A 1,153,433-nucleotide genomic window follows, 5' to 3' on the forward strand; every position below is an offset into this window, starting at 1 on the left:
TGCCACCCTCTGAGTTATGTCTTGGCTAAGCATGTATTTATGAAACAAAACATTTTGCTTTAAAATTACCATTGTCCAGATTCTGATGGATTGTATTTTTTTCTAATCCTGTTTTTGACCACAGACTATTTATTTCAGTCAATCATGGTGTTAAACAAAAAGTTTATAAGGGACTTAACATACAGAGATGTGGCATCTAACTCTGTCATTTTACCTTATCATGAGATAAGGATGATAAACTATATTGGGAGAAAATGTATGTGTTTCACTTTCAAAATTATAGCATCCTAATCCTTTTCTCGATGTGAAAAGTTTAATGAAAAAGTAGATTGATCTAATTAGGGATGCTTAAGTCACTGGCAAATTTAAATTGTTAAAAAAAATAATAAGCCAAGCTCTTGAGTCATACTGAATGATTCACCCATGAATTCTTGAGGGGATTAATTTAAAACAGTTCTAAAGAAACAGTATCTTCACGTACCTGCTCTAAAAAACAGAAGAGAACAACAGAAAAGGGAAGTTATTCTAGAGGAGAAAAAGTGAAGAATCAGGACAGAGCAGAACCTTGTTAGTCTGGTTGGCCAATCAGAGCAGATGGATTCAAGAGCCACATGATAAGGCAAGGGAGCGCCCCCTGAGGAAGGGCAGAGCGTTGGCTTCTATGGAAATAGTCTTACTTGTCTGTTTCACACTCCTACTCACCTCCTCCCTCCCTTTTACTTTTTACTGGATCCCCAAGTGAGAGGAATAGTGACTTGCATTGTTCAGATTCCAGGGAATCAAGAGGCTCACGTGCTTTAGGGATCCTGCTTTTAAAGGCACAGGCTTACGGTCATGGCCCTGTCTTCTACCTCTTTTCATAGCCAAGTGTGGGAAGGGCAGGACCTGATTCCTCATGGAAAAGAATCAGCCACCTTTCTCCACAGACTCTCCACCTTTTTCTCACTTAGCAGTCACCCCTGAGATTATAACCTGGAACTTGTCAGAGGGACCACGAAGGCTGGGCTAATATGAGATACTGGAGATGGAGGTCCCCTGCTCTGGATTCAATTTGCCAGGCATTGCACAGCCTTTCAGTGGTATCACAGTGTTAGGATCCAGGATTCTCATTTATCACAACCCCTCTTTCTTCATTCTTAGGCTGTTTAATTGTTTATAAAAGTTTAGAAAAGGGGAGTATATTAGAGTTCTGCCATGCAAATTGGGGCCAAAGTACCAGGTAACAAGAAAAAGTTACTTTGCCTTATTTTGCTTCCCTTTTCTAGAATATCCCCCCTTATATAGTCTATATAGTCTATATCCCTCTTAGACTGGAAGTGAGGCACAGCCAAGCCAAGACAGTATTTAGGTACTCCTAAGTCTGTCCCTTAGCAAAAGTGGCATTTCTATATCACTTATGAACATATGTCAATATTATCCCAATTTCTTAAACAATGTAAGGATAAACCTTGAGATTTTCACTATCGGCTGTGAAAAATTTAAAACATAGAAGGCCAAAGCAATTGAAAATCCAGAAGAAGCCTCACAGATATAAATAAGGAATGATACACAATACACTCTTTGTGCTTAGAATGTTTCTTTTTTTTTCTGTTTAGTTCTGTTTTCAATTTACATTTGAAAATAAACTCTCGTTTTGTTATTTATTGAAATAAACTCTTTATATACACGGGAACATATCTGTTTGAGTCTTTTAATGATCTATGCCTACCGTTGTTCATTTCTAGGACGCTTCCCCCTATACATCTCAAAATGAAGCCAATGCTAATCATCTGGTCCCAGGTCAAGACTTAGCTAGAGCAGGCACTAAACAGGCTCTGGCTGATATTTATGTATCCCTGCCCTTCTCTCAAAGGACTTGCCATCACTCTCTTAGGAACCTCAAACTGTGTCAGATTATCAGGTCCTGTGGGGCTCACGGCCTCCCTAACCCTGACTCTATCCATTCTCCTCTTCTCTTAACCTTTTCTTATTTACAATAAGAGAAGCAAGTACTCCAAGAAAAATACAACAAACTGGATTTCGACTATTGCTTGGAAGCATTTCTCCTAAAAGAGAAACATATGAACATTTATTCAAAAGGAACATACTCTAAAAATGCATTTGAACATAACATTCACATTCAAAAGACAGTTAATTTGGGCAAAACCAACTGCTATCACATAACAATCATTTGCAGGGAGTCTATAGAGTTATTCTTATCTTTTTCACACCTCTTTTCACGGAAGACACTCATGTGTCTTTCCTAAGATCAGGAAAGGCAAGGTATCGCTCCTTGTTACTCAGAAGCAGTGGAGACATCCAATGCAAAGAGCTGGGAGTGACCCATTCAGAGATGCTGTGGGGACCGTAGCAGAGCTAGAACAAAAGTTTTAAGAGATGAAGCCTAGAAAATAGGTCTGTACTTCTCTCTCTAATGCAATAGCCGGGAATACATGTATCAACAGTTCATCTCATCACAATATTTCTTTAAGGTTGGGTTGCCAGATAGAAGTACCGAATGCCTAGTTAAATGAGAATTAAACAGCAATTAATTTTTAACATATGTATGTCCCAAGTCATATTGTAACATATTTAGACTCAAAAATTTGTTGTTTATCTGAAATTCATTTTAACTGGGTGTTTCTGTGATTTGCCAAATCTGTGACACTATTTAATATGTCTTTTAAAATTATCTGTAAATACTCTTGGCTCTAGATTTTATATCTTCAGGTCAGTCTTACCCCCTGAACTCCAGACCATAAGACCAAGTGCCCACTTGACATCTCCATTTCAGTGTCTAATGGGCATTTTAAACTCAACATATCCAAAACTGAGCTCCGGCTACCTGCCACCATCCCCTCCTCTCCCAGACCTGCTCCTCCTCCAGTCTGCCTCACCCCACTTAAGGGTATATTCTTCCACTGGTTGGGTCAAAAATTTAGTGTCATCCTTTGCTCCTCCCTTTCTCTCACACCTCAAATCCTTTATTTTTGTATGATGGTAGCAACTCAGAGGAACTCTCTGTTCTATACTTCTGTAAATTTGAGGCTAGAAAATGGGTAGAGGCAGAAGTCAATGCAGAAATACGCCCCTGAGGACTTCTGCACAGAGTTTCTCCTGGCCCAGAGAAGTCTCTTCCTTGGAACCAGGGAGCCTCTTGCCACATTTGCGTCAATCAACTAATAAATGGCCGTACTTAAAAAAGGGCAAAGGTGGCTACATCTTCTGCATTTATAAACTCAGTCAGCCCAAGGCTTTCACTTTCACTTCCAACACAGCTTAATATTTATAGTGGGAAGTGCCAACTATGGTTAGGGGGAAAAACTCTCACTACCTGAAACCCCCACCTCCACCCTGGTTAGTAAATGAAACAGTTATCTTTTCACTTTTAGAGTGACAGCACTTAACTTTCCAGCCTCTTAATAATCTTTTCCCAACCAGAAGACCAAGGAGTTCCATGAAATTAGTAGAGAATGCACAATGTGTAAATCTATACAATATCCAAATCACAGCTTCAAATTTGAGAACTCCAAGACATTTCGGTCAATTCTTTGTTTGGTACACATGATAAATGTTGTGAGGTCATGTCAGGTCTTTCTTATCAAACATCAAGGAACCCAGTAACTAGATTATTACAGCAACTCAGAGCAGCCTAATTTTTAAGCCAGTCCAGACCAACAAATATTTTCTCTAAGTTTCCACCAGAGGTTACCCTCTGAGATTCTCATCAAAGAGCAATGGTTTCTACTCTGCTGTTAATGCATGACACGCCTAAGGTGATGGAGATGCTAGGAAGAACAGCTAAAGCAAAATGGGTTCATTGGTTTATCAATGCCTTCACATATTTAAGGTCCTAGGCTTGGTGCTCAGCAGAGGCAAACTGGAAGATGATGGTTTTTGTTTTGTTTTTTTTGTTTTTTGTTTTTTTTTTTGTGTGTGAGGAGATCAGCCCTGAGCTAACATCCGCCAATCCTCCTCTTTTTTTGCTGAGGAAGACGGCCCTGGGCTAACATCTGTGCCTATCTTCCTCCACTTTATATGGGACGCCGCCACAGCATGGCTTACCAAGCAGTGCGTCGGTGCGCGCCCGGGATCCGAACCAGCGAACCCCGGGCCGCCGCAGCGGAGCGCGCGCACTTAACCGCTTGCGCCACCGGGCTGGCCCCTTTGTTTTGTTTTTTGCGGAGGAAGATTAGCCCTGAGCTAGTATCTGTTGCCAATCTTCCTGGTTTTATTTTTTCTTGAGGAAGATTAGCCCTGAGCTAACATCTGTGCTAATCTTCTTCTACTTTATATGTAGAGGTCGCCTCCTCAGCATGGCTGACAAGTGGTATAGGTCTGCCCCCGGGATCCGGAACCTGAGACTCGGGACCGCCAAAGCGGAAAGCACTGAACTTAACCACTACACCACAGGGCCAGCCCCTGGAAGGTGATGTTTTCTGTCATGAGCTTTTGCTATATCATTGTGTCAATAGCAACTTCTCATATAACATGTCAACAATGGCAGGTACATTTTCAAAAATGGTCAATATGATTTACAATGTAATTTGTAAAAGTAATCAGGTCAAAAATAATGTAGGTAACCACACGAGAAAAACAATTTAAAAGATGAAATAAACTACTTTAAATCCCTCTACAAATAATAAAAGATATAAAAATTAAGAATCAAAAATGTAGATAACAACAGACATTTTTTCTGTGGGATACAAAAAGAGGTAAAGTTTCTTAAAGAGATTTGAAACTGATTGCATTTGACATAGAAAAGTTCATTATAAAAGTTCAATTTTAATAAGTACTTCAATACTATATTGACACATTATCTCCATATCAGGCATTTTTCTTAGCCTTCAAATTTTGAGGAAACAATCCAATTCGAATGGATGATCTATTTTTTTCTTTTTTGCACATTTCAATGTCCAAAGTTTCCCTGCCTTTTTAAGAACATAATGGGGCATGTTTTCCTATGTTGTTGTGCCCAGGGTCTCTTAAATTTTTTAAAGATTGTCATATAACAAAATACACCTTTCAAGCTAGATAAAAATTAATTGAGTCTATTTTTTTAAAACGTCTGCAGCAAAGTTATTAGCTCCCTAGAATAAAAAGGTTGTACAGATAGCCTGTAGAGGTAATTTCACAGGTGCCCAGTTAAAACCATGGTATCAGACTGTGTGTATGTGTGTGTGTGTGTGTGTGTAAATTCTATTAAATCATCAAGAGCACTTTGAGTATCCCAAGTTAGTAGAATTTCCACTCATTTTTTATAAAGATTTTCTCATAATTTTCTTCCCATTGATGGATTTACTAACTCTGAACGCAAATATATCACTTTATCCCACCATCTTCCTGACAGTCTCTGGGTAACTGCTTTCCTAAAAGGCTGTGCTTTTCAAAGATAACTGAAATGCTTTAATCCTCATATTGCACCAATGAATCGCTTCAAATAATCAAATTTTCACTAGAATACTGTATTTATCGATTCTCTCAGGCCATCTGAAACACTGAAATATGTACATGACAGCAATCATACTATTCAAAACATTCTCCTGCACATGTCACTAAGAGGAAAACTACCCACCCTGGAGTATAGCTATTAATGTCAAACAGATTGTCATCTGAGAAAACAAAAATGCATCAAAATCAGCTTCGGACAAATTACAGCTCTACGGAAAAACACCAGGTTTTTATGTGCAAATGTCTTAAATGTCTGATTGAAATGTTTAAAGAATGATTTAGCAAGGAAATCTGCTCCTGGTCTCCACAACCCAGGATAATGTTATCATGAAAACAGTTCTCGAGTTAAAGGGTTTTTCATCATAGCACGCTACGATTTTACCAAACATGCATTTGCCCCACTTTCTAGTAAACATTATAAAGAAATGTTGGGTTTCCATCTTGGGCCGAGGGCTCTATTTAGCTTCTCGAGACACAGGCCTGTTAGAAACGCTGGGATGCTTGCCAGAATTTTTTTTTCCTGAAACTCAGTAAAGATCCTACCTCGAAAGCAAAGTGCGTTGCAAACCACATAGATTTAAGCTCCCACTCCCGCCTAAATAGCTTGGCACCAGCGGCTCTTAAGGTATCCCTCACCTCCTAAAATTCAGACTGAATCTCCACCACGACTTCCCACCTCCCACCACCACCATGCCAGCATCCCTGCTCAGCTCTCCGGAGCTCGGCACAGAGCGTACCCGAAGCCCCTGCAGAGTAAACTCATGGTGCCACCCAACGCCCAGCCCTGAGCACACCCACAAACACACTCTCCTACTCCCGCCGCTGCAAACTGCCCCCAAATGTCACCCACCTCACTCATACCCCTTCATCTCTGCCGCTTTTCCCCTCCTCCTGGTGGCTTCGTCCGCAACACACCTGTCTACCCCTACGGCTGCCAGACTTCAGGGGCCCACGCTGCGCCCTATCCCGCGCCCCCTCAATCCAACAGGCGCTTCCCACTCCGCGCCGTGGCGGAGCTCCTTCTGCCCCACCCCAGTGCCCACCCGCAGACCGCCCCCGACTCCCACCCTCGCGGGCGCGGGGGAAGGAGCGCCCATCCTACCTGCCGAGAGCGCGGCGGCGGCGGCGAGCAGCAGGAGAGCCTGGCGGAGCGCGGCGCGGAGCGCTCGGGTCATGGCCACCGGGCGGCCGCGCCGGGGCTCAAGGCCCCAGAGCGGAGCGAGGCGGCCGGGACAGCGCGGGCCGCTTTGAAGTTCCCGGGGCGCGGGAGGGAAGCACAGCCCCGACACCCTTTGGAAGTGTGCGGTTGGTTCTAATCCGTGCGGGTGCTCCCCTCCTCTGCCTCCCCCATCGCACGCCCCCCGCGGCTGGCAGTGCTTGGAGCTCCTGCCACCGGCCCCAGCAGCCCGGCTGGGAGGGGGCGGGGGTGGGGGCGACAGAGCCCGCCCCTGCCGCGCCTCCGCCCCCTGCGCCCTCTCGCAGCCGCCCGGGGCCTGGCGCTGCCCGGCAGGCGGGCAAAGGCGGCCCGATGGCGAGGCAGTGAGATCGCCCAGAGCTGGGGGGAAGAAAGGAGGCGGGGTGGCGCGGAACCCCAAGACTGGATACACCGCGCCGGGGGCGGGGTGGCCGGGACGGGAGGGAAAGCCCTACCGAGACTTTAGGAAAACTTAAACCCTGCAGGAATTGCTTCCTGGCGGTCCGCTCTATAGTCTCCTACAGAATATCCACCCGTCCAGATCTCCCGACATTCGTTGTCGTCCAGTGCCCTAAAGGCTTTCTAGCTAGGCTGAGCCACGAGACACCCCCAGGTATTCCTGCCCCGCTCGTCCCACCACCCTGTGCTGGCTGTGCGCGTGTCTGTGGAAGGGCGCCCTCTCTGTCCAGCCCTGGAAATAACCAGCTGTCCGACTGCGCGGGCTACCTAAAGCTTTGGTTTAACAAACTTCATCTCTGGTCCCTTCTGGCGCCCCTCCCCTCTGTGAATGACTACCAAAGCTGGACCACCAGCGCCAGGTGATGTGATCATCTGAAATATGTAATCCAGGTTTGGAGGTGGAGGCCCCGCCCTATGGAAGATATCTCGGCAGCTACAATTTCAGCAATTGAAAAACTTGGTGGTGGGGGGGCGGGTATAATACACGGATTAAGGGGAGGTGAAGAATGATTTAAAGTAATATATTAGAAACTTGTTTGAGTATTGTTTAAGTCCCTGGAGGCTTATTATCAAATGGGTGTGCTTCCCATGTGGATTATGATTGAAAATACAAGGGCAACCTTACCAATTAATAGAAATTAGCCTAAATTCAATCCATGTATATGGCCTATACATTAAAGTGAACGGGATTATTTTAACCTGAACAACACAAAAAACCAAGAATCCAATACTGGTATTATTGCTACTGTTATGAGGCTCTTTGAAAAGTGATTGTCATATAAATTAATTGCTTTAGAGTAAGAGGTATTATTTGCTTCACCCAGCTCAGCTCTAAATAAGGTGAAGGTTCTTTCTGAGGTCTAGGAAAGACCTGTGGAGGAGTGATGTATACAATTGCCTTTACCATCAAAGGACCACAGTATTGGGGGTGGGATGTTTCTTGGACTTTGGTCCATGACTGTGACAGTCCTGAGGATCTCACCCCACCACCACTGCCTTGGATAAATCAAAACATTTCTAAGCATAAAAAGACTTTGTTCTCATTTTATTCTGGATCCAAGCAAACAACAAAAAAAAATGGAGATGTGGGACAAGCCTGAGTCCTTCCAGACACCCACAAAACAGATGCTTTTTTTAAAAAAAGGCAAGAAATTGCTAGGACACATTATATTTTGGCTGCCTTGGCTTGCTCATTATTTGGTAACTGTACCTAAACTGTGATCTACCATTGGATCATGAGATCTGGAGCTGAAAGAGCAGAAGTTATTGTCCTCTATGGGCCTTCTTCTTCAAGAGTAAATGGAACTTCAGCGCTCCCTGTTTCTTAGAAGCATGATCGGGGTTAAAAAGGTAGTGAATGTGAACACACTGTCAAATCATAAGGCATTACACTAATGTCAGGTATGTACTCCCCACTATTTAGTCTCTTGAGTGGGCAATGTCCCTGCAAGTTGGAAAGCTCTCATCTTCTAAAGAAAGCAAGGTTATTATCCCGAGAAGTCTGATATTGAATAACTTCAATATTCTAAACAAACTCAACGCTTTCCTCTTAATCAAATGGTGCATTGTCCGCTTTGGTATCTGCTGGCCACATGTTAACGGTCTTCGCTAGCCACGTGTGGATAGTGAGAGCTTAAAATGTGTCTCATCCAAATTGACATGTGCTCTAACTATAAAATATATGCTGGATCTCAAAAACTTAACACAAAATAAGATTCTAAAATATATTAATAATTTTTATATCGCTTACATGTTGAAATAATAGTTTGGACATATTGGGCTAAATAAATTACTAAAATTAATTTCACCTATTTCTTTTTGCTTTTTAATAAGGCTACTAGAAAATTTCAAGTTACATATGTAGCTCGCATTATATCTCTATTGGACAGTGCTGGTCTAATAAATCCTCATCAGATGGCAAGGATCCTTATCTTTGTCTTAAGCACAGTATAAAAAACCAAAAGAGTTGCTAGGTGCCTTGCCAGTCAACATATGGCCAGCCAACAAATGAAGCAGGATTTTTTAAATTCTTGGTGCAAAGTTCTGTGACACAACAAAAAAAGGTTAATATGTAAAAAATGTAAGTACTTAACTTATAGGATTATTTTAAACTACATCTTCAAATACCATTTCCCTCTGTCGCCTTATTCATGTTCTTCTTCCAACATCCATACCACGGAAGCTTTGAAGTAAGGAGTTAACCACTCTCGATGTACTGAATTCCCAATAGCTGGCAAAGTAGATTCTTAGGCAAGTGTAAGTATTTCTGATATGCTTGAATCCTTAATGCCATCTTCATGGCAACCAAGAAAAGACCTTCATCCTTATAATGTGTCTCAATTTTTACTTAAGAGTATACTTTATTTACACACACACACACAAACATTATGGAAGTTAATCCAGTCTCAATACAATATCTTTTTAAATGAACTATTATTAAGAAAATACTCTTTGGAGCCTACTGAGTGACTCCTGTTATTTAATATAAGCAATACAAATTGCATTGTTCAAGATGTGATATAAGACATCTTTCATATTTTTTGTACATAGAAAAAAATTTACATGTGAGATTTTTTTTATTTCACTGGAAAGAAATTTACATGCAAATGTGTTTCTCAAGATTTAACCTTCTCTCTACCCTTAATCATCTATTTGTACATATTCATTACCATAGCAACATTACATCATGACTCCTGGATTCGCATAATCCAAAGAAAACAAAAACAACAAATAACTGAGGAGTTCATCAGCAAAACAGATTTTGGGCAAGTAAATCTTGTATAACTAAGGGAAGCAGATATTGGGACTTTAAATTGTAAAAATTTGATACATTTGCAGAATAACATTCCAAATTAATAAGGCAAATAAATGTGTGTAATAACCGAAGTTTGAAAATGACTATTTGTTGGGTGTGATTGTTTGGGATTTTTTTATCATACAGGTTTCTTTTATTATTATCCTTTCCAGAATCTCCAGTGCCATGCATCTTTCTTGTTTCATCTTGGAACATGAACTTATCATGGAATGAGCATATGGTGAGGAGGCATACTATGATAATTTGCTATATACTATCGAGGTCTAATCTTTTCTCGTTTTACTGCATTTTTCCCTCCCTAAACTCACATTCTCCCTAAGGAAGTGCATAACACACTCATCTCCACTCATCTCATCCCTTAATCTCAGAAATCTTTGCATTGGGGAATCTCAATTTCACTTGTTGACTATCATGTTGAAATGATAATACTTTTGATATATTAGGTTAAATGAAATACACTGTTAAAACTAATTTCACCTTTTCGCTTTTTTAATGTACCTATTAGAAAATTTAGAATTATTATGTGGCTCTCATTATATTTCTACTGGACAGTGCTCGTCATGTGAATCCCCCTCAAATATCAAAGATCATTTTTCCTGTGCTTGAAGTGGTAGGAGAAGCAAGACCTTTCTTCCAATCACATAGATCCAACTCCAGTTATCTTTTACTCCTTTTATCTCTTCAGTAGCAACCCATATTCAGTCAATAATAAAATCACATTTATTTTTCTTTTGTATTGTCCATTGTTGTTCACACTGTTATTTCCATAGTACAAGCCCCTAGTAACAACATACATTGGTTATAATTACCAACTAACATCTCCACAAATTCATGTTAGCCCCATCATAATGTATCCTCAAGGCTGCCATCAGAACAACTTTCTAGTAACGTGACTCTGATTATGTTGTCCCCTGCCCTCAAATCTTTAATGATCACCCCTGCCTGTAGAATCAAGGCTCAATTCTGTAGCACACTGGTTCTCAAACTTTTTGATATCATGATCTCTTTATCTTCAGAAATTCCAAGGACCCCAGAGAGCTTATGTCTAAGTGGGTTATATCTATCAACATTTACCATATTAGAATTTTACATTGATAAATTCTTAAAACACAAGAATACACAAGCACACATTCCATGTAGCCTCTGAAAACCTCCATTGTACATTTGTGCCGAGATGAGAGTGGAAAAGACAAATTACATCTTAGTATTACTTATAGATATAGTTTTCACCTTGTGGACACCCAAAAAGTTCTTGACAACCCCCAGGGGGCCCTGAAGCACACCTCGAGAACTGCTGCACTAGTTCATTTCTCTACACTCTGCCTAGGTGATCTCATCCATTCCCGTTACTTAAGTGTTTATTTCTGTGTTATGTACTCAAGACTCCAAAATCTCTACTTCTAGCCTTGATCTTGCTCCTGAACTCCAAATTTGTATGTCCTACTGTCACTTCTACATATATCACCCCAAAGTGGTCAAAAGCAATGCATAAATCAGAACCTGCCCCCAAACCTGCTCTTCCTCCCATCTTACTTATCTCAGTAATTGTCACCACCCAAGCCAGATACTTCGGTTTTTTTTCTTTATCTCTTCCCTCTGTCTCATCTTCTCCCTGCAATAAATCAGCAGTTTCTATGGATTTTAACTTTTATAAAAGTCTCTCAAATTTTTTCACTTCTTTCCACCTCACTGCCACCTTCCTACTTCAGATCATCATCTTCTTTTACTTGAAATGTCAAAAAAGCCTCCTAGCTGGTCTCCCTTCCTTAAGGTTCACTCCTTTCCAATCTATTCTCCCCTACCCTTCAGCCAGAGGGATCTTTTTATAGCACTAATGTGAGCATATCACTGAAAGCTATCTAAGACGTATTGCCAGTTCTAACACTCGCAGGTCTAACATTGGCATCTGAATTCAGCTTGGCACATAAGAAGCACTCAATAAATACTTGTTGAATGAGTGAGTAAATGACATTTAAGATCCTCAACCATATTGCCCCAAACCTGATTTTCCAAGTGTACATCCATCTTTCCCTCTGCTCCCCACACATTAACACTATGTTTGAGAATAAATGAGTTAGGTCAACAGCAGCAGCATTTTTCTAAGCAAAAATTTGCACCCTTTGTATTCACATTGCCAAACCAGAGATAGCAGTTTGGGAAAGGTACAGCTAATGAGAGTGAATGCTAAAACTGAGAATGAGTAAACCTTAAAAGTGACCAAAGAATGTTCATTAAGGAATTCTCCAGCTTGGGAGCTAAGTCATTCCAGTAAAAGAAACTTGAGTTCTATATCAGTCAAAGTTTTTAATTGCAAAGAAAAACAACTTACCTTAATAAGTTTAAGTCAGAATTAAATTCATTAAAGAATATTAAGTAGCATAACTTCTCCAGAAAAGCCCATGAACCAAGCTTGAAAGTTATACAGCCAGGAACAACATACCACATGCTCCCACAGGCTTTGGAGATGCTCTGCCCCTGTCCTCCCGCTGGGCACAGACAGTGCATTTTCCACCATCAATACCCTAAGACTGGACAGTGGATGATTATGCTAGAACTTCCCCAACTGCTGCATCTGGACACTAGCTGTGGCTGTCTGCACCCTAACTGTAGCTTCAAGGGAGGTTTGGGGACTGAGCATCAGGCTTTTATAGAGACAGGTAAGGATTCACAAGGTAGGGAATTCCCTTCAAATAGGGTGAATGTTCAAAAGTGCTGCTGGTCCAAAAGGAATGACAAACTGGGATCCAGAAGCCCAGGATTCTAATCTCACTTTTCCAGAATTTGGGCAAGTTACCTAATCTTTCCAAAGTTACAGTGAGAAATTGAGGCTTCACACCTCCTGTAAGTCTTATTTAGCCACAACTTTACCACATTTTCTATTCTTCCTCTATAACATGGAGATTTGTACCTCCAAGGCTTATTTTGTGAATGGAATGTTTTTAGATTATTATGAAAACATGTATTAACACTGTTATTATCACAAAATAGGGATAATAATATTTTCCCATGCACAAAACCTTTGATAATGAGATAAATATTACACGGAAGTCTTTTTGAATTTTAAAAAAAGTTGGACAAATACAAAGAATAGGTTTTTTAATCACTTGTGTGGAAAAGAAAAGAATAGAATACTTAAACAGAATTAAAATTTGCAAAGATTTAGTATTGTTGTTGGTGAAATTCTTTGGAAAGTGCTTGGTCTTTGTTTTCCTTTTCTGCTATGGTGATAGACAAAGTTTATGTGCAAATATTGGTGGCCATGAATGACCTGTTCCCAAATGAAAGAGCCACATGATTGTGCTTGTTCCTTTCTATTTGCCTGTTTATTTGTCTGGCAGGGCCTTTGTTCTCCATGTTTTTCAAAACAAAATGTAAAACATAAATGTACAAAATAAAAAAGATTGCAAATGACAAAAGCCCTCAAAAATGTTTAGCAAAAATAATCCCTTTCTATCCCCTCAGAGTAAGTCACTTGTCCTTAAAATCAAAAGTCAGAGGTTCTTCTAGAACGTAACAGGACAAGAAGGTGAAGAGAATAATGATGGAAAGCGCTACTGCCCAAAGCTCCAGAGGTGTGAATTTGAGAGTGGTGAGAAGAATGCTGGGAGATCTCCATAAAATCCAAACTCAATTACTTCCTCTTGGATTGTCTATGTGACTCTATAGCTTACTATCCTGCTGCCAGGTGGGGTACTTGTCTTGTGATAAGGGCCCCTAAACGTGTCTCTGTTCTTAGAAATTCACAACAAATCATTATCAACCCACCCATTTCCTTTGAGATGATGCCTACATTAGAATTATTAACTATACAGCAAACCATGACATTTTGGAAGAGAGGGTGCATTATTTTCTTGGTACTTCCTTACTTCTTGTCTATTGTGTAGGGATGTAAAATACACTGATATCTCTATTTACAAATTCTCTGGGAATCAGATTCTTCATAAGAAACTCTGCTATGATTGGGAGGGGAAGTCATCCAAAACTTGGTCCTTCACTGAAAACCAAGTTGTCTCATAGCTTGTCATTCCCCACACAGGGCAGAAGGACTCGGAGCAGAACCTGTTGGCCCACATCCAGTTGAAAGTAAATATGCCTCACCCAAGAAAAAAGGCAAAGTAACCCCAGATGGTCTTTGATATTTCTAGCCTCTCTTATTTCTCACTCTTTTGCTCCCTCTCTCCTACACAAAGGGCTCCTAGTCTCCCATCCATTCTTCCCCTTCAAACAAGAAATGTTATGAAATCATATGCTTATTGGTTGAAAAATTATATTTCAGAATAAACAAAATTCTATCAGGCTGCTACCACAGCCAGGTATTTGTATATTTTGCCTTTAAGCTTTTTTGAAGAAAAAAAAATTTTTTAATGACTTTCAGATAACAGCAACATGATTAGGGAGAAATCTAAGGGCTATGGAGAAACTTGAAATCTTACTGTAAAGAAGACTCTAAAGATATTCCTCTAGGGATACCAGAGTCTGGCTTAATAAATCGTCTAATATCTTCTGAGGTTTCAATGGAGAAATATTGTCAGGTGGGGAAGAGGTGGATGGACAGACTTTTCAATAATCAATTCTGCTCATAACACATGGGCCCAGAGAGCGAGGACATGAGGGACACAAGTAGAAAATGTTCACCCTCTAATACTCCAACTCAAATGTAGAACACAAAATTTCTCTAAATTCCTGGTACTAGAGTTGACACAGGAGTGAAGCATTTAAACAAACTCCACTTAAAGCTCAGAAAAAATAAAAAAGGAAACAAACCTAGATAGGAACATACAACCAGGCAACGCAGTTCATAAAATATCAATTGTTCATGTTTTATCTTGTGGTCTCCTAGAAAGGCATTTCCCCCCAGCTCCAGGCTCGTTTCCCTGTGGCCCATTCAGCAGAGGCCATCTTTAACAAGGGGGAGGCTGACCCCACAGAGCAGCAAACATTCCCTCTTGCCTTTTTAAAGCCTAACTTCTAAATGTCCGTTTTTTTCCAAGAATCCTTCTCTTCATCACATCGTGGACTCCAGGAATATCCAACTCTGGCAAGTGAGACCCCTCACTCTCCTCCCACCCACATGGGTATAGCTTTGCCCTTCACAGGAGAACCATATCAGAATCCAAAGTAAAAAAACACCAAAGGAGACACACACATGTGCACACACCCACTGTAGCAAGGGACCCAATTCACTGCAATGCCAGATTTATCTCTTTATGGATGATTGACAGTCAAGTCTGCAATCAAAAGCACAAAAGATGAGTTTCCCTGAGGAGACTGGCCTGCTGCATTACCCTGCTGCAGCTATCTCCTAAAAGACCAAGCCCAGAAAATCAGATAGAGGCAGAGAAGTGAACAACCTGTTGTCATCTGCTTCTTCAAGGTCCTAGAACATGTCATGCTATAGTGCAGATACATCTAACAAGCTCTTCTGTCCTTTGGATAAATGAAATGGAGAACAAGGATTTTTTAATACTCTTTCATAAACTTCAAAGAGTCAAAGTACCTGATAGTACATGGTATAGAAGCAGATACAAAACTTGCTATTTTCTATCTTGATTTGATTAAGACTACTTCCACAAAGCCCCAAAATTTCACTTAAGTTTTAAGTTTTAAGTTTTCTGGCTATTAATACATCTTTAGTGTGTATATCAAAGCAGTACCACTAATAGCTGTCTTTTCTTCATTCATTCCACAAGTGGAGTGACCATTATGTGATGGAAATGGTTTCTTGACACTTGAGTCAAACAGACCTAGACTCCAATATCTCCTTTTGTTAACAAAAATAAATCAACATAACTATTCAGAAATATTTATTGAATGCCTATGACATGGAAGGTATTATTCCATAGTCTTATAATACACAAGAAGATAAATTTGGTCCTGTTATTTCCAAAAAAATGGACTTATTTTGTTGAGACCTTTGAATTATTGCCATCTCTGCTGTTTGATAACTATGTAACTATGGTCTAGTTAGTCTTTGAGTCTCCATTTCTTTTCTCATGAATTCTCATTGGGCAGTTGTGAGAATTACACTAGAATTAGTAACACGATGATTTAAAGCCCTTGTACATTGTAAGCATTCAATAAATGTGAATGCCCATCCTCTTCTTTCCTAGTTTTTACTAAAAATTATGTTTAGAACTGATTTCTCCCAAATAAAAGAGAAATAGTTAGTAACATTAATTTTTAATAATTTCTACAAGGCAAAATCATGTAACTATTTAGAGCGACATCTTACACCTAACTCATGCAGCTGGCGCATCAATTGTTACTTCATTCATTCAATACCTACTTTGTGCAATGCACTGTGCCAGACGCTAAGAATATAGTGTGAAAAAGAGAAATGTCATCCACTTTTCATGAAATTTATGTCAAACAAAAAAAAGATGTTAAACAGCTAATTATGTAATTAATTAAATTTGATAAGTATTAGAAAGTGTGCATATAGGGTACTATGAATATTATAATGGGTTAAATCTGTCAGAGGTAGCAAGGGAAGTTTCTGTTAGGAAGTGTGTGGAGCAGAGCTTGAAAGTAGAACAGAAAGTAGTTAGGTGTTGGGTGTGTGTGTGTGTGTGTGTGCGTGCGCGCGCGCCTTGACTCAAGGCAAGAAGGCACTTGGTTTTAGAGGAATCTGAATAAGGCCAATGTGGAAAGTGCTAGAGATGAATCTGAAGAAGTATTCAGATCAAGTGGGTACATTTTAGGCCACATTAAGGATTTGGGTCCTGATTTTTAAAGTAATGGGAAGTCACTGAAAAATTTCAATAAAATCATATTGAAATGTTAAAATATCATTCTAGCTTCTAATGTGAAGAATGGGCTGTGCCTAGGCAAGAGTGGAATCTAGATCACTAGTTGGGAGGATTTTTCGGTCATCTGGGTGAAAAAAGATTTTTGGCGGGAACCAGTTTTGGCAGGGCAGATGGAAAGAAGAGAATTGTATTGAGGGAGGAGGAAACAGGGAAGGAATCACGAACGATTCAAGGTATCCCCCAGGGTTCTGATGTCTGCTCTGGTTGGGCAGAGATGCCGTTCCCTCAAAGAGGGAACAGTGAAAAGAGTCAGGTTGGGTGTGTATGAATGCCACTTCAGATATTGAGTTCGAAATGACTGTGAGACACCCAAGCGGAGCTGAAGAGCCAGTAGTTAGATATATAGGTCTATGGTTTATAAGATTGGTCTTGGCTAAAAGCAAAAATTGGAGAGTTCTCTTGGTATGCAGGAGGTAATTAAAACCAAGCCTGTGGGTAAGATTTTCTGGATACATGTTTTCAGACCAGACATCCACTGAAGCTACCCTAAGGTTTTTCTTGATTTTTTATAGTGTCCCAGCAAAGCTCACAATTGGTTCAATTTAACTTAAAATGTTTTCAAGACTCGTATTCTATAGCACCAAGGTTTAGACTCTTAATAATTACTTATTGTAACTGCTTAAGAAAATTCAAAGTTCTTTCCTGAGAAAAATGTTGACTCTATGCATAAATACCACTCTATTGGCCAACTCCTGTGCTGGTCTGTTGATCTTTTGATCATATACTCAAGAGTACACAACTGAAAGAGAACTTTGCCCCGTCAAATCCGGGATTTAAACCATATGGCTTTCATTCGACTCACAACACAAAATAGCTACAATACAGCTACATTTCAGAACATCCAATCACGAATGAAAGAAATCCATTTTTGCCTGAGATAAGTATTTGCAGGGGAAGGGTGGAAGCGGGGTGCAGTCCTCTACTAAGTTAATAGTAAGAAAAGTTTTGTCGTTGGAGGTGTTTGTATTATTTTAATCTGCTATATTGCCCTAACTGGAGATCGTTTCCTTGTATCTTTGAAAGTTAAGGTATTAAAGAACAAATTTCTGCAAGATTTTAAAGTTCTGCCTCTTTTTAGGCATGGAATGGCAGAAAAAGAAGAAGGAAAAGAAGTTAAAATTTTAATTTATATTCTTCTGTGCTCCATGAAGAATTTGAGATGCCTTAAAAGGATACACAGAATTTTATATACATATATATATATATATATATATATATATATATATATATATATATATATACTCAAAACAAGGGAAAACACAAACTGGAGTAGATGGCTATGACTGAGGGAAAGGTAAAATGCAAATATGTAGGCCAAAGACCCCTACACAAGTACTAAAGGTGGATTGCAATTTTGAGTCTGAAATTTTGGCTTTTAAGTAAAAGAGATACACCATTACATTCTTTATTGTACATAAGGAAGATATTTTCTTTCCTCTAAAGGTAACTTATAGCTTGGGTTTGTTTAGAAGATGCTGAAAGATATATTTAAAAAATACTCAAAAATATCCCTAATGAAATGTGGTAGTAGATATTATATAGCTATTTCTGGTAGTATTCTTCATTCAAGACATAATTCCAAAACAACTCAATAAGAGCAATTTTGTGAGGTGAGAGAAGTGGAGGGGAGATGATCAGTGTGGCCCAAACATGTGGCTCTGTGATGACCTAACTTAATCCATAGCTAAAATCTGGCACAGCTAGATGACTGACTCTTCACTATTTAGATGAGATTTCCTAAGGGAATCTGATTAAAGCTATGGATCTCCAAAAAAACAAACGCTGCATACACACACACACACACACACACACACACGCACACACACAGACTATAACATATAAATTCAGAAGGTTCACTAATCCTTTAAAGCCCAGGTTGGAGTATGGGATTTTAAATGCCTATAAAGGATCAAGGTGATGATTAAATGAGATAATGCATATAAAGGGCTTAGCACAATGTCTTTAACATAGTAAAATTTTAGTAGCAATGTATTAGTTATTAGCTTAATTAATAACTAATTGAAGCTATTATTAGTAGTTACGTTGTTTCCATTTCCCAGATGACCAAGAACATTAGAGAAGTGGTGATCAATCCACAAAACACTATGCTTATATGTAAATTTCTCTAGGAAGGGTATATATAAACTTTTCTCGGGTTTTCAATGAGGTCCATGAATGAAAAACGTAAAGACCACTGCAAAGAAAGCAAACATAAGTTGGCTCTGTTCTTGATGAAGGTACTGACTCACAGCCACTATTCTGCACTCTCCATTTTGAGAGAACACTCAGGAGTTCAGGGCATGTATTTATCTTATGTGTTGTTTCTCGAAGAAACAGTAGCGGCCTCATGGGTCTCTAAATGTCTCTAAGCTCTTGTATTGATCTGACTCTATTTTTGGACGCTCCATTGTTGATCTTAATGTGCCTCACCCACCCTGTAGATCCTTGGATGGGTCAAAGAAGCATTAACATAAGAAATGATAGAAAACCTCCCAGGTATATTACTGAGCTATGTAAAATTACTTTAAAATCCCTCCATGGCCGGCCCTGTGGCTTAGCGGTTAAGTGCGTGCGCTCTGCTGCTGGCGGCCCGGGTTCGGATTCCGGGCGCGCACGGAAGCACCGCTTCTCCAGCCATGCTGAGACCGCGTCCCACATACAGCAGCTAGAAGGATGTGTAACTATGACATACAACTATCTCCTGGGGCTTTGGAGGGAAAAAAATAAATAAATAAAAATTATAAAATACCTCCAAAAATGCTGGCAGTTATCACTGCTTCCCTGTTTTGGGCTACTTTCTCTTTTTCCATTCCCTGAGTTATTTCACCCCAGGCCTTCACTGTCCTTTCTTTGCCTAACCCAGACTCCCCATTTTTGTCCTTTTTAAAATTAACATTTGCAATAGGAATATTCTTTTTTTGTTGACCAAACGATCAATCAGGGTAAATCCTCAAATCTTAACTCTTCCCCATGGTATTTACTGCATCATACTCAAAGATTCCGTTTGTTTGTTGCTAGACATAAAACATGGCTTGTTTTATTCTTTTCCCAATTCAGAACCATTCTGGACACTTGAAAGAGTCTCCTTCCAAACAACCAAGAATTTACTGTTTTGGCATGAAAATTTAAAAGGTTTAGGAATTGGAAACTTTCCAAAAGCCTTGCAAAATTAGGGTTAAAGATGAGACTGTGGATCTAGGGGTCAGTGAGCTTTGCTTTCCGAAGCTTTGCCTTGCTAATGTGTTTATCGTTTACATGGCTCTAATAAAACCATCTTCAGCTCATGCCATCGCTATTTTATCTTTGTTTTAGTATCATGATTTTTGTTTTTAACATTTAATGTAAGTATCACAGCCATAAATTTCTTGGCTCAAATAATTATTTAATATTTGGACAATATCTTCACTGTAAACAAATCAGGCCCCTTATGAGTGCCTACGATAAAGAATAGACTGACTAATCAAGCAGGATCCAATTAATTTCATTGGAAACAATCAAGGAATTTTATAAAATTGTGTATTTTTGAGCCCCTGAAGCTTTTAATTCAACAGATCTAGGTGGAACTTGGAAAACTGGTAACGACAATTAATGGTATCTATTGTTACTTTTTAGCTATGCTGCTTCAGTTTTTCTAATAGGACCAAGAACATTAGAGAAGAGGTTATTAATATTCAAAACATTGTGTGAATATGCAAATGTGCATCTCTCTGGGAAGCATTCCATAACCTTGTTCAAATTCTCAATGAAGCCCTTGAACTAAGAAAGTTAAAAACCACTGGATAGAGACAAACACAAGTTGGTTTATTCCATTTTTTTATTGAAGATTTCTACTCACACCTGACTACACTTTATTCATCCTTTAAAAATACCAATGTACTCAAGGCAGGCGTGTTTATTTTATGCATTGTTACTCTAAACTCTATAGATCACAAAATGTCTCTAAGCTTTTTTATTATTCAAATTACAAATACCTTGGACGATTCCGTTTTTCACACTAATGCACTTCATCTACCCCATAGCCCCTTGAAATTTCTAAAGCCCATGTGATTCAGATTCACAGCCAGATTTGGGAACAACTAGTATTTACTGAACCTCTTGGTATAATGCTAATCCCATTTATTAACTAAAACCTCTTTATTAACTAGCTTGGTCTGAAATGATAAATGTTTTCCTAAATTTATCTTATATATGCACAATTACGAGAGCAGTTGTTAAATAGAACACATCTTACTACCACAACTAAATTCATAGTTGTTCCTTTTATTGTCCAAGCTGTTGATGAACATGAATGCCTGATCATCAAGAATGCCATCCTTGGCATGAGATAACCCTGATCATCCTAGCACTAGGATCTGTTCTTTGAGTTGATTTCTAGATGTGCTGTAACACATACTACACACTGTTGGTTACTTTCTCATCACTCATTCTTCACTTCTTTCTGATTTGTTGGTTGCAATGTGTCCAGCCCCATAGGATGAATTGTAATTGGTCCCAGTCACCCTCCTTTATTGGTCTAGTGGTGGGCATATGATACAGTTCTTATTCATTAACAAGGAAACTGGAGGTGGGCAGTCTCAGTGCTGATTTGGTTGATCACATTGTCATAAAGAAGCAAGGTTCCATGCCAATGTCAACTCTGTACTGATAACATACACCGTTTTTTTAAAAAGGATTTAGGTTCCTACCATATATTGATCTAGATCTGTAATTAAGCATTACCGTTTTCAGTAAAAACGGAATGATTTCTGTCAGCTTCAAAGCTAGAATTATCCAAAGACATTTGATGATATCTATTAAAACTGATTAATTGAAAAAATAATACCTATTAAAAACTGATTAGTTTGATTATATATATGATAAAATTAATCAATTTCCAGTGAGTATGGCTAATATGAAATGATATCTAGAAGCCTTGAGAGAGGATATTGTAGGCAAGGTAAGGAAATGGATGCCAGACTTTACATCAAACAGAACATTCTATGTACAGTCATGTGCCACATAACAATGTTTCAGTCAACATATACAATGTTTCGGACTGTATATACGACCGTGGTCCCATAAGATTAGTACCATATAGCCTAGGTGTGTAGTAGGCTATACCGTCTAGATTTGTGTAAGTACACTCCTTGATGTTCGCACAACGAAATAGCCTAAGGGTGCATTTCTCACAATGTAGCCCCCTTGACGCATCACAGAGCTGAAGAGATGCACAACTGGTTGCCCCATTATAATAGTAAAATGTTCCTTGGTTTCTTCAGATTAATGAGAATCCTAAACAATTGATTTAAAAACAGGAACTTCAACAATATGAAATGCTACAACGTTTAGAGGAATAATTTACTCACACTATTCGCAATGATTATGGCTCAAATAAATGTCATGATTTTAGTACGGACTCGCAAACGCTCACCGTTTTATAAGCACAATGTCATTGAGAGGACACAGCCAGACATATTTCCCATCAATTCACCTTGGATGATTTTTTTAGATGACTGTAAGCAAACTTGACTCAAAATGTATTCAGTGGCTTATATAAATGCTTTACATAATATATTACATGTGAGAAAAAGAATTTTTTCTATTCACTTAGTTCAAATTTTTTGTTGTTGTTCTTGTTTTGTTTTGTTTTTGCTAGAGAACACTTTATCTTCACCTAGCACGTACTTTTAAAGGCTTTAGCAAAAAGCCCTCAGCTGAGAAAACATGGAAGTATTAGGCATTTGGGGGCTAGGCCAATGTGAGAACTAGGAAACATCTAGTCTGCCATAGAAGAGGACTGATTCAACTGTTGAAGTAACTGGAATGGAAGTGAGAAAACTTGGACTCTCCTTCTGGCTCTTCCACTAACTACTATGTATTTCAGGAGCAAGCTACTCAACCTATTACAATAACTAACATTTATTTAGTCCTTGCAACATGATACAAATTTTACCAAGCATTAAAAAGGGGTTTTATCTTTGAACCAACATATTATCCCTATTAGGGACCTATTGTTATTGGCCTCATTCTCACATCAGAAAACTGAAGCTCAGAATTTACATCTAGTTCACACAGCTAGGAAGAGGTGGAGCCGGGATTTGAACCCAGGCAGTCGGATTCCAGAAACCAATCTTAACCAAGTAGTCTTCCCTTCTCTCTTAACCTCATTTTTCTCTTGTATATAATTACAAGGGAAATATATTAATAAGATAATTTCTAAAGCACTTTTATGCTTTAACATCTTTTTAACATCTATGTTTCCAGGTACCTTGCCCTCCAGCAAGATGTAATTCAGCAAGAAAGATAAGTCTTCAGTACAAATATATAAAGTACAAGTCTATAAATAATAAAAATGGCAAAGTTCAATTTAATAAATATTAATTCAGCATTGTGGATGTCCCAGATGTAGTTTAGTTATATAATTGATAATACATTGTGCATTTATAAATAAATATATGAATAAAATATTCAAGATGGGAAAGTTTCCAGTTTAGGGAGGAAATGGCAAGTATAATCTGATCATTTTAATAAAATAAAACAAATGCTATGATGGAGATATTCTTAGGACACTTTTACGAGGAAGCACAAGACACTTAATCCACCCTGAAATAAAAGAGGGAGGGAGAAGAGATCAGAAAAATCCTCCTCTGGAAGAAGATGTCCAAACGAGCCCTAAACAGGAAGTAGAAGTCAGCCAGGAAGGGGGTTTGGAGGATGGAAACTGCACGAATAAAGCACCGGAGCAGTGGAACACAATGATACGTTGGGAAGCAACGAATACTTTGATGTTGCTGGAACCTCACATATGAGGCAGAATAAAGTGGATGATGAGACCAGAGAAGACTGTGGGATCACATCATAGAGGGATTTAAATATTATTTTAAAAGTCATAGATCCTACCAAATGCGTCATGGTCAGCAAAGAAACTGCACATGTACCATCTTTCCCCTCACCTATGCCCAAGGTAGACATCACTAAAAGATCAGCAATCGTTCCCCACTGAACCTGATCACAATCTGGCAGTCCTCCTCCAACCAGTGCTCTAGGCCATCACCATTAATGGATAGGAATTTGCATCCAAGATGAATTCCATCTGCCATTCCAATTATAGCTGATGGGCAGCTAGGCAAAAGCTCTTGTTGGGCTAGCTGTATACAGTCAATAGGGGAGCTTGCTGAAAATGTTGTTTCAGATTTAGTACACTGAGTGGGGCCTGAAAATCTGTATTTTTAATAACTTCCACAGGTAGTCCTTTTGCACCGCCACGTTGGGGAACCCGTGATGCAGAGCATCCAGGACAGAAGGAATAATGTGAATCCAAGGTTGTAAAGTGGTGGCCCATAAGCTAAATTTGGCTTTCATATGTTTTATAGGGTTGGCTAAGTAATTTTCACATATTATATTTGTATTTATATTTTATATTTATACTTCCCCATATATAAAAATTGGGGGGAAAATCACATAAAATCAGGATTTTTTACTTCTTTTTAAAAATTAGAAAATTTGCATGTAGTGTAAGCTCTGACGGTTGGGTTTACTCTTTTTTGTAATGCAAGTGCCAGACTTAAGTTTTGATTGCCGAGGCATCCATTTCAAAAAGGCATCAACTTCGAAGATGACTATCACGAATAAACACATTGCCAGCCACAATGCTAGGCCACCTCCCCTCACTTTAAATTTCTGCTCTTCTGTTTTAAATTCACCAGTAAACAGTGAGCCCATGAAAGCCCAGGCCTGCATCCTCTACCCCAATAAAAGCAGAACGCCAGGCCTGTGCACCCTCTGTCTCTACCGGAGACCTCGCTGTGTGGCCCCAGGTGTGCTGTGTAATTTCCAGGTCTTGTGAGTAATAAACCTTTATTTTCTCAAAGTTTCCTTATGGTTATTGCTGAAGGGCATCTTGCAATCATAATAAGAACCACAAGGGCCAGTCCGACTACAACATTGGTTATTGATAGGCTGGCACACAACGCTGCAACAGGAGACTTCCATTCCAACACGGTAACAACCAGCTGGAACTGAACGGAGCTGCCTCCTTTGGATGGGGCACGCACTTATTATTTTGTCACAGTCCCCTTCATTCCCCAATGTCTCCCTTCTTCTGCAGATGAATATCACTGCTGTTTACCATTGTGTTTTCACTCTTGTTTTGTTTATACAGATAATGTGTACAGAGAAGAGGAAAGTGAAATATTTTTTATACCCTCATCTTTGTCAAAAGCAGGAAAACAAATAACAGACCAAAAAGACCAGTCTCAGAGGCAGAAAATTCAGGGATATTAAGGCATCAATCTCTTTCTCATGAAATTTCAAGAAAGATTAACAATGTCCTTGTGTAACAGCTTTGCCAAACAACTGTAAGTCAGTTTCACAATCTTAATGATACCATGGAAGTTTCACTTTGCCAATGTTTTTCTTATATGCTAAAGAGCAAAAGTTCAGTAGGATTGCAGCAGAGAAAGAAAGTCAACCCCAGAATGTGACACTGCTTTCTGCAGTGCAGAATTTAGTATGATGGGGTTGGGTGCAGTTTGTCAGCAAAATCACCTCATTATAACCTGGCTCCAGCTCTAATGAGGACTTTGGCATTATCTTAAAACATATGCTGTGGCAGGCCAGTCCTAAATTTAGTGGTTTGTGAGCAACCCTGTTATACGCCCTGATTATTTGTGATCTCATAATTGGTTTTCCGATTGTATTCTGAAAATATAAATTATAGTAGGCAAGGTTTTACAAGTAATCATCCCGTTAAACTTCATGGCAAGCAGTACTGTGTAGGGGTAACCATGATGTCATTTTTTAAAAATTTTAGTTACACAAGTAAACGTGAATACACTGTAGTCATAAACCTTTTAAACAACAAAGAGGTATAATGAAAAGGGAAAATCTCCCATACTCTCTCTCCTACTTCCCCACTGCCCCCCACCATGGATTCCACTCTTCTTATCAGAAGCATTCTAACATTTAGGTGTGTGTTTTTCCAGACATTTTTCTACATAGTTATATATACAATATATACTTTGGTCTGGAGGATTTCTTATCACTAGGAAACCACACTATACATTTTGTTCTGCAACTTGCTTTTCATATAATAATATGTTTGGAAAATCTTTCTTTGTCAGAATTTACACATGACCTCTAACCATTATATAGCATTCCATATCACATTCCTCTATTGTTGGATATTTACATTGTTTCAACTTTTTCTTTATGATGTGGCAATTAATTCCCTTAATCATATATCTTAGTGCACACCTGTATGTAGAAGAGACATCTAGAAGCGGCATTTGCCAGTTCAAAGTGTATGTATAGTATAATTTTTTAGGTACTCCCAAGTTGCATTCTAGCTGCAATGTACCCATGCTCTTGGCTGTTATAAATATTTTAATGTTTGTCTATCTGAAGGGCAAAAATATATCTCCATTTTCATTTGCATGTGAATGTTTTTTCACATGTTTAACCATTTGTAATTTTTTGAATTTCTATTAGGTTGGTTTTTTCCTCCTTAATTTGCATAGAATGTTTAGATATTAAGGCTGATACATATATATTGCAAAATTTTTTTGTCAGGTTCACATTGTCTTTTAACTTGGCCTTTGACATCTATTGCACAGAAATTCTTAACTTTCAATTATTAAAATCAGTTGATGCTTTCCTTTATGACTTCTGAATTTTATGAATGCCCAGGAAGGTTTTATCTACCTCAGGGTTATAAATATATTCTCCTTTATTTTATATACTTGTTACTTACCAGACCTATCAGCCTGGGTTTGAATCTCATAATTAGATAGTTGTGAGGGACTACAGCCTTCTTCAAAACTTGGTGGACACTGGGCCTAAGCAAGGCTCTTTAGGGCCCAGGTGGCAATGTTCAGTGCACAATTAGGAAACAGGCCCTTTCCCTATCCTTTAACATAGTCCAGCTCTAACATCTTGTGGCTTTGGGAGTGTGGCATGTCCAGATACAGCACCTCAGACAATGACGTTCTCACTATACGTACCTGTGGCCTCACTCAGCCTCCTCTCCCATCAGCAGTGGAAGCTATCTCAATGGGACTCTACTCGACAAATTGACTTTACTGATAATAACAATAATAACAACATTATTATTAATCATTAATAACTATATTAATAATGATGATTATGATAATCATGCCTAACATTGCCAAGTATTTACTGTGTACCAGGATCTCATTGAATACTCTCAGCAACCTTATGATGTAGGCATTATTACTACTATGACCATCAGCACCTACTCACATTTTCTGAAGGTGCCACAGCTAGTAAATAGCAGAGCCAGAATTTAAATCAAAGTCTGTCTGACTCCAGAAGCTATGATTCTAGCCAAGGAATTATCCTGCCTCATCCTCAGCAGGTTCATGAAACAACCATTTGAGAATATCCAAAAAAACAACTGAGGAGGCTAGTGAAGTGGCTAAGGTCCTCGAATCTAGTAAGTAAGGGTTTGTGTCATGTAAGTTGAGCATACATACAAATCCATACAAGTAGATTCAAAACTTGATATGGAAAAGGATACAGAATAATTTCCAGGTGGATATAATATCTAAACGTGAAAAAAAATTAATCCATAGAAGTGTTAAAAATATCAAGTGATTTTTTTTTAACAACTTGGAAGAGGAAATGAGTTTTCTACGTATCAAACAAAACTCAGAAACCACTAAAAATAGATGATAAACTCTACTACATAAAAATAAAAACTTTCTGCATTGTGAAAATGGCCCAAAGTCAAATGACAGATGACAACTTTGGGAAGAAGCTGGGGTGGGAATTTGCAACCAAAATCACTAATAAAAAACCAATAGCCTTAAATGTAAAGTGTTTACATAATGCAGTAAGAAAAGTCCAAGAAGCAAATTGCGAAAAATGGAAGATAAATATTAATAGAAAAGCTAATATAAATGGTTCTTAAACACATGAATTATTGTTCAGCCTCACTTATAGTTTCTAAAAATAGTAAATAGAATCATAATGAGGTTACATTTTCATTTACCAATTTGGCCATGATAAAAGAGAGAGAGAGAAACTATGATGGACAGAGTTGAAGGGAAAATGCATTATGTAAAATGAATTATGAAAATGTATATTTCCTATACATTGTTGGTTGAAAGTATATTGGTACAACCTCTCCCCACAGGAGGCTTGAAATGTAAAATTTTTCAAAATAAAATTGCACATGCTCTTTGATGCAACAGTTCCACACTTAAGTGTGATGCTACAGATGTATGATCACCTGTGAAAATGGTATGTGCATAAAGATATTCAATTTACTGTATTAGCAAAGATGGGAAACAACTTAATAAGGGACTATTTAATATTTAATAGGGTGAATAAATTACACTATATCCATACAAGGGATTACTTCAGAGTCAATAAAAAGAAATAAGCAGCTTAAACAGACTGATCTATTAGCAAGTTAAAAAGCAAGGTACAGAGGAATGTATAGATTATGGCATCATATGTGGGGAAAATTTTGTATACACACACAGACACACAGACACACACACACACAGACACACACACACATACACATGCAGAGAGAGAAAAATCTCTGGAAGGATTCACAAGAAAAGGAAGGAAACTGAGTGATTGGAAAATAGGAGTGGGAGATTTATTTTTCAGCATGTACTCATGTGTAACTTTTGAATTTTGAATCAACTATAAACATTGCCTATTAAAATTGTAATGATTAATATCATGGAGAAATTTACAAAGATATCTTCAACAGGAAGCATTCTTTATAGAAAAAAATGTTGAAGATGACTTCAATATCTATTAGGAAGAAAAAGATTTTTTAAAAGATAATACGTAGAATAATGTGCAGCTGTGAAAAATTAATTTAATCTTTATAACGGTTGTTCACTTTTAAGATAAAATCCCAAGTTACCATACAATAAGTATAATCTGGTCCCAATGTTTATAAAACAAACACATATGTGTATGTATATGCACACATCTAGGTATGTTTGTGAAAGGGGGCCTGGAATTTTACACTCCATATGATACCTGAAAAATAGGAGGTGGTGGGCAATCATTCTCATTTTTTATTCACTTCTATGTTGTTTGAATTGTGTAAAGTCATGTGTTATATTTATCATTATATGTATGTGTGTGTGTGTGTGTGTATATATATATATATATATATATATATATATATATATATATACACACACACTCTTTGTAATTAAAGTCATTGAGACCTTATTTGTATCTGGAGAATGGAGAAGTCAAGGACCTGGTGGTTATACAATATAGTTACTTTATTATTTTTCTCTGACTTTCTCAGACATGCATTTTTGTGTGTGTGTGTGAGGAAGATCAGCCCTGAGCTAACATCCATGCCAATCCTCCTCTTTTTGCTGAGGAAGACAGGCCCTGAGCTAACATCTATTGCCAATCCTCCTCCTTTTTTTTTTTTTTTTTTCCTTTTTCTCCCCAAAGCCCCAGTAGATAGTTGTATGTCATAGCTGCACATCCTTCTAGTTGCTGTATGTGGGACGCGGCCTCAGCATGGCTGGACAAGCGGTGCAATGGTGCGCGCCTGGGATCCGAACCCAGACCGCCAGTAGCGGAGCGCGCGCACTTAACTGCTAAGCCACGGGGCCGGCCCCGCATATTTTCTACTTAATATACTCAATATACTCAAACATTAGGAAATGCATATAAAATAAATGAGAGATATTTACTTGTTCACTATATGTTAAAGTTTATATGCAGAAAATCTACAGTGGACATTTAGACCTCATTGGAAAAAAAGTGTTTGATGAAGAGCTTAAAATAAAAGGTACTTGATTGGGTTAAAAAACAACAACAACTGGGATTTCAAATTAAGTTAAGAAAACAGCCTCAATTCTGACTCAGAATTTTTTACTATGTATTTATTCTTTTGAAGCCCTGTGTCAGGCCAATTTACAGATGGTCTGATGAGCCACAGGAAAATAACCTCGCTTAGCTCATGAATCATAAACAGTTACTCTAAACAGTTATTAATGCAACTTCTCAAAGCATCTGCCTTACCCAAGGGAATATTTTACCCATAAGTTTGAATCTGCTCAGAAGCAAAATAGGTAGATTGATGCTCTGCTTATAAGTGAAGCTGCCTCATAATGAAGTCCACTGGGTACTTCACAATCTAAATTCCTCACTACAAAGAAGGATTAAAATTAATTTAATTTCATACTCAGAAATTCAGTTCTGTAATTAATAGAGTTTATGAGAAAGACTATCTTCTATAGTTTTCACAATTAAACACCATTGAGCACCCTAAAATACTAGCAGACCTTCACTTTCAGATTTTTTAGAATGCCAGCTATTAATGGGCAGGAGGCATGTTTTCCACATGTTCTTTAGTGTACTTGACTCTTTAGTTGTATTTAATAGATGTTAACAAACGAGATTTCCATTTTCAAAAGAAGACGCTTCTCCAGATAAAAACTAGACTATTGGTGGTGAGCACAATGCAATGTATACAGAAACTGAAATATAATAATGTACACCTAAAATTACACGATGTTCTAAGCCAATATGACCTCAATAAAATAAATAAAAAACAAACCAACAGCAGCATTCCCTGGTCTCTGTATAAACGAGACCCTGGAATCTACATGTTGTGCTACGAAGAGCAAAGGCTCTGTGAGTCGTCAGCTTCTGCAACCTTTCTGAACCCCAGTTTCTTCTTCTAGAGCAGAGGTCCCCAAAAGTAGTCCACGGGGTTGCAGACAGAAAATGTTAAAATTTCTGTTTATTTTTCATCTCAGCCTATAAAAGTCTAGTTTCTGTATTTTTGTTATAGTGTATATAGTGTGTATAACAGATTAATGTAATGGTGTGTATGTGTGCACCTATGTAAAATTTTAAATTTAGAAAATATTTATGGAAATTGTATCCTGTAATTTTTTTAACAACTTTAATTCACATACATACAATTCATTCATTAAAAAAGAGAAAAAGAAGTTGCTTATCTTGTATATGCCTAAGAAACTAGTCCTGGATAGGAATGAAATCCTCCAATGACTGAAGAAGGCAAATCAAGTCCTGTTCACGGTTACTCAAGTACTGTTCAACTTTGTGCCAGGGATGCGGATATTTAACCTTATTGTTTTAGATATGAGGAATGTATAATATGTGTTTTTGCAATATAACTCAGCATGACTCATTCATGAATGATATTAAAGAGAGTGAGTGTGAGAATACTAGACTACAACCCTTAATAATTAAGGATGTTGGTGATAAAATGGCTCCCCTAAAAGGTTAAAGATGGCTGGTATTCTATGTCATCCATGAACTATCCAGGTTAACAGGACCTCTCAGGTAGCAATGTATATAAAAATATTCCAAGAATCCTATTTTAATCAATAGACTAAGTCTCCATACCTACCAAACATTTTATTAATGGAAGAGTGAAGAGCTTCGATTTCTATGTATTTTTCCCCTATAAAGTGGACATTCTGGCGAAGATTATATTACCTAGAAAATAAGAGCACAGTATAATATTAGAAAGATCACTGCACAGGAAATGTGAGTTCTAATCAAAACTCTGTCAAGAATTGGTTGAGTGTCAAAGGAAAGTCAGTTTTTTTTTTTTTTTATTTTTTGGTTTATTGTGGTAACATTGGTTTATAACATTGTATAAATTTCAGGTGTACATCATTATACTTCTATTTCTGCATGGATTACATCATGTTCTCATGTTCGTCACCCAAATGCTAATTACAATCCATCACCACACACATGTGCCTAATTATTCCCTTCGCCTTCCTCCCTCCCCCCTTCCCCTCTGGTAACCACCAATCCAATCTCTGTCTCTATGTGTTTGTTTGTTGTTGTTATTATCTACTACTTAATGAGTGAGATCATACGGTATTTGACCTTCTCCTTCAGACTTATTTCACTTTGCATAATACCCTCAATGTCCATCCATATTGTCACAAATGGATGGATTTCATCATTTCTCATGGCTGAGTAGTATTCCATTGTGAATGTATACCACATCTTCTTTATCCACATTCGTCCCTTGATGGGCACTTAGGTTGTTTCCAAGTCTTGGCTATTGTGAATAACGCTGCAGTGGACACAGGGGTGCATGTAGCTTTACACATTGGTGTTTTCACATTCTTTGGATAGATACCCAGCAGTGGAATAGCTGGATTGTATGGTAGTTCTATCCTTAATGTTTTGAGGACTCTCCATACTGTTTTCCAGAGTGGCTGCACCAGTTTGCACTCCCACCAGCAGTGTATGAGAGTTCCCTTCTCTCCACATCCTCTCCAACACTTGTTGTTTCCTGTTTTGTTAATTATAGCCATTCTGATGGGCGTGAGGTGATATCTCACCTCAGTTTTGATTTACATTTCCCTGATAGTTAATGATATTGAACATCTTTTCATGTATCTGTTGGCCATCTGTATATCTTCTTTGGAGAAATGTCTGTTCAGGTCTTTAGCCCATTTTTTAATTGGGTTGTTAGTTTTTTTGTTGTTGACATGCATGAGTTCTTTATATATTTTGGAGATTAACCTCTTATCAGATGTATGGTTTGCAAATATCTTCTCCCGTTATGTTGTCTTTTTGTTTTGTTGATGGTTTCTTTTGCTGTGCAGAATATTTTTAGCTTGACATAGTCCCATTTGTTTATTTTTTCTATTGTTTCTCTTGCTCGGTCAGACACGGTGCTTGAAAACATGTTGCTGAGACCAATGTCAAAGAGCGTACTGCCTATGTTTACTTCTAAAAGTTTCATAGTTTCATACATTCAAGTCTTTAATCCATTTTGAGTTAATTTTTGTGTATGGTGTAAGGTAATGGTCTACTTTCATTTTTTTGGATGTGGCTGTCCAGTTTTCCCAGCACCATTTGTTGAAGAGACTTTCCTTTCTCCATTGCATGCTCCTGGCTCCTTTGTCGAAGATTAGCTGTCCATAGATGTGTGGGTTTATTTTTGGGCTTTCGACTCTGTTCCATTGATCTGTGTGTCTGTTTTTGTGCCAGTACCATGCTGTTTTGGTTACTATAGCTTTGTAGTATATTTTGAAATCAGGGAGTTTGATGCCTCCAGCTTTGTTCTTTTTTCTCAGGATTTGTTCAGCTATTCGGGGTCTTTTGTTGTTCCATATAAATTTCAGGATTCTTTGTTCTATTTCTATGAAAAATGTTGTTGGAACTTTGATAGAGGTCAGTTCTTCTCTGTAGTCCTTAGCTCCCTCATTTTGCAAAGTAAAGGGCTAAATAAAATTAAAATTTCCCTGAGATCTCACCAGGTCCAAGGCAATATAGAATAATGTTTAAGAGACTCTCTTCAGTGATATATACTAGCTGCAGAAATTTGGGCAAATTATTCACTTTTTATGCCTCAGATTCTTCATCAGGAAAACGAGGACAATAATAATATCTACCTCATTGGATTATTGGGAGTTATCAATGAGTTAATATGTGTCAAGAGCTTAATACATTCTCAATAATAATGATGGCAATGCTGAAGAAGATGATGGTGGTAGTGGTGGTGATGATGATGATTTTATGAAATGACCCTTATGAGAGAAGAAGATAAGGTAAAAATATGTGGACCATCTACAAACTGTATAAAATCCTAGAGAATACAAAATATGATTATATATAGTGGTCAAAGGAGAAATTCAGTTGAGAAACTTTGTAATATGTCTTATCTATGTTTGTCATTTTTAAGGTAACTTTTGCCTTAAACACTTAATCATTGGGTAAATCAATCCCCAATTCTATCAATTGCTTTAAATACAAAATTACATCAAATTACATATTTGATTTCAAGTATAGGCACTGAAAACCAGTGAAATGTAAGGGTTTTTTTTGTTAGACATAGAGACTCATTGAGAATGATACCAAGTCTATCATTCCTTGTCTTGTTCTTATCCAGCAGTATCCCTCATATCACGCTTCTCTCACTATCCTGACCTAGAGGCCGATGTTTCTCAGTCATTTCATCATAAAATGTTAATCTTTGAAGAGAGGGCAACTTATCCAAATGAGTTATAAAAACATGAGACCCGCATGTAGAACATGTAAATGCAGGTCAAGAGATCTGCATTGTATTTCTAGCTTTCCCCAGTTTGTCTTACTCTGCTACCCTTGATCAAGATTCTGAACTGCTCTGTGTTCACATATGTGATTCTTAAAAGTGACAAGAATATTATACATCCTTTTCCTACTCATTCAAAGAAAAACAAGAATTTTTACTTGGTAGCTCATCTTCAGATTCAAAGATCCACTTTTCCTTAGGCAACTAATATATTACTATTCTTCAAAATGTCAAAATGAAGTCTTCCTGGTACCCTTTTTTACTTCCTCTTTTTTTGCCCTCAAGAGCAGAGCCACTACTGCATATTATTTTATAAATCCACTCTCAGAAATCTTCAGTCACATGCTCCTACAAAAAAAAAAAACACTCTTCACAAGTCAACAAAGTAACCTGTGTACCATCTGGAAATGGAAGTTCTTAAGCCAAGATCCATAATCCCTCTGCTCAGATGGCTAGCAATTCCACCCTTGAATTTAGTGTGCCCATTGGTTCCCCTTCTGATTCATGGGGCCTCCTGTCTCATTAGTTTAGCTGTTCCCTGGAGAAGCCTAGTCTAGTGACTGACAACGTGAAGCAACTTAGGCAGGCCTCCAGGAAATACTGTTTTGCCAAAAGATGGTGAAATTCTAGCTTGATGTTTTCCACCTCAAGTCCATGTCCCTGTGAAACTGTGGGAGTGTAAGATCAAAAGCCACTCTCCTTTGGTTTGCAGAAACTCTGTAGTTAATAATTGACTGCAGCTATTATCAACACACAGAGCCATGCACTCAAATCAATGAGAGATGAGAGAGGATGGAGCAAAAGAGTAAAAGATGCACTTATTTTCAACAAAACTCAAACTCAACCACACTCTTCCTGGGAAAGTCACATCAAATGTATTTGTTTTAAATTTTTTTGTGTTGTCAAACACATTTTCTGCACTATCTCCCAGTTCAGGTGACAAAATCAGCCCTCAGCAAAATTATTAATAAGATTTTTTGGGTAATCAAATCTCTTCTTTTGTCCAGCCAATGCCCAAGGATAAAAACTTTCCTTTTTTAATTCATTGTAAGCTGCAAGCAGATACCCAATCATGTTAAAATTCTGTGTGAGATAACAGTAAATTAGCTCAAAGGGAAGACCTGAATTGTTTTCCTGCAACTAAAGTAAATGAGCTTTAGTAAATAGACTCAGTGACTTCAATTTTGGGTACTCAGAGGTTCATTTTTACTTATTGGATGGCTATGATTTTTCAAAATTTGAGATTCTTGAATTAGTGAGCTATTGTAGCTAATGAGCGTGTTTGTCATTGCCTTACAGCTGTTCAGTTATCTCCACGTCTGTTATGTCTGTCATGAAGTATGAATGGTCAGAGCAAAGGTTCTGCCTAAGCCAATTCGCACAGGTCCTGCTCGACATGGGTTATTTAGCAAGTATGCTCTTAAAACCAAGTAAAAGCAATAAAACAGATTTAAAACAACAAAAACAACAACGCAAGTTTGTAATGAAAATTAAGACCTATATCTTCCCATCTGGCATCAATCCCCATGAGGGCAAAAACAGTGACTCATTTACCTTTGTATCCCCAACACTGAATACAGTGCCCAGCATATTAGATATTAGTTGCCTTAACCATTACTTGTTGACAATGAATAAATAAATGAGGTCTCTTTAACCCACTCCTAACACCATGTAGCATAGTGTAATGGCTAGAATACTTTCTCTCTGTGAGTCTGTCTCCTCATCTGTAAGTTGAGTAATAATATCTATCCCATAGAGTAATTACGAGGAGTAACTGAAAGAACATGTGCTGACACAGCACCTGGCCCAGAGCAGATACTATTTGCTGAACTAGCATCTTAGATACTTTTAAATGAGTTACTAGGCAAGGATAGAGCATGACTTCCACCCATTCACAGAGTTTATTTGGATCAGAACAGCCTGCTGCAGGAAGAGGAGGTGGACTCGCCCTCAATATGGGGAACAGTTATGAGTAGTCTCCACTCCCTAGCTATGGAGACTACATTTATAACAGCAAACAATTTGATGGGAATGACTTGCAACAGTCCAGAATCTTAAATCTGTATATATGCTCCCTGAGCTACAGGGCACCAAGTCATTCAGGGGTACTAGGGAGCACAACTGAAATTTAGGTCTGTAAACCCTGCTGGGCCAGCAGCCCCAGCCCTGCCTAGCTAGAGACTACTTCCGTGAATCTATACAACTAGCTTCACATTTCAAGGGCCTGAGTATCCATTTTGGAGTATCCAAGTCTCCTTTGTTTCTCTTTTTTGCTTTTAAACATAATTTTTATTTTAACTGACTCATTTGAATCTGCATCAGAGAAATGGTAAAATGAGTTAAAGAAAATTATATCAAAATCATTCAAATGTATTATTTACAAGCTATAGAAATGGGTTTCATAAGGGCAGAAAAAGGTGACGTCAAAACCATTGTTTCTAAACCGACCCTGTCCCCTGTTACAGTGGTGAATTGAGAGTGACTAGGACTACTCATCTCAGGTGCCAGAACATACAAAGTGTACTTTTCCCCAAATTAACAAGCTAACAAATTTAAAATGCTCTTTCCTCTTTGATAAAGGAATCTGAGCTCGAGGTTAGTGAAATAAAATCTTGAGCAAAGCAACAGCAGCAAAAACAAGCAAACAAAACCAACTTCTTATGTGTTCCTGACTGTGACAAACGTGACAAATGTACAGAGCTGATGATGAGATTTATTAAATTTCCCAGGTTGACACACTGGAACTGCTCATTTACCACAACAAGAGAGCACTCTGCGCCCATGGCTTTTGGATTTTCCTTTTGGATTGTTTGGGGAGGATAAACACATCTCCTGCTCTAAAGAAGAACACCATGTGCTATTGGAGACATTCACTGCCTTACCACCCAAGTAACTTACAGAATATTCTACAGCTCTTACTGGTATTCACGTGGAAGCATTGTTTGATGGCAATCAACTTATTTCTTGTGTTGGAACAGGCATTAACACACTGTCCCGCTGCTCAATATGATTCTTGCAGGGTTCCAGGAATTGTCCCCAGTGTGACGTCTCAAGAGCAAGAGAAAAATAGCCTTGTTTTGCATGACTTTTTTTTTTCCATTTTAGAGCCACCAAAACAAATTATGGATAGCGAATAACTTTTTTGTTTAATTCACCAAATCTCTCTCCCTCAAAACTGTTAGTATTAGCTGCAGCCATAGGGGAAAAGAAATCAGAAATAGTGAGATGGACAAAGAGAGAGTGAGTATGTTTGCCATTACAGTAAAATGGAGGAATGAGGCTTGTAATAAAACAGCAACCGCTTTTGACTAGCACCACTAATCCCCCATAGCCACTGGGCTCAAAAAATGCTCAGGGTTGACTTCCTTCATAGTCAAAGTATATGGCTGCCTGATAGTGCGATTTGAGGAGTACTTGGAGTGTCTCTGGCCCTAAAATATTCACCTTGTCAGTTTCCATGGTCCTAAGATTCCATTGTTAAGGTTTTATTGTTGGGGTTAAGAAGTACGGCTTGTTAACATAGTGATACTCTTGAAACCCGTAAACTTAGGCCATCATCTAGACTTCCTGTACATGTTAGAGGCAACACCTTCTCAAAAATGTGTTCTTTTGGGGGTTCTCCTCAGTCTCCAGAGGTACCTAGGTCAGTGCTCTCCAACTTTGATGTACAAGTGAGTCACCTGGAGATCTTTTAAAATAAGATTTCTGATTCAGTAGGTCTGGGGGTGGGCCCAAGATTTCTATACTTATAATAAATTTTTTGCTGCTGGTCCACAGACCACACTTGGAGTAGCAAACTCGTAGGATCTTCCCAAGGTCTCCTCGATTGGGATACAAGACCAGAGGTCAGCAAGCTTTTACTGTAAAGGGCCAGATAGTAAACATTTTAGGTTTTGCGGGCTGCAGGGTCTTCACTGCAACCACTCAATTCTGCCATCATAGCAAAAAAGTATTTGTAGATAGTATGTAAGTGAATAGGCATGGCTGTGTTCCAATAAAACTTTATTTACAAAAGCAGACAGCAGGCCAGAGTTGGCCCACAGGCTTTGGTTTGTGGGCTCTTGCTCTACCTATACCTAATCGAGGCAAAGAAAAATACATTCAGAATGCAACCAAGAGAGCAACCAGGAAGTGAAACTGTGGGTTTGAATATCCTCATGGAAAATTTGGAATCCCCTTCAGAAGCCTGGCCTGGTGCCTGAGAGAGAGGACATGAGAAGTGGAGGTGCGAGAGTACCAAACGACTTACCCCTTCACACTGTACATGTAATTTGCTTTGTGCTCATGTTGGGTTTTCTCTAGCAGAATAAGGGACGTAAGAGTGGGAAAGGAACAAGGCAAGTTTATATCCTGTGAGCTCACGCCCCAACCATGAGCTCTATGTTGATACAGGTGAAATCACGCTTAAAACATTTTTTTTTGGCAGCCAGAGAAGAAAAGATATTCCTGAGGGGCACTGTGAGGTCCACTGTACAAGTAACACAGATGGCCCTCCCCTTTGTCTTGCTGACTGTTAAATCCTTTGTAACTATCCACTCCACATTTGAGAGCCTAGCTATTGCTGATACTCTACTAGGCATTCTCATATCCCCAGATTCATTCATTTACTTATCAAATATTTACTGAGCATCTGTTTTGTAACTGGGATAGCAATAACTCCTGGGGAAAACTTGGACAAGACAGCCCTGATCCCTGCCATAGAGTCTGTGGCATGGTGGTGACTTGAGACAAATATTTACACCATTAAGCTTCAATGCGGTAAGAATCATAAGGGCAGAAATATTGGTGCTCTGAGTGATGACAGGACAGACATACAACTGAACTAAGCTGTGACCTGAAGAACGAACAGCCATTTGCCAGGGTTGAAAGAAGATCAGAAGTGGCCCAAGAGGACAGAAGAATATGGGCAATAGTCTGGAGGCAAAAGAAAGAGTGCATGTCAGAAGAACTGAAAGGTTTTTAGCGAGACTGGAACAGAATTTAAGTGGGGAATGGTAGGAGACAGGACAAGAGAAGTATGCAAAACCCCAAAACTGAGAAGTCTTATAAATAGGATGACCTTATAATTTATCAACCAAACCAGAACACGTTTGTGAGTGAGAGGAGGGACTGTTAATAATTATGCTGAAATAATAAGCATAAATTGAAACTATTCCAAGAAAGAGGGACATATGGTCAGCTACTTATAAACCATATAATAGAGATAGATAGGTATTCAAAGGGCAAGGGGAAGCTGTTAAATATTTAGGGCAAGCAGTGACATGACCAGATTTGTGTCTTAAAACAATTATTCTGGCTGCATTATAGCAAAATTAGAGGCAGGACAATCATTAGGCAACTCCTGCAATATCCGAGCATGGGATGATGGTAGCTTCAAGTAGAGCAGCGACAATAGGCATGAAAGAAGTGGATGGAGGCAAGAGCTACTTGGGACTTAGAATCTGCAGGACTTAGACTTGGTTAGGTTGGCTATTGAGGGGAGGTGGCAAGGAGAAAGAGGAAAGAGGGAGTCAAGGATGAATTCTAGGTCGCCACCCTGAGTGAATAGATTCATAGTGGTGCCATTCAATAAGATTAGGAAGCACATGAGTCATTATAGATTTTGTGGAATAATTATGAATAAAGTTTTGTACATATTGAGTTTGAGAGGTTGTGGAATATCTGAATGGAAATGTCCAGTAGTAATTAGCCACATACATGGATCCAAAACACATGAGAAAAGATCAGGCTGGAGATATGATTGGATAGTCATTGTCTTGTAGGTGGTAATTGAAATCCTAAATTGCCCATGTAGAATGTGCAACATGAGAAAAGAGAGTGGCCTAAGACTGAGCATATATGAATTTCACAGGCCCCAGACTAAGGCATGCAAAAATGTTAATTTCTTTTATTTTGGGAAACGTTGCATTACATTTTACTGCCTGTTAGGTAAGCATCCTTGCTTGAGTGAATTCTCTTATCAACAGCTACCATTTGTTAATTGTATATTCTACAAAAGAGATTTACACAGGCTGGCACCTGGTAGGCCCTTTATTGTACCTCTAATGCTAACAGACACCCAGACCATGTATGATTCCCAGCAATGGACCCAGCCATGCTCAAATTAGACCTTCGACTATAAGTTACCATAGATCTTACAGCCTCAGCATATGATTTTTTTCTTTCCTTATTAAGCCAAAGACTTTCACCTTTTCACTTAAAGGAAGCACTTTATGGCTTCTCTTTGGCACATCCCAATTGCCAGCATCACTACTTTTGAGCTTCGGGGCCATTTTTAAGTCAAATAAGAGTTACTTGAATACAAGCACTGTCATACCTTGACAGTCAATCTAATAACCAAGATGGCTACTAAGTGACTAACAGGCAGGTAGCCTATACAGTGTGGATCTGCTGGACAAAGGGATGATTCACCTCCTGAGTGGGATGGAACAGGACAGCCTGAGATTTCATCACGCTACTCAGAAGAGCATGCAATTTAAAACTTATGAATTGTTTATTTCTGGAATTTTCCATTTAGTACTATTTTCAGACTGTGGTTGACCGTGGATAACTAAAACCCTGGGAAGTCAAACTGCGGATAATGGGGGGACTGCGGCATATTTCCCAGTCTTCTTAGTCACACCTAGATGTGAACATGTGACCAAGTTAGGGCCAACTTCTGTGATATGTGCCACTTCCAGATCATCTTTAACTTAAAGATTAACTGTTTTCTTGGTTTTTGGCTTTTCCTATTCCCATTGGCTGGAACTTTGACATGACAGTGACTCAGCTTCAACCAGGCAGAAGAGGACCGTGCCTAGGGGCTGGTGGAGCTGTAATTAGAAGAAAGATGGATCTCTAAATGTCCTCACAGAGCAGAGCTGCCTAGCCAACCTACACTGACCGGACTATCTATGAGAGTAGAATAAACTAATGTCTTGTGTAATCCACTATGTTCTGGGGGTCTCTTTGTTATACTAGCTAAGCCTTTGCCATAATTAATATAACAAGCAGCAGTACCAATGAACATATGGAAAGAGCTGAGGAGCATTGATAACAACCTTGACCTTCTTGACAAGTAAACATCTTTCTAAGGTTCAAGGGAGATTCAAAAATAATTAATTGCAGTACTTCAAGTACTTTAAAGCTTTAATGGGAAATAGGGAGAATGGGTGAGGACATAAAACATTTTGAAGAATTTTGAAGAATCAGTAGCATTTTTGTGAGAGACTTTCTATAGGGAATGAAATAGAGGTTCAAGATTTTGAACCTAGGGAACTGTGAAACTAAATTTATCAAATTGGGAAAGTTAGGAAAGGAAGACAGCCAGTTTGTGGACCAAAATAATGAGTTCAATTTTCCAAATGTTAAGTTGGAGATGAAAGTTTAAAAAAACGAGGAAAGCTTTCTGTGGTTGAGTTCCTTTGGGTAACATTTGGTTAATAGGTTTCTTTCCCACAGGACTTCTCAATATGTTTAATACACTAATGTGCAAGGGGAATCCCAAGAGGGAAGACGGCATGTTACCCAAACTTAGTTGATCACAGACCATGTCCTCAGAGACCCTGAGCTTGATATTCTTTTATTCTATGTTATAATCTCTACCGAGGTTCAAATTTCAGATGCTGTGGCCGTGCCATTCACGGTGAGTGGGGCCTGGCTTTAAAGTCGTTGGAATGATGTAATGCAGTCATATATCAGGAGAATATTCTAAGAGTCCAGAATCTGAGTCCCGGCTGAGAGAGAACTACCACTTTGTAAAGATCAGTCCTGACACGCAGATGCAGATGTGGGAGTCCTGAGATGAAAACCAAGAGAAAGCAAGCTCCTTGGTGGCCCAGCAATCAGTATTATAAAACACCAGTTAAGGATGGCCTTGGAACTTTTTATGGTTATAGAAATGTTCTATATCTTGATCTGGGTGATGGTTACATTGGTATAGACGTATGTAAAAAAAATCAAACATCACACAGCACACTTAAGAGCTGTTCATTTTGCTACGCGTTAATTAGACCTCAAGTGTTTTTAAAAAGGAAGAAATATAGGAGGAGATTGCCCTTGGTGGTCAAAGAAAGCATTTGGTCGGTAAATAAAGCATTTAAATTAGATTTTCTTTATTGACAAAATAAGCAAACCTCATCCTCTGTGATACCCCATATGCCCTCAGTCAGGTTTCACACTTGATTAACCAGGATGCCTAAAGTTACAAGGGTCTGGAAATTTATCACACCTGATAAAATAGAGCCTGAATAAGGATAGGAATATAGTTTAGTTCCGGGTATTCAAAAAAGAATAATAATATTAGCTAACATTTGTTGAGTGCTTGGTATGTGCCAAGGAATATGGAATTTAACACACATTAATTCATTTTATCCTCACAATAACCCTGGGATATAGGTACTATTATTATCCCATATTACAGATGAAAAAATTGAGACAGTAAATTTTCTAACTTATATTAAATCTAGGTAGATTTGCTCCAGAATTGTACTTTTTACCACTTTGCTATACAGCTTCTCAACAAATATGGCCATTTCCTTTGGAATCCAAATTTACATTAGGATTATAATATTATCTTTTTATTGAGAAACAATGGGTTTGCTTCTTCCACCTTCACGTCCTCATTTTGTCTCTGGATTTTACTTCATAAACATGCAATAAATATTTGGCAATTAAATTAAAGTGCATATAGGACGTGACACCAAAAGCATAAGCAACAAAAGCAAGAATAGACAAGTGGACTACATCAAACTAAAAAGCTTCTGCACAGCAAAGAAAATAATCAACAGAGTGAAAAGGCAACCTACAAAATGGGAGAAAATATTTGCATACCATACATTTGATAAGGAGTTAATATGCAAAATATATAAAGAACCACAACCTAATAGCAAAACAAAAAAAAAAAAGCAAAATAATCCAATCAAAAAATGGGCAACGGACTTGAAAAGACGTTTCTCCAAAGAAGACATACAAATGGCCAACAGGGATATGAAAAGATGCTCAGTGTCACCAATCAACAGGGAAACACAAATCAAAATCACAATGAGATATCACCTCACACCTATTAGGATGGCTGTTACCAAAAAAACAAAAGATAACAAATGTTGGTGATGATGCGAAGAAATTGAAACCCTTATACACTGTTGCTGGGAATGCAAAATGGTGCAGCCACTATGGAAAACAGTATGGAGCTTTCTCAAGAAATTAAAAATAGAACTATCATGTGATCCAGGAATCCCGTTTCTGGATATATATCCAAAAGAATTGAAATTAGGATCTTGAAGAGATATCTGCACTCCCATGTTCATTACACCATTATTCACAATAGCCAAGCTATGGAAACAACTTAAATGTTCATTGATGGATGAATGGATAAAGAAAATGTGGTACATATATACAATAGAATATAATTCAGCCTTAAAAAAGAAAGTAGTCCTGCCATATGCAACAACACAGATGAACCTGGAGGACATCATGCTAAGTGAAACAAGGCAGTCACAGAAGGACAGTTATTGCATGATTCCGTTTATACTAGGTTATCTAAAATAGTTAAACTCACAGAAATAGAGAGTAGAATGTTGGTTGCCAGAGTCTGGGGGGAGGGGAAAGTGGGGAGTTGCTATATAATGGATACAAAATTTTAGTTATGCAAAATGAATAAGTTCTAGATATCTGCTATACAACATTGTGCCTATGTTAACAGTTAACAATACTGTTATTGTACATTTAAAATGTGTGAAGAGGGTAGATCTTATGTTAAGTGTTCTTACTACAATAATAAAAAAAAAAAGAAAGAGAAGTTGTCACCATATAATATATAATTAGACCATTCTATTTACTCAAAGCTTTATACCTCTTCCTTTGATGTCCAGCACTCCGCTACACTACAATAGGCAAATTCTTTTTTATCTTATTCTTTCTTTGTTTAGCTTTTTGTTATACCTTATCTACAAAAAAAGCTAAAATAAAAGATTTTAAATAAAGTTAAAGCCCAGAAGTGACTCAGAGGAAATTATGGAGCCAACAGCATTTAGTCAACCCTTAAAACCCTGTCTCAAATGTCACCTCCTCTATGAAGTATTTCCCAAATCCCAGGCAGGATGAATCTCTCTTTCCTCTCTATTCTCATAACTCTGTTTCTGTAGGTTATGTTAGCAATTATTACACTGAATTATTATGTTTCTAACTCCACATAGGGAGGAAATGTGTCATAACCAGCCTTGTATCCCAGAGCCTAGCACACCTTGCATATAGTAGTTGCTCAATAAATATTTGATTGTTGAATGAAGGAAAACATTTTTGGAGGTGCTTGGAAACTTTGTATTATTTCATATACAAAGTAGCATCCTTAAGTTGATTGAGTGGCAACTGAAACTGACAAGTATATTAAGATTAGGCAACGGCTGTTTGCTAATCAGCAGTCTGATCCTATAGTTCTTACATTTACTTGATTACTAAGCACAATTTCTTCCAAAAAGCTCACAAGTGATTTTGGAAGTTGTTTACATAATCCTTTCAATATATCTCTCCATGGATTCCCCCAAACTCCACTCTCAAACCAACCATCTTGAGGAATCTATCAATGTGTTTCTCACCTTAGTTCCTACAATACTTGATAGATGAGAGCATTTATAATTCTTATCTCGTGTTCCATGCAGCAATCTAAACATTTGTGTTTAGCTTTGAGTTCTGGATATTTCCTTACACCATTCTACCAAATACCCAAGAGAATTACTGGGGCCGTACATCTGCTACCATGCTTAAGCCCCTGGTTGATCTTTTGAACTAATTACAGCTCTCTTCCCTGCAGCTTCTGAAACCTTCTTAACATGTTGCTCAAGCAGTCACTACTAAATAACCAGATGAGGCCTAAACAGTATTTCTGATGCCCAAGATTTATCTGTCCACACCATTGGTCTACCTTCCAAGCCATGTTTTCCCAGTCATTGCCTCTCTCTCTCTCTTTCTCTCATTTATACCTGAACCTAAAAGCCCTAAATCTGAAAAGTTACAACAGTTATCAAGGTTCTTCCTTGACCCAAGGCCTTAAAGTTTTCCCTGCTCTTTCAGCTCTTGCAGGTTTCAAGGTCTTGGTGTTTTACCTGGACTTTGAACTACTTGCATTCTTCTCTCCACAAGTATATTTTTCCTTCTGACATGGGGTTCAGAAGATTTGGTTCTGTTACCAAAGTCTTGCAGATTGAACTTCAGTAAGTGCAATTCCCTATGGTTCTGAATCTCCAGAAAAAATAAATAAATAAAGAGTGTGAATACTTAGAAGACTCCCAGGAAATATAAACAACAGAACCCAGAAAGAATCATGAGGTCCTATTGAGCATATATAGACTTCACCCTCTTCATTAGGGCATTATCACTGTGAGTGCCAGATTTGTTAATGGTCATTAATAGAAGATGGGTCCCCAAGGCGTAACACATTCTTAAGAGTGGAGTCTTTAAGGATAGGAAATACATAAAACATAGGATAATTCACATCTCAGATGTGTAATATCCCCAACTCCAACTCTCCATCCTTTCACTCCTTTTCACTCAGTGACTCTTACTACATACAACCTGAAACTCAAGGAACAGCCACATCTAATTGTTTGTTGGCATAAATTAAGCTAAAATGAGTAATTTCAGGTCTGTAACAAAACGTCTTATCTCTCCCTTCCCAGTGTACCTTTTTGCTGAGAAACTGCTCTTCCCCTATGTCACGTGATTAAAACTCGATCACTCATCCTCTGACCGTCATGATGGCCCACAAAGCAGGCAATCAGAGTCCCTCCCAGACACTTCCTATATATGGGTGCTAAGAATGAAGGTTCTCTAATCTTCTGAGATGGAAAGCTGTATAGGCCAGATAAGACCCAAGTTGATGACCATAATTCCCACCACGTGGAGAAAGCCTGCCTAATAATTAAGCCAACGTAGAGGAAAGCAGGGACAAGAGATAGAGCAAAAGAAATTTCTGATAACATTATCCTAACATCTAGATCCATTCATACCTGATTCTGCCATTGACTTTGTCAATCAGATTGGTCAATAGAATTTTTTCTGGCTTAGTGTAGTTTAAAATGAGTTTCTGTAACCAGAAGAAATTTAACATTTACAAATATATGAAAAATATATTATTATATATGAAATATGATTTTCTTGAAATTTGGTAAATCCAAACAGTACATTATAATATGCTCATTGAAGCTACCTCTGTATTCCAACTTGCTGCATCTAAACTACTGCCCTGAGTTCCTTCCTAGGTCTTCCATGAGGAGACCTAAGGATGAGCTAAGAAGGAAAAGCAAGAACCACCTAATTAATTCCTCTTCTTGTTTGGTGGATCCACCTACCTCGTGAATGAAGTCTTCATATTACCTTTATATTACTCCTGAATCCATTAACATCCCTACCACTAACATGGCATGTACCCTCCTACTTTATACTTATATTAATATATAATGTCTTTCTCCTTGATTAAATTGTATGACCCTCAAAACAAGGACTCTGTTTCACACTAGTTTAGGTCCCTCAGAGCTCAGAGAAAAAGGTCTGTCTCAAAAACACTTTCTTGGGATTTTTTGAATTGTCACGTGAAGTATTGATTTTCCATAGCAGATTGCTTTGGTGATTCATTGTGATTCTGGAAGTTTCATTAAAGGAAGCAACCGCAAAGCAGTTACTAAAACAGATTCTGGATAAAAAACAGTTTGCTGCTGTTGAATGTGGCCTCAAGCCTACAATTCTGTAGACTCAGCTTCTTCCCACTAAGCACATTCCGTAGTTTAACTATCCTGGAAATTGCTTATTTATTTACTTCTATTCCATAAAGCTAGAATAACTTTGGGAAATGGAGTGTTCTGGTGAATGGTTACAGTTAAACTAAAATCCTTTCATGTTCTACTCTGATTGTTAAAAACTTCTCTGAAATGTCTAAAATATCTTATAAAATAAAGATAAAACATAATTTAATTATTTGATAGAAGATATTATAGTGTCTTAAGGTTATTATTTGGAACATCAATTCTCTTTGTCACTTAGATATGGAAAGTGTAGAACGTGGCCTCACATCTCTTCAGCCCCAGAACACATATCAGAATCTTTATTTTTATTTTAACTAAATACCTGATGGTGGTGTTATATTTGAACTTGTTTCTCTCACTTACAAGCTGAGTGCAGAAAAAAACAATCAAATCAGTTGAAGGATTTGCAGTTCTACTATACTGTATTTGGATTGAGTAAAAATTCATGAATGAGGTCTTGCTATATATATATTGTACTAAGTACACAATCTTTTGTAATTCCTCAGTAAGCCAGAGTTGACACGTTAGGAGATACAAATTCTGTTATGCTCCAAACACATTGAGGAGACCTAAATTCTCCCCAAGACACAAGGATCGGTGGAATTGCCCCAGACTTAAATTTGGTCATCTATATTTGTTAGAGTGGGAGGAAGAATAGCCTTCAAGTGTATATTTACCCTCCCTAAGGAGAGATTTGGAAAAGAATACCACAAAGAGAACAGGAGAAGAGATTTCAGCCACAAATTTTTGGAAGCTTAAAAACATATAGATAACTTAGCAGACCCAAGAAGCTAAATCCTAAACTGGCGGTGAGGACAGCTGAGAAGCAATTCATTTCACACTGCAGACCCCTCAAAGACTCAGGAATTTCTGGCACTAGGTACCTCTAGGGATGGTGTGAAGGTGGGGTTAAAATCAAGATGTTTGGTTCCAACCCTGTTTAAGAAATAGTTAGCCTCCAAGATGCCCTCTCCCTCAAGGGAGAAGACCAGAGCTTATTCTCTGGAGAAAGTAAAATAGAGGGTCTCTGGCTGGAGGACCTCAGACATAGTTGACAGTGGGTATCTTAACCTGAAAAAAAAAGAGGATGTGTGAAAGTTTGCATATGAAATGTTATGGCTCTCAGCCTTTTGCCCCATTTGGATTCCTGAGCATTGGCAGCCTGGCATATACCCTCCAGGTCAAAGATTATAAGAGTTTTCTCTAAGGAATCTGACCAGCCAAAAAGAAAGATAATGATGTTGGAAGCTCTTTAATTAAATGGCTCACCCGTGCACAGAGAGCTTTCAATCAGCTTTTCAGGGCCCCATTCTTACATATACTAATCGGCAAACACCTGGAGAACAACTCTAATACGAATACAGAGGTCAAAACTACAAGAAAAAGATAAAACATAGAGGAAACAAAGAATTTCTTTTCATTAAGAATAAAACAACACATGAACTGTAATTAATATCCATAGAATTCAAAGACAAATGCACAACCACTGAATAAGAACAGAGATGTGTGTGTACACATACACACATACGTATATTCGGAAACAACAACAATAAAAATCCTTTGGGAATTTAAATGGTAATAGAAATGAAAATATCCAAAAAATCAGAAGGTAGAGTTGAGAAAATCTCTCCAAAAAGTAGAGCAATATGACACAGTATGGAAATAGAGAGAAAACATAAGATTTCAGGAAGAATCCAGATGGTCCAAAATCTGATTAACAGGTGTTTCAGAAAGGGAAAACAGAGAAAATGAGGAAAGGGAATCATCCAAAAAATTTTTGAGAATTTTTTCCAAAACTGAACAACATAATTTTCATGAAAAGTTCAGCATGATGAAAGCAAAAAGAACCACACTGTATCAGACACCTCTAATGTAATACATCAGATCCTCCTAGTATCCCTTGTCTCTTGTTTCAGTCACTTCTATGAGATCTGCCAGGTTCCAACAAGCTTCACATATGTCTCTCCTCAAGCCAGCACTGCCTGCCTCTTAACTCCTGCCCTGAGGCTTTTCTGTTGGCACTAAAGAGTGGGATGCTGCAGAACTCACACATGTACTGAAGTTCAGGGTAAACCTTTGACCAGTGGGAAATGGGAGCTGATGGATAAACTTTTTTCCTCTTTCTTACTTCAGATGAATGCTCCTGAGATGCATTTCACATTGGAGGACAGTTCCATGATATGGGACCAGTAACTCATCTTCATATTGGCTCTACTTCTTTTCTCCTTCACTCTCCTTGTCCCTTACCCCTAATTTCTGGATTTGCACTACCAATTGCTAAAATAATAACAAATAAGCCTTTCCCTCAAGTTCACTTTCTGGGAAACCAATGTCAACACATACCAAGATACATCATCATGAAATTTTAGACCACTATGTATAAAGGATAAGAATAAAGAAAAATCCTAAAATCTTTTGGAGAGAAAAAAAATAGATCACATACAGAGGATCAAATATCACAACAACAACACTGGAAATCTAGAAGAAAATGAAGCAAAGCTTTCCACGTTCTGAGAAAAAAAAAAAATCCAACATTTATATCTATAACCAGAGACAGAAAAGGCATTTGATAAAATTCAACACCCAGTTATGAAAAAATTCTTAGCAAACAAGGAAAAGGGGAAATATCCTTAGTTAAATAAAATGTATTTATAAAAATGTAACCTGCAAAACTATCAATCAAATATGCAGGTAAAATAAAAGTATACAACTTCACAAAAAGCAAACAAATAACAAAACAAAACGAAAACACTTCTCATGTATCCTTTCTCAGGTAGTTACCAGAGGATTTGCTCAATCAAAAATGAGGTCATAAAACAAGAACAAAGAAAATATGGGCTACAGGAAACAGAGAATCTAACCCAAGAAACAGGCAAAGGTAATCCCTAGGATGACGGTAACGGGAGATGTCAGGAAGAATGTTGTTCACAGGACTCAAATGACAAGACCACATTGGAGCGGGTCAAAAGGCTCTAGGCTGCAGAAACTTCTTCAATAAGATACTAAAGATAGAATATCTGAAGTGTTCAAACATAATAAGAGGAGAAATAAACAACTAAAGGAGGTCTGGAGAGGAAAAAAACGAGGTGGTTATCAACTCCAGGGAAACTAAAAAATGTGCACAATAAATAAAAATAATCATAGTATATTATATTATCCAGCTATTTAAAATATTCACATACTATTATAATGTAAACATTGACTATTTATCCAACCAAAATTAAGGTATAATGATACTGAGAAGACGTAGTGATGGGAAATTTTTATGTATGGAGTAAGAGTAGAAAACACGAGAAAGAACCAAATCTCTGTCCTCTCTGGTGGAAAGCCAATGCTTCAAAAATAAAGACTCAAGAAATAGCAACATTAGCAAAATGGAAGTAAATATGAAAACAATCAACACAAAGATTTGAAAGTGATTGTCTTTGAGAATGAGCAATGGACGTCAAGGACAGGGAACTGCTGTTGTTTTGTTTTGGTTTGGTTTGGTTTGGTTTTTTTTGTGAGGAAGATCAGCCCTGAGCTAACATCCATCCATGCCAATCTTCCTCTTTTTGCTGAGGAAGACTGGCCCTGGGCTAACATCCGTGCCCATCTTCCTCCACTTTATATGGGACACTGCCACAGCATGGCCTGACAAGCGGTGTGTCAGTGTGTGACCGGGATCCGAACCAGGGCCGGCCAGCAGTGGAGTGCGTGTGCTTAACCGCTATGCCTCAGGGCCAGCCCCTGTTTTGTTTTGTTTTATTAAAACATTGGAAAATTATTTTACTCTTTAAACTTTGTGCATGTATAACCTTGGATAAAAATTAAAATTAGGACGTCAGCTTCCAGTCATTAGGAAGAAACAAAGTTTGGATTTACTGTCAGGCCATAATCAACTAGAAAATTGGGCAAAATATATGAAACAACAATTCTCAGACATTGAACAACAGGTAGCACAGGACTATGATGGCTGAGAGATGGGAAACTAATAAAGTAAACCCTATGAGTGTCCAGGAGTTCTGCCTAGATGAAATTTCCAAAACTCAGTGCAGAAAGAAGGAACCCAAAGAGACTCCAGCAGTTTCACTGGGTAGAGGAGACAGAATTCAGAGTTCAAGGAGGCTGAGGAAGCTAGAGTGTACAGGGAAGAGTAATGGAAAATAGTAAGACAAGAGCTTCAGAAATATTTATAGGGGCCCCTTTAGTGTTTGGCTAAATGTCAATCTGCCCACGCATAGGGTGAAATTCTACAAGTCTGTGCAAAGAACAACTTCTAAGAGGAGAAAAATTGCCAGAGAGCTACAGGAAGAACAACCCCAGAGTTCACACATGACTGGGAATATTTTGAGTTCACAACAGGCAGAGTAAAAAGTCCCTGTTAAATAGAAAGGGCATTCAGTAGAGATCACAGAAGAATCAACCTTCAATAGTGGTGCTTAACTAGCCATAAAGTCAAGTCTAGTCTAGATAAGCCCTGATAAAGTCTTTTTAAAATAATCTTTGAAAGAATCAAATTGATCTGCCAGCAACCTAAATGACTACCAGAACAAAGCCCAACAAACACTTTTTAAAGGAATACAATAAAATCCACCACCCGAATAACATAAAATTTACAAATTAAGAAACTAATTAAAAATCATGGGGCTGACCTGGTGGCGTAGTGGTTAAGGTCACGTGCTCCACTTCAGTGGCCCAGGGTTTGCAGGTTCAGATCCCAGGCACGGACATATGCACCACTTATCAAGCCATGCTGTGGTGGCATCCCATATAAAGTAGAGGAAGATGTGCACAGATGTTAGCCCAAGGCCAATCTTCCTCAGCAAAAAAGAGGAGGATTGGCAACAGATGCTAGCTAAGGGCTAATCTTCCTCACACACACAAAAAAATCACTACACATGTATAAAAAAGAGGAAATATAACAACCAGGAGGAAAGTCAGTCTATAGTAACAAATATAAAAATTACAGAGATGTGGAATTAATAGACAGGAACTTTAAGACAGCTATGATCATTACGCTTCAGAATTCAGGGGAAAGTGAATACAAAAAGGAGGGAGATGGGAGATATAGAAAAGAACCAAAAAAGAACTTCTACAGATGAAAACTATAACATCTGAAATAAAAATTTCACTGGATAGGGTTAACAGCAGATTAGCAACTGAAAAAAAAAAAAAAGATAGTGGACTTAAAGACAATGCAATATGAATTCTCCAAAATGAAGCATAGAGAGGAAGAAAACTAAAGAAGAAGAAGAAAAATCCTCTGTGATATGTGGAACAACATCAAGGGGTTTAATAAGACAAATGTGACTGAAATCCCAAGACGAGAAAAGAGACAGGGGGACAGGTGGGGGGAAATGTGAAAATATAATAGCCAAAAATTTTTCCAAATTTGAAGACTATAAACCAAGACTCAAGAAGCTTGATGATCCCCAAGCAGGACAAGTATAAGGAAAACCATAGTACATCAGAATAAAATTGCTAATAAAAAACAGTGACAGAGGGGAATATACTACAGGCAGCCAGGAAAGGAAGGCCATTATATAAAGTGAAACAAAGAGAATTACAGCAAGTTTCTCATCAAAAACTATGAAAGCCAGAAGACAGTATAACAATATATTTCAGTTCTAGGGGAAAATGTCAATCTAAACTTCTATACCTGGAGAAAATATCTTTCAAAAATGAAAGCATTTTCATATAAGTAAAAGCTATGTGAAAACATTTGCAACAGAACAAGGAAAAAAAGTATATTGGATGCCTATTTAAATAAGGAGGACCAGAAATGGTAAATGAGTAGATAAATGGAAAAGACATTCTTTTCTCATTTTTAAATTTCTTTAAAGATAGCTAATATTTAAAGAAATAATGAAAACAATATATTTGGAGGCTTATAAAATATGTAGAATAAAATGTATAACAATGATAACACAAAAGAGAGAAGAAAGAAACTTTACACCATTGTAAAGTTCTTGGATTATATATGAAGTTTTGTGAGGCAATTTGAAGATAGACTGCGTTAATCTGCATTAAACTTAAATCTGTTAATTTTAAAATGCATACTGTAAAGTTTAGAGAAAACACTTTAAAAGATAAAAAACAAAGGTATAGCTAATAAGCCACTAGTGGAAATAAAATAGAAGAGCAAAATAATGAATTAATCTAAAAGAAGGCAGAAAAAGAAGAAATAAATAAGGAACAGATAGGACAGATAAAAAACAAATTGCAAATTGCTAGATTTAATCTCAAACATATCAATAAACACACTATATGTAAATAGTCTAAACTCTACAATTAAAAGTCAGAGATTGTCAGATTGGATAAAGAAGCAAGATCCAATTCTAGGCTGTCTTCAACAAACTCACCTTAAATACAAAGACATCAATAGGTTAAAAGAAAAAGCATGGAAAAGACATATGTTGTAAATAATAATCAAAATAAAGCTAGAGTGGCTAAATTAAAATCCGACAATGTAGACTTCAAGACAAGGATTGTTACAACGAGTAAAGAGGTTTATTTCGTAATGATAAGGGGGTCAATTCTTCAAGAATGTGTAATAATCCTAAATGTGTACACACAGAGCTTCAAAATACATGAATCAAAAACTGAAAGAACTGAAAGGAGAAATAGAAAACCCATGATTACAATTAGAGATTAAAAATTCCTCTTTCAGTAATTGATAGACTATGTAGGCTGAAAATCAATAGAAATATAAAATAATTCAACAACACCATCAAGCAAATTGACCAATTGACATGAATAGAACATTTTACCAAAAACTGCAGAATACACACTCTTCTTAAGTGCACATGGTTGATTCACCAAAGTAGACTATACTCTGGGCAATAAAATAAATCTCAACACATTTAAAAGGATTGAAATCATATAGAATATGTTCTCTGAATAAAATAGTATTAAATTAGAAATCAATAACAACAATTCCCAAATATTTGGAAATTACACAATGCATTTATAAGTAACCCATGAGTTTGAGAAGAAATCACAGGAGAAATTAAAATATATTTTGAATCTAATGAAAATGAAAACACACATATCAAAATTTGTGGGATGCAGTGGTATTTAGGATGTGTTGCCCAATACGGAAGCCACAAGCCCCATGTAACTGTTTACATTTCCATTTTAATTATTTAAAATTAATAAAATAAAAATTCATTTCCTTAGTTAAACCAGCCATATTTCAAGCACTGAATAGCCATATGAGGCTAGTGACCACCTTATTGAACAGTACAGAGAACGTTTCCACCATCACAGAAACGTCTATTGGTCAGCACTGTCTTAGAGGAAATGATCAATCATTAAGTGGTTATTTTGGAGGAAAAAATGTCTAATTATCTAAACTTACCCTTTAAGAAATTAAACCAAAAGTAAGTAGAAGGAAGGAAATCATAAAGATAAGAGTGGAAATCAATGAAATAGGAAACAATAAAGAAAACTTGATGAAATCAACAGCTGATACTTTGAAATGATCAATAAAATTGATAAACCCCTAGGTAAGCTGAACAAGGAAAATGAGAGCAGATACAACTTACTAATATCAGAAATGAGAGGGAATTTTACTACAGACACTGCAGACATTAAAAAAATAATAAGGGAATATTATGAACAGATTTATGCCAATAGATTTTACAAACTAGAAGAAATGAAAAAATTTCTCAAAAGACACAAATTACAAAACCAACTCAAGAAGAGGTAAAAAACTTTAAATAGCCTTATATCAGTTTAAAAGACTGAATTCCAATTTTAAACTTTTTCTAATAGAAAATATTATCAAATTGAACTTAGCAATGTATAAATGGGATAATGAACCATGACCAAGTGGTTTTATTGCACAGATTTCTTTCATAAATGCATAACATTTTAAGTATCAATTGATATAAATCACCACATTAACAGAGTAAAAAAAATATGACCACATAAGTAGATGTAAAAACAAACATTTGACAAATCTTAATACCCATTCACAATAAAAATTCAGCAATCTGGGAATAGAAGAGAACTTTTTCAGCCAAATAAAAGATGTTTACAAACCATCTACAGCTAACTTAATGGTAAGAGACTGAATGCTTTCCCTCTAAGATTGAGAATAAGACAGGATATCACACTGACCAGTTCTCTTCAATCACTATACTAGAGGCCCTAGCAAATGCAATAAGGCAAGAAAAATAAATAAAAGCATATATATTAGAAAAGAAAAAGTAAAACTGTCTTTATTTGCAGATGATATCATTGTCTATGTATACATACTAAGAAATTCACATAAAAAATCTCCTCGGGCCGGCCCGGTGGAGCAAGTGGTTGGGTGCGCGCACTCTGCTGCGGCGGCCTGGGGTTCGCCAGTTCGGATCCCGGGCATGCACTGACGAACTGCTTGGCAAGCCATGCTGTGGCGGCATCCCATATAAAGTGTAGGAAGATGGGCACAGATGTTAGCCCAAGACACCAAAAAAAAAAAAAAAAAAAAGAGGAGGATTGGCAGATGCTAGCACAGGGCTGATCTCCTCATACACACTCACAAAAAAAAACTCTTGCAAGTGACAAGTGAATATAGCAAGGTCTCAGGAAACAATACTAATACACAAAAATCAATTGTATTTCTATATTCTAGCAATAAACAATTAGGATGTGAAATTCTAAAAAAAAACAAACCAACCATTTAAAATAACATCTAAAACATTTAGGAGTAAATTTTTCAAGCGATATGCAAGATATCAACACTAAAAACTAAATTATATCACTAAGAAAAATTAATAAGATCGAATAAATGAGTACATATATCATGCTCAGATAGGAAGACTCAATAATTTTAAGAAGTCAATTTTCCTCAAATAGATTCAGCGCAATCCCAATGAAAATCACAGCAGGCATTTTTGTATAAATTGGCAAGCAGATCCTAAAATTGATGCAGAAATCCAATGGATCTAAAGTAGCCAAAGACTATATTGGACAAAGAAAAGCAAAGTTTGAAGGCTTACGCACACGTGATTTTAAGACTTATTATACAGCCACAATAATCAAGCAAGTTTGTTAGTGGCATAAGGATAGACATATAGACAATGGAACAGAAATAAACTACTATATATGGTCATGTGATTTTTGACAAAGGTGCCAAAGTAATTCAATGGGTGGAAAAAAGACTTTTCATCAGATGGTGCTAGAATTGGGTATCTATATGGAAAAAAAATGAGACTTGTACTTCACATCATGTGAAAAAATTGACTTGACGTGGACTACAGGCCTAAATGTGAAATCTAAAAATATACCACTTCTAGAGAAAAATATATGAGAAAGTCTTTGCAACCTTGGAGTAGACAAAGATTTCTTAGATAAGACATTTGTGGCCTGTGCATGATAAAAGAAAAAATAACAAATTGGCTTTCATCAAAATTTGAAACTTCTTTTTGAAAACTGACATTAAAAAAACCCCACAAATTGGGAGAAAATGTTCACAATACCTATATCCAAAATACATGCCAAACTTATACAACGCAGTAATAAGAAAACAAACAACCCAATTAAAAATGGGCAAAATATTTTAACAAAACTCTCAGAAAAAATATACAAAAGGCCATTAAAGCATAAAACAAGGCTTAACATCATTAGTCATTAGGGAAGTGTAAACTAAATTACAGTGAGATACTTTCACTTCACACCTACTAGGATAGCTAAAATAAAAAACACAGACAATGCTAAGTGTTGGAGAGAATGTGGGACAACTGAAACACTGAAACTTGCATATTTTTTAGGTGGAAAGCAACATGATATTGGCATTTTTTTATAAAGTTAAACATACACTTAACATATGACTAAGCAATTCTACTGTAGAAGAAATGAAGACATATATCCACGCAAAGACTTGTACATAAATTTTCATAGCAGATTTATTCATAATAGCCAAAATTTGGAAACAACCAAATGCCCAGCATCTGGTAATTGGAGAAACAAATTGTAATACATTCATACAACAGCATATTGCACAGCAATAAAAAGGAACAAACCACTGATGCACACAACACAGATAATCTCAGAAATATTATATTGAGAGTAAAAAAACCAGACAGAAAAGTGTACATACTGCAGGATTACATTCATATGAAACTCTAGAAAAGATAAATTCTAGAAAAGACAAAATGCAGATCAATGGTTACCCGTGCTGCGATTGCTGGGCGAAGATTGACTGGGAAGAGGTACCAGGCTACCTTTTGTGGTGATGGAAATGTTCTATATCTTGATTGTGGGGGTGGATCCACATGTGTATACATTTTTCAGAACTCATCGCCTGCACAGTTAAAATGCATGCATTTTATTTTATGTAAATTATACCTCAACAACATTGATTAAAAGACTAACAAAATTAAAAGACGATGACCAACAGAGAGACAGAAAAGGAAGAGGAAAAGACACATGTGAAATAAGAGAAAAGAAAATCATGACCAAGTTAGGAAAAGGAAGAAGAAAAAGAAAATTGAAGATAACAAGAGGGTAAAATGGAGAGAGTCTCAAATTATCTGTAAAAGGGCTCATTGCTATGGGTTTGGCACTTGCCTATTGCCCTTAATACTCACAACACCCTGCGAGTTCAAGATAATCACCCTCATTTTATTGGTATGGAACCTGAATCAAACCAATTTGAGAAATCAAATGTTTTTCCAAATTTTCATATTTTGTCAATGTCCCCCAAACTCTTTCTACTGCATGTTATTAACATCCTTTGGAAGTCAATTTTCAAGGAGTCAGTTCTCCAGATGCTAAGATGGAGTTTGCACACAGTGTTTAGTGGGGATCGACCTCTGTGGGAGGTAAGAGGAAGAAGCAGGATTGGGCAGAGGGAGAAGCCAAACTACGATACAAGCCCAACAAAGCTTCTGCCAATGCCAGGGGGTCACTGAAGATTATATGGACCCTCAGAGTGTGTTATGTGGCATTTGCTGTCATGGAATGACATGACATGACATGACTCCCGCTGTGGGGGGAGTCCTCTCCTAGAAAGCATCACATTTTACTGAAGTGATTTCAAGACAGGAAAGGAAGGGAGAAGGAATCATATCAATAACTATAATAACAAAAACAGCTGCTGATATGTTTTATGTGCCAGGCATGGTTCAAAACACCATACATGTTTTAACTCATTTAAAACTCACAACAACCCTCTGAGGTAGACATGATTTTTAATCTTTACTTGACATCACAGAAACTGAGGCAGAGAGAGATTTAGCTTCTAGTCTAAGGCCATGTAGACTAAGGCTAAGTAACTGGAGATGCTAGGACAGGATCCCACAGTCTGGCTCTAGCCTATGCTCTCCCAGCATCAAAAAGACACCTAGCCCTTATTAATGACATACTCTAGATATACTTGATCAAGTGCCACCTGGAGTCCCATAGCTTCTTCTCAAAGAAAACCCACTCACTGAAGTCATCAGGTTGCTCTCCCATTTAAAACAAGAACCTTCTGATTGAACACGTTTTTCTCCTCAGGTAATTGCTTCTGACCCATTTGGCTTTGAAGCCAACAGCTTTGCACAGAGGAGCCTCCTACAGTAGCTTTAAGCTGTGAGGGAAAAGTTCTAGCTAAAGCAAAGAGCCACCTTGAGGGAAACTAGAGGGAATTTACTTTGAATTTAAAATGAAGGGTTTCTGGGTGCTGATACCCTGCCTCCACCAAGCCCAGATTGGTCTGTAACACAACCTGACTCTTGAATACTTAAAAATAGAGATAATTGAACACCCCACGCTGTGATGTGGGGCCTTGAAATTCAGTGCTGAATTCCGTGGTGGGAGTGCTCATTTGCATAAACTTAGTCATGCCCACCTCATCAACTTAGGTAACTGATGTTAGGTCCCTAGAGTTTCCTAGGAAGCTAAGTGTTCCTGGGAACACACTAGACTAGGAATCAGACCAGGATTTTATTCCTAGTTCTGCCTTTAACTAGTTCTATAACCTTAGACAATTCACCCAGTTTCTCTGGGCTTCAGTTCCTTCATCCATAGACTTTGGGGCTTGAATTGGATAAGGTCCGTTTCAGCTAATTCTGCAGTTCTCGGAAATCAATCAGGAAACTTAAAGACTTGAATATAGGAGCTAAAAAGTTTTAATTGGAAAACTGTCCTTCCCTAAACTGTTTTTCTGGGGCTTGCTTCATAACTACAGGAGTACAGTTCCTTCTCTTTACCCCATAATAAGACTTTTACAGCAAACAGTGTCCTCAACATTCCTATGCTGAAACAAATGAGGTAACAGACAAGCCCCAAGGGATCAACACGTTGTCAGGAGGCAGCATGATTTGTGGGAAGAGTCGGGACTGGGAGAAACTCCAGCATAGCTCTGCCATTACTCAACTTACCTTCCTCATTGTTAAATAGGCTTCAATTTAACTGTGTCCTCTCAGTAGAAAGGATCAGAGAACAAAAAGGAAAATGACATAAAGAATTCTTAGAAAATAAATTTTGCCTATAAAATGATTCAAGAACAAAGAAAACAGAGTTTACTTCACTGAGTGAGGAGGATGTATTTTGAGTTCACTAGATTTCATTCACCTAAACAGAAGGCAGGTATTGAGTATGGTTACCTTCAACTCAAAAGACAATTGAAGGGACAAAAGGGAAAGCTGAATTGGGCCTTGTATAGACCAGCTTTCCCATTTTACTGTTAGGGAAATTGACAACCAGAGAGCAAAACTGACTTGTCCACAGTTACACAGAAAATTAGCTGTAGATCTATTACTTGGACCTGGATCTGTATGCATTTATTCATTCAACAAATATTTATTGGCACCTAGATGGAACAGACCCCATCCTACTCTTGTGGGTAGGCAATCAAATAATCCATAGATAAATGTAGAATTAGAGCTGTGACAAGTGACCCAAAGCAAGGTACACAATGCTATGAGAACATATAAAAGAATCTAGCCTGCCCTTAGACCTGAGGAATTCTTCTCTGAGGTTTAAGCAGGCAAATAGGGAGGAAGAGAAAGTGTGTTCCTTGTAGACACAATAACATACACAAAAGGCTCTGGAACAGGAGGGACCATGGCATGTTTTAGGAGTTTAAAAAAAAAAGAAGAAACAGTTCAGGCGAAGGTCCTGAGATGAGAACATGCTTAGAATATTTAAGGAACAGCAGAGAAGTCAGTGTGCCTAGAGCCCAGCCAGCAAGGAGAAGACTAAGAATCTAGGAAGAGATATCAGAGGGAGCAGGTTACAGGGTCTTGGAGCTAAAGTAAAGGTTTTGACTTGGACTTTGAATGGGATGGGAATTCCTTGGAGCATTTTGAGCTTAAGAATAAGATGATCTGACCTATGGTTTAGAAGGATCACCCTGGCTGCTCTGTAGACATAGACTGTAAGAGGGTAAGCGTGGAAAGAGAGAAAACAATTGGGAATCTATCGTTATAATCCAGGTAAAAAATGATGGTGGCTTGGATGAGGGTGGTAGTGAAAGTGGTGAAAAGTGGTCGGATTCTGGATACATTTCAAAGAAAGACTGCATGATATACAGATGGACTGGATGAAAGTTGTTAGAGAAAGAGAAAGAGTCAAGGATGACTCCAAGGCCTTGACCTGAAACACTGGTTGAATGGAGTTGCCATTCACTGAACCATGGGAGGCCACTAAGGCATTTTAAGTTGTGGAGTGGGGGGGGTGGCATGATCACATTCATGTGTCCAAAATATCACTCTGGCTGCAATATGAAGAGTGGATTGGAGATGGACAAGGGTGGATACGATGTGCCTAGTTAAGAGGCTAAATGGAAAGTCCAGACAAAAGAGCTATTAGTGGACCATCCATGAACTTTACACTGTGCTGCTTCAGGTAACATCTACTGTCCCACCAAAACTTTCCATCTCATGGCCCATTCACTTAGGACATACCTGCCTTTTGGTTAATAAATCAATGAATTAGGTTTATTTGGTAGAATGTTACAAACTGATGCTTAAGTTATTATTTTTCCCTAGATAATATTTTAAATAAGATTTTCCATGCCTTAGTTCCCAGAAGTGATTAACGATAGGAATTTTAGCCATTACTGTGGCATTGTTTTAGTGTTATTTTTGTACCAGAGGCCAGTAACACTCCTAGATTCAAGCCAAGTTTGTGGTCATATACATCACTGGCATCAGACTGACTCAGCTGGCACAGTGGGATCTGGAATCTAAAGGGGGCGTCAGCAGACTTTTTTCTGTGAGGGGCCAGATTGCAGAGCTCTTTTTGGCTTTGTGGGCCATACAGTTCCTGTCAAGACTTCTCTGTCATAACTAATCAACTGCTGTTGTTAGGCAAATGCAACCACAGGCAAGAGTATACAGTTGGGAGTAGCTGTGTTCCAACAAAACTTTATTTATAAAAACAGACAGTAGACCATATTCACCCTGAAGACCGTAGTTTGCCTATCCCTTGTCTAAGCTTGGCCTCAAAACAGCTTTGTAACCCTGGAGGAAGTCATTTAAACTTTATGAATCCCATTTTCTTCATCAGTAAATATGAGGATACTGCTACCATCTTAATTCGTAAATATAAGGAAAGATCAAACGAGATAATTTACATAAAATCACTTTGTAAACTGCCTAGTGCTGGAGTATGTAAATATTTAATAATTAGTACACAAACACTGAAGCTTATCCAACTAATACTGGGCCTCCTGGCAAACTATCGTCTTTGTTTTCTTTTCATCTATCTCTCCACCCAATTCCCTACCTATTATTCTGTGTTCAAAATCCCTCCTAAACACACACACATACACGCACACACAAATACCACGTGCCTAGAACTAAATTCTTAACTGCCCCAGCTGCACCCTAGGGCCCTCTTTTCCCACCCATACCCACCAGGCTTGATTTTTGTGCGCTGTCTCTCAGTTGTCGCTCTTCAGATTGGACCACTAATGGCGGAATAAATATCTTGACTGGCCCAACTTTCTTTCTAAAAGGAGTGATTTGTAGATAAATGTCTTGTTCCAAGATGGCTTTGGAACATCTCACAAGAAAACTCTAAAAATTCAAGTGGAGCATGTGATTCTTTATAAAGTATATTAAATTACTTCCGAGAAACTCACTTAAAGCCCAAAACAGCAACTCTAGGAAAACAGCTCTAGGAAACTAGGAGAAGTTCAGGCCTAGAGGATGCTGTGTAAAGCTACTTGCGCACATAGAGTTGCATTTACAGAGGGAGCCATTGGCAGCATGCCCAGGCGGGTGGGCTAGAGAGAAAGGCTGAGTCCAGACCCAGCATACCACCTGCCAGTCGCTAAAATGTACAAATGAAAAGAAATAGTGGGTTCATAGCAGTGGTATGCTAGTAAACCGGCTCCCTGGCGGAAAGCAAGACAGCAAGCCAGACTTGTTTGTAGCACTTATCAATTTCCATGGTGTAAATACTCCCACCAGTGATGATATCAAGCTACCAATGGTTTAACAACCAGCTCACAGAATTGCTGAATATTTCACAGTCACTTGTTCTTGCCAGCTCTGGCACACCACTAGCTCCATGGCTTCAACTATTGGGCAGTTTAGACAAGATAAAACAGTTTACCTCCAATAGCCCCCCAATTTTCTAACCGTGACAAGACAAGTTCACAGGCAGAGACTTTTCTCCATTTCTTAATCCTTGGTCCCAAGTGTTGATGCAAATAATCCATAATCCATCTAGAAATCAAAATTGGGGTGGGGTCTGCCCAGTGGCATAGTGGTTGAGTTCATGTGCTCCGCTTAGGCAGCCCGGGCTTCCCAGGTTCAGATTCTGGGCGTGGACCCACGCACCACTTATCAAGCCATGCTGTGGCGGCGTCCTACATGTAAAGTAGAGGAAGATGGGCATGGATGTTAGCCCAGGGCCAATCTTCCTCAGCAAAAAAGAGGAGGATTGGCAACAGATGTAAGCTCAGGGCTAATCTTCTTCACAAAAAAAAAATGGGGTCAGTTTATTATGAGCCAGATCTGAGGACAAACCCAGGACGTTCCTTCACCAAGGAAGGAGGGGTACCAAAGAAGTGGGATGTACACAGTAGTTATACACTGTAAAAGAGCATGTATCACATGATTGGAATGTCCCTTTTACAACAGTCATGAGATTGCCTAGCCAGCACAGCAATTCACACAGCAATTGATGAAGATGGCAGGTAGCAAGTTTGTGGTCTCAAGCTGGGTGGTCACAGCAGATCAGCAATCAATCCCTAGTCTAGGGAAAGATGCTTATCCTTAAGGAAATGCCGATGTGGGGGATGTTACATCTTTCTTTATCTTAAAGGGCATTGTTCTTGTCTTTGGGACATAGTAAATACTTAAAGCAGATATACAATGCATGCTCAATGGCCACATCAAGCCCTTTTGGAAAAACAAGGTCAAGCCAAATTAGTCTTACTCCGAATGTCTTCCTCATATACTCCAATATATCCTATTGCTTGTCATTTATTTATCACAAGAAAATGCATAAATATTAAGCTCTTCCTCTGAATGAAATAGTGTAACTAGTTAACAAGCTATTTCATAGACACACACACACACCCCTAACTATATTCTTCATGAGCTAATGACTGTTTTCTCCCCCAAGTTGTGCACTCCATATGTTCTTTTGTACATGTTAGGAGGATTTTTGACAGTTAGAAATCTTGGTCCTTGATATTTAAAGTCTAGTCCTCAGATAAGCAGCATCACATCACCTGAGAGCACATTAGAAAGCAGAATTTTAGATTGTACTCAATCTGATGAATCAGAATCTGCATTTTAACCAGCTTTGTATGTGCATTAACGTTTGGCAAGTGCTGCTCTATGCTCCATTCAATTTACACTTAGGAGCTAGACAAAAACCCTGATGAAATTTGCCATTTACTGTATGCAAAAACAAATAATCAGTCTTAGCCCTTTGTAGTGATGATCTGAAAAATTCTATATAGATTTTTTTCACTTAAGACATCAAAATATTTCAGAATTATTCTGATTTAAAACACAAGAGCAAATTGTCCTTTGCAGAATCATGACAGTGTATTCTTAGGTAACTATCAAAAAAAAGGCAAATTAGAGAGATGTTCTTGTCTTGGTTCCAACCTTCCTCTTCAGCCTTATGTCAGTCATTTAATTACATGCTCTGATAGAAAGAACAGTGCCCCTCCCCCAAGATGGCCATATCCTAATCCCCAAAACCTGTGAATATGAAACGTTACATGGAAAAAGGGACTTTACAGATGAAATTAATTAGGGATTTTGAGATGAAGAGAGTATCCAGGTGTGTCAATGGAATCACAAGGCTCTTAAAAGGGAAAGAGGAAGGCAGGAGAGTCAGAGGAGATGTGATCATGGAAGCAAAGATTAGAGGATTACAAGACCATAAACCAAGGCATGTGGTCTCTGGAAGCTGAAAAATGGAAAAACAACAACAGTTCTCCCCTAGAACCTCCAGAAGGAACCTGATCCTGCAACACTTTGATTTCAGCCCAGTGAAACCTGTTTCAGACTTCCAACCTTCGGAACTGTAAGATAAAAAAAAATTTTGTTGTTCAAAGCCCTAAATTTGTGGTAATTTGTTACAGCAGCAATAGGAAACTAACACACATGCCTTTCTCCCCAGCTAGACTGTGAGCATTTCAAGGGCATGACTGTATTCTCTATATTTTAGTTGACTGCAATGCCTAGTCAGCAGGTTCTTCATAAAGCTTTAGAGAAGAAATAAGTGAGTGAGGGGGTAATCTATTCTTATACAGTGCAGCTAAACCTGATCTCATTCTTTCACCACTTAAAACTTTTCAGTTAAGTAGTAGTTTTCCATTAATTTTAGAATGAACAAAACCCTTAACATGGCTACAAGGCTTGCATGGCATACCCATGCCCACTGGTCTCGCCTGGCTTCCAGCACTCGCTCCCAGCTACGTTGGCCATTTTTCCTGTTTGAATCCCTTCCCTCCCCTTCCAGCTCCCCTGTGTTTGGTTAACCCCTATTTCTTCCTTCAGATCTCCCTCAAACAACACTTTCTCTGGGGAGTTCATCCTTCTTTGCGTTATAGATTGCATTCATTTCTTTTATAGCACTTGCTTCCATTTGTAAATATAAAAAGGTCTCTCTCCAACTCTAGATTCTAAGCTCTATGAGAGCAGAGACCATGTCTATTGCATATTTCAGTGCCTGGCACAGAGCTGGGATCCAGTAGTTATTTGTTGAATGAAAAATATTTGTTTAATCAAAAGTAGTCATTGCATAGATAAAAGAAAAGAGAAAATGCTTTAGTAATTTATAAGTCTCTAATTCATAAAGAATTATATGTTCAAAAAAACAATTCTAAGAAACACAACTTTGGAAGTCCCTATAGTACACAGTACTGTCTTTAGATTTCAGTCGCTGACCCCAGTTTAGAATCTTCTATGTTGAACTACTGCCTACGTTTAACAATAGTTCTTATCTATCTGTTAGGGAGCTGCTAAATGACTGCTTCCTGCTCGCCCTTCCTCCCTCCTGCTGCCTCCTGCCCTGCTCCCCTCTCCACCTTCTTGCTCCCCCTTCCTCCTTCCTGCTCTCCCCTCCTCCGTCCTGCTCTTCACACACACACACCCAGCCCTGGGCCAGTTGTTAAACTTATACCTACACACCACTACCTGGAGTCTTTCCTTTCAGAGGTTCATCAAGTGGTGCAGAGCCTTGAGACACTACCAGGCAATTCTACTATGGGATCACCAACTCTAAGTTAACTATATCAGGTCAGACACTGGGAAAGTCATCTTCCCTCGAACCTCATTCTATCAAGGAGCTCCAATTTCTCCCCGGTCAAAATCAGCTAACTTTGAGTGGCCTTCAGTTCCCCTTAAAATTAAGCGTTCTTCAAATTCAAATATAGCACTTTTCCTTGATGAAGCCAGGTATCAGGTCCTCCTGGGCTCTGAGGTTGTTGGGAGGAAGAAAGTGTATGACAAATCCCAGGGACTTATTACTTTACATTCACAACTTGTGTATTTCCATCATTTAATATTATAATATAATGGATGCATGACTCAAAGGGTTTAGACCATATAATAACAACCATGCATAAGTATCCCAGCCTACATTTCAAGGGGCCTTCTGATTTTGGTCAAAAGGCAAATATTCATTTACCTACCCCATAAAAGTCTTATATAGTCGTAGGAAGATAGACAGGACCCCTGCAGTGACCACCAGCTGAGCCATAGCTTTAAATAGTTATCTTCTCTCAAGGTGAAAACCTCATGTAAGTGATTTTTAGGGCTTCAGTTTACTAAAGATTCTGATCTTAACTAGTAAATTCTTAATGGAGTGATAAGTACACAGTCTCTTTAAAGCCTATCAGTGTTCTACACACAGTAGGATTTTACTAAATGATGGAGAATGATTTTAACCAATTTCTTATCATTGTAGGTGCCCATTAGCATCCATTAATATAAAAGTTACTTACAGTTTGTTTTCTACAATTCCCACATGGTTGAAAATCTTACACTTTCACTCAGGATATTTTGAATGCTGCTTTAGCTCTTAGCATTGGTTAGATATAGAAAAGAGAATTACATTCTTAATGAATTAAGTGCATGAAGGAAAAATTGCACTAGTATAAAGTTAATTGGTAGGTAAAAGAGAATATCTTGAAAGAAACACTAAGAATAAAATTAGAATCAAGAAAATGAATTCTACTAGTAGTCTCACTTATACTTGTGTTGATTTCACCATTATAAAAAATGGACCCCCAGATGTTTCTAAGTATTTGGAGCAAGAAATGTTCAATAAATAACACCTACAAGTGATATTTAGTGTTCCAAGACTGGGATCTTAAACTTAAAGCTACAAAGAAGCTGATAATGTGGCCCCTTAGCTTTCCCTAACTAACCCAGCTATAAGCAAAAGCCAGAAGCTATTAGAATTTAAAATTTTATTTCTAAGAACTAATTCTAAAGAATGATTTGCACAAATATATAAAAATATACAAGCATGTTCTGAAACTATGTAATTACAAAATACTAATAGCCTAACTGTCTATTAATAGGAAATCTATTAACTAAATTATAGTACTATCATCATCTGTTTGAAAAGAAAAGATATTGACACGGATAACTTCCGTGCTACTTTGTGCTGTGCTAAAGGAGGTTACATTACAGTTTTGTATATGTGCTTATTTATACATTAAAAAGTCCAGAATGGTATATGACAAACTGTTAACAGTGGATATGTCTGGAGAATGGGATTGGGGAGAGGGACAATATTTTCACTTTCTATTTGATATACTTCTTACCCTTTAGATTGTATTTTTAATTTTCTGCTACAAACATTAGTGTAAAAGTCTTTTACACTATTTACATGTGGACATATGTTTTCATTTCTTTTGGACAAATACCTAAGAGTGGAATTGGTGGGTTGTTACATCCTCATCAGCAATATTCAAATTTGATGCTATTGTTAGTGGCGTTGTTTTTTCATTTCTATTTCCAACTCTTTGCTGCCAGTATATAGAAGTAAAATTGATTATTGTAAATTAATCTTGCTAAACTCATTATTCTAGTGGCTATTTGTACATTTCTTGGAATTTTCTATCTACCTGATCATGTTGTCTAGGAATAGATATATAATCTCTCTGCTTTTTATTTCTATTTCCATATGGCCTGGCTAGGACCTTTTATACAATGTTAAATACAAGGGATGAAAGAGTATGTTCCAGTCTTAGGGGGAAAGCAATTTAGTATTTCACCATTCAGTATGATGCTAGCTGTAGGTTCTTTATAGATATCATTTATTAGGTTGAGGAAATTCCCTTCTATTCCTAGTTTACTGAGAGTTTTTATCACACACGGGTATTAAGTTTTGTCAAACACATTTTTGGTATCTACTAAAATTATCATAGCATTTTTCTTTTATACTTTTAATATGATGAAATACATTGATTTTTAAATGATAAACCAAACTTACACTCCAGGAATGCACCCTACGTTTTATAAATGCCTGGATTCAAAATCTATATTGCTGGATTCAATTTCTATTATCTTCCCCACATCCCAGTTTTACTGAGATGTAATTGACAAATAACATTGTATTAGTTTAAGGTATACAAGATAATGATTTGATATTTGTATATATCATGAAATGATTGCCACAATAAATTTAATTATATTCATACCTCACATTGTTACAAACTTTTTTCTTGTGATAAGAACTTTTAAGATCTAGCTGTCAGCAATTTTCAAATATACAATACAGTATTGTTAACTATAGTCACCCTGCTATACATTACATCCTCAGAATTTATTAATCTCCTAACTGGAAGTTTGTACCTTTTGACAGGCTTCATTCACTTAACCCACATCCCCCACACCTGCCTCTGGCAATCACAAATCTGATCTATTTCTATGAGTTTGGTTTTTTTAGATTCCACATATAAGTGAGATCATACAGTATTTGTCTGTCTGTCTTTGAGTTATTTCACTTAGCACAGTGCCCTCAAGGTTCATCCATGTTGTCACAAGTGGCAGGATTTCCTTTTTTCGGCTGAACAGCAATCCATTGTGTATATATATATACACACCACATTTTCTTTAGCCATTCATCCATCGATGAACACTTAGATTGTTTCCGTGTCTGGGCTATGGTAAATAATGCTGCAAAGAACCCGGGGATGCATATATTTTTTTGAGTTAGTGTTTTTATTTTCTTTGGATAACTACCCAGAAGTGGAATTGCTCAATCACATAGTAGTTCTATTTTTAATTTTTTGAGGACCCTCCATACTGTTTGCCATAGTGGCTGCACCAATTTACATTCCTACCAATAGTGCACAAGGGTTCCCTTTTCTCCACATCCTTGCCAACACTTATCTCTTGTCTTTTTGATGACAACCATTCTAACAGATGTGAGGCGATATCTCATTGTGGTTTTGATGTGCATTTCTCTGATGATTACTGATGTTGAGCACCTTTTGATGTACCAGTTAGCCATTTGTATAAAAAATGTTTATTCAGTTCCTCTGCCCATTTTTGAATTGGATTTTTGGTTTTGCTATTGAGTGGTGTGAATTCTTAATAATTTTTTTGGATGTTAACCCCTTATCAGACATGATTTGCAAGTATTTTTCTCCCATTCAGTAGGTTGCCTTTTCATTTTGTTGATGGTTTGCTTTGCTGGGCAGAAGCTTTTTAGTTTGAAGGAGTCCCACTCATTTATTTTTGCTTTTGTTGCCTTTGTTTTGGATGTCAAATCCAAAAACTCATTGTTGAATCCAATATCAAGGAGCTTACTGCTTGTTTTCTTTTAGGGGTTTTATGGCTTCAGGTCTCCTGTCCAATTCTTTAATCCATTTTGAGTTGATTTTTGTGTATGGTACAAGATAGTGGTCCAGTTTCGTTCTTTTGCACATGGCTGTCCAGTTTTCCCAGCACCATTTATTGAGACTATCTTTTCCTCATCGTATATTCTTGGCCATTGTGTATTCTTGGCTCCTTTGTCGTAAGTTAATTGACCGGATATGTATAGGTTTATTTCTGGGCTTTCTATTCTGTTCCATTGCTCTATGTGTCAGTTTTTATGCCAATAAGATACTGTTTTGATTATTATAGTTTTGTAAAATAGTTTGAAATCAGGAAACATAATGCCTCCAGCTTTGTTTTTCTTTCTCAAGATTGCTTCGGCTATTTGGTTTCTTGTGTGGTTCCATACATATCATAGGATTGTTCTGTTTCTGTAGGAAATGCCATTGGGATTTTGGTAGGGATTACATTGAATCTATAGATTGCTTTGGGTTGTATGGACATTTTAACAATATTCTTCCAATCCATGAGCACAGAATATTTTTCCACATCTATCTTCAATTTCTTCCATCAATGTTTTGTAGTTTTCAGTGTAGAGATCTTTCACTTCCTTGGTTAAATTTATTCCTAGGGATTTTAGTCTTTTTGATGCAACTGTAAATGAGATTATTAATTTCTTTCTGGTAGTTTGTTGTTAATGTATAGAAACACAGCTGATTTTTGTATATTGATTTTGTATCTTGCAACTTTACTGAATTTGATTAGTTCTTAACAGTTTTTAGTTGTCCTTAGGGTTTTCTATATATAATGTCATATTATCTGCAAACTGAGATAGTTTTACTTTTCCACTTCCAATTTGGATGCCAATGATAAACCAAACCTGCATTCCTAGATGCACCTCACTTTTTATAAACAGCTGGATTCAAAATATGTATTGCTGAATTCAATTTCTACCATGCTTTTAAGATTTTTTGCATCTCTGTCCATGAGAAATTTTGGTCTATAGTTTATTTGTAGTGTCTTTGGTATCACGATAATGTTGGCTTCATAAAATAGATGAATAGTCTTTCTTTCTATTTTTGAGTTTGCATAGGATTGGTATTATTTCTTCTTTAAATATTTGATAAAATTTACCAGAGATATCTGGGCTTGAATTTTCCTCACAGCGAGGTTTTTAAATGTACGTTCAATTATTTAATGGCTATAAAATTGTTTAAGTTTCATATTTCTTCTTGAATCAGTTTTCATAATTTATGTGTTTCAAGGAATGTGTTCATTTCAACTTGGTCATCAAATTTATTGGCATAAATTTGTTCATGATATTTCCTTATCCTTTGAATGTCTGTAGTATTTCTAGTGATATTTCCTTTTGCATTCCTGATATTGATAATTTGTGTCTTTTCATTTTTTTGACAAGTTTTTATACAGTTTACTGAGCTTTTCAAAGAAGCTGATATTTTCATTTTATATTCATTTTTTGTTTTGATTTCTGCATATATTACTTTTTTAATTTTATATTTAATTACTTTTTCTTTCTTAACTTCTTGAGAAAGCTTAGATTATTTAAGCTATTGTTTCTTTTCTGATATAAGCTTCTAACGCTATAAATTTCTCTCTAAGTACTTCTTTAGCTGCATCCCACAAATTTTGATACTTTGTGTTTTCATTTTCATTCTTTTCAAACTATTTTCTAAATTCTTTTGGTTTCTAAATGGTTCTTCTTTGAACCATTGGTTACTTGTTTAATTGCAAATTTTGGAAATATTCTTTTTCTTTTTGATTCCTAGTTTAATTCTGTGGATGGTCAAAGAACATAATCTATATAATTTCAATTATTTTTAGTCTAGTGAGACTTCTTTTATGGCCCAGCATATAGTCTCTTTTGGTAAATGTTCCATATGTACTTCGAAAGAATGTATATTCTACTATTGATGATTGGAGAGTTCTATACATGTAAGTTAGGTCAAATTTGTTGATAAAATTATTTGTCACATAAATCTCTACTCATTCCTGCAATGAATAAATAAAGAATATTGAAGTCTTCAACTATAATTATAGCTTTGTTATTTTTCCTTTAAATTTTTTCAACATCTCTTATTAGGGCCATACACATTTATGATCTTTTGTGTCTTCTTGATGAATTGATCCCCTATGAAAAGTTCCTTTTTAACTCTGGATATATTCCTTGTCCTGAAATCCACTTTATTTGATATTAATAAACCAATACCAGGTTTCTTCTAATTGGGATTTGGATGATTTATCTTTTTCCATGCTTTTACTTTTACCCAATCTGTATCTTTATATTTAAAGTGAGTTTCTTGTGGGCAGCATAGAGTTGGGTCTTGCTTTTTAAGTGGGATCTTTAGACCATTTACATTTAATATAATTATTGATATGATTTGATTTAAATCTACCATTTTTTCCCTAAGTATTCCTGCCTTCTTTTGGACTGATATTTTTCATAGGGAATATTTTTTTGTTTTCAATTTTATGTTAGCTCTATCATTGGCTTATAAGCTATACGTGTGTGTGTGTGTATGTTTAGTGGTTGCTCTAGAGTTTACAGTATGCATGCCTTCAAATAATATTAATCCCTTCATGTATAATATACACTTATAAAAGTTTACTTCTACTTCTCCTCTCCTGTTGTTTGTGTTATACATTTGATCTCTCTACATGTTATAAATTCAACTATACATTGCGATTTTATCTGATTTAACTAGTGAATTATCTTTAAAGAAAGTTTAAAATGAAAAAATGTCTTCTGTGTTTATCAACATATTTACCTTTCTGTTTGGTGAGGAAGATTGGCCCTGAGCTAACGTCTGTGCCAATCTTCCTTTACTTGTTGTATGTGGGACTCCACCACAGCATGGCTCGATGAGCAGTATGTAGGTCCGCACCTGGGAACTGAACATGCAAACCCTGGGCCACAGAAGTGGAGCATGCAAACTTAACCACTATGTCACCTGGCCGGCCCCATATATTTACCTTTTTCACTGCTCTTCATTCCTTTGTATAAATCCAAGTTTCCATCAAGTATCATTTCCTTTAACCAGAAGGACTTCCTTTAATATTTTTTTTAGTGGGAGCTGCTGATGACAACTTTTAGCCTTCGTTTGTCTTAAAAGTCTTATTTCAACTTCATTTGTGTGTGTGTGTGTGTGAGGAAGATCAGCCCTGAGCTAACATCCATGCCAATCTTCCTCTGCTTTGTGTGGGATGCCGCCACAGCATGGCCTGACAAGTGGTGCATCAGTGCACACCCAGGATCTGAACCCGGGCTGCCAGCAGCAGAGTGCGTGCGCTTAACCACCACGCCATGGGGCTGTCCCCTCAACTTCATTTTTGATGGACATTTTCACTGGGTATATAATTCTTTGTTAATGTAGTTTTTCTTTCAGCACTTTAAAAATGTCATTTCAATGACTTCTGACTTGGGTAGTTTCTAATGAAAAGTTTGCATTATTCTTATCTTTCTTCCTCTGTACATAATGTGTTTTTTTTCTCTAGCCACTTTTACTGTGTTCTCTTTATCATTAATTTTCAGCAATTTGCTAATGGTACATCTTGGTGTGCTTTTTGTGGTATTTATTGGGTTTTATTTGTGTTTATTTGTTTCTTATGTTTTCTGGGTTTCCATTCAGTTTCTTGGATCTGTATGTATATAGCATTTATCATATTTGTAAAATTTTTAGACATTATTCCTTCAAACATTTTTTCCTTCCTCCCCCTCACTTTCTGGGGCTTCAATTACACGTTTGTTAGACCACTTGATATTGCCCCGAAATCACTGAAGCACTCTTCACTGTGTTTTAGCTTTTTTCCTTTCTGCGCTTCATTTTGGGTAACCTTTATTTTTATGTCTTCAAGTTTACTGAACTTTTGGTCTTCTGTGTGTAATCTGCTGCTATCCTAGCCAGTGAAATTTCCATTTCATATATTGTTATTTTCTCTCTAGCAGTTCCATTTGGTACTTTTTATATCTTTCATTTCTTTTCTCATTATCCACATATTTTCTTTTAAGTCTATGAACATATTAAGGATATTTAGAATAGCTGTTTTAGCATCCTTGACTCATAATTCCATCTCTGCCATTTATGGGTCTATGTATATTGTCTTTTTTTCTCTTGGTTATGGATTACATTTTTCTGCTTCTTTATATATGAAGTTTTTTATTGTATGCCAGACATTATGAATTTTACATTGTTGAGTGTGGAATTTTTTTATATTCCTTTAAGGAGTTTTGGACTTTGATCTGGAAAGTATTTAAGTTATTTGTGAACCAGTTTGAAAATGAGGATAATTGTCTACTCTTTAGAGACCTTTAGAGACTCTTAGGAGACCTAGAATAGAGACCTTTTTTCACAGGTCTACTATTCTAAGGTTAATTTAGCCCTGCTACTAAGGCCTAGCCTTTCTAAAGTCTTTATGGAATGTTTCATGTAATCAATGAGGATTCTTCACTATGGCTATTGTGAACAATTTCTATCACTGTGTGAGTACGGGAAATTATTTAGCTTATAGCTCCCCTATGATTACTTATTAGAAGTTTTTATTGTCTAGCCTCATGAGGTTTTACCCAAACGTGTGTGAATTATTATTCAACCCGAAATTCAGGCACACCCCTATAAACATTTTTTATGTTCTTTCTCTGTGTAATTCCCTCTTCTCCACTACTATTTTAAATTCAGCTGATTAGTAACTTTAATTCCATCTGCACCCTTAATTCACCTATGCCATATAGCCTAACATGTTCACAGTTCTGGGGATTAGGGCAAGGACATATTTAGGGAGATATTAGTCTGTCTACCACAAAGGGCAAATAAACAATACACCATAACATCTGCCAATTTTGATACTGGATTTGGCTTAAGACCTAAACATAAAAAAGTAAATTCTTACATAATTTTAAAGCCTTACTGTTTACAGTCTTAAGAATATCATTGGCAGGGCCAGGCCCATGGCCTGGTGGTTAAGTTTGGCATGCTCCGCTTCAGTGGCCCAGGTTCAGTTCCTCAGTGTGGACCTACACTACTCATCAGTGGCCATGCTGTGGTGGCAACCCACATACAAAATAGAGGAAGATTGACACAGATGTGAGCTCAGGGTGAATCTTCCTCAGGGGGAAAAAAACCTTCCATTGGCAATAGGCTTTCAAAAGCATGAAATTAACTTCTATTTATATTTTTGTGAACTAGAATATAGATGTGAAAACAAATTAAAAATTCTTATTTATAGATTTCCATAATGGTCACTTTATTTTTCTTATATATTCACAAGTTATATTAAATATATAAATAGATAGATGTAAATATAGAGTCACTATAGTATATCTCAATGTATAGTAGTTGCAAGCTTTACTATAAACCCAGGTGCTTATATGAATGCACAGTTCCTTTTCCTAGGTGTGATATTGTTTTGGATTTTTCCCGTTTTATTCAGACATAATTTGACATACAGCACTGTATAAGTTTAAGATGTACAGCATAATTATTTGACTTATATTGTGAAATGATTACCACAATAAGTTCAGTTAACATCCATCATCTCATACAGATACAAAAAAAAGAGATTTTTTTTCCTTGTGATGAGAACTCTTGGGATCTACTCTATTAACAACTGTCAAATAGACCATACAATAGTGTTAACTATACTTATCATGTTGTACATTATATCCCTAGTGCTTACCTTATACTGGAAGTTGTACCTTTTGATCACCTCCATCCAACTTTCCCCTCCCCCTCCACCCCTGGTAATGACTAATTTGATCTCTTTTTCTATGAATTTGGCTGTTGTTGTTGTTTTAGATTCCACATATAAGTGAGATCATGCTGCATTTGTCTTTCTCTGACATTTCACTTAGCATAATGCCTTCAAGGTCATCCATGTTGTTGCAAATGGCAGGATTTCCTTCTTGTTTATGGCTAAATAATATTCCTGTGTGTGTGTGAGCATGTATCACAATTTCATTATCCATTTATCCATTTGTGGACACTTAGGTTGTTTCCATGTCTTGGCTATCGTAAATATTGCTACCATGAACATGGTGATGTAGATATCTCTTCAACATAGTCTTATTTCCTTCGGATATAGTCCCAAAAGTGGAACTGCTGGATCATATGGTAGTTCTGTTCTTATATTTTTTAGGGAGCTCCATACTGTTTTCCACAGTGTACATAACACTTTACAATCCCAACAACAGTGACAAGAATTCCCTTTTCTCTACATCCTTGTCAGAATTTTTTATCTCTTGTTTTTTTGATGACAGTGAATCTAACACGCATAAGGTGATATCTTATTGTGGTTTTGATTTGCATTTCCCTGACGTGATTAGTGATGTTGAGCATCTTTTCATGTAGCCATTCATATATCTTCTTTGAAAAAATATCTGTTCAGGTCCTCTGCCCATTTTTTTAGTTGCATTATTTTTTTGCTGTTAAGTTGTATGAGGGTTTCATATATTGTGGATATTAACCTCTTATCAGATATAACATTTGCAAATTTTTTTTCCGTACCATGGATCATCTTTCCATTTTGTTGATAATTATTTTTGCTGTATGAAAGCTTTTAAGTTTGATGCAGTCCCACTTGTTTATTTTTTATTTTGTTGCCTTTGCTTTAGATGTCATATTCAAAAAGTTGTTGCCAAGACCCATGTCAAGGAAATTTTTTCTGTTTTTCTCTTAGGAGTTTCATGGTTTCCAGTCTTACGTTTAAGTCTTTAATCCATATCAAGTTAAATTTTGTGAGTGGTGTAAGATAGAGGTCTAGTTTGATTCTTTTACTTGTGATTATCTAATTTTACCAGCACCCTTTATTGAAGAGATTGTCTTTTCTCCATTGAGTATTCTTGGCACTCTTGCCAAATATTAGTTGACCATACAAGCATGGGTTTATTTCTGGGCTCTCGATTCTGTTCCATGGGTTTATGTGCCCGTTTTTAATACCAGTACGATACTCTTTTCATTACTGTAGCTTGAAATCAGGCAGGGTGATGCCTACCACTTTGTGCTTCTTTCTCAGACTTGCTTTGGCTATTCAGGGTCTTTTGTGGTTCCATATAAATTTCAGAACTGTTTTTTCTACTTCTGTAAAAAAAAAAAAAAGCCACTGGAATCTTGATAGAGATTGCATTGAATCTATAGATGGCTTTGAGTAGTATGGACATTTTGGCAATATTAATTCCTCCAATTCATGAACATGGATACCTTTCCATTTATTTGTATCTTCTTCAATTTTTTTTCATCAATGTATTGTAGTTTTCAGTGTAGAAATCTTTCACCTCCTTGGTTAAATTTATTCCTAAGTATTTTGTTTTTGATGCTATTGTAAATGGGATTGTTTTCTTTATTTCTTTTCCAGATAATATGTTGTTAGTGTATAGAAATGCTACTGATTTTTGTATTTTGATTTGGGTCCTTTCTTTTTTCCGTGGTTAGTTTAGCTGAAGTGTTGTCGATTTTGTTTGTGTTTTCAAAGAACCAACTCTTAGTTTTGTTAATACTTTCTATTTTTTTTTGTTTGCTTATTTCAATTTCATTTATTTCTGCTCTAATCTTTATTATTTCCTTACCTCTGCCTAATTTGGGCTTAGTTTTTTCTTTTTTTTCTAGATCCTTAAGGTGTAGAGTTAGGTTGTTTATTTGAGATCTTTCTTATTTCTTAATGGAGGCACTTCTTGCTGGGAACTGCCGTCTTAGACTGATTTTGCTGCATCTCATAAATAGTGGTATGTTGTGTTTTCATTTTCTTTTATCTCAAGATACTTTATTTCTCCTTTAATTGCTTCCTTGATTCATTAATTGTCCGGAGAGTGTTGTTTAATTTTCACGTGTTCATGAATTTTCCTTCTATTACTGGTTTTTAGTTTCATACCATTGTGGTCAGAGAAGATACTTGGTATGATTTCAGTCATTCTGAATTTGCTAAGACTTGTTTTGTGGCCTAATATATGATCTATCCTAGAAAATGTTCCATGTGCTTGAAGAATGCGTGTTTTGCTGTTGTCAGACTGTTCTGTATGTCTATTAGATTCATTTGGTCTATAGTGTATTCAAATTTGCTGTTTTCTTGTTCATTTTCTGTCTAGATGGTATATCCATTGTTGAGAGTGTGATATTAAAGTTCCCAAGTATTATCATACCATTGATTATTTCTCTGTTTAGTTCTGTTAGTTTTTGCTTTATATATTTGGGTGCTCCAATGTTGGGTGCATAAATGTTTACAATTGTTATATCTTCTGGATGGATTGACCCTTTTATCATTATATAGTGACCTTCTTTGTCTCTTTGTTACCATTTTTAGCCTAAAGTCTGTTTTGTCTGGTATAAGTATAACTACTCCTGCTTTTTTTGCTGTTACTATTTACTTGAAATATCTTATTCCATCTCCTCTCTCAGTCTATGTGTGTCTTTAAAGCCAAAGTGAGTCTCTTGTAGACAGCATATTGTTGGCTCTTACTTTTTATCCATTTAGCCATTCCATGTCTTTTGAATGGAGAATTTAATCTATTTACATTTAAAGTAATTATTGCTAGGTAAGAACTTATTACCATTTGTTAATTGTTTTCTGGCTGTTTTGTAGACCCATCATTCCTTATTTCTTTTCCTGCTGTCTCTTGTGTTTTGACATCTTTTGCCATCAATATGCTTTGACTTCTTTATCATGTTCTTTTGTGTAATTACTATAGGTTTTTCTCTTGAGGTTACCATGAGACTTACATAAAATATCTTAAAATTATAACACTCTATTTTAAACTTACAACAACTTCATAAAATTCCTAAAGTTTACACTTTTACTTCTCCTCCCCCTCACATTTTAAGTTCTTGATGATACAGTTCACATAATTTTTATATTGTATAAACAATAACAGATTACTGTAGTTATGATTATTTTTAGAATGATTGTTGTTAACTTTTAAACTAGAATTGTATGTGAATTATGCACCAGCATTACCATATTACAGAATCTAACTTTGACTATATATTTCCCATTACCAGTGAGTTGTATGATACCCTTTTATGTTTTTATAATGTTAATTTTTACTTTTAAGTAAAAGTCCTTTATGTTAATTTTTAATTTTAAGTAACAGTCCATTTAATTCCACTCAGAGAACCCCCTTGAGCATTTCTTATAAGGCAGATCTAGTGGTGAACTCCCTCAGCTTTTGTTTGTTTAGGAAAGTATTTCTCTCTTCTCATTCCTGAAGGATAGCTTTGCCAGGTATAAAATTCTTCATTGATAGCTTTTCTTTCAATATTTTTAATATGCCATTCCATTCTCTCCTAACCTGAATAGTTTATGTTGAGAAATCTGCTGATAGTCTTTGTGAGGTTCCCCTGTTTGTAATTCTCTTTTTTCTTGCTGTCTTCAAAATTCTTTGTCTTTGACTTTTGACAATTTAATTATAATGTGTCTTGGTATGGCCCTATTTGGATTTAAACTGTTTGGGGTCTTTTGGGCCTCAGGGATCTGAATGTCCATTTCTCTCTCTAGATTTGGGAAGTTTTCTGCCACTATTGCTTTAAATATACTTTCTGTCCCTTTCTCTTTCTCTTCTCATTCTGGAATTCCCATAATGCAGTTGTTGTTTATTTTCATTGTGTCCCATAAGTCCTGTAGGTTTTTTCACTCCTTTTCATTCTTTTCTCTTTTTGCTCCTCTGACTGCATAACTTCAAATGTCTTGTCTCCTAGAATATTGAATTTTTTTCTTCTGCGTGGCCAAGTCTGCTTTGAAGCTCTCTACTGAGTTCTTCAGTTCAGTCATTGTATTTTTCAGCTCTAGGATTTTTTTTTCAGTTTTTTATGGCTTCCATTTGTACTCATTTTGTTTATACATTTTTCTACTAATTTCATTTAGTTGTCTCTGTTTTTATTTTTCACTAAAATTCTTTAAGAGCGTTATTCTGAATTCTTTGGCAGTCATAGATCTCCATTTCTTTAGGATCAGTTATAGCTTTATTAGTTTCCTTTGGTGGTGTCATGTTTACCTGATTTTTTTTTTTTAATGATCCTTGATTCCTTACATTGGTACATGCACATTTGATGAAGTGGTCTCCTCTTGCAGACTTTACGGGTTTTCTTCAACCGAGAAAGTTCTTCACCAGTCAGCTCACTCTGGGTTCTAGATTTGTCCCCTAATAATATCCTTGGGCAGATGGGGCTTGCTATTAGGATCTATTATTGGTCATGTACAGTGTCCAAGCTCTGAGTTCAGGGGAGGTGCTGCTGGCTGAGAAGAATTGGATAGGATTGCTGGCTTGGTTCCCTGCCCAAGTGAGGCTGTAGGACAGGCTCTACAGTTGCTTTGGTTCTCTGGTCAGGCTTACTAGATGGTCAGGACTGGGTACTATACTCAGTAGTAGGTGGGGCTATGAATTAGCCTCCCTGCCCTGGCAGGGCAGCAGAAAGGTCCCCAGGGCCCACATGGCTCATTGTTTGGGTACTCAAATCAAGCAAGACCATGCACTGAATTTTCTGGGCAGATGGGGCCACCACTTTTGCTCTGCTGATGAAGAAAGGCATGTTCTGTGCTCTCTGTTCAAGTGCCACTATAAGCAGGGCTGTGGATGGGCTACACAACTTCCTGTGTGCTCTGGTTAGGTTTCCTTATCAGGTGGGCTGAACGCTATATTTAGCAATGTGTGGGGCTATGAATTAATCTCCTTGCCTGGGTGGAGAAGAAGAACTGGCTCCAAGGGCAACCAGACTCTTTGCTTGTGGTCTTGACTCAAGCTGACCCATGCCCCAAGTTCCCTGACCAAACAGGGCCACTGGCTTTGTTCTTTGGACAATAAGCTCTGCCTGCCAAACTCTGCTCATGTGTTGCTGGGCTGTATACCTTCCAGGTGCTCTTGTCAGCCTTTCTGGTCAGGTGGGCCAGGAGCTATACTCAGCAGTGAACCAGACTATACCTTGGCTCCTCTGCCTGCATGGGGGCAGGCAAACCTCTCCATTTGAGGACCCAAATCAGGCAGACCTGCACCCCACCGTGTTCCCTGCTCAGACTACACCACCGTCTTGGATCTGCAGGTGAGCAATGCTGCTGGTTGTGACCTCTATTTGGATACTGCAGATAGGAACTCTGTCTGCCAAGATCCAAATGCTGGTTGTTGCAAGCCCCTTCCCCTTTTTCCACCATAATCAGATTTCCACTAGTCAAGCCCCACAAATTCCCCTGTAATCCCTGTGGGGCAAGACTGGAGTGAGGGCTCCCAAGAAGAGACTCACAATGCTGGAGGGACTCTGGATGTCCACCCTGGTCTCTCTTTTCCCCCTAGAGGAACTGTAGGCTCAGTGGAGACCTCTCGGTGTGGTGCTGCCCCGGCATTAGGGAGGGGCAATGTGGTCAGCATGTACCCACTCCTCTTAACCTTCTACTGTGGCTGGTCTTGGTCTCTGTTGTGCAGGGATGTGCTTCAGCCTCACCTCCATGTTCTAGGATTTTCTCAGTGGTGTCTTGTCCACGAATAGTTGTTAGTTGTTCTTGAGGGGGAGCAAAGTCAGGAATGACCCATGTTGCCATCTTGGTGATGTCACCCTGGTTTTTATTTGATTATAAATCTCATTTTTCATGTATGTCAATGTCTAATCTCCTGATCTTAGGTACAATATTCAAAGTTAGGAACATGCTCTGAGAATGATGCTATTTAGAGACCATGTTAAGTTTTGCAGTAATTGTCAAAAGCTAATAAGGCCTAGACCTTGTTGAGTGTTAAAATAAGGGGAAAAAAATCTGACTTTGTTTTGCAATATTACAGATTGCAAGAGTATGCAAAGTACATAAGCCTTCTTGTGTGAGGAGAAATTGGCAGAGAGACTCTCAGTCAAAAGTCAGAACACTTGTTCCCTTCTCTGGTTTCTCTCTTTCCTCCTTCTCATTTTGCAACTTCCTTGAAAATTCTCCCCTGTGGCTGGCTCCATTGTACATTTTCTTCCAGGCCAATTGTATGTTTCTGAAATATAGACATCACAGCTTTTATTTCTTGTTACCCATAACTCCTTAGTGAAAGTCACTTACAACCACAACTGCTGCATAATAGGTGTTGAAAGAACAATCATAAAAATCAGCAAGTGCTTATCACTCTCCTGGAGACGGTGCCATCTTCCAGGAAATTCTTAACACATTCCATATGAATCTATATTCTCTTCAAAATCATGTTTTTGGTGAAAAAATTATCTTTTCAGACTTTGTATGTGCTATGGGCCTTGCTCATAGCAAACATTAATAATGATTTTGGGCATGATTGCAGGCAAAGGGAGTTTAAGAAAAACACTTCCAGAAAGAAGCAGGTTCCCAAACAAGCAAGCTAGCAAAGACGTTCCCCTGAAATCCAAAACAGGCGAAGTTGCCACCCTATCACATTGACACCACAACGACAAAGCATCACAACCCCTTAGCTATATGCCATGATCTGCCACTTTAGTGAGAGAATAGATTTAGTGAAATCCCTATTTGGGACAATGATTAGATTTTCCACACTTTCCCCTTTATCCCAGAGCTGTTCACATTGGTCTCCATCTTTCCTCACCTTTGTTCTCTCCTTTTGAAATCTTTGCCTCTATCTATTAGCTTCATGATTGCTTCATTTGCTCTGGTTCTGTTACAGGATATCATCATAAACTACCATTTTTTGAGTGCTCATATATGTGTCTGTCTCTGTGTGCTAAACAAATGATCTAAAAAAAAAAAGGTATTATTTAGCTCCTTTACAAAAGTAAAACATGTAGAATTCATGTAGAGAATTTGGACTTCAGAGATTTCCTTGGTTTGGCACGGTGTTCTTAAAAATTGTCAAATTTTATATAACAATCCATATTCCTGACTTATCTTGAAAAATTGGAAAATTTGGCAACATGAAGTTATCATTTTTGTATGGTAGCAATCAGCTGGAAGTGAATAACAGTTGCCTCCATTGATTGGCTACATACTTTCCAGTATGTCTCAATCCCCACCATTCTCTCTTATATCACCCTCAGCCTATCTGATTTATTTAAATGTAAGAGCCTTGGACTAGACAAAGCTGCCAAGTAAGGCAGGCACCACAGGAAGGTCCAGCAGCATTTATGACACATCCATTCAAGCTTCTACTATGAAGGGAGGGAAAAAAAGAACATTTATTAGGTATCAAGTATATGCCAAGTGATTCCTGCTATCAGATAGCCCACAGCCTAGAAGGAGAGACAGGCAAGGAAACAAAAGAGCCCAACTACAATAACATACACACTAAGACCCAGGTAAGGAACAGCTTCTTGTTTGCAACCAGCATTCCTCTAGGCAGGCACTGACAGAGTGCTTCCAGCAGCAAGTATAGACTCACCCACGTGAATCTGCATTCAGGACAGAGCTCCAAAAACTAGAGAAGATTGTCACCACAAGGCAGAAATGAGAATTATCTAAATTCTCCATACCTCAATTTTCTCATCTGTAAATGGGAATAACAATAGCCTCTCACTAGGTTTCTGTGAGAATTAAATGAGTTGATGTATTAGATGAGTTAATGTCAAGCCCTTAGTGTTTGCACATATTATATGGCTTATAAGTGCTAGTTATTATGATTATAATAACTTTTAAGACAAAGTTCTAAGGTAGCAACTTGATTATGGTAGTGATGAGGTGAGGGAGTTGGGGGCTAGGAGACCAACACTTGGTTACAGGGAACATGTGCAGGGCTCAGTGACTGCACCCAGGCAAAAGAGACTATACAGACCTTGCAGCAATAAAGAGCTCCTGGCCCAGGACTCCTAATACCCTTAGAGTATCCTTTGCATTTTTGCATGGCTGTCTTCTTTGAAAGCAGGATGGCACATCTTGTTTGATGCTTCGTAGCACCTGCTACAAGTTTGGCTCTTAATAGATATCAAATTATTATTGAAAAAAAAAGTATATGAACAATTGAAGAAACTTGTAACTAGATAGATACCAGAGGCTTGGGAATGGCAGGGGTGAGCCTACAGGTGAGGGTAAAGGGGGCCCAGCTGGCAGACTGAACAGCTCTATGGGCAAAGAATATATGGCACCAATTTAAACAATTCCTGAGTACTCACAACTTTTGGGCAATTGTATGAACTGTGTATATTGTTCAGCCATTGGTAAAATCAACTATATATATAGTTTTTTCTTTTTCACACTACCCAAGGTGTTCCTCAGGCTCCCAATCTTTCCTTCCCAAATTAGAGTCTGTTCAGGAAGAGGCTGATTATTTAAATATGAATAAATTTACCATCTGGCAAGGAGGAAACAAACCACTTACAGAAACAAATAGAACAGCAACTTTTGTCTCTTTCTCTTCTCTGTCCTTCTTGTCCCCTTCTTGACTGGCAGAGAGGAGAGGCAGGGCCATCATGTGGCCAAGAGAGACAGAGTGAGGCCTTTTGGACAAACAAATCTGCCTGTCTGGGAACCTGGCCCACTGCTGCTGAAAGGCCAGTTTTCTCAAGATAAATGCTTTTGCCCAACATTGTTGCAACTCTTGTCCAATGCACACTGCCCTATGGCATAAACTCCTCTCCCCTTCTTTGATGCTGCCAACTTCCCCTCAGGAGTCAATAGCCTGTTTACCAGACATGGCATCAGAGACCAAGAAATCCCAAAAGCTGGGGACATGGTCTCTTAGCACAGTCCCTTAGCTCGTTTGCCTTGAAAACCTTTTGTGAGTAATAGGATTAGTTAGTGCCAGTGCCCAACTCTCTACAATCCTCTCATCTTCCAAACTCCCTCCACTATGAGGGAAGAGGGAATTTGGAAGAATTTCCCTAACCAAAAAATTCCCCGAGAAGACTGTTTTCTCCTTCCTATATTCTCTTCAGCTTGAGTAACCCCTGTCATCTTCAATTCTCTGCCTATTTAGGACCAACTTGTGTGCAAGTGAGATTGGCAGCTGCCCAATTATGAGGATTCAAAGGCCCTTGAAATGTTACCTAAGACTCCTTTGCTCCTTACTCAAACTGTGGGTTCTAAGGCATTGGTTCTCCAACTTTAGCACCTATCAGAATTATCTGGAGGGCTTGTTAAAACAGATTACTGGCTGTGCACAATACCTTCCCATCAAGAGTTTCTAATTCTGTAGGTCTGAGGTGCAACCTAATTTGCATTTCTAATAAGTTGTCAAGTGATACTGATGCCATTGATCTAAGGACCACACTTTGAGAACCACTGCCCTAAGGTATCAACTCAAAATCTAAAAACTTAATCAGTTAGCACTAGAGAAAATACATGCTGTGTAAAACAGTATAAAGATTTCAAATGAGATCTTCTGGAGGCAAAGATCTATAACTGTATTCAATTATGGAAGAGTATTCAGCTGGGTACTGACTGAGCATGTGTGTAAGGAAACTACCCAAATCTGGAGAAAGAACAACCTGAAAGGATTAGAGGTAATTGCCTTTGGTTTTCACACAGGGCCAGGAATAATGTCTATTTCTACAAACTAAGGTTGAAAAAGTCATGATTCATAGGGCATTGGGGAAAGTGCATAGAAGAGTCTTGCCCAGTTGTGGGGAATAACTATCCCTAGGCTAAGCACGGCTCCAGGCCCACCTAACAAATATTAAAAGCGAGAACCAGAAGGACTAAGCTGTTTCCAAGTAACTTAACTGCATCCTAGAACAAAATTAGGAATATTTCAAAGATTACAAAAATATCCAGCACCCAGTAAGGTAAAATTTACAATGTCTGGCATCCAGTAAAAAATTACCAGAATTGTAAAGAAGCAAGAAAATATGACATATAAAGAGAAGAAAATTCAATGAATTAAAACTGTCCCAGGATTGACACAGATGTTAAAATTAGCAGACAGGGACATTAAAGCAGTAATTATAACCGTATTCCATATGGGCAAAACTTTAATTAAAGTCATAGAAGATTTTTTTAAACACTCATTGAACTAGAATTCTAAAGGTAAACTACAATATGTGAGATGAAAAATACATTAGATGGGATTAATGGCAGATTGGACATTGCAAAAGAAAAGATTAGTAAACTTAGAGCAATAGAAACCCTCCAAAATAAAACATAGAAAGGAGAATTATAGAAAAAAATGGACAGAACATCAGAAATTGCGGGACAATTTCAGGTGGCCTAATATATAATTGAGCTCCCCAAAAGACAGGAGAAGAACGCAGGGAACTGAAAAAATACTTGAAGAAATAATGAAAAAGTCCCGAATTTGATAAACAATATATTCACAGATTCAAGAAGCTCAAAAAACCCCAAACACTAGAAAAATTAAACAAAAGAAAACCTATATCAAGGCACATTATAAACAAATGCTCAAAAACTGATAAAAACACAATCTTAAAAGCAACCAGAAGGGTAAAAAAGACATGTTATTCCAGAAAGAACAAAGTAAGGATGGCAACAGATTTCTCACACAAAACAAGGCAAACGAGAAGACAGTGGAACAAGAAAAACTGTCAACTGAGAATTCTACACAGTCACGCACCACGTAACAGTGTTTCAGTCAACAATGAACTGCATATATGATGGTAGACCCATAAGATTAGTACTAGATAGCCTAGTTGTGTAGTAGGCTATACTATCTAGGTTTGCATAAGTACACTTGATGAGGTTTACACAACAACAAAATCACCTAACAACACATTTCTTAGAATGTATTCCTGTTGTTAAGCAATGTATGACTGTGCAGGCCTACCTCGTTTATTGCACTTCGCTTTACTGTGCTTCACAAATATTGTGTCTTTCACAAGACCTTCCACCAGCAAAAAGGTTCTGACTCGCTGAAGGCTCAGATGATGATCAGTATTTTTAAGCCATAAAGTATTTTTTAATTAAGGTATGTACATTGTTTTTTTAAACATAATGCTCTTGTGTCTTAATAGACAGCATAGCATAAACATAACTTTTATATGCACTGGGAAACAAAAATTTGTGTGACTTACCGTATTGCAATATTTGCTGTATTGTGGTGGTCTGGAATTGAACCTGCAATATCTCTGAGGTATGGCTGTCCTCAAAAACATCTTTCAAAACTGAAGGTAAAATAAAGACTTTTTCAGACACGGAACAGCTGAGAGAATTCATCACTAGATCCACACTACAAGAAATGTTAAAGGCAGAAGGAAAATGATACCAGACGAAAGCATGGCTCCACGCAATGGAAAGGAGAGCACTGGAAACAGTAACTACGTGGGTAAGTATATAAAAATTTGCAATTGTTATTTAAATTTCTTGAACTTACCAGTCAGCTTTATCTGAGTAACTAGGAATTATCTAGATGAGTTCTTCTTCCTCAATTTCTCACACCAATCCAGAACAAAATAAAGGAGAGAAACAAGAGGCAGAGGAAGACTCATGGGGAGCATAAAACCAGCATGCCTTAGACTTCAAATGAAATAGGACAAATTTCAGAATAGAGTTTCCATTAACTTAATAAACAAGGGCCATGTTTAATGATGATATAATGTTATAGCAGTCATTATGCAGTCAGCTTTTACACTTAAGTTGACTTTTAAGGAGCTGACCACTTTCTGGAGGGTTTCAGGTATGCCTTGTTACTCTTCTGGGGAAAATATTTTTTTCTCCTGCTCAGCTTCTTATCTTAGGGTTGTTAACAAATCATCCTTGGGCATGCATATTCTAAAAATCTGATCTCTTCATCATCTACAACCAAATCTACTCTTATAAACAAAAAAATTATTTGGCTTCTTGTCAAACAACAAACTACAGAAAATCTGGACTTCTTAAATGCAAGATTTTTCATGGAGAAACAAAAGACAAACTCATTCATGAGGATTTTTAAGGGTTTCTTTGGGATCTCCCCCCTCCCCAGAAATAGCCAGAATTGCGTTAACCATTCATTATAATTAGAAACAATCCTAGTCTTCTGGATGCAGGAAATTTCCTCTTTTGGTCTAATTCCTGATTCTTCATAGTTCCTTTCAGACTTGCCCAACCTATCCTGAGTTCTACACATTACAAAATGACAAATCTAAAGGAACTATCCTTTGATAGGCAGTGAAGTGCATTTTTTAAGAACACAGGCTTTGCAGTCAAACAGACCCAAGTAGTCACTATAACCATTTTCTTGCCCAAACAATAACCAACCTCTCAACTTGAGCATATATGTCTTTCCTTTGAGCCTAAACAAGGCCATACTTGATCATATATCTGGCCAGTCAGAATTTAAATCTTTCTATATCATGCCATAAACGACATTGATAGTATGTTCTATTGAGAAGGCAACTTCAGAAACAAAATATTAAAAGTGGATTGAGCCAAATAGTACAGATGTGTATTATACTCTAAAAGTACAGGGTCAGCATTATTCATAATAGCCAAAAGGTGGAAACAACCCAAGTGTACATCAACAGATGTATTGATAAACGTGGTATATACATATAATGGAATATCATTCAATCTTAGGAAGGAAATTCTGACATATGCTACACCATGGATGAACCTTGGGGACATTATGATAAGTGAAATAAGCCAGTCAAAAAAAGACAAATACTGGATGATTCCACCTATGAGGTACTCAGAGTAGTCAAATTCATGAAACAGAAAGTAGAATGGTGGTTGCCAGGGACTGGGGATGGGGAGGAGAATGGGAATTTGTTGTTTAATGGATGTAGTTTCAGTTTTGCAAGATAAAGAGTTCTGGAGACTGGTTGTACAACAATGTGGTTGTACTTAACACTACTGAACTGTATGCTTAAATATGGCTAAGATGGTAAGTTTTATGTTATGTATATTTTACCACAATTTTTAAAAAAGGAATGAAATTCTGATACATGCTACAATATGGACGAAACTTGAAACATAATGCTAAATGAAATAAGCTAGACAAAAGGACAAATATTGTATTATTCCACTCCTATGAGGAACGTATAATAGTCAGATTCATAGAGAAAGAAAGAATACTAATGGATAGCAGTCACCAGGGGCTAGAGGGAGTGTGGAATGAGGAGTTATTATTTAATAGGTACAGAGTTTCTGTTGGATGAGGAATTCCAGAAATAGATAGTGGTGGTTGCACAGCATTGTGAATGTACTTAATGCCACTGAATTGTACACTTGAAAAGAGTGAAAGTGGTTTTATGTTGTGTATATTTTACCACAATAAAATGGGAAACAAGTATACGATCTGAAATTTTTCCGTTTTCTAACAAGGATGCTTATAATAGAGAACATTTAGATGTTATATGTTTTATATCTACTGATTCTTCTTTTCCTTTTAATTTTACATGTTGGTTTGTACCCAGGGTTCACATTTAAAAGTTTTATTTATTAAATTCTCAGCCCCGATGTCAATTTTTGCCCTTCCTCAGGAAGTCAATAATAAATTACACCTAACAGCATTTCCCCATTTTCTAATAGCAGCCTAAAAATATATTTGGGACTCTTTCCTAAGATGTGCTTACCTCTGTATATTATTAGCCTGTGCCTATAGAACTTTTTGCTAGAGTGTTTATAGAGGTAGATCCAATGGCAGGAGAAGAACAACCTTCATAAGAAAGATACTTTAGGATATAAGAAGATTCTCGTAAGACGACAGTTTGCTAATGAAGTCTTTAGGGTACAAGCACTTTCCATTGAAGTTGAGCAAGAATGTGAGAACAAAGTTAACTCCTTTCCTCTTGGTGAAACAGATATTTGTCCTCTGTGGCTGCAACAGATGGAAGTTGAAGCCTGAGAAAAACTAAAGATGATCAAAACAATCTGCAAACCCTGAGAAGGCAGCTGCTTTCCTGAAGGCAGTTGCCTGCAGAGAGAGACTCTGAGTATCTCATGACCCTCACCACCCAACCAAGTACCACTGAATCCTTCATAGTTCTAACTGCAATTATAGGTCTTCTAAGCATCAAACTAAAAGTTCATAAAACTGCTATACTATAAGAAAAATACAAGGTATGAAGGAGAAGGAGAACAGAATTTCATGAGTCTTGATGGTCCTCAAAGAGTACAATTCTTTTCTTTACTGGATCATCTAATCAGACCAAATGGATTGGTTACAAGGATGTGTTAAACCTGGCTTCATGACTGTTTGACTTAAAAATCTACCATTGGGAAGCATGGCAGCAGTTAAAGTTTCCTTAGACTCAAAGATTATCTGTATGTCAGGGTTCTGTAATTTATGAGCCCCTTCCTCTATATGAACCCTCAGTATAGTTTCTGTGGAGTCTAGCTGCCAGTTCTGCAGTATCAGGCCCAGAACTGAACTTCAAAGGTACTATATCAATACCCAGTTGGGTATACAATTTCTCCCTGTAGTTTCTAGCTTATTTCCAGTCATTAAGCATAAACTCCCTGCCATTGCTGACTGGGCTCTTCCTAACTTCACCTCATCTGCATTTCAAACTCACTGTAGCCACCTTCACATTTCTGTTCCTCTAATAAGTCTCCAAGTCTCTATACTTGTTTGTTCTTCCCCCTTTCTTCTCTAGGTTCTCCTATGTAGGTGGTTCAGTCAGCACCCTGCTCAAAAGGCATTGCCTTGACCAATCACTGTCAATTTACGCTGTCGTATTGGTGTAAATAAAATACCTGTTGATTGAAATTTTTAAAAATCTACCATTGGGTTATGAAAGGTTGATGTCACTAAATTCAATTTAGGTTCAATTCCTGACTATGGATTGACACACTGGTTAACTCTTAAGGATTATTTTCTCTGGACCTCAATTTTTAAGTTTCTGTAAGGATAGAGATCACTCACTGCTACCAACATCTCATGAGACGGAAAATTTAATGTTAATTTCAATAAAGAATTTTCAACCCATTGAGGGGGAAAACAAAAGACACCTGCTGCGATGCGGGTGATTAATGGAATGTTAGCACTGAGGAAGAGCTTAAACTAGGTCATCTCTCATCCAGCCTTCTGGATTTCACTGAATAGAGATACGAGGCAAAGTCAAGTGCCTTGCCCGGATAAGCAGCCTGGCAGGAAGGTACCTGAACTCAGATCTCCTGATTCCCTGTCTAGCGTTCTTTCCCTACCAGTGGTTCCAAAATGAGTGTGTATGGCAACAAATGTCTATAAATCACTAAAGTGATGTCAAAAATTACAGACTCCTGGGCTCTAGCCAGAATGACATATCTAGTGTTATAATCAGAGAATCCATAATCTTTAGCTCCTCAACACCAAAGAACTCGGATAAAAAGCTAGGTTTCTAACTACTGCCTCCCAACTGCCTGGAATCTGAGTTAGTTGGCCTCATGATGATGATGAGAAAGGAGTCTTCAAAAGAGGAGACTCTGGGGTCCACACATCACAGAGGTGCATAAGATGATCCATTGAGGGGTAGGAAGAAATTTCTATGTGTCTATGTACTTATTTTACGTCTAAAAAAAGAAAGATTTTAAGCATTACTAATACTAACCCAGGGGTGGGCACTGGCAGCACATTAAACAGAGAAAAGTGGAAGATCCCCAATGTAGAAGAGCTGACAGAGCACCCCTCCCCCAAGCATTTGTTTGCTTTCAGTGTACTGAAACAAATTTCTCTTAAGGTTTATCCAGTTAAGTAGACTTGTAAATTATGTATCTACTTCTGTCCAAATTAATATGGCACAAAATTACAGTTGACTTAAAAGGATTCATACAAGGAAAGTTCAGGTTAAATGTAATACTAAGAAGGCAAGTAAAAGTAAACAAAAACATGGCACAGATAACACTTTTCCTATTCTTAGTATGTTATGCATCAGCTATATTATCAGGTAAAAGCATGATTACCAAATAAGATTAAGCAAGTTAGCCAAAAGAAGAAAAATTATCGAGAATATCTTTAAATATGAATTGACACACGCTATTATTAATAATAAACAATAACTGCCTAATAAAACATAATTATAAAAATTAATATAATTAAAATAATAAACATAACTCTTTCAATCAGCTTTCCAAATAGGAATGGGCAGCCAAGGATTTTCAGACAATTAAGGAATTGCTCTAAAGGGAAACACAGAAACTTAAACGAGGAAAAGAAGAACCTTGAAGAAACAGAAACAAAGAAGGAATTAAAACCTTAAAATCTATAACATTCTCAGGGGGATATGAGAAAATTTTACATCCTGAAATAAGAGTCTTTAAAAAGGCCCTTTCACACTTTTGGAAATTAAAATATTGTGAAGAAATGAGGTAATATGAAACAACGTATTTTATGAAATATATAATAAAAATATTGTTGAGAAATGAAAACTGCAATATAAATGTTGAAAAGTAAAACTTAAGAAATATTAATAGCTAATATTTATTGAGAATTTACCATGTGCCATGCACTGTTCTAAGTACTTTATAGATATTAACTCATTTAATCCTCACAACAAACCTATGAGATATATACTAATATTATCCCCGTTTTACAGAGAAAGAAACTAAATCTCCAAGAAGGAAAGTGACTTGCCCAAAGTTAGACAGCTACTAACTAGCAGGACTGGGATTAACATTGAGGCAGCTCTTTGTAGAGTCAATGTTCCTAATCTTCATGCTAAGACAAAGACAAAGATCTGGAAAATGGGAGAGGAAAGATTTTTTTTTTTTTTAATTAAAAGATCAGCCCAGGGGCGGCCCCGTGGCTTAGCGGTTAAGTGCGCGCGCTCTGCTGCTGGCGGCCCGGGTTCGGATCCTGGGCGCGCACCAACGCACCGCTCCTCTGGCCATGCTGAGGCCGCGTCCCACATACAGCAAGTAGAAGGATGTGCAGCTATGACATGTAACTATCTACTGGGGCTTTGAGGGGAAAAATAAATAAAAATAAATAAAATCTTTAAAAAAAAAAAAAATCAGCCCAGAAGGTCCAGCATCCAAATAATAGGAGCTCCAGATAGAGAGAACTGTGGGGACAAAGATAAAATCCTAAAAATTCTGAGAAAAAAATATGTCAATTACAAAGACTGATAATCAGAATACATGACTTTCAACATCAACACAAAAGCTAGATGATGTCATAATACCTTCAAAATTCCAAGAGGAAAGTCTAACTTAGAATTCTGTACTCAGCCAAACTCTTAATTAGATGATACAGTAGAATAAAGATATTTTCAGACCTGAAAGGTCTCAAAAAACTTACTACACACACTCTTTCTCAGAAACTTACTGGAAGATGCACTTCAATAGAACAAGGGAGTAAATGATAAGGAAGATACTAGGAACCAGGATTCCTATACAGGAACAAACCAGGAGAAATTCATACAGTAATTGTAAAGCGAGATCCCAGGAGGACAGCAGTTAACAGGTTTAAATAGCAACCAGTTCAGATTGGAGCAGGACAGAGGGCTCTAGGAGGAATATCTTCATTTGAAAATGTTACTAGATTATCTTGTGCGAATGGATTGAGAGGAGATTAACAGACTGGAAGTACGTTTGGTCAGGAATTAATGATAGTACATTGAAAACTAAGCAAATGCAAAAAAGAAGAAAATCATTGACTTCAGGGAAAACAAAAGCTTAAAGGAAAGGAAATGTAATCATTTGTGAATAATATTTACTTGATGATAATAAACAGGGGACATTGACTTAACCTCAAATTGTACTCTGAAAAGCTCTATGAGGGAAGAGATTGTTCACTATTTTGTCTGTCATTGCTTCTTTTCTTGGCAATCACAGGTCAAATGAGGGTGAGGAGAAGCTGGTAAGAGAGCTAAATTCTCACCTTCCGTAGAAGTAGGTATATAACATCTACAACATAAAAAACAGGAAATAGAAGGGAAATTATGCTATTTATAAAAACAAAGGCAAAGATCAGAAGAGACAGTTTAAAAAGTAGAAAGTGGTTGCCGTTGTGGAATGGGAAAATGGAAGGGGAAATAGCAGAGGCTTGCTACTTTTTCCCATTTTATTGAGATATAGTTGGCATAAACACTACAAGTTTAAGATTTACAGCATAATGATTTGACTTACATGTATCGTGAAATGATTACCACAATTAGTTTAGTTAACATCCATAGTCTCATACAGATACAAAAAACAAAAAGATGGTTTTTTTCCTTGTAATGAGAACTGTTAGGATTCACTCTCTTAACAACTTGCATATATACCATAAAGCAGTGTTAACTATAGTCATCATGTTATACATTACATCCCTGGTACTTATTTGTCTTATAACTGGAAGTTTGCACCTCTTGACCACTTTCACTCAATTCCCTTCCCCACACCCCCCACCCATGGTAACCACAAATCTGATCTCTTTTTCTATGAGTTTTTTTTTTTAATTCCACATATAAGTGAGATCACACTGTGTTTGTCTTTCACGGTCTGACTTATTTCACTTAGGATAATGCCCTCAAGGTCCATCCATGTTGTCGCAAATGGCAGGATTTCCTCCTTTTTTATGGTTGAATAATGTTCCATTGTGTATATATACCACAACTTTTTCCATTCATCTGTTGATGGACATTTTAGTTGTTGCCATGTCTTGACTATTATAAATAATGCTGCTATGAACACGGTGGTGCAGATATCTCTTTGACATAGTGTTTTTGTTTCCTTCAGATATATTCCTAGAAGCGGAATTGCAGATCATATGGTAGTTCTATTTTTAATTTTTGAGGAACCTCCATACTGTTTTCCAAAGTGGCTGTACCAATTTACAATCCAACCAAGAGTGCTGCACAATGGTTTTCTTTGTTCTGCATCCTTGTGAGCATTTGTTATTTCTTGTCTTTTTGACACTACCCACTCTAACAGGCGTGAGGTGATATCTCATTGTGGTTTTGATTTGCATTTCCCTTATGATTAGTGATATTGAGCTTCTTTTCATGTAACCATTCACCATTCATATATCTTCTTTGAAAAAGTGTCTATTGTCCATTTTTAAATTAAATTATTTGTTTTTTTGCTATTGAGCTGTATGAGTTCCTTATATATTTTGGATATTAACTCCTTATCAGATATATGGTTTGCAGATATTTTTTCCCATTCCATAGGCTGTCTTCATTTTGTTGATGATTCCCCTTACTGTGCAGAAGCTTTTTAGTTTAATGTAGTCCTGCTTTTTTATTTTTTATTTTGTTGCTTATGCTTTGGGTGTCACATCAAAAAAAAAAAAAAATCATTCCCAAGACTCATGACAAAGAGCTTTTTCTGTATGTTTTCTTCTAGGAGTTTTATGGTTTCCAGTCTTACATTTAAGTCTTTAATCCATTTCAGTTAATTTTTGTGAGTAGCGTGAAATAAGAGTCTAATTTCATTCTTTTACATGTGAATATACAATTTTCCCAGCACAATTTATTGAAGAGACTGTCTTTTCTCTATTGAGTATTTTTGGCTCCCTTGTCAAATATGAATTGACCATATAGGCATGGGTTTATTTCTAGGCTCTCGATTCTGTTCCATTGGTCTATGTGTCTGTTTTTTGGCCAGAACCATAATGTTTCGATTACTGTAGCTTTATCATGTAGCTTGAAATCAGGAAGTGTGATACCTTCCACTTTGTTCTTCTTTCTCAGGGTTGCTCTGGCTATTCAGGGTCTTTTGTGGCTCCATATAAATTTTAGGATTGTTTTTTCTACTTCCGTAAAAAAAATGCTATTGGAATCTTGATAGGTATTGCAATGAATCTATAGATAGTATGGACATAATAATGTTAATTCTTTCAGTTCATGAACATGGGATACCTTTCCATTTATTTGTCTTCTTTGATTTCTTTTATCAATGTCTTATAGTTTTCATTGTAGAGATTTTTTACTTCCTTCATTAAACTTATTTCTAAGTATTTTGATGCTATTGTAAATGAGATAGTTTTCTTTTTCAGATAACTTATTGTTAGTGTATAAAAACACTACTGATTTTTATATGTCCTTTTGTATCCTGCAACTTTACTGACTTAGAGGAAAAGCTTTCAACCTTTCACCATTGAGTATGATGTTAGCTGTGGGCTTCTCTTAAATGGCCTTTATCACATTGAGGTATGTTCCTTCTATACCTAATTTGTTAAAAGTATTTATCATGAACAAATGTTGAATTTTGTCAAATGCTTTTTCTGCATCTACTGAGATGATCATATGATTTTTTTTCTTTCATTCTATTAATGTGATGTCTCTCATTGATTGATTTATATGTTGAGCCATCCTTGCACCCCAGGGATAAATCTCAACTGATCATGGTGAATATGAATAATCATTTTAATGTGCTACAGAATTTGGCTTGCTAACATTTTATTGAGAATTTTTGTATCTATATTCATCAGGGATATTGGCCGGTAGTTCTCTTTTCTTGTGGTGTCCTTTTCTGGCTTTGGTCTCAGGATGATGCTGGCATTGTAAAATAGTTTGGGGAGTGTGCCCTCCTCTTCAATTTTTTGGAAGAGTTTGAGAAGGATTGGCATTAATTATTCTTTAATAGTTGGTAAAATTCACCAGTGAAGCCATCTGGTTCTGGGCTTTTCTTCATTGGGAGACTTTTCATTACTGATTCAATCTCCTTACTAGTAATTGGCTTGTTCAGATTTTCTAATTCTTCCAGATTCAGTCTTGGTAGGTTGTATGTTTCTAAGAACTTTTTCATTTCTTCTAGGTTGTTGAGTTTGTTCGTGTACAGTTATTCAGAGTAGCCTCTTATGATCCTTTGTATTTCTGTGGTGTCAGTTGTAATGTCTCCTTTTTGATCTATAATTTTGTTGGTTTGAGTCTTCTCTCCTTTTTCCTTGGTTAGTCTAGCTAAAGGTTTGGCAACTTTGTTTGTTTTCAAAGAACAAAATCTTAGTTTTGTTAATCTTTTCTATTCTTTTCCTGTTCCCTATTTCATTTATTTCTGTGCTAATCTTCAGTATTTCCTTACTTCTGCTAACTTTGGGCTCAGTTTGTTCTTCTTTTTCTAGATCCTTAAGACACAGAGTTAGGTTGTTATATTCAAGATCTTTCTTGTTTCTTAATGTAGGCATTTATTGCCATTAACTTCTCTCTTAAATTGCTTTTGCTGCATCCCATAAGTTCTGGTATCTTGTGTTTCCATTTTGTTTTTCTCAAGACATTTTTTTATTTCCACTTTAATTTCTTCTTTGATCCATTGATTGTTTAGGACAGTCTTGTTTAATTTCCATGTGTTTGTGTGTGTTCCAGTTTTCTTCCTGTTATTGATTTCTAGTTTCATACCATTGTGGTCAGAGAAGATACCTGGTGTGATTTCAATCTTCGTGAGTTTGCTAAGAGTTATTTTGTGGCCTAACATATGAACTATGCTAGAAAATGTTTCATGTACACTTGAGAATGTGTATTCTGCTGTTGTTGGATAGAATGTTCTACATATGTCTGTTAGATCCATTTGTTCTATAGTGTAGTTCAAATCTGCTGTTTCCTTATTTATTCTCTGTCTGGATGATTTTTTCATTGTTGAGAGTGTGGTATTAAAGTCCCCAACTATTATTGCTGTTTATTTCTCCTTTAGCTCTGTTAGCTTTTGCTTTATATATTTGGGTGCTCCAATGTTGGATGCATAAGTGTTTACAATTATTTTATCTTCTGGGTGGATTGACCCCTTTATCATTATATAATGACCTTCCTTTGTCTCTTTTTGCCATTTTGGTTTATAAAATAAGCCTATTTTTTCTTATAGCTACCTCCGATTTTTTCCTTTTTTTTGATTGCCATTTGCTTCAAATATCTTTCTCCATCCCTTTACTCTCAGTCTATATGTTTCTTTAAGGCTGAGTGTCTTGTAGGCAGCATATCTTCAGCTCTTGTTATTTCATCCATTCAGCATTCCATGTTTTTTGACTGGAGAATTTAATTCCTTTACTTTGAAAGTAATTGTTGATAGGTAAGGACTTACTATTGCCTTTTTGTTATTGTTTTCTGGCTGTTTTGTAGATCCATCATTCTTTGTTTCTCATCCTGCTGTCTTTTGTTGTATTTTTATGTCTTTTGCTATCAATATGCTTTGACATCTTTATCATGTTCTTCTGTGTAATTACTACAGATTTTTCCCTTGTGGTTACCATTAGGCTTACATAAAATATCTAAATTATAACACCCTATAACTTATAACAACTTAATTTCAATAGAATTCCTAAACTTACACTTTTACTCCTCCTCCTCCTCACATTTTAGGTTATTGGTATTACAGTTTAGATATTTTTTAATATTGTGTAACTAATAGCAGTTTATTGTTATGGGTATTTTTATCACATTTGTTTTTTATCTTTTAAACTAAAGTTGTAAGTGAATTATGCATCACACTTACCATATTACAAAACCAAACTTTGACTATATATTTACCATTACCAGTGAGTTTTATGCTACCTACTTATATTTTTATGATGATAATTAACATCCTTTCACTTGCACTCAAAGAACTCCCCCTAGCATGTCTTGTAAGGCAGATGTAGCAATGATGAACTCTCAGAGCTTTTGTTTGTTTGGGAACATCTTTATTTCTCCTTTATTTCTGAAGGATAGCTTTGCTGTGTATAGAATTCTTGGTTAAGTTTTATTCTTTCAATATTTTGAACATATCATGACTTGAAAAGTTTCTGTTGAGAAAATCACTGATCATCTTATGGAGGTTCCTTTGTATGTAACTTCTCTCTTTGCTCTTGCTGCTTTCAAAATTCTTTCTTTGTCTTTGACTTTTGATAATTTAATTATTATGTGTCTTGGTGTAACCCTATTCAGGTTCAACCTATTCGAGATCCTCTGGGCCTCATGGATCTGTATGTCCATTTTTTCCCTCAGGTTTGAGAAAACATCATTGCTTTAAATACATATTCTGTCTCTTTCTATTTTCTTCTTCTGGAATTCCCATAATGTGGATATTATCTATTTTGATTATGTCCCATAAACTCTATAAGCTTCCTTCACTCTTTTTCTTTCTTTTTCTGTTCGTTTGTTTGTTTGTTTCACTAACTGGATAATTTCAAATGTCCTGTCTTCTAGCTCACTAATTCTTTCTTCTGCATAGTTGAGTCTACATTTGAAACTCTCTATTAAGTCCTTCAGTTCAGCCATTGTATTTTTCAGTTCTAGGATTTCTGTTTGGTTCTTTCTTTCTTTACTTTTTTTCTTTGAACTTCTCATTTTGTTTATGCATTGTTTTCCAAATTTCATTTAGTTGTCTGTCTACATGTTCTTGTAGTTCACTGAACTTTATAAGGATTATTCTGAATTCTTTGTGTGATAGTTCACAGATCTCCATTTCTTTAGGGTCAGTTATTCTGCACATTAGAGTAAGTGGTTTTCTCTTCCAGACTTTGCAGGTTCACTTTAGCAAGGACAGTTCTTCAGAGGTCAGCTTAGCTTGGGTTTCTGACTGTGTCCATTGGTAAAGTCCTAGAGCAGGCGAGGTTTGCTATCAAAGTTTATTTTGGGGTGAGGTCACTGCCCAAGCTCTGAGGTCAGGGAAGCAGGTTTCCACTGGCTGAGAACAGTTGGATAGGACTTCTGACTTGATTCTCTGCCCAAGCAAGGCTATAGGATGGGCTCCATGGTCACCTAGGTTCTCTAGTCAGACTTCCTAGTACTGGGTACTATACTCAGCAGTAGATGGGCTAAGAATATGCTTTCTTGCCCTGAGGGGGCAGCAGGACATGCCTCAGGACCTACATAGCTTGCTTTGGGGGACCTAAGTCAGGCAAGACTGTGCACTGTGCCCCAAACTCCCTGGCTTTGCTCTGCAGACTATCAGCTCAGCAAGTGTTGCTGAGCTATGTGGTTTCCCGGTGTTCTTGCCAGCCTTTCTGGTCAGATGGGGCTGGGAGCTACACTTAGCAGTGGGCCAGCCTATGACTCAGGTCCCTTGCCTGCGCAGGAGCAAACCAGGCTCCAGGGCTGGCAAACCTCTCTTTTAGGATCCAAATTAGGCAGACCTGCACCCCGCTGAGTTCCCTGGTCAGACTGCACCATTGACTTATTTCTGCAGATGAGCAAAGCTGCTGGTTGAGACTACTACTAGGGAGCTGCAGGTAGCAACTCTGTCCGCAAGATCTAAGTGCTGATTGTTGCAAGCCCCTCCCCCCTTCTCCATCACAATCAGATTCCCAGTGGATAGGCCCCACAGATTCTCCTGCAATCCCTGTGGGGTGAGACCAGAGCGAGGGTTCCCAAGAAGTGATCCACAACACTGGGGGAGCTGGATGTCCATTCTGGGCTCTCTTTTCCTCTTGGAGGAACTTTAGGCTCAGGGGAGACCTCTCGGTGTGGTGCTGTGCAGCCTGGGGGATGGGAAATGCAGTCAGCATGTGGCCACTCCTCTTACCCTTCTAATGCAGCCTGTCTTGGTCTCTGTGGTACCTGGGGCTGCTTCAGCCTACCCTTGTGTTCTAGGAGTCTTTCAGTGGTGTCTTGTTCATGAATAGTTGTTAATTGTTGTTCTTGTGAGGGGGAGGAAAGTCAGGAATGTCCTGTGTCACCATAGGTAACGTCACTCTGAATTGCCACTTTTTATTATAAACCTTGTAGAATTATTAATCTTTTTAAACAAAGATATGTATAACTTAGAAAAAATTAAAATTACAAATTCCCCAAAATAATTATTAGTCACCCACTAAGTCTCTTGGTAATTAGCAGACTGACCTGAACCTCCCAATCCAGCACAAAGTTGTCATTCCTTCAACATTCCATAATACATTCTCATTATAGAAAGATGGAAAATACAGCAAATATGAATAAATAAGCTAGTGTGGCACCACTCAAAGATAATTATTATAAACATTTTTGTATAATCTTAAAGAGTTTTTTCTAGGCTTTTTTCAACAACTGAGTTCATACTTGGCATGTAAATGTGTGTCTTATACTCATTTCCAAAAACGTTGAAACTAAACAAGAGGAAAAAGTCATTTGTTGGGAGGAAATAAAGCAACCTCTCACTACTCGTAGTACAGAATTTTAATATGCATATTCTACTGGGAAGAAAGTCAATGACACCATTTTCATGGAAAAAAGAAAGCAGAAAAAATGAGTAATTTCTTTTAACAAGCAGCAGTATATAGTATATTAATTAAGAGCACGGATGCTGGGGTTAGCCTGCCTGGGGTCAAATTTTAGTTCTACTGCTTTCTGGTTGTGGGATGGACACCCGTCACAAATGCCTTGCACCTCAGTTTCTCTTACTGTTAAACAAAAGTAATACTATTGCCTGCCTGCTACTATTATATGAGGAGAACCTGTGAAACAGTGAGCACAGCTGCCGGCAGGTGGGGAACGCTGAGGATACATTGACTGTTATTATTAAAATTACTATGATTAATAACCACCTAGTGGGTAAAATTTACACCACAAAAATATATACCAGGCAGGATGAGAAAAGAGCTGTAACAAAAGCCAACACAAAGGGTCATCAGTATGAGAGGAAGGACGGGAGGGAAGCCTCTGCTCTCTGGAGAGGCTGGTAGACACTCCATGTCTACTTGTTAAATAAGTGAATCATGGACACAGTTTCATGACAGGCCTGAGGAGTTCTGAAGGGATTTTGATGATATTATCAGACTTCGTGATTAAGAAAGGATTGTATGGGAAGGGAACAGCTATTTAGGGTGATTCAGCTGGTGGAAACTCTAAAAATCAGAGTGCAGCTGTGAACTCAGAGCATAGGTCGTGCGTGGCAGGACACCTCCTGAAATCTGTGAATTAATTAGGTTTTGAAAAACTGTCTTGGGTCCCTGTCAGAAGAATATGAGGCAGGAAGCTTTGGAAAGAAAACTTGGGGGCTAAAGAGATGCTCAGGGATAATACAGACCTCTAGTAATTTAAAAAAATCCTTCAGGATGTTCCAATTTAAGGGGAGAAATTGTCATTTATTTAGGGATGGGGTGAGGGGGAGACAGGAAGAACAGCTCCTCTGTGGATAAGCTAATATTCTAGAAAAATAGAGATTAGTCTAGTACATGTGTCACTTGATCTTCCTGTGGAATACAAACAGTAAGAAATAAAACAACAAATGCCAGGCCAAATGACCTTCCCTTTCTTAGTCCTCCTCCTAGGGAGATATACAAACCGGGGGGTGAGGGTGGGAATAGGTATGAAGGAGTCACAGCTCTGGCCTAAAAGCTTAATCCTTTTTTAGTTCTGCTACTAATTAGCTGAGCAATCACACTTCACTGCCTCAGTTTCCTCATCTGTCAATGGGGGATGTAACAGCTGCTCTACCTCAAGAAGTATCAGGAAAGAGGTAATGGGATAACACTTCTATCAGTCAGAACACAGAGGCCACACCAAATTTTTGTTATTTTTTAGTAGAGAGAATAGTTAACCAGGTAAAACAAATTATTACTAGGGTAACTGAAAAGGCCAAATGCACATTCAAGTATGGCAGAGGAAGCAACTACAGGAAGCAGCTACACCCCTATGGGTAGAGCAACAAAGGGAAGAGGGTGGAATTATTAGAACTTAGAGGTTTAAAGGGGAGGACCCCAGAGCTGACATTCAGATCTTAGAAGAGGGGTTGCTGCTGAGCTGGTGCTGGTGGCTCTGAGTTTAGACGTGCAGCCCTGTGCAGGTGGGACTCCACCCTCTCAAGAGTGAACGCTTGTCAGTTGGTGCTGGTATCTTGACGTGGGGGCACAATAAAGCTACTTCTGCAAATATTAGAACAGCTGCAAAGTGGATTCACCTATCGCTACTAGATGACACTCCCACTGGTGGAGTTAGGAAGGAAGGCTGGAGTGATGGAGCAATGCTGACAGAACAGGCAGCATGGCGGAAGGAGCAAGTCTCCTCTCTCGTCTTGCCTTCCAGTCTCCCTCTGATGCCCCCTATGGCAGAGCCAAGCTGGTGAGCACATAGCCCGAGCATCACAAAGTAGTGTATACACGGATGGGTTTTTTTGTGTGTGTGTGAGAAGATCAGCCCTATGATAACATCTGCCAATCCTCCTCTTTTTTTGCTGAGGAAGACTGGCCCTGGGCTAACATCCATGACCATCTTCCTCCACTTTATATGGGACACCGCCACAGCATGGTTGCCAAGCAGTGCGTCAGTGTGCGCCCGGGATCCGAACCTGTGAACCCCAGGCCGCCACAGCAGAGCGTGAGCACTTAACTGCTTGCGCCACCGGGCTGGCCCCCACGGGTGGGTTTTAAGCTAGGAGACAATGGCTTCATATCTGGACAGTGCCCATGAGAGAGACGAAAACAGCCTGCCTGTTTTTTCTTACAGGTCCTTTGAAATAGGACATCTCCATATATTAGAAAACAACTAGGGGGCCTGCTTAAGGAACTGACAAACCAAATGTGTCCTCACCCCAGAGCTTTCAATAGTGGCTGTACAGCTCAGAGAATGTGACCCAGTGCAAATGAGGGTAGAAGAGATTACCTTTGAGTATGGATGTGCAGCCTAGGAAAGTATACGCTGGTCTTGGAGTCAAAACGTCTAGTCCTGACACATCAGCAAACCTCTCTGGGCCTCAATTTCCATATTGGACACCAAGACAGTATGATTCCACATAAACTTTCTAGAGGGGCTAGTGCGTTTTGTTGTCTTCTCACCTCACCCATTCATTCCCTGGCCCCTTCAAATGCATAAATCTGAAGTGAAGTTAGGTTTGAACATTAGCAAATAAGGAGGAGGTCAGATGTGGTCAAAATTGCATAGAAATATGCCATCTTGAGACCTAGTAGAGAGAATAGTTAACTAGGTCTAACAAATTATAACCTATCAGTCTACACAGCCAGATTATCCTCTAGAGTTGAAATGACTCTTTCAATGGGTGAGTACCAGATGAAGTCATGATTGTTAAAGGTTCGTGTTGCATAAAAAACAACATCTATCACTAAATGCTAGACTCACACTCAGCCAGCACATGGTAAATGAGATTTTGTATATACTTACATCTTAGAATTTGCTCTCATATGGGTTCTATAGTCACTGAGAATGGCAAGAGCCATTTAAACGGTATCATTTACTCAGTCCATCCCTTTTGTTTCTTCACTTTGTTGAAATACCCACCAGAATGACTAAAATGATAAAAATATATATTAAGTATTGTTGAAGAGACAGAAGAACCAGAGGTCTCATGCACAGCTGGCAGGAATATAAACTGAACAACCCATTTTGGAAAATGTTGTGGTACTGTTTACTAAAGCTAAACACACACCAAATCCTACAACCCAATGCTACTGCTGCATACATACCCACCAACATATATACTGTATTTTATAAAATATTCAATAATAAGTGAATATAATCTATGCTGTTAGGAGTCAGGATAGTAATCACTCTTAGGGTCAGGGATGAGACAGGAGCAAAAGGGAGATTTATAGGGTGCTGGTAATGTTCTGCTTTTTTTTTTTTTACTGAAATGTACTTGACATATAACATTTTGTAAATTTAAGGTGTATAACATGTTAATTGGTTACATTTATATATTGTAATATGACTTCCATTGTTGCAATAATTAGCACCTCTATCACATTACATAATTATCCTTTTTTTAGTGGTTGGAATAATTAAGTTCTAGGCTCTTAGCAAGTTTGTTGTCTATATTAAATGTACTGTGCCTTAGATCTCTAGGGCTTATTTACTACTCTTGTAAGTTTGTATGCTTAAATAACATCTGTCCCATCTCCTAGTCACCATCATTTTACTCTTCATTTTTACGAGTTTTGCTTTTTTAGAGTCTACATGTAAGTGATATCATATAGCATTTGTCTTTCTCTGTCTGACTTATCTGACTTAGCATAATGTGCTCAAGGTCCATCCATGTTGTTGCAAATGGCAGAATGTCCTCCTATCTCACAGCTGAATAATATTCCATTGTATATATATACCACATCTTCTTTATCCATTCATCCATTGATGAGCACTTAGGTTGTTTCTATGTCTTGGCTATTGTGAATAATGCTGTGATAAATATCTCTTGGAAATCGTGTTTTCATTTCCTTTGGGTATATACCCAGAAGAAGAATTGCTGGATCATATGGTAAATCAACTTTTAATTTTGTGGGAAACCTCCATATTGTTTTCCATAGTGGTTGAACCAATTGGCATTTCCACCAACAGTGTACAAGGTTTCTCTTTTCTCCATATCCTTGCCAGCACTTGTTCTCTCTTGTCTTCTTGCTAATAGCCACTCTTACAGGTATAAGGTTATACTCATTGTGGTTTTGATTTGCATTTCCCTGATGGTTAGTGATGTTGAGCATCTTTTCATGTACCTATTGGCCATTTAGGTGTCTTCTTTGGAAAAACGTCTATTTAGTTCTTCTGCACATTTTTTAAATGGATTGTTTATTTGGTTTTTTGGGTTATTGAGTTCTTTATATATTTTGGATATTAACCCCTTGTGTGATATATATATGGTTTGCGAAATTTTTCTCCCACTCTGCAGGTTGCCTTTTATTTCACTAATTGCTTCTTTTGCTGTGCAGAAGATTTTATGTTTGATGTAGTCCCAATTTGTTGATTTTTGCTTTCATTGTTTCTGCTTTTGGTGTCATATCCAAAAAAATCATTGCCAAGATCAATGTAAAGGAGGTTCTTCCCGATTTTATGTTTGATGTAGTCCCAATTTGTTGATTTTTGCTTTCGTTGTTTCTGCTTTTGGTGTCATATCCAAAAAATCATTGCCAAGATCAATGTAAAGGAGCTTCTTCCCTATGTTTTCTTCTAGGAGTTTTATAGTGTCAGGTCTTATGTTTAAGTCTTTGATCCATTTCAAGTTAATTTTTGTGACTGGTGTAAGACAGGAGTCTAATTTCATTGTTCTGCATGTGTTTCTCCAGTTTTCCCCACATCGTTTGTTGAAGAGACTGTTCTTTCCCCATAGGATGTTCTTGGCTCCCTTGTCAAATATTAGTCAACCATATATGCACAGGTTTAATTCTGGGCTCTCTATTCTGTTCCATTGTTCTATGTGTCTATTCTTGTGCCAGTACCATACTGTTGTTATTACTATAGCTTCATAGTATCATTTGAAATCAGGAAGTGTGACACTTCTGGCTTTGTTCTTTTTCCTCAGGATTGCTTTGGTGATTCAGGGTCTTTTGTGGTTCCATACAAATTTTAGGATTGTTTTTTCTATTTCTATGAAGAATGCCATTGGTATTTTGATGGGGATTGCACTGAATCTATAGATGGGTTTGGATAATATGGACATTGTAACAATATTAATTCTTCCAATCTTTGAACATGAGTTGTCTTTCCATTCATTTATATTTTCTTTCATTTCTTTCAGCAAAGTCTTGTAGTTTTCATTGTACACATCTTTCACTTCCTTGATTATATTTATGCCTAACTACTTTATTATTTTTGATGCTATTGTGAATGGGATAGTCTTCTTTCTTTTTCACGTTTCATCATTAGTGTATAGAATTGCAACTGATTTCTCTAAGTCGATTTTGTCAACATACTTTACTGAAATTATTGATTAGTTCCAACAGTTTTTTGGTTGAGTCTTTGCAATTTTCTATATACAAAATCATACCACCTGCAAATAACAATTTTACTTCTTCCTTTATGATTGGATGCCTTTTATTTCTTTGTCTTGCCTAATACACTTGCTAGGAATTCCAGTACTATATTGAATAAGAGTGGCAAAAGTGGGCATTTTTGTCTTCTTCCTGATCTTAGAGGAAAAGCTTTCAATTTTTCTCCATTGAGTATGTCAGCTGTGGGTTTGTCTTACATGGTCTTTATTATGTTGAGGTATGTTTCTTATATGTCCATTTGGTTGAGGGTTTTTTTAATCATAAAAGGATGTTGTATTTTGTCAAATTCTTTTTCTACATCTATTGAGATGATCATGCAATTTTTTCTTTCATTTTATTAGTGAGATGTATTACATTTATTGATTTGCATATGTTGAACCATCCTTGCATTCATCCAGGGATAAATCCTACTTGGTTATGGTGTATAATACTTTTAATGTAGTCTTAAATTTGGTTTGCCAATATTTTGTTGAGAATTTTCCATCTATATTCATCAGGGATATAGATCTATAGTTTTCTTGTAGCGTCCTTATCTGGCTTTGGTATCAGGGTATTGCTGGCCTCATAGAATGAGTTTGGAAGTGTTCCCTCCTCCTTAAATTTTTGGAAGATTTTGAGGAGGACTGGTGTTAATTCTTTAAATATTTGGTAGAATTCACCAGTGAAGCCATCTGGTCCTGGAGTTTTTCCATGTTGGGAGGTTTTGATTACCAATTCAATCTCTTTACTTGTTATTGGTTTGTCCAGATTTTCTACTTCTTCCTGATTCAATCTTGGTAGATTGTGTTTCTAGAAATTAATCCATTTCTTTTAGGTTATTTAATTTGTTGGCAGATAATTGTTCATAGTAGTCTCTTATGATTCTATGTATTTCTGTAGTATGAGTTGTGATGTCTCCTCTTTCATTTCTAATTTTGAGTCTTCTCTTTTTCTTAGTCTAGCCAAAGGTTTGCCAATTTTGCTTATCTATTTTGAAGAAGCAGCTCTTAGTTCCTTGATCTTTTCTATTGTTTTTGTTGTCTCTATTTCATTTATTTCTTCTTTGATGCTTGTTATTTCCTTCCTTCTGCTAATTTTGGGTTTAATTTGTTCTTCTTTTTCTAGTTCCTTGAGGTATAAAGTTAGATTGTTTACTTGAGATCTTTCTAATATGCACTTATCATTATAAACTTTCTTCTCAGAACTGCTTTTGTTGCATCCCATAAGTTTTGATATGTTGTGTTTCCATTTTCATTTGTTTTTCTTTCTCTTTTGATTTCTTCCTCAATGCTTTGGTTGCTCAGCAATGTGTCATTTAGTTTCCACATATTTGTAGATTTTCCAGCTATCTTTTTGTTGATTTCTAATTTTATACCATTGTGGTCAAAGAAGAGAGTTGATATGATTTCAGTCTTCTTAAATTTGCTAAGATTTGTTTTGTGTTCTATCATATGATTCATCCTGGAGAACATTTCATATGCATTTGAGAAGAACGTGTGTTCTGCTGCTGTTGGATGGAATGTTCTATAAACATCTGTTAACTCCATTTGTTCTAAAGTATGGTTCATTTCCAATATTTCCTTGTTGATTTTCTGTCTGGATGACCCATCCATTGCTGAGACTAGAGTATTGAATCCCCTACTATTATTATATTGTCTATTTCATCCTCAGATCTGTTAGTATTTGCTTCATATATTTTGGTGCTCCAATGTTGGGTGTGTACATATTTATGATTGTTATATCTTCTTGATGTGTTGACTCTTTTATCATAACCCTTTTATAATGATCTTCTTTGTCTCTTGTTACCATTTTGGCTTGAAGTCTACTTCCTCTGATATAAGTATGACACCCCCACATTCTTCTGCTTTCCACTTGCATGGAATATCCTCTTCCATCCCTTCACTTTGAGCCTATGTGTATCTTTAGATCTGAAACGAGTCTCTTATAAGCAGCATATAGTTGGGTCTTGTTTTTTTTTTTTCATCCATCCAGCCTCTCCGTACCTTTTAATGGGTGAATTCAATCCATTTACATTTAGAGTGATTATTGATATATAAGGACTTACTATCGCCATCTTATCATTTGCCTTCTGGTTGTTTTGTATCTTTATTGTTTCTTTTTCCCTCTGTTTCTGCCTACCTTGGTAAATTGGTGATTTTGCCTGTTGGTTTGTTCAGCTCCTTTTTTTGTGTTTCATGACTCTATTCTACATTTTTGCTTTGTGGTTATCATGAGGCTTACATAAAACATCTTATAGACAAATTAGTCCTTTTTATGCTGGAACTTATCTTCATTCACCTAAAAAGATTCCACTCTTTTCCCCTCCCCTTTTGTATTTCTGATATCACAATTTACCTCTTTTTACATTGTGAACTTGTTAACAAATTATAGTGGACAAAGTTATTTTTAATACTCTTTTCCTTTAACCTTTATACTATAAATGGTTAACATACTATTCTAATACAGAGTTACAGTTTTCTAATTCTAATTTTCACATTTACCAGAGTATTACGTACTTTTATATGTTTTTATGTCACTAATTAGCATCTTTCCATTTCAACTTGAAGAAATCCTTTCAGCATTTCTTGCAAGGCAAGTCTAGTGGTGGTGAACTTCCTCAGCTTTTGTTTGTCTGGGAAAGCCTTTATTTGTCCTTCATATCGGAAGGATAATTTTGCTGGATAAAGCATTCTTGGCTGGCAATTTTTACCTTTCAACACTTTGAATATGTCATTCCACTCTCTCCTGGCCTGTAGTTTCTGCTGAGAAATCTGCTGATAGCCTAATGGGGGTTCCTTTGTAGGTTACTCTTTTTCTCTGGCTTCCTTTAAGATTCTTCCTCTATCACTGATTTTTATTTTTTTTTGACAGTCTTGGAGAAGGTCTTTTTGCATTGAGATAATAGGGTGTTCCATTAGCTTTGGACTTCTATGCCCAATTCCTTCCCCAGGTTTAGGAAGTTCTTAGATATTTCTTTCAATAAACTCTCTGCCCCCTTCTCCCTCTCTTGTCCTTCTGGTACACCAATTGTTTTTATATTTGTTTCTCTGATTGCATCTGACAGCTTTCGTAGGGTTTCTTCACTTTTTTAAAATTTAGATCTCTCTCCTCTTCTAACTGAATCATTTCTAAATTTCTATCCTCCAAGTCACTTATTCTTTCTTCTATCTGGTCTGCCCTGTTACGTTGCTCTCTAATGCATTCTTCATCTCATTCATTGAATTCTTCAGCTCCAGAATTTGGTTCTTTTTTAAAATTTTGATCTCTTTTGTAAAGAACTCCTTGTGTTCATTAAATTTATTCCTGAGTTCACTGAAATGCAGTTCTGAGTCTTCTTGCAGTTCACTGAATTTCTTCATAACAGTTATTTTGAATTCTTTATCAGGTGACAATATTCTGTGTCTCTGAGTTCAGTTGCTAGAGAATTATCATTTTATTCTTGTGATACCATATTTCCTTGTTTTTTTTCAGTGTTTGAAGATATTTCATATTTGACATAGCAAACACTTTCCTTAGTGAAAGGTTTGTTTACTTTGGCTGTTACTGTTGAACAGGCTGGCAATTAGAAACCTTTCTTTTGTGTTCCAGAAGGTGGTGCTAGATCTCAAGTTTTTGGTTTCTCCTACTGGAGCTGGCTCTCACAGCTGCTCTTGAGAGCTCACAAAAAGCTGGCAGCAGCCTGTGGGGAGGTGTGGGCTTAGCACTTGGGGCTTTGGGGATACCTGCAGTCCAATAGGAGAATCCTCGAGTGGGGTACTCCCAGAGGCCCGTGGGCAGACCTCCTGCTGAAATCCCAAAGCAGGCAGCAGGAAACTTGTTCCTTCAATGCCCTTTCATATTCTTGTCTGCCTCCTTCCCTTTCCTCTCCCTCCCTCAGTAATCCAGGTGCTGCTGGAGAGAAATGGGTCCCTTCAGCTGCAACCCACATAGCTGGGCAGTCTAGTCTGTCACTCACCACTTTTGCTTCCACCTCCTCTAGCAGAAAGGTAGCCACTGCCAACAAAAGCCCAGTGCTTTGCACTGTCACCTGGGGTTGGGGGGCCACCTTGGCCAGTTCCCCTTTCCTCTGCCTCCAAACTCATCTCTATCCTGCTCCAATAGCGTGCTGAGATCTTCCATCAGGTTGGCTGGACCTAATCTCTATCTCCCTGAGCGTCCACCCAGTTTTGCACTCTCCAGGTTCCCCTTTTCCTGATCATGGCAAGTGGGGGTGGGGCAGACTCACTGACTCCCTTGGATCTGTAGCCCCGTCTGAGGCCCTATCCTCCTACTTTCAGAGGCACAGGTGGGTAGAAATCACCCAGGTGTCCTGTAACATGCATAGACACTTTTGTTCAGTTATAGATGTCCAATTAGTTGTAAATTAAAGGGGAGAGAAAAAAGGAATGACTCACATCACCACGATGCTGACGTCACTCTAGAGAAGTCAAGGTTCTGCTTCTTGATCTGGGTGCTATTTCCATGGGTGCAACCAATTTATAAATAGTTATAAAAGTGCATCAAGCTGCACACTTCTATATATGTATGTAATACTTCAATAAAAGTTAAATGTGACTTCATTTCACTTTTGGGTATATAGCCAAAAAATTGAAAGCAAGGACCCTAGGAGATATTTATACACCATATTCATGGCAGCATTATTCACAATAGCCAAAAAGTTGGAAGCAACCAAGGATCCCTCAACAGATGAATGGATAAACAAAATGTTGTGTATATATATACAAAGGAATATTATCAGCCATAAAAAGGAAGGAAATTCTGATATATGCTATAACAAAGATGAACATTATGCTAAGTGAAATAAGCCAGTCTCACAAAAGGACAAATACTATATGAATCCACTCACATGAGGTACTTAGAGTAGTCAAACTCATAAAGACAGAAAGTAGATTGACAGTTGCCAAGTAGAATGATGGTTGCCAGGGACTGGGGCAGTAAGGAATGGGAGCTATTGTTTAATAGGTACAGCGTTTCAATTCTGCAAGATGAAAAGAGTTCTGTGGTTGGATGGTAGAGGTGGCAGCACACCAATGTGAATATACTTAATATCATTAAACTCTACATTTAAATGGTTAAGATGGTAGATTTTATGTTATATGTATTTTACCACAATTTTTTTAAAAAGTTAAATGTGACTTTAACATACAACCTCCAAGTAAATGTATTACTAACTTACCTCTGGTGAACATTCCAGAATTTTCACACCTCTTTTCTTATTCGGCTACTCTAAAGCCTACCTTTTCAATTCTGTTGAACACAAGAAGTGAAAAAAGCTAACAAGGACTCTTCCCCAAGCAGCAAGGTGAGATGCAGAAGACCACTTTCCACTCACACAGGACCTTATGTTAAACAAAATGCTTTGACATCCTTCTTCCCATTTATACTCCCAACACCCTTGTGAGGAAGGCAGGTCAGATAGGTCAGTTACCCTCACTTCAAAGTTCGGGAAACCAACCAAGAAAAAACAAAATCACAGCCAAAGAAAAAGAAACAAAATTTTCTGATACCAAATTCAAGCTGGAAGACATCCTCATAGAACTCTCAAGTTTGTTACTAAGACTGAAAAGCAAATTCAACTTAAGATTACTTTTGTGCTTCTATTGTTCCCATAAGAAAATGCTTTACATTATGTACATCTTTTTTATACGTTGAAAAAAATTCACTTTTGACTTGAAAACATTTTATTTAATTTATACAAATAACTACTAAATACAAAAAGTAGATTAAAACAAAATAGTTATTTTTTTCTGGCAGAGTTTAAATGCACATAATGGATAATTCCGAAGAAAATGCATTTTCCCCACAGCGTTCAGGACTAAAATTCTACTGAAATCTTTGCTTCTAAATCAGTAATATATTCAGTGGTGTCACATGGGTAATGGCTAAATACGTTTTGCATATGAACTGAAAAAAAGTTACAGTCTACACACATACAAATGTGAAGCACTTAAAATGTGAATTTAACTGATAATAAAAGAAAATGTCCATTTCAGAGTATAGTGTTAAAAACATTTCGGTAATAAAATCATAAGACCACATAAAAATAAGCTTTAACATATGCACAAAGCAGTTTTGTAAAAACTACTAAGTGCACAAGTAATAAATAATTTGCAAAGTTGTGTATAAACAATTCCTAATGTTCAGCATCATTGTAAACATCAGCACGTGTAAAATGCAGCAAAGTCTGACATTACATTTTGTTTTGCCAAATTGAATTCCTATTATCCAACAACAGATCAGTGGAGTACGCAGCCAACGTTTTGGCAAGTTGGGTCTTTAAAATTAAGAGTAACAGTGCAAGTAAGGAATGCAAAGAATTCCTAGTGCAATAAAGAAGAGAAGCACAGGCAATATTGCTGATTAAAAATTCACCACCTCCTTGAGTTTCCCGTGGGGAGTGTCTAGGAGACCTGTGAAAGATATGCAAAGCCACTGTCTTAATGCCCAGATCTCTTTTAGGATTTCTCTGTGTTCCTCCGGTTCCCTACCTTTGCAACAGTGTCTGTCCAACGTTAGTCTCTGCAGTGAACAGTTTGTGAAATGCCCAGTTCACAGTCATTGAGCGAGGTTAGGGTGGTTTCAGTGTCTCCCCAACACACGGCTGGGTAAGATGTCTGCCTTGTCAAAGCAGCCATTTGGGGAGGGAGACAGATGGATGCTGTTCCAACAACCAGTCAGGCCAGCATTAGGTCCCAGCTGGACAACAACAACAACGTCAAATCTTCCTTCTTGACACCATGACAATGTCAACAGTCAGTTTTCAACTTGTCTAGGGAATTATCAATTTTGGTCAAAGTCTTTTTGATACGCAGAGCCGTGAGCCTCGCGGACGGATTTTGATACCAGCATTCTTTCATCAGCTTGGCCAGAGAGGTTAACGTCTGAGGAGAGAAAGAAGAAACACTACAGCGAAAGAGTGGCTTTTTCGTGGCCCCAGAAGTTGGGCCGATATTGTGTCAACCGCTCTGCAGAACTCTGCAGGTCTTGTGAAGTTAAAGTGGTGGAACTGCCGTCTTCTTTAAACAAATAATCAAGGCCTTGACCACTGAGAAAGAAGCCACTCCTGTATTTCACGAACTCTATCCTCTGGGCTCCTAATGCTTCCAACTGACTTACCTGGTAAATTACATAGTCTAGGATGGACCCCTTGCCGGTTTTATGGGTGCTAAAAGCGATAATATTAACCCAGAATTAATACTGAAATTTGCAGAAAGGGTCATTTCTCAATGTCTTAGATTAGCTACTACTTAAGAGCAGCAATAGAGATCTTCATTGAACTGCTTATGTTTGGAATTTCAGGTACGCAGAGATGGAAAAGAGGTTAAAAGCATCACTCACAGCCTCTTGTTCTACATATGAAGCTGCAGTTCTAGTGCTACCAGCAGAGTAATGAGTATCCCAATCTCTGGAGTTAGTCAATAAAAAAATTCTTGTGACTACTGTCATTCATTGGCAGGATCTATCTGATACGGCTCTTTCAAGAAAGAGACCATTTTCTGAACCTACCCAACCAGGTCTAAGCCCCTTCTACATAAAATGGAGAGGGAAAGCAATAGGGCAGATTACTCAAGAACTATAACAGTTGAAATTCAAGAGCAAGTAAATAAACAAGTGAGGAAAGCTCTAAAACTAGGAAAGTGGCACTCTTACCGGGTCTGAGAACCATCTGTTGGGTATGTTTGGCCTCTGTTGATCCACACAGACCACCTTCCTCATATCTTCAAAACTTGGGTCATTGGGAACCACATCATAGAATGGTGGCTTGTAATCTTCCACAATACCTGCACACAAGGACAAGAAATGTGGTGAGTTAGCAAGAGAGTAGAGGTTCCCCCAGGGTTTTATTGATGGGTGTCACATGTTATAAGGTGACAGGAAAAAGTACTGACCACCTTGCTCACACCACAAGGTGATTCTGAAAGCTACAAGTAGGTCTTAAGAAAACAGAGCAAGGCGATAAATAGAAGTCCTGCAGAGAATTGGAGGAAGAATAATTGTTAGGAGAAAATGTGACTACTTCTCACAATTACCATTATTAACAAAACACTCTAACAGTGTGTATATAAACAACTCTATAATGCCCAACAGGGCATAGGAGACCCAGGACAAAAATTTCTTTGGGGATCAAAAAGGGACAAGAAAGAAGGTACATGAATCTAGTGGTTTCAGACCATTAGTAGAAATAAAAAGTTGTCCGCAAACTAGAGCTAGAGGCAAACAATCCAAGACCATCATCAAAATATCCCTTTTTATAATAAAATGACTAGGGGAAACAATTATTGCTATAAAATAATCCCTCCCACTGGCAGGATGCAAATAATGTACTATGAAATATTCATTTCCTCATTCATTCATTCTACACGTACTGAGGACACTCTGCTAGACACAGCTGTCTGTTTGATGGCTCTATTATTTACTCTCATATTGAAGGCACAAAATAAAATGTAGGAAGGCAGAAGATGGTAAAAAACAATGAACTCTTCTCTTACTCCCAAGCAAATACAAAAGTGGCTAATTTCAGCTTCTGCGCCTTTTCCCCCAGCAAAATTACATCAGTTCCTTACTTTTCACAAAGAAAAGTAATTCCACAAATAGAGAAATTTAAAACTTCATCATGTGGAATTAGAAAATTGATTCTTCCACTTATAGAGATGAAACCAAGAAAATCCATTATTTTCCTTCCATCATCAAAGGCTTCAACAACGAGGACAGTGGATTACTTGGTTTAATGTTCTCCTTCCTTTCTCCATGTAGCTTTCTTCTATTCCTAAATACCTAACAGGTTGTTGGGGGAGACAGGAGGAGGCTGTGAGGAAAGTTGTAATTAAGTTTTTCTTGTTCCTACTAACACGTGAAAAGCTTCAATCTTCTTTTCATTTATCAAAGAAATTAAATTACTTAAGAGTGAGAATCCATTCTTACAAATCCCATATAAATACAAACCTATGCAAACCATGATAAGGAGCAAATGTTAAAGAAATACTACAGATTTTTTTAAACTTCACAGATTCAACTAAGTTTATTTTAAAAATAGAACATAGTAGAAATTACACTAAAAAAAAATTCTAGTTGATATTCTTTCTTGAGTCTAAATAACTTATCCACACTGCATAACTGCATTTGTAATGCATTAGTCAATGGATTAAAATCTTTCTAGGCAAATCATGAACAGCTCATATTGGGCATAAACCACTGCTTTCAGAAGATGACTCGAGACACCTCATCTCAGAGGCCCTCCCCACTTCTCTTATAAGGATCCCGGGAAGCATTCAACCAAAATATTTTAATTCTTTTCAGCACTAAGAGATACCACATAAAATACAACTGGACACGGATCTGTAAGATAACTTATATCTTTTTAAGCGTCATGTGAATTTATACGAAACAGTAAGAGATGTGCCCTTTGCCGCCTCTCAATTTTTCTGAAAGAGAATACTTTTAATAGCCTGGCTTAACTCTTTAAAAATCTAGCATAATAGCCTGCTTTTTGGGGTAATTTACCTGGCTAGCTTGGGAAGGGTTATGTGATTGTGAACAGTAATACTATGTTTGATATTTGGATTTTTCTATAAATGCAAAAGAACACATGGCTGATTTTTAAAACATGGGATCTGGGGATACTCAACAACACATTTCACTATACAAAGATGAAGTCTTCCCTTGTGTTTATATTTCCCATATTTTAATCTTAGTAAATGTCCCCATGCTTTGACAAAAGGAATCAAGTTTAAAAAGAAAAACCATTTAATTGATTATGCCTGGGAGTTAGTCATGCCTCTCTTTCTTCAACCATCCATCAATTGTTGATTGTTTCCATCTGACACCAGTCATGCTTCTCCAGAATAAAATAAACCTGGGATTAAACTCTAGCAGTCACATGAACTCCCTCTGGTCAAGAAAAGCAATTATTTCAATCAATATAAAGTACATTACATACCCACTATGTGTGGAACACCATATTACATATTGAGGATGATAAAAGTATAAGACATGCTCTTGGTTTTCAAGGAATTCAAAATCTAGTGGAAGATAAGCACAAGCCCCTCTCTTTTTTTCTTAGATAATGGAAATCTTGTTAAAAAGAACCTCACGTTTTTTCACTTCACTTCTTACTTTATATCTTGAAAGGCAAAGATAGATTAGAAATTCTCACTGTATTTTTACTTGTTGGTTCCTAAATTTACTCTCAACCATTTTGATCCCTTAAAATGTGTGTGCCAGAGGTTGTGCTTGGCACTAGGGATATAAAAATGAAAAAGATGCAATGTTGGTGATGAGCAGCAGCATAATGGGAAAGGGAGATAAGAAAAAAATCAATGACAAACTAGCATTAGAGGTAGGGGCAGGGAGAAGGGGTGTGGGATGTAGTACTCAGCAGATCTCAGAGAAGAAAACACCTGTGTGGTTGGATAAGTACCAGATATGAACTGGGTGCCATGGAGGCCTAAGTAAGCTTTCCAGGAGCTAGGGCTTGAGCAGACATAGAAAAAGAAGGAGTTTGCAAGGCAGAGAAGAGGATGCCCAAGAGCAAACACCAAGGAGAAGGGGCATCCCAGACAGAGTGGGGGGATATGGGGCAAAGACAAGGAGTTACAAAAATCCTCACATGCTGGAGAGATGGAGGAAGTTTCCTGTGGCTGGAAGCGGGGGCACATGGTGGTGGAGAAAGCGGGCGGTCAAGGCCAGACTGTGAAATGACTTGTGTTGTCAAGGTAGGAAGTTACTTACTTAACAACTGGTTCTGGTTTCTGCCAGAGAGTGACAAGCAATCTGGGTGGCCAGGCAAAAAAGTGAACTCTAAGTTCTTTAAAGACAGCACCCAACGAGCAACTGCCAAATCGTGAGCCAGCATGGACGACAGCATGAATTCAGGAAAAGTGACTAAAAATACAAAGTACTTCAAGTGCCAAATGAGTGGTACAGAAAACAAAGGATACAGGAATGCAGCGGAAGAGGAGCTCTTAAACAGTGGTCAAAGACAGACTGAGCCAGGCCTTGCTTTCTGTGTAAGGAGGCTGGCGTGACTCAAAGGGCCATGAGAAAGAAATCAGACAAATTATTCATAACTTACTCCCCCACAACTTTTGGCATGTGTATCTGATTTATACAATCATTCTTTCCTGGGCATATGTGTAATTGAAAGTTTTCTCTGGGGCAAGTGTATCTTTACCAATCAATATCCCTACCATTAATTTGCTACACGGCTGTGAGTAAACCCTTTAGCTGCCATGCCTTAGTTCCAACACCTTTAAAGTACACATCACAGAGCTGACGTGTGGATCAACAAGAATGCCTTAGTACTTCAAAAAGCATGACACGCCAGAGTGGTCTTTCTAACATGCAAGTCTCCAGAAACAAGGCCTTCCTCGTGGTCCTCCCCACCAATGCCTTAACTAGGGCCCCCATCTTCTCCCCCCTTGACAGTTGCAGCTGGGACTTACAGGTCTCTCTGTTTCAAGTCCTCCCCTGTAGCCCTCCGCCATATCATACTGCCTCCAGCAAGATCTTTAGGAGAAAACGGAGGAAAAGCTCATTACGTCCCTCCTCTTCGTGTATTCCATCCATCCGTGGTGCCCATGGACCACGCGCATTCCCCAGCAACCCCATTCCCCATCACTGTCCTCCTCCACATACCTGGGCAACAGCCACACTGGAATTACTTGCAGTTCCATCAATAGGGCATCTTGACCACTTCTCATAGCTCTTTCTTTTGCCTGGGATACCAATCATCATCGTTGTCTGATTTTAGTTCTCATTCCCACTTGCATCTCCTCCCAAGCTTGTCCAACTGAGAGCTCCTATTCATCTCATAATGACTCAATTCATGCCTTCTCTCTTCTGGGAAGACCCTCCTACCTTGCTTCTACAACTCCAGGCCCCTAGACAAAGTTCAGTGTCCACTCTGTACTTGTCACCTCCCTGTACACCTCAACCATAATGGCTTAATCTATTAATTTATAATAAATTGTCTGTTCAACTAAAATGTGAACACCTTTAAATTGGATATTTCTTTTTCTTTGCTCAACTTTTCCCCAGAGCCTAACAGAATACCTCACATGTTACAGACGCTAAATACACATTAGTTGAGTGAATGTTGATTATATGTACACAATCCTTTATCCAAACCCCTTGAGGTTAGATGTGTTTGCAGAATTCGGAACTTTTTTTACATTTTACAAAGGTAATAAGAGGCACACACTATGTTTTATGTGACATCCTAGCAGAGTCCGAGGAATATCCCACAGCCAAACAATTTCTGCAGCAAAATATATGAAGAGTCATACTAAATGGGATAAATAAAGGCTATAAATAGACTCCTGTCAATTCAGGTCAGGTGTTCTGCCAAATAAGTTATATACAAGTTTTTTGGGTTTCCAAGCTCAATTGCAGATAAGGGATTGTGGACCTGACTATACTTTGAATAATCCAAAGGTGAGGCAAAGAGACATTAATGGGATGTTAGAATCATGTAGATCACAGCCTTCCTTTCCTTTGGAAGAAGAAATTGAGGACCACACAGGAAAACTTATTTGTCCAAGTTCACAGCTAATTAATGGCCAAGCTGAACTAGAATCCAATTCCCTGTTTATATTCTAGAATTCTTCCCAACAAGCCAACAATGACATTATATGCCTCTCTCTGCATTAACCTCATGTCACAGCACATTCACTTCCCATTACACTGTCTCTTGTCACTGTCCTCCAACTTGGGTAGACACATTTGATATCCAGGTAACAGGTGAGGAGAACAGAGTCCCTGGCATCTACATCCAGACAGAGAGCTACTGTTGACAGTTAACTCCTACGGAAATTCTGAAATTCCTCAGAGATTAGAACATTACAACTAAAGCCCTGTTAGAGAGGATTAGAGAGAATGGTTCATGTTTGGCTTCTGAAAGGACTATAAGTTAACACGGTGTTTCGTTCAGAGGTGGCACGTGAGGAAATGTGATGTGGTTCATGGACAAAACTTTTTCATCTTATAAGTGCATATTTATTTTTACAGTTACCTTCCACTTTATGCCATGTGATACTGGTTTTCCCATTTCAGTAGTGATATTAACCTCCTTTTAAAACAAAACTAAGTTTAAAAAAGATTAGCCAACTTAAAGGAAAATAATGCTACAAGCAGCATTTGGATATGGAAAAAATCAAGAAAGTAGTATGTATATGAATAAATCTCAGGAAACACGGAGTTTACAGAAAGGCATTCTTCCTGGGGAGATAGCATTCAAAAAGGCATATCCCATTTTGTGTTATTTCACTTAACATTCCTCATAGGAGGACTTCAAAACAGTTTTTCATGCCATGGTCTACATCAAAAATGACTAATGGATAAATGGATGACGCTGCTCATGGCAGAGGTAACCCCAGGGAGTTCTTGTCCTCCTCGGCCCTGCCTTACCACTGGAGGTTTAAGAGAATCAGTATCTCAGGCATTCCTGTAACCCAGCAGAGCACATATTGGGAAGCCCTGCCTTACCCCATGGCAGGTACTCCTTTCTGAAACAGGAACAGAGTTGGAAGGACAGCTCTGTTCTCTGCTAAGTAAAGTACATATGCGGCAGCTACGACCTCATCCCTCCATCCCCACTGCAATTCGTGGGCATATGGAACCATGGACATCATTCAAAGACAAGACTAACTGCATTCTCAGAAATCTCTTAAAATTATAAAAGTAATTTCTATTATTGGGCTTCTCACCGATGTAACATAGCCAAAGTAAATGGTTTATAGATTGCTGTGTAGTCAGACCCTACTATTTTTATTAACATTACAGTTGTTAGAGGAGAGGGCAAAAGGCCTAGGAGAGATGCGTAGCCATGCTCTGAGTTAAGCTATGAACAAGGCGCCTTAGATCTTGCACACCCCCAAAACCTAGAGAGAGAAGCTCCACAAGGGTTCCAAACATTTGGCAGCTGTGGAGGTCTCATGAGAAGAAGAATGTATCATTCACTGAATGTTGGACTGTTATAAGGTTTAAGACACTGATACTTGTTTTGATGGAGGGCTGCTCTTAAAGGCATGTCAAAGAAAAGAGACTATAAGCAGTGAACAGCACCCAATAATGTTCTGCTGGCTTCAGGTGATGCTGGCTTCAGGTGATTTTGTCATGAGGTCAGTTGACTGCCTTTCTGTGGTCTGGATCTCTAAATCAGGGACATGAAATTCCAGAAATCAGTGGGACAAAAATCTTCCCCTCCTACCCCACACCTCCATATTCTTGCCCCCAGCCACATACCTAAAGCCTTTAAAAAAAATGGAAAGAAATTACTTTGGGAAAATTTTTTCAGATTCATTAAATATGATGATTTTTCCCTTTGTTCAAACCTTAATATACAGTAGAGTAGTGAACCAAAATCGTGAAACATCGTGGCTATTAAGTTAAAGAAAATAAGAGTTGTCATGGTTTCCCTACACAAGCCCATGGCGCTTAGGAACGGAAGCACAGACAGTTCCCTGGCAAGCCCAAGGATTAATTAGATGAGGTTTTCCAAAGTACATGTGCCAAACATAAGCTTATTCTAACAAGTATTTCCTAGTCCCCACCCCATAAGAGATGTGGTTTGGCCAGCAAGGATTTCTCTATGAGATACAACTACTTCTTGACACATTTTAACACTGGATTGCATCACAAATTAAAACATTTTTTCATGTCATGGCCCACATCAAAAATGATTAATGGGGGCCAGCCCCGTGGCTTACTGATTAAGTGCCCGCGCTCCACTACTGGCAGCCCGGGTTCGGATCTCGGGTGCGCACAGACACATCGCTTGTCCAGCCATACTGAGGCGGCGTCCCTCAGACAGCAACTAGAAGGATGTGCAACTATGACCCACAACTATCTACTGGGGCTTAGGGGGAAAAAAAAAGGAAGAGGATTGACAATAGATGTTAGCTCAGGGCCGGTCTTCCTCAGTAAAGAGAGGAAGATTGGCATGGATGTTAGCTCAGGGCTGATCTTCCTCACAAAAAAAAAAGAAAAAAAAAAAAAAGAAAAATGATTAACGGATAAAAGGATGAGGCTCCTGCCGGTAGAGGTAATGAGAGTGTCCACACAGTGCTCTTGTGGGCAGTGACAAGGGAAATAAAAGTAGTGTCAGGGTGAAGGATCAGCATAACAAGAGAAGGGCAACTGAAGGGCAAGTGCAAGCACGCAGGTGGCCTCCATCACTCACTTCAAACGGAATGGTAACCACACCCATGGCTGTGTTATGGAGCACTCACTAGAGCCAGATGCGCACTAGCTGCTTTACATACATTATCTCATTTAATCATCAGACCCCTTTAAAGTAAATACTATTATTATCAATATTTTTTGGATGATGAAATTGATGTAAATGATCAAGTCAGAGAGTATGATTACCAAGCCTGGAATATTAATGATTACATTTCACTGCCTCCGGCGGGCGCAGGAGAAGCACTGCCCAGCTGCAGAGAGGGCGCTACCAGTCGCTTAGGCTTCTACGTGCAGCGCGATGGCCCCGAGGAGAGCCACAGCAAGCAAGGAAACACCTCACAACAAGCTGTGCAGCAACCAAACATGATAAAGGAACATATCTGTCCTGTCTTCTAAACGTGTTTGCCTATACCATCTGGGTACACTGCCTTTTCAAAAATTTTGGTGTAGGGGCTGGCCCCATGGCCTAGTGGTTACGTTTGGTGTGCTCTGCTTCAGTGGCCCAGGTTTGATTCCCAGGAGCAGACTTACGCCACTCATCAGCAGCCATGCTGTGGCAGCGACCCACATACAAAATAGAGGAAGATTGGCACAGATGTTATTTCAGGGCAAATCTTCCTCAAGCAAAAAGAGGAAGATTGGCAACAGATGTTAGCTCAGGGTGAACCTTCCTCAGCAAAAAAAAAAAAAAAAAAATTCTGGTGTATATTCTGATGGGAACCTTGGCACTCCATTTTCTAAGCTCTGGGTACCTTTAAGAATAACTGGGTTATTGATGGGTTATTGATGATAGTGAAGTTTGCCTCCCACATAAATAACAAATTTATATGACATTTAAATCACAATGAAAACTTTGTGTTAAAATATACAGTAGACTGTGAGCCTCATGAAGGTGACAGAGGCTCATGCTGCTCGGATGATGCTATAGTCAAAGACATGCTGGAGGATGGACAGTGAAGATTATTTTATTTAGTTTCCAAATCTATAAGCAGATGACCACAGTATTAGAGCAAAGCAACTATAGAGTTTCTGCATTCAGGGATCCAGACAAGGTACAACACTAAGGCTAAGGCTCCAGAGTAAGGACGTCTGAACTCAAGAGGGAACATGCTGCAGGATGCTTGGAAAGGGCTAGGAAATGTTTTTGATCAGACCACAGGGAAACAGCACAAGTCCATGGTTATGATGTACCCACTTCTCTACAAATCCCCATGTAAAGTTCTTTCCTCATTGAACTTAGGTAACCAGAAACAAACGTGTCTGCAGAGCTAAAAAAGGAAGAGAAGAAGAAAGAAAATTGCCACAAAAGTAAAAAAATCTAGGAAGAAAGGCCAAGGCCTAGACACAAGACTCTCAAAGGAGAAATGGACCCTTCTTAAGCTTGGAAGAGAGAGCAAGTTTCACCGAAACACCAGGGACACAAGTCACGGACATTCTGGTTGGACAGGCTCTGTCCCGTCCTGGGGGAGACTGGCCTGGCCTGGGGGAGACTGCTTGAACACATTCCATTTTAATGCAGGATCTCAAGAGTATGGCCCCTGACCCAGCAGCATCAGCACCACCCAGGACTCTATTAGTAAGGGAGAGTCTCGGTCCAACCCTAGACCGACTAAATCCGAAACTTGGGGGGTGGGCCCAGCACTCTGTGTATCTAGGTGATTCTGACACACACTCCAGTTTCAGAACTACTGATCCAAGCAAACCTCTGGTCTTAAGTTCATACAGAAAATTCCCACAGGAAAGGTGAGAAAACTGTGTTCTTTCCTACCAATTCCAAATTCAGTGTCAAATCAAACATGAAAAGTAAGTTCTAAAAGACACTATTGAGAAATTTTCAGCTGTGAAAATGGACTTAACTCTCATTTCCTATACAGCAACAGCATGAAGTTTATTAGGAGTAGCAAATAAATGTAAAATTCCAATGAAAATACAAAATGCAACATATTTTTATACTCATGGTTCACTTGAGGCTCACACTGCTCCAGGAGAACTATCTGGTCATTAATTTTTATAACGGACTCAGAAACTCAAAGGATGCATAACTGGAATGACCTTCCTAAGATAAGATATTCATATATTTAAATGAGCTACATTTTATACGCAATAATTTCAAAAACCTATATTCTTTTAATGACAGTTCTGAAAGCTGGTAAGACAGTGAAATAGGTACATCACACCCTGGGGCGAGGGGAATATTGTAAATTAGTACAACTCTTATGGAAAGCAATTTGGCAATACACGTCAAGCCGTAAAAACATTCATACTCTCTGACCTATTAAGTCTACTCCTTTTCAGATTAAGAATTAATTCCCCAAAAGAAAAAGCTGTACGCACAAAGATGTCTAATAAGCCCCAAATGGAGAAGACAAGATGTCCAATAATATGGAAATGCTTAATAAAATATCATGTGACCATTTAAAATAAAAACAGACCATTTAACAACATTAAAAACACACACAAATGAAAAAGATGACACAGAATTGTATTTATACTATGATTACAACTAAGTCAAAAAATATATACATGGGCGCATAAAGAAGCTGAAAGAAACATTCGAATGCTGGAATGTAAGGTCACAATTTTTCTTATTTTTCTTTCTACTCATTTTTTTCTGTTTTGGGGTATTAATGACTAAAATGTTAATATTAATAAAATAGGTTTGCAAGCAGCACCGAACACTTCAAGTTTAAGTTTAGATAAACATTTCTGTGTGTGTGTGTGTGTGTGTGTGTGTGTGTGCAGGTGAGCACATGAATATTACGGGAGAAGATGGAGTAGAGAAAGACAAGGGGAAAAGATCACATTAGTCATTGCCAAGGACAGTAGATGATTTAAAATGAGACATGACGTACCTCCCTCTAAAAATCAAACCACACCCCAGAACAGAAGCTCAACCCATTAAGTTTTAGGAACTAGAAAACAATCTAAATGATGATGTAAGGGGGAGATCAATCAATCAGAAAACAACCAAAATATTCTCTCTTCCTCTGCCCTTCATGACTTAATCAAAAATAATGTTAAACACACAACAGATCAACTGAACTACCATTTGTGGAGCTAAATTTTAAACTGATGACTCTAATTTCACACTGACTGCTATTAATCATGATCTTTAACAGCCACTTGGGTTTATGCCTGTAACACAGGGAACTAGTTTGCAACACAAGTTCTTACAAAGCCCCAAATCCCAAGTTTCTGCCAAGTTGGGCTTTCATCACGCAGGCTCGCATGGCACAGCTCCAGCACACCCACAGCTGGATTGCTACCATCCTGGCCTTGGAATATGAGCTTCCTCTTAGTTTGGGGCAAGTTCTCCATCAAATGGTATATTATGACACCAATCCTTCTCTAAATTTTCTGTGAAGATAAACAAATTAGAATTAGATTTTTCAGTTTCAAGGTGATTGGGGAGGGGGACAGGGAAATGAAGTTGATGTGTAATTTCAGGCAAAGTTCACAACTTTATAAATCAGCAAAACAATCTATTGCTGTTGCAATCTGTTGCAAACAATTCTCAAGGCGCCTGAATGGCACAAATGCAAGTCAGTAGTTCCCAATGATTGGGAAACGATTACCAAGAAAATGTTCATAACTCCATCACGGAAAAAAAAAAGAACGTTACTTTAAAAGAACTATCAGGTTACAATGCATGTATGTTTACGTTTAACCTGAAACATTGGCTTTAATACCCTTAGACAGTTTGTTAAAAGCAGACACGTTCTGGTGTCAGGAAAAGAAAAAAAGCTACCATGAAAGCCTACCAGTTTTCATTATTACGCACTAAAACTATGTTAAATTACCCTGACTCCATTTCCCTAACAGAACCTCCTATTCTCTGGCTGTGTTATTCATGAAAATTATGACTGTCCCAAGAACCTCAATCCCTACAAGAGAATATCAGTGGAAGGTAGGATAGTGCATAGATGTTAGAGGCCTCATGCATTATTTCTTTAATACTTCAAATCCAGGATTTCCAATGGGTCCTAGGAGGGTATCTTTTGAAAATGAATATTAATCTCTCTCTATATATGGCATTTTCTTCTGTTACCTGGAACAATTTCAGACACATCCTCTGTGAAGTTAAGATTTCCAGTTGTGAAGATATGAAAAGGTTGATTTCATCAATTCAAGAGATTCTGTTATAATAACCACTTTGTGGGTAGAGGGGGCATGTGCAATTTGAAAGAGTACACTTAGTGCTTTCAGAATACAATGTACTTACAGTAAAGTTCAACAATGTATTTGTGGCTGATTTGGATACATGAAAGACAAGAGTGAGAGTTTATTGCAGGAGACAGGAGTTAAAAATGATTGACATATGCTTCCCTAACTGCTAAGGCTACACCATTTCATAAAACTTACTGATAAGGGGATCAGCATGAGCCACCTATTCAAGGCTTCCTGAATTTAAATTTCTCTTATTCAGAAGGTACAGGCTGCTTCTTACAAAGGACTGAATTCTGAGTGTACAACTTGAGCTTTTTCTCAATGATGCAAACTTAAGAAGTAAAAATATCTAAAATAGCAGAATTCACCCTTAGATTTATTTGAGCATTCTCCTCATATTAAACCTCACTTGCAAGAGCAAAGAAGGAGGGAGGGAGAAAGACAGAACAGGAAGACTGAGGAAGGAAGGAAGGAAATATGAACCAATCAAAAAGAAAAACAAGGAACAACTAGTCTTTTCTGGAAATATTCTAAATATTCTTTTTCAACCATCACTTCCTCCTATGTAGTTAAAAAATAATTCCATTACATTCCATCTACCAGCCATAAATCAAATATAAATGTCAACAGCTTGACAAGGATGATTCCTGGAACAATGTGGACTTAAATATTCCCTTTGCTCTTTTAAAGGTAGCAGAATCAAGAGGCCGTGGATAAGGACAATATTATATTAGATCAGATACCTACCATTGCTCACCATCCGCCTGGCCACTTCCCACAAGACAAGTCCAAAGGCCCAAATATCCACTCTCTTGTAAGAATCGAAACAATCCACCTGGATGGTTTCATCTAGAACTTCGGGGGCCATGTAGCGTTTGGTGCCCACACGGGGGTTGTTTCCCACGTCCAGCTGATTGGTGCTCTGGGAATGCATGACTGCCAGGCCTAAAAGGAAGAGGACAACAGTGTCAATCAGCTCACTTCCTTACTCATAGAGGGTTGCTGCAGCATTTTAAACCAATCCCAATCAAAAGCGCCCTCTTGTGGTATCCATGGTCACTGTTGCATTATACCCAAAGTGATCTCTGGAATGCTCAAGTTTTGATGACTTCTGTGAGAGCAGGAAAAAGGACTAATGCCACAAACATTCTGAGGCTATTAGGTTAATATATGAACTTCTGAGACATAAAGTTTTGGGTAAATGATAAACTAATGCACCAAACCAATAGGAGGCCGGTGTTTGAAGTCCACAGGAAAACAGACTCACATATTAAATGGGCCTCAAAGTGCCTTAACAAGAAGCAATTAAGCTCTCAAGCAACACCACAGCTCCCACTAGTCTGCAAACACAAATTTCAAACAGTGTGAGACGGAGAATTCGAGGTAATTTACCACGACATAAAGCGCCTACTGCTACAGGCACTGCTCCATCCCTAAAGGAGGAGCTGCTCATCTGAGCAATAATGCTGACCAAACCACAGGCCCTTCTCCACAGTCACGTGTACAGAGAACATAACACTGGACCTCAATTCAAAGCACAACTCGCATATTAAACAGTTTTGAAGCACTTTCTTAAACTATGACTCATTTCAGAATTCCTCAGTCAATTAGAGAGAGCTGGCATTCCTACAGACCAGGGGGGATAGACAGATACAGGCAAGGTTTATTTGAGAATGGAATTACTCTTTGATGCATATGCAGACCAACTGAATATGATTCTTTTTTTTTTTTTTTTGTGAAGAAGATCAGCCCTGAGCTAACATTCATGCCAATCCTCCTCTTTTTGCTGAGGAAGACTGGCCCTGGGCTAACATCCGTGCCCATCTTCCTCCACTTTATATGGGACGCCGCCACAGCATGGCCTGACAAGCGGTGCGTTGGTGCGCGCCCGGCTTGACGATGCACACCCAGGATCCGAACCCGGGCCACCAGCAGCGCAGTGCACGTACTTAACCACTACACCATGCGGTCAGCCCCCTGAAAATGATTCTTGTCACACTTAAAATAATGAAAAATGCCAAAGTGGAGCAAGCAGCCCCTGTAAACCTTTGCAACCCAACGACACTTTGGGGATCCCTCAAGCCATCTATGGAGAATGCTTCTCCTCCCACTCCATGGCTTTGAATGTGTGGGATAATGACTCCACATAACGCCAGGGAGACGGCACATATGTCATCTCAGCATTAATAATTAGCAAAGATATCAGCAACTGCATTCAACTAAATCAGACTGGTTCCTCTTTCCCTTATTTTTATACTCAACCCCAAGATTCTGTGGCCACTGTGTACATTTCCCAAATCATATATGCCCCTCTACCATTTCCAGAACCAAAAGGTCAAAATAACAGAATATTAAAAAGGTGCAGTTTAAACAGAGCATTGAGATACCAGCTGTGGTGGTTTAAAAATATGTGCTCGAGTTTTTTGAAACTTTTCCCTTCAAGAGGTAAGGCTCAATTCCCTATGCCTTGAGTGTGGGCTGGACTATTGAACAGAATATGGTAGAAATAAGTGAGTATCTCAAAATTAGGACACAAAAGGCATTATGGCTTCCTGTTTGCTCTCTCTCAGCTCACTCTTCACGTAATGAGGACACTCGAGCAGCCCTGTGGAGAGGTCCATATGACAGGGAACTGAGGCCTCCTGTCAGTAGCCATGTGAGTGAGCCATCTTGGAAGTTCCTCCAGCCCTGATTCAAGCCTTCAGATGACCACAGCCCTAATCAACAGCTTGGTCATGAGACCTGTGCCAGAACCACAGAGCTAAGTCATTCCAAGACTGCTGACCTTCCAAGGAATGTGTGCAATAATAAATTTGTGCTATTTTAAGCTAAGTTTTAGAGGTAATTTGTTACCCAGTAATAGATAATTATTTCACTAACTAAAGAGACAAAATAACCAAATGTGATGTGTAAACCTTGGCTGAATTCTTGTTTGAAAAAACTGGAAAAATTTGAAAATGGATATTAAATGATACTAAAGAATTATCAATAACTTTTACATGTGATAAACTGTGATTATGCAGGAGATATACTTTGAAGTATTTTTAGGGGATGCATTTTGAAGCATTTAGGAGTAAAGTGTGATGTCTCCAACTTATTTTTAAATGAATTAGCAAATATGTACACATAGCCACATACAGATACAGCAAATATGGCAAAATTTTAACAACTGTTAAATCTAGGTATTAATGATCATTATACTATTCTTTTAAACATTCTGTATGTTCGAATTTTTTTAATAAAAAGTTAGAAAAATAAACAGAATACTGGTGTTTCTGCTAGAATACTGGTATTTTTGCAGTATGAATAATATAACCTGATTTCCAACAAGTGATTCTTCATTTCTTGGTATAAAGTGAAAAATTACATACAAACTGTGGTCTCACAGGTGTTGTCTCCTTTTCTATCAATCAATCTACTCTGCTGAATAATGACCCCTTAACACAGATTTCTGCATGAATCCATGTATCCAATTAGAAGGCTGCATGCCAAAAGAAATGCAGTTGAAGAATTAATTAGTTGGACTTACTGCAAAACCCCCCAAGTCCCATAAACCAAAGCCAACAGCTGCCTCAATTTGTCCATCTTCCCTAGACCACTGGACTCTAATAGCTGCTACCATTTGAACGATGATTCGCCAAGCACTTATAATAATTTCTGGATCTTATAAGAATCCTGTAAGGTGGGCATAATTGATTTTTAGTAATATGACTAATACATAAACACGTTATTATGAAAGTTTCAAACAATACAGAAGTATAATGCACAGTGTCAAATACTGAAGTCCCCTTTGCTAAGCCCCCCACCCTTGACTGATGTAAGCAGGTCAGCACGTAGGGCAGGTAAATGGATAGATGAAAAGACCTGCACAGAAACACTGCATGAATAACTGGGAAACTCAAATCACCCAGGCTCTGAAAGCACAGCTGTAAGGCTACACTGCAACTCAAACTGCCTGCAAAAAGATTTAGGGCCATGACTCTGATACTTGGAAAACAGTGTAAAATAATATCTTAATGTCAATGCAAAGACTTTAAAGGGATTCAAAAGAAATAAATTTTCCTGACATGTCAAATTCCCTTGTGTCTATAAACAAACAAAAATAAATTTTATCATTTATATAATTAAAGCTAATATTGCCTAAACTTTTATGAGTCAAACAATAAATACAATGATATGAAAATAAGATAAACCACTTTTTAATCAAGTAGAGTGAAGACTCTCAATAGTCCACTGAAATGAATTATTCAATTCAGTTCTCATTAGCATAATTATTCAGCCAATATTCTAGTGGTCTAGGATAAATGTGGTTTTATATAGAATGCCACTATAAATGAAAATAATCTTATTTATAATGCAATTAAAGCTACACTAAGCATTACCCTAACACCATAAGAATGAGATATCCCAGCAGGACAAATGGTAAATTAGTTTGCAGATTTTTTCCTCTTTCTTGATTGATAATTTTGCCTTGGTTACAGAAGAACAACTTTAGAAACTATTTTTAAGACAAACTCATTCCATTGTTTGTTTAATTGTGTACCTGCTTTGTGTGAAGGTTTATGAAATCAGAATGCAACAATACTCGTTGCCTCTGCCAGTGGGCTGAGGCAGGGACTGGCTGAATAAGCATGAGGTGACTCTCTAGAGTAATGGGAAGGTCTGTATTTCAATTGGGATTTTAATTTTTGTGTGTGTGTGCGTGAGGAAGACCAGCCCTGAGCTAACATCCAATGCCAATCCTCCTCTTTTTTGCTGAGGAAGACTGGCTCGGAGCTAACATCCGTGCCCATCTTCCCCTACTTTACATGGGACACTGCCACAGCATGGCTTGATAAGCGGTGCGTCAGTGCGCACCCGGGATCTGAAGTGGCGAACCCCGGGCCACCACAGTGGAGCAGGCGCACTTAACCATTTGCGCCACCGGGCCGGCTCCTGGGATTTGAATTTTACAGCATCTGTCAATACTTAAGATTTGTGCATTTCACATGAAATGTAAATTTTACCTGAAAAGAAAAAAGTAAACAAATAACGAACTCTAGTGAGTGATACAGCGGTGTGCATGCTGAAGTCTTTGGAGGGAAGAGCTCTTTTGCCTGTAATTTACTTCGAACTGTATCAAAGATTAAGATGGACTGAGGAATGGAGGATGGATATATAGGCGATAAAGCTAAGAACAGTAGGATGTTAACAGGAGAATCTAGGTGATGGATATACAGTTGTTCACTGTGAAGTTATTTCAATTTGTCTATATGCTAGAAATTTTTCATAACAAAATGTTAGGGGAGAAAAAGAATGCAACCTGGCTAAACATTGGAATACAACAAAAGTAAAAAAGGTAATTAAAAACTATTTTTAAAAATTTACCCAAATCTGCTATGCAACATTGTCCATTCTTCTTAACCAGGATGTTTTTGCTCTTTAAATCTCGATGAGCAATGGCTGGTTTCCCTTGGGTCCCAAATATCTCTATGTGCAAATGTGCGAGACCACTAGCTATGGACAGCACTATTCGCAGGCAGCTAACTGTATCCAGAGTAGTAAGCTGAAGATAGTCGTACAAAGATCCCATTTCATGATAATGTGTGATTAACCACAATTGGGTACTGGAGTGTCTTGACGTCATGTCTGAAGCAATGAAACCTGGAGAGAGCAAGAAAAAAATTAACAGACGTGTGAGAATTCCACATCATAACTTTTAGGATAGAAATAGTGACCCATACAGTTGATATCACTGATGACAAAAAGTAATTAAACTAACTAACTACTATAAAAGGTGGTTTACAGAGGCATCAACGGAGAAAAATAACAGTATTTATTCCTTAAAAGGGTCCTGCTAATGAATAGGAAAATTTCATATTCATTTCCACTGTAAATAATCCTTTCAAAAAATATTTTACTTTGCACTAAGATTCAGATAGGAGTAATATCTTTGTGCTTACTCATAATGATAGTGCCAAACTCTTCATTATGCTGACATTCCAAGCACAGTTCATTCATCAACCACCCAAAAAGAACACAAAACCTAGAACCTGGACACCTGTGTGCTAGTCCTGACTCTGCCTGTGATTTGCTGTGTCATGTTGGCCGACTCATTTAGGCTCTTCAGAATATCTCTGCTCAGATGTAAAATAAAGGGGTGAGTTTATATTAAGTGATTAACTGATTCATCAAATAAAAAAAAGGAACCAATCAAATATAACAAGCACCTATGATGCTCTCTATCAGTCACACAGGAAAACCAAGATGATAGTGTTTGTTGTCTAGAAAAGAAGACAGATATAAAAAGGAAAAATTACAATATTATATGAAAAGTACTGTAACATATATCTGCAAAGGGCAACATGAGCCCAGAGATTTTTCTAGACATTCTGAGGGGACTTTTGAGCAGACTGAAGGAACTCTGGAAGTCAGAGGCACTTCCAAACCCATGAAATAAATTCTGATATGTATGCTTGCCTTTTCTGCTACAGAGGAGATTTTCTAGCATTATTCATATATGTGGATGTATGTTCATATATATACATATATATATGAACCTTATGGACAGTGAAATTTGGGACATATAAATAGAAGAGAAAAATTAAAAAAAAAAGACAGATACGGCTTGAGGAAGAATTAAATAACTTGTGGAAGTGTAAAGTAAAATACATTAAAATGCCTTACACTTGCTCAGTACTTTATATAAATTTTATGTCACTGTCACATATATTTTCCCATGGGATTTTTCTCAACAGACCAGTAAGATACATATCATTATACTCATTTTACAAATAATGAAGTTGCTGCTGGAACATGCCAAGGATCACACAGCTTTTAAGTTGCTACCAACTCCAAGTTTGGTGCTAGTTGTTATGGCAGACTATACCTTAGGAAGGCTCTGGGAATAAAGAAAGGTCCCCTATTGGATGATCATCCTCAGCAACAATAGAAGTGGCTAATAATCATTGAGTATTACCAATGTGCCAAGCGCTCCACATGCAATCCTCCAACAGCCACAGGATGTAGGTAGATTACATCATTGACTTTCAGGTCAGTAACGGTCCCCGGTACACACACTCTTACCCACTATAGCATACTGCCCTCAAACAAGCTGACTTCTCCTCAGAGAAAGACAATTTGATATCTGACCCATGGGACATCTGCAAGGTGAACTGAATAACATTTCTGCACCTTGATCCCCTACCTCTTTCTCCCTCTTTTTCTGAGCTGGTTCCCACAGCCAGCCTTCATCTCTTGCTCCTTCCCTACTCTCCAGTCTGTCTTTGTCTCCCCGCAGCTGTCTCTCCTGGAGCCCTCAGCTGGCCAGAATACGAATCAAAATGTGTACTCAGACATTAGTTATTCTTACTCAAGAAAATGTTTCTGCTTTATCATTTTAAATCAAATGATATTAATCTTTAATGACTTTCTCAAAAATAAATATCTCAAACTACAAAAGCACCACTCAAAAGAAATTAAATTACTGTTCTATATTTCTGTAGGCTATACTGATTTCTCTGCCCAAGGGAGAGTACTCTCTGCTTAAATAAATAAATAACAAATTTTTATTCTCTCACTTTCCCTAAGCCCCCTAGAGGTCTTAGAGAAGGATTTTGTCTGTCCCGTTAATTATATGCTCTAGACCTTCAGGAAAAATGACTTTTAAATAGCAGAATTTTTTTGGTAACTGTTTATCTCTCAAGTGTGTATTATGTAACTACATTTGCTTCAAAATGCTAGAGCATTTTTACGAGATTTTTGCATTTTGAGTCAAAGCACTCTACTGTTAAAGAACAGGTGCCCCCAAGTTGGAACGCTGGCACAGCCACTGAATGTGCTCATAACATGGAAAGAAAGCGACTAGGTCAGAAGTCTCTTACTTAACAGCCAAAGTCATCCTCCCAGGCTCCTCAAGAGCTAAAATACAGTCATGCATCGCTTAACAACAAGGATACGTTCTGAGAAATGTGTCATTAGGTGAGTTCATCATTGTATGAACATCATAAAATGTACTTACACAAACCTAGATGGTATAGCCTACTACACACCTAGGCTAGATGATGCAGCCTAGTTCTCCGAGGCTACAAGCCTGTATAGCATGTTACTGTACTGAATACTGTAGGCAATTGTAAAACAATGGTAAATATTTGCGTATCTAAACATAGAAAAGGTACAGTAAAAGTATGGCATAAAAGATAAAAAAAATGGTACACCTGTATAGGGCACTCACCATGAATGGAGCTTGCAGGACTAGAGGTTGCTCTGGGTGAGTCAGTGAGTGAGTGGTGAGTGAATGTGAGGGCCTAGGACATCAGTGTACACCACTGCAGACTTTATAAACACTGTACACTTAGGCTACACTATATTTATAAAAAAATATTTTTCTTTAATAATAAATTAACCTTAACCTACCATAGCTTTTTTACTTTATAAACTTTTTAATTTTTTAAAACTTTTTGTCTCTTTTATAATAACACAACTTAAAACACAAACACACTGTACAGCTGTACAAATATATTTTCTTTCTTTATATCCTTATTCTATAAGCTTTTTACTATTTTTAAAATTTTCACTTTTTATACTTTTTTGTTAAAAACTGAGAAACACACACATTAGCCCAGGTTCACACAAGGTCAGGATCATCAATACCACTATCTTCCACGTCCATATCCTTTCCCAGTGGAAGGTCTTCAGGGGCGATAACATGCATGGAACTGTCATCTCCTATGATAACAATGATTTTTCTGGAATAGCCCCTGACGGACTTGCCTGAGGCTCTTCTTCAGGAGGTGGGTGATTTCACACAAGCCAAGTAAAATCTCCACTTTGGTTTCCTCATTTGTAAGATAAGGATAATATCATCATCTATCTCAAAGGATTATTGTGAGAATAAAAGAGTTATTACAAGTAAAATGCTTCATATGATGCCTAACAGTAAGTGTTCAAGAACAGTTGGTTATTATTATACAGTCATGAGCTGCATAATGACATTTCGGTCAACAATGGACTGCCTATATGAGGAGTCTTATAAGATCAGTACCTTACGGCGTAGGTGTGTAGTAAGCTATACCATCTAGGTTTGTGTAAATACACCATGATGTTCACACAACAAAATCACCTAATGACGCATTTCTCAACATATCCCTGTCGTTAAGTGATGCATGACTGTATTTTAAAATAGTTCAGGGTTCAATTAAAAACACAACAATTTTGTAATTTAATATCTTTTGCAAGTAGTTGCCTTTACTTCCAATTGGTCTCAAGAAACTCTGACTGATTAAATGGTTAGGCAGTACCTTTTAAGAGTATGAGACGGTTCTGGAGATAAAGGGTGGGAATGGTTGCACCATGTGAATGTACTTAACGTCACTGAGCTGTACACTTATATGATACAAACGGTAAACTTTATGTATATTTTACCATAATTTTTTTAAAAAGAATGTAAGACGAGACTCTGAACTGAAATTCTCACATTAACTCAAATTCCTTGGCTTTAGTGATGAGGAAAAGAATGCTTAGAAACATACAACTTTGGCCCAAAGTCACACAGCGGGCCTCTAATGGTTCTGAGAGTAGAAACGAGGTTCCCAGACTCCCAAATCACTGTTCCTGCTGTGATACAACAGAGCTTCCCATTATCACTTATCTGTTGACTTCTACACCACATATAGCAGAAGAGCTGAAATCCAAACTAGTTGTTTGAAAGATATTGTTTTAGGGGGCTAAAAAATAAGGGCCTGGAGTTTTACATGTATGCATATAGGTATATATGTACGTATGTATGTGTGTATACATACACGTGTGTGTGCGCGTGTGCACATATGTGTAATTTAATTATGTATTTGGGGAGTTAGCAATACTCAAGGGTGGGAGGAAATCATAATCTGATATTCAAAACAATATGCTCTTCTGATAGAAAAGAAAATGACCACAGACAACCTTAAAGTTTCTAGCTCCAGAAAACTGGTAAAGCAGGGAAAGAAATTTAACAAAAAAGGTGGTTCATTTCTGATATTCAAAACAATATGCTCTTCTGATAGAAAAGAAAATGACCACAGAAAACCTTAAAGTTTCTACCTCCAGAAAACTGGTAAAGCAGGGAAAGAAATTTAACAAAAAAGGTGGTTCATTTCTACGAGCTTTCTCAACTAAAAGGACTACACAGTGAGATCAATCCATACGGTTGTAATCAGGAGGAGGGTAGAAAGATCTCATGAATTCAGAACTTCCATGGATCATTAGGTACTAAGAAGTGGACAATGTTTCACCCTTTGTGATCACACTGAGGGAACCTAACTTCTCTCACATGAATCATACTGTAAAGGTCACTTTCAAATTTCCCTCGTGATTACATCTATTTTAATAAATATTTACTGAGCACCCTGCATGTGCAGGGTAGTACTGAATATGAAAGCAAAAACAACAGAAGTAATTCTTGTCCTCAGTGTACAATGGAGCAGTATCATTCCAGGTCATTTAACTCAAGAGCATGGATAAAGTGATTACTTGCATAGCAAAGCAAATTCTAGAGCATTTTCCTCAATGAACCTGTGGGCCCCATGAGTATGAGAAGGTTTGCCTGAACACGCCCCTCCATCAATGCGTCTCAGATCCCACATGCTTCTTAGAGTGTGCGCACCTGCCCATTAAGAGTAATTCTAGTGTTTAAAGATAAGTACTTCTCGTACACTATGGCTTCTAACACAACCAACGCTTTATTTGTTGCTCAACCTCAGTCTGTTCCAGTGTCAGAGGAAAACTCAGGACATTTAAGGGTAATTTTGACGGCAGATGAATTTTCACCTCATATTCTGACTCTAGAATCTTCCTAAGCAATTCCACTACCTAACGCCTGTGTCGAGTACAGAACTGTGGTTAGGAGTTAGACTGCCCGGTGTGATTTCCAGCTCCACTACTTAACCTGCTGGGTAATGTTAACCTCTCTGTACCACGGTTACCTCATCAGTTAAAAGTGGGAAAACAAGAGTATCTACCCTCTTATGGTCGTGGTGAAGATTAACTGAGAAAATGCACTTAAAGCAGTGCTTGCTGCACAGTATCTGGTCATTATTGTTGTTAAACATATGCATCTAACTGCAACAAAAGGCAGGGTGTGAAAAGAGTCAGGGCAGAGGGGCACAAGTGAGGCATGCAGAAAAGCACGGTTAAATCCACTGGGAGAAACTGGAAGGGAACTGAGAAGTTCTGATGGCGGAAGGAGTGGTTGGAGGGAGGGATGCGGATAGTGGGTGATCAACAACAATATGAACAAAGGCACAGACGCCTGAATGTTCACAGCAACCCCAAGGAATGGCGAACATCAGAAGTGGCTGCATGTGGGCATATTTGTAAAGGAAGCTTCAGAGACTCTTGAGACCCCAAAATAGGGAGTCTGGATTGCCAGGCCCAGAAGTTACAAATGTTGCAGGCAACGTGGGAGTCATCCAAGACACACTGAGCAGAAGTGTCTCGGCTCCCCAGGGGAAGATAACTCAGTGTGGTGAGATGGATTGGAAAGGGGAAGCCAACAGCAACGATACAAGTAAGCAGGATTAGGCGATGGCTGGGCCCAAGGAGTAAGAGGAGAAAACAACAGCAGAAATCAGGACAATTGTAAGCTGGAACATACCACCATACTGTTGAAGCAAAGCTCTGGATGACTGTCAAACCACTATTTGCAGACAACTTGACTCAGATTTAATACTAAAGCGGCAGTAGCGGAATAGAAATAAATTCTGGCAACGGCCTTCCTATAAGCCAAATCTAATCCAATAGCCATGAAGTGGCCAACACTATCCTGTACAGAATCAAATTCTATACAAACTTTATATCCACTATTAAAGCAGCACTGCTGGCAGCATGCATCATACGTGCATTAGTACAAACACATTTAGAGAAACTTTTCAAAAATACAGAAGTCACTGGGGACAAGGAATGCTCTCACCTTTTACATTCATATATATATAGCAGTATTTCAATGGGCTCTTCACATATTTCACAAATGTTTCTAAGCTTTAGTTTCCAAATTAAAATGTATGCTAAATCCCTCTGTAAATCTGGGCTTTAAAAACGCTGCCTAGTTTGAGGGAATGTGCATTTAATTACGATGTCCCTGGGAGCTGCGAATCTCTAGGAAATCGTCCAAAGATCTTTCTTAGTTTGATTCAAGTAATAAATATTCAGAAAGGGTGGAGTAAGTAGCACAACCGAGGAAAGCTTGAAGTGAACAATATGGGGCAAATTTTTGTTGTTTAAATAACGACCTGCAGAATAAGAATTAGCAGTAACGATTTCCTTTTCATTCTCCACAGAATCTTCAAACTTAGCTTCTTTGCAGATTTAAACCAGAAATTGGTGTTGAAAGGAAATTAAATAGTATATAAATGCTGACGATCCTTACATTGTTTTTCAGGAGAGACTCGCAAATTCATATACACCAAATCAGAGAGGGCAAAGGCAGACAATTATTTCTTTCTAGATACAATTAGTGAGGGGATTATCTTTGTACTTACCTAAAATATTTTCATGTCTCAGCATTACAGTGTTGTATAATTCTGTTTCTCTGAACCATGACTTCTCATCCCGGGAGGAGAAGATCTTCACAGCGACATTCTCCCCTTGCCAACTGCCCCTCCACACCTCACCATACCTGCCTTTCCCTGTTGGAAAGCAACACAGAGGTGACATTGGACAGCAGGATAGAAGTAGCCAATAAATTTTGTGCCTGCAACTCTTAATCCCTCCCATGTTTGCTCTGAAAAACTCAGTTTGGGGATATAAACACCACAACCTTTCGCCAGTCAAGACACACAAAAATAAAGTGGAACCTGTCCCTCCCATCCACCACATTGTGATAAAACATGAAATGCCCTCAGTGTCTACATTGTACAATTAGCTGTTAATTACAAAGTTTACATTTAAATTCCTCTATTAAGAGATATGAAATGCATATGGTTTTTAAAAGCACATGAAAGTTAGTAAAACTTAGATAATGATACAGATTTTTAGATTTCAATGTTGTGTTGAAAGCCAAAAAAAGCGTATGTGGTTAAATTCAATGGCTTACTTGATTCCTTCCCTTCAGACAGCATCAACATAGGCATTTTCTAAGAGTCCGAATTTGTGAATTTACATATGCATTTATATTTTTCACAAAGGAGACTATTAAGTTTGAGATGTGGGTTCTGGAGGACTTTAAAAAACACACACACCAACAAGAACAAAAAAACAATGCTCTGTAGGAGATCGACAAGCAGCCACTGCCATTCCTAAAGGATTTCTTGGCGGAGGATATATTTCAAAACAGGATTTGCAAAGTCTTAAACACGTAATCCCAGAACAGTTCTGATTTCTGACACTGGTCATGGGTATTTGCTTGTCAGACAGCCCCCGTGATGCCCCAAGTAGGCTACACCGAAAAGGCCACTTGGAGAAGACATTTCCATAAACACGGTGAGTAGTTTTGATCTGATCTGCTTGGGGGCATGCCCCCTGCTGCAGCAGCAACACAACTGTCAGCATGTCAACTGCATCTCCCTCTCCCATTCTTCTCCTTAATTATAGGTAGGGGTGATCGGGGAGGTTGGGGGGAGGAGGTAATTACCACAAGACTATGGGGATCGACACGGGGTATAATCAAGGGTAAAGACATATGCGGCACCTAGATAACGATGCAGCAGCGGGGCTTTCTACCAAGGCCAGTGGCTGCTGGGAATCTCGGCTTGTAATCAGCAGCTGCAGCACCACCTGCATAGCAGGAAGGCAGCTCTTTGCTGAAAAACTAAGCCACTGAAGACCCAAACAGGGAGAGAGAAAGCATGTTTGTCCAGGTGATTATGTCTTGAAAGATATCAAAAACCACTCAAACTAGATTTCCTTATGATAAACAATGTCCCCATTAAATACCAATGAGTAATCCAAAAAGATGTTAAATATGGCCGGGAAGTGGTCATTGTGGGCCACTGTCAGGTCACAAAAATAGCATTTGGTACAGGATTAATTTTAATAAAGTCTTAGCAATTGCCCACCATCTGTAGTTCAAGATGAAGGCTGGTGCTAAGATATTACAAAATCAGTGGCTAGAAAATGGTATGCTAATCTTTTCCTGCCTTTGGTTCCATTCTGTGTCTTTACTTGCCCTTTGTCCTCATATTCTCATTAGGAAGGAGAGAAATATATCCCAGAGAATTGTGGACATTACTATAAAGTTACCTTAAATCCCTTTTTTTTTAAAGAAAGCAGAGATGGGTGTCAGGGTAAGTAGACAGAATTAAAATAGAAACCTACTTCAATGGTTTTCAAATGCTTTTAAGTTGTCAAATGCTTTTTGCAAATGCAACCTTATACAGAAGTCCCTAAACACAGAAGCTGAACTACCCACAAGTCCTGGCTATGGAGCCCCAGAAGGGGATCCCTGAGGCACATGAATTTTGGGGGTTCACTGATTACTATCTACTAAAGACTGATCTAGTCCAACTTTCCATGTTTCTGAACCAAAAATGATAACATCTCTAAGCAGTCCATCACATACATGTTTATTCAAGGCTGTACCACATGATGACGAACTACAAGCTACCGAAAAGGCATTGCTTTTATTAAAGTCTTTAGCACTAAACCAACAAAATGCTAAAATTGAATTTACACTATTTCAAAAAATGCTGAAGAATACATATACAACCAGAAACAGTATGTATTTTTAAAGGTGCAATATTATTTTGCCCTTTGGACTCTGGGGTCAGTCTCTGAGGACTGCTCTTGAGATCTGCTGCTCTGTGAATGGAGAGTGACCATGGGACAGGAGGGTGGGGGAAAGCCAGAAAGGTAAATGTCCCCTCTTCACTGCCTTCTCCCCAATTCCCAGATATCCTTGTTCATAATCAAACAGGATGTTAGCTGGTACAAGAGGACAACCCTGGTTGTATGCAATAAGCACACTTGGGGCTTTGCCATTTTCATTTTCTCCGCTCACAGTGCACTGGGGAGGAGAGGCATGAAGTGGCCTTCAGAAACAGTCGCAGTAGCTGCAGACCTAGAGAAAAGGCCACAGGCTCCTGCTGGCCGTCTGTGCGCCTGAAGGTGGCAGTCGCTGCTCTCACTACCTCTGCCCATCCCCCTTTCCACTACTGGGCTCAGCGGTGTCCTGGTTTCCATGAAAACAAGAAGAAAAGCCAGAAGATAGCAGCTAAGTGGTGGAGGCAGCTTATGACAGCCAGCCACCTCCTAAAAGTTTCAAAGTCCAGCCCAAAGAAACCAGGAAAATTAGGAAAGCGTGGGGACGTTGCCAACTCATTATGGCTACTGTGGCCATCCCTGCATGCCATCTAAAGGAAAAATTACTGAAAACTATCACGTGGCTAGCAAATACTTGCCACATAAAAGTAAAACTAATCAAAATCAGGACTTGACTTGAAAACAAAGCATTTTATACCATCTTCCTAGAGGACAATCTGGCAATATATAAAATAAGCCATTAAAAAAGTCACAATTTTGACCCAGGAACCTCAATTCCTGGGAATTTATTCTGAGCCCTCAAAAGAAAGAAGCAATGTGTGCAAAAACTTTTTCAAGTAGTATTGTTAAGGTTAAACTATCATGCAATAGACTATTATTACATAATCTTTTAAAATATGTCTGACGTGTGCAAATACATGGAAATGTGTGTAGGCTTAAAAGTGAAAAAAGGCACACAAATTACATACATACTATGATTACATTTACTTATAAATGTGTTCATATATGGGAAAAATGTGAGAGGCCATAGAGAAGCGTATAAAGCTCTTGCTTAAATAAAGCAGTAATAAAGGTAGCTTTGGTAAATTTATTTCATTTTTTTTAAAAGCAGAGGAAGAGTGAGAGGGATCAGAGAATTGCAACACGCAACTTTATCATCCAAATGCCTACTTACTTCAGACCACTCAATGCCTGTAGTCAGAAGCAGCCATAGCAATTCATTTTTTAAGCACTCCCATCATCCCAAAGGGTCTATCTGCAGCTGAAAGTTTTTGACTAGGCATTCTCTATACTAACTAGTGGCAGATTCCTTTGACAGGAACTTCAACAAGTTCAAGTGCTCTAACACAAGTCACAGAGAACAGAGACATAGCTACACTCCATGGCTACCCCGCATCTCCTGACATTTAACAAGCAACAGACAACAAGAAGCAGATTTTCCAAGTTCCATCCTACTTCTAGAACCACATCCAACATTGTATGTAACCCGCAAAAGAAGGGGAAAAAGAATTACCGACACACTCCAACAGTGTGATCTGACGAGCCACTGTTCTTTGTACCAGAAAAGGAAGACCAGAGCCGCTTCCTGACGTACATGAATGATCCAATAAATCCTGTGGTTCAAGACAAGGAGAAAAAGAAACTATTAAGAAACATCTTCTGGTTTAGAGTATGAGCAGGCATGTCACTGACATGGAGGCAGCAATCCTAGACACATGGCATGGAAAGCCCCACTGAAGGAAGGACTGGTTATATATTTCTTAAGAAAACCAGAAGCTAGCCCTTTCTCTAATATGTGTAACAGGTTTTCCTGAGGGATAAGTAGTCCTTTCTTGTATCTAGAGTTTTAGAATAAAATATATAAAGAAAGAAGCTAGGTGGACAAAGTCAAAGATGCAAATTAGAAAGTCCAAGAACTGGGGCTGAGCACAGGGGAAGCAGTAGAAAGAAGGGCAAGCGAAGCAAAAAGAGGAGAAAGGGCCTTCAAGTCCAAGGGCTGGGCATCACTGACCATATTCTGCTCTATTCATAAATATCTGTCAAGGGATCCACTTTAGTAGACATGCCAACTAAGGAACTCTAATTAGGAACAAACAAAGTAGGAATAAAGAACAAACAACTCTAATGTTGTTTGTATGGAAAGATTCCAGTGGCTATGTGGGTCATCAAACTGGTACACTCAAGCAGAGAGGAACTACCTGGATGGAGGGTACCTTTCAGGTGGGTGAGGAACAAAAGGGTCACAAAAATTAACACCTACATCTCATTTCTTTTTTTTCCCCTGAGCAAAATTAGCCCTGAGCTAACATCTGTTGCCAATCTTCCTCCACTTTATATGTGGGTTGCCACCACAGCATGGCTGACGAGTGGTGTAGGTCTGCACCCGGGATCCGAACGAGAACCCAGGCCACCAAAGTGGAGTACGCCAAACCTTTAACCACTACGCCACAGGGCCAGCCCCTACATGTCATTTCTTGATGTGAAATTACCCATAAATCAGAGAGAGAAAAAATGAAACTTTCATTAGAAACATAAAACCATGCCCCAAATCTACTTCTAAAAATGAATATATTGTGAAAAAGATTCCCAGTTAGTTCATTCATAAATTTTTCCTTCTTACTTTCAGTGCAAGCCAAGAAGCAAAAGTCTTTTGGTATCAGGAATGGAATATCTGTAATAAACAATATGGTGCCCACGGTGATGGCAGTAAGGTGGCAGTAACGTTGAGCTAACATTCCCCAAAGCTCATCCTTTCCCAAACATTTTAGCTGGCCTGTTAAAGCAATACATTGATTTGTTCGAATTTCATCTTCTTTTACTTACTCTGAGCACCACTGTGAAGTGATGTTGATCAGCAAAATTACCAAAATCTGAACATCCAAAGGAAGAAATTTAGAATCTTTAAAAATCACAAAATGGATAATCAACAAAAATTGAATGTAGATGATGTGGAGTTTCATATCTCCCTAACCATTCTCTTTTGCTGTTATTTTTACTCTTTATTCATTCAACTTTTTTTGAGAGAATAATTCTGAAAATTAAACCAATGTGTTGTTTTTTCAAATTGTATAACCCTGGTTCTAAACCTAGTTCATAGACCTACGGAGCGGAGGGAGGAATCAACCAAAGACTAACAAACATCTACTTCAACTCCTGGATCCTCAGGCGTTTTTTTCAATGTAGGGGAGCCGTTTAGTAAGGTATGCTTTGTTGAGTCATATAAATGAGGATATTGATTAAATAAGCAAGTATGTAGACCAACAATGACAACAGGTTTTATTGTTGTTTTTTTTTTTGTGAGGAAAATCAGCCCTGAGCTAACATCCATGCCAATTCTCCTCTTTTTGCCGAGGAAGACTGGCCCTGGGCTAACATCTGTGCCCATCTTCCTCCAACTTTATATGGGATGCTGCCACAGTGTGGCCTGACAAGCAATGCATCAGTGCGGGCCCGGGATCCGAAGCTGGGCCGCCACCAGCAGAGCACACACACTTAACCGCTGCACCACGGGGCCAGCCCTGACAACATGTTTTAAACAGTGTTCTTTACTGCATTATTATATCGTGATATACTGTCATCTAACATGGTTGAGTTGAGAAGACTCTTTTAGCATACACTCTCATTCCTCTTTCAAAATTACAAAAGCTATTTAAACAGTAATTTACACTAGATATTCCTATTATTGCCCATGATAATTAGTTATATTAGCAGTTCTGAGGAACAAAGTTCTGCCTAATCTATTTTCGAATCTTGCTTTGCTAAAGCTTCATCAGGATTCAGACTTGTATCTTCTTGCTACTAACTCAATAAATTCATTTAATTTGCCTTAAAACTTCAAATAAGCTTCTAAGTACATTTCTAACAAAAAACTCTTTCTCTACTTTTTGAAACAGAAATGTCCTTATTTCCATCTTTTCCCAGTTTTGCTGTACCACAATTTAAATAGGTAGATAAAAGGAAGGTAAACAAGATTCCCTCCCCCTTTTTCATACCAAAAAGCACACTTGACACGTGGCCCAGTGATGAGGAAGGCAGTAGAATGGGGTATTTCCCAACTTGCATGAGCCACCACCAAATGTTTTAACAATGCACCAAGGTGGGGTCTAGGTGTAGCACCTGAGCTACAAACATTGGTGAGGACAAGGCTTCCCCAGCAAAAAGGAAGTTGCTGAGCAGGCTTAACTGCAGAACTACCAGACACTTTTAAGTTTGTTGTCCAGCAGAACAAGACTTAATAAAGATGATCTTATGTGATACACAGTCATGGCATTAAATAACTGAATCACATTACCAAGTTATTACCTCAATCATCTTTCAATTCATCACATTATGACAAGGAGAGAGTCTTGATTTGGTATGGGTATGTCTTTAACATCTCTCTAACACTCACTAATCTTTGCATTTTTCAGAGTAGGTATCAGCCTCAGCATAGTATCCCTTTCGAATGTCATTACTTTTCTCTTCTGCACTTTATGGTAACCTATTTATAGCAAGCGATTCCCATTTCTCACTTAACGTTTAAAGTTTCTTTAAAATTAGCACTTGACAATTTTAACAAGTAAAAAAAGGAAGACAGCCACTTTTTAATGTGATTTCATCATTTGAAAATATGCAAAAGAGTAACGTTAAAACATCTAAGTACAACGGTTTCTAACCCTGTGCTATCCATTAGGGTGTCTACTAGCCACACGTTGATACTGAGCAAGTGAAATGTGGCTAGTCTGCACTGACACATGCTGTAAGCGTACATACACACCAAATTTTGAAAACTTAGTTCAAAAAAAATGTAAAATATCTCAATAATTTTTTATAATATGTTGAAATGATAATAATTATATATATTAGGTTAAATAACTGTTAAAAGTAATATCACCTATGGTTTTTTTTTTTAACTTTTTTTAAGGTGGCTACTAGGAAATGTAAAATTACAGATGTGGAGCACATATTTCTGTTGGACAGCACTAGTTTAACCAAATGACTAAACTCCACAAGGGGGCAGCACAGGAGCAGGAAAAATTGAATAGCTGCTTTTTTTGGATGTCAAGTTTTAAAGTCTTAAATTACAGGGTGCTGAATTCATCTAGAAGGGAAAGTGATTTTTAATATTAAGCAAAAAGTGCTTTTTTGAAAGCACTTTTATTGCTAAAAATAGAGCAACTGAGTACCATAAATTCCAACACCCACCCCAGCCCCCAAATTATAGGCAACCAACCCTTCTCTGTCCCTTTTCCCTTACTCCCAAAAGAAAAATAACTACAAAGAATCTACTAAAATCAATCCCCTCCCTCATTTAATGTAAATGTCTAAAATAAATGTTCTCACGTAGGGGAGACTAAGCATATGCTTGCTTAGGATGTAAGGGACCAGTGGTATGCATGCAATGCACACTGTCCAGTCACCAGTGACCGGGCAGTGTTTCATGCCGGAAATAAGAAGGCGTCTTCAGCAGCCTTCATTACGCTTGGGATTGCCTGGGTCACAAACTCACTGCTAACGTGCTGTCTCCAACATTGGTGGTGATGAGCCCTTCGATGGTGCCGTACTCCACATCTCTGGGATTGAGACGTTCTTGGTTGCGCCTTTTAAATTTTCGGAGAGCAACTCCCAGCAAGCAAGCCAGAAGGCATACTGCGAACACCACGGACAGAATAATGAGGCCAACCTCCAAGTGGAAATTCTGTGTTCCAGGGAAGGATTTCCCTGGAGATGGGGGAGAAAGGGTAACTGGCTGTAAGAAACACTATTTACTTATTATTTAGCATAACCAATACCCTAACAAGTAGCTCCTGATCCTGACCACAAGGTCTCACAAGTCACCAAGCGTTAAAATTGAAATAATTCCTAACACTCGAATGGCCCAGTCATTTTAACCATTATTCATTTAGACACACCTGGAGTTTGAAAACATTCCACTGCGAACCAACTGTGTTAATGTATGTGCGTGCAAGTGCTTTTAAAATATAAAACATTATACAAATCTCTAGCACTACTCTTATTAACCTGGATTTGATCTGTAAGGATGTTTTATCATCAAGCCCCTACAGATAGACATTGTGTTATAATATCCCTATGGAAAAGTGCTGAGTTAAAAGCAAATTACCCAATCTGTGGTCTCTCTCTTCAATGTATCTTGGATGTCTATTGCTGAATTCTCATTGATCTTTTTACATCACGATTTCTGCCTGGGAACCTATTCATTCATCTGTTTTTTGACTCACGTATTCAACATTCATTCACTCACTCACTTGCCTAATCACTCATTCACCCCCTTGTTCAGACATTATTACATTACCCATTCAAACATTCATGCATTCAGTAAAACACTCACATATCACTCAAGCAAATATTCACAAAGATTTTTGCCTAGTGAGTTAAATCAAAATTTCATAGTTGGATAGTGAAGGTCCGTAATTAAAAGGTCTCAAAACAATAATCATCTCTGAATTTCAGACCCCTTCATGACATTATGTCACCAAGCCCCATTCCTCCTCACATATGCCTTACTCTTTTCCACGTGCCTGGCCCCTTCAGCCATCCAATCTCAAGCCTAACTTCCTGTATACATTTCTTTTAACTTTCTAAATCCACGTTAATCAATGACTTGGCACATAATACTCCATGGTACGTGTCACTTGTATGATAAAGTGTAAAACTAATTACATAAAACAGTAAATTATAAATATTGTGCCTCCCTAATTAAATGAGAAATTCTTTAAGAAAGTAAATTTTCTATTACAACTTACAGTCTAGTAGAGTGTTCTGCAGATTAGAAACTTTTCATACTGTAGATATAATTTTTTGTGCAAATACAGACATTTCTTCATGTCTATTCACTCTATACTCAAAAAGCTTAAGAAGAGTAAAGTTGATTCCATCAAGTATCCTTTTAGTTTAAACCATTTAAATACTTGATCTCTCTTTTAAAAAAATCTTCTTTTATTATTCAACTCTATTTGCTTATCAGAATTTAATCTTTTATATATGCCTTAAGGTCATCACCATAACTTCCAGAAATTGCTGTTAACACAACCTTTATCTGTTTTTTTCATTTTTCTGTTTCCTCCCTTGCTGACTAACATTTCTGGCAGTGGATGCTCCTAGTAGGCTCTCCTACTCTACTTTTTGGTTTGTTTCTTCTTTTGTGGGTATAAAATTAAATAATTACGTCTATTAAAAATGTACTATGTATTAAGAGAGTAAACTTGGCTTGGAGTGAATCTACAAAGACATTAATATTTGTAGGGACTTTGAGAAAGCAATTTAGCGCTCATTTTATGAGCAAAGAGTTTCAGAGGAAGACTGATTTCCACTGGATATGGAATCCATGTTGAATATAACACTGAGAAGATTATATATAAACTACAAGGTTCATGTGAAATTTTCAAGTTTCAGTGACAGATCACTGGGAGTCAGATATGGGAGAAAAGGTTAGTGAGCCTTTCTTTGTCCCTTTCCTCATAAAGAAAGAAAGGGACTCTACCTAGACACTGAAGTTTTATGTTCCATTTTCCTCCCTATACACTCAACATAGAGATGAGTATTTACTAAGCAGAATTGTTTCAGAAATTATGACATCATGGCTCCTTAAAAGAAAAGAGTATCAGGAGCTGTTCACCTGCTGATGATTACCGCTAGAGATCTGGTCAGCCAAGCCATCCTCAAGGTGAACATCACCTTGCTCACTTTCCCAAAAATGTCCATCCTCCTTTTAGATTCCAAAAGGCCATGCCTTTCTCTTCCTCACCTACAGCTACCTTCCCTGTCACCCATTGCCTCTGGCTCAGAGTAGGAGGAAAACCTTGTGGCTACTTACATCTTTAACCCACACAGAATCAGGACAATACTAACAAAAATCCTTGATCTAGAAATAGAAAAGTCCATGGGAACCTTTAGTGGGCAGCTGGGCCGTGATGTTCCTGTTACACCAGTCCCCTTGGCAGCACTCCACAGCTTGGCCAGGTGATGGCGGGGTCTTACAGGTCATCTTCCCCTGCTCGTACACCTGGAAGCAGCCCTTCTGGTAGACATGGAAGCCATCGTTTATGCTCAGTGAGGAAAAGCACTGCTGGCCTTCACAGTGGTCCTCATTCCCACAGGAGAGGCCTTCACACACACACATGTAAAGTTTGGTGTTTACCTTAGCCTTCTCATCTGCAAAGGAGAGAGGAAGAGAAAAAAGAAAATTACTGCATGGGTTTTACCCCCATTAGGGGAAAAAAATAGTTTCTCCAAGACTATTACAAACACATTAACCAAACGGAAGGTCAAGCTAAACATTGCCATTGGCCATGATGTCCACATTGTGTTATCTTGTCTCTCTCACTTGAGCAACCACCAAATAATAATCCTCTCTCGATATATGAATGCATTTATATAAGCTGTGTATTCTTTTAGATCATACTAGGCCAAAGAATGGTTATCATTTGTCCACAGGCTTACGAAAATGAACTTTTCCCACTGTGGTTTTTATGGTATCTTCAGCCTGATGGGCTCTCATATCCCAATTCTTGCATCAAAATAAAACGATTTACCGGAGCATAATGCTCATCACCTTTACGTAATGTTAAAAAAAAATGGCTCCTAAATATATGGCAGCTTTTAATACCAGTTCCTGCTAGCTCCATACACATCCCCATCAACTAGTAATATAAGGAATACTGACGTACCTGCTGTTACCTGTCTGCTTCAGAAATATACCAGTCTAATAAGAGTTTACAGGGATGCACAGTCTATAATTACAAATCCATATTATCAATATTTTCAGCTGGATGTCTAGACTAATTTTTCAATAGTAGTAACACTGAAGTTTTTACATTGATTACAATGAGAATTCATAGCTGCTTACACATTTTCAATTGGCAGAAAAAAATTTGGCACCAATTATTGAGGATGAGGGCCCAAGGAGACAAAGGGAATAGAAAAATGTTTGAAAAATAAGGTAACAGGTAGGACCAAAGGAGTAGCCCACACCTGGTAGGTCCAAGGTACAAGGGAAAGAGGCAGAAATGCATCATCAGTGAAGCACACCTAACAGACCTCCTAATTGTCTCTTCCTGAAAACACTCTTTGCAGTTTCATTTTTTCAAATCACTCTTTCTTTTCCCCTCCCTTGTTAGAATTATTACAGTTCAGACTTGCTGGGCTCAAGGGTTTCCACTAGCAGGGAAGAAAAGGGAAGACAGAAGGTAAACACCCAAGTCCTAGAGGCCACTGATTAGTTAGCTGAGGTCACTTTCAACTGAAGCACTGTTCATATAAGGAAATTCAGCTTTCAGAGCTCCCTCCGAAGGTCTATGGCACAGACAAGCTGCCTTCTAATCCTTGAACCCTCTGTAGCAGGTCTGTGAGATAACTGCTTCTTTCTTAAAATAACAGGTCGGGTGGCTGTGCTTTCAAGAGGCGACCTTAAGGTAAGGTCTTTGAAAATGTCAAGTTCATTTACACAGATTTGTGTGGGAGTGTGTAGAGATGTGAGTTATCTCAAAAAGAGAAAATCAGTCTTAATCTTCCTTCTTCCCTCTTCAAAGAAGTGAAAAATAGTTCACTGCCCACTGTAATGTGGGTGCCTCATCCCACGGAGTAAGTGCACGCAGACACACAGACACAAGCCTTCTATTTATAATTGACTTGCTAGTTCTTTTGAAAACCACAAGGGGCTCATCTAAGAGCAAAGACATGCCTGAAAGCAGAAAATCCAAAATAGCCACTGACAGTATGTGTATGTCACCAGTCTCACCCCCAAGAATCAAGAGCCCTCGGACATTTTTAAGGAGCAAAAATTTTAATGAGCCAAGAAATAGTCTTTATTTTCCCTGCCTAGAGAAATCTAAGAGAAATTCCAACACCAATCTATTTCTATGAGGATGCGAAACATACATATCTGTTGACATAATCCAGCAAAAAGTTTACACTTGCCAAAAGCGAGTTGAAAGATAATATTTCTGGGGAGTCTAGACATGCTCGCCACTCTTGAATAGCACAAAGTTGGGCTCAGGGTTGCCAACTATGCTGCCCAACAGGTGATGATTCTTTGGAAGGAAATGGACAGGCGGAGTGGGGAGGGGAGCTAATGGTGTCATATTGATTTGTTTGTGATCTACAGCAGGAAATTCAAAAGATGACATTCAAAAACTGTGCAATAACACCATTTGTGGAAATTTGAACATAAACATATATTTTAAAACCCTAAAGATTTTTTAAAGGTCATAGATATCCAAGGATATATACTTAACACATTAAAGAGGATATTCCTGTTGACGCTGGGTTGGGGATGAAGGGTTAGTGTTAGGATAAAGGGATAAAATGAAAATAAAATAGGAGATTAGCTGTTTGTGGACTGATAATGGAGTACGAATCACTCAACTCGCTGTACTTGAGGTCCACTAGGAACAGCTACAAAGAAGTTACCCCAGACCATAAAGGGCTCAGTCATAATGGATCCTATGGAAATGGATGGTCCAGGGTACCAAAGAATTAATGACACTCTGTGGTTCTAATAAAAAATGTCAAATTTTAAAAAATAAAATAACAACAATAATAATAATTTCTCTAATGTGCTCTGACTGAAGTTTGCTTTTAAAATTCCAGCCCAAACTGAACTCTGCGTCCACAGATGGCAAGAAGGGACACTGCCCTTCCAAAGTCTCTAGTTTTTGACAGGACGGGGGGGTGGTCTGACAGATGTTTGAACTGTAAGCTAAAGAACTGTGCCAAAATTGAGCAGCCTCAAATAAGTACCTTGTTTAGTAAAATTCAGCTAACTATACCCAACCATGCAGTGCACACAGGCAGAATGGGGTATAGATCTTAATCAGATCTTATCCCGTGAGGCCATAAACCAAGTCAAAGAGATTCATTCATTTATTAAACACTCTCCTTGAATGTTTATATCCCCCTTATAGTTGAGTATAGACGTCCAGGGTTGACTACCTTTAAACTGGTGATTCTTTTCAGTAAGATGTCAAAAACCAGGGTTTTCATATCCTCCCCTTCACAATCACGAAAAAGAAAAAAGGGGAAGAAAAACGGCTGTTAATGATATGTAATAATTAACTCAATCTCTGATATGGTGGAACCATGAGCTCAGTCCAGCAGTTAGCTAATCGGAAAGAACAAAACCTTTGCCAACTTCTTCCTATTCTGATTCTTACCAACATTTAATCTTTTAATTTGTATATTCCCATATAACTAATTAGCAGATCCCTTTATGTATCTATTTTTTCTATACAGCCAAATATAAATGAAGACCCTAAATACATAAGAATATAAGAATGACCACACGCACCCACACACATGCCTGCACACACGCGCACACGTTAGTTAAATGCCACTTTGGCAATTTCATCTGACGGAGTGGATTAGTCGAAAAGATGCCAAAAGGATTTTCTGAGCTAGGACTACTAATTCAACAAAGAAAGCTAAAAGCAAAGTAGTAGCATTTTCAGAGCTTAATATCCACAAGTCTAAGGAACACAGCAGGCCCCAAAATGCCCATGACTCACTGTTTTAGTCTTGTCAAAATTTAGGAATAACCATAGCATGTGTGGGCCTGTGATATTTTATTTGGAGTGGAATTTTCGGGGAGGAGGGGTGAGAGAATTATCACAAAACCCCTTTTAGGGCCACAGGTAAGGTTCTATGGACCTTGAATCTCTCAGACCGTGATACAAATACAGTACACATCAAGGAACACCAAGAAATGGATAATCACCTTCTGTGACTGATTTTCAACAGTACAGACAGGAAGCACCGTATCTGATATGAAGTATTTTACTACTTTACACTTGCCTGTGCAAATAACTAGGAAGTGCCCTGGTAGAAGGCAGCAAGTCTATTCTACCTAATTGACATTCATTTAAATAATTCAGTAATTTAAATGTCAAGCCAGAGGTATTCCCTCTCTGAGAAGCTCACCCACATTGTTTGTTCTAAAAGGCACCTCCCAGCATTACTCAGTGTTATGGCTGGCGCTGTTTGCCATTTGTATCACTAGAACCAGGCCCGTGAGAACACACTCGGAGCAGCAGCGAGTTCTGGACGCCTCCTGGGAGGATCCGGGGCTGGCTCTACAACCAGGGGCGCAGGCCCGAAATCCCAGGGGCTCCCCACGGCCAAATCTTTTAAAAGACTTTTCTTGTTCTGGGCAATACTGAGTGCATCATCTAGACACATCTACTCTCATAGCCTAATCCTAGACTGGCAGAGGAAGAGGCAGAGCAAAGAGCATCGCAGACTTTTTAAGATTGTCCATGGCTTGGGATAATCCTGTACCTCACAGTAAAAGTATTCACATTTATGTTTTAAGTGGGACTTGAGCCATCTAGGCACAACAGGATGGACTTATCCCCAACCTTCTCCCACCCACCTGCCCAGTCATGCACTCCATAATGCTTTAAGGCACTTCAACTGATTATCATTCTAAATGGTGCACAAAACCCCACATTTCCCACTAAAGTCTTTGACACAAAAGACAAATGAGAAAATGCTACAAGGAAACCAGCCTGTAGCTATGATCCCAGGGGTCAGAGAAAGGAAGAGGCTGAATTTCTTATCAACTCACCTCAACGTAGCACAAATAACAATGTCGTTATTAGACTTTTGTTATAAAAGTCCAATAGCTCAGAACTTTGTAGGCTAAAAAAGGAACCCCAAACATCCCTGGACTCCTTCCAACAGTATAAACGATTCATTCATTTGAAATGACAGCTTATATTAGGCTTATAAATATGGGAGTCCTTCCATCGTCTCCTAATCCAAGAGTGCAGTTTGGCACCTCTCCAGAATCTGAAAGCATTTGAGATCTTTGGCATTAAACAAAGGCTTAAGGAAGGATTTTGCAATGCCAGGTATCACTGCCAGCAAGCCTGCTCCTAAGACAGAAACACAAAGGTCCGTCCGGAATGCTTCGTGAAGGGCATTTGATGGTCTGGCAAGAAGGCAGGCTACATGCTCAGGGATAAAATACAACAAGTGCCTAAATGCTCTCATTAGAAAACACTCATTTAGGAAACCCAAATCACATTTTTTTTTTTGCTGGTCAGAGAAACTGATACTTGGTAAAGTTGCAAAGCCAAGAAGAAAATTCTAGGAGTTAAGAGAGAGAATGAATGCATTTGAATGAGATCACATTGTAAACTAGAATAAAAACAAAAAAATGGTTTTACAATTTCCAAGATTTTGAACTCATGATGCCTCCAACTCTAAATGTGTCCTTCCTCCAATGTTCCCTAACTCAGCAAATGGCATCCCTATTCAGATGTACAAGACTGATTTTGTCTAGCTTCCATTATGCTCGAAATAGAGACAGTGGTTAACAACACGGCCTACCCAAGTCCTGGCTGATCTGATCTCTGCCTGCCTCTTCAGCCTCCCCTCAGATCTTGGAAGGCCTCTTTCTGCTTCAGGATCTTAGGCCCTTCAGGCGTTGCATTCCCTCCACATCACATGCTTATCTCCCTCCCTGCCAACACCCCCATTGACCTAGCTAGTGCCGACCTTCCCTCCAGATCCCACCTTACATGTCACGTCCTCAGAGAAGCCTTTGTTCACACACACAAATTTAAAGTTGGAACTACCTGCATACACTCACATACATGTGTCTGAATGGCTATTGAATGTCCAAGTCTTTCCTCTAGACTGTGAGCATCGTGAGGGTAGGAATTGAGCCTACTTTGCTCACCATACCTCACAACAGCCTTCGTACTTGGCTAGAGTACAACTTGGATGAGTATTTGTTTCAGAATGAATTTTCTCTTCACAGAAAGGATTTAGAGGTGGGAAGAGACATGATGCTGGTTTTCAGAGCAGACTGAGTCTATAAAGTCTTTAAATGTCAGCAGAGATCTTAAGGCAAGGCTTAGTCACCAAGCCAGCATGTCTGTGCAAACCACTTCTTCCTAGAGCTCGCCATAGCGTCACATCTGTTCACCTACTCAGGCTCATGAATGTGGAAAATTAGTGCTTGTGGTGGTGTGGTAGGTTTTTTATTTGCTTGCTTCTTTGTTAAAATAGAGAGGTAAAATACATGAGTTCCTAAAACAAGGAATTATTTCATACATTAATGGAACAGCAGGGCTTTTATGGGTGGTCCTTCCTTGGATGGCTGATTTGAGGACTTCTGGCTACTAGGATGCTACAGTGATCAGGATGATCAAAACACAGTAAGTGCCTGACTCCAGTCAGTTTAGAGGAGTCATGAAGGACTTGCCCACTCAGCAGTGAAAAAGATGCCTCTGGTCTTTGCTGCCATTTTTCTCCTATCAGTGAAAATAATGGTGTTTCCAGCAGGGAGTGGGGAAGAGTGAATTACATCATTTTCCCCTTCTTGCTTTGCTGAAGGTGATAAGGATTCCTAAGTCATCCTGCATTTGAACTGCTGAAGCTGAGAGAGAAAAAAAAAGTGCCATCTGTTTATTTTGTGTCTGGGCTGACTCCTTGTCTCTGAAATAATCCCTGTAAATTAAACCTATTGCAGCAGCCACACCTTCTATTTCAAAGCCAAAAACTCGGTCTGCGTTTAAGTGACTAACAAGTTAAAGAACATTGTGGGGTACCGACTCAAGACGATATCAGTCTGACTTTTCCTTGCTTTTTATGATTCCCTGAATGTAGCAAACTTGGCTTTAACATATGCATGATGTCTGGGAAGCAGCTCCTTAATATGGGGAAAAATAATGACCCCTTTCTTCATTTTTTCTTCAAACTTCTTGAATTTCTGCTTCAGAGAAACAAATGATTTACAAGGCCTAATGGAAATTATCTACTAGGAATTCTTTTAGAGACCAGAAAATACTCCCACCCCACCCCCATATATTGACAATGCCCATGTCTGAGGGAAGCTGCACTTATAGGGAAAGTACCACAGCCTGAAGGAAGAGGAACCAAGAGGCAGTGAATTATACACATTTCAGAGAAGTCATTCCCTGTTCAGTTTCAGAAGAGAGCCAGTGATACGGTACCATCTATCAAACGTCTCAGGCTAGAAGCTCTGTTCGCAGTGTGGAAAGAGATGTTCCTGACTCTTTTTGGTTGTTCCCACCCCCACCCCTGGGGCTAACTAGGGAGTGCACGGCTGCTCCAGTGAGGGTTTCCTACCTGGGCTCTATATGGAAAATTTTGTTTTCACAGGAATCCTTAAACAAGGGCTCCACATGGGAAGGACAGTGGCAAAGGAACTGTAGGGCAGCTTCGGCACCCAGCTCCCACCTCTATTTCCCCTCCTGTGCCCTACCTGATCTTTTTCTCTGGGATTCTGGGACCGGGCCTCCAAGGTTGCCAGTCTTTCCTCTGATTACCATCTGTAAGCCCTCACTACATCCCCACACCCTTTCCGGAAGCTTTCAAACCACAGAGATAAACCCTTCAAAAGATGGGCAAGGGTCCAATTTGTTGAACAACAGTCTTAGACTGTCAGCCCCTAGGCATTGTGGCACCCAAAGCAAAAGGTAACAATGTCTAGAATTACTTAAGTTCCTCCTCTCTAGCTCCCTACTCTACCCCACCCCAGAGAAAAGCATAGAGAGAAAAGGTAATTTCTAGACTATTTTCTTTCCAGGCCAGATGAAGTCAAGGCGATTAAGATATCCAGTGGCAAAAAACTGGGCAGAGCCCAGCTTCTGATATTGCTACTTCCCTACAGCCAATTTCCCAGCTCATGTCCCAAAGCCCTACCAGGCCCAGAACTCAATGAAAGGTTAATGAAGAAAGGAATCCCACGTCTTCAATCCCATGAATACATGCCTTGTGCATCTGTATTCCAGTCTTTATAACTTGATCTTTGCTTTGCATATCTTCTTTCCCCTATCAGTCTAATTAATATGGTCCACAAGAATTCATTAACTCCCAAATTCAACACACTTAAGAAGACTGGCTTATTAGTCATAGACTAAAGATCCCACAGTCACCAAGAGATGGTTAAGTTTGGATCATTTTGGGCTTCTTTTTTTACCCGAGCCCAAAGAAAGGCTCCAGGTATCTACAGTCAAGGTAGACACTGAAAGCATTTCTTCAGAGTGCTGTGAACCAGAACTGGCTTTTCCAACACACACTCCCTCCCTCCAATCTCTGTGGCACAGCACACCATTCCGAGCTTCCACAATAATCTTGGGCCTTGGCAGAAGAAACGCAGCTAAATCTGAGATGTGTCACGAGGCCACTGGCTGGGAAACAAGAATATCTAAACACAAACCAAGGCGAGAGCAACAGGCCAGAGTTTCCACAGATTCCCTTTGGCTCCTGTAGCTGCAGAGCCCTGACGGCCTAAAGATAACCCAAGTATCTACGAAGGGTCACTTTTAAATAGTAGCTTTAATACCACCAGTCATTTCAGAAGTATTTCCTTCCAGAGTCTGCTTCCATCCACATTGGCGTGCCAAGCATGCCCAACAATGGCAAGCCCGCTGAAGAGATGAAAGCCCAGAAGGAAATGGAAGGAGTCCCAAAGGGGAACAGACAGCTCCTAACATGCTGTGATTCTATTCTGTGCCCACATTTGGACTGCTGAGAAAGGACAATCTAGCAAAGAGACACCTTGTAGAAGCGACCTACTAACAAACATTGGGGATTAAAGAGCAGGCAGAAAATTAAATAAAATAGTTTAACTCAATGCCTCCCCTTTCTAAAACTAAGGCAGCATAAACCACGGATGGCTACCATCCAGGAGTTTTTTAGGAAAGCCTTTCCCTCCAAGAGAAAACTTATACGTCTCAGTCTACTGGACCGCAGTTTGGCTGAGCAAGAACTATATGGAGTCTTCAGCACATACTGTACATACACAGCCACTGTGGCTACCCACTAACCACAGAAGTGCCAAATGGACTGCTCAGAGAAGCTGTTGCTTTCTTTCTTCCTTTTAAGCTAAGGCCAAAGTTCCCAAGATCTTCCTAAGAACCATGAAAATCCGCTCAGCCCCTCACCTATCCACCAAGTGAGTCCACACTGTCCTAAATGGCAGTCGGCCAAGGGCTGGTGTACAAGGGACAGGTGCTCAGTGGGCTATTTTCAGTTGCTATCAGCTCAATCGGGAGCTGCATATGCTCAGTAGGCAGGCAAGTTTTGGTTGCATTTCAGACTCTGGTCAGCCAAGAGACATACACCTTTCACAGCTGCCAGGGCAACCAGCTGCCCGGTGCTCCTCCCAAGACGGGAGCAATGAAAACAGTGTAACCTGGCCAGCCAACATGCCAGTGAGCAAGCTGTACCTCTCATTTCACTGCCTGGGTTATTCTGAGCTGGGCTTATTGACACTCCATGGCAACACAGGAACAAAGGGCCAGCTAGAGGGATTTAAATGTCTCACAAAAGTTGCTAGAAAAGTCAGCAGCTCAGGCTTCTGTTTTCATAATAAAAGTAGGAGTGGAATTATTATTAGATTAGTGTTGCTTGCGCTGCTGTTATTGTTCGTGAACCACCTGTAACAAAGGTCTACTCTTTGAACGAAGGTTTTCAGTTGTTGTTTTGTTTGCTACCATTAAGTTGCTATAGTTGGGATGCCTCTGACAATGCAGCGTGCCTGCCAAGACACTGCAGGAGGATTCATTTTTCTCATCCCCTCACCTCTAATCTTGCCATCCCTTATGATGCACCTCCACCACACAACTCTTTGAAAAAACACAAATTGCCTCTACTTAATCTTCCGATAGCTCACACTGCCCTCATGATACAAGTGAAACATGTTAGGCATGAGGCCCAGCCAGGCTAGTAGGACCTAACTCTCAACCTGAGTCCCTTCTCGAGACTGCTCTCCGGCCATGCTGGACTGCCCAGGCGGTGTCCTCCATTCCCCCACTTCTCTGGGCTCGGCGCTTCCCCTGCCTAAAAAGTCCTTCTCAGTCCTTCCTTTGGCGGTCTATTGCCTGTTTATCCTTCCACACTCCAGCTCCCGGGACTGCTGTCCCCAATCGCAGCCCAGTGTGCTATGAGGCCCTTCCTGTCATACTCCCAGTGCTGTGCGTCTCCAACTAGACGGTGACCCCTTGACAGCAGGAACCACTTCTAGTTACACTGACATGACTAGTGCCTACTTCAGTGGATGCAACTGGAAGAATGTAAGACTGTCGTATAACCGGTTCTCTTTTCCCAAACTCAGAATAAATTCTTTGAAAATATGTGCTCTCTTATCATCTCCTCAACCCAGATCAGTCCCTCTGTCTCTTATATTATCTTTTTTATATGACAATAATTATCATGATTGCAGCCAACATTATTTATTCATTCGTTTGTCAAATATTCATTAGGCACCAGCTACATGCCAGGCACCATCTTAGGCACTGGGGATAAAACAATGATCACCACCAGGTCCCGGCTTCTCACACTCCAGGGTCACTGTGGATGTATTCCCCATGACTCCTCACGGCCGCCCTGCTACCGTCTCCATCGTGCCGCTGCAGTAACAGGCCCAGAGAGGGGAAGTCACACACACAGAGACACAGGAAAAAGGAAGACGCGGCTCATGACAGTGTTCGACTTTGTCTCTCTCCTGAGAAAGGCCTGCCTCCTACGCATGGCCCAGAGCCTTCCCTTCAGAAGACACTCTTTGACTTTGACTAGCAACACCATTTAACTATCAAAAATTACGCTAACCCTTCGCAAAATTGACATTGTGAAGCATATGAGCCAGGACATGACACTAAAGACAAAGAGAAGCCGTGACCCTGTAACTCCATGTGGCATTCTACAGTATTATATACATCATAGGAGTCAAATTCTAAACTGAACTGTGGGTACTTTTTTTTTCCTATCTATTCTTACTTTACAACTTTCCTGAATGAATCTTATTGTTTTTTTTTTCATTCAAACTGGCTTCGTGCAGGTACCAGAATTCAGAATGTAAAACCAATGCAGCAAAAAATAAATGAAAGGTAAGTCGCCCTCCCAATCACCATCTGAATAAAAAATACAGGCAGAGTTGTGTTTTGCTTCTTTAAGGTGAATTTCACCACCTTCTCAAGAGGAATTTCTCCTTCTTCCTTCTATTCCTTCTCTCCTTCCCACATCCCCCAAATACACGTATCCTCGGAAAGTCCGTGCTCCACTCTAACCCATAACAAAGAATTAGATGTAGCATTACAGTGGATCTAGGAAACACCCTGCTCGGCGGAGCTCGGATTCAGCTGATTAGAATCAGGCAGCAGCTGTTCCAGTGTTATGACCGAGGCTGAGAAGGCGCAAATGTAAACTTCCCTCTTCCTGTCAAATCACTGGCTTGGAGAGAGAGGATGGTCAGGCTACATGAACCTGTGAAAAAATAAAAGGTTCTAGGCCAGCTCTGGCAGAGAATATACCAGACGACCTAAGGTTAGTTGTCAGAGCTTTCACCTGAGGGCGTCAGGGACTTCTGGGCAGTGAGCTCTTGGGAGCAGATTGGAGGGTCTTTTTTAAACTATGAGTTATGACCCACTGGTGGGCAGCGAAATAGATTTAGTGGTTCAGGACAAGGTTTCTTTCCTTCTTTCTTTCTTTTTAAGTGACATTAAACTGAAGAGAATAAAAAAGAGAAGAAATAGGAGTACATTACACACAGTAAGAATAATCACCGTTTCATGAAATTTTCATTTCAGCTGTGTGTGGGTCCTACTGTAAAATGTTTCCAAGTGGAGATGCACTAGGTCCAACTTTAAAATGTTTCCTACTGTGAGTCACGGTGAAAAGTTTGAAAGCCACCCTGCCCCGTGTCTTACACTAACTTGGAGTAGACGTGAGTTCTGAGTAATGATGACTATTTCATATAATCATTTTCTATGGAAGCTTGCCTGAGGTCAGGCTGGGCTGCAGAGGGAAACTCCAGAAGACAGTCAGCAGTGTTTCGGGAGTTGCAAGTTAATTTGTACAGGTGTTTTGTTTTCCTTGGTGTTTTTTTCCCCAAGAGAAAAAGTTGCATACATGGTATTCCTACAAATCTCCTGTTTCCTAGTTTTTCCATAAAGAGAAGATGGCATCCACCCTCTTGCTCTTGAGACCTCTCTTTATGAAAGAGAAGCTTAGAAGCTATTGCATTGCCCACTCACTGTTGACCACAAAGGAATTATTAAATGAGCTTGGGTCTTGGATTTGTTTTCACATTTGTTCAATACTTGACTTTGATTGAAATTTTTAGAGTTCCCTCTACACCCTATTGCTACCCCCTCCTCATATAAATGAAGGTGGCTTTAGTTGAACGATCCACAGCTGAAACAAACATTCCCCATGAAAGAAAGGCTAAAAGAAAGCTTTATCACAGCTCACTTTGCATTAACCAATACGCCACTATCCTGTTCGATAAGAAAATTTGGCAAAAAAGAAGCAATATCTTAAAAGTGTGCAGCTTCATCAGATATTTTAGGTCCTAGTAGTGGCACATAACTCAGTGCATCTCATCTCTCTCCCTCCAAAGTCTCTCATTTGATGATGTGTCAATGAAAAAGATTTTATTCCAAACAAAAGGGATAAATTATAGTAATGGGAAATGAGAGCAACAAATTTAATACTGAGACATTTCTCTTACATTCATTCACCCCTTCAAGAACTTGCTGAATCTTCAATAATGAGAAATTCAAAGAAAGGCTTATTCTATTCTTCCCCTCAGTGGCAAAGAGGGGCACCTTTGTGGACCCTAACAAACAGTCTATTGAAGTTATCCCCTTCCTTCCCTCATTGGGTAATTGGACTGGAAAGTCTGAGTGGTGATAGCTTTGGAAATACTAAAATCAAGTCAACCCAGAAAATAATTGAAGACTTAGCAATCTTCTCTAGGACAGGCCAAAATCTCTTGCAACAAAATTCTACAAAAGTCCAGCCTTCCTTGCTATAATAAAATCTAACTACGGCTTGCAAATTGAACAAAATGTGGGTCATCTTAGCTTTGAAATGTTTCTGAAGAAGCAATATTCCATTTTAAGTATTTGTGTCACGGTCTTCACCTGCAAATCCTGAAAGGGACAAAGGAAAAGCCAAACATGGAGGTTCTGGAATAAAAACAGACTTCTCCCTCGAGGCGTAATAGCAGTATTAGAGCATGATTAGTCTTATTAATGGAAAGGAAAAGGAAGGATATACGGGTAATTAGGACTCAAGTGCTCTTCTCTGTGAGAGCAAATAAAACTCTTCCTGCAGCTAGAGTTGTATATATAATGAACATGAAAAATGAATACTGGTATGAGAGACAAGAGAAATAAAAAACACAAACCCAGGTGAAGGGGCCTCATCATGTTCTATTACAAGCTCTCATCTCCACCTCTCAGACAGACTGGATTGAGCTGGTTTCTAGCATGCACCAGATATAATGTAATGTGGAGGTGGCTAACTTAGGGCACCAAAAAAATGCAAAATTCTAAGAGGACTGATAATGATTGAAACTCTTGAACACCATTCCACAAAGTATATCACACCTCTTATTGGCTGTGTAACCTTAAGCAGGAGTTTTAACCAATTCAAAAGCACATCGCCCAAAATTTATCTCATTAGGTTAATCATGAGGATTACGGGAAATAACAGATATAAAGCAGTTAGCCCAACACTTGGCACATATTAACCACTCAAGAAATATTACCTATAATCATCAAAGAGATAGTTACAGTAGGCAGTATTTTCCAAACTTTTTTGACCCCAAGCATTTAGGGTTCCACAGAATTTGAGAAATGTTCTCGAGTACACTCATACTTGCCAATTCTACCAAAACCACTGCTTGGGACTCTATTATTTGAAGTGTTATCACTATTTCTAATCAATACTTAAGAGATGTGGGAATAATTTGGGAGACAAAGGGGAAGAAGTTATTTCTTTTAATAGACTAAGAAGAGTACATTACCAAACAAAATACATTAGAACAAAATCTCTATGACTTTCTTATTTATGCCCAAGAATGCCATCTAGCTTCATTGAATAAGGTGCTGTTGCTGCTCTCCAAAGATCAAATATGTGTGTAGTTCCTTTTAAGCTTGGTCATCTAAAGCTCTGCATTAGACAATCTGTGGGGTTAGTATAAAGATTTTAGTTATCTGCCCTATTATTTACCTCTTTTGGTCAAGTATTTTTTACTTAACATTTGCTTTATGACTAATGTTGAGTATATTAGAGTGTATTACAATTAGGGGTTCTCAGTGGTTCAGTGTTTTTTTTTTTTTAATTCCTAGTAAATATACAAAAACAAAGAGTCTTTTCATAGAATATGCAGTTAACAAGGAGTTGAGTCATGCAAGGAAGACAGGACTAAAGCAACTGCTATTATGTTTAGAGCACTCTAGGCTGTAGCACTATCTGGATATTCTGTTTAAAAAATATAAAAGCCATTGCAACTAAAGGATGATGTGTTCTTTTCCCTACTTGTAAACATCCTAGTGATGGTGGTACACTACATAGCAAAACCTTAGTGGCAATCCGTTTCCATTTCAGCCAGACTAACTCGTCTCATTATACAACTTCACTGTGGCATTAAGAAGTCATTTGCTGGATTCTCTGGGCAGCTTAAGACTAAAAGCAGGAAAAAACAACCAATGGCATGGTTGTTAATATTGTTCCATAAATGCCCTTTTCCCCTTCTTTTTTCCCCATTCTTTCTCCTCCTTCTCTATTCATTCTACATTTCCACCTCAAATTTCTCTTCCACTCTTTTTTTTTTTTCTATTGTGCCTACACCACAGGTCCACCCATGATATCAAATGAAACTCAAAGGAACTGCTTAATACCACACAGAATTGATACTGTACCTGGAAAGGCATGGAATTTGGAAGGACTTTATTCTACAACATTCCTCAGTTTTTGTATAGTGATCATAGTGTTTAGCAATTAAAAAGAGGAGGAAAAATCCTAGAAACTTGACTGTTACTTGTCTTGTCTCCAGACATTGTCAAATGTCCCCTGGGGGGTAAAAATACTCCCCAGCTGAGAACTACTATTCACCCATCAAATCTTTTCAGCCTATTTCTTCTTAGTAATTCCTTCAACCTAGGACCCCACCCCTCTTCTGGTTTAAAAGCCTCCAATTCCTTTAAACTCGCCACACAGGATTCTTATTTCATATCTTCTTGACACTAAGTAAATTGATTGCAATATTATTGGAATGCTTCAAACAACATTGCTAAGAGCAGAACGTAGACTATAGATACTCAAATTGGTTTACAACAGCACTATCCAACAGAAACTTAATGTAAGCCACATTATGTAATATTACATAATGTAATATTATTAGATAACAGGAGAAAATTTAGATGACCTTGGGTATGGCAATAACTTTTTAGAGGCACAATCCATGAAAGAAATAATTAATAAGCTGGATTTCATTAAAATTAAAAACTCCTGCTCTGTGAAAGATAATGTCAAAAGAATGAGAAGACAAGTCACAGACTGGGAGAAAATATATGTGAAAGAAACGCATGATGAAAGACTGTTATCCAAATGTAGAAAGAACTCTTAAAAATCAACAATAAGAAAAAAATACCCAATTGAAAAATGGGCCAAAGATCTTAACAGACACCACACCAAAAAAGAAGTATAAATAGCAATTAAGCACGTGAAATGACGTTCCACATCATATGTCATCAGGGAAATGCAAATTAAACCAACAATGAGACACCACTACACATCTATTAAAATGGCCAAAATCCAGAACACTGACACCACCACATGTTGGCAAGGATGGGGAGCAACAGGAACTCTCTAATTCATCGCTGGTGGGAATGCAAAATGGTACAGCCAATACAGAGGATAGATTTGTGGTTTCTTACAAAACTAAATATACTCTTACCATACGATCCAGCAATCACAATCTTTGCTATTTACCCAAAGGAGCTGAAAACAAACGTCCTCACAAAAACCTGCACGTGGATGTTTATAGCAATTTTATCCGTAACTGCCAAAACCTGGAAGCAACCCCAAGATGTCCCTTCAGTAGATCAACAGATAAATAAACTGTGGTATATCCAGGCAATGGAATATTATTCAGTGCTAAAAAGAAATGAGCTATCATGCCACGAAAAGACATGGAGGAACTTTAAATGCATATTAATAAGTGAAAAAAGCCAATTTAAAAAGATTAAATATTGTACGAGTCCAACTATATGACATTTTGGAAAAGGCAAAACTATGGAGGCAGTAAAAAGATCAGTGGTTGCTAAGGATTAAAGGGGACGGGGGAAGGGAGGAATAGGCAGAACACAGAGGATTTGTAGGGCAGTGAAACTACTCTGTATGATACCGTAATGGTGGATACATGTCATTACACATTTGTCCAAACCCATAGAACGTACAACACCAAGAGTAGAACCTAATGTAAACGAAGGACTTTGGGTGATTACGCTGCATCGATGTAGATTCATCAGTTGTAACAAATGTACCACTCTGATGGAGGGATGTTGACAATGGGGGAAGCTATGCATGTGTCGGGGCAAGGGGTATACGAGGAATCTCTGTACCTTCCTCTCAATTTTACAGCGAACCTAAAAAATGGCTTTAAAAAAATAAAGTCTTAAAAAAGGGGGGGAGGAGAGGAGTGTTAAGTCTGATAGGATTAAGAACAAACTAGTTTACAGTAAGCTAAATAATACACAGTATACTTGTCCTATCTCAAATAGCTGTGAGCCACTTACCTTCCATGCTAGGGGAAGGGAAAGCAATCACCATTAGCACAGGAAGAATCATCACTCCATCTACCATTGCACAACTGTGGAGGGAAAAAAATACATAAGTAAGACAAAAAATTTAACTGCAGGATGACAAATTAAATTAAGCATACCATCTTCAAACTGCCATTCAAGGTCTTTCTTACAAATCCCCCTCACATATGTTCCCTTATTTCTTAGTACATTTAAACACATACCCTTTACGTGGATCTAAACAAATCATCTTAAGGAATTAATCAGATTTACCTCCTACTGCTAGCCTCTCTAAGGCAACCTTCTCTGATCTACCCTCTTATGAAGAACTCAATAGGGACATGAAAAATTCTCAGCTATAAGGCTAGGCATTCCCAAAGGATTTTAGGTTTGAATTTTATCTTATCCTATTGAATGCAAATTGGCACTAAATTAAAAACTGAGAAGCATGAATAGACTGTTCTAACATGATGTTAAAGATTAAGTGACTGAATAATTCAAGCCAAATGGCTATGTTTGAGCCTTACTTCTCCTTTAAAAGGACTAGAGGTGGGGCAGCCTATATCATAATACAGCCCAAAAGGAAAAAAACAAAAAACTACAACTTATCCCTCATCTGTGGCAAAGCAATGCATTCATACATGAACCTCAAATTTAACAAAGGATAGATTCAACCAAGACAGGGAGAAATCATGTAAATTTGTAATATATGAAACTATAACTGAGAGAAAGTCAGATACCTGATATAAATTTTAGGTTGATATTGCCCTAAAACTACATTGGTAGCAGCTCAATTTTCTGAGTCAAAGGACTACAATAAAGAAACTTCCATTTGAATAATTCCTGCAAAATTTTGGGAATATAATGAGAGTTTGGTTATACTAATTCTTTATTATAAGAAATAATTTTTAAAAATTAAACCTTTAACTAGTTGTGATTTTCTAGATGGAAAATAAAGAAGAAAACTGGTAAAGTTTTTTAATGAATAGGTCTGTGTGCTAGCTTACTCTTACAGCTTCAAAGCAAGAGCAAAAGCTTGTTGCTAACTAAGCTGTTTGACCTGGACACCGTCTGACTCATCTTCTTAAGACTGAATTTTTTGGTTGGTGGTCTGATTGTTCATTCCCCACACCCCCATCCTATCTGACCACTCCTCATTTCATAATTATATTTCAGTCTATCCCTTCTCTAATAGCAAGGTGAGGGAGAGGGGTAAAGCAGAGTTTTATCTACCTTCCTTTTATACTTTTAAAAGCACATGAAACTTGAGTGAGCCCCTTTTACTGTTGTTGCTGTTTTTATTATTATTATTTTCATGTTCACATAGATCTTTTCTATAGCAAGCCCTTATTTCTCCATACAAACTGCTTCATCTTGGCCTCCAGGGCCCTCACAACCAGATGCTGACTCCTCCAACACCACCCCATCTCTGCGCTCCGCACATGAACGCACATGAACACACTGTTGCTTCCCTCTGCCTCAAATGCTCTGAGGCGCCTCCTCCACCCCCCCACCCCCTCAATTCTCTCCTCCTCTCCTTCAGGATCTAGCTCAAAAGGCAAACGCTTGGTGAAACATCTCTCCATCAGCAATGATTTCAACCCCCCAGCTTGGGTCTAACACCACTCGGAATCAATTATTTGTCTATGTCAGTCTCCAGCACTAGCCCACTTGTCTCCAAAAGGGGTACGTGCGTCCAAGGATCATGCAAGACAATTCATTGACTTACGGGATGAAAATACTAAAATTTTTATCTTATAAAAAATGTTTTAATCTAACAGAGCAACAAATAACCTGAAACTTTATTTGGTCTCTGTCTCTGTTCTTTATGACAGTCTAGTACAAGAGGTATGGTTCAGAAAGAGTGGGAGTTACATAATGTGAAACGGTGGACATGGTTTGCTTATAGAGTACAGCCATGTACTTTACATTTGAAGGTCCATTTAAGTAGAATTACAGGTTGTGTTGGCTACTTATAATGAAATGAGCCCTCCCCAAATTGCAAGTGTTCTAAAACCATCAAAGAAACTACAGATTGAATATGTTATTAACGAAAACACCAGAGAAGAGTAAGAAAATGGTGGAGCTGATATTTCTATTCCTAGTGATTCTTACTTAATCACTTTACTAGAGAAAAGCAATTAACATTCTGTTCAATCTGACATGAAGCCAGCTCCCCAAACTCAAAATTAAAAAAATACTTGAAAAATAGATTTGCATCTAGTATCATAAATAACAAACATTATCCTGAGTGACTTGAGATTTTCGTTAATAATACGATGTCATCACCATTAGCAATACCTTAAATATTTCATCTTTAATCGTTTTAAAATTTCTATTTTATGTATGATTTATAATAGATAGTTTTTATTTTATATAAAACTTATAACCAATATACATATTGAGGGTACATAAAACTTTTTTAAAGTTATATAAAGCTCAAAAAACTTTTTAACTGACAGGATACGTCATCAAAAGCCTTTGAAAATTACTGGACTATCTCAGTCTTATCTTTGAATTTCCATTCCGTCTGTCTCTCCCTTCTTCTCTCCCTCCCACAACTATTCAGAGCCTACTATGCACTAGACATTAGAAACTTAAAATGAGGGGCCCGCCTGGTGGTGTAGTAGTTAAGTTCGCGCGCTCCGCTTCGGCGGTCCAGGGTTCGCGGGTTTGGATCCTGGGCACAGACCTATGCACCACTTACCAAGCCATGCTGTGGCGGCATCTCATATAACGTAGAAGAAGATGGGCACGGATGTTAGCCCAGGGCCCATCTTCCTCGGCAAAAAGAGGAAGATTGGCAAATGATGTTAGCTCAGGGATAATCTCAACCCCCCCCCCCTAAAAACAGAAAAGAAACTTAAAATGATAAAGATATACAAACATGATCCTTACTATCATGGAGCTTACAAGATCTTTCTATGGTGGTAATCAAATCATCCAAACGACTGCATAATTAAAACCTGAATTAAGTGTTAGAAAGAAACATGGTTAAATAAGACTGCTAACAAAACAACTTGAGATTTTCTGGAGCGTGGAGGAGCTTCCCTGGGAAGGTTATATCTAAATAGGCACCATAAAGATGAGTAGGAGGTAGTAGAAAAAGGATAAGAGTGTGTAAGCATGCATGCATGCGTGTGTGTGTTCCCGCGTGTTAAGGTGGGTAGTACCCTGCGGTGGAAACAGGGCAACATTTAAGAAAAAACGCAGCTTTTGTCTCAGCCTCCACAGAGGCCTTGTGGCCTGGGCAAGCATGGTGAGTCCTGAGGACTTAAGACATATTTCAGAAGTGAAAACAACGCCAGGCTAGGACACAGGGAGCCTAGAGAGGAGTTATAAGAAGGAGGAGAAAATCCAAGGTTGGAGAGGTAGGCCTAGGTCAGAACCTTGGTAAGGCATGGCAAGCCCTCGTAAGCCCTCTACTCACCTCTCTATATTCACCACCCTCAAGGACCCTTTCCCTTAGTCCTCACAGTTGGCACCTCGCCATCCCATTCTCCCAGGCACTCCAACCAGCCAGCTTCCTGCCCATCTCAAGACCTGCATATACACAACGCTCCCATGATTGGGACCTTCTTACAGGACTCAACCTGGCAAATTCCTACTCATCCTTCAAGTCGTAACTTCAATGTCACTTCCTTCTAGAAGCTTGCCTAAACTCTCATATGCCCTCATCACACTCTCATATATACTACTTTGTTAAATTTCATTCACAGCACTTATCATAATTAATAATTATATATTCATACCTGTGTATGCTTTTGAACATCTGTCTCCCTCACTAGACTGTAAACCTCATGGTAGCAAAATTTTTAGTCTATTTTGTTCATCGCTGTCAGAGCCAAGTAGGTGCACATTTAATTAATATTTGTTGAATTCAAATTTTCCCTGAATTAATCAGCTCAATTTAAGCTTAAATTCTAAAGAATCTGCAATCCCCCCACCCCCCAACACAAGCACATACACTTGCAAATGGCAGGATTAAGACATTTATCATCTCTGTCACCTCAATCTGTAGAATTTCATTCATGTAATAGTGAAAGTCAGCAGTTCACCAGCTTTAAGCTTTACAACCAAGAATCCTTTCACTATGAAAAAAAAAAAATCTCAATGACAATCACCATTGACTTTTTTTCCTATGACAGAGCCAACAAAAGCCCATGCCTCAAAATACCTTTTAATAGATTATAATTGTGGAAGCAAAATTAAAACATTAATTTAGGCTTATAAGTAGAAAACAGAAAAAAAGAGTTATAAATTCAGTCCTCCAAGCTAATCCACTGTTTACAGATTGATAGCTCAAAATCTGCCAAAAATCTTTGGAAAAAAGCGTCAGCATCACTTATTGGTTGCTATTTTGTTCAGTGTCTGGAGTGTCGCTGCTGACCAGTTAATTCAGCTATTAAAAATGTTACCTCCCAAAGGAAAGGGGAAAAAGATCACAGAAAGGAGAATGTTCTGGAATAAACTTCCTAATCATATTTTAATTATAAAAAAATATTAATATGCTCAAGTCCCAACTTGAAGCCCCAACGATCTATTTCCAATTTTAAAGTATACTAAAAAGAAAATATTGTTTTTAAGAGCAAAATTGAAACTCCCCTACTCTCAAGTATTTTTGGCTAAGGAGTTTCAGGTGTGGGTTGGCAAAAAAGGGGGACTGGTGGAAAAAGAGTGGCAATAATTCAATAGTTCAGAGATGCCTTACTCCAGTGTGGTTTTCAAACTTTTGGTCTCAGAATCTTTTTATACTCTTGAAAATTATTGAGAACCCTTAGAAGCGTGTTTATATGGGCTATATCTATCAATACTTACTCTATTAGAAATTAAAATGGACACTTTTTAAAAATACTGTATTTGTTTTAAAATAACAATAAACGTAGTACCCCATTTTTTATAAATTAAAAAAAGAATTGTATTTTCCCAAAAAAAATATATTGAGGAGAGTGGCATTGTTCTGCACTTCTGCAAATCTCTATGCTTGGCTTAGTAGAAAGCAAATGGATTCTCATATGATTCTGCATTCAATCTGTTATGATATGTTATATCGGTAGAAGTATATATAGAAAATCCAGCCTTGCATATGTATGTCATGGGAAGAAGGAGGACCTCATGGAATCCCTGAGCAAGTCTGGGAAACTCCAGCAGTTTTTGGACCACACTCTAAGAACCACTACCTTACTCCTTAAATGACCAGCCCTTCTACCATACCAAATAATCAGATGGTAGCAGATATTTTAGGCTGAGCATTTACTTGATACCTGACAAAAATGTTACTGTTCCACAGGTTTAGAAATCTCATTAGCCTCTCTACCATCAAGGAAATCAACAAATCTACAGTCAAGGAAGAACGTATTAGATATTTTTTCAATGTAGGAATAATATTTTATGTACACAACTAAATATTTTTTAAATGACACATAACCTGTGATAGGAAGGTACTCAATTGCTCATCTCCTTTAGGTTCAACCAAATCCTTATGCAATATTCTACGGCCAAAATCCCTAATTGAAAAATCATTGGCTACTGGGGATTACAGAAGATTATCTGAAGGGTTCAGAATATGAATTTTTGCCTCCAGTATACACCACCTCCTTTCTGTTCTTGGATAAGGCCCTCTATCCCTGGTAACTGATCTAAATACTTCAGACACAAGGAAAATAGCTGTTCAGAAAAAGGTGAGGGACCTCTCCCCTTAACTAAGGTACCCTCTTTAAATCAGTACCATCTCTTACAATGTCTCAGGACTACCTTCTTGAGAGATAGAACATGCCCATGATATTCTACTAAAAACAGGCATATCACCAGGGCAATGAGAGCTGCTTTCCAAATCCCATGGTACTTTTCAAACTCCATTTATAGATCAGACTGATATCCAGTTAAGGAGCTAGCGTTCAGCTCAATTTCTAACATGTGTGGGCTTGAGACCAAGCCTGGCACCACTTCTGCTCATCACAATTTTACAGCTGGATAAAGCCACAGATACACTGCAGTACAGTACCAAAAAAAATCACAAAGCATTTTGATATTGGTCACAGAGTAATCCAGAGTATAATACACTTCCATATTCAACTTTTAGAACTCATATTAAGCAAACTGGTTGATAATCTGCTATAGGAATAAAGGATGTTTCTAAAACCTAGACTTATGGACAGCACACAATTTGTTATTCATAATATTGAGGATGAAGGGAAAGTTATAAGATGAACCCTAAGATTCTTTCCCATCAGAAAATTCTGCAAAATATTCGTCTGGCCTGGTGACGTAAACTCATTTGGTTTGTCCATTTGTTCAACACATAATTCATGGAGTACCTACTCATTCAATAGGGACCTTCTTGATACTCTTCTCAATTCAACTTCTAACAATCTCCAAGTTAGAAAGAATCTTGAGGGGGCCAGCCCCATGGCGTAGCGGGTAAGTGCGTGCACTCCGCTGCTGGCAGCCCAGGTTCGGATCCTGGGCGCACACCGAGCACGGCTTGTCACGCCATGCTGTGGCGGCATCCCACATAAAGTGGAGGAAGATCGGCACAGATGTTAGCTCAGGGCCAGTCTTCTCCAGCAAAAAGAGGAGGATTGGCAGATGTTAGCTCAGGGCTGATCTCCCTCAAAAAAAAAGAAAGAATCTTGAAAGACAGGTTGTACATTCACCCATCCCTATTTTGAATGACACTATCCACATTGAAGTCACTCGCTCACCATTGGTGAGGGTTGTCACTACTATTCCATGACAGTTTTTTTCCTTATATCTCTTTATACAGTCTATGCCACACTTTCAATAAAGAAAAGAAAAATCATTCTCTTTAATATAAAAGGTAGAGGCAAAGCAGAAAAAGAACTAGAGTAATTCTGCTTTCTCTTAATTATCTGTCAACACTACATCATTATCACTCTAACAGTAGAAGCACCTACTAACCAGCCACGCACTGTGCTTAGGGATCATATGTAGTATCTCATTCAATCTCTCCCCAAAACACTCTAAAATAAATACTCATATTAATACCATTTTACAGATAAGAAAATGGGTGGGTAGAAGTAACTTGCTCAAGGATGGAAGATCAAATCCAAGACCATCTGACCAGAGTTTAGGTCTTAATCAACTACCACTCTCACAACCTTCACTAATTAGTCGGCCAGAGTTTAGCTGCTTTTGTCCCCTCTTGTCATCCTTAACATTTCATCCATGCCTCAACACATACTGCACTTTAACCATCTTGATTTTCCTCTTAGAAAACAATCTTTACTCTTCGTTATTTGGGCCACCTTTCAATCATGCCCTTGTTTCCATTTCTTTAACCTCAAAATTAATTTCATAGACTCTGTAACCTCAGATTTTCTCCCCCTGCCCCTAAAAAAAGATCTTGATGTGAAAGGAAAAAACAAGCCACCTTGATAGCACAGCAAGTGGTTTCAATCTCCCATCACCCATCCTCAGTCTTCAGTCCTCTTGTAACTTGTATCTCAAAATAAAAACTGAAATCAGTGTAAGTCAGGCACATTTTGGGGCAAAGTTAGACCCAATAAGACAACTTCTAGACATAAAACTTTGAGGGAAGGTATACTTACAACAACCACCTCCAAGTGGGACAAAAATCAGCCATTATGTGAGAACAATTATGTCTCTTCTATGCTCAACAGGCAGAGAGATAACCCAAGGGCAGCTTGCTCCAAACTACCTGGGCCTTTAGGAGGGGTGAAAAGAGACATGGGCTGTCAGTTACAGCTGCAAAGAAAGGATCAACTGAAGCCACCATACCATATAAGTTAAGTCAGGGTCTTTTCTCCAGTTCACAAATGACCTGTGAAATATTTTTAACACCACACTCTGTCCAAACTGGCAATGTGCAAGTTGCCAGGGCTTGGTTTTATATAGACTTCACTGCTGCTGGAGGGTTTCTGGTGGGATGTTACTTTCACAATATTAGCATGTAATTTGATCTTTCGAGATAGACAAATACAAATAGCTTCTTGGACAAGTCCTATAGGACTGAAACCCAGCCCCTGGATCAGTTCTTCCTGTAGTTAGAGGAAATAATTACAGATTATTTCAGAAAAGAAAGGGTTTTGACTGAAAGAGTTACACTACAAACATTCCAGCTGTGACAGATAGACCCAAGATATAGCTTGAAAAGGAAGGGGAAGAACAATATAATCTGGAAAAAGGGGGGGGGAAGATACAAATTGAATGAAAATAAGGAAAAAGTTTAAGTTAGGCTACCATGTAAGAACCAAAGAATCCCCAATAAATTTACTTTAATTGTATACAGAATGAAATTGACTTTGCTACACCCCTACCAGACATACAGATAATAACTACGCTAAGCTTCTGAGATGCCAATGTTTTGATCGCCCACTGCATGCCTTACTGGTATCTCAAGACTAGGTTTTTTTCGACACGCTTGAATACATGAAAACTGTCCCTCATTTTCCACTTCATTCTCTCTGTATCAAATAGCCACGGCTCTCCTGCTTTGTTTCAACTGATAGGACCCCCTCATCTCCCAGCTGTTTTGTTATATTTTCCTAGGCGGCTCAGGGCTCTCTCCTCTCCCTCCAGTTTACAAACTGTGACTGGAACAGTTTTTTTTACCTACTGGTAGGAAGGACCCTGTTATACCCCCAACAAAACTCTTAGATGCGGAATTGTCGAGTCCATTTAAAATCCCACTTCCTCCCAAAGGATAAGATAAATGCTGTCTCAGCCCTCTGTCTCATTTCTATGCCTGAAGTGTCCCCTTTAACCTAACGGTATAGACCTTTCTATCCCTCCCATTACCAGACAAATGGTGTTTCAGGCACCTGCCATCTGACACAACTGTCCCAATTCTAAGGCTAATATGTTTAACCTATAATAATTTCAAAGGAGCAGTGAATAAAATGAAAGGGATATCAGCACCAGAAAGGTATATTTCTCTCTCTCTCTATTTTTTTTTTAAATGGGAGACACTAGACCATATTTCTGTTGAGGTGGGAAAAACCACTCTTTATATATCAGCCTGACAAGAGCCTTCCCTCTCATTCACCCCCACACTCAAGCCCATTCCTGCCTCAGACCTTCCCACCCTGTCTTCTTCACAGCACTTAACACTATGAAATTTGTCGTTTATTTATTAGTTTGTTGATTTTTATTATGTTTTCTTCTCTCCCATCCCTCCTTCTTCCACACACCAAAATATAAGCAGCATGAGAGGAAGAACTCTGCCTGGCTCGTGGCTACATCCTTGTGCCTGGCACATACGAGGCACTCAATATAAATTAAAACACATTAATTTTAACTTCTCCGTCTATGCTCCACTTTGGTTTGCACGGAAGGGGAGGTGAGGTTTAAGGAATTTCATATAGCCTGACAAGGAAATGACTGGGGGATGGGGACGGGGGAGGAGGGTGCCCCAAGTCCTCAATTTAATATAGTAGCAACCAGGTATTTGAGATAAATTAAAAGATATCATTTGGAACTTGGATTTCAGTTTTCCAGGGTGTCATCCAAGAGAAGCAGCCAAACAAAAAGACGGCTGGCAGACTCTGGGTATACGAGACAACTCCCTGGTGGACAATATCCCATTTGGAAAAGACTGCTTGGATCTCTAGTTGCAGACACCAGCTGATCCGCCCAGAGCCATCCCCAGTGACCTCTGAGACAGCTTCTGTAGCTTGAAAACACATCGCCTATGAGTCAGAAATTGACATATTATCTCCCCCCACCCTCAGTCTTCTAACAGTTATTGACGCTATTTGGAAAGCCATGCTTCCATGCCTATTAATAACCTTCAGAAAGAACCCCCAGGAAGTGTCAAGAGAAAAATAGATCTGGCTGATGGAAGCCAAAGACTCAATCAGAGGTTGCAATTAGCAGTTAATACATTTGAAGAAAAAGAAAGTTGTAACATCTTCTGTATCATCTGTTGTCTGTTCAGGAGGCTTAAAACCAAATACTTAGCCAACGAATTCAAGGAATACGAGTCAAGAACACTGGTCTTTACAGAAAGGAACTCTTTTTTTAAAGACCCCTTATCTATTTAAATAGACCAGCACCAGCTACTAACTTTATCTGCACATCAACGAGTCTCTGGGATTTTGCCTACAAGGCTATATCATTAAACTCCTACAGTTATTTACACCTTTATAAAGTTTCTTCAATTGACACCTTAAATAGCAACCAAATCAATCTACTCTAAAATAATGGAATAACTAATTAACATTAATCTTTAAAAAGACTTTTCTTGGTGGTCTTTCTCCTCTACCCTCCCCCAACTAGAATGTGATTAATGGAATTCTCTCACAACTTAGCTTGAAATACGATTTTGCCAGTCAGGCAGCTAAAGCAGAATCAGATAATTGTGGTATGACTCAACAAATGCACAGCTGTTCATTTAAATATATCCATCAAAAGTATAAATATGATCATGAGAAAGAAAATGAGCTGTGTACACAAGGTCAGTGCACAAGTTGAATGGGTTAGCATGGAAGTAACCACAACAGAAAACAAGGAGGAGAGGGGAGATGAGGCAAGGAGAGGTTCTGCATACCAGGTAGAAGGAGACCAGAAAATTGATGTCACCAAGCACCAGCCACTCGACCCAAAACACTCACTGACCTAAGAAATTAATGGCAAGTTAAAAGTAAAAATAAATGTGCTCTACTAAGTGGGAAGAACAAAATAATTTAGGAAATAGATGATGCTCTCAAATACAGAGAGGTAGAAAGCCTACAGGATAAAAACAATGAATCCAATCTGTTATTAAAAACAAAACAAAACAAAGACCTTGAAGGAGAGGAAAACAGGAGGAACAGGATTCTCAGCTCAGTCTTCTCTCCACAGCCTTCGAAGACTGTGGTTATGAAATCATGAAAATGTGGGAATCCCTCCAATCGTCAGTCCCAAAGCAAATAACTGAAAACACCACCCCGTACCAGACAACCCCTTGTGGAGGTTCTACACATATGACAGTGCCACTTTAACATGAGAGACGGAAACGGAGAAACAGAGAAAGAGAATGTGACGAGGGGCAGGGGGAGCACTGCATAAGATACAAGTGCCTGTGTCAGCCCTGCAGACCCCATTCCTTCCCTCTTCTTGAGGTATGGCCCATAAAGCCCAGTCAGAACTGGGGCTGAGAAGCAGAGGCACAGAAAAGACTCTGGTGCCTCTCCTCTTTTAATATGTAAAACAAAACAACAACAAATAAAAAGAACATCTAATCCATGATGACTGTTTCCATGCTTTCCCTGAACCATCAAAAATCAAGTTCTTCCCCAAAAATAACCTCTCCAGTGGTGGGGAGCCTAAGTTCATGCTTAGTTTGACGCCTCAGTCATCCTGCACTGGGAACCATTCACGTTCTCCCCATTTCCAGGCAAACCTCTCTTACATTATTGTAAGCAACAACTGCTTCAACCATCACCACCTCCCTCAGCCCCAAGTCCTCCCATATCTACCCTCTTCATCCTTTCACAGAAACCTTTCTAGAAAAAGTTTTCTTTTCCACACAGCTCCCTCTCCTCCATCCAGTGCCTCACTGAAACGCTGAGATTCTAACTCTTTGTAGACCTTCCCTTATCCTTCAGATTCGCAGAGGAGTGTTCTCAAAACTCAGATTCCCAAGCCTCGCCTCCAGAGATTTTGATTTGATTGACCTGAGATGAGGCCTAGGAATCCTCCAGCCCCCAAGCAATTCCAGTGATGCTGAGAGTGGACTCAATCATCCATTCTGCAGCGTGGCGAGGCTGATGACCCCCTTCTTCCCCTGGGTTCTTCCCTGGCTGGGATTCAGAAGCTCTACTCTCTCTAGTGTCTTTACTTTTATGGTTTGGTCCTTCTCGGTTTCCTTGGATAGGGATTTCCTCTTCTGCCACTCATCCCTTAAATCTTGGTTTTCCTCAGGGTCCCATATCTCAGCCTTCTCTTATTCTCACTCAAGATGTTACCCAGTTTCTCAGCTTCAGGGCCACTGAGCCGACACCAAACCCCCAGGGTAAGAATGGAATCGCCAGTTCTTTACTCATTTTCCCCCTCCCTCTCTTTTCCTTCCTTAATACCTTCCTCCCCTATACTATGTCCTTGTCTTTTCACTGTTTATAAAGTTAATTTAAAAATTTATTTATTACAGATATTTCAAGTTACATAGAAACAGAGAGAAAAGTATAATAAACTCTACTTTTGAACTCAGTTTCAAAAATAAGCAACATCTTACCACCCAGTTTCAAAAATAAGCAATCTTATTTCCTCTATTTTGCCGATTTTCTTCCTGAGGTATTTTAACAAGATTCCCAGATGTCACATCATTTCACCCACAAATTCTCTCTGATAAGGACTTTTTATAAACATAAAACCAACATCTCACCTAACAAAATTAAAAGTATTCCTCCTCTAAATATCATCTAAAAGCTAATCAGTGTTTAAATTTGCCCAATTTTCAACAACTATAAACATCCCCCCACAGCCCCCCCCCCCAAAAAAAACTGTGGGGAGAGGAATAGCGTACCAAAAAGAAACTGTTTTTATCGCTTTTCAGTTATCATAACTAGTGGTGCAGTGTTAGGACTGTGGCACTACTGAGAATACTGTGTGTATAATGTGGAAGACAGCAAGTGAGTAACTACGGCAAATTCAAATTCTATCATCCCCTCTGAGTCCAGAGAACCAGAATTCTCTGTATGTAATAAAGAAGATATAGATGTAGTACAGAAGAAGTTAAGTAAGAACTTCATCAACTGAATTTGAATTCGAAGTATCACTATGAACTCATAATGTATTTCACATATATTCATCCTCTGTCCACTAAAAAGTCCTAGAAACAATGACCTACCCAGTAGCCGTGAGCATTCCTTGTGCCCAGACTGTGGTGTTAAAATACCATTTCCCACTAAAAGAAAAAAAATAAGTTGAAATGAACCAAGCAGTTGCAATCACCAAATCCAGCCAGAGGGAAAGTAGAGGTCAAATGGCCAAGTTCTTCAACAGATAAACTGTAGGGAAAAGAAAGGGTTGGTGGAGGAACCTAAGGTTTCAGAGACTTAAAAGACACAAAAAGATGTTCAAGACTAAACTACAGTGGCTAGATACGCACACGCAGGTAATAAAACCATAAAAAAGACAACAAAGCAATTACTATAGAAGTCAGGAAAGTGGTTACTTCTGGAGGAAGAGGGGACTATGACTGACATGGGACACACTGAGGGGGAGTTTTAAGGAGGTTGCTAATATTCTGTCTCTAGACCTGTGTGGGAGTCACAAAAAATATTCACCTTATAATAATTAACTAAGCTATGTATGCTTTGTGTGGTTATCTGTATCTGTGTTTTATTTTACAATAAAAAGGTAAAAAGGAGAAAACAAAAGCTGAATGTGTATTGTTAAAAAAAGGGGCAGACTAATATACATGCACGCATACACTAAGGAAGTAGCAGCATTGTGTGTCATGTATATACGCAAAAACTTGCCCAAGTTTATGGTATGAATAAGTTTATGTAATAAACTTCTGAAATATCAACGATTTTTTACCTTCAAACGGGAGCATTATTTTTTCAAGTTCCAAGTTTATTAATTTTTAATAGAGAAATAGGCATCAGTTACCTAGTCATAATCAGAAATCAAGTATTAAAATAAAATTAACACAACATCTTATGATAAGTTGGTCCTTCCTCTCTCCTACTTCAATTATATAAGTTTCATGGGTCAAGGATATAGAAAGATTGTAGAGTTCAGATCAACGTTTCCCAAACACTGTGCAACATTATCACCAAATAAGAAAAATTAACATCATAAAGATGTGAACCCTCCCTCACAAAGTATAACAATATCGACAGGTTTTCTTCTTAGGGGAGAGGGAGTAGTGACTAGATATGATTATTTTAAATTTCACATATTTTTAAAAAACCATATGCATAAAAATAAATATGAAAATTCTATAAAATGGGACTTCAAAATTCTGTAAAACGGAACTTAAAATAAATATAAAAATTCCATAAAATGAAACTACCACTACCAAAAAGAAAAATACGTGTTATGCCCCAGGAGTTAAAAAACAGTGTGATCCTGGTACATGTGTAGCCAGAGAGATCAATGCAACTAAATGGATAGCCAAGAAATAAACCAAAATGTATATGGGAATTAATAATACAAAAGAAATTAAAGGAGAAAAGTCGGGGCTATTCAGTAAAATTAGAATGACTAGCCAATGTGACAGAGCCTGCTAATTTTCCACTAAAATTTCTCCTTGGCTTCTTCTTTGGCCATGCTGACTAGCAGAGACTGCATTCCCCACCCTCCCTTGCAGCTAGAGGAGCCCACACGACTATGTTCTCACCAACGGAAGTAGAAGTGATGTGTGCAACTTCTGCTCACTTGCCCTGGACTTTCTCCTTTGTCCTTCACACCGAGGGAACCCAGATGTGGTAGCAGCCCAGCTATGACCATCTAGATAACTGCAGTGACAATTCTTGGAGCAAAAGGACAGAAAGAACCTGAGTCTCAGTGACCAGTGGATAAGGGATGCTCTGCTCACCCTGGGACTATTGAGGGAAAAATCAACTTCTGTATTCTTTGAACCACAGCCTATTTCAGTCACTTGGTTACAGCAACTTAGCCCTACCCTAAATAATAGAGCACCTGGAGAAAAATTAAGTTGGATTCATACCTAACATTCCAGATGGATCAGAGTTAAATCTAAAAAGAGAACCACATGACACTACAAGGAACCAGGAGATAGGTTTTCAACTCCAGGAATGGAAAAGATCTTTTAACTGCGATACAAAATCCTGAAGCAACAAAAAGTTTGATTATATATTTATCTCTATAAATCTTTCTGAACATCTTTTATTGACTGTCTGTTCTATTAGAATGTAAGCTCCATGGAGCAAGAATTGGGATGTTTTCTATACTACTGTATAACCTGCTGCCTAGAACAAGTGCCTAAGACATAGAAGCATTCAACACATATTTGTTGAACGAAGAAATTGGTAACTTTGAGAATACAAAACTTAAAATAATCTGCACAGAAAAACAATTATTTTTATACAAATGACCAAATATAAATATCACATATCACAAAGAGAAAGAGGGTGGGGGGCTGATTTTGTTAATGCATAAAAGCTCCTATGAACTGAGAATAAAAACATCAGTAACCCGATAAGAAATTAGACGAAGGACACACACATAGAAAGAACAGAACAGGAAATACAAATGGCCTTTAAACTTATGAAAAGATGCTCAATGTCAATCAAAATAAGAAAAATGCAAATTAAAGCTCCATTAAACTGTCATTTTTCACCTATCAATTTGGCAAAGGAAAAAATCTATCAGTTTGACAATCATACTGTGATTGGCAAGGGTATGAGGAAGCAGTGTTCTCATCCATTGCTGGTGAAATCTAAAACTTCATAAGCTCTATAAACAGAGCAACTTGGCAATAAATTTCCACCAAAATTAAAATGTGCGTACCCTTTGACCCGTCAATTCCACTACTAGAAATGGATCCTACAGATATGCTCAAGAATGTGTTAGAAATTATATACGTACAAGGTTATTCCCTATAGCCTTGTTCATAATAATAAAACTGGAAATGACCTATGTGGCCATCAATATAGTACCGGTTAAATAAATTACAGCACATCTCTACAGTGGAATGCTAGGCATCCATTAAAAAAGAATACAGTATTAAATGGAAGAACTTTCACAAAATATTATTTCAATGAAAACAGATACAAAACAGTGTATATTGTTACCATTTGGGTCAAAAAAAGGAACTGTAATAATCTACAGGTTACATACTGGTATATTATATATGCCCTGAAATCTCTGCAAGAATGCATAAGAAATTGGTAACAATGGTTGCCTCTGGAAGGGTAACTGGGCACTAAGGAGACGGGGAGGAGGGAGACTTATTTTTCACTCTTTTGTACCTTTTTAATTTTACAAACATCGATTATATTACCTTCCTAAAAATAAATATTTTATAAAATAACAACAGTACAAATATTCATTCCCAACCCTGGATATCTGAAAACTTCTCTGGTGATTCTCACTGTAAACCACACTAGGAAACTACTAAGCTTAATAATTTTAACTCTATTTCATAATTAGGAATCCCAGGGTTAACAGTTAACTAATACCATAATCTCCCCCTCCTCCCTCAAATAAACATATATGCAAAATAAAGTTAGTCTCTTAATTCCGTCCCTGTTATTCATTACTTCCTCTTAAAACTAATTCAACCTCCTGCCACCTTAAATGGGCATGAAAATATCTCAAAATGCTCCAAGGATGGTAGCCAGAACTAACAACTCTGCTAATATATTAACATAGCCTAGTGCCAAAGAAGTTCCTTCCAGGCATCCAAAAGATGAAAATTTGACATAACTGACACCTCGGCAACAGCCCAAAGCTGTGCATCATCTGCCTTGGAAAATAAAAACTCACATCCTTAATGACTAAAAGTCCAATGTCAACAGTCATGGCTTTTGTTTTTTCCCTAATGGGAAAGGTCTCCCCCCATATCCCCCTCTAAATTATAGGCTAACCCCTCACTTGAGGACTGGTTATTATTATGTTACAGCCATATAAGGAACACCAAGCAGTCATTACTTAGGCTAAGATTCTGCTGAAAAGGAAAAATTCTGCTTAAAAGGAAAAATGCCCACAACATATCAAGTGGAAGGAAAAAGCAAGCTGTAAAACAAAATGTGGAGTCCTGTTCCATCGATTTTTAAACATAACTAATATGCATATTTTGTTTGCACACGAAAATTTGTACACGAAAAAATGTGTGTTCCAAATTACGAGCTACAGGTGAGAGAAGGAAGGGAGGAAATTTTACCTTTATATACGTCTGTACTTTATACTGTTTTGTACGATCAATAATCAAAAATAAACTTCTATATAAAGAATAAAGGTTTTTAATTATTAGGCTTTCCTTAAAAAAGAAAGCACCTGACAGCTACTAGAGACCTTCCCCAAAAGTGTTGACCCTAAGGAGGCTGCAGAGACCAACCATGGCAAGCCTTAATCCTGAGTCACTTGCCTCTGTCTCTACATACAAGTTCAAACCATATCCAAGCAATTCCAACATTTAACTCAGAGAGACACACCTACCAACATTGAGCACTTCAGGTCTCCCCTCATGAAAGCATCTTACAGACTGTGTTCTAAAGTAGTTATCTGTATTGCTCCCATTGCTTAATACAACCTTAATAACATTTCATCCTGACAGCAAGACTTTTTTACATAGATTTCAAAGTACTCTATACGAAGCATATTATGCAAATATAGTTCTGGAAAAGGTAAAAGTATGGAGATAATAAAAAGATCAGTGGTTGCCAGGGGGTAATAGGGGGAGGGATGAATAGGCAGAGCACACAGGATTTTTAGGGCAGTGAAACTACTACACATATAATGGTGGATACAATGTCATTAGACATTTGTCCCAACCCATAGAATGTACAATACCAACAGCAAACCCTATGTAAACTATGGGCTTTGGGAGACAATGATGTGTCAGTGTAGGTTTATCTACTGTAATAAACGTACCACTGTGGTGGGGGATATTGATAGTGGGAGAGGTCGTCCGTGTGTAGGGACAGGGGGTACGTGAGAACTCTCTGTACTCTCGGCTCAATTTTCCTATGAACTTACACTGCTCTAAAACATAGTTTATTTAAAAGGGGAAAAAAAAAAAGTAGTGGCCTGTAAGGTGAAAAGAATGGCAGAAGCATTTTATATGTAGGGAAATGTTGGTAGTATTTGAACAACTTGGCCAAAGTTAAAGAATAACCAAGCAGCTCCACCAAAAGAAGTCTACCTTCAAGGCCATGCAAGAACTAAGAACTATTAGGCTGGGTCCTAACTTTCTTATATTGGATTCATATAAACCAATAAAATGGTCATTGTGGCTAAGAATTTACCGTGTAGATTTGATCTCTGCCAAAGAACATTAAAAGGGGTGATTTGTCGCAATGGCTGTACTGCCGTCTCTGGCAACGCTGCTCTGAGAGCTCCTGGGGAAAAGCTGACTCAGCTACCTTAGAGCTGGCTCCCGGTCATATCTTCCCGAAGTCCTTCAGCACTGTGCCCTTGTCCAGAGCTCCGCTCGCTCCTTCACCCGGAGACTTGGGGAGTGGGAGAGACGCTCCTGGAGTCTCCTGGAATAATGAGAAGTTCTCCAGTAGCTCTGGATCTGGCAATGACGCTCACAAGCGGATCAGGGCTGCAGAGGAGGAGAAGAAAGAAAACCAGCTAAGCAGAAGAAAATTCTAGAGTTGTGAATGTGCTGGCTAAAGGAAGTGCACACTTAACAAACCTTTCAACTGGGACCACAAAACTAAGGCCGATTTACAATTGAAACGAGTATGGGAAGGGTTGAAAAACACTGACAGGCAGTATGTTGAGGTCATAGATCCATACTGGTCTTTCAATATTTTTTTAAATGACCAAAACCCAGTAAGATCTGCAGTTGGTAAATTTGAAAATCAAGTGCCTTGAAAGCCCATATACCATGTACTCTAGCCCCTACAAAAATAAACAAACAAAAACAATGGCTTTGCATAATTACATGTACTTGGTTAAAAAAAAAAGTTCAAGCAGTGCGTAAGTATAGAATGAAAGTCTCTCTCCAGACTCCTGCTGCTTCTAGAGACACCCGGTGTACCAGAGTAACTAGTTTCTTATGTATCCACCCAGATATAATCTGGTTTTGGTCCATTTTCAACCACCATTCTCAGCTGTAGACAGATCTAGTTCAAAGGCTCATGAAACAATGGTGGGGACAGAGCACGCAGCGGAAGGGAAGGGGGCTCTGGATAACTAACAAAAAACAAAAAGCCATCCAAGCTCCCTTTTCCTTTAGGAAGACTTTAAAAACATCAACATTTGCCAAAGGAAGAGGAAATTTTTATTAAAACCGAACTTTCCCATTCAAATAGTTAAGTAACACAAAACATTGAAGCACTTACTCCTTTTGGAAAACAGCACCTTTTTTTTTTAACCTCAAGGAACATTTTGCCAAGAAAACATTCATGTAAATAAATTCAAGCAGAAAACAAACCCAAAATACAGCATTCCTAAATAATTATTTGGAAGGAAAATCACATCAACCTTGAAATTCAAGGGAAATGCTTTACAAATAATAGCAAACCTTTCTTCACTTGGTTTAAATTGAGGCTCACAATCAATTTGAAAAGAAAATCTAGACATGTAAAAGGCACACAAAAAATAAGACACAAAAATATCCCCACAGAAAGGTCAACCAGAAATTTGACATTTTCAGCAATCATTTAGCTACGTTAGAGAGTAAAACTCCATTTCTAGAGTGAATATCCTTAAAACAAACTCATCAGCTAAGTAGCATCCACAAACCTTGAGTTTCAGGACAAACTGTTGAAATCCTGGTATTTTCCGAGATGCTGGGGCCAGAGAAACTTGGCGGATTCACACTGAAGTGGCTTTCCCGTCTGCCAAAAACTAACTGCATTTCAGGAGGGGGCTAGTGCTAAACTGCCCTGCCTAAGGCCAACCATGTCTTTAAGTTATAGGTACGCTTTAGGGGGACGCTTTAGACAAGCAAGAAATTAAGGAAATATCGGTGTATCTTTTTCTGACTCTTTTTAAAAATCAGAGATTGACTTTTTTTTTTTTTTTTAAATTACAAAGGTGTTTCTATTTCCCTTCCAACTTCCCAGCCCTGTCACCATCATGGCATGGAATTCCTTCAAGACCATGCTCAGGTTCTCCTGCCTCTGTTCAGCCTTCTCTAATGATACTTATATTTTCCAGATCTTTGCATTCTAATTCCTCTGGTATTTATTTTCTATATGACTCAACCTGGCACTTAATCCTCTGCTTTGAACTGGGTTTGGCTCAAAAACAATTTAAAATTAGGCGAGGATCACATATTATTCTTCTGCTATATCCTTTCTTCAGGGTACCTAGCGTATAGTTGGTGCTCAAGAGTAATTGGATGACAATTTCCAATATTTATATTATAATTATTATATGTTACATTATATATCATATATTTAATATATAATATTTCTATTGGATCAAGACTTCAAATTAACCATAATTTAACATTTGTTTTAAAATTCATCAGGCTCAAGTAAGCCATGGATTGAAGTCAAAACTGGTGTACTACAGGGAAGAACAGGTTGGTAAAATGGGAGCTAGAGTGGAGAGCAAATTCCGGATACTTAATTCTTCAAATGTTCTACTCAGGACTCTTTTCCCCACAAATACTCTTCATGCCAATAAGCAAGCTTGGTACATCCTGAAAGGTAGTGGACAGTAGTTGTGTTCAAAACCTCAAGAGTGATTAAAAAAATAAAAACAAAACAAAAAAAGAGATATATGCACCAATTAAAATCAGTGCTATAAAATAAATATCTATACAGCAAATTCCAGCAATTTGTCACAAAACTTTCACTGAGCTGAGTTTTTTCCAAAACCTCAGCCAACTCATTTGTTTGGCTATGGAGGTTTAATTATTGGCAGCTAATCGTGCCATGTGAAAATCTGACCCATAAAGGTTAGAGGCACATTCCTGTGAAGTGGTGGGGGGTGAGTGTGAGAAAGGGAAAAAAGAGAAATCCAAAAAAATGTTCTAACTCCAATTGCAGGCTTAACATAGTAGCACATTTTTCTTTAATCCAATTGAAAAGAACATGCATAAGTTCTTCAAAGTCATTGTAATATGATGGGACCTGAGTAACAAGTAAGCGTAAAAGATACTTAAAAATCAAACAAGTGCTTGGCAATCTACAAAGCAGCTAAGCAACAACAACAACAAAAAAATCAGGGCAACTTTTCTCAACTTTTTCATTATAACTGTATCCTTGGCTTCTAGAAATTGTGGCTTCCAAATACTGCAATTCCTTGCCCTTTCAAGACATCATCCTTTGTATGGTGACGAATGTTAATTAGACTTATTGTGGTGAACATTTTGCAATATATACAGAAATATCGAATCATTATGTTGTGTACCTGAAGCTAATATAATGTTTTATGTCAATTATACTTCAATTAAAAGAGAAGACATCATCCCATACTTTTCCTGTCCATCCACCCAGCCCCATAACCCAAATAAACCATGGTGTATCTTGCTGTAGAATTAGTGTTAACTGAAATTACTTTAAGAAGCAGCACATGGTACCAAGAACATGGACTCAGAAAAGAGACAAACCCAGTTTTCCAATCTACTAAATGTGATCTTACACAAATCATTTAACCTCTGTGAGTTTCAGTTACCTTTTCCATGAAACAGGGTAAATATCTCTCACCTTTGAGAGTTACTAATAAATGCCAGCTATCATTTAGTGAGCGCTTTGTTCTAGTACTGTGCTAACCATATACTTGCATTATCTGATTTAATCCTAACAACACAAAAATTGAGAGGAAGATATTATTATTCCCATTTGAAAGATAAGAAAACAATATTAGAGAGGTTAACTAAAACTGTCCAAAATCACACTTTTTTAATAAGTGGCAAAACCAAGAATCAATTCAAATTTTGCTTACTCCAAAATCTATGTTCTTAATTGTCAATAAGTTAAACTGCACCTTGACTTTTTATAAGAACTGAACTGGATGCTCATAGTAAATATTCTTACTTCCCTTTCCTGCTTTCTATCCCTTAAGAGTAATACAAGTGCTAAAGCAGCATGGTAGCAAAGCATAAAGCACACCAGTCCCAAACCAAAGCACAAATCATCTGCATGATACTCCAAACATCTTGTTCTGGCTCTAAAATCGTATTGCTACAACCAAGCATATAAATGTCAAGTGTCCTTGAAGAATAATCTACTCCAGATGCTTCAATACATGGGAAAGACAAGTATGATCTAGTAGCAATTCTGGAGAAAGGGGATATCAACCAGTTTCCAAGATTCCCAATCTCCCAGTGGAACTAAAATAGGTCACGTGTTCTAGACAACTGATAAACTCAGGGGACAGCATGAAGCAGAAAGAACAGGGAGACCCACACAAAGTTGAGAAAAGATCAATGCTGGCTGAGTGAGGAAGTATAGAGGAGCACGGAGATACAGCAAATCCTCTTCTCCAGGTGTTTCCACATTCTCAATAGATACTAATCTCTAGGGTCTGGGAACCAGAAATCAAAAGTTCCAGGAATTTCTCCAGAATTCTCCAAATTATAGTTACTCTTAAAGTACTTCCAAACATTCTTTGCTCATCATTATGGATATACTTTTAAAAACTTTTAAATAAATAAGAAGTAAACTTCACAGTATTTACAAATAATTATAGCCTATAAGAAATATTCAACTGCTGGAAAATGCCAGTGAACATTATTGGGTAGTATTCCAATCGAGGGCTAAATCCAGTGCACAGTCTGTTTTGGTAAATACAAGTTTTACTGGAACGCAGCCCCACTTGTTCATTTTACGTATAGTCTATGGCTGCTTTCACACTAAAACAGAAGAGCTGATAGTTGTGACAGAGTCCATATGGCTTGCAAAGCCTAAAATATTTACTATCTGGCCCTTTAGAGAAAAAGTTTGTTGACCTCTGCAATAACCTGTATTTGGAATTAAGAGGAAGGTTAACAGCACTACACAGAATCACATGTTGAAATTGTCATTTTAAAGATTTATTTTGCTTCAGAAACTATTTCTTGGAATACCACTCACAGGATTTGTATACAATATGCTATGCATATAAACTTATATTTATATTATTTGCAAGGATGACTCACCAGTAGCTGCAGACAGAGCTACAAACACACATTTATAATATAGCAACAGCTACAAGCAATCATGACCCATTCTCTCTCCGTGCTCCTAGCCTGTCCTGGCTCTGGGAAATGTCAATTTTATCCTTCAACTCTGCAAGTTAGCTTCCAACTTGACATCAGTGGATTGGATTCCTTCAGTCTACTAATGTCTCTATGTCAACTGTTTCATTCTCACAGGAGAATTCCAACACCTTTTCTCATTTACCTGATTTCTTAACTGATTTTTTGGGGGATTTCGAAGAACACAAATTTCCCAAGAAATCCTGGGAAGAAATATGCCATGGAAACACTATTCTCTCCAGGTGTATATTTAGACCCTTAATAGTGATCAAACTCACTAGACTTTTAAAGCATGGAAGAAAAGAGTTGGGGAGAGGAGGCAGGCATAAGGAAGAACTAAGTCTCCAGAATGTTTTAAGGAAAAGATTAAGGTCTGTCTCAAAGCCTAGAGAGAAGACCAGCCCAAGCAGAGACAGGATGAAGATGAGATTTCCTAATGCTTTGGCCCCAGGGTGGATTTAAGGCCCAAATATCAGAGCACCTTTCTCCTCTAGAATTTAAAGTATAATTTGGCTGAGATGAGAGGCATCCGCTGTGCAATGGACAGAAGTGAATGTAATTAAGTACCAAAATATATTTCTGAAGATAACCTGCTTATAATTTATAACCTCAACACCCTCATCTGAAGTGGTTTGGTGGCCCACCAAAATCCCATTTATCTGTCCAGCCAAAGACTCATTTATCTGTGCTAAAAATATAACATACAAGGATCAAAGATAAAACTCAAGGGAACAGAGGCAGTGGGATATAGTAGCATCAAGAGGGCTAGGCTTGAACCAAAGAGTCCTCAGTTGAATCCCAGCCCTGCCAATCACTAGACAAGTAATCTTGGGCCAACTGTCCGATCTGCATTCTCCCACTGGCAAAATGGGCATCAGGACTTCGTTGCAGAGTTGCCACATGGAAAGTACCCAGCATACAGGAGGTGCTAATAAATGGCAGCTATTATCATAAATTCAATTTTTAAGAAGCAGGTGTAAGAAGAGGAAATAGTAAGAAAGACCAAGAATCACAAGGGTTGAATTATTAGGTTGCATCATAAGAAACTGCCAAAAATTGACCATTCTGACTCATAAAAATAGCAATTTTTAAATAAATATTATAAAGGGCTCTGCAGGGAAGCCTGAAAGGAGAGAACGTGAAAGACTAATACCCCATACTCATTCCGCAACTGGTGGCAGCTTAGAAGAAATGCAGACACCAGATGGGAAGGCTACAGACTAAAATAGAATACACCTTAGTCAATTCCTCACCAGATAGAAGGTATGACTTCAGGGAGAAGATTCCACAAAAGAGAGGCAGACAGAAAGACAAAGAAATACAAATACCTCACTCCTAGGTAGCCCACATAATTCACTCATTCTCTCTCTTCCTTCTTCATTCCTGTCCTCTCCTTTTCTTTCTTTATTTCCTTCCCTACACAAGGCCCAATGGTATCTTTTGTTAACCAGTTTGGGAAGGAAATAGCATTTCTGGTCAGCTAGTGTTACCAGTTACACAACAGGCTTTTCGGTAGGCCTTGTAGAACAGTTGGTAGCTCGATAAAGAAATCCAACGGATCCGTCACATTTTTTCCCCCTATTTTTCTATCTTCCCTTCATACTCTAGGCGTTAATTTTTTTCAAATCATGTTAGTCTTCACCTAGTTAAGGGGTCTGTAGTTGATCCACGGAGTCATGTCAATTTCTGGATGAGATCTGAGTTTCAAGGAACCCCACTAGCCCAAACCTAAGTAGCTCTATTCGAGCAGCGTATCTAAATCTCAAAGAGGTTCTGAGGGAGGAATTAAAGTATGTGGAGTAGAAAGGCACAAAGAACAGGCAGAGGTATGAAAGGAGGAACTTGTCATTTCTTCCATCCTTCCAACCCACTACTCCGAAACAGAATCAGACTTCACTGGTAATTAGATCGCTATTCTCAGTCTGTTGGGTCCAGCTTTCACGTATGTAAATCCCATTCCTGCAGCACTTGAGCACTCTACATTACCATGAGGCATCGGGGTTTTATCTGCTCTCTCTCAGTAATGTGGTAATCCTGGATAATTACCCTCGCACATAATACTATGGAGGCTTTCATCAGCTGATGATCTCAAAGGGCTTTTACAAGAGTTCACAGGGATGCCGCCCACCTGGGCCAGAACCAGATGTTCTGGTTTTCTAATGGGGTGTCTGGCATTTTGTTTCTCCTAAGCTTTACTCCGGGGTTCTTGTGTCTATAATACCCTCATTAGACAGATACTAGCAAAGCTTCAATGGGGAGCTTCTTGAAAGTAGGGACTCGGTGTATCCAACCGCTGTATCTTCCAATAACTGGTCTAGCATCATGCCAGACTTATTTAAATATTTGTGAAATGAATGAAGCTTAAAATTACAGAAACACCAAACACATTAACAGTTTCAAGCTCGTAAACTTGGTAAAGAAAATTTCTCTATTACTAGATGGCTAAATTTCTAACCTAGACTTAAATTCAAAGCAGTGCAAAAAGTACCCACTACTCGTAGGTTAACACAAAAAACATAAAGAAACATACAAAGAATTATAGAAAAAGTACCATTTCATAAAAGCAGTCTTCACTTTAGAATGGCAATAAGTTTTCTTAGTACATTTATTAACTAAACAACTACACCAAATTAAGGTTAAGTTCTTCAAACTGTATGTACAGAAATTTCCAGAAACACTGAAGAGGCTACTACAAAAGAGAGGTACCAAAGTAAATAAACAGAGAATGAAAGCTTTTACAAACCATTCTTCTAATGCCCTCCTGCAAATATTTATGTCAGTTACCAACCTAAATAAAATTTTCACCAGATCACTCTCCCTAATTAAGGTTCAACGAGAATAAACTGAAAAAAGGCAATCAACATTCTTTTTGTAATTGTTTGGTTTAAGGTATTATTTGCCCACAGGCATATTTCCAAGGCCAGGTGGGAAACTGATTGCCCCCTGTGCAGAGACAACAAGGTAACCAACAAAGAAGACCCAGTACAGCCAAAAAAAAAAAAAAATTAGAAGTGGATAATATTTTGTATGGCTGTGTTTTCTTGCTGTTATTATGCGTGTGTGTGTGTGTACTACATATCCATAATTATGTCAGACAAGCTATACATTTTATAAGAAGTAGTTGCCAGTCCTGTAATGAGTTATCTGAAAAACTAACCTGCAAGTTTCTTGAAGAGAAAAATAGCCTCTTATTTACCTTTTGGTTTTATAATAATTGGGGTAGCATCCTTTCCATACTAAATAGTCAACAAATATTTGCTGACTGATGAAGAGCGAGATTAATTTAAATTAAGATTAAAGTCAAGAATCCAGGTGACTCTGGGTCTACCGGTGACTGAGCAGCCTTGAGCATTTGAGCTCTTCACACTCTACCATCTCAACAGGATTATTGCAGCGAGTCATCAAGGTGCGGTGCAGAAAACACTGAACTAGCTAGACACACCCCTGGAACGTAGCTGTGTGACACTGGAAAGTCACTCACCCTCTCTAGCGCCCATTTTTCCTAACTATAAATTGAGAGTGGTGGCCCAAGTTGCTAAGCTTCCCTCCAGCTCCAAGATTCTCTGTTCAGATATTTCTTTCAACAATTGCTAGCAGGATTCCTCAAGAATTATGCTAACAAGAAAGGCTACCGCTTTAATTAAAGGTGGTTTTCCAAACTACTCCTGTGCTGAGATGGCACCCAACCCACTCATTAAAAAAAAATAAAAATAACATTTTTCATTTGATTTAGCAATTTAATTCTGAACTCACAGAGGTTTGCTTTTAATTTAATTTGCTTACCAATAATTTGTTTGCCAACTGAAGGATAATTGAGTAAGAAAATGCACAAAAAGCAGCAGAACAACAGTGGGGGTCTATCAAGAACAGTCTACGAGAATACGCCCAGTTCCCAAAACAAGGAATCTAGATCAACAAAACTAAAGTCAGCATGGTCACCTCACCCATCACCTCAAACCTGCTTATCTTCATTTATGTTCTATCTCATGCAATGGAACCACCAATGAACCTTGATGACCAAGTTGGAAACTGAGGAGTTCAGCTTATAAATCCCACCACTGCCTTCAGCGCAGGCCTTACTCTCTCCCATCAGCAGCACTCCGGCTGCCTCCTCCACGATCTCCAGTAAGCACCTGCCAACACTGCAGTCAATCTCCATTGAGCTGCCTCTTCTCTGCTTAGCCAGCAGTGGCTCTCCTTAGCATGTGCCGATTCCTGACTTCCATAACCTGGCCTGAGGCCTCTCCAACCCCATCCAGTCATCACCCCAAAGGTACTCTGATGTTAATTGCACCTTACAGCTCCCTGAGGATGCCACAATCTTGTTTACCTCCTGCCTTGTCCGCCTGAAATGTCTTTTTCCATCTGGCAAATTCCTATGCTTCAGGATCAGCTCAAGAATCACCTCCTGATGGAAGCCTCCCCTGAAGCCCCCGTGCCCACACCATGTCTGAAATACATGCACCCTCATCTGTTCTTCTCAAACTTAATTATCACAGCACCTAGAAAGTGCATTTCAATTTTTTTACTTCACTGCCTAGTGAGTCGGTGGATTCCTCAAAGATAAGCAGCATTTTTTCATCTCTGAAACATCAGAGATAGTCTTATAAACAACTGGTCCTTAATAAATATTGATGGATGAATGGGTGAACACTGATAATGGATTCAAAGCATAAGAGGAACTGTTCAAGGGAAATATGAACAATAAATTTGAAAAATAATTATGCTAATGGAAAAAAGAAGGGAGGCCTACCAGAATTCACTTTTAGTGTTGTCATGGCTTTTAATTCAAAGCAAAAAAACTCTCCCAAATCCTAAATTATAGAGACTGAGACCTAAAGTGTTTATTTCATACAAAAAGACGTGTAAACTAAACGTATACACTAAACCATAGCTTCCAACTGACTTACGTATGGAAAACAAGGAAGTATTCCCTACTGCAACACTTTAGAACATAATCTTTTTCTAAGTTATATATACACAGAAAAGTAACTTGAGAACAACACTCAAATACCATGCTAACACTGTAATATTACTGGAAACTAAGATGTTGTCAGTAAAATATAAGAAGGGAGATGCTTCATCTCATAAGAACAATGTTAATTTTTTTCCCAGAAAATTATTCCCGAGATGGTCACTTGGAGCCAGGCCCCCATACAATTCCTTTGGCGAGGCTCTCACTCCCTGGCCTCCTTCCAGATATCTTCAGTCAATGTGCTGGGGGCCAGAGTGGGAAAAAGATGAGTTCTTCTTACCATAACAATGCTGTCTTCTTAATGGTTCTTCCCCCCCAACCCCCACTCATTTTCCCAACCCCAACATTTTCACACCACATAGTGGGAAGAAAAGAGCAAATACATAAATTGCTATATAATGTATTCAACTTAATTTAATGAACATAAAGAAGGTAACAGAAGAGGCAATGGCCAAAGTTGAATGATAAGAAGAAAGAAGATCCAAGGAATAAACTTGCCTGTTGTTAGCACTCACTGGCTGGGATCACTTTAAGCTTACACATGAAATTGCTTAATGCATGAGTCATTTCAAATCATAACTGTATTGATTCATTTAATGTGTTCAAGCAAACCTGCAATACAGATGACCTAGAATTCTTGTGATGCAGATGATTATCCAATCAAAATAATGGGGGTGACAAACATATTTTAGAAAAATCAAACACATAAATATGAAAAATTTTTTAAATTTTTAAATCCTGTTGTTTTCTTCTTATAAAGGGGCAGAAGAATGTGAGATTTTTTAGTTTACCAAATTTGAACAAGGGTTAAAAAAAAAAATGTGGAGAATGACTGTTCTGGAGGATTCTGTGACAGTTAACGAACACTGGTGCCCACTGCGGGGTTGGCCCAGGAACTCAGCTTCTATCCTCACTGAGATCACAGAATGATTGGAAGCCTGACCTTTGACTTCTACTTCAATGATCTTACCTTTAAAATCAGTCTTACATGCTGATAGTTTCTTTTTGGGATGATGAAAATGTTCTAACAGATAGTGGTGACAGTTGTACAACTGTGTGAATTTATTAAAAGCCACGGAATTGTACGCCATAAAAGCTTGAATGTTTTGGTACATGAACTAACTTAATACAACTATTATTTTAAAAATCAGTCTGAAAACTCTTACATCTTTTTCTGTATGACTTAGACCTTGAATGTATGCCGTACCTGTTAACTACATGGACATACTCTGTCTCGGAAGTCATTTTTGTGGAAAAGAGCTGAAGCCTTGGAATCACACAGTTTGGGAACTGAACCTAGGTCTTCCCAGGCTCTGGGATCTTGAGCATGTTACTCTCTGAGCCCCAGTCCCCAGCAATAAAACAGGAGACACCACACACCCATCAGATGAGGAGACTGAGAATCTGCAAATCTCCACAACGTTCAGACCAAGGGTAAATGGCAGAAAATTAAAATGGAACAGGCTCTACGAAAGGACGTCAGGTGTCGGGAGAAAATAAAAGGGAAGATGCAAAAGAAGGAAGGATGTGCCAAGTGAAAAGTCAGGAGCAAAGCCAGCCTACCTAGAATCAGGGTACACTACACTCCTCTGGAATCCCCTTTTTGGTTCCAATGATGTTTTGGGGTGGAGACGATGTGCAGTGGGAGGGTAGGAATGGGCCTGCTCCCAGAAGCATGTGCTATTATCAAGACTACATCATCTATGATACTTAAATCCTGCATTCCTTACTTAAGTAATTTTATATGAGTAACCACAAAGGAAAGACATTTTCTATACTTTTAATCTCCTCAAGTGTCATTAAACATTCAGTCCACTAATGGAATTATAACCTCTTGATTTGGGTTGCTATTAATTAGAACACATAGTTTTGCACTAGGGTTCATTTTTTTATACATTAATTCTATATAATAAAACATGCCTGAAGTTGACTGTGTTAACAGGCTTTTCATCTCAAGCCTCAAGATTCCACACCTGTGATTAATTTACATCAGCACAAGTTGAAACATCAGCTTTTAGATCATTTGTGATATTGCAACTCTTAAGATGCAACTTATCTGACAATTAAGACAAAAAATCTATATTTATCATCAATAACCCAAATTCCCAACTGGGCCAGAATTTCCAATGTGAAATTCACTCTTCATAGTGTTTTAATAACATCATTCTCATTCAAAACAGGCTGTTTGTCCAAGCAACAATGAAAAGGGAAAAAAAAACCTTTAAAAAATATATATAATGTGTGTATATATGTACATGTGTATGTACATCTATATATACACACACACAAACATATATATATATAAACATATAAACTTTATGTCACACATTTCTACCCTTGAAAAGCAATTCAAGAAGAGCGAAAAAGACTAGCAAGTTGCCAGCCCTGTCCTCCCCAAGGTAGAGGCTGCACTACAACCAGCTAAACTCCCTCACTCAAAGCTCCTCAAGAGATCAATGGGTTAACAAACTAGTCTTCCTGGGCTGCATATTAAAGCACCTGAAGATTGCTCTCTTGGAGCTGGAGAGTGAGCTGAATATCACTCAGACGGGGTTCTTTCAACAAGAAGACAGAACCATGAATGTCCAACACGAGTATAAAAAGTAAACAGAAACATTGGCAGTTCCCTATGTTTACCATTCACACTGTCAACAATTCTGAGAAAAAGTCCACTGAGTTTCAGGTCACCAAACCCTCGTCCATTTCATAAACATTTGTCACCCTGATTTTGCTTTTTTAGTTTTTAAATCCCAAGGGGAAATGATAGCGTTCTATAAGTTTTAGAATGGTTTATTTTCTAAAATTGGCAGGAACGCAAAGGCTAGCTTCTGTTACTTCTAATTTTGAATGCATTAAGTACTGGAGGAGGGGACTCTCAGATAATAACTTTTTTTTAAAACATTTTAGTTGTTTCATGAGTAGCATTTTTGTTGGTTCTACCAGCATTGCTGTGCAGTCAGGTTTATTTTAAGACAACACACTCTAGCATAAATTCAACTGGGTCTCCTAGAACTTATATCCAAATTTAGACTGGTTTTAACACAGTCTAAATTTGAGGTGAGGTGTCCTTCCATCCTCTTTCACTTTGGACATATGAAGAATGGGTCAGATACATGTCTAGAAGCTTTAAACATAATTTTGTATGAACTTTCCTAGTGCACGCGCGCGCACACACACACACACACACACAAATATGCTTAACTTCTACTTCAGAGTCATACTCAACTCCTAATGCCTTTGGCAAAGACAAGATCCAATATATAAGGTTATTTAGGAAAAAAAGGCAAATAAATATGCATATTCCACGACAGTAGGGGCATGCCAGGGTTGAGAAAAGCTTCCATAACTTCCATACGTGAATACGTTCTCTCTCTACAGGGAGATGAGTGATTCCCAACTATGGGGTTTATTGTACATCAAACAGCAAGAATGGTAAGTAAACTAAGTATTTCACACACACATTTACTGCCATTTCTCAAATACAGTATGAATTCATGGAGATATATACATATACACATATGTAACACATATTATATGAATATATATATATTCAATCCATATATACTAAAAATGCAACTACAACCCTTTAGTGAAGGCCCTGTTTTTTTTAGGAAATTACCAGCACTCTAGGTGCCACCTCACCCCAGGTGTCCTCAGTCACTATCCTCTTCCTCCCCTTTCACCCCTCACTGTGGTGAAAACCCAGAACTGAGGCCAGACCGCCTGAGTTAGAATTCAGGCTCTGCCATTTGCTATCTTGAGGGCCTCAGGAGGGTAACAATGTACCTCATGTCTTTCATTTCCAAAATTAAGATAAAAAAGTTGTACCTGCCTCACGGAGCACTTAAAAGGATTAAATGAGTGGATATATGTAAAGCACTCAGAACAGAACCTGATATATATGTACCATCAAAGGGCCAGCCTTTATTATTATTGATGTTCTTGTTATGATTAGAATCTTAATCTTGACTTTTGTGAAACTCATTTCCTTCCTTTTCTTAATAGTTTTTACCTTTTAATAACTAAAAATTACAGTTACTTTGACTTGTCTTTGAATTCCCTTCTTTTCTCACTCTGGAAGACATAACAGAATGCATAGGAGAGGGTGGTGCTGAATTGGCTCTAAAGTATGTCAAAACATCTTTACCTCAGTAAGGATGAATAAAGTACTTGCAATTCTCACAATGAACTGCATGCAATCTAGTTCTGCCCTGTGGCAGGACTGAAAACCAACAGTAAAACCAAGGATCCCTCAACCAGTAGAGTTACTGATAGACTAAAGGGAAACCCTCACATTGATCACAAGTCTGCAGATTCCATCCCCCAAGGGTTATCTAGTGAGAAGAAAACTGAAAGCAAGTCACCACCAGCCAAAGAGCCAACGCTACCTTTAATTTAATATATGGCACTATTCTTTATCAATATGGATGCATATACAGACACCTGTCAAGAACACTATGGAGGGGCCGGCCCGGTGGCGCAAGCGGTTAAGTGCGCGCGCTCCGCTGCGGCGGCCCGGGGTTCGCTGGTTCGGATCCCGGGCGCGCACCGACGCACTGCTTGGTAAGCCATGCTGTGGCGGCGTCCCATATAAAGTGGAGGAAGATAGGCACCGATGTTAGCCCAGGGCCATCTTCCTCAGCAAAAAAGGAGGAGGATTGGCGGATGTTAGCTCAGGGCTGATCTCCTCACAAAAAAAAAAAAAAAAAAAAAAAAAGAACACTATGGAGCCATTTATTGTATAATATCTACATGAAAACTAAAGTGTCACATCTGAAACTCACTCAAGTCCTTCCAATGTATGAAATTAACACAGTGATGCCCTGACATTTAGAAAAAGACAAGCTGCACAATAGTGTAAGCATGACATGTTAAAGGTCACTCAATACCTAATATTAATCACTGAGGAATCGTATTTCCTCAGAACAGTCTCTCCAGTTTGCCATCTATATAAAAACTATACCAGGAAAGGCCACATACTTTTTAAAAAATGCCTCACATACAGGCTTTATCTAAAAGAACATGGACCTGACTTTGCCACCTTCAGTCACAGGAGAAGAAACCAGGCCTGACATACTCTGACCACTGGCCACTGGGTACGGCCTCAGAGGGAGAGGTCTGCAGCCAAGAATCATAAAACCATTCACAACCCACATGTAATTTCCAAACGGGAAACACAGAGTGCACCTAAAATCATGGAGGGCAGTCAAAGCCCTCCATTTCAGGAGGGCAACATGGACAAGCCTCACTCCCAGCCAAGCCATCACCAGATATTTTTCTCAAGATTCACTTCCCCCAAGGTGCCAGGACACGCATCCTTGCTCTCCCTTGCCCTGGCTTTGCCCACCAGGAAGTGAAGGTCACCCTCTGACAGCAGGACTTTGTCCTCTTCAGCTCTGATTCCCAGGCCCTGGCATGGTGCCTGACCCAGGGCATGCATTCAGGGAGTGTGTGAAAAATAAATGACTGTCTCTTTCTCCACGGAGCCTTCCAGGATTTAAAAGCAGTGTGTGCCTCTACCCCCCACCGCCAGCATCCTGACGGATCTAGATAAAGAATACCTCACCTCCTTTTCTGGATGTCCACTGCAATTATGTGCAATAAATACCACACAGTGGTTCATATAATTTGTTTCATTCCAGCTGCACCAAGAATAAGAGAAACAGACTCTGCAGCCTTGAGGAAGTTAATTCCTCAAGTCTTATATTTCTTTAACCTGTAAAACGAGGCTACCGATACCAACGTCCTAATATATGTAAAGTCTATGGCACAGGACTTGGCACAAAAGTAAACACTCAAATATCTGTTCCCACCCCCTCATATACCATAAATTAAAAAGTCAAAGTTACTTGGATTTCAAACTCACAGGAAACAGAGACAGAACTTGGTCACTGGATCACCTCTCTTTTGAATTTTCAGAGCTGCTTTTCTCTGCCACTCAAATAGCACTTCTTTCTTTCCCTTCTCTGGAGACCTCAGGGCTTCCCTGGGCTTGAGACAGCAGTTCCCAAAGTCAGCTCTCCTGCACGCCGCCTTGCCTGGCCCAGGGTCCGAGCAGAGGGCTTTCTGAGAATGGGCTTAGAAAGTAGACATAGGGCCGGTTCCGTGGCTTGGCGGTTAAGTGCGCGCGCTCCGCTACTGGCGGCCCAGGTTCGGATCCCGGGGGCACACCAAAGCACCACTTCTCCGGCCATGCTGAGGCCACATCCCACATACAGCAACTAGAAGGATATGCAACTATGACATACAACTATCTACTGGGGCTTTGGGGGAAAAAAGGAGGAAGATTGGCAATAAATGTTAGCTCAGAGCCGGTCTTCCTCAGCAAAAAGAGGAGGATTAGCATGGATGTTAGCTCAGGGCTGATCCTCCTCACAAAAAAAAAAGAAAGACATAGAATGAATGTGACTAAACCAAGCCTTTGCCACTCTCCAAAATGAGACACACTGAAAAAAAAAAACACTTTTTTTTTTTGCTACTAATGTTGAACATGGAACTTCAAAGACATTTAGGGGGAAACTACAGCGTGACATCTGTGACAAGTGACTATTCTTCTGGTTCTTAAGTAAAACTATCAAACTTTAAGAATTGTAACCCTTGAATATATTTTATATAAACTGACAATTTCTGTTGTCACAAACTCAAACTAACCCAGACAAACAGGCTTGAAAACTACCAGCCAACTTCATTCTGTGAGTAACCACTAAGTTTTAATCAGATGTGGTTCAATTTCTGGAACAGCGAGCATTAAGAAGGGCTCATCAAGGAAAATGGGCAAAAGTAGGAGGAGAAGGAGGAGGAGGAGGAGGAAGGGAACAAAAGAACCGCCCTCCAAGCCAGTCATTTAAGGCAGACTCTTGCCTGAATACTTCTGCCCCTCTTTGCAGCTGTTGTCTCCTGCAGTTGGCACGAAGCGCTGCCAGTCTAGGACCGGCTTCCAGTGAGGACAGCATTGTTTTATTGGCTACTTAGGCAGTGCACACACCATTAATGGAGTTTTTATCTCTCCATTTTCCTGTCAGTACAGAACCAGCCAGTCTGACTCTGTTATTATCATTAAGAAAGCTTTTTTTTTCCCTCCCCACACACACTCTTTAATCCAAACAACATCTGGGAACTTCAGCCTCTATCATATAAAAAGGAAACAGATTTAGAGGGAAGGGGGTGGGTGGGATACAGTTCCAGCCACACTTAACAACAACCAGATTCCAACAGCCAAACTTATCTTGAGCCACCCAATATCTCTGAAATGCTGTTCTCTTCAAAAAGGCAAGGTACTTCCCACCGCATTGCTTTAAATCTCCTCTAGGCCCTTGCTACATGAAAAAAATCCCATTCCAATACGTAGCCTTAAAAAAAAGTGTTATTACTGCTTTCCTAGCGGGAAGTTCAGTTGTGAAAGAAAAGTCAAGAATTATATTTAGAGGATGATTTTTTAAAAGAATGCATTTTTTTCAAAAACGAAAAAAAAAAAGACCCCTTATGAGACTCAGTACATCTCTAATGTACAAAATAATAGGGAAAAATTGGCGCCAGTGAACCCAGAAAATACATCCTCCCGTTAACAGACAGCTGTCTCCTCTGTAGTTTAAGAGTAGTTTTGCTTAGATCATGCTCCGTGAGTCATGGAATCAATACAGGAAAATGCACAGAGCCAGCCACACCGCAGATTCACACAGCAGAGCAGGTTCAAGCCACAACACACCTCCGTCCCTTTCCCGTCCAACACATACATCAGGGGAAAATGCACAGCCTCTTTCTACTTCGTGCTTGAACATGCCTCAGGGGGTCCTCAATGTTGGTCCTTTCAGCATTGCTTCTGTATAAATAGAAACTAAAAGTTACAGACCTCAAGTATGCAGATGTCAAGCAATCTCTCATGTGCCTCATCCCTACTCCTGAGTTCTCTAAAATGCACCAATAACAACTATACTTAGATTAGAAGGGATTTACTTCCTCAGAAATGCTCAACACCAAGCAGAAGACATAGTCAGAACTGAACATTTAGGGAAAGCCAAAATTTGAGTGTCAGCAAAGGTTAATAGGTTATTTTTAATTTATCTTTTTGTCCCATTCAGCAAAAAAGGGGAAAAATCACTGTCTAAGCCGCAGGCTCCTGCTCACTGGAAGCTTTGCCTTAGAGCCCCTTGCAGTCTGTTGTTAATGACAGTCTCAGTAACCTGATCCTCTCACAGTGGGAGACTTGAGTAAGCACTGGCCTCTCTCTAGTCTCGCCTTTCCATTGTCCCACCCTGCAGGGCCAGCTGTTTCTGACAGCCAAATTGCTGCGTGCTAAGCAATGAATGCTGTCAGGGAAGGAATTTTCATTTCTATAATGCATAGGCCTCCGTGGACAAATTACACAGCTTATGGTGCTGGCTGCAGGATGCTGCTCCAGGCTTGAAGCGCTGCCAAAATGCAGCCTTTCCTTCCCTCCAACCCTCAGCTGAGGAGACAGTCACCCAAAATGAATCTGAATGGTCAGAGAGAAACAGAACACGTGTTTTCTGGGACAAACAAAACATATGTCAAGAATAGCTGTCCAGCTACAATCTTTGATGTAATGGCATACAGTTAAAGCTAATTGAGCTAATGTCACACCATAGAGCCACCGAGATGGCATCCATTAAGATCCATCGTAATTTGATACCCTGCAGTGAGCATCCCGGAGCATCAGCAAAATCACTGGCCCTCTGCTTCTAGGGGAGGACAGACTTGCCTAGAAAACACACCAAGAACTTACTGTTTCCTGAAAACCAAGGTGGTGACCATCAAGCAACAATCCAGGAGGTCCAAGAACAATACTCTTGCATGGTAACCAAGGCCCCCAGTATGTGCTTTATAGAATCATTTTGTAGGAAGTTTGCCTTGCTAGCTTCTTTTCACACCACCCCCACTTCCAGCACCAACCCCTGATTCCGGGCTGGGGATACACGCCCTCCTATTCTGAGTGAATGCTGGAGTAGAGGGGCTAGACCAATCAGCACACTGCATTTGACCTCGGGGTGGGATGTGGCCTAGGCTGGTCCAATCAGAATGACTCTTGGGATTTTACAGGAACGGCTAGAAAAAAAAAGTTGGATTTTCTCATTATACTTAAACCTGGGAGAATATGCCACAGTCATTTTGCTACCACAAAGGGAGAGCCTGCTTGAGAATGGAGCCAACAAAGGAAGAAGAATTAGGGGAAAAATAACAGGGTTCCAGGAACACTGCTTGAGTCCTGGGTCAACCCAGATCTAAAACCTGTCCTACTCTGGACTCCCCAGTATGGCAGCCACTGGATTCTCATTTTACGAAGGCTAGTTTGGGTTTACTGTCACTTGCAAATGCAAACTACCAGATGAGCCATTGTTCCATCCTAAAAACACCCGCGGGTTAACATCAACACATGTTACACCTTACCATGTAAACAAGAAAAATGTTTTGCAATTTTGGTTGTTTCCTGTGAGAACTTACTCTTTCACTTTCCCCTTCTAGTCCTTATACCCTAATGTGAGCTAAAATATACAAAGCATCACTTGGTTTTGGTCCCTTCTTCAAGGCAAGTCTAAATACCTGACCTGATTTCAAGGAGAGATGAGGAAGCTAAATTCATGATCTGCATTTTCTTTTAGTGTTTTAAATCTTAACACGACCTGGCCCATGTGGTAAAGAGAAAGTGGACTCTGGTTGGCAAGTGGTCCATCAGCACCATATCAATGAAGCCAGCTCAGAGAAAGGCCAGGAAACTACTGCAGCCCTGACCAGAGGGGGGAGGGGGACACCTGGTCTTCCACTGGCGGGTCAGGTCAGCCAGAGCCCAAGCACCTGCAGGCCGTGAGGCGCCAAGGCCATCACGCGCCACATCCTGCAGCCGTCCGCTTTATCATTAACTACTGTCTGGCCAACAAGGGCAGGGTTCTGTTCAAGAACACCGGGAACTTGAAGGCAGGAGGCATATCCAGAACCAGGGTGGGCTCACAGCCACTCACTACGACTATAAATATCCTCCTGCCTGCCGGCCTGACAGCAACCACAATTCCTGCTCCCTTGTTGGTAACAGAACTGCAAGCCTTTTCCCCCAAGAAATTCAGCACAACCAACCAGGTATGGCAAAAATTAGGAAATATGCATACAAGCTTACTCAATGCCCTGGGCAAGCCTTGCTTCTCACTCTCCTCTTGTCCATACTTGGCTTCTGAGCCCCAGAGATCAAAAAGAAGAGACTTGAAAGAGGGAAACTCTGAGGAGTAAGATCTCAGTTTGGTGCTTAGAAAACACTGTAGAACATACAGACTCAAAACTGTGATACAGGGAAGAGAGGGGGAAGGGAATAAGATTAGGTTACTCTCAACCCCTCTGCATCATGACAATCATTAGGAATTCCAAACCCTTATATTCATTCTTCTATCAGAGGATGGAAGGAAGTGGGATGGGTGTGGGGGAGAACCTGCCCTGCCTCTTCACTTGTGGAGAGCAGAAAGAAGCACACGAAGGCCACTAAAATTGCTTAGTAGGAAAATCATGTAAATAAATAAATGACCACATTTACCTGGCTGCCTCTCAGGGACAATCAAATGGACCAAAATTCTCAGGACTGACTTAGGCTCAATGGTTGAAGATCCACGCAATCCCCTGAAGCCAGAGATCACCCCAGTACTTAGGAGTCATTCTAGGGAAACAGCCCTGGTTACAGTCACTGTTGAAAAACAGAAACTACAACTATCCAAATACTGAAAAAGACCCTGGATAAGGTCTTTTATACCATTTCATCTCCAGTACCTGGCACAGCACTGGCAAAGAGCTGGTATCCCAACATGTAACTGTCCCCAGCATGGATGGATCTCTCTTCCACCAACTTCTTGACCCTTAGGAAAGGCTAAGCCAGAAATAAACCACACAGAGTACAGAGGGTATTCTGCACCCTACCCAGTTCACTGCCTTTCCTCTTTGTAGTCATTCATGCGCTTAACCAGTATGTCCTGGGCATGGACAATGAGTCAGGCACTGTTTTAGGCTCTGGAGGTATAATAGCAAAGGTGACCAGGTTCCTACCATCATGCAGTTTACACTCAGGCAGAAAACACCACATGCAAGTTCCTTCATGCATCTAACCATAAGTCTCCTGCTATAAGACCCCAAATCTCAGAAGATTCCCTCCACTGTAAGAACAATGTACATCAGGAATTCTTCAACTCCTGAACCAATTAACTCTCGCAAAAGTCTTCAACATCCAGTCACAACACTGATATTCAATGTCAGATGATGACCCAGTTTACTCAGTTTCTAGCAATTTGTGCCCTTTTTCTTTCCCCTGAAATGATCTGATACACAGAGGGGCTTAGGGAAAGTAATTTTAGCCCAAAATATTGGTTCTGCAAGGGGACTGTTCTAAGGCTCATCTACTATGATTTTTTCCTTCATTTGAAAACCAGTAACGCAGTGTATAAATTCAGGGTTTCCTAGTACAAAGAACAACGTAGTTAATCACATTTCTATTATAAAAGCCAAGTGATACAGAATAAACCTCTCAGACTTTAACAGTCACAAAATTATTCCTAAAAATATGACTTTAACACTAATTAAACCATATTCTAAATTTGATCCTCCCACTGAGTTTGGAGGTAGAGGCCTTGAACCAATGAGAAGTATAGCTTTATAGAGCTAGCATGATAAATGCTTCATCTCAGTAATATAGTCAATAAGTGTGTTTTTATTCATGTCATTTTTCTATCTTTCTACAGACTAACCAAATAAATACCATAAAGCCGCACTGTAATGACTGACGTATTCAACACTGCATTACACAACACACTAATGGTCTGTTCACTAAATCCTGCAAGTTAGCATCTTAATATGGTTGACTTGGAAACATTTCTTAATATTGCTAGTGCCCCAGTTTTCCCTGCAAAATAAATAATAATAGCAGCTACAACTTTTTGAACACTTCGCAGGTACCAGATACTGCTAGAGATTTGCAGGCATATTACCACACTTAATCCTCCCAACATGAATAACAATACAATGGAATTATTATCTTCATTTTGGAGATGATAAAATGGAAGCTCAGCGAGGTTAAGTAACTTCCCTAATGTCACAAAGCTAGAACGGCAGAATGAAATTCACACTTGCCAGGCACCATTATCTATTCTTTCCCATTACGATATAGTCTCTGCATTCCTTTCCAGCCATGATATCATGGGAGAGGATTAACATGTACCTTATGGAACAACTTCGCTATAGAATGCTGTCACTATAAGCAATGGTTACATTTCACAGATTCGAGCAGTTGTACTAGGATAAATAGGTATAATAAAACTCCGAATGAAGGTATCACCAGCCTGAAAATACCAAAAAGGCTGAAAATCAGTCACCCTCAAATGCTTAGTACAAAAAAATCAGAGCACCACTTAAACTTTAACACGGTTAGACTGCCAGTATCCATTCAAAGGAAGACTGAGACTAAAGGAAAAGAAAAAAGAAGATATTATCGGATAACCTTGAAATTAAGCCAAATGAAGAAAAGAAAATTGTTGGGAAAACAGCCTAAGACCTGCGCTCACTGCTAAGCTTTAAAGACCAGCCATGCTTACAGGGCAGGCCAAGGAGGGTGAGCCTGTAGGGCAAATGACACTGTGAAGCCATCTCCCCAGAGAAAGCAAGGCTGGGGGCTGCCCTTGGCATGCCCCTCCACTGTGCTAAAGATCAAGTACAGCTGCCTACAAGAACTGTCTTCTAGGTTTGTAACATCCACTGGAAAGGATTCCAGTGAAGATCAAGACTTCCAGGAGACCAGGTAAGACAAATTCCCAACACGACTGGATCTGCCATGGGCCTCGAAGCTTTACCAGGCAGATCTCAAAACTCATTGTCTCCGCTAGGTTTGCCCTTCCCTGCAGAGGCTCTTCTCTGCTCTATTTCAGCTCTGCAATTCCACTGTCAGCTCTGATCCCCCCCAACTACTCACTTAAGGTTCCTGAGAAATAAAAAGCAGTTAGTCACTCCTCCCAAAAAGACGACTATCAGAAATTACTAAACAAAATACTTGCCGAGAGAAAGATTACTTGCTATATTTCAAAATAGTACTCTGATGATCACCATGCCAGGATTTTTCCATGCCCTCTTTTCTTTTATTTATCAGTTTCTTAAGCACCCCATGGCTAAGGTGAGCTAAGAGCAGCACAGCAAAAGAAGCTCTCTTGCCCTCAAGGGCTTATGGTCTGGTCAAAGACGCAGGAATTATCCATTCCAGGGCAAGACAGATAATAGGACAGAGATGAAGGGTTCCAAATCGTGTAGTTATGCCAGTAAAGTAAAACCATGACTGCTGACTAAGGTGGTGTAGTGGGTTGAATGGTGGCCCCCCAAAACATATATCCACATTCTAACTCCTAAAACCTGTGAATGTGGCTTTATTTGAAAAAGGGATCTTTGCCGATCTAATTAAATTAAGAATCTCAAAATGAGACTGTCCTGGATTATCCAGGTGGGCCCTAAATCCAATGACAATGTACTTATAAGAGACACACACAAGACTCACAGAAGAGGAGAAGGCCACGTGAAGACGAAGGCAGAGACTGGAGTTATGCAGCCACAAACCAAGAAATGCCTAGAGCCACCAGAAGCTGGAAACAGGCAAGGAAGGATCTTACCCTAGAGCCATCAGAGAAGCATGGCCAGGCCTGACATCTTGATTTCACACTTCTGGTCTCCACAACTGTAAAAGAATAAATTTCTGTTGTTTTAAGCCACCAAGTTTGTGGTAATTTGTTATGGATGCCCTAGGAAACTCATATAGATGGCGAGGAAAATGCTGCTCAGGGGGAGGCCTTGAAGGGAGGGTGCAGGGCACCATAGGCAGGAGGAAGAAACCACACAAGGAAAAGGAGACAAGCTGGTGGTGGAAGAACAATGAGGAAATGCACACCACTGCATTAGAGACGAGAGAGAGAGAGAAAAGCTTGAAATGTAACTTAGGGTGAAATAGCAACTTGAATGTCTATCTAGGTCATATTAATTTTATTAGCTAATAGAGGAGCCACCAAAGACATCTGAGCAAGGGAATACAATGTACAATATGGTGTTTTAGGAAAATTAATCTAATATTAAAAAGGAGAATGAACTGGAAGCAAATATCTAGCAAATGTTCCTTTTGTGAAGAAAACTCTTGAAGAACAGAAACCAAGTATCCACGTCCTAATCCCTAGAATCTGTCAACGTTAACTTAGATGACAAAGGAATTTTGCAGATGTGATTAAGCTAAGGATCTTGAGATGGAGAGATTATCCTGGATTATCCGAGTGGGCCCTAAATGTAATCACAAGTGTCCTCTTTTGTTTTTTTTTGTGAGGAAGCTCAGCCCTGAGCTAACATCCATGCCAATCCTCCTCTTTTTGCTGAGGAAGACTGGCCCTGGGCTAACATCCGTGCCCATCTTCCTCCACTTTATATGGGACGCCGCCACAGCATGGCCTGACAAGCGGTGCCTCGGTGAGCACCCGGGATCCGAACCCGGGCCACCAGCAGCAGAGCGTGCGCACTTAACCGCTACGCCACGGGGCCGGCCCACAAGTGTCCTTTTAAGAGGAAAGCCCGGGGAGGTTTAACTACAGAGAGGAGGCAATGTGACAATGGAACAGATTGAAGGGATGTGCTTTGAAGATGGAGGAAGGAGCCACAAGCCAAAGGAAATAAACTCTCCCCTCAGGGCCTTCAGAACTGTAAGAGAATAAATTTGTGTTGTTTCAAGATACTAAATTCGTCATGATTTGTTACAGTGGCAATAGGAAACTAAGTGTTATGCTTTCTCCTCTGAAATTCAGATACACCCTTCTTCCCCTGAATTCTTCCCAAGATGATTCTTTCTTGCTTATCCCCTTGGCTCACCCAAGCTGGTCCTGTTTTATTCCAAAGTTCACATTTGACACCCTCTGTTTTAACATTTCCTAACTCGGTTGGTTGCTTTAGACCTTGGTGCCTTTCAAAACTCATCATTATTACCTACATATGCCATACAAGGGAGTTGGAGAGAATCCACTAATTTACTCACCCACCCACCTTGTTCCAGAAAGGATTTAAGAATAAACTGTTTCCTTCTGGGGTGCTGAAAATGTTTTATATCTTCATCTGCATGATGCCTACATAGATGAATACGATGTAAAAATTCATTGAGCTGCATGCTTAGGATTTGTGCACTTTACTCTATGTGTGCTATACCTCAATAAAAACATAAACAAAAAAACCAAAAGAGGGCAGGAGGGTGGGTTTAAAGTCTCCAAAGGAGAAGTGGGAAGTAACATATGTCACACTGGGACACTGAGGCTTATTATAAGAAAAGGCTAGGTAGCTGAAGAAAAGGTTCAGCATAAAGGAACATGTATACATGGTCCCCAGAAGGGATCTGCAGATAAGCCCTTAGAAACGACATCACGAGGAATAAATTTAAAAAACAGAAACAAAAGAAATGAATTTGAATACGAAGAGTTTAGAAAGGGTTTGCATAGGAGAGTTCCTTTCAAAACTTTCTGACCCCCAACTGTTATAAAAAATATCTTACATTTCAACTCATTACACACATACATATATAAAACTGAAACAAAAATTTCATGAAGCAATTCTAACCCTTGAAACACATGAGTTTTTATTCAAAACTTTTATTTCTAACGCTGAGTGTGACTCACTAAATTGATCCAGTAATAGATCACAACCCACAGTTTGCAAAAACAATAAGGCATGGGTAGCAGAGATTGAACTGGACAGGAAGAAGATGCTGATAATATCAAAAGGCTACTCTCCTTAAATTTTATGGCTACAGGGGTGAAAAGTTTAGAAGTTTTACTTTACAACAGAAAGCCAATAAAAAAAAAAAGCTTTGAAACAATTTGTATTAAAGGGAAACAATCTGTATTAAAAGGAAACTCTTTAATTTTCTCATTAAAATTTTTTACTTAACCGCTGCCAAGTCACAACCCACCTGGGTCCCAAATTTGAGACTCAGTTTGATACTGAATGTTCAATTCAAAGAACCTATCTGCTAAGAAACATGCAAAGGTAAATAAGATATGGTCCTTACCTTCAAAGAGTTTATAATCTATCAATAAAGGGAAAAAAATGAAAAATACAGAAGAATTATAAACAGTAATGCTGTGGGAACACTGAGGAAGGAGAGAAAGATTTGAGCCAGAGGATGAGATATGACAAAAGCTACATGGAGAAAGAAATGGCATTTGAACTGGAGAAGGAGTATACAGTGGAGGGGGAGAGCAGCTGACAGATAGAGGGACTTGGAAATGTGGCCTTAAAATTCTTTGGCTCTCTTCCCATCAAGAGGTGGGATCTATATCCCCTCCCCTTGAATCTGGACTGTGTGACTGCTTAACCAATAGAATACAGTTGAAGTGACACAGTAACAGTTTCCAGAACCAAGCCTTAAGAAACTAGCAGCTTCCACTTCCTATCTCCTGCAGCATTTGCTCTTGGAACTCAGCCGCCATGCTCTGAGGAAGCTCAAAATAGCCCATACAGAGAGATCACATGTAGGTGTTTCAGCTGACAGCCAGCATCACCCACCAGACATGTGAATGAAGGAGCCTTCAGAGGATTCCAGCCCCCAACCTTCAAGTATTCCCAGCTGAGGCCCCAGACATTGTGGAACAGAGACAAGCTGTCCCTGCTGTGCACTTTTCAAATCTCTGACTCACTAAACTGTAAGCATGATAAAATGGTTGTCCTTTTATGCCACGACATTTAGGGTGGTTTATTGTACAGCAGTGGCTTGACTGGAACAATACAGTCAGGAGTATGAGAGGACATGGTAGAAGATAACCATGGAGAAGAGCTTGAAGGAAGATGCCACATATCTTAAAGTCAACCTAAGCAATTTAAAATTTCTTCTCTGTGCAATGGTAAGCCATTGATGGGTTGAAGGTCAAGGGAATTATATGACTAAATTAGGAAGGTTATATTAGCAGCATACAGGGGGGATTTCCAGCAAGCTCAGAGAAACACTTGATGTAGATACAACAATCTTGAGTGTAGATCTCCTAACTGTTCCCATTTTACAAATGCAGTACTTGAGAGGGAAAGATAATCTAGGATAATCTGACATCTAATCCAGTAGCAAATCCCATTGGCTCTATCTTCAAAGTATATCCTGATTCCAACCAACCTCTTCTCATACCTCCAAGCCTGGTCCAAGCCATGACTATCTCTAACCTGGACCGGTGCTTATCCAACTAAATTTACCATCCGTAATGGACCAATACTTTCGTGAAACACCCTGTCCGGTGAGTTGGGTCCACTGGTCACATGTTTAGTCATGGTAATCTCAAATTGCCATAATAGTCTAAATACTTAATCTCAATTTCTGTACCTATCACATTATAGATCAGGAACAAATAGTTCTTGGCACAAGCACTATGGATTATTATTTCCAAATTCCCTCCAGATATCAATCTTTGGGATTTAGGAATGAGAAATTGGAATACCAGAGAATTCTTGAAGTCACAAATTATTTTTAAAATACTTCCAACATTCTTCACTCTTTACTGTTATGAATATCTTTTAAAATTTGTTTTAATAAATAAAAAATGTTAACTTTAGTAGTATTTACAAAAACTGAAGCGTATAGAAAACATTCAAACACTGGGAAATGACAGCAAATGTTACTGTATAGTATTTGAACGACCTAGCAAGGTTAGCAGCACCACACAATATCACATATCAAAATAGCCAACTTAAGGACTTATTTTGCTTCCAAACTTATTATCTCTTGGCACATTACACATAGAATTTTATTTAAAAAATACTTTACACATTACCTTATTAATATTTATTTGCAAAATGACTCCTTGTTTGCAGCAGACAGGGCCACAAATATACTACTTATGTAGTTCATATAACCTGGCAATAGCAACAAGCAAGTCTGACTGGTTAAATCGTGACTACTTCTCTCCTTCACATGCTTCTCTTGATTCCCAGAATAGTCAACCTTAACCTTCTACTCCATGTGTCAGCATTTCCTACTCTGACTTTCAACTTGAAGTCAGTAGATTCCTCAGAGCCAATAACATCTCTATGTAGATTGTGGCTAGTGGCTACCTTAATAGACAATGCAAGTATCAAGAACCTTAGAGGATAGAGACTGGAAAAGACAGGAAGAAGCTATCTCAGAAAATTCCAAAATCTGAGGGAAAAGGAACAAGGAAGTCAGCAAAGAACCAAGTCAGAAAGGATTAAGTGATCAATAAAAATGAGGGGAAAATGTCAATAGTCTATAGACACAGACTAAAGTTTCACTTAAGACTTGAGAATGGATTTTAAACACTTAGGAAGTGTTAATCCCTGGGGACCCCAATACTAAGAGTAGGTCATACAAGATTAACCTAATTTCCTTTTTCAATAAGATTCTGCAACTTGAAGTTCAAGGAAACATGCACTTCTAGATTTTAGCAAGGCATCTGACAAAGTCTCTTATGAAATATCTGTGGTCAAGATAGACAAAAAGATAAGCAGATATATCTGTAAGTTACTGCATTCAAAGGGTGCATTAGGCAGAACTCATGTCACCCTATGGAAATGGAAGACACTTCCATCTGGAAATGGAAACAGAATCCAACATATTCAACAGGCTATCGCTATGGGTGAGAACTGGCAAACTGAAAATTAAGGCCCTATATGTAGTAAAGGGAATAAAAGACAAGGGCACGAGTAGTCAAGAGGAACGTGAGGGAAACAGGACCTAGCAGCAGCATCTCTGATAGGAGATAGATATGATACGATACAAGAAATTCTGAGATATCTGTTGGTAGTCAACTCAGTGAGTGGGACAATGTGGCTATCTGAACTACAGCAATTTTGGTTGCAATTTAGTAAAAGCATAAAAGTCAAAAAATTAGAGGAGAGAATATCCAGTCTGCTCTAAATAGCAATTTTAAAGACTTTCAATCAAAGAGAAGCATGAGCAACAAAGTGGGCAGGAAGCTCTGCAGAGATTCTGCTCAGATAAAAGAATATCAGGAGTGAATATGACAGCTCTAATCACGTAAATATAGTATTATACACTATTCCTTATAGCTGAAAAAATAGTAACTATGACCAAAGGATAAACAGAAGCTGCACTTATTACAGACAAAAAAAAAACAAACAAACAACCTTCTGACAGTCAGCGTTGTCCCAAGGCAGAGTGGACTCATAGTAGATACCACATCCCCTAATTTCAGCAAAGCCTGGGGGTTCACTCAGAGGGTACAATGCAGAGCAACTGCAGGCCCTGGATGGTTGAACTAAGTAACTCCTCCCAACCCTGTGACTCTACTACTAAGAAGAGGTCACTGAGGAAGGCATGAACACCCCTCAGACACTCACATATGGTTCCAACCTGGCACTTCAGAAACATTTAATGAACGGGAGCAACTTCAGAAGAATGAGGAGAGAAAGACAGAACGTTGTTTTGAAGATGGGTAGGGGCTGAAGAGGCAGCAGCAGCAATGAATGCGGACTTGTTTATGAAATGCTTCCTCAAGAAGTGGCTTATGGAAGTTATAGGGCTCAAAACGTTTTGTTTAATGATAGGGAACACGTAAGCCTATTTCTAAGCTCAAGGGAAAAAACCAACAAAGGATAAACTGGAGAAGGTTGGGGGGAAAAGGCAGAGAGAAAAATAAAGAGCAAGACCTTGGGGGGGCCGGCCTCGTGGCTTAGCGGTTAAGTGCGCGCGCTCCACTACTGGCGACCCGGGTTCGAATCCCGGGCACACACTGATGCACTGCTTCTCCGGCCATGCTGAGGCGGCGTCCCACATACAGCAACTAGAAGGATGTGCAACTATGACATACAATTATCTACTGGGGCTCTGGGGAGAAAAAAGAGGAGGATTGGCAATAGATGTTAGCTCAGAGCCGGTCTTACTCAGCAAAAAGAGGAGGATTAGCATGGATGTTAACTCAGGGCTGATCTTCCTCACAAAAACAAACAAACAAAAAAAAAACAAGACCGTGGGAAAGGAGACAACTCAACCTGAAAATATCTGGCACAGAATAAGTGCTAGATAACATGTTTAAGACACATCCTCAGGTCAGCCCCATGGCCTAGTGGTTAAGTTCAGCACGCTCTGCTTCAGTGGCCCAGGTTCGGTTCCCAGTCATGGACCCACACCACTCCTCGGTAGCCATGCTGTGGTGGCGACCCATACACAAAATAGAGGAAGACTGGCACAGATGTTAGCTCAGGGTGAATCTTCCTCACCAAAAAACAAAAAAAAGACATCTCTTCACATGTACGAATAAAAGTACTTAAAATTAGTCTCTTTTAAATAGTTGCGCAAACACACACAAGATAGGTACCAATTTTACAACAAATATCACGGTCAGCCATAGTTCCATGATTCTTGAAATGGTATTAATACCCAGGAAATACAGCTTGCATGGAATTCCTAAAACCATCCAAATGTCGAGATTCCTTTAAAATAGTCTAAATGTCACAGTATCAAAATTAGATGAATCAAGGGAGGACTATCTAACAGATTTAACCCTCAGGCATTAGGTACTGATAATTGGGCTGTACCATGGCCTGTACCAATATGCAGAATAAAAGACAGTAAAAAGACTCAAGGCATTAGTGGATTACTTTAATAAAAGATAATACGTTGAGATGTTTGACAAAGTTCTCCCATTAGACTTAGCATAGCAGTAGTGTCTTAACAATAATATCTCAAAATTGGATTTTTTTAAGTTAAAATGAATAGTTCCATGCTCAAATATTTTTCAAAACAGACTAGAGTAGCCAAATGATTGCTACTTACTTGAACTACTGTAATATCCTTCCTGTTCCTAGTATCACAATTACCCAAATAATAAATAAAACAGATTGTATTAGTCTGCTCAGAATGCCATAACAAAACACCATAGGCTGGGTGACTCAAACAACAGAAATTTATTTTCTTACAGTTCTGGAGACCGGGAAGTCCAACATCAAGGTGCTGGCCAGTTCAGTTCCTGAGAAGGATTCTCTTCCTGACTTGTGGATGGCCACCATCTCACTGTGTTCACACATGGTGGAGAGAGAGACAGCAAGCTCTCTGGCGTCTCTTCTTATAAGGGCACTAATCCCATCATGAGGGCCCCTCCCTCATGACCTCATCTAAACCCAATGATCTCCCAAAGACCCCACCTCCAAATAAAATCACACTGGGGGTTCAAGTTTCAATATACGAATTTGCAGGGGACACATACAATTCAGTCCATAGCACAGATGGCTAGATAAAATTTCTTTCTTTCTTTTGGTGAGGAAGATTAGCCCTGAGCTAACATCTGTTGCCAATCCTCCCATTTTTGCTGAGGAAGGTTGGCCCTGGGCTAACATCCATGCCCATCTTCCTCTACTTTATATGGGATGCCGCCACAGCATGGCTTGACAAGTGGTGCGTAGGTCCGCACCCAGGATCCAAACCTGCGAACCCTGGGCCACTGAAGCAGAGCCCACAAACTTAACTGCTACACCACCGGGCCGGCCCCATAGATAAAATTTTTAAAGATCATCCTCAAAACTGCTGCCAGTGATTGTTCCAAAATCTAAATCTAATCAGATCTCTTTCCTACCTAAAATTCTCTAATAACTAGCATAGTCTGGGAGTAAGATCTGAACTGCCCAGCACAGAATAAGGAGTCTTCATCATGTAGACTTCACCCACCTCTCTAGCCTTATGTCACATCAATTCCCACAGGTACCCTAAGCTATAGTTAAACTAAACTACCTGAGGTTCCCAGCATGTACCATGCTCTTCTTATGCCTTCTACCTTTATGGTGAATGTTCCCTATGCTAGAATACCCTGCCCCTACATTGCCAGGCTAATTTCCACTTATTCTTAAAGTGTGCACCTAATACCTCCTTGGGTCAGAACCTTCCCTACATCCTTGCCCCCAAAGCAGGTTAGGTGTTCCTCCTCTGGACTTGCTCCTGCGCCTTCCACACACCTCTGTGACAGGCAGCACTTGCTGAGCTGTACTATAATCGCTGATTCACGTGTCTCCCTTACTAAGCTGTGAATTCTCCTGAGGCCAGGAATAGCACCTTTGGTTCCCGTGTCACCAACACATATCAGCACAGGGCCTAACACATTGTTGGTATTTTAAAAAAAAATTGAACAGATACAAGCATGAGTCAGACCACAAAAGAGTTTGAGAAAATTAAAAATAAAATGGAAAATTTTTTATTACTAACATTTCACATCCATCTCCCATAGACATATTTCTAGTTAATTAGAAATTTGCACAAAGTTTTGGTGATTATCTCAATCACCAGCAAAATGCAACACAACACAGAAATGGCAAACACAAAATTCATAGCAGAATGTTTATGCATAAAACAAACTTTACACTCTCCCAAAGTTACAGATTAGTTTTCTGCTTTTTAACATTTTTCATAAATGCAATGAACAACTGATGGGCCCCTCACAAAAGAAGTCTTCCCATTCAGACTCGCAGATGGCACTTTTAGGTTGAACTGATTAAAGCACCTTCCCTAGAAAAACAACTTACCTGTGCCCCACTCCTCAGAAGTGCCAACTTTACAAATAAGAGTCAGGGCAAAACTGGGGGTGGTCTTGGGGAAAAGGTTTTATAAACTGTAAAGTCCACTACAAACGCCAGCGGTCATTACTGTTTGAATTATTCTTGCGGGTCGATGGGCCTTCAGCAGGAGGGTGGCTGAATTAAGAGGAGGGAAATGACTTTATGCTCTGTCTGACTCATATTTTGCCTTTTCTCCTCTTAGAGAAACAAGCTCTAATGGCACATTTTCTGATGACCAAACATTAACTCATCCGCCTAAATCTGCTCAATGACTAAAAAGTTCCTTGCTTCCTAATGAACCAGTAGCTTGAAATTTCAATGTAAATACAAGAAAGGTAGTCCAATTTTTATTCCTCTTCCTCAACCCATGGCACCCTAAAAAATAATAATTTTTTTTTTTTGTGAGGAAGATCAGCTCTGAGATAACATCCATGCCAATCCTCCTCTTTTTTTTGCTGAGGAAGACTGGCCCTGGGCTAACATCCGTGCCAATCTTCCTCTACTTTATATGGGACGCCACCTCAGCATGACCTGACAAGCGGTGCGTTGGTGCGCGCCCGGGATCCGAACCCCGGGCCGCCAGCAGCGGAGCGCACGCACTTAACCGCTACGCCACGGGGCCAGCCCCCAAAAATAATAAATTTTAATGGAGTCTAAAGTACAGATTCTTAGACGTGACTCTACAAAAGAGATTATACACTACCAGCCCTTAGTAGAGGTAGACAAAAAGTACTACAGTGTGCTTTGTCCCGTGGCTATAATTAAGGTTGAAAAAGGCCTTCAGTTTTCCCCTCCGAGACATCATCAGATTTGAATTGCTCCTCTCTCATCCTCATCCCTTCCGTGTGCTCTTTTAAAAGTGCCTCCACATCCCTGCAGCTTCCCGAGCAACTCCTTACTGCTTTCAACTTTGCACCACTCACTCAAAACCTCTCATCTCGTGTCCTAAAACTCGCTGATTCCATTTCTTTATTCTCTTTCCTCATTCCCCCTCCCCAAATCCTAACACCGTATCTTTAATGATTCATGGGAAAGATCATTTAAAAAAAAAAACAAAATGACAGTGGTCCATTGTGATAAAATGGAGAGTGTGTAACAGAAAATCACATCTCCCTTGATTCAAAATAACAAGTATTTATTGAGTGGCCATTGTGTAGGGGTTACAAAACAAGATCAGCTTCACTGGACTGTGAACTTTATGAGAGGGCTGAGGCATCTTCATGTCCCTCCACACCGCTCATCAGAGTATCTCACACACAGAGGAGGGCTCCTCTGAAGCTCAGAGGGGTTTGAGCTTCTTCCACTGTGGATTACTTCCGGTATTAAAATATGAAGAAATGCCAAAACAGAGCGACAAAACTGCATATGTTTTAAATATTTACAAAACATGCCAGGCAATATTATGGGGCTGGTCTCAAGAAAATTACATGGTCTAGTAATGAGACACAGGTTCAAAGCTGTATGATCCATGCTGCCTTCTTTCAATCCTGTTGGTATATTTCTGGAGCCCTATCATTCAAAAGCAATGTCAAGACCAACGTGAAGCCCCTTATAAGTAGGAAGCTGGGGGAAAGGGCCTTCCTGCCCACCACCACCTCCCAAGGTCTCAATATAGCAGTGGGTAAAGGAATCAATAAACAACTCACCAGTAAACATATGGTCTCTGCCCTCAAGGAATTTACAAACTAATTGGAAAAAAAATGGGCACACTCTCCAGCCCCACCCGTTCCTGTATATAATGGAAGAAATATTGAGCCAGGAGACCAGGATTCCATCCTGGGTCCATCACTAAGTCATTAATCACAGACAAGTCCTCCTCAATCTATTTAAACTTCAGAGTTGTTTTTTTTTCCTGTAAAATGGAATAATACTATTTTCGGCCCTACCTCCTGTACAAAGGTTATGAAGAGGCACACATAAGATGCGGTGCTGCTTTGATAAACTGCAGAGCCCTCCACAAATGTGAGCTACATAGGAACAAAGGTTGAATATTTAATCACATGCTGCCTTATCATCACCATAAAAAAATTTTTAATGACATTTATAAATATACATATAAATTCAGAACTTGACATTGCTGTGTCCAGGGAATAATTAGAGAAGAAGGGTAGGAAAGGTGAGTGGCTAGGATTTGAAAGTAGAGCAATTTTATGGAGCCCCAGAGGGCTCTGGCAGTTTTTCTGAGAATATTTGAATATTCCTTGTAATCTTTATTCTGTGTTGAAATAACTTCCATGAGTAACCAAAAGATGACTACTCCTCAAACAAACCCGGATTTATTCCCTAAGGTGCCATGCTATCCCAGGCTTTTTCTTCAGTTAAAACTTCTAGAAAGAGTCACTTGCTCCAGCAAGTCTTCTCCCTCTCAACCCACTATAATCTCGTTTCCTCCCTCATGCTAAATTTACACAAACATGACTAATGACGTCCTAAATTGCCAAAACAAACTGCCCTCTAGAACTCGTATCTCTTTGGTTCACAGGACTACCACTGGCTCCTCCGGGTAAGTGAAGATACACTCTCCTTAGCGTCCCTCCTACTCCTCGTGCTATTCCCAGACTCTTCTCTCAGGGTCCTTCTTCCCCACTCACCCCATGGACCCTCTCAACCCTTCTCCCCAGGCAATCTGATTCCCACCTTGAACTTCATTGCCACCTGGTCCTGGAGAGGCTCTCATCTGTCTCCAGCCCAGCCCTTTCTTCTGAGCTATTAACTCTTTTCTTCTGATTACCCATCGGACAGCTCCATCTGGTTGTTCCAAGGCCTCCCAAACAGGACTTGTCAAATTGAACCTGTCACCTTCCTGCATTCCCCACTCCTCCTTATTCTCTTATGTGATCACCATCTACCTCCACAAGCTCCCTGAGATGCTCCTCCTTCTACCCAACCCCACCTATCAGATTAGTTACCACATCTCATCAGCTCAACCTCCTCAACAGCTCTGAAATCTCCACCATCCTCTCCAGCCACATGTCACTATTTCTTGGCCACATGGCCTGCTCCCCCGCCTCCACACAAGTGGATTCCAAAGTGTGGACCATGTACTACTGGTGGTCCCCCAACATGATGCTAGGTGGTTCTTAACCTTTTTTGTTTAATGGTTACCGTCTTTTCTATTACGTATTAAAATAAATTCTTAAGATGCAAATCAAGACCGCACTTCTACAGGTATAACTGCTTTGAACAAACTTCCATGCATGTTAGAATAACCTGGGGACCTTTAAAAATTCCATCGCCTAGGGTACATCCCAGACCAATTAACTCACAACCTGGTGGGGTGGGAACGGGCATCAGGCTTGGAAGCGCCCCAGGTGCTTTCAATGTGTAGACAAATTTGGGAATGACTCCATTAGAACGAGCCAGAAACAGGCATTTAAGGCTGAGCTCATCTAAAGAAAATGAAGTAATTAGTCAAAGGTATGGTAAACAGATAGGAAGGCTGCCCAACTCATCCTGGTTTGCCCAGGACTTGAGCACTGAAAGTCAGCATCCCGGGAAAGCCCTCCATCCCAGGCAAACTGGGACAGTTGGTCACCCACTCAGATAAGGCAGTGCCTGAAGTTGGGAATAAGCGCTAGCACTTACCAAAATGTGTTCAGCGAAACGCTAGCCACTCTCCCTGAGGTGTTAACAGCTGTGCAGCTACAAAGGGTTCCACTGTGGAATACACATGAAAGACCCCAGGGATATCCCAGAATAAATGATTAAGTTAATGGTTTTCCTCAATGGCAGCTTCTCAGAACTTTTAATGTACTATGATAATTTACATCGTCTGAGAGAAGGATATGATATCCTGCATTTCTCAAACTTATTTGAGGACCTTTTTGTGTGGAGCAGTTTCTCACTGAGGGTTCAAGAAACTTCTTGTTAAATGTTGCCTCACTTGTACTTACAATTTTGGGAAAATATAAATCTGATAATGTTACTTCTTCATTATCAATCCCATGCTTTAAAAAAAAAAGTCCAAACTCCTTAGAAGGTGGTCTGTTTCCTTTCCCAGCTCTCCCATCTTTTACCCCTGTGTTCTAGTGCAATCTTTCTCAAACTTTTAAAAGCATTTAAAAACAGTATCACTTGGAGATACTGTTGCAATGATGATTCTGATCCAGTAGGATTGGGGTGGGCCTGAGACTCTGCATTTCTAGTGGTGCTCACTCCCATATGATGCCATTACTGCTGATCCAAGGACCATGGGGTTTTGAGCAGCAGGGCTCTGGCCATATTCAGTTCTAAAGGATGCTGTCTTTCCTGTAAGCCTCTGTGCTTCAAAGGCCCTTTTCCCAACTGGTAACTTCCTACCCAATCTTCAAGATGCCCGAGAGCATCAATCCCCTGAGAAGATGATCTCCGATGCCCTCTCAAACAGAACTGCACATCCCAACTTTATCTTATGTTTAGAGCTCCATTCTGATGCTTCGCTCTGCTGTAGCTCGGCTATTTATTTTGCTGCCTCTCCCAAGCTAAGCTCTCTGACAGCCTCTTTGTCTCCATGTGCCCAGTGCCTGACACATAGTAGCTACTCAACAAATCTTTAAAGAAAGGAAGGAGTGGCCACTCAAAGGAGATAATATATGAACTTGGTCCAGACAGACTTTCAGAAAATTAGGTTATTATGCAGGATCAAGTTTGGAGTTTTGTGGCTGGGACCTTCAGCAAGAGAAACAAGCAGAATCTAGGTTATCATTGCAGATAGTCAAACCACAAAGAAATATCATCATCTATTTCCTTATACTATACAAAACATAAAATTCCAAGTTTTCTTGAAATGAAAACTAAATCCAGATAATCTTCTGATTAACATTTAACAGACTAAAATCACCAGGCACAGTGGAAAATGAAACACCATTTGACCTCTAAATCTGTGTTCATCTACTTTACAGAGAATCCTTCTGACAATTCTAAGTTTAAACAAACCTTTGTGAAAAGAGTACTCCAGTAGGTTTAATGTAGTCACGGCTGTCAAAATCACGGGCAATGTATCACACTTAAGAGAGCATTTGAAGATGTGTCAATAATTATAATTAGACACTTGTACCAGATCTAATATACTTTCACTACCCTTTAACTTCAACTGATGTGAAATTAAAACCAGTTTCTTAAAAGTGCAATTCTCAGATCATAATTTAATTCTAAAGTAGATATAAAACCTGTCACACTACAGAGATATAATACATTTCACTCAAGAAGAGAAAAGGCCACAGTATTGTAATATATCATTTTAGGTGAGGTGACCACCTTTAATGCTGAAAGGGTAAAATATATTATCAAGGTAACATAATCTTCCAATATTTACTTCACTCGTTTGTATTTAAAGAATTTCTCTTCAAAATTATGTACAACCCACAGCCCAGAGACAGTAACTATTCATATTTCAGTTTATTTCCTCCCAGTCTTTTTTTCTCCACATCCACATGTACATAACTACAAATCTGGAATTGTACTATGTTTTATGTTTGTTTATATTTATGGAATTGTACACAATTTATGTGTATGGAATTGTACTGTTGTACAGTACTGTTTTTTCTACTTAATGTTGTTTTGTATACTCTCCATGGTCATTCTATTCATTCCAAAAATTTCTGCCTGCCTACTATGGATAAAGCAGTACATTGGGCACAGGATACACACACACACACAGAGTACAGACAGACATAGTCCCTGTTCTTGGTATTCACCCCACAGATATACTGGTAGTATATATATATGTTACTAAATGCAAGATACAGAAAAGAAGGATCTAATTAGATGTAATAGCTAACAAAAGCCTCTTTGAGAAGATAACTGTTAAGGTGAGATCTGTCCCTGAAAATTCATCTAAAATAATATTTTTAGTGATTACATAATATTCCATTTTATGAATATCTGTGTGTTTATATATAGGTTATTGTAGAACATCTGTTTCCATTTTTTCTTTTCTTTTTTTTTTTTTGCTGCTCTACAACTAGATGAATAAATGTGTGTTCTTAAAGAGCTTTAGTGAGTGATTTTTTTGAGAAAGCAAGGGCTCAAAGTCTTTTCCAGGAAAATTACATTTATATTAGCAGCCCAAAATTTCCAAGTCTTTCAAATGAAAAATTCAAGCACGTTGCTTAATTTAGGGGGCGCCAATTTTAAGGGAAAAAAATGCAGCACAGGGAATCAACATGAATTTTATACTAAATTTTATTTACTGGGGTTTGAATTTTTAAATACATCTAATTTGGTAACCACCAGGAAATCCAACCATCTTATTAAACTACACCCAGCTAAATACCTCAAAATTTCCAATAACCTCTATCTTACCTTCTTCATATTACAAAATACTTTGAAAGATCAAAAGATGAATGTTCTGGTCTGCTCCAAAGTCATAAATAAAAATTGGCTGTTTCTTAAAGACTATCATATGCCTATTGCTTTTCTTAAAGCTATTATAAAAATAAAACTTTTTCCCTAAATCCAAAAATCCATTGCCTCTATTCTTGATCAATAATAAAAAGCTGACTATATGAGTTTCTTGGTCACTAAATGCCTATTTACCACTCACCATATTCAAAAGAAAAAAAAAGGTAATCAGCCATATAAGCTTTGCTTTTAACATAAAGCGCAAACCAGACACAGAGCTTTAAAACAATCAGAGTAAAGCTGTGGTTAGCAAGGCTTCCAAAGCCCAGGGTTCCTCACAGACTCAACCTTACACAGGGGGAAAAAAAATCATCAAGCTCCATTTACTGGAAGGACCAAAAAAGGAGGGAGACCAAATCAACAAATTACCAAACTTTAGAAACAGCTGAGTCTATGCCCTTCTCGACAGATGAGGAAAGAAAACCACCACGAAGAAAAAGGTTAAGAAAGTGATTTTCTTGGGCCACAAAACTGATTGACACGAGAGAACAGACTAGTGCTTGGGTCTTCTGGGTTGCCTTCTCATTTCCATCATGACACACTGCTTCACTAGTACAACTCAAAAACCCAATTCATGGTACAACCTATGCTATCATTTAAAATGTAAAAAACCCTTTGATTCAGTAACTCCAACTCTTGATATTCACCCCCAGATATAGAGAAGATAGATAGATCTACTTATATATCTATATATAAATCAATAAGTTGATACGGTAGTATATATGTAAAGATGCCACTGCAACACTGTAACACATAATGTTACCTAAAATAAAAAGTAAAAGACTGGTTAAATAAATTATGATACAGCCACACAATGGAATATCTTTCCAAAGAATGAGGAAACTGTTTATGCTGATAGGAAAAAATTTCCAAGATAAAATTGTTAAGTGAACAAAGCCAGGTACAGAACTGAAATGTGCACAATATGATACAATATATATAGGAAAAACACATTAGTATATGTTTATAAATGAAAAGACTACCTCTGGAAGGATATACAATTAGTTTTCATGATGGTTTTTCTCCACGAAGGGAAAGTAGAAGGCTGGAGGACGAAAGTTACCTTTATCTACATACACTTCCTATACTTCAAATCTTGTATTGAGCGCACATAACATAAATATTGTTTCTAAACATAAAATATCGTAACGAATAAAAATATATGATTTTTAAGAAAAAATTTACAAGAACCCATATTAACATGCACATGTAATGAAATAAAGCTATCTATGAATTAGAAATAAAAACACCAATTTGAATTTTTTTTTTTTTTAAAGAGTCATATGGTCCAAAAAAGATATGGAAATATCCAAGACAAATGTCTCTATGAGAACAAAAGAAATGCCCTCCTGGAAGATTTCCATGCTCAATACCCACATCTAAGAAAGATGCACTCCACCTATGCTTAGAATGTTCTAAAACAATAAGACCTTTAGGGATCAAAAGGGAACCAACTGGGAGAAATAGAGCAGCTGAGATGGACCTACCTGATTAAGTAAGAAGGAGTTGGAGGGAATCCTAAACAAACAAGCCAAGATAAGAAAAAAAAAAATTCATCTGAATTTGAAAAAGACATTCCATTCTAAACTGGCTAAAGACAAGAATAAATCCCAAGCACATTCTCTTCTGGCATTTTTTTCCCCATCTCAGGGCTACAGCAACTACTTTTTCTATCACCTGTGATATAAAAAATGTCATCATTGGACTCCCTTTCACCTAAATAAGGCTCAGCAAAATAGGCATAAACATAAGCTACAGGTGTCACCCATCAAACAGTATATCTGCCTTTGATTCTATGAGCAGATGTTTATTGGTTCCCATATTCAAAAGCTGACGACTGTTATTGTACTCCTTTATGAGGATAAACGTTTGATTTATTTGCAAGATAGCACACTTGACCCAAAAAGGTCAATAAGAGACTTTGATTGTTTGTAGCTGGTTTATTTTATCATTCAGACTCTAGCCCACTTCTTCCCATTTCCAAGAGACTTCTCCCCCAGATCCAAATGCCCCAGGATGGCACTTCCATCCTCTCGCAATCGCCAACACAAAGCCACAGATCCAAGCCCTTATCTCCAGGGTTCCAGGCCATATTTGCAGCTCCTCATTAGACTCAGGTAAGCCCTCTTCTACGTCCTCTTCCACCAGAACCTCAACCTCAATACCATGCCCCATGCCAAACCAGCTCCTCCTAACAACCCTCCGTTTTCTTTTAAGATCAACAACATTCTCCCAGTCATCCAAGTTCCAAAAGTCAGATATGTTTGCACACCACCTATCCCTCCCTCTCTTCACAAAAATGATTTATTCACCCTATGGCTTCTCCAGCCCACAGCCAAAACCCTAACCCCACCTACTCTCACTCCCCCTTAGCTGCTGGACATCTACCCTCACCACTAGACTCATCTGTGGCCAACAGAAGGCTATATAACAGGGGTCTCAAACTCATATGCCTATAGGGACAATGTAGTTAGCACAGAGGAGTAAGGCAGGCTGTAAGTATAAAGAAATAAGCAAAGAATAAATAGCAACTGATGCTGGGCCTCAGTGTCTGGGAGGAAACAGGATGAGCTGGGTCTGTGTCAAACACAGCACCCATGGCCCCTCAGACACAATCACCAGGAGCTCTGGCACATTCCTGCAGGAATATGGGCCTTCTGCTGCCAGAGCTTTCAATTTTGCAGGAGCAGGTGGAAATTTGGACTTTTTATGGGAAACTTCTCCATATTTAAATGATGGCAACAATTTAAAAACAAAAAGTTTTAAATATGATGTCAAACAGGACACAACTCTGAGGTATATTCAGTCCAGGGACTACCAGTTTTCAACCTCTGCCATAGACCATGGTGACTTGGGAACGTACAACCTGGGTTAAAGTTCAGAAGTGAGACCTTGGACATTTTCCATCAGCCCTCTGGGTCTCAGTTTCTCCTTCTGTAAAATTGGGATAATAAGAGTAGGTACCTCACAGAGTGGATGTGAGCATTACACGAAAGAATGCAGGTAAGGGACCTCACCAGGGCCTCCTTTATATGTATTATTATCTAAATCTCCCTTTTTAAGCTTTCTTCTACAGTGCTCACCTTAATGTACTCTGTATAGTCAAGTCACATCACAAAGAGCTTTTAACTTCCAGGAGTTACCATATATGCTTAGTAAAAAAAATAAACAAGGTGACAGAGGGTGTGCAATATAACCATTTACATAGTACTGGCCATTCTACTCACTACACTTTGGCCTTGGAATTAGTGCAAAACCAGAGACATGAATCTGTTGTTCCTTTCAGTTGTCTCAGGTCTTGGTGTCTCTCCGAGAAGCTACACTTCAAGGATTGAGTCTGATTCTAGTGATTAAAAATAAGTGTAACTATGTTTTGTACAACTTGGCTCTTACACAAAAGCCAACTACCTCATATTTACTTGCCTCATTCCCTGGTTTTGAAATGCTGCCTATTCTACAACCTACACACATATAGATACCTCTCAAAATGATAACATCAAAATGGTACCTCTTTCCAAGGCCAGCCAAACAGCCACTTCCTCAAAGGTGTTGGTTGATCCCTATCCCTCTGTATCTTGTGACCAAGTTCCTGGCTGTTCTGCCATTTATAGTTAGATATGTAAATCTTCAATCCCTTACTGAAGTGCACCTTAAGATCAACTTGGTTTTACCGAACTTTCCATGCCCAGCCCCAAGTACAGGAAGACTTGACAAATGCTTAATAAACAAAGGATGAAGAAGAGGGGAAAAGATGAAGCGGCAGCAGCAAGGCAGGGAAATTTCAACAATAAGGACAATGACAATGATGACTGCTGCCACCAATTAAGCTCTTAATTTATGTCCCCTACTAACCTTGTTTTGTGTTTCTGAACAATAAACGTATGGGGTCATCTTCCTCACTTCTCTCCCATCCTTTTGGTGCACGTGACCTGCACAGGGACTCCTGCTGTCCCCTTTTTACTAAAAGTCACCATCCCATTCAAATATAATCTAAATAAACAGGAAGCTAAGTGGCTCCTGTCACCATTTAAATTAATTAGCCCCACCTTTGATGCTGATTAGGATCAAGATGATGATGCACTCTTGGAGTTGGTCCAAAGCACATATTAGTCACTTTAATCTGATTTGGAGAAACAGCAAAGACCCCCTACACAGAGAAAAGAACAATGGAGTAGGGGGATGGTGGGGAAGCAGAGGGCTGTGGACCATCTGTAGAATGACTGAGACTCATACAAAAAGAAAAACAAAATTCTCATCCAGATTAGCAACTGTTCAATAAACAAATTAAGGCTGATTTCCAGAATACCTAGAATAGTTTTTTTCAAACTGCTGGTTAGAACCCATTAGCAAGTTGTGAAATCAATCTAGTAGATAGAGACCAGAATTTGTTTTTAGTAAAAATTGAATAGACATTAGGAAGCACTGCAATATTGTTTTGTAAAATTTTTATTTGTTTTACTTTTAATATGCATGTATGTATGTGTGTTTATTCAGTCATGCTGTAAAATGAATTGCCGAGAATCAAAAATGTTTTTAAAACACTGAAATGGAAGATTTATGTTTATATCATCTCTGGGGACCGAGATTTTCCATTTTTCACTAGGCCATACTCATAAAGTAAGAGAATATTTGTTCTTGCCACCTGTTGTGCACAACAGTTCTGTTCTTCAAGTTCAAAAAATCATAAAAAATATCATTTGGCACACTAGTCCCTTACCATTTTCCTTATTCCCAAAAAGGAAGGGAAGGGTCACTCTAGATAACCACCTACACTTTTTCTTCCTACTGGTTGTTCCTACGTATATTTCTATCTTGCCTAAGTCCCTGACATCAAGTTACAAGGCCATAAGCTCCAGCTCTCTTGGTGGTATTTGCTTATAAGCGTTAACCTACCACTTAAGAGGGACCAAAGCACACTATATTTTCACCCGGAGTGAAACACCACTCATCAATAGTTACAATGGTGCAAGAATCAGAATTTGGTTTAAAATATCTCCTCAATCCATTCCCTCTACATTAGAAATGCTTTTTCTCAAGTTCTTTTTATCACACCTTTTTCTCAGTATCCCCTCTCCACCCTCCAAGTATCACCCACATCTAATAGCCAGCTTTGTCCAAGACCACCCCTACCTTCCTTTACCTCCTCTGTACATTTCCTTTACCTCCTCCGTACCAAACTCAAGGTTATTTTTTATTAGTTCAATTAACAATTCTTCCATAATTGGCTAAAAAAGAAAAAGACACAAAAACTAGAGCAATCTTTACTTTCAATGGCATCCGTGCTGCATGGTGGCTAGCAAAGGCCCTTCCTGGCTCTCATAGATGAGGAAGGCACCCTGCCATCAAGTATTCAAGCGGAAAAGGGCTACGTGGTGTGCCCACTCAAATCAGCCCTTAAAAGCTATCAAAAGAGGAGTTTACTTTGGATTCCATCCATTTTCCAAAGAGGTCATCCACATTCCACCTCTCACATGAGCGCTGCCTACCACACTGTTTTCACTGTCAACTGTCTGAAAATATACGCAACAAGAGAAAGTCAGGATAAAGGAGTCAATTCACCAAGTGTTTGAGTCCCAGCCATCCACGCACTACCGCAGGACTCTTTGCTCTGCGGGATACAAAACATTAGTTGAGATATTCTTCCCCCAAAAGGAGGTGTCACCCTTAAATCCAAAAACAAACAAAAAAGGAAACATACCAGAAAGAATACAATAGATGCTTGTTGAATTCACTAAGTTACAAATCAAGCATACAAAAAGGGGTATCAAAAATAGTTCCTTCTACCTTGAGTGTCTTTCATTCCCGCTTCCCAAACTCATACTTAAGGACGGACCACTGTGCCTGGTGTCGTCATCTCTGACTCTGCCTCCCTGTTTGCCTGGAATACTGGGTTCGTTTGCTCCCCTAATGTGCAATCATCCATTCATTCTCTCAGCAATTAAAAAACGATTTATTGACTGTGTGGTCTGGGCCAAGCATTGTGTTAGGTGGGAAAGATACACAAAAGATGAATAAGACACAGTCCTTGCCCTCAATAAGCCCAGTGAGAGAATTTGAAAGGTTTTAAATGGGTGAAGGAGAATGAATTGTGTCAAACAAATAAATGGAGGAATGAATAACTTGAAGTCCTTGCTCTCAGAGAGATCAATCAAGTCCCAGAATGAGTAGTGAAGATGATAAAACACTAGGAGAATGTCAAAAGGCAAAATCTGGGAAGCATTCTTGCTTGCAATGAGGTTACTCTGAGCTCTGAAAGATTTGGCTTTCCCCAAAAGTAGGGGAAGGGCAACACAAAGGGACAGAACCACTAAGTATTGGCCTTATGGTGAGAGACAGCCAAACTCTTGGAGACCATCAGCACACCTATGCTAAACTAGACCCCTGACCTGGCCCCAATCCTCCAAAAAGCAACCTTCACCTACTGCATGAACCTCCACGAAATGTGGCAAGACTAAAATTGAAAGCCACTTTCCCAGTCACAGAAATAAAGGCCAAATACCCAGAGCAAACAATGAAGCAACCCTAATGGGCAAAGTGGAATGCTGGTCAAAGACTGAAACCCAAAAATCAAACAACTGAGTGGTGGTGGCTCTGGAAAACAAAGCTCTCATGGATCATAGAAGAGTCTTTAGACATATAAGCAAGCTCAGATTTCTAGAAATGCATATAAGAGCACAGGAGTATTATTCGACTTGTGCAGTCGGTTTGAATATTGGGGGCAAAGGGGAATATTTGTTTTAACTTCGAACAGGAAGCTGCTGGGTCTCTGAGTTAATTCTGAGAGCATAAGTTCAAGCAAAACTACCTCCCGTCTGAACCAAAGGCCATGATGTGCCAACCACACCAACTTGAAGCTCTTTCAAAAGGAGTCTTTACTTTAAATGCCCTTTCCAACAGACAAATCCTGGTTTGGAATTTCTGATTTTTAAACTAGCATGGCAAGCAAGAGCAGTCTACAGCCAACTGCTAAAAAAGAAGAGGTAAACCTTCCACTTGGTTCTTCTGAGAGCTGGAATTGGCCACAGAAAGAAACACAAAGTTTTCACTCCAAGAGATCAAAGAAGGCATTTTGTACCAGGAAATCCAATTCAAATCCTCATTTCTAAGAATAAAGACACAGTGCCCAATACTTCCTTGGGAAAATAAAACAAGAAACTATGTGGACTCCAATTAAAATCTCTGATGGCTTTATTTGCCAGCCTTGCCAGTTTAATGCTGTTAACATTTTACCCAGGCATTGCTTTTACTTAAATACTGACTTCCCGGTCTGAACAGTCACACTTACCACTGGGTAAAAATGAAAGCTTTTTAACACTTCGTGACAGCACTCTCTGCCCTATCCTGAGCACTAGATGTACAAGGCAAGGTGATGCTGAAAAGTGCCAGCTTCAGCCCAGCCTGTGTCTCCCACAACCAGTCAGGAGAAACCACGCTGCAGCCCATGCTATTATTTTAGTTGCAATATTGGAAATGAGAGTGGAAGCAGGAGAAAGTAGAGGAGGGGACATACCTCAATCTATTCAGGTATGACAACAATCAGCTTGCTTTAAAATTATCACCTGGGGTCTTGCCAATCAGCCAATAGTTCTTGTGTGCCTACTTCACACAGGCACCAAGCGAAGTCTATCGTTAGAATAGTGCAATGAAATATTCCCCAAGTAACCATTATGTGAATGGTTATGTGTTTAATTTTCTTTATCTTTTTACAAAAAATATGTATCGTGAATGTAGGTTATCAAGTATAAAAATAAAATCAGCACCCATGAACCCATCACTCAATCCAAAAACCAGAATATCACCAATACTGTATCATCTACCTACCTCCTCCACCCTTATCCCCAGGTCCCTGCAATACACACATACCTCCACCCCAGGCAGTCATTATCCTGAATTTGGGGGTTCAATGTAAGTATGAATGCATCTTAATGATTGCCTCCTATTCCTAACAACTGAGTTGGCTTTCCAAATGACAATGATATATTGTTTCCTCTTTAGAGATGATGTCTTTAAGTTTTCATTTTTTAAAGGTGAATTGTTGCTTTAAAGAAAAATACTTAATAATTAATAGACTAAGTGAGACTCAGCTACGGTAAACTTATGAGGACAGCATATGAATGAAGGAAACTTGGCAAACACTGGTGAAAGTGGCCGAGAACAAAGGTCCTGGAGTCCCACAAACTCCTGGTTCAAATCCCCACACCACCACCGACTAGCAAATCACTTAATGTTGCCAAGCCTCAATTTCTTATTGGAAAAGAGTGAAATAAGAAAACATACAGTTGTTATGAAAATGCAATGACAAAGTGTGTATAAAGAGCTGAGCACAGTGCCTGGCACATACCCAGTGGCCCCCTCCCCAAATCGTGTCTGCCATTAAATCCACTCAAAACATATCAAAGGCTTTTGCACCATCAATAGTTTACTTCTCCCTAATTTCTAACAAGTTGTGAGTTAGATCTCTTCACGTAAAAATAAATCAAGATGCAGAGATCCAACAGCAGAAAAAGCACAGAGGACAGTTTCCAGTCCCAGCTCTTGTTCGCCTAAAGTACCGTCCATACTACGCATGGATTCCACCTACACCTCATGACCTTGAACAGCAGGATCATTTTTCAAATCCGTTTCTGTCCTGTCCCTCCCTCCCTCAGAAGGCTGGACTATTCAATCCAGCCTTTCCTAGAAGCCTATCATGATCATCACAGGACTATTTCAGTGCAATCTAGGGTAAGACAGAGGCATAGTCTCTATTTACTGATTTAATCACAGTTATCTGTTCCGCGAATAGTGGCAGAAAATTTGGTAAATCACTACACTGAAAAAAAATCATTACAATGCTATTAACGGAATTAGGTTCCTCACTGCTGAAATTAATTAATTACATTCCTGAATATGGCACACTACCCCATCTTTACTCTGCATCCCTAATATTCTATTAAATTACTCAGACATAACAAGAAACTCATTCGGACTCAAACGATCCCTCTCTTCCAAGGTACAAAAGTTGTAAAGCTACTACCTAAATCAAGTTTTATTTAAAACCACTCTCTCCATTTCAAGTAAAACTCACCCATACTGCTGGAAAAGGAGAGCATGAACCCAGTCTATACCCAGCTCAGCCGTTGATTTTTGTCATCTATCCAGAATTTATTGCAACATCATTCACCACCTTTGAGTATTTCTACGAGGAGTGACAGTAGACAGTAGAAATGCTATTCCAACACACAATCCCATCAATTTAAGGCCTACACATTTCAGCTTCAAAACACTTCCGCTTTTTAATTCCAGGACAGAAAACAAAAACAACTGAATCACAAAAAAAGTGATTTGGTCTTAGAAGCCGGATGATCTAAGTCCCGTCCAGGCATAAGATAACCTCCTGACCCCTGCGTCCCTATCAGTGAAATGAGTATTTCATACTCAAGCATATTGTAAAGCTGGATGGCAAAGCCAGTGTCTGAGGTCAGCAGAAGTCTAGTGTCTGCTGGCTGCCCAAGTCCGGGCCCCTGGCCAGCCACCCACCTCCAGAGACAAGTGCCAGGACATACTATAGTGTTTCCATTTAAGGCCTGCCACTTGGACCAGCCCATCTCTGAAATTTCTTAACATCACCTTTCCAGGAAGACTCTTTTTGGGGGAAAAGGGAGGTGGTGTCTATTTTTTGCCACCGCCTTCCCTTGGGCTGTCAGAGCAGTCTGCATCTCTGGGACAGCCGTCTTTAAAACCACTGGGTTATGTCTATGTCTCAATTCGAGGGCCTCTTTTCAAAAATATACAAAATATGTATGAGATGAGTCCTTTTTCTCATAATCTAACTGCCACCACACACACCTCAAAAAAGAAAGAAAAGAAAGCCCAATAAAATTAACAAATCCATTGTATTATTTTGCTACATCTCTCCAAAAGACAAATTAAGCACAACTTTTTATCCAAGACTTTTCTTCTAGTACTAAGTGGAATGTTTTCTTCCCTAAGTAGCTTCCTCTGTGGCTTCTCTCCCATGCAAGGAGTATTCAAAACTCCAGGGAAAAGGGTGGGTGGGGGGAGTGGGAGACATATCTGGCACAAACTGGACAGAGCTGAGCCAGTCTAGAACCCGACGGAAGTTAGTGAATCCAGCGGCCCCAGAGGCCCACATCTCTCCCCAGCGCGCCCAAGGTTCTAGCCTCAATGTTTTGGTTACAGTGTTGAAGGAAGGGTTTTAAACTTGGCAAAGTACCGTGCAACATCTGTAACCACATTTGCCTTCTGGGGATCGGAAGATGAATCCCACATTCCTGGCTTTGAAGCTTTTTAAAACTGCAGCTAGGAAGAACGGAGGGAGGGAGGGAGTTGAGCAGAGTTTATTGGCTGTCTCTCCAGCAGAAAATTCCTCTTGGAAGAGACGGCTATTTTGAGGGTGGGGGTGATTCGCCCATCCCTTTACTCTCTACCAAGCTCAGCTAGGAAGGTGAGCCCCGTGGCCGAGCGGCTAGATCGATTTACAAGTCAGAGGCGCACACCCTGAAGGAGTTCACTACATACAACATATACATAGACACACACAGACAGACAGACACACACACACACACACACTGCAAACCAAAGACACCGCCACACACACACTCCATGCTTCTGCCCTCTCCCATATCCCACCAGCAGGTCAGGCCCAAAGCAAGACAGTTTTGTTCCGCGGCTGCTTCCCCCACCGAGAGTGGATCAAGCTTTGGGGGAGAAAGGAATGAAAGCGAGGGGGAGGCACCGCAGACGCCCACCCTCCCACCCCCAATCCCTGCCTCTTCTCCCGCTAGGCTCCCTCCTCCCTCGGTCCTCCCGGCTCCGGCGGGCGCAGCCGGCGACCTGCCCTCACCTCTGGTCCCGCCGCGGCCGGGGGCTGAGCCGGGGGAGGCGGAGTGCGAGGCAGCCGGGCGCTGCAGGTCGGCACGGCGCGGGGCGGGCGACCCCGGCGGGCGCGGGGCGGGGCGGGGCGGTGCAGCCGGCGAGGGAGCCCGGAACTCTGCGGGGCCAAGGGCCGGCGGCCGACCCCGGGCGGCGGCGGCGGCGGCGGCGGGTGCAGCGGAGCGGTGCGTGGGGCCAGGGGCTTTCCAGCCCTCGGGCCGGCGCGGCTGGCCGGGGAGCAGCCTGGCAGCGGCGGCAGCGGCAGCCACCCCGGGGAAAGAGCCGGGGGAGGGAGGGGAGGCGGGGTGAAGAGGAGGAGGAGGAGGAGGAGGAGGAAGGGGAGGAGGGCGGGCGGAATAAACTTCCCGAGGCGCAACGGCACGGGCTGAGAGGACCGCCGCGGGCGGGGCGGGCGAGCCGGGTGGGGGTTTGCCCGGGGGGCGGCGGGGGAGACGGTCACAGAGAGTAGAAAAGTTCCCCCAGCGCCGAGGGGGAGGCTGCGGCGGCGGCGGCTGCAAAGAGCAGGAGCCGGAGCGGGAGGAGCGGGAGGAGGAGGAGAAGAAGGAAGTGGCTGCGGAACGCTCGGCCAATGAGTGTCTGGAGCTGTGATTAACCAGGCAGCAACACATCATTTCCTCCCGGCGCGGATCCAGGGAGCCGGGAGGGAGAGGGAAGGCGGCGGGGCGGGGCCGTCCCCGCGCCCCCTGCAGGCGCCCGGCCGGGGGCGAGCCCGCCGAGCCCCGCCGAGCCTGACCGGCCGCCCCCGGCGCGCCCCGCGCTGTCTGGCCGGCCCGGAGGAGGCTGCGAGCGCGCCGCCCGCGGGGCTCCTCGGAGGCGGGGAGGCGGCGGGGCAGGCCCAGCCGGGCTCCCGCGGCCGGGGTGGGAGGAGGAGAGGCCGCGCTGCGCGGGTGAGTGCCCAGGTAGGCGCGGGCGGGGCCGTCTGGACAGCTCCCGGGGGCACGCGGGGCGGGCGGGCGGCCGGGCTGCCTCCCGGGCCGCGGGACTGCGGGCGGCGCGCGGCTGCAGTCCTGCTTGTCAGACTTGGGCTGGATTCTCAGAGAGAAGCCTCAGCATTCTCATCCAGGCCATTTCTCTCCTGACTTCAAATCTCCTTCCACTTTGCTCATTTCCTCGTGAGGTCTGGGGTTATGCGAGCTTGCCATTTTCGCAGTCGGCATCCTTAGTAATAAAGAGATGCGTGGGGGGGCTTCTACAGTAATCTAGCCCTGTCCTAGGCGCCATGGGAGCTCACAGTGGAAAGGAAGGAACATTCCCCGCCGCCGAGAGGCTAACAACCTCGGTCCTCACACACACAAAAACACTCCGGTCTACTAATATTATCCAGAACATCAAAAAAGGCAGGCGAGGATCAAATTGTGCATGGTGCCTGCTGAGTGTAAGGAAAGCACCAAGCCATTTTCTCTACCCTCTAGAAGCTTATAATGTAGAGTCCTATCACAAAGCAAAATAAAAGCATGAAACCAATAAATGGAAATACTGTATTTTTATCTCTAGAGGTTCATTCATGCAGCAGGCCTTTATTGGGTGACTGGCTGCAGTACTGCAAAAGGTTGCAAAGGAAATGGAAGGTCTGGTCCCTGCAGGTCAAGAGGTTACAATCTAATTAGGAACACAAGGCATATATATATTTGAAACAGCTAGAAAATAATCCCCAGGTATCATATAAGGAAGAAGATGGAGAAGGCTGGGGGCATTTTTTCATAAAGAGAAGGGCTTTGGACCCATATGATTGGTGGGAATCAAGAGAGGAAATTCAAGGTCAGTCAAGCAAGAGTGCCTAGATGTATCCTTGCTCTGTCGAACAATGTCACAGGGACCTCAGTGTCACTTGGCTGAAGTGTCAGCCCTGCCACTTACAAACTGTGTGACCTTGGGCATGTTTTTAACCTCCCTAAGAAGGTAATACAGCCTGTCTCATGAGGTTTGTTGTGCGGTTCAAATAGATTACACACATGGAAACTTCTCGAGCTGCTGTGTAAGAGTTCCTCAATCAGGTACATTTACCAAGTCACCATTTTACTGTCCTCTTGGTAATCTTCTTTATAGTCTCCTCTAGGCTGTAAGCTCCATGAGGACAGGGACCAGGTTTGGTTTCATTCACAATCATCATGCCTAGCAGAGTGGCACATGTGGGTGCTCAATAAAGGTTTGCTAAGTGAATAAAGGAGCTGATGATCCTGCTATGCTTTTAACTGTTCCTTTTATCTGTTCTTTCAGTAGTGGTCTTATTGTGTGGCTGGCTCAATGCAAAACCCTCTAACCCAACCCTCCTGTGATGACTAACATTTATTCCAGGAGACTATCTGGGAAGATGCTGGGTAGTTCTTGTGGCCTTGTAACATAGATAAATTGGAGATTGATTGTGGCCTAATAACATAGATAAATTGATTAATTGATTGATTGTGTGTGTGTGTGTGTGTGTGTGTGTGTGTGTGTGGAGCAGGAGGATATGCAAGGATACAGCCCTCCATGCAAGCCCTATGCACACAAGGATACAGCCCAGATACAGTGCTTTGGCATGGACATTTTAATCCATGGTTTCTCAACCTTGGTACTATTGACATCTTCAGCTGGATAATTGTTGTGAGGTGCTGTCCTGTGCATTGTAAGATGTTTTGCAGCATCCTTGACCTCTGTCCATTAGATGCAAGTAGGATGGTTTCCCTCCACAGTCGTGACAAAATGTCTCCAGACTTTGCCAAATGTCTCCTGGTGGGCAAAATCACCCCCTATTGAGAACCACTGCCTTACCCCAACAGCTAATCTATTGCTTTAAGTCTGGTGGAAAATCACACCAGTAAAGTAACTTGGAGGAAATAACGTGGTCTGTTATTCTAAGATTCTCAGATCTCCTCCATCGTATGTTTCAAGGAGCACGACTCTTGTTAATTAATTGCCTGCTGCATTGTGAATTGGCATCTCCTCTGTTTTCTGCATATCCTCCTCCTTTACGCCCAGATCAACATGTTCATTTCTAAAAGTCAACAGCTTTCCAAAACTACTAGGAAACAAGGTCTTGAGCAACCTAAGACTCCTGTACAATATTTTGCTATAAAATCGGGGGAAGTTATCCCATAAAATTTTTAGAAAGCTTCCCTTTTATAGTTAAGCTCTTAGACTTACAAACAATAACCACAACCTCTCTGCACTTAGATTGTAAGTGATAAAGAATATAAATTGTAGTTTTTAGAAATTATTTCATTTAAAATATTTAAGTAACTACATGGAGTGACTTCCTTTCATCTTGAAGCCATTTCTTTTTGGTTCCAGAGAGAGTTTTCCTTTCATAATGATATAAGAGAACATGGTTTATTAAAACCTATAAAGCAAAAATCAGCTTAGTTATACATATGAACCTCCAAAACAAATTCTTTAGAAGAATATTGGTGGGATGTTTGAGAGCTGGTGTTGTTGATGAAAATCCTGATGGATTGATGGGCTGCAGTTCAATTTCTAAATGTTTCTTGAAGAAAAATAAAGATTAATGGTTGAAGAAATGAACAAACAAATTCTGATGTCTCTTCACTCAGTATGGGCACGTAGAACCAAAAAACCCTGCATCCAGGAGGAAATAGCACCATGTTGATGAAATGAGCAGACATTTTTGTTCAGCAAGACATTATCATCTGTCTTATTAAATAAAGTTATTTGAAGCATTGGTTTTATAGTTTTATTCATATTTAGTTTTGGTTTTATAGTTGTGTAATGGTTACAGGCATATGGAGATTAGTTTACATTACACTAGTTACATTAGTTTACCTCTAGATTAATTAAATGTGATTGTTCACATTTAAGTTGAGCATTGAAGACTGGGTAGACAGCCAAACTGCTTAGAAAAAGGACAAAGTTTGAAGGTTGGATGTGGTTTATGGTAAAGCATTTCTCCCATTTCTGTTTTGTTAGGGTGGAACTAGGACACATATTCTTAGGGGACCTCCAAGTTCTCTATGAAATCCATGAAATTTGTGCTTTTGCCTCAGTTACAATATTTTTTAAAGAAATTAGTATGCTTATTCTGGATCATATGAATGTCTACCATGCAACCATGACCCCACTACACTTTTTTGTTATGCACCTGTAAGAACATGCAGTTTATTTAAATGATATTTTAATAAAAATAATTTAAGGCATCACTGAAGGTCCTTGGGAATTTTTTTCCTTTTAAAGATATCTATACATTACTCAGGTGTGAGAAATACTGACCCAGTGGCATCATAACTATTCTTGGAGAATGATGAATTAAAAGGCCTTGAGATCTGGAATTTAGTCCTAATCCTGAGGCCCATAGGAAACCAATATTATGTTCCAAAGATCGAAGTGACTGGATCAGAATAGGAGGGGGTAGAAAAGAAAATCATAACCTGAAGGGGTCACTAAAAATCCTATCAGGCCTGGCACCTTCTTTCCCAAAAGGTAAACATTTAACCAGTCAGGACAGACACTTGTTTATCTTCCAGTTAAACTTTCCCAGGTGTATGAATGACTCATTAATTGTTCATTTCAGACAAGACTAAATTAAATATTATTAAATATCTACCATATTTTAGGAACTGCAGGAGCTGCACGGTGAGTCCTCAAACTGCCTACAGTTACTTCCCACTTGGGAAAGTTAATCCAATCACTCCTCACACAGCAGGTTACATGCAAACCAACATGCAGCTATGGGCCAACCATGTGATAAAGAGGCATTACAAAACCCTGCAGAAAGGAAAGATTATTCATTAAACAATGTTGAGGCACTTGGAAAAAATCCTATTCCTGCTTCTCCTGAAAATATTTCCAGAAGAAATAAAGAGTTAAATATTTTTTAAAATTGTAAATTAACTCAAAGCAAATATAGGTAGATACTTATCTTTGGATGGGAAAAGGACTTTCTAAATAAAAGCTGTGGGGTAAATAAAAATGATGGGTTGGCTCGACTATGTAAAAATTTTTTAGGGAACAGTCAACCAAATAAAGGAAAAAGTGACATAATGAAGCTACTTACGACATATACTCAAAGGGTTAAAATCTTTACTGTATAAAAAACTTACAAAGTAACAAATGCACCTTTTATCAGAAAGTTGGGCAGATGTCGTGTATAGATAAAGAAAAATTATTACATATGAACTTTAGGAAAAATGTTTACTCTAAAAATTGAAGAAAAGGTAAGACAAACAAAACAAAATGTTTCACACAATTTGTCAACAATTGAACATATTCTCTATTGGTAAGATTGAGTTTATAAAGGACGCTCAGTGCTGCAGAGAGTGTAAACTGGAAAACAATTTCTTAAAGATAATTAGGTGATATGTATCAAATGCCTTAAGAATATTTATACCCTTTGACACTTGAATCCCATTTCAGGAATTTATGCTATGAAAGTAATCAACAATCGCACAAAGATTTGTATAAAAGGATAAACATCATCTAATAATTTTGGAAATGCCAACAATAAAGCATAAGTTGAAAAAAATGAATACAAAGGTAATATTCCAATTCCATAACCCTTACAAACAGATGAATCCCTCGCACTCACATATACACAAAGATGAAAGACTAAAAGAAAGTATTCCAGGATATGCAGTAATTATCTTTGGATCATGGATATGATTGTTATTTTCTTCATTACACATGTCTGTCTGTTGTAGCTTTTCTATAACATTACTTTTATAAGTAGAAATAATAAACATTATAAAAATAAAAATGCACATATTTTAGAAGAGTCTGACAATCTTGGAACAAAACCTAACTGGTGAGGAATGTATATGGATTTATACTTGTGAAGTGGGAGGTAGGGTGTAGAGAATGGAATTCCAATTTAGTATTTTTGTGCTCTGCTGGTAGGTCCATTTCTTTCAGAAGAAAATTTCCCAGAGGACTCACAGCCTTATCTCATCCTTTGCCTGCATCTCAGTCTCTTTGTGACCCATTTCCTTGAAACCTTGAGGGCTAGATGCCCATCAGGCCTATCCACGGTCTTGCTCACATTCTAAAGCTGCTTGAGTTTCTAATTTACTTAACTACGGTTAATTTAGCCACATTGTGGAGATGTGGATTTTTAAAAGCTAGTTCCGGTGGATGCATGCCCTCTGGACGATCAAATTAATTTCTTCCTCAAGTTAAACAAATATGTTTCAAATATAATTGTGTGGTTCTTGGTGGAATCCAGCATCACAGTGGCTTTTCATTTTTGGGGAACATTCTTTTGCCTGATTGGTCCCGCTGAGCATTGGCATCATGAAGACATTTCCATGGATAAGAAATCAAATTAACTTTCCAAGTCCTAGCGTAGCCTTACTCTACCGATATCTAAAATCCAAAGGCTTCCTTTTTATTAACCTACTTTTGTTTAATGAAACTCCAGAGATCAGCTGCTAAGGTTAATTACATATAGTGGAGAACTAGCTGAGTGACCTCAGGCAGGTAACCAGATTATAGAGCCTAGCTTCTCCTCAGGTGTAAAGTGAGGGTGAGTTGCATTTCAGAGGTCTCCCAGTTTTGAAGTTCCACAACTTGAGTTGGAATTCCTAAGAAGCATTTTGTGTGTGTGTGTGTGTGTGTGTGTGTGAGAGAGAGAGAGAGAGGAAGACTAGCCTGAGCTAACAAACATCCGTTGCCAATCCTCCTCTTTTTGCTGAGGAAGACTGGCCCTGGGCTGACATCCGTGCCCATCTTCTTCTACATGCTGCCACAGCATGGCTTGAGAAGCGGTGCGTCTGTCCACGCCCAGGATCTGGGCCTGCGAACCCAGGGCCACCAAAGCAGAACGCGCGCACTTAACCGCTGTGCCACCCAGCCGGCATCCTAAGAAGCATATTATCTGAGGTTGCTGATGCTACATGTGACATTTCTGGGAAGGAAGAGCTTAAGAATTTTAGGAACTGATAAAAGGCCAGTGTGACTGGAGTGAAAGGGGCATGTGACGAAATGGCCATAGAGGAGGACTGAGGTGGCCTGGCCCAATCATGCAGGTCTCACAAGAACCGGGCAAAGGAAATGATTCAAAGAGTTTAAGCAAGAGAGTGAGTGACAAGTTTGCTTAACATCATTTATCATTACACCCAAGACTTCTATATTCCTTTGTTAAAAGATTATTTTCCTAATAATTAATTTATTGTTTAAAAAAAGATACAAAATATGCAAGTGCAAAAGGATATATTGTATAATGAAAAGTAAATTCCACAACCACCAGTTTCCCAGCCACCCACTCCCCTCACCTTGATGCCTGCCTCTATGTATCCTTACGGAAATGTTGTAGTCCTAAGAAACTATACATGTATCCTCTTTTGCTTTAACACAGATAATAGCGTGCCATACACACTCTTCTATCCATTGCTTTCTTCATTTATCAACATAATAGTATATCTTGACGATTACCAGTCCGTATTGATACGTAGTCTTTGCTATCACAACAATGTTTTTACACCAAGTTGTTACTGCTATTATGGTACCCTCACTCAAGACAGCGTAGACTCACAGAAGTCTAACATTGGAAGGGACCAAAATCTCATTTAGTCCTAGCCCTGTCTTTTACATGCCAAAGTTTTTGTCTGAAAAGTCATGTGATTCCTCAAGGTCTCACAGCTCCTTGAGACGAGGCTGGAACTGGAACTCCGTTGTCCTAATCACCCTTCCGTCTGATTATACTTTCTGATTATAAAGTTATATATGTTGTAATTAAAAATACTTTTTAAATGATATGCATAGTGCAATCTCATTTTTATTCTTTAAGCAAGCATGTATGATGCACAGAAAGGAGTTTGGAAGGCTATGGACCAAGATACACCAGTGGTAATTTGGGAATGGTGGCAATGCAGGTGATCTTTATACTTTTTTGTTTTTTATAGCAACTTGATTGAGATATATCTCACATACCATACAATCCACCCAGGTAAAGTGTACAATTCAATGGTTTTATTATATTCACAGAGTTGTGCAACCATTACTACAATCAATTTTAAAACATTTTCATCACCCCCAAGAGAAACCCTGTACACATTAGCTCACCATGTTTATACTTTTTATTCTTATGTTATATTTCCTAAGAATTTTGCAGTAATTGTTACTTTTATAATAAAAAATAGAAAGAAAATTAAAATAATGCAATATTTACTGTAAAAATAAATATACAGAGGAAATAGAGAAAAGTATTTCAAAGAAGGTAAAATCACTTATTTTTACTATTTCTGATATAAATAGATATAATATTTTGGATAATTTTCTTTTGTTCTTCTCTGTGCATATCATATATTATGTGTAAACACACATAGTTTTCTCTTACTCTACTTAGTTATGTTAAGAGCATTTTCCCAAGTCATTAGATATTCTCCGAGAGTATGATTTTTTTAGTGATTTAAACCTATGAATGTACCACAACTTTTGATAGCATCTCATTATTTCATTCATTGGTTTTCGCTTATTACTTCCCACATCTCTGCTGTGGCACTGGCTGCCCTTCTTTTGGGGGACTCTTCATTTCTATTATACTGAAGAAATGGCTAGGGATGAGGGAGGGGGCGGTCTGTGAAGTTCCTTGCACGTATTTTGATAAACCACTTGTTCGCCAATTTCATTCTAAAGCTCCCAAAATAATATTGTATTTACCACAGTAAATGAAAACTGCCTTAATAAACTGATTTTCCCAAGTTCGAATTGTGTCGAACCCAATTCGTTCCTTCCTATAAAGGGTAAGATGAACACTGGGCCAAATCGTACTAGGGTGTATACAATGCACCCAGCTCTCACTTCGCTTCTCTCTTTGACAAACATGAGTTTCTAAGCCAATAAACAGCCTGAAGTTTAGCTATGACTCAGTTCCTCCTAGTGCTCCACCACAGAGTACGAAAGTTCACCAAATCCTCCAGTTTCCAACACAGAGGTGCTATTGGGAATGAAGGCAGTAAATGGCTCACTCTAACAGCTAAAGGTGTTATACTAATCGCATCTAAGAAACTGGAGTTTCAAAATGTGAAATGTGAAAACATTTGAATCTCTTCGTAATGGAAAGGACTTTGGAAGGGAAAAGAAATACACAAACAGCAAAGAAAGAGTGATAATGACAGTGATGATTCCTGGATAGAAAATGGCCACATAACTTATTTGGTGAAAAGAGAGAGGAAAAAGGCAATTTATTGATCTGGGTGAACACACAGCAAAGGCCGTTCCACGCAACCTCTCATAGAGCTGAGATGAGCTTTCGATTTGGAAAAGCTCTCGCTCTATTGTTGCTAAAGGTTGGGGTTCCCTGTTGACAAATGAAGGGTAGATTTGTTGACAAATCAAGTGTTCATCAGAAGTGCTTCCACCTCGAATTTTCTGTTTCTCCTTGATTTTCAGTTAGTTATGCAATAGGCACCAGTAAAATTTAATAATCAGAACTTAGCCTTAATTAGATACTATTTGATTTTGAAAATCAAAACAAAAACTGCTTTATATTTTTGCAGTCATCACTATTCAGGCTTTGAAATAGAATGTTGGATTTTTCTATTTTGAAGAGAAATTAGAAATAATTTAATACAGCCTCCACTTTACTTTTCTTTTTTTTTTTTTTTTGAAGATTTCATGATGTTAGGGTTTCTTGTTAACAAAAATTTTCAAACATAAACAAAAAGAGAAAAAATAGAATAATGAACCCATATACCTATCACCAGGTTAAACAATGATCAAGATTAGCCAGGATTTGATTCATCTATTCCCCATCCCCCCTTTCACATCTCCCTTTTTCTTGGAAATTATTTAAAAGTAAACTTCAGCCATCATGTCATTCCATTCCTACATATTTCAGCAAGCATCTCTAAAACATATGGAGATTTTCTTACCCAACCATAATGCCATTATCACACTTCACAAAATTAATGATTCCTAATAAAATTAATGATTACTTGGTACATGTAATCCCCCGTTCAGATTCTAATTGCCTAGATTTTCTCAGAAAAGCCTTATCAAATCAGGACCTAGACAATGACTGCTTACATCATTTGGTTGTTTCGCCTTTTATTAAGTTTCCTTTAATTTTCCTTTAATTAGTCCTCCACCCCTCCCCCAATCCCACCCATTTTGTTATGGTAGTTGTTGGTGGTGATGAAATAACATCCATGCTAATCCTCCTCTTTTTGCTGAGGAAGACCGGCTCTGAGCTAACATCTATTGCCAATCCTCCTCCTTTTTTTTTTTTTTTCCCCAAAGCCCCAGTAGATAGTTGTATGTCATAGTTGCACATCCTTCTAGTTACTGTATCTGGGACGCGGCCTCAGAGTGGCCGGAGAAGCAGTGGGTCGGTGGGCGCCCGGATCGGAACCTGGGCCGCCAGTAGTGGAGCGGGCACACTTAACCGCTAAGCCACGGGGCCAGCCCCCCATTTTACTTTTTAACTGTTGAAGAAATAGAGGCTTAAAGAACTTGAGTGAATTACCCCAAAAGAGGTAGTTAATGAATACAGTGTAGAATTCAGGTCTCCTAATCCCATTCTATCACAGCCTTTCTCATATATCATATTACCAGGCCATAGTTTTACAGTATCTATGATTTTAGCATTCTGGTGGTGCAGAAAATATTGAATTCATTTTAAACTCTACTTGTTCCATGTTTGTTTACATTTAAAATTCCTAGTATTTTTCAAAAGTTAATCTGGATTTAAAATTTGCAGCTTGCTTTTCCCCAGTGCCTGGCCCATTAAAGTTACTCTCTGTATGTTACTTTCTGAAACTATACCAAAATTAAATGAAAAACTCGTTTCCCCAAAACAAAGCAAAACAAAAAAAATCCCATAGCAGATCAATAAAAAGTACTAGTTTTTTCGCTCAGAATTTGAAGCAAAGCTAATCAAACAAAAACACACATACACATATACCAAAAATTAGGGTCAAGCATTAAAAACTTGGAAAAACTCAAAAACAAAGTGATTTACCCTAACCTATTTTAGTTAAGCAAGGCTTGTATTTTTCTATTGGTGTTACAATTAGTACTTGAAATAAAGTGTGGTCATTGGTACTTTGTATGTTCCCAGGAAGCACGAAGGTGAAGACACAGGGGAAATGAGGGCAGAAAACACAGCCTTCCTCATCCATTTCTTACAGTCTCCAGAGAAGATGGAGAGAAGAAACAATAACTTAATCCACTTCAATGGTTCCAGCTTTGTTCTTTTGAATAAATCAACCAAAAAATCATTTTTTTAAAACCAGTTTTAACTCACGGAGACTTTTCTTTGCATGTGGTGTATGCAATCTTCCTGTGTTCTAGAATTCTGATTGGGAATTGTTGCTTTCAAACACCATAACTTCCTCACATAAAAATGAAAAATTCTTGGCCACATTTTCTCCTCAGTCCTTACGAGGCTGTTAAACCAGGGGTCACCTACCACTACTCTCTGGGGTTTGTTTATGTCAGTCCTTAAATATATCTGAAGAGATTTAAAATATTATCTGTTACAGTAGAATAGATTCTGCATGGTTGCTGCTGAATCTTTTTTTTTTTCCCGAGACAGAAGGAGAAAAAAACCACATTGTTTTGAAAAACATGTTTTTAAAATAATTTTATAGATTGCAGATTTTGTAAATGATCATGTTAATTGTTGGGAGGGGGTTCCCAACCTTGTTAATGTCCCCTTAGCATTAGGCTTTTGTTCCCCAGCATTGAATATGTCATTTTCTCCCACAGACTGCATTTCTAGGGGTATAATTGCTGTCTCCATGTAAAAGACAACTCATGTGCATAAATTTCCACTCACTGAAACAAGACTCTGCCTCCCCTAATTTTAATGCAGATGTGATCCAAGGGGGTAGAGTTACACTTACTTCCCCAAGCAAAATGAAACATATTACGCATTAAATATTGTCTTTGGAACCAGGTGCACAGAAACAACCAATTACCTAGACAGCTCATCAAGTCCTGATATGTTTACCACATTGTTTTTTGTTTTCTCTTTAAACATTTGGTGAATTATTCTGAGGCTTTCATTTCTCTATAATGAACAGAATATGCTTATTAATACAGGCCCCTTTTGTGTGATTCACTAACAGTTGACTCACAAAAGCCTTTAAAACCATGTTTCAAAGTTTCTGAACTGAACTTGAGTTCCTGTGAAGACAAAGCATTATTACTACAAAGAGGAGACTGCTTCTGGTTCTTCTCTGCTAAATAATTGCTACATAAAAATGACTTAAAGGAGGAGAAAGGATGTGGATTTGTGAAGAAGAGAGATGGAATGGGTGCTCCTGTTCCTCCTTGAGATATTCTTTGATTGTTCATACTTAACGGACAGTATCCATATTGATTTACCAGGTTTTGGTCACAGCTCATTATATCATCTTGAATTTTTATGCATCTCCTTGCTTTTGGGGGTTTTTGATTAATTGAAAATGTTGATGAATTCAAGAGCTCTTTCAAGACTTGTTTCTGTTATTCTAAGAGACTTTACCACTTCCTGAGGAGGGGTTGTTTTAGATTTCCACAGAGTCATTAACCTCCCAAAGAATGTGAAGAATAAATAGAGTGGTGTGGCAGCAAAGATGTAATTGGTACAAACTATTAGGAAGGTTGGAGACAGGGACTTTGTGGTGGGCAAGCCTGACAGTGGACTGGGGACAGGGAGGAGGAAGATGTTATTGGAAACTCCATGGAAAGGCTTAGTGGTAAATGGCCTGGAAATCTGCTAGGTGAGTGGTTATGCAGGACTGACTTGCCGCTTATCCTCTGAGCTTCCTTTGGAAGTTAGGGGGAGCTCTAAGCAAAGTAGGAGAAAATGCACAACAGATGAAATTCTACATGCCATGTGTATGTGACCAGGGGGCAGAAACTGAGTGGAAGCCTTTATGATTTTCTTTTTAATAAAGCAATTTGAGACATTTTAGAGAAGATGAAACTTTCAGATGAGGGAGTAGAAAAAGAACTTGAAATCATCAATAATACTGGAAGTTACTCTCATACATTGCGGTCAAAGTGGAAGTTGGTACAAGGTCTAGGGAAGGCAATTTGACATTATCTTGCAAAATTACAAATGCATATGTCCTTTGACCTTGCAATTCCATTCTAGGAATATTTCCTGCACATACCCTCACCATCATTGTGAAATGATGTATGTACAAGGTTTCCATTGCAGCACTATATGTAAAAGGTTGAAAACAATCTAAATGTCTATCAATAGGATACTGAGTCCCTGAATTATGATACATGCTTACAATGGAACACTATGAGGAAAAATAATAAGGAAGTTCTTAATGTATTGATATGGATGCCTCAACATAATGATAAGAAAAAAAAGCAAAGTTTAGGAAATTGGATCATATGCTGTCATTTGAGTTAAAAAAGAAAGAGATATATACATCTATATTGGTTGGTATAATTGGACAAAAATTCTTGGAGAAGGCAGGGTGGGGGTATGGAAACACAGACAGGCAGGGACAATGGGAGGATGTTTCACTACTTTGAATAGGAAAACGTTCAAAGTTCAGAAGAAAAAAGTGCTAAGCCTGGAGTGAGGCCGTCCTGGTTCTGTATACTGGTTCTAGCACTTTCTGACTCTATAACCTTGGTTTCCTTATCTGTAAAGTGGAAAAGATAATACTACCTGCCTCATGAGGGAGCTGAGGATACTGAATGAGGGCAGACATATAGCATGGAGGGGAGGGGGTACAGTAACTGGGATATGTTCAGCAAGTGCTAGCAGTTATCATTACTCTTCATATTAATATTACCACCAGCTTTCTCACAAATAACTGGGTATTTGGGGAAGAGGGTAGAAAATGACAGTGGGAGTTGTGGGAGTTATAGAAGTGATTACTAAAACAGAGCATTTTCAGCTCCCAAGGGATCTGCTGAAGGAATCAATATCATCAAAAGCATTGATAGATCATTTCTCTGCACCTGGCACTCTTCTCTGCAGAATTAACAAATAAGACCCTCTCCTGAGTTTCATAACATGCACCTCTCTTTCCAAGTTCTAATGGATAATGGAAAGACACTGATTGGTTTAGCTTGGGGCAGAAGCCTCTCTCTGGGCCAGTCAACAAGTGTCAGCTCTCACAAGGGACCACATTAGCAGAGTGGGGAGGAGCAGATCCCAAGGGAAGAGGAAGTGAGCTGGGCAAACAGCTGCAGGTCCCAACTGCAGACTTTTTTGTAGTATTTCTGATTTAAAAAAAAGGAGAGGAAGAGATTGCAGGCAGCAGGGGTGGTTTCACCCTGGCCAGGAAGTAGAAGATGGTGTTCCTTGCAGAAATAGGGAAGGTGTGACTTAAAGGCTTAGCTGTTGACCTAGGAACTTAAGGAAGCAGAGAATGAAGTTGCGAAGCAAGTGGACACAACCTGGAACTGATGTGCCAGAAATCTCCAGGAGTCCACAGATGGACTCCCAGTGGTCCTGAAAACCCAGAAATTATGTGCAGAAGTTTGTTTGTATGTGAGAATATACCTTTTTCTTGGGAAATCTATAACTTTCATCAGATTCTTAAAGAAGGCTGTGATCTGGAAAGGATTATAAGCCCCTGCTAGACTGATGATGATAGTGTTCTGTGACCCAAGGACTATGAGTCATTCAACATTGAAAAGCTGAGGTCCATAATAAGCTTTAAAAAAAAATCCGTAAAGAATAAAAGAACCACTGCTTTGCTGTAGTTGCATTCTAGGCTGCCATTCTTGTACTTCTGTTTTTGTTTTGCCATTTTCACTTTTATTATTATTTACCCAATATTCTTTAAATTTGTTCACTTTTTAAACTTAAATGCCTAGTTTAGCCTCATCCTATGCAAAAATACCTCTGAAATCATGGGTATATTGTGCCACTTGCAGTCTTTTTCCCAATATATATGAGAAGAAATTCGTTACTTTTAAAATTTAAAGATGTTTGTGTCATTTCCAAAATCATTCATTGCACGCACAGAGGTGGGCTTATGGCACTTTGGAAAATCCTCCCTCTAAGTATTCTGAAATTCACATCACGCATTCCATTTTGTAGAGAAGGCAGCTGAGGCAGGAGGCAATTAATGGATCTTATTAGAGATTCTAAGCAAATGTGGAAAAACTTTAAGTCAGGTACTGGGCAACTCTGTACCTGCTAATGACTCAGCCAATGCTGTCTATCTTATTGCTATGCAGACAGTTTAAGGAGATTTTTAAATGCTCTCCCATCTCCCCACTACCACATAAAGAGAATCAACTAGACTAGAGTAAAAACGTGATCGATTTAATACTCTGGTAATGATCCCAGTAACTGAGGGGTGGGGGAAGCCAGTGAGTTTCTTTCTACTCAAATTCCATCTCATTTTTATTTTCTCTTAATGTTTTTTTTGAATCCCAAGTTCCAAAACCTGTCCCCTATTATGCAGTGCAAACGAGAACAGATGGGGAAAAGTTATGTTGGAAAGGGCTTTGGAGGGCCACAGAGAAGAGAAATATGACTACTCAATGTGTCACACACCAACTTGCAGCTGCCACCAGTCCTTCCACACGACGCACTGCGTATGGAACCAGCCCGTGGTACTCAGAAGAAGCAGGCAGACTGCAAGGGAGCGCAATTAGAGAACAGTCGCTTTACTTGTGTTTCCTAGAAAATATGACTAAAGAGCGTGGCAGTGCACAGCCAACAAAGGAGAAATAAATCCAAAGGCCAGCCTGGAAAATGGTTAGCTGTACCCCCAAGTTTCCCAAATGTTAACCGATAATCAGCTTTATCTTGCCTTTTTATACCAAAGAAATGCCTCAGTGTTTCTCCAAGTCACCATTCAGGTCTCCACTCTGTCTAGGAATTATTCTTTTAGAAAGGTCATACTAGGTTACCTGCATGATGTGGCCTTCCAACAAGTATTTTTCAGTACTCATGGGGTGCTTGTGAGTTCACTAAATATTTCACGGGCGAAGCAGCTGACCTGTTTTCAAATGACAAGTCTGCCAGTTCCTGGCTGTGAGACCTTGGGCAAGTCCTCTAACTTCTCTGAGCCTGGGGCCCATCATCTATAAAACAGAGCTAACGCGACTTACTTTTGAGGGTTTTTGTGTTCGAAGTAATACATATATAAATGCCTGGCACAAGAGGATTGCTCAATATATGTCAACTATTATTACTGTCATTATCAGAAAGCATAGAAAATGTTCTCTCTTTTCTTTGAATTCAATGTAAAGATACTGAGAATCTATGTTGAAAGTAATTATAAGGTTAACATGGTTTAAATTATTTGATTCGCATGGTGATTCAGGTCGTACAGACGGTATCTGTGAACAAATCTTCATGTTGTCAACGGTTGTATTATTAAGTCCTGCAGGAACTTCCTCTGAAATTGCACCTGGCTTTGTAGAGTAAGCACATACTTTATATCACAGAACATCGTTTTCCTTCCCAGGGTAGTTCATAAATTACCTAGATCAAAATCCCTATGGGAGGGTGTTAAAATGCAGTTTCCTGGGCCCACCTCACACTATATTTTCAACATCTCTAAGGTATAGAGTTCAGGGATCCTCATGTTAAATAAAAATGATGGTGATTCTTAAGCACAATGAAGTTTGAGAACCACTCCCTTAAGAAACAGGGATAACGATAATTCTAATTTTGAGTCATTTCCATCCACCTTCCATCTCCCACCACACACTGCCAGGCCCAGAAATGCAGCAGTTGTTTGTGAGACAGAGGTTTGGGGCTGGTAGCTCTAGCCTCTCTTCCCCACAACCTCTATTCTCTTGTTTTGCATAGTGTTTAGTTAAGGCTGGACTATCCATACTCTCTTTTCTCCTAGGAGACGTTAACTTGGTTATAGTTTATCTTAAGAGGGTGGCCATACATCCCAGTTTGCCTGGGGCAGCCTGGGTTGCCCAGAATAGATATTAATAGCACTTCTTTTCCTTATCAAAAGTATCGCAGTTTGGATGATTGATTATATCATTACCTTAGGTCTAGAGGAACTTTGATTAGCACTTGTAGGACAGGATGAGGGCTGGCAAAATGTCTAAGATACATTATTCACCAGTGTAGGAAAGATATGCCTAAATACCATCAGCAACAATGAGGAGGTGCTTTGGGCTGAAATGACACAGGAATGATCAAAGAAAATTGTACTCTTTCAAGTTATTCCACAAACGGGCATCAATAAAGGAAGGGCATGGAAAAACTAGGAATTCTAGACTGGTTAATATCTCCCCTCTCACACAAACAGCTGAGCCAAAAAGCATGCATCTTGGCACCATATAGAGTTAGATATTTTCCACCTTTCTGTTTCCTTGCTGTGACCTTAGGCAAGTTATTCAATATCTCTGAACCTCACTTTACTCATGTGTAAAAAAGATAACAAAGCTTATGTTAGTTGTGAGGATTTAATGAAATATGTGTATAAAGCACCTGGAACCATGGTTAGGTGATCAATAAAGATAGTTCTGCCGTTATTCTTTCCATTATGGCCACTCTGCACTGTAGTTCCACCGAAGACACATGACTTTTAAAAGAGAGTCCTTGCAAGAGGAGTCATGCGGGTGCTGTGGAAATAGGAATAGATTCTAGGGTATAAAGACTTTCTTCCTTCCTTCCTTCCTTTTTTTCCTTTCTTTTTCTTTCTCTTTATGACAAACTCAAAGTCACAAACTCTTTTTAGGATGGAAAAGAAAATAAAGGGCTAAAAGGACAGGAAGTGACTAAAGATTGATCAAGAAAGGATAATCCTAGGTGAGGCGAAAAGAAAGAAAGAAAAAAGGAAAGAAAGAGAGAAGAAATGAAACGAAGGAAGGAAGGAGGGAGGGAGGAAGGAAGGAAGGAAGGAAGGAAGGAAAGAAGGAAGGAAGGAAGGAAGGAAGGAAGGAAAAGAAAGAAAAGAAGTGGGGCCGGCCCAGTGGCACAAGCAGTTAAGTGCGCGAGGTCCACTGCGGGGGCCTGGGGTTCACCGGTTCGGATCCCCGGGAGCGGACCGACGCACCGCTTGGCAAGCCATGCTGTGGCGGCGTCCCATATAAAGTGGAGGAAGATGGGCATGGATGTTAGCCCAGGGCCAGTCTTCCTCAGCGAAAAAAATAGGAGGATTGGCAGATGTTAGCTCAGAGCGGATCTTCCTCACAAAAAAAAAAAAAAGAAAGAAAGAAAAGAAGAGAAAAAGAGGTGATGAGATGTGATCTCTAGTCAGCAAAACCTGACTAGAATTTGGCCTGAGAAGTTCCATAAGGGATGCTGCTAGTTTTTTTTATGGGGAGGTGGGGGGAACAGGTGGGGTAGGGCATAGTCTATCCTATAGAAATGATGCTACTGTTCATCTAACTGTTGCCTTTCAGCAATCCAGACTGCTGTTGGGGTGGGCGGGATGGAGAAATACTATTCTGTTAGAACTAAGAGCTTTGAAGTGGAGACAAACACAATCTGGTAGTATTACAGAGGCATTATTCACCCTGATGACTCACTCTCTTTGGCTCCCACACAGCAGAGACAAGTAACATCAGCGACCTTGAAGATGTCGGCCGAGTATAGATCCAGCCTTAAGGACTGATTTTTTTCAAATGAACACCTGTGTGTGTGTGTGTGTGTGTGTGTGTGTGTGTGTGTGTGTGTGTGTGGAAAGAGAGAGAGAGAGAGAAAAAGAGAGAGGATAGGGGAATACATGTTAAAGAATGTGTGGTGATCAATTCTAAAAAGCCACTATAAAAACTCTTAATATTTAAGAGCTAAGTCAACTAAATAACAAGTACTTACAAGGAAATAACCATCGTGTGAACAGGTCTCAGCTCAAAGCATTGATGAGGGAAGTTAGTGTGGGAACAACATTTAAAACAACCATTCTTAGCTAGGAGGTGAATATGGAATCCAGGTCCTATTCCTGGGCACAAGTATCTCTCATCATTTCCATTCATCATGACTCCATGAATCCAGTTTGCTGAGAGTAATGTTTTCCGTGTTCCAAGCCACACACTCCTCTATGTTCAGAGCCCTACAAGCAAGATTCAAACAGATGCAGTCTCCAAGCATTTGACAACATGCAGTTTCCACTGCAGACCATAGTAAAAGGGTGCATCAGAACATACAGATGTGCAGACAGCTGCACAAATGGCAAACAGAGTCGTGGTCTTAGACCAGATGGTCCCTGTGGTCTAGTAAAAAATTATTGACATGGAATCCAGCAAAGTTTCAGGGTGATAGAGATAGTTCTAGGAATTGTACGTTGAAACTGCAAAGGAAAATAAAAGCAAAACCATGAAGTTATTTGAAGCTAATTCAAAAAAGAGAGCTGCAGGAGTTAAGTACTAGACAGCTAGAATAGAACAGTTTCCAGTTATGGAGTATGCCACATGGAAAAACCAGGGGACGATAGTGGAGCACAGCACTGTAAACTTGAAGAATCTCAGATCGGTCACCATGTTTATATTGACAAAGAAAGAGGGTTGGATTACAAGGGTTGCAAACGATGGATTAAAGGTAGACTTGAGACAACTGGCCTCATCTGGTTTGTTCTTGGTGTAAGTTTCTAAAGGTTTATGGTTGTGTTTTGGATTATATCTGTCCTTCAGTGTTTCTACTTTATATAAAGTTTTTACTTTTCATGGGTACGTATAAGTCATAGGAAGTAAGGTGCAGTTTGCTCAGAATTCATAGCTATAATTAAACAAAAACTCTTAGGATCTTTTCTCTGCAATTAGCAGGAGCCCAACTCAAAATAGCCTAAGGAAAAAGGAGACTTTATTATAAGAAAACTCATGTGTTTCCCAGATTCCAAGAACTGGAATTAGGTGGGTCTCAAAAACAACTGGAACCATACCTAAATACCATGAGCATTCTCTGTCTATCTTTTGTCTTTGTTTGTCCAGCAATCTGTTTCACTCTATCTTCTTGCTGACTGCTAACCTGTTTGTGGGGCTCATGAGTACACACAGGAAATACAATTGCCAACAGGCTACAAGTTCGCATTTCTTCCACTTCAAAAAGCATCAAGACTGAGCTTGAATCTCTTAGTTGAATTCCAAATTTCTGGGGAAGGACTATGCTTGACCCAGAATGAGTCAGTAACCTACCTCCAAATGAATTAACTGTGGCCATAGAGTCACACTCTATTTAAACTTAGCTCCCATCATAACCATGTTTGTACTGATGTGAGGGGACAGTTCCTAGAAAGGGATGGTGCTTTCTAGACAAATGATATCTGTGTATCAAGATGCTTTTGGCAACAAGTAAGAAGATATTAATTATCTCTTATGATAAAAAGTCTTGTCTGAAATTTGGTGAGTCTGAGATCCAAGTCAATTCAGCCAATATTTACTGAGCACCTACTATGTACCAGGCACTGCTGTAGGCGCTGGAGATGTTTGAGTGAATAAAGCAGACAAAAATCTCTGCCTTTAGGGGTCTTATAGTCTATGGTTGGTTAATTCAGTGACTCAACATTAGCAAGTTCCCAGGTTTTTTTAAACTCCGCTAAACTCAGCGTGTCATCTATAACCATCTCTGACAAGAGGAATCAAACTGAGCCACACAGAGTTTTAGTAATTTACCTAAACTAACACAACTACTAAATGAAGGAATCATGAGCCCAGATTCTTACCTGGTGTGCAGTGCTGCTTCTTGCCCTGGGGCTGCGAGAGGTCCAGCCTCCCTGACGCTCGTGGTTACCTGACACCTGAACAGAAATCAGGGGTCTATGAGCCAGGAATAGGTGGACCATGGCTTCCAGAGGGGCAACTACTATGACTTCTATAGCCTGCTGCATTGGGACTTCTTGGGTCAAGTGTATCTCCAATCTTAGAACTGACCACTTTATTTAGGGTCTGGTTAGAAGCTCCAAGGTCATGGTTAGGATGTCAGGAGAGAACCTGAGGTAGCTCACACAGAATCAAGGTGCCTGTAAGTCAAGTTTTCTATTTGCAAAGGTGTTGATCAGCACAGAAGGGGTGGGGCCGATGGCCATGTCAATAGGCAGTTTTCCTAAACTGCAGAAGAGGCAGTTTGATATGGCAGAAAGCACACGAAGGTTGGAATCTAGATGCTCTAAGCATCAGTCACTACAATGGAACAACCAGAATGTTCTTAGGGTATATTGGGTCATCATTTTGGCAGAGGTTGAGCAAAATTGTCCTATTTACTTTAACCAAGAAAGGTGCTTTTAAATCTCAAGTTCCCAACCTTGGGGTATAGGTGACTATTGTTCAGTGGTGGAACCTAGGGACTTCTGGGGGAAAAAGCATAAATTTAGACAGAATTTAGATAAATTTCAATAATGTAGAAGGAAGAGGAGGAGGAATCGTAGATAATTACTTCTACAAAATACAAACTGGAGACATAACATCCTATATAAAGAAAACAATAATAAACCTTCACACTAAGAGACAAGGAAATCATCAAAAAAGCTGATACATACACAAAGGAGACATCAATTGTATTCGCAATGTTTTATTTCATATCACCGAGTGGTGGGTACATGGGTACGTGTTACTTTATACTCTATGCCTTCCTTTATTTTTTCTAAAATATTTCATTAAAAAAGTAAGTTTGGTATATTTCACTTTTTTGGAATGTGTCATTTGTAATTTGATGAGTTGTTATTAGCAAGCAAGGAGGTGGAGAAGAGGATCTGAGTTCTGATGTCTTCTTCCTTCCAGAAGGAAGGACCAGATCTTGAGTCTCTGATCTTAGATCATCAGCAATATTCCTCCTCTCTTTGCAGTCATGGTGCTGCCTTCCTCTCCCTGTCCCCTGCCCCCTTTGCAATTTTTTCCCTTTACATTTGGGAACTCAGTTGCATCCTACAATTTGCTACTGCCCCAATTGTACCAAGGAGTGGGTGTAGTAGAAATTCAATATCCACTGGTATGTGTCATTGTTCCTGAGTCAACTTTGCTTTTCAAAAACACAATATGTTATTAAACAAAATCTTTCCTCTGTTCTGAACAACAGACTAGCAGTTGGGTTTTTTAATATAGATTTAAGAAAATAGTATACATGCTTAGTCCACTCAAAGGCTAATCACCTGCCAGGGTTTATTGTGAGTTGCTGGGGTTGGTACCCCCCCACCCGTACCCCCAACACCAGTTTTTGAGTCACATAATGGCAACATTTTGCTATAAAAATGCTAACTTCTCTTCTGTTGTGCTTCTGCTGTTATTCAAAAACAGCCAAATGGATGTTATTGAAATCCGGTCCCAAAAAAGGTTGAAATTGCTCCCCAGCTGGGCCTGAGACCCTGTGTGCCAAATTTCAGCCTAAAGAGAATTCTTATATTTGAGTCACTGTGAGCAGCTGAAAATATGAGGTTTGGGGTGGAAATGCTAACAGACTCTTAACTATCATTTTGCAAACCATGTGATTATAACACAATGCAAACCTCCTCTGGAGCAACTCTTTGGCAAAAGCAACAGAAACAAGACGTCTGGGCCCTGAAGTTCCGCCTTTACAAGCTTCTGCAGGGCTAGCAACAGACAGAGGGGCCTGGCGATGACACTGCCGACATTTCTGTTCTTGCTCTGAGGTTGAAAGATGGGCCCCAGTGGTGAATTTCTGTTAAATAACAGAAGTGTGTGCAGCTCATTCCTTTACAGGGCTCCTTGGAACACGGGTTTCTGGTCACCCTTGCTTGTTCTGGAAGTGTTATCGCCGACACAGCGCTTGGTTCCAACCAGACACGAATTGTTTGCCACCTCTAGTCCCATTGGCTTAGTCACACTTGCTCCCATTCCAACTTGGCAAAAAAGCCTGCACTGCTTGGCCACTTGCTTCTATCATCTGGCATTTAAATGTGGGCTGAATCTCTCCTCAGTAACGTCCGGGGCCACAAAGATGCTTTGGTTCCAGGCTTCAAACACATGTTCCAGGTGGCGAGTGCCCAAATATAGGTAGAGCTTCCATAGGCTGATCCATTCATGGAACTTTCACGTGATAGAGAAGTGATCAGAGCTCTTGAGGGCAGCCCCCCAGAGTGCTGCTTCCAAAAGAGTCTCTCATCACACCTCCCACAACACTCAGCCCTCTCTGGGGGCTGTGATAGAAAGCTTTGCTCCCAAAGCCCAGTCAGAAGGTGGCTAATCTGTTTCTGCCACTTAACAGCCAGTCTATTTTGGGCAAGACAATCACTCTGAGCCTCAGTTTCTTCGTCTATAAAACAGGGATAACACCTTCTACCCAGTTGTAAGGATCATAGAATGTGAGAGTGTTTCCTAAATTGCAACGCACCATACATATTTTTGGCAGTGTTATTGTCTCCCGAATCTCATTATAACTTCAAAATTCTAATCTGAGTTAAAACTACAGTTGAAGTCAGTAAGAATGGATTTAAAAGATCTGCTCCCATTAGAAATAGCAGGTCACAGGTTCTAAGAATAAATAAGTATTTATCAGATGCCACACATATGCTCAGTTCTCTTTTAGGGGCTACAAAGGATACACAGAAAGTGAAGACATGATCTCTAACTTTAAGAAGAATATAGTTTAGCATGAAACACAAGATATTGATAAGTAAGTGATAGATACTCTAGAAACAGTATTAGTTCAGAAGTGGAGAGGAGGGATGAGGGCTAGAGAAATAGAGTGGCTTCATGGGGCAGGCACGCGCTAGATTCCTTTGTTTGTGTTTATCAAGGTCCCTTCTTTGGGGATTTGATCTTCCACCTTCCATATGGTTTTAGCGGGTTTGCTAAAGCCAGTCACAATACCACGTGATTATAACACAATGCAACTTGCTGGCTCCAGATGTGGGCATATGCCCCAGGCTTGGTGATCACAGTATCCCATCCTGCCAGCCAGAATGATTGAACAAGGGAATGGCACTTGATCCAAATCAGGCCAATGAAAAATCCTCCCAAGATATTATAAATGGAGGAGGGGAGGGAAAAGCCCTTTCTCGTGGGTTATGCATAAGAGGGGACAATGTAAGTTTGGAGCTTTCTGTGGCATGTGTCAGTCCCTTCAGTCTAGTAAAAGGATGTCTGCAGAAGGAAAGAATAAGTTCAAGGCAGGGTGACGTAGAGATTGGACATGAGAAGAGGGGCCTAATAGCACTGTTTGCGTCCCCGTACCCCTGAGATAAGCTATTCTGTTCTTCCTGAAACCAGATTTCCGTTTTGTGCCTACAGAAGTTTGGTTTGGATTTTCTTCCTTTTGAACCAGGAGTCCTAACTCTTAGAATGTGGGATTTGAATTGTGTAATAAAAAATGGGTAGAATTTGGATGTGCTCAGGGAAGAAGGCAGGGTATTCTGGGCAAGGTCCAGAGATGAGAATGAGTATGGTATGTTTGGGGAATCTGAGAAAATCAGGCTGAGTAGAGCAGAGGGGTAAGTTGGGAATAAGTAAATAGGTGGATTATTAAGGGAAAGGCCAGTCTGGGAGTTTCTTCAAACTAGATAAGAGTTGATTAGGAGGAAACAAAGAGTTTCTAAAAATAAAATAAAGGAAAACTGCATCTGTTCAAAGGCAACAATTAAAGTCTGTTGTATTAGTCTGCTTGGGCTGCCATAACAAAATACCACAGACTGGGTGATTTAAACTACAGACATTTATTTTTTCACAGTTGTGGCAACTAGAAGTCCATGGTCGAGGTGCCAGCAAATTTGGTTTCTGCTGAGAACTCTCTGGCTTGTAGATGGCCACCTTCTCACTGTGTCCTCACAGGCCTGCCCTCTGTGCATGGGTAGAGAGAGAGAGCTCTGGTGTCTCTTCCCCTTCTTATAAAAACACCAGGTCTATCAGATGAAGGCCTCACCTTTATGACCTCATCTAACCTTAATTTCCTTCTGAAAGGCTCTGTCTCCAAATACAGTCACATTGAGGGTTGGGGCTTCCCATATGAATTTTAGGGGTACACAATTCAGTCCATAATATCTATCAAAAGTAAGAGCAGCAGAAAATGAGGTAATGAGACTCTCATACCCCGCTAGTGGGAGGATAAATCATTACAGCTACTTAGGAGAACAAGTCCGGCAAAATCTAGTCAGGTTGAAACATGCATATCGAAGACCCAGCAATTCCACCCTGAGATTTGGAGCCTTTTGCACCAGTGCACCAGGAATTACTTTCAAAAATGATTTCTACAGCGTTATTTTTAAGAGTTGAAAAATTGAGAGCAACTTAAATGTTCATCAAAAGGAAAAATAAATTTCAGCACATTCATACAATTAATCCTATATAGCAGTAGAAGTGAAAAATGCTAGAAATACATGCATCGACATGAATAAATCTCAAATATAATAATGTTGAGAAAAAAAAATCAAGTAAGCAGAGGACATGTAGAACAGTATAACAAATCAGCGTGGTGCTGGAGCAGGCTCCCACCTGTTGAGTTCATCTCTTCCCAATTCCTGCTCACTGGCATCATGTGGTAGCTTGAAATCAGCCATGATGGGAATATTTATACCATGGAAACTGGCAGATGCCAGTAAATCAAGTCTTTTTTTTTTCCCTCATTGGAGAGCCAAGTGTTAAACATTTACCAGGATGCTATTGGATAACATTTTTATAAATCTTAAAATATCTAAAACAACACAATATACCAAAGTAACCATCTAGAGACAAGTATTTCGTATGATAAACACTACATTCAGGATAGTGATTACTTCTTGAGAGAAAGGAAAGGAGTGTGATTAGAGAAAGATACACAAAGACTTCAATTGATCTTGGAATGTTTTATTTCTTAAACCAAGGAGTATGTACATGAGGGTTAGTTGTTTTATACTTTATATTTTGTGTTTTTCTGAAATATTTAGTAAATCAATGAGATATGAAAGCCAGTCCTCTCATACAGTAGAGTTACATGGGCAAGGCAAGGGGAGGCACTAGACTTAGTCTCTATCCTTGTTCCATCCTGCTAGCTGGGTACCATGGGGAAATCTGTGGTTCTCAGATTTGGCCACGGTGGGGACTAGATGAATCTGCAGTATCTCTGGGGCTGCACGCAGGTGCATCATTTGATTCTGAGGTTCCAAATGAGAGAGGGAGTAAATACCAACACAATGAAGAGGTGGGATAAACTGAGGGGAATCTTTCAGGTGCTTAGCATGATCATTTCCGGATGACCCTTCAGCTCTATCTAATTGACTCTACAGGCCGCCCAGCAGACAGGGGGTATATTTGGTTACCGACAGCAAATAGAGCTCATATTGTGTAGATGCTTGTTTCTAGTCAACTTGGGTCATAAAAGAATTCAGGTTCTCCCAGAAAGGGGCATGTGAAGGAAATGTTAAGAGCTGGTTTACAGCAAACGTAGGTCAAGAGACGCTAGGAGGGGATGACTGTTCCCAGGGGAAAGACCTTTTAGCCTCTCTGTTTGGACTTCCAGTATGTTTTCATTCCTAGGTACGGTGGACTAAAGTGCCCTATTTAAGTGACATTCCCCTTGCTCTTGAAAGCAAGTTAATAAAGCATTTATAAGCTGGTCTGGATTTTGTACCTCTCCCTGACCTCCCTCCTCCCCTTCACATTTAGTGATACTTACAGTTTGTGAAACACACCATGTCGTTTCTGCACAGGCTGTTCTCTGCCTAGAATCCACTACCCCACACACAGTCCTTCTCTTTCTTTAAGCTCCTCCTGTGTGAAAACTTTCCTCCCACTCCTCCACACAAGCAGAGTGTTTCTCTCTCTTCCCTGGGCCCTCCTCTTCCTAGGACACGCCTTCATCATTTCTCTTTACACACAGTATGGTAGTTACTGCTCAGATGCCCATCTCCCCTGCTGTAGTGTTGAGCCCCTTCATGACAAGGATCCTGTGTTATTTAACTTTCTATCCCCGAAGCCTAGCATCCTCTCTTTTGTTCTATCTTTTCTCTTTAAAACTATCTTCCAACACCCATGGGGTATGTCAAAGACAAGGAAACAGACACTTGCTGGCGCAAAAGGCCTAATTCCATTCATTTGTGGAACTTCATTGACCTGGTACAGTTTGTGGAAAATAAACAGCCAACTACACAAAGACTTGAGGTGCATAGAGGCAGGGGTCAGGGATGAGAACAAACTCCTGGTATCTCTCCTTTCCCTTAGCTGTGAACCTCTTCTGCTCCTTGTTTGGTGTCTCCTGACCTGGTCTGGAATCTCCCGAATTGTTGTCAACTGCTAGCTATTTCATGTGTGTTATGCCCTGAATTCTGTTCTGAATACAACGCTAGTAGGTTCCACTAATTAATTAAATTGTACTTCATAGACTTGGAGTCAGGTCTCTTGAATACAAGATGCAAATTTATGCAACATATGCAAATCACTCATGTTCTCAAATTCCATGAACAAAATCTGGTAGCCTTGAGATAAAAAAGCCCCTGCCAAGCATCATCTCTTCTAATTATTGCTTAATTTCCGCCCCCCTTTAACATTGAACTAACGCTTTCAGGCTTGGCAGAAACCGGTAGAAATACAATGAGAGTCGGTTCTAAATAGGAAGTTCCTTAAGGGCAAAGGCACTGTAATCTTTATTTTATGTTCTCCAGTGGCTCCTAATATACTATTGAGCGCACGTAGGCTTGCATAGGGCACACCACCACCAGTCCTGGCTACTAAATTACGGATAATTCAGAAGAACAAAAGTTGAGAGCCCTGCAAGCTTTGTAAAACACGGCATTTAAGTCTTGGAACGAGGAGATGATAACCTGCACTGTCTAATACATGTTGCTATATAAATTCAAGTTAATTAAAATTAAATAAAATTTTTAAAAATTCAGTTCTCAGGATAGCCACATTTCAAATGTTTAATAGGTACATATGGCTAGTGACTTTCTTATTGGGCAGCACAGATATACAGCATTTCCGTCATCATAGAAGGTTCTGTTGGATAGTACTGATCTAGATCCTTGCTACTCGAAGTCTGGTCCTTGGACCAGCAGTATGGCATCACACGGGAGCTTATTGGAAATCTCAGGCTTTACCCCAGATCTACTGCATCAGAATCTGTATTTTAACAAAATCTCCAGTTGATTCACATGCATATCAGAGTGAGAGACATTGGTCTAGATCTAGACTAGAAATCAGTTGTTCTCAAATTTTTGCATACATCAGAATCTTCAGGAGGGCTTATAAAACACAGATTGCTGGGCAGCAATATGAGAGTTTTGGATTCAGTAGGTGTATTAGTTTCCTAGGGCTGCTATAACAAATTACCACAAACTGGGTGGTTTAAAATAAGAGAAATTTATTCTCTCTCTCACGTCTGTAGGCTAGAAGTCTGAAATCAATGTGTTGGCAGGGCCATGCTCTCTCTGAAATCTTCCTGAGGTAGGGAAGAGTCCTTCCTTGCTTCTTCCTAGCTTCTGATGGTTTGCAGCAATCTTTGGTGATTCTTGACTTGAAGCTGCACAACTCCAGTTTCTGCCTCCATCATCATATGGTCTTCTCCTCTCATATCTGTGTCTCTGTGTCTGTCTCTTCTTCTTTGAAGGACACTAGTCGTAGAGCATTAAGGGCCTACCCTACTTCAGGATGACCTCATCTTAACTTAGCTAATTACATCTGCAATGACCCTATTTCACATTCTGATGTACTAGGAGTTAAGATTTCAACATATCTTTTTGGGGGGACACAATTCAATCCATAACAGGAGGTCTAGGGTGGGACCTGAGAATCTGCATTTCTAACAACTTCCCAGGTGATGCTGGTGCTGCTCCAGGCATCACACTTTGAAAACCACGGGTCTAAAATATCTACAACACGGGACTACACAGAACTAAACGTTGGATTATACTATAGAAATAACTGTGCTTAACTTCCCAAATGTGCAGAATTCCATTTTAAAACGTATTTGAAAGATTGCCATCCAGTCTGTGTGTGGATACTTCCAATGACAAAGTTCTCATCACTAGCAGAGCAGCCTTCTCCACAGCTATGCCTATGAAAATTCTCACCCTTTGAACTTTCTGAATATCTGATATATCTAGATATATTTAGACAGCTGAGGGCAGCTGAATGTCTCAATATTGAGCTCTACATTTCCTCTATGTGAGAGAGTTCTCAGAATCCTCTAGATTCTTGCTTGCTCCTGAGGGCACATTTGTTGAGGCTTTTAGGGGTGATAATCATGCCTCCCTTTGGTTATGAATTAATTAGAAATAGACACAGGAATCCAAGAGATGAAGATCAAAAGGTCAGCCTTATTTCCAGTAAACATAGATTGTAGAGTAGAACATGGACCTTGATCACAATCAGCCTTTTTACTAACCCCTACCTAATTGAATTTATGTGACATAATAAGATACAGAGAAGCAGGACAATTGAATCTACACCACTAAGCAAGGTTTTGAGGGTAAGAGTTACGGTTATTACCACATAAAGAAAGGCACCACCACTAGAAGATGACAGGTTTTCTGAAAAAAGAGAATGGAAAGCTGCCTAGCTTCTTTTCCCCTAACCCCACCCATCCAATAAGACTTTCCTTCTCCTCTGGTCACCTATTTAGCATCCATTCCCACTATTTTCCTCCTTTCAAACAGAACCCTGAGGTTGTTTACAAAAACCCCTTCTTCCGTTGCCCAAATATCTCAGGAAGCTCACTCTATCCTCAAGTCAAGCCAATCATAGTAACTCTAATCCCCTTGCAAGTGATTGGTTCCAGAATTTAGGCTTAAGCCAATCTGTGCATGGCATTTTTCCAGAGCCTGCTGTTGGACCAGGGATGGGCATGTGATACAAACTAACCTAATTAGACTGAAGGTGAAAACCTTTGTTCAATGGTTGGAGAAGAGATTTTCTAATGAGGAAGCATTTTGTCCCAGGAATGATGGTAGCCAACTTCTAACCACAAGAGGAGCCAATCTGAAGAAAGTCTTCACTTAGAGACTGTAAGGGTTCAAAGAAGAGCAGAGAAATAGATCCCTGGCGCCAATTATAACATGTTGGCTCTACCTTTGGACTTTTTAAATTATAAAAGATACTAAATTTCCTTACTGTTTAAGCTAGTTATGTCAGTGTTTTTGTCATTTCCAGGTAAAATAATTCCTACCAATAAAATACTCAAATATTGTTCTCATGGGTTAGTAGAAGTTGCCTCATGGAAACCTAAAGAAATAGGACTAAGTCTGCACCCACTAATCCTCCATTTTAACTCATGAATGCTGCTCTTTAAGTATGTGCCCTTCACCAGACAGATTACTTCAGACACTGTGCTACCATCAACTCCCAGGACTCAGCACAATACCTGCCGTGGAATACACTCTAAGCAATCATTTCTTGAACAAATGCAGCTGGAGACTGCATTAACATTTTTAGCAGACACATAATAGTTGTTATATTAAGTTCAGATAAACTAAAACCCTAGAACATTTTTATATAAATTGATGTCAAAGCTGTCTGTCTCCACCCAGTATCTGAACAGTTGCATTGTGTATGTAGTTTTCTTTTAAAATTTTTTAACCTACATAAAGGCCTTGATATTTATTGCTATTCAGTTGTAGCTAGGAGATTGCAGCCTAGGTTGCACTGAGTTGAGATAATTTTTAATTGTGGTCCTTTCATTTGTCATGTCAGCTATTCTTCCTATTCAAAAAAGATATACATTCCTTCTATGACTTCATGTGAATCAAATAGCACAATGTTGACTGAAACAGCAGCAAGAAGAAAGGACTGACTCTAGGTTCCCTCATTGTTTGCCAGAAGTAACGACTCTCTATCACTCTCCACGCATTCCTAACTTGGCTGGTAAAATAAGAACTTCGGCTCTTCCAGAAATGTCAGGATCCTAACTTCTACCACTTCTAGTCCACTCCGTCTCTCTCCAGCCATGCTTGGTGATTAGTGAATTTTGGAGAAGCCACTGAAAATGCCTGACTGAGTCTTCTCTGAGTTCTTTGAAGTTGCCTCTGCTCAGAACACACAAACTCTCCTCCGCCATCAAGCACTGAGCTGCCCCCTAGGGGGAGGCCTGCAGTGGTCCAGCTATGCCCGAGACTGGATAGGGAAGTTTAACTGTGTGAGAGTTGGAATATTAGGAACTATTAGAGGACAGATTGTGGCACATAACTAGCCATGTTCTCTCATCAGTTTTACTGAAAACAAAGCTGAGGGTTTTTTGTCTATGGGGTGACACATGCATTTATTTATCCATTGCTTCAGACTTGAGACAGGTAAGAGCAATTTGTTATTAATTAACTGTTCTCAAAGCGCAATCTTGAACAACACTCTACATTTGATTGTTCAACGACTTCAAATCCATCAAAATATATTACTATTGAGGGCTTCAACATAATCGAGATTGAAGTAGGTCTATGATATTCCCCTAATCTGACAATTTAATAGTCCAACTAAAAAGGAGAAAAGGTATGACTTATTTTGAGCAAACTCATCCTGATTTGAAATGCTTATTGTCTTAGTTCAGGCTGCTATAACAAATTACCATAGACTGGGTGCCTTAAACAAAAGAAATTTATTTCTCACTGTTCTGGAGGCTGGGAAGTCTGAAATCACAGTGCCAGCATGAGAAAGAGAGCGAGGGAGGCAGGGAGGGAGGAAGCAAGAGCACTGGTGTCTCTTCTTATAAGGGCACTAATCTCATCATGATGGCTGCACTCTCATGACCTGATTACCACTGAAAGGACCCATCTCCAAATACTATCACATGTGGGTTAGGGTTTCAGCATACATTCAGCTCATAGCAATTATTATGTTCTTTTAAAAAGTAATAAATTATCTGTTGATTAGCAAAATCTAGATGAGCATTAAAATGAATCAGCCTCCAAGTTACACACTTAAAGTTTCCATGATTCCCCTTTCTGAAAATCAGACTACTTCTCCATATCTTGTCTTTGAAGCCACTTCCATGAGCCACAATTCCTCTGAGATTTCTGTGGCTGTCAAATGGCACTTGAATTTCGTTCAGTCCAATGGAATGTAAGTCCCAAGGTCCAGAGACTTGAACTCATAAAATCCACCAGGTGAACTCTTGCCAAATTTTGTCTCTTGGGAAAATTAAAACAAACTATGGTAATTGTCATTCCAAGTTTTCAACTCTCCATGAGAGATTCAGAGATCCATGGTTAGCAACAATTTGTTATTTTGTTGAGGCATTTGGCTCTGGCCCACTCTCTTAATGGTAGGTGGCATCAGCTTGCCTAGGTAGTGACAGCCTAGTAAACTGCCCAACATCCCCATCTCAAGTATGTGTTCTGACTCTGTCCCATCGCAGTGATTATAACTTCTCCATCTTAATGAAAATGATGCTGAAAAAAAACTATCTCCTATTGTGATGGAAGTAAAAAAGGTCTAAAAAAAGGATGATATTCTTGAGTTTGAAAGTTTGTGAAAGTCTTGAGTCAAATGTCTCATGAATGCCAGGGGGCTCAGGCATTTTGGTGGCATGATGATTTATTGAAATAATTGATTTGTATTGCGCTCTCTGTATTTTTCTCCTCCTTTCATTCCAAGAAGATGGTTGGACCACTGGTTGTCTGAAGCTGTTTCAGGATAACTTTGCTTCTTATCTTCTGTGAAAGGCTGAGTATGTTGAAAAGGCTATGTTAGGAGTTCTAGAGGAAGATCAGAGAGAAGGAAAGAGAAAGAGATTTTTCTCCAGACACAGAAGGGTTAGAATTTGTTGGGTCCATGATGCCCCTTACCAGGAGAAGTGGCAAGACCACAGGGTGTGGCTTCCAGCCCCACTGAATCCCACTGCAACAGAGAGCACCAGGCTTCTACGGACCATGTGGGGTGAACAGAGAGAATAACAGAAAAGACCACGTAGCCTGAAGATGAGGTACTTTGGTAGAGATGGCTAAGTTTCATCAATATCTATTTCACTCTCCTTCCTGGGGCACACAGTTCAACTCTATTTCTCTGCCAGCCCCCTTGCATGTAAGTGGAGCCAAGTGACTGAGTCTAGCCGATGGAACGTAGGCTAAAGTAGTGTACACCATTGGCCTGGCCCTTAAAGACGTCCTCATGATCTCTCCATTGCCACCTCTAATCCCTTTCTGCTCTGAGTGGCAGGAAGCAAAGGATTGCAAAGCTCAGAGAATGACTAGAAGAGCCCATGATGGAAGGACAGTGGATCCCTGAGTTACCACTTGACGAAAGCTGCCCAGGATGACCTCCTGACCCTGCAACACCCACGCTGGACTTTGTGTGAGTACGAAATAAACCTCTTATCTTAAGACACTGCAATTTGGAGGTTTTTTGCCTAATAACTAGCTTTAATTACCCTGCCTAATTCAGATGTCTTCCTCCTCTTTCCCATGCAACACCTACGCCCCCCAAATGCTAAAATCTTTAGTAGAGGAGGAGACCCCAACAACAGCTGAGACTGAATTTCTCACCGGCTCAATGGGATCCTGAGAGTTGCATTTCATTTGATTTAAAGAAAATGCATTACTTTGAAACAAGACTTGACATTGTAGAGTAAGAGTTTTACCTCATTTCTCCATCTGAACTCCTCTTCCTTTCTGGAAAAGACATAAATTGAGGAATCTGGCCTCTCTGACAGACAAGACTCCCCAGCACACACCTCACAATGATTCTTCCTGCCAAAGTAGGCATCAGCTTCATGACCTCCCAACTCCCATCCTTTTATTTTCAGCCCTTCACAGTCCCTCCAGGGTATGGGCACAAGCCGTAAAGGTTTGGATAGCAAAGAGTTAAGGCTTTCTTTCAGGTCTTTTCCTTCTTCAGTCAATTAATTAGACTGAAATTTCAACTTCAGTCTGCTCTGCTGGTTTCTAGCTAGTGCTGTCACCTGAAATACTGCTCGCCACACATGCGCTTTTGACAGCAAGAGCCGCTCAAAAGCCTCTCCACACCTCTATTCCTGGAATAATCCAAGGAAAGGGTTGATACCTGTGAAAGCTGAGTGCTGAAGCCCTCTCTGTCCACCGCTTCAAAAGAATAACTACCCTCAGTCTGCCTTTATTTTGTGTTATAGCTCTTCTTTTTCAATGAAAAGTCCCTGCTCTCTATTCATTATAAAGAATAAAGAGCTTTTCAAGTGTGAGTTGCTAAACCCAGAAGGGAACAGAGCTATTTTTAAGAGGGTTTCAACTCTGAGCTGTTACACCAGGCCAGCCTGCCAGCAGCGGAGGTCTTCCAGGGAGGCCGAAGGCAATCGCAGCCTCTCTTCAGGAGGGGATATTCAGGAAGGAAACTCCTGGGGCAGAAACATTCTAGCTCTCTGGCCCACAGACAGCCCTGGTGCCTTCATACCTGGCTCCTCTAGGCAGAGCCTAGCAAGGGGGTCGGGGGAGTATTTTTTATTCTCACCCATTTGAGCTTTGCCTGCTGCCTTAGGTTTCTCACATCTACTTCCTCCAAATAGGAAACAATCTGCTTGATTCTCATCCGGGAGCACAGGGAGGAGGGGGGCCGCCTTTATGTCCTCTCCTATCTTCGTCAAGCCATATGCAACTGGCAGCCACCACGCTTCTCTCTGTGGGAAGAGGATAATCAGAGCTGGATTCCCGAATGAAAGGAGGAACATGCAGAGTCGCCTGCCTCTCGTCCAACGGTAGTGGAATCCTTGTGGCCTGGGTCAGTCCAGAGCTCTTCTGAAGTCAGTGCATATTAGGGGCAGGGATGGGCTCTCAGGTTCAGAGTGAGAGGACCTGGGTTCGAGTCTCACCTCTCGGCGTCTCTGTTCCCTTATGGTAAAATGAGGATAACACTACCGTCCTCTCAGAGTGCTGTGGGGCGGATTACCCATCCTCATGTGGGTGTAGAAAGGATTGTCAACCCTGCAGTGTCACACTCATGTTAATCATTGATCTGAGGGTGGGGAGATACGCACTCTAACTTCTTTTGAGACCAGAAAATGGTACTGCTGGATGACAGAGGAGAGATTGACAATTTGATAGAAACTATTCATGATGCAGGAGGATTGAGATTATGTTTTCTATCCTCCCAATCCATTAAGCTTCTCCATCAGAGAAAAGGGGCAGGGAATTAAAACTAGTCAACTGTTTGGTAGGTTTTGGGAGTAAAAGACATGCATGTATACTAAAATGGTGAGAGGAAACAAAAATGATCAACTAATTTCATACAAAGAATGGTTAAAGGAAATAGAGAAACTTATTTGATTATAATACACTTTGTACCATAAACGTACAGAGTTTACAGAGATAGACTTTAATAAAAAAAATTTTTTAAGAAAAAATAATAGCCAGAAAAAATATAGGCAAAATAGGATGATTAGACCTAGGGGAAAAGGTAGTACACATGTATGTAGGTGATAAGGTTATACTGTTACAAAGATCGGGCAACCAATTAGGCTCAGAGCTTCCAGGAGGCCAAAGCAAAAAGGGAAATATGATGTTACCAAATTTATATCTTTCATGAGGAACCCCCTACTGCTACCAATTCCTCATCCTTTTTTTTATCATAAGACTCATAAGCATGGATATTTAGCTTCAGGAAGAGAACATTTAGGGAGTTTCATTATGGCCTTCTTCAAGTATTTGATGGGCTGCCAAGTACAAAAAGGAAAGATTGCTTTGGGTAATTCCAGACTGCAAAACTAGAATCAATGAGTGTAAGTTAAGGGGAACAGATTTGGGTTAAAAATAAAGAACTTTCTAACAATTAGAGTTATCCATAAATGGAATGAGCTGTCTGGCAAAGAAGTGAGCTCCCTGTTACTGGAAGTGATCAAACAGAGGCTGGCTAACCATCTGTTAAGGATAAAAAGGATTTGTGCATAATGAGAGAATTATGCAACAACATAATACAAGGCTCTTCATGACAGTCTTATTTATAATAGTAGGAAAGAAAAATAGAGTCAACCTAAATGTCCAACAATAGGGGATTAGTTAGATTATTTATGGTACTCTCATATGATTTATTTTTTACAGATTTTACAGATTTTAAAAATCAATAAAATAATGACATGGGAAATGCTTATAATCTACTACTAAGTGAAAAGAAGCAGGCTACTAAAATAGCATATATGTTGATACATTTGTAAAGAAAACTTGTGTATGAAAAAATAATACTGAAGAGTATGTACATGAAATCATTAATAGTGATTATCATTAGTGTTTGAATTACGGGTGATTTTCCTCTTCTGGACTTCTCAGAGTTTTCCAAGTTTTCTACTTTGAGCATTTACAATTTATGTAATTAGAAAAAATAAACAGGTAACAAGAAAAAAAATTCCAAGCGTCTCTTATTAATTAGTAGTTTAAACTAGATGATCCCTATAGTTTTTCAAACTTAAGATTCTATGATTTTTATTTTAAATTTAGGTTGATTTTTTCTCTTATAAAATAACATTTTTAAAAAAAATATTTTAATCAAATATGAACACCTCCCTATCAAAAAAAATTTTGGCTTAAATTATGAGGTTTCAGTATAATCTAATGCATTTCTGATTGCTATGGCCATTTTCATCTGAAGTCTCTTTTGGAAATATGTGGGATATGAATTTTAAAGTCTGCATAGTAGAATAGAAAAAGCTTAAGAAATGGAATAAGACACCCCTGGGTCTCAAATTTTGGCTCCACTACATACCAGCCTTAGTTTCCTCAACTTTAATATGGGATTATAATAATAGCCAAGATTTGTAGAAGACTCATTTTGTGCCTGGCACTGTTTAAGTGTTTTACATGCAATGAAATCCTTAAAACAATCCTCTGAGATGAATTCTATTTCCTTATTTTTCAGATGATAAAACTAAAGCACAGAGAATTTCAATCTCTTGCCAAGATCAGACAGCTAGAAAGTGATGGAGTAAAAATTCAACCTCAGGCAGTCCATCCTTAGCATCTATGGTGTTAACCACTATGCTATAGAACCTCAGAGAATTGTGGGAGGATCAATTAGATTAACATAAGTAAAGTGCCTAGCAGAAGAGTGGGCAGTCAGTTTGTTAAATTTCTCTCTAAATTTTTTCATAGCTGTTTGGCCCCAGAAAGACTTTTGATTATCTTCCCCAAGACCGCATTCAATCAAAACACTGGGGAAATGTGGCTCTGGGGTAGGGAGTCTTACAACCAGTTCGTTATTGATGGCACTTATGTCAAACTCAGGGATATTAGAGATCATATCCCGCGGGACTCCATTCTGGGGCTGATTCTTTAATATTTCATCAATGATTTACATGGATAAAACAGAAAATAAGCTCCTAAAGCTGACAGATGATACATGCTGTTAGCAGATGACACCCATCGTCAGTTAGGAAGGCTAGCATCCAGGACAGGATTAGAATTCCAAATGGTCTGGCAAGATGGAGAAGAGGTGGAGGCAAAAAGAATGAACTTCATTAGCAACTAGCAGAGAGTAATCTGTTTATTAAGAGGAAAAACATAGCAAGGGCAGTGACTAACAATGAATGATAGTTGCTGGAAAGAGTTAATGGTTAAAGTTGCTCATAAGCTGGAAATGAGACAGAAACTCAAATATGACTCTGGAAACGGGCTGAAAAAATAAGACTGTGTTGGGGTAAATAAATTTCCCATTATATACCATATTTTAAAGACTCTTCTCTGAATGCTGTGTTTTTTTCCTCAATATTGTTCTAGGCATCTTGGAAAAGGCACACAGAAAGCAAAGGAAATCTTGATGACTGTGAAACACAAACTGAAGAGATAGCGAAGGAACCGAGATCTTTTAATTGAAGAAGACGAGTTAATTGCCGACAATTCATTTAAGAATTGTTTAGTGAGCAGCATCCATGTGCCAGCCTTTGTGCTGGGTGCTGGGAGACAAAGGCAATCAAGACCTGGTTTCTGCCTTGAGAAGCTCAGAGACAAGAGGATAATCACTTTTAAGTTTGTAAAGACTGTTATTTAGAGCTCTGATGTTTGTGTCACTCCTGTCTAACTCCTTTGCATCTCTTTCTTTTATCTCCTCTTCCTTCCCTCTCCTCATTTCCTCTTCTTTTCCGGTTTCCTTCCCTTCCATAGACTTTAGGTCTGTGATGGGAGCCCGCTGGCACAGCAGGTTAGCCAGGTGTATTCAATGGAGTCCCATCTGAGACTTTGCAAGGATACCAAGCCCCTCTCTTTTTCCATTTCAAGGTATTTCTATAAACTTATCTTTCATCCTCCATATACTCCAATAAAATTGCAGGCAATGGAGCAAGGCTGAGAGTGAGAAAAGTAAGTTCCCAGACTACTAAATAGATCAGTTTGACTGGAGAGAATGCTAGAGTAGATATATTATGAATTTTATAATATTAAAGAATTTGAACTTCCCCTTGTTGATGACAGAATGTCAATGGAAGTTTGTGAGAAGGGGAGTGACAGGATCAATTTAGGGTTTTAGGAAGAGTAAGTTTATTGTGGTAGATGGAATGGGTTATTTGGAGAAAGACCGGAGGCAAGGATTCCATTAGAAGGTGGTTATTAAGCCATAAAAAATAAGGACCAGAATCAGGCAGTGGAGTTAGAAGAGGCAGAAGATATGTGGAGTGAGAAACACTGTAAAGGAAAAATCAATAAGTTTGATGCCTAAATAAATATAAGCATCAAAGGAGAGCGAGGAATTGAGAACAACCCATAGGTAGTAGACAAGGAGTTTGGGAAATGAAAATGTCATTAACCAAAATAGGGCAGTGGGTATGTGAAGGTGGTTTGTAGTGAGGGAATCATGATGGGTTCAGGGCTAGACAGGTTGTCTTTGTGTTGAAGGAATATATAAATAAAAGCCATATATCCAACAGGGAGCTAGAAATAGGTTTCCCAGGAGATCATTCTCACAGAGGTAATAGTGTGCTTTGGACACCTCCACCTGTATATCCCACTGACACATCACACTCTACATGCCTAAGACTAAACTCGACTGTCATTCACAAACACAAAGCTTAATTTGTGTTTCTCCTCAAGGTTAATCATGCTTTTAAACATCCAGGCTACCAAACTCAGTGTCATCTCTGGTACTTTCATCTCCCACCTTTCCTCCTCCCACAAACAACTAATCACTAAGACAATTGATTCCAAGAGCCAAATATGTTGTGTATCAATTCCTATCACCATAGTTAGTATTTGCATGACTTGTTCCCTCAACTATCACAGTTTCATAACAGGTTTTCTCGACACGTAAGTCTGTATTTTTCCATTGTGTGCAGAATGAAATTCAAAGGCTTCCAGGAATGAACATACCTGTCCAGCCTAATCACTGAGAATATCTATACATCCCCAACCTGAAAAGCCCCACTGCCTTCCTTGTCTTTCTTTAATGATGCCAGGCATTTCAATGCCTGGGGTTCCTCTACTGATGCTGTTCCACTATTTTGAAATAACTTTTTCCACGTAAGGAGAATATCTTTCAAGTTCTGAGTCTCATACTAGTCCCATTGTGAGGGCCTCTCTGACCTCCCATTGCTTGTCTCTCTTCACTCATGTTGCTTTTTTTGAAAGCAAGAGCCTGAACCAGGGACGTGGGGGTGGACATGGGAAGAAGCAAAGGATGTAATAAAAATCTAAGCAAAGGATTATGGGGAAGAGGGACACAGAGAAGGGAGAAATTAAAGATAAAATGACAGTCTTGGCCAGCCCTGGGCGACTGGGGAGAATTATGGTGGACAGGAAAAAAGAGTAATTTGGCTTTGAGCTTGTTTGGGTTGAGATACCAGCAACGAACCCAAATTGAGCTGATAATTGAAAAGTCTTATAGAAATGAAAAGGGTGGTTGGGGCTAGAGAAAAATATTTGGAGATTATATGCAAAGAGATGATACTAGAGGCGGGAGAATAGAGATCTCCAGAGAAGAGTCTGTCAGAGAGAAGGTTGGTCTGAGGACAGAGCTATAAACATGTGACTAATTTCTAAGATGAGAGGAGGAAATCCATCTAGCAAACGATCCAGACAAAGACTGGCCACAGAGATGAAATTACATATGTTAGTTTTCCTAAAAGTAATTTTTTTGTCTTTAAATTTTTATGGGAAACTCTTAATTTCTGAGATGTTGTGCTTCTGACTTGAGGAAACCGCTGATTCTCTACTCAAATTGGGTCTCTTTTGATTATAAATCTTGATAATTAGTGGTGTGAAAATTAGTCATTTTTCTTTCAAAAGAGATATTCCATTCTTATATGAAGGTATCTAACCAAAACCAACAAGAACCAAATAAATATTAGGCTGAAGAATTTAAAGAGATGAGGGTTAGTAGAGGCTGGTTTTCACATGGTCTGATAACATATTGGGGATGGGGTTGGGGGCTAGAATAAGATGTGTTAAAATGGATTCAATTTGATGAAGTCACAGCTTTTGAAAGAACTTCTCTTTCGCACAGGGGTTCTTTGTTGTTTTTAGAGGAATTTATTGAAATAAAGATATTATAAAAATACATGCTTGTAAAAGTAATCCATACAATCCACAAATATAGAAGTAAATATGAAAGCTCCACCACAATAAACAATTTGGCATCTACCCTTCTAGGCTTTTCAGAATATATACACAATCATATATGCATGTGTCTTTTCTATATGTGACTTGCTCAACTTGCACCATCTCATTTCCCCTAAAAATCACAAGCTATAGCAATTAACAATTACATTAATAAAGGTTACATTTGTATAGCACCTTCACACACATTACATTTCACATGTATTATATCCTGGATCCTCACTCTCATCTTCAGAAGTAGGCAGGATGAGATTATTGGTGTCATTTTATAGACAATGTCATTTTCCTAAAGTCTCAAACTACTTGTGCTGAAGAAGTTGCAACTGGACTTGGGTCCTCCAACTTTATTTCCTACGTCGCACTGTTTCCCACCAGGCGAGTTCCATATCCAGGTCTCCCCAGCCTCAGCTGATGTGTCCTAAAGAGTAGGTCAGCTCAAAGCTCGGATTAGAATACAATTTTGAACATCACCATGCTGTTGCCTAGTAGTTTTCTTTAGACAGAAAAAAGGGTGGCCTCCCTAGCTTGATCTGCCAAATATCTGGATCACGTCTTGAAATGACGACAATGGAGGGTAAAATGAAAACTCTACAAGACCCCACACTGTGTCTCTGTATGTAATCCAGCTAATAAGTAATGCTGGCAATAGAGAACATGCAGTTACAAAAAACAAGACAGCAGGCTCAAATGGAGTCACATATGCTAAGCCCCACATCATCAAACTGAGTCTTCATTATAGTTTCGGTTTTCCCAGAAATGGAATCCTAAACCAGTCAATCAGGAATCGCCTCATCAACACTGGTTAGGTTATCTGCCTGATAGACCCCTGCCATTCCCTAAAGGAAAGTACCCTTGCAATAACCAACCCACTTTTTTGCCTGGTAAAAAAAGGCCCACTCCCTTCTGCCTATAAAAGTCTTTCATTTTGTACAACTCCTTGGAGCTCCTTTCTGTCTACTAAAATGGATGCTGCTCGATTCTAACTGATTTTTGCTCAAATAATCTCTTAAAGTTTTTAATATGCCTCAGTTTATCTTTTAACAATTCTAATGAAGGGAAATTTGGGGAGAGATGCAAGATGTAGTCTGGTAGAAAAAGCACTACTATATTTCATTTCTGAGAAACATCTTTTTTTCCCACATTTTAATACTTGGAAACAGGCATTCATCTTACAAATCCATGGGTCTTTGATTTGGTAAATACCAGTACATGGAGACTTGTTAAAACTAGATTATTGTCTAGACTCTTACATTCCCCATCTTGGGCGGGTCATTTAGCCTCCCAGTGTTGTGAACACGAGGTGACATATATAAAGCTCACTACAGGCTACACAGGAGGTGCTCTTAATAATAACTAACATTTATTGAGGGTTTACCCTGTTCCAGTTACTGTTCTTAGTGCATTGAGAGGATTTTCTCATTTAATCCTCACAGTGAACCTCTTAGGAAAGTCCTATAAATATCCCAGTTGTATAGATAAGCAAAGTGAGATTTACAAAGTTCAAATGAATAAGGCTATAGGTCAAAAACTGGTAAGTGGCAAAGCTGGGAGTTGAGCAAGATAGTACAAGGCCAGAAGCTCCCCAACTAACCTTGATACCCTTGACCTACTTGCTACCTATGATTTCACATCACTGTTGTTTTAGGTTCCTTCTTCCTTTTCCATTCCTCTACAGCTTTACTAGCTGATTTTGATTTATTATAAACTCAGATGCCTTCAGGATTATAAACGTGGAACTGGTGAGGGATGGCAAACATTAGGGATGGTAAACAATATGACTCTTAGGCTGTACACACACACACACCACCACACTGACCTTTGGAGTACCTTGTCACAGTGGCAAAAAAATTAAATAACACATCAAATTAAACAAAACAAAAAAGAAAAAAAAAAAACCTTGGACTGGCTCATTAAAAAGTAAAGCAAATTAAATTTATTAGAAATCCTTGCAATGTTCAAAAAAAATGGATTGACTTCAGCTATCAGTTTGGGAACTTCTGTTAAGTCTCCAAAGTAATCATGTACATTCCAGATGTGTTACAGCAGTACCTGCAAAAACTTCAATAAAGCTAAAGGAGACGCTGAAGAGGAGGAGAAGGCAGCCAAAATGGAGCTATAGCTTCTCAGAGAGGACGTCTCCAAAATGACGTTTTTATTGAGCACTGCCTATCAAATACTAGGTACTTTCTCTTGTCTCATTCATCTTTATCTATCTTCCATTATTTCTATGGAGGAGGGATAGAAGGTCCCATTTTACAGATTACTCCATTAAGGCTCTAAGGAGTGAGTAGCTTTTCCAGTACACGCCACTGAGGGCAGAGGTGGATGTATCATGAAGCCAATGAAGACCCTCAGTTGTCCTTTCCGAAGTCCTGAATCTGACTTTATTCATAGTTTTGTGTTCTCTTTCTTAAAGAGCATCCTCCAAATTGTGTAAAAGTCATGCTCTCCCAAACCCAGATCCACACCTGTATAGGAGTCAAAAGGCTGTGATAAGAGCCACCTGGAGCACGTCAACCTCTGACTTCAGCTCTCTCCTGGAGAAAGAATGCCACGAACGCCAGGATCTCTGGCCAGCTCCAGGACTGTGGGACTTGACACATCCTGATTTCTTCTGGCGCCCTCCCCGTAAATTTAACATTTAACTCGCCACCATGCAAAGATGCCTGGAGGGCAATGTTGACTATATTTTTGCAGCTTTGGTTTTTCTATTAATTGTGAAGTTGCCACTAGCCTAAGGGAAATGAGATGCCAAAAGGAAGGGGAGTGGATCCCTTCCAGACCTCTACAACTCTCAGATTACACTAAACCAGGAGCAAAAACCCTCTTTAGCATTTGAAAGGGAAGGCAATTGTATTACTAAGCCTCACTCAACCGCCTCCAGACTTTACTCAGCCAGAGAACAAAGGGAAAAAAGCAAACATCACTTCACACCCTTTTTCACTGACGTTAAAAGAGACCTCCCACTATACAAAAGTCCTTCTACAGGTCAGCTTGGGAGTGTATTGAGGAGGAGGGCACTGGCCAGGGAACAAAATGTTTACCATCACTCTCCAGCAGGCTGCTTCTGTTTTTCTTTCAGCACGTGCACTGGGTACATCTGTCAGAATTGGACATTTTCATCCCCAATTAGCTTGCTGGTGGTCAAATTATACTTCCTTGGCCCTCCTCAGTCTTTTTCAGAGTCTTGATTCCAGTTGAACTAAGAAAGCAGGGCCACCCTGAGCCGGGACAACTCCCTGGGGATGATTATTCATTTATATTCATCAAGTCAACAGCTACTCATTGAACTGGTAACAAGCACTGTGCTAGGCGCTGGAAGGATGGAACAATGCAAGAGCTGATGCTGTTGTCTTAGAGCTTCAATTCAGTGGGGGAAGACTGACCTTAAACAATGAAAGACACACTTCATTATATAATTACAACTGTGATAAACAGTGTGCAAAGAGAGCTAAACATGAAAGTGGCTGACTTCACGTGGGCTGTAAGAGAGGGGGCTTCTTTGAGGAAAGGAAGGAGTAGTAGTTAGCTATGTGCCAGGGCAGTTGAGATCCTGCTGGGTGGAGGTTAGAGGGGGCAACAGGCAAAAAGGCCCTGACTTGGGAAAATATGGCCTGGCACAGGAATTGGAAGAAGGCTAATGTGGCTGGAGCCCAGAATGCAGAATAGAGCTGGAGACTAGGCAGGAGGGGAACTTCCACAGGGCTTTGTATTCTGCAGGCTTTTCCTTTCTATCATCTCCAAAGCAATGGGGAGCTAGTTACGGGATTTAATGAGGGAAGTGACTTACGAGGTTTGCAGTGTAGAGAGAGAGTTTTAGGGGGCAAGAGACTAATGCAGGGAGGCCAGTTGATAAGCCATGTCAAAAGTTAAGGTGAGAAGTTCTCAAATTTTAGTGAATTGCCTGGGGATCTTGTTAGAAATGCAGATTCTGATTCAGGAGGTCTGGGGTGGGGCGAGAGGTTCTGCATTTATTACCCAAGTGCTGTGTACTGACTTGTTATGATTTCAAATCCATGTTTTGAAAGCTTGTTTTGGACAAAGTTGTTTGTGGTTTGAACTTTTGAATAACTTGTTTTGATGAAACTGTTTTGAAATTGGATGTTAGTACTCTCTTATGAAGCTCTTGCACCTGGAGGGGAGAGGACCCATTATGTCACTGACACTATAGTAACAGCAGTGGTGTCCATCACATGATGCACTTTTAAGCTTTAAAAACAAAGAGGTTTGACCAGCAACTCAAGAGCATTCAGTCTGGGTAAGGCTACTCTTTGCTGATCTAAGGAGCTCTCCAAAGATCTTGAGACACTTCTTGGTGTGACCAGGCTACTCTTGGTGGGCAGTGGTGTTAAACCATGCAGCAGTCTCAGGAAGAGAAGGGACATCTGTTCCTGCCCTGGTAGGCTACTCCTCATAGGCAGTGGCGCAAGCTGTGTAACCATCCCTAGAGTAATAACCGTTGGAGAAGCCCACCTTGCCTGCCAACACTGGTGCCATTGCCTGCTAGCTGTGTGCCCCAGCAGCAAAGGACCTATGCTGGCAGCTGATAAGCCCATCTTTTAGTTGGAAAGATTGACTCTACTGAGAACCAACTTGTAGAAAGGTACACCTCAACTAAATTTTGACTTAATTTTTTTCATCTCCCCTTTGCCTGGAACAATAGTGTAATTAACCTATCATTGGTTTGGAGTATGTTATTTCTTTATTGACTTATTAAAAGACATTATCCTGTATGCCATTGGCTTGTGAAAATATTATTACTATAAATTATAATTCCTGCAGTGAACTTGTGTTAAATAAATTACTGGCAAAGACAATCTCAGTTTCTGAGTATAATTTGCCCTGAACAAAACACCACATAGCCATGCTGCTGGTCCATACCACTTTAGTCACTTTAGTCACAGAGTTTTAGATCAAAGTGTTTGCAATGGAGATAAAGAAAAGCAGACAAATTTGAGAACTACTGTGTGGGAAGTCTCATAGGTCTCTGACCTTGGCAACTTGATGGAAGGGGGTGGTATTCACTGCAACAAGATGCACCAGAAAAGAAAGAGTCAGTTTGGGTGGGAGGTGAAAAGCTCAGTTTAGACGTGTTGAGTTTGATGTGTCTTATGACTATCTAAGAAGGCAATGATATATATGGATCTGAAACTTAAGAAAGAGGAGGAAGCTGGAGATACAAATTTAGGAGTTATCAATATGTATATGGTAATTGAAGCAATGAAAATGGATGCTATCAGCCTAGGGAGAGTACAAAGCAGGAGTCATAAACTCAAATTTGGTCTGTTGGCCATCTGTTGGTCTTCTCTTAAGAATCTTGGGAAGAGATGAGGCCTAAGAAAAAACAAGTATGTAACATCTGAGTGGGGAGAAGAAGCCAGCAAAAAATATCTGGGAGGAAAAGGTCAGAGAGATGGAAGAAAAACCAAGTTGCTATCCAACAGTCATTGCCTTTCTTTCTTGCTGACAGAACAGGGTTTAGACATGGAGATGGCTTGAGATCCAGGAAGAGAAACCCTCCCTGTTTCCCCAGAGGCTGAGTTGTGGTTGAACTAAACCAGACATAATAATCTCATTCCACTCTGCCTGTAGATTGATCTAATAGTGGGCTCCAACTAATGAGACAAAAAAAAAAGAAAGTAGGTTGGCATGAGTGGGGATTCATCGAAGGCATTTTTCTTTCCTGTAAAAAGAACAAGAACAAGAAAGGAGCTTCATGGTGCCACTGTTCCCCCCTTTATCCTGCTCTGAACTCAGACATGGTGTTAGAGCAATGTCAGCCATCCTAGGGCTGAGAGGAGATGAAATAAGGCTGAAAACTCAAAAGCTAAGGGTGGTGAAATTAAAAACTAAAAAGTGCCCATGTTGTTGATGACACAGCTGAGCTGCTGAACTGCTCTGGAACCATCACCCTCTTGCCTTTTTGTTAAGTGAAATGATAAATACCCATACCGCTTACGCCACTGCCGGGGGGGTTCTGTCATTTGCAGCTGAATGTATTTCCAACTGTTAATTAGTGTATATTGTACAGTGACACTGTATAGTCACGTGTTGCTTAACGATGAGGATGTTCTGAGAAATGCATTGTTAGGTGATTTCATTGTTGTGTGAACAGCATAGAGTGTACTTACACAAACCTGGATGGTGTAGCCTACTACACAGCTAGGCTATGTGGTACTAATCTTATGGGACCATAGTGGTACATGTGGTCCGTTGTTGACTGAGACATTTTGTGGTGCATGACTGTATAGTGTAGTTCCAGAGCTAGAAAGACAGGGTTCAGATACAGTGTTTAACTTGGGACATTTTGTGTGTTTCCTCATCTGCAAAATGGAGATAATAATAGTATCTATCTCAAGAACTCTCATACACTGTTGGTGGGAGTGTAAATCAGTAAAGCTACTTCGTAACTTGGCAGGATTTACTAAAACTGAAAATGTACGAAGCCTAAGGCCCAGCAATTCCACTTCCAGGTAAATCTTAGACTCCTGCTCAATGCATAGAAAGACATGTACAAGATTTATTGAAGCACTTTTTGTAATAGGAATTAGCAACAGTCTAGATATCCATCAGGGGAAAACACATAGGTAAGCTATAGTATATCGATATGATAGTATACAATGGAGCAGTTTAAACAGATGAACTAGCTCTCTCTATATATATCGACATGGATGGATCTCTGAAACATAATGCTGAATAAAAAAAGCAAATTGCCGAGTGAAACATGCAGTATGATCCATTTTTATATACATTTTAAAAGCAGACACTACACTACATATTTTTGTAAATCTGTAAGTCTATGGAAAATAGATTGAAGGGACACACATTAGATACACTCAGGGATGAGGGATAAAGAAGATAAGAAAAAATAGGGGTCATGTCTAGACAGATGATTACATCATGCCAGTAACGGAAAAGAATGACTGATTGAATCAATTCAATTCTGTGCATCTGCAGCTCAACCTTAGAAACAAAATAAAACAAAACAAAACATAATAGTATTGTTCTTCTGGGATTAAATGACATAATAGTCCAGTGTCTGGCACAAAGTAAGGGCTTAACAAATGGTGGTCATTGTGATTATCATGATGCTTGCTTGCTGTGCTCTGCCTTTTTGTTTTCCACTGGCTCTTTCTAGTACAACCATCTTAGAAAGATGGGGAGTTTGGTTAGGTACTTCTCTGCACCTAAATTTCCAGTTCTCATTTATTGGTTTGAGGGTGTCACAGCAAAAGGCTTGGTTTGGGCCTGGTCTTAATGTGCACTGAGGCTACTCTAATGGGTTAAAAAAAAATGCTACAAGGCACACCCAATGGCAGCCCCAGCCCTCCAATCACCCAAATAAGCACAAAGAGAGGAACACCTTACTAGTCTAAGTCTTTGCATTTTGCATAACTAGTGTATATTAATCAGGACTAGAGTGAGCAAAAAGGGAAATGTATTTGCGCATGTGAAAATTGGGAATTTCAAGAAAAAAACACAGGCTTCAACTTGCTCAACTGAATTGGAGACTTTTCACTGCCTTGCACCTACTCTGTTAGTTCCACAGCTGAGAGTCTATTGCTTGAAGTGTCCACTTCCAGGTACCAATTTTTGAACCATTTCTGCAAGCAACTGAAAAATGCTCTGACTCACCAAGGTGGAAAAAGGAATTTATTGGAAGCATACTCTGTAGCTCATGGAATTAAAGGAAATGCTGAGAGCCAGGTCTTGGGAAGAAAGGGAAGCAGGAAGCTACAGGATCTTAGTAAGGAATACATCCTCTTTCTTTAGGTTGTGTCATGGGAATAATCCAGCTCCACCCACCTGGAGTCCTTCTGTCACTCTCCCTGAAGAAAGAGTCTAATTGGCTTAGTTTGGGTCATATGGGGGGCCCTGTGATGACAGTCCTATTAAGACTACATAGAATTGGGACAGAGTTGTCCCCCAAAAGACAAGTTGCTTCCAAAACAAGGGAAAGGATGTGGCATAGCAAAAACAACAGACGTCTACTACACAGCTAAAGGTACTTAACATCTTATTAGAGAGTTCCAAAGGTCACGGACTGAACGGTGTGACATTATAGCTTCACTATCAGCTTGCTCAGTGACTTGGGGAGCTTCACTTCACAATTCTATCTCCTCCCCCTTTCGTAATCGCAAAACAGGGTTCATGACACATACTCCTTTCACTAGTCACCAGATCTAAGTCTCGATAAATTAATAATAACTCCACACTGAAAAGGGTCTCAGATCTCTTAAGGGAGTGATTCTCAACCTTGCCTTGGTTGCACATTAAAATCACCTGGGATGCTATTTAAAATGCATACACCCACAGATCCTGATTTAATTGGTCTGGGAGGGAAAGCTTGGGTATCAGTAAAAAGTTCCCCAAGTGAATCTAATGTGCAGCCAAGGTTGAGAAGCCCTGGGACAAGCTTATAGGCATAGTTTGCTCTCACTTCACTGTCCTGCAGAAAGTCCTCCTGTATCCTCGAGAGGTGACTGTCAGCTCATTTTAATGATTCCAGTGAGGAGATTATTTTAGTGCGCTCAGGCTGTGATAACAAAATACATAGGCTGGCTGGCTTAAATGAAAGAAATTTATTTTCCCACTGTTCTGGAAGCTGGGAAGTCCAAGATCAAGGTTCCAATAGGGATCAGTTCCTGGTGAGAGCCCTCTTTGCTGTGTCCTCAGGTGGTGGAGAGGGAACAAGCTCTCTGGTATCTATTCTTATAAGGACACTAATCCTTATAATATAAGGCTCCACTCTTATAACCTCGTTTAACCTTAATTACCTCCATAAAGGCCATAGCTGCAAAAACAGTCACATTGGGGTTTCAACATATGAATTTTGGGGGGAATTATTCAGTCCATAACCAGGAGGTCACAGATCATTGGGCTGTAGGGTGACTTAAATTGTTAGAAAGCTCTTTTTCATCTGAAGCCCAAATCCGTCTCTTCCTAAATTCTTTCTATCTCTTAGTCTTAATTCTGCAGAAAGGGTTAAGAGAAATAAGAGGCAACTAACACAGTGAACAACTATTTTGCTAGGTATTTTGCTTACGTTATCTCTCTCCAGTCTCAGGAGAATCCTGTGAGGAAGATATCACAATCCCTGATTTACAGATCAGAAGACTGATCTCAGAGAGGATGATCAGGGAGAATGAGTAATCTGTCTAAACTCATAAAGCCGAATATGCCTCATTACTTTATATATCTTTCCACCATCATGCTGCAGAAGTCATCTCGTCTACACAAAAACCTCTCAGATGTAGGAGGGAAAGTTGCCTGTAGGCTTGAGAGCTGTGTCTGACTCCTCCGAACGCGCCTGGTCCATCCAAATGCTGCCTCTGCTACTGTGTATATTTTTGCTTTTCTTTTTCTCGTTTTCTCCTCTTTATTTCATTCTTTCATTATTTAGTCTTCATCCTGGCTTTGATTCGCTTCTGACACCACATAATCTTATTTTTCCTCTGTGTCTTTCCTGGAATTCCTTTCATTTTACAGACTCTAGTATAGACCAAACTTAGCATGTGTAAGAATCATGTGAAAATGTTCTGATTCACTAGGTGAAGTGGGGCCCATGAATTTGCATTTCAAACAGGCTCCCAGGTGACGATGTTGCCACCAGTTGTACATTCGCCTTTGAATGTGCTGATATAGATGAGCTCTTCAGCCTTTCTAACTAGCTGATCTGTAGAAAGGGTTTCATTTGCCTTTTGACTTTCTCCTCTAGACGGAAGATCAGCTTGCACTTCCAGTACTTATGATTATGACTGGTGAAGACAGAAAAAGCTTTGAGAAGAAAGAATCTCTAGGTCATGGGAGCATAAAACCATGGTTTGTCTATAATGTGATTTTTTTTTTCCACCTGCTATCTTTTTCTCCTTTTTCTGGAACAACACTTTTCTTTTATTTTTGGAAAGCGCTTTTAGCCCACTCTGCGTGATCCTGGTGGGTCTATCAATCATGTGGTCTCATGTACCCCACCATAGGAATGGACACAAGAGTCAGAAGAGCAGGTCAGAATGTGTACACCATTTCCCTGGACACCGTGATTGGTCTAGCTTGTCATTTAGCACATGACCCATGAAGAGCCAGTCAGAATCTTTTTTCAGAATTGCCACGAATGCTGAGAGAAGAGAGGGGTTCTTTTCCTTGCTGTTGCTGGCTGTTGGTGATGCTGGTGGCCATCTCTGCCCTCACATGGAAGGAACCTTCCTGGGAGTGAAGCTGTCACAGAGGAAAATAGAACCTGAAGATGCAGAGAGAGGGACAAGTGGCATTGGCATTGCAATGCAATGGCATTGCATCTAGCTTTGCTGAATCCTGTTTCTCCCTTAGATTGTCCATTCTCTTGAGTCAATAAATACTGTTTGGTTTAAGCTTGTTTGAGTTGAATTTTTGCTTCTTGCAACCAGACTTAAGCTATAAAATATGTTCATCTTGTTCAATACTGCAGCCCCAATGCTTAGCAATCAATACCTGCTCACAAAATACATACCAAATGAGTGAACAGAGAGAATTCTCACTGTTCAATTACTTTTCTGGGTCTCAAAATTGGCTAAAATAATACAACTCTTCCTGGTAACTTCATGAGGAAGCTGTTTTAGAATCCGTCTTTTTTGATTCCTAGGCTGTAGCACATACTGGGATGAAAGTAGTGGTTAAGAATCCAGGCTCTGAGTTGAGCAGAATTGGGTTCAAATTACGGCTTCACAACTTGCAGTGAAGTTGTAAACTCTCTGAGGCTCCATTTTTTTCCATGTGTAAAATGAGGGTAACAATATTTATGAAGCAATTATCACTCCACTCTGCTCCATTCGTCTTCCTCACTCTTTTTTTCATAACTGAACCTGCTCTTTTGGCCCAAAGTGGGCATTTGTTCCAGGCAGGGCCAATGATATGGCTCTTGTCCCAGCAGAGTTAGATTACCTCTGCTTGGAATTCAGATTGTGAGTGAAAACCCACAGAGATAGAAGACAGTTTAGATAGAGTCATCCAATGATAGTGCCATAGACTGAGAAAAGAACCAAGATCTGTGACTAAGTGCCTCAGAGCTATTGTCCTTTCTGTCTTTTCTAATCCTGTTTGTGCAGCTCTTCTGATTCATGGGCCAGTCCAGAGGTCTTCCGGTAAATCTTTTGTGTTTATAAAGGATACAACCAAAGAGCCTTCTGAATCAATCCACCTCAAAAGTCAGCTTTGAGAAGTAAATAAGACCATACATGTGAAGTAATTTGCTAAGCGCTGGGAAAATAACAAATGCTTAATAAACGTTAGCTAGTATTAATACTCCAATTTGATTTCCTACTTGGTAGATCCTGCATGGTTAAACAAATAAATCCGTGTTTATTACCCAGCTATATGGAGTTGCCCATGTGAGAAGCATCTTGATTGTAAACTGGAGCCTATACACCAGTGTCTACTCTGATGCATTTAGTGAGGGTAAAAATCAGACGAACCAATTCTGATTCAGTAGGCCGGGGGTGGGGAGGGGGTGTCTGGAGATCAAACTTAAAACCACCAATTATTTTCTCCATCCATGATGTCTTAATCCAAATGGTGGCTCTCTTCTGATTTGCAGATACATGAAACTCCCATTGTTTCTCAATTTGGGGTTCTAGAAGCAGATTACTCTTTGAAAAGCCAGAGCCCCCCAAATTTATTTCATATGTATTACATGTTTAAAATCAGTCCATCTGTAGTAGGCTGAATAATGGACCCCAAAGATGTCAGGTCCTCAACCCCAGAACCTGTGAATGTTAATTTGTAAGGAAAAAGCGTCTTTGCAGATATGATCTAGTTAAGGATCTTGAGATAGAGATTGTCCTGGATTATCTGGGTGGTCCCTAAATGCTACCACAAGTGTGCTTATGAGAGAGAGGCAGAAGGAAATTACACTCACACACAGAGGAGAAGACAATGTGAAGGCAGAGGCAGAATTGGAGTGATGAGTCCACAGCCAAGGAAATACTGGTTGCCACCAGAAATTGGAAGAGTCAAGGAGAGAATTCTCCCCTAGAGCCGCCAGAGGGAGTGTGGACCTGCCGATGCCTTGATATCTGCCTAGTGAAACTCATTTTAGATTTCTGGCCAGCAGAACTGTGAGAGGATAAATTTCTGTTGTTAGAAGCCAGCAAGTTTGTGATAATTTGTTACAGCAGCTGCGGGAAACTAATACACCATCCTAAATACATTTGTCAAATGTATTGAAAAATCTGTCTAACCAAAAGCTGTAAGAGACAGAAACTTTATTTGATTTATATAGATTATTGGCCCTTTTCTATCCTGCTAACTTGCCAAAAAGCTGAGAAGAGTTGTTAATACACAGATTCAACTCCTCCTGTGGTATCACTCGCAGACCGCCCCCTATTGAATCACCCTTCTGTAACAGGCACACAGGTTGATCAGTTTCTGATGCAGTTTTCCTTGCCCCTGGATCTGAATTGCAATCTCAAAGCCCTTAGGTCCCTTCTGAAGGATGAATGAAAGAGTACAGCTGACTGCAGATAATAAGCCCTCTCCCCTTCATTTCTACCTTCTTCAGGAACAGGAGACTGGTTCATTGCACAATGGCCTTCACCCATCCCTTCCTTCACCTTGGGATGGGGACAAGTGAGGTCAAACCTCTTGGGGAGAAATCAAGAACATTGCTAAAGTCTTCTTCCTTCTTTCAGTTCTCTCCCTCTAAGGCAATGATCATTTTAATTTTTCCAATACTTTAAAATATTGTACAAATGTTTGAAAAAAAATTCAGACAACATGGAAGAATAAATAACAAATAGTTCAAATTCCTCTCTCCACATCTTCCCATTTCACTCACTTCCATATATTTAACCACTATTAAAAGTTTGATTTTCCTTCCAGAAATTTCTTTAAATGTTTGTGCACTCCTTTGACATGTACATGCCTGTGTGTATTTGTACACAAACAGACACAGAGGCCTTTTGTAGGTTTTTTTTGGGGGGGTTTTATTTTTTGGTGAGGAAGATTGGCCCTGAGCTAACATCTGTTGCCAATCTTCTGCTTTTTCCTTGAGGAAGATTGTCCCTGAGCTAACATCTGTGCCCATCTTCCTTTATTTTGTATGTGGGATGCTGCCACAGGATGGCTTGATGAGTGGTGTGTAGGTCTGTGCCTGGGATCTGAACCCGCAAACCCCAGGCTGCCGAAGTGGAGTGTGCGAACTTAACCACTATGCCACCAGGCTGGCCCCAGAGGCCTTTTGTTTTTTGTTTTAAATTGATAACAATAATGTTAAATGTCAAATCAAAGCAACTCTGTTATGCCAAGATCAGGGCCATGATTAGGAAGAATGGAACACTGACACTCAAGCTGAGGACATTTGGGTAGATACTATTTAAGATTTTGAACTCCAGACTTCTCTGAATCCTCCTGGCCTTCAGACGTGATCATCCCTCTCCATTAAAAGCTTACACTCTTTCCTTGCTAGAAGACAAAGCAGCAGCCTTTCTCTATAGGGCAGCATGTACCTTCCTCATGAGCAGCCCCCATTTCCCTTCCTAGTCATTAGGCCTATAATGGGTTAAGTCCCAATATAACACAGCGGGGGACAAGCTGAGCCTGGTAAGGAAGGAAAGAGATTCTACCCAAAGGAGTTGCAAGATCTAACTAGAATGCACTGGTAGGGGCTGTGGGAACATTGTAGGGATTGGATTCTGAGGCTGCTCCATCAAGTAGGCTGGAACAATATATTAGATAGGGGAGAGTTTATTGATTTGTGGACACTCTCTAAAAATATAAGATTTAACATCTTGTCAAGGATCTGAGGAGATAGCATGAACTCACCACTAGTATGGATCCTAGAAGTGTGGAAAAAATGATGGCTCGTGCTAAATGAAGTTGAAATGCCAGAACTGCTATGGTAGACAGTGGAGAAAGAGATTAAAAGGTTCAGGGAAATGGGCATGCTGAAATGGATTTACATGGAAGAGACATCGGATGACTACGTACCATGGGAAGGACTATTAGATACATCATTGCCAAGGCCATAAGTAATGCATTGGTGAGACGGGTGCCAGCTTCACTAAAAAGTTTAATGAGGGAGCTTCTTTATAAGACCAGATTAATAGTAGGAGAGGCCATTACAGAATTTGGCTCAATGATTGCAATGGGGATGTTAGAACTCCAAAACAATAGAGAGTAGGGAGTGGCACGTAACTGCCAGAAGCAGGGTGGATGTAATTTTCTTAATGAGTGGCAGAGTTGTAGGATAGCTAAGGGGGCCTGATCTGCAGAGAGTAATGGAGATGGTTAATGGAATACAGTATCTCTAGGGGCAAAAATAGATGGGCACCCAGCAAGGGTACAACTCAGCTTGTACTGTCAGAAGAAATCAAAGATAGATGACCTCTAGATTGAGGGTAATGAAATGTTATGATCCCTTGTCAGCTCCTGGACCTGAACTTGTTTTCAGGTACAGAATCCATTGACTGAATAGTCACTTATATTTAAGTATCTTAAACATTTTGGAGATTGTGAGAAACAAAATTCTGAGTTGATATTGATATTCAGAGACCTAAAGTATCATCATGGTGTCCCTTTAAGAACGAAAGCTTCTGGAATCTTGACCAAGATCCTATTTTCAGTGAACCTACTGAATCTGTTGATCTACCCAGCAGTTATTTGCATGATTCCCAAATGTATAATTGGGGTTTACCTGTGTAGTAGTTGACACAACTACAACTTTGGGTTCTTGGCCTTTGGAGTGAGAGCTCTCATAGTGGAGAAGTCCAAGTAAAAGCCTCTGAAAACACTCCATCATCCCCCTAATCCCATCCAAGGACCAAACCAATATCACAGCCCCAGGATAGGAAGATGGCAAAAATTAGTGACACCTTTAAGGATACAAAGGATGCAGGGATGGTGGACCCTATCATATCTCCACTTAATTTGCCAATCTGACCCCTAGAAGAAACCAAATGGATCTTAGAAGATGATGGTTTACTGGAAACAAACAAATTGTCGCCCTAATTGCAGCCATAGTACTAGATATGATTAATATCTTTGCTAGAACAGATTAACATGATTTCAGATACACGATACATGGCCATTGACTTGGCAAATGCATTCTTTTATATTCTGATCAAAAAATAGCATCAGGAACAGTTTGCATTTACATAGAGTGGGTAATAATACATATTTACAGTTTTGTCCGAAGGCTATGTTAATTCTTTGCTTTCTATAAGAATATAGTCCAAAGTGATTTGGACTGTTTAGACATCCCATAGAACTTCACATTGATCTGTTATATCAATGATATTATGCTAATTTGAGCTAAAGAATAAGAAGTGGCTAGCACACTAGAGGACTTGGTAAGACACATGCTCCATGCTAGATAAACCCTGTAAAGAATCACAGTCCTGACACATAAGTAAAATTTGTAGTCTTGTAATCAGGGATGTGCCAGGGCATACCTTCCAAAGTAAAAGACAAATCATTATATATTGCACCTCCCATTACAAAGAAGGAACTCCTATTCCTGATAGGTTGTCTCAGTTCTAAAGAGAGTGTATTCCACATCAGAGAATATGTCTCCAGCCCATAGACCAGGCAATAAGAAATGCTGCCAGCTTTAAGTTGGTCCCAGTGCAAAAAAAGAGTTCTGCAGCAAATCCAAGCAGCCCTGTGGCTTGGCCACAAGAGCCTGCAAGTCCTATGGTATTAGAGATATCAGTGGCAGGAGAAGTTGCAATGTGGTGGCAGGGCTTACAGCAAGCTCCAGGTGGCAGAATAATAATGCAGAGTCCTGAGATTTTGGTGCAAGGAGAATTATATACTTAAAATAACCCAATTTCTGGCATGCGATTGGGGGCATTGGTAGAGGTGGAATGCCTGACCATAAGACACCAAATGACCACGCCTCCAGGACTACCCATCAGGAGCTGGGTTCTCATAGATCCCTCAAGTCATAAGGTTGCTCAAACCCTGTAGCAGTTTATTGTAAGAGGAACGTGAGCTCCAAGCATGAGAAGGACTAGAGAGAAAAACAAGGCACATAAGCATGTAGCCCAGACTCCCATGACCTTCCCCACTGTGCACCAGTGCCTCTCCCTCACCTCACTGTGATCACATCGGGAATCTCTTATTACCAGCTGACGGAAGAGCAAAAACTCCAAGCTTGGTTACAAATAGAACAGCTTAGTATGTGGGTGCTTAAAAATGGAAGCAGCTGCAGTGCAGCCTCATTCTGAAGGCTTTGAAAGAGAGGAGTGAGGGAAAACCCTCCTCATGGGCAGAGTTTTGGGTGATGCACCTATTTATCCTCTTGTGTAAAAGAAGTGGCTTGAGGTTACACTATATCCAGACTCATGGGCAGGTGCCCAGGTAAGAGTAAGAAAGGGTGGAACAAGGAGGTGGGAGAACATGAGGGAGTGGGAACAAAGTGTGAAAATCTTTGTATCATATGTTATGCCCACCAGAAAGCATCAACCATGGAGGAAGATCTAAACAGCCAAGTGAACAAGATTATTCCACCAGTCCCTGTCATCAGCTACTCCAGTACTGGCTCAATGGGCATATAAATGTAGTGGCCATGGTGGGAAAGATGGGTGTTCCATATGGGTCCGACAACATGCGTTTCCACTTACCAAGTCTGATTTAACTGTTGCTGCCATCAAGTGCCAAATGTGCCAGCAGCAGACCCCAGTGCTGAGCCCTAATAGAGTGCTATTCCTCAAGGAGACCACTGGTGGCAAGTTAATTACATTGAGACCCTTCTATCCTAGAAAGGCCAGAGGCTTGTTCTAATAAGAATAAACACATATTCTGGGAGTGGGTTTGCTTTTCCTGCCTGCAAGGCCTCAGCCACCATAACTATCCAAGAACTGATAGAATATCTTATTCCTTGGAACGGATCCTATGTAACATTCTGTCAGAGCAGGGAGCCCACTTTACTGCAAAGGAGGTGTGGGAGTGGGTTATGGCCATTGGATCTACTGGTTATATCACATACTGTTTCACTCAGAAGATACCTGCCTGATAAAGCATTGAAATCACGTACTGAGGACACAGTTGACATGCCAGCTTAGAGGCAACATTTTGCAAGAAAAAGGCATCCATCCTCCAGAAGATTGAATCAAAAAATTTTATATGACACTGGATCCCCAAGGAAGACTAGTACATAGGTCCAGGAACCAAGGGATGGAAGCAGGAGTGATCCCAATTACCATCTCTCTCAATGACCCACTGGGGACTTTGTCCTTTCTGTCCCCACAATTCTAGACTCTACAGGGTTAGAGTTCCTGGTTTCCAAAGGCAGTATATTTTTGCTGGGGGACCAGCAAAACTTCCATTGAAATATAGACTACAACTGCCATCTAGGCACTTCAGGCTCCTTGTGTTCAGGGACTGGCAGACAAGGAGAGGAGTTACCATCTTGGCAGGGATAACGGACCCTGATCATCAGGAGGCAGTAGAGCTGCTCTTACACAATGGGGGCGGGGATAAATATGTGTGGCATCTAGCTAATACACTTGAGTGATTTTTTATACTCCTTTGCTCAACTGTGATGGTAAATGAACATGTCAGCAACCTTGGCCTCAAGAAGGCATGGTGTCCAGGGGCTCATACCCCTCAGATATGAGGGTTTGGGCAACACCATCAGATAAGTCACCATAACCAGAAGAAGTAGTGCTGAGGTAAGAGGAATCTAGAATGAACATTGGAGGAGAAAGATGATAAGTATCAGTTATGGTCCTAAGACCAGCTCTGGTGGTAAGGACTGTAATTTGCCCCACTAACCTTTCTCTTCTAAGTTTCTTTTGGGAAGAAAGGTACATTAGCATCCTGGAAGAATAGCTCTCCAAATATATATGTGTGTACCTAAAGAAATGTATCTGAGTGACACATAGGGTGGACCGTAATGGATACGGACATAAGCTACAACGATCTTCCTTCAAGGAAAGACTTGCTGCCCTGTCAGCTCCTTCACAGTTTATCTCAGCGGCTCCAATGGGGTTAGTTAAGACTTTGCCAGAACTTCATTGTAGTTCGACATCTCCCTCTGCCCGATCATACTTCCTTCCCCTTCTTTCCATGAGTGTTGATTTCTAACAGCTATCCTTCACATTAAACTCTATCTCAGAGTGTGCTTCTGGAGAATTCAACTTATAATACCACCCTTAATCCCCCACTCTGAAGATGTGAGGAGGGTAGCACCAGTGTGGAATGGGGAATAAAAGCTGATCAGAGTGATGAAAGCATACATATGGAAGTGAGAATGACAGCAGAGTTGGGAAAGTCATCATACAGGAGAATTAATTAAACAAGTAAATATTTAAAGATAGTGGGAGCCAGTTTTCTCAATGTTGAAGAAGGTAAGTATAAATACAGAAAATGAGAAAATTAGAATAAAAATCTTGGATCTTGATCTTAGATTATTGGAGGCGTTGGTGTGAACTCTTAGTTTTAAATATATATAGATAGATAGAGAAATAAAAAATAGATGCAACTGTGTGTATGTGTGTGTGCGTGTGCGTGTAGCTAGCTGTGTCCACTGATAGGGACTGGGAGCAGTGACGTGCTAATACTAAGGAGCACATTTAGCACTCAAATGTGACTTTTAAATACTGTTTTCCATTCAAGAGGACTAACGCTTATTGAAGAAGTGGCTGATTCCAGACTGGGGCAGGAAAAGTACAAGATGATCATAAAACATGTTGTTATAGAAAGCATGTGTTTGTTAAGAATTGTGAAGGGTCAGAGAGTTTACCCTGCTTGCGAACCAACAAGTTAGCTTGCCATGATTTCATCAATGCTCACAGAAGACACGAAACTCCTTTACTAGTCATGGCACAGCAAGCAGCAGGAGCTTCACGTTTGTGTCTCACTTCCCAATCCTTATGGGGCGTGACACAGAGGTAGACACTGCACATACAGTGAGTCTGTGTCACAGCTGAGGAACCCTGACCTTAGGGAACCTGAATTTTTATAACAGGCAGCAAGCAATCTGCCTGACCTTGCCCTGCATGAAGAAGTCATATTTATGACACTAGATGATAAGGAAACTGACCTCTGCTCTGGACGATGTTACTCTCTCTATCTTCTAAGCTCTTTGCTATACAAATATCCTTGAAAAGATGACCCAGAAAAAAACACAGTGTTTCTGCTCACAAGATGTGCAGAAATATGAGACCCATGGAAGATTATCTTCCAACTGTGCTCAAAGAATGATAAAGACATATCAAAATGACAAAGAAGCCAGCTTGAAGGGGTGCTCACTGGCCAAATTAGGAAAAATTTGAGCATGAGAATAATTAATGAGTGTAAAGGATTATAACCCATTGAATAAAATAGGAAACTATGACTCTATATGTGTATGAATAAATACTCTCTCTCTCTCCCTTTCTTTTTTCTTTATTCACATTTCCCTTATTCCTGTTTTGTGGGATTGAACTCCTTAATAGTATTGTAGCACATAAATCTTGGTCTCAGGCTCTGCTTTTGGGGAAACTCATGCTATGATGATTCTCATTGTCCTATTTTCCACCAGGCTTGCTATCTTTCCATTTTGATTTGTAGTTGATCTTTATCAATACCGTCATGCGTTGTGTAACAACGGGGATAATTTCTGAGAAATGTGTTGGTAGTTGATTCTATCATTGTGCGAACATCATAGAGTATACTTACACAAACCTAGATGATATAGCCTACTACACACGTAGGCTTTTTAGTACTAATATTACAGGACCACCATCATACATGAGGTCCATCATTGACGGAAACATTGTTATGCAATACATGACTGTATTAAATATACTAGTATTCCTTATGATTTTTAGATTTACTACTTGGTCATCTATCTACTAACTTACCCAGGGTATTCTTTGTTCAACAGAAAGCCTCAATTTAGATATAATAAAATTCATTTCCTTTTTTTCTTTTTGCCTTATGATTTGTGCTTCTGAAGTTTTGTACAGGCAATCTTTCACCACACCTAGGCCACAAAGATGTTCTCTTATATTTTATTCTATTAATTTAGAGTTGTACCTTTCATGTTTATTCTTAAATCTACCTGGACTCCATCTTTTTGGTTGTGTTATGTAAAGATCCAGTTTTACTTGTGTACATATAGCCAGTTGTCCTTTAGTGTCTACTAAGGTCCCCCATAAATATGTCCCTGGCACTGACTTCTGTTCCTTTTCCTCTTCGTTTGTTCTTGAACCAAACAACCATTACTGCGTGGCTTTGTACTGCATCAAATTAGCTATGCTGGAAGTACATTTACTATAATTCTCTTTTATGTATGGTTCTGACTTAGTGTTGGCCCCAAGAAACAACTCGTGTGATATTTGAAAGGTGGTAAGTGAAAGGGCAGCTTTCTTTTTTTTTTTTTGACGCTCTGAAGGTCAATGGTACAGTGACATCTTGTACGTGTTGTCACTGATCAGCTAGCTCACCTTGTTAGGTCAACCCAGACATTCAGCTCCTCCAGCTCCCGTCAAATCTCCTACAGCTTCCCCAAGTTTTGCCTTAAGTATGTGGGCAGCTCCATGGTGGAAACTGACACTTTCCCTTGCTGATCACTCATAGAATTGAGATTGCAGATGGTGAGAGACAGATGTTTGTTCTACTTTGTCCTGTGGGTCTCGGTTTGTCTCACGGGTCCCAATTTGTCTGTGATCTCATCCACGTCTAGCTTTCCTTTCCAACTGCTGGTCTCACTGACCTATAGAGACTTCAGGCTCAACACTAAATGCAAATGCAACCGCTGTATAGACTCTTCCACCAGCTCCCGTAATGGCATTGGGTCTAACACAATAAATCTATTGATCTGTACTACTAATAGAGGCTCTGCGTCTCTTTCCAATTCCTCATTCATAAATATATCCTGTTCTTTATTAACGTTGTTTTCAATGTCTTTATATTACAAAGTTTTATTCTATTTTTAAAAGGCAATATAGGTATCTGAGGATATTATCTTTCCATGTAAACTTTAGAGTATAAATTTTGTCACAAAATCCAACTGGAATTTTTATGAGCTGTGTTAAATCCATTGATTAATTTGGGGAGAAATTATATCTTTAAAATATGAAGTTTGACAGCATGAAGTCTTTTCATGTATTAAAATCATATCTATGAACTTTATTAAGATTTTAAAATACCCTCCATAGATGTCTTGTGTATTCTTGGTCAATTGGTTAATTTTAACAAAATATCTTGGTTGTTTTTAAGATACTCTCTTTTTGCTGCAAAAAAAGAATGGCATCATTTAAAATATATTTTTTTACTTGTGTATTGAGAGTAAAAGCAATCATTTTTTTTAGTACAGTCATGTATCTGTCAACCTTGCCCAAAATTCCTTATTAGTTCTGATAGTTTGTTGATTCTGTGTTGTGTGTATGTGTGTTTTATTTATTTATTTTTTTTGTGTGAGGAAGATCAGCCCTGAGCTAACATCCATGCTAATCCTCCTCTTCTTGCTGAGGAAGACTGGCTCTGAGCTAACATCTATTGCCAATCCTCCTCCTTTTTTTTTTTCCCCAAAGCCCCACTAAATAATTGTATGTCATAGTTGCACATCCTTTTGTCGCTGTATGTGGGACACGGCCTCAGCATGGCCAGAGAAGTGGTGTGTCGGTGTGCGCCCGGGGTTCCGAACCCGGCCCCCAGGAGCGGAGCGCACGCCCTTAACCGCTAAGCCACGGGGCCGGCCGTGTGTGTTTTGAGTAGATAATCATATCATCTACAAAAATGACAGATTCTTTTTCTTCTTTTGAAATCCTACATCTCTTATTTTTTTTTTTTTTGTTATTGTTCTTTATAGACCTAGCTAGTACTTCCAGTACAATATTAAAGAGTAATGGTGATAGCCTGCCTTATATTATGTACAGCTGGGCACTATTTTGTACAGAGGTATTACTAGAGTTCAGTGAAGTTGATATGAGCAGAGTACAACACACGAGACAGGCTATCACCATAACTGTTTAACAGAACCATACACTATATTCTTTCAAGTCTTGCATCTTTGAACACACTCTGTTTTCTGTCTAGAATTCCCTTTCATTTTTCTTGATTTAACTAACATGGACTCATCTTCAAGAGTCAACTCAGACGACATTTCTTTCAGGAAGTCTACTCTAAATCCCCAGTTTGGACTAAATTCCCTTCTGAATGCCCATAACACCAGGTACACACCACTATTTTAGTTCTTAGTTATTTAGGGATCTGTCTTCCCTGTTAGACTGTAAATTATTTAATGGCAGGGATTGTGTATTGCTAATCTTTGTATTCCTCACGTTAAGTCCAGTACCTAAAACATAGTGGTTACTCATTTAATGTTTTTTGAATACATTCGAATTGAAATGAACCAAATAAAGGAATCACAGTTGGTATGAAGCATGCTTAAATTACCCAGCTTACCTAGTAATCATGGCCAAGGGCAGGCAATGTCCACTTTGGGGAGGTTTTAAAAGGGAGTGGTGACACAATGCTCACCAGTTAGAGAATGACTACATAAACAATGGCACATTCATACTATGCAATACTCTGCAGTAGTTAAAAAAAGAGATGGCTCTATATGTACTGAAACAGAAACGAAAATCTACACAGTATATTAAGATTTTTTTAAAAGAACATTGGGAGTGATGTATAATCGTACATAAAAATAGTAATAACTATTACTATACTTGTATTTGCAAGTCTGTGCATGTGTATATTTGTGTGTGCATATGTATGCACGTGTGTGTGTGTGTGTGTGTGTTTATTTATGTGACAGACTCTGAAGTTTGCCTACCCATTGGCTCTTCTACTTTCTCTTGAGGTAATATGTCTGATCTCAGAACATGGATTATGTTTGGTTTAAATCATCATGGCAATCTCATTTCTCTTTGACTGTTATTGGTCTAGGGGCATGTCACCAAGTTATGCTCTGTTGAGAACTTTAGGAAAAGACTATCCTCTCAGATAAGAGAAAGACATAAAAAGAAAAAGTCTCCTTTTGTCCACTGTCACTTCCTTCCTGCTTAGGTAATAATCGAAGCTGATGTGTGAGATTTATGCTTGGAGTTCCAGCAGCTGTTATATGACCACGATGAGAGACTTGGTCAACATGCTGAAGATGGCCAAGAAGAAAGATGGGAATAGGCTAGAGCCTTGACTACACCATGAGCTTCCAAACCAACTGTGGATCACCTGCCTTTAGATAACTGTCAATTGAGGAAGAATTGTCCTAACGTTTAAGTCACTCTTGGTTGAGTTTTCTGTCATTTACAGCCAAAATTATCTCATTTGCTAAAGTGGCAGTGTAGTTTCACAGCAATACTATTTGAGCACTCCCCTTTACATTCTTAATTTCAAAATGTATGATACAAATATTCTTGTTCTTTTCCATTTTCTACCTTTTTGCCTTGTATTTCACCCTGATACCCTCCACAAGTTTTCTTACTTTAGCTTTGGACCACTTCCACTCTTAAACAGGAAAGAGTCCACGTTGCCAAAGCCCTGTTGGATTCCCAGTAGAACCAGACCCATCTCTGTTTCCTTTTACACTCCATCTAAAATTACAGGTAGCTTTATGGGCTCAATTAATACCAGGGATATTACAATCCTCTTGTGGGTATTTATAAAGCGCAATCACAGATATGAAGCCGTGATGAACTGGAGTATGATGAGTTTGACATTTGCCCAAGATTTAGACTAGTCCAAGTGTCACATTGTGTTTGAAATCTCTCATCTGATTCTGATAATTCACTTAAATGAAATTTCTCTGGTAGAGCCAAATGGCAAGATTGATTATAAAAGGTAAGAAACCTTCATATAGCCAGTACGAGAGGTAAGGGTGAAGTGGGGAGTGATAACAAAGGCATAGGGGACTGAGTATAATTCGCTAATGAAGACATTTTAAAGTGATAATAAGAGGTGAACATTGACTTCCTTTCTAGGTACGTTTCTATATTAAAGAAGGTTGGCTAGGACTTCAGGGAGCTGAGTCTCTACCTTATCAATTAATATTTCTGTAACCTTTGAAATTTTCCTGCGTTTACTCTCCTCACTTACAAAATGGGACAATGGGATGGTTGTGAGGCTCAGAGGAACTTATCACGTGAAATTACTTAGAAAAAGGGAAGATTCAATGGGAGAGGTTCAATGGAATTATAAGCCACCTTCTTCAAATTATTAAGCTCAAAGAGGTAAGAGATCTTCCTGACCATACACAGATAGTCTCATCCCCCTCTTTTTTCCCCCTCAACATACAAAACACACACTAGTGGATTAAAACTTAGCTGCAGGAGTCAGAAAATTTGGATTTGCACACTAGCTCTGAACACTCCCTACCTTTTGCATGATCTTAGACAAGTCACACTTCTCCCGCCATTCTGTCTCTATCTTTAAGTCAGTAGGTCCTCCTTACTTGTGTTCTCTCCTTCAAAGGAAAGATGTCACACTTCAAGAGAAATAAATCCAAATTGTTGGAAAGATGATTTCACAACCCTTCCCAGCAGGAACCAGGAAGGGGGCAGTTGGTAGAGGGGCAGGAACTTCTGTGATCTGCGTCAAACAGCCATAGGGTATAAACTCAGATCCTTAAAATCTACAAGCAGGGAGTCCTTGCTGAGGGTCTAGTCTTCCAAACAACCAAGGGTTTTCTTTGTCTTTAGACATTTTCTTGTCATCTTAGTAAAAAATATTAAATGCTATTTGACAACTTCTTAAAGATATGGGATTACTATTAAAGCCAGTAATTCTTAACTCTATCAAGCCCAACTCCCTTTTTATGATAAGTATTTTATAAGATCTGCTTACAATTCTGTCATTAGATTAAATTAATATTTAAATCAACATAACTTACATATGAACATAATTTCAAAAAGCATAATGCCTATTGTAAGAAGGAGTAATAAAAGCAAAGTTGTTTATAATAAAGTAGTATGTATTTCAACATGTAAATGTCTAAGTGTGACTAGTAGACATAATAACATAGTCAGATGCTTGCACCTATATGTAGAATCAGTGTAAATGAGACCGCTATAAACATAGACAGATACAGGTGTGTTATATTGGAGACTCAAAAACCATATGCAGCATTGATACTTGTGATGTGATTTTCCTAAATGTTAATAACTTATGGTAAATTTCTAACAAAATATTCCTAGAAAATTTGGATCTATTAAACATGTGCATAAAATATTTGATATTTATTTGTAAATTGGAATTAGGTTCTAAGTTCAGATAATTAAAAACACCAGCTTCACCTAAATATGTCATGGTGGATGTCAAAAAGTATGCAAAATGTGGGACAATTCTTACTGCATGGGACTGTTCCATGCGTTTTAAGAAATATTATACTCCCAGTACCAACTCACTAAATGCCGGTAGCCCCCAGTTATTCTGACACTATAAAAATCTTCCCGCAAATATTCAAAATTCTCTCAAATAACAATATCATCCCTATTGAGAAGTTCTGCTATAAGCAGTGCCTGGCACTCTGCATGTGTTTAATATATGCTTATTGATTAGACAGATGAATGAATGTATAAATAATATATCTCTAAAAATAACTTTAACTTTTGATGGCAAGTAATAGAAAACCTAACTAACTGTAGTTTAGACAAATCAGGGTTTATAACATTTTTTTAGTTAAGAAGTAGAGTTAGGCCACCCAGGGGTGGTGCTACAGCTCATGGTGTCATTATCTATTGCTCCTATTTTCCTTCCATTTTGCCAAGGATCCTTGGCAAATCTGTTATTTTACCACTTTATGAAATAAAGATCACTGCAGCATCTCTGGGTTTTACATCTGTATTCAAAGCAGAAAAGTGGAAGGAAGGGGAAAGGATCATCGCTAGTAGCCTTCTTCATCTGTCTTATTGGCCGGAACTAGCTAGTGCTGTCACATGGCTAGTGCTGGTTGCAGTGGGATCCTACCACTGAAAGCAATCACATTGCCGTATAAAATGTGAAAAACAAGAAAGAAACAAACAACAACTTTCAAACACATTATTGAGCTGCCAAGAAAGTAAAGATTCTAAGAAGCCAAAAGTGAATTCCTAGAAGGTAAGGAAATGCTAGAGATGGCTTTTGCCTGAGGCATATGTGTCAAACTCTGGTGTTCTTGATATTTCAGTTTTGATGGTTTAATAGGAAGTGGGGATGGGGAACAGATAAAGCTTAAGGGTTGCCCAGTGTATGGAGTGTAATGGTAGAGCCTGACTCAGTGTTGGAAAATGAAAAGGCAAGCCACAGACTGGTAGAAAATATTCACAAGGACTTGTATTCAGAATATATAAAAACTACAAATCAGTATCAAAAAGAAAAATAACCCAGTTTTAAAAATGGACAACAGTCTTGAAAAGACACTTTAAATAAGAAGATATACCAATAAGAACATGAAAAGGCACTCAACATCATCATTAGTCATCAGGGAAATGCAAATTAACACCACAAGGAGATACTATTATGCATTCATTAGAAGAGTTAAAATGAAAAAGACTAACCAAAGCAAATGCTGGTGAGGATATAGAGCAATTAGAATTTTCATACGTTACTGACGGGAATGTAAAATGTACAAACACTTTGGCAACTGTTTGCCAGTTTCTTACAATGTTAAACACATACTTACTGTATATCCAAGAGAAATGAAAACATCTGTCTACCCCAAAACTTGTACACAAATGTTCATAGCAACATTATCAATAATAGCCAAGGTGTAGAAACAACTCAAATGTCCATCAAATGATGAATGGATATCCAAATGTCGTATGTTCAAACAGTGGAAAAATTATTTAGCCATAAAAAGGAATGTACTGATACATACTGCAACATGGATAGAACTTGAAAACAGTATGCTACATGTAAGAAGCCAGACACAAAAGTCACATATTATATGACATCTTTATACGATATATGTCCAGAATAGGCAAATGTTGGGGGAGGAGGAGGTGGGGAGTGACTTCCAATGGGTATATATGAGGTTTTTTTGGAGTGATGAAAATGTTCTGTAATTGGATAGTGCTGATGCTTGCATAAGTATACTAAAAACCATTGAATTGTACCATTTAGATAGGTGGAGTATATGGAATATGAGTTACATCTCAATAATATTGTTATAGAAAACAAAAACAAACAAACAAACAAAATATATGTAAAGATCACCAGCATGGCCACCATCCCAAGCTTACCACTGCCAGCATCTTGGTGCATAGACTTCCAAACTCATTTCTGTGCATCGTATGTACTTATTTAAAGAATAAAAATTGGATCAACCATTCAAAAAGTATTTTTAACCACAACATATAACTTTAAAATTATAAAGTAATATCAGCCTGGAGGGTGATTGTCTTGTTCCTGCTCTTAGGGGGTAAACTTCCAGTCTTTCATCATTAAGTATGATGTTAGCTGTGGGGTTTTTGTAGATGCTCTTTATCAGATGGAGGAAGTTTGTTCTATTCCTAATTTGTGGAGTGTTTTTTATCATGAAAGGATGTTGGATTTTGTCAAATGCTTTTTCTGCATCTATTGAGATGATCATGTGGGTTTTTTGTCCTTTATTCTATTAATGTGGTATGTTATACTGATTGATTTTCATATGTCGAACCAAACTTGCAATCCTGCACTAAATCCCACTTGGTAATTGTATAAAATCCTTTTATATATTTTGCCAGATTCAGTTGGCTAGTATTTGGTTGAGGAGTTTTGCTTCTATGTTTATAAGCATACTGATCTGTAGTTTTCTTTCTTGCGATGTCTTTGTCTTGCTTTGATATCAGGGAAATACTGGCCTCAAATAATTAATTAGCAAGCGTTTCCTCCTCTTTTGTTATTCACACAAGTTTATGCAGAATTGGTATTAATTCTTCTTTAAATGTTTGGTAGAATTCACCAGTGAGGCTATACAGTCCTGGGCTTTTCTTTGCTGGAAGATTTTTTGATTACAAACTTAAGCTGTTTACTTGTTATGTATCTTTTCAGATTTTCTATTTTTCCATCGATCAGCTTTTGTAGTTTCTATGTTTCTAGGAATTTGTCCATTTCATCTAGGTTATCAACTTTGTTGGCCTACAATTGTCCACTGTATGCCTTATGTCTTAGTCATCTTGGCTGCCACAACAAAATACCATAGACTGGGTGGTTTAAACAGCAGAAATTTATTCCACAGTTCTGGAGGCTGGAAACTCCAAGATCAAGGTGCTGCTTGATTTGGTTCCTGGTGAGAGATCTCTTCCTGGCTGCAGAGAGCTGCCTTCTCCTTATGTCCTCACATGGCATTTCCTCAGTGCATGCATGTGGAGAGAGAAAGAGATCTTTCTTGCTCTCTTTTTCTTCTTCCAAAGCCATTAATCCTATCACGAGAGTTTCATTCTCATGACCTAATCTAATCCTAATTACCTCACGAAGGCCCCATCTCCAAATACTATCACACTGGAGGATAGGGCTTTAACATGTAAATTTGGGGGGGACATAAACATTCAGCCCATAATATTCCATCTTAGGATCCCTCAAATTCATGTCCTTCTCATATGCAAAATATATTCTTTTCACCCCAAGAACCCGAAAAGTCTTAATTCATCCTAGCATCAACTCTAAAGTCTAAAGTTCAAAGTCTCATTTAAATACCTAAATCACATATAGGTGAGACTTGAGTTATGATTCATCTTAAGAAAAATTCCTCTCCAGCTGTAAATCTGTGAAATCAAATTATGTGTTTCCAAAATACAATGATAGGACAGGCAGAGGATAGACAGACGTCCCCATTCCAAAAGGGAAAAATAGGAAATAAGAAAAGGATGACAGGTCCCAAGCAAGTCCAAAACCTAGAAAGGTGATTTCCATCAGATCTTAAGGCTTGAGAATAATCATCTTTGGTTTGATGCTCTGCCTTTTGAACCACTGGGGTGCAGATTCTGCTCTGTGGCTCTGTTGGGCAGGGGTTGTGCCCCTAAAACTCTACCAGGTAGGGGTCCTGCCCCCAAGGTTCTTCAGAGTGGCCCTGGCCCCACAGCTCTGCTTGGTGGTCCCAGTCCCAAAGCCTCCATCAGAGGCCATCTGGTCTGTTGAAACCAAGGCGGTGGCCGTGATGATCTCTGAATCACCTTATGGACATTTTATCTTCCTCTTGAAGAATAGCACTTGTTCTAGCCAAATGGCACTATCATTCAGTCTTGTTGAATCCATGAAGTCACACAGCCTTTCTTCATTTTGTCTCATCTCCATTCTCTTCAGTTCAAACTGTCAGTGTTTCTTCTCATATAATCCCACAAACTCTTTATCAAGTGATAGTCCAGCCACACCCTTGGTGTTCTCTTCAATGGATGCTTTCTAATTTCTTGAAATATGATGGGCTGAAAGTTTTCCAAATTTTCAAGTTCTGATTCCTTTTTGCTTAACAATTCCTTCTTCAATTCATTTCTCTCTTCTTGCATTTTACTATAAGCAGTCAGGAGGAACCAAGATACTCCTTCATCACTTTGCTTAGAAATCTCCTCAGCTAAATATCCAGTTCATCACTTGTAGGTTCTATCTTCTACAAAATGCTAGAACACGAACACAGTTCAGCCAAGTTCTTTGCCATTTTATAACAAGGATCACTTTTCCTCCAGTTTCCAATAATATGTTTCTCATTTCCATCTGAGACCTCACCAATGGCCTTTAATGCCCATATGTCTACCAACATTCTATTCATGATTATTTATGTATTCTCTGAGAAGATGGAAGCTTTCTCTCCAGTTCTCCTCTTTTCTTTCTGAGCCCTCACCAGAATTTCCCTTAATGTCCATATTTCTAGTATGCACCTCAAAACTCTTTCAGCCTCTACCCATTACCCAGTTCCAAAACCACTTCCACATGTTTAGGTATTTGTTGCGGCAGTACTCCATTTCTCAGTACCAAAATCTGTCTTAGCTCAGGCTGCCATAACAAAATACTGCAGACTGGGTAGCTTAAATGATAGAAATTTATTTTTCACAGTTCTGGAGATTGGGAAGTCCAAGATCAAGGTGCCAGCCAATTTGGCTCCTGGTGAGAGCTCTCTTCCTGCCTTACACACAGCCGCCTTCTCACTATGTCCTTCCCTTGGTGCGTGCACCTGGAGTGGAGAGGGTAGGTGGGTAAGAAGTGAGAGAGGGAGAGAGAGAGAGAGACCTCTTTATTCTCTTCTAAGGTCACTAATCTCATCATGAGATCCCCACCTTCATGACTTAATCTAGCCCTAGGTATCTCCCAAAGGCCACATCTCCAAACACCATCACATTGAGCAATAGGACTTCAGTGTACGAATTTTGGGGGCACAAACTTTCTGCCCGTAACACCTTATAACCATTTTTTTTCTTTTTAATTTCTGTAAGGTTGGTAGTAATGTCCCCTCTCTTATTGCTGATTTTAGTAATTTTAGTCTTCTCACTTTTTTTTTGCTTGTTTAGTCACCTAAAGATTTGTCAATTTTGTTGATCTTTTCACTGAACCAACTTTTGGTTCTGTTGATTTTCTCTATGGTTTTTCTATTCTCTATTTCACTTATTTCCACTTCAACCTATGTTATTTCCTTCCTTCTGCTTGCTTTGGATTTAGTTTGCTCTTATTTTTCTAGGTTCCGTAAGGTGTAATGTTAGGTTATTGATTCGAGATCTTTCTTCTTTTTTAATATAGGCAATTACAGCTCTAAATTCCCCTCTAGGCACTATTTTCATTGCATATCATAAGGTTTGGTATGTTGTGTTTTCATTTTCATTCATCTCAAAGTATTTTCTAATTTCCTTTCTGACCCTTTGATTATTTATGATTGTATTTAATTTCCATGTATTTGTGAATTTGCCAAATTTCTGTTATTAATTCCTAAATTCATTCCACCATGGTTGGACAGCATACTTCATATGACTTCAGTCTTTTAAAGTTTAGTGACACTTGTTTTATGGCCTAACACACGTTCTATCCTGGCAAATGTTCTACATGTACTTGAGAAGAATATGTGTTCTGTAGTTGTTGAATGGAGTGTTCCATAGGTCTCTGTTAATTGGATTATAGTATTGTTCAAGTCTTCTACTTGCTTGATAATTTTCTGTCCGGCTGTTCTAGCCATTACTGAAAGTGAGATATTGAAATCTCCAACTATTATTGTTGATTTGTCTATTTTCACCTTCAATTTTGTTAGTTTTTGCTTCACGAATTTGAGGTAGTTAGCTGTATATATGTTTATAATTGTTATATCTTCTTGATGGATTAACTCTACTATTATCAAATGTCCTTCTTAGCCTCTAGCAACAATTTTTATCTTAAAGTCTACTTTGTCTGATATTAGTATAGCCATTCCAGGTCTCTTTTTGTTATTGTTTATCTAGTATATCTTTTCCCATACTTTTACTTTCGACTTCTTTGTGTCTTTGAATCTAAAGTGTGTCTCATATAGACAGTATATAGTTGGATTTTATTTTTTAATCCATTCTGCTAATCTCTGTCTTTCAAGTCAATGCTTTTTCATTTAATGAAATTACTGATTAGGTCATGTTTACATCTGTCATTTTTCTATTTGTTTCCTATATATCTTATCATTATTTTTGATCCTTCCTCCATTGTGACTTCTTTTGTGTTGAAAGGATATTTTCTATTGTACTATTTTAATTCCCTTATTGTTTTTCTTACTATATTTTTTGATTTATTTTCTTAGTGGTTGCTATGAGGATTACAATTAACATCTTAATTTATAACCATCTAGTTTAGATTAATACCAATTTAATTACAATAGTATACAAAAATTTTGCTCTTATACGGCTCTATCCTTTCTCCCCTAATTTGTGCTGTTATTATCATGCAAATTACATCTTTATAGATTGTATGCCCATCTATGCAGAAAAAATAAGAAATTCTTTACAAATTTGTGTCATCCTTGCACAGGGGCCATGCTATTCTTCTCTGTATTGTTCCAATTTTAGTATACATGCTGCCAAATTGAGCATGACACAATCTATTCTTGCCATTGAAAACTACTCTGGCTTCAGTGTGGAAAATGAATTAAAGAGGAGGCCAATCTAGAGGTGAGAAGACTAGATCGAAGATGCTAAAATATATCAGGTAAAAGATGATAGTGATCTGAATTAATTCAGTACCAGAGTACTGGATAAGAGATGTAGATGACAACAAATTTGAAAGATATTAAGGAGATAGTATTAACTGGCTTTGGTGACTGGATGTAGAGTTGAGAAAAAGAAAGAGTGAAAATGATTAATTCTCTGTCTCATGTAACTGAGGGAATTAGGGTGCTATTCACAGAGAGATAACACTGAAATAGGAGCTTTGGGAGAAAATATGATGAGCTCAATTTTAGACATTTTGAATTTGTGATGCTTGTAGGATAATTAAAAGGAAATAGGAGATGTTCGGTAAAGATTAGATATCTAGGTTTGGAACTTAAGTGAGCAATACAAGTTGTGAGTAAGGATTTGAGAGTGATTAATATGTAGATAGTAATGGAAGTCTTGAGACTTCCATTAGAAGTCATTAGAATGTCCAATAAGTGTTTATAAAGTGATAATAGGAGAGGACCAAGGATGGAATCCTAAGGAATAGTAATATTTTGAGTTTGAGGAAAAGAAGATTCTTCACAAGAAAGTGAGAGCGACTCTAGAAGTACCAAGAAAACCAGAAGAGTGTGTTGTCAGGGAAGCTGAAAGAAGAAAGTATTTCAAGAACTGAGTTCCCACGTAAAATAAGGACTGTATCATTTTCAATGGATTTAGCAATAAGGAAGACCATTAATAACAGTGGTATATTAAAGATAGCTGCAAATTCTTTGCTATGCCTCCCATGAAGAGATGAAATCTATTTCTCTCCCCTTGAATCTGGAATGGGTTGGGCTTATACTGACCAATAAAATGTGGCAGAAGTGAGATTGTTGAACGTCTGAAACTGGGCAGCTTCTACTTTCACAAGCTTGAAACTCTCCCTCTTAAAACCTAGCTTTCATGCTGTGGGAATCTCACATATGGAGGACCCATGAGGAGAAGGACTGACTTCTAGCTAAGCTCCCAACCAAGAGCCAACACCACCTGCCAGCCATGTGAATGAGCCATAGTGGATGTTCTAGTCCAGTTATGCCTCCAAATGACCACAGCTCCAGCCAATGCCATGCAGAACAGAATTATCCACTCAAGCCTGGTCAATCCACAGACTCATGAGAGATAATAGTGGTTGCTGTTTTAAATGACTAAGTTTTGAAGCAGTTTGTTACTCAGCAATAGATAACCTATTTTATTCCTTTTTTGTAACATCTATAAGGGACGACGTCCTGTTGAGGTACTGCAGATGTAAATTGCCATGGGTTGAAGAGTGACTTGAAGGATAGGAACTGGGGACAACGATTTTAATAAGTGGATTGTGAAAGAGAGAAGCTGTTTAGAGTGGTGTATATAAGAAGGTCTGTATTTGACAAAGGTGTTATGTTAGTTTTTAATATGAAAAATTTAAATGATGTTTAAGAAGATGCTAGTATAAGCAGAAAACATTGAAGATACAGAAGAGAGATGGGTTAATTGATGAGGGTTCCTGAGGACACGGGAGAAAATGTTATCTTATTCAGACTCCACCGGAAAGGAGCTGATTGGTCTCATTAGGCATGATCCAATATAGAGGCCCTGATGAGTGAACTCCCGTATCCTGACTCTCTTGGCAGTCACCATATGGGTAGCTGCTTTCCGTTCAGGCACTAATTCTTTTTCTAATCATCTATGTCTAGGGTTTTAGGTTGTATTAGTTAGGATATTTTGGGCTACAAGTAACAGAAGATCTATTTCAAAGTGGCTGAAACATAAATCTGAAGTTTGAAGGTTGGTTAATTGAGCTGCTCAACAGCATCATCAAGGTCCCAGATCCTTTCCATCGTTCTGCTCTGTCATCCTCAGACTTTTGTCTTATTCTCTTAGGTTGGCTCTTACAATTGTCTCAAGATGACTGCTGCAGTCTCAGGGGTCATATTCAGAAGGTAATGTCAAAGGACAGAAATGGGAGGTTTCTCCTTGCATGTCCCTTTCCAAGAAGTCCCATAACAGATTTCTCTTCTAATGGTGAGAATCTCATCATATGTTCTGTCAATAGAAAGGGTGATTTTAGGTAGGTTATTTAAACTTTCTGAGCTTCAATTTTCTCCTCTGTAAAATGGGTAGCATAGTACCTATCTCAAGATTATTGTAAGGAATAAAAGAGAGTATTCTATTAAGTGCGTAGCACAGTGCTTGGCTTGCAGAGCTGCCTTTCATCTACCCCATCCTCCATACCATGCTTAGAGTTCATTTTCTAAGAAGCAAACTTGAGGTTCTGCTCTCATTTAAAAGACCACAATCAACTTAAAATAAACTTGGTTAGTTTTCTGGTGCTGGGGTCTACTTTCCTGAAAGCAAAATTGGATGTCCATTAGAAAGGCAAAAGGGTGGATGAGCAAGTAACAGTATCCACCACACAGGATCACCAATGTGCAAGAACTGTTCTGGTTGCCTTGACTCTGAGGGTGTGAGGATTCTTGTTTGCTGGGCAGGAACCAAGATGTCAGAGTTCCCTGTCTGGTAAAGGGGGATCCGGTGCACAGGGTGGAAATCCAGGGCACAGATGGAGTACAGGTGCTGAAGCATGTGTGTGGGTGATAAAGTGGGTGAAGATTCAGGGTGATTTATTCTTATCCCAACCATATCCCTCATAGAATGGCCTTGGGCTCCACCATAGCACTGCATCTGAGCCAGAATAATAAATCATAAAGTTCCTTGAGCTCAAAAGAGGGTGCTAACGTGAATACTGAATAGTATTTCTGTTATCACGTTACTAAGTCAAAAAAATACCATGCATTCTCACAGGCAGTGTGCTTTCTCTAGAAACAATTAGATTTCCCACCTAGACTCTCCTTTTGCTTATCTCAATAGACACAGTGCCATCTACTGAAAATAAAGCACTGATAGCCATGATACTTTGAGGGATTCCCAGGAGAGCCTCCCTCTCTGTGGGCTCCCTGTCTCACCCACCTCCCAGATGGACTGGAGGGAGTAGGCGGAATCCACAGGCTGTTCTCTTGTCACAAACTGTAATGCATCTGTTCCTTGGTGCTTTCCATGAGCAGCAAGAGTAAGACGTTCCTGTAGGGACGTAAGGAGCCCCGCCAGAAACTTCAAGTGTCCGTGAAAGCTCCTTTAGGCTATCCTCTTGCCTTCAACCAGGTATAAACTTAAGCCCTCCTATATAGACCAGGCATGCTTTTATATTAAAACATAACAAGGATGATTGACATGTCTTCCTTTGGGTAATTGTGATATGTTTCTTTCCATGTAATAGCATAGCAATGTATTAAAGTTCTTTTATCTTTCTGCGAAATTTTTAGTGGTTAGAATAGATAGATTAATGACAGAATCCTGCAGCATTATCAAGACTGCTATGTCTTTGGGATTTGTGGATAACCTAGATTGCTATGAAATTCACTTCTGCCAAATTTCACATTTTAGTTAATTGTGTCCTCTCCAGGTCATAGTGTCTTTTGGTTTCAGAAATGGAGAAATGGAGAAACAAAAGGAAGATTGTTGCCGACATTTAACCACCACAGTCAGCAATAAAATAGAAAACGGAAGCTCTTTAAAATACACAGCCTTCTGTAGGACATACTCAAGTCCTGCCCTCTCCACCTTTCCTCCTGAGGAATCTTGGCTCAGTCTGGCGGGTAGCCCTTCAGGGACCATTTATAATTTAAAGCTCTGGTTTGAATTGATTCTGATTTGGCTTTTGATAGTCAGACCTGGCATCCCTTCCATTCGCCCCTCCAAATCTGCTCCCATTTTCTCTATTGCATCCACTGTTCATTCTTTCTGCTTTCTTTTGATTAGATTTTCCGAAGCAAAACTTCCCACAGTTAAGTCTACGGTCTGGTAACTTATCACAAATATTCCTAAAATTACCTCATTAAAAGGGGCATTTGAAGCTGAAACATAAGCGTCTGTTAACCACAGTAACCACCAACAACTATTTAGAACTGCCTGCTTAAACTCGAGAGGTAAGAGTTGCTGTTGGCAGGAAAAGATTGAAGGTAGGCAACTAAAGCCTGCCGGGCAGGAGAAAAGGCCTGTGGACTCTGATGTGGACTTCTCAACCTCAGGTTGGATATCCTTCTACACGGCAAGACAAAGCAAGTCAATGTCATGCTCCTGAATTCTCTACATCATGCAGTGTAGCAAATTTAGGAATTTGAAGTCCTTTACACCATCAGGTTACTGAGGGGAGTTTGGATTCAAAGTCAACTTGAAACTGACTTGATCACCCCTTACGTGCTCTTGGGTCAGTCATTTACCTCTCAAGGTATCAATTTAAAAAAATAGGCAAAATCCTCCCTACATCACCAGGTTATATGAATATCAGTGAGGGCTTTTTGTAAACCAGGCAAACTATACCCATGCAAACTAAAACTCACGTTTTCAGGCTACATCTCTTCTCTAGAGCCTCCTCTGGGTTGCCATCAGTCAACATTCTCTTTCAAAGAAAAGACAATTCCTCCAATAGAGAGTAGTGTCAAACTAACCTTATTGATTGCCTTTTCCAAGCCAGGATTCTCCAGGCTTTCCATTATTCACCGGGCCTGTAAAAGAGTGAACACTGGCTGTTAGGCATGTGTTGAAGGGCTACAAAGGTGGTTATAAAAAAAAGTATGTTTGATAAATAATGAAGTTTATAAGGAGTACAAATTACATTCCTTCACCTTCTATTTTCTTTGCCTTTCCAGTTGCAATTTTGGATAGAATGTTAAAGAGACAATGAGAAGTGGCAAGCATTGTATTAAAAAAAGGGGAGGGGCTGGCCCGGTGGCGCAAGCAGTTAAGTGCGCGCGCTCCGCTGCGGCGGCCCGGGGTTCGCTGGTTCGGATCCCGGGCGCGCACTGACGCACTGCTTGGTAAGCCATGCTGTGGCGGCGTCCCATATAAAGTGGAGGAAGATGGGCACCGATGTTAGCCCAGGGCCGTCTTCCTCAGCAAAAAAAAAAGAGGAGGATTGGCGGATGTTAGCTCAGGGCTGATCTCCTCACAAAAAAAAAAAAAAAAAAAAAAAAAAGGGGAAAATGTCAGTTCAGGCAATATATGTGGGAGATGTAGGAAGATCTATGTAAAAAAAAAAAGTAATTATATGCTTGGGAGTATTTTGTATATATTGTTTTCTTGGTAGAGTCTTGGTAGGGATTCTTATGGAATACAGTAGCTAGGATCATATGGAGAAGGGGTTGAGTTACAGACATAAGTGGATGCATTAAATCTCCCCAATCTAGAACTTCTTGGCCACTGCACCCTTTTGTTGTTCCTCTTATTAGGACAACTGCCATTAGCATAAAAAATTGAAGTACTAGTGAATTTTTTATAACTCATTCATGTACTTGCATAAAGGAACTGGGGTAGGCAGAACTCACTCTTCAAGTGTCATAAGTTGGCAGTCTGCCACCTCAAATGTTCTCAATTCCCTTCTTTTCACCAAGGTGGTAGGGAGTCTAACCTTCCCAGAGATAGGTGGGGTGTGGAGGAGTTCCCAGAATGTTGAAAATAGTCAGATGTTCAAATCAGAATGGGTTCACCATCAAAGAGATGTCTTGCACATGTTTTGAGAAAGGACAGACAAAACAATTCCACACAAAATTGCTAGCTTTGCGGTTGCTAATGAGAAATCTCCAAAAACATTCCTTTTACTGTTTACATCTCAGACCTTGTAAATCATGAAATGTAGTTTCAGATTGTAGTGTAAGACCTTAGAGTAACATGGGTGTTGCTGTTAGCTGTAAATACAGTTCTTTATTATGATTGCAGCTTGCTCTTCCTAAAATAAAATTCAGCATTTGCTGAATTTAAGTTTAGCTTGGCTTACTTTTCTGCCAAATAGAATATAAGTATACTAGATATAATACTGTGTTAGCTTTCTTTTCAACATCAACCCAAAATTTGAATGTTCTTATCATTTAATATTAAACTTTTATGCAAAAACAAAATGGGAAAATTTAAGGACATGGTCTTTGGCATCAGACAGACCTAGTTCAGACCTTGACTGCCACTTACTGGATTGCTAGTCCTCATTTATCTGTGAAAATTGGATGACAAAAAATGCTTATCTCATATGATAGTTACGAGGTTTGACAGAACTAATCGGTGTAGATTGTATTGGAGTAGTTGCATAGCTTCAGTAAATAATACCTATTCTCCCCACCCAAGTTCCCAACCAATTAGGAAATAGCCAAGAGTAAGGCAGAGAAGAGAATGTCAGAGAATGTTTAATTATCATTAAACACCTGACATTGGAGAGCATGGGCTTCCTGACAGCGAATACCAGAAATAGACAGACTTACCACCTAGTCACAAGCGGTTCTAGACAATAGGTCTCTCATTGGGCAAAGGTCTTTGCTACTAAGCTTATAGCATGCCTGAGATCAATTGAGAACATATGCTCCCTATGAGGAGATTTGCTACAGAGAGAGGAAGAGGCTGGATTATAAATACCCAGTTTCTTCCAAGCTCACCAATGAGATAAATCACTCCTCCTCTGGGGGATGGTGGGAGGTATCTAGGAGTGTTACAGCTCATGGAGCCCCTGCTCATGGGAGGAAACATCAGGAGTGAAGAATAAGTGTTCCCTCCAACAGACTGTATAGCACAGTGTCTGACACAAAGAAATATTTATTATATGTGTTAAAAGATAAACTGAGGCATATTAAAAATTTTCAGAGTTTGAGCAAAAATCAATTCCAGTTGGGCAGCATCCAATCTAGCAGATAGAAAGGAGCTCGAAGATCTGTATAGAATCAAAGACTTTTATAGGCAGAAGTGAGCAGGCAGAAGGAAGTTACACTAGGCAAAAAAGTAGGTTGGTTATTGCAAGGTCACTTTCCTTTAGGGGATAGCAGGGGTCTGTCAGGCAGATGACCTAACTAGTGCTGATCAGGCGAGTCCTGATTGACTGGTTTAAGATTCCATTGCTGGGAGAGCTAGAACTGTAATTAAATCTTAGTTTGGTGACATGGGACTTAGCATAAATGATTCTATTTGGGGCCTGTTGTCTTGTTTTTAACATAAGACACCTAAGTCTGTTATAATTATTGGCCCTTAAGGAAAAGTGAAAATACCAGAAATTATATTTTAGACCTTGATACATGTGGGAAAGTGGTAGATGGTAAGTCTAGAGAAGTGGATAAAACCTGAATAGCAAAGGTTTTCATATGCCATAATATGCATTTTCATTTTGTTGTATAGACAATGGGTAACCAGAAATAATTTTAAGTTGGGGAGAGATCCTCAAGCTTATATTTTAAAACAGGAACTCTAACTGCAGTATACAGGATAGAGAAGACAGAGTCTCCACAAGCCAGGCACGAGGCTATGCATTTAGTGTAATGCTCTCTCTTAATCACCACAACAATCTTGAGAATGATATCACACAATCATTATTCCAACTTTACAAATGAGAAAACTGAAGCTTTAAAAGTTTAAATAACTTAAATGCGCAGCTTGTATATGAAAAACCTAGAATTTGATCTCATATCTACCTGACTCCAAGACTCAGGCCTAGCTTCACGTGCATGTGACCAGTGCGTTCACACCAGCCTTCGTGCTTAGAAGGGTCCTGCTCTTGGTCCAGTGCTCTGCTGTTGCCATCTTGAAATTCTTAACCATTTTAGAACAAGGGGCCCCACATTTTTATTTTGCAGAGGCCCTTAAATTATGTAGCTGGTCCTGCCAAGACGTCTTTTCTTTCAATTACCCCAGTTACCACTCACTAAATCTGGAGGATTCTACACAAATCAAATTCCTCTTTTAATCAAAAAACTATGGAAAATTAACTACTGTAAGTGGAATATACACCTGTGGACGATTATATACGGGTGTTTTTGCATTTATACATATAAATATCCACAATTCAGAGCCAAATCTCTGTCACCAAACAATCTTTTCTCAGATTTTTTTTGATTCCTAGAGACCTCCCCAGTGCTGCAAGTAGGAATCAGGCCAAGAAGTGATGAGGACAAGGTCTGAGGTTTAGTGGGGGGTAAATACATTCATGCCTAAGCACATGTGTCTGGTCATATTCCAAGTCCAAGTACAAATTAATTTAGCATTATCTTTTTGATGTTTTCCATATTTCAGCTCCTATCAGTTGGCACAAATAATTAAGGGATGGTGGAACACATATTGGCACAATTTCATGACTTTTTTGAGGCTATAGGCCCACTGAAAGGCAGGCAGCTATTACAGAAGATGGAGGAGGGTATTTTATTTATTTATATTTTTAAATTTTATTTATTTATTTATTTTCCCCCCAAAGCCCCAGTAGATAGTTGTATGTCATAGTTGCACACCCTTCTAGTTGCTGTATGTAGGACACAGCCTCAGCATGGCTGGAGAAGCAGTGCGTTGGTATGCTCCCGGGATCTGAACCCGGGCCGCCAGTAGCGGAGCGTGCACACTTAACTGCTAAGCCATGGGGCCGGCCCGAGGAGGGTATTTTAGAAGAGTATGCTCTGTGAACAGCACTGCACTGGTGCCTTATTTTCAAACACCTTATTTAATCATAACTTCATAATACTCTTTGATGTAGTGGGCTACTTTTAAAGTCTTTTAATTTTAAGAAAGAACTTTTTTTTTAAATTAGAGAAAAATTTGAAAATACAAAAAGAAAGACTCTAGAGAAATTATTCTTAGTCCTTTCATATTTTTTTCATATGCACATGCAAACACACACGCAGAGTTACAAAATAGAAAATAATGGGCACATGGTTTGTGATCTGGGTTTTTTTTTTCTAGTTAATGTATTAAGCATTAATAATTTTGAAAAAAAACCCACTTTAATAGTTTTCTTGGGCATTTGAATTATTTCATTTTTTTTTTTTTTTTGCTATGAAGATCATTGTTGTAAAAAAATTTGATTATTTTCTTAGGCTAAAGTGAAATATCCTATTCAAAGAACACGTACATTTTTAGGGTCCTTGATGTATATGCTAAATTGTCCTACAGATTGGTTTTACTCATATATAGTCCCAGCTCAGCGCAAGAATGCCTGTTTGCATAAACCTCTTTTTAAAGTTTAGATCTAAATCTATTTGGTTTTCTCCTTTTAACTGCTTGTCAAACTTAGGTACATACTGTGAACCTCAGGAGAGCAGAAGATTTCCTGCCAACACACCACGCACACTATGCTCATATGATTGGAGAGAGAATAAATTCTCTCTCCTTTGGAGAAAAGCTTTTCTTCATAGTTGACCATAGTTTTGGCTATATCTTTATTTACTGTAGTTCTGGTTAGGAGACATGACTATTCCCTAAACATACCTTTTTTTTAAAGCGTGGTTCTAATTTTCTCTGAGCTCTTCTTTTCTTGCTAAGTGATTTATGATTAATTTATTCTGTCACATATTGCCCTAGAACTTGTTTACCCCCTATCAAATAAATGGATGGTTTCCCATCTGAAGTCAGAGTTAGTCATGTTGTTGCATATTGTTGCCTAATTTTGAGTTCCTAAAAGTGACTTGTAAATAAGAATTAGATCCTAAAGAAAATATTCTTCCAATTAATTCTAAACATATGATAGCCATTTTTACGCTTGAGTGGTATTCTTTGAAGATTTGCATGGTCATCAAACCCTTCTAGAGCTTTCTAGAATTCAGCAGAGAAGAAGCAAGCTGAAAATCAACCTTTTGGGTAAGCTCAGATACTACTCACAGGGACTCAGATACTTTTCCAAATCCTAGGTTTGCTTTTCTGGAGGCCATACTGATCAGGGCCCACATTAATGAGAAGTTTAACAGAGAATTTTTATAAAGAAACCCTCTCTGGCCAGAAATTGAGTAAGTAATTTTAGGGCAATATGACATACTTTGAGTGTGTCATTCTGAAAAAACATTTATTCAGTCATACTAATAAAGTAACCATAATTCTTTTCATTAACTGCATCCATCTCAACTAATACTTTTAAGTCAATTAAAGGACTAAGAGAGTAATAACATCAACTTGACCTTCAACTTTTAACCTCAACAGTGTGTCCTCATACCACTTAGTAGCAGAGTGCTGCAGGCTGAAGGAATGGCTGCATGCAGGAATACTTTCCTATTGTTTTCTCACAACGTTTCTTTGGAATAGTGCCCTAAACTCTAAGGGTAATTTGTCTGCCTGTAACATTAGGGGATTGCTTCTCTGTTTGATTATTAGATCAAATAGGAGGGTGAACTAGAGAGCTTATCATGGAATCAGGAAAACATATTGGGGACACCATATAATATTTTGTTTCTGGCTCTCCTATTTTTTGTTTTGCTGCCAGACACTCTACTGGGAATCTTTGCTCATTTCTTTTATTGTAAGGTTATCATTTTATAATATACTATTGAACATGTATAAAGATCCCCACATTTTTAGGCAGCTAAAATTGGATTTCAATATTCTTCTGGAGCCCTGTTGCTTAGTAGTAATGGGGAGAAAGCAGGACTAGGGACTGGAAATAGCTATTTTAAAATTGTTGGCAAATTTCTGTTTCTCCAGAGATACAATTTTGAATTCCCTTTTCAGGACAGATTGCTCCTTTACTTCTGTTCCTTAATTTCTAGATCTATGCATATTGGCTGTGGAGGAGATGTAGTGTTCTCTGATTCAAAGCATATACTGCACCTGGTAAGACGGAACTCCATCTTTTTAGGCTATTGTCTCTCAATTGCCATGGTAGCTGAGTCTTCAGTAAGCCACTCCAGCTTTCAAACAGTCCAGCCATATTTAAAAAATGAGTCTGTCGTAAGACCACGTAATTCCATGAGCGTTTAGTCCATTGTCACACATCCTTTGCTGGGAAAACTGTGTGATAACCTCACCTGGGGCAGATGCCTTGAAAGGGGATGTCCATTCTCCATAGGACTTACCAAAATCTCTCCTACTTACCACTGGACCCATGGATTGGGTCAAATCTCAGCATGTTCTGGGAGGAGGGGTACACACTATGATCTAGAAGGAAATAACTTACACTCCCAAACAATTTCAAGACCTTGCTAATAACATATATCAGTAGAAACCTGGGGAACATCTGTAGGGGTGCATTCTAAGGGCTTCTGTACAAAGAAGATGTAACAGTAGATTGGGTTGAACTCATTGACACGGGTGTACTGCCTAGAGATTCTGGATTTAATGTATCAACTCGTGCAGCTGGAGGTGGCTCTAACATCTTTCTTGGTTGATTGACTAAAACTTGGACTCAGTGGTGGCCTACATTTAATGAGATGACATGCCAGAGCTTCCCTGGCATGATATGGAGAGGGAATCCATAGGCTTAGGGAGATAATAATGTTGGACTGGATTTATTACGTGCAATTTACATACCCATCCCCATACTTGTGTTCCACTAGAAGACCCAGAATGCATTCCCTTCATTAAGCCATTGAGAAATACATTAGTGAAGGAAATATCTGCATTCTTGAGACACTCTGTGGTTTGAAGCACAGAGTGCTTTAAACACTCTCATTTGAAGGCCACGTATTACTGTTGGGGATGCTGCCATTGAGATGGGCTCCCTGATTTGATTATGATATGCTTTGGTATGGTTTCTTTATGTTCCTTTTTATTAGGACTTAGTGAGTTTCTTCGATGTGTATGTTCACGTTTTGCAACAAATTTGGAAAAATTTCAGCCATTATTTCTTCAAATATTTGTTCTGTTCCCTATTCTCTCTCCTTTTCTCTGGGGACTACAGTTACATGTATAGTAGGCTGCCTGAGATTGTCCCACAGCTCACTGATGTGCTGTTAATTTTCTTTCAGTAATTTTTCTCTCTGTGTTTCATTTTGAAAAGTTTTTATTGACATGTCTTCAAATTCACTAATTCTTTATTCTGCATTGTCTAATCTGCTCTTAATCCCATCCAGTATATTTTTCACCTCAGACGTATTTTTCAACTCGAGATGTTTAATTTGGGTCTCTTTCATACCATTATCTAGCTCTTTCCCTAACATGCTTATAGTTTCCTCTACTTTCTTGAACATGTGGATTATCTTTATAATGCCCTTGACTGCTTAGTTCTATTATCTGTGTCATTCTGGGTCAGTTTTAATTGATTTTTCTTCATCATTATGAGTCATATTTTCCTACTTCTTTGCATGCCTGGTCATTTTTGATTGGATGCCAACAATTGTGAACTTTACATTTTTAGATGCTGCATATTCTTATATTTCTTTACATATTCTTGAGCTTTGCTCTAGGATATAGTTAATTTACTTGGAAATAGTTTGATCCTTTTGAGGCTTGCTTTTAAGGTTTGTTATGCAGGACTAACAAAGTCTAGGACTGATGTTTCTTCTCCAGTACTCATGTAATATATTTCTGAGTACTCTACCTGGTGTCCTGTGTATTACAAGGTCTTTCATTCTGGCTTGTGGGATCTACTCTTTCTGGATCTACATGAGTCTGAGGATTGTTCCCCTGCTCCATTTGAGTGTCTTTCCCCAACGTTGGGTGGTTTCCTCACACACGTGTGTTGATCACTACTCAGCTGAAGAATCTCTAAGTAAGCTTCAAGATATTTACAGAATATTTTTGATGATAAATAACAGAAATCCAACTTAGATTAAGTAAAACCTAGAAAGAGTATTTGTTGGCTCACAAGAAAAATCCAGGGATAGAACCTACGTGAAGACAGTGGATGCAGAAGGAAATGAGATCATCTCTCTTGTGCTTGCTCTTGCTGTTGGTCCATCTGTCTCTTGTCTCTGGTTCTCTTTGCATGATATTGTATGATTTCTTACTGGAGATGGCTTCCTCCAAGCAGAGGGACAGGTGGCCCCAAACAGTGGCAGCTTACATCATCATTCTTCTAGTTGTTTCCCTAAGTCTACATATAAAATCTTAAGGAAGAACTTATTGGCCCATTTGGGTTTCATATCCATCACTGAACCAAATATTGTCTATGCAAGGTAGATCATTCCAACTGGCAAGGCCAGAGTTAACCCTACTTAACACATGTAAAATGAGTTCCTTGCAGGAAAGAACAGTTTTGATACTGGAAGATGTTGAGGGAGGGATTTTGGGTAGACAAACAGCAGTGATCAATGTACCCAGTTTCCTCATCTGTAAAATAATCTAAAATGTGATAATTTAGCAGAGTGCCTGGCCTATAATAAAGGCAGAGTAAATCTTATGCTATTATCAATAGTTCGAGCTTGGTAACTCCAGGTGTCAGTAAATTTATTCACTTCTCTGTATCACTAATCCTCAGTAAAGAAGTTTTTCCTTTGTCTCTCTGTGTCGAGTGGCTTAAATTCCTACCTATGGGCCTCAGTTTCCAAGTAACTGGGTTCCTGATCATTTCCCACTACAATTTCTCAAATATACCTGTTTCTGCCTTGCTTAAGCAGAGATCTTGTGTAAGCATCAAATTAGCAGCAGGAAACAGATGGTCTGTTCAAATTGAGTAATTTGAAGAGAGTTTAATAAAGGGATTGTCAGCAAAGATGTTGGCAGGTTAGAGGGAAATCATGAGGGGTAGTGCAGGACCCTGGGCTAGTAGAAAGCTACTGCTCTTCTCCAAGGCCTGAAGGGACAAAGGACAGAAGAGTGACTAATATCAGAGAGAGAGGGCATCTGACAGGGCTGGGATATTCAGCCAGCCTGTAGTGACCCCATGGAGAAGGAGCCAGTGAATAAATATCCTGACCTTTACCTCTTCCTGATCTCCAGCACTCCCCACTAGCTGAATCCAACAGAAAGCCACAGGACAAAGGAACCTGATGTTACAGTCCAATAGGCCAGCCTCCTGCCTGGGGCACAGGGAAAGGTGGCAAAAGGAAAAGAGTAGACTAGAGGAACAAAGGGGAAACATCCAGCATCTCCTAGATCATGGACTTAGTTTGGATGCTTTTCCCTGGGTGTGTGTATTACAACTACCTTGATCCTATTGGTTGGTCTCCCGGTCCCTTTGGATTCATGGTTTCATCCCTATTCTCAGAACAACCTATTCCTGGTCATGTTCACAAGGCCTTTGTATGCTCAGGATTTCCGTGGTCCAGAGGTAGGGAACTCTGAACTTCTACAACCAGGAATGGGGACACAGATTGCTAGCCACAGTCTGGTATTTAAGAAAGCAAAATGCAGGGGGTCGGCCTGGTGGCGCAAGTGGTTAAGTGCGTGCGCTCCACTTTGGCGGCCCGGGGTTCATAGGTTTGGATCCTGGGCGTGCACGGATGCACCGCTTGTCAGGCCATGCTGTGGTAGCGTATCATTTAAAGTAGAGGAAGATGGGCCCGGATGTTAGCTCAGGGGCAATCTTCCTCAGCAAAAAAAAAAAAAAAAAAAAGAAAGCAAAATGCCAGTTGCAAATGCCTGGAAATATGCAGCCTTATAACAGGAAGTTTTGTTCTTCTTTTTTGTGAACTAAATCAAGCCATATCTTGAAAGGAGTAGCTTTACTGGTTGACTAGAGAGAATTTGCATCAAGAAAGGAGAGCTGTTACCTCATGTGGACTCACGTGGGAGGAGAAGACTGGGGATGGCTTTAAAGATCCGCCTCTCAGCATCTTCCACAGACATAAAGTTCACCTCATTTTTCAAAGTCTTTAGAGAGGAAGCCACAGGTATAGGGCAAGGGGAATAAAAATTAATAATAGTAACAGTAAAAGAAGGAGATGAGGTAGAACCAAGTTGCTGGAAAATATACAGATAACAGTGAAGTCAAGGAAATGGGTGAAGTGGTAGCAAAATGGAAAGTAAGAAGTACTAAAGATATACTTTCAACCACAGGCAATCCTGCAATTAGAGGGAAAGAGCAGGCCTCAGTCCAGCTTTGGCTGTGGCAGATGAACCAGAGGCCAAGCAGCTGAGGATTAACGCAGTTAGAGGAAAATGCAGGCCTGGCCCAGAAGTCTGCTCTTTATTTTGAATCCGGCATTTTGCTTTCTGAAACACCTCAGAAGCAACTCAGCCAAGGCAAGTGAGGAAAAGAGAAAGCCCGGCTGTCTGGCAAGCCTGCACCGAGCAAGAGCTTTGCTGAGCCATTTGAGATTGGTGGGTGATTTCCAGACTGGTATCTCAAGAGATGGTCCCAGTGGTGGTTTGAGTATTTTGGATATATTACCTAATATCTCAAAAGAAAACTCACAACTCAAATGCCCCCTGGTTTAAGTGCATGTTTATTTTCACAGCCTTTGTCTTTCAGAGACCAGCACTCTGTTGCTGTGTTGCTATTGTAAGGATGGAAAAAATAGAACCATTTTAATGTGCTGTTTGCATTTCCCGACAGTTAAGAAGCAGCCCATTATTAGCTGGCAACACTGTTGTGACATCAGTGGTGACTTTGCTGCTTGGGATTCAGCTCATGAAATATTTTCCTCACTGGTGCAATTATTTTTTCTTTTTCCTTTCCTTTTTTTTTTTCCTTCTTTCACCTTTCATGTTTCATTCTCACGCAAATGAGTGGCTAAATGACCATTTCTGCTTCTGGTCTTTTCAAGAATTAGTGACTGAAGATGCTAACATATTAGGTTTGACCCGGTTTCAAAACTTTGGACCCCCAGAGATGTTTTTTTATGGCTATCCCTGAATGGGCAAGGGAGCTGTCCCTGCCATGTTAGGGCGAAATGGGGGGCGGAGTGTCACATCTCAAGTGGAGTAGGGAGAGCCTGGCACAGAGGAAGGAGGGTCTTTGTGCTCTGTGCTGGCATGGGGTGTTGGAGCCTGAGTGGGGGGAGGAAATTGTTCTATGATGGGGGATGGTGGAGAGTGGGCGCAGGAGGGGCTAATGTGGAGCATTGGAGACTGGTAGAATGAGAAAGACACCCCTGCCAAGGATGGGGACAGTGGAGGCAACAGGAGATTGGTTATATGCAGGGGGACTGATGCAATAGGAAATATATCGAGGACAATTGGAGTCAGGCTTCTCATTATTGGAGAAGAGAAATATACACATAAAAAGAGAGAAGGCTAAAACTCTGTGATATAAGAATTGAATGATAGATACTAGTATGATCTCATGATTTGCAGTATACAGAGAAATAGAAATAGAGATGTAAAACGTACCTATATGTGTTTGTGTGTACTTTGTATGTTGCAACCTTTCTCTAACTTTGCAATTGTTTCAAAATAAAGACCAAAATAACTGTTAACATGGGGTAATAGTACTATTTAAAATGGAAGTACAGTACTAACAACATGAGGTCAGGAAAAGAATTAAATGAGATAATTCACGTAGCAGGTATAATACAGTGTCCGGCACCTGGTGAGCTCTCAATAACGATTGTTATTATTATCCCCTGGGATACAAGCATATCATGAACATTATTCTGCATCTTGTTTTTTTTCCCACTAAAAATATATTTTAAAAATCTTTTCATAATAGTACATACTTTGTTTTTTTAAATTAATAAATCCTGCTTGTGTTCTTTACTATATTACTTTTATAATTAGAAAAACAGAAAAACAATAATCGTGGGGAGATAATCTGCCTCAGTATGTCATCTGCTGATGACTCATAATTTAATTAATTCTTGTTGCTAATGGAAACCTCTGGTGGAACAAGGCATAGCTGTATTTTAATAGCAGTTCTTTAGTGGAGAGAATAAGAAAAACATACCTAACGCAAAATCTATGGACACATGGATATTCACACTAATTTTTCCTATTTTGTAAAGCTCTGAATCAAAAGCATGGGGTAATTAAAGCAGCTGTCAAAATTCACTTCTTCATTCATTTCTTCAGTCTATGGATCAATCCTTGTTTAAGCAGGGCTCTGAGCAGACACTGTCTATATCAGATGTCTTATATATGACACATCAGTTGGTGTTTTTAGATCAGTCCCTGTCCTTCATGAAGAAAGGTGATTTAGTAATTTTTAAAACTTTGTGCCTTATTAATCATTTGACTTTTAGTAACCTTTTGAGCCTCAGTTTTCATATATCAAAAGTGGAGATAATAATTACCTTATAAGGTTGTAATCAAATATGTTAAATGCTTGGCATAAAGCCAGCCCCTTAGCAGGTACTTGATAAACAGAAGCCTTTATTATATGTAAGTTGTACAATTTTTGGTTCTTGTTTTTGCAACTAAGATAAGGAGGGTTGTTTGATTTACAGTGAAGTTGTTTCCTTCCCCAGGTTGGGTGTGTCACCCATATATCCCCAGACTTAACTAACCTGTCCTACTTAATTAATCACATTCCTTTACTGTCCTATCACATCTCCCACTTACAGGACTAAGAATTCCATTCTTCTATTGAGTTGCCTTCCAGAAAGAATCTCAAGAAATCTGTCATGGTCGCTTGTCACTTACCCAGAAGTCCACACTTTGAATGGTCACTTTGCACTGACCTATAATTGGGTTTTCCAGGCAGCTCTTCCCAGGGGCCAGGGCTTGCATTAAACTCTCCAAAGCATGCCAAGTCCAGACCTGGCCTTGCAGAATATGCTGAATATTTGGGTCTTTATCCTGAGAACACTGAAAACCTAAAAGGTTTTAAGAACGGAATGACTTGACTTCGTTTGTATTTTAAAAAGAATCCTCAGGTTGCTCTGTAAAGAATGAGGTGGACCAGTCAAGAGAAGAAGCGGGGTGAGTGGGGCTCTGTTATAACCCAGGTGGAAAACCGTGGAGGCTGGATTGGAGCGGTACAGACAAAAGGGAAACAGCATGGGCTTGAAATTTAGCCTATTTGGAGGCAGAAGCCATAGTACTTGCAGATGGATTCAGGGTAGGAGTGGGAAAGAATAGGGAAGTTTTCAGTTTGAATGTTTGGGTAAATTTGTATGGCTGTGCCATTTATTAAAAATGGGAAAAACCTATTGCATTTAATAAAAACTCTCAGTGCTAAAGGAATCTCAAGCTGAGTGCTTGACACTACAGAGACCAGTGGGCACTCTTGGGCTTACAGCTGGCCCCAAACAAACCTCGGGGTCTCAGCCTAGCTCCTGGAGGCCTCTGCATGGCCAGAACCAGCTCAAATCCCACCTGCAAAATGTCCAGGCCTCTGCAAGCCTCAGTCCCATGCCTAACCCAATAGTCCCCTTAGAGCAAATCGTTTTCTCTCCTCTTCTATTCTGAGACATGTTCATCTTCCACCTTAGGATGATTAAGGATGGAAAAAATCATCCCCCACATGGGGGATGACCTCAGCTACACTCCCCAGCCAAGGCAATCAGCAAAATGCCCCAAAATATATTCCCCAAATTCTGGGCTCTTCAGTCTTCAGGTACAGTGAGTGCGGGGATAGTCCAGTTTACAAACACTTTATAGCCAGAAAAAGATCTCTTGAATTCTTCAAGAGCACAGTCCAGTTAAAAAAGTCTATAATTTCCACTACGAAGCAGAACACTGCACATCTCGCAGACAGCAGCGTCTGTACTCAGATGTATAGAAACCTTGCCATCTTCTCCAAGAAAAAGAGAGAGGTTATTGCTTCACATTTTTGCAAATAAAGGGTCCATTCACATACATAAAAAAGAAAAGCAACTTCCAAGAATCAGTTGTTTTTGTAAACAAGCTAAAAAACGATCTCCAGTGGATACCCTACCAGTATACCTCTGGGAGGCGTTCTATGCAATGAGCCTCTCATTCCTGTTCTTATTTAATAAACGCATTTGTAAGATAACTGGGTTTTGATCAGAAGTGACACCAGATTTCCTTTCCAGAGCAGCTACTACAAATGACTGGATTCAAAAGGTATCTTGAAGATAGGGTGGGGATAGGTGGATGTCCCTACAGGGATGATTTAAGTGTACAAGATTTTAGTGTCCAAAAAACCATCAGCTCAGCTCAGTTAGGATACCATCCTGGCTCCCTTCGCCTTGCTTCCTTCACCCCCTGACTTGGACTTCTGTCAGGTACTCATTCATTTCCTTCTCTGAGGCTGGCACTCAGCTCCACTTTGCCAGCCTCTCTGGCAGCAGCAGCAGTAAGTGATAATAATAGCCCACAACATTTGTTAAGCCCTTTCTGTATATTGGTAGGCAATGTGCCAAGTATTTTCCATCATCATCTTACAACCTTGTAATAATTCTGTGAGGTGGTGATATAATATCATTATACTCATTTTACAGACGAAAAGCACCAAGCCCGGGACATTAAGTCCTTTGCCTGAGGTGACCAGTTGGTAAGTGTCAGAAGTCAGGTTTTTGCAACTTCAAAGCCCCAGCTCGTTCCTCTTTGCATTCAGCCCTTTCTTGTTCCCTTTCCTTGTTTCTCCTGGCTCATGCTTCCTGTGACCAGCCTCTCTATTCAGCTAACTTCCCCACAACAGATTGATCTTGCCCAGTTTCCTGGCGCCCTGAGGGTTCCCTGGCAACCACCGGGTCTTGAGGTCCTCAGCTAACCAGTCTTTGCAGAGTGCTCTCTGCTGCCCCCACCTGGCAGGCCTTAACACTCACTAGTTTCTTGGTCAACACACATTTGCTAACAGGAGCGTGACTTTTTCCTACACTTCTATTTTCATTAATCAGATGCTTATGTGTTACCATTTAAATTAAAATAAGAGTGATCAATTGTCAAGATCAGGATCTAAGAATACATTTAAGGTCTCAAAAATGAATTAAAATAACAGTAAATTTAACTTGTAATTGGATCCATGGGTCCTCAAGAAAAGTTAAGAGGAAGTAAGGATATTTCAAATTCTAGATCCTTTGAGGCTTTTCCTAGAGATGAGAAATCATGATTTTTAAAAAGACTTTGTGTCTTTTTAATATGATTTCTTGCTTACAAATATGTTTGTTCATGAAACTTTTCTAGAGTGTTTCAGGAATGCTGGTCTAAAGGGTAAATTTAGTGGTTTGAGAAGGTCATTACTTCTTCAGCTTTTAGAAATAAGCCAACGTGAGATTAGTAATTATCTCTTGGAATGCTAGATAACTTGTTTGATCCTGTTGTGTGCGAGGCATACAGTAGCTGTTCAGTAAATGTTTGATGAGTTATAAAGAATACCTAAATAGCTTTTACAAGTTACACAGGAGTGGAGAGGAATGTTATTTGATTTGGGTTAACAGTAGAATTTTTCCTGTAACTGCACAATTGTTTGTAAGGCTTTACTCAATAAAATACTGTGCTAGTACAATGAAATGGGTATCCTGTTCCCCCCAAGTTAATGACTTTCTCAAGCATTTGGCTTTCCTACCATAAGATTAGCACCATTATTCCTTGGCCAATCAATAGGCACAATTCCAAGATTAAGAGCAATTTGGAGCATTATTCTCCTTTCATCACGTATTCATTATTTTCTGTTTGAATAAGACCTGTAATCAGTGTTATTTACCAATCTTTACAGTGAAACTTTAAACCACTGATTATTCCTGTCTTAGCAGGTATTAAACACCATTTCAAATATCCTTTCAATGATTTTGTAGTAGCTAATGAAGTCCATTTTTCCAGATTTTTCAGTCCACTGAAGGAACATTGAAGCCCCAAGAGTCTTTAAAAGGTATGTGGTGTTTAATTGGTGGCAGCTGTTCCTTAGAAAGTTCCCTAAGTATATAAAAGTGAGTTTTCTTCCCTGTTTAATAGCTTTTTTTAAATCACGGTTTAAGAGTTATCCTTGAAATATATATGGAATACGTATGACGGTCCCCTGAAGTTCTTTGATATTGAAATTTTTGAATATTATAACTCTAACATACACAAGAAATTATAGGACAGTACCCTCTAGTTTTGGATTTAATTACTAAAACTTAAAAAATACATTCTCTTGGTACTCTGGATAGATTTCTTCAGAAGTTATTAGTTTATTGGAGTTAACTCTGAAGCGTGCATATTCTGTACTACTTGAAGGCAACATTTTTTCCTGCCTTGTCTTTGAATTCTTTCCAAAAATCATTAAGTATTGGATACATACAGTAATAGCAGATTTGCTTAAATGTCACTATTAATCCAGTTTATAACCTCTAACATTTTGTGCGAGGAATTTTGGAAAGAAACCCTTCCAAGGACATGTAATGTCCAGTATAGCCAGAGCCAAACATAATGATTTTACCGTTGAAAGAAAGCCAAGATGCACATTTTCTGTGTGGTTTTACTGAGAGTCTGCAATGCAGATGAAACATGGCTTTTAAGAATATAATCTTCATGGAAAATGTCTTTCTTGTCGTAGCGCTGGGCTGCCTTTCAAGCCAAGGTCAAAGTACTTTCTGCAGGCCTATTTTTAGGTTTTCCATTTCTCAACAGGACGCTCCAAGTTTTGAGTCACTGCAGCACAGACTCATCGCACTGTAGAAGGAGGAGGGATCCTCCAGTCTGCGGCTGCCCTTGCTTCCATCCGGGGACTCCCTACTTCGTGCATCTCATGGGTGGATTGGGACTCTCCAGCTGGCTGCCCCCTGTGGTTACCTTGCCCCATTAAGCAGGGTGGTCTCTGAGAAGGCAAAGGCGTCCTTGGGGCTCTCCCTCCTTGTATCTCTTTTGGATTTTCTGAAAGAGTGGCGACCTTATGTTACTGTTATTAATCAAGAGTGGTCTATATCTTCAAACTGTAAACCTGAAGGGACAAGGAGTGAGGTCAAAGTGATTTAATTTAGATTGAGGTGGAAGAGACCAGGAAACAAGAGCACGTTGATAGAAAATGTCAAATGCCATTCATTTGTTTTTGAAATTGAATGCGGAGGACATAGGAGTCTGTAACAGAAAAAATAAATCAATGCATTTCTGTATTATATTATGGTCTTTCACTGAAAGGGACAGAGGAATGAAGACAAAAGGACCAGGGAGAAAGACAAGCAACCTCGATGTGGGCAGAATCTCCGATGGGAAAATATCTAATGTAATAATCATATTTTTTTTTCCAAAAAGGAATCACTAGGTTTTTAAAAGGAATATTCTCTAAATTTGTTATAAGCAGTGCTTTGATTTTATAAAAAGTTTAGAAGCATATCCACTCATAAAATGTTTTTTTCTAATTTTTTAGCGAGGAAAAATTTAAATATCCTGTTCTGGATGTTGGAGAATATTGCATCCTCCCCTTGTGCCCCATAAAATTTTACTTTCATTGCATGACAGCCCCATCTTGTGGTTATTTGTAGACTTTCCACTAAAGACATGTTGCATTTTCACAGTTATGGGCATAAGTGGGATCCTCTCTTTTAATTTTCCCTGTAGGCTGGATGAAATAAATCAGCAAAGAAGAATGAGAATGCATCAGTTCTACTGACAAGGCCACGAACTGGAGAGGAGACTGGTAGGTATTCAGTAAATACTGGTTGAATTAATGTTGAATAAAGGGAGAGTTGTGTTATAAGCTTAGAGGGAGTGCAATAAAGTCCCTCCAGTGGGGGCACCATCAGCTCCCTCATTATCCTGCTAAAGCATTTGACCTTGCACCTGTCTTCTTCACTAGACCTGGGAGGCTTTCTTATCAGTCTCTGTGTCCTTACCACTTAACACAGAGCCTTGCAATGCCAGCCGCCTGTATTGGGGAGGACTCTGGTTTCACATGGCAGAAACACAACTGGATCTAGCTTCAGAAGAACAGGAAGATAATGGCCCATGTAACCAAACACCCAGAGGGACACAGGAAATGGTCAATCAGGGAGGTCTGAAAGAGAGATTTGAATGCCAGTAGGACTCTTCATCCTGTGTCTCTGAGTATGTTTGCTTGTTGCCTCATTTTCGCCTCCCGCTTCTTAACTGGCTCTTTGCAGCCTCCAGGCTCTCATCTTCACAGCTCTTTAACTGGAGGGAAGAAGCTCTCTTTTCCCAGCCAAGTTTTGAAAAAAGCCAGAGAAGAAGTCTGATTGACCTATTTTGGGCCATATGACCACCCTTTGACCAATTGCAATGCCCCAGGGAATGAGATACATTGATTGGCTAAGCTTGGGTAAGTTGGCCACTATTCAGCCAATCACTGTGGACATGGATGTAGGGTCGTGTGAAAAGACAGAACGTCTGAAGAGAGAGAAAGAGGAGTAGTTTCTCTAAAGAAGGAGGAGATGAATAGCTTGACACACCTACCTAAAACAGATTCCCTCCCTCTCCTGTCTGTCTATCACATCACCCAATAACTATTTGCTTGATAAGTGAAAGACTTTCTAGATGAGTGGAAGATCCCAGGGTAAGTGTAAGTGGATGGGGTGCATTTGCTATTTCCTGGAGCTGGAGAAACCACAAGTTTCCTTCCCTTATTAAACCTTGGGGCCTTTCCCCCTCCCTTGCTATGGCCATGTGTGTTCTTCTTTCTTTGTTCGAGTGTAAACCAAGAATCCTATTTTTTTTCTCTCCTTGACTCAGTAAATACCCTCTTTAACCTTTGGGTATTTTCTCCTCCTCAGTTCTGGCTTTGGTGTTGCACCTACTTTCCCAAGCACCCCTGTATTCCCTGACACATAGAGAGAATAATAAAAAAATAACAAACATGAGGAAGTTGCAAAGGTTCAATAATATTATTGAGTTTTTTCTCCTTTTAAGATATTTGAAAGATGCACACAATCAAAAGGAAATTTTTTCCCCATTGCATTGTTTGGATTTTATTTAAATACTAAAGCAACTTAGGTTGCTAAAATAATTTAACTTCACTTTTGTTTTTCTCTATAACATTTTGTTTTGAGCATTTTGTTTTCTTAGATTTTGAAAATATGATTTTGAGTCTTTATAATATTTCTTTGTATTTTTTCCCTAACTATGTAACTATTGCCCTGTTCTTGGAATTTTAGTTATTTATAATTTTTATTATTATAAATAACATTGTGATGAATTCCCTTGTGATCTCTAACCACATCTTTGATTTTCCTTAAAAGAGATTCTTGAAAAAAGGATTATTAGATTAAAGCATATGAATGTTTTTATTATAAATTTATTCCATTTTTCCCTCATTATAACATTTTTAAGAAATCCTAAAAATACATAGGAGAAAATAAATCTAATTCCTAATAAGCTAACTACACAGAGATAGTAACTATTACAATTTTGATGGCTATTTTTCTTTTTATGTATACATATACTTTAAACAAAAGAGTAACTACAAAGACACTTTAATAATCTGTATTCACTCAACAGTACTTCACATTTTTCTATATTATTAACAATTTTTTTTTGAGGAAGATTGGCCCTGTGCTAACATCTGTTGCCAATCTTCCTCTTTTTCTTTTTTCTTTTCCCCAAAGCCCCAGTACATAGTTGTGTATCATAGTCGTAGAGTTGTAGCTCTTTTATGTGGGATGCCACCTCAGCAAGGCTTGATGAGTGGTGAGTAGGTCCACGCCCAGGATCCAAACTAGTGAACCCCGGGCCGCCAAAGCAGAACGTGAGAACTTAACTGCTATGCCACTGGGCCAGCCCCTATTATTAACAATTTTTAATGGCCCATAGTTATTCTATTATATGGCTGGATACTATAACTAATCAAAATGCCCCATTGTTGAATATTTAAATTGTTTCTAATTTATGCCATTTTAACTAATTCTTATACATAAATCTTGGTGCACATATCTGATGCAGGCATGAGGTGCCCGTGTTTAGACGCACATTATAACTTTTAAATATTTAGGCATATGGTACATGGGCCTCTGGTTGCCCTCTTGCCTAGGCCCCACAGATGTTAGGGGTGGGTCCGGCTGACAAGGATCAGACATTTAGTCCCAGATGCGGAAAGGCCTGGGGCAGAGGTGGTTAGTAAGGTGAGAAGACAGCACACCATTTGTGACTCTCTCTCTCCCATTCTGGTAGAATGAAAACAGAAACATAACCTCAGGTTGGGTGCCAGCAGTGGATTTTGGGCAACTCACTTGGAATAGATGTATTTGGTGAGGAAGAGAAGAGATAATGGGTGCAGAGTCCCTGGATGGCAACAGGCACTCAGTAGTGTCAGCACTTTTTTTTCCTGAGAAGGAGAAGTGTGCTTACCTATCAGTCTTCCAGGCATCTTTACATATCTGGACAAAAAGCACCTTTGCAGAGCAGTAAAACCTACAGGGAGAACAGCAAACTAGCACATGCATATGAAGAAAGTTTTGTACTGCTTGTTTGTAAGAGAGATAAGCCCAGGGGTTTAGTTTCATGTTGTTTACGTAGGAAAATCACAGACAGGGGCTTCCCAAGAGACTGTCTTCCGTAGCCACTGTCTGCTCCTAACAGTTCCAAGAGCTGCCTCTTACTCCCACAGCTGGCAGAAGCGTGTTTTTGCTAGGTCCCTGATGGGGAAGAACTGAGCTGTTTAGGAATGAACTGCCCACCTACTGTTAAGTAATGTTCTGTCTCTAACACAGTTTTTCCGCATAGGAAAATGTGCTGTGCACTTGGCTGCAGCCTTTACCACGCATCTGCTTGACAAGCCTGAACTGCAGCTCTGAGGCCCAGCTTCGAACTGGCAAGTGGTCTCTGAAGACTTTGCCATCATTAGGAGCAGGCTACAGTTGGGCTGGGGTGGGGGTGCGACTAGTCTACTAGGAGGGTCTGGTGGAATCAATTAGGAAAGTTAAGCAGGGGAGCCCATCAGTGGATGATTGCTTCTTGTAGAACAATCCCATCTAGCAATACTCCCCTGAGTCAATCAAGCAGTGGCGGGCTCTGCAGAACGGGCCTTGCTGCAGTACTGAGCTGGAAGGTAGTAAAATTTTGTTATAAGCTTCCCAGAATCCAAGCTAAAGCCACAGTTTTCTTAACAGTTTTCCAACGGCACTCCATCTCTTATTAAAAGTACGTTAATTTGGACTTTTTTCCCCTTAAGTCAGAAAAGAAATGTGTTTCTGATAATATATGCTCCCTTTGCTGCACAGCTTTATTTCATGAGGACTGTGGTTAGCAAATTGCTGCTGCACAGCATAAAACTAAGCAATGAAACATACGGCATGTGCCTTGTATAATTTGCTACTGATGGATACAGTTGTTCACTATTATCAAAAACACAAAAGCAGCCCCCTAGAAAGAGTCACACCAAATTCCTCCACATCTCCCAGTCCAACACAGCAAAACAGCCAAACCTTTGAGGTTCCTAGGGAAATTTGGTTTCCAAGTAACTGTTGGGTCCCAAATTCTTTTGAAAATAATGCTTATGTTCCAAAAGAATCCTTAGGTTCTATGGTGATAGAGTTTTTCAGAATGCTAGCCACGTTGACTTGTAGAAGGCAGAAAACTTGGTCTAGCAACAGTATAGATAACAGAATTACCTGCATTTCTATCCCATAAGAAATCTTCTGAGCATCATTTAACTCATCTTGATTATGGTCACTAAAAAAAAAACTAACAAAGTTTTTTTTAAAGATTCCTTTTTTTAAAATGTCTGTTAAAAGAAGATTTTTATCAGTCCTTTCCATTAAGACCCTTTTTTAGTGTCCTTGGTATTTATTGAGTATCTTGAGGGGATCAAGTTGTCTCTTAAAGGCTTTACCTTGTACAGAAGTTGATGGGCGATTTATGTTAGAAAAAAAATTTTTGTGAACTAGATAATGCTGTGGTGTTCTACACTGTTGGTGTGCTTCTGCCATTTTTTTTTAAACTGAGTTGGATAAACAAATGCCATGGGTCTAGGTGTTGATTCCCCAAGCCCGTCTCCTCTTCCTGTGGAATTTGAATTTGAGATTAGCTCAGGCAACCTTGATGATTGCTAGCCTTTGTCTCTAACCCTGGAGGAAGACCAAGAATTTCTCAATAATGAAGTGTTGAGATGGTCCCCTTCTCTCCTCACCTTACAAGCTGAATCAGATGGTTCATGTTTCAGGCATAAGTCCAATCCTCTTCAATTTTTCCCTCTGCACAAAAGAGAGAGCCAAGGAAGAATGAGTGACTAGACTCTGTAACAGCTCATTATGGGGCCATTCATTACACTTTTTAGTATGCAGTATGTTAATAAGCCAAGATATTATGGCAGAGGGTCCATAAGTAATCTACGGTAATAAATAAGAGTAATGCAACGGTAACAGTATATTCTATGGATATAATGTGCTGCTGGCAAAGTGTGACATTTTAAATAAACTTTATTCTTGAGGTATTTAAAAAAGCATAAAGGCAGTAATGAAATATAGAACACAACATTAGTTGACACAGCAATTCCTGCCTCCCAAGACCCTGCTAAATAACCAGAGTTTAAAACTTCATCATGAAATATACAGCTCTTCTATGGTTTTAAGTGAGTTGTAAAACTTTTATGGATCGTGCCCTAACTTTGTTTAAAAAATATTCTCCAGGTTTATAGTAAAGGTGACCCAGAAGTGCCTTGTGAATAATAGGGCAACATATTTAAGCTATTAAATTCACTTCTCTAGACAATGTATGAGCCTTCCTGGCACTTACAACTCTCCTGGATGGAAGTGGGAACAGAGAAGAATCTTGAATTGACCGTTTACTCAAAACATACTGATTTTAACTCCAGAAGTGACTGAGTTGTACTTCAAATAGGCAAAATTAAAATTTATGCCACCAAGTTGAAACAAAGATTCAAAAGCTAAAGTCACTTATTATAGAAACTTAGAGGAAGTCAAATATTTGTACATCTGAGTATTGACATTGTGAAAAGTTCATACCCCCAACACCTGGTTTAGAGTTGTTGTTTTTGGACATACAAAAGCTGATTAGTTCCCCATATACGGGGAACTAAATTTAAGTCCAAAAACTAATTGGAATACTCAAATGCTTTTTGTTTATTGACAGTTTCATCACTGAGTTGCAATTCTCTGATCACATTGAGCTCCTGTACATTTCTCAGAGAAGCACAAACAATTCATTTTCTACCTTTGTTTCTTCTTTTTAAGCTTACATTCTTTGAAAATAGTTGTAGTCTATTAAATACATATGTTAAATATATATATTTACACACATACATGTACGTATACACATACACACACAGTATAGCCTACAGCTTAACACAGTATGTGCAGCCCCATTTAGATATAATGAAAATGGTGTCTAAAAAATGAGAAAATGATTCATCTATTTGTTTCTTCTCTTTCCCACTGAAGTCACATACAATAACTAGACTGTATCATAACCAATGAAAAGCATTTAGTAAATAGTTTCTTTTATGTGGTGCCATATTAAGCATTATCCAAAGTACACTAGTTTTAGTCATTGACTAAAAGTTCTATTTTCTGTGAACTCCCATGAAATATCTGCTTCCAAAAATATTTAGTAAGACTGCAATTGTTCACAGAATTGAGGGGTCTTGTTAAGACCATTTGGATGACACTAACATTCTCTGTTTCAGTATTTATAGAGGGCAGGGAATGTGGCATGGTGTCTTTTTTTCCCTGTAGCAATCCACTGTGTGAGCATTAGCTTCCTTTTTATCTGTACTCAATTGCTCCTCCCTTCTCTCCCAACTCTCAGCCGCGGTTTATTTCTAATGGAGGAAGCCTAGGGGAGATTCAGCCAACCAAGTTGAGAAGCGCAGGCTGGAAGGCTGGGTATGGTTGTTTCCCACCTGTCTGGGGAAAGTGTGCTGCTTAGTTCTCTGGCTGGAAAGCAGTTGGGCAATGTGGACAGATGCCCTTTATTTCAGGGAATGTTGTAATGTTAGGTGCACAGTAAATCTATACAGAGTAGAGTTTTAGTGGGAAGAAAAAAGGAAATTCTTTCCCTTTTGTCAATAGACTCTTCCATTCCTAACATACTCATCAGAGCAGTAGGTGATAGAAAGATGAGAGAACAGCAAAAAGAAGGTAAGGAAGGGGCAAGGAGGTGGGATATACAGGTGGGAGGCATGAAAGGAAGAGAGGAAGAAGCTGGAGAGACACCAGGATCCAATGCTTGGGAGGGAGTCTGGGAGTGGGGCAGGCTCAGGAGGTGGGGAGGGCGGGACCCCACTGGGTGGTGGTGGGGAGAATGCACAGGGGCCTCCTTCCTGGGCCATTTTCATTATGCATCACCCATCGTTTACAGTACGTCAGTAATGTCTTCTGTAACAGTCTGAAAATAGTCAAACTATCATTTTGCCTTAAAAAATTATTGAAAAGGCCCTTTAACAAGGGCCTGTGTGGGTTATTTCTCAACAATTTTTATATCCTCCAAAGCGGAAGGAAATCAAATTCTCCAACACAGACACATACACACACACACAGAAATTCTGTCTTGCAAACAAAATGCATACTTTATTTTACAAATATCCCTGTAGCTTTCAATTTATGTCTACACCAGTGTAATTATTTTAAAAACTATTTCAAAGGGCTAGCATTAAGGAGCTTTTTGGAGTGATGGATCTATATCCTGAAGGTGGTTTCATAAATCTATACATATGTTAAAATTCATAAAACTATATACCAAAAGAAAAAAGTCACTTTCATTGTATTATAATTTTAAAAAGTAAATAAAAGGCAACATTTTACTGCCATAAGAAAAAAAAAGCCCAGCTCCCTTGTAAGATCCAAGGTCTCTCTCTCTCTCTCTCTCTGTAATTAGCATAAAGGCTCAGGTGGCTGTTGAAAAGAGACGAGATTTACTTGAGAGGTCCAGACTTGCACTCTTAAAACATTAGTGCATCCAATTAAACAACACTTGTTAAACACTTGCTGTGGAATTCCCAAAAAGTCACCTTTTTTGAAAAGCGGGTGTTTTGCTTTCCCCCTCAGGGTGTTCGAATAGTCTAAAATTCAGGAGGTCTGTGCTCTCTTTCTGACTGTGCTTCTCACTTTCCTTGAACTTCAGTGGTTCTCATTTACAAAGCAGGTTAATTCCTTTCCTTTCCTCGGAAGGGTTGGTATGAGGATCCTCTCAGGTGAGGTCCAAGGAGAGAGCAGTGTAAACTGCAATGCAAGCATGGGTATTATTAGGACCAGCTATGTGGACCCTCCAGTCCAAAGACTGGACAGCAGGGTCGAGGTGGCATCTCTGCTCCTTTGCTGAGAAGGCAAAATAGAAGAGAAGCTGATCTTCTTTTAGCTTCCCAGGATACTGTAAGTGTTGACACTTCCAAACACGCTCTAAACAGCCCTCTACACACAGACTCTGATATCCCGGGAAGAAGGGAGGATGTTGCAGGGACTAATGTCTGCAGCGCTAGAGAAGCCCATTGGAGCAGGGATGAAAAAGACTCCAGGCGCAGGGCTGAAGTTCAGATGGCATGCGTGGAATTGTCTGTTTACGGCTGGCAACCATTCTGACTGGCTGTGGCCATGCTCCACCAATGTTCAAGGATGTTGAACAGAACCCCTGTGGACAGAGACCCTTGAAGAAGCATAAATAAGTGAGACAGCTTAGGTAAGAATTCCAAGGTCCTCTTGATTCATTTCTCTTTTTCCAACTTTTAAAAGTGACATGATTACAGGGAAGTATTTCACAACTCTAGGAAAAGCGTCAGTACACCGGAAAATGGAAATAGATGCACGGCCTCAGAGCAAGCAAAGAATGATGAGAATTGTGGCCAACTCTGGGTAAAGGGGACAGCTGCTACTTGACTATAGGCTAGGAGTCCTTAACCTCTATTGGGCCATGGGCTCCTTTGGAAGCCTCTGGATCTCTTCTCAGGATGACGTTTTAAATGAAATAAAATACATGGGATTGCAAAAGACACTAATTATGTTAAAATACAAGGATCCCAAAGACCCGGGTTAAGAGCAGTCATCCCTGTGCAGCAATATGGGCCTTGTCGTGCCAAACATTTTGATTTTCCAAGAGAAGCCAACTTCCAAACTTTTAAATGAAGTTTTCTGATTTTTAAGTGTCAGCGTAATGTTTTTATAAACACTGAGCCGGTCTACCTAAGCACATGTCTGGGTTGGGTTTGGCTGCTGGTCACCCCTTTGAAATCTCCATATTAGGGATTAAAGGAGACACTTTGTAAACAAGAAACAGTGATGGTCCCATATAATGTCAACAGACAAGATTGGGGACAGTGTCATGGCCAAACCAGGGGAATCCTAACACATGGCCATTTGTCCAATGGAAGAGGACAAAACATGGCAGAGAGAATGTGTATGTCCTATGTGCTTGGATTCAAGTTCATAGCAAGGTCAGTCGTTATTTTCCTTCCTTTGTGATTTTAATTTTAGAATCTCACTTTCCACTGTGATTCCCCACTGAGACATTCAGATAGATTTTTTTTAAAGTTTGGCTTTGGAATTGAAGGCTTTTAATTTGCCTTCATCACTTCTTTCCACTAATTCTTAGATAGTGGATTTTTCACCCTGATGGGAAAGCGGGGAGGGCTGGTGTCATGCTATCAGCATAGAAAGGTAATACCTGGGTAGACACCAAAAGAAAAACAGAGGGGAAGGTCCCTATTTCTTACTATAAAAATCTCTAGAAAGGATTTTCCCTGTTCTGAACATAAATGAAATTAGGTAAGATCAGATAATTATCATTTCATATAATTAGAAAATATATTGATATCTCAAAAGAATCATGGAATCCATATTCATTTACTTATAAATGGGTCCCCATAAGGTAAGTTATTTTTTTCAAATGGCGTCAATGAAGTGCATAGGGATGACCTTTCCTAGATCAGTGGCTTCTAAATTTTTTGACCACCATGTGTAGAAGAGAAGTATATTTTTGCATCATGATATACATATATATGACATTATATACATACATATAGTTATAAAAACAAAAGTTCCATGAAACAGTACCTGCTCTTACTAAGAGACATGTTTTCTAATTTATTCTATTCTATTCTATTTCATTTTAAAATGTTGGTCTGAACCCACTAAATTGATTTACAACCCTCTAAAGGGCTGTGACTTGCACTTTGACAAGTGACGTAATGATAAGTTGCCATGTTTCTTCAACCCTAGGCACAGTGCCCCATTCCCAGGTTCTCCCCAGAATACTCCAGGGCCCATCGAGTCTAGACCAGGTCCTTCTTTCTTCATCCAGGCTTGTGCAAAAAATGGATGTGGAGGTTCTGTATAATAATCAGCCTCCATTCTCTTAATTCTTTAATTTATTCATTCATTCATTTTTTTCATTCCTAGTTTCATTCATTCAATGAAATATTTATTGAATATTCACTATGTGGTTGACACAGGTCTTACATCTAGCACTACGGCATGTAAATAGATGATACATGATGTCACATGTATGCCCAGGTAGTGATGGAGTCACAGAGGAGTGGCAGCTGGTGGCAGTGAGCTTGAATGGAGAAAAAGGATGGGCCGAGTGGTCTCTGACTAGACAATCTCTTGCAGGCATCTCAGTGCCCTCCAAAATAAGCTCTCGGGTAAGAAGTAGGTCCATAGGCCAGAGGCCTGGGGGTGGTAGGCACGAAAGGGAGTCTGATGAGAGGGTGACCCGAAGTCTTGGATAATAATGGGGGGAGGGGAAAGGCAGTGATGAAGTCATGGGATTGTGGGGACATTTGGAGGGCTTTCAGCCCAGTGCTCTGTTTTTCTCCCACAGAGAGTTGACATGCAAAAGTGTGATATTTTCGTGTTGACAGAGGATCTTGTCATTCGTTGTGACACTCTCTAAGAATTAATTCCTGCAAGCAGCAAAGACTTAGTCCTCAGCTTGGAATGAAGACTCCCAGGATCACTCTTGGGAGCCTCTTCTCCCTCTGAAAGCTCAAAATTATGAGATCACAGAATGTGAGAGCTGGGAAGAAATTCAGTAATGGTCATCCAATGGCTTCCATTTTACAGATAAGGACAACTGAAGTGATCTGCCCAAGTCCACATGGCTGGTCAGTGGGAGAGCCAGGCCTGGAAGCTGGTCTCCTGCCTCGTGCATCGGCCTGGGTGATGCCCCTTGACTACATGACGAGGAGCTTCTGGAGGTGGTGGACACAGTGAGCGTGGGTAGCCTGTCCTTTGTCTCATTGCCTTTCACTGCTTCCTACGTAGGCCAGAGGGAGGTAACCGATACAAGTGGGTTACCCTATTGGTAGATGATGGCTTCTTGTTTAGAGGGTTCAACTGAAGTCAACAGGCCACTGCAGTCTTTAATGGAGTCTCCTTTGCTCAAGCAGCAAACATTAGAGTTGGCAGGAGCTTCTGAAACTTGCCACGTTGGTCTCTTGAGCTCTCTTCAGTCCCGATCCCCTCCCTCCCAGTGCCTGGGGGAGACTCCTTAGGGTCAAACCCATTTAATTTGTTAGGCCTCTGTCTAATTTCTTCCTTTAGTAGACTAAAATGTGGCATTGTTAGAAATTCAATGTGCATAAAAATCACCCAAAGAACTTGTTAAAAATGCAAATCCCAGGAGCTGACCCCCATGGCATAGTGATTGAGTTCTGCGCATTCTGCTTTGGTGGCCTGGGTTCACAAGTTCAGATCCTGGGTGCCAACCTACACCACTCGTCAGCCACGTTGTGGTGGTGACCCACATATAAAGTGGAGGAAGATTGGCACAGATGTTAGCTCAGGGTTAATCTTCCTCAATAAAAAAAAAAGTGGGGGGGGGGAAGATTGGCAATAGATGTTAGCTCAGGGCTACTCTTCCTCAGGAAAAAAAAAAGGCAAATCCTAGAACCCATACCTAGACATTCCAATTCTGAGTTTTGCCGGTAGGGGAGCCCAGAAACCTACCTTGTTAATATCTTCCTCAAGGATGCTCATACATGTATCATCTTGGAGCACTTTTTCAAAATATAGGAATAAGAACATATAGAGTTTGAGTAAAATAAAGACCTGGGCTCCACAGAGGTAGTTTCCTCTCCTGAAGAAAACTAAGCTTAATAAGGACCAAAAAGGCTTCCTTCAATTAAACCACTGAGACTACTCAGAATAGCCTCTGTTCCCCAAACTGCCAGGAAATCTCTGTAAGTTGACTTACAAAGCAGCAGAATTGGGATGTGAACTGCATGGGAAAAGATCACATTAGAAGTCCTTTAATTTAATTAGCAGTAGGGCCCCGAACCCTGGGAAAAACCAGCAAAAGTCTAAGTGGCAGATTCCACAGTGGCCACAAGGTGGTGATATTCTGCATCTATTTGAAATGCTCTGCGAGTCATCATGAGGTTTAACTTATTTTCAATATTAAATACATCATTAGTTTTAAAACTGTGCATTAATTTTAAAAGGATACGAAGAGAAGTGGTTTAACAGGCGAGACTTCAAACTCGCATTTCACTCAAATACTGACATGCTCTAGATGGAGGAATTTAGTGAGATTTCCACATCAGACACCAGAAAAAAGATAAAAATCTGTTTAAGAAAAGGCTGTAGTCTTTGCAAAATGAAAAATGTCACTCAAAGAAAGTGTTTTAAAAGCTTTCCGAGAAGTTGTTTTTTTGGAGCAGGTGCAATTTGGTCATTAAAAAATAAAAAGCATCATCTGGTAAAATTTCCTTTTTATTGGTCTATAGTCAGGATCAGAAAAATCAAAGAGAGAGAGAAAAAAAAGCTCTGGATAAGCATAATAACACCAGGGCAGTTCTGAACTAAAAATGACAGCGGAGCTGTGACTTTGCTGGTGTGGACCTGAGCCGTTCTCTACTAGGAGGGGGAGCAGCAGGTGAGGATGCCAGTGGGCTGAGGCCAGAGAACAGAGGCTTTGAGGGTTCACCACAGGACAATTTCAAGCCTCGGACCACTGGAAGGCCAAGTCATTTGCAAGGTCACTGCAAACCTGGGACCTGAGGGATGAAGAGGCCACTGGTTGGGGTTTACAGTGAGGCCAAGGCACCATTCCACAGGGATAGGCTGCAAAAGACAGGAAAGGCCTCAGCCCAGTGGAGAGTGTAGGGGACAGGGTTGCCAGTCAGTTAGTGGGCTTTGGGTCATATGTGTGCACATCTGTGCACACTTAGTGCAGGTTGAGGCCCCTCAACCTCCCAGTGAGGACGTCCCTGACACATTTGAATGTAGGACCAATGTGTCTAGGGGGGTTAGTAGCAGAGGGATGTGGAGGGATAAAAATCACATCCTCAGTTTCCATGGACACATGGGAAAGTTGGCCTCATATTGAAGAAGAAACCCTAGAAGGCAAGAGGACATCATTGAAGGTGGGACAAAGGGCAGCCAGGACATAAAAGGTGGTGAAGAAGTAGAACAGGCCTCCACAGCACTCTTACTGTTCCTTATTTCTCCCATCATGCTCTTGGTCAGGATAGGAAATGGTGGGAGGGAGAAAACTCTTGTCAAGAAGAAAGAGCTGAGGGGGCCATTTTCTTAGGAATTTGGAGAGGGCAGGAGAGACGCCCAAGATACTTCTCTTCCTTTCTCTTTTCTCTTATCCTCACAGTGTGGGGCCAGGGCAAAGGCCTGGAGGTCCTGGTTGTTTTGAGGGACTGCCGTCCTTTGGTTAGTCTCTGCTCAGGCCCACTCACTGCAAGGAAAATCAGAGGAGAGCTTTAGCAGAGAGGATAGAATTTCTCTACATAGACTAAGTATGTCTCCAGCACTGTATCCCATGAGAACCTTCCCTACGCTGCTGGGCAGCTGGAGGAGATGCTTATATGGCTGAGGAGAGGGAATACCTAAGAGACATTCCCTTTGGCAAGGCCCTTTTTCCACTGCCTTATCCATGGATCCAGGGAGATAGGCTGCTCAAAGCTGAACACATAGAAAGAGCTCGAATCTCACCAACTGTCATGAGCTTTCTGAGCTGTGTTTAACATAAAATACAGCAGGTGATATGAAGGCAAGCAGTTTATTTAATGACCCTCTAAATAAAACCCATATCCTAAACCCAGTGTGACAAATGCCTTATCTCTGGGATATATATCTCACTGACCTGGGCTGATTTACTTACATGCAGGCAGTCAACTCTTAGAGGCAGGAGCAGAGAAACGTACAGGAGCTTAAATTTTTTTTTTTATTGTGAAATTTTTGTTGTACATTATTGTTTATCAGTCACCATATAAGTGCATCCCTCCACCCCTTGTGCCCACCCCCACCCCCCTAGCCCCTGGTAACCACCAAACAGTTCTACCTGTGTGTGTGTTGGTTTACCTTCCACATATGAGTAAAATCATGCCCTGTTTGTCTTTCTCTGTCTGGCTTATTTCACTTAACATAATACCCTCCAGGTCCATCCATGTTGTTGCAAATGGGACAATTTTATCTTTCTTTATGGCTGAGTAGTATTCCATGGTATATATACCACATCTTCTTTATCCATTCATCAGTCGAGGGACACTTGTGTTGCTTCCATGTCTTGGCTATAGTGAATAATGCTGCGATGAACATAGGGGTGCATAAGCCTCTTTGGATTGTTGATTTCAAGTTCGTTGGGTAGATACCCAGTAGTGGGATAGCTGGATCATAAGGTATTTCTATTTTTAAATTTTTGAGGAATCTCCATACAGTTTTCCATAGAGGCTGCACAGTTTGCATTCCCACCAGCAGTGGATTAGGGTTCCTATTTCTCCACAGCCTCTCCAGCATTTGTTGATTTTTGTCTTGGTGATTATAGCCATTCTAACCAGGAGGTTAATTTTTGTTTGTTTGTTTGTTTTGAGGAAGATTGGCCCTGCACTAACATCTGTTGCCAATCTTCCTCTTTTTCTTTTTTCTCCTCAAAGCCCCAGTACATAGTTGTGTATCATAGTTGTAGAGTTGTTGCTCTTCTATACGGGATACTGCCTCAGCATGGCTTGATGAGCGGTGAGTAGGTCCATACCCAGGATCCGAACCAGCACACCCCAGGCTGCCAAAGTGGAATGCATGAACTCAACTGCTATGCCACCAGGCTGGCCCTGAGGAGATTAGTTTTAAGAAACAACTTCTTGAGTTTTTGTTTGCTGGTTTTTACCTTGCATGGCAGACTTCATGTGTGAAGATGGAGTTTCTGATGAGGGGAGTTGGTGTTCAGAGTGATTTTCTGATGGGTGGGAGTGGATTTGCATGGATTTTCCCACATTCACCTCTTCGGTCTCTTCATAACCATCAGTATTGTGCAGGCAGTCAGCCCAACTCAAAGAAAGCAAGGAAAGCTCACAGGCTTGCACAAGGGTTGGAATTCTGAAGTGAGCCTCATGGGCCCAGAGCCCTCAGCAGCTGGTCTACCTGCTCCCACACCCTTCACACAACACACTCACTTGCAAGATAGTCAGTTGGAAATGAATTTTGCCTTAAACGAAACATCTTTGCAAGTATGAATGGTTAAACCATAAAATAAGAAATAAAGACAATTTCCCACCAAATATTTAGAAAAATTAAACTAAGTATTTAGTTTAAACTAATAATAAACTAAATGGACTGTTCTCAGATCAAAGCTGCCCTTCTTAACTAAAAGAGCTTTTTGTAATTAGATTTTTTTTAAAGAATTATTTAAAAAAAATAATGTTTCCTTTGGAAGCAGATGTTGTGTTGACTATTAGTCAAATTACCAGAATCTTAGACATTTTAATACCACTTTAGATAATTAGCTGCATTACTTTCATTTCCAACTACTGTGCCTCTGAGTTCCGTCTGGCAGCCTTGTAGATATTAGTCTCACAGGAAACTTGCTGAAAGGCCAATATGTTGAATGCCTTGGCAAGGCCACAGAATTACAATATATAGTATACTCCTTGCTACAAGTAGAGTAACTATATAATTTATTGTCCAAACTGGGACATTTTTGAGAATAAAAAGAGGCACTATGAATAATTATAGGAAAATAGATATAAACTTGGACCTTCTTACCTATAGGGCAAAGTTTTTTCTTCAAAGCTTTTTCACAGAAAGGAGGGAGATACGGATATAAATATAGATATTATTCAAGTTCTCATGAAGTTTCTCATATTCTAGGTCACTTCAAATTCCTCTTTTTTTTTTAACTACAAAATGCTATTTGGTAAGACATCCTGAAATGATTCAATCACTGCTAGTTTTGCATTTTTACAGGGGTCAACCATGGAAATGAGTTCTAACAAGGAGGTACCAAAATTTGACACAGATTTAGTCATTATTCCTGGGGGTAATCCCTCAAAATTTCAGTTGTTGGATTTTGCAAACACTTAAAAAAGGGAAAAGGTAAATGATTATGCTGTCAACCTACAGGATGAATGGAAACTCTTATTGTTATGAAAGCTTACGGTTTGGAAGAGATTTTTCAGCGACATCATCATACACAACTTTTAAAAGTCCTATATATGTCAAACAGCTGAATCATGAAGACATGTGCTCTGGACAACTCAGGAAAGGATTTAAAAATATTGCCCATTGTGATGAAGGAGACAATGAAGATGGAAAATTTATGTGAAGACTGAATATGAGAGTGGAAAAAATTCTAAATTAAGCATTATTTTATGTAATACATAATTTTTAATATCAATATATAATTAACAAATTAAATATTATGAGCAGACACTTGAACATTTCATCTATATCCCTAAAAGTTTATATATTCAAATTGGCCAAAAACTTTCCTTTGGATCTTCTTATGGGCAATCACCTCGTGTTTAGAGTCAGCTTATATCTAGGCATATGTTGTAATTACCATATGGGTTTCTGTTTTGTGTAGGTTTGTAGTGACAGGCTCCTGGGATTAAGCCTGGGAGAATAACACATCCCCTCGACTTCCTATCTGGGCAGAAAATTCATCAGGACTCCAGGTGATAGAGCAAAAGAGTGAGCCTGTGAGCTACATCTTCTTTATCCTAAGCCCAGCTGCTGCCTTTTTTTTTTTTTTTTTTGTGAGGAAGATCAACCCTGAGCTAACATCCATGCCAATCCTCCTCTTTTTGCTGAGGAAGACCAGCCCCGAGCTAACATCTATTGCCAATCCTCTTCCTTTTTTTTTTTTCCCCTTTTTCTCCCCAAAGCCCCAGTAGGTAGTGGTATGTCATAGTTGCACATCCTTCTTAGTTGCTGTAGGTGGGACGCTGCCTCAGCATGGCCGGGCAAGCGGTGTGTCAGTGCATGCCTGGAATCTGAACCCGGGCTGCCAGCGAGTGCACGCACTTAACCGCTAAGCCACGGGGCCAGCCCCCCCCCACCCCAGCTGCTGTCTTTCAAAATACCACCGTGCATGGGATAAGAGATCATGAATATGAGCAGATCCTAAAGGTGAGTAAATGACTACCAGGGTCTCTGCAACCAGAAGTCTCTCAGGGCTACACTGAATGGCAGGGGCAGTTCTTTTCCATCACATGTCTCTAAGAAGCCTCTGTCATAGACCCAAGCTCTAACCTAGTTTGGTGCTAAGGTGGCCTGGGGTATATTTATCAAAAGCCAGCCACTGGGTGGATCTGGAAAGAAGGATGTGTCAGCCTGGTCTCTTCTGGCCTCTTGGGAGCTTAGCATCTAGTTCAGGTGGATAAATCTGCTGTTGTACTAACCGGCTCTGCAACTTTAGGCGAGCTCCTTAAACTTTCTGAGGGAGTTAGATGAATTTCCTTCCAGGGCTGACTATTCCTTTTATCTATGAAAATAATAGTAAAAGGACAGTGAAAGATTAACATGAATGGTATGGAAAATGAACACCTCAGAAGTAAAACGAAACAAAAGATCAGCATGGGCTGGAGCGATTAGGAAAATCTTCTGCTTTCTTAGACTTTCAGGACAAAAGGAAACCAGGCTTCTCTCCTCCGTTACCTGTCGACTTTTAGTTTCATAGATTTTGGAGTAGGAAGTAAACTGAGGGTCAGGAAGGAGAATTCATGTACTTAAGGCCACACAGATACACAAAAGGCCCTCAAGAACCAAAGAAAATCATCTGGCCTCCCAAACCCTAAAGTCAGGCATTACTTGGTATGTTGAGTGGCTTGGGAAAAAATAAATTGTGTATTCCTGGGGCCTTCCTCTCACATTTGTTGACTCCATTCTCTTGATTTGGTCATTTAAAGGAACTTCAGAGATTTTGAGGTGCTAGGAGCAGGCTTAGGGATGGGCAAGGATTGCAGAGATGGAGACCCGGGGGTGTAGGAGCACCTCCAGGAGGCTGAGGGTACTTGGTTGACCAGCTGCCTTCTAACAAGAATCCATAGAGTGAGCCAGTGTCAGCTTGGGAGGCTCACAGCCTTGACACCCTTCACGCTCCAACTTGCTCTGGTGACCTTTCTGGTTGGTAGCACTTACAGCTGGACAACCATTTACATGAACTTCTTTGTAGAAGTCACACGAGCCACAACTGTGCCATCAGAAGGCTATGAGATAAAATGGAGCAAATAGATTCCATGGCTGCCATAAGCCAGGTGATTCCAATTGCTACGCTTTTGGTTTCCTTTAAAACTGGAAACCCTTGGTTGGGTAAAATACTTGCTTTCTTTCTTCAAAAAGCATTTCCTCTTGTTTTAAGCAAAAGATCATTGGAATCTAGTCGTGATCACGGTCATCACAATTATCATCAAAAAATCCCTCTCGAGTGCCCCCGTCCTGTGCTTTGTACTCATCACTCAGAGTGCACACCTCCAACAGCTGAAAACTGTGTTCAGTTTTGGTCAGCACATTTCATGAGGGCTATTGGAAACCAGAAGTTTCCCAGGAGAGAATTGCCAGGATGATACACGATCTGGAAACTATGATAAGTGAAGAACTGGGCTAAAAAACTGAGGATCTCTAGTCTGGAGAAGAGAACCCTAACTTAAAAACTGAGAAATAGCAGCTGCCCATCATGCAGAATCCAGAGAGTGCTCATTTTGGCTTTGTAGAAAGAAGAACTTAATAAAACTTAGAGCTATTCTAAGGAATGGGCTGGGATGAAGTCATGAGAATTCTGTCACCAGAAATGTTCATGGAGAGATGGGATGAGCGTCTTCAGCCGTATTGGGGCTCCTCCCAAGGTGACTTGCAGTGATAAGGCTCTGAGTTGGAACTAGGGTACAAATAGATGTAGGACAAAGCACCTACCTTCATGGGGCCTACTTTCTTCCAGAAGAAAGGAAGCCTAAGTAAAAATATAAGCAACAATGTAGGAAGTACATGACACAGACTAGAGGAGATATTGAGAGCTGTGGGTGGGGAGGGAAGCGGTGGGCGGGGAAGGCTTCATTAGGAGGTGGGACATGGGGTGGATGCTGAAACATGACTGGGACTCAGATAAGTGGTGAGAAAGATTCCAGGGGTGCAGCTGGAGCTACAGGGAGCACTATGAACAAAGGATTGTGCTGGAACAATGAGTATGCCCAGGGGAGGGGGGGGGTTTGTGAGGAGAGGGCTCATAGGAAAAATTAGAGATCTCTATAAAGGCTAGATTCTGAAAATCATTGAATTCTAGGTTGTTGGAGTAAATCTTCTACTTGTCCTTGAATTGATAAGTAGCAATGTCTTTCATATTTGACAAGGCAGTGCGGGCTTCTTTGTGTAATGTCTCAGTGAGGCTAAACGTTAGGGTAGAAGGCAAATAATATCATGGCATTTTCCTGACCTCTTTCATCACTGCAGGCTCTAGCCCTAACAGGCTTTTAAGGGAAATAGTACATTCTTTTGGCATTTGCCAGTATCCGCCTACCTGCCCCAAACCCTCAAAGCCCACTGTATAATTACCCCCAGGAGGCCAGAGGTCATTTACAGCAAGTGTAGGCAACACCCAGCTATTAGAACTCAAATTTCAGAGCTCTCCCTAAATTCTGGCCTGAAGCATTTTGGAGATGGGAGGGGGCCCAGAGGTGGGGGCCCTTTGAGGTTGGCATTTCCTGCCTGAAATGAAGGCGTGTGGTTTCTGAGGTTGGCCTGGGCAGGCTGTGTTCCTGTAGGGAGGGGTGTAGCTCCACTCCCAGGGAGGCCCTCTCCCCTCAACACTGGCTGCAGGCCTGCTTCTGGCCTCTCTGCCTCCGCGGAGGCACACACTGGCCTGTTCTCCCTCTTTCTGCCTTTAGCTGGGCCGAAGCTGAAAGGAAGCTGGTCTGATGCCAGCTCGGACAAGAGAGAAGCTGGGAGGAGACTCAGGGCTGCTCCAGTGACCCACTGCCCCAGATGGGAGGGGCGGTTCAGACAGGGCTGCTGAAGGGCAGCTTTTTTAGAAGAGATCTCCCAGTGAGCCTGTGAGCAGCCAGCCAGCATGTGCTCCTGTTTCCTGAGAGAGGGAGAGGAAGCTGGAAGTGGGATGTCCAGCAGGCAGTCTCCATGCAGGGTGATTCCTTGGCCAAGATGGCGGCAATAACCACCTTGCTGTGTACAAGAGCCGCCTGCAGATAGCTGCCCCGCATGTTCTAATTGGAGGGACCCTGGAAGCCCCTCAATAGCTTCCACATTAGCCTACTTTGAGGTTAAAAATGCTACCATCAGGATGGATTCACTGCATTTTAACATAAAGCTCACCCCAAGGTTCTCTTTAAAAATGCAGTTTCACCAGGATGCAATAAATTATTCTATTGGCTCATTCCTCCCTGATAAGAGAAGTGCACTGTCTTGAAAGCATTAGGAATTGCAGAAGGCAGCCAAAGATAACTAAATGTTTTGAATTGAGAGAGCAGAGAGTACCGAGGGCCACATTTACTTCCTTTAGCATTTGCCACGGGCCAACACAGACTCAGTCGAGCAGCATCTCCTGGCTCTAGGAACCCAGAGCCCAGGATAAGGCCTACACTCTGAAATAGATGCCTTTGAAGCCTGGCTTTATGTTCAGTCTCTCCAGGAGGAAAAAACGTAGGAATCCAGAATTTGACTATGATCATCAATTCTACCCTTCCAACTTTGACCTGTTCTGCCTGATGTTCCTGCATTCATTTTTACCATCAGGGTTTTTGTCTTTGAAGTTGGCTGGAGATTCTCAAGTCTGTTCTCTGTAGGGAGGAGGCACATTTTCACCGAGCAGACACAGCACTAGGCAAGGCATGGAAATTTCTCCATTCCTATCCCAGTCCAGAAGCCAATGTCCTGGGACCATCACACACAGCAAAGGCTTCTGCTCAGATGCTTTCCAGAGAGAGGGAGACTGTCCAGCAGGTGTCAGTAAGTTCTAAGATGTGAGGGATGTGTGGCTTGACAATCAAGTGTGCTCTTTTCCAAACCAGTTTAGCATTCCCTCAGAGGGGAAGGGACTGACTGGAGGGCCTTGAGTAGTGGAGCTCCCGAAGAGGAGAGCAAGGAGTGGAAACAGAAGTCCATTTTCTTGCAGAGAAGAGCGGAGATTTGTTTTGTATCTGAGGATTCTGGGAAATCTGTGCTGTAGAGCCCAGACTGAGAAATGCATGGTGATTGACAAGGCAAAGATTGCGAGGCACCAGACAGCAGTTCATTCTGTCTATTTCACTGCCACAGGGCACAATTCAGTTCTGGCCTTACCTAGAGGCAGCCTGTTAAACCAGCCTTAGGTTTCTCATCCAACTCGAATGAGGCCTTCACTGAGGTAACTGTGATGAGCCCAGGCACTGTCAGTCCAGCCTAGTGGACTCCATTCTACACTAAGGTGACCCTCCACCACATAAAATTGTGCAAATTGGAAGCCCCAGAGCCACTGTAGCTTGGATTGGGGCCCTGTTTCTGCCTTGGCATCAGACCAGGTTCTAGAAGAGGTGAGGCAGAGGTGTGGAGAAGAGCTCTTTGCCTCACTACATCCTCTGTGTTTGATCAGCATTTATCGACAGACTGTTATTTCCAAGTGCAGTGCTGGAAACCATGGAGGATGCATAGAGATGTAATATGGGGTGCCTGAATTTAAGGGGATCAGGATCTTGAAGTGGACTCTGGTATTCACAGTCACTGTTGATCAGCATGCTGTCCCATCCCTATTGTGCTGGTTCCAATCAGAGGAACTCCTCCCCCATTTTTTAGGATCTTGATAGGGTTATCAATGGAGCACCACACCCTACTACCACAGGGATAGGATTGCGACCTAAACTGGCTAGTCAGCGTCTACACTGGCATCACTATATGGGTGCTATCTGTTTCTTACAGCCAAAGGAGTGGAACTAATCCATAGATTGATGATATTTGATCTGCCAACCTGTTTAACATGATATAAAAACCAGCATGAAATTCCCCAGGGAAGAGATTGACTGATCCAGAGACGTTCTTATATTACACGGGATGCAGTTGTTCAAACACACACGTGTTGAAACTAGTTTTCCTCAATAAGTAGCTATTATCGTCACAAGCTACTTGGAGAGGGGATGTCTAGAAAGTTGATATTCACATTAAACCTAGATTAATGAGTTCTGAAGGACAAGGGTTGTGTGAAATAGTTGGCTAATAGTTTCCAAGCTCTTGGAGATGCTGTAGCTGCTCTGACATGTGAGTCACTAAGGCAATAGGAGAAGGATTTTGAACATGGACCCTGAAAGAAACCAGGCACACAAGCTTGGAAAGCAGAAGTGATCATCCAAAAAGCAAAATACCAACTTTACTTCTTCAGTTTGAGCTATTAGATACGTTATCATTAGAGAAGGGCTAGGAAAAGTGCTTGCTGTGTTTCTTAAGCTGTTCTCCAAGATTCACAGTGTCACACATTCTATTATTAAAGTTATATTTTGTGCTTTGTGGTTTTCTTTTCAGAGTCTAACCTAAGTCTTTCTATTTGAGCCTGAAGATCGCTCAGCGCATTCACCACTGCTGTATCTCTATATACTAAGCATAGACATCACATGTTCCTGCTGAGTCCAGGGGTGGTCTCATAATTGACCTCAATACAAAGCTCTCGGCCTTGGCGTTCATTACCAGTCCATTAGCGTTGGCCTACTGTGTGCTATACAAGATGAAAGTTATTTTCCGGCATAAACTATAGCCAGTGGTCCAAGTTTATGTAAAGACTCTGAGCAGAAATTTTGCTAGGTCTTATCTGTTCATAAGCTGGTGTAAGGCTCAGAGAAACACACAACTTCCAAACCAATCAACTATAGATTGTGACACTGATGCTGTGAATATAAATGTTTATGGAAAGGCAAATGAAGATAAGACCAGTTTCTTCTAATTTCTCAACACATCAGTTTCCTGTCCCTGTGGACAGAGGATAAATATTCATTGAATGAATCAAAGGATGGTGATCAGTTGAAAGGGGTGCAGCCAAAATTTCACATTTCCAAATGTGTTTTGCTTCACACTGACAAGTCAAGAAGACTCAAGGTTGTCGGTATGTTTTTTTTAAAAAAGTGACACAAATCTAACAAAACACTGGTTCAGTCCAAAGCCAGCATTGGGCTGGGAAAGTTTCCTATCTTCAAGCTCATTTATTTCCTGGAATTTAAGATTCATTCTTATCTCAGAGGGCCAACCAGCATCTAACTTGACATAGAGGATGAAAATGTAACAATCCTTAGAAGGGGGCTGTATTAGTATCCTTGAGCTATTATAATAAAGTACCACAAATTGGGTGGTAGAAATTTATTCTCTTACAGTTCTGAAGGCTAGAAGTCCAAAATCAAGGTATCAGCAGGGTTGGTTCCTTCTGAGGGCTCTGAGAGAATCCTTCTCCCCTAGCTTCTAGTGATGTTCAGGAATTGATGGCTGGCAATCCCTGGCATTCCTTAACTTGTAGATACATCTCTCCAATCTCTGCCTCCATCTTCACATGGTGTTCTTTCTGTGTTTGTCTTCACATGGCGGTCTTTTTATAAGGACACCAGTGATATTGGATTAGGGGCCCACCCTACTCTGGTATAACCTCTTCTTATCTTAATTAATTACATTTGAAATGACCCTATTTCCAAATAAGGTCACATTCTGAGGTACTGTGGGTTAGGACTCTGACATTTTTGTGTGTGTGTGAGAGGACGCAATCCAACCCATAATAGGGAATGAGAAATTATCTGACCCCATCAAATAGTGAATGTTACCAAAGCATGTAAGGTAACATCTTAGATAGGTTTTATTTGTGGTGGCAGGTTCATGCAGACTTTGAAAGAAACTAAGACATCCAACAATGTATCCACAATGGATAGAAGTATTTCTGTTGCGTTATTTTTCCATCTCACCTTGATTAGAATGTCAACAGTCACCTAAAATATAAAGGCTTAATATCCCATCACCAATTTCCAGAACCATCTTATTTTTAGTGTCTCAAATTTGAAGATATCAGGAACACATCTTTCAGTATTTGTATCAATAACACCAGCTTCCTGTACCTTGCTCAGGTAGCTTATTTCCCCCGGGGCTTTCTACCTACTAGATTTTCAACATGGCTTCAATACATGTAGAAACAGAAAAAATATTCCACAGAGGTTAAAGTGATGTGAGGCTGATTTGTTAAAAGGGTTGTGTCTTTAGGATAAGTGGATACGAAAATAGTCGATTTCAAACAGCTAGATTGATAACCCTATTTTGAATTCACCAATAATGAGGACAACAAAAGTGATGATACTTTGTAGCATGCATTTGCTAGTGTGTTTGCAATTTTTCACCGGGTTAGATGCTGGAATGATATATTTTGTATTACGCAGCAACACTAGACAGACAGCTAATATTTTTTCCCTGTTCAGTTATTCATATCTCAGCACTGCTGTAGAAAGAAATCATTTCTTTCCTCTTACTGCAGAAAAATGAAAGAGTTTGTGCTACTCTTCACCATTGAGCTGGAACAGCCTATGGCTAATGTCCATTTGCAAAACCACATTGGGAGAGAATTTCTTACTGTCTCTGCTTTCTGACCTTCCCAAAGACATCACTGTCAAGTGTGGGCGTTAAAAACTCTATTGAGGGTTTATAAAGATGGCAGGGAAGAAGAGAGGACTGTGTGTGCCCAACATTTGGACTAGATTTAACTTTATCCCTGGGGACCATGTCACCAAGACTCGTGTTTTGCATAGTCTATACCTTAGGTTCCATTGGGGCATCCATAATTTTCCCCAGAGGGGAAATGCCTTCTCCCTTGAGAGCTGCAGGGTTCTGCATACTGCAATAATGGGATCTAATCCATTTTGGCGGGTTGCACTGAGATACTCTCTGTTCCCAATTAAATCAATTATCTGGATAATCTTCATAATTAACAGCAAAAGACTGGAGCTGTCAGGATTGGCTGTAGCAAAAATATTTTGGCGTGTGGGTTAAGCCACAGTCGCTCTGTGGGTGTCTGAGGCTGGGCAGGGAAGGGGGCTGGGCACACGTCCGGGCCAGCTTTCTCAGTTAGCAATGGGCTCTAACTAAATGGCAGAGAGGGCTTTCGCCTAGAAATCAGGAGATAGTATTCCCGCTCAACCTCTGGCACTAACAAGCTATGTCATGCTGAGCAAGATTTTTCATCCTAGAATGACTTATCTTTATATCTGCAAATGAAGGCAGGAAGCCAGATGGTTTTAGTTAGATTTACAAAGCAAATGCTGAATATCAGGCACTGTAGTAAGCTTTATTTCATTTAATCCTCATGACCAAACTTTTATGAAAAACAAGGCATAGAGAGGGTAAATACCTTGCCCAAGGTCATACAGCTGGTAATTTTCAAAGGTCAGAGGATCTCTAAGCTCTCTCCTGACTGTAGTTTTAACAGCCATTGCTGAGAGTCAAGTGGAAGACTCTGTGTCCCAACTAAGTTTAGGATAATTTTGAGTCTTACTACTCAAAGTCCATGGACCAACAGTACGGGCATCACCTGCGATCTTTTTGGAAATTCAGAATCTCAGATCTCACTCCAAATTTTTTCATCAGAACCTTCATTTTTAACCAGATACCAAGGTGATTGATGTGCCTATTAAAGTGTGAGAGGCACTAATTCAAGGCTGACCCAAGGCCAGTCAATTAGGAACCACTGTTAAGGCATTTCTGTTTTCTGTCACTTCTGGTAAGCTCTGAAGGCCCTAGACTGAGGTCCCAGGAGAGGGGTGCTCTGCCTTCCAAGCCATTTGCCCAGTGCAGGGATCTACATTTCATCTTTTAATTTCTTACCCAAGTCATATGCTCCTGACTCTCTGCTCCACTTCCAAAAGGAATCTTCCACTGAAATATAATAGTGTAAAGTGAAATTTACAGAATGTTATAAGCCAATATGACCTCAATAAAATAAAAATAAAAAACTATCAAATTAACATGCTGTACACCTTAAATTTACACAATGTTATATGTCAAATACATTCAATTAAAAAAAAAGATCCAACCCTAAAAAAAAAAAATGAAGCTTCCAGCAGCTGAAAGGGATCTTTGTGGGCTGACTGCAGTGGGGTGGCCATTATGAACGGATTAATGTATGTGCAGGATGAAATTCTGCAATGTCCTTTTGCAGGCAGGAGAAATTGCCGTTCTAACTCTCCCACTGGCTTCCCTCCTTTATTTAACAATGATTCTACACAAAAGCTTTCTATAGAAAGATAATTGAATTTCTAACTCTTTTTGTTCAAAACTCGCTTAACATTATAATGGCCCCAGTTATATTGTTTGTATCAACTCATCAGTGGTAAAGTACCAATTTCTGAATAAATATCCAGATTTTTGTACATACATCTAGTGTTACCAACGCAGGAAGGGAAAAAGAAGCCAGAAATAGAAATCCATTAATAAAAACAGATACCACATATGTCTTGCTGCTCTAGGCTTAATGTGCTGGATAAGTTTAGGTTTTCAACATCTGAGTGCTATTTTTATCTTACCTATGTATTTGCTTAGTGTTTAATCACTGTGGTACTTTTGGCAAATGGGTCACTGAAGGAGGAGAATATAGCCTCCTGTATTCACGACTGAAGTGCCAATTTAACTCAATCTAAAATGAATTAAACATGTACTTTAATCTAACAGCGATTATCCCTCCCTCGCAATGGAGGTTGCACGGAGCCCTGCTCCCTGAATATGCTGGAGGTTCCCTTTCGACATTGTTAGTACAAAAGTTGAATGTGTGTGTGTGTGTGTGTGTGCGTGTGTTTATTTCTAGGGATTTTTGTGTTTCCATTATGTGCGTTGGATAGAGATTTCTTTTTCACCTTTTCAGATATATAATAAAAATGTCTTTTTTCGTATTTTTCGTTTTCTGCCCTTTCCCTTGGACAACGAGGGGACCACCACTCGATACCTGAAACAAAGAACGGAATGCATTATTTGCTAAGCAAGGGACACGTTTGTAAGACAATCTCTCCGGAGAAGGCAGATGGCTGCTCTCAGGTGGGGCTGGGGAAGCGTGGGGCTGGGAGATTGGCGGCCTCTCAGAAGCGGGAGAGCTCGGGGATTGGCTGACCTGCTGCCGCCGAAGGCCGGTACTCAGGTGTGGCTGTTGCTGATTGGCTGGCTTTTGGAAGCATGGTTACTAATTCAGAGTCGTCATTAACTGATTGGGAAGGGTTTAAAACTGAATCTGGCGGTTACTTGTTCCTGTGATCAAAGGGCAGTGGTTCTTGAATTTGGAGTGTTGACGCTTTTTATGTTCACCTCCCTCCCCCACCTGCGATCTCAGGCAGCCTGTGCACTCACTGTGGTGTGAAATAAGAGGGAATATAATCTTTATGAGTCCATTGAATCTTCAAGTGCCCATACGTTGGCCCTCTACCCTAGGGTAAGATAGGACATGGCCCCAGTGTGGGCCAATCCTCCCTCCAGAGGCAGCTTTGTTTAAAGCCTATGGAGCCCAGATTAGACCTTAGGCTGCATTCTAGCAGCCTCTACCATCAAGCCGGTTTGCCATCTGACATGGTAGAAGCCTATTTGCCATCCCTGCGCGCAAACAACTCCGTACAACTTAACTATCCTGTGCCTGGTTCTTTCAGCCTTCTCCTTTCCAGTAGACCAGCCGAGGAAGGAGAGTTCTAGGGCAATATGCCTCAGAAAACATAAAGCATTATACATTAAGGGCAGGACTGTAATTGTTAAGGGCAAAGATCCTAAGCCTCACTCTGTGGAATAGATCTACTCCTCAGAAGGGACACAGTAGTGTGTCAATTAAGAGCACAAAGACAGATAAACATGGATTCTAATTCTAGCTGGTGTCATTTACCAGCTGTGTGACATTAGGCAATTCACTTAACCTCTCTGAGTCTCACTTCTCATTTGTACAGTGGGGATAAAGCACAGTACTTGTCTCAGAATTATTGTAAAGATTAGATGAGATGAACACGTAAGACGCTTAGGATGGTACCTGGTAGATAGTAAGTGCTCAAAACATTAGTTATATGATGATTTGCTATTTTTATCTGTAAAGAAATCTGGTGGTACAGTAGGATAAGGCCTGATCTGGGAGTCAGAATGCCTGGGTTCGAATATGACTAATATTACTAGCCGTGTGGCCACGGGTTAGTCATTAAATCTCGTAGACACATAATTTTCTTATTTACAAAATAAGAATACTTGCACTGCCTACATAATTGAAGCTAATATTTACTAACTTTATGGGGCTATTCAAATCATCCTCTCAGGGCCTCAATTTTCTTACCTGTAAAATGGTGCTAATACCTGTTCAGTCTAACAGATAGGATGGCTGCGAGTATTAAATGAAATATATGAAATATACATGAAATGCTAAAGAACCACAGGTGGTCCTCATTACTTAATGATAATTGATGTTTAAAAAATTAAAGGAGAAATCACTTAAAACAACTACCAAAATTTCACCATAAATGGTATTTTTTAAAGTACTGATTGAATTTTATCATTAAAAATGAAACATAAAAATAAGTTAGTATTTGGGGCTGGCTCCATGAGTTCAGCGTGCTCCACTTCAGCAGCTTGGGTTTCCGTGTTTGGATTCCGGGTGTGGACCTACACCACTTGTCAGCAGCCATGCTATTGTGGCAACCCACATGCAAAACAGGGGAACTTTGGCACAGATATTAGCTCAAGATCCACCCTTGAATGAAAAATGAATCAAGTGTTGGTTTTTCAGCTTAACTTCACTGACAAAATTTTATGACCTTCATATTTGACTTTTGCCACACAATTATTGAATGGGTCATTTTTTGCAAAAGTATTAAAGGACTTCACTCATTCTCCCAAGGGTCTCTTTTAATTCTCTGATATTTAAATCACTCTTTTTTGAAGCTCAAATTGTGTCCTCATCCATGTTGGATGAAAGCCTGCATCTTTTGCAGGATATGCAATTTCACTTTGTTGCAATCAATTTGCATTTGATTTGCATTGTATTATTGACCACATGGAGTGTCCAACAAAGATCTCGATGTGATGTGTGAGGATAGACACCCAGCAAAATGGTAAGTTATGATTAAATGGGAACCAAGTATAAAAGTGGTCAATTAATTAGTGAATCTTTTTCTGTCCTGAGAATTTTCGCTTCCCCACCCAACCTTGTAACTGCATAGATGTAGTTAATGAGTCTCTCTACTCCCATTAAAACTATACATGATCCAATTCCCCAAAATTTGATTTGAGATCAAATTCTTAAGAATCATATCATATTTCAAATGCTCTTCGATGGGAGATACTATTTTAAGGTATTCTTCAATGTTTCTCAAGTTAAATGAGAAACCTACCTGATCTCTGACAATTTCAATTTCATAAATCTGGATTTCCAGGAATTGAATTTTCTTAGAGCAGGGTGCATCCACATTTCTTGGATGAGTTGAGGGTCAAGTGATGTTGCCTCACTTTTCCCTCTGCGGGCAAGGAGCCAGGTCCAAGACCATTTTGAAGTAGGCACAGGTGGGGCAGACACAGAAATAAGTTCCCCACGAAGGGAAAGCATGAGTTCTTTCGAGGAGCACCTCTCCCTCTCTCTGCTGCTCTGATATAGGCCTGTGGAGTTCTTCCCTCTCAGGCCTCTGCAGGCAAGAAGAGTTGATGATTAAAGATATAAGCAGGCCAGGAAAGAACAACCCCTTCTCTTCCTGAGCACCTCCCAAAACCCATAACACCCCTGACATGTCTGGAAAGGGAAGTGTCTGATGTTTATCGTGATCACAAAAGCCACCCTTCCCCCATCTTGAAACAAACTCCACTTTTCTAGCCTGTGGGATTAGCAGTGAATATGGCTGAGATCAAAGAGGATTTTATGGTGCTTTCGTTACATTTCCTAAACAGGCAGCTGTGGGCAGAGATTTAAACAAACAACAGGCCTTTTAAGGGGATCCTTGAATGATCTCGTCGTGTTGTCGTTGACTGTGTTGCTCCCAGTTTCTACAGTCAGACCTTAGTATGACAGGAGCCTTGTGCTCTGAGGAACTGGGAAGTCCTTTTGGAATGTGCTTTGTTCTCTTCTTCCTCCCAAGAGGACCGTGGATGCCAAGGGATAGCAGAGAGAGAGAGAGAGGGAGAGAGGCTCTGGAGAGATTGCTATGCTGGCCTAAGAGGAAGGGAGGTGCCATACTGTTTTTTTGGGAGGACACCTTTTGAGAAAATGAGTGATTTCTACCCTGAGGTCCTCTCACAACAAAGTGGCCCCTACTGAACCTTCCCCTGTCGGGCCTAGGCCTGCGAAGCTCCTACATACCGTCCACAAAGACCCAAGCCAAATGTTGACAGTCTTAAAGCCTCATTTAACCACATCTTAAGGCAGTCCTAAATGTTTGTGGCTTCTCATTTAGGAGAGGGAAGAGAAATCCCCTTGGGAAAATCCCCTTTGAAGGCCTAAGCTCTAATGTTTAAAATCTGTTAGCTAACCACATATTTCGCCGGTCTCACTGGGGCAGCTGGTTTCTCTCCAAATAAATCACAGAGCTGCTGAGTGTTTCAAGGAGAGATCTTTTGGGTCTCCTTTAAACACAGTTCAAAAAGCCCAGCCTCTGGGGAACTGGTCTGAGAGGGCCTCCTGCAGGCTACAGTCCTGTTTATAGAATCCTTTGGGGCTGGTGTGTCTGGAAGGTAGATTTGGGAACATTATGCAACTCTGGCATTGCAAAGGGCATCAGATGGTGGCCAGGGTTCTGTGACACTAGAAGTCAAGCCTGGCAGATGGACAGAGAAAGAAAAGTGGAGCCTCCAAGGGGGCATTAGATGCCTCCTACCTTTGGTGGTTGGCACCTTAGCCATCCAGCAGCTCACAGAACATCCATGGGAAGAAATGGGAGAAATGCAGCACAGAACCTCAGCAGTCTGAGTAAACCTCGAATATAGAGGCCATGTTGCTCTATATCTGAAAAATGATAATTCAGTGGGAAAGGCCAGTCCAAGGGAGATAAGAAGTATCATTCAGGGGTCTATTATGTGCTTGCTTAGGAGAACCCAGAGAGCACAAATGTCATGATCCTGCCCATATAGGGGCTTATAGTCCAGTTGGGGAGAGAAGATGAAGACACTTGAAGTTAGAAGGAGCCATTCTCTGGGGGCAGTATGCCATGATAACTGAAAGCTTAGCCTCTGGAATCTGATTTCTTGGCACAAATCTTGCCTCCATCAATTTACCAGCTGTATAACCTTAGGAAAGCTTCTGAACTGCCAGGAGGCTGTTTCCTCATCTTCAAATGTGCATATTATAGTGTCTACCTCACTGGGATGGAGTGAACATCAAATGAGCTATCCCTGCAAAGCACTTAGCCCCTAAAAGGTGCTCAATAGATATTAGCTGTTGATGTCATCCATTATTCAAAGATGGAATAAAATTAAGCTCTAAAGTGCTGTGGTATAGCCTAGAGTAACTAATAGTTTGGAGAAACAGAAAATAAATTGGATTTGAGGTGGGTTTGGAAAAATGGGTTGGATTTAAATTAATAGTGGAGAGGGGCAAAAATCATTTCAGGTCGTGCAAAAAACGTGAGAGCAGCCACAGGCAGTAGTGTTCCTATTCACCAGCCAGTTTGGACATCAGCCTGCTGAGAGTAGAGGAATAGTGAGCAGAGAGAGAATTTGGATTAATTTACAAGGGCAGAGCCTACAAACTGGACTGAGGCAAACACAACTCAATCTGATAGGGAGGAGGAAGAAGTTCAACATGTCAATTGCTGAGCAGGAGAGGATGTGGTAAAGGTGGCGTTTCAGGAAGACTAACAGGGTGAGAATTGCAAAATAACAGGGAGTAGAGAGCCTGGGGACAGGCCGGCAAGCTAGTGCGATGGCGGTGATCTGGGGGTGCAGCAACTGTGATCTGGAGTTGGGTGAGGGGGATGGATTAGAAAAACTTTTACAGGAAGCATGAAATAAGACTTGATGAGACTCATGCACGCAATGTATACGTTGTGGAATATCAAAGCCTTAACTGAAAGCTTTTGTTCTTTCAGATATTTTGACTTTAATAAACAGAAAAGCACTCAAGATAAATCAAGTAATTAAAGATTTATACACAAGCATGGGAACTCAAGAAAAGCTAAAGAAACAAACTAACAAAAGGAGGCCTCAGAGAGGTGGTAATTGGAGTGTCTTCCTTAACCGAAATGGCTCTAGTAAGATGTTTGTGTGTTTCATGTTAGTGTTCCATCAATAACAGACTTCATTTTGTTCCACCTGTCTGCATCTCAGTTCTCTCACTTCTGACCACCTCGCTCACCCTTTATAAATATATTTTCTATTCTCTGTAGTGTATCAGGGATAATGTTACTGAACACAAACACAGGTTCATTTGCCCGCCCCACACAAGGGCCAACAACTGGAACACCAGGCTTGTGGCAAGGAAAGAAGTTTATTACCAAAAGGCAGCCAGATGAGGAGATGGGAGTTAAAACTCAGATCCACCTCCTCAAAGTGAGAAAGGTAGGGGTTTTTATCTGGGGTTTTAGGTAGGGGAGGGGGGACATGTGGCCTTGCTGGTTGGTGCCTTCCCACCAGCCTGTGTTTGGCCTTGAAGACAGAATTACTTTTCCCTTGACTGTCTGGACTTTTCTGGTTAGTTTTCATCTTCAGCCTATGTTTGGCCTTGTGAGGCTGAATCTTGACGTCTGGACCTTGACTTCCTGGGAAAGACAGCTCACTCATGTACTAAGGAGGAACAGAAAGACCTGGTTAGTTTTGAACAATGGTTGATTATGCTGAGTAAGCACAGCTGCTGTAAGCAAGGTTTATCTCAAAGTTTTTTTGTTTTTTTTCCCCTCTTCTTCTAGCCCAGGGAAGATTTTTTAACTTCTTTGTTCCCAGTTTCAATAATATTTGCAAAATATTAAACTAATATGTTTTATTTTCCCTCTTAACTAATATTCTTTGTAGTTTTCCACTTCTGAAGCTCAGCCATGAAATCCCTGTCCTATGAGAAAATAACAAGTTTAGAAGCCAGGCTTGAATGAGAGAGAGGATTTTCCTAGCCTTCAGAATTTCAGGAACTAACCTGGATGGGTCAGATCATAGAATTACCTCCCAGGGTAATGAGATGATACCTTTTCCATCTAATATGGCCAAGTCCCAAGGCTTGACCAGTAATGGTAGAAGGATGATATGACACAGGGGAAGTGATGGAAAACCCCACCCTTTCTAGCCTGAAGAACTCTGGGAGAAAGGAGAGGGGTGGAAATGGAATTTCCACCACTTCTCTTCCTCGTATCTCTTACTACCATCTCAAAGCCAAACTTCAAGGGCAGAGGGTAGCTTTAGGAATATCCAGGTAATTTGGGGTACTTGAATAGCATGAGGATTCTGCTTCACTCTACACCTGGGATTCTGCAAGGCAATCACTTCCCATGTTGCCCTCTGCAGCTCTCTGGGACAGCTTCATCAAAGTAAACCTGATGGGGCCGGCCCCGTGGCTTAGCGGTTAAGTGCGTGCGCTCCGCTACTGGCGGTCCGGGTTGGGATCCCAGGCGTGCACCGACGCACCGCTTCTCCAGCCATGCTGAGGCCGCGTCCCACGTACAGCAACTAGAAGGATGTGCAGCTATGACATACAACTATCTACTGGGGCTTTGGGGGAAAAAATAAATAAATAAAAATTATAAAAAAAAAAAAGTAAACCTGGTGATGCCGTGTGGCAGTAGAGATGAACTTCCTGTTGTTTTGGTGCTTTTGGTCTGCCTTTGGTGCTCCAGTGATGTGCATTCAACACAGAGGAAACTGAGAGCTTGGGGAGCTCTATTTCTTAGCAAGAGTGTTGTGATGCTGCAGCAGATAAATGGGAGTCGCAGTCTTTAGGAGGGGTCGTTAGCATCAGTGAGAGTGGAGTGAGGCCATGTGAGCTGAGGAGGGCCACCAGCCACTGTCCAATCTGCAAGAGACCCATGGCAGCTGTAAGTGCCAGCAGGGCCAGCCATGACCAGGTGTTGGCTGAATCAAGGGTCATGGCTGTGGAGACTAGAGGAGACAAAGGATATCAAATGGCTTTTAGGCCTCTTTCCCTTCAAAGTAGCAAGGTCACTTAAGCCCCACTTACCCCATAGACCCAGATGCCATAATGAAATAGAGAAGGGAAAAAAATAAAATTCTAAAAAGCTGAGTAATACCTAAAGGGATGTCAAAATTATTACTCCAAGCTAAGAACTGGACTAAAGTGTTTTGTTTTATTTTGCTTTGTCGTTTTGTTACCCAGTGGATGGGGGCTCATGAAGAAGATTAAAGGAGTTAGAAATCAAATGAAGAAGCTGTATTTTCTCTGCACAGTGGAATTGTAGTTTAAATAAATTTATATCCCTACCATGAGAGTGTTTGCTTGCTCATAATTTCCACTCCCTCAAAACCTCACTTGAAAATGGTCCATCATGACTTCCGAGCCAACTTCCCAATTTCTCTCTAAATCATTACCTACAATTTCATTTCTCCCTAAGTGTCTTATTTGAACAAAATATGTTGGTTCAAGAACTCCCCAGTCAGAGAGTCTGCTTGGCCTAGATCATCTTTTTGAGCCAAGTTGTATGGATTGAGATCTGACCTTTGGGTTAGGAAATAGGAGACAGGGTCGTACTCGGGAGAAGTTCCAGGAAAGCATCTGAGGTTGATAAATTAATAGAATAGTCAATTCTTTACTTTTTCACCTATGCTTAAAGTCATGACCAAAGGAACTGGGAAAAGTGCCCTGTAATAGTATAAAAATGTTCTATCTTGAGAACACGTTCATTCCTCTGAGTCTCTCCAATAGAGTTACGTAATTGTGATTGAATTTCTCCACTACCAGAAATAAGCTTAGGGAGTTCTGCAGCTTTCACCTCCTTTTTCCATATGGGGAATCAGGGAGCAGTCAATTCTTTCTTATGCAGAATTTTATTTATATACTCAGATATAAGTAAAGTTATAATAAAATGTTGGCATTGTATATTATAAGTGGAATATGATTTTTCAAAGAATTCAAATATATTGAAATGGATAAACTAAAATCACACTACACACTGTTCTTGTTTGAAGATTCAGAAAACAGTTCAATATTTTGCAGTCTCTCTGGGTTGTAATTATGAAAATCAGTTATCATTGTTCTTTGTATGTGCATCTGAGAGAGTTTTGGTTAACAGTCTGTCAGTTTATAATTCTATCTCATGTTGCATTTATTCCAAGTTTCATTCCATCCAAAAGCAAATTTGAGGTGTCCTGCGGTCTATTTCCTACCTCATAAGCATATTGGTCAGGAACTCCACACGTTCACACAGCGGGGATGCTGAGGGTTATTGAAGGGGAGCCAACTGTAAAGTCCATTCCAGCTGATCCACACTTTAGCATGAGAGTGGGACGGGTGAGCGAATGGCAAAGCCACATGATGACCTGAGGGTGTTTGGAAGTACAAGTGGTTGCTGGTTTACTCATTCATCTAACGTCAACATACGTTTAAACCTGCCCTTTTCCCAAGTTTGTATGTCAGTGGCAAGAGGAACATGCTGATGGAGGATTTGGTAGCTGACATCAATTTTAAACCTGGGTATTATTGTCTACTCAGAGGCATCACACGAGTTTGCCCAAGGTCAAACCAAGAGACCAACGGAAATGGGAAAACACAGAAAGTCTCCTATTTTCTAATTCAGTGCCTCTCCTTAGTGTCACATGTGAAAATAACATTCACTTCAATATCAGCTGTAATTTTTGAAAACTAGATTAAGATAGAGCCAAATTATAAACGAATGTACCTTCAATTACACTTGCAGGTAGGGGACAGCGTATCATCCTTGTCCCATGCCCCTGTGGCTCATCCAGTAAATTATTTTTATTTTTATTTATTTTATTTTATTTATTTATTTATTTTTTCCCCAAAAGCCCCAGTAGATAGTTGTATGTCATAGTTGCACATCCTTCTAGTTGTTGTATGTGGGACGCGGCCTCAGCATGGCAGGAGAAGAAGCGCATTGGTGTGCGCCCAGGATCCGAACCTGGGCCGCCAGCAGCAGAGCGTGTGCACTTAACCACTAAGCCATGGGGCCGGCCCCAGTAAATTATTTTTAATCAACAAGTATTTAATCAACGTTTACTATGTGCCAGGCTCTTTGTAAATGGCTGGGGCACAAATCTTCTCAGCTAGCTTTTCTCCCACCTCAGCCCTGATGTATTACGGGGAGTTTTACTCTCAGGACTGCTCAAAATCTGAAGAGAGAAGAGGTACGTAGGGTGAACAGTCTTGAGCAGTGTTCAGTCAAGGGGAGATGAAAGGGTGGGAGCCTCTGAGAATCCATAGTCAGCTGTTCTACCAGGGATAGATTAAGGGGTAAGGTTTCTGGATCTCTCCCCACAAGCACCTAGTCGAGAAGGAGCACTAAGCATTACTGGACATGGAATAAGAAAAAGCACAGGTTTTGCAAGAACTCTTCTCATAGATTGCACTCTCTGTGGTTGAAGGAGTACTTGGACAAGACGGGTGGACTGGGGCAGGGGCACTGTGAGACCACCCGTTGGGCAGGCTTTGGTAACAGAGAAGGTTAAAGTGTATTTTTGTCTGGCTTCTCCTCCACGTGGTGGAAGCCAGAGCTGAGCGGCTCAGGAAAGTAAAAGAAACTGAGGGGTCCCCACATATCTTTCCTCCCAGCTTCCCCTGATGTGGCACATAGTCTCTCCTCTAAGTCAAACAAGTATTTAAAAAATATTGGCTTAACAATTTACAAGTTATTAGTTATCCAAGATTCCTGGTTCCATGTTTAACCATATTCTTTTTGTTTCTCTAGGACCTACTATTGAGTCGCTTGAAAAGGAGGAAATCAGAAAGCCACATGAGGACCTGAGGGGTGTTTGGAAATAGACATGAACCCCCATCTGATGCCTACCCCTGCCCCTCTCCCAGCTAGGCAGAGCAGGCTCGTTAAAGATGCGATGTGAGTGGATGTGTCCTTGGCCATCTCTCATTTTTCTGCTGCAACGCCTCCCTTCCTCCAGGCACCAGTGCTGTTGGGGTGAGCCTGACAGTTTAGGTCTCCCCGGTGTGGCTCCAGACATTCTGCTTGCCCACCCTCATCACAATTTAATTGTTACGTGTTTGATCCCCTCAGGGCTTCATTAGGTGACTTTTATTAAAGTGCCATATTCAGACATAGTGGTTGACTATGGCTCCATGGCTAACTTCTTCCCCACAGAAAGAAATAGAGATTACAAGCAAACATGAGAGTTTATTTCAAAGGTATGCATCTGTCACAGTAGGCTCTGGGGCAGATGGAGAGTGGTTTGGGGACTTGTGCGTCCGACAGTGGCACCCCCAAAACTGCAGCTCCTGGGGGATAAAAACTTACCCATGCATACTACAACCCTTGTCTCTTTTTTAGCCTCATCAGTTAAGTTCCAAATCGGTTCCAGGTGCAATGCAAACCAGACATTGAGTCTTGTTATGTGCTGTTTCCCTCATTTTCCTTTTAAAATTTCCTCATCTCTTTGTGGCCCAGCATTTCTTAGCAGCAGAGAATGACTTTTCAGCCTCTTTTCATTTCAGGAGTGATACATTAGTGAGTCTTTTCCTACCTCGAACAACAGGTGCCGGAAATCACAGTCGGGAGAACAGGCTGTGGCGATTAGACTTGCATCTACTCTGCGGGAAGTAGTAGCGCCAGGCACTTGACGGACTCGTGATTTTGGGATCTAAGACCATTTCAAAGATCTTAGTCTGTAGTAGCATTGTCAGCAGCTTTCATTTCATCAGATTCTAAAGTGAACTGGGGAATATTAACCGGGGAGAAGAAGTTTGTAAATGTTTTCCGTTAGTTTCTTATGATCGTACATTAGGATTCAAACATATTGTTTTAAGGCCTAAATCCTGTGGACAGTTTTCACTTGGAAGAAACTTGAGCAAAATTACTCTTATGTGATATTATTCATTTGGACCAACAAGCCCCGTTGCAATGTGAAATAAAAATCTGCTTGGCTCTAGGGTTCTTCGTTCACGTGATTCATGTTTTACCTCTAATAGTCAATGTCCTTGATTTCCTCAACTTTGTTTTCCTTTTGTTTTTTTCCGAGTGGAGAAGTGGAAATGTTAAGAATAATAGGCAGCAACAGAGAGTGGAGGTTTTTATGCTTTGTTCCTGACATGGGAATTTAGCAGACAGTGTTTGGCTAAAGAGATTCATGAGAAATAAATTAACACCTTTATGGACTGAGGTTTTCCATGAGTGTGTTCTTACATAGACCGTCTCCTGGAGACAGGTAACAAATTATTTTGTTTATTCTGCATTTTTGAGAAACCGTGAGAGCCGTTGGCAGCTATTTGCTGAAAAGCACAGAGGCAAAGACTCTAAGTGAAGACTGAGAAGTAAACAATTTGGCTCCAGTTTGTTTATGTGGGTTACTTGGCTTTGTTTCTTTGTTTTTTTTTTTAATGTACTACTTTATCCTGTCTTTGTTCCCTGATAAGGTAAGTGATGAAAAATTGCATTAACTCCAACTTTAAAATTCCAGTCTCTAAAAGAGACCTTAGAATAAGAAGGATCTAGCATTTACTGAGTGAACAAAGAGAATAAAAATTCTATTATTTGAGAAATTTTTTTAAAATGAGTTTTCATCTGCTGCTATCAAATATGAATATGGAATTTGAAACAGGGTGGCACTCAGAAGCAGATAATATAACTGATTGTGAGCTATTAAAATTCATCAAGGGACACTCTAAGGAATATACGTATGGAATATCCTTCATTTTCTAGCTACATAATTTGTTTAATTAAAATTTCTTTCCTATGGAATTTGTAAACCAGGGGAGGATATTGTAGACTTCACAATTAAATCAACTTTAATGGTCACTGAAATTCCTCAATCAGATGCAGAGAATGGAAGGGGCTCAGGGGACAGAATCCAACAGTGCTGTGCTGAGGGCATATCGAGGAATATCTGTTTTTCAGAATCTGAAGTATCAGAGGGAATGACCAAAATGAATTAGCAAATTTTACTTGGAGAGAAGACAACAATTACTGCCCTCTACCAAGCACAGTGCTATTCACATACAACATTTCCTTGAGTCCTCACAAAACCCAGAGAGTAGGGTACCATCATTCCCATTTCGTGGGGGTGAAGTATAGCTACAGGGAAATGTAAGTATGTTGCCCAGCTGGCATATACATCTCTTAACAGCAAATCGTGTCCTCTTTTTCCTAACCCACAAGGCCTTCCAGGTAAATGCCCTGCCATTCCTGAGAGGATAATTCATCTTCTAGCTACAAAAATATTGGGATGGGATTAAGGTTTCCAGATTTAGCGAATAAAAATACCAGGACACCCTGTACAGGTCCCAAATACTCTATGGGACACACTTATAATAAAAAATTATTCATTGTTTATCTGAAATTCAAATTTAACTAGTGTCCTGTATTATATCTGGCAACCCTGAGGGGGGTGGTATGGGCAGTTGCTGAAAGGGAGGAACCTAAAGGAAAAAGCAGGTAAGAAATTGGTACCCAACAATGAGTCTAGAGTCCAATGAACAGTGAGGAATCTTCCTAAGGTAAAAAGGATGTACCTTACTTACCCTACTTTCACATGAAACTGTAGGAGAAAGTGTGGTAGAAATAGTAGAGACACCAGGATGTGGGTAAACTGGGAAGAAGTATATTTGTGGTAAACGTTCAATAAACAGTGACAGCATTACGAGTTCCTGTTATCTAGGATGGATTCAGTTAATATTACCTAGAGTAAGGTGTACCGTGATATCTCTAACGGTTAATGCCCTGGACACCAATAGTAGCCACTCATTGGTGTACAGGTATTGGGTGACTGAATTAAGAGCACAAACTTTGGAGTGATATTAGCTGCCATGTATTAGCTCTGCCACTTCGATTGGGTTACATAATGTCTTTAGGCTTTGATGCCTTTATTTGTATAATAGAGTTGATATTACTCTCTCTAAGAGTTATTTTACTCAATAAATGGCAGAAGTAGCTTATTTTCTTCCTCCATGTCCTCCTCATCATAATCTAGAATAGGAATTGGTAAGCATCTTCTGTAAAGCCCCAGATAGTAAATATTTTAGGTTTAATGGGCCATAATGTCTCTATGGCAACTACTCAACTCTGCCATTGTAGTGAGAAAGCGGCCGCAAACAACATACAGGAATGGCTGTGGCTGTGTTCCAATAAAACTTTATTTATAAAAACAGGTGTTGGGGGGCTGGCCCGGTGGCGTAGCAGTTAAGTTCCCGCATTCCGCATTGGCGGCCCTGGGGTTCCCGGTTCGGATCCTGGGCGCAGATCTGCTTACCGCTCATCAGGCCATGCTGAGGCAGTGTCCCACATAGAAGAACTAGAAGGACCTACAACTAGAATATACAGCTATGTACTGGGGCTTTGGGGAGAAAAAATAAAAAGAGGAAGATTGGCAACTGATGTTAGCTCAGGGCCAATCTTCCTCAAAAAAAAAAAAAGCATAACCCTGGTCTTCGTAAAAACAAAACAAAAAACCAGGTGTTGGGTCAGATTTGGACTGAGGGCTGTAATATGCCAATCCCTGATTTAAAGCAGGGCTTCTTAATCTCTTCCCAAATCTCATCATCATGGGGAAAGGATGAGAAAAGAAGGAAGGAGATACTGGTGGAGCTGGTGGATAAGCAGGAATTTCTCTCTGACAGGGTGTCAACTGTATGTGTTGAATGGCAACTGCTTTTTTTTTTTTAAACACTATTTTTTGGGGGCAGTTTAAGGTTAACAGCAAAATTGAGAGGAAGATGCAGAGATTTCCCATATACCCCTGCCTCCACACATGCATAGCCTCCTCCCTTATCAACATCTCTCACCAAAATGATACATTTGCTACAGTTGATGAAACTACATTGACACATCATAATATCATAATCACTCAAAATCTATAGTTTACATTACAGTTCACTCTTAGTGTTATACATTCTGTGGGTTTGGATTGGACAAATGTATAATGACATATATCCATCATTATGGTGTCATAAAGAGTATTTTCACTGCCCTAAAAAATCCTCTGTGCTCCACCTATTCATCCCTCTCTCCCCTGCAAACACTGGTAACCACTGATCTTTTTACTGTCTCCGTAGTTTTGCCTTTTCCAGAATGTCATATAGTTGGAGTCATACAGTATGTTGCTTTTTAAGATTGGCTTCTTTAGATTAGCAATATGCATTTAAGGTTCCTCCATATTTTTTCCTGACTTAATAGCGCCTTTCTTTTTAGGATTGAATAATATTCCGTTGTCCAGATGTACTACAGTTTATTTATCCTTTCACCAACTGAAGAACATTTTGTTTGTTTCCAAGTTTTGGCAATTATGAATAAAGCTTCTATAAGCATTGTGTGCCAGTTTTTGTGTGGACATAAGTTTTCAACTCCCTTGAGTAAATACCAAGGAGAACGATTGCCAGACTGTATGGTAGGAGTATGCTTAGTTTTGTAAGAAACCACCAAACTGTCTACCAAAGTTGCTGGACCATTTTGCATTCCCACCAGCAATGAATGAGGGTTCCTGCTGCTCCACTTCCTCGCCAGCACTGGTGTTGTCAGTGTTCTGGATCTTGGCCATTCTAAGAGTTATGTACCGGTATCTCATTGTTGTTTTAATTTGCATTTCCCTGATGACATATGATGTGGAGCATCTTTTCATGTGTGTATTTGCCATCTGTACATCTTCTTTGGTGAGGTGTCTGTTAAGGTCTTTGGTCCATTTCTTAATTGGGTTGTTTGTTTTCTTGTTGAGTTTTAAGAGTTCTTTGTATATTTTGGATAACAGTCCTTTATCACTTGTGCCTTTTGCAAACATTTTCTCCCAGTACACCTGCCTTTTGAGAAGCCCTGACCTAGGGGAATAAGTAAGAAAGATGTAGACTCTCTATCAAAACCTTGAGGGCAAGAGTTGGAATTTATGTACTTTTATAATAATGTCTAATATATACTGGGTGCTTATTGTGTGCTGGCCACTGCGATAAACATTTTATATACATTATCTCATTTAGTACAGCTCAAACTCTCAAAGAACAGGTACTACACTACGTCCACTTTGCAGATGAGGAAACTGAGATTTGAACAACTCATGTGATCACACAGTTATCCAGAGTTCAAATTCAAGCAGTCTGACTGCAGCGTCTTGATGCTTGCTCCTATACCGTATTGCCAGTGCCTCGTACAGGCCCAGTTTCAGTACCACTCTCTAACCATTTGTATAATGAACAAATGAAGGAATGAATAAGTATATTTATTAGATAAATCATTTTCCATACAGTAGATATTTAACCTTCAAGAGAATTGTTTGCATGTTAACAGGCAATCCTAAGAAGCTACAGATCACAGTTTTTCCAGGGAATTTGAAGCCCTTTACCCACAGTTCTTGAACTCATTACCATTACTTAGTTGAAGGCTGAGGGATTTATCTTCTGTAATTTAAAACGGAGAGTTGGGCATAGACGGATTACAGGTCTTCTTAACTGGAGGTGGAAATAGATATTGAAGAAAAACAGAGCGTTATTGCAAAGAAGGTGTTTTGTTTATTAGGTTTGATGAGACAGTGTATCTGTCATAGGCATTTGCACACCTTCACTGTGCCTTACAGCAAAATATTAGTAGCTGTGTTGAGTAAAGATCTGTATATTTGGGAAAGTAACAAAAGGGGAAAATACAGATTTGCAAATGACTGATAAAGTCCTGGTATACTTTTTTATGGTTTTGTTTGTTTGCTTTGTTTTCTTGAGGAAGGAAATCTTTACACTGTGTGGGGGAAGAATAGTGTGAAGGAAACTCAATATTGTATTTCTCTGTGTGCTTTGGAGAATCACAGGCTTTGCATATTGAAGGTCATTTCCTTCTGATAATGTGAGACTGTGCTGAAATTGCTCTAGTGGGACATGCAGAAGAATGAGGCAGATCAAAAGTATGAAAACCATCCCAAGCCTGGTGACTTGTAAGAGTCTAATGTATGCTAGGGGCTCTTTGGGGGATGGGCTTTACAGCTTTATTATTGCCTTCTCCAGAAACATCTGCCACTAGTATTTCAATTGACTCCTTTCACCCCCATAAGCAGTCAATGAATTTTACATTACTTTGGGCTAGTATTTTTTTCATTAAAATTATTTTAACTGTGGCAAAATATGTGTAACATAAAACTTACCATCTTAATAATTTTTAAGTGTACAGTTCAGTGGCTATTAAGTACATTCACATTGTTGTGCAACCGTCACCACCATCCATCTCCAGAACTTTTCTCATCTTGCAAAATTGAAACTCTGTACCCATTAAACAATAACTCCCAATTCCCACCCCACTTCAACCTCTGGCAACCACCATTCTATTTTCTGTCTCTATGAGTCTGACTACTCCAGGTATCTCATATAAGTGGAATCATACAGTATTTGTCCTTTTGTGTCTGGCTTATTTCTAGCCTAATGTCCTCAATCTTCATCCATGTTGTAGCATGTGTCAGAATTTCATTCCTTTTTAAGGCTGAATAATATTCCATTGTATGTATTACCACATTTTGTTTACCCATTCATCCATCAAAGTATATTTGGGTGGCTTCTATTTTTTGGCTATTGTGAATAATGCTGCTATGAACATGGGTTGGGCTAATGAATTTTACATGACACTCTGCTAAGCTGTGTACAGAGGAAGCACAGAGGCAGCTCTCTAGGAGTTTCTATTTTAAAGTAACATCACATCTAGCCAGCAAATATGGCATAACAGCCAACACCTAATTCCTTCATTTGTTTGACATTTGTTAGGAGCCTACTATGCCCTTCACATTGTATAGCAAAGAATTTGGCCTTGTCCAAAGAGAAGGTCTGGCCTTTGCTTTTGACTTCTGGGAGGTAATCTCTGGGACTTTGTTAGGTTACGCCTGATAGGAGTGACTTTGTTTGCTTTTGGTCATACGGGATAGTCTAACAATGTGATTTACAGTGGGGGGTGCCCATATTCATATAGTCCTAGGGTGGGGGATTGCCACACATATATAAGTCTTAGGATAGGGCTGGCCAGTCCAGAAAGATCAACAATGTGGCTTAGGGTCAGGAGATATCAGTTGACCTAGTGACTGAGATTAACCATGTGGGCAATCAATCAATCAAGTCTTTTTTTTGTGTGTGTGAGGAAGATCGGCCCTGAGCTAACATCTGCCAATCCTCCTCTTTTTTTGCTGAGGAAGACTGGCCCTGGGCTAACATCCATGCCCATCTTCCTCTACTTTATATGGGACGCTGCCACAGCATGGCTTGACAAGCAGTGCGTCAGTGCGCGCCTGGGATGCGAACCGGCGAACTCCAGGCCGCCACAGCAGAGCGTGGGCACTTAACTGCTTGTACCACCCGGCCTGCCCCTCAATCAAGTCTTTTTGATGGATCCCCAATAAAAACTCTGAACATCGAGGCTTGGGCAGGCTTCCCTGGTTGGCAATACTCAATATATATTGTCACACATTGGTGCTGAGAGAGTAATGTGTCCTGACTCCACTGGCAGAGAACAGAAGCTCTGCATATGGACCTTTCCTGGAATATGCCATATGTGCTTCTTCCCTTGGATGATTTTAATCTGTATCATTTCCTTATAATAAACTACAAGTATAATAGCTTTCAGTGAGTTCTGTGTTTTCTTCTAGCGAATTATCAAACCTGAGGGTGATTTTTGGGAACCCCCTGAACTTTCAGTTGGTGTCAGAAGTGAGGCAGTGTTGGGGACTGTATCCTCTAAATTTTTAGTTGTCATAACTCCTCATACCTAGGTATTACGTTAGGCACTGAATGTATGCCGTTAAATACAACACAGCTCCCTCAAAGCAAGGGAAGGGAGAAGTCAGATTCCAAGTGCTGAAGACAGAATGTTGGAAGGCACTGAGGTATGAAATAGCACAGTGCATTTCAGAAATGGCAAGGAATTGGGCATAGCTGGTTTTATTCTAGGCTTCTCATGTTTCTCTATCTCAGAGAATGACATCTCCATCCACCCAGTTGGTCAAGCTGACAGTCTAGAAGTCATTCTTGACTTTTTTTTCCCCTTAGCTTCATTACCTAGCCATCATCGAATCCCATTAATCTTACCTTCTGTATCTTTCAAGTCTATATACACCTCCCCATCTCCTCCACCACCAACACCACCCTGGTCCATGCTACCATCGGCCTCCACCTGCATCACAGCAATAGCTGTGTAACTAGTACGCTAGATGCACCCCATCCCCGTCAATCCGTTCTCCACACTGCAGCCAGAGTGATCTTTCAAAAATACAAATCTGATGGTGATGTCACTTCTTCCTCCCTACAAACTCTTCCTATTGCCATCAGGGAAAATCAAAATCCTTGATCTGGCTCCAAGGTCCTATGGGGTCTGGTCCCCCCGTTTCCCTCTCCCCACATCATACTCACCCTCCTTCACTCAGCTCCAGTCACACTAACGGTTCAGTCCCTTGTACTCCACGTGTCCCCTCCCACCATGAGGGCTTGGCACCTACTGTTGCCTCTACCCAGGATCTCGTCTCCCTCATTCTTTGCCTAGTTAACACACATTCTTCATATCTCAGCTCAGGTTTTAGGGCCTCAGAGCTGTCTTTCTTGACTTCCATGACTAAGTGATATCCCTCTAAAAGTGCTCTCATAGCATGATGAACTTCTCTTTTAGGAACTAGTAAGTGAAGGAGAGCAGCGAGTTCAGGCATAGCCTACTCCAGAGGCTCTAACAATGTCCCAGGACCTCTCTCTCTGCTGTCCCTTAAGTTGGCTTCTTTCTCAGCTAAGCTCTCTGCTGATGGCAAAGATTACATTGTCCTCACATGATCCCGTTTAAAAGCTCACAGGGTTATTTGACATTTATTTGTGTGAATATGTTTCTAATGTCTCTCTCTTTCCCTGGATGGCAGGGGCACTTTGTAACCTACATACCTGGCACATGTCCTGGCACAGAATGAATGAATGGATGGATGACTAGACCTAAAAGATGTGTGGGGGTGGGGGGTGGTTGCAGGAGAAAGGAGAAGAAGGAGACAAGATGAAATTGGGAGCAATGATGCCTTTGGGATGGCTTTCTGTGGAGCAATCTCTGATTCTTTGAAATTAGGATGCAGTTAATGTAAACAACATAGACACAGATGGTTTCAAAATCAAAGCTTGGAGGAATTAAGAGGCCTTATTTCAACAATTACTGTAATATGAACAGGTTTTTTAAAAATATAGTTTATTTTTTAGAACAATTGTTTTACATTGTTACAAAAAATTTTTTAAAAATTGACATGATAGTATAGAGTGACCATATATCCACACCCAGTTTTTCCCATAAGTAACATTGTACACTGGTATGGTACATTTGTTACAATTAATGAACCAATACTGATACATTATTATTAACTATAATTCATAGTTTATTCAGATTTCCTTAGTTTTTACCTATTATCTTTTTTTCTGTTACAGGATCTTATATTAACTTCCTAAGCTTCCAGAAAAAAATTTTCACAAACTGCGTGGCTTAAAATAACAGAAATTTAATGTCCCACAGTTCTGGAGGCTAGAAGCCTGAAATCAAGGTTTTGATAGGGCTATGCTTCCTCTAAAACCTATAGGGGCGTCCTTCCTCGCCTCTTCCTAGCTTCTGGTGCTTTGCTGGCCATCTTCAGTGTTCCTTGGCTTGCAGCTGCACGACTCTAATCCTTGCCTTTGTCATCAAATGGCATTCTCTGTGTATCTCTGTCTTCACATGGCCCATCTTCTTATAAGGACACCAGTAGTATTGGATTAGGACCTATCCTACTCCAGTATGGTCTCATTTTAACTAATTGCATTGCAATTACCCTATTTCCAAATATAGTCACGTTCTGAGGTACTGGGGATTAAGACTTCAACATATCTTTTTTGGGGGCACACAATTCAATCCATAACAGATCTCATCCAAGATCCCACATTACATTTAGTTGTTACGTCTCCTTATGCTCCCCTTGGCTGTGACAATTTCTCAGAATTTCCTTATTTTTGATAACCTTGAAAGTTTTGAGCAATACTTGTCAGATACACTGTTGAAATTTGTCTGAGGTTTTTCTCATGATCAGACCAGGGTTATGTGTTACTGGGAGAAGACCACAGAGGTAAAGGGATATTGTCATCACATCATATCAAGAGTACATACTATCAACATGATTTGTCACTGTGATGTTGGCCTTCATCACCTGGCTGAGGTAGTATTTGTCAGGTTTCTCTGCTGTAAAGTTGCTCTTTTCCTCTTTTTCCACAATGTCCATTTTGGAAGGAAGTCACTATGTACAGCCCACACCTAAGGTGTAGGGAGTTATGCTCCTATGCCTTTAGTGTGGAGTATCTACATATATTATTTGTGAAATTAATATGCATGGGAAATTTGTCTCTTCTCTTTCACTTATTAATTTATTCAATCATTTATTTATATCAGTATGGACTCATGGATATTTATTTTATACTCTGGGTCATAATCCAATACTACTTTATTTATGTTGTTGCTCAAATTTTTCTAGCTTGGCCATTGGGAGCTCTTTCACTTGGCTCCTGTGTCCCTTTGATGTAATCATAATCAAATTTTTTTTGAGTACTTCCTTATTTTCTGGCACTACAATATGCTCCAGGTTCATCTTGTAGATTTCCTGCTCCAGTATCAGCCGTTTCTCCAAGGAGCCCTAGTTCCTTTTATTGGAAAATGATATTAGAAACCAAGATCTGGGCAATGCAAAGTGTTTTGGATAAGGAAAGTGAATGCCTCAGGAAGTTGAGACGAAGAAGACAGTTATAGGCACAGTACTCACGAAAAAGGGAGGAAGGGAATTGTCCAGGCCAAGCAAAGATTTCCTGGTGAGAGGTCAGAGAGGTTAAGTAGGAGAAAGATGAGTAGAGGGATGTAAATGAAGAGGACAGGTACAGAGGGTCCCAAAGTCAGCCAAGAAGTATCAAAGCAAGTTACTCTGTTATTAGCTGAGCTGCTGATTATCAGTCATTGAGGAGGTCTCAATAATTGATTAAAGATATCAATGCTCCATAACCTGCCCTACCCTCCAAAAACAAATATCTAGTTGGTTGTAACTTTAGGGTCTTATGAGATCATAGACCCTTTCAAAAATCCAAGCAAGATGGGAAAAAACACATGGTAGGGAATCTCTGCTCTTATAGACTTTGTTGCCTAGTTCTAGCCATATAGTGAACTTGACCATCAGGTGACCAAGCCAGTGCTCTCAGCCAGCTTCATAATGGACACGAATGTCTATCAGCATTTCAATTATGAGGCTATTTGAATTGATGGTAAGGATGACTGGCTGTTCATCCATTCTGTTTTGAACTGAATGGTTGAACTCTTTGAGCTTCTCCTGAGCGTTGTCCCATGCAAAGCTACATTTTAACATAAGCCACATTCATATCTTGATGGCAAGGTATGATGAACCTTGAGCACCTGGCTGGCACAAAGATAGCTTTTAGTGACTGTCTTTGGCTATTTTGGGCAAAAAGTCAAAAGCAAATAAACCTGTCCTTGGGAGGCTGTATACAGAGTACAGATTTATTTTTTAGTTCAGATGTTGGCTATTTACTGGGTATGTAACTTTAGGTATGTTTTTAATATCTCTAGGATTCCATAGCTGCAAAATGGGAGTAATAAAATCTACTTTGAAAGATTATTGTGGGGAGAATGAGGTAATACATTTGTAATGTCCTCAGTGCAGTGTCCGACACACAGAGCTCTGGAGAGGCACACCCCGCTTTCTGGACTCCTCTCCCCGACATGGCTTCCTCTTTCTTCCCCATAGAAAAATCACTTAAGCCTTTGCCTCACACCCTAGTTTTTCATGGCTCCTAAATTCAGCCTTCTATTCAGGCCTCTCATCCCTCAAATGCCCCAATCCAAAATAGCTTCTAGCTCTTCACCACTCATCAAAATTCCCATTTCCTGAAATTCTGATCTCAGCCAGATGTTAAGAAAAAGCATTTTGCTTAGTTGGTTAAAGAAGTCCATCATAAAGTATAAATAGCATATAGGAGTTAATACATTAATTAATACATGTTATTAATACATATTATTTTGCTCAAGCACATCTTTGCATGTGTGTGTGTGCACCTGTGTTCACGCACAGGGACTCTCCCCATGACTTGTGTCCCACCTGAGAGGCTGTAGAGCATGGTGATCAGGAGTGCAGGCTCTGGAATTAGTGTGTTGGTATTCATATCCAGACTTAGTCCCATATTAGCTATGTGACCTTATACAAGTTACTTAGGCTTTCCCGGTATGAGTGTGTTCTCTACAATAAGTCTAATAAGGTTGTTGTAGGGTGAAATGAGATGATTCAGGTAATGCATTTCAAAGAGTGCCTGGCACACTGTAAGTTGCCCAGTAAATGTTAGCTATCATCATAGTTGATAATCAAGGCAGCCATCCCCCCCCCCAAACACACACACCTCTGCTTTGAAGCTCAGAAAGGGTGGGACACAATTTGATGCTTCTTCCTCAAAAGTTTCCTACTGATGAGAAAAGCATCTCCTTTTGTTTTGTACATGACCAGAGAGCAAAAGTCTAAGAACTCAGCATCTAAGCATAAAGTAATTTAAAGGTTTGTGCTATGGACTGAATTGTGTCCCTCACCAAATTCATATCTTGAAGCCCTAACCTCCAAGGTATTTGGACTTGGGGCCTTTGGGAGGTAAGTAGGTTTAGATGAAGTCATGAGAGTGGGGCCTAATGATATCAGTGCCCTTATAAGAAGAGATACTAGAGAGCTTGCCCTGTCTCTCTGCCAAGCAGGGGCACAGCAAGAAAGCAGCCATCTGCAGCTAGGAAGAGGGTACTCATCAGAAACCGACCATGCTGCCACCCTGATCTCGGACTTCTAGCCTTCAGAACTGTGAGAAAACAAACGTCTTTTGTTTAAGTCATTCAATCTATGGTAATTTGTTATGGCAGCCCAAGCAGACTAATACAGTTTTAGTGATAAGATGATGTTACAGCCATCCAAGTATCAAATGTCTTTTCAGTGAACCAGTGAATAAAGCTAAGACTTTATTCATTGACATGTGATCTGGTTCACTATGTTAATTACAGTCACAGGCTACAACCCCAGTCAGATATCTTTTAGATGAGTCATAAAATTGTTCTCTGAGCTGGGTAAGAACTTAGGAGTCATTTAATTCACCTTCCCTAGGCCAAGAGTGGCTAAGAAGTTTAGCAGAAGCCACACAGCTGGGGCCCAGGTTCTTTCCCTCTGAGGACAGTGTTCTCTCTTCACTCAATGTCTCAGTGCATATCATCAATCCCAGGGAGGTCCTGGTGGGGCTGTGGGGATGAATTAACTCAAACCAGAGCTTCTAGGATGAGTGCAAAGATTTCCTTTCCTAAGCTATCTTCATGTGCATGTGAGAAAACATTGTGTAGCAGCATTGACTTTTTATTTGCACTCTAACTCAGAGATGCAAAGAAATTTTGGCATATTTATTTCCTAAAATGGGTCTAAACTTCCTCCTGAGTTCCACCCCACCCCCACTATGGGGGGTAGGGGTACAGCAAGTGGTAGGGTTGGGGCAATGGATGGTGACATCTACATTTGCCAACAAACAGCATCGCTGTCTCTTCCCTGTAAACAGTGTCTTTTAGGTCATTTGGCTTATTTGGGGTTGGTCTTTCAGGTTTCTTCCCTCTCGCCCTGCTCCTTCTCAAGATGGCCTTGAGTCTGTGTGCACAAGTCTACGTGTTATCCTGTGGTGTTAAGTCTGGTCCTTGGCTGATGTCTGCTGGGTTACACTGGGACCTGTACTGCCTTTGGGTGCACAGACAGGTAATTTGGTCCTATCCTGGGGCTCCACTAGTCCACCAATTCTTTCAGTTGCTCCTGTCCCTTCACTGAGGCATGTGGGAATTTTTTGGATTTTCTAGAGTAGGGATGGTCACACTGCAGCCCTCATGCCAACACCTGTTTTTGTAAATAAAGCTTTATTGGAACATGGCCATGCCCATTCATTTACACATGGACTATGGCTCCTCTCATACTACGACTACAGTACTGAGTAGTTGTGATGGAGACTGTCTGGTCTGCAATGCCAAAATATTTATTATCTGCATCTTGAGAGAAGAAGTTTGCTGACCACTGCTCTAGATCAGTGCTGTCCAATAGACCTTTCTGTGATGAGAAAAATATTTCATGTCTGCATTTTTCAATATAGTAGCCACCAGCCACATTTAGTTATCAAGCACTTGAAATGTGGCTCGTGTGACTAAGGAACTAAATCTTAAATTTTATTTAATTTTGATAACTTTAAATTTTAATTTAAATAGCCTTATGTATCTAGTGCTACCATATTGGACAGTGCAGCTGTAGACACCCTGAACAGACCTTGGGGAACCAGGAGTTCTGCCTCAGGATCTTCCTGGCCACTTCCCTTGGCTTCTGCATTATCGCTCCTGGGACATGTGTTCACCAAGGTTTTTAACCAAAGGTGTGGTTTTTTGTTTTTTTTTTAATAATTTTTTTTTCCCCCAAAGACCCAGTAGACAGTTGCATGTCATAGCTGCACATCCTTCCAGCTGCTGCATGTGGGACGCGGCCTCAGCATGGCCGGAGAAGCGGCGTGTTGGTGCGCGCCCGGGATCCGCACTTGGGCCGCCAGCAGCGGAGCGCGCGCACCCAACCGCCAAGCCACGGGGCCGGCCCCAGGGGTATGGTTTTTAACCAAGGGTTTGCAGCTTTCCTTGGGCAGTGAAGAGGAACATGCTATTAGTCTCTGTTGTTCCACATTGTTCTACAGCTATCAGATTTTACTATCCAGCATCAGTCCCCCATGCCCCAGGTTTTGACTCAGGGATAGGCTGCAAAGACAAAACGCTGTAACATTCTTTCTCTTCCACAGTCAACTGGGTCTGGGAGGGCAGGTGTTCCCCGCTTTCTCACGCGGCTGGGACCTCCCTTGCTACATCCTTCTTCGCCCTGAGATCACATTCATTCTTTTCCCTTCCCAGGACCACCAGATGGATGAGCTGCAGAGACAGAAACCGGCTTAACTATAAGGGAGATTCATCACACCGACATTCCAAAATACTGTTCTTGATAGGACTGCTATCTTAGCTTGATTTATATGAGGTTAGAAGCTTGACTATGCTCAGATTCAACACACATTTGTTGAGTACTGAATGTTTCAAGCCCTCAATCCATTGCTAGAAAGTTCCCAATCTGCTTTGCTCTCTTTTTCCTCTCTCCCACCCCCAAGTTGACAGTTTCACAATCATCCCTTTGAATCTGCTTTAGCAGTTTTAGAGAGAATGCTTGCAATATAAGAATAGCCTTTCCTTGAATAATTTACATTTTGCTGGGCTATTACCTTTTCTGGAAGGCCTTTCCTAATCCGCTCACTTAGAAACTCATCACTCGCCTGCCTATGGCAGCACCTCCATCCTCTTTCCCTGCTTCCTTGTTGTCTATAGCACTTATCACCTATCAAACTCTGATTACCTGATTAACAAATTTCTTGTCTTCTCCTTTAGAATATAGGCTACGTGAGAGCAGAATTCTCTGGTTGACTACTGTATTCTCAGTAGACAATTTGTGCCTGACAGAAAGTAGGTACTCAAATTTTTGTTTGTTTGTTTTGCTGAGGAAGATTTGCCCTGAGCTAACATTTGTCACCAATCCTCCTGTTTTTGCTTGACGAAGATTCACCCTGAGCTAACATCTGTTGCAAATCTTCTTCTATTTTTTATGTAGGTTGCTACCACAGCATGGCCACTGACTAGTGGTGTATGTCTGTGCCCGGTAACCGAACCTGGGCCGCCTAAGTGGAGTGCGCCAAACTCAACCACTAGGCCATCGGGGCTGGCCCTCAAATATTTTTGAATGAATAAAAACCTCAAGGTTATACCTCACAATATAACTTTGGTATTTAAAAACAAACAAAACTCCTTCCCTACTAGGAGTGTCAATAGTGAAGCCAAAGGAGATAAAGGCTAGAGAGAATCCCTCTTTACTGCCTTCGTGGGGATAGTGGGGGCAAAAGCTTTAAGGGAACTTCCATGGAATTCCACCTGCATCATCAGTTAAGAAACTAAGACTTTGAGACGTGAAATGATGACATATTACTGGCAAGAAGATATATAAACCCACATACCCTGTTTCCCAAATTCTAAGTATTCACCATACCCATTCTTTACTCGATTATAAATACTGCAACCCAGAATAATTTCTGAAACTCATTTATTTACCTAAAATTTCAATAGTTATCAACTTCTGGAGGTGTTTTTTATTTTTTAATAAAATAATTAGGTTGGGAGATTATTTAAGTTTTTGTTTGGAATTAACTGGAATGTTTTCTTAATTATGTTTTACCTTAGCATCTTTAAGCTGCAATGTATCTTTAAATTAGGCTTCTTTCTTAGAAAATAAAAGGGTACTGGCAAATAAAGTTTCAGAAGATTTATTTCAAATGAAGTAATGTATATAAAAGCATATCATAAACCATGAAGTATTCTGCATTAGGAAGGCATTGCTACCATCATCATTATCAGCAATTTTAAGAAAACTTTGAAATAAAGTGTTTTTTTCCTCACCTTGCAAAGAGTGTGAAATTATTTAAGATTTGGAAATCACCTAATGTTTAGTTACTTAACAAAAATAGCATAGATTTCCCGTTCTGGTCAAGTGATAGGAATCTCTACTACTTCATCAGGGGGAAAGTAATGGCTTTGAAAATACAGGAGAAGGGATAAAATGGGAATCAATGGAATTATTTTCATAGGAGTAATTACAGATTGTGAAGTGCTGATTTGGTTTTAAGAGACTTTGAATGTGGTTTTACATGACGGCATACTTAATATCAGGGTAGTTGACCAAAGGAGGGATAAGTCTGGATGACCTCCTTGCTATTTTCTTGCCACAGAAAATTACCTGAACACATTTCTTCCAACAATCTCCTCATTTTATGTAAATGAGCAAAGTCTATGCAATACAAACAGCCCAATTTCAGTGCAAATATTCAGGACAAATCAGCATTAAAGACAGGTTTATTTATTACCTCCAATCTGTATTTTGTTTGAATATGACAGAGATGGGAGTAGGGACAGAAGTAGCTAGTTTAAGCATGTCCTTTCATTTCTCTGAGCCTTGGTTCCTCATCTGTAAAATGAGCAGATAGATGGTCAAGGATCACAAACTCAAACAGACTTAAAATCACTCATCAAGTACTCCTCTGCCAGGTCCCTGTGATCATTTGACGAATACAAATGGAGCTGGTTATAATTACTGGCGTGTATTTGTGTGAGGCCTGCTGCTGGGGTTAAGATTATATTATTATTATGATGGAGTTACTGAGGACTGTGGTAAACCAGAACATGCACTGCCTTTCCTAAAGCATTCACATACAAAATTTTAAAACTCTTTGCTGTCCATAGGGCCTCGGTTTGGTCAGCAGGCCTCTGGCTGGCTGCCTCTGCAATGAGTGATTGCCAAGGTACAAGAAGTCATAGTCTATGAAGCCATGTTTTTTATTTTAGGAAACTGCTTTTGATGTCCGTCTGTGCAAGTTACTATTGCCTCTCAGCTCGAAATTTTCCCTTTTTGCTTGTTCTGTGAAAACTGAGCTGGGCCCTTTAAATGGTTTTCCTATACCAGCTGGCACAAGGTTGAGCGATGGCAGTAGGTGGTGCTGGAGAGACATTGCTGGAGAAAGAGGTTTGCTTCGTGATACGGATGCTCTCTCTTGGTGGGCTGCTGCAGCGTGGGCATCTTCCCCAGTGTGCAGCTCCTGCAGGTGCACAGCTTCTCCAGCACCCGTCTCCCGTAGTGCCGGTGACTCCTCAAGCATTTGGCTCTTGCACTGCATCCAGCTTCTCTAGGACCAGCGACTGCAGGGCAGTGACTCCTTCAGTGCCCTTCTCTGCATTGTGGGCGATTTCCCAAGCATCTGGCTCCTGCAGCATGGCAGCTTCTCCAGTGTCCAGTTCCTGCAGAGTGCGAAGCTTCTCTAGTACCCGGCTCCTACAGAGCGAGTGACTTCTTAAGCATCTCTCTGCTGCAGTGCACACAGCTTCTCTAGTGCCTGGCTCCTGCAGTGCTCTGTGGCCTGCAGCTTCCCCTGGAAGCCTTTGGGCACTTTTGTAGCAGAATACCTCTGGCAAGATACCTCCTGTGGACAGCTTTCTCTGACACCCTAGAGGGAGGGTTTCCATCAAGTTCCACTGGCATGGCACCACAGTGACTTCTTTGGCATTCTGTAAACCACAGCCATGCTCTCCAGGATCCATGGATCACAGTCTTTGGTGGAAGGGCTCTTTCCTGGGTGTTCTATCTTAGCCCTAAGGGTAGTGGCTGATTTTAATATCTGCTATTTCTATATTCTTTAGAGTTCATTTCTTACTAGCTAATCCTTTGGTACTCTAATCTCTTTTTATAGTGAATAGTTCTTTATATTAAACTGTCTCTTGTTCAAATTACTGTGTGGTTTCTGTCTCATGGATGGGCCCAAACTGCACTATCCTGGAGCTCTCAGCTGCTCTCCCATTTGCGTTGGCGTCCTTCAGAGAGGACATCCCTACCCATTCCAGATAAGATGTCTCTACCTATCCCTTCCTAGAAATCAGACGTGCCTTTTAATTATAGTATATGCCCAAGTCTCTTGACTTGAGTGAAGAATCCAACCCCATTTAATAGATGAGATACCTGAGCACAAGAAAAGTTATATGATTTTCTTACGATCACACAGACAGTTAATTATGAAACTGGGACTAGAACCCTAGTATCCTGACTTCCAATCTGGTGCTCCTTCCTCTCTGCCATACTGACATTATTCATCAAAAATATTAATTAAGCAACTATTTGCATATGGCCCTTTAACATATTCAAATTATAAAAATTTGATCCTAGATATTCTTCTCAGGTACAATGAGTAGGGGTTGGGGAACGAGAGTGGAATTTATGATGAGAGAGGCATGGGCTATTTACCACCTGAGGGTCCTGTGGCAAAAGGACTAACATTGTTGTGAAATAGAAATATCTACATTATGAAGCTGTTGTGAAGAGGAGACTAGATCACATACATGGAGCACCTATCATTAGACACATTTAGGGCAACCAGACAAATAAAAAAGCAATTAAATCATGCTGAATTCATTCCATTTCACTCAATTATTTTCCTCACTTGCATATTTCTTCCACATATATTTTATTTTATTTTTTTTAATATTATGAAAGGACATGATTTTATTTACACTGACACAGTTATATGATTTTATGTTAATAAAAATTAGAGATACTACAAGTGTCTTCAAGAAAGAGGGCATTTTTTGGTACAGGAACATGTTTATAAGGCTACATTCTTTTTTTCCCCCTAGCTTTATTGAGGTATAATTGACAAAGAAAAATTGTATATATTTAAGGCATACAACTTGATGTTTTGATATACATACACATTGTGAAATAATCACCATAATCAAGCTAATTAACATATCCATCACCTAACATAATTACTGTTTTATTTCTTTCTTTTTGTGGTGAGAACATAAGATTTACTCTGTTAGCAAATTTCAAATATTCAATGCAGTATTATTAACTATAGTCACATTGCTGCACACTTGATCTCCAGAACTTATACATCTTGTACAACTGAAACTCCCTACCCCTTGACCAACGCGTCCCCATTTCTACCCTCCCTGAACCCTACCCCCAGCAACCACCATTCAACTCTCCGCTTCTATGAGTTTGACTATTTTCGATTCCACATATAAGTGAGGTCCTGTAGCATTTGTCTTTATGTACCTGGCTTATTTCACTTAGCATAATGTCCTTCAGTTTCATCCATGTTGATGCAAATGGCAGGATTTTCTTCTTTTTTAAAGTTGAATAATATTCCATTGTATGTATATACCACATTTTCTTTGTCTAGTCATCTGTCACCAGACCTTTAGGTTGTTTCCATATCCTGGCCATTGTGAATATGGCTGCAATGAACATGGGAGTACAGATACCTCTTCCAGATCCTGATTTTACTCCCTTTCGATATATATCCAGAATCTCATGTATATTTTAAGAAAAAGAGTTGAAAAAAGGCTTTTCTAATATTGTCTCTCCTACCTGCCACTGTTTCTGCTCTCCAATAGTGAGTGGACACATAGTAGAGAAAGGCCAAATGAGTCAGAGTCATTGAGAGAGGGGTAAGCCACATGCTGCCTGATTCATTGTTCCTTCACATATCAGTGTGGATAAATGGAAAGCTACCTGCGTTCAGTGAAATGTATCATGGGAGTCACTTCCCTGTATGTCAGGCTTTATTTGCACAGAGCCTTCCAGGTCGTTCAGTGTAATCACCTTCTGTGTTGAAGTCTGACTCTCTGAGGCAGTACAGCCACGTAAACACGTCTGGCCTTAGCTCTGCAGCTCTCCTGGACTCTCCCTTTCAAAGCCTTCTTATTTGACTAAGATTCAGATTCCATTTCACATTTCTTTATTTGCAAGTTCCATAATTTTTTAAAAAAAGAGTATGTTAAGATAATAAGGTAATAAATGGTATTAAGATAACAATTGCCATCCTTTATTATGTGCTTGTAAACCAAGTGTTTAATATTTATTTTCTCATTTTTATTTTCCCAACACTCCTGCATGGTAATTACTATCATTTCCACTTTACAAGGAAAAAACCAAAAAACTAAAGTTTGGAAAGATTATGAGCTTGCCCAATGATAAATGGATCCATTTGGCTTAAAAAGAATTATCTTTTCAGTACACCATATTGCCTCTGTAGGTGCAATTTGTTAGTCTACCATTTTGAAATAAAACAACATCCATATTCTGTGATAGAATTGTGTTTACAGTTTCCTTCTGCTTCCAGAGCCAAGAGTATGGCTTTTTTCTGAATACAATGACTCACCACTTATCCACACACTGATTATATTCAATCACAATGCATCATTTGGTATATTGTTGGTCTATTTTTATGTCTTGATGCTCTACTCTCTTCAAGCTTCTCTTTCCTATCTAGGTCAACTCAAATCAAAACTTGCCAAACTTTGCAAATGTTTTTTTTTTTTCCTACTTTGAAACAGAGTTGGGACACTTTTCCCAAAATCCCAGCCTCTACATTTTGTTCACCAGACTACGCTTTCACTGGTGTGGGAATGAAGAAGAGATTAAGGCAAAGAAGCAGAGAATTAGAATTAAGAAGGAACATCTCTGCTCCTTGTTTTCCTGACCCTTCCCTCACTCCCACAAAGGAGAAAGAGCCAGGCTCTGACAAGAAGAGAGAGATGTCCAGTAACCGGGTTATTTGTTAGGAAACCACATGTGATAGCATTTTAAAAGTACTCATTTAAAAGCATTTATTTAAAAATATTTTCAAATAAAATTTAGTGTTAAAAAATGTAGTGTGCCATGCCTGTATCCTATTCTAAATTTTGATTTGCAGTGTTGTTATACCTCAAATGAGTTAGAGACGTAAAAATCAAGCATTACTGGGAAAATAAAAGAATAGATACATTCTGATAAAGTAAACCACAGAAAATACTAGAATTGTGTAAAATGCTGATATTGGAAAAACATGATCATAAGTCCCAAAACTGTTTATGCCAATTCTTTAGTGCTTACCAGAGACAGAGGCTATTTTTAGTGCTTACCAAAAATCAAGGCAATTTTAAAGAAAAATTTGTGCCCTAAACCATATTCGTTGTATTGAACCATATTTTTCTTTTGCCTGAGGACCAAGTCAGTTAAAAAAAATCCTTCTCTAATTTTTATAGTATTGTCTTTGCTTATTAAACAAAGCATGTGCAAGCAACAGGAAATACTGAGTCACGTGGACGTCGCTTCTAAAGTAAACAAGAGAAGTATTGTGTACCAGTTAACATGGGTGAGCTTTAAGGAATGAAAGAGCCAACTCAAAGTTTCAGAAATGAAGAATGTCAGTTCACGAGCTGATGCCATCGTGGCCTAGCGAGGATCACCCTTGGAACAGACCCTCATGTCAAGGCCCTGGAGTTTTGCAGGACGCACACTCATGGTCCTGGCCGTTAGGAGGCGGAGTTGGACCTGAAACCCTGCTGGGAGCTTGGAAATTCTGTACCTTCAGCAAAAGAGGATTAAACATTGCGATGACCAGTCTTGAAATGCAAAGGAAGTTTGTCTCTGTCAGCAAACATGGATAGAAAAACAGTTTCTAGTGAGAAACAGAAGCAAAGTATGACGTGTGGCTGCAGAACGACAATTTTTGCTGGCCGCGTGGTGCTGAAATCCTCAGGATAAGAAGCTAATGTAAATCTGGTCCTAGACTGGGGATACCCTTGGGAGCTCCTGGCAGAGGCAAATACAAAACCACTCCCTAGGGACACTTTCATAAACGAATGCATACTGGACTCACATAGAAAAAAACAAATATGGGCTCAAAAATAAAAATTATAGATAAAATGAGGAAACAATCCCTTATGAGAGAAATCAGCAGACACAAAAAACAGGAAGATTAGCACCCCAAGAACTTGAGATAATTAAACAATATGAAAGAAATTATAAAATAGCTATGTTTAAATGATTAAGTAGACAAAGGATGGAATAGAAATAATAGGTCACAATTTAAAAAGAATAGGCAAATTTGAAAAATTAACAGACTACCTACAAATGAAAAAACATTCATTGAGAAGAAAAATCTCAATGGATGGTGTATCAGTTATCTATTGTCACAATACTGTTATTGCCTAGGACCTGAGAACATACAAGTATTTGTTGCTCATGTGCCTGGGGTCAGCTGGGGCTGGCTAGGTGGCTCTGCTGCCCTTGGCTGGGCTTGCTCACTTATGGGGTCTGTTGGCTGTTGGCTGATCTAGGCTGGCCTCAGCTGGGGTGACTGGGCTCTGTTCTACATGTTTCTTACCCTCCAGCAACTAGCTTGCACATGTTCTCACGACAAGAGAGGTGCAAGGGCATGAACAAAGGGCACACTGTCACTTCTGCCCCATTTTCATGATCAAAATAGTGACATGGCCAAGTCCAAAGTCAAAGGGTAGGGTAGGTCACCTCATTTATGGTGAGAGGGCATTGCATTGCACAGTCATATGGAAGAGGGTGTGGATATAGGGAGAAATGAGGAATTGAGGATGTTACTGCCATGGATTGCTGACAGGTGAAACAGCTGGTTAAACACACCTACATAGAGAATGAATGAAGAAGAAAGACCTGAGAAAGTCTCTCAGTTGGTAGCAGAGAAGCAGAGAGAGAGAACATATGAGAAAGTTAAGACATTAGGAGGACAGACTGAGATGGCCTAACATACGTCTAACAGGAGTACCAGAGGAGACATATATTCAAGGAAGAAATAGTGAGAATTTTCCAGAATTTATAACAGACATGATTTCTTGTAACTTGGAAGCACAATGAGCCCTGAGAAGAACTTATTTTTAAAAAGTCACACCTGATCACACTTGACTAAAACTTCAGAATATAAAGAGAAAATCTAAAAGCCACCAGGAAGAACAGATTACTCATGAAGAGACAACAAGTAGATGAACGCAAACTTTTTATCGGCAACAAGAGGTACCAGAAGACAATGAACTAATATCCTATGAGTGCTGAGGGAAAATAACTGCCTATCCAGAATTCTATAACCTACTAAACAATTACCCCAAAATGAGGGCAAAATAAAGATGTTTTTCGGACAAAAGCCCATGCCAAAGAACTGTTATATAATGTGATTTAGAAAGAAAGATCTGAGAAGCAATGGTAATCAAAGACATTGGCAGATGTGGATAATTTAAATTATTATCAACTGTAAATCAAACAGTAACTATAATAATGACTAATGGGGAGGGAGGCATGAAAACAGAGTAGATTAAGTTACTTCACATGGAAACTGTGAAGTAGTAACAAGAGTTACTGTTCCAAGTTCTTGGTGTTATTCAGGAGAAGAATAGAGATACTAATTAACTATAAACTTTGTTAAGTCAAGTAAGCTTGTTAAGATATAAGAGTAACTATTAAACTAGTAACTATATATTCTATATATTTGTATATTACATATGAATATATATTTAATATATATATTTATATATAATTAGAAACACAAAACAAGATAGAAGAAATGAATAAAAATATATCAGTAATCACAATATTTGTAAATGTATAAAACTCAGATGCAAAATGCTTAACCTCACTAATAACCAGGGAAATGTAAAATGAAGCAAAGAGATACCATTTTATAACCACCACATGGGCAAAAGAACTATATGGCTAATAACACCAGATTTATTGCCAAGGATAGTGGAAAATGGGGCACATTATATGTTGTTGGCACAAGTTTAACTTGGTAAAACTACTTTGTAGGGCAGTGTAATAATATGTAGTAAAACTGAATACATGCAAACATACGACCAGAAGTTAGAGAAACTCTCAGATGCATACTCAAGGTGATATACATGAGGATGTTCTCAGAGAAAAATTGGAAGCAACCTAAAAAAAAACTAAGTTATAAAGCAACCTAAAAACAGCAAGTTGTAAAGAATATATATTGTATACTCTCTCTATTTACACACACATGCACACACAAGCAGGTTTAAGGTATAGATATACAATATAGTATATTGCTCATGTAGTTATAAGTACATACTTACAATTAAAAGTTTTAAAATGTGCCCCAGAAGGATCCACCAACTTCAGGGCAGTGGTTTCCTCTGGGAAGAAAGCAAAAGAAATCTAAAGGTAAGGAAGGTGAAGAGAGCTTCAATGGATTCTTTTTTTAAAAAAATCTATATTAAATATGGCAAGATGTTAGCAATTGTTAAATTTGTGTGGCAACTACACAGGCATCTGTTCCAGCTGCACATTTCTATACATTTGAAATATTTCATAATTAAAAATTTGAAGAACACTGACTAACATAAAATACTGAGAGAAACACCAACAGTCATCACAACAGAACATGAAATGCAAAGCCACGGTGAAATGTTCAAAGGACTCACACTTTCGAAAAGTCATGACATTCCTGAGGTGAGGCATTAACAGGAATGTGAATGGGACCCTGATTATGTACTCAAGATTTTCTACTTCTTTAAAAAAAAATTAATGTTTAACTCAATGTATTGCACTTAATAGCATTAGGAGAGCACCGTAAAACACGCTGTTCTCTGTCACTCAGCAAAACCCAAATTAGAATCAGTCAGCTTTGAAATTTCATGACTTTCTGGGCCTGCAATTCACCACCTCCATGATGTATTAGTGTTATTTTCCCATCTGAGTCCTCTTGGGCAGCAGCAGTAATAACCTCAGATTTTTGTTAGAGGTTAGGACTGAACATTCCTTGAGCTGAAAGGAAGACAACCCCCACTCTCATTCAGTGCGAGGTTTGTCAGACTCACAGAGCTTCTTTCCCACTGCGAGTCTGATTTCCCAGTGCGGTTCGCTTTCCAGTTGGGGCACTTTCATCGGGGGCTGAAACACAAACACGGGCTTTAATCTTCCAGTCACCGGGATGGGCGAGCCACAGGCAATTAGGAAACTCTCAGCCTGGTGCCTTTTAATTCCCTTTTCAGGGACTGCTCAGGAGCAGACAGCACTTGCTTCAGGCAGTGTTGAATCGGATCCAGCTTTTGGGGTAAAATCATAGAGAAGTGGTAAGCCAGAGATATTTGAACTGTAAATGTGTGTTTGAGGCACATTTTAAAGGTCAATTTCAATTTTGGCAGTGAGATGATTTTAAAATCAGCATCAGGACTGGACTATCATTTTAATGGGGCTGTTTCTTCAGTGGTATCCACAAAGCACACCCCTCCCATAGCTTAGCTATGAACTACTTTCTCATAAGTGAATGAAATCAACAACCCTTACGACCGGCAGGGTAGGATCTTGCAGAGAGACGCTCCTCACATCCCAATCCTATTTCACCTTTAAGACCCACATCAAACCCCCTTCTCTTGTTGATGCCACTCTCCTTGGACTCCTGTCTTCCTTAAAGCACTCCAACATTTAGAAGCAGCGGTGAAATAGAAAGGGCTCCCCTGACTTTGTAGCTGCGTGGACCTGGGTCTGAATTCCAGTCTCAGTTTACTCATTGTAGGGTCTCAGGCACCTCATTTAACCACTCTGGGCTCCAATGTCCTCATCTGAAAATTAGGGAAATAATAATACTCATCTCAAGGTATTGTTGTGAGAGTTAAATGAGATAGTTCAGAGCCTGGCCTGACATAATGCTGAATTAATCACTGTTGTTATGAACAATCTTCATCTTACTGTTCTCTCAATTATTTTTCCTTATCCTGCAGACTTCCACTCTGAGTTCCATTCTGAAATTAGAGAAAGGCTTTTTAGTTTTATTCCGGACTGCTGTTGATTCAAAATATCATGCTTCATTTCCAATAAAATAGCTTTTCTTGAACTTTTGTTTAATATCCTGCACCTCATATTTCGTTTTCTCAAACATCATTAAGAGCAGAAACTGTAAAAATTGAAGTGAAGCATATTCCCTTTTTTTTTGTGTGTGAGGAAGATCAGCCCTGAGCTAACATCCATGCTAATCCTCCTCTTTTTGCTGAGGAAGACTGGCTCTGAGCTCACATTTATTGCCAATCCTCCTCCTTTTTATCCCCCAAAGCCCCAGTAGATAGTTGTATGTCATAGTTGCACATCCTTCTAGTTGCTGTATGTGGGACGCTGCCTCAGCATGGCAGGAGAAGCGGTGCATGGGTGCACACCCGGGATCCGAACCAGGGCCACCAGCGCACTTAACCGCTAAGCCATGGCACCAGCCCGAAGTCAAGCATATTGAGAAGTCAAGTGTTTTCAATCTTAAGTGCCTCTGTCGACCAAGCCACTTGAGGCACTGCTGACCTTCACTGGCTTCTCAGAGTGGTCTGTTGACTCGTTGAGGCACTGGTGTTGGGTAAGGTCAGCCATTGGGGAACAGGAAGTCTAAGCTTTGGTCACATTGTGGGAGTCATATTCCCGGTAAGAAAGGCCACCAAAGCAGCCAGGGCAGTTGTAAGTTAAATCATTTTCATTTGGAGGTTGCCAGAAGAATGAGCCTGAGAACAAGGACCGTTCTTTTACATCATCACGCAACTTCAAGCATGACCAAACTTAGCGCATAGCACATGCTTAGTAATCACTTACTTTGTGATAAGTATGACACCTCCCATGTGGAGTCTTCATTTACCCCATAACAGATTATTATGGACTAAATGTGTCCCCTCAAAATTCATGTGTTGAGCCAAACCCAAGGTGATGGTATAAGAGGGGGGGCCTCTGGGAGGGGATTAGGTCATGAGGGTGGAGTCCACATGAATGGGCTTAGTGCCCTTATAAAAGGGACCCGAGAGAACTCTCTTGTCCGTGTTCCACCATGTGAGGACACAGGGGGAAGACAGCAGTTTGTGAACCAGGAAGCGGTCTCTCACCAGACACTGAATCTGCCAGCGCCTTGACCTTAGACTTCCCAGCCTCCAGAACTGTGAGAAATATGTGTTATTTAAGCCACTCAGTCTGTGGTATTTTGTATAGCAGCCCGAACAGACTAAGAAATAGAATCTATCTAGAATGGTTGACAATAGTCTCGTCCTCCCTGCCACCCAGCCACCAAAAGCCCTATGAATAAATGTCCATACAACTTGAAATTTGTTCTTTTATCCATTACGTTTAATCATTATCCAAAGAGATATTCCTGGTTATATATACTTTAAATATTAGGAAATATAATTCTGGAAGGAAAAACAGATCAATGAAATTTTGTATATCAAGATGAGTTATTTTCCTAAAGCAAATTTCAACTTTATAAAGATCCCAGATGTTAGTGCTCTGTGGGTTCTGGAAAATGTGTCATTGTTTTGTATTTTTAATCTTGTACACAGTTACTGAACTTTTAAAACATAACCACAGTGACTCTAGCATCCCCTGGGACTGAAAACAGAAGGCTGCAGTGCTCTGCAAGGATTGGGGGATGCTGCATCCTCCCCAGGGTCTCAGCATGGGTCACCCTCCACTAGAGGACACTTCAAGGGACCCTGCTCATGGCAAAGGCTTCATCTGCCGCCTTTCTACATGGCCTGCCTAGAAGAGTCTCATATAGACTGAGTACTGCATTTTAACAGAATCGTGGTGGAACAAGCGCTCCAAAGAAGAACAACACAAATACTGCAGTGTTTCTGGCATTTGTATTAGGGATTCAATTCTTATTGCTTATAATTGTAATGGAGATAGCACTTTTGAAACATATTACTAAGCTCTTTTTTCCTTTCTGTGTACATGACCATTTTCATATTCCATTTCCCACTTATCTGCTGGAAGATGGTAGTTGGAATAGGGAATTGGGATTCTTTGAATAGGAATTTTGAGTCCCTCCCTAGTGAGGCAATGTGAGGAAAAATAGGGATTTTAAAAATGTTTATGTTTCTATTAACATATCAAAAGCTAGGTCCAGTGGACTTGAACATGGCGATTGCTAAAAGCCAAAGAGAATTCAGGATTTGACATAAGGGTATTTCATATTAGACAGGGAGAAAACATACAAAGAGGTCCTCACCTTCTAGTTATGAGAGTAAGAAGGCAGGAGAAGTAGAGCAAGAAGGTCAGACAAGGGTCCTTGGTCACCATCCACCCCTGCAGATGAAATTCAAAGGAGAGAGTGCTATATAAATATCCAACTAGGAAAAGGTCAGCCTGCGAACACTGGAGCCAGAGGAAGCTCCATATTTGACTCAGGCCCATAGCCAACATGGTGTGAGGGAATTAGTGCAGCAACGGTGGAGAGAGAGGAATGGGGAGAGACAGCCAGAGACAACACCAGTGGCTTCCCAAAGCCTAAGTCTAGCCTGTGGTGGCCTGAAAGTCCCTAAGTGCTCTCATGAGAGAAGCAAAGTTTCTTGGATGCCAGTGGGCTGTCAGAGGCCTGGGGACTAAACAAAGAGGCCACATGGGTGGGGGCTTTGAGGCTGGAGACAAATAGTAGAGGCCACAGATTTCTGAGGCGGGTGCCAGCATGATGTTCTGTTAGTGCTAGATGGGATTAGCCACATAGACCACAGATTCCTCACAAAGGCACAGTGGACATCACCTGACCTGCCACCTCACAGTGGAGCCAAAGGACAGTCGAGGAACCAAGGACATGGATCTGGGAGCCCCCTCTTCCTCACTGCCAAGAAATCAAGTAAGCCCCTCCTCACCCTGCCAACTGAGTAGGTGTCATCTCAAAGAGGAGCAGTGGGCAGAGGCAGGAAATCGAAGAGACTTAGTGCGTATCTGAAAGAGAACAAGTCATCTAAGTGAGACTCTTTAAACCAAAGACAGGAAGATGCTGTTGACTGGCAAGTTTCAAATCACCACCCTCTGCCCCAAATTCAAGACAGTGGGCAGAGTGAGAAAGACTGGATGGCTAGCAGAAAATAAGATACATTTTCTTTGCATGTATGTGTAAAAATGGTAAGCTGCAATACGTCTACACCAAAAAGAAAATAATTGTGTAATTTTTAATACCTCTCTTCTTCAAAAAAGGATTTGAGGCAGCTACAATCTATGTACTATTGGAAAATAAACACTTAAGGAAAGATTCAAAGATTCAGTAAGTTTTAGTCATTAGGCATGAAGAATAGAATGAGGAAGATACACTTAATATATGTGTTTCAACGTATAGAAGGTTAGCATGAGAAATGCGGTAATTTGTGTCTTCTCTATTCACACATGTCAATATTTTGGTGGAAGAAATCAGAGAAGCAAGAGCTGTCTTAGCATACCTATGTCTTCAACACTTCCTAGACTTCCTGGAGCATAGTGTATGCTCAGGAAATATTTGTTCATGAATAAATGAAAAAATAAACTGCTTAGCATCAGAATGGATAACTTTAGATATTTTTGAGCTCTTCCAAGCCATTGATGGTGCTATGGGCCAAATAGTGGAGCGAGGGGATCTGGTGTGGCAAGAGATAGGGGCTCTTTGTTACCCCATCCCCACTCTGAGAGACCTGCCACAGAAAGAGGATAAAGGAAGGAGTGGATGTGAGGACTCTGCTGTGCATCCCACCCCTCTCTCCCAGAAGCTGTGAGGTTGGTTCTGGGGAGGTGTGTGTGTGTTTGTGTGTGTGTGTGATTGTTTCCTGGGCAGGGGTGATTGCTGCAGCTTTAGGTGAATTGATATGACCTTCGGTGGGTACCTCACAGAGAGGCACCCTAAGAGCAGAGACTCTGGGTCCGGGGCAGAAGGGCTCAGTCTGGAAGGAAGACAGCACCCAGGCATGGCCTCAGAGAGGCAGGCCTAGCCTGGTGGACCCAGGGGGCTGTTTGGTCAAAAATTGGACTTTATATACATATCTACATAAAGTCATTGAAAGCACTGCAAGAAGGGGAAGAACATAAGATGCCTTTAAACTTGGGTTCCGTTAAACTAACAACGTGTGATGAATTAAGAAATATTTTTTATAAGCCCTTCAATGTCTTTGTGAACAGCACAATTTGACTATATTGTTTATTAAAAATGTGAAGATGCAAATTCATTATAAATGTAAACATTTAAAGTAAATTACAACTAGTATAACTCTGTTTTGGCCTTTCTTTATCTTTTAAAATACCAGAAATCTCAAAAACTAAAAGCCACTAAGGCCCCATCTGAGACATCCTGGTGCAAATATGTGGAAGTAAAACCACATAGTGCTACTGATAGTTCTCTAAATGTGATGCTTTTTCTGTCACTTCTGTGCATTTTACACACTGTTCCCTGGACCAGGAGCACAGACTTCTCATATTCACCACACCTCTACCCTCAGCAATATTTTGGGGGGCTACATCTTTCTTCAAGACTCAACCCAGGCATCACGTCCTCCCAGAAGCCCCCTGCAGCCGCCATTCTGGGTTTGAGGCCTCTCCTCTGAGTTTTCACAGCACCTGTCATATTCTTCACTACTCATCTCTCTCCCCACTAGAGTGTAAATCCCTTTAGGGCAGACACCATCCATCTCATCCTCTGTGTTCTCAGAATTGGGCACAGTGTGTGGCATGTGGTAGATGCCCAGCCCTTACAGAAAGGCTCTGGGAGCCCCACATTCCTAGCTATGCCTCTCCCCAGAGTGATAGTAGCACTGTTTTAGCACTCGTGTAAGTCTACACGAGTGAATCTCAGTGATTCAGCAGAAAGCATACCAACTGGGGAGAGACCCAAATGCCATCCAATTGCACTCCAGGACTCTGATTTCTTTTTTCCACCATTAGAGTTTCAGGGGCAAAATTATCCAGATAGAAAATTGTCATGGGTGCAAGAATATGAAAATGCTGGTACTGTGGAGGAAGACAGTGGGAAATGAAATGTTTTGTCTGAGGAGACACTGTGGAGCGTGGATTTGGCAGAACTGAAGCAGCCCCCACTGATGTCAAGGCTGTGCTGAGCCATGGGGCTCTGCCTGTCACACGGCCTTCTTTCCCCAAATGCCCAGTGACAGACTGAGTTTGCTTTGTGTAGTCCCGCATGCATGCTTTCTGAATACGAAAACTTTTTTCATTCCCATTCAGATAACTGGCCTCTTGCAATATAGTCAACAATGACAAAAAAATCATTAAGGAACAACCTGCCATAAGAGTAGGATAAAGTCTCTAAAAGATTGAAAACAAGGGAAAATAATTTAGGACTACCCCGAAGATATTAATTAGTACTCTACTTTCATAGATTCTACAAGGCTATTCTGCACTTCACCCAAGTGATGCCCACTCGCCTTAACGTCCTGGGGAGTTCTTATACGGAGGCCATAAATCTTTGCTGGCATTACCTGGCACTGTTCGTGATCAAGATCTTTGGCTGACAGAATTTGCACTGGAAACAGGCATGTTAATTCATCTAATTAATTCACTGGAGCAATTAATTAACACTTATCTAATTAGCTAACACTTTCATCTGTCGGAGCCAGAGGTAAATGCCAGACTGGAATTTGGTGGTCCTCCTCATTATACCCTAAAAATAAACCGAGAGATACAGCATGAAATGCCAAATAAAAGTGTGACGCCTCCAGTGGTGGTAAGTGGGCATACTGAGTCTCAAAATAGCCAGTGGTTGCTGGGGAAGAGCAGGAGGTAGATCAATTTGAGGTGAGTCATGAGGTAAGAGACATATGGACTATTATAAACTACGAACGCAAACAACTGTCCCCAGGTACAAAAGCAACACACATGTGCAGGCCTAGTTTGCCTCAGAGTTGTCCTTACCTTTACCAAGATCATTTTTTTGGGGGATTTTTGGATACCCTGGGCAAAGTTACAAATGTCTATTTGGTGGCGGGAGTGGCAAGATTGAGGCTGCTACATTGGTTCCCTATCTCCTTTCCTTCTCGTTCTGTAAACTTTGCTAGCTGGCCAAGATGGACTGAAGGAGGCCAGCATGGAATTTGAGGAGTTTGTCCAGGGTGACTATCACCGGGAAAAGGAGTATCTTCCAACAAGGAGATCTCAGTTGAGATATGGGCATTTGATTCTTCACTGTTATGCACCTTCTTACAGAGAAATTCATGCACACTATGAAATGCCTTGTGTCTGATGCTGTTTGGGCATTTATAAGCATTTTAGGCTCTGATTTGCTTGAAAGCCATGAGACTATTGTTCTTTTTTTTTTTTTTTTTGGTGAGGAAGATCAGCCCTGAGCTAACACCCACACCAATCCTCCTCTTTTTGCTGAGGAAGACTGGCCCTGAGCTAACATCCAGCTGATCTTCCTCCACTTTTATGTGGGACACCGCCACACCATGGCCTGACAAGCAGTGCCTCGGTGCACGCCCGGGATCCGAACCCAGGCCGCCAGCAGTGGAGCGTACGCACATAACGGCTAAGCTGTAGGGCTGGCCTGAGGCTATTGTTCTTGAAGCTCTCACCAGCATAGAACTTCAGCTGACTGCCATGGGACCTTACGTAAAAAAGGAACAGGATGAAGTTCCCCTCAAGTCTTAGATTTTCCATCCCATAAGTGTAAAGGGAGAAGCAACAGCAAAAGTAGTGAATTCATGGATTTCTTAACAGAGACACTCTGTTTTCTGAAAATATTAGGTTGTACTTTGTTATTCTACTTGGATTGGCCTCCCACACCCAGTTCATTGGATTTTTATAGGCAGCCTAGTGTTTAGCTAAATGAAGCCCTGGGAAATAGGTCTTGTTTAATTATCTGACCCTCTGTGTAAATTTGAATGGGCAAAGTTCAGATGACGGGCATTCTGAGGTTCTGACTTTGATGTTTTTCTCACTTGTGATCATAAAGAATGAAAACAAGTTGGTGAGGGGTAGGAAGGGGTGGAAAATTGAAATGTTTGATAACTGAAAGTTCTCATGTGTACTGGACTCATTTTTGAGACAACCGAGTGAAGTTGTTACGGCAACCAGTGGAGGACTTGCATCTATATACAGCTGTCCCAAAGTAAATCAGTCTGTGTGCTACTCCAGACGCATGCTGGGACCAAGGCCAGATGCAGGGGAAAGGCTCACTGGTCAAGTTAACAAACTAACTAACCTAGTCAAAGAGATAGGATGCTGTACCTTCAAAGGGAGCCTGTCTTCTTGGAGAACTGTTGCTCTAAGAACTTGGCTGTAATATAAAAGGTCATGTCAAGGAGGATATTTTTGAATTGATAAAGAAGTTTAGAACACTAAGAGAAAAGTTCCATTAGCAATTTCAGAAGACAAGCTTTAAGGGAGGATGTCATTCTAACTGGGAGCTGAACTATTATGATTCGTTCTATAATTTAACAGCAAATAACAATTTTTTTCTTTCCTAACATTGACTTAAGAGTGGCTATCCACATAGTACAAAGGATGGCTTTGATTTTACCTGCTTCCAATAAAGCCATGAGATCTGACAGGAATACATACATTGAGTGAGTAACTTTGAATTTTTATTTGTTTCGATCAGATGGATGTTTCTTGGATTTTATATTAAATGCTCAGAAGATGGACCTCTACAGTTATGTAAGTTTCTTAAGTTTAGGGATGTTGTAGTTGGAACACAGCTCATAATACAAAACAAAATAAAAACAATGCAAATTTTCTTCCCAATGGCATTTTCATTCCTTGGTTCTTGGAGGGGGGTTGGCTCATCTAAGAAAGTGAGGCAATATGTCAATTATATCCCACAAAAAAAAAAAAAAAAAGAAAATGGGGCAAAAGAAGTCACCAAAAACATGCAAAAGTTTAACCAATCTGCTTGAGTGAATAAATTCAAAATTCAGCCTGGAATTCAGCCTGGAGTTCAGCCTTTAATTCCAAGACCATGGGCTGTGTCTGAGAAATAATTAAAGGGGCCTCCCAGTGCCTAAGGGAGATTTAACTGTGTTGCAGCATATTATGAAGTGAGCTCATATGCTTTGTGATGGACTTTACGTAGAATTCACTTCTAAAATCCCGTGTATGTTATTCATCTCAGGGGTAGACATAAATCTGCCAAAGCTGTCTGCAAATTTAGCTCCAATTCTTGCCCCAGGTTCACAGAACATAATAGAACATTAATCTTCATGAGGCTTAAGGAATTTTTGTGAATTCCTTCTGATTTGCTGAGAGTTGTATGAAAGTTCTGGCTTAGAGCCTCCATTATGTCAGCATTTCAAAAAATGTTCCACTTAACTTCCCAGACAGAGGTAGCCCCCTACCACCTTCATTTCTTCAGGGAAGCTGAGGAGACAGAAGAGGGAAAATTATGAAAATGAAGGTAATGGTAAAATGGAAAGACTTCTTCTCAGCCAGCACTTTTCTTTGGTTACCAATGTTTAATACTGACCATGCTGTGTAACTTGTCATGGTTTGCTAAAAGACTTTATACCCAGCCCCACTTTTCACCCACGTTTTAGGAAAACAAAAGAAAATGCAAAACAAGGCTGAGGAGGAAACAGTACACCCAAGTCTATTTAGTAAAAATTATATATTTTGGAAAGATTGAAGTATTGCAATTGCCAGATTGATGTTGGGTTGAAGTTACCCCAAATTAGTCTTTCCCTTGGTCACTGATACAGTGATCATGTTAGAAGTGCTTCTTGATGAGCCTAATGGGATAAAAATCTTCTACAGACATGCCCTCCAATTTTTTGAAGAAGGGTTCATCAGACGTTGGGATAGACATCACAAAAAACTAAAGAATATCCCCTAATGAATTAATATAATGAGTATTATAATTAGCACAAGAGAATATAATTAATGGTTATGCTGGTTTGAAAATTTCTTCTTGAAGGTAGGAAAAGTGGAGTAGATCAGTGACTTTAAAAATATCAAGGTCCAGATCTCCTTGACCAACTGAATCAGAATTTCCAGGGCTGGGGCCCAGGTATCACTACTTTTTAAAGTGCTGCAGGTGATTCTGATATGTAGTTAGAGTTTAGGATCACTGAAGTAGATGAATGACACTCTTTTATAGAGTAATGATTCATGGATTCAGTTGAAAATCCCAAGGAAAATCTCTAGGTAGTGACAGACAGTTTGGGCAGAGTAAAACAAAAAGTGTAATAGAAGTTGGAAGAGAAAGTGGATGGCAGTGTTTCTCAAACTTTCATGTGCACAGGAATCACATGAGAGTTAGTTAAAATGCAAATTTTGATTCAATAGGTCTAGAGTGGGGCCTGAGATTTTCCATTTCTAACAGGCTTCCCCGACAACGCTGCTGATGCTGCTGGTTCATTGACCACACTTTGTCTAACAAGGGACTATGGGTAAATGTCCTCTTGCCCCTTCCAAGAGAAGAAAGGAGATGTCCTTTTGCTTTGAGGTTTTGAGGCTTATTCTGAAGTAGTAAAGTGTACTAATATCATGAAATATTTTATTTTTGAAACCAGCTATGATCCGCTAATTAAAAATCTGTTACTCTAAATGGTTTTGAGAAGAAAATTAATAGTATTTCTGTTCCACTTCCTGAACAGTTAAATTTAATTCAACAAATAGAATTTGTTAAGACTTAGGGATTAAAAAAAGATATATGAGACAGCTTGCATGAGGGAATTCACGATCTTTCTGGAGAGACAGAAAATTAACATGCAAAATGCTATCTATCAGCTTAACATGAAAAAAATGCTTTAGGAGCACAGTGGGAAAGGGGGGCAGGAATTTATACTGACTGAGGGGGAACGATGCTTGGAAAAACCTTCATGGAGGAGGTGATATTTGAATTTGACCTTGAAGAATGAGTAGGATTCCAATACATGAAAAACAGAGGGGAAGGGGAAGGATGTTTCAGGAACAAAGGCCTAAAGAGGGGTTCTCAACTTTGCCTGCATATCAGATCATCTGAGAAGATTTAAAAAATACTTTCAGAGTCTACATTCATTGGGGGCTGTGCACCAGTGTTTTTTTTTTTTTTTTTTTTGTGAGGAGATCAGCCCTGTGCTAACATCCGCCAATCCGCCTCTTTTTTTGCTGAGGAAGACGGCCCTGGGCTAACATCTGTGCCCATCTTCCTCCACTTTATATGGGACGCCGCCACAGCATGGCTTGCCAAGCAGTGCGTCGGTGCGCGCCCGGGATCCGAACCAGCGAACCCCGGGCCGCCGCAGCGGAGCGCCCGCACTTAACCGCTTGCGCCACCGGGCCGGCCCCGCACCAGTGTTTTTTAAAAAGCTTCCTGGTGCTTTTAACAGTCAAGGATCACTAGAGATATATAAAGACACAAGGTTTTTGTTAAGATGTTTAGAGGTATTTCGTAGGAAATGGGAAGAATGTTGTGCAAAGAAGTCTCAGATGTTTCTTGGCAAAGAAGGCTTGACCCACTGTGGTGTGGGGTAGATAATTTGTTATCACTAATCATAGAGCAGTAGATAATTATTACTGAAATAAGCGAAGGCTGTGGATGATGTGCTTCCTAAATATGAATTAGATTGAATTAATGTCATTTCTGTAGCAGCAGTCAGCTCACTGTCTCATGTTCCATGACTTATACTACTTTACTGAGAGAGAGGGAGGAATAGTGGCCCAGCTAACACTGCTGTGATGGAGGCCTGGGTTGGGGTACTGGCCACTGGGATGGAAAGAAGGTGGTGTATTCAGCATGGTTGGTGGAGTCCTCAATGGCAGTGCTACTCAAAGTGTGGTCCTCGGATCAGCAACATCAGCACCAAGAAGGAGCTTGTTAGAAATGCAAATTCTGACACACACATCTCCAACCTGCTGAATCAGAATTTCTGGAAGAGGAGCCCATGAAGTCTCCAGTGATTCTTATGCATGCTAAACTTTGAGAAGCACTGGTCCAGGGAGCTGAAAGAGACTATGGAACCTAAAGATTATATACACACATACACTCAGACACAGACATACACAAAACCTCCTGGAAAGCCGAAAAGGAGGCAAAGATGTGCAGAGATGTAGAGACAGCGGTGAAAATGGGAGGAAGAGCACGTGGAAGGATTGCCACTGGAGCATAAGGCTGTCTGTGCAGGATGCAATGTTCATGCAGTAGGGAGGGGAAGGGGCAGGAGGGCCGGCAGCCGCAGTACGGCTGGAATGGATGGTGTGGGCAGTACTGGGATGTCACCAGGATGAGTGAGAGTGAATAGGTAGTCACTGGACTGCACGGGGTAAGGAGTCACGAGGTGACACCAAGAATGGCTTCAAGGTCTTCTAGCTATAGCCCTTGCTTTTTGGCAAGCTTATCTTTCCATTGGCTCCTTAGTAATCTCTCCCACATTCTCTTCTAGGCATCTGGTGGAAGGATGGTGCTGGACAGAGGTTCTACATTGAAGTGTCCTGCTTTTTATCTTACCTTTTGTTTTGAAGTTTCTCTACCTTACTACAACAATTTTGTACTCTTATGGTTTCATGTCTTTACTAAAATCAGGTCTTTCACTTTATCCCTCCCGCCTTCTCCAAGCTCTTTAGTCTCACTTCTCCTCCTTCATGCTTTTTCTTGAGCATTCCTTCTTTTGATAAGCTCTAATTCCTGTTTCTCCAGAACTATGTGTCCATTCATTCATTCTTTGCCCCTATTATACCCGAATTCAGACTCTCCAGGTTCCTACTCAGCTGTCTGCTTCCACCCCATCATCTTGCTTCATTTATTTCTCACTTAAATCTTCTAATGGGACAAAGATCCTTTCCAAGTATGTTGACCAAACTGAGAACCTCTCATTGGTTGGGTAGGCTAATGCTGTTTAAAATATCAGTGCCTTCTTGCTCAATCCAAAACAGGTTGTTAGGGTAAAGAGGGGTGTCTATTCCACGCAGCCATTCAGAGATCCAGAGATTTCCACCTAGTGGCTCCACCATCTTCTGCATTTGGCCAAAAGACAAGGAGAGAGAGAGAAAGAGAGGGAGAGAGGGAGAAAGAATCAGATTTGAATGAGATACTATTTTTCAGGAGCCAGGCCTAAAAGTAGATGTGTCATTCTCATCCACATTTCATTGTCCAGAATTCAGTCATATGTCCTCTCCTTACTGCAAAGGAAGCTGAGAATATAGTTCAGCATTGTGCCCAGGAGGAAAAAGAATTGGAGTTTGATGAACACATCGCATTCTTTGCCACATCCTACTTTTTCTTGTCAGTCTCGCTAAAGCTAGTACCTTTCAGGTTTTCGATGTTGGGAGGTGAAATAGTGAGAGCTGGTTATTCTGTGTTCACTGTATATCAGGTGTGTTACAGAAATTATCTCATTCAGGCCTCAGGGCAATCGTACAAGCAGTTACAATTTTTACTATTCCCATTTTATAGATGGAGAAACTAAAGAACAAAGATAAAATGACTTACCCAAGGTTGCACAATTAGTATATATATGGTTGAACTGGTAGTGGAACCCAGGCAATCTGACTGTAGTAGTCCAGTAGTTTATGTTATACAGCCTCCCATGCAAAGAAAGAAGATGACCATTACAGCCAGACAGAACTGGATAGAAATGACTATCCGGTAATCTACTGGTGGTGTAATCTTGCACAAGTTTCTCAACTTCTGTACGTCTCAGCTTCTTCACTTGTAACTTGGATTGTTAATTTTACTTACCTAATAGAATGGTGATGGGATTAAATGAGGTAATATATTTATTACATGCAGTTTTCATGCCGTTGTGCAATTTTCATGCTTAGTGCTCTGCCTGGCCCATGGTAAGTGCACAGCAAATATTAGCCATTATTGTTATCATTATTATAGCACAATGCTTCTTGACAAATCAATTTATCTTTACTGCAGGTTTGTATCCAATATTTGGGCTAGCAGCGATCATAGGTGTAGACTGATATCCTTTCTCTTTTGTGTGCTTTCTCTCCAAATTTCTTTTTCTTATTTGTTTTTCCGGAGTAAGAATTGTTCATGTTAAAAATCCTTACCTCATGTGCAACTATGACATACAACTATCTACTGGGGCTTTGGGGGTAAAAAAAAAAAAAAGGAGGAGGATTGGCAATAGATGTTAGCTCAGAGCCGGTCTTCCTCAGCAAAAAAAGAGGAGGATTAGCATGGATGTTAGCTCAGGGCTGATCTTCCTCACACACACACAAAAAAATCCTTACCTGGATTCTATGGATAAAGACATTCTCTATCATTTGGATTTAGGAACAAAAACACACATCTACCACCAATGCATAGAGACAGAGATTGGATTGGTGGTTACCAGAGGGGAAGCGGGGAGGGAGGAGGGTGAAAGGGATAATTTGGCACATGTGTGTGGCGATGGGTTGTAATTAGTATATGGGTGGTGAACATGATGTAATCTATGCAGAAATAGAAGTATAATGATGTACACCTGAAATTTATACAGTTATAAACCAATGTTACTGCAATAAACAAAAAATTTAAAAAATAAATAAAGAAAGAAAGAATACCACCAATGTCTGGGGATGTAATGGTAAAAGTATTTCTAACTTTAGGAAAAATGATTGAGTTTCCTTTGTTAATATTTTTTCTTATTTTCCCAACACAAACTTATACCTTTGGCTAGAAAAATGTCAGAGGTCCCAATAGGAACCGAAACCACACTCATTCTCTGAAACAATTTAGAATGTGTACATCATGAACAATTATTTCCACCCCAACAAGACATAAATGTTCCCAACCTAAGTCTAATACAAACATGATTATTTGGCTGCTCTGGGCCCTAGAGATAAATACAATTTTATTGACAATATTGCTGGGTGTTCAGAATTCATTATGATTCAGTTCACTGTTTAACATCTGCATTTACAGCTGAATCTCACTAATTCTCATTTTATTAAATCATAAAGTAACTCAACAAAACTAACAACAGTATATTATTCCACTTCTTGAAAATAACCACCATCCAATATTTCGTATTATTAAGATTTTTGTTATTTCATGAGAAATATTTAATGAGAAAATTGTTTATAAAATACTGCTAGGAGCATTGTACTTCTGTATTATTTGTTTTATCTTAAATATATTTTAATTATAAAAGTGGTCCATACTCGTTATTTAAAATTGAGAAAATGTAAGAAAGAACAATGATTTTTAAAAACACACCTAAAAAAAAATCTACCACCTAAACATCAACTTGTTTTCTTTTCTTCCAATTCTTTTTAATGAGTAGATTTAAAAATAGTTGGTATTATATAACTTTGCATCCTGCATTTTTCACTTAATTGTATGTCATTAACATTTTTCCATATTATGACATTTTCTTTGAAATACATTGTTTATGAATGTCAAGTGGCTGTGCCATGTATTATATAGTCTATTACTGACTTTTATATTGAAGTATTTTCCATTAATAAATAGAACTCAAATGGATATTCTCCTCCCTAAAGATGTCTCACATTTAAGTCTATTTGCTTAGGATGATTCACAGAAATGATCAAAGGGAATAAACTTTTAAAAGAATTTTTTTTCCAAAAGACCTACACCTATTCAAAGTCCCACCAGTAGAGAATTGTGTGGTTTTCATCTGACTTTTATTTACTTCTTTGCAATTACAAAAACAAAAATAAAAGCTCTCACCTCCACTATCTTGATAAATCTTTCACCTTAGCTCTTTTAGGTGGGTTTAACAAATATTCATTTCCTCCATAAAACAAGGAAATTGAGTTCAGAGGGGTTAAAGTAGGTTAAATTATATCATACACTGGCAGAGCTAAGACTTGGACCAAGGACTTGCTTCTTCTAAGTCCTATTTCCAGGGTTCTTGCCCGCTGCACTAGGTGGACTCTTTGAGTCATAGTAACTGAGAATAGTTCATCAATTGGGAAGGGGGGTTGAAGAGAGGGGAGGAGGAAGAAGAGGAGGTTAGCAAGAAGAAGAAGAAGAAAGGGAAGGAGGAGGGAGGGAGAGATAGGAGAGAGGGAAGGAGGAAGGGAGAAAGAGAAGAAATAAATCTAGGGTGTTCATTAACAGTAGGTGCTACAGTGTTTCTTCCTCCTCCCATCTCTCCTGGGTTATGATGTGTGAGGGTATAGGCTGATTTCCTGGCAGCAACATGACTCGCTCCTTTCTCCACTCCCTTCCAGACTGCTGCTCCTTGCCTTTCAGTGGCCTCCTTCTATCCTTTGCTCCATCTTCTCAATGTAACGTCTCCTCCTACTTCTGTTTCTGTTGTTTATGCTCCAAGATTCATTGAACGAGGCTGTCTTTGATACTCATTAACCAGACTTTACCTGAATTCAGATGCTAGGTTTGAGTTTCATGCTTCACAATGATTTTCCACAGACCCTTGTCGGCAGATAACTCTGATTAATTAAAAGACTTGCGATAATTAATAAACATCTAATTAATACACTAAAAAGACTTAGAATATGTTTTTGACACAGAAAGTGATCTATTATCTACATATCTAGGTATCTATCTCTCCTCTACCATTGGTGGAGCGCTTTCCATGTATCAGACTCAGTATTAGGCATATGCGTATGGTATATCATCCAATCCCCATAGCAACTAAAGTAGTTAGTTATTATCCCCATTTTACAGATGAGGAAACTGCAGCTCAAACACATATGTAGTGTTATAACTTATAGTGTTATAACATATGTCTGTACATATGTATGTACACATGTATATATACGTTACAATATATATCTGTACATATGTCTATAACACTATATACGTGTATCTCCACAGATATATATCTATAACAGGTATAACACAGCTTGTAAGTGAAAGAGCTGCGATTAAACCTTAGGTTTCTCTGATCAAAAAAGTAATGGCTTTTTCTCTATTTGAAAGAAAAAGCATTACATTTTGGTACTTCAAGGATTAGTTTCTAGGAAATCATTGGGAGGGGCAACTTTGTTTTGGACATGAAAATAAGGCGACTTGCACACACACACACACACACACACACACACACACAGAGTTGTTTCATGTCTGTTACAATCCCAGAAATCAGGCCTTCACCTCTCTACCCGACTAGATTTCATCAGCACTTATGCTCACACTCAGTCTATCGTAACCACTGTCCAACTTTATAAGCTCACCATCCACCTGTTTGTGGACCCCTTCAGTAGATTCTCTTTTGGATAGAAAAACATGCTCTGGTTTAGAACCTGTTTTGTCCCACTAGAGAGCAACTCTATTGATTGGGCCATTTTGATGGATAGGAGGGGGTGTGTGTGTGTGTGTGTGTGTTTACTGGGGAGCAGTTAACGTCATTCCAAATGATCAGACCTGGCTGCTTAACCTATACGAGGGTTATTCAGAAGCAGCAAGTAAAGTAGGACTGATATTTACAGATGCTTTTCTCAGAAACTTGCCTTCTTCTAGCCATGTTTCTATCTTTGAATGGGAACATGCTAGGCTCAATTTCTTGACTCCCTTAAATCCCAGGGCAGCAATCCCAGCTAAGAAGAGAGAATATAATTCACCAGCACCTGAAAATTCAGCCTTGTCTTCACAGAGGTGATAATAATTATTAAAAGCATTATCTTCAGAGGAAAGGAGGACTCTGGGTGTGTAAAATTTAAACGCTAGAGATTCTGACAATCAATCCTATTTCCCCGATTTCCTTACTTACTATATTTTAAAAGGTATTGCTAGCTGCTGTTGCAAAACATCAGTGACTTAACACAAGGTAAGTTTATTTCTCACTCACATTGAGTACAAAGTGGGTGTTCCTGGTTGAAGAGTGGCTTTTCTCCAACTGATGATTCAGGGACCCAGGCTCCTTCCATCTTGTTGCTCTGTCACCTTCAAGGAGTGTCTTGCAAAGTTTCTCTGGGTGTCAACACCCATCCAGCAGATGGAAGAAGACAATCTGGAGGATCACCAGTGGGAGATTCCTATGGGCTAGGACTGGAAGTGGCACCCATCACTTCCGTTCACATTCTAGTGACTGGAACTCAGGCATATGGCCTCATCTAACTGGAAGAGAGGCCGGGAAGTTGAGTTTAGTTGTGTGCCTGGAAAGAAGGGGAGATAGCTTTGGTGAACAACTAATTAGTCTCTGCCATGCTAACTGGAATTGGTCAAACAATTGAAAAATATAGTGGAGGATCTTTAGAAGTTATCTATTCAAACTCAACATCCAGATATGTCTTTTATAACGTCTTTTATAAAATTATTAGCTGGTACCCTCCAATCTTTCCCTGGAAATTTCAAGTAACATGGAAAAGCATTACCTTGTAACACTCTATAATATGCATTTTAAAAGTATTTGTATTCTCTTGTTAACATATAAAATACGTAAACTGTAATAAGACCAGATTAATACAACATGGCAAAGTTAAGTCTTTTAAGACACTAGGCATATTTGAAAGTGAGTTCATTCTGGCAGTCATTAGGCAAAGTCCTTATAATATTTTTGTAATACTTCAGACTCTTTCCCAGTACATTTCTATCTTCTTTGATAAAACCAGGACAAATGATAATTTTGTTTGTGATGTAAATCACAGAAAGTGTCACTTAAGGTCAATGTTCGTTGGTGGTCTTCAGTCATATTTTACTTCTCATTAAAGCAGCAGACTAAAAATTGTGTCTAGAGGTGATATTTAGTAAGTCTGATTTAGGAGGAAGGATTCAAGAATGAAAATGCTTCTGTCTATACATATCATCTTTATGTGTACAGAAACATTCAGAAATTCCTGTTGATTATAGCAATATCTACAGTTCAAAGAAGAATTCAAACCGCAAGCTATTCTAACATCTGTTTTGGTTTTATGGTCAATCTGAAGAGTTGTAATTTACATTCACTGGTACCACACAATGAGGTTATTTTCAAACTACTGTTTTTTGTAAAAAGAAAACCAAAAGAAAAAAAATATGACCTCATTGTACTTAGATCTTGAGCCAAGTCTTAACTATCCATACGAACAGAGGGAAAAATTTTATGAATAATCAATAATAATTTAAAAACTCATCTTAGACCATGGTCTTATCCTCTTTGCTACCCAGCTGCATGGCTAATGTTCATTGCGGTTCACTACCAACTTTAGGCCCATTAGAGAAAATCATAAGAAGGCACAGAAAAGACAATAATGAGGGTAGAAGAGAAGCAGAGGGCATGGATAAAAAGATAATTACATCCCATAATTGAGAATGAGTGTGGCAAAGGAATTATTGCTAAATGGAAACAGAATGCATCATGTAATCAGACCACCCAATAGTCATAGTAAATCGTTTGTGAATGGAGGAGCCTACTCTACAAACTCAGTTAGGTATTTCCTTAGACAGATCTTCTTTATCCCTGTGAGGGACCTCACCAGTAATCCTCTGATCCTCTGCCTAATGCTGCCCACATCAGTCGGGCACCACCAACTGCCTTTTCCTTACTGGATTTGAACAGCTTCATTTATACTAGGTTCTGCAAATACAGAAACAATAAGAAAGGTCAAAAGCAGGGCCAGGAAATTGCTATATGATATTAAAAAGAGTAGTTGATCACTCAGAAGGTGCCTGGCTTTGTGCAATGTCCTCTGCCATATTCAGTCCCATTTTATCCTTACAAAACCCTCCAAAGGGTATTGTGTTTCTCTATTTAGGAGATGATGATCTGAGGCACATAGAGATTACATGCATAACAGTGAACAAGTTACTTATCAGTGATGGGTTTGGGGTGCAAAGCCAGATTTATTGAACCTCAAAGGGCAGGTCCTTAACCACTGTCAACTTATCTTTCTGACTCAGAGCTTCTTCAGACTCTGTGCACCTCACTGCTTAGCTGAGATTCCCAAATGGCTTTGAGCCTGGCGCCCTTCTGTGGGCTGTGCTTCCTCGGGTCTCTAACATCTGCTGCTGCTCGTCCTCCACTGCTGACCCCTGGTACTCGCCCGGCTGGCTGCTTATCCACCTGCTATCAAGCCACTCCAGTCCTCTCTCTGGCATCCTCCTCTCCCATCCCTGGGGTTGAGTACCCCTGACAGGCTATTACACAAGCAACCAGCAGACAATTTTATTACCATATTTTATTAGACTTGACACCCTTGATTTGCAACACTTATTGTCATTTCAGAGATGCTAAATATGAATAAAACAAAACTAAAGTCAAATCGTTGGAATTGATGAAATACTGTAGTGAGATTTGCAGTCTACAATGATAAGACTAATTCCATGAGAATTTCCTCTAAATGAGAAGTTGAAAAGTCTCAACGTGATTTCTTTAAAGCATTAAGTTAACATAATACATTTCATAACAAAAACTTATGATTGGGGATGTGGAATCAGAAAACATACCTAAAACTCATAGCCGTCCTTTTGTTCTCATGTTACTTACACCCCACGTCTTCGGTACTTACACGCCTCGCATATAGCCTGCTAATGCCCCACAATAGGATGTCTCTATTAACTTAAGATGCTGGTTGATGTTCGCTGTAAACAAGAACACCAGGAAACACCTACTGGAACAAAATGAACTCTTACTTTGATTTTGCGATTATCTTTTTCTTTACTAATTATGTACATCAAACTTTGTGTCTGGTTGCCCTATTTACAAGTTAATGATGCAAATTAGTTAACTCACAAACATTACCTAACATCTACACATACTCTTAAGTAAATTACTGAAAAATAAAATAAAAACATTAGCGTTGAAAGCTGACCCTTTGTTCTTATCCTGGTTACTAAGGCAGGTATTGTTTATTTTTATTAACAGTTTGTCTGCATTTTTGGGAGCCCCAAGAGAATGAAAGCGTTTGCACTGTTTACGCACAAGGAGCTTGGGTTGGAGGAAAGTGTAGAGGACATAAGGGACATCTGTGCTCTGTATCTACACCCTGGTCCCACGCTCTCCATCAGAGTAAGTACTCAATGGTTGCACTTCAGGTAGTCATCTCAAGCTGGAGAAAAAAAGTGGGGACTTCTGAATATAGGAGTTCTTTCCCCCCTGTTTTGCATTCTTACACAATCATATTAAGTGTCCAGGTGTGACATTCATTACTGGAAAAAGTCCTAGGGGCAGAACATAGCATTCAGTGTCACTTTAGTTTAGCTGATTAGTTACCACTTAGCTATTCGAGTTAGGAAAAAACCCTCAAAGCACACCTCCTCTCTCTTTCATTTATAACTGATTAAGCCACCAGCAATTTTCTTCCTTCTATTCCTTATCCAGCTTTGGGAATGTTGAGCTTTTAGCACACAGGGGCCAATTTTCAGAATTGCCAAAGTGGTGCCGTTTAACACCATAATAAGCCTGCTGAAAAGCTGCTAATGCATGTCCACGGAGCTCTTGTGAATTGCTCCCCTATATTTAGAATATGTTAACAGCTCTGGACACACGCAGTGTCCTAACACAAAGTGAAATGATTTGCAATTTGGGGGAACACGTAGACCATTTGCCCCTTGGACTCAGGGTTGCATGCAGTTAAGTTATGAGAGTGTGTATGCATGGGCACCTAGTTCGCCTAAGTTTGCCTTTCTGCACAGGGCTGTATTCTGAAACAATAGCTCTGAATTTGTCACATATCTGGACACTGCAGCCCTCTTAAGGGGCACAGCCAGGCATGCCAGGGGACAGGGGAAGAGTCGATTGCAGAGATGCGACAATTCCAAAGAGCTGAGTTATAAGTGGCTCCTGCACTGGGGAATAGCCACCCTCCATCGATAGCTCTGTAGCTGGTGAAGGAAGAATGGATGATCATCACTGGAAGCCGGGAGTAAAGAAGGGAAAATTATGCAACGCTGATGGGGAAGCTAAGTTGATCTCCTCACTGGGCCAAGCATGCCTGAAATCTGCTTTGGGCTCAAATGAGAGAATCCATTCATTTATTCATTTGTTCATTCAACAAACAATTATAGAATATCTACATTAGACAGAAACTGAATATCCTCTGATCTTGGCAAATTTTGTCTTACTAAATTTTGCTTGACTTTTAGACTAGAACTGTTTGTCTTTTTTTTTGCACAGTAAATGGGTAAGGACAAAAAAGCAAGGTTTACAAAAGTATGAAACTATCATAAATAAGCAGTAAAACTTCAGAGTAAGATCCAAAAACAGCAGTAGACTGATCCTGCTGTCCTGTCAGGGAAAAAGAGCTGAAATATGTATCAGGCCCAGAGGTCAGCCAATTAGGAATGGGCCTCACTAGGCAGAGGATTTCCAACTGGGACCCTTTCTTTGAAAATTCTTTCTCTCCAACAGCTGTTGAGAGGCGTGTGAGGGGGCGGGGGGAAGAGAGAGAGATTAGCAGAAACACACAAGCACATTTGGCATTTTATCACTGTGTGGCATAATAAATGATAATCTTAAACCTATCAAATATCTGATTTAGAAGGAACCTAATAGATCAAACAATGGTTCATTCTCTTAATTTACAGTTGAGGAAAATGAGATTTAGAGAGTTTCCTCATTAGTGGCAGAGCCAATGCCAAAGCCCAGACTTGTTAATCTTGGACATACAAATTAACACGGGTTTGATTCATGTCTCCAGAAGACTTACAATGCATTTGGACATCAGGACATGTTCAATGGAAACCAAAAATGGGGAACCCAGAGGTGCAAAGTTTCCATAGTTCAATATTCTTGGTGCGAGAGGGAGGGAACTGAGGAGAAAACATCATGATCATGGCTGCAATGGTTTTCCAGATTTGTTAATGAGAGAACTAGTGACAGGCATCACCTAACTGCCAAGATGCCCCTGGTGTTTTCCCGCACACAGAGTCTTTGTGCCCAAGAGTAGAATGCATTGAAGAACACATTTGAGTCTCTGATGTTATGTTAGGAATGAAATCACCACTGATTCTAAACTTAGCTCCAGCTACTACAAATTCCAGCATAGAGGATCTTTCTGGAAAGTTATTAGAATGTACTGTAACCACCAGGAGTCACTAAGTCCTCTAACCTGTGTTGACCCCTATTCTGGTGACATTGATTCTACCATTCCAAATGCTGAACCAAACTGGAGTTATGGTCACGATCTATAGCAACTTAACCTCCCCTACACATTTAGCATACACTCCCAATTGTTAGGTGTGGATGTAACCCACATTTCTACCCTTGTACCTCTCAGAGCTCACACAGAATTAGCACCAAATGAACGAGGCCATATGAAAGCAATGAAATAGATTTACTATTTCATTTAGTATGGTGGAAAAGGACTAATTACATGGTAGCCAAATTTATATTTCCTCAAAATCAAGTTAATCTTGCAAAAACCTCTTCTTCAAAGGCTCACTGTAAAGACCCCAGTGGGAAGATGAGAAATGGCACTGCCCTGACACACCAGTACACCACACCATCCCCACCTTCTGCTCTTAATGATGAGGGCTGAACTCAGTTTAACTGGCAGGGAGATACCTCTCTCTGATCCTCACAGATGGACACATCCATCAGCATGTCATGTAGGCGTCAGTTAGAGCTGAGTTACATTTTCCTTAGCTTTGGCACAGTCATAATGATTATGTAAATTTATCTGAGGGCTGTTAACTTGTAATGAAGGAAGAAAATATGTCCTGTGCGTATATCAGTTTGCGAGATATATAATGACTTTCTCTTTTCTCTCAACAGCATGGCATGAGCATCCCCTCCATTTCTATTATGCTTCATGCACTCATCAAATTACTGTACCATGCCAGTGCTGTGATGTTACCATGGTCAGAATTGGTACATCAGGGGGTCAGATGGATTGATTTCCACTATTAAATCCAAATGATTGTTCCTTACAGGGTAGCTGCCAAAATACACCAACATACTCAGAGCCCAGCAGAAACACAGATGGGCTAACAAGTGTCAGGAGGCTGGACTTGAGGAAATTTAAAGAAATTTAAATTTACAGAAAATTAAAGATATATTTCCTTTTTTTCTTTCTTTTTTTCTCCATGGAAACCTGGCGTGAGAGATCCCACTGCCTGTGGCCCAGATGGACTGAGGTGTTCTTAAGGGGAAGAGTGGAAGAATTGCTAGGAAATATATTTTGAGGATAAGAGTAAGTTTTGAGCATTAGAATAAATATTGAGGCTTAAGAATTTTATAAGAGACAGAAATAAGCACTTTCAAGTAAAAAAATAATCACTAGGATTTGCCTTGTTTGTCAGCTAAATAAGCAGACTTCATAGCTCTTAGGAAAACATTGCTTTCAGCTCCTGTCAGTGACTGTGTCTCTTTTCTTGGCAGGGTCTTTTCCTCATCAACACACCAGAAGAGGTCAGGCTGGGCTTTTAGGGAAGGGCCCAGTGATGCTTCCTAAGGTTTTCCCAGAGCCTCTCCTTCTACTGTCTTCCCTGGCTGGTGAGGCAGCTGGTCAGGGGCCTTGTATATGCTTCCACACGGGGCTGAGGTCAAGTTCTGAGGAAACTTCTTTCTTTTTCAACCTTTTCTTCAGGAGCAGATCTTATGACGGGGATGCTCTTACTATGTCACCAAATGCAAAAACAGACAGGGCATTGTAACTAGAAAGGTTTGGTTGACAGTGTGACAGAACTGAATGGGAATTATAAAAAAAAAAAAAGCTGAGATTTGGGAGAGAAAGGGTATTAGAATTACACATTTTTGGACCAAGACTGGATCTCAGAAATCCTCAAAGAACTAGAGAGATGACTTGTCCAATATCACAGAGCCACAGGTGGTTGAGCCATGCTTCTCTAGAAACAGACAGGTTCAAAAAGACAGTGCCATTTCCACATCACAGGTACAGGAATAAAGTCCAGCCAAGGCCTCAGGATGAGCTAGAGAACGACAACTGTGGATGTCCATCTAGAAAGAGGAGAATGTTAGCAATCACTGTTGGATCAGGCATCCTTCTGGACTGTAGTTTATCCAGTGTTACCCCAAATAATCAATAGTAGGGAACAACGCATTTGGGGATAAAATGGATAACATGTTGTTAAGTTTGCTTATAATTCTTGGGTTGTGGAATACAAGGATCTGTCTCTATAGCCCACGCCCATGTAGTGTACCATCCTGTGTGGTGGTTGCCACTTGATATTAACAAGTATCTAGCATGGGCAAGGCACTCTGCTGACCATCCAGCTCACGGCCTTGGAACTCTAGGTTTTTTTTTTTGTTTCATGGCAACATGATACATATAGGCAGTACCAGCATCACAATGAAGGCCTAGGTACGGTGGCAAATTAAAGCCCTGTGCTATTGTGGATACCTTCATTTTGAAGTTTTGTCCTCTTTAAGAATTCTTAGTTTATCAATAAGATGAATCAGATGTGTTTGTTCTGTTTTAAGCAGCATTGCACTTGGAGATGAAGGAGGCACAGCTTATTCCTTTGCTGATATTACCACTCCTTAGATGAGTCAACAAAACTTGGTGAGGATAAAGTATTCAATTAAATAGTATTTCAGCCTTTGAGAGATTTTAACCACGATATAAATGTTCTAATGCGTCTAAAAATTAGGATGGCCTGTGAATAACATCATTTTTTTTTTACTGCGGTAACATTGGTTTATAACATTATACAAAATTTCAGGTATACATAATTATATTTTGATTTCTGTGTAGATTACATCATGTTCACCACCCAAACACTAATTACAATCCATCACCACACACATGCTCCTAATCACCCCTTTCACCCTCCCACCTCCCGCCTTCCCCTCTGGTAACCACCAATCCAGTCCCTGTCTCTACGTCATTGTTTGTTGTTGTTTTTATCTTCTACTTATGAGTGAGATCATACAGTATTTGACCTTCTCCCTCTGACTTATTTTGCTTAGGATAGATAACATCCTGAAGGTCCATCCGTGTTGTCACAAATGGCTGGATTTCATCATTTCTTATGGCTGAGTAGTATTCCGCTGTGTATATATATTCATCCCTTGATGGGCACTTAGGTTGCTTCCAAGTCTTGGCTATTGTGAATAATGCTGCAATGAACAGAGGGGGGCATGTATCTTTACGCATTTGTGTTTTCATGTTCTTTGGATAAATACCCAGCAGTGGAATAGCTGGATCATATGGTAGTCTATTCTTAACTTTTTGAGGACTCTCCATACTGTTTTCCATAGTGGCTGCACCAGTTTGCACTCCCACCAGCAGTGTATGAGAGTTCCCTTCTCTCCACATCCTCTCCAACACTTACTATTTCCTGTCTTGTTAATTATAGCCATTCTGACGGGCGTGAGGTGATATCTCATTGTAGTTTTGGTTTGCATTTCCCTGATAGTTAATGATGTTGAACATCTTTTCATGTGCCTGTTGGTCATCTGTATATCTTCTTTGGAGAAACGTCTGTTGAGATCTTTTGCCCATTTTTTAATTGGGTTGTTAGTTTGTTTTTGTGTGTGTGTATGAGGAAGATTAGCCCTGCGCTAACATCTGATGCCAATGCTCCTCTTTTTGTCAAGGAAGAGTGGCCCTGGGCTAACATCCATGCCCATCTTCCTCTACTTTGTATGGGACTCCATCACAGCATAGCTTGACAAGCAGTGAGTTGGTCCACGCCCTGCATCTGAAACTGCGAACCCCGGGCCGCCCAAGCGGAGCACGCGAACTTAACCGCTACACCACAGGGCTGGCCCCTAGTTGTTAGATTTTTTGCTGTTGAGATGTATGAGTTCTTTATATATTTTGGATATTAACCCCTTATCTGATATATGGTTTGCAAATATCTTTTCCCAATTGTTAGGTTGTCTTTTCGTTTTGTCGATGGTTTCCTCTGCCATGCAGAAGATTTTAGTTTGATGCAGTCCCATTTGTTTTTTATTTCTATTGTTTCCTCTGCTTGGTCAGACATAGTACTTGAAAATATGCTGCTAAGACCAATGTTGAAGAGTGTACTGCTATGTTTTCTTCTAGAAGTTTCATGGTTTCAGGTCTTACATTCAAGTCTTCCATTTTGAGTTAATTTTTGTGTATAGCATAAAATAATGATCTACTTTCATTCTTTTGCATGTGGCTGTCCAGTTTTCCCAACACCATTTATTGAAGAGACTTTCCTTTCTCCACTGTATGTTCTTGGCTCCCTTGTTGAAAATTAGCTATCCGTACATGTGTGGGTTTATTTCTGGGCTCTCGATTCTGTTCCATTGATCTGTGTGTCTGTTTTTGTGCCAGTACCATGCTGTTTTGATTACTATAGCTTTGTAGTATATTTTGAAATCAGGGAGTGTGATACCTCCAGCTTTCTTCTTATTCCTCAGGATTCCCTCGGGTATTCAGGGTCTTTTTTGTTCCATATAAATTTTAGGATTCTTTGTTCTATTTCTGTGAAAAATGTTGCTGGAAATTTGATAGGGATTGCATTGAATTGGTAGATTGCTTTAGGAAGTATGGACATTTTAACTGTGTTAATTCTTCCAATCCAAGAGCATGGAATCTCTTTCCATTTCTTTGTGTCTTCTTCAATTTCTTTTGGCATTGTTTTATGGTTTTCAGTGTACAGATCTTTCACTTCTTTGGTTAAGTTTATTCCTAGGTATTTTATTCTTTTTGTTGCAATTGTAAATGGGATTCTATTCTTAATTTCTCTTTCTGCTACTTCGTTGTTAGCTTATAGAAATGCAACTGATTTTTGTATGTTGATTTTGTATCCTGAAACTTTACCATATTCGTTTATTATTTCTAAAAGTTTTTTGGTGGATTCTTTAGGGTTTTCTATATATAAAATCATATCATCTGCAAATAGTGACAGTTTCACTTCTTCCTTTCCAATTTGGATCCCTTTTATTTCTTTTTCTTGCTTGATTGCTCTGGCTAGGACTTCCCACACTATATTAAATAAGAGTGGTGAAAGTGGGCATCCTTATCTGGTTCCTGTTCTTAGAGGGATAGTTTTCAGTTTTTCTCCATTGAGAATGATATTAGCTGTGGATTTGTCATATATGGCCTTTATTATGTTAAGGTACTTTTCTTCTATATCCATTTTATTCAGAGTTTTTATCATAAACGGATGCTGTATCTTGTCAAATGCTTTCTCTGCATTGATTGAGATGATCATGTGATTTTTATTCTTCATTTTGTTAATGTAGTATATCACGTTGATTGATATGCAGATGTTGAACCATCCCTGCATCCCTGGAATAAATCCCACCTGATCATGGTGTATGATCATTTTATTGTATTGTTGTATTCAATTAACTAGTATTTTGTTGAGGATATTTGCATCGATGTTCATCAGTGATATTGGCCTGTAATATTCTTTTTTTGTGTTGGCCTTGTCTGGTTTTGGCCTCAGGGTAATGTTGGCTTCGTAGAATGAGTTAGGAAGCTTCCCCTCCTCTTCAGTTTTTTGGAAGAGTTTGAGAAAGATAGGTATTAAGTCTTCTTTGAATGTTTCTTAGAATTCACCAGGGAAACTGTCTGGTCCTGGACTTTTATTTTTTGGGAGGTTTTTGATTACTGTTTCGATCTCCTCGCTGGTGATTGGTCTATTCAAATTCTCTATTTCTTCTTGATTCAGTTTTGGAAGGTTGTATGATTCTAAGAATTTATCCATTTCTTCTAGATTATCCAATTTGTTGGTGTATAGCTTTTTGTAGTACTCTTTTATAATCTTTTGTATTTCTAAGTTGTCTGTTGTAATTTCTCCTCTTTCATTCCTGATTTTACTTGAGCCTTCTCTCTTTTTTTCTTGGTGAGTCTAGCTAAAGGTTTGTCAATTTTGTTTATCTTTTCAAAGAACCAGCTCCTTGTTTCACTGATTTTTTCTATTGTTTTTTTAGTCTCTATTTCATCTATTTCTGCTCCGATTTTTATTATTTCCTTCCTTCTATTGATTTGGGGCTTTGTTTGTTCTTCCTTTTCCAGTTCCTTTAGGTGTACTGTTAGATTGTTTATTTGAGATTTTTCTTGTTTGTTGAGGTAGGCCTGTATTGCTATAAACTTCCCTCTTTGAATGGCTTTTGCTGTATCCCATGAATTTTAGTATGTTGTATTTTCATTTTCATTTGTCTCCAGGTATTTTTTGATTTCTCTTTTGATTTGTTCATTGACCCAATTGTTGTTCAGCAGCATTCTGTTTAATCTCCACATATTTCTGGCTTTTCTGATTTTCTTCCTATAGTTGATTTCTAGTTTGATACCATTGTGGTCAGAAAAGATACTTGGTATCATATCAGTTTTCTTAATTTATTGAGACTTGTTTTGTGTCCTAATATGTGATCAATCCTGGAGAATGTTCCATGTGCATTTGAAAAGAATGTGTATTCTGAAGTTTTTGGATGCAATGTTCCGTATATATATCTACTAAGTCCATCTGCTGTAATGTGTTGTTTAAGGCCAATGTTTCCTTATTGATCTTCCGTTTGGATGATCTATCCTTTGGTGTAAGTGGAGTGTTAAAGTCCCCTACTATTATTGTGTTACTGTCTATTTCTCCTTTTATGTCTGTTAATAATTGCTTTATATATTTAGGTGCTTACATTGGGTGCGTAGATATTTACAAGTGTTATATCCTCTTGTTGGATTGTTCCCTTGATCATTATGTAGTGCCCTTCTTTGCCTCCTGTTACAGTTTTTGTTTTAAAGTCTATTTTGTCTGATATGAGTATTGCTACCCCAGCTCTTTTCATTGCCATTTGCATGGAGTATATTTTTCCATCCTTTCACTTTCAGTTTGTGAGTGTCTTTAGGTTTGAAGTATGTCTCTTGTATGCAGCATATACGGGTCTTGTTTTTTTATCCAATCAGCCACCCTAAGCCTTTTGATTGGAGCATTCAATCCATTGACATTTAAAGTAGCTATTGATAAGTATGTACTTATTGCCATTTTGTTACTTTTTTTCTGGGTGTTTTAATAGTTCTTCTCTGTTCCTTTCTTCTTCTCTAGCTCTCTTCCCTTGTGGTTTGATGGCTTTCTTTAGTAATATATTTGGGTTCCTTTCTCTTAATTTTTTGTGTATTTATTATAAGTTTCTGGTTTGTGATTACCATGAGGTTCATATATAATAACCTATGTATATAGCAATCTATATTAAGTCGATGCTCTCTTTAGTTTGACCTCTTTATGAAAGCTCTACTCTTTTATTCTCTTCCTCCCACATTTTATGTTTTTAATATCATATCTAACCGTTTTTTTGTATGTGTGTGTATCTGTTACCCTTTTATCATGGAAATAGCTAATTTTAGTACTGTTCTCTTTTGACCTTCATATTATCTTCATAGGTGGTTGATCTGCTACCTTTTTTTTTTTTTTTTTTTTTTTTTTTTGTGAGGAGATCAGCCCTGAGCTAACATCCGCCAATCCTCCTCTTTTTTTGCTGAGGAAGACGGCCCTGGGCTAACATCTGTGCCTATCTTCCTCCACTTTATATGGGACGCCGCCACAGCATGGCTTACCAAGCAGTGTGTCGGTGCGCGCCCGGGATCCGAACCAGCGAACCCCGGGCCGCCGCAGCGGAGCGCGTGCACTCAACCGCTTGCGCCACCGGGCCGGCCCTGATCTGCTACCTTTTACTAGTGATTTTATTGACTTTTTTTTTTGATAATTTTCTTATTCCTATTTGTGGTCTTCTTTTTACCACTTAAATAAGTCTCTTTAACATTTCTTGTAAGACTGGTTTCTTGGTGATAAACTCCTTTAATTTTTGCTTGTCTGGGGAACTCTTTATCTCTCCTTCCATTCTGAATGATAACCTTGCTGGGTAGAGTATTCTTGGCTGTAGGTTTTTTCCTTTCAGCACTTTAAATATATTGTGTCACTCCCTTCTAGCCTGTAAGGTTTCTGCTGAGGAGTCAGCTGGTTGCCTTATGGAGTTTCCTTTGTATGTAACTTATTGCCTTTCTCGTGAGGCTTTTAGAATTCTCTCTTTATCTTTAATTCTTGACATTTTACTTACAGTGTGTCTTGGTGTGGGCCTCTTTTGGTTCATCTTGTTTGGTGCTCTCTGTGCTTCCTGTACCTGGATGTCTGTTTCCTTCCTTAGGTTAGGGAAGTTTTCAGCTATTATTTCTTCAAATAGATTCTCTGCCCCTTTGTCTCTCTCTTCTCCTTCTTGGACATCTATAATACGAATGTTAGTGTGCTTGATGTTGTCCCAGAGATCCCTTAGGCAGTTCTTGTTCTTTTTAATTTCTTTTTCCTTTATCTGTTCAGCTTGGGTGACTTCCTCTAGTCTTTTGTCCAGCTCGCTGATCCATTCTTCTATCTCATTTACTCTGCTGTTGAGTCCCTCTAGTGAATTTTTCATTTCCAGTATTGTATTCTTCATTTCTAATTGGTTTTTTTTTATATTTTCTAGTTCTTTGTTGATGTTCTCACTGAGTTCATCCATTCTTCTCCCAAGACCAGTAAGCATCCTTATGACTCTTTTTTTTTTGGTGAAGGAGATTGTCCATGAGCTAACATCTGTGCCCATCTTCCTCTATTTTATATATGGGACACCACCACAGCATGGCTTGATGAGTGGTGCATAGGTCTGTGCCTAGGATCCGAACCTGCAAACCCTGGGCCGCTGAAGCGGAGCGTGTGAACTTAATCATGATGCCACCAGGCCTGCCCCCCTTATGACTTTTTGTTTGAACTCTTTGTCAGGTAGATTATTTCTGTTTCATTTAGTTCGTTTTCTGGGGTTTTGTCCTGTTCCCTTACTTGGAACATATTCCTTTGCCTTCTCATTATGCCTCTTTCTCTGTGCTTATATCTATGTATTAGGTGGGTCAGCTACATCTCCTGATCTTGGAGAGGTGGCCTTATGTAGGAGATACCTTATAAGGCCCAGCTGTGTGCTTCCATTTTGTCACCAGTTCCAAATGTTCCAGGAGTGGCCCCTGTGTGGGCTATGCGTGCCCTTCTGTTGCGGCAGGGTTGCTCTTGTTGCAGGCGCCCAGGGAGGCTGGACTGTCCCCCTGGCCAGCTAGTCATAATGCTCAGCTGCGTGTGGCTGCTATGGACCCTTCAGTCACTTTATTGGGTATGGGGAGCCCCAGCACATTTGGCTGCAAGGTCTAATAGCACATTTCTGTTGCAGTTTTTCTGTTAAGTGAATAGGACCCTAGCATGAGTTGTTGCTAAGCTCAGGGTCTTACAATTGCTGTAGGCCTCCAGCCTGCAAGACTCTACAGTCAGCTGTCTCAGGACTGCAGCTGAGTGGGGCTGGCCCCAGGCACCGGAGCATCCCATTATTTCAGGCTTTGGGAAGTGGGGCCGATCCCCTATGTGGCTGTTTGATAAGCACAAGTCTTCTGCAGCTGACAAGCACCCCCATCCACAGGGCCACACACACCGTTTAACATAGTCCTACCCCATGCGCATGTCCCGGCCCCTTGAAGTGGACCCAGTCTCCCCACAGCAGAGGCCCCACCTACTCTACCCGCTTCTCACACATGCCCTGTCCCACAGAGGCAGACCCAGTTACCCGACTACAGAGGATCCAGGCACCCAGCCTAGGCAGGCCCACGAGTTGCCCAAGGGCTTGCTGTTGGGTGGGGCCAGTCCCTAGGGTGGGCTGCCTGCCCTGGCTGAGTTTGATTAAATTGGTGCTCTAGTGGGTGGGGCAGACCCTGGGCTAATAGGCTAGGGGAAGAACTCCAATGGTGTTTGCCAGCGTCTGTGTCAGCATGCCTGTGCTAGGTCACAATAATGGCTGCCACCAATGTCTCAGTCCCTGGAGAGGTCTCACCTCTCACTGAGATGCACCTAGAGCCTATCACGTCAGTCTCTTTTCACCAAAGGACTGCATCTTTCTTTCTGGTGATTTTAGGTTGCTTTCCAAAGTGGGTGAATTTGTGCATGGGCACTTTAAAAGCTGGCTTTTTTTGCCTTATTGCCTTATGTCTGACAGCTTTTCTGGGGGTATTCTCTGTTGTAGTTAATAGCCAGCAAAGCCAGATATTATGACACTTGTATTGATTGTGCTGAGTCCAAAAGATGCTTATAGCAGTAATGCACCCTCCCTCAGGTCTCCCACCCTTCCAGGGAAGGCTGCTTACCTTAGGATTGCTCCTGGCCAGCCATGAAGTGCTGCGGCTTGCAAAGGTGGCTTTTTTTCTCTCCAGAAAGGAATTTCTGCCTCTTCCACCTCAGTCAGGACTGTCCCTTGTTATGGAGATTCTTTTTATCCAGTTTTCTGTTCTCTCTTGGGGGTAATTGTTCCAAGAGTACTTGTAAATTTGGTATGTCCATGGGAGGAGGTGAGTTCAGAGTCCACCTATGCTGCCGTCTTGACACCTCTCAAATAACATCATTTTTGATGCACACATTTTCAACTTCCTTCCCAACCACATTCTTATTCTTAAGACATTGTGAATAATTCAAGGAGTCACTTGTTTGACTTACTTAAAAAGTATCTGACCCACCAAGGCTCTATCATCAGAGCCCACCTTGGGTCTCTAGCTGGATCTTCTAAAGTTTTCTGTAATTACTCTGTGTTGATTAATATTGGAATTTATAAAAACCCAGAACAATATGGCTATTTCTATGGCAGGTGTTGGTAAACTTTTTCTGTAAAGGGCTAGATAGTAAATAGTTTAGGCTTTACAGACCATATGGTTTCTGTCACAACTGCTCGACTCTGCCACTGTAGTGTGGAAGAAATCATTGACAATATATAAATGAATGAATGTGGCTGTGTTTCAATACAGCTTTATTTACAAAGTTAGGCTAGATTTGGCCCATGGATTGTAGTTTGCAGATCTCTGCTCTATGGCATCTCTATGGATGCATTCGCTTACTCAACAAATTTTTATTGAATACCTATACTGTAATAGGCATAATGCTAGACCTGGGGAGATAACAGTGAACAGATATTGCACTTGCCTTTATAGAGCCTATGTTTTATCAGGCAAATAGACAAAAGAATGAGTAATTATAAAAAGTGTGATGAATCTTAGGACAGAGGGAGTCTAGGGCACTCTTAACATATATCCAGGCTCTAAATAGAAATCAGAATGGGTCATAAACTAGGTCAAAGCTGGATCTGGGGAAACTGAATATATCCTATCTGTGTTGCTTTTAAATTTTTATTCCCCTTCCATGGATTCAGGCCTTTTGAAGGAAGTGGCTTAAGCTGACACCTAAAGAATGAGTTGGTGTTAGTCTGATGAAAGGATGTGGAGGGAGGACGAGAGAGCATTCCAGGCAGAGAAAATGATAGTTGGCAGAAAATGGTTTATCAAGTAAGCCTGTGTCCTATAACCAAGCCAGATTTTGTAGCAATGGAAGGTCAGCCAAGAGACCTAATTTACATGGGGTCTGAGAGGGAAGGAGGGAATGGACGTGACAAGAATCGGAAGAAAGAAGGTATAGAGATGCAAAGAAATTACAGTAATCAAGGAGTTGCAGAGAAGATGAAATATCAAGTAGCCACATCACTTTATGAAAGCTACTTGCTGGCAGGCTCATTTAGTTTATTCCTGACCCAATTTATTCAAATTTGAGCCTGAAGGCCGGTACTAATTTGCATGTCTAAGAGTCATGTTTGTCTTGAAATCTAAACCCCATCACATTGTAAATGTGAATCTGGAAAGACAGCAAACGTAAATGCCTGTTCTGAATGTTATTATTTAATTACATTTGGAAAAGAAAATAATTTAAAAGATGAAAGTAGGGAGAATCATTAGCAACTAGCATTAATTAATGTTGGCAGAATAGATTACAGATTATGTGTCAGAATTAACTCTAAATGACCTTCTTCTGTAATCACCTATTTATTCCCACGTTTCAGGGATTGCACGGGGGTCTGCTGTAATAATGGATACAGTCATAGACCTTCTTTCAGCCGCATTTGAACAGGTAACTTGGTAACATCGTCATTTGAAGTACTGAACTTGACAAGGAACTGGCTGAGGAACTATTCAACTGAAACAAAGAAATTCCCAACGTCCCAACCCTCGTTGGACATACAAGTATACTTATGATTTTTATAAAGGTGAGAATAATTTATAAACTGTGAAAGCAACAGAAAATTGCCAGCAACTCTTTGTTATTCGAACCCATGATTTATATTAAAAACTCCACTTTAGAAAATTAATAGTTGGGGATTAAAAAAGGAACTGAAACAGCCTTTTTAACTTACTAAAGCACAGGAATGTAAGGACATAATAAGCAGCAGAGAAACACCCATAATGAATTTATATTGAGAGTGAGTTTAATCCTCCAAGAACAAATTGAATACTAAAATGCAATTAGTGATGTTAGCAAAATCTTATCTCTGTTTACGCCTTTAATTTAAATTGCTGACTCTGGGAGAAGGGGAATATTTTGGTTCTATGTTTCTGCTATTTTGAGGTACATTCAACTGTACCTGAAAAGGGATCTGATACCCAGGAAAGAGGGAGGACCAGGAAACAGGGAGAAATGTTTGGGGGAGGAAATCCCAAAGCGATGGGGTGGTGTGAGAGCGGTTCTTTTATCTCTTGGCCATGAGCAAAGAGTTCTCATATCAAGTTAGGGACAAATTGAAGGTGACTGCCAAGTAGCAGCTCTTTCTACAAGGGGAGAGGGGCCAGGAGAACACACCCTCACGGACAGACCCTGCTCGTTCCAGAAGAAAGAATCTAACGAGGGTTGGTACCATTCCTTGCAGGACATTCTAGAAATCTTGTAGTGTAGTTGTGTTTGAGTATGTTCATCAAACTATGTATTATTTCATTTTAAGTTATTTTTCTTTTCCCTTTGGATCAAACTTAGGGTATCATATCAAATTTTTAAAAATTGTTTATGGAGATAGGCTATACTATCTATAAATTTTACTTCAAGTTAGTAAAGGTGGTGTCACTACATATGTGTTATAAAATAGGAGCAATGTTGGCTCTTATAGGGTTGAGATCCTCTCTCGTTGGCCACTGGCCCCTTCATTGGGAGAGCCCCCAGTGAGTTTAAGCCAGAGCTTGCAAATGACAGCCTGTTAGAGTTGATGTTTTCTTTGGCCTGCACAGTATTATTTTAAAATGTGAATTATTTTGCTAACATTTATAATTTCGGGAGATTTCATATGAAAATCTAGATTTGGGGGCTTCTTGAAATAAAAAATATAAAATAATATATTCGTGGCAGCCCTGGCAAGCTCTGGCCCACATCCAGGGCTACGTTCCCTGAAGCTGAGGTGAGGCTGCTCCCCCCAGAGCAGGCAGACCTTGTTCACATTACCTGCTTGTTCTAGGACATCTGAGTTTGAATCAGCTTGAATAACACTGCATTAGGGGTGTTGGCATTAGAGGAGGGAACAAGGAGAAGCAGACAGCCAGTGTGGAAGTGGCATGAAAGAGATGCAGGAAAGGGAGGAAAAGAGAGGAAAGGGAGCCAAAAGAGGATTGTGGAAATAATGGATGGGGACAGAGCTTTGGCCCACCTACTTCAATCGGGCCATCCTTGGGAGTGGGGAGTGCAGAGATCTGTTCCCAGTACATGCAGGGTGGAGAAAGAATAATAGCATCAAGATTTCCTCCACCTCCTTCTGTCCCCAATAGTCAATATGGGTGAAATTAAGTGAACACTAAGAACAGCCTAGAAGGGAAACAGTGATCACAAAAGGGTGGCATGCAGCCAGAGAGGCGGGTGGCGGGGAAGAAGGTGGACAAATCAATTGTCTGTAATGACTACCACCATCATGATGGCATATGGAGAGCTGCAATGCCCACACCACTGTCCTGATCCTCAAGTAGCTTATGAGCATCACTGAGGCTTGAAGCCTCTTCTTCTCCCCCAGCACTCATCCCTGGGCCATCCTCCAGTCACAGAAGCAACCTGAGAGGTTCCTCAATGGCAGATCTCTCAGCAACCCTCCAGTTCATGCTGGCCCTGACAGTGCTGGCTGCTGCAACCACTCAATGGTTACTTGCCCAGGAGCTGGGGTGCTCAGCACCATGGAGACTCCTCTCTACATATGAGACTCTTGAGCTGAGCACAGCCTTGTTCCAGGTCCTCTGATGGGAAGATTCAGATGGCTGGGTTTATCCTACCTTAGGAGCAGGCCCAAGAGTTAGAGACAGCTACAGAGCACTTGGGCTGACAGCGAGCCTCCTAGAGGTGCCACTACCACCATGGTAGGACATCAAGTCACTGAATGTTTTCCATTCTCTTTCAGGCCTTGGTCAACTAGATGGAGTGCTGTGCTCCTTTTACAGAGAAAAAAGTTAGATTATTTGAAGGGAGCGTAGAAAGCCAGTGTCAGGCATATTGAAACAGAATCTACAGTGCTTGTGGCCATGTGTAGACTTTGTGGTCTAAAGGGTAAGCTGTTCATGAATACCTAGGGTCAAACTCTCCTCTTTCATGAAGACATTTTCACTCTGCAGGAGAAGAAAAAGGAATCCAGCCATATATTACTTTGGGCTGAATGCATGCCTTATAATTGTTTATAGTATGCATTATCTTCTAATGTCATGAGTGGGCAAGACATTATTCCCATTATGCAAATGAGGAAACCAAGCGTCAAGGGTCAAAAATGAGTTGCCTTCCATTACCAGCTAGTGGGTTATGTACCGAGGACTTGAAAGCAAGTTCTGCTTTCTTCATCCTGGCAGTGGCTATTTTCTATCACAGTTGAATTTATTGAGACATGATGCAAATAAAATATTTGTAAAATAATCCATCAAGGGGCAAAACATCAGTGGAGTAGTGTGTTTTTAAAGTTAATTTACATGTATTTTTGCTTTTTCCAACTTTTTATTCTGAAAAATTTCAATAATACCAAAAAACTGAAAGAATAGTATAATAAACTCCTAGATACCCTTTACCAAGATTCGACAATTTTTAATATTTTTCCACATTTGTGCATGCTCTCTCTCTATATATATACACACACATGTATGCATACACATACATATGTGTGTATATATATACACACACATCTATTTGCCTTTTTCCTGAATCATTTGTAAATGAATTGCAAATATCATGCCACTTAACTCTTGTACCTCAGCATTTCCTAAGAATGATATTCTCCTAATGACCACAATACCAATATAAAACTGAAAAAAAGCTAAGTAAAAATAGTTTCATAACATCACTTAACATCCATTCCACATTTAAATATCCCTAAAAATATTTTTTATAGATATTTTTCTTATCCTATATCAACTTAACTTCATACACTGTATTACTCGGTTGTTATAGCTCTGTACCTTTTACATCTAGAATAGTCCCCTTATTTTTCTTTTATCCCACGACAATGGATTTTTTGAAAAGTCAAGGCTGTTATGTTGTAGACTATCCCAGGTTCTAGATTTGTTTGTGTTTCATCACGGGTTTCACTTGTTCACATATGCATCTTTCCTGTAACGTGGAAGTGAAGTCTAGTGGCTTGATTAGATTCAGCCATGTGGCAAGAACACTTCATAGTAATGTAAACTTTCCACTGTATCACATCAGGGAGATGTCATGTGAAGATTATCCCCTAGGAGTCATTTCGAGTGGGATCACTTGGTTCAAGCGGTAACTGCCACCTCTCTCCACTGAAAAGTTAAAGTGTTCTCTTTGTAGACAGCAAGTAATCTCTGGGTGATAATTTGGCACTGTGTGAATATCCTGTAAAGCGACAGTCTTTCACCCGACAATTTTAGCATGGGTTGCAAAATAATGATTTTCTAATTCCACCATTCCTCCTACATTTGTCAGCTGACATTCTTCATTAAGAAGAGCTTTTCTTCTTCACACTCTTTTCTCCCTCTCTCTCAATCTCTTTTTGGTGGGGGAAGTCATTACTGTTTTGTGAATTTTGTTCAAATCAATGTTATAAATGGTTTCTGTCATTATTCTTTTTTTTTTTTTTTTGGTGAGGAAGATTGGCCCTAAGCTAACATCTGTTGCCAATCTTCCTCTTTTTGCTTGAGGAAGATTGGCCCTGAGCTAACATCTGTGTCCATCTTCCTCTTTTGTATGTGGGATGCTGTCACAGCATGGCTTGATGAGTGGTATAGGTCCATGTCCGGGATCTGAGCCCGGGATTCCAGGCCACCGAAGTGGAGCATGCCGAACTTAACCACTATGCCACCTGGTGGCCCCTGTCATTATTCTTTTTGATACTCAAATTATCCCAAATTTGGCCAGGAAGAACCCGTTCTAGTGCACTCTTTTGTCCTCTTGACATAATCCTATTAGCTCTTGAGACTTTTCTTGCTTTTAGGCACAACAGGATTCTCAGGCACAACTTGCACTTTCCTTGCCTCAGGTATGGAATCAGCCATTTCTCCAAGAAGCTCTGGTTCCTTTTGGTGGAGAATGGTATTTAGAAACCAAATATGGGTGTGGCATGCATTTTTTTTTTTTGGTGGAATTATTCCAATAGAATCACTAACCTTTGACCAGCACTAAGGAAACCTATTGAAGAAAATATAATTTTCGTGAGCACCAATCAGTATAACTATTCTTTGTGATTTTGAATTATTTTCGTAGTCATCATCTAGATAAAAAATTGTAAACGTTATTGATGGAAGAGAGAAAAGCTGTAAAGTGAATAAAATATTCTTTATTAAATTGACTATGAAAAATTCCCATCTAAAGCAGAATAGCATCATCTAAAATAATGTTTTTGAGTGGGAAGCAGTACTCAGGTATTAACAATGAGGTCCAAGATAACGTTGGAGCAATTTTTTTCAGACTGCAGTGTTTTGCATTTCACACAGCAATTATCTTTTTTTCAGGAAAAAAGTCCATAAGACATGTGATCGATTCGAATGTGTTTTATAGCATGCCTACTGAGTGCATGACACAATACTAAGAAGCCTTTTTTTTTAAATTAGATCTTTGGTTGATAAGATTTATCTTAATCTTTTTCTTCCTAAAGAAAGAAGGAATTTCTCCTGTGCATCAACTAGCGGCTGAGTGCCCAGGCACTGGGGATACAGCAGCGGACAACACAGACAAAATCTCTGCCTTTATGGAGTCTAGTGAGGGAGACAAACAACAACAATAAAGAGTAAGGTATAACAACCTAGTAATATGTTAGATGCTGAAGAGTGCTATGGCGAAAAATAAGGCAGGGAAAGGAAACAGGGATGATGAGTTATTAGACCATAATTTGAAATAGCATGGTTGAGAAGGGTGCACAGAGAGGGTGCCATTTAGGAAAATGCCACATGGATATCTGGGGGAAGAGCAGTCTGGGAAATGCAAATCTATGGACAGCAGGCAGAAGCATATAGGATGTGTTGGAGGAACAAGGAGACCAGTGTGGCTGGAGGAGAGTGATGGAGATGTGCAGCAATGGAGAGTGGTAGGAGATGGCGGGGGTGCAGATTTTGTGGTCACTGTGACCTTCACTCTGAGCGAAGTGGGAAGCCATTAGAGGGCTTTGAATAGGGAGGTGACTAGATGTGACGTGCTTTTAACAAGATCACACTGGCTGCTGAGTTGGGACAAGCCTACTGGGGCTAAGGGCAGAAGCACGGAGAGGAGTAAGAGGGCTAATGCAGTAGAGATGATGGACCAGGGTGATAGCAGTGGAGGTAGTGAGAAGTAGTTAGACTCTAGATACATTTTTAAGGCAAATCCAACAAAATTTGTTGACAATTTGATGTGAATTTTGAGAGAAAGACAAGAGTTAAGAATGACTCCCAGGTTTTTGCCCTGAACAACCACAAGGATGGAGTTATCATAATTGGGATAGAAAATACTAGGTGAAAATTTGGGGGTAGTAGACATCAAATGGAGGCCAAGTAAACAGGTGGATTTATGAATCTGAAGTTTACATGAGAAATTTGGACTGGAGAAGTAAAATTATAAGTTGACAGCATATAGATGGCATTTAAAGCCATGCAATGGGTGAGATGGCAAAGAGAATAAACGTAGAAACAGATGAGAAGACATCCTTGGTTAGATGTTAACAGTTAGGGGAGATGAGGGAGATCCAGCAAGGGAGACTAAGGAGGAGTGGCCAGTGAAATTGGCAGTACACCTGGAGAGTGTAGCATCCTGGCACCCAGAGAAGAAACTGTCAAAGAAGTAAAGAATTATAGCATGACAATGTTTCATTTTATCACAAGTGGAATTTTAATTCCAATATTTGTCCTTATAGTCAATCAATTTTAATGTACAAAACTACAAACAAAATGTATGTGGTGACATTTCTAAAAATACATTTTAGAGGAAAGTTATATTTCATAAGAAGAGATTAATTGTAGAACCACTATCCTTAACTACTCCCATCTTTCAGAATATATGTACATGCAAATCCCTGTAATATATGGGTGAAGAATATATGTACATGCAAATCTTCACAAGATATGGGTGAAGAACAGCAAATGTATCCTTTTCCTCTTTCAGAGGTCATCGTTAATACTTTCTTTCAGAGAAACAATACATCTGCTTTTCTCCCCATAAGTTAGTGAGAGTGGGAGCTCCAGCTGGAGGCAGCTTGACTTTGCCCGAGCAGCAGTTCAATCAGCAGCCAGTCTGCAAGAACACCTGAATTCAGATACTTCTGCTCCAGGAAATGCCTCCTCACATTTCTTTATTATAGAAACAACAATTCGTCACTGGAGTCATGTCTCCACATAATTTATAAATGGACCAGAATTTGTTAACCAGTTTAGTTAAACATAAAATGCCTACTTACAAGCGTGCTGCCCTCGTGTAAGTTTGATGATGACCATCAGTTCTTTCTTAAGAGGTTTTGATTGGCAGCCAGGGAGAGTTCTAGGCTTGTGAACCCTGGAACCGAGTCCTTCTCTCTTTAAGGATGTTGCCAAAACCTCAGAGAAGTCATTCTGTTATGAGGGATTTTCTGTCCTTGCTGCAAATCCTTGTGACCTTGCTCTCTCTGCCACCTGCAGGCGCCCTCCTAGACTCTTTCCTCTCTAGCTTTCTGTAGTTCCTGCTCCCTGCTGCGTTTTCCTTTTTCTGTGGCTGCCAGTAGCTGATTTCAGCCTGCCAATAGTTGTCTTCCAGGCCACTGCTGCAGGCTTTTTGTTCAGCCGACCCCTTCTGGGCTGCCAACATTCACGCGAAAGGTTGCATCTGTAACTCTGTAATTCTGTAGTTCTTCGGCATATTTCTGTCCAAATTTCTTCATGGTGGCAGGGACTCTTTATCTCCCTCAGACACCACTGTTTTAAAAGATGAATTCCTGGTACAGCACCCCTGGAGGATCAACCACCAAGGACACAGACAAAACCCCCATGCATGTGATTCTATCATGTCCCCATCTTCCATCACCACTTCATAACATCCTTCCCCCATAGCAGTGAAGCTTGGAAGCTGGCACCTTTTGATTGTAACCCACTTACAACCCACTCTGTGTGGGCTAGAAAAGCTAGCTTTGGGGAAGGGCTGCGAGAACCTTCGCAAGCAGCTTTTGAAACATAGAGGAAGTTAGGGAGGATATACCAAAGGTAAGTAACACAGAAAAATAGGTTTCACCTGGCACCAAGAACGCAGGGCTCACAGGCTGCGGTTTGCCCCCCAGGCCTGTACTCCCTCCCTACTCCATCCTACTCCCACTGTTAGTAACAGCCCACCACACCCTGTCTTTCCAGGCACACTTCTTTAATGGCCATATCTGTCTCTTTAATACTACCAGATGACTGGATAACCAATCTGACTTCTTACTAAGGTGATGATGGCTAATGTTCTCAGCTTATAAATAACAACATTTTATTTAAACAAGAGTCTTCTAGAAACCCATTGTCCTAACTCAGAGGAGTCACTCACTGAGTTTGCACTGGTGCAGAAGCAAAGCTTTCTGCATCTACCTGGTACAAGGAGGTCTTGGGTCCATGTGGATTACTGCTTCTTATATTTATAATTGATATTAGATCTCACTTCCCCAGAGGGGCCTTGCATGACTACCTAAACTAAACTCACTTGCATTCATTCTACTCACTAACTCACTCACTCATTCTGCTTCATTTCTCTGTATCACATTTACTGCTATAGACTATAGTTCTGGTTTCTTTATATATAAACTTACATATTATTTTACATATATTAATGCACGAAGGTATGCATATAGTATCTCTCTCCATTAGAATGTAAGCAACATGAGAACAGGGACCTCGTTTGTCATTTTCTTGCTATGTCTCCAGCGCTTAGAATAATGTCTGCCATAGGGGCATTCAATATATATTTGCTAAATTAATGAACAAAAGAATTAGTGAACAAATGAATAAATGAATGAAAAGAATGGCTACCAGACTCTTATAAATCATGGAAAATGACTGTAGCAAACTAAGTTTGGTTTGAAGAATGGTTCCTTCATTTTCCAGCCACGTTAGTGGCTTGAAATTTTCTGAAGGGGGCTTTGGAATTCCTCCTAATTGTCCAAATAGGAAGAGGCAAAGCCTTAAAGTTAAGCCTCTGTTTGCTGTAAGGTTCATGCAAATAGTTCTGCTATATCTGTATCCCCTGGATCTCTTGATATTGGATAGGTGGACAAACTGCTTAAAACGAGGCCACAGACACCCATAAATCACTGTTGCTGTCCTGATTTCGTCATCCTGGAAAAGAGTTGTGGGGATCCATTCTTGCTTTAACAAAGATTCGGGTGAAAGGAAATAGTGGCATTCACAAAATTATTCTACGTTGAAAGGCTGAACCTTCAGAATAATGTAAAACCACTGTACAATGCTGCATAAATGCATTCATCTATGATTTTATAATATGCATACATCTGTTCCTCTCTTAAAGCAAAATCTACTTTAATTAAACCCTTAAAAGCCTGATTAAAGATGATAATCCCTGTGAACTTGTGATAAGTATGTTCAATTTGTATCCATTTCTAAAAGACAGTGCTGCCTTTTGACACTCAATTGCTTGCATGGCCATATATGAAACCTAATATTTATCTAAGATTAGGTTCTGCTTAAATCCTCTTCTGTGTCTCTAGTTGTTTGCAGCACTCACAGTGGTTTTTCTTTAGGGTAAAGGAATAATTCAGTGTTATCTCTTTTGACAGATACTGGTAACTCTGGGGATATATTCAGTCTTCATGATATTACTTTATTACAGTTCAATGAAAGGGAGCAGAATCTTGACTTTAACTCCACTTCTATGTTCTTATGCTGGTCCCAGCAATAAAAGATACTGGGCTCTGGGAACTACATAGTGATACAGATAAAGTAAAAAAGATGTTACAACAGGATTAAAGATCATACTCAGTCTGGAGCTGGAGCATTTCCTAACACTAAAATGGAGAAAAATCAAGGTTTTGAAAAATTATTACATAAGGGAATGAGGCAACCAAATGCAGCTCTCTTCACCCTCTCAAGAGAACAAGAAACTGTGGCTGAGAGGCTAACTTTCCCAAGTTCTCATAGTTAATAAGTAAGTCGCTGAGCTGGAATTTGAACCTGGATCTGCCTGACTCGAGGCCCCTTTGTACCACGCTCTGCTGCTACTCCCAGCAGCCTCCATGGATACACAAGGTCCCTAGTCTCTGTTCAGGAGAACCAAAAAAAAACAATGTCTATTTTTCTATTTTAAAAGTTATGAGCAGATAGTTGTGCTACTTCAGCAAGCAAACCCTAAGGGCTAAGCATATATCAAGATGGTTAGAGTTGGAATCACATAAAGCATTAAGTTGACTTACTCAGTAGCATGCAAGCCATTATTTTGCAACAAAATCAGTCAGTGTATCTGGGGAATCAGGCATAAATGGTGAGTAGCTCATTTATTACTTTTACAAAGACAAGATTTAAAAAAATATTGTTTCCTCTTGCTTCATTATTTTTCACATATTTTTAATCAAGGTCAGTGTCTACAGTTTTTTTTGATTTGTTTTAATTCTACTCTCCTACCCTCTATCCCACTCCTTCCTCCCCAACTACCAACACACTCACACATTAGAGGACCCTTTAGGCCCACGGATTTGACCCATTGTGTGACGGGCATTACCTGTGACCTCCCTCTCTGACCCCAGTGAGGCTGCCTGGGTTCCCCCTGCTGGAGCCCCCACCCCCCCCCATATCAGGCCCCATCCTCTGCCCACCCTGACTCACCTCTGGTTGGGAGTCCAGCATCCGGCAGCAACTCAAGTCACCAAGGTTGAAGCTGGACCTCCTGGAGATGACAGCATGGTCCTCACACCAACAAGATGATGTGAGGCCCACAAGCTGAGGGTGTGGACATGGGAGAGACATCCGAGATCCAACCACTCCTTTCTCAGAGAACGAAATGAGGTCTAGAGAGTGTAAGAGACCTGCTTGAGGAAACGCTGCTAGACCAAAAGAGAGATGGACTAGAACTGAGGTTTCCTGTCTCCTGACCCCACTCCCTCACCTATTCCATAAGGTGTAGGAAAGTGACGTATTTATTTATTGACAGATTATTTGCACAGTCCCCTCTTTTGAAAATGCATTAGCAGAAGCTTTCAATAAAAGATGAATGTATTATATCATTTAAGCAAAGGTAAAGAGAATAAGAGGCATATATTTAAGGGGGTGGTTGGGGAGTTCTCAATATCAAAGAGGATACCTGGGAATGCAATATTAAATCTAAATACTTAGATTTAGTTCTGAGTTTCCTGGAAGTCAAGCTGAAAAAAGAAATATTTTGAGTTACACAGCTCGCATTATCTAATAAAAGAAAGCATTTGAGGTTTGTCATAAAAAGCTTATCCAAATGTTAAACTTAAGTGAAATTATTAGCTATATTATAATGGACATTGTCTTCAATAACACTTTTACAAAAGATATGGGACAATTCTTGATAGAGTGTAATGCTAAATCTTGATTCTGTCCAATTCAGCATTTCTTTGAGAAACTAAAATACTAGGGTCTTGGTATGTACATTTGTTGTAATTTGATTAGATCCAGGGACAGAGTAAAAATCTTTAAAGCAGTAGTTCTCAAATATTAATGTGCAAATAATTTAACTGGGAAGGGGTTTATTTTTTAAAATGCAGATTCCCTGCCCTGTCTTACCTCCACCCCTCATTCTCTATGTCCGGGATAGAGCCTAAGAATCTGCAGTATTAACAAGCTCTGGCTCTCAGGAAGGTGGCCACTGGAGCCTGTTTTCAGAACCACCAATCTAGAAGAACAAATTGTTCCTATGCCTCTTAGCTTTGATCAGCCCCTTGGAATATAAATGTTCTCTGCTTGGTTTTTGGTCAGCAGCCAACAGCCTGAGATTGATGTCTCAGAGGAGATGAGGAAGTCCAAGGCTCTGGATTGCTAAGATTCCTATGCTTTATATACCAGGCATACAGGGAGTAAAGATGGAGTCTGCTTAATAAACTCAAAGCTTGAGGAGTGAAGGGGGCCAGGAAAAGGGTCAGGGAGAGGTGGAAAAGCAGCAGTCATGAGGGACAGGCTGGGAACTCCAAATCTAGCCTTTGCTGCCCTGCCTTTTCCAAGGCCCAGCCCTGTTCCAGCTCTGCTGTGCACAGGGGAATGCGTGCCCAGCCCTGCTATCTTTGCCTCCAGTTCACGGGAAAACCTTCCCGGAAGTCTATTCTGAATCAGAGAGCTGGGCTAAAGCAGGGGGCCATGGGGTCCATGGATTCCTAAGGATTCATGAGTGAGCTTCAGGGACCCCTGAACCCCCTAAAATTATACATGACTATGTTGTGTGTATATGCATATGTGTATTTTTATGAAAAGAGGTTCCAGTTACAACTTTCATCAGTTTCTCAAAGGGGCCATAAATGACCCCAAAGAGTGGAGAGTCACCAGGAGTTCCTGGTACAGCTGAGCTTCATGTTCATACCGGTGTGTTCCCCTCACATTGCAGCCTGAGGTCAGTTAGCCGACAACCGCCTTGGTGACAGCTAGCTCACTGAGTGTCCCTCCACAGGAGCCACCCTCTCTGCCCAATCTGAAGATTATGGCAGCAAAGCCGTCAGGCTTAATTTTGACAAATTGTTTTGGGTAATTAGTCCCCTTTAGTTACTCCTAGAAATAGTAATTTTTGGTGACAAGATTATCATATGCTGCTTGTTAATGGAGCCTCCGGGGTCAAGAAAACACCACTGAGATTGCTATGACCTGTTCTTTTCCATCTTTGGCATTACCCTTGAAATCGCCAGAAAAGACGTTTAGTAAAGTCAGCTCCCACTCTGTGAAAAGTACAGAGCACGGGTTTCCTTTTATCCTTCTGCCAAGTGAAGGATTCGAAAAGGACTTTCAACTTTTCCCTGCTACCACCAGCCCATGTCAGGCTTCACAGACTTGCTGATCATTAACTTGAAAAGCTGGGAAAGTTTCTAGCCCTTCCATTTGCTTGTTTACCTGCTCAGCCAAGTTGCTTTACAACCGAGTGAGTTTTGAATAAATAGGGTCTTGGGTGATGAAATATTTGACTCAGCTCAAGTTGAATATTTTCATTGCTTTTCACTTCACTGACTAGAAGGGTCAGTTTGACCGATAGGTCAGGGCAGGTCTGCCTAATGGTTCACCATATGCCAGCTCAGGGGAGGAGTGGATGGAAGGTGGAAAGCTCTTCTCAGAACTTTAGAAAGCTGGGAATTGATTGGCTGTTTACTAGCTGTGTCATATGGGGCCATCTGTTTGACCTCCCTAAGCCCTTGTTTCATCATCTGTCTTAAGGAGATAAAAATAATACCCAACTCATGGTACAGCTGTAAGGATTAAATGATATCATAAATGCCCAGCATACAGCAAGAACTAAACTAAACAAAAAAAATAGCACCCATCATAATTACAGTACAATTCTCCTTCCCAAGCCCAGATCTTATAAAGAAGTCTGAAACAGTGGGGAGGTCAAAGAAATAAATATTACCTGCATGCCCAATTTTATCTCCGTGCCCTCAAAGCTTGTTAATGTGGCCACATCTAATCCCATATACACTGAAATCCTTTGAAAAACGATACAGATGGAGGTTATTACACTGCTATCGATTCAAAGTCGTTGACACTGATTTCAATGTGTGTAACCACCTTCCTTGAAATCAGAGATTCCACGTGAAACTGAAAATAAAGAATTTGTAGGGGATCCAATTTTTCCCTCTCGTTCTTCTTGATGGACCAAACCAAAGATGCTGCATGCATGGTGACTTTTCAAAAATGACGGTTTCTTTATTTTTTTAGAAAAAGGTGTTTGTTCTTTTCCCCTAGTACCATACCTATCATAAGATTTTATTCCCGTTCTTTAGAAACTAAATGTGAATAAAATTGCTCCTTCATGGAGCTGATTCTTGTGTATAAGCATTTCATTTCCTATTTTTCTTCTCAAATTTCATAAGAGTCAGTACTCACCTTTATTGGTATTTCCTGAGGTCAGCATTCTCTATCTCCTCCCTATTTACTTTACTCTTCAGCAAGGGTTGCAGCAGGCAACTCAAATATTGCACCAAGGAGTCAAATGTCATCTCAGAAATAATGGCTAGCTCTCCAGTTATATCCTTAAGTAAGAAATGCCTTCTCGAAGAACTGGAAATAGGATGGAAAGCTGAAGGCTTGTATGTCTTAGATGGCAAAGATCTGTCCTTGTTCTTATCTTGAACACAAAGCTTTTGCAAGCTTTAATCTAGCCAACTGTAGGGGAAAGGAGAAGGGAGAGTGCTTAAAATTATTTCAATTAACTTATTTAGATAGAGTGTTTGGTGGTAGTCCACAGAAATATGAATTATATAGGAGGCTAGAGGGTTCAGCAGGTTGCATCTACGTGACAGGGAAAATAACACAAAGTACAGGTGCAAGGGAGACTGCGATGTTTCGCTAATGTTTCTACACAAAGGATAAACCCATTTGTTCAGTAATGGTGTTACTTGCTCTTCTAGCCACCATAGTCTGTGTGACACTTCTCGACAGACTTGAATGTGACAAGATCAATGTGCCCCATGATGTTCTGGTAAAGTACTAGCAACAGCTTCAGTTCCTATCTCCAACTTCATCAAACAGTGGCTTGGACTTCATGACCAGACATCAGAACTGGGCAGCCCCATCTTTTCCTGCAAGTTTGTAGTTCAAGTTGGAATGTTGAAGTCATGTATTTTTTGTGGCACGTTCATGTACAGTCCTGTGCCACATAATGATGTTTCAGTCAACAGCAGACCACATGTAGAATGATGAGCCCATAAAATTAGTACCATACAGCCTAGGTGTGTAGTAGGCTATACCATCTAGGTGTGTGTAAGTACACTCTACGATGTTTGCACAATCACGAAATTACCTAATGACGCATTTCTCAGAACATATCCCCGTCATTAAGTGACGCATGACTGTAGTTCTCATCCACAAGCTAAAATCATAATAGAGTGATTTTATAAAACCCCTGTCTCTTAAAAAATGAACTTATTGTAAAATAATTTAATACTTCCATTAAATTAAATTAAATTCAAATTTCATTTTAGAATCAGCTAACTAAGTCAGTCCAATAATTAAAATTTTAAAACTCCTGGATTGTGACATTTGGAGCTTCATAGGCAGCATTAATTAAGCCTACATCAAAACAGATCAGCCACTTGTAGATACCCAGTTACCCGTCACTCTGTTTCTGAAACCAATCCAGAAATTCATGTTAGAACGTTGTCAGGCACTTCCAGGTATTGGACAAGTGACAGAACTTGATCACGCACATTCAAAATATTTACAGAAAAAAGTGTCAGTGTAATGTAGGTCTGTATGAAAAAGCTACCCTTCGGGAAATATGACCAGACTTCTCTTTGTCCCCTGCAGGATGTCAGCGCACCACGGAGTAGGATCAGAGGATTACGTTTGCCTATGTTTGTGATTTTATCACGGAATACGACAACTCTAGATCACACATTTATTTTCAAATGAAAACTCTTGGTAATGCAAAGAAAGAGTCTCATTTTTCTTTAGAAATCACACATGATTACATTGCCTTCTAGCAACTTTTTTTTTTCTTTTAAGGAAATGCATTTTAAGAAGGCTGTATTTTTTATTTCATTTCAATATTAACCCAGTAGGCTGAGGAATTGGTAACTGAATTGGGACTTGAGTTCAAGATGTTAAAGTCGTCCTTTTTTTGTGTGTGTGAGGAGATCAGCTCTGTGTCAACATCTGCCAATCCTCCTCTTTTTGCTGAGGAAGACTGGCCCTGGGCTAAGATCCGTGCCCATCCTCCTCCACTTTATATAGGACGCCCTACAGCATGGCTTGCCAAGCAATGCGGCGATGCGCGTCTGGATCCGCACCAGCCAACCCCGGGCCGCCGCAGCGGAGCCCGCACACTTAACCGCTCGCACCACCAGGCCGGCCCCTAAAGTCGTCCTTTTGTGTGACTTTGAAGCAGGTCTTGCACACACCCTGTCCATGCCCGTATTTAGGTTGACCCTCTGGGAGGCACGGTGTCATTTAGAGGTCATGCCATGATCTCTCTGAGTTGATAACGCCTGGGGTTCTTCAAAAGCTGCTGAGGAGTCCGGAAGCGTGGATGGGGGATGGGTGGAGGAGGATGGCTTACAATCTTGTACGTATGTATGTAATGTTGTGTACATATATTTATAGGGTTGTGGTTCAAATAAAGTTTAATTCCAACCATGATAGAGATTATTTGCACCTTTTAATCAATGACAATAAACAATCTCCTGAGAGTTTGGGAACTTCTTTTGGCACTAGATATGCTCAGAGTGCAATTTTTTTTTTTTTTTTAGATAATTTTGTGTGTGTGTGTGTGTGAGGAAGATCAGCCCTGAGCTAACATCCATGACAATCCTCCTCGTTTTTTTTTTTTTTTTGCTGAGGAAGACCAGCCCTGAACTAACATTTATTGCCAATCCTCCTCCTTTTTTTTCCCTTTTTCTCCCCAAAGCCCCAGTAGATACTTATATGTCATAGTTGCACATCCTTCTAGTTGCTGTATGTGGGACGCCGCCTCAGCATGGCCTGACAAGCAGTGCCCGGGATCTGAACCTGGGCCGCCAGTAGCAGAGCGCATGCACTTAACCGTTAAGCCACGGGGTCAGCCCCTCAGAGTGCAATTTTTAAGGTACCCCAATAAGTGACCATCAAATACAAAGAGCAGAGCTAAAAGTGAAGTAGAATAACATTGTGGTCATTAGTGGGGTTTTCACTTTGTTGCATGCTTTTTTTAAACCAAGTAGAAAGTGCTCCTGAGTGCTCACCATAAGCCTTCAGTCTGAACTTTTATCTGTCTGCTGCTGGAAAATCTTCTTCATTTTCCTTTTTATTGAGAGAAGAGGAGGCTATGAGAGAGAGATAAGAATGAACTAATTACAGTTGATTGTCTTCTCAACTCCTGACTAGGGGCTTGTGTGTGTGTGCCTGCAAATGTTTATGTCTGTGTGTTTTCTCTGCTAGTATTTCCTATCTCATTGAATGCGATCAGCTGCACAAGTCAGAAACCTGGGAAACCTTTCTGATGTTTTTATCTCCATCATTTCCACATCCAATCAATTGCCAAGTCTTATTAATTGATTCCTCTAAATATTTCTCCAATTTGTCCACTGATGGAAAGCTTTCTTGGTCCTCAAACCAGATTCCTCCCAGCATCGCCCATGGCCTCCTACAGCGCCCCCTACTGCCTCTTTAAAGTACTCATCACAGCTTGTAATTATGTCATGATTTGGGTCACTAATTAATGTCTAGTACCTAGACTATAAAGTTCATGAGGGCAAAGACTGTACCTATTTTATTTACTGCTGTACCCCAAGCACCCAAAACAGTGCCTGTCACATACAAGATGCTCAATAAATATTTTTTAAATGAAGGATGAATCCTCTTCATAGCATTTCCCTTATAAAACTCTCACTAAAATGCCCCTAGTTTTTGCAAGACTCATCCTTTCCTCATTCAATTCCTCATCAGCACAGCTCTCCCTGGCTGTCCCTGCCACTCCATCTCACTTTGTGGGGAGGAAAGCCCTCTGTACCATCAATGTAGAGTTGCAGCGATGTCTAGAACCTCTTGTTTTCTCATACAGCATGTGGCTTTCCCCTCTGTCAAAACCAAGACCCAAATTCACCTCTTTCAGGAAGGCATCCAAGTTTAGTTCTCCCTCAGCGCATCAGACTTTCCCCTCTTGTTTCTTTAGAACTAGGGTGTTGCTAGGAAGATATCAATTTGTTCTCATTCGTATATTATGTTGAGAACATTCGTCCTTTTTCATGAACTTGGGTTACGACTGCCCAGCTTGTCTTCATTTGGGAGCCCGTGTCTCCTCTCTACCCTTAGACTAACTGCCATGCAGTTTGTCCTCTGTAGGCATTCATCGACTATCCTTCTATGCCCGCCCTGAGCCTTTCCATTTCACCTCTATCCCCACCTTCTCCACCCATTCAGTTCTGCCCTCCCTGAACGCCCGTCAGGAAACAGATAGGCTTGCAAAAACTCTCTTCTGGTTATTTCTATGTATGAGTGTTTGTGTGCATTTTTGCATGTTTTTTCCTTTGTTCATTCATTCATTATAAATACATATCCCTCCTTCTTCCCCAAAAGAATCAGAGACAGTTTACAACAATAAGTTAAAGCACATCAAGATAGCATAAATTAGAATAAGTGGAAAAGAAAAAGGAAAAGCAAAGGGAAGGGGTGTCACTGACCAAAGCCTGAAGCTAATATCAAGATGCATCGCATATAGTGTACGCATTGGCAGACGGCAGGTCCTGAATTGGATCTGGGCTAGCTAGTGGTTGTTTCATAAAGACAAAAAATTTACAGTGTCTCTAAGATAAAGTGTGAACTAATGATCAGAAGAAGAACAACTAGGCCTGATTCTAAAAGGTCACAGTGTAGTGTGGTGATGAGCATGGGCCCTGGGGCAGACTGCCTGGGTGTGGCAAGGGCTGGGAGAGGGCTGTGTGTGTGTCAGTGCGTTCCTCCAGGACACCGCCCTGTGGCTCTCCACACTGGTGCACAGTAAGATCTCCAGGGACGTCTTTAAGAAAACACCATTTGGGGCCCCACCTCAGACCAACTAAGTAAGAATCCCTGCAGGTGGGACTGAGAAGTCCTATTTTAAAAATTTCCTTTGGTGATATACAGCCTGCCTTGAGAGCTACTGATTTAGAAGAATGGATAGTCCATGAATCTGGCAGGCACTCTACCTGCTGAACTTCTAAAAGTCCTTAGATGGTGTCTCCATTGAAATAGTTATAGAAAGATCAAGCTCTTTTACTTGACACTTACTCCCTGACATCAGACACAGTATATATATTTTTTAAACTGAGGTATAATTGACAAATAAAATTGTATATATTTAAAGTGTACAAAGTGATAATTTGATATGTGTATACATTGTGAAATGATTACCACAATCAAGTTAATTAACACATTCATCACCTCAAATAGTTACCTTTTTTTGCAATAGTCAAGATATGGAAACAACCTAAGTGTCCATTAACAGATGAAGGGATAAAGAGAACATGGTGTGTATGTATGTGTATATATACTTATAATGAAATATTATTTAGTCATAAAAAAGAAGGAAATTCTGCCATTTGTGACAATATGGATGAAACTGGAAGGCATTATGCTAAGTGAAATAAGCTACGCAGAGGACAAATACTCTATGGTATTACTTATATGTGGAATCAAAGAAAAAAGGTCAAACTTGTAGAAACAGAAAGTAGAATGGTGGTTGTCAGGGGCTGGGGAGTAGGAGAAATGGGGAGATATTGGTAAAATTGGTCAAAGGGTACAAACTTTTAGTTATAAGATGAATAAGTTCTTAGGATCTAATATACAGTATGGGGGTTTGTAGTTAATAATGCTGCATCATATGCTTGAAATTTGCTAAAAGAGTAAACCTTAAGTGTTCTGACCAAAAATAAATAAATAAAAGGAACAGCATCCTAATCATTTTATATCTCAAACAACTTGCACAGTACTTGGCACACAGTAAAAGTGAACGAATTATACATATTATATATATATATTTAATATAATGCATTTATATATATTGTTATGCACTGAATTTTTGTGTCCCTCAGTGTGGCTATATTTGGAGATGGGACCTAAAGGAAGTAATTAAGGTTAAGTGAGGTCATAGAGTGGGGCTCAGATCCAACAGGATTAGTGTCCTTATAAGAAGGGACACCAGAGAGCTCACTTTCTTTGTGTCTCTGCACACACGCGTCTAGGGCAGGCCACGTGAGGACACGGTGAGAAGGTGGCCATCTGCAAGCCAGGAAGTGGGCTCTCATCAGATACCAAATCCACTGGAAACTTGATCTGGGACTTTTAGTCTCCAGAAGAGAAAGAAAATAAATTTCTGTTGTAAAAGCCACCCAGTCTATGGTATTTTGTTATGGTAACATAAGCTGACTAAGACATATATCATTTGTGACGGATAAACACACACACATATATATATATAAATAAGGTATTATATAATTCATTATAGTTCATATAATTCATTGTACTTACTCTGTGCTAGGCACTGTGCAAGTATATATGTATTGTGTATAAAATGATACATATACAAAAATGAACAAAAAACAAACAAAACTACAAAAAATAGACAAATAAAAACCAAATACGCAGCTGCCTGCCTGCCAGGTTAATTTTTTCCGTGTTACCACTTGACCAAGCTTTCAGAGTAATACATGTGTATTAGTCAGCGTAATTCGCTATGTGAGCCCATTAAGAGCCATGACCAGCTCTTCTGTTCCACATTTCACTCCTAAACACCAACACACTAAACAATTGACACACTTAACAACCGCTTAGTAAAACTCAATATTTGGCCTAAAATATACTAAATAACTTTTCTTGGCTTATTTTTGTCCAATTGTAGAATGTTATTTAGTGCTTTGTATACCCTGTAGGTGCTTAACCAGGGCTATAAACTATCAACTTCAAGAATATAACAAAGTGAATTTGAATTTTATTTCCTTCTTCCAAAAATGTAGATCTTAGCATTTGGGGCTATTTCGGAGATCGTTGATAAAAATCTATGCACCTGTTCTGCAGGAAAAGGCACATTCACATGTATACCCTTGAATTTGCATATAATTTCATGGGTTTGCACACCTTCTTCAGGCTGGGTCATGGCAGGATACCTGTGTCCCCTACCACAGGCCACAGCTCCTATGGGTGGCCCTTGCTGTACTGCTGTCTTCTCTAGGTTCTGGTCATTGCTCCCCTCCCACTCCCTCAAATCAGAGCTGGGAACAGCTGTTCCCAGCTGCACCATCCTTTGTTGTTCCTTAAATCCTGCCCACCCCTTTGTAAATAGTCCCTGCAGTGCGTTCTCTCAGTTCCCCAGTTTAATTGTGCCATCTTGTTCCCGCTGGGACCCAGTTATGCAGCCTCCAAAATACATCTGGGGACCCAAAACCATTTTGAAAAATACTGACTTAAGAAACTGCAGTCATTCTATATGAAGAGCTTTCAATTACAATCTTTTACTGCCAACCAAAAGTTAGTTTTTTTCTTTTTAACTGATAGAATACTTTAAAAAAGATAATCCTCTATATGACAAAGTATTCCTGTGTTTGAACGTTCTCATGGAACTCTCCGGGGCTTGCAGCTTGAGAAACACAGTGTTCGACTTATTTTCCTGCCTGGCTGCCGGGCATCACATGGATGAGAGAATTGAAAGCTTGAGTAAAAGACAGATAAATGGCCTCTATTGCTTGCCTGCAAGCTACATGTCCTGTCATTCTGTTATGGAAGGAAGTTAAAATTGTCTGACACATACTGAGTTGCATAAAGCCACACTGTTCCTCTAAGGATCCTGTGTGCCTCTAGATGTTTATACCACTTGTCCATTTTTTGAGGATTTGATCTACAATCTTATTCTCAGGATTAGAGCTAAGTAAATTAATCTTTAGTTATTAGGGTCTCTCTTTGTCCCTTTTAAAAAATAAATGACTTATATAAATATTTCTTTCCTTAGTCTTCCAGGACTTGCTCTATCTTCTAAGAATCCTAAAATAATAGCCAGTGGCTCTGTAATCCAATGTCTAAGATAAATAACTAAAAATATTTATAATTTGCAACCTGCCTCATTAATCACTCCTCAATGGTTTTTCCTATACTGTTTTGCTTTTTTTACTCCTCCCAGATAGGTGTCACTCAATCTAGATTCAATTTGACATTTATTTTTCTAAACACTGAGCATAGCAATTTTTGCCTGAGAACAAAAGCCCACCTTTAAACCACTTTTGGGCCGGCCCAGTGGCGTAAGCGGTTAGGTGTGCGCGCCCCGTTGCGGCGGCCCGGGTTTCGCCGGTTCGGATCCCAGGCGCGCACCGAGGCACCACTTGGCAAGCCATGCTGTGGCGGTGTCCCATGTAGAGTGGAGGAAGATGGGCACGGATGTTAGCCCAGGACCAGTCTTTCTCAGAAAAAAAAAAAAAGGAGGAGGATTGGCAGATGTTAGCACAGGGCTTCCTCACAAAAATAAATAAATAAATAAGTAAAAAATAAAATATAAACCACTTTTTCCCCCTGAAATCTTAAACAGGATTTAAATATTTTTTATAAGTTAACATAGTTTAAAAAATCATCAGGTAAACAGCCTAGAAACCAGTATCCTACACTTTGTAGAGGATTAGTCAAAAATTATCCTACCCAAAGGTAGTAATTTAGGATTGTGTCTATTTTTTCTAAATTTCCAAAATTTCTTGGAAAATCTGTTATTCTCTACACTAGCTTAGTTGTTAACCTCACGAGGCACTGTGGACATTCCAGAGTGATAGAAATCATCTGAGTAATCTGATTTTGCCCCATCCTCTGTGACAACAGGAAGAACAAAGGTTTAAAATCTGGATTCTTCTTTTCATTTCCATATCACTTTATTTCTTTCATCTGAGTTTAAGGTCTTTTGCATTTACATTTCCTCGCAACATTGCAACCAACAAAAACTAATGATGAGGCAAGCAAGTGTCACCCACGTCCCACTTACTCTGGATAAATAATCAGCAGTGGACTCCAGTTCACCCTGAGATCTGTTTCCTACACTTCGTGGTCCTACTTTCTCCTTCCTTCCACTGGGACTCCAGAGGTCTCACCTGTTATACAGCTGGTTCCATGATTGATTTAAGGTTGCAATGCCATGGACCAGCTCTAAGTAAACAGGCAAATGATAGAACAAATATATTTATAAAGGACCTACTTTGTGCAAGTCACAATGCTAGGTGTTATGGGAGAGCAAGACACAGTCACTTCCTTCAAACAATTTACAGCCGGAGTTTGAGGCACTAAGAGAAATGTGTGGATAACTATAATTCAAAGGATAATCTGATAGACTCCAAAAGAGAGGTAGAAATAGAAGTGTTTTGAGGAGTCAACAGAGGGAATGATCCTATGGAGATGGAAGGATTTGAAAAGGTTCCTTGGACAAGGTGGATATTTGAGATGAGCTTCTTTTAAGGGCCATAATTTTGAAAGAGCCTCTGGGGAGGGTGTTACCATCAAAGGGAAAAACGTGAAATAAGACAAAGGAGGAAAATATAGAACATACGACTAGAATAGTGAGGAATCCTATTTGGCTGGATCTGAAAAGGTAATTTGGGGTTCTATTATGTGGAGCCCTAAAAGTCAGGTTAAGGAGATTGAACCTTATTCCTATGCAAAGGGAAGTGGCTAAAAGGCATACAGCAAGACTAATCAGAAGTCTGTCAGGGGTAATTATGTTGGGAGGATGGGGAGTAAGGTTAAGTGCCAATAAAAAGAAACTGCGCCTGGATGTGGATGACCAAGACTTGACTGGCCACCTTTCACAATATCCCAAGGTTAGGAGGAGGGCAGAGATGGATTAAAGATAAGCTGAGGCCCCAAAGACATCATTTTCTTGTTAGACTAGTCAGCTCCCCTACTTGTGAAGGTCAGTGCCTTCAAATTTTCACCTAATAAGTTAAGCAGCTTACATATTTCAGAATAAAAATATCTTTTCATGTGCAGATGATGTGTTTCCAAAGTCTTACTTTTGTTAAAAGGCTAAGGAAAGTTCAAATATGATAGATCCAGAGCAGTAGCTGTGGGAGAGAATGGCATTTAAAGGGCTGATGAGTGAGAGATATCAGCAACGAGCTCAGCATCTATGCAGATAAAATGCTTTATGGTTTTATGCCTAACAAAAAATTATCTGTCCCAAAAAGGGTACATGTATAAAATTCAATACATTAAAAAGTAAAGGCTCAATGAAATTCTGACACATGCTACAACATGGATAAAACCTGAGGACATTATGCTGAGTGAAATAAGCCAGACACCAAAGGACAAATACTGCATGATTCCACTTATGTCAGGTACCTAGAAGAGTCAAATTCCTAGAGAAAAGAAAGTAGGATAGTGGTTTCCAGGGGCTGAGGGAAAGAAGGGGGAGTTACAGTTTAATGAGTACAGAGTTTCAGTTGAGATGATGAAAAAGTTCTGGAGATGGGTTGTGGTGATGCACAATAACGCACAATAATGTGGATATACCTAACGCCACTGAACTGTACACTCAAAAAATGTTAAAAAGATAAGTGTTATAGTGTGTATATTTTACTACAATAAAAAAGAATAAAGTCTGAATGAGGTCTGTGTTGTGTTTTTATAACATCAAATTCTAATTTACTAATTTTTAGAGAGAAAGTTCACACTATGTGGCCTGATAAAATTATGCCTGCTAGTTGGCATTCTACATGGGCTTCTTGTTCTACAGGAGGAGTCAAATGGCTCTAAGAAGGTTGGCTGGTGAGTGAGAAGCAGAGCAAAGGAGTTGGGTATGGTAATGGCTACCAGTAGAGAGACTGGCCTAATGTTCTCATCTTTAATATAGGAAAATATCTGCCAAGGAGGCCTGAATCTGTTCTCATCTTTAATATAGGAAAATATCTGCCAAGGAGGCCTGAATCTTTGCATCAGCCAATCTGGGCCCTCTTCCTCAAGATAGTGGAGCTGACCAAGGTTATTTTTCAAAGCACAGTTCAGCAGAGTCAGGAATGCAGTGAGAAAATATGACTAACACATCAATAGCTATCAGAAAGAATGATTAAATCTAAAATACTGACTAGAGAAAAGAGAAGAAGAGTGACATCAGGGAATATTTCTACAGGATCAAAGTCTGTGATTTTAAAATGAAATTTTCCTGCATTAGCTCAATATGCATTGCCCTTGCTACAAATGCTTTGGTGCTTCAGTGACAGTAGAAGACCAATTAATAAGGCTATTTGTCTTTTCAGGTTGACATAGCACATATGGGACTCTGCAGGGTCGAAATAAGCTACCAGAAAGAGAAAGTAACTGGTACGAAGTGGAGTCAGATAATAAGAAAAAAAATGAAAAGAAATATTGAGAGGGAAGGGAGACTAGTAAGGAAAGGAAGATAGTTGTGAAATAACGTTGATGAGAAGGAAGAAGTCTACTGGGGGTTCTGCAAGATGAAGAGCTAACAAACCCTAAAGCACTAGAAACATCTACAAAAGCTGCATGAAATATTTTTGAGAGAGAATCAAAACATGCTAATAAAAAAGAGGAAACTTAGGGGCCGGCCCGGTGGCGCAAGCTGTTAAGTGTGCGCGCTCCACTGCAGCAGTCCAGGGTCTGCCAGTTCAGATCCCAGGCGCGCACCGATGCACCGCGTGGCAAGCCATACTGTTGCGGCGTCCCATATAAAGTGGAGGAAAGATGGGCACGGATGTTAGCCCAGGGCCAGTCTTCCTCAGCAAAAAAAGAGGAGGATTGGCAGATGTTAGCACAGGGCCGATCTTCCTCACAAAAAAAAAAAAAAGAGGAAACTTAAAGCCAGAGTAATGACCTGAGTGGATACCTGATAACCTGGAGCTTTGGGTTTAAACCTCATGTAGACATGAGGCCTCATTTTGGGTGAGGCGAGGTGTTGGGACTAAGACTCAAGAGGAAAAAAAAATCTTCCCACCTGCACAGGAGACCCTAGTCAATCTCGTCTGTCTCTGTCTAGGCAACCAGTGGGAAAAAACAAGGAATTTCCTGAGAAATCCAAACTCCTGGCTTGGAGTTTAAATTTTTATCACATTCCAGGAAACCTCATTTCAAAATACAAACAGAAATTTGGTTATGGAATAGAGATGTCCCCAGCACTCCTGGCATAAGTAAACGCAAAACAATGTAGGGGAACACAGACACTCCTGGGTGGCAGGGGATTCTCACAAAATAACCAGCCTCACTGAAGATTAGCTAATGATAAAAAGTCACAGAATAATCAAGTAAGAATTTTCGTGTGTATGTGAAGCACAGTCAGTGGACACAAGATACAGGAGGATAAGACTCAAGAATTTGAATTACTAGAATGTGACAAAGAAAGTGACTACCAAAGAAAATATCTCTAAAATGATTAAAGCTACTACGGAAGTAATTACAAACAGGAATGAGAAATGCAAAAAAATGCAACATCATACCTTGTATGATGTTGATGATAATAATAACAGTACAGCATAGACCACTTGCTAGGTACTTTTCTAAATGTTTTGCAAATATTAACTCATTTAATCCTCACAACACTATTATTATTGTATTATATTACTATTATATATTACATATATACTATTATATTACTATAATACTAGAGGTATTACTATTTTTTCATTTTATAGATGAGAAAACTGTGGCACAGAGAAGTTAAGTAACTTGCTCTGGGTCACAGATCTGATTAGTGGCAGAGCTGAAATTTGCACAAGGACATTCTTTATCCAAATGTCTTAGTCCATTTGGGCTGCTATTACAAAAATACTATAGACCGAGTGGCGTATAAAAAACAGAAATTTATTTCTTACAGTTCTGGAGGCTGGAAGACCAAGGTCAGTGTTGGCAGATCTGGTGTCTGGTGAGAATCCATTTCCTGATTCATAGATGGTCATCTTCTCACTGTATCCTCACATGGCAAGAAGGGGCAAGAAAGTTCTCTGGGGTCTCTTTTACAAGGGCACTAATCCCATTTATTTAGGCTCTATCTTCATGACCCAATCACCTCCCAGAAACCCCATCTCCTAATACCATCACATTAGGGATTAGGACTTCAACATATGAATTTGGGCGGGGGGGGGGGCGGGACACACACAAACTTTCAATCTATAGCACCAGAGTACATGGTCCTAATCACTCACCACACTGAATTGAGAGCCAAATCTCATTTCTAAATGAAATTTCAAATTTCAAAAAATTTGGAAATTATAAAAATGAAAATATTTGTAATTGTAAAGAAAACTTGGTGAATGAGTTAAATAGCAGATTAGGCACAACTGAAGAAAGAATTAGTGAACTGTAAAACAGATCTGAAAAAAAAATACAAAACATGAGAATACAGCACAGAAAGAAAAAGAGATGAAAAACATAAAAGCAAGAGTAAGAAACATAGAGAATAAAATGAGAAGATCCAACATATTTCTAAAAGAAGTTCCAGAAGGAAAGAATAAAGGGAACAATAAAGAGGCAATATTCAAAAATGTAATGACTCAGAAATTTCCAGAATTGGTAAAAGACATACATTTTCAAGAAGTACAGAATAAATAAATAAAAGTAAATCACACATGAGAATATTGTAATGGAACCCATCTAAGAAAACTAAGAGAAAATGTTAAAAGTAAGCCAAAAAGGAAAGAGGGATCCCTACAAATGAACAATGAGATTGATAGCACATATCTCAATAGTAGCCATAGAATCTAGAAGATTCTAGATTATCTAGAAGATAGTATCTTTAGAGTCCTCAGGAAAAATATCATCAACCTAGAATTTTATACCCAGGTAGAACATCATTCAGGCATGAGGATGAAACAAAAAAATTTTTTAAACAAAGGTGGAGAGTTTCCTACACCTAGATTCATGTTGAAAGAACAACTAGTTGAAGGATGTACTTCAGGGGAATAAAAGTTGAACTCAGAAGGATGAGTAGGATGCAAGAAGCAACAGTGTGCAAAGAAATGGTAAACACTGACTAAAAAATCAATTTGAGGGATTACAAATCAGTACTAGATAAGGTTAAAATAAAAAACTAAAGTGTGATCAGTTGAAGGGTCTTGTGGGTCCATCATCACTGGCAAGGAGAGTAGAGGTTTGGAATGACCATAGACTTTAAGTTACTTGTGTGTATTTAAATACTAAGGGCTACCATCCAAAGAATTGAAATTGAATGTTGAATTTCCAGATAGTTAGAGGTGGAAGAATAAAATACAGGAAAACTTGATTAATGTAGTAGAAGGAAGAAAGGGGAAGAATGAGAAAGAACAGAAATAGCATGGTAAACAGGGAATAAACATAAGGGGATAGAAATAATTCCAAAGGTACCAGTAATCACAGTAAATGTAAATTGACAACACATCAGTTAAAAGGCAGAGACTATCTGGTTAAAAAGTAAAACAAAACCCAGCTATATTTTGTCTACGGGACAACTTCTAAAACATAATGACACAGAAGTGTCATTCCATCCCATTAAAGAGATAGAAAAAGATATACCAGAATTTTATCACCAATAGGATGGAGAACTAGGTATTATAAAAATTCCTCTGGAGCCAGCCCTGATGGACTAGTGGTTAAAGTTCAGTGCGCTCCACTTTGGTGGCCTGGGTTTGGTTCCTGGGCGTGGAACCACACCACCTGTCTGTCAGTAGCCATGCTGTGATGGCAGCTCACAAGGAAGAACTGGAAGGACTTACAACTAGAATATACAACTAGATACTGGGGCTTTGGGGAGAAAAAGAAAAAAGAGGAAAATTGGCTCAGGGCAAATCTTTCCCAGCCAAAAATTATCCCTCTGCCACCCCAAAACACCCAGATCTGGATAAATCACACAAAGATACTTTAAAATGTCTTATTAAGCTCACAAGAAATTAGGGAAATCCTTAAGGGACAGAAAAAGCAAAGAGGAAGCCCAAACCCCAGAAGTAGATGAACACAAACACAGAAACCGATGCTGTTCTAGATCGGGGTCAGCAAACTACAGCCTGGGAGCCAAATCCAGCCTGCCTCCTGTTTTCATCAAGTTTTATTGGAACCCAGCCAGGCCTAGTGCTTACATATTGTCTCTGGCTCCTTTTGCACTACAACAGCAGCATGGAGTACAATGGTTATGATAGAGATCATATGACCCGCAAAGGTGAAAATACTTACTATCTAGCTCATAGAAAAAGTTTGCTGACCCCTACTCCAGGGGCCCAGAGATACGGGAGTTAATGGCTGCTGGAGTGGCATGTGGTGAGGCATAGAAACAGAAGCCCAGGCCTTCAGTTCTGTGCACAGTGAGGGAGATGAAATGGTGACTTCTCCAAAATAGTTAGGACACCTGAAACTACTCTACTCTGTAAAATAATCGGTTGCGGGAATATCTGACTCCGCAAAGGGCTCAGATAAGAAAACCTGTTGGCCTGTGACCCAGCTGTAGATGGAGGTTTCTCTGAATTTGGCTGAAATGGCTTGGATTCGCCTACATAAAAACAGCCCCGCCAGCTCAGAGGTCCAGTTCACGGGCATGTTCTCAGCACCCTCCAGGCGTGCTCTAAATGAGGTGTTATGTGCATTTTCTCTCTATTGTTTCTGTGCAGTTTTCCATTCACTGTGGTAGACTCCTGTGTGATCCAGGTTAACTCCCCAGGTAACAATTGTTCACATTAGTGTTCTGGTTACAAAGTCACATATGTTTGGAATGATCTGTCCCTCACCTCAGCTTACTTGCTTGTTTCTTTCTGTTAATTTTAATGCACGATATTATAGTATGCAGGGTTTACACACACACACACACACACACACACACACACCCCACTGTTCTTTTTGCAAGACCTGAATGCAGTGGAAACACCCAAATTGAGATGCTTTGGATTGAAATATTGTTTCATTTAGTAATGTGTTTGGGTTTATTTTTTAGCAGAAAGATAACACTAAGAACTAATTTTTTTTCCTAAATCTACTCGCAAGCTCACAAGAAATTAGGGAAATCCTTAAGGGACAGAAAAAGCTACTATGGAGTAGGCTGCCCTATGCCTGAAAATTGTCCCTGTTCCCGATAGCTCCATGTGTTCTTGCCTAGGCATTTGCTTACAGGAGATTTGGGGCAGGGACTGAACCACACTTCATGCTGGCGAAGACACTGAAAAATAACAGATTGGATTTACTGCAGGGAATTCTTGGTGTACCCAACATGGTGTTGCTCAATAATGAATAGTTCTTTGAAGAAGGTACTAATTTCCGGCTTCTGATGGGTAACTTGGTGGGTACTCATTCAAATCAATCCCATCGGAAGGTGAGGGATTTTTCATTTTTCCCTGGACCTCCCCCCCAATAGTCCTGGGAAGACTCTGAAGGAGAACAGTTTCATTCCTTGGGGGTCTGAGACAGTTGGAGCCTGGCCTGCATGCAGTCCTCTCCTGCATGCCGACTGGCTGGCCACTACCACTTCATGGCAGGCGAGGCTAAGGAGAATGGTGGCTGGTGGGAGACCTCCTGTAGAAGAGTTGGCCTGCAATCACATCTAGTATATTTGTTCTTTATTTCTCTGACCCTAATCCCCTTTTAGTCTCTGAGCCTTCAATAAATCTTGTGAATTGCTACAGGCTGATCATAGCAATCAGTGTGTGTAATTAAGGAATTCCCTGTTTTCATGCTTGGAGCAAAGTTTGGAGGGAGAACAGCATCTGCCTAAACAAGGCCAAATGTGAGATGGAGAAAGATGATTTTCAGAGCAGTGGGGCTGTGATTGGAGCCACCAGGCTGTCTAAGATGACAAGCTTCAACCAGGCCACATTTGTGTAGCACGTAGGCATTTCCAGAAGTATATGTAGAGAAAAAACAGGTTAAAATACAGGATGGTGGTTATGGCAAAGCCATTTATATATAAAAAGGAGACTTTATTTTATAGTTACTAGCTGGGAAGGTATTAGGTCCTTGTGTAGATCTTGGGAAAGAAGGTTCTATAGAATAGAGCTTGGAAACAACGGTTCAAGGTAATAGCCCTCCTGGAGGACACATTTTCATAAGTGCTTCACTATTGAAAGGAATTTAGCATCTATCCAGATAATGGCAGATGGTTGAGGTGTAGGGAGATTGCTAGGAGACTTTCTCAACACTTCTTAAATCATATCATGATACCTTTGACTCCATATCCAGGTAAAAACCCAAAGAAGAGTCACCGTATCTGACTTGTGGCTATGTCCCATTATTTTCTATAGATGCCCAACATAGTTGTAGACATTCATGACAATGGAAGGATGGAAAGACTGACAAATCCTGAGACTAGGAGGCAGTAGAGTTTAAGGCTCAGAAGCCAGGTTACATGGCTTTAAATCTAGGTTCTTGTGAGCTATGTAATTTTGGGCAAGGTAAGCCACCTTCCCGTGCCTTCATTTCCCTGGTTTTACAACACAGCTAACCACAGCTCATTGGGTTGTTGCACAGATCAAATTCCTTCATATATACCTTCATATATACACCTAGAACAGTGCCTAGTATGTATTTAGTGCTCAATAAATGTTGCCTGTTCCTGTTAGGAGTTCAGGCACAGGATTGGACATAGTCAAGGGTCTGTTGTTCGAGAGTTTTGATTCAAATATTTGCTTCTTCACAACAAACCACCTTAAAACAATAATTTATTACTATTTCTTATAATTCCATGAGTTGACTGGGCTCAGGTGGGGGTTTTCTGCTGCTCTCAGTGGGGGTCTCTCACACAGTTACAGTCATACGGAGCTGGAGCTGGTGTCATTTGGAGGCCTGACTGTTCTGGAATGTCCCAGATGACTTCTTCCCTCCTGTGTCTGGTGCTTTAATGTTCCACCACATGGCCTTTTTCTCCACAGTTTCTCATCCTCCAGGGCTCTCCATGTGGCCTTTCTTCTAGAAAGGTAGTTGGACTTCTTGCATGGCAACTGGCTTCTGAGAACACAAAAGCAGAAGCTACCAGGTCTTTTCTTAGGCTCCATTCTGTTGGTTAAAGAAGTCACAAGTCCATCCAGATTCAATGTGGAGATAGGGGACTACAGAAGGGCATGCTTACTGGGAGGCATGGTTCACTGGGGATGGTCTTTGGTGACAACTATCACAGCTGGCATGTGGAGATAAGTATGGAGAGTATGTTACACTCAAAATGAAGGACAGGTAAGGTGTGAGTACCAATAATTGAAGTGAACAGAGACCAAGACCTGTGGTGTAGCGAGATCCAAGCTGGGGTGGGACTGAGACATGACAGATGATTGGCAGAATTCCACACAGGTGGTTGGTAACAGCAGATAAGTGAAGATAGGTATCACAGGAGCTGGAGGTTTTGGTCACAGAATGTAACCTCTGGGTCCTAGAGTACCCCACGCACAAAAATCATCTCCGAGGAACTACAAAGAAGCAACCACAGACAGGATATGGTGCAACAGACCAGGCCCTGGGCACTGGGGTGACATGCTGGCAACAGCAGCAGCCTCAGGGCTTGAGGCAGAATGAGAGGGGCTTCCTTATCACCCCATGCTTGGGATCAGGATTGGTCGGAGATTCTGGAAGAGTACTAAGTGTCCTGTTTGGGATTCAGAAATACTCCATTTGGACAAGAGGAAAGGAAAAGCTAGAGCTAGGCCAGTCACACTTTGAGGCTCAGGAGAGTTATACATATTTTCACTTGCATATTCACTTGCCCAAGGCTTCCTTTGTAGACAGACCTGCTCTCTCATCCCTCTAAAGGAACTTTGCAAGAGGAGAAGGAATGAACGAGCTCAGAGTTCAGTTTTCCACCCTAAGTGATAAGGATCAGAGACTCCAGTAATCCCCACTTTCACATCACCTCACATCTGATTTTAACTAATCATAAATGGTTCCTCCAATCCCATCTTCTCCCCACTTCCATCCAACTTGCACCCTCCCCTCATATTAACCTTCCAGAAGCACTGTTTTTGTTTTTTTGCCCAACAAGGCTTTAACTATTTTGTACTGTCTACATTATAAATTTCAAACATCTTAGGCTGTTATTCAAGGGTCCATAGGCCTGTGTCTGAGAAGAATGGGGTTAGGTTGGAGGATGACAGAAGTGAAACTCACAGATACCAATAAGTATGGCTTTCTAGCTTGTGTACTCAAAGGGTACACAAACTGCACAAGGAAACATCTGTGAGTGGTGTACCATTTTTTTCATCATGGGGACAGACCAAGGAAGCGACAATGGTCAGCAGCCTGCAGGGATGCAAAATCTCCCAGGTCTGAACAAAACGGCTCCCAGAAATTTATTATCTTTCCTAGTGCTAGGGTCCCATTATCACCCAGAAAAACACTGGTACCCTGTAAAGCCAACTCAACAAGCCACATCACTTAGAACTGTCATCCATGCCTAATATCTGACTTCTGGGTCCTAATATTCTTGCTATATAATATTCTACAAACTTCTTTTCTGTGCCTGCACCACAGGTTATGTAATTTCCTTTATCTACACCTGTGTAGAAGAGTAAGAGATTTTCCATTTCTTCATGTGGAGGTTTTCTGAGGACAGTATTGGTCATGGTCAACTATAGCAGTGCTCGGCAATGGGGTCTCAATTTCACGTTTTAACTTCAGACGTATTTTTATGCTACACAATAAGTCTACTATAAAACTCCCTGTACCCTTTGACACAAACCTTTGTACCCATCCAAACTGGTCTGCCCTTCCTGTTCCCTTCACTTCCTAGTTCCTGCTTAAGACGGAAAGAGATGGCAGGGAAGGAATGGAGGAGACGTAGGCTGTTTCAGTGTCCCAAGAGGCTGAGGAGTTGGGTCACAAGCTGTCAGGGAAGCAAGTAGGACAAGAGAAGTCTTGCTCTGTAGTCCTCTCATATCTACTGCCTTCTACTTGTATTTTTTCTTAAATATGTGAGATGTTTTATCTCCTCAGCCAAATTCTGAGCATGCTTCAGGAAGAGAAGGGATTTATATTAAACTGTGTCTTTCTACATTGTATATTTATCCTTATTCAGAGTAGCTACAGATGAATATTTGTTGGTTGAGTATTCCATATAAAGGCAAAATTCATACAGCTCATCCATCCATCCATCCATCCATCCATCCATCCATCCATCCATTCATCCATCCACGGAGTCAAAAAACATTAATTGATTAACGCCTATCCACCTCAAACTCCTGCTGGGTCTTGTCCATCACAGGGGATGGTTTATGCAGATCCTGGAACTCTTAGATTCCCCACCACCTGATACATAGCACCCTATAAAATATTTATCTTTAAAAGTCATTATTATAAAAGTAATACAGGCACATAGTACACATTAAAACAGTAAAGAAGACTATAAAGGGAGAAGTAAAACTTCTCTGGTCGCCACGCCACCAAAACTTCCCATTCCAATTACCCAAAAGTAACAGTTGCTGACAGTTTCTTATATATCCTTCCAGAAATTTACATTCTTTTTTTACATAAATAGGATTATTATATATGTATTTTTCTGTTGTTGCTCCCTCCCCCTCACCTATATAATGTATCTTGGTTTTCTTTTCATATTAGCCCATGTAACCCTCCTTGTTTTCTTTTTCATAACAGCGTTATTGAGGTATAATTCACACACCATACAATTCACCCATTTAAGGTGTATAATTCAATGGTTTTTAGACTATTCACAGAGTTGTGCAACCATCACCACAATCCTCATTCTTTTTAATGGTTGCAGAGACTTTTTTTTATCTTATGCCACAATTTCAGTAAATATTTGTTGAATTGAATTAAACCATAGATTTGGACTGAAAAAGTGAGGAAAAAAAGCAAATTGTTTATAAACATAAAAACAAAGAAGCTCTGAGGCTTCCATTTTTAAGCCAGTTTTAAGCAACTATGTTATATTGACATGACAACATGGATGAGAAAATATTGTTTTCACATTATCTGGATCTTTTCTTTCCAGACAGCAGGGTCTTAATCTATGTGGACATAAATTCATATTGCATTCTGCTGGATTTCCTTTACCAAGCCAATTATTTTCACTTCCAAGTAAAGTTTTATTTCATTGTAGTAAGTTTAAAAATAAATATTACTTTTAATAATTATCCCAAACTAAGTTAGCTTATAATTTTTCAATAGTAATAAGACATTTTTTTGCAGCATTTGTTTTAAATATAATGTGAAGGTAAGCATTTCAGATTAATACATATTTATAAAATGTCTAAACAAATGTAAGCAAATTGTTTTTGAAATTGTTTATAAATATTAGGAGTTTTAAGCATATGTGGTGCTAAGTAATATTGACATGTCTGGGAAAATGTGCAAAATAGAAGGAAAATAATGCAACTACTCTTTCCCCACACTTACATTCCTACATATAAAATAATAAAATTCTCTGAGGAAAAAAACAAAGGTAAAATTAGTAAGGCCTATAATGCCATTAGAAACGTGTATTTAAATCCAAACCTCAATCAGTTTAAGCAGTGAAAAAAAGTTAGACACAAATATTATTGAAAGTAGGAAAGAAAAAGAATATAGGCACTTGCTAGCATAAAAAGAGGTATTACTGTAGAGACTGGAAAACATCTTTCCAGAGATTTTTAAAATAGGATAAGAACAGGACATATTTGATGCCACATTCCTCTCTAAGGATTGAGACTTGATTTCATAAGAGGTCATGCAGCTTGCGAATTCTATTATTATAATCCAGTTCCGCCTTGAGTCTCAAAGTGAAATATTCACCATTCCTAAATGCTCAGTGCCTAAATTCCTGAACACTTTCCCCCTCAAGACCTCTCTAGTACTTGGCAGTAATCTGTCAAGTGTTCATCCTCAAATGCATCAGTAAGCATACCACCATTTTTCCAAAACACATTGATCAGGTGTCAGAAACAGTAGAATACTCAGATCTATTTTTCTTCTTAGTTCAAACTTCATCAGGGTCTAGGATTTGATTGAGATCTTAAAAAGTCTGTATCTTAGATTCTCCTCATAACTTCTCCAGGCAAAGTTTTCATTTTAAAAAGTCTCCAGTTTTCCCAAGTTTCCTTAAAAATGTCTTTTACCTTCAAAATGATCTCATATTTTACCTCTATGTCTTGGACTTAAAAATCTAGCACAACTAAAGAGATGAGGGAGCTGTTTTAATGATGGTAACATAAAACCCCCCAAAATTGGGACCCCATAAAAAATAACCAAATATATGCCAGAAGTAGGCTTCATGATTTTTTAAAATATTACATAGGACTTTGGATACGGAAAATGAGCTGACTATTTGAGAAGAGAGAAAGTAAATTTTAATTGACTCTTCCATAGAGTGAAAATAATTGTTATGAAAAACAGTATTCATCAATTAAGGTGACATTAAAAAACTGAAATGTTCTCTTCTTCCTACTTTCTGAAGAGAGGGGAAGTGATAATCGAGAGGACAGATTACAGAAATGGGGGAATTATCCACAGGGGGCATGAGACCATGGTTGGTACATTAGAGGAACTGAAAAAGACCAGTATATCACTCTATCCATAGTAACAAACAACAAAACCCACTTAGTTTAAAAAGGAAAGCAATTTATTAAAGGGTGTTAGGTAGTTCCTAGAATTTCTGGGAGGGCCACAAAGTCAGTGTTTGAGGCTATCCAACTAGAGAAGATAGTCAACTCTCACCAGGAGACTGCTTCACAGAAGACCCACTACTGTTCTGCTAGTCACGTGTACCTTTGCCTGCATCACCCCTTGAGTGCTAGATACTAAAAGCTATGCAACTATTATTCCCCAAAGCTGAAAGCCTCCACTTCCACCCTTTGCAGAAAATAGATTCTAGCCTTCTCACATAGCTCTCTTGAACGAAATTTCAAATGGGTGCATCTGATAGGCAGAAAATATATCATGAGAGACTGGGGAAACTGACTATCTAGCTTTACTCTGGGAGATGGGTGCATAATGTGGGATAGTCTCCAAATATGAGAATGGTGTAGCTGGGAAGCCAGGAAGAACAGCAAATATTCTCCATCAGCAGTATGGTTCCAGTGCAGAAGCTGGAAAGTCAATACGTCTTGATAGATTAGGTGTTAGAAGTGAGAGAGAGGTGGAAGCGTTATGAGTGACTCCCAGATGTCAGGTTTGCATAATATGATGGATGGTGGTGCCATTACTGAGATCAGGTGGGCTTGAGGGAAGAGCATGTTTAGTGCAAGAAAAGCAGTTAGGATCAAGAGTTAAGTATGGAGGGATTCTGGGAAGATGAGAGCAGTAGTGGCATAGCTTTTTTTTTTTTTTTTTTTTTTTGTGAGGAGATCAGCCCTGAGCTAACATCCGCCAATCCTCCTCTTTTTTTGCTGAGGAAGACGGCCCTGGGCTAACATCTGTGCCTATCTTCCTCCACTTTATATGGGACGCCGCCACAGCATGGCTCACCAAGCAGTGCGTCGGTGCGCGCCCGGGATCCGAACCAGCGAACCCCGGGCCGCCGCAGCGGAGCGCGCGCACTTAACCGCTTGCGCCACCGGGCCGGCCCCGGCATAGCTTTTTAATCTCCTCATATCACCCTATAAAAAGAAACAGAAGAAAGTGGAACAACAATGCCAAAAACCCATGAGGATAATCTTCAACAGTAAATGACAAGGTATTCCCATTCACTAACAAATATGAATGGGTAAAGAGTAACTACTGACGGGTATAAGACCTGATTGAACCGACATCTTTGCAGGACAGAGGAAAGCAAGGGGCGTCAGATGAACCAGAGAACCCTAAAAGAGACAAGAAGTACTTACTGGAAACTTCAGCTGAAACTGAGAGTTTTACACTGTCTAATAATGAATGAGTACAAAGAGTTTGCAGTAAAGTCTGAAAGGGCCAGAGAAGTCTGGGCCTCATAAATTGCCAGACTAACTAGCCAAAATTTACTTCTAGGAAAAGCCCCACAATGATGATAAACTGCTGCAAGGAGAATCCAAATGAGCAGCACAGAAACAATAGAGTCAAAGGAAATAGTAAGTCCAGATAAAAGCAGGAGAGGACACATATCCAGAAAATAAGCTGTCAAAATTTTTGAACACAGCAAAAATACAACAAAAGAGAGAATTCCAGAGCTATGAAGTTAGAAGAACTGTCTTGAGCCACAAATACTTCTAAAAGTTAAGGAAAACTAATTTCAAGTATAAATGAGCAAAGAAAAGGTTCAGCTCTTAATGTTAACATGAAAAAACAGATTAAGAAGCAGAATAAAATCTCTACAGATAAGGAATGAACACCAGAGAGACATTACCACAAAATCGATTAAAATTACAATCTAAAAGTTAAAAAATATGAAAATGATAAAAGATATGAAAGAACATTAATCATAATTAGGAAAACTCAGAAATTAGGTGATATATTCCCAGGAAAAACTATAAATAAAAGAAAAATATTTCAGAAATAAGACTAAACGAGAAAGAACCAATGAATGAAAAATATAACAGATAAGGCCTTAAGGAAAATAGAAGCTAAGAAATAGAAAAAAGTTTAAAATAAAAAACAAAGACCCAAAATGAAGAACTTTGTATTTTTTAAAAAGTGAGACTATATTCTTCAAACTGTTGATGTTATCCTTAACAAAACACCAGCAAACTGAATTCAGCAGCATATTAAAAGGATTATACACCATGAACAAATGGGATTTATTCCTGGAATGCAAGGATGGTTCAACATATGAAAATCAACCTATGTGATACACTACATTAACAGAATGAAGAAAAACCACATGATCATCTCAATTGATGCAGAAAAGGTATGTGACAAAATTTAACACTCTTTCATGATAAAAACACTCAAAAAACTAAGAGTAGAAGAAACTCCTCCAACATAATAAAGACCATATATAAAACCCACAGCTAATATCATATTCAATGGTGAAAGACTGAAAGCTTTTCCCCCAAGATCAGGGGTGAGACAAGGATGCTCATTTTCTCCACTTCTATAACACATAGTATTGGAAGATCCAGCCAGAGTAATTAGGCAAGAAAAATAAATAAAGGCATCCAAATTGAAAAGAAAGAAGTAAAATAATCTCTGTTTGTAGATGACATGATCTTATATGTAGAAAACCCTAAAGATTCCACAAAAGCCTGTTAGAATTAATAAATTAATTTAGCAAAGTTGCAAGATACAAAATCAACACATAAAAATCAGTTGTATTTCTTTACACAAACAATGAAAAATCCAAAAAGGAAATTAAAAAAAATTCCATTTACAATAGCACTAAAAGAATAAAATACTTAAGAATTAATTTAACTAAGAAAGTGAAAGACTCAGACAATGAAAACCACAACATATTGCTGAAAGAAATAAAGAAAACATAAATAAATGGAAATACGCCCTGTGTTCATGGATCAGAGGACTTAATATCGTTAAGATATCAATACTACTCAAAGTTATCTACAGATTTAATTCAATCCCTATAAAATTCCCAATGGCATTTTTTGCAGAAACAGAAAAATCCATCCTAAAAGTTATATGGAATCTCAAAAGAACTCAAATAGCCATAACAATCCCAAAAAAGAAAAACAGTTGGAGGACTCACACTTCCTGGTTTCAAAATATATTACAAAGCTACATTAATCAAAACAGTGTGGTACTGGCATAAAGACAGACATATAGACCAATGAAATAGAAGAGAATGCCCAGAAATAAACCTTCGCATATATGGTTAAATGATTTTCAACAAGTGTGACAAGACCATACAATGGGGAAAGAACCGTCGTTTCAACAAATGGTGCTGGGTAAACTAATACTCTCAAAAAGAGTAAAGTTGGACACTTACCTTACACCATATACAGAAATTAACTCAAACTGGATCAAAGACATAAATGTAGGTGCTAACACTATAAAACTCTCAGAAGCAAACATAGGTGAAAAGCTCATGATGTTAGATTTAACAATGACTTCTTGGATAGGACATCAAAAGCACAGGCAACAAAAGAAAAAAATATATAAATTGGACTTCACCAAAATTAAAAACTTTTGTGCATCCAAAGACACTATTAAAAGAATGAAATGCCAACCCACAGAATGGGAAAAAATATTTGCAAATCATATATCTGATAAGGGATGAATATCTAGAAGATATAAAGGTCTTCTACAACAGAACAACGACAAACAAATTACCCAATTCAAAAATGGGTGACAGAATTGAATAGACATTTCTCCAAAGAAGATATACAAATGGCCAATAAGCACATAAAAGGATGCTCAACGTCACTAATCGTTAGGGAAATGCAAGTCAAAACCACAATGAAATACCAATTCACAATCCATTAGCATGGCTATTAAAGAAAAAAAAAACAGAAAATACGAAGTGCTGGAGAGGATGTAAAGAAATTGGAACCCTTGTGCATTGCTGTTGGAACATAAAATGGTGCAGCTGCTGTGGAAAACAGTGTGGCAGTTCCTCAAAAAATTAAACAGAGAATTACCATATTATCCAGCAATTCCACTTCTGGGCATATGTTCAAAAGAATTGAAATCATGGATGCAAATAGATATTTGTAAACCAATATTCATAGCAGCATTATCCACAATAGCCAAAAAGGTGGAAATAACCCAAATGTCCAACGACAGATGAACAAAATGTGGTTAAAAAAAGTAGTATATACATACAATGGAATACTATGCAGCCTTAAGAACAAATGAAATTCTGATACATGCTACAACATGGGTAAACCTTGAAAATATTATGGTAAATGAAATGAGCCATTCACAAAAAGACATATGCTATATAATTCAACTTACATGAAGAACCTAAAATAGGCAAATTCATAGAGACAAAAAGCAGAATAGTGGTTACCAGAGCCTGGGGGAGGTAAGTGGGAAGTTTTGTTTAATGGGTAAAGAATTTCAGTTTGGGATGACGAAAGAGTTCTGGAGATGGATAATGATGATGGTTGTACAATAACGTGAATGTCCAAAATTATTTCCAAGCAATAAGTTTTTTAAAATCTGCAAAAAATAAACTAAGAGATCAAAAGTATTCAAGAGAAAGTGAATATAGACAATAAGAAAAGAAGATCCAACAAAACTTAATAACATAATAGGGTAAAAAATTAAAAGAGAGCATAACAAATACTAAAAATTATAATTTAAAAAATTTTCCTGAAATAAAATTGAATTTATACTGACCCAGAATGGCCAACATCAAGATAACATCCAGTAAAACTACTGTATTATAAATAAAATTTTTTAAAAAAATCCTTAATGCAATCAGGCAAAAGATCAAGTAATCATCAGGGAAATAAAATGAGATTATAACCAGCCTTTTGAGATTTTATGCTAAGGACAGAAAATTTAAATAAGGTATTTTATACCCAGGCAAAACCAACTTTCAGCTATAAAGACTACTGATAAATTGTTGTCAACATTCAAGAATTCAGAAAATACTGTTTCCATGAGTAATTCCTGAAGAGTCTTCTATGAAACGGGCTTCAGACAACCAAAATGACAAGGGAGACATTGACACAAAGATTGATGGCTATCAGTAAATATATATTCACTTATAGAACTTAGATTAAATTAGGGCTAAAGGGAGATAGTATAATATTTACATAATCCTTGACAATATAGATGTAGTACAACTATTATAAAAGAAGAAAGAATAAGAAATGCATAACCAAAAAAAATTTTTTATTGTTGTTTTTATCATATTGGTATTTTATTCTAAGACTGTTGTGCGTAAAATGTGAGATAATGTAAGTGAGTAATATCATATTCTAATTCTAACATGCTTGTGTCATTGAACATCAGGATTCTCAGTAAGGAAAAAAGAAAATACAAATGTAAAATAGAAGATGTGAAGCAGAACCCAATATAATTTGAACTGAAGTAACAATGAATTACAGTCATATGTCACTTAACAAAAGGGACATGTTCTGAGAAATGTGTCGCTAGGTGATTTTGTCATTGTGCGAACATCATAGAGTGTACTTACACAAACCTAGATGGTATAACCAACTACACACCTAGGCTATATGGTACTAATCTTATGGGATCACCATTGTATATGCAGTCCATTGTGGGACAAACCATCATTATGCAGCACATGACTGCAATAATATATTTTATTTATGTATATGTATACATATGTATATGTGTGTGTTCTTATGTATGTGTGTGTGGATATATATGTGGATATGTATACATGTGTGTGTAGATATATATAGATATAAATATATAGACATAATGTGTATGTGTTTTCTAGCCATACTCATTGAAAAGGCTTAGAAATGAAGACCAATCCGTAGCAGTGAGAATCATTAGCATCCAAATTTTGGTCTTAAAATATAATTTTCCACTAACAAGAACTAGGGCCTCTTAGAGAAAAGGCTGATTCCAGATCAGGGAAGCAAATGTTCAAAATGAGCCTGGACCATCTTGTCATGCCAGATAACATATGTGACAGATTTCCAAAGATGGCTGCAAAAATATCTCCCATTTCACATACTCTTCTGCAATGTGACCTTGCCATTGCCATACCCAATCAAGAAGTGGAGCTTATTTCTCAACCCTCTTGATGGATTTGATGAATAGAATATAGAGGAAGAGACACCATTCTAGCTCCAGCAGATCTTAACTGATTTGGCAGCTTGCAATTTCTGCCTCTTAGAATGTTTGCTCTTGAAAAGTTTCATCTTGAAACCCAGCCACCCTTCTATGAAAAGCCAAGCTCTACGGAGAAGTCACATATAGGTGATCCAGTTGGCAACCTCGGATGAGCTCCCAGCCAACAAACAGCATCAACTGCCAGCCATGGAAGTGAGTCCTCTCAGTCATCCAGCCAAGTTGAGCCTACAGATGAATACAGCTCCAATTGGCATTTGACTGTAAGCATATAAAAGACCACGTGGTAGACCAAAAAAGTGGCCTCCAAAAATGTTCATTTCCCTAATACCCAGAACCTGTGAATATGTTATGTGACATGGCAAAGGGGAATTAAGGTTTTATATGGAATTAAAGTTGCTAATTAGCTGACCTTAAAATAGGAAGATTATCTTGGATTATTAGTGTGGGCCCAATGTCATCACAAGAATACTTACCAGTGGAAGAGGGAGGCAGAAGAAGAGTATGGAGTGATGCAATGTGAGAACTAGACTTGCCATTGTTGGTTTTGAAGACAAAAAAGGGGAGCCATAAGCCAAGGAATGTGGGCAGCCTCTAGAAGCTGGAAGAGGCAAGGAAACACATTCTCCACTCGAGTTTCCAGACAGGATTGCAGCTTTGTCAACATCTTGATTTTAGCCCAGTGAGACCTAATTCAGACTTCTGACCTTCAGAACAATAAAATAATAAATTTGTATTTTTTAAGCCACTAAGTTTGTGTTAATTTGTTACAGGAATGATATAAAATTAATATAAATTCCAAGCAAGAACCATACAGTGGAGCCCAGTCAACACACAGAACCATGAGAGGTATTTAAAAATTGTAGTTTCAAACTACCAGGTTTTGTTAAAAAGCAAAGATAACTGGAATAGCAAGGAAGTTATCAAGTCTATTAGATTGTCTTAAACGAACACATGAGCCAAACTTAAAAAGCTTCCGTTGGTCAAGAAGAGGATGATTTGAGCATCAATAAAGATAATACTTCAATAAATTGTAAAGTCAAATACACTTAAATTCATGACTTCATAAAGATACAACAAAACTAATTATCTTTGAGGGATGTTAGAAAACTAACTCATTATTTTGAAAACTGATTTAAGTTAAGAAAAGAAAAAGACTCAAATATTTAGCTTATCTTTCCTATACTACCAAATACCAGAAGAAAAATTTTTATTTCTATAAGGTTTCCAGCTAAGAAAGGAAGAAGGAGGGCCTGGCACCATGGCGAAGTGGTTAAAGTTCTGCACACTCTGCTTTGGTGGCCCGGGTTCATGGGTTTGGATCCTGAGCACGGACCTACTCCACTCACCAGCCATGCTGTGGCAGTGTCCCACATACAAAAAAATAGAGCAAGACTGGCACAGATGTTAGCTCAGGGCTAATCTTCCTCAAGTAAATAAACGAGGAGGATTGGCAACAGATGTTAGCTCACAGTGACTCTTCCTCAACAACAACAACAAAAGATTAAAGGAAGAAGGAGTGATTGAATTATAGTATTTCTACCACGCAATCCATAATTAATTAATGGATCTAGGCCGTGTGAATTAGTGGCAGCTAAAATTTCAGAAAAAAAGCTCAAAGAGGTAATGTATGTATCGTGATGAGAGAACACGACACCACAATGAAATATCTGATAAAGCCTCTAAATTCAACTATCAAGTTACACCAAACACAAAGACCAGAGGACAGAAGAACATATTAAACTACGCTAAGAGGATACAGTCAGCAAAATCCAACATAGGAAATTCCACACGTAAATTTGTTTATTCAACAAATAAATTTCAAGGGGAAAAAAAGGATGGGGGGGCATGTAGATTGAAAGACACTCAAAAGACATAATTTAAAAGTTAAAACTAAAGTATAGTGTTTAAGGATCTTCCCTTGGGTGATTTAACAATAAAGAAAGATAGAGCTGAAAGGTCTAATCCTGGTACCCTCCAACACTCAGAGATTAATAGAAACGAAGGAGTCAGCCAAGGAGATCAAGGAGTGACTAGAGAAGCAGGAGGTAAAGCAGGTTGGTGTCATAGAAGTCAAGAGAAGAGCATGTTCTAAATGGGGTAGTTGTAAACTGCGTTACATACTGCCATGAAGTCAGTATGGTGAAGACTGTCAAGTTTGTCAATATGGAGTTCATTGGTGACCTTGCTAAGAGCAGCCTCATTGAAGGTGAGGGCAAGGCTAAATCAGAACAAATGACAATGATTGGAAAGTGAGAAGAGGAGACATCAAACATCTACAGGCAACTTTCAAGAAGTTTACTTGAGAAGAGGAGCAGAGAAATAGACTGGTAGCTAGAGAAGAATGTGGGGTTAAGGGAGATTGATTGTTAAAGTGGGATTTATTTGAGCATTTGTGTATGCTGAGATCTTGAAGATATAGGCGAGAAAGAGCATATCCAAAAGTAAGAAATTCCTCTGGAGTTGAGATGGCATGAAACCCAAAACACACATGGAAGGATGGATTAGCGTTTGAGAGAGAGAGTTGCTCCCTCTGTTAGAGGAAACAAAAGGTAAATGCAGACTTGGGTGTATTTGCAGATTTGATAGTGGTGACATATGGGATTTTCTGCCTTACATGAATTACATTCTTTCCATTCAGTTTGAGATATGCCCATCATCCTCAAATACCATTTATTAACCATGGGATTGAGGGTAGTGGTTTCCAATTTTTTTGGATCGTTACCCATTAAGAAATACATTTTTGTTGTGATCCACCATATACATATATATGGATAAGTAAAATCAAATTTCACAGCACAGTGCTTATTCTTATTAGGTACATGCTCTTTTCTTTCTTTTTTAAGCCTGCCTGACAAACTAGCCAGGCAAGAGCCTAAGTGCAGCAGATCACAAGGGTTGTGGGGAGGAAAATAAAGGGAATCCTATCCTATGCAGGGCAAATATGACTCACAGGCAGGGACTGTCTTTGCTAACTCAGAAATTCCTATAAATTACAGATATTAAATCAGAAACTGGCGATAACGTTTATTTCTGATGTACTCATATACTAAAAAATTATACTTTTAATAATTTGCTTTCTTAATTTTTTTTCAGTTCGTTGAGAATTTATGGCATTGACATATAATAGTATATAAAACACTTATATACTCTTTAAAGAATAATTAGAAACATCATATAATCACTACCCTATTAAAGCAATAAAACATTTCCACTAAGTTGGAAGCCCCTGCCCCCATCTGCCTCCCTATCCCTGAGAGGTAATAATTACCTTTATTTTAGCATGAATCATTTTCTTGTTTTCTTCTATTATTTCACCATCTATGTATGTATCCCTAAACAATATAGGTTAGTTTGGCCTATTTTTGTACTTTAGATAAATGAAATACAACACAGTATGTATACTTTTGCTTCTGGCTCCTTTCACTAAATATTATGTCTATGTTGATTTTTTTTTTCATTTTCATTGCTATATGCAATTCCGTATATGAATATACCACAATTTTTATATCCATTCTACTGTTGATCATCATTTGGCTTGTTTTCATTCGGGAATCTCAATTTATGTCTCCTCATATACATGTGCAGGGGCTTCTCAAGGGCACATATCTAAGAGTATGATTGCTGGATCAAAGTGCATGAACACTTTCAACCTTACCAGATAAGTCCAAACTTTTCCAATTAACACCCCTACCACTCATTGTTGTGTATCATCATTACTTGATATTGTTAGACTTCTTGGTATTGTTGCCAATCTGGTGGGTGTGTATTGATATTTCATTGGGGAGTCTTAACTGGTATTTCCATCTTTTCATGTTTATTTGCCATTTGGATTTCAGATTTATTTTGCTTCATTTAAAAAACTCTGGTCAGGACTCACCAAATTCAATGACTTACACTAAATTTAATGATTTAATGACTTAGTTTTGAAAAACAACTGATCTAGGGCATATTATTTTAACCTTTCTGAACCTATTTCCTTATCTATAAAATGGGGATGACAATCTCATAAGGTTGTTATGGTAGTTAAGTAAGACATTATATGTTAAGTACATACGTGGTGCTGAGCACACAGTTTGTGCTCAATGAACAGTTAACTATTATTAATACTACATTTAGAAAGAAAGAAAATTAATAAGGTTTGAGTCTGGGCATAGCCAAGAGCTAGGCTGCTGCCCAAATCTCAACTAATGTTTTCTTCATAACCACAACTCTCCATGGTTCTCAAAATGGTGGCACTACCTCCTGCTGTGCATCACCAACTACTTGTCTTGACTGTTGGGAAAGTGTAAAAGGGATGATATTGAGTTGGAATTTGAGTGAGATCTCCTGGACATCAGTATGGATGCTGATGTTGGGAAAGACCAGTGGACTCGGAGCAGCATCAGTGTCTTGCCACTTAGAAAGGATGTGCTCTGACAAAGCAGGGCTTTCATGGCTTATGGTCTGAGGCTTCATATCAAGTAAATTGAGAGCACATAAAGAAACCTGTGACCCTGGGAGACACCCTTGAGATAGATGCTAATGCTCACTACTCCTTGAGTCTTGTTAAAGACTCCTTCCTCCTCTTCTAATTATGAGATGTTGTGATGATGCAAAAGACTGAACTGGGAGGGTATTATAATGAATTTTGGAATATAGATAAGAGGTTTTTCCCATATAATCTTTTGTAAAAGTTTATTCTGATGAGCTGGGCTTCCTGCATTATTTATTCCCATCACATTGGGGACAATTATAAAGCCAAAGATTCCACCAGTTAGACTGGTCTTTGTCATTTTTTACATTATTTCAGTAACTGCATGGAGACTGCAACCCCTGAGATGGACGTGGGTGGGAAATGGCAGGGAGCTGCAATGGAGAGAAAAAGGAGGTTAATCTTCTTAACAGTAACAATGGCAACTTTCAACAACACTGATTTGTTATTCTGATTAAATAACCACTTCTTAGAAATAGCAAAAAATTTATGCTTGAGTTTTATTTGAAACACTTTCTTTCTACAAAATTATGTAGACATTTAATAGATAATGTGGAACTTTTGATAGCATTCTGAATACTATAAATTTTAACATAGTCCTTCTAAACAACCACACAAATACATTTTTTTCTAAGCCAAAACAGAAATTCCCATGCTTGAAATGCTATTTCTAATTTCTAATTTATTCTTATGGGCTAATTTGCAAAATGAAATTGTTTGGATGATTGGTTTGCAGTAAACATGGTGTACAAAATTGGTTTCTAAATTCAGAGAAAGGTTGAGTCTCCTCTTATAATAATCAAGAAATAACAGAAGTATTAATGATAATGAAGCTTCCATAATTAAAAAGTCAAATTCTGAAATAACAAGCAGAAACGAATGTTAGCAGGTAGCAGCAACATAAATTATAATTCTCCCAAATGGTTATTTTGAGCTCTTTTCATGGGATAACGCAACCTCCAAAATGCAATTTACTAAATGATAATATATGTACTATATGTGTCATAATTAAGTTCTATAGTCTTGGAGAATTTAGTAGTATTAAACATAACAAAGATATTGAAAATAGTACATAAAATTCTAAGAATCAAAAGAAAAGCAAAGTTGTTTTAAAAGATGCTATGATTTCTGCATCTGATATTGTAAAAAATTTTAGAAAGTAGTAATTATTGTTATCCATATAAATGTAGTAAAAGAAAAATCTTGTTTACATATAATAGGATTTGAGGATGAGCTCTAGATTTTAAATACAGTCGACTCCGTGTCCTTTCTTGGATGTTTTTTAGGATTGATTTTTGGTAATATCTCTTTGGCATACAATGTTTTATGAAGTCCAGCTTCTCGAAGTGCTAACTCAAAACGAAGCCTAGGGTCAGAAATTATCTGTAGAAAAAAAAACAATTTAAATAAATGGCAATTCATTGAACTAAAGTAAATTTTATCATTTAGTTCCATATTTCCCCAAGCTGCCTAATTTGTTTTTTCTGGATAGATGACTAGATGACAATAAACTTTGTGTATATGGTGCTATATTCCAGTTATTTTTACTGAAAATGCCTAAATCTTTTTGACATTATCACTTTCCAGTGTAGCAGTGGTTTCCAAATAAGATCTATAGAATATTGCATACTAGATTAGTCAAAATATAACACAATAAAATTAGTAAAAGATGGAGTGAAAGAAGTTTACTTTCAGTCCTATTGCTGATATATTATTTAATGATAGCTGGAATTACAAAATACAGACAATCATTGGTTAAAATAAAATAAATCTAAACCACAACCTTGTGCATCTGTCTTTAAACAGACATTTTAATTTCTCCATCATTTAGCAATATGTAAATTAAGTTTAAATACATGGTCACTACTTGAAAAACAAAATCAATAGAACTTTTCTTCCAAGGCCAGCTTTCTATTTCAAGCAGAACTAGAAAATGCTTCCATCAATTTGATTCTAAGTGGGAACAGACATATGGGTAATTCAATTTCTGTTTTCATTTATAGCTGATTGGACCTTATTCCTCCTTCTATGAATATTAAATATCAACAGACACTGTTTGCAATGATAAGAAGATGGCCACATATGTATTTCTGCTAATGAAGCATTTTACATGGACTTGAAGTCCCTCTAGAGGATGGGATAATAAGCTGTTGAAAGCAGCCCCTCCTTCAAGGAGCTCTTAAACTAATAGAGGTTATAAGAATGCACACAGATAACTACAGGTTGTGGCAACGTGTGACAGATGCTCCAAGAGTAGTAGAACATGGAGGAACAGCTCCTGGTGCCAGTGAGACTAGTATAGTCTCAGGTAAGAAGGAGCACTTGAGCTAACTGTAAAGTCCAGCTTACTCTTCCATAAAGCAGAGAGGGGAGGAAGAGAGATCAAGCAAGGAAGGAAGGCACATGCAAACTCAGAGGTGAAATAGGTCAATCTGGGATCAGGGTAGTCTTGGTAGAGTACCGGGGAACACTGGAAAAGGACACTTCCAAGCCTGGGACTTGAACTCTAAAGGCTTGAAGGCTATGCCAAGGAGTCTGGGTAGCTACTGATGTTTGCTTCTGTTTTTAGCATGGAAGTAATATAATCATTGTTTCATAAGAAGATAGATCTGATTGTAAATTCAGGATAAATTAAGGTGGCAGGGAAAGAGGAGACGGAGGCAGGGAGAGTGGTTAGGAGTCTACTACAATTGTCTAGACATGAAGTAATAAATGCCTAAACTTGGCTGGCAGCAAGGAAGAGATAACTGTCAGAAACACTATCAAGCAGAGAATCTATAGAACTTGGCAACTGATCAGATACAGGGACTAGGGGCAATGATATATACAAGTCAAGAATAATAGAGATTTGTGTCTGAGAAGCAACTTATCTGAGCCTTAGACCTAGGTTTCTCCTCTTCAGCTCCAATATAGTCCCCTTGGTCACTCTCACCCACTTCCAAGGATTCAGGCTCCACCTGCGTGCTGTTGACTCCCTAATTATCTCCAGGATTCACATCTCTTAGCTCCAGGGTTCTGAAGTTTAAAATGTTTCCATTATTCTATTTTCTGAATTGATATCAAGTGAAATGGAGATCTCCCTGGCATGCTGACCTCCATCTCCCCATTTCCCCTCCCCAGAGGCAATCAGTTTCTTGTAAATGTGTACTCGACATCTTCACCCTAAACATGAAGTGAACAAAACAATTTCTCTCCCTGTTTTTCCTTCTGTATTCCTATATGGTTAATGGCAGCACCACCTAATGATTAGAACTTACTGAATTACTACCAGGTGCCAGGCAATATTCTGGGCAATTGACATTTATTAACCTAATCCTCAGAAGAACCTTGCAAATTATTATTTTACAGATGAAGAAAACAAGACGTAAAGATAATAGCTTACACAAGTTCATACGGCCAGTCAAAGTGGAGGTGGATTTGAATTCAAAATGCAGGCTCTTCTCAAGATCACTTGCTGCCTAGTTTAGAGTCATCCTCACTTTCATTACCCGTCCTCCTCTCAGCCAGAGCCATTCATGCCCCTCCCTCCACTTCTATGAGAGCTCCGCCGTCTTAAAAAGATCTGACCGCACTTCACGCCCCTCCCAGTTTTCCATTTAGGACATTTGGCTAAAACATAAATCTGATTATATAATTCACCAGCTTCAAAGTCTCCCCTCTGCTCACGGGATAAAGGTCAAATGTCTCAGCAAGCAAGACCTACTATATTTTTCACAGCCTGACCCTAAACCCATGTTTTCAATCTCATCTCCCAGCACCCACCCTTGTCATGTACCTTCCACTGAAGACAGCAGTGTAAGGGGTTTTCACTAGTAAGGGCCTCTTTCCACGCTCTTCCACTTGATGAAACCCGTATTTCCTCAGCCCTGGTATCTGAGAGCTTTCCAGGTTGCAGGTCCCAGCTGCCCTCCCCGCATTGGCTTCTGGAGATACACTTGCAACCTTGTAATTAATCCCTCTCCCTATGCCCACCCTTCCCCTCGCCACCCAACCTATTTTTTTTTGTTTTTAGCTTAAATTATCTGGGATGAATTTTGTTACTGCTGACAAAAGTCCTCAACGAAGAGGCAGCTTCGTTTCCTCTTGGACACGCTCTCACGGGGAAACGTTCATTCCCTTCCCCTTACTTCTGCAGCCCTCAGACCTCCACTATGGAGGTGATCCCACACTAGGGGCATTATTCTCATACCCACTACTTTCCCTCCCAACCCAGCTCTCTGCTCACTTCCTCCTCCATACAGGACAAGTCTGTCTTGTTCTTGTTTACAGGACAAGTCTATCTTGTCCTCCATGCAGGACAAGTACTATATCTGCACAGTGCCAGACATAGTAAATATTCCATAAACATTTGTCCAATTAATAAATGAATTGTTCATCTTTTTATTCCCTAGCAAAGTATGCAGCTCATAGTGGCGGCACACTTGATTTGTGGCGGCACACTTGATTTATTTGTCAGTGGGTCAATGGATGAAGTTTCCTGCTTTTTAAATAATGAAATAAGCATTTAGCTTTTCTCCTTAGATTTGTAAAATTAACTACTTTCTCCCTTAATTTCAGTGATATCCATTCATTCATCTGTCCTCCCTCCCCACTTCCATCCATCCATCTAAAAAATATTTTTAAATTCCCTTCTCGCTTATAGGAACAGACTAAAATGAATCAGAAATTCTCAGAAATGGTTAAATAACCCCTTAATACTTTTTCCACAGAAAATGTTTCATTAGCTCTGATATATTATCGTCTGTTCATTTTAATTTCTGAAAGCTTCCCTCTGCTTTGTCTTATCAGAATCATGAATTGTTTCTTTAATAGGATTTATGTTATGAATTTAAACAACTTCGGAATTTAAACAATTTCTGATACAGAAATATTTAAACAACAAAATACAATAAAGTAAAATTTTGTAAAATTATTTTTAAAATTTAAAAAGTAATTCTCAATGACAGATTTATAACATTTCAGATAAACTGTTCTATGGTCACCTATCAATGATTTTGTAATATTAAGAATTATGCAGTAGTTATGTGCTATCATTTAGAACTAAAAATTATGCTAATATGCATGGTATTCAAATGTAAATATTGAAAATATTTATGTGACCCAAAACACTTCTGCAATTCTTATCATCATCATCCTGGCATTTGCATCAATCATGCTAATTCTGATAATTACCTGCTGTTCATTGTATGTATTCAATGTGAAAAGTGGCTTCTGAAGAATAAATTCTTCTTCAATTCCAATACCCATCTTTGCTTTTGACGCCATTGTATCTGACATCATTCTAACAGGATCAAACTGAGCAACAATAGCAACCTAAAAGCAGAAAAAGCAAGGCTACTTGGAACAAGATACAAGCTAAATATTCCTGGGTAACATTAATAATGTTTAATGGCCATTAAAATTAAGAAATTTTAATAAAGATAAAACCTAAGGGAAGGGCAGAAACAATATTAAACCAGGCCAGTCCTAGAGATCCACAGATCCATGTTTAAAAAGAAAACATAATATTAAAAAGCCATGACATGTAATTGTTTGCTAATGATTGAATAATTACAGTTATGATTAAATTTAGCCAAAAATTTATCTTTCTGATACGAAGTCGTAGGAAATCTTATATAGAAAACCTACATATTCAACCACCTTGAAAGTAACCAAAAATAAAAAACATTAATTTTTAACCACTAGCAATCTGTGGCCATGATAACAACCCCATGAAGCTTTCTAGAAAGCTTAATCTGATTAACCTGAATCTAGAGCATATTATTCGTGGCTAAAATCAAGCGTGTTGGCATTATTGTGCAAGACGGGTGAATTTGCATTGTACCAGGCAACAGTCCAGGGACAGTTGTAGACCATTGTTCCCCCTTCTACTGAAAAACTGCAGAGTCATTTTAACCCAGATGCCCTTGTCTTTTATGATAATTGAAACCATTCAAACCTGAATCCTAATGAAAAGAAGCCACTAATTTTGTAAATTATATGCACCATTAGTAACACCTGCCTGTTAATTCCTAAAGTCAAGAATTAGCAATAAGAAAATGGCATTTTTTTTTTTTTTTTTTTTTTTTTTTTTTTTTTGTGAGGAGATCAGCCCTGAGCTAACATCCGCCAATCCTCCTCCTTTTTTTTTGCTGAGGAAGACGGCCCTGGGCTAACATCGGTGCCTATCTTCCTCCACTTTATATGGGACGCCGCCACAGCATGGCTTACCAAGCAGTGCGTCGGTGCGCGCCCGGGATCCGAACCAGCGAACCCCGGGCCGCCGCAGCGGAGCGCGCGCACTTAACCGCTTGCGCCACCGGGCCGGCCCCAGAAAATGGCATTTTTAATGCTATTTAGAAACTGTAATGACATAGCTGGGGGTTGAACATGCTTTAATTATTATAGGTTTCCTAGCCAAAATGTCTTATACCATAGTTTCAAACACTGATTACAGATAACAGGCACAGATACTTCCTCTTTCAAAGAGTTCACAGATGGAAAGAATTCTAATCATATGGAATTCTATGGATAACTAACTCTGTAGTTATCAGAGTTATATTTTGAACAAGAATGTGTTTAGTAATAGTTACATTAAGTTTTTCCCCAGAAAACTATGGTATATAACTATTTGCTAATGATTGAATAATTAAAATTTTGTTAATCTAGAATGACCAGGACTTATATTCCTATGCTTTGAATTTATTTCTATAATCTATTTTATCAAAGATGATAATATAATAGTTGTATGCATTTACACTTCCTCTATACTATCTCATTTAACTAGACATCCTTGGTTTGAATCCAATCTGACATTTACCAGCTGTGTGACTTTGGGGAACCTCTGTGCCTCCTCAGTTTCCTCTTCTGTAAAATAGGAATATTAATAAAACCCACATCATAGCATTGTTGTAAAGATTACATGAGGTAAAACCTAAGAGGATTTAGAAGATGGCTTTATACTTAGTAAATATTCAAAAAATGTAAACACACATTACTACAAATCTATGAGGCAGGTACTATTATTATTATCCCTATTTTTCAGAGGAGGAAATGAAGCTTGGGGAGGTTAAGTAAAAGATCCAAGTTTCCTCTGCCAGTAAGTAGCGAACCAGGTTGTACCAGATTTGAAGGACACCAGAGGCCAAGTTCCCATCCAAGATTCTCTGTTGCCTTCACTGACATAGAAGAGAAACCAGACAGTCATTTCCTCTCAGCTGGGAAATGGTGTCAATGATGACTTCAGAGCTTACGAGTTAAGCTAATCACTTACAGGTTAAAAACTCTGAAAAATTACCAAGTAAAACTATTGTATCACATCTCCCAAGTTCTTAAATTCCTACTCTTGCCATCTACTGTCAACTTTCCAAACTTTTCCCTACTTTTACTAGGCAAAGCAATGGAAGGCTTTTATTTCTCCACAAAAATAATATTTCTAAAAAGGGGTTTTTAACATGTTTGTTGACTGTGGAATATTTCCAAATAGAGGTTCCTACCCTAAAGAGGATTATCTTGGTCTAGCTCCACCAGGTTTTTTGAGGAGAGTAAAATTCTCCTAGATGCAGTCTCACCTCTGCAAATGGATACTATTCAGCTAATAAACTATAAGTAATATAGATGCATTTAAATCTTGGGAGAGCTTTTCAAAAGGTGCTGATAAAGTCTTTTAATATACTAAGAAATTGGAAATGGTTCACTGTAAATCTAATTGCCCCCAGGAATGAAGATCAGTCTCCCAGTTTGGAAAATTTATACTTTATAAAGCAGATGTCATGAACGAAGCCCTAGTAATAACATTATTAAGAGCACTTAGAAACATTTTTTTAAACCACTCGTGAAAATTTCCAAATTAAAAACACCTGTTTCCTTAGGGCTTCTAGCCGCCTTTCTCTCTCTCCTTCTTCATGTGCTTCTTGAAGGGCCACTTCTTTTTTCTCCATCAAACGCTTTTCCAATAATTCTTGTCTATATTTAACCCTTTAAAAATAACGCACAGGGAAGTTGGGAAAGCATCATAATCTTGGAGATTATATGGATAGCAGCATAGGAGCAGAAGGCATCTCAGAGGTGACATCACTGTCATATTTTGTTTTTACATACTTTTGGTTGACTTCTCATATCCAAACAATAAAAGACACTTGTATAAAATGCAATTTACAATAATTCTAATAACAACCAGAGAACCGCAGTCATGGGGCAGGAAAACATAGGGTAAAATCCAATCCATCTCTTTCTTCATTGAAATCATTGTATTAACTCTCAAACTGTCTGTTGGCTGCCACACCTGCAGCTAATCCACCCCGACAGATGACAGTCTCACTATTGAGTGAGCTTTTATAGCAGACTTCTTATAAGTTTTCACAATTTGAGATGTTAAAAAGGCTATATTACTGATTAAACATATATACTTTTAGAAAGAATAGTAAATAAAATACTATAATAATATGCCCAAATTATCTCAATTACTAGAACTTAAACCAAACTTTATCTAAAGTGTCACTCATTTTGTCAAGAATGCCCTTTCTAGGTGTGTGTGTGTGTGTGTGTGTGTGTGTGTGAAGAAACTTTAAAAATTGCGCTTTGACTGTAGATGGCAGCAAAAACATGACTTTCCCTTAGCATTATGTTTCCATTCCCCTTAAAATCAGCAGATGTTAAAACAGGGCACATTTTAATACCTGTTTTAATACCCCAAGCTCATTTGGCCCTCCTCTACTGCCTTCTTTGGGCAGCCTCCCTTACCATCTTCTTACCCAAGCTATTCCTCTATTGAATTATAGAGATGAGATTTATGTTTTCAAAAAAAAGTAGGCACCAGGGTTCTCAAGGGAGTATGAGACCATTGCCTCTGTCTTCCACCAGTGATGGTTTAGATTGAACTTTCTTTATGACATTGGTCACAAATGTGCTTTGCCTTTAGCGTGCACACCTGCATTTTTTGTGGCTGTACCTTCACTAGACCATTTTATTCTGAATTCTGACATTTACTGAGGTGTTCACTTTGCATCAGGTCTGTGTCAAGCGCCTTACATGTTTTAGCTCATTTAGACTTGACAACACCAACAATGGTGTTGGGGTACCATTACTGATCCCATTTTAAAGATAAAGAAATGGAGGCATAGACAGGTGATGTAACTTGTCTAAGTTCTCATGCCCAGTAGGAGACAGAGCCAGAGAGCAAACCCAGGCAGACTGGCCCCAGAGCCCATGACCATCCCTCTGCCTCCCAACCCCATGCAATTAACCACTAGGCCCTTCTCTCTTGTCCCCTTGATCGCTCCACTCACCTCACAGACTTATGAATACCTACTGTGTGCCAAACTCTGTGCTAGATATTGTGAACACACTGAAAAAAAGACTGCCTTTAGGAAGTTTATAGTTTAACATAGAGACAAAAAGACAAGCCTAAGAAGTAAATAAGGTTTACAGTGCCTTCAGAGAGGTATAAATAAGGTCCACTGAGAATGTGCAGAAAAGTGAGAGAACTACTTGCTGGGTTGTGGGAGAGACTGGTAGGACTGAGTGAGAGCTTAAGGAGGAGGCAGCATCTCAGTTGGGACTCCAGGATTAGGTTTGGAGAGGGAAGGAGGCATGGCGGCCGAGGGGAAGCAGGCCTTCCTGGCAGAGAGAGCCAGGATGGGGTGATTCAAGGGAGGCATTCACACTTAGGCTCATGCAAGCGCATGGGTGCCATCTGAGAGTGGGTGACTTCTTAAATTTTACCCCATGGGCACGTCGCTTGCCTCACCCAGTCACAGCCCTGAGAAGGAAACAGTTTGGAGTGGCTAGAACAGAGTGAGTGAATTACCAATGATAGAGAAAGAGAAGCCTAGGAAAGTAGCAGCAGGCTGAGTCTGGCAGTCACATGGTTCTCTCAGGAAGATTTGCTTCTGGGGAGGAAAACTCTTTAAAACCAGGTTCTCCTGAGGCTAGTATTGAAGAAGAAGCACAAGGAGAGGAAAGGAGGGAAGGATGCAGCAGATCCTTGTGGAATACAAAACCCCAAATGGGATTTAGAAGGAAAATCCTAAGCTCCTCTGATGGTCATGGCTGTCCCCCCGACTATCTCCCATATCAGGAGTCAGTAGAGTCAGACACACAAAGATCCCACAGACCAGATTGCTCCCTTTCTCCCATGGCTCCATATCATGGAAAGCTGTACTTCTCATTCTCTCCACCTTCACTAAGGCATGACACAACCTCCCTAAGGAGGTTCTACTCAATTTAAGCACTGAATACAAGCTAAGTGAACTACTGTGAAGGTTGAATTAAAAGATACCCCGGGATTTGACAATTACCATATGCTAATTCTCAGATCCTTTGGAAAGTTTCTCTTCCTTTGGGATATATAGGTTGCTTTGTCTGCAACAAAGTTTTGTCTTCTTTGTGGGAAAGTAATAGTTGTTCCAGTTAGGAGAGCTTGACTAGTGAGGAAGAAATTGCAAATAAGAGCAAGGCATTTGCACCTGTGTGATAAAGAAGGCTGGCTTGTGGTTTACTTTGAGGCTCATTCATTCATCTAACAAATATTAAGCACCTGCTATGCATCAGTCACTGTGTTGGAGATAAAATGTCAACACAGGAGATATGCCCCTGTCCTCACAGAACTGCCGATCTAATTGGAATACAAAGATCCAGGCAATTATGATATAGGGTGGCTCTTGCCCTGATGGGATAATGGAGCAGAGGCCATGGGAGAGGCACCTTTGTCAGACTTGGGGCATTCAGGGGAGCACCAAAGAGAAGTGGTCTGAATTTCAGACCTGAAAAAGAAGCAGGAATTCACCAGATGGAGAGAGAATAGAAAGAATGTCCCAGGCAGAAAAAAATAGCATATAAAGGCCCAGAAGCGAGAGATACGGTATGTTTGAAGAAATGAAATAAATTCAGTGTGAACAAAAATGAAGAATGCAAGGTGGGGATGCCAAGAACTGAGGATGGAGAGGCAACGGGGGCCAGATTGTAGGGGCTTTGCAAGCATGAAGGCCTTTGATCAGGGAAATGTCGTGATCTGAAAAATCCTGTAATATGGAGGATGGATTTTAAGGAGGCAAGACCAGAGAAAGGTATCCAGCTGCAAGTTGATGGTTTCCTGAACTAGGGCAGGGGGAGGGGGATCGGAAGGAGGTAGGGAGAAGACACCAATTCAAAATTTATGTAGAAAATAGAATAAATCATAATTGTTAGTTTATTTTATGGGAGAGGGGAAGAGATAGAGAGAGGAAGAAGTTAAGATTTCTGTCTTGCACTGTGAACAATACTATCTTTCACTGAAACTGGGATCTTAGAAAGATAAACAGGGAAGAGAAGGAATTAGGCTCAGTTTGAACACAGACCTGCCTTCACAATATCTGGGCTGGAGAAACAGATGGGGAATCTTTATCAATGGCCTGGAATTGAGGCCATAGGGCAGATGGTATCAATCAGGATGAGAGTACAGAGTAAGAAGAGGGGTAGGCCTAGGATTGATTCCCAAGGAAATAACATTTAAGAAAGGGACAGAAGAAGAGGAAACTATCTAGGGGAAGGAGGAGAAATGGTGCCAAAGAAGCTAAGGGAAATGGCATCAGCAATATCAAATGCTACAGAAAGATCAATTATAATCCAAAATAATCATTGGATTAAATAACAGGGAGTCATGGGTGATCTTGACAAGGGCAGTCAGTAGAGAGGTAGCTGAAGAATTAGTGGGAGGCAAGGAAGTAAGAAGGGGAGAGGAGACAACACTTTCAGGAAGACTGACACAAGTGGGGAGGGGAGAAATGGGGTGGTGCTGGAGGAAGCCCAGAGCTGATCACAGTTGCACTGGCTCCCAAGTGATGATCAAGATTACTCTGACTACCTTGAGGATTTGCCATGGGGAAATTTAAGAAAACAGGAGACATACTCAAATTCTTCATTTTTACAGATGCTATGGTTTAAACTCAAATAATTCACTTTAAAAGGGGAAACTCTTGATGCCTCTTTCTTTTCCCACTTTGGATAGAAAAATTTCTTTGCCTAAAGAGAAGTGATGCAGAAACACCCCTGGGGTAAAGTCAAAGACTCACATATTCATGGGGAAAGAAAATAGCAAAACAGTAAAGTCAATCATTTGGAAAATTTTCCACGTAAATACCTTTAGTCATTTGAGGTAGCAGATTTTCTCCAAATTAAACTGTTGCTATGAAAGTCAGCGTCAGGAAGTGGCTAAACTCAATAGTCTTTATGTTGTGCTCTGAATTCCCAAACAGGAATCCCAGGTTCATCTCGCAGTGTTTTACGCTCCCTGAGTCTACAAAGGTTGAAAGTGCTGCAAAAGAGGCATTTTTGACTTCTCTTGGGGGAGGAGAAGCCTCATATTGTTCAAAAGCAACAGCTGCTGCCGAATCAGGCGCAGCATTAACAATAATCTGAAAAGGATTTTATTTAAGCCTCTAGGCCTCAGTGTAGTTGAAGGGACAGGCAGCTTTCATGTAGAAATGGAGAATTTATGTGTCATTTAGGGGACTTTTTATGTGTGTACTGTACTCTAAGAGATGAGTATACAAATGCACATGGTTTGGAAACACCTTGAACTTTAGCAGCAGCCCCCCTTTGCTTCAGCGAAACTTCAGTAAGAACTGAAAATATTAAGTACAACATGTTGACCTCCCTCATATTTGGAGCCACAAGTAACTTCAGTTTAAAAAGAAGCTACAGCAACCAAGGGGGGTTAAAGAGACTTCTGAAGATAACTGATAGTGGCAGGTTCTACAATTTTTTTAAACAGCTTAAGCAGTAAATAAAATAGCAAAAAGACATGTCTTAATTAGGGTACTCTAACCAGTATTGAACTTTCCCCAAAAATGTTTCAGAGAAGTAATTTGCCCTACAAACTAAAGGCATTTTATAAACAAACTTGCCACTTAGTGTTTAGGTCATGTGGCTTACTCAATATTGAACAAATCTTTAAACAGGCACATGTCAAATGAAGGTGCTAGTGCCAGAGGTGTTTCAGCCTGCTGGGAAATCCTTTTTTGGCTCATATCCACTCAGAATGTTGTGCTTCCCACCAAGCAGAGAGAACCCCTCCATTAGCTACAGGGTACTCCACCAGAAAAGAATGTGCGGATCAAAAGATAGGTGGGCCCTGCTATGTTCACTGCAGCATTATTCACTATAGCCAAGAAGTGGAAGCAACCTAAGTGTCCCTCAACTGACGAGTGGATCAAGAAGATGTGGTATATATATACAATGGAATACTATTCAGCCATAAAAAAAGACAAAATCGTTCCATTTGTGACAACATGGATGGGCCTGGAGGGTATTATGTTAAGTGAAGTAAGCCATAAGGAGAAAGACAAACACTGTATGATCTCACTCATATGTGGAATATAAACCAACACATGGACAGAGAAAACTGTATTGTGGTTACCAGGGGCAATGGGGGTGGGAGATGGGCACAAGGGGTGAAGGGAGACATATATATGGTGATGGACAAACAAAAATGTACAACCCAAAATTTCACAATGTTATAAACTATTAAAACATCAATAAAAAAAAATTTACCACAAGAAAAGAAAAAAGATAGGTGGGCCCCATCAAAAGGTAGGGGGTGGGGAGAAGGGGGAGAAGCCAGCCCAGAGAAAAGAAGGAAAATAACATAATGGGTCCTCACATTGGAGGACATAACCCCTTTAACGATATGGGCAACAAGGCTCTACTCAGTGGGGATTCTGGCGAAGGGCACAGGCAGAGGCCAATTTCTGCGCACATAATGTGAATCCTGATACAAGGCAGTGACATCCTGGTACAGATCAGCAAGGGAGAAGAACAAAGAGGATTCATAGAGAATCCGCAGAACCAGGAGGAGATGAAACCACGCCAGCCCCAAACAGTGACCATTCTTCCAGCTCGGAGCGTTTACTGGTTTCTTTGTGAGGTGTCAGGGCAAATTCCTACTGGAACTCCATTCTTTAATTGACTAATTCGATTAGTCAGCATATAGTTATTTGAGCACCTACTATATGCCAAGCACTGCTCTCGGTGCTTGGGATAAAATACTGAAAAATAAAAACAAGACAAAAAAGGTCTCCACTCTTTTAAGTCTTACATTATTTGTGTTTTGTTACATATAAGCATGCCTAAATTAACACTCTAGTAAAATGCATCGTGTTGTTCTTAATAAGTTATTTTTGAAGTTAGCACAAAGTCCTAAATTAGAGACCCCCTTCTTATATTGCTACGGAGTGATGGTCTCAACTATGACTGTCATTAGCACCACTGGAACTTATAATAACTTCTAACAAGACAAAGTATTACATCAGAATCTGGTGGTGGGGCCCAAGCATTGGTATTTTGTTAAAAGTTCCCCCAGATGATTCTAATGTGCTGCCTGGGCTGAGAAACAACACCACCTGGCCCAGTGGTTCCCTAACTTGAGTTAACAGAATCACCTGGAGGGCTAGTTAAATCACAGATTGCTCCATAGAAATTTTAGGATTCTTTTTTCTATTTTCGTAAAATATGCCATTGGGACTTTAATAGGGATTGCATTGAATCCATAGCTTGCTTTAGGTAGTATGGACATTTTAACTATGTTAATTCTTCCAATCCATGAGCATGGACTATCCTTCCTTTTTTTTTTTTTTTTTTAATTTTTTATTTATTTATTTTTCCCCCAAAGCCCCAGTAGATAGTTGTATGTCATAGTTGCACATCCTTCTAGTTGCTGTATGTGGGACGCAGCCTCAGCATGGCCGGAGAACCGGTGCATCGGTGCACGCCCAGGATCCAAACCCAGGCCGCCAGCAGCGGAGCGCGTGCACTTAACTGCTAAGCCACAGGGCCGGCCCATATCCTTCCTTTTCTTTGTGTCTTCTTTGATTTCTTTCAACAATGTTTTATAGTTTTCAGTGTACAGGTCTTTCACCTCTTTGGTTAAGTTTATTCCTAGGTATTTTATTCTTTTTGTTGAGATTGTAAATGGGATTGTATTCTTGATTTCTCTTTCTGCTACTTTGTTGTTAGTGATAGAAATGCAACTGATTTTTGTTTGTTGATTTTTGGACCCTGTAACTGTAACTTGACTGTATTTGTTTATTATTTCTAATAGTCTTTTTGGTGGCATCTTTAGGGTTTTCTATATATAAAATCATGTCATCTTCAAGTAGTGACAGTTTTACTTCTTCCTTTCAAATTTGGACCCCTTTTCTTTTTCTTGCCTAATTTTTCTGGCTAGGATTTCCAGTACTATGTTGAATAAGAGTGGCGAAAGTGGGCCTCCTTGTCTTGTTAGGCAGTACTCTCTTTGACATCAGTCTTAGCAGTATCTTTTTGAATATGTCTCCTCAGGCAAGGGAAACAAAAGAAAAAATAAACAAATAGAACTAAATCAAACTAAAAAGCTTCTGCATGGCAAAAGAAACCACAAACAAAACAAAAAGACAACCTACCAACTAGGAGAAGATATTTGCAAATCATATATCTGATAAGGGGTTAATATACAAAATATATAAAGAACTCATATAACTCAACAACAAAAAAACAAGCAACCCAATTAAAAACTGGGCAGAAGATCTGAACAAACATTTTTCCAAAGAAGATGTACAGATGGCCAACAGGCACATGAAAAGATATTCAACATCACTAATTACTAGGGAAATGCTAATCAAAACCACAATGAGATATCACCTCACACCCATTAAAAAGACAAGAAATAATACATGTTGGAGAGGATGTGGAGAAAAGGGACCCCTCACACACTGCTGGTGGGAAAGTAAAATAGTGCAGCTACTATGGAAAACAGTTTGGAGATTCCTCAAAAAATTAAAGCTAGACCTACCATATGATCTGGCTATTCCTCTTCTGGGTATTTATCTAAAGAACATGAAAAGACTAATTTGAAAAAACATATGCACCCCTATGTTCACTGCAGCACTATTCATAATAGCCAAGACTTGGAAACAACCTAAGTGCCCATCAACAGATGAATGGATAAAGAAGATGGAATGGAATCTTGGATGGATGATAGTAGTACAATGGAATACTACTCAGCAATAAAAAAAGAGGAAATCTTGCCATTTTCCACAACATGGGTGGATCTTGAGGGTATTATGCTAAACAAAATAAGTCAGGCAGGAAAAGCCAAATACCGTATGTTTTCACTCATATGTGGAAGATAAAACAACAAAAACAGCAACAAACAAACACATAGATACAAAGAATAGATTGGTGGTTACCAGAGTGGTGGCAGGGGAGAGGGCGAAAGGGGTAAAGGGGCAGATTTGAACAGTGACTGATGGCAACTAGACTTTTGGCGGTGAACGTGATGTAGGCCATACAGAAGGCAAAATATAATGATGTACACCTGAAATTTATATAATGTTGTAAACTAGTGTTAACCCATTAAAAAAAGAGGGGCCAGGCTGGTGGCGTAGCAGTTAAGTGCTCGCGCTCCACTGCGGCGGCCTGGGGTTCAGATCGGGGGCGCACACGATGCACCGCTTGTCAAGCCATGCTGTGGCAGCGTCCCATATAAAGTGGAGGAAGATGGGCATGGCTGTTAGCCCAGGGCCAGTCTTCCTCAGCAAAAAGAGGAGGATTGGCAGATGTTAGCTCAGGGCTGATCTTCCTCACACACACAAAAAAAAGCACAGATTGCTCAATCATCTCCAGAGTTTCTGATTCAGTAGTAGTGAGGCAGGGTCCAAAAATCTGCATTTCTAACAAGTTTCCAGGTGATGCTAATTCTGGTTGTCTGGGGACCACACTTTGACAACCACAGCATAGATAAATATTCAGATTAGAGGGACTCTACCTAACTATTGTTATCAAGATAAAACCAAGTACAAATTCCTACCTAGACAGGGCTTATTTCTTTTTCCACATGCTAAACATCACAGTTATGTGCCTCAGGATTGGTCCAAACTAGAAATACCTGCTTTGGTGCTACTGACATTCAAGAGTGGAATCTTTCAACAACCCCCCCATGGCCCCAGCACACATGGATGACAGGTTCCCTCAGTGACAGGGGCCCTCTACGGCTTGAGTCAGTGTCAGTGATGGGCAGTTGCAACAATGGCTGTTACTGAACCTCTTTCTTATCATTCAATGGACAAAACACTGGAGTATCCTGATTACAGTTGAAAACCTCAGGCTACTGGCAATATTTAGAGGGTCTATTCATTAAAATCAAAGAAGGAAGAAATAACTTGAAAGCATTTCAGCCCTGAAAAGGAGGTATGAGCCACTTCCTTTGGAGATAGTTCTTATAGCTCCAAGGGGTGGATATATTATCACACTGCCCAAGTGAAAACCCATATATGAGAGTGAAGTACACTTTCCTGTTGGTTGTAATCAGTTCCAACCTAGCCATTTGAGTTCACTTGAGTTGGAAGTGCAGCAATATAAATAGCTGTGAAGCAAGGACTTTAATCTGGGAGTCCAGAGTTGAACACAGGACAAGATGTGAGGAGAGGGTTATCAGAAGATCATTGCAAGTATCATATTAGCCCTTTCCCCAAATTTGTACAGAAAGACATTTCTGCCACAATTTATCTTCCCCTTTTTGAACTATTCCTAACCTTTTCCATCTAGCTTTCAGTAACCCTTTTGCATCCTCAAAATTTTCCTAGAATAGTCCTTTCCAATAGCATTTCAAAAGTGGGGTATAGACAATAAGAGGTACATTGTCTATAGAGAATTAAAAACAATAATAAAAGCCTGTCTTTTTTTTAAATCACCATGCACCAGCAAGTCTAAACAAAGTTAGTGATAAAATACACCCTCCACTGGAACATACCACCCATCTCATTCCACTCTTAGCCGTTCCTTGCAAAGGTTTTCCTTAATTGAAAACCAGTGCTTCCCTAGTGGTACTACTTCCATTGCTATCCTTTAAAATAGTTGGAGGAGGAGGCATTTTCCTGGCTCCCCAGTAACAATTCCAGAAAAGTTTTACCCACTGACTTTGGGATTAGACCATCCTCTTTCTAATAGGGTTCTTGGAATCAACTACTAGCTGCCCGGGTCACTGCTCAGCATTATTGAGGGTTATTCAAAACTCCACCCTTACAGTCCTTGATGCCCAATGCCATTCACTTATCTCCTGTTTCAACAGCCTACTCCTTAGACCAAATTTAGAGCTTGGCATCACCTAGAACTGCTCCCCTGCCAAAATCTTAAACTGAGGAATTCCATCCTGACTCTAGTCTCTAGGGTCACCACCTACACGGATAAACATTGTGCACTACGCAACTCTAGGAATGGATTGCCTGCCAACCTCCTAGCCTTATGTTCTCATTCAACCTTACTCAACCTGCTACTTTAGCTTATTAAGCTCTCCATTTTTCAACAATATTTATTAACTGTGTACTATGTACCAGGCAGCCAGCCCTGGTGGTCTAGTGTTTAAGATTCAGTGCTCTCACCGCCATGGCCTGGGTTCATTTCCTGGTCAGGGAACCACACCACCCATCTGTTGATTGTCATACTGTGGTGGCTGCATGTTGCTGTGATGCTGAAAGCTATGCCACCAGTTTTTCAAGTACCAGCACGGTCACTCATGGTGGACAGGTTTCAGCGGAACTTCCAGACTAAGACAGACTAGGAAGAAGGAACTGGCCACCCACTTCCAAAAAAATTGGCCATGAAAAGCCCATGAATAGCAGTGGAGCATTGTCTGATATAGCTCCAGAAGGTGAGAGGATGGTGTAAAAAAACCAGGCAGGGTTCTATTCTGCTTTACACAGGGCCCCTAGGAGTCAGAATCGACTCAACAGCACTAGCAACAACAACATACCAGGCACCGGGCTAGATCTTCCTGCATGACGTTTACTGTCACTCTACCTCTTCTTTTTCTTCTGGGCTATGAGACACAATCAGACCTGACTTCTCTCTCCAGCTTTGAATCCCTGGGTCTTTCTCTTCAAATGCATCATTACTAGTATCCTTCAATTATCTTGTCTTCTTTTCTTTCCACACCTGCCCTGCCAATTCCCAGCCCTAATTCTCTGTTGAATTTATTACACATTTATGAGGTCAAACTTTAATTGGACATTCAATGATACCTCCAGTATCATTTTATCTACCCCCAGATACTTGATATTTTCCATAAGTTTCTACCTCATGCTTAGTTCTTTCTTAGCAGAACATCTCACTTCCTACTTTTCTGAAAAGAAAAGGCCATTGAGCATTCATTTCTTTTTTTTTTTCTTTTTGTGAGGAAGATCAGCCCTGAGCTAACATCTGCCAATCCTCCTCTTTTTGCTGAGGAAGACTGGCCCTGGGCTAACATCCGTGCCCATCTTCCTCCACTTTATATGGGACGCCGCCACAGCATGCGCACTTAACCACTACACCACCAGGCCGGCCCCGAGCATTCATTTCTTCAACATGCTTTGCCCACTTCCAATCTTATCAAGGCTCATCTTCATTCCTCCTCTGCTCCTTAAATTTGGGCTTTTAATCCTATAAACCTAGTTGTCTCTAGGATCTTGCTCCAAAAATGCGTGTCTTCCTTTCCTGTTTCTTCAGTCTTTCTCTCTCTCCCCTCCATGGTTTTTTCCTCTGCATACAAATTTCTCCAAATAGGAAAAAACTGTATCCTCAACTTTGACTTCCTTCTCATCTACAATCCTCTTTCTCTTTTCCCTTCACTCCAAAATTTCTTAAATGAAGAAGTCATACTTTCTGTCTCCAGTTCTTCACTTCTCATTTAGTCCAAAACCCCTTGTAGTCTGGCCTCTTCCGCCTCCACTCTATGGAGACTGCTCTCCCAAATGTCTCCAGTGGCTCCAAATTGCAAACTCAGAGCCTTCTTTTAGAGCTTCTCCAACTTGCCTGTCTACCCTGTCTGGTACTGATGACCACCTCCTTCTTGAAGTGCACCTCCTATCTCTCCAACTGCTTTTCCTCCTTATCTTTTACTGACTTCTCCTCATCTGTCCACTCAAGGTTCCAACATGAATCCACTTCTTTTCTCAATTTAAAAACATCTTCTGGGAAATCTGACTCCAACTACAATCCAGGCATGAATATCTGCAGCCTCCACTTCCTTCAAAGCCCTAAATCTTAAATTTTATTTTATATTTTCTTTGTGTAACTTCAGGATTGGCCTCCGACAAATCCCTCAAGTGTAACTATATTACACTGATAGTTAAATGCAGAGCTTCTGCTTTCATGGGCATCTGAGCTTGATATAGAGTTGATCCTTTTATGAAAACTTAGGAACAAGCCTAGTGACACATAAATACCCCAATAGAAGGCTGGAAGTCCTCCCCACATCCTCTTAGACATAAGCCACCATGGTACCACAGGTACCATGGACAGGGCCCAGATTCTACCTAGTCAATTATTCTGGGTTCGCTCCAATCTGAAGACAGACAATTAAGTTCCCAATGTTTAATACCTTATAACATGGCTGCAACAATTTTAGCCTGAAATATTTATAGTAGAATTAGTCACTTCAGCTACTTAAAAATCTAAGGTAAGAACTCATAGAATGTATAACTTTGAGCAATACAACTTCTTGGAGCCAAGAAAATCTTCTATATTCTTAAACAACTGACTTATGTCATAACATTTGGATTTACTAGCTATAAACCATTTTGTAAATTAGGAGATGTCTTCTAAAAATAACAACTTTAATATTAGAATAGTTTCTTATTTTATCCTTGCTTTCTGGCAGTAATTGGATACCAGGGCCAATGGCCTATTATGGCCAAATCTAGATTTTAATAATTAGTCCACACTGTGATAGACATCTGTTGTTTTTTATCCTCTAGCATCAACCTGGTAACATACGCTCCCTTCAAACTGCCCTTCCTTATTCTGTGTAGGTTTGTTGAAGCCTTTAATCTGAGAATCCCCCCTTTCCTGGTATTAGGGGTTTATATGTGACCAGATTTGGTTACTAATAGTACATTACAAACATGACCATAGTGATTAGCCCTCAATGAGCACATGACACCAGCTGAGCCAATCAGAATCTTTCCCTGGGATTTATATATGGAAAATGAAGAGGAAAAACTCTCTCTTCTCTCTGAGGTCACTAGAATGATATAATTAAGCCTGGAGCTGCTTGTAGCTATGCCTTCCCACCCCCCACCAGCTCAGACCCATGAGGAAGTCTGTATCACTGCACAAACAGGTACAGAGTAAAAGTGAAGAAAGAGAGTGAGAGGAACCCCAAGATGCCATTTGAGTCCCTGAGGCAAAACCCATTCCTAGATTCCCATTCATGTGAATCAATTCACTCTCTTTTCTGCCTAAGCTAGTTTGAGTCAGGTTTCTCTCAGTTGCTTCTGAGGAGTCCTGACTAAAAAATGTATCTTCTACGTATAAGGGAATACTTATCTTTTTATCTTCTATAACAGGAGGGCACATACCGAGCTCTTCCAAATGTTAATCAGTTCATTTCCCAAATTGATGGCCCATGAAACGTTAATATTTCACAGGATGTTAACGTGTGCCATGAGAAATGCGTTGGGTGTTCAAGCAAGGTTGAGAAAAACTAAGATAAACAAAGTGAAATAATTTCTTTTTGTGTGTGTGTGAGGAAGATCAGCTCTGTGCTAACATCTGCCAATCCTCCTCTTTTTGCTGAGGAAGACTGGCCCTGGGCTAACCTCCATGCCCATCTTCCTCCACTTTATATGGGACGCTGCCACAGCATGGCTTGACAAGCAGTGCGTCTGTGCGTGCCCAGGATCCGAACTGGCGAACCCCGGGCTGCCACAGAGGAGCACGCGCACTTAACCGCTTGCACCACCGGGCTGGCCCCAATAATTTCTTTACAGTAGGATCTCTCAGAATATTTATTATAATATGGTGGTATGCACTATGAATCTCCAAAAGGAGGACTTAAGGTGTTTATTTCCCAAAATTATCTGATAATAGAAACATTTTCAATAGAACTCATTTTGGGAAATGTTATTTGTCTTTCCACAAACAAGCAGGGATATTTAAGTAAACAAATTAATGGGCATAAACACATATACACTTATTGGTTTGTATTATAGTTATTTGTTTTCATTGTGTTGCTTCTGTTAGACTGCGTTTCCTGAATACACTGGCTATGTCTTAACTGCCTATGTATCTCCAATAACTAGCATAGTGCCTAAAACAGAAGGCATGCACCAATAAATGAAAGAAAATGAATGATGAAAGAATTTTTAAAGTTATGGAAAGCACTCAATTGAATTTCTTAAGTTGTAGGTAAATAACAGGACACAGGAGTTGACAAAATAAACATTTACAAATAAATTGAATATATACTTTTCCATTAATTAGTCAGTAAGTATTTCTTTGTAAGATATTTAATCATTTGAGGAGTTGAAAGAGAAGTTGAATCACTGGAGAACAAATCAGGTGTCGAGTTCCTTTGGACAATTAGGAACCATGCATGCTAACAGGCAAACTCAGAAATGACAGATTTGCTAGTACTGTGATTTTGGAGGGGCAGCACAGGCAGGAATGACAGGTTGGCTTTCAGGAGCTATTTGTTATGAACTGAAATTTAAAAGGCTATCCAGGGGCCGGCCCGTGGCTTAGCGGTTAAGTGCGTGGGCCCGGGTTTGGATCCTGGGTGCGCACCGACGCACTGCTTCTCCCGCCATGCTGAGGCCGCGTCCCACATACAGCAACTAGAAGGATGTGCAACTATGACATACAACTATCTACTGGGGCTTTGGGGAAAAAAAAAGGAGGAGGATTGGCAATAAATATTAGCTCAGAGCTGGTCTTTCTCAGCAAAAAGAGGAGGATTAGCACAGATGTTAGCTCAGGGCTGATCTTCCTCGCAAAAAAAATAAAATAAAATAAAAGGCTATCCAGAGAGACCAGCATTTATTTGCCTAATTGCCTCCATACATTCATTTATTCAACATATTTATATTAAGTATCATACATACAGATGTGTAAAAATCATATTATGCAAAACATAAGAAAATCCCAGAGCAATCAGAAACACCTATCAAGTAGACAATAGCAGAGCCTACATCTGGATTTTTGAAAACATACAGAAGCTTACCACTTGTCATCATATGAGTTCACTAAGAAAAGATATCTGTCATCCGACACTAATTGGATAATTTGCACAGTAACTCTTGAACTCACAAATGGTTTATGGTAGATAAAGTTTAACTTCACAATTAACATGTATTGCATTTTAAAAATCTTTAAGATGCTATACAATCATTTTATCAGTTATATAAGAAGGAAACTCGTGTTGAGGGCTTACCTCACAATATTGGAAGCTTTCTTTAAATTCTTTTCCCACTTTAGTTTGTAAAGAAAAACGAAATGATTTAAAGGTAAGAAAATGACAGAGGCTGGCCCGGTGGCACAGCAGTTAAGTGCACGCGCTCTGCTTCAGCGGCCAGGGGTTCGCAGGTTCGGATCCTGGGCGCACACCGACGCACCACTTGTCAAGCCATGCTGTGAGGGCATCCCATATAAAGTAGAGGAAGACGGGCATGGATGTTAGCCCAGGGCCAATCTTCCTCAGCAAAAAGAGGAGGATTGGCATCAGATGTTAGCTCAGGGCTGATCTTCCTCTCACACACACACAAAAAAAATGACAAGGATGGGTGATTAGTTTTATTGGAGTTTTTTTTCTGAAGAATTCTTATAGGACACATATAATTTCTGATTCCCCAAATTTCAATAAGAGTGTTTTCAGAATCACAAATACCAAAAAAAGCATTGCTCTAGTATGGAACTTTTAAAAACCACACTAATAAAATATACCACTGTTTTATCAAATCATATTATTTCAGTCCGGTTTGATCTATTTTCAACTTCTGATTTTAATTGGTCTTCATTTTTCCAGAGACAGACCTCTGTATCATTATGATGGAACTGGTTTCTCCTCATCAGGAGTCGTGATGGGGTGGCATCAAGACAACAAAGAAACCACAGTCCTCCATCAAATAGATGATTAAAGTAAATAAGATTAATAAAACTTGCCTTCTCTGATACTGTTTGAAAATCCCCCTTACATTCTCTTTCTTCCTTCCCAGGTCTCTCAGAACTTCTGTAGACAGCAAACATCAAAAGAACCAGAGATTTTTATAGTGATCCAGCTGCCCACGGCAATGAAGTCAACCTGAGTTTCTTTCAGCCTAGGAAATGATCAGTGAAGAGCCTTCACAAATAGCCTCTTTAACATTTGAGGTTAAAAAAAAAAAAAAAAAATCAGTGTAGCAGAACAGTTACTTTCATAAACACCTTTGGGGATTTTGTTTTCTTTCTTTTTTCTTTTTTTAAGTAACCCTTCTAATCCCCTCTCTACAAACATTATAAAATATTTTCTTTATCAAAACTTTATGGTTAGGCATTTTAAATATGCTTTTTAAAAAATAAATGATAAAATATATTTAGTTTGGGGCGTGACTTTTCTAGTGCTTCTTTTCTTTGGCTCCCCCAAATGCTGATTTACTCCTGCTGCAGTGGAGTTTCCACTGTCAAGTTTCAACTTGCTTCTCTGGTGACTTCCTGCCAAGCCGCGCCTCTCTGAGCTGTCTCCTTTCTGTCTCAGGATTAAGCCTTCAGGATTGAGCTCGGACTCATTCTTCCTTTTTTGTTTAGAGACAGACACCCGCACAAAGCAGTGCACCCTACGGTCCCGCCAAGTGAACACTGGTGTTTGGATCTCGAGGGAGAGGGCCCATCCCCAGTGCCGGGTTGATGAGCTCTGTTTTTTCCTGTGAGATGCTAAAGCTGATGTTCTAGAAATGCTATTCTTTGAGGCCAAGAGAGAGATGTGTGACTTTCTCCAGAGCTCAAGCAGATGAAGTTGAAAAATGGTATTATTGATTAAATTGATAGGAAACCAACTTTACTGGAAAAGATAAAACAATGAATTTGACAGAGATCCAGATAAATTCACAAATAATACGTAGGTCACTCACCCCAGCTCCCTTTTTAAAGGAGATATATATTTTCTCAATAGTATTATTTGGGTATGGGCAGAAATAAATCTCCACAACCTTTGTATTTCCTTTCCTACGTTAAGCTAAAGATGTCCACACCCATATTCCATAGCACAACTCTTTGGAAGACTTTCAAAGGAAATGGAGAAATTGCTAGAGGAGGGTCATGGGCCAGAGAAGTATATTAAGACAGACTTACAAAAATTCACAATTTGTACAGTTTAACGGTATATCAGAATTATAATTAAATCCCAAACTCGGGGAGCAGCTGGGCAAAGGGCAGACAGGCTGGAAGAGAAGTAGGGCAGAGTTTCCTAAGTGAGTCAGAGATGTAAACAAAATAGATAATTAACTTTTATGAACTTTTATTTTAATAAACATTACAATGGCTAAGTGTTGGCCTATCTAGACACAGCTAACAAAGGACACTGAGAGGTGGGCTTTGTCTCTTTGTTCACATTTTGCACAGAGAGTAAAGCCACAGCAGGAGAGGCTCCTTAGGAAGAAGAGCTCTCCCTCATCACAAGAACTTCATAGTCATTGAGCTCAGAAAATAAATAGAACTGGCTCTCCCATGGGGCCTAACAATGACCCCCAATTTCCAGTAAGCCCACAGGAAAATCCACTTAGTCCACGTTAAGATGACAAAAGGGGCATTAATCTTGCTCCTCAATGGTAGATTATTTACTCTAACCCAAGCTACTGGGCAATCCAATGGTCCAGATAGCAAAAAGAAGGCTATTTTATTTTCTCTAAAAGCCATAAGCTGAATGTTCACACGATTCCAATTTCTTAGAGATATAGCCAACCTTGTCACATATATGAAAGGCAACTCACATTTTTCTCTCCAAGGGACTCTAAATTTTAATCTTTATTGTCCTCTCCCAGATGTCACAACTCCTCTCTGTCAAATTCCCCATTATTTCAAGAGACAAGAATATTCCCTAAGGCCTCCTTTTGAATATACATCTTTCTAAGATCATGTCTCTGGTTTTCCTGAAAATTGTCACATCAGTAAATCCATCTTCTGCCTGGATCCTTGGTTTTGAAAATAATTTTATCACCTTAGCCAGGCACAGCCAACATTTCTCTCTTATATGTTTCTTCAGTTCAAGCAGCAAGTCTCGCTTAGACTGCTCCATTTCTGTGCATAAAGACGTTCATATGCAGAACTTGGCATAATTGAGGACGGAGACAAGCCTTTCTGCAAATAAGCCAACTGTCACACACAGACCACAGGAAGACCCTGTCTGAGCCTGGTCCAACATCAAATCAGTTATATCCGTTACATGGAAGTCCTAGGAAGGTATGGTTTGTGGAGCAATACTCTGACAGATCATAAGGATTAACTTGTACCAAAAGCTCTCAGTATTAAAAAAAAAAAAAAAGGCATCAAAAAGCTTTGCTCTTTTAGAAACATTTAGAGCTTTCAGGCCCACACACATTCAGATAGTACCGATAATCCTCTCTCTGTTTGTGGGATTTGGAAGAGCTACAAAGAACAAAGAGCCACAATATTTTGACAAAGTGATGTATTCTTCTCTTAAGGTGTATTTGATGGAAACTTTTGGACTTTCCCCCTTCAATTAATAAAATGTCATAAATACAAGAACATTTGAGAATACAGTCATCCCTCGGTATCTGCAGAGGATTGGCTCCAGGACCCCCCACGGGTACCAAACTCCTGGGATGCTCAAGTCCCTTAGCTGGCCCTCTGTATCCACAGCTGTTGGCTGAATCTGTGGATGCAGAAGCCGCGGATCCGGAACAGAGGACCAACTATATAAAGACTTTATAGGAATACAATAGATAAATATACATACTTATTCGTCATATATAAAGTACTGGTATTTTAAAAATCACCTATTTGTATAAAACTTTAGTTTTCAAGATACTCTCACATACATTATCAAGACAGTTTCAGTATAAAAATAATTTATTATTCAACTAATATCTAAACAGCATCATTCACTTTCTCCACTTCTGATTATATGAGAAAAGGTGTTAGCAATTAATTTTTTAATTTAATTAGGATTTATATCTCACCTGTTTTCAAACAAGATTTGAAATGATATATAATATTAAACCCAAGGTAAAACAGCAACATTAAAAATCAAGGAACATACAAAACCAAGTAAAAGGAGTAGATGTTTCTAAGCAACTGCAACAAGCTGTCACAGCTGGGCCACAAACTTGCCTCTCACAGGAGTCAGCATTTGCTCACCAGGTGAGAATGCTAAAACTCTGGGCGTGTTTAACAGTAGGTTTCCAGACCTGTCTCACCAGCAGGGCCCCCGGATTAATTATACTGCTGCATTTCTCAGAAAGTGGTTGGTAAAGCAACTGCATTGGAATCTTGAATGGTGCTTATTATTTTTTTGTGTGTGTGAGGAAGACGAGCCCTGAGCTAGCATCCGATGCCAATCTTCCTCTTTTTTTTCTTTTTTTGCTGAGGAAGATTGGCCCTGGGCTAACATCCGTGCCCATCTTCCTCTACTTGATATGGGACGCTGCCACAGCATGGCTTGACAAGCAGTGCGTCGGTATGCGTCCGGGATCCGAACCTGCAAAACCCTGGGCCACCGCAGCAGAGCGCACGCACTTAACCACTTACACCTCTGGGGCGGCCCTAAATGGTGCTTATTTTTAAAATGCAGATTCCTGAGCCTGCCCTAGGATCGCTGGTGGTAGGATTCAGGGATCTATATTTTCACATACCCACCAGGTGATATTTTTGCTCTCTAAAGTTTGGAAACCACTGCTTTGCTGGGATTGGCGCCTGTTGCATGGGGACTATAGAAAACCCAGCATCAAGAAGGTAGAAAATGTTTTAGTGATCAGTCTTGTGGATACTGCTTTATGCCTTCCTATTTCTGCCTGTAATACTTTCAAATGCCTGGTCCACTGCCCATTTGATGTTTACTGTGAATGGCCCCTTATGCTTGGCCTCTTCAGACTGTAATGCCATTTTCCTTCCAACATTGCATCTCCTTCTTGCTCATCAATTTTTTTTTTGATTCCTGACACAGACTCCTGACATTTGTGTATGTTCCATCACCTGCTGGTTACTCCTAAACTCACTCTGATAGTTCTGCACATGCTCCTTGTCTCACTGGGATGAATTTACTTCATTGCTGTTTGTGGGAACATGTGAGACACTCCCTCCCCAGCTCTGGCCATCGATGCTCAGATATGGATCTAGGTAGGAGGAATGATCCGTTCTCTGCTTTTAATGTTATTTCCAGTTCATGGGCTTTATTGAATTATTCTCTATATTTGAGGTGCATATTTTATGCTTTTCCCAACCCCAAATGCTCTTAGACACAGTCTTCTGCCGCTATTATTTTTCTTTTCTTAACATGTTCATTGGCTTATACTATTGTCTTCAGATGTGCCTCCTACATTTGACAGTTTCACATAGAGTCACATCCAACATTCTGACTTTAAAGTTTATGGTCCTAATTTCTACACTTTAATTATCAGTCCTCCAGTCACGCGCTTGGGAATTCATCATCATTTAACACTCATTTACCCCCAAGGTTTTTCTCTTGGTCCCTGCGAATTTTTGTCTTTTCTCTTAAAATTTAGGATAATATTCTGCCTCTCCTTTTTTAAGATTGTAAGACTTGTCAAAAATATTTTCTCCATCCTTGAGAAGTATCCGTTGTCCCTAGCTCAGAGCCTTTCTTCCTGAACATAGGCCACCTGGGAAACCATTTTTAAAAGATCATGTACAACACATCCTGATAATTTTCTATGTTTGACTTGGCTTCCAAAGCCACCAGTGTTAACAGGAAGATCAGGTGGAAACAGCACCTCCACACCCAGCTCCTTCAGTCTTCTATTCGAGACTTCAAAGTTTCTGGGACACTTTCCACTTTTCTTCAAACTGACCATCCAAGTCAGAATGAGTGCAGAGTATCTGGTAGGTACACGAGGTTAGGATCTCACTTCTGAATTTTAGGCTAGTTCACAGGGGAGGCAGCACAGCTGACACGGCACAGCAAGTCTGCACACAGGCAATTTCATAGTAATCCATAGGGAATCACAATTACCTCTTCATGGGACTTAGTCACATGATTTCTTTCCTCTGCTGGGCTGCCTGTGAACCCTAGTCAAGTGCCAGAGCCACCTCATGCCAGCTGGAGAGAACCAGTTGCTAAATTTTTAGGACCTTTGCAAGCTAGTTGTTCAATACAGCCATTAACAAACATTAAATTATATAAACTTAAAATGAAATGGATTCTATTTAAAAACAAAGGTAACAAATACTCAAAACTCATCACGTCCTAATTATTTTACTATTATCTATGCTCTTGAGGTTATTTACATCTATTTTTCCAGTATGGTAGAAATAATATACAATAGCATGCAACAGCACATTTCTTCCCAACTCTGTGTTCAGTGACATCAACTTGGTAGTTTGAAATAAGCCATGGTGGGAGTATTTACACCATAAAAATCAGCAAATGCTACAAATTAGGCCTTACTCCCATCCTCTCCTCCCACCCAAGCCAGTTGCTAAATATTTACCAACACATTATTGCTGTGAACCCACTTAGTATGCAGATGGAAAAACACAAAAGTACACTATAGTTATGTGAAATTTCCTAACTTTACTTAAAACTTTCCCATTCCCTCCAACTTGCTTTCCTTTCAACATGGTCTAACATCTCCCAAGTCAAGGTCTCTGGAAGCATAGCCCATATCAAATAACTGACCTGAATAATGTTCATACTGAGTTGTTACTTTATTTATTGGCTCTCCCCTCTAAGATGTAGTCATAAATCCCTTTACATCAACTTTATATCCAATTTTTCTCTGCTAAAAATCCCTGCTCTTTTACCTACATTGTCTCCTAGACCCTACTTGGCACATGTGTGTTTGCATCTGTGTTTGTGTCTGTTTGTGTTTGTGTGTGCCTATCTGTGCGCACTATATAGTAGCTGTATAGTTACTTCTGATTGGCTAACTTTAACTTAAAATAGCGACAATTTAAGCCCAGCTCTGTATCTACTAAAACACCAGAAAGGGAGATCATTAAATGTCTTAGAATCAATACTTAAATTCTTAAGAGGCAATTCAGGAGGAGGTCAGCAAATACTATTAAAGGATCAGGAAACTGACTCAGGAGAATCTAAAGAAAGCAAGACTCCTTATATGGCAATGATAAGGCTAATGGGAAACTGAAAGTGATCTTGGAGAATGATTGGGAATTTTATACAGAGGAGTCATTGTTCTCTGTTTCCACTCAGGATAAGTCAAGAGGGATTCAACTTACAACCCTTTATAGAGAGAACTTTAGAAGAATTCTGTAAGAGAAAATTATCTTAGGTTTTTTTTCCCTTAAAGTTGTTTTTAATCAGCCATTTTAATCAATGGTCCCATAGAAGCTTAATTTGAAGGTAGAGTGTCTTATTACTAAAACGTAATGCAAAAATGCAGTCAATGGAAGATGAGATGTCTGGATTTTCCACACAAGTAGATATGAACTTCAGCTTTCCAATATTCTCCAAAGTTCTAAGCTCAGTTGAAGATCATATATGCTAAAGCACCCCAAATAGATGGGTATGTATAATTAAGGGATAAGGATATAAATACCTAAGATATGTAACACTGAATCAAACCAAAGAAACATTCTGTCTGAAACTCAGTTTCTGATCATGTCACTGAGGTCTTTTTGTGGGAGGACATGTGAAGGCCTCAAATAAACAACTTCCCTTAATAATCCACTAGGTCCATTTGTGTGCCTAATCCCATTTTGAACCCATTTATGTATTAATATGTGCAACCTCCTAGGGTAATTACTTCTCTAGTTTTCACTACCACTCTAATGGTAGATATAGTTTTTATATCTGGGATTTGTTAAATCTCTCTGCATGCATTAAAATCCTTTTGGAAATGGAAAGGGTATAAACCACTACACGTTTTCATTAACTGTTTAATGCAACTAATTATAATTAATCAATTAATTAAAACAGAATTTACCCTACTCAAATCCTACAAGACTTAAGGCTTCCAAGGACTTCCATAATTTGGCCTCTATTTATTTATTCAGTCTCTTCTCTCACCACAACCTTTCCTCAACCCACTCCAAATTTTATGCTTCAACTATACTAAATTATTTCCAGTTCCTTAAAATTGCCATGGATACTTGGCAGGAAGATATTTCCTATTTCTGGAAGATGTTTTCCTTCCACCAGGAAGACTTCCTGACTGCCCCCTGCAACGCCTGCCTGGTTTAGGTGCTGCTCCAATAGGCTCCCACAGTACTTTGTGGTTGCCCTCACAAGAGTATCTGAATTTCCTATTAGACTGCAGGTCCTTGAAAACAGGGACTGTGTCTTTTTTGTTCATCACTCTATGCCAAGATAGTAGGCATTCAATAATAATTATTAAATTTATAAATTAAGTAGGTGAATGGATTTAAAATAATATCATCACTGTGTTCCCATACTAGAGGCTCAGTCCATTAACTCTGGCCCTCTACAAAGAATGGCCCAACCTCATGACAATTATATTCATCATTTTCTGAATCACACTAGGAATCATGCAGTCCCCCAGATGCAAATTTATGATGATTTTATACACATGCCAGTTCATGCTTTTCCACTCTTTCCTAGCGGTGCCTGGGATTTGATTGGACTTTTTGGCTGATATCTTCAGGAAATACTTGTAGTGGCCTCAAGATCTCTTTTACAGGTTGGAAAGGATCATTTAGAACTATCATCCTGTAAGCATGGTTTGTAGGATATAAAAAGCAGAAATGGTGAACTGAGTTTAAATTTATCTTGTTTGATTTTGTATATTACTGGCAGCACAAACTTTAGCCCCTTATTAAACAGAACTGAAAAGCCACTATAAAGTTCAAGAACATCTCCTCCGCCAAGGAACAAAAGTGGGAGAAACTTTCATCGTGATAAGGGAAATCAAACAAACCTTGATTTGGAAACGGCTTTGTCCTCACAAAGATGACTTCTTAAGGGCGGAGTGAAAACAAGAGTGAAAAAATAGAGGGAGGGACGATCAGACTAGTAAAGATTAGCTGAGTGTAAAGAAGTCTGCTCTAAGGCTGTATAAAGGCTTTATGGGGAGAACAGAAGAGTGTCATGATAGTGAAGTGTGAATTTTTAAAAAATGTCTTCATCTATAAGAGATCTTACTTGACTTTATTAGTTTACTTTAAAGTATATTTTACTTTAAGCTTATGCACCCCTCTGTTCATTGCAGCATTATTCACAATAGCCAAGACGTGGAAGTAACCTAAGTGCCCATCAGGGGAAGAGCGGATAAAGAAGATGTGGTATTTATACACAATGGAATACTACTTAGCCATAAGAAACGATGAAATCCAGCCATTTGTGACAAATGGATGGGCATTGAGGGTATTATGCAAAGTGAAATAAGTCAGAGGGAGAAGGTCCAATATGATCTCACTCATTAAGTCATAGATAATAACAACAAACAAACACATAGAGACAGAGATTGGATTGGTGGTTACCAGAGGGGAAGTGGGGAGGGAGGAGGAGAAAGGGATAATTCAGCACATTGTGCGGTGATGGATTGTAATTCCTATTTAGGTGGTGAACATGAGAACATAATGTAATCCATCCAGAAACAGACGTATAATGATGTACACCTGAAATTTATACAATGTTAAACCAATGTTACCAAAATAAACAAACAAACAAAAATAAATAAAGTATATGTTACTTTAAGCTTTGAAAATAACTTTCTTGGGGCCGGCCTGGTGGCGCAAGCGGTTAAGTGCGTGCCCTCTGCTGCGGCGGCCGGGGGTTTGCCGGTGCAGATCCCGGGCGCACACGGACAGACCGCTTGTCAAGCCATGCTGCGGCAGCGTCTCATATAAAGTGGAGGAAGATGGGCACGGATGTTATCCCAGGGCCAGTCTTCCTCAGTAAAAAAAAAAAAAGAGAGAGAGGAGGATTGGCAGATGTTAGCTCATGGCTGATCTTCCTCACACAAAAAAAAGAAAGAAAATAACTTTCTTGTAAATAGTTTCAATAAAGAGATATGTTGCTATTAATTTAAAACCAGTTTTCAGCTTATAAGTTATTTTAAATTATTTTTCGATAACAGATCTTAACTGCTTCTAGATGACATTTTCTGAGATAAATTGAGATTTTTAACTCCAAGTCCTGTCTCATAGGGAAATTGCAGGTAAATAAGGAAGATCATTTTATTACAATTATTAGTAAAAATATAGTAATCTGCTTAGATTGTTATAGGAACAAGCAAACTTTTCTTTTCCTTTGGGAATATAAGGGTCAGATGTTACAAACCTCCCGCTTGTGACTGATGATAATTAGAGACTGGTGATTAAAGCACAGCCATTTTTTTCTCTGCCTCTCTCTGTCTTCATAAACTTGCTTTCTTAATGATTTTAATCAAAAGTTCAGAGAAAAATAGGATTGATTTTATGGCATGAGGCTTTGAAAAGCAGCTCAAGGAGGTTGAGAGACTCTCAAACTAGTCATACTGGTAGTGATTGCAAATCTTTCTGATGGAGGGGAGAGGATAATTGAAAGATTCCACACGTTGGCCCAAAAAATCATCTGCAGAAGACAGGGGTGGGGAGACAGGGTTTAGTGGCACCATGTATAAAATGATGGTCATTATCCAGGTTCACACATTGAAACTGGTTTTTATGTCTCACTAGTTTATTTTAGTCTGAACACTCCTGTCACTTTTTTTTTCATGACATTGACTTTTTTGAAGCATTTACAAAAGCTCTCTTGAAGAATGTCCCTCATTTTCGATTTATCTGATTATATTCTCTTGGTATCTATCTTCTTTTGTTCCTCATTCCCCTGAATTTCCTGTAAACAGTAAGTTATGTCTCAAAAGGAGATTGACAAATGAGCAGGCCAAAACCAATCTACCACTTATTTTTGTAAATAAAGTTTTATTGGAACTCAGCCACACCCATTTGTTTACATATTGCCTGTGGCTGCTTTCTTGCTATAAGGGCAGGGTTGAACAGTTGTGACAGAGACCCTATGGCTCACACAGCCTAAAATAATTACAATCTGTCACTTTCCAAAAAATGTTTGCCAATTCCTAAACCAGAATATTGTTTAGATTGAGGTAAAATATTTTTGGCACAAGGGTAATGTATTTTATATTGCATCATCTCATGAAACACAATGTGAGGCTGCCCCACTATTAGTGATGCTAAATTAGTATACTTGGTTAATGTGGTGACAGCCAGATCTCCCCATTGTAAAGGTCCACTTTTTTTTTTCTCTTTTGGTTAGTAAGTCATTCATGGAGTGATGCTTTGGCTCTGTGTAAATATCCTATTTCTCAAAAATCTTCCATCTAAATGTTTTACTATCTATTGATGATCTTAGTCTGAAATAATTATTGCATTAGAAATTGAAAAATGTCATTTTCTAAATCTATCACTTCTTCAACATTTATGAGCTGACACAATAAAACAGCCTAAGCTCACCTTATAGTTACCCTGCTCCACACCTGGAATCAGCCTTTTTTTTTCAGTTAGCTCTGGTTCCTCTAGGTGAAAGTGATATTTAGAAATCAATATCTAAATTGATTTAGATACTAGATTGTATGATTTAGTACTTAGAGTGCATGGCCCACAGGCCAAAAATATTTATTATCTGGCCCTTTACAGAAAAAGTTTACTGACCCCAGGTCTAGTGGGATGGCAAAGGGGAAGGGCACTACATTTTCAAACAGTACTAGGTACATTTGTTGCTACTGAAGTGTCATTGTTTCCAGGTCTTTTCAGTGACCCTTTCCAGAGGGAGAAAAATTTATTTTAAAAAGAAAAAAATCACAAGTTCTTATGGATATTTTCATTTTATATTATAGTTTTTAAAATTTTTCATTTAATATTGGTGTCTTCTCCTGTACACTGAGTCCTAGTCCTCTCAACATTAAAATGTTCCTTTATATGTTTTATCCTACCACAGATGTAAAATATTTCAAGTTCGCAATACCAATATCACCACTAATATTAAACCTCCTGAGTGAAGGTTAGGGTTTCTTTCCAGTACTTTTTCCTTTAGAATACATGCAAATGAGGATGTACTGAGTACTATTTTCAAAAGTTACTTGAAATAATTTTTTTCTTCATGTGGTTATATTATCTTAGTTAGGGAGGCTATAAGAACATTCTTATGGGCCGGCCCCATGGCTTGGCGGTTAAGTGCGCGCACTCCGCTACTGGCAGCCCGGGTTCGGATTCTGGCCGCGCACCCATGCACCGTTTCTCTGGCCATGCTGAGGCCACGTCCCACATACAGCAACTAGAAGGATGTGCAACGATGACATACAACTATCTACTGGGGCTTTGGGGAAAAAAAGGAGGAGGATTGGCAACAGATGTTAGCTCAGAGCCGGTCTTCCTCGGCAAAAAAAAGAGGAGGATTAGCATGGATGTTAGCTCAGTGCTGATCTTCCTCACAAAAAAAAAAAAAAGAACATTCTTATGACAATTAGGGAAATTTGAATATGAACTGGATGCTACATGATATTATGGAATTATTGTTCATTTTCTTAGGTATCATAATGGTATTGTAGTTAAGTAGGTAATTGTCTTTATTCTTAGCTAATTCATGGCAAAGTATTTAGTGGTGAGGTATCAATGTCTGCAACTTTCTTTCAAACAGTATGACAAAACACAGTGAGTGTGTGCGTGTGTGTGTGTGTAGAGAGAGAGAGACACAGAGCAAGAGTACAAATGATAAAGCAAATAGGGCAAAATACTAAAAATTAGTAAATCTAGTAGAAATTCTTTGTACTATTCTTGCAACTCTTCTTTAAACTCAAAATTTTTATCAAAGTTAAAAGTTAAGGAAAATGGTGGAGAAAAAAGAGAAAGTTGATCATTAATTCAATATGGATTTTAAAAAGTGATCCATATACACACACACACAAATACTTTGCCACCCTGGGCAAAATTAATAAACATGTGTATCTTGGGGAAGGAGCTTTTAACTCTGCTGTGCTTTGGCAGGAGGATCAGATTACACCTCCAGCTCTCTGAGCTTCACTGTGAAAGGGAACAGACAAAAAGGAATGCAATCAGAGGAGAGAATGGTGTGTTAGGGTGAATAGAATGTCAAGTTTTCCTTCATTCCAGTTCAGTTTATCTAGAGGCTAGTTAAGGACAGAACCCAAGGATATAAGAATATTTTGCTTATTAAACAACAGCATTAATGCCCCTCCCTTCTACCATCCCACTAGAACTGGGTCAGCAAACTTTTTCTGTAAAGAGCCAGATAATAAATATTTCGGGCCTGTGAGCCATACAGTCGCTGTATGTGTCACACTGAATGTGTCAATGTGGCACACAAAAGCAGCCACAGACAAATGAAAGAACACACTATGTTACAAGTAACCTTTGCTTATGGACATAGAAATTTTAATTTCATATAGTTTTCACATAACATGATTTCTTCTTTTTTTTCCAACCATTTAAAAATGTAAAAAACATTCTTAGCTTGCAGGCGATGCAAAAAATAGAGGGCTAGATATGGACCAATCCAGAGAAAAAAAGGGAAAAACTTACAATTGTACCTTTGTGTTGGCTGCTTGTTAGCTGCCTCACTTGGCCTTAATGAAGGGAAGGGGCTCCTTTGGATGGTGTGACAGGTCAACGCAGCTCTGTGCTCTGAAGCCATTGAGCAGACAGGAAGAGTCTTCTCCCAGACCTCCAGGAGCTGCTCTAAATAGGAAGGCTCTTTCCAGGTTTATAATCAGTATAATTGGGAGGAGTCATAATGTGGGTAATAATAACTAGAACCTTGGTCTATCAGCCCAGGATCCACCTGGAACTAGAGAGAAGTGTCTCATTCACTCTCTTCTGCAAGAGAAGCCACCCCACTGGCTTTGTACTCTGGGGTCTTTGCCTTGACAGATGGATCTCAAATTAATACCTCTGTGCAATCAAATTAATTTGCTTCTATATATGACCTTGCCTTACTTAAATAAATGTATATTAGATACTGATACAAATAGCTTCCTAATAACCTTATTTACAATAATTTATATCCTTTGATAATACTTCCATAGTGACCCTGAACCATGGTATGTGGTGAATCATGATGGTGGGCTCCTTTGGTCAGTGAGGGTTTTCTCCTAAGCCCTCCTCCACTATAAATGACAAATGAGTTGAAAAACATACTCCCTCCAAAAAGAGCTTGTAAAAGAAAGGGCTTATATTGGTGGAGATGGATATGGGGGAAGCAAAATACATAACTATCCTCAATATTTAAATAGTTGTCAAGGGAAAAGAAGGTTCAGACTTGTTCCACATGGTCTCAAGCAATAGGAGGAGGATTAATGTGTGGAATCTAGTGGGACAGATCTGGGCTTACTACCAAAAAATAAAGAAATAAAAAGAGGAAAAGAAAAAAATCCAATAGCTGTCCAAAGATGAAATGGACTGCCCTGGAAGATGGCAAGTTTAGCACCAAGAGATACATGCATGCCTACGATGTATGACCAGTTAGTGGAGAGGTAGTAGAAGAGATTTAAAAATTAAAATCATTGAACTAGATTACTTTTAAGATTTATGACCTTTAACGCTTAGGCTTGACAATGGCATTCTTTTGAATGTTTTGAAATGTTGCTTTGAATACTTGAGATAGCATTCTTTTCTTTGTTAAGAAAAAAAAGGCAAACATAAATAACCGAAAGAGGGAGGCAATTCCTTATTCCTCTAGTTTAAACACAACAAAGATAAGTGTAGTTCATTCACCTACAACAGCCCTACCATTTGTCTAGTAGTAGTTTAACTCTAGTTATATTTATTCCTCCACTTAATGAATATTTATTCCTCCACATAATGAATATTTATTGAGATTGAGTTACCTACAATATGCCAAATATGAGGGCATGGTGGTGAAGACAGACACAGATTCCACTCTCATAGAATTAACGACTTGCTGGAAAAGATGAAAAAATTAACAAGTAATTACAATGAAAAAGATGGGTGTTGAGATTGTGCAGATATAGGGCACTGTGATAGTCTTTAAACACAATCACAAATTCTTTTATACTCCTCTTATTGAGAGTTTGGGTTCCTAAGTGCCCTAAATTCCCAGGATAGGCTTATAACTACTTTGACCAACAGATGAAAAAGAAGTAACACTATGTAATTTCCAAGGCTAGGTTATGAAAGGTCATGAGGCTTCTGTCTTGCTCAGTGGAAGACAAGCTCCTGGATCCCTGAGGCACCATGTAGGAAGTCCAGCTACTCTGAGCCCACCATGCTTTGACGAAGTCAAGCTTCATGGAGAGACCATGCAGAGCTCCACTTGGCAGTTCTCAGCTACTCGTAGCTTTCTAGTCATCCCAGTCCAAATAAAAGAAGTCACCAGATTATTCCAGCCCTAGTCATTCAAGTCACTCCCAGCCATTCAGATCTTCCCAGCTGAGACTCCGGACATCATAGAGCAGAGATAAGACATCCTCTCTGAGCCCTGTTCAAATTCCTCACCCAGTGAATTCAAAAGCACAACAATAATATCACTGTTGTTTTATGCCAATAAGTTATGGGGTGGTTTATAGTGTAGCAATAGTTCATTGCGCAACAGGCTCCATGAGAACATATATCAAGAAGACCCAATCTTGTCTAGGGAACAGAGAAGGCCTCTCTGAGGAAGTCATATTTGAGCAGAGACATGAAAAAGGAGTAGGGGTTAGCCACAAGAGCCTTCTCAGTAGAAGAAACAGTCTGTCTGAAGAGCCAGTGGAGGTGAGAAAAATCTTGGGGTTCTTCGGGAACTGACAGGGTGTAGTAGTCTGGAGAGGAGTGGGATGGGCAGGAGTCAGGTGGGAGATAAAAGATGAAGCAGAATCTGATCATGTCTCATCTCATAAGTAACATTAAGGCACCTAAACTTTATCAGAAGGTAGAGATAAACAACTAAAGTGTTTTCAGTATCAGAATAACATGATTAGACGTGTTTGCATTGCAGGCAAGGCTGAAGTAGCGAGAAGTTGTATCCTTAATTCAGGCAATTCATAGGATTTACTAAGCTCTTGGTTCTGGGAGAGGAGTGAGAGAGGGAGGAGTCACCTGGGCTTCTGATTGGGCAGTGGGATGAGGGTGGTGTCATTTACCAAAAAGGAAACACTGGAGGATGAACAGATGAAGGGGGTGATGAATAGCTCCATCTGGGGCATGGAGAATTTGAAGTGCCAGAGAGACATCCATGTGGCAAAGCCAGGAGACAGCTGGCTAAACATTAGGTAAGGAGGAGAGTATGGAGAGAAACTAATATTATGAAGTGTGTATTTTAATCCAGGTACTTTATAGATGTTATTTCCCTTAATTCTGGTAACAACCATGTGGTAGTGTTCAGAGAGGTAACTTGCCTATGGCCACAGAGACAGGAAGTGGTAGCATAGGGATTTCGATATAGATCCTCCTACTCCATATTCAAAGTGAAAGACACATGGTACTCTTTTCCACTTAAAAAAAAATCACGGGGCCAGTCCAGTGGCATAGTGGTTAAGTTCACACTCTCCGCTTCGGTGGCCTGGAGTTCGTAGGTTCACATCTCAGGTGTGGACATACACACTGTTCATCAAGCCATGCTGTGGCAGCATCCCACATACAAAACAGAGGAATATTTGCACAGATGTTAGCTCAGGGACCATCTTCCTCAAGCAAAAAGAGGAAGATTAGCAACAGATGTTGGCTCAGGGCCAATGTTCCTCACCAAAAGGAAAAAAAAAGAAAAACAATGCCGGGTGATACTTGTTGGATTTTGAATGCAGTAAAAGCAGCATTTGGGAATACTTCTCCAGTCAGTTTAGTGGGTGACCTGAAAAGTTAACAGTTCTGAACAGGGGCCAGAGCAAGAGAAAGCTGTCCAGCTGGTCCAAGCCACAGTACAGACGGCAATGCCACTTAATCCTTTGAGACAGCAGATTCACTGGTGCACTGGGGCATTCTGGATCACCAGAATGGTCTATAGAGCCTGTCAAAAACATTTATAGATTTTTGTATAGTAGAGACCCTCAGGGTTTAGCAGCACACCCATGTCTTCTTTGCAAATTATTATTTTTCTTTTAAGAACTAGCCCTTGGCGTGCTATTGGACCCTGGTAATTATTATGAAAACTATCATTTGTCAAGCAGATATAATGTTATAGGCATTGTAGTAAGTGCTTCCATGTTTTAACTTATTTATTCTACACAACAACCATATGAGGTAGGTATTATTTTTTTATCTCAGTTTATAGATGAGGTTTGGTATCAACTGGACTTTTGACTTTAAGACACCAGGTGACAAGGAGACTCTAGCTACTCATATGAGTTGGGTGTTATCTCAGCCACCTGGCCATAAAGCTGGAGGTGGCTAGCAGCACTGACTAGTGAAATGAAAGTGCATTGGGCTTGAGCGTGATCAGAAGACAGGTAATATGGATGAACAGGGGGCTCACACCTGTTCTACACTGACATCCCTCCCTCAACCCACACCTATGGCCCACGGGGCATTCTCAGTGACTGGCTGACTGAAGAAGAAAAACATGAGCCAGTTTTATACCTGGGTCTACACATATACCGGCCCTGGGCAGAAGCAGACTGCTATGGGGCACAGCCCTGCTCTGAGGTGTCCCCGAAAGGTGGTAAAGAAGGAAAATTTTCCATGTGGGTATAATTTTAAGAGGAATATCTCAATGTTCACTTGATCTGAGGTAAAGGATCAGCGACTGCCACATATTAGGTACACAATAAATATTTTTTGAGTAAATGAATAGATGGTGGATTAATAACATTTTGTGGGCAGTAGTTACAGGTTTGGCCAGCTGGTACGGACATTGAAGGGATATAATTGGAGGATTCGTGACAGGAACATTCAGAGAGGTAATGTGAATGAACCTGATGGAAGTGGTCCAGATGGTAGGAATAATTTATGGAGGTGATTTTAAAGAATTAGGTGGAAGAGATAATCTGCTATGTGTATGTCAGTCTTCTTCCCTAGCAGCATGGTACTTGCTCAATGGGCTCATGATAAAATGCTCTCGGTGGTGGGAACAGAAGCTATACATTGCTCAACTACGTGGATTTGCCCTTATCAAAGCTGATCTGGCTACTGCCACTCTGAGCCCTTGACAGAGTATAATATACTGGGAGAATTAGCCAGTGTTAGTGGTTACAACATTATATCACACCTGTTCTATCATGGGAAAGGCAGGAAAATAATTTGGATTTTCTTTCCCCATACATTGTGTTTGCACCACCTGTTGCACTTCTAGTATACCACAGGACATTGCTTCTTCCTAAGAAACTCCCTTTACTGTGTAAAACGTAAGGCAATGGCCTGAGGCCTATATGCTGCTGTGTTTATAAAACAGCGGAATGGCCTATGGAAGACAGATACATCATGACCTGAGACATAACATGTTGTGAGGTTGGGTGCTGTTTTACAGGAGGTGGTTTTGCTCTGAAGTAGTGACCTATACATGGTGCTGTTTCTCAACACATCCAGAATATGTATATAGGTGGACCAATAAGCACAAGTGGGAACGGTGCTTTTCACTGTAAACCCTAAAGACCCACTTGAAAAATTTCTGTTTCCCATCCCTGAGACTCTAGGCTCTGCTGGCTTTAACTTCGAATACTTCTACCAGGAGGACAATAATGGTAACATTGAATTAGGAGCTGATGCAAGTATTTGCCTTTTGGGGTTTATTACACCACTAAGTAAACAGGTAGAAAAGGAGGTTACAGTATAAGAACAGTTGACCTATCAAAGGGAAATAGGACTGCTGTTATTTAATAGAAGCAGGGAGAAATAGATGGAATCCAAGAAACTCCTAGGATACCTTCTGTTATCGCATGGCCAGTGGTAAAAGTCACCCTATACAAGCCAGTACAAGTCAACCCATTGGGTAAAGAACCTCACCCAGCCAAGATGCTGGCTGAAAGCAAAGGGCATATGTAATGCATAGCAGAGAAGGGAAATTATAAATGTGAATTGTGATCTTGACCATTTACTGAAGGAAGATGTTCATCCTTGATCTCCCATACAGATACACACACACACACACACACACGTATATACATATAATATGTATAAATATGTATATGTATGTGTAAACATATATATATTTAAATTAATTTTCTGTCTGCTTCCTTCACCTCCCTTTTCCTTACAATTTTACATGAGGTATGTTTATTGATAGTAAATTTTAAAATTTAGTCCACAGGTCATGGAATATTGAGAGGGATCACAACAGAACTAGAGGAAGATAGGGCAAAAAGATACCACCTAGAAATCTTGAATTTAGAGCCAGATGCTATAATAAATGAGACTTCAAGTTGATTCCCTTTATGAATGAGGTAAGCATGTTTTGGGTTGTAAAAGGTAAAATCATAGTGTTAGGTGGAAGGAAATTTTTTGGTAGTTTAAGTATAGAAAGAAGGGTATATGTTGATTTTGCTAACTAAAGTTATGAATTGTAAGAGACATTCTTTTTCTTTTTCTTTTTCTCAGCTCTGAGCCCCCTTCCTCTTTTGAAGAAATCCCCACTGTAAGCTGATGCCTGATACTTGCTTTCTCAGCCTCCTTTGCAGCTAGACCATGAGATTTGATTGAGTTCAGCCCACTGGATACTTCACTTGGAAGCCAGTGACGGAAAGAAGCAAGGCCTGTAGACACCCTATTAAGGCCATGGGCAGTTGCAGCATGGCAGGAATATGAACAAAGGTAGCATGGCCAACAGTGACGTCCAGAGTCCAGAGACAGCAGAGGAGGAGGTGCAAGCTGTGGCATCTAATGGTCAGTGGTAGGAATCACTGAGATGATTCTGTGGAGGGAGATGGGTTACAGTCCTGACTCTTTCTGATCTTCCCAGACTCTGGTATTTCCAACCATTTTCTAAGCTTGGTACTGCAGATGATTCTATAAGCTACCCAAATACCTTTCAATAAAATACTTTTACTGCAAAATTCAACAAGAAATGATTTCTGTTGTTTGCAAACTAGAGCCCTAGTTAATACAGGGAGGCTAGACTAGATGCTTTCCAAGATTCCTCACAGCTGTAAAATTACATGACTCTATAAAAGTCATATTAAAATATATAAGGTAAGAAAATAACCCAGATTGTAAACATGCTCCTTTCACCTTTCACTAACTAAATAATTCTTATTTAATATCATCTGATAGCTCTGTGTGTGTGTGTGTGTGTGTGTGTGTGTGTGTGTGTGTATCTATATGGACAGAGACACATACATACATACATACACGGTGTGACTGGCAGAGTGAGTTTAAAAACTTTGAGTGATTAATTGCATGGCAGGCACCCACACTAACTTCATTTCCAGAACGTGACTGATGGAACCATGTACATTTCTGTTGAGAAATTTTGGTGGAAGGGGTGTTCCTCCTCACAAAGTCACGTGTATTAAAGTCTATGCAGTCACTTCTAACTCACTTGCACTGTTGGGGAAATGCATGCTTACAAAAATATATGTTTGGAATAAAAAATGGCTGCAAATGAAAAATATATATATATATATGTTTTCTGCAGGAGTCATTCCACACAAAGGATAAACATCAGTGCTCGAAGCTATATTGTATCCACCACAGTGGTGGCATTTTGCAAAAGTTGCCATTACATTTCTCCCAATCTATGGCTTTATACATCTTTCATTTAACCAGAGCTGCTAAATTTCTGCCTACCTAGCCCTGCAGCTTTATAAAATCTTTCTAAAGTTTATGCCTAAAAGGTCAGTATTTCACTACCTGAAAGTGTTTAGTAAAACTCCCTAGCTAAGGGATTAGCGATAAAGACATCAATAATACACAGAGTGGTCGCCTCCACTCCACTCACAAACACTGTGTGGGGCCTTGGAGGACACAGCATCACTTTGCTGCGAAAGAACAGCAAATCATTTACCTCTACATATTGGTGTAAGTGTTGAATAAGATAAAGGTAATTCAATTTCAAAACAACCTAATGCCCAAAGAGAAACTTTCAAATATCTGTAGCACTAATTATGGACCAAGAGAAAAGTCTGTGTTCCTGGGGAAGAGAATATGAGATAACTGATTCTTGAAAAGACCATAGCACCGAGCTGTTGTATTTGGAATTATAGCATCTGTGGTCACTTCACTGACACATACATAGGAAAGAAAAATAATGATGGGCACTAAAAGAATGCAATAATGATCATTTTGCATTTTAAAAAAAGTATTATGAAGGGTTTCTGAATAGTGCCTGCCCTCTACCACATACCTGCTGATATTTCATTTTATGTCCTAAACAAGTAACTGCAACAGACAGATCAACTTGGCATATAGTAGAAATCCAGTAGCTTTTTTAATGAGCAAAGATGTCTAAAATCAAAAGTCAAAGTTGTAAACAAAAAAGTCAAAGCAGCCCAAACTGCTAAATAAAAGACACTCTCCAATTGCCTGTGGTTTGGAAAGGACCACTGATCTGAAGCTAGACTTGCATACTTCAGGAGATAAATTGTCATCCAAGACCTCTAGAATGACCCTCAGCTGAGCCATCTCCACCCAGCTGGTGCTCCGTCTGCCCACTGGCACAAGCTTGCTTGTTCATTTTCACATTAAAATGACTGTACATTGCTTTGTCCATAAATTTTTTCACCTCCCTCTGTCAATCATGCTTGCTCAGCTATGATCCACTCAAGGACTATTGCAATTACGTCCAAATAATCTGTGTATCCATGCCCCAATATACAAAAACACACACACGCACACACATGCCATAGATAGTTATGCTATACTGATGAGCAGGTTCTGAGCGCTGTTACTATTTTAGAAAAAATTACCTCTATGCGCTGGAAGATGGCATGTGGGCTATCAGTGGGGTCTCTTTTAGTCTTTTAAATTAATGCTAATTTGTGAAATATTTCTAATATCATTTAAAAGATAAAACAGTCTTACTAAGAACTATATTTGTTGAATGCCTCACAGTGATCCTTGGTTGACATCATTTGGCACATCCACTTGGAATGAGGAATTGGTTGACAGGGATTTAATGAACAAGAGCATTCCCACTAATTTGGGGAAATCTCCTGCTGAGAAGCAAAAACATAACAAATGTCTGTAAAGTTTCTGTTGAAGTCACTTTACTAAACATACTCTTTAAAAATCTCAAAGATTAGACTGTGAACCCACTTTAAATGCGCTTAATGCCTTCCAATACAACATACTGAATTTTGCATATTGTTAAGAAAGACATGGACAATAGAAACATCTGGTTTTACTTCTTAGAAAATGCAGTAACTGTCAATTCCCTGCTATTGGCAAGCACCCCAAAACACTCACTAGATTAACAAAGCCAGTTCAGCTGGCTCTAGTTTCTTCCTTCCCAAACGGTCATTGCCATCTTAAACTTCAAATGTTTATTGTTTTACAGCATAGGAAAACTCTCTTCTTTTGGAAACAATAACTAAAAACTAGTGTTTGTTATTATAGAAAGCAATGCTTCCTCCATTAAATGCGCATATGCACGCGTGCACACAATACACACCATACACACAATACACATGCACATACACACACACATACACACCTGCTTGGAGAGAAACATGCAAGATTTTTGCTTGCAGAGGATTTCTAGAATTGATAAATTCCTCCATAAATATAAAGTTTCACCTATATGACTTCCCGAAACTATTTCAGTGAGGGTATAACATTGAGAAATTAGGCACACTTTACACAAAGCAGTAGTTTCTCAAGAATCCAGTAGATGATTTGGGGGCCCATACTTCAGAAAGTATGGAAAGAACTCTAGTACATTAGTTCTCAAACTTCACTGCACTTCAGAATACCCTGAGGGTTTTCAAAAACTGTTGGGGCTGAAATCCCATCGCCAGGGATTCTGATTTAATTGGTCTGGGGCCTGGCCTGGGCATCAGGACTTTCGAATACTCCCCAGGTGATTCTACTGTAGCAAAGAGTGGAACCACTGCTCTAGTATTACATGAGCACTGACAGTGAAGTTCCTACAACCCATACCTTCCATATGTTGGTTGTGTCTAGCTTCATTCGTTTTCTGGTTATGGAATGATATTCAGAGAAACTGCTTAGCCAAGTAAACCTGCTTTTAGAAATCTTTAAACTACCTTCTAGAGTACACAGTTTAAAAAAATTTAAAATACATTAAAATTATTACAAAGGAAGTAAATGGAAAAAGCAGGCTATTTATTAAATTACAGGGAACAGCAATGAATATAAGTAAGTGGAATGCCACAATTATATCCATCCTTGTAAAAACAATAATGGGCAAATGCAGAGGAAGGAGAGGATATGTCAGCTGCAAGAGAGCTGAACTTCAGAAAAGTTAGAGATTGAACATTTAACAGGAATTTATAAGATGTCACAATGACAAGGGGAGAGAGGCCCTGTGTCTAGAAGGGTGATTTAATCTCTGCTTGTTTACTCTGCAACTTTCAATGGTAATGGGAAGCAATGATGCTAAGGAAAGATTAAAAAATGAGATATGACCATTACATGTCCTTGCTTTCTACTCCTGCCTGTGTATATCTAACATAAAGAATACTCAGGAAAGAAAGTTTTTGGAGACAATACAAATATGTTTAAAATTATGTGAAAACAAAAGGAACATAAACGTCATAGAACCATCGCAGCTTACAGAGCTACACCCTGCAGTGACCAGGGCTGTGGCACTGACCCCAGTAGGAAGGCCATGGGGAACAGCACATTCAGAGCCCTGCTTGAAAGAAAGAACAAACCATGGTATGCAAAAGAAGAGAGAGCCTAGCTTCCAGTGGTGGGTGGGAAAAGAAGGCTTTGGGGAAAGCCAGTGGGTCAAATAACAATGAGGTGGGATGGCTAGAAAAGGACCTGGAGTGTAGAATTAGACAAAATAGATAATACAAGGTATAAACATTGTGGTAAAAAATAAAAGAGAAGTGTATGCTTATGTCTATTTTGAAGACCGCTATTTCTGTCACCTGCAAAGGGTATGTCTGTTTAATACTCTTGTATTTAGATTAGTATATTCGCTTCTATACATTTCACATTACTTTCCACTTTGCCCACCAATTTGAAACCCACAGCTAAATCACCAAAGAAAATGGAAAAGTATGCCTTATTTATTACTTTTAAAACTGCTATGGGTTTTTTCTTACCATCAGAAATGTATGCTCATAGTGGAAATTTTGGAAAATACAGAAATATAAAGAAGAAAATAAAAACTATCCCTCTTTTCATCACCTGGAGACAAAAACTGTTATCATAGAGGTCTGTTTCTTTCTAGATTTTTTCTTTATATAGATATTACAGAAACAATGGTTTGAAAATATTAACTTCATCTATTTTCTTTCTCCTGGGAATCATGTTTCCCTTTGGCCATTCCACTAGTATGGAAAAGAGAAGTAGGTGAAGTTTTCGGATACCAGCTCCATCACTTTCTGATGGTCGGGGGCTTAGTAGAAATACTGAGATAGCTATGGGAGAATCCAAGAACATGGGGCTAGTTCCCTACTCTCCTGGTATAAAATGCCTCCCAGGGAAGCCCTGCAATTAGCATGGCATCCTGTGCAGCATGACATAGGAACAGAGGGAGGTGTTTAGAGATCGCATGAGAAAATATTTGTTTCTCACGGCTTGTACAAGATCTCATTGGAAGCACAAGCCACGTGGTGGGAAAACTAGCAGTGGCAGGACCTGGAGGAGGGGACCTTGGGACCAGAGGCAATGGCAGGGTGTGTGGTCAGCAGCAGCATACATTGGCCTGCACCCTAAGGCTAAGTGGGTCCAGTTATGTTACTAGCAGGTTGCATAAGGACCAAGTCCCATTTCCAGAGACAAGAGATACCAAGGACATCCTGGCAAGGTAGTGAAGACATTGAAAGATGCAAGATGATGAAAAAGTCAAGGGTCAAAATTTGTATATAAAATATGATATCGACTCTATAAGGGAGTCAGAATCTGAAGGTAGACCAGCCACTCAACCCTCCATCGCCAGGAGGTTGCTAAGCCTTACTGTACACTTCCACGGGCCAATACAGTATCCATTAACCACATGAGGTTATTCTGCACTTGAAGTGTGACTAGTCCAAATTGAAATGTGCTGAAAGGGTAAAATATACAGCAGATTTCAAAGACATCTATGAAAAACAGAGTGTAAAATATTTCGTTAATAATTTTTATATTGATAGCATATTGAAATGATAATGTTTTTGGATATATTGGGTTAAATAAATTGATTATTAAAGTCAATTCCACATGCCACTTTTTACATCTCTAAATGTGGCTACTAGAAAATGTAAAATTGCATACGCGATTTACATAATATTTCTATTAGATAGCACTGCCCTGTACCCTGGGGAGGGGGAGGGATGAGGTGAAATTGTGGAGGGTAATTAGGACCCTGAGGGGCATCAGAACCTGCAGGTTGAACAGCCATCCCACCCTTCCATTGGAGGAGATTGTCTGATCTCTGGCAGAGAGATTGGAGTTTGTACTTTACCCCCCCAAAGAGGTAGAGATCAGCTGAAATGAGACCATTTTGAAATGAAAGAGCTTAAGACCCTGCAGGAAGGGGGCTAATAAAGAAGTTGAGATCAATTACTATTCTTCACACATTTGGGAGTGCTGTGAGTCAATATTTGACCTTAGTGCAAATTAAAGTCTTTTATAGAATTGATATCATACTTTATATAAATTTTGAACCCCCCTTTCTTTTTTTACTATTCTGCATACATTAATACTAATCTCCCACCAACAGGAAAAAAAACTATATTGCCTTGCAAAACAGATTTAAAAAGCAATGCTGAAGTGGAATACTATTCAACAATAAAAAGGAAAAAACTAAGGATACGTGCTACAACATGAATGAACCTCATAAAACATTATCCTAAGGGAAAGAACCCAGATGCGTTACATTTATATACAATGTCCAAAAAAGGCAAATCTATTGAGACAGAACGAGGTCGCTAGTCGTTTGGGACTGGGAGTGGGATCTGGAATTAACGCAAATGGGCATGAGAGATCTTTTTGGGGTGATGTTAATGATCTAAAACTCGATCATAGCAATGGTTGTACAACTATATAAATTTCCTGAAAATCATTTAATTGTACGCTTAAAACAGAGGAATTTTTGATATACGCTATTCTTCAATTAAGAGGTTTTTTTAAAGTTTAACATATGAGTGTCTTCCCATAAATCATGCTGAATTTTTGCACATTTTTATGAAAAGACATGGAAAGTAGAGAAGTAGAAGAAATTGAAAACTATCAGCTATCTTGCCTTTGCCAAGCAGCCCAATATCTACCAATTTATTGTTATAATATCAAAAATAAAATGTAAACTATTTAGAAATTAGATAATAAAAACATACTTTAAATCTTGTAGAATGTGGCCAAACATGTACAGGAAAAAAAAAAATTACAGTCAAATGAATTTACTAGAAAATAAAAGAGATTGAAAACAAAATAACTGAAGCTTTCTACCCAAGAGGACAGAAAAAGCTCAATGATATCCAGGATCATGCTTCTTTCTCTGCCTTTCCCCAAACTCCATCCCCAATGAAATGAGTCATCATTTTTGACTTAATCTAAATACTTCATAACATCTGTCACCTCCGCATCCACACTGCCATTTCCTAGTTCAGACACTTTTCCTCACATGGCTACTAAAGAAAATTTATAATCAGCTTCTTGGTCACCACTTTCTGCTTATTCCAAAATAATTTCCAAGCCTTTACCAGGAAAAAAACTATGAAATCTTCTAAAGAACCTAAGAGTAGACTTGAACTGGAGAACTATTCCAAAAGCATGATCCTAGATTGGAGATTAAATTGGGTATATATGTCAGCTCTCCTTAACAAAATTTTAATGCAAAAAAATCAACAGCGTTCTTTAAATGAAATCTGACATAAGAATAACTAAGATATTTTTGAAAAGAACAACGAGTGAACACTTGTTCTATCAGATAGCAAAACAGAATAATTAAAGCAGCATGTTATCGATGTAGAAATATAAATATAGATCAGTTTTTATTTAATCTAATCAAGAGGCCATATGGACAGAAAAGCATAATTGGAAGTGTAATACATAATAAAGGTGGCATTTCAAATCAGTGGGTAAGGATGAATCATTAAATAATTAGTGTTGAGATAGTTGGCTATCCATTTAGACCAAAAAATGAAAGTCAGACACTTAGCTCATATCATTCATAAAAATAAATTCCAGATGGCTAAATGTTAGAAAAAACATGGATAATATATAGTATTTTAAAAGAATTAGGCAGGTCTATTTGCAGGGACATCATGTATCACTTTGAAGTTTGTGCTTTGCAAAAGTAATGCACGACCAGGAGTATAAATGGGGAATGACATCCAGCTTTGCCTCTGCTTGTATGTCGTATGTCATAGTTCAGAAGGCGAGTCTTATCTTTTCCTAATTTGTCTACTTCCAAGGGGGGCTCTATGTACTTTGCCACTGGAAGGGGACACCTTTTCTAATTGACACAAAAACCTCATATGCTAGCAGCAACCAATAAATAGTAGTTAATAGTAAACAGGTAATTTGTACATATATAAATGCTTTTTTTACACAAATCGTTGCTATAAACTGAATGTGCCCCTCCAAAATTCATATGTTGAAGTCCTAAGCCCCAGTGTGATGGTATTTGGAGATGAGGACTTTGGGAAATAATTAGGTTTAGATGAGGTCATGAAGGTAGAGCTCTCATGAGGGGATTAGTGCCCTTATAAGAAGAGACACCAGAGAACTTGCTGTCTCTCTCTTTACACCTTATGGACACAAAGCGAGAAAGCAGCTGTCTATAAGCCAAGAAGAGGCTTCTCACCAGAAACCGACCATGCTGGCACCTTGATCTTGGACTTCTAGCCTCCAGAACTGTGAGAAAATAAATTTCTGTGTTTAAGCCACTAATCTATGGTATTTTCTTATGGCAGCCAGAGCTAATATAATGGTATTACATTGTAAAATGCATTTTTTGTTGTTGTTCTTCTTCCATTCGTTATTCATGCGGGTACATATAGACAGTTTGTATGTATGTGTATTAAACAACTGATAACAGAAAAGACTTCTAGAGAAGAGATTGCATGAGGGTAGTGATCAAGGGGTACTTTTGCTTTAATCTTAATGTTGTATTTTTTATAATAATGACCTCATTAGTGCATGTTTTATTTAAAATATTTTAAACGCTTAAATATTTTGAGAAAAAATTATGTTAGAAGGTGTCTCACGCTTTAAAAACTCAAAAGTGATAGTAATCACCTATATTTAATGAATTTTACTATGTTTCGGGCAGTGTGTTACATTCAATATCTCATTTAATCCTTGTAACAATCCTATGAGGCAGATACTATTTATGTCCTCATTGTGTGGATGAAGAAACTGAAGCACAGAGAAGTTAAATAACTTACCCCAAGGTCACACAGCTGTAAAGGATAGAACCAGGATCCTATGTCGACAACCTGATCCTAGAGCCTTTCCTCCTAACCTCTATGGCATGTTGAGAAATGAAAATTGGGCATTAGGAAATTAGGAGGGTAGTGGAATATTTGGCAAAAGCAATTTCAAGAAAGTGATGAAGGCAAAAGACAAATTGTAATAGACTGAGAAGGGAAATACAATTAATAAATAAAATGAACTGCCATACCTTTTTATTTTGTTGAACCACATGAAATTGCTAAACTTAACCATTTTTGACCTGAAAAAATGAAATTTTATGATGGTTCAAACTAATATATGTGCTAATTTATGACCATTGTTTTCAAGAAACTTAATCTTAGAATTAAAAAATAGAAAAAGGAAATAAACAACAGAAGTTTTCAAACCCTCAAGGCTGTGTGTGTGTTTTTAACGGATCTGGAAACTGTTTCAAGCCTTTTTATTCTGACATGAGAAAAATGTGCCTACAGTTAAAATATCAAACATGTAGATTTGTGAATTGTGTTTCAGTAGCAGAGAAAAAGGTTTTAACCAAATTTCTTAGTGTCAAGATAGTTACAAAAGAACACAACTGGTTCTTGTCAGAAGCAAAAACTACTAGCAATTTTTACATGTTGAAATCCTCTCCCTAAACCACAGAATGAGGACTATGCTTTTATCTACAACATTATCCAAAATTTTCTGAGAATTATTTCCTGATATATTATCCTGATATTTTAACAGCCTTCCTCACTGATTTCCCACTGGCATGCAAGCATTGGATTCATAATTATCTGAATCTACAACATTTCACATGAGTTGAACATACAGATCACAGACCCTTAGAAGTTAATAGCTCACTCAGCCCACAGAAGGTATCTAGTTCAGTTCTACAGAGGACAAAACAGAGCCTTGTCCAGGTTAAATGAATGACTTTCCCCAGGTCACACACTATTCATAGAAGACTTAAGCCTAAAATCTTGGTCTCCTGGTTCCTAGTGCTTAGAACTCTTTTCACTATATTATAACATGCCTATTTTTTTCCTGTTATGTAATGCAGATTAATCTGATTTTCCTTTTCATCTTTTCCACTGGAGTTCTGAGTCAGCTGATCTTAATAATTATTGGGGCAGGAAGAAAAGACTGAAATGGCTCTGTAATCAAAGAAACCACCTGGTTATGAGGGGAGATTCTATTAGAAGAATGTCTCCTAGACACTGGGACCTCGCGTCTGTTTGCTGTTTCCCACCCCCTTTAATTCCTGGTGCTCTCTTTTGTTTCCCCAGCAGAGTTTTAGACTTTCATCCCCCACCTGTGTTACCCTTTAGTATTTAACCGTGTGTGGGTTTTCGTCTCAGACCCATGGTATGGCCTGCCTTCTGGAATCCACTTATATCTTGGTTTGTGCTTGTTGAACTGGTTTCTCATTGGCTTTTTCACCTCTTAGCCTTGAGCCCTGGCTTTGCTATATTCTCAGTTTTCTCTGTAATAGATTAAACATAACTCTAAAATCCTGAGATACCTAGAAAATAATGTGAATTTTATCTAGAAAATCCTTAGGAATTGCCTGGCATCTCTGTGGAACTCCAGATTCATTCTGCAGGCTTGGTGACTAGAGTTTGAGATACTGGCCCATGGATCACAAAGGAAGCTTCCTAGATACAAGTGAACCCTGTTGTATAAAATGGTTATGTACTCCAAAGCTATGTATAAGTTTAAGAGGCAATTTTTTTAATAGACTTTATTTTTTAGAGCAGTTTTATGTTCACAGCAAAATTGAGTGGAAAGTACCAAGAGTTCTGGGAAATTTTTTTACATTGACTAACTGTAAGGGAAACATTATGATTTATGTTACGAAATGAAAGATTTAGCCTTAATTTATCTTTTGTGAAAATCCATTCAGGAGCTAGCTAAACTAGATAACTATGCCAGTTACCAACGTATTGTCTCTCAGCTCCAAATCCACCCTTCATTGTCTGCTCTATGAAAATGGAGATGGACCCTGTAACTATTTCTCCCTTGCAGCTGGCACAATGTTAAGCTATGTTAGAAAAGGGTGCTGGAGGGATGATGAAGAAGAAAGGGGCTTTCCTTCCTGGTTCCAGTGTATACTCCCTCTTGCTCCTGCTATGTGGCTGCCAGCAGCATGTGTGGGGGACACCCAGTGGTGCCTGTGCCCATGGAGTTCCAATGGTACCCCATGGTCAGTTTCTCATCAAATTTCAGAGGCACTCTTATGGTTAGATTCCCACTGAGTCTTGTAAGCATCCCAATAGTTGACTTCCAGCTTTAGCCTCCTGCACCCAAACAGGGTGTTTCCTGCTTGCCCAGTGACTGTGGAAAATATTGTGGTTGAGTCCATCCCAGAACCTCTCCACCATGTAGCAGGCCACAACTACACCTTCTTTACCGAGGTCTGAATCTCAACCATGGAGGCAGGGGGGGGGGGGTCCCACTTCCAAACTTGTTACTTCCATGGGAACCCCCCGCAGCCCTGGGGTAGTCTTGAAAGTTCTCTTTATCCCTTTATATAACAAAGAAGTTTTGTTAAAATTAATAATACTGTATTTTAAACTTTCCCTATTCAAATTACTTTGTTGTCTCTGTCTCCTCACTGACCCTGATTGATACAGTAACCTTGGAAAAATAAATCTAATTTCTCAGTGTACTCAGCGTACTCATTCACAAAATGAGAAGACCAGGTTAGTTGATCTCAAATGTCCTTTCCAGCTCTACAGTTACATTATTCTAGGAAATTCAGGTTTTTTCCTATAAAGGGTACATCTTAAGTATACTAGAATGAATATCATACAACACAGTATAATTGTGTATTGTCTTCCCTAGCCTCAATCATAGTAAATGAATCTCCCTTCTTATCTGAATAATAGTTTCCTCCTTCTGGGTCAAAATATTAAGTCACAGCAGCCAGTATCATTTCATGCACACAGTGGGCAATCAGATACTGTGAAATCCTCTATGAGGGTTTTAACTAGAAAGCTATCTAAGGAACAAAATGGAAAACTAGAGATTCATATATGAATATCCGTTTAAAATGTATTATAAGTATCATTTTACTCATTTGTGAATATAAATATTGGAAAGATACATTAAGTATGGAAAATTCTCCCTCTGATATTGTTTATCCCAACACATTACAGAAGACCCCATTCACCACCTCCACTAACACACAATTTAAATTTTTCTTTTACCTTTCTCTGTCTTTTACTGACTGTTCGGCCATTAATTTCTTCAGTTCTTCTAGACGCCAAAGATCTCTCATTTCCATTTCTTGCCACTTCTGTTCTTTTTTAGCCCAGTATTTCCTTATCTATTGTATAAACATTACATAAAATTTAAATTAACAACAGATATGTAAAAACGAGGAGAAAGTTATAACAACATTATCCGTTGGTTCATATGGCAAGATGGAATTTAAATGGTACTTCATCTTTTTTGTTTCTTAGATCTGCCTACAATGTACTGGCAACAGAAAAAATAAATTAAAACATGAAGGTACATGTCCTGAGAAACTGCATGGTTTAACAATTTCTGAGATGGAAATGTAACTTGTGCTGAGACTTAAGGTTCTAATCTATGGCTAAAATAATCAACTTTCAGGGAACCACAATAAAAGCATGTTATTGTCTCTAAAGTATATGATCTACCTGTTACTCAGGAATATTTTTATCTTCTTATGGTAATGCAGCCTTTAACAAATATAGCATTAAGCCTATTTTTACTTTAAAAGCATGAGTTTATTTATGCTAATGGACAGCAGGATGTTGAAAGCTTTATGCTTCTGAGGAAGTGGCAGGAGATAGGTGGGAGGAAGGAGGAAAGGAAAAAATTGGCAGGGTTGTGATATACAGTAGTTCTGACTTATGTGGTAAAATAAAGGACAAATTTATCAAGCTCAAAAAGAGAGCATTGTTCTTACTAGGTCTATTTTACCTCCCTTCTCTGGAAATGGAGGCAGAATGAGAAAACCAGAAGTACACATATGCTATTTTCAGGGGGCTGAAGCCATTTTTTAGGGTTCCCCTAGTGATGGGGCAGTTGAAGTTAATGTTTATTTGACAGAGGCCCATGCAGCCACTCTGGCCTGCCATGTTGTGTCTAGGTTAAGAGACTGGATCTTGCTGGTAAGAAACAGAGTACCTCAATGGTGAGCAATAGTGAGTGACTGCCAGCAAAGGGTCTGTTGTAGAGGATGGGTTAGCCTCACCCTTGATGTGGCATTTTGTCTTTTGAGAAGTGAGAATGAAAAGCCAGGTGGTTTCTGGACTTGCCCTAGCAACACGGTCTCTGATCCCTGGGAGAACCAAAAGGAGCATCCCAAGCACCATGGCCATGGCCATAGCAACTCTGCAGTAGGCCCTGCAACACCAGCAGCCACAATAGTGACATCCACTCAATGCTTAGTGAACAACTGGATGAGCGCAAGGTAATATGATTCCACTCCAGAAATGACTTAGATCTGAATTTAGGGAAAACAGAGATGAAGCTAGAAAGGTAGCAGCACCAAAGATGGAGAGTGAAAGGAAGGGAAGGAGAGGGAGAGAAAGGAAACCCTGACCGATAAGGTGTATTTCAGAGCCCTAACTGATAAATGCCAGGACATTCTACTAGTGCCAGGTATGGAAATGTTAACAATGATTAGGTTATCTCCCTCTGGGGTTTATAAATGATCTTTATTTTATTCTTTATACTTTTCTGTGTTGTCCTATTTTTTGCAATGAATATATATTTCTTTCATAATCAGAGAAAACTGATTACTTCTAAACTAAATTTTGGAAAAGAACGGATATTGGATTAAAGAGCATTTTTCTCTGGGTTCCAACAGACCAACTATGGTCGCTTACTCCCAGTGTTGGCCTTGGAGGGAAGCCAGTGGTCCTTTTGCCGACAATGCCTTGACTACAAGTGGACCAGCCCCAGGCTGCTGGTATCCTCACATTGCTGACAACATTTGGTGCACTATCCTATGCAGGCCCTAGAAGTATGTCACACCTGAGGCTTTTTGGCATCTCAGGACCAATTATTTCCATCCTTGACTCTCTGGTATCTTCAGCCATTGCTGCAGCATGGGCATCTCCCTCTCTCGCTCTCATGATTTACTCCTTCCCAGTGCTTTCTACTGGGCCCTCTGAAACCTCTGTGTCCTCATACACAAAATCCCCTACATCTTCAACACTCAGAACACTACTTCACTGTTTTGACCGAAATTCTCTTAAATGAAAGTTGCTCATCTTCTGATGCCCTACGGGCCAGGGGCTGGGGAATGGTTTGGGCATTTTCTTCCTTATTAATTGCTACTTTCAGACCATGATGACATCCTTCTCGTGTACAATGCCTTCTTCATTTGATGTTTACACTACCTGGCTATATCACCCTCTACCTGTCCTTATCACTGGCATATGTGGATTTCCAAGTCATTCTCAAATATTCACCAAGAATTCAGATATGTGAGTCACAGCCACACAGGAGTTGTCCAAAACAACTCCTTCCACCTGCCTAGGCAACTTCAGCATCTCTCTGAACGCCCCTCCAACCGGCTAATCTCACAGTTCCATGACTTTCTCCTTTCCAGTGAGCCACTTCCTCCTGCAGGACTCTATTATCATCAAGAACAGTACCAATTCTGAAATCCAATTATAGCCATCGATTTTATGACCGAACCTGCCCCCTCGCTCCCCATCGTCCTTTGTGTTCTGGTCGTATAATTTTAATCCTCTAGTACAGCCCTCCTCACAAGGCTTTGTTAATTAGTATACTTATTTCTCTCCACCACTAGACTACAGAAACTGTGATTTATTTATCTTGGCACTTCCAACAGCAACTAAAGTATCTTGAACATAGTATAGACTTAATAAACATTTGATTGATGAATGAATTCCACAACTGTAGAGACTGGTACCAAATTTATGGTTTTAACTGAATATTCATTGACAATCAGCATTCCTTTTACGAATTCCTGGTCAACGCCTCTCAGCTTCTCATGGTGGTATTCCAAAACCTGTTCACTATGTTAAGCTCCATACCTGTCTCTACTTCACTTTTATCTGAGGAAATGGAGACTCTAAAAGATATCTTCCTTGATGTCCTGCCCCTCAAAGGAAGAAGTGTCTTTCCTTCTGTCCAAGACGTACCCCTCCCCTGGGCTCCAGATCCTATTCCTCAATTCCATCTTCTCCATTACCTTACTCCATCATCTACCCCTCTCCACCCTGTACCTTCAACTCTTGGTCTTTGCTGTTTCCTTCTCCTCACATGGAAATATACACAAATCTTACTCATTAACAAAAATTTAAAGGGACTTGCTTTAGATCCCCAAGACTATAGCGTCACACCCTTCATTGTTCCATTTTCAGTCAAGTATCTCAGAATACTTACTGTTCTCCAATTTCACATCTCCTATTTGACTCCTTACCCATGACAATCCTACTTCTGCCTTCCATTCCAAATTCACTGCTCTCACCAGTGACTTCCAAATGATCAAACCAAACAATTCTTTTCAACCTTTATTTTACTTAATGTCTCTGTGTATTTGATTCTTTATTGACCCTTACCTATAATCTTAAGACATTATTGGGTTTGGAATTCATTTATTCAACAAATGTTTATTGAGCATGTGCTTTAAACCAGATACATTGCTATGTACTTGGGATATGGTGCTTAAAGAGAAAAAAGGCCTCTGCCTCATGAAACTGGGACTTTCTAAAAAGAGAGAGTTAATAAACAAGTAAAGGAATGAACAGAATATTACATGTTAAGTTCTAAGAATGAAATATGTATGGTGATGGTGATGATTTAGAAAGATTGGGGTAGAACTATTAGAAGGCACATTTTTTTAATTACATCTGGATCAAGACTTGAAAGATGACAGTGAGACAATCCTGGGAAGAGATGAAGGGAGATCACTGCAGGAAGTGGGAGCTTTAGGTAAAATGACATTGAGTGGGAAAGACCTTGCACATGTTCGGAATTGGGAGGAAGCCAGTCAGCTGGAGCAGGTGGTGTGAGTTAAGACTGAGGTGAGACTGGCAAGCTAGACGGGGGATAGATGAATAGGCAAAGATTTAGTTCTAGAAAGAAGGAAAAGCTATTAAAGAGTTTAAAGCAAGGAGTAACATGATCTGACTTACATTTTTAAAAGATAGCTCTAGCTATTGAGTGAAGAGTGGATAGTAAAGGAGCAAAGGAGAAACAAGGAGACCAGATAGAAGAATAAGGCAAAAATGATCACATGGACTCAGGAAATGAAGCAAACTGTTCAGATCTGAGATGTGCTTTTGAGTGGAGTCAGAGTGGTCATTAAGAGATTAGATATGGAGGTTGAAGGGAAAAAGAATCGAGAAGGATTTCTGGGTTTTTGCTAGAGCAACTAGTTGGATGATGGTACCATAACTGAGATGATTGGAAGATTAACAGATTTGGAAAAGAAAGACAATGGAGCTCAGTATTGAACATTAAACAGTTGACGTGACTGTAAGAGCTTTAATGGAAAGTCCAAATAAACATCTAGTACAGATGGGTGGCTCAAGGGAGAATTCAGGGATGGAGGTCTAAATTAAGGAGATATCCACTGAAAATGGCTATGATTAGCAAGACAAGAAATAACAAGATGTGGAGAGGATGTGGAGAAAAGTGAAACTTTACACTGCTGGTGTGAATGTAAACTGGTGCAGCCACTGTGGAAAATAGTATGGAGATTCCTCAAAAAGTTAAGAATAGAACTACCATATGATCCAGCTAGTCTACTGTTGGGTATTTATCCAAAGAACATGAAAATACTAATTTGAAAAGATATTTGCACCCCTATGTTCATTGCAGCATTATTCATAATAGTCAAGGCTTGGAAACAAGCCAAGTACCCATCAATGGATGAATGGACAAAGAAGATGTGGTGTATATATACACGATGGAATACTACTCAGCCATAAAAAAGATGAAATCTTACCATTTGCAACACCATGGATGGACCTTGAGGGTATTATCCTAAGCAAAATAAGTCAGACAGAGAAAGCCAAATACCATACAATTTCACTCATAAGTGGAAGATAAAAAATGACAACAAACAAATGTATAGATACAGAGATTAAATTGGTGGTTACCAGAGGGGAAGGGAGCACAGGAGAGGGCAAAAGGAGTAAAACGGCACATGTGTACAATAATGGATGGTAATGAGTCTTTGGGTTGTGAACATGATGTATCTTCTTCACAGAAATCAAAATATAATGATGTATACCTGAAATTTATATAATGTTATAAACCAATATTACCTCAATAAAAATATAAATAAACTTTTAAAAAAATATTTGTCAGGGCCAACCAGGTGGTGTAGTGGTTAAGTTTGCATGCTCTGATTTGGCAGCCCAGGGTTCACGGGTTCGGATCCCGGGCACGAACATACGCACCACTTATCAAGCCATGCTGTGGCAGGCGTCCCACATGTAAAAGTGGAGGAAGGTGGGCACGGATGTTAGCCCAAGGCCAATCTTCCTCAGTAAAAAAAGGAAGATTGGCAACGGATGTTAACTCAGGGCTGATCTTCCTCACAAAAAAAAAATGGTATTTGATGCCACAGGACTGGATGAGATCTCTTGGGTGAGAACATAAAGAGAAGAGAAGAGGGAAGGTGGCCACGCACTTTCATGCTTATCTGCCTTTTGCGTAGTTTTCTGAACTAGCGTGACTTCATTTCCCTCCTCTATCTGTCAATTTCACTCTACCTTTAAGACCAGAACAAACGTCATCTCCTCCTTGAATCTTCCTCTGAATTCTCCAGGAAAAATATTAGCTCTATCCTTGGCACACCAATGACCCTTGATTAAGGTTTAGTACTCTCCATTCTTTGTCCTACCTTGTATTCCTTGATTCTTTTTCATGAGGCTCTGCCACTGGATTGCTACTGACATATTTGGGCATTTACTACATGCCTGGCATGCTCTGCTCTGCCTTATTGTCTGCTAAATCCCTCATGTCCATCCTTTAAGACTCGATTTTAGCATTGCTTTCTCAGCCTTCCTCCGTCTCCCTCTCCTCCAGACATAGCTAGGTGTTATCTTCTAAGGCACTATTTATGTATCCTTAGCATGGCACTTTCCATATTGATCTGCATTATTCATCTTTGTATCCCTAGTACCTTGTATCATGTCTGACACATAATAAGGCTTAATTGATCATCATTAGGTGAATGGAACCTTCTTCTGGTCTCTCGTCCGAGAATAACAAAGATGTGGATGGGAACCAGGCCAGCAGTTTTATTTGCAGGATGGTAAAGTTTGAACTAAGCACTTCCCTAAGGGCAGTTCCATTCACTTTTCATCAATTAATAGGAGCAGGAAGTGTGTGTCGAGAATTATTGGCTTTGCAAGCCTCAAACTAAAGTTAAGTCTAAGGGTATGTAACTAGCCCTTTGGGACATTTGTTGAGACACAGATTTTAAACATACTGCTTTTTAGGCTTTTTGAGTGATCCTTATAACATTTCAATAATAGGGGAATCAGAAAGTTAGTGCAAGTGATAAGAGTTGAATTTAAATCTTGTCTCTTGACTTCCAGATGAGGTTTCTAGAAAAAGTTTGCTTTTCTGAAAAACAAAACCGGCCCTCATTATCCCCTATCTCCTCTTACTATCTCTGATTTGTATTAGATGTTCCTCTTTCATCATCCCACATCTTGTTCATTTTGGTAAAGTTAAGCCAATATAAGTGTAAATAAACTGAAGAAACTATTCTCTATATAGATTTATGAGCCAAAATAATACTGTGCTATCTTTTCAGAGAATTTAAGATCATTTTTATATCCCATCTTACTTTTGTAATCTTTCAAACAATTTGTTTACAATTAAAAATCCTCTAGTAAACATAATGTTTATGATATTAGAGTACATCAGAGTTTAATTTTTAAAAACTTGGACTACTATTACACAGCCATTAAATTATATTTTTTTCACTCCTTCAGTCCAAGAATTACTGCAATTCAGCATGAAATAAGAATTTCTTGTTTACACATAGAGCAGAAAGTTAGGACTAAAGCACTGTAGTCAGAAGACCGTTTGGTCCCTGATTTCAAGCAATCTGTGTGATGTTGAATCTACGAACAAATAGACTTCTGTACCTTACTCCCAGGTTATTATTTCAAAGGCTTTAACAACTTATTCAGGAAGAGGTCATAATTATTAACCAGATACACACAAGATATGAAATATGAAGTTCCAGTTCCATGCCTCATAAACCACTGAGATAAAGCAATTTCTATTCCATTTTCTAGATTCTAATTTACTTAACTAACTCCTCGCATCTTACCGATCTCTTTTCTACTTTTGGCCTGGAATATGGACCCCCACAAGAAAGTGATGCTGTTACATATAAAAACATAACAGAACCTCTTAATAGAAAAGTATTCGTTTTTTTATTTTAAATTTTTTCCATTTGTTTTATTTAGATCAGCCTGTATCACATAAAATTCCCCCCAGTTAGAGTATGACTCTTCTTTCCACACAATTTGACAGTCACCTATATTTCACCACATAATTTTTCACACATTTGTGTGAACCTTTGGAAGGTAAGGAACATGACTTATACTGCAGTATTTATTTGTATCTAGCATCATACCTTGCAAATGAGAGGTGCAAGACACACATTTGCAAACTAATCCAGTGAAAAGCAATACGGAAACATTGCATACAATGCTTCTTATATCAATTCACATAAATCCAAAACTATTAAAAAAGCATCCAGATAAACAATAACAATAGACCATAGACAATCAAGGGGCCAATTCATTCAGTCATGTGGGGTGTGTGGAGGTGCATTTAATCCCAACAGAACATGGGGACATGGTACTTTTCTAAGTCAAATTGTCCATGGGAGCCCCACTGAAGATTTTTTGTGCTAAAGATGGACACTTAGTCACTTCCATCCTCAAAACCTTTCAGCCAATGTTCTCTCTTTTGTACTTTATGGTATAGAGATCTCTGTGGGCTTCAACGCAGGACTTGCTGAAGATTCTGAATAAACATTTGGCTCCAAAAGAATTTCTTTGTAGGGCATTCTTTAGGCAAAGACGAGAAAATTCTGTACATGGGTAAGAAATCAAAGCTAGGTCTTTGGTTTTCAAAATAGAAAGTCAATTTTGCCACCATCCTGCCTGGTTATTTGAATTTAATGGCTCTCCCTTCAGCCTACAATTTAGACTATTTGTATTTCAGCTACTTATCAGTGTCCTAAACCTGAACATTTTTGCCACCAATCTCCAACCTAACAAACAAGCACATCTACTACTGGTAAGAGGGTAAATTGTCATACTCTTTCTGAAGAATAAATAAGAAAATAGCTAGCAAAAGCCTAAAGAATTAAGAAGTAAAGTTTAAGAATTAAGAGGCAGGGACATATGTAAAGATTTATATACAGGTATGTTCATTACAGGCTTAACAGGGTAATACATTGGAAATAATATAATACCCCAAAATAAGAAATTGGTTAAATGCAATATTTCACATAATGAAACACTATGCAAAGAATAAAAATTATGTGGTGGGAAAATTCAGAAGATATATTGATAAATGGAAAAAAATCAGGTTAAAAATAATATATGCAGTGCGATTCTAGGTAAGTCAAAGTCCTTGTTTATATAGAAAAAAGGATATAAGGGCATTGTCAGTAATTTTCTTTTGGTAGTGGTTTAGGATTTGGGGTGACTTTTATTGTATTGGTGTGCTTGTTTGTATTTTCCAAACTACAATGGACATAAAATACTTTATAAATACAAAAGTGTGTTTTTTAAAAGTCTGGCCAAGAAAAATCAGTATTTAGAAGGAACATCAAGGGACATGACTATTATTCATTCCTGAAGTTTCCATACTCTAGTCCTGTATCAAGTCAGAAGACAAGAATACTGTATATCCCTGAAGATAACATTTTCACCTCTTATCACTTCACATGTGGCATCACTGTCATGTTCTATAGAAAATTTTCATGGAACTGTGATTTAATTTTATGCCATAGGCCTTATAAAGGTTGATGCAATATCATATGAAGATTGATTTAGATTCTCCTATAAAACTTCTACTGAAAATGCCATCCACTGATTGGTTTGCCTCCCTCCCCCCAATACATGCTGCCAGCTCTTGATTTGCTGGGATGTTGCCTATTATTAGCAAATAAGAGCTAAATGCTTCCTTTTAACTTGAACCATGTTCAATTACAGCACCCCTATTTAGTCTTGGTTTGCTGACATAACTATATTCCCATCCTCTTAATTTTTTGTCTCTCATTCTCTTACTGATTTTCTATTTTAATGATTCCTAATAGGAAACAGATGGCATACTCAAAATTAGGATAAATCCAGAAGAACGAAATAATGGGACAAGTGACAAAGGAGGATTGGAATGCAGGGCCATCACAAGGGATCCTGCTGTTGCTGGGCTGTTTTACCACCTGTAGACCCGACTCAGAGAAGGCTGTGTGGTGAGGGCCACCTGACAGGAGCTGAGACCTTGGGTGGAGGAGAGAGCTGGTCAACACAACTCTGCAGGGCAAGGAGCTAGGGGAAAAACTCTCCCAACCTCACTCTCCTCCCTCATCCTCATCTCTAGTATTCCACTTTGACTGAACCCAACCAGAAGCCAGAGGGCAAGGGAGCCATATAGGACAACTCCCTGGGTCACAGAGTAGAACGGAGAGTAGATATGACCCAAAGGGAGCGTATCTAGCACAATTGTATTAATGCCTTTTATTATAAATTATTTGGACGTAGGTGATGTCTATATGCATAAATAAATAACATGAATCTCTTTTAAGTGGTGTTCAGTTTGGTCACTTATGTGAGCATCTTTCCACAGCAGAGCTGCCTACTCAAATTGGCAATAGCTATTTTCTGCTGTGATGTAGTCTTATGTCCTTATAACGTGATGAGCCGAGAAAGTATTCCAGGGTAAACACATTAGTTATCTCCCTCTTAATTGAAATGCCAGGTGGATTAAAAAATAACTGTCATGTCTTCTTTAGGAGTAAGGTCTATTTTCAGGATGAGTGTTGAAATATTACATAATGATCGTGTCATATGTTGATATTGCTAAAATGAATTTGTCTGTAATCTTGTTTAATTTCTCTCTTTTCACTATTCATTAAGTAAGGAGTATATATACTGAGGATGTTGTATTTCACAGCCTGAAGTGTCAGGGAGAATGAAAAGTGAAAAGTAATCAAACCTCAGAGTCATTCAATCATGACATCTTAGAGCTGAGGTGATTTTAGCAATCATTTAATCCAAACACTTCATTTTACAACTGAGGAGACAAAATCCCACAGAGCCTACATAACTTGCCCAAGGTCATCCACCTTTTTAGGGCCTCCTAGTTTGGCGTTTTTCTCTATACTTCAACATTAAAATATAGTTGTATACTGCTCATTCATTAAATTCATTTATTCAACCAATATTTATTGAATGCCTTGTGCCAGGCACTGGAGATAAAACAATGAATAAAATAGACAAATCCTCTCTTTTTTATGGGGCTTACATTCTAGAAGAAGACAGTCAATAAATAAATAGATAGATGTCAGGGGGAAGACAAAGAAAAAAAAAGTAGAGTAAATGGACAGAGTGCCAGGGAAGGAGGATGCTATTTGAAGTTTGGTAATCAAGGACAAATGTTCTCTCTGATAAGATGACATCTGAGTGGGACCCTGAATGAAATGACAGAGTGAGTTATGCAGACATCTGGGAGAGAAAGATTCCAGGCAGAGGGAACAGCCAGTGCAAAAGGCTAAGGGGCCATGTGTTAGAGTGCTTGAGGAGGAGGAAGGAGGCTGTAATGGCTGGAGCAGGATGAGTGAGGGGAAAAGTGATTGGATATGGGATGGAAGAGATATTGAGTGCAGGTGGGGAGTGACATATTCTGATGTAACTTTTAAAAACATCACTCTGACAGCTGCGTGGAAAATAGACTGGAGGGAGAGGGTGGGAATGGAAAAGGAGGAGGCAGAGAAATTAATTAGGAGATTACAAGGCGATTATAATAGTTCTGATTTGAAAGGTAGAGCCTTCTATTCATGACAATAGGTAAGGGGGCGGGTATGGGGTGTGAGGGGGAAAAATAAGAGTCAAAGATAATACCAAAGCTTTTGGCCTGCGCACTGGGAGAATAGGTTTCCATTTGTTGAGAAAGGGAATACTGGGGTAGGAGTAGGTTTGGGGAGAAAAACAAGACTACATTTTGGGCATATTAGATTTGAGGCAGTCGGAAGTGTAAGTTTGGAGCTCAAGGGAGAAGTCTAGACCAGAAATATTAATTCGTATTAGTCAGCATATAAACAGCATATAAATTATACTGCATTTATTGAGATCACCTCGCAAGTATTCATACTTATAGGACTGAGCCCCCGGGGCACTCCAAGTCTCAGAAGTTAGAATGATGAGAGTCCATCCCAGTTTATGAGGAGGAGAAACAAGTGAGATAAAAGAACAAAGAGAAAATGGCTTCCTAGTGGCCGAGAATCAAAGATTTCCAAGGAGCTGGCAGTGATCACTTCCATCTTAACAGTTCAAGTAAAGTGAGGACTGAGAATTGACCCTGGGAATTAGCAACTTGGAGATCAATGATGACCTTGACAAGCACAGCTTTGCAGGAGTGGAGGAACAAAATGGCTCAAGACAGAATGGGTGGAAAGAAGTTGGAGACAGTATGTGTAGGCTATAGAATTGTGCAATTTTGTTAAGGGAGGGGGTGTGGGGTCAACAGAGAGTATTTTTTTAAATAAAGTCATAATAGTATATTTGTAGGTTAATAGGAAAGATCTAGAAGAAAAGGGGGAAATGGTGGTGGCAGAGAGAGTGGGAGGAACTTGAGTAGGAGAGAGAGAATAGGATGCAGTGCATAAATGAAGGGGTTGGCTTTAGAGATGAGCACAGATATTTCATGCATTGTAAAAGGAGAGAAGGTGGGTGATGGGTATATATTCTGATAGGTTGGTAAATGTAATATTGGAAGCCTGTCGAAATTTTCTTCCTGAGAAATAAGATGTCAAAGATAAAAAATCACTTCAAAATCATTAATATTTTCTTCAGTCTACCTAACAAAAGAACAGCACCAAAGAGGCAATGAAGGTATTTTTTCACCAATCATAGCACACGCCTTCTACTTGATACTTCAATTGTGATCAAGTTACAATGGTATAATGGTATAGTTTCTTGTAAAGTGTTTAGCCATAATGGTTCATTAACCCAAGGAGAGAAATCCTGAAAGAAAATCAAGGAGATAGACACTGTGAAACTGTGTGTACTTGTAGAACATAAAAGAAATACTCCTAGTGAGCAGACCACTAGAGAGTTTTAAAATTATCAATTACCCATCTATTTAACAGTTTTGAGTAAACTAGGACAGGACCAAAGCTGTGAAAATGACCCCAAAGCAAATAGTTTGAAACTGAGTTTTCTCAAAATTGATTAATCACAAAATTTACAGCAAACAACAATCACAGTGATGGGCAGCATAGCAGTGTTTAAAATCATGAACTGTGGAGTTAGACCTCCCGGGTTCAAATCCTAACTGTACCCCTTAATAGCGATATGACTTTGGGGAAATTATGCCCCCTCTGTGTGTCTCAGTTTCTTCATTTATAAAATTAAAATCATATTAATACTCCTTAGAGTTGTTAAGAAGGTTAAATGAACATAGAACAGTGCCTTGAACATTCCAAGCACCGTATGGGTGTCTGTTAAGTAAACCAAATTACCGTGAATAATCAAGACCTAGCCAGAAAATATAGCCAAAAGTTGACACCTGGAGTTAATTTTTAAGACTCTTCTTCTAAAACGGCCTATTGGAAAATCTTGTATAGAAAAACAAATACATCTGGCTCTTGATCATCCAGGCTTTTTTTTTTCATCTGACTTTTTCTTAAAACTATATCTCGACAAAGAGTAAAAAGATTGCATCATCAGTTTTTCCACTTTTCTAAAAGAAGTTCTAATGGAAATTTTCACTTTTAAAGACTAGTTGAAACCAGAAGAGTGAGCTTTTTGGACTACCATCCTACCTTTCTGCCTCCTATTGACTCATAGGCTGAGAACTGACTCTACAGTGGCTCATATTAGAAGGTTAGAATCAGTTAATTAACAAGCTTATGTTAATGTTCATTTCTGAATTTTAATAACAAAACAAGGAACTTATGAATATTTTTAAATGATAGATCCTTGATTTATTTGTTTTGGATAATTAAAACTTCCATACTACATTAATATCATTACTCATACAATATTATTCAGAGAGCTGATATTAAATAAAGTCTGAACCCTTAGTTTATTTTGGAGTCATTTCTACATAATATATATATTAACTATCTTCTCCTTTTGATCATTATAATATCCTGATAGTTAATTTTCCCATTAGGCTTTATAGCTCCCATGTTTAGGGTATTTCATCAGATTCCCAAATAAAAAGGACCAATAATTAAAAGAAAAACACCCCTCAAACTTTGACTGCAAGATCACATTTCTAGGAGTTAGTACTTGAAAGAACCACAAAATCGAGAGTGGGAAGTAGTTCAACAGATTGGTCCTCAGGCAGACAGGGATGCTTCGGCTCTGGTAGCCAGTGGTTCCTTTGCAAAGACGATGTTTGCAGTGAGAGGTTTGGGGTGGATGTTAGAGCAGAGGTCAAACTGGTGTTCAGAGAGGTTCAAAGACATGTTTTCAGGGTCCAAGGAGTCTATGAGAGTTCTCATGTTCCATATTCTCCATTTTATGAAAATATGAAAAAGTACTATAAGCCAATTTTAGATCACCTGAATGTCACTGCATTAATGAGTGCTGCCACAGTGTTTTTGTTTGTGTTCACAATTCAGTTGGTCCCCAGTCATATATTATGTAAACTGACAATATTTATTTTAGTCATTTTAGTCTAAGTGGAATCCAGTTAGATCAATCTCTCTCTCTCTCTCTCTCTCTCTCTCTCTCTCTCTCTCTCTCTCTCACACACACACACACACACATACACACACACACACACACACACACACACCTGTAGTTTACTCAAGGTGGAGAAGGAGCAGCATGAGGGAAAAGGACCTGAAAGAAACAGAGGATCTGAACCAGGAGGTGCTGTCCCTGGGGGGCCTCTCTGCCAGGGGATGTTTTCCAGGCAGTGCTCTGGTTTTAAAGGTCCTTTTCCCCACTGGCTAAATCCCCAAGATCTCTATCACCCTCCCTCTGCAACAGCAGAGCATTCACTGAAAATGAAAGGCAATCAGTCACAGCATTTGAAGGAAATTGCAGAGGACAGTTCCACATCCTGGAGTTCCTGCCAGGCACAGACGCATACTATAGCAATTAAAGGCCAAAGCAAAAAGAAAAAATTAATAGAAAGAGAGTTGATGAACTCTATTCAAGTCATCAGGGCAAAATGTTTATACTCTAAGGCCTGAACTTTGATCAATTCTGGCAAAACTAATAACTTTTATTGGCACAAGAGCATTCACACCAGGAAGCAATCAGACCAGCATGGGCCAGTGTGAAGGTAGATGCCCAAAGTGTGGTTTGATGATCCAGAGCAGGAAATACGAGAAGAGGAGGTCTGGGCACGAATGAGGGCAGAGGCACTATCTCACCACCCCAAGCTAAGGCCTTCATCAATACCACTGAGAGGGGCAGGTGAGTCACACTGCAATTACGTGTGTATGTGTACATACACATGCATACACACATATACAAATTTGTATATACTATGTACACATGCATGTATATTTAATTTACTATATGTAGTTATGCTTAATTTAACTAATTGCAAACTCTATAGTTCACTCCATTTTATATTTTAGTTTTTCTCTATTAACTTTTTTGTTCTACTTACAAAGTTTGAAGCTAAAAAAGAATCCTTCTGATGGACCTTGATGGTATTATGCTAAGTGAAATAAGTCAGGTGGAGAAAGACAAATACCATGTGATTTCATATGTAGAATATTAAAAAAACAAAATAACGAACACACAAAAAATGAAAACAGATGTATAGATACAGAGAACAGACTGGTGGTTATCAGTGAGGAAAGGGGTGGGGGGAGGGCAAAATGAGTAAAGGGGGTCAATTGTATGGTGACGGATAGAAATTTGATTTTAGTGGTGAGCATGCTGTAGTACATACAGAAGTCAACTTACAATGTTGTACACGTGAAACTCATATAACATTATAAACCAATGTTAGCTCAATAAAATAAATAAATAATGCATAAGTAGTAAAAAAAAAAAAAAAAAAAAAAAACACATCCTTCTGTATTATTAGGAAGAGCTTCTACTGACCTAACCAAGAATTGCATATTATTTTTGTGGCAAAGCAGATAAACTTACATCCCTTTAAAAGACACCAGAAAAGAGGCAATTTATATTTTGAATGGGGTGACCTCTTACAACTGCATGAAGAACTGGTTGTAACATGTGTCACATTAAAGGCATTTGGTACACACATTGAAATAAGTGAATAAATGAATGAATGAATGATCATCTATTTGGATTTTTAGTGACTCCTCTGAGACTGTATACAATCTTTATTGTCACTACGTCTCACTAGGAGCTGACACAACTATTCTATGTGTAATGTGGTGGGGAGTGAAATGAGGCCCTTCCTGAGCCTAGATGGGTGGGTTTGATTCAATAGTGGATGTATTAGGAATGCCAGGTGCCTGAGTAGTTTTATCAGCCTGCTTCCTGTCAATAGAATTGGGGTGGGGGGTGGGGGGCAGTGTCCATGAGCCTCCTTTCGTTTCATACTCTTTCTGTCCCTTTCAGTCCAAGCTGCCAAGGTTTCTGATAAAATTTTCTCAGAAACCAAGTGGGCCTTTGTGGATTTTATGGGGATTCATCCACCAGACAAAAGCCACACCCGGGTCTTTCTGAGATAATCCCTTCTCTCCCGGCCTCCTGTTGAGGTGCTGAGAGAAATTACCCTTAAATTTCCCAGAGGCCCTCCAGTTTGAAAAGATCTCTGAGAAACACCCCTAATCTCTTGGAAGGGTCTTTTATACAACTAAATACTCTGACCTTTTGATCTTTTTGAGGCTATAACAAAGGGTAGTATATTCACACACACAGCCTTTTCTCTATGCCATGCTGTCGGCAACAATCTCTTAACTCCAGAGTCTTTGGCCATTCTGATATGTTGAGAATTTCCCAAAGCTTCAAGTCCTGGTTACTCTTTGTTTTACTGTTCTTCCCTCAATTTATCTCTTTCCTTTTTACTATAAGTAGGAAAAAAAACCCAGGTGGCATCTTCAACACTTTAGAAATCTTCTCAGTTCATCACATATGAAGTTCATTACTTAGGAATTTCACCTAACCACAGGACAGAATTTCCCTAGGCTTTCTGCCACCATATAACAGTGATCCTCCTTTTTCCAGTTTCCAATAATATGTTCATTGCTTCCTTCTGGGCCCTCACCAGCAACATCTTTAACATCCATATTTCTACTAATAGTCTGTTCAAGGCATTCTAGTCTGTTTTCTATCCTGCTCCTCAAAGTTCTTCCAGCTCTTCCCCATTTCCCAATTCCAAAGCCACTGCCACACTTTAGCTCTTTGTTATGGCAGCAATTTCACTTCCAGATACCAAAACCTGTACGAGCATTTTTTTAATTACTGTATAACAAGTTACCGCAAATTTAGCAGCTTAAAACAATACTCATTTATTTGCTCAGAATCCTATAAGTCAGAATTATAGCATGATGTGGCTGGGCTCTCTGCTTACATCACACAGCTGAAATCAAGGTGTTGACAAAAACTGAGCTCAAATCTGGAAGCTTTAGAGAAAAATCTGCTTCCAAGCTTATTCTTGTTTTTGGCAGAATTCAGTCCCTTACAGTTATAGGACTATAGGTTATAGGTGCCCATTTCCCTTCTGGCTGTCAGCCAGGGCCACTCTCAGCTCTTAGAGGCCACCCACGTTCCTTGCCATGTGACCCCCTCAATCTTCAAACCAGCAATAGTGGATCACATCGTTTTCATGCTTCATATCTCTGACTACCTCTCCTGTGACCAGCCAGAGAAAACTCTCTGCTTTTAAAGGGCTTATGTGATTAGGTCAAGCCCACTCAGGTAGTCTCCCTTTCTCGAGGTTGTCTGTGCCATATAATATAACTCAATCCATGGTGTTTACAGTTCTGCTGATTATACAGGGCATGCACCCTACGAGGGTGGGAAATCTCGGGGCCCATTTTATTTTATTTTTTTAAGATTTTTTTTTTTATTTTATTGCGGTAACATTGGTTTATGACATTGTATAAATTTCAGGTGTACATCATTATATTTCTATTTCTGCATAGATTACATCATGTTCACCACCAAAATAATTACAACCCATCACCACACACATGTACCGAATTATCCCTTTCACCCTCCTCCCTCCCCCCTTCCCCTCTGGTAACCACCTATCCAATCTCTATCTCTATGTGCTTGTTTGTTGTTGTTTTTATCTTCTACTTATGAGTGAGATCATACGGTATTTGACTTTCTCTCTCTGACTTATTTCACTTAGCATAATACCCTCAATGTCCATCCATGTTGTCACAAACAGCTGGATTTCATCATTTCTTATGGCTGAGTAGTATTCCATTGTGTATATATGCCACATCTTCTTTATCCATTTGTCCCTTGATGGGCACTTAGGTTTCTTCCAAGTCTTGGCTATTGTGAATAATGCTGCAATGAACACAGGAGTGGATGTATCTTTACACATTAGTGTTTTCACGTTCTTTGGATAAATACCCAGCAGTGGAATAGCTGGATCATATGGTAGTTCTATCCTTAATTTTTTGAGGAATCTCCATTCTGTTTTCCATAGTGGCTGGACCAGTTTGCACTCCCACCAGCAGTGTATGAGAGTTCCCTTTTCTCCACATCCTCTCCAAGACTTGTTGTTTCCTGTGTTGTTAATTATAGCCATTCTGACGGGCGTGAGGTGATATCTCATTGTAGTTTTGATTTGCATTTCCCTGATAGTTAATGATGTTGAACATCTTTTCATGTGTCTGTTGGCCATCTGTATATCTTCTTTGGAGAAACGTCTGTTCAGGTCTTTTGCCCATTTTTTAATTGGGTTGGTAGTTTTTTTGTTGTTGAGATGTATGAGTTCTCTATATACTTTAGAGATTAACCCCTTATCAGATATATGGTTTGCAAATATCTTCTCCCAATTGTTACGTTGTCTTTTCGTGTTGTTGATGGTTTCCTTTGCTGTGCTGAAGCTTTTTAGTTTGATGTAGTCCCATTTGTTTATTTTTTCTATTGTTTCTCTTGCCAGGTCAGACATGGTACTTGAAAATATTCTGCTAAGACTGATGTCAAAGAGCGTACTGCCTATGTTTTCTTCTAGAAGTTTCATGGTTTCAGGTCTTACCTTAATTATGGATTAAATCTTTAATCCATTTTGAGTTAATTTTTGTGTATGGTGTAAGATAATGGTCTACTTTCATTTTTTGCATGGGGCTGTCCAGTTTTCCCAATACCATTTGTTGAAGAGACTTTCCTTTCTCCATTGTATGTTCTTGGCTCCTTTGTCGAAAATTAGCTGTCCATAGATGGGTGGGTTTATGTCTGGTCTCTCGATTCTGTTCCATTGATCTGTGTGTCTGTTTTTGTGCCAGTACCATGCTGTTTTGGTTACTATAGCTTTGTAGTATGTTTTGAAATCAGGGAGTGTGATACTTCCAGCTTTGCTCATTTTCTCAGGATTCCTTTGGCTATTGGGGGTCTTTTGTTGTTCCATATAAATTTTAGGACTCTTTGTTCTATTTCTGTGAAAAATGTTGTTGGAACTTTGATAGGGATTGCATTGAATCTATAGATTGCACTAGGAAGTATGGACATCTTAACCACATTAATTTTTCCAATCCAAGAGCATGGAATATCTTTCCATTTCTTTCAGCAATGTTTTATAGTTTTCAGTGTACAGATCTTTCACCTCTTTGGTTAAGTTTATTCCTAGGTATTTTATTCTTTTTGTTGCAATTGTAAATGGGATTGTATTCTTATTTTCTCTTTCTGCTATTTCGTTGTTAGCGTATAGAAATGCAACTGATTTTTGTATGTTGATTTTGTATCCTGCAACTTTACCATATTCATTTATTATTTCTAAAAGTTTTTTGTGGATTCTTTAGGGTTTTCTATATATAAAATCATGTCATCTGCAAATAGTGAGACTTTCACTTCTTCCATTCCAATTTGGATCCCTTTTATTTCTTTTTCTTTCCTGATTGTTCTGGCTAGGACTTCCAATACTATGTTAAATAGGAGTGGTGAAAGTGGCCATCCTTGTCTGATTCCTGTTCTTAGAGGGATAGCTTTCAGTTTTTCACCATTGAGGATGATATTAGCTGCGGGTTTGTCATATATGGCCTTTATTATGTTGAGGTACTTTCTTTCTATACCCATTTTATTCAGAGTTTTTATCATAAATGGATGCTGTATCTTGTCAAATGCTTTCTCTGCATCTATTGAGATGATCATGTGATTTTTATTCTTCATTTTGTTAATGTGGTGTATCACGCTGATTGATTTGCGGATGTTGAACCATCCCTGCATCCCTGGAATAAATCCCACGTGATCATGGTGTATGATCTTTTTAATGTATTGTTGTATGTGATTTGCTAGTATTTTGTTGAGGATTTTTGCATCGATGTTCATCAGTGATACTGGCCTGTAATTTTCTTTTTTTGTATTGTCCTTGTCTGGTTTTGGTATCAGGGTAATGTTGGCTTCGTAGAATGAGCTAGGAAGCTTCCCCTCCTCTTCAATTTTTTGGAAGAGTTTGATAAGGATAGGTATTAAATCTTTGAATGTGTGTTAGAATTCACCAGGGAAGCCGTCTTGTCCTGGACTTTTATTTTGATGGAGGTTTTTGATTACTGTTTCCATCTCCTTACTGGTGATTGGTCTATTCAAATTCTCTTTTTCTTCTTGATTTAGTGTTGGAAGGTTATATGATTCTAAGAATTTATCCATTTCTTCTAGATTATCCAATTTGTTGGCATGTAGCTTTTCGTAGTATTCTCAGAATCTTTTGTATTTCTGAGGTGTCCGTTGTAATTTCTCCTCTTTCATTTCTGATTTTACTTATTTGAGCCTTCTCTCTTTCTTTCTTAGTGAGTCTAGCTAAAGGTTTGTCAGTTTTGTTTATCTTTTCAAAGAACCAGCTCTTGGTTTCATTAATTTTTTCTATTGTTTTCTTAGTTTCTATTTCATTCATTTCTGCTCTGATTTTTATTATTTCCCTCATTCTACTGCTTTGGGGCTTTGTTTGTTCTTCTTTTTCTAGTTCCTTTAGGTGCACTGTTAGATTGTTTACTTGAGATTTTTCTTGTTTGTTGAGATAGGCCTGTATAGCTATAAACTTCCCTCTTAGAACGGCTTTTGTTATATCCCATATACTCTGGCATGTCATATTTTCATTTTCACTTGTCTCCAGGTATTTTTTGATTTCTCCTTTGATTTCTTCATTGACCCAATTGTTGTTCAGTAGCATTTTGTTTAATCTCCACATATTTGTGACTTTTCTGGTTTTCTTCCTATAGTTGATTTCTAGTTTTATACCGTTGTGGTCAGAAACAATGCTTGGTATTATTTCAATCTTCCTAAATTTATTGAGACTTGTTTTGTGGCCTAATATGTGATCAATCCTGGAGAATGTTCCATATGCATTTGAAAAGAATGTGTATTCTGAAGTTTTTGGATGGAATGTTCCGTATATATATCTACTAAGTCCATCTGGTCTAATGTTGTTTTTTGTTGTTTGTAGTGTTGTTTAAGGCCAATGTTTCCTTATTGATCTTCTGTTTGGATGATCTATCCATTGGTGTAAGTGGAGTGTTGAAGTCCCCTACTATTATTGTGTTACTGTCTATTTCTCCTTTTATGTCTTTAACAATTGCTTATACAGTAGGTGCTCCTACGTTGGGTGCATAGATATTTACGAGCATTATATCCTCTTGTTGGATTGTTCTCTTGATCACTATGTAGTGCCTTTCTTTGTCTCTTGTTATAGTTTTTGTTTTAAAGTCTATTTTGTCTGATACGAGTATTGCTACTCCAGATTTCTTTTCATTGCCATATGCATGGAGTATATTTTTCCATCCCTTCACTTTCAGTTTTTGAGTGTCTTTAGGTCTGAAGTGTGTCTCTTGTATGCAGCATATATATGGGTCTTATTTTTTTATCCAACCAGCCACCCTATGCCTTTCAATTGGAGCATTTAGTCCATTGACATTTACAGTAGCTATTGATAAGTATGTACTTATTGCCATTTTGTTACTTTTTTTCTGGGTGTTTTAATAGTTCTTCTCTGTTCCTTTCTTCTTCTCTTGCTCTCTTCCCCTGTGGTTTGATGGTTTTCTTTAATATTATGTTGGGGTTCCTTTCTCTTAGTTTTTTGTGTATTTAATATAGGTTTCTGGTTCATGATTACCATGAGGTTCATATATAGTAACTGACATATGTAGCAATCTGTACTAAGTTGGTGGTCTCTTTAGTTTGACCTCCATCTGAAAGCTCTAGTCTTTTACTCCCCTCCTCCCACATTTTATGTTTTTGATATCATATCTAATCTCTTTTTTCTGCATTTGTATCTGTTACCCTCTTATCATGGAAACAGATAATTTTTCCTATTTGTGGTCTTCTCTTCCCTCCTTAAATAAGTCTCTTTAGCATTTCTTGTAGGACTGGTTTCTTGGTGATAAACTCCTTTAATTTTTGCTTGTCTGTGAAACTCTTTATCTCTCCTTCCATTCTGAATTATAGCCTTGCCAGGTTGAGTATTCTTGGCTGTAGGTTTTTTCCTTTTAGCACTTTAAATATACCATGCCACTCTCTTCTAGCGTGTAAGGTTTCTGCTGAGAAGTCCGCTGATAACCTCATGGGGTTTCCTTTGTATGTAACTTGTTGTCTTTCTCTTGCACCTTTTAGGATTCTCTCTTTATCTTTAATTCTGGACATTTTAATTATGATGTGTCTTGGTGTGGGCCTCTTTGTTTTTATCTTATTTGGTGCTCTCTGTGCTTCCTGTACCTGGATGTCTTTCCTTCCTTAGGTTAGAGAAGTTTCCAGCTATTATTTCTTCAAATAGATTCCCTCCCCCTTTGTCTTGCTCTTCTCCTTCTGGGACACCTATAACACGGATGTTAGTGCGCTTGATGTTGTCCCAGAGGTTCGTGGGATAACATGAATATGAATAACATCATAGATGTTATTCATTGGCCCCTTTAAGTCCCAACAATCCTGAAGAAGCAGAGTTTAAAGTCTGGGAATTTATTTTTTATCATTCTCCTGTGTCCACCTTTTTTTCCACTCTTATCTCTATACATCAGTATATATTAGATTAAGAACACTGGAGAAAAGATTTCATGATAAATTGCTCTCATAAGAACCCACACACTCCCACACTGAGAGAATGGCTTTGATATGAATTGGGAAGGTACTCTGGATTCCCTTTTAAGCACAGAGCTTCTTGAATCTTCTGAAAAGCAGCACTTTTCTAGCCCTCCAGCCTGCATTCTGTTTCTGACAGCCTACTCCCTTTTGTTTTAGACTGTTTACCCTCTTCCCTGGCTATCTGTAGAATGAATATAATTCTGAGTATTTGCCAGGTTCCTCAAGGATAAGGGGGAGCACCCAACTGCCAAGGTTCTACTGAAGCCTAGGTCTACTGTATTTGCTGGTGTAATGTCACTTGAGGCTAAGAGATCACAAAATGATAGATTCATTCCCAGAAATGTTTCTGAGGTAAAGCTGAAGGTCACATGGCTAGTGGAGTTACTCTGACTTTCCTGATAATGCTCCCCACCCCCTAGTTGTACAATGTGGATGGTTTCAATGCTGGATTAGGAGTTGGCTAAAATTGGGAGAGAACTGTGACATGCTAGACTAAGGAAGGGATATGTCTCCTTTTAATGCGAGCCTTGCTTGAATCTGTATTTTGGGACCAACCTGAAACTAACCTTGCCTTGGATCCCAGACAAGTTCTCCAATCATGCAGCAACAAAACCTCCTAAGATGTTGTGATGCAGAGCAATTTTTACGTTATTCCAGCCACCCAAATAGTCACATCTAATGGAAGGGTGGTTCTGGGGCCAATAATGACATATCAGGCATTTTAAGGTTCATCTAGCACAGTAATTTTGTTTCTTACAATAGCTCCTAGGAATAATTTAAGGAAAGGCATCATCTTTTGATTTTATCATGACAATAATTTCAAAAGGGGAGAGATGCTTCTGAAATATTACCATTACCACCTAACAGCTTATGAATCAAAGCTTTCCTTGAGTCTTGAGATAAACTATGAAAACTGTGAATATTATGTTCAACTAGAGTTTTAAAGCACAGAAGAAAAAGTGATCTAATAACTTAAAGGTAGAATTTAAAGGAGCTGGGCACCTGCCAGGGTAAACTTTGGCATTGGATACAAATTAAAATGTTCTTCCAGCAAAAAGACAGTATTATTCCCTACCAGACAAATTAGGAGAAAGATGATCTCTTGTTCAGAAATCCTAAGGTTTTACACATTGGCATAGTTTCTCTGTCTCTATTGCTGCTCTCATGAGAAGAGAAAGCCAGGCAAGGGAAACAATAGACGGGGAGAAACAGAGAACCAGCCAACAAAGCAACCAGTCTCAGGTCAGGAGCAGTTGTCTATAGGGGGTTTTCTGCCAAGCTGCTGTTAAACACCAAAGAACTAAAATTTGTCTCCAACATATAAAGTAGTTAAAGAGAATCTAAATTTATGGTTAGTATATATAATAGTAGCCAGAACTTTGGTCAGTATGTCTGAGTTGACATAGAAATCTCCTTTCCCACTCTAAACACACAGAAATTTTGGACAAACTATAACACAACAACTACACACACACAATGCCCCTGTCCTGAAAATAAAGATGGAACTCAAAGTCAGAGCAGTGAGAGGGACTCTTGGGGAAAACTGGACCTGAGATAGGCCTGAAGAGCTGGTGGCTGGACCTTTAATATTAGTTGTGAGACCTGTGCACGTGGGAGATGGAACCAGCTACTTATAAGAGCAAGAAGTCACGTAAGACTTGTCCACACACAAAATGGAAATTAGATACACCATGACCATTCCCCAGGAAAGTGACAAGCGGTCTAACTTTCTTCTTGGGACCAGAGGAGGAAAGGAGTCAACCGCAGAATCTAGGCCAGTGCTGTGCATGAGTGCTAAGTCAGCACCCACTCCACGCTCACAGCACAGGTCCTAAGTCTCAAAGTTAATATACAAACTGGTCCCGGGCCTGTAAAATGCATAAGGCCCTTAGCAGAGGCAAACCTAGAAGCTCTCTGTAGAGATGCTCTCACTACCAGGTCACAGTTCATAAAGGAAAGCACAATTCACAAGAAAAAGTTTAATAACTTTGATTACCTCATCATTTAAAATTTCTATGAAACTACAGACACTAGTGGGAAAATTTAACGGCAAATGACCAGTGGAAGAAAACATTAGCAACCCATATAACTGACAAAAAGAAATAGTATCCAGAATTTATAAAGAACTTCTACAGATTAATAAAGAAAAAAATAGACAAATTGACAAAAAGTATGAATAAGCACTTCACAGAGGAAGAAAAATGCCCAATAAAGATGAGATTTTCGATCTCACAAGTGATCTGGGGAATCCAATTTAAAACATTGAGATACGATTCACATCTATCAGATTGGCAAAAGTCAAAAAGAAAAGTCATAGTATCCTATAAAGGCAAAAAAAAATCTTATAAAGTTGAAAGCATACAAATCCTAGAGTATAGTAATTCCCGTCTTAGGTGTACCCTAGAGAAAGCTGTGCACACACACCCCAGCTGACATGTACAAGGTGGCTGGTGTGGTATGGTTGCAAGAACAAAACTTTAGAAACTTAAATGTCAACCACTAAGCAAAGGGATAAATGGTAGCCTCATTCTATAATAGGACACTATATAGCAGTTAAAAGGAGTGAACTAGGGCTCTGTGTATTAACATGAGTATATCTCAAAATGTAAAGTTGAATGAAGAATTACATGCTGCAGAATGATACAGTATGATAGCATTCATGAAAAATTTAAAAGTCACAAACTACATATTAAAATATGTTAAAAATCAACAGATGGCCTAGAGAGAGAGAAATAAAATTCATGTCTGAGATTGCCTTTGGGGAGGTAAGAAGGGAAATGGTATTAAGTCCTCAAAAGAGGACTTCAACTTTATCTGTAAGATAAAATAAATCTGAACACAATGAAAAACATTAATATTTTCAATGCTAGGTGATGAGAACTAATGCGGTTATTACATCAATATCTGTACTTTTAAAAAACATTTTTTAACTGTAAGACTTATTTTTTTCCCTTTTTAAAAAATTACTTTATTGAGGTCATATTGGCTTATAACATTGTGTAAATTTCAGGTGTACATTATTACATTTCAGTTTCTGTATAGACTGCAACGTGTTCACCACCAAGTCTAGTTTTTATCCATCACCATATATATGTTCCCCTTTATTCCTTTCACTCTCCCCCTACTCCTTTCTCGTAACCATTATTTTGCTCTCGTTATCTATGTGTTTGTTTATCTTCTACATATGAGTGAAATCATACAGTGTTTGTCTCTCTCTGTCTGACTTATTTCGCTTAACATAATACCCTTAAGGTCCATCCACGTTGTCGCGAATGGCATGATTTTGTAATAAGTATTTTTTAAAAGAAAATAGTTAAAATAAAACATATGCCTTGGTCCTATAAAATTGCAAGAGGCTGACCATGAATTTGGCTTAGAGCCTAATTATTGCTTCCATTACTGTTTGTTTTATTGTTGTTTTGGTGTCAGGCCAAATGTCAACAGCTCATCTGCAAGTTCATGAAGGTCTCTCTCCCATATTCCAAAATGCTTTTCCCTCACTTCCAGAAATCTTACAGACTGCAAAGAAAACATTTAGCAATGTCCCTCCATTCTCTCCTGTATAACCATGCCAATTCCTCAACTCAAATTTAACAATTAAATGCACTTACTTCAATTCTCAACACTTGAGTTACTAGTTTGTGTATTCTTTAATGCATTTGTAAGCCCCCAGAAAGTGGAACTGTATCTAAATCTCTTTACACGGCACTTAAAATGACACTACATACAAACAAATACTTAAAAATACATTACTTTTCATGGTGATACTAATTCATAGAAAGGAAGTGCTATTAAGGGGGCCCAGGTGAATGACAAAACCATAAGGATGTGCTTTTCCAATATTGTAGTTTCATAACAGTAAGTTTGCCCATGGAGACATATAGTTCACATACATTACTTAAAACATGATTGATATTTAAGAGTTTCTCTCTTGACGAGGTCTTGATGAAACCACCCAACTTACTTCCTTAGAAGTTAAACTATGAATTACATCTTCTTAGCAACCAATTTTGCCAAATGATCATGTAACTTCTAAATACGTTATTTTCCACACATGCTGACTCTACATCAATTTGCTGATTTAAGAGTACAAAACAAGCAGGAACAATGACAACTGTAGTATAATAAAATGCAGAAAAACTGGCTTCTAGCTAAAAAACCATGCCTCTCTTCCCCACATGTTCAATTTTGGAGAAAAAACTTTTAGACAAGAGCTTCATAAACTTGGATGGTCATATAGCCCAAAGCATAATTATGTTCACAAAAAGAAAAATTGATTCATCAAGGACTAATAATTAATCAGTCATTCTTAGCACTTTAAGCAGCTTTCCAAAAGAAAACATTTTTATATCACATAGATCATCAAGTCACTATAGGTGTATAGGTTAATGGAAGTTCCTTCCCTCATGCTATGGAGTTGATCATAAATTGCCTTTTTGTGAATTATTCCCACAGAAGTCAGCAACTCCATAAAAAAGGCTAATAAATCTCATAAAATCTTTAAGAAAAATATTTTTTACCATAAATTCTATAATTTTTGTTTTGTGAACAAACAAAAATGTCTAAATAAATATCTCATATACATTTTTAAAATCCCCCCTCAAATATGTTTTATCTTCCACAAGTTATCAGCAATCATTTTAAAGCTGTTAATAAGTATTTTGATTAATATTTTGAAAACTGGGAAACAAATGTTTGCTCAAAAGTAGAATGATGAATTTGTGTCAGTAAATGGAAAATCAAACAATCTAACAAATAATAAATCAAGAAGTAAATTTTTTGAAGGGCCTTTTGGTATTTCATAAATTGCACTGACTACGACAATGTATTTTACCAACAAGGACATCTTTTTTTTTTTCTTTGGTGAGGAAGATCAGTCCTGAGCTAACATCTGTTGCCAATCCTCCTATTTTACTGAGGAAGATTGGCCCTGGGCTAACATCTGTGCCCATCTTGCTTTACTTTATACATGGGACACCTGCCACAGCATGGCTTGACAAGCAGTGTGTATGTCCATGCCTGGGATCTGAACCCGCCAACCCCGGGCCGCCAAAGCGGAGCATGCGAACTTAACCACTTTGCCACCGGGCCGGCCCCAACAAGGGCATCTTTTGACAGTCATCTGCTGTATTTCAGTCAACCAAAATGCTATCTGACTGCCCCCTGGTCTCTGCCATGTTCCTACTTAGTAGAAGACTTAACAACAGTAACAAACCCTGTCTTTTTCTTTACCTACAGCATCTCTTCTAATCACAATACCTGTGATTGTGCAGGTCAATAAAGTAGGTTCTCTTCCACGTCCACAAATCTTTGAAGCTCAAATGAACTGAAACAAAACTCTACTAGAATCTTACGAATCTTGCTAAGAACTGCCTATCAGAATTCCATGTCAAACACCAAGACCAAGCAAAGCTCAATCAGGCAATTAAACATTCATTCACACATTCACAGCAAGAGTAGATTTCATACTTTTTTTTTCTTCTCTTCTCTTTGTAACAATTCCTTCTTCTTCCATAGTTTCTCTTTCTCCTCTTCCTTTTCTCTTCTTCTGGCAGAAATTTCCATTTCTAGTCTTGCTACCTCTTCGTGGTGGACTCGCCATTGAAGAACCTGAAATAAGTAGAAATTCATTCCGATAACAATATACATTCAAGTAATTTCACAGATTACAATGAGACTATGTTCTGTATCAAGCAGATGTCAAGGTTTTTCCAAATACACATTAAAATTCTGTGTGCACATGAGTGTGTGATATGTGTGTGATATGTGTGCAAGATGTGTGTGTTAGTGTTAAAAGGAGAAAGCAACTTTAAAATCATCTCATTCAGAGATTCGTGGATTCATGGAGTGAAATCCTAAAGAGTCTATGAACTGACTTCAAAGGATCTGTGAATTCTCATAAATACCACATAAAAATTTCTGTGTTTTTGCACAGGTGTGTTTTTCTGGAACAACAGTTCTGGTTTCTGGTCAACAGTGTTCAAAAATTCTCAAATGGTCCTAAGATCCTAAAATGTTTAAAAAGCACTAATATATTGCATCCTGTTTATTTTCTAAGTGAGGAAAATGAGTCTGAATGAAGACGAAAAAAAATTTTTCAAGACATTTAAAAGAACATCCTGGATACTGATAAGTGATATTGGCAGAAGTATAATTGGTACAGCACTTCTAGAGGACACTGGGCAATATGTAAATATGTTTCACAATGTAAAACAGCATAGCCTTTGACCCACAGCTCCACTTTCAGGAAGTTATTCAAAGACAATCAACTGGACAAGTGCACAAAAATGTACCTACGGGAATGTTCACTGCAGTGTTGCTTAAACAGAAAAATTGGAAAGAGTCTAAATGTCTGGCAACAGGAGATGGCTTAAATTAATTATGGTACCTTCATACAGTGACTACCATTAAAAAAGGATGCTATATGTCTCTATTCATTGACATAGAAAATGTCCACAATATACGATTAGATGCAAAAAAGCAGGTGCAAAACCACATTTATATTATGATCTCATTAATATAAAATATCATCTATGAGATATGGAAGGAGGTTTACCAAAATAATAACCTTGGTTATCTCTGAATAGCATCATTTCATGAAATTTTAAAAATTTACTCTTTAAGCCTTTCTGTGTCAAATGATATTTTTGTAATACATATGTATTATCTTTGTAAGCAGGAAACCAATGAAACAAAATAAAAACAAACACATGTTCCATGCACGCATGTAGCTGAGGAAGATGGAGAGGTGTGCAGAATTCTTTTCAAAAAAGGAAGAAACTAGCATTCCCAATTTATTACCTCATATCTTACATATCTGATATAAGCAGGACCCATTATGCTAATATATAAAATAAAAATTGAATAAATAAAATGTCCTAAAATATGATGAATTAAAGTGACTAAATAGTTAAGCTCTTTTTGCACTTTCATTATTCAAAATTTGTTTTCTAAAAATATATTTTGCCCTAGTTATAAAAATAACCAAGGAAATTCAGACTCTTGCTTTTCAAACACACTTAGGTTTCCCCATCTGCTGCTTATCCTGGCCATCATATTTACCTTCTTCTTTGGAACCCCAGTGCTAGAATAAGATCTTCTATGCATTCTCTTTTGACCTCCTGCTTCCAAACCATTCCTTCCTATAATCCATCTTCCATCTGGAACATGCTACATCAAAATCAAGTGTCCTGTCAAGTGTTGCCAGTAATCTTCCTTCTGAATACCCAAAGGATAGTTCTCAGTCTCCCTTTCCTTACTCGCATGGTGGTACTTAACTCTGTTGACCATCCCTTCATGTTTACAACTCTTTCCTTCCTAGGCCATAAAATCCTTCTCCCCTCTGCTTCTTCACCACTGGCTACCACTCTCTTCTTTTCTTCTTCCTGCTTCCTGTGTCCACCCGCCCCCGACTCTATTGCTATCCTTTCTCTTTGACCTCAGCCTCTCTATGTTCATTATTTGATGTGCTCATCCTTTGCTATGAGTTAACCTCTCACTTCTGTGTGTCTGACTCTAAAATGTACAATATCAGCTCTTTCTGTCTGCAATCCCATCCTAACAAATGCTTAAAACCTTTGCTATTTGTATGTGCACCCAAAATACATTTCCAAAATTAAACTCAACATCTTTAACTTTGCCACACCAAGCCCTGTGCACCTATCTCTTCTTTCAAACATCCTGGTTTAGTCTGTGGAACCACAAATATCTCTGTAGTTTGTATTTTTTCACTACTATGTATACCAATCAATATGACTAATTCTTTACATTTTACATCTGACTTGGGCAATCTTATACTTCTTAAGCTCAAATGAGCTTTTACTTATGATGAATAAATTTCTAAACTATTAAATTTCCCTAGGCCACTTTGCAGTAATTCCCTTGTCTACCCAAAGTCTATCTGCCAAATGTATTTAGAACAATACCAGAAAGTTCACAGGGTGATGTCAATTTCTCCAAATAGGACCTAAATAATTTAGCTTTCTCACTCCCAACCAATGTCTCATTCTAACCTAGCTAATGTGTAATCTCTAGGTAGGTTTTTTCCCTGTACCTTCCCTTATACAGCCATTGTTGTTTTTAGCCTCATGGCATGGTCCAAACTATTCCCCCATCTGGAATGCCCTCAGTTTCCCCCACCTCATAAATTGCTTCTTGGCCCAGCACGTCCCGCATCTTCCATGAAACATTCTCCAACCCATGCTCATCTCCCTTTTGTTATTTCACTTACCATACCATAACTCTCTCTAATAATTTTGAGCATAATGTTTCTATTTCCAATTAGAGCAGGGTCCATGATATATATGTATTTTGTCTTCTACTTGTACTGTCTAGCAGAGTGCTAGCACATCACAGCTGCTCAATAATTACCTCCTATTTAATTTACCAAAATAAACATTTTAAAATAAAACCTAATAAATGAAGAAGAAATGAGAGTATTAGACTATACCATTTTGAGATACCTAATGAAATAATGGGTCCTCATTCATGATCATCAATGGCTACGAAAAACTTCACATTAACAGCTGATGGAAAACTTTTATAATGAATGGATCAGGCTGGCAACAATTGAACACACTGAATAATCTTAACATCACAGAGAAACAAGCAGACATTCTGGCCTCCTGATGGAAGTATATAACATTCCCATGAACTATTTTTGCCAAAAACTAAAAGTGAATATGATCAAATCTCTAGACCTATCTATCAAGTTACAAGAAATTCAGCCAATGGAAAAACATATTAAATGGGGATGTAATGAGCAAAACTGAAATTTGAAAAACTTTAAAGAACTTAAAACAAATTACAAGAAAAAAAGAAGAAAGGAGAACTATGGATTAAAAGAGGTTTGAGAAACATATCAATCAAATGCAGTATGTGGATCATATTTGGATTCTGATTTGAACAAATCAAGTGTAAAAAGAAATTATGAAACAGAGATATTTCAATATTGATTAGTTAGTTGATGCTATTAAGAAAATATTGTTAAGTTTTTAGGTATGATTATGGTATGTTTATGCTTTTTTTAAAAGTCTTTTTAAGTTTAGAGATATATACTGAAATAGTAACAGATGAAATGATACGATATCTGGAGATTTGCTCAGTATTATCCAATGAACATGGGAGAATAGATAAGGGTATAGATGAAACAAATTTGACTAATTAGTTGATAATTGTTGAAGTTGAGTGATGATAGACTTTTGCATATGTTTAAATTTTCCACACTAAAAATTTTGTTAAAAAAACAAAATAAACCATAAAATACAGTGAATGTCCAAAGAGATTTGTATAATAAAATACTGTAGTCTCAAGGTTCTCAGATAGTAGGAAGGAAGATTTGAGATGCATTGAACTAATAAAAAGAAAAAATAGCATACGTTCAGCCTTTCTGAGTACTGGGACTATTTCTATAAATTTCAACAGAAAGAAGTTTGGATTTTGGAACTACTCTTCTCAACTTTTGATTTAAGACTAACTTATGGGAATTATCATTGAATGACCTTTGCATATGTGAAGTCATATGATTTAAGGAAGCCAAAGCATAAGCAAATATCTATAACTGGAGAAGACTTCTGTTTCTAAACACAAGTATAGCAGGAAAATAACGAGACCAATAAAACTGGGGTAACTCAGTTTATCCACCAATTTGCCCAATTTGCAAGTCTAAATGACTTTTCTTCTGTTCTCTGGAAAAGACAAGATTATGGTAGTTTTTCTAAATGGAGCACACACACCATAGAATTGTGAAACAAATGCAAGTTCAGCAATCAAAAGCCAACGAGTTGTTGATGTCAAGCATGTGTGTGTGTGTGTGTGTGTGTGTGTGTACACAAAATGCTCGGAAAAAAAACTCTTGAGCAAGTCAGCATCAGTTTTTAGAAACTAAGTGGCTTCTACTTAATATTAGAATCATGAGAATGGTCAGGGACCCTTAGAGGTTTGCCTGATATCAATAACTCACAATATCATCTATAGTTATAACTGTACCCAAAAAAAGGTGAAGAGTCAGGGGAGAAGGTTGTTGAAGCTAGTATTATATCCTAAGTAGCTAGAGTTGTGAGATCTTGACAATGAGAAACAGGTTTTGCAGCAATCAGTATCCAGGTAGTAAGGTAAATGGGGCTTTTCAGAATGCAATGGGGATTTGGTGAAGAATCTGGTCCAAAAAGGGTGCCATTGAAAAAATCCTTGTCCGATGGATCCCCACAGAGGCAGCCAAGGGATTTGAATGGCTCCCCTGTGGAGAGAATGACAACCGATTATGGTATTTTCAAGATACCCAACAATAAGAAAGCTAGCAGGTGGGCAAAGGAATCAATAGCACAATAGGCTAAAGTACAGAAGACTTCTGAGCGAACAGTGAGCAAAAGGAAGCAGAGCCCAGAAAAGCATTTCAGTGGTTTTATTTTAAAGGGTTTGCTAATTACATAGCTTTAAACAGAGCACGTGAACATAACCGTGTAACAATAATAATCATGAAAGATCATTACCACGGTAACATCAGGAGCGCATTATAAGGAAAGCATTATTTAGATTATTAACTATAGGACACTTTCCCACGTCTTTAGTTAATATTTTGTTTAATATTCCTGCCAAAGGTACAGTTTTTGAATGAAACCTTAAAATAACAGAGAACAAATGAAGTTTAAAATATGTTCATCTACTGCAAATTATAAATTAAGGGTTTTAAATGAAAATGGTTAGTAGCGTTACATGCATTCTTTGTTCTTAATGTAAAAGTAAAACGGCTCAAGTGAGATTAATAAACACGCATATTCTCAGAGTGAATAAGTACTAGAAACACAAAAAATGAAGCCTATGAAACTTCAAAGGTAATAATGGAAATTAACATCAAGGTAACCGTATTAAAAGAATTTTACATCAAAGTTGAGAGTTTTGAAAGAAATTCTATCATTAAGTGGCAATGTGATATAAAGGAAATGAGTAATGAATTGTCGGTCAGAACACCTGCTTTTTGTGTTATCTCTGCTGCTAACCAACTACATTGTTACTCTGAGCAATGGCTAACCCAGTTTTCTTTCATGTTAAAGGTGAGGAGTGGATCAGGTGACTTTTATAGTTTCTTTAAGTTCTATTATTCTGATTCTATTTTATATTTTCCTTACATAGAAAGATCACAACATACGACATGCTCTGCTATTTTCTTTTGCAAGCAAAAGGAATTGCAATGAGGAACATCAGTATTTTAGAGGCCTGTGAAATAGTAACAGACAATTAAACATTAATACTTAATTCTATCAGCCATATTTATGAAAACATTGTGTCATGTGCGTTGTTTTATATAGGAAAAGTACCATCTGACCAGTGCCTATAACTGACAATAAAATATTAAAAATTTCCATTTATGAGGGCTTATTGTGAGCCAGGCCTATGCTTTATAAAGGCATTAAACACATGGTGTAATGTAATCCTTGAAACAAGCAAGCTGTCTTCTTCACACTTCATCTGGCTAACTTCTATTTATCCCAGTCAAGTCTGAGCTTAGATATCATTTGCTCCAGGATGCCTTCCCTAACTCACCATGTCCAGGTCAGATGCCTCTTCTCCACCTCCCCAGGACCTTAGGGACCTTGTCCCTCTCTTCTGTTACAACACGCATCAAACCATTTGGATTTGCCTATACCTCCCATTTGGCTACAAACGTTAAGAGCAGGGACCAAATTTGTCTTATTCACAGGCTCTCTGTAGACCCTGGCATGGCATTTGGCACTTAGTAAGGGTTCAAGAAATACTTGGTGGATGCACAGATAAGGATCTGAGGCTATGCTTGGAAATTAGATTAACAGTATTTCCCCTTCTCCTCTCTGCACTGATCTTTTGAAAGAAAAGGTACCCCCACCAGACATGCTACCATTTTCTGACTTCTCCACCATGAGACTCTCAATCCTTGCTTTCCCCAGTCCTAGCCGTTTCTGTGCTTCCTAACCTCCACCTCTGCTTGTCTGATGGGAAAAATAGTCAGAAAACTTTATCAGGATTTTCAACAACTAATTCATATTTCTAGCAATGTTAGAGGACATATACAAAAGAGTAGCATGAAAATCCCTTTCTGAAATGCAAATCAAAACTACAATGAGATATCACTTCACGCCTGTCAGAATGGCTATAATTAACAACACAGGAAACAACATGTGTTGGAGAGGATGTGGAGAGAAGGGAACTCTCATACACTGCTGGTGGGAGTGCAAACTGGTGCAGCCACTATGGAAAACAGTATGGAGATTCCTCAAAAAATCAAGGATAGAACTACCATATGATCCAGCTATTCCACTGCTGGGTATTTATCCAAAGAACTTGAAAACACCAATTTGTAAAGGTACATGCACCCCTGTGTTCATTGCAGCGTTATTCACAATAGCCAAGACTTGGAAGCAACCTAAGTGCCCATCAAGGGATGAATGGATAAAGAAGCTGTGGTATATATACACAAGGGAATACTACTCAGCCATAAGAAACGATGAAATCCAGCCATTTGTGACAACATGGATGGACATTGAGGGTATAATGCAACGTGATGTAAGTCAGAAGGAGAAGGTCAAATACCGTATGATTTCCTTCATTAAGTAGTAGATAATAACAACAATAAACAAACACATAGAGACAGAGATTGGATTGGTGGTTACCAGAGGGGAAGGGGGGAGGGAGGAGGGTGAAAGGGATAATTCGGTACATGTGTGTGGTGATGGGTTGTAATTATTTTGGTGGTGAACATGATGTAATCTATGCAGAAATAGAAGTATAATGATGTACACCTGAAATTTTTACAATGTTATAAACCAATGTTACTGCAATAAACAAAAAATTAAATAAATAAATAAATAAATAAATATAAATAAATAAATAAATAAGAAAATCCCTTTCTCTGTCTTCTCCCTAAATGTTCCTACAAGCTTCTAAATTCAGCTCAGCTGAGTAAACTTCAAATTTTCATTTTAATAAATCTTTAACAGTCTGATAGTTCTATTATATTCTTTCCAAACATCCTACCATTTTCCAATATTACCTAACTAAGCTTTTCTATCTCATGTGTTCCATTTATGTTTAAACTTCACTCATGAAACACAGTAGCTGTGACTTCGCATATGTTATTAAAGCTTTCTATTCTCTCCTTGGCATTTTTGCTCAGCAGAAAGATTTGGTTTTTCCTCTTGGTTTCACGAGTGTCCCTTGGTTTCTTGGGTAACTCCACAAGTGCATTTTCATCACCTCTCTTTGATAACTGCTTTCCATTTTCTGCAGCTTTTTATTAGTCTTTCTCAGAATCTCCAAGATTATGCACTATTATCTTGACTGTTTCATGCCCTTTTCTTTTCAAATAAAATCTTGCCAAGTTTCATTTAATTGGGTCCTGGAGGGTCTTAACCTTAGTGTAAAACAAGACTTTTTAGAAGAAGAAACAAATTAAATGTCAATAAACAGAAAACTATCAACAGATATGTTTTCCTACGGGACAAAATTTACAAACCTATCAGTCAATTTTATTTGTAAAGCTGACAAGGCCAAATGGTATAACAGAGTCAGAAAATGGGGCTAACGGTCAGGAAATCACTTGCCTGCTGGCTATGAGATTTCCCATTTCTGGGCCTCAAATCCTCTTCGAAAAATGAAGAGGACTAGATCAGTTTTTCAACCAGAGGGTCACAACTCAGAGAATAATGAAATCAGTTTTGTGGATGGGAACAAGTGTTTTTTTATGGAAAAGAATAGAACAGAAAATATCAAAGTGTGTCTCATATCATTAATAATGCTGTTTCAAGAAATTTTTGTTTCCGTTGTGCGTGTGTGTGTGTATGTGTGTATCTGTTTGTGATGTAAAATACATTTCTCACTGTAGGTCACAGTCAAAGAAGCTTGAAAAACACAGCAAGAAGTTCTCAATAATCCTTCCCAATGCTAAGATTCTATGGTTCTGTGATATAAAGACCAAAGCTATTGTGTTGCCATCATTAAGCCACAGTCCTTATTCCTTCTGCAATCAACCCAGAAACACAGTACAGATACGAGAACCCAGGTTTTGAAATCATAAACCAGAGCTTGAGTCCTATCTCTGTGACTTCTTAATGGCATTCCCTGGGGTACATAGTTTAACCACCTAGAACTTCAGATGAATGTAAAACGGGATAAGAACGACACCCACCTTACAGAGTTGCTGTGCAAACACCATCAATTTGCACAAGCCAGAAACTCAGGGATCATCCTGACACCGTCTCTGCCGCTCCACATATAATTCATTATCAAGTTCTGTTGACTGTACCTCTGACTATCTCTCGGACCCATTCACTTCTCTCCATCTTCATGGCCCCCACCCTAATGCTACAAGGATGCATCCTGCATCCATTCTTGTTTCATTCCCTGCTTACATCCGCATCTCATTGCCTACACTTTCAGTGGTTTCCCTTGCTCTCAGGGCAAAGTTTAAACTCCCAACTATGGACTACAAGGCCTCCAGGGTTTGGCCCTGCCTATGTCTGCAGCCCCAACTCATAACCCCACACGAATCACAGACTCAGCTTCTGTGCTCCAGGAGCATTGGCCATCTTACAGATACCTGAACAGGCCACATTTCCTCTAGCTCCGTGGACGTTGCGCATGCTATCTCCTTTGCTTGGAATGCTCTTCCTCTCCTCCTTACCTCCTTCACCCCTTTGCCTAATCAATACTTATTCACTTCCAAATTTCAGTTCCAACATCTGTCAGAGAAGCTTTACCTAACCCCTTACATGAGGTAAAGCCCCCTTGTTGCCTGCTCCCATAATACTGTTTACTTTTCTTTCAAGGTACTTACCATAGTTTGAAATTAGACATTCAGTCTCATGATTACATGACCAGTGTCTGTTTCCCCACTAGACTGGATCTCCATGAGGACAGGTACCATATCTGATTGGCTTACCAGTGTATCTCCAGTGCCTTATATACCACCTGACGCCTAATAGATGCTCAATAAATGTGTTTGAATGGATGAATAAATGACACAAGAAAGCATTAGTGCTACACAAATGTTAACTATATTCCTGGATCGCTGCAATTGCTTTCCAGCTGACTTTTCTGACTTCAGTGTCACTTTGATTCAACCCATTCTGTACACCTTTGTCTATTGGATTAATTCTCACATATTTTTGCTCCCCTGCTCAAGTTTCTAATAATAGTGGCTTTGCATTGGCCACCACTTGAAGTGGCTTTTATGGCTCTTTATTTACTTGGACACCACCTTGTTCAAAAGGAGCACTCAATCTTTTAAGGCATATTTGGACTTGACCCCACATATATGACCTTATTTCCTGTTACTCCCCAGAGCAAACAGGCCAGCCCTTCCTCTTCCACCCTCCTCTTCCTCTGTCTCCCCCATCCTACACACCCATGCTTATCTCTGTCTCAGGCCTTTCACTGAAAAGCCCTCACTGCTACTCATCTGTCCTTCAAGGTCATTTAGGGCCTTTTCCTAATGATTTCACCCAACATTTGTCTATATCATCTCTGACTTGTATCCATGAATGATGGCTAAAATAGATGCCATCCAGTCACTCTTTAAACTATCTTGCTTTATTTTCATTTCACTTATCACTATATAAAATTACATTATTATCCTAAGAGTTCTCATCACAAGGAGAAATTTTTTTTCTTTTCTTTTTATTGTATCTATATGAGATGATGGATGTTAACTAAACCTATTGTGGTAATCATTTCACAATATATGTAAATCAAACCATCATGCTGTACACCTTAAACTTATACAGTGATGTATGTCAATTATTTCTCAATAAAACTGGAAGAAAATTATATTATTAATCAATTGATTTATTTTCTTGTCTTTGCTTCTCACTAGACTTTAAGCTCCATAACAGCAGGAACTTGGCCTTATCCACTGTTCTAATTCGACTCCTGGAAGAGTGCCTCACTCAAAGTAGGTGCTCAATGAATATTTTTTGGGTGGATGAATAAGTGTCTAAAACCCAGATTAGCAATTGTATACTCGTATAGTCTCTAAACCTCAGGTCCAGATGACTACCATCTAGTATGTCACTTCTTGGATTCCATAATTTCAATGGGAAACTTCTGGCTGACCAATTCCTTACACACATCATACTTCCTTCCACCTATCCCCTCTCCCCCTCTGCCTCTCTAGCCTTTTATCACCATGGTAGGTTAAAGTCATTAAGGTTTCACACAGCTGGTAGAAACTGAACTCAGCTTTGACTACTTATAAAAAAAGAAGGAGGATTTAGACTGTAAGAGAAGAGAATAGTTCAGAATATACTAAGACGCTACTTTAGGGTATGCACTCTATGAATGAAGGTCTTGAGCAAGGTTAGGCTTATCTATGTGTATTGCTACCTTCCCCCAGGGGATAGAGGATACTGATTTATTCTCGTTTTTATCTCCCACCGAAATTATCTTAGCCCTTGGCACACAGTAAATGTTTATTAAGTGTGTTAAACATATTTAGCACTTTATTTTGTTATATAAAAAGATGTTGGTTATAAAACCATTAAACTCCTAGAAGAAAACTTAGGGGGTAAGCTCCTTGACATCAGTCTTGGTGATGACTTTTTTGGATTTGACATAAAAGCAAAGGCAAAAAAAGCAAAAATAAACAAGTGGGACTACATCAAACTAAAAAGCTTCTGTACAAATGGAAAGATATTCCGTGCTCTTGGATTGGAAGAATTAACATAGTTAAGATGTCCATACTTCCTAAAGCAATCTATAGATTCAATGCAATCCCTATCAAAGTTCCAACAACAATTTTCACAGAAATAGAACAAAGAATCCTCAAATTTATATGGGACAACAAAAGACCCCGAATAGCTAAAGGAATCCTAAGCAAAAAGAACAAAGCTGGAGGTATCACACTCCCTGATTTCAAAATATGCTACAAAGCTATAGTAACCAAAACAGCATGGTACTGGCACAAAAATAGACACAAAGATCAATGGAATAGAATAGAAAGCCCAGAATTAAACCCACACATCTATGGACAGCTAATCTTTGACAAAGGAGCCAAGAACGTACAATGGAGAAAAGAAAGTCTCTTCAACAAATGGTGTTGGGAAAACTGGATAGCCACATACAAAAAAATGAAAGTAGACCCTTACCTTACACCATACACAAAAATTAACTCAAAATGGATTTAAGACTTGAATTAAGACCGGAAACTATGAAACATCTAGAAGAAAACATAGGCAGTACGCTCTTCGACATCAGTCTTAGCAACATCTTTTCAAGCACATGTCTGACCAGGCAAGAGAAACAATAGAAAAAATAAATAAATGGGACTACATTAAACTAAAAAGCTTCTGCACAGCAAAGGAAACCATCAACAAAATGAAAAGGCAACCTAACAATTGGGAGAAGATACTTGCAAACCATACATCGGATAAGGGGTTAATCTCCAAAATATATAAAGAATTCATGCATCTCAACAACAAAAAAACTAACAACCCAATTAAAAAATGGGCAAAAGACCTGAACAGACATTTCTCCAAAGAAGATATACAGATGGCCAACAGACACATGAAAAGATGTTCAACATCATTAACTATCAGGGAAATGCAAATCAAAACTACAATGAGATATCACCTCACGCCCGTCAGAATGGCTGTGATTGACAAGACAGGAAACAACATGTGTTGGAGAGGAGGTGGAGAGCGGGGAGCTCTCGCACACTGCTGGTGGGAGTGGGAGCTGGTGCAGCCGCTGTGGAGAACAGTATGGAGATTCCTCAAAAAATTGAGGATGGAGCTGCTGTGTGGTCCAGGTATTCCACTGCTGGGTATTTATCCAAAGAGCTTGAAGACGGCAGTGTGTGGGGACACATGCACCCCTGTGTTCATTGCAGCATTATTCACGGTAGCCAGGGCTTGGAGGTGGCCTGGGTGCCCATCAGGGGACGAATGAATGGAGAAGATGTGGTGTATATACACAGTGGAATGCTGCTCAGCCATGAGAGGCGATGAGGTCCGGCCATTTGTGGCAACATGGATGGACATTGAAGGTATTATGCAAAGTGAATTAAGTCGGAGGGAGAGGGTCAAATACCGTGTGATTTCCCTCATTAAGTAGTGGATGATAAGAACAACGAAAGGGCACATGGAGACGGTGATTGGATTGATGGTTGATGGAGAGGAGGGAGGGAGGGAGGAGCGTGAAAGGGATAATTGAGCACAGGTGTGTGGTGATGGGTTGTGGTTGGTACTTGGGTGGTGGACATGGTGTAATTTATGCAGAGGTGGAGGTATAATGATGTATACCTGAAACTTGTACAATGTTGTAGACCAATGTTACCACAATAAACAAAAAATTAAAAAAAATAAAATTAAAATTAAAAAAATAAAAAATAAAAAGCTTCTGTACAGCAAAGAAAACCATCACCAAAATGAAAAGGCAACCTACCAAATGGGAGAAAATATTTTCAAATCTTATATCTGCTAAGGGGTTAATATCCAAAATATATAAAGAATTCATACAACTCAATAGAGAAAAACCAAACAATCCAATTAAAAAATGAGTAGAGGATCTGAATAGACATTTTTCCAAAGAAGACATACCTGTGGAAAACAGGTACCTGAAAAGATGCTCAACATCACTAATCATCAGGGAAAAGCAAATCAAAATGACAATGAGATATCACCTCACACCTGTTAGAATGGCCATCATCAAAAAGACAAGAGATAACAAGTGTTGGTGAGGATATGAGAAAAGGGAACCCTTGTGCACTGTTGGTGGGAATGTAAATTGGTGCAACCACTATGGAAAACAGTGTGGATGTTCCCCAAAAAATTAAAAATAGAACTACCATATGATCCAGCAATTCCACTTCTAGGTTTTTATCCAAATGAAATGAAATCACTATCTTGAAAAGATATCTGCACCCACATGTTCATTGCAGCATTATGTACAATAGCCAAGAGATGGAAACAACCTAAGTGTCTGTTGACAGATGAATGGATAAAGAAAATGTGTCATATATACACAACGGAATAAAAAAGAAGGAAATTCTGCCATTTGCAACAACATGGATAGACCTTGACGGTATTGTGCTAAGTGAAGTAAGTCAGACAGAGAAAGACAAATACTATATGATCTCACTTGTATGTGGAATCTAAAAAGAAATAAAAAAACAAAAAATGAACTCATGGATACAGAGAACAGATTGGTGGTTGCCAGAGGCGGAGGGGTAGGGGGCGGGCAAAACGGGTGCAGGGGGTCAAAAGGTACAAACTTCCAGTTATAAGATAAATAAATCCTGGGGGTTTAACGTACAGCCTGGTGACTACAGTTAACAACACTGTATTGTATATTTGAAAGTTGCTAAGAGAGCAAATCTCAAAAGTTCACATCACAAGAAAAAAGTAGTAATTGTGTGGGGATGAATTTTAACTAAACTTATTGTGGAAAGCATTTCACACAATATATACATATTTCAAATCATTATGTTGCACACCTAAAACTAATACAATGTTATTTGTCAATTATATCTCAGCTTTAAAAAAAAAAGGTTTTGTTTATTAATTATTTCATATGCATGTCCCACTTGCCAGCTAGATTATACGCTTATTGTATTCTGAGGTCAAGGTTTATGCAATTTTTATAATCCATAAAATCCACTACAATGCTCAACTCATAGAAGGCACTCTATAAAACTCATTATTAAAGACATCTATGATCTTACAGACATCCTGTCAGAAAGCTGAGACAACTTTCCGCTGAGCCCTAAGTTTAATTTCAGTATCAGGGATTTTCCATGAATCCGCCAACTCCAGAAATGATTCCACTTTTGATTCTGCAATTCTCAGCTTTCTTATCTTGGGCTATGGTTAAAAATAAAACATCTAGCACATTTGCCTAACAAGGCATTTGCCTAATTAATGCAAGTGAAATGGATTATAGAGAAGAGAAGGAGTTATCTAGAATCCTTTCCTGTAATTAGGGTAGGATGATGTCCAGAGGGAGAAAGTGAGAGATGTGTGTTATAAAACGTAAATAAGCCTTAGTAAACTATTCTGAAATTCACAAGTAGACACTAGCATAACCACACACGTCAAAGCTCTGATATTTCCCTTAGAGTTATTATTTTAATGAACAGAACCTCTCAAGAGAAATGCTCGCAGATCAGTAACCATTGAAAGAGGTTTTTTTTTTTAATGAGAATAAGACAATTTTGGAACTATGAAATGAAGACCACTGCTGAGAATGAAAATTAAGGAAAGTGATTACAGAGTGTGATAAAAGTGATTACAGTTTATGGATTTCCTAACTCATAGGACCCAAACAGGAAGCCTTCAATGAGAACACTTTTTTTTCCCATCAGCTCAGTTCTTTCCAGATATAGCACAAAATCAACAACAGACAACTTAAAGAACTTGGCAGTATTTTTTTGGGTGTGTGTGGGAGGAAGATCAGCCCTGAGCTAACATCTGCCAATCCTCCTCGTTTTGCTGAGGAAGACTGGCCCTGGGCTAACATCCATGCCCATCTTCCTCCACTTTATATGGGACGCCGCCACAGCATGGCTTGCCAAGCGGTGCATCAGTGCGTGCCCGGGGATCCGAACCGGCGAACCCCGGACCGCAGCAACGAAGCGCACGCACTTAACCGCTTGCTCCACCGGGCCGGCCCTAACTTGGCAGTATTTTTAATCTCTTCACACAAAGTCATTACATCTTACCTATATAGGGAACCAAGAAGAGAAGTCAAATAGAGATCACAAGAAGATTAACTGGGAAAAATCATAAAAGAAAGTGACTTCCATTATCATCAGCAGAACCCACTTCACTTAGGATGTTATTCAGCAATAAATATTTCAAACTAGATATAGTGCATGTTGACATATGCTTATTGCCTGAATGCCTTCTTGCAGAAAGAACAGTTAGAACATATTAGGAAAAAGGAGCAATACCTTCTTAGGAAAAAAACAAAGCAATAGGAAAAAAGTGGGGAGGGGGAGACAAAAGGTAAAATGCAAAATTAAGGGGCCATTAAATGCATGCACAGGGCCTCATCCAGATTACCCTCAAAAATGCTAATGGAAGTTACATGCATTAATTCCCTGAGCATTCACAAGACGATAAATCCCGTTGTCTTGAACTTTTTCCAAATAGACACTAAGAAAGAGGCAGGATGTGTACTGATATTACATTATGTTCATGGAAATGGGAAATCTTATTCTTTTCCTTAAAGCCTTAGTAAACCTCTGAAATGAATGTTCTGAGCAGATAAACACGAGAATAATGTGCATTCTTTTGAATTCATTTGTTTTATATTTAAGATTTAACCAGTTTTACTTCTAAACGACAACTCCACTGAAGCTCATTTATGCATTCCTCCAACTTCCCCAATCTTCTAATTACTTATTCTGCATATGTTTCTCGAAGGAATGGCTATGACCCCTTATATAAAATTCTATACTATTCAGACAAGGAGACAACTCTGTCCTAATCCATAAAAACATATTAAATAGAACATATAAAGCATGCTGGTGTGAATCTAATTACCACTTATGCTAGGAGATTTAGAAATTAGAATTTGGTCTTTCGTGTCTATGTTCTATTGCAAGTTTCCTGCTTACAGATAATTACTCCCAGCTAGAAAAAACATCCTATCTGTCATAACAGAGCTAATGTAACTGACCAATAATTCTATACATCATTATGTACAAATGTCTTGGGGATTTTTTACATTTAACTACTTTGTCTTTTCATAGGAGTCAGATAAGTTATGGCATTCCAGGCTTCTTATATCTGTGATGCCTCTATGTCATGCACATTTCATGGATCACATAGGAAGAGGCTCTAACCCTTGAATAATATTGTCATTAGCACTTAAATTAAGACATAGTCTGTGAAATTAATAAAAAATGTATCTAATTTATAATTGAATAAAAGCATATTTTAAAGAGTTAGTAATATGTCAGAATTAATAACACCAATTATACATCTTCATCGGCTAGCTGAACACACCTTGTATATGTACCCTCTGGTGTTCCCAGGGTTTCCTTTTTGGTTCTTTCCTTTTCACTCAACCCATGGGGCCTCCAGTACCATGAATGTACTCACAGGTCCCAAATCCTTGGCTCCAGATCCGTATATCCAACTGCCCGTTCGGTAACCCACAGACCTCTATAAGCAATATATACAAAAACAGAATCGCTATCCTTCCCTTGAGACCTGTATTCCTTATCTAGGTTGACGGCATCACAGGTCACCCAGTTGCCCAAGCCAAGAGCCACTCTAGACCCCTTTCTTTCCATTACCCTTCAATTCCTGTCACTAAATCCTCCTTAATAAGTCTAGACTCCTTTATCTCACCTCCAGCCCCAAAGCTACAAAGTTCAGTTAAACTTCTATCATCTCTTTCCTAGACTGTGAGAATTATTTCCTAACTGGGCTCCCCATTTTCAGGTTTATCCCATGTCAATTCATCCTCCACTTCATGTCTGACTAATCCTTTTACATTGAAAAATCTGATCATATTACTCCACTGCCTCAAGCCTTTCAATGGCTCCCTACTGACTCCAGCAGAGGCAGAATTTCAAATATCTACTGGGGCCAGGCAAGTATCAATAGTGAGTAAAGGGGGCTGGGTGTAAGACAATAGGTGGTGGCTGGGACCGTTTCTGATGGACAGGTGCACGCTCCCCCTAAAGGCACATAAGGGAGGTAGACGTTTTTGACTTCAGTCAGTTGTTGTCACATAGAAATGTAGGCCCGGGGTCACCAGATCTTCCAATTTTTCAAGAGAAGCTGGAAGTCTGGATTTTTATGTACATTTTCCAGAATTTTAATGTTGAAAATACACACACATTCTTAAAAACAAACATATGAAGCCCTAATTTAACATTTAGGCTATCAGTTTTCAACCTCTCATCTACGAGATAAAATTCCAACTCTTAGCATGACATACCAGGTCTCCGATTATCTGTCAAAGAAGAATCCTTTCTTTATCTTCCCTGCACTCAAACCATGTTCCACCCATAACAAACTATATGCAATTCTTCAAACATGCCATGCTGTTTTAGGCCCCTATGGCTTTGAATAATCTTTCCTACTTCTGGAATACCCCGCTATTCCTACTCATCTCTCGTTTTAATAGGAAATTGTTATTCACTTTTCCAGACTCAGCTCAAACATCTTTTCCTCTGTAAAGCCTTCCTGTGTACCTAGCCACGATAAGACAATTATTTCGTCCTTGGTGTCACCGCCATATCTAGGACATACACGTATTATAGAATTAATTGTACTGAATTAAAATTATTTATTTTAAAGTCACTTCCCCTATCAGACAATGAAGCTCTCTGAGGGCAAGGACTTACTCAGCTTTTTACATGTATTCTCAGCCCACAGCCTATTAGTAGACACATAATAGTACCAGAACGAAATAGGAGATAAGTGACTATGCCATTTTCCCCACTTTGTAACAAAGTATTAACAATAGAAAACAGAAAGATTAGAGATCTTCATTTATGTCTGAAAGAATTTAACTTTGCTTTCATATAAATGCAGAAACTTCAGCTTTAACTGAAAAATGCTCATAATCTGCCTCTTCTCCCAGGCAGATCAGTCCTTCATCCATTATGCAGTGGCTTCAGTCCTGTTTTCCATTTTCTCACCTTAGAGTTTTGCCTTTTCCAGAATTTTATATAAAAGGAATTATGCAGCCTGTAGTCTTTTGGGTTTGGCTTCTCTCACTTAGCATAATGACTTTGAGGCTCATCCATGTTGTTGCCTGGATCAGAGGTCAATGCCTTTGTACTGCTGGGAAGTATTCCATCGTATGGATGCACCTCAGATTGTTTATCCACTCACTAGTTGCAGGACGTTTGGGTTGTTTCTAGTTTTTGATGATTACAATTAAGCTTCTATAAACATTTGCTGCAGGTTTTTGTGTAAACATAAGTTTTCATTTTATTTGGATAAATACCCAGTAGGATTGGTGAGTCATATGGTAAGTAAATGTTTAACTTTAAAAGAAATTGCCAAATTGTTTTTCCAAAATGGTTGTCCCATTCTGCATTTCCGTCAGCAATATTTGAGAGTTCCAGTGGCTTCACATCCTCATCAGGACTTGACATTTTGTCAGATTTTTGGACAATTAGTTTTTGTTTTTTGTGGGTTTTTTTGGTGGGGGGAATGACTGAAGCCATTCTAACAGAAGTGTAGTGGTATCTCATTGCAGTTTCAATTTGCCTGACCTCTTCTAAATCATTTTTTCTTCTCTCTTCTTTATTAGCCAATGTATCAGACATCTCTATTCCACCTCACATCCTCTTGGCCAACCTTTTAACTGCAGCTGTTGTGGCAACCAGCTGCTTACAGGTAGGACCTCACCTCACTTGCACCATGTGTCTCTCACTTTCTGCCCCACAACTTCTCTGCTCCCACCCAACATGTGAAATATTTGCAAAAACCTTCTCATTCGGATGCATGTGTAAACATAGAAATGCAGGAATGTTTATAGCCTAATGGTCAACTCTTGAACAATGGTGTATGGATGCTGGTGAATACATACTTCTCCTCTTGGAAGAATAGTTCCATCCCTTGGATGGAATTTCTCTGTGTCTCCTCACAGGATGGGAGAATTCCCAATGGGAATGAACACAGACCAAACATTGTGTTGCCCACAGTGGTGATCAGCAAAATAATATATCCTGGGAATGGCTTTCCCTCCTGCCTTGTTTTACTCATCCAAAGCTCCCATTTTTCTTCCTTGAGGTCACTTTCCAAAATAAATTACCTGCACACAAGCCCTAGTCTTTGGATCTGCTTTAGGTGATATCCAGGATAAGTCAGCTTTGAAAAGTACTTCAGCTCAAAGGGGAAGTAAATAACAGAACAAAGCAGAACCTACGCTGATGCTCTCTGTGAGGGACACAAGAACGCATTTTTTCCTCTTTGGTGACTACTATTTTTAGGCATGTCTTCAAGCATGAGATTTAAGATTGCAAAGTTACATGACTAATCCCTTGGATTTTTAATATTTAAATTTGTCTCTTCAATTAGAATCTTAAGGAGATATGTGAAGATAGTATTTTAGATTTATTGAAAACAATAAAATATTAATGTCAACTTGATAAACATTAATATTTAACTTTTATTCTTCACTAAAGTAATTTTTAAATTTGCATGGTTTTATTTTATTTGTACATTTGGTGTCAGAACCTCATGGGAATAATATAAAGAACTGAAGTGGCTCGCCTAGTGTTGTCTTTTATGGAAGGGGGGTGTTACTCTGTACAAGGGCTCACACCAGGTCTGGAGAGAAGACATGAGTGACAGCGACCCTTGTGTCATTTAGGACAGAAGCAAATAGCAAAGCAAAGGGTTACTTTATTTTATATAAGGAACACAGTCCTTGACCCTGATAACTCAAGTGGCTCAGCTACAGCTTACTCCTAAAAAATGTCCATATAGAGAACATTTCATAGGTAAATTTGGGATCTTATAAAGGTTCTAAAGGTTATAAAGGTATTACTATTATCACTTTTGACAACAGATACCACTTTTCTGGTTGTCCATACAAAAGCAGCTTTTGTTAGCAAGCAGGAGAAAGCCAGTCTATTCAGAAGGATAGATATCTCAATTTTCTTGATGACAATGCAAGTATAACTCAACTCTTTTTGGCACAGATCTTTCTGGCACATATATATTACATATATGTGTTGATTCTATCTATGAGCACAGTTTGTGAGGGAGTACTTTTCTTATTGTAGAAAGCATTCTTAGTATTTTCATAAAAGGTAAAAGCTGACATATTGGTAGACGGAAGCCACATATGTGTACTCTGTTAAAGAATGGCTCCTGAATTTCATTCACAGTTTTTAGCTTTCATAGATGAATGCTGGAAAAAAATCTCCTGGGAAAAATGAGCAATTTGAGTTGGATGTGATCTCAGATAAAAAAGTATAAGAGAAAATTATAAAAATAATTGCTTAGTATTTACAATAATCAAGCATTGTAAACATTTACAACATATATTGCCTTCGTGAAACTGATCTATCTTTTGTTTCAGCATAATCATCACCTTCACTTTCACCAACTAATGGAATTAATGGATGCAGATTTTAAAGTTAATAAGCTACTTTGAGGGTTTTATGTGCACTCTTCTAAATCTCTCAGATAATAATTCACCAGTATATGACTAGATTGCAATATATCTATTTTATTATACTGAAACCAGATAAAATGTTGACTGCTGGGGTATAACGATCATTTAAGCCTTAAAACCAAACTTAGTGAGTTTGTCACAAAAGTTAATTGCTCTTCTCTTTTCTCTATTCCCCTAAATACTTCAGGTTGGAAATTTCAGGCATCTTACATCCTCCTTGCCTATAGTAAATTAAGTTATATTAATTCGCCCTTTGTTTTATTTGATTCTTCTTTTCCATTCCCTCTTCTCCTATCTAAGTCCAAAAGGCTAGGCTGATGCTCAGCTGGTTAATATCAGGACCAATTATAAGTGAGCTCTGAGAAGACATGAAAATTACCTGACAAGCTTAAATGCAGCATTCCAAGACGTTTTCCTAAGATTTATAGTGAGACTTTCTGGGGAAAGCACAAAGAGTTGTAGCTCAACTTCAGACTTATGAATGACCCTGGAACAACCTCAGGGACAAGGAGAGCATGTGTTAGAGGTAGAGAGAAATATATGGGTCCTAAATGCAAGTTGGTCTCCTTGATGGAGAGAAGGCTTTAGTAACTCCTCTCTACACCTCTGGTTTATGGAAGGTGAAGTATAGTTCTTGGATGAAAGGAATAAAGTAGTCTTGAATGAAAGTCAAAAAGAAAAAGAACACAACTACTGCCAATTCTTTGGCATTTCTTATCTCTGACTTGGACAAGAAAAAGAGGAAACTCTATAATGCATTAACTATAGGTCAAGTATGAAACTCTCCCCAGGCAGGTGGACTCAGACCTTCTGATGAAGGTGCAGAAGCCCCGCCCCAGAGAGTAGGATGCATGCCCGGATGGATGTGCAGTGCTTACTGCAGAGGACAGGGCTGAATGCAAGTCTGATGTGGGGAATCAATCTTCCTAGAGTACCCAGCCAAGGTTCAAGGAGAGCTTGCCCTGAATGAAGCACACCAACCCCCACATTTCTACTCATTCATTGGGAAAGAATGAAACAATGAAATTAAGAATATATCTCTTGGATCTTAAAAACTTGTCTCAGAAATTGAAGCCTTGGAGACACAAGAGGTGGATTAATTTTTTCTTCTAATTAGATATCATGATGTCGGAAGAGTCTGGAGAATATAAGAAGTAAATAGCTGGCTCTGAACAAAAGGCTATAAAAACATTTTCTTTCTGCACTACAAATTATGATTCTAGATCAGCAAACTCCTAGATGAGCATTTTATAATGATCAGGAAGAAAATTTTGATAAGAGTCATAGAGACCTGATATAGAAGATGTCAAACTAAGAGGAGATGAAAACGGGTAAAAAGTGTATATTATGGTGATAACAGGCGTGATATATAGAGAACAACAGTGAAGGAGGTATTTGATGATTATCAGTAATAACAATATATCCCCAATGTCCCCAGACTTCTTCAACTTATGACTACAAAGGAAGTCACATTAGCATTTGTGCACAAATAGTAGTGTATCCTCATGCTCACCCCCTCCCATGGGAATTCAGCCCACTGTAAATTGTCCCCAAAGTGTTTCTAGGGATTAACAAGTACACTTCTAACAGGTATTTGCCTCTTTCTTAGACCTGGGGAGAGGATCTGCCATCTCTACTGTGCATATCCTAAGTCTGTAACTCTTACAGGGGCCCTCCTTGAATGCCATCACCTGGTGCTTGCAAAGCCACCAAACCCTACAGGTGCTAACCAGTCCTGGACTCCCACCAGCCTTCCAGTGCCACAGTGATTCTGGGTTCCTTACAGAAACGAGTCATACTCATCACTACCTGTTTCAAAGGGCTCAGATGCAGCACCATCCCTCCACCATTACCTCTCATGCAAGTGTCTCAGGCAATTCAGGCACCTGCATACCTGAACAGCTGCATGCCATGAAATTATAGGATCAATTTTGGTTTGGCAGGATCTACATTGCTCCACTGTACCCCCTGAAAAATATTACAAGTCCTTTGGAGAGGATTTCAACCTCAGCCACTGACTCTTTCTCAGAAAAGGAGATAGTGTTTTCTCTGCAGCTCCCTGGACCTTGCTCTGGGCTCAGAGCCTAAGGTTGCTTGCCTCTGGGGCTATGTTCCAGGATAGCAGTTACTGCAGTACACAGATAACTCCATGCTAGAATTCATGAAGTCTTACATGGGACTTCAAGATTTTACTGGACTATCCCTAGATGTCATTAGCCTTTGGATACAAATGAAGTCTAGGCTCTGGCTATTCAACATGTGGTCCATGGACCAGCAGCGTAGGCATCACCTGGGAGCTCATTAGAAAAGCATAATCTCATAATCTTATAATCTCTACCCCAGAATGTGCAGTCTAAGGAGATAGCCACGTGATTCATGTTTACATTAAAGTATGAAAAGATAGTATTATAAACTATATTACTAAATTTTACATCACTGACAGCAACACTGCTTTGAGTCGCAAACACACACATCTATATCTGTCTGCATCTGCAGCCATCACAGCCACTGTGATTCTACACATAGGTGCAAACATCTAATCATTGGGTCTGCTGGTGGTGTCACACCCAAACATGTACACACTGAAATACGTATTATTTTATACTAAATTCTTTTATTTTACTTCCCTTTTACATTACTGTTAGGGTATTATATTGATTTTATTTTCAAGTTATGCGTGCAGATTGATTATATTTTCTATGGATTTCATTTTGGAAGAGTAAATGAGCTGTTATAAAATATTTGTTGCAAATAGGGGGCATTGGGTCTGAGGGCATTGACAACCACTACCAAGGGTCATTGGAAGCCATTCATGGGTTTTAAGCAGAAAAGTAAAATGATCAGATGTTTTGTTTCAGATAGATTATTCTGGTGGCTGTTGGGAAGACAGATTTAGGGTCACAAGGCCAATGTTGGAGGAATCAATGTGGGAGACTATTATTGTAGACTAAGAGAGTCTGGGGTGTAGCCATAGAGTAGAAGAAAAACTGGACAGAGAGGATTCTCAGAAGCAATGGTGGAGGATTTCAAGAAGAAAGGGGCAAATCAACAGAGTCATATGGATTTATACAAATTACATAAATTAGTGGCTAGGTGGCCACAAAATGCAGGTACAGCTGAGAAAAAATAAGCTAACTCACTTTGCCTTGGCATGAGTGTTGAGGGAAAGAAACATGGAAAAAGAGAAAGAGGAAGGAACTGGTCCTTGTTTTTCTCTGAGCAGCATTTTCCCTGTTAACTTCTACGTGCCTGAGGTGATCCTGTAGTCTCTGGGAAATGGCATTGCTAAAAATCTGCAGAATGAATTCTAGTCCCAAGTCAAATGCCAAATACGTCACTTCTGGCAGGCCAATTTTCTGCAACTTGATGTCCTTATCTGTGGCTTAGGGGTAATAATTTGTCCTCTAAGATAGCTTTGATGACAGAAAAATATATGTCAAAGTATTTTGAAAAATTAAGAAAGATAACTAAATTGTGCTTGTTATATTGTTTAGATTTCGACAGTCTAACAGGTTTCCATTCAGAGAATCTGTATGCATGAGTGGGAGCCATGCCATTTGCTTCTAGGTAGTAATTAGGTTTTTCCTTTCTCAAAAAAGAAAGAAAGAACTTTTTGATATTAACACTTCTCTATGGCTTCATACTAGGGAATTTATGTGAACAAAGGGGCCTAACAGTTCTGTGGCTTTTTGGAGTTCCTTTTTTTCTCAAATCCCTGTCAATCTAGTTTTATAATCAAAGTATATTCTTTGGGGACCTTTGGTGACAGCTGGAAGTCAGAGTTGCAATTGATTATATTTATTCAAAGTATTTTGCAAAAGATTCTTGATGGGAAAATTTTAAATTGAAAAAACCTCTGGAGAAATTATTATTACTTTAGAAATGTGTAAGTAGTCATGACGACTCTGAAAAGGTACATATTATGGTATATATTGCGGGAAAAATGCAAGGAAGTTCCAGGCAGAATCACCCATGTACAATGCCAGCAGTACTTGTCAGTACCCACGGAAGTTTATGGCCCAAGTATCCATTTACTTTAAAAGCAAAGAATTACCATTATACCTATAGATTCCTGACAGGCTTTCTTTTTTTAGAAATAAATGTCTAATTTCTCCAAAAAAGGTAAATTGATTTAGTTAAATAAAAGGATTAACATATAAAATGGTAATGTTTAGTTATAAATTATTTATCTGACTTGAAGCTTTTCAAGAGCTTACTCAGATCAGGATGAGGCACTAGAAATTTACTGAGTTTGTATTCAAAACGTTCTTGTTATGCTGTTAAGCCAACTTTAAGATTGAACATGAAGTATTACATTAGGCAAGCTGAAACTCCATTTGGACACACAAAATGGCATTTCCATTACCACTGATGAGGACTTTTATTCAGCCATATGAAATATTATGAACTAAGCAGGTATCCAGTATGGGCATTTATACACAGATAATCATGGTGCTGGAACAGACTTTGAAAATGTCTCTTAGGTCAGACTAAGCCCCATTATTTTAAATGTCACACATTTGTTCTAGAATATGTATGCTTTGTTAACATGACAAATGGAAAAAGTATGATACTAATTATCAACCTTATATACAAATTCCAAACGGTCCAGCTAATACTAGAAATTCACTCAAAGATACAAATCTACTACAGAGATACTAAAATTGCATTTACATGTGAATCATAGAATTTTAGAGCTGGAGATAATTTAGTCCAACTCTTGTCTTTGACTGACAAAGAAATTGAGGCCTGGAAGTATTAAGTGATTTGTCCAAGTCCACAGAGATAGTGCCAGGGCAGTAACAAGAATTCAAGAAATTCTCTTAAGAAGCAAAAATTGTTAGGACTAATTACAACAGACACTTTAAGTCCAATTATTGTTTGCAAATTAATACTGCAAATGTGTTAAGAATATATCATTATTAAAGAATATTCCCAGGGCTACTGCATGTGGTTGTGCAGGGTGAATGCAGAGTACAACTCAAGGGGGTGGTGCCATTTGCAGAGATTAAAGTTGGGCAGTACACAAGCTGAATGACTATTCACAGCAGGGTTGACTATTTATTTCACACAAAAAGTCCTTTTGAGGATTTGAGGAGCTACTCTAAAGTACCCCACCTTTCTTTGAGGTAATGATGATTATTCTTGATACTTAACAGTTCACATCTACCAAGAAATGTTCCAAATCAGGCTTACGTCTTGTCATAATCAAGAATAATAATGACTGACCTAAATATATCATTACCATTTTTCTCTCTGACTCACAAATAAGGAAAATAACAACTAACATTTAAGAAATGTTTACTAAATGCCAGAGACTATGCTATGAGATTTACACACATGGCCTCATTTAATACTCACTGCAACACAGTGAGTTAGGTCTTTTGTTTTCTCTATTTTATAAATGAGGAAACACAGGCTTAGAGAAGTTAAGTAACTCGTTTAAGGTTAATGAGCTCATAAGTGATCTAGATAAGACATGAACCATGCTGATCTGACTAGTACCTCTGGTCCTACCCACGACACGAGTGTTTGACAAACTTCAGTCATTAAAGTGTCCCCTCTTAACCAGAACCACAGACAATCTGGGGATATTAATATTTTTCTTTAAACTGACTCACTTTTTAAAAAATAATTAAATTTATTTGAAAATAAAGCCAATAATGACAGATTAGGGATTTCAGACTAAAATTTCTGCTGAACAACTGAAAAACTAACTAGCCAAAATTTTTTAAAAGTAATGATAATAACTTCTTAAAGAGCTAATAAGATTGTAATAAATTAATGGATCAGGTGAGGATTTCCTTTTGGGAATTTGGAAAGCTACTCAAAATCACCAATTCTTTCTTGAAAAACTGAGAGGTGAGCAGTGGGACATTCACCAACTTGGAGAGGAAGAGCAATACTTTAGAAAGATAATGGAGGAAACATGGGTTTTGAAGGGCCATACCAGTGGGAGCCTGCTTGAGCTAGAATAAGCAAAAACAAAAGGCATCTGAAATTCTGCAAGAATCATCAGAAACAGACTGTAAAACAATTATGCTTACTACGTTCATAGAGATAAAAGCTGCGCTTAAAATTTTAAGCAAGGAATTGGAAACTATGAACACTGACATTTCAAATCTTGAAAAAGAAGTAAATAGAAATTCTAGAATTGAAAACCAGACTAACAAATTAAGAATTCAGTGGTGGGTTTAATGGCAGATTAGAAATAGTTGAAGAGAAAATTGATAACCCCGAAGAGAGTCAGAGGAAACTATCCAAAATAAAGCATAAAATATAAAATAGAGGGGATATATAGAAAAGAGGGCAAGCATAGAAACAGAAAAAGGATTTAATAATAATAATATATTTATATATACATAAATATAGATACACATACATACACTTCTTGTAAACTAAGAGTAGAGAGCTTCCTTAATCTGAAAGCTTTCTCTCTGAGATCAAAAACAAGAAAAAGACGGCCCTTATCAACTCTTCTATTCAGTAGTGTTTTGGGGGTCCTGGTCAGGGCAGTAAGGCAAGAAAAAGAAATAAAAGGTATAAGCCTGGGAAAAGCAGAAGCAAAATTGTCATTCATAGAGAGTAATATTCTATACATAGACAACATAACATTATATAGAGATAAATTATTAGAATTAATAACACAATATATTAATGTTAGAATACCATAGTTGTTTATTGTTGATATAAATTATATTTTTATGCTCTGGTAATAAACATTAGATACAATTTTTTTAAAGATACCATTTTCAATAGCATCAAAAATGCCAAGTACTTAGAAATAAATCCAGCAAAAGAAGTACAGGATCTCTGTAAAGAAACTACAAAATCTTATGAGAGAAGTTAAAAGTAAAGACGACGAGTAAATTAAAACACACACCACATTCATTATTTTGTAAGCTCTACATTCTCGACAAAGTTATCTATATATTCATTACTATCTCAAACAATCCCCAACAGGATTTCTTTTTTAGAACTTGGCAAACTGTTTTTAAATGTGTACGGCAATACAAAGGTATTGTATTACTTTTACAAAGACATTTATGAAGAAGAAGAAGGTAGGAGGACTTACTCTATCATGAATCAACACATTTATAAAGCAAGAGTAACTAAGGCAGGATAGTATTGGCCCATGCATTACATATAGACAAATGAAACAGAACAGAGGGTCTAGAAATAGATCCACACACTTACAGACACTTGGCGTATGACACAGATGGAACTGCAAAGCAGTGGGACATAAGTATCAGAGGCAAAATAATAAAGCCTTTAGAAAGTTAAAAGGAAAATATGTTTATGACTTTGAGGGTAGGAAAAGACTCCTTACACAAAGTATAAAAGCATTAACCATAAAAGAGAAAGACTGATAAATTCATTACTTAAAAATTAAAAACTTTTCTTAATGGAAAGGTATTACTAAGAGAGTGAAAATGAGAGATACAGAGTAGGAAACATCTGAAACACATTTAACCCACAAAGAGCTTATACTCAAAATATTTAATGAACAAGTATAAATTGATAAGAAAAAGACAGACAACCCAATAGAAAAAAAAATTGACAAAAGATTTGAAGAGGTAATTTCACAAAGAAGAAATCCAAATAGCCATTAAACATGATAAAAGGCCCTCAACATCATTAGAAATCAGAGAACTGCAAATGAAAACTACAACAAAATACTGGTTCACATCCACCAGATTGATTAAAATGAAAACATTTGAGAAGATAAGAATTAGCAAGGATTTGGAACAATGGAAACTTGTACACATAGCAGGAGTAACCGTAAACTGGTATAACCTCTTTGGGAAAAAGTGTAGCAGTACCTTGCAAAGTTGTAAATACGCATACCCTGTGACCTAGCAACCCACTCATAGGTATAGACCATACAGAAATGTGGTACCAGGGAACACGTGTAAGAATGTTCATATCAACGTGGTTCCTGAAAACTCTAACGTGCAAACAACCCAAATGACATCAATAGCATGATGGATCAATAAATTGAGGCATACTACAGTCACACACAACAACAAAATATTGAGGAAAAGATGCCACACACAGTATAATAACATGCTATTTGATTCCATTCGAAAAAGTTCAAACACAGGCAAAACTAACTGGTGTTGCTCAGGAATGCATATCCAGTAGTAAAACCATGGAAATGATTATCGCAAAAATTTGGTTATACTATTCTGAGGGTAAGGGGTTCGGGGTAGAGGGGAGCTACAGAAAGTGGCTAAGAAAAGGGTAGCTCCTGAGGGGGAAACTGTGGGTAGAGGCGAAAAGAACAGGACTGAGAGAAGCACATGGCTGGGGGCTGGGAGGTAGAAGTCTAGGGGAAGAGGGGGCAAAGAAGGATTACCTGGTGGGAGGTAGACCTGAGTGGACATGTAAGACACAGATATGGAGGTTGAGGTGTGTCACAGAGGAGGGGGAGCTGAGCCATGGCAACAGGCTGAGGACGGGATGAGTTGGGGGCACCAAAACAAGCTGCAGGAGAAAGGAGGCTGGCAGCTGGGAAGAACTGGGCACAGGGCATGCTCTGCCAGGCAGCACAGGTTTTCATTACATATTAGCATTTCATACCATTATCTCTTGCCTGGCTAATTGCAAAAGCCTCCAAATGGGTCTGCTGGCTTCTCCCCTTGCCCCTTTAGTCTATTCTCAAATCAGTAGTCAGAAGGATCCCGTTCAAGTGTTCAGCTCAGATCATGTCATTCCTTGCTCTCTCCAACCACACTGTCTAATTTCTGTTTCTCAAGTACAACAGGCAGGGCCTTTGCATGTGCTGTTCCCTTTGCCTAGATTTGCCTGTTACATTTCCCCTAGACAGAGAGCATGCTCTCTCATCTCTTTCAGGATTTTACTCGATTATCATCTTCTCCTTAAGGCCTTCCATAGATAGTCTATCTAAATTTTCAACAACACCCTCTCCCACTTTGTATCCTTTTCTTTGCTTAACATTTTTCTCACTAGTACTCATCACTCTCTTGCACCACATATTTTACTTATTTTGTTAGTGATCCTAACTTCCATTAGAATGTAAGCACCATATGAGTTGGGATTTAAGGGTCTTTTTCATGTTTGACTCCCTATTACTTAGAAGAATACCAGCATATACTCAGTACTCACTAAATATTTATTGAATGAATGAATGAACAAAAGAATGAATGAATGAATGAACAAAAGAAAGAATGAACAAACCCATCCATCCAGTAATGAAAGCTAGAAACCTGGGCACCTTCAGCTCACCGAGTTCTGTCCATTTTACTTTGTAAATATCCCTCTACCCCTTCCTCTCCATCTCTATTATCGTCACTCTAGTTCAGACCGCTACCAGCTTTCACCCAGACTATGGCAATAGATGCCTGAATTCCTTCCTCTCCTCTAGCCCTGTCTCCATAAAATCCATCCTCCCTGCAGCTGTGAGACTGATCTTAAAACATGTCCATCTCCTACTAAAACCGTTGGATGGCTCCTCATCACACATGTTGACTAAAACTCCAGCTCCTTGACATTGTACTCAAGGCCCTGCAAAATCTAGCACACACCTACCTCTCTAGCCCTCCTCTCATTCCTTTCTGGCCCACCATGGATGAAGAGGAAACACCAAACTGCTTTTGTACTCTAACATATTGTTTCTGATCTGGGGGAGACTGTCTCATCAGTCCGCATGTCTAGAATGTCCTCCCACTTCTCAGTTTACTGAGTTAAGAAACACCATTCTTTAGGATTTAGTTCATTGGTTGCCTCCTCCAGTGCTTATTACTGCTGCATCCTACTATAGGCTATGTATCCTTCTCTATGCTCCCATAATTCTCATACATTTCTTTCCCATTGCACTTACCATACTCCAGAATATGTGTATATGCCTGTCTCTTCTACTGGAATCTGAGATCCTTGAGGGCGTCTTATTCATCTCCATATGCCTAGTACCTACCACAGTGTCTGGCACAAGGCACGTGCTCAAAACATATTTGGTGACTGAGTAAATGAATAAGTTATGCTATATACAAAGAAAATAATTTTTGTAATAATCACTAAGTAAATTAATAACAAGCAACTTGTGTCACTTTCAAATACTCAAGCATTCAACATATGTCTTTCATGAATTCCATTTTTTGTGAAAATAAAGAAATAGGCACAGAGCCCAGAAGAATCACTTTTACCACGTCTCTTATGGTTCTTTCATGCCAAGAAATTTGATTCTCTTTATTATAAATGCCTCAGGCACCAACAGATCATTTTTCTCATTTTTTTGTTCAACTTTATCCCTTCATGAGTATGCCTCTCTCACCCACAAAAAAGAACTTCCAGCAAGCTACCATAACTAAATGTAACATTTGTTATAATGAGACAATATAGGAGAAACTCGATATACATTATTTTAGACATTCACAAAGTGGGGATTTTCTTAGTCGTCTGCAGTGAAAATACTCTAATGGGAATTTACTGGGTAAGAATCAGCCTGGTAACGAGCACGAAGCAGTCATTGTGTTCAGAGCACTAAGCACTCCATTAGGTGGAAATGTACTTAAATATATACCATAGATATCAAAACAGAGATTTCCTTCAATAACTAATATATTTAATTTCTCCATTATCGCCCAGAGAGTTCTACGAAAATACACCATACATCAAAAAGATGACCTCATCTGTCCATTCATAACCTGTCAATCCTAAACTTGAAATTCTTTTGATAAAAGATTTCCTGTGCCATCTGGAGCTAAGAGCAAGGAACCAGGACTAGAGTCTTTCTACCCAATTATCGTCTCGTTCGCTGCCTAAAGTTTCCCCAATCAAAAAACCCAGGGTAAAAGGGCAAACTACAAAGAGCAGGTAGATCTGCCCTCTGAGTTTCTAGTTGGAGAAAAGTACATATAGAAACCAGAATAAGCACTGGTGTCAGGAAGACTATGGAGATTGCCTCAAATAGACTTAGATGAGTTAATGCCATGACTTGATTTTAAAATGCAAACTTTTTAAACCATGAAGAACATCAAAGCCATATGTGAACAACTGGAAACACAAGTAGATTATCAGAGAACATGAATGGGTATACGAGATTCTTCCTACAGCACTTTTTTAAAATTAAAGTCAATTTCATACAAATACAACTTATTCAAGGGTACAGGAAGCTAATACTGGTGCTTATTGAGCAGCTCTTATGGATTATAACTGGTGTCAGGCCTTAGTGATACAAAGATGAATGAAAAATATACCCTTCCCTTCACATGTTTAGAGTCCAGCAATAGACATACAAGCAGACATTTACACCAGATGTAATAAATGTAACATGGGAGGTGAGCACAGGGAGAACAATGTGGGGTGGGGGGTAGGGAGCACATTTATCTATTGCATTACGCATAAAACTCAGGTCTCCAGAGAAAGCTGCACTGTTGATATACTATTAGATGTAATGTGAAAGGAGCCAACACACCTTATCCTTGTCAACATACTAAGTTGTGCCATATGAAAGTGCTGATATTCAGTCATTTCTGACCTACAAAAACAGCAATCTGACATGTTTTAACCCATGAGTTTCAAAGCAAAGTTTCATTTATTTATCCCACAAATATTTGATCATTACACAGCAAGTGTCGCTGGAAGAGCAATGGAGAGGAGGAAGAAAGGGGCAGCAACGGGGCCTGAGAGAAGCCAAGGACTTGAGTTACCACTTAACCCCCTCAATTTTTTTTTCTTGAAGTTTTCCCTAAAAAATACCATAGACTCACTCCTCCAAAGGAACTGTGCAGCCACTAGCCCCACAAAGGGCCCTGCGTTTGTCCTTACATATTATGGGCCATAAAGGCCCCTTTGTGAGAATGCCTGAGGCAGAGGTAGAGTCTTAGGGAGGCAGGTATCCCCAAAACCCTTGCTGGTAATTCACAGCCATACAGTCTGTTAGTTGTCCCTCTTAATTATTTTCCTCTTCTTTCATAGTGATGACCTCTTAAATCTGGCTGGAAATCAACCACCTAAAACAGACTACACTGCTCAGCTTGCAACCAGGTATGAGTAAATGCTGGTTCGTGGGAGGCTAAGTGGGACCGGAGTGTGCAATTTCTGGAAAATAAACTTGAAGGGCAGTGGTGTGGCTTTCTCCTTCCCTTCTTCCTGCTGACTGGGGAGGTCCTCCTTCCCCAGTTCCTATAGTTTTGTCTTTGTAAGAAGATATATAAATAAAATCATATAGCATGTAGCCTTTTGTGTCTGGCATTATTCACTTAGCATAATACCTTTGAGATTTGTCCATGCTGTTGCACATATCAGCAGTTCATTGCTTTTTATTGCTAAGCAATATTCCATTATATGGAAGTATCATAGTTTGTTTATCCCTTCCCCAGTTGAGGGCATTTGGGTTGCTTCCAGTTTTAGCAATTATAAATAAAACTGCTATGTGTGTTCACTTATAGGTTTTTGTGGGAACACAGGTTTTTGTTTTAAACAGGTAAACATCTAGCAGTAGGATTGCTGGGTCATATGGTAAGCTTATGTTTAATAGTATAAGGAACTACAAGAATGTTTTACAAGTAACTGTATTATTTTGCATTCCCACCAATAATGTATGAGAATTCAAGTTGCTCCATGTCTTTGCCAATATTTGACATGGTCAGATATTTTATTTTAGCTTTCCTAATAGGTATATACTGATATCCCATTGTGGTTTTAATTTCTCTAATAACTAACGATATTGAGCATCTTGTCAGGTCTTATTTGCCATATATCTTCTTTTGTGAAGTGACTGTTCAAATATTTTGCTCTTTTTTTTATTGGATTTTTTTTTTACTAATTATTAAGTTTTGAGAATTCTTTATAAATTCTGATACCACTCTTTCATCAGATATGTGATTTGCAAATATTTTCACCTAGTGGGAGGCCTGTCTTTTCATTGTCTTTACAGTGTCTTTCAATGAGCAGAAGTTCTTAATTTTGAGAAAGTCCAATTTATCAATTTTTTTCCTTTAGGGATAGTGCATTTGATGTCATGTTTAAGAAATCTTTGCCCAGCCAGCCCAGTGGCCTAGTGGTTAAGTTTGGCATGCTCCAGTTAGGCAGCCCAGGTTCAGTTCCTGGGCATAGATCTACACCACTTATCTGTCAGTGGCCATGCTGTGGCAGTGGCTCACATACAAAAAAATTAAAAAAAAACAGAGGAAGATGGGCAATAGATGTTAGCTTAGGGTGAATCTTCCTCAGCAAAAAAAAAAAAGAGAGAGAGAGAGAGAAATCTTTGCCCAGCCCAAGGTCATAAAGATTTTCTCCTATGTTGTCTTCTCTTGTGTTTTCTAGTTCTCAGCTTTACATTTAGGTCAATGATCCATTTTGAGTTAATTTTTGTACAGGGCATGAGGTATGCTTTTAAGTTCATTTATTTTTGCATGTGGATAATTCAATGGTTCCCATACCATTTGTTCATAAGACTACTCTGTCTCCATTGAATTCACTGTGTATCTTGGTTGAAAGTCAACTGACCATACACGTGTGGGACTATTTCTGGATTCTCTATTCTGTTCCATGAGACACACTAAAAATTTTTTTAGTAGATGTATGTATTTAGTAGATGTATTTATTTTTAATAGGGATTAAAAAAATACTGGCTTTCCAACTCCAAGTTGTGACTTCCTCTCTTAAATTACCCAGTCCTTGAGATTATGGTTGCCTGAAGTTATATCGCATAAAGTCAGTGTAAAATACAAACATCTATATGCCACACCAAGTATCCTCACTTGCAAAACATCTTGTGAGATGCTGTTTTGACTTGCCACTAAAATATAAGGCTCTCATTATAAAGAACATTAAAAAGTACAGCCTCTTTTAGACTTCATAAAATAGACCCCAATGCAGGCAACTATGCTTTCTAAAACAAAGACATTTTTAAGAGTAGGGCTATTTCAAATATTTTACTTGGAACTAATACATAGATTCATCAAGTCCCCAAGCCCTGTGGAATTTCAATTAGCTACCTGCCAAGAGCCACAGATAGCATAATATAGCTGTGTAGAGGGAATACCATCTGTCTCTGTGACCAAAATTGACTCTGGCATTGATGCCTATGGTTCCTCAGAGCTCTCCTGATTCTGCCAATATTGTATCCACGGTTAACCACAGAGAATTTCTCTGTGAAGGTCCCCAACTGTAGAGACTACGGGGAAGCTGGTAACGCAAGGGATTCATTCATAACACTGATTATGCTGATGGTGCATGGCACAGCTGACCATACCAAGACATTTGTGAACAAATGCCCTAAATTGGCAGAAACTACTGAATCTTTGCCAGTTCCTGTGGTAAATTGGACATCCAAGTTTCTCTAATTATGTTTTTTTTTCTTTTCTGATCAAGGAAGCATACAATGTGAGGATCATTAATGCCTAAGAAGAAACCTGCTATATCTCCCATTACCAAGGAAAAACCCCCTGAGACGATGTTAAAAATAGAAATAGAAATAAATGACAACTATAGACGTTGATAGATTGTTATTATGTGGTAAAAAGTTCCTTTCCCCTGCATCTAGCCACTCAAGCCATGTGACTGATGGGTAAGCTTTTTGTGGTCACCTCTCCCTTTAAGGCGATCCTATACAAGGTCCTGTATGCCTATCAGATCAATTCCAGCTTGAGCCAAGAGAGTGACGAGTCATTACTGGATCTGACTCCTGTTCATCTTAACCTGCAGTCAGCAAGCAGCCCAGTTAGAATAGCACAGCAGGACCCAGACATCCTCTGTGTCAGAGTTCTTAGTTGTACACAACAGGATCCATCCTAGTTAGTTTAAGCAAGGAAAGTATTAATTATAGAATCTTACAGGGCCGGCCTGGTGGCTTAGTGGTTAAGTGCGCGCGCTCCGCTGCTGGCGGCCCCAGTTCAGATGCTGGGCGCGCACAGATGCACCGCTTCTCCGGCCACGCTGAGGCCGCGTCCCACATGCAGCAACTAGAGGGATGTGCAACTATGACATGCAACTATCTACTGGGGCTTTGAGGAAGAAAAAAATAAATTAATTAATTAAAAAAAAAAAGAATTTTAGAAAGCTCACAAAGTATGAAGTGAACTGTGTCAAGAAAGGAGGCTGGAAAGGGAGATGGGGTCCAAGTTATTGAGGATCTGGAAAGCCATGCCAGGAAGATTGGCCATTATTGTAAGCAGAGGGGTGCCACTGAGGAGTTGTCATCAAGGGATGGCATAGCGCAAATTGCATTTTAGATAGAGCATTCTGACTGCAGTGTAGGGGAAAGATTTCAGAAGGCAGGATGTGAAGCATAGCCATTAGAGGGCTGCTGCAATAGTTCAGGAACAACAGCCAGGGCCCAGTGATAGAAAGTAGATAATTAAGAAATAAAATTATCCAAAGTTGGTAAATGGCTATGAGGGTGAAGGGGAAGAGGAAGCTAAGATAAGTTTCAAGAAAAAAGTGCAAATTTACCAAAAATAGAAAACGAAGATTTCTATTTTGAACACTGAGTTTGAGGCATCTGTATACTTCTAAGTTGATATAACCAGATGTAGCTGGATATATGAGATTCAAGAGAAAGATAGCTGTTCAGGGATGGGGAAAAATATTTGAGAGTAAGTAGCATATAAAGGTAGGTAAGATCATAACAGGGTTTGGGAGCCAATGAAGTAGAGAGAGAAGAGCAAAGAGCAAGGACAGAAACCTGGAGGAGACCAGGGGTTTAGGAGGGGACAGACAATGAGAAATACACAGGCAGACTAAGAATCACCTTAAGATATGGAAAAGTGAGTAATTTTTTAGAAGCTGAAGGAATGAAGAATGTCAAAGAGTGAGTGGTCAACAGCGAGAAATGAAGCAGAGAGGTCCACCAAGATCAGGATGCAAGAGTATTGACTGGATCAGGTAATATGGAACATGTAGAAGGCATCGAATCCTGCATCGAGAGGAAGGAAGGGGACTAGCAGGAGACAGAAAGATATTACGTGGGGGAGGCAGGAATTAGGGGTTGATTTCAGGACTCCACGACTTCATTTTATTGATAAAGTAAGAGATGGGCTGTCTCCTGGGAGTTTGGGGGGCAGGGCGTATGGCAGTAGGTAAAGGTCCTAAAAAGAGTGGTGACCCTTTGAAACAGTCATAAGAGGAATGGGGAGAATTGGTGAACTAATGACAGGAGTAAGGCTTTTCATGAGCATTGAGAGTCCAGATGACGCTGACCTTTCCTCAGCAGCACTTGGCCACCCAGCATGGATGCAGAGAGGATGCAGAGAAAGTCATCCACGATCTGGGAACGAGGTTGCCCAGCTATGCCATAGACAGACAAGAACGCTAAGGAATCAAGTGCATAGCTAACAGAGAGTCTAGGCTGGACGCTGGAGACGGGCTGGTAGTCTGGGAAAATTTAGGGGATCAAAGAGCAGGTTTTGTGGGAGCAGGAGGAGGAGAGCTCTACTTCCCCATTTTCCTCTCATCTCTCTGGTGAGAGGCCTAAATAGCCTCTAGTTGCTATGGCAACCATTACTGATAGAAAACCAAAATAAAAGAGAGAGAGGGTCCAGCCCGGTGGCATAGTGGTTGAGTTTCCGTGTTGCACTTTGGTGGCCTGGGGTTCGTGTGTTTGGATCCTGGGCACGGACCTACACACTGCTTGTCAAGCCATGCTGTGGCAACGTCCCATGTAAAGTAGGGGAAGATGGGCATGGATTTTAGCCCAGGGCCAATCTTCTTCAGTAGAAAAGAGGAGGATTGGCAACAGATGTTAGCTCAGGGCTGATATTCCTCACAAAAGAAAAAAAAAAGAAAGAGAGAACTCATTATTTAAAAATTCCTTTAACACTTTTCTTAACAGACATGAATCATCTAAATCATCCCCCCAAAGCCCTTTTAAATGCCAAGAGTGAGAACAAAATTATGGCTAAATGTTTAATTAATGTTTGTTATAGATGGCATGTTAGTTTTGGAAAGGTCAAGTTTATGATACAATGAAGTAATATTTTTCACATTCTGCGGGTCTACTTTAAAGCACATTGGGGCCCACAGTATAATAAATATCTTCCATTACTATGTAAGATGCTTGTATGCAAAGCTGCGTAGGGCCAAGATAATATTGAATTTCAAGTCAAATGAGCTGGTGTGAACCTTAGGCAAGTCACTGTGTCTTTCAAGACTTTAGCTTTCAGACTTGTAAAATGAAAGATAGGGATAAATCTCCAAGTTTCCTTCCAGATTAGAAAAATCATGAGCCTAATTTAATATTTTAAATTACTATAGAATTGATAGAGTTACTCCTTTTCTTTTATGAGATATTTTTGGTCCTTGCTATAATTTATTGAACCTCAGTTTTTGATTGAGAACATAAACTCTAATGATAACACTGTCTCTATAGGAAATAGAATCCAGTTTACAACAATTTATTTTGTGTTCCAATTTCTCCATTCTCCGCTCACATTTGCTGTTTGGAGGCTTCATCTCCAAAAGTTCAAGATACTTGCTCACCGTCTTGTGACCACGGGTCTCTGAGGAGACTCCATATTATATTGCCTCTAGGAACCAAGCCCCTGATTTCAGTGGGTGGGTGCTCTGCAGCAGCTTAACTTAGATTTGTGATTGAGAGTAACATCAGAAAATGCCTATAAAGCATTTACTAGAATACCTGGGATGTAGGGGACACTCAGTAAAGCATGCCTGATACATGGAACAGCATCATGTGTGGGAAAACATCAAAACACAGCGTTATTTTTGTCCCCCATTCAGATGTTTCTCCTGTCACTGGATGAAAACTAAGCAGAACCCATGCTCACCTGTGGGTTACAGAGGGTCCCACAAAATGCAATCTTGATTCAAAATTAAATTTTGCAGTTCTAAGAGACTAATCAACTCTTCCTTCTTTATTTAGAAGATGAATTCTTCTTTCATTCCCTAGAAGCTCAGACCGTCAGAGTCCACGGGTGGGAGGGAAAGGGGAGGAGAGGTAAGAGAGAGGACAGTAGAGTTCTCATTAGACTGGTTACTGATGCTGCCCTAAGTAAACCTGGCAGGTGGTTAATGCCGACTCCAGCCCTCCTACCAGTTTTGTTCCCTTGATTGCTAGTTGGACTGTTCCTGGAAAAATTCCCCTGATGTGGGTCACACACATTTTCCTTTGACCAGCTACTTCTCTTCCACATATCAGGATCCCATTTATTGTTGTTCCATCCCCCCCATTTTGGGGGTGTCCTCACCTCTGGTAGGAGCCCTGTTGGGCAGAAAAATCTTTGGCAGGATGCCTTTGAAAATGTTCCCATGCCACTAGCCAATGATTTCTTAAATAGGACACAAAAAGGATTGATAAATAGCATTTCTTCAGGACCTTCCAGCTTCCATTTAGGGTGTAGAAAGCTGGAAAGAACATCGCTCCCAGTTTAACCACAAGAAAAAGCTGAATAGCCTACAACATCGGAACTTTTCTTGAACTCCTCAGAGAGCAGAGGTCACAGGGGAATACATTAGCCTGAGATTTAAAGTAAGAGACATGGCTTCAAGAAGAGAGGCAATGTGAGAACTGGCTTACCTGAGGCAGAGCTCCTGGGAGAGACAAGGTCACCAAATAAGTGGGTAAGAAGATGAAAGCTAAAACTCTGTAATGAATCCATAGTTACATTTTAACAATTTGCAGCTATGGCAAGGCATGAGAGTATAGAACCTGTGGAAGCTACAGACACAAGGGAGATTTATACCCTCTCACAGGCTTTTCTCCACAAACCTCACAGAACGCTCATAAGAAAGATCAGAGTCAGGGTAGGCAAGCAGAGGGAGCTTCCTATGGTATTGCAGGTCCATAAGAGAGGAAAGAAAGCCCTACAGAATAAAAGCCACTAGGGGTAGGCAGGGATGAAGAGCAGCAAACCCACCAGGGCACAAGTGTAGACCCATTACAGCTGGGGAAAGGGAACAAAGAAACCCGCCTCTCTTGGGGGAGGGGTAGGAAGCTCCCTCCCACACAAAAGCCGCCAAGACATGAGACAGTTTGCCATGGGGAGGAGAGCAGGGTCACTGAGTAGGTTCTAGCCCCAAGGCCCAGAGACATAGGTCCTGCCTGAGACTGAGACTGAACCAGGAAAGCAGAATGACTCTTCTCCTACCAGCCTAGCAAGTGTCTAGTAAGAATCTACTGTAGAGGAAGGGATAAGAGTGGCAAGTCTCTCTTCGAGACACAGGCTCACAGGGAAAGCCTAAAGCCTACCCTACTGTAAGCAAAGTAACACTAATTGCCCCAAAATGGAAAAAACTGGTGAATGGATAAACTGTGATAAACCCATTTCATAGATTATTACTCAGAAATAAAAAAGGAACAATCTATTGATACATACAACAACTTGACTGGATCTCAAACGCATTATGCTAAGTGAAAAAAAAAAAAAACAGACTCAAAGGGCCACATACTGTATGGTTACATTTATATGACATTCTAGAATAGCCGAAACTATAGGGACAGAGATCAGTGGTTGCCAAAGACTGCAGGTGGGTGAGGGGTTGACTACAAAGGGGTACGAAGGACTTTTGAGGGGTGATGGAACAGTTCTATATCTTCGTTGTGGTAGTTACATGTCATGCATTTGTCAAAACTCACAAAACTGTACACTAAAATTATACAGTGACTTTATTGTATAGAACATATCTCAAAGACTCTAAATAAATTAAAAACAGTACTTCATTAAAATCAAGTTTTTTATCAAAAGACACCATTAAGAGAGTGAAGCCACAGATTGGGAGAAAAGAAAAAGAAAAAGAACTTCCATAAAGAATATATAAAAAACATACAAATGAATAAGAAAAAAAAACAGATAACCCAATAGAAAAATGGGCAAAAGACTTGAGTGGACATTTCACAAAAGAGGCTATCCAAATGGCCAATATGCATACGAAAAGCTGTTCAACATCTGCATTCTAAATGCAAATGAAAACCACAATAAGGTAACACATATATCCACCAGATTAGCTGAAATTAAAGATTGGCAATCCTAATGTTGGTGAGAATGTGGAGCAACTGAAACTGGTTGCAAGTTTGTATAACCACTTTGGAAAACTATTTGGCAGTATTCCCTAAAGTTAAATACACCGGAGCCTTGTAATCCAGCAACTCTGCTCCTAAGTATCTATCTAATAGAAATTAATATATCTGTCTAGCATAAGACATGTTCAAGAATGTTCATAGCACCATTAGCATAATAGCAAAAACCTGGAAACAACTCAAATTTCCATTAACAGGAGAACATATAAATAAATTGTGGTGTATGTATACAACGAAATACTATCCAGCAATAAAGAAGAACAAATGATTGTAACATGCAACAAGGGTGAAACTCACAGATATGATGAGTGAAAGAAGTACAAGAGAGTATATACTCTATGATTTGATTTATATGAAGTCCATAAATAAGTAAACTAATTTACGGTGATGAGTTCAGAATAGTGGTAATGGGCAGGGGTAGTATTCACCGAGAAGAAACACAAAGGAGCCTTCTGAGATGCAGGAAATGTTCTATATCTTGATCTCAGTGGTATTCTTGATCTCGGGGAGTATATATATGTAAAACTTCATCCAATAGCACACTTAAGTTCTGTGTACTTTATGGCATGTTTGTTTACCTTAATGCAATACAATAAAAAGAAAATATCACTTACAGCATAGCTCGAGGGCTAATTATAATGTGTGGAAAATGAATATAAACAGATTAAGAGTGTATAAGGACTTGTCGTGGCCCCTGACCCCAGTGTATTTCTATCAGCCTGCAGATGGAGAAGAAACACACATTAGCTCTGTAGCCCGTGGTAGATCAGGCTTGATGCAGCTTGTATTCCCTTTAGGTCTCAAGCTTATGCAATGTCAAAAGAAATATCTTTTTATTAAAAAAAAAAAAATGTGGGGCCAGCCTTGTGGCCAAGTGGTTAAAGTTCCATGGGCTCTGCTTCAGTGCCCCAGGTTCGTGGGTTTGGATCCCAGGCGCAAAGCTACTCCACCCATCAGCCGTGCTGTGGCAGCGTCCCACATACAAAGTAGAGGAAGACTGGCACAGATGTTATTAGCTCAGGGCTAATTTTCCTCCAGCAAAAAAAAAAAAAGAGAGAGAGAGATTGGCAACAGATGTTAGCTCAGGGCGAATCTTCCTCAGCAGAAAAAAAAAAAATGTAGAGCAGGCATTTTTCCTCTAACATTTTATTTATTAGTAGTAGTATTTTTAATAATTTTATTTATTTATTTTTCCCCCCCAAAGCCCCAGTAGATAGTTGTATGTCATAGCTGCACAGCCTTCTAGCTGCTGTATGTGGGATGCGGCCTCAGCATGGCCGGAGAAGCGGTGGGTCGGTGCGCGCCCTGGGATCTGAACCCAGGCCGCCAGCAGAGGAGCGCGCGCACTTAACCGCTAAGCCACGGGGCCAGCCCATCCTCTAACATTTTAAAACAGAGACATTTGGTTTTTATGTGCTATTCATTACTACAGTGTAATATTTACCAGGTTATTTTTTCTATCAAGAGAATAAAATTTCTCATTGCCATCATCCTGCTACCATGTCATTTATCAGTAAGTCAAGATTTGTGCACTTTACTATATATATGTGTACCTCGATACAATTTGATTTTAATGGCCCTGCCAACACTCCTAGGGAGGCTATATCCACGCGGGGCCTCCAGGACTCATGCACCCGTGACAAGTTCAGGGAATGCAATTACTCCCAATACAGCAACCATGCTTGTTTTCAGTTCTGCCACTGAGGCAGCTCCTCTGTATTTCCCTGTGAGCATCAGACACCAGTCCTCCAGCCTCCAACCACGGGGGTTACCCACTAAACTCTCTAAGCCATCCTGGAGGCCCCTCACTGGGTCTGGGAAGGAGAAAAACCCCACCGACTCCCCCTTTCACCTTGTAGAGGGCTCACACACAGCCTATCAAACTCTTCGCAACACATCTCTTCACAAATCTTCTCTCCTCTCCATAACTTGACCTTTTTTTACATCTTTAATGGGAATGAGAGGTCCAAGATCTTAGAATCAGCATCAGACATCTACTTTACAATTACACTCGGCATTTTTGTCCAGCACCTCACTCCGGTGTGCAGTATTTATGGTTGCTGTTGGATATTTCTCCTTAGAAACTTCAATACTAACCTCTTGTTATAGCAACTTCAGGATGAGCCATATGAAATTGTTGATCGTTGACTATTTTTGACCTAAAAGAATTTCAGTTTCTTATGGTTCAGACTAACACTTTTATTCGAGATAGGCTTTTTAGAGAAACTGAACTTTAGGTTGGGTTTGAACAAAAGGCAAAAGTGGATTCTTAAATGAATCCCCAGCAGATACTGAAACACCTTCTGCAAAGCTTCTCACCTTGGCTTTCAGATCAGCACACAATTCCTGTTGCTTTTTCCTGTCCTTAGCCAACGTGCTCTCCATTTCATGAGTTGCACAGGCCTCGGCGAGTGTCAGCACAGCCTTCTGTATAAAGTCTCTTCTAGTCTTACTCCAATTTGATAGCAGGATCCTTCGCTGTTCCCTAGCAAAGCGATATTGGTCACAGTATTTCTCATGTTCAACCTGAAATAACAGATAGTATACACTTATTATGAAAGTGAGTTTATGCATTATGTCAATGTTACAAAAATGAATAAAATGAATTGTAACCAATGATTTTGAAAAATTGAAGACAAATATCTTAACAGTAAATGCAGCAACCAGTCCCAGGTACTAGCACCAGAGTTCTGAGCCTGTGGCTAACTGGCGACTGAGGACCAGTCATTTAACATTTATAAGTCCTTGGTTTCCTCGTATAGGATGGAGTCAGACCCGGCAGCCCTAAAACAACTTCCACTTCTACATGGCAATGATTCTATGAGCAGAAAGCATTATTTCCCCTATATATAATTCCCCAAATAATCCATCTTTAAATCAGTTTTGGTATTTTAACAATTACTTCAAGTGCTTCAGTTAGACACATGCTAATAAACATAAAAAATTGCTACAATAATCCTGAAATCTCAGGGTCGCCCCAAGTACTGAAACATTCCCATGTTAGGACGTCTAAACTTGAAGCAATCATAGCAATGACATTAGCCCTTCCCATCCCACACTCCTGAGGGACATGACATTCTCACATCAATGCCAGCAGTTCCTGTTGGCCCTGAATCCCAACCATGGGAAATCTCAGAGTCTTGAGGGGAAGAACAGGAACAGAGATAGCCTGAGTAGTTTGAAAAATCTCTGCAAGTAATTCTGAAATGTTCATTATATAAAGATGTGTGTCTCCTGAAGCTAAGAGACACTGACCTAAATAATTCTTTATTTTGCCAGTGTAGACTACATCTCTGATTTTAATACATTATTTAATCCCTAAGTGGTATGTAAAAGAAGCTAGCAAGCAGGATAAGGTAGGTCCTACCTAAAATAATACCTTAGGTATGGTTAATTAGGTATTAACCATTAGGTAGGTATTAGGTATATCTGGCTTCACTTAAACCAAATATCAGCCACTAAAATCTGTTCTGTAAACTTCTTAGCTTTGTTCCCAAAAGCCAAAAATATACTTAAAACCTGTCAAACATTAAGAAACGAAGCATACGCCATGCAGAAATGCATACTAATCAACCCAATGCAAAAAGTAAATGTACAATTCTTTATCATGTTAATGGTAGGCAAATATAAAAATCTACAAAGTTAAAAATGACAGCTGGTCACAGAAGCAAATCAACAGGGAATAAAAAGAAAGATCTAACTTAATACATGAAGACTTTTTTTAAAAACCTAGAATGAATTATTTACTATATAACATGTTTTTTACATAACAGGTATCTGCTATAAAATAAAGGACAGAATTAAAATAAATAATTGTTGAGGGGGTGGTAGGTGGGAAAGGATAGGGGAGGATGGTCATACTAGCTGTGTGGCCTTTGCTTTAGTTTCTTCATCTCTAAAACAATGATAACAATAGTACTTCTCTCATCCACTGTTATGTGTGTTACTATTTACACATGCCTGACATAGGGTAAATTCTATACACGTTAGCATTGTTGTTACTTGCTTGATTTAAAACAATTACAAAAATGCAGAGTATGTGATAATATTTTACAGCATGACCCATTTAAAAGTTAAGAGTCTATGCTTCTTTGTTTCATATATATTTTAAGGTGAGTTATTGTGAAATTAATTGGGGACATGGTAACTTCTGTTTTCTCGTCTTTGTGGTCTTGTCAACTAAAGAATGAAACAATAATTTCCCTTCTCAGGGAAATGTCGGTCATGACTCTGACTTCTGTATTGGAGGCATTTGTGTTTCAGGCCCATTTAGGGGGATCAAGTGGAATGGCCAAGGTGGGGATGGGATAGGTACGCACCAACACCCAGGGCCAGTGTTTGCTTCCCCGTAACTAGAAGGACTGAAGTGTGGCAGGCTCGGTGGATGGAAGAGCAGGCACCTCACTTTCAGCCAGGACCCAGAGATGGTAGAACTTCTAAGGGTGGGCAAGTAAATGTACAAACACCTGGGGGTCAAACGCTAGCAGAGCCACCCCAGGAGCCACAGTGAAGATCTCTGGGGCAAGTAAGCACAGAAGAATAAATGTTGCCAGAAAGGTCCCCCACCTTCTTACGGACTGTACAGACTGGAAAATGACAGACTTTCAACCTATAACCTTATTATTTTCTAGAGTATAGGAAAAAATAATTTTTAGAGCACCATTTAAATAATATATATATTTTGCTTAATAATTATTCATCACTAAAACAATTTATTTTGCCAATATAGGGTCCAGTACTTACCAAATAATGCCTAGATTTATGAGGAAAATATCTTTGTAACATGTCCAGATACAGTGTCCTTCTGCCACAGAGATCTCCAGGATACTGATCCAAAACAGCCTGGTAAATCCAGCAGTCTTCTTCACTTAATTGGAAGTTTCTGGAAGCAACAAAAATATCACAACATATTGTTAAGCAATCATGGAGTTTGAGAGACCTAAAACTGTTCAAGCTGTTAGCAAAGGATAATAATTAAGTAAAATAAAATGTTTTTAAAAGAATACATTAGCCAAATTGAATGTTCGCTATGGAAAAGTTTCTAAATTCTAATAAAAAGGGTTCTTTCAGTCCTTTATTTGGTCTTGCCAAGAGTTCTAGGTATCATCTGAAGAAGTCTGACAATGAGATATAATATTTTTAAAATATTTATTCTATCTTGCCTATAACAATATTTTTAAAATTATGACCAATGAATGAAATAAACAAATATTGGGTAATAAATTACTAAGTATACAGATTAAAAAGGAATCTTGCTTATTCAACCAAGTTCCTATTTCTAGACTGGAGGAAAATACAAATATAGACAATTAAACGAAAAATTATAAAAGGAAAATAAAGTCTGAGGAAGGCACTTATTTAAGGTTTGACTTTAAAAGCAAGTCAAAAATTATCTTTTACATTATCCTCTCAACTTCTTGCTTTGTGGGGATAAGACTAGATATTGGTAGTGACAAGATAACCAATGGCATTAAGTTTCAGATCACTAAAGAAATCATTTGTAAATAGGATCCTTTCAACTCACCTTCCCAATAATATGTCCACTGTGCTCCAAAATGCCTTTTTCATTTCACAACACTCCTAGGCTCTGGCCTCGTTTGTGTTCTATATAAAGTATTAGCAAATCCCTATGCAGAGTGAAGAGACTACAATATCAACTTGAACTCTAAACTGAATTAATGTCTCCTTATTATTCTGACTTTATTTGCATATTATTATTCCTATTAAATAAATTGGAATAATCAAATACAGATGCAATCAGAGGGAATATTATTAGCAACAAACATCTCTTTGATCCAAGATGGAGACTTTCTATTGTTTATTTCTACTATATCAATGGTCTTCTACTTTAAAATTAATTTTGCAATTCAAAGAATTTTTCATAATGTCTTCTATGTCCTTGAAAAATATTAGACTATTTAAAACAGAATAAAAATCCCTTTAAATAGGTGATACTAATGGGAATTCTGCTGTTCTTATACAAGGTTACCTAGTTTCTGTAAAGTATTTAATTATTCTGGTAAGTGAAAAAAAAAATTCTTTTACAAAGAAAATAATCTTCTCTAACAGCTCTATAATGGGAAGAAAAAGAGGATTGGAGGTGTTCTAGGAAGAAGCATACTCTACAGTTCTTCAGTATGACGTAATCTATTGCAGAGAAAGAATTTGAAATGAGTTTATTCATTCAACACATTGAGTGTTTTGGTTCTGTCTGAACAGTTATGCATATACAGGCAGTCAAAGGCTTCTGAAAATAGAGCATTTCAAATAGGGGTATTAAACCTGGAGAAAGGCTTGCTTGAGTGTACTTGGCATTTAACACACCTTCAAGTCTTCATGGATAATATCTCAGCTCCTCTCTCAAGGAACTCATTTTCATTTGTGATAATATAAACGCATTTTAACAGAAGAGTTAGCCATATAAATTCTCTATTACTACACTCCAAGCAACAAAAAGAAGAAAGACCTAAAGTCCATGTCCTCATTAATGCTTTTAAGCTGTTTCTATAATCAAAGAGACTTGAACATGGTTTGAATTTCCACCTTTGATTACAAATGTGGGTGTGTGGGAGGGTGTATGCTGGGGACGGGGAAGTGACAGAAGCTAAGTTCAACAAGTTTTCTGTTCTTTTAAATTGTCATCCATCTATATACTTGGATGCTGTTGGTGCCATGCCCAGGCTGCCTTTATTAGCTAGAATTCCCATTACCAAGATGCTGAATACTCACAGATGCTCCTCCCTTCTCTAGAGAATTGCCCTAGGCCATATGGGAACTGCTTCATCCAGGAAGGTACTCTCCCACCCCCTTTCCAGCGAGGACCAACCACAACCAATGACTGGCTGACATGAGGGTAAAGAAGACCAGCCCTCTTGCCTCAAGATGGGACCAAAGTTTCACTGTGGGAGCAAACTGTGACCCATTTCCATGAGACATTCTCCTAGCTTAGAATTTCCCCCTCCTCTGTCCCTCCCATCCTTCTCCTGAGAGCATCACCCGACAAATCACTTGTTCTCACAATCCCTGTCTCAGATTTGCTTCTACAAACCCCAACCTAAAATAACCTACGAGCAACCTTACCCATAATTTTCAAAAATAGTTTAAATCCTTTGGTAAATGGAGAAGTACTTGTAAGCTAATTGCTTTGATGATGCCTCATATTGAATGGTGGCGCAAGATTGCGGCTGTCCTCAAAGAGAAAGTGCAAATAGCAAACATTTACAAAAATGCTTTTCAAATAAAAGTGCACATTAAGCAGCATACATTGCTATAAATAAATAAAGCAGCAGGAGAATTTGTGGCACTCAATGCATTTTATACATTGCATGAATGTATTAATTAGGTGCTATTTTAGTGACAACATTAAAACCACTTAAACATATAAAATGATAATATAACATTAAAACCAGATATTTCAAGCCAAGTATGCCATGAACAATGATCACATCCATTTTACCCTTCTTGTTGATTTTAGAAACCTCACATCTCAACAGCTTTTTCCAATTACTACAATTACGCAAATTCTAAGTCATTTTTCTAGTATATGTAGAATAAAAACAAAAACATGCTTAAAAGAAATGATATATAAATATTCACAATATTATTATTTTTGAGTATTTATAGCAGTTGCAGAGCTGCAGGCGTAAATCTTGGGCAAATATTCACATCAGCAATACTAACAGCACAGTCATACATCTCCATTAGGATGCTGTTTGTGAGAGAGAAAACTCCCACCACTATATATACGCTGAGTCTTCTGGGTAATAAAAATCTAAGAGGAATATTCAGATATAATAGCCTCTTCACAATAACAAAGTAGCCATTTCCCACTTAGCCTCTAAAATAAAATCAAATTTAATACATCTGCATTTCTAAATTCAAATCTGAAAATTTATCTTTCCTAATCAAACCTTCATCTTCTCATTGTACAGAAAAATCCACGTAAAATAGCTTTTACCTTCCAAACTTCTTATTTAACTGCTTTGCTGGTGATTGTGATGAAAGAACTCACTAAATTACACAGACATTGAAAAATACTCTGATCATTTATCAACTTTCTGAATTTGAAAAATGACTAATTTTAAAGAAAACTTCAAAGAAAACTTAAAAATTGTCCTAAACTTTTGCAATTTTTAAAATCTCTTTAGACAAAAGATCTTTGGCTGGCCTCTGCAATTTCTATTCTTTTCACCCACCCAAATTTTCTAATTTAAAATGCTTTGTAATTGTCTTATTTATAACAGCACACCAAGATTTTACAGGCGCAGGTTCATTGGGTACCTCTAATACTTCAGGAAATTTCAGCCTGCAGAAGTGTGAGATATTTACCACTCAATCCTCCCCCCCCATCACCCACCCCCAAATATTGAAGTCCTTGGATACCACTGCGTCACGATTTCCTAGGAAGTGAGATAAAACAAGTAATTCAGAAAAGAAGGACAACAGGACTGTGAGAATTCAACCCGACCAAGGCGGGTTGTCTCCCTAACCTACTTGTTTGAATCATTCCAAAAATCCTAAACTGACTCACAATTAACTTCACCACCACTTTTCTTCATAGTCATGTTTAAACCACTTCTCTTGGGTTCTGGTTCCACGACATCAAAATACATTTGGGGGGTGGGGGGACAGGCAATAGTGGCAAACAAGATACATAAGGGCAGCAGGTACTTTAACAGCAGAAACAAGTCTATGAAACTCAACGTTGTGTTTATAAACTGGCTAAAGGTTGTTTTATATTTTCTCAGAGCGAAGGGAGATTTCCAGCAAAATGGTAATTAGTCCCTCTTTAATCTAGCTGATGCAGTTATCAGGATCTGACACTGCCTCTGAGATTGGCAAATAGCCAGAGTGACTGGCCTAAAGGAAAACTCTTATCTCTTCAAGTGTAAAGTGTCAGGGACACCTAGTGCTCCTCCGCTAAGAAGCAGGATTGCAGGGAGCCAACGGTGGATTAAGGTGGATAAAAGATAGCTCTGACACAATCCACTTGTTTGGCTATACTGGGTCTGACCCTCTGTAAAATACAACTTGACTTGACTTTTCAATGTTGTCTTTCCAAATCAGACCTATCCGAACACCCAATCTAGTGAGTCTGCTTCCTGAAACTGTCTCCCCACCCACCACCACCCTACCCCAGGTCAATTGTCCAAATATAAATCTAGCTTTGATTTTCAGTTGGTTCACAGGGGGATCCCTGGCTCCAGATTTCTGACTGGCAGAATGTCTCTTTGGATTTTGTTTAGGTATGTACATTGTCTTCCCAGGAGATCCATTCCAACTTAGCAGTTCTCACCTCCAAGGTCCCCAGGCTCTGCCCAGTCTAGCTACTGCATGGTGTAAGCTGACAGCCAGAATAAAATGGGCTCTCAGGAGCATGGCCAAAATCCTCTGAATTGAAGAATCAACAACAAAGTGACCCATAGGGTAAAGCCAGAACTTGCATCAGCATCCAAAGCCACATTCTTCTGAAGGGTGACAGGAGAGTGAAAATATAGCAGGGCTCTGCAAGTGATGGCTCCAGAATTTCTTATAGGAGAGTTTAGAGATGGGAATCTGGTCAGAAGAAGAGGCTAAGTGGTTTATTTGGAGGCTGCATTTTCATAGCAAGCATTGTTTTTACTTATATTTATTTTTCAGAGTAGTTTGCATAGAAAGCTCAATTTTTTACTTAGAATGTGTATTTCTTGGAGGTGGAGTAGCTGGATGATGGCAAGACTCCTAAACCACCCTTTGTCCCCTACATCCATCCACCACTAGTTTTAAGAGACAATATAATTTCTAGTGGAAGTTTTGATATAATATGATCAAGATAAAATAGCCTGTTAAAAGTAACATGTAATGGCTCAACCACCCCATATGCTGGGTTTTAATAATGATGTTCATCATAAGCAGTGAAAAGAAGTGAAAGGAAAAGGTAATTGTAGCAGACATCGCCCCTACTCCTGCTCCTGCCCACCAGAATCTTGATTTTATTCAAGGTCTACCTTCCCGCATAGGCTCCGCACCTCAGGGAAGGTGAGCCCCATCTCCAGCCCTGGGAATGAATCTTGATTGACCTTAAGCCATTCACCAGCTTCCACTCACAAGCTTCCTATTCCTCTGGCCAGTGTCTGCTATAATCAAGGACAAAAGACCCCGTTCTGACCAATGAAATGTGAGAAGTCTTCTGTGGAAAGGTTTCTTAGCTCTTAAAATGAGTCACAAGGAAGAAAAGGTCCCTTTCTGTTTCTGGGTGTTGTGTGGAACTGCTGTAGTTGGTGACAGAAAATTATCTAACCTGCAGGAAGGCAGGACAAGAGAATACAGAAAACCGGACCTCACTGTACTTGGACTTCTCCACCTCCACAGTTTGTGTGAAATAAAATATGAAAACATCTTATTATTTAAGTTACTTTGACTGGCTTGGGTATTCTCTCACTTTTATTGTCAGTGGATTCTGACTCCTAGCAACCCTGTGTACAGAACAGCTGAACTCTGCTCAGTCTTTTTGCACAATCCTCTCACCTTCCCGTGCTATATCAAACAATGCTCCGCTGCTATTCATAGGGTTTTCATGGCCAGTTTTTTTGGAAGTGGGTGGCCAGGTCCTTCTACCTAGTCTGTCTTAGTCTGGAAGCTCTGCTGAAACCTGTCCACCATGGGTTTGAAATACCAGTGGCATAGCTTTCAGCATTTCAGCCATAGGTAACCACCACACCACAGTATGGCAACCAACAGATTGGTGGTGTGGTTCCCCGACTGAGAACCAGGGCCATTGAGGTGACAGCATGAATCTTAACCACTCGACCACCAGGGCAGGGTATTCTCTTACTTACAGTCAAAGATACCCTATTTGATAGCCAACTGAAGGGAAGAAAGTGACTTTTTTTAATGAGCCATCCTAATACTGCTTTGGAAGGAAAGTACTATGAAGCAATGTAGAGATTAAAGAGATGCAGACCCAATATGGCCAGAATCCAGCATCTATAGTAACACTCCTCAGTTGATTTGGAACAGACAAGTATTCAACAGCAAAGGCCATTTTTAAGATAAAAAAAACAAAAATAACAAAACCAGCTCAAACTCAAATTAACAGAATCAGTAAAGATAGGATCATCTACAAATACATTATTTGCTCTCATTTTTTTTTTTAATCCTTCTGTTGAGCCAAAATGTGCCTCCATACTACCATTTTATTCTTCACTTTTGGTGAGCAAGAACGTTTTTAAGTGCAATAAAGTTGAAGTGAATAAAGTTACTTTATATAGATATTATAACTCAATTTTCCAAGTTCAAAAGCAAAAATCATAAAACTGGACTACTTCTTTGGGATGGTATGAGGAAAAATTTACTTAACCATCATAAGGGCTTCTGAGATTTTAATTGCCACATAAAAACACTCTATCACCTCAAACCAACTACCAGTAATCATTAAGAAATTATAAGAATGGGGGCCAGCCCAGCGGCGTAGTGGTTAAGTGCGTGCACTCCCCTACAGAGGCCTGGGGTTCAGATCCCGGGTGCGCTCCGATGCACTGCTTGTCAATCCATGCAGTGGCGGCGTCCAATATAAAGTGGAGGAAGATGGGCACAGATGTTAGCCCAGGGCCAGTCTTCCTCAGCAGAAAAAGAGGAGGATTGGCAGATGTTAGCTCAGGGCTGATCTTCCTCACAAAAAAAAAAAAGGAAATTATAAGAATGGGTTAGAAGAGTGATGGTTCTGTTTCTCAGTCTGTTATTTTTTAGACATTAACAATGTTCAACTTCATGGGTCTTTTATAGGCACTAATATGGAAAATAAACATAAACCTGTGAGTGTGGTAATTATAATTTCTTACATTACTGGTTTTCCAGAGTCTCAGTTCTAATGATATGGTTTCCTCAAAGGATTATATTTACTCACAGTTGGACTTCAACGTATAAGGAATAGGAAAACTTGTTATTAACAATTGATTTGATATATGAAATAGGCATTATAATTCCTCTCATGTCAAAATTTGACAATCTTGTCCACAGAAATTTTAATCTTGTCATATATTTTATTAACAAATTCTATCTGTATTATCCATGTTAAAAAATAACATATGTCAATTGTCCTGGACACAAATCTGTCAAGCTGCTACATTTCCATTTTCTCCAATCTGATTTACTCAAGATTAATGTGATTTCACACCCAGCAAACAGAAACCTCTCGTAAATGACTCTCACTCCTTCATCCTGTAAAATCCAGATTTTTCAGTCTCCCGAAGTATTAAAAATGTAGGCTTGGGCACCACTATAGTGTAGTTTCTAGCTGAAACAATTATATCAAGAAGGCAGGAGTGGACTGCAGGGATACTAACAATAAAGACTGTTGAGCTAGAAATTTATAGCCACTATTCTTAGATATATTTTCAAAAATACATTTAAACAAATATAACACACTGAGTTATTAATTAATCAAAGCAAAGTCTAAGAGTAGTTTTTGAGGTATTTTATAGAAATTTGATCCATTTTTTTCCCTGATAAAGTGCTTTCCACCACAGCCAAGAAAATTTAAAATATACTTTTATTCCCACAACAAACCCAAAGTAGATTGAACTATCACCAAATGTGGCTTTTGGCTCAAGAGTCATAAAGTAATTAGGTATTTTCAATGATGTATTTATTTTAAGAGAAAGTTATTAAATATATATGACAAAAAATAAAATCATAGTTTACAACTGTCACCTTCCACCAACAAATATAAATTCCAAAGTCAGGTTGGACAATCCATGTTGGAATATGCCAAGAGAAAATGGGAATTGTAGTGACCCAGGATGTTGCTTGAGTGGGTCATGTAACCAATGTAACTAAGTGAACACATTAGTGTTCAAATAATAATGCTCCTGTTTCTGAGCACTTCTCCCCTTATTAACCACCCTTGACATACAACCAGCCCAGACCAGAAATGTTGAACCTGAGAGTGGACATGCCCAGGCACTGAAACTTTCCAAAAGTTCTGAGACGACATTCTCAGAGAAAAATGCCACCTGGTAATTAAGGCTCCAATGTTTTAACTTGCTGTGACTTCATAAAATAAGCAAATGTCAGTTATTTATTATGCTCCTTTCCCTCTCTTTCTTTTATCTGACATTCATCAAGCAACAGTCACACATGTAAGTGTTTATTCAAATATATATATATTTTTAATTATGTGAGGCCACTTACTGTTTCTTGAGTGCTGGCTTCTGATGCTGGCTTTTATCTATTTCATCTTTTATCTTTTAATCTTTTTGCCAATTCTGCTGGCAAAACTTTCACATAAAGACAGTGATAGAGCTATGCTATGTACATAAATGTTGAAAAAGAGAAAGCAAGTAAATATGAACACAAGACACTGGTGATATTCACACATGATAGCAATACCCAATGCCCTGATCAATGAGTCCACAAGATGAACCAAACAACAGAAAGTCTGTTGGTGAAAGTATAGATTGTTTCTACTTTTCTGGAAGACAATATGGCAATACTCTCAAAAGCCTTAGAATTTTTCACGCCCTTTGACTCAGCAATTCCATTTCTAGGAATTCATCTTAAGGAAATAATCATGGGATTACTCAAAATACAGCAATAAAGTTGTTTGTTCCAAGGTTTTTAAACAAATATCAAAATATTCAATAAGTAATTGTCCAAAACCAGGAAATGGGTTGAATTTATATGGTACAACCATATATTGTAAAACCATGCACTTAATAAAAAATATGTTGTAAAAGAATATTTAATACAGTGATTTAAAGCATAGAAGAAGGTTAGTAAACAATTTATTGAAAAAATGAATATTGGATCTGATTCATAAACAGGAAAAATAAAAGATATGTATATAGTATTTTTTCATTTTTATAAACAACATATATATATATGAAATATATAAATGTTACTAGAGGATATCTCTGAGTATAGGGAATTTAGATTAACTTTTAGTTTTGTCTCTTTGCTTGCTTCAATGTTTAAAAAATTTTCTCTAATATAATTATTTCTGTATTAGGAGAAAAATACATATATAAGGAAAAGTTCATAGGCCACTAAATAGTTATCTTGAAACTTACTAACAAGTAGAGTAAATTGAAATAATTTAGTTGAAAAAATATATGAAACTACGGGTCTTGGTAATGCACACACAGAGGGACAAAATTGTTAAAATCATTGTGGATTTTAAGTACCATACAGATTCAGATCCCATAAAATAATAGAATAGTAATTAGGAATCAATGACATTATAAAATTTTATATACCCATTAAAAATAAAGTAGAAATTATTTGTTATCACTTTATAGCTTTTGCCACATATGGGCTTCAGATCTGACATAGCTAAATTGCATAAGACAATTATGTCTCATCTACATGATTAATTCATCCAAATGTTTGGAAATTAAAGCCACAATCTCATCTGAGTCTAAAACAAACAATTAAACTTGTCTTCATGTTACTAATGAAATATAGCTCAAATAGAATCTAAATAGCTTCACAAACATACTGAATAAAGAAATAGGTTCGATAATAGCCAAATTTTTGAAAATATATATATATTAGTAAAAGACAACATCCTTTAAAGCTGTGCTGTCCAAGACAGTGGCTCTTCAGCACTTCAAATGTGGCTACTTCCAATTAAGATGTGCTCTAAGTGTAAAATGCAGACCAGATTTCAAAGACTTTATATGAAAAAAAGAACGTAATATATCTCATTAATAATTGTAAAATATTGACTATATGTTGAAATTATATTTTAGAACTATTGAGTTAAATAAAATGTTATTAAAATAAATTCCATGTGTTAAAAAATATTTTAATATGACTACTTAAAAATTTTAAATTATATATGTGGCTCACATCATCCTTCTATTAAACAGCACTGATCTAGTAATTAACTCAGTTTGTCAACATCCTGGTACATGTGAACGCTCCAAGTGGTGCGGCGTGAGGGAAAAGCTTTCTATTCAGAGGAGCAAAAGAAACTCATTCCTGCTCAGCTATCTACTAGCTCAGAAACTTAGGAGAAATTGCTCACTTTCTGCTGAGTTGTACTTTATTCATCTGTAAAATACAGCTTTTTATATGGGGTGTATTGAGGATTAAAATGACAGGTACTTGTTATGTCATGTAATAGGTATTCATTAAATATCAATAGTCTTCTCTTCACTCTTTAACTTAGATTTTTAAAAATCTGTATTTTTGCTTTACAATATAGAAAGAGTATGTACACCAAAATTATTTATCATTTTAGCACCTGGGGATAACTATTGTTGTTGTTTATTTCCGCGGATAAGCTTCCAGTCTTTTTTCTGTGGCTACATACATGTAGATGCAACATTTTCAGAGCAAAAGAAAAAAAAGAGAATCCATGTTATATAAACTATTTTGTGGCCTGATTTTTCATTGCATAGCAACTTATTGCAACTATCTGTGTCATTAAAAATTCCTTAATATAATTATTAGTGACAGTATGGTATTTCATTGTGTGGATATATCTTCATTGATGAAGCTAATCTCCTATTTGTTGGCTATTTAGCCATTTTGAAGACTTTGCTGTCACTAAAGAAAGAAAAAACAACGCTGGTCACCCTTGAACTATTTATTCACTTCTATGAGTATTTCCTCTAAGATTATTTATAAAGAGACAAAGATTATTCACATTTATAAAGATTTTTGATGACATATTGCCAGACGGCCTTTCAAAATATTTTATACACTAGTCATGTATAAAAAACGCCCGTTTCTCTCATATTTTTAACCTTGGGTAAATTTCTTTTACGTTTTACCATTTAATAAGTAAAAATTTGAGTATTTTTTTTAAATTTTATTTATTTATTTTTCCCCCAAAGCCCCAGTAGATAGTTGTATGTCATAGCTGCACAGCCTTCTAGTTGATGCATGTGAGACGCGGCCTCAGCATGGCCGGAGAAGCGGTGCGTCGGTGCGCACCCGGGGTTCGAACCCGGGACGCCAGCAGCGGAGGACGCGCGCTTAACCGCTAAGCCACTGAGCCGGCCCAAATTTGAGTATTCTTAAAATTTTCATTGCTTTGATGAGTAAAGAGGTTTTCATAAATTTCTTTGTTATTTATATTTATAATTACCACTCAGAGTTCCACAGACTGCCTCCATGACATCTATTCACCTCCCAGCATCTGCGCCATATACTCTGCATCCCCACCTGTTACTGTAGAAGATGTACCATCTGTGCTTATTCTTCCACTTGTGAACTAAATCCCATTACTGGATTATTCTCATCAGTATCAAACATACTGATATTTCTCCCATTTTAAGCAAAACAAAAGACAAAACAACAACAACAACATAAAAGTCTGACCCTTCTTGTTCTCCTTTGCAAAATAACTTCTCACAAGAGTTGTCTATACTCATTGTCTTCAATTCTCTCCTCCCACTCACTCAAATCCAACCCAATCAGGCACTTGTTCCCACTTCTTCAATGAAAATGGTCAGCAACGACCTCTATCTAGAGCCAATAGTCCATTATCGGTCCTACTCCATGTGAATTAGCAGCATTTATTCAGTGGATCACCCCTCCTCAGCTCACACTGCTGACCACTCCCTCTTCACTTGCCTTCCAGGACAGCACACTCTTGGTTTTCTTCGCATCTCACAGACCTTTTCTCAGTGTCCTTTGTTGGTTACCCCTCTTCTCGCTGACACTGTAATACCGGCAAAGCAAAGGGATCAGTCTTCGATCTTCTTTGTCTCTGCACTCACTATTTTGGTAATCACATCCCATTTCATGCTGATGACTCACAAACATGTATCTCCAGCTCAGATCTCTCTCCTGAACTCCAAACCCATATAACTGACTGCCTTCACAAAATCTGTGCTTGGATACCTGATAGCATCTCAAATTCAATATGTCCACACCTGAACGCCTGATCTTCCTCACAGCCAAACCTTGCTTCACTTACAGTCTTCTCCATCTCAGTTGATGGTAACTCCATCCCTCCAGTTGCTCAACCCAAAAACTTTGGACTATTCTTTTATTGCTCTCTTTTTATTCACATGCCTTATGAAATCTGTCAGTAGATGCTGTTGGTTCTACCTTTAAAATATGTCCAAAAGCTACTTCACACCACCTCGACTTCTGGATCCAGGCCACAGTCATGTCCCACCTGGAGTACTTTATTTATTTTTTTTTGTGAGGAAGATCAGCCCTGAGCTAACATCCATGCTAATCCTCCTCTTTTTGCTGAGGAAGACCGGCTCTGAGCTAATATCTATTGCCAATCCTCCTCCTTTTTTTTTTTTTTTAACCCCAAAGCCCCAGTAGATAGTTGTATGTCATAGTTGCACATCCTTCTAGTTGCTGTGTGTGGGATGCCGCCTCAGCATGGCCGGAGAAGCGGTGCATCGGTGCGCGCCCAGGATCCAAACCCGGGCCGCCAGTGGCAGAGCGCGCGCACTTAACTGCTAAGCCACGGGCCGGCCCTGGAGTACTTTAATAAATTCCTAAGAGTTAAATCTTTTCTTGCCCCTCTCTGCCTGCATCTTAAGCACAGCAACTGTCAAAGTGATCCTGCTAAAACATAAGGTAGGTCTTGTTACTCTGCATACTTCTCTCACATTTCCGCTTCCAACAGCTTCCTGCATCACTCAGAGTAAAATCTGAAGTTTTACCAGGGCTACAAGACTCTAAACGTCCCACCTCTCACCCATTCTTCTTTGATCGCATCTTCTTCTGCTCTCCCCATCTATCACTCTGTTCCTCTTGCCAGGCACACGCCCACCTCAGTAAACACTGGCTAGAACACTTATACCACAAATTTCTGCACAGCTAGCTCTCTCATCCCCTTCACGACTTGCTTCAATGTCACTTTCTCAATCAGGCCTATCTCCAAACTTCTATTCAAAATTGCCATCGGCCTCCTTCCCCTACAACTTCTCTTTTACTCTTATCTCTATTTTTTCATAGCACTTATAACCTTGCAATACACTACTGTGTATACTTTACTTATGCATTGTGTTTATAGTTTGTTGTGTGTCTCCATCTTGCTTCATGAGTATGGCGGTTTTCTTCTTTTTTATGCCAGTAGTTGCTCTATAAATATTTCTTGAAAATATGAATAATAAATCATTTCTTCATCTCCTTTGTCCTTTTTCTCTTCTGACTGTTCATCAATCAATTTTCAAAGTGTCTTTGTATATTAGATATTTTAATCTTCTGTGCCTGATATGTTGCCAATGTTTTCCCATTTGTCATTTAATTTTTACACTTATTTTTTCCTTAAAAAATTTTTGTTTTTAGAATAAATAATATATTCACATGCTTCAAAATTCAAAAGGTATAATAAAAGGGAGGTGTACAGTAAAAATTCTCCCTCACACTCACCCCCCAGGCATCTAGCTCCCCTCCCCAGAGGCAACAAATTTTATCAATTTTTGTGTATTTTTTCAGACATATAAAAGCAAATATATATGTATGTGTGTGTATGTGTGTGAGTACACATTTAATTTTCCCTGTTTTACACAATGTATATTGCACATAGTTTTATTTGCTTAACCCTATACCACACTTTAATCCTAACCCTTGCACACTGTTCCATGTCAGTAAACGTAAGTATTCACATTCCTCTCTTTTTTTTTAATTTGGAGAATATTACATTGTATGATTATACAATAACCTATAAAACTAGTCCCTATTGACATTAAGATTCTTTCCTCAATCTTTAGCTACTGCAATGAATAAGTAAAAATAAATCACTGTATACATATTCAAGTATAGTATACTTATACTACGATATAAGTAGTCCCCCTTATCCTTGGGAGATACGTTCCAAGATCCCCAGTGGATACCTGAAACCACGGATAGTACCGAACTATATATATACTATGTTTTTTCCTATACATACATACCTATGATAAAGTTTAATATATAAATTAGGCACAGTAAGAGATTAACAACAATAACTAATAATAATGTAGAACAATTACAACAATATACTGTAATAAAAGTTACTGTAGATCTTAGCAACCACACCATACAATTTTTTTCTTTCCTTTTTAAGTCAAGAATTTTCACCTTTTCACTTAAAGGAAGCACTTTACAGCTTCTCTTTGGCATATCCAAATTGCCAGCATCACTACTCTTGCACCTTGGGCCATTATTAAGTAAAATAAGGGTTACTTGAACAGAAGCACTGAGATATTGTGACAGTCCATCTGATTACCAAGAAGGCTACTAAGTGACTAATAGACAGGTAACATATACAGTGTGGATACGCTGGACAAAGGGATGATTCATGTGCCAGACGGGACAGAGCAGGATGGCACAAGATTTCATCACACTACTCAGAAAAGTGCACAATTTAAAACTTATGAGTTATTTCTGGAATTTTCCATTTAATATTTTTGGATCATGAGTAACTGAAACTGTGCAAAGCGAAACCATGGATAAGGGGGACTACTGTACGGTATATTATTGAGATGTGGAAACTACTGGGACAAAGGATATGTGCTTTGTGATTTGATAAGTCCTAACTTGCTCTCTGTAGAAAAGTTACACCAATTTAGACTCCCTTCAGCAAAATATGACAGACCTATTTTCTCACACCCTTACACATTTGTTGGGTTTAATTGCAGATGACAGACACCACTCAAATTCTTTAAGTATAAAGGAATGTATAACTAGATGTTACTATGACTCATAATATAATTGGAAGGGCTAGAGGAACAATTTCCAGCTCCTAGAAAATCACAATGCCTATGTTGTGATTAGGAAAGCCCCACCTACCACTTCAGGAAGCTGCAACTGCAGAGCATGATCCATAGGAGCAAAATGAATCCCTCACTCTCTGCCTTTTTTCCCCTTAACTTCATTCTGAATCCAAATCCTATGAAAGTATTTCTGATTGTCAGACCTAAATCACATCCGTTGGTCTATCTATTCATGACAACATGATATCATTTATAAAATGTTTAATATATGATAGCAATAGTCTTCCTTCATTATTGCTTCCCTCCCCACCCCCAGAATCTTCCTGGCTATTTTTGCTTATTTCTATTTTTTCCATGTAAAACTAAACATCAGATTAATTTTTTAAATTCTGTAAATAATTTTATTAGAATTCACATTAAATTTTTAGACTGGAGCAGAAATATCTATAATTGTTGAGTTTTCTGTTCTAAAAATGAGGTATGGATTGTTCAAGTGCTATGTCCTTAAGCAACATTTTAAAGTTTTCTTCCTATAGTATGGATCTTTAACATTTCTTGTTAAATGAGTTCCTAGATATTCTATATTTATTGTTGCTATTGCAAACTGTGTTTTTTCATTCATTATATCTTCTAGCTGGCCATTGTTTGCATATAAAAACAGGTTTGATTCTATTTATACTATTTTATACCCAGCCATTTTACTAAATTATCTTATCACTTGTATAGATTTTTCTGGTGAACGTTTTGGATTTTCCAAATAAAAATACATTATCGGCAAATAAGATAATCTTACCTATTTCTTTCTATGTTTTATAACTCTAACATCTTTCTTGTCTAATTTTGTTGCCAGTATTTATATTGCAAATATTTTATTTAGGATTTTTGTATCAATAAATGTGAGTGAGATTAGGCTATAGTTTTCTTTCTTTTTTGTGTGTGCGTGTGAGGAAGATTGGCCCTGAGCTAACATCTGCCAATCCTCCTCTTTTTGCTGAGGAAGACTGGCCCTGGGCTAACATCCATGCCCATCTTCCTCCACTTTATATGGGATGCCTGCCACAGCATGGCCTGACAAGTGGTGCGTCGGTGCACGCCTGGGATCCGAACTGGCGAACCCCGGGCCGCCACAGCGGAGAGCGCCCACTTAACCTCCTGCGCCACCGGGCCAGCCCCTATAGTTTTCTTTTTTGTGCAGTGTTTTTCTATCAGTGTTATACATGCTTCATAAACATAACTTAAAAGTTTTCCTCCTTCTTCTATGCTCTGGAACAGTTAAATAGCAATGAAATTATTTATTCTTTTTTACTTATTTTTTAAATTAACAAACTTTATTGTTTAGAGTGGTTTTAGGTGCACAACAAATTTGAGAGAAAAGTACAGAGTTCCCATATACCCTCTATCCCCACCCATGTACAACTTCCCCCGCTATCAACATTTGTTACAATTAATGAACCTACACTGACACATCATTATCATCCAAAGCCCATAGTTTACATTAGGATTCACTCATGGTGTTGTACATTTTATGGGTTATGATAAATGTATAATGACATGTATCCACCAGTATAGTATGATACAGATAGTTTCTTTGCCCTAAAAATCTTCTGTTCTCTGCCTATATATATCTCCCTCCCCCTAACCACTGGCAACCACAGATCTTTTTACTGTCTCCATTTTGCCTTTTCCAGAATGTCACAGAGTTGGAATCATACAGTATGTAGCCTTTTTAGATTAGCTTCTTTCACTTAGTAATATGCATTCAATGCATATTCAATGCAATTCAATTGCATTCAATGCAATCCTCCATGTCTTTTCATGGCTTGCTAGCTCACTTCTCCTTAGTGTTGAATAATATTTCATTGTCTGGATGTACAATAGTTTGTCCTTTCATCTACCAAAGGACATCTTGGTTGCTTCCAAGTTTTGACAATAAGTAACAAAGCTGCTATAAACATCCTCATGCAGGTTTTCGTGTGGACATAAGTTTTCAACAACTCTGGGTAAATACCAAGGAGCGCGATTGCTGAAGTCTGAATATGATTTGCTTAGGTGTAGTTTTTTTTGGTATTTACCCTGTTGGGCATTGTCTGAGCTTTCTGGATCTGTGGTTTGGTGTCTGACACTAGTTTGGGGAAATTCTCAGTCTCTGTTGCTTCAAATATTTCTTCTGTTCTTCTCTCTCTTTCTTCTCATTCTTGTATTCCCATTACACATATGTTACATCATCTGTAGTTGTCCTACAGTTCTTGGATATTCTTTTCCGTTCTTTTTTTCAGTCTTTTTTCTCTTTGCCTTTCAGTTTTAGAAGCTTCCATTGTCATATACTCAAGCTCACAGATTCTTTCCTCAGCCATGTTCAGTCTACTAATGAGCCCATCTAAAGTATTCTCCATTTCTATTGTGTTTGATCGCTAGCATTTCTTTAATTATTTCTTAGAATTTCCATCTCTCTGCTCACATTAGCCATTTGTTCTTCCATGTTGTCTAATTTTTTCCACTAAAGCCCTTAGAATATTAATCATCGTTTTTTTTTAAATTCCTGGCCTGATAATTCCAACATTCTTGTCATATTTGACTCTGGTTTTGATGATTGCTCAGTTTCTTCAAATTGTATTTTTTGCCTTTTAGTGTGCCTTGTAATTTTTTTCTTGTTGAAGGACAGCCATAACGTACTGGGTAAAAGGAACTGTGGCAAATAGGCCTTTAGTAACAGTGATAAGGTGTGAGGGGAGGAGAAGCATTCTATAGTCCTATGATTAGGTCTCAGTCTTATGGTGAGCCTGTGCTCCTGGACTGTGAACTTCACCAATCCTCCTCAGGCTTTTCCTCCCTTAGGTGGGACAGGGTGGCTGGTGAGGGCTGGAGTTGAATACTTCCCTTCCCCCACATGGAAGGCTAGACCTGGCTGCAGTTGGATATTTTCCTGCCCCCAGGTAGGTTAGGCTCTGATAAAACCCCAGCAGTTTAGGCTCTGACAAAATCGCTTCTCCTGAGGGCAGCCCTTATTAAGAAGAACAGAATGCTCTGGGATATTTCAAAATGATTCCTTTTCCCCTCTCCCTGACAGAGGCGCAAGGGGATTTTTCTCAGATATTCACTGTGAGTACCTGGTAGAATCCTGGAGGTAAAACTCACAAGAGTGCGGGGACAACCCATGACTAAGGCCCAGTGGAGTTTTTAACTCTCAAACTTGTCCACACTCAGCTTCCAGCAATTTGTCAATTACAGTTCAGATTTTCCTACCCCAACACTGGTTCCCATTAAGGTTTCTGCTCATGGATTTCTTCTCAGGTAAGTAGTGATTCTTCGTATTGCCTGTCTCTCCAGTTTGGGGGGCTGTGGTTTGCCTTGTGACCTCACTTTCATGATGTATCTAGGAAGAGTTGTTGATTTTTCAGTTTGTTCTGCTTTTTACTTGTTGTTAGAGCAAACTGGCAAATTCTAAGCTCCTTATGTGCTGGACTGGAAACTAGAAATCCCTGTTGATTCTTTAAAGATTTAAAACCTGCTGAGAAACTATCCTATTAGATTTTCCTTTTAATGTTTATGTCATTGAATTTATTTAAACTTTTTCCTTATGATTTTCACTGCAGGTAACACATTTTAAAAGATCTTTCCCACTCCAAGGTTACTTAATATTTGTTTTTATTTTTATCTAATTCTTTTATAATTTTTTTTCCTCTTTACAGATTATAATGCACCTGGAGTTTATTGAGTCATATGGAATAAGGAAGAGATCTAACTTTATTTTCCAATTGCCTGTTATTTAATACTATCTTATAAATAATCCAATCTTTCCCCCACAGTTTTGACATTTTCTCTTAATAATAAATTAAATTATTATAGATATTTTCTTTTTCTATATTTCTATTCTATTCCACTGAACTGCTACATATTCCATAGGCACACAAAACTTTCTAATTTATTTTAATATTAAAATATATATTTATGTTTGGCTGTGCAAGTTTCACCACCCCCCCACACTCCCAGTTATTCTTCATTTTGAAACTTTGGCTATTTTACAATCTTAATTTTCCTAATAAATTTTGGAATAATTTTTAACAATTCTTCAATTGCAATTGTATTAAATTGACAGATTTTATGAGTCATGAATATTTTGAAATCAAATCAACTGTTGTATAAAATTAGGGATGTTTTTAGTTGCAAGCAACTAAAATTCCAACTCACACTGGCTTAAGATATTAATGTCAACTAAATGCCCTTGAAAATGCAGCAGTGAAGTTGGCTTCCCATGCCTTTCAAACAAGGCACCAGCTCAGCGTCCCCATGATTATCTGGGCTCTGTCCCCTCCGTGTGTGTTTTCCTTCGTTCACAAGATGGCTGCTAGCAGCAACCTCAGCTATGTACTTTCTTAACACATCCACAGACAAGAAAAGGTACTACTTCTCATAAGAATCTAACAAAAGTTCTGAGCTGTTCCCTGATTTCAACTACCCTGAGCTAGTTGCTGTGGCCTGGGGAAATGAGATTACTGACTGCTACATACTCCCAACCAGGGCCTTCCTTTGGATCTGGGGATGGACTCATTCCAACCCAAACCAGCAAGGTGCGACAAAATAGGGGGAATTAAAATAAATGTGGGGATTAACCATGGTGTCCACTGCCTTTAGCCCAATGAAAACCTCTTGTAATTTAAAAATGTCTCCCAGATATTTCAACCTTCTTATGACATAGCAGTACGGATCTGTTTAAAATATGCACACACTTACTTGCACAGATGTGCACATATATGTACACAATCTATGTGAATTCTCACAAGGCATAATAACTAGAACCAAAAGGGGAAGTGGTCGTATCAAAATAATAGCAGATACTGGCAAATTAGAAGTCCAAGTAATATTACAGTTGAACACATAATTCATTGTGCTGGTTAGAACAGTATATCTGCATGCCATACCTCCCACCAGCCACAGATTGCTGATGCTCACCACCTCTGTATTTATTCAAAATAGCCCATTTACTCTCTTTCTCCTCAATGAAACTACTCTTGAAATCTCATTCAGTTTTACCAGTGCTTCATCATTCACTGCCAGCACATTTATAAAATAGTCTCTTCAATTGATGTTTGCATGTAATTTTCACTTGGTCAGAGTACATGTGTACATGTTGCTTCCCCTAAATATTGCAAGCCTTCTCAAAGGCAAGGCCATATTCTAGTCTAGTCTGTCTGTTGAACTGCCTATCAAGGAGCATAGCAGAGACCACTGTATATTAAGGATTACCCAACAAATATTCATCAAGTAAAACGTACCATTAATTATATAAAATTTATTCTGGATAATCATATGTGGCAAACAGACTATTAAACTAGAATTTATGAAAATATGTTCTTTCAAAGTAGATCCCTACTGTTCCCATAACATGCCTTGCCACTCTCACCTTCATTGCTTTCACCTTTACTTCAACTCAATTGAATAATCATTTATTTAGAAGCTGCTATGTGCAGGGATGTGCTAGGTGCTAAGGATACAAATATTGCTAATAAATTCCTTCGTCTTCAAGGGGTTTACTATCTAGTCATTTAATATCCCTTCTTAGAATGTCCTCCCTGCTCCTTGTCTGCCTTATTCTAACTCTGCCTCTTCAAACTCCATAGTGAATGTTACTTCCTCCATCAAGCCTCCTAAGGCTTCCTTCATCAAGCCTCCTATTTTTTCCTCAGTGTTTCTTCCCTCTGCAGAAATCTTAGCATGTGATGTATATTCATCCTAGTCTCTACTTAATCTTCAGTAATGGCAGTGGAGCTGTGAATCTCGGCTTTTTCTGAGTGGCTCAGGATTGCACAAAGGAAGAGCAGAAATTGAGTTCAGATTAAAAGGAAAGGAGGAAAATGGGCTGTGAAGGATAGGTCTTAGTGGAAGGGAGCCATTCTAGGCTGCTAAGGCAAGCTTCTCCATGTTTAGGAGCTGCTAACCTAAAAACATCACAATCTCAGCAAGCTTTCCTGGGGGGACAAGATGCCATCTGGGAGGAAAGCTTATGGGATGGCCAACTTGCTTTAAAAGGACAGAGTCGGATGTATCTCCTTCACGGTCACAATCAGTCACAATCAGCCTGATTATAATGTCCCCCCTTCCAAAAAAAAAACCTCTTCCTCTTGCTTGATGAGTTCTAAAATCTCTTTAACAAGGTTGGGATGGGGAGGGGAGAGAGGATGTTCATTTTACAGTTAAACACTTAAACTAAGCTCATGGTTGAGTTGACAGTGCACTGTGACTGAGTTTCAATTAAAGTGTAATTAATTAACCAATCAACATGTATAAATGATATATTATTAATTTTTTTTTCTCAGCTTTATTGCAAGGTGGGAAGGAAAAAAGGAAGGCAGAGAGGCAGGGAGGGAGGGGACTCATAGGAGACCAAAAGTGTCTGCCTGGGAGCAACATGTGACCATTGCCACAGAGACGTAAAAAAAGACGCTTAGATCAGGAAAGACTCAGACTTCACCTAGGATTGTCTCTCGGAGTGTGCTGAGACAAGTAGAAGGTGTATCCAAAGAGTTTGGATCAAGAAGCTACTAAAGCAAATAACTCTACTTGGTAGAATTTAAGGTTGCTATTCATTTCTTATTGTTGTTGTTCATTTCTTAACACTAGTAATTTCATATAGAGGAGTTTCATTTACAGGCAATTCATTAAGAAATGTAAAAGATAAAAATATTTGTCATATTTATTTTCTTCTATTTCAAAGTAAGAGCCTTTAACTTTTAATTTACTATAAATGTGTCCCTTCAATAGTTTTCCTTTCTTTTTAAATATATATTCTTTGGGGAAATTTTTGAGGTCAATATAATAGAATAAAAAGCATGTTTTCCTATAAAATGTTCCCCAGAAACTCCACATACAGAACACTACATGAGGTACACTATTGATCTGACCGGTGGTGGCATTTCTGGGTTTGTTCACTAAATGAATTTTAATATAGAATTTATACTAGAGAAGATGACCCTGCCAAAACTGAATTTCAAATCATGTAACGTTGTATTTGTCATTCAGAAGAGGATTGTCATTCTCAGCATACAACCAAAAGTACATTTTCTAAAAAAAAATTGACGTTTTTAAAACCTTACAAAATATACTTTGTGTTCACCGTAGGACAAAATCACAATAGATTATAAGTAACATAATTCCATGGGTACATTTTCCATTGTAATCAATTATTGGTATTGATTTGTAAATTTCCACTGAAGAGGAGCTTCATATCTTGAAATGAAAATTCATAGTTACTGAAAATTCATTTTAGAAAAATATTTCTTACCTCTAATAAAGAGTTCAGTGAGAGGGGTATTTTCATCATGTTTCAACCTTATAAAAATCTTTAAAATCATTATTTTAGGGAAATTATTTTGGAGGGAAAAAGAAACCTCTCCATTCAACAAATAGGCAATCTAAACATCTATTGATTGACTGTATTCCAATCACATAGTAACTACGAAAATAGTAAATCAGAAGTATAATAAGCCCCAACAAAAATAAAAAGTTAGTGGCAAAAATGTAGATGATTCAAGTAGTTTTATCTTATCACCTGTATATGTCTTCTAACTGTAGATCAAAATCTTGAAGTTTCTTTTGATATTTCTCTGTAAATTTACAGAACTCATTAAGGATTGAAGATTTCAAATCAGGGTATGGGCATTCCAAAGTTTCTAATTCTGTGGGCAGTTCACTAAGCAGGTTACGCCTTTCTTCTGAGGAATGATCTAGCATCTGAAAAAAGATTATATGACTATTTTAACACAAATGACAAATTGATAAACAAATTACTATCTGCATTACACTTACTTTCATAATCCGGTCTGAAAGATTATTTTCTATTTTCTGTTGCTCCAGGCTAAGTCTTTCAAAGACAGCTTTCAATTGTTTCTTAACGAAGTCAACCTATAGGACATTTAGAACAAGCAGTGTGCAAATTATTGTGATTCATCCATTGTTTATATTTAAAGTCACAAGAATTATTCTCAAAAGTCAATAAGTTATGAAAAATTAGATAAGAGAAATTCCCTTTGAGGACTTGTGGAAGAGGGTTCAAGAGATGCCATGGCTAGGCAGTACTTATCAGACAAAGCAGCATCAATGAGGTTTCCAGACACATAACCCAAAAACGAGCTCAGGAAACAGTGGAGTCATAGCCACTCTGCACCCACATTTGGATTTTTTTGTGATAAGGCAGAGAGCTTACCAGATTGTCTCTGCTTCAATCACTGCTTTCTTCCCTTGCCCTTGCCTCTAATCCCCAGCTGGGCATGGATTCTTAACTCTTTTTTTAAAATTATTATTTATGAAAGCAATATAACAACACTACAGAATAACCGAAAAATAAAGAAAAATCATCTAAAAGCCTACGTCTAGTGCAATTAAGATCAAGGAGCTTTGCTTTAGTCAGGGAGATAGTCAATAAACTAATAAAAAAATAGATAAGAAAGTATCAGGAGGAGGTAAGTGACGTAAAAACAGGGTGAGGTAATAGGGAGTGACTGCTGCTTCTCACATGGGTGATCAGGACAGGCCTCTCAGAGGAGAGAACATTTAAGCTAAGACCTCAATGACAGAAAGTGCCATCTGTGGGACAGAGGACACAGCCAGTGCAAAGGCCTTGAGACAGGAGGGAGCCTGGCATGTGTGAGGGACAGAAAGAAGGCCAGCATCAGTATGATAAGGTCTAGGAGGAAAGGGGCATGTCAGGTAGGAGATGACACTGAAGAAGCAGAGAGGGGGCCAGATGTATAGGGAAGAATTATAGGTCGAGCCCTAAGGGACTTTACCAGGGGGATGACTTGATTCCCCTGCACTGAAGGTAGGATCCTAGAATGCACTGGAAGGAGGGGCAAGAACGGAAAGCAGGGAGACCAGTTATGAAGCCACTGTAACACTCCAAGTGAGAAATGAGCGTGCTTGGACGGATACAGGGATATGTTTAAGATATCGAGTAGACAGAATTTGCTATACCTTCTATTTAAATACACAAGACACACGTTCGTTGCTTATCTCAAACTGATCTCGTTGGGACAAAAATGAAATATTACATTATTAAAAGTAAAGGTAATATACTGACCTCTTCCAATACTTTCACGGAGTTAAACTCAGTATGTGAGTGTGAATGCTGTGAAATGTGATGCTGTCTGTATTTTAGATCCGCTCTCAATTGCTGAATAGGATTTATCACATTTTTAAGATATGTGCACCATTGCTCTGATAACTCTTGTTCTATGGGGAAACAAAATTAAATCAAGGTGACACATTATTATTTTAAGTTTCTTCAAGAACAGGTCATTAGAATGCAGATTTACTTTTGGATTTCTTTAGAAAAAATCAAACAGCAGCTAATATTAAAAGAACATGAAGTGAGTGGTCCACTTACATCTTCAAAATAAAATTCCCCTTTAAATACAGGATCAAAAAATCTCACCAAAATTCGTTAGGTCAGAAAGACATTCATTTCCAATGTTCTCTCCATTGAGAAAGGATTTTATTTCCGATTCCATTTTACATCTGAAATAGATATTATCCCATTCAATTTTTTTACAATCATAAACATATATATAGATTTAAAAAATAACTAATAGTAGAAATACTCAATCTAATGTGGTTTCATTCACCTATTCATTGATTCAGACCGTGCACTACATTCCTAACATGGATTCGGTACTTGCCAGACACTGAGATAGAAAGAAGTGGAAATGAACACTCCAGGCAGAAGCAATAGTGTGAGCAAAGGCAAGCACGCGGCACGTCCTAGCTTTACTTCATGGAGAGCGAGCTGAGGGCATTGGGAAGCTACTGAGGGATACTAAGCCGACCTCGCCAGCTCAGATCTGTGTTTCAGAAAGATTCCCAAGGCAGCAACATGGTGGATGGGCTCGAAGGAGGTGTGATCAATAAAAATGGAAGATGAAAAGGAGGTAAACCTGAACTAAGAGGGAGGGAATTTTAAAAGTTAAGAGATGATGAGGTCCCGAACTAGGGAAATGGGAGTAAAAGTATATTTTATTTTTATACAGTCTTTTATTATATCATTTAAATACAGTCATTTTTAGAGTAAAACCATAACTAGCACTAAATGGACATCCAAAAATATTGTAGTCTATCCCTTGCTTATGGCAGATTTAATGAAATCATAGAAAAGAGTTTTCATTTATTATGATTATGAAAATGCAATATTAAAACGGTATAAAAAAGGAAATAGCAACAATTACAACACTTTAATACAATGATTATTTTTATTTTGCATATAAGTTTCTAGCCCTGTCTACATGCATGTGTATTTTTTTTTTCCCCTCAAAGCCCCAGTAGATAGTTGTATGTCATGGTTGCACAGCCTTCTAGTTGCTGTATGTGGGACTCGGCCTCAGCATGGCCGGAGAAGCTGTGCGTCGGTGCGCGCCCAGGATCCGAACCCAGGCCGCCAGTAGCGGAGCGCGCGCACTTAACCGCTAAGCCACGGGGCCGGCCCACATGCATGTGTATTTTAAATAGTTGTAATTATGGCATATTTACCATTGTATAATGGGGGTTTTTTGAATAATATTTTTATTATTAAATTATTACTATATATAAATATATTAAAATATGTTTATTATATTTTTAACATATGTTATTATTATACTTTATTATTAAATTATTAATAAATAATTTTCATAATTATCATTTATTTTAATGGCTGCATAGTATTCTATTTTAATATATGTGCCATCATCCTCTAAGACAATTCACTTACATGGGACAAGAATTTCGTTTGTATGTATAAAGGAGGCGTGATATTGCAGATGACACTTCACTGTCTATTTTTCCAGCATGTAGTTTTTGCCATAAGTGTTTTCAAGATTACATTTGAAACTGTTACATGGAGGATGGGTGCATAATAAAGTTATTTCATAATGGATTTGTTTAAATAAAAACATTGCACTTATAAACCACCCATCTCAGCTCCCTTATATTTTCAGCACCCAGAAAGCCAGAGTAGAACATAGAAACCAATGGGAGAAGTGGCTTTGTTCATACAGGAAATCAACCCGCTACTTTACATGTAATAATTCTAGTAAGCTCCATCCTGGCTTCCTACATTAACAACCCTGATCCATTAGACAAGACCAGCCCTTTTCTCTAATTGTCCTCATTGCCCAACAAAATCCAGAAGCATTTTTTTATGTTCTCAAGAACTATAAGAATCTGGGACTAGCTTGTGAATGCAGGCTAAAATTTCCCAAATTGTGTTCTAAGAAACAGTAATGTCAATGAGATGTGTGGGAGATCAAGATTTGGCCACCCTGAAATCTATCTCTTTACCTTGATTGTTTTCTCTGAAGCACATTTGACCTCCCCCACTAACTGCCTAAAGAATTTGACATGGTGGCTCCTTCCTGGAACAGATCTTCTATCATGATGGCTATAAAGATAATGTAAAATAGATGTTACAATGGGAGGGGCACCAAGCCCCTTTTATCAAAAACTCTGTCTCTCCCTGACCACATTATCTATAGATGACCCCAAAAAGAATTGTCCTCCTGCCCTCTGAAGTCCCAGGCCACTACCCACCCCCAACACGCTCCTCGCCTTTAGCTGCAATACTTAAGCAAGCAGCTGAGACAGAGGGACGAGTTGCTCATTTCTGAGTTTCTCCCATGTATACATGTTATTAAACTTGGTATTATTTTCTCCTGCTAACCTGTCTTGTTGATTATTTGGCCAGCCAGAAGAACCTTAAGGGAAAGGGCAGAGGGAGATTCTCCCTCTTCCCCGACAGATGGTAGGAAAAATGGAAATGGTGAACTAAACAAAATCAGACAAGTTTCTATAGTGTAGGATTTCTCAGAAACTTGATTATGCTAAATGGCATGGAAGTTTGCCAAAAAGGGGATGAAATATAAAGTATTTTCCTAGGACCATGAAATTCATTATTCTTCATGGAGTATCTTGTTTTGTAGAATGTAATTTAGGAAATAGAGATAAAAATTGTGATGGACTCAAGAGCATTAAAAATGGTAACTCTGGAGAAGAGACTCCTGCCGTGTTCATCACTGAGATGCTAGACTAGGTCCCCATGTTCACCAAGTTGTATGCAACAACCTCCACATCTGAAGAGGAGACAAATGGAAGGCAACTTTCTGTGTCCAAATCTGCCAATTTAAGTACTTCCTAACGCTATTTGGCCTGTTCTCTTGTACCACTGAATATGATTGTACTACAAAAAAGCCTCCTGAGAGTTTGTGTAACCATTTGCCTAGAAGATATATTAATCTTCTTAAAAGACATGCCCAGTTGCAATGCAATTGTGTGCAAGATAAAGCAGCCTGGTGAAGGGTGTTCTTGAGCTCTCAAAAGTCTACTGTTAGTACAAGTCCTCATCCTTCCAGGTTGGTGCCAAAGTTCTAGGCATAGAATCAGTCTCCTCAGAACATCAAAAATTACCCAGAGCTTCCTGAGATTTCTGGAGTAACCATTTAGTTACCAATTTCAGCAGAACAAGTGAAACATGGGGTGCAAGAGAGTGGTAGAGTCAGAAGCCATTTAAGCAAACAATAAGCAAAGGGACATGCATCATGAAAGGCAGAGCAAGAGAGTATGTTCAAGTTCCATAAATGGAACTAACAGCCAGGAGATCTGCCGAAAGTTAGGGCACCAGAGGAGGCTGAAGGCCAAAGCTCTACCCCTCCTATAAGGAAGGAACTCAGCAGCTCAGACAGCTTGGTACCTGACACTCAGCTACTTGATCTGCTTCTCACTCTTGAAATAATCTGTCCCAGCTGAGGTACCACAGAGGCCAGAGAAGGAAGTCTCACAATCATTAGCTAAGGAGTGAGCTCGGGAGCTGGGCTCAGAGTTAGTTCTCTGGGGTTCTGAATCACACAATGTCAATACTGGTCTCAATTTCATCTTAAATGTCATCCAGACAACATTTAGTTGTTGTTGGTAAAACCGCATGATATCCTCTGTATACATCCTCTGGATAATGGTGATATGTTTAAAATAATGCTTTAAAACTAAAATTGTTAGCAAGAGACTGCATATATTTCTAACAGAGACTTGGTTATAAAAACATCCCTTGTAGGCATTATAGTAAAAGTAGTAAGGCATACAAATAAACCCTCCAAACTTTATTATTCAAAAATTCTTATTAAAATAAAAATTGTATTTGTTTACCACATGGTGAATATAAATGACTTCTTACTTAACCTCTAAACCAGTCATTCTGAAACACGGGAGCAAGTGCCCTTGGGAAAGTGTATCAAGGTCTTCAAGGGGTGTAGTTTGAGAAAGCATATTAAATATAATTTTATAAACTTAAATATTAAATTTTATAAATGTAAATATAAACTTATAATTTTATATTTGGAAATTTTACATGTCTAGTTTCCTTAGTACAGATTTCAGAGAATTAAAGCTTAGCAAAATCTTTTTTTTCTAGCAAGGCCAGACCATTTAGAGTTCAAGTGGTGTGAATGGAACCTTGTGGAAAAAAGCAAAATCTGCTCAACTCCAAGTTCACGGAGCACAGGAGTTAAAGGCGAGTGCTCCAATACCACCTTCACATAAATTGGCTGCTTTACCTTCTGCAAATAACTTTAACCCTCTGAACCTCGAGATTCTCATCTGTAAAATGGGGATAGCAATGATACCTACTCTGTGGGGTACTGTAAGGATTAAATGAAATAAAGCATGTAGAATACTTGACATATCACCTGACACACACTAAATTATCCAACAAAGGTGAGCTGTCATTAGAGGTCCTTACCTTCTGCGGGCCCGTGATTCTCAAATGGAGCCTCTTATAGTGATGAGAATATTTTACTTTTAATCTTTTATTAAAAAGGAATGTAGATTTTTAAAGATTGAGAAACACCTGATAGAGCTTAAACTCCTGATTTTCTTGTGGTCGCTGAAAGCTCCATAAATCTAGCCATTTCTCTAACTTTCCTCCTTTCACTATTAGTTTTTAATTTCACTGAACACATATTCAAATTAGCCTACTTTCTAGAATAACACAGAAAATTATCTTGGAATTCTTTTTGTCCAATTTTCAGTCCTTACAAGGTTCAAGACATTAAGGTTATTATTACTTGAATGTTTTTCACTTTCATCATCTTTGTGTTATTCCAGGTCAATCAAAAGAATTATTTTCCATAATGATATGCATACGACTCTTCTATCTAGTTCAAGAACAACCTAATACACATATTAAGAAGTGTGTGAAACAGCCAAGAGAAAAACTTTCACCAGTGTCTTCCTTTACATTTGAGCTTGCATTAGTGAGCACCATATAGGAGTCGCCCTTTATCCTTGGTTTCATTTTCCACAGTTTCAGTTACCTGCAGTCAACCGTGGTCAGAAAATATTAAATGGAAAATTCCAGAAATAAACAATTCATAAGTTTTAGATTGTGTGCAGGTCTGAGTAGCATAATGAAATCTCAGGCCATCCTGCTCCGTCCTGCCCAGGATGTGAATTCATCCCTTTGTCCAGTTGATCCACACTGCTTATGCTACCTGCCCATTAGTCACTTAGTAGCCGTCTCAGTTATCAGATCAACTGTCAAGGTATTACAGCGCTTGCATTCAAGTAACCCTTATTTTACTTAATAATGGCCCCAAAGCGCAAGAATAGTGATGTTGGCAATTCAGATATGCCAAAGAGAAGGTGTAAAGTGCTTCCTTTACTGGAAAAGGTGCAAGTTCTCAACTTAATAAGGAAAGAAAAAAATCATATGCAGAGGTTGCTAAGATCTACGGTAACTTTTATTACAGTATATCGTTATAATTGTTCTATTTTATTATCAGTTATTGTTAATCTCTTACTGTGCCTAATTTATAAATTAAATTTTATCATAGGTGTGTATGTACAGTATAGGAAAAAAACATAGTTATATAGAGCATTTTGAACTATCCATGGTTTCAGGCAGCCACTAGGGGTCTTGGAACATAACCCCCATGGATAAGGCGTAATTAAACTGTAATTAAAACTTCCTAATGACTCTCCTTTTTATTATGTTTCAAATTATGCAAATTTTTAAAAATCTTTTTCTGATGGGCTCAAACATTCTCTCCACAAAAGGTGACTTTTTGAGGGATAAGATGGGTCTGATTTGTTTTTATAGCAGCAGTATGGTGACAAAGTCCATATAATTTTGTTTTTCTATGTTTTAGGTTATATGACGACGTAAAACCATTTCCAATCATGAGCCTTTTACTTCACATGCAGGAATCTCTTGCCAGAATAAGAAACTCCTATTAATATGAAAAGCGCTTATGTCAAAAGTGAAGTTAATGGTATTTGGAAATTTAACTTAGAATAAGACCAGAAAAATTATCTATTTTGATATAAAATATATGCTTAAAAACATAGATTTTAGGGGGCCGGCCGGGTGGCGCAAGCGGTTAAGTGCACGTGCTCTGCTGCGGTGGCCCGGGATTCGCCGGTTCGGATCCCCGGCGCGCACTGATGCACTGCTTGGCAAGCCATGCTGTGGAGGCATCCCATACAAAAAAAAGTGGAGGAAGATGGGCACGGATGTTAGCCCAGGGGCCAGTCTTCCTCAGCAAAAAAAGAGGAGGATTGGCAGATGTTAGCACAGGGCTGATCTCCTCACAGAAGAAAAAAAAAACATACATTTTAAAAAGCATACTTTATAAATACTACCATCATTAAAACTAGTATATATGCCTCAAATGGATGGGAAACACATCTGCCTTCTCTTTTTGCCTTGACTTTTGAAAAGAAATTTATTTTTCAGAGATTACAATTAAGATCAAGTATAGAATCATTATTTTGTTTTAATTCATCTTAAAGTGACTGCTGGAAATAATAACAAAAGTCAAAAATCTAAATTGAAGAAGTTAGTCATGATGCAGCTATATCTAGAAATCACTCAACTTGAACCCTTTAGTTCACCCGTTCCTTCATTTATTGAAAGCATTTATATATCTCTTTCTATGTGTCCTCTGTAAAGATGAATAAGATGGGATGTTTGCCCTTGAGAAGTTTACCACTTTATAAGACAAATATGTAAACAAAACATTATAATCCACTGTGCTAAGTATAATATAAATAAATACAAGTATGGGTGGGAGTGCAGAAGAGTAAGTGATTAGCAGATATAGATTATCTTTTTTATCCTAAGGCAAGCAAAAGCCATATTAATATGTTCATTGGATTCCAAAGTTACTGAGGAAATGAACAGATTTTAATTTGACTCACTTTCAAACTATAACTTTAAATTTTAATTATAATGTTTTAATTAACATGGAAAGTTATAGAACATCTAACTAGATAAGTGCACCCTTAGTAATTCCTATATGTTCATATCGAGATTTCTTTGAGTTCTTACCTGACTTCATTTAGCCTTTGGTGTTCTTGCCACCATACTTGTTTGTGTTGTTTTATTAGTGTTTGTTCTTTAGACATCTTTGAAGTCTGCATTGCTTTTCTGATCTGGATTTAGAGGAACAAAAGAGGAGCAATCTCAGTGTTTTTTAGATGTGTTTTCCACAATGGAAATGTTTAATCTGCATTTTCTAAATTAAATACTTATTCTTTTTCAATCCTATTAGAGTATCTTCTAACAGAAAATCCACCTTAAGATAAGTACCATGTTAAGCAAAAAGCAGGGAGGGGAAAAAAAACATTGTTTGGAATACTGACTAATTTTAAGTACTGTTTTTAAGGTGTTCATGAAAAGAAATGTGAAGTAATTCTATTTTCCATACATACAATAAATAACACCTTAATTCATACGGCCTCTGAAAATTTTTCAAGAGAATTCCATGTTTTCTCACCTTTTTGACACATCTTCCCTGCCAGGCATCATAGACATCATTAATCCCATTTTACAATAAGGACACTGAAGTTCAGAGAGGTTAAAAGACTTGGTCAAGGTCATAAAGCCAGTAAACATCAGAATCACATAGAATCTTGGAGTTTGGATTGGTTTTTATCTGATCCTTCAGCACAGGATGGGAAAAAGTCATTGGATAAGTTGTTAGGAGGCCTAGCTTTAGTCCCAGCTTTAGCAACTACTAGAAATATGACCTTGAACTGTGTATACAATTTTAATCTTTCAACTCCATGACTTTGTAAATAAAATTTTTAAAAATTTAGGCAAATATTTATTTGAAGGTACTAAACAAAAATATAGTGAAAAATCATGTAGCATTGAAACCCAAATTTCCAACTAAATTAAAATTTTTCCCACATTTTATGACTTTTTTAAAATGTAGCACATAATTCGTGCTGTTGGATCTCTGTTGACAAGTTGTGTCAGGCCAGGTTCTGTTTGCATTAAGATCCATTCTTGGCCATCTCCTTGATCTGCTCCATATCACAGAGCAGCCTGTGTTCAGAGGCTATTCTCAGGCATCCTTATCAACTGGCTTCCAGCTGGTTCAGCCAGAGGGAGACATTTGTAGTGGGATGTTGAAGGGAGGGAGGAATGGACAAGCCAAAGGATTACTCCTCTTGCCTTCTCTACTCTCAGAGGGGTCTCCAGGAGCATCTGCATCTTCTCCATTTCTTGAAAATTTCAAGAAACTCCTTCATTTCTTGACAGTTCTACTATGGTTCCAACTATCTCTGGGTAACCTCAGCCCATGAGATGTGGTATAGCCTTCCTTTTTCTAAATGTCCCTCCAACCTAGACACGGCAGTGACTTCCTTCTATTGTTCATCCCTGTAGGGCTTCACAGTCCTCTGTTAGCTTCTCAGCTCTAGCACCTGTGTAATCGTTTCCTGCATTAAAGACCCCTGCACTGTAAATCCTCAACTCGTGTCTATTTTCTGATACTCGTGTACACTGAACTCATGTATTCTGTATTAATACTTTTAAACATCTATAAAAGTGCTAATCTCAAATCAGAATCTTGATGAAACATGCATATTTTATATTTTCTCCTACTAGAATATTTAGTACCCTGAGAGCTTTAACAGATCAATACTGAAGATATAAAAACTTCAGAAGAGAAGTCCTAAAAAGACTCTATAATGCATGCTATTTCTAGCTGTCATTCACTGATTACTTTAACCTTGACTTTATCTTTCTGCTATTCTGGTTACTGATTCAAAATTAGGGGTAGAAGAAAACAAATAACCCAAACATTTTTTAAAAAACACAAAGTCAAAGTCAAATCTTTTCCTCAGGAGATCTTTAGAATGCTACAATTATGAAATGTAGAAGAAAAGTACATTTAAATAAGAACAGGACACTGCAGGGAAACATTCAGCAATCTCTATTTTACCTTCTGAAAAAATAAAAGTACACAGTGTTTCTAAAATCTGACACTCTAGGGTTTGCTTTAAGAATGCCTAAAATTCAACCCAACTATTTGCATCTATAGTCTCTAAAGTTTGTTGCAGCAGATACAGCTTTTAAAATTAGATTTCTTTGACATATTTGGTCCATGTTGTACAAAAAAATTAAAACACGTTGGTGAAAAATGTAGACACATCTTTATAGCTTAAAAAAAAATCAATGCTGCTGCCTTTGGGCCCAGAGAAAGACCAATTAAGTAGACTATAAAAGTCAAAATAAAGCTACTGGTTTTCACTAGACACTTCCAACATTTTGCAGAACATCCTGATTTTTTGTAAATTCACTCATGAAATCCTATCCTTAGGCCAAAAATGAAGAAAAATAAAGTCTTAAAAGAATAAAAAGATTTAAAGTTGTATCTTTATCAATAATGAGATTTCTAGGTGATTCCAACTTACTTTGCTGGGCAATAAGCCATTTGAAATCAATATTTAAGGTGGATGATGATTTATGTAGAATGCTGATGAATTAAAAATAAAAAATTCGTAAAAGAATCAGAAACTAGAGGTTTCCTACGTGCTTTATGATGATGATCCAAGAAAACAAAACCCTAAATAGGCACCTTGAAATACCATGAAAGCCCTTTGGGCCAAATGATCCATCTTTAGATATAAACAACAATAACTAGTGTACAATTTAAGTGTTGGTTACATGTGTGTATACATTTGTCAAAATTCGTGGAGACATACACAAGATTTGTGCACTTTACTGTGTGTGAGTTACACCTCAATAAAGAACTGTTAACATAAATAAAAAGAAAAAAAACCCAACAATGCTAAGATGCAATTCCTCATCTATCAGGTTGGCAAAAACTCAAATGTTTAACAAAACACTTTGTGAGGTTGTGGAAACACTGCTCTCTCTTACATTGCTAGTGGGAATACAGAAGGATGCAACCCCCCAGAGAAGTGAATCTGGAGACATAAAGCAAAATTTCATATGGATTTACCCTTTGACCTAGCAATCTTACTTATAGAAATCTATCTGAAAACTATATTGGCAAAAGTATTAAAAGATAAATGAACAAAGCTATTCACTGCAGCACTATTTGTAATAGAAAAAGACTCAACACAAACATTCCATCGATAAGTGTTCTTGCCAAATAAATTGAACCTGAATCTGATCAGGTCTCTAGATATAACTAGCAATTTACTGGAAATAAACGATACAGAAAAACATGTTAAATGACACCACCAGGATGTAATCAGCAAAATCCAAGACTGTAAGAAACTATAAAGGACAAATAATGCAATTTCTTCAAAAAATAAATTACAGGAATATAAAAGTATGGAGGAAGAAATCCAAAAAATAAAAATCAATTGCAATATATGGATATTATTTAGATACCAATTTCAATAAACTTTAAGAAAAAAAATTGGAGACAATCAGGGGAATTTAACACTGACTGGATATTTGAAATTATTAAGAAATTATTAACATTTTAATGGTAATGGTATTGTAGGGTTTGGGGTTTTGGGGGTGGGGGGTTGTTAGCCCTAATCTTTTAGAGATACATGCTGAAATATTTATGGTGAAATATTATGATGTCTGAGATTTGCTTCAAAATAATCTGGTGCAGGGGGAAGTTGTGAGCAGGAGTATAGAGGAAACAATGGCCAAGAGCTTATCATTGTTGGGGCTGGATAATGTTACAGAAGATTAATGAGACCATTCACTCTAATTTTGCATATGCTTACAATATTCCATAATATAATGTTTAATAAAAAGAATTAGTAGGGCTCAGCTCCATGGCTGGGTGGTTAAAGTTCCACGTGCTCCACTTTGGCGGTCCAGGTTCACGGGTTCAGATCCCAGGCATAGACCAACTCCGCTCGCCAGTCATGCTGTGGCACTGTCCCACATACAAAGTGGAGGAAGATTGTCATGAATGTTAGCTCAGGGCTAATTTTCCTCAAGCAAAAAAACAGGAAGATTGGCAGCAGATGTTAGCTCAGGGTGAATCTTTTTCAAAAAAAAACAATTAGTGGATGGATACTTGAGTTGGACAAGAAGAAATATTCATTCTTGCTAAGCAAAGAAATTCAAATAAAAATATTGTAAAGATCCTTTTCATACTTAAATTGGGAATGAACAGTTAATACGTTATGTACCCAAAATTAGTCTCATTTTTCAGCCCAAATCTACTATTTGGCTTCAGGTTCAATCTCAGCCTTTGACAGACTAGATCACTCAATGTACACAACAGTGTCTTATCTGGCATTCCAGAACTGGTGCATGATCAATGACACAGTGATTATACAGGTGACGATCACATCTAATCAGTATAACGATACCAGTAATACAAATCAGACAAATCTTCTGAATTTATCCTTTTCAAATACAGCTAAGTGTTCCAGACATAACTTCAAGCAAAAATCTCTTTACATGCTTTAAATGTTAACATTCTATCATTCAGTTTAAGTATATTTACATTTAATATTGCCAGAGTAAAGTGCTGCAATAATTAACAATGATTCTTAAAGCTGTTAATTTCATGTGTGAAAAAAAGGAGCACATTTAATTAGTAAACTAAAAAGGGAAATAGACTGATAATTAATACAAATATTAAGAGAAAATGTGTTAACTATGTAACATTAGAAAAAATAAAATATTCTTCTTGAGCCAACACATTTTATAAAAATTTAAATAATAATATAACAAAGAATAAAAGAGATATAATTACGATCATAATTCTAGTTGGTGTAGACTATTTGGTATATTAATTAGCATTCATAACATTAAACAAAATAAACTTTAAGAATTATATTTAATTTCCAGTTATCTAATTCCATTTAAGCCATGAGTCTTTCAAGAAAAAGTCCTATTTGGGAATTATTCACATCTTACAAGAATAAATTAAAAGCAAAATGTCAACTTGTTATCTCTAAATTAAATGAGAAGGGAAGACTCCCAAAATCATGTACAATAGCGTTCCCAATACATTTTCCTTAATCCAGATGTAATAAAAAATGAAAACTGTATAAAGAAGAAAGTATTAGAAAATGATGAGGTATAAGGGCACATTTGTTCTCACTAACAGAAATTCAAAACAACAGATAATATACAAATGCTTTAAAAGGACAATTCCTTATCATTATGAATCTATGGAGACTAAAAATGGAAGCAAAAAGTTTGTCAGAATGATTGCTACAGACTGTCACCATTTTCAGTAGTTGAAGACAAGGGATTTTTTGAGATTTGCCAACCTATGAATCCCAGGTACAAAGTTATTTCCAGAAAATATGTAACTAAAACGTTTATGTTTTATGAACAAAAAGGTTATTGATGTTATTTAAAATGTCATTGAAAAAAAATTAAAATAAAATAAAATGTCATTTGAAAGTGATCATCTCTTCAATCTCACAAATGTATAACACAGTGACTGACGAGAGAAGCAATCTAGCAGCTGATAGTGCTGAGAAATTATTATACCTACACTTAATGTCAAACTTTAAAAACCACACTAATAATTAAAAATTTTAAATATGTTTATTCTTTGATAGTGATTCTATCATCAAAGAGAAATTTGCTTTGACCAAATACTGATTTTAATACTCAACCATTCCACACTCAACCAAAATGGGTTTTTTTGGTCCGTGATGGATGGATGGATGGATGGATGGATGGATGGAAGGATGGATGGATGGGTGGGTGGATGGATGGATGGATGGATGGGTGAACAGATGGACAAACAGATATACAGAAAATATTAGGAATATATATGAATACATATGAATATATATGTACATATTCCAATACTGACAAAGACATAGAGAAAATGTTTGTGGTGGCATCTATATTAAAACAATGCTTTGGGAAAGAACTAAAAAAAATTCATACTTTTTGGCCCAGACATCCCAATCATGGGAATTTATCCTACGAGAGTGGAGGATTCTAAAACATGAACGATGTCTATGCAAGAAGATATTTACTGAAGCATGATTTCAAATCTCATAAAATTGGATACAATCCAAATATCCCCAAATGGGGATGTGATAAGACATGCATCTTTTTCTATGCGGAGTACTCATCACTGCTGTTTTTGATTAGTTAATTCTGTTGGCATTGAGATCCCAATTCCAATGTCACTTCCTCAGAAAAGCCTTCCCACCCAATTAGGATCAAGTTCTGTTATTATACACCAGACAGCATCTTTTTATTGGAGTTTATACTTAATATAATTTTATTTTGGTTTTTACTTGATAAACACTGCCTTACCTGATCCCACTCTCTTTGTAAACAGTACACTCCATGAAGGTAGGGGCTATATTTTGTTCACTATTGTATCTTCAAGGCACATAATAAATATTTATTTACCAGAGGAATTAAACACCATATAAGTAAACATTATAAAGACTATGTGGCAAAATGTTAGGGAGACAAATACAGGATTTCATGTCTATATTTATCATGGAAGAAAATATGTATGTATATGTTTATATAAATGTATGTATGTGTATATATGTATATACAATGGATCAGTAAAGTCAGAAATATGAAAATAGCTTTATTCGGATGATTGTCGTATAAATGATTTTCCTATAAATTTTCTTTGAATGTCCTGGTAACATTAAACTATTTTAAAGTTACATCTGAATCAAACAAATAATGCCCTGCTTTTTTCAGGTGGTCTCCTTAGTTTGAGAAGATACAGTTCATGGATATATGGTAATTTCTTTAGAATAGGATATCAAATGTGCCTTGGAATCATAACAATTGCCTTTTTAAAAAGATATTATTAATGAAAAGCCATGCAACACAAATGTAACATGAAAATATTAAATACAAACAAAAACTTGTAAATTACTTAATATGCTGCTTTGCCAAACCAGATTTTTAATGCAACCAAGCAATGAAAACGCTGTTTATTATATACTCTGTTATTTGCACAAGAGGGAAACATATTACATGAGTAATCCTATATCATACATGGTTCTAAAATATTGTGCACAATCACTTGCACATAAACCCCTTTCAAATCTAGTCCAGGTTCACCTTCTCTTAGATCAAGGGGAAAAAAGGGAATTCTAAAAAAGAGAGACACCTGAGGGCATATTTGTATGGTGTTGGAGAAGGAGCCTTAAATCAGATGATAATCCATGGCTGGCAATTACTAACAATTTTTATTTTTCAGATTAAGTTAGAAATTGTTGAAAGCTAATGAAATAGCTATCTTTCTAAAAATAAAGTTGAATTCAGACCTCACAGGGTTGTTACAAACATTAAGTGAGTAATGCATGTAAACTATACGGCACAGTGTCTGAGAGCATTCAATAAATGTCAGCTGCTAGTCACTATTATTGATAGTTGGAAGATTCTAAAAACTATTTAGATTGCTATTTATTTTCACATTTAAATTGTAAATATCATTTGTGAATACTTCCTAGCAATTCAATTTTCCAAAACGAGAAAACACACACACACGCACACACACATACACACACACACACACACATAACTTCTGACCTTTAGCTCTATAGCAGCAGAAGCTAATCTTTTTGCTTCAGTTAATGCGTACAGTTGTTGATAGTCCACTGGTTTATACTTGGTGCTTCTCATTCCATTTTTAATATGGAATATCAGATTATCTGTTTTCCATCAGAAACAGAAAATGACAAAGAAATAGTATCATGTTATTGGAAGCCAAAATATAGTTATGGCAACATGTTGACTGCAGGTCTTATTTTTAAGCAAATACAAGAAATATTACAACATTTATAGTATATGTGAACCTCTATGTATACAAACTTTTAAAATATTACCAATATAATCCTTGCAAAAAATTACTTCTAAAAGGGCATTAAAAGAATACTTCTATTTAAGTTGTTATATTAAGAATTTTAGAAAATTATAATGCTAAGATATAAAGTGTGACCATTCTTTTTATTTAAAAAGTGTTAGGCATCAACTGTGAATATTTAAGTATCATATTATTATGAATCAAATTAAGTAAATAGATTTTAAAGTCATAGCTGCATTTGTAACTTAGAAAAATTGAAATAATTTTAAATTTGAAAAAAGGTTGAAACTGAAAGCTAAAAAAGTTAATAGGCCAAATAAGATTAAAATGATATAAAATGTTTGGGCAGGTATTTTCCATCCAAATACATAAAATGTCCTAGTTTAGTATGATATTAACTATTTTGATAAAGTAAAACTTAGGTAGAGGGTACACTAAGACCAAGTAGCATAAAGTATAATAACCTGAGTAATTCAAGCAAAAAATGTACTCTTGCCTCAATTATATAATAGTTCATCTGTGCCATGTAAAGTAATTAAGATTTATTGAGTATATCATGGATCACATGACTACAGGAAGGCTCCAAAGGATTTAAGGACGAGCACAGTGAAGGACAGCATGGTTGTCCTGACCGCTGTTGAAGGAGATTAAAACATCCATCGAAGGGAACTGGAGAGACCTTCAATGTGATCAAAAAATGAGCTTTCCATTATTGACATTTTGAAAATCAACATTCCAATTTTATTATATATATTATATTATAATCCACCATAAATCATAAAAAGACTTGGAAGTAGAAAAAATACCTGATCTATCATTTTTCTGAACTGTCATGAATGGTGGATCTCTTTTATTCATGTTTTCCATATCTGTCAAGGAAAGAAGAGATGGTTAAAATTTCACAACATTACTTTTTAAATGTTTTTAAAGATGTATTAATTGTACTCTTTTTAAAAATAAAGCCCAGGAATGAGTGCCATAGCTCTTTATATTTTATTAAAATTTGCTTCTTCTTACTCCGAGAAGCCTCCTTCTGTTAGTTTTTTTCCCTCTGTGCCTTTCCATTCTTGGTCTCTCCTTCTAACGTCTTACTTCTTAATCCTCCTCCCTTGGATTGTCCCAGTGACTGACAAATATTTTGTGATTAATAATTGTGTATGTATTATCCTGAGTTCCTGGGAGGAAAGAAACTACATAAATTAAAGAATAAAGCAGCTAGCCAAATTACTCACTACTTCTGTTAAGCAATACAGCACTACGGCGAACATGTGGATACGCCATTCCCTTCCAGAAAGCACTTGATGCCCAGCTGTCAACTCCTTCAGGGCTGGACTCAGCTGCAGAGAGCAGCCTCATCCAAAGGCATATCATCGGTGAGGCAGCCTAAACCCAGTGACTAAGACAGAGATGTAAAGACCCAGCAGTTTGGGCCCAATTTGCTCCAGAGCTCCCTACAGGGTTGACACAGAGTTTGTTGGACCTGCATTGAAATTGACTTTCTCATCTGCCCAATCCTGCTTCCTCCTTCTTGCTTTCACAAGTATGGATTCCTGATAAATATCTAGCACCCCAAACTCTGCCTCAGCATCTCTTCCCAAGAACAAAACCTCCGATAGCACTGAACTGAATTGACATCTTTTTAGGTACCTCCAGGGCGACAGACTGGTCAAGTGGTTTCTTAAGTAACAGTACCAATTTTTCATAAATTTTTGTTCCATATCCACTAGGTTGAACTACCCTTGTCTCGTGGCCTCTGCAGTAACCTAACACTTTTTAAATAGAAGGGAAAGTAGCACAAGTCCATGACATTTAGAAACTCTGCCAAGTTACCAAGAATCATAGTGATTTCCCACCAGCTTTAGGAATATAGGGATAAACTCGTGTGTAATTTCTATAGGGTCTCTGGTCAAGAAATTCTTGTTTCAAGCCTTTAATAACGTTGACAATCCTCCCTATAGTTGGTTTCTACTCACACTCACCTCCTATCCATTAAGAGTCTTCTTCCTTTTGGAAGATTTTGCACATCCAATCTATCTACCTCCACTGCCTTCATCCAAGCCACCATCACCTCCTGCCTGGACAACAGCAGCTCCACTTTGTGCCCTTACAGTCCATTCTCCACACAGCAGCCCAAGTAACCTCTTAAAAACTCTAATCTGACCTTGTTTGAATCCCTTCAGTGGTTTCTCATTACCCTTTAAAATAGTATCTAAGCTTCTTTACATGGGCCCTGCATACCTTGCCCTTGGTCATTTCTCCACCATCATCTCATTCACACATTCCAACCACGCTGTTCTTTCTGTTTCTCAAATATACCAAATTCATTCTGCCTCAAGGCCTTCCCACTTGCTGTTCCCTATGCCCTAAAGACACTTCTTTCCTCTTTTTACCTGGTTGGTTCCTACTCAGACTTCAGCTTGACCAATATGTCCCCTCTTCAGAGAAACCTAACCAGACTTCTCCATCTAAATAAGGGAGACCCCTTGTTTCTCTCTCATCTTGTTCTTTTCCTTTCCTTGGTAATTTGTATCAGTCTTCATATTCGCATGTTTACTGATTTAATATCTGTCTCCCTCCATAGACATGTGACCCATGTTTGTCTTATTTCTGATTGCATCTCCAGCGCCTAGCACAAAGTAATAAATGTTCAATAAATATTATTTGAGGAGGGACTGGCCCAGTGGCATAGTGGTTAAGTTCACACGCTGTGCTTTGGCAGCCTGGGGTTTGCAGGTTCGGATCCCGGGCACAGACCTATGCACTGCTCATCAAGCCATGCTGTGGCAGCATCCCATATACAAGATGGAGGAAGATGGGCACATGGATGTTAGCTCAGGGCCAATCTTCCTCAGCAAAAAGAGGAAGATTGGCAATGAATGTTAGTTCAGGGCCAAACTTCCTCACCAAAAAAAAAAAAAATTATATAAGGAAATTAATAAAAAGTAGCTGGTGGTAGCTGGATGTCTTCTAGCCCCTCAGAAGAACTGCAATAACAATTCCTAAGTCCATTCTATAGCCTCCCTCTCCCAACAATAATCTTTCAATTTTTTAAAATCTGCTTTGATAGCATAGCCTATAGGCAGGAATGGCACATTTAAAGGCCCTCAGGGGTCATCAAGTAAGTTAAACGAGAGAAGTGACAAGGGTCACAACCATAGGAAGTGGCAGAAAACATGGAAAATTAAAGAGCATTCCATGCCTAAAGATATCCAAATAATTTTTTTTCCTTTTTTAAACACGGGTACTAGACAAATAAAGCAAGTCTCCAAAACAAATTTATGCCGTGTTCAGCAGCCAGTGTGTGAGCTCTGGCTTACTGCATCTCACCTCTAGTTTTGATTTCATTCTTCCACCCATAGCTTAGCTGTCCACGTTTGACATCTCCATTCAGAAGAGACCTCACCAGTTCTCTGATTGATTAGCTTCAGTCTTCCCTCAGTGGGGAGCCCAGCCCCTTTCGATTGAGGATTTATTTTTCTTGGGGTTTATATTGCAAGATTGAGGCTCTGAAACAAAATGGGGTTTTGCAGATTCCCTTTCAGTTACTTTGGTCTAACCCTGTGTAGTTTGTTCCTCCTGGTTTTCAGAGGAAAATCATGAAGCCTACACAATATTTCTCACCGTTTCTACACAGTTCAAATTTTAATTATGACCATAAGACTCTTACGCTAGAACACATTCTGGAAATCAAAATTGCAAACAAAAACTAATCTTGTCTTCATGAACTTGAAACCTACTTTGGTTCCAACTATATAGAAGACCAACTGGAAACACTTCTTGACCCACATTTTTAAATATTTATATATAAATCATAAATAATTACTAGTCACCTTTCAAAAACATTGAGGGCCTCTGAACTAAGTAATTATTACACTGAGATGTTATAAAACTAATTGAATTGTAGTGTTTCTTATATCAGAGAATTAAATAGACATTCAGATTTAGAATCTGAAAAGTTCACAAATAATTTACTTAGTCTAACTTCTCATTTTAGCATTTGAGATAATTGAGGCCCAGAAAAATGACCAAAATCACAGAGAACTTCACGTCCAAAACCTCATATTCATAATAAAAAAATCTCTGAAAATGAAGGTTTATTTCATAATCAATATGGTAGCCAAATCCAATCTGAGCTGAAATTGTTTGGTGGCAAACTTGACTCAAACAGAAGCTTATTGTATTTAATGTGAACATTTATACATTTGTGTAAAAGTGTTAATTATTTAATCATAAGGTGCTTCCCAGGCACTACCAGTTTTAAGTAATATAGAACATATGCTTTATATGACATTTCTGAAAATATGAAAAATTCAAAATATATCTGGCCCCACAGACTTCAGATAAGGGATTATGAAACTGTAATAAAATAAACATTCCCTGATTTCCAAACAAGTATGTGTCATCTAGGCCATTTCAGTTTTATGCTTACTAGTGAAAAATTCAAAGTGACTACTTCAGCCTGTAGTTAAAGTGCTTTTGGCTAACTGCTACTTGAACAGAAATTTTCATGTTAAATAATTTAAGAGCACTTAGTTTTAGAAATTATTCCATGTTCACACTATGTGACATTTTAGAAATTGCTTATGAGTGTTACCAAAATGTTAAGCCTTTTAAATCTATGCAATTACTGAAAATATTTTAAAATAATATATTTTTATGAGAAATTTCTTATAGTATAGGAAGAACATTTTGATATAGAATGCAATGATAGCTTTGCAGTAGCTAGAGGGTTGAAAAAACACTTAAATATAAAGTTAATTTTTACAGATTTGATAGAGAATCTAAATTTTAAAAAATGTATATATATGACCTCAACTAGCCTCTAAGGGGTAGGTGAACAATCAGGACTTCTCTAGAAATGAAAAAAAAAAAAAATAGCAAAGAGATCATTTATATAATGAGGCAATCTTTTTACATTGTTAAAGTCTGTATTCTTCTCTTTCCTAAGAAAATCTCTTTTAATACACAGAGGAAGAAAATGTCAGTTGTACCTAGGCTTAAAATTGTACAACATATGGATAGTTTGTTAACTCTAAACTGTCTAACTGTGTAGATATGTGGAATAGCCAATCACCCCATGACAGTAAGTTTTCAAAGATGATGGGGATTCTGCCAGGCCAAACAGGGTAAGAATAATACCAATTTGAAGAAATATCTTGCATGTAACATCAAATTATAACCTTTTTCATATGAAAGATCTCATGACACTTTGAGCATTAGTTCAAAAATACTCGGGCCAAAGTCTAGCTTAAGCAGTATTTTTCCAACATGCAGAATTCTCTTTTAAAGTCTAAGCAGAATGATGCAAATTACTTCCATTATGAAACATTATACATTATAGTGAGCATAAGGTAAAATTATTATCCTGGAAAAACTAATGGAACCCAAAGATAAACTACTAGAGCTCATAAAAATAAAGTGCTCAGCTATATAACAAATATCTCATAATCAATTCAAACATAATGGGAAAAGATCTCACTCAAAAGAGTGACCAAAACAAAACAAACAAAAACAAAATATCTAGGAATAAACTATACAAGAAGTTTGTAGGACTCATACCATGAAAAACCACAAACGTTTACTAAGGGAAATAAAACTTGAATAGAGAGAAACAATTCTAATTCTGTGTACCAAATATTTAACAGTGATAATTTGGGGGTAGTAGGATTATAGCTTATTTTGATTTCTTCTTTTTGCTTGAGCAAGATTTCTGAATTTTTCTTTTATTTTACTGGAAGAAGAAAAACACATTTTAAAAAGTACTAAGCAGGGGCAATAGTTATTTCACTATATATTGTGGATAATGTTACCACGCTTTCCACATTTTACCCAATAAAAAAGAAACTGGGAGACCCAGCCCTGTAGCCGAGTAGTTCAAGTTCCATGCACTCCGATTCTGCAGCCCAGGATCATGGGTTCAGATCCGGGGCATAGACCTACTCCACTCACCAGCCATGCTGTGGTGGTGTCCCACATACAAAGTAGAGGAAGACTGGCACAGATGTTAGCTCAGCGTGAATCTTCCTCAAGCAAAAAGAGGAACATTGGCAACAGATGTTAGCTCAGGGCGAATCTTTCTCACCAAAAAAAAAGAAAGAAACTGGATTTTATAACACCAAGAATTCTCTAAGATGTGAACTTGTATAAATGAGTATAATTTTCCACATTAATACTGAATTGACTTATTTCTTATTAGTCTTTTCTATTAAAAGACAAGATATATTAAATACATATGTAGAATTTTGCAGAACTTGAAAAAGTTAACATTAAAATATTCACAAGGTCATTTTTTAAAGCTCTGGGGGAATAAATAAACATATTAATCTATTTTTTTCAATTATAAAATTGAATTTAATATCAAACTGTATAGAAAACTATAAGGTAAACATTAAAATTTACAGTCCTACTTAGCTCAGTACTCCAGTTGTATTCAGCCCTGGTAGTCATTTTCAATGTTTTATTTTACATTCTTTCAAAGATTTTCTATGCATATACAAGTACATGTGCACATCCAATTTTTATTGAAATGCAATCATGATATATGTACAGTTCTGCAAGTTGCTTTTCATTTAATATCTTGATTATCTTTCCACATCATTCTATTTGTTTGTCCAGGTATGTATATACATATCTTTAATGGCTGCTAAATGACTCATTTTTATATATATATATCATCATTTATTTAACCAGCACAAGAATCCAAGAAAGAAATTCTTCAAAAAAACATTCTGCCCTTTTACCGCAAAACAAAATCCATAATCAGACAAAGGAAATCTATAAAATCACTACCCTTTTCATAATCCATATAAATTTGCTTATGAAGCAAATTCTACATATAGTCAACCTTTATGATTATGTCTATAATAGCTCAAAGAAGAGAGTCTAAATCAACCTCGCTAAGGAAAATGATTCAAGTACGAATCTACTTATCCAGTATGCTTTTCCAGTAAGTCTGGGGAGCAAAGTCATGTAGAAAGAAAAGAATTAACCAATGCAAGGAACCTAGAGGTTTCTGAGGGACTTAGAGTTCCATAGAGTGGAGGTGACTTCAGTGGAGCCTCTCAAGCCCTTCCTCCCGCTATGTCCTCAAAGCTATTTTAATCATCTCAAAAGCCCAAGAGAAAATGCATGTGTACCTAGTTTAAAGCAGTACACAGTAAAAAAAAACAATAAACAAACAAAAAATGGAAATTTCCAGACATTGGGGGTGGGGAGGGAGGAATAAATGAATTTACAGAGCTCACATTGATTGTCTCAGAAATTCTGATCAGAAGCCATGACTGCCAGTTTCAAGTTGTGGCCGAACAACTTGGGGAAATTAAGTAATTATTTATGAAGAAATACTATTTTGTCCCTAATTTTCTCCCCAAATTTTATGGGACTCATAAGAGAAGAGTAATGAAAGTGATCCTCTGTAGTGAAAAGACTCACCACTTGTTCTTCTTACTTGACTTGCCATTTTGGACACGCTTAAACTGAAGACTTTGTCAACATTCTTCTGATACAATTTGAAAATCCACTTTCTCATCCTACATACCTGGACTTGAAGTAAGAAGCTTGTCTGCTTCCTCCTGGCCCCTCAGTAGAGGGGTATCACATAGGTCACCCCCTCCATACCTTTTGTGTAGATTTTTGCAATAACTTTTTATCTGCTCTCCTGGGCCCAGCTACCCTCACACACATGCCTGAATGAGGGATGTCTCAAAAACCCAAATATTTCTGGTCTACCAAATGGTTTCCCATTGCTTTCCAGGATAAGGTTAAACTGCATAGGTGACAAGGACCTTTTCAATCTAGCTCCTGCCTATTTAGCCTCTTCCTTACCCCTTACCCCATATGCACGCTATACTCCAGCATTCCCAAACCATTTGCAGATCTCTGAATACATAATGCTTGTGGTGGGCAGAACAATGGCTCCCCAAAGATGCCCACATCCTAATCCTCAGAACCCGTAAATATGTTATGCTACATGACAAAGGAGAATTAAGGATGCAGCTAATCAGCTGACTTTATCTACGGAGATGACCCGGGATTACCCAGGCGGGCCCCACATAATCACGAGGGTCTTTATAAGAGGAAGGCAAGAGGGTCTTAGTCAGAGCAGGAGATGTGATGACAGAAGCAGAGGTCAGAGAGAAGAAAGATTTGAAGATGCTACCCTGCTGGCTTTGAAGTTGGAGGAATGGGGCCATGACCCAAGGAATGCAGGCAACACCTAGAAGCTGGAAAAGGCAAGGAAACAACTTTTCCTCTAGAGCGTCCAGAAGGTATGCAGACCTGCTGAAACCTTGATTTTAACCCAATGAGACCTATTAAGTACATCTGACCTTCAGAATTATAAGATAATAAATTTGTGTTGTTTGAGCCACTAAATTTTTGGTAATTTATTATTTAGCAGTAGGAAACTGACAATGCTCTTTCACACCTCCCTGCCTTTGCACATGTTGTTACCTCTACTTGGAATGCCTTTCCCAACCATTGCCTCTCTGGCCAATGCCTACTTATTTTTCAATCTCATTTTAAGCATCCTACTGGAGCCTCTCCTAATCCAGGTAGGGATGATTTTTATTCTCTCTTGTGCTACTATTGTACTTTGTGTATATTCCTACTGATGCAGTTACTCATTTATTCAATGTTTATTGAACATCTATCATATACTAGACTAAGGGATATAGATTTATTCAGGCTCTGCAAAGACACATAGCCTGGCCATCTCATCTGAAATAGCCGCCTCCACCCTCAAGCACTCTTTATCCCCTCAATCTAATTATTTTCCTTCATAGCACTTCTCACTCTGTGGCGTTACACTATGTATTTATTAGTTTGTTTATATGCTTATTGTTCACTTCTACAACCAAGATGTGTGCTCCATCAAAGCATGGCCTTTAGCTGATCATCTCAATTTCTACAGAGTACCTAAAATAGTGCCTTGACATATATTAGACATCCAACATATATTTGCTGAAAAAGCATCAAATGATTGCATTACAGATCATAGTCCTGTCCCTAAGGCATGGTAGTATTAGAGGTAAACACATAGTTTTCATCTCCTCTTCTCCAGTTTTTAAATCTAGGCTTGCCTGTATGAGATGAAAATTATGATCAGGAACAAACTCCAAACCAAAATGGGCAGTAGGTTGAGGTGTATCTCAAGAAGGAAGGAAGGAAAAATACCTCCACTTTATCTTGGTGAGTTTCAGCACTGACTATAGTTCATGTTAACTACAGTTGAAGCTGCCCCTTGACCAGCTATTCAACCGCCAGTCACAGCACACAACCTCCTACATGCAGAAACCTGAGCAATGTCTCTATGTATCAGTAATTTAAGGATATTTATGCCATCTTACTTCTCCAAGAGCCTGAGGATAAGAAGGACATTCTTTGCATAGTAGACAGAGATTATCTGGTTTTTCAACCTATATTGTTGAGTGAAAAAAGCAAGTTGCACCATGATACATACCAAATGATACCATAACATAAACATGCACAGACACAAAAGAATACTATGCATATTACACACACACACACACACACACACACACACACACACACACACTCCACAAAGGAAAAAAAGTCTCAAAGATTCACAAATAGACCAAACTGGAGAGGATACTGCAACTGGAGGTTAGTTTCAAAGAGGACTTGAGCTTTATCTGTAATAAAATCTTTGGTGGTTTTGTGTGTGTGTGTGGCCGTGTGTGAGGAAGATTGGCCCTGAGCTAACATCTGTGCCCATCTTCCTCCATTTTGTATGTGGGATGTCACCACAGCATGGCTTGATGAGCGACACGTAGGTCCGTGCCAAGGATCCGAACCCACAAACCCTAGGCCACCAAAGCAGAGAGCGCGAATGTAACCACTATGCCACCAGGCCAGCCCCAAAATCTTTGTTTTTTTTACAAAGAGAATGCATATATGTATATTTACATAATTAAAAGTAATAAACATTACCTTAGAAGGTCTTATGTCTAAATAATTATATAATCTATTGTAGAATTAATACAATTACATTCAAGTTTATAAGTGATTATCCAGTGGGTTCTGCTGCTGAGAGCCCCAGAGTCTGATCACCCAGTCACACCCATTTCCAAACCTGCCAAGCTTGGAGCACTTCTAGAGCACCTTGGCATTACCAAGTTACAACAACCCTGTGAAGCCCAGCCTGAAATATCCGGTTAACTTTATCCTTAATTTTGAATATAATTAAATAATTTGTATACAAATATGTTGTGCCTTGTACAAGAAATTTCATCTGACATCTTTAACAAAATGATTCAAAACAGAGTACTTTTTCTTTTGATTGATGGTCACAAAAGCACTGCTCTTTCTTTTGATTACAAGCTGGTTCATTAAAAGAAAACTGTTAATATCAAGGCCACAAACAAGGTTATAGAGTTCAACAATTCAATAGAATTTTGATGTGCTTTTCACTATTACTGCTGAAGAAATGTTATCACCTGATGTTTAAAACTGTGGCAGACACAGCTAGGTGCCAATATCCATTCTCCTCTTTTTCCTTCCTAACAGAACCCAATTTTGTTCAGGGATAAAATACTGGCCTTCCTTAATATCTCCGATGCTTTAAGTAACCATGTCACACAGTTCTGGCCAATGAGATATAAGCCGAGGTCCGTGGGGAATTGGGGGACAAGATTTGCTTTTGCATATAGGCACTGCCCCATCTTCCCTGTCCTCTCTCCTTTCTTCCTGCCTGGAATGTGGATGTGAAACTAGGCAGGGAGAGGCTGTCTGTGACTATGTAGTGATTATTAGGATGAAAGCTGTACACTAACTATTGCAGAGAAGAAAGCCAAACGGAGTTTGGGACACATGATATCAAGAAAATGCTATACCAGCTGTGGACTACTTCTCTCTGGACTTGTTGTTATGAGAAAAATAAATCCCTAAGCTTCTGCAATCAGGTTCTGTAACTTTCAACCAAACAAAATTCCAAACTGATACAGACTGGGATAATATGAAACACCCAGGAGATTTCGATGCCTTTCTATATAAAGCAGTATAAAAATTCTTCTAGAAAAGTAGCCATCAATACAGGCACAGGACAAAATACTAGAAAATAATACTGTCATTGCTCTTCAATAGTGGCATGAGAAAATTACATCTAGCAAATTTCTTATTTTAAAACTCCAATAGCGTTTCATTTGCAGTTTCAACATAGCTGAAAGAGAGTGGGTAAAAAGATGTGTAGGTGGTTCTGGAAAGGGAAAGAAAAAATCCTCAGAAACCTAACTTCACTACCAAAAAGTAACATAGAAGAATGTATCTGTGGGTTTTCAATACCTCAGAACAGTTTTTCCACAAAGTATCAATTACGTGAGGAGGAATTTTCTTTTAACATGATACACAAAGGTTTTTTTAATAAAAAATAGCAATCCACCACTCTTTAACAACAAAGACTATAAAACTCTGTTAAATGGCAGTGCGTGGAACATGGTAGCACTAATACGTTTTGAATGAATGAAATAATAATAATAGGTAAAAAATATTAATTCATTTTTGTGTTATTGCCAGTTAAGGAAAAGATGTCTAGGCTAAGATGTGAAGAAACAAAGGGAAAGATTAAGGAGTTAAGATAAAGCTTAGAAGGAGGGAGAGAAAGATTGAAGAAAAAGAAAATGAAAAGGAACAAAAGATAGAGAGAAAAGAAAATTGTGTTTACTTCCTGTTTCCTCTTTTCAGTTCCCTCAAATTTGGATCAAAAAGGAAGGCATACTTCCTCTCTATGAAGACAAATGCACAGTTTAGATCAGCTGCACTGAAGTGGTCACAAGTCTTACTGCAGAGGAGATAAGAGCAGGTAATTTTGAAGCATCAAAGGTGGGCCCTAAGGCAGGTCTGGCTGGGATTTCCAGTGGCAGGAGGCAACTAACTCAGGATGAGCAGCCCCACTCTGGAGAAGAGGGAGGCAATATCTGATGTGGGAGGAGGGGCTGAATGGGGAGGGCATAGTGAGAGAGGTCAAACAGCCTTTTCCTGTTTCAATTTTTGTTTCAACCTAGTCCTTCACACAGAAAAGGAAAGGGAAATTCTCCACTATCATTTATTTCTTTGTCTCCTTCCACAGGAATCTGTATTCTCTGAACAATGATTTTTAAAGTCCTTATACGGACAATCTCAATTATAGCCTATGAAAACTGAGGGTGGTAAAAGAAAAGTAAGTTTAAGTTTCTCTCCCTTAAAGAAAGAGGGAGGGAAGAGTTCTCCTTTCTGCCTGGGGCCTGGAAGGTAAGGGGTGGTGTGAAGGGCAAATGATCGTGTAACACAAGGACAAACAGTAAGAATTTGGCTGTGTAGGATATTCCACTTGACTTTAAAAATACCATCAAAGGCGGCTGGCCCAGCGGGGTAGCGGTTAAGTGCGCGAGCTCTGCTGCTGATGGTCTGGGTTCAGATCCCAGGCACGCACCAATGCACTGCTTGTCAGGCCATGCTGTGGCGGCATCCCATATAAAGTAGAGGAAGATGGGCACAGATGTTAGCTCAGGGCCAGTCTTCCTCAGCAAAAAGAGGAGGATTGGCATGGATGTTAGCTCAGGGCTGATCTTCCTCACAAAAAAAAAAAAAAAGTACCATCAAAATACTTGGGTTCAAAATGGTCAATAATATATGAAATAGTCACTAACATATGACTACTGCTTGTCAGTGGCAATCAAAGACAGGAGACACATGAGACATCCTTGCAATAGGAGGTTTTAAAAAGATAGCCCTATAGAAAACATTATATTAGGTCAACAAAATAAGTTTATTTAAAATATAATTAAAATCAAAAATAGCAATATCCTCAAAACTAACATATACCTTAACTCCAGAGTAGCGTTGGGCCTTGGAGTAAGGCTACAGAAGACTGAATTCCAACTCCACCACTTATAAACGATGGGACTCTCAGCAAACTACTAAAATGGTGGAAAACACATAATATTGTAAAGATGTCAACTCCTCCAAATTGATTTATACAATCTTAATTGAAATCCTAGAAGATTTCTTTTGTGAAAATTGGCAAGCTGACTTAAAAATATGTATAGAAATGGAAAGGACAAAGAATAACCAAAGGAATCTTGAAGAAAAGAACAAAGCTAGAGGATTTACAGTAACATATAACAAGATCCATTATGAGGCTGCATTAAGACAGTGTGTTATTGGCACAAGGATGGACAAATAGGCCAATGAACAACATAGAGAGTCAAGAAACAGAGGCATACATATGTGGTCACCTGATTTACGACAGAGGTGAGTCACACTGCTATGCAATGTGCAAAGAACTGTCTTCTATAAATGGTCCTGGGTCAGCTGGATGTCCATATGGAAAAAATGAATCTTGACCCCCTACCTCCCAACATTCACAAAAATCAATTCCAGATGTATTAAAGACGTAAATGTGAAAAATAAAAAATGAAGCTTTTAGAAGAAAACATAGGAGAACATATTCATGACCTTGGAATTGGCAAAGATTTCTTAAACAGTTCACAAAAAAATGTTAATCATAAATGGAAAATGTAGTAAGTTGGGAAATACTAAAATTAAGAACTTCTGTTCATCCAAATACACCATTAAGGGAGTGAAAAGGCAAACCAAAGAGTGGGAAAATACATTTGCAATAAATATATTCAACAAAACTTGTATCCAGAATATATAAATTTTAAAATAGCCTACAAATTGATAAAGAAAAGGCAGACAACCAAACAGAAAATGAGGCAGAAGACCTGAATAGACACTCCATAAAAAAAGGATACCCAAATGGCCAATAAACATATTAAAAGGGCTGAACTTTACTTATTAGGATAATTCAATTTAAAACCAAAATGCAACACCTCTATAAACACACTTGTGTGGCTAAAATGAAAATGAAAGAAAATACCAAATGTTGGTAAGAAGGTTTCAACCAGAACATTCATACACGGCTGATGGGAATGTAAATTGGTACAACTGCTTTAGAAAACTCACTGGCGGTTCAACTACTATGACCCAGCCAATCTGCTTCTACATATACTCAACAGAAATGTGCACATATATTTGCCAGAAGATATATATAAGAATGTTCATAGCAGCACTATTCCTAGTAGCCCCAAATTGGAAACTACCCAAACGTCTACCAGTGGTTAAATAAATAAATTGTGAGATATTCACAAAGTTACTCTTTGACTTCTGTTGTTGGAGATGGGGCTGTGAGGTAGAGTGGATAGTGAAATATTCATCAATACTAGTGTCTTATTGGGTCAAGAAAATGACGCTCCTGGTTCTGTCCAAGGGGAAGTGTTTATAAGGAAAAGGGTACATGACATCAGGCATCATTGCTCTTTGAAGTATGTACTAACTTAATTGTTCCAAGATATATTTTATAATTGCTAGCTGAGGTTAATTTGACATGGTGACAGAGTTGACAAACTTGATGAAAGGCATTCAACTTTAAAATCAAATTTTAAAACCAAATCTGAACATTTCAAACGATAACACAGTGTATTTTACATGCAAAAAAAGTTACCATAAAAATTAACATTGTAGAAGACTGTTTAATGACATATAGATTATAAATATAAAAATCTTAAAGCTTAGAAAATAGGAAGAATTCTCATTTTATAAAAAGTATGTATATATATAAAAGTGTATACATGAATATTTAGTAAATGATTATAAAGCTATATACCATAATACAACAGTAATATTGTGAATAGAATGATTATTTTCTTCTTTTTGCTCTGTATTTTGTAAATTTGCAAAGGATTTGAAGAAAATTGTTCTCTTTTAAAAATTTTTTAAATAAATTTTTAAAAAATAGAAACAATCACAGACTTACAGAAAAGTTGCAAGTACAGTATAAATTTATTTTTCTGAAGAAAGGCTCCATCTCAGAGGAAGTTGCTGCCCTGATTCTCCATCATTCCTGAATACTTGAAGGTGTCTTTCCTACAAACAATGACAGTCTCCTACATAACCACAAGACAACTACCAACAAGAGATTAACACTGATAACGTTACTCTCAACTAAGTCTCAGACCTCATTCAGGTTTTGCCAATTGTTCCAATAATGTCCTTTATAGCAAGAGCTCCAGTTCAGAATTGAACACTGCATTTAGTTGTCATGTCTCTTTAGTCTCCTTCAGTTTGAAATTGCTATTCAGTCTTTGACTTTCATGATCTTGATATTTTTGAAGATTACAGGCCAGTTATTTTGCAGAATGCCTGCCAATTTGGGTTTGTCTGATGTTTCTTCATGATTAGACTCAGGTTATGTGTCTTTGGCAGCAATATCACAGAAGAGATTTGTGTTCTTCTCATTGCATCCTATCACCTGATTTCCATTTGTCCATTACTGGTGATGTTCACTTTGAACACTTAATTAAGGTCGCATCTGCCAAGTTTCTCCACTATACAGTTACTCTTTTTTCCACTTGCACTTAATAAGTATTTTGTGGGGAGTTACTTTGAAACACTGAAAATACTCCCATTCCTCATTAACCATTTAACTTATATATTTGTTTATTTGTCTGTATCTGTACAGATTCATTTTAGTCAATGGGTTATAATCTGTTACTATAATTATTTATTTTGATGCTTCAATTATTCCCAATTTGGCCAGTGGAAACCTCTTCAAGTTGGCTTCTGTGTCCGACGTTTTTGTTTTTTTTTTTGGTGAGGAAGATTGGCTCTGAGCTAACATCTGTGCCCATCATCATCTGTTTCGTATGTGGGACACTGCCACAGCATGGCTTGATGAGCGGTGCATCATCCATGCCCAGGATTCCAACCTGCGAACCCCAGGCCGCAGATGTGGAGTGCGGGAACTTAACCAGTATGCCACTGGGCCGGCCCCCTCCCACGTTTTTTAAAAAACAACACCCATTTATTAGCTCACAGTTCTGTAGGTCAGAAGTCTGGCATGGCATGGCTGGGTTCTTTGCTCTGGTTATGACAAGGCTAAAATCAAGGTATCAGCCAGGCTGAGTTTTTCTACAGAAGCTTTGGGGAAAATCTATTTGTAAGCTTATTCTTATTGCTGGTTGAATTCAGTTACTTGCAGCTACAGGACTGAGGTCCCCACTTCCTTGCTTGTCATCAGCCAAGGGCCACTCTCAGCAACTAGAGGTTACTTGTTTCTCATTCCGTGTGGTTCCCTCCATCTTCAAGACCACCAGGGATAATCGCTGTCATGCTAAATCCCTCTCATGCTTTGAATCCCTTTGACATCCTCTGTCTCTGACCTCTAAACCCAGATTTAAAGGGCTCATTGTTACCGCCCAACATGGGGCCTTCTGCTTGCCGCCACACATGCCAATAGTCAAGAGGCAAGGTGGTAGGAGAAAAAGGACTTTTTTATTACAGCTTGCTAGCAAGAGGGAAGATGGCCGACTCATGTCCAAAAGAACCATCTTAGGGGGCATGAAATCTTATAGCAGTTATATAGGCCATTGGGTTATTGGAGAGGGGGTTAGGAATGTTGACCTTCTGGTGTTACAGACGGGAGTGCCACACCAGATCTTTCAGTTTTCACTGATGATGGCTATCAGCATAGATTCTCTGTTAAGGGGTCATCACATTCCTAAGGAACTCAAAGAAACAAAGTAATCATCTTAGCACAGCTGGGAGGTACGTGCAGAAGTTGGGGTCATAAAATCTACAGAGCAGTTAGATCTCCTGGAGGGTGCATATCCAGCTGGGTTAGTTTGTCAGAGGTCATTCAAAGTTACAATAGGGCTTCTTTTCTACAATATGGCTTCCCTTATGTCAACCTTGTATTGATCCAGTATCATCAGGTGATAAGATCAGGCCCACTAGATAATCTCCCTATCACAAAGTCAACTGATCTGGGAACTTAATTATCTCTGCAAAATGCCTTTTGCTACATAAAATAACATAATCACAGGAGTAATATCTCCTCGTTTTCATACTCCTAGGGACTATACAAGGTGTGTACACTAGGGGGCAGGGAGTCTTGGGGACCATCTTAGAATTCTGCCTACATATGTAAAGTGCTAGAACGGTGCCTGGAACACTGTAAGAACTATACGACATGCATTAGCTATTATTATTATTGATTATCTGACAAATTCACAGAAATTTAAAAAATAGCAATGACATAGTAATGACAAAACTGTAGTGAAATGACACTTTACTGTTACCATCAAAGAAATATAAATTACTAGAAGCTTCCAGCCATCAATTTGGCAACGTTTATTGAAAGCCTAGTATTTCTGAAGCTGGGGACCTAAGGGTTACTGTAAATATTCAATAAGAACATGATTGCCCTTCGACCTCATTCCCAGCATAGACACAGATGAAAAGAAGTTAATCTTGTTAATTTACTATTTTCTTGTTTAACCTGAGGAGTGACCCTAGGGTCACAAGGATTTATGAGCTCATTTTACAGCAGAAAAAGAATGCCTTCAAGGAAGTTAACAACCACCAGATAACCAGCCCCAGCTGCCCTTGACACTCAGAAGTCAAATTGCCCAAGGGCATATCTGGAGTGAAAGGAATACGGATTTCGCCTTTGTTTCTCCTAAATGAAAGTCCTCCTCCCAGGCCCCTTAGCTCTATAAAACGCCCTGCTTCCTTCTTTTGTTAAGGTATCCTCAAAAAGGAATATAAAAATACATATGTGGTTGAGGAGTTCTGTGTCCTTTTGAAATCATTCTTTGAGCACTTCCTCATCTTCTGGAATAACATATTTTTCCAGTCTCATCTTGTGCTTTGCTTGTCACAGTCCTGGAATCAGCTATTTTTCCAACGAGCTCTGGTTCCTTGGAGGATGGTATTTAGAAGTCAAGATCTAGACACTGGATGCGCTCATGGCTATTGGGATGTCACCACTTCTTGACCCTCCCTATGGGCAAAGCTAGGAAATACACAAACACACACAGACACTTATATTTATTTCTATCTCTATTTCTCTTTTAAAAATAGATAGATAGATAGATAGATAGATAGATAGATAAAGAGAGAGAAAGAGCACCATACACACTGATATCTCCAACTGCAATACAACAGTATAAAGTTCATTCTAGGTTTCTCCCTTTCTGAATTTATAACTCCCTATTCCAACAGTGAGAAACCAAGCCTCCGTTACCTTTTATATCTTCTATTTAATCAACTCCCCATATATAACCAATCTCCCATTTCTGATGCCACCTCTCCTCTACACAAATGCCTTCCTCACCCCACTTGGGTTCCAACAACCCACAGCAGGTGCCCTCACCACCACCATATAAGCTCCAACATTTCAGGGCAGACTTCCAAATAGACTCCTTCCTCACTCTGACTCCTCATACTGCCCTCTGCCCCACTACATGTACATGCCTCTCCTTCCAACTGAGTTTCAAAACTTCATGTCAGGCTGTCCCTCCATATATACTCAGGCTCTTCTCATCCTACTTGGGCTCTGACACACTGCACTAGGTCACCTTCATTCATAGGTGCTCTCCCCCTACTTCACAAAAGTTCTGACACCCATATCAGGCTGCCTCTCTACTTGGATGCAGTCCCTATCCTAGTTGGTCCCTGACACCAGCACAGGCCAGCCCTCCCAAATAAATCCCCTCCTCCTGCTTTTGGACTCCAATCCTGTGCTCTGGGCCACCATGGTTTCCTCTCCCTTCCAGTGTAGAGACCAGCCTTGCTCTGCCCCATCTAATGGCTTCAGGACTGATTGTTCAGGAAGAGAAAGAAGAGGAAATTGGATAGCGGAAACATCGTCTCCTTCCTAACTAGATAACATAGCTCAACAGAAATTCTCTACTTTGTTGCTATTACAATTTAATAGTTTTCCATTGACAACTCTAAAAATATTTGATATATAAATTAATTTCTTCTATAAGTAGTCACTCTCTTAAAATAGGGACCAATGTTTTCTGAAGTCTTTTTATTCTAAGAAATTGAAATCTGTATTCATTAAATTAATGAAAGTAGTTACTTTTTAATGATCATAAATATGGGTAACCACTGACAAAGGAAGGGAACAGTACTCATTATGCCTATCTCGGAGGAAAAATATCATACCACTCAAGAATGTGAGCTCTGGAGCTAGAATATTAGGTTCAAAACCCAGCTCTGAGGCCTTTGGCAAGTTCCTTAACTTCTTTGTGCCTCAGTTTTGCCATCTGTAAATGAGGATAATAGTGGTACTTCCTAGAGTTGTGAGGAGTACGGCAGATAATATACAAAACTTTCTTAGAAGAGCATCTGGCATCAAAAAATCATCAAAAAGTATTTGTTATTAATGTTATTAACAAGGGCACTACCAGATGCCTGAAAATGTGTCCACAGACTCTGTGATTCTAAGACCTGATTTGAGAAACAATATATTAAATTGTACAATGTCACTTAGGTGATCACTTAGCACTCATGTTGTCACAAATCCACAAGCACAAAAATAGGCACTAAAATTGTATGAATAGATTTAAGAGTATATATTTATATTCTTCTTTTTTTTTTTTATTGATGTTTTAATGGTTTCTAACATTGTGAAATTTCGGGTTGTACATTTTTGTTTGTCCATCACCATATATATGACTCCCCTCACCCCCGGTGCCCACCCCTCACCCCCCACCCCCACCCCCACTGCCTCTTGTAACCACAGTCCGGTTTTCTCTGTCCATGTGTTGGTTTATATTCCACATATGAGTGAGATCATACAGTGTTTGTTTTTCTCTTTCTGGCTTATTTCACTTAACATAATATGCTCCAGGCCCATCCATGTTGTTGCAAATGGGACGATTTTGTCTTTTTTTTATGGCTGAGTAGTATTCCATTGTATATATATACCACATTTTCTTAATCCAATCGTCTGTCGAGGGACACTTAGGTTGCTTCCACTTCTTGGCTATGGTGAATAATGCTGCAATGAACATAGGGGTGCATAAGCCTCTTTGGATTGTTGATTTCAGGTGCGTTGGATAGATTCCCAGTAGTGGGATGGCTGGATCATAGGGCATCTCTATTTTTAATTCTTTGAGGAATCTCCATACCGTTTTCCATAGAGGCTGCACCAGTTGGCATTCCCACCAGCTGTGTATGAGGGTTCCTATTTCTCCACATCCTCTCCAACATTTGTTGTTTTTTGTCTTGGTGATTATAGCCATTCTAACAGGCGTGAGGTGGTATCTTAGTGTTGTTTTGATTTGCATTTCCCTGATGATTAGTGATGTTGAGCATCTTTTCATGTGCCTATTGGCCATCTGTATATCTTCCTTGGAGAAGTGTCTGTTCATTTCCTCTGCCCATTTTTTGATCAGGTTGTTTGTTTTTTTGTTGTTCAATTGTGTGAGTTCTTTATATATTATGGAGATCAACTCCTTGTCTGATGTATGTTTTGCAAATATTCTCTCCCAGCTGGTTCATTGTCTGTTCATCTTGATTCTGGTTTCATTTGTCTTATAAAAGCTCTTTAATCTGATAAAGTCCCACTTGTTTATTTTTTCTTTAGTTTCCCTAGTCTGGGTAGGCATGTCATCTGAAAAGATTCCTTTAAAACCAATGTCAAATAGTGTGTTGCCTATATTTTCTTCTATGAGTTTTATAGTTTCAGGTCTCACCTTCAGGTCTTTGATCCATTTTGAGTTAATTTTTGTGAATGGCGATAGCACATGGTCCACTTTCATTCTTTTGCATGTGGCTGTCCAGTTTTCCCAGCACCATTTATTGAAGAGACTTTCCTTTCTCCATTGCATGTTCTTAGCACCTTTGTCGAAAATTAGCTGTCCGTATATGTGTGGTTTTATTTCTGGGCTTTCAATTCTGTTCCATTGATCTGTGTGTCTGTTTTTGTACCAGTACCATGCTGTTTTGATTACTATTGCTTTGTAGTATGTTTTGAAGTCAGGGATTGTGATGCCTCCTGCTTTGTTCTTTTTCTTTAGGATTTCTTTAGCTATTCGGGGTCTTTTGTTGCCCCATATAAATTTTAGTATTCTTTTTTCTATTTCTGTGAAGAATGTCATTGGGATTCTGATTGGGATTGCATTGAATCTGTAGATTGCTTTAGGTAATATAGACATTTTAACTATGTTTATTCTTCCAATCCACGTGCATGGGATATCTTTCCATTTCTTTATGTCATCATGGATTTCTTTCAATAATGTCTTTTAGTTCTCATTGTATAGGTCCTTCACCTCCTTGGTAAGATTTATTCCTAGGTATTTTATTCTTTTTGATGCAATTGTAAATGGTATTATCTTTTTGAGCTCTCTTTCTGTTAGTTCATTATTAGCGTATAGAAATGCAACTGATTTTTGTAGATTGATTTTGTACCCTGCAACTTTGCTGTAGTTGTTGATTGTTTCTAATAGTTTTCCAACAGATTCTTTAGGGTTTTCTATATATACAATCATGTCATCTGCAAATAGTGAGAGTTTCACTTCTTCGTTACCTATTTGGATTCCTTTTATTCTTTTTTCTTGCCTAATTGCTCTGGCCAAAACCTCCAGTACTATGTTGAATAGGAGTGGTGAGAGTGGGCAGCCCTGCCTCATTCCTGTTCTCAGAGGAATGGCTTTCAGTCTTTCCCCGTTGAGTATGATGTTGGCTGTGGGTTTGTCATATATGGCCTTTATTATGTTGAGGTACTTTCCTTCTATTCCCATTTTATTGAGAGTTTTTATCATAAATGAATGTTGTATCTTGTCAAATGCCTTCTCTGCGTCTATTGAGATGATCATGTGGTTTTTATTCTTTGTTCTGTTGATGTGATGTATCACGTTGATTGATTTGCGGATGTTGAACCATCCCTGCGTCTCTGGTATAAATCCCACTTGATCATGGTGTATGATCTTTTTAATGTATTGTTGTATTCGGTTTGCCAATATTTTGTTGAGGATTTTTGCATCAATGTTCATCAGTGATATTGGCCTGTAATTTTCTTTCTTTGTATTGTCTTTACCTGGTTTTGGTATCAGGGTGATGTTGGCCTCATAGAATGATTTAGGAAGTGTTCCATCTTCCTCTATTTTTTGGAATAGTTTGAGAAGGATGGGTATTAAATCTTCTTTGAATATTTGGTAAAATTCACTGGAGAAGCCATCTGGTCCTGGACTTTTATTTTTTGGGAGGTTTTTGATTACTATTTCAATCTCTTTACTTGTGATTGGTCTATTCAGATTCTCCATTTCTTCTTGGTTCAATTTTGGGAGGTTGTATAAGTCTAAGAATTTATCCATTTCTTCTAGATTGTCCAATTTGTTGGCATATAATTTCTCATAGTATTCTTTTATAATCCTCTGTATTTCCATGGTATCCGTTGTAATTTCTCCTCTTTCATTTCTAATTTTATTTACTTGAGCCTTTTCTCTTTTTTTCTTAGTAAGCCTGGCTAAGGGTTTGTTGATTTTGTTTAACTTCTCGAAGAACCAACTCTTTGTTTCATTAATCCTTTCTACTGTTTTTTTGGTCTCAATTTCATTTATTTCTGCTCTGATTTTTATTATTTCTCTCCTTCTGCTGGCTTTGGGCTTTGTTCTTCTTTTTCTAGTTCTGTTAGGTGTAATTTAAGGTTGCCTATTAGGGCTTTTTCTTGTTTGTTAAGGTGGGCTTGTATCGCTATGAGTTTCCCTCTCAGGACTGCTTTTGCTGCATCCCACATGGTTTGATATGGCATGTTATCATTTTCATTTGTTTCCAGATAGTTTTTGATTTCTCCTTTAATTTCATCAATGATACATTGATTGTTCAGTAGTATGTTGTTTAATGTCCACATTTTTGTCACTTTCCCAGTTTTTTTTTCATGGTTCATTTCCAGTTTCATAGCCTTATGGTCTGAAAAGATGCTTGTTATGATTTCAATCTTCTTAAATTTATTGAGGCTTGCTTTGTTTCCCAACATATGGTCTATCCTAGAGAATGTTCCATGCGCGCTTGAGAAGAATGTGTAGTCAGCTGTTTTTCGATGGAGTGCTCTGTATATGTCTACTAGGTCCATCTCGTCCAGTTTTTCATTTAAGTCTAATATTTCTTTATTAACTTTTTGTCTGGATGATCTATCCATTGCTGTAAGTGAGGTGTTAAGATCCCCTACTATTATTGTGTTGTTGTTGATTTCTCCTTTTAGGTTTGTTAATAGTTGCTTTATGTACATTGGTGCTCCTATGTTGGGTGCATATATATTTATAAGTGATATGTCTTCTTGATGTAGTGTCCCTTTTATCATTATATATTTCCCTTCTTTGTCTTTCTTAACCTGTTTTATCTTGAAGTCTACTTTGTCTGATATGAGTATGGCAACACCTGCTTTCTTTTGTTTTCCATTAGCTTGGAGTATTGTCTTCCATCCTTTCACTCTGAGCCTGTGCTTGTCTTTAGTGCTAAGATGTGTTTCCTGAAGGCAGCATATTGTTGGGTCTTGCTTTTTAATCCATCCTGCCACTCTGTATCTTTTGATTGGAGAGTTCAATCCATTTACATTTAGGGTAATTATTGATATATGAGGGCTTAATGTTGCTGTTTTGTCACTTATTTTCTGGTTCTTTTGCATTTCCTTTGTTTCTTGTCCCATTTGTTTTGGACTGCCAATTCAGTTTGGTTGTTCTGTCTTATGATTCTTCTAGTTTTCTCTTTGTTTATCATATGTGGTTTTGCTTTGATTATTTGTTTAGTGGTTACCTTGAGGTTTGGGCAAAAAATCTTGTGTATGAGATAGTCCATTATCTGATAGCCTCCTATTTCCTTATACTAAGTCAATTCAGTCACTTTCCTCTTCCCCTTCTAAGTTGTTCTTGTTATACCTTATTCTATCTTGTGTTGTGGCTGTGTGTTTACAGTGATGAGGTTAAATTTATTTTTGGTGAATTTCTTCCTTTGATCTTTGAGTTTAGTATTTAAGTGGTTGCTAACCTATTCTGGTAAAGATCCACTATTTCTCTGATTTTGTCTACCTACTTTTCTCCTTCCTCCAAGCTTTGTGTTCCCTTTCTCTTCTTTTTTTCAGGCCTGAGGGCCTTCTTGAGTATTTCTTGTAGTGGGGGTCTCATGGCCATGAACTCCCTTAGCTTTTGTTTATCTGGGAGAGTTACTATTTCTCCATCATATTTGAAGGATATTTTTGCTGGATAGAGTATTCTTGGCTGAAAGTTTTTGTCTTTCAGTATTTTGAATATATCATTCCAGTCTCTTCTAGCCTGAAAAGTTTCTGTTGAGAAATCCGCTGAGAGCCTGATGGGAGTTCCTTTGTACGTTATTTTTTGTTTTTGTCTAGCTGCCCTTAATATTGTTTCTTTGTCGTTGACCCTGGCTAGCCTTACCACTAGGTGTCGTGGTGAAGTCCTTTGTCTGTTAATATATATAGGTGTCCTGTTGGCTTCGCTTACTGGTATTTCCTGCTCCTTCCCCAGATTTGGGAAATTCTCAGCTATTATTTCCTTGAATAGGCTCTCTGTTCCTCTTTCCCTCTCCTCTCCCTCAGGAATACCTATAATTCTTATGTTACATTTTCTAATAGAGTCCGATATTTCTCGGAGTCTTTCTTCATTTCTTTTTAGTCTTAGTTCTCTCTCCTCTTCCATCTGGAGTATATCTGTATTCCTATCCTCTAAAGTACTAATTCTTTCCTCCATATTGTCAGCTCTGTTCTTTAAAGATTCCAGATTCTCCTTTATCTCCTCCATTGTGTTCTTCATCTCCATCAGCACTGATTGGTTTTTCTTTATGATTTCAATCTCTTTTGTGAAGAAACTCCTAATCTCATTAAATTGTTTGTCTGTGTTGTCTCATATTTCATTGAGTGTTTTTATGATAGCTATTTTGAAATCTCTGTCATTTAGTTTATGGATTTCTGTGTCTTCGGGGTTGATTTCTGGGTGCTTGTCATTTTGTCTCTGGTCTGGTGATTTCATATATTTTTGCATTGTGGTTCCTGTGTTGGTTTTGTTTTTCCTCATCTTGGAAGTCTCTGGTTGCAATTTCCACCTGCTGCCACTGTCTGGTGGTAAAGGGCTGTGTAGTCTAAGCCCCCTGCGCTCTGCCCCGGTTTTTCTGCTGCGATCCGCAGTTTTGTTTTGTTTTGTTTTTCCCCGCTGCGATCCACGGGTCCAGTTGTTCAGGTCTGCCTCGGATCACTAGATCTGGTCAGTTGAGCTGCAGAGTCCGGGTTGCGGGGAGGGGGGAGCTCTCTCTTTTGCCCTCTGGGTCCCTGACGTGGGAGGCTTCTCGTTTGCCCCTCTTTATCCACTCTCTGGGGTGCTCAGATGTTGATGGTAGCCCTGTGGCTCCTCTGAGTCCTCTGTGCGGGAGTTTCCCACTGGCTCTCCCCACTTCCTCCGGGGGCCCAGCACGTTCCGCTCTCAGATGTGCGGCAGTGTGGATCCCTCTGCTCTAGGTTTTCACTGTCTGGGATTCCGTTGTTGGTCTGTGACTGTTGCTTTTGTTGTATCTTGTCGGGGGAAGAGTTCACGGGAAAGCTCACTCCGCCATGATGCTGACGTCACTCTCTCAAATTCCTTTAAAAAGTTAAAAAATGTCTGCAGTCGAAATCTCTTAAAGGGGCGGTCCTGGTGAACGAGTACTCTTGGCACGAGTCGCTGAGAAGGCTGGCTAGGGGCGTGAGTTCGCTCCACCAGCACCAAAACATTTAGATAAGGACAATTAGTCACCAGCGAGACCCTGTAGGAAGAGGTTTAAATCCTATATTCTTCTTTAAAGATTGTGTTTGAAATAAAAATATAAAATATTTAATTTCTCATAGAGAACTTACAAATCTCCTAGCATATGTTGGTGATCTCCAGTGTGAGAATAACTCCTTATAACTTAATCGTGTATTTCTATTCTCTCTACAATTTGAGGGATATAAACAAAGACAAAATAGTTCTTTAATGAATTAGATTTTAGCCTAAATAGGTAGGCCTTCTTTCAATTATACTAAATAAGAATAATCTAGAAAAAAAAAGAAAGAAAAGAAAAGAAAGTTTGTATATGATAGAATTCCTGCTAATTGACTGCAGAACATGAGAAGATTATGATAAAGTTAATTGAGCTTATCGTAGATCAACTCCAATTTTCAACCCACATTCTCTTAAGGGCTAGATCATTACTCTTTCAAAAGCACTTATCTACATCTTCATAAACTAATTAAAATAAAACTTCATTTTTCTTCATTTTAAAATAACATCACCATAGAGCTAAGTGAAGAATGCTCTGTAGGACCCCTACCTTACCTATTTAGATTCATCCTGCTCTCTGACTTAATCAGTAATTATTTTCTCAAGATTTAAAACGTATTTCCAGGACAAGTTTCTCACATTTTCTAAATTCAGCACAAAAGTTTACGTGGAATAGTGAAGATGAAGTATCCTGCTCTAAAAATAGGCTGGCACCTCCTTTGGTTATAGTGAAATAATGTCATTGTCAAATCTGACTTGGATTAGGCTCTACAGTGGCTAGTGGAGAAGGAGCCTTAATTGACTATCCAGAAACAAAGGAAAGACTGTTTTGATCATTCTCATGCTTCAATATGTATATACCTTTTTACTAATCAAAGTCATTTCTCAGCACTTGTTTCAGAGAAAATTCTAGTTTTCTGATGATTGAAGGTGTCCCACTTTACAAAAGAAGTTATTTTAAGAACTTCTACCCTATTTACAAGCTGCTTGGGACTATCGTGGATATAAAATAACTGCCTTTTGTCCTTAAGTGAAAACCTCTTAAAAGCACCAGGAAGATTTAATACAGTTATGGTTTATGTAATCTTGAAACTTGCACATTGTATGGCTCAATTCCTCTCAGACAGAAATCTGGAAGGGGATTCCCTGGGCAGGGAGTCTTCCTTCAAGACAGAAGGACAGAAGGACTAAAAAGTATATCAAGCACAAGGAACAGGAAATCTAAGGGCCACATATGCCACAAGGAGAGTTAAGAAGGGAGAAAGACTGGGCAGGGAGATCAGAGTTCAGAATGAGTGAAATGACTCTGTGGAAAAGCAGATGGGGATAAAACCAGGAAGGTAAGAAAAGAGGGGTGGGATTGCAAATTAATCACTTAGAGCAAAAACTTTTCAAACCCTTTTCAATAGCCAAACTCTCTTGTAAACAAAAGTCCTTCTCCAAGATTTTAGACTTAAGATTAAAGAAAGCATGAAGTCAGTCTTTATCCAGTTCTAAGATACAAAGCTTAACAGCTGTCATAAACCATATTTCCCACCGAAAGAAACTGGTCTGCAGCGAGCATGAATGAAGCAGACACGCTGAGAGACGGAGGTGGCGAATTTTCCTGAGGCCCAGGCTGAATCCGGCTCTTTTCTTGGCTTCATTTGTTCCATCTTCATTGGTATTCCTGAGCCAATAATTTTTTCTTTTGCTTAAGCTAGATTGCATTGTAACTAAGAATCCTGAGAAATACTCTCAGGCAATGTAAAGGTTTGGCAGAAAGTAATTTACCGTTTGCAGAACCTCTCAGCATCTCCACAGAGCCAAGGTCCCCCAGATCAGAAATTGAAAGCCACTGCCCTAAGTAATAGCTCTTATTTGAGACTTGTCTTTATATGCACACAGAGGTATAATGTGTGGCTGGCGTCAGGGATAAACTTACACATACTTCATTCATTCATGCAACACATATTTATTGGATTCCTACTATGTGCTAGGCACTGTCCTAAGTATGGGGGCTGTGACAGTGGATGAAAGAGACATGTTCCCTGCCATCATAGTGCTTACTGTCCAATGGCCTGGTATACTCATAAGCTGTGAATCAGAGAAGGCAAGCTCTCCTTGTTATTGATGATTGTTACTCTTGTAACAATGTGATGAAAAATATTAGTGCTCAAAATAAATATTCTATATCTATCACGAACATTTAATTAAAAGATCAATATTATTTGTTAAATACCTATATTACTAGTCCTAAGATAACACTAGGTCAGCTTATAACTATCATAAAATCTTAGAGAACATTTAATCATGATGACATAGATGAATTAAAGATTTGCTACCAGAGTAATGAGGCTTTATTTTATACTACTAGTTACTGAAATTGTTTTGCTCCTTTAAAATATTGGGAAAATGATATCTTTCTTCACTTCTGAAAACACAAGTTAATTGCTAGCCCATATTGCTTTCCTTAGCACTTAATATTATTTATGAATAGAAATGATTAAAGGATCCCTCTACTAGAATCCCAGAACTTCCAAGGATGACTAATTCTTAAATAGTAAAACAATTGACTCCTAAGGTGAGATTTTTGGTACAGTATCATGACATGAATTTCAAAGATTTTTGCCACTATAATGAAGGACGAGGCCTGGACTTGCAGAGTTGCAAAAGTAAAGTTGTAATTTCTCAGAAAATATCTTTGGGACTATGATCACACTAGAGAAAAATAAAATCACTCAGGAATTCAGGTGAGCATTTTAAGGTTCCACAAAGTTTCCATAGTAACAGAGACACAAGTGGAAGGTGTGCGAGGACAAGATCTGGATGAGGATCTGAGCAGTGGGGTGTAGTTTTAGGGTGAAATCGCAAGGAGAATGACCCCAAATTCTTCCTTTTAACTGGCAGTCTGTCTTTCCCCATGAGACAGGAAGTGATGACCTCACCAGACATATTCACATTTCGGGGTCATAATTTCGCCGCATGTTCTCAAGACATAAATCCTCTTCCTGCATCTGAGTCATCTTACTCTTTCATCTTGGTTCCTTCACCTCTAGTTTGAGGTTGCACCAGGTGTCAGCTTAAAATAGAAAAAATGACTTGGGTTTCTCTGCAGAGCATTCACTTTCCCGTATTGGCTCCTCCATTGATTTATTCACTTACTCAATATTTACTGAGGGTATACTATGTTGCCGTCACTGTGCCGGGTACTGGAGACACAAAGATGAAGAAGACACAGTCTCTATCCTCCTACAGCTCTAAGCATATGGTGTCTAAACTCGTGGTAGGGGTCTCTAAACTATTTTATTACATACTCCAAATAAACTTTTTTGCATGTGCTGTCAATAATGGATATTTACTATTTGTAAATTATTATAGATTATTACTATCATTGTATTCCTTTCGTCTAATATCTCAAGGCAAAATAAGCTCTTAAGATAATGTTCCTAGATAGCAATATTTGATGTAAATCTATATTTTAAATGATCTTAATCATTTTAAACCTTCTGTAAAATGCAGTCAAATTGCCATTGTTATTGTTTTTACCTATAATGTGTCTGATGGTCAGGCCACTGCATATTATTGCCCACACCCACATGCCCAACTGCTGCTGGGTAAGTCCTCACAGAGGTATAGTGGAGTCAGCTCTGGCTTTTTCTTGTCATTTGTTGTGCCTACATTACAAGTATCATCTAGAATCTAGGGATCTTTGTAGGAATACATTTAAGACACTTGTCCATCTTAGAAAGGTTAGTTTGGGTTAAAACAAAATTTTAACATAATCTGTAAATCTTCTTAAAACCAGATAAAAGTAATTATAACATTTTACAATATGGTGAATATGAGCAAATGAGCGAGAGCAAACTTGGTATAATAGGGGACCGAGTGAAGGTACCAGGATGGATCCATGAATTAAAGATTAGAAAAGCTTACTTTATTTCCTTAGATTTGAAATAAATATAAATAGAAGATCTGACACTGCCTTCCTGTACCTTCTTGCATAGGATCGACCTGTGCTCCACCTGGAAGAACACGGGTCTGCAGAGTGAGACAAAGATTGTGACATCCAAGAGATTGGAGGACAAGGGGCAGACAGCCTTTGCTTGAGGTGGAAGGCTGAGTGCAGAAAGGTAGGACAGGTGGTATGTAAGGTGAATCTTAAAGAATAGTGGCGTGGTTTCATCATGTATAGGGAGAGGGAAGGCCTTAGAAAACACAGCTATTTCAGTCAGAGGGGCATAAGAGCTGGATGTGTTTGGAGGAGTACAAGCAAGCAATTCTGGGTGGCTACAGGTTAGGGGGCCAAGTGGGCAGCCTTAGATACAGACAGAGAAATAATGGATGAAAAAGATTGACAGAAATCTGCTGGCGCCAAGAACACTGATGGCTTCAATTTAGAAAAGGGCAGCCAAAATTAAATAGATGAGCTGACGAGAGAGCAGAGCATAGAGGTGGATAGATTTTTAAAGAGAAATCATTGAGAAACATGTCATATTAAAAGACACTGCTGTAGAGCAGCTTTCTTGGGAACTAAATAAATGGTTCTAATCTCCAACAATATCACAGAGAGTAGAGCAGTTATCCATAAAAGCCTTTCCTAGGTCCAGATATCTGTGAGTTAGACAAACAGAATAATTATATAATAAATTTGATTTTAAAGGATACGATGACCATTTTGCCTTTAATGCCCAAAGAGCTTTCTGAATTCCTAGCCCCTGATATTCCTCTTTGTAGCCCTCTTACTCTTCAGTAAGGGATTCTGGAGACTGACCAGTGAGAGGTGTATAGGTTCAAATAGCTGAGTCCGTATCATTGAACCTTATCCCACTTACAATCACTGTCTGCCAGTTTTGAGTTTATTTAGAAAAAGTAAAGCTTAGCTATTCCACTTTAATATATGCATACATTCAAACACTACTTTTCTTATATCAAATCATCACATTGTACACATTAAATATCTTACAATTTTATTTGTCAATTATGCCTCAATAAAGCTGGAAAAAAATACTACTCTTCTATTCTTGGAAAATTCAAACTTTTGCAGTAAAACAATATACTATAGTTAAGGCAAAGCAACAATTACCATTGCCAAATAATTAGGGAATTGAGTTAAAGATCTCAACTTGCATCTGAATCACAATGAAAGAACAAAAATTTTTCATTACTGGTTTCCAAAACAAAAGAAAAAAGGAAGACAATAGAACTATTCTGGGATTGCCAAAAAGTTGGGATAGAAAGGATTCATGAGCAAACTCTCCAAGGGTTGGCACACTAAACATTAAGGGGATGTTTGGGGCAAAGCTGTCTAACAAATAAGAGTCAGTACTAAGGCTTAGCTGATGTCAGGGAACTCTGAGCATCGAATCACCCTGAATTCTCCCAACTCTTCTCACTCTCATTTGCAGAGGGAAAAAAAATCTGGCGGAACCTCACACTCTTTGGGGCTTCAGGAATGGGAAGAAGGAAAGAAAGACTAACTAGGACTTCCAGAATCAGCCCCTCCGCTGCTCCCTTTCACGTGCCCTACACCCTCAGTGGGGCCCCTCTCCTTGAGGTAATTCCAGATTTTACCTCATAAGCAGTAAAACTTGCCCACTTTGTTCTTACCATACGCTGACAACTATGAATTTTTTTCATTCACTCTGCTTCAATAACAAAACTCTGTTTTGTGTTCTCCTTCTAAAATGAGTTATCTTATTATAAAAAACTCAAATGTTACATAAAAAGTCCATCATAATCTTCTCCCTTAGAGACAGCCATTTTGTGATTATTTCTTCAGCTTTGTTTTCTCTTTCATTATTCGTTGCATCGGTTTCTTAATATGATCAAAAATATATATATTAATTTTTTTTAAAGATTATATTTTTATTTTAGAAATATAAAAAATGTTCAAAATCTATTCAAAGCAAAAATGCTGCATTCTTTTAGTATAAATGTAATAGGATAAAAAACACCAAGCAATTATATGGACTCATCTGCTTGAGGGGACAGCTCTAGGAAAAAAGCAAAGTAGCTAACAAACTTGTGTGTCCACCCTCCTGCTTCTGAGGCAGCCAGAAACCTGCCCATGGCACAAGGGGCCTGTTGCAAGCTCCACAGTCCGGTCACTCCACCTGAACAGTGACCCATACTTCTCCCCCGCTGTCCCAGGAAAATTCCCATGATCTCAGCTAGCTGTTTGAAGGATGTAATCTGATTAACTCCACATTAACATGTGAACAAAGGAAAGGTTGCATAAGCAGAGACTTTCCCAGGAATATGCTTGTTAATGCAAAAGAATCTCTAAAGGCAAGAATTTCAGGCTGGGTGATCAAGGGAAATGGAAGAATTGCCGGTAGTGTGCAGAAATAATTTTGATTTGAGGAACTATCCCCCACTGAAACCGAAAATCACAACTTGGAAAGCCTGTCCCCGCTTACTTGAGCTCTAGCATAATGCTAATCTCCTTGCACTATTACACTGTACAGGAAGGAGAGCTGAACAGGGAGAGCAAGGGCTTTGGAATAATGCACATGCGGATTCAAACCCATGCCACCTGCCCTACTAGAGGAATGCCTTTGGCAAGATTTTGCTGCTGTTGTTATTTAACCTCCCAGACCGATTTCCTCACCTGCTAAGCAGGGTTGCTATGGAGATTAAAATTAATAAAATAGAATATATAAAGTGCTTGGCACACGGGAGGTACTCAAGAATATGAGTCGTTGTTATTTATGTTCTTTCTCTCAGTCTTTATACAACATTTAATAATCTGGGATTTCCCCAGGATTCTGTGTTGCACTAGTTGATGGAGTGATGAAGGACGGTCCAACTACTGGCCAATGGGGAACAACACATCTCTTACTGTACTATGTCATTACTCATTGAAATGGTTAGAATGGTGCAAAATTTGTCCCCTGAGACAGGTTACAAACCAGGCCAAATTTGGTCCCCAGACATAATCACTTTAACCTTCACGGTGTTTTGTTTAGTTTTTTTATTTGAGTTAGTTGTCAGCATTTAATAAGCAGGAAATGTGACATAAAACCCATATTTCCATCATCTTTTTTATAATTCATGTTTTAAAAGCTTATTCCCTTACGAGAAGAACTACTAGAACAAGTAGCAGCTATCTTTTTTAGGTAGCACATATATTCTCCAGTAAGCCACAGTCCTCGTCATGCCTTATAGCACCCAACACCAAGGAAAAAGGGCAATTGCCATTTATCATCCAGCTTGCACTGTTGTGTTGCTAACTCTCGGCTCTCTCTCCTGATTTTCATTTCTGGCCTGGCTCCTATAGGCATTTCAGTTAGTGACCTCTGCCACGAGAGCTAATTAATATATTCCACAATATATAGCAGTATATTCAGGTTCTGAAATCAGATAACTGGGTTTGAATACTAATTCTCCAGATTACTAGTTTTGTGACCTAGGGCAACTCACTTCACCTCTCAGAGTCTCAGTTTCAACTCTACAAGAGAAATAGTAACTGACTCATCTCACATGGCTTTTGTGAGGTTTAAACAATGTAGTGCATATAAAGGACTTTTCCTCATACCTAGCTGTAAAAGGCATGATAAATGTTAACTACTACAATGACAACAATGACGAGGATGACGATCATTATTACAGTCATGCGCCGTGTAGCAATGTTTCAATCAACAACAGACCACATACTCATAAGATTAGTACTGTTGATCAAAATAACCGATAACCATTCTATAGATAACAGAGATGAGGTGAGTTTTACTTGAGCCAAATTGAGGATTATAACCCAGGAAGGCCATTTCCAGAAAGGAAGAAAGCATTCCAGAGAAGCATGGTTTTCAGTATAGTCTTACACCTTTTTAGAACAAAGAATTATGCATTAAACATGCCCAGGATACATATTCGTCAAAGTTTCAAAGAGGTATTCAGTTGCAAATTAGTAGACAACCCAGATGTTGCGAAAGGGACTAATATGGGTGTTACCAATAGGGCGTTACCAATAGGGCATAGGAGGGGATGTATGCATTCTCATCTTAAGAGAACGCATTCTTTACTTTAATGGTTAAAGCAGATATACAATGTATGTTTGATAGGCCACAGTCAGGCTTTTTAGTTCAAGCCAAATCAGTTTTGAACCCAAATAGTTACCCCATATACCTCAATATATGAAAATCTCTTGTGAGTACCATATAGCCTAGGTGTATAGTAGGCTATACCATCTAGGTTTGTGTAAGTACAGTCTATGATGTTCACACGACGACGAAACCACCTAATGACATATTTCTCAGAACATATCCCCGTGGTTAAGCTACACATGACTGTATTATTACTATTATTATTATTGCTAATGCTGCTGCTACTATCACAATTACTGCTAGCAGTAGTACCACCACAATTACTACTACTATTACTTGAGAAGGGGAAAAACACTCTGGGCTTTCTTCATTCCCATTTCTGCTTTCTCAAGCTGGAAGTTGAAATTTATGTGGAAAGCCCTAGGGAACATGGAGCCTTTCAAAACTGGGAAAAAGCAGTTTCTATCTGCCGCTGCATACGAGAACAATGAGATCAGCTGCAGAATGAAGTGCAAGAGGTTCCAGTCTCGAAGGCAGTGAGACCACTAGCAAGCCAGACTTACTCAAGCCCAGTGAAAAAAGGCAAGCATCTGTCTCAAAATCTCAGTAAGAAATGTTTTGGATAAGTCAACCCAGCAAAGAGTACCAGAATGGGGAGAAGAAAGGACTTCCAAAGACTTGAAGTTAGAAAACTTCAGAGGGGAAGGGATATATTCACAAGTTGGTACTGACCCAGGAAAGACAAGTTTTTCTCTCTGGGAATGAGGTACCAGGGCAGAGAAAGGGAGGAGAGGGTGAGAATGGGGGCAGAGTAGTTGCAAAGAGGAAATGGATTGCAAACTGTGGCCAGAGCAGACAAGCCGCGACCTCAGCTAGAGAACCAACGACAAGGCTAGAAGAGAAGGGAGCATAGGGGAGGAAGACGATTCCTCTACCCTCTTGGTCCTTCTGGCTGGTCTAAGAATTAAATTGACTTGAGACAGAATAAGAGGAGAAAATCAAACCAAGTTTAATAACACGTATACATGGGAGAAACCCAGGAAAACCAAAATGTCCGAAGCCACCACCTTAAATACTACCTTCAGCTAAAGACAAAGGAGGATGTTGAGGGTAGTGGTTTGGGACTTCAAAGGGTAGGAAGGCAATTTACTTGGAGATGGAAATGCAAATGTTTGATAAACAAGTGTTTGCTGGGCCATCTATAGACAATGGGACCCGAGAGACAGAACTTGGATAGAAATGGGCTTGCTGGTGCCTTTCTGTCTATCACACCTAGTTTACATTATACCATAGTTATTTTATCGTATTAGCTCCTTCCTGGAACAAGCTTCTATCTTAAATTCTTTTAGGTAGTTAAGGGGAAGGTCAAAGTTTCTTTCAGAATCTTTTGTCCTTAAAAATAATCAAAATAATAAAATATAAATAAAAATTAAAAAAAAATCAAAAATAAAGAGACACGTTTTGGGGTGGCCAATTCTGATCCCCACAGGAGATCATGTAGTCAGTGAGAATTCCACCACGTGTAACAGCACACGATCTGAAATTACTTCTCCTTAGGACTTCCACAAAGTGCAGAAAACAACTGGGTTATGCACCCAGTGTACCTAATAGCCCCAAGGCGGGCCTTTCATTATCAACACAACAACAAACATCCATCTTTTACAAAGTACTTTCATGTTTATCATGTGATCCCAGACTAGCTGTGAAATGGTATTCCCTATTTTACAGATTAATAGCGATGAAGAGATTAAGTCAATCGCTTAAAGGCACAAAACCAGTAAATGTTGAAAATTGCTAGAGTTTAATCCTTCTGAAACCAATTACTTTGCACTGCTCACTGCACCATTTTCAGAAATTGCATTTTGTTCACCATGTGGTTTCCAGGTTTGTTTTTTCCTTTACAGTTTTCCTTATTTGTTTAAGGAAGTTTTATTTTGTTGTTTGTTTTTTGTTTCTAATGCAGATATGTCTTGGTTGAATGAAGAAGAAAAAGGTCAAGGAAAAGATATGTCCAACCCTGGACCAGCATAGTTAAAGAGATCAGTTTCCCTGGAGTGTCAGACATGGGGTCACCAGCAGTCCCAATTACAGATCAGAGTAACCCAGTTTCCCCACGACCACCCCAGCCCCCAGACCACTCGAGCTGGGGATTATAATGTGGTAACATTTCCATAAGGGATTTATAGTAACTTCATCCAAAATATCTTCATTCTCCCAATGAATAGATTAATCTTGTGTTATTCTAGTGAGAATGAAGGATTACAGTCAAGAAGACACTTTAAAAAGTTGTATAAAAATGTAACTCAAAGGAATATTCTCTGCCAGGATTTGGAACTTGCCTATTTAGACACAATTTTGCCAAGGACTTTCCAGTTAATACTATGCTTTCAACACTAATTAGAAAGTAAAATGTGCTATCTCAAACTAGAGTAATATCTTTTTTTTTCAGGTCATGTGATTTTGCTTTAAGAGATTTTTTCCAGAGCTGAGAATAGAACATGTCTCTAAGGCTCCCGGTCCAATGAACTAAACAATGTGGCTTCTTCATATTCAAATGGTCTGTTTTGAAATGAACAAATCTTAACACTTCATCAAGCTAAGAAAAGAAATAAAAGGAAAAAAATATTCTCTTAGGCCAGGAAAAAGCTGAGATGGGTTTGAAGATGCAGAAGCTAAAGTTACCTGTAAGGCTGCCAAGCTAAACCAAATCAATTGATTCCATTTTTTTTAATCAAACGAAATTCACCACTAATCTTTTTTCCTTTTTTTTTTCCTGAACCATACTCTGTTTCAAAGTTACACAGACAAAATGCTTGTCAAATACAATGATATACAATAGATTCACAGATGTTGATATATCATTAGATAGAGATTTAAGAACCCACTGTGTATGTCTGTAGGACTGGGTTTTCAAACAAGACGTGCATGTGCGTGCGCACGCACGCGCGCACACACACGCACACACACATTCACATACTACACATACATACACCTTCTCTCCAGAAGGCATAAAGGTACTCATTTCAAACACTGAGGGAAAGCACCTTCAACACATACAAAATATCCATTACATCACCCATTAAAGTGTGTATTTTTAGAGCTACTGACCTTTATGTGAACTAAACAATAAAGCTGTTCACAAACCTGACAGAGAGCAGATTTTCCAATGTGGAACAGTGAACCACTGTCCCTAACGCACCCATCAAACTAAACATTTAAAATGGCATCTAGGACAAAATTTAAAAAGCCATTGTAACATAACACTGACAAGATTATTGGTCCCGTCTGAAAAAAAAAAACTTCATTGTTTTGCCTTGACATTTATTTAAAAAAGAAAAAGAAAAAGAACTAATTTATTTAGCAGATGAATGGACTGAACAAATTTAAGGCAATCAAAAGAAACTCAGTGGTCCCCAGCTCCTCAAACTACTGCCAAACTAACTTGGGCACCAGTGGCCACAGACTGGTCCTAATAACACAGTCTTAATAACAAACAGTTATTGTGTGGATCGAACAGGCCTGAATTCAAGTCCTAGTTCTTCAGTTACTAGTTGCATGACCTTGGGTAAATTACTTAACCTATCAGCTCCCACTGTCTTTTGTAATATAAGTACTATAAAACTACTTGTCCAGGGGCCGGCCCCGTGGCTTAGCGGTTAAGTGCACGCACTCCGCTACTGGCGGCCCGGGTTTGGATCCCGGGCGTGCAATGATGCACTGCTTCTTGGGCCATGCTGAGGCCGCGTCCCACATACAGCAACTAGAAGGATGTGCAACTATGACATACAGCTATCTACTGGGGCTTTGGGGGAAAAAAAGGAGGAAGATTGGCAATAGATGTTAACTCAGAGCCGGTCTTCCTCAGCAAAAAGAGGAGGATTAGCGTGGATGTTAGCTCAGGGCTGATCTTCTCACACACACACACACACACAAAAAAGCGAAACAGCCTTAAAAACAAACAAACAAAAAAAACTACTTGTCCAATGGAAATTATGCTATATGCAGTTATAAAGGAAATCATGTATGCAAAGGTTTAGCACAGTTCCTAATGTAGAGCAAATGCCTAATAAAGGTTAGCCATTATTATCATTGGGAAATCTCATAGGATGATCACATAATTTCCCATCCAAGCAAGGACACCTCTGAGGTTGAAAGCGAGCTCTATTAACAATATGGTGGCAGGGATGGAAGGTCACCCTAATCATTGCCTGTGCAGCACAGTCTGGTAGCATGGAATGCTGGGGACTAGGAGCAAGGTTTTAGTAATATGCAATGTGAAATACAAAATCATATTAGTAAATGAGGATGCCTAGCCATCCATGAATGGAAACATCAGCAATGAGGAGAAGGAAAGGCTCAAGTTAATTAAAAACTTTTAGTTTTGTAATCAGTTGATGATATGATCATACCAGAGACAACTGTGTGTTAGTATCAAAGATTTGTCAGCATTCTAAATTTAAATAGGACAAACTCTTTTTGCAACATCACTTTATACAAGATTTTGAATTTAAGAGATTTATAAATTTGCCTTTATCATAAAATATCCTTAATCATTTCTTAGATCAGTATACACTTTCCCATGTGGTGTCTTTAGCATAGCTTTTATACTAGAAATTAAACTAATTTTAAAATTATGGAAGAAATAGCACAGCAGTTATCAAAATCATCATACCAGGAAGGCAGTAACCTGGACAGTGCATCAGAATATTCCAGTCACTAGAGAGGACCAGTCTTCGTCTCTGACATCCTTAACACAAGCATTGTGCTTCCAGCAAATTAGCCAATCCGTTCTGAAACTTGTAAGAGTACAATCAATGAATATTTATTTAAAATCATCTTGTTAATTTTGATAACTGTATGGAGATCTTCTGAATGTGTATGTAGATGATTTCATTAATCCTCTTTGCGGAGAAGAGGTAAGTCACCAACTGACAAATAGATCAGTACAAGATTAAAAGGGCATTATAGGGAGAATTTTAATATTTTGCCTGTTTTTGAAGAACAGGAAGAAAAAAGAATGCTTATTTGTGTTTTCTTTTAGTTTTTTTTTTTTTGTGAGGAAGATCGGCCCTGAGCTAACATCTGCCAATCCTCCTCTTCTTGCTGAGGAAGACCGGCCCTGGGCTAACATCCGTGCCCATCTTCCTCTACTTTATATGGGATGCCGCCACAGCATGGCTTGACAAGCAGTGCGTCGGTGCGTGCCTGGGATCCGAACTGGCGAACCCCGGGCTGCTGCAGCGGAGCACGAGCACCCAACCTCTTGCACCACCAGGCCAGCCCCTTATTTGTGTTTTCTTATATTTTCATTAAGAGATATAGAAAAAATTAACAAGAAACTACTAAAAATGGTTACATATGGGGCCAGGAGGAACAGGGACGGAGAGGTGGTAAGATTTCTCCTGCATACATTCTGAATCATTTTAATTTTTGAACCATATCAAGTATTAGATACTCAAAAAAATTAAAAGAATTTAAAAATTGCCCATTTTAATAAAGTAAAAAGTCCTGAAGAGACTGTCTTGAATGTACAAAAAAACAGAATTTAAACATAGGGGAAGATAAAGTACCTCTATATCTCTTACAACTATAAACTTTATTAGTCATGATAGATGATGTTTAATAAGTCTAAATGAAGAAAAGGGCCAGCCTTAATTAAGGACAATCCAAACTGATTCAAATAGAGACACAGACACAAAAAAAACAGAGAGCAAAGCTGAGAAATATTGGAAATATGTGGAAAACATTTTCAACTTAATCATTTATATGAACAAAATGCATTAGATGTTTAGTTAATTAGTATTAAATATTAAAGAACAGTTCAATAAGATTGGATTGTGATTTTAAAATTTCCCAGACAAGTTAATGACTTCTTTATTTACATATTTCATATTTTGTTATAGTAGACACAATAGCAGTTATTTACAATAATTGCATTTATTGGATAGTACATTTGTTGGATGTTGGAATAGTTTAAAGTACATCATATGGAAGAATGGCTAGGATTCATGAATATATGTATATTGAAACATATGTATATGAATCATGTATGTGAGACTGTGTGAATATATATAATACATATATGAGTATGGTGACTTCTGAAACTATTTCTATTTTCATTTGTGAAAACATAAAAATTATAACTAGTTTATGGACGTGAGAGCAATCTGGCTGAAACCTCTGCCTCTTGATGGCCAGGGTGGTTCTATGATGTGGCTGGCTGGACCAGCACCTCCTTCCTCCTTGATCTCTCCATGTGCATCTCCTTCAAACCTGCCCGCTCTGTGACCTTACTACCCAGATTCCCATTTATTTGGATAGTTTGAATCCTAGAAACAAATCACAATATCGTCGAAGCTCTGGCTTGTAAGAGACCTGAGAAGTCTTTACACAGATCCAAAGGCTGTCCCTATCCTCTCTACTGCTTGAATCCTAAGCAGAAATTCAATTCGTTGTAACAGAGCTGACACGTAGGATCCAGCAGGGAGTTCACTGCACAAGTAGGTCTGGCAATGGAGAGAAATGGGGGCTGAAATCTTAACTGTGCTCTGCTTACTAAGCCACATGCCCTGGTGTGAGGCTGCATCTGACTGTTTCTAATTCATTCAAAATTGCCCTGTGGGCTAGTGTGAGCCCTGAGTTATAATTCGACATATAGGTGAGAGACTGGCCCTTTTGTATTCTCTGATACTCTTCCAACCTCACAGTGAGGCATACAACACTACAACATATACTTTCAGGAAGTCATTTTAAAGTACGCACTCTTGAGATTACAGCCAGGGAGACAGATTACATTTCCAGTGTAATCAATGAGCCCAGTTTTGTCTAGATTAATAGAAATGTGGCTTCTTTCCAGAACTTCTCTCTTTCTCTCTGTTTTTCTCTCTGTCTCACTTGTCTCTCTCTCTCTCTTCCACTCCTCTCTCTTCCCCACTCAATATTTCTCTCTTGCTTTCCCCCCACCCCGACCTCATCCCTAAGACCTTGAAGAAAACAAAATTCTTTCTGCCTGCGTTTCTGATACAATGCTCAAATTTGGGTTGATACAGTTCTCTCCGCAGCCATCTGCTGCCCAAGCTGTTTGCATCCCTCACTGAATTGCCATTTCAAAACTAGGCAGGGATCAAGGAAGGTGCCAGCTTCCTCTGAATTGACTCCTTTGACTCCAGTCTGCCCTAGGTTTTTCATTGCTGGCTTCTGGTCACCTCAGCTCCTTCCCCTGGCATCTTCTTTCTTCGATCACACTTGTATCAGGAGTCACTCAGTCTCAAGGTATCAGTTCTTCTATTATTTCCACCAACAAACTGTCAACTTCTCGCTCTTTCCATAAATAGCATCCCCCAAATCCACAGTTGTATCAAAATACATGAGATTTTTTTTAATGACATATTAAGCAAAAGAAACACAATGACAATATATGTTCTATTTAACTGGAAAGAGAGATACATACAGTCAGAATACTGACACAGTTATTAAATTTTTGGCTGTATGGCATCTGATAGAAAAAAAAATTAAGGGTAAAGACACCTAGATATAGAGCAAAATTAAAAATAAAGCAGGCCCCAATTGAAGAATAGATATTAAACTGGTCTATTGTTGGAGTCCTCTATTATATTCAGGGTTAGTAGAAACCTTGTAATTTAATGCAAAATTTTTTTGTGTTAATTTTCCTGGGGAGAGATTACACATATTTCATCAGCTTCTCTGAAGGAATCTGTGACCCAAAAAAGCTTAAAATATTGAAGGAGAGTCAGTGACTGGAATATCAAAAAAACCCCACTCTAAGTCATTGATAAAATTGTCTACTATTTAGCCTATTTTAAGTGCAAATATTAAGTTCTATGTGTGAATATTAAAATGATCTCATCATCGGTGGGAGTACATGATGGGTCCATGTAAGTTTTTCATGCCTCATTCAAATCACTTCATATGTGATCCAGAAAATGCGAAGGTATTCTTTAAAGTAGTATTTCCTCAACTTCTCTGATGACGTGAATCACTTGTGGTGCTTATACAAAAAAGCAAGAGTCCACTCCACAAATACTGAATCGGAATTTAGAGGTGAATTTAGATGGTGAATACATCATCATCATCCAAAGTCCATAGCTTACATGGCAGTTTGCTCTTGGCATTGTACATTCTCTGGGTTTGGACAAATGTATAATAACATGTATCCACTATTGTAGTATCATACAGAGTAGATTCATTGCCCCCCTAAATCATCTGTGCTCTGCTATTCATTCCTTCCCCTTGGTTTTAAAGATGTGTCTCAGATGATTCTTATCAATAGGAAGGATTTTATGGAAATTTTCCAAAGTTGTTACTAATTGATGGCCTCGTTCATCACACAAAAACAAATGGACTAACAAAAGGAAAACCAGAAGCCCATGTTCTAATTTTTAAAAAGTATCATCTATTTAAAGATAGATTCCTCTGTGAAATTTTGAATACAAATGATTAATAAATTATAATAGGGGCCAGCCCAGTGGCGTAGTGGTTAAGTGCGCATGCTCTGCTGCGGCGGCCCACGGTTCACTGGTTCAGATTCCAGCCACGTACCGACGCACCACTTGTCAAGCCATGCTGTGGCGGGGTCCCATATAAAGTAGAGGAAGATGGGCACAGATGTTAGCCCAGGGCCAGTCTTCCTCAGCAAAAAGAGGAGGATTGGCATCGGATGTTAGCTCAGGGCTGATCTTCCTTACAACAAATAATAAATAAATAAATAAATAAATAATAATAGCTTAAAACATTTTGACCTTTATAGCAATATAATAACCATTAAGTTAATTTTGTAAGGCATACGTAACTAGATACAAAAGTTTTTCTACCCAAACAATTTTCCAAACCAGGTACTAGAATACACTTACTGAAAATATTTGGAGAGCTTCATGCACGTGAGTCTAGGAATTTGATGAATTATCATGCCTAAAGTATTAAGAAATTATTAAAGGAATGTTAGCATGAAAAGCAAAATGTTAGAAGTGGCAGGGGGTCAAGTATTCTCTCTCAGACATGTTATTCCATTAAACTAAGAGTTTTTTCACAAAAGGAGTGTTTTTCTAATGTATTACAAATCACCCCAGGGAGACTATTAATAATGGCCACTCTAATGGGCTAGCCCAGCTAGTTTACTCTACAGTGCCAACTTTAATAAAAACATACTAGGAGGAAATTTCTTTTTAATTTTAAGTATTTAATTTAAGTTAATGTAATCAATTCAATTCCACAAATATTCACTCAGTATCCACTCTTAGACTGGCTCCAGGCTAGCTACTAAAGATAAAGTAATGAGTAAGGCACAAATCTTACCTTCAAGAAGCCATCCTGTTCTAGATATTTTTTTATTTTTCTCCTGCTTTTTAAAATTTTGGGTAAACTAAATCAGGAGTTGGCAAACTTTTTCTGTAAGAAGTCAGAGAGTAAATATTTTATGCTTTGTGGACCATACAGTCTCTGTTGTAACCATTCAACTCCATTGTGTAGCATGAATGCAGCCATAGACAGTATGTCATCTAAAAAGCATGGTTCCAATAAAACTTTATTTACACAAACGGGCTGCTGGCCAGAGTTGACTCTTGGGCCATAGTTTGCCAACCACTGGACTAAATAATTTGTGAATGTTTATTTAACTCTTCAAATGCTTATTTAACCTTTTATCACATCTGCCTTACTAAAAATGTTTAGATTAGGAATAGTGAAAATCGGGTATACCAAAGAGATAGAGAATTAAAGAAATACAGAAAAAATAGGCTGAGAGAAATCAAGGAAGTTGTTAAAGGAGGAAAGGCAGCTCCCCCAAACAGAAAGTGATTCATCAAGAAAGGTCGAGCTCTATAGAGCACGTGTGAAAACTTTTCAAACATTTGTGTAATAATAATTTTATACTATAGAATAATCCACTTATATGCAATATCACCTTTATAGCTCTAATTTGCTTTAAAAAGCAGATGTGTTAAAGAATTGGGCATAAAACAAAAAGTGTTTAATTATACAAGTAAATGTATGGTATTTTTTTAATTAAAAATACCAATAAGCACATAGAAAAAATGTTCACATCTCCTCAAATACTACCAACAAGAGACACTACTTTTTCACGGAATAATTTTCAAACATGTTGGAAGAGCTCACTCTTCAAAGGATCCTGCAGCTTGAAGGATCAGAGCTTCATCTATTCATTCACTCCTTAAGTTCCCATCTTAGATTGTTGAATCTTTTCAAGTAGGGCACACTTCAGTGCTCAGCGCCCAAGAGCCTAGCACCATAGGAATAGTGTGTGCCAGGCACTGTGTGAGGAGCTTTCTGGGGATCATCTCATTGAATCCTCCCCACAATCCAAGAAGGCAGGCACTATTATTATTATGTCCCTGTTAGAAATGAGGAATCTGAGATACAGAGAAGTGAAGTGATTTACCCATGGTCAAGCAGCTAATCAATGCCAGAATCATGGTATGAACCCAGGAATTCTTCTCCATCATCCACGCTCTGAATCTTTAGTGCCTTCTCTAAGGAAAAATAAGTACATACACACCCTCTCGTGTAACCCCGCAGTCAGTATTCTGACACTACTTGCTTTCATTGTGATAAATATAAATAAGAAATGTATGACTGTCTGCCACTTGTGAAGAAATAATTGAAACAATTTTACAAATTTCAATGGTTCAGTGAGTAACTCTTGTTTATTGACTTTTGGTAATAAATTTGAGTCCACACTTTGGTTTCTGAGGGCCACAATTTAACCATTTAGATATCAGAACAGGCAGTGGTTCTGAACTTTTTTGGAGACCCAAACACATTGATAACATGACAAAAGCAAAAGGAGTGACTTCCCCCAAAGGAAGGCACATAAGCACAGTGTGGTGGTTCTGGAAGTGCACCGCTCAGATCTCCTTCCAGAGAACTGCTGCCAGGAGCAGAGTTGATGGTCATCCCCAACTGCTGCCCTCTTGGACACATGACTACACTCCCCCTGGGGCTGCACAGAGCCAATAACTGAGCGTGGCAGGGGTACTAGTGCCACTGCCTTTCTGACCGACATAGGATGCCTCCAATGAGCACCTTTTGCTTGGGGACTCCTCACCAGCCTGGCTGAGAGTTTCTTGGAACTGTAGTCCACTTGGAGACTTTCTACCCCATCCTTCCTTCCCTTTCTCCCTTCACAGATGTCAGACCGGCACTGTGGTCTCATTGCTACCTGCTTCTGCTCCCTCTCCTTTATCCTCCACAGGCATGTACCCAGAAATTGAGCTTGTCTAATCCTGTCTCGATGTCTGTTCTTTGGAGGACTGGAAATGATACTCACAAGCATGTAAAATGTTGTGCACCTTTTCAGAGGGCTAGTAGAAACTCAAAGCCCATTTGTGGATCCCTTGAGGTATAACACCACCAGATTAAGAACCTCTGCAGATGGTACAATGAAAGTCAAATGAAAGACAGATACTAAGTTATTACCTGCATCACTCTGTTCTTTTAAGAATTTGGCCAGGGCTGGCCCAGTGGCTTAGCGGTTAAATGCGCGCGCTCCGCTACTGGCAGCCCGGGTTCAGATCCCGGGCGCACACTGACGCACCGCTTCTCTGGCCATGCTGAGGCCGCGTTCCACATACAGCAACTAGAAAGATGTGCAACTATGACATACAACTATCTACTGGGGCTTTGGGGAAAAAAAGGAGGAGGATTGGCAATAGATGCCAATAGCTAATAGATTAGCTCAGAGCCGGTCTTCCTCAGCAAAAACAGGAGGATTAGCACGGATGTTAGCTCAGGGATGATGTTCCTCACAAAAAAAAAAAAAAAAAAAAAAAAAAGAATTTGGCCAATGATTTTAAAAACCACATACAATCCAAATCTAAAACAATTAACTAGAATTAAATACCAGTTAAGTTATGGAAATTTATTATTTTTTAAAAATCTAATAGAAAACGAGAGAGCCACAGAAATACCATAAATAAAAAAGTTTTTTTGAATGTTTTCTTAAAATCTGGTTTTCTGGAAAGAGCACTGGACCCCGCAATACTGAAGCCTGACCTCAAATCTTAGCCTGTACAGGCTTGTTGATTTACCTCCTACAAGTCTTTAACCTTTCTGGGCTCAAATTGCCTTATCTCCAAAATGAAGGGCTTGGACTAGGTAATTTCTAAGGAACCTTACAATTCTTAAAATTTTATGACAATATATGGTTCTCTTTGTGACATAATTAACAGTGCCAGGGAGATAAATTTAATTCTAAGACAAACATAACAATATCAATAACATTATTTTAGAAGAAACTGATGGCAACTTTTTTATTTGAAATCCTTAAGATCTGGCCCTGCCTCCTTTTCCAGCCTTATAATCTATGTTCTAGCAACATTTTCGTTCTGTTCCTAGTACCTCTCTAGGTCATTCCTGCCTCTAGGTCTGTTGCATTTATTTGGAAAGCAGTTCTTGCAGCTTTTCAAATGGCTGGCTCCTTCTCGTAGTTCAGGTCTTGGTTCAAAGGTCACCTCCACCAAAAGACCTTATGTGACCATCGTGTCCAAAACACCTCCCCACACACCATCCCTAACTCTTTTTATCAGAATACTCTTATATTTTCTCATCAGCAGTTATCATTATTTCGTTGTCTGGTTGTCTGTTTCTCCTCACTAGAATAGAATCTCCATGGCGCAAACATTTTGTCTGTCTTGTTTATCATTACATCCCCTAGAACGATGCCTGGAATGTATGAAGCACTCAATAAATGTTTGTCACATGAACAAATGAGTGAGTAAATGAATATATGCATGCCAAAGAAAACATACACTTTAACTTTTAGAAGAGTTATAAAAATCATCCCCCATTCAATTTTTTTCAGGGTCATATAGAAGTAGAACATAAACTTGGCTGTGTGTGTTGTTTTTCACAATTAGAGACAATAATAACCCAAATGTGAGCCAGAAGTAGCATTAGTTTCAGCTTTGGGCTGGGTTTTTCTGTGGGAGGTCAATAGAATTGTATACTGATCAATACCAAGATCATGTTCTAACTAATTGAGCAAAAAGGCTTAAATTACTTAGCTTTTAATATTTGTAAACAAGCAAGTGTCAAAATAATTCTATTGATTTCCAAGGAATTGAAAGTCACAATGCCTAAGAATAGAGACATGAAATAGCTCTATGAAAATTTAATTACTATAGAAAGGTTCTATTAAGAATGAGTCATAGAAGTTTAAGAAACCCAATTTTTTTACAAGATAATCTTTTAACTAAATTTGATGTCATAAAGTCCAAGGAACAGACAAATTTGAAGTCAATTCTCAATTTTCCATGATAGAATCAGGAATTGGCTCATGAAAAAGTAGCAGAAAGGGTATAGGTTTTGGAGCTTCATAAATCCTGGCTCTGGCAGTTAATAACTGTGGCTTTGAGCAAATCACTTAATTTCTCTGGGCCTCAATTTTTAATTTGTAAAATAGGATTAGTGATGTATGTTTTGCATTATTAGTAATATTTGTTTTGAAGATTCATGATATTCTAAAGCACTGGACATGGGACTAAACACATATGAGCTAATAAATGGCAGCTAAGTTGGACAAAGAAAATGCATTGACAATGTAAGGCTATGGTGCTCAGGAGTATGTGTGTGAGAGGACAGAGGTGTCAAAACTACCTCTACAAGCCCATTCTCTCACTAGAAACTGAGTACTATCACCACCTTTCTGAAAATACACAATCTGTACAGTTGAAAACTGACTGAAATATTTTGAAAGTAGGCTTTTTTTCCCCCTAGAAAGATAAATGGCAAATAGCAACCAGGAAGTGAATCTTTTAACCATATTTTAAAAATTAAGAATTTGCCCCTATAATGAAAGGTTACTTGAAATTAAATTCTTGTATGCTATCATTCTCAATAAAATATGAACCTCGGGGCCGGCCCGGTGGTGCAAGCGGTTAAGTGCGCGCGCTCCGCTGCGGCGGCCCGGGGTTCGCTGGTTCGGATCCCGGGCGCGCACCGACGCACTGCTTGGTAAGCCATGCTGTGGCGGCGTCCCATATAAAGTGGAGGAAGATAGGCACCGATGTTAGCCCAGGGCCGTCTTCCTCAGCAAAAAAAGAGGAGGATTGGCGGATGTCAGCTCAGGGCTGATCTCCTCACAAAAAAAAAAAAAAAAAAAAAAAAAAAATATGAACCTCATTTTTAAAAGGCTATAAACAGTCATTCAAAATATATGAAATGATGCACCTTAGGCAATAACTCATAAAGTCATCAGCAAATTTTCATTTAGGATCTACCATGCTCATGATTCTATAAAAATAAAAAGGCAATCATTGACTCATTCATCTCTTCATTCAACAAATATTTATGTTGTGTCTAGTGCTGAAGACACGAAGTTAATTTCCACTGGGGACAAAGCAGCAGTGACATAATTAGTTTTATACAATTATACACAAAGTGCATGTTTAAAGAGAAAGAAAGACTTTCTTGAAGAGGTCATGTGAGCTGAAATCTATAGATAAATAAGATTAATTAACCTGGAGAAGGGTGTGATTTGAAGGTGGGAAGGGACATTCCAAAGAAAGGTGATTGCATATGCTAAGATCCTATGACAAGAAGGCAGGTAACATCTTCCAAGAACTAAAAGGAAGTCAGTGTGGCTGGAGAACAGATTAAGGGGTACTGTGTTGAGAAGAAGAAAGAGAGATAGGCAAGGATCAAAACACATAGAGCCTTTTAGGCTTTGTTTAGGATTAGGGTCTTTATCTTAAAATCAATGAGAATCCATTGAGGAGATTTGAGGAAGCATGTGACATGCCTAGATCTGCATTTTGGAAGATCACTTTAGCCTCAGGTATTGAGGACAGATTTGGATGGATGATTAGAGGGGATATATAGAGGCCAGGTAAGAGACCGTTATAGTAGGTCAGATGAGAGGTGGCATTTAGCTCGGGCTAATTCAGTGGCAGTGCTGAGAAATGGATGGAGTGAAAAATTTTAAGTTAAAACTGCCAGGACATGCTGATACAGAGAATACACAAAGAGGCACAGTAGGGATGGCACAGAGGAATAAGGGAAGGAAACTGTCCAAGATCTCTCCCTGGTTTCTGACCAGCACAGCTGGAGAGGGTGGAGGTATAATTCACTGAAGTATGAAACAGTGGAAGAGGGGCAGATTTGGGAGTGGAGGCCAGGGCAGGTGAGAGGATCACAATAATATTAACTTGACTTTAAGTTGCCTTAGAGACATCCAAGCAGGCAGGAGGGTCTAGAGTGCATAAGAGAGATCTAGGCTGGGGAAAGAAGTTTGAGGGTCCTTGGTGACTTTTAATGTTGTTATAGGTGAGATTTCAGGGGGAAAGAATATGAGATAAAATCTATAACTAGGCCTTGAAAAAGTCCAAGATATAATGCCCAGGTGGAGAATGATGAGCCTGAAAACGAGTCTTAAAAGAAATGGCAAGAGAGGAAAGAGGAAAATCAGATTAGTATATATTCCAGAAGTCAGTGGAAGAGAATCTTTTAAGAAAGAAGGAGCCAACACTATCCAATGCACAAGCATATACACACACATAAAAATGCAACTGTTGAAATATTTTTCTGAGGGATTAAAGTAGTAATAACAATATTAAGAATAACAAATGAGACTTCTGCTTCTGGCCATGATAGAGTATCAAGGACCAGGCTTATTCTTCCACTGTAAATGACTGAAAAACAAGACAAAATATGTAAAACCCATGTTTTCACACATTAAAGAATAGGCAGAACACGTCTGTGATCACTGAGAAAAGAGAAACAAACTGAGTGGAACTCATGATTTCCCTGGATGTCAGCCTGGAAGTATATTCTAGACCATGCAACAAGGAGGGGGTTTCTCAAGCATTAGTAGGCTTGAGCAGTCAGAGGTCAGCAGTCAGGGAAGCTAAGGCATCTAGAAGTTGTAAAGCAAAGTTCCAAAAAGGAGGGAGCTATGCAGAAAATCAGCTCCATAAATCTGCATATGGTTCTTCTTGAGTCTTTGCTGAATACTAAGAGGTATGTACACAGAGGAAAACAGTCCAAGTCCAAGCAAATATTGAATGGGAAGAAGTAAGATGGGCAGTTACTAGAGTTCACACAGGGATGGGAGATGTTTGACTTCTGACCTGCCAGAGTGGACAGTCCTTGTCAATCACCCTGGGCATTCCGTAGAGACCCCAGGAGGTTATGCCTTAGTAGTAAGGCTAAAGTTTTGTTTAGAGTAAAGGCTACTCATCAATCATCTTACCAAAGCTTAAAACAAGCCTTGACCTTGACAAGCCTAGACTGATCCACGGTCTTAACTGCCTGCCAAATAGACCCAATGCTAATATAAAGTAAGACAGCAAAATCAGGACACTCAACAATATAACATCCACAATGTCCAATATCCACTCAAAAAGCACTAGAAATACCAAGAAGCAGAAAAAAGTTCACCAATAAACTGATAAAAATCAGTAAATAGAAAGACACAGAATTGACAGAGATAACAGGATCAGTATTAAAGGACTTGAAAAAAGCTCTGATAAATGCTATAAATATGCTCAAGAGTTTAAAAGAAAATATAAAGAGAAGAGAAAGAGATAAAGAATCAAATGGAATTTGTAGAGATGAACAAAATGCAACATGTGAAATGAGAATTTTACTGGATGGAATTAATAGCAGATTAGAACCTGCAGAAGAAAACTATCAGTGAACTTGAAGATATAACAATAGATATTATCCAAAATGAGGAAAAAAAGACAAAAAAAAAAAATCAACAGAGCTTCAGTGGTCTGTGGGATACCAAGAAGACTAATACACATGTAAGTGGAGTCCTAGAAGAAAGTAAGGAACAGAAAGAAATATTTTAAGAAATAAGGGTCAAATTGTTTCCAAATTTGAAGAAAATGATAAAACCACAGATTCAAGAATTCCAACGAATCCCAAGTGTAGCATGACAAGCTTTAATAAAACCACACAAAGACACATAACAATCAAATTGCCAAGAACCAGTCATAAAAAGAAAATCTTTTAAAAGCAGACAGAGGCGGGGCAAAAAGACATATATATACAAAGGAACCAGATAGGAATTATTACAGACTTCCTGTCAGAAACTATACAAGTCAGAAGACAATGACACAAGATCTGTAAAGTGCTGAATGGAAAAAAAACAAAAACAAAAACAAAAACCTGTCAACCTAGAATTCTATAAACTCAGTGAAAATATCTTTCAAGAAGGAAGGCAAAACAAAGAATTTTTCAGACAAACAAAAGCTCAAAGATTTTGTTGCCAGGAGACCTGCACCACAAGAATTGTTAAATAAAGTTCTCCAGGTGGAAAGAAAAAATGATACCAGGTGGAAAATACATATAGTGGTATTTACAACATATGTGGATAAAAAAGAAACTGTGACAATGGAAATGATAGAAGGGAAATAAAAATATTTGTGATAAGGGTCATATATAATGAATAAATTGATAAAATATTATTAAAGATAGACTATGATGAGTTAAACTATAAATCCTGGAGGAACTATTAAAAAATTGTAACTAATAATTGCATAATAGAGATAAAAATAGAATACTAAAAGCTACTCAATTAATCCAAAGATGCCTAAAAAGGCAAACAAAATGAACAAAGAACAGATAGTACAAATGAAAAAAAATAGCAAGTAGGCATAAATTCAACCATACTGATAGGTATATTAAAAGCAAACGATCTAAACACTATAATTAAAAGGCAGAGATTGTCAAATTGCATTTAAAAAGACCAACTATATGCTATCCAAAACAATACACTTTAAATATATAAATGAACATAAGTTAAAAATATAAGCATGGCAAAAGATATACCATGTAAAACTAAATATAAGAAATCTGGAGTGACTATATTAATATCGGATAAGAAGACATTATCAAGAAGACATTACCAAGAAGATATATTACTAAGGATTACGGGGACTTTGTATAATAATAAAGGGATTGATTCATCAAGAATAGATAATAACTCTAAAAATGTTCGCACCCAGTAACAGAGCTTCATAGTACATGAAACAAAGGCAGGAATAATTGAAAGAATAAATAAATCAATCTACAATTATAGCTGGAGAGTTCAAAACTCCTTTCCAAGTAATTGATAGAAAGTAGATAGAAAATCAGTAAGGATATACAAGATTTGAACAACACTATCGACCAACTTGACCTAGTTGACATTCATACAACACTCCAACTAACAGTAGTAGAATATATATTTATTGCAAGTGCAAATGGAACATTAACCAAGGTAGACCATATTCTGGGTCTTAAGACAAGTCTCAGAAAACTTGTAGGCTTTTAAACCATATAGATTATGTTCTCTGATGAGAATCAAATTCTAAACAGAATTAAATTAGAAATCAATGACAGATAAACAACTGGAAAATCCTCCCATATTTAGAAATTAACTTACTTTAAAAAAAATACTAACATACTTTTATTTATTTATTTATTTTACTTTAATTTTTTGTTTATTGCTGTAACATTGGTTTATAACATTGTATAAATTTCAGGTGTACATCATTATACTTCTATTTCTGCATAGATTACATCATGTTCACCACCCAAATACTAATTACAACCCATCACCACACACATGTGCCGAATTATCCCTTTCACCCTCCTCTTTCCCCCCTTCCCCTCTGGTAACCACCAATCCAATCTCTGTCTCTATGTGTTTGTTTGTTGTTGTTATTATCTACTACTTAATGAGTGAGATCATATGGTATTTGACCTTCTCCCTCAGACTTATTTCACTTTGCATAATACCCTCAATGTCCATCCATGTTGTCACAAATGGCTGGATTTCATCGTTTCTTACGGCTGAGTAGTATTCCATTCTGTATATATACCACATCTTCTTTATCCATTCGTCCCTTGATGGGCACTTAGCTTGCTTCCAAGTCTTGGCTATTGTGAATAACGCTGCAATGAACACAGGGGTGCATGTATCTTTACGCATTGGTGTTTTCAAGTTCTTTGGATAAATACCCAGCTATGGAATAGCTGGATCATATGGTAGTTCTATCCTTAATTTTTTGAGGAATCTCTATACTGGTTTCCATAGTGGCTGCACCAGTTTGCACCAGCAGTGTATGCGAGTTCCCTTCTCTCCACACCCTCTCCAACACATGTTGTTTCCTGTCTTGTTAATTATAGCCATTCTGACGGGCGTGAGGTGATATCTCATTGTAGTTTTGATTTGCATTTCCCTGATAGTTAATGATGTTGAACATCTTTTCATGTGCCTGTTGGCCATCTGTATATCTTCTTTGGAGAAATGTCTGTTCAGGTCTTTTGCCCATTTTGTAATTGGGTTGAAAACATAGTAACATACTTTTAAAGTCTACATATTAAAAGTATACAATTTAATTAGTTTTGACATATATAAATATCCATGAAACCATCACCACACACAATCCAGACATTGAACATATCCATGACCTCCAAAACTTTTCTCGTGCCCTTTGTCATCACTCCCTTCTGTCCCTCTCTGCACTTTTATCCCCAAGAACGACTGATCTTCTTTCTGTCACTATAGATTAGTTTGCATTTTTCTAGAGATTTATATAAATACAATCATACAGAATGTACTTTTTTGCGTGTAGCTTTATCATTCAGGATAATTATATTGACTTTCTTCTATGTTGCTGTGTGTATCAAGAATTCCTTCCTTGTTTTACTGAGCAGTATTCCATTTCATATATATACCACAATTTGTTTATATATTCATCTCTTGAGGAATATTTGGGTTGTTAACATAAACAAGACACTTTTAAATAACCCATGTGTCAAGGCAGAAATCACAAGAGAAATTAGCAAATATTTTGAACTGAATAAAAGTGAAAATACACTGTATCAAAATTTGTGGAATACAGTTAAAGCAGTGCTCAAAGGAAAAGTGATAGCTTGAATTTCTCATATTAGGGGGAAAAAAAAGACAGGTCCAAAATCAATTATATAAGCTTTTACTTTAAGAAGCAAGAAAAGAGAAAGAGAAAATTAAACCCAAAGTAATCATAGGAAAAAATAAAAGAAATAATAGAAGAAACCAATAAACACAACAGGGGTAGCAAATTTGTTCTATGCAAGGCCAGATAGTAAATACTTGAGAGTTTATAGACCGTAGGGTCTCTGATGTAACTACTCAACTCTGTTGTTGTAAATATAAAGGCAGCCACAGGCAACAGGTAAATGGATAAGTGTGGTTATGTTAAAATAGAACTTTATTTAGAAAAATAGGTAGTGGGCTGGATTTGGCCCATGGGCTAAAGTTTGCCAATCCCTAAAATAGAAAATAGGCAAATAAAGAAAAATAAATAGTACCAAAAGCTAGAATTTTGAAAAAATCAATAAAACTCATAAACCTTTAGATAGACTGATCAAAAAACAGGAAGAATATACAAATTATCAATATCAGGAATGAAAGAAGGGCCATCACTACAGATCATATACATATTGGAAGCATATTAAGGGACTATATTATAAACAATTCTATGCCAAGAAATTCAACAACACAGATGGAATGTAAAATTCCTGAATGACACGAATTATCAAAACTTACTGACAAATAGAAAATCTGAATAGCTTTACATCTGTTAAATTAATTACATTAATTGTTAAAAAACTTCTCAAAGACAAAATTCCAGGTCCAGACCATTCCACCGGTAAATTTTCTCAATCTTTTAAGGAATAAATAAGGCCAATCCTAAACAAACACCTTCAGATATTAAAGGAGAAGGGAGCACATCCAAAATCTTTTTATAAGGTTGGCATTACCCTGATACCAGAACCAAAAAAGAAATTATAGGAAAAGAAAACTAGAGACCAATATTCCTCAGAAACAAAAACAGAAAACTCCTTCATAAATAGCATATTAAACCCCAAAATATATATAATGAAGAGTACTCTTGACCCAGGGGTGTTTATCTTAGGAATGTAGTATTGATTTAATATTTGAATATCAATTAACTAAATTAAGGATATTAACAAAAGAAAGCAGAAAAACCATTTGGCCATCTTAGAATGCAAAAATATCACTTGACTAAATTTAACAGCATCTCCTGATTGAAACTTTTAAGGAACTTTGATACAAAGGAACTTCTTTAACCTGATAAAGGGAATTTGTAAGAAATTTAAAATGAACATCATACTGAATGGTAGAAGATAGAATGCTTTCCTTTTACAATCAGAAATAAGGCAATGATGTCCACATTGACAACTCCTAACACTGTTCTCATATCTTAGCAAGCACAAACAAGGAAAGAAACACGTAACTTTGGAATGAAAAACTAACACTGCTTTATTCAAAGACAGCATAATGTGCCCATAGAAAATACTAAGGAATCTACCAACAAAAAAAAAGAAAAAAAAAGCTACTGAAACCAATATGTGACTTTAGCAAGGACAATAGACAAGATACAATATTCAATTGTATTTCTACATGCTGGCAATGAACAACTGGAAAATGCTGGCAATGAACAACTGGAAAATGAAATAAAATTTAGGAAGACATAGCAATATATATTCAAGATCTCTATATTAAAAACTGCAAAATATTCTCAAGAGACAGTAAAGAAGATCTAAATAAAAGGAGATATACTATGTCCATGGATCAAAAACTTGATGTCGTTGTCAGTTGTCCCACAGTATTATAAATAGTCAATGCCATCCTAATCAACTTCCCAGTTGGTTTTTTCTAAAAATAGAAATTGACAAGCTTAATAATTTTGAAAAGGAAGGACAAAATTGGAGAACTTATACTATCTCATCTCAAAATTTACTATAAAAGGTACAATTATCAAAGTATTGTGGTATTGGTATAAGGATAGACATATAGATCAATGATATAGAAGAGAATCCAGAAATAGAACCCACAAATGTGATCAACTGACTTTTTAAATTGTGATAAAATATACAAAACATAAAATTTACCATTTTAACTTTTTTTTTTTTTGAGATCAGCCCCGTGCTAACATCTGCCAATCCTCCTCTTTTTTTTTTTTTTTTTTGCTGAGGAAGACTGCCCCTGGGCTAACATCCATGCCCATCTTCCTCCACTTAATATGGGATGCCACCACAGCATGGCTTGCCAAGCAGTGCATCGGTGCACACCCGGGATCCGAACCGGCGAACCCCGGGCCGCCGCAGCGGAGCACGCGCACTTAACTGTAATTCCATACCCATTAAACATACCCAAACTGTAATTCCATACCCATTAAACACTAACTCTCCATTGCCTTCTCCCTCCAGCCTCTAGAAAACACCATTCTACTTCCTGTTTCTATGAATTTGACTACTCTAGGTACCTCATATAAGTGAAATCATACAGTATTTTTCCTTTTGTGACTGGCTTATTTCACTTAGCATGTCTTCAAGGTTCATCCATATTGTAGCATGTATCAGAATTTCCTTCCTTTTCAAGGGTCAATAATATGCCACTGTGTGTATATACCACATTTTCTTTATCTATTCATCCATCAATGGACATTCGGGTTGCTTCTACCTTTGGCTATTGTGAATAATGCTGCTGTGAACATAGTGTACAAATATCGGTTTGAGTTCCTACTTTCACTTCTTTTGGGTATATATCTAGAATTGAAATTGCTAGATTATATGGAATTCTATATTTAATTTTTTGAGAAATTGACATATTATTTTCCACAGCAGCTGCACTATATTACATTCCTAGCGGCAGTGCACAGAGTTCCAATTTCTGCACATCGTTAACACTTCTTATTTTCTGACTTTTTGCTTTTTGTTTTTGTTCTTAGCCATCCTAATGGGTGTGAAGTGATATTTCATTGCAGTTGTATATTCAGTTGATTTTGACAAATGTATGCTGATAATTCAATGAGGAAACAATGGGCTTTTAACAAATGACGCTGGAAATCTATTAAAAAAAAGGAAAGTCAAACCTTGCCTCACATCACACACAAAAATAACATAACAAAATTATAAAACTTCTAGAAGAAAACATGGGAGAAAAATCTTCATCACTTTGGAGTAGGCAAAGATTTCTCAGATAAGACAGCAAAGCACAAATCATAAAAGAAAAAACTGATTACTCTCGACTTAAAACTTTTGCTCTGTAAAAGGAACTGTTCAGAAACTTAAATTGCAAACAAAACACTAGGAGAAAATATCTGTGATACATATATCTGACAAAGAACTTGTATCCAGAATATATAAAGAACTTATATCTCAATAGTAAGACAAACAACCCAAATTATCTGTACTAATGCTTCACAATAGAAGATATACAAATGCCCAATAAACACATGAAAAAATACTGAAAATCTTTAGTCATCAGGGAAATTTACATTTAAACTACAATCAGATACCACTACACACACATTAGAACAGCTAAAATTTGAAATATTGACAATACCAAGTGTTGACAAGAGTGTAGAGCAACTGGAACTTCATACACTGCTAGTGGGAGTGTAAAATGATATAGCTACTTTGGAAAACTGTTCAGCAGTTTCTTAAACAGTTAAACATAATCTTACCATAGGGCCCAGCAATTCCAAGAGAAACAAAACATATGCCTCCACAAAGACTTGTACACGAATGTTTATAGTGGTTTACTCATAATAACCAAAACCTGAAACAACTCAAACATCCATCAACAGGTAGATGAATAAACAAATTGTAGTACGTACATATAATGGAATACTACTCAGCAATAAAAAGGAATGAACTAACGATGCACATAATATGGTTGAATCTCAAATCACTATGCTCAGTGAAAGAAGTCAGACACAAAAGACTACTTGTTACAAGATTCCATGTATGTGAAATAAATCTAATCTATAGTGACATATAACAGATCAATAGCTGCCTGGGAAGGGGCAGTGACAGAAGTATTTGAAGTGATGGAAATGATTCTATTAGTGCTTACATGAGTGATTGATTTGTCAATACTCATCAAACTTTACTTCTAAAATAGGTACATTTTGTTTTATGCAAACTATACCTCAATAGATTTTATTTAAAAATAATACACTTTATCTCCATCCTAATGTTCAACAATGAAAGAGAAGATATGAAACAGGAAAAAAGATAAAGATGCATCAGGAAAATAATTTGGAAACTTGACAATTCAATTCTAAGTCTTTCATGTGCTTATAAGGGCAGACTCTAGAACCAGAATATCTGAGTTCAAATCCCAGCTCTGCCACCCAGCAGCTGAGTAATTTTGGACATGTTAATTAACTTATCTGTGCCATAATTTACTATAAAGTGAGGATAATAATAGTATACCTACCTCATATTGTTCTTATAGGGAGTAAATTAAATAATATATATGAAGTGCTTAGAACTATGTCAGCACACAGTAAATGCTATGTAAATGTTAGCTATTATTGTGCAAATCAAAATGACTTACAAATCTATCCCAGGCTGCTCATGTCTGAGTTGTTTTTATCTGAAAGCTGTTCAATAGTCTATTAAAAAGTAAATACAACACACTTTACAATGAGAATTGCCCCCTAAATGCTATTTGACAGACCAATGATGTCATGGAAAGAGAGCTTGAAACAAAGTGTGAAATGTAATCCTGAGGTGAGTGGATTAGCATAGAGTCCAAAGTTTGGACAAATTAGGGAGATTTTCAATGTCTCTTCCATGGGTCTTTGTAAGAATGGGATTTTCATTTCTAGAGCTGTCAATTTACCAAATTGAACTATAAAAATCTAAAGGCACAATACATGAGAAGCAAATTAAGAGATTCTTAAAACTAATTATATTAACCATAACATTTCTACACTAAATATCACACCAAAAAATCTAAAATAAATCAGAAATATCTAATTAAAAGGATGCAAAATAAGCATGGAATTTAGTTGTCTTATAAATCCCGAGAGGTCTTTTGATTTCCTTCTTTTTTGTATGTAATTGTAGCTTCTTTTTACTAGTAGGAGTGATAACAACATGAATTTTGTTTTTATTGTGGTAAAATATACATAACATAAAATTTACCACTTAACCATTTTTTCCAGTTTCATTGAGGTATAATTGACATATATCATTGTATTAGTTTTAGGTGTAGAACATGATGATTTGATATATGTATATTTTGTGAAATGAACACCACAATAAGTTAACATCTATCACCTTACATAGTTACAAATTGTGTATGTGTGTGTGTGTGTGTGTGTGTGTGTGTGTGTGTAGTAATGTTCAATATCTACTCTCTTAGCAACTTTCAAATATACAATACCCTGTTTTAAACTTTAGTCACCACACTGTACATTACATCCCCAGGACTTACCTTTTGACCCCCTTCACCCATTTTTACTCAACCCTTAGCTCCTGCCTCTGGCAACCACCAATCTGTTCTCTGTATTTATAAATTCGGGTTTTTTAGATTCTATCTACAAGTGAGATCATACAATATTTGTCTTTCTCTGTCCAACTTATTTCACTTAGCATAATACAATACCCTCAGGGTCCATCCACGTTGTCACAAATGGCAAGATTTTATCTTTTTATGGCTGAGTAGTATTCCACTGTGTGTATACACACCACATCTTCTTTATCCATTCATCTGTTGATGGACATTTAGCTTGTTTCCACGTCTTGGTTATTGTAAATAATGCTACAACGAACTTGGTGGGTGCAGATATCTTTTCGGGATAGTGATTTCATTTCCTTCGGATATATACCCAGAAGTGGAATTGCTGGATCATATGGTAGTTCTATTTTTAATTTTTTGAGGAACCTCCATACTGTTTTCCATAGTGGCTGCACCAATTTACATTCCCACCAACAGTGTACAAAGGTTCCCTTTTCTCTACATCCTTGCCAACACTTGTTATCTCTTTTCTTTTTGATGCTAGCCATTCTAAAAGGTGTGAGGTGATATCTCATTGTGGTTTTGATTTGTATTTCCCTGATGATTGGTGATGTTGAGCACATTTTCACATCCCTGTTGGCCATTTGTATGTCTTCTTTGGATAAATGTCTATTCACTTCTTCTGCCCAATTTAATCAGATTTTTTTTTGTTATTGAGTTGCATATTGTTTTCTTACATGATCATGCAATATGTGACTTTTTCTCTTATGTTAGTATTTGAAATAAAAATATACTGAAGATGTTTTCTTAAAAGGCAAATTCTTTGCTATGTGACAGCCTATGACTTGGGAGTTTTAATTCCTACTTTTGTTCATATATTTTTTTTTGAGCTTCAAACACAATATTTATGATCTGAAAAAGTTCATGTACTAATTAACCTTTTGTCAATATTGTTTAGTATTGTTTTCTTTCCATTCTAGAAGAGTATAAGGAAAAGTGAAATACTCATTGATTTATCCAGATTCACTATCTTCCATGTTCATCAGATATGTGCAATGTTACAATTTTCTAAGTACCATAGAATTTTGGCTTCTTATCTGTCAGTCTTTTTCTATGCGACATATTTGTATGCTCACTCTACAGAACATTAGGTATAATGGGACTTCTTAATCAAAATGAATAAGCACGCCCCCCCAAAAAAACCCAGTAGCTAAATATTGAGGTGGAAAGTATGCTTTGCACTCAGATTAGAATCCCGCTATCAGATTTGTCTGCCTTTTCCTTATTAAAAGAGCTGTTATATTTTAAAAACCTGCTTTGATAGAGAATAGATAAAGAGCCCCATTATCAAAAACAAAGGCTTGTTAAAGGTGGTATTGAAAATAAATCATTGGCTTTTGTTCATGAATGGCTAAATCTATTTTATAGTTAGAAAGAGCTAAGAACAGATCGCTTCCCTTGGATTGTTATCAAAGAAATGTTTTTATCAATTATCATTCTTTGCTGAGAACAGTTTTTTCCAGGGCCATTTCTCAGATGGAGTATTATATAGATAGGCCTGCCCAAAGAACAATTCCTCAGCTTGTTTCTTTAATGTCTTAGAGTATGATAATTATGGCATGCCAGTTCAGAATTATGGCGGAAGACAAAAAATCACATTTCGAACAGAATTTACTTGGATAAAAAGTTGCCATAGGTAGCTACTTATGCAAAGTAAATGAAAGGTACATCACCCACAAATCATGCCAGTCTTCCTCTTCATCATGCTTTTGTCCAAGAGGATGGATGGGAAAAAGCAGGGAGCAGGGAATAAGAATGTTGTTGCAGAAGGCCCCAAACTGTAAGAACCCACCATTCCACTCACTCAGAGCTATTCCCGTGCCTCAGTGCTACCCTTTTCTCTTCCAGCCTGTGCTGAAGTGATTACCATTTTGTGAGGGTCTATACAGAGGGGTGCAACAACCACCAACATTTATTGAGCAATTACTATGAACCAGGCACTATCCTAAGAGCCTTATGTATTTTGATTACTTTAATCATCACAATAGTGTTTGGGTAACACTGATGTTCCTATTTTGCAGAATAGGAAACTGAGGCTGACGATCATACAGCGACAGAGACCAGTGACAGAGACCAGATGCATACCCAGTCTGGCTCCAGAGCCCACGCTCCTGACCTCTCTATTCTATTCCCTCTCAGTGAAGGAAGACAACTCGCAGGCAGTGCTCCTCAACATGCATAGAAGTGGAACTCTGTCACGCTATTTTTTAGTAAATAGTGGCTCCCTTGTTAAGGTAAGGATAAGGTCCTAGAGAGAGGGAAAACAAGGCAAGATATAAGTGGGAGTTAAGTGGAGAGGCAGATCTTAAACAAAGAAAAAGAAAGAAGTCTATTCAAAGAAAAATGAAAACAAAGAGGATGGTGGAAATAGACTTAAGGGTGATGAACATTTTTGGTAAATTTCTTTCAAAAGAAAACAAAGCCAAGATTTAGAATGAGATCATGCAGTATTTCATTTTATACATGAATTAACATAAGCCCAGAAAAGATTTTAGTCTGACTGATAGATTTTACAGACCAGGAAACACAGGGCCAGAGAGATTAAACGCTTTGTCCAAGACTTGAAGAAGCAGGCAGCATAGGCAAGGCTAGAACCCAACCAGATCTCCTGATTTTGAGCTCAGTGCTCCTCCACCAACTATAGCAAACACAATTGTCAGCTTTTAAAACACACAAGTGGTGGTCAATAGGTTTCGAGTCAATTTCAAGAACATAAAAAATAATTACATATTGAAGATTAAATACAAAATACCTGAGGTTATCCTCTTGTCAATAGTCAAATAATAATATAGAAGAGCAGTGTAGATAAAGCAGTCATTCATAAATGCAAGGAAGAGAATTCTTGGTATAACTGCATATTTTTTTCCTCTAATGTTTTATCCCTATAAAAATTTTTAAATTGACATTATTTTAGATTTGGAAAATTTAGTTACACACATATAAATAGCAAACACAATGAAATGTCTAAATCATATTAATTTCTTCTTTATTAGAGAGATCAATAAGGCTGGATGGAGTCTTAGGCTGGTAGTTATATCGCCAGTTTTAATGCTGGTTTGTAATCTCTAAGGTTCTATCTAGCTCTAAAATTCTATAATTTTAGGAAAAAAATGCATTAATTATGTGTGGGTAGAATTTTTTTCTTTTCTCAAATTCTCTAGTTTATAGAAATTTCCTCGGCTTTCTTCTTCTTGTATTTTTGTTATTTAGTTCTCACTTTCACATCATTTAGATGTGTCAAAAGAAGAATACCCATCTCAATATCACTTGAGACTTCACTGATCTCTCTCAAGATGTTACAGATTCAAATGAGACTTATTGGAGGTAAATGATCTAAGTGATCTTCAAGACAAAGAAAAGAGCAAAAGAATAAGATTAGAATGTAGTCTTCCAAAGACATATTCCTACCACCTGGGGTAGACAGAAGAGAAAAACTAAAAAGCAACAAAAACAAACAAACCAAAACAAGAGGGAAAGAAAGTACATTTTATCTAAAGATATTCTACTAAAACTGAGGTCTCCAAACAATCTCGATCACATACTTCTATTACTAAACATTTTTGAGCATACACTTTTCAAATTATTTGTTATAAACTCTTTAAGTGTAATATTGTGCTAATGTCACTTAAATTATAAAACACAAATATAGAAAAATTCGTGAGTACAAAAAGATATATGCTATTGACATATATAGTACTGATAGTTTAATAAATTTTAGTGAGAGTGATATGATGGAAAATGTGGCATTACCTTGAAATTCTTGGTTTAAGACCTGATCATAGAAGAATTCAGTCTAAGGTCAGTTTATTCCCATAATTGGTTATAAGGGCTACAATAGCTAAAATAGATACTGCAAAAAGATAATGAAAGAAGTTCAAAATTGGCTTCATGTACTCAATTATGATACTCAAATTTCAATTCCATCCACTAATTATACAAAGTCTGCAGTTTAGTCTTTTTCTCTAGTAAATTTCACTTCCCTGATATCAATCAGTTTAAGTGTACAATGCAATTATTTTTAATAAAATGTATAATTGTGCAACCATCACCACCAGTCAGTTCCAGAACATTTCCGTCACCTGAAAAAGTTCTGTCATAATCATAATTATTTGCATTCAATCGTCTCATCCTAGCTCAAGGTAATCAGTGATCTACTTTCTGTCTCTATATTTTTTCACTTTTGGAAGTGTCAGCACGTGGCTTTTGTGGCCAACTTTTTCCTCTTAGCATAATATATTGGAGGTTTATTCGTATTGTAGCATGTATCAGTAGTTCAGTATTTTCATTGTTGAATAGTATTACATTGTGTCACATTTTACCTAATCATTAGTTGATGGTCATTTGGATTATTTCCAGTTTTTTTCCTATTATCAATAATACTGTTATTACTCATACAAAAGTCTTTGTGTGGACATATGTTTTTATTTCTCTTGAGTAGATTTCTAGAAGTAGAATTGCTGGGCCATATGGTAAGTTTATATCTGCACTTTTAAAAAACTGTCAAGTAGTTTTCTAAAGTGGGTATATAAATAAGCAATTTATGAGAGTTCCAGTTTTTCCACATCCTTGTCATCACTTGGTATTATCAATCTTTTGCTAATACCCATTCTAGTGGTTGTGTAGTGTATTGCATTGTGGTTTTACTGTGCATTTCCTAATGATTAATCACGTTGAGTACCTTTTCATGTGATTATCAACCATTTGGTGAAATGGCTATTCAAATATTTTGCACATTTTTTAATTGAGTTGCTTGTCTTCTTACTTTTGACGTTTTAGATATAAGTCCTGTATCAGATTATGATTAGCAAGTATTCTTTCCCAGTCTGTGGCTTGTCTTTTCATTTTCTTACTGATGTCTTTTGAAGGACAAAACTTTTATTTTTTATTAAGTCCAATTTATCAATTTCTTCTATTATGGATCATAATGTGGTGTCATATCTAAGAAATCTTTGCCTAAGGCAAAGTCACAGAGATTTTGTACTATGTTTTCTCCCAGAAATTATAATTTTATAATTTTTTCTCTTATAATTTTAGTTCTTAGGTCTATGATGCATAATGAGTTGTTTTGTATGGTGTGAGGTAAGAGTATAAGTTCATTATTTTATATAAGGATGTCCAATTATCCCAGCAGCATTTCTTGAAAAGACACCCCTTCCCCCACTGAACTACCTTGGCATCTTTGTTGAAAATCAACTGACCATAAGTCTAAAGACATTTCTGTACCTTCCATTCTATTTCCTGATCTAAATGGCTATCATTATGCCAATATTATATTCTATTACTGTGACTTTACAGTAATTTTTGAAATTGCATATTCTAATTCCTCCTACTTTATTGTTGTTTAGGGTATTCTTGTTCCTATGTATGTCCATTTTAAGACTGGCTTGTCAATTTCTACAAAAAGTGCTTGCTGGGATTTTCATAAGAATCATATTGAATCTATTGATCAGAGGCCTTATGCTTCTACTCTAAGATTTATTCCTATTTTTTTTTAATTTTTTGTTTATTGCAGTAACATTGGTTTATAACATTGTATAAATTTCAGGTGTACATCATTATACTTCTCTTTATGCATAGATTACATCATGTTCACCACCCAAATACTAATTACAACCCATCACCACACACCTGTGCCGAATAATCCCTTTCACCCTCCTCCCTCCCCCCTTCCCCTCTGGTAACCACCAATCCAATCTCTGTCTCTATGTGTTTGTTTATTGTTGTTGTTATCTACTACTTAATGGAGGAAATCATACGGTATTTGACCTTCTCCCTCTGACTTATTTCACTTTGCATAATACCCTCAATGTCCATCCATGTTGTCACAAATGGCTGGATTTCATCGTTTCTTATGGCTGAGTAGTATTCCATTGTGTATATATACCACATCTTCTTTATCCATTCGTCCCTTGATGGGCACTTAGCTTGCTTCCAAGTCTTGGCTATCGTGAATAACGCTGCAATGAACACAGGGGTGCATGTATCTTTACGCATTGGTGTTTTCAAGTTCTTTGGATAAATACCCAGCTATGGAATAGCTGGATCATATGGTAGTTCTATCCTTAATTTTTTGAGGAATCTCTATACTGGTTTCCATAGTGGCTGCACCAGTTTGCACCAGCAGTGTATGCGAGTTCCCTTCTCTCCACACCCTCTCCAACACATGTTGTTTCCTGTCTTGTTAATTATAGCCATTCTGACGGGCGTGAGGTGATATCTCATTGTAGTTTTGATTTGCATTTCCCTGATAGTTAATGATGTTGAACATCTTTTCATGTGTCTGTTGGCCATCTGTATATCTTCTTTGGAGAAATGTCTGTTCAGGTCTTTTGCCCATTTTTTAATTGGGTTGTTAGTTTTTTTGTTGTTGAGATGCATCAGTTCTTTATATATTTTGGAGATTAAGCCCTGATCAGATGTATGGTTTGCAAATATCTCCTCCCAATTGTTAGGTTGTCTTTTTGTTTTGTTGATGGTTTCCTTTGCTGTGCTGAAGCTTTTTAGTTTGATGTAGTCCCATTTGTTTATTTTTTCTTTTGTTTCTCTTGCCCGGTCAGACATGGTGCTTGAAAATATGTTGCTAAGACCGATGTCGAAGAGCGTACTGCCTATGTTTTCTTCTAGAAGTTTCATAGTTTCAGGTCTTACATTCAAGTCTTTAATCCATTTGGAGTTAATTTTTGTGTATGGTGTAAGGTAAGGGTCTACTTTCATTTTTTTGCATGTGGCTGTCCAGTTTTCCCAACACCATTTGTTAAAGAGACTTTCTTTTCTCCATTGTATGTTCTTGGCTCCTTTGTCAAAGATTAGCTGTCCATAGATGTGTGGGTTTATTTCTGGGCTTTCAATTCTATTCCATTGATCTTTGTGTCTGTTTTTGTGCCAGTACCATGCTGTTTTGGTTACTATAGCTTTGTAGTATATTTTGAAATCTAAGATTTATTCCTAAGTATCATATTCTTTTTCATGTTTTTATGAATGGAATTGTTTTCTCAAATTCATTGTCAAATTGCTAGTTCCTAGCATATAAAACTACAACTGATTTTTATATATTGGTCTTGTATCTTGTGACCTTGCTAAATTCATTTATTACTTCTAGTATTACTTTTTTTGTATATTCTTTAGGATTTTCTATGTATAGGATCATGTCATCTGTGAATAAAGACAGCTTTAAGTTTTTCTTGCTAATCTATACGCCTTTAATTTACTTTTTTTTCCTTATTACAATGGCTAAAACCTCCAGTATGATGTTGAATAAAAGAGATGAGAGTGGACACCATTTTATTCTCAACCTTAGGGGGAAAAAGAATCAGTCTTTTACCACAAATATCATATTAGCTATAGGGTTTTCATAGATGCACTTTATCACATTGAGGAATTTCCCTTCTATTGCTAATTTGTTGAGCATTTTTATTATGAATGGGTGTTGGACCTTGTCAATTGCTTTTTCTGCATCTATTTTCATCATTTTTTTCTTTTCTTATTTTAAAAATGTACTAAACCACGGAAAAATATGGAAGTTCCTGACTTCTGCCTCCTGACAAGATGATGTATGAGCAAGTGCTGTTGACTTGCTTCCTCAGTCCAACCCCCAAGTTGCACAGAAGCTGTAATCAGCTGTGTGGAAGCCCTGTGGTGACAGTTAGGTGACCTGGTGTATTAAGGAAACAGGGGCCCAGGGATGGAAAGGGTCAGGTGCCATGGTCAGAGGATAGGATGTGGGGAGAGCTTTTGTGTGTGATTTATTTTCTCTCCCCTACTGCTCTAGTCAGCTTACTTCCACATTTATGAAGCAGACAGAGAACTCTGGATATCTTGGAACTTGGAAGGTCATATTTTCCATATGAGGTCATCTTTTTAAGAATCTATTTTAGGAGAAGAACTTCAAATCCAATATCTCAAAAAGCATTTTATTGTGGTGATCACTTGATGTCCCAGCATTGGCATTGAGTCAAGAGCTGCTTTACAAATGGAGATTGTTGACTTTCCGGGTGCCCTGCATCTGTCTGATAGACTTCTTTTGCTTTGGGCTTCACTCAAAGCTGGCAGCTATATCGGTTCTGTCAGTAATTAGCATACTTCCAACAGATGTCTATTTATGAGGACTGTCACCTTCATTTTTGAGAGACAGTTTTGCTAGATACAGAATTCTTGATTGACAGTTTTTTTCTTTCAGCACTTTGAATATGTCCTTCCACTGCCCCCTGGTTTCTTTTGTTTCTGATGAGAAGTCAGCTGTAAATTTTATCGTGGCTTCCTTGTACACGAGTTGTTATTCTCTTGTTGCTTCAAAATTTTGTCATCTTTGTCTTTCAGCAGTCTGACTATGATGTATCTAGTTATGGCTCTCCTTATGTTTATTCTACTCAGGATTTACTGAATTTCATGGATCTGTAGATTAAAATTTTTATAAAATTTGGGAAGTTTTAGGCCATTGCTTCTTCAAATATTTTTTATATACCCTTCTATCCCTCCTTTCCTTCTCCTACTCCCAGCTGCCCCACAAGTTTCTGAGGCTCTGTTCATTTTTCTTTAATCTTCTTTTCTTTCTGTTCTTCAGATTGGACAGTTTTTGTTGGTCTAGAATTTCCTTTGGTTCTTTTTCATAGTTTCTATTTCTCTGTTGAGAGTCCCTATTTGTTGTATTACTTTTCCTTTAAGTTTTTCAATATATTTATAGTAGCTGCTTTGGATTAGTTGTCTACTAAATCCAACAAGTGGGTCCACTCAGTGTGTCTATTGGCTACATATTTTCCTGAATTGGGGTCACACTTTCCTGTTTTTTTGGTCTCAATTTTTTGTTGAAAACTAGATATTTTAGATAAATATTGTAGCAGTTTTGGATGGAGTCTGGTTTTCCTCCTGAAAGGTTTTTTTAATTGCTGGAACTTAAACTTTGTAATCTGTTTCCCCTGAGTTGTGGGGCCCTAGGGGATAACTCTATTAAATGTTCCTATCTTATTTTTATTTTTTAGCCTGGTTCTTAAAAAATTAGTATAAATGTATAAAATAAATATCAATTCTGATATTTTCTTCCTATACCAATGGTGCGGCAAAATGATTCTACCCCAGAAAAGTAATCACATTGCTCATCTTCTCAAAGTTCTCCTTTTGGTCCCAACTTCAAAGGAGGAGAACTGAGAGTTGAGGAATAAAAGGCTTTGAGGTTGGGGAGTGGGAAGGAATAGATACCACACTAAATAAAGCTCTTTTACTCAACTTAAATTGGCAATATTCAGAACTAGACAGATCATTCATTTTCTGTTCTTTGCTTGCTAGAAATTTTTAGACTGTTGCTCTTCATAGTTTAATAAGACGATCACAATATATGTTTTGTTTTGTTGTAAAATATTTGCATGATATTTTAGTAAAACTTTTTGATTATAAGGAACAGAGACTCACTAAAGGCAAACCAGGAAAAGAATAGGTTAAAGGTGATTACAAGAAACATAAATCTCGTGAAACAATAAAAAATGAATTTTATTCTGGCTTCATGGGGAGAATAGAAACCCAGAAAACATCAGCACCAAGGCAGTTGCTCACTCTGGCTCACTTGTTCTCTCAACTCCAAATTCCCAGGAGAAAAATCTGACTGGCATTGTTAAGGGTTATGGATCAATGATCAGCCAATGGACTCGCAACATTTGAATCAGGTCCTCACTGGGGCTGATACTATGGCCAGAAGATCATGAGGCACACAGGGCTGCCTACTTCAAGGGCTGTGGATATAGGTACTTGGAAACATGTCTATTATACTTACCAGATGTTTGATGCTTTTCTGATTTTATAAAGCTGTTAAATTCTCATGATACCACTGTGTTCCAAAAGACAGAACAACCTGGATGCTTCAAATGGAAAAAATGTATGTAACCCTTATTTAACCTGCTTGAATTTCAAGTGCTTTCCCCCATACATGGAGTTTTACAGCCTTAGCTCTGAACATGATAACTTCTTGCCAAAGCAATGCAGCTAGTCCTTCTCACACAGGTCTCCTCCCTCATAGAGGGGTAGAGATAGGTCCTGGTAGAGATAAGATCTTAGGCCTTTCTCTCTCAGGAGGCTACATGGCAAGAACCACTCTGCCACACATTGCCTCACTTTTCCACATTGAACTTCTAGTCTCATCTTTTTCTAATTACCTCCCAATGTTACTGATTCCAATTTTTCATTGTTGGAAGTTAAATTCTTTCAAGGACTGAAAAAAAGACTAATGAATGTCAGCTTTTCTTAGTGTAGGGAGCACTTCAGTAGTAGTCCAAGGCACAATGGAGGATATAGTCATGACCATAGATATGTATCCTATCCTCTACGAAAGAAGGCTCACACACAAATAACTACAGCATGAGGTAAAGAGTGTTAAGAGCCACAATAATATACTAAGGCAGAAATCACCCTTTCCAGAGGGCGGTAAGGTCAGGAAATTTTCAGAAAAGTCCCTACAGGTAACTATTGGCCTCTAAGGGCAGGGGAGGATTTACATATTCAGCTACTGGGCTGGAGGTGGGGCACAGCCAATTCTGAAATCCTGAGCAGAACTATTATTAAGCTCTAGCATCCCTTCTCAGGACCAGTTTATTCCACTGCTCTTTCCTTCATTTGCCATCTGCTTCTGTTTTAACATTCCTTTTAAAAACAACAAAAAAATAACTATCAGTTATCAGTGTACTTTTTGGGGTTCTTATCTTCACTGATCCCACCTTCTCCATCGACATCCAAGAATGAGAAGAGAGACAGTGTTCCTCCTTCCCCCTTTTCCTTGCTGCCTCTGCTATTCTTTTTCAGGAATTTACTACTACTCATTATGTGCTAATATGAAAATAACAAACATTGGAAAGTTACAAAGTTTTCATAATCATGAAAGGTTTAGGTTGACTTTTTTCTGGGATGGTGATTTAAAAGTTCCCTCAGATTTCCAATGTTTACTTGTGTTCTTGAGGGTGGAGCTCACCAAACCTCCTTCTTCTAACCTTTCTAAGCTTTCTAACTTGCCCTAGGCCTCACAGTCAGCCTGAGCAGAGACCCCTCTTCCCTCTTCTACTTCCCAGTAGTTAGAGGGAAGGTGGTGTAGCTAGCAGGTTAATGCTTCACTTTCTCAAGTAGGTCATTTGCATTTCTATGGACCCTCAGGGTGACAGAAACCAGTTTCTACCCTTCACCGGAAATCTGGAATTGAAGCACTGCAATTCGCAAATAAAGGGCACTTTTGTAGGAGAGAAACTTTATTGGCAAAATGAGTTAGGATTTTGAGGAGAAAGAGCACAATCTTAAAAATCGTTTCAGTTGTATTCAAGGGCCAGAACATTGGGGGTGAAAAAATAGAAGCCTCAAGAAATTCCCTTCAGACTGTTTCTTGATGAAAGGGAAGGCCAATAGATGGAGATAGAGCTAGGATAGAAGGAAGGTGGTTCACGAAAGGATATTTGTAAGGCATAGGAAAAAAACTTTGGAAGAAAGGATCTAACACATGATCTAAGAGAGAAATACTATCAACAGAGCAAAATCCTGGAGGAGGAAGGATGGCCAATATTTAGGAGCACAAATGGAGTATGAGCTTAGAAGAGAAGGGTGGACACCCCTTCTCAGCCAGGAGTGAAGCAAGTGATGAAGTGTAAAAATTAGACTGAGGTTTAGGAAAGTTAAGTTGAGGAACCTCATGGTGGATACCTCAGTCAAGTATGAGGCAAAATCATTTGCACAACTGGAAGAAGTCCAAGTACTGTGGGGGCTTATGGAGAGCAGAAATAGGACGGGCTTGGGAGAAGTGCCCTGGATAACAGCCTTGGATAAGAGTCTTGAATAATCACCCTCCTGATGAGGAAAGGAATTTAGAGAATCAATGACGACCCAGCCAAGTCTGGATAGCATCAACTTTTAGTGGAACAAAGTGATTTCTTAACCTTATCCAGCAATGCTTGATCGTGCAGGAGCAGGTCCAAAAGAAACCTTTCAACTGAGTAAAAGAATTATGGAATAAAAATGTTGAATGACAACATTTTAAAACACAAAGAGAAAAGATTATTGGAGTAAAAAAATCAATTAGTTCTTGTTTTCTTCTTTCCATGCTAGTCTAAGGCAAGAAAAAAGGAAATATCAATTTTTTCTTTCTTTTTAGACACATCTTCCATTCATTATTATTAAAAATTTTTAAAAACCAAATTATTGGCATCTTGTTAGTATATTAAAAATGAGTCTTATTCATAAAAATTTGCATTTTACTTTTTCTATTGTCCAATAAACAAACACAAAAAAGCCAGAAATTGAAAGCATGATGAGCTAATTTCCATGATGGCAAAGCAAGATGCAGCACTCCACGGCCCCTGGTGATTCCCTCCCAATTCTGGAAATGTTTAGGGGGAACACTCTCATGTTCGACTGTTTTGTTCCACAGTCCAACCCTGCATAGGATTGTCAACTAAGTTCAAATTTTACTACAAATTGTGCGAGATAATTTTCCAGTCAAGGAACCATATTAATAATTCTTATCTATTTTTTAATCTTTGATTACAGTAGATAAAAAACAATAGCAAAGCATATTATCCAACTTAAAACTCAAGACAGTAGTTAGACATATGTAGCTTGCACACAGTAATCTGTTTCTCTCAAAAAAATACTTGTAATTTCCAAAATCCTATCAGCTTTTTCACACAATGGGGTCCCTCCAACTCGAGGCACAGTAACATAAACATGTCTTCTTACTAAAGAGATTAGTATAAAAATGGCAAAATCACCAAAAGAAGGAACCTAAGAATATCAGTGGCTGTATGATAGAGCAAAATAATGCTTAAAAGTCTAATATATTCATGAAGTCCCACTTTAATAGCCAGTATCTAAATATGAAAGTTATCTACAAAGAAAAATGATATTGACAAAGTAGCACTAAGTAACTTTAAATGACAGCAGAGGACTTGTTATTAAAGCTCAAGATTTTTGTATGTACTGATTCCATGCCTCAGTTCATATCTTTATCAAATTTAGAGATAAACTGGAAAATATCCACAAAACAAAATCCATCAACTGTAATCTATTTCCTTTACTCTTTTGTGAAATCATTAGAAGGCATGAAGGACCGACCTGTGTCTTTACCCACCCTGTGATCTCTTCAACGAAGAGATGAGAGGTTTGCTTTGGGAAGCAGAGAACACATTATCTTATGTGTTGAGCCGATGACATCCATTATACAATACATCAGCCTGTTTCCTTACCAAAATATCATCCAAAGGAAATTCTCTTTGAGTCTCCCGTAGGGAGGGCTGTAATTCTGAAGACCCCCAATTTTAAGGCAAGATCCGCCCCAGGGAAGGGGGAGTGTTTGGGAAAAACAAGTGCAATTCAGGTGGATCGGTGACGTCAGGAAGAAGCGGAGATTTAAGGGACGGGTGCAAACTCACCTGGAGAAGCAGAAGCTGCACACATGTCAAAGGTCAAAGGGCACAGCCTCGGGGGCTCCCCAGACGCGGGAAAAGTGAAACGCCCACTCGTTGGCTCTCACCTTCAAGGATTCGTACAAGGGCTCAGCTGTTCCTGCCTTTGACGCCAGGGACAAACACTACCATGCACAGCTGGGGTTGACAGGAAGGCAAAGCAAAAGCTGCCCCAGATTTCAGAGCCAGCGCCCAGGAATCCCCCTATACTTCTTTCCCCCACCCCCTCCCGCGCCCAAAGCCAGAGACACCTCCATCCTCACTCGCCACCTTCTCCAGGCCCTTTCGCTCTTCACAGCATCGGTCTCTATGGCGACCTGAAACCACAGTTCCCATTGGCCCATTCAATATGAGGGCCGGGCCAATGGGGAGGACCAGCCTTCTCCTTCTGACCAATGGGGTCGGCAGCGAGCAGGTCCGGAGACGGCGGCGTGCTGACGTTCCCGGGAGCCCGGGGCTGGCTGGGCAGGCGGGCTGGCGGCTGGGCGGGCGGTGGCGGCGGCCTCTGGGCGGTAGAGGGGGCTCCGGGGCTGAGTCCGTGTCGACGCCGGCCGCGGAGGCGGCACCATGGGCACGGGGTAGAGGGGCAAGTTGGCCACCGCCGCCGCCGGGGGTGGTGGGAGAGCCGCTTCGGGGGAGGGGGCGGGTGGGGGAGGGAGGGGCGGGCAGCAGCTCGGCCGCGGCACTTTTTTAATTTTTTCGAGTGTCGCAGCGGCGACCCCTCGGAGCCGATGTCCCTGATCTGCGGAGCGACGACGGCTGCTGCCTAACCTGGAAAGTAAGTGTGCGGGCTCGCGGGCGGGCGCAGACACTCCTGCCCACGAGACCCCCGGCCCTCGCGCCCGAGCCGGGACCTGCCTGCGAGGGGCGCCGGGGGCACGGGCGCCTCCTTCTCTTTACTCCGTCCCCACCGCCGCGCGGCCGCCTCGGCTTTCCTGCCCCGCCTCGTGTTCCTGCCCGCACTCGCCTGCCTGCTCCCCTCCCCCCGGCGGGCGCACAAGTTTCACCCTCCATTTGCTTTTCCCGGCGATTACTCTCCCCGAGTCTCCCCTTCACGCCGCGCACGACCCCTCCCCACGTTGGCGTTTTCGGATCCAGAGCCCCAGCCCCAAACTTGAGCGGCACGCCGAGCCCTCCTGGACGCCAGCCCAGAGGCTTCCCTGCTCCTGCCCGCCTGGCACGCCGCCCCGCGCCCCCGGCACCCCGGCGCACCCGCCTTCCCCAGCCCTCAGGGCCGTCTGTCCGTCCCTCCAGCCCCAGATCCTGCATCCTGGCCCCCTCCCATGCTCCTGCTGCCTGCACGGTCTCGCGCCCGCCTCCTGAGTCCCGCGCTTCTGCCGGGCCTGCCCACCCCGCTCTGCCCAGTGCGCCCCTGTCTCCTCGCCGCGTATCCTCACGCTCCACCCCTCCCGTCTCCCCAGCCCGGAGCTTCCCCGGCTGTCCTCCTGCGCCGCCGCTTCCTCCTCTCCTTGCCAGGAGTTGAAGCGGAGCTGCGGCACCCCTTTGGCGGATCGCGTGTCCCTGCCGGCCGCTGGGGCTGCCCGGCCCTCTCCCCTTTGCCCCCTGCCCGGGAAGCGAGGGGGTGAGCGGCGGGGCCCAGATTTGGCTGCGTGTTGGCCGAGTGCGACAAACAGGGAGCGCAGGCAGTGGAGGCGCCGCGGCGGCCGTGGCCGCTCGGGGCGCAGCACTAGGCAGGTGTGTGTGTCCGGGGGGGACGCGCTCCGCCAGCTCCTCGGCTGGCGACAGATTGTGCAGGAATGCAAGGAATGCACCGGGGCATAGTCCACACGGCCAGCCGCGGCTGCAGTAGCGCCTTCCCGGCCCAGCTCTCGCCGCGCAGCCGGAGGTCACCGGAGCATCTTCGGAGCTGGTGAGCCTCGCTCCGCTCTTCTCTCCTCGCCTCTCTTCATGCGGCAGAGAGGGCGGCGGAGGGGGAGCGCGGCAGTTCTGTTGGGTTTCTGCTAGCCCTTCGGCTGGTTTCTGCTGCACTGGTCTCCAGGACCGCGAATTTGGGGCCAATGGCGGTGTAGCCAAGGTTATTGATCATTGCACAAGGTTCTTGGCAAGTTTGGTTTGCAAGATTTGAATATCGCCTGGTTTTTACGAGGGTTTTCTGAAAACCTGCAGGAACGGGTGTCCAAGGTTCTTAGAGTAATGAGCTTGCAGCCGACGTATTTTAGCTTTATCAAAAAATGTCTGTTAATGCTCATGGACAGGGATGTACTGCAAGAGAGATCGTGAATGCATCACTTTGCTGTCATAAGAATTGTAATTTTTTTCTCGTCATACTGGGTTGTGCTTAGACCTCTTATAATACATAATGAATAGAAACAGAGAAGCAGTGTTTAGTCAGCGATGGGACAGATAGAACTGTCTGGTACAGTTAAATTCGGGGCGTGTCAGTTACCATTGAAAGTAACACGGGGACATCACAATCATGTGTATTTCAAGATGTAATTTATTAGTTGAGGTCTGAGTTCTTTCTCTTCTTGTTACTGAGTTTGACTGAAAAATAAATACAGCTCTACAACTTTTAATGAATAATTATTTTGTAAAATCAGTAATGATTAGTATACATTTTGGGGAAAATTTTATTTTCTTTAATGCAGAAAAGCAAATTTTTCAAGGAGGTGCTTCTCTAGAATTGGGCTTAGATTCTTTTATTTTAAAAAGGAAAGTAGAAGACAGCTTCTCTTTTTGAATGCAGTGTATTGCTATAGAAGTATTTTCATTTCTGGTGCCTTTGAAGCAGTTATGGAAAATGGTAATATGAAATGAGAACCACTCATGCAAAATAAGTGTTTCTGATGTTGAAAAGCATACTGTGTGTGCTTTTATTTGACACAGTGTGCTTTGGAGGTTGAGTTTTACTGTAAGCCTCTCCACACTTGATTATTTTGTATCAGATTCAGGAAAATAGTAAGTTGATTGTCCAGCTGTCTTCCAGCACCTACTTTGTGTGGATTAAGGGAATTGAAAAGTATAAGATGAGAGTCTTTTTTAGTTAAGGACCCAACAGAATGTGGGAAAAAAAAAAAAAAAACAACTGTACTGGGAATGGTTGTGTCTTTTGGCTGCTACATTGTTTTTCAGGTACATCTGTAATCAGTGGACCTTCTAATTTAGAGATTTAACTCCAAATTAGAGTTAGTAACACTCTGTAGGATATTGGGAGGTGTTTGTAGATGCCAACAGGAAACTTATGTAACAATATCATATTACAGCAGAGTTTAACATGTGCTTATTTGATTTGATATGAAGATTAGAAAGTAAAATCGTATTTAGTTTCTCTGCTACATTAGAAATTGAAATAATCCTTTCCCGTATATAGATAATGTATATACAGGACTGGCTGTGCAAATAGTTTTACCTGCTTCAAGTAAAGGTAGGCTTTCAGTTAGAAATATATTCTATTTGTTATAAATATTTGAAGAGAGGCAGTTTTAAACTGGTGATCGTTCAAAATTGAAAATAACGTAAACTGTGTTTTGATCAAAATAACACAAACTGTGTTTTCCCTCCCCAACCCCCACTATTATATAAGGAGAAGGTGCTGCATTTCGTGTCTTGCATGTTATACTGAAGATACTAAATTGGGGAACTAAGTGTCCAGTTATCTTAATTCTTACCTGTGTTGATTTTGGAGGGAGATAGGGATCAGGGTAGTGATGGAAAGCATAAGAGAAGGTAAGCAGAAAGTAGGAGCAGTTGGCATTCATCCAGAAAAACAAAATATGTTACTGCTGCATTTATAAGCTGGATAAACCGAACCTAATTCTGCACGTAGCTCTAACATAATTTGAATTTAAAGAAACTGCTACCAAACTCAGTTTAATAAAAACTTGAGCAATTTCATGACCTTGAGTATTTGGATTAAGTCTGTATCAAGTCAGAATTGCAGCTTTCTTTCTTTTCAGAGCTATACATATTGGGAAAGTAATTGTTTTGTTTGTTTGTTTTTGTTTTTTTGTGTGTGAGGAAGATCGGCCCTGAGCTAACATCTGCCAATCCTCCTCTTTTTGAGCAGGAAGACTGGCCCTGGGCTAACATCTATGCCCATCTTCCTCCACTTTATATGGGATGCCGCCACAGTATGGGTTGCCAAGCGGTGCGTTGGTGCGCGCCCGGGATCCGAACCATCTAACCCCGGTCCCCGCAGTGGAGCACGCGCACTTAACCACTTGCGCCACTGGGCCGGCCCCAAGGGAAAGTAATTTTAGTTTAAACTTTTAAATTCACTTAATTTTTAAAAATCCAATTATTGCCAATTTTAAAACTAAATGATTTTCTTGCTGTTGACCAGGGATCAATCTAAATAGAATTTTCATATCCTGGATGATGCCAATTAATTGATAAGTCCAGTCCCTCGCCTTACTGCTTTGAATTATTAAGATATTTTGAGAATGCTCTATAATCTAATGTTTCTATTTCAATCAAGAGGTAAATCCCTAATTTGCTTTATTCTAAAATGGACATCATGCTTTCATTCTTCACTGGAAGATAAAGTCGAGGTTATTCCAGGGCATAAACATCCATGGAATTTTATGTCACTTTGGGGAAGTTGCCTTCACGCCTTCAGTGTAGTGGGAGATAATTACTTCTTCAATGTGTTAAATGGTTTTGTAGTGCCTTTCCTGCACTGAAGGGGAAAGAGGAATCTGAAACATAACACCAGTGGGCTGGATATGTTTGGAAAACTAAGTAACTATTTCACACCCAAACTGTGACTACCATAGCTGCAAACAGAGAGAGAGGAAGTAAAACTGTAAGCATACCTGGATGTAAACCTTCATATACTGCCAGTAAGTGATGATAGCTGTCAGGAGGTCATTTTGATGCCCACTGTAAGAAATATCAGGCTTTTTTTAAGGTAAGGGGATCAGGCCCTAAGTCACCAAGAACAATAATTCATGTGCTCGCTGGTTTCAGTTGAGAACTTGTACAACATTCAAATGTTGCTCACTTTGATAATTCAGTGGAATTATCCTAATCTTTTGGAGGCTATGTTGCCAAACTAAATTGGGGATATTACATGATAGTGCTCTTCAATTAAACCTAGAATGCTGCAGATATCCCATTTGTCATTGGACTAAGTTTTTTTTTTTTATGATTTAGATTTACTTTTGTTTGATATACCAATAAATGTTGGCTACATTGCTGATCATTTTATTATTCATAGTCTTGATAATATGGTTTATTATGACTCATATAGTGGTTCATTGAAGATGATAAAGTGTCAGATTAGATTGTAAATTTTTAATACTATAAAATATACAAATTAAAATGTGGAAGCGTCTGAATTATTTAAAGTCATGTCGTTGTGAAGAAGCATTTGTCATGAACTGAATAATCCCTGCTGATTGGGTAGATGCCAGTCCCTGTAGGCAGATACTATATCATATAGCTCTCACATACTTCAGAATTCACAAATGAAGGGTGAGGAGAGAGGGGCCAGGGGAACCAGTAACCCTGTTGCTTCAACAGCCAAGGCACGTTTGATTTCTACAGTTATTATCTGTATTAAATATAAACTTTGTGAGTTGCAAATATCCAAGGGTGTTTATCCTGCTCTTTCTGAATCTGGATTGCCCCCCCCCCCCCACATCACCAGTGCATCTGTCTGTTTGTAGAGGCAGAGAAAGCCCCTTTTCAGGGGCCACTTACAGTCAGCCCTTGGTATCCGAGGGATTCAACCAACCACGGTTGCGAAACCCATGGATAAGGAGCGCTGACTGTGTTCATTGTAGTATGGCATTTTATATAAGTGACTTGAGCATCTGTGGATTTTGGTATCCGCGGGGGTTCCTTGAACCAATCCCCCGTGGATACCGAGGGATGATTGTACATAGAGTATAGAAGTTGGTGCCTAGTATTCCGGGTTGAATTTAGAGCGAATGTAGGTTTTTGTCATAAAAATGGTGTTATGTATGAAAGTTAGGTAAAAAGTGTAGCTGAAGTGGGGATATCAGGGTACTATGCAGGCTTTGGGGGCCTGGCCTGGAGCTTGAAATACAGTTTTTCATAGACACCCACAACCCAGTTACAAATAGACTTTTAAAACACTGGGTAGGTGGCGTCTGAAATTCTGGTCCACTATAAGCTCTCTCTTAAATTGCAAACATGAGAGGGAGGTGAAAAGCACCCTAAACTAGAATTAGGAGCTCTGCCTCGAAACCTTATGACCTCAACAAACCACCTAACATTTGGGTCATAGCTTCCTCCTTTTAAAAATGCAGGGTTTGGATTGCCTTGGTCTAAGATATATTTCAGCTCAAGATTCCCAAAGTCCTTGGTGTCTTTTTTATTTCTTTTTAAGAAAAGAAGTTTTCCTAAACATTTGTGTATATAATCAGTCCTGTTCCCCCTCCTACATCAAATCATAGCAACAAGCAAGTTGGGATTCTCTTGAGACTTTTGAATCTCCATCATGTTCATCTTAAATAGTTTTCTCTTTTTTATAACAATACCATTTTGGGAAGTGAGGGGAAGGGATTAAAGCATATACTGTTTTGAAGGTCTTACGGTCTACCCCCACCCTAGTCCAAGATTAACCATGGTAGTTTAGGCCAGGGAAAGTCCTTGGGATTTCACCTTCACACTGATTGAAGCCCATGAGAAGTTTATTAAGGCAGTGAGGTGCTGTGGTTAGCAGCCAGACTGTCAGTTCAATTCTGTTACTTCTATTTGCTAGGTGTGTAACTTGGTAAGTTATATAATCTCTCTGGATCTCATTTTGCTCATCTTTGAAACAGAATGATAAACATACCCACCTCATATGATTGTTATGAGGACTAAAGGAGTTAACGCATGTAAAGCACTTACAACAGGGCCTAGCTCAGAGCCAGCAGTTAATACGTTGAAGTCGTTATTTTTACTCGTACATTGTGTTACTTGATGATGCTTTCTGTAGCATCTACTGTATGCCAGGCAAATTATTGGCTTGCTTTCTATGATCTTAGTCAATATGATGATGAATCTAAACAGGATATTTCAGGGAGGAAATAAGCTACTAAAGGAAAATTATAATGAGTTTGATAGTTTGCAAGAGATTGCCTGTAAGGAAGAGAATCCAGCAAAATAAATCAAATAAGGGCCTTTTTTAAAAGGAAAGTTATAGCTTCTTTATGTAGGCAATACTTAGAGGCATGTAAACACAGCAAACCAACACATGTACGAGGTTTGGGTAAATATACTTTAATAAACTGTTAGATTTAAAAGGTGGAGACTGATAGTATTATATTACAGGCGCTAGAGTGGAAACACTTGCAGAATGTAAAGCATACTTCTTAAATATGTATACAACTATTGCATTTGTAGTTCTAAGTAGTAGTCATTTTATACAATGTCTTTCCTAGTCAATACATGAAGAAAGTGTTAGAAAGTCTTAATCATTTATGGACTAAAATGCAGCTTGTATATTAACTCTTCAAACTTTCTTTTCTGTGCAAAATTAGTCACACTTGAAATTGGCAGGAAACTGTCAAAGCAAGAAAGACTAGAAGAGAAGTTTGAAAGATACTTGATGTAAACCAACAGACAATGGTTTAATGGATATCAAGAGGCTTTAGTTCTAGTCCTGGCTGTGCTACTAAGCAGGTGTATGTCCCATGAGGAAGTCATTTAACTCCTCCGGGGTCTAGTTTTCTCATCTGTGAAATGAAGGAGTTAGACTAGATTCTCTCTAGAGTGCTTCTAGTACTTATATTTCATGACTCTTAGAACATCAAGCATTCTCATTCCGTTATATTTTTTCCTCAGCAAGAATGTACCATCTTCTCCTCAAGAATTTATTACAATTTACCCTCCAGGATAAGGGAAGAAAATTGAAGTTGTATGCCTAAAGTGCTCAGCTCCTGAAAATATAAGTGTTGCAGGCAGACAAACATTTGACTCCATAATGGCTGAGTCAGTGGCTACCCTCTTGGACTCATTTGTTAACAGCCAGTCTGCTGTGCATATTTGAGGCTTAACTCCTGATTGAGACTAAATTTTCCAGCAGTTGGATAGAAACAGAAGGGGAATTAGGGTAGTGGTTAGAGGGGGCTAGTCTTGTTAAAATGAGAAAGACCCACTTACCACTTGCTTTGGTTTGATTTGTCCTCAAAGAAATGAATAAATTAAACTGAGACAGAGTTGTTCTTCTGAAAACATGTTGCTTTTCCATGACCACTTTATGTTCATAGGAACTCACTGATCCATATGTCATTATAGAATATAAATACTTTTAATTTAACTCGGATTTTTGCATGCAGACAACCTACCAGTGTTCAGAAATTGTGATGGATTTCAACAGGATGATATTTTACTTGGATTTGTGCTCTTGGATTTGTGTTTTTAAAAAAAAGCAATTAAAAAATCTAATGAAGAGAGTTTCTTTTAGATCCTGCTCTGCCCCACAAAGAGAAAAAGAAAAATCTCTATAGAACTTACATATGTATACATCCAGAAACAGTAGTTTAAAAATAGTGAGATTGGCTGTATTCCTTTTGCAATAAGTACATTATTTTCAAAAAGGAGAATCACTTATACTACTAATGTATGCAATATTAAATGAATTCTCAGTGTCGTGATCAAAGTAAATGCTTGAACGTGCTCTTCAGGTTCCATACCTTCACGAGAATTGTAAACACTCCTGTAAACTGGAAACCAGTAATAACCACTTTGCAGTGAAGTGCATCATGTTTTCTGACACCTATACCCTGGATTGAATGGGAAACAAGGGCTGATCTAGTTAGATGTAACTTCTTATTCCTGAGTGCCACCAGGTGTCCAAGCAAGGGGACTGAACACAATTATGCTTCAGATACTTGCTGGAGTCCTACTGTGTGTGAAGTGTTGTGTTTTGTTTTGGATACTTCTTATTTTAAAAGATAGGTGCTTCATTTTAGTTCTGTTAAATCAACACTCATTAGTCCCCTGCCCTGTATCAGACTCTGTGCTAGCGCTCGTGGCCAAAAACTGATTCTCCCAAGTGTTTTAGAGTCTGTGCTGGATTCGGTATTGAGAGTCTCCATCTTTGAGGAATCTGCGATTAATTTTACAATCTAGTTGGGAACGTGAACTGGAAAGAATTGTCCTAGAAAACTCTGGTATATAAATAAATATGCAAAATTGTTCTCTAAGTGTTCAAGATGAGCTGTAAAATGACTTGTATTAACTAAGTTTTAGCTAAACCTACTTTTTAGGTGTGTGTTGTTACCTTGTCAGAATCTAGATAGACAGCTGTGTTAACCACTATCAGTGGCTTTCTTTGGAAAAAGCCTGCGTCTGAAAAGGTACTCTTTACCACCAATAAGACAGTGATTTCAGAAAAGGTTTTAATCATGAGCTTGATTATTTTGGTTATATTTCCTGAAATACTTTACCACATAGCCTGTGTAAAATAATTGATCTCAATGAAAATGCATTATTTATGAAGAACCATAATTTATGGTTCAAGACTTGCCATTTTAAGTAAGTTCTTATTTCCATTTTCATACAGCAGTACTTTGGTTTATTGTGTTTTGTGCTTTTCTTTATTCTTTGTGCAGTTTATCTGCCTTTATAAGTACAAACTTATCTATTATTGAAAACATTCCCTTCTGTTGTTATGAATAAGCAGGAGAATGTTTTGAAAATCTCTTGTGACCTCTGCTAGAATAAATGGTCTCATTGAATCTTACCTTGAATCTCAGACTAATGCACTGATGGGAATTTTCCACTTATTGTCTGTCAATGACTGAATAAGCAACAAAGTCAGTTTTTAAAAAGCACTGAAAAAGGAATCAGAATACCCAACTGGACTTTCACAAGAACTGCTATGATTTTGAGACCCGTGATAAACAACTCAGCTGTTAAATGTCAAACTCAGACTGTTAGCAGATGAAAAATGTGTGTCAGTCTGAAATCTTTGGACAGTATATTGGCAGGTGTCAGTTTTCCAAAATATTGTTTGTGGGTCACTTGTTCGGAACTCTGAATACAGTTTTCCTTAGAAGCAGCGTAAATTCGTAAATCCACCATCCTAAGATGTTACTGGAGTATATCAGTTCTGTGTTCCCATGGCCTCCTTCTCTGAGATAGTCTACACCAGGGATTTTATCTTTTTGTATGACTTAGTCTTGACCTCTCGTCTTTTTATTTATTTACTTTTTGTGTGGAAAACCAGCCCTGAGCTAACATCCAATCCCAATCCTCCTCCTTTTGCTGAGGAAGACTGGCCCTGGCCTAACATCGTGCCCATCTTCCTCTACTTTATATGGGACACCACCACAGCATGGCTTGACAAGCAGTGCATCGGTGCATGCCCGGGATCCGAACCTGCGAACCCTGGGCTGCCGAAGCAGAGCGCGAGCACTTAACCGCTGTGCCACCAGGCCGGCCCCACCTTTAGTCTTTTTTTTTTCTTTTTTTTTTTTTTTTTGTGAGGAAGATCAGCCCTGAGCCAACATCCATGCTAATCCTCCTCTTTTTGCTGAGGAGGACCGGCTCTGAGCTAACTAACATCTATTGCCAATCCTCTTCCTTTTTTTTTTCCCCAATGCCCCAGTAGGTAGTTGTATGTCGTAGTTGCACATCCTTCTAGTTGCTGCATGTGGGACGCGGCCTCAGCATGGCCGGAGAAGCGGTGCGTCAGTGCGCGTCCAGGATCTGAACCCAGGCCGCCGGTAGCGGAGTGCGCGCACTTAACCGCTAAGCCACGGGGCCGGCCCACCTCTAGTCTTTTTAGATACCTTAAATGAATGAATGAGTTCTAAATTTCAGTCTTGGAATACCTTCGTCTACTACTCTTGGATATAATTCTCTCTGCCAAATACCAGCCCTCTCTCTTTTTGTAAACTAATTTGGTAAACTTTTTGGTGTTAGACCCTCAAAATTTTTTATCATGTATGTTTTGTTGGAAAAACTGCATTCTGCTGTATAAAAGAATTACCTTTGTAATACAACTTGCTAGATAATTTATTATATCAAACTCCTTACTAAAAAACACTAATTAGAAGATTTTTTTTTTTTTTTAATAATTTTATTTTTTTTTTCCCCCAAAGCCCCAGTGGATAGTTGTATGTCATAGTTGCACATCCTTCTAGTTGCTGTATGTGGGACGCGGCCTCAACATGGCCGGAGAAGCGGTGTGTCAGTGCACGCCCGGGATCCGAACCCGGGCCGCCAGCAGCAGAGCGCATGCACTTAACCGCTAAGCCACGGGGCCGGCCCCAGAAGATTTTAAACAGATTGATTCATATTCATTTTAACCTTAATTGCCTGGATTATTACTATGGTGAGATAAATTTTTACATAGGACTCTGTCTCAAACTATTAATATGCAGCTGTCAAGCACCAAACCAGCTTGGCCAGGCTTTGGCAGTATGACATTGTGCGAACTTTCTGTGTCCTTGCCTTTTGGGAATTAGTAATACCTTTCGTATACTCTGCTGATGAATTGAGGTCAAAAGTAGATGTAATTTTAAGCACATGAGGTTTTTCAAAGGAAAAATGTTACTAAAATAATACAAGTATAATTAGTACTGTAAAATTATATAAACATTAAAAGTAATAAAATGGGAAATTTCATAGCTTGTTTTGACCCAATGGGTGCAGCAAACCTTTGTTTAGTTTTAATAGTATAGTTAGAAATAGTCTTAAACATTTTGGTGGTTCCTCACCCAACCTCAAGTAATCACTGTGATAAAATTTGAACAAACTACAATTTTTAAAAATTAAACTTTCAGTTGTGAGATGATTATGAATTCACATGCAGTTATAAGAAATCATACAGAGATCCTGTGTACTCTTTACCCAGTTTCCCCCAGCGGTAACGTCTTGCAGAGCTATAGTACAGTGTCACAAGCAGGATATTGACATTGATACAATCAAGATACAGAACATCATCACAAGGGTCCCTCATGTTGCCCTTTTATAGCCACACCCTCCACTTCTCTTCCACCGTCACCACCTCCTTAATCCCAGCAACCACTAATCATCCTCCATTTCTGTAATTTTGTCATTTTAAGAATACTATGTAAATGGAATCACACAGTAACTTTGAAGTTTTATTTTGTTTTTCTTTTTCACTGAACATAATTCTTTAGAGATTCATCTAGGTTGTTATGTGTATCAATATTCTTTTCTGTTTTATTGCTGAGTACTCCATAATAGGGATGTACCACAGTTTGTTTAACCGTTTACCTGTTGAAGGACATCTGGGTTATTTTCAATTTATTATTTCAGCTTACAAATAGAGCTGCTATAAGTATCTGTGTACAGGTTTTTGTGTTATCATAACACATTTCTCTAGGGGAAATGCCCAAGAATGTAATTGCTGGGTTAAATTATTTTTTAAAGCTTTCTGTCTGTAGTTATACAGTGAATTACACGAGACTTCAATAATATAAAAGTTAGATTTCTAGTTTTGGTCAATTATGAAAACTTGTCTATAAAATCAAGTCTTTTATCTTTTGTTACTGTTTTACAAACACTACCTCCTATGAGTTTATCTTGCTTTTAGCAAAATGCCATCACTGATTTTAACTGGAATTCGTGCAGTTGCTTTGTAGCTTGACTTCAGGGTTTGTTTGTTTCTTTTATGTTTTGTTTTGTTTTAGACAGCAGGTATATTTAATTTCCAATAACAATACTGTATTTTAAAATGTAATTGTTAATATTGCTTGCTCAGAATTTCACCTATATACAATGTAAACATTTGTAGGTAATATTCTTGCAAAAAAAAGTTTATTGTCTGCCATGCTAACAGGCAAAGTGGGGATGTAAAATGAAGACAGTATCCTCGTATGTGATTGGAGTCGATCCAGTTGTCAGGTGGAAGCCAACAAGCATACATGAGACCCTTTTTTTTTTTTTTTTTGGAGGAAGATCAGCCCTGAGCTAACATCCATGCTAATCCTCCTCTTTCTGCTGAGGAAGACCGGCTCTGAGCTAACATCTATTGCCAATCCTCCTTCTTCCCCCCGCCCAAAGCCCCAGCAGATAGTTATACATCATAGTTGCATATCCTTCTAGTTGCCGTATGTGGGACACGGCCCCAGCATGGCCGGAGAAGTGGTGCGTCGGTGCGCGCCCGGGATCCGAACTCGGGCCGCCAGCAGCGGAGCGCGTGCACTTAACCGCTAAGCCACAGGGCCGGCCCACATGATACTTTTAAAAGCAAAGAATCTTCTTTCTTTCCTAAAAGAGAAGACATTTTCTAAAGCACAATTCTCTCATTTTCCCCCCAGTTTTTCTCCTGCTTTTTGCATGATTATTGTAAACAATTTCTGCCAGAGAAAAAGGTTGAAATTATGTCTGGCCTAGATAAGGTCTTCACAAATGATAATTTGATTTGTTTTTGTTAATGTTCTTTCTACCTTGAATGTCAAATATGTTTCTTTTCATACTTTAAAATACCACTAGATCATTTAATTAATTTTATATCTTGTTCTGTATTGCTTATGTTTATTCTAATATTTTTGTCAATGCTTTTAGCATTCATAGTCTTCTGAAATCATAGCTGAGAAGACAGTTGATGACTATGATTAATCCTAAAATATAGCTTATACGGTAACATTCTTTAACACTGTGCTTTTAAGGATTTGATCCTCTCTATATATGTGAATGATATAACCTCAGCGACCTTTAATTTCACAGAAATATGAGCTTCCCAACAAGTTATATATTTCTTGAAGGCTTTTCTGTAGCTAACTAGTATGCGCTTCTCTGCCTGGTGAGCCCGTGGTTTTTTCCTTCAAGGTCTACCTCAATGTCCCCTTCTTAGCGAAGGCTTCATTGGCCCTTCTCTCCACATTTAAACCTTCCCACCTGTGCTTCTTAGCACTTTGCACAAAACTCTGCCACAAACACATGTCACACTGTGTTCGAGTTGTTTCTGTGTCTGTGTTCCTGGCTATGTTGTGAGCCCTGCCCGGTTTAGAACTGTGTCACAGCCATCGTTGTAACTGTCTCACCTAGCAGTGTGCCTGAACATATGTTAAGGACCAGGTGCCTGTTTTGGGTGAATGAATAATTAAATACTTTGTTTATAACCTTGGTTGTCCCTCTCTCCTCTAACCTTCCGTGACTCCCCATTGTTTACCCTGCAGGGCTGCTTGAAACTCCATAGATACGTACCCTTCACAGTCAAATCCCAATTACTTTCCTCCCTGAACCTTCCCCTTCAGCAAAACTCATTTCTACTCACTGTTCCCTACCTCCTTGCACTTCAAGGTTTAAATACTTGCAGTCCCCCAATACATAGTTCAAATCCTCGTGTGTGTGACTGACCTTCTTGGAACACTCTGGCTAACAGTCATCTCTCTTTCTCCAAATGGCTTTATTTGTTCTTTGGCTTTTAATGATGAACTCCCCATGGTGGGTTTCTATTGTATTGGACTGTGAATTTGTACTGGTTAACTTTTCTCTTGTCTCTTTCCTCCAAGTAGATTGTAGTTTCTTGAAGGAAGGGTCCTTGTCTTGTACATTTCCTGTCCCAAGTGACACATTTCAGGTAGAGGTCACTCAGGAAGTAGAGGTTGTACCTGTTGGTGATGTTGGAGGGCAAGGTCAGCCTCTAATTTAGAGATACTGAGATGTACACAAAAAGGCAGTCTCTCATTTGTTCTTTTTTCAAATTAATAGTTGTTCGTGAAGCACCTAATATGTGCCAGTCTTTGGTATATATTTAGATATTTTGGACCTATATATAAAGATCTGTATATATCTAAATATAAAAATATTTAGATATTTTGGAGTTCTCACTTGCCAAATAAGCTACATCAAAGTGAAATTTTAATAGTTTGTTTTTAAAGACCCCATTTGCCAAATGAGCTATATTCAGTGGATTTTGCTTCTCTAAGTTGTTGTCTTTTATTTTTATTATAGTACTATCCCATATTGAAAAGAGTGCAACTGGCTGAGAAAACAAAATTTTATCTCTTGAAATTTTTATTTTTAACAATGAAAAGATAATATGTTTCTGAAGCCACAGAGTTGTGATGTCCAATATGGTAGCCACTGACCACATGGGCTATTTAAATTTTTAAATTAGAAATTCTGTTTCGGGGCCAGCCTGGTGGCGCAGCAGTTAAGAGAGCGCACTCCGCTGCTGCAGCCCAGGGTTCACAGGTTCGGATCCCAGGATCCCAGGCTCGGATCCCAGGATCCCAGGCTCACACCGACACACCTCTTGTCAAGCCATGCTGTGGTGGTGTCCCATATAAAGTAGAAGATGATGGGCGTAGATATTAGCCCAGGGCCAATCTTCCTTAGCAGAAAAGAGGAGGATTGGCATCTGATGTTAGCTCAGGGCTGATCCTCCTCGCAAAAAAAAAAAAGAAAAAAAAATTTCAGTTTCTTATCCTCACTAGCCACATTTTAAGTGCTGAATAACCACATATGGCAAGTGGCTATAGTAATAGGCAGATACAGAACATTTCTATCATTGCAGCAAATTCTGTTGGAACTGGTATAGAGAGTAGCTGGGACCAGTTATAAATAAAACAGGGGGCCGGCCCAGTGGCACAAGCAGTTGGGTGCACGCGCTCTGCTGCGGTGGCCCAGGGTTCGCCAGTTTGGATCCCAGGCGCACACCAATGCACCGCTTGTCAAGCCATGCTGTGGTGGCATCCCATATAAAGTGGAGGAAGATGGGCATGGATGTTAGCCCAGGGCCAGTCTTCCTCAGCAAAACGAGGAGGATTGGCAGATGTTAGCTCAGGGCTGATCTTCCTCACTAAATAAATAAATAAATAAATAAATAAATAAATAAATAAATAAATGAAATAGTAAAATTGTAGATGCTTTTAGAGTAACAAAGCAAAATAACATAGGTTCACAGTTTCCAAAGCATTTATGTTAGTATTCATTTAATCATTCTAATAACTATAAAATACGTGATATGCTACCTTTGTTTCACAAACAAGGAAATTATAAGTAAAAGTCACAGTGAAGAATAAAAAGAATCATTAGCTCTTAAATGGTATTAAAATCTATAAATTCAGTTTGTGGTTCAGTTCTTCATACTGAAGCAAAATAGTTGCTATTTAGTAGTTAGTAAATATTCGATTAATGAATTATAGAAAGCATTTGGTGTACAAGAATGTGTGATATTATTTTTACCTTTACTTAAAATCTCAAGTTAAAAAAAATCTCTTTTGGGCTTTTCTTTTGAAATTTTCAATGGAATTCAATGGATTCTAGTTAAGCATTTATTTCCAAGGCCCAGTGCTAAGTGTGGGGAGGGATGTGGAAAAGGCCTAGTCCCTTTTGTTATGTCCTACGCTAAGGACATTAGCTCTGAGAAGTGATGTTATAGTAGCACTTGAGCCTCAGAGATCCCAGAAATGTCATTACCGATGACAGAAAGGCTTGATCGTCTTCATCATTGTAGCAACATCAGGTCTGCCAGAGCCTTTTACCCTCCTCCCGTCCATCTGTGTCCTGAGACCTGTGAGGCAGCAAATGTAGAAATGGCAGCGTGATTGATTGTCCTCAAGAAGCTTGGATTAAAACTTTTCCATAATTCTGGCGATAAAAGAAGGAAAACAATTGTACTGAACATGTTTGATTTGCACTTTTGCTTTGAAAATTAAAATTAAAAGCTTCCGGAACACATAGAAATTTGAGTATACAGAGTAAGTTAATCCACATGCGAAATATAATTCATTTAGTATGTAGAGTATCACGTTGCTTCATAATCACAGGAAATCAAAGCAGAGTCCTCCCCCTTCCCTTATTTTCTTTTAATGCTGACCTAAGACACAGAAATTTCATCTGATTTTAAGACTTCCATAAACTAGCTTCAAAGCAAAAAAATATGCTGACATACAGTTTGAGTTGCTTTAAATGAATATATCTTAACATTTCATGTTTTAAGTATTTAACATACAGAAATCTGTGCTACAGCTTATGGTCTTATTTTTCACTGCTTCTAAGACCCTCCTCACAGGGAAAGTATAGGCTGTAACTAGTATGCAGGTCCCTTCCCTGTCTCCGTCTGACTCTACGTGGTTGTAAAGACATTAGAACTGATGGAGTCAGTCTGCAGGTAGTTTTTCATTCACCTTTTTTGGATTCATTTTAATTTTCAGTTTTGTACTGAGCTTCTTAAAGCTTTTGGGAGCAAAGAAAGCTGAGGAAGAATACATTTTCACTCTATATCTTTTAGAAACCGTTGGATAAGATATATTTAAGTTTTGGTTATCTGTAGAATGAGACTGAATAATTTAAGCATGTTTAATTTTTCAATAATCAGAAGTGTTTAAATGCCTTTGTTAAGTTTAATGTATTATCTAAAATGGAATTACAGTTCAATGACTAGTGCTTCTTTTCTTTGAAATAATGCTTAGTTCAATAAATGGCAGTTAATAGAGAAGGAAATTATCCTGATTTTGTAACTGTGAATAAGAATGGAGAAATATTAAAACAGGCATTCATTGATATTTAGGTTGGATGCTACTGCTTGTGTCAAATCAACTAGAAGAAGAGATGAATCTTCCTTCCAGTGTGTCTGCTCTTATATGTGTGATGAGCTTCTGTTACTGCAGTGATGTGCACAATTTGAAATAAAGCACAATTCTTCATGTCAGCACTTGAAGGCTTTTTTTGACAATGAGCAAAATGTTAGACATTTCAGTGTGAATAGCTCTCATGATCCAGAAAATACGAGCAGACAATTTAATTGTTCTTGACTGTAAAAATTAAATCTGATACTAAATTTAATCCAGGCATCTATTCATGTAGGATTTTTTCCCTTATTTTAAACAAAAAAAAATTAGACTTGCACGTCTAAGCAACTTCATTGATGTAACATTCAGAAGAAAATTCATACTAAGTGATTTATAACCCATCCTCCTTACTCCTCGATTATTATTAATCCTATTCTTTGATTTTCCTCACTCAATCCATAACCATGCTTAACTTCATCTTTAAACTTTTCTTCCAGCACAGCCCCTTCTTGGGTTGTAATTTTCTCTCTTCACCTCCAATGCCCTCCCTTGAGGGCTCCATAGTGTTGAGGAGGGGCTTAGGCTGGTGGCCTGACTGAAGCATGGGACCGGGGTCTTTAAGCTCTGTGTGTAACAAGCATGCTGTTTTTAAGTTCGACTGTTCATAAAATAGGGTGACTTAGCTATACTGACCGAAATTCACAGCTGCTTTGGGCTTTCAGTAGTGCGCTAAGACAGGGGTTTTATTTAGCCCTTGCCTCTGCAGTTTAAGCCTTTTGTTCTCAGTAGAGAGAGGAAAGAAGAAGCCAGGTGAGATTTTGTGCTTTTCCCACGGTGGCTGTTCCTCTCTCCCTGAGGCCTGCGCCTGGTGAGAGGCGGTCTCAGGACTCTGGCCAGTCTTGTATGTTTGCACCTGGGGATTCCCATGTAGGAGAATCTGAGTGTGAATTTGCCTCCTGTCTGTGGCCCTAAGGCATTCTAGTTCTCTTCCTTGCGCACAGTCAGGCTTTACCAATGTGCTAAAAATTCTAGCTCATTTGTTCTTACTAGCGTTTAGCAGCATCTCCCTCAGGTAAGCAAGTCCATCTTTGGGGGTGCCTCTCTTTCCTTAATTTCAGTTTAGTTGGTTATACTGAGGTTTCAGCTCTCTGATGGGTTGAAGAAAATTGTGAATGGGCAGATTGTATGGTGTTTTTGTTGTTGCCATCAGGATGAGATCTTTGCTCTTTCTTCCTTTCTCCTAGAAAAATGTTATGTATTTTTATAGCTGCTTTGAATGAAGCTAATCTTTCCACTTGAAATACCAAAAACCTCTGGCCCCACTTTTAAATCCTTTTCTTAGAACTTTTTGATTTTTCAGTAACCTGTGTACGTGCTGCCTCTGCACTAAATTGTGGACTAAAGTCATTAAACTGACTTTATTCCTTTGTTTAATCATCAGTGCCCAGCAGAGTTCCTGGCACAGAGTGGGTGCTCAGTAAGGTTTGTAGACATTGTAGTTTGCATTTTAATCTAAGTAAGGGCCTTTTTCTTATTGTACTTAATGGTGGCAGCATATTCCGTCTGTGCCCTGCCCACATCCCATGGCACTCTCCACCAGTTCATTGTCTTCTGACTCATTAGCTTCCTACTGCAATCCCCTGAGGTATTTAGCCTGAAGGCTTTCTCTGCCACCAGTGTTGGGTCAGGTCAGAAGTGCCAGGAGGTTATCACCCCTAGGAGCAGCCCTCAACCATTAACTAACGGGAGCTGGACCAGTAGTCCAACTTCGTCACCCCTTAGTTGAGACATCTCTGAGGCCTGACCTCTGCGGGCTCCCAGAAATCCCCGCAGGCGTGAGACCCATTTGCTCACAGAGGTAACCTGCTCGTTAATACACACTGTATTGAGTTCCTTCCCTGGCCTGTTTCACTTGTCCACCTCCCAAGTCAGTTACTTGCACTCAAATTCTTGTCTTCGGGTCTGATTCTGGGGAATTCCAACTCAATACAGGCAGTTACAATTCACATAAATATTCAGACATTTGAAGTAGTTCCATGTATTAAGAACAGTCTACAAAGTCAAAGAGACTTGAGTGTATGCAATCTTTTTTTTTTTTTTGGAGGAGTTATACCTCTCAGCAGATTTTCAAATGGTTCTTTGCTTCTCCCCTCCCTGCAAAGAGTTAGGATAAATTGCAATAAAGGAAAATAAACATCTTTTTGTTCCTTTTTAACTTAAGACATTAGAGCAGTTCTTTCTCTTTCAGAGGACTGGCACACTGAAAATCTTTTTAGATGAGATGAGGAAATCATTGGGGCATTATAGGTATATATGTGATCATATTTCAGTAACTGGGTTTTAAAGATAGGATTTCAGGTTTACTTTTATGCTACTGGTTATCATCATCCGCATGCATGGCAAAAATGTGCTGTGGTGTTACATTTTACGATTCCTTTCCTGCACTTTTGAAATGAGGGCTTATCCTCTGAAGTTTTGATTGAAATAAAATAGTGTTAGTCTTAGATTAGAGAACTATTATTTTAAATATAGGAAAATTCACTTTTAAAATAATTTTTTTTCTGATTATAAATGTGATCCATACATTTGTAGAAAAATCTTTAAATGCAGAGAAGTACAAAAGAAGAAAGTAAAACCCACCTATATTTACCTGCATCCAGAGGTGACCACTGTTAGCATTTTGTTGTAAAAAATCAAATTCCTTTTTAAATTTATGACTATGTTAAAGTTAAGCCCCCGATATCATGATCACACTTATTTGAGGATAACACTGCTGAGGAGGTTAATGCTTATAGAATCAAAGACTTTTAGACCAAGGAAGGATGTTAGAAATCACCATATGCAGTCCCTTCCTTTTACAGGACGAGAACCTGAGATCTGGAGAGGTGGTCGGTCAGGTACACATGGATGCCTGGATCAGAAGGTGTAGTTGCTTTCCTCAGTGGTTGTGTCTCTGAGTATCTGTAGCCTGATCTTCCTTTGTGGGAATAGGCTTTGCGGGCTGGGCCTCCCAGGCTCCTGATGAGTCCTTTCCCTTGATGGATGCCAAATTGTTCTCTGCAGGCCATATCTCGGCTTTACGTCTTAAGGTAATCAGTTTGCTGCTCCAGGGGTCTCCTTGCCTTAGGTTGCTGTGGAGGAGTTATTTGGTAGACTCGACTTCAGGTTAAGTAGCAGGAAACAGGGGTCTTTGGAATCTGTGTTACTGATACCATTTTGTCATCCAGTCGCCAAGGCAGGTCTAAGTTTTAAAGCTGAAAAACACTGAGACCTAAGTCTTGGCCTGAAGCCTAAACCAGATACTATGTTAATATCCCAAAATTATTAGCCATATTGTAAAAGATATGTTGACCTTTTGAGAGTTAACATCTCTTTCTGTCATTTCATGGTTTAATTTTGTGTTTGATTTTACGTTTTAGGTTTGTATAAGTTCTTTTTATCTTTGTATAATAATTGCTACTTTGTGCTTTTAAATTTTAGTAAGTACTAAAAAAAACACCACACACAAGTGTTATGGAATCCAGCTGTAGCCCCAGATTTGACATTCAAATGTCTTAAAAAAAAAAAAATGGACTCAAACTGTTTTGCTTATTCAAAATGTACCTTTTTCTAAAAAAGTAAATACAAGATACACAGGTTTCCTGAATGACTCAAATGTTCCCTATAAGATGAATCAAGTAGTTAATCCCTAAATCATTCGTTTTCACTCTGTCACCAAAACATTCAAATTGCCTTCTCTATCTATTCTTGAACTTGACTATCTTGATGAAATGGCCTGACCCAGGAAAATCTTTCTGCCTCCTGTTAAAAAAACTGGCCTTAATACTTGAAGCTTTGGTCTAGTGGTGCATTGTGATGTTGACAAGTAAATATGACAATCTAAACTAAAGATACAATTGAACAAAATCTTAGGCTCTAGAAGTTGCATAGAAGAAATTGGTGAGGTGGCAGTAAGTGATGCGCTTAAGAAGTTTTGCATCAGGATTTGTCTTCTATTGATGTAGTTCAGTTAGTTTGTTGCCTCAGATATCATGTCTTATGATCATTTTATTTAAATCTAAAAAACTCAGAGGGGGAAAACATCCTATCTGTACTACCTAGCTCTAGCCAGTTTAAAAATAATCTCTTAGGTGGCACAGTCAAACCCTGCCATATTAGTATTAGTGGGATACAAAAAATTCAGTCCTGTGAAATATGGAGTTGGATCACTGCAAGGTTAACGAAGTCACCAAAGTAAGTCTGCCTCCAAAGCTAGCCAGCCACAAATTTCAGGAGTTTAGGTACCAATTCAGTTATTTTTAATTTTTTTAGATACAAATTCACATTATCCAAATTTGCATAGTGTAGGGCAATTTATCACAAGATTTTGCTGTAATTTGTTCGTTACATAAAGCCTTTCCTTCACAGGTACCAGACTTGTTCCTATTCTGAATTTGTTGGTGACCAGAAACAAATTCAGGCTAGGCACCAATTGGTGTCCATTAGCTATTACATAAAAGGAAAGCAGTAAAACTGTCGCTAGAAAGTACAGAAATCTTTAGTGCTGGTTAGGTATCTCTGACTCAGGAACACTGGCAATGGCCAAATCTTTAGGTCTGGCGTCTGAACCTGACCTCTTAGTTTGGCCAGAGCCTGCTTAAAGCCGTTAGATGTCTACATGCACAGTGCTCTGCCTAATAGGGAAGATACACATGGGCGCTCAGTGGTTTCCATAAGCTTTTAATCTACAATCTGCCTCCACTTTGGTGCACCGAGGAGAGGAAGAAAACATATTGTCAGCAGTAGGCGGTGGGCCCAGCTGTTTCAAGGCCACAGGAAACTTTCTTAAAACTGCAGATCCAGTGTGATTGCATAGCAGCATCCTGGGCAAAGTACCATGTTTCCCATTAGCTAATTTAAATGAGAATTTGGGACTTTAATTCCCTCCCTCCCTCCTAAGAAAATTTAAAAACAGGAAATGATCTAGGCCATCTCAGCTGGAGGTGTGCTTTTTACAAATAAAGAATTGGAAGAAAACCATGCCAAAGTGAATGAACTACTTGACTGCAGCAGAAGTATCAGCTCCTGTACCATTGAAATATTAATTATGGCCTGATGTCTCTGGAAGCCAAGCAGCAGAGGACAGACCCTGTAAAGAAAAGTGAAGTTATCAGTCTTAGATCAGGGTTCCCTGAAATTCTGCTGTCATATTGATCAACTGGGATTAGGCTGAGGTTCAATTTCCCAATTAAAAAAGTGGCTAAAGCCCCATGCCTGCTAAGCTGTAGGGACTGGCTTCTGAGGTATGCAAATAAATAAGTTGAGAACTATAATAATGCTTCATATATGTAACCGATAAGCCAGGGACAAAGTTTATTCTCTCAGCTCTTACGTTCTAGAGAGAAGTTTCTGGTTCAGGCTAAAAACATTTTCAGTGTTCTAAAATAGACTGGCAAAGGTTAGAAATCTTAAATTTGCAGTTTTGTTTTTGAAAAGGGTGTGGTTTGAAGTTCAACCTCATGTTAGTTACAAGATGTGAGGTTGTTGAATAAAGAGGAATTTTAACTTTATCCCAGATTATAAAGACATTAAGACATTATTTAGGTTATTTAAAGTTTTTTTTCTAATTAGGGAAGCATTCAAAAAGATTAGTTCTGTACCTTAAAAGTGATCATCACATTATGTTGTGTGTTTTGTTTCTTCCATTCAGTAGGTATTGTAAGATATTGTAAGATGAGATGCTCACAAGGAAATGACTTGCCATGATTTTGACTTTCAAAGTTTAATAAACACTTTGGAAAATGCTGGCAATATATGTGGTCTTTAAATTCCTTGTACTAAGTGATACACATTTTAGAAGGGTTGTTCTCAGTGCTGTTGTACTAATCAAGATAAATGGAATCATCAGCGAGCGTGTGTCATCTGCCTGTTGTCCACTGCTCTACCTTGGCAGAATCTCATCATCTTCTATTAAATAGCTTTGTAAATATTTTGATTGAAGCACCTGAATGATTCATAATGACTTAAACCTGAATCAGCATGGTGAAGCACAAAGTATGAATTATCCACATAATATTTTGGTAGTTCAAAAGCATAATTTGAACTTCTGGGGTAAATGAAACTGGTGATCACTAATGGTAATGAGACTTTTTGTTTAGGGTTTTTATGGAATATTTCAAATATAGAAAAGTACAGAGAATGATGTAATGAACGTCCATGAAATTATCATTCAAACTTAAAAAATCTTGTTTTGCCAAATTTGCTTAAGGTTTCTGAAGTTGGTGTTTATCCTTTTCATTATGTTTTTGTTTTAACTACATATGTATATTTTTATGAATACGGGCTTTTAGATGCTGAAACTTTTTGTTATGGTTATGATTTCCTGTCACTTTTTCCCTGGTATTAGTTAGTAAATTCCACCCACTAAGTACTTTGATGGAAGGGCCTTGTTCTCATTCCTTTTCTAGGCTGGGCTGCCAAGCCAGAGGTTCTCCAGGAGGTTTCTATTATTTTTCTTTTTCCATGAGTAGGAGTTAACTTCAGCAGTATTTTCTTTTTTCAATCTTTTCAGCTCTCCAACAATTTAGATGTTAAATATTAGCTAACTTTTAAATGCAGCATAATTTTTGGATTTTACTTTTCCTTGATATATTCCTATTTAAGCTTCCATAGGCAGTTTGACATTCTTGTACTTAAAATGAGAATCTTGGTATATTTATCAATTTGGAAAAGAGTTCAACGAATAGGACCATATTAAGGGAAAAACACTTCATTAACCTACAACAGGTAGGAGTTCTGTTCTCTGTCATTGATGACAGCTGAAGAAGAGTTTCTAAGTAGTAATTACTCTTTGATTTATTATTTAGTCTCTGACTTACTGTATGACCCAGACAAGCAATCCTTTTTTCCAAGTCATGAAATAGAAATGTATTTCTAAAGCATTTATGATTTCTCTTTCAGATTTATGCAAATTTTGTACTTCCCTGTTCTTACTTGCCTTATTCTTTACCCCAATTTCTCTTTGTATCTTCAAGGAGAGAAATTGCAGCCCATTTCTCATGTTTACTTAATGTTGAAATCCAGGGCTTGCCCATAACTTGGCTCCACGGTTTTGCTTCAGCTCTAGTGTCAACTAGGGCTGCCCATGTGGCTTAAGCTCCCTCCCTTGTCAGCTGAGGAGGATGTCAGAAAGAGAGGGACTCAGTCTTCTCAAACCTCAGCTCAGAACTGCTACTGCTTCATGGAGAGAGCCAGATTACACACTTCTCCTTTATCTCTAGGTCAGGAGGGTAAACCTGTTTTTTGCTACTCAGAAGTCAGTGCTAGCTCAGAGGTTTTACTGATTTCTGTTAAATGTTTCCTTTCTTCTTAATTTTAAGTAACTAGCAACCTTTAAAATTTGCCTCCCATGTAAGAACCTTTGTTTACAAATATCTCTTTTTATACAAAACCACTTATTAAAATGGGCAGTATTTCTTTAGGGAAAAAAACTCCTCAAGATATTTAAAGAAAAATTATATAAATAGGAAATTAACAAAATTTTAAGACCAAAAATTGAAGTTGTTAAAAAATTAACATGAATTCACATACCTTAAAATTCACCCTTTTAAAGTAAGGTGAAGTTCAGTGGCTTTTAGTATATTCACAAAGTTGAATTTGTGAATATACTAAATTGTGTTCAACTATCATCACTATCTAATCCCAGAATATTGCTGTCACCCCCAAGATAAACCGTGTACCTGTTAAGTAGTCATTACCCATTTCCCTTTCCCCCCAGTTCCTGGGAACCACTAATTTACTCTCTGGATTTGCCTATTCTGTGCATTTCATATAAATAGAATCATACAGTGTATGGATATTTATGTCAAGCCTCTTTTACTCAGCATAAAATTTTCAAGATCCATTGATGTTGCATTTCATTCTTTTTTATGACTGAATAATATTCTCTTGTGTGGATATACCACATTTTATCTATTCATCAGGTGATAGACATTTGGGTTGTTTTCATTTTTTGCCTATTAAGAACTATTATGAACATTCGTGTGTGTTTTCGTATAGACATCTGTTTTTAGTTCTTCTTGGTATATACCTAGGAGTGGACTTGTTGGGTCATATGATTACTCTATATTTAACTTTTTGAGAAACTGCCAAACTGTTTCCAAAGCAGCTGCACTGTTGTACTTTCCCATCGGCAGCGTATGAGGGTTCCAATCCTCTACATTCTCACAAAAACACTTGATATTGTCTGTCTTTAATTACAGCTTTCCTAGTGGGCGTACAGTGGTAACTAATTGTAGTTTTGATTTGCATTTCTCTATTGACTAAAGACATTTGAGCATATTTTCACGTGCTTATTGGCCATTTGTATATCTTCTTTGGAAAAATGTCTGTTCAAATCCTTTACCCATTTTTAATTAGCTTATTTCAAGTGCTTTTATTTCAAATATGATTACTTTTGGGGAAAGAAAATTTTGTAAGGATGAATGATGATGTATAAGTAAAATACATGTGGAGAATTGACTGCCACATAACATGCAAAAACAGCAAAACTGGTTATGCAAATGAACATTGTCCACTGATATGTATTATTGAAATGGTGCCAAATTAGTTTATAGCTTTAGTGTCAGATTTTAAAACATCGTTAATGTTAGAGATATTTTACTGTATTCTACTTAGAGTAATATTGGTAAAGTTTGTAAATTTGTTAACCATGGTCTGTCATGCCTTAATTATCTATCTGTGCTGTCTGATACTAGCCACATTTAGCTATGTAAGTTTAAATTGATTAAAATAAAAACCTCAGCTCAGTCACACTAGCCACATTTCAAGTACTCAGTAGCCACACATGGCTGGTGCCTACCATATGGGATAGTGCAAATATACATTTCCATCTTCGCAGCAAGTTTACTTGGACAGTGGTAGTCTAGATTTATTTTATTCTGAAGTTTTTTACTCTAAGGAAAACGTTAATGGGATTTAAATTTTTTCTTAACCTGGGATAGTTTAGAGCCTTGTAATCTGAAATAGAAACTTGAGAGAAAGTACAGATTACTGTAGTGGATGGTAGTACACCTGTTCATGTTATTTCTTTTAACATTGTCCTTCACTCCTGTGTATTTCATGTGTCTTTGATATTTGTAGCAATCTTCTAACGCCTCTAAAGTCATTTACAGTGTAAAATTTGTGTTCTTCTTGTTTTCCCCAAAGGGGCAGATTGACTTCTCTCTTAATACCCTATGACCGTTCTGAAACTCTTTGAAATTTTACTTGCAGGTAACAGTGTAAAAGGGGAGAATGAAATTCTGAAGGTTTATGATGTGGTGGTTCTTTCCCTTTACACAGACCCATTGATTATTAAAAGTGGCTTTTCCCCATTCATTGTGAAAATAATAAATATTTGTGGCTAGATCCTGAAATTTAGACGTTGAAAGCCCATCTCTAAGTCACTGGTGAACAAGCTGTCTGTTCACTAGTGTGTCCTTAGAAAAATCGGTATTTTGAGTTGAGGAAGTTGGTATGTTCTGAAAAGATAAGGATTAGGGACGTATGATTGGTTTTCTTTTTTTTTTTTTTTTTTGTTCTCATTGTGGAATTAGCTTGTTGTTCTCAGTTACTGCTTCTATTCTTTGTTAATACATTTTTCTCAAAGGCTCCCTAATTTCTAGTGCCATTCTGGGAATTCTTGATCCTTTCTCTCCTTTTACCTTTCTGTGTTCCAAACAGATTGCTCTTCCTGTCATGTGTTTTTGTGTTTTCTGAGTCTCATTCTGTCCTTACGTTGCTGAGGTTTGTATCTTCAACATGCAGTGCATGATCCCTGATCATCTCACGTAAATTTCAAGGGTCAGTAGAGTCACCTGGACACTAATCAGCTCTAGCTAAGCATTAGTGACGAAATATGTACTATCATGATATTATGGAGACTGTCAGTGTGCCAGGTTGGAAAGAAAGTAACATTTTGTGCACATAGATGGTGTATGGGAAGCCTACTATCTAGACAGTGATTTCTGTTTGTTTGCTTGTTTTTTTGTTGGTAGTATTTTGGAACTTTTTAAAGCCCTTAACGTTAAAAAAAATTCTACGAGACATAATTTTTATTAAAGTTAATTATTGTTTTTAACTCTTGAATTTATTAACATCTTAATAAAACTGACTGAATTTAGAATTATGTACAACTCTAAGAAGATGCATAAGTAAAATTAGGAGATAGAGAAGTTAACAGATAACCTGAAAGATCTTGATTTTCATCAGAGTTCTGCAAAGTATTTTAAAAACTGCCAGTAAAATTCATTGTCAGCTGATTTGAGTTTTGTTTTCTCATCTATTGGCAGCCTGACTGATGAAATCTGTACAGTGTGTGTGAACATTAAAAAGTAAACATAATAAGAATGTGAATAGTTGCACATTTTACTGAGCCTTTTGATTCTGAGCTAGCTGCATCAATTCTACTTGCCTTTGAGAACTGAAGCATTGAGGCTCTGCTGTTCGAAGTGTCCATTGCTATCCTGATTTGGCAAACATGTTTGACATGGTTATGGTTCAAGGTTAGCATTTCTTCTTAGTATGCATGTTGTTGTCTATTCTTAGGAAGATTTTTTCCTTCATTTGCACACTCTGAACTTTTAATGACTAAACTTCCTGGTCCATGTTGGATATGCACATATAAGCCTTTCTCAGAGAGGAGCTTACCTAAGGAGGCCTCTGGTGTATTTCCTGTGATAAAAATGGTGACAATTGACCTTTATACCAAATGGCATTTTACAAAGTTGTAATAAATGGACTTTCTTCCTTTATAAGTGGATTGTTAGCCGTGAACCTATTCTTTGAAATGTAGTTACAGGTAAGTACAGTAAACAGAAGATTGCCTGATTCTGTAAACACTGAAAACTGCTAAGAAGCAGAGTGCGAGCACAGCCCCACATGGACTTGTTAGAAGAGTGCTTATGGTAGGAAAAGTTCAAGTGGCAATCAGAAAGATACTAAGATATTGTTACTGAAAACCATCCAGTCTAGCATACTCATATATCACCTCAGTGTACCTCATTCACTTGTCCCCATGTACCAGATCTTTAAAAAAGAAAAAAAAGTGCCATTTGATTAAGTCACTTCTTTATTTACATGACTTACCATTGCTCTGTGATTAAGACTGAAAACTTGGCCATGACCTACAAGGCCTTGTGTGACCGCCTTCCTCTGTAAGCAGAGCTTCCAAACTGGCAGCCCAGCTGGTACACAAGTCCAGGTTTCCAGCTTCTCGTAACGTAATAGTCATTGTTTATTGAGTGCTTACTATATGGCAGGAACTATTGTAAGCATTTTATGTGAATTAATTCATTTAATCTTCACAACCCCATGAGCCAGGTATTATTAGCTCTATTTTACAGAAGAGAGCATAGAAGCACCTAACAGTGAAGTATGTCATCTAAAGATACACAGCCAGGAAGTGACAGCACTGGAATTTCAGTCCAGGTCACTTAATCGTAGACCCCGTGCTCTGAACCACTCACTATGCTGCCTGAGATAGGCTGTCACTGTAGCCCATAACACCACTGTTCATAATTTTACGTTTATTTGTAGAATTGTTTGATTGTAGTCTCTCTCCCCCACAAGTCTGTAAGCTCCATGAAGGAAGAACTGTGTCTTTTCCCCCTTTTACTATTGTGTTTTTAGAGCCCATTACAAGTGTCTGACATGTACTACGTGGTCGGTATGCATTTGTTGAATGAATAAATGCAAGTGATTTGCTGGGACCCCTCACTGAGCTTGAACAGGAGACCAGGCCCTTTTATGAGCAAAGATATTTAATCCTCTAGTTTATCATCATCTGTAAAATGAGGGAATGATATTGAAATTTCTATAAAGCGTGTTAGATTCTAATACAAAAAAATGTAGAACTTCATAATGGCCAAAGATTTATTTTCGTAGTTTTGTTTTCATCACAAGTATGAGAATAGGTATTAATTAGCTTATGTTCAGTAACACCTATCTGTAATGTCAGTAATTAAAATACATTGGCATATGTAATCTAATTAAGGTTATGTTTATAGTAAATTAATTTATTTAAAACTTTTAAACAGTGTTCATATTTTGTTACAAAAAATACACATTCTAAATTTGGCCATTTAATTTTTTATTTCTAATTAAGTAGTGGAGTTCAAACTAAAAGAACTACAAAAATGGAATTCGATAAGGGGAATTGGATTTTATAACATAATGTGTAATCATAGTAAAATTATTTTGGAGATACTTAGCAGCTCACTTTCTACATTCTTACTTTTGTGATAGCACATAATTAAACCAGTTTCTTCCTATTTGAATATATGTAGATGTGATATAAGAAGAAAATTTTATTAGGTTGTATGAAATATGGAGACAATATTGTGTCATAAAAAGAATTGTTTTCTTTTATTAAAGTAATAAATCATGGTGAAGTGAAGAAACTTAAACAGAATATGACTGAACATTTTCTGTTGTATCAAATCTAATGGGTTTTTTTGAAAGCTAATAGTTTAGTGGCAGTGTAAAACTGAGTTTTAGGTGAAACTGAAGACTTAAAGGACAAAGTTTTGAATGACTGTGAGATCCGTAAGACCTACAGAGGTCATCCAGCTTTTTGAGCAGTGTTTCAGCTTCACTGAGAGTTGTGGGGTGTCAAGTAAAGTGACAAAGTGGCCCATGTTCCAATCCAGCTCTTTTCAACTAAACCATAAGTCAGTGAATTGATTAAATAAAGCATAATAAATTAGTACCTGCTCCATGGCAAGCTGAATTTGGGAAGCAGTCTAGAAAGATGTACCTTTGTGTATCACCAGCAATGTGCTATTGTCATGAAGTGTAGAATAATGGTTACTGAAAGTCATTCTGTTTTGCTTGAGATGGTTTCTCTTGCACATGAACGCCTTGAGACTGGATCATAGCCAATAAAACGTGTGAATCCAATGACAATCTTTGTAGGTTGAATAAGACTATTTGGGCAATGGTCATTGTAGTCGTAGCTATGCATGCAAAGAATGGTTATGGTCAGAATTATGGTAACATTTTAAACACAAAGAAGAATATCTTCCGTGTAACTTGTATGTAACTTTATAGTCATGTACCTGTTTCCAGCCCTGTGATAATATTCCTTTTGAGATGTTTTATCAACATCCTTGTGTAAGGTGTAACTGTAAACAAGGGTGGGACAGAGAACACAGAGAAAAGCAAGTGGCCGGAGCAAGGAGTTTATCACATGATGATTCACCCTGTAGTAGTGATCTCGGCACTAGCCTGTCAGCTTTGTGTGAAAGTTAAAAATAATTGCAAGTGACATAGTGGAGCCTTAAGGCCATAAAAAGAACATTTTTAACTGGCACAAAGCCTTTTTAAAAGTACGTTTGTATAAACCATACAATGGTTCCATATATTTTCTCATTTACTAGTTGTCTTCTAGTTTGGAAGTTTATATTATTTATGTTTTACACACCAGGAAACAAACTAAGAGAAATCTATGACTTGCCTAGGATCTTGTATCTAGTGAGTAATAGAATCAGAATCCAAACCTTAGTTTTCTGATGTAAAAAGGAAAGGCCTCTGTTTGACCATGCTGTTGCTCTGAGCTAATGTGGGAGATGCCATATGTATAAAGTACCCCCGAGTTTAGAGCTTTGGTTTGTTTGGGTGTAATGTTTATATAATAGTTCGAGTTAAATTTAGATAGACTTGTGCTGAAAGAACTTGACTATTAGAATAGTTTCTGCAAATACTGTTGCATAATTCTTTTCTTTATATACCATTTTGATTGCTGAGTAAGGACATTGTACTACACCACTGCCAAACGGTCCTGAATCATAGGAACTCAGTGGTTCCAATGAATGAATGAATGAATGAATGAATGAAAGAAAAAGATTTTACAGGTATTTATGTCTAGTAAGAGAAGGTCTTTTGGGAATAAATATGGTGATGAATCATAACACGTAAAATAAGTAGAAAACTCCTGAGATGTGCCTAAATCGTAAATGAAATGTTGATTTGTTTCTTCATTTAGGCAATTACTCACTTCTGAATTCTTTCCATAGGATCAGACCATATTCTAGGTAGACCCTTCATTTTTTTCAATTTCTTCCCTCTATACCCACAAATTTATCACTGCCACCTGCTAAATTATTTCTAACCGTTGTCTGTGATCCTACAGCAGATTTCTGTACACATGTACTACAAATCAAATTTTACATTCTTATGAAACCAAATTATAAAAATATTTTTGAGGGAGAGGTGTAAGATGCAGGTAGGATATAAACTTTAAAAATGTATGAAAGCCTAATTTAACAAATGTTTGTTGAGTATGCGCTAGGGGCATCGTCTTCTTCAGCACTCACTGGGACACGTTATCCTTACTAGAATTCCTTCACTTTCTCCTCCTCAGCACTTTCTTCATTTCCTTCAGAGATGACTCTTCATTTGGTCTTGCTCTGACCACTGAGGCTTTTCCAGACATGGTACCTTGCTGAATTCGCATATATACCGTGTGCTCGTCCCTTGTTTTTTAATTTTTTTTCTCCATACCACTCATGTTGTCCCACCATTCTAAAAGAGTGAGGAAGCGTTCACAAAGAAGAAATCTTCCCCAACTCTGTCTTGACTGTTTGACACTCACTGTCTTACTTATATCCAGGTATCCAGTATATGGTGGTATATGGTACTCAGCTTTTAAAATAGTCTCCAGTGATCCCCACCTCCTGGAATTCATGCCTTTGTGTAATCCCTTCCCCTTGAGCATGGCCTGAATTTGTTATTCACTTCTAATGAGTAGAATATTCCTTAGGATGTTGGAGTGTCACTTCCAAGAATAGCAGTGTTTTTAGTATCATGATTTTTGATAGCTTTCTGGTGAAAGAAGCTAGGATCTGCTCCTGAGTGAGTGTTTTAATAGTTTTTAACATTGTGAAATTTTGGGTTGTACATTTTTGTTTTTCCATCACCATATATATGTCTCCCTTCACCCCTTGTGCCCACCCCCCACCCTCATTACCCCTGGTAACCACAATACAGTTTTCTCTGTCCATGTGTTGGTTTATATTCTACATATGAGTGAGATCATGCAGTGTTTGTCTTTCTCTTTCTGGCTTTCTTCACTTAACATAATACCCTTCAGGCCCATCCATGTTGTTGCAAATGGGACGATTTTGTCTTTTTTATGGCTGAGTAGTATTCCATTGTATATATATACCACATTTTCTTGATCCACTCGTCATTCGAGGGACACTTAGGTTGCTTCCACTTCTTGGCTATAGTGAATAATGCTGCAATGAACATAGGAGTGCGTAAGCCTCTTTGGATTGTTGATTTCAGGTTCATTGGATAGATTCCCAGTAATGGGATGGCTGGATCATAGGGCATCTCTATTTTTAATTCTTTGAGGAATCGCCATACTGTTTTCTGTAGAGGCTGCACCAGTTTGCATTCCCACCAGCTGTGTACGAGGGTTCCTGTTTCTCCACATCTTCTCCGACATTTGCTGTTTATAGCCATTCTAACGGGCGTGAGGTGATATCTTAGTGTTGTTTTGATTTGTATTTCCCTCATGATTAATGATGTTGAACATCTTTTCATGTGCCTGTTGGCCATCTGTGTATCTTCTTTGGAGAAGTGTCTGTTCATTTCCTCTGCCCATTTTTTGATCGGGTTGTTTGTTTTTTTGTTGTTCAGTTGTGTGAGTTCTTTATATATTATGAAGATCAACCCCTTGTCAGGTGTATGTTTTGCAAATATTGTCTCCCAGCTGGTGGGTTGTCTGTTCATCTTGACTCTGGTTTCGTTTGTCTTATAGAAGCTCTTTAATCTGATAAAGTCCCACTTGTTTATTTTTTCTTTAGTTTCCCTAGTCTGGGTAGGCATGTCATCCGAAAAGATTCCTTTATGACCAATGTCAAATATTGTGTTGCCTATATTTTCTTCTATGAGTTTTATAGTTTCAGAGACCTGTGACTTTTTACAAAGAGCTGTCCAAAGGGTATCTGGAAACAGACAGGAACAGGTGAGTGAGGCACCGTGCTTTCAAAGGAAGACTTGTCGTCATTTCTCTTGACTACCTTAGTGGTCTTGGAGAAGGCGTTATCCCTCTCTGAGCCTTATATTCTCATCGCTACAATGGATGGAGCTGAACTTGAGGATTTTGATAAATCTCTTTAATTCACATTCTCTACATTCAGAAATCTAATATTTTGCTTTTTGATAAAGTTTCATTTAAAATAAACAAATCCCATCCAGGTACAGTGCAGTTATTTTTTTCCTTAAGAAACCTATGTTGTAGGTATGAAATTTATGTACCATTTTAAATCTTCTGCTATTATTTCACTGGATATTAGCATATCTGGCCTCTTTTTTGAGTTACTATTTATAATAACTTCCTAGAGTTATACTTTTTATAGTTATAAAGGCAGTTTCAATGTGGTTAAGACTATCTTAATCTTTTTGAGTTTGTATCCCTAACAAATCAGAGGTTTCTGAAGCTAAAAATTACTTGCTAGGGGACAATGATATGTGTTCCTTTCTCTACACTGCATGTATTTTGTTCCTCTTGTGGAGTTGGTATGGCATGCCTGAAACCACCTTCTATGTTCTAAAATGTTCCTGGTATCTAACAATGGCACTCAAAATGCTGGTATGGGGTTCCCTTGACCCTTCAGCCTCCCAACTTAGCTGGGTGCAGACAGATGGTTTATTGCAGGGAGCCCTCTTTTCAGAGCCCCTTCTCTCTCAGGTCCAAGGTTTATTAACCCTTTCTTTTCAGTGTCAGAGCATCAAAAACTAAATTCTGCTCACTGCATTAAGCCCTATGTTGTTCATGTGGTTTACAAAATTTTCTTGTCATTTGGAATCAGTGGAGTAATTTTTAAAGCTATGTTTATCAAATAAAACAAAAGTATGTATGTTAAAAACATAGTTATGTCCAGCAATACTTGAACAAGATACAGTAGGAGGACACTCAGGTGAGGGGAGTCTGGACTCCTCCTGTCTGGTACTTGTGCTGATGAGCTCCAGCACCCTGGCCACAGCCCTCCCTACCCCCACCTCCTTTGAAAAAATAACCAACAGTGTGAACCATTTTTTTTTTAGCTGTTAGTCATTATTAAGGAAACAATTAGGCGAAATCTTGTTCTCAAATTGTGTTTTTAACTAGACACATTAAAGATACTAGATCAAACAGTTGGATTTACTTAAAACATTTTTAGTCAATTTAAGGGTGTGCAAATTATTAATACCAGATGGCATCTACCTAGGATTTTTGAAGTGTGAAATTGGGATACTTGTAGCCAAAATATGTGAATTTAGCTTATGAGCAGTTATTGCGCCAGCAGATGGGTCAGGGCCACTGTGAACATATCATTGCGAGGGGACTTAGGACATTAGTTGTCCACCTTTCTTTCCTGCTAGGCTTCTGCTACCTCTGTGGTAACAGACATGGTTACCAAATCAAATTTAAAAAACTCTTTGGAGGGAAAGCAAAAGTAATATCTATGAGGAAAAACATATTTACTAGAATTTTTTGAGGGAGTTAAAACATCCATAAGTAAAGTAGATGTATTTTTCATAGGCTTTCAAAAAAACTATAACACTGGGGCCAGCCCAGTGGCGTAGTGGTTAAGTTCGCATACTCTGCTTTGGCGGCCCAGGGTTCACAGGTTCGGATCCCAGGCACAGTCCTATGCACTGCTTATCAAGCCAGGCTGTGGCAGGCGTCCCACATATAAAGTAGAGGAAGATGGGCACGGATGTCAGCCCAGGGCTAATCTTCCTCAGCAAAAAGAGGAGGATTGGCAACAAACGTTAGCTCAGGGCTAATTTCCCGCACCAAAAAAAAAAACTGTAACAAATTTCCACTTTTAATGGCTGTTTTTAAAAATTGCTGTTGAACTTTTAATGGTGAGAGTAGCTGATTTGTCATAGATGGTTGAAGTTTGGACATAGGAAATAGCAAGTTGGAATAAGCAGGCTTTTTGGAGGAAGAAGTGCAGATAGCAGTGTTCCTTAGGAGTCGATGCAGGGAATGGTTTTAAACATCTATCTAATCTGTATCTAGGAGGGCATGAGTCTCTAGATTTTACTGGGGAACACCCTAGAAGGCTGACGAAAGTGCCTTCTGCTTATTCTCCTAACTTCTACTTATTCTCCCCGCTTGGTTCACATTGCTAATCTTTATTTTGTAGAAGTTTTTTAGTTGGACTTGAGTGAGGGTTGAGTTCATACATCTCAGTTGGTGGCACTTTGTCATCATTGGTCTGGGCCAGGCCAATGTTTTATTTATTAACTCCTTGTCATCACCATCCCCCACATACACTCCACCACCACCATAGGTACTTATTCTGATGTGTTTAGTGTGATTCTTTTTGTTTGTATATACTCTAGTATAATGTGTATTTTGTATTATGTAAATTGTTACATAAATGGTATTCTTCTCGTTCAGTTAATATTTTCACCCAGCAATTGATTTTAAAGCCAGCCCTGGTAGCTTAGTGGTTAAGATTTGGCTCTGTCACCACAGCGGCCTGAATTTGTTTCCTGGTCAGGGAACCACACCAACCCATTTGTTAGTTGTCATACTGTGATGGCTGCATGTTGCTGTGATGCTAAAACCTATGCCACCAGTATTTCAAATAGTAGTAAGGTCACCCATGCTGGACAGGTTTCAGTGGAGCTTCCAGACTAAGACAGACTAGGAAGAAGGACCTGGCCACCCACTTCTGAAAAGATTGGTCATGAAAACCCTGTGAATAGCAGGGCAGCATTGGCTGATATAGCACTGGAAGGTGAGAGGATGGCGCAAAAAAAATGGACAGGGTTCCCCTCTGCTGTACACAGGTCTAGGAGTCAGAATTGACTCCAGGGTACTAATAACAACAACAATTTATATTAAAGATCTGTCCCTGGTCTTGTGGGAATATTAGCTTGTTGATTCAGACTGCAGTTGAGTATATCATGATGTACATTCATCCTATTTACCTCTCCACTCCTGTGATGGGCATCTAGATTGCTTCCACCATCACAAAGTAGACTGCATGTCCCTTGGGATCTGTGTGACAATTTCTTTGGGAACTGTGCTAGAATTGCTGGGTCATAGACTATATAACTACATTAATTTGTGTAAACCATGCCTGACGGTCTCTAGAATGACTGAATCCAGATATCACCACACCCCACCAACTCTTGGCATGGTCCAGCTTTCTAATTTTTGCCAGTCTGTCAGGTATAAAATATCTCATTTTTAGTTTATAGTTCTCTGATTATTTGTGAACTTCATCATCTCTCCATCTGCTTGTTACCTTTTTGGGTATCCTTTTCTGTAAATTTCTGTTTATAGATTTTGCCCATTTTTCCGTTGGGGTTCCCATCTTCTTATGTTGATTGGAGGGACATTCTCATATTCTGGATATTGGTTCCTTATCAGATCATTACAAAAATCTTCTAATCTCTCATCTGCCTATAAACTTTATGCACTGAACAGAAACTCTTAAATGTGCTATCAAAATCTTTTTTTTTTTTTTTCCTTATGGCTTATTAGGTTTTGTAAATGCTTCCTTACCCCTAGGTTTCAAAGATGTTCTCCAACATTTTCTTCTTTTAACTTGATAGTTTTGCGTTGCGCCATTCGGCTTCTCTCCATCTAGAGTCCACATCCTGTCACTGCCCTGATTAAAGGTCTTCAGGTGGCCTCAGTTGCCTACAGAGTGAAGCCAGAACACTCATAGGGCATATGAAGGCCCTCAGGATCTGTCTCACATCTTTTCCCCTCTTTGGATGTGCCCACATTGCCTCTCATTCACCTTCATATTACAAGTACACAGAATTCGATGTTTTCTAAAGACACTCTCTAACAGAAAAGTGAGTATTGTAGCATAATTCAAAAGATATTTTCCCTATTTAAATCATTTTAAAGCCTAGAAAGAGGTATTCTTTTTCTTAATTTTTAAATAGAAATATTTCTGTTTAAACTATAAAGGTAGTACATTCTCATTGTTTCAGAAGTCAAACAATACAGAAATGTGCAAAGTAGAAAATGAGAAATTCTAAATACCAACCCTTTCATATTTTTCTCTTTGCTATATGTAGAATCATTTGGGTAGGGGGTCGGGAAGACATTCCAAAAATCCCAATGCCCGGGCCATGTCTCAGACCAAATAAACCAGAACTGCTGGGAGTGGGACCCAGGCATTGGTATTTTTAATAGCTCTTTAGGTGAGTCTAATATGCAGCCAATGTTAGAAATACTAGCTCTTACAACACTTTAAAAAATGAAGTGAGTCATACCAAACATATTGTTCAGCATCTTGCTTTTTTTCCTATTAGCTAAGTGAGATTTAAAACCCTAACTTTGGTTTAAAATTTAATGAAAAACTCTGTTTATTTTAAAAATGTTATCAAGTATGCCAGCCCTGTTAATCAACTTGATTAGCATTATAGAGTAATTATTTTAAAGTGATTAAGTATTCTCGTGAATAATGATAACTTCTGACTTACGTGTTAGTAGTAGTATCAAATTATTTTCTTTTTACATTAGGATTCATAGTTTTTCAAAATTCATAATAGCCAGTGGGTTGTCCTTGTGGGTTCTTTGTTTTCATTGTGCCAAATGGCACGATATAGTCAAGTGCTCAGTAGGAACTAAGATTAATAAAAATTAGAAGCCAAAAAAATCAATTTACTCAAAATTAAATCATCTTTTTTTTTTTTTTTTTTTAAAACTAGGAAGTCATCTTTTCTCTTATCCTCAGTTGCTTCCTCTCCACTGGCTGCTTCTCCTTAAATCTCTCTCTCCCCAGATTTTAACAGCAGCCGGAAACTTGCTTTCACCTCCTGAGAACTGGCCTGGGCTCCCTGTTACCTTTCACTGTTAGGGTATTTCAGTCAAGTATCTGATGCCATCTCCTCTTTCTCAGCCCTGTTGCCTGCTCAGCTCCCCACAGCCCTGCGGTTCCTCCCACTGCTCTGCTCCGAAAGATTCTCTGGTTTTCCTCACAGAGGCTTTTCACGCCTCACCTTGCCCAGCAGCACTTGGCCCCATTGACTACCCACTCCTTGGTGAAGTTTCATTTCTTCCCTGCCTATTAGGATACACTTTTTTTCTGTGTCTCCTTTTATCTTTCTGACTCCTATTTCTTAAGTTCTGTTTCCAGCTATTTTCCTCCTGCTTATTTTTTTAAGTTACCTTTTCCCCCCTTCTTATGAAAGTATTATACATGTTTACAGTAGAAAATATGGAATAAGAAAGATAGACTATCAAAAATCTCACCACTTAGAAATAGCATTTTGGTTTTGATTATTTATGAAAATGGGATCATGCTGCATACACAGTGTTTATACATAGCCCTTTAGTTTCTCCATACCTAATAATACATATTTACCAAACTATTTGTTTTTAATGTTGGTTACTGTTTCAACTTTTTAAAATTCTTTTAAATTAAAGTGCATACAGTTAAAGTCAAATTATACTGAAAGGCAATAATAAGTAACAATAGTCCTTTGACCCCCATGCCTCATTATTTTCCCCAGAGGCATACACTTTCACTTATTTTAGCTATTTTTTTCTGATATTCATCTCATTTCTAAATAACGTGGTTATACTGTTTCTTGAATCATCAATATTAGACATTATTTACTTATTATTATGTAAGTGAAAATGACTGCCTTACACCCCTTTTCTCTCTTTCCATTTTCCTAGTACTGATATATCACAATTTTTAAAAATTAAATCACTATTCATTGTTTGCATTATTTTGACTACGTAAATATCATTTACCAATGAGCCACGTAGTCTTTTGTATTTTTGTACAAATATTTTTCCTTCAGTGGAAATACTTGCTTCATTTTCCATTTCCTTAATTTTGTTCTGATCTATAGCTGAATCGTCCCACACCCTTCTTAGCCTCTTACTACCATTTTCCATGTGGTGGTCAATCTAGCAGATAATGAGTGAGTTCCATTGTTTTCTTTTGACCCACCCTCTTGGGGTCAGCCCTCTGTCTTCCTGCTCCAGACTGGGCTGGCTGCTCTCTGGGCCTGCTTCACAATGTCATTGCACCTGAGTAACCCTCATCAAGGGAGCAAAGGTGTCCCTGACGCTCCTGCATGTCATGTCAAGAGATAAATTCGGTAATACGATGATGTTAGCAAATTTGGGGATTTGAGGAGGTCTCAGAAAGTCTCTAGTCCCTGTAGGTGTCAAGCACTTGCTGCTTGCAATGAGCATGGTTCACCCATGCCTGCTCATTTGTCAACACATTTTTCCTGGATTTTCAAGAATGCTTGTCTAGGTCTGACCATTGGTTTACCTCTCTTTCCCCCTTCCCCTCTCCCCACCCGTGTAGATCCCTTCTCCCAGTCTTCTTTCATTCTTCTATGCGATATTGATGACACTGCTAACATCTTTTGGTCTTTTGAGTAAAAGGGGAATGGAATCCAGGAGTGCAAAATTCGTTTAAAATGAGGCTGACATTTTCAGACTTAAGGAAGTAGGCAGGCTCTTGCCATTATAAAAATTGGATCATTTTCTTTTTAAAATTTAGGAACTTTAAGTGATTCACTGATGAAGAGGGAAAAGCTGTTTGCACTGAGCATATTTCTCATTATACTTCAACTCAAGATACTCATCTATTATACCACATCAGGCAGTTTGCTCTGTTTTCAGCACTTTAGGATAAGAGGTTATATATTTTCATTATGCGTGTTCTGAAAATCATTTTACCTCAGCATTAAAATTGTTTTTTTTTTTAAACTGTGGAGGGCGAAATGAGTTCTGTTTAAGACAAAAAAGACTTCTTAGTAGTAAAAAAAAAATGTGACCTTTTATACACTCTTACCTGAAGTTCAGTTGAAATACCAACTGTGCCAAAAATATACTGTCAACTAGAAAGTTATTTGCAATAGTATGAATATGTAACTTAAAATATACTTTAGTTATTTGAAAGTAGATGAGCAAATTATGAACCCGATATGTCTGAAGTGATGATTAATAACATTAAGGATGATTTGTTTTAGAATAAAATATTTGAATTAGGCAATAACATAGTAAAAACACTTTAAAATATGATAGTAGCTTAATTTCAGTATTCAATTATTTTTTTAGTTAGATTTTTTAATATGAAATTTTCTAAACCAACTGCAAAGACTTTTTGTGGCATACTAAATGTTCTCATTATTGATAAAATGCATTTAATATTTCTTTTAATTTGGAAGTAAAGTTATAATTTTGTAAAACCAAATGGAAATTTTAGTTTTGCTGTTTTCTTGTCCTGTAAACTTGGGCAAATATTTTAACTGCTTTGAATCTATTTCTTTATCAATGAAGTGAGAATAATTCTTACCTCTAGAGTTTTGTTTTTTTAACTCAGTGAGATTAAATAAATGGCCTTTATTCTATTTTTTTAAACTTCTGTCTTTTCAGTAATAAAAGAAAATTTTTAAAACAATAGGGTACCATTTTTTCAGACTGACAAAGACTGGAAAGAATGGTAGAATCTCGTACGAATGAGGGTCTGAGTCGCGCTCACGTTGCCACAACTCTTCTGTGGAGGACGTCGGCGCTGGGCAGCACCAGCCTTAAAAAAATCCAAAAAGTACATATGTTCCATGACCTCTAATATACTGTAGGGCAATAATCTCCCAAGTGGACAGAGATTGTTTTCTGCTGAGTTCTTTAGCGTATTGAAAACTATAAATCTAAATATTAAGTTAATACATCATACAACAGACTTCTAGTAACCACTAAAGGTAGTCATTTTTTTTTTTTTTTAAAGACAGGTGTATGGTATGTATTTTTAACCTTTCATTATGGTAAATTAATATCAGTTTAAACATATATTTTTTAATAACTACAGTGATATGCTGACTTTTGCTGTCCTGAGTTCAGCTACATTTGCTTTTAAACGTTTTTGAGTGCCCTGCCTTTTCCCTTGGCTCTTTGCCTGTTTTATAGCTCCAGGTTCCCCTTCGTCCTGCTGGTTTTTCCTACTCTTTAGTTGCCTGTTTTGCTTACCCAGTGCTAGGTGTAAATCACATGGAGAAAATAAATACTGATTGAGGAGAAGTTCTCTTCTCTTAAAAGAAAAAAATCTTCTAATTCTTTAAAGTGTGACTTTAGAAAATGGTCTCCTAGTTTTTCTGGAAACTTACAGGGTGTTGGTTAAGAGCATAGGAGTCAGGTAGACCTGGGCTTGAATCCAGATGGTGTCACTTGCTAGGTGTGTGACCTTGGGCAAGTTATTTAACTTCTCTGGCTTCTATATTCTCAACAGTGAAACAGGGATAATGTGTAACTCAGTTTTGCCTTGAAGATTAAATGATACAGTATTTGTAAAGTGCTCAGCACTGTGTGACTCATAGGAAGTATTCAATAGATGTGTGCTGATGTTGCTATTATAGCATTAACTTTTCAGAGATGAGATGGAGGCCAAACATGTTTCAAATACCGTTTCAACTTTTAAAATCCCAGTAAACATTGCCTATGCAGTATATAGTCGAAAACCAAAAAAAAACAAATCAACAGAACAAAAGTGTGGGGTAGAACTCAAAGGTTCAGCTGATGTTTTATAAGTGTTATAAACTTAGATATGGAGTGTGGCAGAAAGGGAATGAGGAAAAGATGATAGGGAAGGGAAAAAAACCCAAGTCTTAACTCCCGACTAAATAAAAAAACGTAGATGATGAATGGATGATTGCCTTGAGGCTTTGGGAGGATGGGCAAAAAAAAAGGGGAGGGATTCAAAATTGTGCAGCTTCTCACACATTTTTAGATGAATGTGAATATAAAATTAGAAGTTGTAAGGTGATTTAAAATGGGAAAGAAAACCTATCCAGATATAAAAAGCATTTTGACAATCTTGACTACATTCTCTTGATGGACTCTGTATTTTGGTACTTTGAGGATTTTTGTTGTAAAAGTGTTAACATTTTATCGTGTTATTAGTTTTACATAGTATTTCAAAAATGTTAACTGTATTGTGAAAAGTAATTTGGTTTCTTGGGCTTCATTTTTCTTTTCAGAATTCCTTTAGTGATAATAATCACTGGGAATCTAGTTCATTATGCTGATGTTAGCCATATAGCCGTCTTCTCCAGAATGTTTCTTCTAATATCTGAGGATCCTGCAGTGTTAAACCATGGAGATAGTTGGTAGGGCAGACAGTTTTAGGCTCTTCTAGACCTGATTCCACTCTGCTTTGCTCTTATACACACTCCTGCTCCTTTTGTTCAGATAATACTGTTGCCTCTATGCCAGCAGTGGGAGGGTTGTGAGTGGTTTTTTTCCTGCAGAGGTGGGAGATTTTGGGGGGATCCAGTTGCTCTTCCTCTCCTGACGTGGCATGGCTTTCTGCAGCCAGCAATGGTCACATCACAGAAGAGAGCAGAGCTCCCCGCTCACCCAGGGATTGAGGCCATGGGGCTTGTGTCTCAGTTCAGTGCTCCTGAATCCAAAATAACTGGGAAAGCATGTGCAGTAAGAACAGTAAAACACTGCACGTGAAAGAGGCTGCCATCAAGTTGCCTTCAAGGGTTCAAAATAGCAATTACTTTAGATTCCCTACAGGTTTGAGCAATTTATTATGGTGGTTAAGGGGGAAGGCTTGTGAAGCTTAATTTTAAGTGTATAAGACTAAATGACCCATTGGACTTTTTTTTTTTAATTAAAAAATGGACCCGTTTTACACCCGCACTGTAGATGTGTACATTGCCTGAGGGTGCCCAACCGCCAACCCAAGTGGGCACTGTTCCAGTGGGCCCACCACACTGAATGCAGAGCAGGCCCAACAGCCTTCCTGCTGAGCAACCTCCTGTCAGTGAAGTATGCCATTCACCCACCTTGCTCAATTTCCTAACTTATTCTTCGAAGTTAGTTCCTTGTGACCCAGTTGTGTCTCTAGCTCTAGAGAAACTGTAACACCACTGAGTTTTGGCCAGATAACATTTAACATGTGTCTGCATTTAAGTTAGAATAGCAGAGGTCAGTGTTCTGATAATCACAGAGGGTAATTGGGTGTGTGTCCACTGGCCTGGGGGAAAATTTGTATTTGTGCGGGTGGCAGAGCAGAACATCACTGACCCCTACTACAGCTTGAAAGCTCCGTGGCCTGACTTCATGACGGTGTGTTCTAAATTATGCCGTCGTCTTAGTACTTAGTCTTCATCCACTTGGCTAGAACAAGGTCAGTTATTTCTAGAAAAAAAAAATTGGTAATACTTGGACCAAGTGAAAAAAAGCCCTTGCCCATAGATTTGTCTCAGGCTTCTTGAATAAAATGAAGGATATTGGAGCACAAAGAGCATAGAGATTCGGAGTTTAGAGAGTAGAATGCATGAATTGAACAAAGGCTCACCTCTCCAGACTTGAATTTTCAATTTCTAATTCTGTTATTATGCACAGTAACATGTATCAGAAAGTGAGATGGTAATCTCCCAGACATGTTAGAAAGTTCTAATTATTATACTAATGCTAGAGAAAGTAGTCATGAAAGTCATCCTCAATAGTAAGTTGTTGGCACTTTTATGGACAGTATATAAGGTAATTGAGTATATTTCACATTCATGAATAATCAGGACAGTCTAATCCTGCCTGTTTGTTTCCTAATTACTCTATTTTTAGCACTCCCATCATTTCTCTTTCTACTGCAAGAAGCTGGAACGTCCTAACCGCGATGCAGTACACACACTGGCAGCACAGTGGCAAATGTGAAGGCCTAGTCAGCTCTGTTGCTTCTGTAGAGAGAGCAATCATCCTGGTAACTGCCAGTAATGACAACCTTGTTGATTATACCAGTCGAGATCTATTATTAAGTGTGCAGAAATGTTCATTTTTTCCTTACAAATATGTTTTTGTTCTTTGGTAAACATGCATAATAGCAAAAAATAAAGATAACCCATCCTCATTAAAACCTCAGTTCTATAAAGAAAAGGCACAAAAGCCTTCCCTGTTTATAGATAGTTTGTTTCCCTGAGCAACGGAAAATGCAGTCCTTATTTAACTTAGCAGCAATGCCATGGAAAAATATAAGCTTGCAGGTGGTAATGGCCTCTGTTTTTCCACGGAGGTACCTGCAAGTCAGAGTCTATGCCTTACTTCAGCTGTGGAGTCCATGATGATGTGGATGAGGTTGAGACAGCTCTCCTGCGTTGTTGGCCCAGGGCCCCCCTGGACCGTGGAGCTGTTCTTATAGAGTTAGCCAATTTGGGGCTGGAGCCTGGGCTGAGCAAAAGCAACCTGTAGTGTAGCTGATGAAGTTGTGGTTCCGGATGAGGTCCTTTCTATTTTTCTGTATGCCTTCTCCATCAGAGTGACCTATCAGGTCTGCAAACCCAGTATATCCAGACTGAGCTCCTATCATTGGCTCCTCCTTTTGTTTCCCCTTGTTTTGTGAATGGCACCAGACGTAAAACCATAGCTCATCTTTGATTTGTTTCCTTCCCCTGCCCCCATGTCCAGTCGGTTATCAAGTCTTACTGACTTATTTGTTGGATTGACTTGTTTCTGTAATATTTCTCAAACCTATAGACTCAGCTCAATTCCCACTTACATTTTTCCTCCTACTGTTAAGGCTGCCAAGCCTAACATGGTAGGTAACATGGTCTTCCTGAAACACGAAGGTGATGACATCACTCTCCTGCTCAGATATTTCCATTGGAGACCTGGTGCCCATCATGCAGGGTCAAAATTCTTGGCCTCATCCGCAAGACCAGCCATCCTTGCATTTCCCGGGATTTCCACTATCTCCCTTCAGACTCCCTGTCATTTAGCCAAACTGGGATGATCATCAGCTCTATACACATCTTACAGTACGTTGCCCCCATTCTTTCTGACCGTGCTTTTCACTCTGCCTCAAATCTTCTCCTTCGTATTTTTTACTTACTGTTCAAGGGCTTTGCACCCTTCAGCGCCCTGCTCAAGTATTTCTTCCACAAAGGTGTTGCTGATCTCTAGCACTATCCCCCCTGCACACATGCACATACACACCATTTCCCGTTTTATTTGTACCTCTTTTAATTACCTCAGATATTTTTTAACAATGTGTTTATAGCTATATGTCTTATTATTTACTTCTAAACCTAGTTTCTTTGAGGTCAAAATTAGCTTCTAATTCACTATTCTCTTCTCCGTGGTACAGGGCATGGTGCCCTACACGTAAATCAATAAATGGATCCAGAGATCTTGATTTTTAAAATTCCCACTTATCTGTGTTTTGTTCTCTACAAAAATGCCTCTGCTATTTGGTAATATTTTAAAAATTGTGTTAGAAGCAATGTTAAGAAAACCAATCCTTGACCAATTGTAATAAAAGTTAACATTCCTTTGTCTGTGTTTTAACCGATTTTATGAGGATTTTGTGGTAACATTTATTATGTTCAATTTATGAGCAGTGAAAGATAGACTCTCATAGTAGAAGCAGAATGGAGACATCCCTACCTTTTCATACTTCACAGTATAAATCTATAAATCAATCTGATAAGATATATTAAATGCTTTTTAAAAATATTTTTAACAGGGAGTTTGCGTGTTGGTGAAGAAGTTGGAAGGGTTGACTACCATGGGAAATGATTTCCATTCTTCTGTTAATTAGAAAAGGTTTCCTATAAAAGAGAAAATTTTAGACTCCCCAATATTAGAGGGAAATTCAGAGCAATGTGGGTGTCTGGGAGAGGGCATGAACTAGCGAAAGGTGTTTCTGTTCTGAGCTACTATGACAATTGTGCCTTTAGGACCTATCTAGTCCTTCTTGTCAGCAGCTCTGTTCTGGACAGGATGGATACCAGAGGGTTATGACCCTAAATCTTAATGCCTAGCCTCTAACTAGGAGCCATTTTGTAGAGCTGTTGCTTTGTCTTAGACTTCAGAAACCTAGGAGATTTAGCATGGCTGCTAGATCTGGGCACAGATGGGTTTCAGATTGAACTTGGCAGGGAAAACAAGCGTCTTCAAAACTCCCTAAGGTAGGGTTCTGGCACAGCAGCCCTCTGGGCACAGTGACTCTAGGGCAGGCTTCACTGCTCCGCTGCACCAGGTCCCATTGCCTCTGGGCTTGGGCCTCAAATGGGCTATTTGACTTCTGAGATGTGTTACTGAAAAGGCTAACATTACTGATGATAACCTTTCACTTAATAAAACGAAACAATAACAACAAACTAACATTTATAGTTGCCTTGCAACTCTGCCTTTTTGGCCTTTCTGGGCATCCACCGATGTCACTTAAAATGAGCCATTTTATTTCTGATTGCTACATGCCAGGTTAGTTTATGTGCTTCTGTTTCTCAGCATTCCACAGATGCCACATGACTTGAAGCTGTGCTTTCATGCATCTTCACAGATATCCTTCTCCCTGCCTGCAGAGCCTGCTTGCTTGAGGTTCTCACGTGGCAGCTGCTTGCGTACCCTGCTGACATCCATCCACTCCACATGTCCAGCACACTGAGCTAAACTGGAGTGAGCGTGGCTTCAGTGCCGGTGAACTGGCCATGCTCCAGGACTCTGCCACTCCTGTCTTGCCGTCTGACGTTAAGCATTTTGTTGAAGAGGCAGATTTAAACACTTCAGTGAGGGCAGGACCAAGTTTCATAGCTCTGTGAATGGTGCATGATTATTTCAGACTCTTTAAAGTTGTTGGTTTTGATTCTTTTTCATACCATGTTCTCAGCACATACAGAGTATCACCATGCAGATGTTTGGCGAGGTAAGGTATTCTTGTCTAACGCAGATTGTGATCTTGATCTTCCCGTTACTTTGCAGTTCTTGGTGTCTTGAAGACTACAGGATCATTTGTAATCACGGAGAGGCTTTCCCAAATGTACTTCAGGAGCATGTTTGTTGGCATTGGGCAGGTTCTGGACAATATTTATAAAGCACATTTGATGGTGTTTACAGTCTCCCTGAGGTTTTCTGAGGGCTGAAACCTCTTAATGAAGTAAAATAGAGTAAAATGGAAGCCATTTATTTGACTTGGCTTTACTGCATTCATGATGAAGAGTTGATCATCACATGCATTTAAAAGACTGTGATCGTGAAAACTCAGGATCTTAGTGAGTACGTAAGAGCATGGGAATTGGGATAATCTAGGTTGGCTGATGACGTAAACTTAGCAAATATCCTGATGATGGTTTCTGGAAATAAGGTACTGGACATATTAGTGACCTCTAGGTCCAGTAGAACCTAGATTCCTGCCTCTGTAGCTTAGGGCCCATAAGAACTCTGGTTCCAGTCTCTTCTGAGATTGATATCTTCCTATTCCTAGTATGGAGACACCCCAAAAAGCTTTCAGAGAAGCGAGAGACCTCATTCCCAAGATAATGCCTTGGTCTGGAAACCTTAGTTTGAATTGTCTCTCAAGTCCCTTTGAGCTTTAAAATTCCATGACAGAATGCCTCACTATCAGTTCCTGCCCCTGCTCTTTCCCTGACATCCTACCTGTCTCCAGGTCCCATCTGGTCTGCAGCTGAAGTGTTTTCTCATCACCCCTCACCTTTAGCACTCTTGATTCTCTCTGCTCACCTTACACGTGGAGCGCTGCAGTCGCTTCCAGCTGAACTGCCACCACTGGACTTCTTTCTGATCCCTCAGCCCGGCTAATTTCATGTCAAACATAAAACATTTCCAGGTAAACCTCTACTCTTTAGAGAGATACTCAAATGCACTCAGTGCAGTTGGAGACAAAAGATGGTTCACAAAGTTGTGTTAACTCACATGCTAATAAGTGCTGATGGTGGTATAGAATGTGGGTTTGCATGTGGTACAGCCTCTACAGTGTGTTAGAGGTGGGTTTTCTAAGAATAAAAGTAGACATTTATAAAAGCAAAATAGTAAGTGATCCCTGTTTTAAAATAAACTTTTGGCACAAATCCTTGAGACTTTTCTGCTCTGTGGTTCTCTATTTATATGTTTAAGAATGCCGTGGGAATTCTTGGTAAGAAGTCTTGAGGCCTATCTTATACCTCTCTTAGCTTTGCTATCCACATCTGTTTTGCATAAATCCAGTTAGAACCTCCCCTCGTAGGAATTCTTCAGCCTAATTAAAACTTTGAGCCATAGCACATGTGAAGGAATTGGAAAAGCTCCTGGAAGCAACATTTGTCAGATGATATAAGCACTATTCAAGTTGCTATGCTTCTGATATTTCTTAGATGCATGTCAACTAATGGAGAAGATATGTTGAAAGGAATTTCAATGATGCTGTATCTTTAATTTGTTTCATATTTAATTTAATTGGTAGCTGACTCTAACACTTTAGTTGCAGATTCCCTTGATTCTCCTTTTACCTCTAATTTCCTCCTGCTCCTAGGATTCAGAAATATTGTGGTAACTTATAAACAAATATTTCAGTGGCTAAGAAAACTTGCTGCTAAAGTAAATCCCGTAAGTAATTTTATGAAGTAAAGAATATTTTTGTAAGATGAAATTATATTCTCATTTATATAAATATTTTATCAAATCATATTTTCTTAGTGGAGATACACTTGTAATTTTTTAATCGTGCTTTTGAAAATTAAGATCTTACATTTCTCATTGAAATTTTGTGTTAAAATTTTGGACGTTCCAAGTATTTTAAACACCTTCTATTTTTTAATTGGAGATTTTAGCAGCTGTGAAAGTTTATACCATTCACTTACTTAAACTATTTTTAATCCCAAGCCCAATAAGTGAAATATTTTTAAATTAATATTGACAGTCTAAAAATACAGCATTATTCCTATAGTTGAGAAGAAATTATGATCTTCAACATTTTTATTATAGAATTTTCTATAAATATAAACCTAAACTGTATTTTCATCTTTATGTATACAATTATGAAAGCACTCTGTTTTATTATATTACCTCTGATTTATTATTTTGGAACAGTGGTTCTCAACGTTAAGTGTATATCAGAATCACTGGACAGGCTGTTGAAAACAGATTGCTGGGGTCTACTCCCAGAGTCTGGGAGTCTGATTCAGTAGGTCTGGGATATTGCTGGACTACACTTTCAGAACCACTGATTAGGAATTCTAGTAAATAGTGATCTATTACGATTTTCAAATATAATGAGTTTGAGATGCAAGAGAACATAGGAAACATAAGAAAGATTTGCCATAGATTTTATGGTTCACAAAGTTATATTTGTTACTTTTTAGCCATATTTCCTTTTTTACTGTTCTCAGGATATTGCGTTTTACTTATTTTGATTTAAATGTATATAGTGCTGTTAGTATGACTGGTATTACTTGGTAAATAACCAAATGTGCATTTGCTAGTTTTCTTTAATAATTTGAGAGGTAGTGAATGGAGCATTGCAATGACTTTTTTACTATTAACTTGGCATCAGTATTAGAAACTCAATGTAAATAGGTTTCTCTAAAGCACATGGCCCAGTGCCTGATACGTAGTGGTTGCTCAGTCAGTGTTAGACTGGGCAAAGGAACGTGCAAGCAGTCCATTTTCCCTCAACGTAATGGAGTTACTCCTTGAAAACTTGGCTAATCTGACTTTGAATATCTGAAATTATCTGATTTATCGATTTGACCATTTCTTTGCTTCTCATGCTTGTATTGCTGAGGGATGGTTATCTCACTGATAATTTAGCTGTTCTACTAGCAAGAGTGGGAGACAAGTTAAACATAATATTAAGCCTTCACCTTTCTCTTACTTGCTAGTAATACTTGGTTATTTACTGGAATAGGTAGTATTGACTTAAAAAAAGTTCCTTTGGGAATGATTTGGGTTCATTATTCAAGCTGGCCTTATGATCTTCTAAATATATTTTTAAAAATTTTATTAGCTGATCTGGACTATAAGTGTATAGCAAGTTATTGTTTTTTTTTTTTTAAACAATTTTATTTATTTCTTTCTTTTCCCCCAAAGCCCCAGTAGATAGTTGTATGTCATAGTTGCACATCCTTCTAGTTGCTGTATGTGGGACGCGGCCTCAGCTTGGCCGGAGAAGCAGTGTGTCGGTGCGCGCCCGGGATCCGAACCCCAGCTGCCAGCAGCGGAGCACAAGGACTCAACCGCTAAGCCACGGGGCCGGCGCTAGATATTGTTTTTATATCCTTCTTGCAGATTCACAGGAATTTCCAATTCTTTATTGTTGCATTCTAACCAAGTTTATGATATTTCCCAAAATATTGAATACATTGAATATCTATGTAATGTTACATTTTCTAGCTTTGTTTTTGATGGCTGTCCTGTTGATGATAACAGATTAAGAGTCACCGTAGATTGCCAAACTACCTGTGTATATCAGTGTTCACAAATATGCTTCTTTCACATGAGAAAATGGACAGAAGAGCTCACTAATGTTTTCAGGTGGAAATTAAGAGAAAATTCCCTTTCTGCCCTGGCTCTGGTGCCATGATTTCATGGACGCTAGCTTATAAAACATTTCTATACTGTTCCTGCTTACTTCATGAGGATATTGTAAGAGTGAATTAGATAACTATTTTTGAATGGCTTAAGATACTGTTAAGAAAGGTACTCTGTAAGCCACACAGATTTAGGAAGACACTGAATTCAGCTCTGGGCTTGCTGAGTTTGAGTCTCTGGAAGGATACTCTGTTGATGGCTAGGAAACGTGAAAGTTGAAGCTGACCTCAGGGCTCCAGAATCATATTTTTTAGTAGTTAATGTAGAAGTGATCGTCAGAGCCTTAAGATTCCATCCCCCACCTACCACCCCCAAAGTAGATCTACCAGGAACCACAAAGACAAACTCTTAGGAACTCCTGGAGCTTAGAAGGAATCAGGAATCAGAAAATTGAACCCTAGTCACATGACCAGGGTTCCCCGAGGCGCAACTTCTTCCTCCTGCTCCGTGCTGCCTTCTGACAGCTGTTGCTTTTGATAAACTAGTGAACAAAGTCTGTACTGTATGCAGGTAGCTTATATTTGAGATGAGACAAGCAGATCAGTTGGTGATAAGTGTTAAGATGGAAAAAAAAGCAGGGTGGGTGAGGGGAAAAGAAGTGAGGGCCATGGGATGACTGGGAGGGGGTTGCTCAGGGTCAAGGTCAAGATCTTGACCCTGAGCAACTGATCAAGCAGTATGACAAAAGGGACAAAGAGCTGGAAAGGGAGCATACCAGGGATTGGAACTGCAGGTACAGAAGCAGTGAGAGGGTGGGTAGAGGGCTGCTGTCCCTGAAGTGCAGGTTCGGGGCAAGAGGGCATGAAATGTGGCTGTGGGCCACCTCTCTGCCAGCCTTAACTCTTGTGGGGAAGACTTCTGAATCTGAAATACTCAGGAGGCAGATTCTTCAAATGCGAGTTTGAACAGTGCTCATTCTGAAACATTAAGTAAAACATTTGGAAAATAGTGAATCTGAACTCTTTTCATCAAAGCTGTACTATGAAATTTGAATTTTAAAAAGGTTGTATAGTATGAAGAAAGTGCTTTGAGTTGGATGGTAACAGGCTCATGTTTCTTTTAGGATTGTATTGCTTTAGTTGCACACTGCAATTGAAAGAACCCTGCCTTGAGGATGGGCAGACCCATTCGCTGGAGTGCGGGCAAGTTGTGTCCTGGCTCTGAGCCTCCAGTCACCTCTCAACAGTGCCATCCTTGATATTAACTGATCTGCCTCAGAGGAGCTTCCGGGCTGGTTATGGTTGAGGACGTGAAGAAGGCCCAGGAGGAGTAGATCCTGCTTTTATTTTTTTATGTGTTGGTGTTACTCTTGAGTTTATTTAGAAAAAAGAGTTAAAAAAGATAAGGAGTTTGGAAAAGCACTGAACTAGGTGATCTTCAAGGTCTTTCTCATTTCTAGAGTTCTATGAAGCTATTGTTTTTATTAGTCCTCAAGTATATGTTGCTGCCACATAATTTAGTCACAAAATGTTTAGATATGTGTTAATGACCTCAGGTTTTTCTGACAGAAGTGCTTCTTGACTAATCTTGTATGTGGTACAAGGGCTACTACCTTGGTGATGGAATTTCTATCATGTTAATAAATACTATTTGTTTTGTGATTATTTTTGAAATTAATCAAGAATTAACACAATTATTTCTTCCAGAATTTATACGTATGTGTATTTTTAACCTTTTATTAAACTTCATGAATTAGAATATTCTAAAACTCTGAAGAGAATAGGAAAGGAACATTAGAGTGGAACTTTTCCCTATTCCCTCTGATTAAAATGATCATATGAAATGTTGCCAAGAAGTTCTTGCAGATGTAATTTCACCGTGTATACTTTTAGGATGGATGGGCCAGCCAACTCTGGTTAAAATTTTTTATTTTTGACTAGGGAATATAAATCAAAAGTGGTTAATAAAACAACTGCTAAGTGTTTTCTAAAAATACCATATTTAGTTTATGGTCACTCTTCATGGTGGCTCACTCACTTTAGAGAACATGGTCTTGTGAGGTGTTGCCACTGTTTTGTCTCATGAATAACAGTATGGAATTATAGAAAGTCAGGGTTGGGAAGTGGTCAAGTGATCCCCCTGGTCACTGAAAACCCTGTTCCATCCAGCCATACAGTCAGCCCTGGTGGTTTAGTGGTTAAGATTCAACGCTCTCACCATGGTGGCCCATATTCCTTTCCTGAACTGGGAACCACACCACCCGTCTGTCAGTTATCATACTGTGACGGCTGCGTGTTGCTGTGATGCTGAAAGCTATGCCGCTGATATTTCAAATACCAGCAGGGTCACCTATGGTGGACAGGTTTCAGTGAAGCTTCCAGACTAAGACAGACTAGGAAAAAGGACCTGGCCACCCACTTCACAAAAAATTGGCCATGAAAACCCTATGAATAGCAGCGGAGCGTTGTCTAATACAGTGCCGGAAGGTGAGAGGATGGAGCAAAATGACCTGGCAGAGTTCAGCTCTGCTGTACAAGGGTTGCTGGGAGTTGGAATTGACTCAAAAGCACTAACCCAACAAATCCAGCCCTAGACCGTTTTGTTCTTTCTTTTGCCTTGAAGGCCAAGGTGACATGCCCATTATTTGGTTGTTTTCATATTCGGTACATTTATCGTTATCCGTATTTTTTGCAAGTGCAGATGTATTGAGCCATAAATGATTGGTATCACATAGTGAATCAGAATACCTGAATTCAAGTCTAGAGAGACCTGTGTGTTTCTCAGTGTTTCTTTCTATGTGACTAATCACTGAAGGTATGAAGATGGGTTTAGTGCTGTTAGTGGAGTGACTTTGTTGTGATGTAATTTCAGTAGCTGCTCATGGCAGCTGTTAGTCGAAAGTAAATTGAAAGCCAGCTGGTTTAGATATCACAGTGGTGAAGATCACCAGAGTACTGTGAAACCAGGACGCAGTTATGGCAATATGAGACTATCATGACTAACTCTCTCAGATGTGTTTCTTCTGACATGTTCCCAGCTCGATCCCTTGCTTAATTTGCTCTGCTTGAAAAACTCTACTTTCTTGAGGGGAATGAATTGCAGGTCTTGACAGAGGAACAGACTTTTGGCTTCTTGGTTAGTTTAGTGTTTTTCAGTTCTTTTATGGTGTCAGATTATTGAAGTTAACATTGATGTCTTGGTCAGACTTCCTTTGTTTTTCTCACAGATATCAGAAGAACAGAGGAAATGCATTGTATTAAGCAATCAATAAGAAAGAGATGTTTGGGACCTTGGGGTCCATAGAATTTCTTGTATGTGGACTACTACTGGGAAAAGCTCTCTAAATCTTTGTTGCTAGTTGAATGCGGGGTACTGTGAACCCAGTGCTCTCCATGGTGCATTTTTGTCCATGACTGAAAAATTCCCAGATCCATCCCCAGTAGTAGACTTCTTCCACTTCTGCTTATTGTGGCCCTACCACAGGGTGACTGCTACCTTTCTCCTGTATTAGGTACATCCAATTTTCCTCACCCAAAGAGCATTTTATCCCTTAGACATTCCATATAAGACATCGAAAATAGACATGCAGTGAGGAAAGTTAGAAACCACTGCATGTCCTAGGCAATTTCTAATTCCCGCTGACAATTATTGCATGTGTTTTTTAATAGTTTATCATTGATATATGGGTAGAAAATTGATATTAAGAGGTCCAGCTGCTCTCAGAGTAGTAGTAATGACTCAGAAAGAGGAGAGAATTGTTGGGCTATAAAATGAGCAGATTGCCTCTTCAGTGTCTTTTTTTGTACCCCATCAAAGTGCCATCTTGCTCCATCTTCACCAAACGTTAAATTAAATGTCTTATTTATCATGATACCTCTGATGTTTAAAATTATCTATGTTGCTGTGAGGATACATACTTCCATGTGGACAGATGGTACTTTTGACACAGCCTTTATAATCCTAGTAGGCTGATTGGGCATCAAAATTTTATATTCACACAGTTACTTTAATTGTAGAGAGATTCTGGGGTGGCTGTGGAAAGTCGTCTAACATGTGTTCTCTTTCTTTGCACTGCCAGGTTCTAAATATTTATCAATCATTACTTATTTATACTCGGTAATGCCATACTTTATTGGTGAATGTTCCACCTTTCAGAGGGCATTATGTAGGTTCTCTGCAGTATCTACGAGAAATATGAGTATATTCCTGTCAACCTACCAGTGAACTTCAAATCACGGTTTATGATCTTGAGGTTAATAAAAGCAAGTCTAACTCTCCCCCCCGAAATTAAAGTGACACAAAAATGCATCTAGGGCACCATACTTTAAATTCAAAATACTTATTTTTTGGGATTTGGTTATGCACATTAATTTAGATTCCGATAGATTATAAATTTGTAATCAGTTCAGTTTGATAGACTGAAGTTATCTTTGCACTCTGAATAAATGAAGTATTAAGCAAAAAAAAGTAACACAATTTTAGGAGATGTAAACATAGTTAATCTTTGAGGTATTTTACCATACTGTTTTAGCATCACTAAATGCTGCTTTTGATCTATTCATTAAATCAGGGCACAGATATCCATATTTTTATTAGTAACAATAAAAAATCATATCTTTAAAATATGGAATAATCCAGTCTTTTCATTTTCCTGCCCATTTACTCTGATCAGGTGATATTCAATATATTGAGACATAATCAAGACTGATAACAACTGTCTAGATTATTGTGGGGGTCATAGCTCTGATTTATAGGGTCTCATTAAAAGTGCACTTTAGTTATATGCTAGATCTGCAGCTGAGAATTCAGAAATACTAGTGTGACCACATCATGACATAGGTTGTGTTATCTGCTGCTAATGGAATGTAGCTTCCTTGACTTGTGGTTATTTTCCTACGTTGTTCCTCTGAGAAAGTCAAAACCCTCACCTAAAAAGAAACAAGTTGCCTATCTAGGAAGATTGAAAATGAAATCTGATTCTTCCTGACATTTTTAGTGTCAACTACTGAACAAAAGCCTTCTTTAGGGAAGCAGTTAGTTCAGTGGGCCTTTGAATATGAGCCATCTAATATATTAAACATTTTTTAGTAAGTACAGTAGTAGAGAGCCAGTTTCTGTTTTCAGCTCCTCACATAGTAAAACCAGTTCTGTCAGCAGGCATTGTATGAAATGCCCCAGCACATGTGTTAGACGCCAAAGAAATACACATAAGACAGGGGTCCTGGCTTCGATAAACTTAAGTCTAAATAGATGAGGGGACATTTTAAAGAGCAGATACAAGTGGGTGAAAATGAGCATTGTGTCTTGTTAAGACTTTAACTAGATCAGTTGGACTAGAGGGGTGAGTCATCAGAAAAAAAAGGCAATTCCAGAACACGTTGAGGAATGCCTTCTTAAGGATGAGGCACTTACAAAGTATGTATGTGTAGAAGGAAGAAATGGTTTGGTGAAGCTGGAGGCAGCGAGCTTGGTTTTTCACTTGCTTGTGGAGTTTGAAATGACGGGAGGTGGAGTGGCTGTGCTCAGAAAGCAGCAGCAAGTGCAGGGCTGGAGCTCTGAGGAGGGCTTGGAGGGGGGAGGCTGATTCCACTTCCCCAGCCTCAAGCAGCTGATTAAAGGCATGAAAATAGCATACAGAGGGGCTATGTTGAGAGGGAACTGTTGCCAGCAAGGATACCCACAGTTTAAGGACAAGCACACCCAGAGGGACCCCTTCCAAATTTCCACGTAACTTTTGCCTCTGATTTCTTTAGTGATGTATACTACTATATCTGCCTCCACTGTTCTCCTGCCATTCCTCATCCTTCAAAGTCCAGCTCAATTCCTGTTGTTCCAGAAAACCACCATGTGGTCAGGGAAGACCTCTGTGAGCCTGAGTTGAGGGAGGAGCCCTGAGAGAAATGTAGGAGAGAGGGAACATGCAAAGGTCTGTAAAACCCATGTTAGTCTTCTACAGTGTTACCTGTTGTCACAAAACCTTTTCTCTTTTAAATTGACGGTCTTTATTTTCCATACATATTGTATTATGTTGATCAAAAGTGTGCTTTTTGGTTAATTTGAGATACACAATTTTATTTAAATGCTAAAACTTACCAGTGCTTCAAAACAGAAATATTCTACCCTCTGGAAGAAATGAGTAAATTGGAGAATTTGCTGTAACTTTGAAAAACTTAATATATTATTTATCTGATGAATAATGTTTGTTCAGTTAACTGTGTCACCTGACTGCATTTCCTTCTGGAAAGCAGTGACTAAATTGTTTTTATGAGAGAGAGAGACAGACACACCAAGACCAGTTAGGAAGACATTTTCAAAGTGAAATATTTCTGTTTTGCAATTTTGTTTTTGTTCAAGCTTTCATACAGAAAACATTTATTTACCTTTCATCTGACTATAACATGCTGTTTAACTTTATTTATTTATTTTTCCCCCCAAAGCCCAGTAGATAGTTGTATGTCATAGTTGCACATCCTTCTAGTTGCTGTATGTGGGACGCGGCCTCGGCATGGCCGGAGAAGCGGTGTGTCGGTGCGCGCCCGGGATCCGAAACCGGTCCGCCAGCAGCGGAGCGCGCACACTTAACCTCTAAGCCACGGAGCCGGCCCCTAACATTCTGTTTAAATTTGACACGTGAAATAGGAGCATATGTAAACACAAGCTAGTCATAATAGATGCCCACTCTGAATCAGTCCCATTGGGTATTTAAAAAAAAAATCCTGAGAAAAGCATGTTTCGTCGTAAAAATGGGTAGTATTAAAACCAATGGAAATGGTATAGTGTGAATTATATCTTAACTTTAAAAAATGTTATGATACACTTTGTCTGGAGAGAAGTTTTTCTGGTTGCTTATTGCGAATTTGAAGACAATTCTATATTATATATATGCATTTGTATGCATCTGTGCCTTGGGGTGACCAGACTAGAAACACACAGAGCACTGTGAATTTTAATGAGGACAGGCTTTATTTAAAAATGTACAAAAAGGAGATAATTGCCTAGGTGCTTTCTGGATATCATGTGTGGAATACTGAACCATGTAATCCTGGTTCTTGGTTTTAAAATTGTTTGCACTTTAGATAATTAAATGCACTGTTTTTTGAAAGCAACATTTTTAAATGTATTATTAGACATAAATGATATCCCAGAATTAAGGCATGGCTCTGCAAAAGTTGACTTAAACTGGTAAATATTGAAAGAATCAAGTTTAATTAACATGCATATGGTGGACCACAATGCATGAGCACAGCAAATGCACAGCAGTGGTAGAGATTTGTGGTCTGGTTGCCATGTGAAACCCTCATAAGGCAGCTCCATAAGTATGTAGCTGTTTTCATTCTGTTCTAGAGTGACTAATACAGGCATACTTTGGAGATACTGCAGGTTTGGTTCCAGACCACCGCAATAAAGAGAATATTGCAATAAAGCAAGTCACACGGATTTTTTGGTTTCTCAGTGCATATAAAAGTTATGTTTACACTATAGTGTAGTCTGTTAAGTGTGCAGTAGCATTATGTCTAAAAAAACAATGTGCATACCTTAATTTAAAAAATAGTTTATTGCTAAAAAATGCTAACCATCATCTGAGCCTTTAGTGAGTCGTAATCTTTTTTGCTAGTGAAGGGTCTTACCTCCATGTTGATGGCTGCTGACTGATCAGGGTGGTGATTGATGAAGGGTGGGGTGGCTGTGGCAATTTCTTAAAATAAGACAACAATGAAGTTTGCCAGATCGATTGAATTTTCCTTTCACGAACAATTTCTCTGTAGCATGCAATGCTGTTTGATAGCATTTTACTTCCTTCAAAATTGGAGTCAGTCCTCTCAAACTCTCCCACTGCCTTATCAACTAAGTTTATGTAATTGTTTAAATCCTTTGTTGTCATTTCAATAGTCTTCACACCATCTTCCCCAGGAATAGGTTCCATCTCAAGAAACCACTTTCTTTGCTCATGCAGAAGAAGCAACTCTTCATCCATTTAGGTGTTATCATGAGATTGCAGCAATTCAGTCACATCTTCAGGCTTCACTTCTAATTCTAGTTCTCTTGCTTTTTCTACCACATCTGGAGTTACTTCCTCCACTGGAGTCTTGAATCCCTCAAAGTCGTCCATGAGGGTTGGAATCAGCTACTTTCAAACTCCTGTTGATATTTTGACCTCTTCCCATGAATGAATCACAAATGTTCTTATTGGCCTCTAGAATGGTGAATCCTTTCTAGAAGGTTTTCAGTTTACTTTGCCCAAATCTATCAGAGGGATCACTATCTATGGCAGCTATAGGCTTACAAAATGTGTTTTTTAAATAATAAGACTTGAAAGTCAAAGCAACTTGTTGATCCATGGGCTGCAGAATGGTCATTGTGTTAGCAGGCATGAAAACAACATTAATCTCCTTCCTGTACATCTCCATCAGAGCTCTTGGGTGACCAGGTGCATTGTCAATGAGCAGTAATATTTTGAAAGGAATCTTTTTTTTCTGAGTAGTAGGTCTCAGCAGCAGGCTTAAAATATTTGGTAAACCATGTTGGGAACAGATGTGCTGTCATCCAGGCTCTGTTGTTCCATTTATAGAGCACAGGCAGAGTAGATTAAACATAATTCTTAAGGGCTCTGTGATTTTTGGAATGGTAAAAGAGCATTGGCTTCAACTTAAAGTCGCCAGCTGCATTACCCCCAACAAGAAGTCAGCCTGTCCTTTGAAGCGAGGGATTGACTTCTCGTCTCTAGCTGTGAAAGTCATGTGGCATCTTCTTACAAGGTGAGGCTGTTTCATCTGCTTTGAAAATCTGTTGTTTGGTGTAACCACCTTCATGAATTATCTTAGCTAGGTTTTCTGGATAACTTGTTGCAGCTTCTACGTCAGCACTGGCTGCTTCACCTTGCGCTTTTATGTTATAGAGATGGCTTCTTTCCTTAAACCTCATGAACCAACCTCTGCTAGTTTCAAACTTTTCTTCTTTAGCTTCCTTACCTCTCTCAGCCTTCACAGAATTGAAGAGAGTTAGAGCCTTGCTCTGGATTAGATCTTGGCTTAAGGGAATGTTGTGGCTGGTTTGATCTTCTATCCAGACCACTAAAACTTTCTCTGTATCAGCAATTAAGGCTATTTCTCTTATCATTCATATGTTCACCAGAGTAGCACTTTTAATTTCTTTCAAGAACTTTTCCTTTGCATTCACCACTTGGCTAACTGTTTGGCACAAGAGGCCTAGCTTTCAGCCTATCTCGGCTTTTCACATGCCTTCCTCACTAAGCTTAATCATTTCTAGCTTTTGATTTAAAGTGCGAGACATGCGACTCTTCCTTTCACTTGAACACTTAGTAGCAATTGTAGGGTTATTAATTGGCCTAATTTCAATATTTTTGTGTCTCAGGGAGTAGGGAGGCTCGGAGGAAAGGGAGAGAGATGGAGGAATGGCTGGTAGGTGGAGCAGTCAGAATACACATAATATTTATCCATTGAGTTTGCTGTCTTATCTGGATTCGGTTTGTGGCGCCCCAAACAATTATTAGACTCTGTTACTCATGGTGACTAACCTTTTCATTTGTGCGGGTTTTGTGTTAACCCTTTCTTAAATTTCTGAATTGGAATGAGTGATTACTCGGCTAGATTGTTGTCTGGGGAGAGACGCCCCCTGGGCCCCCCCAAAATCACATCATAGCACTTTGAAGTCACTGCTGTCCTGAGCCTGTCCTCAGTTTTGCAGTTGTGAGAGCTAGGACTAATATAGAAACCAGAGCACTAATTTATTAATTCATAATTACCAAAATGTTCGTGTTTGCCAAATAGTTCTTTCTCTTCTGGCATCAGGGTAACTGTTGCAGTGGTGAGCCTAGAATCCTGTCAAAGGTCAAGAGAGAGTTTCAAGAGAGATTTCATTTCATTCCGTCTCAAAAGATCTTATGGAGAAGATCTCACTTTTTTGACTTCCCTAGACAGGACCAAAATCTAGGTTTTCCTTTCCTATGCTTCGTACTGACTGTTCCCTTCTTCAGTTCTGATGGTAGTTACACATAATGGATCATAATCACATTCTGATTTCTGGTCTGGATGTTATAGTCTTTCCCTTGGTTATTTTATAAAGTTCTTTAGGAGAATACATGTACTGATTCTTAGTTTATTTCCACTCATATTCAATATTATTCTTATTTTATTGATTTTTTCTAAGTTTCTTCTCCTAGGAGCAGCCCTGTTTTCTTTCACTCCGGGTTTTGAGGCGCAGCTCCCTGTTGCATCTTGATGCCCCCTGTGAGGATATTGAAGCCAAGAGGGTAGTGATACTTGAGGACTTCTTTGTAGTCTCCTTCAACAGACCCCTGGGCAATGAAGGACAAGGTTTCCTAGGATTATAGTCATCGTTGTGTCCCCAGGGACTTGGCACATAAAGGATAGAGTAATAATTTTCTCTTTTTACAGCTGTTGTGTGGTGTCTTCTTTTTCAAGTTGTCGTCTTTGAAGTTGCGCTTTTCCCACCTTGCTTTCTAGCTCCTCGCTGGGCCTTTCAGATGTTTTACGACTCTAAGTTGATGCCATCTAGCTTTTGCTCTTCTCCTCCTCCTTATCCTTATCCTTATCTAACTCCAGGTCACAGTCCCACCTTCTCTGGGGCAGTGGTACCCAACTCAACTGAATTGAAATCAGTGACTACTCAACTTTCACCATCATATTAGGCAATCTACCTCTTTCCCTGCCCTCATGGTTCCTTCATCTTCTCATCTCCTCTTTTTTCTCCTCCTGTTCCCCTTCCACACTCATCTTCGTCTTCCCCACCCCAAGTTTAGACTATTGAAATTTTTTTCTTTTTCTCCTCCTGCTCCTCCTCCCCCTACCCCACCATGTTTAGACTGTTGGCACTGTCTGAACACGACACATTGTGGTGTTTTATGTCTCTCTGTCTTTGTGGTAACTCTCATCTTCCCTGACAACCCTCATGCTATGGGATGTTTTATGCATCTTTATTATTGCATTTATCACACTATTTTTATTCCTTTCTTTCTTGCTAGACTATGAGCTCCTTCAGCATCTTGATGGTTCTGAAACCTAACACTACCTGGCATGTAAATGTTATTTCAATGGAAACACAGATATATTGTCATTCTTTCCCTCAGTTTGTTTCATTCTTTCGCTGAACAAACTCTGTTGAACACCTTCGATGTAGTGGTGCTGAGAATACAGTGATGATCCAGATGAAAATATTCCCTGCTCTCACTGAACCTAAAGTGTATAGTGGGAGATACAGAATAGTGAATAGGAAATTCTGGTATAGTCCTGCATGGTCCATCTGTGATCACCAAAATTCTAGAAGCTTTGTAATGGTTGGTATTTTTTCCTGTGCTTTCTTCAAAAAGCTGTTGGGAGATGTTAAGTGTGAAAATGTGTTTTAACTTGCTGAAGACAAAGACAGAAAGAAAGGATTGTTATTACAGTTGTTAATCTACTGTACTTTTCTGTGTGTGTATGTGAGGAAGATTAGCCCTGAGCGAACATCCGTTGCCAATCCTCCTCTTTTTGCTGAGGGAGATTGGCCCTGGGCTACCATCTGTGCCCATCTTCCTCTGCTTTATATGTGGGACTCCTACCACAGCATAGCTTGATAAGTGATGCGTAGGTCCGTGCCCGGGGTCTCAGCCTGTGAACCCCGGGCCACCCAAGAGGAGCATACAAACTTAACCACTACGCCACCAGGCCGGCCCCTACTGTACTTTATTTTTTGATGCCTTTTTGTATCTAGAATTTTCCCTTTTACTCTAAAGGGCTACTTAAGTAATTAGCAATCATTAGATGCATCATTGCCTAAGTCAGCATTATTAAAAGTGACTTTAAATGTGTGTAAGATCAGTGTTTTTGATGATACTCCAATTCAAAACTGTCAACTTTTCTTTTTCACCTGTGCTTTCAGTAAAGTACCTTATAGATTAACATCTCTCCTAAACTGGACATGTTTTAGGGAAATTGTTATATATCCCAGATGGGGAACTGATCTCCCCAACCAAAGTACTAGTATATACCATACACCTAGTCTATTTCCACATGAATGTTCATGAGACAAGCAAGAAAAATATAATTAAAACTCACACCTGGCCTGGAGCAGGCTGGGTTCTTTTTCTGGAAAATCATTTATTCCTTCATTTAGAAACTAAGTTTTCCAAGAAATTGGTACCCAGCTTACAGCCAAAACAAAATTTCGTTGGCAGGAATCTTTATTGAAAAGAGCTTAAAATTTTCTGTACCATTTTCTTTAAAGTACTTAATTAATGTTTTTCTTTTAATAGACTGACATCATTGGAAAAGCTGGGGAGAGCCAGATTTTCATTGTGAAGGATGGAACAATACCTCTTTCTAGCTACATTTGCTCGTTAATAATAATGATTATTATATTGTGGGATTTTCCAAAATGTATTCCTCAGAATGTTAATAGATGGCCCTCACAAAGAGTAGGAGTCAAATAAGTGTGAGATATTGAGTTAGTTGAGTTAAACAGGTTCATTTACTTTAAGATTTCTCAAAGTCTCTACAACGCTCTACACTACTGCTTCTCAAACTTGAAGGTGTGTACAGAACACTGGTGATCTTGTTCACATGAAGATTCTGATTCCGTAGGTCTGGGTTGGGGTCTGAAATTCTGCACTTCTTACAAGCTCTAAAGTGCTGCCAGTGTAACTGGTCCACAGATCACACTTTAAATAACAAGGATTTTAGGAGTCTTGAGGAGGAAGCATGCTCTGCAGTATTTCCCAGACTTACTAACCATGGGAACTTTATTTTTGACATACTGGAAGTAGTCCATGGAGCCTACTTTGAGAATTTTACATTTCAAATTGAATCCATTCAAATTACAAATGAATTTATAATTTAAGTAGAAGTCTAATACAGAACTTCTAGGTTATTATCAGCTAGACAGCTAGTGTAAATCCCAAGACACTGAAAAATCGTTTAGGTAGTCCATGTAAAAAGAGAAATCAATATCATGAACTGAAAAGACTATCACTGTGTAAGATAGTAGGTTGTTACTAGGTTGTATACTTTTTATTTTTAATAGACCTTATAAATATTATTAAATGCCCAAGTCCTTAATTAAACAATTTTACTTTATTGCCTCTAGTAATTCACTTATAAATTACCATATTCCTAAATGCCCGTATGTGCTGTGCCAGTGATTTCATTAGTCTTTAATCTTTGTTAACATTAGCGTTTGATATGAAAAACTAATGATAAAAACAAATCTTTTATTTAAACAGCTTGAGATTTGATATGGCTTATCATACCCTTAATTGCAAATGATACAAAACAACAATCGAGGGAGGTTTTTGAGAAATCTATTGAACCTAAAGCAAATTTTTAAATATAAAAGCTTAATAAAATTAGTTAATACATTATAGGTGGCTTCCCCCCACTCCCGGGTCTTCTGCTGTGCCCGGAATAGAGTCTCCCTTGATACATGCCTATTCAAACTCTTTGAGCACCTGCCTCCTGTGTTGGAGCTCTTAGTGCCTCGTTTATCTCAAGCTGCATGTTTTTGGAGTTGTTTATTTGTCTTGTCTTCCCTTTTAGACTATAAATTGGATTGGAGGTCAGGATCTTATTCATCTTTATACTTTCGGTAACACCTGGTTTATAATGTGGTACGTAAGTAGAAGATCAATAATGCATTAAATAAAGATAAGATAATTCAGCATGTAAAATTTAATTTTTTAATCTTATGATACTTAAGTTAAATTTTTTTCTTTCTCATTTCCTGTCTTGATGGTTATATCGGTTAGTATTACTTATTCATCATTAACAAGTCATCCTAAATCTCAGTGGCTCCAACAGCGGTTTTTAAATTTCTCACAATTCTAGCTTGGCACGGAGGTTCTTCTGCTGGTCTTGCCTGGGCTCCCTTAGGTGGTGGCAGTCAGCTGGCAACCTGGTCAGGGCAGGACTTGCTAAGAGGGTCTGTCTTACACATTCTGAGGTCTTGGCTGGAGTGGCTGGGATTGCTGGGCCTCTGTCTCCATGGCATCTGTTAATCCCTAGCTCTTTCACAGCATAGGGATCTCAAGATTCTAAAAGAAGAAGCTGCAGGGCCTTTTAAGATTGAGCCTCACATGCTGCATGAGATCACATCTGCCACATTCTGAGAGTTGCAGGATGCCAGCTCCACCTTCAATGGGTGAGCTGTGGGCTATGCTCTTCCTGAGAGGAGCAGCAAAGGTACGGGCAGCTGGAGTTACTCTGTGTATTTCTTCTCTCCAAGTTAAATAAGAACATTAGTACGATTTTACTTTTTCAGCTCCTCACCCCTCTCATGTTGACATCATGTGGAGTTTATTTGGGCTTAATCTTCAGTTTCCTGAGTTATTTGCTTAGCACTGTTTCTTGTGTCCTAATCCTTCCTCTATCATATTTGTTATTTTGTTGCAGAACTTGGCTTTAAAGATTATTGAAGCCAAACTCTCTTGAGTCCTGATATGTCCTAAAACGCCTTTATTTTGCCTTCATATTTGAATCGTAATTTTTGGTCAGTACCAGAAACTATTGCTGCATCCACTGTAGTTGATAAGAGGTCTGATGCCAAACTGATTCTCATTCCTTTGTGAGCAGTTTATTTTTCCTCTACAGTAATATGTACAATCTTTTCTTTACCCCTAGAACTTAGAAATTTCACTGGATCAGGTCTAGATGTAGTTTATATGTTTCATTCATTTTCTTCACTTATTGGCCCATTTTAAATGATTAGTTTTCAGCTCTGAGAAATCTTTGTTTCTTATTTCTTTTAGTATTTATTCTCTTTTTTTCTCTCTTCCTAGTACTCTTAGTAAGTAAACACAACTTCCGGATCTAGTCTCAGTCTCCAAACTGTTCTTGTATCTTTTTCATCTCTTTTTCCTTTTTGTAGCCTCTGAGAGAATTGTTTAGATCATTCTTATGAAATACTTTTTTTAAGAAATTTATTCTGTTATTCATTCCATTGATTGAGATTTTTGTTTTTATCCTGTAACTTTTTTTCAAGGTCTCTGGCTGTTTCTCTTTTATGCACACAGTTTTCAATTTAAACATGAAAGATATTAGTTCTACCTATTCCCCTTTGCTTCTTCTGTGTAGAGAATTTGGTCCCTTCTGGGCATCAGTAGCTGGCGGAGGCCCTCCTGCTCTGTCTCAATCACTCCTCCTTTGCCTGTGGCAACTGCTTGAGCATATCCAGAACAGGCCTGACCGCCCAGCTGCACTGTCTCTCTATCTACCCTTGGTCATCGGATCTTGACCAGACCCAAGAGCCTAGAGTCTAGTATCCCCCAGCCCTGAGCCTGCAGCTCCCCCACCAACTGCTCCAACCTCTAAGGTAGGCCCTTTTCTCTTTCATGTTATGGTTTTTTCTGGTTATCTTGCCATAAGTCTGCAGCCATTATTTTTCTGACTTTTTGGCACACTGATGGCATTTAAAAATTTTCTATACTAATTTTCTTATCTTTTTTTTTAATAATTTTATTTATTTATTTTTTTCCCCCCAAAGCCCCAGTAGATAGTTGTATGTCATAGCTGCACATCCTTCTAGTTGCTGTATGTGGGACTCGGCCTCAGCATGGCCGGAGAAGCGGTGTGTCGGTGTGCTCCTGGGATCCGAACCCGGGCCACCAGCAGCGGAGCGCACGCACTTAACTGCTAAGCCATGGGGCCCGCCCTAATTTTCTTATCTTGAAAAGGAGAAAATGCCTTTTTTGTTATTTCATGGCATTGTGAGTTGGAAGAGTGGATGTGTATGCTCATCTTGCCTCTTGATCCAGTCATCCCCCTCGGAGTTTTAATTATGTTCTTACCCTATTCATTAACCCCATCCTATCTTTTTTATACCCTTTAACATTCCAGGCGTCTCCTCCTTTTCCTTCATCTATATGCTATAAAGGATCCCAAATCCTAAAAAAAAGGTGAACCTGTAGTTCTTTCCCAAAAGAGACTTCTATTTATCCTGTCCATAAGAAATCAGATATTTTTGGGAAAGGTTGAAAATACTGAAGTGCAATCTGTATTTATCCAACATAGAATTTTCAGTTTTTATTAGCAATATTTCAGTGTTTACCTGTTGTTACAGGGACCATGTCAACACATAACTCCACAAACATAACTCCAGGGAGCACCATTCACATAGAATACAATGTGAATGGCTGCCTCGAGGTGTGAGCAGTGTTGACTCTGATGTTATGTTAACCATGCGTTTTATTTTCAGAAATTGTTATTGAATGGTATATGGGGTTGAGGGCATTCTATTTTGTAATATAAGTCCTTTTTATTGAAATAAATTTCTTCAAGACAGTTATACATAAAATTATATTCACTGTAGTTCAACCATAACTATTATAACCAGAAGTAGTTCAGTTCTCTTAATAACGGATAATCTTTAGTATTTAAGCTGTTAAATAGTATTGCATTTTATTTATAAATATTCTAAATTATTCTATTTATAGATCACATCTGATAAGAATTTATCATGTTTGTTCTACTCTATTAATATTTTTCCTTATTCATGGAAAAATAACTATAGAAGAATGCATTAAAATGTATATACAATTAAAAATCATTAAAAAAGCAAATACGTCCATTAATGACTGTCCATGCCAGGCCAGCACCCCAAAAGTTCTTCATGTACCCCTCTGAGATCACAGCCTCCTCCTTCCCTGCAGAGGTGACACTCCTCTGACTTTGTTATAATTGTTTCCTTGGTACCTATGCATGCATCCCTAATAAACATAGTTTTATCTTGCCTATTTTTTAAACTTTACATAAATGGAATTCTACTGTTTGTATTCTTTTGTGACTTGCTTCTTTTGTTTAACGTTACGCTTGTGAGAGTCATTCTTGTTGTATAGAGCTGGTTCATTGTTTTTTTGCTATAGGTGAAGTATATTGCGTGAATATACCACAATATATTTATCCATTCCACTGTTAACTGTCATTTGGGTTGTTTGCCATTCGTGGCTTTCACAAAGATTGCTGCCATGACCATATTTATATGTCTCTCCAGGTGTTCATGTGCAAGAATGTCTCTGTATAATCAGGGGTGGAATTAGTGGGCTGTGGAATATATGCATCAGCAGCTCAACTAGACAAGTGCCAAAATGTATTCCAAAGTGATAATTCCCGTTTACACACTCATCGGCAGCCTGTGATATTTACCATTGTTCCACATCCTTGCCAAAATTTTATATTGATAAATGTTTTGCCATTCTGGTGGTTGTGTATTGATATCTCATCGTGGTATGAATTTGCATTTTTCTAATATTGGCCATCTAGATTTCCACTTTTCCGAAAGGCCTAGTCACACCTTTTACTTCCTTTTATATCAAGTTATTTGGCATTGATCTTTTGGTTGTAAAAATAAATACATAAGTCAAAACACTACATAGTTTATTCTCTAGAATTACTATGCTGTTTGGCATATAGTTCTCTTCTAAACAGATTTTTTCCAAGAAATTTTAACTTTTTTGGATAAACAGTCTGATAAGAAGTTTAGGATGTAACTATTTCTAAGTTTCCCAAACAGTTGCAGATTTTGGTAATGCTGCTTATTTCCAGGATATTTTGAAACTACAACTGTGAAAGATTTTATCTAGTACTCCTTTTAGGATTCTAGAATAGATTCCATATGGTCCTGAAGGTATTTAACTTTTGAGCATATTCCTAATTTCCCAATACATCATTCTTTTCTTCTGTAATATTTGTTCCTGTTTCATTATAAGTAAAGCAAAGAAACTTATCTTTGCTACATAGGATACTCAGTAATTTTTTATATTTTTATTGTTATAATACTTTGTCCATCAAATGCTTATTTAACAAACTTTTGTTATTCTATATTATTAATATCTTACTTTGAATCGAATTTAAATATTCATGCTTATTTTCTATCCTTTATTATTTTTCTTAATTTGTTCTTAGGCATCCTTATTTTATCTTATCAATTTTGAAATGGTTGTCATCAATCATCGTACCAGTTTCTGAGCATTCAAAATGAGGTCATGAGATGTGTGTTATACTCCAGATTACTAATGCAAAAGAGAAGAGAAGAAAATATGTAGAGTCCAAGTTATTTCACTGGATAAAATGAAACAAAGCATGCTTAGTATACTTTGACCAAAAAGTATCAGTAAAGAGAGAAGAAATGAGTAAATGGAGGAAAATCCAGTATCTGGTTGATCTTCTATCCCAGAGGGATTTAGAACAGAGATGATTTTGTGGATTAGTATCGTCTGTAGTAAAAGGGATTATAGATATTGAGTCATAGGTTGTGCCCATATGCTACATCCATAGCCATATATTACATCCGTAGCCTACATATATTACATCCAGAGCCTCTAGATTCAATAATCACACTAGAATGTATGTGGCCTGCAGCCTTGAGCAGAAAAATTTCCTGTTAAACAATGATAGTTCACTAGAAGATTGAGATACACACATGCACATAATTATACTAACAGTTTCACGTAAAAGCTTCTTTCTCTTCAATAAAGATTATAGTTAAAACACATAGTCAGCCTTCCAAAAAGGTTTCTACAAGGCTCAAAAGAATGCAGTTTAACAGAATGATAAAAATAGACCTGGGTAAAGAGGAAATTTACTAAGTGAAGGCTGGGATAAAATGAGAACACACTTGTAAGAGTTGGTCGCAGACTCGTCTCTGAGCTTTGTACGGCCAAACAGAGGAACAGTCAGCACTGAGATTTCCAGTATTCATCATACCCTCAGGAAAAGCACAGCTTCCTGGCCTTCAGGTACATTTTATCGAGAGGCGTGATATGATAGACAACATTCTGAAAACTCCTGAGAAACCGTTCACGTCAATTCAGAATGTAGAAGTTGTCTTGTCTTAGTGTCAGCCTCAAGATTCAGGGAACTTTGTTTCCTGTTTTTAACACACACCCAGTGCAGGATCGCTTCTGTACCATTCCGGCTACTTGATCATCTGAGCTGTGATTAAAGACCTTTTGTGATGGGGAATGTACCACTTTTAGATGCAATCAGTTCTTGAAAATCTTGGACATTTGACTGTTTGCTCCAAAAGGCAAGACCTTCCTGAGCTTGCCCTCATGGCTCCAACATTTAATTTTGATTAAAAGTATTATAACCATTAGCCAAATTTGATTCAAAGTATAAAGACAGTAATAATATAGGCTAATACAGGTTTGTTACAAAACCATTCATTTTTGGTCTAGCTCTTGGGAGCATATCCTAAAAAGTCTAACCTTGCTGTCCATGGCAGTCCTTCAGAGGTTTGTAGACATCTGCTTATCTGCATAGTCCTTCTCTTCTTCAAGTCAAACTTGCTCTTCTTGTTCTATTAACTATTCTTCCTGTGTCCCCCACTAAAGTTTGAGCTCATAAGGATCAGGAGCTGTCTTATTTTGTCCCCATTCCTGTGCTTGGAAATAATGATTGATCCTACTCATCCTTCACCATCCTACTCATCCTCTCTTGAATGGATACACTTGTGTCCATTCCTGTTAATGTACCACCTATAACTGGAAGTGGATATGTCCCAAGGAGCCTGAAGGAGAGGTGTGCACTCACTTGTCCCCTTCTTCCTATCATCTTAAATACTGATATCAATGCAGCATAAGATCACCTCGCTTTGGGGCAGCCTTGTCTTATTCGTAGTTCATTCGTTCTGCTCTTGAACGTAAAGTGCCTGAATCTTTTCCCCAGCGTGCTGCTGAGCTAACCTAAATACTAGACCCTACGTTTATCCCTGTTGTTTTCATCTCGTAGAGGCAGCTCATTACTGGGGTAGCAGTGTTTTTCATATTTTCATTTTATTATCTGCTAAGTTTAGTATTCTTAGTCATTGAAGAACTTGAGCATTCCTTGTGTATTATTATTTACGTTATGGCTAAAGTTTTTGGTTAGGATTGAGTCAAGATCAGAGCTCTCTGGCATTACATTAGAAATCTCTATAAGGTGATATGTTTCGTTCTGCTATTTACAGATCGTGAGAGTCAGCAGTTGCCCTTGTGCCGGCCCCATTTCTATGCTGATTATAATATCATGGAGGGCTTCTAACATCACACATGCCTTACGGGAGTCTAGACACATTTCCATGATTACACTGCCAGAGACAGAAATTAGATCATCTTAACATGACTTTTCTTTGGTGTGCCCCTTTTTGGTTCTCACAAATCATCTCTTGGATAAAATCCTTTTAAGAATCTCACCTAAGATCTATGTCTAGCTCTCTAGTTTGTAACGTGAAGCAAGTCTACTTTCTTCTTTCCCAAAACAGCAATGGCATTTTCCTGCTTCCAGTGTTTTGGCACCTCTTCCATTCTCTGTGATTCTCCAGAGAGCCCCCAAAATGGTTCAGCAACCTCTTTGTAAGTTTTCTCAGGTCCCTAGAGTATGATTACCCAAATCAAGCAAGTTGAGGTCATTGAGGGAAACATGAGGCCTGATTTCTCACAGTCTTTTTGCTATATAAGTACTCATTGCTTGTTTCTTTGCTGGTGGGAAAAAGTAATATCATCCTGTGACTCTAGTCTTAGCGCTTGATTCCAACAGCTCCTTAAGTTGTTATGAGAACTACAAGAAAATGGACAGGAAACTTTAATAGGTTTGTAACTGGTCAGTATTGTGGGATCCCTCCACTGCCCCATGTTGGTTGTGGTATTTTGGGACTGCTCCAGAGATGAGGGGTAGGGAGGTGTCTCACCCTCAATTATGCCTGGGTACCGTGGTCATCATTCTTCATCCTGTGGGTGTTAGCAATTGTCTGAAATGTCTCTCCTACTCTTTGAGGAATCGGAGAATAAAAACATCCTCCCTGCATATGAAAATCTCCTCTCCTGCTGAGTAGTAGTTTCTTTTACAAATCTATAAGCTCTTCACAACCTCTTCCTATCAACTTTAGTGTTGGTATTCCATCACTTGCATCTTGCTATACTTTGCCTTGGTCTGATTCATATTTTGCTGCCTCAGTTAGATGATGAGCCATTAATGGGCGGAGTGGTCTTCAGAAAATGTTCGTCTGGTATCATTGATCCTAGACACTCAGGGTCATCACATAAATTAAGTGTGAAATTAAGTATGGTACACTCAACAGTGAAGCAATATAATTACAATAATATAATTCTATATCTTTCTCTAAACAGTAAGCTTCTTCCTATTTATAATAAAGATTTAATGAATAATTACTTCCCCAGTGATGTTTCTGTTTCTCCTTTTCTCAAATTCTCTTTGTTCACTGAATTTTTGCTTCTCTTTTTCTTACACGTTGGTTATTTCATGATATTATACTCTTGACATTTAAAATTTTCGATTCTTGGCATTATTTGTCTCTCTGTTGCATAGTAACATTTCTGTTCTTTGCAACCATCTGCTTATTTTAAGGTGTGTAGTTTTTCAGTGGCATAGAAGACTTTCATATCTTGGCTTTGTTGCTAGTCTAGGATCTTTATTTGTGGCATTTTTTCCTTCATAGACCTCATAACTTGTCTTTAGTGAGTACTTGGTAAATACAGAAATGGGTATTTTAATCCAGTTGATGATATTTTAGGTGTATTTTATATCTCAGTAGGCACACCCCTGAAAAATACTGAAAAATAAAGATTGCCGTAGAATTATTCCATTGTGTGGTATAAATAATTACTAAGTCCATTTTTATAAGTGAGGAAAGTGGGGCTCAAAGAGGTAGTAACTTGTCCAAGGACACTTAGATTTTGATCCTAGACTCGCTTACTCCAAGTCTGAAGTTCCTTCTCCTCTAACTTGAGGAGATCCTTCTCCTTGCAGATGAGGGTTCACCCATGTGTTGGGCACCGTGGTAGTGGGAGATGGAGAAGTCACCTGCCAGAGCAGGCATGAGGAGTCTTGATGAAGCTGGCATCTGGGGAAAATGCACCAACTCATAAGACCCGTTGTCCATTTCTGCCTATTAATATGGCAAGAATAAAGCACCTGCTAGCAGAAACCGGAACCTAAACCCATCTTCACTAATGTGGAAGTCAGGAGAGTGAGGAATAAGATGGAGGCTCTGGTGGTATGCACATCTTCCCTTGTCTTAACAGATTATGATGTTGGAAATAAACAGCAAGCTGATATGGGAATTTGAGGGAATGGGGAAAAAATCCCCAGGTTATACTACAGAACTGAACATTGTGGAAGTTGATAAGAAATTGAAATACAACAGTAGAGTAATTTTTAGGAGAAAACTATAAAGAATGTCGAGAACAGGATATATGGTCTCAGATGTCCACATGTGAGTATACAGAGTAACATATTGAACAAATAAGGTCTCATGAGCATGATAGCACTTGGTGAGATTTGCTTAATGACTGGAATGAGACATGGTCAATCCTTCATTCATATATTCATTTATTCAGCAAACAATAATGGAGTATCTATTATATATGCCAGGCACTAGGCTAGTCTCATGGTATGGTAGACTGTGCTTTCAAGGAGGCATGAAAGTCTCTTTCAAGGAGAGACTGACATGTAAACAAGTCATTAAAATACTTACAACATTTTACGTGGGCATCTTTTCGCCATCTTTTTCAAATTTGTAAAAAGTCCATATCAGGTCAGTAAGTCTTCAAAGAAGGCAAACATACCACTCTCAGCATCTGTTACCTTAGGAGGGGCACTCCAGCTCCTGCCAAGAACCCCTTCTTCTGTCACAAGCTACAGGCCTAAAAAATAGATACTCTTTTCAACACCATCTCCATAGCCATCGTCATCTTTGGATAATCAGATTCCTCTAAGGAAACCAAGCTAGCTATAATAGTCGACCAAAGATATCCTTGTTACTAATTATTAATGCCTTGCATTTCTTTTCAATACAGCAGACTTTTGTTTATTTTCAAGCCTTCCTTAAGTTTTTGAAACCTCCTTTTTTTTTTTTTACCCTGTTACATAAGCCTCTTCTGTAACTGGTAAAGCATTTGCACATTTGTAGGTGTCTTCTTGTGTGTATACATCTTTGAAAACTGACCCTTATAGCAATTTAGAGTGTTTGTTTCATGATAAGATAATCGTATTTACTTATTGGGTATCTGATTAGAAAATTCAGCAATTTAACAAGCTTCTAACCACTTTATTGTCCTTGGTATATTTTTAATTAAGAGCCCTCCTCCCCAGCCCTTTTCATGTCATTTTTTGCTATGCTGTTGTTTAAATGTTTTCTTAACTATTTATTGTTATTATCATTATTATTTTATTGGGTTTTTTTAGTGTTTGGTGGTACTAGCTATACTTTTGGCCCTAGATGTTACCTTTTAAAGATCAAATAGCTGTAAGGAGTTGTGATCATTGTGCATAGAAGTCTATAGTACTTCCTGGGAACCTCTGCAAATCCTTCAGCCCCTGCCTGTTCCTGCACAGGAGCCCATGAGAAGATGTTAACCCTTTGCCTGCTTGATTGCAGGAGGAATGCCAGCTCCTGAGCAGGCCTCATTGGTGGAGGAGGGGCAACCACAGACCCGCCAGGAAGCTGCCTCCACTGGCCCAGGCATGGAACCCGAGACCACAGCCACCACTATTCTAGCTTCCGTGAAGGAACAGGTACATCCTCTTACTAGAATTTGCAATTAATTATTTCTCCAATGCCTTTAAAATTAATCTTTGGATATGTTTTAAATTTGTCTAATGTCCTTGACGCCTTCACGTTTTCTAATTATAAGGTGTTTACATCCCTGAGTACATTGGGATGACTGGCATGTAGAGCTGCTCCAGGTGCCAGTCAGAATCGGAACATGCAGGATACTTGTGCGTCTGCAAGTAAGGACAATATTGATGGTGATCGGTGTCTCTGTCTCCCCCACATTGCAGAGTGTGTGCATGCACGCAAAGCTTTGTAAAGCATATTTCACATTGCTGACTTTTCTGTCAGGACTCTGGCAACTTGAGGCCTGTAATATCCTTAGATATGTTGAACATTTTAACATAGGTGTTGTATAGGGTTGTCTCTGTGATTTTTGGATGAAGGCTATTATTTGTTGTGTTTGTCTGAATCAAAGTATATTCATTTTGTGAGCTAGTGTTCTAAAACTTGTCAAACTGTGCCAGTTTGCTTCAATGTCATGTTTATGTTGATTTTTTTAAGGCACTGAATATACTATTTATTCTTCAATCCCAAGTAGCCTTCTTAATTAGATCTTATCTGTTGTGCTTAGAGAAATTAGAACTCCTGAATTTAATTTCTTAAGATTTAAAAGCTTAATAAGGTTAATATAAATTTAAAGCTCCAGGGATAGTTTTCTTTTCTGCTTCCTCCCTCAAAAATAAAACAAAAAAATGTATGTGCCCTCTGTGAGGGTTATTCTGTTGGAGATAATCTAATATTAAATTTTTTTTAATCTTATGATTAAATCACTGGGTCGTCTTTTTTTTTTTTTTTTTTTTCCTTCCCCTCAAGAGATATCAACTTAGATGTATATTTGCTGGAATATTCTTTTAAAAATCAGTATCAGCAGTTCAAATTACTAATGATGACAATGAGTAAAGGAATATTTAATACCTCATTATTTTGCTGTTTGCTGTAACTTGAAGGTATGAAAGAATACTCCAGAACTATATGTCTGACATTAGAGCTGTGTTTTCAAGAAAAATGATTTCACAACTTATTCTAGTAGCAAGATGTCAAAATATTTTCCAGTCCTCACTGAAATTTGAAGTTTTTAGACATTCCACAAACTAAGAATTTGAGAAGACACAAGAAAACTGTATTTAGTACTGTTTTCATTTTCCACTAAACTGTAGATTATCTAAGCTTCTCTCACTTTTAGGGAGGAAAAAAGGACTCTTTTCTTATAGCACTTTATAGTTGTCAAGATTTGCCGCAAGGAGCTATCAAATGAGAAGGCTCTGATTTATTTGGGTCTCTTAGCATATACTGTGTTTTGGCTCTTAGCGTATACTGGGTTTGGTGATGTACCTTGAAACCAGATACCCTGCTTGATGAAGAAAATTGGAAACCGATCATGATTTTGGCACAGGAATTCCTTGATAGCCTCAGATGACTTCAAAATTTTATCTTTTGGCAATAAATAGTGTTCTGAATAGATATTTTGTGGGAGATAGCAAGAAGGGTTCTGGTTTCTCAACGTAGCCAAAAAAATACAGGTATTTGTTATTAGAAGAATTATCGTGTATCTCCCAGATTATTTAGTTAGTGGGAGGATGTATTCTAATCTTTGCTTCTTTGCTCTTTAAGAATTTGAATCCATTAATATATATTTGCAGTGTTCATTCTTAATTTCTTTTAAAATTTTTTATCAATACTCAGTACTCAGCATTTCAGTCATTCAACTCGAGACACCATATCTATCTCTTGTTCCAATATGCTCGCCTGATTTTAAATAGCTAACTCAAGCTCTCATAGGGTTTTTGTAGCACCAGGCAAGATAGTCTAATTTCTCTATAGTTGGAGTAATTTCTTAGGACTTTTCTGAAATCTGTCACTCCCTATCATCTGCCCAGTGAGACAGAGCACAGAAAAGTTAGGAATAAGAAAGCTAATTACTATTCACCTTGCGTATTTGATTTTTAAAATACTCGTCAGAATGTGACATTCTTAGTCGTGTTAGACTCAAATGGAGTAGCTAATGATAGATTATGTCCTTGATCGTGATTTGTATCAAAAGAGCAATATTCTTGGGGCTGGCCCCGTGGCGCAGCGGTTAACTGCGCACATTCTGCTGCTGGCAGCCCAGGTTCAGATCCTGGGCAGGCACCGATGCACTGCTCGTGAGGCCATGCTGTGGTGGCGTCCCACATAAATTGGAGGAAGATGGGCATGGATGTTAGCCCAGGGCCAATCTTCCTCAGCAAAAAGAAGAGGATTGGCATGGATATTAGCTCAGGGCTGATCTTCCTCACACACACACACAAAAAAAGAGCAATATTCTTGCATAGCGTATATAATTATTTTAAAAAAAGAAGCAGCATGCAGTATTCATAACCATGGAGTGATGGTATCAGCTCCAGTGATCTCAAAGAGACCTTTTTTGGTGGCAGCCATGTCCCAGGAAGGATGTTGCATTAGGATACAGAAGGAAGAAGCCCCTTCAGTGCAATTGGGTAGATGGCCTGGATTCTCATCCTGCCTCCACTACTTAGTGTCATCTTAGGAAGATTTCTTAACCTCTCTGTGCCTCAGTTTCTCATCTACAAAATGGGGATAATAATAGTTATTGGGGACATTAAATTAACCTATGTGAAATGCTTATAACAATGCCTGGCACTTAGTAAGTGCTCACTCATAGTAAGAACTGGTATTACTATTATAATCATCATTTCTATGTAAGAAGAAAAGGCTCTTCTTAGAAGGAGCTGGTGGTTCTACTTTTAAGTATATGTGGGGATTCAGTGAGTTTTCTTTGGACCAATGTCCAAATGAAATGATATCAAAATAAAAAAACTTTCTCAATATTGAGCCATGATTACGCTATGAAAGTATTTTACTTCTGCATGACATTATCAAAACTTGACCACACTAGTCTCACAAATTAGAACAGCTTTAAGTATATATTGTAAGAAATAGAGCATGTGAAAATAAATTTTATTAACACACTTATTTACTGCAACCCCAAACATAATGTCAATGCACTTGGCTAAAGAGTTGGGAAGTAATATCTTTTAACATGCACCTGAATTTTTTATTTTTATTTTTTGTGAGGATAATCAGCCCTGAGCTAACATCCATGCTAATCCTCCTTTTTGCTGAGGAAGACCGGCTCTAAGCTAACATCTATTGCCAATCCTCCTCCTTTTTTCCCCCAAAGCCCCAGTAGATAGTTGTATGTCATAGTTGCACATCCTTCTAGTTGCCGTATGTGGGACGCAGCCTCAGCATGGCTGGACAAGCGGTATGTCGGTGCGCGCCCGGGATCCGAACCCGGGCCGCCAGTAGCGGAGCGCGCGCACTTAACTGCTAAGCCACGGGGCCGGCCCACACCTGAATTTTGAGAGGAAAAGTCTGAGTTCTTCTTAAGTATATCCAAGCCACTAAAATATCTCACACCTGCTCTCCTTGGGCAATTCATGGTAAGTAGTAGAGAAGGAAATGGCAGGCAACCAGAACAATCTTGTTAACAAATCAATAGTCTATTAATATCTGAAATTAGATTTAGGGTGTTATAAAAACAATTAAATCTTCCTCTACTAGGCCACGCGTTCCCTAGGATCTAGAAGCCAGAAGCTATTCCTTATTCCTTGACAAAATGCTGAGATTCACATTCTCTCTCTTTTGTAAAGTGATAACCTCTCACATTGATGTCCGTCACATAGATGCATTCCTGTGCAGTTGTAGAAAAAGTCCTTGCTCTTTGACAGATAGAAAGAAGCAGCCCACTTCTGTTCAAGTGCTACATTTTCGTGAAGCCACGTCCACCCCATCCTGAAGTCATATTTCTCTCCTGACCTCCTTTAGCGCTTCATACCACTACTCTGACTCTTGTCTATGCCCCTTTGGATGATATAATCAGCTACCTCGGGACAGAGCCATGTCTTTTTGGTTTGTTTTTTTTTTTCTTGTGAGGAAGATCAGCCCTGAACTAACATCCTTTGCCAATCCTCCTCTTTCTGCTGAGGAAGACTGGCCCTGGGCTAACATCCCTGCCCATCTTCCTCCACTTTATATGGGAAGCTGCCACAGCATGGCTTGACAAGTGGTGCATTGGTGCACGCCCAGGATCTGAACCTGAGAACCCCAGGCCACCAAAGCGGAGCGTGTGTACTTAACAGCTGTGCCACCGGGCTGGCCCCAGAGCCATGTTTTATGTATTGTTTGACATACGTGTTACAGGCTGCTTCTCGCCCAGCCCCTTGAATATGTTAGACCTGCATAAATGATTTTTAAAGAAGAGAGTGGATGAATAATCTATTCATAATAGATTGTTCAATAATAATAATTATTCAATAATAATCTAGCTATCAGATTACTTTGTCACCAACTAGCTGTTTTGTGAAAATAATGAGACCTGTAGCCATATTCATAGAAACATTACTAAGCAAGAGAATCTCACAGACAGCACCTAGAAAACTAGTTACCCAGCTGTATATTCTTGTTCTTAATACAGTTTGCATTGCGTATATCCATATCGATCTAGGAATTAAATTCAATCTCTGCATGGAGCAAACTAAAATTTGATTTCGTATTGATGGTCAAATAATGGCATAGGCGGGGCCGGCCCAGTGGCGCAGCGGTTAAGTGCACATGCTCCTCTTAGGCGGCCCGGGGGTCGCAGGTTCGGATCCTGGGCACGCACCAACGCACCATTTGTCAAGCCATGCTGTGGTGGCATCCCATATAAAGTAGAGGAAGATGAGCATGGATGTTAGCCCAGGACCAATCTTCCTCAGAAAAAAAGAGGAGGATTGGCATTGGATGTTAGCTCAGGGCTGATCTTCCTCACACACAAAAATATAATAATGGCATAGATGTTATAAACTTGATCTTCCGTCTGTCCAGCTTAGTTGAAAATTAAGTGTAGGGAATAAAAAGATCTGGTTATCTTGTTGATGTCACCAAATATCTACCAGTGTCGTGTATACCAGGTGATATAGGTAATCACTAAAGAAATGTCTTTCACTTAAGGATCATGCTTTAAGAGAAATAAAAAATTCAACCCATGGGAATGATGAAGTAATGTGACCCTTCGACTCAAAATCTGAAATTATAGGAAGTATCAGTTGAACGTAAGCCACCAGCTGGCCGTAATCAGGATCATCATTTGGCAGGTTCTGCTGTTCAACTCAACTCCTAATGAGAATCAAGGAGTCCAAGATGAATACAGATGTTGGAAACAATGAATTCTTTTGTATCCTGATAGTGTTCAAATATCTGGCAAATTTAAGAATGATCTAGTGCCTAGCTTAATATCTTACACGTAGTTAGATCAAGAAATATGGCCAAATGTGGTGCCCTCAAAGGGCTCTGCCTCCTGCTATGAAAACTTTAAACTAAAATGATTGATTCATCCTTGAAATGGACAGCAAACCTTTTGATGCAGAAGATCTAGAATTTGATAAGACATTGGCTGCTCCTCCAGAACTTTGCTGCCGCTCCCTGCAGTTTAGGTAGATGTGTCAGCATGCTGACTTCACAGGCACAAAGGAAGCAGTGAGCCAAGGGCCGTGTGCAGGCTGTTATTACCAATTGGGCGAGTATATTATAGTCTTATAATTGATAGGATATGATCTTGGATTGTAGAACCACTCTTTAGGAGACCATAGGACCTATCATGGATAGGGTTAACAAGTATATTTCATAGCTCTATATAGGATGCAAGTTGATTTGGATTCTATAAAATCACACATTTAATATTTATTACACTCTTTCATCTTCTGTCATGAAGTTGCTTGAATAATTGAGATCTCTATTTGAACTTGGCCGTATTCAGGAGCACTAACCTCCATTCCATTGTTCTCCCACAAACCACACTCTCATATTTTTGGTTTATGATTTAAGAAGTTTGGAATCCAGATTTAAGGTTAAGGCTAGTCCGGATAGCATGAAATGGTAAGCAAAGAATAGATTTGGTAAAACGTGCTAATTTTACGTGTACTCCTCTTACTCTGGTGAAGTCCTAAATTAGATACTGTGTGTACTTCTTTTGTTATCTTTGATGAGTGAAAATTGCAATGTTCTTTACTTGTGAGACTCTCAAAGAGAACACCACCTTTCAAGATATTTTCTGACTTTTGTGAAAATTCCAATCTTCCCTTCAGTGTATCCATATTAGTTTAAGTGATATTTAAATATCAAAGAGTAAAATGAGAATCATTAGAGTTCCTTAAATTTCAAAGATAAATTAGGGAAATTTGAAGCCCAACTGTGCCCTATTGATATTACTTCATTTTTACATGGATGTGTTAGCCTCAGTAATTACACACCCTTCCTGTATGGCAGAATGCCCAGAACTGAACAAATTCCAGTACAATTATTTACTTTATTCCTTCAAAACTGAAACAACTCAACTGTTGGGCACCTGCCTTTGCAACTTCTTTTATTTGGCCCCTAAGTTTATTTACAATGAAATGGTTTTCTCTGACACACCTCAACCACGTGCGGAAGACAGAATTTTTATTTTGGCTGTAAACAAGCATAGTTTGTAGCTTAGCTGATAGCACTGTACTGTAAGTACAATGCCTAAAACTTCACATTTTTCCTATCAGCAACTTAGTAATTTTTCCTTTTGGTAACTGAATTATCCAGGCCATTGTAATTACTGTGTAATGTATAGTGGAGTCTTCCGTGGCTGAACTGCATTGTCAAACACAAGGTAAGATTGGATCTTTTCTTAGTGATTTCTGTGGGATCATCACATTTTACAGCTTTATTGCCTTAATATTATGGAAGTGAGGTTTAAAATGAGGTCAAGTAGTAGAGGTCTTGTGACACGATTTGGCCTGGATTCAAGAATTCTGAACCCTGAGACTTGGTTCTCAGGAGATCAGTCCTCTTAAGTTGCATGTGCGTGGTCGCAATGTCACATATCTCTTCTGTGTGTTGATGTAGAGTATCCCCCTCTTCAGGTGTCTCTGTGGTTAAAGAATACAACAGAGTATGGCCAACATTTTTATTCAGTATTTGAGTGTACCAAAAAGAATTGTCCTCAGCCACATAAAAAATTAAATTGCCAAGTTAACTAACAACGAGTATATAGACTTTGTAGTAGTCTGATGAATGATCAGCTGGGCCTGTTAGCAAAGTTCCTCAATCTTACGTGTCCCAGGAGTACATTCTGAATAACTGAGTATTTGCTCTTTTTGATTCAATTGGAGACATCTTTTTATGTGTATTGACACTGTAGTTTTTTGGGGGTTTTTTTTGGTTTTTTTTTGAAGAGCTCTTAAATTCCAAGAATTGAAAGAGACTCTCTGTCTCTGTTCACACATAGCTAGGTCACGTATGCAGACATGGAACACATAGTAGGTGCCCCAAAATATTTATTGGGTTAATAAGCTAAGAAGTAAAAATTCTCACTATCCCCCTGTAGTTAGTTTATGCTTGCTTTTAACTAAATAAAAAATATTGTTTGAAAGCCTACTGTGAACAAAACACTCTGTCCAGGAAAGGAAGGGGAGGGGGCTGGTAAGGAGACATGCAAAGATGATGTGTTTCATACAGTTTCATGCAGAGGCACAAACCGTATTGTGTACTTTTATGTACAGTAATTGGCACATTATGAACATTCATTGGAGCCACAAGATTCAAGAACATGTGTACTTTGCCCCTTTTTTTATTTAAACAAGCTATGGATATGTATTGTAGTATATCAGTTTTGTGTAAATGTGTTAACTTAGGCATTTTTAACTTAAATTTTTTACCATTGAATTAACATTACCTTTTGTTTACATTTGAAAGTAGTAGAATATCTTTCTTTTATTAACACTTAAAGGCAACCTTGACTTTGCATGTTTAAAGTGATAATTTCTTTTTCAGTTGAATAATTCAGTTCATAGTTCCTGTTCAGAGTTAAATTATGAATATATGGAATAATTTTTCCCCTGTACATGCAAACTTTATGCTATTAAATTTGAAATGAGTGACTGCTGAGTTGGTGAGATTAAATGGATGACAGGATCATTCAGCATTGAATTCTCTGTGCTGCATGATCATTTTTCTTTTTAGAATCACTTCTGGAGAGAAAAATATTTCAGAAACATACTTTTCCCCTCAGGTAGAACCCTAAAGTTACTCCATAGCTATAGCAAAACAGTCTATCTTCATGCTCAAATTCTAAATTGCCGTTTTTGTTACTTTTGCAGAAATGAGTCCATATGGTCTTACTGCATATGTTTATATTTTATGAATTTGTTGTTTCCAAAGTGATCAGATCTGCTTGTACCTCAGCAAAGTAATTTAGGTTATGATTATTTCGTTTTAGGCATTCCTAAGAAAAATCATTTAAAATGTAAAGTTCTTTTCAAGTAGTTCAAAGACAAATCTATGTCTTAACTTATAGAATCTTAAAAGTTATTGTGCACTCAAACCTTAATAATATAGGGTTGCACAATATAGAAACAATCTGCAGGCAAATTGAAAGAACACATTATTGAAACTTGAAGACAAATGCATGTTATGCAATTAAACTCCATATATATCATATATAAATCTCTTGGTTCTTGAAGGAAAATTTAATTTTCCTTTAAAAATTTGAATTCAAGGCATTTCAATGTATAGACTATTTAATTTGTGTTTTACCTTGTAGAGTTTTACATGTGAAAATTCCTATAAAGCAGCACTACATCAGAAAACTTCATAATGCAGTAGTATCATCTACCCTAATAGGCATATATCTAATTTGCACATTTTCCTAGAATTATTCCCAAAGCCTTAATCAAGATCAAGGTCCTTAGCTACTGCATAAACTATCACTTCTCCCCTTTGCAAAATATTTTCAGAAATTGTTTTATTAAAAAAAGAGTAAGCCTGTCTTGCTCAAGTGTGGAGTCAACTGACACCTCCTTTTTTCATTCATGACCTTAGTTACCTCACATGTTTCTTATTTTAAAACTATAACTGTTAGGGGCCGGCCCGGTGGCATAGTGGTTAAGTTTGTGTGCTCCGCTTCAGTGGCCAGGGGTTTGCAGGTTCAGATCCCAGGCACAGAACCTACGCACCACTCATCAAGCCATGCTGTGGTGGCATCCTACATACAAAACGGAGGATGTTAGCTCAGGCTAATCTTCCTCAGCAAAAAGAGGAGGATTGGCATGGGATGTTAGCTTAGGGCCAGTCTTCCTCACCAAAACAAAACAAAACAAAACAACTATAACTATTGCAAGGGGAGAAGCCTACTAGAGTTTTCCCATTGAACCATTTTCTCATTTGTTTCTTAGTCAGGTGAATATTGGTTTTTTTCTTGTAATGTAAGTGGTTAACAGCAGGATCTTGATTTTTCTTTTATTTCAGTTAGCAAAGTATAATGAAGAAGTGAATTCTTATTAAATTATTCTGTGCAAAATATATCTTAGTAATTGCTGCTGTTGGCATTATTCTAAACTGATTGATTAGACAATTTGATGATTTATAGATAAGAATTTGAAACTTATGTTCGTATAGCTATGAGTACTGAATAGAATGCTTTAACTTATTTGATCTGGACTACAGAGTAGGGAAAGTGTATTTTATTGGTGTGAAACTTTTATTTGGTTGAATTTTTTTTTTTAATTTCTTGACCCTTGATAAAACTTCTTTTGATTTCCCATTAAAAATCATGAAGACCCTCACCCTATTGTCAGAGTTGGAGAGAAGTTCTCCTACTATAAGGCCAGTAGAACAGGATTGAGTAGAATGATCAGTGGATCATCTGTGCTAGGTCTACTGTTGTGAGGACAAAGACTACATTGCTTTACTGGGCCTGCCATTTTTTAATACAAGCAGATTGCTATCTTTTCTCTCTTTACCACCACCACCACAACCACTACTACTACATGAAACAAATGAAAAATCTAGAAAAGATTTTGTCATTGTCAGTAAGAAGTAAGAATCAATGAACTCGATGGAATAGAAATCCATTAGGAGACTAATAGCTAATATTTATTATTACTTACTGTGTGTCAGGCATTGTGCTAAGTGCTTTACATGGAGCATCTCCTATATTCCTTATCACAACTTTATGACTTAATGCTGTGAAAATCTGTCAGTTTTTTTTCCCACCTTAGTAGACTTGGTGGGAAAATATATAGTCTTGAGCTGTACAAGTAAATTGTTTCAGTAAATTGTTTTTAGTTCTTAACTTAGCCAGGGTGTTTTCTGTCACTTGTAACTAAAAACCCTGACTTATGCAGATAGTTATTATTATTACCCCTATTTACAGATGGGGAAACTGAAACTCAGGAAAGTTGAATAACTTGCCCAAACTTACACAGTTAATAAGTAGGGAATCTGGTATTCATATGCTGGCAGTTATATTACAGGGATGCTTACTAAACAATTAAAATCTACAGTGGAGTTAATAAAGAGAAGAATGGATACAGAGGAAAATTGAATCATTGGTAGTGACAAGATTATTTGAGAAGTTATCTTGGAATATGGAGGAAAAGAACAAAAAGGACATGCTAAGTGTTACTAGACATGGAGGCTATGGAAAATAAATCTTAATATAAGCATTGTGGATGTTCTTGAGAAACATTTTAGAGTAGCTAGAACAGAAAGCAATACCTAAATATAATTTAAAAACTGCTTTTCTAAGCAGAAAAAAGCCCTTCAGTGTATGACTTGAAGGGGTCATCACATTCCAAGCATCACCTGTCTAGGAATAACCTTGACAAAATTTTATATTTACAAAGGTAAAGGGGAAAAAACTCTACAAGAATCCAGAAAAAAGAAATGTTTATCTGCAAAAGATAAAATCAGACTGATATCTAGCTTTGGTGAAATAGTAGATACTAGAAGAGCATAGAACAATGTATTTAGAGTATTGAAGGAAAAATGCTTGTAATCCAAGAGTTTTATACCCAGCTAAATTGCGTTTAATGTATGGGGGATTAAAAACAATATTCTCAGACATTTAGGGGTTTCTGAAATATGTTCACCCTTACACCCAATTTTTTGATAATTGAAGATGTGTTCTGTTCAGAGAGTAATCAAATTTAAGACTCAAGAATGAGAAATTTATGGTATGAAATAAACTAGTGCATCTTTTTTTACTCGATTAAGATTCCAAACCAGGAATCAAGGGTTATTACGTGTTATCAGTTAGGTTTTGTGGTTCTTCCCCTGTGTTCTCCTGATTCTTATCATCCAAAAGCTATATACTCCTTCAAGTAGTTCAGATAGATATGTTACTCTGTTGGGTGACTGTCACTATGGGCCATTGGTACTATTCTGATTCACTCTTGATAATAGTAGCTAAACTATTTACATGTTTTAGATGTTCCACAGGGAGAATGCCCACTCAATGCAGAGTTTAGTTTAGGAATTTAGTGGCATTTTTCATTGTCTCAGCACTTAAGATATTTTGCAGCCTGTAAACTTATATTGAATGACTTGAGTCATGGTTTATTGGCTTATTGATTTGCAAAGACAAAAAAAAGAGAGAGAGAGAAATCAGCAGCTTGAGCTGGGAACAAATTCCTATACATGTTATCATCTTTCTTCGACCTATGACTATTGTTTTAATTGTGCTTAAAATATCAATGTTGGTAATATGATCTTAGTTAAAATGAATATTCACTTAGAAGAAGTCTTGTAAGGAAATTCCCAAAGGTGTTCTAGGCTATAAAGGATGAGAATTGTGTCCTTAACATTGGGACGAGGTAAGCAGCAGGAATTAAGCAGATACCTATCAAATGAGGAATAAAATGAATGTAATCTGTGCAGAGTAATTACAAATGAGTAAGGAAAAATAGTAACTACCTAATAAAAGGGGGGTATTTGACATTAATTGACAATTGACAAAAGAAGGAATATAAATGACCAATATGCATAGGAAATAATGTTCTTACCTCACTAATAATCACAGAAATGCAAATTTAAAATAATGAGAATATACCTGCCTATCATATTGGCAACATTTGAATCAAAGATAAAACAGCGTAGGGGCCGGTCTAGTGGCGTAGTGGTTAAGTTCGAGTGTTCTGCCTCAGTGGCCTGGGGTTCACAGGTTCAGATCCCGGGCGTGGACCTACACACCACTCATCAAGCCATCCTGTGGTGGCATCCAACATACAAAATAGAGGAAGATGGGCACAGATGTTAGCTCAGGGCCAACCTTCCTCACCAAAAAAAAAAATAAAACAGTGTGAGTGTAGTGACGTTGGTAATTTCATGCTGTATCGGTGAGAGTAAATTGGTACAACTGTTTTAGAAAGCACTTTAATGATCTGTGATAATAAGCCTTAAAAATGGTCATATCTTGGGCCAGCCCAGTGGCGCAAGCGGTTATGTGCATGTGCTCCACTGCGGCGGCCCAGGGTTCGCCGGTTTGGATCCCAGGTGCACACTGACGCAGTGCTTATGGAGCCATGCTGTGGCGGCGTCCCATATAAAGTAGAGGAAGATGGGCACGGATGTTAGCTCAGGACCAAGCTTCCTCAGAAAAAAGAGGAGGATTGGCATCAGATGTTAGCTCAGGGCTGATCTTCCTTACAAAAAAAAAAAAAAATCATATCTTTGGTCTAGTAATTCTAATTCTAGGAATCCAGTCTAAGGAAATATTAAATGTTAACACAAAGATATTAATCATAGTGATGTTTATAATATCTAAAAATTGACAAACTGTCCAATACAAGTAAAATGATTACATAATAGTACGTAATATATCTAATGGGCTTTACACAGCCGTTAAAAATCACATTTTTAAAGAATTTTTAATGATGTGGGGAAAAGTTCACAATACAAATGAAAAGATAAGGCATCTAACCATATGTATGGAATTTTGCTATAGAAATACGTATTTATGTGTATATGCACATATACGTGTGCACTCATTATAAAACAGGAGACACTCCTAAATGTTGGATAGGTTATTTTCAGATGCTTTTCCCGTTGTATTTTCCATATTTCTTATAAAAAGCATGTAATGCTTAATAAAAATTCTAATGTCACAAAACTATATGACTGAGGGGGGAAAAGCCTTCATAAAAATAATAAAGAGTTGCCATAGGCTAAGGCTGACACAGAAGGAAAGAAAAGAAGTTTATATAGGTTGCAAGATGTGGAAAACTTGTCAGATGAATCATGGTTGAAATGGAAAATTTAGCCTGACTCTGATAGCAATCTTCAGATCCAGAAGGGTGTCATGAGACAGTGGTTAAGAGCAGGAGCTTTCTCCTCTACCCCTGGCTATGCTGTGTGACCTTGAGCAGGTTACTTTGGGTGGAGGCTCCTGTGTCTTCATTTGTAACATAAGGATAATGGTTCCAATTTTACTAAAATAGTAAGTACACGATCAACATTCACTACAGTTGTTATCCTTGAGATGATGTGTAGACAGGTTGTGGAAGCAGCGTGGTCTAGCCCAGGGCCACTTAGAAGGGACCTGGATCCAGATTGAGGAATACTCAAAGGTGGGGACCCAGGCTAAGACTTGGCCCATGGAAGGGGTTCCAGCCAAAGAACCAGGTAGAGGTTACATGCATAAGGGCCCATATGCTGTCATGCTGATGAACTTGATGGGAGGGATCAACGTCTGTCTGGACCTGTGGAGATAGGAGTTGTGTCATCTTAAAGTAATCCTGCAAATCCAGCTCTTTGCAGATATCTTTACAGAGTATCTTCATTAAGAGATTCCTCAGATAGATCTTTACCAGTTGTCTTGGAAGGAATTCTACAAAGTATCATTGAGTAAGAAAAGGAAGATGCAGAGAAGTATGTAAAATATCCATTTTTTGGACTACCCTACTCCAGGATATAAACTCCCAAGGATGCTTTCCACTGTATTACAGAGCTTAAGATAGTGTCTGGTACTAATCAGTTCTCAGTACTTGTTGAATACATATGTGTTGAAAATGCTTGCGTGTTCACAGAAAATAGGTAGGGAACAAAATACAAATATACTAGTGCACGTCAAACTCACATTAATTACCTAGGAGAGGTGAGGGAGGATGTAAGAAGCCCCCTCCTCCCAAAACAGAGTAGGAGGGGGCTATCCAAAGTAAAAAACAAAATAGTTTCCTCATGACGTGTATATGATAGCTTATACCTGATCATTTTTTCCTTGTTATTAGAAAACTCAATTCTGTACAAAATTAGTAGTCAAAAGAGATTTGTTCAAAAGTGAATGTTTGTTAGAAACAACAAACTTTAGAAAAGTGAAATGATGGTCATTGCATCTTGACCAGGATCACACCACACTTTGGCTTCTTCAGTTTGTGCAAACCTCAGCCCCTCCAATCCAACAGTCTGGTAACAGCAGACTGACTACATCTCGAAATGATGTCATATGTCTTTTCTTGCGGAGGGGGGCGGCATCTGTACTGACATAATTATATTTTCTAGCTTTTAAATGCTTCCAGCAATCTTTGAAAATGTAGCCTTAGTGCGTCATGTCTAAGCCTGAAGAAATACAAAGAAGTTGCGAGTTTGTCACTGCTGTGATGGCACATACCCCTCATCTGTTCTTGCCTTCCATAACCTGGATGCAATCCAAAGCCAGTTGTAATCACTCTGACTGATTTATCTGAACTGGTAGAGTTCACATCGGTATACTCTAAATGTTCCCTTGTGATATATTCGTACACAGAGGAAGGTAAATGTCGTAATTAGGACTGTCTTATTTTATGACTCGACCTATGCAAAAAATATGGAGCCATCTCCAATACAATTCTTGTAAGTGAAAAATAACGTCCCAGCCTCAAAGTCCTTTATCCAAGGCGGACTAGAAGTGCACGATAAAATAGACTGGCCACAAAATATTGCAAAGCTCAAGATCCACTTCACTATTCTGTGGCTGTTTTAGCTAGCATTTTGACTGCCCTAAATAGGTTTTTAAAACATCATGAGGAAACCATGTTTACCAGTACAGATTTTGATTCCCATAGCAGATTAGCACTGACAAGTTGGAAGGGCAAGCACCTTGACAGCTCAGAAAAATGTCAGATGGCTACCTGAGAGCCAAGCAGGGGAGACTACCCACAAGGAACACTGAGCCAAGAAGCACAGCTTCCTGTCTTTCCCTTTAGCTGAAGGCTCTGGAGGGTGCTGCTGAGTAGGCTGATCAAGATCAGCCCATCAGCCAGGGCATCCTCATAGCCAGCCAGCCCCTGTGATCCTCTAGAAGAGGCACAGAGCCTTGGGGGCTTCCTTTTGTCCTGGGGGCATCACTGTTCTATAGTGAATATATTTAAATGTTACTCTCATTATTATTTGTAGTAATAATCTGATAATCCTGACTGATCAGTGCACTCTTAACACTGTTTCACTGTACTCTTCTAAGGAATTTGGTAGTTTTAAAATTCATCTTAGTATGGTGGGAAGAGTGCAGGCATTAATGGCAAGCTGACTTGGATTCAAATCCAGACTCCCACAAATAATTTGATGATATTGGGCAAACCCCTTAAACTTTCACAGCCTGTTTCCTCCTCTATAAAGTTATAATAATACTCAGTGTGTAGATTGTAGGTCATATATTTAAAATGCTAATAAAGTGCTTAGTACTTAATAGATGGTCAAGTCCCTATTTAGAAGGAGAGCTATCTCAGGTGATTCATGAATATTGAAGTTTTCTCTCCCTTTGGGTTTTTAGTGATAAAGCTGGAGTTCAAATCTAATTGCCTCCGAAATTGCTATAGCAAAATGAAGCCACCCACCCAGTGTGGAATATTATGTACTCTGCAGCTCTTTATGTCCTGCAGAGCATTAAATTTATTTTTCATCTTCATCTACCAAAAATCTTTAATCCTCAACCTTCTAATTTTGTTTGGTGAGTTGAGAAAATCCCCCTTGTTTCCTGTTAGAACCTGCCTTAGGACACCTCCTTACCTGAAATGCATTTAAACATTCCACAGTCTAAAATAATGTGGTATGATTATTCTGAAAGAGCTCTCTACTGGATCTGAGAATATGAGCTGTGGCTGGGTGGAAGGTGGTAGGTTCTGATTCACAGTGCAGGATGATATGCCAAAGGAATCTGGTATACTCCAGGTACTAAAACCATCATAGACAGGTGGTTAATGTTCTTAACCCCTTAAAGAAGATTCCCAGACCATCATATTGAAAAGAATCCATTCATTTACTGAAATAACTTTATGAAGAGGAATTTCTTGAAAGTTTTTAATATTTTCAATTTTTAATATTAGGCCCCAAGTGCTCTTTAATATATTGTGTTCAATAAGCTGTTACTGGTCTGTAAGATATGTCTGGAATTGCTGTCAAACAGATGGCAGAGATAAGAAAAGACATTACAAATAAAATGAATACAAAACTGATTGGACATAGCAATCCCTGACTTGCTTATTTACTTAGTGCTGAGGAGTGAGTGAGTGTCTATACACTAAGTACAAATTATTGACAGTTCTTAATTATGCTTAATATTTATTGAGTACCAATGTGCAGGCAAGCGAGTAAGCACTTTGTACTTATCACCTCATGTCATCCTCACAACGGTCTTATAAGTCTGTTGCTGTGATTATCCCCTTTTTACGGATGAGGAGCTGAGGCTTAGAGTTGGTGAAACTTAAGTCTACCAGAATGTAAACACCATCATCCATAGCAGAGGTCTTTGTTCCTAGAGTGGGACCTGCTGCCCAATAGGCACTCAGTTGATGTTTGTTGGATGACTGAGCTTGGCTCAAGTTCACACATCTGGTTAGAACCCAGGGACTGGCAAAGGATTCACTTCCAGGGGGCTATGTGACCCTAAAGCCTACAGCTTGAACTTACTTCATTTTCCTGCCCATCCCCTCTCTGAGTCAGCCCTATATTAGACAGTTTCAGAAAAATAGATAACATGATGGTAGCCCTCAGATGCATAATCCAACAAAGATGCTTGTAACCCAATAAAGGTGTTCAGAATATACTTGCTAAGCTTCAGAACAGGAGTTGAGGCAGCTAGGCACTAAAACAGTCAGCTCTGTCATAAATATGTATTAATTGGGCTTCAGGTTGAACTGCTCTAACAATGAGACATCAAAATATCGTGGCTTAATTAAACAAGATGGAACTATATTTCTCTCTCACAAAATGTTCCAGAGAGCAGTGGTCCAGAGCTAGCCAAGGCGGCCATCTCTGGGTCTGAGGCAGCTCCCCCTTCTACCAGCAGGTAGGGGTAAAGAACCAGGAGAGCATACACATTCCTTTTGGAGAGCGTCGTCTAGAAGAGGCTTGTTCCTCACAGGTGTGGAACTTGGTCACATGGCCACAGCAAACTGCCCCAAAAGCTGGGATTGCAGGCTCCGGCTGAGCCACCATAAGTTCAGCTAAAATGATCATTAACAACCAGTAGGTTCTGCCACAGTCTGCTTGGGAAGAGTGTGGGTGCCTTGGCACTTGTGCTTGTTGCTTCTTTGCTCTCTTTTCTACCTGCCTACTATATCCTCCTCTTTTTTTTTTTTTTTAATTTTTTGTTTATTGCAGTAACATTGGTTTATTACGTTGTATAAATTTCAGGTGTACATCATTATACTTCTATTTCTGCATAGATTACATCGTGTTCACCACCCAAATACTAATTACAACCCATCACCACACACATGTGCCAAATTATCCTTTTCGCCCTCCTCCATCCCCCCTTCCCTTCTGGTAATCACCAATCCAATCTCTGTCTCTATGTGTTTGTTTGTTGCTGTTATTATCTACTACTTAGTGAGGGAGATACATTATTTGACCTTCTCCCTCTGACTTATTTCACTTTGCATAATACCCTCAGTGTCCATCCATGTTGTCACAAATGGCTGGATTTCATTGTTTCTTATGGCTGAGTAGTATTCCATTGTGTATATATACCACATCTTCTTTATCCATTCATCCCTTGATGGGCACTTAGGTTGCTTCCAAGTCTTGGCTATTGTCAATAACACTGCAATGAACACAGGGGTGCGTGTATCTTTACACATTGGTGTTTTCACGTTCTTTGGATAAATACCCAGCAGTGGAATAGCTGGATCATATGGTAGTTCTATCCTTAATTTTTTGAGGAATCTCCATACTGTTTTCCATGGTGGCTGCACTAGCTTGCACTCCCACCAGGAGTGTATGAGAGTTCCCTTCTTTCCACATCCTCTCCAACACATGTTGTTTCCTGTCTTGTTAATTATAGCCATTCTGACAGGCGTGAGGTGATATCTCATTGTAGTTTTGATTTGCATTTCCCTGATAGTTAATGATGTTGAACATCTTTTCATGTGCCTGTTGGCCATCTGTATATCTTCTTTGGAGAAATGTCTGTTCAGGTCTTTTGCCCATTTTGTAATTAAGTTGTTAGTTTTTTTGTTGTTGAGATGCATCAGTTCTTTATATATTTTGGAGATTAACCCCTTATCAGATGTATGGTTTGCAAATATCTTCTCTCAATTGTTAGGTTGTCTTTTCGTTTTGTTGATGGTTTCCTTTGCTGTGCTGAAGCTTTTTAGTTTGATGTAGTCCCATTTGTTTATTTTTTCTTTTGTTTCTCTTGCCTGGTCACACATGGTGCTTGAAAATATGTTGCTAAGACCATTGTCGAAGAGTGTACTGCCTATGTTTTTTTCTAGAAGTTTCATAGTTTCAGGTCTTACATTCAAGTCTTTAATCCATTTGGAGTTAATTTTTGTGTATGGTGTAAGGTAAGGGTCTACTTTCATTTTTTTGCATGTGGCTGTCCAGTTCTCCCAACACCATTTGTTGAAGAGACTTTCTTTTCTCCATTGTATGTTCTTGGCTCCTTTGTCGAAGATTAACTGTCTGTAGGTGTGTGGGTTTATTTCTGGGCTTTCGATTCTATTCCATTGATCTGTGTGTCTGTTTTTGTGCCAGTACCATGCTGTTCTGGTTACTATAGCTTTGTAGTATATTTTGAAATCAGGGAGTGTGATACCTCCAGCTTTGTTCTTTTTTCTCAGGATTCCTTTAGCTATTTGGGGTCTTTTGTTGTTCCATATAAATTTGAGGATTCTTTGTTCTATTTCTGTGAAAAATGGTGTTGGAACTTTAATAGAGATTGCATTGCATCTATAGATTGCTTTAGGAAGTATGGACATCTTAACTGTGTTAATTCTTCCAATCCAAGAGCACAGAATATCTTTCCATTTCTTTGTGTCTTCTTCAGTTTCTTTCAGCAATGTTTTATAGTTTTCATTGTACAGATCTTTTACCTCTTTGGTTATTTTATTCTTTTTGTTGCAATTGTAAATGGGATTGTATTCTTAATTTCTCTTTCTGCTATTTCGTTGTTAGTGTATAGAAATGCAACTGATTTTTGTATGTTGATTTTGTATCCTGCAACTTTACCATATTCGTTTATTACTTCTAAAAGTTTTTTGGTGGAATCTGTAGGATTTTCTATATATAAAATCATGTCATCTGCAAATAGTGACAGTTTCACTTGTTCCTTTCCAATTTGGATCCCTTTTATTTCTTTTTCTTGCCTGATTTCTCTGGCTAGACTTCCAGTACTATGTTAAATAGGAGGGGTGACAGTGGGCATCCTTGTCTGGTTCCTATTCTTAGAGGGATAGCTTTCAGTTTTTCACCATTGAAGATGACATTAGCTGTGGGTTTGTCATATATGGCCTTTATTATGTTGAGGTACTTTCCTTCTATACCCATTTTATTCAGAGTTTTTATCATAAATGGATGTTGTATCTTGTCAAATGCTTTCTCTGCATCTATTGAGATGCTCATGTGATTTTTATTCTTCATTTTATTAATGTGGTGTATCACGTTGATTGATTTGCGAATGTTGAACCATCCCTGCATACCTGGAATAAATCCCACTTGGTCGTGGTGTATAATCTTTTTAATGTATTGTTGTATGCGATTTGCTAGTATTTTGTTTAGGATTTTTACATCGATGTTCATCAGTGATATTGGCCTGTAATTTTCTTTTTTTTGTGTTGTATTTGTCTGGTTTTGGTATCAGGGTAATGTCGGCTTCATAGAGTGAGTTAGGGAGCTTCCCCCGCTCCTCAATTTTTTGGAAGAGTTTGAGAAGGATAGGTATTAAGTCTTTGAATGTTTGTTAGAATTCACCAGGGAAGCCGTCTGGTCCTGGACTTTTATTTTTGGGGAGGTTTTTGATTACTGTTTCAATTTCTTTACTGGTGATTGGTCTATTCAAATTCTCTACTTCTTCTTGTATATCCTCCTCTTGACTAGTGTTAGGCTGGGCTGAGCTGTAATGGATTCCGTGGTGGTCAAGAAGGGGCCAGAATCAGAATCATTACATTGATTTTTATATTTCCTGGGAGACACTTTTGTTTCTCTATTTAACATTTGTAATAAAGAGTTGCTATGGAAGATAGAATAAAATTTGATTTCCTTGTGTTCTCAATAAATTTCTATTTTAAAATGCTTTTTTAAGTTTGTCTCTCCTTTAAGCGTTAATATGTCAATTTTTGAAGTTCTGTAAATGTGCATAAATTTTTTTAAAATCCTCATATGGAACTTTTTATGCTATTGCCATCTCGTAAAGTAGTAATGCAAATTAAATTTTAAAAAATGCTTGTATTGAACTTTTCATGCTATTACCATCTCAATATGTAGTAGTGGAAATTGCTAAATATGCCCAGTATGGGTAATTAATGTTGCTATGAGATCCTAAATGTTTTGTTTCTATTTCTTTACTTCTCAGTTCCTGCATTGGGAAAAATAGTTGTACTGCCCCAGGGTCTTAAATTTAAATGTATTTTTATAATATCATCAGGTTTCTCTCCAGAGTTACATTTGTAAGCATGTTGAACACAGATTTTCCCCCATTACCTGAAAACTTTTTCCGTTACAATGTATAATTGGAAATGAGTAAACTTCAAACTATAATCTTAACTAAAAGATTCCTCTTTTAGGAAAACAGAAGTTTTCTAGTTCAAGCATTCTGATCCATAGAGTAGAAAAGTTATCTATCTTGTTCAACTTTTTATTCCCATTACCTACAATAGTGCCCGGCACGTGGTAAGTACAGTATTCAAATATTTGTTGACAAAATCATATTTAACTTTTTAAATTAAAAAAAAAAAACCTCATTTCTAATCTGTATGCTCAAAACTATAAAATAAAATATTTGGACTATAGCAACTACTCCCCAGATACCCAGTACAGTCATATATAGCGCACGCGCGCACACACACACACACACTTATGCATAACCACGTGCCTGCACACACATGCATTTGTTTGGATATCAGGCTACTGACAACTTCAGCTTTGAAATATAATAACAATTAGAATGAAAACATCTCTGAATAACTACAGAGATCCTATATTTTGCTCTTTAGGCCCTCACCCTCAACCTTAACTTTAGTTTAAAATATGTAATTTGGTTATCTTTTGTTTTTGTAGACTATGTTTTAGATGTGCAGATTTGGCTAAGGCGTAGGGGGTGGGGGCAAGGTGAGGAGAGGGACCAAAGGGCAGGAAAGAGAAAGGATAGAGATCCAAATTAGAAGAGGAACAGTGATAGCACCAGCTGACATTCCTACATCATTGAAGGAGACAGAGCCCAGGGATTAATGATGTCTCCATATCGTTGTGAATGTTCATGGTGATGCTCTCAGTTATCAAGTAAAGCATAGGTGTTCTACGTATTCTATTTAACAAGTCAGGAAAAAAGTATAATACCTTAGGAGTATTTGAAATTAGAAAATAAATTGGCATTTGAAGGACAAGCTTTGAATATCCTGAAATTTTAATCCTGTGGAATAGCTCTTTACTTAAAGATGACAGAGAAGTGAAAAATGATTAAATAGTACAAAGGATACAAGTGGCCTGCTTTGAGAAGGAATGCATTAAGAGGTTATAACCAGGGAGAACAGCCTGAGAGACTAGACTAGTTTTACCATCTAGTTATCCTTACCAGAGAGGCAAGGTATAATTTTGTTGAAATAATAATATTTAGTGTTTACTGAGCACTTACTATGGGCCAGGCAGTGTGTGTACCTCATTTAATTCCCCATCGCCCTGTAATTTAGGAATTATGGGGATTATCTCATTTTAAATATGAGGGAACTGGCGTGTAAATGGGTTAAGTAGCTGTTCACAGGCACACAATTCATAAACAATTAGCAGAGATCCCCCCACCCCCACCCCCATCCCCATTCTGCGACCAGTTGCACAGCCTGTGCTCTTGCCGGGAGTCAGGGGAGCCACACTTAGTCGAGGCAAAACCCCTTCCTAGCTGTATGACTCTAGGCCACGTAGTGTTTCCAAGCTCAGTCTGTCTGTTGGATGATGGGGTTAAGCGTAATTAGTTGACTGTTTATTGCATAAGGGCATTGTGAGACTCGAGAATAAAAGCACTTAGAAATCCTGTAAGTTGTAAAACTTATTGTTATAAAGCATTGTCATGATATGCTTATAGTCAACAAAAGAAGAATCAAGTTATTTCCATCTTAGGAAGTAGTATTATGTAGCACTGTGCACTCAGAAATAATGATTAGAATAATTTAGGCCTCAAATGTTTTCAAGTTAGAAATCTAAATTTGGTTCTTCCAGCCATAAATATTCTCTTATTCCATCTCCGGCCCGGCCGCAGCTCAACAGGAAAAGTCCTGGTTATATTGTGTTTGTTTCATGCCATTGATACATAAGCAGCATAAAGGAGACAGTGACAGTAATGAGGAATTTGCTTTGTTTGCTGATTGCTTTTGCATTGATTAGTGAATGTGGTCTGAATTGAACATGCCACCAGAAGCCAAAAGGTCCTGTATTCTCATCCAATCCTCCATCCAACTTGGTGTATGTACATCTGTTATCCATATATAACTAACTGTTGGACAAATTCGCATTCATCATCAGTCAGGGCTTCAGGAGAGCAGAAATCATGTGAAAAGAGAGCCCATTTTACCTGCAGGTAGAAACAGAAAAGAGTAACAGTGAAGTGACATTTAAGGAAGCTGGAGCCTAATGAATAAAACTCCGCTGTCCCACCCAGAGCCTTCTCCCCTCCAAGGCCCCGCATTCACAGGCCCAGGATCTGGTTCCATCCTCTGCAAGTGAATGCACAGTGCCATTGGGCACCCAGAGATCCAGCACTTGTAGTCTTGAGTCCAAAGCATGAAAGAGAGCAGGCCTAGCTTCCACATTTATTTCGGAGCCACTGGGCACAAGACAGTTGAGAATTACTCCTGATCAGCTTCGTACCCTCAGGGGGAAGCCTTTCATCCCTTCTCCTTTCGGTGGTGTGACTTCGTCACCAGGCGTCTGGGCTGCCTCTGTGTTCCTTACTTTAACAGCTGTTTCCTTTTCCTGCTTCCTCAGCTTTGTCCTTTTTGCTCTTCCTACAACCCTATCAGCAGCAATGTCTCCTATTGTTTGTTCAAAGAAAGGGAGGTGGAGAAGAGTTTTAAAAATTTGAGGTTTGGGTAAGTCTGTTCTTTTAAGCTGTAGACTGCTGGAGGGCCAGTGCCCTTGTTACACGTTGCAGAGCATTAATTAAATCTCATGAGCTTAATGCTGTCTGTGGTAACAGAAAATATCTATTATGGGGTCTAAGCAGATGCAGAAGTTAGGATTTTCTTAATAATACCTGCATTCACTTCATGATCTTCACACTTATTTAAACCTGCTTCCAGTAGTTTTTCATCATCTCCATGAGCAATTATAGCTCTTCATTAATGTATGTATGTCTGCATATTTCCCAGCTAGGATCATGCTTGATTCAAACCTGGTACTGTAGTTTTTCCTGTCTGTAAACTGTTGATGAAATTTCACAAGTGCATTGCATGATTTAATTTGTTTAATGTTTATAAGAATTCTTTGGAAGTAAAATCGCTACATAAATTCCACAAATTATGACTGCTTTCTTCCTGTAATTCCCAGGACTCCATTTCTCCTGCATATAGTTTCTCTCGTGATCAATCAAGAAAGGTTTATATGCAGTACCTTTGACAGTATTTCAAAATTAGAAGTGTATTTTTGGTTAAGGTAGATACTAGATTATTCTTACTAGTTTTAATCTTGAAAAAAATGAACTGTAAACTCAGATTAAACTGATAGGTCTTCAATCATTTATACTTGGAATACATTTTGACATTTGGCTACTACCCATCAAAGTCTGCATTAGACTGTCAGATTATTTTTAAAATGTATGCTGAATGTGTGTCACTATTCTAGGGTTTATTTGAACTGAATTTTAAGTAGAGAATTCTTTGTGATACACTCTAAATGGTATTAAATAAGATGGTTAAGAAAAAGATTTCAAATACCAATGTTATTGGATTCCTTTGCCGTATGAAGTTCTTTCTTCAATTTATCTTCTCATATAGTTTTGTTTTCTTTTGTTCAAACATCATTTTTCTTTAGATTTTTGCTTTACTTTCATTGAAAGATTATGAGAACTGTTTCTGTGTATTACTCAGAGAGACCTGCAAACAGGAAATGCTTAGGTAAAGATGGTTAGACAGCAAAAGCAATGGGCACTTCATATTTAAAACCTGATGCTTTGGGAATTTTCCTTTTCTAAGTAGTCACAAGATATTTGGGAGTTTGGTTGACCTCAGTATATAGGAAAGAAAAGTGAAATTTTTGTTGTGTAGCAGCAGCATAGGGCATGAGCCAAAAAATGTAGCAGTAGGCAGCCCAAGTGAGGTGTCAAATTCAATCTAATATCGCTTCTGAGAAAAAGATTCCCTCTCAGGCAGTGAGCTTGGTGGATAGAATATAAGCATAGAAAAACAGCCTGGGCCGTTGGCCTAGCGGTTAAGTTTGCATGCTCCGCTTCGGCGTCCCGGGGTTCACAGGTTCAGATCCCGGGCATGGACCGTCACACTGCTTATCAAGCCATGCTGTGGTGGCCTCTCATATAAAGTAGAGGAGATGGGCACCGATGGTAGCCCAGGGCCAATCTTAGTCAGCGAAAAGAGGAGTATTGGCAACAGATGTTAGCTCAGGGCTAATCTTCCTCACAAAAAAAAAAAAAAAACAGCCTGGGGAGCATTGAGGACACAGATTATGAATAAAAAGCAGTGGGATATGACTTATGGATAGAGAGGCAGTACAAAAATAGGCCTGGAGCATATGCACAAATGGCTGAAATATCAAAGTTTGGGTGGTAAAAGGTAAGAGATGAATTGGAATCACAAAGCACGAGGCTAGAGTAAGTCAAACCCTTTTTTTTTTTTTTTTTTTATAATGTTCATTCTATCACTGGACACCAAATGGTTTTAGAAAAGGCACTTGACTTCTTAGCTTCCCTACTGACAAGGTAGTCAGGGACGGTATGGCCTGGCAGTTCAAAGAATGGCCTTTGGAGTCTGACCAATTTGCCTTGAACTTTGAACTCATTTTTAAATGTATTAAATCAGGATAGTAACTTACATATAGCAAGTGTGTTTCAAGAATTTTATCAAGAGAATTACTAGTGAAATGCAAGTTTGTATTCTTCTGCATATTTTATTTATTTATTTTTCCCCGAGGAAGATCAGCCCTGAGCTAACATCCATGCTAATCCTCCTCTTTTGGCTGAGTAAGACCTGCTCTGAGCTAACATCTATTGCCAGACCTCCTCCTTTTTTTTCCCAAAGCCCCAGCAGATAGTTGTATGTCATAGTTGCACATCCTTCTAGTTGCTGTATGTGGGACGCGGCCTCAGCATGGCTGGAGAAGCCCACCCGGGATCCGAACCCCAGTCGCCAGCAGCAGACAGAGTACACACACTTAACCGCTAAGCCACGGGGCCGGCCCCTCTTCTGCATATTTTAAGAGGAAAAACAGACAGATAGAGGAAAGAAGAACCTGAAACATATCTTAATTTTCAGTAGTACAGGTAACATCACACTTATACCAAAACCAGCAGAGACATTACAAGACAAGCAAACTACAAACCAGTATCTCACATGAATATAAATGCAAAAATCTTTTCAAAAATATTACCAAGTCCAATCAAAAAATATGTAAAAAGTTAATTCATCATGACCAATGGTGGTTTATCCCAAGAATGCAAGGTTGGCTTAGCATTTGAAAATTAAACAATGTAATTTACCATACTAATAGAAAGAAGGAGAAAACCCATGTTATCTCAGTGGATAAAGAAAAAGCATTTGATAAAATTCAATACCCATTCACAATGCAGTCTCTCAGCAAACTGACAAAGGGCATTTATGAAAGACCTAAAGCTAATATTATATTTAATTATGAAAGACTAAATATATTCCCTCTAAAATTTTAGCCAGTTCGGTAAGGCAAGAAAAAAAAAATAAAAGGCACATAAATTGGAAAGGAAAAGTAAAACTATCTTTTTACACAGAGGACATCGTTTTATATGTAGAAAACTGTAGAGCAGGAGTCAGCAAACTATAACCAAATTTGGTCTGTCACCTATTTTTGTATGACCTGTGACCTAAGACGGTTTTTACATTTTTTTGCCTGTGCAAGTGTAAGATGGATACAACCATGTTGGAAAATAGTTTGGCAATTTCTTATAAAGTTAACCGTACCCTTACCGTGTGACCAGCAATTCTCCTGGGTATAACCCAGGAATTAATGAAATAAATATATCCACAGAAAAACTTGTATATGAGTGTTCACAGCACCATTATTTACAGCACTCCCAAATTAAAAACAACTTAATTGTCTGTCAGTAGGTGAATGAATAAACGTATTCATACTGCCCAACAAGAAAAAAAGAAACCACTGATACATACGACAACATGGATGAATCTCAAAAATATGCCAAGTTGAAGTCAGACATAAAAATACTTACTACATTAGTCCATTTATGTAAAATTTTAGAACAGGCAAAATTCATCTTAACAACAGAAAGCAAATCCATGGTTGCCAAGGGGGAAGCGGAGGGGCAGTACTGCAAAGGAGTTAAGGCAATTTTTGGAGGATGACAGAATATCCTAAATCTGATTGGAGTTGTGGTTCATTGTTATGTATGTTTAGTAAAACCCATCAAACTCTACACCTTTAAAATGGATGTGTTTTGTTGTATGTAAGTTATATCTCAACAGAGTTGACTTTAAAGTAAAAAATATTAACGTGTTTTTAAAAATCTCAATATGACTTGGTTAAACTAGATTGTGAACTGCAGCAAAGCACAGATTCTTTGGTAGACACTTTTTTACCTCCAGCATGCATCTTGGTACTAGGCACCCAATAAATATTTTTGAGCAAATGCCTGAGTGAAAGATAGAAACAAGGTGACATACATAATAGGCTGGGAGCAGAAGAACAAAGCTCCCTGGAGTTCAGCCAGCGAGACTCAAAGGCCAGAGTTCAAGTCTAGCCAAAGTGGAGTGAAGCTGTTGGATATAAAACTTTTGTTTTAGATTTGTTCATCCTAACATTTATTTTTCTATTGGAGAGGAATGTGTGCAATGTAATCCACCAGGACTGGAATTACAGATGAAGTCTTTTGGATGACAGACGGGGATTCAGATGATTAACTGTCTGTGGAGTACTTTATATAGGAAATGATTTTATTGAAATAACGTAAGGAAGCCTGTGTTGGTAGTTTTAATAAAATCAAGCCTGACTCATCTATTTGAAGATCAGGATTATGGAAATAACATCTTATGCTTCAGGAGTATTTTAAGATTGAAACAGTTATATTCATATTTACTTATGAAGAAACAGAATTGGTGACTAAGTAAAACTTTAACCCTGTGGAAAAATGTAATATTTGTACTTGGCTTCTCTATGTTAACGCCGAAGAAATTACTTTCAGTTATACAACTCCATAAATGTTAAGTTTCCAGTATTACCAGAGGGTACTTTTACAGGGGAGGGATCATGTTTTATTTCACATCTGAAAAATAAACTTGAGTCAGTGTATTCTGCCTTTTAATCCTATAAAATTTGATTGCGATATTTTTCAGAGGTTTTGGGAAAATCCTCAGTGACCTGTACCTACAGCCTTGGAAGGAATGAGTGCTTTGGTTGAATATGCCCGCCCACCCCAACCTGCACAGATTTAGACTTCTTCCGCCACCCTTGCTATTCAGCACTCTGAGGACTGCCACTCCTACAGTCCTCAGTTAGGTGCCATTGCCCCTCTGAAGTCATCCATATTTCATTCTTTTTTTTTTTTTTTACCCTAATAAGTCATTGAGTCAACTTTGCCTTATTGTGAAGAGTTCATGCATTTGGTTTTGTGGCTTTGTTTGGATCAACAGATGTGGTTAATCCAGGGGATGCATCATTGTGTTCTTACTTACAACATCTCTTGTAACTGGACATAGTTGTGTCCTTGAAGAGAGAAGAAAATTAAGCCTCACCCCACCCCGTTCATTTACCTGCAGTTTTCCTATGGAATGTTTGAAATCAGTTGGTGCTTCATCAATACATACCACACCTGGTATTTTGGCAGATGGGAATGCTTCCTTCTGGTAGAGGGTCTTAATAGAATGGTCCAGCCTTCCTCTGGCAGCCTGCCTCTCAGGTAGTAAAGAGCAGATCAGGATTTCTTGGGATGTGGTTGATAGACTGCCTTCTTCAGAATCACCCAGGGTGTCTGTCTGTGGAAAATTAATCGTAAGATGATGGAATTGTGGGGGGACATCACACATTTGGCAGTCACCATAGTAATAATTGTTTCAGGCAAGAATCACCAATGGCTACTAAAACTAGTGGATAAGTATGATGAGAAACAGGATAGTTACATAATCTATTTATATAGTCTCCAAGTATCTCCCCACAACATATTATTAATTACAAAGGGAAAAGAAAGTAGCTTTACAGTGGAAACACCGGGGATAGACCACCTAAACCAAGCAAGTGATCTAAGTTGAAACTAATAGTAATGGGACAAATCAATATCATGTGTCTTCTCCCACTTTCTCCTCCCCCTCAGTTTAACATGCACAGATGAATTTGAATAAGCTAAAATTTAGGTGTAATCTCCCCTTCGCCCTGGTCCTTTCTGTGCATAAAATGGCCTAAACAGTGTCTCTGAACCACAGTTTCCAAGATGAAGCAAAAAGTTTGGTTGCCTTTCAGGCTATGCTACATGCCATAATATTCTAACACTATTTTTTTTTGTTGTTGTTGTTGAGGAAGATTCACTCTGAGCTAACATCCACTACCAATATTCCTCTTTTTGTATGTGAGCCGCCACCACAGCATGGCCACTGATGGACAAGTGGTGTAGGTCAGTGCCCAGGAACCGAACCTGGGCCATCAGAGTGGAATGCGCTGGACTTAATCACTAGGCCACTGGGGCTGGCCCTCCAGCATTTTTTGACTGGTATATTTCTGTACCTTGGCAATATACAGATACCTTTGATCTTATGTAGGTAGGCCATTTGCCTAGCATTTGCCTTTCTGTACAAATATGTGTTTCTAAGTTTTGAACAGTATAACTTTTTGGTTCCCAGATAGGGCTGTTGGAAGGAACACAGACATTCCAAAGATATCCATACAGACCTAGATAGGATTTGTTAGGGCCAGTTGGCAACTACCCGTGTATTTCCGTAAGACCTCCGTGTCTCCTGAAATATATTGGTCACCACCAATACTTGATCCGTTTCCTTGAGAAACTTACTCTGCAAACATCAGCGCTTTCAGTGATCTCGTGCTCAGCATGAGATTCTGCTGTCATGGTTTGTTAGCTCCCTGTTCCTAGAAGAGTGAAGGCCTCCCCTCCATGGGTGGCCCTGCATATAAGATGTTGACAGAATCACCAGAGACTAGCTCAAACATCTTTTAGCTTTTTAATAGGTAGAAAACATGCTTTATCTTCCTATAAAATTTATTTTAAATAGACAAATTTGGAATTGAAAACAGGCAACTGTTTTCCTCATTTTTAATGTATTAATGAGCAGAGGGAAAAGGTAGAGATTGATTTAACTACATAGCCCAGGATTTTAATCTCTCAAGTTGATCAGTTTGGAAAGGGTTGTTAATATTACAATACCAGTATTTTGTTATACGGGTATACTTATTAACAAAAGTTGAAATTAAAAAGTTTTCTTGATTTAATGACAATGATTTTATTGAAGCTATAGTAGCTTTGATAAAACTTTTCTTCAATCATTGCTTTAAAAATTGTATGAATTTATAAAAACAAAACATCTAAGTTGTGAAAAATAATGACGATTATGCCTAATATATATGGTTGCGGTTTTAAAAAGGGTTCTAAAATGATTCAACCTAATGTAAATAGCATTTTGTCTTAGAGCAATGTAGCTAATGGTAATAGTATTGTCTCAACATCTTAGAGGAGAAAACAGCAGAAGTGTCAAGCACACATAGGGAATCAAAACCTCACTCTCCTGAGGCCTCCTGTGTGGCTCTGCTCCAAACAAAGTTACATTTATAGATCTCTCAGGAAAAAAAATTTATCTACTGCCAAGGAGAAGTTAAATCAGACAGTCTATTAATGTGGAGAAATGTTGCCTGAAATGTAGAGGTCTATTTGTAATGTACATCAAGGCAGATTAGTAAGTGATCTATAGCAGTATTGGCAGAATTATAAGAAAGGCACCTGGAGGTTAAAATGTCATAACTTAATAAAAAAGAAAATATGGAGATGTGTGTTTATCTTTTTAAGGCAAGTTTATTGAGGTATAATTTACATACAATAAAGTGTACCCTTTCAGGGCCCGGCCCCGTGGCCCAGTTGTTGAAGTTCCTCGCGCTCTGCTTCCGTGGCCCGCGTTCGCCCATTCGGATACTGGGCGCAGACCTGCTCCGCTCATCAGCCATGCTGTGGCGGTGGTCCATGTACAAAATGGAGGAAGTTTGGCACAGATGTTAGCTCAGGGTAAATCTTCCTCACCAAACAAAAACAAAAATAAAGTGTACCCCTTCAGTAAGTAGTTCTATGAGTTTTGACAAATGGCTACAGTCATATAACCACAATCAAGATACATAACATTTCCATCACCCCAAAAAATGTTCTGTAAAAGAGTTTTCAAAAGGTGGTTGTGAGTCCTTGAACAAACACAGTGTGACACAGCAAGCACTTTGCCACCATGGCTGTGACTCCCTGATGGGTGGTCTTCAGTCCTACTCTTTGGCTACACTGTCTGCAAGCGTGGCAGCTTGGGATCTTTTTAATGTAAGACCTTACCAGTTTGACAGCCTCATACAGTCTGTCTGCTCAGACCCGATAGGGAATTCCTGGCACGACCTATTGCCATGAGAAACAGTGTTCGAAGCTGCTCATATCACTAAAGTTCTATAGCCGTGGATTTTTAAGTTTATACAGGACTGGGCATTTATGTTTTAAGTATTCGACATTTATTGTTACTTCATTAGTTTAGATTTGCAAAATGAGTATGTTCAGAGAAAGCTTATAAACTTCTGGAAAACGAAGGGGGTGCCCTACCAGGGAATTCACAGGCTAGGCAACTTGGCCTTTTAAAGATGGAGAAAAAAGATTAGTTGCTTTGCTGCTTATTTATGCTTTTTTTGTATCAAAAATACAACTGTATATTCAAAGTGACTTGCATGAATCACTTGTTTAGAATAACATTTTAACAATACAATTGCTGTGTTGTCATTATTTATTCTTTTCACTATTAAGTATTAATGATCATTCTTGAATGTCCCTTTGGTTTGCCTGCTAGGCTTAAATGGAAAAGAGCAATTTCCTTTCTTAGTGTTAAAATTCCCATCAGGCCTGTGGTCTTTGGGTCAACTTTACCAAAGCAGTTAAAGCTATTAACAAGGACACAGTTTTTATTTGGCCATTACACCCCTAGACAGAGAACCTCAAACTGTTTGCTTCTAGGTTGTGAGAGAGAAGGCATTAATTTGTTTAGCACTACCAGTGCCTCTCTCAATCTCTCCTTCTTTCCTGTAGCAGCAAATGCACTGCGGGCGGGTGAGGAGTGGGAGGGGAGCAGTTTCTTGACTGTGAAGCCACTCCCAGGGTAAGTGATCAAATTGGCGGGGACTTAGCTGCCTGCTGCTCTTCTAAACCATCTCAGCCAGTATTCTCCCATCTGCTATTTGATCATCATTGGCCCTTCTTTATCCCAAAGAGTGAAAGTGTAAACTGAATATAACTAAGTTTTAAAAGAGAGATGCCAGCCACTTATTTACCCTAGCTCCTAAGGGAAAGAAAGCGTTTTCTTAAAGACTAGTTTCTCTTTAAAATAAAAGCATATCTGTTCCTAAAATTTTGACTTTCTGCAGAAAATTTTTTTAAATCTTTGCATCTATTTATATTTACCAATTTACCACTGCTTACTCTACTTAGCTGTACTATCTGCCTCATTTTTAAATTATGTTTGCAAAGTTAATTACACTTATCTGTAAATGGAAAAATCAGAATAAGTATTTCACATTAACATGATAGCTTTAGAAAAGTAATTCTGCAGCCTTTTATTGCAATATTAAGTAACAAATGGTCACTTTGAAAGAGCCAAATTCAATTTTAACACTTTTTTATAGAGATGACACACTTGTAGTAAATTAATATGCTGTTCATCTTTATTGTGATTATGGTAGGCAGAGTAATTCTCCCCTCTCGAAAGACAGGAAGTCCTAGTACCTCAAGCCACAGAGTATTAGTAAATGTTACTTTGTTTGGAAAAGAGATCTTTATGGATGTAATTAAATTAAGGGCCTTGAGAGGGAGAGATTATCCTGGATTATCCAGATCACCTCGAATGCCTTCACAAATAGCCATATAAAAGAGAGGCAGAGGGGGATTTGACACATGTACAGAAGAGCAGGCAATGTGACTGTGGAGACAGAAATTGCAATGGTATGGCCACAAGCCCAGGTAAGCCAGCAACCGCCAGAAGCTGTATGTAAGAGGCAAAGAACGGACTCTTCCCTTCACCCTTTGGAATGAGTGTATCCCAGCTTACACCTTGATTTCAGCCAAATGAAACTAATTTCAAATTTCTGGCCTCCAGAACTGTGAGAGAGTACATTTCTGTCCTAATCCTCCAGGTTTGTGGCGATTTGTTATGGTTATGGCCTATAAAACTACTCAGGTGCAAATATGTGCCACCCTTCAGGAAAAATGACTCCAAGCGTAGAACCTCAAGCCACAGAGTATTATGCCCATGCCTGGAAACCTTGCCCTCCTGGATTTTGAAATTACTTGGAATTGGTGACTCCTTTTCCTTCCATTTTCTCCCTTTTGGAATGAGGGTGTCATAAATGTTATCCTTTGCCCGTCCCATCATCTTATTATGGTTTCCTTTAAACAGTGTATTCTTAGACCAAAAACTGCCTGTCCTTTAGCTCACTTCCTTGGTATACTGTCCCAGAAATAATTCCTCCATCTTCATTAAAAACTCCTATTTGTTGATCTTGCTACTTTCTCTATACCTTGGCCAACCCTGCTTTTGATATACCAAACTCACATGGTCTAAGAATAAGGAAGGTAGGTCTCCCCACAGGAAAATCAGAATGCTGTATCTAGAAGAAAGGTAAAAAGATGCTAGGTGGCAAAGTAACGGGTGTCCGCTACACAATACTTGCAACATTGCGTGATTCCATTGTATTATGATTATTTTCTATTTGCTTGCTTGCTTGAAATAAATAGTCCTGAATATTCTGATTTGTGAATAGGTTCTAAGGAAATTGTCTCTTAAAACCATGTCTAATAAATTAAATATAAGTACATGTTTATTTAGTGAAATGATAATTTCTCACTGTGCTCTAGGTAGTTCAAGGAACTTCCCAGTCTTCTAAAGAAAGCCAACTACAACGTCAGCAAAAATGGAGGAAAGGAAACAAGTGACTTACACTAATCTCATGTAAACTTTAAGTGCTTATAAAGTAATTAAAGTTTGAGAGTGTTCAGTCAGTTCTTTCTTCTCTGGAGCCTGTCTGGTGTATTTGTAAGCCAGCTGTCCTCCTGCCCAACAGGCTTCTGAGACACCACCTTTCCCATACACCAGGTGTATATTAAGTACATGTAAACTGATTTTAATAATAAAGCAAAACATAATTAGAAAGGCAAATCTGCTATAGAAGCATCATGCCATGCATTACAAAATCAAATGTAAGTAATTTGGATTAGATCCACACCATTGCGTGTCTCTAGTAGCATAAATAACAGAATTGGTTGTATAAAAATAACTCCTCATAATGCTCCTCTGTTCTTTGATTTAAATCATTTTAAATCAAAACATTGTAAATGTTTTTCTCTGTCTCCAACACCATTTACAGCCAAATGTGGAAAAAGTTGGTTAAGTGTATTATATTTGGACATGAAGATGGATGGTAATAATTCACACTCATCTGGATTTTCTTTGAGTTGATTTTCTGATGATTGTGATGAATTTTACCCATGCTGTCTATATCCTCCCTGGTCTCACTTCTGGTCATGACATAATTTGTAGGGTGGCTAACATTTTGTGATAATCCGTAGACATAAACTACTTTTTTTCTCTGTGGCCTATTTTTCGTTTGTTACCAATATACTATCCCAACTGAGCAATAGGCATAGTCCACATATAATCTACTATGAGACTGAGGTGTTTTTTTCCTGTAGTTATTTTACCCACTGTTTATTCAAGGTACTTTAATACTCCTGATAACATTCTAAGGACAGTACATTTATATTCTGTCATAATCACAGTGGAGGATTAAGCAAATATTTATGAACCAGAATAAGGATTCAATATTTACCTGTGATAATGGGTTGTGCCTTATTTATCATATTACTACATTGTGACATTGGCAAGTTCTCAAATAGTTTAAAGATGTCTCTCTTGTTTTCTAAATAAAAGGGAAATGGGCCACATACGATTAAACACATCTCAATATGAACGTATGTGTGAAAAATATCTTCACACAGGGTACTTTAAGTTCCTTCAGTATACTAATGGCATACAATTTAGTTTAACAGCTCAGAGTGTTGTAATCAGGAGTGTGAATAGGCAATCAAATACTTCTGTGAAATTCTGCTCCCCTAAGAATTCATGGCAAGCCTGTTGCTATGGTACAGTCTCACCTGGGATGTGTTTAGCTTCTTTCTCAATCAGATATATTGACAATAATGAGCTTAAAAACAGAATTCCTCATAGAAAAATCAGAATGGAGAGATCCAGATAAATAAATGAAGCAATGTGACTCTTCCTTCTTTTTCTACTTGCACTTGTGTGTTCTTATTTGTGATCCCAAGAGTCTTAAGATCCGCTGAAGGCATTACTGTCTCACTGTAAAGAGAGCTGGACGTCATGGAAGGCACTGATTATCAGATGGGAAACCATGGAGAAGATCATCTCTAAAAAACTGCAAACTAGATTCTCTCCATCCACAGCTGCTTCCCTGGAACTTTACAAATTATGTTAGTTGTTTGAGACCATCAGGGTACCATTTTGTACTGCCATCTTATTTAGATAAGGCCAAAGAAAGGCTTATGAGTCACAGTTATTAAATTGAAGGAGATGATCACATCAGAGTAAAATAACAAGCCAGGCAGTGAGACCTTTGATGGATTACTTAGGCTTGTATTGTTTTTAAGAGATTATTATCTTCCCCTCTCCACCTCAGAATCAATTTCATTGCCACACTCTGGAGGTCATGATGTGAGTCTGAAAGACAGTGATAAACAGCACCAACTCTGGAGTCACATCTCTTAACTTCATATCCCTGCTCTGCCATCTACCAGGTGTGTAACCTTAGACACTTATGATCTACATCTCAAAAATGAGAATAATGATATATACCTCATGAGGTGGTTGTAGAAATTAAATAAGAGGTGCTTGGCACATAGAAATCATTCATTGGGTGTTGGTTGTACTCACCATTTATGATATGCGTAGAAAGCATTAGAACAGTAAGTGGCTCATAGTCAGTACCTAATAAATAATAGGTAATAATACTAGTATCATTATAATTCGTTGGATGAATCTGTGCTAGATATATTCTCATTAAAAATATAGGAAGAAATATAAGGAAATGGTTAAAATTTGCTCTGTCATAAAAAATTTTACTCATATGAATGGGATGGGGTAGTGAGCCAGAAAACATCGAAGCCGTTCTTTACACTGTCCTAGAGTACAAGGCTGCTGGGACTAGAGTCATCAGCCCAGCAGCCTTTGCAATGAAATATCGTGGTTCTTAAATCCAGCTATATATGTGCCTATAACACATACTTAAAGTGTTCTAAAACACTGTGTTGGTCAACTTAGTGTGTGCTGCTGAGAAAATGCTAAGATTTGCCAAATTATGTATTTTTACCTACAGTTTGATATTCTGGACACTCATTACACAATACTATTAAAATGCTTTGTTTTAATTATAAATACAGTCGTCTCCTATTATCCGTGGTTTCACTTTCCACAGTTTCAGTTACCCGAGGTCCAAAAATATTAAATGGAAAATTCCAGAAGTAAACAATTCATAAGTTTTAAATTGGACATCATTCTGAGTAGCATGATAAAATCTCCAGCTGTCCCACTTCATCCCACCCAGGAAATGAATCCTCCCTTTTTCCATTCTATCCATGCTGTGTATGCCTCCTGCCCATTAGTCACTTAGTAGCCATCTCGGTTATCAGATAGACTGTCATGATATCGCAGTGCTTGTGTTCAGGTAACCCTTATTTTACTTAATAATGGGCCCAAAGCACGAGAGTAGTGATGCTGGCCATTCAGTATGCCAAAGAGAAGCCGTAAAGTGCCTCCTTTACATGAAAGATTGAAAGTTCTCTACTTAATAAGGAAAGAAAAGAAAAGTACACTGAGGTTGCTAAGATTTCTCAGTAAGAACGAATCTTCTATCCATGAAATTGTGAAGGAAGAAAAAGAAATTCATGCTAGTTTTTCTGTCACATGTCAAGTGTGTATGTTTAGGAAAGAACATAGTATTTATAGGGTTTGGTACTATCCCCAGTTTCAGGCATCCACTAGGGGTCTTGGAACGTATCCCCAGAAGATAAGGGAGGACTACTGTACATTAGTTTATTTTGAAAGATAAATGTCACAAATGTGTATTCAAAGTACTAATTTAGGTTTGGATTCAAGGAGAGTGAGGGATAACCATAGTCTGCCATGTGGTGATTCTTTCTACAACACTTTTATTCACTCTGCTGATGGATTCAGAACGCAAACTGCGTTCTCCTTTCTTTCCAAAGGGACCCAGTCTTCTCATCCTTGTCATCATGCAGGCAGGCATGGTCCTAGGCACTGAGGCTGGTGGCACCTCTGAGGCGGGTGCAGGCCATTGTGCTGGCCTCCGCTTGCCAGAGCCTCAGACCCTGGACAGGAGCACTGACCGAACCTGATACTCTGCCAACCATTTACGTTAAGCATTTGGTGCAGAGTTATCATCCTCTCACCACATCAACTCCCTGCTTGTAGAAGGTGAAGAAGACAGTTGCAGAATTCAGCTCAATCTTTTCACGTCTGTCAACTGGAGGTCTGAGTTGTTGGCATGAAAATTACTGTCCAAAATATCTTCGGAAAACAGTTGTTTTTCAGTATTTTAATAAAATAGACATAAGGAAGGAATTTCTTTTTTTTTAATTGAGATATAATTGACGTTATATTAGTTTCAGAAATTCAACATGATCATTCAATTTATGTGTATATTGTGAAGTGATCACCACAGTACGTCTAGTTACAGAATATCTTAATAGAGTAAGGTGATGGGAAATATTGAATAAAGACTTTGGGTTGTCTTAACTCAGTATCTGAATATTAAAGAACAACTTAACATATTTATCCGTCATCCCTATACTGTTCATTGGCACTGATATTTTGATATCTTCAAGTTGGTTTTATTAAAGAAATCATCCATTTTAATTTTGTGAGGATCACAAGAGCCCCTAAAGTTGCTGAGATTACTTGTTTTGAAATTTAATAAATAGAAAATAGAGCATATGATAGTAACAAGAAGCAAACCACTCTTCTCTCAGTCATTTGTCATGAATGGTGCTTCAACCTCTACTTTCTTCTCGTGATTTTATATATAAAATTGGATCCCCTTTATATGAGGATTAAGAAGAGAGAACAAAAAATGACAAAGTAGAGCTACTGAGAACAGAATATGATCAGAAGATGAAAGAAGTAAGGTATTAACTGAGCAGTACGATAACATTGTACAATGCTAAGAGCTTAGTAAAAATCGAATCCAAGACATCTGTCTGTGATCCAAATTACTTCATTTTGTTTTCCTCTACTTAGAAATTGAAAATGTATCCCCAAATATTTGGCAAGTAAACGTCATAGGGGAGAACATAGTGCTTCCTTTTTTTTTTTTTGGGGGGGAGATGGTCAGATGTTTTTATTGTTTTAAATCTCTTCCCTGTACTTTTACATATTTGTGTGTGTGTATATATATGTATTTTTTTTATTGAGGTCATATTGGCTTATAACGTTGTGTAAATTTCAAGTGTCTATTATTGTATTTCAGTTTTTGTATAGACTGCGTTGTGTTCGGCACCAATAGTCTAGTTTTTATCCATCACCATACATGTGTGCCTCTTTATCCCTTTCACACTCCCCTACCCTCTCCTCGTCTGGTAACCCCTAATTTGTTCTCCTTATCTGTGTGTTTGTGTATCTTCCACATCTGAGTGAAATCATACAGTATTTGTCTTTCTCTGTCTGACTTATTTCACTTAACATAATACCCGCAAGGTCCATCAACGTTGTTGCAAATGGCACGATTTTGTCTTTTTTATGGCTGAGTAGTATTCCATTGTATATATATACACCACATCTTCTATCTGTTCATCCGTTGATGGGCACTTGGGTTGCTTCTACATCTTGGCTATTGAGAATAATGCTGCAGTGAACATAGGGATGCATGGATCTCTTTGCATTTTTTTTCTTCCCCCAAACCCCAGTACACGGTTGTATATTTTAGTTGTAGGTTGTTCTAGGTCTTCTATGTGAGCCAGCACCACAGCATGGCTACTGACAGATGAGTGGTGTGGTTCCATGCCTGGGAAGCGAAACCGGGCTGCCAGGGCATACTGAACTTGAACCACTCGGCTATCAGGGCTGGCTCATCTTTGAATTGTTGAGTTCATGATCTTTGGATAAATACCCAGTAGCAGGATAGCTGGATCATATGGTATTTCTATTTTTAATTTTTTGAGAAATCTCCATACTGTTTTCCATAGTGGCTGCACCAGTTTACATTCCCACTAGCAGTGTATGAAGGTTCCCTTTTCTCCACATCCTCTCCAACACTTGTTATTTCTTGTCTTGTTAATTATAGCTATTCTGACAGGTGTAAGGTGATATTTCATTGTAGTTTCAATTTGCATTTCCCTAATAATTAGTGATGTTGAACGTCTTTTCACGTGCCAGTTGGCCGTCTGTATATCTTCTTTGGAGAAATGTCTGTTCATATCCTCTGCGCATTTTTTGATTGGGTTGTTCACTTCTTTGTTCTTGAGTTGTATGAGTTCTTTATATATTTTGGAAATTAACCCCTTGTTGGATATGTGATTTGCAAATATTTTCTCCCAGTAGGTGGGTTGTCTTTTCATTTTGCTGACGGTTTCCCTTGCTATGCAGAAGCTTTTTAATCTGGTGTAGCCCCATTTGTTTATTTTTTCTTTTGTTTCTCTTGCCTGACATGATACTCAAAAAGATACTGCTAAGACCGATGTCAAGGAGTGTACTTGCCTATATTTTCTTCTAAGAGTTTTATGGTTTCAGGTCTTACATTTAAGTCTTTAGCCCATTTTGAGTTAATTTTTGTGTACGGTGTAAAATAATGGTCTACTTTCATTCTTTTGCATGTGGGTGTCCAGTTTCCCCAACACCATTTCTTGAAGAGACTTTCCCTTCTCCGTTGTGTGTTCTTGGCTCCTTTGTCAAAGATTAGCTGTCCATAGATGTGTGGTTTTATTCTGTGCTCTCAATTCTGTTCCATTGATCTGTGTGTCTGTTTTTGTGCCAGTACCATGCTGTTTTGTTTACTATAGTTTTGTAGTATAATTTGAATTCAGGGAGTGTGGTACCTCCAACTTTGTTCTTTTTTCTCAAGATTGTTTTGGCTACTGGGGTCTTTTGTTGTTCCATATAAATTTGAGAATTCTTTGTTCTATTTCCTTGAAGAATGTCATTGGGATTCTGATTGGCATTACATTGAACCTGTAGATTGCTTTAGGTAATATTAACACTTTAACTATGTTTATTCTTCCAGTCCATGAGCATGGAATCTTTCCATTTCTTTATGTCTTCTTCAATTTCTTTCAATAATGTCTTATAGTTTTCAATGTTTAGACCTTTTACCTCCTTGGTTAAATTTATTCCTAGGCATTTTAGTCTTTTTGTTGCGATTTAAGTGGGATTGTATTCTTGACCACTTTTTTGGCTAGTTCGTTATTAGTGTATAGAAAGGTAACTGATTTTTATATGTTGATTTCGTATCCTACAACTTTGCTGTATTTGTTGATTATTTCTAGTGGTTTTTTGGTGGATTCTTTAGGATTTTCTATATATAGAATAATGTCATCTGCAAATAGTGAGAGTTTCGGTTCTTCCTTTCCAGTTTGGATCCCTTTTATTTCTTTATTGCTCTGGCTGAAGCTTCCAGTACTATGTTGAATAAGAGTGATGAGAGTGGACATCCTTGTCTTGGTCCTGTTTTCAGAGAAATGGCTTTCAGTTTTTCTCTGTTGCATATGATGTTGCCTGTAGGTTTGTCATATACGGCCTTTATTATGTTGAGGTGCTTTCCCTCTATACCCATTGTAATCAGAGTTTTTTTTTATCATAAGTGGATGTTGAATCTTGTCAAATGCTTTTTCTGCATCTTTTGAGATGATCATGTTATTTTTATTCTTCATTTTGTTAATGTGGTGTATCACATTGATTGATTTGGGGATGTTGAACTGCCCTTGCATCCCTGGAATAAATCCCACTTGATCATTGTGTATGATCTTTTTAATATATTGTTGTATTCGATTTCCTAATATTTTGTTGAGAGTTTTTGTGTCTATGTTCATCAGTGATATTGGTCTGCAGTTTTCTTTTTTTTGTGTTGTCTTTGTCTGGATTTGGTATCAGGGTAATGTTGACCTCGTAGAATGAGTTAGGAAGTGTCTCCTCCTCTTCAATTTTTTGGAATACCTGAGAAGGACAGGTATTAAGTCTTCTTTGAATGTTTGGTAGAATTCACCAGGGAAGCTATCTTGTCCAGGACTTTTGTTTTTTGGGAGGTTTTTGGTTACTGTTTCAATCTCTTTGCTTGTGATTGGTTTATTCAGATTCTCTATGTATTCTTGATTCAGTTTTGGGAGATTATATGATTCTAAAAGTTTATCCATTTCTTCCAAGTTACCCAGTTTATTGGCATATATTTTTTCATAGTATTCTCTTATAATCCTTTGTATTTCTGTGGTGTCTGTTGTAATTTCTCCTCTTTCGTTTCTGATTTTATTTGAGTCTTCTCTCTTTGTTTTTGGTCTAACTAGGGCTTTGTCAATTTTGTTTTCCTTCTCAAAGAACCAGCTCTTGGTTTCATTGATCCTTTCTATTTTTTTTTTAGTCTCTATTTCATTTATTTCTGCCCTGATTTTATTATTTCTTACCTTCTATTGACTTTGGGCTTTGTTTGTTCTTCTTTTTCTAGTTCTTTTAGGTATAGGGTAAGCTTTTTTATTTGAGATTGTCTTGTTTGTTGAGGTAGGCTTGTGCTGCTATAAATTTCCCTCTTAGTACTGCTTTTGCTGCATCCCATAAGAGTTGGTATGTGGTCTTTTCATTTTAATGTGTCTCTAGGTATTTTTTAATTTCTCCTTTGATTTCTTCATTGACCTAATAGTTGTTTGTAGTTGATTTCTAGTTTCACAACTTTGTGGTCAGAAAAGATGATTTCAGTCTTAAATTTATCGAGGCTTGCTTTGTTTCCCAGCATATGGTATATCTTTGAGAATATTCCATGTGCATTTGAGAAGAATGTATATTCTGCTGCTTTGGGATGAAATGTTCTATATAAATCTATTAAGTCAATCTGGTCTAGTGTTTCATTTAAAGCCACTGTTTCTTTGTTGACTTTTTGTCTGGATGATCTATTCATTGACATAAGTAGGTGTTGAGGTCTCCTACTATTATTGTGTTGCTGTCAATTTCTCCCTTTAGGTCTGTTAATAGTTGCTTTGATGCTCCTGTGTTAGGTGTATACTTTGTGTAGGTGAATACTTTGATGCTTCTGTGTTAGGTGCATAGATATTAATAAGTGTTATGTCTTCTTGGTGGAATGCCCCTTTTATCATTATATAATTCCCATCTTTGTCCCTTATTATATTTTTTATTTTGAAGTCTGCTTTGTTTGATATAAGTTTGGCTACACCGCTTTCTTTTACTTGCTATTTGCTTGGTGTATCATCTTCCATCCCTTCACTCTGAGCCTGTGTTTGTCTTTAGAGCTGAGATGTGTTTCCCTGAGGCACCATATTGTTGGGTCTTGTTTTTTAATCCATCCAGCCACTCTGTGTCTTTTGATTGGTGATTTCATTCCATTTACGTTTAGAGTGATTATTGATGTATGAGGGCTTAATACTGCCATTTTATCTCTTGTTTTCCAGTCCTATATTTCCATTGTTTCTTTTCCCTTGTATTTCTGACTGCCATTTCAGTTTGGTAGTTTTCTGTGATGGTTTTCTCAGTCTTCTCTTTATTTATGATTTGTGATTCTGCTCTGATTTTTTGTTTAGTGATTACCATGAGGTTTGTATATATCATAGTTGAAATAGTCCATTTTCTGATAGCCTCTTATTTCCATTAGCCTAAGCAGGTTCCATCCCTTTCCTCTTCCCTTTCTATGTTTTTGTCACAAATTATTCTTATTTGTTTGTTTGTGACTAAATTAAAGTATCTATAGTTATTTTTGATACTTTCTTTCCCTTTATCCTTTAGGTTATAATTAAGTGTTTGCTAACCTGTTCTGATAGAGAGCTGCAGTTTCCTCATTTTGTCTGTTCATTTATCTCCTTTCTCAAAGTTTTGTAAACCTTTGGCTTTTTGTTTCAGCTGGGAAGGCTTTCTTCATCATTTCTTGTGAGGCAGGTCTAGTGGTGATGAACTCTCTAAGCTTTTGTTTATCTGGGAAATCTTCTAGTTCTCTGTCATACCTGAAAGATAATTTTGCTGGATAGAGTATTCTTGGCTAATATTTTGTCTTTTAGTATTTTGAATATATCATTCCATTCTCTCCTAACCTGTAAGGTTTCTGCTGAATCCACTGAAAGTCCCTTTGTAGGTTATTTTCTTCTCTCTTGTTGCCTTTAATATTTTTTCTTTTCTTTGTCATTGAGTTTTGACAGTTTTAATATTATATGCCTTGGAGAAGGTCTTTTTGCATTGATGCAAACAGGAGTTATATTGGCTTCATATACTTATGGCTAGTTCCTTCCCCAGGTCTGGGAAGTGCTCAGCTGTTATTTTTTTTGAACAGGCTCTCTGCTCCTTTCTCCCTCACTTTTCCCTCTAGGATACCTATAATCCTTATGTTACTTTTTCTATTTAAGTCAGATATTTCTTGAGGAATTTCTTAACATTTTTAAAAATCTCAGTTCTCTCTCCTCCTCCACCCTAAGCATTTCTAGGTTTCTATCTTCAGGCTCACTATCTCCTCCGTAAGGTCAGGTCTTTTTTTTATGTTTTCTCCATATTTTTTATCTCATTGTGTTCTTCCTATCCAGAATTTCTGTTTGGTTTTTGTTTGTAGAACTTCAGTCTCTAGTGAAGTATTTCTTCTGTTCATTAATTTTATTCCTGAGTTCATTGAACTGTCTTTCTGAGTTTTCTTGTAACTCTTTGAAGCTATTTTGCATTTTCTGTCAGATTGTAATCTTCTGTGACTTCAGGTTTGGTATCTTGAGAGTTGTCATTTTTCTTCTGTTCTGCAGTGTTACTATAGTTCTTCATGGTGTTTGATGAATTGATCCTCTGCTGGCACATTTGTAGTAGTAATCACCTTTTCTTATTTGGGTACAGCTTGGTTACTTTGGTTCTGGTCACCGGGGTTTCGTGTTTCTCCACTGGCTCTCTGAGACCTCGGATGCTGCTGTCCCGTATACCACCTGTGCTGCTGTGCCCAGGTTGTCTTGGGGTGCTGGTTGTACCACTGCCATATGTGCTGGGTTCATGAGTATCACTGTCGCTGGTGGGGACCTGGGGATGTGTCTGTAGCCCCCGCTGCTGGTGGAGCTGGTGTTGGGGTTGCCACCACTGGGACTGGGTCACCAGTTCTGCTGTGGTTCCTGATGCTTCTGGCCACAGATTCCACCTGCCACTGCTGGGGAGTGGGGAGTAGGGGCTGTTTTCTCTGTTCCTGCCCCTTCTGCTTATAGTTGTGGTGGTAAGGCTGCTCTGAGTTCATGTGAGCTGGGCCACAGTCGCTCGGCAAGTTGAGCTCGCTTGGGCATGGCCACCACCTCTTCGTGGGTCGCACCCGCGCTGGCCAGGCCACCACCACTTGACTGGAGGAGTGTTCTTGCAGGCAGGGCTGCCACGGTCGGTGGGTGCTCTCGTGGGCCAGGCTGCCCCCATCTCTACTCATTTGCACTGGCCGCTGCATAAGGATCCATGTTCTGGATTGCTGCCACTGGGAATGGAGAGGGGCCTGCTCCCTTAGTTCCACTGCTTCCCAAGGGTCTAGTCCACCCACCTTCAAACGTATGGCTGCATGGATCTCTCAGGTGTCTTCTTGTGCTGTGTTGGAAATCCTCTGCTGGTTAATGGATATCTGTTTAGTTCTCCCTTAGAGGGAAGAGACAAAGGGAACAACTCACTCTGCCATGATGCTGGTGTATTTTTTTTTAAATGTGTATTTTTTACTTTATAATGGGTAATTCTTTAAAAACAGCTTGACAGTTTACACAGCGTTTAGCATCTTGTTCATTTACTCACACCAACTCTTGTGTGATGTGGGTGTTATCCCCATTTTACAGATGTTTAAACTGGGGTTTATAGATGTTAAAGTGACTTGTCCAATATTATACAGCTAATAAGTGACAGAGCCTAGATTCAGATTCAGGTTAGACCTTGAATCCTTTAATCCTTTCTTCTTTGTTCATTTTATCTCAAACTATATGCCTTTAGGGCTGGCCCAGTGGCTTGGCAGTTAAGTGTGCACGCTCCTCTACTGGCAGCCCGGGTTCAGATCCCAGGCCGCACTGACACACCGTTTCTCCTGCCATGCTGAGGCCACATCCCACATATGGCAACTAGAAGGATGTGCAGCTGTGACATACAACTATCTACTGGGGCTTTGGGGGAAAAAAAGGAGGAGGCTTGGCAATAGATGTTAGCTCAGAGCCGGTCTTCCTCGGCAAAAAGAGGAGGATTAGCATGGATGTTAGCTCAGGGCTGATCTTCCTCACCAAAAAAAAAACCTATATACCCTTAAAGAGGCTTACAAGTTTTTAAATTCTAGGGCTTATGTTGGCAAACTCTGGCCCACAGGCCAAACAAATCTGGCTTTGCACCTGTTTTTTTACAGCCTGCAAGCTAAGAATATTTTTTACATTTTTTAATGGTTTAAAACTCAGAAAAATATTTTACAACACCTGAAAATTAGAGTACATTCAAATTTCAATGTCCATAAATAAAATCTTATTGGAACATAACTAATTCATTCTTTTATGTTACCATCTATGGCTGCTGTCACACTACCAGGGCAATGATGGGTAGTTGTGACAGAGACCTATCTTATCGTTCACAAACGTAAAATTTTACTATCCTGCCCTTTATAGAAAAAGGTTGCCAATCCCTCCTTTGGAATCTTAAAATCGAAATCTGTGATTAGAAGTTTTTTAATGGAACTTGGAAGTTCATTAAAGCTTTCGCACATCTTAGGTCTTTTGATGGTCCCCACAGCTAGTGAGGCAGATGGTGTTTGCCTTCTTGTACCAGGCAACCAGGAAATGGATGCCAAGCCACGTGGTCTCATCAGCACCACACAGCTTTTCATGCTCACCAGCTTTCTAGGTACCTAATTTTATTTGGCATCTTAAAATGGGGATTTATTTTGACATTTCAGCTTGAGTGTTTTAATTCAATTCCGCACTATCTTGAGGAGAAACTTCATGTCAGATTTAGACTACTCTGCTCCTGTGGCCCCTACACAGAACTCCTGGGTCTGATGGTGAAGCTCATGTGTTCGTGCTCTCTTTCTCTATCTGTCTCTCTCTCCCCTACCCTTTCTTCTTCTCTTTCTCTCTCTCTTCCTCTCTGTCCACCACAGTGCCCGGCACATTGCAGGCACTCAAAGTTTAAACAAATGAATGCATGTATAATTAAGTCATTCCTTTAAATTACAGAAAGGAAAGCCATAATACTAGTTTGAGCCTTGTAGACAAGCCTTTTCACTACTGAATTTTGTTAAGGTTAATAGTATCTTTACAGAAGACAAAGCTCATAGAGAAGAAATGTGAATTTCAAGATGTTTTGTTGAAGAATTTGGCTTAAATTTGTTATAGAATTTTGAGTTTTTAAAAAATAGAAGCAACTGGAGTATCCATCAGCAGATGAATGTATAAACAAAATCTGTATGTACGTACAATGGAATATTATTCAGCCTTGACTAGGAAGGAAACTCTGACACAGGCTACAATAGATGAACCTTGAAGACGTTATGCTAAGTGAAATAATCCAGTTATAAAAGGACAAATATTGTATGATTCCACTTATCTTGGGTGCCTAGAGTAGTCAAATTCAGAGACAAAATAAAATGGTGGTTGCCAGGGGCTGAGTCGAGGGAAGAATTAGAAGCTATAATTTAATGAGTGTGCCGTTTCAATTAGGGAAGATGAAAAAGTTCCAGAAATGGATGGTGGTGATGTTTGCACAAGAGGGCGAATGTGTTTAATGCCACTGAACTATACACTTAAAAACTGTTAAAATGGTAAATTTTATGTTGTGTATATTTTACTATAATAAAAAAATACTATAAATATATGTATAACCAGCTATTACTTTAAAAATTATTTCTACTTTGAATACCTAATCAAAATTATGTAGTACAATAAAATGACTACCCTTTCAAACTATGAATATTATTAGTTTATCAAGTGAAAAATTTACCATTTGATATATAATATTTAAGTGATTTGGCCCTGACATGACTTAAAATTTAAAGTTAAGTGTAGGCTCCTCCTCTGTGTTTTATTTCCAAAAAGTATGTTAATATATAGAATTTGTAAGAAAGATTATGTAGATTTGGTTTTATGATTACACTGAGCATAAGTTGCTCTTTCCTTCCTTGTAAGCAGTTTATGGAAGAAAATTAATTACAACTATAGAGCGGTCTGAGAAGCACCTTTCTAAAGATACTAGTTCCTTATTAAAGAGTCCTAAGGAGTTTCAAGAGAAATATATACAGTGGGATCCATAAAATCCATAACCTGTTTATTATACAGCATATATTTTCAAATACGATATTAATTACTCTTATCATGTATTTCATGCCCTTCATGAAAACTAATTTGTAAAACATTCTCTTCTTTAAATAGGTTAGAATTGGAACATTTAGCTAGTAGTAAAAATTAGGGTCTTAGTGTGGCTTTACATGAAGAAACAACTCTTATTCTATTTAATTTATTAAAATTAATAACAGAAATGAATACCCAAGGTAATAGTAATTAAAATTCACCAAAACCATATAAAATAAAAAGTAAGCCACCAACAAATGTTCACTGCCTTTTCCCAACTGTTAAAACTTTCCTCAAAATTAAGTTTCTTGAGTATACATCAAGAAAAAATTTTTCCAAATACTCTAGCATATGTATCTTTTTAAAAACAACTGCCTGGCTTTATTTTCCTGAATAATCTTTCTAGATTATTCCACATCAGCGCTTGTGGATTTACTTCAATCCTTTTTAGCAATTGCATGGAGTTGTGTTACATAGATGTATGTAATATATTTAACCAGTCTCTTATTGATGGGTGTCAGGTTTCCAATTGTATTTGATTGGTTGGTTTTGTGTACTTTCCCAAATATATCTAAAGTCTCAGCACTAGAACTGATAGGCCCATGGGTAGGTACATTTTTTGTTTTTTTAGATAATGTTAAATTGCCCTCCCAAGAGTTTATACTAATTTACCTTCCGACAGCACCTTTTCTCCACACCCTTACCAATGCTATGTACTTTTAAATCTGATAAGTGTTGTTATTCATTATTAGAATGTGCCTTTACAAGTCATTAGAATATTATTGAACTCCTTTAGAGTACGTTAATAGGTTCAAAAAAGCAAAAATACCAATTCTCCTCTCAATCACAATATCATTTTCCAGGAATGGGACTGATTCCTAAGCAAGATCTGTCCTGATAGTATTTAAACAATACTTTATTTCTTTAGCTCTTTTATTGTTTTCTTTCTTCTTAATTTTCTGAATCAGATTTTAATTAAAGAAGTCATATGCTTGTAACAAGTGAAACAATATAAAGAGATAATATAAAAATGTAAATATTGCCATTGTTTCTTGATCCCACCCTCCTGAGGTAACCAGTCTTACTGATCTGCTATGTTCCTATCACAGTTTTCTCCATGCTCAAACAAACCCCTAAAGAGTTTTTTAATTTTATTATTTTGTTGTATTTTACTCAACTGTTCAACTGGCTTTTTCAGTTAATTGTATGTAATGATCCTTCTGAGACAACAAATAAAGGTCTAGTTCATTCTTTTTAAGAACTATATAGTAGTTATTACATGTAGTATGGAGAGTCCATATTTTAAAATATTGCCATATAGATAGACATTCAAATTATTTCTAATAATGCTGCAATTAATATTTTATATATATGGTTACTTTTATTTCTGTAGATATCCAAAAGTAGAATTGCAGATCATGGGGAATATGTATTTTTAATGTTAATAGATATTACCAGCTTGTTTTCCCAAAGGGTTTTATAGCAGATCACACTGACATGAAGAGTACGTGCAAGTGTCCTTTTCCCTGGCTCCTCCCCAGCCCTAGATGATACCATTTTTAATATGTTTGCCAATATGATGAAAAATGGCGTCTCATTGTTATTTGATTTTTTTTTCTTCTTACAAATGAAATTGAGCCATTTTTTTTCTGGCGTTTTAATTAGCATTTACATTTCATCTTAGATGACTTGCTTGTTGATACCCTTTGCCTATTTTTACTGTTTTTGTAAAATTTGTTTATATGAGATTTTAAATGTCCATTATGTGTTACATATTATAAATATTTGTTTCTCTTTTTTTATTTTTGTCATTTGACTTTGTTTGCATGGTCTTTTGGCATATGAAGCTTTATTTTTATATAATTAAATATGCATATCTTATCCCTTTTGATTTGGGGATTTCTTGTCTTCTTTAAGGAGGTCTCTATCATCCTGAGGTTATAATTATATTCTCCTAGGTCATCTTTTTTATATATTTGGGAATTTTTTCTTCATTTATTATAGAACTTGTGTATGGATGTGTGCATGTGCGTGTGCCTGTGTGTATGGTTTGAGGTAGTAATCTAGCTTTGTTTTCTCTAATTATACCAGTAGTTCTTTCCCATTGAATGAAATTCCACTTTGTCATAATTAGTAAGTTTCCATATATGCTAACATCTGGCTCTTTAATTCTTGTTACATTCCAGGACTTTATTTGATTTGGGAAGAAAATTTTGAAGCAGTAAAGTCTATTACAGTACTAAATATAACCTTCAGGAATAGAAAATAAGACAACCTTAATTTTTTCAGCTTCCTATAATGGAAAGAGCAAGGATCTAGAATTCCATTCCCAGCTCTTCACTTACTAATTATGTGACCATGAGCAAGTCATTTATTTTGCCTCTCCCATCCTAGGATTGTTCGACTCAGTAGAGGCCTGTACTTTTGTAAGGATTAGAGAAAAATATATGCATAGTGCCTGACCCATTCATTCATTCATTCATACCTAGTATTGTTATTAGTTATGACTTAACAAAAAATAAGAAAGACGTTTTATATTAAACTATACCTGTTCCAAACATAAGCAGATACATTGCTTCATGAGTATATATTGCATGCAAGAAAAAAGGAATTCTAAATGTGGTAATTTAAAGATTATTTCAGATAAGTAAATTAGTCTGAACAATAAAAATAACATTTATTCAACTCTGGCACTTCTTTTTCTAAGAACTTTTGTCTTTTTTTTTCCTTTTCTTGTTTCTTTTTTTTGTTTTTCTACTGAGAGCCATATATACCTGACAAGCAAAAAGCAACATTGTATAACTTGCCTGCTTTTTTAGGTAAGTAGGGAAAATGCAGCTATTAAATAAAGGTAACAAAGAAAAAATTGCTTTTAGTGGAGGGAGCTGGATATTAGGGGAGAAAGCAGGAGAGTCAGAGAAAAACAGGGACGTCGTGGAACCACGCAAAGTAGTGCACTTGTAGACCAGAAAACTGGAATGGCCCTGAGTCTGGATGCAGATGCCTTGTGGTTGGACTCAACCTGTAGCTAGAGATGCCCCAGTTCCATCCTAAAAGGCTTTAGTGTCCCTTGTAGATATGTCCTAATGTTATCAATAATACATTGATTTTTCCTGACCTTATTTCTCAAGAATCCCAGGACAATTTCTGGAGGTTTAGAGACGAACAATAATGTTAGTGAAGCCATACAGATAAAATGTAAAATTAAAAATTTAAAAAGACAAAACAATTGAACACCTCGTGTACCTCTTGAGCCCATAACAAGCCTTCACAAGAACCATTTAATTGGCTAGGGCACAACTAATAAATGTATATTGTAATTCTGGTTAACCCCCCCCCCCCCGCCATGAACTTTAGCTATAAAATATCTGCAGAGCAGAAAGAACAACTGTAGAAATAAGCCTAGTAATTTAAAAAAGTATAATCATAAGAAAAGATCTATCTGCACTAGATGGTATTTGTGTTTTTTTCCCCATTACATTTCATTAAGTTACTAACCAAACCTTAAATTAATCATTTTTAAAATTAGCCTCTTATTTTCTAGTGCTATTTATTAGATTTACTGAAGAAAGGAGGATTAAATTTAGCCTTGTTTTTGCTTCTCTTATCATTTTCATATCTTTTGCTGTGTTTGCAATAATTAGTCCACATAGAGGAAGTGGGAGATTGGTCATTTATTCTTCTCACTTTTTCATTTCAGCAAATAATGATTTATATGTATTATTATTTACTGTGCAGTCAATTAGCTCCCAAATAAGCATCTAACATTAGGTGATATGCATCCTTGGTCTTACTAATTTTGAAACATTTATGTACTAGAAAACCAGATAAATTGTTAATGTTGTCATTATTATTTTTCATAAGTTCTTAATAAATTTTAAAGTAATGGCTAATCAAATATCCAAGACATTACATTTTAAAGAAAATCTCCTTGTGTTTTTGACATTAATTCTACCAAATTACTACCTTGTTGGAGACTGACAGCAAGAGTTGTCCTTGACAACTGCAACTGACACTTTCTCCAAGCATCCATTGTCCATGTTGTAGCTCTTTTCCTCAATATTTATTTGACTACTAGAACTTCTTTAAATAAAGAAATTTTAAACATAAATTGGTAAAACCTCAACTAATAGCTTAACTAGACTTAACCAGAATTATTTTTATTTACACACGTACATTCATACATATATACAGCATGTATATATTTATATATATCCACCACATAACATTTTGGTCAACAACAGACCACATATGCAATGGTGGTCCCATAAGATTAGTACTATATAGCCTAGGTGTGTAGTAGGGTATACCATCTAGGTTTGTGTAAGTACACTCTATGATATTTGTACGACAACAAAATCACCTAATGATGCATTTCTCAGAACATATCCCTGTCATTCAATGACGCATGACCATATATGTATATGTGTATATATGTGTATATGTACATATATGTGTGTGTACACACATACACATTCTTCTTTTTAGGAGAGAAGGTAAATGAAAATAAAATAAGGCATTGCTAGTTGAGCAATTTAAAATGTCAGTGGACTTGTGGACAGGTTTTCAAAAATGGCATGCCAAGCCTGGGAAGCGCCTGATTTTCTGATAGACAGGATATAATGCCTGAGAGATCAGGGAGTTCGGCAGCTGGAAACAGGAATAAGCAATTGGGAACATGGAACAGTGTCATGAGGTGAGTCCTATTAACAGCAGTAAGCCACAATGCCACAGAAATTATGCACGTTATTTTTTTTAACTTATTCGACCATGTCACTATAAATAATATGAAATTCCTGATAGAGCTAATTTGTTAAAAGAGCAGTCAATAGCATGTTGGGAAACCTTGGGTCTAATCCCAACTCTGCCTCCACTTCTCTCTGTGACTTTAAATAAAAGTATAAAGTTCTTTTGTACCCTTGATTTTTCTAATTTTCCTTACCTACATTGTAAGGATATGATTATTATTACATTTAAAATGCCCATGGGCCGGCCCCGTGGCTTAGCGGTTAGGTGCGTGCGCTCCGCTGCTGGCGGCCCGGGTTCGGATCCCGGGCGCGCGCCGACACACCGCTTCTCCGGCCATGCTGAGGCCACGTCCCACATACAGCAGCTAGAAGGATGTGCAACTATGACATACAACTATCTACTGGGGCCTTGGGGGGAAAATAAATAAATAAAATCTTTAAAAAATAAATAAATAAATAAATTAAATAAAATAAAATGCCTTAAGTGCCTCAAAAAGGATCAACCATCATATATTATGCCTGTCCTTGTATAAAAATACTCAGGAATCAGTAAATTTAAAAATCTATGCAAGCAGTTATAACATACTAAATAAAATGTGGATAAAATTCACCTTGAGTGAATTAGCAGGGTTTTCTTGTTCTGGTTTTGCAGGGAGCTAAAAGAATACTGAGATGAATGAAATGTAGATTTCACTCTTCTTTAAGAAGAATCCATGTTAGTAAATGGAGCACGTATAATGGTTCAAACACTTTACTCAAGGGCTGGATAAAGGACTGCAGAGGCATTCATGGGAGAGTGATATTTCAGTTGGATGGAACAACAGGAGAAAAAGCTTTGAGTGGTGTGTATAGGAAACCATGAGTAGTTCAGTCTAAGTGTCTGAAGGGGAGTGACAGGAGACCAAAAAAAAAGGTATTTGGGGAGCCAGACTGCCATGAGTCTTAAAATACGACTGAGTTGGCTTTTTATATGTTCTGTTATGGAGTGGGAGGTGGTTAACACCTGGGTTTAGGAGTCAGACTGATATGATTTCAAATCCTGGATTTCCATCTCTTTAGACAGGTCAGCCCTCTATGGAATGAGGGTAACCCTGACTACCTTGCAGGCTGACTGCAGAGGTAATGAAGTAATGCAAATAAAGTGCTCAGGAGAGACCTTGGAGCCCAGTAAACCCTTAATAAAGGATAGAGATTATTGATGAGTAGCATTGTGCCTTCGACAGATTTATCCAGAAGAAATGTGAAAAGCAGAGGCAGGGCCCTTCACCACTGTGGTGGGCAGAAGATTTAGGGGTTATTGCAATAGTCTGAAGTTAATGTGAACCTGAATTAGGGTAGGAATGACAGGAATAGCAAGGAAGGGAATGGATTCAACCAGTGTAAGAGAGATGGAATAACAGAATTTGGGAAACCATTTAATGTACGAAGAATGGGAAATAACAAAAAGGAAGGAAATGATGAAAAGATGAAAACACCTATAGTTTGAGCCTGAGTCAAAGAGGAATGGTGGTTCCATTAGGACAGTGGTTCTGGAACTTGCGTGTGTATGAGACTCTCCTGTAGGACTTGTTCAAGCACAGGTGGCTGGACCTCATCCTTTCTGATTCAAAGAAGTTTCCAGGTGGTGCTGATGCTGATGCTACTAGTTCAGGTCCCACACTTGGAGAACCACTGCAGTGGAGAAATAGAAAACACAGGAGAATGTGGCCTGGTAGAGGCCGTGATTCATCCTTCAGGTAGTGTTCCTTAGCCGATGATCATTGAAAATGCAGGGTTTGAATCTGATTAGAGATAGTGAATTTGTACATCACTAGTGCACATGGACCCATGTGATGGTCAGAGATTGCCAGGTGAGAGACCAAATAGCCAATGGCAATGAGTTACTGTTGAGTAGACAATTTTATTTATTTATTTATTTATTTATTTATTTATTTATTTATTTATTTATTTATTTATTTGGTGAGGAAGATCAGCCTTGAGCTAACATCCATGCCAATCCTCCTCTTTTTGCTGAGGAAGACTGGCCCTGGGCTAACATCTGTGCCCATCTTTCTCTACTTTTTATATGGGACGCCGCCACAGCATGGCCTGACAAGCGGTGCATCAGTGCGTGCCCGGGACCTGAACTCAGGCCACCAGCAGCAGAGTGCGCGCACTTCACTGCTATGCCACGGGGCCAGCCCCTTGAGTAGACAGTGTTTTTTTAAAAGCCATCTGTGGTGCTGTGGGAATATCTTGGACTTTTTACCTGTTTACCTTGACATTCTCGTCTGCATGTGGCTCTAAACAAAAGGCTTTCTTTGTAAGTTTTAATATAAACCTGTCTTCCTTTATTTTGATTTCCTAACAAAGGAGCTTTGGTGACAGTTACAGATAAGAGCCTGAGCTTTAGGATATAAATTTAGAGCATCTGGTAAGCTTTGCTGTTTTTTTCTCTACTTCATTAAAACTGAGGAATAGATATCAAAGTTGGAACCTGGTATAATCCTGTTTGGTTTGGCAGTATGATAAAACTATAAAGATCTTCAAATTGTTCGTCTTCTATTAGACTGTTAGCTAGCGTAACAAAAAAATCAGATTGGTAGTTGTGTCTTATATTTTTCTCTTATCTTAGACAAGATCTAAGTGTAAGAAGCAATGGGCATAGCATAGGATAACTAGTCCAGCAGAAGTGTCCTAATAATGTGCACCCTTCAGTCTCTCAGGTATGATGTCAGCAGTTTCCATTTGAAGGTTAACTCTTTGTGGTGCCCTGCCCTTTGTAAATATTCAGTCTGGACAAAAGCGATTAAAATTCTGTTATCCAATGTATCAAAAAATATTTTTAATGTAGAATACAATGTAGTACTCCTTAGTTCAACCATCCCTAAATGCATTAAATGAGCTTGATTTTTCAGTATTGCCTAAGTTGTGTTCTGCAAGACAATATTGTTTCCTAAACTATATAGTTGTTCCTTGAGAAAGAAAAAATGTGCTTAGTTTAAATAAATCAAAGAATTGCTAGGTTAAACAAAGGTAAGCTAATTTCCTACTAGTAGACGTCTCAGAACTTTTAATGTGCTAGTGTTGCTGTGAATCTCCAAGATTTAGAATCTTCTGGGCAGTATTTCCTAAACCTACTTGACCTGGAACCCCTTCCTTTAAGGGCATACCTGTGGGACAGTGGGACACTGGTGTTCTCAGAACACAGTTTGATTGAGAAAGGCAATGTTAGTTGTTCAAGTGTTTTTGGTTTTGAATTTCCTTTTAACACAGGGAACTAGCCAGTACAAAAAGGATAGACGACATCATATGCTTAGCATTTCTATAATTAATTATGTATGATTTAGGGACTGCCAAGTAGACCTGATAATGATTTATTAAGTAAACTGATAGAAATCCAGGACATTTGATCACCTACATTACTGGCTGGTAATCTTAAGGCTGAGAAGTTTAAGGACACTTTGAAAATATGGCTGCTTTGGTTTTATTACCAGCCTAGATTAGAGAATGGTATTTAGGCTGTTTTTGAGAATTTCTTATTAGCTCTTAAATATTCATTTTTAAAATCGTTCTCTAAGCCTGGCTCAAGAGCCTCAAAGATATGGTCATAACCATAATTTACTCATCTTTTGAATGTAAGAGAGAGAGGAAAAAATGTATAGTATGTCCTGAGAACAGGACATATCCTGTGCAATCCTCTGTACTTTAAAAATCTAACATGTTATAATTCAATGATAATTGCTCTTTCAGTGATGTAAAGCTCTTTCTTTCCATGTACTAAGGCAGAAAAGTAAAAATTTTTTGGAAGATTTTTAAGCAACAATGATTGAAATAAAAATGCTTTCTTAGCCACTGATTGTATCCCATAATGACCATGTCAGTTTTCTTCTTTCAATATAACCAGTACTCAGTAGTTTCCTGCTGAGATTTATAGGCATGGAAAGGCATGTTGACCCTTAGTGTGTTGTACCTGGACTGCTGATGTGAAATGATTTTTAGTACACACAGGAACATTTTTTTAAATTGTATGTATTTTGATTTATATTAGGAAGATTATAAAAGCATTAGAAAACATGATTTTAATACCTGGGATTATACTATGTCTTAAAAAGGAGTCAATTTAAAGAAAAATCTTTAGCAAAAGGTATAGTATAAATCAAAGAGGAAGGAAACAGAGATTGAGGAATCCTGAGATCAAGAAGATAAGTTTTCTAATGAGAAAGAGTTGAACATTAAACTGAGGGGAGACACTGAAGATTCAGGAGAGAGAAGCAAGATCTTGGAAGAGGCAGAGGCCATGGAGAGCCTTAGTCAAGAAAAGGACATTCCCTCCACTGAGCCTGGCAAGAGACCTGAGGATTAGCGTGAATGTGGGCACAGGAAGTTAAGGGTGTCATCACTAATTGCCTAACATGAGTGCCTGCTGCTGTTTCTTAATTGTTGTCATCGTCGTGGTGGTAACTATTGTAGCTACTCCTGAATCAGTGAATCGGAATAACTTGAAGTAAATAGATGGTAGTGATGCAAGTGGGCTGCTGTAGTTGGATGGCGTGAGCCTCAAAGCACAAGGAGCTGTTGCACATATTTGGAAGAATAATGGTCTTTACCAATTAAGAAAAAAGATAACACAATTTACTAATATCAGGAATATCATTACAAACCCTACTGACATGATGACAACGAGGAACACTATAAGCAGCTTTTTCCTAGTAAGTAGAGGTAGTGAGGAGGCAGAAGAATGCCAGCTCCCTTCTTTTGGGCACCTCAGGTATGAGATGTGAAGAGTGTATAGTCTTCACTAGAGAGAGCTGTCAGGAAAACCAGTATTTTCAGGAAAGAACTACATTTCAATTGAAGCCTGTAGGTGGAGAGTATTCTTAGTAACCCAGAGATAGAAAATATTCTGAGCAAAAGATGAAGAGTTTGCAAAGAGAGAATTTGTAAACTTGAATGAGGCTTCCATAGGGCGCAGTTGGAAAGGGTCAGGGAATATGTTACTGCTTGCCATCAGTGAGGATTTAATGAGACTAAGAGAGCCTAGGAGGCCACAGGAGGGTGAAATATGCTCTGCTTTCAGTGTGGAGTTGAAACTAAGATCTGGAGTAGAGCTCTTCCTGTTTCTCAAAGTTGAAAGTGGAAGTACCTAATGGCTAAAAGCTTCCTGAGGCTTTTGGAAGCCTGAGGAAGGAGACAATAGCTTCATGACTTCACGTGCAGTACCTGTAGTATTTCTGTTTAAAAGGAACACTGAATCACCATTTTAAGGCCTCATTTAGAACTGAGGTACCTGGGAGTTTAGGTAAAGGTAAACCTAAATAGGAAAGGGGAAAGAGAGATTTCACTCCAAATGAGCCTGCAGGAACAGATGGATATGAAAAAGAACCAACTAGAAGTCTCAGAAATGGAAAATATTGCCATTGGAAAGAAAGTATAATAGAAGAGATAAACGCTAAACAGAGCACATAGAGAAATAGTGAATTGAAAGTAGTACTAAGAAATTCCCCCTGAATATAGTTCAGAGAAATTAAGAGAAAACATGAAAAAGCTGTTTAGACTCCCAATTCTGGCAGATTCAATACCCTAACCAGTCTTTCCCATGAAAGAAACTAAATATGCTGAATAAAATATGTAAATTATCTTTAAAAGCAAGGCTAAGCTGGAAAGAAAGTAAGGAAGTCACAGAAACCAAAACTGAAATGAAAGTGAGACTCCTAAGCTAAGTAAGCAGTAAACCTGGCTTTCACGCTGAAGCAATCTGCCAGACATAGGTGATCTTGAGCGTGCTGTTTGACGGTTACATCCTACACACCATTTCAGGGCTGCTCCAGGTGCGGAGTCTAAGAGGAGATCCCTCACCTAAAGCTAAAAGTTTGCAAAGCTACAATATTAGCGTAAGGGGGATGAGAAATCTGTCCCACAGAAGAGGACAAGCCTGGGTGCTGGCAGTAGGGAAAAAGTCTCCGCCTGCGAGTTTATATCTATGAGATTGAAAAACCTAAATGGCCAATAAACATACGTTGGTTGAAATGTTTTTTATAAAACATAAATAAGATGTTGGTTTTCAGGGAAATACAAAATAAAACAAATGCGAGATAGCATCCCATGCCTATTAGAATACCGAAAAAAAAAAAGGAATTTAAGCCCCAAGTGCAAATCGATGTCAGTGAGAATGTGAAGAAACTGGAGCTCTCATACACTGCTGGCTGGAATGTAAATTGGTACAGCTACATTGGAAAGTAATGTGACAGTCATTTTCAAGTCAAATTGAAGATATGCATAGCCTTTAACCCAGAAATCCCACTTCCAGGTCTCTACACTGGAGAAGTCTGGCACATGTAAACAACATGGTTTTTACAAGGATACTTATTTCACAGCATGCTTTTTTAATTGCACAAAACTAGAAACAACCCAAAGGTTCATCATGATGAGAACGTATAAATACACTGTACTATAGTTGTACCATAGAATCCTGTTGAGTAATGAAAATAAATGAACTAGATCTACGTGGACTGATATTGATAAATCTCAGAATCATATCATAGTAAAAGCAATCTGCAGAAGACTGTACAGTAAACTATTGATATAAATTGTATGAACATGCAAAGCAATACTATATATCATTTATGGATCTATAAATATGGAGTAGTAATAATATAAAATATTTATGTGAATATTAAACACCAAATTCAGCATAATGGTTTCTTCTGAGGAGGAAAGAAGAGAAAGGAATGGGATCCAGGAGAGAGAAACAAGGGGATTTTGTTGTATCTGTAATATTTTATTTCTCAAAAAACCTGAAACAAATGTAGCAAAATACTAAGATTTGCTGTACCTGGGTCAGGTTCTCCAAAGCTTATTGAGCTGCTGTCTCTACTTTTTCTGTACACTTGAAGTAGCTCATAATATTTAAAAATTAGGAGTGAGAGAAAATTTCTGTCATTATATAATAGGAAGCCAAAAAACAATACTGTCTCAGGTTGAGTTCTCACTGAAATGGAGTTTTGAGTGCCGAGTATTTATTGCAGATCAAAACTTGTGGAGGAGAGGGGAAGGAAAAGCAGGATTGGCCAGGGGAGAAGCCCCAATACTACGCAGGCCAGCCAAGCCCGCGGAGAGCTCTAGAGCAAGCCTGAGCCCGGCCTTTATATTCTCACTTCAATCAGTGATTGGATGCAACCTGCCCGGAAGGATGTGCCCTTGGGCGAGGCAGTTCTCTGCAGCTGAGGCACCCCTGGAGTAGCTGACACCTGGGGCGACGAGTCCTTCCTTGGGCTTTCTTGGGCAGTGCAGCTCTGCCCACCATACAAGGCCATACAAGGTCATGAAAGTGAGCTTTGTTTTCTCCTATTCCTTTGACTCAGAAGATATTTATCAATATATTTACCGGAGAGAGATGAGGTAAATATAAAGAAAAGCTTTGAAACGCATGTGAACTGTTGCCATTTTTATAGCATATAACATATAGCATTTTATAGCATATTAGCCTGGAGTTTCTTTCTAAGTTTGTTTATGGTCTTGTTTGCCAGAATTAAAAAGAACATTGTCATGTACTAAATCATTGGCAAATGCTTTTAGCATTATTTTCCTGGCTCTTCTCAAAGGAGACCAAATATAAGGTCCCCTTATAATTCAGATTGCCAAGTTTTGGATACTGATGTAAGGATCAGCCTTCACAATCTAAGTTTAGAGGATAAAATATAAAAATTTTAAATTTATAGATGGTATCTCTGCATAATCATCTTAATGAGTGTTATTTTGGAAATCATTAGATGTGTTTTTATATGGCTTTGTAATACTGTCTTCCTCGTCAGTCAGTCTAAGAAGCCAGTAGTGACAGAATTGTCAAATATTTATATCCTCCTCATCCATCTTGGTGCCAGTCACATATGGGTGTTTAATTTATATTCTGTAGGGGTGATGATAATTTTGCAACAAAGTATACATATATTTTACTTGTGAATATTCACAGGTGTTGGGTAACCTTTACAAATTCCATGCTTTATAGCTTCCTGATATTCTGCTTTTGGAGCTTTAATGATGTCCTACTTGTGAGAAGTGTGAGCAAACAATGGATAGAATGGTTTTGATAAACATAGCTGAGGATGTTCAGTATTGTGGGGTCCATGGCCAGTAGGGGTATAATGTTGACTTTACTCAATCCATATAAATGTCAAAGGAATTACCCAACTTTTAAATAAAAAATGTAGCTATATTATGGGTACATATGTTCTCCTAGCAACTCCACAATTGTAAATGGTTTCTATAGGTGCATCAGTCAAGGTTTCTAGTTGCAAGAAACACAGACTGACATGGCTAATTATGCAAAAAAAGGTGTTTATTAAGTGGGTATTAGTGAATTCCCACATTTGTTGCAAGGACTGAAGAACAAGCCTTCAGACTAAACTTCCAGGAACAGTGTCAAAATCTGTGCCACAAAATTGGTCAAGTAAAGAAACCTCTGATGCTGCCACCAAGCATAGCTTGTGTGGTGGTCATTTCCATGTTAGGAGCTTGACCCTGAGACCTGTTGCAGGGAGTGAAGCAAGAAGGTGAGAAAGAAAGTGAGCTTCGTGTTTTCTGATTTCAGAGTCTTGGCTTTAGCACCTGAGTCACAGTCTGGCATCTTCTTGGCAGAGCTAAAGTCACCCGTCTCTGCTTCTGAGGGAAGGAGTTATGGGACAGCACGTTCCAACTTCTGCCTTGATGCAGGAAATTTCCCAACCATTTCCTTGAAAGGATACTCAAACATGATAAAAATCCACTAAAATGGAATTTTTTTCTGTGAATGGAAATTTTTTTTTATGTTCTAATTTGAAACATACCTTAATCCTACACTGGTGAGAAAGACTAAGTGTAGGTAAACATAATACTATTGTCCTTAAAATTAATTGCTTAGCCTAATACTGAATGTTGTACAGTTATTATCTCTCTGGTCTCTTGTTGTTGAACATCTATTAAGAGCTGGTGATCTAGGTATTGTTAAGCAGAGGTAGGCAATGTCTCACTTACCCCTTATGTATTTTCATATTGTCATAAATAATATTTAAGTAGTTTTATTTCTGATTAGTTTCTAAGCTTAGGGTTCACACACCTGGTATTTTGAACTAGCAGCCATTGTCCAGTTAAACTACTTACAGTTCAGCATTTGCTTTGAGTAGACTTGTAAGGAGATAATATGGCACAGGGGAGCTTGAGGTGTTATTGGAGATGTTATTTGTGGCATTTGGAGTATACTTGATTTGATATATAGATGTTTTATAGCATGGCATACATTCTATTTATTAAAATCCTGTCAAGGTAACAATGAGATTAGTACAAATAAAGTTAAAACATCTTCTCCTATAATAGAACTTTCTTGCCGTCATGACACAGCATAGAATGAAGAATATAATTTCTTGAGGCAATCTTCCCTTCTTTTCAATACAATTTTAAATTCTATATTATGGCTCAGACTTTTTTGTTTTTTTTCTCCCCTCTCTTCACACAGTGACACGTGAATGCATTTGTGACAAGAGAAAAATTTTGTTGCTTATATTGTAGATAAATATAGCAAGACTTTTTCTGTGGGATTGGAATGATTTTTTTTTTCCTTAACAATTAAAAGGCTTTGTATCAAACATGGCAAAGTGATTCTCAAGGGAATTTACATTTTTTTAAAGCTATGCTAGCATACAGTATGAGGGATAAAAAATTGGTTATTGAGGATGAAGAGCTTCTGTTGGTTGGTGTGCCTCTGATGTAGGTACATCAGATGAGGACTCTGCAAACGTTAGTTTAATGCAACACTGTAGCAGAAATACTGTTTGAAGACCTCAATTAGAACCAAAAAAAAAGAGGAAATAAAGTTCTACCTCTTTCCAATTCCACACAAAGGCTAATATTCCAGTGCCTTTAAGTTTGAAAAAGCTACAAATCAGTAGATTATTTAGACCCACAATTTTGTCCAAAACTCTTAATTTCGCAAAGCCATACTATAGCGTTACGTTATGGATATGTTCTTATGTTTTCCTGTGGCATACGTTAATTCATATACCCATCTGAGCAGCAAACCTTGGTGCCTTATATGCCTTTTATTTCCTTGAATCACAGGAGCTTCAGTTTCAGCGACTCACCCGAGAACTGGAAGTGGAAAGGCAGATTGTTGCCAGTCAGCTAGAAAGATGTAGGCTTGGAGCAGAGTCACCCAGCATCGCCAGCACCAGGTACAGGGCCGATGGCTCTATCTTTTTACATGCCTTTAAGTTACATGCCTTATTAAGTTGTCCTGGATGCAACAAATGATTCTGTTAGTGTTGTCATTGTTAACTTGCCTTCTTAAATTTGATACCAAAAATGTCGATTTATTCTGATTTTGAGAAGCCTCTTGCAGTATTGATTATCTTTCAGTCCTGTGCTTAAAGGTTTTTATATGGCATTGATAAGCTTCTGTAGCAAAGGCTACTATGCTATCTTCAGAAATTTGACTTCTCATATGTAGACACAGTTAATGGATGCTTTTCACAATTAATTGCTAATTATTTGGTAAAGCTAATTGGCTTTGAAAACTTAGTATTGATTTTGTTTTACTAAGAAATATTTCTAAGTGATAGCATTCAGTTAGCTTTTAAAAATGCCTTCAATTTACCTTGAGTTTTTCTAGAACTCTGTAAAACTACTATATGAAATAATTTACCGTATTCAAATATAGTAAATTCAAAACCAATATATTACTGGAAAAAGACGTTTCGTCACAATCATTGTTTTATATTTAAATGGCCTCTTATGCTATTTTAAAACATCGTTACCGTAAAAATTATTCCAAAAGCTCCAAATGGTGAAATCACTGCTTATCCTATCTGTGGATTTCTTGCTTAGTAATTATATATTCTAATAAAGCCTACCATAAAATACTTCTATTGCTTGCATTTTTAAGCTTGGGTTGTTTACTCCTAAGTAGGTATGTGCCCACAGTAACATGTCTCTCAGTTATTTCTAACATCATAATTGTTCTACTTTTCAGTGTCTTCCATTACTCATAGCCAAAAAAATCCTTCTTAGTGAATAGAATGCTATCTGTAGTTTCTCTTTTCTAGCTGATTGTTGCTATGAATTTAAACATATTAGTCTGGTAAGTTGTGTTCTCATGAATTTTTTCATCTGTGACCCTTAACAGTTGTACATATTGGTGTGTTTAGTAAGGCATAAAGTATACAAATAAGATCAATAAAACGTTTAAAACACAAATATCAAATTATGTGATCATTTTTAATATATCCAGGCAGTTTTTTATAGGAAGAGAAAGCATAAGCAAGGAGTAAAATTGTAAATCAAAAATTTCTAACTCTGGCTTTGTAATACTCAATGAAATAATTTGTCAAAACTTAGTTTTAATTCGGGGCTGGCCCAGTGGCGTAAGCGGTTAAGTGCGCGTGCTCCACTGCAGCGGCCCGGGGTTCGCCGGTTCGGATCCCGGGCGCGCACCAATGCACCACTTATTGAGCCATGCTGTGGTGGCGTCCCATATAAAGTGGAGGAAGATGGGCACCGATGTTAGCCCAGGGCCAGTCTTCCTTAGCAAAAAAGAGGAGGATTGGCATCGGATGTTAGCTCAGGGCTGATCTTCCTCACACACGCACGCAAAAAAATTAGTTTTAATTCTATTCATTATTTCTTAAAAGTTATCTGTATCTTTAGCACCAAAAAAAGCAATTCACAGCCTCAGTAATATAGTATTGTATATTTCCAAAAAGTATGGACCAACAGATTTTAAAATATATAAGTTTACACTAATAGAAAAATTAATTCAACATTTAAAGAATTCAGTTAGGACTTTTATTCTGGCAATTTAGTTATCTAAACTAACATAGAGATTCTCTTGATAAACTCCTATAAATACTTGATATATCAATAATAAAAGTCAATATCTAGAGGAAATGGCAAAAGAGAAAGGAAAATCCCCAGGTACTAGAAATAGAAAGGGAACTGAAAGCCAGAGCCAGAAGCATTTGAGCTGCCTCTGCAGGAGACCTGGGGACAAAGGCCCCCAAAAGCACTAGATAGAGTCTTTGCTTTAATACCCACGCAGGGACCAAAAAATGAGGCCTTGTGTGTACTCTGGGTGGTATGTTTGAACTTAAGATTGCTGCATTAAGACATGACCCTCAAAGGACTGTACCCTTGGCAAAGCTCAAGCTTGCACTGCATGTGGGTTTGGAGGCTCAATGTAGCTCTCCATACTCTTTAAGAATCCCCAGCTGAGAAACTAACATCACTAAGGATGAGCTTACAATCAGATGTTATAAAACTCAAGTCAAAAAAACTCAACAAAGAGAATCAGCAGACAGAAGAGTAAGATTTAAAACTTTAAGAACTTGATATCATTGGAGAAAGTTTGACAGGTGTGCATAGGAACAGGTACAAGGATGCTTCTTATATAACATTATTTGCAAAAATAAAATTAGAAAGAATATAATTATTTGTCAGTATGGAAATGAGAAATAAACTGTGGATAAGTAAACTTGAGAGCCGTTAAAATGAAATAATCTACACGTATCAACATGGACATCTTTGCAGAACAGACTTCGGAGTGAAAACCACAAGTTGCAAAAGAATAGCTGTAGGAAGGTATCATTATGAACATCTTTAAAATTTATGTAACAACACTATATAATATTTAAACAATGTTTCATATTCTTTATTAATATATGCATGTGTAGTAAAAGTATAAAAATATTTTGGAATGACACCAATTTAAGATAGTGGTACCTCTAGGGAGGAAGGGTGGAGGAATCTATCAGGGATTAGACTTAGCTGAATCTGTAACGTTGTATTTAAGATTGTCATCTGGAGCAAACATAACAAAATATTAACATCTGTTAAATGAGGGGATGGTTGATGTGTGCATGGCTATTAGATTATTTTCTGTACTTTAAGTTTTAAAAAATAATTTTAAGGTTATATAGTTGAATTAGCTAATTCCATAGGTTTGTTAAAAATGCATTAGTAACATACATATTGTGTGTGTCAGTGATTTTGGTGCTTTGTATCTGGATCTCACTGCCTAGCACAGTGCCTGGCATGTCGCTGGAGCTCAGTCATTGAATATTGGGTGAATGAATGGGTCCTGCAGAAATGAGAGCAGGACTGACCAGAGAAAGGTGAGAAGCATGCACAAAGGTATATATGATTCCACACTGCGGTTGTCTTGGAGCACCAAGAGGCTCAGTAGTGTCTAGGATATGTACTAAAAGAACTTGGTGGCTTATGAGGTTGGAATGGTAAAGCTGGCATTTGATTGTGGAGAACTGGGAACCAGGGTGGTGATAAGCTCACTTTCATTAAATCTGTAAAGGAAACCTGTTGAAAGTTGTTCTTGTTGGAGGCAGTTGTCCCAATAGCGTAGTGTGTAGGTCAGAATGAAGAGAGGCCAGGCAGCAGGACAGGAATCTATTATGGAATCTTTTTTTTTTTTTTTGCAGGGAAGGATTCACCCTTAGCTAACATCTGTTGCCAATCTTCCTCTTTTTTTTTTTTTTCCCCCTCCCCAAAGCCCCAGTGCATGGTTGCATATACTAGTTGTAAGTCCTTCTAGTTCTATGTGAGCTGCCACCACAGCATGGCAACTGACAGACAGATGGTGTGATTTCCATGACCGGGAAATGAACCCGGGCCGCCAAAGTGGTGAGAGTGCCGAACTTTAATGTCTAGACCATCGGTGCTGGCTCTGTTATGGAATCCGACCGTTATGAGTAAGGTGGGCTTCTCATTCAGTGAGCTCTAGTTGGAATGATAATTGATCCCCTTTGATTACCCTACTCCCAGCACATATTGGAGTCTCATGTATTCTTGATGCCCTCAACTAAATGCTAACCCTTCCTTATAGCCTTTCTTCCCAAGTTTCTCTGGCAAAGTCATCTCTCTTCATCTGAACTCTCGTAACTGTTCTTCCGTGCCTGTATTAGCTCTCCTCTGAGGTGGTAAGCCCACTCCACTCCCAAAGCCCTGGCACAGTGCCTGTTGCTCACCAGGCAGCCACCCAGCCAAATGATCATTGAATGAATAATGAACCTTAGTAAATCCCAGTGTGTTTTGAGCTCATCAAGTAAGGATGTTCTACCAGTAGGTTATCTACTTGGCATCTTTCCATTTCTATCTACCTTTTCTCATATCTGCCCTCTCCACACCTATCAGTGTGCTTTTCAGTGGACCTTAAGAAGACTGTTGACAGTTACTCTGCTCTGTGACCACCAGGTTTACACACTGACAAGGAGCCCATTTGAAAACAGTGTTAGTGAAGGGAGCATAGGTTTTTATTGTGTCACTTGCAGAAAAACAGAAATTAGCTGTCAGACCCAAGCCCTGTTTCCTGTAAGCCATTTCTGATTTGCTCAAAGGAAATTAGAAGTGGAATCACTGCTTACGACCACGAAGCTTCCTTTGGATTCAGGTCGTTCCTACATGCAGTGAGTTTAGTCAGCAAAATGGGGCATTTGATACCTAGTTATCTCTCCTATTGTTTGACTTAGATTCTATGTCAGTGTTAATAAGGTGATCTGTAAGATTTTCTTTTTCCTAGTCCAAAGATGACATTAATAACGCAACAGGAAATGAAAAGCATATTTTATTTACTTTTTCAGTTGTCCAAAATACTTGCCATGATTGGCCTCACCCTGTGAATAAGAAGGAGGCAGTGGCATGAGGTTCTATTTAATAAATGACTCTAATATTGTGCTAAATAATATACTGTGGAGCCCTCTCCCAAATGAGTGGCTCTAAAACTGAGCAGTTTGGTTCTCTCACACTCGTGAACCAAAGATGACTTTTTAACCCATGCCGTGAGATGTTCCCATTTTATAGATAGAGAAACTGGGCCTCTGCATGTTATTATTTAGGAAATGTCCTAAAATGTGAACTACACAATTACCACTGGCAGTTCACTTGCAGTATGCCTTGTTGAGGACATTACAAAATCTTAATTATTATAATGATTGCTTGGTCTTCTATTAATGACTCTTTGGAAATAGAGGTAATTCTAAACAAGCCTTGTAAACAAGGGAATAAAAACCCCATTTCTGATAGGATTTTTCATTTGTTTTATTTACTGCAAAAAAAAAGTTAATAACACAAGCAATATCGATTTATAATGATCCTTAATCTAGAATTTATGGCACCTGTATCCAGAGATGATATATCAGACCAAAAATAATCACTGCAACTTTGAAAGCCCTCTAGGTGAGCCATGGAATTAGTTAATAGAAAAGCACAGCCTTTCTGCCTTGGTATCAAGTATGCTATAGTTACCTGTGCATTTAATATTTATCTATGTATTTAACATTTCACCTCATTGAAGGTAGGCTATGGAACTAGTTAATAAACAAGTTATAGCTTTTCTGCATTTATATTGATACAGTATAGTTATTTATATATTTAACATTTCACGTCATTTAAAGTAGACTATGGGATCAGTTAATAGAAAAGATACCACTTTTCTGCATTTCTTTTGAGTATACTATAGTTTTCTCTATTTTTAATATTTCACCTCTTTGAAGGTAGGCTATGAAATTAGTTCATTGAAAAAATACAGCCTTTCTGCATTGGTACTGAGTACACTATAGTTATCTATGTATTTATATTTTATCTCATTGGAAAGGTCATTAAACATCATTAAAAAATACAAAAACTGAGGCCAGCCCAGTGCCGTAGTGGTTAAGTTCGTGTGCTCTGCTTTGGCAGCCCAGGGTTCACAGGTTCAGATCCTGGGTGTGGACCTACACACTGCTCATCGAGCCATGCTGTGGTGGCATCCCACATACAAAATAGAGGAAGATTGGCACAGATATTAGCTCAGGACCAATCTTCCTCAAGGCAAAAGAGGAAGATTGGCAACAGATATTAGCTCAGGGCCAATCTTCCTCACCAGAAAAAAAAAAAATACAGAAACCAACAATGGGGTGAGAAAATTAGGGCAAAGGGAAGATAAAGATTAGAAAAATAAGATGAAGCCAAGGTTAAAATAGTGTACAGAATGTATGTTGTTAATATTTTGTAGGGAGCCACTTTGGCTCTGAGTGTCCTGGTCGCCATTGAGAGATCACTGTATGATGAGGCAAACAGTGTCCTCAGTAGTCTCTCTCTAAATTACAAAATCAGGGTCATAGGGCTCTTTCTTCCATTGCTAAATGAATGGAAAAGCACCTTAGCTAAAAGTAATTCTCCAGGAGGCCAATTCTGACCCTCCAGTTTGGCTCAAGGATGATATTTAGCATATGTAGATAGATGGATCAATTTCAGATCCTCCAAGCAGGCAGCATGCCATGATGACTCTTTCTGTCTACAGAGCCTTTTAGAGTTGTGGGTGGCAGTGGGTGCCAAGGTGTGAGATGTCCTGTGCTGCAGGTCACTGTTCAGGTGCACGATGTGCCTGCCTTAGCAGCATAAATGACCCTCAGGGGATACTGAGGTTTGTACAGCTCATCTCAGGAGAAGCTCATAGCATAAGTGCCTCGAACGGATATGCCCTTTAAACCTCTTGCCTCCCATGGGCTAAGCAAGAAACCTTAAAATCTAAATTTTGATGAACATGGGATTCATTCTTTTTCTCCTTGTAGTATCATCAATGGGGTATTGTTCTCACCTTCATCTAGTTTAGATTTCACTGGATGGGGTGACAGTAAAAGGGCCTAGTAGCCCACAGTGAGGGTCCATCTCCTCACCCTGGGACTTCTGTCCGTCTACACTCCCAAGGGCAAGGAAGAGGGCAGGGGTGGCCTCAGCAGTATTCTTACTCTGTTGGGTTTTTTTTCACTGACTGTGGAGTTAAATAATGCTCATTTTAGACAATTTTGTAAAGTCCAAGAAGGTATAAAGAAGAAAATCCATAATTTTATCGTTCAGAGATAACCACTTCTAAGTCAGATTTATTGATGTGTAATTTACTTACTGTAAGTCACCCTTTGTAGCATACAGTTTTATAATTTTTGACAGTTTGGGCATGTAGGTGTATAACCATCACCATGATTGATGTATAGAACATTTCCATTAACCCCCAAAAAGAAGCAACCACTTTTTAAAAATTTGTTACATTTCATTCTCTTCAAAAAAGTTTTTTTTTTTTTAAGTTTAAGGTAATTCCCTCTGGCTAACTTTTTATCTTGTTCCTAAAGTTCCACTTTCATATGCCTAACTTTTAATGGCTCCCACTTGCCTGAGGAATTCCCAAGGGGACAAATAGCTTGAGGCTGGACGCAAGGGATGCTAATTTAGCATCCTTAAAGATCCATTAGGGATCTCCACAGCCTTCCAGTGCCAAGGGTGGAAGACTTGGCCAGGGGAAATACTGCCAGGCAAATTCAGCCTTCAAGTGCACCACGTATGGCCTGTGTTGCACGTTTCATGCAAGCAGAGAAATTACGCTAGTGGTTCAGCTTGTTGGGTAACAAAACTGTGGAAGAAGAAGAAAATAGAGTTTGAATTGAAGAGTCAGTAAATGAAAATATGATCATCTTCAAGAAATTATCTCTGAAATTTTATAGTATAGAATTTCAAAACTATTCCTGATAGCAGACTTGAAATCTTACCATTACCCAGAAACAGAAATTTTGCTTCTTAGTTACTTCTAGATTAGTTGTAGATGGTGAAAGAGAAAGTTTATTTCTTTGGGATGCACAAATTGGTTCCACATATTTTATCTTGTAAATCATAGTTTGTCTACTCATTAAGGTGAAGTGTAAAATTTTCATTTATGTTGAAGTCAAAAAGAGATAAACAGTTGACCTTTTAATAATTGTAGAAAACACTAATGGCAGTTTTTGGAATTAAAGCACAGTTTTAAATTTTCCTTTTGATTTCTTGTACTTTTTGTTGTTGTTGTTGAGGAAGATCATCCCTGTCCTAACATCTGCCAATCCTCCTCTTTTTTTTGCTGAGGAAGACTGGCCCTGGGCTAACCTCAGTGCCCATCTTCCTCCACTTTATATGGGACGCCACCACAGCATGGCTTGCCAAGCGGTGCGTCAGTGCACGCCCAGGATCCGAACCCACGAACCCCGGGCCACCGCAGCGGAGCGCACGCACTTAACCACTTGCGCCACCAGGCCAGCCCCTCTTGTACATTGTTTTAAAATTCGTTTTTACCATTTGAAAGCAGTTGGTCCCTTCACATTGTCTGTCCTTTAACTGGCCACTGCTGGTGTTAGGAAGTTACTCTAGATCCTGAGAAAAATCGTGTCCATATCAACTGAATGAGGGGAAAAATGAGTGGCAATATTGAAATTAAATAACTTCACACTCTTCCTAGGATTCTCTCTCCCTTTTCAGTTAGTTTAAAGCTCTGCTAAAATAGAATTCTTTATGGTTTCGAAAAGGTCATACAATCTTGACAAATAAGTCTTCTTATCGCCACTTAAGAAAAGAACTGTTATTTTTTAATGAAAAGATTTGATTCCCACTGCCTTTCAGATATTTTTTTTACACTTTATAGGGTCATCTGCTGGTGCCCATCAGGCTTCCATTGATAGTATTAAAAATTCTAAAAATGTTTTAGGGCTGACAGTAGCAGAAAAGGCTGTTTCATGGTTCAGGTCTTTTCTTCAGCGAATATTTTTAAGTCGTTGTGAAATAGACCTCCTCAAATGATACGTTCTTTAAAAAGATTGAACGTTTGTGCCTTGACAGTTCATTACTTATTTAATGTACCACTTCAGGAAGATGCTTGATTAAGTTTTCTCCCTTTGACCTTCATTGCTCTCACCAACCAAAAGCTTGAGTTTTTTAAATAATAGTTTTATTGATATATTTCACATACATAAAACTCGTACTTTTAAAATGTACAATTCAGTATTTTTTAGTATATTCACCATCACCACTATTTAATTCTAGAACCTCTTCATCGCCCCAAAAAGAAACCCACTACCCATTTAGCACTCCTTTCCCATTCTTTCCTCCCCTCAGCCCGTGGGAACCACTAATCTACTTTCTGTCTCTATGGATTTGCCTATTCTGGACATTTCCTATATATGGTATCATACCATGTATAGCCTTTTTTGTCTGGCTTCTTTCACTTAGTGTGATGTTTTCAAGATTTATCCATGTTGCAGCGTGTATCAGTACTTCATCTCTTTTCATTTCCAAATAATATTCCATCGTACAGGTATACCACATTTTGTTTATTCTTTCATCAGCTAATGGACATTTGAGTTGTGTTTCCCCTTTTTGGCTATTGTGAGTAATGCTACTATGTCTCAGGTTTTAAGAGGGGACATTGCCAGGGGTTTTGCTCCAGGCATTCTTAGTTTGGGGGCTGGAGAGAGGCACAGGGAGTGGTGGAGATTGCCCTTAGCCTCTCCCTCCACCCTCCTACTCCCTCACAAGGGCTTGGCTTCTTTTCTTTCTCCTTTGCTTTCTGTTATGGTAAATCCTTGTATATTGCTGAGCTGCTTGTCTGTGTTGAGTTACTTTTACATTCATAGTAGGAAAAGCTATTTGGGAATCCTCTGATGTTCCTCAGAATATAGTTCACTAACTTTGCTTTCTTAGTGTTGTACTTGGTCAGGAGTGACTCTCTTAATGGTCAAACAAGTAAAAGTTGTCTGACTTCATTTCTAATTCAGGCTAAATGAAGAATAAACTATTTGATATTTGAATGTAATTATCAGAAACTCTCTTTGGGATTTCTGCAGTGAATATATATTAAATGGATGCTCTTCTGAGCAAATTTAGTAACACTGAATTTTTATGATGCAAGTCCTATTGTAAACACAGTAGAGAGTACCACATCCAAAAGATACAAATGAGTCTGTGGCTGACCTGCAGCTCTACAGAAGTCATTTATCTGGAGCAGTTTGCTCAAGCACAGTTCTTCCAGAAGGCATTTTAATTACTACTTCTCATTGCCATTCCAGTCACAAGCCAATTTCATCTGGCACATACAAATCCAAGTGGCAACTATCTCTACACATTTGAATTAAACTTATATAAACTAAGTCTTCTGTAGGGCAGGTGAACCCAAGGTAATTCAAACTGTATTCCATTAAGTGAACCCATTTTAACCTAAGAATGTGACCATGTAGAATTTAGATTTTAAGCCAAGTAGTTTTCATAAGTAGTAGAATCTTGTAAGGATATAGGAGATTATACAACAAAATGTTTTAGTCATAGTGAATAAATATTTTGAAATGATTACCTATTTCTTAAACTGAGAATTTTAAGATGTTAAGTGCTTGATATGGTTAGAAGAAACCACGAAAAGAGATCAAGTTTATATTTAGCATCAAAGTTTCAGATTAGGATTTTTAATACATTTGGTTAAAGATGGAGGCAGCCCAGCTGTACTATTTTTCCCAATTAATGAAGAGGAAAATACTTTTTAAAATTTAGAGACCCATGCATCTAAAATATATGTACCATGCCATTATTTAATTATCTTTTAAAGAACTGCTTTAATTAAAGTAACATTATTTCATTTTCTGTAATTTTTCGTAGTTCACATTCTATAATTACTATTCTCAAAATATGTAAGTGATGAATTATTGAATCAATATAAGAATTATATTACTAGCCCTCACTTTTAGTCATTAGGATTTTTTAACCATGTGTATATATTGATAAATTATAAAGTAAGTTAAATAGGCCATATGGGATATTTCAAGATGCTTTCTGGAAAAATTTACCTTTACTGCTTTATAGGAATTAATAATTACTTTAATTCTATATTTTCTTATTACTATCATTTTGTATTTTTTAATCTGTATCTTGAGAAATGTTAAAAACACTAAAAAGTACAGAGAATAAGAAAGATTCAAGTACTCACATTCCAGAATTGAAAATTGTTGATAATTCATCATATTGGCTTATTTTTTATATAAGAAATATATTAAACATAAAATTCAAGTCCCCGTGTCCCATTCTCCCTTCCCAGTAGCTAACAACTAGTATATAGTCTTCCAGTTTACTTTGTATATTTTTGTATCATATACATCCATGGCCTATATTTTGTGTTGCCTTTTTAACCAAAACAAATGGTATAATCTATGTATCATTGTGCACCTTGATTTTTCTACTCAGTATTTGAGATCTATCCATGTTGATATATGTAGATCTAGTTTGTTTCTTTAACTGCTGTTTTATATCAAAGAATATTAAACTGTTTGTCCATTCTCCTGTTGAAGAACATTTAAGCTCCACTTTTAAATATTTTAAGTAATTTAACAATGAACATTTTTGGACATATCTCCTGTTTACATGTAAGGTTCTGGAAAATACATAATTAGAAGTAGAACATTTGGGTCATAATGAATGCACATTTTCAATTTTTCAGATCTTGCTGAATTGCTTTCTGAAGTAGCTCAGTAATAGCACCCTCATGCAGTGTGTGAAAAAGTTCCAGGTTCTCTCTTCTTTTTTTTTTGTTTTTTTGCCTTATTAGGCAGGCTTCTTAAATTTTACCAATCTAATGTTATCTCATTTTACTTTGCATTTTCTTGATGACTAGTAAGGTTGAGTGTCTTTTCATATCCTTATGATCCATTTGAATTTCTTCTTCTATTCATATTCTTTGCCCATTTTTCTAGTGAATAATTTGGCGTATTCTTTTTGGTTCAATCATTAGTTTTATTGAGCTGAAATACTCTGGGATGTATATCTTAAAATAGTACAAGTCTTAGTACATCACAGCACTAGGTACACCATATTAATCTATTTTTAGAAGAAAAATCTTTTAGTATTATGACAAGTATGTAGAAGAAACAACCTTCTATATAGGATATGTAATAGTAGATCCCAAATCCCTAACATTACTTTCTCTTTCTATTTCCACATTTCCTTTAGTGACCGCATTTATTTTTTTCTTTTTCTTTTTCTTTTTTTTTGCAAATGTTTATGATGTCTTCTCTAAATTCACTCAATGACTATTTATGCCTTTGCTTTATTGTGCAGATACAAAGATACAAAGCCTGGAAATTTCCAGTCTAGCAGGAAAGACTATTGTGTGTAACTAGCCGTATGACAAAGTGCCCTAGTAGCAGCATAAAATATGTCTATATTTTATTATTTTTAATTTGGTGAAGAGTGCTGTGTTGATCAGATTACATTGTCTGTCCTGGCTCTATCCAAGGAGGCCTTACTTTGGTGTCTTTGATTCTCACATCCTTAGGTGAAAATACTTCTTTGTAATTATATTATAGGGAAGAAAACAATAGCCATTGAGCACCTATTACGTAATAGACACTTGTGCTAGTAGTTGTACTGCTTATCTGCTTACTGTTCAATAGTGTTTCCTTTCTGGTTTTGGTTTTGTGTTTTAGTTTGCTTTGGTTTTAATTATTATTGTACACTTGAATTTAACGTTAGGATATTTTCCCCTAAAGATAGTGTTATTCTGTTGGTTTTCCATTGGCACGTTAAGTGGTTTGGGAAGACTTAAGCACCCCACTTACCTCCACTCCACTACCCCAAATAGACACAGTCTATATAAGAACTGCCCTTGCTATACAAAGACAACTATAAAACCTCTAGTCCCCAGCCCCATCTCCACTACCACTATTTTGTCTCTCCTCTATGGAAACTCTGGAGTAGCTACTATTTCTGTTTTTAGTTGATTACAAATATGTTACAAGAAGTCATGTAGATGTTAATTCAAAGATTCTAGAAAACAATCTTGAAAAATGTATTGCCACTAATGTACTTTCTGTAGTTCATTATTTTAGGGGGGAAAGTTTACCATTCCTTCATCTAATCACCTTAATCTCCATAATGAAATAAGGGAAGGTTGGTGTTAAGTTCACATTCTCATTACCATTTGGCAGGTTAAGGGCAAAGACTGATGTGTGTCATATGTTTCCTTAACCCTTCAGAGAACCACTACCATGCACAGCTCTAAGCCTATGACTTATAGAAAAGGAAATTGAAAATGTGATTATCCACCTAAAAGTGAGAGCCATCCATTAGTGCATTTTCAGCAGTTATTAAATCAGCTTGCCACAAAAATGAACATGGCATATCTGCCAAGAGGGAAAAAAAACAACTGACAAGTTTGCCAGACTTTGTAGTAACTGAATTGTTATTATAGCTACCCTCTCTGAGGCTTCACAATTTATTTAATAACAAATCAATCTAATCTGTTTTTTGCATAGATTTTTCTACTCTGCTGTTGTGTTACTCCACAATTAAATAGGGGGAAAAACACTCTAAAACTGAAGAGGAAAAAAGCCTGTAGGCTACAGATTTTCACAGCCAAGAAAATCTTATATTAAACAATTATACATTTTAACCACTGTCAGATAATGTAGATACAACATTTGGTTTGCATTAATGGACGGCTTATAATATTCCAAAGAGGAATGTCTTTAGGGTATATGTGTGTGTTTATTTCTTCTAGCTTTTTCTTTTATTGGAAAAGAAGAAATAACAGCAGTTATTCTAGGATACTATGATGTGTAGTCTCTGCTTCAGAACAAGGCAATTAAATGTTGATCTACCCCCAGCTTTAGGTACATTATCAGTAATGGTGCTATTTGAGCCACAGATAAAATTCAAGTAAAATTATCAACCATGATATAAGAACTGGTGCTTAGGAAGTACAAAATACAGATCTATATCTATTTTCTGAGCAGCATTATCCAACATACTTTTCAGTAAAGACTTATTTGTAGGGCTGGCCCCGTGACTTAGTGGTTAAGTGCATGCGCTCCGCTGCTGGCGGCCCGGGTTTGGATCCCGGCCGCGCACTGACACACCACTTCTCCGGCCATGCTGAGGCCGCTTCCCACATACAGCAACTAGAAGGATGTGAGGCTATGACATACAACTATCTACTGGGGGTTTGGGGGAAAAAATAAATAAATAAATAAAATTATTAAAAAAAAAAAGACTTATTTGTAAATAGTAAGTGAAATAGTATTATATTGTATTCCTTATGAACATAAATAAGAAGGTAGAAATTATATTATTGACTAGAGTAGTACATTAAGAATAAGTCTAGAAGTTAAAATCTTGGGTAAATTTTGCAACCACTAATGAAATAATGTTTCTAGGTCAATGACCATCAATGGCTATTAAAATCATTAGCTGAAAAGATGATGGGAAACTTTACAATGAATGGATCAGGCCCACAGCACCTCAACCCACTGATAGGTTATCTTCTGTTAATATTTCAAAACGAGAGATAGTCAGAAATTATGGCCTCCTCATGTGATACAATGATAAATACATTAACATCACCTATGACGTATTCTTACCCAAAAATTACTCAACCGTCTGGATATACATACTGATTCATAGGAAATACAGAGACAGGGGAACATGTTAAATGACATTGTGCTGATGCATTAGTTAGATCCATTCTGTTGGGAATTCTGCAGAGCAAATGAAAGAATTTCAAACAGAAAAAAAAGGTAAGAGAGAGGGAGGACAAAACTAAGCATTTAAAGAGATTTTTAGAGACATAGCAACAAAATGCAATGTATGGACCTTGTTTTGGTCTTGATTCAAACAAACCAACAGTTTTTAACAATTGAAACAGGGAATTTGAATACTGACTAGATATTTATCGATATTAAGAATTTTACTGCTAATTTTTAGGTGTGATAATATTATTGTGGTTATGGCCTTTTCAAAGTATCTATATTTAGAGATACATTGGAAGTGTTTATTACTGAAATGATTAGATCTCTGAGACTTGCTCCAAAATAATCTAGTAATGCAGAAAAAACAGTGGGTGCAGGTATGGAAGAAATAAATGTGACCACATGTTCTCTTTCTTGGTTGAAGCTAGGTAATGAATACATAGGGGCTTCGTTATACTGTTTGCTTTTCTATATACGTGTGTGTGTGTGTGTGTGTGTGTGTGTGTGTGTTTTAAATGTTACATAACAATAAGTTTTTTAAATGTTGAGTAATTTGGCTCTTAATTTTCTGACTGAAATTATGGTTAAAATTTGTTTCATTTTTATAAAATTAGGATGGTTATATTTCTTAAAAGTCTGAGTAATGGCTGTTCTCTTTATTAGTTTAAATAAAGACTATTTATTTAAATTGAATAGATTATGAATCTACATAGTATGATCCATATACTTCATAATGCCTGTTCCATCAGTAATGGTGGCTCATTATGGCAATGAATGGGAGAAGGAGCAAAGGGGGGAAAGAAAGATAAAACTGATCAACCACTTTTTCTGTCATGTTGCAAACCATTGTTCCTCTTTTCATTCATATTTCTCAAAAGAAGAATGCTGGACATTAAAGCCAGGAATTTAAGACATTCTTGTCCAACCACTTGCCCTGTGTATTTGCCATGGAGGGTGCCTGTTCAACCACTGAAGAGAGTGTATGGATTACTCATTATGTATCATGAATGCTGTTTTGGGAGAGTTTACCCTGATCCTCCATTATCATTAATGTCATAGATTCAAATAGGCTTTCTTCTGGTTTATTCCTCTATTCAGTAGTTTGGAAACCCTGCACACTTATGTGTGGGGGATAAATAGAGAAGAGAGGAAACAAGAGTAGGTAAGGGGATGTAGGACAAATTAGGGATCCATGGGAGCTTTCAGGAGAGATTTAAAGCATTCTAGAACCACTTTCCTAGGTTGCATATGTCTTACTACATGGAAACATAGCATATGCTTTGCCAAATGTTGACTGTATCCTTATGTGTCCATTGTTTTCCCAGGATAGTTATTGATGATCCTGGGTCTGTACTCTAGCCCACATGTGAATCCATTCCTCCTTCAGCACTAACATGGCTATTTATGGTGCTTGTCCATGAATCAAGAGCTGAAAATGCTGTTACTGTGAGAAACAATTTTTTTCAAAGGGCAGAGCAGAAATATAAGAAATATATCATGTTCTTTTTTTTACACTTGTAATAAGAATAAAGTTTTCTCGGAAATTAAAGAAACTTTACTGTTTATAAAAATTTTTTGAATAAATCCTTACTCTGGGTAATCAATGGACAGAAAGTGAATATCATTCTTTAGACGCACACACCAGATTTGATAGTGCCTTTACATGAATATCAAAGAATTGTATGTGAATAAATCATTTGCTTTCGAATGTCTAAACAGGATAAATAATCAGGGGAGTACATGTTTAATAAAAAAATTAGGCTTATAATATCTTAAAATTCCTTTTCAATAATTTTTGACATAGGTTTTTCAAAGCATTTTAAATCCTACATTTTTCCAAAATGAAATTGCATGCATCATAAACAAAGCTATTTATAATGATGAATTTTTAAGGGTTTTGGGTGCTAGCCAGTGTATCTCTTACTACAGATCTCTACAGCTTAGTCTCATGTTAACTCTGTGCTTGGTCTCACAGAACAAGTGAAAAAACAGGACCCTTTCCCTGCTCCTTACCCATGCCAGCTTTATTTAAAAATATGCGATTTGAATTGTTTCATACATTTCTAAAAAGAGTATATTTGTGTGTGCTCTTTCTTTTTTTATTTTAAATTTAAAATAATGTTTTCCCTTTCTGTTTCTTTGCCTTTGTAGGGTTTTGGAAGAATAGAAATGAGGGAGACAATAGCATTTTATAGACATCGACACAAATAATTCATAGTATCCCGTCTATTCCAATGCTGACCCTTTGCCCAAATAGCAACCTAAGTTATGGCAGAATACTTAGGAAGGAGAGTCTGGTGTTGTGTTTAGTCATTTTACTATTTTCATTTCAGTTGCTTTCGCTCTCAAATGTCAACTGAAATGTTAGAAAACCTTCTATTCTGATTTCTACTTTTAATGGTTGGAACACCTGTTGTGGGCTAGGCTTAAACAGAAGTCATGCTTCCTGTATAATTTACGGGGATACCAGAGGGAACTGTTTGTCTCATTTTTGTCTAGTACTACATCCTTTTTGATCTTCCCTTTCCCATATGGTCTTCTGGATCTTTTATTCACAGATTCAAAGCACTAACACAAAATGCTTTTGTCAAAGAATATTTAACATCTTCTAAAATGTGTTCACTTCTAGTCCCTATGAAAATTACTTCAATTGTTAAAAGGGCTATTCTAGTATTTCCTGTTTCTTTAATGTTTTTACTGCATCAAATACATAATTTTCTCTTAGGAGACTAGTCGTAATATTAGTTATTTGTATCTTATCGTTTTCTGGAATACATTTTAGACAGCTATTATAAGGTTCCAAAATATGGTAGAGCAGCATGAGGGAAAAGTGGAATGGAGAATTGAGAAAACAAGGGTGAGAACAGAATAGAACCAGTCATGAGACCAAAAAACTTCACCACAGTGGCTGGTTATACATTTTACTCTAAACTTACTAGGAGCCAGTGGAAACCAAGACTGCACTTTTGCATCACACTTTGCTGTCCCTGTTTTAAAGACTAAAATTGTAAAAGCACATTCTGAGAGCATGGTCAGTTTTTTCAGGTAAAGTGTCACTGAGAGGGAATACAGGGTCAGACTGTAAGCCTTTGACCTTTCCCGTGTTCCATGACGTTTGAGGACTGCCTTCCTCCAGCTGTCTTGTTTGCTCCTTCTGTTGGTCACACAGGTGACTTAGAGTGCAGATGGATCAGCACAAATCCATCACCACTCATGGAAGGGAACTCAAGGCTCATGTCCTGTTGCTCATGGGTCAGAAGCAGCTGCATCCTACATGAAGGACATCATTTTTAATTCAAGTGCCCTTTCTTTTCTCTAACCTCAATATCACTCTCAGATCATATAAATAATTATGAAAAGAGATCCTTTGCCCTGTCTCATTTGTTAGGCCTTGCTTAGTTCAAATTATAGGCATATAACATTTTCAGAGCCAACTTAAACCCATAACACAGAAAAATAATAATTTTCTGAATTATCAATTTAAGAACTACAATTAAGAGCATGTTGTGATGGTTTCACTTTTCCTGACTGCTGAGATCAAGTGGTCCTTTCTTAGGAAGAAAGAAAACAGTCTTCATCCATTAGAGAATTGTCGAGGGTCTGATACCATGCTAAAGAGAACACAGAAAGGAACCTCAAGCCCAGAAAAATCATGAATTTGGAGGAAGAGTTTTTGTTTTTGTTTTTGATGAAATTGATTGTGAATAGACAATAAGTGAATTTGGAAGAGGCTCTCAAAAATGTAGTTAAATACCAAGAAAGATTGCTTTCTGAGTATTATTGCTAAGATATCCTTGTTGTCTGTAGGCTAGTGATTTTTCAAACTAGGGTCCCCCAAGTCCCTTAGGGACAGTAATGTGGTGGGTAGGGATAGCTGTTTGCCTCCTAACTCTCCTCCTCTGCTTCAGCCAGGCAAAGCAGTTCACCTTCATTATCTGTTCTGCATATTGGCCTTCCTGGCTTTGACTTACCAGGATAGCCTAGTGGAAGAAGGAAGAGCTGTCCACTCCTGTGTTGGAAAGAATAATCATGATATATTGTTTTTGTCTAACTGCTCTAGTAGTTCTGGAGGTAAGACAGAGTGTAAGTCTCTTTTTAATGTAAAGGATTTATTTCCTAGTCAATTCTTATCTAATTAAAAGTGATAAATGAGGTCCTTGTTTCCCAAACATAGGAAAAACAAAACTAGTTCTAACCTGACAGTTACCTATTGGTGGGTGATATGAGTTCTTGCAACATCAGAAAATGGTATAGCATGAGAGAGCCCTTGATTCCATCTCAGTCTTCTAGACCCCACTTGTCACCATGCGCATTATGAGTATAAAATGAGCTCAAGGACGGTCTTGTTGAGGTCAAGGTGAGGAGATACTTAACCTGCTTACATAGTGAATGCTTTTAAGACCTGAGATTTCCACAGGCATTATATTCAAAAAGTGGCATTCTCAGGCATAAATTCAAGAACACTCAAGAAAGCTAAAGCACAGAATGAGCTTTACCTAGCCAAGAACTCACAGGATATCAATGGAATATCTTACAAATACGTTAAGAGAAACTGAGCAAAATTTTAAATATACTAATTAAAAGGGAAGACAAAGCAATACTAGATAGAAATAAAAGACTTCAAGTATGATTTGATGTTCTCCATATCATAATTGAAGATTTAATTTAATTATAATTAATGAAGATATAGAAATTTAAGTGTTCAATGGAATGGATTATTCAGTTGAGGGAGTCTGGGGTTTTTGTGTGTGTGTGTATGTGTGTGTGTGTGTGTGTGTGTGTGAGGAAGATTGGCCCCGAGCTAATGTCTGTTACCAATCTTCCTCTTTTTGCTTGAGGAAGATTGTCACTGAGCTAATATCTGTGCCAATCTTCCTCTATTTTGTATGTGGTACACCACCATAGCATGGCTTGATGAGTGGTATGTAGGTCCACGCCTGGGATCTGACCCTGGGAACCCTGGGCCGCCGAAGCAGAGACACAAACTTAACCGCTACGGGCCAGCCCCTAGTTTGTTTTAAATTTACCCTGTAACACTTCAAGTAGAGACTAAAACTTGAGAGTCATTAGTAGTTATTTTACCAGATTCCTGGGGGAGAAAATCCTGGGTGCATAAGGGGAGATATGGAGTGGCCTGAAACCATGGAGTCACCTGGAACCAGAATCTAAGAAGATTCTGAAGCAGCTCATTAAAAAGCGATTTCTAATGTCTAGAGGATAACAAAGTATTAAGTAATTACAGTGTGAATTCATTGCCAAAAAATAAAAATTCAAACAAACCTACTTTCCTTTTTCTTTTTTAAATGAGAAATGGACCTTGGAATCAATTTAAAAAGTAGACTTATAAATACTAGAGCAATGGATTACAAAGGAAATTATAACAATCCAATAGAGAGTTGCCAGAAGTTTTCACAATGGAGTTAGAATCCAGAAAACCTACACATTTTCTATTGGAATAACTTCAATTAGTAGAATAATAAAGCCCACCAATAACAAATGAAAAAGTTGAAAGGTAATTTTTTAAATGAGCGAACCACAAATTGAAAATAAGACAGTAATGAATTCGTATAGAAAGGGAGAAATGCAGTTTGGAGTTTACTGGAACTACTGAGATTTCATCTGTAAACATGTGGTAGTTCTTGATTTCAAGAGTTAACAAGAAGAAACACAGAACTTTTGTATAGAACTCAAAACTTACGGACGGAGCTCAAAATAGTAAAACTAATAGGAAATACAAGAGTAAAAGGTCAGGCCAGCAAATACAAGTGCATTTTTTTTTTAATTTATAGTAAGATTAATGAACATGAGAACAATGAGTTTTCATCTATTAATTACCTTTGTTCAGTAAAGGAAGAACACCTAAGAATAATTTAAAAAACATCGTGAAAGAACGTGTTGTAATAGTGAAATAAGTAGATCATGTAATGCTACTAAATTGGGGTAGTTTAAACAACCATTTGCAGAGATTGGCTGTCTTAATACAATGGGGAGAAATGTCAGATTTACTTGCACATGTAGAATATTATGTTGGTGGTCTCCCAAACTGGCTGATTCCCAGCCCTTTACAATTCTTGAGCTGTGAGAATTGAGACAAACTCCAGAATATGGCAATACATTTCATATTGCTACATACCTCTCCCACCGGAGCCTTCATGTTCAAATTCCTACCTGGATAGTCCCGATACCAATTTACCTTCTCTTAATAGGTGAGTAGAAGGAGAGCTAGGTCTCTTTTTTGTTTTAAAAGACAAATGTTTCACACTTAGGGTTGATAACAGATAAGTGAATGCTTCCTTAGTCAGCACACTGCTGGACCCATCAAAGTCCTCTCCTATAAAGGTTTCTGGCTTTAAGATCAGCCTTTCAAAAGTTTTTTGACACCTTCTTGCTTTGAGGGGCATGTGAACCACTGGGAGTCACGTAGGTACTGTAATGAATAATTACAAGACAATTGAAAGCACCTGGAAGGCAAGGACTTTGCCTCTTTTTTGTACCCCAGCCTTTAACAATGTCTGGCACTAAGCAGATGATCAACAAATATTCGTTGAATGGATACGTGTAATATGTACAATTAACATCTTTTCTGTAAGATATAGAAAGAGCCAAAAATAAGGGGCGGAGGGGATCTGACTCCTTTGTAGAATGGTTGAAGCAATTTCTACAATTATGTAGGATTAGCCTTTAAAAAGAACAAACCAAGGAGTTAAGATCAGGGGCTGGCCTGGTGGCACAAGCGGTGAAGTGCACGCACTCCGCTGCGGCAGCCCGGGGTTCGCCGGTTCAGATCCCGGGCACGCACTGAAGCACTGCTTGACAACCCATGCTGTGGCAGCATCCCATATAAAGTGGAGGAAGATGGGCACAGATGTTAGCCCACGGCCAGTCTTCCTCAGCAAAAAAAAAAAAAAAAAAAAAAAGAGGATTGGCAGATGTTAGCATAGGGCTGATCTCCTCACCAAAAAAAAAAAAGAGTTAAGGTCAGGTATCATTTATTTAGCATCCTACTCAATGCTGGTTGGATGCAGACAGAATTATGACACAATCTTTACCCTCAAGAAGGCCGTTGTCTAGTAGTGAAAACAGGTAAACATATACTACAGTTGCAACCATATGTATACAAATACTACAATTACAATCATGAAAAGTGCAAATATAGAGATGGATTATTAGGCACATTCTTGACACACAGGAGGAAGTGCTCGACTTTCATTGAGCTAATTCTTGAAGGATGGTTGGTGATCACCAGGGAGAATGCTGTAGAGGATACGTGGTCTAGACAGTGGTACACGCCCATGCTCTATTCATAAGTAAAAGTTTCTAGAATAATTGATTCAAGTGATTCCTCTCCATTAATACTAAGTGAAATTTAATTTGTTATTGGCTATGCTCAGTTTTCTTAGAACTATTAATGAGACTTCTATATATACACAGATGCGTGTGTATCTAAAATTTAGCACAATGATTTTTTTTTAATAAATTAGTAAATTTTACAGTTTGACCATGTTCTAATCTCAGGGAGAGACCTGGTTCTCTTTCAACAAGGGAATAACTCTTGGGTTCTGTCCCAGTGCAGAGTGTCTAGTACGAGAGTACTGACGGTAGTCTGCATGCACTAGTAATAGGAAGAGCCCCATCTAGGCCTGCGAGAAGGGGAGGGAAATGACATGGTGAAGTTACCATGTGGCTCCATCAAATTCCCCACTGCCCCTCCCCCCCGCTTACCTGATGGTATCCACTAAAGCAGGCTGGCTCACATCAGACACAGTAGAATCAGGAAGAAATTGGATACTGACTTAATTAAGTAGACCATTTTTCAAAAATACTCCTGTTATTGAGTGATACAAAGTGAAGGTAAACTTTATTAGAGCGTTCAGTTTCACGGGTTTATAACATATATATTGTTACATGGTACCTGCCTATACCATTCTGGAATTTGTGTAATTTTGAAAATGTTTCCAGACTGTGTTTCTGCACGTTCTACCCCCAAAATAGTACTGGTAGTGTGAAGCAGTATGGTATGTGAGGAAACGGCAAGTAATTAGAAGTGCCTAGAATGTAGGTTTGTGTGGGAAAGGGCAAACTAGAAGGAACCAGGTGGTGGAGGGCCTTCTGTGCTGTACTGAGACGTTTGACTCTGTGCCATACTAAGATGTTTGAAATTTATCCTCTTTGGATCTGTTGTGCACTAGCATCAGGAAAGTGATACCAGATTTGAGTGTTTGAAAAATCACTGTAGCAGCAGCATGGAAGAGAGCCTGAAAGGATGAGAAATCAAAGCCAGGAAGACAAGTTAGGAAAGAGACTGAAAGAGTGATCCAGCCAAAAGAGGATGAGAGGACGAAGGCCTGAACTGTGCCAGTAGTAGGAGGGGTGAATTCAGAAGGTCTATGTTTTGAGTGACTGTCATGTGCCAGATACTGTCTTAGGTTCTGGAGATACATCAGTGAACAGGGCAGACTTCGCTGCCCTCGTGGAGCTGACACACTAGAAGGGGGAAAAAACAATAAAATGACTCCCATGTTCTTCAGTTTGAGTGACTAGGTAGTAATGATTAAATGGGCGTTAGTTTGGGGGGAAAAGAGTTTCGATGTGTTGAATACGAAGTGTGTTGTATCCAGTGTGCACTTGAAAATACAGGTCTAGAGTTAAGGAGTAAGGTTTGGGCTCTTTGCAGAGGGCCTGCTTATATTTGTTTTTACCCATAATACTTAGTTTTATGTAACATCAATCAGGACTTTGGGGTTGCAAAAATAGAATCCTCTCTGGCTTACCTAAGCAGAAAAGGAACTTACTAAAAGCTTTTGGGTGTCGACTTATGGAATCTCTAGGAAGGCCAGAGAGCCAGATTCTGAGTCAGGGTGTCCAGGAACAGTGCCCACTGCTGCTTCTGGGCCCACTAGATGCTCCCCTCTATACCACTGCCACCTCCTCACATGGCTTCTTAAAAGCCCTTGGTCCCTGGCCTGCGCTCTGGCTGCAGAGGAGTATAAGCAGGCTAGTTTTCTGACTCATAATCTGGGAAAATACAAAATGAGGATATCAAAGACATTGCACATCCGTAAATATCCAAAAGGATGTTTTGCCTCCATTTATGTCTGGAATGAAAAAATATTTAATTTCATAAGTGCGTAGAATTTTACAGTGATTTACTATATATTTTCATGTAATATTGTGATGAAGGCATGGTGTCTTCCTTAAAACAAAACTAATATTTTTCACATTAAAATGAATTGCCTTGATTTATTAATTTGCTAGTGAATTTGCTTTTAATTGTTGTTCACTGTCTGACCAGACAGTCCCAAACTTATGAATGGATTTCATTCTATAAGGTTAAATTATTGGATAATTAAATTATTGGAAATTGTGAATGCATCTTGCCACTGAAACAAAGTTATGGATGATTTAGTTCTTGTATTTTAAAATGTGTTTCATATTCCAGTGGAAGCTCCTAGAACACGAGCTGCTTGCCATCTTCAAGTGAGAAGTGAAAGGGAATGGAATGGAGTCATTTGTGGGCACAGTGCCTGTAGATACATTGTAGACATTCAATAAAAGTTGGAGAAGTGTTTCTAGGAATAGATGGTTGGAGGGAGAGGGGGAGGAAGGAGGGAATAAGCCTCTTTTTCTAACATGGAGCTGCCTGTAATTGTTCTAATAAAAGTGGGTTACATGGCTTACGTCAGTGACTTAAATTCAAAATTGCATATATTTATTGTCTGATCCCTGAATCCCAGAATAGTGAACAATTTGAGAGTCATTTAAATTGAGTGGTTCAAAGGGAAATAGACTGTTCTGAATAACATATAATGACTGGTTATAACACAGAATTGTAGGATTAGTGTGAAGGTAACCAGGCTGAGTATATAGTCTTCAAAATATACCATGGAACTTTTTGCCTATTTTCAATCCTAATATTAGTTTATTTTCCTAATGATTTTTGTCTTTTACCTTAAATAAGGGAGGGAAAAATAATATTAACTGAGGCTTCCCGTTGCCTTTACCTAGGAATGCATTATTGTATTTTCATGACCAAAAGCTTTTCAGCAGCAAAATGCTGTTTGCCTGACTGTTACACAAAGATTGTTGAACATCTCTCCACTCTAGGAGGAGAGTAAGTTAACCTGCTTGAGCAGAGTAATAACTGATGATTAATGTATACCTGATCTTTTAGAACAGTGAAGAACTCGCTATTACTTTTTCACAATTCATGTTGTACGACAATATATATTAAGCATCTGCCATGTGCCAGGCAGTATACTAGGCTCTTGACGTGAGGAGATGAGCAAAACAGCCACAGCCCTTGCCCAATTTAAGCAGTTGACGTGAATTATATTCTATGATCTATAATTTTGAGAATAAAAACTCTTGTAAAGGTATTTCATTAAAGTTTATATAAACTTCAAACTCAGAAGATAATAGACTTGCATAATATTCCCAAGAAACTAGAGGAATGTTAAACATTTCTGGATGGCAGTGTGATTTACCTTGTATTTTAATACCGATCAGAAATAATATGAACATTTTTATAGGATCACAGGTAATAGCCTCAGTGCTTCAAAAACTAACTTAGATCATAGAATTAAATAAGAAAAACAGATTCAAGAGAAATTGAAATTCAATGTAGCGAACTACTTCTGAAGTCACAAGAATGTGATAACTTACCCTCAGGAGCAAGACAAATGTGCCCTTGCTGGTATTTGATCAGATTTTCATCTTTTTTTGTCCCATCAGTCCCTTTTGCATCAGATAAAGGAATGTCACCTGTCACCCGAGTGCTGAAGATTAGCATGAACTGATTGACTCCATTCATTGGGAGCATGCCTCCCAGCTTGCAGCCAGTTCAAGGTCCTGGAATGTGAACTGCTATGCCTCTGGTGAAGAAAAGGCAAATCACACGCAAAATAATGCGTAGTTTTTAACCAGCAAGAGTAATGCGTAGTTTTTAACCAGCAAGAGTTTCATTAACCATTTAATGACTTGGGGAAATATCAAAGGGTTAACAAGAACTTAAAATCTTAGAACTATAGCACTGAAAGGATTGTTCCTTTCTTCTGTTCCAATTCCCTTATTTTATAGTGTTTCCTTAAGGGCAGAGTCATACCCCTTTTCCTGAAATTTAATAAACACTCCCAAAATACTTCAGTTTGTGTTTTTTTCTGATTTCAAAAAAGATACAAATGTTTAAAAAGAAAAACATCCTTTTGGTTTTACCCTACAGAAATAATGGCGAGCTCTTTGGTTTTTATTTTCCTAGACTTCTTTCTAGGCAGTGTGTGTGTGTGTGTGTGTGTGTGTGTGTGTGTGTGTGTGTGTGTGTGTGTGTAAAACGCAAAAATGGGATCACAAGCTGTTCTGCCTCATAGCACAGTGGTGACAAGCCTGACTTTGGAATCTGACCATCCTAGGTTTGAATCCCAGCTCTTCCAGTTACTAGCAAAGGCTGTGGCCAGTTTCTTTATCTGTAAAATATAATAATGTACTTATTCATAAGCTTATTGGGAATAACATAAAGGAGATAGTACATGTGAAATACTTAATCTAGCATTTAATAAATGCTTAATAATCCAGCCTCTTCTTCCTGTGTTCTACCACGCTGCCCCTTTAGACCATGCTTTCCTATATTGACTTTTTAGGGGGTGCGAGCAGGAATGCACAGACATGGTTTTTGTTTTTTTTGTGTGTGTGTGTGAGGAAGATCAGCCCTGTGCCAACATCTGCCAATCCTCCTCCTTTTTCTGAGGAAGACTGGCCCTGAGCTAACATCCGTGCCCATCATCCTCTACTTTATACGGGACGCCACCACAGCATGGCTCGACAAGCAGTGCATCGGTACGCGCCCGGGATCCGAACCGGCGAACCCAGGGCCGCCGCATCGGAGCACGCGCACTTCACGGCTTGCGCCACCGGGCCGGCCCCCAGATATGTTTTTATGTACAATTTTTTTAATTGGTGCTCTATAAACCAAGAAAAATATGTAACTAAAATTTTCTCCTGGCTTGTAAAACATATTCTTGATATAAAGGCTTATGATATGATTTAAATTTTATAAGGTTACATTCAGTTCAAACTTACCCTGTTAACTTTTGTGTCTATTGTAGTATCTGGGGCTTCTTTTGGAAATAAGTAAAATGAATGAACTTCTTAACAGCCTTTTTGGTTCTTTTTGTATATATGTTGTGTACGTGTATACATTGTATATGATGTATAATGTATATGTAGTTTTCATATTAATTATTACAAAAAGCAGCATAGTATAGTATAAGTACCATGAATATCATATGTAGCTATGCTGTTTTATTTGTCTTATCCAAGGAGAATGTTATCTTTATAATTTGCCTTAACTTCCAAGTAAGAATACAGTTTTGTCCCAGATTGATGTAGAAGGTGAAGTACTGTCTAAAAATTAACCTAGAAGAATAATTTTAAATTTTGTTGGAGATTTTTATATAATTAAATGTGAATTAAATGTTTATATGCAAACAGGTCCATAGTTAAATTTTATTACAAAAAAAGTAAATATTCTGTTTTTTTCCCTTCTTTTCTCTAGCTCAACTGAGAAGTCATTTCCTTGGAGGTCAACAGGTATGAGTTTTTATCATATAAAAAATCTTATGTTTGCACACACACAAAAAAGGAGTTTCATAGCCTTTCTCAATTTAATACCTCTTGGTGAAATAAGCCAAGCAAACCCTTTAATAGTGACAATATTGAGCTAATTTGAACTAATAGTTCTTGATGTGCTTAATTTTTTGAACATAGTTGAGTAGACTTATATATGTCAACTATACAGAAAGTTAAAGCATTGGACATCAACGTTTTAAAAATCAACCCATTATCTAAAACTTTTCTATCATAAGGAAACACAGGGATACTCTCGCAAAAGTGATTATATAATCTAGGAAAGTTGTTATGTAAAGTTTATGTAAATCCAAGTTTTTCCTTTCATGGTGTTTCTTATACTCAAGAGAAGAGTTATATGAAATGTTCATTTTCTTTATGTGTCCAGATGTAGAATATCTGTTAACTTCTAATATAGTCTGGAAGCTTGTAATGTAGTCTCTTTATCTTTTCTTTTTACCCCAAATTCACCTCATATAAAGGATTAATTACATTAAGAACAATATCTGCTACTTTGACAAATATTTGATATCTTCATACTCAGTCTTCATTAATTAAATGTTTCTTGGGCCTGGCACTATACACATTGCTGGTCAGACTGTGATGGGCACAACACACACAAGTCCCCCTCACCTTCCATGGAGCTTATAATGTAAAGGATGATGCCAACAATTATAAATGCTAGAATATGCCTTGATGTCTAAATAGTTTGGCACTTTTCAAACAGGCTTGAATTGAGTACAATTCACATCACCAAATGTCTGGTATCTGAGTTTACCTGAACCTGGTACCAAGATTCTGATGTTATTTATAGTGCTTACAAGGCATCCTGCTGTTTTACAAAGAAGCTGTTCCCAAGGACTGCAGTGTTTAATCAAACCATAGATTAGGCAGAGGCATGTGCAAAGCTATGTAACAATAAGACTTACAAACAACAGTTTAATAGAAGGAGAGATGTATCATGAAATAATATGTAGTTAACTGCCAAATATATATTATGTGGGAAACGTTGCTATAAATGGACAGACAGACCACTTCTGAGATAGCTTTGCAGGGAAGATGGGCCTGGAGCCTAGGGCTTGATGGGTGGCCAGCCTGTGGAGAGGGTGTTGTCATTGGGCAGCAGAAGAGACAACAGAAATGTCACATGGGAACATTTAAAAATGGTTTGGGAGATAGTAAGATGTGCAAAGGCTAGACAACCGTATTGGGTCAAATTATAAAGATCTGTAAATAGCTGGGACTTTGAGTTCTCCTGCAGGTCATGGGGAGCCACTGAAAATCCTTTGAGCAAAAATTCACCTGATTTAAACATTCCTCAGGAGAAATAGCAGACCTATGACCTGGAGGGAGGAAAAATTAGTGGCAAGAGAGACCAGTTGAAAGCTTATTGCAGAATTTGGAGTGTGAGTTCATCTGAACTAGGCGATTCCTAGGGACTTAGAGGCTGGTTTGGTGTGGAAGAGGGTAGACAGTGATAACTTTGAGGTTTTGAGTTCAGGAGAATAGTGGTACCGTTAAAACAAGACAGCCAGTTTTAAGGGGATGCTCTGGACTTCAGTGTTAGATGTGTTGGATTTGTGACAATTAAAGGACAGCAAATGGAAACATTCAATAAGCATTTAGAAATGTGAATACTAAAGAAAACCCTAAATCTAGTGTAAAGAAAAACATTTAAACTGATAGGTCCATGCATATTAATACTTTATTATATGATTATATTGTTATGTGATGTTATACATGTGAGCCAGAGTGCTGTGAATAAGGGACAAGCAGTTGGAGGACAAGACTGAAACTCAGGAGAAAACCTACTCGGGAGAAAGTGGCTGCATTTTCTCCTTGGGAGGTAGTGAGAGAATGATCTACTAGATTAGTTTCCAAAGTGGAGTGGCTGCTCTATTTTACATATCAGTTAGTCTTTCTGTGCATGTGTGTGTGTTATACATAATTTTATATTTTTCCTTTTAAACAATTGAGAACATGTGCTATATATTCAGTTATATTTGCTGCTTTTTTTCATGTAATGTTATATCACAGTTACCATTTAATATAAAATTCTTCTGTAAGTTCATTTTTAATACTGCATCATTAGTTTGTTCCAGAAATATTTCTTGAGAGCCTTAAACAGTTGTCTAGGAGATAGTTGTCAATATTTAAAATAAATATCCTTGCCCTCTTGCTTCAGGTTTAATGGAGATATGTAACTGTATATGCTCACAATTGAGGGGGAAAGGCTATAAAGCAAAAGTACAAGTATATACCATATTTATCCATTATCTCTATTTTTGGACATTCAGGTTGTTTCGAATTTTTCACTATTATAGATACATTGTGGTAAACATCCCTGTATAAAAAAAATATATCTGCACCTTTGATTTACCTTTGCTAGATTTTTAGAAAGAAAATTATTTTAAAGTATATGAACATTTTAAGGCTCTTGATATGTGTAACCAAGTTGCTTTCCAGAAAAGATTATATTAATTCTCCTTCCCTTTAGGTATATGAGGTTGATCCTCTCATATTCCTTCATAAGTGTCATCGTTTATATTTCTAATTATCTACAAAATATTAAAATATCTGATATATTGCCCTTTTCTATTGGAGAGTTAGTATTTGATAGGGAAGAGTTCTTTGTAGCCCAAGGTTCATAGCTGTGTTAGTCCGAGTCCAGTCAGGAAAACCCAGCCCATGCCAAGTAGTTTAATATGAGGGATTTGATATAAGAAAGTTATAGTTATAAAAGTGTGGGTTGGAAGGTTTGGGAAAATTAAACAACATGATGAAGTAAGTACCCAAGAGATTAATGATACCGGGAACCTGCTGTCATTTCTAGGACAGTGGGGTCAGTGGTTTGGTCATCACAACTGGAGCAGTGGTGGGGAGTGGGCAGGGGGAGTTTTCCCGCTTTGGCTGAAACTACGATGGAGACATACCCATACCAGAAATGCTGCCTAAAGTAGAGCTGGAGAGACATCCTGGCTTCTCTGTGCAGTTCTCCTCCTAACGTGCACCAGTCTGCCCTGGCTGAACTGAGCTGCCCTGGTAAAAATTGCAGATTGTAGAAAGCCAGGCGCGCGTGGTGTATTCTTGTGTGTTGATTTACATGTAGTGAGAATGAGCTTAGGTTATGAAGACACATGAAAGGGAATGAAATATCTGGGGCCCTGGCATCCTTTCCACATCCCCTCTGCTCCAGTACATTTACTCAGCTTCAGTCATCTCTCCACCATCTTCATCGCTGTTGCCAGAGCCAGGGATCAAATGCACTACTGTGTGCTTAATGTTTTTCTGTAAATTTTTTAAATCACCTTTTTTTTAACCTTTCACCACCCTAATTAGTAGGCTGTGCAATCAGCTTACTAATGTGTTAAATATATATAGATAGATAAAATAATATATATATAAATGTAAAGTGTTTTAAACTAAATGCATAACGATTAATTAAATATTGTCCAAACAACTTCCCAGATACTTTCATGTTATGAAAATACCACTCCAGTGGTTCACCTGTCCTGACCACAGCTACCTTCGTAATTCACACCTAGTAACTGTCGGGGGAAGAGGGAGAATCTCCCTCTGCCCTTTTCCTTAAGGTTCTTATGGCTGGCCAAATAATCAACAAGACAGGTTAGCAGGAGAAAATAATACCAAGTTTAATAACATGTATACATGGGAGAAACTCAGAAATGAGCAACTCGTCTCTCTGTCTAAGCTGCTTGCTTAAGTATTGCAGCTAAAGGCGAGGACTGTGTTGGGGGTGGGTAGTGGTCTGGGACTTCAGAGGCCAGGAAGACAATTCTTTTCAGGGTCATCTATAGATAATGTGGTCAGGGAGAGACAGAGTTTTTGATAAAAGAGGCTTGGTGCCTTTCCTATTGTAACCTCTGTCCTACATTATCTTTACAGCCATCATGATAATAACTCTTTCCTGAAACAGATCTTTTCTTTTAAATTTTTTAGGCAGTTTGGAAGGGGAAACTCAAATATTCTTCCTGAATTCTCTGAGTCCTTATGTCTTCAGCTCAAAATAATCCGCATACCAGAGTGGTGCCTCCTAGGGTAGCTTGCCCTGAGCACCATCATAGCTAAGCTTCGTCCCTTATTTTTGTCAGAGTATGCTCTTGCCCAAACTCACTCAAACCTGGGAGGTGTTACATTTACTTATCCTTTTTTTCTTTTGGAGGCTGGGGGAAGTGTATTAACCTTCAAACACAGCAATCACGACTGCTATTTACTCCACTTTCTATTATTTTAACTATACTAATGTTACTTATGAGTTTTCTTAAATTTGCCTACTTTTCAGCCGTACTTATGACATTTAAGTTGTAACGATAGCAATAAATTATAATGATAAGGGTAGGTAATTGAAATTTGATTGTATGAATAAAAGTAAAATCTGATTTGTTTGGTGTTTCTTTTTCTGAGTAGTTACAAATGCCTTTTAGAGGTTTGATTATAAGTACATAATGGGATAAAATGACAGTTTTGCTGCTACTTTTACTGTAAAGTTTAACTGTTGTCTTTTCTCTTTACCACTTTGTGCACAGACATACTGAATGTAGTATGAAAATCAGCTCATGTTTAGAATTCGGCAGCCCTGCTCAGAATGAGGCAATGGTGGCTTAAAAGTAAAAAATATTTAAAGATCTTCAGTCTACTTTGTCTTTTGTAGGCCTTGACAAAAGAAACATCTTTATTCAATTTTCTTGGTTTCCTAAATAAGAAAGGATTACACAAAAGGATTTAGGATTAAAGGTCTGTTATTGTACCTCATTTTTCTTTAATACTTTGGACGTTTACTTGCAGACAATTTCTCTACCTTTTTTTTTTTGAGTATTACAAATTTGACTTGAAAAGCTTAGCACTTTAAAAGCTTTTTCGTGATAAGGTGAATTGTTAGCAGGGCAGTGATTTGATCACTACCTGGGAGAGATCTCTGCCTACTCAGATGTTTTCAGGATGTTACATTCTGTTGAAATGCCAGAAACTGAGACCAGCTGCTGAAATTTGTTTTTAAATAGCTTGCTTACTGTCGTGTCATTTTCTAAGGAAGATATCAGGATGCCCTAGGCAGAAGAGCTTTGCATTTCTTTATGATTCAGTGCAGAACAATCAGCTTGCTTGTTTTTTTGTGGTTTCTTGGTTGGTTTTTAACCTGTACTAGGGATAGTAAGCTGTTTGAAAGTAAAAAGCCAAAGCTTTTTAAGTTTGGATGCTCAACCAGATGACTTTCCAAAGCATGAAAAACTGTCCATTCTCCAAAACATTTTATTTTCCCAGGCTGGTTGGGAAGGAGCCTTAAGGAGAAGCTTTCCTAGAAGTAATAAAGTGGTTTTGAAGATTTTATGCTTTATTGTTGTCCTGCCTTTCTATTGCCCTCTCTCTTCCTTCTTCTGTATTTTCTAGCTTACCAGTGTTACATATTACTCTCTCAAAACGTAAATGAACATCCATTTGTCTTTTATGAAGAGGAGAGTTTATCCTTTTCTGTTTTGGCTTTGTCTTTTCCTTAGCCTTGCATTTCCTATAACCTTGCATTTTTGTGTTTTTTACGTATATTCTGCTAAAAAGGAATGAAGGAGGGAATGTTGTCTTAGTGCTCTGTAGGGGAGGAAGAACTATTCCTCTACCCTCTAGGTCCTTCTGGCTGATCTAAGAATTGAATTGACAGGAGACAGAATAACTGGAGAAAATCAAACAAAGTTTAATGACATGTATACATGGGAGAAACCCAGGAAATCTGAGTAACTCGCCAAAATGGTGGAAGCCGCTACCTTAGATACCATCTTCGGCTAAGGACAGAAAAGGATGTTGAGGGTAGTGGTTTGGGACTTCAGCAGGGAGGAAGGCAATTCACAAGGAGGTGGAAAAGCAAATGTTTGGTAAACAGATGTTTGCTGGACCATCTATAGACAATGTGACCCCAGAGAGAGAACTTAGATAAAAATGAGCTTAGCAAGGATCCTCCAAGTCTACCATACCCAGAGTTATCTAAGGTGACAGCTCCTTCCTGGGACAGGCCTTCTGTCTTAAATTCTTTTAGGCAGTTAGGGAAAAGGTCAAAGTTTCTTTTTGAGTCTTAAAAGTAATGAAGCCAAAGAGACACATTTTAGGGTGGCAAATTCTGATCCCCCACAGCTCCTTTCCATTGTGTTTTTTATTAGGGTCATTTTTCCATTGTTCACATCTTTATATCTTAACAATTTATATATTTGTACAGTCTCTTATGTTCACCAAAATTTGAGGTAGCTTTTGAGAAGACATATAATAAAACAAAAATAAACAGCAGAATTACAGAAAATATATATTAGAATAATAGGTAAAGGCCTGAGGAAAGTAAGAATGCAAATATATACACATATAATTATCCTTCATGATGGAAAATATTATGCAGAATATCTTTTAAAGAAAAAAGCCTTGGATTTACTTCTCTTTTAAGAAAAAGCACACCAATTCAGTATAAAAATAACCATATGCAGAGTATGCTACCCACCATAGAGAAGCTGTGTATTCAAGCCGTAAGTTGAGTCCTTTTGTGAAAGTGATCCCTGGTTGTTAATTAAATCCTCCAGCCATGTCCTGTAAAGTGAATTTTGCTACAAGTCACAATTTCAGTTTTTCTGTACCAGGGAAAAAAAAATTACTAGAGTCTAGGCGGTTGCCAGTTTTAGTACCTATGTGTAAAGTGAGGGGAAGGAAGCAGCCTCAGCCTGAGAATCTATCCTTCCCTTCCCCCTGTCCCTGCAGAATAGAACGAGGAGCACCCGACAGAGCTGGAGTGCACTGTTTGTCCCCACTCAGCCAGAGAACCAGGCTTGTGGTCTTGAACACCAACATGGTTCCTAGAAGGAGAAAGTGTTCAAGAAATAGTTGCAGAAGTAGAAATTAATGTATAATAAGTAAGTGACTGGGCATTAGTACTCATGGATAAGAAATTAAAGAGGCCAAAAGATTGGAGTCGCTAGTAAAGAATGAGTTAGCAAAAGACACAGAAGCATAAAAGTGGGGGAAATTTCTGGTTGACCCAGAAGGTATTAAGGGATTTATAGACTTAGGTGGGTCTGTTACAATAAATAATGAGTAGGAGAGAAGATATTAATGATTTCATGCAGTTAGGATATTTGATGTTTGCCAATAAATATGAAAGGGATGGGAAAAGATTGTAGTAAAATAGAAATTTTAAACTGATAATGATACTTAACCTGTTAATCTCAAATTCATGTTGCCTGATGTGTAGTAAGCCAATCACCAAGACACCAGTGCTTGGAGATGGAGAAAGATTTCTTTGAATTGGCCAGAACGAGAAGGTGGGAAGATAGGTTCTCTCAAATCCGCATGTTTCTTTCACTCCAAATAAGCCAGCTGGGGGCTGGTTATCTGGTGGTCGTAACTTCCTTAAAGGCGTTCTTTTTCCTTAAAGGCGTTCTTTTTCTTCTGCAAAACAAGCTTATAAATCCTTGTGACCCTTGAGTCACCCCTCAAGTTAAACAAGAAAACAGCAAATTAACAAGATTAACTTCTTTTCATCTGTGTCTGTGTTGGGAACAAGGTTAAAGGGTAATCATGTTCTTATTGAATATTTATAGTAACCCACAGGTACCAGGCTTCAATAAGATTATTTAACTTGGCAGTGCCACATTCATTTATTGTGTAATATGTATTGAAGGGCCATAATTTTAACATACTGGCACTTAAATCATTATTGTGTGGTATATACTGACATTAGTGGTTAATATATACTACTAAATTTAAGACTTTATAGTGGTCAGGTTTTGCATTTTGTTTATATATTTAAATTTTGTTTCTAAAATGTGTGGACAAAAGTTTCTGCCACTGGGATGGGTTAAAAAAATGTAAATACTGAAGATAAAAGATAAATGAGAGACTAGTCTTAAGTCAATTTATCTTTCTTTCTTCTTCCATCTGGAGCAAGTAATTTACAACACAAAAAAGCATTAGCACATCATGAGATAAGATGGGAACTTAAATGGGAACACTTTATGCCTCAGTAGAAATGTACTGAATTTATAAAGGAGATACAGTAGAAAGTTATATTATACATGTTCATGGATAGCATGTTAGGTTAGCAATCATGTAAAAAGGACTATTATTTTATTGAGGATTTTGGATGTTATGATTTATTATGGCTATAAATTGTACAAATGACAAAATTTTATCATATGTTCCTTCCTGTTTCTCTTCTAAATATCAGGAGAAATATGAATTTCTGTTTAAACTTAGCCTCAGAATCCAAGTTTTTCCTCTCTTATTTTTTCAGGCTTTTTTTAGCCACATAGTCATGCCAGTCTTATCACAACTGCAGTGCTGTAGCTTCCTGATCATCACTATAAAGGTTCTCAACTTTTTGATATTTTATTACAAAAATAAGGAATGCTTCTTATTTAAAAAAAAAAAAAAAAAGTCTTGGAGAATTTGGAGTAAAAGGTAAAAATTTCCTTTATTCCCACATCTCCCCATATTATCACCATTGCCACACACACACCATGTATAGAAGAAAATCTGGAATGAAACAGGCCAAACTGTTAGGTGTGTATGTGTAAATATCCAGATACGTGGGTTTGTTTTGTTTTTTAAGGCAATTAGGATATACTATACATTGTTCTGTGACTTTGGTTTTTTCCTTAACAACATAGTAAAACCATGCATGTGTTTTTATATCAATAAATAAAGATCTGCCTCCTTTTTAATGGCTGAGTAGTATCTGTTGTTTAGAAAATGTATGTAACCAGTCCCTAATTATTAGTGAACTTTTTTCCCCAGTTTTTCACTTGAACAAACAATGGTAAAAATTGTTTCCGTACATCTGTCTGTCTCTGTCAATTATATTTTTTTAAGTGGAACTGACTGGGCAAGGGTGTTTACGTTTTTGTTTTGGCAAATAGTGTCAAATTGCCCAGCAAAAATGCTTAACAATATGAGGGCAGGGTACTTTTCCTCTACCCTCTTAGGTTATGCCTGTGAATGTAACTGACAATAGACACAGTAATAGGAGAAAAAACCTGAGAGTATTCATATGCGTATAGAGCTCACAAAAGAAGGCTAAAGTTAGGGACTTATATACCTAACTTAATAGGGGAGAGGAAGCAGGCAGAAAAGGCTTCTATGGGAAGAACAAATGGGTTTCTAGGGAAACAAATGGGGAGATAAGACAGTTTTGATAATGTTTGTTTATACAGGTGTGAGTGGTTTCAGTTTTTATCCTTCATGCCATAAAACTCCCCCAGAGGGGATCCATGGCAACCTTGCTCTAAGAAGGCTTCTTTCTGCATCTGTTGAATCTGAAACGTCTTTAGTTTAAAATAATCTTTATGCCAACTCGCACTGTCCAAGTGGGTCCGCACAAATATATACTCCTACCTATACCAACAATTATGCTTCTCTATGCTTACTATGTTACCAGAGCATAGGAGTGTAAATCTTCCTGAATATTTAGAATTTTAATAAGTTGTTAGGTTTTTAAAAAATCATTTGTTTCACATTTCTCTATATCATAAGGTTTATGGACAGATTAAACAGAGTAAAATTATTTAAAGAAATCATTACTAAATATTCATTAAATCAGAACATTGCATGGAGACTTCAGCATACCACTGGCCGTTCTATTATTTGGTTAGTTCTTATGGCAATCGGAGATCAACCTGATCTTCGAATTTGATAAAATTGTCCTGTTTCCTGGCAGTTTTGCTTTCTTCTGTTTTCATATCTGGCTCAAAATGAGCGGATAAATTTTTCTGTCAACAAAAATGCAGCAACCACTATCAAAACAAGCAAAAAACAAACTTTTTTATCACCGTTGGAGGTAATTAGGGTACCAACACCTCACTCTGCTGGTTCCCAGACTTTGCTGCACATTAGAATCGCCTATGGAGCTGTGGAAGTCTTGATGCTCAGACCTCTCCCCACACAATTAAATGCAAAAGTCTAGGGCCTGAACCAGGCATCAGTAGTCGTTAAAGATCCCCAGATGATTCTACTCTGCAGTTTGAGAACCACTGCCTCACTCATAATTAATTTAATTACTAGTAATTAAAGAGAAGAATTAAAAGTTTATCCTGCCTATCCTATACAGATGTATTTCAGGATAACCCTAGCTATTACTAGCTATCTAAAGATTTCTTAAATATGCCAAAAGAATTCCTACTGATAAACTCAGAAAAAATAATAAAATTAGAAAAATTACCAATTTTATCCCCTAATGAAATAATTGATTCAAGCAAAGATTGTCAATGTAGGCAAAAATCCCTATATTCTCAATCTTAGGTGTATGTTAGAATCGCCTTGGGAGTTTTTAGAAATCCTGATATTCAGACCACAACGTAGGCTGATTGAATCAGAGTCTCTGGGCATGGGGCTCAGGCAGCAGTGGTTTCTAAAGTCTCCACCCACCCCCACTCAGCACCCCAGGTGACTGCAGTGTGCAACCAAGGTTGAGAACCATTGCATCAGGAGAAAGGTTGAGGGTAAAGTTGAAAAGAGAAGGATCAGGCTGCCACCAGTTAGTTATAGTGGCTGATAGATCTTAGCAACTCTAAAAGTTATGATATGATATGATGTGAAGTACATGGCAACACCCATAAAGTATTCTAACACAAAAGTTGGACCTGAAAGCTTTTAGCTCTTTCTACTTACAAGAAATATTGAGGTTTGAGGATAGGTAAACGCCACAATGAAAAACCCATCAGACAAATTCAGAACGTGGAGCATCCTACAAGTTTATTGCTTTGGTTTCTTCCATAAGTGAAGAACACGAAAATGAGGGCATGGGAGCCCCTTTCCAGATTTAAGGAACTTAAGTAACAGTCACAGTCACATGCCATCAGTGAATCTTATTTCAGCCTGACTTAGCACAAGCCAACTGAAGAAAGACATTTTTGAAACATCAGGAAAATTTGAATATGAATATGGCATTATGGAATAATTGCGGTTTTGTGAAGTTCTTAATTTACAGAGATACGTATTGAAGTATTTAGGGTTGAAATGATCTAATATAAGGGATCTGTTTTAAAATTCTGTGGCAAAGAAAGGAAAAAGAAATAAATGGGGGCCAGCCCCGTGGCTTAGCGGTTAAGTGCGTGCGCTCTGCTACTGGCGGCCCGGGTTCAGATCCCAGGCGCGCACCGACGCACTACTTCTCTGGCCATGCTGAGGCCGCGTCCCACATACAGCAGCTAGAAGGATGTGTAGCTATGACGTACAACTATCTACTGGGGCTTTGGGGGAAAAATAAATAAATAAAAATTAAAAAAATAAATAAAGTCTCTTTAAAAAAAAAATGGAGCATTAAAAGTGTGGCAAAATGTTGTTATTAAATCTGGGGGGTAGTTAATTATACTTTTTTCTCTATTTTTGTATATGTTTGAAAACTTTAAAAAAAATTAAATACAAATTCTTTAAACAAAAAGTTCAAAATATTGGTGTTAAAATAGTACATCAGAGTGACATGTGTTAAAGCCAGCAAACTGTGGACCATACTCCAAAGGTTAGCCCTAACGTTAATGAAACCAACTATGAGATAGATGACATGAGTTTCCCAGCCAGTGGATGTTATTTAATTTGTTTCCAGGTAGTTGGGATTTTTGTTAAATGAATCCTTATTAAGCAAAATTACCTATAATGTGCTGGTCATCAGCCTTTCTGCTAGTTTAGAATTCCCCATTTATCACTATGCTTGTGCATGGGTGGCAACCACCAAATAAGAGGGTTAGCATTTGGCTTTAGCAAATATGCATCTGAAAGTTCCTAAGCCACTTATATGTGATATATGAACACATCCCCAAAAAGCTTAATTATAGTGAGTACTTTGTGTGAAAATCAGATATCCAGTTTCAGCCTTTAACATTTTATATTTAATACAAACATGTCAAATAAACATTTAAGTTTTCTCATACTTGAATGATATGTGAAGAAATATTCTATTAACTATCTAAAATAAAATAGAAATTGTCAAGTCAGAAAGCTCCTCTTGGGGCCAGCCCCAGTGGCGCAAGCAGTTAAGTGCGCGTGCTCCGCTGCGGCGGCCCAGGGTTTGCCGAGTCAGATCCTGGGCGCGCACCGACGCACTGCTTGTCGAGCCATGCTATGACGGCGTCCCATATAAAGTAGAGGAAGATGGGCACAGATGTTAGCTCAGGGCCGGTCTTCCTCAGAAAAAAAAGGAGGATTGGCATCAGATGTTAGCTCAGGGCTGACCTTCCTCACCAAAGGAAAAAAAAAAAAAAACAGCAAGCTCCTCTTTTTCCAGTACCATCTCCTCAACGTCCAGAGCCGTACTTCCTCAGTTGACAGGCGTTGCTTTGGGAAACATCAGAAACCATCTCTCACTCTTCATTTCATCTTATGCCCAAGTTAGTCCACGTTTAGCTTTATCTTGATAATCTTTACAAAAAAAGATAACCCAGTAGAAAAGCATAGTAAAACTTGGTTTCAGAAGATGCATTTGTTTCTTTTGATGGTGAGTATCATCCCATATTGTTTTGTATGGGTTTTTTTTTTTTTTAAGAAGGTTTTCTAGGGTTTTGTTTTTAACAGAGGGAATCTACCTTGTATCTCCCATTATCAAATATTCCCGTTTCTATATTTGGTAACATTTTTTCCCCAAAAGGAATAAAATTTGTTGTAGAAAAAATGTTTGGGTGATTTTTTTACTTGAGGTATAATTGACATTAGAGTGATTTTTTTGAGCACTTATTTTCTTATTTTCCATAGACCACTGACTTTTTACATCTTTTTCAGCTTTCTCTGTAGAAAGATGAGCCCCATGGCCTTTTATGCTAAAGTCAGTGTTGGTAAACAGTAAACACACTTGACGTGTGTGATCCTTTTTTTCATCTTTGTATTTCTAAACTCCTTTTTTTCTAGTTTTCCTCTTTTATGTTGGTATGACACCTGTATTTTAATTAGTACCCAGACTAAAAATACTTAAATAAACACTCTTTTCAATATGACTGTGGAAATTTCTATTTTAAAAAAAAAGTTACTTTTAATCATTTTGTATTCCTGGACAGAATCCAGCAATTTAAAAATATTTAGGAACAGGAGATCTCTCTGGTGACATATAAAACTAAAATACTTTTAAGATCTGCCATTGTAGAAATCAAATAAAGCACTGTATAGCTTTTATACAGATACAAAGTTTGCTTAAACTATGAAATTGAATCCAAGGAGATGAGCTTTGACAGTGGATTTCAAGGCAGACTAGTTGATGTTGGAGCAAAGTTGGAAGTGAACTACAAGATACTTCATTAGTGGTTTCTATTTTCCAAGGCTTTTCACACAACATTTTCTAAATGAATAAAATTTTTAGAGCCATTGTCTTATTAATATTTAAAAGATAATGTAAGTGTGTATAACACTCAAGAACTTATTCTTGAGTATTAAAGAGAACCGGACTAGAAATAGTTTTAAGGGCCGGCCCCGTGGCTTAGCTGTTAAGTGCGAGCGCTCCGCTACTGGCAGCCCGGGGTCAGATCCCGGCCGCGCACCAATGCACCGCTTCTCCGGCCACGCTGAGGCCGCGTCCCACATACAGCAACTAGAAGGATGTGCAGCTATGACATACAACTATCTACTGGGGCTTTGGGGAAAAAAAAGGAGGAGGATTGGCAATAGATGTTAGCTCAGAGCCGGTCTTGCTCAGCAAAAAGAGGAGGATTAGCACGGATGTTAGCTCAGGGCTGATCTCCCTCACAAAAAAAAAAGAAAGAAAGAAATAGTTTCAAGAAATATGGTTTTCTGCCTGTTCTCGTAAGCCTTTACTTCCATTAAAATTCAACTTTTAAAAGATATCTTATGTATATAGTCATTTCTGTTTGAGTCAACAAACTCCAAGTATCTGTAATATTCTTAAAATATCAGTCAACGTCCATCTATATCTTCCGTGGACCAAAGAAGGTTCTCATGCTTAACGTCTCCCTCATCCTATTTACATTTTCACTGTGAAACAGTGTTTCACAATGATCCCCTTCCCTCCAATGATAAGGTACGTGCTGTAGAAATGAGTCTTGTACATCAGAGAAGTTACTGAAGAGGAGAAGTCTTTTCGGGGCCATCCTCCATGACCCCTTCCAGCATTTGGCTGAGAACTTTACTTCTTAGCCATAGAAGCTCTGTGAAAGATAGACTCCCTCCTGAGCCTATGCTGCTACAGGAAGTGAGAGCCCTATGGCCAAACAGGAGGTTGAGTTCCCATAAGACAAAATTTCTACTCATATTTTTCACAAAGTATTACCCCTCTGAGTCTGATAACCTGACCTCAACTTACAGGCCAGAGAGCTGGAAAAAATGTGACATATTCAATTCTCTTAACTGTCAAAGAGAGTATCGTCTGCCTTAACATTACATGTTGTTACCATCCCAAGAGCCCTGCCAAAACTCACACTGCACTATCTTTTATGTAAGGGCAAACCGCTAAACATCATAGCAACTCAGAATAGGCACAGACAAGGAGAAGCTAGCAGAAGGTTACAGCATGCTGGATTGTGAAAGACTAGTTACAGGGTTATATATACTAAAAATCTCCTTACTGATCTGATCTCTAGGTTCCTGTTTCCATGGTGATTTTACACGCAATACAGACTTCCATCATTTCATGTAGCATAAACAGTAAGACACATAGATTAACAAAACTGAGGCATTTTAATATCAAGTTCTTTAGAGATGCCTTAGACATTTTAATGAGCATACTTTTATGTACACTGGTTATGTATTTGGGAGGTACATCACAGAAAAGGTAAAATAATCCACTTTGTGTTTTATCTTTTACTGTGAGCTTAATGGGGTGGATAATATACCAGATTTTCATAGCCCTACAGCATTACTGTCTCTTACCCACTAACGTTTTTCTCAGATGCAACTTGCTGCTTTTTCTAATTACTTGCTTTGTGTGTATGTGTGTGTGTAATATTGGGGCACTCAGATGAAATGTAACAAACAGGCAAGAAGGACCATGCTTCCAATAATCTCCCAATCTTAAACACAAATGGAGATTATTTCATTCTACCTTGAAGCTTGTTCAAATTCTGTATTTTTAGACATGCATTTTCTTGGAAGATGCTAATTTGGTGTTTGAAAATGCCCCATAGTATATTTCTGGTGTCCTAGAAAACGTTTGTGATTTTTTTTTAAAGTAACACATGTTCTTTAGTACACAGATTAAAGAAGTAGCGTTCACATTCTGTTTGCCATTTTTACTGATAAAAGTGTCTCTTGATTTTATGTTCTGATTATGCTAGATCACAACATGCCAACTATTTAATTATAGTTTACAGCATTGATCATGAAGTGGTTAACCCTATCCTATAAGTCTCTGTGGTTTCTCTGGTGAATTTGACTAGTGTCTTCTTCATTCTACGTAGCAGATGTTTTTAAAAGACATTCATTTTAAAGCAAGATTGCATAAATAATGCATAATTAATCATTGCAAACCTCACCATACTACAATAAGGAATACTTTATTCAGTAATTAGGGTGTGGGTCTTCTGTTTATCTGAGGTATGGTGTATGTGTGTATACACATTTATGTGTGTGTATATAATTTATGAATTACAGATTTTCAAAGAAACAGTAAATAATAGTAAAACTAGTTTGAAAACAATTTCTAGTAATAATTCAGAAGAGATTTCAGTGTCTTTTTGTCTTTGCAGATATGCATTATCATTGGGCTCCACTTTAGAAGTAGAAAAATGACTGAAGACCTTGTTCATAATATGAATTTGGTTGTTTTATAGTTCACATTAAATAGACTTCTTTTATCAACTTTTTAAAACTTTCACTTTCATATCTCCTTAAAGATAAAGCACAAAATCTATACCCTGTTCTCTACACCCAGTTCATAGATCTTCAGATTGGATTTGGGGGATGTGGAAATTTAGTATTTTAGTGTTCTGGTTACCATTGGAATGACCTTTTCTATATTCTATTTTCTGAGGCATTGCATTTAAAAATATGGGAAACAAGTACTATTTACAGGGTACATGGTTATGTTTTGGCGTAATTTTGTTTATTTTTTTTGTATTTTTTGAGATACCAATTCTGTTAAGTTTTATTGTTAGGGTGACCAGTATGGACTCACATATCTCACAATTTGTTCTTGCTCTGTTTAAGATTACTTACTTTAAATAGCTTCTCTTTAAAGAAGAGTTTAAGTGAGCACAATTGCTTGTCACATGGTTTGTGAGAAAATGTTCCATTGGGTGAAGAGACACAACTGCTGAGGTACAGATTTTTAGGGTGCTTCTTTCTCTTTTCCTATTTAAATAATAGTTTCTAATGGTTAAAAAAAAAAAGAGGCATACACAGAACTGTAATGGTTTTGGTTTCCATGGTGATAATTTTTCAGATCCTGACACTGCATGCCACCTAATGTTTCTAAGCCAAAAGCTTTGAGGTATTGGTGTCCCAGGTTTTATCTTATACTAAAGGTGAAGCTAAGAACTATCTAAACATCTTTTTATTTTTAAAAGTGGTACATTTTTCCATGTATGAGAAGGCTTGGAGCTACCACAGTGCTCTTTCTGTACCTGTAGTTTGTTGCTGTTCCATATTTGATTTTCCAGCGTCCGTTCCCAGATGAGACAAAGGTGGACCACTGCGGAGCTCTGATTTCAGGCCCTCTCTTTATAGCTATTCCCAGGCCCTCCCGTTCCCTATAAAACTCTTCTAGCCTAACAAGCTATGTGTTTTACTTAGTCCTTAATAAAACTCCTTCAAGAATTGCTGTATAAGAATGTTTAGATCTCTGGAAACTCGTAACAGAAGACTTAAAGATGAAGCAGATCGCTCTCCAGTACTATCAGCCTGACAGAGACTTAGATCATGTTTCAGCGTGTACAAGGGAAACCATATACAATCTGCAATCTTTATGGAAATTCAAAACTTAAGAATTCAAAACTGTCACAGAGCTCTACTACCTAGAAGTATACTGTCAAATGGTAAATCAGGAGACAGGTTGTTAAAAACCTATATTAAGAATGTCAGTGAATCTTTCTGGAGGCTAGGAATCAAAACCTTGAATTGAATTTGACATCAGGTTAAAGGTTTAGAATGCAGTGGGATTCCCAGTTCTCTCGTAAACCTTGTATTCACTTTCCAAACTAGCTTGATCAGCAATGCCTAAATGTTTTACATAGACAAACTTTATTGAACACCGTAAAGTAAAGCCACAGCATGATAGCAAGCGTGAGTCAGCACTCAGTAAAGCGAGGCTGCTATTCTTACTGGGAATTTATTTGTTCAGCAAGTATTTACTGGGCACCCACTGAGTGCTGTGCACCTATCCTAGGCACTGGGGGTGCAACAGTAAGCAGATGTCACTGCCGGCATGGAGCTTATATTCTACTGGAGAGGGATGGTGATGAGTGCTGTAAAGAAAGGAAAAGCCAGTCTCCTGTGATAAATGGATACTGCTTAGATATTGAGGAGATTTTCCCTAAGCTCCTTTCCCCCAGACACACACTCACACACGCACACACATACACATACACACACCCGTATCTTTACTCATATCTGCATTCTTAGAGCCTGACATCAAGTATGGCCTTAGTAAGTGGTTAAATGAAGACAGTCATAAAAGAAAGACAAATGAAGAATTGAAATCCTGGGGCCGGCCTGGTGGCGCAGCAGTTAAGTGTGCGCACTCCGCTGCGGCGCCCCGGGGTTTGTCGGTTCGGATCCCGGGCATGCACCGACGCACCGTTTGGCAAGCCATGCTGTGGCGGCGTCCCATATAAAGTGGAGGAAGATGGGCACGGACGTTAGCCCAGGGCCAGTCTTCCTCAGAAAAGAATGAAGAGGATTGGCAGATGTTAGCACAGGGCTGGTCTCCTCGCAAAAAAAAAAAAAAGAATTGAAATCCTTAGGATTGTGTATTGAACTGAGAATGTGATACAGACTTAGTTTAAATCTTTGAAGTGAGAATGAAGCAACATTCCTGAAAAATGTGTAACATGAAGGTTAAATTTGAGGAAAGAAAGACTTGTGAAGAAAAGCAGAACATGGGCAAATGTATTTTGAAAATATTAGAGAAAAGAGGACGTATTTGAATGGAATTGGGGAAAGGCACTATAATCTCCACCACCTAAATTTACGGCATAAAAAACAGACGTTGGAATAGGGAAGGAGGAGATCGATTCTTGTTGTTCTATTTTGTTTTGAGTTCAAGACAGCAAAATGGTACACTTGAAAATAAAACAAGATAATAGGAGAGACAAATTTGGCTAGAGGAAACAATGATCAGGTTAGGTTTGTATTCATTTGGAGAAAGAATAAAATAAGCAAATGCATAAGAAATGAAAATTTCCATTCTTTGCAACTCTGAAAACTCTGCACAGAGTTTTGTTGATTTTAGACGATATGAAACATAACATAAAAAACCAGCCCTATCTCCAGAGGTTCCATCACCAGGCTTAGTAATATGAAGACCATGCAAGTTTTCATTTCACAAGTTTGAGATATGGAAGATCTTTTTTTTCAAATGCTTGGCCACCATACTAACTCAGCGTCTGTTAATCCTCTTGGAGAAGGATGAGGGTGAGTTTTCTAAGGGGGAACCAGTCAGTTTTCAGATTTTAATTTAATAGAGTGTATAAGTTAATTTGGGGCTGGTGATCAGGATGAACAATATTCATGAAATTTAGTAAAATATATTAATAAACTGAGTGTATGGAACACTTTCATATAGAAAAGAGTCAAAATGATTATACAGTTTAAATTGAAATTAGCCTTGTATTAACATATAGATTACAAGATGTTACTGACAAATATCTGAACCTTTTTTAGCAAGTTTTTATGAAATATTGCCATTGGATTTAGCTGATTAAACTTATCTTCTTACAGATGTGCAAAATACTGGTATAAATAAACCTAGAGTTTCTGATGCTGTCCATCCCAACAACTATCTCATCAGGACAGAGCCAGAACAAGGGACCCTCTATTCACCAGAACAGACATCTCTCCATGAAAGTGAGGGTCTGTTGTGTTATCTTTTAAGTAGTGGATTTGCTTTTAATACTTTTTTGTGAAAATGAGCATCAGACGTGTAAAATAAAGATATTTCCTGCTGGTTTCGTTCCTATAGGATCATTGGGTAACTCAAGAAGTTCAACACAAATGAATTCTTATTCCGACAGTGGATACCAGGAAGCAGGGAGTTTCCACAACAGCCAGAACTTGAGTAAGGCAGATAATAGACCACAGCATTCATTCATAGGATCAACCAATAACCATTTGGTGAGGAATTCAAGAGCTGAAGGACAAACACTGGTTCAGGTAAGCCAGACACACATCAAGATCCTTATAAACAAACACCCTCCTAATTGAATTTCTGTTGTAAGTATTCCTTATTAAAAGCAAGACCAGTATATACAAGTTTGAATTTATAGAATGGATCAAGTAGTGAAATCATTTTACACTATTCAAGTCTGTCACATTAAGGAATTCTTAGGCATGAAACCTGAAAATATATTAGTTTCTATTAATTAACTCCTATTAATGAATTTTGATGAATTACAGACACAGGAGAGTAATTCTTCTGGAAGCAGCAAGTTTGGCACGAGGGGAGGAGTCCAGGAGGGGTGTGAGAGAATTGGGTGGAGTATTGTAGTCCCTGAGGGGTTATGAGTTTCTCAAAATACTAGAGCTAAAATATGCTATAAAGGGTCCTAGAAGGCAGAACACTGTTCCCACACCTACGTGAAATGGGACTGGCCCATTCTAACCAAAATTTTTACCATCATCACTGGAATTGTTCCTGAAAATGCATTTCTTTCCTTTGTTAGAGTATAGTATTCCTGCCTACGGAAAGTTATATATGGAAGCATATCCATTCTGTTGGTTTAGCATTTTCTAACTTGATAGTAAAAAATATAATATTGCATATGTATTTACAAAAACTCCTTAGCTACTCACTCATTGCCACTTTATTCACATCAGTTAACCGGCATATGCCAGAATTAGAATTAGAAGTGATAGGAGTCCTGAATGGCAGTAACCAGTGAGGATAACTATCTGTCCAAGTACCCTAGTGATTTCTCTGGAACTGAAAAATGGTAAGATGATCAAAGAAGTTAGGTGAACTCTGTGCTGCTCATAATGAAACACAGGAAGCCCTGAAGGTACGCACAGCAGTGGGCCAGGGTTCCCAAAGGAGAGACACAATACGACTTTGGCACTTTCGCTCAACAATTTAGGGGACATTTTTAAGTAATGGGAAACATTTTTATATTAAAACAAATGTAAATATAGTGCACAAATTTTTAAGCTAAAACAGGAAATCTTGCACTTGTAGGAAGCTACTTCCAGCTACACCCCAGTCCTCAGATTATACATTTTCTCCTTTGCTGTTAGGGAGGCTTTAGTGGAAAAGTTTGAGAAGCTTTGGACTAAATGCTTACAGGACTTCATCTGCTTAGGTGAATTTCTACGTCAGCAGGTCTGAAGTCACTTGAATAGTAATTACCTTAATTACAGAAATCGTCTTTTTTTTTCCCCCCCAAAGCCCCAGTAGATAGTTGTATGTCATAGCTGCACATCCTTCTAGTTGCTGTATGTGGGACACGGCCTCAGCATGGCCAGAGAAGCGGTGAGCACCTGGGATGCGAACCCCGGGCTGCCAGCAGCGGAGCGCGCGCACTTAACTGCTAAGCCACGGGGCCGGCCCCAGAAATTGTCTTTTCTCCCCCCTTAAAAGTGGTTATGTTACCTCCCCCCCACCCCTGCCCCGCTTCTTTTTTTTTTAACTTAGGTAAGTTGATCTTGTTCCTAGAGCTGAAGAATTAGGTTGCAAGGGGTCTCTAAATCTTAATTTGCATATAATCTGGGCAACACATTTTCCAACTATTGCCTTCCCAGAATGGTTGAGTTTGAACACACATGAGGTCTCAGAGCAGGTGTTTCAGGCACCCCAGTTGCTTGTGACACATGGAGACAAAGCCTGCTTCGTCTTACAACATCTGAGAGTGTACAAAGTTCTTATCCCTTTTTCGTTTATTGCCGCAACTAAAACTGAAACGGGGCTGATGGCAACTGGACTCCAGCAGTCACTAAGGAGATTCAGAGTGCCTGGCCCTGAGCTTGTAATGTCTGTTTCCCATGCCTGTTCCCCTCAGGCCTGTGCCCCAGTCCAGCCACCATTCTTCTTCCTTGTCTTACTGCATCAAGAAAGGGATCTGAGACCCAATGTTTGTAGGAGTCTGCAGATTCATAGAAGGACCAGCCATGGCAGAAATGTTCTTCATTTCCCATTCTGGTCTTTTCCAGCTGGTTAAGCCAAGAACCCAGCGGAAACTTTGAGCATTGCTCCTGCTGGAGCAGATTTTGGGGTGCCTTTATTTGCAGCTCTTGAAATCCACAAGCTAAAGATAAGAGCTGGTAGAATCAAAGGAAGTAGAAAGAAATGACTGATATCACTAGAAAGCCACTCTTGAGCTAAAAGAAGAAACAAATTTGGCTAAAGCACCTGTGCAGCCAACCTGTCTCTTGAGTAAATTCACAGGAGAGTACTGGACCCCAGGCTCTATCTAAACATTCATTTATTCCACATTGAAAGAACACATTCCTTTTGTTAATGGGGCCAACCCATAAAGACTAAACAATTATAGACACTCCTCTAGCTACGTTTAGATGGATGTATTAAAAACATTTTTTTGTTTTACACAAATGCATTACCTTAGCCAAACTTTGACTCACAGAGAACAAAATAAGTACATCGCTCCAGTGACCCTTCACACGTGCAATACAACGTTTTATGTGTTGTGAAAATGCATAGGCAAGAGGTTAAAAAATGTCAAGACAAAAGAAATATTAAATGTCTTCAGATCCGTCTTTACTGGTTGATTTTAGTATTCTGAAGGGGGAAAGGTGGAGATTAACCCACCAAAAAAAAAACCAATGTAGAACAAGTAAAACATAATAAGGAAAATTAAGATCTAGCTCTAAAGCATAAAAAGGAAAAGAAACTTGGACACCTAAAATAAACAGTGAATTTGTGTTCTGTAGTGAGCTATGTGCGTTTTTTTCTGTAATGACAATGGACACAAAACCCTGGATAAACCCGTTTTCTTTTTTCCCCCCCTTTCATCAGCCATCAGTAGCCAATCGGGCCATGAGAAGAGTTAGTTCAGTTCCATCTAGAGCACAGTCTCCTTCTTATGTTATCAGCACAGGCGTGTCTCCTTCAAGGGGGTCACTGAGAACTTCTCTGGGTAGTGGATTTGGCTCTCCGTCAGTGACCGACTCCCGACCACTGAACCCCAGTGCGTATTCCTCCACCACACTACCTGCTCAGCGGGCAGCCTCTCCATACTCCGCACAGAGACCCGCCTCCCCAACAGCTGTACGTCGGATTGGGTCAGTCACCTCCCGGCAGACCTCCAATCCCAACGGACCAACCCCTCAGTACCAAACCACCACCAGAGTGGGGTCCCCGCTGACCCTGACAGATGCACAGACTCGAGTAGCTTCCCCATCCCAAGGCCAGGTGGGATCGTCGTCCCCCAAACGCTCAGGGATGACCGCCGTACCACAGCATCTGGGACCTTCACTGCAAAGGACTGTTCATGACATGGAACAATTTGGACAGCAGCCGTATGACATTTACGAGAGGATGGTTCCACCTCGGCCAGACAGCCTGACAGGTGAGTACAAGGTGACAGCACTACATAAAGCCCAGTGGGGAAATCTTCCGTGCAGCCGTCGCTGAAACAGAACATGATAATGTGGAAAAAGCTCATGTTTTCATCTCAAAATTTACACTGCAGGACTCTGGCTGACTTGTCTTTCAGGCTCTGTAATTCTTAATGCGTGAAACTATATACATTTATATCAGCAGAATCCTTTTGTAATGAATACATTTTCCCCCCTCACAATATTAGGATATAAAAGGTACTTTTTTGCACTTTAGGAGAACTGGTTAGAATTCTAAGCTGTTTGTGGTTGTTGTTGTTGAGGAAGATTTGCCCTGAGTTAATGTCTGTGCCACTCTTCCTCTATTTGGTATGTGGGTCACCACCACAGCATGGCCGCCAACAAGTGGTGTAGGTCCACGCCTGGGAACTGAAGCAGGGTGCACTGAACTTAACCACTAGGCCACAGGGCCAGCCCCAAGTCATTGTTTTTTTGGTTTTTTGTTTTTTTTGTAAGGAAGATGGGCTCTGAGCTAACATCTGTTGCCAGCCCTCCTCTTTTTGCTGAGGAATGTTGGTTCTGACGTCTGTGATGACCTCTGTGAGCTAACATCTGTGCCCATCTTCCTCTATTTTGTATATGGGACACTGCCACACATGGCTTGATGAGTGGTGCATCCGTCCACGCCCGGAATTCGAACCTGTGAACCCCGGGCTGCCGAAGTGGAGTGCACGAGCGTAACCACTATGCCACCAGGCCAGCCTCTTGTTGTTGTTTTTAATGAAAGGTTTTTCACCAGCTAAGCCTACTCATACCCAAACTCATTATTTGTGTTAAAAGGTAGTATCAGAATATCTGTTTTTAACTATGTAAACTTTTTTTAAAGAAGTGCTTTAATAGAATAGACTAGAATATGGATTTCCTCACCTACTGCCCTGACTTTAGCGCCTCCATAGGAAATACACAAAGCTCTTGTGAATTACCTTCAAATGCCACTCAGATTAAATCAGAAAGACATCAGCCAGGTGCCTGATATTACAGTCATTGCCTTCAGAGTTTTTTTATGGAGGGTTTCCCACTTAAAGTATAGACGTTGTTATTTTGATTTTAATTTTAGTGTTTTAAATTATATTTTAAAAGTAACATGAACAAAATGATAAAAAAATTAAAACTATACAGGAAGATATGAGAGGTGAAAATTTGAAACTGCTCTTTTATCCACACCCAGTCCCACTCACCAGTTTGTGTATTTTCCAGAATGTTTGTTTACATATATGAGTATATACATTATGTACAAATGTGCACACATTGTATTTTCTTTGTTTTTATATGATGGATTCTGTTATTTATACCTTCTATACTTTCTTCTCTTTTAATATTTCTGAGAACTTCACTTCATTCTCTCAATAGATGCCTAGGATCCCATTTTTATAGATGCATTTTAATTTATTTAACCATTTCTGTATTAGTGGATATTTAGGTTGTTTCTCATTTTTAGCTATTAGAGACAATGATACAATATATATTGTCATTCCTGCATGTTTGCACATAGATACAAGGATAACCATGGGATCCATTTCTTGAAGTAGAATTGCAGGATCAAAATATGTGCGTATTTTTTCTGGGGCCAGCCCAGTGGTTTAGTGGTTAAGTTTGTGTGCTCTGCTTCGGCAGCCTGGGGTTCGCAGGTTCAGATCCCGGGTGCAGACCTACACACAACTCATCAAGCCATGCTGTGGCAGTGACCCACATACAAAATACAAGGAAGATGGGCACAGATGTTAGCTCAGGGACAATATTCCTCAAGCGAAAAAGAGGAAGATTGGCAACAGATATTAGCTCAGGGCCAATCTTGCTCACCAAAAAAAAAGTGCGTATTTTTTCTTAAAGAAATATTGTCAAATTGCTCTCCTGGAAGGTTGCACAGATTTATATTTCCACCAGTAATTTGAGTGTGCCTGTTCCCCTGCATCTTCACTAGCACTGCATATTATCAAAGTGTTTCATCTTTGCCAATCTGGTAGGTAAAAAGCTGTACCTCATTGTTTTAAATGGCCTATATTGAATTAGGACTGAGTTTGAAGATTTCATATGTTTATCTGCCATCTTATTTTTTTGTGCAAACCACAAGTCCAAGTCTTTTGTCTATTTTCATAATTGTAAAAGCTTTTCATACTTGAAATAAATTAGCCCCTTGTAATATACTTCTCAAGTACTTTTTCATTTTGTAATTTTTTTGACTTTGTTTTTACTATTTCTTGTATACAGAAGTTTTTAATATTTTGGGGTAGTAAAATTAATATCCTTTCCTTATGGCTTCTGGGAAAGGTAAAGCCATTTTGAGATTTTCTAATCGAATAATTTTGCATGAAGAATTAATATTGAACTTGATTTTGAGCTCAAAGAAATTCCTGTTAGAGAAACCACCTCTTTTTCATTCAGCCGTCAGAGGAGTGTGCTTGGCTTAGATATTTTCTGGCATGCCTCTGAAAAGTATGCCGCAAAGTGAGGTAGGAATCGTTTATGATTCTGCCTCCTGGTGAAACCTTAAAAGATAAATAGTTCTGAGGATCTCTGTCTTCCACCCTGTGTATGTATAGAACGACTGGCTATGCAAAAATCTGTATTTGCTGTAGAGTGGAGTGGAAGCTCATGGAAGGAAGTGAGCACATAAATTACTCTCTCCGTGTTTAACCCTAAGAGGGCTGATTTCCTTTGGTTTAAAAAGCCTGCATCTCTGACAGTGCAGGTCAGATATGTTTTCTTTGTGTTTCAGGGAAAAAAAATTATACCTAGCCCATCACAAATTTTTTTTCCTATAATACTACAGTCTTCAAAAGAAACAAAAGGTTTCCTTAAAAGTGTATGTTTCCCATTATCTGCCTGCCCACTCATTCTGAATGTGGATCATAATTTGTGAATTCCTTTCTTTTATTCTTACTTCAGAAAGTGATGTGCTTGTCATTATATTTGCTATGCTTCTTAATTTCAAAGGATCAATAACTTGCTAATTGATAAGCCTAAAGCAATATTTTGTAACAGATTCAGACACTTGGATATTTGATGATCATAATTTAAATGATGATACAATGTATGTATAAATCACTTCCTACAACAGAAAAATATGTCTGCCCTAAAATAGTCATCTCAGTATAATCATATTATGTCAAGAAAAGTTTTGAGAATAAAAAGAATCCATATTTGGAAGATAAGTTTATGTTTATTTCCAATGTCTTAGATAAGAAAGGTTTTAGATCACAAGGAATATATCATTGTAATAGGTAAACTAATATGTATTTGTGGGATTGCAAATAGAAACGATTGGTTGGATAAATAATATTGTGCAATATCAGTGTTTTCTATTTATTTGGAGGCAAAGGTAAGGTTATTAAAAATCTATGGAAATACTTCTGCGAAAATTATTTCTAACAACAATTACAGAACATAGACTTGTCTTCCAGTTAAAAAGATACTGTTATAGTAGGCTTTCTACACGTATTCATTTTACTTAATCTATAGAGGCTATGTAATTTTTTAAATGTTAAATCTGTAGAACTGTGTATATTGTTTCTGTTTTAATGCATGAGCAGGTAAACAAAAATAGTAACAGTCAGTGTTATGTTATTCACAAAGATCTCTAATATCAAGAAATTGCTGTATCTCACTATAATTATAAATCTTTTATTTCTCATTTTCATCTGTCACATATAGTAATTTTGTCTCACTAATAATCCTATAACAAGTGAATATTTACTGGATACTTTTTGTAGTTCTAAGTGGTAAAAAGCTCATTTTGTTAACCTTTCCTGTGAAAATAGTAAATGTTTACAAAAGTTTTCATATTACGGGATTCCTGTGAAGACTCGAGCCAGATCCTTGTGCAGTGTGAGTATAACATTCTGATAATGGTACAGAATGCTTTGTTCCTATTTCACATCACAGTGGAAGTGGGCCACGGGGGCTCGGCCAACTTAAGGAGCTCGGCTTACCTCTGCCCAAGTGTGAGTGATCTTCCGAGTCTCACAGTGAATCAAGCGAGTTTGTGGCTCTACTGAGTGTTAAATAGCACATCGTATTGATAAGATTACCAAGGACGAGGTACCTTTACCTGCCTGTTTTATGTCACCATTAAGAAAAACAGTGCCAGCACTTTTGTTCAAGATACTCAAGGGCTGCATAATGTAATGGAGCTTATACTCTGCAAAGAAGAATGAGAAATCTGCCAGTGAATAAAAAGCTGAAATTCTCAAATGAGAACTTTACAGTAACAATCCTAATATCCTCTTTAGAGTTACATTGGCTTCTGTGGACCTCTGGTAGGCTAACCTTGCTCTTTAATTTTGTTGAGGAGGGCCCTGTTGAGTTCAAGGCTGCTCACACTGCATCTCATTGATCTTTGTGGGGTAGCTGTGTCCACTGTTGGGTCTGCAGTGACAGTGCACTGACCTAGGGGTTCCTCTCAGCCCTACCAGGAAGTAGCTTTCTGATGGGGATGAATCACATTTCCTTTTGGGCTCTCAGTTTCATTAGTTTTAAAGTGAGAAAGTTTGTCCGGATAATCTCCCAGTTATAAGATTGTACAAACCTGTGGTCTTCATTTTAGCAAGTGGGGAGCCAGTAGCCAAAACCCACATTTGTTCATTTCGTTTCTTTTCGTGTCACATTGCTGTCCAGGGTAGGTAATCATTCATTTTAGAAGCTTGTGTATTGACTTTCTTGCCACTCCTCCCTAAGCAACGTATAGTTATCACTCACATTCAGACCCATTTGCTTTTAGTTGTGATATGATTAGCTGAGCTAACAGGTGTGAAGGATCTTATCTTTTTGTAATTACTTACTGTGTTAATTATTTGCAATCTTTTTAAAGGCAAATATATGCTGACTTCAGATTTGTTTGTTCTTTCTCTTGCTCATATTTGGAATGTAACCTTAGTTGGTGTTCTTACCAAGTGACAAGTTTTACTTACTAATTATGACAAATCACAAACTGCTGAGCATCATAATATAGAATATTCTAATTCATTTTTTTTAAGAAAATAAAATGTTTGGGTTTGAAATCTACTTTTTTATCACAAATCTCATGTGTAAATGTTAGTTATTAGCAATTTAAATGAAAGAATATTTCAAATGACTTTAATAATATTAATGTACTAACTTTGTACTTTTCCTTTACACTAGAAAGAAGGTAAACAAGAATCTGGTATGTGGGTTAAAAACAATTGTTTTTTTTTTTTTAAAGGAAAAATACAATGATAACAATGGTAAAATAATACTCGATAATTCTTAATAAATGTTATTAGTTCACTGATAATATTTCAAATTTTGTAACAGAATTTCATGTTTGTCTATAAAAATCACGGGTGAGTTAATTGAGAGACATATTTCAAAACAGTTCTTGAACATCAGCCTTTACTAAGCACTAGTATGTAGTTGTTGTCTTAGGTGTTGGGGTTTAAAGAGCTGTGGGACATGGTGGCCCTGCCCCCAAGAGCTGATCATTCACTTGGTAGAATGGGCTAGTTCTGCAGGGCAGGAACTAAAAATGGTATGAACCATTTTTTGTATATGTTTTTAATAATGAAAATTGTGTAATGGTAGAAAAGGGCATTCTTTTTGTGGTTACCATCATAAAATAGCTTACAATTGGGGAATGAATTTCAGAGTATCAAACCATTTAATAATTTATTATTATTTTTTCTTAGAAAATTTACTTTTATCTTGCTGCCAAGAGAAAGTTTTATTTCTAAAAATGTATACGGTGTCCTTTTCATATGTAGCATCCCTCTTTTGTAAATCTCACTAGGTTTAGTGTTTAGACTTAAGATCTGGTCCTGTTGCTTAGGAGTTTAATTAGGGCTTTTAACCTCACCATGGTTTTCTCAATGATGTAATTTTCCTGACTCCAGGCTTACGGAGTTCCTATGCTAGTCAGCACAGCCAGCTTGGGCAAGACCTTCGTTCAACTGTGTCTCCAGACTTGCACATCACTCCTATATATGAGGGCAGGACCTATTACAGCCCAGTGTACCGCAGCCCGAACCACGGAACTGTGGAGCTCCAAGGATCACAGACAGCGTTGTATCGCACAGGCTCAGGTCAGCAATAGCTCCATTTAGCTGGTTTCCCAATTTCACAGGTCCAAGAGGAGAAGGATTTTATTGAGATTGGGTTCCCTGTTATAATGAAATCATGTTGTCCGTTTGCTTGTGAGATACGCAGCTATGACAGCAGATCAATAAATAGTAAAACAGAAGTTCGTTTGGTACCTATTTATAGATCATATATTTTTACCTTAGTTCAGTCTAATCAGTGAACATAGTGATTGTACTGTTAATTCACAAATAAGTTTGTAGAGCTAATATTTGTTGGAACATTTCCTTGGAGTTCTTGTTGCCTTGAATGTGTATTTAGAGAAACTCCCTACATGAGTTACTTGGCTGTCTTTGATTTAGCATGTTATGTAGCCCAAGTGTATTTGGTATTCCTCTTTTAGATATTGGATTTCCTCTGAATGCTTAAGTGAAGAATGTGAAATAAATATTCCTTATGATGGACTAATTCTGGGACAGAAACAGCATTTAGAAGACTAGGGAGCTAGTGCCTCACACCCTTGCACCCCACCTTCACATTTATGCCACACCCTAGTGGCTGATAGAGCAGAGACTGTAGCCGTGGCCATGTGAGCTGCCAGATTGTGCTGTGGATCTGGCTCGCGGAGTCTCAAGAGGCCCCTTCTTTATTTAAAAAAAAAAAGAGGTAGTACAGATTTATTAATATGGCCACAAATGGACTCCAAGTAGTAATGATAACCTCCTAAAGACACAGCTGTGGGAGACATACCTCTCAGAACACTAGGAGGTGGAAGACCGTATTTGAATTGGTTCTTTGCCAAAAACTGACAATTTGGTCGACTGTGGGATTTTTTTCCCCCCAGATTCATCAGTTTTTACCAGTTGGTACCAAAGAATGTACCAATTTTTAATAAATGTTAGAGAAGAAATATTTCACTTATGTTCTGTAAATTGAGGAATTTCTTTAATAGGATTAAGAAATAATGTTAAAATCTTTTAATTACGGGAAGACTGTATACAATCATTGGAGAGATACCTACTGCAATAATTAGGAAAGAAATATTAAATACAGTATACAGTATCTTTATACATAGCATCATGCAGTAATTTAAGGGAGTAGCTATAGAAGAATTGATATATCAGTCGTCTCTCTTGTGAAGTAAATTTTCCAGTGTTATCAAAATCTACAGGTCTATAAATAAAATGTATATCAAAATAAGTAACCTATATGCACTAAGTGTTCAAAGTTTGATGGTTTCAATTACTTACAAATTTGAATAAATATCTTATTGTTTTTTATTGCTAAAATGAAATTATGAAATTTTACCATTTATTTATAAGATTAGTTAAATTCTTTTCCTGTATTTCTCTTGCAGTTTTGTTACTGAATCTTAGTAAATATATTAAGACTTATTATGTAAGCAGATTTATAGTTTCATTTTTTGCTGATTCCTTCCTGCTAATAAAATTGACATAAATATTGTTTGTGTATATTAAAAAATATTGTTTGTGTATATTAAAAACTTAAGTGCCTTTTTTTGGTGCTAATGAGCTAGATTGGTAAAATCTAAAAGTAAGCAATTTATATCATTATTAAAAACTATTCATCGCTCTTAAAATTAAAAATATTTTGACTTTGAAAAGTATCACCTCATGGAGAATATACTAATCTTTTTTAAAATGTTGACTTTCTAGTAGGTGTTGGAAATCTGCAAAGGACGTCCAGCCAACGAAGTACCCTGACATACCAAAGAAATAACTATGCTCTGAACACTACAGCTACCTACGCGGAGCCCTACAGGCCAATACAATACCGAGTGCAAGAGTGCAATTATAACCGGCTTCAGCACACAGCGCCGGCTGACGATGGCACCACGAGATCCCCATCAATAGACAGCATTCAGAAAGACCCCAGGCAAGTACCGGTTATGAGTCTCCATAATGCGACAGTGCCACAGCCGTCAACCAGTTCCTTTATTCTGACCTTTTTTCCAGTTGCCAAGTCTATTATAATTTCAGTAACTCCTTATCTCTAATATTCCCAGTTGTATTCCAGCACTATAGGTCATTGAGGTTAATTTCATTTTAAAGATGGATTCTTTCTTTCAATGCTCTAATAATAAGTCAGAGAATGCACAAGTCTTTGTGAAGATCTGCAGCATTCATCATTGACATACTTCACCAAGGCGACTACCTGGGATAGCCTCTTAGTCTGAATTACACAAAAGATTTTACAGTATCCCTTTTTGCTTGTCCTGACTGACTGCTTAGATGAGGGCTTCAGAGAAAGAATATGGTTGTTTGAAACTGGGAGAGAGAGACCAGTGTTGTGTACATTTTAAATTATATTTTCAATGCTATGTTGTGCTTTTTTTAACTAGGTTCTTTGCAAAGCTCTCTGCCATTTAGGAGAAAATAGTGTGCAAGAAACTCATATCTCATAAACAAAAGATATTTGGCAATAGACGTTTCCTCCGTTTAATTTTATTTGGCCTTGTAAACAGCATGTTTTATTAAGATAAATATGACTCATTTAGTACTTGATTGATTTTGAAAAACTGGCCTCTTCTTTAATGAAAGCCATTTAAAATATTCAGGAAATAGATAAAGATATTTGAAAACTAAAAGAGAATTAAATTTCTGAAAGAGTGAGATTATTGCTAAATTTTAAGCAGCTTGAGTGTTATTTTAAGACCTATGTTAGCAAGATTTAATTCACTCTTCGCCTACAAATAGTTGTTTCATTGGAAAATTGTTACAATTATCAATTCATTTTTAGCAACCTACGAGCTTATTCTAATGAATATGAATTAAAAACCTGAGTGAAGTTTTTGGTCATTAAAACAAAATAATGGTACTTTTGAGGTGAATGAGAAGCCTACTGCTTCACTAAAACCACTCCAACCTGTTCACTCTGTTGCCTAAAATTCTTTATGGTTTATACATACATTTGGTTCTGCTGTTCCTGTTTGCCACCTTTTTGACATTTTAAGGATTTCTAAAAATAATTTGTCTAATAGCACCTCCAATATAATTGTCAGAAATACTTTTACATGATTTTGTTTTTTAAAATCCTCAAAATGACAAAAGACTAGGGCACCCTAATATATGCAGAAATTCCAAAAAGGGTTTTGAATTGTAGGTAGTTTAGATGTACCTTGGCTGAACGTGCAGAGAAGAGAATGGCTACCCAGAAAAACAGTGAAGTGTGAGAGTTTTGAGTTTAATGTGTGTCCCTGAAGACTTCAATTTTGACCTCTGATGGGAGTTGATTCACTATAAACAAGGATATCATGTATGATAATATAATACAGCTATTCATAGTATGATAATTTCATAGTCTAATGCATAAAACTGTTATGGCTAGCTTTGATTACGTGAAACTTTACTGATAATGCATTTTGTAAGATGAATAAATGATTAGCTTATAATAATAGGTGCATTCATTCTAGCTGAAACTGGAATCCAGGTGAATTTGAAGTTTGTATATTCAAACCCGAATAAAAAGCTCATGACAATTATTCTTTAATTTTTGGTTTTGAAAATAGCGATTTTAAGTAATATTTTTATTCACTTCTCAACCTACTTTCTATATCATTAATGCTACATTATAATTAGCCTGAAAAATTCTCTATAAGGCTGAAGAAGTTACTGATGTTTTCTTTTTGTGTGTGTGTGAGGAAGATCAGCCCTGAGCTAACATCTGCCAATCCTCCTGTTTTTGCTGAGGAAGACTGGCCCTGGGTTAACATCTGTGCCCATCTTCCTCCACTTTATATGGGACGCCACCACAGCATGGCTTGACAACCGGTGCTTTGGTGCGCGCCTGGGATCTGAACCCTGGCTGGGCTGCCGCAGTGGAGCGCACGCACTTAACCACTATGCCACCAGGGCCGGCCCCTGATGTTTTATATATAAAAGGAAATGTATGAAGTTTTTTTTATACTTGTGCAGTTTAGAAGTAATATTTATTAATAGTACAAATGATGCATCTAAAAGGAGTAACAAAAGTACTTCCTATGGAAAGTGACAGTGACTTAAAGAATGACAGCATTCGTGGCGCTCTTTTTGGGCAGGGCTTAATCTGTGATGTTGAACAGAATAATTCCATTTATTATCCCCTTGACTTTTATGTTATTGTCAAATATTTTACTTCTACATACATTATAAAACCCATAATATAGGTTATTATTTTTACTGTAAATAGTCAGTTGTCTTTTAAAGAAATTGAAAGAAGTAAAAAAGATGGTCTTTATATTCACCAATTTCTTATCTATAGTTCTTTTCCTATCTTCCTATAGATTCAAGTTTCCATCTTGACTCATTTCCCTTGAACCTAAAAACTTCCTTTAGCCTTTCTTGTGTTGCATGTCTCCTGGCAACAAAGTCTCTCAGCTTTAATGTATCTGAAAATGTTTTTATTTCACTCATTTTTAAAGGATATTTTTGCTAGATATAAAATTCAAGATTGACTGATATGGGTGGGGTTTTTTTTCTTTCAGTACTTTAAAATATGTCATTGATTGTCGTCATACCTCTTTTGTGTCTGATAAGAAATCAGACATCATTTTTATCATTCTTCCCAGTACATAATGTGTCTTCTCTCTGGCTGCCTTTCAGACTTTTCTCTTTATCTTTGACTTTCAGCAGCTTTATTCTGACAGGGCTAGGTATAGTTTTCTCTACATTTAGCCTACTTGGGATTTGCTGAGATTCTTTGAATATTGGTTGATGATTTTTACCAAAATTGGGACATTTTCAACCATTATTTTTTAAATATTTTTTTGTGCCCCAAAACTCACTCTCCTCTCTTTCTGGGATAACTTAACATCTCACAGGTTACTGAAGCTCTGTTCATTTTTTTTTTTTAATCTTTTTTCCTCTATATTCTTCAGATTGGATATTTTTTGTTGATCTGTTTTCAGATTTACTATCCTTTCTTCTATAGTCTCCAAAGTGGTGTTAAGCCGATCCAGTGAATTTTTTTATTTCAGTTACTTGAATTTTTTTTTAATAGTTTCCGTGTTTCTGATGACATTCTCCATCTACTCATTCCTTATACGCACGTTTTCCTTTAAGTCTTTGAGCACATTTATAATAACCATTTAAAGACTCCCTCTAATAATTCCAACATCTGGGTTTTCTCTGGGTCTGTTTCTATTTGTTTTTTTCTGTGTTTTTTCACGTCTTTGTACGCCATGTTTTTCTGTTTCTTCTTATGCCTGGTAGTTTAAAATTATATGCTAACTGTTGTGGGTGATACATTGTAGGGACTTTGTATTATGTTGCCTCTTGTTAGAGTTCTGAGTCTTATTGTGGCAGATAACTAAATTACTGACAGATGCTTTTGATCCTGTCAAGATTGGTTTTGTTCTTTGTTAGGACAAGTCTGTTTCAGATTTGTTTTAGTCCTAATGCATGGCCCTTACTCTGTGGCATGGTTCTTACTCCTAAACATGGCCTTTGTGGAGACTAATGCTGAGGTGCAGAGTAAGGGCTGCGCTCTGACTAGGCTGGAAGTCCACCAGACGTGTGCATGTGCCCTGCATATACATGGCCCAGCACTCATATGGACTTGTGAGTAATCTTTACACAGACTTGTAGAATCTCCTCTGCATAGCTCCTTCCTCTTCAGTACCATGCCCCACAAATTCTAACCACTTTGGCATCCCTAAATTCCAGTCTCTCCCCCTCAGTTCATTAAGTCCATTATGCTCACTTGGGCTCAGCTTCCTATGTCACAACCCAGAAAGTGCCCCAGGCAGAAAGCCAGGTGAACCTGGGGCTCCTAGGTGATTCCCACCTCTCAAGGATTACATTCTTGTGTTACTTGTTATCCAGGTCCTGAAAACAGTTTCCTTATACATTTGGTTCAGTTTTATGGTTGTTTATGGTGGGAAGGCAAAGTCCAGTACCAGTTACTCCATCTTAGCTGAAAACGGAAGTCTGGGCTAAGGTTTTAATGAAGCAGATTCTGGGAAGCATTGATGCCAGCCAGCCAGCCCATGAATTGATAGCAGTCTTTCCAGGGTAAATTTCTGCTGAAAATCAAGGTTGGAGTTGGTTGCAACCACCCCTAACTGTCTGTCTCTAGCTGGAGCCCACCCTTTGTGTTGTCTGGTCTTCATGGCACCCAAGGATGCCAAGAAATCTTGACCATCCCTGTGCCATTTAAAAAGACAAAAATGTGTATTTGTAATGATTGTGAGTCATCAAGGAAAGATTAAATCACACTCCTTGCATTCTGTTAATTACAGCACAGATTTACCTAACAGGCTTTAGACAGATTTTCGTCAGAAATATTTAACATAGTTTCAGTGCATAAAGGAAATCTATTACAGAGAATGCCCCTATTTAGTATAGTTCATTTTTCAGGAATGATGAATATTAATAAAACATCTGTATCTTAATTCAAAGTATGTAAGTTATTTTAATATATATCACCACAATTTAATCATCACAACAACTAAAGAAGAAAGTAGAAATGATCATTTTATTATTCCTGTTTTACAGATGGAGAAACTGAGGCTCCAAATAATTAACTGGTTTTCAAAATCACATAGTAAAATGGAAGGACCTCAGACTTAAACATAAGCAACCTAAGTCCAAATTCTGTGCTTTTTCTACTGTGTATCCTGCCTCTCTTCACATTTGTGGTATTCTTAATGCCTATTAGTGACATTATCATGCACTCTGTCCCCCAAGCCAGTAATCTCCATCTCACCCTTGACTTCAGTTTTCAGAAGATCATCTGGCTGCCATGCAAAGAGTGGGTAGTTGGAGGAGGTGATTTTTTTTTTTTTTTTGTGAGAAAGATCAGCCCTGAGCTAACATCCATGCCAATCCTCCTCTTTTTGCTGAGGAAAGCTGGGCCTGGGCTAACATCTGTGCCTATCTTCCTCCACTTTATTTGGGATGCCGCCACAGCATAGTCTGACAAGCAGCGTGTCGCTGTGCGCCCAGGATCTGAACCCAGGCCTCCAGCAGCAGAGCACGTGCACTTAACCACTATGCCATGGGCCCAGCCCCAGAAAGGGTGATATTTAAAGCAGAAGGAATGTGTAGCAGGCTATTGGAGGGTCCAGGAAAGGTGGAGAATGGATGGATTTAGTTTATATTAAATATTTTGGAGATAGTCAATAGAGCTGGCTTATGGATTGGATGAGAAGGACAAGAGAAAGAGAAATCAAGGATAGATCTATTTTGTATTTTGCCTGACGCAAGTAAGCTCAATAAATAATAACTCCTGTTATTGGTATTAAGACTAAAATTTTTAGTTTGGCATATAAGACCCTGTACATAAAACCATGTCTCATTCAATGTTTGTATCTCCAGCACCTGCTATGGCACCTGTAGTGTAGTAAGCATTCGCTGAATATTTGTTTGAATGGGTGGTATGTATGTGTGTGTACAGGTATGGAATGACCAGCCCCTTTGTAGTGGATGAGACAATTAATACATGGAGCCCTCCCAGACAAAGAGAGTCTCTGGGCCTTTAAAAACTAGGCTGTAGAGGGCCGGCCCCGTGGCTTGGCGGTTGGGTGCACGCGCTCCGCTACTGGCGGCCTGGGTTCGGGTCTCTGGCGCGCCGCTTCTCCAGCCATGCTGAGGCCACATCCCACATACAGCAACTAGAAGGATGTGCAACTATGACATACAACTATCTACTGGGGCTTTGGGGAAAAAAAAAGGAGGAGGATTGGCAATAGGTGTTAGCTCAGAGCCGGTCTTCCTCAGCAAAAAGAGGAGGATTAGCATGGATGTTAGCTGAGGGCTGATCTTCCTCCAAAAAAAAAAAAAACTAGGCTAAAGAAGTATCGCTGGTTCATTAATTTAAAGGTGTGTGTGTGTGAGAGAGAGAGAGAGAGAGAGAGAGAGAGAGAAGAACATTAGCCCTGAGCTAACATCTGTTGCCAATCCTCCTCTTTTTGCTGAGGAAGATTGGCCGAGCTAACAGCTTCCTCTATTTTATGTGGGACGCCTGCCACAACATGGCTTGATAAGTGATGTGTAGGTCTGCGCTTGGGATCTAAACCTGCGAGCACTGGGCTGCCGAAGCGGAACGCACAAACTTAACCACTGTGCCACCGGGCTGGCCCCATTTAAAGACTTTTTTAAAGGTCTATTCAGTATTAATTCATCTTTTGATTAACAGTTCACTTATCTTGTAATCAAAGTCTAGAAATCTGTTGCTTTTTGAACCATTTGTAAGAAGCTGGTCTTTACGTAATATAAGCATAAATTCACATTAAAGTTTAAGGATTCCAAATAGTGGGCCAATCAAATGACATCAGAAAATTCTGACAACGTGAAGTTACTTGAAAAAAGCAAAGTATAAAAGTATATATACTTGGTCTGATTGTATACTCATTATACAAGAAATGGGATAGCATAGGGGTTGGGGGTACAGACTCTGAAGGCAGACTGCCTGAGTTCAGATGTTACTGTGCTGTCCACTAGCTGGGTGACATTAATCAAGTCGCTTAGCCTTTCTGCCTCAACCTCCAAATCTATAAGGTTGCTCTAAGAATAAAAGAATTAACATACAAAAAAAATGCCTAAAATAGTACCTGGTACAGAATAGGTGCTCATGAAATATTAAGTGCTATTTAATAATAATCCAATTCTTTGAAAAAAATTCTATACACATGCATGTGCACATTTGCAGTCGTATATAGAAAAAAAGACCAGCAGGAAATGTCAACAGTGGTTTTCTCTGGATATGGGATTACTCATAAAATTTTTTTTCCTTTTAATTTTCTATGTTTTTGTCTTATAATCAAGAACAATTATAAATATTAAGTTTCTTAAAAATCATCAGGCCCACTATGTTTGTGATTTCTAGGCTGACACCAGCTCTATCTATTCCCAGCGGCCCTTCTTCCTCTCTCAGGAGTGACATCTTACCTTGCTGAAGTGCACTTGTTTACCTGAGCCTTGCACCTGCAGATTTCTTACATAGGTATAAAGGCGTAAAATTAGAATCAGGAGGAGGAAAATTAGAATGGAACAGTTAGTGATACTAAGAACTTCTTTGTTCTCCTCAATCTCTTTTTGTGCATCTGTGCATCATGATTTCTTTAAAATCATAAGCATCTGGGCCTCTGCATATGTTCATCAGGGGAAAAAAGTTATTTACATATATATTTTTTTTAATAATTTTATTTATTTTATCCCCCAAAGCCCCAGTAGATAGTTGTATGTCATAGCTGCACATCCTTCTAGTTGCTGTATGTGGGACATGGCCTCAGCATGGCCGGAGAAGCGGTGCGTCAGTGCGTGCCCAGGATCTGAACCCGGGCCGCCAGCAGCGGAGCGCGCGCACTTAACCGCTAAGCCACGGAGCCGGCCCACATATATATATATTTTAGAGTTTTGTAACTTCCCATTTTGGTCTCAGCTGAGCTTTTTTCCTCATGACAAATGTTTCACTCAGTGTGTTGTTAAAAGATGGGCCTTCCTTTTTGAAGCCGTGTTTTTCTCGTGTAGGGAGTTTGCCTGGCGTGACCCCGAGCTGCCTGAAGTCATTCACATGCTGCAGCACCAGTTCCCGTCGGTCCAGGCGAACGCAGCAGCCTACCTGCAGCACCTGTGCTTCGGCGACAACAAAGTGAAGATGGAGGTACAGGACCCGGTGCCTGGGATGCCTCAGGGGAGACAGGGCCTTTCCGTTTAGCAGGCACATGCTTGTCTGCTTAAGACATTACCAGGTGTAATTCAGAGGTGCTTTTAAAGGGATATTTTGATACCAGATGTTCTTTTACTTCTTAACTATGCATTTAATTATTTCTCAGGAAAAACTAGCATGACTGTTTTTTGGAGTGCTTTTAGCATTTTCAAATCACATGTCCACCAATTAGCTTATTTATAAAACGTAAAGGAAAAATCAATTTAACCTGCATTTTAAAAGTATTTTCTAAAAATCTATTAGATAAAAATTACAGTATGTATGAAATTAGTGAGTTCCTGTATTTTATAAGATTCTGGTCAAGATTGGTGCCAACATACAATTAAGTAAAGTTACAGAAGATTTATAACCGTTACTAATACTCAACATATATGAATATTTTATTTCAGATTTTCAAGTTTTTTGGCATTTATGGAAACAGTGAATCCCTGGTTATTGGCTAGTATTTTATAACATACAGATTCTTTCCTTTAACGTTTTAGGCCTTTTTTTCTCCCTGCGATGTCATGTAGAACTCAAGTGTTTTTCATCGATTTAATATGCAAAGCAACATACCAGTTACAGACCTAAAGGTGGATGCAGTAAATAAAGCCCAAGATATTGGTGTAATGTACTAATGAATTGACAAATGGAAGAAAATTTAGGAGAGTAGCCTAGAGAAACAATTCTAGAAACCAAATGACTTCAGTCAAAAATCCTTCCCCGTGTTGTCTCCCTACATACAGCTTTGTTGTGCTGTGTATTTGTTCATTGCTCTTGGGCGTGAAAGCATAGTCCCTGTGTGTGTCAGAGGGTTGAAGCAGGGCTGTGCTGCCTGCGCTTGGCTATTAATCCACCCAGGTCTCCCTTCCCTTTTTTAAGCCATGAACTCAGGAAAGAGCTTCATCTTGGAGAGTGTTCTTAAAATTTATAAAAGATTGTATTTAGCATAAAAGTAACGTATTGAAATGATCTGGAATTGTCCATTTCCCATGGTCTTTCCATAACAGAATTCTGTTTGATCACTGATGAATCACATGTCACTTAGGCCTGGTACCTAATATTTTTTCATTCTAGGTATGTAGGTTAGGGGGAATCAAGCATCTGGTTGACCTTTTGGACCACAGAGTTTTGGAAGTTCAGAAGAATGCTTGTGGTGCTCTCCGAAACCTTGTTTTTGGCAAGTCTACGGATGAAAATAAGATAGCAATGAAGAATGTTGGTGGGATACCTGCCTTGTTGCGACTGTTGAGAAAATCTATTGATGCAGAAGTAAGGGAGCTTGTTACAGGTGGGTAAAGAATGTATTCTTGTCCTGGAGGAAAGGTTAGAAACCATATAGACTGTGCCCTTCCTTGTGTGGGGGCGTTGTGAAGGAGTTGGAGGTTCTAGGTAGTAGATGATGGTACAGTGCTCACAGCTGTGACAAAGGCTGGGTATGATTTAATCTAATGATTGAGAAGGCACTTGCAGTGCTACAGGGTCATCTCTGTCAATCTTGTGTCTGTTATTGTACTTATTAATGTGTAAGTATCAGCTAACAAATGTCTTATTTATAGAAGACTGAGTACATAATTTTTTATTATGTATTTCATAGTAAATCTACTCGTTTCAAATAGACTGACTCTCCTTTATTATGAAAATAAAATCTGCTTAATGGATTGGCTACCTTCCACTTCAGTTCAGCCAGTATCTGAATGCATGTTAGTATCTCAGGCACTTTCCTAGATACTGGGCATGTAAGGATCAATAAAACTCAGTCCCTGCCCTCAAGTAGCACTCAGACTCGGGAGGAAGACAAGTGGTTCTGTGAATGTCAGTGAAAAGTGACAAGTGCCAGGACTCATTAGAGGTTGCATTGGGAGCACAGAGAATGGGTAGGGTAGTTTCCTGGTTGATGTGAAACCAAAGTTGTCCTGAAGGATGAGGAGGCATTGGCTGGCTAAATGGGAGATATTTCCAGTCATAAGCAGAGGCTCAGAGCCAGCATGGAATATAGGGACAGAGCTACCAGCAGGAGGAGGATGCTGAAGGGAGACTAGGCCAGAGAGAAATGCAGGCCTGGTTTGGGGAACTTTGATGAGGAACTTGCATCCCTCATGCAGTGGGAGTGATTTTAGCACTTGGCATGGCTAATTTGGGCTTTTAAATGTGTTTTTCCAGCAGGCAGCAGGGTGGAGGGTGAATTTGGAGGAGACGAGTCTGACAACTGAGAGACCTTTGAAGAAGTTAGTAGTCTAGAGATGACAGCTTGAACTGTATCAATAATGGAAAGAAGGGGTGGCCGATGGAGAAGAGGGAACAATTAGAGAAATATTTCGTGGTCAAGGCATGATGGTCCAGTGTGAGACCATTGGAGAGTGAGAGACCAGGAGGAACTGAGTGATGTCTTGTTTTGAGAGACTGGACATCACAGCACCGTTGGGGGTTCAAGATTGCATAGGTCCAGATGAAAGACTGATTCTCCAAGAGGGCAAATTAATGACAGCATTGTTTATCGTGGAGAATTAGGGGGAAATACTGAGTATTCATTGGTAGGAAAATGATTAAGTAAATGGCAGTACATTCACACAATGAAAGCACATAGGGTTTAAATAAGTGCGTTAGAGCTATCTATAGCAACATAGATAAATCTCTAGAAACATTTGCAGAATGATAAGTGCAGCATGATACTATTTGTATAAAGTTTTTAAATATGCAGTTTGAGGCTATAAATTATTTTTTGATATATGCATATGCAGTAAAGTTAAAATGTTTCATTGGAATGATACAAGATAGTTTCAGGAAAGAGGTTATCTGTGGTGCAGCGGGGGAGGATAAATGGAACTGGGAAGTGTAACCTAGCTCTGTTTTTTTTAAAAAGAAAGAACTCTGAGACAAATAAGAAAAAATGTTAATATTTAACAAAGCTAGGAGGTGGATACCTACGTGTTTGTTTTATAATTGCTATGCTATTTTTCATGCTTGAAATATTTAATTTAAAAAATTTTAACAGCATTTTTTTCAGAATTAATCCCCTTTGCCCCTGGCTTCCACTATGAAATCAGAGCTGTAGGTTCTGTCAGATATAATTCAGTAACACTTGAGAATGTAGCAAACCATCAGGAATCTAATATTTAAGGGGAATCAACTTTCTCGTAAGATATTAATTTTCAAAATACAGTACTCTGTACTCCAAATAAGGTGTGACATTTATGTACTAAAAGTAGGATACACTTTATGTATAATCTTAAACTCTGGATTGGACCTCCTGCCTTAATGTAGTTTGAATAATTATACATACATACGTACGTGTGTGTGTGTGTATATATATAAAATGAAAACTAGAGCAAGCTAAATGAGTTAAAAAGAAGACTATAAACAGATCCCTCCTAGAAGTCAACACAATCACTGTGATTGTACTAGGGAAGCGTAGAGGGTACAGTGTTGTTTGTAGTGTATGAGTGCTTTCTTTCCTTGTTTGATGTTTCTTTCCCATCGCTTTGGACTTAGTGTGTAAAATCCAGTATCCTCTCCCAGTAACACACCTGTGTAGCCAACAAGGCTGAAGGATACACGTGAGATCCCCAAGGAGTCAGTGGTTTGTTTCTGAGGTTTTTTTCCTTGGGAGAAACCGTTACAATGCCTTTCCTGTGCTGAGCTCAGGGAATTTGTAAGATTTAATGACAAACAGGAAGAAAAGTACATGAAAGTTTGGTGATATCTTTTTCATGTGAAAATAAATCACATTTATTTTTGGAGTAGAGCCAGACTTCACTGCTGAGGGCTTTTATGTACTAATTTACCTGGTGCATACTCTGAATGTGAGTGCTAATTTAGATGCTCTCCTCCCTGTTTCATCAGTTCTGAGTGAGTACAGTTCTAGTTGCTGCGAACACAAGAGGTTTTAAGATATGGACCCTGGCCTTGAAAGAAGTGTTTCCTAATTCACAAAGAGCTATCTCCCAAATAGATGGCATCGCTGCTGATGTGAAACTAGCAATAACCTCTGATATTTGCTTTTTGGAAACAGCTGCCAGTAGTTCTTAGGCTTTAAGAAGTATTTTTTGGCCATACTTTTAATCTGATCTATGATCCTGATTGCTTATGAAATGTTCTCTTCAAAAGTAGTCTTTGCTTCGGAATGGGAGTAGCAGTATGTAAACACTTCACTCAGTTGCCATATATAAAGGAGTTGGACCGAAGGACTTCAGAAGTGAGTTTCCAGTTCCAGAAGACTAAATGTCAGCCTCAGTTTGATTTGCGTATAAACATCATCTAGCTAATATGAAACTACCAAGTCATAATATAAATCTAGCATAGTTGCTTATGTGTGTGTATGTGTTGTATGTATACATATATTTGTAGGCTAAGATTTATAGAGACAAGAAAAGTTACTTATTTACATTTCTCAGTTCCAAAATTTAGTGGTACCAGCCTTAACTGACGTTCAGTAATATTTTGAGTGACTAATCCCTGTTATGTTTTAAAGCATGACAACATCAAAAGATCCTTGAGCACTTTCATTAACTCTTCCTGAAGTCAAATATTCCTAAGCTGTCTTTAAATCATAGAATCACAGGGTTGGAGGGGACCTCAAAATTCATTTTGACCAATCAGCCATCCAATGCATGAATCCTCTGTACAGCTTCCATACAAAACAGCTGCCCAGCATGTGCTTGAACTGATAGGGACAGGGAACTCATTGCTTTCTGGGGTTCAGGCTGAGTAGCAGAGCTATCCAGAAAGCAACAAAAAGACATTTGGTGTGACTTGAGAAGGCAAGAAGATAAGCCCTCAGGAGCTCATTTTGCCTCAGAATGGCCCTACAAGATAGGACCAGTTAGTCCTAAATCCAGCCTCCCAGACTTCTAACCAGGAAAGTCTGAACCATCCTCATTAAAGCGTGTCTGCTCCAAACATGGGCAGCAGAGTGCTATGTGACCACGTCACCCAGCGTTGCCTATCCGCGAACCCATCTCCTACAAAACCCCCTTTGAAAACAGAACATTATCCTTCCAAATTTCAATGTTCTACCAGTGTCATCCACAAATTACTGTGGCCTTGGACAACCTTGTACAATGCTTGGCCTTTGTAGGTATAGCCTAAGAATTCTTCAGTGGAAATTATAGTCAACTTAGGATCATGAAATGATAAAGCACAATGAACCGTCATGTTCAAAATATTGTATTATTTGTATTATAGTACTATAATACCCTTGAATAGAATACCCTTGAAACTAGGTATTCTATTATTCTTAATATTAAATAATTCAACCTAGTTATTAATCCAAAGTCTTTTTTTCTAGTCTCCTTTGTTTCAGTTTGGCATTTTTAATGTACTTCAATGAAGAAATTTTAGCTATTCTTTTAAAAAGATGCCTCACCTTTGCTTTAAATGTAGTAACTGCCCAGGGCCTGCATATTTGGCCACATCTTTATTTTGCAAGGGAAAAAAGGAAAAATACCTTGTGCCGAGTATATTTTCCCAAGACAGTATGGCTGTCATTGTTAATTAAAATAGTTCCCTAATATGTAACATGATTCTTGTGTTTTCTTCATTGTGTTGAACATTTTCCAGGTTGAAACCTAATGAGCTTTTCTTTTAGTAATTGCTGATATGTGTGGATGTTTAGGGAGAGGTTTTTTTATTACAAAGGTACATTTTGCCTTTATTGTGCTTAGACTCGAAAGCTGGATGAAATATGGTTTCCCCTAGTTGAGTTATAAAATGAATGTCTGCTAGACCACAAGCTAGGGATGGAAAGTCAGAACATCTTGTCACGAGAAAAGATATGTTGCACTCATTTGTTCAAGATAATTAAATAGTGTTTCTAACCTAGGAAATATGAGTTTCAAGTTATTGAGCATCCTGAAAGCATCATTTTTTAAAACTATAGAAATCGAAGATATTGCACAGAAACTGGAGGCCTATCTTTTAATGCACCAGATGGCCCCAAAACTATCACACTTCTGTTACCCCTCCTTAACACTGGTGTCAAATACCAAAAAGTAGCCTTTATTCTTGAATAATAATAGACTTTGTTTAAATAACTGTTATATTCACATTCCTTCCAATTTAGCAAGTGATTATTCATCCATATGGCTAAGTAAAATATTTCCACAGTGTTTATTCAAAAATTTTTGGATGCCAGCAATGGATTCCAGACACTGTGCAGAACATGGAATTAGGCATATTCCCTTCCTGATCATTAGCTCCATATTTCTAATTAGACAATAAATTAATAAGAAAATGATAGTCATGCACTAAGGAAGGGTAGATGGGCCAGGCTAAAGTTTAGCAAACAGCAGGACACTCTATAAAGAGCAGGAGCTTAGTGGACATGCATTCAGCCTTTTGGACTGTTACATGCCGTTACAGGGTGAAATAATTTACTAAACATGTCCCCTTGGCCTAATTAAGGTGCCTTCAAGACAGTCATTTATTCTCTGGTCCAGAGAGGAGTTGGCCTATTACTTTCTGTCCTGCCTTTATGGGTCACAAGAGCTGTCAGGGGCTGCATGGGTAGTTTTCAGAAATCTAGCAACATCTCCTCGCAATTCTCAGCCAAGGTCGGGAGGATCCTTATCATTTGGCCCACTTTATAAAGCAGTAGCAACGGAAACATGTGCTCTTATTTACTTAACATTTCACACCATAAAAATTGGTAACGAAAAATAAATGGTAAACAAAAAAAGTTTAATTGGTAACAAGATAAAAATGGTTTATTATAAATGGAACAACTCTTAATTCAGAGTCCCAGAACTTTGAACTGGAAGGAGCCCTAAAGAAATCATCTGTTCTTCCGCCCCCCTCCCCACCCCGTATTAACAGTTGAGAAGCTGGGGTCCAGGGAGGTTGAATGGGCGAGTCCTGAGGTTAGGCTTCTGGCGTGTAGGCTGCAGTTCTTCCTTCCCTGCCTCTACCTGCCCCAGCCCATCCCCAGGCCACCAAGAAGTGCTGAGCAGGAGCAAAACGTGGGGGTGCCAATGCCCCTTTTCAAGTGTCTTTTCCCTTGATCTTTCAAATTACCACCAGAAAGGGAAAAGAAAAAAATCCCACAACATCCTTTACTCTCTGAATTTTACCCAGGAGTATAGAGAAATACTCTTAAATTTGGCCACTAGTGCGGTCACATCGAACTAGTGATGAGGTATAGTCATACAACTTCAGGGTGCTTAGAAAACACATGAAATATGATTTTAGTCTTCTGAGTATTTCAAGATTTATAGTCTGAGTATGAAAAGATTCAACCTTGTAAGTAGAAAATGACGTTCTATTTTGAGTGTAGGCTTCTGAATGCTGAGCAAAATGAGGCAGTCAAGTGGGGAGACTCAGAGGTCCCTACGGAACTCGGGTAGTCAGCCATTATCAGTAGAATTCTCCAGCCCAAGAGAGCCCCATAATGATGCACTCCTTGGTAGACTAGACAGCCTGTAAAAGCGAGGAAGATGGGGGCAGATGAAGAAAATCTAAAAAGAAGACTTCCAAGAGGCCCCAGCCCACGTCCCTCAAGTACTCTGCGTTTTCTGAGTCTGTCTGATTTCCCGTTGCTTAGGACTGGATCCACTTTTGTCTCTAAGCTTCCACTGAGTTGAAGATTTAGTGCAGTTACGAATGAATGAGCACATTCCTGGAACATGTAGAAGTCGGCTGTGGAACATAGAACTTCAGTGAATTTTTCTCAAGTAAATCTCTGTGATAGTGTAAATGACCTAATTCTGTGTCAGAGGCTGAAGTAACCTGAAGAACAATCAGGGTGGCTGGGTCACTGGCTCGCTGCCACCTCCACATCATAGCAATTTCTTAGGAGGGTTTGCCTTCGTGTAACCTGTTCTCTTTTACAAACTTCCCCTGACAAAAAGAACCATCCTTTACGTCCCTTATGGGCAATTCTGTCAGCATTTCTAAATTGTAAGCTGATTTATTTTGGGGGGAAATGCCTTTCCAGGGTACGTAGGACTATATGATGACTAATTGTGTTATTAATCCTCTCAACCTACCCATGAAGTTGGAAAATTACCTAGAAAAAAGAATATATTGAAATGCAAATGTGAGTCTGTAAACGTATGTCTAGAAATTGATAGATCTTTTCAAAGATGCTGTGATTCCCTTTGTACCTGAAAAATCACAGAAACGCAGGCTAACCCTTAATGTTCTCCAAAGACACCAAAGGTCTATCACTCGTGTCCTTTGGCTGGGGAAAAATTTAAACAGCAGGAGTGATCCCCTTCAAATTGAATATATAGGCTGGAGCCCCACCATAATGCAGCCTCTGCAGCTATCCCAGGTCTTCAGTTCCACACAACCCCCTTCTGGGTGCTTCCCCCGCCTCAGATCACCTAAGCACTCACTCACTACAGCTGCTGCAACTGGAGATAGTGACCACTGTGGCCTGAGTGAGCCTTCACTTGCCTGACATGGAGTATGCATAGTCATGTGCAGGAAATCTCAGGGAGCAGCCAAGGGAACAAGGCAAGGCCCACCGGCTGCCTGGGCCAGGCCTCCTTGCAGGACCAGCCCCCCAGCAGTAGGACTGCCCACCACCCAGGAGGCTAGCTGTGCCAGCCAGCACGGCATGCAGCAAGCCAGCCTAGCCTGGCAGCAGGGGCAGGAAGAAGAAAGCCATCGCCATGCCTGTAAGGCGGTTCCAGGACTGCACCTTCACCTGCTCTGGAGTCACTGCGCAAGTTAAAGGAACTCTTGGTGAGATGGCACCGTAGGCCCCCTGGGAATGATATACACCATCTTGACTTGTTTTCCTCTGAGTTTTATCCAGAGAAAGGCATTTCTATAATTGAAGACAGTATTATTGTCCCACTCTCATAATAATTGCTTTCCCATTATTTCAATTCCATTTCAGTTTCATAATTTGTTCACAGCATTCCAGTCCTGGTTGAAAGCTTGAGTGATTTGCCTGAAGCCACAAATGGCAGATATTTTTTATTGCACTGCTCTCTTCCCACAACCCCCTCAATTTCCTCATTTCTGTTAACAGCACCATATTCTCACATTTATGCCAAACTGTTTGCTCGTCTTTGACGCCACCATCAGCTTACCACTTGCATGAGGTTCCAAATCCTCATCACAAGCACTCCCCCTTCCTCTTTCCCTTTCCATCACCTCCTCACTTTCAAGGCCTCATCATATCCCCCCTAAACTACTGTCCTGGGACATAGGCTCTGCCCCTCGTGGTCCATCAGCCTGAGCGTCATCCCTAGGATCATACCTGTCCCTGCGCTCCGCACTTCCCCACCTGCCAGTCCAAATCTGCAGCCCCTGTCCTCACCTTCTAGGCCAGCCCCAGCCTCGAGGCTCCCCCACCCATGCTCCCCCCAGGGCTACAGTCCTCCCGGAAGGGCTTCCGAAGCCCCACCTACTTCTCCCTGGCCTCTGCCTTTCACATTCCCACTCAGGTGTGATCTCCCATTCTACCAGACAGAGGTTTCCATGCTCAGAAGAACACCCAGGGAGAAGCAGCATGGTGTCGGGGTGGGTGGGCTTTGGAGTCAGGTCTGCTTGTTTCCTTCCATCTCTGTGGCCCCAGGCAAGTCACTTCTCTGAGTACTAGCTCCCCCGGTGATAAACACAGTGCCTGCAGCTTAGCGTTGGTGTGAGGATGGATGTGGATGCCTGGCACAAACAACACGCGAGCCGTGCGTGTTGCTCTTCCTACTCCGAGATGCTTTGTCATGGCTGCCCTGTGTTGTAACTATTTGTGGCAAGGCCTCCTGAGAGCAGAGGTCTCACCTACATGTCTCCCTTAGAGTCTGGCATAAAATGAACAAGAATCTCTACCAACACTTTCCGGTAGCAATATAATGTAGGACAAGTGTAATTCTGAACTTCCTAGTAGAAACGTTAAAAAAGAAAAAAAACAGATGTTATTTATTTTAATGATGTAGTTTCTTTAACCCAGTAGTTCCAAAATAATCACTTCAACTTATAAGTAATATAAAAATTACTAATGAGATGTTTACAGTCAGTTTTTTTCGTACCAGGTCTTCATAATCCTGTGTATTTTACGCTTACAGCACATCTCAATTTGAACTAGCCACATTTCAAGTGCTCACTAGCCACATGTGGCTGATGGCTACTATTTTGGACAGTGCAGGTCTGTACTATGCTTGGGTATAAGTAACATGATGCTAAAAGGCATGAGGTGCATAGCTGTAATGGACAGCAATACAGGTGACCATAGTGTGACAGGATGTAGTAGCCATAGCATCTTGACAACACTCTCTTGCCAAAAAAAGCCACAGAGGTTTATAAAAAGCCTACTGGGGTTAGGGGAGAGCTTCAGGGGCAGCTGCAGAGAGAAGAAATGGAGAGTGTTTTTGCTAGATTCTGAGTGTTTCAGTGGGAGACTATCTAGGGAATAGCAATAGCATCTTGTGCTAGGAGCAGGCAGGAGCCCTAGGTTCAGAGAGCCACATTCCTGCCGTGTTACCCACAGACTGTGGGTTTACAAGATGCACACACACTCTGACCCTCATATGCAGTCTGCAGCCTTGATGTTTTATATTTTCACTATTAGTCTAATATTGCTACCCCCATTTATCAAGAATGCTTGCAGGATGGGTATACATGACACCAGCCTGTTCCAAGGAGCTCATAGATGCAGAATTGCCAGGAGGGGATGAACGTATAGACCAGGCAGTGTGCCTGACCCTGGAGAGCTGAAGCATAAGTCATGATAGTGACTTGTCATGACGCTGGCTTTGTGCCAGGAACAGAGGGGCCACAACCCCGTCATCTGTTCTCTGATTTAGTACTCTTCACACCCTGAAGGCTTGGGTGGTTTTACTTCCCTCGTGGCCATCTTGTGAAAGAGCATGACTGAAACAAGAACATCAAGCATAGGCACTGAGAATGAGGCTGACTCATGAAAGAGCATGCAGGCGCATGTCCAGTGGTGATGTTTGAAGTGCTCTCGTACTTTGGGCTATTTTATTTTTCTTTTGGTAATGACCACAAACACTTGTGTTGTTTGGGGGTTTTTTTGATAATTAAAAAACAGGACATAAATTGAATGCTATATAAAAATTAATGATTTTAGGGGCCGGCCCGGTGGCGCAAGCGGTTGGGTGCGCGCGCTCCGCTGCGGCGGCCCGGGGTTCGCTGGTTCGGATCCCGGGCGCTCACCGACGCACTGCTTGGTGGGCCATGCTGTGGCGGCGTCCCATATGAAGTGGAGGAAGGTGGGCACAGATGTTGGCCCAGGGCCGTCTTCCTCAGCAAGAAAAGAGGAGGATTGGCGGATGTTGGCTCAGGGCTGATCTCCTCACAAAAAAAAAAAAAAAAAAAAAAATTAATGATTTTAGATTTCTTTCATATCAGAAAGAGAAACAATTGTGTAGGCTGTTAGGTATTTATGCTACCAGAGAAATAGCATTTTCCAAATGTTGTTTGGTTGGTTTTTAATGTCCTTTAAGAAATACGTTTTTCAAATAGTGCTATTATTTTAATTAATCAGTCAAATCAGTTTCTAACTTGACTATAAAATTATCAGTTGGCCATTAGAATAGCCTTAAAGCTAGTTTTAAACGTGAGCTCTTTCAAAATTCTGCAGCGTAGGATTTATGTGAAATGGTATTTTAATTACTTTATTCCTTCTTTGTGGGGAAAATGAACTTTCTTCTCTCATGGCAGTATTTCATTGTGGTTATCAGTTGCTCATAATTATGTGTACTTTTTCCTGTGCTAGAGAATAAGTGGCATTTTCTACAATAATGTGCAGGAAATTCCCTAATATTTTCTAAATTAGTTTGTATATGTATGTTCTTAGTCCTCACAACAAATAGCTAATTTCTTTAAATTAAATAAAAACCTCAAGCTTCCTAAACGGAATTATAGTTTTATTTTTAACTTTCACTTTGGAAACCAGGAGATAATGGAGTGTGCTGCTAAATATTTTTGAAGCAAGTTTTGCATTAGGATGTCAGAGCTGGAGGTTTATCATGTTGATGGAGAATGCTTATCCTCCAGCTCTCTATTTTCTCATCAGTCTTACTGCCTCTGGGACTTGGTGTGATTGCTATTCATTACTTACTGCTCTAGCAACGTTCTTTCTGACCCGTTAAATGAAGCCCTAGACAGACTAAGTGGAGAGCACATTGTTTTATTACTACCTTAGTGAGGTGGAGTGCACACAGGTATTATTAGGTGGTCTTAAGAATGGTGCTTTTTACTTTGAGTAGAAAAGCCAAATTAATCATTCCATAGCTAAGGCTTTTAAGTTTAACTGAACCTTCTTGATCCAATATTGGTTGATCAGAACGGTTGTTTTGGCTTTCCATAATCTTATTTTTGAAATAGAAAGTGATGAAGAAAAACCAATGTCTTGAGACTTGCTTTGATGTTCAAAATGGCTAGTTAAATCTCCACCAAATGTTGTAGCTCTTTGTGTTACATAGTAAAGTGTAGAATTAAAGGGATAATGTAACTGGTAGTGCAGGATGATAAAGTTGCCTTTGTGTGAGTCCCTTGAAGGCCACAGACTTAGCAAAAAAAAGAATCTTTCCTTTTTTCTGGTCAAGAATAATTTCGAACATTTTTTGAAGTTGCAGAAATGAAAGCCTGAATTTCTATAGTAGATTGGTTTTATGATCAATAAGTCATCTCAGTTGACCAAAAGATAGCATAATCAGCTTGTCTGCTGAAGGGTTACATATTTTTTAAAATGTACCATTTTATAACTGGGCAACACTGGTCCTTGATATTTTGCCGTTTGAGGGATGGGGGTTCTGGCATGTTGTTGTAACTCTGCACTTCTGGTTCTGAGAGGTGGAGCAGCAGCGGGATTCTCCTAACCCCATAGCTAGGGTGGTGGCTTCAACAACCGTCTGTTGGTCTGCGTGTGAAAGGCAGGCTAAACTGTGCTGGCAAATTCCCTTAAAGATCCAGAACATTGTCTAGCCTTCTCCGCATAGTTACAGACCTCACGGACACTACTGAATACTCAGTTTTAAGAAAAGGCATAAGGAAGGTAATACTTATGAGTTGTCTGAGAGACAGGAAGTAAAAGGGAAATTGAGAAACCAATCCAGGCTATTAAATTGGATCCATCAATAAATATTTTTGAGCATCTATTATGTGCCCTGTGTATATGTAACAAGACATAGAATAGATGATGGGGCCGGCCCCGTGGCCTAGTGGTTAAGTTTGGCACTTTCCACTTCGGCAGCCCAGGTTCAGTTCCCAGGCGTGGACCTACGCCATGGTCAACGGCCGTGCTGTGGCAGTGACCCACGTACAAAATAGAGGAAAATTGGCACAGATGTTAGCTCAGGGTGAATCTTCCTCAGCAAAAAAAAAAAAAAAGAATAGTTGATCATAGAGTATTTGTTCCTGATTATATTTGCCTAATGAAATTTAAATTAAAGTTAAATTTGTGCAGCTTGACTCTTTAAGGTATCATATGTGAAGCAGACAATGCCTGGCACAGGGGAAAACCACAGTAAATGCTGATGTTACTGTTGTTTCTGTTAACTATGAACATTCATGCTGTCCAATCCCGTGTAAATGTAATGGCTAAGAGTAAACTGTAGGATGACATGTAACTTCACTGATCATTCTACGTGCCTGGTAAGGAGAAGGAAGAGCAGGACAAAATTCTAGTACCAGCACGGAAAATCAGGAGAATCCACAAATCTGGGAAATATCCTCTTGCCAGAAGTAAGTCTTAGAAGTAGCCAGGAGTGGAGGAGGAACCATGAAAAACAAGCTTTTCTGCCAACGACCAGAGAACTTCTAGGCATCAACTCCAAGATCCAGTGTGCTAAAGAACCACCCCTCTTCTTAGTCATGTTTTCACCTGAAGTTTGTGACTCACACTGTTTAATTTTCTGTAGAGATATATCTAATTTTACACCTAGAGCCTATAATATGATATGGTTTACTTTCCATAAACCTTGCCCTACAGTTAACTTTACTGCAATGTATTTATTCTGTGAAGTAGAACGTTGCTTATTGGAAAATGCAGCTTTCCCCCATGTGTTGAATTTTGTGGAGTGAGGAATTTGAAAGGCTTTGGCAGAAAGAAAATTTGCTCCAAAGGCATTAGGAATCACGTTATAAAATTGTCAGCAAGGGAGGTTAGGAAATGATCCTTCCATGTCTGTGGCCTCTGGGCCACATGCTGCCACTGCCACTAGCTCGTGCCCCGGCAGGCCTCACGGTGCCCTGGGTTGAGTGTGGTTGGCCTCCTCGCAGGAAATGTTGAAGCCCCATTCCTAGCAGCCTCTGTCACCCCACCCTTCTATGCCTCAATCCGCTATTTCTTCTGTCTCCTCTCCCTTCTCCTATTTTTTGGGTCGGGACAGACCTCCAGAGACTGGTTTCTCATCCTGAGCTTCCAGGTACCTTCTGTGCTCATCAGTCTTCTGATACTTTTCTCCTAAGACAGTGCTTTTCAAAGCCCTTTTTTCAAACAGAAACACACGATGAAGCCCAATATTGAGAACAGATAAGTGTGGAGCTGCTCTGGAAGAACTGGGGTGCGGATTTGGAGCTGCCAGTTCTCCTCCCCCCAGGCCCCACGTGGCGGCCCCTGTGAGTCCAGCGAAACCCCCAGAATCCAGGGAGCACAGTTTAAAAACATTTTATGTGGAACACCTAGCCAGTTTTATCAGAATCCATGGAGAAATAGCTCTGCTCGTGGGATTTAAATCCATTTCGTAAGCGCCTGCAATGTGTGCGGCCCTCTTACCAGGACCCATCTGTTCTGTGCCGGATAATAATTATATAAGCAAAGGTCTGTCATGGTGGACAGAACAAGCTTTCAGAGACAGAGCAAGGTCTTTACTTTTGCTGATTCTGAACTGTCTAAATCCCCCTCCAGTCTGGGCCTAACTAAATGGGCCACCACTGAGGCTGAGGTCCTGAAAGGCTGTGGTTATGGTGGGCCATCCCACCCAGAGGGTAGGAGCAGAGAAAGATGAATGTCTTTGGGGAACAAGGGAAACCCAGTCAGCAAGGTCCAGAAGTCAAAGCCAAGTGAAGGAGGAGAGGAGCAGGTACAGGTGCAGAGCAGAACACAGGACCTAGAGCGTTTTCCTGGGACGGAGCCCAGGCATTACCCACCATTGAGCATTTCCTCTGCAGCACGCAGACAGGTCAGGGCAGACATGCCAGGGAAGGGGGATGGTCCTGTCGGTTTATAGTCAGAGTACTGTTTCCTGTCTTCAGTTCTAGCCCTTTGCTTGTACCTCTCCTTCCTCCAAAAAGAAAAACGTTCCTGTCAGCTCTCATACCTCCCTCCTTGGTAAAGGGCCCTGCAGTTTCGCCAGGCCCCAAGAAGGCTGAGCAGACTATTTCCAGGCTGGCTCTTTGAGTCACCATGCAGTTCTCTGGAGGAGCAGTTCTCGGTCTTGTCCCTGGCCTGACATTCTGGATTCATCATGTTCACAAGCCTGACATGTTCCCAGGGACACAGGCAGATTTTGCAACGCCTTGCCCTCCACAGGGCCACAGGCATTTCTGTGGCTTGGTAGTTCTAAGAGCACTGTACAGATCCTTGAGCAACTTGCCAAGGATACATCAGGAGTGTAGGGCTCCAAGGGACTTCAGTGCAGAGAAAACCAGCTGCACCATTTCTCCTCCACCTCCTTCCCTCTTACTTAGGAAAATGCATTGATGTGAAAATGATATTAGAGTAGATATAATCCTGAATTTTCTCTAATTTCTAAGAGAGTAATTATTAGAAAATGTGTGCTATAACAGTAATTTAACCTATCTCATAGCTGATGAAGAAGTATCTCACAGAAATGAAGACCCTCTAATATGCTTTCAATATAGATAACACTCTAATAAGCTACTTTTAAGGTCTGTTGCCCTAGCAGTCTTGATATGAATTACAGTACAGGTGACTTCTAATTTATTGTTAGCTCACCTATATCCAAAAAGAAATGGCAGTAACTTGCACTTCTAAAACACATGGTAATAAAACTCTTAAAGTGGAAATAGAAATGTTTAAGCCTTATCTAAAAAAGGAAGATGAAGCAAATGTAACCACCCTCTGTGCCAGTAAAGTTACTGCACACATTATATTTAAGCTTGAGCTTCCCAGTAGCAAAAGTAAGAAAAGGAAGCATGATGAAGGGAAACATGTCTGTCTTTCGTGAAAGAGAAACTTTTTCCAAGAACTAAATTCTAAAAATGGTGTGCCACACAGAACATTGAACGTAAGGGATGATGCAGTGAACAACAGTTATGACCCGTGGTTGGATTGTGCCCCTCCCCCTCACAGAGTAATTCTAATTTGCTTTGCAAAAGCCACAATCATCTTTCAGGGTAAATACATAGGCTCTAAAACTTAAGAGAAGGAATATTATGACTTTGTAATATACTGCCAGAAGCTCACATGTGTTCACTCAACATTTATTACGGGTCTATCTCCAGCCTGGTTGCAAATAGGCCATAGGTTAGGTTTGGAACAGACTGGGTTCACATCAATTAAAGCTGACATGTTTATTTTATTCCTAAAACTGCAGGATCTCTAATTGACTATTTGATTTTTAAAATCTCATTTTTTAGGAGTTCTTTGGAATTTATCCTCATGTGATGCTGTAAAGATGACAATCATTCGAGATGCTCTCTCAACCTTAACAAACACTGTGATCGTTCCACATTCTGGATGGAATAACTCTTCTTTTGATGATGATCATAAAATTAAATTTCAGACTTCCCTCGTTCTGCGTAATACAACAGGTTGTCTAAGGTAAATTTTTTATTCTTTCCAATTAATTCTGTGATTGAATAATATGTGTCATAGGTAAATTGATTTTAGAAGGGTTTACTTCGTTTTATTAATGTCTATCTAAGTTTCCAAGTTTGTTTCAAAATTCAGGCCATTGGACTTTGTTATCTTGCAAGGAAGACATCATGAGTGCAGAGTATTGGCCTAAAAAAGACGTTATCTTATCAACGACTTCTGTGAATTAGTCAAAAAGTCCCCTTCAGTCTGAAATTGCTGCCAAATTCCAGTGTTTTCCACTTTAAGAGCATTTTTCTGGTTATCACATTCTAATTGCTAATGTGTTTGCAGCCTGGTTTTTGTTTAAACTCAAAACATAATGGTTAAAACCTTTTTGCTTTTTTTTTTTTTTTTTTTTTTTAATTTTTATTTGTTTTCCCCCAAAGCCCCAGTAGGTAGTTGTACATCATAGTTTCACATCCTTCTAGTTGCTGTATGTGGGACGCAGCCTCAGCATGGCCGGAGAAGCAGTGCGTCGGTGCGCGCCCGGGATCCGAACCCGGGCCGCCAGCAGCGGAGTGCGCGCACTTAACCGCTAAGCCACGGGGCTGGCCCCAAAACCTTTTTGCTTTTAAAAGGGTACAAAAAAGTGTGTGGTTGAAACAATCATTGGGTTTGAGTTTTATAAATAAATGAAAATGAGCCCGAATACTATTTTCAGTCATTATCTTTAGAATTTAAAATCCATGAAGCCTCCTTTAAGTGTACACAGTATTGCTCATTATTTCCCTTAACACTCATCACCTCAATTTCTGCGCAGTTTTCCAGCCTTATAGTGTCCTGGGAACTTGAAACAGAAGCCTTGGGACAGAGAGGCATGGTGACAATAAGGGCGGGCTCTGGCCTCAGCCTGGCTTTCGTCCCACTCTGAGCTCAGTTTCCTCATCTTTAGAATAGGGATAATAATACCATCTCAGAGTTGTGAAGAGTCAGCTTGTATAAAGTGCTTAGTGTAGTGTCTGACACACAGTGAGCAGTATTTCATGTTTAAGCCAAGACGTCTAAGCATCTCTATAACAGAGAGCTAGAGAGGGGTAGAGAGGGGCTTGGGCTGCTTCTTCCACTTTCGTGGCAAGTGACTGTCAGCCCCTTGATTAGAAAGCAGGTGGGGAGAGGGAATTGGAGAAGGGGATGAGAGAGAATCAGGATCCTGGAAAACAGGCCAGCTCTCTCAGATGCCTGTGTCACAGGGCAGGTCATATGGCCTACTGATGATTCTTGAGAGCAGCATCTCATCCTCTCCCCACACCTGGATCCAGGGAGGCTGTGACCACTGCAGGCAGCCTACCAGGCTTCCGGAAAAGACCAGAGTCAGGACACACACTCAGACTCCCCCAGTGGTTCAGGGCTATAAACATTTGATGAAAGCCTTCTGTGTGAAGTCAATGATGAGCAAAACAGACTAGGTCTCTGCTCTCATAAAACCACATTCTATTGAGGAAGACAAATAAATAAATAAACAAGAAAATAACAATAAGTACCATAGAAAAAAATGAGTGGTATAAGAGTTATTCAGGTCATGTTTCATAGGAGGTGAAATTTAGGCCTAGCTCTGAAATCCCACGAGGAGCTACTCATTTGAGGAAAGGAGGTGAGGAGAACGTGCATTCTAGGCAAAGAGAACAGGTAGTGTGGATGCTCTGGGGCAGGAGTGAGCTTGCGGCTGCAGCGTAGTGGGCAGGGCGCAGAAAGGCACTTGATTATGTAGGATTTTTTAAATCAGAGGAAGGAGTTTGCACTATATTCCAAGTGCCATAGGAAACTACCAGAGAGTTGTTTTTTTTTTTTAAACTTTATTTATTTATTTTTCCCCCCAAAACCCCAATAGATAGTTGTATGTCATAGTTGCACATCCTTCTCGTTGCTGTATGTGGGACTTGGCCTCAGCATGGCCGGAGAAGCGGTGCGTCAGTGCACGCCCGGGATCCGAACCCAGGCCGCCAGCAGCGGAGTGTGTGCACTTAACCACTAAGCCACAGGGCCGGCCCTGCCAGAGAGTTTTAATCACAGGAGTGGTGGGACTGGTTTCTGGCTGCCATGTGGAAGACTTAAGTATGGGCAACAGTGGAGGCAGGAAGACAAGGCTGTTGCGGAGATCCAGGTAAATGATGAGAGGGGCCTAGATCAGGTGCTGCAGAGAGGTAGGTTGATTGGGAGTATTTTGTGGAGGGGGAGTTGACAAGGTTTGCTAATAGATTAAATATAAGCATCGAGGAAAAGGGAAGAAATAAGGATAACACCTAGATCTTTGGCTGGATCTACTGGGAGCATGAAAGTGCTACTGATGAGATCAGGCAGAGAGGAGAAGAAAAGGGGGAGGGGTGAGCAGTTGAGAATTTTGGCCATGTCCTTTTTCAGATGTTTAATTAGCTATCCATGTGGTAATGTCAGGAAAGCAGTTAGATAAATGAGTCTGGAGTTCTCGAGAAGGGTTAGGCTAAAGATAAACATTTGGGAGTTGTGGGTGCATAGGTTATATTAAAGCCAGAAAGCAGAAGGAGGCCAAGAAGGAACCACAGTAGCCCTGGGCACTCCAGAGGGACCCACAGGCAGAAGAGGCTGAGAGGGAAAGGCAGCAAGATGGGAGGAAAACCAGAGGAGTGTGGGGTCCCAGGAGCTCACAGAGGAACAGAAGAGGTAAGTCGTTGAGTACTGCTGAGAGCTGACAAGAGATAAGAGCAGAAGAGGGACCACAGGTGACAGTGTCCCTCTGGCCCCAGAAAAACAAAGGTGAAAAGAAAAGTGGTTCCAAATTCCCCTTATCTAGTCTAAGTTTTGCAAAATCTCAGAGTTAGCCTAGAACCCTTGTTAATGGGGCATAAAATAGATCCTTATAATTTGGTATCAATTCATGAAGGTGAATTGATATAAAAATTTCAATATGGATAAGACCTAAAACAATTTTCAGTTTTTTATAATTGAAAAAATGAGAAAAATTGTCACATAAACAGATGTTCATATTTAACTTGAAATGTTTATACAAGAAATGATATGTTTCCTCTGTTCATTCAAGAAGCATTTGTAACCACCTACTACATGCAAAACATTATAATAGGCACAAGGGGCTGCAAGGACCTTATGGACTAACAAGAGAGGCGGAGCATGTCTAAAAATAACAGCCACAGCTGACAAACATCCTTTTATATGGTGGGCACTTTTATTGCTTTATGTGTAGCAACTCATCTCTTCCTCGCAACAACTCTATAAAGTAGTTACTATTATTCTCTTCTTTTTACATATGAGGAAAGTGAGGAGGATAGGCCCCAAAGTAATTATATTAGGAGTTTAGAAAGTGGCATGTCACAAGAGAGATACAAAATTCAAATGCCCCTGCTCCCTTCTATTTATGCAGATAATGGGGAGCTAGCTATAATTGTGAGCTCCTGCGATGTTAAAATGCAAGCTCAAAATGCCTCCTCAAACCAGATCTACGTGGCTGCTATCTGTTGTCCATCCTCTCAGATGATTAAGGTAAGGCTCCATGGCTAACAAGGAAGTTGTTCATCTCAGCAGCTCCCACATGTCTCTGCCCATTTAGGAACCTCAGCTCCGCAGGGGAGGAGGCGCGGAAGCAAATGCGATCATGTGAGGGGCTGGTGGACTCGCTGCTGTACGTGATCCACACGTGCGTGAACACATCCGATTATGATAGCAAGGTCAGTGCCCGCCTGGCCGTGTCAGGGGCACGGTGGCAGGTGACAGCAGCTGCCTAACACTGCTATTTGCATGCCATTGATTCTGGAATTCTTGAGCCTCCTTGTCATTAGGCTACACTCCAGATTAAAGGGAGAGTCTCTCTAAAAATCACAAGTTAACAGGGACATGACAACTTAGGAAAATAGCCTTAGAGCCACGAAAACTGAGTGGCTCCATGTGGTAAAGGACCTAGCGTCAGGTGCGGGGTACTGACTTTCTCTGTGGTTCTCCTGGGCTCACTGTCAAGGTGATTGCCCCTGCTGCTGTTCTCTCCAATTCTGTATCCCCTGCTGCTAGAATCAGCTCCATCTGTATTTGAGTATCTACTGAATAGAAGTTCCTGGTCAAGGCACTATAATCCCCCAACCTCTCTCCCCTTCTTGCCCCAGTGCAGCCCACAGCCCTCACCCCACCACCAACTTTGGATGCCCCTCTATATCGCCAGTCTTGGCCTTCACCCCTCCCTCTGTTGCCCTGCTGGTCAGTCCGTTCCCAGCGTGAAGGCCTGATCCTCCTCTCCTTTTTCTCCAGCCTACCCTAGCACAGGGCACTCTACACATCATTTTTCAGCTGTGACAGCCATCTGGAATCTGCTTCAGGAGCAGGGGTTAGGAAGGTGGGAAGAAACAGGAATGAGGGACTGAAAGTGTCAGGAGTTCCAGGGTGGCTAGGAGTTCCAGGGTGTTCAGCATGGGCTGGACGAGGAGAGGCCATAAGGAGGCCTTGGATCATAAATTTGGGTCTGAGAGAGAAAAAGAAGAATGATGAGTTGTAGGCTCAGGGAGAAGGCGGAGGAGGAGATCAAAGTGATGGTCGAGTTTTATTTGAACCTCGCTGGACCGAAAGATCTCCAGAGGAAATTGAGAGGAGTAAGCAAGTTGGAAGAGGGGCTCACTGGGCAAAAGCTGACCTTGGTTCTAGACACTCTCAGTTGAAGTGACAATTGGCCTCCCAATTAGAGGTGTGATGTGGACTTGAAGGAGCAAAGACCGTGTAGAGAAGGCAAAATGTCAACGGAGCAAGAGATCATGAAACTTTCCACAGAGGGAGGGGAGAGTTGGGAGATGGAAGGAGGAGACAAGGATGGCATTTGGGGGGAGGGCCTGTACCCAGGAAGGGGGTTGGTGGCACCTGTTGTCATGATGAGGATTTCCAGTGGTGAGAAGGAATGAGGTTCTGGCAACCTGGGTGCATTTCTGCCACTGCAGCAGCCCTGAAGGAGAAACACTGGGCATTGTCTCTTCCAGAGCCTGGTGCATTTTACTCAGCATGAAATCAGATCCTCAGATGTACTGAGGATGGCTCTGCACTCTGTACCCCACAAAAATTCTGGAATCATCATTCTCTCTTTAGATTGGTTCAAGTTCCCATAAGTAAAAAGCAGTTCTTTCATATTCTACATTTATTTAATATCACTAGGGTTCACTACAGAAGCATTCTGCACTAATCTGCTACGATGGTTTTAATTACATGCCGCGTTGGGTTTCAGACCGTGGAGAACTGCGTGTGCACCCTGAGGAACCTGTCCTATCGGCTGGAACTGGAGGTCCCTCAGGCCCGGCTGCTGGGGCTGAACGAATTGGATGACTTACTAGGAAAAGAGTCTCCCAGCAAAGACTCAGAGCCAAGCTGCTGGGGGAAGAAGAAGAAAAAGAAAAAGAGAACACCACAAGAGGATCAAGTTAGCATTTTATTTGACATGAAACTCTAAAGTTTCATTTTTCTGGGAGTAAGAAATCACATATTTGGCAAGAAAAAAATTTTTCATGATACAGTGATTCTACATAGCTATAGCTGAGTCCAGCAGAGGAATGTTTTCAAGTGTTGGAGAATGTGTTCATTTTGCTTACATTTAAGGTGTGCTCTTTCTCTTTCAGTGGGATGGAGTTGGTCCTATCCCAGGACTGTCGAAGTCCCCCAAAGGGGTTGAGATGCTGTGGCATCCGTCAGTGGTAAAACCATATCTGACTCTTCTAGCAGAAAGTTCCAACCCAGCCACCTTGGAAGGCTCTGCTGGATCTCTCCAGAATCTCTCTGCTGGAAACTGGAAGGTAGGATGCCTTCCACTTGTCCACACTTCTTCCCGTCTGTGCAGTCAGATCAGCAATGATGGTGAAAGGGACACGGTTGTTTAGAGTTTGGGAAACGGTGGGAGGAAGTTGGCTCTGGGGATCCAAAGATGAATATAACATAGCCCTTCCTTGTGAGAAACTGAAGGCTACTGAGAAAAACGAACAGATCAAGTCAGTACAGTGTAGACTCCACAGGATATGTGTGCTGTGGTGTCTTCAAAGAGGATGTCTAACCCAGCCTGGCAGATGAGGGAAAGGCAAGGAAAGAGGGGAACCAGGAGGTAGAGAAGGTTTCCTAGTGGGGCGGTGCTGCCCAATTGGAATCTTTTAAGAATGAGCAGAATTAAGCCAGCAGAGTCTGAAGTTGGAGGCATAAAAGGAGCAATCCAGATAAAGGAGCAAGCAAGGCCTTAAAGTGAGGAAAGTGTGGGCAGAGACTATAGGCTGGTTGCTGAGGCATTGAGGGCAGGGCAAGGAGAGACCCATATTGGAGCTGGGTATCGTGAACAGGCCTGATGGCCAAGCTTTAGGAGCTGAGACCTGGCCTATAGACCAGAGGGGCCACTGAAAAGCGACACAGACAAGCCGACATGGACACTGTTGGATCCCTTTTGTGGCAGTGCAGAAGGTGAATTAAAAGAAGAGGAAAGTAGAGGCTGGGATTCCATTGGGAGCCAAGTGAGGGATGCCAAGGGCCTGAACTAGAGCTGAGGTTGGGCAGCAGTGAGGGAAGGAGAGGGGGCCACCATTCCTCTCTCGGGTGCTTAGAGAACATACATATGGTGAAAGTTTCCATATGCTCTTCTAAGTGTGTGACATCTTTATGAAAATTGAAGGTAGTTTCCTACTGTTACCACTACAGTCTTGCGTTACTTAACAACAGGGATATGTTCTGAGAAGTGTGTCATTAGGCAATTTCATCATTGTGTGAACATCACAGAGTGTACTCACACAAACCTAGATGGTATAGCCTACTATACACCTGGGCTATATGGTACTAATCTTATGGAACCACCGTCATATATGTGGTCCATCGTTGACCAAAACATCCTTATGCAGTGCATGACTATATAAGCAAGTTCTCAAAACTTTAAACATCATCTAGCAACTTCCCAGACAAGCCTTGTCTGAAACATTTCAACCTCTAGAAATTTCCTGACGAGTGTATTGTAGTAGAGTTATCATAATGCTTGTTTGTGGCTACTTCTTCCACCACCATCTCCCAAAATCTTTTGGCCACTATATTATCCATGACAGTGAAAAGCAAGCCTAGGTATGGTTTGTTTCATGCAGCCAGCTGCTATGATGAATATAAGCAGATAATTATGGCCTAGTGCTAACCTAATGTGGTTATTTTATTATTGTTATTTTTAATTAAAGTGCTAATAGCTTAGCATCTAAGTGCTGGCTCTGGAGCCAGACCCCTTGGCTTTGAATCCTGGCCCCTCCATTTACTAGCTAGGGCTTCAGATCTCTCTCTCAGTCCTCAGTTTGTTCATCTGTAAAATGGAGATAATGCCTGCCTCATGAGGTGGTTGTGAGATTAAATGAGATAGTAAATATGGAGGATCTAGGACAGTGCCCGGCACATAAGTATTCATGTTAATATTTATGTTGGTGACCCGGTGTTCATCTCCAGCTTCTTGTGACCTGGGGATCAATTGATGATAATAGAAAAGACAATAATTAAAAGAGATGGGATTTGAGTTGTGTAGAATTTCATTTCTGGGATTATTTAGTGAATGAAAGTTAGATGGTAAGCTCTTTTAAAATATAAACATTATATTGAAGTGATTTCAAAAGTATCTAAAAGAGTAAATCAAAATATTGGACTCTCATTAGGAAAACAAGATAATCATCGCCACAGATGTTATCAAGACGGGAGCTGTTTTGGGAGCAGTGATCACTGTAGTGCTCGGAAGGGAGGTGCTCAGGGCTGGGCCGAGCTGGTTGGTCTCTAAGTGAGACAGGTTGGTTCATAGGTTTCAGAGAGAGAACTTGGTAAAGCTGCCTGAGTGCTTCACCCTATAGCAGGTCATGTATTCTGTTTCCCCCTGCAGATTTCATTTGATTTGGAAAATAGGAAGTTATTTGTTTCATATGAAGAATGTTAATAAAACCTTTGAAATACATCTTTTCCTCTTATTTGTATTACTAAAATAATCTATTCTGTCTGTATTCAACAAACTGAGTGGTCAATCACGTATTTTAATGTTCAGAATAATACAAAGGGCTGGCAGATCTTTGTCTTCATGTCTTCAACACAGCAGGAAAGTATTAGATGTTTTATGTGCAACATTTTTTCACTTATCCTAAATTTTGAAAGACAATTTGCATTGGTAAAAATGTCAATGAAAGCTCAAAACAAGATTTAAGACCCATTTTTCAAATGTAACTTTTTTTTTTGGTTGTTTCCCTGATGACTTTAGCGTTCATTTCCAATTCATATGGAGCATAAACTGATTCACAGTTGAGACTTGCCTCATAATCACAAAAGAATTTCTTGACTGCGGATTAAAAAAGCAGCAGCAGCAGCAGCTCACTGATCTTAAATAAGAAAGCATTCTGCACACAAATATACTTACTTTTTCACCAGTGTGTATGAATTATGATGCTTGGTGTTTCTGGAGAATTCCTTTTCTTCGGAGGCAAGGGATTTTTCCAAGCAATCTCTTTGAAAGGTTACTGAACTCTAAATATTGTTGCAGAGAATTGAGGGAAAAAAATAAATATAGGAAACAAAATGACTTGATGGAGACAGGTTCTCCTTTAATGTGCACTGATCAGTTACATCTCTGCCATCCTATTTATAGCCTCTGGACCTGGCATGGGGCCAACTGCAAAGAAGACCCTAGATCCTTCCTTAATCATGTTTATGTATGTGAGGTAGAAAGTAATCACTGTCTTCTCTTTTCTGCACAAAAATATCTGGCAGATGGTGGTTTGAAATTCTTAGGCTTGGGGATTTCTTTTTAAACCAGTCATCCTAGCCCATCTTTATCCCCAACTATGGTTTTCTCTTTACTGACACCACAGATTTAATCTCCAATTGGAAAGAAAACATTTAATCTATTAGTTCATCTTTTGGAAACATCTTTTTCAGGCAACGGTAACATCTGAGAGTTGAACCCTGTTTTTTATTACTTACTGCCTTGTTTTGCTCACCAGTTTGCAGCGTACATCCGGGCAGCCGTCCGCAAAGAGAAGGGCCTCCCCATCCTTGTCGAGCTTCTGAGAATGGATAACGATAGAGTTGTTTCTTCTGTGGCAACTGCCTTGAGGAATATGGCACTAGATGTTCGCAACAAGGAGCTCATAGGTATGTTCTTGTGACGAGGAGAGCTGTAAAGAGAGAGTAACTACAACATTTATAAAGTGTTACTTCTTTTGATTTATAAAAATCTGACATTTAAAATGATGAACAAATGAGTTCTTGTCCCTCTTTCTTGGCATATTGGGGTACTCCTGCAGTCTATCCTTTGTGACCATGCCTTTTCAGCAGGAGGCAGGCTCATTAATTAAACATTGATCAGGGAAGGTAAATTTTCAGAAAAGCTAGCAATTTCACTTATACAACACTACTTGATAGATTGGTGTCTCTATTTCCCAAAAGTTCATTTCTTGAGAAATAAAAAAAGTTTTAATTCTGCCTTTCTGATTTTTGAGACTGATATCTGCTAATTCACCAAGACTACTATGTTCTAAGTAAAAAAAGAAATCACATGAGTGGTTTGTATCTTTTCCCTCTCAGATCTGTATAAATGCTCAACCCAAGGCAGAGCCAGTGTCCCAAGGCCATTTCCACTCCAGGGCAGGGTAAGGCAAGTGAGGCACATAGGGTGCAAAATTTTAGGAGGTATTCACCCTCGGGTCCGTCCAAATGTGGGGTTGGCACTTGTGTGAATCTGAGAATGAGCACCTCTTCAAGTTTTGCACCCTAGGCAGCTGAGCCTGCCTGCCTCCAGGGCATTGCCACATCTCAAGCCAAGCATGGGGTAAAGAAAGGATTAGAGACCCTTCTGTAGACCTCAGATTAAACCCTGGATCTGCTGCCCACTGGCTGTGTTACCTGGGCTGTCCTTCATCTAAATCGAAAACTCTTCCTCAGCCCCATCTCGGAAAGGGAGCTGACAATGCCTGCTAGCCTCACCATGGGTTTGCTGTGAAAATGAAATGAGAGGATGAGGCAGCTACTTATGAACCGCCAAGCTCCACGCCAGTCTCACGGCTAATGGCAGGTCAGGGGAGAGGGAGGGAAAATTTGACAAGATCTTATATGGATTGGTGAATATATCTTGAACTCATATTAATATATGCTTGCTGAGGGGGGTGGCGCACCGGAGACAAAGATGGGGGGAGGGAGGGCTGGCCCCGTGGCTTAGCGGTTAAGTGCGCGCGCTCCTCTACTGGCGACCTGGGTTCGGATCCCCGGCGCACACTGATGCACTGCTTTTCCGGCCATGCTGAGGCCGCGTCCCACATACAGCAACTAGAAGGATGCACAGCTATGACATACAACTATCTACTGGGGCTTTGGGGGAAAAATAAATAAATAAAAGTTAAAAAAAAAATTAAAAAAAAAAAAGATGGGGGGAGGGAGAGAGAGGAAGAACAAGGGCAATAATGTTTGCCTTAAAGAGTTGCTGTGAGGATTCACTGTGGCAGCTTACACAAAAGCCCCTCACACAGTACCTGGAAAAATTGCTATTTTAAATTATGACCTAGATGAACCTGCTCTTAACACACTGTTCCTTTGAGCCAAATCATCCCCATAGAGAAAAAAGGAGCTTCTTCCACGCCCTGTTCATATGTCCAGCCTGATTTCAATCGATGTGTTATAACTCTTAGTGCTCACACTTCCTTGAGAAAAATCCTTTACATCTCTAAAGAGAGATTTTAATTTTAAGTTATTTTTGTTACATCTATATCGTTTGTCTCTTTTAAGAAGCACGTTTAGTTTGAGAGTTCTTAATGCTGAAAAATAAAGGGTTGATAACACACATCTTATGGCCTATCATTGCACAACTGGGAGGAGACACAGGAGGGCAGAAGGTGCAGGGCCAGCACCACTGAGTGCCAAGGCCTTGGAGAGGAAGGAACCTGTATCCAGAGTCCTGGCCTTCTCTCAGTGCATCCTTGTGTTTTCTGTGAATGTCCTTAACCCCCTTTTAAACTTTCACGAGCATTTTCTCTCTCCACTGATGAGCATTTTTTTGCCCACCTGGAGCACTCTTGAACTCTTTCATGAATCACTTTTTCTTGTTTCCCTATAAATATCCTTTCCTTCCTATGAGGTCTGAGCCCCTCCCAGATTCAATATTTGACTCCAGTTTACCCAGCACTTCTCTGTTCCTAATAACCATCCCCTTCTCTGACCCCTTCACTCTCTCCTCACATCCATCACCAGCACTAGCAATGGGCTTTCTCTTCAGAGAAATTTTTCACAAAGAGCCATTTTTCACAAAGAAACAAAGTTTTGTCACTTCACAAAAGTTACTGCATACTCAATTGAGTCAGACCAGCCAGCTGGCTGGAGTTGCAGTCTCTGAGGGAACCACTAGGCCCTCTCACAGGCGGAGTGAGCTGCCTTAGCTGAAGCCTCAGGAGTGCAATTTAAAGTCATGCCTTATAGCAAAATGACAAATCACATGTCGTGGACCTTTTGGTCATTTGTGAGTATTCAAAATCACCAGTGCTAACTTATCATTTGTTCTTAAAAACCACATTTATCTTCTGGCTTACAATGTCATCACTGGTTTTTCACCCTTCATAACAACTTTCACTGTGAGTAAGCCAGAATCTTCCCTTCAATGTGCTGTAAATTATGCAGCGTGTAGTCAGGGCCTGTCTTCTACTGCTTACCGTTGTATATAAATAGGTCTTTAATGAAAACCCCATTTAGTATCCACTCAATTATCAGCATAGAGAAAAAACTAAGAAAATATTTACTTGAGCTTTAGTTAATTTCTTTTGTTTGAAGTACAATTATTCCAGTTTGTCAGTTGGTAATTGAAATTGAAAAAGCTAGAGATAATCTCTTTTTGGAGCGGAGTAAGAGAAATGGAGTATCCATAAAGAAATGCTTCAGTAGCTAAGGGACTCCCAGCCTTGTCCTATCAAGAACTTTATTATCATTACATTACTCCTGGCGATAATATACCCATAATTTTAATACCAGAACTTTACTTAGGTCTTCTTTAAAAGAAACTAACATGTTGCTATGGCTGCTGATGTCAGACCAGCTGCTCTATACCCTCAACTTGATAAAAATGTGTAATTGTGCCCAGTTCACATGTTAAGATCCAGAAAGATTTAATGAAAAGTATTATGTGGCAGCCTTATGTGGTCCAGCTTTAAAACTTGTTCAAAGATAAGTGTTTAAAAGCTTTAAGAGGAAGTTGAGGTATTTTTTATGCATAAGAATTCAATCGAGAATAAAATTTGCTATCATAATTCCTTTATTTCTCACTGTTAGTGAAAATAGTTGAACTAAAGCAAGTTAATTGGTATACCCAATTTTATACACTGATTTACATTTTCTTTCAGAGATTTACAGTAATGTGTTATAAACCAATGATGTCTTCGATTGACATTGCAGTAAATGTTAACTTTTTTTTTTTGCTAGGAAAGATTCACCCTGAGCTAACATCCGCTGCCGATCTTCCTCTTTTTTTGTATGTGAGCCGCCACCACAGCTTGATTACTGAGAGACAAGTGGTGTGGTTCCACGTGCTACCCGAACCCAGGCTGCCGAAGCAGAGCGTGCCGAGCTCAACCACTAGGCCATCAGGGCTGGCTCTTAACTTCCCGCCACAGTTACATTTGTCGTTTTCTTCTTTGCCATGGGTTTTTTTTTTTTTCCTGTTATTGTCTTTTTTGAGGTTTTATCTTTAAGAGACTGCACAGTCACAATCTTTCAACAACAGCATAACAAACACCTGGTACCTTCTGAAAATAGAGTGAAATCTTTTGCATTTGGCAGGTAAATATGCCATGCGAGACCTGGTCAACCGGCTTCCCGGCGGCACCGGCCCCAGCGTGCTGTCTGATGAGACCATGGCGGCCATCTGCTGTGCTCTGCACGAGGTCACCAGCAAAAACATGGAGAACGCCAAAGCCCTGGCCGACTCGGGGGGGATAGAAAAGCTGGTGAACATAACCAAGGGCAGAGGAGACAGGCAAGTCTGCTGCAAAGAGACGTGCACACAAGGCTTTTATTCCCGGGATCATCCTGTGATAAGGGCCTTTGTCAAGGATACATTTCCTATTGGAAAGGATTCATTTCTGCGTTTCTTACATGCCTGCAAGCAGTTTCCAGCAGTTAAACCTGGTTTGCTGGGAGAGGCATTTGCGGTCGCATGGCCCCTCCTCTGGTTTTTACTTTATTGTAGCTCCCCACATTCGTTTCTGTCTCTAAGGCCACATTTGGTCGTGCCAACCCCTGGAAGAATCAGAGATGCCACATGAGGAACATCTGGGGGCACCATTTCCCTTGCGCCTTTGGCTCTGCTCCAGGCTCTCAGGCCTGTTCTGCAAGAACATCTTGAATCCTCAGTTCTTGTATCGATTCCTCTGCGGGTGCCCAGAAAGGATTAAAATCACTACTCTGCAGCAGGGCCTGCCGTGTGGCACAGGATCTGCCCTGGGCTTGATCATACATTTCCCTTTGCTTCTGGGTGACACCTAATTGATGAAGCAGCAAAAGTAGGATTAGAGAACCAGTGGCAAAAAATAGAAGGTTTTTTGTCATGGAGCTATAGCAGTGACTAGAAATTTGCCTTTGTATGTGATCAGACAGTCCTTCAAGGAAGTGGGAAGTAGGGCTGCTTGGTGCGTTCACAACCCAACAGGACAGAGTAAATGGCACTGCTCTCCCCACTCTCCACCCCTCCCCTGCTTTTTTCTCCTCCACGGCACTGACCCCCAGATATGGCATTGATGGCTTTCTCTGGCCTCTGTCTCCAGCACTAACAGGGACTTTGCCTTTTGTTCCATGCTCTGTCCTCTGCCTCTAGAACAAAGCCTGGCCCATAATAGGTGCTCAGTAAATATTTAGTAACTGGCTGATTGACAGTGCTAGAACTCACATTATGTCTTGTCTAGTCTTTTAGTTTATGCTTTTGAAGGAATTTCTAAAATAACGTAACAAAGCATATTCTCACCCCCCAGAAACCACACCTGTCAACATTGACCATATTTCCTTTCAGTCCTTTTTTTCTTATGTACCTTTTTTTACTTCATTAGTAATAAATCCACACACTCTTCTTTTTACTTCAAAGGAAATGAAAGGTTACAGATAAAGCTATGGTCCTTTTCCACTAACTCCTCTCTTCCCTGCTCCCCTGAGGTAACCATAATCACTTTTGTGCTCTTAAAATTTTGTTAGATAGCCTTCATTTCTGAAAGGCATAGGAAGAAGCTGGAGAAATCCTGAACCAGTGCCAAACTTTTGTATATTAAAAAAATTATTACCCAGTCTAATCTTTTTTTCAAAACGAGATTCAGAAAGTCCTGGATCAAATCACGTTGTCTTCTGAATATAAACTTACCTTTCCTTATGATTCATTCACTAAGTATTTATTGCCTACCTGCTGTGTGCTACAGCAGTGAGCAGATCACAGGAGAACCCCCACCCTCAGGTAGCTTACATTCCATGTGTGAGGTAGAGCAGGTACCAGTTGAGTGAGTAACACACAGCCTGTCAGATGGTGCTGAGTGGTGGGGTGAATGATAAAGTCAGGGAAAGTGATAGGGTGGGGGTGGGCGATCACAATTTTAGACAGGTGGTCAGGGAAGGCTTCACAGAGAGAGTGCCTATTGAACAGAGACCTGGAGGAGGGGAGGGTGGGAGCACTGCAGCTCTCTGAGGAAGACCATTTCAGGCAGAGGGAACAACAAGTGGAAGGGCCCTGAGGTGGAGGAGCACCTTGTGTGTATGGAAGAGAAGCGGGAAGCCAGTGGGGCTGGAACAGAGGGACTCAAAGGGAAAGCAGGAGGAGGGAAAGTACCAGAAGGATAGGACTCTGTGGGTCAGTACCAGAACCCCAAGTAGAGACTAATGGTTGCAGCAGTTGCAACCAGACATGGTTGAAAGGTAGAATCAATAGAATTTGCTGAAGGATTAGATGAGCAGCACGAGAAGAGGCAAATGTCAAGGATGACTCCAAGGTCTTTGACAAAAGAGACCACAGAATAGAATTGGCGCTCACCAACATGGGAAGCCTGCAGGGTGAGCAGGTTTTTAGGGAAGACCAGGAGTTTGATTTGGACATGTTAACATTTGAGATGTCTGTTTGACATCCACATGGAGTGTCTCGTCAGCAGTAGAATATACTTGCATTGAGTTGAGGAGATAGGTCCAGGCTAGAAATATAAATTTGGGAGTCATCAGTGTATAAATGGCCTATTTAGAGAAGTGAAATGGGCTGAGATCAATAAGGAAGTAAATGTCGATAGAGAAGAAAAGAGGCTTGAGGGCTGATGTCCCTCATAGTTAGAGGTCAAGGAGATGAGGAGCCAGTAAATGAGCCCAAGAAAGAGTAGCCAGAGCATTCAGGAGGAAACCAGGAACATGTGGTGTCTCAGAAGCCACATGAAGGAAGTGTTTCAAAGGTGAGCACGTGTGGTCAGGTAAGATGAGGATTGAGACTTGTCCACCTGAACAATATTGAGATCATAGGTTTAAGAGAAGATGAGAAGAGAGAAATTAGAGATGAGAATACATAACTCTTTCAAGGAGTTGTGCTGCAAAGGGGAACAGAGAAACTTGCCTGCTTTTCTCAGTCAGGTTTCTGCTCATAAAATTTGTCTCTAAAAATACTTCACCTAGCTGTTAGTAGAGAGGTGTGTACCTGGAACCTGGCATGCTCCTACTTGGCTGAGCATTGCACAGTAGTCCTTGGAGCCAGGCATGAGGTCTGCCTTTCATGCCTCTGTCCTGGCTGCCTAGCACTCGAAGACGGGGAGCTAAGCAACAGCAGCCGTGTCAGGGCCCAGCTGAGAAGGGGATGGCTGTGATGTGTAAAGACCCTGCGAGGCCTTCTTGGGTGTCTGAAATTTCATCTCTGTTCGTTTCTTTAAGGTGTCTCCTTGCTCTGTGTCCATTTTGAGAAATGTAAAATTTAGAAAGGCTTTGAGTGGGTTGGTTTGACCTGGTTCTGCCTTGGCTCAGGAGGATCAGTGAGAAGAGTGAGTCTGGGAGGGAGGTGGGGGTGAAGGTGGATGCAGAAATGCCCACCTCTGGGAACAGAGATTGTGAAGCCCCTGAATTTGCCCGTACTCTACCCTCGCTGAAGCCCTCAGAGTTACTGGCAACCTGTACCCTGTTGTTAGGGGCAAAGAAAGTGCGTCAGCCTGCTCACCTCTCTTCTTCCCCCACTTCCTGAGAGTTTAATTGGGAAGATAAAGAGTAGAAGAGGAGATCAGATTTTAGACCCTGTGATATCCATTTGAAGTCATATTTTCAATGCTAAAATGAATTCTGAAGAGAGAGAGGTATTCAGTTATCCTTACAGTTGACTCCCCAGGCACTGGTCCACCCCTGATGTGGGGATCTGAAGGCGTTGGCTGAGCCAGGAAGCCACACTTCCCGCCTCTTAGCGGCGAGGCCGCTGATTTACAGGAACACTCCCGAGGTGAAATGCAATGACTCACGGTCGGCAGTGCTTCAGCAGAGCACCACTGTTCACCAAAATGTCTGCAGAAAGGGGAAGTAATAGCTGACCGTATTTTCCAAATTGAACATTAGAGCACATGTGTACATTTGTTTACCTAGAAGTATAAATAATAAGGCAATGATGGTGTTTGTAGGAAGGCCTAATAATGGGGGAGGAGTTTGTATTAAATTAACTTGGCAGGATTGTGTGGTCATGGTCACGTTAATCCCAAAGCCCCAGCAAGGCCAGCCTCTTGGTAGACATGGGGGGAGGCTGGGGACTGACACCTGAAAGGGGCCCTCAACTTGGAGATCACGGGCTCATCCCGACCACAGCTTCTCGCTGCAGAGCTGACTGCCCGAGAGCCTCGCTTTGGTCTCTGCCAGCCCAGCCAGCTCTGAACTTGACCAACTCCCAGGTACACCTGATTCCTTGGTGGTGGTTTCTAGCAGCAGCCTCTGTGCCCTCTGGTCCTTGGAGAAATGGCCTCTTGGCACTGGTTTGCAGCCTGAATCTCTTCAAATGGAGCCTGAGGCTGTGCTGCCCACGTTCGTTAACATCTTCGCTTTCTCCCTAGATCATCTCTGAAAGTAGTGAAGGCAGCAGCCCAGGTCTTGAATACATTATGGCAATATCGGGACCTCCGGAGCATTTATAAAAAGGTAACTTACAAGAATAGCTCTGGCATAATTAGCATTCATCAGAGCACACATTCGTAATCATTTATTGTAATGAAATGTCATTATTCATTTTGAGAGGTTTCTTTTTCTCTCAACTCCACAGGATGGGTGGAATCAGAACCATTTTATTACACCTGTGTCGACGTTAGAGCGAGACCGATTCAAATCACATCCTTCCTTGTCTACCACCAACCAACAGATGTCACCCATCATTCAGTCAGGTCAGTGGGTAAACTCCACTCCTTGGTGAGAACATTTATGTGGCAGAACATTGTTTCCCAACCAGAGAAGATTGAACATAAGCTGATTAAGCCTGTCACCTCCAAACACTGAGGAGGAGAATTTGCTCTTTAAGTCGAACTGGGAATTACATGCTGTTATAAACAGCAAACCCACTTTCCTACTTCCATTTTAAAAGTTTATGTAACTTTATACCAACTGCAGTGCATGAAATCTATCCCAGGGCCCTCCATCCCATTCCCTCCCCCAAGATGTTGCTTTACTAGGTTTGCAAAGGGGCCCAAGAATCTGCATTTAACAAGCTGACCTGATGATGCAGATGCAGGAGAGTGGTGGAACACACTTCGAGAACCAGTAGGTTGTGCCTAAAAACGGCTGCACTACCTGCTTCCTGGCCATAAGTTTGGAATCTCTTCCAAAGTGATTTTTTGAGTTTTTTTAGTGAAAACTCTTAGAAACAGGGTCCTTTAGACATGATCTTTAGACCCACATCCTGGAAGAGCTAGGATCTCCTCCTGTACCTTCCTCCTTCAGTTAGACCTCCATCCCCTGGCTGCATTCCAGACCCCCAACATCCACAGGCCCTAGAGGTTGGTTTCCAGGAATTCCCTTTGATTTGTAAGTTGGGAATCTTGGCAACCACACTACCTGCTTATTGGTGGCCTTTAATATGGTAGGAAGAATATTTTGAGACTCAGACCAAATTTTTTTTTACATGTAAGGACTACCAAGCCAAGTCAGTCCTGTAAATTTAATTCTTAACTGAATGAAACAGGAAAAATAATAAATATCTTTTTTTATTTGGCTTTAAATTTCGCATTCTGACATATAAATATTATCTGTTGTATTCAACTGTGCTACTGCTGGCAGCCTTATTTCTCATGTGGACAAATGTGGCCAAAAAGACTAATATATGACCAGTGGTTCTTGCCACATAATTAGATGTCTCCACTTGTACTAGGAATTTTTAAAAATTATCTGTGGCTACTGCATATGCTGTATATTTATATCTTAGTTTTTAAATTATGAGTTGTTTTCTTCAAAGAGACCTATGCTTGGTTTTTGACATCCTTGCTGAGCTCTCCCGGGTGTCGCCTGAGGCTGTGTTTTATAAAAATGCTCAGAATCCGTTAGGGACTGAGGAATAGGGGTGCCAGGGGAAACAAGAGATTTGGCTGCTTAACAAAAGGCATTATGTACAGGCAAAAGAATGATTTCAGACAGATTAAGACATAGTTACTAAGCAATGAACTTGTTTTGAGGACTTCTTAAATATACACACTGGACAGTGTTGAGAAGCCCCGTCCAAGTTCCTAGGGACCTTTTTGGATTCTGTTCAGAGGTAGGATATAATTCACACTTGTTTCTGCAGTTATTCTGAGGGCTGATCATCCATCCTCAGCACTAGTGTGGTATCAGCTTATGGGCACAACTGATGCCTTGCTGATGTAATTGTGGGAGGCAGGCGGGCATGTTCTCTGTCCTCCTGCCTTCTAGAATGTAAGCAAGGTGAGTAGCACATAAACACTGCCTGTGTATGCTCACCTTTGTTTAACACCAGTAAGCCCACGTCAGTGAAGTGACTTTTTAGGGAAAAGGTTTCAGTGTCAGTCTTCCTCTGAAAGCATCAGGGCATGCAACCACTGGTGGCAAAGTTTGGGGGCTGTTGCTTTCAAGTGGATCAAGTGAGTAAGTGACCACTCTATTTATAATTAACTTTAATGCAAGCAAAATGATTTTTAGTGAGAAAAAGAAAAAAAACTTATACAGTGTTTTCCTTCTGTGCAAAAATGTCCCAAAGGAGACCTATGGATAGATGTGTTGTTATTCAGTGTTTGGCTCAAGTTGGAATAAAAAATCTTCTGGGCCCTGGTGAAGCCAGGCTTCTCAGCACCGTGAGCTTCTTGATGAGCCAGGCTTACTGAGTTTACATAATTTCCCTGACAGTAGATTACCCTAAAAAGAATTATAAATTTTATGGGCTGGGCACTCTTATTCCAACACATTTAGAGATGCAGATAATTTTGAAATAATTAGAAATCAAAACATGCCATAAAACATCTATGTACTGAAGAGCTGTACATAAAGGATAAGAGATGGGTGCTTTACAAGCAACTGAACTAAGACCATGAAGTAGCAGATGTAACTCTTGCGTGGCTACTAGGTTGTTATCACTCCCTCAGCTTCTAAGGCCCGATCAAGTCATTGGGGAAACCTGCATGATCTCTGCCTGCGCCTCTAACGGGGCGGCTGCACTTCAGCTCCCCAGGAAGCTTGGGTATTGACCACACTGATGCGCCACTGGCAGGCCTGCAGGCCGCGTTCCTACCCCAGGCTGGCTGCTCTTCAACTCACAGCGCTTCTAAGAGCTGATTTTTAGTGCCAGCTGCTTGGCACTTCTAATTATTGACCTTTGTTTTTCCAGAGAGGATTTTCCAGAGACACTGACAGTCTGCTTTCTGTTTCTTCTCCTCTTTCTCTCTCCCTCCTTCTTTTGCCTCTCCCTTCAGTTGGCAGCACCTCTTCCTCACCAGCACTGTTAGGAATCAGAGACCCTCGTTCTGAATACGATAGGACCCAGCCACCTATGCAGTATTACAATAGCCAAGGGGATGCCACACATAAAGGCCTGTACCCTGGTAAGACGCCAGTTGGGTGTGTGATCGAGTATCTCGAACAGCCACGTGCTTCCAGGCACTTGGCCAGTGGCTTGGGACGTAGCCCCCGCCTGCGTTGAGATGGTCCCCCAGCAGCAAACATTGTTCCGGTCTCTCTATTTCCTGCTTCGGGGCCGTTGCCTCTCCTGCTTGTTTTACACAGCCCTTTGCTCTTCCCTCCCTGCTTGAGCAGGGTCTCCCTCTGTGTTCCAGGGCATCAGAACCCTGAGCTCGGTGGTGCTCCTCAGGGCCACATCTCCTAGACTGGCTCAAACCTGAGAACGGAGATCAATTTCATTTACATTTTCATGGAAAAAGAATTTGAATGAATGACAAAATGTATAATGTGATTCTCCTGAGTCATTATTTTTTAAGAATAACGAACATAATGTTGCATAGTATTAGTATCTTTAAGTCCTATTCAGAAAGCTGTGCATATAGTTTATCTAAAGGATGCCAACCCAAACGGTTGCCGAGATTTCATATTGTCCCCATTCTCAACTATTGTGCAAATTATAACGACTCTTGATGTTTCAAATAAGGCAGTGTGAGCTACAAAAAAAAATGAGGCTCTTTTCTCCAAAAACCTATTTATTAAAAAGAAATAAATAAAAGCTGGTGGCAACTTAACAACTGCTGGGGGAGCAGTCTCAGTTGTGCTGTTGTCTTTGAAATTGTGATTTCACAGGACTGTTTACTAATCCACTATTGTTACTATGGCAATTAATAGCTCAGAAAATTGCAGATGCTACATTTCAAACACCAAGCTCTTTGCAAAGGAAAATCACATACAAACTGAAGTACATTGTTGCTTCAGATTTGGAGCAGCCTGCTTTATTTTAAAGATCGCCTCCTTAGCATGCACGCCCATCTGTATCTTCTTTGCTTGCTTCAATAAACTAATTTGCCTCAAGTGTGTTTCATTTTCCTCATTAAAAAAAATAAAAATCTTTGCTAGCCTTAACAATAATAGAAGGGTAACCAGTGACATCATCGGGAGTCTACTGTGGACTCTTGAAGACAACTGATTACCAGGTTCTTTTGTTTTAGAATGTACTTAATTATAGCAGATGCAAGACTGTGCCTCCATGTGGCCGGAACATGCCTGTGCCTGCTCTTCCCAGGACCTGGGATTTTGAATCAAAGCTGTTCTGAAGGCCTGGAGCTTGTTCTAATGTTTCCCTTCCCCATCTGACCCAGTGCTCTAGCTCATAGCCCTGGGAAAGGGATGTTCCTCAGCTCGGGGAGCAAGGCTGCTGTTCAGATCCAGCCAGGCCAGGGAAATCTTCTCAGGTATGAACAGCTCCCCACAGTGACCAGAGGTTGAGAAAGAACTCCTTTTACATGAGCTATGCCTTGGCATTGCTTTTCAGTGACACACACACATGGCCTATTTTTGCCATAGTCCTTAGCCCCTAATACCCCTGGGGTCAGCAGCAGCCAGACTAGATCCAGGGACCCCAGGCTGCTGACTGTCCGGCCTGTGCTGGCACGGAGGAAGGCAGGCCCCGTCAGGGACAGCACCAGCCCTAATGCAGGGAGCCCACACAGCCTAATGGACCGGAGTAATGAGCACTAGTTTTAATTTCCTAAAATATTTTCTTACAGGCTCCAGCAAACCTTCACCAATTTACATCAGTTCCTATTCCTCACCAGCAAGAGAACAAAATAGACGGCTGCAGGTGAATTTGCAATATCATTTTTACAGAAGGCTGATTAGCAGGGATCAACACAGTAAGGGGGGTCCGCGCCGGTTGACTTACCAGAGCTGGGCCAACACGGCAGGGGCCGAGGAGCTTTCCCTGGGGATCTTCGCTCCTCAGAAGCTCATCCGTGGTTTAAGCAAATCACTTTCACAGTAGCCTCATGCCCTTGAATATCCAAATCGGTGCTGCTGAGACCACCATGCCACTGATGGGAACCAGCTGAGAAGTCTTTAACTCCTATTCTTTGCCCAACGATTTCCTTTTCCCACCCTTTTTTTTTTTTTTTTCCCCTGTTAATCTTTGATATCTCTTCCATCCTCTGGGTGGGGAAAGGTTGGTAAGCACACTTCATTCTCTCGTCTCATTATTCTCTTTTTGTACACCTCATTCTCCATCTTCACGACTGCCTCCCCATCCAAGCCTCCATGGTTTGAGAACACTTGAGTCCGTGGCCGGGTCTCCATTAGTCTCAGAGGTCAAAGTGGACTCAGCCCTGCTGGGGTGGACCCCACTCTCTGTCAGCCTGGGGACTATTGTTTGTAACATTCAATCTCTGCTTTCATGGGGGGCCTAAAATTCGTTTTGGTCATTCCTGATGCTGTATTTACAGGGGTCATCTGATCTCTCCTCTTACCTTCCAATAACACATGAGCAACTGGGGTTTCCCAAAGAAGCCTGTATCCTGTCCTTCACATAAGGATGCTCTAAGACCTCCTTCCATTTCATCATCCTTTCTCTGTAGATGGGAGAAAAAGAACTTCCCAAGTTACTCATAATTTTTGCTGTGGTGTTTTGGTCAGGAGAAATAGCCTCAGAATCATAACTCTAACTTAAATTAAAAAGAGAATTCATAAAAAGAGAATTCAGCTCTGAAATCCTTATAATGTCAGAATGCATTTAGTTCCAGAACATGATGTTGATACCTATGTGATAAATTGGTAAGATCTTACTAAGTGGGGGGATTTGGGCATGATCAAGAGGAAAGACAGACATAAGAACCATGACAATTTTCCTCCAAACATATTTGAAGAAATTAATGTGAGGTGAGAGATAAGACAACACAAAAGGAAATGGGGCAGGGTGCCCTGTGTGGATGCCCACATGTGTTTCACCTTGCTTCCTTACAGATGGATTTATTAGCCCTGGCTTGGGGAAGTCTTTTCCTTAGCATTGTATTTTCTCACGTGTCTCTTCTAATTTTGTTACTCTCCTGCCTGGAGATTGCTTATTCCTTTAATAGTACAGCAGGGTTTCCAAAGTGTAACTCTTGTTCACCAAACCACATGTTTCTTTTAAAATTGAGAGATGGATTCAATCTTTATCTCTAAGGTAAATGTTTTTAAAGATGGTTCTGCAGTTATACAACTATCCAAAGCCAAAAATCCAACCTCCAACTAAATTCATAATGTGCTAATGGTTCCCTGGTGTCAAAGCAAAAATCAAAGCCATTGTTTCATTGGGCATGCCCAGGGAGCAGGACCCTCCACAGCAGAGCACAGAACTGGGCCTCAAGTAAGGAGGGAGATAGCCAAGGGTTATCTTGGGCTCTCCTGAGCCACTGACTTCTAGAGGCCTTAAGATAGGACTTGAGCAAACTCTGCCAGCCCACCTGCAAATGTAGTTTAAAATCCTTACAGAAACAACTTTGAGCCATAAGTTCACAAATATTGAGTACTGCTTTAAAAATATGACGGAAGCCCACATTAATTTTCCTTAAACATGTATTTCCAAAAATTGCTTTGATTTATTTGCTTTTTCATTTTGTCAACAGCATCAACAGCTGTATTATAGTCAAGATGACTCCAACAGAAAGAACTTTGATGCATACAGATTGTATTTGCAGTCTCCTCATAGCTATGAAGATCCTTATTTTGATGACCGAGTTCACTTTCCAGCTTCTACTGATTATTCAACACAGTATGGACTGAAATCGACCACAAATTATGTAGACTTTTATTCCACTAAACGACCTTCTTATAGAGCAGAACAGTATCCAGGGTCCCCAGACTCATGGGTGTAGCATCAAGATGCTCCGTCAAGGAACTCTTTCTTTCTAACCTTGTTTGGATTGAGATGAAAAGTCCGCCTTGCTGATTTGCTGATGAAATGTGAAAGTGAAATGGAAGGAACGAGTGAAGAGCATATTTTTTTCTTTTTTTGAGGAATTTTCAGGGAAGTGAGGAAACCTTTGGGAGAGAGGACTTTCTAAGCTCTATTTAGGTGTAGATCTAATTACTTGTAGATTCTGTAGTCTGGTGAAGGTGTGGGCGATGTGATGAGAGGTTTGAGAAATGGGTGTAATGAGATGGGGTATGTGTAGGTCAAATCAAATTAAAGATGATTTTTTTAATGTGAATAAAGTTATGTTCTGATAGTTTGTACAGAAAAAAATAAAATGGATGCCCTTCATGTTTTATTGCTATTACTAAATGTCAAGATTGTATGCTATTATGTCTTGTAAATTGCTTTTGTTGGTGTAAATATGGAAATGCCACATTGGTTAAGTGCCATCATTTGTAATGCAGTGTGTCATTTGAAAAGAGATTTGAAGACTCTGACAGCTTAAAAAACAAATGGGAAACCCAAGGAATTGTTAGCAATTAAAAATAAGCTACAACATCTTTTGTTTTCAAAATGAATAGTGTACCTTGGAAGCACAAAGTCCAGTCTGGTATAGCAGCGCCATGCCCATTCCCTGCCTCTTTCATAGGACACTTCACTGCCATTTTCTATGCACATGAAAGAAAAATAAATGTGGAAATTTCATCCTTGGAAATTTGTTCCCTGTTCTTTTTTCATTTTCTGTGTGTAATACAGAAACGCAGATTTAATAAATGTAAATCCAATGGTGTGTTGGAAACAGCTTAAATATAGCCAACTATTTTGGACTTTTCCTATAAGTTAATACACTTGGTGAGATAGACCATACCGAAGAATGAAGCTATGAACTTTCCTCGTCTTTACCTTAGTGTTTTTATTTCTTGGGATCTGTTTTTTTGTTTGTTTGTTTGTTTTGAGGAAGATTGGCCCTGAGCTAACATCTGTTGCCAATTATCCTCCTTTTTTAATTTTTTCTCCCCAAAGCCCCAAAAGGTAGTTGCATGTCGTAGTTGTACATCTTCTAGTTGCTCTATGTGGGACGCCACCTCAGCATGGCTTGATGAGCAGTGCATAGGTCTGCACCCAGGATCCGAATTGGCGAACCCCAGGCCGCTGAAGCAGAGCATGGACACTTAACCACTATCCCACCAGGCCGGCCCCATCTTGGGATCTGTTTTGAATCTAATGCACATTGGTGTTTTTTTCTGTTTTTTTCTCAGACCGCTGTATATATTTAACACCACTTTTCACCTAAGAGAAATTACATCTGGCAGCCTGGCGCTAACTAAATTGACAAAGACTCCTTTTGGCATCATTTTTAAGAACTCAATAACTGCATAAGAACAGTGGCTGGGCACTTATTCGTTGGCACCAATGTAGTAAACCAAAACAAATTCTAAATAAGTATTTTGCTGGGTAATTCCATGAGACACAATAATTCCTGTCTTAGAGACAGGGTGGGGGAAGCCACACATGCATGGTAGGCAGGGGTGCCAATAACATTGAGCAGCGTTACTTGTAAGCTTTCTCCATCTGTGGAGACAAGGGGCACCAGCCCCAGGAGGCCCAAAGTCCAAGGCTTTCCCAAGTCTCGCAGTTTCCACCCTAGATCTTACGTGGGAAACAACCCATATGGCAAGTCAAACCCAGGGGTGTTGGCTTAGCTCAGTATATCCTGCAAACGTGATACAAATCATAGATGAAAACGTGTGTGCTTGTATTTGTGGGTATATGGAAAGAGACCAAGAGAAAAGTGCTTTCCCTTGGTGAACAGTCTGCAGCCCAAGATTAGGATCCAAAGTGAAGTGGGAATCCGAGTATAAGCAGGGAGATTCCAAAAGTCTGCCAATAGGGGCCTTTCTGATGTGCAGGCTTTCTGAACAGATACCTGAGACAGCACCCACAGTCAGACTGCCCAGCTGCCCCGGCCTCCCGGCCCTGGCAGAGCTTAGGAAGCTCCTCTAGACACCAGAGGCTGCTGGATTTCCCCAAGAAACTGGCATCAGGCCTTTTGAGAGGTCTGGTATCCATTTGAACTTTGAATCACTGACTTCCCTGAACCTGATTATTTTTGTGTCTGGGTTAAAGGCCCTCCCTGGAGGAGTCAGGAATACAAGGGAACCTGCAGCTGGCCTGAGCTGATTGACAGTAACTGACTGTTGCTTTTAGTGACTTCATTAGTCTTTGGGGTAACTTAGTGGACCCAGGTCCCCCACTCTGACACGCAGCATTTCAAAACTGATCCAAATTTTGGAAAAAACTCACTTGGGCCTCCAGCCAGACCTCCTAATGGGGCCAGAAAGAGGCCTGTGGGTGAGGATTGGACAGAAGATCACGTGCCCTGTAAGGCTCTTCCCTGGTGACTGGAGAAAAGAAACTGCAGACAGAGGCTGAAAGATATAAAACTGCGTCATTTTTCAAAAAGCTGAGCCCACTATCCCTCCAAAGTATAGGAATAAAGAAGCTCTGCAAGAACAAAGCTGACTTTTTGTGGCTACCCTAGTGTTACCAAGTAGCATGCAGAATTCAGCCCTCAGGAAAAGGTCTGTGGTTCTGCTCAACACACTTCCCCCCTGACTGCACATTAGAATCACCTGGGCAGCTTTCATAACTAGGAGGGCCCCACCCCTGACCAATCAAAACCACAGGAGGTGGGGGTCTAGGCATCAGTATTCTTTTTTTTTTTTTTTTTTGGTGAGGAAGATTGTTGTTGAGCTAACATCTGTGCCAATCTTCCTCTATTTTGTATGTAGGATGCTGCCACAGCATGGCTTAATGAGCAGTGTGTAGGTCCACGCCTGGGATCTGAACCCGTTAACCCTGAGCCACCGAAGTGGAGTGCACAAACTTAAGTAGTATGCCACCGGGCCGGCCCCTAGACATCAGTATTCTTGAAAAGCAACCTGAGTGATTGCGATGTGCAATCAGGGTGAGAGCCACATGGCCCACACACCATTCCCCTCACTACTTGCCTGCCCTGTGACCTGAAAATTTAGTGGTTGGAGTTTGCCTGGAAGAGTGGTAGAGATTTGGAATGTTATAATTGAAATCTTAAACTTGGAATGTCAGAGGTGAAGTTTCTCTTCTTGCTGGAGTATATATCTTTTGCCTGTGCGTGCTTGCTTAAACTTATGTGCTTTGAGGCCATGGACGTTTCTTGAGTATCAGAAATGCTGACCTCATAGACCCATTAATTAATCCTTGGCCAATATTTGGTTGTCCACATGGTTACCAATTCCTGCAGTGAAATACCAACAGTTCACTTTATGGAGCACTCACTATGTGCTATGAGTTATCACATACATTATCATTTATCTGCCACAGTGAATGTATGAAATCTGTACTAATATCACATTTTACAGATCCTGAAGCAAACTTGGAGAGTAACTTGCTAAAGATGACATAGCGACTAAGTGGCCAAGGTAAGGTTAGTTAACACTACAGTCTATCTTAACTATGATGCCAGTGTTTTTAAAATTCAGTAGTTTGAATTATAACTGAACCATCATTTACTGAAACTTTTTCATCATTGTCTTTAATTTGCCAAAGGAAACTATCACTACTCTAAAATAAAACCTATCGTCACTTGCCATAAGTAAAAGATAACCATAAAAATGAACATTTAACTAATAAACATACAAATGTCCGTGTACCACCAAAATTCATTGTCTACCACCACTGGTGTTACATAAACCTCATTTGGGGAAACTTGGGTCCCAATCATTCTAATGTGTATGATGATTTAGGTTGGGCTAAGAACTCCCTTTAAAAGAACTTGTGAGCCATGTCTATGAACATAAGCCATTTAAAACAAAATCTGCCACTAGGTGACCCTCTGGTTTTAAAGGTATCATTCAGTGATACCTTTAGAGGAACAGGATCGAAATCCATTGGACGATGGTTTTATTTCCACGTCAAAACAGATTATAAGGAAAAAATATTTGTCAACTTGACCATTGCTATTCACTTATTGGATTTTTAAAAAACTGTTTATAACAGCATTATTCATAATAGCCAAAAACTGGAAACAATCCAAATCTCCAACAGGAGAATGGATCAACAAATTGTGGTATATTCACTTAATGGAATATCAGTCAGCAATAAAAAAGAATGAGCCACAGATACAATAACAGATGATTCTCTTTCAAGGCAGAAATCATCTATGGTGATAAAAATCAGAACCATTGTTGCCTATGGGGGTGGGTATTGACTAGGGAACTTTTTGAGATGTTGGAAATGTTCTATATCTTAATTGGGGTGCTTCTTACACGGGTGTATACTGTGGGAGATCAAAATTTGGCCACCCTGAAATATATCTCTTTACCTTGATTGTTTTCTCTGAAGGACATTTGACCTCCCCCACTAACTGCCTAAAGAATTTGACATGGTGGCTCCTTCCTGGAACAGATCTTCTATCATGATGGCTGTAAAGATAATGTAGGATAGAGGTTACAATAGCAAAGGCACCAAGCCTCTTTTATCAAAAACTCTGTCTCTCCCTGACCACATTATCTATAGATGACCCCAAAAAGAATTGTCCTCCTGCCCTCCGAAGTCCCAGGCCACTACCCACCCCCAACACGCTCCTCGCCTTTAGCTGCAATACTTAAGCAAGCAGCTTAGACAGAGGGACGAGTTGCTCATTTCTGAGTTTCTCCCATGTATACATGTTATTAAACTTGGTATTATTTTCTCCTGCTAACCTGTCTTGTTAATTATTTGGCCAGCCAGAAGAACCTTAAGGGAAAGGGCAGAGGGAGATTCTCCCTGTTCCCCCGACAATACATTTATCAAAAGTCATCAAAATGTACACATAAGACCTGTGCATTTCACCATATATAAAATTTACTCCAATAAAAAAATTAACACTTACTTCAAAAGGCACTAAAGAAATATGTGATGACGTTGTCTGAGACTTAGTTTTATGACCTAGAATCAAAGTTATGATTACTAGTCTCCCCTAAGTTGAGAAAAATCCAATTTATATATTTCAAACCTTACAAACATCCACTTACAGTGGTTCCTCAAACAAAATATTTTAGCACAAAATTCTTTGTAGTTATATACACAAGTCTATTCAAAAGCTGACAGCTTACCAAAGTTAAATTTAAGCAGAATTCAAGAAAATATATATTTGAAAAGCACTATATGGGACTGTCCTTATTAATGAGCTGTGATTACACAGATTTATGAGTGTGTTGACAAGAAAGTAAGGTGAAAAGTAAAACTCAGGCTCATGTTTAAACATGTTGCCGAGAGAGAAGTGTGTTGCCCCTTTTACCTAATGATCCAAAGAGATGTGTAAATAAACCCTCACCCACCTCAGTGCTACCCAAGCCACAGGGAAGGAGTGTGGGAGAGGAGCCCTTTCAGCAAAGTACCAGAGAGGTGTTAGCAGGAAAACAAACAGGTCGGTGAAATCAGAGGCAGAGCAGCTAATAGGATTTTTTAACTCTACAAATGCAGGTCAGACTTTGAATGCAAAGAGGATCTTTGCTGTAGGTCAAGGAAATCCTTGCAGGAGAGGAAACAAACCATCTTACTCTTAATTAGTGTGCAACTGGGGAGAGAGCTGCAAGAGAGCAAAGGATGCAAACCATGTTTGGAATTCCACAGGGCAGTTTCCACCCTGATGGACAGCTGCCCTTTGCTGGCCTGTGCCAGGGACTGAGCTGGGCCTCAGAGACCAGGTGCAGCAAGGCGCTGCCACCCATACAGAGCAATGCTTCTCAGCTGGTACTTCTCAGTTCTGCCCCACTTGAGATCTTGACTTTTGTCTCCAGCCTTACCCTTGTGACAGCAGTTTCCTGTTATTCACTCACGTGATGGCTTGACTTGATTCCCTGTATTTATGAATGCACTTATTCAGGACAATCCTTCAAGGCTGCAGACACAAAAAGGAAATTATTAGCAAGCAAATTATGACTTGAATTGTATCTGTTTTAGTGCCTTTCCCTGTTTTTATGTCAGCAGCTTCGCTGGAAGCAGCTGGCATGTCCTCTAAGTGGCTGTTTGTGCCTATTGCTGTTGCCTAATTCTAACTCAAAATCACTAAAAAGCATTTTGTGCTGTCGTAATCGTTTGCATCAGCCATAACTAGCTCTTTCATTATTAAAGCCCCATCCAACGGTTGGGGGAATTTTGATAAAGACTTCGTATTTCAGTGGGCTATTTCACCCACCATTCACGTCCCAGTCATTCCAGAGCTGACCAACGCATTATTTTGTAAAATAAAATTAAACACACCTTGTGCTGGGTCAAAGGCGTAATTCCAAAATCAGTGGGAAAATATCCAAATCTTCCTTCAGAAAACTCTTATAACTGTTCATTTGTTCCCCAAAAGGCAACACCCCTGAAATTTGCCTTTATTGGCTGGCAATGAAATGTAATGTGTTGGCTCCAACACCTTAATGAGCTGCCATCCACTGAGTGCTAATCTAATAAAACGATTTCAGGGCGGATGACGCCCCTCTAGGGTCTCTCTTCAAGGGTTCTTCAGAGTCACTGGCTGTCCTAGCCCAATCCTAAGAAGCTCTCCTTCCTTTCCGGGTGTGAGAATGAGTACAGTGAGGTGTCCCCCAGCTTCCTGGGGACTGGATTCAATCCAGATGGGCTCCAGGTTGGAAATGACCATTATAGGAGGGGATCTGGCCATTACAGAAATGATTGTGCTATGAGGAATGCATTTCAAGCCTTTACAAAAATATTTTGTGAAGACAAAAAAGGAAGCACATTCGATAGCTGAATGATTAAAATATTTGCATGTCCACCAACATCAGTGCAATCATGGCTGGCCTCAGTGAACAGAAGTCTCCTTGTCTCTAAACTGTGATCAAAAGGTAATGGCGTGTTTATTCATTTTGCAAATAATTAGGTTCCTCTTTTTTCATTTTTATCACATGTATCCTACTTTTTAATTGCTTCTTTGATAATTAACACTTCCATGGAGAAAAGCTATCATAGGAAAGGTGAGGTGGTATTGAAACTCATCAAGCCTGTCACTATATAACATCTTAATTGGAAAGAAGCTGGTCCAACACCACCTGGAGCTACTAATATTGTCCTCCAAGGCCACATCACTGAGTTATGGTAGTGATGTATCATCACTGAAGGAATTGTGTTTGGCTGATAATAACAGTCCCCCAAAGCTGTGACTTCAATAAGATGAGCTATAGAAGGTTTTGTTTTGTTCTCTCTCTCACGTATTGAAATGAACAGAGAAAGACAGACAGTGCTAGTATGGTGGTTCCACAATGTCCTCACAGACCCAGGCTCCATCCTGATCTCTAGGCATGACCCTCATCCTCATGGCTTCCTGGCTGAATGCTGGAGCTCTAGCCATCACATTCTCATTCCTCAACAAACAGAAAGGAGTTGGGATCATTGAAACTTCCAGTTGAGTGAACCTCTCAAAAGAGCTTTCCTAGAATCCTCACCCATATATCTCATTGGAAAAGTAGTTTTTGGCTGGGCCCTTTGCCACCTCTGCTTATGTAGGGGATCTGTTAGAAAAGAAAATGAGGAGATGGATAAGGGGAAGGCACCATCAGTCTCTGCCCAGTATACAGGTGATGCTATGAGGTGATCCCTGCACTTCCATTACTTCCGTTCCTATGAACGTAGGCTCCAAGCCAGAGACCTGTATTGTATTAATTCCATGCTTAGGCAAAGCCATAATATCTATCCCTCTCCAGACATAAAAGAAAACGAAAGCTGGGTGAAATTTCTTAAGCTCAGTTTGTTCTAGGGGCAAGACTTCCCAGCAGGTCAGTTTCAATTTATTGCTCCATCTGGTAGCTTAGAGGTCAACCACGGAAAGCCAGTTTCCATCAGCAATCTGTAGTCAGAAACCCCACCCTCCTGGTGGCTTCCAGTCTCGGAGGGACAGAGCCATAGGATCCACAGAAGCATCTCAGGAGCCAAAGAGAGAGACTCTGGGCCCCCCTCCCCATTGCACCAAGAGCAGCCCACCATGAGCAGCTCTGTATATCCACGTAAGATTATTTTAGCAAAGTTTCTACAAACAAAAGTAATGATAGCCATTGTATGGCCGATGACTGACCATGTGAGCAGCTCTCTGGAGACCTATGGCTCTGTATGCTCCTGCTGACAAGCCTGGTGGAGTCGCAGCAGCGGCAGCCTCCCTCAGCCACCAAGGCGAGAGTCACTTCAACTCACCACGCGTCTGTGGGGCATCCCCCTACAATGTCCTAGGTACTGAGGGGAAACCTGGAGGCTGAGGAGGCTGCCGTCACCCCAAGAACTTGCAGCACCCTTGAACCCATCAGAGCAGGCAGTGGCCATCAAGTCTGGGTTCAGCTGTCAAGGAAAGCCTCATAGAACAAGAGGGAGTCAGCTAAACTTCACGTTAATTCTAAGCAAAGTCACCAGGAAACAAAGGACAATGGCAGGGGGCTAAAGAGAAAACCAGTTGAACCCAAGCATGGGAGGGAGGTTAAGAGAAAGAAGCAGAAAGAAGCAACAGCGATTTTCTCTTACTGTTTTGGGTGAAGACGAGCCTCCTAATAATAACCCTTTGCTAAGTGTTTACTAGGAAGTTAAATGTCAAGGACTGTGCTAAGTTCCTTACCCACGTTATCGCATTTAATCTTCACAACAGTCCTAAGACAGAGTACAAGAGAAGAGAAAATTGTCCTCAGAAATGGAGAGTAAGTGGCCCAAGCTCACATCAACCAGAGATTGTAACCTGGATCTATTGGATTCCAGAGCCCCCATTAGCCTTTCCAGTCTCCCTGAGGAAGCAGAATGGCAGTCACCTCCAGGCTTCACATAATCTATGTTTATGCTAAAGTCAGCCCATGTGACAACCCCCCTCCCAGCCAGGAGTCCCCCTCCAGCTTCCTACTATCTTCCCTGCCAAATTAGGCTTCAAGAATGCAAACTAGTTTTAATGTTTGCCTTAGCAACGATAACTAGGAAAATACCTTATTGGCTCAAATCAAAGCTGATGTTTTTAAAAAGAAAATTATAAAGTGGCCTGGTCACAAACTATGCTCTGAGTCCCAACAGATCTGCAGCAAAAGACCTCACTGAATCAAATGAACCTAAGAGAGGACCTTCCCAGGTGGGGCCAGCCCACTGCCACCAACTCAGCCTGAAGGAGCAATTCAACTGAAAATGTTTAAGGCCTGGGCAGGAGGAGGGGACGAGGGGCTGGGCAGTTCAGCCTGGGAAAGGGCTGGCAGCCTCAAAAGGAGAGAAGGGGATCCAGCCCAGTGGTGTAGTGGTTGGGTTCGTGCGCTCCCTTGGTGGCCCTGGATTTGTGAGTTCAGATCCTGGGCACGGATCTACACACCACTTATAAACTATGCTGTGGCAGGTGTCCCACATATAAAGTAGAGGAAGATGGGCACGGATGTTAGCCCAGGCCCAATCTTCCTCAGCAAAAAGAGGAGGATTGGCAGCAGATGTTAGCTCAGGGCTAATCTTCCTTACTGAAAAAAGAGAGAAGGGCCCTATCCACTGCCCTAGCTTTTGTAGAGAAAGACCATTCCCAACCAAGGGCTCACTCACAGCCCTGCAAGTCTATAAAAAGGGAACTATGGACATTCTGGAAGATACTCAAAGAAACCTTTTACCTTTCTCTTTGCTCTTCACTCACTCTTTACGCCTCACTCCTCTTCAAGGGCAGAGGAGGGACCATCTGATGAGACTAGGAAAAATGAAGGTGAGCTCAGGGAGCCCAGCCACTCGCTCAGGGTGAGAGCCAGAGCATCTGGCCTCCTCGCACGGAGGGAGGAGGGAGGAGGGATCTCCGGGCTGGCTTCCCGCTCAGGGAGGCCTGACGTCCTGGTTGGGTGAGTTCAGTTCACCCAGGTAGCTATAGAAGCCTGCTTTTTGCTCTGGTTCAAGCTATAGGCCCCTTTTCACAAATGGGAAGGCTGATATATGTTTTAATACACATAACCCCTGTGCGTATTCCTCCATGGTTCTGACCTCAGAGAAGTATGTCTGGCACATCTGAACCTGCGGACTGCCTCCATTACACAGAGACCAAACTGAATCTTGAGATGTAAAACAGGCTCCCCTTCCTGGGAATAGATAAGAAAGTTTGTCTTCACTGCCTGGGGCTAACATACACGGAGGGCAGAAGTCCCGCCTTCTTAACCTGAGCAAGCATCCAAAGCCCCAGGAACAAAGCTTCCAGTAAACACTTTGTGGAGAACATGGCTGAACCTGAGGTTGAAGCCGGATTTCCGGCTCCTCCCTTCCCATCCCCACATGGAATTTAAGACAGTCAGATCATACTGCAGGTCTGAGTTGACCCACCCACCCCAGAGAGGCATGAATGGAGGGCTTCTCGGCAGGGGTGGACCATCTCAGTGGGCTTACGCATGGGAACAAAACACAAGAGGGTGGGCCACCCCCTTAGTCCAGTGCCCCACTCCAGGTGAAACGTGGCACAAGGAATAATAGTGCCACAATATCCATGCTGTGTCTCAGGCACGGAACAAAGCTCTTCAAGTGGATTATCTCACCGGGAGGTTGTGAGGAACGTGCCACTGTCTACTCTATTTTACAGATGAGGAAGCCCAGTAGAGGGAGGTTAAGAAACTCGTCCCAAGTGACAGCGGCAAAGTGTCTGCTTCCAGAGCCACCACCCTAAATGAGTATCAAGCTCTCACCTCTCAGATCAGCAACTGCCCGTCTGCTGGGGAGGGCTGGAAAGGATGGGTTGGCAGTCTAGTCAACATGGCGGTCTAGAGCCATGTTGCTCTGGGAGTGAGCATGGACACATCCCTTCCTTTATGGGCGAAGGCGGAATCTCCCTTCCAGCTTCCTGACCTGGGACTGGGTGGGTAAGGCAGGTCAGACCTGCCCTGGGCTTCCCGTCTCTGACTGTGTCACTGCTCCCCCTCCTGGGGGCTCTGCTCTCCCCTCCCTAGTTCATGGGGAACCCAGGCTCCACACGAGTTCTAGAAAGCCGCCATTTCTGCTTCTCCCCCAGGCCAGCCTGGGCTTCCAAATCATCTCTCTATTCCCCCTGCCTCATTATTCACCTCGGGTTGGGGTGAATGCTTCCCAGCCCATGCCACCCCAACCAAACCCACATCTACACACCTCAGAGTAAGTGTGCAGCCAGCCCTAACTTCCCTCGTTGGAGCAAGCAAGTGGATTTCAGGGTACTATGCAGCTTTTAGCGCTCAGGAGACCACTTCACGCTTTTGCTGAGAAAAGCAGGTTCTCATGTTCCTTGGAAGATTAGTTCTACAAGTTGTCCCTAAGAAGAGTTTTATGGTCAGGTAAGTTTGGAAAATGCATCATAGTGTGTCTTTCTTAGAAATTCACAGTATCTTTAATGCTCATATTGAAAGCTCTGTGACTTGCAGTAAATACTGGATTCAGAAGTCTAGTATTTCTCAAGTTTATTAGACCCAAGAACCTTTTCTTTGGGGGAATGGATGGGCACCTCTTTTAGAAACAGTGTTCAGCAGAACTCCCTTTGTGCAATATGACAATAGATAAAAGTTATTTTTCCTCTCTCACAGGTGAAGGTTCTTTTTTCCTTACACAGTCTATACTTTTATAACTAAAATATATCTTCTCAGACTGTAAGGTGCCCTTAGATTCAAGGTAGCCTAATTAAAGTCTGGACCCATTTATTTATTCTGTAGCGGTAGGAAGTAGGCATATAATGGGACCCAGAGGCACTGATGCTAAGGATGCAGGAGTATTCCGTACCCTCAATAACTTCAGTAGTTCTCAAACTTTTTGGTGTCAGGACTCCTTCATGTTCTTAAAAAATACTGAGAACTCTGGAGAACTTTTGTTTATGTGGGTTATATCTATTCGTATTTACAATATTAGAAATTAAAACTCAGAAATTTTTAAATATTTTAATAATTCATTAAAAAATAAACCCATTACATGCTAACATAAATTACACATTTTAGGAAACATGCTATCATTTTCCAAAACAAAAAAATGTCAGAATGGAATTGTTTTACAGTTTTGAAACTCTATTTAATGTCTGGCTTAATAGAAGACAGCTGGATTCTCATACTTGCTTCTCCGTGCAGCCTGTTGTGACATCACACATCATGTGGTCTTCATAATGTGCCACTGTACACTGGTAAGAGAATAAGAGTGAAAAGGGAAAATGACATATGAGTATTATCATGATAATAATTTTGACCTGAAAGGGTCTCTAGGACCCCAGGGTCCCTGGACCACACTGGAAGAACCACTGCTTCGGATGATCTAGCCAGTTCTTTCTTACTTTGCATACGCCTGAGAGGGGTGGAGGGATGGGTGCATTTCCCTGCTCATTAACATGTCCATGACCAGAAGGATCCACCTAAGGGAGCCCTGGTCCTCAGGGGGCAGGTCCAACTAGAGGTCAGTCCCAGCTGTCAATCAGTATGGCTCAGCCTGGCTGACCCTCGTTCCTCTCCCCAGCCCACTGCTTCTCATCATGGTTACTGGAGTCCAGTGGGGTAGGGGTCAGTTTGCATGTTCTTGACTCAGAGGTTTTTAAAGAGCTTTGATGTATAGAATTTCATTAAAGCCTTAAGGGCCCCAAGGCAGCCATTGTCCAAACACAGATATTGCCTTCATTTGTAAGCCGCCTAATTCCTGCAAAAATGGATTTAAGCTTTATCTATAATCCATGCCCTGTTCTCCTGCAGGGTTTGAGTGGGCCCAGGATGTGCGTGAGCCAAGAAGAGCTATCTTTTATTCTTCTTCACACCCAGGAGGAGGATGAAACGGTGTTTCATCTTGGCCCTGGGGAGGTTTGAAGCCCAGACACAAAGGGGAACAGAGGAAAAGAAAGACACCAGCTCTGATAGATGTGAGCACAAAGGTGCTGTGCTATCTCCATGCAGGACCCACCTCCCTTGGGCCAGCCCCCTAAAACTGAGAGATGGGTCTAGATGAGTAGGACCCGTGTGGGTCCTTTTTCTGTAGAGTGCTCAGGTGAACAATCAGACATAGCTAACAATGTTTCTGCCTTGGGCCAAAATGGAGAAAATGAAACCTTCAGGATTCTGCTTTTAACCATGGCAGTACCTACACCCCATTCCCTCTGCAAGAACCTATGTTTACGAGGCTCAGGTTAGAAGTTCTGACTTTGGAGTTGGGTAGATAGGACATAATCCCAGCTCACCCTCTAACTAGCAGGTTAGAGGTTGAGCAAAGCACATGGCCCATAAAATGGGTTATTGTAGGAAACAACGCAAGTACCCATCAATGGATGAATGGATAAAGATGTGGTATATATACACAATAGGACACTACTCAGCCATAAAAAAGATGAAATCTTGCCATTTACAGCAACATGGATGGACCTTGATGGTATTATGCTAAGCAAAATGTCAGATGGAGAAAGTCAAATACCATACAATTTCACTCATAAGTGGAAGATAAAAACAACAACAATAAACACACACATACACATAGAGATTAGATTGGTGGTTACAAGAGAGGAAGGGCGGATGGAGGAGGGCGAAAGGAGTAAAAGGGCACATGTGTATGGTGATGGGTAGTAATTAGTCTGTGGGTGGTGAACATGATGTGATCTACACAGAAATTGAAATATAATGATGTATACCTGAAATTTATATAATGTTATAAACCAATGTTACTTCAATGAAAAAAATAAAGTGGGTTATTGTAGGATTTTTCTGAGATAATGCATGTCAGCACTTAGCACAGTGCCTAGCATACAGGTAGCACTCACCATATGCTGGCCATCATTCTGCACTCTAGCTCACCTTCCAACGTGATTAGAGGCACAGAAGTGCAGGCCCACCCTTAACATTTACAGAGCACAGGGAAATACAAATGGAAGCCGCAGGCCATATAGATATATAGATATTTAAAAGATATAAATATGCTAATAAATTGTTATATACTGTTTCATATATTTATCTTGACAAGTATTTCTTCATAACAAAAATTTTAAAGCATGCCTGAAGGTATGGTTTTCATATGACTAAAAGTTTCCAAAATATCAAATCTGGCTGAATTAATTTTTTACTGTGCATATCTAGTGGCCAGTATGATTTAGATGAGTAATAATTATAAACATAATTTATTTTTATAAATACTTCTTTCATAAAATACTTTCGTGCCTTCATTTTGGCAAAATCATTAATGGTGTAGTTATGGTCAATATTTTTAAATAATTTGTGTTCTATTGATATTAAAAAATTTTAAGTAAAATGTAATTGTATTTAAAGTGTAGTATACTCAAAGTGTAGGAATATATTTTTATCAAAATGCAAACTTAAGTACATGTAAAAATCAAAAGCATAAAATTACTTTTCATATTTCAAAAATATCATTTTTCATCTATTTTCAAAATGATAAAAGGCAAAATATAAATTCTAATTAATGAATATAAAATTTTAAATCTAACAATTTAAATAAAAATGACATTAATTTAACTTTTGAAGTTTGATTAAATCTTATTACCTATTTTGATAAAAATGAAACTTCACAATTCTAGCATGCATGGCCACCAGATTTACAGACTGAACTTCTGTCCCCTGAGAGGATTTCCCGTCATCACTGCTTTCCAGAGCCGTGCTTGTGTTAGACAGTAATGATCATTCCAGAATAAAGTACAGACTCATCTAGGAAAAAAAGAGAACTTGAAAAGAAGCAATAAGTGGATGCCCATCACAATTGGGATACGATACTTTGTAATGCAAGAATCTATTGCATTCATGCTATCTGAGGGTGAAGATCTGACACATTGTTTTATATCTTTTCTCTTTCCTGAGCATTTTCACTACTGAAATTCTCCCGCGCGCTCTGAAACAAGATCTGTCCCTGACCCAGGCCACAGCTCTGCTTACACCTTCGTGGCCTTCTGTAACGAGTTTTGGGTTTTAAGCTCACAGTGCAAGACGTGTGGAGAAGCTTCTCCCTGGCCTGAGCAGTGTTCGTCCAGAGAGCAGTTGTTGAGGGGTTTGGGTCAGGCTGTGCCAGCAAAGCACCAGGTCCTGAGTGACCAAAGGGGGTGTGTGTATGTGTGTGTGTGTGTGTGTTTGTGTGATGTGTGGAGCCTGGATCAGGAACCCCTCTGCACAGGTCTAAGGGCAGGGCTCCCCCAGCAAGTATGGAGAGTGATTGTTTTATTGTTGCCCTGACACCAGAACCCTGAGGAAGGGCAGAGATGCCCCAAATACTGCCAGGCACCAGGGGATGTACTGTCTGACTGCTGACTCAGTTTGAAGCATGGCTTCCCCATCCAAAGAACCAAGGCAGAAAAAAAACCAAGAAATCAAGACAAACTGCTGTTTTCAGGTTATTCTTATGGATCACCCAGGCATCTTGCCTCCTCCTCCATGTGGTTTGTCTTTGGGCATTTCCCCTCTCCCTGGCCTCCGCTGAAACATTAAAGCCGGGGTGAGGGACTCCAGTGAAGGCTGAAATTATCTGTGGTTCCCATTCGCTACACAGCAGTGACTCCTGTCACTACAAATAAAAAAAGTTAGCTGCACCTGAACAGTTAATGAGTTGACTCATTTATTTATTTATTTATTTATTTATTTTTTTTTTTTTTTGTGAGAAAGATCAGCCCTGAGCTAACATCTGTGCTAATCCTCCTCTTTTTTTGCTGAGGAACACCAGCTCTGAGCTAACATCTGTTGCCAATCCTCCTCCTTTTTTTCCCCCCAAAGCCCCAGTAGATAGTTGTATGTCATAGTTGCACATCCTTCTAGTTGCTGTATGTGGGACGCGGCCTCAGCATGGCCAGAGAAGCAGTGCCTCGGTGTGCACCCGGGATCCGAACCGGGGCCGCCAGTAGGGGAGCGCACGTACTTAACCGCTAAGCCACGGGGCCAGCCCAATGAGTTGACTCTTTAGGAATGAAAACAAATGATGTCAAGATTAAAGTGAAAAAAATCAATGCATGTGTAAATCCTGTTTTGACCAGGCTACCTTCCTCTGAAGGGGAATTGGGCCTTTGAGGAATTGGGCTAGACCATTTGGCATTCCTTGCCCCCCGTTCCCCACAGCTGCTTCCAGAGAGCCAAATTAGCCCCAGGGTGTGTGACTCCCCCTCCCAGCCACGGAAGCTATGGCCCCTGGTGGGGGGGTTGTGGCGCAGGGACTGATTTCTAATATGGCCTCCTGGGAGGGCCCCAGCCCAGGCCAGATAAGACCCATGTTGGGTTCTGCAACCACCCATGTGCTCTCTCGCTCTCTCTTTCTCTCAAGGACCAGACAGCCTTTCTAGAAAATGAGCTACAGAATGTGTCCAGGGCAGAGAGAGAGACATCAGCAGAAGAGACAACCAAGAGCATCATCAAATCAATTTTATGACCTGTCTCCTACCAGCCTGTAGGACAACCCAAAACGCAAAAACCTAAGTCTTTGTTCCTGATTCTTCAGAGCAGTTGTCTCCATCGTCACAAGCTTGTCTGTCTAATGCAGTGGTTCTCACCCAGGGGACTGTTTTGCCCCCCAGGGGACATTCAGCAATGCTAGACAAATTTTTGGTTGTGACAACTGGAATGGGGGGTGCTACTGGCGTCTAGTGGGTAGAGGCCAGGAATGCTGCTAAACATCCCATAATGCACAGGACAGCACCCACACACACACACACAACAAAGAATTATCTAGCCCAAAATGTCAAGAGTGCTGAGGTTATAAACCTTGCTCTAATTTTCTGAGCCCAAAGATCCTGTCAGTGGGTTTTCTTCGTTTATCACATGTGTTAGTGTCCTAGGGCTGCCCTAACAGAGTACCACAAACTGGGTGGCTTAAAACAACAGAAATTTACTCTCTCGTTGTTCTAGAGGCCAGAAGGCCAAATCGAGGTGTCAGCAGCGCCGTGCTCGCTCCACAGGCTCTGGGGAAGGATCCTTTCTTGCCTCTTCCAACTTCTCACGGACCAAGCCCTCCTTGGGTTGCAGGAGCATAACTCCACCTCTGCCTCCATCTTCAGCTGCCTCGCTCCCGGTGTGTCTCTCTGTGTCCTCTCCTCTCCTTATACGGGCTTCAGTCCCTGGATTTAGGATAACCAAAAATTCGGGATGATTTCCTCTCCAGATCCTTAACTAATTACATCTGCAAAACCCCTATTTACAAATACCATCACATTCTGAGGTTCCCGGTAGACGTGAATTTGGGGGGTGGGGTGGGGACTATTCGACTCAGTACACCCTAGAGAGCAGTGACCTTTTAGCTGAGAGTAGTGGCAGCTGATGTTTTAGAAAACAAAAAGCCACAGGTGTCCACTCGCACCTCCTAACCCAGGCTGCGGCTGCAGAGAAGCAAAAGTGAATCCAGCCAACCTGGCCATAGCCAGCCCTCCGCCACCAATTTTAGACACCAAAAACGTAAGTCCATCCCCTTCCGTGTGTTCCTTCTGTTCAAAGCCTTTTTCCCCCTAGAGAATAGCACAGAAAAATGAACTCCATAGGAACACCGGGGGTGGGGGGCACACTTTTGTGACTTCTGCCTCCAGAGCCTGACCAAGTTCTCACAGTGAAGATCCCCTTATGCTTCCAGCAGGAGGAGGGAAAAGATAGTCATTTTGAAATACGCCGGAAAAGAAAAAAAGAAATATGCCAGAGCATTCTGTTCTTCTTAACAAAGCCTGCCCTCAAGAGAAACTGTTTTACCTGAGCCCTTGCTTAGTGGGGTTTTAACAGAACCTAACCCACCTGCGGGAAGGGGAATACCCCATCCCACCCCCCCTCAACTTCCTGTCCCACTTAAGGTGGGGGGAAAACTGAGAAGCTCCTGTGAAGGTCACAGCCCAGGGGCACAGGATCACTAAAAGACTGAGACCTAGTCATAGGACTATAGAATACACGCCCTCCCTCCGTACCTCACCACAATAACACTAAAGGCCTATTTACCTCAGTTCCTTTTACCCAGCACGTCATGTCTGGCTGTCAACAAAAAATTACAAGGCATACTAAAAGGCAAAAAATACAATCTGAAGAGACAGAGCAAGTGTCAGAGCCAGACTCAGATATGGCAGGGATGTTGTTTATATCAAGTGTTGAGGCAGAGGTGTTGAGGTCTCCAATTATAATTGTGGATTTTCTATTTCTCCTTTCTATTCTATTCATTTTTGATTTGCATATTTTGCAGCTCTTGTTTGATGGATACACATTGAGTATTGCTAAATGGTTTTCTTGGTGAACTGACCCTTTTATCATGATATAATGTCCCTCTCTGTCTCTGGTAATTTTCTTTGCTCTGACATCTATTTTATCTAAATTAATATAGCCACTCCTGCTTTCCTTTGTTTAATGTTTGCATGATATATCATTTTCTATTCTTTTACTTTTTTTTCCATTTTAACCACTTTTTTCTTTCTTTCTTTCTTTCTTTCTTTCTCTTTCTTTCTTTCTTCCTTTCTTTCTTTCTTTCTTTCCTTCTTTCTTTCCTTCTTTCTTTCCTTCCTCCCTCCCTCCTTTTCTTTCTATGAAGATTAGCCCTGAGCTAACATCTGTTGCAAATCCTCCTTTTTTGGCTGTGGAAGACTGGCCCTGGGCTACCATCTGTGCCTATCTTCCTCTACTTTATATGGGATGCTGCCACAGCATGGCTTGACAAGTGGTGAGCCAGTCTGCACCCAGGATCCAAACCCATGAACCCCGGGCTGCCCAAGTGGAGTGCGCAAACTTAACTGCTACGCCACTAGGCTGGCCCCTTAACCATTTTTAAGTGTACAGTTCAGTGGTGTTAAGTGCATTCACATTGTTGTGCAACCATCACCACTATCCATATCCATAACTTTTTCGTGTTCTGACACTGAAACTCCATACTCATTAAACCATAACTCCCCATTTCCCTCTTCCCAGAAGCCTCTGGAAACCACCATTCTACTTTCTGCCTTGGGGAGTTTGACTACTGTAGGTACCTCATATATGTAGACTCATACAGTATACATCCTATTGTGACTGGCTTATTTCACTTAGCATAATGTCTTCAAATTTCATCCATGTCTTGGCATATGTCAGAAATTCCTTCCTTTTTAAGGCTGAATAGTATTCCATTGTATGTATACACTACATTTGTCCATTAATAGACACTTGGGTTGCTTCCACCTTTTAGCTATTGTGAATAATGCTGCTATAATCATGGATGTACAAATATCTGTTCAAGTCCCCGTTTTTGTTGCTTTTAGGTATATACCCAGAAGTAGAATTGCTGGCTCATATAGTAATTCTATGTTAAATTTTTTGAGGAACTGCCATACTGTTTTCCATAGTGACTGCAGCATTTTACATTCCTATCAGCAATGCACAAGAGTTCTAATTTCTCCATATCCTCACCAACACTTGTTATTTTTTGTTTGTTTGTGGTTTTTAAAAATAATAGCCATGCTAATGGATGTGAAGTGGTTCTATCCTGTCACTTTTAGCCTTTGTCATTATATTTGAAGTGATTTTCCTATAGACAGCATAGAGCTGGGTCATGTTTTTTAATCTACTCTGCCAATCTCTGTCTTTAATTGGTGTTTTTAGACCATTTACAGTTAAAGTAATTATTAATATTATAAGGCTTAAGTCTGCCATTTTATTTTTCTTTTATGTTTGTTCTCTCTGTTTTTAATTTCTCTTTTTCTTTTTCCTGTCTTCCAGTGGGTTACTGGAACATTTTGTAGAATTTCATTTGGATTTATCTATAATTTTTTAGTGTAACTCTTTGTATAGCTTTTTAGTGGTTGCTCTAGGCATTACATTATATATACAAAATTTATCACAGTCTACTGGTGTTGTCATTTTACCAGCTTGAGTAAGTGTAGAAACCTTACCTCCCTTTATATCCCTTTACCCTCCTCTGTTTATAGTATAACTGCCTTGAATATTTCTTCTATATACATTTAGAACCACATTAGACAGTGTTGTAATTTTTGCTTCAACCATCGAAAATAATTTAGAAAATTCAAGAGGAGATGTAAAGCCTATTGTAATTACCCATATTTTTTCTAACATGTTCTTTCTTCCTTCCTGATAGTCCAAAGTTCCTTATTTTTTCATTTCCTCTCTGTTTAGAGAACTTCCATTAGCCATTCTTTTAGGATATGTCTGCATCCAACAAATTCTGTTAGTTTTCCTTCATCTCAGAATATCTTGATTTCTCCTTCATTTCTGAAGAATATTTTTACTGGCTATAGGTTGCTAAACAGTCTTTTCTTTCAGCATTTTAAAATAATTATGCTGATTCCTTCTGGCCTCTATGGGTTCTGATGAGAAATCCACTGTCATTCAAATTAGTTTTTCCATATAGGTATGGTGTTGTTTTTCTCTGTTTGCTTTCAAGGTTTTTTGTCTTCAGTTTTTAGGAATTTGATTATTATGTTTCTTGATGTGAATTTATTTGAGTTTATCCTATTTGCCTTTCACTCAGCTTCTAGAATCTGTAGTTTTATATCTCTTGCTAAATTTGGGAAGTTGTCAGTGATTGTTTCTTCAAATAGTTTTTCATTCCTTCCCCCTTTCTCTCTTGTTCTGGGACTCCAGTGATATAAATGTTAGATCTTTTGTTACAGTCCCACATGTACCTGTAGCTCTGTTTGTTTATTTCAGTTTATTTTCTCTCTGTTGTTCAGATTGGACAATCTCTATTGTCCTGTCTTCCAGCTCACTGATTCTTTCCTCTCTCCCCTCTGTTCTGCTGTTGAGCTCATCTATTGAGGTTTTTTATTTTGGTTATTGTGTTTTTCAATTCTGAAATTCCATTTGGTTCTTCTTTATATTGTCTGTTGTGTTGCTGATATTTTCTATTTCCTTGCTGAGGCTTTCTACTTTTTCATTTGTCTCAAGCATGTTCATAACGGCTTGTTGAAGCATTTTTATCATGACTGCAGTAAAATCATCAGATAATTCCAACATCTCTATCATTTCAACGTTGGCATTTATCAATTGTCTTTTTGTGTTAATTTTGAGTTCTTCTTGGGTTTTGGTATGATGAGTAATTTCTAATTGAAACTTGAAGATTTGCATAATATTTTCTGTTTTAGCTGGCTTTCTTTGACACTACTCAAGCAGGGGAAGGGGAGTTGTGCTGCTTCATTATTGCCATGTAGAGGTAGAATTCCAGATTGCCCACTCAGCCTCCATTGACATCCAGGGGTGTGGAGGCTCCTTATTACTGCTAGGGGAGAGTTCTGGCTCCCAACATGGTCTTCACCAACATCATTGTGGGGATGGTCTTTTTACCACTGGGTGGTGGTGAAAGTCCTAACTCTCTATTAGGTCTCCTGTGACACTACTCCAGCCAGGGATGGGAGAGGAGGAGATACCTCACTATTCTTGAGTCCAGGCTCCCCGTGTGGTTTCCACTAACACTGTGGGGCAGGGGGTACACCATTACCGGTCAGCAGGGGTGAAAGTCCTGGCTCCCTACTTGACCTTCTCTGATATCACTTTGGTGGAGGTGCTGGGGCTCCTCATTACAGCCTCGTGAGGCTGGGTGTCTAGGCTCCCCACGTGGCCTTTGCTAGTGAAGGAGGAGGCAGACACCACAGTTTTTTTTTCTCTGGTGTCTGGCTAGAGTAAATTTGTTGTTGTCTAAAAGTTTTCTATCTTGTTAGAAGGCCCCTTTGCTGGTCCTTTGGCTAGAGAGGACAGACTTTTGCAGGAGCTTTTTTTGTCTGTGCTTGTTGCTGTTTCCAGCTTCTTCAGCTCCAAATCTTGGATATATGAGGCAAAAAGAAAACCCAGAGAACTTATCACTATGTTATTCCTCACGTCCCAAGTTCCCTAGCCTGTCTGCCTTCTTTACGCCACCTTTCACAGTCTTCTTGTGCTTGGTTCATGTGTAATGTCCATGGTTTTCAGTTGTAGTTAGCAGTAGAAATAGGGAAAAGTATGTCTACTCCATCTTCCCAGAAGTAGAAGTCTGAGAGAACAGATTTTAGCAGTGGACTTTTTTTTTAATGAAGCTGATATCAAGAACAGCATAATCTTGTTTAGTCAACATCAATAAAGACTTTAGATATTTTGTATAACCAAATGCATAAGAATGAACATCAGCCTTTACCACCCTGTTCTGAGACACGTTAATTGTTGTGCCATGAGGAAAATATTCCTCTGTGATCAAAAACATCTGAGGAAGGCTGCATTTTATGTCCCTCCCTTTGGGACTTTCAATGCAATTAGCATATTAAAGGCTCTGAGAAGATCTGCAGTAAAGTATGTGTTAATTAATTTAATCCAGTGTTTCCCAAAAAACATGAAACAAGTTTTCCCAGAATATCTAATCATATCCTGTAATCATGTCCACGTTGGAAATATTGAGCCATACACACAATCCAGGGAGTTATCTCAGGACCCAGGCTCTACCAGGGAGGGGCCTGGCATCTTACTATGTGAGCGGTCTCCCAGGTCTCGATGGAACATGCAGAGTAGAGTGGTGGAGGGAACACAGTAATCTTTTGCATTTTCCCAACTCAAGTAACCTGTGCTTTTGCTTTCTTTTATTTACTTACTTATTTATTTTTGTCTGTACTCTACCTCTACAAGGTAAGAGGGGAAAGTATTACTATCTCCATTTAGCAAGTGACAAGCAGAGGCCCAAAGAAATGTAAACATGTTCCTAGAAGAGCCAGACCTAGATCTGTAGCCGGTGGACTACAAAGGCCCTTCATGATTACTGAGTCACTGCAATTCCTGACTGGAGCCCTGTCCTGCCAGACATGGGTGTGGTCTGACCTCCTGGGCCTGCCCTCTGGCATCCTGTGCACTGAATCCTTGCTGGGCCTCCTTCAGGCTTCCCTAGCAGAAGCACACCCACGGGGCTTCTAGAACCTCACTCCCTCCTCATTGCTCCACACAAGGCTCTGCCAGGATGGCCTTCCTGCTTTCCAGAAACCTTTGTTCTATGGAAAACAAGTGCTGTTTTCCAGAACAAAACCTCAGGGAGGTGAAGGGAAGCTAGAATCCTAAATACAGGATGAGGATCAAAATTGCTCCCTCACCCTCGTTTCCTCTTTGGCCACCACAGCCCACTGTACAACTCGAGAGAGGAAGTGGCTGGGACTTCAGAAAGCAGATTTGCAGAGAAGAAATGTTCCCAGTAAACATAACATCCAAGCGGCATGCCCCCTGCTCCCAAAATAACACAATAGTGACTTGTCTGCCATGTTGCCTTCACGGAATCAGGAGGAGGAAATGACCACTCTCTTACTTTGAAGAAGGTTCAACACGAGGGCAAAATCACTGAATACAGTGAGACCCTGGATGATGCTGTAAAAACTAAACGTTTGTCCCAGAAAAGAGCTCCTGTCTGAAGGCCGTGATATTTATCTTCCTCCGCGATGTCACAGACCCCCTTTTCTCTGCAAATGGCCAGAGCGGAGGGCAATTCTTTAGTGGGGAGGAGAGGAGAGAGAGAACGAGGGATTTTGTGGTTGACATCACTTGTCTGACTGGCCTCGCTAGAGAATGGAATTTACTGCTGCCTACGATTAGTTCTTCCTTCCTACTTAGCAATTCTTCTTGCTACTAAGGATGTTAACTGAGGCATTAAATTCTTAAATAGCTCCCCCACTAACCCCGCCGGGCTGCTGCAATGGCTACAGGAGTCCTTTGTTTCGAGTCATTGATGGCCGCTGTTAAAATCCAGCTATATAACCTGTAAGGGGGAAAATAGTGTCAGTCGTTTACGTGTTGGCTTGGATTAGTTTTTCCAGCTCGACTAGATGGGCTCAAGGAAGCAGATGTGGACACAAGGCAGATGTGACTGGGAGGGAGATCAGAAAAACATGGAGCGTGTCCAAACGGTAAGCCCAAGAGGGGCCCAAAAAAGTCACTATGGTCAGCTTGGGGCCAGCCTGAGAGCCCCAGGTACTTGAGGTAGGCTTGGAGGAGATGGCAAGGGGGAGGGAGGGATATACTTTTTTTTTTTTAATTGAGATACATTTGATATGTAACATTGTGTAAATTTAAAGTGTACAACATGTTGATTTGATACATTTATATATTGTGATATGATTGCCATTATAGCCATAGTTAGCACCTCTATCATGTCACATTATTATTTCTTTTTGTGGTGAGAATAATTAAGACCTAGTCTCTTAGTTTGATAATTGTAATACAATATCGTTGTCCATATTCACTACACTGTGCATTAGAGCTCCAGGACTTACTTATCTACTAGATGCAAGTTTGTACCCTTAAACAACTTCTATTTCCCCACTCCCCAGCCCCTGCTAATCACCATTTTACTCTCTGTTTTTATGAGTTTGGCTTTCTCAGATTCCACGTATAAGTGATATCATATAGTATTTGTCTGTCTCTGTCTGACTTACACCTGTTAGAATGGCTATCACCAAGAAGACAAGAGATAACAAGTGTTGGCAAGGATGTGGAGAAAAGGGAACACTTACACACTGTTGATGGGTGTGTAAATTGGTGCAGCCACTATGCAAAACAAAATGAAAACAGGATGTTGAAGAGATGTCTGCGCTTCCATGTTTACTGCAGCATTATTCACAATAGCCAAGATGTGGAAACAACCTAAGGGTTCTTCAACAGATCAATGGATAAAGAAGATGTGGTGTATATATATGTATGTACATATACACAATGGAATGTTATTCAGCCATGAGACAGAAGGAAATCCTGCTGTTTGTGACAACATGGATGGACCTCGAGGATATTATGCTAAGTGAGGAATGTGAAAAGTCAGGTGAAAGAGCACAGCAAACCCACCTTAGACCGCAGCCCCAACCTCAGGGGGCCCTGGCCCTGCAGGTGGAGCTGAGAGGAAGCAGCAAGGACAGTCAAGACTGCCGGATTCTCCAGATCCTGTCATCACCAACTAGCTGTGTGGCTTGGGGCAACTGCTTCACCTTCAAGACAATTTCCTTCTTGGTCTAGATCATCTCAAGGGTCACTTTTGGCTCTAGTGTTCCACGATTTTTAAAAAAATACTGTGGGAGCCAGCCCTGGTGGTCTAGTGGTTAAAATTTGGCGCTCTCACCACTTTGGTGGCCCAGGTTTGTTTTCCGGTCATGGAACCACACTGCCTGTCTGTCAGTAGCCATGCTGTGGTGGTGGCTCACGTAGAAGAACTAGAAGGATTTACAACTAGGATATGCAACCATGCACTGGGGTTTTGGGGAGAAAAAAGAAAGAAGGAAGATTGGCAACTGAAAAAATATTTTGGGGTATTTTTATATTCTTCTTTTTCCCAGGTTTGCATTTTTATTACATATTCACCTCAACCAATTACAGAAATGTATAAAATAAACAGTGAAAGACCTTCACCCACCTCCCCAGCCCCACTTCCCCAAGTCTTTACCCCTGGGATTTCATTTCCACACAGTTGGATCAAAGAGTTGAAGACCGTGGGCGCCAGAACCACATGGCCTGGTTCAAATCCATTCCTGGCTCCTTCCCTGCTCTGGGGCCTTGAACACAGCTGTCCTCTCCTGCTTTTTCCCTCATCTGTAAAACTAGGACAATAACAGTATGTATGTCACTATGAATTAACACACGAACACAACAATGCCTGGTACATAGTGTTCAATATGTGTTCGCTGTTTTTACTACAGCAGACCTCCACTTATATAAATATAGCAGACCTGGGTGCTGCCTGCAAGCAGTCAGTCCAGGCCATGTCAGGACCCACTTCGTGTCTGTTGCACGACCCTCTGTGTGGACATCTTACAGAGAGACGGAAATGCCAGTTACAGCAGGGAGTAGGTAAGGAGCCGCCCAGGACTGGCACATCACACCCCGTGATGTCACAGTGTGCAATCCCTTCAGCCAAACAAGTCCTCAAAAGGAAGCTGGACGACCCATTAGAAAACAAGCATCTGAAAATAGCATTGCAGGAAAAGCAACAGAGGGAAAAACCGAATTTCCTATTAATAATGATGTGTTTTTTAAAATCCATTCCATGCAGAAATTCCCAATCAGGCATTGTCTGGCACTGAATACTCTGCAGCAGAGAAATGCTTCTTGACACAGAGAGCAAACAAAATCCCTCCTGTCCCCATGTAACCCTGCCTACCCAGGGTTATGTCCTGCCACCTTCAGCCTCCACCCAAAAATGCGCTGAAGACACGTCCAGGCCCCCCAGCAGCCCTCCCGCCTGAATGCATGCTCTCTGGCTTCTCAAGCTCATTAGCACAACAGCTCACCCCTGGACTGATTTAGTGGCCTGTGACCTCAGGCTCCCAGTCTCCCCTATCAGCCAGGCCCCACCCAGGCTTGCCCTCCTACCGCTTGAGGGCCAGCTCCCCCTTCCTCTGATTCTTTAAGACTTATACAGGTTGTGGAGGGGCATCAGGGGCTCTGATGGCAGGAAAAACATGGGCTTTGGAGTCAGGACCTGACTTAACTTCCACGAGTCTCAGTATCCACATCTCTAAAATGGGCTAATAATAGTGTCAGCCTCATAAGCTTGCAGCAAAAACTGATGATAATATAGATAAAATGCCTAGCATCATGCCTAGCATAGAGATGATGCTCAAAAATTACTCCACTTGTCACTTCCTATTACAGTTATACCTTTGTCAGCCTCTCTGTCTCCCTAGACTGTGATCTCCTCAAGGTTGAGAACTATGTCTTAGCCATCTCTGTATCTCTCATTCTCTGTGGCTCCAGGCTCCAGAACAGTGGTAGTGTGCAGTTGGTACCCAGGGTATAGGTTATCTATTGCCATAATAATGCTACATAGCAAACCAAACTTAAAACAACCATTTTTAGCTCATGATTCAGCGACCAGGCTGTTTAAGCCAGGCTCAGCTGGGTGGTTTTTCTGGTATGAGCTGGACTCATGTAGGTCATGTAGGCTCTGACCTGAGGGTGGGGAGAGGAAGGGAGGCTGACGGCCATGTGTCTCTCATCAAGCAGCAACTGAGCCTGGGCCTGTTCACATGGCAGCTGGCGGGGGCCTCAGAGTGGAAGAGTGCAAGGCCTCTTGAGGACCAGACCTGGCACATTGTCACTTCCACCACATTCTATTGGCCAAACCGAGTCACAAGACCAGCTCAGATTCAATGGACAGCAAAATAGACTCCATCATTCCATCTCTTCGTGGGAAGAGTGGCAAAGTCACCTTTTAAAGGGCACGGATTCAGAGAAGAGTGGGAAGTAATCACCCTTTTTGCCATTTTACCTAACAGTTTTTTGAATGAAAGAGGTTAGTTAGGGAGAGAAAAATTAACCAAAAAGACAATAAGAAGAAAAGTCCAATCTGTGTCCTCACAGTCCTGGGCAAGGACAGCTAATTCTAGGTTGCTCAATACAAGCGAGATGAAAATTGACCTCTCAAACCGTTAAGTGGGTGAGCGTTCTCTAAGGTACAGTAAAGAGAAAATATGCCAGTTGGGGGATAAATCAAGGCACTCTTCTCCCGGGGTCTTGGGAAGGCAGATGAGCCTGGATTTATTGAGGACACTCAGTCTCCTGACAGCAGTATAATTACAGACTCCAGCATCATTAATCAGCCATCACCAATGACCGAGGGAGTCTATAAACCTCCAACTCTCTCTTCCAGAATTGATTTGACTTAAAAACAATTATTTAAATTCCACATACTTGAGCGTTTAGCTTAGGAGAAAGAAGGAAATATATTGAAAGCAGAAGTTTGTGTTTTTTATTAATCTCCACCTCCAGAACATCTTTTATGAGCCTTTCAATAATTTGATGAACCTTCTGTTTTATACACACCCACACACACACACACACACAAAACTTCTATCAGAGAGACTCTCACCAATACCAAATACAATGGATTAGGAAAGTCCCCTTTCCACCTACTGCAGGAATTCTGATCTGTGAATTTCCAGGGGCGGGGGCTCACATCCTTCCAGTCATTCCTTGTACTACCAGCTGCTTCCTTACTGTCACCCTAACTCTTGTAGTGCCCACTTCTCTCCTTTCTTAAGATGTCCTGGTGTAGCTCAAAACCTCTTTTCCTCCTCTTCTGCAAAGTTCTTTGAACACAGCATCATGTAACAGATTTTACTGAAGATTTTGTAGCCAAAGGAGGTAATTATAGCTCAAAGTAGGAAATAAATTCACTGTCAGACAGAGATCACTGTTCCTAATTTTGGTTGCCTCTGCTTCCCAGCAGGGTTTCCCCTCTGGTTCTATCTTCCATACGCTCCAGCCTCGTGCCATGTCGCTGTGTGCTATGCTCTCGTCAGAGCCCCTTCTAGACCACTGCGCTATCTCCTGCTGGTCTAGTCTTCTAGCCTCTCATCTCTTCACCCTCCTGGATGCCAACAAAACTTCAACATTTCTTGATTTCCAAGAGCTGTTTAGCCGTCTTTTGTTTCATACTTACCCACCCAGGTCAGGCCCAGGGATCTCATTTCTCAGCACTAGGGTGGCTCCTGCAGTTGTTTACCAAACAAAAGTGCAGATCCCCCTCTAAGAACAATTCCTCCTCCCAGACCAACAAAGAAAAATTGCACTCAACTTCTACAATAACAGGTGTTTTCTGTCATCTATCCACTCTTCTGCCATGTGACTTGAACGCTCAGAGGGCTGTGTCTCACCTCCATCCTGACACCCTTACCAGAAAAGTCATTCCTTCAGGTTAAGGGATTATATCCAGAAGACAGATATAATCAAACATTTTGTTTAGAAGAAGTAACCCATGAAACTAGAAGTTCTCAAACTTTAGTGTATATGAAAATCTTCTGGTGCACAAGTTAAAAATACAGCTTCCCTGGTCCTATCCTGTCAGAGTCTGATTCTGAAGATCTGAGGTAGAACCTAGGGATCTGAATGTTAAAAGTGTCCCACCTCCATGCCTCCCCCAGGTGATTCTTTTTTTTTGCTGAGGAAGATTAGCCCTGAGCTAACATCTGTGCCAATCTTACTCTACTTTATATGTGGGTCACTGCCACAGCATGGCTAACGAGTGGTATATGTCCCTGCCTGGGATCTGAACCCACAAACCCACGCTGCCAAAGCGGAATGCGCCAAACTTAACCACTACACCACAGGGCCAGGCCCCCCAGGTGATTCTGATGTAAGAGATCAGCTGACCACACCTTAAGAAACACTGCTTTTCTGCTTGACCTATGGAGAGGAAAGTGGGGATGCCAAGGATCAAATTACCATCTGTATTAGTTTCCTATGGCTGCTGTAGCAAATTACCACAACCTTGGTAGCTTAAAACAACAGAATTTTGCAGCGTTATTCACAATAGTCAAAAAGGGGAAACAACCCAAGTGTCCATCAATGGATGATGAGTGGGTAAACAAAATGTGGTATATACATACAATGGAATATTATTTAGCCTTAAAAAGTAAGGAAAATCTGACACATGATGTGACATGGATGAACCTTGAAGACATTATACTGAGCAAAATAAACCAAACACAAAAGAATAAATATTGTATGATTCCACTTACATGAGATACCTAAAGTAGTCAAATGCATAGATGCAGAAAGTAGAATGGTGGTTGCCAGGGGCTATGGGAAGGGGGGAGGGGAAGTTATTGTTTAATTGGTATGGAGTTTCAGTTTGGGATAATGAAAAAGTCTGGAGATGGATAGCGGCGATGGTTACACAACAATGTGAATGGACTTAATACCACAGAATTGTACACTTAAAAGTGGTTAAAATAATAAATTTTATGTTATGTATACAGTCATGCATCGATTAACACTGGGGATATGTTCTGAGAAATGTGTCATTAGGCAATTTCGTCATTATACAAACGTCATAGAGTGCACTTACACAAACCTAGATGGTGTAGCCTACTACACACCTAGGCTGTATGGTACTAATGTTATGGGACCACCATCATATATGCAGCCCATCATTGAACAAAACATCGTTGTCCAGTGCGTGACAGTATTTTAACAGAATTTTAACAAGCTAAAACAACAAAACCCAGATATTTATTTTTTCACAAATGTGGAGGCCAGAGTTGAAAATCAGTAACACTGGACCACAATCAAGGTGTCCACAGGGCCGCACTCTCTCCAGAAGCTCTAGGGGAGAATCTTCCTTGATTCTTCCAGCTTCTGGTGGCTGCCAGCATTCTTGGCTGGTGACTGATCACTTCAGTCTCTGCCACCATCTTCATATTGCCTTCTTCTCTTCTCTGTGTGAAATCTCCCTTTGCCTCTCTCTTATAAGGACTCCTGTGATTATATTTCGGGCCCACTCAGATAATCTCTCCATCTCCAGATCTTTAACTTAATCACATCTGTAATCCTTTTTTGCCATGCAAGATAACATTCACAGGTTCCAGGGAGTAGGATGAGGATATCTCTTGGGGACCACTTTTCAGCCTACCACAGCGTCTGTCAGGGTTCCAGGGAATGGAGCCAGGATGGGAGGAGGAAAAGAAGAGGGGGTCAAGAGCCAGGATTTTGGCCATAGGGAGAGCAGGTCCAGGGGAAGGATGGGCATCTTGGGCAGGGGAGGGCACTATTCTGTAGCTTCCCAGTGTCAAACGTGCTGCCCCAACCCTGTGGGAAGGGCCAGCTTAAGATGGACCCACTTGTCAGGAAGGGTGGCCGAGATGTAGCCAGGGGTGAAGTCACTGCCCAACCTCACAGATCCACCACGGCTGACCTGGTGGGTACCCAGCACTCCCAGTGTCACATGCTTTGGGGCTGATAGAGAAGCAGGAAGTGACCACAACCCCCTCATGCCCACTTGGACCCTAGTGAGAGCACCTCAGATCTGAAGGAAGGACAAAGAGCCAAGTTTAGCTCCTACTGTGTGCCAAGCACAGAGCCAGGCTGTCTCCATACTAATCTCATCTAATCCCCACCTTAGCCCTAGGAGGGGGTTATATTAGCCCCCCTTTACAGATGAGGCACCTGCAGCTCAGAGAGGTGAAGCGATTTCTCTTAGTTATACGGCATGTCCATCTTCTGAGTCCCATCCAAGTGGAGGGCTCCAGTTTAAGTTGGACAGACCTGGGTTCACATCCTGGACCTGTACTTACTGGCCACGTGGCCTTGGACACAAGCTGTCTGCACTTGCTCCCTCATCTCTAAACTGGGGGGCACTGCTGCAGGAAGCATCTACCTCGTGGGGTCAATTGTTAGGAAGATAAAGCATAGCGCTGAACACAGAGTTTGGCACAAAAATGCCCAAATAACCAATATTAATATTCCCAGCCCTGCCCAGCCTGGTCTCCTCCCTCCCCTGCCTGGCAGGAAGGCCCAGAGGCAGGAATGCAGCCCTCTGAGCTGGCCCGGTTAGGAAGGGGGTTTCTATACAGAGGAGCACCTGGGTTTGCAGCAAATGGACTCTTCTAGTCCCTGCCCTTCTGCCTCCCCACTGAGTCCATTATTAATCCTCAGCAAAGCAGAGGGCAGGGAAGCCTCGGGATAATTCCCCATTTGTTCTCCACCACAACTGCCAACGTGGGTCTCCATGGGCTTCAAGGACTGTGTTGTTCAGCTCGCTCAGGGCCTTCAGCAGGCCCAGCCTCACCCCCAGCGCCAGCTGCAGCCACAGGGCTGGCAGCCAGACTGGGAAAAGCAGGGGGTGACCCCATCCTCTGCCCTGGGTCTTCTGGGGGGGGTTGCCTGACAAGAACCCCTTTCAGAGCTGTGAATATAGTTGTGGGACAGGCCTGTGATTGTACAAGTTGTTTTAAAGAGCTTTAGCAAACACAACTGGCCCAACAATAGCCTGACTAACATTGACTCTGGAGGTCGCCGAGCCCGGGAACCCACAGGGAAACCACAATGGCCCCACCTAAGCGGCCCCAGGCACCCAAGGCCTGGTGGTGGGTGGGCAGTGAGATGGCATTGACTCCCACACGCCATGCTCTAGGCACACCTCACACCCACTCAGAAAGGAGGGAATCTGCCCTTTTTTGAGCACCGTTGTATGCCAACCCCTATGCTCCCCATCACAGATGAGGGGCTGGTGCCCTATAAAGATACCTCATGGTGCTGCCCCAAGGCCTCAGTGAGCTTTCCTCAAATGAACCTCTTACCCTCAGTTCCAGACCTACCTGCTCCGACCTGGTATCTCTAGTTCCTGCCCTGAATCCCCATAACTGGCCTCTCCCCCAGCCCTTCAGAGAGGGTTTGTGACAAATCCACTCCCCACGGAGCTGTCGCAGCCCCTTGTTGGCCCGTTGCCAGGCGCAGTCCTGTCTGTCACAGGTCTTGCCCAAATGTAAACAGCCAGTGCCCACTGGCTCCAGGATTCACACCCGGCCCTCATGGCAGCACACCCTCTCTCTTTTCATTGAAATTTGACATCTCAGAGTTCCTCCTTTAAAGTAAAAAGTGCTGCAGGCATAGCAACTTGACCCGTACGGACTAGATATGCTTATCTATGACATCAATAACCCAAAGAAAGCGCTCCTAACATGAGAGCAAATTTCCTTCATTTTTATTACAACTTTACTTAGTATCTGCAGACTGTGATGCTACAAAGGGCCATCGAGAGTATGAAGTCCAGCCCTTAGTTGTATAAATTAGGAACCTGGAGTAAGGATGTCCTCCAAGGCACGCAGCCAGGACTGGACTTTTAAATCGTGTGACCCCCAGGACAGTATTATTCCTGCTTGCAGGATGACAGCCTGGATGACAAGTTTCGAAACCAGAGTCTTAGCAGGACTCTCCTTAAATGAGAATCTGAACCACCATCCTGGATGAGTAGGAGCTTGCAGCACTGACTCAGGGGCCCAGAAGGGCAAGGGTGATCCACAAGAAACGGTTGGCAGGCAAAACTGAGTCATAGAGGTCAGCCTGGTGGCGTAGTGGTTAAGTTCGCGCACTCTGCTTTGGCGGCCCGGGGTTTGCAGGTTCAGATCCTGGGCACGGACCTATGCACCACTCATCAAGCCATGCTGTGACAGGCATCCCACATATAAAGTAGAGGAAGATGGGCACAGATGTTAGCCCAGGGCCAATCTTCCTCAGCAAAAAGAGGAGGATTGGCAACAGATGTCAGCTCAGGGCTGATCTTCCTCACACAAAAAAAAAAAAAAAAAGAAAAAAACTGAGTCACAAACAGGCACAGACTGATCAAGATGTCTTCAAAGAAGTGAGGCAGACCGAGGGAATCTAGGCACAGACCTCAGTGTGGCTTCAAGGCTGGGGCATGGGGCCAGAGAAGCTGCCTTCTGCCCCTACAGGGCTGTAGCGATCAGATGGTTAAGGGGTATAGTTCCTCTTACTTCCCTGTTCTTATAAAACTGAATGGCTTTCTAAATTGCTTAACTCCACCAAGTTCAGAATCTGCTTTCTTTCCTATTAATGTGAAGCAGAAACTTGTTTTCTAGCTTGAGATTAATCATTTTCAAAATCAACAGAAGCAGGTCAATTTTTGTAGGTGCTTAATAATATGAACAAGATCCCACAGAACTGCCCCTCCCGACTCTCAGCCCAGGGCTCTTCCCACCAGACCAAGAAGATTATTGCTTGTGCAGGGCCTGAATTCGTTGAAAAAAACATTTACTTTTATAGCTGTCTATGTTTTTACCCTTCTGGCTTGGCCCATGTGAATGAAATAGGGAGCTGAGGGTTTAACTAATTTTTTTTTTATAATTTTATTTATTTATTTTTTCCCCCAAAGCCCCAGTAGATAGTTGTATGTCATAGCTGCACATCCTTCTAGTTGCTGTATGTGGGACGTGACCTCAGCATGGCCGGAGAAGCGGAGCGCGTGCACTTAACCACTAAGCCACGGGGCAGGACCAGGTTTAACTAATTTTTAAAGTCCCTTAGCCCCACAACAAGCAGCAGGTCCTACAGTGTAGATGGGGAGGTCAGCCATCCGTACTCAAGCCAGCTCGCAGATGGACCTGTTACTCTGGGCCTCAGTTTCTCCAATTCTAAAAATTAAGATAGAAGATGGAGAATGGATTTACCTAGTGAAGGTTAGTTTTCAGGGGCCCCCAACTTGCACAAGCACTTTTCAAGGCTTATATGCAGTATATTTATAATTTTGTATTCTTTTTCTTTAAAAAAAAGCCCCCAAATTACATATGCCTAAGACTCTGTGAAACCTCATCCATCCCCAGATGCGGTCATGCAGCTAATTCAGAGGCACTAAAGATTTACAACATTTTGAAGTAGGAACAGAAACTCCTTGAGAGAAAGACTGGAAACCATACAATTTTATCTCTGCTTTTGCTAACTCCTTTATTTCCCCACTACTACAGTGTTGGAGATGTTGGTAGCAACAGCAAGCTAACAACTGATATTCATTAACATGATTCTATTTGAAAAGCTACAGAGCTTTGGGTTACAATGCTGTCTCTTATTAATGAGGAGATGAGGAGCTTCCCCTGTGAAAAATAAAACTAAGCTCATACAAAATTCAACTTGGCTAATTTGACTTGAATGTTGCAAAGCAGGAAGAAGCCAAGAAGAGGAGAAAAAAGAAGTAGGGAAGGGCTGTGAAGCAGGGAAATTTTGGAAGACTGGTCTATAGGACAAGGAAAAGCCATCCCCTCAGCGTGGGGCCCCCTTGCTGCACGGAGACAAACATCAGCCAGCCCCTGCTACTGTTCTAAGTAGCAACTGAGATCACAATCCAGAAAAGTCTCCCTTCTGTGCTGAAAGATGGATTACATGACATAGCATGAAGGGACTCAATCACTCACTGTTCTTCAACAAATGTTTTAAGTATTTGTTGCTAGATGCCGGGGACATGTGATGAGCAAAACAGATGTGGCCCCTTGTTCCAGTCTGCAGGGGAACACAGACAAGGGAAGGGATGATTGCGATTCAGTGTGATATGTGCTTTAATAGGGGAGGTACAGGATATTAGGAAAGCACAGAGAGGACATCTAATCCAGATTTAGCATCAGAGGAGAGTCTCCAGGCAAGTGAGGAACCATCTGAGATCTGCAAGATGAGTAGCACTCCACCAGAAGAAGGAATGGGAAGTATGTTTTAGGCAGAATGAAGAGGGAAGCAGTTCAGTGTTCCCGAAGCACTGTGGACCAGGTGTGTGTTGGGTTGTGAGAGGAGGATGGAGGAGGCCTGACTTATACAGGTGGTGGATCACAGAGGTGAAAGCCTTAGTAAGGAGTGTGGACTTCACCTTAAAGCTAATGAAAATGACTTTATGAAATCACTCAGATGGTGTGAAGAGTGGACTAGAGAGAAGCAAGGGGATAAGGAGACCAGTTAAAAAAGCCGTGGCAAAGATGAAAGTGGCCTCCATGGAAGGAAGTTGTAACCGTGAAATAGAGAGATGTGTATGGATTCAAAAAGTATTAAGAGGCACAATGGACGTGCTTTGATAGTTGGTTAGAAACGAAGTGTGAGGTGTCGGTGGGGTCTAGGATGACCTCAGGTATGTCTGGCTTGAGCAGTTGGGCAGCCAGATGGTAGAGCCATTTGGAAAGACAATGACTCCAGAAGGAGTATGTTTAGTGCTTCTGAACTGAATCGCCCATTAGGATAAAAGGAGTCTTCAGAATTCACAGCATAAGGCCAGGTTGAAAGGCCCAAGAAAGACTGACATTAAAGTTATGGAGGTCAGGACAGAGAAGGAAAAGGCAAGAAGCTGAGAAGTTCAAGTGAAAAGATGTTCAGATGAGAAGAGCAGGCTACAAAACCATATGTACAATAAAATACACACACATGCACAAAATATATACAATGAAAAGATGCTGGCGGTAACTACATGATCACGTTAGCAGTAGTTATTGCATTGTAGTGAGATTACTGGTGATTTGTATTTCCTTCTCTTTGCTTGGCTGTATTTGCAGAGCTCAAGATTGTACAATAAATGTGTTATTTTTTGTAATAAAGACAAAAGTAATTTTTGAAAAGTGGCTATGTAGGTGAGGGAAGATTATTAAAGGGTTTTTAACTGAAAGTGAAAAACAGTTGGAAAGGGTAACAACAACAGAGCTAGTGGATGGCTGAAGGAGGTAAGTAACAAGATCTACTCCTTCACAAACTTGGTTGTATATTAGGATCACCTGCAAAGCTGAAACAATACTGAGCCTGGATCCCACCTGCAGAGATTCTGATTTAATTAGCAGAAGGTGTGACCTGAGCGCTGCAGTTTTTAATTCTCCCCAGGTGCTTCTAATGTCAGCAAGGCTGGAGAACCACTAATGTAATTAATAAGATGTAATAGGGATTATTTTTCAGAATAGCATTTTGAGTTAATTCGAAAGGAGTGAGAATCTCAGGGAAAAGGTGAGGTGGTGAGGCCATGAGGTGGGGTCAAAAGTTAGGAGTGAGATCTCGCCCTCTGGGTCAGGCATCAGGTCAGTCACACAGTACGCTCTTAAATGATATCTGAGTGAAGTGAGCTGAAAAAAAAATAAAGGGAGCTGCAGAAAATCCATAGTCCTGCAGGCCTCAGCACAGTCAAGAATAGATAGTAGCTGGTACCATATTCAAAGGCAAAGAGCTCTGGCATCCTAAGATGTTGTTCAGCAAAGGACAGTTTCAGGATAGCAGCTCAGCTGAAAGCCTTCAAGACCACGGAATACAGCGTATGGTTCAGTCACTAACACTGAGGAATGCTTTTCCAACAATCTGCCCCAGGCTGTGTGTTGCAATGCACACGGCAGAGCTGCGCTTCCAGAGACGCGGGCTCAATGGGGCTGCAGTAATGTCTCCTTCGAGGTCCCACCACGGACGATCCTGTTCTTCTTGGGTGAGTTATTTCATTTCTCTAACCTCACTCTCTTCACTTGTGAAAAAGAGGATAATAATACCTGTTTGACAGGTTTCTCAGGATTAAATACAATAGCATTGTGAAAGCAACTAATAGGTGTTTTAAATGCTTTGTGATTGCTGTTGCTTGAAACAAGAAAAGGGGATACAGCGGCTGTCAGTCAGTCTGGACCGATGTCTCCCTGCTTCATTTCCATCTCTCACCTGATATTTTCTCTATTATTTAACTTTCTAAATTCTAAAGTGTGGCGGCTAGAGCAGACAAACTGGTTATTTCTGATTAGGAGATTAATGGCATGGAGATGGTAGACCTAAAAAAATGTAAAACTTAAAAAGCAGAATCAACAAACTGAAAACTTTACTTTTTATATAAAATATATTAATGTTAGGAATTGTCAGAGTGAAACAATGATTATTGAAATTTAAACTCTAGGAGAAAAGGCAATCGTGGTGAAGTGTGTGGGACTTTTACTCGTATTTCTTTAAATCTGAGATGCTTTGGTTGTAAGATACACCATCATTTTATGTATCATTAAGGAAAAAGAATGTTCCTAACTAAACTATGACACAATACTTTCTTCCCTCATATAATTATTTTCTCTATTGAAAGAGCCCTTTTAGATGAATTTAAACATCTGTTGTTACCATATATCACTCTTATACAGATCTGAAAAGGAAAACAGTGAAATAAATTGGCTAAGTTGTTCCGCAAAATTTTTCACACTCAGTCTAACTCTTCTGAATCACTTTTCAATCGATATCCATGTTTTTCCACACAATGTCCTCTGGGCTTTCAAGTCAGTTGGTGATGTGCTCTCTTATTAACTCTCATATTTTCTTCTAAGCCACGGACATTTCTTTTTGCAAGCTTCTTTGTGAAGGCAATCCTTTTGTACATATCTCGGTAACTAAACATAACTCAGCTTTATCTACTTGTGAATATCTTCCCTTCTTAAGTCCTATAAAGCTATGCTTCTCCAACTTTCACGTTCATACAAATCACCTGAGGATCTTGTTAAAAAGCAGATATAAAATAGGTCTGGGCTGGAGCCTGAGATTCTGTAGTTCTCACCTGCCCCCAGGTAAAGTCAACATCACTGATCCCAGTACACAGTGTGAGTAGCCAAGCTATAAAGCAATGGGTTCGATTGGTTCCTTCTTTGCAAGAAAATGTGGAAGAATGGTTATTCCTCCAGTAAATGTTTCTTTCGCTAGTATCAAGTTTCTGTCCTGCCGCTCTGTTTTCATGACCTTCTAGCTACACAACAATTTTTCATTTCAATATCAAATGGTAGTATAATCCTTTGGAAATTATTTAAAACTCAACAAATGTAGCACCAGCAATGCACATAATTCATGGTGAAGAGCTAGGACCAATTTAGTACATGCATAGTCAGTGCTGCACTCTGGTGTCAGAGACACTAAAAAGTGCAAAAATGTGCAGCTTCAGCTCAAGGAAATATGGAGAATCTGTTGCAAATCTCTGTACTATTTTAGCCTCTACTCTTTGCAGTTTTTTTCTACTTAAGGAAATGCTGAAACCAGCTTTAGGAAGTATGAGAGGTAACAGTAATAACCCAGCGTGTGTCTCAGTGTCTCTGTCCTTAACCTGTTGGCTTCACCTGTGTGAACGGAGGCCAGCCCTGATGGTCTAGTGGTTAAGATTCGATGCTCTCACCGTGGTGGCCCATATTCCTTTCCTGGTCAGGGAACCACACCACCCGTCTGTCAGTTGTCGTTACTATGGCAGCTGTGTGTTGCTGTGATGCTGAAAGCTATGCCACCAGTATTTCAAATACCAGCAGAGTCACCCATAGTGGACAGGTTTCGGCAGAGCTTCCAGACTAAGACAGACTAGGAAGAAGGACCTGGACACCCACTTGTGAAAAAAATTCACCATGAAAACCCTGTGAATAGCAGTTGAGGATCGTCTGATATAGCGCCAGAAGGTGAGAGTGATGGCACAAAAAGACCAGGCAGGGTTGTGCTCTACTGTACACATGGTCACTGGGAGTCAGAATCAGTTCAATGGCACTGACAACAAATGTGAGTGGAACACAAGGATGGAAGTTCCTCAGTGTGTGAGTGTTGGTGATATATGTGTTTACAACTGACTTCTCAGTGGTCACCTGAGCACTTGTTGAAAATGCCTAACTCGGAATTCCCCCCTATTAAGCAGCATTTCTGGGAGCCAATCCCAAGAAACTCTTTCACCAAATCCCCCAGGAGAGCCTAACACCACGCAAGCTTGAGAACTCCCGGTTTAGTCTCTTTACACTGTTACTGCATAAAGGGCACGATCTGCTCACCACGAGACAAAAGCCAATCATCAGGAGGCAAGACAGTGGAAAAGAAAGGGCAGTTTATTACAGCTTGCTAGCAAGGGGGAAGATGGCTGACTAATGTCTCAAAGAACCGTCTTAAGGGGGCACAAAATCTTACAGCAGTTATATAGGCCATTGGGTTATAGGGGAGGGGGGTTAGGAATGTTGACCTTCTGGTGTTACAGACTGGGAGTGCCACACCAGATCTTTCAGTCTTCATTGATGATGGCTATCAGCATAAACTCTCTGTTCGGGGGTCATCACATTCCTAAGGAACTCAAAAGAACAAAGTTATCGTCTTATTGCAGCTGGGAGATACACGCACAAGTGGGGGTCGTAAAATCTACAGAGCAGTTAGAGCTCCTGGAGGGTGCATATCCTGCTGGGTTAGTTTGTCAGAGGTCATTCAAAGTTACAATAGGGCTTCTTTTCTACAATATGGCTTCCCTCATGTCAACCTTGTCTTGAGCCGGTATCAATACCTTTCTGCAGGATTTAGTCCTTCAGTCTCCAGGTAGGGGGTACCTACCATGTACCAAACACTGTGCCAGGTGTTAAGGGAACACCAAGCAGTCTGACACAGCATCTCTCCCTGTCCTCACAGAGCTTATACTCCAAACAGGACAAGAGAGAGAGTATTGTGCTCCGGGCAGTCAGAAGGGGAGAGAAAGAGAGTAAGAAGGTTACTTCCAATGGATATGATTGGAAAAGGCTTATGGAAAGGTGGGAAATGCCTGTTTTTTTTTTTAAAGATTTTATTTTATTTTTTTCCCCTTAAAGCCCCAGTAGATAGTTGTATGTCATAGCTGCACATCCTTCCAGTTGCTGCATGCGGGACGCAGCCTCGGCACGACCGGAAAAGCGGCACGTCGGCGCGCGCCCTGGATCCGAACCCGGGCCGCCAGCAGCGGAGCGCGCGCACTTAACCGCTAAGCCACGGGGCCAGCCGGGAAATGCCTTTTGAAAGGTGGATGGAATTTGGACAGAACAGGAGAGGAAAAGGGCGTTTCAGGCAGGTGGTACAGCATAAGCAAAGGCAAGGAGGCAGAGAGCACTAGCCACATTCCATAGACAGAGTAGACCAGGTGTTCTCAGGAGGTGGTTCATGTCACAGATTCATGAAATATATGTTTGGAAAGCTTGACAGGAGTCAGGCGCTGCCCCGGGAGAGGTTGCTCTCTTGTATCCAGTCTCTCCATTTAGAGTTTTAAGATTTATTTCTTTTTCTCTTCCTACGTTCTACTCTCTTTTCAAGTTAAGGTAGGGGACCCAGAGCCTTCGATTCTTCCTCAGTGCTTCAGGCCATCTCCCTCCTTCGCCTTGTGCTGGCTTCCCCTGCCACTCAACTTACTTTTGCACAGACTCCTCTGTCTTACCCTCTCTCCTGTCAGCTGGCGCATGAGGAGAAATGCAAGCTCATTGCAATATTAATCTGAGCAAAACACAACTAGAGAGGAAATTTTGCTGCTCTGTTGCAAGTAGCATATGGTCCCTCCCAAAAGCCAAAAGAAATGATTTTTTAATCATTTGCTGTTCAGGATTATCCATGCTCCCTTTCCTCAGCGTGGATAATTGAGGGTTGGCTGTATTTGGATTTCAAAGCAGTTCAGACCTCATTGAAATCCAAGGCTCCCAGTTTGCATCCCACCCCCAGTGCGCATTCGTGCCTGTGATTAAATTGATCTGCAAGAGGAGGGCCACAGAGGTGCCTCTGATGTGAGTGGTTACCAGAGAAGACAATTGCCATTTTTATGTTGCACACACGGGACCAAAATGATAGCAACACATAGCTCTCTTTCAGGAGAGATGCCCTTGGTGCTCTGGGTCTGGAGTGCCATTACCCATAGATATTTCAGTCTCCTCTCCAGAAAAGTCTTCGGTGAACCTAACAAGGGGTAAGACTTCACTAAGGTGCCTGTTGGATTTCACAGTGATGCAAGCAGAGATATTAGAGATGATTTGTTTTTAAGGTGGGCAAAAATTAGCCAACACACACACACACACACACTGGAAGCTGAAATTTGGAGTAAAGGAGAATGCTGAATACAGCATGGTTAGAAAAATATGTCTGTTCCCTGCATGTGTGAGCAGTTTGTGTGTAAGAGGGAAAGATGTTCAGCCCTTCTAGAACACATGCGGCTCGGGGAGCAGGAGGTATGTTGCTTCAGAGTTTTCCCTAGGTGCGGGGGACAGGTGGGGGAAAAAAAAGGAGATGCGAGCCAGCTGTTCACCTAGATGTGTTGGCCACCTAGAGAAGAAGAAAGGAAAATTTTTAAATGAAAACATAGGAACACACACAAAAGAAGCGCTGGAGGATGTCCTCAGTGGCTGTAGGGTCTCCACACAGTGTTGGGGTGAGGGCTGAGATGTCGGGAGGAGGCCCAGGAGCCAGGTCGTCGCTGGCTGGGCAGCGGGACTAGGCAGGTGGCTGAGCGCCTTGGAGGGGCTGGGCTCTGGGGCAGAATAACAGGGAAGAAAGGTCAGAGCAGGACTGCACCCCTTTCCAGCAGGCCACCTTTGGGGGATGCATTGGCTAAAGCCTCCTGGGCACTGTCAGTGACTTACTTATACCACGTCCCTCCTTGTTGGCAAGGGCATGTTCCCGGTTGCTGGCGGCTATGGAGAGTATTATCCTGATGCCCACTGCCTGCACCAACCCACAGGGGCAACCCCCAGGCCCCTGTTTAAGGTCAGAAGCAAGAAATGGGTGTGTGGGGGGGACCTCATTCCTTCTTTGCTAAAGTCAGAACTAGGGAGTCAGAACCCCAGGCACCCCTCATGCACCATCTCCCCCAAGTCACACCACAACAGCCTCTCCTTGCTCCTCTCCCCTGTTGCACCTCCAGCACGAGCACCCCTGCTCCAGTGCAGCATCGTTATTGTTTTGCTGGCTGGCATCAGCTGGCCCGCAAAAAAGACTGTCTGATCAGTTCAGGGAGGCACAGCCAGCATGTGTTCTGTGTTTGGGTCTCCACTCCCTCTCCCTCCTCAGACTCCTCTCTCTACTTCTCGGCCTCGCACCAGAGATACTGCTCCTCTAGTCTGGATCATCTTGGAAGAGGTTCCGTCAAGACTCCCTGCGCTCACGTGGAGCTCATTACTGAATATTTATGCCTCTGTGCCTGTCCCCTCAACACCACGCAGACACAGAGCCAGCAGCCCGGAACTGCCAGCTGGCTCACCACCGAAATGAGGGTGAGGAAAGAAAGCCATCCAAGGCGTCACTTCCCTGCCCTCCTCGGAGAGGACAGCCCGGCCATTCTCATGATTAAACCCACTAACCACTCCCACCAGCTCTGTGATGGCTTCTCCTGACCATAGTGGTTACTGATTAAGGAGAAGCTGGATTATTTTTCGTAGAAGAAAATCAAAACCACACAGAGAAAGAAAGAGGGGGTGGGGGGACTCCACTGCAATGCTCTTGGCAAGAGCCACAGATTACTCAACCCACCTCCACTCTTAAGACATCCGGTGCCCCCAGTCACCCAACAGACAGCCCAGAGGACACACACTATTGCCCAGTCAGTGTGCATATCTTGGGGGTGCAGCCGCTCTGGCCCTGCTCTCACTGAGCATATATTGATTCCTCCTGAGTGTCAGGCACCGTGCTGGGCCCTGAGCACAAAAGCAAGTTGTCCCCAGGCTCCATCTCCCACAGAGAGGCTGGCCAGCACACTCTGAGCATCTAGGGGAGGATTTCAGGCAGTCCTCCCAGGCTGTTCCATCCTGGAAAGCTGCCTGTGCATCTTGCTTTATAGACTGCAGAACTGCAGCTCTGCCTCAAAGGCTAATATGTGTCCCTCTGGCTTGGGAGCAATGAACTGTCCACTGGCAGCTCTCCCAGCAGGAATAGGAAGCCTGTACTTCAAATACAGTTTCCTCAAAAAAATTAATAATAAAAATAAGGCATTACCCTGGTGTTTCCCATCTGTGTGCCTGCATTTTATGGCCTGGGCTCTTGACCCACATTGGAGTTGCTGATGAGAAGCTGGTGACTGAGCGTGGGAGTGGCTCAGGATTTCCATTTGGGGGATTTTGGGGATGGTATTGTGGCCAAGGATGGGACCCCTGTTTATTGAGCACACTGGTTATTTGGGGGATGCTGATGGAGACTGGGAGGCTTCAACTCTCTCCCATCGCCCCCACCAGTCCTTGGGAGCACCCCAGTTGAGCCTTTGTTCCACAAACAGCTAGCACTGGGAGTCAGGAGAGCTGCAGCCCGGTTTCAGCTCTAATTAGCTGGGGGACTTTCTACGATCCCAGAATTTTTCGAAGCCTCAGGATTCTCATCTGTAAAGAAATTGGGGTTGGACCACATCGTCTCTAAAATCCCTCCCAGTGATTCTAGGTCTTGGAGGAAGGAAACTGTATTGGGTATAGTCCCCAACCCAGAAAAAGCTAATGATGGTGAAAATACAGCTCCAAAAGAAACATTGCATGAAACGACAAATGGGGAAACTAAAGAGTTCCTGATTTTTGTCCACCAGTATCTATCACCACAGCTTCTGGCAACAGTCCCTAATTTCCATTTGGGAAGCTCATGAGGTTCTGCTTCCAGGGATGGAGGCCATCACCTAAAATATATCCTGAGTCTAGCCGCTTCTCACCAGCTCTACCACCCACCCTCTCATCGCAGCCGCTATTGTCTGTCCCTGCTTCCCCTAGCCGTCTCCACACAGCAGCAAGGGGATCTTTTTGTTGCTACCTGTTTTATATGTGTGGCTTTTTTTTCTTTGATTGAGATATAATTGATATATAACATTGTATAAGTTTAAGGTGTACAACGTGTTGATTTGATACATTTACATATTGTAATATGATTACTTCTGTAGGATTAGCTAACACATTTATCATGTCATATATTTATCATTTCTTTTGTGTGTTGAGAACAGTTAAGATCTAGTCTCTTAGCAACTTTGAAGTTTATAATACGGTATTGTTGACTATAATCACTATGTTGTGCATTAGATCTCCAGAACTTATTTATCTACTAGTTGTCAATTTGTACTCTTAAACAACATCTCCTCAATTTCCCCAGCCCCTAGTCCCTGGTAACCACCATTCTACTCTCTGTTTTTACAAGTTCAGTTATTTTAGATTCCACATATAAGTGATATTATACAGTCTTTGACTTTCTCTGTCTGACTTATCTTACTTAGCATAATGCCTTCAAGGTCCACCCACATCGTTGCAAATGGCAGGATTTCCTTCGTTCTTATGGCTGAATAATATTCCATTGTGTATATGTGTGTGTATATATATATATATATATATATATATATATATATATATATACACAACCATCCATTGATAGACCCCTAGGTTTTTCCATATCTTGGCTATTGTGAATATTGCTGCAGTGAACATGGGGGTGCAGATATCCCTTCAAGATACTGATTTCATTTCCTTTGGATATATGCCCAGGAGTGGGATTTCTGGATCATATGGTACTTCAATTTTTAATTTTTTTAGCAACTGCAATATTGTTTTCCGTAGTGGCTGTACCAATTTACATTCCCACTAACAGTGTACAAGGGTTCCCTTTTCTCCACACCCTTGCCAACACATGTTATTTCTTGTCTTTTTGATAATAGTCATTCTGACAGGTGTAAGGTGATATCTCATTGTGGATTTGATTTGCATTTTCATGAGGACTAGTGATGTTGAGCATCTTTTCATATACCTGTTGGCCATTCGTTATGTGGAGATCTTTTTCAAACACAACTCATGTTGTATCTCTTCCCTTTTGAAAAGCCTCCGGAGTCTCCACCATGGTCAGAATAAAATTCTGTCTCTTTCCCTTGGCCTGCAGTGCCCAGCATTATATGGTTCTGCCCCTTTTCCACCTCCTCTCCCATCACTCTCTGCTCTGTCCACGCTGCTCTGGCCACACTGGCCTTGGTGGCTCTTCCTTAATGAGCCTGGCTTGTTCTGCCTCAGAGTCTTTGCACTAGCTGCCTCTACCCAGAATGTTCTACAGTCATGCATTGCTTAACAGCAGGAATACGTTCTGAGAAATGCGTTGTTAGGCAATTTCGTTCTTGTGCGAACATCCGAGTGTACTTACACAAACCTAGATGGTGTAGCCTACCACACACCTAGGCTCTATGGTCCTGATCTTATGGGACCGTTGTTGAATATGCTGTCCGTTGTTGACTAAAACGTTGTTATGGGGTGCGTGACTGTATACCCAGATCTTCACGAGGCATCTATTCTCATTTCATTTGGGTCTCTACACAAATGTCACCTCCTAAGATGGTCAAGGAAGGCCTGTCTTATCTCTAACAGCCTTCCACCCCCACTCCACATCTCTCTCTACCCCCTCCATCTGCTTTGGTTGTTTTGTTTTTTAAATAGCTCTCATTTCCTAATTTTGTATCATTTTATACAATGTACTTGTTTGTTTTCTATCTCCCCTAATGGTAAGTAAGCCCCAACAGGGTGGGCGTCTTGTCCCTACTATGTCCCAGAATATCCAATAGTGCGGCATGCAGCAGGTGCTCAAAAAACACTTGGTGAGCGAGCGAGAAAGCAAGTGAGGTTGATCCATGCGTTCAATATCCCACCACATTGGCTGTTTCAGGGATGGGCACTGACCTCACCTGGTCCGGGCAGAGTGAATCTCAGGACTTCGCCAGGACACTGAGCCGCAGGCGTACGCTTTTCTCTGCTGTCCGAAGTGTCATGATGGTGCGAGGCTGAGGCCAGAGCTGCCAGATGTATCCCAGAACAGGGCCAACCCAGGGGAAGCAAGACCAAGGGGCAAAACCTGGTGGCATCCTTAGAGCCCTGAATGAAGCCTTGCCTGAAGCTGGAACTTTCTATGGGCTTTTCAATCAACATCAGTCAATACATTTCTTGAGCATTAGTGTGTTAATCCTCACACAGCACCCAAGTAGCTCTGCTTCCCCACATGTCCCAGATGACAAAATTAGGCTGAGGAAAAAGAAGGTGAGTGACTAAGCCAAGGTCACACAGATTAGGGCTCAACCTCAGGTCTTCTGACCACAGTGCTATGTTGGGTGTTCTCCTCCCCCTGGTCTCAAAAGGCCCTTCTCTGGGGCAGGCAGCAGCCTTGCCAACACGACAGAACCTGGATAGCCATGGAGTCGGATTAGTCTCAAGGCAGAGCAACTCGCTGTTTGTGCTCATTCTGTTTATACAGGGCTTTTCTTCAAAGCATTCCACCTGCTTTTGCAAATAACTATTACAAAACTTTTCTGCAGCAAGTCTACAGGAGACAAGTCAAACAATGGCAACAGATGTTCAACAGCCATAGAAACCAATGAGTCTCCACCCTCGTCAGCGGACATGGCTCCCAGGGTCTGAAACTAACCGCACAGGCCTCTGTGATTTGTCTAGTGAAGTAATACGGCAGCTCACAGATGTTTAATCATTGTCCATCAGCCCCACCAATAGTGTATGAGATTATGCAACTCCTTATGTTTTAAAGAGTGGCAACTGTGTGGCCCTCAGCCCTTGTAGGCTCCTCTCCCATGAGATCCACTAAAGATGACTTTGCTGGGCTGTTCTAACAGTCTCAGCCGTCTGGCCAAGGAAAAGCTTCATTTCTTGGCGCTGGGCTCACAATAAGAATCCTGAGCCCACTTCCTAGGCCTGAGGCCTTTCCAGCAGCTGCCTCCCTACTGCCCAGGTGGCTGTTCTCAGGAAGGAGCCTGCAGGGACACATCTCAACCACACGTCCTCATGTATGCCCGAGGCTGCCAAACAGCGTACAGTGAGCTGTGTGCTGGAGGCTGTGCCCAGGCTGTCCTGCCAAGCCCCCAGGCCCTTAGTGAGGGGTGGGACCCCTGGGAGTTGTCTCCATTCATCCATGGCAGCATGTTCAACAGCCCACCAGAAACCCATCCTGGGCCTGGGTTAATGACCTATTGTGGCTCCCACTTTGCCTCCCAGCCAGGCCAGTGGGTTCCTTCCCAGTGCCAGCCTGCTCTGCAACTCAGACCAGGGCATACCTCAACCCAGACACTCAAAGATCCCCCACCTGGGTGGTGGCACCCATCTCAGCATATAGCCCTGCAGAAGGGGGACTGGGAAACTGCCTAGCTTGGAGTCCGAATTCAGCTAGTAAAGATGGGAAGGCAGTTTCAGTCTGGATCCAACTATTAACTTCTTCAGGCAGTTTTCAGAAAACTAGAGTCTGGACAGAGAAATGCCAGGTTTTTTCTGCCTTTGGACAGAACCTGCTAAGCTTATTATACTAAATGACCATCTGGTTCCAGACTCCTAAGGGTCAGCTGATTCCCACAAATCCCTGGTCTTCCAGCAGGGAGATGCATCAGACTCAGGGAGGGGGATTGGGCTCCACCTGTGGAGATCTGAGTTCAATGAGTCTGAGACAGGATCGATATACACGTTTTTCCACCCCCATACCGCAAGGCCTTGAATTTCATAGACATAAAGGAAAGACAGAAGGAAACGTGAGAGGTGATCTCAGTTGACAGCAAGGACGGTCTCACCCAGCAGCGGACCATCAGCTCGCAGGTTTCAGCTAAAGATCAGCAGATGTCACATGCAGCAGAGCCGCATGGAGCAAGTGATTGGCACTTCTCCCACCTTCTTCATTCTCTCCTTCACTGGAGAGACATCACTAGACATCGGAATCACTAGGCAGGAATCTCCTCATAATTAGTCCCTAGGACAGCCAAGTTCTTGCCACCTGGGGAACAAAGGCAACCCCTGGGGTCCATCAGGTTCAACTCATGGCCAGGACCTCAGTGGGAGGCTGCCAAGAGGCAGCCACCCCAAAGCCAGAGGGACTCAACCCTCCTAAAGGGATGCCACTCTCAGTTCTGATGGGGACAGGGACAGGGTGGATGTCTGTGGGAACAGCCTGACCATAGCTCGGCAGGAAGCACGCTATGCATTTATCCATGGCGAGGATCACATTTCACCCTTGGCTTAGCTGGCCCCAAGCAAGCAGTGCAATCTCGGCTCCAGGAGGTTTGCTGTCGGCTTTCTCCGCAGCTGTACTGGGACAGGTGTGGCCATAATGCTGCTTCTACTGTCAGCAATAACAGCTGGCACTTTCTGAGTACTGTTCTAAACACATTGTGTTATTAATTTATCAATCCTCATTACGACTTTATCAGGTAGGTATTACAATCATCCCACTTTATAGACAACTGAGGCACAGAGAGGTTGAGTAACTTGTCTGAGATCACATGGTGAGTAAGTGGAGCAGCTGGAAGGTGAACCCAGGTGTTCTCCCTCCAGAGTTCTCCACAGCTAGGGTATGAGGACAGGGTACTACGTGGATCTGAAGTTCTGTCAGGTCAACATTTGGGGACCCATCTGATCCAGGGGGAAGTCATGACAAAGACACCATCTGCCTAATAGGATGGTTAGGGTTAGTGTAGTCTGGGCATGCAGGGTCAAGGTTTTTGTGACTAATGTCATAGATCTGTGATTGGGTGACATAAAAGGACCATCAGAGTGTCCCAGACAGCTATGGCTGGTGAAGCAGAGAGGGAGTCCCAGCCATGGACACCTGAAGGGCTGGGGAACTCCAGCTTCTGCTTTCCTCAGACACATGTCCCAGTATCAGGAAAGAGAAACCAGAACCAAGCTCCAAAGAGCATGCCCTGGTCCGCCAGCTTCGATCCTGTCCAAGGCAGCTGTCATGGCCCTAGAGGATCCACGGCTACCTCCCTTCTGTCCCCTTAGCCAGGCATCCACCTGCAGGGGGCCCTTCTCTGTGCCAAGCTTTGGAGCCACAGAGGAGAACCAAATAGGGCCTGACTCATACGACTATAGCTGGCATTGTCTCTGTGTGTAGTTCGTAAGCCACCTACCCTCTCCTGCTGTGAGTCTGCCCATGAGGTCCCTCCCCTACAGCCCTTAGAGGGGAATGAGCTGAATGCATTGTTAGGAGTCACCACTCCTGCCATATCGGGTAGGTGAGCAGGAGATGCTGAATGGTTCTGCTGGAAAAAAGGAGCAAAGACATGTGAGTGGAGCAGGGGACAGCTAGGAGTAGAGAAAGCAGGGAGGCAGAGTTGAAAGTGTGTCCAGAGAGTAGGGGCAGAAGCTGAGCAGGTGCGGGCACTGACGCTCTCTCAGGTGGCTGTGGGGCGGTTGGTAAGAAGGAAGCCCCACCCGTGGGCTGCTGCAGAGTGGAGGTAGGAGAAGGGAAACTTGTTGAGAACCAGGGCAAGGACTTGAGATGGAAATAGGTGGAGTTGACCAACTGAGCGAGGAAACTCGGGGACAGAACTCCCAGGATGAGCTGTGTCCTACACTAGACGAGGTCACCCATCACCCCATGGCTTTAACTGCTGATCTGCATGGGGACTGGCCCCCAGAGGCAAACACACACCTGAATTGGCATTTACTGAGGAGGAAGAGATGAGAGAAAAATGGAAGGCAACATTTCTGAGGCCCCATCTCAAGTGGAGGCTTGAAGGAGAGGCCCCCAGTCTCAATACGACTTATACGTGCAACCAGCTAAGCATTTTCTCTCTCTACACACACACACACACACACGCAGACTCACACACAGGGTATCGAGCTATGACCCCATCCTTAGGCCATGTTCTGGAACTGTGCCACAATCTTATTATAGGGAATTTAGAACTACGGTGACTAAATCCCCTAGGATAAAATCCAGTGAGGCCTTCTTGTTCTCAATTCTGTTCTCCAGTGAGTGCTGGTGCAGTGAGTTTCCAGCTGACAGGCAGAACCACAAAGCTAGATGGTATTTCAAATGATCATTCAGTGCCTGAGGGAACAGACAAGCCACCACCCAAACCTCCCCCAGTAATCACAGTTGCCTCTTAGTAATTCTTTCTGGGAGGGACACATGGGCAATCTCAATCCAGAAGAGGCAATAAATTTTTCTCAGGTAGAAATGGTGCGTAGTTATCGTGGTTTAGAACAAGACGCATAATCTGCCCCTCGTTATTTATTTATCATTACTTAAAGCATCACTTTTTGTTGTAATCTCATCCCTTTAGATCCAACACAATTCCTCGTTCAGAACCTGTCCATCACACGCATCAGAGTTGCCTTATAGTGAGAGGTGGTGAGGCTGCTGGGGGCTGTATTTGCAGGGTGCAATCTCTACTAGGGGCCAGGGGGCGCTCAGGGTGATAGTGACAAGCAAATGAAAACCATGACAATCCAATGGTATTTGTCCAGCAGTCACAGGAAGGCACACAAGTCTGGAGGTCTCTGTGGCCAGCAGACTCCATCTTGTACTCTGCTGACCTCTCATCTGTGGTGGTTGGGTGGGGAATCCCAATGCTTGGGTTGGACCTTGTTCTCCCGAACACCTAACTCCTGGTCTCTGAGTTGGTGTTGCCCAGAGTGTGGAGGGCTTTGGGTTGGTCAGTCTCTCCATTCAAGTCCTCTCTATTCAGTCCTTCAGAGACCTGAAGTGAGGAAGAAGAGGGCAGCAGTAGCTTCAGAGCGGGGGCAAAGGGTGTCTGCAAACCAACCTCATCGAAGAGCATGGTCTGAGGAGTCCCTGCTGAGAGTACTGGGGAGAGATGTCGCATGCTCAGGGCCCAGTTTCCCCAGAGCCTCAGATTCTCAGCAATTAATGCAAAAACCCCCTGGGAAGGATCTGACCTTGCAGATTCCAACAAAAATTGTTCAGAGAAGTAACCCTAATGACAGACAAGTGTAAATGAGTACCCCAGGGTACTTCTCAAGCTAGGAAGTTATTTCAAGTCATAGGTCTTCCTACTTCATGCAAATTTTGCATTCTACTCCCTGTTTATTTAATATAAAAATGATATTTTAATTATTTACAAGTTAAATTGTAACTTTCCCCCATAAATCTTCAAATTAAATGGACTCTAGGAAAATTCCTGCTCTTTTTTCTTATTCTCTACAATAGAACTCAATTGAGAGTGGGCCCCACCCTATCAGTTACTACCTTAATTGGAATAATAAAGGAACTTTCACTACCATTTATGGACAGTGGAATTCTAGACTGGACACTGGGCTAAGTGTTTTACATGTATTCCTTTTATTCTACTTTTTTTAAAGATATAATCCACATGCCATAAAATTCACCCCTTTAAAACGTATAATTCGGTGGTTTTTAGTATATTCACAAGGTTATGCAACCATCATCATAATCTAACTCCAGAATATTTTCATCACCCCAAAAAGAAACCTCATACCCATTAGCAATCACTCCCCATTCCCCCACACCCCCAGCCCTGGCCACTCCTAATCTACTTGCTCTCTCTCTGGATACCTGCATCCTTTCAGATCATCCTAAACAACCACTTTGTGAAGGATGAGAAAACCAAGGCTCCGAGTTCAGTAACTTGCGCACGTCACATATGCAGTAAGTGGCTGAATCTGGTTTCAAACCCAGGTCTGCCCGACTCCAGAACCTGTGCTTGTAGACACTCCCTCACTTCCTCCTCCTGCTACCGCTGCTGTCATCCTGTCCAGGTGCCCCGGGTCAACCTGAACACCCCCAAGGACTGGGACCTCACTCACGCCCGACTTACATGGAGCCAAGCCCCTTGCTGCCACACAGCAGATACTCGCTACTTTGCTGGGGATCAAACCATTCTTCTTTGCGTGCCTTTGGGATGAGGTTGGTCCCCAGGTCGGCCCAGACACTGGGTTCTACCTGCAGAACAGGGCTTGTGCTGGAAGTAGGGACCTCGGCTGAGAATAAGGATGGGACCAGATGCAAGGAGGCACCAAGAGGGGAAGCAGAGGACCCCAAGTAATCCACCTCACCCACTTCAGGTCTTCAGGCAATTTAGAGAATTCATCCTGTTCAGAACCATCCCAGGGACCTGTCACACACTGAGGACATGGCTGGTAACCCTTGGTCTTTTATTTGGAGAAAAATCAAACCCACATGGTTCTTTAACAATCAGTAAATATTTCCAGGGCAGCAAACGGAGGAGAGGGGGGATGAGAAAGGAAAGCTCGCTGCATCTGTAGATGTCTAACAACTCCACCATGAGGCCTAATCCCCAAAAGGAGCAGTTTTTCCAGGTTGTTTGCTCTCGATGCGAGCTGCCCCTTCTGCCAGAGCAAAGACAAAAGTGCTCAATGGCAGCGTTAAGTTAATGCCTCTCTTTGGTGCAACAGCAGGAGGGCCGCGGATACTAATCCCATATGTTTCATGTCGCGTCTTTGCAGGTGGGCTCCTTCTGCCTCCCCCGAGGCCTCTCCTCCAGTGCTGTTGCCAAGGGGAGCAGGGAAAAATGATGACCTTCAGCAGTGACCTTTCTGCTAGGAAATCTCTCGGTTGATCAGTTCCCAATATGTTTAACATGATATTTGCAGGGAGGATGACCTTCATTAAATGGTAAGGTCAAGTGCACCATTGGTGAAGGGAGCCGTGAGGCACATAAGAGTGACAAGGAGACAGTCAAAGAGGAGGGACTCACCCCCGCTCCCCAGGGTGTTGAATGAATCCAGAAAGACTGAAAAAGGTCTCCAGGGCAACAGCCACAGCTTCCCAACCCTGACAGGAGCTGAGTCACCTGCTGGCTCCCCAGCAAGCTCCCCATATACTCAATAAAGAAAAGCAAAGGGTAAAACGAGGCCTAGCAGCGCTGAGAGCTCGCTGCTGAGCCCTCTGGAGGAGCTGAGGTACTGAATTTATTTCAGCCGGTGAAAAGAATGGACTTCGGCTATTCTGTCTAGAAGCTTACCACCCATTCTGGAAAAAAAAAAAAAAAAAAGCCAAGATCCCAAAAGTTTCCTAAGGCCCCTCAGAAAGAGCAATAAATAGAAAGGAGCACAAAGTGTAGCTGCCGGTGAGTTTTTAAAGTCTGCACGTCGTTTGCATGCGCCGGCAGAAACCAGGCAAGCTGAGCACTGTCAGGTATCCAAGGTAAAATATTATTCTCATGAACCTAAAGATGTCATTTCTTGGTTCTTGTCAGTTTTTCCCCCAGGTCCTTTGAAATACACAGTTCATATAGGGAAGAAATAGCATGATGAAAACAAGAGAGCATGTGTTTTGGGGTCAAGAACGTCTAGGGGCTGGCCTGGTGGCGCAGTGGTTAAGTGCGCACACTTGGCTTCAGCAGCCAAGGTTCACAGGTTCACATCCTGGGCGCACACCGACACACCGCTTGTCAAGCCATGCTGTGGCAGCGTCCCATATAAAGTAGAGGAAGATGGGCACGGATGTTAGCCCAGGGCCAATCTTCCTCAGCAAAAAGAGAAAGATTGGCATCAGACGTTAGCTCAGGGCTAAACTTCCTCACAAAAAAAAAAAAAAGAACGTCTGTATTTGTATCCTGGCTCTGTCTGTTACTAGCTAGGTGACTGGGCAGGTTGTTAAAATTCTCTTAGCCCAAGTTTTGTTATCTGCAGAATGAGATTATCAGTTGAGGTTCTTGGGCTCCAAGTCACAGAAAGCCTGACTCTAACAATCCAGGGGTTGAGTGGCTGACATCACAGGGCCCAGGGGGACAGCAGCAGCTCAGTGTGGGCCTGCTCCCTTTCTCTATATCTGGGCTCTGCTCTGCTGCATGTCAAGCAGTAGAGATATGGCTGCAGCACTTCCTTATATGCACACACAATATCAGGAGAAAGAGACTCTCTCCTCTTAAGAGAAAGCAAATTTCTTTCCCAGAAGCCCTTAGCTAACTTCCTCTTGTTTCCCATCAGCCCAAAGAAGTCACATCCCATTTCTTAACTAATTGCTGTGGCAACAAGAATGCCACAGCCTGATTGGCCGATAGCTGGGTTCCTCAGCCTATTGATGGCAAAGGGTTCCTCTTGGATCAAGTAGGCGTGCTTCTGGAGCTGGAGCTGGGAGTAGAATCCACTTACTGGGAAGGCCAAGGGCTGGGGGAGAGGGAGAAAGGGATGGATGATGATGCTTAGGTAGGCAGCAATTCCAGTACAAGTACACATTTCACAGAAGATTGTGAGAATGAAATGAGATGTGCGGGAGTACTTAGCCCAGGCCCTGGCACAGAGTAAATCTCAGTAAGAGAGAGTTTCTCAAGGTGGAAGGTGGGGAAGAATACCAGATGAAGTGAAACCGGAAATGAATCACTCACATATCTTGGACTACAGGCTAGAGAGCATGCTTCTAAATTACTTGAAATTCTATTCCAATAACTAAACCACCACCCCGGCACCCCCTGAACAAACATTTAGTGTATTAGAGTAAAGACCATCCTCAGGATGCTTGAAACTCTGGAGTAGGAATCTGAAGACCGTTTACTGGCTGAGAGACACAACGTGGTGAAGCCTTCATTTCCTCCCATTAATTTTCACTTAATTAATTGCCAGCTTTGTAAGTGGCCTTATATAGTTCCCACAGGTGTCCAAAATGCCACAGTACTGTCCATTAAAACTTTCTGCAATGATGGAAACGATTTTCGTGTTGTCCGAAATGGCAGTCAGTGGCCACATGTGACTATTGAGCACTTGAAATATGGCTAGTACAATTTTGCAGTTGAATTTTCAATTTTAGTTACTTTTAATTTTAAAATAGCCACATGTGGCTAGTGGCTACTGTAATGGATAGGACAGCACTAGACTAGGTTCCTGAAGGCTGAGACAGAAGTTTCTGCTTCCTCCATCTCTCGCCACAGCTTTGAGTCAAGAGTGGGACCCTTGGAGGGCCCTCCGTAAATGCGTCTGACCGACCGACCGACTGACTGACTGATCCCAGTTTGCGCAGAATCATGAAGAGAGCTGTTCGCAGAGGTGAAATAACTGACCTCTCGCAGCTGTGTGGTATAATGGAGAAAAATGGGATTAACCTGGGCACGGAGAGTGACGTGCTGCTTGCCCCATTCTCTGCAGCAAAAGATTGCTTCGTTATCCAGGTCATTATCAAATCTGTTCCTGCCTGGGTTTGCATGTGTGCCTGTTAATTGTTTGTGTAAATAAGAATGGCCCTGGAAGAGCTGCCCCCTCCTCATCTTCCTGGCTGCTGGCCCTGCCTTCTGAGTCTTTGGCCTCTATCCTGGTATCCTGCTCACTTGGGCACTTGCTGAGATGATACAGGCTTCAAAAGAGGACAGGAAAAAACCCATTCCAGGAGCTGAGCAGATTGAATACATTTTTGCTTGACAGCTGAGAAAACTACCCCTTCTACCACTGTGTTCAGGAACGACCACCGCTGACACTCTTGTGGGAGTAACAATAGCCCCCATCAAGGAGGCCCTTTCGTCTCAGGGCTGAACATTTCCATGGGCGCACATTACCTCTCTCTGTCCTCGAGGAAAAGGCCAAGCTGATGACTCCATGATCCTTAGCTAGATGTGATATCTTCCGGCCATAGTCATCAAGGTGATCAAAGCTCTGCCATCTTTAAATCGGATAAAGCAGGTTTAGATTTGGGGGTTGTCCATCTGCTGGAGTGGGGAGTAGCTTGTCTATACAAGTTCCCCTACTTCTGAATTGAGCCTGGAAGCTCAATTTGCAGATGAAATCTCCTCTTCTCAGGGCGTTTATTACGATGTGTGCGCCATCTAGAGGCTGTCTTAATTCAGACTCAGTTTCCAGCCACCAACCTGTCATGTCTTTCTCTCTCAATTTTCCAAGTCAAACAAAAGACCTCAGAAAGCCTATCTTTGCTGAGTAGACTCCATTTTGCTTCTATCTCCTCAAGGTTGACTTTCTGTGATCCCAAAACCTCCTCTCACAGAGTCCTTCGCCTAAGGGAGGCCTGGACGTCTTACCAACACTTTTTAGCTTCTGTCAAAAGAAAACAACTTTTCAGGCTGTCTTGAGACTTAGGGAAAATGCTTAAGAAAGATGAGATGAGACTTCCTGCTTATGTCCCAAACCTACAAGAGCTCTCTCAGTCCCATGAGATGCTCTGAGCTGCACTTCGCCAGGTCCTTCTGTGTGAGGCTCAATCGTCCAAGACTGAAAATCCAGTCTGTCTTCGCTTCCTCCCATGACCATGTCTATGCCACACTGCACGGATTAGGAGTTGTCCCCAGGCGTGACACCATGTTAGGGGAACCAATACCAGATATTTTATTGGTGCCATTGCTGTTTGTTTTATTTTGGTAAAATATATATAACATAAAATTTACCAGTTTAACCATTTTTAAGTGTACGGTTCAGCGGCATTAAGTACATGCATGATGCTGTGCAACCATCACTGTTATCCATTTCCAGATTTTTTTTGTCATTCCCAACAAAAAACTCCAAACTCATTAAATAACTCCTCATTCCTCTCTCCCTCCACCCCTAGTAACCTCTATTCTACTTTCTGTCTCTAGGAATTGGCCTATTCCATGTACCTCATATAAGTGCAGTCATTCAATTTTTGTCCTTTTGTGTCTAGTTGGCCAAATATTTTTAGTTGTAGCTGATTTACTTGGGCTGTAGATAGCTGGCTTTCTTTTCTGTTTTCTCTGGAGTAGAGATGGGAAAGAAGTCAGCAAAATGAACTTAAACCTTGCCCTTGAGCCACTGCCAACCCTGGTTGCTCTCTGGCTGGGTGTGCCTCTGCAAATTGCTGTGGTGTTGAGGAAAGAAGGAGCCACAGCTCCAATCCCTCAAAACAAACAAGGAAGGGTCCATTGTTTGGGGGCTTAGGTGAATCAGGCCTTGGCTGGCATTTCCTTGCCCAGTTTTAAAGGGATACTAAGAAGGCTGTCACTGTGAAATCTGGTAAGAGGGCTGCCACTGCAGAGCCTGTGCGTAACTAGAGGATCTGACCCTGGAGGTTTGGGGCCAGACAGGCAAGAGGCAGCTCTGAGTGTCTGGAGGTGTTTGTGGGGTGGTGTCTGGGTTTGTGTGTCTGGGGATAACCTGAGGATTCAAGAGGATGACGTCTACATTTCTTTCTTCCTCCATTCAATGGAGAATTGATTGTGTACTTTATAGTCATCTTATTGCACTAACAGAATGGACCCTTTTGTAGAAATGGCTATTACTATTATGTGTAGGTTTCAGTTATTTTTATATTATGAAACTGTAATTCTGAAAATGCCACTTCCCAGGGAGAAGGAGATTGGAGCACCGGAGTGAGTCATCGTAATAGTAACAACTAACATTTATGTAGCATTTAATGGTTTATAAAGCACTTTTCACAGACATGATCTCATTTCGCATCCCAGAGATCATAAGGAGGTAGAGAGAGTTTATAAGTGGCATGAGGAAGGGATGCATCATTTATTGGTTTCAGGAAAATGGTGATCATTTCAGATCTGCAAATGGGCTTCAAACCCAAGATATCTCCTTGGCTAAAAAGAGAGACTCAGTAGGAGGTTCCTCCAGGAACAAAAAAACTAGACATCAGAAAAAAACATACTTGACTGGGAATTACAGCAAATTTGAGATGTGCAGGACACCAGCTCCTACAGCTGACCTCCAGGCCAAGGTTTTTTTAGTCAATAAGTGGGAAACATTGATTTAGATAATATTAACTTATTTACCTGCAGGACTTCTCAGAGCCTTTAATTTGTTAACGTGCATTGTGACTTCCCGAAATGGGGCGAGAGCACATAATGTTTCTCACGTATATTTTATAATGGAAAAGTGTTTGAGACTAATGTTCCTTAGGACACAGTTTGAGAAGTGCAGACTAAAGAGGGTAGGTCCCTGGGCCCAGGGAGAGACCAAAACCAACAAAAGGTAGAACCGAAGACCTTTCCAGAGAGATGAAGGAAGCTGAAGATCTAAGCAGAATGGTCTGAAGCCCAGAGAAGGAGAACAGAACAGGAAAGGGCTTATTCCTGGAGTGAGTACAGAACAAGTCTGAAGGCAGCGTCCAGCTGCAGAAATTCCCGTGGAGTCACTCATTTGAATGTGGCCTGTGCAGCATCTGCCCTTCTATCTCCACCAGGTTGACAGCAATAGGATCAGGGAAAGCCCACATCCCCTCAAGTTCATGGGGAGTCCCTCAAACTGGTCAAACCCCTTTACGTGGGAATTCAAGGACACCTCAAATTGTTTAGTCCTATGGGAATTGCACTTAAAAGGAGCCATCAACACAGATTTGGAAACCCCTCAATCGTGCTTTTTGGAGGACACGTTCATTTGAATGGGGTTTAATTTTTATCATGTATAAACACAAATGTTGTCAAAAATTTTGCTTTCCTGGCCTCTTAAATCAGAGTCATAGTACTATCTGCCACTTTGGGGTGCTTTCAGTGTGCCAAACACTGCACTGAGCATTCTACAGTAGTGTTTTTATCTGCCTCTCACAACGAAACTTTGGGAGAGGTTTTATTACTGTCTTCGTTTTACAGAGGATGAAACTGTGTCTTAGAAATGTTAGGTATCTTGTCATTGATCATACAGCGAGGAGGTGATAGAGCCCAGATGTGAATCCAAGTAATCTCAGGGGCTACAGTCTTAACTGTGAGGCTTTACTGGCTCATCATATGTAGAAAAGATTGCTAGTTGCCTCATCGTCTCATTCAGTCTCCCTGTCTACCTTTCCAGAAGAATCTGTTTTATTCCAGAAAGCCAAGACTGTATTTCCTGGCCTCCATTCAGCCTGGCACGTTCAACGAGATATGAGGCTACCCTGCTGCAAGAGACACCCTGTTGACATTTTCCTGATTCCTCCTGCCTAAAACTTGGAGTGATGGCTAGAGTTTCGGCAGCCATTTTGGACCTTGAGGTATCCTTGAGGATGGACATAGCTTGGTAAGGATGACAAAGCCAGAAGGTAGAAGTCCCTACCGATCATGGAATCAACGCACTCACTTTGGGTTGCATAACACCAGAGACAAATTAGCCTTTATTGGGTTTAAACCACTGGTATTTGGGTTTTCCATTCTATGAAATGCAACTAATCCTCGCAGATACACCAAGCCATATTTCAAATTGTGCTTCCTGGTCTTAATTTCTAACCGCCTGCCCCATCAATGAATAATTTCCTCCATTAAGCCCTGTTTCCCTTCCACACCCCATTCCCCAGGGAAGCATGTTCCCTCCCTGTTTGACTCAAGTCCTAAGTTCCAGTGACCTTTTCCACACACCCCCCCCAAGCCTCTCCTTGTCTAAATCTAGCAATTAATACCATAACCACACATCTGGCTCAGTATTCCTTCAGCGCCATTCAATGTTTTACACCAGCAACTGTTTGGGGAGATGCATGGTTTAGTGTAAAAAGCATTGACCTGGTAGAACAATAAGGGAGTGATTTTGCCTTTTGTAAGCTGCAAGGTTGTAAGGGAAGAACCGGGAAGTGATCTCTTCCTTGACGTGAGCCTGAGACCCCCTGACTTGGCCAGTAATGACTTTTCCATTTTATAGGAAGCAGATGGAATTTTAATGGACTGTGACTACTATTTTCTTTAAGCAACATACACAGAGATCTATGCGCCCCTTCCAGGCAATAGGAGGCATAGTCACGAAAAGGAAGGTAACATTTGCAGACTCCCACTTAAACCCTTTCCTTTAGAAACCATGCCTCTTTGCTTTTTTATTCCCCCCAAACAAGCAGAGGAGACCCCAGCCCTTCTGTTTTCTAGAGGAAGTAAGAGAGTCATGATTGCATAGTACCACAACGCCACTTTTTTTTGCCCTGAAGAAAACAAAACCCCCCAAAATGGATCATTTCTTGATACAGTAGATATTAGGATACTCTTAGTGGAGGAAAGAGGGTTCGAGTTTGGACAGAGCAGTGGAGGATTCCTCTGATGACTGGCAAAATCCTACCTTCCAACGAAGGTACTTACTATAAGAGTTTTCACTGTGTAGTAATTCATGAAGTTATGCGTTTGTCTTATGCTATTTTCTGTATTTGTGTTATATTTAACAAAAAAAGGCAAAAAAAAGAGGGGGGAGAGGAAGAGGTCACATTTTCCCATTGGAATCATCTCGCAGTCACGTTCTTCTGTAGACAGCTGCGGGATGCTTCCCCCCACCCGCATCACCAAGGGAGCAATGCCAGGTCCTGAAAAGGGAAGGGCCCCATTGCTGCAGAGGGAGATGTGACACAGTATTGTTCACATGTCCTGATCCCCTACTCCAGCTGGCTACAGTTGAAAAACTATTATATATATTTTCTTTTCTAATCCCTACAGAGATCCCATGAGACAGATACTTTCATTATCCCCATTTTATGTCCATTTTATAGATGAGGAAACTGAGGCACAGAGAAGTTGAGTAACTTATAGTTAGTAAGTGCCCAGGTCAGAATCCAGATGCAGGCAGTCTGGATTTTGCTTACCACCCATTTGACTTGGGAGGGGGAAAAGTAAAACCATTGTGGTCATCTCTCTCTCTCTGGATGTCTTGCATTTCCATTTCATTGAAATAAGAATAAAACATGGTCTTGCCAAAGAGGGAAGACTTCCCTAATTTGGGCAGGCCCTTGAGTGGTTGTCTTGAGCCAATGTGGTTGTGCCAACAAGAAGGCACAGGCTCCTCTTCCCTTCTGAGTGTGACAAGCTCTAGTGACCGACAATCCCGGTATGCCGAGGACTGAGAGGTTTCCTCGGACATGGGACTTTCGATGCTAAAACCGGGCAAAAGTTGGTAAACTGGGAGAGTTGGTCACTCTAAATGGGCAGGGACAATCTTCCCCAGAACAAAGCTCAGGTGACAACTGGGTCATTACAATGCATCTGTGAGCTACGAGCCCCCATCAGCGAGCACACCAAGAAATGATGAGCTCTGGCCACTCAGAGCCTGGCTAGGAGAGGGCTGCCTGGGATTGAGTCGACTTCCTAATGTAGAAGGCTGAATTAATCCTGACACCTAGAGAAAAAAAAATCGGTGATGGCATAGGAATGGTTTGAGAATGAAATTTACATGTCTTTATATTGGGCCATAAATCCCCCTGGGACTCCCCGTCAGTCTAGACTGTGTTTAATTCTGTCAGTCACTCTGAGGCGGCACTGTGGTCTCAGCAGACAAGGATTTGCGCACCCTGCTATAATCCCTTGCCTTGGAACAGGGCTCAGGGCATCCACAACTGTCACAGGCGCCTCTGCAGCCGGCTTGGTGTTGTTAATAGTGTTCAGCTCGTTGTCAGAGGAGATAGGATTCAGCAGGGGCCACACGACTGGCCACCAGCATCCTTTTCCTCTGGTTGGGTAAGGATTAGGATAGGCAGACGTGGAATCGTAGTGTCGAGAAGGTGGAAGGGACATGGGAAGAGATGTGTACCCAGGGGCCGGGGGAGGGCATGGGTGCTGCAATGGGTAGTGGGCAGGTAAGGGAGCAAGCACATTAAAAACGACCACCATGTGATGAACTTTCATTCACATTCCTACCTATATTTCCTTCAATGTTCATTCAACAAATATTCATTAAGCACCGGCTGAGTATTTGTTCTAGGCATTGGGGATCAGCAGTGGTATCACAGACAAAGTCAGTGGCCTCTTGGAGTTACATTCTGGTGGGGGAGCTAATCACCTGGAGAAGCCTGCGTTCTAATGCCTGGGTCTCACAATCTTGCTGCCTCTGATACCTGTTCATTTTAAACTTCATACCTAGAATGTCAACATGTTATGTTTAAGGATCTGTTGGAAAGGAAACTTTTTTTTGGTGAGGTAGTTAGCCGTGAGCTAACATCTGTTGCCAATCCTCCTCTTTTTGCTGAGGAATATGGGCCCTGGGCTAACATCCGTGCCCATCCTCTTCTACTTTATACGTGGGATACCTGCCACAGCATGGCTTGATAAGCGGTGGATAGGTCTGCACCCGGGATCCAAACCTGCAAACCCCAGGCCGCCGGAAGCAGAGCACGCAAACTTAACCACTACGCCACCGGGCTGGCCCCAGGATTACCCTTCTTCTAGTCCTAAAATCTTAACATGTTTCTTTGTTCCTTGTAAAATGCAAACTGATTTTATTACTCTGTTCAAACCCCTTCAAGTCAGTGGCTTGCAAACTTTAGTGAAATACACCTTACATTGTGACCCAGCGCTCGCGCGCGCGTACACACACATATAACTAAAACCTTCCCCTCAACTACTTATACTGCATTGCCTTTTCTGTTGAGGAGAGTACAGTGGTTGAGAGTATGACTATGGAGCCAGACTCTGGGTTTCCATCTCCATTCCCCAAGTACTAGCTGTGTGACTGTATCCATTTGCTCTGGCTGCTATAGCACCACGAACTGGGTGGCTTAAAACACCAGAAATTTATTCCGTTACAGTTCTGGAGGCTAGAAGTCCAAAATCAAGGTGTTGGCAGAGTTGGTTTCTTCTGAGGGTTGTGAGGGAGAATGTATTCTCCCTCACAGGAATAGGCATTCTATTCCTACCCTCAATCATCTAGAAAACTCCTACTTTATCCTTCAGTGCTCAGTCAAAGAGCACCTCCTCCAGGAAGTCTTCCCTGATCACCAATTATGGGTTACTACTCTACAGTTCTCCCTGTGCAGCACTCACACACTATATTGTTAATGCCAGTTTGTCTATATCCTTCCCTACAAGCTCTCCAGGAATGGCATCTGACCTATTAACTACTGTATGCCCAACACCAGCCACATTGCCTGGAAAACACTCTTGGCTGGCTACCAGTAGCCATTTCTTCACCTAATTGAACCTAATCTTGTTCTGATATCAACAATTCCCTAAGACTGAGGGACATCTTAGGGAGAATCACAACTGGTCTGTTTCAATCATGCAAACCCACTCATTTTGCCAGGAACTGATCTGGGGATGGGCAATGTGACCCACCTCTGGTCCATGAGACATGAGGGAAGGTCTGCAGGGGCGACTTCTGGGAAATAGTTCCAGGAAACTTCTACAGCATCATGTGAAGGGAAAGCCCATGCCCGTCTCTAGGTGAGTGGCGCGGCAGCCGCCTTGCAGCCATGATGAGAGAGGCTCCAGGACAAATGTGAAGCTGCTGAGGATGGCAGAGCCGAAGTGTGGAAGGAATCTGAGTCCTGGACCATTTGGCTAAGAGTCTACATAAACCAGCCCTGGATCTGCCCTTCCTCTGGACTCCTAGTAATGAGATAATACCAATTTCTTATGGTTTACTGCCACTCAGGTGAGATTTTTCTGTTGCTTGCTGCTGAAAGCAACTTAACTGATACAGGTACTCAGTAAATATTCTTGAATGAATAAATGTTTATAAGCTAAACATGCTAAAGGGGGAGAAGAGAGAAGAGAACTAGCAAGTTGACCATCTACCAAGAGCGAGGCAGGAAAGGACTGTTTTATGTACATTACTTAATCTTCAAGCAAACTGGTAACCACAGTAGTTGTACCCATATTAGAGATGACGAACCTGAAGCTCAGAGAAACTGTGTATCCCCCCCAAGGCCACAGAGTTAGTCAGTACTGGAGCTGGGAAATAGTCAATTACTGTTTTATGAGGAAAAGTCAGCATCCTAGTTGAGACTTTTCACTTATATTACAGGATTGTTTCAAATTCCTTTTTTTCTCCATTTCCACTTACTATTGAATTTTCGCCTGCTAGTTTAGAAGTGAAGCATTCTAATTTTGGTCTTATCCTGGCCATTCCTAACTTTTGACCTATACTCATGTTTATTTACCCCCGTTAACTTCTCAGTCCCATCATTATAACTGTCTTCTCCTCCAGTGTAGGGTGTATCACCCCTCCTCTGAGACCCAGGCCCAAGGGACACTCCCATGTCACTTGGTGTCCCTAATTCCTCTCCTACCTCCCATCAAGAAACCCCATAATATTCGAGTTTCTCCAGGGTTGCCAGCAGCCCACACTAGTCTGTCTTCTTGGCAGGAAACTTGGGTGTGGGAAATGCATCCCATATTTGTCTAATTCCAAAACACATTATTTTCACTGCACCATGAGGCTTGCGTAGACACATGTAGCCTACAAGTATATCCTCCTAGTAATCTTAGAAACAACAAAACTCATGCGTTCAGCTTTCTGCAGCCCTTTCCTCCTCCCCTTGGTGGGAATGAGCGACAGGAACAGAGATTGCAGTCTTTCCTCCACCCGCCAGAATGTCTGCTTCTTGCAGCCAGCATTTCACAGATGAATGCCGTGGAAAATGCCTTAGCTGCATCCAGGGAATTTCAAGTGCTTTCCTGTTTCTGTGGGAAAACAAACAAACAAACAAAAACTGTCCTCTCTGCTGCAAAGCACCAGAAATTGGCTGTGGAGAGGGCCTCGTGAGCTGGAAATCATGTGCCCTCTAGTGGTCATGTGTAGGAAGTCCCAGCCAGATGGTCATTTCTGCAGAAAATCAGCAGGGACTGCGGGAGACAGCAAGAATGCCCCAGAACACTTAAATAACAAATTTTAATGGTGGAAAGCCACTTGCTTTAGAATTTTATTTAAAATACCAAATACAGGTCATGGGTGTTAAAATGGACCTTCACGCTGTCCACAAATCCTGGCAGGTTTTATTGAAGCTGCCCTGGCATTGGCCTCCCAGCACTGAGCCCCCGAGGCTTGGATGCGTGCCCAAAGCAAGGGTGCTGAGCTGGAGGAAATCTACTTGCCAGGATTCCTCCTGGGAAGGGAAGGCTGTTTCTGATGGGAAAATATTTGATAAGAAGCTGAGACCTTGGGGGCCGGTCCGGTGGTGCAAGCGGTTAAGTGTGCGCACTCTGCTGCGGCGGCCCAGGGTTCGCCAGTTCGGATCCCGGGCGTGCACCGGCGCACCACTTGGCAAACCATGCTGTGGCAGCGTCCCATATAAAGTGGAGGAAGATGGGCACAGATGTTAGCCCAGGGCCAGTCTTCCTCAGCAAAAAAAGAGGAGGATTGGCAGATGTTAGCACAGGGCTGATCTTCCTCACAAAAAAAAAAAAAAAAAAAAGCTGAGACCTGTGTGGACAGAATGGTTCTGGCTAGTCCTGGGGGAGGATTTGTTTTTTATTGCAGCCTGAGAAAAGGAAGATGAAAAGGAGAAATGAAAAAGTGAGAAAGTCAGATATGGGAAGGCTGCCAGGTCCTGGGTATGTGAGCTCTCCCAGTGCTGGCCCCACCACAACCCCCACCAAGCCTTCAGATGAGTCTGATACCAAACCTCTTAATCTCAAGTTCGTGTGCTTGATGTGCAGTAAGACAATCACTGAGACATTGGTGCTTGGAGATGGAGAAAGGTTTATTCGAATTGGCCAAAATGAGAAAGCCAGAGGAGAGGTTCTCTCAAATCCACCTTAACAAGAGAAGAAACCAGGGGGTTTTATAGAGCTAAGGTGCTTGGGAGGAGGAGTTTCAGAGAAACAAAGGGGTAATCTGTGTTTGTTTCACTCCAGATAAGCCCTTGGGCAATCTGACTTCTGGGTGTCAACAGCAGCTGGGGGCTGGTTATCTGGTGATCATAACTTCCTTAAAGTCATTCTTTTTCTTCTGTAAAACAAGCTCCTAAATCCTTGTGACTCTTGTCATCTCTCAGGTTAAACAAGAAAACAGCAAAGTGACAAGATTAACTTCTTTTCAAAACAAGGTCGAAAGGTAATCTTATTGAACATTTACAGTAACCCTCAGGTACCCAGCTTCAAGTCTACAGCCCACTGATGTATGAGGGGATCCTTTTGGGCATCTCAAAGGGGAGCTAGCTCTGAATCAGAGATGGTGCAAAAGTGAAAATAGCACGTGGGCACAGGAGTAGGGTGGCCTAGAGAAGCACAAGGAAGTAAGCCAGGAACTCACAGGTATCATGGGAAGGCACTGGACCATAATTGTCCAAGTTTAACCAGATCTCGCCAGGGTGGGGTGGGGGGGCTGGACTGTAGCCAGTGGAATTGCATAGGCATAAACCTGGTTAAAGTCAATGTTTAGGCTTGGATTTTCAGAAACAACAACCAAACTTAACAACTTCTGCCTGCATGCCAAAATTCACATAATGATAACAACAGTAAGATATCTGATAAAGGTCCATGCCAACTCAGAAATGAAGAATGCGACATTTGGGTTCAGGAAAAAAGCCTGTGATTTTAAAATCATGTGATAAGCTGCTGAAGTTCCTTCAGATGTAGTTATTTAAATTTCCCAAGGGAGGGGGCATGACAGGGAAGACAGAGCGAGATGAGCAACCCAAGGTCCAGAGACTTGTCTATTGGAAGATGACAAATGAGTGGCAGATCTAGGTCTCAAACTCAAGTCATTAATTGCAAATCCCACATCTTTCTCATATCCTACATTGCCTCTCACTTGCAGAAAGCCCATTTTTATTGTTTTTGTATGGTGAAATAACTTCAACTGAGGAAAGCTCATAGTCAAATCCTTCTCTCTGACCTAATCTACAGTCTTTCTATTGGACTAGAAAAATCAGTGTTATAACAGCCCTAAAACTGCCAGCACTTATGAAGAATATTTAACTCTTCGTCTGAGGATGGGACCCAACTGACCAAATAAGATCAAAATTAAGCACGTATAACTGTTCTTCCCCGTATCTTCATGTGTGCCTGGAAACAAGTTTTATATTTCTTTCCATTGAGATTTCTTTCCTCCCAAATAACCCAGGTGTGTGGCTTCTTCATGTGCATCATCTTACACACGGACGCATTGGGAGCAGGATGAGATCTTATTTATCTTTGCCTTCCCAGCGCCCAGCAGCTTTTTGGCACGTTTTGGTAAAGGGGAAGTAGACAAATGCTCTGACACCGGCAGCAGAAGGAAGAATTTGTACACTCTTCCGATTTCACAGTGAGAGAAAAAAAATGAAAAGAAAGGGCTGAGTGAGGCAGGGACACAGTTCACCTCCTCACAAGTCTAGAGCACTGCACACCAGAGTCAGTTTCCCCAGAAGTCTTACGTTTATTGCATGATGATTCATTCAGATGTCTCCAAATGCCGTTTCCATCCTCCCCACTGACTTGTGCAGGCACGATAAAGTGAAGACAATTTGGAGTCGTTTACTTTGTTTCTCCGATAAAAGAACGACTTGGATTTACACAGCCTCTCTTCTACAAAGAGCTCAGCATGCTTGCCCATCTGGTGTCTCGTTTGTCTTCCTTTCGTCCCTGTGAAGTCAGTCAAGAGTGTGATGCTAGTATTAGGATCAGGGAAGTGAGAGAGTATGTAGGCTTATTCCTGCTCACCACAAGGGGGAGCCCATGAGCTCTCCTCGCACAGTCATGGGACAGACAGCTATTGCCCACTTAAGTGGTCAGCACTGCTCTGCAGCCACCAGTGGATCTCCACCCACAAGCAACCCCAGCCTGCCACGTCTAACAATGGAGAGAGATATGTGACTGCAGAATTACAATACAGTGTGATAAGAGCAATGTTGCAGGGCTGGATTTTTTTTTTTTTAAGTGTTTTTGTGTGTGTGTGTGTGTGTGAGGAGATCAGCCCTGTGCTAACATCTGCCAATCCTCCTCTTTTTGCTGAGGAAGACTGGCCCTGGGCTAACATCCGTGCCCACCTTCCTCCACTTTATATGGGATGCCACCACAGCATGGCTTGCCAAGTGGTGCGTCGGTGCGCGCCTGGGATCCAAACCGCTGAACCGCAGGCCGGCACAGCGGAGCGCACGCACTTAACGGCTTGCGCCACCAGCCGGCCCTGCAGGGCTGGATTAGGTATGGGTGTGGAGAGTCGGGGGTGGCACAAAAGGGTGGGAGTTATTGAAGTGTTTAAAAAGTAAAGCTTCAGCATAAATTGTAAATGAAATAACTGGAAAGACAGTATTAAATTCTTTTTAATTAGTTAAATCAGACTTTCCACCCACCAAAATGACTATATGTTTTCTATGCTTGGCTGACAAATTTGGCTGAAAGGACTAAACTACGTTTCTCTTAATAATCACAAAATAAATAGAAAAAATACTGCCCCCCAAAAAACTAAAGCTTCAAATAATAAGTGTTAACAAGGATGTAGAGAAGTTGGAACCCTTGTGCACGGCTGGTTTGAGTGTAAAATGGTTCCGCTATTGTGAAAACAGTTTGGCAGTTCCCCAAAAAGTTGAACATAAAATTACCAGATGACCCAGCAAATGCCTTCTTAGGTATATATCTGAAAGAATTAAAAGTGAGTACTCAGACAAATCCTTGTATACGCATGTTCACAGCAGCACTATTCACAAGAGCTAAAAGATGGAAATAGCCCAAATGTTCATCAACGGATGAATAGATAAACAAATTGTGGTACATCCATACAATGAAATATTATTCAGCCATAAAAAGGACTGAAGGACTTAATGTGCAGCATAGGGAATATAGTCAATAATATTGTAATAACTTTGTATGGTGACAGATAGTTACTAGACTTATTGTGGTTGTCAAGAGATTTTCACATACTGAGGTATATGGGGTAGCATTCGGGTTCAAAATTGATTCAGCTTAAACTAAAGAAGCCTGATTTATGGGCTATCAAACATACATTGTACATCTGCTTTAACCATTAAAGCAAAGAATGCACTTTCTTAATAATGCTAAGAATGCATCCTTTCCCCTCCTCTGCCCTATTGGTAACGACCATATTAGTCCCTTTCCCGACATCGACATTGACATCGGGGTCATGTTGACCTGCTAATTTGCAACTAAATACCTCTTTGAAACTTTGAAGATGTGTCCCGGCTGTGTTTAATGTATGTTCTTTATTCTAAAAAGATATAAGACTGTACTGAAAACCATACTTCTCCCGATGCTTTCTAAAGCCTTCCTGGGTTATAATCCTCACTCAGGCTCAAGTAAACTCACCTTATTTCTCTTATCTCTGGAATGGTTACTGGTTATTTGCATTGACATGGTGATCACTTTGTAATGTATATAAATGTCAAATCACTATGTTGTACACCTCAAACTAATATATTGTATGCCAACTATACTTCAATTTAAAAAAATTTTAAATAAATATATAAATAGGACTGAAGGACTGATACACACTGCAACTTAGATGAACCTGGAAAACACTATGTTAACTGAAAGAAACTAAACACAAAAAGACACATATTGTATAATTCCATTTATATGAAATATCCAGGATATGCAAATCCGTAGAGACAGAAGGCAGATTGGTGGTTGTCAGGGGCTGGGAAGAGTGTTGAATGGGGAGCGACTGCTTGATGGGTATGAGGTTTTATTTGGGAAGGTTAGAAATGTTTTGGAACTAGATAGAGATGGTGGTTGCATAATATTGGGAATGTACTAGATATCATGAAATTGTTCACTTTGAAATGATTAATTTTACGTTGTGTGAATTTTACCTAAATTATTTTTAAAAGTAAAGCTTGAGCCAAGAGGTGACTGGGAACAGGAGGACAGCGGAATCTTGACTGACAGCCTGGAGGAGGGCGTTTGAGTTGGAAAAAACATCGTGTGTCAGAGGAAAGCAGTGCAAAACACACAACATGGCAGTGTGTCTGGGGCTGCAGTAGTCTCATCCACGGAGGTCCACAGGGGGAGTCAGGGTTGGAGAGGGCTCTACCAAAGAGTAGGGAATTAGATGACAAATAGCCCATGGATATATTTTCAGTACATCTGTGTGTCTTGTTACTGGCAATTCCAAATGCTTAGACAAATGACTGAGCGAGGGTAGGAGTTGGCGCAGCGAGGGGACCATCCCAGCACCACACAGAGCAGACCAGGACCGAGATTGTTCTCAGAAACTGGCAGTTATAGGTCTGTCTCCAACCACCACTTGAACAAATGAATGATCGAGGCCTCAGATTTCTACTCCAGAAGGCAGGGCTGCAGCCATCTTTGCTGGGAGACCTTCTCAAACCTTTAACTTAAACTCTAGGGCAGAGGTTCTTAATCTTGATTGTGCCATGGACGCCTACGTGCTTCCTTATTGACAGAAATTGTGAAATAACATAATCTAATGATGGTTCTAATAATTATGCTGTAGTGGTAAATATAAATGATAGTCTGAGATATCTGCAAAAAGTATGTAGGCATGCACCAGATAACGAGATTTCAGTCAACAATGGACCACATATATGACAGTGGTCACATAAGATTAGTACCGTACAGCCTAGGTGTATAGAAGGCTATATCATCTAGGTTTGTGTAAGTACACTCTATGTTTGCACAAAGATGAAATCACCTAACAACACATTTCTCAGAATGTATCCCCATCACTGAGCAATGCATGACTGTAACGTGATATGAAAATAGCCACGATTTCTCTTGAAAAAGTCATAGAAGTTGCTAACACTAAGGTCGTTTGTTGCCTCGATTCATGATTGAAGGAAATACTAAGTTTTTGTTAGAAGCTAAAAAAAATAAAAATGTGTTACACAGATCCCAGCTTAAGAACCCCTCTGTGTTACAACCTGGAAGGGAGGCTGTGGGGCAGTTGCTAAAACTCTCATCCTTCAAACAACTGGTTGTCACTGGTGTCTAAGAAAAAGAATTGAAAAATTGTGCATAGCCAAATTTGCTTAGTTCTGTTCTCAAGAAGGTTGGAGACAGCAGGCGAGGAGAGATGTGAGGAGCTGAAGGAGGGCAGGGGCAGGAGGGATGGATGGGAGGGCCCTTCAGAGGTGAGCACTTTAAAGGGCACAGTCAGCAGGAGGGAGACATCTAGATGGCAATTAGATTTCCCACCTGCTTAGATGACTGGGGAAGCGATGGTGTCTGCAGTTTTCTTTCTGTAGAACTGGTCAAGCAAGTTCTGCTCAATGAGGTCTGTGTACCACCAACTGAGCAGGTTTTTAATAATGACATTTTTGCTTAAGCAACTTTCTGTGTGTGTGAGTTTACAGGTGGGACATATATAGAAAAAAACTTCCCAGACATTGCTCTTACCAGGCATATGGTAGAGGAAGGAGAAAACCCAACTCAATGCAGTGTGCCTCTCATTTATCCTAATAACCATAATGCAAGCCCAGCCCCTGTTTTAAAGAACCTCATTCCCTGTAGGGACTACAAGCAGCACCTGGAAGGAACGGCTATTAAATGTGTGCCTTACTCTCTCTCCAGGCCCCTCGCCCCTCCCCAGATCACTGCAGCTGCCCCCTCAGTGCATCCCCAACCCCTATTCTCCCCTCTAGTCCTTCTGTACTCTTTGCCTAAAAGCCGTCATGCTTCAACTTGACCTCCAAGGACTGACATGATTTGGCTCTGATGACCTCCCCCCCCCAGCCTCATCATTATTCACTCCCAACACCCTCACTTGACCAGCCAGCAGGACTAGGCCACCTAATTCTCAGTTTCCTGAATGTGCCAGGCTCTCTCACCTCCAGACCCTTCTCTACTACTCTGGCCCCTTATGAGACTGTCTTATTTATATGGTTTAGCCTCAGCGCCAGGAAAGAGCCAGTGTGTAGTTGTTGAGTGAATTAACATTTCAGTAACAATTAATACTCACTAAATACAATGGAATTTAGCTGTTTAGGGCTTACGTTAGTCTGCTGGGGCTGCCATAATAAAATACCACAGATACAGTGGCTTCAACAAACAGAAATTTATTTTCTCACAGTTCTGGAGACCAAAAGTCCAAGATCAAAGTGTCAGCAGGTTTCATTTCTCCTGAGGCCTCTCTCCTTGGCTTGCAGATGGCCACCTTCTCACTGTGTCCTCACATGGCCTTTTCCCTGCGCACACACGTCCATGATGTCTCTTCCTTTTCTTATAAAGACATTAGTCCTATCAGATTAGGGCTCACCCTTACAGCCTCATCTTAACTTAATCACCTCTTTAAAGATCTTATCTCCATATACAGTTGCATTCTGAGGTACTGGGGGATTAGTGCTTCAATATATGAATTTGGTTGGGAGGATTGGGAGGATACACAAAATTCAACCCATAACAGATCTGGAACAATTTATTGAGGAGGGTAGGTGGTGCCGTGAGGCAATGTAATGGGTTTGTACCCCCCTCTTCTGCCTCTACTTCCTATGCTGTCATTTAAATATCATAATAAATATAAAGTCCCAGAAAACTGAGACTGAGAACCCATGGGCACCAGCCCTTTCTCCAGGGTAGTAGCTTCTTTAGTAGACCTCTTCCTAGTGAGGCTGGAGCTACAGGGCTCCTTAGAGAACGTTCCACAATCACACTTCTCAAAATTGAAGAAAGGCTTTTATAAAATAAAACTTCCAGGCCAATTTGATTATAACTGAACAACTAGTAATCACCAAATTAGAGACACTTTTTGTCTTAATCACTGAAGACCCACTCAGAGAGCAATACCCAGGGAAGCTTAACAGAATCAAACACAGCATTGGTCCTTCTGGATCCCCGGAGTGTGGGCTTCTCTGCTCCACTGTTTCTTGCTGCTTTGCAGCTCTAGGCCTCCTCTGGCTTCTTCAGCACTGCTGGCCAGGCAGATGGTGCTGCTGCTGCAGTGCACAGATTCAACTTTAAGTTTTGTTATAGACTGAATTGTATCCTTCCAAAATTCATATGCTGAATCCCTGACCCCCAATGTGACTATATTTGGAAATAGGGCTTTTAAGGAGGTAATTAAGGTTAAATGAGGTCATAAAAGTGGGACCCTAATCCAATAGGACTGATGTCCTTATAGAAAGAGGAAGAGACACCAGAGCTCTCGCTCTCTCTCCACATGTGCACAGGAGAAAGGCCATGTGAGGGCACAGCCAGAAGGCAGCCATCTACAAGCCAGGAAGAGAGCTCTCACCAGAAACCGAACTTGATCTTGGACTTCCAGCCTTCAGAACTCTGAGAAAATAAATGTCTATTGTGTAAGTCACCCAGTCCATGGTATTTTATGGCAGCCCAAGTAGACTAATAAAAGTTTGTAACAAATGCAAAATCCTGGACCCCACCCCAGAACTGCATTTGAACGGGTTCATTCGTGTACACATTGCAGTTCGAGAAGCACTGTCCTGGGATATCTACTGTCTTAAAACTCTATTTTGCTTTTGATACAATAAAATGGGCCACTTACAAACCTCAGCTCTGAGAGCTCACAAACAAATTGGATGAAATCCTTTTTTTATGACAAAAACACACAACTGGAGTGGACATCTGAAGTTTTTGTCTGTCCTGCACTCCTCTTTCTGTTGGAGAACTGACCCATTCCGTGTAGTTCCTCTATGGCTAGTTATTCATGGTGCTCCATCAGCCACCTGTCCATAGGGGTGGACACATGACCCAGGCCTGGCCAGTCGTGTTACCTCATCTGCCTGTCCACTGTGATTTGTCAGAACATATAACCAACAGGTCTAAGCATACTCCCTTGAGATTTGATGTATGGATGCTGACAGAGAGAGGGTCTCTCTCTTTTGGATCGTAAACTGCAGGGACATAGGTATAAAACTGCCAGGCTTCAGCAGGAGAAACTAGGACCAACCTGCAAAGAAAACCAGAGACAAGAGATGGTGAAAGAGAGCCTGACAGCATTGTTTGGGCCCCCAAATCCAGCTGCACCCTCGGATTTATCAGTTCTCTAAGCCAATTTGTGCTTTCACTAGTTAGAGATGGAGTTCTGTCACATGCAACCAATACATTCAGGTATTAGTACAGTTCTCCTCACAAACCCTGTTTGCTATAAAGCTATATTCAATGTGGTGATTGACCAATCTAGGCCACGCATATTTTAGTATTAAGTGCCAGGTGTCAAGTTGAGGGCCAGGGACCAATGTGAAGAAGGCACAGTCCCTGACTTCAAGTTGCTAACAGTCTGGGAGCTGGGGCTAGTGGAGATTTAAAGATGCAAGCAAGTCATGCAATAGAGATGGTAAGTGCTATCATAGCTGGAACTATGAGCAAAGTATCGTGGGAATATAGAGGAGGGAGCGAGAAACCTTACAAGAGAACAAGTGAAAGCTTGACAAAGGAGTTAGCATTCGAGCAGAATCTTAAAAAGTGGGAGTTTCCCAGGAGTTTGATATGGAGAATGGTGTTCCAAGCTGAGGAATTAGCATGTGCAAAAACAAGGATCTGTGAAACACACAGAGTCTGTGACTGGTGGGTGTGCAAAGACTTGCCCACAGGGGATGGTGAGAGGTAAGACTGTGGAGACAGGTTCAGTGACATTAAGAAAAGACTTTGAGGGCCAGCCCGTAGGCCTGGCGTAGGGGTTAAGTTCATGTACTCCACTTCTGCAGCCTGGGGTTCATAGGTTCGGATCCCGGGAGCAGACCTACGCAGCACTTATCAAGCCATGCTGTGGTGGCATCCCACATACAAAATAGAGGAGGATGGGCACAGCTGTTAGCTCAGGGCCAATCTTCCTCAGCAAAAAGAGGAAGATTGGCAACAGACATTAGCTCATGGCCTATCTTACTCACCTAAAGAAAACGACTTTGTCCAACCAAGGAGTTGGATTTAATCTTTAGGCAGCAATAAGCTAATGTGAGTTTTTGAGCAGAGAAAAGTCATAAGTGGATTTGTAATTTAGTAGGATTCCTCTTGGAGGTTAAATGGGATCGTTAAACTATGAATCCCTGGATGGCAGAAATGTCTCTGGTACATGGTAGTAGTTAATAAATATTTATTGAATTGAGAAACAATGACAGTCTCAATGGAGGCAGTAGCAGTAGGACTAGAAAAAAGGGGGCAATTTTGAAAGACATTTTTGAGCTAGAATCAATAGGACTTATCGAACAATTAGAAAGGAAAGAATTAAGAATGATTTAGCATTCCTCTCTTGGGTGACCAGATAGGTGGAAAGAAGAAATAGGTACAGGTTTTCAGATAAAAATAATAGCCTCACTTTGAATATATTAAATTTGAGGGGCCTGGGAGTCCAAGGTGAACTGTCTGAAGGAACAGACAAGGAAGGAACTGAAGGAAGTTGGCCTAACAGACCAGGAGCTCAAGAAAGAGGTCAGAGCAATAGACAGAAGGGCCTGGAAGTCATCACCACAGGAATGCGGTTCAGAAGAGAGGGTGTTCGTCAAGAAAATTAACCTCTGAAATGCCAGAAATTGTTCAAATTATGACCCTCCACAGGAATGTGTCATACTCAAGATCCTTTATAATTGTCACATAGAACAACAAAGCCCCCACACACCCCCATGCCCCCCAGACTCCCAAAACCACAGTGGCAAAATGCCTCCACACTATAGGTAGGGATAAAACAAAAACTCCAGCAATTGGACTCCCTCGGCATGTCTGGGCCACAAACCAACCATAGCTTCTGGAGATTCTGGCTGGCAGTTAATGTTGGACCATTCATGAGGAGAAATAGCATCAGCATCCGCTGAACCAGACAACATTCGAAGTACTTCTGCCAACCCCAAGATAACCACGGAGCCAGGAGGCCTTCCGGTCTTTTCCTTTTTCCTGCCAAACTGGCTGTGCGCTCACTCTCCCTCTCCAGGATTCCCAGCCTGCAACTCCACAGGCACCTGAGAACGTGCCAGGGTCCTTGTGTTGGGCACACACATGAGCGGGGTAGGGCAGGCAGCAGTGGCCAGGGAGCCAACAGCCCAGGGCCGGTGGTACCAGGATTCGCAGCTAAATACTCTGGTTTAGCTGAGCTTCAAAACTTGATCTGAAAGCTGATTACTTTTCTTGTTGTTACACATTTTAAAAACAAAAGAAAACTGAATTAACATAGAAAGATATCTCTGCTCTAATAAGTGATAATAGCATATCACATAACTGTATTATAGTATGACATATTTGAGTTTGGGGTTTTTTTGGTGTGTGCGTGTGTGAAGAAGATTGGCCCTGAGCTAACATCTGTGCCCATCTTCCTCTCTTTTGTATGTGGGACACCGCCACAGCATGGCTTGATGAGTGGTGCATAGGTCCACGCCCAGGATCCGAACCCTCGAACCCGGGCCACTGAAGCAGAGCACGTGAACTTAACCACTGCTCCTCCGGGCCAGCCCCTATTTGAGTTTTTTTTTAAGTGTGTGTGTGTGTGTAGAATATAAGGAAAGGATACACACCCAACACTGGGAATCTGAGATGAGGAGGAAGGAATGGGGAGCTTTTACTTTTTACCCTTCCATATAGTTTGCTTTTTTAAAAAAACAAAAAAACCTGTTAATTTTCAAATAAAACTTTTTTCAAAGAGCATTGAACATTTTACTCAATCATAGGACAGCCCAATATTTCATAGATTTCCAAGGCCTGTGCACAAACATGCATCACCGAACATTGTGGTTTCAAGTAGATGCTCCTAACCAAGTCAGTACAAGTTTCTGATGACTGACTGAACCAGAAGGCAGCCTCCTGTCTCTAGGATCCCCCTCGCCCCCCTTCATTCCTCCCAGGTCAGGTAAGAACTTGTCTGGAGAATGTGCGTAGGAGAAGGGAGTTACCACAACGGCAAATATGGGAGTCACTGGCTGCAAAGACACTTGTGAAACAAGACCAGACGTTGGATTACTTACTACAAGTTCTTGGGGAATTTGACAGTCATTGCCCAGACTAACCCAAGTTTATCATACTTGATCTAAGTTAACATGAAATTCATCATTAGGCCAATGGTCAAGTCTAAAGCTGGCTTGTCCCTGGGTTGAAGGCAGGTGGATGCATGTTCTGGGCTGACCTCTTTTGCTCAGTGAGAGCTGGATTCCTGCACCCTCCCAGCCAGCCTGGGGAAAGGCCATCAGGAGCATAAATCCTGAGAGCCTCCTTGGAAAAATCAAAAGAAACCATGGAGAATCAGGACTGACCGGCTCAGAAAAAGCTTCATAAGGGCAGACATAAAGAATTCCCATATGGGGAATTTAATTAAGAAATTAAGTAAAATTAAAGAAACAAAAAAGTCAATTTGGAAAACAATATACCCTCTATTACGTTTTTGATGCTTTTTAAATATCAGGAAATTGAAAATGTGGACGTCAATGATAGGCAGCCCAAACAGGAAGGGTGGTTCCTTTGCATCCTGTGACATCGCCAGCAGCTCTGCTGCAAGGACCCCACCTGCCCTAGGCAGGGCGAGACTGTTAAGGAGGAAGTCTGAAAAGCTTCCTCTCTGCCCACCCATCTGCGCATCACCTCCACCCTCCACCATCCCCATCAAAGGCCAAATCCAACCACCCCCACCATTGCCACCCTACAGTGTCCTCATCCCTCCACTTTTTTTTTTTTTTTTTTACTATTTTATTTTTGTCTACATATTTGCTTAAAATCAGCAGATTTCTAGGCCAGGTTCAGGTAACAGAAGTGCTGTATGACTAGTTTATGTTCTCTAGACCCGAGGTCTGCTGCACACACAGTCTGGAGCAAAGTGGAAAATAACATCTTTCTAAAGAGACATTATAAATTCTCGTCCAGTAAGTTCAGATGCTCCTTTCTCTGGGAGCAGGACTGAGTTATATCTGGCCATGAAGCCACCATTCAGAGGTATCACCAAGAGAGTGCAGACCACCAGAAACAAGATCAATCGTGTTTCATGGGATACCCCAGGTTACAGTACAGATATGACAATTCAGATTACCTGCACTCAAAGGTAAACTCACAAAATCTTTGTAAGATACATGTGCAGTCAAAATGTTGTCACTGCCATTGGTAAGCCAGTGGCTATACTAACCCACGTCACAGTAACAAAAAAGACTGTTATTGAGGATGTGGAGAAATGGGAACCCTTGTGCATTGCTGATGAGAATGTAAAATGATGTACCCACTGTGGAAAAACAGCAGGTGATTCCTCAAAAAATTAAACATAGAATTACCATATGGTCCAGCAATTCCACTTCTGGGTAGATACCCAAAAGAAGCGAAAGTGGGAACTCAAACAGATATTTGTCCACCCATGTTTGTAGCAGCATTATTCACAATAACCAAAGGTGAAAATAACCCAAGTTCTGCATCAACGGTTGAATGGATAAACAAAATGTGGTGTATATACACACAACGAAATATTATTCAGCTTGAAAAGGAAACACATTCTGACACATACTATGACATGGATGAATCTTGAAGACGTTATGCTGAGTGAAATAGTCACAGAAGGATAAATATTGTATGATTCCACTTTCATGACGTGCCTCAAGTAGTCCAACTCACACTGGCAGAAAGTAGAAGGGTGGTTGCCGGGGCCTGGGGGGAGGAAGGAATGGGAAATCAGCGTTTAATAAATATAGCGTTTTAGTCTAGGAAGATGAAAAAGTTCTGGAGATGGATGGTGGTGACAGTTGCACAAATGTACTTAATGCCACAGAATTATACATGTAAAAATGGCTAAAATGATAAATTTTTAATTTTCAATGATTATAATTATTATATTTACAATAATTTTTAAAAGACTGCTATTAGGCCATAAAGAGCATCATTAATATACGTTGATCCATGTTCGAGTGGATCCATTTCTGCTTCTGGAATTTGGTTAATTTTTCTGGTTATGAGATCAGAAGTTAAGGTGTCCCTGGCAGGATCATCTGGCTCATGATTTTCCGTCTTGAGCTTTATGGCCCCCTTCGCTCAGCAGCTGGCACCTTCTGTGGTCTCCCTTGGCCACAACCGGCACCCACAGCAACCTCTGCTTAAGTAGCCAGGCACAGCCATCTGTGGCTGACCTTGTCCTTCCGTGTTTTAACCCTACAGGGCCATCCTGATTTCTGGTTGTACATCCCCGCACCATTATTGTCATCTGAAACTCTTTAAGCATGCCAGCGTGCTCTATACAGAACAAATAAAAGGCCTATTTCCTGTGTCCTGGCAGATAGCATTCTGTGGATGACAATGAGGTTAAGAGGGCAGAATGTTTTTCCCAAGTTGTGTTTTTAAGATTTCTTAGAGGAGCTGGCCCAGTGGTGTAGCAGTTAAGTTCCCACGCTCCACTTTGGTGGCCCAGGGTTCCCCAGTTCAGATCCTGGGTGTGGACGTACACACCATGCATCAAGCCATGCTGAGGCGGCATCCCACGTACAGCAACTAGAAGGATGTACAACTATGACATACAACTATCTACTGGGGCTTCGGGGAGAAAAAAGGGGAAAAAAAGGAGGAAGATTGGCAACAGATGTTAGCTCAGGGCCAATCTTCCGAAAAGAAAGAGAAACAAAGAAAAAAAAAGAATTTTTAGAGGAAGGAGTCTGGCCCATATGTTTTTAGAAATATAGCCTAGAGTTGATAATTTCTTGTGTTTTTATCACCTCTCTTCTCGCCACTCTATTTTCTCCCTTCCTCTGCGAAAAAACAAACAAGACACAACTCAACTTATCTCAGGCAGAGTATTTTCACTCCCTTCTCTGAAACACTGGAGTCTTTGGAATCTCAACTTCTTCCGCAAGCAGGCTTACCAGAAAGTTCTTTTCAAACAAGAATTCACTCTCAATATATTTTCATAAATAAAAATAAAAGAATTTCCATCTAGTGAATATGCATATACGCATCTTACATCTGTATAGTGTTTCGAGTTGACCATGCTCTTTTACAAGCATGATCTGGTTTGATCTTGTCAAGAACCCTGGGATGTAAGCAGGATCATCAAGCCTCCACGTTGTAAATGAGGAAACTAAGGCCCAGAGAGACTGTGTATGGCCCAAGGTTAGAGGTGACCAACTTGGAAAACCAAGATTCACTCCAAAATATCTTCACTCCAAGTCTACTTCTTGTTCCACTACACTGTGTGGTCAAAGCAATTAGCCAAACACCATCAGTTACCACTATTTTTGGCTTCCTACTGTGTGTGGGATCTGGAGCAGACACTAAAGTAGCAAAACTTAGTCCTCACCTTCAATGGATAGTTCAATGAGAAAGGCAAATTTTCTTCTTTTCTTTTTTTTTTGTGAGGAAGATCAGCCCTGAGCTAACATCCATGCCAGTCCTCCTCTTTTTGCTGAGGAAGACCAGCCCTGAGCTAACATCTATTGCCAATCCTCCTCCTTTTTTTTCCCCAAAGCCCCAGTAGATAGTTGTATGTTACAGTTGCACATCCTTCTAGTTGCTGTATGTGGGACACCGCCTCAGCATGGCCTGACAAGCGGTGCATCGGTGCGCGCCCGGAATCCGAACCTGGGCTGCCAGTAGTGGAGCGCGAGCACTTAATCGATACGCCATGGGGCCGGCCCCAAGGCAAATTTATTCAACAGGAAGTGGCTAATATCAATCATCAAATATGCCCTACAGGCAGGAAACGCTACAGGCAATGTCCTACACCTCCTAGTACATGAGCAGGCAGGAACTACATGGTATATGACTGACACCCTGACAGGTCCTGTGAAAGGAGTTTGAGAGATCCAAGACCCTCTAGAAAAGGATGAGTTCCTATGAATAGTCTGAAGCCTTTTCAGGCACTGACTTGGTTGGTCTCGCTGAGTTGTTTTCTCTGGCACGGCTGCACTTGGGCCTTCCCCACCCTTTTCCATGACAGATCCCAACAATGACTCACCTCCTTTTCCAAATCTTGCCACAAGCTTAGGTGTGCTGACAAACCCAGCCTAGAGCCTCAGATGTCCTTGCTATGGATTCTGCCTGCCAGGCCACCCACACAGCCTCATCATCCATAACTGCTACTCCTGTCTGGAGCTACTGCTCACTCCTTCCTGGAGTATTGGTGTCCCACCTGGCCCTGTAATTTAAGAGAGTAAAATCCTTGGACAAAGACTATTTAAAGACCACTTCAGCCAACAAGCATTTATTAAGTGCGTAGTAGATGTAAAACACTTATGACCTTGAATTTGAGCAGTCAGTAACCATCAATCATGTTAATAATTAACCGAACAGATATTTATGTCTGTGATTTACCCTACATGTAGGTGGAGGAGGTGGCCAGCGGAAACTGCCAAAGGCTTGCCCAAATTATCTTTCTGTCAGACAGCCCAATCTGGAACTTGCTGGGAAATCTGGGAAGCCAAGACACACCCAATTGCTACCGCTAAAGAGATTCTTGTTGACTGAATATTTCTACACCCATTAGCAATATTGTGACATTAGCTTCAGGAAGGTCCCAGAGGGACACTGGAATGGTATGTATTTTTGGAGGCAGAGAAAATGGAAAGTCTGAAGCATAAAGCAGTGGCCAATCAAAACTGGCCTAAGGAGCAAACAACTTTGAGTGACCTTGGGCAACCAAAGGTTTAATGAGGACACCTAGCATTGGGGGAGGGAATATCTAAAAAGCAGAAGAGAGTGGAAGGAGAGGCACCAGAGAAGAAGTGGTTTCCTCCACGGTTTGGCCCTGGGCCAGCCCTGAGCATAGCTAATAGAAGCCTATGGAAAAAGGACACCACCTTTCAGTGCCTCCCAACCTAGCCGCTGCCTGGGAGAGGACAGATAGAGTGCCGAGGCTGAAATGCTTCAATGTGCTCTCCCATATCATGTGAATTCCCAGACTAAAAGCCCTCTTCTTTGGAAGCTCTCAACCTAATGTTTCTCCGAGGCCTCCACTCTGTAAAGAGGACAAGGCTGTCACACTTGAGATGCCACAGCCCTTTGGAATCCTCTGAGTAGGTTGGGATCCTGCTCTGGTTTTCCAATCTATCCAATTCACTGGCCAAATTATTTTGTGCACAACATTGAGTCTGTGACCAGCCCTCCTTTGGTGGTCTGCCATATTGTTAATGTGCCAGAAAACAGCTGAGATTAAAGCTTAATAGAGCTAAGGGAAATAATCTGTAGGAAGCATTAATAAGCACCACGTGTGAAACTATTAGTGGGATTGTTACTGGGGTAAATTGCCTTTTTAAATGGCGTGGGATACTTTGTGGTCCACAGAGTACAGCCCTCTGTTCTTGATACTCTATCAAACCCAGGAAAGCATTCAGTGTTTCAACTAATTCTCCTGGATGTTCTCCTGTAGCTACTGGAAACCGAAGCCATATCTATAATGGGAATTTTAAGGGCAAAATTTTACAGCTGTTCCACACTTACAAAATATAAATATTGTATGGTATTTTGTAACTGGTTCATTTTCTATGACTTTTCTCATTTTTGTGCTTGTAAATACACGAACCAGGTAGACTAGGGACTCTTTAATTTTAGAATTTTTCTTGAAATGTATAAACTGTGATTTCCCTCCCTTTTTTGGGTATTTTACTGTGGAGATGTGTACTGTGTCAACTTAGTGTAGCTGGAACTACATTTCCCAGAATCCCCTTATGGTTCGGAGATAGTGTTGGCCAAAAGAGGAATTTGTACAGGTTTGGAAGGCAGGAATAAAGCAGTAGCCATTTATTCTCTGAAGTTGACAGACACAGAGGTGCAGACAAATTCCAGCTTTTCCTCACTCTCTCCTGCTCTATGTCCAGCTCTTGCCAAATGCCAACACTACCAACTAACAGCACCCCAGGGCCCCCCACCAGAAGCTTGGCTATAGACCTTCAGAAGCAATAGTTACACAGACATCATCTCTTTCGCCAGCTCTCCTTCATGGTCCTACTCTGACAACTGGACATATCTGGTTTCCCAGATAGATTCCCCAGCAAGTTCCAAATTGCTCACCATGCCAGCCCTTTAGGGGGGCAGATTAGTGACTTTCCTCTGATTTCTCCAACTCCTCCTTTCAGGCCCTTGCTTCCCCCGCTTCTCCCACAGTTATATAATGAATCCCTTCCTCCGTAATACTCCTGGTAGTTCTGCTCCCCTCATTAAACCCTGACTGAGTCCCCTGCTATACCATCTTGGAAGCAGTCAACTGGCCAACGAGATTTCACACCCAAGTTGAGTTGGCTCCACACTTCTTGTTCCTGCAGAAAGGTGTACAAAGCTAAACTCAGTGTCTATTAATCATTCTCAGCAGAAAAAAAGATGAACCCTATAAGGCAATATTCTATGTAAATCCTCTTTCTTGTGATCAAAAATGAGGACATGACCTTGTAAAAGGCCTAAAAAGTTAGAGTTTTAAACTGTCTTTTTTGGATTTCAAAGAGAATGTTAAGTAGAGTGTCAGTTTTCTGCACATACTGAGGCCCCAATTTTACCTGCTAGTTCACAACAGTGCACAAAGGAAAAGGAAAAAGAAACTGAAAGCCATGGTCCTTATGGCCTGTTTAAATGGCAAGGCTCCCATCTTTTGTCTTGAGCTGTGTACATCAACAACATAGTAATCATAAGTATTTTTTTCACCTTCTGAAAGTATACTACACAAGAGATCTCCCAAGCACTAAGACTTCCTTTATTATTCACATATTTCACCCTCTTACGTACCCACAATGGTCTCATCTCAGTCTCTGCCAAATGCAGCCTCTCTGATTATCTTGTGAGTTCCTCCATGAGCTGAAAGCAATTCTTGTCTGCCTCCTTGCTTCTCTGTACTTTCTTAGGTGCCCACAAGACCATCCTAAGCCCCAAATCTCTCATCTGCTATGACTTGAGAATATTCTGCCATGTGGTATTAAGTCTGGCAAGAGGACTCACACGTAGCATCACATACATTACCAGAATGTCACACACACAAAGGAAAATGGCAATTTAAGAAAACCTAGTAACTCACCGGAGAGGCATCTGCCCATGGTAGAAATATGTATGCTATTCAGTGGAAAAGATAAGGAGCTAGAATAGAAATAACACCAGACAACAAGCAACAGAAAACCTAGGAGAACTGGGTTCTATCTGGTCCTGACTCTATACTAACTTGCTATGCGACTGTGGGCAAATCACACACATCTCTTGGGGCAGAATGTGCTAATTACCACAATATACATTTGTCCTTCTAGAGTGTCTACAGTTTTATCTGAGCATGTGACAGCCAGGAATAATCCATTTCTCAGCCTTCTTTGCAGCTAGAGGTAGCCATGTGGCTAACTTCTGGCCAATGGGATATTAGAGAAAAGATTACCTGGAAGTTTCCAGAAATTTCCTTAAGAAACAACTGAGATGTGTGCCCTTCACTTTTTCTCTCCCTTCTTCTTCCATCCTATTTGTTGGGATATGGAAATGTTACATAGAATTCTATCTTGGACCATGATGATAAGAGCCACACCCTAATGACTGTGAAGTCGAAAGCTAGAAGTAGCCTGGATTGCCAGTGACTGAGGAGCAACCACACCAGACTTTTATGTGATAGAAAATGAATTTTTAGGGGCCAGCCCCGTAGCTCAGCGGTTAAGTGCGTGCGCTTAGCTGCTGGCGGCCCGGGTTCGGATCCCGGGCGCGCACCCACGCACCGCTTCTCCCGCCATGCTGAGGCCGCGTCCCACATACAGCAACTAGAAGGATGTACAACTATGACATACAACTATCTACTGGGGCTTTGGGGGAAAATAAATAAATAAATGGCAAAGGATTTAAAAAAAAAAAAAAGAAAATGAATTTCTATAGTTTAAGCCACTGTTTTCCAGATCTCTGTTGCAGTTAGATTTAATCCTAACAAATTATGTGCTAATTATTTTTTCAATTGTACGTAGGTGCTATTAAAATTGATAAGATAAATATCCGATTGAAATGTTTTTGCATTAGCAATATTGTTGACACTGTGTTCTTTTTAATCAGTAGAAACAACTGCTATTACAGTTTTTCTGGAGATTTTTTATTATTGTGAAATTTTTGTTGCACATTATTGTTTGTCAGTCACCATATAAATGCATCCCTCCACCCCTTGTGCCCACTCCCCGCCCCCCTTCCCCTGGTAACCAGCAAACAGTTCTATCTGTCCGTGTGTTGGTTTATCTTCCGCATATGAGTGAAATCACGCAGTGTTTGTCTTTCTCTTTCTGGCTTATTTCGCTTAACATAATACCCTCCAGGTCCATCCATGTTGTTGCAAATAGGATGATTTTATCTTTGTTTATGGCTGAGTAGTATTCCATGGTATATATATATACCACGTCTTCTTTATCCAATCATTAGTCAAGGGACACTTGGGTTGCTTCCATGTCTTGGCTATAGTGAATAATGCTGTGATGAACGTAGTGGGGCATAAGCCTCTTTGGATTGTTGATTTCAGGTTCATTGAGTAGATACCCAGTAGTGGGATAGCTGGATCATAAGGTATTTCTATTTTTAAATTTTTGAGGAATCTCCATGCTGTTTTCCATAGAGGCTGTGCCAGTTTGCATTCCCACCAGCAGTGGATTAGGGTTCCCCTTTCTCCACAGCCTCTCCAGCATTTATTGTTTTTTGTCTTGGTGATTATAGCCATTCTCATGGGTGTAAGATGATATCTTATTGTGGTTTTGATTTGCATTTCCCTGATAATTAGTGATATTGAGCATCTTTTCATGTGCCTGTTGGCCATCTGTAAATCTTCTTTGGAGAAGTGTATGTTCATTTCCTCTGCCCATTTTTTGATTGGGTTGTTTGTTTTTTTGTTGTTCGTGTTGTTAGCACGAGTTCTTTACATGTTATGGAGACTAATCCCTTGTCGGATATATGGTTTGCAAATATTTCTTCCCAGCTGGTGGGTTACCTGTTCATTTTGATCCAGGTTTCATTTGCCTTGTTAGAAGCTCTTTAATCTGATTAAGTCCCATGTGCTTACTTTTTCTTTTGTTTCCCTTGTCTGAGTAGACACGGAATTCGAAAAGATACCTTTATGGCCAATGACAAATAGTGTACTACCTATATTTTCCTCCAGGAGTTTTATAGTTTCAAGTCTCACCTTCAGATCTTTGATCCATTTTGAGTTAATTTTTGTGTATGGTGAAAGAAGATGGTCTACTTTCATTCTTTTGCAAGTGGCTGTCCAGTTTTCCCAGCACGATTTACTGAAGAGACTTTCCTTTCTCCACTGTATGTTCTTAGCTCCTTTGTCAAAGATTAGTGGCACATAGATGTAAGGTTTTATTTCAGGGCTTTCAATTCTGTTCCATTGATCTGTGTGTCTGTTTTTGTACCAGTACCGTGCTGTTTTAATTACTGTCGCTTTGTAGTATGTTTTGAAGTCAGGGATTGTGACGCCTCCAGCTTTACTCTTTTTTCTCAGGATTGCGTTAGCCATTCGGTGTCTTTTGTTGCCCCATATGAATTTTAGTATTCTTTGTTCTACTTCTGTGAAGAATGTCCTTGGGATTCTGATTGGGATTGCATTGAATCTGTAGATTGCTTTAGGTAGTGTGGACATTTTAACTATGTTTATTCTTCCAATCCAAGTGCATGGAATATTTTTCCATTTCTTTATGTCGTCATTGATTTCACTCAGCAATGTCTTATAGTTTTCATTGTATAGGTCTTTCATGTCCTTGGTTAAATTTATTCGTAGATATTTTATTCTTTTTTTGCAATTGTAAGTGGGATTGTCTTCTCGAGTTCTCTTTCTGTTAGTTCGTTGTTGGTATATAGAAATGCAACTGATTTTTGTAAGTTGATTTTGTATCCTGCAACTTTGCTGCAGTTGTTGATTATTTCTAATAGTTTTTCAACGGATTCCTTAGGGTTTTCTATATATAAGATCATGTCATCTGCAAACAGCAAGAGTTTCCCTTCTTCGTTGCGTATTTGGATTCCTTTTATTCCTTTTGCTTGCCTAATTGCTCTGGCCAGAACCTCCCGTACTGTGTTGAATAAGAGTGACAAGAGTGGGCACCCTTGTCTTGTTCCTGTTTTCAGAGGGATGGCTTTCAGTTTTTCCCCATTGAGTATGATGTTGGCTGTGGGTTTGTCATATATGGCCTTTATTATGTTAAGGTACTTTCCTTCTATTCCCATTTTGTTGAGAGTTTGTATCATAAATGGATGTTGGATCTTGCCAAATGCCTTCTCTGTGACTATTGATATGATCGTTTAGTTTTGTTTTTTGTTTTTTGTTTGTTTGTTTTTTGTGAGGAATATCAGCCCTGAGCTAACATCCAATGACAATCTTCCTCTTTTTGCAGAGGAAGATTGGCCCTGGGCTAACATCCGTGCCTATCTTCCTCTGCTTTATATGGGATGCTGCCACAGCATGGCTTGACAAATGTTGCATCAGTGTACACCCGGGATCCAAACCTGTGAACCCCGGGCTGCTGAAATAGAGCACGCGCACTTAAGTGCTGCAGCACTGGGCTGGCCCCAATCATATAGTTTTTATTCCTCATTTTGTTAATGTGGTGTATCACATTGATTGATTTGTGGATGTTGAACCGTACCTGTGTCCCTGGTATAAATCCCACCTGATCATGGTGTATGATCTTTTTAATGTATTGCTGTATTCGGTTTGCCAATATTTTGTTGAGGATTTTTGCATCTATGTTCATCAGGGATATCGGTCTGTAGTTTTCCTTCTTAGTATTGTCTTTGCCTGGCTTTGGTATCAGGGTGATGTTGGCCTCATAGAATGTGTTGGGAAGTGTTCCATCTTCCTCTATTTTTTGGAATAGTTTGAGAAGGATAGGTGTTAAATCTTTGAATGTTTGGTAAAATTCTCCAGAGAAGCCATCTGGTTCTGGATTTTTATTTTTTGGGTGGTTTTTGATTACTGTTTCAATCTTTTTACTTTTTATTGGTCTATTCAGGTTCTCTATTGCTTCTTGATTCAGTTTTGGGAGGTTGTATAAGTCTAACAATTTATCCATTTCTTCTAGATTGTCCAGTTTGTTGGCATTTAGTTTTTCATAGTATTCTCTTATAATATTTTGTATTTCTGTGGTATCTGTTGTAATTTCTCCTTTTTTTTTTTTTTTTTTTTTTTTTTTTTTGTGAGGAGATCAGCCCTGAGCTAACATCCGCCAATCCTCCTCTTTTTTTGCTGAGGAAGACAGCCCTGGGCTAACATCTGTGCCTATCTTCCTCCACTTTATATGGGACGCCGCCACAGCATGGCTTACCAAGCAGTGCGTCGGTGCGCGCCCGGGATCCGAACCAGCGAACCCCGGGCCGCCGCAGCGGAGCGCGCGCACTTAACCGCTTGCGCCACCGGGCCGGCCCCCGTAATTTCTCCTTTTTCATTTCTAATTTTATTTATTTGAGCCTTCTCTCCTTTTTTCTTGGTGAGTCTGTCTAAGGATTTGTCAGTTTTGTTTATCTTCTCAAAGGACCAGCTCTTTGTTTCATTGATCCTTTCTACAGTTTTTTTTTTTTTTTATTTCAATATCATTTATTTCTACTCTGATTTTTATTTTCCCTCCTTCTCCTGACTTTAGGCTTTGTTTGTTCTTCTTTTTCTAATTCTGTTAGGCATAGTTTGAGGTTGCTTATTTGGGCTTTTTCTTGTTTGTTAAGGTGGGCCTGTATTGCTATGAGTTTCCCTCTCAGGACTGCTTTTGCTGCATCCCATATGAGTTGGTATGGTGTATTTTTGTTTTCATTTGTCTCCACGTGCTTTTTGTTTGTTTGTTTGTTTGTGAGGAGATCAACCCTGTGCTAACATCTGCCAATCCTCCTCTTTTTTTTTTTTTCCTGAGGAAGACTGGCCCTGGGCTAACATCCATGTCCATCTTCCTCCACTTTATATGGGATGCCACCACAGCATAGCTTGCCAAGCTGTGCGTCGGTGTGTGCCCGGGATCCGAACCGGTGAACCCCGGGCCACGGCATCAGAGCGCATGCACTTAACCGCTTGCGCCACCGGGCCAGCCCCTCATTTGTCTCCAGATATGGTTTGACTTCTCCTGTAATTTCACTGATGATCCACTGGTTGTTTAGTAGCATGTTGTTGAGTCTCTCCAGCTTTGTCACTTTCCTGGTTTTTTTCTTGTAGTTGTTTTCTAGCTTCATGGCATTACGGTCCAAAAAAGATGCTTGCTATGATTTCAATCTTCTTAAATTTATATAAGCATGCCTCATTTCCCAACATATGGTCTATTCTTGAGAACATTCCATGCGTGCTTGAGAAGAATGTGTAATCTGCTGTGTTTGGATGGAGTGCTCTGTATATGTCTATTAAGTCCATCTCATCAAGTTTTTCATTTAAGTCCATTATTTCCTTATTGATTTTCTGTCTGGATGACCTATCCATTGATGAAAGTGGGGTGTTAAGATCCTCTACTGTTATTGTGTTGTTGTTAATATCTCCTTTTAGATTTGTTAATAGTTGCTTTATGTACCTTGGTGCTCCTGTGTTGGGTGCATATATATTTAAAAGTGATATGTCTTCTTGGTGGAGTGTCCCTTCTATCATTATATATTGCCCCTCTTTGTCTCTCATTACCTGTTTTATCTTGAAGTCAACTTGTCTGATATAAGTATGGCAACACCTGCTTTCTTTTGTTTGCCATTAGCTTGGAGTACTGTCTTCCATCCTTTTACTCTGAGCCTGTGTTTGTCTTTAGAGCTGAGATGTGTTTCCTGGAGGCAGCATATTGTTGGGTCTTGTTTTTTAAGCCATCCCAATATTCTGTGTCTTTTGATTGCAGAGTTCAGTCCCTTTACATTTAGGGTAATTATTGATATATGAGGGCTTATTGTTGCTATTTTATTGCTCTTTTTCTGGTTCTTTTGCATTTCTTTTGTTTCTCATCCCATGTGTTTCGGACTACCAATTCGGTTTGGTGGTTCTGTATGGGGGTTCTCTTTGTTTTCTCTGTCTTGATCATGTGTGATTCTGTTCTGATTATTTGGTTAGCGGTTACCACGAGGTTTGTATAAAAAATCTCGTGGATGTGTTAGTCCATTTTTTGATGGCCTCTTATTCCCTTATACTAAGTCGATTCGATCCCTTTCCTCTTCCTCTTCTAAGTTATTGTTGTCACATCTTATTCCTTCTTGTGTTGTGAATTTGTGTTTAACATGATGAGGTTATATTTATTTTTGGTGCTTACCTTCCCTTGATCTTTGGTGTAATTAAATGTTTTGCTAATCTATTCTGATAGAGAGCTGCAATTTTTCTGGTTTTGTCTACCTATTTTCCTCCTTGCTCAAAACTTTGAATCCCCTTTCTCTTTTTTTTCTCAGGCATGAGGGCCTTCTTGAGCACTTCTTGTAGTGGGGGTCTTGTGGCAATAAACTCCCTTAGCTTCTGTTTATTTTGGATAGTTATTATTTCTCCATCATATCTGAAGGATATTTTCACTGGGTAGAGTATTTTTGGCTGAAAGTTTTTGTCCTTCAGAATTTTGAATATATCATTCCACTTTCTCCTAGCCTGTGAAGTTTCTGTCGAGAAATCGACTGAAAGCCTGATAGGAAATCCTTTGTACATTATTTTTTTTTGTCTCACTGCCCTTAATATTTTTCCTTTGTTTCTGACTTTTGCCAGCTTTACTACTATACGCCTTGGAGAGGGTCTTTCGTGTTGATATATTTAGGAGATCTATTTATTTCATTCACTGGTATTTCCAGCTCTTTCCCCAGGTTTGGGAAGTTCTCAGCCATTCTTTCTTTGAACAAGTTCTCTGCTCCTTTTTCCCTCTCTTCTCCCTCTGGAATACCTATAATCCTTATGTTGGATTTCCTAATTGAGTCAGATATTTCTTGGAGAGTTTCTTCGTTTCTTTTTAGTCTTAGTTCTCTTTCCTCCTCCATCTGGAGCAGTTCTGCTTTGCTGTCCTCAATATTGCTAATTCTTTCCTCCATATTGTCAGCCCTGATGCTTAAGGCTTCCAGATTTGTCTTTATCTCTTCTATTGTTTTTCATCTCTAAGATTTCTGATTGGTTTTTCTTTGTAGTTTCAATCTCTTTTGTGAAGAAACTCCTGATTTCATTAAGTTATCTATCTGTGTTTTCTTGTATTTCGTTAAGCTTTTTTATGATGGCTATTTTGAATTCTCTGTCATTAAGGTTATACATTTCTGTGCTTTCCAGGTTGACTTATGGGCGCTTGTCATTTTCTTTTTGGTCTAGAGATTTAACATATTTTTTCATAGTGCCTTCGGTTTGGGCTTATTTTTCCTCATAGTGAAAATATATGGTTGCAGTTTCCTCTTGCCACCGCTGGGTGGGAGTCAAGGGCTGTGTATTCTGGCCTGCCTTGATCTGCGGGTGCTCTGGTCGGCCCCCAGCTGAGCTGAGGCATGGCTGAGCTGAAGCACGGCTGAGCAGAGGCTGCTAGGTGTGAAGCGTGGGAACAGCTGGAGCTGGAGCATGGGAACAGCTGGGACTGGAGCTAGCCAGGCTGAAGCAGCTGGGGCTCAGGTGTGGGTGAGTTGAAGCAGCTGCAGCTGAAGCGAGGCTGGGCTGAAGAAGCAGGAGCTGGAGTGCCAATGGGCCAAAGAAGCTGGAACTGGAGTGTAGCTGGGCTGAAGTTGCTGGAGCCAAGTCAGCTGGAGCCTGAGCACGGCCAATCCGAAGCAGCTGGAGCCGGGGGGGGGGTGGGGGGGTAAGCTGAAGGAGCTGGGGGCAGGGCACGGTCAAGCTGATGCAGCTGGGGCCTGGGCACAGTTGAGCCAAAGGAGCTGGGGCTGTCGCACGGTGCAGCTGGGGCAGCTGGGGCCATGTCGGATCCAGCTGGAACAGCTGGGGCCGTGGTGTGGTGGAGCCGGGGCAGCTGGGGCTGTGTCACAATCTAGCTGGAGCCACTGGGACTGTGGCATGGTGGAGCCTGAGCTGCCACCGCCTCTGGTGCGGGGGCGCGGGCACGCTGAGTCCCTGGTGGGGCCCAGGTGCCTGGGTGCTGCTGCCTCTGGGGGTGGGGCTTGGGCACACTGTGCCACTGGTGGGGCCCGGGCGCATGGGGGACACTGCCTCTCGGGGTGGGGCATGGTCATGCTGCCAGTGCTGGTGGGGCCCGGCTGCCTGGAGGCAGCTGCCTCTGGGGGCGGGGCTGAGCTGAAGCACTGCTGTTCTGAAGCGCCTGGTGGGCCGGCAGAGTAGGGGAGGGGTGCTTACTTTCACCTCCCTGATCTCAGAGGTCTCTCCCCTCGTTGTCCCTCTCCACTCTCCTGAGGGCCTAGCTTGTTGAAAGTACCCTCACAACAGTTCCACTCCCTCTGTAGGGGGATTCCCCAAGGGCTGTGAGGGGTCTTGGAGTGTGCCAGTTTTCCCAAAGAGAGCCGCCCCTCCCCACTTCCCTGAGAGCCACCTGGTCTCAGTCTCAGGGTCGCAGTCCTTGGGGAAGGAAGGGAGCTCCTCTTACCTCCTTCCACTTACTCTGGGGATTCCAGCACCTCAGTCGTCAGGTGTACGGCTGCCTGGGTGCCTCAGATGTCCCCTGTGTCATGTGAATAGCTTCTGTTGGAATATGAATGTCCTTTTTGTTCTGTCTTAGAGGGGGAGAGTTTAATGGGGGAAGCTCACTCCACCATGATGCTCTTTCTGGAGATTTTTGATGTTAAAAAATTTTTATTCTCAAGAATATTGGGACACTCTGCTCTGGAGGTTGGGCAGAAGTTGAAAGTGAATAGAGGAAGAAGCAGGAGTAGAAGACAAGTCACAAGCTTGCCTTTTTCCACTTCACACACCCACCTGGTTAATCTACTTGGCACAACTGGAGAAAGAAAAATAAAAGCAGAAGGAAGAAAGTAGCCTATGCCTTCATCAAAACTCAGTAGGATGATTTGTCCCCAGTGTCCCAAGTTGTGTGCTTAGCTGGGCCTAGTTTCTCTAGGACTCATGGTGTGAGCTAGTCAAGTCTTCAGTGATGCAGGGATGTCTGTTTCACCTGACCCTTTCCTGGCCATCCTTTGTCACTCCATGTCTGTGCTTGAGCTAGAATCTTGACAGAGCTCCCTGCCCAAATTTTCTCTAGAATTCTAACCCTTTTTATCTTCTCCTCTGTCATTCCTCATTTCATCAATTTCAGCTTTCCCAGAATTATGGTCTCCTTCTCCCTGCCTCTCCTGGCTTTCGGCTAAGATGCAAAATAAGCACATTTTTATCAGAAAAAAACATCCACTGGTCAGCCATCCCTTCATCCAAGTGCATTAACTACATCTTGATCCCATGTCAACTTGGAGGCAGAATGCAGACCCTTCACTGATTATCACAGGAATCCCCATTACTTCAAGCACTTTGACTTCGTTTTTCTGGTCTTTACTGAAGCTTTGTGGGTCACACAGAGCGGTCAAATCAAGTAGCACATTAGATATTTCTCTTCTCCTAAAGACCTTCTCTGCCCTTGCCCCTAGTAGCATTGTTATAGGAGTGGTTTTCTCTCTAAGGCTTCCCCTTATGGCTCCCAGCCCTCTGGCTTCTTCCTCTTTGATTCTCCGTCCCTACTCCTTCTGTGCAGAGCACCAAACTCTCCAAGGTGCTTAACCAAACAAAGGCCTGTCAATTGACAGTAACCCTCTTTGGAAGGCAGTTTACCCATTCCCTCTTGTTGCCTGACTTTGCCCCTTGAGGCCTTACCCTTCTCTCACAGCTTATCATATATATTTCTCCCAAACAAATAAAATGCCCTTCTCAAGAGGAAAGCTACCAGCAGCTAAGAGAATAAAATGGCTCTATATCCTTCTGCCCTATGGATTTCCACGGAACCACTAACCTTATCTCAGGTATATCCTCAATTACCAATTCATTTCATGGTTTGTTAATTTCATGGGCTTATTGAAAAGAATACAGTGCTTTCCCTTTTGCTTTATTTTTTCTTAAAATTACTGTTCATGGTGAGCATGATCTAGAACAGTTCTGCATATGCACTTAATGGCAGGTAGGCATTGTCCTTCTAGAAATGTACTTCCTCTTGGGTTTTAATTTTTGCCAGTAAAGACACTGACTGGATGTTTAGCAGAACTGACATTACTGACTTTATCTTGGAAATGGAAAATAGGATCAAGTGAGTCTGACCCTTAGCTCTGGGCCTTAAATGACATGTATAATTTCCAGCAGATCCCACTCACCTCTATAGGGTAAGGAAAAAGGCATGATTCTTCAGTAGGGCATGTAGATAGGAAGATCATTTCTTTTGCCCATGACGGTCATGGCATAATTATAAATAGTAGCCCTTTTCTCCCTCAAAAGTGTCCCATTTTGAACATTAATATATATAGTCACCTGGGTGAGGCACTTATAGACTAGAGCCTAGCACAGTGACTGGCCTGCAGTAGAAGGGTTGCCTATAGGGCTTAGGGATGTGGGTTCTGTGGTCCAACTGTGTGGATCAAGTTCTGGCTTCCCCACCAGAGGACCTAAATTAGTTAGAGTTATTAGCTACAAATGACAGAAACTGACCCTGGCTGATTTAAGCAGAAAAGGAATTTATTAAAAGGATTGGGGGTGGCTCATCCAAAATTGCCAGGAAACCTGGAGAACCATACTCAGAGGCTAGGCATTTGGGGGGCTATCCAAAATCACATTGCAAAAGTGGTCTGGTGATAGAAGCTACTGCTGTGCCTTTGAAAGCTACAGTTCCTCCCCCACCCCCAACTGGTAACACTGGAGTCCTTAGGACCTGACTCTGCTACAGCCAGCAGTGGCCCTGAGAGTGCTCTCCACGACCCCTGCTTTTTTCGTAGGAAAGCTACAAAGTGGAGCTCTGAGGTTGCCCCTTCCCCAGTTCATTTCCACACATCTCTTAAATATTCACTTTTACTTTGCTTCTATGGAGCCTCTTCTACCATCCACATTGGAGCTCCTGGGTCTCTGATTTCAACATCTGGGAATATTCTATTCCAATATTTGTATGAACATACAAATTAATGAGCACAAAACAGGCTCTTCTGTGAGGCTATAAACCTTCATTATAGATAAAGAAGAAAAAGGTAATGTAAAAGTCTTGTTTAATCTAAAAATATCAGAAGGACAGGCTCAGATTTTATTTAGAAAAGCAGTACATACTGACAAAAAAATCATTAATCTACCCCTAAATCTATCCCCACCGTAGACTCTGATATACCTTGGCTTTTTAACAACTTATATTGAGCAATTTTTTACAGACATTGTCTAGCTCCTCAGGACAATGCACACCCTGGGATTTAGACATTAGCCACTGACCTTGCTAAATCAGCAAGTCGTTATCTCCAAGTCCTGTGCCGTTGAGCTCTCTGGAGAGGTCACGGGGAGGGAAAGAGTCTCCAGTCCCATTCAGATTTACCCAACTTGTTTGTCAAAGATGCCCAGGCAGATGAATCTATGGGAAGACTGAGCACAGAGTCAGCATTAAATGGAGAGGCAGATATGCTATTCAGGCTGGTCTCTCCAAAGCTGGCATTCCCATCCCCAACGAGCAACCGAGACACTGCCCATGTTTGCCAAACTCCAGAATTAGAAAGCTGAGCCTGGGCTACTGTTGTCCAGTGAATTTAATGGACAATGACGAGATTTGAAAGTGATTCAAATGTGTTCAGCACTCAATCATGCTCTTGGGAGAGGAGGTTCTCACGGTGGTAGATGGAATTTTCTGTTTTAATTACAAACCACTAGTGAACTATATTTGAAATTTTGCAAATAATAACCAAGTCCAGATCTCAATTTTCATTCCACAATTGGATGCTGTGAGAAAAGAGTGGCAATAATTGTTTCTTCCAAATTTTTGCATGCTGAGTCTGTGAGGCACTTGTAAAACCAGAATGGAAGTGGAGGCAGGGAGCCAGGCTAAGTGGCCTATCTGGATCTTAATTCATCGGACACTTAGTATAGGTTTGTTGTGCTTCCTTCCTCCGAACCTCGAAATTTTACAGAAAATAAATTTTGGACTGATCATAAAAATGATGACAGTGAGGGTATTTCTGCTAAAAGAAAGGCTAAGCCCATTTTTTAAAGGCAAAACAGACTACATAGTTTATACATGAATATGAGAACAAAATAACTGAATTGGAAAAAAATCTATGTTCAGTATAGCTAATGTCCCTGAATAAATCAGAAGTTGACCTCACGGGACTTCAGCTATCTTGTGCAAACTAGAAGCAGATAATCCCTTTTGAGTCGCTGAAACCTTGCGGAACATGGCTGTGCATGGTGGCAAAAGAAGGCACGCCCCAGGGTGTGTGGCTTGGTGAGGGTCCTGGTTGGACTTTAGTGCTTACTGACCCTGAGCCAGCTGCCTGGGCTCATCCCATGGCCTGAGCCTTAGGTCAGTTTCTAGATGGACTTTTCTGGTCCTGCACTAAAAGCAGTGTGTGGAGATATAAAGGCAAGGGGTCTGTAATGGGTTGAATTATGTCCCCCAAAAAGATGTAGAAGTTCTAACCACAGTATGTGTGAATGTGACCTTATTTGAAAATAGGGTCTTTACCAAAAATCAAGTTAACATGAGGTCATTAGGGTGGGCCCTAATCCAATATGACCTTATCCTTATAAAAAGGGGAAATTTGGACACAGAGGCAGAAACACACAGAGGGAAGCCAATGTGAAGACACAGGGAAAAGACAGTTATCTATAAACCAACAACGTCTGAGGCTACCAGAAGCTAGGAGAGAGACCTGGAGCACATCATTCCCTCTCATCTTCAGAGAGAGCATGGCCCTGCTGACATCTTGACTTTGGACTTCCAGCCACCACAATTGTGAGACAATACATTTCTGTTGTTTAAGCCACCAAGTTTGCAGTACTTTGTTATGGCAGCCCTAGCAGACTAATATAGAGATGAACAGGAGGGTTACAGCAGAATGCAAAGCCTCCAAGCGTGACCTGGACCCAGAGATCAGGATTCAACAGAGGCCACAGCTCCCCCAAAGTTGTCTCCCAAGGCTGTGGAAACCACCTAGCTGAGGCAAAAAATGAGCCTGGGCGAGGGTTGTAGAGCTGCAAACCTATGGGAGATGGATGGCCATCTCTGGGGGAAGGTGGAGGGTGCACAAAATGCACTGGGCGCTGCTGGCTCTAGGCCCGTGGAGAGAGCTTCCGGCAGACATTTTGCCAATAGCTCAGGGATAAGACAAAAGTGTAGAGCCGTGGCCCTACAGAATAAAGAGGACAAGGTCTACAGACAAGGTTTTGGAGTTAAGAAAAGCACACTCAGAGCCAAGAGGCTTGAGCCATTCAGAGATGCAGAAATAAGCTCCTGACTCAAGTCAAAGCAACTGAGCTGAAGGAAAACAGGAACAAACAGTTCTCAAAAATAAAAATGTGTTTATATGTCAATTTTACCTCCATAAAAATAAATAAATAAGACAAAAAATAAAAATGTGTATTAGTAGTCATTATTAATGGGTCTGGTTTCCTTACTACAGAAACTAACAACATTTGAGGCTGCTGGAGGATTTTCAAGCTGGCCAGAGAGGGATACCCCATTTCTGTATAATTACATCACACCAAGAACTCAATTGGCTCCTTTAGGCAACGTTTCTGAATGTTTTCTATTTCCTACAGATAAACATCAAGCCATAAATTGCGTATTTGATCCAAGGGAAATATCAAGGCAGTTGCCAGTTCAGAAAAGATAAAAGTCTGATGGCCTAGGAGTGAATTTACTGAGTCTCATGTTATATTTGCAAAACAACGAGAACTGAGCTGAGCCTGCAAGTAAAATGGAAATCAGCGTTCCAGAACAAAAATAGAATAATGCATGAACTCTATCCACTCTTGATTACATTTGAGCAGGGGCAGAGGCACTGGGTTTCTGTTTGTCATTCTTGTCTTATCCACACGTACATGAGCTAGCTAACTGAGATATATAATCATAGTGTCCCAAATGGATCCATTTTCCTAGACAGTTTCAAATCATTTCATAACCACATTCACTTTAAACATGCTTTCCTTGTAACCCATGAAAGGAATGTTACATTCCTCTGCCACACACAATATGAACATTATTCACGTTGCCAGATGAGCAAAAGAATGCCCAGATGTTTGTTATTCTGAAATCCTGCAAATTGAAGACGACCTTGGGGACCTTGTTTCTTCTCAAGAAAACTGTCTGTGACTCTTAGAAGAAAGGACCATAAATACATCACATAATCACAACAAAAAATGCCTAGAAAATCTTTAGAAATATACATAGTAATGGGAATGCCATTTTTCTTTGTTAGCAGCTGAAATTAACATGTATGTGTCATTTACCTTATATTATATGATATAAGTGAAATGCTTCCATATGATGCCAAGTGAATGATCTCTGAAGAGTGTTACCTGAAACTTTACTGTATTCTGGAGATCTTTAAGGGAGGAGGTCAAAGGTCATTTGTTAATTAAGACATTGTTTCACCAGATTAAAAAGATCTTTACAAAAAGTATAATAACTATATAGAGTCACTGAATCATCCAGTTGGGGGACATTTTAGTCGGTAACTAGACTCAACCACAAATCAATCTGATCTTGGTAATAAAAGTGATCAAAAATACTTAATTGAGTATTTTTTAATGTGTTATGTTCTACTGTGTAAAGACACTGAGAGGAAGATACACATACAACCCAACCAACAAAATGATTGGATTAGAGCAATTCTATCTAATAGGAATTATAGTAATAAAGTGGCAACTGTCGATATCTGTTGAGGACCTATTACCTTTTGAGCAGGGTACTCAGGCTTTACATGCGCCATTTCCTTTATCCTCACAACTCTTTGAAGCATATGTTATTATCTCCATTTTACAGGTAAAAAAAACCAAGGCTTAGGGCAGTACTTGCCAAACATCTCACTGTGAAGAGTCTGAGATTTTACCCTACCTGCAAGCTAATGAGTTAGCCTGCCACAGTTTCATGCTTGCTAGCAGAAGACGCGAAACTCTTGGGTCAGAGACAAATGATTTTGTTTTCTTGGCACAGCAAACAGCATGAGCTTCATGTATACATCAATTTCTTACTTAGAGTGACCAACCATCCCAGTTTGTCCAGGACTGTTTCAGTTTTAGCATTAAAAGTCCCGGGCAAACCAGGACAGTTGGTCACTCTAATTCCCCCTGCCCCAAGTCCTTTGAAGGCAATGAGGAGCAGCCCAGGTGTGATGCACACACAGTGGGCCTGACTCACAGCTGAGGAACCCCAAGCTTAGGAAACCCCAATCTTATAAGGGAGCTGTTAGTAAACTTGCCCAACTTTTGCCCCTGAAAAACACATTGTTTTTATTATCTTGGATAGCAAACAAATCTGCCCAGTGCCCTAGAGGGGGACACTATATCTTCTAAGATTGTTCACTATATAAACATCCTTGAGAAGATTATCTGATACAAAAGCTGTTGCAAGTGCAGAAATGTGAGAGACTCATAGAGAACTATCTCCCACTCCTACAGCTAATAAGTGGTGAGGGCAGTATTCAAATCCAGATCCTTCAGATGTCAAAACCCATGTGCTATCCTGCCTTTTAAATTATTATGCTCAGGTTTACAGAGTTAAGGTCAAAAGAGGGTGAGCTTTTCTTTTAGCTGAAGCTTTGAACTCTTAGTCATATTAAAAAAAATGTTATTTTCAATCACGAATGAATTTACAAAATAGAGATTTAGAGGTATTGCAGGAATTATACTATAATCCAAAATAAAGTTAAATGAGTTGGTTAAGCTAAATGACTTCTAAGAGCTCTTCCTGCCCTGAAAGTCTATGATCTCCTTCCACATTATTACTACTTGCTATTTTCTTTCCTCTTGTTGTGAATGCCTTACACAAAGATGTATTCTTCTGCCTCATGTTGAATTCAGGCAGAATTTCAGCAGCAAAGCTTGGGTGTATATTTTGATACCAGAGTAATTAGAAAACAAGTTCCATTATAAAAGGAAAAGCAACTAAGATTTATAACATAGGAAATCACTTTTTTTTTCTTTTTTTACAGATTTTCATTAATTGTACAATGGTAACCACAACATCAAATACGTGTGACTTTTTTTAGGCAGACAGAGTTTAAAGTATATTTTTTTCTCTAATATTTAGATCAAATTTCCTTTTTCTTTTTGTTAACCCAAGACACTAGCAGAGGAGGATATTACTGTATGTTGTAAAAGGTTATTTTGATTTCCTTTCTGCGTAGAGCTGGGTCTTCTCTCTACTGCTCTCTAAAGATCAAAAGAAGATGAAAAAAAGAACCAAATAAGCCAACAGAGAACAAAAGACCCATGATAAAAGAGTTTCTATATTGCCTGAGTGGTAGTTTGCCATAAGGACATTGTGGTCAAATGAGTGCACAAAAGTTAAGCAAAGTATGAAAAAGTTGATAGAAACAGTCCATCCTTTGAAGAGGTAGCTGGTGATTAAGAAGTCCTCGGGCCATGATCACATCACCCAGAAACCACATGTATTACCTTGTAGAACAACTATGGTCCCCATTCTGGGATCTCTAGGCTGTTTAGGGACTGTAAAGATTACACTCAGGATCCAGAGCTATTTTCAGTGAAGGGAAATTACACACCCTCCTAGCAGGAGCCTCCAGGAGCCAGACTATCCATCTAAATGCATGAAGCAGAAGTAACACCATAGGGAATGGTGTAGCCTTTGGCAGACCAGAGAGCACTCATCCTACCTCAAAATATTCAAATTCAATTTTACCAAAACTGCCAAATAGACTCTGAGCTAATTTGAGCAGTCAGAGGGCCGAATTGCAACTCTGCCTCCCAGGCTAGCTCAGACAGACTGTTGGCTGGAATTTTAGCAGCACTGGGGAAATGCTCATCCAAAACTTTGGTCTATACGTTTGATGAAGAAGAGCAGAAATGTGACTTGCTTATCATATGCAGTTTGGCTGACAAAATCTTTCAGAACATGGAGTCCATGGGATAGAAACAATGAAAGGGGTGCTTAGAATGGAGCTGTTTTTCTCTCCAAATGAAGCAGGATCTGGCATGCCAGGAAAGGAACCAGAATGCATTTGGATTGTGCAAGAAAATTTAATAAAAGTTTATTTTCAGTAGGCTTATTTTTAGAAGAAATACTCTTCTGAGACCCATGAGCTCTATTTTTCTACTCGTCAACACACAGCATGAAGATGTCCCTAGCCTGGGAAGCCCAGGCACACAAGCCTTATTGACATTTCCACTTCTAAATTGAATGGGCCTCAGCAAAGGATATTGCTGCTTTTCTGAAACATTTCCTGCTGGGTTAAAAACACAGAATGCTGGCATTTAAGTGGGGCCCAGTTATCTATGTGGTTTTGCTCTTGAAATCAGCTCCCCTCCCCCACTCCTGGCTCCTAGACTCTGCCACCTAACTTCCATTTTATACAACGTATTCTTTGCCTCTTCTTTTTTTACTTTCTTCTCTCTCTTCAGCCCAATTTTTGACATTTCCATTCTTTGCCTGCTACCAAGCTATTTTCTAACCTTTTCCACGTTTACAAGCTTAAGATTCTTTTCTTGTCATTTCTATTTTCATAGGATACACACTGGTCACAGAAGAGAACCCTTAAATTGCCATTTATCACAACTGTTTGTCATTTTGTCTTCCAAGTGAATCAGTAAGATTCTTTAGTGACCTGGATTGGTGGCCCTCCCTTTCTGAAGCGGAATTCTAGAAGTTGGAGCTGCCAGCTTTCCCACTGACTGTTACTGGTACCACACAATTAAGATCAAAATACCTCTCACCACTTTCCTTCCTGGTATTCTCAACATCAATAACATACATTTATTTTGTGCCAACCACATGCCAAGTGATCTGAATAACAGATTCCACTCTCCTAATCCCCACCCCCCCCCACCCCCTCAGTGCATGTGCAAAGATAAAAATGCTGATGTTGCAGGTTATCCTACATTAAAACCCATCCAGGGGCTGAAGAGACCCAGAATCCAGAGTCAAGGTTCTTGTCCTGCCTGTTCTGCATTTTAAAATCCATGACTTTCTATTTCCCACACCTACACACAGACAAGAGATTTCAAATAGCATATAACCCAACACTCAAAAGCAAAGTGAATAAAATGAAGGGACTATTTTTTTAAAATCTCTGATTAGTTGTGGTCATACAGGAAAGAAGGAATTGTTTTATCATTATCTACCTCGAAAAGGTTTTTTATTCATAAATCAGATTCTTAGGTAATGTAACCCACTAAATCTATTAATGATATACTATAAAAATTTTAATATATACGTGGGTCTTAATTTTTAATCTCCAATCAATGCTAGTAAAGAAGTAAAGTATTTTTGGAAAATGGGTATTCTTTTACGACTTCTCATCAGCAACAGTTGAAATCAAATTCTACAAGGCCTGTCAGTGTCTTCAGATTTTCATTAATTTTTCAATTTCTAAAGTGCAACGATCACCACATACACCCACAGCACAATGTCCGAGAGAGAACAGAGCACATGTGCCTCCCTTCCAAGCTCATCCGCTCCCCAACCCACACAAGCACACATCTTTTACTGGAAGACACATTATTGCACATTCTTTCATACCCACAGGGAAGGGAAGACCCAAAATAGGGGCATCTGTGGAAACTTCTCGAAGAAGTGACTTTGCTTATAATTTCATCAGTTTATCAATTTGTATTTCATAACAGAGTTATCATAAGCTATGTTTAGGAAAGTCGTTTTTTTTTTTTTTTTTTTTTGATGTTTTAATGGTTTCTAACATTGTGAAATTTTGGGTTGTACATTTTTGTTTGTCCATCACCACATATATGACTCCCTTCACCCCTTGTGCCCACCCCCCCACCCCCACTGCCCTGGTAACCACAGTCCAGTTTTCTCTGTCCATGTGTTGGTTTATATTCCACATATGAGTGACATCATACAGTGTTTGTCTTTCTCTAGGAAAGTCGTTTTTTATGGTTCTAATAGGATTAACTAATAGGATTGAGAGAATTTTAAAACCACTCAGAAAATACAATATTCCCAGTTGTACTTCTCTTTCTTTATTCGAATAATAGAAAATTATCTCTTACCCAAGGTGACCGTGAAGTTGATATTCACTTCACCTAAATGTGTAAGCACTAGAAACATTGCAGATATTGTAGAATGGCTTTGGGAAAAGTCATTTTCCTTTGAGAAACCACCTGGGCTACTTGTCTGAAGAAATGCAGTTTTAAAGTAGCACAAACAAAGAAACTGGATTCTCTTTAAATAAGTACTTCTTGAGGACCTGTGAGTTGGTTCAAATCTGGGATACTATGAAATTCCCTTTATCAGCCCCACAGAGCGTTATGAACAGGGAGAGTGGGATGCTTGCAGGAGCATCTCACAGACTGATGGGGTCATGGAAGGCTAGGGAGTCGGGCAGAGCCCGGGAGTGTAGAGAGAAGAGGGAAGTGAAAGATCCCAGACAGGGAAGACACAGTGAGCAAGAGTCACTCAGAAAGAGCCAGGGTGATCACAGCTGAGACCTCAGCCGTCAAGACCTCCTGGAAAGACATTTTCCACCCCGCCCCAAACTTGCACTCACGTTTTAGAGGCAACTGGCAGAAGCATTTTTAAAAGTGAGATGTAATAAGCAAGGTGAAGAAATCTTTATCCAAAGTCAAATGAAAAAGAAAAGAAGGCAGAAAAATGCCTGAAATCCAAACATATCTTGACACAGTAAGGCAGCATATATGTGCCATGAGTACCTGAACGGGGGACTCAAGGAAACTTGAACCAAAAAAACAAAAGCAATTTTGTTCTGAGCCCTTTACTGCGATAAATATGCAAGTCAGCTCCCCAAATCACGTCCTCTCTCCTCACAAACTGAAGTGGGTTTCTCCTTTGGCACTTCATTTTCTAGAGAGAGACAGGTTTTGTTTTCTGCGTCTAATAGCATTCTTTAAATGCAGAATGTTCAGCTAAACTGACAGATCAACATCACACAAAGAGAAAGACAACCAGACTTTCTGTGCCTCTTGACTTGATTCAACAGGAAGTGTACAATAACACCCCTGAAGTATACTTGCTAAAAAAGTAAATCAAACCTGAATCAGATCAACCTCTAGATCTAAGCACCAGTTTGCAGGAAATACAGAGAACAGGAAAACATGTTAAATAGCAATATGACAAATCCAACAAAATCCAGAATTTGGCAAGCTCTATAGGACTACAAACCCAGCTTCTTTAACAAATAATTGCAAGAGAAAAATAAGGGAGGGAAACCTATAGATTTAAAAAAACTTAACAGACTATCGACCAAATGCAGTGTGTACATTGGTTTGGATTCTGGTGTGAACAAACCGTCTATGACAAAAAAATTATGAGACAATTAGGCAAATTTAAATACTGACTAAATATTTGATGCTATTAAAGAATGACTATTAATTTTGCTTAGGAGACATAACAGTAATATTTTAAAACAATAGCAATCATTATGGCGAAATTATGTAACACCAGGGATTTTGCATCTGAATAATCCAAGGAGCAGGGGAAATTTGTGTGGGGGTGGGAGGTAGCAGGAGGAAGTTATAGATGAAATAAGATTGGCCATGTGTTAATAATTGCTGAAGCTCTTAAGCGGTGCATGGAAGTTTGTTATGCTATTCTCTCTACTTCTGTAAATGTTTGCAAATATCAATAATAAAAATTTTTTGTTTAATGCATACGTAACAGCATTAAACATAATGAAATTTCCTCTAGAGGAGACTTTTGACATACATCAATAATTTATATGTATTTGCTAACTTAAGAAAATTATCAAAATGTTGCTTGTTACACTGATAACAGTATACGAAGAGTTTTTAAAAAGCAATAACAAAAATGACCAAAATACCAACAAAACAGTAGAAGAATCAACATAATTTGTGAATAAACAATCAACAAAAAAATACAAATGAGTCAAACATTTAAAAAATGTTCAGCGTCACTTATACTAAGAGAAATGCAGATTATAATAAAGAAATAAAATTGAATACTATTTTTCACCTAACAGCTTGAAAAAGATCAAAAGTTGGCATATTGGCAAGATTGTAGGGGAAAAGGCACTCATATATTTCTGGTGAAAATGGCTCTCCAACTTTTGTGGAGGGCAGTTGAGCAATATCAATATTGCAAATGCACATACTTTTTGATACAGCAATCTACTTCTAGGAATTTATCTTACAGACAAACTGGCATACAGAGGCAAAGTTGCATTTGTGCAAGATTATTCACTGCAACATTATTTGAAATAGTAAATGGTTAGAAACAACTTAAATCTTCAGCAGAAAGACACTGGTAAAATAAATTCTGATCCATCCATAAAATGGAAGGCTATAAAACCACTAAATAATAGCAAAGCTTTTATGTCTGATTAGGAAACTATCTTTAAGATAAACTGTAACTGAAAAACTTTAGGTACACAATAATGTATGTGTATATTACCATATGTGTTATAAAGAGGAAAAAACATGTATGTATGAATTTTTTCTAAATGTATAAAATACCTTAGGAAAACCAATGACATTGGTTGCCCCAGAGAGGGGACCTGGAGATTTCAGGGGAGGTGATCGGGGGAGGAAGGACAGATAGATCCACTATATACGCTTTTGTATCATTTGAGTTTTGAATTACATGAATGTATTATCTGTTCAATAAATAAAAGTGTAAAAATCTATCGAGATGTTAAATTAGATGACTAATTTGTGGGAGATTAAAGATGGGGCTTTGTTAATACAGAGATAGACAATAAGTACTTTAATGGGAGGGTTTTCCCAACAGTAGGTTGGGACTTACAGAGAAAAGGGGCCACCACATGACCATAGGGGCTTAGGATTCAGGTAAAGGGATCCCCAGGCTCAGAAATACACTGCCCTACCCCATGTCGTACTGAGAGAAGGCCCCCATAGGCAAGTATGTCTTACTCTTTTAAGCCCAAGAACCAAGTGAACATTTTCTCCAAAAAGTCATCCCCGTGCCCCACACCCCACCTAGAGCATGTATAATAGGGAAGCAATAGAGAAAATAGTGAATGAAATTGAAAAAGGAAACAAAGCACTAAAATAAACTGATACAGACTAAACAAAAAAATTACAACCATGCCTCATTCTATTTCACTTTGCTTTATTGTGCTTCTCAGGTATTGCATTTTTTACAAACTGAAGTTTTGTGGCAACCCTATCAGTGCAAGTCTGTCGGTGCCATTTTTCCAACAGCATTTGCTCACTTCGTGTTTCCGGGTCACATTTTGGAATTTTTGCAATATTTCAAACTCTTTCATTATCATATTTGTTATGGTGATCTGTGATCAGTGATCTTTGGTGTTATTATTGTAACTGTTTTGTGGTGCCATGAACCATGCCCATATAAGATGGCGAATTTAATCAATAAATGTTGTGTGTGTTCTGACTGCTCCGCTGACCGGCCATTCTCCCATCTCTTTCCCTCTCCTTAGGCCTCCCTATTCCCTGAGACACAACAATATTTAAATTAGGCCAATTAATAACCCTAAAATGGCCTCTAAGTGTTCAAGTGAAAGGAAGACTTACATGTCTCTCACTTTAAATCACAACCTAGAAATGATTACGCTTAGTGAGGAAGGCATGTCAAAAGCCAAGATAGGCTAAAAGCTAGGCCTCTTGTGCCAAACAGTTAGCAAAGTTGTGAATGCAAAGGAAAATTCTTGAAGGAAATTAAAAGTGCTACTCCAGTGAACACACAAATGATAAGAAAGCAAAACAGCCTTATTGCTGATATGGGGAAAGTTTTAGTGGTCTGGATAGGAGATCAAACCAGCCACAACATTCTCTAAAGCCAAAGCCTAATCCGCAGCAAGGCCCTAACTCTCTTCAATTCTATGAAGGCTGAGAGAGGTGAGGAAGCTACAGAAGAAAAGTTTGAAGCTAGCAGAGGTTGGTTGATGAGGTTTAGGGGAAGAAGCCATCTCCGTAACATAAAAGTGCAAGATGAAGCAGCAAGTGCTGATGTAGAAGCTGCAGCAAGTTATCCAGAACATCTAGCTAAGATAATTCATGAAGGTGGATACACCAAACAACAGATTTTCAATGTAGGTGAAACAACCTTATATTGGAAGAAGATGCCGTCTAGGACTTTCACAGCTAGAGAGAAGTCAATGCCTGGCTTCAAAGCTTCAAAGGACAGACTGACTCCCTTGTTAGTGGGTAATGCAGCTGGTGACTTTAAGTTGAAGCCACTGCTCTTTTACCATTCCAAAAATCATAGGGCCCTTAAGAATTACACTAAATCTACTCTGCCTGTGCTCTATAAATGGAACAACAGAACCTGGATGAAAGCACATCTGTTTCCAACATGGTTTACTGAATATTCTAAGCCCACTGTTGAGACCTACTGCTCAGAAAATATGATTCCTTTCAAAATATTACTGCTCACTGACAATGCACCTGGTCAACCAAGAGCTCTGATGGAGATGTACAAGGAGATTAATGTTGTTTTCACGCCTGCTAACGCAACATCCATTCTGCAGCCCACGGTTCAAGGAGTAATTTCAAGACTTTCAAGTCTTATTATTTAAGAAATACATTTCATAATGCTAGAGCTGCCCTACATAGTGATTCCTCTGATGGATTTGGGCGAAATAAATTGAAAACCTTCTGGAAAGGATTCACGATTCTAGATGCCATTAAGAACATTCATGATTCATGGGAAGAGGTCAAGTATCAACATCAACAGGAGTTTGGAAGAAGTTGATTCCAATCCTCATGGATGAGTTTGAGGGGTTCAAGATGTCAGTGGAGGCAGTAACTGCAGATGTGGTGGAAATAGCAAGAGAACCAGAATTAGAAGTGGAACCTGAAGATATGTTTGAATTGCTGCAATCTCATGATAAAACTTGAATGGATGCAGGCCACTATTCCGGTGGCATAGTGGTTAAGTTCGTGCGATCTGCTTCAGCAGACAGGGGTTTGCAGGTTTGGATCCTTTGCAGGCACAGACCTACACATCGCTCCTCAAGCCACGCTGTGGTGGCGTCCCACATACAAAATAGAGGAAGATTGGCACAGATGTTAGCTCAGGGCGAATCTTCCTTACCGGGGGGAAAAAAAACTTGAATGGATGAGAACTTGCTTCTTCTGGATGAACAAAGAAAGTAGTTTCTTGAGATGGAATCTACTCCTGGGGAAGATGCTGTGAAGATTGTTGAAATGACAACAAAGGATTTAGAATATTACATGAACTTAGTTGATAAAGCAATTTCAGAGTTTGAAAGGATTGACTCTAATTTTAAAAGAAGTTCTACTGTGGGTTAGGTGCTATCAAACAGCATCACATGCTGCAGAGAAATTATTCATGAAAGGAAGAGTCAGTTGATGCAGCAAGCTTCGTTGTTGTCTTATTTTAAGAAATTGCCACAGCCACCCCTACCCTTCAGCAACCACCACTCTGATTAGTCAGCAGATATCAACATTGAGGCAAGACCTTCCACCAGCAAAAAGATTATGACTTGCTGAAGGCTCGATGATTGTTAGCATTTTTTAGCAATAAAGTATTTTTTAATTAAGGCATATACATTGTTTTTTTAGATATGATGGTATTGCACACTTAATAAACTATAGTATAGTGTTAACATAACTTATATATGCACTGGGAAACCAAAATATTTGTGTGACTTGCTTTATTGCAATATATGCTTTATTGTGATGGTCTGGAACTGAACTGGCAATATCTCCAAGGTATGCCTGTACAGCGAAAATGTTCACTATGAATTCCCAGCTCTAGTTTTCCCTCTAACAGAAAAAGCAGGGTGGGCCTTGGGCAGGAGGGCTGGGAAGCCATCAGCAGAGCAGATACAGTCAAACACTGGCGTGCAAAAGTCTGGTGACTGGTGAACTTTCAAACCATCTCTTTCCCATGGCCCAGTGTGGCTACAGTTGGAACTCTTTTCAGAATCTTTGCTACTTGAAACTTTCTAACATGGAAGGGTCACTCATCCCTGTGACCTATAACCTATTATTAGCATCTGCTAAGAGAGTGTGTTGCTCTTGGGCTGTTTTCTCATCCGTATGTTATACAGATTCCCAGTATGACTTTCCAGATGCTTCATGGGTATGTAAAGCTCCTCGACAACAACAGAGATTGGGCAAACAATGGATCAACAGCAGCTTCCAGTCGTTTCTCTGCCATTTCACGGTGTTTAACAACTAATTTGCCTCTTTTTATTGCCTTTTCCCACCTGTAAAATGAGGTAAGTACAGTTTTACTTTATAGGTAGTGGGGGTTGCAGAAATTAGTGTTTTCACTAATCTTCTCACATATAAACAAGTGACTATTATTATCTTCTAATGAAGACTATTTGCCTCTTTGCTCTAACAACCACGACTAAAACTTCAAGGCCCAAGGCAAAAGAAAGTATACTCTTCCCTGTTTACCTTATTATCAAGATTGACTCACTTCAAAACTATGTCTATCTGCCATCCTGCACACAGACTCAAGACTTGTTTTGTTGTGGGGGAAATCCCCCATCTGCAAAGGTGTGTGTCTGTGTGGCAACTGAAAGGAAAGACCCTACGTACATCTCCGAATTATTAACAGATTCTTTGTTTCGGGTCCAGCAAATGGAGAGAGAAGACAGCACAAGTTTGCTGCTAAAGAATACCAGGAATTAAAAATGTCCCTGGAGGAAAGGAAAATCCTGGTGTTTTGGAGACAGAGGGCAGAGGAAGGCAGGCTACATCTTAAAAACAGGCAAAGGAAGCTGGTGACCTCAGGCAGGCACTGAAAACTCAGACATCTTACAAAACAGGGGCAGGGCCCCTTGAAGGGGGCTTTCCTCTAAACCATCCCACCACGTAAGAGTCATCCCCCTTCCAGTTAGCTTTCTTGCCCGTGATTTCTGACATCGATTTCTCATACTTTCAGAACTGGGCATTAGATGCCATATGTAAATAATTTTAAGAGAAAAAAGTAAAATATAAAAATGAGATGCACACTGCAAAAATATGTGGGCATGAAGAAGGTAATAATGACTCCTCACACACAAAAGAAGAAAGTACTACACTGAAAGCGTATAATTCTGCAATATTATTAATGTCTTTAATGTTATATTGTTCTTTCATTAAAAGACAAAAAGCTATCTGGCAACCTCATCATCATGAGAAACCATTTTACTAGGCTTTTAGCTTTACTAAGCACAATTCCAAATACTTTGGTCCTAGCATGAACTACTCTCCCCTTGTGGTTAACTAGGCTGATGCCTCTCTTAAAATGAGGTTTACAAGCCTATTTAAAAGGTAATAACATGTTGCCTTCCTTGGATGAGATTTTCAGAAGTTAGTTTGATGTCCCATTTGTTTATTTTTGCTTTTGTTGCCTTTACTTTTGGTGTCTTATTGGTTTTTATTGATTTAAAAAGTAATGCAGGGGCCAGCCCCGTGGCCTGGTCATTAAGTTTGGCGTGCTCCACTTTGGCAGCCTGGGTTTGGTTCCCAGGCGTGGACCTTCACTATTTGTCGGCGGCCATGCTGTGGCGGCATCCCACATACAAAATAGAGGAAGATTCGCACAGATGTTAGCTCAGGGTGAATCTTCCTCAGCAAAAAAATAAATAAATAAAAATAAAAAGTAATATAGAAAAACTGAGAGAAGATAATAAAAATCAACAGGTAATACTCTCACCTATAGGTAACCATGCCTAACATTTTGGAGTATTCTCATTCATTTATTGAACAAATAGATATTTTTGTTTACTAAGGTATAATTTGCATACAGTAAAATTCACCATTTTTAAATATATATATATATATATATGGTGTGTGATGAATGTAATCACCACCACAATCAAGATATAGAACATGTCTATCAGACCCAAAAAGTCGCCTCCTGCTTCTTTGTGGTCAGACCACTGTTCCCACCCCTTCCTCTGGCAATCACTGATCAGATTTCTATTCCCGTAGTTTTGATTTTTCAAGAACATATATAAATGGAGTTATACAGTAAGTAGCTTTGTTAGTCTCACGTCTCTCATTTAGTATAATGTTTTTGAGATTTATCCATGTTGTATCTGTTTATTCTTTTTTATATTGCTGAGTACTATTCTATTGGATATACCACAATCTGTTTATCCATTCTACACTTGATGGACTTTTGGGTTTTTCTCACTTTTGGCAATTGTGAATAGAGCTGTTATAAACATTTGTATACAGGTTTTTTTGTGTGTTCATATATTTTCTTTCTCTTGAGAAAACTCCTAGAAATTGGTTTGTAAGTCAAGTAAGTGTGTGTTTAATTTTATAAGAAACTGGAAAACTAACTTCCAAAGTGGCTTTACCAATTTGCATTCCCACCAGCCATGTATAAGAGTTTCAGTTGCTCCACATCTTCATCAACGTGTTATATTTTCCCTTTTTTTTTTTAAGTTGAGCCATTCTAATACATATATAGCATACCTCATTGTGGTTTTAATTTGCATTTCCCTATTGGATTAATGATGTAGAGCATCTTTTTATGTGCTTATTTGTTGTCAATATCTCTACTTTGTGGAGTTTTTATTTGGATCTTTTGCTCATTTTTTTTTTAAATATCTTTTTTTTTTTTTTTTTTTTGCTGGGTAAGATTCACCCTGAGCTAACATCTGTGCCAGTCCTCCTCCACTTTGTATGTGGGTCACCGCCAAAGCACAGCTGACGAGCAGTGTAGGTCTGCGCCCAGGATCCAAACTCTCAAACCTGAACCACCAAAGCTGAGCGTGCCAAACTCAACCACTATGTCATGGGGCCAGCCCTATTGCTCATTTTTTAATTGAGTTGTTTGTTAGTGAGCTGTAAGAATTCTTTATAAGTCTAGATTTCAGTATTTATCAGAAATGTGTTCTACAAATATTTTCTCCTAGTTTGTAGCTGGTCTTTATTTTCTTAACAATGTTTTTTGAAGAGCAGGAGTTTTTAATTGTATTGAAGAACAAAGAGATATTTCTAAGTACCTGCCATATGTGAAACTTTGATCACTACTGGAGAGACAATAATGCCTAAGCTTAAATTTGTACTTTTTCTTTTTAACAAAATTGCCATCTATTGGTTTCTAGCCTACTTTTTCACGAATACTTTTCACATCATTAAATATTATTTGAAAACATGATTTGTAAATGTGTACATAGTATTCTCATGGTTATATCTTAATTTATTTAACTATCCTTCTCTATTTTGGAATGTTTATTGATTGTTTAGTATTGATTCCAGTCAATGCTAAACAACAGAAAAGAAAAAGAAATATATGATTACCATCCTTGTACAGAAATCCCTGTACACATCTCCAATTATTTTCTTAGTATAAATGCTTACAATTGCAAAGACTGAGATGAAGGCATAGCACTTTGTTTTATAATTGTCTCTTCAGAAAGACTACAGATGTCTTGAAGCAAAGATCTTGTCTTGCCCTCCTTGTCATGCCAGTATATGACAAAAAGCCTGGCACATTGTCATATATACTTGATGGATGAATAATTGCAGAGAAAAAGAATTCCACTGAACTTCATCCTCTCCCTTGCCTCCTGTGAAAGAAAATAAGAGTTCCCTTAGCCAGCTACCTTGCCTTCTCAGATGGAGAGAATAAGAAGAAAGTTTTCTTCTAAGAGAAAACTTGCCGAGGAGATGCAGGTTCCCAGAGAGCTAGGTGACAAGCCCTGTTGCTGCTCAGCGATGCCCTTAAGGGGCCCCGCCCCCCGCCTGTATAAAGCCAGGGTGCAGTGGGGCAGCCACAGCTGGCACTCAGCCTCCAGAGCACCAGCACCGGCACCGGCAGGCGCTATGACAAATGAAGTGCAAGTCCTGCCTTCCCCACTGAAAGGGGGGCATCCTCCTGCAGGTAGGCTGCCCACCTGCCCTCTGTCCCACAGAGAGCAAGGCCTCCCTGCTGCTGCTGCCCCTCCTTCCATCTATGCCTTCAGCAGAAGTGCCCCACCAGAGCAGGGGTTCTCAACCTCCCACTGTTACTTTAACTTCATGGAGCCTGATTTCCTCCTGTCTTTGATCCTTCTAGGTTTGTGTATAAAACCACCTGGGGATTTGTCATGTCCCAGTTGACTTAAAATCTAATTATATATGGGAGTACAAGGCATTCAGTGCTTGTGGAAAGGGATGGGTATGGAGTTTGGACCTTTCCTCCCTGGCTGTAGGTCAGGAGTGACACACGCACATCTGGAAGGTGATTTACTGCCAGGGAAACCTTCCTCCCTAGAGGTTCTGGCTCTAAGACCATCTCCCCACGATGCCTGTACATCATCTGATTTCATAGTCAGGCAAACCAGCCTCCACACAGAGGAGAGCTACCATATTTCTCTCTCCCTCCTCAGGCTGTGGAGTTGGGCAGTGTTATCAGTGATGTAGTTTGCCTGTCAACAAGCTGAGGAGCGCTTTTTAATAAGAACCCAAGGACTGTTGGGGGCTGACTGGAAAAGGTAGCTATCAAGGTGTTTTGCAAAGTATTCACAGTTCTGCTTTTTTTTAACATATGGTGTTCACATCAGGTCTCTGGAATGTGGAAATTAGTTTTATTGTACTTAACCATATGTTCTACATAGACTGGCTGAAGCACGCAGGCCTACTTTTAGCCAGTTTTATGTTCTTTCAACTGCCAGCCTTCTCTTTTCCTTAAGAAAGATCTAAGAGCTTGACCCTTTGTTCTTGTCTTTCTCCATTTACAAAATTTATTTATTGGTAAAATTCTTTGGCACCTCTAGGCCAAGGTTATTTCCACCATCTTTGCTACAGGGGATGATGGCAGGTATAACCTTCGCAAAGCGTGAAAAACTGACACAGAAATTCAGTGACTTTCTGGTGGGCAGCAGCCCAGCGGAAAACAGTCTGAATTTTTACTACTAATTCTGAGTTTTCAGTTCTGGGCACCACGCCCTGGTCTTCCGTGGCTGACTCCTGACATTTGATATTTGTAATTGGACTTAGCAATATTTAACATTATCTATATTTAAAGTTAATGATGCTAACCAATTAATGGTCAGGAACTATACATGCAGATTATTAGAAGAGAAGCTCATTACAAAGATAAAGACAAAAGAAAAAAGAACACCATTCTTTTCCTGCCAGTTCCAACCCAATCCTTCATAAAACAGTTAAGCTAAAACCTGATTTGCTAAATTATATTAATGCACAAAGAACACAGAGATAAACTTAACCAAATGAAAGTTGAATGAAACCACCAGGAACTTTCTGTCCCACCACTAATGATTGCTAATTACTCTGTGTACATAGCACACTATGACTCCATCAAGCATGTCACAATGCCTCTGGCAAGACAATTAATTATTATGAACTGTGACACTACAGATAAGAGGTTTGGGATAATTAGAATGGAGATGAAGGCAGACTTTTGCTTCCCCACTGAGAACAAGGGAACAAAGAAGCCTCATCCTTCAGCTTGTCTCGCTGCATTTTTTAAGTCGGAACCAGTTTGCTAGGGTGTAAAATTTTATTTATGGAACAAAAATAATTTGTTGCCGGAATTCCATTAAATCTTCGCCTGATTTTTTTTAAGCAATATATAGATCCCCGAAAGTGGGAAACAGACACGATACGGTGGGAAGGATCTGACGTGGCCTTTGGAATCAGACACACCTGAGTTTAAACCCCGCTTTCATTCGACATCTCTGAGCCCCAGTTTGCTCATCTCAAAAACGGGGGATAATAAATAACATCCATCTTATAAGACTGTTATGAGGATTAAAGGAGATAACCTATGTAAAGTACCTGGCACATGAAAGATAATCCGCTTGAAATGCAGGCCTGGTAAAACACTTAGCTGTCAGAAGAAATCATCCTCCCCAATTGCAAGACCTCCTGATGTTCAAGGGCTACTTTAGGCGCTACTACAGTGGCCAGAACAGAAACAACTGCAATGGAAAAGATACACGTGCCTGTCCCCATCATAGTTAAAAATGAAACCACTCAAAAGGCAGCCAGCTGTAACTTTCCCACCTACGTGTGGAGTGCTTAGCGGTTTTTCTTTCATGTATGTTAATATAATATATTGCACCTCTCTTAGCCCTGGTTATAAATTTATGCTGTGAAACGAGACTACATTAAACATGAGGTGGCCTGGGCTCCAGTAAACTTAGCTTTGGACTTTCTGCTTTTTTGGTTTGGCTCGCTCTTAGTTTTGTAAGAACCCCGTTATGTGAACAGCGGAAAATAGGTGAGTAGAAAGTAGTCCGAGGAAGCCAAGTATGTGATGAACTACAAAGAGCAATAGTTCATGCGTTTTTCTATACTCCCTGCACTTTTTAGTTTGGTTTAAATCAAATAAGTCAGAGTCGTCAGAGGGGTCACCACTGAACCCCCAGAGAGAATCAGTTTTCTGGCTTATTAAAGAGAGAGGGAAGTTTGGGGAGTGACCCCCAAGTGTGAAACTAATGCAGAAAATGGGGGGAAACCATAGCTGCCTAAGGGCCAGTATCATTTTTAAAAAAACAAATACCAGAGGCTTAATTCTTTCAACTCCAGTCTGCTCAAGTCAACTTATGGGGATTGATCTGAGGTTTGAAGAGAAAAGTTGTGAGACCCACTACCCCAAACATCACAGGGGCAGGGATTTGATGACAGCGAGGACAGCTGCCATTTGCTCATTGCTAACTGTGCATCAGGCCCCGCACAGAGCCTTCTAGACATGGCAACAGCCTTGCAGACGGATGATGTACCATCATCCTTGTTTCATAGAGGAGCAAACTGAAAGTCAGCAAGGTTGAAGGGCTTGCCCAAAGTCACAAAGCTGGTGGGCAGTGGGGCTGAGATTTGGAAATAAAGTGGGCCTGATGCCAAAGCCCTCTCTCCTTGCTCCACAACCTTTTTCTGTTGAGGGTCTTTTGGGTCTTGATAGGCAGCTTAAAATCTGCTGACAAATCAACTCTGAACGCAAGATGAGCATTTTGCAAACATCCAACCTTTTAATTAACTTCAAATAGAAGTTCTAAGTCAGAAGGCAGAGTGTGCACAAACTTTCATGTTGGTCAGCTTTTTCACATGCATTCTCCATTCTCTTAGTGACGAAAAGACGCTTAATTTTTCTTGCAGGCTTGTCTTTCCTTACCTTGACTATCCTCTACCAAAAACTGTGCAAAATGTCTGGAAAAATCTTAACTGGAAAATTATTATATAGCATTCTAAACTCAAGGGTCTATTTTTAAAAAATTATAAACTACAAAACTGACCACAAGAGTATAACTCTTACTCAAAGATAGGAAAGTTTTCTTTTCCCCACATAAATTTAGTTTTCTAATGAAACTATCCAAAAGATCATCTCTCTCTTTTACCTTTTTTAATCTCCAGTTCATTTTGTTTATTAAAAGGACCTACAGTCTTACCTTATGTATTTGTACTCAGAGGCCTGTTAAAATGTTAAATCAGTTCATATCTTACTTTGCCCAATTCTAGTTGGCCCTTCTACATAGATTCAAAAGACAATATAGTCCCAAACATAGAATTAGGTAAATGATTACAAATTTAAATGAACTAATTTAGATACAGTGGAACTCCAAAGAGGTCTTATGAGTCAGACCTATCTGGGATAAGCAAAATGGGCAAGAACCTGATTGTTTTGGGTTGTAAATGTTTTTTTATGATGACTTGTCTAGATTCCAGGAGACCAGTGTGACCAGTGTTCCTAGCAGAGATTTGAAGATGACCCTCTCACAAACTGGTTCCATCTGGTTCAGTCACCCCAATGTAGTGAAAGCCTTAATCTAATATCTCAATGTATCTATCTATAGTATGGTGACCTTCTGCTTCTTTCTATGATATATGGCCAAACAAGTGAGATTACCTACCAGAATAGGTTTGGTATAAGAACTGTGGAAATCCAAGATGTGGTTTAGTTATGCTTCCTAAATCACTCAGTTAGAGCCCACAGCCTATACCAGAGAGGATTCAAAGACTCCTAGATGGAAGTAGAAATCTTCCGGAAAGATATTTAATTTCTCCTCAAGTGTCTCTGCTTTATTGTTCTTAAGAATGAAGAACTTCCATGTTTGCATTCTTTTTACATTTCTTTTGGCATTTGTTTTTCTGGTAAGTGCCCTATATTCTTTACGAAGGGAAGAAGTGATAGATTTTCTTTTGGAGATAGACGAGAAGAGTTAGAATCACAGTAAGGACTTTATAATAAAGATCATCTCATTCAACTTCTACCAAACTCCCCCAAATCCTCCTAAGATACTCATGGCAGGTAGACTTCTTTTCTTTACTTTAACACACAGAGGGGCAAAGGACATACTATTGTACCAGGCAATCCTCTTCACTTTGAATAACACAAACTGTGCTATGTAGCCAGATTCTGCCTTTCTGGAACTTCATCATTTGGTCTTCATTCTCTCCTCTGGAACAATATAAGATAAATATAAATAGTAATAACTACTAATTATTAAGTGCCTACCCTGTACAGGTGCTTATGTCACCTCTACAGCAAGCTAAAGAATCAGTATTATTGAAGAATGCAGAAACTGAGTCTCAGAGGGGTTTAAGGGTCTTGCTCAAGGTCACAGAGCTCAGGAGGGGTAGAGCTCTCTGACCCTACATAACATTTTCTCACCAGGAAACCATTCCTCCTCCACATGACAGCCCCTCAGATCTTTGAAGATGGCACCTTAACCTCCCTTGAATCTTTGCTTCCTAGGAAGTGATCTTTCCAGACTCCCAAGTTCCTCGTGTGACACAACTCCCTTCTCCATTCTGTTTACACTCCTCTGGATACTCCCTAGATTGCCAATGTCCTCTCAAATGAGTGGCACAGAACTCAACATTCTAAAAGTCTTCTCATTTTTAACTATTGCTTATTTTAACTATAACAACTTTGCTTCTACAGTTGGCGATAATGATCAATCCAGGTAGAAGAAATGTGTAGAATCAGGGAAAACAAAAGAAACACTTAATAAGGAAATAATTATAGCCCTCCATATTTAACAAGCACTTGTCATAAGGAAAATTATTATTGGGAAGGGTATAGAAGGCCCAAGCTCTAAACCTCTATTTGATTCCTCTTGGTAGAAGAGACAAGGGTGCTGTGAACAACACTACCCTTCACACAGGCACATACTCCTTAGTCTTCCCCAAAAAGCCATCTTTTGGTTTATTTCACCTCTGTATTCTGGGACTGTTCAGATGATGTTTCCACATAATTTTATTTCTGTCGATTACTTTGTATGCCTTTTTTTCATATACGTGTGTGTGTGTGAATTTAAAGCAGACCATGAATGAAAACAGCATTTTTTCCCTAGACTGTATGCAATATTACAATCTTATAGTGAGAGGCTTTTATAATCAATAAAAAAACAACTTGATGATTCAAAATGACCAAGTGGAGTTTATTCCATGAATGCAAGAATGATTTGATAGTAAAATATCCATTAATATATCTTTATGTATTAATATCTATTAACATAAGTAACCACATTAAGGAGAAAAACCATATAATCATATCCATGAATACTAAAAAGGCATTTGATAAAATTCAACATGTATTTGTAATTTTTTAAGCCCAATGAAACAACAGTAGAAGGATATTTCCTTAACATGATGAACTATATATACAAATATATATACATATATATATATTTGTGTGTGTGTGTATATATCCATCCAAGTACGTATCATGCTTAATAGGAAAACACTAAAAGCAGTCCCTTGCAAATTAGGATGACAAAGATGTCTACCATCACCACTATTTAATGTTATTTTAGAGGAAGTAATATTATAATTCTTTGCAGGTTATATAATTTTTTTACCTGGAAAACCTAAGAGAATCAACCAAAAAAACTGTTATAAACCATAAGAGAATTCAATAAGATCTGTGTATAAAAATCAATAATGTTGATATAAGAACAAAAATCTATCAGGGTTACAATGGTAGAATAGACCCATTTATAATAGCAACAGCAACAACAAAGATAAAATGCTTAGGGAATAAATCTAATAATAAATGTGTAAGATTTATGTAAACAAGTTACTGAAGGACTCAAAAGAAGATGTAAACAGTGGAAAAGCATATCATGTTCTTGAATAGAAAACCACCAGGAATATTAAATATAAATCTTCCCTTTAAAAAAAATCTATAAACTTAAAGCAAGACCATTAAAAAAATACCAACTGAATTTCTTGGAGGGAAGTGACAAACTGATTCTAAAGTCCATATGGAAAAATAAGTAAGAATAGCTAGGGGCCGGCCTGGTGGCGCAAGTGGTTAAGTGTGTGCGCTCTGCTGCAGCGGCCCGGGGTTCGCCGGCACGCGCCGATGCACTGCTTGGCAAGCCATGCTGTGGCAGCGTCCCATATAAAGTGGAGGAAGATGGGCACGGATGTTAGCCCAGGGCCAGGCTTCCTCAGCAAAAAAAAGAGGAGGATTGGTGGATGTTAGCACAGGGCTGATCTCCTCACAAAAAAAAAAAAAAAGAATAGCTAGTAAAAGTCTACAAAGGAAATGTAGCAAAGTAGAACTAATTCCATCAGATGTTAAAATATAATGCTACAATTATTAAAATAGTGTTGTAATGGCATATAAACAGAGAGATTAATGGAACACGATAAAAGTACAGAAGTAGACGCAAATATATATATACGCATATGTATACACACACATATATATACACACACACATATATACATATATGAGAACTTAGTATACAATAAAGATGGCATTTCAAATTAATAGAGAAAAGATGAATTTTTCAATATTATTGGGATCATCTAAAAAAAAGCATGCTTCCACATAACTTACACAAAATATATTCTAGAATCATCAAGGATTTAAAGATATGATCAAAGATTGATTATACAAAATGAAACCATAAAAATTCTAGAAGAAAGTGTGAAATTATGTTTATAAAACATCAGAGGGGGGAATTTCTTAGTGATACAAAAATCCATAAGAGATTGACAAGTTCATATAAAAACAGCAAAGTTCTGCATGGCAAAAACATCATTAACAGAAAAGGCAGTAACTCGTAAAATATTTTATATTTGTGATGCATCTCATAAACAAAGAGCTCCTATAGATCAATAAGAAAAAGAGAAAAAAGACTAGCAATCCAATAGAAAAAAATCAACAAAAAATTTGAACAGTTCATAAAAAGAATATACAAATGGCTTCTAAAACAGAGAAACAATCTCAACCTTTAATAAAATATAAGAAATGCAAATTAAAACGAGGTACTTTTTTTTTTTTAATTATTGGTTGACAAAACCGAATGTTTTCTAGCTCGCATTGTTGCTGTCATCACAGCTGGTGAGACTGTAAACTGGGACAACCTCTGTGAAGGACAATTTGGCAATATTTAACAAAATTCCAAATACACATACTCTTAAGAAGGAATAAGATCACTTCTAGGAATTTATCCCACGGATATACTTGCACTTGTGCAAAATTATGTATAGATATTCACTGCAGCGTTGTTTGTGATAGCAATAAATTAGAAACAGCTAAAGTGTCCAATATCTGGGAATTGGCTAAGTAAACACAGAACGTTCATAGAATGAAATGTTAAAGCAGATGTTAAAAAGAAAGACACATTGATAGATGATAGATAGATAGATAGATAGATAGATAGATAGATAGATAGATAGATAGATATGGAACTTACTTCAAAATATGTGATTCAGTGAAAAATATAAACAAATAAGATGCAGAACAATGCGTATCTTATGCTGCCATTTAAAAATAATAATATGTAGGTATCTGTATAGAATATCTGTGGATGAATACCTAGGAAATGTAACATTAGCAGTATCTAGGGAGACGATCTAGGGGGCTGGAAAAAAACCATAGGAGAGATACTGTAAACCTTTTCATGCTTTTTGAATTGTGTATTTTATGCATGTATTACATAATCAAAAAAATAATTGTAAAAGAACAATGATGAAGTCAGTTCGAAAGGGCGTTGAGAAATAGAACAAGTTTTCCTTATTTTTCACTTTATTGGAAATTCAGAAAATTGCCAGTTTGACATTTCCATAAAAAGAATTAACAAGTTCAAACAAATCAACGTCCATTTAGCTTTTTCTCATTTGAGCTTGTCAGATTTTAGATGTGCAAATTTCATGGGAACAGAAAAAAGTATTTGCTTTGACTTGCAATCTGAAATGGGTTGTTCCTTTTCAAAAGTTGATTTCATCTGACGTTGTCAAACACTTGAATTGCTGTTAGGTCATCTGTAGCCTGATTAACACTAATTGATCTCTTGAATGGCAAGATTATTAATACAGTTTAATTACTCATTAGAACATCTGAGTTTGACCAACATCCGAGGTTTGGGGTCTGGGATGGAAGGTCCGTATCTGGTGGGATCAGAAGCCTCTCTCTTGAATTAAATGCTTGTTATCACCGCACGTCCTGACTCTTGGCTCATCTCTGGGAATCTGGCTTTTGAAAGCTTTGGTTGAAAGAAAAAATGCAAGCCTTGCACAAACTTTAATCTTGTGGGAAAATAGGGGGGTCACATTGTAATTGTCATTTGCTATCATGACGAATGTAATTAGTTTGATAACAAGAAAAAATGTTTTTCAGTGAAAATGCCTAAGGCAGTATGTTGTTATTCTCCTCCCCAAATCAAAGGTGTAACCTGCTGCCTTTTCAGCCTCAGTTTACCATCTCCCAACACAAACAAGCAGAGTTTAGCCCTTCTCCTCCGCCCCACCTTGTTTACCCGAAATAGTATTTTTTCTTATGCTATTTCAGGGTCACTTTTTCTTGTGTTGTTTTAGATAAAAGATTAGATCTTTAAAAAGTAAAATTCTAAAATTCTTTTCAAATCTAAATTCATACCTTGAATGACAAAGCAAGCCTTCCCTTGCTGTTCTAACCATTCCCATGTCGATGTTTATTTTTTATAGTAAAAGCTGGAGGAATGCGAATTTCCAAAAAACAAGAAATTGGCATCTTGGAGAAACATACCAAAACAAGGTAGGGATTTCTGCTTAATTTCTTCTCCTTCATCACCTCGAGGAGTTTTGAGTGGCTCTGCTTCCAGAAGTCAGAGACCTCCCTGTATTTTAGGACAAACCAAGTAAGGCTGGTTTGCTAAGTAAGGCTGAGGCAGCCAGCAGCGGGGCGGGGTGGGGGTGGGGGGGATGTTAGGGGTTATGATCAGTGGTGATGGGGCTGTAGGTGAGAGGTAGCTACCATGTGGAGGACTCTCTCTGGGCCCCATCACTGCCCCCACCCACCTTCCTGCTCTCTGCAGCCAGCCCAGCTGCCTCGTACTTAAGAAGCACAGTCCTGAATGCATCCAAAGCTGACACACGTCCCTTTGTCCTATTTTCACACTAGCCTTTAAAATATTATCCCTAGGCTGGCCCTGTTTTCGTAATATGCTCTCTGCTGAAGCAAATCTCCTGAATTAAAAATAAATGCATTTTTTTTTGTTTTAAATTCATCACTCAATTATTTAGAAAATAATGGCCACATATTTGGCATAGCCAGAAGGCATATAGATGCTCAGGTTGGTTTCTCCCTGCTCCTTCTGTCATAACCTTGACACACTGAGCTATTCCCAGAGCTAAGCAGAGAGCTGGGGGCTGGATTGAGTGTGCAAATGGCCCAACCACTCTATGCTGCGGTTAAGGAAAATGAGTACGCTCAAAAAGAAAGAAACCTGTGGAACTGGCTTCTCCAAGTAGTGTAATAGGTGCTTCAGAGACTGTTAATTTCAAGATGGTTTCCATGGATGAGTTGACGAGTGATTAAAAACTAGTGGATTAGAAGATGCTCAAGGTATGTCCTGAACAGTTAAAAATGTAACATCTCAGAAAGAGAATACAGAGGGAAATAGACTATGGAATTTCTCTGGCTCTTTCATATAAAATTATTTTTAGATCACTTTTAAACTTTTCTTCCCATGGGAAGGAAATTTCTTGAGAGTTTTTCCTACTTTAAAATGAAATACTCATTTGCCTCTTTAGCAGTTTTTGTTTCTTCTGATATCAGAAAATAACCATCACATAATGAAAGCCAAGCTGTAAGTCCTCAAGAGTAGGGGTCACATATTATTTCTCTTCTGACCCAGCGTCTAGGACAGTTCCTAGAATAGAGAAAGCACTCTGTAAATGATACCAGACTGTTGTCAAATTGCAAGCTGGTTAATTTTGAAATCCTATTCTGTTACCAAAACGACTCAAGCATTAGCCCTGTTCATTTTGACAGGTTAACATGCCTGGGCCAGGGGCTCAGGAACTTATGGGTCATGGCTTGGAAATGACCTTCTAGTTGGCAGCCAGTAGACATGTCATTCATTTCTCTGTACCTCAGAAAATGGGGACTTACTGTTAATTCTAACATCAGCCGAAAAATGCAGAAAGGAGAGTTGCCCAGAAAGTAGTAAAGTGGTGATTGGGACTCTCTTAAAAAACTTAATTGTTCTCTAATAGTCATCAAAAGATGGGAATTGGACTACTACAGAACTTGCAAAAATACCTCTCTCTCTTGCCCTATTTACCAGGGATAAATATAGGTGTTTGGGGCCTGAAGCTTATAGAATTCGGGGGCCATTTTGAAGAAAAAATAATAAAAAATTACAAATTCGAAATGGCTAGGGCCACTCCCAGGGCCTTGGAAGGAGCGTGTGCGGCGAGAGGCCCGGAAGCTGGTGCTGCATTCGCTCCACCATGAATTCACCTCTCCATTCACACCTGCTTTGTGAGTGTACGCCCGAGATACGAGTGCCTCGTTTTCATGGACAAACACCTCTCCTTACATCTTCTTGGAGAATAGCTTCAGAAGAATATATCATAGAAAATAAATTTCTAAGCATCATCCATCTATGTCTATCTCCTAATGACTTCTACTAACCCACACAAATCATCCAGGAAAAGAAAATATGCCAAGTGCAGAGTTTCCTTCAAGAAATTGTACTGCAGGCTCAGCCCTGATTGAAACTCTCCTACAAAATAACTTGGCCTGAGAAAAAGAAGCCAGACACCAAAGAGTACATGCTGTGTGATTTGTTTTATGAAGTACAAAAACAGTCAAAACTAATCTATGGGGCTATCAGTCAGGGGAGTGGTTATCCGAAGGGGCAGCCGGTTTGACTAATGTTTTAAGTTTGTGAGTATTCACCAAGCTCTACACTGATATTATATGCACTTTTCTGCATATATACTATACTTCAACAAAAAATTTAAAAATAATAATAATTTGGCCTACAAAGTTTGTTGTAGCATGTGGGCACACAGAGGCAGGATTTTTTGTCTTCTAGGTGAGGTCAAGCAGAGTGAAAGCTTAACGGCCAACTACATAGCCCTCTGTATAAATCATTTAGCCTCTTTAGTAGAAAAGTTTTCTGGTCCTATATGAAATTTCTTTTCTTCTTTGCAGTGCCGTTGCAAATGTTGCCAAAATACAGGCGATGGACGCCCTGAATGACACACTGGAGAAGGTGAGCCATGGGTGAGGCACATCACAGGACACTCCCAGTCAGTATGATCCTCCCACCCCATGAGGCTGCACGGGTGAATGAGCTGATGACCACTGACATTTTTTCCAACTCAGAGGTTTGATGTCCTTGTGAAAGGATCTGCTCTGAGTCTGAGGAACACAAGGAGGTTTTGGTGAGAAAAGCTGTTTCCCCCAAATTCCTAGTGTCTATTTCATAAATCATTTCAAAGATAAGATAGAACATAAAACAAGAATCATGACACCAAGTTGACAGAACTTTGCTTGGCCATCCCACACATTTCTTGGAAATTTTGGCCTGTTTTTATAAAAAGGCAGCTGTGTATTGGGAATTCAGCAGTTTTTGACCTTCTTCTCCACCACTGCATTCCCGTAAGGAAATATTTGATTTGAGGTGTGAGGGTGGGTGCTAGAGGGTTGCACAGTTGAGGGCTGGAGGAAGGCTGGGCACCGGCTGGGTTTATCCAGTAAAGTCTATTTATAAAGGTGGGTGAGCATTGCTATTTTTCTTTCTATATCTTGAATTTCTTCTGAGTAGCTCAAGAAACTCAGAAAACTCTTACCAGATAGACAGTGGTTTGGTTTTGGATTTAATAGTTTGCTGTTAAATTTTGTAGGTGAGCCAAGTGAGGGTCCTTATTCTACTTCTAGGGGGCAGATACACTGCATTTAAGGCAGTGAAGAACCACTCTTACAGCTACTCCCACATTTATTGAAGGGACAGGACTGGGTACACTTTCTAGAAGGAAGACTTGCTATTACTTCCAAAATCAGGGGTCTGAAAAAGATTAGAGCAGAAACTGTGCGGCTAGACCTCTGGGGCCACCGTTGGGCAGTGGCTCCTCCGTTTACTCTCTGTATGACCTTGAACAGGTTACTTATCCTGTGCCTCAGATTTATCGTTTGTAAAATGGAGATAAGGAAGAATGTATACTTCACAGAGTTGTTGTGTGGAGTAAATGAGTTCACACACCTGAAGTTTTCAGAACATTGCCTGCTACAGAGTAACCTGTTGGCACTCTCTGTTCCGTTTGGTAGCATTGGTTTTACGGCAGTGAAATGAGAAGGTGTGTCTGAAGTCCATGGGATGTTACAAGGCAGATCATACAAGGCAAGATCCTGATTATAGGCTATCACTACAGAGCCTTCTAATGCAGGGGGCTTGGTTCTCCCGTCAGATAGATTTGAGATGAGGTCGTAAGTGACTCTCTGCCTTCCTAGCTTTTCAAGAAGGGCAGGGATGGATGATGCCCTCAGGGCAACACAAGCTGTCCACTCCTGCATCTCATATTCTCTTGCTCCTGCCCACTAAACGCCTCTTCCTCAGGGACAAGAGAAGACCACAGCTGTAAGTGGAACTGGATGGAATAGACACGTTCCTCTAGAATATAAGTTAACCCAAAATAAAATGTTTACAGTAAAGGTTGATTATGCTGTACATTAGGTATGATGCAGTCTATATTATTTTTTATAGATATATATGCGTATATTTATGACATAGAAGGGTTCTTTCCCTTTCAGTTAAAAATATCACTTCTTTATTTCAAAGATAAAAAGAAGAATCAAATAACAACAATAATAGTAAGTTGCATTTGGAAACCATAAGAAAACATTGAGATGGTGTGCTGTTACAAATATTTTTAACAGCAACTACATCTATTAAAAAACACTTTAACAGGGGCTGGCCCCATGGCATAGCGGTTAAGTGCACGCGCTCCGCTGCTGGCCGCCCAGGGTTCGGATATTGGGTGCGCACCAACCCACCACTTGTCAGGCCATGCTGTGGCGGTGTCCCATATAAAGTGGAGGAGGATCGGCACGGATGTTAGCTCAGGGCCAGTCTTCCTCAGCAAAAAGAGGAGGATTGGCATGGATGTTAGCTCAGGGCTGATCTTCCCGCCCCCCCCCCCCCGCAAAAAAAAAACCCTTTAACAGCTCAGTGTTTACTGGAGTAGGACTGTGGATAAGATTGCATAGATTCCTGGTTAAAACAGGTTCTGGCATCAGAGCCCAGAGGCCTGGGTCATATGCTGGCTCTGTCACTCACTAGCTGTGTGTCCCTGGGCAGGTTTCTTGACTTTTCTGTGCCTGTTTCCTCATCTGTAAATGGGAATATGGTTAATAGTATCCACTTCACAGAGATAATTGTGAGAATAAAATAAACTTGTAAACATGTGCAAAGTCTTAGCACAGAGCCAGACACAATTAGCCCTCAGTAAGTGTTAGCGTCTAGTCCCAGGCAGATACCCTTCAGGGCATCACTTGGAATCCCAGGCAAAGGATAAGCAGCCAGCAACAAAATCAAGTCCCAAGATGACCATAAATGACTATCTTGAATATGGAAGCTGGTGGGATCCACATGTTTCCTTACAGCTACGGAAAATCTTCCCGGAATCCATAATTCAACATGAAGCACAATAGGATTTCATAATAAAGGTCAATCTGGGGTACAAAGACTAATGCCTTTTAAAAATCGATCTGCTGAGATCAGTGGTTGTCAGGAGCTGGAGACGGGAGGAGAGGTTGACCACAAAGTGACAGGAGGGAATTTTAGGGGGTGATGGAACAGTTCTATATCTCGCTTGTGGTGGTGGTCACAGACTGAATGCACTTGTGAAAACCCGAGAACTATACACCAAAGAGGGTACATTTTACTGTAGATAAGTTATACCTTAATTTTTTTAAACAAAAAAATGCACAAACTATACAGTCTCATACAAAAAAATTAAAGACATATAAAAGATAAAGAAAGATAGATATAGGGATCTGCTGATAAATTTTCACCTGCATTACAGTGATTCCCACCACAATATATATGTCATGAAGACCTAACCATATACCATAACCATTGACCAGAAGAAATACAGTAGCAGAAATGAGGGTCATATCCTCTGCGTTTATTGACCTTTATCCATGACCTCAGCTAGAATTATGTCTAGTTCCAAGAACCCATGTTAATCCTCATACCAATTTAAGAACTGAGAGAGTGAGAGTACAACCCTATTCATAGGATCTCATCAACCATTCAATCATGGCAGGAAATTTCTACCCATAATGCTATTCATCTCTGCATACCCTACTTTAAAACCAACATAGAGTTTAAGATTTGGGAGACTGAAAAACAGTCTCCAAAGGTTGGAATTGTACATATCTAAGTGGGAAGCAGCCTAAAATTTCCCCTCCCACTATTTCCCCAACTCCTCCCCGCGCACAAACCTCTGTCCCCACTACCTTTCTCCTTCCATCGCTACCTCCCCAGCCAGACCTTCCCAACTCTTCTAGCCCTAAATAATGAGAGAATTCATGTTGCCCAGTGACAGGCCACATAATGGTATTCCTGCAGAAAAGGAGTTATGTAACCCCAAAAGCTCTCTAGGCTAAAAATCTGGGAGACCTAATCTTAGACCAAGTTTTCCTACTCCTTACAGGTTGTTTGACCTTTTAGAAGTCACATAGCTCCTCTGAGATTTATGGTTGCTCATTAACTTAATTTTTTTTAAGGCAAGGAGTGATAGAGAATGATACTGCCAAATACATTAATTCTCTGGACGGTTTCGAAAGTTAAGTTTGACAATAGCTGTGAAACTTTGCCAAACATGAAAGTATCCAGTTAAAACATTAGTAACAGGGTTGGATTACGGTGTGGAGGGGGGTGGAATGTTGAAGCCTAGCTAAAGTTGGGGCCACTTTTCAAGTTGCCAGATGTGTCACCACTGCCAAAGCTAGTGAGATGGATGTGAAATGGGCTCATGGGGGAGAGAGGAAACTATCAAAGGCATCTGCAAATCTAAAAAGGTTTCTCTTGTTCTGTAGATTCTCATCACCGTAGGAGTATCCTTGAATTTCATTGACTCAAGCTGAATGTTTTGTTTTAAGCACTTTGCTTAACGGGGTGTAGAAATCTAAGTGCCAACATTCAAGTTGAAATTTAACACCCTGGAAAGATGAATGGAAGAGCTGCTAGTCGACTAATACCACCTAACTTCAGGCTCTAAAACAAAACCTGCCACTGATTTTCTTGCATCTAGAATTTCTTTCACAGCTCAATCACAAAGACCTTTATCATATTTCTTCTGCTTTTTCTCAAACTAAAGTATAGGTTCTGAGATCACAGCTACCCAAGATGAAGGTAAATTCTCAATGTGCAAGTTTCTATTGATCTGCTTTTCAAGTTCAATATGGTGCCCCTTGAGTGATGGAGCCACAGCAAGGCAGAATCTTTACACATATACTAGCCTTGAATTTTTTTCTCTTGTGGGGTCACCCTAGATTCTCTTACCCTAATGAATCAGAGAAGAAACACCTTTCATTCTACAAACCCTATCCTTTTACAAAGACTAACAAGGAAAAAGCCAAAGCTTCCTCACAGCTAAGATGCCAGACTAAATCACAGTTGGCTGTAGGTTGTACTCCAGAAAGCTATTCCTACTTATTTCCAGTTCAGACTTGAAAATAAAATCTTCCTATCTCCATTGATACAAAATCTACAACAAAGAATTAAGGCCTTTTGGGGTTGACTATTTTATTTACAGTCTCATCAATTCTAGTGGAAGACTCGCCACCCACAACCCCCAAGTCCTCCTACATTAGGATGTTCCTGATTGAGAGGGTAGGGTATATGCGAAACAGAGCTTGACTCTTGTATTTTCAAAAGTTCCTGTAAAACCCTGCTACTTGCCCCACAAAACTTGTATATTTGTAATTTAACAATTATAGGCAGTTTCTCCAAAGTTATTATCTTTGCCAGAATTATTTCCACTTCCTTCTTAATCCTGTTAATTTTCCTTTATTCACCTAAACTTTCCCAGACCAGTTCACAGATGGCCAATAGGCCCCAGGAGGAATCTCCCATTCATTCTGACCCGTGGCATTCCCCTCCTGAGATGCAGTTGAGCAGAGCTTTTAGAACCTCAGTTAAATGCCTTAGTTAAAATGTAGGCCCTAACCCTTGTGCATTACTGGTGAGAATGTAAAATGGTGCAGCCACTATGGAGAACAATATGGCAGTTCCTCAAAAAATTAAACATAAATTACCATATAGTCCAGCAATTCCACTTCTGGGTGTATACCCAAGAGAATTGAAAGCAGAGACTTGAACAGATATTTGTACACCAGTGTTCATAGCAGCATTATTCACAATAGTCGAGAGGTGGAAGCAACCCAAGTGTCCATCAGCATAAAAATGGATAAACAAAATGTGGTATATCCACACACAATGGAATATTATTCAGCCTTAAAAAAGAAAGAAATTCTGACACATAATATAACATGGATAGACCTTGAAGACATTATGCTAAATGAAATAAGCCAGACACAAAAGGACAAATATTGCATGATTTCACTTACATGAGATACCTAGAGTACTCAAGTTCATGGAGACAGAAGGTAGAATGGTAGTTGCCAGACACTGGGGGAGGAGAGGATGAGGAGTTGTTGATTAATGGGTACAGAGTTTCAGTGTGGTATGATGAAAAAGTTCTGGAGATGGATGGTGGGGATGGTTACACAACAACGAAAATGTATTTAGTGTTGCTACACTGTACATTTAAAAGTGGTTGAAATGGTAAATTTATGTTATGTGTATTTTCCCACAGCTTTTTAAGTGATTAAAAAAATGTAGCCCCTAAACTGTGGAGATTACCCTGGAGATGTTCAAATACTGAGTTAGTGTCAAATTCAGCAATAAGTGTGTTCCACTGCAGTGTTCTCATTTCTCTTTTGCTTCCCCACCTCCTCCCATCATCACTCTCATGCCTTAGGAACAACAATCAACATTGTGCCTTTCTCTCTTCTGTCTCAACTTGTCTTCTTGCCCCATCTCACCTTGGCTAATTGCCCAGATGTCTGTTATATCAGAATTATTTGTTCATTTCCTTTCTCACCTCCCTTTACCTTACATTTGACTTTAAGTAACTTGCCGAGTTGTTCTTCCCACCTGTGATCTCTTGAATGTGATTTAGAGCTAACCTGATATAACTCATCTGTTTTAGTTTGACACTAAAGATACTCAGTCTGGAAGAAAACTACTCAAGTCAGTGACCTCTTAAGTTTCTTTCTGGTTCTAATGTTAAAAGAAAAACAAAACAAAACACTCTGCCCTTACCACACTATAAAATGCATGTTATGTGGCCCAATGATAATTGATCTGACAAAAAAAGTCACCAGTTCTTTTTGTAGATTCTTAAAGCAATATTTATGACCAATACCTAAATTATGTTTCTTCCTTTCTGCTAAAAAGCCAGCATAGACCATCTGTGAGTTTAATTATTACATAACTTGTACCTGCTCATTGTAAAAGAAAAATTTTAGAAAAATACTGATAGGCAAAGTAAAGAAAAAGACTAGGAATTGCCCATAATTCTGTCCCTCAGAAATAACTATTGTTAACACTTCAGTGTGTATTCTTCCAATGTGTTTAATTTTTTAAGACCAAGAAGACAGGACATCTTGGAGTCAAGTTTCACATGAAAGGGAATGCTGTGTGCCCAGAGCTCAGGGATGTTTGAGAAGAGATATAAGGCACATATGATTTCCCTGGTTTAGAAGAGCACAAACAAACCATACACAATGTGATGCTTGGGGTCATGAACAGTTTATCACCCCTTTTATTTAATTTGAGTGTCAAAGCAAGGGCATCTAAGCTCAATAGTGATAAGTTAAATTCCCAGTGAGCTGAGGCATCCCTACCTTGCTGGCTAAGGAAGGTGTCCTTAGGTACTTTTATGTTGTGTCAATGGGCTTGAAAATCAAGAACTGGAATGGATCCAAAAGGTCACTGGGTCCAAATTCTCCTCCTAGGAAAACTGCATCTGAAGTGCTTGCAGCATTGGGCTTCCTTTTGACTTTAAGCTGTCCGTAATGTAAATTCCATGAGGTCTCTTGGTTCTATATGAAATTCCTCTTGTTGTCAAAAAGTCTCAGTCTGTGTTAATTTAAATCTGTTTAAGCCTGTTTCCTCATAGATGTCTTCTGTGGACATGACTAGGGAGACCTTTTGTTACCTGAAGCTAGTAAGTCATTCTTCAGCCTTCTCTTCACCAGGCTTTTTAGACTGAACCATATGAAGTGGCCAATATTAGACCATTTTTTACCCACAAAAATAGCAATTTCACATGCTTCAACCTAATAAATAACCCTAACTCTTCCTAACTTCTTTCAGAGGTTCTTTATTCTTGATCTCTTGACAATTGAGGGGTTCCTCCCTCTCAGGACCTTCTCCAATGATCCCACAGTCTTCTTAGAATATAGTGACCCATATATGCATACTCGTGCCAGAATAATTGCTAATATTAGAGGACTGATGCAGAAATAATTAATCATTTCTACCTTTAAAAATGTCACTTCAGGGGCCATCCCAGTGGCGCAGCAGTTAAGTGTGCGCGTTCCGCTTCGGTGGCCCAGGGGTTCACAGGTTCTGATCCCAGGCACAGACAAACGCACCGCTTGTCAAGCCATGCTGTGGTGGCGTCCCATATAAAGTAGAGGATGGGCATGGATGTTAGCCCAGAGCCAATCTTCCTCAGGAAAAAGAGCAGGGTTGGCATCAGATGTTAGCTGAGGGCTAATCTTCCACACACATACACACAAAAAATGTCACTTCAAAACATATGTAAATGCACATATACATTATGTATATTATTTTTTTATATAATGTATTTTATAACTTTAAAAATTAGAGATAAGCTAATGAGGGAAAACCCAAGTTAATGCATACACCCATAGGTCCAGAGCTGAAGTGGTATGAAAAGGAGAGATGCTATCAAAGAAGTAAACAAAATTGTGAAATTCCCTTGACCAACCATATTGCATTCTACTACTTTAATACTTCATGACCAAAAAGATTCAATATGCTTATTTTTTTCTTTCCTTCTCACCTTTAGCTCAGCCATAAATTTCCGGCAATAGTGCACATGGCACATCAAAAACCCAGACCTGCTCTGGAGAAGGTCACCCCACTGAAAAGGATCTACATTATTCAGCAGCCTCGAAAATGTTAAGCTGGGGCGTAAAACATAGCCATCTGGCCAACTGCCTCGAACATCTGACAGCTTAGCAGAAAGGACCAGAACTTTCCATAGGCCTAGTGCACTTGCTTGGTAAATAAAACAGCTTTTGTATCTTCTCTTTTGACTTTAGATAATAAAGCATCCAAAATTATAAATCCACTGCATTCTTGGGCCTCCTTTTGGTCCAGGTCAGGATCCCGTTGATATTTACATGTGTAACTCTATTGAATAAGTGGAGAATCCAGAATACTTGACTGTTCCATTTTACCCCACTGGATAAGTTCTCTTCTCCTTGATGCTGACCCTGAGTTGTTCCACCCACAGAGAACTCTCTTTGAAGGCAAAGGTTAGAGAGGAGTATGCTGAGCTTTGCAAAGGCCAATATTCTTTGCAAATATGAGCACTGATTCTTCTCAGTGTGTTTGTCTAAGATGCTCAAATTTTCACTTGAGGTGAAATGTCTTTTCCAGTTTCCCCACATAAATGCATAGTTTGTTTTGAAGGTTTGGTGAAGGAAAATGAAAAAATTAGATTTATTAAAGACATATTCTCCTCTGCAAAGCAATCAAGGATGGAAGGTAGAATTACAGTTTCAGTGAGAGATTTGCTCAGGTCCTCCCAGAAAGTTCATGCTCTAGAACTGAGGGGGTCACGATGCTACAGAGCATTGTGGTTGGGGTATAGAGGTTGATTTAATTAGAGGTGGGGATGGGAGGGAAAGTGTTGCCATAGCTCAACCTGCTCTAGCTTTCCTACCCTCCACCACACACACACATATACTCTTCATATACTCAAATATGGACAACCAAGGGCATCCTCAGGTAATGGTAGGGGACAACCACATTCTTTTTCCACAGAGGTTAGCTGTCACTCACAGTTCCATCGTTCTGCTCCTCTAAATTATAATGCTATCCAATAATCACCACTTCTCTTTACCCAAGGACAGGGTCAGCACTCCAGTCCATCATTTTACAGCTTGACAACCCTTGGAGTATGAGCTGATGCCAAGCCTGTCTCTGATTCCTGAAATGCCAAAGGCACCTGGCTAAGGCCCAGTGGTCATATTGATGCATCCCACACCCTCCCCTGTGTTGCTTGGCTCTTTTTCAGGAATAAGAGAATTGTTTGAGACAATATCGAGCCTTCAGCCAATGCCAGCATGAATCAGTAAGACAGTCCTAACCACCCCAGTTTAGCTTAGCTCAGTTCCCGGTCCTCTGAGACTATTGTCAGAAATACTCCAGAAAGGTAAGGGTTGCAAGGCACATAAATGCACAGAAGCTCAAGGTCAACCACCACTCCCCAGAGGACAGTAGCAAAGTATAAGCCAGATGGTGGGTGCTAGCTGGAACATTGGACTGAGATTAGGAGACTAGGGTTCTACTTCTGACTCATACTAGTTCTTAAACCTTAAGCAAGCAACTCAACCTTTCTGTTCCTTGTCAAACAGGTGTAGGGCCGGCCCCGTGGCTTACCGGTTGGGTGCGCGTTTTCCGCTGCTGGCGGCCCAGGTTCGGATCCCGGGCACGCACTGAGGCACCGCTTCTCCGGCCATGCTGAGGCCGCGTCCCACATACAGCAGCTGGAAGGATGTGCAGCTATGACATACAACTATCTATGGGGGTTTTGGGGGAAAAAATAAATAAATAAAGTTAAAAAAAACAGGTGTAATACCTGACCCGCAGTTTACCCTTCCCAGAAGCATACTGGGAAGAAGACAAAATGAACACAGATTTATAATAAGCCATTTAAAAGAGTAGTGAGAGCAAGGTGGTACCAGGATGACTGTTCTAGAAATTGCCAGAACTATAGTAGTAGGAGAACTATAAGAGATGGTATAAGCTGAGCCTAGAATAGGAAATTCAAGGGAAAGCTAAAGATTTGGGGCTAGATGGAAGCAGGGAGGAAACTGGGGAGGATGATGAGGGAAATGGGGAGCAAAGATGGAAACACTGCTAGATTTGCCTTTCCTGAGATGATGTAAGGGCCAACCACCCAAAGGAAGCAAGAAGAGAAGAGCGCCATTCTCTCTATCTAGCGTCAAAAGATGCATTACAGGGGAAGAGAGTCTGCTCAAAGGGAGAATATGCAGTGAGGACCCCAGCATTAATTTAGGCCCATAATTTCAGTCACTTAAATCACCAAATCACAGAAAGTAAGAAGTTTGATGTGATCTTCAGATATGAAAGGAAATTGGAATTATCTTGGAGAATGTATCAGAAGAAAAAGGACCTGGCCGATAAGAGAACTTTGTGGTGATATGGCCGCGCATGTAGAACGCCAAAGGGACTGACTGTTCCCTCTGCCTCCTGAGGAATAGGCCCTGCATGGATGTGCTGTGGTTCCACTCAGTTAGAAGCCCCTATGGTATGTTCACAGGCCCAGCAAAAACTACGACAATGGAGGACGGAGTTGTCGGTAGGTGCATAGCTGGGGATTCATTGGCAGATACTTTTCTTGAGCTCATTTCAGTTCAGTTCAATAGACTCTATGCTAGATACTGGGACACAAAGATGAGTAAGACACTGCCCCTGCCCACCCTGAACTCTTAGACCAAAGGGAAATAGGCATACCAACAAGTCAGTACAAAGAGAGAGTTTAGAAATGGCTTGGTGGGGGATGAGGGGCATACTGGGGATGAGGTCATGTACAGTCAAAAAAAAATGTTGGCTGTGGAGATCAATAACCTGCATGCAGATCTTTAACGAACAGGCTTTAGCTAAGGTTTTTATTATGAAAATTTTCAAACCTACACAAAAGTTGAGTGAATGTTATACTGAACCCTCAGGTACTCATTGCAAGCTTCAACGATGTGGCCAATCTTGTTTTCTCTGTAGCATTCAGCCCCCACTTCTTCTCCCTCTTCCCTCTCTCCTTCTGGATTATTTTAGAGCAAAGCCTAAACATCATATAATTTCATCTAGAAATACTTCAGTATGTTATCTCCAAAAGATAAATACTCACGTGTGTGCTCTCTCTATCTCTTTCTCTCTCTGTAAAGCAAATTTTACAAATATTGTGGAGCAAAAGGGAGTATTTATGTAAACCATCCAAGAATCTTTCACCGTAAAAAGGAGACTGGCATTGCTATGCTAGCCACAAGACCCAGAAACACATACGCTCACAGCTGAGCCAGTAACACCCACAGAAATGACTACTGGGAAATGTGAGACGGTGGTGAGAGGTGGAACCTCTAACCTCTGGAGGGTAGAAAATGAAGATGACTTTCAGGTTGAAAGAAAGGAAAAAGCAAACATGAAGTTGGTCACAGTAAACAAGAGGTACAGAAAGAAAATACTAGGGAAAATTTGTTCTTGCTGAGGAAAAGAATATAGAGAACACTTAAAAACAGCTAGTTCTCAGGTCACTCAGACAAAAAAATGGGATAAAATAGGAACAAAAGAAGATAATGGTAATAAAAACTAAAATTGATTTATTCAACAAATATTTATCACGTTCCTCCTGTGTGATAGGCTTTCTTTAGAAGAACGCCAAGTCCAAGAAGGATATGGCTGGCATTTGGTGCATATTGTGTTTTAGAATGAATGTCTAGATATCAGCTGGAGTCACCACCCACTTTGAATAGATAAGATTAGCTCAAACTCCCATCCTACCCCTAGTGGATATCTGTAAATCTCCGGGAAGGTTACATTGTCATGGTCACCTCTGATTTCCCATGAATTCCTTCATTATTTGCTGTCCCTGTGTCCCACCATCCTGATCCGGGCCTGGGACTCAGCCCTTTTCCATGATTTCCCCCAAAAGCCTACTCCAGAGGGTAATAAGCCTTAGCAAATTTTTTTTTTTTTTTTTACCCCAAAGCCCCAGTAGATAGTTGTATGTCATAGATGCACATCTCTCTAGTTGCTGTACGTGGGACGTGGCCTCAGCATGGCCAGAGAAGCGGTGTGTCGGTGCACGCCTGGGATCCGAACCCGGGCCGCCAGCAGTGGAGTGCGCGCACCCAACTGCCAAGCCACGGGGCCAGCCCAGCCTTAGCAAATATTTAGTAGCAAGTTTACATCACAGTAATCAGACAACTTGCAATAGAATATTAGATATCCCCGATTTTATATGTCTGTTCTTCTTCTACCTGCTTCCCACTCCCCCAGCCCGGGATTTTCTTCACTGCTCATTGCACCCCTGGCAGTATCCTATTCCTCACACCATCTTGCTGGGTGCCTTCCCATCTCCCACTCTCCCTTTCCTCACTTTTCTCCTCTCCCCCTCTTGCTAGTTTCTGTTCAGTTCCAAATCAGCAATTAGTATTTCTTGGATTGTCTTGACTCATGGAAAACCACATTCTCAGGGAGTCACCTTACCCCAAGAGTCTCCCTGCCTCCAACAAGGCTGACAGCCTCTGTCAGGATGTCAACATTTTCATCTAAATATGATATAATGGATGAAAGATGAATGAACGAATGAATGAATGAATGAACAAATTAGAAAGAGTGAAGTGACAGAGAACCCGAGCCAAGAAAAATGAGGAGCCACAGGAAAAAGAGAATTTTCAAAGGAAGAGTTGAATGACTGAAAGAAAAACACACAAAATTTGGGGAGCAGAGCTCCAACTAAAAACAGATAATACAGATAGAATTTTGAACATGATTTTGCATATAGTATTTCATAAAATCTTCACAAGAACCATGAGAGATGACCAGCTATCATTATCCCATTTTATAGACTAGGAAAACTAGCCTCAGAGAAGTTAAGAGATTCCCAAGTTTTTATAGTTTGTTAAGTGGAGGAAATTCTCTGGGCATCTCTTAGTCTCAAATCTAGAGCTGTCTCGGTTACCCCATAAGAACACAGGCTGGAGCTGAAGCTTAGAAATCTGCAAAAAGAGAGAATCTGGACATAATTTTGACTTAGGAAATAGAGCTGAATTTGAAGGGAGAAATCTGTATGTGAAAGGACTGGTTTGGGACTAATCAAATTCCTCAATAGAGGAAGAGCCATCCAAGTTCAGATTTTCAGATTTTTGTTTAAAAGACACAATATGGAAGTTTGAAAGATCACGGAAGTGAACCAGGTTGGGAGAAAAGACACAATTTATAGATACGAACCCTCAAAAGAAAAATGAAAGCTACAAAAGGCAAGTGTGCGTGGGATGCCTCTCCTGTGTACAGCAAAAGGTGTGAGGCTGGAGAGATGTCAATTGCATCTTGGGACAGGAGCTAGGGCAGTAGATGAACAAAGGTGACCTCTGCAGCGAAGTATTTATCACCAGCCTGTAAGATGTCATAACAGAGATGTGAATGTTTTCTACAAAGGCTTTCCAAATCAATCTAAATCGTTGCAAAAGCATATTTTGGATGACCCGTATGCCCACTTTATGAGCATGCATGCCACAGACCTCAAGCCAAAGTTTGCACTGGTGTTTTTATCCCATTGGGGTCAATCGTATCATTACTATAATTATCAGAGGCCTATGAGAAAAGAAAAGAGGAAGACTTAACACACAAATGTTCCTGATGAACAAAAGTTTCAGGATAGTTTGAAAAGAAACAAATGTGAGAAAATTGAGTCATCATAGGCTTGCTAACATCAAGAAACTGCCCAAATTAACCAGAACCGTATCTATATTAAAACAGCAATTTATTGTAAATAAAATAATTTAGGTCAACACTGTGGGTCCAGAAGAATTTTTTTTCCTTTTTTTGAAAAAGGGTCCATCAATTAGTCAAGTTTAAGAATCATTAGATTGGAGAGAGGGATATTTAGCTGCCGATGCTAGTGTCGGCACCTATTATTTGAGAATAGTAGGATTGAGAGCATCATAAGCAAAAATGCTAGAGGTCATAAGATGTAAAGTGAAAGATTTGGGGCCGCCCCGTGGCTTAGTGGTTAAGTGCGTGCACTCCGCTGCTGGCAGGCTGGGTTCAGATCCCGGGCGCACACCGACACACCACTTCTCCGGCCATGCCGAGGCCGCGTCCCACATACAGCAACTAGAAGGATGTGCAGATATGGCATACAACTATCTACTGGGGCTTTGGGGGAAAAAAATAAATAAAATTAAAGTGAAAGATTTTATCATTTCTGTTCATGGAATGGTAGATTATAATGGAAATTAATTTCTTAAAACATAGGGAATTGGATAAAGAAGTGAAGAACCGAAGTCGCTCTCCCTCTTAAAATTTTCAGATTAATGACACATTTTTTTAAGCAATATAAAGAAAGCTTTCCAAAGGTATATAGCCAAAGGCTTTCAAGAATAAAATAGATATTGCCGCAGAAGCATTTAATGGAGAGCACAGACAGACTAAACCAAGGTGAAGACACTGGGGCAGAAATAGCGAAATCAAAGGATGGATGAAACAGAAGGGAGGCAATGGGAGCAGAAAAAGGTCACGCCAGAACAAAAGCACTCCCTTCACAAATCTAAGAACTGTGAGAAGAGAGAGGATTGTTACAAGATTAAAGTGGGCAGAATAAGGCACCGAAAGAGAGCCTAGAGAAAATGGAAGGGCTTAACCAAACGTTTCAAGTGCAGGGAAAGCCTGAGCAATGAGCTTGGCTGTGGGCTGATGAAGAAACAACCACTGTGACAGCGGACATCATGGGTCAAGTGGTTCTAAGTGAGCGGGATTTTGAAGCAAGGAAGCACTCCCCGGTCTGGCAGACACGCTGCTTAGTTCCACCAGACTTTTAAGAACTGAGCAAACCACTGTTTTCAGCGGCAGACACTTGAGAGGAAGGTGAAGTGACCTGTATAGTGAAACAAGGAGCTCTCAATAATATTTTTTTAAAGGAAAGAGGGTGGACGTTGGGAACTAGTCGCCACTGGAGTAGGAGACTTTTGGAGGAAATTTTCCACAACATAACAGAATGCTCAACAAAGTAAAAAAAAAAGAAGTTATTTGGACTGGTGTGAAATCACAAAGCATGCCAGAGGCTTAGCAGGGATAAATGACAAGGGGGTGGAGGTGGGAGGGGAGAGATGGTGCCGTGGTCACATAAAAAATTGTAGAAAGAATTGTGTCTTTGCTGTGCCTCCATGGTCTGGCCATTTCCCCTCCCTTCACTGTGGCCCTGAAACACACCAAAAGATGGAGCCGAGGAGGACAAATCGGTCTGTTTGTATCATGCAAGAATGAAGGTCCAATATTGGCACATCTTCTGATTTTTTTGAAAAGCAATCCAAAATGTAGTTTTGTGTGAAATCTCCTGGTTTTTATATATGGGTTCAACTTTTTATTTTTTCACTGTGCACTTTGCAGACCAGACAATTCCAGCCTGTAGGTTGGATTTGGCCCATGGACCACCATTTTATACTAGCCGTGATTTTCCCCTTGGGTCTGCACAACGATCCTAAGTTCCTGATGACCTGGGGGTTGTAAGAGTAGGGCTTGCAGTGGATGTGCAGGGAAAGAAGTCTCAAAAAGACTGTTACCAAAAAAAAAGACGTAAGAGAAAAATTGGTTTTGATATATCAGTTGTGTCACGAAGCACATAAGGAAGGTAATAAAGATTGTCACTGTTTTTATATTCTAGCTCCCTCAGCAGCCAAAGCTGAGGCCCCATCCCCAGGCTCTGGGGACCTGACTCTGCCCCGAGCCTTTGAATCAGCAGGGCAGCTGAAAAGCTATTCCCAGCCCTCGGACAGGAGCCAGATGCAGTAACAGGTGGCAGGCATCACGTACGCGTTTCACATACAGTATCTCATTTATTTCCGTGACAGCCCTGTGAGAAGGATATTATCATCATTCCCCTTGTAAGGAAGAGGACATATTTAGTGAGATTATATCATTACTGAAGAATGAAGCTAGTATGTTGCAGAGCCAGGGTGCAAACACAGACAGCCCGATGTCTCAGCCAGGACCTTTAACTACAAGCCTCCAGAGGCCAGGTGGTTCCTAAGAGTAGACACCACATTCTCATACAAGCGGGACTATAAATTGGTGCTCACTTCTGGAGAATAATTGGGCAGGATGAATCAAAAGTTATAAAAAAGGCATACTTTTGATCCAGCAACCCCACTTCTAGAAATTTATTCTACAGAAATCATTGGACAAGTGGACAAAGACATATATAAACATAAGGATTTTCATCAAGGTGTTGTATATATGGTAATAGGCAAAAAGAAACTTTTTTAAAGAAAAATCCATATTTCCACCCGCAGAGGATTGGTTAAGTTGTAACACAACACATCCCTCTGCCACCGTGGCAGTAGGAAGTAGGAGGGAGAACCCACCCCAAAACCAGGTCACAAATCCCAATGTAGGCTGACATATGTCACACTTGCGAAGGTCACCTTCTTACCACTATCCAAGTCTTCACAAGAGTTGTATTAATGACAACCATTCTTCAATGTTGTTTACCCAAAACATGACATCTGACATTAATGTGTTTGTGGAATGCTTCCGAAATATAAAAAACAAAAACAAAAAAACCCCTAGATCTTGGGCTGCAAGATACTATCTCTGAGTAGGCTGAAGCAGCTGTGTGAGACTCTAGGTCTTCGACATAGCTATTGGGGGCAAGGCCAGCCCCTTTCCTTCCTTAGACCTCTCGAGCTTACCCCCACATCCGAATTTCTCCTTTGTCCAACGGGAGCAAGCTCAGCTGGGAGTCAGGAACAGAAAGGCAGGTCTAGAACCCGATAGCATTTACCACTGTTGCAGATGGAAGCAAACAAACAGATTTGAAACAAGGTGCTATTTATACTTTTTAAATTACTTTTAGACAAAGTGTAATTGAGGAATCTTCTTCCAACCCCACTTACTGAACTATAATGGGAACACGTACAACTTTTTTATTTAGGACTTTGGGGAAGCTGCAGGCTTTTAGAAATGAATGTCTTGATTTGTACCAAAGGGAAGAGGGAAAAAAATCCTCTGAGACTGACACAATTTGGAGTGTTTGATGAGCTCCACAGTGATGCACTTAATTGCTCTCCTCACCTGTGACAGTAGATCACTCAATGACCATTTTGTACCATATAAAACTTAAGATTGGTCTTATGTTTAGGAAATATTTGTTTCCATAAGAAGACTCTGTCGTTCATATCATCTCACTGTAAATTCATGGAGTTGATAACTGTACTCTGGTTATATTCTTAGGAAATACATACTGAAATATTTAGAGGTAGAGGATCATGAACCTCAGATGGTTCAGACAAAAAATTAGCTGTAGATAGATAGATAGGTGACAGATAGATAGATGGTAGACAGACAGACAGATAGGGTGAGCTCATATGGGATAAAATGTTAACAATAGGTTAGTCAGATAAATGGCACACAGATCTTGGTGCTTTTTTTTTTTATTGTTGAGGAAAATTGGCCCTGCGCTAACATCTGTGGCAATCTTCCTCTTTTTCTTTTTCCTCCCCAAAGTCCCAATACATAGTTGTATGTCATAGTTGTATAGTTGTAGCTCTTCTATGTGGGATGCCACCTCAGCATGTCTTGATGAGCAGTGAGTAGGTCCACGCCCAGGATCCAAACTGGTGTACCCTGGGCCACTGAAGCAGAATGCACGAACTTAACCACTATGCCACCAGGCCGGCCCCGCTATTTTTATTTTTATAATTTTTTTTTAATTTGAAGTCATTTCTAAATCAAGCATTAAAAATAAAAGACTCTCGGGGCCAGGCCGGTGGCGCAAGGGGTTAAGTGTCCGTGCTCTGCTGCGGCGGCCCGCAGTTCGCCAGTTTCCCAGGCGCGCGCCGAGGCACTGCCTGTCAGGCCATGCTGTGGCAGGTATCCCATATAAAGTGGAGGAAGATGGGCATGGATGTTAGCCCAGGGCCAGTGTTCCTCAGCAAAAAGAGGAGGATTGGCAGATATTAGCTCAGGGCCGCTCTTGCTCACACACAAAAAAATAAAAATAAAAAAATAAAAATAAAAGACTCTCTTGGCCAGAAACTAAGAATATACTGTTGCTGCTCAAGTGGTAACACATCACATTGGGATTATTACTGGCCTACATCTGATATTACTTTATTTTTTATAATTATTTTAAATATATTATACATTTGTATGATTCAAAAATTCGAACACTATGAAAATGTAGACATAAGAAATGTCGCTGCCTCCCCATCCTCAACCACTCAGTTCCCTCTCACACCCTGCAGTAAGAGGGTGTGGTTATGGTTACCTGCTGGTAACCATATTTATTAGTTTCTGATTTATCTTTCTAGTGATTATTTAAGCAAAGGTAAGTATATATTATTCCCCCCTTCCTTACACAAAATAGGGTATGCTGTACACACCATTCTGTGCTTTGCTTTGGTCACATAGCGGTATATGGTGTAGATTTCTCCATTCTGAGATCACTCTAGGAGGCTATCCCTGATTATAAAGAGACAGATATAATATCTGCTTCCTTTATTTACACAGAAAGTTCACCCAACCCTAATAATTGGCTGTGGGTTAAATTAAATAAACTTTGCATTTATATTTCACAGCTGAATAGCAAAGTCAACTTCTAGAATTGTCAAAGATCAAATTCAAAATGTCTAGACACTTTCTTAAATATTCTAACCAGTTTTGAACCTCAGGGAACCATAAAACTTCAAATATTTTTCTTGAAAGAGCACTGAGAAGACAGGTCGACCACAACGTTTACTCACATTTTCATTATTCCTTTTTAAAATGCCTCACTCTGAGAATTTTCAGACAATATTTGTTTTGTATTCCTGCTCTTTGCTATACATGGCCACAACCCAGAACTGTCGGAGGAGATTAGGTTTGTAAAAAAAAGTTTCTAAACTTTTGAAATATTATGACCAAACGAAATATTTTTTTTTCCTGCCTGCAGTGCAATTCAGTTCAGTTCAACAGACATATTTTTGTGTGTATGTGAGGGAGATCAGCCCTGAGCTAACATCCATGCCAATCCTCCTCCTTTTGCTGAGGAAGACCGGCTCCGATCCAACATCTATTGCCAATCCTCCCCCAGTAGATAGTTGCATGCCACAGTTGCACATCCTTCCTGTTGCTGCATGTGGGACGCGGCCCCAGCATGGCCGGAGAAGCGATGCATTGGTGCGCGCCTGGGATCCTAACCCTGGCCGCCAGTAGCGGAGCGTGTGCACTTAACCGCTAAGCCATGGGGCCGGCCCAGTTCAACAGACATTTACTGGGCCTTGTGCAAACCACTGAGCTTTAAAAGATGGATGAGTCATTGGTCCTGGCCTCAAGATGGTTACAAATAATGTCTCGTTCATATGGAAACAACTATGCTATACAAGCAGGCACAAAATGCTACAGGAGCACAAAGGAAGAACACTTCTTAGCCCTGCCCCATTAGAGAAAATGAGCCTAGTCATAAAGACGAGTGAAAGCTGGCCAGAAAAAGAAGGATGGGGGCAGGAGAAGTAAAGGTCACGAAGTTTAATGAAGACTTGGAAGTACCTAGTATAGGCAGGGAAATGGCAAATGGCTCAGTGTCATTAGAGTTCTAGGTAAGGAACAGCAGAAGATGTGGCTGGAAAGGAGAGAACCTTGTATGGCTTGCCAAGGAGCAGGGATTTGACTCTAGGCAGTTGTTAAAGGAAGGAGTTTGGGCACGTTTGCATTTTAGAAGGCTCATCTTGGCTTTGATGTGGAGGATGGATTTGAGTAAAGGATCAACCCATAGGCAAAGAGCCTTAGAGATGGAAAGGAGGAGGCATATTTGAAAAAGATTTGGGCAACAAAAACTGCAGTGCTTGGTGATTATTGACTGTGGGTAGGAGAAGGCCAGGAAGACCCTTAGGTTCTGACTCGTGTGGCTCAAGGAATGATGGTTCCATTAAATGAAACAGAGAAACATAGAAGGAGGGAGGCAATGACGAGTTCTGTTTGGGTCATGTTGATTTTGAGGATAGCAGGTAGGTGCAGCTATAACTCTAATGATGAGAGGAGAGTTCTGGTATTAGAGATATAGATTAGGGCATCATATTAGGTTACTGAGGCTGCTGTAAAATGCCACAAACCTAGTGCCTTAAAACAATACAAATTTATTCTCTTAAAGTTCTGGAAGTCAGAGGTCTAAAATCAGTCGCACTGAGCTCAAGTCAAGGTATCAGCAGGGCTGATTCCTTCTGGGGGCTCTAGGAGAGAATTCTTTCCTTGATTTTTCCTGCTTCTAGAGGCCACCTACATTCCTTGGCTTGTGGCCCTTCCTCCATCTTCAAAGCCACTAGTGTAACATCTTACTTCTGTCATCACATTGCTTTCTTCGCTGTAAAGTCTCCCTCTGCTTTGTTTTTATAAGGACATTTGTGATTACATTGGGTCCACTCAGATAATCGAAGATAATCTCCCATCTCAAGATCCTTAACTTAATCACATCTGCAAAGTCTGTTTTGCCACACAGCGTAACATTCACAGGTTTCAAAGACTAGGACCTGGATATATTTGGGGGCCATTATTCACCCTTCTATGTGTTGTTGACATAAAGTTAGTGAAAGTACATAGAGTCAATGGGATGGACGTGTATGGAGAGAAGAGCATTAGATCAAGAACAGAGCACTGGGAACACAAAAGTTAAGGCAGTGAGCTCTGGAAGAAGGAACCTAAAGGAGATGGAGAAGGAAGTCTGGCCAAGAAGGAGAATACTAGGAAACAGCTGGTGTCATGGAAGCAGAGAGTGGAGAGCAACAGGGAGCGGGGAGTGGTCAACAGTTGCAGACGAAGTGGGGTAAACCATGTGCAGGTCCCTGGGCATCTTTCCGCGGCAGCATCAGTGGAATGCAAGGGATAGAAAACAGATGGCAGTGGAAAGCAGTAATGGGCAATGAAGAAGGGTGGAGCACCCCTTCAACAAGTTGGCTAAGAAGAGAAGAAAAGGGATACGATGGCAGCTGGAAAGAAATGCAGACTCAAGGGAAGTTATTTTGTCTTATGCTGCTTTTTTTCTAAGAAGGTGTGAGTCTAGAGCATACTTGTAGGCTGAAAAGAAAGAGCCATAGATGAGAGAGGCTAAAGATTTATGCAGGAGAGGGAATACCTGATAGAACAGGGTCCCAAAATAGGCTGATGGATGTGAATTCCAAGAGCACAGATAAACAAAATTTGAAATAAGCCTATCCTTTGATCCAGCTTCTAGAAATTTATCTTACAAAAAAAAACTTACCAAAAAAATCATAAAAATGCTCCCATAGGAGGAAAAAAAATGTACAAGATTCTTCAAAGGCAAAGAAACTTGTACAAGAGTGTTCAAGGCAGTATTGCTTATAATAGAGAAAATCTGAAACAACTTACGTGTCTCTCAGCAGAGGATTAGTTAAGCTCTGGAGTTCAGAATAGCTTTAAAATCTTGGAGTGGAAGGTTTCCCTATATATGACATGATTTCCAGACATCATAAAGGAAGGTGTTACAGAATTGATAACAAAACATAGAGCTTCTATAGACCCCATAAACAAGTAAAGACTGGAAAAAACATTTCTTGTCTACCTAACATATAAAGAATTCCTTCAAACTCATTTTTTCAATGACCACTTAATAGAAAAATGGACAAGAGCTATAAACTGGCATTTCATAGAAGACAAAAACCAAATAGCTAATAAATATATTTTTTTAATTATCAATCTCACTAAGGATGAGATATATGCAATAAGATACCATCATATTGCCTATTTGATCAACAAAAATTAGAAAGATTGATATCTGTTGTCGGTAAGGTTGTAGAGAAAAAGACACTCTCAAACAAGGTTGATGGAATTTAAATATATACCACTATTTCCGACAGCAATTTGGAAGTACTGTATCTATCAAAATGTTAAGTACACCTGACTTTTTTTTTTTTTTTTTTTTTTTGGTGAGGAGGATTAGCCCTGAGCTAACATCCAATGCCAATTCTCCTCTTTTTGCTGAGGAAGACTGGCCCTGGGCTAACATCTGTGCCCATCTTCCTCTGCTTTATATGGGACACCACCACAGCATGGCTTGACAAGTGGTGCATCTATGCGTGCCTGGGATCCAAACCTGTGAACTCCGGGCCACCAAAGTGGAATGCACACACTTAACCACTATGCCACCGGGCCATCCCCAATACACCTGACTTTTGACTCAGCAGTTCCACCTTTAAGAATCCATCTTATAGAAATATCTCTACACATACACGAGAAACTATAAGTACGTGTTTTACTGGTTCGTACTTTCTTACTTGCCTGGAATGGTAAAAATTGGACATGACCTGAGTGTCCATTAAGAGAAGAACAGTTAAATACACTCTATAGTAAGTATACAGTGGAATACTGGGCAGCTATTAAAAACAAAGAATTAGATCTAGAGTTAGTAAATTATATGGAAGTAGGTTATAATATTTAATTAAACAAAAGAAAGAAAAACCAAGTATAGCATGATCCTATTTTTCGAAACAAAAACTATTTCTATGTACTAGACAAAATAAGGGTTCAATAATACACACATAAGCATGGATGAATCTTGGATGTATTATGCTATGTGAAAGAAGCCACACTCAAAAGGCTGCATCCTGTGTGATTCCATTTATATGACCCTCTGGACAAAGCAAAGCTATAGGAACAGAAAACAGATCAACGGTTGCCAGGGCTGGGTCAGGGAGGAGGTCACTATAAAGAGCACCAGGGAAGTTTTTTGTGGCGATGGAAATGTTCCATGTCTCAATTGTGGTGTCGGTTCCACAACCAAATGCATTTGTATACTACAAAGGGTGAATTTTACTGTATGTGAATCATAATTCAACGTGTCTGACTTTTTAAAAAGTTCATAAAGATTCCCAATAAGCGGTTAATAATAGTTACCCCTTGGAGAATGGGAATAGGGGAGCATGGGAAGGAAGAATCTTTCACTTTTTACACTTCTTTCTAATTTGGATTATGTTTAGTAAGCATGCACTACTTTTGTAGTTTTTGAAAAGGTTTTGGTAAGTATGACTTGCTCAAAAATGGAACATAATACAGCCATTAGAGGTAGATTTACACATACTAACAGACAAAGGCATGCACAGTCACTTTTAAGTAGAAAAAAAATTGTACAACAATATTCAGTCACAGTTTTGGAAAAATATAATAAAATTTTGTGTATATACATATATGTTTAGGAATATATGTGGGTGTGTCTGTGTGTGAGTGTATATGTGTGTGTGCAAACCAGGAGGATATCTGCCAACTGTTTAACAGTATTTACTTTGGGGGAGTGGTATCATTGTGGGTTTATTGGGTTGATGGAGGAGATTACTTTTATTTTTAACTTTCATTGAGTGGTTATGAGGGTATATCATTTCTATAATTATAAAGAACATTATGTTTTTAAAATAGCATAACTGAAGAGGTTGCTTTGACCAAGAAGAGGACTGTCCATCCTCTGAGAGTGGAGGCAAGATCTGTACGGATGTAGAAAACTTTGTAGGTTGGACAGTAGATAGAAGACTCAGTAATTTTGGCCTCAATTTTCTCAGTAAAGTAGGTCGTCTGGTGAGAGTATAGAGGACTGGGTGTTGAGGGGGTGGGAGTTTAAGGAAGGTACAAAGGTCTGGAATAACTTTTAAGAGGTATGATGAGGCAGCACATTGAAGCCAATGGGAAAGTACTGTCGAGGGTAGAGGTTACAGATGCCCTCAGGAGCTGGGCCATGAGGCGAATGGTGGGGGATGGGAAGGGGCTTCAGCAAATGGGGGAAGGTAGCATTATCCAAAGTGGGTCCCTGTGACTGCCACAGCCCAGTGTCCCCTTGACTCCAAGAAAAGGCAGAAATACAGCTTCTTAGATGAAATCATCCCATTCAAAATATTAGCAACTAGTTAAATGTTTCAAATGCCGTCCAGGCCAAAACAAAACCTAACACCCCATGGCTGGGGGCCGGGGGGGTGGGTGGGGGTGGGTGTTTGCATGTGCATTCGTGGGGGTTTTTTCCTAATATTACCCTAGGTATTTTTTATTCCCCTATTTTTCAGCACCCAACCCCTTTAACTCACTGAAGCTTATTTCAGGGAAGGTGAGATACAGTTCAGAACAACAACCAAAATATCATTGCTCAGTTGTGATGTTCAAAAAAAACCTTTTTTAAAAAACATAGCAGAAACAATAGTTTTAAAATTCAAGTTTTCAGTGCCAAGAGCCAGATTCTTAAGAGAGAAAAGAATTTTCTGTATTCTAAAAACCTCCTCTTGAATATCTAGAACAGGAGCTTGGCTCTCTCAGAGCCCACAGGGGAAGGAATTCTATAAGACGTAGGATCAATTTTCCCTCAAAGAAAGAGAGTTTGACCACTTGGTTGGCAGGAGCAATCAAGGAGGGGAGGAGGAGTATTAGATAGGAGAGTGACTCCTAATTCACCCCGAGAGGTCTGAAGGCAGGGAGTTGGGGCGGGGAAGGGGCTCATTTATGACATGCTTCCCTCCTGAATCCCTGGGAGGGGGCAGCCTCTTCCAAGCCAGCACTGGGCAGATGTATTCAAGTAGCAACCTCGGTGGGACAAGTCTAGACAGAAAGAGGGACTGAGCTAGCCTTTCCTTTGACAAGCCTCTCTGACTCTCAAGAGGCCCGGATGGTACCGGAATTTCCCACAGGCCTTGGAGGAGATGGAGAAGATGAGTGCAGAGGGCTGGCAGAGGGCTGGCAGAAGGCTGGCCTGCAAGCCCAGAGGTCACTGTGGTGAGGGATGAAACGACTCTGTAGCTGAGGGCTTCAGGGAGTTCTGCACGGCCAGTGAGAGCTGAGGTGGGCCATGACCCCACCTCATTTGTAACAGACAATAAGAATCAGCATTTCAGGTGACTCTGAGGCATACTGAAGTTAGAGCATACCTGAACTGGTGTTGGATTTTGCCTGGCTGGGCAGTGGAGGAACAAGTGTGCCGTGGAGATGAGGGTATTTGTAAAAGAATGATGGACAGACTAAATCCTTACTTGAGGGGCAAACAAAAAGGAAAAAAAGTTGAAGCATATTATATTTTCCTCCCACTTTCTTCCTACTCCCACTCTAAAACAAACAAACAAACAAAACACACTTAAGTTGTCACCATTAGGAACAAATCAGAAAGTGGACTTGCTTATACTTTCTGAATTACATCTAGGACAAGGGCACCATAATTTTTTCAGCACCTAGGGCATCCAATCTGGCTCTGATTTTCAGGTGAGTAACTATACAACCCTATCTGGATGAGCTAAGGTACAGAAAGGGCTGACAACAGGAAGAAAAAGGGGAGCTCAAGGGTTGGGGGCCTCCACAGGGTCAGAAAACTGGCATGGTGGGAGAGAGGCTGTAAGGAAGGGTGTGGTCAGAGCCCCCTTGAGGGCAGACTCTGAGCTGAGGCCATGGAGGTGGGTGGCTAAATGGAGCTAGAGAAGGGGACAGGTTGCTGAAAAAGTCACCAGGATAAGGAGAGTTGTAGGATGCAGAAGAGGACCATGAGTCAGGTGCCAGTCTTCAGTGAAAGCCCAGAACCCCCAACACTGAACAGATGCCAGATGCACTCAGTTTATTGAACACAACCTGTTAGCCACACGTTTCCATAATTGGACCTTCATCTAATGTAACCCATAGGCATGTTATATTGAGCAATAAATTTACACGGAACACTGCCATAATTACACATTGATTAATAACATTGATTATTTTTCTCACAGTTGTCAGATTTTAGCAAACTTCGGATCCATAGGTGCAATATTAACTCTGTACTGTACCGCTGACTTTGTTTCCTATTAAACACACATATAAATTTTTTCTTCCCAATTTTTCAGTTGACAAAAGGAAACACGTTATCTTCTGAAAATTTTGTTTTTAAGCAGTTAAAGATGGAGCCAAGATACCATGGGAGCCTGTTCTGTGCATTTTTACTTGACATTCAAAGTGAGGTTGCAGAGAAAGCTTTTTATTCAACATAAATGCCTCTTTTTTTTTTTAAGGTCTCCAGAGAAAATTACTACCCAGGAATGATTTTTTTTTTTAAGCTTGTTTTCCTTTTCCCTGTGCCAGATGAAGTATTCCTGAGAGAAAACAGACCTTCTCAGGGAATCCAGAGTCAGCACCGTGATATCCATTCTGAGTGAATTAACATTTTTCCCACTGCGATGAGCAGAAAGCAGGCTATCAGAGGATCTGCGTTGACTCCTAGTTAATCTTTAGTTTTACAACGCATTAGGCTGTCTTTCTCCTTAATGATCTAAGTATTTGATACTAAGCTTTCTTGTCAAATAAACTAGAAGTCTGGCTTTATTCCATCTTCGAGTTTGTAGCTAAATATTTATCTATGGTCTGAAGAAAAAGAGAAAAGTCAAGTTGCTTGTGGGAGAATACATTTCTGCACACATCAACAGAAACTACTGAAAATGAGGATATAATTACTGCCATTTTAAATGCTCAAGTCTACCAAGTCAAGAAGATTCTTTTTGTTTTCCCCACGGTGTCCACCTAGTTTTCTCTAATTTTTATTTTACCTTCTAACTGAGACTTCTGCAAGATCTGAGGCTGCGTTGAGGCAAGGTTAAGGCCAGTCCTACTGTATAGAGGAAGTAAGTGAAGCCCAGACAAAAAAGGAAGGAGAACTAGCATTTAGTGCATGCTATTATACGCTGGGTCATGTTTTATACGTTCATCATTTCATTTAATGTCCATAGTGAATATATAAGGCAGGGATCCTCCATCCCCAGGAAATTGAGACTCAGAAAGATTAAGTCATTTACCCAAAGTCACACAGCCGGTAAGATGTCCTTTTTGCTGTGCAATACATTTTGTCTCCTCTCTTGAACTAGAACTTGATCACTTACCCATAAAATGCATTGATATTCACCCTATCCTGGAAAAAAGGTTTAGAGATGTTTTTGTCTGTCTGTTTTATTGGATTCTAATGCCAGCAGAAAGCCAGATGGCCAAAAAGACTAGACTTTTATGGTTCCCAATTTGGGCATTTAAGAGTGAATGAAAAGGAACATGAATTTGAGGAAATAGCAGTGTAAGGCACCACACGTCCTTGTGAAACAATTACTTTGAGACCAATCAAGCCAAGATAAACACTGAATCATTTCAAGTGAGACAAACACAATCCTGTCTCTACATTGCTCATTAGGAGCTCAGAGCACAAAGCTCAAGGGACGGGTGGTGGAAGGTTAAATTCTGGAGCACTCTTGTAAACATTTCCAGGACCTCCTTTGCCCTTTGTCAATGCACATTAAACAGCTTCCTCAGCCCAAGGGGCTCCTTCTTTTGCAGACCTCCTGCTGGGCAGGGCCATCTACCCATGATTTCTTTCTTTACCTATTATTTTAGTAAAGCCCTTGCAGCAGCCTTCATTGCAGAGTTCTGCTCTGCCCTGAGTTCTAGGCTTTCCCAAGTCCTTTGTCCCCTGAAGCTTTATAGCCCTTGCCAACTCTTCTGCCCAGTGTAGCACTTCATAATGCATGGTATTCCTTGTTGCCACTATTCACTTTCAAGCATTACTATGATCAAGGCTTTATAAACCTTTGAGTTGTGGCAAAGAACTAAGTAATGCACGTTCAGATGATGATGTATTACTGGACACAGAGATTCTTAAGCGAACAAAGAGCATAAATATTTAGCAGTGGTGATGTGCCTACCTATACAGCAGCACCTAAGCCGGCGAGTCTGGCTAGCACTGTGCAGAGGAGAGGATGAGGTGGTTATTATATGTAAATAATGGGGGAAAATTAAGAAAAGGACAAGGCAAGCCTCAAATCTGAATGACTCCCCAGAAGGAAACCTCTCTTCTCTGAACTCTGTAACTTCACCTCAGAGTAATTTTAAGGTGTCAATAATTCTAAAGCCCGTCAGCATGAGCATAAAGAACTTCTCGCCTTTAGAACAACCAATGATGGAGTAAAGTACCCCAGGATCATGGTAAGAACTCGTCCCCATTGGCTGTTTACCATCAAAGTGGTTAAAGCACAGATTGTGGGCTTACAGAAGTAGACCTGCACTGTCCAGGGACGGAGTTCACAGCTGCCTGAGAGAGGGTCTTTCAGATTGTCAGGAAAAAAGGCTCGTATGTTCTGCCTTCAGTGATGGGGATTTATGATTAACACAGAGGAATAAAGACCCAAAGGCTGGCACATAGCTAAAACCTCAGGCTCTAAAGTCAGGTTGACTAATTCAAATACTGGCTCTCCCATCCCTGAGCTGCGTGTAAATTATCTAACCTCCCTCAGCCTTCATTTTGTCATCTGTAAAATGGAAAGATTAATATCTTAACTTACAAAATTTTTGAGATTAAATGAAATATTGCTGGTAAAGTGCTTAATACAGTGGCTAGTACTCAAAACAACGTTAGTTCTTTCAACAAAAAACACCATTAAGAAAATGAATAGGCAGGCCACAGACTGGAAAAAATATGTACAGGGTATTCATCTGAAAAAGTATTCATATCCAGAATATATAAAGAACTGCTACAAATCAACAACAGATGAACCACCCAATTTTTTTTAAATGGGTGAAACATTTGTATAGACACGTCACAAAAGAAGATATATAAATGGACATTAGCACATGAAAAGGTGTTCAACATCATCAATCCTCAGGGAAATGCATATTAAAGCTATAACGAGATACCATTTCGCATGCAATAGAACAACTAAAATCCAAAAGACTGACGACACTAAATGTTGGCAATGATGCAGAGCAACTAGAATTCTCGTATATGGCTGGTAGGAGTGTAAAATGGTACAATCACTTTGGAAAATGGCCTTGGCAGTTTCTCATAAATTTAGGCGTACATTAACCTTATGACCCAGAAATGACACTCCTTGGTATTTATCCAAGAAAATTAAAGCATATATCCTCAAAAAGACATGAACATGAATGTTTGTAGCAGCCTTATTCTGTTTTGTTTTTTTTTTTAAGATTGGCCCTGGGCTAACATCTGTGCCAATCTTTCCTCTATTTTGTATGTGGGTTGTTGCCACAGCACGGCTTGATGAGTGGTTTAGGTCCACGCCCAGGATCCAAACCCACGAACCCGGGCCACTGAAGCAGAGCACGCCAAAGTTAACCACTTCACCACCGGGCCAGTCTCCTAGCAGCCTTATTCTTAATAGCCTCAAACTGGAAACAATCCAAATGCTCATCAACAGGAGAAGATAAATTATAGGACATCCCTACAATGGAATACTACGTAGCCATAAAAAGAAACCAACCATTGATACTTGCAACAACACAGATGACTCTTCAAATATTATATTGAGCAAAAGAAGCTAGACACAAAAAGGACATTGTATATGAAGCACAAGAACAGGCACATTAATCTATAGTGCTTCTGGTGCAAGAAGGATTGACTGGAAAGGCACACAAAAGAACTTTCTGGGGTCATTAAATATTCTATCAGGTGTTGGTTGGTGGTGACATGGGTGTATATAATTTTCAAAGTTTATAGAACTGAACATTTAAGATCTGTGAATATTATTGTATTAAACTGTACATCAGCAAAAAATAGATGAATGTTACTTACTATTATTTTATCATTATTGCAACAAATCATCTCGTGAGCAATACTGTAGGCCTCGTGGGGAACTAGAATGTGATTTGCAGCCATCCAGGATGTGCCAGCAGTTCTATGACTCCCGTGTTTTGTAGTCCATCAGAATTGAATGTCTGTTGTTACCTAGTGATTCTGCACTCTCATGACTCAGGTTGTCTCTCAACTCTCCAATTTTTTCTACCGCTGCCTCTATCTTTACTCTTCTTGGCTTGTATTATAAATTTTCCTATTTCCCTCTCTGACTCCTAGAGGGAATAAGATTGGGTGAGTTCATTAGCATTCAATTTGGGCACCCCTATTGGTCTGATCTCATATCCAAGCACCTCAGAAGCCTCTGCTCTCCTTACTTATGACATATAGAGTTGCCTTTGTCAGAACCCTAATTCTTTTTTTTTCTTTTTTTTGCTTTATTGAGATATAATTGACATATAGCACTGTATAAGTTTAATGTGTACGGCATAATGACTTGATTTACATTTATTGTGAAATGATTACCACACTTAGTTTAGTTAACATCCATCATCTCATATAGATACAAAAAACAATGAAAAAAGAAAAAAATATATTTTTTTCTTTGTGATGAGAACTCTTAGGATTTACTCTCTTAACAGCTTTCATATATTCCATACAGCAGTGTTAACTATAGTCATTATGTTATACATTACATCTCTAGTACTTATTTGTCTTATAACTGGAAGTTCGTACCTTAGACCATCTTTACCTAATTCCCACATCCCCTGCCTCTGGTAACCACAAATCTGATCTCTTTTTCAATGAGTTTCTTTTTTGTGTTTTTTTAGTTTTTTTTAAATTCCACATCTAAATAAGATCACACAGTATTTGTCTTTCTCTGTCTGACTTATTTCACTTAGCATAATGCACTCAAGTTTCATCCTTGCTGTCACAAATGGCAGGATTTCCTTCTTTTTTATAGCTGAATAATATTCCATTGTGTATATATATCATCTCACAACTTCTTTATCCATTCATCTGTCGATGGACACTTAGGTTGTTTCCATGTCTTGGCTATTATAAATAATGCTGCTTTGAACATGGGGGTGCAGATATATCTTTGATGTAGTATTTTCATTTGTCAGAACCCTATTTCTGGTCCATTCTGTATGGTCAGTTTGGAAGGATCTCATGACACACTTCATGGCAACTTGAGTGGAAGGTGGGAGCTCAAGGGGCTGGCATGGTTGGGCAATTGGAGGTCCTTCAGCCAGTCATTATAATGACCATGTTCTACCACAGGAAAGCAGTGCCCCCTGCGCCCCCCAGTTTATAAGTCTCTGGCTCTAATTTTGGAGCACATATCACTGCAGCAGGAAGGATCCAAATGTATGTGTTTTACACCCATAAGACTGCTCTAAGCACATATCACTGCAGCAGGAAGGATCCAAATGTATGTGTTTTACACCCATAAGACTGCTCTAAGCACATATCACTGCAGCAGGGAGGATCCAAATGTATGTGTTTTACACCGATAAGACTGCTCTAAGACTTGGCCGTCTTACTAACAAGGTCACAGTGTTACCAGAGCAATATAGTTACATACATGCTTAGTGTCAACTGTTAACTCCCCAAAGACCAACAGAAAAGCCTGCAAGTGGCAGGGCAGGATATTTTCAGGTTTTTAGGACCTGGGCTGAGTGATTTTTCAGGCAGGTCTCGCAAGGTTAGGAACTGGTTGGAATTAGGTAGTTACGACACAATAGCTTTGCGTTCCTGGGCTCAGTGAGGCGAGGGTCTTGAGGGACATCTTCATGAGCAAGTTGTTATTCTTGATTGGGAAGCCGCTTAGTTAGCTCATACTCTTACTTCCAGGACTAAGAGCTTCTTGGAACAAGCAGCAAACTTATTCCTGCTTGATCCAGCCTTGGTTAACACAGGGGCAGGGAACTCTGTTGTTCGGTTCTCACTGATTTACTTGTAAAGTTTTAAGGCAATTTCTCACATACTCTATTTTAATCTCCTGCCTTCAAATCCGTCAATCACAAAACAAGGTTTTCCGGGCCGGCCCCGCGGCACAGCAGTTAAGTGCGCACGCTCCGCTGCTGGCGGCCCGGGTTCGGATCCCAGGCGGGCACCAACGCACTGCTTGTCAAGCCAGGCTGTGGCAGCATCCCATATAAAGTGGAGGAAGGTGGGCACATATGTAAGCCCAGGGCCAGTCTTCCTCAGCAAAAAGAGGAGGATTGGCATGGATGTTAGCTCAGGGCTGATCTTCCTCACAAAAAAAAAGAAAAAAAGAACAAGGTTTTGGTATAAGTTGCAGCTGTCAGAGACCTTGGGCAGTGAGAACAGGTTGTGATAGGGTGGCTACTGTTTCTTAAATTCCTATGAGACGGCAGGATGCTTTTCATATTTCATCCGTTGTTTTCATTCTATTAAGTTTATGATCCAGTGCACTACTTAATTTCCTCATTTGTAAAATAGCGATAACAAACGTATCTACCCCATGGAACTATTGTGAGAATTAAATGAGTTACATAAGTGTGAAGAGCTTGAAAACAATTATTATCATTATTTCCTCTTTTCTCCAGCCCGAACTCTGCAGCAATCTTTTACGCCATGAAAATATCTCAGCAAGTCCTTCTGCAGCACCGGCCCCAGATCTTCTCCTGCCCCTCACCTCTTGCCCTCAGTAACCAGGTGCACCAATAGGGCCATAGTAGTTATTTAAAATATAGAGAAACTTCCATCCAGGTGTACAAGTCCCTCAAGTAGCCCCCACCACCACCACCGCCACCACCTCCACCACCACCACCACTGCCTCCTCTCCCCTGGAACACTCAGTTTTCTTTATCAGGCAACCAAAGGGCAAACACCAGAAAGGGGCTCCAAGACCCTGCTCAGCACAGCTCTCCCTCTACTCCCTGCCTCTGCTCTTGGATCCAGTCCCCCACACCATTTTGGTCCTTCCTCTCCCAATATTAGCCTGTCCAGATAATAATGTGTAGCTTTTTAAAAAAGGCTGCTACAAGCCATGGGGCTATATTCAGACGTACACAGTTAGGCAAGAAATCTCAATAAGTCAATCACTTGAGTTTAATTCCATTTAGGGATCATTATACGCTGAGCTGGGGGCTACCAAACAGGGAACTCTTCTCCAATCCTCTGCTAGAAAGTGTCCTCAGTTGGCAAGACTAATGCTATATGAGCCCAAAGACTGAAGGTCCAATAGGTCATCTTAGCCTCTAGAGGTCAGCGAACTGCCGGGCCCTCTACCTGTTCCTGCAAAAGTTGGCGACAACCTTAGGGCTCACTCTAATATGGTTCTCCTGGTATCCAGCCGCTACCAAATTAGAGCATTTCTCTTCCACTAGCAGTCTTCCCTGCTTTGCACCCTGGTGCCCAGTTTCTCCCACTTTTCTCGGAATTAGAGGCAGTTTGTTTCCCTGGAAGGGATAAAGAGACATTCCTTGTTTGCCTACTTACTGCTAGAGTCATGTACTGCACGTGGACAGCATAGACATAAGATCACACATTCAGACCCTACCCCAAGGTGGGCCATTCACCACAGGCCTCCCTTTCTCTGAGCCTTCCCCACTGTTTCAAATGTCAGCGGCAGAAGTTCTGTTGGCTCGGGAGTGGGAAGAGGCACAGTCTGTGTGTGAAGGAACAGATGGCTGTGGGGGGTGTGGAGACTGAGCCCCCCTCCACCGCCCCGCCTGGCTTGTCCTGGCAAGTTCACTGATGTTGCACAGCCTGCGTATTGCAACAGCCCTCTCCCTATCCTCCCCACCTCCGCTCTCTCTGCCATTCATCCTCCACTGGAGCCAGCATTCTCCTCTCTAACAAGGAATCCTGTCACACTCCGTTCAACAGGCTTTGTTGACTTTGTAGGCTCCAGGATAAAACGCCAACTTCTTAGCTTGGCCCCGGTCACCTCCGATGCTCTGCTAATCACAGAGTGCTCCTGTCACATGACCCTCTTGTCATTCCTAAAATTATTATACCTGCAGCCACTCGCTAGACTCTGCCCCAGGTCACAGGCTATTTCCTACACCCAGAATTCCTAGAACTTTCCCTCATACCCTTCCTACCTGCCAAACTCCTATTCACCCTTCAAGACCCACTCTAATATCCCTTCCTCTGGAAAACCTTCCCAAAGGCCTCTGTGGGAAGACACTTGTTCCCTCCTCAGAGTCCCGTTAGCACTGGATTCATATATCTAATACTACCTATTTCAGATTTCATTATAATTTATCTGTTTACATATCCCTTGCCCCCTCTAGACTGTAAGATCCTCAAGTACATAATCTCTGTCATAAGTTCATATTCAATATACTTAGTGGATAAATTAATGAAAAGTCTAATTCACACTACTTATTGTTTCTTCTTAAGCTTTAAGATGCTTCTCAATATTATCAATATTCTTGCTCCTCCCTCCTTTCCCTCCCCATTCACCCTTCCTGGGGCTTAAGGATTATAGGAAAATGAAAATTATGATGACTGTCAAGTGGGGCACCCATGTCTCTGGAATCTTCTACCTGTTCTTTTCTGGTGCCCTTTTCCCCCTCTGAGAATCCTTTCCCCCTCCAGATGCCCAGAGGGAGAGCAGAGCCAAATACCAGCTATTAGTGTGGGACCATGGTGAGTCATCTAACATTCTAGACCGCAGTTTCTCATCTGGGAAATGAGAGATTTAAACCAAGTGATGTCTACGGTTATTTGTTGTCCTAACAATCTATAAGTCATAAAGAAAGTAATTGGAATTTTAGGCATTCCCAAATAATAGGAAAATTATTTCTGTGCAGAGGGCCATGTCAGTGTCCCATGTAGTTAGCCTACCCGTTTACCGGTGAATGAGGCCAAGCCTGGTGAGAGCTCCGTCCTTTCTGGCACATTGCCTCCCACCACTTCTGACTCAAAGCTGCCTCCTGAGCTGCCAGCTGGGCACCTTGGGAGACTTCATTTTTGGCTTATTCACTTTGATGTAACAGCATTTACAATGACTACAATGTGTACAGTCCAAAATCTTCATCTCAAAAGTTTCTTGTGTTTTTCCATCTCCTGAAGTTTAAAAAGGCCACCACTCATACCCTGGACCATTTGCAGAGCCTCTCAGAGATGGACAGGCCTAGGCCCTTGTGTTTTGTGATGCTCTCTATTGGTGATTCTTTGAATGACTGTGCAGGTAGTGCATTGAACAACTCTAGGAAGCATCCTTCATACCAAGGTCATCATAATTGCACGTGTATTAGAATACCTTTCTGGCAGATGGCAGAAAGGTGTCTGAGGAAGGTGTCTTTTCTTACTCACACAAAGGTACTTTGGGAGTTAGCTGCAGTGCCACCTTTTTTTTTTTTTTAAAGGAAGCTATACCAAAATAGGGTTATGCGAATTATTGTGGATCATCAATGTTTCCATGGAACAAATTAATATTTTTTTAACTATGGTAAAATATACATAACATAAAATTTACCATCTTAACCACTTTTTTCTTTTCTTTTTTTTTTTGGTATGGGGAAGATCAGCCCTGAGCTAGCATCCATGCCAATCTTCCTCTTTTTGCTGAGGAAGACTGGCCCTGGGCTAACATCTGTGCCAATCTTCCTCCACTTTTTTATATGAGACGCCGCCACAGCATGGCCTGACAAGCAGTGCCTCAGAGCACACCCGGGATCCAAACCCGGGCCGCCAGCAGCAGAGCACACACACTTAACCGCCGTGCCACGGGGCCGGCCCCCCATCTTAACCATTTTTAAGTGTTCAGTAGTAGTTTAAGTTCAGTAGTGTTAAGTATATTCACATTGTTGTACAACCAATCTCCAGAACTCTTTTCATCTAGCAGAACTGAAATTCTATACCCATTAGGCAACAACCCCCATTTCTCCCTTCCCCAGCCCCCAATAACCACCATTCTACTTTCTGTCTCTATGAATTTGACTACTCTAGGAACCTCATATGAGTGGAATCATACAATATTTATCTTTTTGTGACTGACATTTCACTTAGTATAGTGTCCTCAGGGTTCATCCATGTTGCAGCATGTGACAGAATTTCCTTCCTTTTTAAGGCTGGATAATATTCCATTGTATGTATATACCACATTTTGTTTGTCCATTCATATGTTGACAGACACTTGGGTTGCTTCCACCTTTTGGCTATTGTGAATAATGCTGCTATGAACATGGGTATACAAATTAATATTTTTAACACACCAAGAAAGTCACATAATGAATAATTCCTTTGGGCCTTTCAGAGTACCTTTGGGGTTGCTTATATAACCTCATTTCCTTTTGTGGGTATAAGGCCAGGACCCTACTGCTCCTGCCCCACACTACTGTAGCGTCTTTTTATACGATCCCTCTAGCAGGCCTTCCCAGCATAATTGGCAACGAGAACAGAAAATTTTTAACACCTCCTCCTCTAAACAACAAAATTATTTTAAGAAATAATCATGAAATAAAATGAATAATAATGATAGCTAGAAAAGAAATGCAGACACTTTTAATTTTATTTTATTGAACTTTGCATATATTGAGAGCTGAAACTATCTATAGCTACACAGTTTACTGTCTGCATTAACATGACTTCACTCTTCCAGAAAATTCTTGACTAGGAAGATAAAGTTGAATTTCCTGAAAAATTGATTTATCCAGACAATAGGCTACCAATTTGCTCTTTGTAGGTTGTCTTGGTTCAGGCTGCTATAACAAAATGCCATAGACTGAGTGGCTTAAACAACAAACATTTATTTTCTCACAGTTCTGGAGACTGGGAAGTCCAAGTTAAAGATGCCAACAAAGTAGGTTCTTGGTGAGGGCCCTCTTCCTGGCTTGTAGACGGCCACCTTTTGGCTGCGTGCTCACATGGCCTTTCTTTATTGTGTGCCCATTTGAGAAAGAGAAAGCTCTGGTGGCTCTTCCTCTTCTTAGAAGGACATTAATCCCATTATGGGGGCTCCACTCTCATGACCTCACTTAAACCTAATTACCTCCCAAAGGCCCGACCTCCAAATACCATCACGTTGGGGATTAGAACCTTAACACATGAATTTTGGGGGGATATAAACACTCAGTCCGTAACACTGAATAAATAGCTCCTTCTCAAAGCAATAGTTAGCTCAATTGTGCTTGTCAAATGATTCTTGACTTTTTGAAGACATTTCAAAATTCTAACTTCACTGTATTAACTGATATTAAACTATTCTATCACGAACTTTGTCCAATCTCAATCAAGCCTGACATTGAAAGACTCACCTTAAGCCAGATCCCAGAAACCTAAGAAATGTCCTATTTCTGACCTTTCTCTTTGGAGATGCTACTAAGACTTCATCAAGGTAGTGACCTCCACAGGGCATCAACAGTCATTAATATAATCAAGTCTGTAAAACAAAATTTTAATAAAAAAACAAATAAATGTTGTAAATCACAAAGGAAACATAATGGATTGATACTTTTAAAATATGTTAATTTTTTTGAAAAGGAGCCAATAACTTATATCCACAATTGGTGTGTTGCAGTAATGAATAGCATTACAGTTTCTATTTTCAAGCCTTCACTTCTGCAAATTTGTCAATGACTGTCAAAATCAACCTTCACGTGTTTAATAGAATAGCTATCTCCACTCACATTAAACAAAGACATTTCTCATTATTTTAATTTTGAAAATATTTTTCCAAATGAAGCAATACATGTACAAATAGTTAAGAAGAAACTTAGCCATAAGGATGGGATAGGCAGAGATTCATAATAATCCCGTTTCACAATAAATCCCAGAGATTGCAATACTGTCCACGTCTTTAGTTCTTCAGGATGAATTGTAGTTGTTTACAAAAGTATCTGCAGTCAAAAAAAATCCCCTAAAATATCTTCACCAAAAAATTCATCATAAATTTCTACTGTTTGGCTAAAACTTTCCAAATTTTTCTTTTGCAAAAATCAGAGAGAGAGTGGCTGAATGACGGTAAACGTTGATTGTATTTGATCCTTTACTTTAGAATGAGGGTGCAGTTCTTGGTGAAAATGATTGAGTCATTCAAATATAGTCCTTTTGATTTCTTCTGGCAATGTAAGACCAGCATCTCTTGTTGTTTGTCCTGACTTTCTTCTTTGAAATGTCCATTTCCTTATACTTTATTTTTGCAGAGTTAGTGGTGTTCTCCGTGATTTCTATGTGCCAATCTTCAATGAACAATTCTGAAGCCTTTCATTTCACTGTACATCGTTCTGTTGATTCTGGCTATTTGCAAATGTCTGTATGATCACATATGGACAGAATTAAAGTTGCTCAAGTTCTGTCTCTTGGTCTTTACAATCACTGTGTTATCAATGATTATTTCAAATCTACGGTTTAGACTCAGGAATATGTGGTTCAACTGTGCCCAAACTGAGGTCTAATGATTCCAACTGATCATGAACTTAATCCAGAAACAAATGCTTGTAGCTCAGTCTACATGTGTCATAGGCCAACTGTACAACTGGAAGTTCTCCAAATTAACTTCATGACATAGAATACAATGTTTATGAAAGGGGAAGTCATAAAAATATGTTAATTGGAAATATATATATATTTAAAACTAAACAAAAACCAAAGTAGTTGTTTAGAATTTAGAAAAAAATTTTTCATGGAGAATTATTTTATCACTGTCATTGTTTAGAATTGTGGGCTGAATGGTTATAATAAAAAGCAGGCCACTTTGTAGTTGATTTTATTGTTGCTTTTAAATTCCCTTTATTTTTTTTTATTTTTTTGTTTTTTGTGAGGAAGATCAGCCCTGAGCTAACATCCATGATAATCCTCCTCTTTTTGCTGAGAAAGACCAGCTCTGAGCTAACATCTATTGCCAATCCTCCTCCTTTTGTTCCCCAAAGCCCCAGTAGATAGTTGTATGTCATAGTTGCACATCCTTCTAGTTGCTGTATGTGGGACGTGGCCTCAGCATGGCTGGAGAAGCGGTGCATCGGTGGGCGCCCGGGATCCGAACCCGGGCCACCAGTAGCGGAGGGTGCACACTTAACCGCTAAGCCACGGGGCCGGCCCAAAAATTCCCTTTAAATAATGCTCCCCTTACTGCCTGCAAGAAGATTGTTCTCACCACCCTCCCATCTGCAGGCTTCCACCTCCTGAGGTCAGCCAGGGATGCAGATTGGGGGAAAAGAGAGACTTAAGTAAGACTGCAATGTATTCCTTTAGCAGGACTTCTTCCTTATAAGCAGAAAACCAATTTTCTTTAGGTCTCTGCCTCTCAGGGAAGGGGACCCTAAGCCCAATTCAGAATATACTGATCAATCTCAAATTTTGTGTTAATTCAATTCCCCTTGCCTGTGATTTGTTTAGGCAAGGATATTTGTTGAAATTCTAGCCAAAGAGCCTTGAAGGGGAAGTCTGTTATGAGAGCTTTCAAATCCATCAATGCACCCCAAGAATTGTCTATAGCTAAGACTTATAAATAAATCACACACGCGCACGCACACCACACATGTATATATATACGTATGTGTATGTATGTATGTATATGTATACTATTGAGATTAATAAAAATACATTCACATAAAGAGATACTAAATTCATAGTAGCTTTTTGACTTTATGTATTTTTTTCAGTCAAAAGGTGCTAAAAGTAAAAATACTATCAATACAGATTCATAACTTACCTTTATGTTTAAAAGGAGTCCTTTTAATGGACAACATTCTATTTCTTTGTCATCAAATAGCCATGTCATCAGAATTTCCCAGCGACCACTAGAGGGCAGTATAAACCAGCAAAAAGCCCAACCATCCAGTCAGCTGCAGGAGAACCCAGAGAACATCTAAGCAGTGATAAACAGCCACTTCGTTAGAACGGCCTATTTAGGCAAAACAATTCAGGTCCTATTTTTTAAAAACTCAAATGAAAATACCTTTCCTAACTCCCATGAGAAATATGTATATTCTAACTGGTTAGACAACCTTAGACATTAAGTGCTCAGAGTCTAGGGTCAGGGTGACTGGGTTTAAATCTCACCTCCACTCTTAATAGCCGTGTGACCTTGGGAAAGTTTTTCTACCTCTCTGTTTCCTTATCTGTGAAATGGCAGTAATGATGCAGTTAGAATAGAGAGCGTGCTCCATTGAGTGTTAGCTCTTATTAAACCTTAAGCACTCAGGCCCTGGAGTTACACTGCCTGGATTCAAATACTGGCTCTACCAAGCTAAATAAACAGCTTGGTAATTTGGGCAAATTACTTTTCTTAACTTCAGTGTCCACAACTGTAAAATGGAGCTAAAAATACCAACACCATGGTATCTGCTTGAGGATTAAATGTACAGCAGCAGCTAACGCAGTGTCTAACACATAGTAAAATGTAATAGATGCTTATTGTTAGTTTTACTTTTAACGTTCTTTTTATAATTACTAATGATATTATCATTAGACTTGTGATGAAAAACTTGGCACTAGTATTTGTGCCATTCATTGTTTACCTTAAGAGTTTTATTTACCTTAATATTTAGGAAATAGCAACATGGAGTACATTTTCTGATTCTTCCCGAAGCTAGACAGGCTCCTGACCATAGACTGCTCACCACTGCTCCAAAGCTTTGCCTCTACCAGAAAACCAAAATGGAAAGCTGTGCAATTAAGTGGAGAATTTGATCTTTGTCAACAGAGAATGCGTGCAATGTGTGCCCCTTTAAAACTTGCATTCTTTTCGGAAGGAGATATTTTATTTGGATCATTCAAAAACTTCGAGTTTCTGCTATAAGGTTGTGCACAAGCTGTCATCCCTTGTTTATTTCTGGGTAGACTTTTGCAGATCAAAGTGAGCGTCTGCTTTCTCCCTAAACTGGTGTCTGCCTGGGGCTTACCTGTCATTGAGCAAGGATGGCTCAGCATTGGCAGCCCAGTTTACGTCCTCCTATTCTCCACAGAGAAGCTTGTCTTAAAAAATCATACTTCAAAATGATGTAAAACATTATCTGTCATTTTAACTGTTTTTTTATGTCTGCCAGAAGAGTTTAATAGGTTGGACTGTTGCTTAGCATGTAGTATCTTTTAGTAATCAAAAAAAATTTTTTTTAATGTTGGCAACAAAAATGAATTGATTTCACGAGCTTACCAATAATATTGGAGCATTTATAGTCTGCCAAAATGAACCCAGAGGGCCAAACTGCTTTGGCCGGCCTATAAATCCCACAGTTGCCAGCCAATCTGGTCAGTTCTTGGCAATGGATTGACTTCCCCATCAGTTTTGTTCAGTGTCACCTCTGAGCTTCCTATTCCTGGGCACCGGACACCATCACTGCTCAAGTCAACCTCATTATGGCCAGGGCTCCGGTGATGATATCACAGAAAGATGGAGAAAATGGCTGGATTGGACTACTCTAAGCCCTGGATCACTCCCAGATGACAACATCTCCATGTGAGCCCATGAATCTGTTTTCACCAAGTCAAGAGTTCAAAAGACTTGTCCAGAAAAAGTCAGAACTTCTGTAGCTGGATGACTGGTGTTCCAGTGTGATCATGTCTGCCCTCTCAATGTAAAAACTGAAGCACTTTGTAAAACCTGAAAACAATTTAAGACGTTAAAAAGATGACCGCCTCCTCCCAAAAAAAAGGAATTTTCGTGCACTGTAGAAACCATTCAGAGTCAAAACATCACATCCTAGGGAATATAATAGCGTCTTGCATCCCCCTCTTATTTGAACACAACTCTCATTGACTTAAAAGTGACATTTCCAAACTGGTGCAAGAATGATTTGTCCTCTAAACAAAGCAGGCTGCATTTGTTCTAGTAGAATGGCTTCTCTTCTTTGTTTCCAGATAATTTGATACAGCATTCATTCATTCAAGTGTGACTCTCGTTTGAAAAATTTCTCAATGAGACCATTTAAAAAATATTTTTTAATCTGAAGCTCTCATGACGTACTCTAAGGCTTCTTTCAGCCTTCAGCTTTGTCCCTGTTAGCTTAATAGACTTGGCAAAAATTGATCTTTTGAAATAAAATTTTTCACAGTAAATTTCAACCTAAAACCAATCATTTTTCCCTAAAACTTTGTTTGGGCTATGTATGTGCAGTTTATGTCTACAATTTTAAGTCTAGGAATTTTCTAATTGCTTCAAGATTTTTTTTTCCCCGTTAAAGTGATGGGTTATCAGCCTTAAGACTTTGGAAGGGAAGGGATGGGAAGTCACTTAAATGAAGTCTAGTGTCTTCCACATGCCTAAGGCTATTTCAAGAGGAGTAACAAATCTTTGAGTGTTTAAAAACAGTGCTGTGGAACCCAGAGCTGTAGGTAATATTATTTTCTCTTCTGGGAAACACACCCCGGCAGAGGCCACTCTCCTTGCTACCCACCTTCTCCAGTCTCATGCACTTCCTGGCCTCTTAGGTCAGAATTCCCATAAATTTCAGAGCCTGCCATTTTCTCAGGGCAGAGGTGAGACCCGAGAAAAAGAGACTCCAAAATCACATCTTCATTAACTCAAACAAAGCAGACTTGCAGGGTTTACATTTTAAGCCTATGAATCTTCTCTGTGATGGTTCCCATGTCTCTTGAAATAAACAACGTGGAAAGAAAAATATTATGGTCTCTATTTGCAGCATTTTGTTCTGAAAATAACTTGTGCAGGAGAGGTGAATTAGTGGCACATGCCTGAGCAAAGCTCTCTAACTTCACTTTCACAATTGCCTCTTCCTAATAAACAAGCGGCTCACCGGTTACCACAGTACCTGCATGTACATAAGAAAGCCAGAATTAAAAGGTCTCTTTAGTACTATAGGTAAAATGTGAGTTAAATTTAGGACTAACCAGAAGGCAGTCTGGTTAGCAGTTGTGTTTTGCCTTCAACTTCTGTTTTTAGCATATGAATAGGGTTTAAAAGAATGATCAGCATTTCAAGTCAGTGTGGCCCTTTAAGACATAAATAACTGAGAGCATCAATGGGATTGTTAAATATCAAAGGGGTTACTACATCCTAAATTTCCCCTTGAGTGAGGAGTGAATGATCAAATTCAGAAACACTTCATTTGATAAAGCTAAATGCGATCCTTCTTGCTAATCTCCTCCTGAGACTTTGCTCTTCACTTGAGCAAATTAACTGAGGGTGAATGATGATCAAAAGAAAAACTTATGAGAGCAAACTCCATAAATTGCTGGTGAGACTGAAACACAGATCAGAAAAAAATCTTTGTTTAGTCAGATAGAGATCAGAAGCAAAAGGCACAGATATAAAAGCATGAGATAGCCACTAAAAAATAAATAGAGCGAAAACAGAAACAGGAAGGTTTGGAACAGGGTTAAGAATGTCACAAAGAGAACTTTCTGGTGCTCGGCAGCTCCTCACTGTCCTCTTCCTATACCTTTCTTGGCACACAGAGCCTGAATCATGAGCTCTCGGTTTATAGCCTCCTCACACCCACCCCATTCACACACTCACACACACCCCTCACATACACACCTCCCACACACCAATTTTCTTTTTTATAAATAGGATTTACAAAAGCCCCTTGAGCTGAGTTGAAATGAATGGAGGAAGTTTACCTAGGAGTTAGGAAAGGCCATGCTTTAAGAAAGAGTAATCTGAAAATCACTTCTGGAATATATCTTACACGTATAACTGCACACATACCAAAGGACCTGTGTACAAGGTTGTTAATTGTAGTGTTGTTTACATGAAAGATGACCTGAGTGGAGCCATATTAAAATAGAGCCGGAGTAGCCATTTCGGAGGAGTTGTCTTGCATGTCTTGTTTTCTTTATCTTCCAAACCAACATTCCAAGAAGTCAGTAAGGGCAAGAATATTCTGTTTGTAAGGACTAATGAAATTGGACTTTGCTGATGAACAAATCGCTAACCATTCCAATGAAGTTTGGCCTTTTGCCTAATGACCAAATCTCAAGCCAATCTATGAAGTACAAAGCTAGCCTTGCCTCATCTAGCACCAATGAACTCTTCTTTACTACAACTTACCTCATCTTCCTCCCTTTTTTCCCATAAAAACCCTGAGCCCCTCTCCCGTACTGGTGACACTATTTGGGTTTCTACTTGAATCTATGCTCCCTGAATTGAAATTCTTTGATCCCAAATAAACACTTTGCCTCTTAAATTATTTTGTTTTTTGTAGGTTGACATTTGTAAAGAAATAATTGGAAACAACTCAAATGTCCATCAATAGGGGACTGGTTAAATAAGCCACTCCTCATCCCCACAATAGAATCATATGTGACTGTAAAAAAATACTGTCTGAGGATGCTCTCCAGGATATATTGGTGCTGAACAGGGTGCATATTATGTTATTTCTTGTGTAGGAATGGAGAGGAGATAATAATATACATTTGTATCTACAGAAAGAAATTCTGGAAGGAAACATAAATTAATGAAAGTGTTCTGTAACTGAGGTTGCACAGTCAGGGGTTAATGGGGGCAGATATGGGCACTTCTCGATGAATGACTTTTTACATCGTTTTTTATTTTTCAACCATGTGAATGTATTATCTATTCAGAATTTTTTATTTAAAATAATAATAATACAACTCAATAATAAACCCAACTTTTTAAAATGTTCAACAAATTTGGACACTTCACCAAAGAAAAGATATGGGTAGCAACCAAGTACATGAAAAGATGCTCAACATCATTAGTCATCAGAGAAACATAAATTAAAACCAGAATGGCTCAAATTAAAAAACTGATAATACCAAGTACTGAAGAGAATGTGGAGCAACTGGAATTCATACATAGCTGGTGGGAATACAAAATGGTACAGCCACTTTGGAAAACAGAACATCAGTTTCTTACCACATTTAAACATACATTTACCATAACACCCAGCAATCTCATCGTTACATATTTAACCAAGAGAAATGGATAATATGTCTCCCCCCACAAAAAAATCCCACAAACATGTACACAAATGTTTGTAGTAGCTTTAATCATAGCCACCAATAACTGAAAACAACACAAATGTCTGCCAACTGTTGGATAGATAAAACAGTTATATTGCTAGAATACCACTTAGCAACAACAAGGAATGAACTACTGCTACATGCAACAAGATGAATTAATTTCAAATGCATTCTGTTAAGTGAAAGAAACCAGACTCAAAGGCTACATGTTGTGTGATTCCATTTATGTGACCTTGTGAAAAAGATAATACTATGGGGACAGAAAACAAATCAGTGGCCAGGAGCTACAGGTGGAGAAAGGTTTGCCTACAAAGGGGGTTCAAGGGAACGTTGCGAGTAATGGAAATGTTCTATATCTTCATTGTGGTGGGAGTTAACACAACAGTGTTCATAAAATTGTATACCTTAAAGGAGTGAATTTCACTGTGTGTAAATTATACCTCAATAAACCTGACTTTTAATTTTATTATTTGTGTATGTGTGAGGAAGATCAGCCCTGAGCTAACATCTGATGCCAATCTTCCTCTTTTTTGCTAAGGAAGATTGGCCCTGGTCTAACATCCATGCCCAACTTCCTCTACTTTATATGGTACGCTACCACAGCATGGCTTGATAAGCGATGCGTAGGTCAGCACCCGGGATCCAAACCCGCGAAACCCAGGCAGCCAAAGCAGAGCACGTGCACTTAACTTCTACGTCACCAGGCTGGCCCCAAACTTGACTTTTAAAAAATTGTAATAATAAATAAGAGGGAGACATGACATGGTCCAACTTCTGTTTTGGAAAGGTCACTCTGGTTGCTATGTGGTCAAAAGACTGGATTGAGCAAGAATAAAACCAGTTTGCAGCTGTTACAGCGATTCCAGTCAGGCATCTCTCCCAACAGCCAGGACCAGTGTCGTGGTGTTGAAGATGGAGAGATTCAGGCTCATCACAGACATATTTTGGAATAAGAATTGGGAAGACTTGCTAATGGGCTAAATGTGGGTCAGGAGAGACCTAGAGTTGCCAAAGGAGACTCCAAAGATTTTTTATTTCCTATGTGTCTTGGTCTATTCAAGATGATATAACAAAAAGACCATCAACTGGGTGGCTTAAACAACCACTGTTTATTTCTCTTAGTTCTGGAGGCTGGGCAGTCCAAGATCAAGGCACAGAAAGATTCAATGTCTGGTGAGGGCCCGCTTCCTGGTTCATAGACAGCCATCTTCTTGCTGTATCCTCACATGGCGGAGGGACAAGGGATCTCTCTGGGGTCTCTTTTAAAAGGGCACTAATCCCAGTCATGAGGGCTCTACCCTCATGACCTAATCATCTCCCAAAGGTCCCACTTCCAAATACCATCACGGTGGGGATGAGATTTCAACATACAGATTTGGGAGGACACAAACATTCAGTCTGCAGAGCTGTGCAGATGTAGAGCAAAGACTATCAAATAGTTCTATTCCTAATTCCACCATGAATTACCTGCAGAACCTCCAGCAGAGTCTCTAAATGTATGTGAAGGACTGGAATAATAATGCAGACTGGAGAGCATGAGACTGAGAATCCTTTTGTTGTTCGTCCTAGAAATTAAAGAACAAAGAACTAATGCAGTCAAGGTCTTCTCAGGAAAGAAGGCTGCTCTGAAAGAAGATGCTTCCTATTCCAGTAGGGCTTCAGCAAAAAGAAGAAACTCTGTTACTCATATTTTCTGGTCAACGTCAAATGACCTAATAAGGAAAGAAGAGAAAAAATTTTCGCTGAAATGTTATTCCATTTATTAATTAATAATAAATCATTATAATTCATTTGTGTGTATTTTCTTTGAAGTTCTCTTCCTATGCTTGCACTCATGCTTGCATGTGGCTGATTACGGACTGACAAGTGATTGCCCATTAACCTATCTTGGACATTCCTGGTGCACCATTAACATACTGACCCCAACTTGGATCTAACAGTCTAGAGCAGGGCAGTTGCCTTCGGTCACCTCAGTTCAGAGTCATGTGGTCAAGGTGGCTAAACCAGATCTTGGAATGCCAGGTGAAGTTCAGCAGGAAATCCTTTCAGTTTTGTGCTCTTGAAACCCCTTTGTGATAAAGGTGAAGACCTTGAAGAACTGCAATAATAGAGCCCAAACCTACTATGCACAACTTCTTATTTTCTTTTACATGTATACATGCACACATACACACCCATAGATGCAAATACATTCTGATTATAAAAATGATACACAAAGCCTGTAAAATATTTTGGAAAACCCTCCCCAATTCCACTTTCTAGATATCCACTGTTAGCTTTTTATTATATATTCCTCTGGATTGTTTTCTATGCAACTACATGTTATTTTAAGAGTGTTACTTATACAAAGATAATTTAAAGACATTCAAGCCAAGGGTATAGACACTGGATACTAATACTTCTACCCTAATTAGGAGGAAGAAATTATATGAGAGGATATACCTAAATATCTCCTAAGGACATGTCTAAATAATTCATTAACTTTTAAAGTATTAATCTAGGGTTGTTTCCCTTGGCGGTTGTTAAGAGAATTGTGATAGAAAATTCATGTAAAAGAGTAAGATAAATTACAGAATTATCTGATTCTATATAAAGATTCTTAATGACAAAATTTCAAAAAGAGTTAATACATTTAATTTATTATAGTGACAGGGGTCAGAACATGCTACTCCAAATTATGGCACCTTGGCATAGTGAATATTTTAAGCAAAAGGAATTTGAGAACAACAGGTGCAGGAAGGACTCTCTGACCTTCCCTTCTCCACTGAAGCAGGTCGTAAGACCCTCATGTTTAAAGAAATGCTCTCTATACCCAGAGAAAAGGAGTATCCTTATTTTCAAATACAGAGAAATGCTAAGAGGAAGCCTAAAAAACAGGTTTTGCTAAGTTTCCCCCAGTTTACTACTCTCAGCTCATATACTTTTGTCCTATCACATTTTTCCACAACTTTCTACTCTTCATCAAACCTAGTATAAAAACACTCAGGTTTGACCATTTCTTAGGGTCTTCATTTCCTCATGAAGGTTCTTCTATCACATAAAACTTATATTAAATACATTTGTATGCTTTTCTCTTCTTAATCTGTCTTTTGTTACACAGCCCCAACTAAGAACCTAGAAGAGTAGAAGGAAAAGATTTTTTTCCTCCCCTACAATAGAAAATGTTTCATTCTGATAGAAATGCTTTCTAAATAATATAATAAAGTATATGCTGTAATGTATTTAGCCATTTGAATTAAGTATTTAAATTAAGGACAAGTAGTGATTAATAACTAGTAGGTAATTAACATCAAGATACCTTGTTTGTCTAGACCCGATCTTATTCCAGAAAGACTAAGAAAACTTTTAACACAAATGTGTTTTATATCACCTTGCACACAACTTCTTTTGATCTTAAAAATATTTTGGGCAATCAAAAAATACCCAAACTTGGTTTGAAAGGTCAACAATACTATAGAATTTATAATAACAAACAAACAAATAGCAAGGACAATAAGGATAAAACAGCAGTATGTACTCAGCTTCAGAATTAGATTCTCCAAAGGCAGAGAGAACTTCTAATCTAGTTAGCAGTTTCTCCCTTTATGTTTATCTCCTTATTTGTAGTATAACTTTATGTTGCTATATACTGAGAACAATTTTAGACATTATCTACTTACTTCCTACTCTGGAAGATAAGGACTTAACACCCTTTCATATCCTTTCATCACCCCTACACACACACATACACACATACATACATACACTTCTCCCTCCCTGTGTATTTTAATCACAACTTGGTATTAAATGAATGTTTAGTTTTTATAATATAATGATAATGCAAATATTGCTCACAAGTAAACAATTCTTTCGTTACATTTTTTTATATATTTCTTGTTTTTCCTGGAGTTAAATATTGCTAACTTATTCATTTTGTTTTACTGTGTGTGTGTGTGTGAGTGGACTTATATGTACATAAAAATCTTTTCTTATACGTCTCCAATTCTCTTCCCAACGGCATGGTCAATCCCCTCAAGTATTCTAGTAGTTCATTTTTTTTTAATGGAGACGTCTCTCCTGGGTCCTTCCATCCTTCTGTTTCTATCTGGACTGGTTGAGCTCTAGAACTGCTACTTTTTGTCATCCTAGGACGTTTCTTTGTCATCACTCTAGTAATTCAACTTGCCTCTTTCCTTTGTTGGAATCCTTTCCTCACTCAGATCTTCCTCTTTCTTGGTTTATTACCTTTTTTGATGTCACACATGCTCCAGAAGCTTCCTGAAATAAAGATGCAAAGAAAGCACAGTTTTTGAGATTTTGCCTGTTTGAAAACATCTTTTTTGCTATCCTCCTATTTGATAGTTTGGCTGAGCAGAGAATTGGGTTGGAAAGATTTTCTCTCAGAGTTTTTGAAGGCATTGCTCCATTAACTTCTAGCTACCAGTGTTGTTGAGAGTTCATTGCCCTTTGATTTCCTTCTGACATCTCTTTTTCTCTCTGGAAACGTAGATTCTTTTTATCCTTAACGAGAATTTTATAGTGATGCGCCTTGGTATGGGTCATCTTCATTTCTTGCTCTCATAAAGACCCTTCACATCCTTTATTCTGGAATGTGTTTCTATATTGTATCTGTGATGGTTAATTTTATGTGTCAGCTTGACTGGGCCACAGGGTGCCCAGATATTTTGTCAAACATTATTCTGGATGTGTCTGTGAGGGTGTTTCTGAGTGAGATTAACATTGGAATCAGTAGACTGAGTAAAGCAAATTGCCCTCCCCAGTGTGGATGGGCCTCATTCAATCCATTGAAGGCGTGATAGTCACTCTGTCTGTCTGTCTGTCTTCCATCTAGGACACAGGGCTTCTCCTGTCTTTACGCTTGGCCTTGCACTGGAACTAACCATTGGCTTTCCTGGGTCTTCCGCTTGCCAATTGCAGACCTTGGGACTTGTTGGCCTCCATAATCATGTGAGCCGATTCCTTATAATAAATTCATATATTTAAAAATTTAAATATATAAATTTAGTGAGGGATATGTATATATACACACTTTCTTACAAGCTTTTTCACATATATATAAATATATATACTATTGCTTCTGTTTCTCTGGAGAGCCCAGACTAATACAGTATATTTGACAATTTCTGCCTCTCCCTTTTGTCTTCTCTCTGAAATTCCTATTAATCACATGCAGAGCCTCTTGAACTGCCCTAATTTTCTTGTCTTTTCTCTCGTTTTCTAGCTTTTATTGTTCCACTTTTGAGGGATTCTTCAACTTTATCTTTCAAGCCTACTATTGAATTTTTTACTTAAATCAACATATTTTTTGATTTCTAAAGCTCTTTCTTGCTCTTTGGTTATTCTATTGTCTTAGCATCCTGTTTTATTTCATAGATGCACTTTATCTTTCTGAGGATATTAATAGTTTGAAGTTTTCTTCTGCTGCTTGCACTATCTTTGATTCTTCTGAGTTCCTTTTTTTTTTTCTGTTTGTTTTCTTCCTATTTTTTCATCTCAGAGGCTTTCCTCAAAAGTCTGCCAGTTCAATTTTGGGGGGGAGGGGAGGAATATTGGTCCTGAGCTAACATCTGTTGCCAGTGTTCCTCCTTTTTTCCTTTTTTTTCCCTCCCCAAAGCCCCAGTAGTTCGTTGTATGTCATAGTTGTACATCCTTCTAACTGCTCTATGTGGGACTCCACCTCAGCATGGTTTGATGAGTGGTGTGTAGGTCCGTGCCCAAGATCCAAATTGGTGAACCCCAGGCCACCAAAGCAGAGCATACTAACTGAACCACTATGCCAGCGGGCCAGCCCCTGCTCGTTCATTTTAAAAGTAAGGTGCTAAAAGGCTGATTGGAAGTTCTAAGTACATGAATAGGGCTTATTGACTGGTGAGTTTCACTGCAGGGCAATCAAGTGGAACGTGGACATTTTACTGGACAACCCTAAAAGTCCATAGGTCTTTTTCCTCAGAACTTCTCTGAAGAGGAATTAACCAGTCTGCTGAGTGAGGAGTATAAGCCTTCCTGCCAGCATTCTGGAGGCTGGCAAGGGGAGAAGGCCTGGGGTGTTACCGTGTGATATGTAGGCTTTCACTCAGTCCTACTGTTTTCTGTCTACTGCCTCATTCCCACCTTCAGCTGTGCCTGTCATCATTCCTAAATCCAGAATTTCTTTGGCATAATTTCTCCATGGATCAAACCTCTCATTTCCTGCTGAGGTTGGGGGTGTAATCACTGGACTTTAGGGAGTAGGGTAGAAGTTCAAGGGGTCTAACTGTTCCTTATACAAAATCTCAACCAATTTTCCCTTGTTCATCTTACATCATGCCCCTCCTTTAAAGGCACATGGTGTCTCTAACTTGTCAGTCTCTTAGGCGTACCGGGGCAACTACCTCTGCAGGAACATAAGCTTCAGTTTTCACTATTCTAATAATTCAGTTACCACTTATCCTCCACTTTTAACCTTCCAAAATTTCATTGATGTCTCTAATCCACTATTGTGGTCTCTCTGTTCTATTTGTCCTTTATTGTCTCTGTGTCTTTACTGTCATTTTGGTGAAGTTTTGGGAGAAAGCATGGATGAACACAAAACATGTGTTGTAAAAGATACACAAGGATCCTTTACAATATGTAAGTACAGAGAGCAAAATGTAAAAGTACCATTCTCCAAAGCATGCCCTTCTCCCAAGGTAGTCACTCTCTGTGGTCTGGTACACACACCCTACCCAGTCTACTCTTGATGACTATACATACACAAATCATTTGATTCTATATTTTTTTGTTCTGGTCTTGGTTGTGTCACTAGTACATATAGGCCTATCTCATTCTTTTTAATGAGTATATAGTACTCAATAGTATGAATTGATCATGATTTATTTAACCATTTAACTTTTAAAGTTTTATACATATACACAGACATACATGTACACATATACATATATATCTTCTTGAAAGGTCATTAAGTAATTAGCATTGCATAAATATCACATAATTGTATATATGCAAGGGAGAAATCAAAAGAAGGACAATGTTATATACATAGAAATCTTCACTGTTGAGTTATATCTAACAGAGGATGAATAGAACCATCTTCAATGCCTCCAAACAGAGATATTAGGATTCACTTCCCATTGAAGATGCACCATAAATTAAGCTAAAGCATCCTTGAAGCTGTGTAAACCCATAGACATAGAGCTATGTAAATCAATAACTCTGTGGTTCAGTTTACAACTTATACCTTTACAAAGCATGATGTATTCTCCACTAGTCAGAACCACTTTGTGTCAAGTGTCCTGACAGGAAAGAGATGGTACTTTCAAAAGGGGAACTGAGAAGAATTTAAGGAACGGACCATTCTCAGTGGTGTGTCAGGGTTAGAGGAAACCAGAAAGGGATGTTGAAGCACCCCAGGGCTAGCAACAGAGAGAGCCATTGCCACCCCTGGCCCAAGGGTCAAGAGAATAGAACAGTTGCTGGGCCTAGAGAGTCACTCTAGCTGTAAGAGAGGCCACCTGTAGGAGCCATGGCTTTGCAGAGGGACACAGCCTACCTTCAGCAACCCGGAAGGGAGGAGGTGGGGAAAACTCCTGACCTCACTCATCGTCTTGTATTTTTGTTTGCTAAATCTGGCAACCCTGAGTGGGGAAGAGTAGAGAGTCAATCTGGAAGAGTAAAGGGAGAATACTCCTCTTCTACAAAGGAGGTACATGAGTGTCCTACTTTGTTCATTAATAGCCATGTCTGTGGACCTCAGGGCAAAGCCACTCACCAAGAACCACAGACAATGTATTTATTCAGTGATGGTGATGAATTAATCGTCAGCTCTGAAAATTGTCCATACCTCAACTTATAATTCCAATTATATAGAAAAGTGACTACATATAAAAAGAGTCAATAAAAATGAAAAAGTAAACTTTGGAGGGAAGAAAAACAACCCTGACTTGCCCCTTACCATTAGTATTTAGTTTCTTTCTCCTTCCAGCCTAAGGTTCTGCAAATAAAATATGCCATCAGTAGCTGAATGGAATGTCTCTGTCCAGCCTTAGAAGAAAAATTCATCACGGCTAGAGGCTAAGCTGACCAAAGAATGCAAGAGGGATAACTTGAGGAAAGGATGGGAAGCATCCTCACGTTTATAATAAATATTAACCCATGACAGAAACAACATACAAAGAAGAATATGGATGGGGTCGATAAGAAAGCAGAGTCTCCCACAGTCCATATGGTTAAATGGAATTCTGTTCATTCCAAAGCAGCAATCTTCTTTAAGAATAAAGTTTAATTTATAAGCAAATAGAAAAAAAAAAATTAGAGATGGGATGTCTGCAATTATTCTTACCTTAAGATAATAAATCTGATTGGTTGGGGGGAAAAGAGCCCAGAAGAAGCACTGAGATTTTACAGATTTAAAAATTACTTTTCCCCTAAAAAATTTTTTAACTTAAAAATGAGTTTGATTTATTTCATTTCCACAGTGCGTCTATTTACTACCAAAACATGACATTTTTTAGAGGTTTAACGTGTCATACTTTTTATTATGAAATTTGTTTTGTTAAAAAGTCCTGAAGGGCCGGCCCCGTGGCTTGGCGGTTAAGTGCGCGTGCTCCGATGCTGGCGGCCCGGGTTCGGATCCCGGGCGCGCACCGAGGCACCACTTCTCCGTCCATCCTGAGGCCGAGTCCCACATACAGCAACTAGAAGGATGTGCAGCTATGACATACGACTATCTACTGGGGCTTTGGGGGGAAAAAATAAATAAATAAATAAAATCTTTAAAAAAAAAAAAAAGTCCTGAAGAGGAAATATGATTAAGGTTCTGCCATTTGGCTCAAGCGCTGTCTCAGAGTTTGAATTCATTTTAAGAGACAAGCTGCTTACTATTCACACCTTGATGCCTGAGGAAGTCCAAGCTTCTGGTTTCCAAATAGTAGCCCACTTAGCACAACCAACACCTGAGATTATCACTTTTGCACACACCCCTCTCTTTGTGACAAAATTATTTTCAGTAACAATCATGAAAGGAAAAGAAGAAAAATAGCGATAAAACAGAGTGAAATTTTTCTTGTATTGAACTTTCTACACATAATCATGTCAGTAAAAAATAAAATAAATATTATAGTTCAAAAAAGTAATGGATTAATTCTGTTTAATTACATTAAAATTTTTTTTAAGGGAAGGGACACATAAAGAAAGGCTTCCAAAAAAGTTAATTCCCCAGATATGACTATAAGAGTGTAACACAGGGGTTTTTGTGGTGATGGTTAAGTTCTGTATCTTTTTTTTTTTTCTTTTTTCTCCCCCAAAGCCCCAGTAGATAGTTGTATGTCATAGCTGCACATCCTTCTAGTTGCTGTATGTGGGACTCGGCCTCAGCATGGCCGGAGAAGCATTGCGTCTGTGCGGGCCCGGGATCCAAACCGGGGCAGCCGGCAGAGAAGCGCACACACTTAACCGCTAAGCCACGGGGCCAGCCCAAGTTCTGTATCTTGATCGTGGTAGTGGTTACACAAATCCACACATGTGATAAAATTGTATAGAAATTGCATCCACAAATGAGTTTATGTAAAACTGATAAACTTGGAATGAGGGCTGTGGATTGTACCAATGTCAACTTCCTGGTTTTGATATTATACTATAGATATGTAAGATGACAGCATTCTGAGTGAAGGGTATGTGATCTCTCTATATTATTTTTGCAACTTTCTGTGAATCTATAATTATTTTCCAAAAATAATCTTTTTTAAAGGTTACATACCATGTGATGCCATTTATTTGATATTCTCAAAAAGACAAAAGTAGAGCAACAGAAAACAGATCAGTGGTTGCCAGGGTGTGGGGAAGGTTGTGACTACAAAGGAGCAGCACAACGAGGTTTTTGGGGTCGTGGAACTGTTCTGTATCCTGATTGTGGTTATGGTTACATGAATCTATACATGTTTTAAAATTCATAGGACTGTATACCAACAAAATGTCAATTTTACTGTATGTTAATTTTTAAAATTTTGTCATCTTAAATATTTTTTTAAAAGTGTTGAAATCTTTGGAATCAGTCAGACTTTCATTTAAATATTGGGATATTGGGCCAGTTAGCCTCAGTTTTCTTATCTATAAAATAGTAATAATAATATTCATTTAAATGACAATGTATGTAAAGGCCTTGGCACATCGCCTAGCACTGCAAAAGTACTGAGCAAATAGTATTACTTATTTTTATTTTTTATTTTGAGAATTCACTCTGTAAGGAAATTTAGAATAAGCCAAAGAGATTACTAGGTGTTTCTAATGGAAAACTGCACTGGCTAGAGCATACCCTTTGCTTTATCTGATTCTAGCCTTTCATTGACTTTGAGCTATTTTATAACATTATAATTTGTAGATATGTGATAGCAATGCAAAATATTTCTCTCTTTTTTGTGTGTGTGTGAGGAAGATCAGCCCTGAGCTAACATCCCTGCTCATCTTCCTCTTTTTGCTGAGGAAGACCGGCTCTGAGCTAACATCTATTGCCAATCCTCCTCCTTTTTTTTTCCCCAAAGCCCCAGTAGATAGTTGTATGTCATAGTTGCACATCCTTCTAGTTGCTGTATGTGGGATGCGGCCTCAGCATGGCCGGACAAGTGGTGCATCAGTGTGTGCCTGGGATCCGAACCCGGGCCACCAGTAGCGGATCATGCGCACTTAAGCTCTAAGCCACAGGGCCGGCCCAAAATATTTCTTACCTATTGTGTTAAATGACAAAACTAAAGCAATTTAGTAACAAGTTTGATGTCCTTTATTCAAGAGAAAACAATCCATGGACTGGGGGAGTACAGTGCCTCACAAGCAGTGGAGCACTCTTTCCAAGGGATTTTGGGCAAGAGCGAGTTTCATAGAGCGTTAGAAGGGGCACTGTGGAAACAGGGCATGATGGGCCAGGAGGTCAGGGATTTCCTTGTAAGGCCAGCAGGTCCTGTTTTCTAGGGTAAGGTGAGCTAGCTAAAGCTGAGTTGGAGGGTTGTGATTGGTGTATGTTAGGTTCCTTGACAGGTGTTTCTTGTAAGTGCAGGCTGATTGAGATTTAGGTTTGTGATATGGGCCAAGCCACTCTATTTTCTGGAGGCCTCCATTTTGTGGGTCCCAATATATGAATTAACTGGATCAATTATCATGCAAATAAATTCTTTGGTGGAATTGTGGTGTGGTGGTTTAAATTGACTTCCCCACACCCCTGAAACCCCTGATCGTAGTGAAAAATGCCAATCTTGTGTTCCTTTGTAAATTCATTTCAACATTTCTTTACTTCATATAAAATTGTGGTTCTCTTGACTTCTCCTTTGAACCAGTTATAACCTATTTCCAGTTTCCTCATTAAATAATGAACTAAGTAAAATTTTTGACATCTGTTCATTCTATATCTGCATGAGAGTCATGATTTTACCTTTTTTGGAAATCTATCCTTTAACAATTTTATAGCTGGAAAATGCTCAGAGGCAATGTGAAATTGTAATAAAAGCAGTCCACACAGCATCTTAGAAACTAAGTCATTTTGGCTGTTTTGCATTATCCGGAATTTTAGTTTCTTATTAATAAATAGTCTTGATAATCAAATAAAGTTTTTATTACCCTTATTAATAATGCTTTGAACAGAGTAGGTCCTCAATAAATATTTGCTAAATGAATCAATTGAATTGATATTTCATCTGAGATTATTCATTCAGACAGAAAGACAGGCTTTAACTTTTCATGTGCTAAGGCAAAGATCCACAATGCTCTTCATTACATATTTATGGTTGTTCTGAATTTTATCAGTCGGGAGGGACTAAATGGTAACAAACAGCTCCGAAACCTCAGTGGCTTCACACAACAAAAGTTAATTTCTCACTGTCTATTGCAGGTTGGAAGGGAGTGTTTCTAATCATTGTCACTTAAGGACCCAGGCTGTGGAGACTCCATGCCAACATTTACTTCTACCACCACTGCAGCAGTGGGAAGGGGACCTGAGGCATCACATGCTGGCTTTTCAAGTTTTCACTGAGAAATGATATATCTCACCTGTCACATTCCATTGGCCAAAGCAAATCACATGGTGTCACCTTACTTCTAAAGGGTCAGGGAAGCACAGCCCTACCATGTGCCAGGAGGAAAGAAAGACCAAAACAGCGTTAATGAGTTCCACATCAGTATGTTACAGAACCAAAGCTGGTCCACTTCCTGGTGAGTTGAAATCAGAGCCTTCACCAGAAGTAGTTGCCGCACAAAGTAAAATTTATTTGCAGCAAAAGGAGACCACGTGGAGTCATTTCCAAAGTCATGGCTCTCCCTGAGCACGGGACAGCAGGGGCCTTTTATTTCGGATGGAGAATGAATATTCACAACGGAGAGGTGGGCGTTCGCTTGCACAGGCTCAGTTGGAAAACATACTTCTGCACATATCACATGTTATGGTAATAAGGCCTAAGCCCCTCCTAGGGTGGAGATCTTAGCAATAAAATGAAGTAAAGGGTGACTTTAGGTCATCTCTTGGCTCATTGTTTCAGGCACTGCTCTTGCTGGTTCAGGGTGGTTGGCGATTATGTCTCTTAACAAAAATAACTATTTGGAGAAACAGTTAAATGCTTCCAAAACCTCCCTTGAGTTCCTCAGGGCAATTAGTCCGTGACAAATATACTCAGAGATAAAATGAACACAGAAGGATGAGGTGCCTACCAGTAGACTTCTAATAATATAGTTAACATAAACTGTAGAGATGTTAGAAATTTACTCTACACCTTCTCCCCTCACAAAAACTTTCCCTCACCACTGCCCCACAAGAAGAAATAAGTCTTTGCATTTTTTTCTTTTTGGTTCGAGTTTACAGAAAAAGAAGAAAACTCTTTCCTCTTTATTATCACCACCAGAAAACCACTGAGGTCCCTGGTAGAGGTGAGGAGAACCTGAGGGCACTAATCTAAGAAAAGGAATAATCTCAATGTCTAAGGGAAAACTGAATGCCTAGAAAGAATCAAAATAAAACTCCAAATGAGGAAACAAAGGAGGAATGAAAAAATAGCTCTAACTGGATAAAAGTAAGAGGTTTTTCAAAAAGCAGATCAATGGGTCTAATAAAGTGTCTACTTGATGATCCACTGTGGAGGTGGCCACAGAGCCCTGGGTGATTTTTGTGTATCTTTTGGTGAAGACAGAATGATTATGCCCTGGCACAGTTTTAAAACAGGAAGAATGAAGGTTTTAAATCACTGTTTTATTGAAGGGGAAAACGCAGCCTGCACCAGAGGACTTAAAAAACCCAGGAAGTGAAGTGTAGCCAACTGCTGCCTGGGGGCATGGGGGGGGCAGGTCTGTACCTGGATCCAGACCAAGTCTGTTTCAAGTTTATTTGATTGAGAATTTCACTTTGAAAAGAGCACTTCATAGGACCTTTGGGAGCTGTCAAACTCTGCCCCAGGGCAGAAGATTAACTGCTCTGTGGACCAGCAGGGAGAAGCCTAGTAAATCAGAGGCCCCTTGTTTGTGGGTCTGTGGGCTTACAGGTGGCAATGTAACAGGCTGTGCCTCTCTGCGGGCGCCTCGAGGCCTTCACAGTCTATGGGTCAGACCTCACCCTGGGGATGAAAAGGAGCATCTGAATCCATTCTCAAAACTGCTGACTAGAAAATGGGCTGAATGAGCCTACAAAAGAAAAGTTTCCTTGAATTATCTATCTTCTGGAAGAATCCCCAGGAAGCCTGTAACAGTGGGGACTTCGGAGAGGGGACAGCCCTTTTGTGTCTTAGTGAGGGGGGCGGTCAAGTGTAGAAGCTAAGAGTGTAACCCTGAAAGCCTCGGTTTGTCCTTTAGTGGTTGTGTGAGTTTTCCACCGTAAACCGTCTCAGCTGTAAAATGGGGATTATAATGAGGATTGAATGAGTTAATTATATGGAAAGCAGGACAATGAATATGGTAAGTGCTATACAACTATTGGCTTTTGTTGTTACATGTACTAGCACGTATTACCTGTTAAAAAAAATTTATGTCTTTATAAAGCATTAGAAATATTTCTATAAAGCAAATATCTCATATCTCTCCGTTTTCTGGAATTTTATTTTTATAAATTGTTTTGTTTTTTTGTGTGTGTGAGGAAGATCAGCCCTGAGCTAACATCCATGCCAATCCTCCTCCTTTTGCTGCGGAAGACTGGCCCTGAGCTAACATCCGTGGCCATCTTGCTCCACTTTATGTGAGATGCTGCCACAACATGGCCTGACAAGTGGTGCGCCCGTCGCGCCTGGGATCCGAACCCGGGCCCCCAGCAGCAGAGCGCGTGCACTTAACCACTACGACATGGGGCCAGCCCCTATAAATTGTTTTCTAACAGACACAACTATCATAAGTTCGACACAACTGTAACACAACAACTTCCTCCCTCCATCTTCTTTCTTTGCCTTTCTTTTCCCTGATTCTGCCCTGATGAGTGCTGGGCTCCCTTTAGCTGTGTGGTGGCCTGGAAGGTTGAGGGGACATCTCCATCAGTGGCCCTCATAGCCTGATTTTCCAGTTATCGCCTGTCTGCTCCCCAGAGAGTTTATCAATAGAAGAGGAAATAAAATAATATCTGCTACCCCTTAGGCAGTCCCCTGCACGTAGGCACCCCCAAAAGAGAAGAGGATGCTCTCTTCTTCCATTTTATTTTGCAGTTAGTAAAGGCAAGGGAAAGCCTTCTCAAGTTTATGCCCAATGGCGTGGATGTTAAACTAGAACCACTGCCCTCCTTTTTTTACTAAAAAAACTTTTTTCAAACATACAAAGTAGAGAGAATAGTGTAACAAACCCCCATACATCCAACACCTGGGTTTAACAATGTTACCTTTGCCATATTTCCTCCTTTTTTTCCTTAATTATTTTAAACAAAATTATAGAGCATAATTTTTTTCCTTTTTTTGTGAGGAAGATTAGCCCTGAGCTAACATCTGTTGCCAATCCTCTTCTTTTTGCCGAGGAAGATTGGCCCTGGGCTAACATCAGTGCCAATCCTCCTCTATTTTATATGGGATGCCACCACAGCATGGCTTGACGAGCAGTGCATCGGTCCGCACCTGGGATCCAAACCTGCGAACCCCAGGCCGCCGAAGCAGAGCGTGAGAACTTAACCACTAAGCCACCGGGTCAGCCCCTTTTTTTAAAACAACTTTATTGAGACATAATCACATACCATTTAACTCACCCATTTAAAGTCTACAATTCAATGTTTTTTAGTATATTCATGGATGTGTACAACTATCACCACAATTTTAAAACATTTTCATCACCCCAAAAGAAACCTTGAACTTTTTAGCTGTTAACCCTACTTCCTCCACACCCCCAGCCCCAGGCAACCACTAATTTACTTTTGGTCTCGATTATACATTTGCCTATTCTAGACATTTCATGTAAGTGGTATCATATAATATGTGGTCTTTTGTGACTGGCTCTTTCATTCAGCATAATATTTTCAAGGTTCATCCATGTTGCTGCATAAATCAATACTTTATGGCTGAATAACATCTCGTTGCTTAGATATACCATATTTTATTTATTCACTCATCACTTGATGGATATTTGGGTTGTTTCCACTTTTTGACTATTATGAACAAGGCTGCTGTGAACATTGGTCTATAAGTAACCTGACATTTTACTCCTAATTTTTTTATATTCATCTCTAAGAGATGACATTTTCCCACATAGCCACAATACCATTCAAATTAGCAATCATCTAATAATCCAATCAAAATACAAATTTCTCCAGTTTCCTCAGAATGTCTATTATGGTTTATTTGTTCAAATCAGGATCTAATCAATACAACACCTCACTGTATTACATTTGGTTATGTCTCTTGAGTATCTTTTAGGTAGAAGAATGCCATACCTCCCTTTTTTCCTGACGTCTTCTGGCAGCCTATGAGAAAACAGCAGATGGGGCTTACAATAGCCTCAATTCTAGTCATGTTCATTCATTCTTTTTGTAATGAGTTTGAATCTCAATCTGCAAAGTATGTGTAACTTTCTTTTTCTCTACAGGACTACTTTGAGCCCTATCGTTACCTACTAAATGGTGGAAACTTCATCATGATCAGGTTAGAGTTTCAGTTTCATCTTTCTGCAGGGTGAAGTCCAAGTTCCTGGGTGTTTACAGAGTGTGAATGGGTGTAGAGGGGTGGTTCTTGGGTCCCTGGATTGCTGTGTTTCCCTGGTGGCCAGTGAGACATCCATGTTGCTCACTGTCCACTCGCCCATGAAGATCAGTGCTGGATCAGTTTCCCCTCAGCCTGGAACAAGATCTTCTCAGGTCACCTGGCCCTTTGGGCCTTGTCTGTGATATTCTTGAGCACACAAGAGACATTCTATGGCTCCAGTTTTCAGATCTGGAAAATTAGATCTAGGCCTGTACTGTCTAATATGGCCTCCAGCCATAGGTGGCTACTGAACACTTAATTAAAATATGGTTAATCCAAATTGAGATGTGCTCTGACTGTGAAATACATACTCGATTTCAAAGACTTAGTACAGAGAATGAAAAATATCTCATTAATTTTTATATTCGTTACATGTTGAAATGATAATATTTAGATATATTAGGTTAAATAAAATATTTTAATAAAATTAATTTCATCTGTTTTTGCTTTCTTTAATGTGGCTACTTACTAGAACATTGAAAATTATACGCATGGCTCAAATTATATTTCTGTTGGACAGTGTGCTGGTCTAGACTTTCGATGTGGCCATTTTTCCCTACTCCTCTATGCCACACTGAGGTGGGGGGATCTCTGATGTTTTATCTACTCCACAAGCTCTACTCCAGAATAGGGTTCAGCAGGGTGGGAGGTAGCGCCTAGGCTCCTTTTCAGGAGCAAATCACAGTGTCTCATTTGTTTCCTTTTTCTCAACTTTCCTTTCTTCTCCCAGTTAGACCATATTTAGTCAGGGGATAGAAAATACAGCTTTTCAGCCAGTCTTCCTAACATGTTGTTCATACTCCACCTGAGATTTTGAAAGTCAAAAGCAAAGAATTTGACTCTGGTTCTACTGTGTTATTCTTACCCTGAGGCAGTCTGTGCCTAGAATGCTATAGCTGTGCTGGACTTGGGGAGCTGTGACAGAGAAGCAAGGAATCCTGGGAATGAAAAGTGCGTCAATTACTATGCTAAAACATTACCCATTACCCATCGTTCCAGAAACAAGTGTTGTGTAATGATTCTGTGTCAAATACTGGGCTAGGAGCTGGGAATATCAAGATTAATGAGACCCGGGTCCTGTTATCAAAGAGTACAGGCCTAATGAGTGATTTAAGTATGTAAATCCATAGCTGCAATGAAATATTAGGGGCGCTGCCGCTGAAATCTGTTCAGGATGCAATAGGGCACAGGAAAGGGCTACACTGGCCAATTCTGCTGCGGGGTAAGGGCAGAGCAACTGGGAAATGCAAGTCAAAATGCTGTGGAAACTGCAAAGCCCTATGGACCCCAAACGCTTCCTTATGGACTGTTTTAGTGCTTCCAGAAAGTCGCTTTCTGAGCCTTGGTTTTCTCAATTGAGAATAATGTGGATGCTTTTGACCTCTTCTTTCTACCTCAAAGCACTGTTGCGAAGGGGCAATGTTCATTCAACAAATACACCAAACTGTTAACATGGTTTGGCATTGGGTGATGGGATTATGAGTGACTATTATTTTGTTCTCAATATTCTGTATTACCCAATTTTTGTATAATGAACAAGTATTACTTTATAATCAGTAAAAAAAGAACAATTTTATTCTAAATTTTGCCTTTGCTGCCAAACTCCTTGAACTAGTGGTCTATCCTGGCTCCCTCTACTTCCTCTTCATCCACTGAATCCAACCATTGTAATCTGGTTTCTACTCCCTCATCCAAAGGTCTCCAATGGCCTCCCACTTGCCAAAGCCAACGACCTCTTTTCAACCCTCATCTAACTTGACTTCTCCACAGCATTGACGCAGCTCCTTAAACTTTCTGAAAATCAGTGATTAAATTACAGAAGTAATGTATCTACACTACAAAAAATAAAAAACCGTCATCTACAATGCTACCATCATAATACAACCAAGGCCATTTTGGTATATTTCCTGCTAGTCTTTTTACTTAAGCATATTTTTACATCATTATGGTGTGAATGTATATCCAATTTTGAATTCATCACCTCCTTCTTGAAACTCTCCTTATTTTCACAAAACAATTCTTTCCTGGCTTTTCCACAATTCATCTCTCTCGCAAACTTGCACACGAATGCACTAATGTGCATAAAAATTTCCTAAAGTGCTTGTTAAAATGCAGATCCCTGGACCCCACTCTACCCCCTTACAAAGATCGTATTTCATTAGGCTTGGTTTGAGCCCAAGAGCCTTTATTTCCTGCTTTCTGTGGCATGTAGTCCAGAGATCCTACTGAGAAACACAGCTGCAGACAAACCCCTCCGCAGCAACTAGCTAACCAACCAACCAAAAACCAAAAACAGCCTTGGAAATCCAAACCAGTGTTTCCTAATTATCAGATTCTGTAGAGGTGGGGTCTGAGTATCTATATTTTTTAAGCCCTCCTGGTGATTCTGATGAACCACTGCCTTAACTACAACCACACTATTCTATTTGCATTTGCCTGAACACATGGCTCACTTTCAAGTCTCAGAGCCTTTGTTTGTGCTGTTCCCTTGGCCTGGATTTCCATTCCACCTCACTTTCATCCTTGAAGCCCAGCTCAAAGGTGGCCTCCTCTATAAAACTTCACAGAGGCTTCTATTCTATCTCCTCCAACTTCCTTTCCTGCTCACAAATTAGCAGTAGTCATTTAAATGTCTATGTCTTTAGGCCAGGCAGTGAGCTACTTGAGAGTAAGTGTAGTGGATGTATTTGTTATCTATTCCTGAGTAACAAATTACCCCAAAACTTATTGGCTTAAAGCAACAATAAACATTTATTATCTCACAGATCTCACAGCTTCTTTGGTTCAGGAATTCAGAAGCAGCTTAGCTGGGTAGTTCAGGCTCAAGTCTCTCATGAAGTTGCAGTCAAGGTGTAGGCCAGAGCTGCAATCATCTGAAGGCTTGACTGGGGCTGGAAAATTCACTTTCAAGATGGCATACTCAAGTGGCTAGCAAGTTGGTACCAGCTATTGGCAGAAGGCCTCAGTTCCTCTTCACATGGATCTCTTCATAGGGCTGCTTGAGCATCCTCACAACGTAGTGGCTGGCTTCCTTCAGAGCAGGTAATCCAAAAAAAGAGAGAGCAAGATGAAAGCTGCAATGCCTTCTATGACCTAGCCTTGAAATCACACACCATCACTTCTGCAGGATTCTATTGGTCACACAGGCCAGCCATGATACAGTGTAGAAGATTATGCAAAGATGTAAATACCAGGAGGTGAGGATCACTTGGGGCCATTTTTGAGGCTGACTACCACAGTGAATATCTGTTCTTTTTGTCTATGCATCATCCCTTTGTGTGGGAAACACATTTCTTGTTGTACATCTGGGGTTGAACCTTTCTCATCTGAGGGGTAAGCAGGTAACCCAAGTCTGGCCAATCTCAGGACTCCACTCACCTAGCCAGAGTAGTCAGTCAAACAGGCATGTGATCAGCTAGGACCAATCAGAATCTTCCTCAATTTTTGATATATGGATTCTCAGGGAGAAAGGGTCTCTGTTCCTCTGCTATTTTGAACTCTAAGAATGATGTAAGCTGGAGCTTCTAACAGCCATTTGTTCAGGTCATATCAGAGGAAGCTATCTTTAGTAACAGAAAATGAGGCCAGCACACAAAGAGAGGCAAAGATGAACAGAGATGAAAAGAGGAAAGGGAGTCTTGATGAAATGATTTGAGCCCCCTCGATCCAGCTGTGCCTGAAATTTACACTCAGACTTTTCAGTTACATGTCAATAAATTTCCTTTTTTGTTTAGTTAGTTAAAGTTGGATCCCTACCTCCTGCAACCAAAACAGCTCCAACAAATCAGCAAGGTCTACATCTTCTTCCTCTTGAATTTCCAGCATTGAGTTCACTTCTTAGTACTCAGTTCAAGTTTGATGAGTACATTAATTAACTATTATATTTTTACGTAAAAGCAATCTGATATATACAAACATTGGAGATTTTTTTTTGAGGTCATAATAGTTTATAACATTGTGAAATTTCAGTTGTATATTATTATTTGTCAGTCACCATATATATGTGCCTCTTTACCCCTTATGCCCACCCCCAGCCCTCTTCCCCTCTGGTAACCACTAATCTGTTCTCTTTGTCCGTGTGTTTGTTTATCTTCCACATATGAGTGAAATCACATGGTGTTTATCTTTCTCTGTTTGGCTTATTTCACTTTAACATAATACCCTCAAGGTCCATCCATGTTGTTGCAAATGGGACAATTTTGTCTTTTTTTTATGGCTGAGTAGTATTCCATTGTATATATATACCACATCTTCTTTATCCATTCATCTGTTGATGGGCACTTGGGTTGCTTCCACGTCTTGGCTATTGCGAACAATGCTGCAGCGAACATAGGGGTGCATAAGTCTCTCTGAATTATTGATTTCAAGTTCTTTGGATAAATACCCAGTAGCAGGATAGCTGGGTCGTATGATATTTCCATTTTTAATTTTTTGAGAAATCTCCATACTGTTTTCCATAATGGCTGCACCAGTTTGCATTCCCACCAACAGTGTAGGAGGGTTCCCTTTTCTCCACATCCTCTCCAACATTCGTTATTTTTTGTCTTGGTAATTACAGCCATTCTAACAGGTGTAAGGCGATATCTCATTGTTGTTTTGATTTGCATTTCCCTAATGATTAGTCATGTTGAACATCTTTTCATGTGCCCAAACATTGGAGATTGTTTTAAAAGAATTGGCAACTTACCAAGTAACAGTTACAAGAACCCTAAAAACCCTAGAACCTTGAAAAGCTTGGGGATCCGGCAGCCCCCAGAGCCGTTATGTTAGTCTGCTGTGCTCAGGGTCAGTTTCCTGCAGTTCTGTGTGACATGGTTGAGCAGCTGGTTTACCAGGATCCTCAGTACACAGACAGCTAGGTTGAGAAGAGGGGACTGCTGGAGATGCATACCACCTTACCTCGGTGACAGGGAAATGGAAAAAGGCCCTGAGTGGATCTCCAAGCACGCACTTGTACAATACGTGGGTCAAATTATGTTACAGGAATTAAAGTGAATAACTGCATAAAGGACATCCATAGAGTGCTGGTTATGGGCTGGTGGTTTCTGTCCCCTCTAAGAAGCATGCCCAGAGAGAAACTTGCAAAGAAAGATGCAAGATCAGATTTATAGCTGCAGGTAAAGAGTTCAACAAATAACCGTGCTAGTAATCAGATTATCCCAGCTCTTGACCTGGCTGAGGGACTGAACAGAACAGAGAAAAATACGGCTTTATGAAGGGATGTTTTGCTGTGGCTTATATCAGTAATCTCACACGTGTGAGCGGTTCTTCCAGTAGAGGATGATATAGGGAGATATAAAAGGGAGGAAGTCAAACATGGAAAAGAGAAAAGCAGCTTGTCTGCTGCCTGCCTTTCTCTGTAAAGTCTCCTAATACTCGGCAGCTTTGTTGCGTCTAGGAAAACTGTTATACACATCATCAACCAAGTGACAGGTCTTTATTTTTAATTCATCACAGAAGCCCTGCTGCCCAAATGATGCTTGACAGAAAAATCTCTTGTTGGTAAGGGCCTTTTCTCAAGCCAAGGAAAACCTCAGAATTCCTTAGTTTTCCCCCGGGCTCTTAGAGCAAGTCCAGTTTTCTTTAACCCTATAAACTCCTGTGGCTCCTGGTCGCGTACCAACTGCTATTTTTCAGAAAGGAAACTCTGGTATCTACAACAGTAAGAGCCTGGATTCTGGAGTCAGACTTCTTGCGTTCAAATCACGGCTTCCCCACTTTGTCTGTAAGATCTAGGACAAGTCATACTTTGTGCCTCAATTTCCTTATCAGTGAAATGGAGTTAATAATCTGTTAATAGCATCTCTTCATAGAGTTGTGACAAGTATTAAATGAATATATATATTCATAGAGAGAGAGTGAGAATGAGCAAAAGCTTAAACCAGTGCCTGACACATAGTAAGCCCCATGCAATTTTTGATATTATTATCATTGTATAGACAAAGCCACATTTCTATGAATCTTCTTTGAATCTCTGTCATTGTATGTAGCTTTTTTTTCCCATTTGGCCCTCATTTTTTTTTTTTCCGTTAAATACATCTCATGGTAACTATCTGTGGACCCAATGTTGTTAACTGGCTTAAGCCAGTTTGGTGGTACATGATTGTCAGCGTCTTGGTGGGGCCTCTGCCAATTTGTGTCCTTAGAGCCTGGGCCTTCTCGCCCTTCACAGGGCCCCTGAGCGGTGAGATCCGTGAAAGTCAGTCTCCTACTGAATTCCACGTGCAAACACTGATTAGTAAACAGGCACAAGAGTCAGGCAAATCGTCCTTGTATGTTCTGTGAGCTCACGGCTCCCAACCAGAACTTCGTGTGAAATGTTCACTTGACCCAGATGCCACCACGTCTTAGAGCAGGATCCAGCCACACTCCTCACCGGATCAGGTGACAGAATCCTGCATTAAGTGGCAGGCGCAGGACTAAATAAACACTAGGCCTGGAGCAGCATTCTGGGCTCACCCAAAATTTATACCCCATTCGTCTGAGGGTGAGGTGCCTGGGCAGCACACATACCTCAAAAACCATGCATTTCACCAATAAAAAGTTATTTCTAACATCTCTTATGCTAAAGAATAAATCCTCTCGTGTAAATGCAGAAACGAATATTTGAAGGAGCTGTCATCAGCACAGATTCCAAGTCCAAGGTCCTGAATAGGGCCCTTCAATGCTCACAAACCACCCCAGCGCTCTGATGGGGGTGTGCATTCCCCATCAGAGCGCTCCAAAGAGTTCATTAACTACTCCTAGGGCAAATAGTAAAACTAATTTTTAAAGCACACACATATATCTTGCTGTCTAAGCTGAAGTATTTAAATTATGACAGTAATCACCCAATGTTGCCGAAACCCTCAGAACGTAACTTGATTTTTTTGTTTAGGTGACAGCCTACTTCTTGACTCTGATTTTTGAAGATATTCATAGATTCCTCATTAAAAATGAATAACTGAAATAACATCAGCTGATAAAATGCTCTCTTTTCAAACAAACTTCACAGCTCTTGATTTTATAATTGCTGAAAAGTGTGTTTTCAGACGCGTGGGTGGGTTGGAAGTGATTCTACATGTGACTCAGGCACATCAGAGGTGACACTAATTTGAGCTCTTTAATATCAGGATTATCAGTGGGAAACGGTCCTTAAAGAAATACATTTTTGATGAAGCAAATGAAATTTTGGAATTTAAATATCAGTGCATTGACATGGAAGATCCTTTTAACTTTTGCTAACTATAGAAAACAACTTTGGATTATGATACAAAAATGGTGCAGCCAAAAGGGTAGCATAGAGTTAATTGACATGTTTATTTAGGACACACCTCACCCCCTCGCTTTTGAAATTGAACTAAAAGTAGGTCACAGTAGGCAAAATATTAAAAGAAAATATATTTAGTGTCTTTGATGGTACATAAGTTTGGTTCTAGTTAATTGCACAGAGGGCAGCAGGAGGGCACAGATTTCTGCAGGATAAGGGAGAGAAGGCAGAAGGGAGGAAAGATCAAGAAGGGTAATTGACAAAGACAGGCTTTGTCTAATTTGAAGTGGATGGCATGTTGCTAAAAACCCTAACCAAAGTTTTTCTTTGGTTTTGTTTTTTGTTGTTGTATTGTTAGGGAAAATGAAGGAACCCTATGATTATTGAAGCACAGCAATTCATTGGAGTGTAAATATGAAACTGTTTAATTGCTCCCAACCTCCTCTGGTAGAATCCTGCTTTACTCTGGGCAGTGGGCTCTCTTAGCTTAATGATGTCTCCATCCAATTCCGTAACTTCCCAGTCCCATTTCTAATGCTCGGACCTATTCATTTTTAAACTTCAATCTCAAAAACAAAACAACACAGAACTTGGATATCAATCTAGTGGGAGTGGGGGTGGAAGATGTATCTGCTCTCACACACCCATCTTCTTCCCCCTTCCCTGAGAGGACCACCCTAGGTTTGGAGGATGGAATGAGAGGCAGGATCTCCTTACTTGACTCTTTTGGACAGGGGGGCAGTGGGCGCTACCACCGAGCTGGCTGTTGCCTAACGCCAGCAGATTTTCCTCCCTCTCCATAGCTGCCCATGTTGACGCTCCCTGGGTCACATGTCCTGGCACATAGTCTCTTGACATGGGGTCTGGCTCGGGCTCGGCTTGTTCTTCTCTCCCTCAGCCCAGGCCTCACCCTACCCAAGTGGTCCTCTTGTCCAACACTCTCTTGGATGCAGTACTGGCATGATGGCTCAAGCTCAGCTACTTTGTCTATTCCACTTACAGGAAATTCTATCCTTGCAGCGCAGACTATGGAAATGTAGTCTGGAGCCTCATAAAGAGTGAATTGGAGAACTCTGTAGGAGACAAACGGAACAATAGAAAACAATCTATCATTAACTCAGAAGGAATGCACCATTCCTGGAAGTAATTCAGTTCCAGGCTGAGGCATGGGGTAGATAGAGCAAGCTCCCAGTCCACCTCCTAATTCCAAACATTAATTTAATGCTCAGTACACAGATAGAGAACACGGCAAATGCTTTTTTGTGTGTGTGTGTGTGTGAGGAAGATCAGCCCTGAGCTAACATCCGTGCTAATCCTCCTCTTTTTGCTGAGGAAGATCGGCTCTGAGCTAACATCTATTGCCAATCCTCCTCCTTTTTGTCCCCCAAAGCCCCAGTAGATAGTTGTATGTCGTAGTTGCACATCCTTCTAGTTGCTGTACGTGGGACGCGGCCTCAGCGTGACTGGAGAAGCAGTGTGTTGGTGCACGCCCGGGATCCCAACCCGGGCCACCAGCAGCGGAGCGCGCGCACTTAACCGCTAAGCCACGGGGCCGGCCCAACACGGCAAATGCTTTAACTGATAAGAACAGATACTGCATTTGATTTTAGCCAATAGACAGGGAAGGGATAATAGTTCTACTTAAGACTTGATATAATGCTTTTGAAGAAACATCTTTCTCACTGAGAATGATCAATTTCAATATATTCTTCCTGAGGTCCGATCTAAATACCTCCTTTGTGTACTCACTCACTAAACTTAATCGGTCAGCTCCTTCCTCCCAGCTCCCATATTTGCTGTACCCCTTTGATAGTCAAGGAACAAATCTGGGATTAAAATCAACAGACTATTTTTAAAACTTTTTATTACAGAAATATCCAACATGAACAAAAGTAGAAAGAATAGTATGATACACTGGCATGTACTCACCACCCAGCTCAACAATTATCAACTCATGACCCATCTATATCCCCACCTACTCTCCCTTCTCCCTGGTCCATGCATCTAAAATATAAGAACTCTTTTTGTTGTTTTAAACATAACTGCAATACCATAAACACACCTAAAAAATAAATAATAATTCTTAATTATTAAATATCCAGTCCGTATTCAAATTTCTGCAATAGTTTCATAAACTGGGATCTTAACAAGGTTTATCTGTTGTATTTGATTGAAACATTTCTTGCATGAATCAGATTACACTAGGTTATGCTGTGGTAGCAGACAACTCCAAAATCACAGTGGCTTACAACAACTTGGGTTTATTTCTTGCTCATGTGAATTTCCATTGTGAGTCAGCTCTGCATCCTCTTCACTCCCAGCCATGGGCTGAAGAAACAGTCTCTATCTGGGATATACCCACTTCCTGGCAGATGGAAATGAGGAATGGTTGAAATACAATGACTTTTAAAACATCTGCTGAAAAGTAGCAACCATCACATCTGCTCACATTTCATTGGTCAAAGAAAATCATATGGCCAAAGCTGATGTCAGTGGGGAGAAGAGAAGTATAATTCTCCCACAGGAGTGGGCAGCAAATATTGGGAATAATACAACAATCATACTTTGTAAGTCCTTTTTAATTTTTAGCTTCCCCTCATTTTTTCCTTTTTTCCAATTTACTAGTTGAAGAAATTGGGTCATTTGTGCTATAGAATTTTCTATATTCTGGATTTTGTTAATTGCATCCCTGTGGTATAGTTGTTTAACATGTTCTTCTGTCACCTCTACTTCTTCTAAACCTGTAGTTAAATATACTGGCATTATCAGATTCAGGTTCCAATTTTTGGCAAGGATCCTTCCTAGGTGGTCATGTGTATTATGTTAGTTATCTCTTGATGTGTAGCAAATCATCCCAAAACTTGGTGGCTTAAAACAATAATAATCCTATGTTATCTCATGGTTTTTGTGGATCAGGGATTCAGACAGGGCACAGGGGGATGGCTTGTCTCTGCTTTATGATTTCTGGGGTCTAGCTGGAAGACTCAAAGTCTAGAGGACTGAAATCATCTGAAGGCTTGACTGAGGCTGAAGGTTCTTTGTCCAAGGTGGCTCACTCACTTGGTTAGCAAGTTGGTGTTGGCAAATTGGTTCTTTTCTATGTGGGCCTGTCCACAGGCTGCTTGAGCGTCCTCACAACATGGTGGCTGACTTCCCCCAGAGTGATTGATTCAAAGACCAATGCTGAAGCAGCAATGTCTTTTATGACCTAGCTTGTGAAATCATACACTGACATGTGCATTGGTCACAAAATCAACTCTTATTCAGTGTGGGAAGTCTGCACAAAGGCATGAATACTAAGAGAGGAGGTTCATTGAGGGCCATCTTGGAGGCTGGCTACTATATATATCAAGTGGTTTTGATGTTAAAAAAGACAAGTTGGGAGCCGTCTCAGTGTCATAGTGGTTAAGTTCGCGCACTCCTCTTTGGTGGCCTGGGGTTTGCGGGTTTGGATCCCAGGTGCTGACCTACGCACCGCTTATCAAGCCATGCTGCAGCAGGCGTCCCATGCATAAAGTAGAGGAAGATGGGCACGGATGTTAGCCCAGGGCCAATCTTCCTCAGCAAAAATAGGAGGATTAGCAACAGATGTTAGCTCAGGGCTAATCTTCCTCACAAAAAAAAAAGACAAGTAGGTACAATCTGTATCATGTTATATGGGACAATGGCTTCTAGCGTTTGAGATGCCATGGTCCAGTACAATTTCAGGGGAAAAAAATAGGGTCTAAATGGAACTACTAGATCTTTATTTTGCCATGTAAGTTCACTCCAAAAGAGTAACCTGTTAATTCTACCATCATTTTGTCATTTTTTTAAAAAGACCTTTTTCATATAGAAATATATTATCTCAGAATGAAGAATTATCATTTTAGATGTGGAGCAAGAACTCTCCTAAACTGCTGGTGGGAACGTATATTGGGAATCCACTTGGAAAACATTCCATAGTCAAATTGAGGATTCACATACTCTATCACCCAGAAATTCCACTCCTAGGTATACACCCTAAAGAAATGTATACACACAGACATACACCAGGAATCACGTACAAGAATGTTCATAGCAGCATATTAATAATAGCCCTAAATTGGAAACAAACCAAATGCCCATAGATAGACAAATTGATGTATATCCATACTGTATGATGCCATTTATATAAAGTCCTCAAACAAGCAACACTAAAGTATGGTGCTTTGGAGTGCATGCTTAGATGAAAAAAGTTTAAAAAAAAGAGCAACAGTGTGATTATTATAAAGGTCAAGTTGTGGTTACTTTTGGGGAGAAGGAGGATTTCTGATTTTGAAGAGACACAAGGTGGAGACTGCTGGGGGGCTGGCAATGTTTATTTGTTGACCTTAGTGATAGTTACACAGATATTGTCTTGATAACTCATTAAGATGCACATCTTATGTTTTTTTCTGTCTATGTGCTATGTTGTACCATAAAAAAGGGGTGTTTAAAAAGGAAAAAAAAATTAGTCTTTTTAATTAAAAATTTTAGCTTTAGGGGAAACTTTTTTTAAAAAAGACCATCTGTTCCTTTTCGGCTCCATCATCCCTTTCCCACCCCTCTCTCCATACGGTGTGTCAGCAGGATCTCTGCTAGTTCCAGCGCTGGCAGCCTCACACTAGAGACTTGCACATGGCCCTGACTCAGTGGAACAAGAGTGGATGTGGTTTTACACACACACATGCACATACACACGCACACACTCATGGGGCTTCCCTCCCTGTGCTTCAGGAAGAGGACATGCCTTTGGTCCTGTTCCTAGGTTGGCAAGAAGAGGGAATAGCCTCTCCTCAAGAACTCTGCAGCCCTCCCAAAAGGTCCCCCACTTCTTGCTCCCAGGCCTTCTAGGCAGGAATGACAGTAGACTTGCTGGCTCTTCTGACGGACACTGTCAGCAAGCCCTGCTGGCAGCTGCGGTGCCTGGCAGTGTCCTGGACGAAGAATGTGTGGTGCTTAGTGCTGTAGTTCTCAGCAGTGGGTCTGAATAGCCCATTTTGGTACTGGGCACTTTACAGCATCCTTTTACACCACTGTTGATGAAGCATCTATTACATGCCAGGGATTTTGCAAATTGTTTTACATTGTGCAATGCTTTATAATTTACAATATTTTATTTCATTCTCATAACAATCCTATGAAATAGAAGGAAGATATCTAATTATTTCCATTTTTCAAAGAGGCCATTGAGGCACCAAAGCTTTGAGTGCCTTACCTAAAATCACTGTAAAAGGCTAGCCTTACCTCCGAATACTTGCCATATCCACAGCCTCTTGGCAGAAAAGTAGCCCTGGGTGGTTCCTTAAAGAGAGTTTATTTGATGGTATCTCCTGCCCCATCCCTACCCACAGTCCATAGCTGATTTTGCCAGAAATGGTTACCTGACTCAAGGGCAGCCAAGCTATAGGGCAGAGATATATCAGGTGGCCTGGAGAAACAGATCTGCCCAAACAGCAATGATGGTAATTAGGTATATAATTAGATTGTCTCAGAAACATTTTGTGAAAAATACAAGGAAGCTGTTGTTATAACAGGAAAAGCTAAAAGACACCAGAGATGAAAAAGTTGTGTACAGATGCCATAAGGCAGCAGGAATCATTAATAAATAGAGAGCATGAGTAAGAGTAAGGTAATTGTGAACAGAAAACATATATATATTTGAAACAAATAGGTGAGTTATTTAAATGGCATTGGCAGGAGTGCCAGAAGGAAAGATTTCAGGGGACTGAGTTCCCATAATGATGGGGAGCAGCACTCCTGTTGCTGAGTGGGCTTAGTCTAGCCTCTGTGCTTCAGTTCCCTCTCATTTCTTTTTTTTAAAGTTTGAGCAGATGACCAACCTCTGAGGACAATGATAAAGGAAGTCAGAGCCTACAGACAATGAATATTATATATTATTGGATGATAAGAGTAAAGTCTTTTTTCCAAAGGACTGATGGAAAAGTAGCAGAGAGGAGATAAGAAAGAGAATCAATCCAAGAAGTCTACCATCTCATTAATAGAATAGAGAGATTTAACAAAAAAAAAAAGAGTGAACAGAAAAAAATGGAGTGAAGGAAATTATCAAAGAAATAATAGGAGGGGGCCAGCCCTATGGGTTAGCGGTTAAGTGCGCGCGCTCCACTACTGGTGGCCTGGGTTCGGATCCCGGGCGCGCACTGACGCACCACTTGTCTGGCCATGCTGGGGCGGCGTCCCACATACAGCAGCTAGAAGGATGTGCAGCTATGACATACAACTATCTACTGGGGCTTTGGGGAGAAAAAGGGAGAAAAAAATAAATAAATAATAGGAGAAAAATCAACACATCTAGATGATGTGAATCTTCAGAGTGTAAGGTCCCACTGAGTGCTCAGTGAAACAGATGACACAAAGAAACAAAAAGCCATGGAGTATCTTTACATAATCCCAGAGCACCAGGGAAAAAGAGAAGTCTAAAAGCTTCAAGAAAGATAAAACAGGTAACACACAAAGGAGTAGGTAGGAGAAAGACACTAGATTTCTTAACAGCAACACTGGATATCAGAGGACAGTTTTAAGGAAAAAAAAATGTTTATCAATTAATACCCAGCTAAACTGTCAATCAAGCTTGAAGGAGGAATAAAAATATCTTAGTCATGCAAGGCCTCGAAAGATTTACCTTCCAGGTGCCCTTTCTCAGGAAGCCACTAAAGGTTGGGCTCCAGCAAAATGAGTGAGTAAAAAAAAAAAAAGCAAAGAACAAAGAAAACAGGAAAGCCATAAAGAGAATCCTGAGGCAGTGCAGGAAGCCTAGAGAGCAACGACTCTACATGGAAGCAAGATGATGGAGGGTAGTCTCCAGGAAAAATGATGATTAATACATGTGAGAGTGTGGCAGAATTTATATCTTTATGATAATGAATCTCATTTGTCTATTCCTATGTACTTCATTGTTTTAATTACTGTACCTTCATAGTATGTTTTGATATCTAGTAAGGCAAGAACATCCTCATTATTCTTCCTTTTCAAAATTTGCTCTTTTGGACAAGCTAAAAAAAAACTTAAAAGTTGCAAAACAAAAATCTACTTTTGAGTCCATGAAAAATATTATTGGGATTTAGATTTTAAATTTTTCATGGCTGTATAGCAGAGTCAATATTTAGCTGGTATGTATTGCTTGACTCTTTTGGTTGTTAACGATTAGCATCCATTTTGATTGCTTTATATCCACAACATACCAATTTTAAATATTTTCAAATCCCTATAGCAGGAAAAGCTCTCTGGGCATATTATTCCCCAACTTTACTACATTTCCCAGCATCCTTTGCAGTTCTCTTAAAATGTGAGTGGAAGCAATGAATGCCACTTCCAGGCCTGGCCAATAAAAAGTTCCAGGCTGTTCTCTTCATGCTCTTTCCTCCTTCCCCATTGCTTAGAACGGTGATGGTGACAACCAAAGTCGCCATGGAATATCATAAAGATGGCAGAGACACTACAATCCCAGATCCCTGAAAAACGATGTGGATAAGAGCTGTATGGAGAAACACCTCCCATCCCTCCATCCCCACTGCTACTTAAGGGAAATCTGCTTTGAACGATTACAGAAGAGAGAAATAAACTTATTGTTTTTAAGCCATGGAAAATTTTTAGCTCTGTTTATTACTGCAGCTTAGCCTACCCTAACCAATATAACGACTAAATGAATGTTGTTATGTTTTTGGAGGGCAATTTGATAGTACCTATCAAAATAGTAAGAGCAGAAATGTTTTGATACAGCAATTCCATTTATAAGAATATATCATATAGAAATACTTAAATAAGCAGGTCTGGTTTTATGTACCAGAATGTCCACTGCAACATTATTTATAGTAACAAAAAACTATAGAAAATCAAAATGTATATCTTTAGGAAATGACTAAATAACTTATGTTATAAGTATCTAATGAAATGTTATGCAGCTACTAAAAAGAACAAGCTATGTGTTATGAGGAGAAACGATGTCCTTAATAAATTATTTAATGAATAAAAATTTGAAAATAATATTCATAGCATTTTCTAAAAGTTTTGTAAAACAACCATAAATACAAGAAAACATATATGTATATTTATAAATTCATATGTACATCATATATATATTTGTATGCGTAGAAAAAGGTCTAGAAAGTTATATACCAATAAATTAACAGTGATTACCTTTAAAGAATAGGAGCACTGTGGTGGTTGTAAAATATGTCCAAAGTACTTCAGTACTCCTATCTCCAAAAGATGGGGCCCAATTTCCCTCCCCTTGAGTGTGGGCTGGATTTAGTGTATATGTGTGTGTGTGTGTGCGTATGTGTGATTCCCAAGATTAGGTTATAAAAGACATTCGGCTTCCTCCTTGCTCTGTCTTTTGGATCCCTCCCCCTGGGCACAGCTCGCTTCCACCTTGTAAAAACACCCAGCAGCCCTATGGGGAGGTCCATGTGGTGAAGAACTGAGGTCTCTTGCCAATGACCAGCACTAACTTGCCAGGTATGTGAATGGATCCTACCTTGGTAGTGGATCCTTCAGCCCCAGTCAAGCCTTCAGATGACTACAATCCCTGCTGGCACCAAGACTGCAACTTGTGAGAGACTCTGAGCCAAAAACCACCCAGCTAGGCCACTCTGGATTTCTGACCCACAGAAGCTGTGTGAGATAATAACATTTATTGTTTTAGCCCATTACGTTTTGGGAGTAATTTGTTATGCCGCAAGAGATGACTAAAATGAGTATGAAGAGGAGAAGGGTAGGGGAGAACACTTTACTTTAAAAATTTGTTATATTCCTCTTCATGTTTACATTTTTCTAATTAGCATTTGTAATTTTAAATAAAAAAATTTTAAGTTAAAAAGGGCAACTTTTAAGAAAAAGTACTAGCTCATCATTTGCTGGACCTAAAAAGAATAATACATATTTCAAAAAATACATAAGAAACTCTTTCAATGACTAGTAGTGGTAACTGCATATACATCGAAACAGGCCAAAAATATATAAAATACTTGCTCCCAGTGATATAAGACATCGCCAGTCATCAATCATTATTATGTTTTTCTGACTGAATATTGCCCAGTCATCCCTGACTTGCAAAGGCGAAAACCACAGAAGAGCATTTCTCTCTGTTGTTCAAATGTTTATGTTTGTGTTAACAAGGGACAAAGAACCCCTTTCTGATTTTTTTCCTTAAAGAACTATGACTTAAACTTGCAGTTTTGATTAATGGTAATGCCTCTAGTTAAGACACCAGTTAAAGAAGTTAAGTAAGTATTTAATATCTGCTTCTTTCTCATCACCTTCATAGCCTTCCTCTGGGTTGTACCCATTAGAACTTCAGTATTTGTCTTTTGCTCACATTTTTTTTCTCTTATTATTTTATCTCTGCACTCCTTGGGCAGACCCAACAAATCAGTCTAGCCAGGTTGCAAAGTAAGAACTTCCTAAACAAAATACCATTGACTTAATGACTTCCCCTGTTCATAGTTACATTTAATTCCTGTTGAGCTAATGGCACCAGGGGACTGAGGTCTGCATCCTGTAGCAAATATTCCCATCATTTCTTCCTCTCCACTTAAAAACATTCTCTAGCTCTTACTAAAGTTAAGGGCCCCAGAGTTCTTTGTATGAGTATTGTATTTACTGTTATATGGATTTTACTCATGTACCAGATTTTTAAAAAAGTGAATATTAATCTTGTCTGCTATATAAACTAAACATTTGCAATTTTCCATATGTAACGACACCATCCAAGGAGGAAGGACTGTAAGAGAAGAAGGGGAAAAGTCATTAAAAAGAGAATGTTAGGCTAAGACAAAGGAATCTAGACCTAGACTGACTGTCTGAAAAGTTAAAGTAATTGTTCAACTTGAATTACATCATCAACCCAAGTCGGGGTGTTTAGGGCCATTCCAGTCATGACCATTCCAGCTAACCACCCAAGTAGTATAAAAACTGCTCTCAACCTGTTCTTATTCATTTTTAGTATCCAGGCTTAATTAGTGTTCACACAGGAACTTGACACCTATTTGACTCACTTAAAATATGTTAGTAAAATAATTGTCCCAACATCCTCCCCTAGTCCTCTTTGCTAACACAGTCAATGCATCCACAATAACATTCCCAAGAGAGAGTTGAGATCTATACTGTTTTGACTATGGAAAGCAAGTCTTTTGAGTACTGACTGTTTTACGGTCTCATTTGGATTGGGGTGGGCAAATAAGAGTAAGATAAAGTCCAAATAAACTGGCTCTCAAATTCCCATGCTTGTGTGGATTTATTTGGTCCTTTGATGTCTTTTTTGTTTCTCTGTTGGAATGTTTCAAATATGCACTTAAGTCACCCATAGAAAAGGCTGCTAATGTAAATGGACGTATGTTTAGAATGGGCTGTCATCTTAACCTTCCCAGAGATGCAGAACCCATAAAACGCAAAGGGTCAATTGGAATTACCTCTTCGGTTCCTTCTTTTAAATATGAGAGGTTGCAGAGTTCAGATTGCCCTTTCCTTCTCGTCTCTCTATTTATTCAGGTGACTTAAATTTGGGCTGTTATAAGGGGGGTTGACTCTCAACTCTAGCACATTCTTCTTAAAATTGAGTTTTGACTTCCATGTCTTACTGATTATTTTAAGAGTGCTATTTGAGTCTTTGATACTCTATCTTCACAGTGATTTCCATCTAAAAAAATCTATAGGAATATAGGAGTGTAAAATCTGCAGTATTTGAACTCTTATTGTAAATGGTCTTTTCAAGTTTAAAAAATATTTTGTCATAAAAGTGTTATAAAAGTAATACTAAAGAAAAATTGAGAGGCGGAGGGAAAATCATCTGTAATCTATAACTTAAACACAAGTACTGCTACAATAGACCTAATCAGAGGTGAAGTGGCACCATGACCCATCCGAGCACCTTCAGGTTCGTATATTGAAGCTAGTGAGCTCTAGAACCAATGTTGCTGTAAAAGCCTACAGACTGCCTTTTACATGTAACATCACATCACAAGTATTTTTAGATACAGTTTTTACAAGAGAAGGAATTATATTGCTTCAGGTTTATAAATTTTTTTTAGAGTGTACTCAAAAAAATCAAAATCTAGCTATATTATATCAACAGCTTCAACTTTAGTTGAATATTTAAGGTCTTATCATCAGCTACGTAGTAGAAATGAGACGCAGTGTAAAAGCTATTTTAAAAGTTTAAAGGATCATCCTCTCCTTGCTGAAAATTATATCCTCGTAGAAGCAGGTCAACGGTACGCAACCATGCCCTGCCTGAGACTTCTAGACAGAATCGGTGTCTCTGGCTTGTCTGAGCACATCCTTCACTTCAAAATGTGAATCCCTGTCAGAATGAGTATATTCAGAGCAGTAATAAATATATACACGATGCTTTTAATGAGCTTCTCAAAATTACCAACACTCTTTACGGATTAAAGGTGAGAATTACGTAATAGCAAAGAGAGCTCTATAAAGCAATTGGGCATCACCCTGGGTAATAGGAGGCATTCTGAAGTGATCACGTGAAGGTTTTTGAGGAACAGAAATAGCATAATGCTGCCCCCCAATTGATGGCATTGTCTATCTGACCCACTTGGCATCCCTAGTATCTCCTTTTCCACAATCTCATTTTACTCATTTCTGTTTCTGATCTTGTGGGGTTCAGTTTCCGATCCCTTGGTTAGGTTAGTTCAGTTGGTCTCCTCATTATACTAATGAGGCCACTTTGTGGAGAGAAGCATTTCTTTTTTTTTTTTTAATTGTGAAATTTTTGTTGTACATTATTTTTTGTCAATCACCATATAAATGCATCCCTCCACCCCTTGTGCCCACTCCCCACCTCCCTTGCCCCTGGTAACCATCAAACAGTTCTATCTTTTCTTGTGTTGGTTTATCTTCCACATATGAGTGAAATCATGCAGTGTTTGTCTTTCTCTTTCTGGCTTATTTCGCTTAACATAATACCCTCCAGGTCTATCCATATTGTTGCAAATAGGACGATTTTGTCTTTTTTATCTTCTTTATCCAATCAACAGTCGAGGGACGCTTGGGTTGCTTCCATGTCTTGGCTATAGTGAATAAGAGAGAAGCATTTCTTAATGATAAACCTTTTTCTCCATTTTCTATCCCCCAATTCTACCCAACTCCCCAAAGTTGTTAGGTTGTGAGCAGCTGAACACATTATACTAAGAGGCTTGAGGAAATAATGAAAAAAACAGAGATTTTGGAATTAGATGAAACTGAAATCAAATCTACATATTAGATAGGACTCTTGGACAAATTGCTTGACCTGTCTAAGCCTCAGATTTCTCATTTTAAAATTAAAGTGGGGCTGGCCCTGTGGCTTGGTGGTTAAGTGCACGCGCTGCGATGCTGGCGGCCTGGGTTCGGATCCCGGGGGCGCATCGAGGCACCACTTCTCTGTCCATCCTGAGGCCGAGTCCCACATACAGCAACTAGAAGGGTGTGCAGCTACGACATACAGCTATCTACTGGGGCTTTGGGGGCAAAAAATAAAATAAATAAAATCTTTAAAAAAAAAAATTAAAGTGAAACAATATCAAAATCTTTTGTTATGAGAATTAGATAATCTAAGTGATATGACACACAGCTGGTATATAACAGGCACTCAGTTATGTTATTTCTTTTTTGTGTGTGTGTGAGGAAGATCAGCCCTGTGCTAACATCTGCTAATCCTCCTCTTTTTTTTGCTGAGGAAGACTGGCCCTGGGCTAACATCCGTGGGCATATTCCTCCACTTTGTATGGGACGCCCCCACAGCATGGCTTGCCAAGCGGTGCATCAGTGCGCACCCAGGATCCGAACTGGCGAACTCCGGGCCGTCGCAGCGGATTGCGCGCACTTAACCCCTTGCGCCACTGGGCCGGCCCCTCAGTTATGTTATTTCTTGAAAGTTTTTGTGTGATTTGCTGCTCTTTCTGGTGCTCCCCTTCCCAGAACACGGTAAGATTGCACTTCATGGCCCACCTGTGGTTGTATGGCACCGTGGGACTGGTTCTAGCTAATGAAGTGTGAGCAAAGGCAACACATATTTGATACTGCCAATGCAAGGCCCTTTTTTTTTTTTTGTGAGGAAGATCAGCCCTGAGCTCACATCTGCCAATCCTCTTTTTGCTGAGGAAGACTGGCCCTGGGCTAACATCCGTGCCCATCTTCCTCCACTTTATGTGGGACGCCGCCACATCATGGCCTGACAAGCAGTGCATCAGTGCTCGCCTGGGATCCGAACCCAGGCTGCCAGCAGCGGAGTGCATGCACTTAACCACTATGCTACAGGGTTGGTCCCCCTGCAAGGCCCTTTTCTTTTGACATGGTGACTGGCAACATTCAAGATGGTGGCTGCTCTCTCAGCTTGGGTTCAATGGCTATAGTAAGGAGAGTATACTTCCTGACCCATGAAGGGTGAAGAGAATGAATAAGAAACTAATTTTGATACTTTCAGCCACTGGGATTTTAGTATTGTTACTGCAGCATAACCCAACCTATCCTGTTGCTTTCCTCTACTTGAACAACAAAGTATAAAAATGGAAAGAAGAGGAACACAGTTTAATTAGTGGATTGAAGAGATGTCTGATAGTTTCTTTGATTTTGCCCTAGTCAACATGATGAAGTTATATTTCCAGACGGAAGCTAGAAATAGCTTTTCTCGTGTTGGGGATGAATCCATGTTTCAATCCAAGTGAAGGACCTTGTGGAAGCAGAGAAATGAGAGCAAGCTATTTATGGTGTCATATACCAGTCCTTGGGAAAATCTTGAAAAATCTCCTAGAGTTTTTATGTATTTCAG

General features: G+C 39.4%; 5 protein-coding genes, 1 long non-coding RNA gene, 1 other non-coding gene and 1 pseudogene across 21 annotated transcripts; 4 read left to right on the forward strand and 4 right to left on the reverse strand.

The window, feature by feature from the left end:
• Window positions 1-110,692: 110,692 nt before the first annotated feature.
• ACVR1 (activin A receptor type 1) lies at window positions 110,693-231,292 on the reverse strand. 4 transcript variants are annotated; one of them, XM_058549010.1, is made up of 11 exons: window positions 231,211-231,292; window positions 181,677-181,861; window positions 163,651-163,724; window positions 146,981-147,244; window positions 144,582-144,793; window positions 140,607-140,706; window positions 136,876-137,022; window positions 129,749-130,024; window positions 125,129-125,326; window positions 112,685-112,815; window positions 110,693-111,915 (listed from the first exon to the last, which is right to left on the reverse strand). In XM_058549010.1, exons 3-11 carry the CDS (start codon window positions 163,715-163,717, stop codon window positions 111,781-111,783), a joined length of 1,530 nt encoding a protein of 509 aa, XP_058404993.1. In that variant the 5' UTR covers window positions 163,718-163,724; window positions 181,677-181,861; window positions 231,211-231,292; the 3' UTR covers window positions 110,693-111,780. The 4 variants fall into 4 exon arrangements, with proteins under 4 accessions (XP_058404993.1, XP_058404994.1, XP_058404995.1 ...); XM_058549011.1 differs by having other exon boundaries at window positions 181,560-181,861; XM_058549012.1 differs by lacking the exon at window positions 181,677-181,861.
• Window positions 231,293-231,998: 706 nt separating this feature from the next.
• Window positions 231,999-271,242, forward strand: LOC131410748 (uncharacterized). Its single transcript, XR_009221409.1, has 4 exons — window positions 231,999-232,159; window positions 264,075-264,209; window positions 265,393-265,604; window positions 268,589-271,242. It is a non-coding gene; the product is annotated as an uncharacterized LOC131410748 (long non-coding RNA).
• A 31,956-nt stretch (window positions 271,243-303,198) lies between these two features.
• LOC131411074 (U6 spliceosomal RNA) lies at window positions 303,199-303,306 on the reverse strand. The gene has a single exon (XR_009221472.1). It is a non-coding gene; the product is annotated as a U6 spliceosomal RNA (small nuclear RNA).
• A 92,417-nt stretch (window positions 303,307-395,723) lies between these two features.
• On the forward strand, window positions 395,724-436,031 carry UPP2 (uridine phosphorylase 2). The gene is given in 14 exon segments (XM_058549750.1): window positions 395,724-395,785; window positions 401,336-401,435; window positions 401,684-401,713; window positions 407,897-408,040; window positions 410,747-410,810; window positions 410,813-410,854; window positions 420,551-420,556; window positions 421,790-421,859; window positions 421,861-421,970; window positions 421,973-421,993; window positions 424,151-424,195; window positions 424,198-424,296; window positions 435,743-435,838; window positions 435,841-436,031. Coding segments are annotated over 14 exon segments (1,080 nt in total).
• Window positions 436,032-468,290: 32,259 nt separating this feature from the next.
• On the reverse strand, window positions 468,291-706,912 carry CCDC148 (coiled-coil domain containing 148). Of its 2 annotated transcripts, XM_058549014.1 has the most exons (15): window positions 706,680-706,912; window positions 635,131-635,193; window positions 634,051-634,172; window positions 626,608-626,711; window positions 619,696-619,778; window positions 619,342-619,493; window positions 618,072-618,167; window positions 617,815-617,996; window positions 595,357-595,495; window positions 592,933-593,139; window positions 549,963-550,103; window positions 522,294-522,412; window positions 475,635-475,752; window positions 472,969-473,109; window positions 468,291-469,179 (listed from the first exon to the last, which is right to left on the reverse strand). In XM_058549014.1, the coding sequence occupies exons 1-15, from the start codon at window positions 706,702-706,704 to the stop codon at window positions 469,033-469,035; spliced, it is 1,839 nt and encodes a 612-aa protein (XP_058404997.1). In that variant the 5' UTR covers window positions 706,705-706,912; the 3' UTR covers window positions 468,291-469,032. The 2 variants fall into 2 exon arrangements, with proteins under 2 accessions (XP_058404997.1, XP_058404998.1); XM_058549015.1 differs by lacking the exons at window positions 468,291-469,179; window positions 472,969-473,109; window positions 475,635-475,752 and adding an exon at window positions 491,494-491,861.
• Window positions 706,913-707,388: 476 nt separating this feature from the next.
• PKP4 (plakophilin 4) lies at window positions 707,389-949,444 on the forward strand. Of its 11 annotated transcripts, none has more exons than XM_058549019.1 (22): window positions 707,389-707,490; window positions 780,774-780,910; window positions 843,006-843,118; window positions 869,781-869,815; window positions 888,704-888,835; window positions 888,945-889,135; window positions 891,948-892,500; window positions 898,396-898,584; window positions 900,256-900,479; window positions 908,054-908,182; window positions 909,305-909,518; window positions 924,743-924,926; window positions 928,501-928,618; window positions 930,148-930,339; window positions 930,536-930,709; window positions 933,899-934,049; window positions 937,713-937,908; window positions 941,963-942,047; window positions 942,169-942,286; window positions 944,816-944,944; window positions 946,571-946,644; window positions 948,440-949,444. In XM_058549019.1, the coding sequence occupies exons 2-22, from the start codon at window positions 780,779-780,781 to the stop codon at window positions 948,686-948,688; spliced, it is 3,582 nt and encodes a 1,193-aa protein (XP_058405002.1). In that variant the 5' UTR covers window positions 707,389-707,490; window positions 780,774-780,778; the 3' UTR covers window positions 948,689-949,444. The 11 variants fall into 11 exon arrangements, with proteins under 11 accessions (XP_058405002.1, XP_058405003.1, XP_058404999.1 ...); XM_058549020.1 differs by lacking the exon at window positions 707,389-707,490 and adding an exon at window positions 708,537-708,582; XM_058549016.1 differs by lacking the exon at window positions 707,389-707,490 and having other exon boundaries at window positions 900,259-900,479.
• Window positions 949,445-1,060,338: 110,894 nt separating this feature from the next.
• DAPL1 (death associated protein like 1) lies at window positions 1,060,339-1,080,154 on the forward strand. Its single transcript, XM_058548617.1, has 4 exons — window positions 1,060,339-1,060,427; window positions 1,069,451-1,069,520; window positions 1,071,930-1,071,990; window positions 1,079,888-1,080,154. The coding sequence occupies exons 1-4, from the start codon at window positions 1,060,370-1,060,372 to the stop codon at window positions 1,080,002-1,080,004; spliced, it is 306 nt and encodes a 101-aa protein (XP_058404600.1). The 5' UTR covers window positions 1,060,339-1,060,369; the 3' UTR covers window positions 1,080,005-1,080,154.
• A 60,617-nt stretch (window positions 1,080,155-1,140,771) lies between these two features.
• On the reverse strand, window positions 1,140,772-1,140,890 carry LOC131411097 (U2 spliceosomal RNA; annotated as a pseudogene).
• Between the last annotated feature and the right edge of the window lie 12,543 nt (window positions 1,140,891-1,153,433).

This window comes from Diceros bicornis, chromosome 10 (assembly GCF_020826845.1).
Source record: "Diceros bicornis minor isolate mBicDic1 chromosome 10, mDicBic1.mat.cur, whole genome shotgun sequence".
In the NCBI taxonomy this organism is placed as follows: Eukaryota; Metazoa; Chordata; class Mammalia; order Perissodactyla; family Rhinocerotidae; genus Diceros; species Diceros bicornis.

Bases quoted from the DNA above. Each gene is read 5' to 3' on its own strand.
- DAPL1 (XM_058548617.1), top strand. From the start codon at position 1,060,370: ATGACAAATGAAGTGCAAGTCCTGCCTTCCCCACTGAAAGGGGGGCAT. The intron at 1,060,428-1,069,450 runs GTAGGCTGCCCA...TATTTTTTATAG, and splicing joins AGGGGGGCATCCTCCTGCAG to TAAAAGCTGGAGGAATGCGA. The intron at 1,069,521-1,071,929 runs GTAGGGATTTCT...TCTTCTTTGCAG, and splicing joins GAGAAACATACCAAAACAAG to TGCCGTTGCAAATGTTGCCA.
- ACVR1 (XM_058549012.1), bottom strand. From the start codon at position 163,717: ATGGTAGATGGAGTGATGATTCTTCCTGTGCTAATGGTGATTGCTTTC. The intron at 140,707-144,581 runs GTGAGTTTGTGA...CTTGAACCACAG, and splicing joins TTGGAGACAGCACGTTAGCA to GATTTATTGGATCATTCATG. The intron at 112,816-125,128 runs GTAGGTATCTGA...CCTTGTGTGCAG, and splicing joins CAGGCGGATGGTGAGCAATG to GTATTGTGGAAGATTACAAG.
- CCDC148 (XM_058549014.1), bottom strand. From the start codon at position 706,704: ATGTGTGCAGCTTCTGCTTCTCCAG. The intron at 619,494-619,695 runs GTGAGATTTTTT...GTTTCCCCATAG, and splicing joins TTCTGACCTAACGAATTTTG to AACAAGAGTTATCAGAGCAA. The intron at 473,110-475,634 runs GTGTTTTTAATT...TTCTGCTTTTAG, and splicing joins TAGAAGCCCTAAGGAAACAG to GTTGCTATTGTTGCTCAGTT.
- PKP4 (XM_058549019.1), top strand. From the start codon at position 780,779: ATGCCAGCTCCTGAGCAGGCCTCATTGGTGGAGGAGGGGCAACCACAG. The intron at 942,048-942,168 runs GTAACTTACAAG...TCAACTCCACAG, and splicing joins TCCGGAGCATTTATAAAAAG to GATGGGTGGAATCAGAACCA. The intron at 944,945-946,570 runs GTAAGACGCCAG...ATTTTCTTACAG, and splicing joins ACATAAAGGCCTGTACCCTG to GCTCCAGCAAACCTTCACCA.